Source organism: Hemiscyllium ocellatum, chromosome 1 (genome assembly GCF_020745735.1).
Source record: "Hemiscyllium ocellatum isolate sHemOce1 chromosome 1, sHemOce1.pat.X.cur, whole genome shotgun sequence".
Taxonomy (NCBI): Eukaryota; Metazoa; Chordata; class Chondrichthyes; order Orectolobiformes; family Hemiscylliidae; genus Hemiscyllium; species Hemiscyllium ocellatum.
In genome coordinates, this window is record NC_083401.1 from 150,877,093 (window position 1) to 152,030,525 (window position 1,153,433).

General features: G+C 41.2%; 1 protein-coding gene across 2 annotated transcripts; it reads right to left on the reverse strand.

Moving 5' to 3' along the window:
• Positions 1–374,713: 374,713 nt before the first annotated feature.
• LOC132820599 (testican-3-like) lies at positions 374,714–899,714 on the reverse strand. 2 transcript variants are annotated; one of them, XM_060832813.1, is made up of 12 exons: positions 899,665–899,714; positions 899,346–899,504; positions 728,180–728,225; positions 646,718–646,832; positions 570,083–570,197; positions 533,923–534,037; positions 435,449–435,574; positions 416,899–417,060; positions 401,350–401,571; positions 385,030–385,092; positions 381,939–382,076; positions 374,714–375,501 (listed from the first exon to the last, which is right to left on the reverse strand). In XM_060832813.1, the coding sequence occupies exons 2-12, from the start codon at positions 899,502–899,504 to the stop codon at positions 375,332–375,334; spliced, it is 1,431 nt and encodes a 476-aa protein (XP_060688796.1). In that variant the 5' UTR covers positions 899,665–899,714; the 3' UTR covers positions 374,714–375,331. The 2 variants fall into 2 exon arrangements, with proteins under 2 accessions (XP_060688796.1, XP_060688790.1); XM_060832807.1 differs by having other exon boundaries at positions 435,449–435,577.
• Positions 899,715–1,153,433: the final 253,719 nt, after the last annotated feature.

The following is a 1,153,433-nucleotide window of genomic DNA, read 5'->3' on the forward strand; positions in this document are numbered from 1 at the left end:
GAATTGGTACCAGAAACATATAGACAGCTGTTCAGAAATATAAAGAAAGAACCAAGTCAGACTTATGTTGAGTTCGAAAGAATTAAATGTAGTCGATTTTGCCAGAAGGGTGCATGCTTTGTAAATAGATTAAGAGATTTGAGGCTCCAAGAGAGATTATTCTGCAGGAGGAGTTTAAAAACTCACTTCTAGAGATGGTAAGAATTCATGTGAAGGAATAGAACGTTCAGGAAGTGAGAAGAGCAGCAGAATTAGCCAATGAGTACATGTTGATGCATAAGACAACCTTCCGGCAGAATTTTGTCCTGTGAGGGGTAGAAGTTGGGAGAAGGGGAGATCCTACATTATGAAACCAAGAGTAGAGAACACTGGCAAGAATTTACCACAGGATAAAAAAGAAATCCAAGAGGGTGGAAAGGAGGTGAAAGGCCTCAGGTGTTTCCACTGTGGGAAAGTGGGACACAGAAAACTACAGTGCCGGTGGTTTCAGAAGGGCACTGGGATAAAGTGTTTTCACTGCCAGAAGGTGGGATGTTTAAAGTCACAGTGCTGGTCATTGAAGAAAGGAACTGTGGGAAAAGATGTGGGAAAAGAAGCTAAGCCAGTGGCATTAGTGAAGGTAGTATAGGAGACCCCAAGAAGAGCTGAGGAGCTGCAGGAGAGTGCACAGCCTCGGCAGAGGCTGGGTATGGAGTTAGTACCTGATCTCTACAAAGCATTCGTCTCTGTGGGTAAAGTTAACTCAGAAAGAACAGGGGGAGAAGGACAAGAAGTTATAACTTTGAGAGATACAGGATCTAACCAGTCACTGATAGTAAGAGATGAGTGAATATGCATTCTTTCTGATCTGTTACTCGAGAGTGTGGTAACATGTGGGATAGATGGACAGAAATTTAGCATTCCCCCATGTAAGATCAGGTTGAAGTGCCAACTTAAGACTGGGGAAGTTACAGTGGCAGTGATTGACAGAGTGTCAGTTCCAGGAATTCAGTTTGTTCATGGGAATGATTTGGCAGGATCCAAGGTGGGAGTGACACCCCTTGTTGTGGAGAAACCCAAGGATGACCAAGCAACTGAGGAATTAAAACAGAAATATCCTGGTATTTGTCTAGATTGTGTGGTAACCAGACCCCACTATCATAAGCCACAGCATAAAGCAAAAAGTAAAGAAAAAGATGATGCCATTGAGGTTCAGTTAGTGGATGCCCTATTTGACGCAATGATGCAGGAAATATCTGAACAAGCAGAGGATCAGACAGAAGTGTGTAGCCCCGAAAGGCTAAGAGACTTGCAAAAACAAGACAAGACAATAAAAGATATATATGTAGACGCAGAATATTCCGGAAACGGAAATGGAGATCACGGTTGGTTAGAGCGGAGGAGAAATAGGCCGAAATGCACCAGATTGTGTTGCCGGAAGTGTATATAGCCAGGAAGTGTAACGAGTAACACATGAACTACCTGTTGATGGTCCCCTGGGGGTACGAAAGACTCAGGCTAAGGTACAAAAACATTGTTATTGGCCTGGAATGCACCCCTATCGCCACAGGCGATAAGAAAGCCAGTACCTTTGATCCCAATTCCTGCATTTGAAGAACCTTTAATGTGGGCTATTATTGATTGTGTAGGTCCCTTCTCAAGAACTAAAAGTGGGAACCAGTACTTGTTCACCATAATGGATGTGTCTACCAGATTTCCAGAGGCAATTCCATTGCAGAGTATCAAGGCAAAAAGTGTAGTAGAGGAGTTAGTAGCTTTCTTCACACGGTACGGATTACCCAGAGAGATTCAGTTGGACCAAGGGTCAAATTTTACTGCTTGGCTGTTTAAGGAGGTTAAGGATAGCTTAGTATAAAGCACTTAAATCCAGTGTGTATCATCATGAATCCAGGGAGCTTTAGAAAAGTGGCATCAGACCCTGAAGACCATGTGGAGAGTATACTGTCAGGACAACCCCAACGATTGGGATAAAGGTATCCCATTCGTATTGTTTGGCATTAGAGATACCCAAACCAATCTACTCAGTTTCACTCCCTTCGAGTTAATATTCGGGCATGTAGTGAGAGGCCCTTTGAAATTAATTAAAGAAAAATTGACAGGGCTAAAGTCGGAGATCTCACACTTAGATTATGTATCAGAGGTGAGGGAGAGATTAACTCGAGTAGGTGAATTAGCTGAACAGCACCTGAAGAGGGCACAGTGTAGAATGAAGCAGGTGGCAGATAAAAACTCTGAGACTCGAATGTTTTCCCGAGGGAATGATGTGTTAGTACTGTTACCAATAATGGGACTTCCCTTCAAAGCCAGGTTTAGTGGTCCCTATCAAATTGAGAAAAAGTTGAGTCAGGTGAACTATCTAGTAAAGATGCCACGTAGGAAAAAAAGGTATGTCATGTGAATATGTTGAAACTGTATTACACTTGAGAGAAAGAACTGGAGAAACAGGAGTTAGTTACTGCCCCGCAGAGGGAGGAATCAAATCCAGAGGATGTGGATTTTGACGTGAGTCAAAATAGCTTAAAAAATGAAGAAGTCCTTGAGGGATGGGATACATTAGTAAGCTATCTGTCTCAGGAGCATAGAACACAGTTGGAAGATTTGTTATAGCAATATAAGGACATATGTAAGAATCAGATGGGGAGGACTAATGCTGTTGTCCATGAAATAGATGTAGGGAATACTGCTCTGATAAAATAACATCCCTATCGGCTTAATCCTCTCAAAGCCAAACAGGACCAGATGGAGGTGGAGACCATGTTCGACGAGAACATCATCGAACCAAGCCAGAGTGAGTGAAGTTCGCCGATCATCTTAGTTCCCAAACCAGACGGGTCTGAACAATTCTGCTTGGATTATTGGAAGGTCAACGCCGTTACAAAATCAGACTCGTATCCAATTCCTAGATTGGAAGACTGTATCGAGAAAGTCAGACAAGCCAGTTACATCACCAAGTTGGACTTAATACGTGGTTACTGGCAGGTCCTTTTATCAGAGACGGTGAAAGAAATTTCTGCGTTTGTAACCCTGAATGGGCTATATCAGTTTAAAGTGATGCCCTTTGGAATGAATATCATGCCCACCACATTCCAAAGACCCATGAACAGAGTTGTGGCAGGGTTAGCAAACTGTGCAGTCTATTTGGACGATGTGGTGATCTTTAGTAAGTCCTGGAAAGATCATATGGTACAGTTGGCAGAACTCTTTGAATAACTACGAGAAGCAAAACTGGTGATAAACTTAAAATGGGATTCGCGAAAGCAGAGGTGACGTTCTTGGGACTTAACATTGGTCATGGAAGGTTGATCCCATGGAACGCAAAGACGATGGCCATTGAGGAATTTCCACGACCAATCTCAAAGCAAGAGGTGCTTTGATTCTTCAGACTCAGTGGATTCTATCGGACATTTGTTCCGAAAGTCAGCAGAACAGTGGCACCATTAACCGCTTTGCTGAAGAAGAGCACAAAGTTTCAGTGGACAGGACAATGCCAGGAGGCATTCAACCATTTGAAATCGATATTAACCACCAAACCAGTTTTAGCTACACCAAACCTTTCAAAACCTTTTAAAGTCACCATTGATGCTCGTGACATTGGGGTTGGAACTGTACTCTGTCAGGAAGACGAGGATGGGATTGACCTGCCAGTTGGTTACTTTTCAAAGAAGATAAACATCCACCAGAGGAAATACAACCACAATCGAAAAAAATCTATTGAGTTTGGTTCTGGCCTTACGCATTTTAATGTGTATGTCACAACAATGTGTCGGAGATGGTTGTGTATGCTGACCACAATCCACTTACATTTTTAGATCGCTTTAGAGACAAAAATGTGAGACTATTTCGTTGGACTGTCATGTTACAGATTTTAATTTTAAAAAATGTAGGTTGCGGTTGTAAAAATGTGATTGCAAATGTGCTAACGTGGATTTAAATTGTGAGAGTTTAGATGAGATTTGAATTTTATAGAGTCATAGAGATGTACAACATGGAAACAGACCATTCGGTCCAACCCATCCATGCTGACCAGATATCCCAACCCAATCTAGTCCCTCCTGCCAGCACCCGGCCCATATCCCTCTAAACCCTTCCTATTCGTGTACCCATCCAAATGCCTCTTAAATGTTGCAATTGTACCAGCCTCCACCACATCCTCTGGCAGCTCATTCCATACATGTACCATCCTCTGTGTGAAAAAGTTGTCCCTTTGATCTCTTTAATATCTTTCCCCTCTCACCCTAAACCTATGCCCTCTAGTTCTGGACACCCCCACCCCAGGGAAAAGACTTTGTTTATTTATCCTATCCATGCCCCTCATAATTTTGTAAACCTCTATAAGGTCACCCCTCAGCCTCCGACGCTCCAGGGAAAACAGCCCCAGCCTGTTCAGCCTCTCCCAATAGCTCATATCCTCCAAACCTGGCAACATCCTTGTTAGTCTTTTCTGAACCCTTTCAAGTTTCACAACAAATCTTTCCAATAGGAAGGAGACCAGAATTGCACGCAATATTCCAACAGTGGCCTAACCAATGTCCTGTACAGCCACAACATGACCTGTACTCAATATTCTGACCAATAAAGGAAAGCATACCAAACGCCTTCTTCACTATCCTATCTACCTGCGACTCCACTTTCAAGGAGATATGAACCTACAGTCCAAGGTCTCTTTGGTCAGCAACACTCCCTAGCATCTTACTATTAAGTGTATAAGTCCTGCTAAGGTTTGCTTTCCCAAAATGCAGCATCTCGCATTTATCTGAACTAAACTCCGTCTGCCACTTCTCAAATGGTTCATTTTTTTCTTAGGGGGGAGGTGTTATGGAGATGAGGGTATACTGTACCTTTAAGAGAGTTAAAAGCTAGCAAAAACTACCTGACAGTACTTAATGTTCTGAAAAAGCAATGTAACATGTGCTCCAACTACTGGGGTAGCTAGGGTAGTTGGTTGCTTAGAAATGACAGAACTGATTCGAATTAGGCCAATCGGTTTAAATTACAGAAGAACTTCGTTTATCTGAACGAGATGCATGGGCACTATTTCATTCGGACAGTTGATTATTTGGTTAATTGATTTCCTCTGGGGCTCAGAGTTTTCTGTTACATCCACTCCCCATTCAGGAGATTGGCAGCAGCACATCATGTGCAAGCACCCGCACCCCCCCCCCCCCCCCGCCACAATCACTTCCAATACCACCCCTCGACCCCAACCCTGTTCAATACCGCTCCACCGCAAGTCCCTCATCTGCCTGCAACCTCGTCCAACACCACCCCCCGCCTGTCCTCTGCCCCTCTGCCCCTCCAGCCCCATCCAACACTGACCCCCGCCCTTTCCCCACCTGCGCACAATCTCGTCCAATGCCAACACCCCACCTGTCCCCCAACCCCTGACATCAAACCCATCCAACACCACTCCCCACCCATCTCGGGCCAGCCCCTCAACCTGTCCAACACCGCCCGCCATTCATCCCCTGCCCACCTACAACCTCATCCAAACCCGCATCCCCACACATCCCCCACCCGCCCCTCAACACTGACAAACCCCGTCCCCCATCCATCCCCCACTCGCCCGCAACCCTGTCCAACACCGTCACCCCCACTCGTCCCCTACCCACCTACAACCTCATCCAACATCACCCCGCCTCTAGTCCCCCATCTGCCCCTCAACCCCATCAAACACTGCCCCCCCATCCGTCCCCAACTGCACCACAACCTCGTCCACACCTCCCCCCCAACCATCTCACTCCCACCCACAACCTCATCCAACACCGTCCCCCCAACCATCCCCCAGCCACCCGCAACCTCGTCCAACACCGTCCCCCCAACCATCCCCCAGCCACCCGCAACCTCGTCCAACACCGTCCCCCGACCATCCCCCAGCCACCCGCAACCTCGTCCAACACCGTCCCCCCGACCATCCCCCAGCCACCCGCAACCTCGTCCAACACTGTCCCCCAACCATCCCCCACCCACCCATAACCTCATCCAACACTGCCCCCAACCATCCCCGATCCACCACAACCTCATCCAACACCACCCCCAACCATCCCCCATCCACCTGCAACCTCATCCAACACCGCCTCCCCAACCATCCCCCACCCACCCATAACCTCATCCAACACCGCCCCCAACCATCCCCCATCCACCCACAACTTCATCCAACACCGCCCCCCAACCATCCCCCACCCACCCACAACCTTGTCCAACATTGTCCCACAACTATCCCCCACCCACCCACAACCTCATCCAAACCACCCCCAACCATCCCCCAACCATCTACAACTTCGTCCAACACTGCTCCCCAACCATCCCCCACCCACCCACAACCTCGTCAAACACTGCCCCCAACCATCCCCCACCCACCCACAATCTCATCCAACACCATCCCCCCAACCATCCCCCACCCACCCACAACCTTGTCCAACACCGCCCCCCCAACCATCTCCCACCCACCCACAACCTCGTTCAACACCGCCCCCTAACCATCCACAACCTTGTCCAACACCGCCCCCCACCTGTCCCCATTCTCCACTCAGCCCCGTCAAAGACCATCCCCCCACCTGTTCCCTGCCAGCCTGCCGACAAACCCGTTTAATACCAGCCCCCTGTCCATCCCCCACTCCTAACCCCAAACCTGTCCAACACCACCCCCCCGTCCCTGTCCCCCACCCCCAACCAAGTCCAACACTGTGACCCTGCCCTGTGGTTTAGGGTACACCCCTATGTAGAATTCAAGGGAAATTGTGAGGGAGAGAGAAGGCAGGATGTCAGTCATTTGGAGACGATGCCTGGGCTCCCAACAATGTCCAGGACTGTTATTGGCTGCAATTCAGTAAGCCGAGTTCATATTTAATCATTGTAAACAAAAGATTCGACCAATGTTGAAAACACGTCTTTGATGTAAGCTTCCATCGGGATGTTGAGATCCTTTAGATAATCTGATATTCAGATAATTGATATTTGGATAATCACAGTTCAACTGTATACCCCAAAAAATATGGAACTCCAATCAAGTTCGAATTGAGTATATTGACAAAGCCAATGACACAATCTGATGCTTTGGGGGTATAAGTTCGGGGACAATTGAACAGTTGGGAGGAGAACTGCCAAGCAACGATATCCAAACACTGCCCAGAAAAATAGCTCTCTTAAATGTACCTTTATCAATCTATAACCTGTGAAGCAGAACCCCAAAAAGAAGACAGGAATATAGAGAAAATTGAAAGCTGCCTGTTTTGAGATAAAAAGTTTTGCTTTGTAAATTTTAATTGGAGTTTTATCGGACTAGTGTTGTAGAAAGGGAAGGTATAAGATAGGTTAGAGGAAGGAGTTGTAAATAGTTATTAGTTAATTATTCTCTGTTATACTTTAAGAAATAAAGTTGTTAATTTTTACTTTAAATAGTGCTTGGCCTCTCGAATGTTCACAGATTACTGCATGGGGTAAATCTTTTCTGTGTTCCGTGTTTAAATTAGCATAAGGGTTTAACCCATGTTGTAACAGTTGCCATGACAGGGTTGTATGGTGTTGTGGTTAATGTTGTCCTGAGGGCTGGGCAGTTTGCTGCGAACAATGATCTGTTTGAGGTTTGTTTAAAGATGAGAAGTGGAGGCCTAGGGAAGATCTTGGCGAGGTGCTCATCCTCATTGATAATATGTTGCAGGCTGTGAAGAACATGGCATAATTTCTCCACTCCCAGGAAGTGCTGAACAATGAAGGGTACCCTATCGGTTGCATCCTGGGTCTGTATCCTGAGGAGGTCATTATGGTTTCTCACTGTGGCACATCGGAACTGGCAATTGATGAGTTGTATCATATCCAGTTCTTATGAGGGTGTCCTTCAGCACCTTCAGGTGTTCGTTGCGTTTCTCCTCATCTGTGTATGCATAGGGCTTGTCCATAGGAGATGGCTGTTTTAATATGTTTAGGATGGAAGCTAGAGAAGTGCAGCATCGTGAGGTTATCCATGGGTTTGCGGTAGAGTGAGGTACTGAGGTGCCTGTCCTTGATGGAGATGCATCCAAAAATGAGACTGATTCTAATGAGTAGCCTGTGGTTATTCTAATAGTGCTGGAACATCGGATGAAACCTGTTGATATCGCTGTGTGGTTATTTCAGTAACTCCTCACCATGGGTCCAGAGGAAGAATATGTCACAAATATTTCTGGACTATAGTGTTGGTTGGAGGTCCTTTAAAACAAAGATGTTCTGCATGAACTTGTGCATGAAAATGTTGACATATTGGGATCCCCATGGCTGTTCCATGTGTCTGGATGAAGAACTGGTTGTCAAAAGTGAAGGTGTTGTCGTCAAGGATGAAGCGGATGAGTTGTAGGATGGTGCCTTGAAGTTGGTAGTTGTTGGTATGGACTACTGAGACTGTTGCAGCAATGCCATCGTTGTGGGGATGTTGGTATAGAGTGCTGAAACATCTATTGTTACATCAACTGAGCTGTGGGTGCTTAGTTTCTGTAAGAAATCTATAGTGTTGTGACAGAAGCTGGGGGTCTCCTGTACAATGGGTTTCAAGGTGCCATCGACATAGCCAGAGAGGTTCTCACACAGAATCCCAATTGCCCGATACAATGGGACGTCCAGGTGTTGGCTTTGTTGGCTACCAATAAAAGCTACAGTATCCTGACCGTAAGATAGATAGAGAGTAAGACTTCCAAGTGGGGCTGGGAATCTGACACCTGGATGAATACTGCGTCTCAACCGCCATTTCAACTGCGTCACTGTTGTAGCATCTGCCTTCAATACAAATGGTCCAATTGGACAGAAGCTGAGCTCAACACATAACAGGTGGTATTAGTTTCCTCCAGGTGTTGGGAAATATCTGTCTGATACCCATGGCAAAGGTGGGCAACAGCCAAGCTGGGGCCTTGCTGAAAAGAATAACTAACTTCCTAAAAGTGAAAGTACATGAGAATGAGGGCTACTGGGCCAAACCAAGGATACACCAATGTTCCAGCACAAATTACTCCAGGGCCCTCACTTTAGCCATTAGAAGACAAACCTTTCCATGGTTAATGACCAATCTGATAGTTGTGCTTTAACATTTACCAGAATGTTTGGGTTCTTTTTTTTCTGAGGAGACTCTAAACCTCCTGTTTTTAAAAAATTTATTATCCCCAGCAGCCATGTTGTGTGTGTGCAGGTGTGAGACACAGTGAAAGACAACAGGTGTACAAATCCCACCACCAGGAAGAAAGGATACACCTGAGTGGCCAATGACAAGAAGTGCACTTTTCAGAGGGCAGTGCTGCATAATCAGACAGTGAAGGGGATGGAAGGGATTAAATCAAAATAAGAGTTGGGGGGGGAAAGAAATCACTCCACTCCCTGCAGTGCCCACCTCTCCCTGAACAGCTTAAGGGTGTTGGTAGACACCACATGCTTACTGTTTGGATTCATTGGAATAAATTTTTAAAATTGCATCTCTGACCATACCAGCCCTTTAATGAACCCTTAACGAGGTTAAATGGGGAATTAATTGCTGTGACCATGTCTACAGTTCACACCCCAACAGCCCATTCTCTCCCTGACAGTACTTTGAATATTTTAGATGGTCCCACAGGGATCCTAAGATGACTTCCAAGGCGTGAATTTCAAACCACATCTTCACCGGCAGTTAAAAATTCAGCCCACCATCTAAGATGAAGCAGATGAAGTGTATCATAAGCTTTTACTTTCTCTTGTATACAAAATAATCCAATTGAATTTGACAACACTACCACTGGCATTTGCAGTTAATGATATCTGTAGCTGTTCATATTTCTGATACAGAGACGACATATCCGCTTTTGCATCTCAAAGACTAAAGAATGCGAGTTTCTTTGTGCTGCCTAGCCCAGCTGCTTTACAATTGCCCTAGCCTTTATCAAAGTCATGGTGATGGTTGGAATATCAGATGTTGATAAAAGCAACTGCCGCACACTGGAAACAGAAGTTTCGGTTGTGTCCATTTCGAGGCAGAAATGGCAAATATAAAGCTGAGGTCAGGCCTTCATTCTGGGTCTCACCTGTTTACAGATACATAGCCAATTCCCCCACCCCACTCCCCCATAGGCATGAGCCTATGTTGGCAGGGGAGGCTGCTCCAAGAGGTGATGACAGTATTGGAGAGTTGTCAACCTTTAATTGGCTAGCAACTCTGGGACAGAGGAGGGTGGAGAGTAATGTTTTTACCCGAGTGGCAGTTTGATTGAGTGGGTAGGCCTACGCTTGATTACACCTTAACTACTCCAGGCCTGAGAAACAACACAGGGTTCAAACCGACTCTTCAACTGATGAATGAGACTGCATTGTCCATATTGAATTCCACAGATAATTCTACCTGATGCTCCAGGACAGTATGAATTGAGGTCCTGTGTGCCCTCTCAGATGGACATAAAAGATCCAATGACAGGGAGCTCTCCAGGAGATCTTGCCAGCATTTATCCTCCAATAAGGACTGCAAAAATAGATTCGTTCATGATTTATTTAATCAGCTTTATAGTCAACAACTATTTCATTATAATGGAAGGACCGATGCAAAACTGCCACCGGAAGAATGATATCTAGGTTTTTTTTTTAAATTGACTTGTTCAGGAATGTTATGACACATTTCTGAAGTAGGTGAGACTTGAACCCAGACCTCCTGGCTCAGAGGGAGGGACAATACCATTGGAGTATAAGACTTCCAAGCATTATGGCTGAGCTCGAAGCACAAATATCCATCATCCCAAAGTGAGCATCAACAATTAAGAGAATCACCCTTAATACCTGCTGATTAAACTGACTTGTATCCTCTGACTGCCACTAACAAGGTAATAGTGAATTGATAAGTGAGCACAACATGATTTTGGAGGTTGTTGCGCTTTAGTGAATGAAAGTTCCCCAAAATTAAATTCTTGAAGACACTTATTAAACAATACTGACTTGTCAAAGGGCTTTTTGCAATTGAATTGTGTGATATTTCAGTGTGTAGTAACTTTCAATGGGATAAGTAACCCCTAAGAGCTTTCTGTACATGTTATCACGTCGCAGGCCTGTTTTTAATGAGATGAAAAATAATTACTGGAATCAATTTCTGAATTCAGACTGAATTTGCTTTTGACAGATGTTTCTAATCATTATTGAGTAATGACACAGGACAGCACTTACTAATTTGAGTGGCAATGATTCACACTTTTGTGCACAAGAGAAATTATTGCATGACACAAAAAAGACAGACAATTCCCTTGATGAAAAATAATAATTAGAAGATTCTGTGAAGTAATCTAATATCCCTTCTCAAATTACCCTACAGATTCCTTGTCCTACACTGTCAAACTCAAGAGATCACATTATGTAAATGTAAAAAATAATGCAATCTTTGACTTTTTAAAATATGGATTTGATATGGGAAGTTTGATTATCTATAATTTTGAGGCATCTTATCTCTGCCATAGTAAAGAAACAAAGGGAGAAATTATGATTTGGATTTATTTATTGTTTTCTTGGATACTAACTAATTAGATTTATATCCAATAAGATCTCACGGTGTTTTGAAGGTGAAAGATTAAAATAAAGTGTACCTTCACAGGTCAATAACTCATTGGGTGGGATTGGATCTTGAAATGGAACTATTTGGGATTTAAGCCAGAAATTTCTCACAGAGTTTTATCAAATTGATAGGAAAAGGGAGGGAAGTCAAAATAATATGACACAGTTAGGGTAGGATCAAGCCATGACGTTGAAACCTTACAGATTGAAGTTCGAACATGGGGCTATGGTTTACCACAAATTGAAACAGATATCTTGAGGGCAGCTGGATGGATTAGGATTCATGTTTCATTTGGAGGCTCTTCGTGCCTCTTTCTCCTAAACCAAAAGCTCTTCCAGAATAAACACGACCATGATCAAGTCATAATGCACACTATACTTACAAATACACTATCATTGTAGTTACAAATTAATATGGTTCCACACTATGCATGGTCAACAAAGAACATTACCATTTATGAGCAAAACTGTGTGTTAATTCTAGTCTGTTTCATTTCCAGCAGCCACCCCACATGCATTACGTACGTAATGGTTAAATAGTGTAGGTTTCCTAATGGGACTCATGTGTGTTGTTGATCAATGTTGGTATTGTATCAGCTCATTCCTGAGGTGAATTCCTTCTTCAAGGATTTGAACTCTTGATGCCATAACGACTGGTCTTGTTGATCCTGGACGGGGAATGATAGATGTCTAGGACTAATGTTCATGCTGAACTCAGTGTAGCCGGTGACATCACAGCCTCCTCATCAACTGTCCACAGTGAAGGAGCAGCTTCTTATTATATGCATCTGTTTGTGATGAAGTCGCTGGTCATTCATGTTTGTTGCATAAAAACTAATTGGTTTGTTCTGGACATTGGACTTAAAAATAGGAATAGATATCATTTTAAACGATGAAAGAAGATGGTGTAGTTTTAAAAATAAAGCGGGTTACAGGAAATCTCATGCTCTCTCCCTTCGGGAGAAATAAAATAAATACACCTAGTAATGTTGTCACTCAGTTTATTTTGGCTGAGAGGAAAATGTGATAACACCATCTTCAGAGGCACTAAAAATTTACTATTTTTTAATGGGAAGGGCTTCAGAAATCTGAAGCAGAAAGGAAATTAGGATTCAGGATTCTTAAGTTAAACATGCAAGTTTGGTTGGCTGTTAGGATGGCAAATGCAATGTTAACTTTCATTTCAAGAGGGCTAGAATACAAGAGCAGGGGTGTACTGCTGAGGCTGCTTAAGGCTCTGGTCAGATCACAGTTGGAATATTGCGAGCAGTTTTGGGCCCTGAATCTATGAAATGCAATGCTGGCATTGAACGGGATCCAGAGAAGGTTTACAGAATGATTTCTGGTGATAAAGGGCTTGTCATTTGAGGACGGGTTGAGGATTCTGGGTACGTACTCGACAGAGTTTAGAAAGACGAAGGAGGATCTCATTGAAACTTACACAATATTGAGAGGCCTGGATAGAATGGATATGGAGAAGATGTTTCCACTGGTAGGAGAGATTCAGACCAAGGGCATAGCCTCAGAGTGAAGGGATGACCCTTTAGAACTGAGATGAGGAGGAATGTCTTCAGCCAGAAGGTGGTGAATCTGTGGAACTCATTGCTGCAGAAGGCTGTGGAGGTCAAGTCATTGAGTGTACTTAAGACCGAGATAGATAGGCTTGATTGGTAAGGGATTCCAGGGTTACAGGGAGAAGGCAGAAGAATGGGGTTGAGAAACATATCAGCCATGATCAAATGGTGGAGCAGACTCAGTGGGCTGAATGGCCAAATTATGCTCCGATATCTTATGGTCTTATGAACTAATGGGGTATTCTTGTCAGCGTGTTAACAATGTCCGTAACTTCCTTTGCTTGGATCTCACGTCGAAATGGCATCTCTGCAAACGAGGAAATATTCTTTGTGTTTGAGAAAGCAGTTGAGGTCAAAGCATTGAACGTTTTCAACAAAAAGATAGATATAGCTTTTTGGGGCTAAAAGCATCAAAGGGTATGGGTTGAAAGTGGGAATAGGATGAATAAGATGAGCATCCATGATCAGATCGAGTATGGGAGCAGGTTCAAAGGTTTGAACAGCCTCCTCCTGCTTCTATTTTGTATGTTTCTGTGTTTCTTTGCAAATAATTTGGAGTTTGAGAAAGAGGTTTTGAAATGGCTTGAGTTCAGGTTCTCCTGTCACCTTGCCTCACACAAAGAGGTGTGGACCCAAACACTCAAAAGAAAAGACAATGGTCAGGTACTGTTTCTCTATATAATTTTCGCATCATTACAAGTTTACTTTGACATTCTGAACGAAATGTAACTGTTTGTCCTTGCTGGCTAGGGTTGTTCCATTCCTGATGAAGGGCTTTTACCGGAAAAATCGATTTTTCTGCTCCTCAGATGCTGCCTGACCTGCTGAGCTTTTCCAACACCACTCTAATCTTGATTCAAATCTCCAGCATCTATTTTCGCTTGGGATTGTTCCAAGTCCTGTTCTACTCACATTAAAAGTTACTCCGTGTTCAATTGAACAGTGAAATTATGCAAAAGTTCTCATTCTGATGAGATATTAGGCAAGAAATTTGCTGGGTAGTTCATTAATCCAACAAATTGCTTTCACATCTGTTGGTCACTGTATCTCTGTTACAACCCTTATTTTGTCAGGGTCTAGGCAAAGTGTTTTCACTATCTGTACAAGGCCTGCAAGGCCTACAAGGCTTCAAACATTTCCTTGCTTAGCTTCATCTTCATCTGCCAAGCTCTCTTTAGCAGTCAGATGAGATTCTGATTGTGATTTGTGATAGTTTTCTCCATCAAATATTCACATCTATAGCTGAGCAGATCATCCAGGATAGCTTCCACTCTGGGAAGATCACTGAATAACTCATGCTGTCTATATTGAATCTCTTCCAGAGCAGCGGAAGTGCCAAATGGCATGCACAATGACTTTGAACCTTGATCCAGAAGGTAGTTAATAGCACTATTGCTTTTACTCAGCTTCACTTGACAGTAACTAGTCTTCCCATCTTGGTTTTAAATAAATTTCCTTCAGTGGTTGGCATGGATAGTGAGAACTCTTCATTTTGTATTGAGATCCTTTGGATAATGCAGATTTTCAGCTCTCTGAGTTATTTAACTGCTGCTACTCTCTAATCCAGTGTGAGTTCACACCTTCTTCATTTCTCCCTTCTTTCAAGCCTGTATTTATGGCTGGATTTGAAGGCATCTGTTGCTGTCTTTAGCAGTTACAGATCTGGTCTCACACAGTCATCTGCTTTGAGATGATATTCACCAGGAAGGCATGCAAAACTTTGTAAAATCAACCTTGAGATCTTTGAGGATGAGTGCAGCAATCAGTGCCTTATTGCGAGTGTCATGTTCCAAATCTCTTCGGGTATGTTTGGGGTTGCCATGTTTGTTTCAGCTGAATGAAAATGTTCCCATCTGAAACTTGTAGATCTTCATTCCTCTCATTGTACTGGGCACTTGCCTTGATTTGTCTTCTTGGGATGACTGTTGTTGCATCATGTGGTCTGAACTTTCCCTTTGAATGCTTCATTTCCTCATGAAGAGCTGATGCTTGAAACGTCAATTCTCCTGCCCCTCGGATGCTGCCTGACCGGCTGTGCTTTTCCAGCATCACACTCTTTGACTCTGAGCTCCAGCATCTGCTGTCCACTTTCTCCATGTTGTAGCTTGCACCAGTGCCTACCTGATACTTCACATTTGCTTGGTGTTGTCCTTTTGCAGTCGTCATTCTAATAGTCAGAAACCATTCATCAACTTTCGATTTGACAATGCCAATCTTTTGCATGAAGCAGAGTGATTCATCAGAATCTTCATCCTACATTATATTAGCATATATTTATATGGGCCTTTGTCACCTCTTTCTAGTTAAACGGTCGTGTACAAAGTGATTCAGCTTCTTACAGTTAGAGCACTGCTCTCTCCCTCACTAGGCAGGTTTCCTTTTTTGTGTATAGTATCCTACGTAATGATCACATCCAGCAGTCCAGCCTTGTTTCTTACTTTATGACTGTTCTGAAAATGTTTCTTCGTTATTTTCCATTATGTTGTCTTTCTTAAGCCTGTACTTTCTCTTTGAAAAATGCAAAGCCTCATCCATCCATTCTTTCATTAATACCCTCCAGCTGATGATTGATAACCTTGGAGTTTCTGCACATGTTGATAGCTTTTTTCAGATTAGCTTTTTCCTCTCTTCTGTATTCATAGTCTCCATGAGCTCCCCCATGCCTAAGACAATCCCATCTCTAATGAGATCATCTTTCAGTTTCCAAACACTCAAGAATGAACGAGATGTGTCAACATTGTGGCATGCTACTCAATAGTCTCCGTCTCCTCCTGAGCTCTGATATTGAACATATATCATTCATATGTAACAGTATTGGAGGGTTCAAGATGTATGTTCAAGACATTCCGAATTTCTCCAGTCTGGCTTTTCTCATCCTCTGTGATGTCTAGATTGTGATACATCTTGCAGCTCTCTTTCCCCATGCTGATTACAGAGTCACAACTATTTGCTCATCATTTTCACTCAATTTCATATAATTCATAGTTTTACCATTGTAACCAAAAAAAGTTCTAATTCTGCCTCATATCACCTTTCACTTTCACTACCAGGTACTCGAAAAATTCATAGCCCTTCCGTCCCACCCAGTAGTTCAAAGTTGCAGACTGCTGTTATAGCTCTACCTTGCTGTTTTTAACAATAGCTAGCTCTCCTCCCGCTCTGAAAATCACCACAATTTCATTTCTGATGCGTGTTTCATGTGCTGATTTTTCACAGTCTTCCTCATAAACTGAAAGCAACTTATAGCAGATTACGGCATGCCCCTGTATTTACAAATGCATTTCTCTAAGCAGTTGGTAAATCTCACAAAAAAGTAAGCTAGCCCAAGGCAGTTTCTTAAGAATCACATTCATAGATTCCAAATGCTAATCCATTTGTTGAACATAATGCTACTGCAAAAATGGCAGCTACATATACAGAAAAGCCAGGTTAGACATTACTACATTTGTTAACCACAACACCATTACAGTTAAAGGGGAATCCTTATTCATGGAAATAAATAGTTGCCAAACAACATCTATAGATAGATAAGATTCCCTACTGTGTGGAAACAGGCCATTTGGCCCAACATGTACGCACCAACCCAACAAAGAGTAAGCCACCCAGACCCATTTCCCTCTGAGTAAAAAGTGAGGTCTGCAGATGCTGGAGATCAGAGCTGAAAATGTGTTGCTGGTTAAAGCGCAGCAGGTCAGGCAGCATCCAAGGAACAGGAAATTCGACTTATGCCCGAAACGTCGAATTTCCTGTTCCTTGGATGCTGCCTGACCTGCTGCGCTTTAACCAGCAACACATTTTCAGCCCATTTCCCTCTGACTAATGCACCTAACACAATTTAGAATGGTCCATTCACCTAACCTCCACATCTTTGGATTGTGGGAGGAAACCCACGCAGACACAGGGAGAATGTGCAAACTCCACACAGACAGTCACCTGAGGCTGGAATCAAAACTGGGTCCCTGGCGCTCTGAGGGAGCTAACCACTGAGCCACCATGCCACCTATAGGATGGTAAGTAGTTTGCATGGAGCTAAAGTAGAAAAACATACAGAAAGGATATAGGGTAAAGTTGCCATGATCTTACCAGAGCACAGAGCTGCTCTCTCATTACAGAGGAAAGATTGGTAAGGGTCACTGCACCTCAGACAAGGAGAATCCTTCATTGTAGCCTCAGCCAGTGTGGGAAATTGAATCTGTGCTGTTGACGTTACTGTGTAATTGGAAACCAGCCACCCAGATGAATGAGCTAACCATTCCCCTAGTCATATGCTATTGATGCAATAGGAAGAGATCAAGAGATGACAGTCCTTCACACAGGAATGGTGACATAGGGAAAATAACATAAGTGTCTGAAAAGTTATCTTTGGAATGATTGCTATCAAATTCTAAATTGCATTTAATTTGTAGCATTCTGATATTTTATTTTGTCTTACAAGCCACTTTTTGATCTGCAAAGTGTTGGTTGTTTATTTGATTTTGTGACTATTCCTACTGATTCTCATCATATGGTTGACATTGTTATAGAATTCATGGATTTAGACATCAAGTGAAATCTCTGTTCAAATCATGTGAACGCTGATGAACAACCAGCTCAGGTACTAAGGGCAATAAAAATTGTTCTGTATTACTATTCAAATTCCATCTTTCTGGAGTAGTATAAACCAACCATTTATTTAAATATTTAAATTTACTACTGGTGGAAATAAGACCAGGAATGTTGAATGTACTCATTGAGGCAAGACATCAAAATCGCAGTTAGTTTAAAATCTTATCCCTGGGAGCAGTGAAAACACAAGCTGAGATTTTACTTTTCTAAGGAGAAGAACACATGAAAAATTAATGTCTGGGAAGCAGAATTCAAATATGCATAAATGTGCTTTATCAATCAGATGTGAGTTAATGCAGAAAATTGGGAGAAGGTAGCAATTACCACCATCACTCCTCCCAAATTATAAAACCCACAGGAGTGTTAAAAGCAATGGGGTTTCTACCAAAAAATCTTGCTGGCAAAGCTTTTAAAACACTGCAGCTCTCGTTTGGCATCAAATGTTCTCATTTTGAATGAATGAATTGCACAACGACGTCAAAGTGCTAGAAAGCAACATCTCCAATGAAGGCATAAAAATAAAGCTCTCCAAGGGATTGAAGGTCTTCTTATCGACAGCAAAATGAACCCTTTGAAGGCATCAAAAGGAAACTCTCAAATACATTAAAACAGAGCTCTCAAAGATATAAAAATAAAGCTCTGAAAGGCAGCGAAAGGAAGTTCTCAAATGTATCAATCTGACATCAAATGCAATCAGCAACACATGGATTTAAAAGAAATCACAAGAAAACTGGTAGGTTGAGAAACATCTGAATTTATTAAGCTGTTCACTTAGTTTTTCCACTCTATGTGCCATTAAACCCATAACGCCATAACAACTGTAAAAACAATAAACTATAAAAATGATTATAACCATTAAAAACAATGAGGACAATAAAAGCTCTGATCAGCCTAAAGATAATGATCATAAAGATGATGAGAACTGTAAAAACCATCTGAACCCAGATCCCCATCAGTTTTAATTAGCTGCTGCCTCCCACTACTGTGCTGAATCCTAGGCAGCCATCTTGCATTTGAGCAGCTGCTAATACTGGTGCACTTAAGCTCTAACTCACTCATTACTGGTACTCTGTCCTTTTTGTGGTGTTACCTCATGAACCTTTGCAAACATTTCTTCATTTGGACAACTCACCTTCCTGACCTCCAGGATCAGGAGGAACAGTAACTGGAAGGAGAATTGGAGAGAGAGTTGGGGACATTATTGGGGAGATCCGGGGAGAACCAGTGCAGAATTGGTGGAGCTTTGTTAAGACCATAAGACCATTTAGCTCATTGAGTCTGCTCACCGTTTAACAAAATCATGGCCAATCAGATAATCCTCAACTCAATTTTCCTGCCCCACAACTCATGATTTCTTTACTGATTAAGAATCTGCTGATCTCAGCTTTAAATATATTTAATCACCCAATGTTGACTGCCCTCTGTGGTGAAGAATTCTACAAATTCATTACCGACTGAGAGAAGAAGTTCGTCCTCATCACTATCTTAAATGGGCAGGCCCTAAACCTCTGATTATAACATTTGGTCCCAGACTCTCCCAAAAGGGGAAACTATCTTTCTGCATCTACTCTGTCAAATTCGGAAGGTATCTTGTATGTTTCAATAATGTTTTCTCTCATTCTTCTAAATTCCAAAAAGGACAGGCCCAATCTATTCAACCTTTCCTCATAAGATAGGCCCTCTGTACCCCGTTTCAGACTAGTGAACCTTCACTGGTCTGCCTCTGAAACTGTGTAGCGTATTCCAGGTGTGCTTATTAGGGAGAATTCAGAAAGAATTTGAAGAGAATGTAAGGGAGATTCAGGGAGAATCCAATGAATTTCAGTGGCTCAATATAGATAGAAATGGGGGAAGAATTCTATGAGAACTGTAGAGAAACTCAGTGGGAAAAAAAACTCATGGCAGGGAAAGAAAAAAAGAGAGAGAGAACAAAAGAACATGAAAGAGAGATTGGGAGTAAGGAACAATAAGTGAGGGGGAGGGCACTGTTGGAGTTGGGAGATATCCCTATCTGGGGGATTGCAATCCTGTGGTGGGAAATCAGTGCTGGAGAACAGACAGAAGCTCAGTTGGGGTTGGAGATTGATGGGTGAAACCTAGCCAAATTTTATCCTGATGTTTTAAACTGAGGTTTTCACAAGACTATTTTTGGGTTAGCTTCTGAGAGTGAGAGTGTTTACATGATGATAATTATGAATGTTGAGTAATTTGATGCCAACTGATGACAGTGATGCCACTTGATAACCACTTGTGATGCCAAATTACAGCTAAACGATTCTTCTTAAATGTAATTGATATCAAATCTTAGCTGAGTGGGTACATTTCAGAGCAAATGAGACCAAGTGGTACCTAAATGATTGTTTTTGAGTACAAATGACAGCTATTGAAATCATATGATGTCAAAGCTTTCTGGTAGGTGTGGGAAGTTGGCTTAGGCAGAAACCCAATTATCTTACAATTGGTAGTCAACAGGAACTGAACTGGGCCTTGTTCCACCCAGGGCCTGGTACAAATGGGACATGAAAATCTGAAAGCAATGGCAACTTTACTACAAACATGATTTGCAGATGCTGGTGTTGGACTGAAGTGTATAAAGTTAAAAATCACACAACACCAGGTTATAGTCCAACAGGTTTAATTGGAAGCACACTAGCTTTCGGAGCGATGCTCCTTCACCAGGTGATAGTGGAGGGCTCGATCGTAACACAGAATTTATAGCAAAAATTTACAGAGTGATGTAATGAAATTATACATTGAAAAAGTGATTGTCTGTTAAGCCTTTCATCTGTTAGAAAACAGTGATAGTTTCACTTCTTTCATGTGTAAATCACAAAACCATTTTTTAAAAGTTGCATTCTCGGGTTAGCTGTTAACAATGGTAATAGCTAGACAATATGTTGAAGGTGTTGGCCCCCTGTGTTCTCTGTCTATGTCATAAACATCATGGCAAAGACAGAGAACACAGGGGACCAACACCTTCAACATATTGTCTAGCTATCACCATTGTTAACAGTTAACCCGAGAATGCAACTTTTTTAAAAAAAGGTTTTGTGATTTACACCTGAAAGAAGTGAAACTATCACTGTATTCTAACAGATGAAAGGCTTAACAGACAATCAATTTTTTCAATGTATAATTTCAGTTACATCCCACTGTAAATTTTTGCTATAAATTCTGTGTTAGGATTGAGCCCTCCACTATCACCTGATGAAGGAGCGTCACTCCGAAAGCTAGTGTGCTTCCAATTAAACCTGTTGGACTATAACTTGGTGTTGTGTGATTTTTAACTTGCTACAAACAGCTTTTTTTTCTATGGGAAGAGGATTAAGTCAATTACTCTTTGGATCCAGTCTGATATCCAGTACAGTTATTGAGTTGAAACCAGAGTCTACCACCTTTAAATTATTTAGCAGTAATGCAGTTAATTTTGAGCTAACTTTGAAGCAGGTTGGAAAGGTTTAATTCCAGGCTGTTGCAGTTCAATAATTGATGAGCTGGGTGTGTGCAGGAATTCAGCAGCTTGTTACGAACTTCGTAACAGCTGTTTTTATTTGTCCTTTGGTACCAGAGGGAGGTGTCAGTTTTATTCTATAAATTGATGTAGAAATAATGAAGAGAACACAAACCTTTCAACATGATTGGCAACGACAGAAACGTGAACAACACAGAAATATTCAACTTGTTAAAATAGAAACAGACATCAAAATTCATACAATAATGGCAATGTTTGTGTTCCTGTCCATTTCCAGAGGAACTTTCACAAGCCAGAGGTTCAAAGGATTTGTTAAGAAATGCTGGCCATCTCTAATCAAGTCAGTCTTCTTTCCCAATTGAGTTGCTGAATAGCAATCAGCGGAAGAGCTCCAGAAAACGTAATTACCATCCTAGGGGTTCCCAATCACCACAAACTGAAACGACTCACTATATTCTGTACATAAATACCATAATTACAATGGCAGGTCAGAGTTAGGAATGCATCAGTGAGTAACTCCCCTCCAGACTCTCCAAAAGCTGTCCACTATCTACAAGTTACAAGTCAGGAGTATGATGGAACATTTACCACTTGCCAAATTGGATCAAGATTCCTTTATGTCCCTTGATGTGACTGCAAACAAGCCTTTTCAGTCCAAATTCAGCAATACCCAGGTTTGAGCTAAAATGTGCTAAGTAACATCCATGCCACACAAATACTAGGCAATGGCTATCTCCAATAAGAAACATCTGAACATCACTCTTTACATTTAATGGCATTGCCATCACTGAATGCCCCTATCAACATCCCAATGATTACTATTGACCAGAAACTGAACTGGACCAGCCTTATAAATACAGTAGGTACAAGAGCAGATCAGAGGTCAGGAATTCTGCAACAGATAATTCATCTCCTGATGCCCCAAGCCTGTCCCTCACCTACAAGGCACAAGTCAGAAGTGCCATGGAATACTCCCTACTTGCTTGGCTGAGTCTAGCTCTAACAGTACGCAAAACAATCAGCATTATCCAGAACAAAGCAGCCTGCTTTACTGTCACTACATTCACTCCCTTTGTCACTGATGGTCAGTGGCAGCAGCAGGTATCATATACAAGAGACATTGCAGCAATTCACCAAGGCTCCTTAAACAGCATCTTCCACACGCATGACCATCACCATTCAGGAGGATGAGAACACAACCTTCTGCATAATCCTTTCCGACTTGGAAAATATTCCTACTTGGAAATATTGACTTGGAAATATATTCCTACTTCTTCACTGTCACTGGGTCAAAATCTTACATCTTTCTTACAGTAATTGTGGGTGTGTTTACATGAAATGGCCAGTCGTTGCTCAAAAAGGCAGCTCACCACTAGGGCAAGTAAGAATGGGCAATTAATCCTGATGGTTAAAGGAAAGCCACAAAATGTTGGTACATGGACAGCGATGGGAGAGAGGGAGTTCCAGAATTTTCACACAGAGACTGTGAAGGAATGCAGTTTGAAGTCAGAATGGTGTGTGACTTAGAGGGGATCCCACAGGTGATGGTGCTCTCATTGGTTTACTGGTCTGGTACTTCTAAATGACAGAGTTCATGAATTTGGAATTTATGGTCAAAGGAGCCTTGCCAAGTGACTGCAATGGATTTTATCGATGGTCCACACTGCTGCCAATATGTGTCAGCAGCAGATGGAATGGATGATTGGGGTTTTGGATAGGATGCCAAATAAGTTGACTGTGTTATGTTGAATGGTGTTGAGCTTTTTGAGTTTTGGTGGAGGTCAACTTATCCAGGCAAGTGAAATAATGCTCACTCTTGAATCAGCTGTAGATGGTGGATAAGCTTGGCAATGGATGGTAGGGGCTGACTTTCCCGGTGAAATCCGTATCCCAAAGAATGGAGATGAAAAAGAAAAGCTACTTGAAGAAATTGAGGGAGGAGGGCACAATATCCTTACCTCAAAAGTATCAGAGTTACCTAACTTTAGCGCCATGTTACTACACTGACTTCATTTTTAAAATTTTTCTGTACTTTGATTTGATACTGAAATGGTAAAAGGACTGGGTTATAACCACGTATTTTGGAAGGATTGCTGCATTTTTATAAGCAACCAACATGACACTTGTTATAGGCATTGTTTACACTGCTATTTGTCTAAACAGGAGTAGGCAGCCCCCTGCCTACCCCACCCCCGTGGCGCTGGGTATGAATGAATATTCAATGGGGAAACAAATGATTGCTTGTTCTGTGTATGAGTGACCAGGTATCAAGGGCAAAGGAGGTCTGCTTGCTTACAACTGTATGATTGGCTCCCAGGCAGCTGAACAGCTTGGGAGTGTGAATGTCTGAGAGAGGCATCAAATCACCAAAAAACAGGAGTGGTCGCTTTTCCCTGCAGGAAAAAAAACCCATCTTAATCTTGAAGAAAGCCAATTTATCTCCCCCACCTCCAGCAGCTATAAACTGTAGCCCTTACCCAGTAAGTCAGAGATATTCGAAGTGTGAATTAGCCACACTGTATTGAAGAGGTAACAAAGAGGATTAATGAGGGCAGAGCGGTAGATGTGATCTATATGGACTTCAGTAAGGCGTTCGACAAGGTTCCCCATGGGAGACTCGTTAGCAAGGGTGAATCTCACGGAATATAGGGAGAACTAGCCATTTGGAAATAGAACTAGCTCAAAGTTGGAAGACAGAGGGTGGTGGTGGAGGGTTGTTTTTCAGACTGGAGGCCTGTGACCAGTGGAGTGCCATAAGGATTGGTGCTGGGTCCTCTACTTTTTGTCATTTATATATAAATGATTTGAATGTGAGCATAAGAGGTATGGTTAGTAAGTTTGCAGGTGACACCAAAATTGGAGATGTTGTGGACAGCGAAGAAGGTTACCTCAGATGACAACAAGATCTTGATCAGACAGGCCAATGGCCAGAGACGTAGCAGATGGAGTTTAATTCAGATAAATCATTCTTCCCGTGTCTGCATGGGTTTCCTCCGGTTACTCTGGTTTCCTCCCACAGTCCAAAGATGTGCAGATCAGGTGAATTGGCCATACTCAATTGCCCATAGTGTTAGGTGCACTAGTCAGAGGGAAATAGGTCTGGGTGGGTTACTCTTCGGAGGGTTGGTGCGGACTGGTTGGACTGAAGGGCCTGTTTCCACACTGTAGGTAATCTAATCTAAATGTGAGGTGCTGTATTTTGGGAAAGCAAATCTTAGCTGGACTTATACACTTAATGGTAAAGTCCTAGGGAGTGTTGCTGAGCCAAGGGATCTTGGAGTGCAGGTTCATAGATCCTTGAAAGTAGAGTTGCAGGTAGATAGGATAGTAAAGGCAGCATTTGGTATGCTTTCCTTTATTGGTCAGAGTATTGAGTACAGGAGTTGGGAGGTCATCTTGGGGCTTTACAGGTCATTAGTTAGGCCACTGTTGGAATATTGCATGCAATTCTGGTCTTCTTCCTTTTAGAAAGATGTTGTGAAACTTGAAAGGATTCAGAAAAGATTTACAAGGATGTTACCAGGGTTGGAGGATATGAGCTATAAGGAGAGGTTGAACAGGCTGGGGCTGTTTTCCCTGGAGCGTCGGTGGCTGAGGGGTGACCTTATAGAGGTTTGCAAAATAATGCAGGGCATGGATAGGGCAAATAGACAAAAGTCTTTTCCTTGGGGTTGGGGAGTCCAGAACGAGAGGGCTTAGGTTTAGGGTGAGAGGAGAAAGATATAAAAGAGAATTAAGGGGCAACCTTTTCACACAGAAGGTGGTACGTGTATGGAATGAGCTGCCAGAGGAAATGGTGGAGGCTGGTACAATTGTAACATTTAAGAGGCATTTGGATGGGTATTTGAATAGGAAGGGTTTGGAGAAATATGGGCCGGGTGCTGGCATGTGGGATTAGATTGGGTTGGAATATCTGGTCGGCAAGGACGGGTTGGACTGAACTGTGTGCTGTACATCTCTATGACTCTGAGTGAAAGTATCTGGAGAAGGAGGATCAAGTGGCATCACATCCTGATAAACTCCGTGAGCAGGGTCCCTCAAATTGCATTCCCAGCTTTTCTCTTGTTTTAGGTCTGTCTGTGACTGTCCATATGTGTGTGTAGAGGTGGTGTTTTATAATTGGTTTAGAGTTTTATGTGCAGTTATATGTTGACAGTTCATAATTGCTTATCTGTACTTGGACTATTTATTTGCAATCGATAATAATTCCTATTAAGTACAGAAAACTGGTCTGAACCTTCTGTCAATTTGGGTAAATTGGGAAATTGTGCATACTTTTAAATATCATTAACTTCTGTGGTGACTCGGAAATGTGTCCAGTTCTGGTTCCTCATTCTCGGAAGAACGTAGATGCTTTAGAAAGGGTGTAGAGGAGACTTATCAGGATCCTGCCTGGATTGGAGGGCTTGTCTTTTGAAAAGAGGTTGAATAAGCTCAAACTTTCCACACGAGGGAGTAGAAAGAAGAGAGATGACTTGATAGAGGTGTACATGGTAATGAGAGGCAGAAGGTAAGTAGATAGCCAGAGACCTTTCCCCAGGGCAGAAATGGCTATCATGAGGGGTCATAATTTTAAGGTGATTAGAGGAACGTATAGGGGAGATGTCAGAGGTAAGTTATTTACGCAGAGAGTAGAGGGTGCATGGAATGCACTGCCAGCGGTGGTAGTAAAGCCAGAGACATGAGGGACATTTAAGCCACTGTTGGACAACACATGGAGGGCAGCAAAGTGAGAGGTGTGTAGGTTAGGTTGATTTCTGATTAAGATAAATGCTCAGCACAACAGTGTGGCCCGATGGACCTGTACTGTCTGTACTTTCTGTACTGTTCTATGTTCTATGTTTTATAAATAGCAGGCTTGATTTCCAGTGCACTACTCCCAGTGAGGATTTACAAAGATTCTGATGTTACTATGCTGTGTGATTTCCCCTTTTGTGACAGAGCTGTGATTAACAACACTAACATTGCCATCCATAAAGCTCTTTGCAGCTCATGGTTGGAGTCTGGTCATTATGTTTGGACTTCTCATACTCCCACCTCCTTTATTACAGAGGGGCTAGTGGAACTCTTATCCTGGTGGCCACTTGGAGATAGACCCTTTGAAAAAGAAGAGCAGATTGGCCTGTAGATCCTCTGCTCATTAAAAGGACCACAGCTGGAGTACTTGGCTTTTCGATCAGATGGGAGACTGTGCCAGCTCTTTGGGATATTCCCAACTCATTTTCTAATGGTCCACATAGTCTGACTGTCATTTTGCAACTACGGCCCTAATACTGAACCCATTAACTAGTGAAAATGCTTTCTAGTTATCCTGTTCCTTAATCCTTCCTTCAAATCTGTAACCTAAATGCCAACCCAAGATGGACTAACCCTGTAACATCATCTGATAAATTTAAACTGCCCTCTCATGAAGGCTAATATCTCTTTCCTAAAGTATGATGCCCAGGGCTCCTCATAAAGCTCCAGGTTTCCATCCAACCAGGCCTTTGCACAATTGAAACTTGACTTCTTACTCCTTTGTATTCTAGTTCTTTGTATATAAAGGTCAGCATTCTTTGAGCTTATTTGATTTCTGCAGGGTTCATCGCCTCCTGATGACCTGTATGTACTGCCTGGTTCCTCCAAGTTTCGTTTGTACCATTTACAGACCATGTACCAAATACTCTGTTCTGCTCTTTTTGGGATGTCACATTGGCATATAATACACTCCACTTTCCATTCCTAGTCACAATCCGATCAGTATTTGTGTAAATTTGCTCTTTCATCTTTACTGCTTAAACTGCCACCAGTATTTGGGTGATCAGTAAACCTGCATACATAGCTTTCCATCCCATTATCACATTGTGTAGAAACATTGTAAATAGTGAAAAAAAAGATTTCTCTCTACTACAGCAGTCATCAAGGTTCCAAAGATATCAAGATGGATAAGTGGACATTTATTCAGCAATAGAAAAGGTCAAGGAATGCAAATAGAATAATTTCCACATGACCTTTGCATTAAGCAGGAATTGTTCAACAGATTATCAAAAACATCTTACACAACCAAATACAGCCATAATATAAGCAGGTAGAGAGAATATTGGAAAAAATCTCAACAGGCCTGGCAGCATCTGTGGAAAAAGAAACAAAATTCATGTTTTCAATCCGGTTTGATGTTTCTTCTCTGTGTCTTTTCTCAGTTTCCAGTCTGCAGTATTTTGCTATGATTTTAGCCAAACTAGAAACAGATTGAGCATTGGATTGAATAAAAGATGATAACTTTCATACAGCACTTTCCAAATGCAGTGCAAAGACATCTTTGTATTCGGGATCAATGATTTCCTCGGTACAATCTGCATAGAAATGCATTATAACTCTTCTGACATTTTCAAAAGAACCTCTAGTGGCATGGGTCATACATAGAGTCAAAAGTATTTCTCGTGAACCTGAGTATCGCTGCTTTGGGGTTCAAATATCAATAATGCTCTTCTGCCCTGCTTCACACAGATAACTAAGGCAGGGAATTACAGACCACAGAGCTGCTCAAAGTTCTATTTTTACACAGTTCTATAGGCACACCAAGGGATTACCCAGTGGTTGGATGATGTCGACAATAGAAATGGAATGATCAATCCTCTGACGGCAGTGACCTCTCCAGTCCATCATGCAACTCTATGCAAGTAACAGTGGATGAGTTGCAAAGTGAGCAGGATCAACAGATCACAACAGCATTGCAGATAGATCACTGAAATGTACAACAATCACAAAAAAAAGTAGAGATTGATTTCGGGCTACTGGAATTCAAGCAGATTATTAATCAAACTGCTGCATGCACATTTAACTCATAGAAGAAGTAATAAATTAGATATATCCCATTGAAAATAAAGCAGAAGTGTCAAAGGAAGCATTGTGAGAAATGCTGATAGCATTCATACCACACAAATCAATAGATAAGTTAAGTAGTAAGAGTGCATTGATTATTTAATATCAAAATGTAAGATTGCAAATGGGAATACAGGAACAAAAAATAATATAACTTAGTCTCTTGTGTTTGCTCCAATATTCAATTTGGCCTTAGCTGATTGGAGCCTGAACTCCAATTCCTTGTTATTGATCCATATTGCTTGATTGCCTGTCCAAATACAAATCCTAAACTTTCAGTTCTGAATAGTTCAATTTATTCAACATGCACAGCTTTTTTTGAAAATATATTACAGCTTAAAGAGCCAGTGCAGACGTAATGGGTTAAATGGACTCTTTCCGTGCTGCACTGTTCTATGATTCTAAACGTCTACCTTAATAATTCACATGGAACAGATGTATGAGTTTATGATTGAATGGCCTAGTTATAATTTTGAAATGGTGCTCCCTTCTTCTGGATTGTAGCAGCTTCTCTGTTTTCACTGCAACAATCTTTTTAATCATCTAAAACTCCTCAGTTTGGCTATCTTTCAACCTCCTATGTGCAAATGAATTCAAACCAATTCATGCAAGTAGGTTCTGAATTGTATTTAAATCCTGATTTTATTCTGCCAACTCTGTTAGATCTCATCCACAACCAAAGCATCCTTTCTGAAGTCTGGTACCAAAAGCTAAACACAGTACACCAGATGAGGTCTGACAAAGGCCTTATACAAGTAAAATGTCACTTTCCTCCTTTTTCTATTTCACAACACTGAGATAGACCAACTTTCCACTAACCCTTGAGAGACATTTCAAACACTAGGTTTTACTGTCGTTTGTGCATGAATATCTAAGTCTATTTCCCCTTCCTAGTTTTTAAATGTTTTGATTCCATAGAACCCCTAAAGTGTGGAAGCAGGCCATTCGGCCCATGACAACCCTCCAATGAATATCCCTCCCAGACCCACTCTCATATCCTATCCCTGTCCTTCCCATGGCCAATCCACCTAACCTGCAGATCTTTGGAATGTGGGAGCAAACCCACACAGACATGGGGCGAATGCGTAAACTCTGTACAGACAGCCACCTGAGGCTGGAATCAAACCCAGGCCCCTGGCACTGGGAGGCAGTAGTGCTAACCACTGGGCCACTGTGCCAATGCTTTGTTCTTTTCAGTTCCAAAGTTACTGATTGAAGTCCAACTGTCATAACTTTGCTCACATTTTAACTCTGTCTATGTTCTTTATAAATTTTGCTCCACCAATTCAATGTATATATGTGTACAAATTTATTGTCATCCAAAACCTTAGATAAATAAATGTCTATTCCTTCATCCATGTCAGTTTTCTATAATGTGTTAGTGGCAACTTATATAAAAGTGATAGAAACTTATAGCAGTGCTCATATGTTGCAAGCTACCAGTCTACAGCATGCTTGAAAAATGCAGTTTTCCAACCAATGTGTTTTTCTTAAAAAATGCAAAAACAAAAAAAAGTGCATGCACGATCATTTGGTGCTATGAGATAGAAATGGTTCCTTGTCAATACTTGAAATTATCATGCATGAACAAAAAATGTGGGCTGAATTTTCTCAGTTTTTTTGATGAAATGCTTTTTTCCTGCCAGGACTGAGTCCGCTGCCACTATATTTCAACCACAGCTATACACCACATCAGACGCTGATAGCCAGGAAGCGCCATTAACACTGTTGTCCTGCATCCATGTAAATGAGCAAATAGCTCAGAAAGGGAAGTTACCAGCCCATTTTACAGACAGGGACCTGGGAGTGCTGGTGGATAGGACAGTGGAAAGAACTACCGAAGGAAACGATGCCACCAGACACAGTCAGCCTATATGGAAATAATGGCCCAAATCAGTGTGCTCTTCAGGGTCAAAGGCAGTGCCAAAAGAACATCAATAACCCTCACCATTCGGCAATGTTAGGTGTCACTGTTTACTTTGTGTGATGTCATACTCATATGGCCACCAGTACTCATGCTGAATCAGCTACTGCATGTACCTCTCCTCACCGACTCTCGCGTACCTCAGAAACAATGAACCCTTCCTGTCCTCTCTGCTACCTACTCATTCACTGCAGATAGCTCACCACCTGTCCTGCTCTTGCATTACCACTAATACCTCTCCAATTCACTTCCATCATATGCCCTCCCTTCCTTTGTCTCATTGAAACAAGAGAAGGCCATAAATGGAGAAGACAATGAAGTTTCTCACTCTGTATGAGGAAAAAGTGCAGGATCTAAGTTGGTGAAGAGTGCAACCCCTCAGTAGGGCTGTGGAAACCTCCAAGGGCAAACTGCTGTGTAAGATTCATTGTGCTTCATTGCTCTTGCTGTCTCCATGGTGACATTACTGACTCATTCCTAACTTGTGCATTGTGTTATTATGGAAACCGATTCCCTTTGTTTTATGCAGCCGCTAGTGGCACCCAGCAATCTGCCGTAGAAAGAGGACTGGAACTCCATCTTTATCTCTGAGGAGGAAGATATTCGTCCTCAAAGGATGACTTGCAAGATCTGCCTTGTCCACCAGTTCAGCAATTTTCATCTCATTGGATTCTCTTCTCAGGAGCAGAATCTAGTGAGCACATCGTTGTCACTTCCCTGTAAGGACTTGAGTCAGAAATATCCAAGGTTCCTGATGGTCAGGGTGCTGCACATTCTCCAGAAAGAAGATAATCCCATATTGGTGGCCATTAGTGACTTCAACAAAATGCAGAGATGGGCATTTCGGGCACATTCGTCAGAGATAGTTGGAGCAATTGGATTGAAAGATGAAGATGTTGACCAATGCTGTTGGAGCTATGCTGGTCTTGGCAATCCAGCCAGGCCCAGTACTCTCAGTGCTTGCTGGACAGCTGCATAGACCTGCACTCCATTGCTGTTGCCAAAGATGCTCATCACCAATGGCAAGACAAGAGAGGCATGTGGGACTCGGATCTCATGTCGGATACCCCTTCCTCACAAAGAGACAGTGCAGTGCAGTAGGTGGTCAAAGGAAGGAGTCACATACACTCCAGAGATGTCTGGCACCTCCAGCTGCCCCTTAATGGTAATCCCAAATCCCGAGTAATTTCAGGTTGAGGAGACTGAATGTGGAAAGGATACTCTCAGTAAGCTCAGGCCCTTTCAGTTCACGTGCTCCAATGATGAGCAGCCAGATCTACAATGCCAATGGGACCAGGCTCCCTGCACCTCAGCTATGGAAGTCAGCACCATACCCAAGTGAATTGGGACAGAAAGGAAGAACTAAAACTACACAAGTGGCATACGTGATCCTTTATTGCAAACTATGCTGTACTTTTGTATACATTATATATTCACTTGCACTATTAAAACGTTGACTCTTGTCTTTTTGTAACTGTTGGACCTGATGAACTTGTACTCATTTGAGAAATGAACAGACTCTTCTGACATCTCATGAATGAATGATGTTTTAATGGCCAAGCAACGCACATCTCTCATGAAAACTGATTCCTTGACTGCAAATAACCTCAGACGTCAGGGATCCTTGAACTGTTATTTTGATGACTGCATGACCTTCCCCCCAGCCCCAACCCCAACCCCCTCCCATTCAGCTCTCCACCCCGGAAGCTTCCCGGCTCATTCCTGATGGAAAGCTTTTGCCCGAAACGTCAATTTTCCTGATCTTTGGATGCTGCCAGACCTGCTATGCTTTTCCAACACCACTCTAATCTAGACTCTGATCTCCAGCAGCTGCAGTCCTCACTTTCCCCTAGTTGATTTTAACTTTACTGCGAATCCTCTTGCAGTGATGCCTACCTTGAAGAAGTTCTCCTCCTCTCTCCAAATGATCTCAGTGAGTCTCTCTCTCTCACTGCAACCCCCAGGTCATCTCCTCCACCCTCCTTTCTGACCTATTACCTTCATCCCCACATCCATCCACCTACTGCACTCCCAGTTACCTTCTCCCAGCCCCACCCCCAGAGGGTCCCTGCCTTATTCCTGATGAAGGGCTTTTGCCAGAAATATCGATTTTCCTTGTCTTCAGATGCTGCCTGATCTGCTGTGCTTTTTCAGCACCACTCTAATCTTGATTTTGATGACCGCAGTCAAGTCATTGCAATTTAATGTGGACCACACTGAGGTCAAAAGCAATGTGCAATGAGAGTGATGAGGCCTGGCCTGTATGCATCATCCACACTCACACCCATCTCGTGAGTGATGGAGTGAAATTTGTAATGATAACACACATTTCTGTGAGCAACATTTCATTCTATCTTTATGGGTATTATGGTGGCTCAGTGGTTAGCACTGTCACCTCACAGTGCCAGGAACCTGGGTTCGATGCCACCTTTGGGTGACTTTATGGAGTTTACACATTCTGCCCGTGTCTAAGTGGGTTCCCCTCTGGGTGCTCTGGTTTCCTTCTTCAGTCCAAAGATGTGTAGGGTAGGGATATTGGCTGAAAATGTGTTGCTGGTTAAAGCACAGCAGGTTAGGCAGCATCCAAGGAACAGGAAATTCGACGCTTCGGGCCAGAGCCCTTCATCAGGAATGAGGAGAGGGTGCCAGGCAGGCTAAGATAAAAGGTAGGGAGGAGGGACTTGGGGGAGGGGCGATGGAGATGTGATAGGTGGAAGGAGGTCAAGGTGAGGGTGACAGGCCAGAGTGGGGTGGGGGCGGAGAGGTCAGGAAGAAGATTGCAGGTTAGGAAGGCGGTGCTGAGTTTGAGGGATTCGACTGAGATAAGGTGGGAGGAGGGGAAATGAGGAAACTGGAGAAATCTGAGTTCATCCCTTGTGGTTGGAGGGTTCCCAGTCAGAAGAAGAGCGCCTCATCTTCCGCCTGGGAACCCTCCAACCACAAGGGATGAACTCAGATTTCTCCAGTTTCCTCATTTCCCCGCCCACCACCTGGTCTCAGTCGATTCCCTTGAACTCAGCACCGCCCTCCTAACCTGCAATCCTCTTCCTGACCTCTCCTCCCCCACCCCACTCCGGCCTATCACCCTCACCTTGACCTCCTTCCACCTATCACATCTCCATCGCCCCTCCCCCAAGTCCCTCCTCCCTACCTTTTATCTTAGCCTGCCTGGCACCCTCTCCTCATTCCTGATGAAGGGCTCTGGCCCGAAACGTCGAATTTCCTGTTCCTTGGATGCTGCCTAACCTACTGTGCTTTAACCAGCAACACATTTTTAGCTCTGATCTCCAGCATCTGCAGACCTCACTTTTTACTAGGGTAGGGATATTGGCCAGACTAAATTACCCAAGTGTCATGGGGATTGCAGGCTGGGTGGATAAGCCATAGGAAATACAGGGATAGGGTAGGGTGGTCGGTTTGCGTGGGATGCTTTTCAGAGAATTGGTATGGACTTGATAGGCTGAATGGTCTGAACCCAAACTATAAGGTTTCTATGATTCTATGATCTTCCAGCTTTAGGAAGGAATGCACCACCATTCAAGGCTGGATGATGTCCAATAGAAAGTCTGCATCTCCATCAGAACACAGTGGCCTGCTGGGAGAAGCAGAATAATGTGCAGCTTCTCTCAGATTGTACTTTACTACCATAACACCCAAGTATTGCAACATCAGATAATGGAAAGTTCAACAGGAGATTAGACCTTAGGAAATAGGAACAGGAGTAGGGCTTGGAGCCCACCAAATCTCCTGTATTATTCAATAGTTCTCAAGTTCACTTTCCTCGTAATCTTTGATTCCTTTTTTATCAAGAATCTTCCTCTCTCTCTCTCTTTGTCTCTCTCTCTCTCTCTCTCTCACACACCACACACACCACACACACCACACACACCACACACACCACACACACACAAACCTTCCTTATGGCAAGGAATTCCAATGATGCAGACCCTTCTAAGAGACAAAAGTCCTCCTCATCTCAGTCTTAAGTTGATGTTCCTTTATTCTGAGACTGTGCCCTCTGGTCCTAGACTTTCCAATGAAGAGAAAGATCCTTTCAGCATTACCTGGTCAAGCACCTTAAGATTCATATATGTTTCAGTGAGATCGCCCCCTCATTCTTCTCAACCCAAATGAGTAGAGTCCCAACCTGTTTAGCCTTATAAGGCTTATACCTGCTTATAAGACAACCTCACCGTACCCAGGAATCATCCCAGTGAACCTTCTCTGAACTACCTCCATTGAAGTGATATTTTTCCTTCAATAAGGGTATCAAAACTGTTCACAGTACTCCGGATGTGGTCGCACCTGCACCCTATCCATCCTTATCCCCCGAAACTAATCCCAAAGCCCATATGGCACCCTATTACTCACTACATGGGCTGATTTTGAAGAACAATCCTGAGTTGGGATGGCTCTGACTTTGTCTCTGGACTTGTGCCGCAAAGGCACTCTGCCTCAGGTACCTGTAATCCCAAACTGGTTGCATTGTCAAGCAGCACTAACCTTGGCCCTGTCACCAAGACTGACAGGGGAGAGCCATTTGACTGGCTGTGGCTAACCCCAGCAACCTGCTCCGCCAATCACCCCCCCAATACTTCCCCCCACCCCACCCCCCCAACCACCACCACCACCACCAAACCCCAGACTGACTGCAGTCCTGTTGATCCCACAAAGGGCTGGTTCCCATTAACTTTCAGACTTGGCTGTTGGGTTGATGCGTATGCAGTATGATTGCCACAGAAGCTACAGCACATGTTGCCAAAGTAACATTGTGGTGGTATACTGTCAGTACATGGCCCGTGTTCCTATTTAGCTCCTTCTTCTTCTGGTGAGCTCTCTCTAGCAGTTACACTAGATTCTGACCATGGTCTGGAATGGTTTTGTCTGCTGTATCTCCAGATCCATGGTCTAGCAGCTCACCAACACTCTGATCACTCACCATCTCATTCTGTCTATGTTAATACATGTTGAGCACATATTCCTCAAATGGCACCCAGAATGTAATTATAAAGCTATCACTTCACTTGCCATTGAATATTGGTTACACCAAGGCCAGTAAAAAAACCTTTGCCGTGGCGACAGGAAAAATACCTTCAGTGGTTGGCACGGAGTCATGATCTGTTCAAAACTTCATTGTGATCCTTTGGATCTGTGCAAACTTTCAGCTTTCCTGGTCTTTCACTGCTACTATGCTCCAAGTCCAGGGTGTAAGAGTTACCACCAGCCTGATTCCTATCTCCTCCTCCATCTCCTCTGCCTTGCCTTTCAGACTGAATATGAGAACCCCTTGAATTCTCCTCAGCTGTGTTGGTCTCACAGTCTCATCCACTTTCACCAGCCAGCTGTCCAAAACCTGCAAAAACACCCTTTTGGATATGTTCAGTGTTAATGGCTCAGTGGCCTGAGAAAATACTGCAAATCTCTCCCAGCCTGTGTGTGGTTACTGGTTTGAGCTTTAGACTTGATTTAATGAGATGAGAGGGTTTTGCTTTACCTTTACCTTTGAGGACTGGATTTTTGAGTTATCTGGTTGAGTTACTTCTTATACAACTTAGCTGTAACATAGCTCTGAAAACCTACCCAATTCTTATACAACTTAGCTGTAACACAGCTCTGAGACCTTACACAATTCTTATACAAATTAACAGTAACACAGCTCTGAAAACCCACCCAATTCTTATACAAGTTAGCTGTAACACAGCTCTGAAAACCTACCCAATTCAGCTGTGCATTCTGACACTATGTTGTATGTAGTGTGTTTATTGGCTACACATTAAAAGTTGAAGGCAATTTACAGGAGAGCTTGCATGACTGTGTCAAGCCATTAATATACAGAGTCTTTTCAAATGCATTTTGCCAAATAACTGTTGGTCTACATGAAGAAAGGCAGATGTCTCTGTCCAGTTCATTGTAGACCATCACTGACTACATGTCACACTTAATCCCATTAGCTCTAGAGTGTGTTACCTAAGTTCCTTATCCCTCCACAGCCTCATCCCTCTCTATGTTTGAATTGAATGATTGATTGATTGTCTCATATATTTTACAGTGAGATAAACAGTAAAAATACAGTGAAAAGCTTTTCCAATGTTGCCACAATCTAGTGCTATTTTGATTAATTTAAGAGTAAGCTGAAAATGTGTTGCTGGTTATAGCACAGCAGGTCAGGCAGCATCCAAGGAACAGGAAATTTGACGTTTCGGGCCAGAGCCCTTCATCAGGAATGAGGAGAGTGTGCCAGGCAGGCTAAGATAAAAGGTAGAGAGGAGGGACTAGGGGGAGGGGCGATAGAGATGTGATAGGTGGAAGGAGGTCAAGGTGAGGGTGATAGGCCGCAGTGGGGTGGGGGCGGAGAGGTCAGGAAGAAGACTGCAGGTTAGGAGGGCGGTGCTGAGTTGAGGGAACCGACTGAGACAAGGTGGGGGGAGGGGGAATGAGGAAACTGGAGAAATCTGAGTTCATTCCTTGTGGTTGGAGGGTTCCCAGGCGGAAGATGAGGTTCTCCTCCTCCAGCCGTCATGTTGTTATGTTCTGCTGGTGGAGGAGTCCAAGGACCTGCATGTCCTCGGTGGAGTGGGAGGGAGAGTTAAAGTGTTGAGCCACGGGGTGGTTGGGTTCGTTGGTCCGGACGTGCCAGAGGTGTTCTCTGAAGGGTTCCGCAAGTAAGCGGCCCGTCTCCCCAATATAGAGGAGGCCACATTGGGTGGAGCAGATGCAATAGATGATGTGTGTGGAGGTACAGGTGAACTTGTGGCGGATATGGAAGGATCCCTTGGGGCCTTGGAGGGAAGTGAGGGAGGAGGTGTGGGCGCAAGTTTTACATTTCCTGCGGTTGCAGGGGAAGGTGCCAGGAGTGGAGGTTGGGTTGGTGGGGGGTGTGGACCTGATGAGGGAGTCACGAAGGGAGTGGTCTTTGCGGAAAGCTGATAGGGGAGGGGAGGGAAATATATCCCTGGTGGTGGGGTCCGTTTGGAGGTGGCGGAAATGACGGCGGATGATACGTTGTATACGGAGGTTGGTGGGGTGGTAGGTGAGAACCAGTGGGGTTCTGTCTTGGTGGCGGTTGGAGGAGCGGGGCTCAAGGGTGGAGGAGCGGGAAGTGGAGGAGATGCGGTGGAGGGCATCGTCGATCACGTCTGGGGGGAATCTGCGGTCCTTGAAGAAGGAGGCCATCTGGGCTGTGCGGTGTTGGAACTGGTCCTCCTGGGAGCAGATGCGGCGGAGACGAAGGAATTGGGAATATGGGATGGAGTTTTTACAGGGGGCAGGGTGGGAGGAGGTGTAGTCCAGATAGCTGTGGGAGTCAGTCGGTTTATAGTAGATGTCTGTGTTGAGTCGGTCGCCCGAGATAGAAATGGAAAGGTCTAGGAAGGCGAGGGAGGAGTCTGAGACAGTCCAGGTGAATTTGAGGTCGGGATGGAAGGTGTTAGTAAAGTTGATGAACTGTTCAACCTCCTCGTGGGAGCACGAGGCAGCGCCGATACAGTCATCGATGTAACGGAGGAAAAGGTGGGGGGTGGTGCAACACTGTTCTGTCCCCTTTAGTCCAAGAACTCCCCACCTACGTTCGGGACACCACCCACGCCCTCCACCTCCTCCAGGATTTTCGCTTCCCCTTCCCCAACGCCTTATTTTCACGATGGACATCCAGTCCCTGTACACCTCCATCCCCCATCACGAAGGACTCAAAGCCCTCCGCTTCTTCCTTTCCCGCCGCACCAACCAGTACCCTTCCACTGACACCCTCCTTCGACTGACTGAACTGGTCCTCACCCTGAATAACTTGTCTTTTCAATCCTCCCACTTCCTCCAAACTAAAGGAGTTGCCATGGGCACCTGCATGGGCCCCAGTTATGCCTGTCTCTTCGTAGGATATGTGGAACAGTCCATCTTCCGCAACTACACTGGCACCACCCTCCACCTTTTCCTCCGCTACATCGATGACTGTATCGGCGCTGCCTCGTGCTCCCACGAGGAGGTTGAACAGTTTATCAACTTTACTAACACCTTCCATCCCGACCTCAAATTCACCTGGACTGTCTCAGACTCCTCCCTCGCCTTCCTAGACCTTTCCATTTCTATCTCGGGCGACCGACTCAACACAAACATCTACTATAAACCGACTGACTCCCACAGCTACACGGACTACATCTCCTCCCACCCTGCCCCCTGTAAAAACTCCATCCCATATTCCCAATTCCTTCGTCTCCGCCGCATCTGCTCCCAGGAGGACCAGTTCCAACACTGCACAGCCCAGATGGCCTCCTTCTTCAAGGACCGCAGATTCCCCCCAGACGTGATCGACGATGCCCTCCACCGCATCTCCTCCACTTCCCGCTCCTCCGCCCTTGAGCCCCGCTCCTCCAACCGCCACCAAGACAGAACCCCACTGGTTCTCACCTACCACCCCACCAACCTCCGTATACAACGTATCATCCGCCGTCATTTCCGCCACCTCCAAACGGACCCCACCACCAGGGATATATTTCCCTCCCCTCCCCTATCAGCTTTCCGCAAAGACCACTCCCTTCGTGACTCCCTCGTCAGGTCCACACCCCCCACCAACCCAACCTCCACTCCTGGCACCTTCCCCTGCAACCGCAGGAAATGTAAAACTTGCGCCCACACCACCTCCCTCACTTCCCTCCAAGGCCCCAAGGGATCCTTCCATATCCGCCACAAGTTCACCTGTACCTCCACACACATCATCTATTGCATCCGCTGCACCCGATGTGGCCTCCTCTATATTGGGGAGACGGGCCGCTTACTTGCGGAACGCTTCAGAGAACACCTCTGGGACGCCTGGACCAACGAACCCAACCACCCCGTGGCTCAACACTTTGACTCTCCCTCCCACTCCACCGAGGACATGCAGGTCCTTGGACTCCTCCACCGGCAGAACATAACAACACGACGGCTGGAGGAGGAGCGCCTCATCTTCCGCCTGGGAACCCTCCAACCACAAGGAATGAACTCAGATTTCTCTAGTTTCCTCATTCCCCCTCCCCCCACCTTGTTTCAGTCGGCTCCCTCAACTCAGCACCGCCCTCCTAACCTGCAATCTTCTTCCTGACCTCTCCGCCCCCACCCCACTGCGGCCTATCACCCTCACCTTGACCTCCTTCCACCTATCACATCTCTATCGCCCCTCCCCCTAGTCCCTCCTCCCTACCTTTTATCTTAGCCTGCTTGGCACACTCTCCTCATTCCTGATGAAGGGCTTATGCCTGAAACGTCGAATTTCCTGTTCCTTGGATGCTGCCTGACCTGCTGTGCTTTAACCGGCAACACATTTTCAGCTGTGATCTCCAGCATCTGCAGACCTCATTTTTTACCCTAATTTAAGAGTAAGGAAAATAAAAGAAAGATCAAGCTTAAAGAGAGTCTGCCATAGAATCCCTACAGTGTGAAAGGAGGCCATTGAGTCCACACTAACCCTCTCAGGGACTCACCTCCCTACAACCGTACATTTCCCATGGCCAATCCACCTAATCTGCACACATGGGAGGAAACTCATACAGACACAGGGAGAATAAGCAAACACCACATAGACAGTCACCTGAGGTGGGAATTGAACTCAGGTCCCTGGCACTATAAGGTAGTAGCGTTAACCACCATGCCACCTCACCAATCCTGAGCCAGCTCATCACCATTAATGATACCTATGTTACCATCTCTCCTCCACCATCTTGCTGCCGGCTACACCATCCCAGACCCACATCCTCTGAGATATCTGTGCTACTCCAATACTGGCTGTCATGAGCACCCCCACAGTTAAGCACACCACCATTACTGGGTGTATCTTCAGCTGACTCAGCCCCAGCTCAGGATTTCTCTCTCTAAACCCTTCCAACTCTTTGCTTCTCTTTCCTCTTTTACAACATGCTGTAAAAATTCAACAAAGCACTTCTTTTTTTGATCTGGCGTAATATTTTCTTGTATTCCACAGTGTCAAATTCTATTATTTGACAATCCTGTGAACAGCCTTATGGTATGTATTTATGCTAAAGGCAGTATATAAGTACAAATCATTGGCCAATGAAGGAACCTCAGTTGAGTTGAGGTCCAGTGAGCCATCTTGGATCTCGCCCATGCCATGTTAAAATGTGGACAATTTGGAGTCAAAGGTTAGCAAGAAGGTCACTCAGTGACTTCTACAAATTAACCCCTTTCTTAGCTGCAAAGCTACCAATGGGGGTGGGGTCTGTAAAATTCTGCCCTATCTTTCTAACGCATTATCCTAACAATTTACTCGATATAGCTGTACAGACAAATTGAATTGTTTTTTTCAAATATATTTTACTCTTATTTCAACTAACTTTATTCATGCTCCCTGAGCATTCATAATCTGTGCTATGCTTTGCATGAGTTTGGCATTGATTGTAATTGAGTAGAGAAAAAAAACTGAGCAGAAGGTTTTCTTGAGTGGTTTATTTTTATTTAAGTTTTTTTTACTGTTGCATGACTTAACAAGTATACAATTCAGCTGGGCTTTATTTGCCTTTGATCGTAAATGTTTGATGTGGTTATATAAAATGCATTGGTATGTCTTTTTCAGTATTAGTGGAAACTGCGCCTTTAAGCCAGGCATCAAAAGCCAAAAGCTACGTATTAACTCAGTTTCTGCTAATGCAGCTGTAGCAGAAATGCTGGCTGTGGTCACAGGGACGTGAGTATAGAACCAAGGCTGACACTGAGTGTAACATTGAAAGAATGCTGTGATGTCAGAGGTGCTATCTTTCATTCAACTGAGGCTCTGCCTGCGTTGACCAATGAAAATTAAAGATCCCATGGCAATATTCCAGAAAGAATTCAGACGTCCTCCCTGATGTCCTGGGCACTATTTATCCTTCAATCCATATCAGTCCAACAGGTTGTTATCTGATTAGTTCTCTCTGTATTTGTCAGAGTATGCTCAATAAAATTTCCTGTGTCAGAATAGTGAGTTTTTATTGAACCCACAAAAGCAAGAACCATGGTTAAAAATCACACAACACCCCGTTATAATCCAACAGGTTTAATTGGAAGCATGCTAGCTTTCGGAGCGACGCTCCTTCATCAGATGATTGTGAACCACCTGATGAAGGAGCGGCTCTCCAAAAGCTAGTGCTTCCAATTAAACCTGTTGGATTATAACCTGGTGTTGTGTGATTTTTAACTTTGTACGCCCCAGTCCAACACCGGCAACTCCAAATTACAAACCATGGTGTTCAGGATGCCTTAGTTAAATAGGACGCAAAATATCAATATTCCAATGTTGACTTGAGGAGAAATGATAAAGTCAGTGGCCTGTTTGTAGTATACTTACATGCTTTGAATACTCATTTACATGAAACAGTTTTTAATAAAGTTGATAAAATGTGGAGCTGGAAAAATGCAGCAGGTCAGATAGCATCGGAGGAGCAGGACAATTGACTTTTCAGGTCCCGTCACTTCATCAGAACTGGTTGATGAAGGGTCCAGACTCAAAATGTCAACGTTTCTGCTCCTCTGATGTTGTCTGACCTGCTCTGTTTTTTCAGCTCCACTTTCGACTCTGACTTCCAGTATCTGCAGTGCTCTCTATCTCCAAGATTTTAATAAAGCCCTTCTCTTCATATTAAGCCAGTAGGGCATTTGCACCGTGTGGCACAATAGTTGAAACGCAGCATACAAGGGTTGGCTTTTGTTAGGTTGTATTGGAAACAAGCAGATTTCTTTGTTTATCTCTACGGAGCAAAGGAAGGAGAATGGACTCTTGCAAAGAGGTTTGGGACTGGGCAGAGTGAGCCAGTGGGCTTGGGGTGCAGAGATGGAGAATTGTAAGAGGGATTCAGAGAAGAACACAGACAGTGTTACAGCATTAATGAGTGAAGTGGAAGAAAACAAGACAAAATAGGTGTAGTGGAGAGAACATGGTTTGGATAGTCAGTCAAGAAAAAAAATGAGGCATTTGAAGGGCAGCGTCAGTAGTATTATGTTTTGTCTCACAGTCAGTACATCTATGTACTTTTAAGAAACATGCTCATGATAACATCATTGAATCCTTGACCATGAGAGTGTAAAGATCACATACACCATCCTAGTTGGGGATCACTTGAAACATAATATAATATGAGAAGCATTATCTTTCAATGTGATCTGCTAGTATAATATTGGCCCAGACACTAATGCAACATTTCTTTATTGGGTAATTAATGTCTAAATAAAAATCTTAAGAACTGTGGATGCCGTAATCAGAAACAAAAACAGAAGCTTGTGTTTTTGTTTGTAATTAATGTCTTTTGGATTCTTCAATATCACAACATCCGTGCCCAGTTTTAATGTTATGAGGCATAGAATATAAAGTAACTTGCTGAAACACATCAGTTGGTACTGTCCAATTATGTGCTCATCACAGTCCTTATAAGACTTTGAGTGCATTTACAACATTTCAATAATCCTCATTGAGATTGCTCTGAGACAATGTCCTTTTTTATGCTTTTAGACCCTGCAAGTTCAGCCATGCCCCACAGTGTGCAGCATCCACAGCTCTTTCAGTTTTTATAGCTGATGTGACACCAATCAGTGGATTTCAAGGCCATTCACAACATATGAAGTTGCTTGAGTTAGACACTAGACTAGACACTAAAGATTCAATAAAGAGTGAATGCAGAAACATTACTCTACCTCCTATAAGCATCAACACATACCAGCCATGAGGGCTTTGAGTACTGCTAGCTCTCTGACTAAACTAATGTCAAGAAACAACAATTTTGCACACATGAATACAATGAAACCTCGGCAATGTGAAGTGCTCTCAAGTCATACATTAATGAAAATAGAGTTGAACAAGAAAGTGGTGACCATCACATAGAGCTTCCCTGTTTGACCAGGAGATACCTCAGTAGTCTGTTGTTGATACAGCCTGGTCAATAGCTTCCAGGTTTCCCAACTGCTAAATTGATTGCGTTTTGGATGTGCACTGTGTTGGAAAAGGCAAATAAGGAATTAAAGTAGAAGTGGTGCACAGTTCTGATTACAATGTTGGGAACGAAATGTTATTGGCAAAATCCAGCCAAGCAACTACATTTCAGATGTACACCATTGGCTGCACATTGATGTAAGATAGCCTGAAGTCATGAAATGTGCGATATAAAGAAAAGCAGCTCATCGTTCTGAGGAAGGGTTATTCGTTAACTCTGATTGCTCTCTATAGATGTGCCAGACCTGCTGAGCTTTTCCAGCAATTTCTGTTTTTGTCTCAAGTGTGCAGCATCCACAGCTCTTTCAGTTTTTATAGCTGATGTGACACCAATCAGTGGATTTCAAGGCCATTCACAACATATGAAGTTGCTTGAGTCTTTTCTACATGGTGGGAGATGCCATGTACATGTAAATTATGTTTGATCTCTGATACAAATATTTAATCCGTTCATATGTAGAAACATAAAAATATCTGAAGTAAGAGTAAGAGTAGACCATTTGGCCATGCAAGACTACTTCACCATTCAATGGGAATGCAGCTGGTTTGTTTGCATTTCAAATCCCATCCATCCCAATAACCTTCGACCCTGTTGTCTAGCCAGAGTCTATTTGACTCCACTGTAAAATATTCAATGGTCCCGCCTCCACCCTAATCTGATAGTTTCAAACTCTCACAATGACCCAAGAGAATATAAGACCCCCTCATCTTTGTTCTAAAAGGGTGACCCTAATTTTAAAATGGTTCTGGGATCAGCCATGAGAGGAAACATGCTTTCTATGTCAACCTTGTCAGGATATTGGAAGACCTTATACATTTCAGCCAAGCCACCCCTAAACTCCAGGGAAGACTCCTTTTCTCAACCCCAGTGAAAAACAAGCCTAATTTGACCAACCCTTCCTCATAAGTCAACACCTTTTTTTCCAGGTAGCAATCTAGTAAAGATCCACTAAACCACCTGCAACACATTCACATCCTTCCATTTATAAGAGGTAAAAATAGCATAAAATAGCATAAAGGCAATCGAGATGTGGTCTCACCAATGTCCTAACTGAAGCATAACATCCTTAACTTTATTAGAATGGTGCTGGAAAAGCACAGCAGGGCAGGCAGTGTCCGAGGATCAGGAAAATTGATACTTTGGGCAAAAGCCTTTCATCCGGAATTGGATGCTACCTGACCTGCTGTGCTTTTCCAGCACCACTCTAACATTGACTCTAAGCTTCAGCATCTGCAGTGCCCACTTCCGCTTATCCTCAACTTTATGCTCAATTCCTCTTGTAACAAAATACAACATTCCATTAACTTGCTGAATTATTTGCGTACTTTGTTGTTAGCTTCTTGTGACTTATGCACTGGAACAACTTTCCACCTCAGAATTCTGTCACCATTCTCTGTCAAAATAATACTCTTTTTTTATTGTTCTTGGCAAAGTGAAAAATTTCACATTTTCCACATTATACTCCTTCTGTTTGATTTTTGCCCACTCATTCAATCTATCTACTGTCTGCCACCTTGGCACAACATACTTTTTGTTATGTCCTTCAGGCAACATACTTTTCAGTGTATCTTTGTGACATCTGAAAACGTATTCGTTTCTTTCATCGAGATCACTGATGTGAATTGTATAATGTTGAGCCAGGATGTCCTCAAAGAAAACACTGCAGAGGGATTTGGAGCAGGTAGAAACATAGAACACAAGTGCAAGAGTAGGCCATTTGGTTCTTTGAGATGAAAGTGAGTACTGCAGATGCTGGAGATCAGAGGGGTCTGATGAAGGGTCAATGCCCGAAACATCGATTTTCCTGCACCTTGGATACTGCCTGACCTGCTGTGCTTTTTCAGCACCACTCTTATCTTGACATTTGGTTCCTTGAATTTGTTCTGCCATTCATTGTGAACACAGCTGTCATCCATTTTAGCACCCTGTTCCCATTTTGTCCCCATACCCTTTGATCTCTTTAATCCTAAGAACTATATCTAATTTTTTCTTGAAAACATTCAGTGTTTTGGCCTCAAATATTTTCAAAGGCAGAGAATTACACAGACTCACCACTTTGGACTTTATTCCAATTAATTACATTACAATTTTTTTCCAAAAATAAGTTGAGTTCTTTCTCTGGGCTTAATGGATTTTGTTTCAAATAAATTCCTCAATGTTTTACAAGAAGCATTTCCTTCATCACAGCTATTTTTTTTCACTTACTCACGGTGCTAGTTACTTACAAGGTGGTCAGAGAAGGTGATACAAGGTGTGCCAGGCCTAAAAACCTGAGGACATGAAGGTTCAAAACATCAGCGAATGAATCTCTACCATTAGATCACTTGCTTTACTCCATTCAATGCACCACACCACCTTCACTCACCCACCAACAATCCCAACCATCAGGACTCATGATTTGCATTCACAACACTGTTCCTAACACTCATATAGTCATATAAATCTATAGCACTGAGAAAGGCCATTAGGCTCACTATTTCTGTGCCAGTTAAAAAAAACTCCCCTGGCTATTAAATCCCATTTTCCAGCACTTGGCCCGTAGCTTTGTACACTTTGGCATCACAAGTGTACATTTAAATATTTCTTAAATATTTTTATAGCTCTACCACCCTTACAGGCATTAAGTTACAGGTTTCCAACAAGCATCTGTGTACAAGTAAAACTCACATTCCTTCAAAACCTCCTTCTCCTTAACTTAAATCAACGACCCCAATGATTGATCCTTCCATCAAGGGGAAAATTTCCTTCCTGCCTACTGTATCTATGCCACTCATAATTTTATATATCTCAAAACGTACCTGCTCAGTCCCCTCTGCTCTAAGGAAAACAAACCCCGTCTACCCAATCACTCTTCATAGCTAGAACTTTCCAGCATTGGCACAATTCTGGTAAATCTCCTTTACACCCTCTCCAGTGCAATCACATCCCTCCTACAACATGGATTCCAGAGCAGCACACAATGCTTTACTTATGGCCTAATCAACATTTTATAAAGTTCCAGCACCATCTCCCAGCTCTTAAACACTATGGCATGGCTAATAAGGCAAATTTCTCATGTGCCTTCTTAACCACTTTATCTACCTGTCCCAAAACCTTAAGGAACAAATGTACATGCAAACCTAGGTCCCTCAGATCTCTAGTGCTTCCAGTGCCACACCTTTCAGCATGTATTCCCTTGCCTTTTTTATCCTGACCAAGTGCATCACCTAACACTTATCTGGATTGAATTCATTCACCTTTACCAGTGGTACAAGTCTCACAGTCACATATTGCATTGTTTATGGGTCACATAGAATTTCCATAAAACAGGCACATCACTGGAAGAAACTAAGTCAAATTTGGAACAGGGCTTTCTGTAACCAATTCTGTGGCAATTAAATTTAAATATAAGGGGATTAATGCACAATGGAAATATAGGGGCTAAGAATTTCAAATGATGCACAAAATTCTATGCACGAGAATCCTGTCGGGTAATTTATTTGTGTATAAAGTTTTAATTTATTGCATGCTCTTCTACCACTAGAGGGCAGCATGTAATGACATTGGGATAATTAGCTGACAGGCAGGAGTCAGAGATTGTAGTTTGGTAGCTGCTGGGGTTCAGGAACTGGGACATTTAGCCACATGTGTTAGGTACCGAAGCATTGCTGATACGCACTGGAATATGTTTTTATCTTTAACAGCAGTGGGTGAAGCATGTCTGGCTGAAGGACATTGAGGGGAATCTGGTTGGGAAGATTGCACAGTCCCCTTACAGATCCTTCTCTTAAATGGAGGGAAACTCAAGCAAGTTCTGCAGTGATCAGCCATTCACCCTGAAACGTTTTCCTCTTTGCACTCTGAGCAGATGCCCAGTTGGTGAAGGTAAAAATTAACCTGATGATGGATGATGGATAAATTTACTCTGAGTCCTGAGTGTAAATAATAAATATTTGTCAGCATTTCACCATCTGAAGGACTCAGGATACACCCCAGTTGATAAATGTTCAAAGTGCTGAAACTGCTCCGAGGCTGGGGAAGATTACATTCATTATTAATGCACTGACATTAGCAGAGTTTTGTTTGTTAACTGCTTGTTAAGGAGCATTTGAATAGTTCAATACAGAATCATTAATTTCTCATTCTGAAAACTTTTATCACTAAACGTTAAAGAATAAACTAAAATGATCCAGAAAGGCAGGGTAAAGCCATAAAGTGAAATCTTCTCTAGTGACCTTATTGAGATTTATAAAAACCATGAGGGGCATAGATAAGGTGAGTGGCAAGAGTCTTTTCCCGAGGGTGGGGGAGATCAAAACTAGGGGGCATATTTTGAAGATGAGAGGAAAAAGATTTAAAAAGGACACGAGTGGCAACCTTTTTTAGGCAGGGAATGGTCAGTGGATGGAATGAACTGCCAGAGAAAGGTATAGTTACATTTAAACGGCATTTGGATAAGTACATAATAGAGGAAAGGTTTGGAGGGATATGGACCCAAATACAGATATGACTAGATTAGCTTCCCTACTTTGTGGAAACAGGCCCTTCAGCCCAACCAGTCCACACTGACCCTCTGAAGAGTAAACCACCTAGACCCATTCCCCTTCTGACTAATCCACCTAACACTATGGGCAATTTAGCATGGCCAATTCACCTGACTTGCACATCTTTGGACTGTGGGAGGAAACCAGAGTACACAGACATGGGGAGAATGTGCAAACTCCACATAGTTAGTTGCCTGGAGTGGGAATTGAACCTGGGACCCTGGAGCTATGAGGCAGCAGTGCTAACTGCTGAGCCACCGTGCTGCCTTGTTTAGATTGGGACATATTAGTGTGGAATGATTGGATGAAGAGTATGCTGTGTGGACAGTGACTTGTTTGAAGGCAGGGAGAGGATTTAAAACAGTAGAAGAGTAGCAGGTGAGCACCCCATCACCTCCCCACCTCTTAGCCTAATTATTTCCGAGGTTAAGCCTGCCATCTTGCTGCCAACTGAGGTCCTGAAATGGACAGTGAATGGTCACTTAAGGGTATCATTCTCCCACAGCTGGTGTTAAACAAGGAAATCTCCAAAAACTGCTTATTGTCTCTGTACTTGGGGAGGAGGGGACATCTACATATCCCACACCCTATAGCTTGTGCTACCACATCCCTGAAACACTCCTGCCATTGTTACCTAAAGCCTGGGTGCTTCTGCCATCCTGTCAATGTATTTCCTGCAACTAGCGTTAACCAATAGATAAAGTAGATGCTGGTCTATCATTGGATGGCAGCTGCAGTGAGTTGGGGGAGAGGGATAAGTGGGGGTTGGGATTCTGCAGCAAGATCTGTTGCTGGCTTCTCCCCCTGTGGTTTGGCTTGTGGTCCGGCAGGCTTTCAACCCAGAGACAATGCGGCTCTCTCCAACTCTCCAGCTCGCCTACTGCATCCATAAGGTTCTTCCCATAGAGTCATAGGGTATCTTAGCACAGAGAAAGTCTATTTTGCCCATCACGACCATCCCAGAATTCCTCTTCTATTCCTCCAATATAGGAGAGGTAGAAGCAGTACTGCTATTGTGGTAATGTCATAGGATTAGTAATCCAAAACTCAGAGGCTAATGTTCCAGGAGCACGTTCTGGAAATGGGAGATGGTGAAACTTAAGTTCATTAAAAATCTAGAGTTTGAAAATGAAGGCTGGTCTAATGACAATCATGTAAAGTCAGAACTCTCTCTGGTTTTTCCTTATTTTTATCAATTTTGTATTATGAGCTGGAAATGACAGGTCGACTTTGGGACAGCATGTGGTGAAAGAAGAAGCATAGGCAGACCTAAACAAGCTTTGTTTGTTTATGAGGCCAAACTTGAAGGCTAATTGCAGGCTGAGCCTTGATTACAAGGTTCACACCATACACAGCAACCCCACAAACAGCATTGCCTTAAACAGATGGCTGAATTTGACTACTATTAAGGTCCGTACCTGATAATTAGTTCCAGCAAGTCCGGAAGAGGTCTTATATTCAAGCAGATGGCAGTTATTGAATGGTAATTAAGGCAACAGGGAGTGTTGGTCAGGACAGACTCAGAATTAAAGTTGTTTTTATTTAATTAATATTTTCTAAGAGATGGTTCTGGAAGATGCTGCTGAGGGAGTATGAAGATTTGAAAGTTTCCTTCCTAATCCAATGCACCAGCTTCTCCAAAAGCTCAAGAGTAAGAAAGTAGACTTAGAAGTATCTCTGCCTTTGGCTGGGTGAAAGGAGAAGACAACACTGATCAATGTTTCAGAAACTCAGCCAAGGAGTCCACATTTCTACCTATGAAGCAGTACTTTGTGAAAGCTGTTTAGCTAATCTGGCCAGTTTTGTTACTTTCTTTGATTTGCCTCTTAACTGTATTTGATTATTTGTCTGAGTTTCATGTGAATGGGGGTTGAAAACAAGTAGTTCAGATTTACAGCACAGATATGAATCAGCTTACCGCGCTGTTTAGTTTTGTCTCTGCCAAAGTTTTTGTGTATTTAGTAAATAGCTAAGTCTTTCATTTGAAATACAAACTCAATGTCTGGAAATTAATTATTTGCAATATCTAGGATCGATTATTCAGAAGTTTTGTTCTCGACCATTAGTGACTCTTTGGGGCTGTTCAACAGTTTAATTTTACTGTACTGTAAAATACAGAGGTTGAAAACCTAGGAGAAAGTGGGTACTGCAGATGCTGGAGATCAGAGTCAAGAGTGTGGTGCTGGAAAAGTACAGCAGGTCAGACGGCATCCAAGGAGCAGGAGAATCAACGTTTCGGGCATAAGCCCTTCATTAGGTTGAAAACCTAATTTGGTTCAGCTGTCCTTCTCTGTGTCATAACAGTACTTGCTATCGATTGTTGTAAAAATAACCCACATGTTTATTTGTGCCCTTTAGAGAAGAAAAGTAGGCATCCTTACCGAGTCTGGCCCTTGTTAGACTCTCGATGTACAGCAATAAGAAATGGGGTATAACTGCTGGCCCAGCCAGTGACACCTGCATTCTATCAACAAATAGAAAATAATCTAGTCAGTCTCAATCCCCACTCTAACACTGTGACATCGTGAGTTTATTTCCTTCAAGCGTCCATCCAGTTGCCTCTAACATTATTCACTATCTCCAGTTCCATCCTTCTCCTCAGCAGTCAGTTCCACTTGTTACCGTTCACTGCAAAGAGAAAAGTTCTTCCTCAACCCCCACCCCAGTATTTCTTGCCCAAACTCTTAACTCTGTGCAACATCGTCTAATTGGAAGAACCTTTCTTCGTCAATTTTATCCAAACCTGTCATAATCTTGGGCCCTTCTAATTGCCCTGCCTACTCCTTTGCTCCAAGGGAAACAATCCTATCCTCTCTGATGTCATAGTTTTCCTGGAATTCCTCATCTCTGACACCACCTAGATTAATCTTCCCTGCTTCTCCTCAATGATGTACACATCCATCCTAAAGTGTGGTGACCAGAACTGTTTGTAATACTGTCGTTGTGATTCAACTAGAGCTTTATAACAGACTCACCAGACCATCACTGCTTTTGAACTCAACACCTCCGTTTTTGGGATCAAGATCCATCCATTTTACTCTGTTAACTGCAGAAAGAAGACAGCCCCTGGAAATTTGGAAGAAGTAGAGCAGAAATTACAGGAAAGAATGAATCATAAGCAGTTGGTTCCATCCAGTGGAGTCTAGGAATGATCAGTTCCTTACAGCTCACATAGGATTGCAGTTTGAGGAGACTGAGCTTGACAGGAAACCCATCTTCAAACGGTGCCATCTGCTAAGAAGTGTGCAGCCCAGGAACTGTGCCAGCATCTATTAGGGCTTGAAATTCATATGGCAGCAGCTCACTACAGTCAGTCTCAGGAGATCTGCCAGGAATCAATTACTTCTTTGCAATCTGATATAGTTCATCAGCCACAAATGCTATATGTCGGTACACTGAAGCTCATTCTATTCAATGCAAGTGATCCTTCAAGAGCAAGGTGGGAAGAGAGGGGTTTCTTTTAAACAGGTGTGTCATCCCTGGAGGACCTCATTGGAAGTTTGCATTGTAATTCACATGCCTGTGGGACATATGCTGCCTTTCTACAGTAGGCCTGGATTTGTCAAAGCAAAATACTGAGAATGATGGAAACTTGAAATAGAAACAGAAAATGCTGGAAATGCTCAGGCAGTGTCAATGGAAAGAGAAAAGGGGTGATGTTTCAGCTGGGGACCTTACACTGATGATCTGTTAATCCTGTTTTCCCCATCAAAGTTGTCACCTTTTCACAACGGGAATCCACCTCAGAATAGCACCTCAGAATTATTGGCCAATTCTTTTTCTGAGTCTTATACATAGGATTACAAAAATTGCCCATGGCCATTCATTCTTTTTGCGTATTTTAATTTTTAGGATTTTCTCGAGCTTATTGCTGGACCTATTTAAGCAATGACAAGGGAAAAGTATTCAGGCATACTGGTTTGGAGTAAATATTGCCATGTAAAGGTAATACCAGCGCAGGACTTCTTACTGTTCTCCAGCAGTACAAAATTGCAAGGTCTACATTCCTATGAAAATTTAATAAGAAGTTTTCAGTTTTTACAGAGTAATTTTGCTTGTGTTCTATCATCCAGATAATGAATTTATTGACCTTGATCTGCCTCTGTCTCCTTCGCTTTCATGAATTATTATAATACACTGTGACGGGCACACTTCTGTTCAGCTGTGGTTTAGTAGGTCAGAGGGCTTCCTGTTCAGTTCCCTGGAGCCTGTTTCTGGTCTGGCTGCTTGTTATCTACATGTACCAATTATTTCAGTTTTGCAAAAATGCATTATTGCGTGGGATACGGGCATTTCGATCGAGGCCAGAATTTTTAACCATCTCTAAACGGCCTTGAGAAAGTAATGGTGAGCCACCTTCTTGAACCATTGAGGTTCCACGATTTTTACCAAGTGACAGTGAAAGATCAGTGACATAGCTTCAAGTCAGTGTGGATGTGTAACTTAGAAGGGGTCGTGCAGGTGATGGTGGTCCCATGTAACTATTTACCTTCACCTTTGTAGTGGGTTTGGAAGGTGCAGTCAAAGGAATACTGAAAGTGTGTAGCAACAGTGCATCTCACCCACCACCAACAACTCGTCCTCCCCTCCCGCTCTTGCCAAGGGAGATTTTCCAATGTTGTTATTGGTCTGCAGCATTAATAGGCTGCTTGTTGCCACATTTGGTCAAATACTGCTTTTATGTCAATGTTTCACATGAAGTTCAGCTCCTTTGTCCATTATGGAAGTAGGATTGTACTGAGATCAAGAGCCAAATTTCCCTGGTGGACTCCAAACTGAATATCAGTGAGCAGGTTAATGCTCTGTAAGTCCCAGTTGGTAGCACTGCTGATAGTATCTTCCACCTTTTTGCTGACGATTGAGAGCAGAGTCTATGTTCTGAAGAAGAGTCACCTGACCTGAAATGGTAATAATAGAATCATAGACTGCAGACAGTATGGAAACAGGCCCTTTGGCCCAACAAGTCCACACCGACCCTCCGAAGAGTAACCCTACCCTGACTAATGCACCTAACCTAAAAACTATGTGCAATTTAACATAGCTAATTCACCTAACTTACACATCTTTGGACTGTGGGAGGAAACCGACACAGACACAGGGAGAATGTGCAAACTCCACACAGACAGTCACCGAAGGATCAAAATGAACCTGAGTCCCTGGTGCTGTGAGGCAGCAGTGCTAACGACTGAGCCACTGTCCTGCCCAAAACTCTGGCTTCTCTTCACAGATGCTGCCAGAGCTGCTGTGCTCTTCCAGCACCTTCTGTTTTTGTTTCTCAAGGGTCAGTAATTGGTTGGATTGGACTTGCCTCGCTTTTTCTGGATGGGATATCCCTCAGCACTTTGTGCAGCAGAAAGTCCTACAGGTATTGTGTGTTCTTTTGCTGACATTTGTATTTTTAGTGCCTTATTTTATGGCTTGGACACAAACAATAGATGACAAGACAGTAGATCGAAACTCTGGTGATGTGCAACTGGGAATTAATTTGTTAACTTGGTGATTTGTGTGAACATGGACCAAAGCATTTATACACAGTGACTGCGCAATTTATTAACTGTTGTCTCAATAATGTTGTCAATTGAATTGAAACTATCATTGATCTCACTTTGTATCTAAGTCTTGGGAAAAAAAGTGAACGATATCACAGGTGTATACCTGACACTGGGCAAAAACTGTGGAACTTCAATGATTCAATAAGGTGGCTTTGCCGTGCCAAAGAGATCCAGTGCAATGTTGATGAGTTTACATATCGTACAGTATGGCAGTAGAATAGTCTTCAACAATCATCAAACTAGGCTTGCCCACAACCTACAGCTCAGCCTACATTGTCCAAATCATTAAGGTCATCTGAAGTGGGTGTCATTAATCTAACAGCTAGTCATGTCTTTTATCAGAGCAGATGGCTGTGATATACAATAAAGCTAAACTCACCCCATAAATCTCAGCAGAAAGAACAGCTCATGAAAAATAATATTCTGATTTCACATTCTACCATAGTTTTGACTACATTATACAGCATTTTCTAGCCATTTCCATTTATGATTGTAAAACCATGTGCAATCTGCAAAAGATTTCCAATATTTTCACAGAAAATCAGGCTACTGACCAGAAGCTAAATGCTAAAATCTATTGGTACGATCAATAATTGAACATTGCATGGCATATTGATGGTGCAGTTAGGTGGTGCAATTCTGATCCATCAGTATTTCAGTGTTGCAGACTGTTGAAATGTTTAACCTTGTTGAATGTGTGATCATTAAATCTGCACGAAGTTTAAACATTGACTCCTTGCACCATCAGTGCAATATGGTATTAGTATGATCCATACACTTATCAAAGTGCAGCAATTTATCAAAGCTTTTTTTTAGACTTACAGTGTGGAAACAGGCCCTTCGGCCCAACAAGTCCACACCGACCCACCAAAGCGCAACCCACCCATACCCCTACATTTACCCCTTACCTAACACTACGGGCAATTTAGCATGGCCAATTCACCTGACCCGCACATCTTTGGACTGTGGGAGGAAACCGGAGCACCCGGCGGAAACCCACGCAGACACGGGGAGAACATGCAAACTCCACACAGTCAGTCGCCTGAGTCGGGAATTGAACCTGGGTCTCAGGCGCTGTGAGGCAGCAGTGCTAACCACTGTGCCACCGTGCCGCCCACTTCTTCAATAGTGCCTTGCAAAATGACAACCTCCATCATCTACAAAGTCAAGAGCAGTGGGTCCATAATGATTGTAATACTGCAAACTGAACCCATTCACCACAATCTGCCAGTGTACTTCCAACAGGAAGAATAAAACATTTATTAAATGAGAAAGCATTAACTATATTACACTAGACAAATAGAGAGGAAAGATTTCATCACAAATTCCAAAAAGGATTCAAATTCATACAATTCCTTTTATTCTAGCAATATCCTCAACAACCCCCAAACGCTGGTGAAAGATCACCACGTTCTTCACTTAAAGCTTCTTTTTCAGGCCGGCACAGCTGCAACCTGCTTCCTGCTGGTGAATTGCTGCACAGTCACTAGCCTTTTTTTTCTCTTCAGCTGATATTTCTCCCTGAGTCTCCTAAAAAGGAATTCAATCTGAACTGGCAATTCTGTTAGGTTTGGAAAATGTACGCACGCACCTGCAAATGCTAGCAGTCAGAAAAAAACAACAACAAGCAATTCCTGGGAAAAAAACTCAACATGTTTATCAGTATTTGTGAAGAGAAAGCAGAAGTAACATTTCAGGTCCAGTGACCCTTCTTCAGAACTGTTTCCAGAAATGTTTACTCTGTTTTCTTTCCGCAGTTACTACCAGATCTGTTGAGTTGTTCTGGGGATTTTTGTTTTTGTTTCACACAGATTACCTTCTCGATTTTTCTCGTTCTTGGTATATCTCTGGACTCCTGTCACTAAGAAACAGGACAATTTATTTTTCTTCATCTGTTTTTAATGTACTTAACTAGTAACCCCAATCTCTACTCAGTTCTGAGCTTGCTCCAGCATACATATAGGTAAAAACAATGACCGCAGATGCTGGAAACCAGATTTTGGATTAGTGGTGCTGGAAGAGCACAGCAGTTCAGGCAGCATCCGAGGAGCAGCAAAATCAATGTTTCGGGCAAAAGCCCTTCAGCAGGAACTGCAAAACCTGCGCCCACACCTCCTCCCTCACCTCCATCCAAGGCCCTAAAGGAGCCTTCCACATCCATCAAAATTTTACCTGCACATCCACTAATATCATTTATTGTATCCGTTGCTCCCGATGCGATCTCCTCTACATTGGGGAGACTGGACGCCTCCTAGCAGAGCGCTTTAGGGAACATCCCCAGGACACCCGCACCAATCAACCACACCGCCCCGTGGCCCAACATTTCAACTCCCCCTCCCACTCTGCCGAGGACATGGAGGTCCTGGGCCTCCTTCACCGCTGCTCCCTTACCACCAGATGCCTGGAGGAAGAACGCCTCATCTTCTGCCTCGGAACACTTCAACCCCAGGGCATCAATGTGGACTTCAGCAGTTTCCTCATTTCCCCTTCCCCCATCTTACCCTAGTTCCAAACTTCCAGCTCAGCACTGTCCCCATGACTTGTCCTACCTGCCTATCTTCTTTTCCACCTATCCACTCCACCCTCTCCTCCCTGATCTATCACCTTCATCCCCTCCCCCACTCACCTATTGTACTCTATGCTACTTTCTCCCCACCCCCACTCTCCTCTAGCTTATCGCTCCATGCTTCAGGCTCTCTGCCTTTATTCTTGATGCCCGAAACATCGATTTTGCTGCTCCTCGGATGCTGCCTGAACTGCTGTGCTCTTCCAGCCCCACTAATCCAAAATCCAGCATACATATGCTTGGCTGTGTCCCTAGAGAGATCGGTGGCTGCTGTGGAGACCTAGATCCAGCAGAATATTCAATATTTGTTAGATATGCAAACAACTCTGCACTCCATTGCTTTAGCCTGTATACTCAGCATCAATGGCACTGCAAGAGAGGGGCAAGGGAACACAACCTCTCTCCATACACCCCTTCCTCTCAGAGACACAAGGCGATACCAGCCTTTGTCCACACAGAGTAGTGATACACAGAACCCTTGCGAAGCTTCTTTCCAGGACACTCCAGATGTACACAGCCTTTCCATCTTCCCCCTGTCTATGCTCCGAAAGCTTGCAGCAGTACAAGCTGAGTGGAGGCAGGAGACCCTCAACAGACCTGGTCACCTTGGCCCAAAGGCAGACATTTTGCATGTCAATAGGGTCAACCACAAAGTGACGTCCCTCCACCCCACCTGAGGAAGTGGGGACTGCCCTTTGAATTATTCGGAGGGAAAGCAAGATGGATCCATACTAAGGGCACATGGGTAGTATTGTAAATGGCCATCACTTCTATTTGTATATTTTCACTTGCACTGTTACAATGTTGGCTGTAGTATAATTTTCACCTTTGGGCCTGATTAAGTTACATCCATATGAAAGACGAGCAGACTCTTCAGATATTCCAAGGATGAAAGAAGTTTTGATGGCTAAGCATTGCTCATCTCTGATCAACAATCCAGCCCTTGACACAGATAGCACAGGGATCCTTGAACAGTGATGTTGATGACTGCAGCTAAGGTGGTGTATGTTAGGGTGGAGAACACTGAGGCCATAAGCAACGTTCAGGAAATGTGATAAGGCCTGGCTTGCTCATAGAATTCCACATTTACATCCACATTGTGAATACAGATACAGAATCTGTGACAATTCCACACATCTCTGCAGGAAATGTCCTTTTATTATTCAACTTTCCAGTTATGTGCAGTACCATTCGGGCTGGGAGATGTTCAATGAGCATCTCACTTATCCTCTCTCTCTTGGAGCATAGTGGTCTGCTGAGAAGAATTGTATCAAGCATTGCTGCTTGCAGATCTGATAATGTTCTAGAGGATGTTCAGTCATATGAGTGCAACGTAGCAGTCTACTGTCATTCTGAAACAGTGAAGGGTTACTGGGGATTTGGAGAGCTAAATGAAGATTCTCTAGGCCTCTTGTCAACCGAGTGGCTGCATATTACAGGGTTATCATTTTCTGATTGATGCCTTAAGACACACCTAATGTAAGTACAATGTGATATTATTGCATCATCTCATTGTGGTTTTTCTCTAAGGGTCACCTGAAGAGTATATATCATTGCATCGATAATGAGGCATTTATCCAGTGACACAAAAGGTCAAACATTGTGAATATAACAAGTCCACATGTGGCATGCAATGGGCAGGAGCTATGTACCAGGTTAACAACAGAATCACCAGGATAGAAACAATGTTCGATCCCAAATTATTCACACTGGAACTAATGGGTTGACACTGGTCTGTTGGTTTCTGTAAAGCGTTGCTTTATCGTTCTTTCCTGGACACCCCTTTTGGCTTGATCCTCAATCTTGTCATCATCCTCAGATGATTGCTGTCAACCTCCCATGACTTCTGTATCTAGGACATCCTTTCTTTGTCAGCTGCAGTTGCACAGGAGCAGCATGTCACAGAGATGGGGAGCCCTCTTTATGATTGTACTTCAAGACTCTGCTGGCATCAAAACCTCACCTTCAGGAAACCTATGGTCTATTCCACCATAACTCTGGAGGAAGCGTGAGTATCATACCAACTTCATTCTGCGCCAGTCTGAGGGTGCCTTGAAGGTGCCTTGAGCCATGTGGTAACCCTTTTTGTCCTGAAGACCATGAACAAGGGCAGAGAAGAGTGAGTTCTCTTGTATTGTATAAACCAGCTCCAAGAATATTTAATTCAGATTTGCGAGATTTGGCATTGATGATCACATATTGTTTGAACATTCTTATTCAACAGGTTTATGTGTCATCTAGTTTCTCGCAAGTTATGTTAATAATAATTCACAAACACATGGAACTAAGCTAACTGTCACTCAGGACTAAGATTCTAAATTCATCATTTGAGAGGAAAATCATTCCAACTTTTCTCAACATTGAGAATCTAATCTTCATTCTTGTCTGATTCTGTTACTGTTCCCACCATTATTCTTGCTGCAACAGCAAAGGGAGCTTTCCCATGAATGTCTCTACCTCCTGAATGCAAACTATAAATTAAACTTGAAGGTACATTTTGAAACTAAAGTGAGAGCCTCCAGTTTCAGGTCACACCCCATGCTGACTTGGATATGGCTGGGCCAAAATTCTGAATTCTCTAACTCTTGTGGGAGTTCCTTCCCCAAGAACTGCAGAGGTAAAGAAGAAATTTCACCTCCACCATCTACAAGGCAACTAAAAATGGGCAGTAAATGTTGGTTTTACCAACAAAGCTTGCAATCTATAAATAAAAGAAAGAACAGGATCATATCAGTAATTACTGCTGTGAAAGTTTGGCCTTCCCTTCCTATAATCTAGACAGTTGTGTTCTTAACACAGGGTTATGTGTGCCAGTTGTAAAAGTGCCACATTGGGACTTTGATTCTCCTGCCTGTTGAATGGAGACTTAATTTACAAAGAAAAGCGCGGCATTTATTGTATAAAGGCTCCTGTGAGAAATGAAAAGGCAAATCTGAAGACTATTTAACTTTACCATATAAAATATTTGAATAATCTTCATCTTTAACCAGACTATACAAATTTACGTTCTCAGTGAAATAATAGTAACAAAATCCCATGGACTATCAAAATCATTTGCTTGATCCAAATGGCCTGTCTCCCTGTCATAATTTCTTGGCAATTGCATATAAAGTTGGGAAGAGTGCAATTATAGTCATGACACTTAAATAGCAGCTCCAGTGATTTAGTGTTCACATCTCACAATGGAAAAGTTGTGGAATACAGTTGAGTAAATCATTTGTAGGCCAGCATCAGAAATAAAGCAACATTTAATCTACAAATCTATCCAACACATGGAAATCACAGTTGGAGAAATTCCTGGTAAACAATATTACGGAAAATAAGTAAATACTATCTATCACCATCCATAGCTCCAAGCTATAATGTGTATATAAAAGTACATATTGTCACTGAAACTCTGTCACCCTGTTAATACCCAGCCAATTTTTTTAATGGTATGCTGAACACTGAGGTTTGCCCATGCCAGTGACTTCCAAAGCCGGACGTCAATGTATTGACATGACAATCAAGCCAATCGGTGTGTGCAGGACCTCAGTGGAACCTTGGAGTAGCTCTGTGTCTATGCACTTTAGAGGGATCATGCTCCCTATGTGAAACCTAATTCCCCAATAACTAAGGTGTATTGTAATAAAAGCAAACAATTAGTTCACTGAAGGGACACTACCACTGAGGCTTATATGAGGTTAGTTTGCCCCATGTACATTACTCAGTTGCAAAAGGTTGTGGCCTCCACGTACTGAAAACTATTAATAGAAAAAAATCAAGTTTCCAACTGCATATCCATTATGGGTAACAACTATGATAATTTATGACACATCTCAAAAATTTGATTTGGTTGTTGCAATTTCAGCAATGTAGTTTGAGAGGATCATTCATTGGATATTCATTCAGACAGAGCCAGCACATTTAATTACCTTGCTACCCCAATTAGCCTGATTGTTATCAGCCCTTCAGAATTTTGTTTACTTATCTCTCCAAGCAGATTTTTACAAACTGATAGAGGCCAATCCTGCATGTCCTTTCCTCATAATACAATCATGAATCACAAAGCATTAGCATGCAGTGGTTAGGAAGGCAAATTGAATACAGTGTATTAGGTCTTGTTGCAAGAGATATAGAATATAAAAATGGGAATGTTTCACGATAATGATCATGCCATTGAACTGATAGCATCTAAGATACTAGATTCCCTACAGTGTGGAAACAGGCCGTTCGGCCCAACAAGTCCACATCGACCCTCCAAAGAGTAACCCACCCAGACCCATTTCCCTCTGACTAAAGTACCTAACACAGTTTTTGGCTTCCTTATTTAAAGAACATACCTGCCTTGGAGGCAGTTCAGAAAAGGATCATTATGTTGATTCTTTGGACAAAGGTATTATTTTTTGAAGAAAGACTGTATAGAATTATTGGAAAATGAGAGGTGATATTGCTGAAATATAAGATTCTGAGGGAGTTTGACAAAGTAGATACAAACAGTGTGTTTCTCTAAATAGAGTAATCTAGGAGTGGGGGCACAGTTTCATAATCAGCAGTTTCCCATTAAGATGGAAATGAGACAGAATCTCGGCTTTCAGACAGAGTTATAGTCTTACAGCACATAACCAGACATAGAACATAGAACATTACAGCACAGTACAAGCCCTTCGGCCCTCGATGTTGCGCCGACCTGTCATACCAATCTGAAGCCCAGTTAACCTACACTATTCCATGTACGTCCATATGCTTGTCCAATGACGACTTAAATGTACTTAGAGTTGGCGAATGTAATACTGTTGCAGGCAAAGCATTCCATACCCTTACCACTCTCTGAGTAAAGAAACTACCTCTAACATCTGTCCTATATCTATCCTGAAGAAGGGCTCATGCCCAAAATGTTGACTCTCCTGCTCCTTGAATACTGCCTGACCTGCTACGCTTTTCCAGCAACACATTTTCAGCTCTGATCTCCAACATCTGCAGTCCTCACTTTCTCCTATATCTATCACCCCTCAATTTAAAGCTATGTCCCCTCGTGCTCACCGTCACTATTCTTGGAAAAAGGCTCTCCCTGTCCACCCTATCTAATCCTCTGATTATCTTATATGTCTCTATTAAGTCACCTCTCAACCTTCTTCTCTTTAACAAAAACAGCCTCAAGACCCTCAGCCTTTCCTTGTAAGACCTTCCCTCCATACCAGGCAACATCCTAGTAAATCTCCTCTTCACCTTTTCCAAAGCTTCCACATCCTTATAATGTGGTAACCAGAACTGTACACAATACTCCAAGTGCAGCCGCACAAGAGTTTTGTACAGCTGTAGCATAACGTCATGGTTCCAGAATTCGATCTCTCTATTAATAAAAGCTAAAACACTGTATGCCTTCTTAACAACCCTGTCAACCTGGATGGCAACTTTCAAGGATCTGTGTACCTGGACACCGAGATCTCTATGCTCATCTACACTATCAAGAATCTTACCATTAGCCCAGTACTTTGCATTCAGGTTACTCCGACCAAAGTGAATCGCCTCACACTTGTCTGCATTAAACTCCATTTGCCACCTCTCAGCCCAGCTCTGCATCTTATCTATGTCTCTCTGTAACCTACAACATCCTTCATCACTATCCACAATTCCAACGACCTTAGTGTCGTCAGCAAGTTTACTATCCCACCCTTCTACGCCCTTGTCCAGGTCGTTTATAAAAATGACGAACAGCAGTGGACCCAACACCGAACCTTGCGGTACACTACTGGTAACTGGACTCCAGGATGAACATTTCTCATCAACCACCACCCTCTGTCTTCTTTCAGCAAGCCAATTACTGATCCAAACAGCTATATCTCCCACAATCCCATTTTTCCGCATTTTGTACAATAGCCTACTGTGGGGAACCTATGGAACGCCTTGCTGAAATCCATATACACCACATCAACCGGTTTACTCTCACCTACCTGTTTGGTCACCTTCTCAAAGAACTCAGTAAGGTTTGTGAGGCACAACCTACCCCTCACAAAACTGTGCTGACTATCCCTAATCAAATTATTATTTTCTAGATGATTATAAATCTTATCTCTTATAACCTTTTCCAACACTTTACCAACAACTGAAGTGAGGCTTCGGTAGGACCAACGTATCCATGCCAACCAGGTTTCCTAAACTGAACTAGCCCCATTTGCCTGCATGTGGCCCGTTTTCCTCTAAAACATTTCCTATTCATGTACCTAGCTCCTAAGAGCTTGTCAGAACTAAAGAGACATTGAGCAGTAAAGAACTTGAGTTGGGAGTAGGGAATGATCCTTTTAAATGTAGCGAATTGATTACATTGAATTATGTGTGGTGGTGGTGTGTGTGATCTGATAAAATAATATTTGAATTGACAACCTCATCATTGGAGGTATAAATAATCTCAAAATTCAAAATTTCTCGCTTCCTTTAAATTTAAATAATTCCAAAATGAAGGAAAATGTATCTGGGTTTGCTATGGATGTCATTAAATAGAGTCATTAAAGATGCACATTTTCATTCATGTCTCAAATGATTATGTGGCTGCAGGCAGAAATTATCATAACATAGCATTGATGGCTTTCTAAACAGGGCTTAATCAACCATGGATCTTCCCTCTAATGCAGAATAATCTCTCCTGTTTACTTAGTCTATATTTATTTATTAACTGCATGTTCAGTCATAGAACATTAAAAACAGCTTACAACTTAAGCAGTGACTTATTATTTCAGCATTAGTATATTCAAGACTAAAATATAAAGTGTTGTTTGCCAGACCATTAACATAAAATGAAGCAAGGACTAAGATATATGATAGCTTTACATGATCTTCAATGCTACTACTAGGACTTCTAGGGCTAATTAAAAATAAATTATAATAGGTCCCATTGGATTACTCAGATAGTAATTTCCTGACTTTTGTTCCCATCGTGTCTGAAGACACTGTTTCCTTCCTGGACTCATATTTTAAAAGTACCAGCTTTCTCCTGGTGCATCAACCCCCAGGGCTGAATTTTGCATCCCACAGCATGAAAATCCTGACATTGGCTGAGATTTCAATAGCTGGACGTCATTCCCATCACTGCCCATTTCTTTAGGGAAATGTGTTCAGATACTAGCAAAGCCCATGAGAAAACTGGCAATTATGTACAATAAAAGATTTACTTCACATATGTTTCTGAGACTGACTGCATTTCCAGCTTTCCCTGTTTTCTTTTATTTAAATTTTTAGGAAGTGGACACTTTCTTGATGAGGTATCCTTTTAGTTAATTACCATGTCCTGTAGCCTATAATTGCCCCTTCAGTTTCAAAAGCATGCCACCTTTAATTAGACAGGAAAACAGTGTCGATGCCAATTAAGGGCTTACTCATACATAAATCTTCGCCTTAATCTATATCCTCCCCATCAGCTGGACTTCTGACCTGAAAACAAAACTAGTTTCTGTTCCTCAGCTGATCGGTGAAAATGCATTCCAAATTGCTATCCTCCAGATATGAATTTAAGTAATATGTTTTGGTTTATAAGTCAAACGTGGATGACATCACAGCCAGGCACAATACTATTACACTTAATTTCTGCACATGCATACTTTAATAGTATCAGAATAAATCCAACAAGGATAGAAAGGAAGTTCCAAGATTTGACCCAATATCAGCAAAGGAATGGGGTCATAGCTCTAAGCCAGGAAATGTGCAGGTAGAACCATAGAATCCCTACAGTGCAGAAAGAGCCCATTAGGCCCATACCACTCCTCCAAAGAGCATCGCACACTATCCCGACATTTACGTTGGCTAACCCACCTAGCATGCACATCCCTGGATACTATAGTCTACTTACCATGGTCAATCCCACCTAACCTGTACATCTTTGGATTGTGGGAGGAAACACACACAGGCACAGGGTGCAAACCCCATGCTTCCACTCAAGGCTGGAATTGAACCCAGGTCCCTGCCACCCTGAGGCAGCAGAGCAAACCACTGAGCCCTCACACCATCCAGGTGGTGCATTGCATGCAATTACAGCCCTTTCTTCCAAATAACATCCCATCTTAAATACTGTGGGTAGTTTAGGTCTCAGTCTAGAAAGGATGTACAGAGGAAGCTCGATTATCCGGCATTTGATTATCTAAATTTCGGATTATCTGGCAACATCGCAAGGTCCCGATGCTCGGCTAAACTATGTTATCCGGCATTTGATTACCTGGCATTTGATTAACTGAACAAAATATTCCCTGCCCGTGACCTTCAGATAATCGAAGTTCCTCTGTAACTGTGTTGGAGGAGGTTGACGAGACCTTTACTAGATTGATACCTGGAATGACCAGATTGTTTTATGAGGAAAGATTGGACATGCTGGGCTCGTTTCCACTGGAAGAAGTGGAAGATTCCTGATGAAGAGCTTATGCTCAAAACATTGACTCTCCTGCTCTTCGGATGACTAGCTGCTTTTCCAGCGCCACACTTTTTCATTTATTTCCACTGGAGTTCAGAAGAGTTAGGAGTGATTTAACTGAAGTACATAAGATCCTGAATGGTCTTGACAAAGTGAATATGGAAATTATATTTCCTTTTGTGGGCCAGTCTGGAACCAGGGACACTTGAGGCATTGTCTCTTTAGTATGGAGAAGAGAGCAAGTTCTTTTCTCTCTCAGAGGATCATGTGACTTTGGAGTTTGTTTCCTCACACTGGAATGGATGAATATTCTTAAGGTTGAGGCCAATAGATTCTTATTAGGCAATGGAATCAAATTTCATTGAAAATAGCGGGAGGAGGGGAATTCAAATCACAAACAGATCAGCCATGATCTTGTTGAGTGATGGAGCAGGTTCGAAGGACCGAATGGTCCATTTCTGTTTCTAAGTCATATCTTTATGCAAATGTTCATGTGGTGTATTTCTTGGATTCGGCAGGTGCTGTTGAAGGATGTTGAGCAAATTGCTGCAATGCACCATGCTACTATTACTACAGATTAACGGTGTTGAATGGATTGTTATGTCCTGCATGGTGTTGAGCTTCTTGAATATTATTGGAGCTGCATCCACCCAGGCAAGTGGAAGGTATTTCACCACACTCCTAACTTGTAGGTAGTGGGCAGGCTTGGGTAGTCAGGGGGTGAGTTACTTGCCACAGAGATCCTAGGGTCTGTCTGCTCTTCCAGTCATGGTATTTGTTTGGCTGGATGGTAGTAACTCTGAGAATGTTGATGGTGAGGGTTGCTGCAATGGTAATATAATTGAATATCTTGGAGATGGTTATTTCTTGGCACTTGTGCCGTGCAAATTTCCTTGTCACTTATGAATGTCAGCCTGAATGTTATTCGTGAAGAGGCATATTGTGTCCTGGGAGGTTTGAAGACACCAAGAGTAAATTCTTAGATTTATTACCATTGAATGCAATATAAATGGCACTTGCTTTCTATCCAAGCAAGGAATCAAGTTTAATATGATCACATTTCAACAGGAACGCAGCATATAATCAGCCTGGAGCAGTGGCGGGGAGGGGTGGGGGAGGAGGAAGGGATGATGGATGTCAAGCCCTTCTGAGAAGTGTGAGCCCAGCATAGCTAGGCACTTATAGACTGTAGCGTTGAACTCTTAATTGTGTTTCTTTCTTTTTCTACTTTTTAGTAAAAAGGACTGCAATGTTTAACTTTTTTTTCTTCATTTTTCTGCTTTGTACCAAAATTCTGTACCTAGGTACCTTTGTATCTAAGATGGCGTCTTATGTATCGACTTCTAAACTTTTCACCGCACTCATGAGAATACATATGACAATAAGCCTAATTCAATCCAATGTGTCAGCTCCTGAAATTAGAATTGCAAGCATTCAATTGGCACTGTCAATAGAGGTAAATGTGCCCATCACTCTAAATGTTCTCACTGTTGTTTGTTGGTCACTGAATGTGCCCCAGTGTTAGTGGAAGATTGACTCTATCTGCAGATCTGACTGTCTAAGCCAAGCACCTGACTATTCAGATAAAAGTTACTGATCTTGCAAAGCTGTCTTATGCAGTTTGCATCTGAAATGGCTAAGTTTGACACCGTCAATAAGAAAGTTTTCAAAACTTGAAAAATTAAGTTGTTCTATCCCTCCTGGCTATGTAGTTTGAAATCATTTTAAAAGTTAAAAAAAATCAATGAATCAGCTTTTTGAGGAATATGCCACAATGTCATAATATCACTGTTAAGTGACCCTCCAGAGCTCAGGTTGGATTTTAGAGTTAATTCAGACCTCCAAACCAAACTGAACGTGAACATACCAAATTCCTGAGTACCACGATGGGGTGTGAATGAATTTTAGGGAAACTGACACAATTTTTCTGTTTATACGACAATCCCTAAGTTCACTAATTGCACTGTCATTGCTTTACTTCCTTTTATCAACAGATATGATTATTGTTCCTGAACGCTCACATAATCGCAAGTGAACCAACTATACAAACCACTGCTGCAAATGTGTTGCTGGTCAAAGCACAGCAGGCCAGGCAGCATCTCAGGAATAGAGAATTCAACACGTTTCGAGCATAAGCCCTTCATCAGGAATAAGAGAGAGAGCCAAGCAGGCTAAGATAAAAGGTAGGGAGGAGGGACTAGGGGGAGGGGCGATGGAGGTGGGATAGGTGGAAGGAGGTCAAGGTGAGGGTGATAGGCCGGAGTGGGGTGGGGGCGGAGAGGTCAGGAAGAGGATTGCAGGTTAGGAGGGCGGTGCTGAGTTGAGGGAACCGACTGAGACAAGGTGAGGGGAGGGGAAATGAGGAAACTGGAGAAATCTGAATTCATACCTTGTGGTTGGAGGGTTCCCAGGCGGAAGATGAGGCGCTCCTCCTCCAGCCGTCGTGTTGTTGTGTTCTGCCGGTGGAGGAGTCCAAGGACCTGCATGTCCTCGGTGGAGTGGGAGGGAGAGTTAAAGTGTTGAGCCACGGGGTGATTGGGTTGGTTGGTTCGGGCGGCCCGGAGGTGTTCTCTGAAGCGTTCCGCAAGTAAGCGGCCTGTCTCACCAATACAGAGGAGGCCACATCGGGTGCAGCGGATACAAACCACTAACCCTTTTCCAGGGAGCTTGCATAAGTTTGCATCTTCAGGTAATCAAGGGTTCACAAGGTGGTTCAAAAATGCAGGATAAGTTGCTAGAGGGCAGAAGTTGCCCTTTCAAGTGGGAGTATCAAAATCCCAGTTGGCACAAAAGAAGTCTGTACTTCATCACAAGATTTACAAATCAAAAACACACTAAAGGAAAGCTTTGACTATTAAATGCTGCCAATATTTTGCTTCTGAAATAAACAATGCCATTCTTCAGACTGAGTTAGAGTTATTTAGTTGAGCCAGAAGTTATTCAACTATGAGGACACCATAGTTTGGCTCAATCCTGTCCTCAGTTGATGTTCACATTCACATTAAAACCTCTCAACTGAGATTACTGGATAGCAATGATGAGCTAGATCATTCTTTCAATGATTTTTCATCTGCACGTATGCTGCTGGTAGAGGTCAAATCCAGACTGGAACTACTCATTCTGTATGCAGAGACTGTAACATTGCTGTAAGGTGTCTGAATCCTTCACTGATTGTTGCCTTGATTATATTTCTGGGCATGAAGAGACTGTCTTTCATTGTGGGAGGAAGAACAATGTAGATCCCAAGAGATCAAACTCATAAAACAGCATCACAGGAGATGTAGAGAGTCTCATGGATACCTCACTGCTGAGGTGTGTAGATCATATTTAAATATATCCCTGGAGTTACAGTTCAAGAAGTCGTGATGTTGGAAGAGCTGACTTCATCTGATAGGGAGATCTGCATATTTCATGAAGAGTCTTACAGAAACTCATCCTTGTCTTTCCTAAGCCTAGACTTGACTATGAGAATATATTCCCAGTGAGTCTCCTGCACTCTACCCCAAAAGTTGATATCATCTAATACTCTGCTCCTGCTGTTCTAACTTACACCAAGTAACGTTCACCCATCATCTTTATGTTCTCTGACTGACCACGGCTCCTGGTTAATCATCAGCTCAATTTTAAAATTCTCATTGTTGTTTTCAAACCTTTGTATTGCCCTGGCCGTCCTATAACTCTGTAATCACATCCAATCCCACAATCCTCTGAGAAGGCAGCTTATCTTCTATTCTGGCCTCTTGAGCATTCCGGATTTTAATAGCTCCATCACCGGTGGGCAAGCTTGCGGTAACATTTCACTCCATCACGTTTTGTGATATTTTATTCTATTGAAGGCACCACATCAATACAAGTCATTGTTTTGTAAATAGGTTTTTGTTGATGAACCTTATGAATTGGAAAATAATTGCAACAGTAGATGCCTACAGTTATCATTGCATGAGCTAGGAGCATTGTTCCTCTGCAAGTGCTGACATTCATAGTCTATGACATCCATAGTGGTCTGTTCATAACAGGTAAGACATTTAACTTGTTGCACGCCAGTAACATTCCTTGCATGGATTGGCCTGTCAAAGGTGACATTCTTCTACAAAATAAGGAACATTAGACTTTGTTACTGATGGGATCAAAAGCTCCCATACAATATAGAGTTGATTTAATGAACTTCAGTCTCCAGAAACAAGAATTCTTAAAGTTTAATCAATAATATTGTGAAGACTGAATCTTATGTTGCTTCGTTTATGTGTCAATTTCACCAAGTTTCATGGAGGATTTCTCACCATGATGCAGTGTAAGATCTCTCACTGTATCTTACCAAACTCACCTTGTTAATTATATACTCCTTTGGCACCTCTCTTATTTAATTCTAGTCCCATTCTACAATTCATGGTGGTCAGTCACCACTCACTAGATTTTAGATTAGATTAGATTAGACTTACAGTGTGGAAACAGGCCCTTCGGCCCAACAAGTCCACACCAACCCGCCGAAGCGAAACCCACCCATACCCCTACACCTAACACTACGGGCAATTTAGCATGGCCAATTCACCTGACCCACACATCTTTGGACTGTGGGAGGAAACCGGAGCACCCGGAGGAAACCCACGCAGACACGGGGAGAACGTGCAAACTCCACACAGTCAGTTGCCTGAGTCGGGAAATGAACCCGGGTCTCAGGCGCTGTGAGGCAGCAGTGCTAACCACTGCCACCGTGCCGCCCACTGAAAGACCAGAATCCCAGTGCTTCCGCCATCTCTATGCACCCGGGCAGCATCGCATGTTCCCAGTAAAGAAATGCCATGCTGCTCACAGCACATGGCTGGCACTCCCTTGCACATACAAAACCTATTCTCTCACTCTCACCATTGTTTAACCACCAGTTTAACTGTCCTTAGCTATATCTGTCTAAATACCATCTCTAGGTCACTGCTATTCTATCCCCAATGCCCACTGAACACCCTCATTTTCTAATTGTCCAGTAGGGTGACATCACATTCAGGGAAGAAATTGGACAATTGCAAAGTTGAGTTTTCATTTATAGTCAGTAAAGTTAAACACAAACAAATGAATAGAGGCTGCAGTTTGCCCTCACAATGGAAACCAAATACTGGCATGATGACCTCTGACTATTTTACTGCACCCAGCTCTCATCAACTGGAACTCAGAATTAATCAGGTCCTGGCTGGTTGTAGTGCCTGATCCAGTTGAGTGCTGCCACACCCAAAGAGACCTTCATCCATCCCAATGTTCTCATTCTATTCCTTCTTGGAAGATTGCTCCCATTCCCCCAGTTCCTCAGCATCTATATTGCCTCATGATAGAGTTCATTTGTGTAGAGTGCAGCAAGCAAAGATGGTGCAACACATTCTGTCTACTGTCTAGGCTATACTACAGCCACACACCACCTCCCACTCACCCCCATCCCTTTAACAGTTCAAGCAGCAGAATTTTATTTTCAGCAGGGCTATTATTTGTTCCATCAAGGCCCTGGTTAAATCACAGATAGCATTGTATCTGTGCTCTACATTGTCAGGGGACTGCACAATGGAATGATGAGCCATGAAAGCAGTGAGTCGTCCTTGTCTCCTAGTAACCAGCTTTGTAAAGCATCTGAATCCTCAAACACACCAGGTACACAAGAGTGTTCCAGGATGTGGAGAGTGTAAGAGTTTAAGAAATGGAAGACATTAAGCTAAATAGCTGTAAATTGTAAGCTATGTTTCTTTTGACTGTGGTTAGAACTGAGATTGTTTTGTAATGAATAGTAGTTTCTTGTTAAGTATTGATACCTTCTCAGCATATTCCATTAACCTGCACTTTCCAGGTAAGTAAATTGGGAATTTTGTATAATTTGATTAAACCTTTAAATCGTTTAAATGTATTGGAACCACAGCAGGAACAATAGGGCTGGAGCGTCAATGTTCTTTCGCAAGTAGGCTTTGGTGTTATAAATAATTACTTCCAGTATATAATTCTTCGGAGCACATTTCCTCCCCAACCCATCACCATAACCAATACCCACATCCCAAAGCCACTAAGTCAGGCAGTTTGCTTTACACAAGATCTCACCTGGTTTGCAGAGGACACCAGGCAGAAATGCTGCAAAGAAAGCTTGGCTTCCACTATCCCACCTTATAAATTCCCAGTGCAAAATGTTCATTACCTGGTTTCATCAAATAGACAATTATCTATTCAGGCTGCATCCGAGCAGCAGGAGAGTAGACGTTTCAGGCAAAAGCCCTTCATCAGGAATGCTTTGGATAACTGCCAGGTGTGCACCCAGCGTCTTCAAGATTTTCCATGATCTACAAGGCACAAATTGGGAGTGTGATAGAATACTTTTCACTTGCCTGGATGAGTTCAGCTCCAACAACACTCAAATGCTCAACAACATCTGGGACAAATCAGTCACATTCGCTCCCTCATTGTCAGTGCACCATATTTAGCAACATGTATGATATACAAGATGATACGGTGCAACCATTCCTTTTCCTACACCTCCTAAACCTACCAACTCTACCACTTTGAATGCCAAGGATCCCAAGCAAGTGGAAACAGCATAAACTGCATTTTCTGCTCAAAGTCACATGCTATCATCATCTCTGGTGAAAATTGGAGTGCTTCCTTTCAACAGCACTGTGAATGTATCTTCACCACTACAGTGGTTCAAGAAGGTAGCTAGCCATTAATTTCTCAAGGGCTGTTGGGTATGGGCTATAAATGCTTACCAATGACATCCACATCCTGAGAAAACTATTAAAATTGTCAACTTAATACTCATTGAATCTAACTTAATCTACCCCAAAGCTTCCAGCATTTAATTTCCATGCCCCACATGCCCTTTCCCTTCACATCATAACCCATATCATTGCTGTTACCTCAGCGTAGAATTTCTGCTGTAAAATCTCACTATAAATGGATTTTGCTCCGCAATATTATGAAAAATTAGAAAATCTGGAAAACACAACTAGTCAATGAGGTTGAGAAACATATAAAAGGAAACTATCCACTTATCGCTTATGGAGATTTTGAAGATAGAGAAGTCACTCAATGATAAAATAATGACATTAGTGCAACAGATAAAATTACAAACCTCTTACCAAACTCCATGGAGGAGATGAGAATAAAGGTCAGAAGTATACTGAAAATTTTGACTATAATTCCACCCCATGGTTATACTTGAACATTTTTAATGTAATAAATTACAACTTTATTAGATCAAAAGCAGATGATCATTACATTTATACTAACGCAATTTTCAAACATATAGCAACATAATAGGTCAGTATTTCTACACTTCAAGTAAAAGAATGATATTAAAAAATCAATTGATCAGCAGTGTTCTTTTCACTCAATGACAATGATCTTGTCAGTGCCATAATTTTATATCTTTAGTACCAAAAATGTCAGGTAGCAAGTTAAATGTGATGCCAGAAATGATGAATCAGAAATTGAGATGTACACTTACAGCATAAAATGACAGGTCTAATATAACTTGTTTGAAACTTCAAGGTAATGAATCAGGAAGTAGGCCAGATTCCCGGTAATATTTTTAGAAACTCCATAAATGCAAGGATTATAACTCAAGAGGAAGGTGTTTCATTTGGCTTAATAAGGAGATAAATTAAGGAACTTAGCTCAATTTATCCCAAAGTAACTAAATGGCGAAATTGCTCTGAGACACAGGTGGATATTCTCCCTCCTGGTAAGGTGTAAGTAATGGTGAGAAAACTGAGAAAATATGAGAATGAAAGTAAAATCAAATTCTCAATGTGGAGACTAATGTTCTAGATCTCCCCCTCAAGATTAAAAGCACCCACATGCTTTGAAAAAGCCCTATCACTAACTAGAGGACACTGTCTATTGAAAAGTCACCATGAGTGTCCAAATTATATCCATCATCAGTGATAAACTCTGTGGGTCTGCGGCATATATCCTGGTGTGTCCATAATAGAGACCATACAGGTTGCTGCTTCCTTCTAAGGTTCTTGGGACATAACAGATGGCTGCTGGGAGATAAGGATTGCTATCTTTGAATATGCCTCAACACATCTTTATGAAACATTCAGACTGATGCAGAGTGGGGCTAGAATACTGCTCATGTTTCCACCAGGGCCATAATGGAACAGATATAGGCTTCCTTAAAATGTAGTTGATGCTTGCATGACTCTGTTAGGACCTTGCAGTACAGATCAGAAAGGTTATGCTACATGATTGTAGCATTCCCCTTCTTTCACAACTGGATTCCACAGAAGTGGCATGTGATGGAACCAAATGAAGTGCGGGAATATTTTTGAGGTTGCTGATGAGGCTGAGGATCAGGAGCTTGAACCAGATGGTCATCCACAAGAGCATAACAGAGTTAGCCATTGGCAAGCACAAGAGACCTGAGTAAACCCAATTGAAACCCACTTCCACAATGAGTGAGCTGAGTTTAACTTTCTGACATGAATTTAGATTTTGTTGGTAATCTGGCTCCTACTTCACACAAAGGTCATAGTTATTTTTGCAGTCTTTAGTATTGCCCCACAAATGTCTCATTATCCATCTATTGGGTGATTTCCTTTCATGTAACTTAAGAAAGCAGTTCCTGCTGGCCACTGGTGCAGAAGTTGCATTCACTACAGCAGTTCACTAACATTGTAAAATCGAGTAGCTCTTAATGTGTCGATAAATATATCTTATACCAAGGATTGTGTGGCAAAGTCATTTGAGATAGCTAGAAGGTTATGAGAAATTCTGAGTAATCTGTTTTTGACCCTTCCATCCTTGGTAACTTCTCAATGATTCAGAGTGTGTGTGAACTGTTAAATTGTACTGGAGTACTTAAGCTTCCTTTAGGACAGCATTGAACCTGTGACAGGTATCACTTTCTGCAGTGTTGTTTTGCCAAACCTATGTACAATGAGATAGAATGAATATTTAAAATTCCTATTGTACATCTCTCAGACTTGAATTGCAGTGCATTCCTTTGAAAACTGCTGGAAGGAATGAACCTTTCCCTGCAGAGATGTGTGGAAGCATCGCTGAATCCATACTCTCACTCACAAGGTGGGTGTCAGAGTGGAGTGATGTTTATACTCTAATCTTTAGTGCATCCCCTGCACCCATAACATATAGGCGCAATGCTGTCAACATTAACATACACCACCATGGTTGCATACCTCAACATCGCAATTCAAGGATCCCAGTTATCTGAGGCTCTCTGTATTCAGGAAGTTATTTACATGTCCTGGAAACACTGGTGTTCTCCACCTCATGAGTGTTTCTGATAAGTCTGTCAGATGCTCTGGTGTATATCATTGTCCGTAATTTGAGCAAATTCCTAATGACTAACAACAATGTTTTGTTTTAGTTTGGGATTGAGCAGCCTCGACCGCTTGCTAAGGTATGTTAGTGAAACACTCCCCCCGATTCTGAGTCCTATCTGGAAAGCACACGCAGTGAGCTGAAAGTCTCTTAGCTGGTGGAGGGTGCAATGTCAATATTGCTGATGCTTCCTTCCTGGGGATTCATCAGCTTCTTCCTTGTAGGTGAAGGCAGAGTTGATGGTCTCCAGCTCGTTTTTCTGTAGGTTCACTGGTGCTGCTAGTGCTTGCATTAGAGAACAGCAGGAATTAGCTGAAGCAGATTCATAACAGCCTGTGCAGATGAAGAATTAGTTCACAATGGCACCACAATGATGCTTACTTGGTTGGGTGCCTGATGAAATCTTTCAGAATTTTCTCTTCATGCAGAATGAGAAGCTTGATGTCCACCACCCCTCTGCCAATCCTGACTCCATCAGCACGGTTATGGATCAAATTTGAAATCAAGGCTGAGATTGAGTATGAAGCATGAGGCTTCAGAAATGATGCAGGAGCAGGTCAGTTGATGAGGTGTCCCCAGTGAGCAAGTAGGAAATGCCGAGGGCAGGAATATTTGTAATGGGGGAGGAGAAATGCAGTATGTCTGTGAAGACTCTGACCAATTTTTATGGATGCAACATACAAAACATTCTATATGGATTCAAAGTTTGTGCGAAGATTTGTAGCTCGGGTGCTTGTTGTAGTGGTTCTGTTCGCCGAGCTGGAAGTTTTTGTTGCAAACGTTTCGTCCCCTGGCTTGGAGACATCCTCAGTGCTCTGGAGCCTCCTGCGAAGCGCTTCTTTGATGTTTCTTCCGGTATTTATAGTGGTCTGTCCTTGCCGCTTCCGGGTGTCAGTTTCAGCTGTCCGCTGTAGTGGTTGGTATATTGGGTCCAGGTCGATGTGTTTGTTGATGGAGTTTGTGGATGAATGCCATGCCTCTAGGAATTCCCTGGCTGTTCTCTGTCTGGCTTGCCCTATGATAGTAGTGTTTTCCCAGTCGAATTCATGTTGCTTGTTGTCTGAGTGTGTGGCTACTAGGGATAGCTGGTCGTGTCGTTTCGTGGCTAGTTGGTGTTCATGTATGCGGATTGTGCGAAAGCACTAAGAAATGATAAGAACATAATCATACTACCAGCAGATAAAGGCAGAATGACTGTCATCCTAGATAAATCAGATTACATCAAAAAAGCACAACTACTAGCAGACACCAACACCTACCAAATGAAGGATTCTGACCCCACACTACAACTCACCAGTAGAATAAATAACACACTAAGGAATCTACAAAAAAATGGACAGATAACCAAAGCTGACCTACGAAGAATGACAGTGACACGAATGTCTGCCTGATAGGTAGCATGGTTTCCTAATGCATTCTCTGGGGCATAGATAAGGGGAATAGCAAAGGTCTTTTTGCTAGGGTGGGGGGGGGGTTCAAAACTAGAGGGCATTATTTTAATGCGAGAGGAGAAAGATTCAGAAAGGACCTGAGGGGCAATCTTTTCAAGCAGAGGGTGTTGTGTGTGGAAGGAACTGCCAGAAAATGTGGCAGATGTAGGTACAGTTATGACATTTAAAAGACATTTGAATAGGTACATGAATAGAAAAGGTTTACAGGGATATGGGCCAAATACAGGCAGATGGGACTAGTTTAGCTTGGGAAACCTGATGGTCATGTATGAGTTGCACCCAAGGGTTGTTTCCATGCTGTTTGCCTCTATGACTCTATAATAGCTTGAATTAGATTAGATTAGATTTACAGTGTGGAAACAGGCCCTTCGGCCCAACAAGTCCACACCGACCCGCCGAAGCGAAACCCCCCCATACCCCTACATTTACCCCTACCTAACACTACGGGCAATTTAGCATGGCCAATTCACCTGACCCGCACATCTTTGGACTGTGGGAGGAAACCGGAGCACCCGGAGGAAACCCACGCAGACACGGGGAGAACGTGCAAACTCCACACAGTCAGTCGCCTGAGTCGGGAATTGAACCCGGGTCTCAGGCGCTGTGAGGCAGCAGTGCTAACCACTGTGCCACCGTGCCACCCACAATTAATAAGAGGGAGAAGGGAAGACTTTATGAGAAAAAGAATCCACCCAAATAATTGTGGGACACTATGAAATTCATTCAAAAAAACATTAATAACTCATGGGAAATCTCTACTTATTCCTACCAGTGGCATTTAATGGTTGCAGTTGAGTATAGGGGATGTTTGGTTTTCATCGTGTTACATAAAATATGGAGCTATGGAATTTTTCTAGAATATAATCGAGTTAAATAGTGCACTACTAATGGAAAATCAAACTTGATAGAGTAAAATCTAAAATAATTCACATTAGCATGCGATCCATAATTAATTATTTGAAAACAAAATGGCTGAATCCACAAATCAATGAAGTATCATTTAGACCATTTGGAAATTAAAGGAGTAGATAAGTTAAATGGCTAGAAAAAGTCATTTGACCCATAAAAACTTCCCTCAAATATTCTACCTGTTCCGACCTAATATAGAAATGTATTTTAAATGCCTATTAAATGCTAAGTCTTCAATCCTTGATGATGAATAAGCAGATATCTAATTGTGTCATTATCATCTATCCTGGTAAATTTAACATCTATCATTCAACAAAATATGGACAAAATTGTTCTGGCCCTTGAACAATAGCAAATCATTTAGGGAAATATAGTGAGATGAGCAGAAATTAGTTTTGCAAAGTCAAGGAAAAGATGTCCAATTCAACAACCATGTTTTGAATAGCAAGATGAGAACCTTGCTAGTGAACTGCAAAAGGCTTTTATATGTCATGAGTACCTAATCTCTCTTCATTGGTATGCAGTTTCTTATTCTCCCACACATTATAGAGAAACTAGAATGTGACAATTCCTGACGTAAAGGTCACCATGGGGATCAGGTGATTTCAGCTCACTGGTTACTCATCCAGGCCTCCATCTTGGATAATGGTCCCACACATCTCAATATAGACTACATGGACAGTGACCATCTGCAAGTTACTTTCCAGGGATGTTAGCATTGAACACGCACCAAACTCTGACCCCAGTTACCATTCAATGCTGCACTTCAGTGCTGTAGTTCAGTCTCCAGCTCATAGAGTGCCAGCCAAGGCTACTTGAACTTACGGCAGACATGTTTTCTTCTGGATCAGAATGCTGTGCAGAAGCTCCCTCATGGTGCAGCCTTGACAGATCACCCACCATTCTTAATCAGTTTTAATTAATTATTTCATTATATTATTCACTTACATGTATTGCTTCTTGTTTATTTTACTCATTTTACCATCAATTTAACAATAGAAATGACCTTAAAACCATATGATCACAAAACCTTGGAACAGATGTAGGCCATTCAACCCATTCAGTTTGCTCCACCATTCAATGAGTTTGTATCTGATCTGATTATCCTCAACACCACTTCCTTGTCTTTTCCACATAAGTCTCAATTCTTTTATGAAGATCTGCTTATTTCAGCCTTGAATTGATTAGTAATGCAATCTTTAGGCCCCTCTGCAGTGTAGAATTCAACAATTCCACTACTGTTTGAGAGAAGAAATTCCTCCTCACCTCTGTCTTAACTCAACAACTCTCATTCTGAGATTGTGCTTTTTGGTACTAGATTTCCTCACAAGGGGAAATAACCTTTCTGTCAAGTCCCCTAAGAATCGTGCATGTTTTAATAATGTCACACATTCATTCTTCTGCACTCCATGAGTACTGGCTTAATCTATTCAAACAATCCTCAAAAGAGAGTCCTTCCATACATGGTATCAGCCCAGTCAACCCTCTCTGCACTGCCTCTGATGCAATAGATGTCTTTCTTTAGATAATGGGAAGAAAACTGTTCATATTATTCCATGTGTGGCCTGACTAGTGTCGGGAGTGTGGCGCTGGAATAGCACAGCAGCTCAGGCAGCATCCAAGATGCAGGAGAATCGACATTTTGGGCATTAGCTCTTCATCAGGAATGAGGCCAAAGTATCGATTCTCCTGCTCATCGGATGTTGCCTGACCTGCTGTGCTTTTCCAGCACCATACTCTCGACTCTGATCTCCAGTATCTCCAGCCTTCACTTTCTCCTAGTGGCCTGACTAGGGCCTTCTGGATTTAGCAAGACCTCCCTATATTTATACTCCATTGCCTTTGAAATAAAGGCCAACATTCCATTTGCTCTCCCTATTTCATGCAGAACTTTGATAGTAATCTTTTGTGATTTATACATGAGGACACCTGAATCTCTCTGTGCTGCAGCTTTCCTCAGTCTTTTCAATTTAAATAGTATCATAGAATCAGTGGGCGGCACGGCGGCACAGTGGTTAGCACTGCTACTTCACAGCGCCAGAGATCTGGGTTCAATTCCCGACTCAGGCGGCAGACTGTGTGGACTTTGCACATTCTCCCCGTGTCTGCGTGGGTTTCCTTTGGGTACTCCGGTTTCCTCTCACAGTCCAAAGATGTGCAGGTCAGGTGAATTGGCCATGCAGAGGAATCCCATGCAAACACAGGGAGAATGTGCAAACTCCAAACAGTCACCTGAAGCTGGAATTGAACCTGGGTCTCTGGCACTCTGAGACTACAGTGCTTGATGTTCTAAAATGAATTCAGGCAATTAGGGATTTGAACATGGGATCTCTTGTGTGTCTGCCATATGCAACCTCCAAAGCAAGAATAGAACCCTTCCATCAATGAGCCAGTTCCCAAACAATAATGAGCTCTTCTTTTCTTTCTTTCAAAGTGCATTTAATTTGCCAAGTTTTTGTCTAGTCCCCTAACCTGTCTATATCCCTCTGCAGACTCTTTCTGTCATACTCACCATTTGTCTTTGGTCCTATTTTTGTGTCGTAGAGTCGTAGAGATGTACAGCTCAGAAACAGACCCTTCGGTCCAACTCATCAATGCTGACCAGATAGCCAAAATTAAACTAGTCCCATTTACCAGCACCTGGCCCATTTCCCTCCAAGCCCTTCCTATTCATATGCCCATCCAGATGCCTTTTAAATGTTGCAATTGTACTAGCCTCCACCATTTCCTCTGGCAGTTCATTCCATTTAAGCATCATTCTCTGCATGAAAAAGTTGCCCCTTAGGTCCCTTTTAAATCTTTCCCCTCTACGTTTACTTACTTACAGTAGTGGAAACAGGCCCTTTGGCCCAACAAGTTCACACCAAAGCACAACCCACCCAGACCCATTCCCCTATACCTAACATTACGAGCAATTTAACATGGCCAATTCACCTAACCTGCGCATTTTTGGACTGTGGGAGGAAACCCACGCAGGCACGGGGAGAATGTGCAAACTCCACATAGACAGTTGCCTGAGGGGGGAATTGAACCCAGGTCTCTGGCACTGTGAGGCAGCAGTGCTAACCACTGTGCTACCATGCCACCCACAAGTTCCACTAGTTCCAGACTCCACTACCCTGGGGGAAAAACCATGTCTATTTACCCAATCCATGTCCCTCATGATTTTATAAACCTCTATCAGGTCAGCCCTCAGCCTCTGATGCTCCAGGGAAAACAGCCCCAGCCTGTTCAGCCTCTCCCTGAAGCTCAAACCCTCCAACCCTGGCAGTGTCTTTGTAAATCTTTTCTGAACGCTTTCAAGTTTCACAACATCCTTCCGATAGAATGGAGATGACAAACTTGGCTAAATTACATTCACTTTCCTCAGTAAACTCAATTGTATGTATTATAAATAATTGTACCCCCTCAGACTGATTTCCTGTGTCACTCCATTAGTTACAGGCTGCTATTGGGAAAATGTCACTTAACAAACTTGCTGTCTTTTTCTATTAGCTATTTATTATTAACCATTTAAAGGGTCTCTTTTCTCTGTGGTAGAGCATAAACCAATTTCAATCAACTCCAATGACTCTAATTTTGTCTCAGAGTCCTTCTCATTTCTATTCTGCAGGTGATGTTGACAGTTTATCTCAGGGTCTTTCCCTGGTCCATCTTTCCACATAACACTGACTGCATTTCTCAGGGTCCTCACTTCACCTGCTGCTCTCAAAGATAATACAATCTGTAGGGATTGTAACAAGGTCAGCTCAGTAGACCTCATAGAGTGTGAGTTCCCTGACTGGGGCTGTTAACCTGGTCTAATCAGGGAACCCTGGCTGGCAGATACAAACAAGAGTGTCAAACGTTCTGTTAACATTGAGAGCTGGCTCTGAGGGAGCTGAATCAGTGTCAAGAACTCTCCAAAGGTACATGAAGGTTGACTTGATGATGGGATACTGGTCTCTGTAGAGTTACTGCAGCCATGAGATGTTAGAATGGTGAATGGTTAAAGTAGTGGATACAGACGGATGCTGTTGATATGGGGACTGGTCACCGTAAGGAATATTTCCTGGTATATTTATTTGCTCACTCGGATTTCCCAAATTCAAAAAAAGCCTGGCAATTTGAAACATGTGCCTATAATCAAACCTGCTGAATTTGCTGCCAATTGATTTTTTTTTGATGTAATGTATAGAAATGGAAAAAAAATGCCTGTTTTGAGCACTGTTCATCAAAAAGCAACATTGGAAGGAGCAAATGTTATATAAATGAAAAATACTTACAGTTGTATTTGGAAACTATGATTTAAAAGGAGTTGACATTAATTACTCATGTATCCTGAATAATCAGTCTTTGCGATAAAGTTATTCAGCTCTTTCTATGTTACGTAGGGGATTGAAGGTGTGCTCAGCATTGGTGCTGAATATTTGTATCATGAGAAGATGAAGTGTTCATTGTATCAAACAGAGAAAGCATCTATTGACATCATAACAGGCTTTACCCTAATTACAGAATTCATCTTTGAAATTGCTATTGAGTTTAGTCTCCTGCCAAGGTGGCTAATAAATGGTTAGCATTAATTAACCCATTTTCACTAATAGTTAACTTGTTTAAATGTTCAGAAATGGCAAACTAGCTCCACTGCTGCTGTAACATTTGCCTGGATGGCCTCCTAGCTGTCTGTCAATCCAAGCTTTGAACATGTTTGCTGTCTTGTTGCACCATACTTACCTCTCTTTAGAGTTACATATTTTTACACCACCTCCTTTAACAGCTGTTGAAACCAGGATGCCACGGGCTGACTTTAGATAATGCTGGTTATGTGGTGTTAAGACTTGGCGTGCCAAATTGCATTTAGTTTGGTATGGAATACAGGTAATTCTCCTATAACTCCATAGTTGCATTCCAGTGAAACTTTGCTTAATAGAAAGTCGCTTAATAGAAATAATGGGGCCTATGGCAAATGTGAGGTTAGAGGCAGACAGTAACAAATAACACTCACAATCGCTCAAAAATCACCCAAAAACCTAACACAAAGTATAGCACAACCTTAAGGAAGGTATAAACCATATTTATTAATGAAACAAAAGTAAATTTAACACATTACATTGAAAAAAACATTGTTAAGCAGGGACAGAGGGTCATCATTATCACCACCTTCAGGTGCAGTTGTGGTGCAGGAATGGATGGCTATGGGGTTGATTGTCTTTTGTTTCTTGGGGGGGTTGTTTTAGATTGTATGATAGGCAGGTACAAGAACTAATTAGAAAGGCAAATGACATATATAAGAGTAATGTAGGCCTGCAGGAATTATAAAGGGCTTATACAGGAATTATACAAGAATATTCTTGTCTTAGAGGGAGAGCAATGCACATTCATTGATTAAATTTTGCTCAATGTCCCTCTCACACACTCTCACATGGGGTGGCATGGTGGCACAGTGGTTAGCATTGTGGCCTCACAGCACTAGGGACCTGGATTCGATTCCAACCTCAGTCAATTCTCTGTGTGGAGTTTGCACATTCTTTATGTGTGTTTCCTCCCACAATCCAAAGCTGTAAGGTCAGGTGAATTGGCCATGCTAAATTGCCCAATATTTTCAGGGATATATAGGTTAGGTGCATGAGTCAGGGGTAGATGTCTGGGTGGGATGCTCTTTGAAGGGTTGTTGTGGACTTGCTGGGCCAAATGGCCTTTTCCACACTGTAGGGATTCTAATTTGCTGACATCAGCGCATGCACAGATCGAAGCGTGCAAAGTGATCGCTGCTGGAATTGAGCGATTGGAAACAGAGGTAAACATTTTCAAAAATATCATTCCCTAATTCTTCAGTGATGTTATAGCCAAATCGCACTGCCGAAATACACTTTATATGAGAACTACCAGTATTATGATGATTCAAATGGACAAGAAGAACAGTTTACACACTTGCTGCATTGGAAGGAACATTGTGGTGATTATCATCAATCCTTCATGTCAGGGATAATTCTTCTTTGTGGATGTTAGGGTAGACACAAGAGCTGTGGCACGGGAATCTACACAGGGGATGCAGTTTCTGGACAAGGTGAAAAACTGCACACTGCATTAATGGAAGAATCTATTTGAACTGAGTTAGAACAGTGCAGATTCACGAATTTTGACCTGGGAATGAGAGGATTAAGCTCTAATGAGAACTGAATACGTCTGTTGATCAGATTACAATTATTACAAGGTTTTTCCCATGGCAGAATGCATTATTGTTCCCAGTATCAGTGGTATGGAGGTTTTCATTAGATGGTGAGTGTTTTACAATTTTATTTTCAAAGGATGTAAAATATTTTCCATTGTTGCTGAATGAAATCTGAGGACCAAACATAGTGTATAGTAGATAAAGGGCTGTCAGGATGGTGTGCCCCGTGTAATCTGAGAGGGCATGGAAGATATCTGAGCAAATTGTTCCATGGACTGTCATGGGCGGTCTGAGGGGGCGTGGAATATAGAGCCGTGAGGGATGAGGGAATTGGAGGTTGAGATCTAAGGGGCTTTTAAACACTTTTGGGAGCTGCAATATTGTGATGAAGAACTGAGAGGGTCTTCTAACTGGCATTCTAACTGCACCTACATTTGTCATACAAACTGCCCTGTGAACCCAACCCTGGAGTACAAAATGGCATTTGAAGTCATGCATACATGAAATGTGCAGTGTGCGAGCTGTAAAAGTGCACAGGTCAGACTTTCTCAGGTCCACAGGAAGATTTGACCTCAAGTATTAGCTATCAGGAATTAAAGTTTGTTAAATTTTAATGGTTTGAAATGTTTTATACTAATAGCATCATATTTGCAAAACACAAGTTCATATAAAGCTGTGATGATTTATTTTAGGAATATATAAGTTACGATTGGATGATTGAGGTTGCAACAAAATGTTTCTGGACACATACAGGTGATTCTAAAAGATAGATTAGATCAAAGCATTCGCCGTATAGATAGAAAGTTGGAATGTGCTTGTGGAATAAAAATAATGAGTACAGCTAGATCATTAAGTTGATCCAAAGCTAACAAGTCAAAGCCCTTTGGATGCAAATATAATGAAATATTATGATCAACTAAAAGGAACAATGAGCTGATAGTATGATTTTAATTATCCATCAATTAAACAGGAAAATTGAGAGGGAGGAAAAGTAATTGTTTGGAGATGCTGTTGATGATTGTTTTCTTAGTGAACACATTAGTGCAAGTCACCAACAAGAAAATGTATTTCAGTCACTTCTCAGAAACCATCCTGAGAGGATAAAAACTTCTCTGCAGGCAATCTTTTGGCAATACAAATATTTCAATATTAGATTGAAATATAACTGGATAGGATGCAACTTATGACTGTTAGTTGCATTTCCTCGTGCTCACTCACTTTGTGTTTACTTTGAAGCTGCCAGCCTCCATTACTTTTCAATGAAGAGGGAAAGGCAGCAGATTGTGATGACTGGAGCACTGAATAGTCAAGGGAGTGGATAGGTTATTGCATTGTACTGTGCTTTGTCAATGCCACACCTACAAGCAACTGCCAGCACCTTACATGGCCAACCCACTGCAGCTACTTCAACCAAACAGCCTTGTGTTAAAGTTAAAGGCACCAGTTCTCAGCAGGGTCAAGGGGAATAAAGTCAGTCAGGGGTTACCACTGCAGTCAGTCAAGGAACTCACTCCTTTCTGGGAATCAGACTTGGCCTGGTTAGTCTGACACATCAGGGATGAGAGGTGTTACAGGTAAGTTACTGTGGAGACACCAATCTGGGTTTGAGGGCGGGAAGGGAGAATGCAATTTTTCCTACAATGAGACAAAGGGATTGAGCATGATTGAGCACAGTGGCCCAGTAGTTAGCACTGCTACCTCGCAGCGCCAGGGACCCAGGTTCGATTCCAGCCTTGGACAACTGTTTGTGTGGAGTTTGCATGTTCTCCCCATGTCTGTGTGGGTTTCCTCCAGGTGCTCTGGTTTCCTCCCACAATCCAAAACTGTGCAGGTTAGGTGAATTGCCCATAGTGTTCAGGAGTCTGTAGCCTCGGTGCATTAGTCAGGGGAATGAGGTTGGGTGGGTTACTCTTCGAAGGGTCAGTGTGGATTTGTTGGGCCAAATGGCCTATTCCACGCTGCAGGGATTCTATGATGATGACATAGGGGCAGGAGAGGTGGTGAGGTCTCCCTAGTAAAGAGTGGCAAAGCTCAGTAATTTGGGAAGTGGAGGGTGGTCAGAGCTGTTGAATGGACATGATATATACAATGATAAGAGTTGTAGTCCACGAGCTTCGTGAGAGGCACATGTAGTGGCTGCATTTGGGTGAGTGGTGGCCCTGTGAGTGTGTGGTTGGAGACAGAAGATGGTGGCACCTAACCCGGTAGAATGCAGAAGATCATCAACTTTCTGACTGCACTGCATTTCACCCAGGGCACTACACAGATGCAATCCAGCCTGGCTGAGCCTGGTGATGTAGCCTCCTTGGCTGGTCAGCAGGATACAGCCCTTCACTCCTCTTCACCAACTCCTCCAGCTTCCTATTGGCGAACCGAGCAGCTCAAGTTATTGCTTTAAAGGTAACCGAATATCTCCTGATCCCAATGTCACTACCCAGAGTACCTGGTCACTCTTGTATCTCCTCTAAAATCAAGGACCAATTCTAGATCCTCAATTCTTATTGCCTTCCCAGCCCTGTGACACAATGCTCTGACTATCTGCCACTTCAGTCAGTCTGAACTTTTAAAGCTCAGTTAAGACTTTTTGCCATTTACAATGTCACTTCACTGGGGAATGGTTATAACTGGAGGTTAAATTAAGACTGCAGAAATAATGTACACCTTTGAGCACTTGTAAAGCTTGTTCAGTCCAAAGTAAATGGCAAGCATCTTTATGAGAATTTGCATTAAGCATCTGGTAATTATCACAGATATTCAATTTTCTGTTTTTTTTTCACAAGGACTATGAAGGTCACAAATAAGCTGGATGACCCTTGGATGGCACCTTACTCCAAAAACTTGTGCAAGTACACCTGGCCTCCTCCCAGTCACTGGGGGTGAGGGAAGAGGTGTTGGGCTGGGGAATGTGAAATCTGTCAATAAGGGATCTTCACTGAACAGTCATCTTCACTGAAAGTTGCCCCAGGCTTAGAGGTACCTCCTTCAGTCAGTCCATTGTCCAGGAGAGTGGCAGGTTTAAGGACACATATGCACATTCTTGGTGAAGGCAAACATCTTTGTTGCTGAAGTCAGTGATCTGCATGTAGACCCAACCCTTATGTCTCACAGTGATGAGCGGGAGCTCTGCTACACGTGACACATGATGTTCCAGCAAGGCCTGATGTCAACCAGTCAGTGTGAACCTTCAAGAACAGTCATGGGTGGAGACCTGGAGAAGGGACAAGACACCAATCAACCCAGACCCCTTCAGCAAGGGTGCTCATGGGAAAACTGGGAACAGTTGACCCCTCCACTCCTATGTAAATAAGGGATGATGCTTCGACCTTTCCAAATTTCAGGTTCACTGTAAATGCAAGTTGTAATAGCTCCACCTAAGGATTGAGCCTCTTCCTGATAGAGGTTCACCTCCAGATGGCTCTCAATGGGATGCCCAACTCCTATAATGTCCAGTGTGAAAGGAAGGAATTTACACTGGATGGGGTCTCTGTGCCCGACAGCATTCTGGATCTGCACTTACTGAGTGGCAACCTGCTCACCTGCCTCTTCAGCCTGAGATCCACTTTCCCATCTCGGCTGACAGTCAGCTCCCTGATGGCAGCCTTTTTCTCTGGTTTTAGCACTGCCTTCCCATCATCCAGCCAATTCCATCCCACGCTTCAAAGGAAGACAATTGAGATTTGACACTATTAGGCCTCCTCAACTTCATCGGCAGTTTGCACCCCTCACCTTTGCACTCGGTGGTCCTTCAGCTGCTTGTCCAGGGTCCACTCGCAGGAGGACAATGTGGTAAGCCAACCTGACCAGCTCCAGGGCTATGGAGATCAGGTCCGCCCCTTCAGCCTGCGTATACAGTCATAGAGTCACAGAGATAAACATCACAGAAACAGATCCTTCAGTCTAACTTGTCCATGCTGACCAGATATCCTACATAAAACATTCTCAGTTGTTAGAATTGGTCTATATCCCTCTAAACTTCTATTCATATACCCATCCAGATGCTTTTGAAATGTTGTAATTGTCCCAGCTTCCACCACTTTCGCTAGCAGCTCATTCCATATACACAACACCCTCTGCATGAAAATATTGACGTTTAGCCCCCTTATAAATCTTTCCTCACTCACCTTGAACCTATGCCCTCTAGTTTTGCACTCATAAATCCTCCGCCGTAACTGGGTCAGGCTACCAATGTCCCTAAAACCCTTGTCAGTACCTCAAAGATCTGCTGCAGACTTATTTTAACATCTTTGCCTCTTCCCAGTATTTCTTAATGGGCATTCAGCACAGATATTCCATCATAAAGATTAGCCGCTCAGGAATAGCATTACTAGATGTTCATCCTCAATTTGATCTTTAATCATTCGATCATTGGATATTTCCACTCTTCATCTGAATTCGTCCAGCTTCCTGCTCATTGGCCAGTAGACTGTCCAACCAGGAGCACCACTTCCTGCTGCAGTAGGGTCAAGGTTCTACACATGGGGAGTGTCTGCCTGAAGTGGCCTGAAGATCTCATTTCCTCCTCCAAAGCTTTTAGAGCAGCTTCAGCCTCCAATGCTTTTTCAACTCTTCTACCACTCATTCTGTCCCGCAGACATTTTTCAACCTTGTCCACCATGGCTTGATGCCTGTGTTGTGCATTCCTGACAGTCACACCAGAAATGTAACTTGAATTATGAAGATGATGAAGTTTGGATTCCATAAATCGTTGACATCAGATCATTACAAACAAGAAGGGAAATTACATGAGGAAGTCATGGTATTTATTAAGCCTATGGCTTACATCTGCTTAAGGGAATCCTTCATCTGTCTGATCCTTCTCCCGCTCAGGCCTCATTTCCCCCAAAGATACACTTTTCTGCAGAGAGGACCATTGCACTGCTCCAGCGGCCCTGTTTGGAGTCAGCTACTGCTGTCTCACTGGCGCCACCTGCTGCTGGAGGATCCAGCACAATTTGTCAAGTAGCCCTACCTGGCACCCTCCTTCACACTTGGCACCTGTTGCTCAGGTTCCTGGCACAACAGCTCAATGCTAAGCACTCCCCCTCACCATCGCCATCTGCAGGTGAAAGTTGCATAATAGAATGGCAGTACTTTCCGCTTGGCTGCAGATAACTGTGCAAGTCGATACTCAATACGGTAAAATGGTTTTAAGCTGGACAAAGGGGACTGCACAATTGATTTCTCAGGTCAGTGGGAAGGCTATTAAACTTAATAATGTATTCTGCAAGTATCACATATCCAGCTGACCAAGAATAAATTATTAAAAGGTTTGCAGAAAGCCATACTGCCTGCATTCATTTGTTTAACCAGTTGGGTGAACTTCACATGAGCTTATCACTTGTTTTGGATTGTGATACCACGCTCCATCATTGCCCTGTAAATTCCTGTCAGGGTCAGCAATAGTTTTCCTGGACAGAGAAAAAAAATGAACATGTACATTTTGATCACTTCTGCCCTGGAATTCCCCGGGCATGTGCCTCCAGTAATGAAACAGCAGAGGCATCTCCAGGAAACTGAATTAACTCCATGAAGGTCAATATCCTGTCACCAAGTCACCCTTTATTTACTTGTGGAGAGTCCTTGACACTGATCTGGCTCCCTCAGAGCCAGCTCTCAGAGTGAACAGAACCTCTGGCACCCATGTTTATAACTGACTTGGAGTTGCCGATGTTGGACTGGGGTGTACAAAGTTAAAAATCACACAACACCAGGTAGCTCCGAAAGCTAGTGTGCTTCCAATTAAACCTGTTGGACTATAACCTGGTGTTGTGTGATTTTTAACTATGTTTATAACTGTCAGCCAGGGGTCCCTGATTGGACCAGATTAACAGCCCCAATCAGGGAGCTCACACTCAGGATGTTCACCTGGTTGACCTCATTCCATTCACTACATCCCTCCCCCTCTACATTCTGGACATAAGCCCATTCTTTCTCCTGTAGCTTCTCCTGGGACATTTATGCACCAGATCTTGTTTCTCCTCAGGTGACCTATCCTGCACCGTCGCTCACCTCATGCAACTGAAGCATCTTGGCCAAGACTCAACTTCTTCTTCATCAGAAGGTAACAGCGTGAGGCCACAGCATCTGCCGTGCCCATCCCATCCTCATCACCACTGACATAACTCCATGCAGTCTGGTATCTCATCACCAAGTCACCCTGTATTTACATGGGCATTGTCCATGATTTATTGCCCTTTCAAGGATTAGCCGTGCGTTACACTGACCCAGTTAGCACAGAGCCAGCTCTCAGAGTGAACAAAATCTCTGACACTCCTGTTTATATGCTAGCCACGGCTCCCTGATTGGACCAGATTAACAGCCCCAATCAAGGAACTCATATTCTATGAGATCTATCCGGGTGCCTTTGTTACAATCACTACAGAGACATGATTAGCAGCAGCAGAGAGAATCTGGGTGGAGACCACATCCAATTTTACAGCAACAGCCTGACCTGTTCTGTAATTTAAATGGTGAGCAGCCACTTTCTTTGGATCAGTGTGTGTGCGTGTATATGTGTATATACATTGTTTGTGTTTGTGTATATTCATGTGTGTGTGTATATACATGTGTGTATGTGTGTGAGCGTATATGTGTGTTTGTGTGTGTGCATGTATATTTGAGTGAGCATATGTGTGTATGTACATATGTGTGTGTGCGTATCTATACATGTGGGAGCATATGTGTATACATGTGTAAGCATGTGTATATACATTGTGAGGGTGTACGTATGTGTGTACGTGTGTGTGTTTCTACATGTGTGAGCGTGTGTATATACATGTGTGAGCATGTTTATGTGTATGTGTGTATATGTGTGTGAGCATGTGTGTGTTTATATACGTGGAGAATATGAGGACTGCAGATGCTGGAGATCAGAGTCAAGAGTATGGTGCTGGAAAAAACACAGCAGGCCAAGAATGATGAAGGGCTTGTGTCCGAAACATCATTTCTCCTGCTTTTGGATGCTGCCTGACCTGCTGTGCTTTTCCAGCACCACACTCTTGCCTGACTATATACATGTGTGAACATGTATGTATACATGTGTGTGTACATATGCATATGTGTGGAAACGTGTGTATGTGAGTAAATACATGTGTGAGCATGTATGTGTGTGTTGAGCATGTGAATGGGAGAGAATGGCTCAAATTCAATGTGGGCAAGAGGGATAGATCCAGGCTCGTAATGGTTTATGGTGCCATGAGGGTGAAGGAGTAGAGTAGGGTGTCAGGTAAGAGGATGAGTGCTGAGAGTATGTTGGCAATTGGTGGGGTTGGTGCCGAGATGGGTGGGATTGTGTCCTGTCAGTGGGTGGGGCTATTCACCTCTGTCAGGGTCGGTGGGAGGTGGTGGTGGCGGTGGTGGGGTGGGGGGGAGGTGGCAGTTATTTGCTCCAAAGGATTTTGGATCCCATAGAGTAGGTGGGATGGTGATTGGGATCAGAAAGAGATGAGGCTCCAGTGATTGATTGGTGTTGGTTTGAGGGGGTGGGTCACATGCCAAGTCAGGGTGGAGGCCTGGTGCAGGCAATGGGGTTGGCTACTGTTCGATTGGGAAGGGGGAGTAGTGGCTTTGCTGGGGAGATCATATAGAATCATAGAGATGAAGAGCATGGAAACAGACCCTTCGGTCCAACCTGTCTATGCCGACCAGATATCCCAATCCAATCTAATCCCACCTGCCAGCATCGGGCCCATATCCCTCCAAACCCTTCCTATTCAAATACCCATCCAATGCCTCTTAAATGTTGCAATTGTACCAGCCTCCACCACATCCTCTGGCAGCTCATTCCATACATGTACCACCCTCTGTGTGAAAATGTTGCCCCTTAGGTCTCGTTTAGATCTTTCCCCTCTCACCCTAAACCTATGCCCTCTAGTTCTGGACTCCCAGCCCCAGGGAAAAGATTTTGTCTATTTATCCTATCTATGCCCCCCATAATTTTGTAAACCTCTATAAGGTCATCCCTCAGCCTCCGACGCTCCAGCCTGTTCAGCCTCTTCCTGTAGCTCAGATTCTCCAACCCTGGCAACATCCTGGTAAATCTTTTCTGAACCCTTTCAAGTTTTGCAACATCTTTCTGATAGGAAAGAGACCAGAATTGCACGCAATATCCCAACAGTGGCCTAACAAATGTCCTGTACAGCCACAACCATCCTCTGTCTTCTACCTTTAAGCCAGTTCTGTATCCAAATGGCTAGTTCTCCCTGTATTCCATCAGATCTAACCTTGCTAATCAGTCTCCCATGGGGAACCTTGTTGAACACCTTAATGAAGCCCATATAGATCACATCTACTGCTCTGCCCTCATCAATCTTCTTTGTTACTTCTTCAAAAAACTCAATCAAGTTTGTGAGATATGATTTCCCACGCACAAAGCCATGTTGACTATCCCGAATCAGTCCTTGCCTTTCCAAATACATGTACATCTTGTCTCTCAGGATTCCCTCCAACAACTTGCCCATCACCGAGGTCAGGCTCACTGGTCTATAGTTCCCTGGTTTGTCTTTACCGCCCTTCTTAAACATTGGCACCGCATTTGCCAACCTCCAGTCTTCCGGCACCTCACCTGTGACTATCGATGATACAAATATCTCAGCATGAGACCCAGCAATCACTTCTCTAGCTTCCCACAGAGTTCTCTGGTACACCTCATCAGGTCCTGGGGATTTATCTACCTTTAACCGTCTTGCAGATGAGGTTCACTGATAAGTTAAGGATGCAGTTTAATACAGCCGGTTTGGCTACAATGCACATTTCTTCAATGCGAATCGACTATAATGCGATTGAAGAATTTCGACCATTATATTTAGAACGTGAACTTTCCTTACCTGAATTGGCTATAACTCGATTCCAGCTGCAAATGTGTTGCTGGTCAAAGCACAGCAGGTTAGGCAGCATCTCAGGAATAGAGAATTCGACGTTTCGAGCATAAGCCCTTCATCAGGAATCAAATGTTCTATGCAGATCATTTTTTACTTATAACTCGATTCCAGGCTCATTTTTTAAATGGCGCCTCTACTACATGATTTTCTTATGATGAGAGATCGCATGGGAACAGAACTACCATGTTATATCAGAACAGACTGTAGTTACCCAGGAGTTAAGGCAGGTTTAAGTTTCTCTAACATTTTTCAGTCAACATTGAACTGAAATAAATCCAATCCCTCTGCTATTCTAATACTGAGGGATTTTTTTTCTTGAGGATTGCAGGTGCAGGGTGATTGTCCATTGGACATGTCAGCTTCCCGAGCAGTTCGGGTGGAATGGGCAGTTTCAGGATTTCCATATGATCCCAAAACCTTGCTGTGTTGACGAAATGACTGGCCATCGGAGTTCCTTGGAGAGACCACAAGAAAACTTGTCATGACAGGAAGGGAAGAATTCTCCTCAAATGTAGTCGAAGATGACTGCATTGCTGTTTGTATATTTGCTGTATTTCTACCATTTCCTTCATTACTGTCATTAAAAATACATGAAACTTTGATATAACTGGTGTAAAAGCTTGTTGAATATGCCAGACACTGAGCCAATAAAAATTCAAGCGATGTAGGCCCATGAAAGGGGTATTGTTCCTTTTGAGCACTGTTAAAAAGCTGGTCTCATCTTATTCTGACAGCTTTTAAAATACCAGGAGTCTGACATACAGAAAATAGGTCTTATTCTTTCATGAATATTTCATTTAACATGTCACTACTGAATTACTGGCAGTGATAATAATAAACATTCATAGTACAGGTCAACAAATGTATCATCTGGGTTTTAAATCATTCATTAGTTATATTTCAGTGGGCTTCCTGGCCAACTCTTTTTTTAGTTTTAAATGAATATGGATTAGATACACTAGGTTAATGTTGTCTTATGATAAGCAGCAAAATTAGTGACACAGCTTCTTTTAGCTTGAGTCAACTTTACCATTGATATTCCTTCTTTGTTTGTTTGAAATGCCTCTGATTGTCTCCTGAAGACAACAAAAGCAATTCTGCCATATTCGCAGTGCTGGCCTTTCTGGGCTGTGTCCTCTTGATTTATTGTCCATCCAAGGATTAGCTGTGTGTTTACAAGATATCTGTTAGGAAACAGTTTAAAGCATGGACAAACGTAGCAAGGGTTCGTGATTTAAATATAACTGTTGTCCAGCAAATACGAAATGGACTGAACCACTTATTAATGCAGCGAAGAGGAAGTCTTACTCTCTTAACCTTTAGGAGGCTTTGAATGGGTGGAAGTGGAGATAGGGTTATAAATTCCATGATCTCATCTCATTGCTGTGTTTCCCTTTCAGAGAACAACAAATCCAAGCATACATTTTTGGATGTATATTTTGGCAGCATGCCGCAGACCTCTTCAGAAACATAGAATGTAGGAGCAGGAGTAGGCAATTCAGCCCATTTGTGTTGGGATGGTCTCTTAAATGGAAGTTGCAATGACTATTGTCACTTATTTCTACATACTGCAAGATAAGATACTGCAACACCTCAGATTTTCTTATGTCTCCCTGTTTGAGGAGGTGAGGGGAAGGATAGCAATTCTCTTTCCCATCATTAGGAGGAATAAACCAAAATGGAAATATAACTGTGGTGGCTAGGTCATCAGCTCCAGAAATGCAACAATCAAGCAAATGTTTTCATAACATAAGAATAGCAGCAAAGTTCAGCTCTTCATTTCTCTATCTCTCTCAATGATAAGGTGCAATTGTCCTTCAGTATTCATACACCACAAACAATTCCCTTCCTTATGTCATAACGTTTGTTAGCCTGCGAATGATGTTTTACACTAATGAATTCCATTTGCTGAACACTTCCACCTGTAATTCTAATTTCTGCTATGTTGGGAGGCTTTTATTTATTGACATGTATTTAATCAGTTCTGAGGACAGGTCAAAGACCTGAAACATTGATTTTGCATTATTTTCTGCACAGATGCTGGCAGATCTGCATAGAACTTCAACCAAATGGATTTTGTCAACTGACTACAAAACTGTTTTCAACTAAAATAAAACTTATGGCTGTTGCATTATCAACTTTTCTGGGTTTTTATGAAACTTAAACTCGCTTACAATATACACTATGAAATATGTTATCACCAATTTCAGGTTTGTTGTTTTAAGTTTGTGCTAAAATAGCTGATGGAGGAAAGTCATATATAAATGAATTAAGATTTTAATTACAATTGTCTGTAACAGCATTTTCCAGTATTTCATAATCTATTGACAACACATTGAGGCATCTTTTGGAACTTAGATATGAGCCAGAGCTTTTTAAATGGGTTCAGGATATCCACCAGCAACTGTAACCTGGACAGTATGTGCTTACTGTACATACTCGTGTTAAGGTCATCTCATGTACAAGTCAATCCCCTACTTGTGGCCCAAAAAATAATGAATTTTTCATTTACCTCATGTAAAAGTTTTTCAGGGCTCTCTTCCTGACCAAATATGCAGCTTTAAAGGGCATGGTACTTGGATACTACCAGAACATACCATATAGTTACCTCAAAATTTCATTACCGGTACAGGGAAACTTGAAGTGCTGGTATTTACCGACAAACTACAGATGGTGTATACAGTGAGACAGTTAATAAGATGAAACAAGCTGTGGTAAATGTAGCTGTATGGTAGGCTTTTGGTGATCATGCTTCTGAACACCGGCAGGCTACTAGTAAATTACGGCACTAATTTATGTGGCGTCCTGACCACCTACTGGTATGCCTATGAACTTTTGTACGTATGTGTAGACCTACATGCACTTTATGGAACTGGCAACTTTAATATGGCATGACAGTACCATTCCACGGTAGCAGGCAGAATAGAGACAGTGACTTTGAAGATAAATATTCAATATTGGCCAGAATTCTTTTTTTTTTGTTTTTTATTATTTTATACAGAGCTGTGGCTTTTGTTTGTCCATTCTTTGACTCATATTGAGCATGAATTTTATCCCCTCAGAAACAATACTCAGATAATAGTCATCCCTCTAATTTCAGCTTAAAAACACCATCTAAAAAATTAGACTTTTACACAAATATATATGGCCTTTACCACAGTGGGCAAGAGTAGTTGTAATACTACTGTTATGACTTTTCTGTAATAGCACAACAGGAGAATTCTGTTATAAGTTTAGGACTTTAATATGGCATTCTTGCTCTCAATAACTTTTTCTATTTTGCAGCATTTCTAATTTGTAGATGCAGCAGTGAGCATCACTAAGAACCTGAGGGGAAGAGAAAGCACGCTATTTTTACACCAATTTGATAAATCTATCCAATGTTGAACTCGATGGGATTGGGGGCAGGAATGGGCAGCTTGACTGAGTGACAAGAATCTAAAGTCTGGTTGAAGATTTGTAGCTCGGGTGTCCGTTGTTGTGGTTCTGTTCGCCGAGCTGGAAGTTTTTGCTGACAAGAATCTCTCAGAGCGGAGATAAAAGTGTTGAGTTAATGGAACGTCGAAGTTCCATTAGTGCCATTTCCTTACTAATTTTGAGCAAAGTTTTAGAAATTTCATGAAATTAGCAGTTTCAGCAAACTATAATTTCGTATAAATACAGAGACTTGTAAGCTAAGTATGAAGAGAAAGCTCAAGCTAATGCCATCAAAATGTCTTTCACCTTTGTGTTTTGAAGGACCCATATTCTTTGTAACAGTTTTTGTTGCATCATCCTGCATTGAGCTACTTAGCCAAGTACTTGTGCCACTGTTATATCAATTAGATTAGATTCCCTACAGTGTGGAAACAGGCCTTCTGGCCCAATAAGTCCACACTGATAATCCGAAAAGCAGCCCACCCAGGCCTTTTGCCCTACCTTTACCCCTGACTAATCCACCTAACACTACAGACAATTTAGCATGGCCAATTCATCTACCCTGCACATCTTTGGACTGTGGGAGGAAACTGGAGCACCTGGAGAATGTGCAAACTCCACACAGACATTTGCCCAAGGTGAGAATTGAACCGAGGTCCCTGGCACTGTACTGCTAACCACTGAGCCATCATGCCACCCTTTATATAGAACATAGAACGTTACAGCACAGTACAGGCCCTTCGGCCCTCAATGTTATACCGACCTGTCATACCAATCTGAAGCTACCTACACTATTCCATGTGCGTCCATATTCTTGTCCAATGACTACTTAAATGTACTTAAAGTTGGCGAATGTACTACCGTTGCAGGCAAAGCATTCCATACCCTTACTACTCTCTGAGTAAAGAAACTACCTCTGACATCTGTCCTATATCTATCACCCCTCAATTTAAAGCTATGCCCCCTCGTGCCCACCGTCACCATACTTCGAAAAAGGCTCTCCCTGTCCACCCTATCTAACCCTCTGATTATCTTGTATGTCTCTATTAAGTCATCTCTCAACCTTCTTCTCTCCAACGAAAACAGATTCAAGTCCCTCAGCCTTTCTTTATAAGACCTTCCCTCCATACCAGGCAACATCCTAGTAAATCTCCTCTGCATCCTTTCCAAAGATTCCACATCCTTCTTATAATGCGGTGACCAGAACTGTACACAATACTCCAAGTGCGGCCGCACAAGAGTTTTGTACAGCTGTAGCATAACGTCATGGTTCCGGAACTCGATCTCTCTATTAATAAAAGCTAAAACACTGTATGCCTTCTTAACAACTCTGTCAACCTGGGTGGCAACTTTCAAGGATCTGTGTACCTGGACACCGAGATCTCTATGCTCATCTACACTACCAAGAATCTTACCATTAGCCCAGTACTTTGCATTCCGGTTACTCCGACCAAAGTGAACACCTCACACTTGTCAGCATTGAACTCCATTTGCCATCACTCAGCCCAGCTCTGCAGCTTATCTATGCCTCTCTGTAACCTACAACATCCTTCATCACTATCCACAACTCCAACAACCTTGGTATCGTCTGCAAATTTACTATCCCACTCTTCTACACCCTCATCCAGGTCGTTTATAAAAATGACAAACAGCAATGGACCCAACGCCGACCCTTGTGGTATGCCACTGGTAACTGGACTTCAGGATGTACAATTCCCATCAACCACCACCCTCTGTTTTCTTTCAGCAAGCCAATTACTGATTCAAACTGCTACATCTCCCACAATCCCATTTTTCCGCATTTTGTACGATAGCCTACTGTGGGGAACCTTATCGAACGTCTTGCTGAAATCCATATACACCACATCAACCGGTTTACTCTCATCTACCTGTTTGGTCACTTTCTCGAAGAACTCAATGAAGTTTGTGAGGCACAACCTACCCTTCACAAAACCGTGCTGACTATCCTTAATCAAATTATTCTTTTGTAGATGATTATAAATCCTGTCTCTTATAACCTTTTCCAACACTTTACCAACAACTGAAGTAAGGCTCACTGGTCTATAATTACCAGGGTTATCTCTACTCACCTTCTTGAACAGGGAACCACATATGCTATCCTCCAGTCTTCTGGCACTATTCCTGTAGACAATGACAATTTAAAGATCAATGCCAAAGGCTCAGCAATTAGATTAGATTAGATTACTTACAGTGTGGAAACAGGCCCTTCGGCCCAACAAGTCCACACCGACCCGCCGAAGCGCAACCCACCCATACCCCTTACCTAACACTACGGGCAATTTAGCATGGCCAATTCACCTAACCCGCACATCTTTGGACTTGTGGGAGGAAACCGGAGCACCCGGAGGAAACCCACGCAGACACGGGGAGAACATGCAAACTCCACACAGTCAGTCGCCTGAGGCGGGAATTGAACCCAGGTCTCCGGCGCTGTGAGGCAGCAGTGCTAACCACTGTGCCACCGTGCCGCCCTATGCCACCGTGCCACCCTAAATCTCCTCCCTGGTTTCCCAGAAGATCCTAGGATAAATCCCATCCGGCCCAGGGGACCTATCTATTTTCACACTCTGTAGGATTTCTAATTCCTCTTCCTTGTGAACCTTGTGTATCTTGCACTGTATAATGGAAGGTGTATTATATATTATCATTTTGGGAGTTGACTTTTTAAATAGAATTAGAGTGTAAGATTTAGCAAAAATCTCCAATATTAAAACACATGGACAAAACCCTGGATTTTGAACAGGGCCCTGGACTTCCAAAACTTGTAAAACCAAAAATGAAAGCTGAAATGAGTCTGCAGGAAATACACAGCCAGCCAGTGTGAGCATGGAGATTGCTGCCTGGGACTATTGTGCAGCCTGAAATCCTAATTAATGCTCTTGTCTAAAAGAACAATTAACTGAAACCAACAGACCCTAGCCCGAGACAGCTTTTACACATCGTCTACACAACGCAGACAGTACAGGGCCGACAGAGATACTGGACATACAACTTTGATCAGTACATATTCACACAAACTCTAACCATCGGAAAGCCAATTAACTTCAGAAGAGACATCAAGAGCTCAGTGAAAACTGCAGATTTGAGCCGAGGTAACAGGACCCATAGTCAGTCCAACTTCCATCCCTGATCTCACCCAAGGGAGTCTTTTCCAACAATAAGCTTCTGCAGGAACAGCTGCTCCCACAGGCCTCCAACCCCAACCAGATGCTTCAGAACTAAGAGCCACCGAGGCCAAACCGAGAACTGACAACAGGGAAGCCAAACCTTGGGCCTCATCAGAACAAAAGACATCCGGAAAGGGGGAGGTCAACCAGAACTTCCCAAACAAGAGCTATGAGGTACGTGAGGTAGGGTTAATTAATGGCCTTGTAGTGAAGGTGCCTATTGGTAGCAGAAAACAAAATACAAATGAATTTTACGTTCACATTGAGGGAGAGAAGAGTATGTCTGAGATTAATATTTTAAACCTGAATAAGGGTAATTCTGAAGGCATGGAAGTAGAGCTAGCTAAAGTGAACTGGCAAGTTAGTTTAAGGGGTAAGGTAATAGAGATGGGGTGGGGGCAATAAAAGGGATATTTCAGAATACAAGGAACCAACGGCAAGAAACTCAGCAACCGGGCAAGCTTCAAAACCAAGTTTCTCAGTGACATAACGTTCCATCCTCGCTAGCCAGGAGGGGAAGGTGAGCAGCGGCAGTGTATTGGGATCCCCAAGGGGAGGAATTAAAGAGTCTGAAATTAAACAGTTGTTTTTCAGTGCGTGTCAGTAGGATAGGTTCTCATGGTGTTAAACTAGTAAATATTGTGATTTAAAATACTACAGTTTTCTTTGTAATTAATTGTGTCCAATTCCTTCTCTCTTGCATCTACCTATTTTTCTTGTATTACATTTGCCTTTGCATTTTAAATAAACACAAAGATTATTTTGTCCTGAAATGCCTGTCCACTCCCTCTTCATTTCTTAAAAAAGTCCAGGGTCCAGAACCAGAGAGTGATTGAACTTCTTAAGAATTACAAAATAACTGATTACAAGAGGGATCTTGTTCAGTTTTGTGAATGTGATTCTGGAGTAGTGATCTAAAGACATTATTGCTATGTAGGTAAATACTTTACCCAACCAGCTAGTAAATCCCAGTGGTGTAAATAGAAAAGATATATTTACAGTGAGGTGTTTATGACAAGTCGAGTAAAATTAAAACAATATCATTTTGTTTTGACGTTAGAGCAAATGTTTTCAATTCAGTTCAGAAGAAACCAGAGAACAGCCCAGATCTGGGGAACCGATCACCTTGGCAATAGGTTTTCTAGTCTATGGAGTTTCCAAACTGGGTGAGTTCATGCGAAAGTCTTCAAGCTGTCAGAATGGAGAATTCTGAAAAAAAAACATGTCTCTTTAGTCTGCAGAAAAGGAAGTGGAAAGAGTCATTTGAGTAGAAACTTAAAGACTTAAGATGGGAGTGTAATTTGTATCTCACTACTGGCTAGTGTTTGGAATCATCTGGAAACATTGTTTTAATGTTTGTGTTAAGGTGTTTCCAAGCAATCTTATACATCTATATCACTTGGTTTGTTTTTGTCTTTCTTCCTTTAATAGCGAACATACGTTCGCTTGTTTAAGAACATCTGCAGCCTTATGTAAATATTTTTCAGTGAATAAACCACACATTAACCAACTACAAAAATGAAATATATTATCAATCAAGTCAGGTTTGGATAAATGACACTGTTCTTTAGGGTAGGATGCACATGTGCATGTTTTCTTGGATCCCAGATAGCTGACTATTCCTTCACTGTCAGGTATAAACCTCTTCCCTCCACTTTACAGACACTCTCTCATCTCACCCTTTCAATCTCCCTTTTCTCCCACATCCCTTTTGCAGCCTGCCTCCTCCTCCATACAGCTCTTGCAGTCTCCGACCCTCCCACTCATCTTATAGCCTTATTTACCACATGCCCATTGCCTCAGTCCTCTTTACGCTTTCTTCTATATCTTCAAACATTCCTGGAAACACCTCCTCTTCCCACATCTCCCTTGCCCTGGCTGATACCCCACCCTGGACTCAGCAGGCAGAACTCCTGGAAGTGTCCCACATCCCAGCCAATGGCAGCTCCCACTTCATAGAATCATAGGATCCGGACAGTGTGGAACCAGGCCCTTCGGCCCAACAATTCCACACCGACCGTCTAAAAAGTAACCCATTAAGACCCATTCTCCTACTCCATTATCCTATACTTACTCCTGACTAATGCACCTAATCTACACATCCCTGAAGATTAAGGACAATTTAATACGGTCAATTCACCTGACCTGCCCATCTTTGGACTGTGGGAGGAAACCGGAGCAGCCGGAGGAAACCCACGCAGACACGGGGAAAATGTGCAAACCCCATACAGACAGTCACCTGAGTTTGGAATCAAACCCGAGTCCCTGGTGCTGTGAGGCAGCAGTGCTAACCACAGTGCACGCCCCTCTCACTGACTCTCAGTTTCTCTGTTGCTATACTTAACATTCAGTTTCACAGTTTCTCCCTGTTTGGACCCTGCCTCCAGGCACCCAGCAAAAGGCTCAGTCCTGGCAACTCACTCAAATTAGCACTGACATTCCCAACCCCTGGGTGCAGCTCCAATCACAGGTTTTTAACGAGTGAGCCAGTCTCATCAAGCCTTGCAGAGAATTAGGCTGTGATTGGAGGAGTCACTCCTTGCCCATTGGTCCATGCCATTTACAAGTATGTGGTATGGGAAAGGGCCCTATGAGATAGTTCACTGTCACCAATTTCCCCCTTCATCCTTTCTTTGCCTTGGTCCCACTTGGTGATTAAGAGTAGGGGATATTTTGCCTTTGAGTGTTTACAGATGAGGTGTTATTCTTAGCTAACAAGAAAATTTATTGCAATAAGTTCAACTACGTTAGTGAGAGATAATTGCTCGGACTTTGAGGAGTTGATGTAGGGACTTTTGCTTCATCCGAAAGCTGGAGTAGAACTTCCTGCTTCCACCAATAAGCTGTGTGGTTAAAATCAATTCAACAAAGATTACGTGAATATTAACAACTTCGGAACCATTAACTTATACAGCAGGGAATATGCAATGGTGGATTTTTGCTAAAGAAAGATAGGAGGATGCTCATAAACACTAGTATGGCTGGTTGTTCTGAACTGCCTGTTTTGTATCATGTACCCTATATAACCCTATATAATCCTTAGTATTTTAATGTATTTCTCTGTGTATTTTGCGCATCATAAATTTGAACTCATTCAAAACTCCACTGGTTACATCCTAAATTGCACCAGGTAGTGTTCATCCATAACCCCCTTGCTCTCTGTCATACATTAGATCCTGATCTTGCAGAGCCTTGATTTTGAAATTTTTACCTGTGATTTTTGAAGACCTGATCTTTTCTCATCTCTCTAATGTCCTACACCCGCACTCAACAGACCCCTTATGCCTGTTGAATTTTAATCACCTCGTCAATGGTACCATCTTCAATGCTGCCCAACTCCCAAGCCCTGAAATTCCCTCCCTATATCTATTTGCTCCTCTCTCTGTGGGTGGCATGTTGGCTCAGTGGTTAACATTGCTGCTTCACAGCGCCAGGGACGAGGATTCGATTCCTGCCTCAAGTGACTGTCTGTGTGGAGTTTGCACATTTTCCCTGTGTCTGCGTGGGTTTCCTCCCGCATTTTAAAGATGTGCAGGTCAGATGAGCTGGCCATGTTAAATTGCCCATAGTGTTAGGTGCATTAGTCAGGGCTTAATATAGGATAGGGGAATGGGTCTGGATGGGTTACTCTTCGGAAGGTTGGTGTGGACTTGTTGGGCTGAAGGGCCTGTTTCCATACTGTAGGGAATCTAATTTAATCCATTTAAAACATTCAGTAAAACCTATGTCTTTGACCACGTTTTTGGTCACCTTCCCTAATATGTCTTTATTGGTGCCAAATTGAGTTATTTTCTTAGAGTTAGAAGTGCTATGTAAATGTAAGCTGTTGTTATTTGAGAACCTGTCTTTCAATAAATCCAGACTAGCAAACCCATTATTACCTCATTTATATGCAATCAGGGAGTATATTTAAAGTCAATAAATCATGCTGTTGCTAGGCCACCATCTCAATTTTTTTAAATCAATGTAGCATGAAAACTGGCAATTAACTTAAAAATTGTGATTGCTGGTAATTTGAGAGGGGAGCAGACCCATGCTAATTATCTTTAAAGTATTTTAGTGAAGGTGATAGTGAGCAGTGCGAAAGTCCAAGAAAAATATAGCAGGGTGCAAGTCATATCACAAGTACTTTGCTCCATTGTTCTTTTCTATCATTTGTGTCATTCAATCGTCTCTCCATACTTGATGTAATTCTAAGACATCCTAGGCCTATTCATAAACTTATGTTGTCCTTTAGTTAAGCATACAGTTAAAAATCACACAACACCAGGTTATAGTCCAATAGGTTTAATTGGAAGCACACTAGCTTTCGGAGCGACGCACCTTCATCAGGTGATAGTGGAGGACTCAATCCTAAAACACAGTATTTATAGCAAAAGTTTACAGTGTGATGTAACTGAAATTATACATTGAAAAATACCTTGATTGCTTGTGGAGTCTTTCATCTGTTAGAATACAGTGATAGTTTCACTTCTTTCATGTGTAAATCACAAAACCTTTTTTTAAAAAAGTTGCATTCTCAGATTAGCTGTAACAATTGGTGTTAGCTAGACAATACATTGAAGGTGTTAGCCCACTGTGTTCTCTGTCTATGCTATGATATTTAGATTGGTTCTAATCTAAAACGTGAGTTAACAGAGTTGTACAAGAATTCATGCAGTTTTTGAGCTCAGAACTTTACATGAATTCATGCAGTTTTTGAGCAAAGTACAATGTAACTACAAGTACAAATTCACCCCACAAAATATGTGTGTGCATGTAGGTCTTTGTCTGTCTGTGTGTGTGTGTATCTGTCTGGGTTGGGGGTTATGAGTGTCTGTGAAAGAGAGTGTATATGTGTGTGCATGTAATGAGTGTAGAGTATCTTAGGTCTGTGAGGAGATGCATGTGTGAGTGTGGGAGTGTGCATGTGTGTAAGGGTTTGTGTGGGTGTCTGTGTGCGTGTCTGTGTATATGTGTGCCCGTGTATGTGTGTATAGGAGTGTGTGTGTGTGTGTGTGTGTGTGTGTGTGTGGTGCAATAGTGGTCACCTGTAATGTCACATGAACCCAAGATCCCGGTTGAGGCCCTCCCCTGGGTACCGAACTTAGCTATCAGCCTCTGCTCGGCCACTTTTCTCTGCTGCCTGTCCCGAAGTCCACCTTGGAGGGTGATCACCTGAAGGTCTGAGGCTGAATGTCCTGGACCACTGAAGTGTTCCCCAACTGGGAGGGAACATTCCTGATATTTCAAAAATAGCCTTCCCTTTAAATATTTTCAGTGATCTACCCTCCATATCTACTTGGGTTAGAAAATCTCAGGCCTTCAATACCACCTGAGAAACAAAAGTCAATAAAACAGTAGTGATGGCCTCCTTTAGGCTCTGGCCAAAGTGCCAAGGCACGACCATGTCTGGCATGGCAAGGCATGGCATGAACACTGCAAGCATGCAAGTAGGTATTACATCGTGATCCGGTTGTGAGCTAGGTGTTTACATTGCAGAGTCCCTGTCACAGTTTTTAAATACTAATTGCCATTGTGTCCTGCGATGAAGTTGACGCTTCCTGAGGTGCTTGCAAGTGGATTGGCGAGGTAGTCATGACGATTGTGAGAGTTGGCAAACGTCAGATGCCGAAGTCTGTGATTGAAGGGTGCGTGTGGCTGGTGCTCATAGATTGTATCCTGAGACACTGTGTGGCACTGAGCAACATGAAGGCCATTCACAACCAGTGATCAGCTGAAGTTGTCAGGTACCCACTCTGACTTGCATGTTGAGATCCTTCATATCTACCTTATTTGGTGCATTTAGTAAGATAGGAAGCTGAAGATTGATGAAGTGAATTGTGCCATTAATAAGGCGTTTAACAAATTATAATCCTCCTTAATTGGCAACTCACTGCTCCTTAGCAAGAAACTTGCCTCACTACTTGGTTGAAGCATTAGGGATGCAATGAATTGATCCTGACATTGAGATAGACCAGGCCAGGCTCCTGGCAAGATTTTGCCACAAGTCCTTCCAAAAGTAACGTTGGCCAGGCCCCTGTAAAATTCTGCCCTAAATTTCTAGTGAATGTGATTTCATACTGTAATTTTCCTCTCTTTAATTATTTTTCATTCAACATTTGCTGTGTTTTATCTTCTGTTCAATCTTTAAACTTGCTGCTTATCTTTGCACAAATGTGTACTTTTTCTTCAAAAGTTACTTTCACTTTTTTTGTTAATTGGGTGAATATTCCCCTTGGAATGTTTACATTCTCATTGAAACAGTTCTATCCTGTGTATTCTGAAATATCCCTTTTATTGCCTGCCACCCCATCTCTATTACCTTATCCCTTAAATGAACTTGCCAGTTCACTTTAGCCAGCTCTACTTCCATGCCCTCGTAATTGCCCTTATTAGAGTTTAAAATATTAATCTTAGACATACGCTTCTCTCCCTCAATGTGAATGTAAAATTCATTTGTAATTTGTTTTCTGCTATCAATAGGCACCTTCACTACAAGGCCATTAATTAATCCTACCTCACTGCACAGGTCTGGGAAAGTTTGCACTGTGGTTAGCTCCAGAAACTGCTGTTCTAAACTCCTATCTGAATACCATCTTCTGAACTCCTTATCCCGCCTATCCTTGTCCAACTGAATTTTCCAGTCTATGCAATTAATAAAATACCCCATGTTTATTGCCAGATCTTTCTGACAATCTCCCCTCATTACTTACTTTATTCTCCATGCCATCATGTGGTCATGTCTGTATACCACACCCACAAATGACTTTGTTTTCATTTCCCATTTCTTTCCAAACCACTTCTATGTCCTTAAGCTATTCCTCTATTATGAATCAATATCATCATTAATTAACAGACCCACCTTCCTTATACCCTGTCCTTCCTTGATGTTCTGGACCCTTCAACATTCAGGTCCCAAACGATGTCATCCCGAAACCATATCTCTATATAAAAACACAGCAGGGTGCAGTTTGAGACAAAAAATCTCAACATGGTTATTGTGGGAGAATTGAATAGCAAAGGAGAGGAATTCTGTACTTGATTATAAAAACCTCCCAAAGAAAAATACTCAATATTGTTCTTAAGTGAATATATTTTGTAGCCCACTGTACACAAAAAATGTATTATTGATTAAATACAGAATATTATAACGTTAAAAATCACACAACACCAGGTTATAGTCCAAGAGGTTTAATTGGAAGTTTGCTTCCAATTAAACCTGTTGGACTATAACCTAGTGTTGTGTGATTTTTAACTGTGTACACCCCTGTCCAACACTGGCATCTCCAAATCGTGACTATTGTAATGTTAGTTGGCTGAAATATAATGTTTAAGTCAGCGAAAATAAGTAGACTGGCAGCTCAGTGAGGAGAAAACAAACAGCTGATTTAAAAGAAGGAACTTGCAAGCTGTGGTCAACAAAGTGCCTACAAGAGGCATGAAAAGAGAAGCATATCCATACAAACTCCTGTTTGAGCAGACAGGAAATGAATGCATTGTTATCACACCGATGCCACATTCAAGATGATGATGGAGTTTGATGCCATTGATCTTATTGTGCCACATGTTTTGAAATAAATGAAATATGTTTTAAAATAGCAGGAAATTGCAGAACTATGAAAGAAGATGGAGAAGACTTTGAACAGTACTTTCAGTTAATTTCAATTCCTTTTCGCATATACTGACGTTTCTGGGGGGCATTATAAATTTGTGAATGTGAACTGCTGATAGAATTTTGCTTTGAACCAACATAAGCTACCCAATACAACCTGAATGACTAGCTCTAATTCTCAGTCCATTCTGTGCTGTGATACACATAGAACAAATTAACATTATTAACTAGGTTAAAATTCCAACTACCTGCGTCATAAGTAATAATGATGGCAATTATTCCATTATAGAGGTGCTAAGTATCGAATAAAGTGCACAAAAAAGTACTCACCTTTAGCTGTGCAGGAGACTTGTTAGATTTGAAGCAGTCATTTTGTCACTTATTAAAAGCCTAGAAACCATTTTGAATCTCATCTTAATGTCTATTTGCTAAGCTTGTATTTTCCCAGGCTCAGCGAGATGGTTGGCCTTGCAGCTGTACTGTTACCTGATAAACGAGTTCTTTCCTTGCATGGGAATATTTTTCTCTATTGCAAGAACCTATTGTTTTCTAACACTTGCTTATCAGCTACTAACCAACACTGTGCAGATACTACGTGACTGAGTCTAGTGACAGGACAAAGTGCCTAACTTGCTCATTATCCTGCAATTAACAGTTGCTAATTGATAACCTATATAATCACGCAACTCTGTGTATCTCTTCAGAGTGACTTGTGACCATTAGGTTGACTTGTCTCTCCCCATGAGCTCACGAATAAACAGTCAATAACTCAAGGTTTGTGTGGTGCGATTACTGATCTAAATTAGACTGCTACAAGCAAGTCACTCACTGCGTAGTGTATTTCATCCCCAACAAGCTGGTCCCCAATCCAAGCTTTAATTAGTTAGCAATGGTATGCTCTTATTGATTGGAATGTCCCTCATGCTTGTCTGAAGCTATTCACTAAAAGGGTCCTTGCCATTTGATTTAGAGATCATAGTCATAGAGATTACAGCACAGAAACAGACCCTTCGTCCAACCCATTCATGCCGACCAGATATCCCAACCCAATCTAGTCCCATCTGCCAGCATCCGGCCTATATCCTTCCAAACCCTTCCTATTCATATACCCATCCAAAGGTCTCTTAAATGTTGCAATTATACCAGCCTCCACCACTTCCTCTGGCAGCTCATTCCATACATGTACCACCCCCTGTGTGAAAATGTTGCCCCTTCAGACATTTTTCTATCTTTCCCCTCTCACCCTAAACCTATGCCCTCTAGTTCTGGACCCCCCCGCCCCAGGGGACATACTTTTGTCTATTTATCCTACCTGGCTGACCCCATTATAATCACTACAAAAGCTCTTGTACCTAGGATAGTGGTGTTCAAAACAAGGGAACATATTTGTAAGATGAGATGAGAGAGATTTAAATGGGACCTGAGGGGCAACCTTTTCACACAGACGGAGTAGTAGATGCAGGTACAGTTACAACATTTAAAAGATGTTTATGGGGTGACACGGTGTCTCAGTGGTCAGCACTTCTGCCTCACAGTGCCAGGCACCCAGGTTCGATTCCAACCTTGGGCGACTGTCTGTGTGGTGTTTGCACATTCTCCCCATGTCTGCATGTGTTTCCTCCAGGTGCTCTGGTTTCCTCCCACAATCCAAAGATGTGCAGGTTAGGTGCGTTGGTCATGCCAAATTGCCTGTAGTGTTCAGGGATCTGTATTTTAGGTGCATTAGTCAGAGGTAATTTAGAGTAACGGAGAATGGGTTTAGGTGCGATACTCTTTGGATGTTGGTGTGGACTCATTGTGCCGAAGGGTCTGTTTCCACTCTGTAGGGATTCTATTCTACTCCAGATGCATAAATTGGAAAGTTTTAGAGAGACATGGGCCAAATGCAGATGAATGGGACTAGTTTAGTTTAGGAAACTTGGTCAACATGGATGAGTTGGACGTAAAGGTCTGTTTCTGTGCTGTATGGCTCTCTGACTCTATAACATGCCAGACCAACATCATAGGTATGCTGACGGCAACACAGGTGATACATCAACAAGTGAATCACAGTCTTCATATGACTGACCCTGTAAAGCTTCCGTTTCCTTTCTGTCTTGCCCTTCCTGTAATCCCATCAACACTGATCTTTCCACACTTTTAATTGCGTATCTCTGCGCTTTACTCCCTCGTTCTAGACAAACAGTTTTGCCATACCAAACATGTAGCGACCATTTCCCCCATCAAAGCCAGGTTGGTTATGACCATCCAGCAGGGACGTCCCCACCCCCATACTCTGTCATTTCTAAACTGTTATATGTCAAATGCCCCTCTTCACGATTACTGTCCCATCTGTATCATAACCATGCTGCTTCCAATCCCCAGGATTCAATCCCATAAATTGCCCACAACAACACTCATCTCTGATAATGCCCTTTGATCTTCATTGAACGGATCTGACCATGGCTCAACCTCCATACTGACTTGGAAAGATAGTCCCAGCTAATGAGTGACCAGACTCCTGATTAACCTCTGTGCAGCTTCTCGAGTGACATCTTATTGATTCTTGGAGTAGTACTACTGCACTTGCAGAACTAGCTGTGGCCCAGTCCCTAGAGTACAGACTGTGGGTGGCACGGTGGCACAGTGGCTAGCACTGCTGCCTCACAGCGCCTGAGACCCAGGTTCAATTCCCGACTCAGGCGACTGACTGTGTGGAGTTTGCACGTTCTCCCCGTGTCTGCGTGAGTTTCCTCCGGGTGCTCCGGTTTCCTCCTACAGTCCAAAGATGTGCGGGCCAGGTGAAGTGGCCATGCTAAATTGCCCGTAGTGTTAGGTAAGGGATAAATGTATGGGTATAGGTGGGTTGCGCTTCGGCGGGTCGGTGTGGACTTGTTGGGCCGAAGGGCCTGTTTCCACACTGTAAGTAATCTAATCTAATCTAAAGTACAGTGATATGGACTCCCTGACCCTGAATGCCTCAAATGGTTGACTTAACAGATCAAAACCTCTGGCCTGAGATCAGACAATATCCTTATCTTACTGTATCAGTACCCACAACTGCCCCCATGTATTTGTTTGATGATTACGTCTCCCAGGATTTGAGACAAGGCTATTTTGTTGAATAACATGCTATGTATTTACTATGTAAACTGGTGAAACGCAGTCTACATATGGCATTGATATCACATAGTGCCATGCAGAAACATGTCTGGTCCCTTGACTGATCACTATCCATCTCCTTGACTAATCACTACTGTCAAATATAACAAACTGCTTGGCTTTGCATCTGCACTTAAAGGCAAGCTAACAGAGAAGGCCTGTGGCCTGTATATTATGAATGAGGTGACATGACAGAGACGCAAAGAGTGAAACAGCAGGTGACTAGGGGTGGCAGGGTGGTTTGTTGGGGGCAGCACATGGCTCAGTGGTTAACATTGTTACCTCACAAACTGCGGGACCTGGGTTCAAATCCACCTCGTGCGGCTGTCTGTGTGGGGTCTCGTCCACATCCCACACCTCTGTCCTCAGACCCCACCCCTCCAGCCGTAACAAGGACAGAACGCCCCTGGTGCTCACCTTCCATCCTACCAACCTTCGTATAAACCAAATCATCCGCCGACATTTCTGCCACTTCCAAACAGACCCCACCACCAGGGATATATGTCCCTCCCCACCCCTTTCCGCCTTCCGCAAAAACTGTTCCCTTCGTGACTACCTGGTCAGGTTCATGCCCCCATACAACCATCCTGGCACCTTGCCTGCCACAGCAGGAATTGCAAAACCTGCGCCCACACCTCCTCCCTCACCTCCATCCAAGGCCCTAAAGGAGCCTTCCACATCCATCAAAGTTTTAACTGCACATCCACTAATATCATTTATTGTATCCGTTGCTCCCGATGCGGTCTCCTCTACATTGGGGAGACTGGACGCCTCCTAGCAGAGCGCTTTAGGGAACATCTCTGGGATACCCGCACCAATCAACCACACCACCCTGTGGCCCAACATTTCAACTCCCCCTCCCACTCTGCCAAGGACATGGAGGTCCTGGGCCTCCTTCACTGTCGCTCCCTCACCACCAGACGCCTGGAGGAAGAACGCCTCATCTTCCGCCTCAGAATACTTCAACCCCAGGGAATCAATGTGGACTTCAACAGTTTCCTCATTTCCCCTTCCCCCACCTCACCCCAGTTCCAACCTTCCAGCTCAGCGCTGTCCCCATGACTTGTCCTACCTGCCTATCTTCCTTTCCACCTATCCATTCCACCCTCCTCCCCTGACCTATCACCTTCATCCCCTCCCCCACTCACCTAGTGTACTCTATGCTACTTTCTCCCCATCTCCACCCTCCTCTCACTTATCTCTCCACCCTTCAGGCTCTCTGCTTGTGTTCCTGATGAAGGGCCTTTGCCCGAAATGTCGATTTTACTACCCCAGATGCTGCCTGAACTGCTGTGGTCTTCCAGCACCACTAATCCAGAATCTGGTTTCTGGCATCTGCAGTCATTGCTTTTACCTGTGTGGAGTTTGGACATTCTCCCCATGGCTGTGTGGGTTTCTTTCCAGAGACCAAAGATGTGCAGGTTAGGTGGATTGGTCACGCTAAATTGCCCATAGTGTCAAGGGAAGTGTAGGTTAGATGGTTTAGCCATGGGAAATACAGGTTTACCGGGATGGTGTGGGGTGGTGAGTCTGGTAGTGTTGCTCTTTATAGGATTGGTGTTGACTAGATGGGCCGAATGGGACTGTTTCCGCACTGTATGGATTCCATGATTCTAAATGCAATGAACAAGCCAAGAGTCCTGAGTTGCAATCTGGTCTAATCCATGAGATGGGTGACTGCCCATGTGCACAAAGTGGTCTGGCTGCAGCATTACATGGTAAGCTGTCAGTGCATTCCAAAGTGCAGCATTGAGGTGGAGAGTTGGGCTTTAAGTGAGCCAGAGATATATCATGATGGTTTGATGTGGCTGGTGTGTGTCTAATATCAACCAATGACTGAGGGTTCAGACAGTTATCGGGAGCCCCAGAGGAGTAAGTGACAACTGCACCATCCAGGTACTAACTCTGACATTCAGACCTTTATCATCACCATCAAAAATCACTTCACCATTTGGAGAATCACAAATGGTATACAAATGAGGTGCCAAAAGTTAATAAAGAGATGTAAATATATGCAAATTAGCCTCTTGCTGCTTACTAGTGACAGTCTCATTTAACTAATCTAACTTTGGGTGGGAAAATAAGACACATAATTTTATTTGACCTTGCCATAGTTTCCCATGGCATTTAGGGGCTAGGAAAACTCAGCCCAAAGTAATTTGCTTAGAATTTATACATTAGATAAATATCTCCAACAACAACCAACTTCCAAAAGAAGGAGACTGCATATTTCTGAAAATTATTTTTTATTGCCAGAGTCACTCCAAACTTTTAAATTCTTGTTTTTTTTCAGGGGCATGGGCTTCCCACTGGGTCAGCAGTTATTAGATTAGATTAGATTACTTACAGTGTGGAAACAGGCCCTTCGGCCCAACAAGTCCACACCGACCCGCCGAAGTGCAACCCACCCATACCCCGACATTTACCCCTTACCTAACACTACGGGCCATTTAGCGTGGTCAATTCACCTGACCCGCACATCTTTGGACTGTGGGAGGAAACCGGAGCACCCGGAGGAAACTCACGCAGACACGGGGAGAACGATGGAGGAGTCCAAGGACCTGCATGTCCTTGGTGGAGTGGGAGGGAGAGTTAAAGTGTTGAGCCACGGGGTGGTTGGGTTGGTTGGTCCGGGCGTCCCAGAGGTGTTCCCTGAAGTGTTCTGCAAGTAGGCGGCCCGTCTCCCCAATATAGAGGAGGCAGAATGCTTCAGGGAACACCTCTGGGATGCCTGGACCAACCAACCCAACCACCCCGTGGCTCAACACTTTAACTCTCCCTCCAACTCCACCAAGGACATGCAGGTCCTTGGACTCCTCCATTGCCAGAACATAACAACACGACGGTTGGAGGAAGAGTGCCTCATCTTCCCCCTGGGAACCCTCCAACCACAAGGGATGAACTCAGATTTCTCCAGTTTCCTCATTTCCCCTCCCCCCACCTTGTCTCAGTCAATTCCCTCGAACTCAGCACCGCCCTCCTAACCTGCAATTTTCTTCCTGACCTCTCCGCCCCCACCTCACTCCAGCCTATCACCCTCACCTTGACCTCCTTCCAACTATCACATCTCCATCGCCCCTCCCCCAAGTCCCTCCTCCCTACCTTTTATCCTAGCCTGCTGGACACACTTTCCTCATTCCTGATGAACGGCTTTTGCCCGAAATGTCGAATTTCCTGTTCCTTGGATGCTGCCTGACCTGCTGCGCTTTAACCAGCAACACATTTTCATCTCATATAAGAACTACGACCATCTTCCTGTGTGCCAGGTATGACTCCAACCAGAGGAGAGTTTTCCTTTTGATTCCCACTGTAACTAATTTCGATAGGGCTTTTGATGCCACATCAGTGAAATAAAACCTTAATGTCAAGGATAGTCACTGATTCCCTCAATATTTCTCTAACCTCCTTCAGTCCAAAATCTTTCGAGATCTCTGCAGTTCTCCAATTCCAACCTCCTGCATGCTTCCCAATTTTAATCTGTTTGCTATTGGCAGCATGGACCCTAGGCTCAGGAAGTTTTTCCCTCAGGCTCTCCAACTCTCTTGCTTTCCCTCTTGTCCCTCTCCTTTGTTCTTAAAGATGATTCTCCTAATGAATCTTATGTACCTCAGTGATTGATGATGTGAAGTGCTATGAGAGGCTGCACTATGTTAAAAGCACTGTATAAGTTGAAATAGTTGCTCAAATTAAATCACAAGGGATATGCTTTACTTTCTGTGGCAAGTGTCATGAAACAGTTCAACATATTTTAATGGAGAGCCAGGTGGTGAGATGCTGGAAGGTACACTTCACAAGGAAGTAACACAGCCCAGACAACAACTTCTACATTAGCTGCCCATTTATACTCCCCTAGACTGTTACCCAATTTATGCACAAGTAACGACAATTATTATCAGCCTCACTGTTCGTTTAAGTAAACTGCAGCCAATTTGTGTTTAATGAACATTTTTTTCTGATTAACTGGTCTATTATTGGTAGCTCCATTACTACTGACACGCCAAACCAACAGAGTCTCTGAGACAACTGCTGTATCAATGGTAGCCATGAGCTACAAACCCAAGTCAATGGTTGGGATTGACCTGGGATATCACCCAATGCTCTATTGGTGACTTCTACGTGCAAGACATGAACAGAATTTAAAAATTCAAAGACTGTGTTGGGAAGGGGGATGAATATTGCCTATTGCCTTAAATGAAAAGTAGCAAGTGGCTTTCATATTTATAAAGGATGAATCAAATAAAATGGCTCAGAGTTAATATTCACTTCTCTGTAAGAAACTAAGAAATTGCAGCAAATTGGGTTATTTCTCACTTTCCCCATTACACTCCATCTATCACCTTCTTATCTAATCACTTAACTCCCTTTGTACCTTTTCTCTGTCCTTTATTACATCAGCAGATATGCTTGCATAACATTCGGATCCTTTATCAAAGTCATCACTGTAGAATGTAAATAGCCATGTCCAAACACTCATCCCGAGTGACTCCACTCTTTACCAGCCTGCCAACATGCAAATAACCTTTTAATTCCTACTCTCCACTTTCTGTCTGTTGACTAACCCTCAAACCATGTAGTGTATCCCACTTTATTTTGTAACAACTCCTGGAAAGGCACCTTACTGTGCCTGCTTTATGACAATCCAAATATGCTAGATGTACTGGATCCCCCTTAACAATCAAATCTCTAATGGATTTCCTTTCAGGAAACAAGATTGGATCTATTTAATAATTTGTGATTTGCCAACTGTCCTTTTACTATGCCATTAATAATAGATTTCCTAATACAGATGTAATGACACCTGGCCTGATATTCCTCTCCTTTTCTGAGATACTGGGACACAATTTGAAATAAATATGTAGGCATGAAACCTCAGAGCTGCAAATGTGTTGCTGGTCAAAGCACAGCAGGTTAGGCAGCATCTCAGGAATAGAGAATTCGACGTTTCGAGCATAAGCCCTTCATCAGGAATAAGAGAGAGAGAGCCAAGCCGGCTGAGCCCTCGACCTCTTTATAGCCAACTGCCGCCGTGACATCAACCGACTCAACCTGTCCACCCCTCTCACCCACTCCAACCTCTCACCCTCAGAACGTGCAGCCCTCCACTCCCTCCGCTCCAATCCCAACCTCACCATCAAACCCGCAGACAAGGGAGGCGCGGTGGTAGTTTGGCGCACTGACCTGTACACCGCTGAAGCCAAACGCCAGCTCGCGGACGCCTCCTCTTATCGCCCCCTTGACCACGACCCCACCTCCCACCACCAAACCATCATCTCACAGACCATCCAGGACCTCATCACCTCAGGGGATCTCCCATCCACCGCCTCCAACCTCATAGTCCCACAACCCCGCACCGCCCGTTTCTACCTCCTGCCCAAAATCCACAAACCTGCCTGCCCCGGCCGACCCATTGTCTCAGCCTGCTCCTGCCCCACCGAACTCATCTCCCAATACCTCGACACGGTCCTGTCCCCTTTAGTCCAAGAACTCCCCACCTACGTTCGGGACACCACCCACGCCCTCCACCTCCTCCAGGATTTTCGCTTCCCCGGTCCCCAACGCCTTATTTTCACTATGGACATCCAGTCCCTGTACACCTCCATCCCCCATCACGAAGGACTCAAAGCCCTCCGCTTCTTCCTTTCCCGCCGCACTAACCAGTACCCTTCCACTGACACCCTCCTTCGACTGACTGAACTGGTCCTCACCCTGAATAACTTCTCTTTTCAATCCTCCCACTTCCTCCAAACTAAAGGAGTTGCCATGGGCACCCGCATGGGCCCCAGCTATGCCTGCCTCTTTGTAGGATATGTGGAACAGTCCATCTTCCGCAACTACACTGGCACCACCCCCCACCTTTTCCTCCGCTACATCGATGACTGTATCGGCGCTGCCTCGTGCTCCCACGAGGAGGTTGAACAGTTCATCAACTTTACTAACACCTTCCATCCCGACCTGAAATTCACCTGGACTGTCTCAGACTCCTCCCTCCCCTTCCTAGACCTTTCCATTTCTATCTCGGGCGACCGACTCAACACAGACATCTATTATAAACCGACTGACTCCCACAGCTACCTGGACTACACCTCCTCCCACCCTGCCCCCTGTAAAAACGCCATCCCATATTCCCAATTCCTTCGTCTCCGCCGCATCTGCTCCCAGGAGGACCAATTCCAACACCGCACAACCCAGATGGCCTCCTTCTTCAAGGACCGCAGATTCCCCCCAGACGTGATCGACGATGCCCTCCACCGCATCTCCTCCACTTCCCGCTCCTCCGCCCTTGAGCCCCGCTCCTCCAACCGCCACCAAGACAGAACCCCACTGGTTCTCACCTACCACCCCACCAACCTGCGCATACAACGTATTATCCGCCGCCATTTCCGCCACCTCCAAACGGACCCCACCACCAAGGATATATTTCCCTCCCCTCCCCTATCAGCGTTCCGCAAGGACCACTCCCTTCGTGACTCCCTTGTCAGATCCACACCCCCCACCAACCCAACCTCCACCCCCGGCACCTTCCCCTGCAACCGCAGGAAATGTAAAACTTGCGCCCACACCTCCACACTCACTTCCCTCCAAGGCCCCAAGGGATCCTTCCATATCCGCCACAAGTTCACCTGTACCTCCACACACATCATCTATTGCATCCGCTGCACCCGATGTGGCCTCCTCTATATTGGTGAGACAGGCCGCTTACTTGCGGAACGCTTCAGAGAACACCTCTGGGCCGCCCGAACCAACCAACCCAATCACCCCGTGGCTCAACACTTTAACTCCCCCTCCCACTCCACCGAGGACATGCAGGTCCTTGGACTCCTCCACCGGCAGAACACAACTACACGACGGCTGGAGGAGGAGCGCCTCATCTTCCGCCTGGGAACCCTCCAACCACAAGGTATGAATTCAGATTTCTCCAGCTTCCTCATTTCCCCTCCCCCCACCTTGTCTCAGTCGGTTCCCTCAACTCAGCACCGCCCTCCTAACCTGCAATCCTCTTCCTGACCTCTCCGCCCCCACCCCACTCCGGCCTATCACCCTCACCTTGACCTCCTTCCACCTATCCCACCTCCATCGCCCCTCCCCCTAGTCCCTCCTCCCTACCTTTTATCTCAGCCGGCTTGGCTCTCTCTCTCTTATTCCTGATGAAGGCCTATGCTCGAAACGTCGAATTCTCTATTCCTGAGATGCTGCCTAACCTGCTGTGCTTTGACCAGCAACACATTTGCAGCTGTGATCTCCAGCATCTGCAGACCTCATTTTTTACTCGATGAAACCTCAGAGAACAGTACTGTCTTGAGCCCAAGTTAGGTTCTGATGTAAATGGGTCCAGAAACGATGGGTGAATCTGCATTACCTTTCACCATTCACAGGATACTAATCCTGCTTTTATCTTCCTCTATCACTAATTAGCTAAAATTCTTTTTTACGTAAGGCACTGACAATGATCAAGCATCTGCAGTCCTCACTTTCTCCTACTAACAATGATCAATCCCATTTGCCAGCAATTTCGCGGTGTAGCAGTCACTTAATGACAAGAAGTTTCGTCTATACTTCCGGCTGCATTTGGGAAAGCAATCAACATAATCAAACACCCTTCCCATTTGCTTATACTCTCTTCCAGCCTCTTCCATGAGGCAGAAGATCTAAACATTTGTATACAGGTATGAACAGATTGAAGAATATCTTCTTTCTTGTTGTAATCAGAATTTTGAATGAACCTCTTTAATGTTAATATTGATCGCTCTCTCTGCACCCTCTTGCCAGCTGTAACAATGTACCCAGCACTCTGTTCTGTTACCCTGATGCACTTGTGTAGCATAATCTGCCTGTAAAGCAGATACGACAACACGTTTCACTGTACCTCAGTATACATGACAGTAATAAATCAAATCAAATCAGGCTTAAGGACAAACTGTTTTATCAACTGGATTCAAAATATCCCTGCTGAGCTTTCTGTCAAATTGATATTACCAGCTGGAGGACTCAACTGGGTAGAAAGAAGAACGTAATACCATAGCATTTTCATGGTTTTCTCAAAAGTCAGTTTAAATCACTGAAATCAATTTAAATTAACAGTCAATGAATATGCTTCTAGGGAATAGGACAACGTGCCAGCAACATAATCATAAAATAAACCAGTTATATGGATTTCATCACTGGTTTTGTGGCTTAAAATATACGTTTCATAGCTAAGCCCATATCATTTGTAGCAGAGGGACCATCTGTCACGTTGTCAACCATCCCTTTTTATGATGCCAACTGCTTACATTACACAACTCAGAACTGACCTCTTCATGAAGAAGGTGGAGAAGGCCAGTGTTTGTACAAACCAAGGACATGCCAAACAATTTACAATTGAACAGTCAATTGCTGCGCTGTCATCCCTGCAAAACCATGTCATTATAGAGCCCTGAAAAACAGAGAGTATTGTTCATGGAGAGATTTAAAGTCCCAGATCAGACCTATTCAAATGACACAAAGCTGTAACCAACCAACAGAGATCTCCCCATATCCTAACTTTTCCTCTCGCCTTAGTACCATGGAGTTTTTGAATGAAATTTAGAAACAAAAACCTTGATTCTTAACAGGGTCTTGTGCAGTCTTGGCCTAGGTGCAATTATACCAGGAATCTGTGCACAGGACTATAAGTCATTAGGCAAGAGGTCCCTCCTGGTCTGGATAAAGGGTAAAGGATGCTTCAAAAGGCAAAGAAGACTATTATTAATTAATTTAGGGGTGGGCAAACTTACAGTTGCAGGTAGATGGCTGGTTGGAAAACAACACGTCCAGTCCACATTCCAACTTGACTTGGACATAAATGCCCATTCCTTTTGCAATCTACAATTTGCCTAAAGATAAGATCATTGGTACTTTCAATTAAAATTCACATAACCACAGGAATTTGGGCTTCAAATATAATTATTACCCTGTTCCAGTTGCTGTTGTCTTTAAGTGCATCCTAATACCCCGATGCTGTAAACTTAAAATTCTGAATATGAGTTTTATGTTTCTTTATTTCCTCACTCTTCTCCATTTCTGTAGCCTCTCACAGGCCAATAAACTACAGAATCCTAAAATCGCCAGATGTACTCGTTCCAACTCAATCTGCATATCCCCCATCTTGTCCTGACAGGGTAGATGCTGAAAGGATGTCTCCCTTTGTTAAGGAATTCAGAACTAAGGATCACTGTTTTAGTTTAATGGGTCTCTCTATTTAGATGGTAGTGAGGAGGAATATTTTTACCCAGAGTGTTATGAATATTTGACATTTTCAACCCCAGAAAGCAGTGGAGATTGAATCATAAAATATATTCAAGCCAGATTTAGACAAATGTTTGATTTACAACCGAGTACAGGGTAATGGAGGCAGACAGGGAAGAGAAGTGGACTGAACATGCAGATCAGCCGTAAATTAATTACTAAACTTTCTGTCCATACTTCTTACATCAGGTTTAAAATGAGGAATGTTTGTGACTTGGAAGGGAACTTAGAGCTGATGGTCTTGCCAACTGCTGCTCTTGGTTTTCTACAGGTTGCAGGTTTGACAGGTACTTTCAAAAGGTCCTTTGGTGAGTTGCTCCAGTGTAGATGGTACATATTGCTGTCACTATGCTATGGTGTTGCTGAGTTGAAGGTGATGGGATACCAATCAAGCCGCTTTATTCTCGTTAGTGTCAAGCTTATTTTGTACTTTTGGAGGTACATTCTTCCAGAGAAGTAGAGCCAGTATTCTTAGATCTGATGGCCATATGACAAAGCTACATAAAAATTATTGAAAACTCTTGTGCAAATGACAGATGCCATGACTCTGGAATAGTGCAGCTCCAACACAAGAATCTCAACACCTTTCAATATCATGAAGCCCCGTTGATTGGCACCCCATCCTTTATCTTCAACATTCATTCTCTTCACAACTGACACACCGTGGCCGTGTGTAACATCTACAAGATAGACTGAAGTAAGACACCAAATCTCCTTTGACAACACTTTCCAAATCTGCAATCATTCCACTTGGAGGTAGAAAAGCATTAGATGCTTTGGAACACCACCATCTGCAAACTCCCTTCCAAGACAGATATATTCCGACTTGAAACTATATCTTCATTCCCTCGCTATCACTGGGTCAAACTCTTGTAACTGCCTTCCTTGTACCTAGTAGTTGTACTGACGTGGAGAAAGTGAGGACTGCAGATGCTGGAGTACCAGAGTTGAAAAGTGTGGTGCTGGAAAAACACAGCAGGCCAGGCAGCATCCGAGGAGCAGGAGAATCGATGTTTCGGGCATAAGCCTGAAGGTTCCTGCTCCTCGGATGCTGCCTGGCCTGCTGTGTTTTTCCAGCACCACATTTTTCAACAGTTGTACTGACATCACAAGGACCATGGTGTTTCAAGTAGGCAGCTCATCACCATATGCACTGGGGCAGTTAAGAATGGGAAAACAATACTAGCTGAGCCAACAATGCCCAAGTTGCATAATAACAAAAAAAATTTAAAAAGTGGCAGTTAAAATAGTAGCAAACAGGGCTGACATGGACACAGGGTTATCGGGTAAACACCATATGAACATTCTGTGCCACCAATTACAAGAAGCTGTCAATGCAACTAACATGTAATCCAAAGTATGATCAATAAAGAACACTACTAGTTTGGTTGCAGTACAGTGAAACACTGTGCCAAACTATATTGAAAAACCTCATAAACTTATGAACACAAAGGAATTGAGTTGAAATTGGTGCTATGCAATAAAGTGTAATGATTCAGAATAATTCAAAATCAAGCTTGAAATTAATAACTATTTAAACTTACACAGGAAAGTGTAGCAGAGACATTTTAAGGAAGATAGCTCTGCACATATAGATTGCAGATCTCAGACGTTGGACAGTTTCAGTCATTATCGTGGGATGCATTGGATTAATTCTTGACACACTGACGCTCCATTCTGCATTGCCCCCTTGGCAATTACTTCTTTTTCTCACGCCTGCCTTCTTGCTCTGCTACGGTTTGGAATTCTGCACGTTTTCCATGATGAAGTTTCTTTGTAGAATTAAGTTATTTAGTATGCATTTTGCATCAACTGTTTTGAGACTCTTGGGCTGTGTTGTGAGCTTCATCCTGATCTGTCCGGACATTTGACAAAGGTAATTCAAAATATCACTGTACAATATATAATCAGCAGACCAGACAGCTTCTGTGAAGAGAGAAACAGAGTTAATGACCTGGCATTTACTGGAGACGTGGTACGCTGACTGTGAGGTGAAAAGTAGATTCCAAATATGCCTCAGCACTTTCATCCCAGCTAGCCTCCTAATTGGCTCCCCTGCCAGCCCACCATCCAATCAAAGATGGCAGGGCAGAAGCCTAACGCTGCTAGGCCAATCACATGCTCTGAAGGCTCAGCAGTGCGAAAGGCATTGGTGCCAAGGCAGGCAAGAGACCTGGGGACCTGCGCTTCTTCAATCCACTGAGGTCAATGCTGTGATGACATGAGATTGTTTCTCTTGTGAGCATCAGGCCATATATTTATTCAGTTGTGCAATGAGGCTTCGGGGTGAAGGTGCGATCAGCTTCAGGACTGCATGGCACCTGAGAACAATACATGCGACATTTTAGCCTGAGTTACCGATTGCATACAAACTAACATGGGCCAGTTTATGTAATAGGCATGCCGTAGATAAAGGGGGTCAGTGGTTTTTGTCAAATCACTTAATTTCTTTACTTACTCCTGCAGGAAAAACATACCTATAATTAGACCATTAGCCAGAAGCAAATGGTGAAGGTGATGTGGGTTTTACCTCTTGCTCGGTATTTATACTTAGAATCACAGAATCCCTACAGTGTGGAAACAGGCCATTTGGCCCAACAAGTGCACACTGACCGTTTGAAGAGAATCCCACCCAGACCCATTCCACTATATTTCCCACGACTAATGAACCTAACCATATCCCTGAACACTCTGGGCAATTTAACATGGCTAATACACCCAACCTGCAGATCTTTGGAGGAAATCAGAGTACCTGGAGGAAACCTATACAGACACAGGGAGAATGTACAAACTCCACACAGTCAGTCACCCAAGGCTGGGATCAAATCCTGGTCAGTGACACTGTGAGCTGCCATGCCACCCATCATATCTGATGTGGAAAAGCTTCAATAGTCTCCTGTAACATAAGAACCAAAAGTGGATAATGTGATATTGAAAGAGCCAACAGATACTTCTTATAACTCACTGATATATATATAAATGTCACAAGCACTTCAGTGGCTGAACTACTCAGCCACTCAGTTACAAAGGTTAGCATGCTTTCATGAGTACCTGACGCTTCAAGTGGTCTGAGTGAAGACAGAGCCTGAGACTTGTATACCCTCAAGTCACATACAATAATAATAGTAGGACTATGTCTCTTAAAAATACGCTGACATGATACTGTGAAACAAAACACAACAGACAGGGTCAGGGTACTCTATTCTCAGGGTGTCCATCATGCCGAGGAAGAAACCTTTCTGATTGCAGGAGAACAGGCTGCCAATCTATATCTGACAGCAAGGTTAAAGCAGAGAAGCAAGAGTGGATCCAAACTGGTGTTGCCATAATGGCACTCGGACTCATATAAGGAAATGTGCTGTGTTCATAGGCCTGATGGAGACTCAATGTGTTTCATTCTGTTCTGCATTGCGGGTACCGACAGTCCAGACCCATCTAGGTCATGGAGAGTTCTCATTTATATTTTGAGCTACATTTGATGCAGCAACACAGACTCATCATAGTAGCTAGGAGAGTTTGTGACAGCCAAAGTTACAGACGCCTAGTGGACAGTTCCTGCCCAAGGCTTCCACTGATAATTCCCCAGCCTTTCTGTCAAAATGTAGTGCATCAAGAATATGATCATAATTTTGTCTTACTTAGCTTAATAATTCAATAATTAACCTTCAATTCAAAATTTTGACTTTTCTTAAACGGGACTGCTAAAAAGTGATTCGTGATTACCACCAAATCGATCAATTTTAAATCTTTGCACTCAGTATCAATTATTGTATTTTATATTATATTTTGAGACTTCTTGAAATTTTTGGGTCAAATGAATTATATTTAGTTTATTTCTCTAGTGGCCAGTTTCATTTTAATATTGTTTCACTCATTGACATTAAACCTTAAAAAAAGAAATAATTGACATTCAAAACTTAAAAAGAATCTGAAAATTCAAGATTTCTATCAGGCCTTGGAGATCATACTACATTATGAATAAATCATTGCTGCATCATTTGTTTCAAAGCTACAGCTTCGTACACCCGCGCTGTTTGTTGCTATAATTAAAATTGATATTTTTAAATAATTCATTGGCCTGGCGTGGCAGTCTCTTGCCCAGTATCTCTCAGTCTGGCGTGATGGTCTTTCACAGGCCCAGCTTGGCCTCAGCATTGACTTCCAGCCTTGAGGTGATTCCTTGAAGTATGGTCCCAGCATGACTAAACACTTCAGAAAGACTGTAATGTTTGAGCTTTCAGTGTTATTTCTTTACTTTCTACTTAAAACTAAGAAGGTCTCACTGCGAGATAACACTGCAATGCTTAACTTTTAATTTTGTTCTTTCTTTCTACCTTGTTCTTAAGATTCTGTACCTAGGTACTTGTACCTAAGATGGCAGCTGTTCACTGTACTCCTGTACTTTTGTACTTGAGAACATGTGACAATAAAATAAAAAACAAATCAGTTGGGTTTCATCAGTTCTTGTCTATACCAGTAAATTGATGTAAATTGAGATACTTCATCTTGGAAACTGAAAGCAAACCTATTATTATCCAGCAAATGTTGGTTGTGTAAAGATGATCTTGCATGGAATCATTAAGACCCTACCCCTGCTTCCTGACCCAATTCAATGCCTTTAATATTTTCTATAGGTCATTGGTTCTCCTGCCTTCCCAACTAAAATATCTGAACTCTCCTCACCTCCGCCGTTGTGGGCGGCACGGTGACACAGTGGTTAGCACTGCTGCCTCACAGCGCCTGAGACCCGGGTTCAATTCCCGACTCAGGCGACTGACTGTGTGGAGTTTGCACGTTCTCCCCGTGTCAGCGTGGGTTTCCTCCGGGTGCTCTGGTTTCCTTCCACAGTCCAAAGATGTGCAGGTCAGGTGAATTGGCCATGCTAAATTGCCCGTAGTGTTAGGTAAGGGGTAAATGTAGGGGTATGGGTGGGTTGTGCATCGGCTGGTCGGTGTGGACTTGTTGGGCCGAAGGGCCTGTTTCCACACTGTAAGTCTAATCTAATCTAAAATGGTCCAGGGGCATTCCATACTCTCTAGTTGGAGGGAACATAAACAAAATGACCTCAAACTTAGCTTTTAAACTATGTTGAAGTTAGATTTGATTTGAATCCAGTACTTAAATTGTATGAATATGAAGAACTAAAAGCCATTTATGCATTTTTGAACTATGCTCCAGTCCTTAATCTCCCTATTTAGCCATGATTGCCTCTTTAAATGGACTGATCTGTTTGCTTTATAGTATAATGTTAAATATTGATAAAATATCATGCGTGTCCACCAAGAAAAGGCACATGGAACTGTAATAGTTCAAGAAATCAGCTTGCCACCTCCTTCTTAAGAGCATCTAGGAATGGGCAATAAATATTGCCCAGCCAGCAAGGCCCATATCACATGAATGAATTATTTTAAAATATCAATTTTATTTAAAAACTTAGAATTACTAGCCTTGGCATCATTTATGTGTATAAATGGCGAGAGACCTGATCTCTGAATAAAAAGGTTTTTAAAATATGAATGGGTATCTGCATTTTGCCTGTGTTCAGATGGTACATGTACAGGTGCTTATTCCTTATCTGACATCAGCAATTTATTTTGGTTGAATTAGAAATATTCAAATCTGAACACTTAAGTTTAGTAACCTGTTTGGAGTTCCTAAAATTTCAATACAGCTAAACCTGACTAAACGTATCTAAGTTAAACAAGTTTAGCTTAAATATATGGTGTTAGCAAGGATGATGAAAGAAAGTTAAGATTTTTAAAAATAAACCGCATTTTAATGAACTTGACTCAGTTTAATTTGGGCTAAATTGGAATATTGTAATAATCTGTTTTTCCCACTGCTTAACTAATCTCAAGAAATGTCTTATGAAAGCTCCAGTATTATATCATACTCTGCAGCTAAAAACTAAATCTATGAAAATTTAAGAACATAATCTTCTGACATTTTCTGCATCTGCTTCTTTAAGGAGGTTTCACACTATTTGTTTTGCAACATTTTGAACTACTGTACTTGTTCCATTTCTAACTCGCATGATCTTGAATACCTTAAACTGATTTGAAATTGAAAGATAACAAATTTGACAAGAGTGAGTTCAACATCCATTTGTGCCTTCTGAAAAATCAAAATATTACCAATGTTAAAGTGTTCAAACAAGGACTCTGCCATTGCTACGTTAATTCAAATTGACTGGCACAGAACATTTAACATTGAGCCTTACAGAAGAGTAAATATTTGTGCACAGCCTTCCATTGGATTCATGCACCAGACTTGAAGAATGACAAGTGATTGTTTGAAATAAGCCCCATGCATGGGAGGAAGCATAAATGAACTATCTGGAGTGACACTTGAAGTCATCGATCAAGGAACATCACATTACTGGCCCGTCTATTATTATACTTCCCACATTCCATCTTTAACACATGAAAGGGCACTAGCATGTCCTTGCTTTTTTTTAAAGGAAAGTCAAGTGCTTTAGGCACAACTGCTATCACTGGGAAGAGAATGCTCCATCATACTAACAGCTCTTAGCTATGGTAGTCTGCGTGTACACATACAAATCCATCCATCAACACTTCATTGTATTAAATGTAGGAATGGCAATTAATCACATTAAACGTACTGGACAGAATTTAGAAGAAAATCACTAAAACAAATGTAGAAATAAGACGATAAACTTAAACTGACACAAAAGAATGGGAAACCAAGTTATTTCAAAATAAGTTAAGGTCATTATTTTGTTATATTCTTCGATGTTCTATGGATTTATTTTTATCCAGAAAGTCATACCAAAGTTTAACAGTTTGAAACTCCACAGACCCCAAACCAAATCATTGCAAGTAGAGTGAATCAGAAATTTCATCCAGCATGTAGTAGCTGTTGAAAAACACCCCAAATTGAAAGATATAAGTCATTTTTAGGGACAGAGTAAGATACGAGCTCATGCAAGTGTTTCTGCTGTGTCATATCCATATAAAGTGCTCCAGAGAGATCGGGGCAGGCTTGTGTCTGGTCCACTGTCCCTGAAAGCAACAGCAAATAGCCACAGGAATGGCTGAGGGCCAAGGCAGACTGATTAAGAGCCCTCATGGAATAAAAAGAACAGTAGCAACATGGATAGGAAATTGACTGAGTGACAAGAGTAGTGATTAGTGGAGGTTTTTCGGATTCGATAAACATTTGTAATGGAGTCCTCCAGAGTCGATGTTAGGACTCTGGCCCTGACTGATAATGATATGGAACCTGATATAGGGGGCAAAATTTCAAAATTTGCAGATGTTACAAAACTTGGAAGTACTGTGAGCAGTGAAGAGGATGCAAGAATGGGCAGACAAGTGGCCGGTGCAGTTCAATTCAGAGAAGCGTGAGGCAATTTATTTTGCCAGGGTGAATAATGAAAGACAAAATAAAGTAAGAGATGCAATTCTAAAGGGGGTATGGGAGCAGATGAGCCTGTGTAGATATGTTTGCAAACCACTGAAGTGCAAATAGCCGGAAAATACAGTTAATAAACATGCAGCATCCTACATTTAGTGACATAGATATAGTGTATGTAAACAAGGAAGTCACACCAAACTTGTAGTAGACACTGCTTCAGCTTCAACTGGAGCATCGTGCCCAGTTTTGGGTGCCACATTTTAGAAAAAATTTGAAGGCGTTAGGGAGAGTGCAGAAAATGATTATAAAAAATGGTTCATAAATGAGGAGCTTTAATGATGTGGATAAATTGTGGAGGATGGGATTGTTTTACTTGGAGAAGAGAAGCTTGCGAAGAAATTTTATCAAGGCATTCAAAATCATGCAAGGTCTGGGCAAAGTGGATAGGGAGAAATTATTCCTGTTGGTGAAAGGATTGAAAACCAAAGGGTATGGACTAAAGGCAATTGACAATTGATGCAACACTAATAAGAAGAAACATATTTGCTCACAGTAATTGCTTGGGATTGAGGATGCTGTAGGCAAGTTCAGTTGAAGCATTAGATTATTAGCTGAACAGGAAGAATGAATAGGACCATGTGGAGAAAGCCAAGAGACAGTGCTAAGTAACACAAATGGTGGACCAAATTCCAACTTCCATGTGGTAACTTCTGTGCAGAATTCAAAGGACTGATTAACGTCCTTCAGAAAATAATGTGTTCCAGTCAGAATGCCCTTTATAAATACACAATCTTTTTAAAAGACAGGTTGTAGCACAAGAACACAAGAACTCTAATCTTCTACCTCCACATATCTTTTCTCCCACTCATAGTCCTTGACTTCCTTGTTGACTAAAAATGCATCCAACTTACCTTTGAATATATTCAAGGACCTATCCTCTGTTTCTGCTCCCTTAAAAAAGAACTCCCTAGAAAAAAAATCATTCTTTGAGAGAATAAAAACAACTGCCTACATCTCTGTCTTCATTGGGGGAACCTTAATTGTTAAACTTTATGCCTGAGTTCAAAATTTACCTATAAGGGGAAACACCCTCACAACATCTGACTTGTCAAGTCACCTCAAAATCCTAAAAGTAAGATCAACTCTCTAATGGATTTAGCTCCAAATAGCTCAAGCTTTTCTCGCAAACTAACATCATTCCAGGAATCATCGAATGAGCCCCCTCTGAACAACTTCTATTGAAACGACGTCTTGTCAAAATAAAGAGACCAAAACTATGCCCAATGCTGAAAAGGCAGCTTCACCAGGCCATGAAAAGCTATTGCAAGCGCTATGCCCACAGGCAATGAAGAGAGATCCTAAATAATGATTTTTTTCCCAGTAATTTTGAAGCAATTCTACATTACAAGAATTGTTTTCTCCAAGATGTCTAATTGCGTGTGGCCCATCTCAGACACAAATTTTATTTCACCATCCATTTTTAAAATGTGATTATTTATTCTCATTCCTTTAAAGATATTCTAAATCTGCAAATCTCAAAGTTTTTGTTGCTTTTATCTACTATATTTGATCTTTTTTTAAACTCTGTTTTCTTAACATTTCCATCAAACCATAACTGTATTCAAATGTTTAATTCCTGTTCACTGCAATACTGTGTGCCAATAGAAAGGTACAAAGTAGGAGCAGGAGTAAGTAATTTGGTCCATCAAAGTAGCCTACGTGTGTCTTGAGGCCATGGTCCATTGTTCTGGAGCCTGTGGTAAGGGAAACCACCATCGCTGCATTTGTTTTACCCAGCACTGTCAGAATTTTACATGTTGGAATTAGGTCCCTTCTCACTCTTCTAGACTCCAGTGAATAGTGCTAAGTGATGCAGAATGGAAACATTGCAAGTTTGGTAAGAAGCGATTTCGTTGAGAAGATTATCCACTTTGGTAGGGAAGACAGAATGGCAAAGTACTTTGAACTAGTGATAGATTGGGAAAGATTGATGTACAACAATGCATGAGTGTCTTTGAAAGCAATCGTGCAGGTGCAGCATGCAATTAGGAAGGGAAATGGCATGTTGGCTTTCATTGCCAAGAAGGTTTGTATATTGGAGAAAAGGCTATAGCAATACAGGGCATTAGTGAGGCCACATGTGGAGTATTCTCCACAGCTTGGGTCTCCAAGTCCCAGTCAAACCAATCTCCCTTCTCATCCCAAAATTCCAACTCCAGAATCAGTCTGGTGGACCTTTGCCTCAATTCCTCTGTGGTAAGTATATCCTTTCTTAGATAAGGAGACCCAAGCTGTGGAGAATACTCCACATGTGGTCTCACTAATGCCCTGTATTGCTATAGCCTTTTCTCCAATATACAAACCTTCTTGGCAATGAAAGCCAACATGCCATTTCCCTTCCTAATTGCATGCTGCACCTGCACGATTGCTTTCAAAGACACTCATGCATTGTTGTACATCAATCTTTCCCAATCTATCACTAGTTCAAAGTACTTTGCCATTCTGTCTTCCCCACCAAAGTGGATAACCTTCTCAACGAAATCGCTTCTTACCAAACTTGCAATGTTTCCATTCTGCATCACTTAGCACTATTCATCCAGGAAAGATTTAAATTTAAATAACGAGCAAAATAGTTTAATATTACTTCAACTTGTCTTTAATTGCAATACCATTTCTCTGTACTGCGTACTAGGGTTTTCTACCAACTTCATGATCACAATGCTGGTTTCCTAGCCCCTTGAAAATTTTCAAGTTTTCTGCAGTGAAAATGAGGTTTTCTGCTTCTTCATAATCAGAATGAATTTTGCTTCCTAAAACATAATGCACACCCCCTCACACAATTTGTGAAGGAAAGTTCTTTGCTGTGCTCCTAATAGTTCTTTCAATCAAAAGCATGGTTCAGGTAGTGAATAACTCTGTCTTCTGAAATGCTTAAAGTTCTTACGACTTTCTTCTTCTATTACATTTTCATCAAATCTTGTAAATTTGCCCTTTTGTCTCTTAAAATATATTTAGTGAGTTCTCTGATACTAAGAGCAAGTATAAGTTCATTTTCCCTGTTGACTTTAGATTTGCTTCCTGGAGAAATTTGCAATGGTAGCAATTCTCTTTTTGAATGATAAATACTCCTTTCCGCTTCTTTTCTTCCCAAACTGGCTTTTGTGCTTTTATTGCAATTTCTCTCCTTCCTTGTACTATACTGTCAGAGTTCCTAATCACTCCCATAGCACCTTCTTCTCTGTCTCTTTCCAGAGTGACTCACTCTTGCTCATTTTATAGATGGCACTTTTTTGTGCAGCATCTTGAAAGCTCTGGGTGAAGGTTTCAGCTGGAATGCTGCTTTTGCCCTTTTGTTATTCCCATGAATGTTGCTGACTGCTTGTTAGTTACAGATTTCAGCTGCTATTTGACAGTGACATCCTAAAGCTTTGTCTCCAATGTTTTCCTTATTAATCAAATTGATTCTCTGTACCCTTTGTTACTATAAGTACCCTTTGTTACTTTTCAGCAAAGTTAAGATATTTTGCCATCCAGTCAGAGTGAGGAACCTACCACTGACCGCCACCGGCTCTGATACCTACCCTTGGCCAGGCCTTCTGGAGGTAGGAATACCACCACTGTAACGAAAGTACAATTTATTGATTAATGCAAACTTATAGAATGAAAAGAGAAGCTTATCAAAGGTAAGTTGGGGGTGTGCGGCATGGTGGTTCAGTGATAACACTGCTGCCTCATAGCGTGAGAGATTTGGGTTTAATTCCAGCCTTGGGCAACTGTCTGTGCGGAGTTTGCACATTTTCCCTGTTTCTGCGTGGGTTCCTCCTGGGTGCTCAGGTTTCTTCCCACAGTCCAAAGATGTGCAGGTTAGGTGAATTGGCCATGATAAATTGCCCATAGTGTTTGGGGTTGTGTGTGTTAGGTGCATTAGTCAGGGGAAATATAGAGTAATGTCAGGGAATGGGTTGGGTGGGTTACTCTGTGGAGGGTTGCTGTGAACTTGTTGGGCCAAATGGCCTGTTTCCACACTGTAGAGATTCTATGAAAGTCTGCCCTTCCAGCACTATTGGTCTGTCAAGGCTTTAATTGTGCTGGAAGACATGACGTGCTCCCTCTCCATAGGCACCTTAGTGGAGACATAACCGTAGAAGAGAGGCAGAGTGTCAAGGATAATGACCTGCTTTGCTGGACCTATGAATGGCATAGTTTAACCAGGCCCAAGAGCAGACCCTCTGAGCTACTCCTCCACCCCTCCAGTCAGCACAGAATATGATCTTGGGGCTGCAATGCAATAAAAATTTAAGCAACTGCCCTTCAAGAGCTAATAAAGGCTGCAAACAAAAACATTCACCATTAATGTGAAAAGCCATTTTCTTAAGACCACAAAAAGGACCTGTCGCCCAGTGAACTTAATATTGGGTAGAATCACTCCATGTTATAATCTCCATCCTAGATCACCAGTGGAGAGGGGAAGGACCCTGTTATTAGAAGAGTCTCACAGAAGTCTCTGCCAATGGATGACAGAATGGTACACTAGTGTGTGTGTGAATGGTAGAGAAAGATGAAGAGTGAGTGCAGCAGCAGCACATATAGGAAACACCTTGGTCATGGAAGGATGTTCCCCAAGATGTTCAGATTATGGGTGCCACATCCCAAGGGACTATCTGGCATTTGGAGCCAATATCAAGTTTTGGGTGGATTAGTGTCCATCTGGATTCTGGATTACAGGTGCTGGAAGAGCACAGCAGTTCAGGCAGCATCCGAGGTGCAGTAAAATCGGCCTTTTAGGGCAAAAGCCCTTCATCAGGAATAAAGGCAGAGACCCTGAAGAGTGGAGAGATAAGCTAGAAGAGGGTGGGGGTGGGGAGAAAGTAGCATAGAGTACAATCGGTGAGTGGGGGAGGGGATGAAGGCGATAGGTGAAGGAGGAGGGTGGAGTGGATAGGTGAAAAAGAAGATAGGCAGGTAGGACAAGTTATGGGGACAGTGCTAAGCTGGAGGTTTGGAACTGGGGTGAGGTGGGGGAAGGGGAAATGAGGAAACTGTTGAAGTCCACATTGATGCCCTGAAATGTTCCGAGGCGGAAGATGAGGCGTTCTTCCTCCAGGCGTCTGGGAGTGAGGGAGCGACAGTGAAGGAGGCCCAGGACCTCCATGTCCTCAGTAGAGTGGGAGGGGGAGTTGAAATGTTGGACCACAGGGCGGTGTGGTTCATTGGTGTGGGTATCCCAGAGATGTTCCCTCAAGGGCTCTGCTAGGAGGCGTCCAGTCTCCACAATGTAGAGGAGGCCGCATCGGGGAGTAACGGATACAATAAATGATATTGGTGGATGTGCAGGTAAAACTTTGATGGATGTGGAAGGCTCCTTTAGGGCCTTGGATGGAGGTGAGGGAGGAGGTGTGGGCACAGGTTTTACAGTTTCTGCCGTGGCAGGGGAAGGTGCCGGGATGGGAGGGTGGGTTGTAGGGGGGGGTGTGGACCTGACCAGGTAGTCATGAAGGGAACGGTCTTTGCGGAAGGTGGAAAGGGGTGGGGAGGGAAATATATCCCTGGTGGTGGGGTCTTTTTGGAGGTGGCGGAAATGTCAGTGGATGATTTGGTTTATGCGAAGGTTTGTAGGGTGGAGGGTGAGCACCAGGGGCATTCTGTCCTTGTTACGGTTGGAGGGTGGGGTGTGAGGGCGGAGGTGCGGGATGTGGACGAGATGCATTGGAGGGCATCTTTAACCACGTGGGAAGGGAAATTGCAGTCTCTAAAGAAGGAGGCCATCTGGTGTGTTCTATGGTGAAACTGGTCCATGGGATGGCATTTTTGCAAGAGGTGGGGTGGGAAGAGGTGTAATTCGGGTAGCTGTGGGAGTCAGTGGGTTTGTAAAAAATGTCAGTGTCAAGTCAGTCATTTTTAATGGAGGTGGAGAGGTCAGGGAAGGTGAGGGAGGTGTCAGAGATGGTCCAGATAAATTTAAGGTCAGAGTGGAATGTGTTGGTGAAGTTGATGAATTGCTCAACCTCCTCACGGGAGCACAAGATGGCGCCAATGCAGTCATCAATGTGCCGGTGTAATTACGGAAGATCAACTGTTCTACGTAGCCAACAAAAAGACAGGCATAGCTGGGGGCCATACGTGTGCCCATGGCTACACTTTGGTCTGGAGGAAGTGGGAGGATTCGAAGGAGAAATTGTTAAGGGTGAGGACCAGTTCGGTCAAACGAATGAGAGTGTCGGTGGAAGGGTACTGTTGGGGATGTCAGGAGAGGAAACAAATGGAGGACTTGGAGGCCCTGATCATGGCGGATGGAGGTATAGAGGGATTGGATATCCATGGTGAAGATGAGGCGTTGGGGGCCGGGGAAACGGAAGTCTTGGAGGAGGTGGAGGGCATGGGTGGTGTCTCGAATGTATGTGGGGTGTTCCTGGACTAGCGGGGATAGGACAGTGTCAAGGTAGGTAGAAATGAGTTCAGTGGGGCAGGAACATGCTGAGACAATGGGTCGGCCAGGGTGGTCAGGCTTGTGGATCTTGGGAAGGAGTTGAACTGGGCAGTGCGGGGTTCCTGGACTATGAGTTTGGAAGCTGTAGGTGGGAGATCTCCTGAGGTGATGAGGTTCTGTATGGTCTGGGAGATGATGGTTTGATGATGTGGGGGGGGGGGGGGGGGGGGTTCATGGTAGAAGGGGCGGTAGGAAGAGGTGTCCTCGAGTTGGCGTTTGGCTTCAGCGATGTAGAGGTCAGTGCACCAGACTATCACTGTGCCCCCTTGATGGTGAGGTCGGGATTGGAGCCGAGGGATTGAAGGGCTGCGCGTTTTGAGGGTGAGAGATTGGAGTAGGGGAGGGAGGTAGACAGGTTGAGGCGGTTAATGTCCCGGCGGCAGTTGGAAATGAAGAGGTTGAGGGCAGGTAATAGGTCAGAGTGGGGTGTCCAGGTGGATACAGTGTGTTGGAGGTAGGCGAAGGGGTCCTCAGATGGTAGGCGGGAGTCCTGATTGTGAAAGTAAGCTCGAAGGCGGAGGCGGTGGAAGAAGTGTTCGACGTCATGGTGTGTATTAAATTCATTGATGCGTGGACGGAGGGGGATGAAGGTGAGTCCTTTGCTGAGGACTGATCATTTGTCCTCAGTGAGGGGGAGGTCTGGAGGGATGGTGAAAACTCGGCAGGGCTGGGAGCTGGAATCTGGTGTGGGTGTGGAGCTGGGAGTGCGGCCAAGCCAGTAACTGGAGTGGGTGTGATGGTGGAGGGAATGGGGATGGAGTCATGAGTAGGGGTGGTGTTCCCCTCAGGGTTCTGGGGGCCGGGAATGGTGACAGTAGGATCTGTGGGGGAGCGTGTCAGCAGAATGCAGGTGAGTGGCGTTGGTGGGGGCGGAAGTGGTGGCAGACACAGCAGTATGGGTGGCAGAAGTCACTGAGTGTGTGACATCAGCGATGATGTGAGGGGCGGAAGTAATGTCACGTGTGATGCATGAGGAATTGTGAGGGGCGGAAGTGGTTGTGGAAGTGGCCGTGATAGGGATGGAATTGACATCATCTATCAGAGTGGAGGTGACAGCTGCATCAGCCGCATGACTAATGGCATCCAGCAGTTCCAGAGGCCGGGGGAGTCTTCTGGAATGTTTGAGGAGCACTGGTTATGGAAGTGGGTAGATAAAAGTTTGTTGTACTTACAGTTTTTGATGTTAAAAATCACACAACACCAGGTTATAGTCCAACAGGTTTAATTGGAAGCTCACTAGCTTTCGGAGCGATGCTCCTTCATCAGGTGATAGTGGAGGGCTCGATCGTAACACAGAATTTATAGCAAAAATTTACAGTGTGATGTAACTAAAATTATATATTGAAAATTGATTGTCTGTTTTTGATGTTTGAGATGGAGTTGAAATACTGTTTGTTGAGAGTATGAATTCTCCTGAGGATGTAGAACAGAGTGGGTCCTTTGCAATTTTGAGAGAGTGTGGCCCTCAGCTGAGGCAGGGCTAACTGTAGAGAGGTTAGGAGCCGGCGCATTGCTGCAAGTGTGGAGCGGAGGATCTTGAAGGAGAACCATTGCTGGTGTTTTTGAATCTGTAGTCTGTAAATTATGTCCTGTGCTACGTAGAACAGTTGATCTTCCGTAATTACACCAGCACCACTCCCCACCTCTTCCTCCGCTACATTGGCATCACTCGTGCTCCCACGAGGAGGTTGAGCAATTCATCAACTTCACCAACACATTCCACCCTGACCTTAAATTTACCTGGACCATCTCTGACACCTCCCTCCCCTTCCTGGACCTCTCCATCTCCATTAATAACGACTGACTTGACACTGGCATTTTTTACAAACCCACCGACTCCCACAGCTACCTGGATTACACCTCTTCCCACTCTACCTCTTGCAAAAATGCCATTCCGTATTCCCAATTCCTCCGCCTCCACCGTATCTGCTCCCAGGAGGACCACTTCCACCACAGAACACACCAGATGGCCTCCTTCTTCAGAGACCGCAATTTCCCTTCCCACGTGGTTAAAGATGTCCTCCAATGCATCTCGTCCACATCCCGCACCTCCGCCGTCAGACCCCACCTCTCCAACCGTAACAAGGACAGAACGCCCCTGGTGACTCACCTTCCACCCTACCAACCTTTGCATAAACCAAATCATCTGCCAACATATCCGCCACCTCCAAAAAGACCCCACCACCAGGGATATATTTTCCTCCCCACCCCTTTCCACCTTCCGCAAAGACCGTTCCCTCCATGACTACCTGGTCAGGTCCACACCCTCCTACAACCCCCTCTCCCATCCTGGCACCTTCCCCTGCCACCGCAGGAATTGCAAAACCTGCGCCCACACCTCCTCCCTCACCTCCATCCAAGGCCCTAAAGGAGCCTTCCACATCCATCAAAATTTTATCTGCATATCCACCAATATCATTTATTGCATCCGTTGCTCCCGATGCGGTCTCCTCTACATTGGGGAGTCTGGACAGCGCTTTAGGGAACAAAGGTGGGCGGCACGGTGGCACAGTGGTTAGCACTGCTGCCTCACAGCGCCTGTAGACCCGGGTTCATTTCCCGACTCAGGCGACTGACTGTGTGGAGTTTGCACGTTCTCCCCGTGTCTGCGTGGGTTTCCTCCGGGTGCTCCGGTTTCCTCCCACAGTCCAAAGATGTGCGGGTCAGGTGAATTGGCCATGCTAAATTGCCCGTAGTGTTAGGTAAGGGGTAGATGTAGGGGTATGGGTGGGTTGCGCTTCGGCGGGTCGGTGTGGACTTGTTGGGCCAAAGGGCCTGTTTCCACACTGTAAGTCTAATCTAATCTAATCTAATCTCTGGGACACCTGCACCAATCAACCACACCACCTTGTGGCCCAACATTTCAACTCCCCCTCCCACTCTGCCGAGGACATGGAGGTCCTGGGCCTCCGTCACCGCTGCTCCCTTACCACCAGACTCCTGGAGGAAGAACGCCTCATCTTCTGCCTCGGTACATTTCAGGGCATCAATGTGGACTTCAACAGTTTCCTCATTTCCCCTTCCTCTGTCTCACCCCAGTTCGAAACCTGCAGCTCAGCACTGTCTCCATGACTTGTCCTACTTGTCTATCTTCTTTTCCACCTATCCACTCCACCCTCCTCCTTGACCTATCGCCTTCATCCCCTCCCCCACTCACCGATTGTACTCTATGCTACTTTCTCCCCACCCCCATCCTCCTCTCACTTATCTCTCCACCCTTCAGGCTCTCTGCCTTTATTCCTGATGAAGGGCTTTTGCCCAAAACGTTGATTTTCCTGCTCCTCGGATGCTGCCTGAACCGCTGTGATCTTCCAGCGTCACTGATCCAGAATCTGGTTTCCAGCATCTGCAGTCATTGGTTTTACCTATTGTCCATCTGGAGACTTACCCCATGGCTGAGCCACCCTGATTCTCTGTGCAGTCCCATGGTCTAGTTGCACAGTCAGGAGGCTCTAAATTACTGATGTTACATTTTGGAGATTGATCAATATCCTCATAGAATCAGAAGTAAGCCACTAATTCAGTTCTACCATTCTTTATTATCAGATAGCCTGTTCCCAATTTGCCCAATATTTTTAGATCCCTTTAGCCTCACATTCTCTAACCAACTCCTTCTTGAATGATACAAGGTTTGGCCTTGATTACTTTCTGCAGTAGCAGACTCTACCACTCTACTCAGGAAACCTCTCCTCATCTTAGTCCTAAATGGACCTGACTGTGGCACCTGATTATGGGTGCAACGACTTTCAGGGACATCCTTTCTGCATCCATCCTGTCCTGTCCTATTGGAATTTTAATTGTTTCTATGAGATATCCTGTCATTCTTCTGAACTCCAGAGAATATAAGCCTAACTGATTCAACGTCTCCTCATGTGTCAGTCCCGTTATCTCAAGATTCAGTTTGATAAGCCTTTGTTGCACTCCTTCCAAAGCCAGAACATCTTTCGTTATATAAGAAGACTAAAACTGCACACAATGCTCCAGGTGTGCTCTCGCCAAGGCCCTGTACAATTACTGCAAGCTCCCCCGCTCCTGTACTCAAATCTCATACTCTCAGTATACATACAACTGATGCAAATGCATTGGTCAAACCTAGATGGCTGTTGAGTCTTTAATCAGTTAGAATGGAGACATTTTCTCATCATGATCCCATGCTGAACAGCCTAATTCTTGATACAAAGACTGTATTGGATCCCCAGATTTGTTGGTACTAACGCAACTTCCATATTCAGTTTTTCATAGCCGTTAGTTTCTACAACACTGGAGCAAAGGTCAATCATTGGTTCTGCTACAGGAATCTCAGCTGCGGAACTGGTTAAGGTAGACATTGGAAAACATTGATGAGTGTGTACAGGTTGCTGAACGCATTGTCAAGCCTATCTAGCAGCCTCCAGTCATGGGCAAGGCAAAAGGAGGAGTCAATCATTGAATAGGGACATTGAAGAGCTTAGAGCCTGTACTTTCCACATGGAAGTGGGAGCCCCTTTCATGGCTTTACTGTGATGATAGGACAGTTGCTGGCCTCTGCCTCAGCTTCACTGCAGTACAGGTGGATTGCTATGAATGTATTAGAGTTGCAGAGGAATCTCAGCTGTCAGGAGAGCCCTGGCTGCTGGCACAGAGTCTTGGCTGGCTGTCAGCCAGACACAAATCACTACAACAAGGATGTGACCTCAAGGTTCAATTGGGCCTATGGGCTCTTATAGCAGTGCAGCAAATTACACAGATTGCTGAGACACGAAGGGACTAGAAATGAAATTGTGCTTTCTCTCAGGATGACAACATTTGTGACTCATTAAATCCTAGAGCATCCCTCACTCTCCCACCCACCCACCTATGTTGTCTTCTGGCCAGCCAGCCATTTCTGCTGCTGTGGTGAGAGCAACAGAGTTAAAATTGTGAGTCTGATCTGACTTTTCTTCAGAACAGTTCTCAAAGATTGAATCCTGCTTGTCTCTCCAGGTTTGCTGTCAGACACACTGAGCGTCTCCAGCATTTTCTGTATTTGTTTCAGATTTCCGGCATCTGCAGAATTTTGCTTTCATTTAAGCTGTGGCTGTTGTCACCCATGCCAAAGTAGTTGATGTGGTGCAGACAACAGCAGGCCCCCAAACTGCTTTCAAGAAGTTCCTTCAAGGCCACCGACTGAGAACACGTTAAACTCTTCCCACAGCTCCCCCTGTAAGGGTTAGTCTGCAACTGACCATATTGGGGTAACACTGCACAGGAAATGTAGATCAAGAAAGGCACTAAAACAAGGGATGAGTACTAATCCAGATTTAAATGCCTTCCCTCAGTGCATGTCAAATTTATTTGGTAATTACTGGCAAATACAGTTTAATGCCTGGCAATTCCATAATCTTGTGAGGACAATTAGTGTTTTCAAATTTTCAATATAAATTGATGTTGACATAAGCCTCAAAGCCTTTTACAGTTACAAAATTTACTAAATGTTTTTGCAACATTAGAACAGTGTTTGAGCTCTGTGAGACCTAAAAATCATGTGCGCGTTGCAATATCTGAGAGGTGTGTCACATAAAACTGAAATTATTGTTAATATTATAATGAATGCCTGAGCTATTTGCGGATGTCTAATGTTAGCAATGCATAGTAATGGAAATGTAGCACCTCGTTATCACTTATTAAGAAATTACTTTGAAGAGGAAGTAGCTTGTCAGTGCTGTAATATTGAAACAGTGTGTCAGGCCTGCTGATCTCATTAACCCAGCTATAAATGCTTCTCAAATTAATTGTGCTGCACCTTCTAAACCTCGTACTTGACATGTGTACTGCATTTCCTAACCTTTATAAAGATAGATTTGGAGAGGACAATACAGGCTGCTTAGTTGTAATGACAAGCAGTCTGCTAACTCGCAAAGCTAAACCCTAAGAGTGACAATAGTTATTGGAATCAATGCTCTACCAACCACTCATTGGCCATGCTAAATTGTCCATAGTGCTAGGTGCATTTGTCAGAGGGAAATGGATCTGGGTGAGTTGCTCTTCGGAGGGTCAGTGTGGACTGGTTATGCCGAAGGGCCTGTTTCCACACTGTAGGGAATAGACAATAGACAATAGGTGCAGGAGTGGGCCATTCTGCCCTTCGAGCCAGCACCACCATTCATTATGATCATGGCTGATCATCCTCAATCAGTATCGCGTTCCTTCCTTATCCCCTTAACCCTTGATTCCACTATCCTTCAGAGCTCTATCCAACTCTTTCTTGAAAGTATCCAGAGACTTGGCCTCCACAGCCTTCTGGGGCAGAGCATTCCATACACCCACCACTCTCTGGGTGAAGAAGTTTCTCCTCAACTCTGTTCTAAGTGGCCTACCTCTTATTTTTAAACTGTGTCCTCTGGTTCGGGACTCGCCCATCAGTGGAAGCATGCTTCCTGCCTCCAGAGTGTCCAACTTAATAATCTTATACGTCTCAATCAGATCCCCTCTCACCTTCAAAACTCAAGCATATACAAGCCCAGACGCTCCAATCTTTCAACGTAAGATAGTCCCGCCATTCTGGGAATTGACCTCGTGAACCTACGCAGCACTCCCTCAATAGCCAGAATGTCTTTCCTCAAATTTGAAGACCAAAACTGCGCACAATATTCCAGGTGTGGTCTCACCAGGGCCGCCCCCTTTATGGACCTCCATTGGCACAAAAAGTGGTGGACCATATGATGTCTTCTCTGTCACTTGTAACATTGCGGTGAGGCTGGGGTAAGATGCTGAATGCTGGGAAATCTGCTCAAGGCATTTAATGGCATCCTATCCCAACTACATGTCTGCAAATCCAGCCACAGAGGTGTCTGAGTTTCTATATAATGAAGTAAAACATTTACCATAAAGAATGCCAATGTTGATGCATTAGATACAATAGCATTGTACTGTGGATTCAATAAGCAGTTTTACCTGATCTCATCCTTTAAAACAAAAGGCGAATCTTGTTTTCAGAACTGATTATTGAATTGTGCACCTTTTAACAAGCCTACCCTGCCAAGGTTTTATCAACTATGGAGTATAATGGTATTTTATCATGTTCATGAAATTGACAGCTAATTTCCCAATGCCAATCCTGGCAATCCATTTAGTCAAGGAGAGAAGTGCCCTCCCATCTGTCACTGCAGAGTATATTTTCTGGAAAATGAGGTCAGCTTGCAGTTGGACAGGGTCAATCAGCTGCACTTCCATCAGTTGAATAAAATAATGCTTGCTTGATAGCAAGAATGTTTCTTCAATGTTATTTCATTTTTCTTCTAACATATATATACTAAAAGTTAATTTGACAGACTGTTCAATGTAGAATCACAATATTAGTTATTACACCATTAATAAATCCTGGCCAGAAGGTATTGCTTCTTTGATTTGGAGACACATATGACAAGCTGTAATAACATAAAATTGTTCTCTGTTAGCTTCTGGTTGAGACTCAAATAGTTCAAGCTATTTAATCAATTTTACTTGGCACCTACTAAATTCTATGGAATGAATTTAAGACTTGATTCATTTGTTGATAATATAGTCGAATGAATGAAAAGCTTGATGTTTAATCCCTGACCAACAATGGTTCTCTTTCGCAATTTCACACACACACACACACACACACACACACACACACACACACACACACACACACACACACACACACACTAAATGCCTTGGTTTCCGTTTTAATGCACTCATTGTCTGATTTATAGATTTACTTGCTTCAGAAATTTTGGAATAATCTAGCAGATTCTTATCAATAGAAATTTAGAGAAATTCAAGAAATCAGCATTATTGATGCGTCATTGACTGGGAGCAAAAGTTTGCGAACATGTCCAAAGAATTCCCTTGCTTCAGGTCCATTTGACAATTAAATGACTTGATGTCTAAGTTTGGAAGGTTTACAAACCAGAGGGATCCCATACCTCTAGCAGGGGAGCAGCATTCATGGAGACCGTGACCTCAGAGTAACAATATAACACTGCAGTTCTGATACAGTCGCCATCCCTTCCTTCTGTTACACCTCAATAACTTTACCTTGTAATAAATTACAGACCTTATTTTTCAACTTATCTCTCTAATAGAGAAAGACATAAATTAATCTTTAAATGATGCTTACTAATAGAAATGCTCAGTACAAAGTGAGTGTAAATAGTCTCAGTCACAAGATGGACTGAGGAAATTGGAATACCGATGTAATCTTGACTGAGCTTTCCTGCAATGTATCAAAATATCAATTAGTATTTTTTAACAAATTACTAGTGACAAAGAAGTTAGAAAGTAATTCATCATGTTACTGGTTGGCTCATGCATTTGTTAAGAGAACAGCCTAAGAGGAACATGCTGGCTAGGGTTACTCATCCACCTACTGGACAGGATGTCACTTTAACTTCCATAATCCATTCCCAAACATGCTGTCTGTGAAAAGAAAATAGATTTCACAGCATCTCACTCAACAAATCCATCCATCTGAGCAAAATCTAATTTGCTAATTATTTCAGTTTTGCATCCTGCAAGCCCGTACGTTTTCCACTGAAACTAGTACCAACACCGGAAGCCTACTTTGGGAACGTAAAGCTCTAAAGACGGGGTATTATTTGATTACTCTCTTATGCCCTTCTCCAGGGCTGCAATGTGGCAATCACCTTCCATGCTTGGACACAAGGCCTAGCCACAATGCACCAAATGCTGCATTGTGTGGATCTGAAATACTAATGAGGCATTCCAGTTAAAAACTGCTAGATCTATTCATCTAGTGATGTTTTTATGTGTATCTCCATTAACACTCCATCCATGTGTCTGTCTTTTAGTTAATATTAGGGAATTTATCTTCTGTGAATGCTATTTTGATACTTCACTTAAATTTCATTCAGAAGCTACTTAGTTTTCAATTGAGTGACATAAGTCCCCCATAAATCTCTTTTTATGTAAACATTCCTGAGTAAGCCATTTGTATTGTGATGCAGTCCACAATATTGTTAGACATACAGTGAAAAGACAGGTAAAAAATACAGAAGAGTATTTAGAAGATCGTAGAATAAATAGAAATTATAAATGAACCATAACTGAATGGGCAAAATACAACATGCAATCATTGGAATGTTTAGCACTTGGCTGCCTGAATTCATTACCCTTGATGGATCAGTTAGAAGGGCACGATTACATGGAAACAGACAAACACAGATTAAATGTTAATTTTGTTGATAGAATCATGTTTCCCCCCTCGTCGTCTGGTGATAGAGCAGACAGGCTATTTTTTCCCATCCAATAATCAATGTCAATTAGTGAATGCTTTTGTAGTACTGCCAGATTAAAACCCAGGAACCGGTTAGTGAAAGATAACTAAAAGGGAAATGAAAATCACAGCAAATCATGTTTTTGGTTCTTATCTATCGCTCATTTAACCTGGCGCATTTCAAAACTCTCAAGGTTTTTTTCTCAAATAAATAATCCTTCTATTGAGTGGAACGGATTGATTTTTAGCCTTCAGCCAATAAACCTTTTCAGCCCCTGATGTGTCAGCTCCTGCAAAAGGTTTTATTTACAGAAGACTTTAGCTAGAGATAAAGATAGGAAATAGAAAAGCATTTGTGTCATTTATTCATTAATCATGGGAATAGAAAAGGTGCAGACATGCATGAAATAATGTGGACCACAGTGTTAGTTTTTAGGGAATAAAATTATTTTAAAAATTAATGGCCTTCTGCAGAGAACTCAGTTTGTTGGCTCTAACTGAAAAGATGCATTTTCAGGGATAGACATTTCTATCTCTGCTGCTAACCTCTATCTGAACTTCAGGGAAAAAGAATGAGATGGACATCGGGGTCTGGAAATTAGTCAACGCTGTAGACTCAGAGCTGCCTAAGTGGACGAAATCTTATGATTTCAGGCTGCAATTGAAGCAAGAAACCCTGAAGATCGATGAATAATGCTCCTTGCACCTCATCATTGTCAGGCCAAGCTAGTCATACCTCCATTAATGGCAGATCTCAGACAAAAGGACAATGTCGGTCCAGCAGCCCAGTCCAATCAACCCTCAGATTAAAATTTGCAAACAAAGGTGGATGATGGTGAGGGATGCAAGTACATTTGCTGGATTTCGTTATTTAACCATCTAGTTTCCTTCTTGCATTCAGGAACTGCTGAAGAATGCTGAAAAGGTTGTGATACCAGCATGGAAAATGGCCCTTCATGTTTAGCCATGGGATCAATGCAAATGAGGATTAGACACATGCCATCCTGCTAATAAATTGTAATGTTTCGTCTCTGTTTTCTGCAACATATACCAATTGTCACATGTTGATATTATGTTAATTTGTTAGCAATGAACCAGAAAGGTCACAAAGTTCTTCATATTGGGATCAAGAAATGTACAGTATAGAAGGAACCGTCTGAATGAGTAATTCACTCACTGCCACCCCTACACCCCACTTTCCCTCATAGCCCTATACTTTCATTCCTTTCAGAGAATAAGCAAGTTTCCTCTTGAATGTCTTGAGCAAATCTAACTCTTGTGCACTTGTAAGGATATGAATTCCAGATCTTACCATCTGCTGTGCAAACATTTCTCTTTGTGTTGTTAATACTCCTTAATGAGCTTAAATATGTATCCCCAGTACTCAATCTTTTCATCAATGAGGACAAATTTTCCCTATCGACTTTGTCCAGATTTTCAAGATTTTGATTACCTTTATCAAATCTTTTATCAAACTTGAAAACAACAAATACCAGAGATCACAACAGGTCAGACAGTATCCATGGACAGAGAACAAGCTAACATTTCGAGGTGACTCTTCATCAGAGCTGAGCTGGGGTCTCAATAATTGGAGGCTCAGATAGAAGGTTTGCTGGGAACGAACGAGACTCACAGTTGGTGTGTTGCCTACCTGGTGCCAGGGTCCATTATATCTCGGATCGTATCTTTGGGGTCCTGAAGGGAGAGTGTGACTAGCCTCAAGTCGTGGTCCATGTAGGTACTAACAACATAGGTAGAAAGAGGGATAGGTATGTATGCAGGATTTCAGGGAGCTAGGGTGGAAGCTGAGAGCTAGAACAAATAGAGTTGTTATCTCTGGTTTGTTACCCAAGCTGTGTGATAGCGAGGCAAGGAATAGGGAGAGATATCATCTGAACACGTGGCTGCAAGAATGGTGCAGGAGGGAGAGTTTCAGGTTCTTGGATAATTGGGGATCATTCTGGGAAAGGTGGGACCTGTACAAACAGGACGGTCTTCAAGTGAAACAGAGGGGTACTAATATCCTGGTGCTGTTTGGGTGTGTTTAAATAAGCTCAGCAGGGGGATGGGAACCTGAGGTGTAGTTGAGAGTAGGGAGGACAAGGACAGGATTTCAGGGTCAAAGGAATGCGCTGGCAGACTGCAAACTGGTTTGAAGTGTGTCTACTTCAACACCAGAAGTATCCGAATTAAGGTAGGTGAGCTTGCGGCATGGATAGGTACCTGGGATTTCGATGTTGTGGCCATTTCGGAGACATGGATAGAGCAGGGTGAGGAATGGATGTTGCAGGTTCCAAGGTTTAGATCTTTCATTAAGAACAGGCAAAGTGGTAAAAGAGGGGGAGATGTAGCCTTGTTAGTCAAGGATAGTATAATGGTGGCTGAGAGAACTTTTGACAAGGACTCAACTACTGAGATAGTGTGGGCTAAGGTTAGAAACAGGAGAAGAGAGGTCACACTGCTTGGTGTTTTTTATAGGCCTCCGCAGAGTTCCAGGAAAATGGAAGAGAGGTTTGGCAAAATTATTCTGGGTAGGAGTGAAAGGAACAGGGTGGTCATTATGGGGGACTTTAACTTCCCCAACATTGACAGGAAATGCTATAACTCTAGTACGTTGGATGGATCAGTTTTTGTCCAATGTATACAGGAGGGTTTCCTGACACAGTATGTCGAACGGCCGACAAGAGGGGAGGCCACACTGGATCTGGTGCTTGGTAATGAACCAGGCCAGGTGTTTGATTTAGTTGTAGATGAGCACTTTGGAGAGAGTGACCATAGATCAGTTATGTTTAGTTAGCGACGGAAAGGATAGGTACATGCCGCAGGTCAAGAGTTATCGATGGGGCAAGGGCAAAAATAATGCAATTAGTCAAGAATTAGGATGCATAGAATGGGATAGCAAAATGCAGGGGATGCAGACAATGGAAATGTGGAGCTGGTTTAAGGAACAGATATTGCATGTCCTTAATGTCCCTGTCAGGCAGGGAGGAAGTGATAAAGGAACCGTGATTTACTACAGAACTTGCATCTCTTATTAAACAGAAGAAGGAGGCTTATGTATTGATGAGGCAAGGTGGTTCAGATGTGACAATGGAGTGTTACAGATCAGCTAGGAAGGATTTAAAGAGAGAGTTAAGAAGAGAAAAGAGAGGACACAAGCAGTCTTTAGTAAATAGAATAAAGGAGAACCCTAAAACTTTCTATAAGTATGTGAAGAATAAAAGGATGATTAGGGTAGGAGTAGGGCCAGTCAAAGACAGAAGTGGAAAGTTGAGTGTGGACCTGGTGGAGATTAGCGAGGTGCTAAATGAACATTTCTCATCGGTTTTCACAGAGGAAAGGGAGAATATTGTAGAGGAGAAGAATGAGATATGAGATGTTAGACTAGAAAGGATTGAGGTTAGTTATGAACAGGTGTTATCAATTCCAGAAAGAGTGAAAGTAGACAAGTCCCCATGGCCGGATAGGATTTATTTGAGGATTCTCTGGGAAGCTAAGGAGGAGCTAGCAGAGCCTTTGGCTTTGATATTTGAGTCTTCATTGTCTCCAGGTTTAGTACCAGAGGACTGGAGGATTGCAAATGTTGTGCTCTTGTTCAAGAAGGTCAGTAGAGTTGACCCAGGTAATTATAAACCAGTCAGCCTTACTTCTGTTGTAAAAACGGTTTTGGAAAGGATTATAAGAGATAAGATTTATCATCATCTGGCAAGCAACAATTTGATTTCAGATAGTCAACATGGTTTCGTCGAGGGCAGGTCATGTCTCACAAACCTCATTGAGTTTTTTGAGAAGGTGACCAAGCATGTAGATGAGAGTCGGGCAGTTGACGTGGTATACATGGACTTCAGTAAAACCTTTGATAAGGTTCCAGGTGGTAGGATGATGGAGAAAAGGCAGAGGCATGAAATTGAGAGTGATTTAGCAGTTTGGATTAGAAACTGGCTTTCTGAAAGAAGGCAGCAAGTGATGGTTGATGGAAAATATTCAGCTTGGAGTTTGATACTAGTGGTGCACTACAAGGATCTGTTTTGGGACCACTGCTGTTTGTCATTTTTATAACTGAATTAGACACAGGCACAGGTGGATGGATTAGTAAATTTGCAGATGACACTAAAGTCGGTGGAGTGGTGGACAGTTTGGAAGAATGTTAAAGGTTGCACGGGGACTTGGATAAACTGCAGAATTGGGCTGAGAGGTGGCACAAAGAGTTCAATGCAACTAAAAGTGAGGTGATGCACTTTGGGAAGAATAACAGGAAGGCAGAATACTGGGTCAATGGAAAGATTCTTGGTAGTATGGATATACAGAAAGATCTTGGAGTCCATGTACATTGATCTCTGAAAGTTGCTACCCAGGTTGATAGTGATGTTAAGAAGGCAAACAGTGTGTTAGGTTTCATTGGTAGAGGGATTGAGTTCCGGAGCCGCAATATCATGCTGCAACTATACAAAACGCTCGTGTGGCCACCCTTGGAATATCGTTCATAGATCTGGTTGCCATATTTCGGGAAGGATGTGGAAGCATTGGAAAAGGTGCAGAGGTGATTTACCAGGATGTTGCCTGGTCTGGAGGGAAGGTCTTATGAGGAAAAGCTGAGAGACTTGGGTTTGTTCTCATTGGAAAGAAGACGGCTAAGAGGGGATTTGATAGAGACATACAAGATGATCAGAGGATTAGACAGAGTAGACAGTGATAGTCTTTTTCCTAGGATGATGACGTCAGCTTGTACGAGGTGGATAGTTGCAAACTGAGGAGAGATAGATTTAAGACAGATGTTAGAGGTAGGTACTTTACTCAGAGAGTGGTAAGGGTGTGGAATGCCCTACCTGCCAATATAGTTAACTCAGCCACATTAGGGAGATTTAAACAATCCTTAGATAAGCACATGGATGATGATGGGATAATGTAGGGAGATGAGCTTAGAATAGTTCACAGGTCGACGCAACATCGAGAGTCGAAGGGCCTGTTCTGCGCTGTATTGTTCTCTGTTCTATGTTCAATGTCACTGCTAAACGGCACAGAGGGAACTTTGAGATGACTTTCAATATCCAACTGATAGTTTCAGAGTCAGTATGATATATCAAGTACATGAACGCTTTCTGTTCAATATGATTTATCACAAAAGATGTGAACACTTTTTGTTATAAAAATTTGATATAAAGATAAAACATCAGAAAAGATCAGAATGCTCTTATATCTTTGTGAAGATTGTGACATTGCTTGATTAATCTAATCTTCTGGATAAGAGTTGATTGCCTGAATGGGGATGAAGTGTTAAAGAACATTTTCCAGTTTTGCACTAGTTTATTTGTCTATACTCTCGATTACATGATGGTAGGGATGGGTGTAGTCAAGTTGTGCTGTGTCCTCCAGGCATCATGGGCTACATTTAATGGCAGGGACTGGCAGAAATGGCAGGGAGCAACTTACCGGCTGTCAGGCAATGGTCATCTCCCAGCCACAGGAAGCCCTGCACTGCAGAGTCGCCAATCCTGAGAAACTCTGCCCAGTAATGATGGAGTCAGGCTGTGACATGGAAGGAGGATCTTCCTTTATTGGGGCAGCACAATGGTTCAGTTACTCCCATGGGCACAACCTGGCATAAGCTAGCAAACGTTTAAATTGTTTGGTCACATTGAGTCATGAGTGGAGCAGGTGACTGATAACTCAATGCCAAAAATGCTTTATCAGCTGCCCTCTCTGGCAGGCTGACAGGACCAAATCCACCACAACATTCCCCTCACAAGAACACCTGCAGCCAGTCTCATACAGAAAGCAGCAAGGGACCAGAAAGGATTCCAGAACTCCAGAATGAACAAACCAGGGTACAGGAGGTCAGCATGTTGCCTTCAATGCTATAAATGGCTATGTAGCTATTTCTGTTCGGCAAGAGTGGGTGATTAATATTACCTCCACTGCAGGAAGACCTATTTGAAAGGTTATAGGGATGATGATCATGAAGGTTGAGAAAGAGTTCAATAAATGTTCACTGATCACACTGCATCACTGCACCATATGATGAAATTGGATAACTGGGACAGGGGGGATTGTACAGAAAGAAGGAGCCAGAACATGGCATCATGTCAGGTGCTGGATTAAGTCATCACATAATGTGGTGTCCATCATGAGTCCATGGTCTTTTCTAAAAGATTAATAAAGTCATATATTCATACAGCATGGAAACAGACCCTCAGTCCAACACATCCATGCTGTGTAAGTTTCTCAAACTAAACTAATCCCATTTTTCTGCATTTGGCCTGGGACACCTTTCCTATTCATGTACACAACCAAATGTCTTCTAAGTTTTGTGACTGTAACTCCATCTACCATTTCCTCTGGCAGTTCATTCCAAATGTGAACCACCCTCTGTGCGGAAAAAGTTGTCCCTCAGATCCCTTTAAAATATTTCTCCTCCCACTTTAAAATTATGCCACCTAGTTTTGAACTCTAGTGAAAAGATTCTCATTTCTGTTCAGAAAAGGAGGGCCAATATGGGTGATGAAATGAACACAGATGTCAAAAGCACTGCCTTTTGGATAGCCAGAAGTAGTTGAGCCTCCAAGCATAAACTTTGTCCAATAGGGCAATGCCCGCTGCTCTTGGAGGGCACACTTAACTTCCTCATCCACCTGATTGGACAGGTACAGCTGGCACTGGGTAGCTGACCTCAGCTCTCTCCTTGTCCTGAGTTACTGCACATAGGAAGACCACACTACAGTGCTTCAAAGTTGATACTAAGACCCCGCATCTTCCCTTACTCAGCTGTGTCTGGCAGAATCCTAGCTGCTAATGGCAACCCTTGTGATTTCAGAAAGTGTAGCAATGTCCACAATTCAGGACATTTGCTATCAGATTAACCGCTGCTGCCAATCTCTCCCACATAAAGATGTATTTGGAAGATTTTTAGACTTCACCCTTGTTCAACTTGTTAAACGAGATTTCCACCTGTTCATTCTGCTAACCAGATAAATTTTGAAAATTTTGGACCTTTAGTTACTATAACAAGTCAATCAACTTTATTTTTTTCAACATGCAGACAGGCTCCAGATTTTAAGTCCTCTTCACTCTGAGTAAAATTAGTTACTGGCATTCCACAGTGGGATTTTGATACAGTAACAGAACACTAAATCTGTCCAAGTGGGGGAAGAAGACACCCAATAGATTGTCCATCATATGTCGCACGCCAACATGTGACAGCAAGTATGATGGACGGTTGTCCTTTCTCTAGGTTATTTTAAGTGGGTTGTAATAATTAATATGACTCAGTCAGGTTTAATTCTCTCTCTAATATACATTTAGGGCGTAGCAATGATCTAATCCTCGTTTATGTCAAAAATACACACATGTCGCAAAGGTTATTTTAAATGTGATTTGCCAAGAGTGCTGGTATTATTTTCTGCTCCAATAGTTTATTTGATTGGCTGGACAGAGAGAATCACTTTGGTTGCTGCTGCAGGCTCAAGAAAAATGATGTATTTGTAATGTTCTTGCTTAACTACAGCGTTTCTGCACTAGAATACACAGCCCTCAATTTGTAACCACCCCTGAGGTACCCTCTCTACCACCAGACATCTCATCATCACCATTTCTTAAATGAATTTGATTTAGTAGCCATTATGGAGACATAGTTACAGGATCGTCAAGACTAGAAGTTAAATATACAGGAGTATCAGACTCTTCGGAGGGGCAGACAGAAGGTAAGGGAGGCGGTGTAACTAGAAGATTGGGAACTCTTTAAAGTTCAACAGAAAGCCACAAAAAGTGCTATCAGGAAAAGTAACGTAGAACATGAGAAAAAACAAGCACAGAGTACAAAGACAGATAGCAGAAGTTTCTATAAATATATAAACCAAAAAGAGTGGCTAAAGTAAACTTTGGTCCTTTCGAGGATGAGAAGGGGCACTTAGTTATGGAATACGCTGAAATGATTGAGGCATTGAACAGGTATTTTGTGTCGGTTTTCACAGTGAGGGACCTGAATAACGTGCAAGTAATTGACAAAGGGACGAAGGTAGGTGAAGACCTGGAAACAACCATTATCCTGGAAGAGGTGGTGTTGGACAAGTTAATGGAGCTAACGATAGACAAGTCTCCTGGCTCTGATGGAATGCATCCCAGGGTGCCAAAAGAGATGGCAGGAGAAATAGCATTTGAGGTAATTTTTCAAAATTCGCTGGACTCTGGGGCAGTTCCAACAAATTGGAAAACTGCTAATGTGATGCCACTGTGTAAAAGATGGGGAATTATAGACCAGTTAACCTAACCTCTGAAGTGGAGAAGATGCTTGAGTCTATTGTCAAGGAAGAAATAACAAGGCATTTGGACAAAAATTGTCCTATTGGGCAGATGCAGCATGGATTCATCAAGGGCAGGTCATGCTTAACTAAGCTTTTGGAATTCTATGAAGACATTACAAACACAGTGGACTACAGGGATTCAGTAGATATGGTGTACCTAGATTTCCAAAAGGCCTTTGACGAGGTGTCACATAAGAGGCTGCTGCATAAGATAAAGATGCATGGCACTATGGTAAAGCATTAGCATGGATGGAGGATTGGTTGACTAACAGGAAGCAAAGATTAGGGTAAATGAGTACTTTTCTGGTTGGAAGTCAATAACGAGTGGTGTGCCTCAGGGATCAGTGATGGGACCACAGATATTCATAATTTACATAGATGATTTGGAGTTGGGGATCACGTGTAGTGTGTCAAAGTTTGCAGATGACACTAAGATGATTAGCAGAGCAAAGTTGGCAGAGGACTGTGAAACTTTGCAGAGGAACATAGATAGTTTAAGTGAGTGGGCAAAGGTCTGGCAGATGGAACACGTGAATAAATGTAAAGTTATCCACTTTGGTATGAGAAGTGAAATGGACTATTACTTGAATGATAAAAAGTTGCAGCATACTGCTGTGCAGAGGGACCTGGGTGTCCTTGTGCATGAATCACAGAAGGTTGGTCTGCAGATAGAAGGGGTATTTAGAAAGGCAAATGAAATGTTTTCCTTCATTGTTAAAAGGATTGAGTTTAAAAGCTGAGAGATTATGTTGCAGCTGTATAGGTTGCTGGTGAGGCCACACCTGGAGTACTGTGTGCAGTTTTGGTCTCCATGCTTGAGAAAGGATATACTGGCACTGGAGTGGGTGCAAAGGAAGTTCACCAGGTTGATTCTGGAGTTGAAGAAGTTGTTTTATAAGGAAAGACTGAGTAGACTGGGATTATATTCATTGGAATTTAGATGAATAAGGCGGGATCTTATAGAAACATATAAAACTGTGAAGGGAATAGATAAAATATAACTGGAGAGGATGTTTCCACTGGCGGGTGAGACTGGAACAAGAGGGCAGAGCCTCAAGATTAGAGCAAGCAGATTTAAGACTGAATTGAGATGGCGTTTCTTCACTCAGAGGGTTGTGAACCTATGGAATCCCTGCCCAGTGAAGTAGTTGACACTACTTCAGTTAAGTGTTTTTAAAGCTAAGATAGATATTTTTTAAACGATAAAGGAATTAAGGGTCAAGGTGAGAGGGTGGGTAAGTAGAGCTGAGGTCATGATCGTACTGAATGGCGGAGCAGGCTCGAAAGGCCAGACTTCCTGCTCCTGCTTCTACTTCTTATGTTCTTATGTTATCAGTGCTAGAAACCAGAAAGTCACCAATAGAGGCAGCATGGTGGCTCAGTGGTTAGCACTGCTGCTTCACAGCACCAGGGACCTGGGTTAATTCCTGCCTCAGGCAACTGTCTGTGTGGAGTTTGTACATTCTCCCCTTGTCTGTGTGGGTTTCTTCCCACAGACCAAAGATGTGCAGGTTAGGTGAATTGGCCATGCTAAATTGCCCATAGTATTCAGTGCATTAGTTAGAGGGGGGGTCTGCGTGAGTTGCTCTTCAGAGGGTTGGTGTGGACTTGTTGGGATGAAGGGCCTGTTTCCACACTGTAGGGAATCTAATCTAATCTTATCTTATTAAGGCAGTAATGACAGAAGTTACATACCGTCATCATTTACCGCTTCATTTTATTTGATTTGATTTATTATTGTCACACATGTACCTAGTTACAGTGAAACGTTTGTTTTGCGTGCAGCACAGGCAAATCATATCAAACAGTATGAGCAAAGGTAATAGAACAGAGTGAGGAATACAATGTTACAGCTGCAGAGAAGGTGCGCAAGAGTGAGGTCAACATTAAATGTGAACTTTGATAGGTCCATTCAAAAGTCTAATAACAGCAAGTGGGAAGCCATTCTTAGATCTGCTGTTTAAGCCTTTGTATCATCTGCCCAATGGAAGAGGTTGGAAGAGATTGTAACAGGGTGGGAGGGGCTTTTGATTATGTTAGCTACCTTCCTAAGGCAGTGCAAAATATAGATGGGGTCAATGGATGAGAGGTTGGCTTGCATGATGGACTGAGCTGTGTTCACACAGTTTCATTGTTTCTTAAGGTCCTGGGTGTAGCAGTTGCCGTACTAAGCTATGCTGTATCCTGATAGAATGCTTTTGCTGTCAATTCCAGCATAAAATTCCAGCAGTGACAAAGGCTCTCTGACACATTTTCTCCTCCCACAAACTCTACAACAATGCCAACAAAAATAGTTGTTGAAAACAGAAGCAAATTATTGCGTCTGCTAAAAATCTGAAATAAAAACAGAAAATGCTGGAGAAGTGTAGCAGGTCTGGCATCATCTGTGGAGAGAGACACAGAGGCAATATTTCGAGTTCAAAATGACTCTTCAGAACTGGTAACGTTAACTCTGCTTTTATCTTCAGAGATACTGCCAGACCTGCTACACTTCTCCAGCATTTTCTGTTTTGATATGAAAAATAGACATTCATTGAAAAATATAATCTTTTATTCTTTTCATTTTTTTTATTGCTTTTCTGTTTTCTGTACATAAAATTATACATTGTATCTGTGAACTAGAAGTACATCATCATTCCAAATCCCTAAATTAAGGTTTCACTACCAGCTAATTGCCACATAGCATGATTTTGTGAATAAATATTCCAGAATACAAGTTGGAATGTAACTGGAATTCGTTGTCAGTAGAGGACATCATGGAGTTGCCTTTGCAGTATTCAGAGCATTTGAAAAACAAACCCAGCTGGTCATGGTTATTACTCCCACTCAAAACTGGCCAGGTGTATTGGCAACCCTTCAGACAACCTTGCTCAATGGAGCCGGCAACTTTTGGTACGTCAAACAAAAAGTGACAGCATGAGGCCACCTACGCCCAATTACAGGTACATTAAGCACACTGCGTTCTGTGCCAATGCTGTTACCTGTACAATGGAAATTGGCAATAGCTCCAGCTGGTATCATTGAGTTAGGTCAGGAATAGTCGTGGGCGGCACGGTGGGCGGCACGGTGGCACAGTGGTTAGCACTGCTGCCTCACAGCACCTGAGACCCGGGTTCAATTCCCGACTCAGGTGACTGACTGTGTGGAGTTTGCACGTTCTCCCCGTGTCTGCGTGGGTTTCCTCCGGGTGCTCCGGTTTCCTCCCACAGTCCAAAGATGTGCGGGTCAGGTGAATTGGCCATGCTAAATTGCCCGTAGTGTTAGGTAAGGGGTAAGTGTAGGGGTATGGGTGGGTTTCGCTTCGGCGGGTCGGTGTGGACTTGTTGGGCCGAAGGGCCTGTTTCCACACTGTAAATCTAATCTAAAATCTAGTCGGAGATTGGCTGGCATTCAATAAATCCATAATGGCCTGAGGGCTATTATAGGGACAGCAAAGTCAGAACTGAATCAGAAAGGGACGGGGACAAATGGAAGCTATAGTTAGCCATGTTAAAATGCTATTTTAATGTGCTGTGCATGAATGCTGCTTATAATAGCAGTGCCACTGACTCCCCTATTACATGTATGTAACATGTAGCAAACATGTATTAACGTGTACTAAACTCAAAATGTCACAGTTAGCAAGTAAGGATGATGATTGGACCCAGAAATTGGGCTGTGTACACATGATCTAAGGCATCATCCCGTCACCCAAGTGAGTATCCAAGACACATACACACTTTGGAGAAAGTGAGGACTGCAGATGCCGGAGATCAGAGCTGAAAATGTGTTGCTGGAAAAGCGCAGCAGGTCAGGCAGCATCCCAGGAGCAGGAGAATCTGCTGTTCCTTGGATGCTGCCTGACCTGCTGCGCTTTTCCAGTAACACATTTTCAGCACACACACACTATGAACTGGAAGAGATCAACATGCCACCTTGGTGTAGATGAGTGGAGTTACATGAGGATTGCAGGCCAGGAAGATGCAAATAGGGTAATAAGCCCTGGTGGATGAGTGCATCAAGCTGAATGCTGTATATGCTTAGCACTTTTCATATAGAGTTGTTTCTGATGTAAATGCGATAGTTCTGTTCTTGTGCAATCTTGCATTATAAGACAATCACGCAATAGCCACGTCACTTAAACTAATGGAGCCGGAATCAATACAGGTAAGGAATGTTTGTGTTCTACAAATAACAGCCTAAATTCATCTAATACATGAAAGCCAATTCGCATTGTAGAAACATGCATTATAGCAGAACCGACTGCAGTATTGTCATCCCATGAGGCATGTACCAAATTGACATATTTATTTCAGATCCATGGGGCTCATTCCTATTGATCTGCAGGGATGGGGACCTTTTTATTTTATAGTAGAGAGTAGAATCAGGAACCACATGCCATTAGTTTTTTCTGTGAAAGATAAATACAGCCCTGGCATGTTAATATATCTCTTAGTATACTTACAAAGAAATTTTGTTTTCTGCCAATTTCTAAGGTTAGAGTACTAAAGTAATAATTTGATGAATCAGCATTACATTTTTAATTATCACTGTGATAATGGCCATTGCTTTGAAATTCCACTGCTGGATGTACATACGTTTACCCAACCTTTGCAGAGATGTTAGGACACACCTCGAGAGAAGATTGCAGCTGAAGCTAGGCCTCCTTGAATTCAGCAGATAGGAACAATACCACTGCAGTACAAGAACCCCAACATAGCAGTGCACATATTCATTCCAACTGGTGCATTAATAAAAGAAACCGCATTTTTACTAGGAACTTTAATGATAACTACATTTCCCAAAAACTTTCCAATAAACACATGCATTGATTCTAATCAATATAAATGAGTTGACTGCGTAAAACCCTCTTCTGCTGCAGCTTTCCTCATTTTTCAATTTTGACATCTTCGATACATGACGGTGAAAGGCTTGATAATTGCTGCCACATATAAATGCTTCGTTGCTCAGCTCTCCACCTTGATGAAAGCAGATATTCAAGCTGTAACCAAAAAAAAAACTTGCCTGGGGAAAATCTTGTCAGAATATGTAAGAAAATCTTAAACACATTTTTTTTGAATGTTGACATATTGAGAATTTAGACTCCACTAAGCAGCATCATCTTCCCACGTTGTCTCTAGTGCAACAGGGGTTAAAGCTCCCTTGTAGGACTGTAGCAAGGATATTCACAGCAACCTGAGAGCTGTATGACAGAAAACATGTAAATTCAGTCCAATTATCACGAACAAAATGATGGTTGACGTTTTTTTAAACAAAACAAAAATTTCCAATTTCCTAATGCAAAAGCTGTCCAATTTGGAAAGTTAAATCATTCAAACGATGAAACATGACTGGTAAGAATAAAGAGCTCAGTTGTCATCAGCTTTGACGTTTAATGTTGTTTCTGAATTTTACATAGAGCTGGACTTTAAGATCAGGTAACACCCACTGAAATATCTTCACATGAGCCTACAAAACCGCAGTTTGCTCTAACCTGGAGATTACAGCATCTCTAGGGTGTATCCAAATCTAAATAAATGTGAGGCTTTCTGTCTTTACCACTCTTTCAGACAATGGGTTCCAGGTCACCAGTACACACTGGATGAAAAACAAATCCTCCTCAATACCCCTGCAACTCTTTTACCAATTACTTTAAATGTATGCCTTTAGTTATTGACTTCTCTGCTAAATGAATTTGGTCCTTCCAAACCAAGCTATCTCCCGTAAGTATGTATGTTTTAAGCTTTCCATCTTTAAACATGGTGGAGCGCAATGAGGAAGAAATATTATTAAAAACAGGGACTTACCAGGATAGCTGTATAATTTTACAGCGAGGAACTTAATACCTATTGTGAATTCTTGGCTTTTGTGTCTGTTTGTTCCTGCAATGGGCAGATGATCAAAAGCCAAGGAGTTGTTTACAAATGAAGCTGATTATTTCTCAGTTAAATGAGCAGGTTGGTGCTGGAAACAAGTTACAGAGACACAGACAACTAACGAGAGAAAGACACAGAGGTGTGTGCATTTATCTCCCTCGCAGAAGTTATCTGTTTGCTGCAGTAAAGAAGTATTCTGCTTTAACCTGAAAACTTTTCCTTCAGCAGTTACTGTAAGATGTGACTTTTAGTTTGATAAATCAGATACATTTCTAAGTAAATCAGATACTTAACACTTCCTAAAAGCCAGCAGAAGCATCCAGATAAAGACATCTGAACAACAAGGGTCTGACCAGCTGAAGAAGAATCATCTTAATATTGGAAATAAGAAGCAAACATCCCTTAACCAACTTCCCAGAATTTTCCTGTGGACATTATGGGTGGCACAGTGGTTAGCACTGCTGCCTCATAGCGCCAGAGACCTGGGTTCAATTCCTGACTCAGGCGACTGACTGTGTGGAGTTTGCATATTCTCCCTGTGTCTGTGTGGGTTTCTTCCCACAGTCCAAAGTTTTGCAGGTTAGGTGAATTGGCCATGCTAAATTGCCTGAAGCATTAGCGGATTGGGTGGGCCGCACTTCAGCGGGTTGGTGTGGACTTGTTGGGCTGAAAGGCCTGTTTCCACATTGTAAGTAATTAAATCTAATCTACTCCATTTTCCCGATTTGTCTGTCAATGATTTATATTTGTTACTTGTTGCTACAGTCTAATTACTTGTAACAAACAATAATTCTTGTTCAGGAATTCTGGTTCATGCTTTCTGTCAAACTTGGTCTGAAAATCATTGTTTTAAAATACATTTTCATTGAAAAAAATACATTTTTAAAATATTACAACCTGTACAAAACAATATAATTCAAAACAGTTCAAAAAACCCAACTGAAATTAAAAAAAATCCCAACCCACCCTCATGTACAAATATATAAACATATAAAGAAAAATATAAAATTTTAAAAAACCCAAACTGGCTATTTAACTAACTAAGTAAATACACCTAGTGTTAGGTGAAGGGGTGGGTGTAGGGGTCTGGGTGGGTTGCTCTTCAGAGGGTCGGCGTGGACTTGTTAGGCCGAAGGGCCTGTTTCCACACTGTAAGAAATCTAACCTTAAAAAAAACAAGCTAATAAATAGTAATAACTCAGCCCAGCCAAACAAAACACTCATACATTCACAGTTCCTCCTCCCATGATATTGGACTCATAAAACCCAATCATTATGGCTATATAAAAGTCCTTGTTAGTGTGACAGATAAATCTGTGTCAAGGTATTCCGAAAAGGGCTGTCATGTCTTGTAAAAATTCTCAGTTTTTTGGTGTACCATATTTGTGAGAAAATCCAGGAGAATATGCTCCATAGCAATCTTCCGCCAACCCGACAGGCCTGGGGGGGATTTTCAGATATCCAACCTAGCAAGATATTCTTTCTTGCACAGAACATGAGGATATTGAAGAGGTCTGCAGGAAATAAGGTAGGCCGACCCAAAAGGAGGGAGATAAGGTCCTTCTCCACCCTTACACCCAAAATCCTCCACATTGCACCTGCCACAGCACTCCAATATGTTTGAAGCCTATCGCAAGACCAAAGACAATGGGTAAGAGTGCCTGTGCAGAGTTGTACTTGGAACATGTTGAAGATACCCCTGGTTTAAATTTTGACAAACGGTCTGGAGCCAAGTGGACCCTGTGGAAAATCTTCAACTGTAAAACATGGGTCCTATTGCAAATTGATATCTTCCTTGCATTCTCCCAAATATCCTCCCAAGCCTCTGAGGAGACTTCAATACCCAGCTCTCTTTCCCATATCCTGCAGAGTCGATCAAACTTGAGGGGGCATCCCAGTTGATGATATAAAATACTGACAGATAGTGCACTCTTAGCACTTAGCACCCACCCCTCTCTCTGTCAGATTTGCAGTGATCAGTCAAAAGTGTGGTCTTTATTTGAATAAAATTCCTAACTTGAAAAAAATGAAAGAGGTTTCTATTCGATAACTCGTATCTCCATACTGACTGATCGAAGGACATCATTTTGCCTCCCTCAAATAAATTGCCCCTGCAAGACACAACCCTAGCTGCTCAACGTTTAAAGCCTGAATCTATCATACCCAGTTAAAAACCCGGCATACCCACTAAAGATATAAACAAAATTGTTTTGCCAATATTGCCTTCCCACTGCCGAATTGCCCTCCCTGCTTTAACAGTATTGATAACTGTTGGGTTAGGGCAATATTCCCTAACTGTCCTCATTTTGTCCAAAAACAGCAAACTGGTAAGGGGGCATCTTGCCCAGGAGGCTTCCATATCTAGCCATATTGAAAGAGGGTCCCCACAAACCTAATCGCTCATGTAGGCTAAAAGCGAACTTAATTGGTAATTTTTAATGTCTGGAAGGTCCACTCCCCCCCAATCTGTGAGGCAATTGCAGTTTGGTTAATTTAATGAGGAGCCATTTACGGTGCCATTCAGCCTCCTAAGTGTTTGCTTATTGAAAATCAGGGGGAGCATCCGCATAGAGTATGGCAAATGAGGGAGAATATTCATCTTAATAAGCACTATCTGACCCAACCACGAGACTGGAAGTGCCTCCCATCTTTGAAGACTCTATGGTACCTGGGCTGAGGGAGTGCTGGTGACACTTACCTTGGCAGCAGAGTTATTGATCTTCTTCCGACATTGCCATGAGAGTGCACTAACCCAGGAGGCCAGATGGGAGCAAGCCTCATGTCCGGGGATGCAGCCTCCTCTGCTGGTCCTGATATGAAAGGGGCTGAATGGGTACACTTCAGGCACTCCTTGACACTTGCCTCCATCTATCACATGAGATGCTTCAGAATGAATATGACAAACTTGATTAAACATAACTATTTACAAGGATTAGTAAGAGAGTTATCACCTGGAACCTGACTGACTTAGAATTCACTATCATGTGATTTGATGTTGCTAAGAAACAGCTTCTTATGCACATGCTCAGTAGCATTTTCAAGAGTAAAGATACAATTATCCCTTTACTCCACAGGTTGGCTGAATACTTTTAGTGGATAGAGAGCAATGGGAAAAGCGACACTTTGATTTTTCGACACGAGGAAAGAAAGAGATGTTAAAATATGTCACTTATTGCGTTGTGTTTCACACGAAGGAGTAAATGGAATGAGGAATTCCTAACCCCTAAGAGAAAACAGGAGAGAGAGCTGGAGTGGGAGAGGGTGGAAGGGAAGTGGGATGGATTGCAAGGAATGACTGGGAGAAAAGGAGGTGGGAGATGAGCTACTGGCAGCAGCCAAGCAAGCCTGGGGGGAGCCTTGAGTCTGAGGCAAAATATGGCACGTCAGTGGGGCTGGAACAGGAAGGTCAGCACTCTGTCCACTTTCCCCAATGTCAGCAGAAGCTCCTTCCCTTTAGGGTCATCCAGGAACCTAATTAATAAATACAGGAGTGAGGAAGGGTGGGATCGGAGGTGAGGGGGAACAGTTTCCTAAGCATTAAACTGGACAGAAGGAACCTATGAGAATAACAGTAACAACAGTGACTGTTGCAGATTTCCAATAACAGTGTATTCTCATGTTACAGTTTGTCATCATCATTTTGCATTCAAGGCATTCTTTTTGTATTATTATTTAATATGTCAGTCATTCCATTTCCTCTGATCTATTTTAATTCTTGTTTCCAAATCAGCAGATATTATTGCAATGGAATATGAAAAGGCAAATTGTTCGACCATTTCTCAAAAGCTAACATGAACACCAGTTGTATATCCTTTCTTTAGCAAAAGGTACTATCAACCTTTACACAAATTTGACTGTTACTCGAGTTTCGAGTTTCTGAATGATAATCATGACCATTAATATATTCTCCCACGAATCTTCTTTGCTAGATTCTCAAAAACCAATTCCAGAACTAAACCTTCTCTTGTGAGATTCGTCACACACTGGCTAACAAATTTGCTCATGAATTCTCTACCCCCTACATTTTACATTTATCCCAGTTAATAGAAGATATAGTAGAAACCATCAAATATTACTGCACGATTGTCTCTGTAGACCTTCTTTGCCTTCAGCCAGGCAGTTTGAACATTAAATTGCTGATTGAATCATACCTTCCTCTGTCAGAGAAGATAATTGAAGAGTTCATGGAGAGATAATGTGCAGTAATTTGTTAACATTTCTGATCTTCAATCACCCTCTGACTCTTGGGGTGTATAGTGCAATTCCAGCCATTTGACTGGCCCTGTAAAATTCATTAATTCAACCTATATTGTTTTATTTGATGCTCCTTCCACTGTCTGATCCCCATCAAAGCTGTTTCTTTGTTCACCATCCCTTTAGATGATAGAATTATACCCCATTCATTTTTTTTTTGTGGCTTAATCAAGAGTCTTTAAGCGTGTCTCTTGTGATTGCCAGGGAAACTGTAACAGAGGCTAGATTAGAGTGGTTCTGGAGAAGCACAGCAGGTCAGACAGCATCCGAGGAGCAGGAAAATCAGTCAGTCTTAAACTCATGTGGGGTGAGGCATTGTATCCAAATGCAACAAGGCCTTGACAGCATTCAGGCCTGGGTTGATAAGCGGCAGGTTACATTGGTGCCACTCAATGACCAGATAAAGACCATCTCCAACAATGTGTGACTCCTTGATATTTGATGACATGACCATTTCTGAATCCCCCATTGTCCACATCCTGGTGGTTATTGCTGTAAACAAGACCAGTAACTGAAGTAGACTAAATACTGTAGCTACAAGAGCAAACCAGAAGCTAAGGTTATAAGAAGACAGTGGGAATGTTACTAATAATCCACAATCCCATAATAAAGTCCTGGTGGTTGAATCCCACCATGGCCAATGGTGCAAATTTTAATTCAATAAAACCTGAAATAAACAGTTGGCCTAACAGCAACCATTGCTGATTGTCATAAAAACACATCTGATTCACTTTGGGAAGGAAATCTGCCACCCTTAGCTGACCTGGCTTATATCAGACTCCAGACTCACGGAAACATGTTTGACTCTTATCTGCACCTCTTGGTAATTAAAGAAGAATAACAGTCGGTTCCATCCTAGCCAGCAGTGCCCAATTTCCATGAATACAATTTAAAAACATTCTGCGGCAAGTAATTCACCTCTTGATTCCTTGAAGGAATTAGGCACAAGTCAGGATTGTGATGGAATACCGTCCACTTGCCTTGATGAGTGCAGCTCCAACAACACTCAAGACATTTGACATAGTCCAGGACAATGTAGTCCTTCTGAGAGGCATCCCATCCATTATTTATTTCCTCCACCAGTAACATACAGCAGCAGTAATATGAACCATATATACAAGATGCACAACAGCAACTCACCAAGACACCTTTCAAATATGTGGGCTTTTCCACCGAGCAGCGCAAAGGCAGCAGATACATGGGGACACCCTCACCTGAAATTTCCCACCAAGCCACATACTATGCTGACTTGGAACTAAATCACCATTTCTTCACTGTTACTGAGTCAGTATTTTGGAACTCATTGCTATCAGCACTGAGGGTGGGCTGACACCACATGGATCCCAATGGTTCAATAAGGGAGCTCATCACCAGCTTCTCAAGGGTATTTAGGGATGGGTAATAAATGCTGGATCCGCCAGAAATTCCCACAATTCGTGAATTAATAAACAAAACATCAAAATTTAGAAAATTGGATCAAATAAGTAATTAGAAAAGCTAATTAAATATTTATCTTTATTTCAAGAAGAATGGAAGCAGGGATGTCTTTCCAGAACTGCACATTGGTGAGAACACACTTAGAATACTGTAAACTACTCGGATCTCCCTCCATTGGCTACAGTGCAGGGCAAGATTCACTAGATGGGTGGCACAGTGTCTCAGTGGTTAGCACTGCTGTCTTACAGCGCTAGGGACTCAGGTTCAATCCCAGCTTCAAACGACTGTGTGTGGAGTTTACACATTCTCCCTGTGTTTGTGTGTGTTTCCTCTGGGTACTCAGGTTCCCTCCCACACTCCAAAGATGTGCAGATTAGGTGAATTGGTCATGCTAAATTGCCCATAGCATTCAGGCTACGGGCACTAGTCAGGGGTAAATGTAGAGCAATAGAGTAGGGGAATGGGTCTGGGTGGGTTACTGTTCAGAGGGTCAGTGTGGACTTGTTGGGCTAAATGGCCTGTTTCGACACTGTAGGGATTCTATGATTCTAGATTGATCTCTTGGGTGAAGGTTTTATCTTGTGAGTGCAGTTTGGGCAAACATTCATTATAGATTAGAGTAATGAGAGAGGATCTTATTTAATCCTAGACAGAAGTGGGTACTGCAGAGGATATCAGAGACAAGATTAGAGTGGTGCTGAAAAAGCACAGCAGGTCAGGCAGCATCCGAGGAGCTGGAAAATCGACGTTTCAGGCAAAAGCGCTTCATCGGGAATGGAGTCTTATTTAATTCTGATGCATCTTGACAGGGTAAATGCAGTGGGAATGTGCCACTCATGGGGGAACCAGGAACTCAGGGGTACAATTTCAAAATAGGAGTCCCCCATTTAAGTTGGAGATGAAAAGGAAATTGTTTTCTCGGAAGGTTGTTAGTCACTGGCCCTTTTTTTCCACAAAGAACAATGGGCTGAATAATTGAATACGTTCAAAACTGAGTTAGATTTACAAGGGAGTCGAGGTTTGTGAGAAACAAGCAGTGAAGCGAAGATAAGGCCACACTCCAGTCCGCCATGATCATGATGAATGGCAGAGCAGACTGAAGGGGACTAACGCTCTGATCATCCTTTATCTTATAGTTTACCAACCTGTTCAGCTAAGCGACAACACATCTCTGGAGGAGGTAACTTGAAACAAGGGACTTTACTACTGTACCACCACAACAACTCTTCTGTTTCTTATATTCTTTCAATATTATGATTTTACTCTTGTCTTTTACGGTGACTGAGGGCTACTATTGCCTTGTATTCATGTCGATCCCACAGGCAGAATCTTCCCACCTACCAAATAACATGGGTCATGGTGAGAAAATCAGACAAAATGTCCAGCAAGGACCACGATTCTTGCTAATATTAAAAGGCCCATTTGGGAGGTTCACCCTCACTATGAACTAACCTCTCCTCACTAATTTATTTTTCCCTATTCTCCTACCTGTTGGAATAGAAACTAGGCAACAAGAATTTCTGCCCCAAAAGACAGAGAGTCAGAAAGGCTGCAGCTCACCACCTGCTCCTCCAGACATCTGTCTTGGGCACCAGTCACTAACATCTCAGAGCACACGCCATGGGCAGGGGGCTACAGATACCTCGCATCCATGGACATTAATATCTGGTTTATACCAGAGTAATCACATCATCATGATATACCTCTGATCCTATTACAACACTGTGGTCTAGAGTGTACTGGCACCTTTCATTGTAATGTTACTGCAAGGACACTTTGCTTGTAGGGACTGGCATCCATTTCAGACTAGATTGGGATGCATCACAGTGCTGCTCACTCACAATCTTGGCACTCACTCACTCACTCAGTCACTTGGTGTTGAGTTTGATGCTTGCAGCATCCCTGCTTTGTGTTTCTGGCAGTTTGCCTCCTCAAGCAGAGCTTAGAGAGTTGCCTTGCCTTTTTGTGTAGACCCAAAACCAGGCAGCTTGCCATACTTGTCAGCAGTCATCAGTGGCGGGAGCAGACATGTTGCTGTATGGCACTGTGTTTCTCACACTGCACCATGTTTCAGCTGCCGACAAAACTGCATGTGCTAAAGGAAACGACTATGCCTCAAAACCTAAGGGGAATGGTTCACAGTTAAGTTCAAGGAGAAATAATTCAGTTGGGGGACACAGCACAGTAAGCCTAGGGCAGGCCCTGAAATCTGGCTAGGGGCTTGATTATGGTCAGTCAGTTGCTTGGAGCAGTCAGAGTTGGGACTGCATACCACTGCAGTCCGGGGAGTGGCCCATGGTCAGCCCTGTGGGTCCAGATTAATCAGTCTAGACAGACAACAGTTGGAGAACTGTACAGGTATCAGGCAGATGACTGGTCACTCATTGTTCAGCTTGTCCAGCTCAGTCATTCAAGGGGTCATGGTCAGTCCTAGGGGTACGGCCATGAAAAGCCAAGGGGGAGATGATCAATGGTCACTGCTATAGAATGAAAGCTGGAGACCTTAACTTTGGGGATTGAAGGCAGAATACTAGGTGCTTATTGGTGCTGCCTTGTCACCTTGTGACAAAGGGGTAACTGCAGTGAGATCAAGGATCCATCCTACCTCCTTTGGTCCTTATTTGGGTTCCTACAATAAGATAAAAGAAAGGATTGAGTGAGATAGAAGTGGCTGATTCAGCTTTTACTGCTGGCGCAGGTGGGCGACAAGTGATGAGGTGTCCAGTTCAGTGAGTAGATAGCACAGAGGTCACATTGGGAAAGTGGTGGAAGTTGCCATTGATGATGCTATTAAATGGCACTTGCTCAACAGTAACTTGCTCAGTTTGAATTCCACCAAGGCCAATCATTAACACCTTCGCACAATCATGAGCAAGAAGACCAGCATTCAAATAAAGTGAGAGCGTCTACCTTTGATATCAAGTCAGCATTTGACTGAGTGTGACATCAAGGAGCCCCAGCAAAAATGTAGTCAATAGGAATCCGGGGAAAATTGGTTGAAAGAATAAATTACTGCAAATGTTGGAATTTGTACTGAAAACAACAAATATTGCGAGCCAGGCAGCATCCATGGAGAAAGAGTAGGTTAACATTTACACACTAGATGACTCTTCATCTGAGCTGCAGCGTGGAGGGACAGCAGTTATGTTTTAGTTTGGGGGGGGGAGGAGGGGGAGGGGGAGGGGGAGGTGGTGGTGGTGATGATGGGCATTATGGGTATAGGGTACTGGTGGAGAAAAGATGTTAGTGGTTTACATTAGGTGATCAAAATGTGAAAATGGCAGAACAATGGTGTGTTTTCTTCTAGACTTGAAAGGACTGCATGGTGGGTGGCATCAGAGGAATTGTGGATGTAGGTGGGCAGGGTCTGGACAGGTAGAGAGAGGTTGGAATCACGGTAGAAGGAAATGAGTCAGTGGTACAGGAACAGGCCCGTATTGACAATTCCCACTTCCTTGGTCTTAACTGCCTCCTGTTCACCATGAATGTCCAATCCCTCTAGACCTCCATTCCCCACCAGGATGGTCTGAGAGCTGTCAGTTTCTTCCTCAACCAGAAACCTGAACAATCCCCATCCATCACCACTCTCCACTTGGCTGAACTTGTTCTCTCACAGAACAATTTCTCATTTAATGCGTTTCACTTCTGCCAAGTTCAAAGGAGTGGCCATGGGCACCTGCATGGGTCCTAGTTATGCCTGACTCATTATGGCATAAGTGGAACAAACCTTGTTCCAGTCTTCCACTTTTCTTCCTTGCCTTGACCTCCCAGTTTGTATTTCAGGGAACAAACTGCTAACTGCCATCCAATATAAAGCCACAGATACCTTCAAGCTGTCTGTCTAGCCCCTCTGTCCTGTAGAATGGCTGCAGAGGAGAGAGCTACAGTTGCAGATTGTGCTGTTCCCGGTACTCATGGTGTGACTCCTGGTCCTGCTACTGTTAGCGGGGCTACTCCTGATCGTCCTCATTGGGCATCCTGGCTATTAATGTGAATGTTGTTTCCAACTACTGTGAAGGCTGAAATAGGGAAAGGTGAGTGAACCTAAATATATACCAAGGCATTTGAAAGTACGTCCAAAATTTTAAATTGATGTTCAAAGCAGTGAGTTCAGACTCTCAGAGGTAATCCCGCAAGAAAAACCCTATCACAGAGATTGACCATAAACTCTGTGACTCCACTCCTTATGAATTCCCAGCATATTAATTTTATTGAGCGATCTTTTCCTTCTGTGCTTTCACCATGCTGACCCTGGTGAGTTGACAACAACTTTTGAAACCAAGGCTGGTAAAATGCTAGTCCAAACCCAGATATAGTGAAGAACTATTCCATCAACTGCATGGAGCTTCCTTATGTGCCAGTAATCTCACCTGGTCAAATACAATAATGGGCACCTCGTTGTTGGGTTTCTGGCATGATGCCACTATTCAGGGGTATTAAATCCTTGCACATTTCCAAGTCTGTCCTTGGCAGTTACATTTCTGCCCTTGACACTGTTGCAGCTCATCATACCCCACATGTTAAATTGTCCGTAGTGTTAGGTAAGGGGTAAATGTAGGGGTATGGGTGGGTTGCGCTTCGGCGGGTCGGTGTGGACTTGTTGGCCCGAAGGGCCTGTTTCCACACTGTAAGTCTAATCTAATCTAATCTAATCCTACAAAGACTCTATCCCATTCTCCCAGTTCCTTCACCTACGTCACATCTGCCTAGCTGATGCACCTTCCAAAACACAACTGCTGACATGGCTTGCTTCTTCACTGACTGTGGTTTCTCACTATGGTTGACAGGGTCCTCAACTGCATCCGATCTTATCACCTCTGTTTCCGCTCTTGCCCCTTCCCATCACTCTCGTCAGCGTGATCGGGTTCCCTTTGTCCTCACTTTTCATCCCACCAGCCTTTGCATTCAAAGGAACATTCTCCGCCATTTCAGACAACTCCAGCAGAATGCCACCACCAAACACATCTTCCCTTCACTCCCCCTGTCTGCATTCCACAGGGATCTTTCCCACTGGGACACCGTAATTCATTCCACAACCACCAACCCTCTCCAGGGCACCTTCCCATGTAACCGTAGAAGGTTCAGCACCTGCCTCTTCACCTCCTCCCTGCTCATCATCCAAGGGCCCAAACAGTTTTTCCAGGTGAAGCAGCATTTCATGTGTACCTCCTGCAATCTAGTGGCCTACTGTATATTGGAGAAACCAAATGCAGACTGGGTGACCGCTTTGTGGAACACCTCTGGTCTGTGCGCAAGCAGGACCCTGACCTTGCTGTAGCCGATCATTTTAACACCATGTCCTGCTCTCACGCCCACATGTCTGTCCTCGACATGCTGCAGTGTTCCAGTGAATCACAATGCAAACTGGAAGAACATCTTATCTTCAGACTAGGCACTTTACAGCCTTCTGAATTAAATTCAACACCTTTAAATTGCAAACCATTTCTTCCCTTTCATTTAGCTTGTTAGCATGTCCTTCCCTCCCCCCATTCCCCTTGTCTGGTAGGAGACACACTATTGTTCTGCCATTCTCACATTCCAATCACTTAATGTAATTTACTAACATCTTGTTTTTCTACCAGCACCCTCAACCCACTATCTCACTACCACCTCCCATCCCCAACCCACCACTTCCCTACCCCCAGAAATATAATATAACTGTCCCCTCCACACTTCAGTTCAGTTCAGATGAAGACTCATCCAGACTCACAACATTAGTTTGTTCTCTCTCTGTGGATGTTGCCTGACCTGCTGTGATCCCCAGCATTTGTTGTTTTCAGGAGAATTGGTTGGAGTCCGTTCTGAGGAAAAGGATATATTTTAGGAAGCTGTGAGTTCATGATAGGTGTTATATAAATGCAAATCACTCCATTACACATACAGCCAAATACTGCTTATGCTTCAAATATTTACCATAATTATAAAACACTGATGTGAAACAGACATTTCCATATCATTAATATTTAAATGTAGTTCACTCGTCTGTTTTGGAGTTGATTAAAACATCCCAAGTAGCTCTCATTTTTGTTAATGATGACTGCCTACAGTACCTCAGGCATTGCCTTAGGCTCTGTATGAATGAAACAATATTTCCTGAACAACAGTTATCTTCATCTCTACAAAGTCATGAATACTTTTTAAAGTTTCCACTTTGACAAACTGTTTGAGATGCCCACATTTTTAGGAACAAACATTTTTAGGTTTTTTTTATTATTTTAAAATAATTTCTCAGATTACTTTGCCATCCATGAGCTCACACTGACTGATTGCAACAGTGTCAAGGGCAGAAATGTAACTGCCAAGGACAGACTTGGAAATGTGCAAGGATTTAATACCCCTGAATAGTGGCATCATGCCAGAAACCCAACAACGAGGTGCCCATTATTGTATTTGACCAGGTGAGATTACTGGCACATAAGGAAGCTCCATGCAGTTGATGGAATAGTTCTTCACTATATCTGGGTTTGGACTAGCATTTTACCAGCCTTGGTTTCAAAAGTTGTTGTCAACTCACCAGGGTCAGCATGGTGAAAGCACAGAAGGAAAAGATCGCTCAATAAAATTAATATGCTGGGAATTCATAAAGAGTGGAGTCACAGAGTTTATGGTCAATCTCTGAGATAGGGTTTTTCTTGCGGGATTACCTCTGAGAGTCTGAACTCACTGCTTTGAACATCAATTTAAAATTTTGGACGTACTTTCAAATGCCTTGGTATATATTTAGGTTCACTCACCTTTCCCTATTTCAGCGTTCACAGTAGTTGGAAACAACATTCACATTAATAGCCAGGATGCCCAATGAGGAAGATCAGGAGTAGCCCCGCTAACAGTAGCAGGACCAGGAGTCACACCATGAGTACCGGGAACAGCACAATCTGCAACTGTAAATCTCTCCTCTGCAGCCATTCTACAGGACAGAGGGGCTAGACAGACGGTTTGAAGGACTGTCAGCACTTACAGACAAAGGATGAACTTCCTTAATATAACAGAGTATTCATGCCTCAGTAGGCTCAAGCAAAGCCTGCGCCCACACCTCCTCCCTCACCTCCATCCAAGGCCCTAAAGGAGCCTATCACATCCATCAAAGTTTCACCTGCACATCCACCAATGTCATTTATTGTATCCTTTGCTCTCGATGCGGTCTCCTCTACATTGGGGAGACTGGACACTTTCTCACAGAACGCTTTAGGGAACATCTCTGGGACACCCGCACCAATCAACCGCACCGACACCCTCTCCCTCTCCCCCTCCCACTCTGCCGAGGACACACAGGTCCTGGGCCTCCTCCACCGCCACCCTCTCACCAGCTGCCAACTGGAGAAAGAACACCTCATCTTCTGCCTCGGAACACTTCAACCCCATGGCATCAATGTGGACTTCACTTGTTTCCTCATTTCCCCTCCCCCCACCTTACCCCAGTTCCAACCTTCCAGCTCAGCACCATCCTCATGACTTGTCCTACCTGCCAATCTTCCTTCCCACCTATATGCTCCACCGTCCTCTCTGATCTATCACCTTCATTCCCACCTCCGTCCACCTATTGCACTCTTTGCTACCATCTCCCTAGCCTCATCCGCCTCTCATTTATCTCTCCATTCTAGAGGCTCCCTGCCTTCAGTCCTGATGAAGGGCTTTTGCCCAAAATGTCGATTTTCCTGCTCCTTGGATGCTGCCTGACCTGCTGTTGTTTCCAGCACCACTCTAATCTAGACTCAGGCTTTTATCATTGGTTGTTGCTGACATATGTCATCTCCTTTCAAGAGAGGGTGAAGTTGGCATAGGTTAGCAATGGCCATTAAGATCATGATTCTGAACGTCCAGCCTCTGGTTCCTTCTATTCATCTGCTCGTGACAGATCTAGAGTCTCTTGATCTAATTTCTTTAATTGCATCACCCAGTCCACAAATGTTTCATTTGCCAAGGCAGCTATTTACCCATTTTGTCACAGATGAAATCATTCAGAACCAGACACTGGCAACACTGCAGTGAGTGCCTTCCTCCAGCGATGGAGAGTCATTGAGTACACATATACAGCAATCAGTCACTCTCAGATCAGCCTGGAGTCTTCAGCATTCCTCAGATATTCCACTCCATCAATGTCCAGCTAGTGACTACTGGAAGGTGATCATGCATGTCTACACAAGGAAGCTGCCATGATTCATTCATTTGATGGTGATCCCATCTCCCGCAGACTTTCTGTTACTCATACAGCCTTAGCAGCAGAATCCTGATAAACAAAAGCTATGTGTTGAAGACTTGGCTAATGATTCCTGTGTAGAAACTAACCTGTGAACCAGAGGGGAGAAGCAACAGGATTATAAAGACAATAAATTAAGTAAGTTATTGGGTTTTTCAGGTGCATTGAACATTCTGTATCTTCTGTTCTGCTCCAATGTCCTTAATTCATATTGTCTGACTCCTGTCTCTTAAATATTCCTGCATTATTGGTTCCGACTTCGACCAGTTAAGTGCTATTGTCTACATTTCCTCTCTAAAACACTTATCATAGAATCCCTACAATGTGGAAGTAGGCCATTCAGCCCACCAAGTCTACACTGATCCTCTGAAGAGCATCCAACCAAAACCTACCTCTGTAACCCTGCATTTTCCACAGCTAATCCACCTAACCTGCACACCATGGGCAATTTAGCATGGCCAATCCACCTAACTAACACATCTTTGGATTACAAGAGGAAACCAGAGCATCCAGAGGAAACCCATGCAGAAACAGGGAGGATATGCAAAGTCCACACATAAGTGTGGAGGAGGCTGGAATTGAAACAGGGTCCCTGGTGCTGTGAGGCAGCAATGCTAATCACTGAGCTATTGTGCCACTCCAGGTTAGGAATTCACCATTGTCAGGAGAGCAAAGCCCATAATACTTCTATGTTTGCCTGCCATATGCTTCACATGTGTGTGGTTCTACTGCAACTGGTTATTAGGAAGGCTGGTTTCAAGTGGCCAATGCATTATTGTCCACTTGGCACTTACCACCCAGAACTGACATTTCCCTTTTCCTAATTGTGAGACTCTCCTCTGACTGACTATTTTGACCAAGTTAGTGATCTTCCACTTAATATTTCCTCCTTTAGGTTCAGATTCATTTTTAATTACAAAAAAACCTGTATTTATTTAGCACCTTTTATAATCTTGGGATGACCAAAGCCAATGTGGTGCTTTTGAAATGTAATTATTGTTATAACTTAGGAAATGTGGCAGGCAGTCAGCACAGTCAGTCCTCACAAGCATTAATGAGATAAAGACTAGATAAATCGTTTTAATGATATTGTTTTAGGAATTAATACTGGTGAGAGCACTGAAGCAAAGTACCGCGTTCTTCAAAATTCTACCATGAGAATTTTTTGGTCCTCTTGAGATGTCAGGTAAGGTCTTGGATAAATGTTTCACTGTTGATACTGCTCTGGATCGTCAGCCTAGATTTCGCCCACCAATCCCCAGAGTGGGACTTGCATCCATAACTTTCTAACGATAAGGCAAGTGTGTAACTCACTCATTTGCTGACGCCATCGTTCACATCCAAATGCCTCTGTGAAGTACTTTGCATTATTTTTATAGTGATATATAGGACTTGGCAAGATGGTGGTGATTCTATAGAACTGCTGTGGACAGCTGTGCCTAACAGCCAAGGCATACCGGTGTTTTTTGCCACCCCTGGTCAACTTATGTGGTAGAATTATTAGTTTAAAACCTTACAGAACACGTATTTGTTGATATTTGGGAGTGGGAAGGATGCCAAAGGGAAAAGGAGCAAGCAAACAGCAGCAGGGAGGACAGTCCCCAGCAGCACCTACCACTCCAGAGACTGCAGCAGCAGCACTCTCTCCTGAAGCCCTCGGGTCTTGACAGACTCACAGGAATTGGCTGTGGCGATGGAGGGACTTAAGTTGAAAGTTGCAGCTGCGATTGAGGAAATCCATGGGGAGATTCATGCCTAGGTCCAACCTATCGCATCCATGCTGCAGAAGCATGAGCAGGTGATCCAGGGCCTTAGGGAGAGGCTGGAGGAGGAGGAGGGTCGAACTAAGACCTTGGAAGCTGCAATAGAGTCCTCATCCAGTCAGATCCAGGTGCTGGAGCAAGAGGTGCAGCCTTGCAAAACCATATCAATGACCTCGAAAATCGAGGTCCGAGGATAAATCTCCAAATTGTCAGGCTCCCTGAAGGTGAGGAAGGTGAGCAGCCAATCAGCTTCTTTGAAAGCAGGCTGCCAAAGTTTTTGGGCCTTCACATCAAGTCCACCAAGCTTCAGATTGAAAGGGCGTATCGGGTTACAGTGCACAGGTCAGGGCCGGTGCAGTGTCCCCGCCCAGTCCTAGTGCACTTCCATTCATATAAGGACAAGCAAAAAGTCACAGAAGCTTCCAGATCCCTGGGAAAAGATCCACAGGCACTGCTGTACAAGGGGTCAAAAATCATGTTTTTCCAGGATTTCTCTGCAGCTGTAATTTGAAAGAGGAAGTCCTTCAGTGAAGTTAAAAAGTGTCTGAGAAACCTGGACATCCAGTACTCCATGAGGCACCCTGCAGTGCTTCGTTTCAGCCACGAGGACTCAGTTTATACATTTGACTCAGCGGATAAAGCTAAAAACATTGTGGACACTTTAAAATAGGCGGATTGGCCTGAAGAGTACGGTTAATGTTTGTGCTCTTTTCTATCTTTCCCCATGTTTTCCCTTCCTTTTTTAAAATTCCTTTCTTTCTCCCTAATAATTTCCTTTTTGGAAAGGGGGGAAAAGACTTTGGAATAAGTTGTTCCTTTCTTTTAATAACTGAATTTTCTGATGGGAAATTTTGTGGATGTTCTTTGTTGTCTCTCTCTCTCTCTCTCTCTCCCTTTTTTTTGTTTGTTCTGCTTCTCTTTTAGCCAAAAGTCGGGGTGACATGAAGCCAGGGATGGGTGGAGTGCTCATCCTGACTTTGTCTTTTTTTCTGTTGATTTAAGGATCATCTCCTTGTGTTTTTCTGGCCTAAGGCTGGGGCATAGTCTGGGTTTGAAGGAGCTGGGAAGGAGGGGATGGGTAGGGTGAGTGCCCCCTGTGGGCAGGGGAAAGAGTCTTCCATTTAAGGTTCTATAGTTGGTTTTCTTTGTAGTTTTTTGGTAGTAATAGTTGTTTATAGTTATGATTGAGTAGTTTTTGTATATATAGTTTCTCAATTCTGAGTCTTTATTTACTTATGCTTGGAGCTTTGTAAGCAGAGTTCTCCCTCCGAGGGGTTCAAGGGTGTCTGAAAGGAGAGATGGCTAAGTGTCTTATTAAATGGTGCACCTGGAACATTAAGGGAAGTCATTCACCTGTTAAAAGGAAAGAAGTGCTTTCTAGCCTTAAGAGGGAAAGAGTTGATATTGCTTTGTTGCAGGAAACTCATCCTGATGATGGGGAACACCTGAAATTACAACAGGGGGGTTTATGACCGGGTATTCTTTTCATCCTTTACTACTAAAAGTAGGGAGTGGCAGTACTTATCCAGAAAAATCTTCCGTTCACATTATTAGAGCAGGTGAAAGATGAGCAGGGACGGTTTGTGATCTTAAATCACTGATACATGGGGAGGAATATGGCATTTTAAACGTCTACTGTCTTCTGGCGCATCCCCTCAAATTCTTGATTAGCGCTTTCTCTAATTTAAGTGCTTTTGGAACACGGCACATTATTATAGGGGGGGGGGGATTTTAATTGTCTTTTGGATCCGACAGTGGACAGGATGCCTTGTGGGCCCCCAACTATTTCTTTGCAGGCCAAGCAGGTGGTTGACTAATGCGAGGAGTTAGGGCTGGTGGCTATTTGGAGATGGCTTCACACTAACAGCAGGGACTTCACCTTTTTTTTCAAACCCACATAAATGTCACACGAGGATTGACCTCTTTTTGGCTCCCTCGGCCCTTCTGGATTCAATTATGGGTTGTAAAATTGGGAATATAGCTATCTCTGATCACATGGCAGTATATTTGGAGGTTTAGGCCAAGAGTGAAGGGCTAGGTTTGCGGCACTGGCATTTGGACCCTTTTCTCCTTAAGGATTCCAAATTTGTGGAATACTTTTTGAAGGAGTTTCAGGAATTCTTGACTATCATCTCAGGCACAGCTAGTAGTCCATCCATGCTATGGGAGACTGCTAAGGCCTTTGCTAGGGGATTATCTATTTCCTATTTGGCTAGCTGGAAGTGACAGAAGGAGGAACGGCAGCGTCTACTTGAGACGCGGATGAAAGTCGCGGAGGCAGCACATTTTGCAGGGCCTTCAGTGACTAAGCTACAGCGGATCACTGCCCTCCGGGCTGCCTTGAATTCAATACTGACACAAAACGCAAAGAAAGAACTTTCTTTTGTTAGACAGAAGCTGTTCGAATTTGAGGATAGGCCAGAGAAGTATTTAGTGTACCTGACTTGGAAAAGGCATGCTCCCCAATCCATTACTGCAATCAGAGACAGCGCCAGGGTCCTTACATACGATGCTAAAAGGATTAATGAGGCTTTTCGGAGTTTTTACTCTGAATTGTATTGGTCTGAAGGTTGCGAAGATGGGAGGGCTATAATGGAGACCTTTTTTAAGAACCTCGACTTCCCAGGGTAACCTTGGAACAGGCCTCTCTCCTTAATGCCCCCTTGACAGTTCAGGAAATACAGGAGGCAGCTAGGCAACTTCAAAGTGGGAAAGCACCTGGCCCTGATGGTCTTCCGGGTAAGTTTTATAAGGAGTTTATAGGAATTCTGTCAGAGCCTACTACCATCTTTGAGAGAAGCTAATATTTCCTTAATTCTTAAGAAGGGGAAGGTTCCTGGGGATTGTGCCTCATACAGGCCCATCTCTCTATTAAATTCAGATTTCAGGATTCGGTCCAAGATCCTGGCGCTAAGATTGAAAAGGGTGTTGCCCCATATTATTAAAGAGGACTAGGCAGGCTTTATAAGGAGCCGTAGGTCCTCTAATAATATTAGAAGGTTGCTGAATGTGGTCCAAGTTTGTCAGCAACGATCGATTCAGGGGCTGGCGATTTCCTTAGATGCAGAGAAAACATTTGACCGGGTGGAATTTATAGGGAAAAAACAATGACTGCAGATGCTGGAAACCAGATTCTGGATTAGTGGTGTTGGAAAAGCACAGCAGTTCAGGCAGCATCTGAGGAGCAGTAAAATTGACTTTTCGGGATTCCTGATGAAGGGCTTTTGCCCGAAACGTTGATTTTATTGCTCCTCGGATACTGCCTGAACTGCTGTGCTTTTCCAGCACCACTAATCCAGAATCCCGTATCTTTTTTATGTCTTAGAACAGTTTGGGGTTGGGTGGGGTCTTTGCTCGGTAGGTGGAGGTTTTATATCGCCACCATCTGGCCACAGCCAACGGGGTGAAGTTTAGGAATTTTAGGATTGGTAGGGGTAGTCGGCAAGACTGCTCCCTCTTACCATTGTTGTTTATGTTGGTGATAGAGCCGTTGGCAGAGGCCATTCGTCAGAACATCCACATAACCGCTCCGGAAGTGGGATCAAGGGTACAAAAGATTACACTATATGCGGTGATGTCCTTCTGTTTTTATCGAACCCCATGACCTCTGTACCGCATTTGATACAATGTATCATTTCATTTTCGGCTAATTCAGGATATAAGGTTAACTTTGCAAAATCAGAGGCTATGCCTTTGGGGAACCTTAATCATATGCCAGAAGTTGAAGATGGCTTTAAGTTCCCTTTTAAGTGGTCACAGGCAGGGTTCCGGTACCTAGGCATTTTTATTACCCCCAAGCTTGATCTGTTATTTCAGACTAACTTTGCTCACTTGCTCGACAATATTAGGGGAGATCTCCAGAGATGGGAGGCTCTTTCAATTTCATGGCTAGGCCGAATATCTCTCATTAAGGTGAATGTTCTTCCTCATTTGCTTTATCCCATGCGTATGCTCCCTATAATGTTGTCCAGGTCAATGCTGCGGAAGCTTATGAGGTGGTTTGGTTCCTTTCTGATGAAGGGCTCTGGCCCGAAACGTCGAATTTCCTGTTCCTTGGATGCTGCCTAGCCTGCTGTGCTTTAACCAGCAACACATTTTCAGCTCTGATCTCCAGCATCTGCAGACCTCACTTTTTACTCGAAGATTTTAACCTGGTTTGGTTCCTTTGTCTGGCATTGTGGGCGGCCCCTCATCAAACTTACTAAATTGCAGTTGCCTCAAGGAGGGGGAGGAGTTGATTTCCCAGACATCAGAAGGTATCAATTGAGTTCCCTGCAGTCCTTTGTCTGCGATTGGGTAAGTAATGATCCAAACTCAATATGACTAGATATTAAGGCCTCCCAAGCAAAGTGCCCTCTTATTAACCTGTTGTTCATGGATAAGATGAGGACAGTTATGAACCACTGCCGGAACCCCATTGTCGTTAGTACAGTCAGGGCTTGATGGGTGATGCGTCAGAGTGAGGGTTGTTTATCCAAGACTTTGCCACTTACGCCTGTAGTTGGCATGCCAGAGTTCCCACCAGGGATGATGGACTCAGGGTTCAAACTATGGGCAGCGAGAGGAGTTTCTAGTTTGGGAGACTTGTTTGAGGGGGAGGTTATGATGTCTTTTGAGCAACTGAGCTGCAAATACGGGTGGCCCAGCAGAGACCTTTTCCGTTTTTTTTTCAGGTTAGGGATTTCATCCAGAATAAGAATACGCTTCTCACTAAGCCCTATAAGCCCGAGATGGAGAGGTTATTACTACATTCCACAAGCACCCTTTCGGTTAGTGCCCTCTATCGCCTGCTGGATGGCAGGGCCTGGCAGGAATTTAACTGGTTATATGAGGTCTGGGAGCAAGAGCTAGGAGTGGAGATCTCTTCTGAAACATGGGAGAACATATGGGAGAATACTCGAAAGATCTCAATCTGTAATAGGACATGCGCTAGGCAGTTAAAATTTCTGCACAGGGCTCATCTGGCACCAGACTGCCTGGCGAAGTTTAAAAAAGGGATATCTTCAGTGTGCCCCAAATGTAAAATAAGTGTAGGTACTCTTACCCATTGCTTCTGGACATGCCACAGACTCTGTGTTTACTGGAACGCTGTGGTGGGAGAGATAGGGAGGTATTGAGGACTGAAGTCAAAGTAGACCCGATATTTCTCCTCCTAGATCTACCGAATTTACCATCTTTAGACGTGCATGGGAAAAAAACTATTTTATATTCTTGCATATTGTGCACGGAAGAATATCCTGATGAATTGGGTGCCTGAGAACCCGCTGGGCTTGCTGGGACGGCAGAAATTAATTATGGGGCACATTCCCTTGGACTTTTTCTACAAACATGGTGCACCACACAACAGGCCATTTTTATAAGACATGGCAGCCCTACTTGAGTTATATGGAAACAGATTTGTCAGTTGTCCTAACTAGGGCGTTTGTTTAACCAAGATGGTTAGATTTGTCAAGCCCGGGGCCCTGCAAGGGGTCTCCTGAATTGATACGGGTATACATACAATGCCTCCATTCATCTGTTTGGGAGCTTTGTGCCAAGCATAACTGTTCTGTATTCTGTGTTTTTTTTGTTTTTTTTTTGCTTTTCTTTCTTTTTGTTGGTGTTGCTTTGCACAGTGTTAGGGTTTGTTTTGTATCAAAGGGTAGGTTAATTGTTAGGAGACTGTGGTTGTATTATTATTTGTGTTTTTTCTTATTATACTGATATTTGTAATTGACTGTATTTTTCAATAATTTTATATGTTTGTAAAGTTAAAAAAATTGCAAATAAATATATTTACAAAAAAAAGTAATATATAAATACTAATTTTAATAGTCATAGTTTTGTTTTTTTTCAAGAGCACAAGGGAACATATAAAGTTTTTTTGTGGAAATGTAACAAAAATATACCATTTTGTATTGTTAAAATACAGTCTGCACATTACCTATATTTCCCATTATAGCCTGTATTACGAACATTAAATGTATTTCACCAGCCAATTGTGACAATCATCTAAATTTGTTAAATTGTCTGTAGGATTTTGGTAAGTTGAAGGTGGCATTTACAGATTTTTATATTGGAAAGTAACAAGTCCAAATAAATGACAATATTACAATAATATTACTGTATTCTAAGAAACAAAAACAAGAAAATGAAAATGAATTTTTTTTCAGATTAGATTACTTACAATGTGGAAACAGGCCCTTTGGCCCACACCAACCCACCGAAATGCATCCCACCCAGACCCAGCCCCTCCTTCACCTAACACTATGGGCAATTTAGCATGGCCAATTCACCTAACCTGCACATTTTTGGACTGAGAGAGGAAACCGGAGCAAACCCACGCAGACACAGGGAGAATATGCAAACTCCACACAGTCAGTCGCCTGAGGCGGGAATTGAACCAGGGTCTCTGGCACTGTGAGACAGCAGTGCTAACCACTGTGCCGCCCAGATTACTTACAGTGTGGAAACAGGTCCTTTGGCCCAACAAGTCCACACTGACCTGCTGAAGCGCAACCCACCAGAACCATTCCCCTACATTTACCCCTTCACCAAACATTATGGGGAATTTGGCATGGTCAATTCACCTAACCTGCACATTTTGGATTGTGGGAGGAATTTATATGCCTTTACCTGATGGCAAGAATTACATCAAACATAAACCTGTAATTTGGACAAGTCAAAATTGAAACACGTTGCACGAGCTAGTTTTACTTCACATCTCTGGGAAAAACATTACATCAAATCCACTTAATTTGTTTGCCAAGAGGCTGAAACTTTTGCCTGAAAGGTTTCGCAATTAACATTCTTCTGGCAGTAGGAATGGTTCTGTCCTAAATATGTGTACCTGAAATTACTCTATTAAAAAAAAGAAATCCGCCCCTCCATAAAATGGTACATTGAGCAACATTAAGAACCAAAATAAGAAATAAAGTAACCCTCACATGTACAACAGTTTTGATTTCCTCTGTATCCTAAGCTTTTGGAACAAATTAATTACTTCTGAAATGTAGTTGTGTGATGAAGGCTCATAATCATTTTTTTTATTATTTGGGAATTTAAGTCCTAAAGTAAAGGAACCAGTATAGTTTTCCGTTCTGTGAAGGTCTGGCTTGTTTTCTGAAGGTTAAAAATTACATAACACCAGTTTATAGTTCAACAGGTTTATTTGAAATTTGACTATAAGCTGCTGTTGTATGATTTTTAACTTTGTCCACCCCAGTCCAACAGTGGCATCCCATCACCTTATTTTCTTCAAGAAAGGTCAGAAAGCAATTTTGAATAGTAGGATAAAATCAGCATATCCAAGAAATCGTGTAAATTGTTGTTAAGCAACTAGCAAGTCCCAGGGCTTATGCATTTCCTGCTTTGAGTTTTACAACATAAAAGGGAGATGGGAAGTAGGATTGGGTGGAACAGAAGCCAGTTCATTCGGAGAGAAGAAATCCATTTGTGATTAGCAGTCTTCCAACAATCAAGAACTAGGAAGAAGCCCTGAATTGCTGAGAAGAAAACCCCAGAAGCAGAATGTTGTTGAGGTGTCACAATGGAATACATGCTACAACGTCATTTAACACATGATTTAAGGTATCTATGCTCACTAATAAAATTTAGCTGTGCTAGGACATTGTTTAAAGGTCTGGGAGGACGACATTAGTTTTGAAGAATATTGCATCAAGTTAATACATGGAACTTTGCCAAAAAGAATAACCAATTACAGCTGTCTGAGCTGAACAAGGAGCTTTAGTGTACAAATCGAGATATTCTTCACTGAGGTTTGAGTGCCTTCAGCATCTTGTTGGGATAAAAGTATTAATTTTTTTATATCTGATATTTATAATGAGTTTGTTGTAAATAGCTCTTCTATTGTATAATAGAGTTCACGGTTTTCTTTTGTGTCGTAAACTTTTATGTTCTTTTGTTAAAAGTACATTTGCAGACTCTTGCGAATAAGTGCAGTGACTGACCTTCATGGTAATTAAAAGCAAAAACAAAATAAAGCCAGCTCTCACTCTGGGTTGTCACTGTCCAATTTTATTATCAGCTGGGTAAACTGTTGCTGCAGTTATTTCTACTGAAATTATAGATTTTTTTCCCAGCTTCGGTGGGACATTATCATCATGGCAAAGTCAGCATTTGTTGCCTAGTCCTAATCATCCTTGAACTGAATGGCTTGCTAGGCTATCTTAGAGGGCAGTTAAGTATGAATCACATTGCCATAAATTTAGAATTCTATGGTATTGGGTAAAGCTGAGATAATCAATGACAGTTTCAAGCTGCTATTGCAAAGTTGAGCTTTTCATTTGAGATTTTATAAAATCAAACTTAAAGTTGAGTAATTGCTTTAGTGAGATTTGAACCAACATCCCTACAGCATTACGCTCAGTTACTGGTGCAGTGACATTATTACTACATTGCCTTCTCGCATGTGTATGGTTGCATTTTGGAATTTGGTTTGAAGGAGTTCCTTTGAGCATGAAGATTGGGCCAGAGTTTAAAGTCTCTGTTGGAAGACACTGGTTTTCCAATGATGCATTATCCAGTTATGTACTGCAGTGGTGCCTAAATTGTAGGAGTAAATTCCTGGAGATTCTTCCGCTTGTTCTCTCTTACCTCAGTTGAGGATACCCTAAACTTTGGCAGCACTGCCTTTCTGGTTTGCATTGCTTTTCTATTCACATTGCACAGAAAGTGGGAGGACACCAGGAAAAAAAATTCCTTCAGTTCAAGTTGTACATTGGGTCTTCACGAAACCTTTTTATCTTGAGCACAGTAATATCATTGAATATAAAAACAATTGTATTGGATTTTGTCTCAATTTGAAATCTACCTTTCAGCTTAGAGTAAAGAACGAGTCCATAAAATGCGGAGCTGGAAAAAACAAAGCAGGCCAAGCAATATCAGAAGAGCAGGAGAGTCAACATTTCAGGCAGAGTCCTCCATCAGGACTGGAAGGTGAAGGGGCTTGAGAAATAAACAGGGGGAGAAGGGTGGGGCTGGGGAAAGGTTGGTGTGATGGCAATGGGTGGATGCAGGTGGGAGGTGATGGTGATAGGTGGATGCATGTGGGAGGCAAATGGAAAGGGTGGAACAGATAGATGGGAAGAATGATGGACAGATTAGGTCAGGGCAAGGGGGCGGGACATAGAGAGATGACTGGGTTAAGGTGGAGGATGGTGTGATTTGGAAGCTGATGAATTCTATGTTGAAGCCAATGTCATGCCATTATCAGCTTTTCTTAGTCTCTTGTCAATGCAAATTTATGTCTCCTGAATTTCTGCGCATCGAAAATAAAACAGAGCAATTTATTTTACCTACTGATGGAATAAATGTTTTTGGAGTGCATACATTTTAAAGTGAGAAACAGTAACTGGAGTAAGAATACATTCAGTGATAGCCATCTGCTTTCAGAGATAGATATAATTAATATTTAAGAAATTATATATTAACAATGAATGCTTCAGAGGAAATCTGAAGAATGCGAAGGTCTACATATATATTGTAACTTACTGCGAACATTGGAGGAATATGGACAGGGCATCAGCATGGACTATTACTGTCTTTAGGTATATTTAATATTTGCAATGACAAGTGATTTATACTTCACTTACAAGCTACTAATCTGAACAGTTTTACTGAGTGACATACAGTGATTACAGTAATTTGAAACAAAATCTAGAGAGTAAAACAAATAACCAGCAGAATCCAAAATAATTAAAACTAGCTCATTGACCCTGTTTAAACAGTACTCTGTAAATAACTGTTCATTGAGGAATGTACTGAAAGCAAAACGAGAACCGGTGTTTCATCTAGCAGTTATCTCATTTTGCTATAACATCCATCGCTAAATTTTCCACACCATTTTTCATTCTGTGTCTTTGAAGCTATTCATTTTATAATTAAAATCACCCATTCCCTCGATAAATTATAAACACATATTGTTTTATGTGCTTGTCTTCAAAGTGAAGAATTATTTCTTTTCTGTTTGTAACCAGGTTTCAAGACCAATTGGAGTCTCAGTACGATCAGCCCATAGATCATATCGTTTCACCATCTGTTTCTTTGCACCCAATTCAGAATCTATTTCTGCAGCAAACTGAAAGAGAGAAAGGTTTATTGCGATAAAGCTGCATCAATGTGCAATGCAAAATGTAGAGCAGAATCTTACAGGGTTCTGAGCAATGTGGACAGATTTGCAGCAGAGTCAGAAAAAGAGATCCGGGGATGATGAAGTCAACATCGGGAGCATCTCATTCCATCTTTAATGCTTTTGACAAGCAGTGAGAAAAGTTTCTTGCTACGTGACAATGAGTTGCTGATTGAAGAGAATTATTGCGTGTTGGTGGCCCAGCTCATCTCATTAATTTTCTACCTTACCGAACTTACCGAACAGGTGAGATGTTAAGAAAACATGCTCCATGTTGTATCTTGGGTTCTAACATCTCAGGTATGCTGTGTGGGCACTGGTCACATGCACGCCCATCCAGGGACATGACAAGAACTTTATTTTGCCTGTTAACATTTTGTGTGGCTGCAAATGTGTTGCTGGTCAAAGCACAGCAGGCCAGGCAGCATCTCAGGAATAGAGAATTCGACGTTTCGAGCATAAGTCCTTCATCAGGAATAAGAGAGAGAGCTTATGGTCGAAATGTCGAATTCTCTATTCCTGAGATGCTGCCTGGCCTGCTGTGCTTTGACCAGCAACACATTTGCAGCTGTGATCTCCAGCATCTGCAGACCTCATTTTTTACTCGAACATTTTGTGTGGCACCTAGTAAAATGTGATTTAGACAGCCAGATATGCAACATTTCTTGGCTCCCCATTTTCAACCTCCTGATTATATCCCCAACACAACGCAATAAATTTGCCAGACAAGGTTTCCCTAATATAAAAGCATGTTGTGTTCTAATCATACTATGCTTTTCTAAATGCGTTTTGAGATTTCTTTAAAAACAGATACTGTTCATTTTCCCAATGACTAATGTTAGACCATTGAACTTATAGATTCTAATTTCTCTCTTCATTTCTTGAAAAGTGATTTAACATTTTTCAATTTCCAGTACGAATCCACTACCTTTACAGTTATCTTGTTTCAAACTCTAAGAATTTGTTGGATTATAGATCTCTTAAATTTTTCCAACACTACTTCCTAGCTGATATTAATTTTCTTAATTTCCTTATTCTTTTTAGCCCCTAGGATGCCATCTACTTTTTGTGTATTGAACTTATGTCTTCCAAAGTAAAGACAAGTACTAAATATTTGTTCAATGCCTCTACAATCCCTCAATATAGATTATGACTTCTCCGGTCTCTGTTTCGAAGGGATCAATGTTCATTTTAGCTACTTTCTTCATGTTTATGTACATATAAATGCTCATACTGTCTGTTTTTATGTTTGTTGTTTATTTTACTATCGCATCCTTTCTTTTCTTAACGAAAACAGAAATTGCTAGAAAAACTCAGCAAGTCTGGCAGTGTCGATGGAGAGAAAGCAGAATTAACATTTTTAGTCCAGTGACCCTTTTGCAGAATTTCAGTTTAGTACTCAAGGGTCACTGGATCCAAAATGTTAACTCTGCTTTCTCTCCACAGATGCTGCCAGTCCCATTGAGTTTTTCTCGCAATTTCTGTTTTTGTTTCTCATGCGTAGCATCTGCAGTCCTTTTGGTTTGTTTTCCTTTCTTTCCCTTTCCTTTCAATGTTTTGGTCATCCTACTCCCAGTCATCAGACTCAGACATTCAATGTCAAGGGAAAATGATCAGGTTTTTTTTTCTAGTTGGAAATGGTAATTGTCTGAGACTTGCGTAGCCTGACCGTAACTTGAAATTTGTCAGCTCAAGCTTGAATTTATGTAATACTTACTGCATATAAACATGAATTGCTTCACTTCCTGAACAACTGTGAATTGTATTGCACAATCATTGATCAACATCCTCACTTCTGGTTTACAATAGAGGGAAGAGAATCTATTGAGGATCATGGGGCTTAGGTCACTATCCTAAGGAACTCCTGCCATGATAACATGTGACTGAGAAGAATGGCCTCCAAAAATTACAAACACCATCCTTATACCCAACAATTGGACAGCTTCCCTCCGAGTCACCCACTGACTTCAGTTTTGCCAGGAGTTCTTAATGCTTCCTGTACTCAATTGCTGCCTTGATATCAAGGGAGCTATTTCTACCTAACTTTGAATTCAGTTCATTTTTCCATCCCAAGACTGTGATGAGATCATGAGATTGGCTGTGATTGAATTAATTTTAATGTTGGTGAGCAGGTTATTGGTGGGAGAGTACCATTTGAAAACATTGGCAATAACACTTCCTATACTTTACTGATGATCAAGTAGACTGGTGAGGTTGGATTTATATGGCTGTCTGTTTGGAAGTTATACCTGAACAAATGAACACATTGCCAGCTGGATGCCAGTGCTGTAGCTGTGCTGGAAAAGATTGTGTAGGAAGGCAGTTAGTTCTGCAGCACAATTCTTCAGTACTACAACTGAAATGCTGTCAGGGCCCTTTAGAGTATCCAGTGCCCTCAACAAATTTATTAAATCATGAATTGGCTGAAGTCAGGCATCTGTGATGTTGGGAACCTCTACAGAAGGATAGGATGGATCATCCACTCAACTTCAGTTTGTCATTTATATACATGATTTAGATAAGAATATAGGAGGCATGGTTAGTAAGTTTGCAGATGACACCAAAATTGGTGGCATAGTGGACAGTGAATAAGGTTATCCAAGATGTAAGAGATCTTAATCAATTGGGTCAATGGGCTGAGGAGTGGAAGATGGAGTTTAATTTGGATAAACAAGAGGCATTGCATTTTGGTAACACAAACAAGGCAGGAACCTGAGTCATGTTGTAGAACAGAGAGACCTTGATGTTCAGGTACATAATTCTTCAAAATTTGCGTCACAGGTAGATGGCGTGGTTAAGAAGGATTTATCAGGATGTTGCTGGGAATAGAGAGTTTGAGATATAAAAACAGGCTGGAAAGACTGGAATGTTTTTCCTTGGAGTGTAGGAGTTTGAAGGGTGCCAGGTTTATAAAATCATGAGGGGCATATATAAGGTGAATGATAAGGGTCTTTTCCCTTGGGTGGGGGAGTTCAAAACTCAGTGGCATATTTTTAAGGTGGGAAGAGAAAGATTTAAAAAGGACGTGAGGGGTAACTATTTTACAGAGATAGTGGTTCGTGTGTGGAATGAACTGCCAAAGAAAGTGGTGAATGCAGGTACAATTACAGTGTTTAAAAGACATTTGGATAAGTTTATGAAAAAGAAAGATTTGGAGGGATATGGGAAAGTGCAAAAGGTAGGACTAGTTTAGTTTGGGAACATGTTTGGCATGGACTAGTTGGACCAAAGGGTCTGTTTCTGTGCTGGCTGACTCTATGACTCTATGACACTTTTGGCATGAGATGGATACAAATGTTTCAGAGAATAATAATAATCTTCCTTATTGAGGATGGAGGTATTTGAGGAAATTTCTCTTTCCATTAGATGTTTCATGATCATTTCTGACCGGATGTAGCAGGACCGCTGATGATGAGGAAGACCCAGGCTGTTCGTCTTCTTTCTTCGGATCCTAAACTGTTCTGCCCACAAGTTCATATGATATTATCATAGTGCTGATGCTTAAGCACTTCTTGCTATTAACCCTTCCAGACTCTTATGCCCTTCTACATCATCTCTCGTCACAAATGTTTCCCATTTTGAATATTTAAACAGTTACATATATAAACATTTATGCATATACCATGACCCTATCTCTTACCATATCTCTGACCTCACAAATTCAGGTGGTCTGGAGGATTCACTATTCTTCCAAAGGGAATTCTCTCTGGACTTGGTAGATTGAAAGTGTCTGTGTTGAAGATTGTTGACTTTGATCATACTTCTGACAGAACAAGGTCCATGAGTCATGTTAAACTGCAGGTCCTTTAGTCTCTTAGCTTTCCTACAGCTTTGCTGCTGAAATAAACATTTGCTCCATTGTAGTATACGGAGAATTTTTACCCTCATGAACTTCTTTCCCAGAGAAAGCAGTTGCTTGTTGAAACAGGCATTTTATTTTTTATAATATCTTGAACATGGAAATCTCTTCTTTGCCATGTGCTCAATCTTGTGATATTGGCTGTCCTTTCACTGTGATGTGTTCTATGGATTTTTAGTTGTGCTAATATTCTTGTGTTATCTACATGTGCCACAAATGCAGTGATGTGGATTCTGTTTACTTGATGATGAATTTATTTACAGCTGGTCTAATCTCCACACACAGCCAGACACAGCACAGATAACCTGCGGTCATGCGATAATATCTGAGTACTTGGCTCATTCGCATGTTGAGTTTTTAAAGGGTGTCACTTCAAAAGTGACAACACAAATCTATGCACAATATTTTCCATCCATATCAGCAGATTTGTAGTGCATGAATCTTTTGTTTCGATTTTAAGATGGAAATTTTTATTCTCTCTCAATAATTAATTTCCAGTAAAAACATGCTGACTTCTTAAAGTTGTACTATTTGAGGATTGTCTCTTGCTGGGTGTGATTTCTCTTACTGGTGCTGAGGAGTTTGCTGTGAAGATAAGGAAATAGACTCTCTGATTGAACTCATGTCTTCTGAATCACGTCAGAAACTGACATCAAATTTAAATTTGCAGAAAGTGAGGACTGCAGATGTGGAAATCAGAGTCGGAAGTGTGGTGCTGAAAAAGCACAGCATGTCAGGCAGCATCCAAGGAGCAGGAGAATCGGCATTTCAGGCATAAGCCCTTCATCTGTAACTTGCTTCATTCTTGATGAAGGGCTTATGTCCAAAACGTTGACTCTCCTGCTCCTTCAATGCTGCCTGACCTGCTGTGCTTTTTCAGCACCATACTCTTGAATTAAATTTAAATTTGTCACAATTATTGTTCACCAAGCTGCTTTGCACCCAGTTTTACCCCAAATGAAGTTACATCAATGAGCTCATATGGGGTATACTGTTCATTGGTTATCATTTGTTTCCTCATGATTCTTACAATCTATGCCCCTTGACACTAAATGGTGTTACCATCATTGAATCCTCCATTGTCAACATCCTCAGGGTTACCACTGACCACAAACACAGTTGGACTTGCAATATAAACACTGTGGCTACGAAAGACTAATAATTTGCATGTAACTTAAGGGGCGAGTAACTTGCCTCACAATTCCCAAAGCCTATCCATCATCTACAAGGCACAAGTCAGGAGTGTGATGGAATACACCCTGCTGGTCTGGGTGGGTGCAGCTCCAACAACACTCAAGAAGCTGGACATCATCAGGACAAAGCAGCCCGCTGAAATGGCCCCATATTCACAAGCGTCCACACCGTCTACCACTAACACTCAGCAGCAGGAGAATGTACTATCTGCAAAATGCAATGTAGAAATTCACCAAAGATCCCTAGACAGCACTTTCCAAAACCCACAACTACTTTCATCTAGAAAGACAAGGGCAGTGGATATATGGGATCATGACCTACAAGTTCATCTCCAAGCCACACACCATCCTGACTTGCAAATAAATCATTGCTTCTTCACTGTCACAGGATTAAAATCCCTGATGGCATTATGGGTCAACTTACAGCAGAAGGGCTGCAGCAGTTCAAAAAGACAGTTCACCACCATCTTCTCAGGGGAAATTAGGAACAGGCAATAAATGCTGGCCAGCCAGAAATGCCCATGTCCCATGAGTGAATAAAAAAAGTTCTAAAAAACTATTTTCAGTGTTGATGGCAATGGAAGACATTACTGCCAAACCTATATGTCACAGATTTCCATCAGCATGTAACAAAACTCTGTATTTCAACAAATCTAATCTTAATGGATTCTGTCTTCTGTTGGCATTCAGCTGTGACTCTAGAGAAGCATTTGAACCCTTCTGCTACTGATTTCACCAGTTGTTCCACAACCAACTATGCTTAATGGAATGTTATTTAAGCAAGACACCCATTCATGCTTGAAATTTGAAATCCTTGTTTGTGAAGTACATGCAAGTTCTACAATTTCTGATACCTCTTGTGTTCGAGAGTTGCTTGCAGTGTACCTTTAGTCTGAAGGGCTATAGTTTCAGGACTATATAATTGCACTGCTGTCAACTGTAGGCAGTGCTCCTTCAACCATGGCTCAGTATCTGTTAAAAAAAGTATTTCTTATCCCAATGTCTGAACTGAAATTTGTGCAGTGCCCATTGCTAGAAATACCAAAAGAAAACACTGAAAGCCTCACAGTTTATTTATCCTCATCAGTTGCTATATCATAGATTTCTTAAAAGTAAATGGGAAAGACATTGTGTGTGTGAGAGAGAGAGAGAGAGAGAGAGAGCGAGCACTGACCAACAAAAGATGATATCAGTGAACCCTGTGGACAACACCATGGAACTGCCTTCCCAGTATTTCCCACTGGCAGCATCACTGGAGAGAAATCAGAACTGGTTCTGAAGAAGGGTCCCTGGATCCGAAACGTTAATCCTGATTTCTCTTTGTGGATGCTGCCAACCCTGATAATGCTTTCTGGCAATTTCTGTTTTTTGTTTCTGATTGTCTGTCTGTGTCTATCAATATGTTCTTGCAGGGGAGCTTCTTCATGGGTTAGAGCAATACTATTCATTGTTGTCTTCTTTAAAGGAAGAAAAAATAATCACTGTAGTGTCATAGAGATCTACAGCACAGAAAATGTTGTTCGGCCTATCATGTCTGTACCAGTGGGAAATAACCCCCTAAACATTCTGATGCCATTTTCCACCACATAGATTTGTATACCTTGGCATTACAGTGCCTATCTAAATACTTCTTAAATGTTATGAGAGTTTCTGCCTGCACCACCTTACAGGCAGTGGGTTCTGGGAAGATATTATATCAGAAATAATATAGTTGACAAAGTCTTATTTCAGGAATTGGCCACATAGGACACAGACATTTTAGAGAAAACAGTTCAGAGTACCTTCCAAATCAGATACTATATCAGAAACTAAACAAGTGTATACACTTCTATATACAATTCGGGATATAACTGATGGCATTACGTCCAATTGAGGTATAAAGGAAGGAATAATTCTGAAAGCTTTCATGCCTGACTGGGGTAACATGCTGGAAATAATCTCCACTATTCCCAAGGACATACCATGGGATTCTCTGAGAAGTGAGAGAAGAGATTGCAGAGCCTTTGGCTTTGATCTTTATGTCATCATTGTCTACAGGAATAGTGCCACAAGACTGGAGGATAAAAAGTGTTGTTCCTTTGTTCAAGAAGGGAAGTAAATTCTGTGAGCCTTACTTTGGTTGTGGGTGAAGTGTTGCAAAGAGTTATAAGACATAGGATTTATAATCATCTAGAAAGGAATAATTTGATTAGGGATAGTAAACACGGTTTTGTGAAGGGTTGGTCATGCTTCACAAATCTTACTGAGTTCTTTGATAAGGTGACCAAACATGTGGTTGAAGGTAAAGTGGTTGATGTGGTGTATATGGATTTCAGTAAGGAGTTTGATAAGGATCCCCACGGTAGGCTATTGCACAAAAGACGGAGGCATGGGATTGAGGATGATGTAGCAGTTTGGATCAGAAATTAGCTAGCTGAAAGAAAAGAGAGGGTGGTGGTTGATGGGAAATATTCATCCTGAAGTTCAGTTACTAGTGGAGTATCCCAAGGGTCTGGTTTGGGTCCATTGTTGTTTATCATTTTTATAAATGACCTGGATGAGGGCTGAGAATGATGGGTTAGTAAACCCTTGCAGGTAACAGTAAGGCTGGTAGAGTTGTGGATAGTGACGAAGGATGTTATAGGTTACAGAGAGAGATAGGTAAGCTGCAGAGCTGGACTGAGAGGTGGCAATTGGAATTTAATGTGGAGAAGTGTGAGGTGATTCACTTTGGAAGGAGAAACAGGAATGCAGAATACTGGGCTAATGGTAAGATTCTTGGTTGTACAGATGAGCAGAGAGATCTTGATGTCCATGTTCATAGATCCCTGAAAGTGCCACCCAGGTTGATATGTTTGTGAAGAAGCCATACAGTGTGTTTGCTTTTATTGGTAGGAGGATTGAGTTTTGGAGCCACGAGATCATGCTACAGCTGTACAAAACTCTGGTGCAGCTACATTTGGAGTGTTGCTTACAGTTCTGGTCACAAGATTATAGGAAGGATGTGGAAACTTTGGAAAAGGTTCAGAGGAGATTTCCTAGGATGTTGCTTGGTATGGAGTGAAGGTCTTATGAGGAAAGGCTGAGGGACTTGAGGAAGTTTTCATTAGAGAAAAGAAGGTTGGGACATAACTTAATTAAGGCTTATAAGATAATCAGAAGGTTAGATGGGTTAGACAGTGAGAACTTTTTTTTCGGATGGCGATGGCTAGCACGAGGGGGCATAACTTTAAATCGAAGGGTGATAGATATAGGACAGATGTCAGAGGTAGTTGCTTTACTCAGACAGTAGTAAGGGCATGGAATGCCCTGCCTGCACCAGTAGTAGACTCGCCAACTTTACAGGCATTTAAATAGTTATTGGATAAACATATGGATGACAATGGAATAGTGTAGGATAGATGGGCTTCAGATTGGTTCCACAGGTCAGTGCAACATCAAGGGCCGAAGGGTCTGTACTGCGATGTAATGGTCTATGTTCTATCCCCAAAGTTAAAGACTTTATAAAGTATATAAAGTTCTCCAATCTACCAGTCCATTTCGACTCGGGTTAACAGAAAGCATTGATCAGGTTTTAATAGTTAACAAGAATGACTATTTATTAAAAATAAGTGGGTACTAGCTTTTTGTACCCTTTCAAACATTATAATTTAGCCTCACACTCCCTCACCCATTATACCCCATTCCCAGCATTTGTGGCATATCATTTGAAGTGAAAATATTATTATGAGGAAAGAAAATACTTTTTTTTGCTTGCTTTTGGCAGTGCGTGTCATGGTAAGCTTTAGACCTTGAAATGAAATATTGTTATGCGTGCTCCCTGAGGGTTTTGGTTTGATGCATAATCTGAAAGATGCTTCTTTAATTGATATTGTAATTAATGAATTTCCAGGTGATGACAGCATAAAAGAATCTCACTGCAGTACATCTGCTGCAGTTTCAAAAAGATGAGTTAGCTTAATTCAAGCTGAATCTCAATCTTCATTATCATGTCACCAAGTTTTGTCCATGGCTTTGAAAGAACAACTTTTGCCATTACTTGCAATGTTGCTAGTCCTCCCGGGGAAAAAGAAGATTAACAAAGATCACAGGCTATTGTACAGGTTCAGGCAATTAACCATCAGATTTTTCTTCAAAGCTGGATTAAAAATAAAGAGAATATTAAATTTTAGCATCTTACAGTCATATTCATTGATGATTATCTCAACGTATTTATTCTACAGTGCCAAACACAAATCAGAAGGTATGGATTGCAAAGATCTTTGCAATGAGGTGCTCAGTATACTTGATCTGCATCCTGCATTATTATAATCCAGATGCCACTTCACCATTGGAACTCAGTATCTTATACTTTGATTCCTCTTGAACACCATTGCCAACCTCTCTCGTGTATACCTATCAGTACCATTGACTGTTTCAAGATCAATTAAGGGAAAAAGCAATGATGATTTTATACAAGCTATTCGAATATTTTGAGAAGTTCTTGGCATACTGTTATAAGAAGGATAATGATGTCATAAAAAGAATACAACAAAAATTCACTATAGGTATCCCAGGAATTAAATTTCAAGATCGAAAAAGATGGTTCAAAATGTTGAAGCCATTTTTGTTGGAACAGAAAAGACTACAGTGAAGCTGTTAGAAATTGAGATGGGTTGAAAGTGGATCTTTTCAGAGGCAGCAGTGGCACTCATGTGAAGGATGAATCTGTTTTCTGATCTCATGGTGTCTTTAGGGGTTGGGTGGTAGCTCTAGTTACATTAATGAATGGTGCTCCTCAGAAAAAGCTTGAGGTTTGTTTGGAATATGAGAAGAACCAAGGTATATCAAGTAAGAAAACATAAATCCCTCAGACTGTTTCATTGTTATCACATGCTTTATTGTACATTTGTGGTCATTCAATGTCTATGAATTAAATTTGAACAGTCAATAGGTCAGGTAGCCCAGGCTCTGAATGGCTGGGCCTGAAACCAGAATAAACAATCTGTGAGCAGCTAGGCCTGATGGGACTTTCAGGACAGGGCAAGAACAAAGCATCCACAAAAGATAAAAGGTTGGCAAAAACAAGCCTAGACTTAGAGTAACAGAGATGCACAGCACAGAAACAGATCCTTCAGTCCAACTTGTCCATGCCAACCTAATATTCTAAATTAATCTAGTTACATATGCCAGCATTTGGCCCATATCCCTCCAAACTCTTTCAATTCATGTACCTAGCCAGACACCTTTTAAAATTTATAATCATAACAGCCTCCTCCACTTCCTTTGGCAACTCATTCCTTAAACCCACTACCCTCTGCATGAAAAGGTTGTCCCTTATTTCCCTTTTCAATCTTTCCCCTCTTACCTTAAACCTATGCTCTTTAGATTAGATTCCCAACAGTATGGAAACAGGCCCTACAGCCTACAAGTCCACATGGATCCTCCAAGAGTAATCCACCCAGACCCACTCCCTTCCCTATACTTACCCCTGACTAATACACCTAATACTACGGGCAATTTAGCATGGCCAACTTAACTGACCTGCATATTTTTGGATTGTGGGAGGAAACCAGATCAAACCCGGGGAGTTTGTGTAATGGAGTATGACCAGAAGACTCATTGGTGCCTCAGGCTCCCACCTCCATCACCATGTATAGAGAAGGGAACATGGCCTTGACTCATTGGAGAATGAGTCACTAAGGGCAGCCCCAGTGTCTTCCATATATGACATTGGAGATCTCAATGGACGGTGAGAACTTGACCTGAAGGATCAATTGGCAGAGGGCCAAAGAACATTCTGGAAGGATGCAGCAAGGAAGAAAACTCCATGTACAATGAAACATGACATATGCATTCTGAGTCCATGTCCTAGGCTTATCCAAAAGTTAAAAATCACACAACATCAGGTTATAGTCTAACAGGTTTATTTGGAAATACAAGCTGTCGGAGCACTGCTCTTTTGGAGGTAGTTACCTGATGAAGGAGCAGCGCTCTGAAAGCTTGTACTTCCAAATAAACCTGTTGAACTATAACCTTGAGTTGCATGATTTTTAATTTTGTCCGCTCCAGTCCAACACTGGCTCCTCCATCTCATGGTTATCTGAAGATGCCAGTTAATGAGAAACCGCAGCTTTCTTCCCTGTCCAGAACTCTTAAAACTTCACCTTGCAACTGAGATCCCTCAGTTAAAAATCACACAACACCAGGTTATCATCCAACAGCTTTAATTGGATGTACTAGCTTTTGGAGCGCTGTTCCTACCACCTGATGAAGGAGCAGCGCTCCGAAAGTTAGCTTCCAACTAAACCTGTTGGACTGTTACCTGGTGTTGCATGATTTTTAACTTTGTATACCCCAGTCCAACACCAGCATCTCCAAATCATGAAATCCCTCAGGGCAGTCTTTGTGAAGACCTCACAGTCTTGGTATGTGGTCACTGCTGCAGGGAGGGATAAGTTCAGAGCCGACTACACAGTCTGGTGAAGTTCACCAGCATGGGTCCTAGGCTGGTACCCAGTCTGATAAGGACTGTAACAAAGGCTTAACATTACAATTGATAGAATAAGTAAAGAAGGAGTTGCATTGTCAAATTTTAGGAACACCTTGGCCATTCAGTCCCTTTTTCTGAATAAAATTGCATTGAATTGACCCTATTGTCCGTCTCACAAGTATAATACTTGAGTAAAACGAGTTTGCATAGAAACTGGTCAAAATGTTCAAAGTATGGAAACCAGGCTTTCTACCTTTGGAGTTAAAGAAGATTATTGTCTGTGTGTTTAACTGCCTTCCATCCTAGGATCCTAATGATGCGAAAGCTTTGTCTTTAAATGGAAGAGTAAAGTAAATGATGACAAGCAATTTAGCTTGTTGAAATTGCTCTCTGTAGTATTTTTGCTTTGCTACTGCAGCATGTGTCATATTATTTGCATAATCCTGCTGGTTGCAATTTTGATACCCTTCATAGGTACTTTCATATTAGCATTTCTGTGTTGGTACAATATTTTTTGCATATATCTTTAAAAACACAACTTAATATGGCATGTTTTACTTTATACTCCTTTTAAACTTCTTCCAGTTTTTTTTTCATGTGTTTCAGTGTTTGACAGAGACTTTACCTTTTCTTTCAGATTCCACCTGTCTCTCATTTTCTTTTCATATTTGGCCTTCTTCTCCAAGAATGATTCTTGATGGAATTCCACTGAAAGAATTTGATAAGTGGAGGTTGACTTTTTGGGAGGCTGCTGAGTTCTTTCCTATAGTTCACACCAACCATGAATAATGAACGCTGTGGGTGGCATGGTGGCCCAGCAGTTAGCACTGCTGCCTCACAGCGCCAGAGACCTGGGTTCAATTCCCACCTCAGGCGACTGACTGTGTAGAGTTTCTACATTCTGTGTGGGTTTGCTCTAGTTTCCTCCCAAAATGTGCAGGTTAGGTGAATTGGCCATGCTAAATTGCCCATTGTGTTAGGTACAGGGGTAAATGTAGGGAATGGGTCTGGGTGGGTTGTGCTTCGGCAGGTCGGTGTGGACTTGTTGGGCCTGTTTCCACACTGTAAGTAATCTAATCTAATCATCATTTCCATACTGACCAATGACTCATTGCTTAAAATGGATAAGATAATTATTGAAAATGTTTAGTTGCCTAAATGTTGATTACCAGTAATATAATTGCAATTTCAGGAATAAAACAATCAAAGATGTGTATTTCTGTGATTTAGTTTGCAGATTTGGATTGGCCTTGGAAAGTTATTCCATGTTAAGAGCCATGACTAGTCTCAAGTTTCCAACGTGCTACTGCATTGTAGGTGGTGCTATGAAAGGCATGTGATATGATTGGTTAAGTATTAGCAGCTGTTATGTGATTTGCTTACGAAAGATTGATAGTCCACAAACAGGCCATTCAGCCCGACTGATTGTCAGGTGTTCCAAATTCTATCCACAGAGCTATTTGATCATTACTGATATGTTTCTCAACCCCATCTTCCTGCCTTTTCCCTATACACTTTGATCCCTTTACTAATTAGGAATCCATCTATCCTTATTTAAATACATTCAATGATTTGGCCTCCTCAGTTCTTTGTGTCAATGCATTCTACAGATTTCTCCTCATCCCAATTCTAAATGGTCATGCCTTCATTCTGAGGCTGTGCCCTTGGGCCTAGTCTTTTTTACTTGTGGAAATATCTCGCACCGTGTCCAATTTATCCAGGCCTCTCAGTATTCCATAAGTTTCAAAACGTTGCCTCCTCATCCTCCTCAATTCCAATGGTTGCAGACCCAATGATTTCAACCACTCATAACATGACAAACCCTTTATCCCTGTGAACATTCTGGTAAACCTTCTCTGGACCACCTCTGAGACCAGTAAAGCCTTCATTAGATATGGGGCCCAAAACTGCTTGCTATATTCTTAATGCGGTCTGCCCAGAATGTTATGCAGTCTCAGCAGTACAGCTCTGTTCTTGTATTCTAGCCCTCTTGAAATGAATACAGGCATTACATTCAGCTTCCTAATGGCCAACTGAGCATGCATGTTAACCTTATGAAAATCTTAAACTAGAACTCCAAGGTCCCTTTAGGTTACAAATTTCTGAACCCATTTCGTATCTAGAAAATAGTCCATGCTTCTATTCTTCCTACCAAACTGTATAATCTCACATTTAACACATTATATGCTATCTGTCATTTCTTTACCCACTCTTCTTGTCTATCCAAGTCCTTCTGCAGTCTCCCTGCCTTCTCAACCTTAACTGTCCCTCCAACTATCTTTGTGTCATCTGCAAACTTAGTGATAATGCCCTCAGGTCCTTCATCCAGAACATTAATGTAAAAGATGAATAGTTGTGATCCCATCACTGATGCATGCAGAATCCCACTGGTCACTGGCTGCCATGCTGAAAAAGATCTCTTCACCCTTCTCTCTGTCTTCTGCTAGTAGCCGATCAACTGTCCATGCCTGTACTTTGCCCCTAATACCATGGGCTGTTACTTAGCAATCTCCTGTGTAGATTCTTTTCAATGGCTTTGTGGAAATTCAAATAGATCACATCAACTGGCTCCCCTTTCTCTAGCTTTCTTGTTACCTCCTCAACAAATTCTAATAGATTCATCAGGCATGACCTGTCCTTGACAAAGCTATGTTGACTCAACATATTTTGCCATGCATTTCCATTTAATCCTCAATCTCATCCTTAATAATAGACTCTAACATCTTACTAATGACTGAGGCCAGGATAACCATACTAAAGTTTATTGACTTATGTTTCCCTCCATTCTTGAACAGGGATCTTATATTAGTCATTTTCCTGTCCTCTGCGACCATTCCTGACTCCATTGATTCAGTTCTATGTCTTCTGAATCTATATCTCTTCTTGTAATTGATTTAATTTCATTTCTTACCAACCAAGCAATCCTGCCCCCTCCGCCCATCTGCCTGCCCTTTCAATTGAACATGTATCCTTGGATATTTAGACCCCAGGGCCTCCTGATCTCCTTGAAGCCATGTCTGTAAGACCCATAACATCATTTGCCAATTTCAATCTGCTCTACAAGCTCATTTACCTTATTTTGTGCATTTTGCATTCAAGTACAACACCCCCAGTCCTGCTTTGACTGACACCTTCTCATAGTTGTCCCCTTACCTGGTGTGCCTGAAATTAGACTCCTGACCTTTTTCATACTCTCTGCCCTATTACTTGTTCTGGAAACTTTAATAACCTCTCCTGAGCCCTCCTCTCCCTTTAACCTTTTCCATAATGTTCCACGTAACTGAACCCACCAACCAGTTCTTTAGTTTAAAGCTCTATCTACTGCTCCAGTTATGTGATTCACCAGGCCTCCGGGTCCAATACAATGCAGATGGAGCCTGTCCCATTGGAACAGCTCCCTGATTCCCTAATGCCAATGATCCCTGAATGCCATGAATCCCACACTAATCTTTAAGCCAGACATTTACCTCTTTAATCTTGTTGATTCTGTGTCAATTAGCTCATAGCTAAGGTAGTAATCCAGAGATTATTATCTTTTAAGTTCTTTTTGTTAAAATTTAGCCCGTAGCTGCTTATATTCTCTCAGCAGAACCTCTTTTCCCCTTCTACCTGTATCGTTAGTACTTATGAGGACTGCTGTAATTGCCACTCTAAGTTCCTCTGCAACCCAGATGAGATATCCTGAACCTGGGAACTATGCAGGCAACACAGTCTTTAAGACGTTTGATCCTGGCCACAGTCTAGTGACTACGTCTTCCCCAATTGCATCTCCATTTCTCTTTTCTCTACCCCCCCCACCCCCCCCCCACCCCTGCTGAATGGCGCTCTGTACCACAAAGCTATGGTCAGTTTGCTCATCCTCTCTACAGGATCCCCTCCACTCTCATCCACTCAGGGAACAAGAATCTGAAATCATTGTGTGAATAAAGAAATTTCTTCTGAATTCCCGAGTGGATTTGGTGGTGAATATCTTACCCTTGTAACCTCCAGTTTTGGTCCCTTTGCAAATGGAAATATTCCACTGTAGGTATAACCTATCAATCCTCTTCATATCAGGTAAAACTTCAGCTTTTGCTTTTCTTCAAAAAAAGTGGCAACCTGAGAGTTATAATCTCTCAGTTCTGATGCCACCCATTAAATTTCTAGCTGTCCCATTTCGATTGCCTTTATATGTTGTTTATAACATGGAGATTATTCCCAGTGGTAACCATGTGGGACAACAAGCAAGGCTACATACAAGGTTAATGTAACTCCCCTGCTATTCAATTCTATTCTTCTACATGAACAAATTCTCATGTTTTGTTGGATTTTTTTTCATGGTGATATTAATATGCACTGCTATTTGTAGTGATTTGTGTTCTGATACGTTTCCATTATCCAATTCTCAGAAGTATTGATGTTATCACATTTCAGCAACATTCCAGACATCCAAGATTCTTACAGTTGAAAGAGCAAAGATGTAAAAAAAAATTGCAAAGTTATTTGAAAGGACCTGTCATTGCATATTGATGCAATGTTTAAACAAGTGAAAGTGAGTACTCCACTGACCAAAAGAAAATAACTACTTAGATAAGAGTCTCTGAGAACTAGAGAAGAAAGAATTGTTGGAAGCAAATTTTGTCTTCATTTATTATACTTATCACAGTCGAACCAACTAATCAAAAAGAAGGGCAAAGATAAATAATGCACTGAGGCTGAAGAAGGGAAGATGCTAACTATTGTCATCTGTCTAAATTATCTTTTAATATATTTTCTTATACATTTATTCTTAGGATATAGGTATTTCTGGCAAAACTAATGTTCATTATCCATTGCAGCTGATCTAAGAAGGTGATGGCATCCTCCTCAAACTGTTACAGCCTATATATGAAGTTACTTCCACAATTGTTTTTATTTTTTGTAATATTTAATATGGGAAAAAATGGATAGTAACAGCTAATGATCATTATGCTTGGAAACAAACAGAATAAATACTAAAATAACATCAAAAGGATCTATAAGTGAACATTTAACTTTGTTTTTACCCAGACAACAGATGGAAAAAAGCAGTAGCCACTGTTGATAAGAAGGCCTGCAATCTCTGTCTTTCTGCCCAACTCCAGGACAAAGATTCCAAATTCTGACCACAATGAAAATTGAATAAAGACCAAAAAAAAGATGCTGGGCCACAGAGAAGAAAACTGTGGCTCATTTATCAAATCTGTCCCTCTTGGCATTGAGAAAAATCCTATCTAGAAGGGAGACCATTGCCAAGAATTTAACACCCACATCCACACTTATCACAGAGTCATTTTGGAAATTCCCCATCCTTTACATGAAAATTGCATGCTCAAAGATGGATTAAAGTAATCAGTTTTTGGAAATAAAGGAAGAGAATTACGTATAGCATAACAGACAATATCTGGTCCTCTCTGATTCTTCAAGGCAACGAACAAGATGACCTTCGTCAGGAAAACAAAACTGAAAATGCACCTAGCTGTATCCAGATGACTCAAAAAGATCAATTTTTTTCATGGATCCTTGTATTAGAGCTGCAAACATATTTACATTTTGCCGCCAACACAAAAATCATAATTTAAAATGGCATCATTTTATTGAAATAGTACAGTACTGCTTTCTAGTGTAACACTAATTTACCAAACCCTTGAATTCAATTTTGAAGATAAATTAATTTGTAGAAATAATGTTGAAGTTTCACTAATGTAAAAGAGAACAATACAGTAATCCCTTTAACAAATACATTTAAATGGATTTCACAGCAATGTTACATAATACAATTTACACATCAAATCTAGCAACACTCTATTTGAATCAATTTAATTTTCATCACTTGCTGTAAAATCAGCTTTGTGGATGATCTACCTGTTATATATTTTGTCTGATCTTCTCTTCTGTTGATTCAATCCAAAGGAATATTGGATAGATGTCCACATTGGCTGATTAAAAAATGAGAATCTACTACTATTTTAAGATCATAGAATGATACAACACAGGGGGACTCCATTTTTGTCCATCACCCCTGTAGTGTAGAGCAAATATATTGTCTTTCAAATGAAAGTTTTTCCAATGAATATATTAATAAAGCAGGAATGTGATGGATAAAGCAAGCCACATGTATCGGAAAATATGTTGCATCAAGGCAATAAATGAAAAGTGAGCATGGCAGTGAAAGGAAGACTGTCTAGCAAAAAGCATTATATATTTATATTGGTCACAAATAATAGCGGCTACTATATTACAAAGCAGAATTTTTGGTAACAAAATAAAGAATGGTCTTTGCCCATTTGCTTCTACTGCGAACTATTATAAATGAGCCAAACCTATGCAATAACTAGGCTTATTCAAATTTATTCTTTGAGTGTGATTTGAAACCAATTGCTTCTATCTTGCAGCTAAAGCACTTCAGATCTGATAACATATTAGGTGGAGTATCCCCACAATTGAACGCAGGTGAAGGTCTGATTTATCTGTTTCCACTCATCATAATTCAGAACACAGTTCTTAATGGCCTTTAAGGCAGTCAGCAAATGTGATTATTTAGATTTATGTGCAACAGCTGCTTTCTTTTCTCTCTGGAGCTTTGTTTTTATTAAGACAGGTTCAGACCTGTAGTAAGTACTGGGTATATTTACTTCATAGCAATATGAATAGTTAAAGACAAGTGCGAGGTACAAAAGAATTCTAATTCATGTATTGAACTTCAAAAAGTGTGATTATAACTGCTTTTAGTAAGTTCATTTGGCAATACCACCACATAAATGTTAGGTTCAAAATATTACATAAAAAATAGCACAGAATATATGGAGCCATAAATCTGCAAATGTCCCAAGGTTTTCTGGTAAAATGGGTCTTTGCTAGAATGGCTACCAGATCAACTTGGATTAACTTCCATCACAGTCTTGCATCAAATTCTTAATGGAATGTAAATCCAAAGCCTCCTTCTACACCTTTAAGTTTATTACCACAAAAACAGGAACATAAAAACAGGAGTAGACAATTTAGCCCTTTAAGAATGCTCACAGCTCTTTGTATGGTATGTTTCCACTTGAGTGTTTTTTTTATATTTTGTATTTTGATTCCTAGTCCTGGCCTCAGCAGCCAACAGAAATAGTTTCTCTCTTTCTTTCTGTCTCTGTCCAACCTGTTACTCTTTATATCTTTGAGGAGAAAGTGAGGACTGCAGATGCTGGAGATCAGAGCTGAAAATGTGTTGCTGGAAAAGCGCAGCAGGTCAGGCAGCATCCAAGGAACAGGAGATTCGACATTTCGGGCAGGAGCCCTTCTTCAGGAATGAGGAAAGTTCCGAAATATATTTTCCTCCCCTCCCCTATCAGCGTTCCGAAAAAAACACTCCCTCCGTGACTTCCTCATCAGGTCCACACCCCCACTAACCCAACCTTCACTCCCGGCACCCTTCCCCTGCAACCGCAAAAAACCCAGGTCCCTGGTGCTAACCACTGAGCCACCATGCCATCTATACTATTCTATCTATACAGTTATGCCTCCTGAGTCAGAAGGTCTCATTTCTGACATCAGTAACAATGAGCCACTTCAGATAACTTCTCTAAATTTCAGATGACAAAATAATCTGATGCCCTGTTCTCTCAGTCCACCCTCACGCTGCTTAATTCCAGGCTCTGGATGTGTGAATGATTTAAATCTGCCTTCAAACTCACAGAGGCCTGGTTGTAATGCTCCCTCTCCAAAACGTCTCACTTCCATCAATTTCCAGCATAAAAAAACTTTAAAATGGAATCACGTTGGCCTGCTCAATTCCAATTTCCCCCACCCCATCAAAGTCACTTTCATCCAAAAGCTGCTTTGGATCTTTATTCCCTCATTCACCATTATGGAAGAACCAAGCTAATTATGGTTTATAAAATCTTATATTCCATGTTACATTTTTGTCGCAATTCTTTATTGGCCTTTTCTGTTTATAAATTCCAATGTCTGCGTTTCTAATGGGAATGACCCCAATAAATTCTTAGTTGCAATTCCATAAACTAGACAAAAGGTGGTGCTATGGAGTTAAAGGAAATTTCCCTAAGGTAAGTATTAAGGATCTATTGAACTTCCAATTTTATAGTTTATCTTGACATTTCAGAATTGTTTCTTTGTGCTTATGTTTTTAGTTAGCTATTCTGCTGTATTTCCATTGCTTTCTGTGTCCTCTCCTTTTTTCTTAACTTCTTAACAGGACATTGTTGCTGGTGTGAATATTGAGTCACAACTAATTAGAATGGATGGCTTTGAGGTATGTAGGGAAGAGATCCGGGGAATACTGGAAAGGGTGAAAATAGATAAGTCCCCTGGGCCTGATGGCATTTATCCTAGGATCCTCTGGGAAGCAAGGGAGGAGATAGCGGAGCCATTGGCCTTGATTTTTATGTTGTCGTTGTCTACAGGAATAGTGCCAGAAGACTGGAGGATAGCGAATGTGGTCCCCTTGTTCAAGAAGGGGAGTAGGGATAACCCTAGTAACTATAGGCCAGTGAGTCTCACTTCTGTTGTGGGCAAAGTCTTGGAGAGAATTGTAAGGGATAGGATTTATGAACATCTGGATAGGAATAATGTGATCAAGGATAGTCAGCATGGTTTTGTGAAGGGCAGGTCGTGCCTCACAAACCTTATTGAGTTCTTTGAGAAGGTGACCAAAGAAGTGAACGAGGGTAAAGCAGTAGATGTGGTGTATATGGATTTTAGCAAGGCGTTCGATAAGGTACCCCATGGTAGGCTACTGCAAAAATTACGGAGGTATGGCATTGAAGGTGCATTAGAGGTTTGGATTAGGAATTGGCTGCTGGAAGGAGACAGAAGGTAGTAGTTGATGGTAAAGGTTCATCTTGGAGTGCAGTTACTAGTGGGGTTCCACAAGGATCTGTTTTGGGACCATTGCTGTTTGTCATCTTTATAAATGATCTAGAGGAGGGGCTTGAAGGCTGGGTGAGCAAGTTTGCGGATAATACGAAAGTCGGTGGAGTGGTGGACAGCGAAGAAGAATGTGGCAGGTTACAGCGGGATATAGATAAGTTGCAGAGCCGGGCAGAAAGGTGGCAAATGGAGTTCAATGTAGCTAAGTGTGAAGTCATTCACTTTGGTAGGAGTAACAAGAAGATGGATTACTGGGCTAATGGTAGGCTACTTGGTAGTGTGGATGAGCAGAGGGATCTTGGTGTCCATGTACACAGATCTCTGAAAGTTGCCACCCAGGTAAATAGTGCTGTGAAGAAGGCATATGGCGTATTGGGCTTTATTGGTGGAGGAATTGAGTTCCAGAGTCCTGGGGTCATGTTGCAGTTGTATAAGACTCTGGTGCGGCTTCATCTGGAGTATTGTGTGCAGTTTTGGTCGCCATACTATAGGAAGGATGTGGAGGCACTGGAATGGGTGCAGAGGAGGTTTACCAGGATGTTGCCTGGCATGGTAGGAAGATCGTATGAGGAAAGGCTGAGGCACTTGGGGCTGTTCTCATTGGAGAAAAGAAGATTTAGGGGAGATTTGATAGAGGTGTACAAGATGATTAGGGGTTTAGATAGGGTTGACAGTGAGAACCTTTTTCCGCGTATGGAGTCAGCTGTTACTAGGCGACACAGCTTTAAATTAAGGGGGGGGTTGGTATAGGACAGATGTTAGGGGTAGATTCTTTACTCAGCGGGTTGTGAGTTCATGGAATGCCCTGCCAGTAGCAGTGGTGGACTCTCCCTCTTTATGGTCATTTAAGTGGGCGTTGGATAAGCATATGGAGGTTATTGGGCTAGTGTAGGTTAGGTAGCTTCAGTCAGCGCAACATCGAGGGCCGAAGGGCCTGTACTGCGCTGTATTTTTCTATGTTCTATGTTCTATGCTTTTGTTCATTTTTTGAACAACTCATTTGCATACTTTAGATTATTTATCCAACAATATCAAGGAAAGAATTATGCTGTATCCATTGGTTTTGCTATTTTTCCGCTACATATTATCCTTGTGGATTTCCTGGCTATCATATTGCACCTCCTGTCTTTCCTGTTCAGGCAAATTCAGCCCCCTCTGTTGTTTAGCCCTCCTGTCTTGCTGCTTCTGATAAGCAAACAGTCTCTATCTTTGGCCATGTAAGTGGCCCAGAGCTGCTGATTTGTCTTCCTGTAGCTTGTTGCCACCCTCAATTGATTTTTGTCTCAGCCCCTCTCTGCATTGCTCCCAAAGGCTGGCTGCTCCATTTACTCCAGTCTGTTTATCTACCCGTGTTGCACTTCACTCATTGCCATTCTCCACACTCTTGGACTAGTTTAATTCTCTAGGGCTCCTTTGAAGTGTGAAGCCATTGATTAGCTGGCAATTTGATTAATTTTCTATATTGCACAAAGTGGCTGTACTACGTAGAAGGAAGTAAGTGAAGACTGCAGATGCTGGAGTTCAGAGTTGAGAGAGATATGCTGGAAAAGCACAGCAGTCAGACAGCAACTGAGGAGCAGGAGAATTGACGTTTCAGGCTTAAGCTCTTCATCAATTCTCCTGTTGCTCGGATGCTGCCTGACTGGCTGTGCTTTTCCAACACCACGCTCTACTATATAGAGATGACATTTAATGCTGTTATTGTAAAAATTTGTTGTTCACTTGTGCCCAGAATTATGTCTGATCTTGGTAACAAAATGGGGGTTAAGGCTATCCTGGATGTGAAATGCTGTGAAGGTAGAGCCGCGTGGTTCACTGTTGAACTGTTTCAATTCAATTATTGTTCTCTATTATTGTATTAAGCAAACTTCATTTGGATTAATGAAGAAATTTGCTATTTTTGCAAATTCAATTTAACGTCTGTACAACACCATTTTGAATTTATACAACAGCTTTAATGTAGTGAAAATCCTGAAGTGCTTTGAAGAAGCTTAATTAGAAAATATTTGACATCTAACTGCATTCGGAGATGTTTGCCTTGGTCAAAGAGGCAAGACCTAAGGGCCATAGTAAAGGATGAGATGCAGACAGAACAGTCTGCAAAAGGAATTCAATACTTAAATACGTAAGGTATAGCGACCAACTGACCAGAGTAATTTCCTGCAATTTTGAAGTGTTCATATAAAAATAATAGAAGTGGTGAACATATTTTGATCACTCAGGTAAAATGTCGCCATATTCTGCTACAAAAGCAAAACAAAAAGCAATTGAGTGGTACATATTTCCCAAAAGAGATGCAATAAGATGAAACAGCATGATGGAGAATGTAATGCCGAGCCAGTAGTCGCAGTACATTAGAGGTTGGCAGGTAGTTGTGGGCGTAGCAGAGTCTGCATCTCTGCAGGGAGGCCTTCTGTGTTTTGAAGGACTTGCAGTTATTTATTTGCATCACACCTTCTACCTTGAATCATTAACAGCCAGCAACTGTGATCAATCTGGTAGTTTCAAAGCATGCCCAAGGCTCACCAATCACAGATTTTAATCGGAACCATTCTTCCAATTATTGATGAATGGAATCAAAGGACTACCATACATTTTACAAACAGTCTGTGCTCGCTATGTTGTTTACCTGCGACAAAGCACCTTGGACTAAGATTCAGGATTATTGTTATCCAGAAGGTGTCTCTGTGTGATCTTGCTATGTGTGAATGAACTGCTGTTTCCAACATTAGAACAGTAATTATGTTTCAAAGATACTACGTTAGCTGGAAAGCCCCTTGGAATGTCCTGACATCGTGAATGTCCTGACATCTGTTCTCCCTCACTCCATTATGTTACAAATAATAACAACATGCAATTCTTAGAAGGTAACATAGGAATCCATTCCATTCAAATTTATCTTTAGACTTACTGTGACCAATTGCCAAGAGCTGATGGTAGTGGATAGAGGGAGTGGGAGATTGATTTTCAACTATTGATCCCAGTTCTTCTCTGTGTAGAGAACCATCAGTGGCTGAAAATCAGTATTGCCCCTCAGCTACCCTTTTGGGCTTAAATTCAAGCTGTTGAATTTTTCAGTTGAAAGTTGATTGAACTGGATGCTCAGTTACATGAGGTTGTGAGACTGCTTTTAGATGAAAATCTACATCCTACAACATTGACCTCCTTTTGCAAATTTTAGTTGCAATTGGGATGAAATATGTGTTCTTCCATGGTGAGTGGGTTAGCCAATGGTTCTTAACATAGAAACATAATAGACCATTCAGTGCTTCAGTACAATTCAATATGACCATGATTGATCTTCCGACTATTCCTGTTCCTGCTTTTCTCCTGTACTGTTTGATCTCTTTAGGATTAAGAACTTTACCTAGCTCCTTCTCGAAAGCATTCAACGTTTTGACCTCAGCGGCAGAGAATTCCACAGGCTCATCCCTGTCTGGGGGAAGAAATTTCTCCTCATCTCAGTAATAAATGGCCTAACCTGTATGCTTAGACTGTGACCTGTCACTGTGAAGATAGCAAAAGAGTTACCAGAGGCTCAACAAGTGGTGAATGTGAGAGAAAATAATGTTAAGTTATCCATACCCTGGCAACATGTCAGAGGATACAGTGTTCATACGTCGTACTAAGCTGCATGAGATGTTTGAATGTGACAGTTCTGGGAGCAAATATATTTATACATGCCTTCAGATCAGGATTTAGAGATGCCGGTGTTGGACTGGAGTGTACAAAGTTAAAAATCATACAACACCAGGTTATGGGTCCAACAGGTTTAATTGGAAGCACACTAGCTAGTGCTGTCAATTAAACCTGTTGGACTACAACCTGATGTTGTGTGATTTTTAACTTCAGATCAGGAGGAAGCTAAGAAATAAGTCCACAAACATAAATTTGAAGTTGGTTTATGTTCCATATTTTGGTTGATGTTTCCATGTTTTAAGATGGCGCCAGAGAGCAGTAACACACTTTTCACTGTATTTTGTAACAAGACACACATGACCTTAAACAAATCGATTGAAACTGATGCCAGAGGACAGGTTAACAACATCCCACTCAGACTAAACCAGCCAGATCAAAGGACTCCAAAACAAATCACCATCGTGCTAACAGTATCTGGTGGAATAGAGGAATGATCCGAGTCTAAGGGACACAGAAAGGAGAGGATGGCAATTGCATGTTCCGTGTCAGTGGCAGTGATGGTCGTGCTCTCCTCAGGCTGAGCATTCACACAGAGCTGCAGCTGATGCCAGGAAACCATGGCATGAGGGAGTTGTCACAGAGAGTTGATGGTCATCCACCCATTCGAAATCATCATCCAATTAGCAGCAAGGAACAACTGGTTCAAATGACTCCAGATTGCTTTGATGAGATTGTTGACTGCTTTTTCACGATTTTGAATTTCAGATCGCCAATGATCCAGGTAACATCGAACATAGAGTAACAAGTGAGGTCTGCAGATGCTGGAGATCAGAGCTGAAAATGTGTTGCTGGTTATAGCACAGCAGGTCAGGCAGCATCCAAGGAACAGGAAATTCGACGTTTCGGGCCAGAGCCCTTCATCAGGAATGAGGAGAGGGTGCCAGGCAGGCTAAGATAAAAGGTAGGGAGGAGGGACTTGGGGGAGGGGCGATGGAGATGTGATAGGTGGAAGGAGGTCAAGGTGAGGGTGATAGGCCGGAGTGGGGTGGCGGCGGAGAGGTCAGGAAGAGGATTGCAGGTTAAGATGGCGGTGCTGAGTTCAAGGGAATCGACTGAGACAAGGTGGGGGAGGGGAAATGAGGAAACTGGAGAAATCTGAGTTCATCCCTTGTGGTTGGAGGGTTCCCAGGCGGAAGATGAGGCACTCTTCCTCCAACCGTCGTGTTGTTAACAACACGACGGTTGGAGGAAGAGTGCCTCATCTTCCGCCTGGGAACCCTCCAACCACAAGGGATGAACTCAGATTTCTCCAGTTTCCTCATTTCCCCTCCCCCACCTTGTCTCAGTCGATTCCCTTGAACTCAGCACCGCCCTCCTAACCTGCAATCCTCTTCCTGACCTCTCCGCGCCCACCCCACTCCGGCCTATCACCCTCAGCTTGACCTCCTTCCACCTATCACATCTTCATCGCCCCTCCCCCAAGTCCTTCCTCCCTACTTTATATCTTAGCCTGCCTGGCACCCTCTCCTCATTCCTGATGAAGGGCTCTGGCCCGAAACGTCGAATTCCCTGTTCCTTGGATGCTGCCTGACCTGCTGTGCTTTAACCAGCAACACATTTTCAACATCGAACATAGAACAGTCCAGCGCAGAACAGGCCCTTCGGCCCACGATGTTGTGCTGAGGATTATTGCTAATCTAAAATAAGATAACCTAGCCTATGCACCCCACAATTCCCTGTTGTCCATGTGCATGTCCAGCAGTTGCTTAAATGTCCCTAATGACTCTGCTTCCACCACCAACACTGGCAATTCATTCCATGCATTCACAACTCTCTGTGTAAAGAACCTACCTCTGACTTCTCCTCTATACATTTCTCCCAATATCTGAAAACTATGACCCCTCGCACCAGTCAGTCCTGCCCTGAGAAAAAGTCTCTGGCTATTGACTCTATCCATACCTCTCATTACCTTGTATACCTTGATCAGGTCAACTCTCGTCCTCCTTCTCTCCAGAGAGAAAAGTCCGAGCTTAGTCAACCTTTCTTCATAAGGCAAGCCCCCAAGCCCTCCAGTCCAGGCAGTATCCTGGTAAACCTTCTTTGCACCCTATCCAAAGCCTCTGTATCTTTCCTATAATAGGCTGATCACAACTGGACACAATATTCCAAGTGTAGTCTCACTACGGACTTGTAGAGCTGCATCAAAACCTTGCGGCTCTTAAACTCAGTCCCCCTGTTAATGAAAGCCAATACAACATATGCTTTCTTAACACCCCTATCCACCTGGAGGGCAACTTTGAGGGATCTATGCACTTGAACACCAAGATCCCTCAATTCCTCCTAACTGCCAATTCCTCCTGTCTTTAATCCTATATTCAGCATTCAAGTTCGACCTTCCAAAATGCATCACTTTGCATTTATCCAGGTTGAACTCCATCTGCCATTTCGCAGCCCAGCTCTGCATCCTGTCTATGTCGCGCTGCAGCCTGCAGTAGCCCTCTATACTATCGACGACACCTCCAACCTTTGTGTCATCAGCAAATTTACTAACCCACCCTTCAACCTCCTCATCCAAGTCATTTATAAAAATTACAAAAAGCAGAGGTCCAAGAACAGAGTCCTGTAGGACTCCACTCACCACTGACCTCCAGGCAGAATACTTTCCATCTACCACCACTCTCTGTCTTCTGTCAGCCAACCAATTCTGAATCCAGATAGCCAAATCTCCCTGTATCCCATACCTCCTGACTTTATGAATGAACCTACCATGCAGAACTTTATCAAATGCCTTGCTGAAGTCCATATACACCACATCAACTGCTCAACCTTTGTCAACCTGTCTCATCACCTCCTCAAAGAACTCAGTAAGATTTGTGAGGCATGACCTGCCCCTCACAAAGCCATGCTAACTGTTTTTAACCATGCTATGCTTTTCCAAATAGTCATTAATCCTATCCTTCAGAATTATTTCCAAAACCTTGCTGACCACAGACGTAAGACTGACTGGTCTGTAATTGCCAGGGATTTCCCTATTCCTCTTCTTGAAAAGAGAAACAACATTTGCCTATCTCCAATCCTCTAGTACTACTCCCATGGAGAGTGAGGAAGCAAAGATCTTCGCCAGCAGCTTAGCAACCTCCTTTCTCCCTTCCCAGAGCAACCTGGGATAAATCTGGTCTGGCCCTGGGGACTTATCAATCTTAATGTTTTCCAAAATTTCCAGCACATCAACTTCATCAATCTTGACCTGTTCAAGCCTGTTCCCTGCTCCTCAAAATTTTCATTTACAACAAGGTCCCTTTCCTTTGCGAAAACTGAAGCAAAAAACTCATTTAGGTTTCCCCTATCTGCTCAGACTCCACGCACAATTTCCCTATGCTATCCCTGACCAGCCTTACCTTCTCCCTGATCATTTTCTTATTCCTCACATATGAGTAAAATGCCCTTGGGTTCTCCCTAATCCTTCCTGCCAAGACATTTTCATGCCACATCCTGGCTCTCCTCAGTCCATTTCTGAGCTTCTTTCTAGTAAGCTTATAATCCTCTAAAGTGGTGCTAGATCCTTGCTTCCTCCACCTTATGTAAGCTGCCTCCTTCCTTTTGATGAGATGCTTGTCTGTTCTCGTCATCCAACACTCCCTAACTTTACCCCTTCTTACCTGTCTCAGAGGAACAAATGTGCACACTCGCAACAACTGCTCCTTAAACACTCTCCACATGTCTGTCATGTCCTTTCTGTGGTACAATTGCTCCCAATCTGTACTCCCCAACCCCTGTCTGTTAGTGTCATAATTTCTTTTTCCCCTTTAAATATCCTCCCTTCATAACTGCTCCTTTCCCTCTCCAAATCTATGGTAGATATGAGGCAGTTGTAGTCACTGACACCAAAGTGTTCTCCCACCGCGAGATCTGAGACTTGTCCTGGCTCATTGCCGAGCACCAAATCCAAAATGGCCTCTCCCCTCATCGGTCTGTCTACATTCTGAGTAAGGAAACCATCTCGAACACACCTGACAAAAACAGCTCAATCCAAACCATCTGCACGAAAGGGGTTCCGATCAACATTGGGAAAGTTGAAGTCACCCATAACAACAACCTTACTACAACTGCATTTTTCCAAAATCTGCAGGCCTATGAGTTCTTTTGATCTCCCTACTGCTATTAGGGTGTCTGTAGAAAGCCCCCCAATGAGGTGGCTACTCACTTGCTGTTCCTAACATCCACCATACTGACTCAGTAGACAAACCTTCCTCAATAACCTTTGTTTCTGTAGCTGTGATGCACTCTCTGATTTGCAATACAATACCCCCTCATCTACCCCCCACCATCTGTTCTTTTTAAATATTCTGAACCATGGAACATCTAGCAACCATTCCTGCCCCTGTGAAACCCACATCCCCGTTATGGCCACAGCATCATAGTCCCTAGTACTGGTCCATGCTCTAAGAAGGTAATCAAAGAAGGAGATTGCCACAGAAGCAAGCTTCTGCGCTGGGATACATGCAAAGTAGATGGCCACAAATTTGCCTGGATCCCAAAAGATCCTAATCAAGCAGTAAAGAGGACTCACTATCCTACTCCAACACTGACAGAGATTAAATAGTAGCACTGTCGGTGACAAATGTTTGATCAAACTTGATGCCAGAAATGTCCACTGAGTATAAAGTTTGACAAGGAATCTTCTCTGGTAACAGCTAACATACTCATTGATTTGTACAAATTCCTGTATATGTTAAGGTGTGCCAGAACAGGGCAGAATATAGATGAGGACATAAAGAGGATATGGAGGAGCAGTCACAATGGCTGATGCTGATCTTTGGTGTCGGTGAAAAGGAACAGAACTATCATCGAAATATATATACTGCATAGGGATAACCAGAAAGCTAAAATCAAGCTAAGCACAGAGAAAATGCACTATGAAGCTGACAGAATGTCAGTTTTTGTTTTGGAATGGTGCAAACACTGGATGGGAGTCAAATTGTGTCCTAAAAGAAGTCACAGTATCACTGAGATGGAGTTTCCATGATACAAGAAAGATCCGAGAGGTTTCCTTGCCTTGATCTAGTTGCAGGAATATGTTCTGAATTCCTGTGCCAGACATACAGCAAACATGAAAGAGCTAATGACAAAAGATATTGAGTACTAGCCATCACATGAGAGTAATTTCAAATCAAAGAAATATTATGCAAGAAGTCAAGTCTGTCATACTACAGCAGGAAAGAAACCTGTCATTCTGTGAGTAGATGCTTCTGCAAAAGAACTGGGATCATCCCTATTTCAAAATAGGAAGTCAATATTGTTCATTAGCAAAGTCTTAACATCAGTTAAGACCAGATAAAGCAACATGAAAAGCTTTTGGCTATTAAAAATTCTATACATATCTTGACGGGGGAAGAGTTCCCAGATGATGTACAGTAATTGGATTAACACAAGAAGTCTCGTCATTAAATTGAGAGAACTGAAAGGGAGTAGAAGGTCTCATCTAGTTGTGTGAAGTATATGTATAGATCAAACTATAAACAAAGTAATTTTACACAAAACTCCAGGGCCTTAAGTAACACTACTTTGGGAGACTAAATACTGTTACACATTAAACACACAGCAAAACGCTAGACAATGATCATGGTCAAGTCTAGTCACTCCTTAAGCTTCATGTCCCCATTTCATTCTAAAGAGGAGAAATGATACCAACGGATATTCTTTATTCATTCTCGGGGCAGTGTTGGACGGGGGCGAGGGGTGGTGTTGGACAGGGTTGGGGGATGGGCGGAGGGCAGTGTTGGATGGGGTGGTGGATGGTGTTGGACAGGGCATGGCGTGGTGTTGGAAGGGGTTGGGGGGGTGGGGGGGCAGTGTTGGACAGGGCAGGGGATAGTGTTGGAAAGGGTTGGAGGGGTAGGGGGGGTGGTGTTGGATGGGGAGGTGCTGGGGCTTGCGCATGGTGCGCTGCTGCCTTGTCACCTGGACGGGGAGCAGACCTAAAAAACTCCGAGCCCCAGAGGAAAGGCATTTAATTGACTAATCAAATAATCGATTATCTGAACGAAATAGTGCCCGGCCATCTCGTTCGGATAATTGAGATTCCTCTGTTTCTATACATGGACTCTGCTCGACAGCTCTCTATCACACGAGTTCCAAAGAGTCACAATCCCTCTGAGTAAAGAAATTCTTCCTCATCGCAGTCTTAAAAATAGCACCTTTTCATTCTGAGATGATGTCCTCTGGTCCTAGTCTTTCCCATGAAGGGAAATGTTTTTTACCCTGTCAAAACCTGAAGAATCTGATGTGTTTCAATGAGATCACCTCTCAGTCTTCTAAACCCTGCTCAATAGAGTCCCAACTTGTTCATAAGACAATAATTTCATACCAAGAATGATCCTAGTGAACCTTCTCTGACTGGCCTCCAATGAAATAATCTCTTTCCTCTTTCATATCTTTAGCAGAGTCATGAGGGACATTTAAGCACCTGCTGGACATGCACAAGGACAGTAATGAATTCAGGGGAGCACAAGTTAGGTTATTTTATTTTAGGTGAAAATGAGGACTGCAGATGCTGGAGATTAGAGTGGTGCTAGAAATGCACAGCAGATCTGACAGCATCCGAGGAGCAGGAAAATCGATATTTTAGGCAGGAGCCCTTCATCAGGGCCTTTGGGGTGGAGAGATAACTGGGAGAGTGTGGGGCTGGGGAGAAGGTAGCTGAGTGTGCAATAGGTGGATGGAGGAAGGGGTAAAGGTGATGGATTGGAGAGAAGGGTGGGGTGGCTAGGTGGGAAAGAAGGTTGACAAGTAGAACAGGTCATGAGGATGGTGCTGAGATAGCAGGTTGGAACTGGGGTAAGGTGGAGGGAGGGGAAATGAGGAAACTGGTGAAGTCCACATTGATGCCCTGGGGTTGGAGGGTTCTGAGGCGGAAGATAAGGTGTTCTTCCTCCAGGCGACAGGTGGTGAGGGAGTGGCGGTGCAGGAGGCCCAGGACTTGCAAGTCCTCTGCAGAGTGGGAGGGGGTGTTGAAATGTTCGGCCATGAGGCGGTGGGATTTATTGGTGCGGATGTCACCGAGATGTTCCCTGAAGTGCTTTGCGAGAGTTCACAGTTCTCCAGATGTGGTCTCATCTGCACCTTGTACAGTTGCAACAAGACATCCCTAATATAACAAGTCCATTCACAATTCAACAGAATTGTTCTATTTGAGATGTCATTTCATTTGAAGATTAGTTCTAACCAGATCAGAATTGTTATACTAAAGCGATGCAAAGAGGAACTGTCCAGTCAATTCATGATGATCATATGGGAATGAAGAAGTGGAAGCTTGCAGCCAGTTCAGGAATGTTCTGAATATTCATTTCCAAATATAACAAAAGAATTGAGTCCACATTTCAAAAGAACAAAGATAATCAACAGAAAGTAAGACGACTACAATCACTGGACTATCGTTCAAATCATCACATACTATGAGAACCAATTATTCCGCACACAATTAAGAATGGTATGTCATAAGAGTAGACTATGATTCAAAGCTCCCTTTTATTAGAAAGGTCAAAAATTTGAGAAGTGCAAATAATCATCCCAGAGGTATGTGCTATGTTTGCTGAACAAGGGACTTTTGAAAGGATAATGCATGATTATATAAGCCAATTTAAGGAGTTAACTGAACAGAATGAATTCAACATTACCACAATATCAGAAATAAAACACAAAATTAGACATCCTGCAAAAAAAATCTTCAGGTATAGAACAGTATCTAAACTGGACACTAAGTCACAAGCTGAACAAATAAATACATTTCTGTACAGAATTCAGAATTCAGCTGATGATGTTATTGCTCATCAAGCGATAGAAAAAAGCAACAGATACATTGGAGTGATACTGAACACTTTGGACAATTATATTTACCTCAAAGCAACTACATTTTTTGAAAGAACAAGCTTTTAAAGAACAAATCAAAATCAAAAAAATCCATTGATTACTTTATTAATAATCTCTTCAAACTAGTGGAGTAATGTGATTATCATAACTTAAAGTCAGCCTTCATAAAAGAGCAAATTATTATTGATATTATTGACTTTTTCTTAGATTTTCTGTAGATATAATAAATCTAACTCTTATGAGCAGCACGGTGGCACAGCAATTAGCACTGCTGCCTCACAGCACCAGAGACCCGGGTTCAATTCCCGCCTCAGGACACTCTCTGTGTGAAGTTTGCACATTCTCCCCATGTCTGTGTGGGTTTCCTCCGGGTGCTCTGGTTTCCTCCCACAATCCAAAAATGTGCAGGTTAGGTGAATTGGCCATGCTAAATTGCCTGTAGTGTTAGGTGTAGGATAATGGGTCTGGATGGGTTGCGCTTCGGCGGGTGGGTGTGGACTTGTTGGGCCGAAGGGCCTGTTTCCACAATGTAAGTAATCTAATCTAACTCAACTCTTCAGACGATGAGTGAAACAAATCTTCCATTTGAGGTTTTCAGAAGACATTCAGTTCTTAAGATTCAATATCATGAATGGGACATTATTGCAGTGGTATGATACATGCCAGCTACTAAAGGTCCTTGTCTACACTGCAGAGTCAGGATACCTCATAATGGACACCAGCTATTAAAAAGGAATGTTTTATCTATCACACAATAGTTAATTTTCTGAAGTGAGATGCAGTTCACAGGAAAACAAGAAGTCAAATTGTTACCCTCACAAAGAGATTAATGTAGTAGAATAGATTATAATAAAAGAAAAATCTAAAGTGTTCATAATGGAAGTAGGTTATCCAGACCTAGCCCTTTAACAAGGGGTGACAAACTTAATGTGATTGCATGTGTTATGTTATCAGTGAATGGACGATGTTTGAAAACACATTGTCCATAGTCAGTAACAGTACAACTACATGGTCCAGGAGGTATGCCACTTAAAATTAAAGGAATAATAAGCAGCCTTGCAACACAAGGGATGTCAAATAGTAGAGACTTTAAACATACTTCACAATCAAGAGTTCTCACTCTTGAGTATGAATGTGCATCATGACCTCAGTTTTCTTTAAGTGGCAGAAAGGATCGAACTAGTTAAGGTAAAGAAACAATTGGTCGTGGAGCAGTCAGTCGTAGAACAACAAATCAACTACATTCCCTTAGGAACAGCTGAGCCATGAATCAACTGGTCAAAGATCAAACTTATTGAAGATTTCATGCTATTTGTTTAACTCATGGTGGAAGCCAAACTTAACACAGAATTTGTCGAGATTAGCAATGATGACATAAAGAAATTTGTTTCATGCTGTAAGCAAATTGGAAACCTGTGACTATCCATAATTGACATAAATGTTTTCCATTACTATCAAAACTAAAAGAGAACTGAGATAGCAAGGATCAGCAGGTTTGTGAGCAAACATTAGCTACCATACAGCCTATGAACGACTTAATGTCAATTGATGGTTCTTGAACTGACGTAACTCAACATGCAATTAAAATTGGTAAATACATCGTGATGATAAATTTAAGTCTGATATCAGACATTGTGATGATCCAGAATACACACATTCAGAGAATTTCATTTCTTTACCTTCTCGGGGAGAATCCTCTGTAATGGTGACAGACATCAATGCAAATAATAAGATTTACATACATAATTGGATGATATTAACAATGAGAGAAAAAAGATAAGCTTGGGGAGATGCTATATTAAGGTGTAAGGGACTGAAAGGGTTACTACTGAGGCCAATATTTAAGCACTATGCTCACTTACGCATATACAGCGATGAAGTCATGTGCACTTGGGAAAACAGCTTAGAAACTTGAAGGATACGACTTGCCATTCAGATCCTCTTCATTCTCTCTGTAACAATGTCTCTCATATCAGTCTAACGTGCTAAGTTGCTAACATGCAATAAACTACATTTCATTTGAATAAAGAGCCTATTTTTATCAGACCAGCAAGTGGTTTTCTACACCACACTGCACTGAGCAGGCCCTGTAGATCCCTGTACTGGAAGAGGATAGTGGCAGCAAGTCTACGTTACAGTGAGCAGAAAAGCTGATTATCCCATAAAATAAAATGGCGAGTGGTGAGGATTGTTCATACCGTATGGCCTGACTGCCACATGTCACAGTCTTTACAACACAATGTTGAAAGACTGGGCGTTATTTCCGTCCACATTTCTGCGGTTTAAATGCCCGCTTTCCGTTTTTTTATTTTATGTGGCTAAAGACTTGTAAAGCCAATGTTAACATTGTTGAGTTATTGGTAGTTGAGTCTTACAAAGCAGAGACAGAAGTTCCATTAGTTCACTAACTTGAAAAATGTGCAAGTTAATGGGAACATTCGTAGAAAATTCATATGTAGCTGCCAGGCTTCATGCTTCACACCAAATGTGGGTATTGTGGATTTGCAAAATCTCGTAGGTATGGCTGACAAGTCTGATGAATAATGGGAAATTTCTTGCTCCCCTCTGCTTTATCCTTATCATTTTTGTCCTTATTGACCATACAAAGAGAAAGTCTGAAAGCATAGAATCAAGGGTCATTGCCTGTTAAGTGCCTTTGAATGTTTTACCACGTTAAAGGTGAGAAGGAAGTACAAATTGTTGTTAAAATTGACAAAGTATTTGCTGAGGGCACCAGAATTACTGAGGAAATGTAACAGATTCTCTCAGCTGGGTGCACATTTCCATGGGCCTGGTTCAGCAACTGATGGTTAATGTTAGCTTAGAAAAACAAAGAGCAATGATCCAGATGGTGACCTTAATTGGGAGGGAGTATTGGAGGCAAAAATATTTAGTGAAGTTTTCTGTCAGGCATTCATCTGGAGTATTTGATGAAGTGGATGTTGTGGAATATTTATAGGAGCTTATTTTTCTTTGCGACAAATGCAGAGATCAGGCTTTATCATTGACAGTTCTCGTTTTGCAGCTAAACCAAAAGGTTGCCTCAGACTGGGAACCTGCTCAGATCTTTTCAGTGGAGTAGAGATTGGATTCTGTGATAGAATAGGCCATCTGATTAAGTCCAGTTATCTACCTGACTTTTAGAGGAGGCTGAGTCTAGCACATAATAGAACATTTCTCTGTTTCCTGCTATCGACAACTAAAAAATGTCAACATTGGACAGATCTATTTAAATAGTGAAACATTGAATGGGAAAAATTCACACAGTTTTCTCAGCTCTGAAGGATTGACACTTGCTTTCCATTATTTTGTTAATAACATATTGTAGAATTTAGGGAAATAGATGACACAGAATCATGCAACTACATTATAACTAATTCGAAAAAGGTAATTGCTTTAATTGGTTGTTATTCGACATTTTGCTTTTAAAGGAACTTAGGATCAGGAGTGGGCTATTCAGCTCCTCAAGCCTGTTCCAACATTCAGTAAGCTTATGGCTGATCTGTGGTCCAAACCCAAATATCTGCCTTTGGCCCACATACCTTAATAGCTTTACTTAACAAAATATTGTCTATCTCAGATATTTTGTGAAAGAGAGTTCCAAACACCCTTTATGTGCAGAAGTGTTTCCTAACATCTCTCCTATATGGTCTGGCCCTAATTAGATTAGATTACTTACAGTGTGGAAACAGGCCCAACAAGTCCACACCAACCTGTCGAAGTGCAACCTACCCAGACCCATTCCCCTACACCTAACGCTCTGGGCAATTTAGCATGGCCAATTCACCTAACCTCCACATTATTGGACTGTGGGAGGAAACTGGAGCACCCGGAGGAAACCCACACAGACACGGGGAGAATGTGCAAACTCCAAGCAGATAGTTGCCTGAGGTGGGAATTGAACCCAGGTCCCTGGTGCTGTGAGGCAGCAGTGCTAACTGCTGTGCCACCATGCCACCCAACTCAGACTACGTCTTCTAGTTCTAGAATCGCCAACCAGTAGAAATGGGTTATCTATTTCTGCCTGTCTTTTACTGTTAATATCTGAAGGCATTGATCAGATCACCCCTTTAGCTTCAGAATTCTAAAGGATGGCAGCACCCTGGCCTGTGGCCACTATTCTGACACAAGTATCCACTCAAGTATACCAGCAAGTTGGAATATGAGTGAAATGGTGAATCACATGGGACTGGAGGACAGAAAATTCTCACTCTCCCCAGCACCTTCTGGGACAGAGTGTGTAGTGCAGTATTTAAAAACTCTTTCGCTCCCTGCAAGCCAGAAGCATTATGGCTGTCACTCCTCTCTGAATGCATGTGGATCAGACAGAGGTTAGCCCCAAGGCTTAGTGATGCCTCACAATAGGTTATGATCTAGGCTTATGCTTCATGAGGGAGATCCACATCTACACTAATGAATGAAAGATGTCCTCCCAGCAAGCACGGCCAGTCTGGACTGAGGTTACACAGGAGATGAGGACCAAGGGACAATTTAAACTGACTTGGGCCCAATTAGGATGAAGCTGCACGATCTCCTGCATTCAGCAAGGGCAAGGACAAACAATTTTTCACTGCGACCTCATGTTAATCAGGGCCATCACTCAGTCTGACTCTGCCACTGTACAGCCATGTCAGTTAGGTTTGATGACCTCACCATCACGTGCATGATGGGCCCTGGAACATTCATACCTGCCTTTATGCTGCCAATCTTCTCATGTGATACCGGGCACTATGCTTCATATTAACCCTCTCATGTGGCTTTGCTAGCTCCAGAAGCATTTGTACATACACTCCCTTTATACGCAATCCTCCTCTATTTCCCATTACAGGAGAGGCTTGTCCTCAACAAGGGCATCAGAGCCAAGAGAGGGCTGGATCTCTTTATCCTCACCCCTTTTGAGGACCATGCCATCCTGGTCACGGGACAACTAGACCAAGCTTGGCCTGAGCATCAGAACTCTTGGACTAAGTCTTTGTAAACCGAGATTTACTGTAGTCCAAGCTCCCAGACTGAGTGGAACCCAGCTCCCAGATGGAGTGGAACACCCCTTCCAGACTGATTGGAACAGTTTAAAGAATGATTAGAGCACTGCCCTGGATTATCTTGAGTATAGCCTCCAAACTGTCTGGATTGCAATGTCCTGGTCTGACTGCAGGATAATTTGACCTCTCCCCTCGTGACCCAACTGATTGACTGTAGCATGCCCTTGTCCAATGTGTCCTTTTTCCCTTTCAGCAAGTACTCACCCCAAAGGCAAGAAAGAGGTGCAAATTCCCAGGTATGTGTCTTTTATTTGCTATTGCGTACGTATTAATTGGCAGGGCAAACTTAATTCCAGTAGTAGGTTGCGTCTTTAATGAGATGCTTTTATATATGAATAGCTTCCCGACACAGCTGATGGGAATATCGACCTGCCATCAAAGGAGGGCAAATTCATCACAGAAGTTCCTGTTGACGGTGAGAACCAGCCTCTCGCCAAATTAAATTCACCGTGGCCTTTCTTTTTGTTGGTTTCAGGATGGAAAATCCCACCCAGTTTTACACTTTACTATATACAGAATCTCTTAAAAGCAACATTTTCTTCCTGGACTGTTTGCCACCAGGTTTGTTTTATGTCAGACCTAGAAGTAATTTTTTTAAAATCACTTATGGGATGCCCTCTCTTATGAAAATATTAATCAATTTTTAAAGGTTCTGTGACATTCGTGCTTCCTTACTTTATATCTACAGATCCTCTTTAGCCATGGGAACCACTATCAATTAGACACAGGTATTATGCTATTGGAGTGGAATTCTAGAAAAAAAATATCAATTTAAATAAAAGGAAGAACTGTTGCTTTAAATTGGCTGTCAAAAATTCTCACCAAAACTTTGATTAATTAGTCTCTCAAACGACTTGAAATTGTTAAAATTCAGATTGTTTTCAATCATTTTTCATGAGTCCTACAAGTGTAATGTGGTTTTGACATTTAATTTCCTCGAAAGAAATAATTAAAAAGCAAAACATGCCTCTGTGCGAAATAAACTATTTTTTTGCTATACTGACTAAAGTTTATATTCGCGGTTTCAAAAAAGTATTAAGTCATAAATTAACAAACTTGTAATTCTATGTTAAACAATTTCTCAATTTTGGCAGGTTTGAAAAGGGCTGATGGCAGGAGAGGAATTGAACAAAATGATAAATTCAATCAAGGTTAAAGATGTAGTTTTAATGTAGCATTGTTCACAAAGGGCAGGTTTTTTTCCTCTTTGAGAACAATGGTTACAAATAAATCAATGCTAACAATTTCAATATAGTGGTGAGGGTGATCCCATGGTGGTTAAGACTCACATCATGTTAGATTTTTTAAAAAAGTTATCAGACACTATTTTTAAAAGAAGAAAAATCCTCTTGTCTACCTTTCAGCTTGAACAACATAAACTTATCTTGGAAGATTCAATTTGTGTTATCTGGTGGTTTAACAATGCTGAGCCAGCAACACAGAGATTGATTCCAATTTCACTTAACAAAGAAGGATGTGATGGATTCAATTTCAAATGGCTGCTTGAGGTGGGTCAAATTCTGCTTGCTTGGACAAAAGAGCCAGTAAGTTACCAGTCAGACAGATTGGCATTAGACAGTTTACTACACAGAAGACTTCACCTTTCAAAGAACGAAATTTATCTGTACTGTGTATCAGCCTCACACATGCTGAATAGGAAATCTCAGGCTTCAGTTTGACAGTGCTTTGATAGATTTGATTTTATTGCATGCAGAGCTTTCCCACAATGCCAAAACAGTACTTGTGAAGTGTACTATTTGAGTGAATAGTACAAATGATGAACAATGCAATGAGTGGTGGTGTTGTTTCAGCAAGGAGTAAGGCTCTCCATCATGGTCACACTGTTAGTTTGGCCATGTAACACTGCAATATATCAGTGCCTATGACTTAAAGGTGCAGAAAGAATCATGATTAAGCCAGAATTATGACAGCGGGGAAAGTTCAATGATCAGTTTAATTTAGGGTGAACTTAATTTTTTGTTAGTCATGATATTGAACATCAAAGGATGCAAATGTGTTATTCAGATATGGGAAATGACCTCTATTAGCTTACATTTTAATATAGTTGTAGTTAAAATGACATATTACAGGTCTACATTGCCAGTCAGTTTAATCATTTTTGTTTAGAATATAAGGAGTTTGAGCATCATAGGTCAATCAGTCCCTGAGCTAGCTTTGTCATTCCATATGATTAGGCTTCATCTTCTCCTTCAACTATATTTTCCCAATCCTATATCCCAATATTGCCCAACTTATATAATATTCAAAAAATTAAGGAAAAAAAAACACAAGAAGCGTTAAAGAAAATTCAAAGGTGTTCTATAAGTTTATTAGGGACAAGACAGCAACCAAGGAAAGAGGAGGGTCTTTTGGAATTAAAGTGGAAATCTGTGTATGAAGCTGGAAGTCATAGCTGAGATTTTAATTTAATGTTTTGCATCTGTATTCACTATAGTGAGGGATGATGTAGGTATAGAAATCAGGGAGAGGGACTGTGATATACTTGAAATAATCAGCATTAACTGAGAAGAGCATTAACAGTTTTAATAGACTTGAAAGTGGATAAATCTCCAGGCCCATGAGAAATATCCTGGGCTGCTGCAGGAGACATGGGAGGAGGTTACAAGAATTCTGACATTAATTTTCAAATCCTTTCTGGCCACAGGACTGGATGACAGCTAATGTGATATATTGTTCAAGAAAGGTAGTAAGGATAAGCCAGGAAACGACAGTGAATCTAACAAGCATGGTCAGAAAACTACTGGAAAAATTCTGAGGGACAGAATTAATCTCCACTTGGAGAGGCAAGGGTTAAGCAATAATAGTCTGCATAACTTTGAAAGGGGAGATCATGTTTTACAAAAAGTTCAGGAAGTGATCAGGGTGTTTTTTTTTAAATTAGATATCATAGCACTTATTGACCAGGGAAGAATTACTGTGGCTTTGGAATCAGATGTAGGCCAGACCAGGTAAGGATATTAATGAGCCAGATGGTTGCATGGTCATCATTAGGCTTTTAATTTCAGATTTTTGTTGGATTCAGATTTCACCATTTGAACCTGGATGCCAGAATATTACCTGGATCAATACCACAAGGCCATTATCTATCAGTACAGTAATTTAGATTTTGATACAATCTAAATAGACTTTAGTAATTCTTTTGAAACGATCTCATGTGGCAGGCTGGTTAAGAAGCTAAGAGCCCATGGGACCCAGGACAAATTGGCAAGTGGGTACAAACTTGGATTAGTGGAAAGAAGCAAAAGGTACTGATTTTAGGGTGGTTTTGAGATTGGAACAGTGCCCAGTGGCACATCATGGATTTTGATGCTAGCTCCCCTGTTGTTTGTTGGATATATTAATGATCTAGACAGAAACATAGAGACAAATATGGAAAATGTGTCCTTATTGTGAGCCCACCACCTACCAAACATCCATAAATTCTAATCCCATTTTCTAGCACTTGATCTGTAGCCTTGTCTGTTATGGTGATTAATACGTTCGCAGATCATATGAAAATTGGTGGAGTGATAAATAGTGAGAAGGAAAGCATTAGACAAGAGACAATATAAACAAGCTGGTCAGATGGGCTGAACAGCGGCAAATAGAATTTAATCTTGAAAAATGGAAGTGTAGAGGATCAGAGGGACCTTGGTGTGCATGTCCATAAATCCTTGAAAGCAGCTAGACAGATTGATAAAGTGGTTAAGAAGGCTTAAGGAATACTCACTTTTATTAGTCAAGGCATTGAATGGAGCTGTATATAAAGTTAGATGGGTCATAGCTGGAGTACTGTGAGCAGTTCCAGTCGGGAACTATAGAAAGGATGTGATTACACTAGAGAGACTGCAGAAGAGATTCACCAGAATGCTGCTTGGGTTGGACTGAATCAGACAGGAAGACAGATGAGATGGGCTCAGGTAGTTTTCCTTAGAGCAGAGAAGGCTGAGGCAGGATCTGATTGAGGTATACTAATTCTTAGGAACATAGCCAGTCTAGCTGGGAAGATACCCTTGTCCTTTGTAGAACAGTCAATAACCAATTTTAAGATGTGGAGCAAGATGGTTAGATGGATTTGAGAGAAGATTTTTTTCACCCAGATATCCGCAACTCACTACCTGAGGTGGGAATTCCCCAAGAAATCTAAAAAGCATTTAGATGAACAAATTAATCATCATAACAGACAAGGTTACAGGTCAAGTGCTGGAAAATGGGATTAGAATTTGGTAGGTGGTGGGCACACAAAAAGGACACATTTTCCATGTTTGACTCTATGACTCGAAATTGTCAACTTTTGTCTTAGTATGCTTAATGCTTAAGTGTGGTAGAAAATTTCAAAAGATTCAAAACTTTTTGAGTGAAGTAATTCATCGTCATTCAATGCCAAGTGACTTAGTATTTTTAAAGTTGTGCCCCTCACAGTCGTCCAGCCCACACACTAGAACAGGGCAAAAGTGAGGACTGCAGATGCTTGAGATCAGAGTCAAGATTAGAGTGGTGCTGGAAAAGCACAGCAGGTCAGGCAGCATCGATGGAGCAGGAAAATCGATGTTTCGGGCAAAAGCCCTTCCTCAGGAACACTAGAACATCCAAGCAATAAAACACAGAGACATAGACTAGTGTTGCAATTGGACTTTAATCCTTATTTTAAAATTCTCCAGGGTGTTTGTGTGTGTGGGGTGGTTGGTGTGGAGGGGGGGAGGGGGAAGAGCTGGGTGGCAGGAGGTGGGGAGAACAGTCATGTCTGCAAAAGGGGGATTTCTGCTGAAAAGGGTAATAGTCAGTATCCTTGTTACCTCATTCTGTCAAGACAATGTGGAGGTTTCCTGGTATTCTGAAGGCACAACATTCCATTCACACAGGACTTTGGAAAGTACTCACTGAATTCATAACCAAAGTTCTTCTTCCTGTAGCAATATTGGGGTGTGCTTGATCGAGAGACCCAGATTTGAAAAGGAGAGACCTGCTGAGAGCCACTTCCCTTGATGCAAACTCATTTCCACCCTTCTCCCTCATGACCCTTGGCATCACTCACCTGTGATCTAAGTCCATTGGAGACCCTGAGCCTTGGCTGGGTGCATTACCAGTAGCTGCCATTACCTCCCCTGTGGTCCTGCTGACCAAAGGAGAGCTTCCAGCCTCTGTTTGACCAGCAGCCCTTGCATTGGCCAAGGCTGTCTCAGGGATCTCTGATAGCAGGGAAGGTCAGCTCCTGCCCAATTGTGCCTTGGAACTTAATTTGGTGTCTTTCTAGCCAGAGGATTAGAACCTTAGAACCTGAATTAAATTCTGCTTTAGGATCTCATAAAGGCTTTTGCAATTGCAGTAACTAAATTGAACACCCGCTATAATTGGCCATGGGTATCATAATGTCTAATCATCCCTTACCTGAATGAAGTGATGCAGGCAGTGTGCAAACTTTGTTGATAGTGTGTTGCTGGAAAAGCACAGCAAGTCAGGCAACATCCATGGAGCAAGAGAATCGACATTTCGGGCATAAGCCTTTCATCTGTTGAATGAAGAAAGATGTAATCACATCCGACAGAGATTTGTGGGCGGCACGGTGGTACAGTGGTTAGCACTGCTGCCTCACAGCACCTGACACCCGGGTTCAATTCCCGACTCAGGAGACTGACTGTGTGGAGTTTGCATGTTCTCCCCGTGTCTGCGTGGGTTTCCTTCGGGTGCTCCGGTTTCCTCTCACAGTCCAAAGATGTGCGGGTCAGGTGAATTGGCCATGCTAAATTGCCCGTAGTGTTAGGTAAGGGGTAAATGTAGGGGTATGGGTGGGTTGCGCTTCAGTGGGTCGGTGTGGACTTGTTGGGCCGAAGGGCCTGTTTCCACATTGTAAGTAATCTAATCTAATTTACCTGTATCTCCATGAATGTCATCTACTATATCCGTTGCACCCGATGTGGTCTCCTCTACACTGGGTAGACAGGATGCCAACTTGCGGATCATTTCAGAGAACATCTCAGAGCAGCACCCGCCCCCCCCCAACCCGTGGTTGACCATTTCAACTCCCCCTCCCACTCCACCAAGGATCCACCTGGGCCTCCTCATTGCCAATCCCTAACCCTGGAGGAAGCATGCCTCATCTTCTGCCTTTAAGTCTGCAACCATTCAGAATTAATGAGGATTTCATCAGCTTCCTCATTTCCCCTCAGCCCACCTTATCCCAGTCCCAAGCCTCCACCTCGGCACTGTCCTCTTGACCAGTCCATTGCCTTTACCATCTATCCACTCCACCCTCCTCTCTGACCTATCACCTTCTCCCCCATCTTCATCCACCTATTGCATTCCCAGCTTCCTTCCACCCTAGTCCCACTCCCCTCCCATTTATCTCTCAGCCTCCCAGCCCACAAGCCTCACTCCTGATGAAGGGCTTATGGCCGAAACGTCAATTCTCCTGCTCTTTGGATGTTGCCTGACTTGCTATGCTTTTCCAGCACCACACTCTGGACTCTGATCTCTAGCATCTGCAGCCCTCGCTTTCGCCTAGTATGTAAACTTTGTGCTAGCTACGCAGTCTCATTATTATGGCAGACAGTCTGATGTTTGGTTGCATTGCTGAGTAACTGGGTGCTCAGCAGGGTACCCATGTTCAGGCAAAACCATGAAAACTTACCCACGCAACTTTGAGCCGTCCAGGTTTTCAGAAGCTGTTAAAAGTCACTGGTGCAGGAGGGGGACATGTGGAAAGATGTTACTTTCCTGCAGGGGTGGGAGGTGGGGTGGGGTGAGAGTGGCGAAGACAGATATAGGAGACACTTTTGCCAAGTGTTCGGGAGGCAGTGAGAGTAGATGGCTGTCAATATCACGAGTCTGGAACTGAGGACCTCCGTTCAGCACTACCAGAAGTTTCATTTCTTCACCTGGGGAAACAAAGTCAGTAAACGTATCCTTACATGCACCAGGAATCACACATACCCAGAACAAATGGTTCTTTCTTCATTTGCCTACTTACTCAACGTTCGTGTTCAATTGCTTCATCTCACTCACGCACTAACTAAAGTTACACTCTCACTCATACAAGTGAAATATCAAGCCACATAATCAATTGTTGAAAATGTATCATCCAGACAAATGCCCACACATTCATTGACATGATTATCTTACTCTTTAATAACTACATTATGACACAATCAACAGTTATATCATCAAACCATGAGGCAGGCATGATTTTGGGTGTTCACCCTCCCTCCCCCCCAACCCGGAGGAGGTGGTCTGGCGATGTTTGGAGCAGCCACCATTGAGACAATAGCCAATTCAAGCCATTGAGGATGATGGTCTGTTCCTGCTAATGTACCTTCTTGAACCCCACTCCACTCTTATCCCTTGCTCTGTGCAAACTACAGATCATGCAATCCTACATTTGTTCCTCCCCCACACTCTTTCCCTTATTCCAAATTACCTGCGGTTTGTTTTTGAGAACTGCCACTGGTCGGCCAGTGGTGCCTGAGACTGAAGGCCGGGAGGAAGATCAGACTGAGAAGGGAGGAACACCAGCACTTGATGTGGTAGCTGGAAAGAGTTGTCATTCAATGTGAAATAGCTTGAGTTGACTACTTCGTCAGTATTGATGTAGTCTCTAGTGAGATACATTTGCTGTTGAGCAAGCCTTTGTTGCAAAAGTCATAAATTAAACATGACATGCAACATGATGAGGCAATTATTTTGGAAGGTCAGTACATCTGCAGTTTGCCCAGTCAGGACATTATTATACCACTTTAACAAAATCCGATGTTTTATTTTGTCATTGTGTTCAGTGTTGCTGTCTCCAGTGGTTTCAGGAAAGGTTGCCAAGGCTGTTCAAGCTGAAGGTTTACAGGGAATGTTGAGTGATTTGGAGAAACCAATTACTTTGTGTAAACCTTTGTGTAAATTGATGTTCTGACTAAAGATGTATTGAAAGAGTTTCACAGACTCAGCCTGCTACATTGAAAGGACATCTGAGTATTAGACTAAGGAGAAAAGAAAATGACAAGTACGAGAATTTAGAAAGAATCTACATGCGTCATATGTAGAAAGCCAATAAGGACGGTATTCACAACTAACAATGAGACAAAGGAAGGACATGTTCAGAAGAAAAATGAAAACTCTTGAGTCTCATATTATCACTATAGAGCTATGGGAATGAGTACATACTATTGAACATAAGCTGAAGGTCAGGAAGACCTTGAACAAAGTGGTATTGAACAAAGCTTGAGTTCCAAAAGATACAGAGACACAAGAGGAAATTAGAAGAATTTATAAAGTGAATAAAAATAATTATCACATCCCCTGAGGTGAGTAGTAAAATAACTTCAATGAAATTACTAAAATAGCTAAAGTGGATTTCAGTCAGCAGAATAAGAATCCTGCATTTCAACAGAATCAGGAGAATTCAATTGTCCTTCACAATGAATGGTGGCTGAAACATTTTCTGCGACTTTTTCAAAAGATATCTACAGGCAGGGGAAAAAAAAATACAGATCAGCAGTTGAAAATGGAGAAAAATGGTTCAGAATTTATTTTAAAATGACAAAACCTCTAGAACCAAAGCAAACTGCGAAGGTAGTCTGATATCCAGGTTTGAAGAAAATCAGGGCTAATGTCTGAGTTCAGAACAGTATAACAGGGAATTTCTTCATAAGTTCCAATTCATAACAGCCAGTGCCTAGAAACCTGATGGATAGCTGGCAGTGCTGTTTATAGTCAAACCAAACAAACTGTGAAATCTTTGCATCCATTGTGGATATTATCCTAGAGTCCAGACAGTGTACAATTATATACAGATTTTAAGAATCAATATAAATGTGTTATCTTTTAACCAAGAAATGGAAAAATAATTGGAGAGAATACACAAAATCAGCAGAAGGATCTCCACATAACATTAAAAGAAAGTGAATCATTCAGCAATAAAACAAGATCTTGTTTGCAACTGCATTTGGATTCTAAAAAACTCTCAAGGCAGAAGTTTGAGAAAATGCTGCTACCTTCAACTGATTTTTTAACAGGTTAAACTAAAATGTGCCTCTGATGATATAGGCCTTGCCATCAGCAAATCCACTGCTGCAAGGAGGTGTCTGGAAATGATCTAAACGTCAGTTCCATGGCCACAGACACAAATTATATCTTCAATGTGAAAGCCAAAGAATCTATCCACCACATAATTTTATGACTTGTTGTTCTATGATGCAACAGTCCCATCATCTATTCTCAATATCCTCATTTTCATAAACTATTTACAAATGTGAAATACTCATGTGTGCACGAGAATTCTAGATCCTACCAACATTGTTCTTTATCTAATGAAATAATCATTAAAATGAAAACATAATTGATGAACTACTTAACTACAGATTCTATTTTTATTATTCATTAATTTAATGTGATCATCACTGGCTATTGTAGCATTTATCGCCTGTCCCTAATTGCCAGAGGGCGTTTAAGAGTCAACCACATGATTGTGGGTCTGGAGTCACATAAAGATGAGATGAGGTCAGGATGGCAGATTTCCTTTCCTAAAGGAATCAGATATGTTTTTACAAGAATGGATACATTGGAATTAATTTCCAATTCCAGCTCTGTTTTTTTATAATTGCAATCAAATTTCACCATCTGCTTTGGCATATTCAATTTCATGTCCCCAGAACATTAGCCTAGGATTCTGGATGACAAGCCCAGTCACATTACTGAGATATCATTGCCTCTCCTCAAAATAGTAAATTGCAAGTTGTGTTTCAAGGGACTCAAGGACTACATCAGAAAAATAAAGTGATTTGTTGAAATTCCTTTGTGTACTATTTGTCATGTTAACAACAAATTACTCTGTGTGCTGTTTATATGAAGACATTAACTATAATTCATTATTATCATTATTGAACAGATTTGCACTGAATTATTCAAATGTTTTGGTTCTGGCTTAGAAATCGAAGAAAAAAAGATAGTTTAAGGGTAAACTTTTGATTACAGTATTTTATTTTTTATAGGTTTTCAGTACTTGAAATATAAAAATATTTTCTTTCAGATTCTGACAAACCTGCAGCCATCCAGCATTGCAGATTTTCTTTTTGTTTCTCAGTTAAATACAATTTAATGATTAGATGGTGACTATTAATTTCATATTTTCTTTAAATAACCAAGCTATATGTAACAGAGTTTGCCTGTTCCTATTTGTCAAACTAGTCTATCTGCGCACATATTGAGTCAAGCAATTGTATCACAAGCCTATTATTTCAAGATTTGTTGCTGATTGCAGAATCTGCCTGACTGTGCTTATTGAGAAACAGAAATGCCACCACCTCAATTTACTTGTAATAATGTAATTATTAACCGCTTATGACTCTTCCCAGTTCTTAGCCCATGCGGAGCAGTGAAATGTATCCAACAGGTCAATGAAAATTGCTGCCTTCATTCATAAAGTACTTAATGTTTGCCTGAGCATTCACTGATTGACCTAATTCAGTAAATGCAATGGATAAATTACTTTTACATTTGTTACTTAAGAATATTACAAGCATGAAAAGTGTTTTCATATTCCTAAATATGAGCTAACCCAATATATTTTAATACTAATAGAAACAGTAAACCACCAAGTTACAAATATTTGAGAAAACTTTGATCTTTGTGTTTTTTTTTAATAAGATCTAGCTACAACCAGCAACTGAATTTCTTCACTATTAAGGGGACAATATTAATGCAACCCATATATTGTGAAGCTGATAGATTAGATGTGGCACTACTTTTACATGTTGATTAAAATATAACACCTCCTATTCATTAAAAGAAGTAGACACAAATCAGAAAATGATAAACCCAGTTAACTTAACATCTTTTAGTGACAAAGTGCCATTAATGAATCATTATTAATGAACATTGAGAAAATGTTAGTAAAACCACACAAATTTGATGTGGTTTTATGAAAGGAAATCATGTTTGACAAATTTATTCAAATTTTTTGTGGACATAGCAAACAGGATGAATAAATGGGAGTGAATAGATGTAATATATCTGCCTTTCCTAAAGACATTCATTAAAGTGACACATGAAGTTTATTGCAGAGCACATGGTGGTGGGTGAAATATATTTGTATGGATAAATGATTAACTAATGGGAAGCAGAAGAATTTGGATAAATGGGTTATTTTCATATGGGTAAATACTAATGTATGGAATGCTAAAGGGATCTGATTAACAGCCTTGACTACTTGGAATCCATATTGTATTGTGTCACCTTAGTCTTATCAGATCAAAGGGCTGCTCTCTCATTAAAGAGAGATGATTAGTGGTGATTTAACCATCATACCTCAGGTGAGGGGAGATGTTGAGAAGGAGAGTCCTTCTTGGTAACCTTAGCCAGTGTGGAAATTGAACTCATCACATTGTTTGCAAATCAACTATCCAGCCAACTGAGCAAAACAGACCCTCAGAATCTGTATTATTATCTTCATGAATGTATTGTGTGTATTGTGACCATTTTTTCTGGGTCTGGATTCATATGCAGCCCAGAACAGATTGGGTTTTTCAGCTTTCCTTTCACTAATGAACGTGTGCAGAGCTGATGCTCGATTTATTATCATTCATTCTACGTGATAGCACAAATTCAAAGTGACTCCACCTGCATGGATTGGGAACTTAGTCAATGGCTTGTTGGATAAATGTATTGACTTACGTGGTATAGAAACAGAGGGTAAAGAAATGCAGCAGCTTGGAAACTGAATTAGGGAGGCATAATATGTCAGAAGATTCATAAACCAGGTTGCTAAATCAGACACAAGATCCTATGTGTAGGTGATGACATGTTCAGCTTGGCTTTAAGGTACCTAATTGCATAGCTGATGGCAATGGGCAGCCAGATTTCCATCATCACCCTTGGCGATGTTAAATGCAGCAAAATGAATCAGCAGGCGTCTTTTAAAAAATAATGATGGAACATTGCAGCAAATATGAGCTTCAAGGTCCTCCCCTTCTACATTAGGTGCATTCTACCTTTTCTTGTCTATTTTACCCCACTTTATTTGTTTTCCTTTAAATTCTGTTGCCACTTTACTTCTCACCTGATCTGTTCATTGATATATTTCTGCAGTCTTCAGCTTTCTTTCTCACTATCAAGTGCAAGGTCAATTTTTATGTTGTGTGCAAACTCCTTATTGATGCCCCCTTACATTGAGTAACTCATTGGTACATATCATTAACAGTAAAAGATACAATATTTAGACGTACTGATACCTAATGGAAGCAGCCTTCCAGTCACAAAAACACTTGGTGCCTCATACCTTTTGCTTCCTGTCTATTGTTAGATTCATTGACTGACATAAGTTTCTAGATATGTTTGTAACACATTTAGTAAAGTTACACTAACTAGGCATAAGTGAGGACTGCAGATGCTGCAGATCAGAGTCTAGATTAGAGTGGTGCTGGAAAAGTACAGCAGGTTTGGCAGCATCTGAGGAGCAGGAAAATCGGGCAAAAGCCATTTACACTAACTGCTAATTGACTGAGGATGATAGCTTAATAAATCTATTGTAATTATCTGAGATTTGTTCGTCCATCAGGAAACGTCATCATGCATCAACAGCAGGGAGCAGACTGTCTGTTAGAATAATCCTTGCGTGCAAAAAATACAATTAAGCTCATTACATGTTATAATGATGTCCATATATCAGAAAAACAAGTTTATGCATCATCCAAAACTGTCGATGGGACCAATGTCTTGTAATCACTCTTGTGTGTCTATGCTTTGTTAGCTGAAGAAATTAAGTATATATTAACCGCTAATGGTGCTCTGAGAATTGTATCTGCTGACTGCTTCTTTTGTATCAATATAATTAGTCAAGAGATCTTCATCAAGAAAGACCCTGGTACAATTATGTTTTGTCTTTGCCAGCGATATTTAGGAGTTGGCAAGAACCAGTAATGCTCAAACATTAAATTGATCTATTCCAGTGAGTCTGGTCAGACAACTCTGACCCAACACCAAGCATGGGAAGGTCATCACCTTCAGAAAAAAAAACTACTGCAAAATAGATCTGTTTTATCAAGAAGTACAGTAACATACACAAATATTCAAAATGCTAATGATGCGCTGTTTGAATGGCTTCTGTTCCTTTTCCATTAATATAAATGCAGACTTTCTACATTACAGATGCAGTTATTGCAATACATTTCTGGAATGACTTCTCCAAAAGCAGTTATTGCAATACATTTCTGGAATGACTTCTGAAAGCAGTATTTATTTTTAAAGTTGTTGTAAGTATCTTGAAACTGACTTGGTCACATTTTGCTCACAAGGGAAGAGCTGTCGATGGAGAGGAACTGAATATTTCTTACTCCTTACATTCACATTGGGTGAAATTTGATACACCCCCATTCTTGGGACAAATTCAGAGTTGGAGGATCTGTTTGACAAATTGGTCCCTTGCTGACTTCCCATTTTGTCCCATTCCAGCCCATGGCAAGAAGCAGAGAGAGAGCAGTCTTCTCATTCAGAGGCTCAATGAGGCCCTGAAGTATTCAACCAGTGATAGGCGGTCAACTTGCCACCTGGGAAGACTGCCCTTCCATGGTCTATTGGTTGAGGAGTGGTCTCTCATTGACAGACACTCTGTGCTCAAGCAAAGTGACAAGTATCAGAAACAGAGGCCTACTGAAAGCTACACCCTTTACCTTTGCTTTTGAATCTCTCCTGTCCTTCACTGGTAACCACCTCTTGCGAGCCCCGTCCTACCCACACTCACCTCTATCTAAGGATTCATCAGTTCCTCCCAGAGGCCTCCTTGTAGGACAGTCAATACTAGAGAAATGCTCTTGAAAACTATCCAATTAGATTAGATTAGATTATCTACAGTGTGGAAACAGGCCATTTGGCCCAACAAGTCCACAACGACCCTCCAAAGAGTAACCTACCCAGACCCATTTCCCTCTCACTAATGCACTTAACACTATGGGCAATTTGGCATGGCCAATTCATTTAACCTGCACATAGAGATATAGAGGCATAGAGATGTGCTGCATGGAAACAGACCTTTTGGTCCAACCCGTCCATACCGACCAGGTGTCCCAACCCAATCTAGTCTCACCTGCCAGCACCGGCCCATATCCCTCCATACCCTTCCGATTCATATACCCATCCAAATGCCTCTTAAATGTTGCAATTATACCAGCCTCCACCACCTCCTCTGACAGCTCATTCCATACACATACCACCCTCTGTTTGAAAAAGTTGCCCCCTTAGGTCTCTATTATATCTCTCCCCTCTCACCCTTACTCCCCGACCCCAGGGAAAAGACTTTGCTTATTTACCCTATCCATGCCCCTCATAATTTTGGATTGTGGGAAGAAATCAGAGCACCCAGAGGAAACTCACACAGACATGGGGAGAACATGCAGACTCCACACAGACAGTCACATGAGGCAGGAATTGAACCCTGTCCCTGGCACTGTGAGGCAGCAGCATTAACTACTGAGCCACTCTACTGCCCAGATTTACCCATCAGCAATTTTTCTACTAGAATTTCGAGTCTGGCTGTTCCCAAATATATCCATTGAAGGAAACAGGAAGAAATCCACGCAACAGCAGTATGTCACACGCTAAGGTGCATTTTTTATTATGGTACTCTCTGCTGTGTTCCTAAGAAATTACAAGCACTATAAGCATGAAATCATTTTTAATCTACATGTAGATTAGATTACTTACAGTGTGGAAACAGGCCCTTTGGCCCAACAAGTCCACACCAACCCACAACCCACCCAGACCCATTCCTCTACATTTACCCCTGCACCTAACACTATGGGCAATTTAACATGGCCAATTCACCTAACCTGCACATTTTTGGACTGTTGGAGGAAACCGGAGCACCCGGAGGAAACCCTCGCAGACACGGGGAGAATGTGCAAACTCCACACAGTCAGTCACCTGAGACAGGAATTGAATCTGGGTCTCTGGTGCTGTGAGGCAGCAGTGCTAACCACTGTGCCACCATGCCGCCCACTTAACCTTGTGCAAGTTAACATGTATCACAGTTTTGCGCACCTAATTGTTCATATGGTTGGGCAACTGATCTGCAGAAATGATAGATAATCTGATTCTTCTGTAGATTCATCTGGTTTTGATGAGTCTTTAGCCAACTGTAAAGGATATTTCAGTCAATCGATATATGTTGTGTTGTATGGATTAGACTAGGCTATTGATTCAGAATAAACAGAAAGATAGCAATAAAGATCTGAAAATTGTTATGATGTGTCCTTTAAGCCCATAAACAGCATTGAACCGATAGTGAACACCTCCAATCAGAAAGCTCAAGGCCAGATTAAACTTGCTCTTCATCAATATTTTGATACACGCAGCCAGTACACACAGGCAGCACACACATTTATTCAGAAAGGGCATTTGATCATTTGCTTTACCCGCTGATACCTGTAGGTTAAAGTCCTAGGAGGCAGGTTTTACAAATCAATAAACAAAGAAAAAGAGTAGGCCACTTGGGTCTTCAAGTCTGCCTACCATTCAATAAAATCATGCCTGATCTGATTTTAATCTCAACTCGATATTCCAGTATATCCTCAACAATCCTTCATCACCTTGGTAACGAAGAACATATCGATATCTGCCTTAAAAATATTTAATGATTCTGCATCTACTACCATTTGAGGATGAGAATTCCAAATAATCACAACCCATTGAGAGAGAAAAAATGTTTCCTCATCTCTGATTTAAGTAGGTCCCCCTTGTTTTTAAATCATGACTTGGGGCAGCAAATGGGACTGTGAAAGGGAGGGCCTGCATTGTATTGGATTTGGACTTTTGGAAATACTCCTCCTCCTCCTTCTGGTTCCGCAGAATTTATTTCTGAACTTAAATAAAACCAAACCATTTACTTTTAGCTACAGAGGGCACTGACACATCCTAAGCAGAGCAGTATTATCTACCACCCAGTGATTGTCAATGGATTCTGGCATAAAGACCAGTTAACTGATTTCCCATGGTTGTGATCACAACAAAGGGTCGTTATCCAGATGACAACAACCTCTGCATGATTCAAGCTGCCAGGAAGCCTGATAAATTAAACGGTAGCCTGAACACAATTACAGATTGGTTTTGGAACACCTTACTGCTAAACCTTCTCATTTTACAGCTGTAAAGTAGATGCAGCCAAAACCAATTTATATTGACCTGGGCTTTCAGTTGCATCTTCTGAGATTCTACAGGGACTAAACAATCACATTCTATTACACAAATAGAGATTTAAATAGAAACTCTTTATGCTTAGACTTAGGGTTGATTGTAGTATTTGCATAAATATGCGACTAAACTCTCTGAGCTGAAATATTATGGATGAATTAATATTATCAGTCCCAATATTACATAAAAATTAAAAAAAACTGTGAATGCTGTAAATCAGAAGCACAGACAGAAATTGCTGGAAAAGCTCAGCAGGTCTGGCAGCCTCTGTGCAGAGAAATCAGAGTTAACGTTTTGGGGTCCAGTGATCCTTCCTCAGAATGAAATTCTGAGGAAGGGTCATTACACCCAAAACATTAACTCTAATTTCTCTTCACAGAGGCTGCCAGACCTGCTGAGCTTTTCCAGCAATTTCTATTTTTGCTTGTGAAAATAATATTAGTTGGCCAAGGTGGACTGGGATCTAGAGTTCAAACTGCATGGGGATGACAGGAAATTTCACTCCCGAAACATCCCCCCCCCCAAAAAAAAAATTTGATCACTGGGGCAACCAATCAGAGAATAGTTGCCTCCATAGGTAGAATTTAGAGAGCTGTTCACAAGTTGCACCTCCAATCAAAGCTAGTTCTCTTCCACTAGTTCACCAGCCTATCAGCATCAAAGATGTGTAGATCAGGGTGAATTGCCCATGCTAAATTGCCCATAGTGTTCGGTGCATTAGTCAGAAGAAGATGGGTCTGACTGGGTTACTCTTCGGAGGGTCGGTGTTGCCTGGTTGGGCTGAAAGGCCTGTTTCCACACTGTAGGGAATCTAATCTAATCTAAACATGGGTGAGAACAGCCTGCGATTTGAGTAGTAGTGACGAGTGGTGACAGTGAGGAAGCTTTTTATTTCAATGAGGACCCATCCTTATAGCTGGTGGACAGAACTTTTGCTGAGGGCTATGTCTTTTACTGATGCATAAGGGCCATGAGCCAAGACTTTTGTTGTGAGCTGTGGATGATGGTCATCAAATATATCGCCATTCCTTCACAGTCGCTAAGTCATAATCCTGAAATTCCCTCCTTAACAGCGTTGTGGGTCAACTCACAGCATGTGGACTAAAGCGGCAACCTATGACTACCATCTCAAAAACAACTAGGATGGGTAATAAATGCAGGCCAACCAACAATGCCCGTTTCACAAGTGAACAAAAAAGATGGGTAGTGTAGGGTAGAATGTAGGAGCATCTACTGATGGGAAAGGCAGCTACAAGAGGGGTCTGGAGGAAGAAATATACTGCCCACAGGACAGAGGCTCGCAGAAGAGGGTGGGGAGAACACGTGTCGGACAAAGGGGAGGCGGGTGGGTGGGATGCTGAATGGGTGAATGTGGAATGGTGTTGAAGGCTATATAAGTGCAGGAGGTAGTAAAGAAAAATGGTAATGATGCTGTTGTAATGAATATTATTTGGAAGCTAAATATGAGACTGAGGTGAGAAATGTTATAAAAAGGCTGGTAAATGCCTGGTTAAAATATTCCAATGTTGTACATTTGACATAGAAATGCATTCGCCATGACCTCATTAGCCATGTGGAAGATGTGATAAGGGTGAAGGCTTTTTGTGTCAAATTCTATGTTGGCTATTTTGAAATTAAGTATCATGAATTTATTGTTGTTTTATGCACCAGACTTGGCTAAATCCCTGCACACCAGTCAGAGCATCTCTTTGTTTTGCACCATTGTCCTCCTTCTCCTCTTCCACATCGTTCTCTTCCTCTTCCTGCAAGCTGCATCATTCCAGCACATTACCATCTAAAGAACCACATGTCTCGGTGTTATAGTGGGTGTAATAGACATCACATTGGTCAACGTTCTTTCAGGAGTAAGGCCATCCAACTGATTCTGGTGTGGGAAGAATGAAAATCTTCAGCACATTGAGTCCCAGAGGATGACGCAGTTATGATAATAGCCAGGAAACTGAGCACACACATGAGAGAAGCACTTTGGTGTAGTTATCAAGCTGTTGGACTTTGAGGGATTGGAAGCACTTGCTGTCAGTGAACCTCACTATCCAATACCTTGATGGCACATTGGATGATAATCTGTTCAGGAGGGCCATTCAGCTGTGGAGGTTACTGCCTTTCTTGCCTGCAAGGCCCTTTTCATCTGGAATTGAAAGCAACTACCTGAGAAGAGGGAGAAAAAAGCAATAAAAGAGTAATTCTGCTTGGAAGTTAATGCACTGGGTGTAAAGGACCACCATCTTGAGGTATAAAAGATGAGTCAAACCTGCACACCTCATTCATCAGCTTCATTTTTTCTTCTGCTGGGACCCCACTCCCACAAAAGCAGAATCAGTGCCTTGCAAGATGCAGTGTTGTATTGTCATTTGAGAGACATCAAAGTCTGCAGCTAATTTTCTGAAGAAACTAAAAATCAAAGATGTTCAAGGCCACAGTGATCGACTGAGCATTGTGCATAGTACTGCGCGATGTGAGGTCTTCCACCATGAGCGAGGTGCCCATTCAAACCTGGTAACAAAGTCAGCTGGAAGCTCTGTAAAGACGGTCTCTTTTCATTTTTGTGGGATTTCCAAAATTGTGGTCTGGCCTGCACTGAAAGCAGAATGTACTGATGAACCTATGAGGGAATCCTGAGAAAGAAAGTCATTGAAATTAGACTTTGAGGTCAGAATGGGCACTTTGATCAGGGAGGAATCAGTGCTGAAAGAGTTGGGGATGAACACAGGCACTGGGGGTGGGGGTAGGGAGGGAGGTGGGGTGCAGCTACAAGAGTCTGGAAGGTTTGTCGTGATGGTAGTCACCCAGATAGACACATGGGATCATCCAAAATGAATAGCCTAACTTCCCATGCCACATTACTCTTCATCTTTTGTCTTAAGTATAAAATGTTTCGGGTTAGCCATTTCTTTGCCATCTCTCTCTGTCTGCCAGAATAGTGGCAGAGGCCCTGAATTGGCAACTTAAGGTATAAGAGTGAGTGTGCTGGCAGATGCCTTACTTTCCCATTATAACAAGGGGAACCTGTTCAGAGTTGTGAGAAGTCAGTGAGCTCACCATCTTATGTATTTCCCCCCATTCCCCCCAGCCCTGCCTGATTTAACATCAGCAGGGAGCGAACATTAAAATCTCCCAGAATACTTTGTTCAGAGATAAACATATGACATGAAAAAGCCCTCAATAAATTGAACCTTTTTAAAAAAATTGTGCTCTGTACACAAATACTTGTAAGTTATAATTTTGTTAATGTGATTATTATTTTTGACATATACTGACAGGACTCCACCAGAAGTTGAGATCTTTGAAAATTTATTAGTTTCTCCAGTTCTGTGTCAATTGTTAGTAGCACAATATTGAAAATCTCACAGTTAAGTGTTTGCCAGAGGAATTATAACAAAAAAAACAAATGCCAATGCTAGATTCATTATGGTAAATGATGTAAATAACAAATGTTCATGTTTACTGACTTAAGAACCAGGAATTAGTCATTGAAAATTTATGCACTTGACACTTTTCTGCTGCATGATATCAGTGGTTTGGCTAAGCAATGTCAACTATATTGAGGTTAAAAAAAATGAGGTAAGTGGTTTTAGGTAGCTACTTGTAGTCCCTCATTGTCCTGTCTGGACTGGCAGTCAGGTTTAGCAAACAGATTAAAGCTGAGAAATATTAAATTATATTAGATTCCCTACAGTGTGGAAACAGGTCATTCAGCCCAGCAAGTCCATATCGACCCTGCAAAGACTAATCCACCCAGACCCATTTCCTTCTGACGAATGCAGCTAACGCTATGGGCAATTTAGCATGGACAATTCACCTGACCTGCACATCTTTGGATTGTGGGAAGAAACTGGAGGAAACCCACGCAGACACAGGGAGAATGTGCAAACTCCACACAGACGGCCCCCAAAGGTGGGAATCAAACCCAGGTCTAGATTAGAGTGCTGCTGGAAAAGCACAGCAGGTCAGACAGCATCCGAGAAGCAGGTCTCTGGTGCTGTGAGGCAAAAGTGCTAACCACTGAGCCACCGTGCATAATCAACCTGGTGAACCGTCTTTGCATCCCATCTTGTGCCAGTACATCCTTTCTCGAGTAAGGAGACCAAAACTGTTCAAACTGAATATATAATATCCAATTTTCTAAATATGTGGAAGCATTAAGTTATACTTAAAGGTATTGCATGTACCTTTCAATAGTGCTTCATGTAAATTGTATCAAAGAGAATGCCAGTTACTGTTTGTGATCTCAGAGCCCAAGCATGTTAGGACCTCACAAGACATTCTTCTGCCAACTTAATTTCTTGCTTGGGGTGGGGGGGTTGGGGGGGAGCGGGGTGGTGTCAAGCATTTTTAGATAAATTAATTAATATCCCTCTTGAACAAGGAGGCTGATAAATTTCACATGGTTTTATATTAATAAGTTAAAGAAACTTCTTGATATACATCATAATGAGCCCTTTTATTAATTTCTATGGCACAGTATTTTCATTAGCTAGCTTTTCATTTTTCAAACTTGTCCAAAGATTACGAGGGTGAATTTAACTTACTGTGATACACTAATGGTAGCGAATAGGTTTCCTATGATACACTCCACTTCCTTAATGTTAACTTCAGCCAAAAGAATGCTGAGTGGGGTCTCTAACATGCAGACGATATAATATCACAGGCTTTGCACCCAACTGGGGACATTTAAAATAAAACCATAACACTCTACAATTCTCAGATAAACCTGTTGAAAAAGACTTTGGGCTTACTTTTTTGGAAAAATCCATTGAGTTTATTGGAGGGAATCTTATCACGAGATCCAATGAGATAACTTGCCATATTTTACCAAGCTCAACTCATTAAGTGCTTATCTCATCCCTTATCATCTCTCATGTCCAATCCTAGCCTTAACCTGCCACATTGTTAATGCCAGAGCAACTCACCACTCACTGAATATCTGACGAAAGACCAGCAACAACAGTGCCCTGGACAACAACTAGCTTTCTGAAGCTGCCCTGCTCACTCAAGTATGGAGTCTGATGACATTGGAGAAGGGAAAGATGGTGCCTTGATTCTCTAAAGGGGACCTGGAAGTATTGGTTGAAGGGTGGTGCAAAGCATAGGAGTACTTTTTGTGGAGGACTGGAAGAGGAGATAATGGAGGCGAAACGGCCTGAGGTAGCTACCCTAGTCATTGCCATCTCAACTGAGCAAGTAGATCAATGATTGGCTATGCTGCACCAGGGATTCTGCCATGGTCTTCTTTCTGCTTGCTCACATTCACTCTATCTCTGCTGTTTCACCCATCTTCTTCATGCTCTACCCTTCTCTAATCACCGCAAACTCTCACACAACTAACCCTTCATGACTCATCCACTGCCCCATTACTCCTTTAGAGCACCTTATCACTTTCTCACTCCGGCCCACTATCATCTCACTCAATCTTCCTTGCTCCTGAGTCAGCCCACAATATAGCAGAAAGGGACCAGATGGGTGGGAGGGTGCCGAACATCCACAGACCCTGCAAAGAGAGAATCCTGGTGTTCACAGGAAAAGACCGAGACTATTCCTGCAGGAATGCTGAAACATCTATAGTCCACTAACCTAGAGAGTACCACTCCTCATACTACTGCAACTCTCAGAGTAACCACGCTGTCACTGTCATTCATTGCACAACACATGTAACTGCTGTCTGTGATGTCTTCCCTCTCTTTGGTCTTGCAGGTGTGGTAACGGAGGAATGGGTGACTCCCGTAGAAGCCACCTCCTCGAATATTGAGGATAAGAGTAGCAAGGCTCTCAAAGATCAACTCAAGGTCAAAATTAACTTAAGGATTTACAGATTCCCATCATGCCACACAAACAGCAACTCTAAAAATCTATTGGCCACTTTGTTATGTAATGCCACATGTATATGACTTTTCTGAAGACAACCTGTCAAAGAGGTTTCTCAAGTTAATCACCATCTCTCCACAAATCAAAGTCCTTAGTGGGGATCTATTGGGAAAGGAAAAGGGCTAGGACTCAGTACTTGATGATGGACAAATGAAGCAATTAAATGCCTTAGGTGTAGTCAGCAACGTGTCCCAAACCAACAAATTCTGCTACCAGCATAGTTGTTTTTTGCACCTTCCAAAAGCTGTCCATCTTCTCTTGATGTGGATGAGCTGAGATTGCACTGGGGTGTACAAAGTTAAAAATCACACAACACTAGGTTATAGACCAACAGATTTATTTGGAAGCACTAGCTTTCGGAGTGCTGCACCTTCATCAGCAGTGCTCTGAAAGCTAGTGCTTCCAAATAAATCTGTTGGACTATAACCTGGTGGTGTGTGTTAGATTAGATTAGACTTAGATTAGATTAGACTTACAGTGTGGAAACAGGCCCTTCGGCCCAACAAGTCCACACCGACCCGCCGAAGCGAAACCCACCCATACCCCTACATTACCCCTTACCTAACACTACGGGCAATTTAGCATGGCCAATTCACCTCACCCGCACATCTTTGGACTGTGGGAGGAAACCGGAGCACCCGGAGGAAACCCACGCAGACACGGGGAGAACGTGCAAACTCCACACAGTCAGTCGCCTGAGTCGGGAATGAACCCGGGTCTTCAGGCGCTGTGAGGCAGCAGTGCTAACCACTGTGCCACCGTGCCACCCACTAACTTTAACTTTATCTTTTTTTGAGATCTGTAAAGGATGTGGCATCAAAGGACTTGGGTCCTCTACTTTTTGTCATTTACATAAATGATTTGAATGCGAGCATAAGAGGTACAGTTAGTAAGTTTGCAGATGACACCAAAATTGGAGGTGTAGTGGACAACGAAGAGGGTTACCTCGGATTACAAAAGGATCTGGACCAAATGGGCCAATGGGCTGTGAAGTGGCAGATGGAGTTTAATTCAGATAAATGTGAGGTGCTGCATTTTGGGAAAGCAAATCTTAGAAGGACTTATACACTTAATGGTAAGGTCCTAGTGAGTGTTGCTGAATAAAGAGACCTTGGAGTGCAGGTTCATAGTTCCTTGAAAGTGGAGACACAGGTAGATAGGATAGTGAAGAAGGCGTTTGGGATGCTTTCCTTTCTTGGTCAGAGTATTGAGTACAGGGGTTGGGAGGTCATGTTGCGGCTGTACAAGACATTGGTTAGGCCACTGTTGGAATATTGCATGCAATTCTGGTCTCCTTCCTATCGGAAAGATATTGTGAAACTTGAAAGGGTTCAGAAAAGATTTACAAGGATGTTGCCAGGGTTGTAGGATTTGAGCTATAGGAAGAGGCTGAACAGGCCGGGGCTGTTTTCCCTGGAGCATCGGAGGCTGAGAGGTGACCTTATAAAGATTTACAAAATTTTGGGGGCATAGATAGGGAAAATAGGCAAAGTCTTTTCCATGGGGTTGGGGAGTCCAGAACTAGAGGGCATAGGTTTAGGGTGAGAGGGGAAAGATATAAAAGAGACCTAAGGGGCAATGTTTTCATGCAGAGGTTGGTACGTGTATGGAATGAGCTGCCAGAGGAAGTGGTGGAGGCTGCAACATTTAAAAGGCATTTGGGTGGGTATATGAATATGAAGGGTTTGGAGGGATATGGGCCAGGTGCTGGCAGGTGGGGCTAGATTGCATTGGGATATCTGGTTGGCATGGGCGGGTTGGACCGACGGGTCTGTTTCCATGCTATACATCTCTCTGACTCTATGAATTTATGACTTTGAGAATACACGTGTGGGGAAATCTGGCCCTAAAAGCCATGCCCGACCCCTGAACAAAATACAGATAACCGACAAGGTGATAGAACACACACTTGCAGCAAGGAAAGTGTCATGAAGGTACTCAAATGCAATCTCACCAACAAGGTTCAGAAGTAATCAAGCCAATAGAAAAAGTCAGAAGCTGGCCAAGCATTCCGTACTGTAGCATTTGTATAAGAGGATCAGAAACTTTTACAACCATTAACATTATACGCCCTAAAAAGGCAAGATGACATACTCAGTAACACTAAAATTGGTAAAGGAGCTAGAGTGAGCACAGTACCAGGGTACATCCTGAAAAATAAAACATTCAACAAGTAGTGTTCCATCTTACAACCTACGGGAGAAGATCTCACAGAATATAATGGTTCACTAATTCCCTACATTGGCAGAATTACACTGCAGTGTCAATATGAAAGCCTATCCCAAAATCTTCTCATTGGCAAATATCAACAATGGCAGTGGGACGACTACCAGCAAGTACATCACCGTCCTTAAAATCTCACAATTCATGAGATTCACACCACATCTGCTATGGAGGAACAAACTACAATGTAATGCAATTGAGTCAATCAAAAATCTCCAAGGACATGACAATGAAGTGAGACATGAGCCAAGTACCAGGAAAATGATATCTGATGCAGTCAGCAGACTACCCAATATGGGCAAAGCCTGAGAGATTCCTTTTGATCTACATGTTGATGTTCTAGACTATGAACTTGTTCTCATGATTGAACTAATTTCTGAAGATGAATAACTGTAAGATTTGCAAAACATCATTAGCCATAGATATCTTGACTGTATTAAAGAAGTACCTGAGAAGGCGATTGATTTGTTTTCAAACGGGCCAACTCGGTATATCACAGCAAGTCATTTTCAGGTGCAAACAGGTTCTAATTCAAAAAGTATCATGCCCAGATATCATTTCCATTTTACATCAGGGACACATGGGCATTGAACACAGAAGGACGTTTATAAAATCATGTGGGGTATGGATAGAGTAAATAGACAAGGTCTTTTCCCTGAGGTGGGCAAGCCCAGAACTAGAGGGCGTAGATTTAGGGTGAGAGGAGAAAGATTTAAAAGGGGCCTAAGGGGCAACATTTTCATGCAATGGGTGGTGTGTGTGTGGAATGAACTGCCAGAGGAAGTGTGGAGGCTGGTACAATTATAGTATTTAAAAAGCATCTGAATGGGTTTATGAATAGGAAGGGTTTAGAGGGATATGGGCCAAATGCTAGCAAATGGGACTAGATTAATTTCGGATATCTACTTGGCATGGCCATCTCCATGATTCTAAGACAGCTAGTGCACTATACAGGGATGATTCAGTATATCCAATGATTGATGAATGTTTGTGAGGCATGCAAAATGTATAGGACCTGTCATTTCAGGGAAACTTTACATCCACCTGCTTCTATTACCATTTAGAAAAAAGAACCAATAGACATACTTACAGCGTAATGTGGAAGATAATGTCCTTGTGATAGATTACTTCCATTAATTCTTCATTGACTTAGCAACACAATGAGGGTGGCTGTCATTGACAGAACAACTTATACGTTCAGTTTATTCCATAACCCAGAATTGATATTATTTAATTCAAACCACATCTACTATGAAGGAACAAATAGTTTCAAGGTGAGTACTGAGTGAGGAGTGACCCATATCAAATCATCATTTCATTCTCCATGTTCACATAGTCTATTTGTATGATATATTGTATCAGCTTAATGACCATTAAGTGTTGAACAACAAAGCATGATTTTCACATTGCATTGCTGCATTTTCATGTATTAACAATGGAGAAGGTCTTACCATCCACAGCACTTACTTGTGCTGAAAAGGCAAGTGACTTTCAACGGCTTTACCCAGCAAGCAATTGTCTTACCATTCCAAGTCATGGGACATTCTTCTTCAAAGACAAGGGGAAATTAACAAGCTACGTGATGGGTGAACAGGTAGAGAACTATCAAAGTTACGCACTAGACAGAATGTGAGTCAGGAACACAAATACAAACACTTGGATACCAGCAAAGATTTCTAAAATTTGCAAGTTGCCTCAATTACTAAAAGTGATTACTGATCATGTTGTGCAAACATGAAGGAACAGAAGTTAGCTCAGATTAATGTATGGCACACCAATTACACATGAAACAAGTGAAGAAGATGATTGTGGGGTGATGTTGAGTGGCAGAAATCAATAGCAAGACAATCAAGTTGTCAAACAAGTGCAACACAGAACAATACATATCTCTCCAAATAGGTAAACCATCTTTAATTAGGTCAAATTGTTGAATCCAAAGCATTGCATTGAAATATAAATTTAAGTCTATTAAATTCTGTTTTAGCTGGTTGCACAATTCCCGAAACATGCCTGTGTAGAATCATGTATGTTTGAGATGTGTATGTAAGTATTTAGATCAGGAGAAAGGGTGATGGTGCATTCTGTCACATGGTTGGTGTGTCAATGTACATTTAGATTAGATTCCCTACAGTGTGGAAACAGGTCCTTCAGCTCAACCAGTCCCCACCGACCATCCAAACAGCAACCCACCCAGACCCAGCTCCCTCTGCCTAATGCACCTATGGGCAATTTAGCATGGCTAATCCACCCTACCCTGCACATCTTTGGACTGTGGGAGGAACTGGAGCACCCGGAGGAAATCCACACGGACATGGGGAGAACGTGCAAACTCACGCAGACAGTCACCCGAGGCTGGAATTGAACTTGGGACACTGGTGCTGTGAGGCAGCAGTGCTAACCACTGAGCCACCGGGATTTAAGAGACATGCTTGTTATATCATAATTTTGCACCAGAGCATGTGATGTGACAGTATAAAGTTTCATACTTTATCTTACCTCGATCACTTGAAGCATTAATAGTGAAAGCATGCTCCTTTGTTGTAAACTAATAGCTTAGGTTAGATCAGATATTAATGTGCCTGAGGAATGTAATGTTTGTACATGATAGCTGGTTGTAACAATATATGTTGGATTCTCCAACATCACAAAATCCATGCCTTTTTTTTTGTTACGGGAGATAACACAAGCATTGCCACACTAACTAAACACCCCGTTGGAGGTAAACTCACATAACTGCAACAAAAAAAAGTATGTGATAAAAGTTAGCAGCTTTTTAAAAATCTTTTTGTGAAATTATTTTATTCAACAATGGAACTTTATAAACAAGATTTAAATTAAATTCTACAACAACTGTTGAAGGTAAGAGAGCTCCCATCGAGAGCTGCTGAGCAAGGTGAGGGCCCATGGTGTTCGAGGTGAGCTGCTGGGATGGATTGAGGATTGGCTGTCTAACAGAAGGCAGAGAGTTAGGATAAAAGGTTCTTTTTCAGAATGGCAGCCGGTGACGAGTGGTGTCGCGCAGGGTTCAGTGTTGGGGCCACAGCTATTCGCATTATATGTTAATGATTTGGATGAGGGGACTGGGGGCATTCTAGCGAAGTTTGCTGATGATACGAAGTTAGGTGGACAGGCAGGTAGTACTGAGGAAGTAGGGAGGCTACAGAAGGATCTAGACAGGTTGGGAGAGTGGTCCAGGAAATGGCTGATGGAATTTAATGTAAGCAAGTGCGAGGTCTTGCACTTTGGCAAAAAGAATAAAAGCATAGACTACTTTCTAAATGGTGAGAAAATTAGTAAAGCCAAAGTACAAAGGGATCTGGGAGTGCTAGTCGAGGATTCTCTAAAGGTAAACATGCAGGTTGAGTCCGTGATTAAGAAAGCGAATGCAATGTTGTCATTTATCTCAAGAGGGTTGGAATATAAAAGCAGAGATGTGCTACTGAGACTTTATAAAACTCTGGTTAGGCCCCATTTGGAGTACTGTGTCCAGTTTTGGTCCCCACACCTCAGGAAGGACATACTGGCACTGGAACGTGTCCAGCGGAAATTCACATGGATGATCCTTGGAATGGCAGGTCAAACATATGAGGAACGGCTGAGGATCCTGGGATTGTATTCATTGGAGTTTAGAAGATTAAGGGGAGACTTAATAGAGACGTACAAGATAATACATGGCTTGGAAAGGGTGGAAGGTAGGAAATTGTTTCCGTTAGGCGAGGAGACTAGGACCCGTGGACACAGCCTTAGAATTAGAGGGGTCAATTCAGAACAGAAATGCAGAGACATTTCTTCAGCCAGAGAGTGGTGGGCCTGTGGAATTCATTGCCACGGAGTGCAGTGGAGGCCGGGACGCTAAATGTCTTCAAGGCAGAGATTGATAGATTCTTGTTGTCTCGAGGAATTAAGGGCTACGGGGAGAACGCTGGTAAGTGGAGTTGAAATGCCCATCAGCCATGATTGAATGGCGGAGTGGACTCGATGGGCCAAATGGCCTTACTTCCACTCCTATGTCTTATGGTCTTATGGACTAATCAGTGGTAGACGGTGCTGCAAATATCTTGAGCATGTTATGAAAAGCTTACCTAGATATCAAGTCTTTTTTAATCGTTTGTGGGATGTGGGTGATGAGAAGCAATAATCTGAAAGACAAAAGGAGTTGCCTTTAAAAGTATGAGAATAAACCAAAATATACAAGTTGAGACAAAGTCCAGAGTAAAAGATGCACAAAATACTCGAAAACCTTAAATTGTGATTTTAAATTTGTTCTGATTGAAAACAATTAGCTATTGAAATAATATAAAATTGTTACACTGGAGAATATTCCTAAGTAGTTGACAGCTAAATAAATAAATAGTATTGAAAAAGGCTGGAAATTATGAGTAGCTCAGGCAGCACTTGGTCATAGAGTTAATAGGCAGAATTTTAACTGCGAAGGGGAGGCAGGTTCAGGTATGCGCGGTGAATGAAAGCCTTGAAAGGTGGCATTGAGAAATTGGCATAATTGTGACTATTTCCAGGTTTAAGCCACGTGGTGTTGCAATTAAATAGGCAATCCACAGGGAGCCATATATTAAATTATTAAATTATTCAAGAAAGCAATTATCTTACTGTTTAACCCGACATTTCTTTCTAATAGTCAGTCTACAGGTCTCCTGGGCTGTGTGGAACTTATGCGGGTCAACAATGACAATTTAGGCATCAAATTGAAGTTGATTCTTGTCATGATCTCCCTGTGCTGGTTCCACCAGTAGCTGTTAGGTACGTGCATACAAACCCTTTTGCCAAAATGGCATCCTGCAGACTTCTCACCAGGCTGTGACAATGCATTCTGAAATTTCCGTTCTGCTACATTGCCCAACTGGGTTCCACTAACGCTGCATTCTGACCTACAATTCAAGGTACATTGTTTATCTCAACAGGACCCTCTCTATTTAACATTATGACAACCTGTTGCCTGAGCGACTTTCAACTAGTTGTGCCCTTACTTTTCAAGAACTTACTTCATTGTGTCAAAACAAACTGACCTTTTTAATTTGTGAGTTGAAAAACGTGGTGCTGGAAAAACACAGCAGGCCAGGCAGCATCCGAGGAGAAGGAGATTCAACGTTTTGGGCATAAGCCCTTCTTCAGGAATGAAGCTGGTGTGCCAAGCGGGCTGAGATAAAAGGTGGGGGGGGGAGGGAATTTGGGGAAGGGACGCTGGGAATACGATAGGTGGAAGGAGGTGAGGGTGAGGGTGATAGGCCGGAGAGGGGGTGGGGGCGGAGAGGTCGGGAAGGAGATTGCAGGTCAAGAGGGTGGTGCTGAATCCAGAGGTTGGGACTGAGATAAGGTGGGGGGGAGGGGAAATGAGAAAGTTGGAGAAATCTACATTCATCCCATGTGGTTGGAGGGTTCTTAGGCGGAAGATGAGGCGCTCTTCCTCCGTCGTGTGATGGAGGTAGCCAAGGACCTGCATGTCATTGATGGAGTTGGAGGGGGAGTTAAAGTGTTCAGCCATGGTTGGGTTGGTTGGTGTGGGTGTCCCAGAGGTGTTTCCTGAAACGTTCCTCAAATAGGCGGCCTGTCTCCCCAATGTAGAGGAGAATACATCAGGTGCAGCAAATACACTAAATGATGTGTGTGGAGGTGCAGGTGAATTTGCAACCTTCCACCTATCATAATCCCAGCACCCCTCCGCCAAATTCCCTCCCCCCTACCTTTTATCTCAGCCCACTTGGCACACCAGCCTCATTCCTGAGGAAGGGCTTATGCCCAAAACATCGATTCTCTTGCTCCTCGGATGCTGCCTGGCCTGCTGTGTTTTTGCAGCACCACATTTTTCAACTCTGGTCTCCAGCATCTGCGGTCCTCACTTTCTCCTTTTTATTTTGTGACTCTCTCTTCAATGAGGAGTAAAAACATATGGGCACGGATATCTTTCCAAACATCCACCCAGATTGACAAATCATTTATTATTTATTTTGGAGGCATAACAAATTCCAAATCTGTCATTATCCATCCTTTGACAAGGAATTTTTTTAATACAGTTTGTGAGTATTTATATTGTATCAGCTATAGCAGATATCTACGCAGAAGTAGTAAAAGAGAGATACTAAATGAGTATTTTGCATCAGTATTTACTGTGGAAAAGGATATGGAAGATGTGGAATGTAGGGAAATAGATGGTGAAATCTTGCAGAATGTCCATATTACAGAGGAGGAAGTGCTGGATGTCTTGAAATGAGTAAAGGTGGATAAATCCCCAGGACCTGATCAGGTGTACCCGAGAACTCTGTGGGAAGCTAGAGAAGTGATTGCTGGGCCTCTCGATGAGACATGTGTATCATTGATAATCACAAGTGAGGTGCCGGAAGACTGGAAGTTGACTAATGTGCTGCCACTGTTTAAGAAGGGTGTAAGGACAAGCCAGGGAAGTATAGACTGGTGAGCTTTACATCGGTGGTGGGCAAGTTGTTGGAGGGAATTCTGAGGGACAGGATGTACATGTATTTGCAAAGGCAAGTACTGATTCGGGATAGTCAACATGGCTTTGTGCGTGGGGAATCATGTCATACAACCTTGATTGAGTTTTTGAAGAAGTAACAAAGAGGATTGATGAGGGCACAGTGGTAGATGTGATCTATATGGACTTCAGTAAGGCGTTCGATAAGGTTCCCCATGGGAGACTGATTAGCAAGGTTAGATCTCATGGAATAAAGGGAGAACAAGCCATTTAGATACAGAACTGGCTCAAAAGTAAAAGACAGAGGGTGGTGGTGGAGGGTTGTTTTTCAGACTGGAGGCCTGTGACCAGTGGAGTGCCACAAGGATCGCTGCTGGATCCTCTATTTTTTGTAATTTACATAAATGATTTGGATGCGAACACAAGAGGTACAGTTAGTAAGTTTGCAGATGACACCAAAATTGGAGGTGTAGTGGACAACGAAGAGGGTTACCTCAGATTACAACAGGATCTTGACCAGTTTGGCCAATGGGCTGAGAAGTGGCAGATGGAGTTTAATTCAGATAAATGCGAGATGCTACATTTTGGGAACGCAAATCTTAGCAGGACTTATACACTTAATGGTATGGTCCTAGTGAGTGTTGCTGAACAAAGAAACCTTGGAGTGCAGATGCATAGCTCCTTGAAAGTGGAGTAGCAGGTAGATAGGATAGTGAAGAAGGCTTTTAGTATGCTTTCCTTTCTTGGTCAGGGTATTGAGTACAGGAGTTGGGAGGTCATGTTGCAGCTGTACAGGACATTGGTTAGGCCACTGTTGGAATATTGCATGCAATTCTGGTCTCCTTCCTATTGGAAAGATGTTGTGAAACTTGAATGTATTCAGAAAAGATTTACAAGGATGTTGCCAGGGTTAGAAGATTTGTGCTATAGGGAGAAGCTGAACAGGCTGGGGCTGTTTTCCTTGGAGCGTCGGAGGCTGAAAGTGATCTGATAGAGGTTTACAAAATTATGATGGGCAAGGATAGGGAAAATAGGCAAAGTCTTTTCCCTGGGGTCGAGGAGTCCAGAAGTAGAGGGCATAGGTTTAGGGTGAGGGGGAAAGATATAAAAGAGGCCTAAGGGGCAATATTTTCATGCAGAGGGTGGTACGTGTATGGAATGAACTGCCAGTGGATATGGTGGAGACTGGTACAATTGCAACATTTAAGAGGCATTTGGATGGGTATATGAATAGGAAGGGTTTGGAGGGATATGGGCCGGGTGCTGGCAGGTGGGACTAGATTGGGTTGGGATATCTGTTCGGCATGGACGGGTTGGACTGAATGGTCTGTTTCCATGCTGTACATCTCTATGACTCTATTTAGTATTGCGAGGAATGCAGAACCTTGCAATATTACATCCCAAGTTTCCTTTATCATTTTATCTGCACATTTGAGGTTATTTGAGGAGAATATTTTGGTACTATTTATTTGTCAGGAGACATGATATGATCTGTATGTAATGTATTGCAAAACTTTATCAACAAACATCTTTTGAATTCTATGAATTAATTGAACTAATTAGGCTCATGGATAATACCTGACTGTAAATGTAAATGTTTCTTCATTTTAGTGATGCTGTTTAATTAGGAGTGTGAAAGTAAGTGAAAATTTAATTAACTCTAATCATTCACACTAATGAAAATAGATTCTATATTGTAAATAATGGGCAACAACATCAGGTGCATGCATATCCCATTAAATTCATAGCAAATTAAGTATTGTGTTTAACATTTAGCAATTAATTGTTTGTTAACTCATGCAGCTCATATTTTATTCAGTTGCTTTTCTCACAAAGGTGTTCAGAATGTCATATATTGAAATTTCTACACAGTATGTCTATTATCCTGTTGGATCCATGGTGTTTCACTTTGATGCACTTCTGTAGTTTTTCTTTGTTTTCTGTGATCTTTCAGGTCCCATTATCTCTTCAGCATATTTTCAGTTTGCTCCATTGCAGACCTCTGCAAATGGCAAAGTAAGGGCAGTGCATTGCTGGACAGAAGAGTGATTGTGACAGAGGGATTTGTAACATTCCAAATTTCAAAACAAGAGAACTTTTAACTGTTTCGGCGGTAGATCTCAGCCCTCATTTTACCGTCAGCTTCCATGGCAATATATAGTAATTGATTCCATACAGGTATTTTTACCATCTTGGAAAGGTTCCCACTACTCCAGAACTGTTCACCCAAATAAAAGGCATAAAGTGAACAGTTATTTGGTTTCTTAAAAACATGTTGCACTTTTGACCTTTGCTTGTAAGCTATATCTTAGTCTGAAATTTGATTAATGTATTACTTATCATGTTGATTCAATCATAACTTTTATTTCTAGTGAACTACATTAGGATGCAGAAAGTTAATTGTTTTCAAAGTGCCAACTTTGTCTGGTGATATTCTAACCTCAATGTTAGAACCCACTCCAGTGGTGTGAGCACTGTAGGTTAAAACTCCAGAACAGTACTGAGGAAATACTACAGTTGCCATCTTCACAGTCAGTGCTTACTCAATGTTCTTTCTGCTTTTTCAGGTGGTTGTGAAAAAAGCAACAATCTGAAGAACACAGAATCACAGAATCCCTACAGTGTGGAAACAGGCCATTTGGCACAACAAGTCCACACTGACCTTCCAAAGAGTAACCCACCCAGACCCATTCACCTACCCTTTTACTCTATATTTACGCCTAACTCGTGCACCTAACCTACAATTTCCTGAACACTATGAGCAATTTAGCATGGCCAATTCACCTGACCTGCACACCTTTGGAGTGTAGGAGGAAACCAGAATACCCAGAGGAAACGCACGCAGACGCAGGGAGAACGTGCAAACTCCACACAGACAGTCACTGGAGGTTGGAATCGAACCTGGGTCTCTGGTGCTGTGAGGCAGCAGTGGAGTTCAACTTTGCTGACTAGCTGTTATTGCTCAAATTGTTATTTATTTCATTGTTGTTTGCAGGAGGTCTAAGTTTTAGATTAGATTACTTTAGATTAGATTAATTACAGTGTGGAAACAGGCCCTTCGGCCCAACAAGTCCACACCGACCCGCCGAAGCGCAACCCACCCATACCCCTATATTTACCCATTACCTAACACTACAGGCAATTTAGCATGGCCAATTTACCTGACCCGCACATCTTTGCGATTGTGGGAGGAAACCGGAGCACCCGGAGGAAACCCACGCAGACACGGGGAGAACGTGCAAACTCCACACAGTCAGTCGCCTGAGTCGGGAATTGAACCCAGGTCTCTGGCGCTGTGAGGCAGCAGTGCTAACCACTGTGCCACCGTGCCGCCCACAAATTATAGTGCAAATTATAGACCAAGTTATCCTAGTTACAATCATTGACTATGCTTTGAATGATTTACAAGGAAGTTTGCAGCCCTTTCAATGCATTTATTCTACAACCCTAAACAGAGTGAACAAAAGAACCAGAAATTTGGCTGCAATTCCATGTCCTGACTTTATACAGAATGTCTACATAGCTAGCTTTGAAAGTGGAGCTCCCAGTTATGCCAAACCAAACTCATAGAAATGGAAAGGTCAGACAAGGTCATTCATACGACCGCTTACTTAGGCCACATTTTCGACTACGTAGTACCTGATCTTCTCCATGTTCCAATATCTGAAAAAAAAGTTGTACCTGTTTAAGCTTCTAATACAATGTGCAGTATAGATACATACACCGCACACTCGAGTACAAACACCCAGAGCCCATATGTGAAATATGCATAAATTTGGTTACATTTCAATTTGCCTGTCCAATGTCTGTTCTAGTGTTTTAGCTGTAAATAGGAATGCCCTCAATGCTGTTGGGGCAGACTAACCAAGACCTTATGTGACCTACCCAGCTGTCATCCATGGGATTACCTAAAGGCACAGCTGAAGGGTAGGGCTGAACAGCACCTCTCAGCTTAATGGTAAACTGGAAGATGAATTGATCTCTTTCCGATTGTCTCCTTCCACGGACTGAGCAGTGTGCAGTGCTTGCAAGTTGCCGATGGATGCACAGCAGATGTCTGCATTTCACTGGCCAATTTAAATAAGGCCTGAGACTTTAATAAAGAGAGTAGCTTGGGCCAAGCTATTGCAGTGCAGAGGATTGTTCACTTCCATTTCCCTCCCAAGATACCAATATATTGTTTTGTTTGCTATGATAATAACCGTCTATGAAGAGACTTAACGTTTTAATATAAATATTCATGAAGAGTATGATCATAGAAACATTCTGTCCTTCCAACTTGTTTTGCCAATCAATATGATCATGACAGGTCGTCTATCTTCATGTCATAATCTGCTTTCTCCCCAACCATCTTGACACCTTTAACAGCTAAAAAGTGCCTTCCCTTGAACATTTTTAACGCAGTTGAATCAAAATTTCATGCATAAAGTCTGGAAAATGAACTAATTGCAAGATCATTTCCTTTCAGAGTGCAGTGAAATGATCACAAAAAAAGAAACCCAAGCAGTTATAATGGAGAGAAGGATTTATAATTGGAAAGATCATCTGTTTGTTCCATTTACTGATATTGGTGCCATAGGCTGCTTTCTATCATGTCCAAGTATATCATAAATATCTTCAACACTGAGTACTTATTAAATCCACAGGAATGCTATTGTATTTTCAATTGCCATTTGTACAGCTGAACATAATACATAAATGATCTAGAACATTTTACTTTGCAATAATGCACTTGTCTTATAAAAGATAATACTGCAATGATAGTGAAATAGGAAAATAAATGCAACCAGTTGCCAACTGTCTGGTGCTGCAGTATTGGAATTTTATTCTGCCCATTTCAGAAACTTGTTGAAACTCACATCCTAGAAATTTGACTACTCAAGCAGAATTTTCAGATAATAAATAGACCTCTAATCCTTCTGAATGATTCGATCAATTCACTAGATGGTTATCATGTGGATCAGATTAGTGACAATAGTATAGGGGTCGATCTTCATTCTGGCTGAGGTAAATTCAGGACTTGTCTTTCTACCCTACCCATGGTAAAGGTCTGAGCACTTCACTCTGCAAATAACCACCAAAGATGTGCCTTCAGACAGAGAACTGAAGAAGAGAAGAAAAAACAAGTTTGGGAATTTGGTACACATTTCCAACTGGAAATGTGCTACTTCCATATTTGATACATAAGTGCTCTGATGATAAGAGCCAATGTTGGGAGTATTTTATGTGCAAATACATTAATTTAAATTAGGGTCTAGCTTCTCGCAGACATGTTCCTGATTTTTGGTTGCCTCAGAACCTCTCTCGCCATGTGCCAGTCAGTCCTCTTGTTTATTGGAATGTGGATCTAAGAATGCTCCCCTTGATCCCACATTGGCTGCTTCCTACTTCCTTACCCTTACTCATCCCCATATCTTGCTGAGCTATTTTTTCCCTCATCGTGCTCCAGCTTAATCTCAACCATTGACAAGGCTTACTGAGAGAGTTGTACCCTCAGCTGCCTCAGTCCAAAGGCACTGTAGTTTCATTTCTAAAACTCTTTGCTTCTCTACACCTTTTTCTGCCTGTAAGACCCTCCATAAAACCCAAATGTTTATGTGGCCACTGCTTTAATGTTTCTTTTTGTGGCTTGGTGCCAATCTTTGTCTCAGTAAAGCCTTTTGAAGTCTGGGTGATGCATTATGACATTAGAGGTGCTACATAAATTCAAACATCATTGTTGCTGATGATACACACAACATTCTATTCTCCCAAAGATGGACTGTAAGGAATCAGCAAGTACAAGAGGAGCAGCCAAAGGAAACAAGTTAAATACATATATGCAATGTATGTGCAGATACTGATGAAAGTGGAACTGACTAAAATTAACACTGTTACTGAATTATCATTTTATTTGTAACTGTGTGTTTTGGATAACTTTTGTAACTTGCAGCTGTAAATGATACCGAATGTAACTTATTTTTAATGCAAAGGAGGGTGTGCAGAGATATGTATTTGTAGTCTTAATGTATTGGTTGGCATGCCATAACCATGTGAACTCTATTTCTGCTGTCATTACGTGTAGTCTATGGAAGCCATTGAATGCACATCATTTGCAGCATTAATATCACGAACACTGGACCTAGAAATTCAATGGTGCTGCATCTTTTTCATAAGTATACAACAGGTTACTCAGCTTGCAAGTATTTGGATGAGAAGGCACTTGCCACTATAATGGAACAGGTCATTGATGCTTGCATTCTATCCATCCCATCCCTCCACTGCCCTTTCACCACCATACCTACTCTTTACTGTAGACAGTGCACAGATGTAAAACCTGCATCAGTACTTTCCACTTAGATATGCAAATGGAGGTGGGGCTAAAACTTGCTTATAAATCTCCCGAAGTTTTTTTAATGCAGCTGGCACATCAAGTGCTGCACACCAGCTGTTCAGCATCCTATCCTTTCCCTTACAGCAACTTGAATTGACACCACTTGACAAGTGAGTTGCACAGAGGACCCTGCCGCTCCCCATTCTAATATATATCTGTTCCAATGTCCAATTTTGATTGAATCTTGAGGCCTACCCATTCTGACACGAACGCACTTTGCACCATTTTGCTCTGCTATTCAGTTTCTCCTGGTGTTACATTATTGACTCCCACTACAGAACATGGAAAAAAAACAAAATACTTCCCTGAAACTGTTGTTACTATATGTACTCACATAAGTACAGTTAAAAATTTCACAAATTGCCACTTGCCTCAACAGGCAGGCTTCATCCCTAATACCAGGGTGGAACCTTACTAGGGTCTGAGCAACTTGGGCTTTGGCGAGGTGTGTGACAGAATTGGGCGAGAAGTCAGTGAGGCTGGTCTCAAGGTTGGGAGCATCTTATTGAGTGTCTTAGCCATAAAAGTGAAATTCCTAGGACAAAAATGAGAAAAATAAAGACATTTTTTTATCCAGACAGAATACAGTGCAGGTGTTTAGCTCAGTTAGCTAGATGCCTAGTTAATGCTGTTAACAGCATGGATTCAACTCTCACAGCAGTTGAGATTGTCATTGAAGGACTCTAATTCTTGCCCAAAGTAAGGTGACCCTAAAGTTAAATTTTAACGCCACTAGTCATCTCTCCCCAATGTTAGGGCAGTCTGATGGTCTCATAGGATAATGGTGGCTTTCCCTTTGCTTTTAGTGGTGTCATTGCCTAAAGCTAGTATTCATATACCACCATAATTATCCATAACAAGTAAGTAGCTCTCTCCACAATTACTACCAGACCTACTGACGTTCTCCAGTAATTTCTGTCGTTATCCCCAGTTTATCATTATTTTGTTGAAAGCCAGATTGATAGAGAGCACTGACCAAAAACTGCTACTTATTACAAACAAACAGACTCAACGTCAGAATCTCTGCGTCAGGAATCAGCATCGTCTGAATACTGAAGCTCTATGGAGAAGGTTGGGCTGCTCTTGGTTCTGGACTGGAGATGATGCAGATTGAAAAGTTTCATGAACTCTGACTCCAGCAGCAAGCTTCTTGAATATAGTGTGGAATACTTTGGTGAGAAAAAACAGCCTAGTTTACACATATATTGAGTCTGTGCTGGAGCTGTTGGGTACAGATTATGTGCACCTGGTGGAGAATGGTGATGTATTTCTCTGAGGGGCCAGATTTGAGAAAATGCTCTCCAATCCAGTTTACTTAGATTACTTACAGTGTAGAAACAGGCCCTTCGGCCCAACAAGTCCACACCGACCCTCCGAAGCGCAACCCACCCATATCCCTACATATACCCCTTACCTAACACTACGGGCAATTTAGCATGGCCAATTCACCTGACCCGCACGTCTTTGGACTGTGGGAGGAAACCGGAGCACCCGGAGGAAACCCACGCAGACACGGGGAGAACGTGCAAACTCCACACAGTCAGTCGCCTGAGTCGGGAATTGAACCCAGGTCCCTGGCGCTGTGAGGCAGCAGTGCTAACCACTGTGCCACCGTGCCGCCCTGGAATGTTGAATGCATTTGTGAGGTTAAATAAGCCCATGGATACTAATTGCTGCTGTTCTCTGCACTTTACTTGGACATATCTTGTTGTGAAGATCATATCCATTATTCCTTGGGACGGACAGAATCCACATTATGACTCCAGTAAGAGCTTTTCACAGCCACTGGGAGGAGGCAACTGAGGCACATTTTTTGTAATTACTTTCTCTATGATGGCCCATTATATTAATCATGATCAGTCTTATCACTGCTCTGAAGATGACAGTCATTGTTGAGTCACGGCAATGGACTGGCATGCTGCCTTCCTTCCAGACGAGGAAGAGGAGATTGTGTATGTGTGCCAAGAGCTCTTCTCTGCTGTATCCACACATTTACATCTGCAACTGCCTAGACTTATTTTTAATGATAGATGTACACAGACGCTCATCATTTCAAAAGCTTGCGGGGACTGTGCTTGATTGGCCTGTTAAAAAACAAGTGTATCTGATTAATCATCAAGTCAATTATTTTCTTGAAAGCCATCCAATCAGTTTCTGCAGTGTGTTCAATGAAATAGAATACAATAGAATAATTCTCAGCAGATTCCTGCCTGGCCAGACCCACAACGAGACAATATTTAACAAACTTGCAATACCAGACAACTAATTATTGGGATCCATCTGTATTGGGAGACCAGATTGGCTATCTGCTGTCAAAACATCTATCAATAACCTTTTGCACCAACAATGACAGTCAGCTAGAGACTGGGACATGTCTCCAGGTCTTTATCAGAGGTTCTACAATACTAATTCATGAATCTGATACCATGGAATAGTATAATAGGCTATCCCATTTCACAACTATACAATGCAGTACAAGCCTCTGTAACACTCAGAAACCAAGAGCTTGGTGGTGGTCAGTTCCATCATATACCTACAGTCTCATTGCAACAAGTATACCAACAACTTGTAGTTATAGAGAAATAGAAACAAAAAGAGCTGGGCAAACTCAGCAGGTCTGACAACATTTATACAGAGAGAAGCAGAGTTAATGTTTCAAGTCCAGCATGACTTACCTCATCCAAGGTGGCTGAGTCCCTAAGGACAACTGCTAGACCTGGCTTGTGGCCAGTAGTGAGGGAACCAACAAAAGGGAAAAGCCTAATTGACTTCATTCTTACTAATCCACCTGCCATAGATGCATCTGCTCATAACAATACTGATAGGAATGACAGCTATGCAGAACTTGCAGAGACACAGTCTCACCTTCATTTTGAGGATTCTCTCCACCATACTGTGTCTGAAAGGGATAAATTTCAAACATATCCAGCAACTCATAACTGAGCATCTGTGGGGCAGTGCGGACTACTAACAGCAACAGCAGAATTACAATTAACCTCAATTTGCAAACTCATGGCCTGATATATATTCCCCCCAATTCTACTGTTACCACCAAGAGAGGGAAGCAATCTTAGTTCAATGAAGAATGTGGGAAGGCATTTCAGGAGGAATACTAGACATATCTAAAAATGAGGTGTCAATCTTGGAAAACCACAACTCAGGATTATTTGCATGTCGAACTGTGGAAGCAGTATGGAGTAGACAGAACTAAGCAATTTCAAAGCCAACAGATCAGATCTAAGCTCTGTGAAATGATGAAATAAACAATTGGTAAGAGGAGGAAGCTCCATGTATATCCTTTAGTTTTGAAGAAGGGTCACTGGACTCAAAATGTTAACTCTGATTTCTCTCCATAGATATGCCAGATTTGCTGAGTTTCTCCAGCAATTTCTGTTTTAGTTTAAGTTCCATTCAGATCCTGACCCTCAATGTTGGGGGGGGGGCGGGGGGGGGGGGGGGGGGGGGGGTGGGGAAGAGGTCATAGTACATCAAAAGCCAACACTGAAGCGTTGGTAATCAGCTCACCAAGATGTGAATCATCCATCTCAGCCTCCCCACCCTCCCCCGCAACACAGATTTCTGCCTTTGGCCAATATGACTTATTCCATGTGCTACGAAGAAATGCCTAAAGTTACTAGATATGCAAAGACTTTGAGCCCTGACAACATTCAGACAGGAATATGGAAGATTTTGCTCCAGAGCCAGCCACACATTTAGCAAGCTGCTTCAGTACAGTTATCACACTGGCATTTACCTGACAATGTGGAAGATTATGCCAACAATAGTGTTCACAAAAAGGACGACAAATGTAACCCAGGCAATTACCATCCCTTCAGCCTCCTCTCAATCTTCAGCAAAATGGTGGCAGGGGGCATTTCCTATTCACCTCCCAAGATGTTTTCACCATCTCCTAAACACCATCTTCGAGACACATCGACTGGAGGCTACAAACCAGGAACAGAAACTGGGACAGAACCTGGATCCAGTAACTCAGTTTAGAGGGAAACCTGGCACTTAGTAACTGAAGCAGGGAGAAAACTAGGCCCAGTAACTGAGTCAAGTGGGAGAACCAGAGGCTAGTAAACAAGGCCGGTAAAGAGCTGCAACCTGGTAACTGAGACCGAAGAGTCAGCATAGTACCAGTTACAGGGTCAGGTTAGGAGCTGGAGCCCAGTAACAAGGCTAGGATAGGAGCTGGGGCCCAGTAACAGGGCTAGGGTAGGAGCTGGGGAACCAATAGCAGGGCGAGGGTAGGAGCTGGAGCCCAGTAACAGGGCTAGGATAGAAGCTGGGGACCAGTAACAAGGCTAGGGTAGGAGCTGGGGAACCAATAACAGGGTGAGGGTAGGAGCTGGGGCCCAGTAACAGGGCTAGGGTAGGAGCTGGGGCTCAATAACTGGAATTAGGAGAGAATTGGGCCTCAGCAACCAATAGCAAGGAGAGAATTGGAACTCGATATCTGAGGCTGAGGAGTGGGCTGGAGCCCAGTAACTAATGCTGGGAACCCGGGGCCAGTAACCAAGGCCAGAATGCCACCAAAGCTGAAAATCAATAACTGAGACCAGAGGGAGAGATGGGAGATCTTTGAGAGCTGGACCCTAGTAACTGACTCAAGACAATGGTCAGGCCCCAATAACTGAGGTCAATAAGAGAGCAGGGATCCAGTAATTTAAGCTAGCAAGACAGGGAGAGCCCAGTAACTCATGCTGTAGCCCAGTAGCCAGGGCCAATGAGAGAGACAAATCAAGTGACCAATGCCTTGTTAGAGCTGAGCTTGAGTAACCAATGACAGTGGGAGAGCTGGGGCCCATATACATGAGTGGAGGCCCAGTAACAAGCAGTTCCATTTATCCTACATCAAAACTTGTTTTTAGCAATCCGGTGAAACTGTAGCCATTATCAGAAAGTCTAAGGTCTTAATGCACTTACATTTTGCAATGCATCATAATAATTACTCTACAGAAAGTGTTTGTGTTATCATTAAGTATGCAAAGTGATTGCAAAGAAGAAAATTTACTACCATGTACGATATTATTTTCTCATCCACACAAGTGGTGTCCCTTTCATTCTCCAAGTCATTCTGTGCCTCTTATGTCTTTATAAAGAAGCCCAAGTTAAAAAAAGAAATAAATTCCAACTCGAGTTCATCAACCAAATTGGAATTAATCTGTAAGAAATGAAAGCAGATCAGGAAGCAATGATTCAGTGATAAGAAATTTGTGGAACAGATTTGAGGGGATGAATAGCCTATTTTTGTTCCTATGAAACATTTCTGTAAAATGTAAATAAAATAAAAACTGAGGGAGGTATTGAATTCCAACTATGAACAAAAGTTTTTCTTTCTTAGTTTGGATGATAGACAAATGGGCTTACATCATCAAAGGATATGGCAGCATTGCACAGCATCTATTTGATAATAATACCAACAGTGGTACGTGAAGTGGCAGAATGTACAACCATTAAATAAAAAGCAACAATTGACTACAACAAGTAAAGTTAAAGAAAGGAAATTGGCAAAAGTAATGGATCTTTACTTAAATACACTTAGTATTTGGAATAAAATAGATAAACTAATGGCACAAATAAACATTAAAGGGTCTGATATTATCACCATTATGGAGACATAGTCATTGGGAGATCAAAGCTGCATATTAAATATTCAAGTGATATGACTTTTCTAAAGGTCAGACAACAGTGAACGGTAGTAGGGGAGTTTTGTTTTAATGAAATAGAATAAGTATGAAAACAAGAAATGGTCTTGATAGAGGAGATAAAATAAATAACAAGGAGAAAAAGACACTGGTAGGTGTACTCTATATGCCCCATTAAAGTAGGTAGTCCATAGCACAGAGACCTAATCGGGAGATAATGAGGGTACAAACAAAGGGCAGTATATTAATGGTGGATGACATCAATCCTCATGTGGCTTGGGAAAATCAAATCGACAAAAGTAACCAAAGGAAGAATTCATTGAATGTATATGGGATAATTTTCTGGACGTTGTGGATCCAACCAGGTATCAGGGGCAAATGGATCTGGTAATGTATAATGAGGCAGGTTTAATAAATGATCTCAGTGTACACAATTCCACAGGAAACAATGATGTAGCATGATGGAGTTTGGTTTTCAGTCTAAGAGTAAGAAACTTAGATCAGGAACAACTATATTAAACTCAAATAAAGGTAAGTAGATAGCAACAAGGGCAAAGCTGGCTGGTGTGGATTGGGAAAGGGATTTAGCAGGAAAGATAGTTGAGGAACAATGACAAATGCATCAGAAAAAAAATAATTTTATGAGTCACAGCACATATATGTTCCAAAGAGGAAGACATTTCTATGCACTGAATAAACCAAATATGGTTAAGCACGGAAGTTAAAGACAATATCCAAATTAAAAAAAAGACAATATGGGAAATTGTTACAGTCTATTATTAAGAATGTAATAGTAAAGGATATTAGAAATAGATAATATAATCAAGCAAGTCAGCATGGCCTCATGAAAGGGAAACCATGCCTGATAAATCTATTAAAATATTTTGGAGCAGTAACAAACAGGACAGATAGATGGAGTTAGAAGATGTAATATATTTGATGATTTGATAAGGTAATGTACATAAATTTATTTATTAAGTTAAGAGTCCATGGATATGGTGTATCAACACAGACAGAGGATTGGCTAGCTAGTAGAAATCAGAGTATTATGATGAAGGGAGGATTTTCAGGATGGCAATGTATAAATAGTGAAGTGTCATAGTAATTAGTTTCGGGACCACAATTAGTTACGATGTATATTCATGACTTGGATGATGGAAGTAAATGTACTCCTGCCATATTTATGGATGGCAAAATAAATGTTAAGAAGGCAAGTGGTGAGGATGACTTTTCAGATGGAATATAATCAGAGATTACACATTTTTGCAGGAAGAATAGAAGAGTTGGAAGTTATTTAAATAGACAAAGACTGCAGAAAGCTCTAACACAGGGAGATTTGTGACATGTCTGTAGCAAGTCAAAAAATGTGGTGCTGGAAAAGCACAGCTGATCAGGCAGCATCCCAGGAGTAGGAGAGTCAACAGTTTGAGCATAAGCTCTTCATCAGGAATGTAGGTGGGGGGCACGGTGAAAGGGGGCTGAGAGATAAATGGGAGTGGGGTAGGGCTGGGGGGAAGATAGCTGGAAGGTAGATGAAGATGTGGGTAATGGTAATAAGTCAGAGTGGAGGGTGGAGCGAATAGGTGGGAAGGAAGATGGACAGATAGGACAGTTCAGGAGGGCAGTGTCAGTTGGAGGGTTGGATCTGGGATGAGGTGGGGGAGGGGAGATGAGGAAACTGGTGAAATCGACATCGATCCCACATGGTTGGAGGGTTCCCATGATGGAAGATGAGGTGTTTGTCTGCCAGGCATCAGGTCTCTCCATGTCTGTTGTTGCAAGCCTTGGAGAAAGTGAGGGCTGCAGATGTTGGAGATCAGAGTCAAAGAGTGTGGTGTGAGAAAAGTACAGCCAGTGAGGCAGGAGCTGAGGAGCAGGAGAGTCAACGTTTCAAACATAAGCTCTTCAACAGGAATGAAGCTTGAATCAGCTTACACTTGAAACCTCGATTCTCCTGTTCTTTGAATGCTGTCTGACTGACTGTGCTTTTCCAGCACCACACTTTTTTGACTCTGTTGAGAGCCTTGCCTATAGTTTGCTAACTCTCTGGGCAATCAGACGCTGGTTCCAAAGTTTGTCAGATGAGGCTTCCTCTTTAGGAGATCCAGCAGTGAGAAGATTGGTCTTTCTCTTTTACTTTTTGTGAATGAACAGAAGGGAGTCTGTGTTGGGGAGGGGGAAAGAATCAAAAGCAAGGCAGGGTAACTTCCAGAGGTAGTATTCTTGCCCCATTATTGTAAAAATGAAGGCCCACCATTCTCATACCCCAATACCCGAGGGCAGTATGTAATACTGTTTATTCGAGAAATAGCCACTATTGTGATCTGCTTAGAAGACAGATAATCAAGACAGTGGCCAATTGAAACCCTTAGCTGACCTGTGAATTGACCACTTAAGAACCTTAGTTGCTGATAGGTCAACAAAGTGATTTTAATGAAGTCACTTACTTTAACACCCACCAACTTGGTTAAAATAACACTAATTAATTTGATACAAACCTAGTGTTCTAAAAATAACAATGGAGAGTGCAAGAGAACATGTCCCCAGCCTCACATTCGCTCAATCAGTTTATCCTGTCACAGGCACTTGTTGACCTTGTAGAAAACTCACTGTCAAATATCAGCTGAATCTTGAGTTTAATTAGAAGACTCTTAACTGACATTTCAAGATTTACAGTTTAGTAACCAGCCAATTGTTTATTTTCCTATTGTCCTCATTTGGATGAGATTCTGTATGAATTTAAAGAAAGCAAACATACAGAATCTTCCCAGCCCCTGATTGACATGGGCTATGGAAATAAATATGGGAAAATCAGATGAGATAAGGCCTTTCCCAAAGTTGAGACAATATTTTGCAACAAAATCCTGGACATCAAGATGAAGTTTTCATTCTTGAGCAGCAAGAGGATGATTAGCATGAATTATTACTTAAGCCCACCTCAATAATATGCAGGCTCCCATTCTCTCATTGGTTAAAGACTAAACATTAAGAATTTCCAACGTGTAAGTCTGAGCAGGTACCTAGCAACTCCTGCTCAGCACCTGCTCCTTTAGACCTCCATCCTGGACACTCATCATCCACACTTTAGGGCGGGGGAGGGGCTGATGGTCTGCTCTATGAGTCCAGAGAAACCAGTCAGAGTATCATGGGAACAGAATCAGAGAGCTGTCCAGTTATCAGCTGCAGTGTGAACACTCATTTGTTTGGGCTGGAATATCATGTTGTACTAAGAATGTTGTAGTTGTGACTAGGCAGAGACCCTTTTGCATAGATGATTGTGGAAAGTGAACATATATTGGTAGACATGAACCTATTTAGAGACATGACTCTCTTGAAATCTTTGTGTCCTCAGAGATTTTCTTCTTTATTTCCTTCCCCTTGTGTGCCAGTGCCGCCCCTATAGAATTAGAATTAGATTTTATTGTTACATGTACTCAAGTAATGAAGTACACGAGTACAGTGAAAAGTATGCAATGTCGCCATTCCTGGTGACATCTTAGGTACAAAGGTAAAAAATCTTAGTGCCGCCTCATAGCCTTGGAGGTTTGGTTGTGTATCTCCAGATGCATTTGTATGGAAGACCCAAACATGCTGAGTGTACCCTGATCAGTGGATGCACCTTCCTTGATTTGACCTCCCAAGGACCTCTGGGTGGGAGGAAGGATAGATGCTCAGGCCTGGCCACCTCTGGAGTGACCTGAGAGAAATCTTTTGGCTGAAGGCCTGCATCTGGCTCATCCTCTGGCTGGGTGCCTACAGATGTGAGGGAGGGGCACCCAGAGTGAGCTCAAGTTCCCTTGTCTCTCTGTCACCTTGCAATGAGCACCAATGGTTATGGCGATGAAGTGCAGGTCTGTGCCCCATTTTCCAGCAGATTCTGGGGGTGCTGGACCTGGCTGCACATGGCAGCTGCCAACCTAACAATGGAGGCAATCAGATGCTCACATGCCAAAAGCAACCTGGCACTGACCTCATCGCTACAGTCTCGTAAACTTTGTGTTGGTTTATCCAGTGCCCCTGATAAGCCTGCTTGCTGCTCCTGGGTCTGTTTATGCATGTGTGTGTGCAGTCACAAATCTCCTGCCATGGGGGATGAGCATCTGGCAGGTGTGTGTGTGTGTGTGTCTGCAAGGCCTGGGACATTTCTTTCTCTTCAGGGATATGGCAGCAAGTGCTCACCAGGAAGTTGACCTGAGGTAAGATATTTACTGAGGCGTCATTAGCTGAGCTGGTGGAGAGTGTAGGAGACAGCCTTGCAAACATTTCTTCTGGGGCGTTGTGCTCTTTCCCTCAGTATGCGATGGTTCGTGGGGCTGAGATCATGGACGTCTTATTCATAGCTGCAGGAGACATAAGGCAGAAAGTATCACAACCAGGGCTTAGAAGTTGTGGTATGGTAACAAGACATTCACAGGGGAGGAGCACAACAATCAACAATGATTCTTAATTGGTTGCCAGGTTGCCGTCTTAGCATCACTGCAGGAACAGTCCTGGTTGTCACTCTCCAAGACCCTCTCCTTGTAGAGGCTGAGGAGACAAATATGCAGCAGTTCACCATTCACTCTGGCTCTTTTGGCCTTATTATGGTCCGTTTTCACTTGTGATGAGACAAAGGCAGAGGCTGAATAAGGTGAAAGTGGATGGCACAGCATTTAGTGCTGGTGTAGACAGGGGAAAGATGATGAGGTGTCTCTGATTGGGTGAACAGGCAGCACAGTGGGCATGCAGGATTACTAAGGTTTTGGAGTGACAGCAAAGAAAGATGTTGCTTACAGAATAGAAGCTAAATATTAGGAGCAGGAGTAGACCATTCGGCCTTCCATATAATCATGGCTGAGCCTCTTTCTCAATGTCATATTCCTGCTTTCTCCTCATAACCCTTGATGCTTTTAGTATCTAAAAGATTCTTGCTTTCTTAAATATATTCATTCACTTGTTCTACGCAGGCTTGTCTGAAGAAATGTTTCCTTATCTCAATCCTAAATGGCCTACCCCATATCCTAAGACTGAGTTCCCAGTTCTGAAACATCTTCCCTGCACTGTGTCTGTCCAACCCTGTTTGAATCATGTTTCAATCAGATACGCCCACCCTTCTAAACTCTAGTGAAAACAAGCCTAGTCAAATCAATCTGATCATCCTGGGAATTAGCCTAGTAAACCGCCACTGCACTCCCTCAATGGCAAACATTTTCTTTCTTAGGTAGAGAAACCAAACTGCTTGAAATATTCCAGGTGTGGTCCTACCAAGGCGCTGTATAACTGCAGTAAGGTATCACTTCTGAACTCAAATCCTCTTGCAATGAAGACTAGTATATTGTTTACCTTTCTAATTGCTTGCTGTACCCTGCTTGTCTACTTTCATTGATTGGTTTACAAGGACACCCTTGTCTATTTATCCTATCCATGCCCCTTATGATTTTATAAACCTCTATAAGGTCATCCCTTAGTCCATCCACATTTCCCAACATATCATCACTTAAATGACACTCTGCCATTTTGTTTTTCAAACTGAAGTGTATAGTTTCATATTTAGTCATGTTGGACTGCCTCTACCACGTGTTTGCTTCCTCACTCGACTTCTCTAAGTCATCTTGAAGCTGACTTGTACCTTCCTCACAATTCATAATCCCGCTCAGTTTTGTGTGATCAGCAAGCTTAGAAATATTGGTTCTTTCACTTCTGTCATTTAAATATATCATGGATAGCTGAGACCCAAACATTGATCCATGAAATACACCATTTGTCACTGCCTGACACTCAGAAAAAGACCTATTTATTCTCACTGTCTGTTTTCGGTCTGTCAGCCAGTCCTCAATCCATTTCAATGTATTGCCCCAATCCAATATGCTTTAGTTTTGTGCTCTAACCTCTTACATGTGACCTTAACAAAGCCTTTTGAAAATCCAAATACATCACATCCACTGGTTATCCCTTATTTATTTTAATTGTCACATCCTCAAAAATCCCCAATAGATTTGTTAAGTATGATTTGCCTTTCAGAAATCCATGCTGGCTTTGTCCAGTCGCATCAAACACATCCTTTATAACATACTTGAGCATTTTCCTCACTGCTAATGCTAGCCTAACTGGTCTGTAATTCTCCAATTATTCTTTTCCTTCTTCTTAAATAGTGAGGTTACATTTGTCAAACTTCAATCTGTAGGAACTGGTCCAGAGTCTAGAAACAAATATAAGAGAGATATAGTCTTGGTGGGATGCATATATAGCAGGAGAGATAGACTGCGGTGTGAGGTAGCAGAGGGAAGGTGATGGCATTTAGAATCAGAGAGTAATAGAGATGTACAGTATGGAAACAGACCATTCGCTCCAACTCATCCATGCTGACCTGATATCCCAACCCAATCTATTCCCACCTGCCAACACTCAGCCCATATCCCTCCAAACTCTTCCTATTCATATACTCATCCAGATGCCTTTTAAATGTTGCAATTGTACCAGCCTCCACCGCTTCCTCTGGCAGCTCATTCTATACACATACCAACCTCTGCATGAAAATGTTGCCCCTGAGGTCCCTTTTATATTTTTGCCCTCTCACCCCAAAGCTATGCCCTCTCATTCTGGACTCCCCCACCCGAGGGAAAAGGCTTTGTCTATTTATCCTATCCATGCCCCTTATGATTTTATAAACCTCTATAAGGTCATCCCTCAGCCTTCGACGCTCCAGGGAAAACAGCCCCAGCCTGTTCAACCTCTCCCTGCTCAAATCCTACAACCCTGGCAACATCCTTGTAAATCTTTTCTGAATACTTTCAAGTTTCACAACATCTTTCCGATAGGCTGGAGACCAGAATTGCACACAATATTCCAACAGTGGCCTAACCAATGTCCTGTACAGCTGCAACATGACCTCCCAACTCCTGTACTCAATACTCTGACCAATAAAGGAAAGCATACCAAACGCCTTTTTCACTATCCTATCTACCTGCGGCTCCACTTTCAAGGAGCTATGAATCTACACTTACCCTAATGGAGTAGAGAAGTGAATCAACAATTGCCAGATTGTGCATATTGCCAGATTGACAACACTGCACTGACTTGGGTATTAACTGGTGTCCTGGCCTTTCTTGCACCAGGCTGTCCAGCAATGTGGGAAGTCAATTTTTCCTTGTCTGCCACGTGCAGGGTAGATCTCCCCACTTGTGCAGGGTGGTTCTGGGTTGCTAGCACTAGGTTGGCATCAGCCCATATTGTGTCAGCTCCAGGCCTGCTGGGATATTCTGCCAGTGATGAGCACTTTCCCCTCTGACTAGTGCGAAAATCCGACTAGCAATGGAGAAGCAGGATGCCAGAGAAGTGCAGTAAGTAGTTCTCAATTTGAGTTTTAGGGGAACATGCAAGAAATCTGGTTCGGTCTTGCAGATAAAAACTTTCCTAAAAAGCAACAAAAATGACACTTAACCAATTTCTGGTAAGATTCACCCTATGTTTTTGTGAGTGCGATGAATAACATAGCCTCTTTTGAATTACAGCAGGTTCTGTCATAACACGTGTTTCTTCAACGAAAATTGGCTTTAGTGCAATTGAAGAATTTAGACCATTATTTGTAGAACATGAACTTTCATTAGCTGTATTGGCTATAATGTAATTCTGGCCCCATTAGTTTAACGCAAGATCACATGAGAACGGAACGATCACGTTATATCAGAACTAACTGTACTTTAAGATTTATCAGCAGACTGAGATATAGCATTGTCATAATTGTCCACTCAGTTATTCTGGCTATCAATTTACAGGCAGTAAAATCACTGTATAACATTATTATCTACTCAGAGCTTCACCATTATGTATCAACAATGTACAAATAAATCAGCCCATACTCATGTCCCAGTTTAAGTCTGGATAGGTTTTTAGTGACTGAGATGAGTTCAAAACCCACCCTCTGCTGTAGAAAGGTGGCCTGGGCAACTCAATGTATTAGCCATTTCCTGCCTGAAATGAACAGAACATTACTGCGTGGCTGTGGAAAATGCAGCAGCCACTCAAGCAGCAGTAGGGAAAGGATTAACTTTTGAAAGGTTATGCAGAAAGAAAGCAGGGTAAGTCCAGAGAGGTTAGTCTACTCACCCCTCTCATCTGGGTCCTAAGGAGCACTTAGGTTCTTCCTTGTCCCAGAATATGAAAAAGCATTCCCTTAAATGGAGTCTTTGAAATTGCCCTCAGGGTCCAATGATGTATTAGTCTTCTATCTCTCGACTCTGCAGGCACCCTGCCTCTATTTCTGATGAAGGGCTTTTACCCGAAATGTCGATTTTGCTGCCCCTTGGATGCTGCCTGACCTGCTGTGCTTTTCCAGCACCACTCTAATCTAGACTTCTATCTGTCTACATCAATTTGGTCTCTGCCCATCCAGCAACATGGGTCAAAATCAAGGATGGCGACATCCTGCCTGTTGGAGAAGGGGCAGTTAATATGAGCTATTTTACCCATACTCCCACCTAGTTTCTGCCAGATAAGAAGGGTTACAGTCAGATCTCCCTCCTAACTTTGAGTAGAAGGAGGTACTTATATAGATGACGTAGTACTGTGAGGAAAGAAATAACTATTTGGGCAACATTTTTCAATGAATAGCAAGAAATTGGTTCTCAATTGTAAAGATCTAAATAAATACAAAATAAAATTACTGTTGCAAAGAAGCAAAGAAATGAAACACAATAATATTACCCACACTGTTCATATTGAAGTATATATAATTGAGAACTAACATCACTCCAGTCCAAAACACGTGATCTAATAATTGAATAATACAAACATATATACATACACACTGCTTTTGCATTGACAGGCAGAAATGCTGGGAGTTTTTAATATTATTTTTCCAGAATACTGCTCTGAGGAGATTTTTCAACCCCTGGAGAACAATGACAAACTCTAATCAAGGCCAACAACAAGATACAAGGGTCTGAACAGATGGCAGCATGGTTGCTCATTCTCAAGCACAAGGTTACTAATCAGTGTCTAAGGGACCTAACATGCTTCCTGTCAGGTTATTTAATAAAGCAGCTTCTGAGCACTTTATCCTTCAAAATTTTGACTCCCTGAAACTGGATGAGCAAAGCAAACTGTTTCAGCCTGCCTTGTGCTTTGATATTTACATGGTATGCAGGAAAGAAACAAGACATCAGTTTTCAGCCTTCCCTTGGAACCACGGACTGGGACATTTCAGGCAGCGGCTCCTGTTCTCTCACCATTACCTGACTGTTGATGTGCAGCAGAAACTACGTTCATGGTCTTTCTGCCACACTCACTGTAAAATATGAATGCATCAGTGAAGTGCAGGTATAGGTTATTTGTCCCCTTGAGCCTGTTCTGCTGTTCTCTCAGATCATGGCTGATCTATTTGTGTTTCACTTTTCACATTCCTATTTATTCCCAGTCACCTTTGCTTCACTTGCCTAACAAAAATCTACCTACTTTCACCTTAAAAATACTCAATGATTTTGCCTCCATCACCTTTGAAGCAGTGAGGTACAAGGTTACATACCCCTCTGAGACTTTTCTTTGCCCTCACCTCTGTTCCGGAAAAGTTACCTTTAAATTATTTAACAGTGCATCACCAATAAGAACCATCCTTTCCATACCTTGTCAAATGTATAGGTTTTAACATATTTTTAACAAGTCACCCCTTCACTTCCAAACACCACTTAAAACAAGCCCAGCCTTTCCACCACTTCCTCAGTGCACAAGCCCCTCAATCCAGTTATCAGTCTGAGAAAGCTCCTCTGAACTGCCTTCAACAAATTTGTTTCCTTCAAATGCAAAGAGATCAAAACTGCATCAGTATTCAAGATATGGTAACACTGAATCCTTTTGTAACATCAACAGAGCAGAATAGCTCCCAAGATATTGTATCCAACGCTGTACCATACACATGAGAATGTTCATGAGACTATTATTGGATGGTGAAGGTGTAAATATCGTCAGTACTAGATCATGAACCTGTAATACCCGATTTTCAAAGGTAAGGTGGGATGTTCATGAGTGGGATGCATAATGAGTAGGTGAGATCTATAATTATTGGGGTAAAAGGGTGGGGCATTTAATCTACAGTTGTTGGGTAATTGACACGACCACAGAAATCTTTTCATCTGGTATCTCCATGGAGATGTAAAGCTATCATGAATCCAGAAAGGTTTAAGCTGACAAATCTATCTCAAAGTCACTTTTTGACAATTGCGAGTGAACAAATTACCTTGGCCTTGCTGGTTTCCTGCTGGTCATAAGCCATCAGAATTTGTTTTCTGAAATATCTACTTCGAAATCGTAAGTACAGAGTCTAAACTTGCTGTGATCTTCAAACAGTCCTGGAACATCAGTCTAAGTAATTTAGTGAATGAAATCCACATGAATTTTAGAATCTCAGCAATACCTTGGTTTTAATTGAAATTTTAATTGCCTAACCAATACAATTACACCTTCTGAGTTTTGAGAATGCACAATCTTTTAGAAATGTCTGGTTTAGATTAACCCTATAGCAAAAGTTAAACTCATGATTGCCTCAAGTTTGATCAGAAGATTCCAAGCATTTTAATGGTTACCACTGTAATATAGCATTACTTCATCTTGTAGTTTCATAGGCAATTTGTAAACCAGCAAAGGCTTGACGCTGTTAAGTTGTGAATAATCAGGAAATTGCCAGTGGAACCAGAACTGCCAGGGGTCTGTAAAAAGTGAATTTGCTTAAAACACATATCATTTACTGTATTCGTTGCTCCTGATGCGGTCTCCTCTACATTGGGGAGATCGGGTGCCTTCTCGCAGAGTGCTTCAGAGGACCTCTCTGGGACACCGGTCCCAATCAACCCCACCGCTCCATGGCCCAACATTTCAACTTCCCCTCTCACTTTATCAAGGACATGCAGTCCTGGACCTCCTCCATCGCCACTCCCTCACCACCCGGTGCTTAGAGGAAGAGCGCCTCATCTTCTGCCTCGGGACCCTCCAGCCTCATGGCATCAATGTGGACTTCACCAGTTTCCTCATTTCCCCTTCCCCCACCTTACCCCAGTTCCAACCTTCTAGCTCAGTACCATCCTCATGACCTGTCCCACCTATCTATCTTCCTTCCCATCTATCTCCACGCCCCTCTCCGACCAATCGCCTTTACCCCCACCTCCAACCACCTATTGCACTCTCAGCTACCTTCTCCCCAGGCCCAGGCCCCTCCCATTTATCTCTCTATCCCCAAGGCTCCCAGCCTCATTCCTGAAGAAGGGCTTATGCCCGAAATGCCGAATCTCCTGCTCCTTGGATGCTGCCTGACCTGCTGCGCTTTTCCAGCACACATTTTCAGCTCTGATCTCCAGCATCTGCAGACCTCACTTTCTCCTCTAATCTCCAGTATCTGCAGTACCCACTTCTGCTTACTTTTTTCACTGTAGATTTTGTTGAGCATTGAAAGTATATGTAGAAAAACACGCCTGGGGTAGTGGATTGTCAAAAATATGCTTCTACAATTGCAGCCCACAATGATACACACACATTGTTTCTCAGCATCCAGAATGTGCAATTGTTCAAACTGACCTTTGGCTAGCCTGGCCTTAATCCTATCACCAGAGAGTTCTATCTTTTGCTGCGTCCATGTGAAGGTGTCCTTTCTTATCACAACAGAAGCAGATAACCTTCTGGGCAATGCTTCAACTCTCAGCATCTTCGTTTTTAGCTGAAGGAGGGGAGCCCCTTGCACTCACAGCTTTCTCTTCTCTCACCCTAATGGTTTGCCTTTATTTCAGCCTCTCACCTTTTGGTTTGTGGGTGAATTGAAAAAGTGTTTCCTTTGGGGTGAGGTTTTGAGGAGCAGCTCATAATCAGCAGACACTCTGGCTGCTTTTGAAAACACTAGATTTTCCATCTTTGTTCTTACAGAGCTAACAAGTGAGTTTTTAAATTCTTCAAGGAGAATGATCACTCTGAGGCTTTCATTGATGGTCTCAAATTTAAGACCCTATGTGATGTCAGCTGTGTGATTTGTATATATTGTAAAAACACTAATTTTGTGGTTTGGATTTTGAATCAGTAGAATGTAGCTTTAACCTGTGACTATGAAGGGGTTTAGTGATCATCCTGTATTTCTATAGTCATTTCTAACCCAAACCATAGCCTTATCATTGTCTTAGCAATTTCCCAGTTCCATTTTGCATTGAGATAATGGCAAGTGATGGCAAGGGATGACAGATTATGGTGGACACTGTTAGCAGTGGGCCTCACCTGGTCACTAAGTACCCCTCCAGAGTCTCCATGTCCTAAACCTACCCAGTCCTCTGATGCTCTTCTCTACACCCCCAGCACATCACTGTCCTTGTCCCTGACTCTATAACTGCCATGGTTGCCCTGCCTTAGTCATGACTCCATCCCTTTTGGCAGTGATTCACCTCCATTATCACTATGGACCTCATTTAACCCTCCTCAACAATCAGTGGATGGACCCTTAGGTCAATATTTGCCCAATCTCTGACTGACTTCGCCCAGCATCACCCAGACATGTCTGACCAGATCCCTGATGGCAAACTGTGCAGCTCCCTGACTGATGATACCCTATTCCCCTGAATGCTGGTGGTGGCTCTCCAGGGCTGACTGACCCCACTCCCTGCACTGGAGTCAAACATATCCCCTGACCATGAATGGTCGAAGGGGATGACTGAACATCAGCAAGCTCTTGTGCTGGGGCAGCTTGTGTCTATGATTAATGGTGCCAGGACCCCCTGACTGGTAATGCCCTCCATTGAGTCCATGGAGTACTAGATGATTTCCAACATGGAGATAGGTGCAAAGTGAGAGCATGCTAAGAGAGCAAGCAAACAGCCCTGAAATGCAATCTGGCCCAAACTATGAGCTGACTTCCTGCCTTTGAGGTCAAAGTGTCCTTGCAGCAGCCTGTCAATGCCAGTTGACAATGAACTCTGCAATGCAAGTTCGGCTTCTGAAGCAGTCTGCAAATGGATTAGAGGTGCCATACTGCTTGTTAATGGTTCACAGGTCTTGGATATCAACGTCCATGATGAGGGTCACATGTGGCCGTGGGTCATGTTCTGGGAGGCTGTTTGCTGCTGAGAAACATGGAGGCTCCTCGTATCTAAGCAGCAAGCTGAAGTCACCAAGTGTCCACTCTGACTTCCACGTCAAGAAAGCTCAACATCTGAAGCTGAATATTAATGAGACAAATTGCAGTGTTAATAAGGTGTTGGCAAGCTAGGATCTTTCTTAGTTAGCAATACACTCTCGCCGAGTGACAATCTGAACTTGACATTTGGAAAAAGCATGAAAGGTGGAGTGATATTGTCATGATGTGGACATGGATCTTTCCAGACTTCTCTGAACCTGTGCCAAGTCTGGCCCTAGCCCGCAACACCCAGACCTTAGTAAGATTTCACCCTGTACCTCCATCTGACAACTTGTTTCTTAACAAATGTAACATTTGTGCTGCTTTCACCTGTGATCTCAGCTTTGAAAACTGATGTTCAGAATGTTCAAATCACACTTATGTGCAATTGATAAATTATTAGAAGTTAATTTAACACATGATCCTAGCAGATGAGAAACTGGCTGAGATTTTTCTTTGGCCAGACTGAAATTATTCCAGGTGTGCACGCAAGGACCCTGCAGAATCCCCACCTGAGCAGACACGGAAGGATTTGCCCTGGAAATCAAACATTCCTTTGGGAAATTGCTCTATGCCTGGAACCCACCAAATGTCTCCCTTTCAATCAAGGCTTTCAGAGAGTCCTGACAAAGTTCAGTAAAATAGTTACTCAGGACAAGTTATACTATTAAGTACATAGTTTAAAAAACTGGCCCCATCCTTACTTCACTCATCCCTAACTGTACTATCTCAGACTCATTCCACACCTTAGGACCCGACCCAACACACTCCCAAGGCTCAATACCACTGCCTAGGGATTCAACATCCTGTGGGACCCAGGACCCAAATCACTCACCAGTCCCAGATGTGAATTGGCACTTTATCCCACCCCACCCTCACCCCCACTGCCAGATCTGATGTAAACCCCATATCCCTTAAGGAGTTCAAGACTTGAAATCCATTCCCCTCTTTCAGTGCACCGCACCTGACCTGACCTGACCTGATGTCCCCGCCTTTGGACTCAACCTGACAACCCCACCCTACTCAGTACCTGCTGAACTCAAACCAATCCGACTACCCCCACTCCGCCTGCCCCTGTTGGACAAAACCACCAAAACCCTACACCCACTCTCCCTCCCAGTCTGTCCTACCCATCTCAACTCACCCTGAACATTGAATCACTAGCTTTCCTACCTTGGCCATGGTATCCTACCCATTCCCAATTGACATTGGACTTACCTGGCACCCCATAACCAATTGCCACCTTTTTCCCTACCCATGTGGCTTCTTACCTTTGGCATCCTACACCTCCTCAACTTGAACCCAACCCAACTAGCACACTGGTATTCCTTCCCAGTTGCGCTCTAGTTACTAGGCACTTTATCTCCCTATGCATCTGACCCATTACTCCCTGGCACCCTACACCCTACCCAGCTGATGCCTACTCACCTGTCACTTACCTGGCACCATACACCTCCCACTGACCCCCACCTAATCCTTCAGCTCCCCAACAGCACACTTACATTGTGTACTTACCATTTGACAGCAATTGTTAAAGTGGCTTCTTGGAGCTTTACATTTCAGAATACAGCAGTCAGCTGTGAAAAGGGGGCCATGGATTGCCTTCCTCTGGCAGATCTGCATGAAGAAAGAATTGTCAGAATGGAAGCACAGCTGTACATTTCTGAGGTAGCCCTGAGCAGAATTGCCTCTCAGAAAAAAATAAAGATGCCTTCTTCCACTAAAGGCCAAACTGTCAATCGGCTTGAAATTGTCACTCTTCTGAACATCCAGCTTATGCTATCCTCGTTCATGTTTGAATGTTAAATCATCAACAATGGAAGGAATTCAGGTAGACTGTTTAACAAACATATCATCCTCTCCATTTGATTTGTCTTCTGTGTATCAATGCTGAAACATAAAAGAAGAAATTTCTCCCCCATATATCCAAAACATGATACAGTCAAGAAAAAACTTTCTTAGAAAGGGGATAAGGTCTACAAAGTTTCATCCTCAGGGAATTGAAGAAATATATTTGGTGTCGCTGCAATAAGTTAACACACTTTGATTATCAATCAAGCTGTATTGCTCTCTTTCATCAACTTTGAAAAGTTAATATATATTATTCAATAATAATTAAATTTGAATTTCCAGATTTCAATCAACTGAAAGTGATTGTTGTTTTTGTTTCTTAGCACATAATTCAAAATCAATGTTTACTTCTCACAAGAATGCAAACATTAATTTATAAAAATTCTCAAAGGCATTCTTCCTTTACGAATGCAACAAAGGTCAACAGGATCAGAAACAGTATTTGTTTTAGTAAATTAAGTATAAAATTGCCCTGTTAGATTACAATAGGCTATACTTTCCTGAGTAACTACCTTAATAACTTTCATTGGAACCATCCCAAGTCTGTGATTTAAATAATACCTTCCTGAGGGTTCCAGGCGTAGGTGAAATGGAAGTTCCCAGGAGACATAATAGTCTGGCCACCTGGGAAAAAAAGACTGGGCTTGTGTTTTGACTGGGTGACCAGTACATGTTTATCTAATTCTCATTCTCTGAGATGTATGTACAAAACAATTAAAACAAAGATGGTAAGCTGAGGGTGTTTCATTTATCAGCCAACAGTAGCACTGTACAGATATCAAAATGAAACAGATTACAACCTTCAAAAGGAATAATAAATTATAGCCAGAATCTTTTGGTTTGGGTCAGAATCCCAGAGCAGGCAAAGGTTACATACTTACATATATCCAATTTTTCATGTGTAGCATATCAAAATAGAATTTCTTCTGTCTGATTTAATTATAGGCAAAAACTGCAGTTGCCGATGGAAAAGCTTGCAGGATTTGGTCAGTGTAGAAATATCCATGGAGAGAACAGCAGAGAGAACCTACATAGCAGTAGAGGGGATATGGCGGCAGGTAGGTGAGGGGGTGATGTGTTAGGTGAGTGAAGAGAAAGGGAGGCTAGTACGTAGGTGATTAGGTTGGGTGGAAGGTGGGCGATGGAGTAGGTAGACAGGTATTTGAGTGAAGGGAAAGGGTGACTGGTGGGTGAAGAATGCTAGGTGAATAGCTGAAAGAGTAGGGCAGAAAGTAAATAGTTGAGGGACAAGGTTGCTCATGCAGTGTGAGTCATGGTTTTTAGGTTGAGTGTTCTGGTAGTCAGTTGATAAGAGGATAGTCAGGACTGATCAGGGGGCTAATGGGAGGTGAGGGTATACTGGGATCTGTAGGAACATTGAATGGTATATTATCTTTTCCTCTTCAAGATCTTAGTTTTGTGAAATTGTAAACTACATTTTATCTTATCCCTGTAGACTTATTCATAACCCCACATTCATTGCATATTGTACATGTTTTCTGTTTATGTAGATATACCTGAGACATGCTTTTATCTTTGGAAAACATAATAAGAAGCAATGGGTACAAAGTGAAAAGATTGACAGTCTCTTGTCAGACACTCTGTAAGAGCTGTAAAAGGGTGGGTGAAGTGGGGTGTTGATAATAGAGAATGGTAATGTCACTTTAATATTAATAACACAGAGATCTAGTGAAATTAGCTACAAACCCCATCACAGCAACTGCTGGAATTTAACTGTACCAATAAATCTGGACTTTGTAATAAGCGCTAGTCTCAGCAATAAAATATAGAACAGGATCTGTCCCTTTAGCCACCATGTCTGTACTGACCATAATTCTAAGATAATTAGAGATAATTGGATGAGCAGAGGGATCTTGGTGTCCATGTACACAGATCTCTGAAAGTTGCCACCCAGGTAAATAGTGCTGTGAGGAAGGCATATGGTGTACTGGGCTTTATTGGCAGAGGAATTGAGTTCCGGGGTCCTGAGGTCATGTTGCAGTTGTATAGGACTCTGGTGAGGCCTCATCTGGAGTATTGTGTGCAGTTTTGGTCGCCATACTATAGGAAGGATGTGGAGGCATTGGAACGAGTGCAGAGGAGGTTTACCAGGATGTTGCCTGGAATGGTAGGAAAATCTTATGAGGAAAGGCTGAGGCACTTGGGGCTGTTCTCATTGGAGAAGAGAAGGTTTAGGGGAGATCTGATAGAAGTGTATAAGATGATTAGGGGTTTAGATAGGGTAGATACTAAGAACCTTTTACCGCTAATGGAGTCAGGTGTTACTAGGGGACACAGCTTTAAATTAAGGGGTGGTAGGTATAGGACAGATGTTAGGGGTAGATTCTTCACACAGCGGGTTGTGAGTTCATGGAATGCCCTGCCCGTATCAGTGGTGAACTCTTCTTCTTTATGGTCATTTAAGCGGGCATTGGATAGGCATTTGGAAGTTATTGGGCTAGTATAGGTTAGGTAGGATTCGGTCGGCGCAACATCGAGGGCCGAAGGGCCTGTACTGCGCTGTATCCTTCTATGTTCTATGTTCTATGTTCTATAATCCCATTTGCCTGCACATGGTCTGGATCCCTCTCTTCCTGGCCTGTCTAAATGCCATTTTGTGTCTGTCTAAATGCCATTTAAATGTTGTTAATGTATCTGCTTCTACCACTCCCCTGGCAGCACATTCCACGCACCTACCACCTTCTGTGTAAAAAAACTTGCTTCGCCCATCTCCTTTAAACTTTCCCTATCACACTAAAACTTATGCCCCCTAGCATTTGACACTTCCAACCCGGAAAAGAGACTCCAACTATCCACCCTATACATGCCTCTCATAATTTTCTACACTTCCACCAGGTTGCCCCTCAGCCACTGACACGCTAGTGAAAACAATTCACGTTAGTCCAAAGTTTCCCTATAACTGCTAAACTTCAAACCAGGCAACATCCCGGTAAACCACTTCTATTCTCTCCAAAGCGTCCACATCCTTCCTATAGTGTGGTACCAAAAATATGCATAGTACACCAAATGTTGCCTGACCAAAGTCTGATTGAGTTGAGACATGACTTGCCAATGTTTGAGGTCAAGGCACTGACCGATGAAGGCAAGCATGCCGTATGCCTTTTTTTTAACCACCTTATCTATTGTGCTGCCACTTTCAGGAAGCTATGGGCTTGGATGCCAAGATCCACCCATGTGTAAATCTCCAAAGGGTCCAGCCAGTATACTTTCTTATTGCATTTGACATCCCAAAACTCGCACTCATCTGGATTAAGTCCTATCTGCCATTTCTTCACCCACCCTTCTAGCTGATCTACATCCTGCTGCATCCTTTCATATCCTTCCTCACTATCCACAGCACTACCCCCCTCCCCCAATTTTCATGTCATCTACAAACTTACTAAACAGACCACTGACATTTTCATCCAAATCATTTGTATATATTGCCAACAACAGAGATTCCACCCTTGAATCTTGCAGAATACAAACCTGCAGCCAGAAACGCTCCCTCCACAACTACCCTCAATCTTCTAGGGACAATGAACCTTTGTCAATTGCCAGAAAAACACATCTGGTTCACAAATATTGTTTAGAGAAGGAAACCTGCCATTCTTACATGGTTTGGCCTTCATGTGATTCCAAATATACAAAAGAATGTGATTAATTTTGATGTGCCCTCTAAAACTTTGTACTAAGCAACTTTGTTGAATCGTGTTATACCTTAACTAGAATACATATCTGCATATGCATTTATTATATTATTTATATTTATTTTATGTCCATGCAATATATAGATTTATGTATGCAGCATAAGTACAGAAGTACATTTATGCACTTCTTACTCAGTGAAACTCCAACCATACCTCCCAGATCATGTGAAATATGATGTTACTACTTTTTAGCCCCTCTTATGGACCCAGCCTCACAAGTGCTGTTCTTCAGCCAATTCAATTCATTCCACCTGATGTTAAGAAATGGCTACAGAAAAGACTGTGGACCCTGACAACTTAGCAGCAACACTAAATACCGCTACCTGCAAGATCTCCATCAAGCCCACAAACAATCCTAACCTGAAATAATATCGCCGCTACTTCTTCACTGTCACTGGTCCAACATCCCGGAACTCTCTTTCCAACAGCTCTGTGGGTGTACCTGCACCACATGAATTGCAGCAATTCAACAGATGGCTCATCATCACTTTCTCAAGGGTATTTATGGATGGACAGTACATGTCCAGCAATGTCCATATCCCATAAACAGCTAAGAAAAATGTGGAGAGTCACCAAAAGTAATAACATCATGTTTCACATGATCTGGGAGCTATAGCTGGAGGTTGATGGAGTAAGAAATGCATAAACATGCATCTGTACTTGTGCTGCATATATAAATCTATATATTGCTTGGTTAAGATATAGCATCATAGAGCCATGAGATGTACAGCGTGGAAACAGACACTTCAGTCCAACTCGTCCGTGCTAACCAGATATCCTAACTTAATCTAGTCCCATTTGCCAGCACATGGCCTATATCCCTCTAAACCCTTCCTATTCATATACTCATCCAAATGTCTTTTAAATACTGTAATCGCACCAGCCTCGATCACTTCCTCTGGCAGCTCATTCCATACACACTCCACCCTCTGCCTGAAAAAGTTGTCCCTTAGGCACCTATTAAATCTTTTCCCTTTCACCTTAACTCTATGCCCTTTACTTCTGGACTCCCCCACCCCAAAGAAAAGATCTTATCTATTTACCCTATCCATGTGTATTGGTCATATAGTTTTTGCATTAGTGTAATAAAACAAAGTTGCATGTTTGAGATTTTTTAGGCGATGCTATGTACGAGTGTATGACAGTGCTCATGAAGTTCTAAACGCCAAGCACAGTAAAGAACCAGCTGATTGCTTACCTGGACTGGCTGAAGATATTTTTGAAGTTCGGCTGTACAGAAAACCTCACCCCGCACAGGACCCCAGGGAACTATAAAACTGAGTACCATCACCATACAGTAGCCCGATTGCAAACCAAAGGGACAAACTGAATGGACATGGGCTCAGAGTGTTAAATGGTCTGACAGCAGGTCAGAAATTGGGGGAAAGCAGTAGCTTTGCCATTGCTGTCAACGGATTCAGCAAGAACTCATCTTGTGAAAGGGGCTTCAGAATGGCCAAAGCCACCATCTCTGGAGTCGTGGCTGCAGAACTTTAAAGCAGAATTGAACTTTTAAAAAAATGGAGTTTTAAAAATGAATCCATTTTATTTAGTTATTTATACCAGAGTCTGAAAGAAAGAACAACAGCCTGGGCAGAATCAAAATTAACAAAATAAAAAGCAATTACAAAGACATTGTAATTGTAGAATGAAACCAGTACAGAAGACAATATTTTAAAATATGTTGACATCTTAAGAAAATGGCACTTTTATATCCATGATGTGGAAGGCATCAGATATTGTGCTTGACTTCAAATTATTTCACAAATGGATGAAATTGTGCCTCCTGAAATAAAGAATGAATGAGCTCGAGCAGCAGGCTGTTAAAATGGAGCTCACATTCTGCAACATGGAAGTGCATTGGATCGGAATGTCAGAATTAAGGACTGAAGGTCAGAGGGACTCGGGCAAGAAAAGACACAACCAGAACATCAACTCAAATTAAAGTTTAATCCCAGGATCCCTATGCTAGAGCTGATAACGTCCCAACAGCAACATTGTCAGCCCATCGACCAGTTTGTTGGAAGGTGCTGGAACAAAGAGCAGGAGAATGGCCTTTTATTGTCCGAGTAGATTTTGGAAAACTCATTGCATTTATTCAACACTACAAAAAAAAACTAGAGAAGAACAAGCACAGAATCAGTACATTCTCCTCATAAGTTTTGCTGCCTTTAAAATCCAAAAGTGGATCTCTCTCGGAAATATTCAGTGACTTGGCTTCCACAGCCTTCTATGGTAGAGAATTCCACAGTTTCACTCGGATTTGAGTAAAGAAATCTTTCCTTGTCTCTGTCCTAAATGGTCTACCCCTTATATTGAGATTGTGCCCTCTGGTTGTAGATTCCCCAGCCAGTGGAAACATGTGACCTGTTAATTGTCCCATGAGTAAAAATTCAGTTGAAGCTGTTTAAAAATGTAGCTAAGGCAAAATATGTCTTTAAACCAACATAGTACCTTTTAAACTTGCAATATTATCTTGCAAAGCGTTAATATGTTGTCTCTCTGTACACTGAAGTCACCATGACTGTTTAAAATGCCTCACCAATCAAGTGCATTAGAATGATAACCTGATAGTACAGCTATGGAAATTGGATTGGATGCACCAATAGTTTTATACTGTGGACACATCTGGGCCAGCTGAATCAGGAGTCCCAGTCTGTCAAACTTTATGGATCAGCAAAGGTACAGAAGGTTGCAACATGAAATACATTGAGCCAGTTTGAGAGCTGAAATTGGTCTTTCTGGGCAGGTTTGCCTCAATTGAAGATAGTGTGGAGACAATTAAGATTACAGACAAAAAGATTCAGTGGCAGCTTAGAAGACTAATGGTGTCAACAGAAATCTTCATTTGCAAATTAGAAAACCAAATGTCAATTATAGCCAAATAAAGGGGCATCATCACTGTGCGGTCCGTGGGAACAAAAGCTTTAAAAATCGTTGCATTGATCCACATTTGAATTTGAGTATCATTAAATCTGAAAATGCTCCTTTAATGGTCAATCTGAACAAAATAGACAGAGAAAGGCCTTATGCTATTAGCTGAGATTAAAATGAAAGAAAAGGAATTGAAATGGCCGGTCTGTAACATATGAAATTAACAGGCAAATCAGAATGACTTTGCCCAATCATCAGACCTCCACATTTTCAACAGTAGGAATGTATCTCCTTTTTAAAAAGGGAAAAGGAAGGTGCATTACAAGAAGCAGTCAGGCCCAGAATGAGCTCGGTCAGGCGTATAATGAGTTCAGTTACAAGTAGAACAGAAGGTCAGAGGTCACAATCATTCCTTGGGAATTTGGCATCTTTCTGAAGTTACTAAGGTGTGAGATCAACCTAGATAGTATGAAACCAAGACACTCAAGAATACTAAATTCTCAGACAGAACCAATGTCGACTCGAAGAGTTACACAATGCTATCGACCAGATACACCTGCCCTGTCATGGATGAGGATAAAGGGCGAAGACCTGAATGTCAAGTGTATGATGAGGAATACTTGACCAACGAAACTTCTGAAGGTAGAGTTGGTGATCGTGTGGTGGCCTTGTTCTAGACTAATAAGCCAGAGACACACAACAGGTGGCGGAATTCAAATTCTAGGAAGTAATCTGGAAGTGAAAAGCTAATCAGAAGGTAGTGATGACAACATTGCTGATTGTTATAAAAATCCAACAAGAATAGTTTGCTAATATTCTTTAGAGAAGCAATTTTTGCCATAATTATTTGGTCTGATCTAGATACGACTCCAGACCTACAGCTGTGTGATTGGCTCCTCAGTGCCCCCTGCAATGGTCTAACAAACTACTCACCTGTATTGAACTGCCTCAAAGTCTGATAAAATGAATGAAACCAGACAGACCACATAGCATTGGCCAAGGCACCAGAGCTGTGGACATTTCAAACTCCTCTTTACTAACATCTGGGAGGATAGTCCCCCAGATTACTCAAACCAACAGCCTGACACAATCATAATCACAGTATCATATTTTAAGAATAACTTTCTCACACCACCATCACTGTCATCAGCAGTAGTGGTATGGTGGTAGTCAGCATGGAGGTCGTCAGCATAGACTTTGCAGCCCATGATATTTCATGACATCAGGTCAAGCCTGGGGAAGAAAAGCTCCTGTCGACTAGCCCCTATGCTCTCCTCAAATGATGAAACAGTCCTTTTGCCAAGTGGAGGATGCACAAGGGCACAGAGTGTCCTCTAACAGTGGGATTTAAATGTTCATCAACAAGAGTGATTTGGTAACATCAGTAGTGACCAAGCTAGCTGAATCTGAAAGACTACATATGCAGCAAATGGTGAGGGACCAACAAGAGGGACAAATGAACTTCATCTCACCCTCACCAATCTACCTGTAACAGATGCATCTGTCCATAACAAAGTGACCACCACGTTGTCCTTGTGGTGACTAAATCTTCTTTCACATTGAGGGTATCGTCCATTGTGTTCTGTTGCATTACCACAGTGCTAAAAGGATTAGATTTTGCACAGATCTAAGAACTCAGGACTGATCATGCATGAGGCACTACGGGCCATCAGCACCAGCAAAATTCTGTTCAACCACAATGGGTAATCTCATAGCTCTGAATATCCCCCTCCACCCTGACCATCCAGCCAGGGGAATGGTGAGTACAGCAGGGCACACCAGGAGCAGCACCAGGCAAACCTGAACACGAGGTGTCCACCTGGTGAAGCTACACCACAAGACGACTTGCATGCCAAAAGATGGAAACAGCATGCGATAACAATGCTCAGCAATCCCACAACCAATGGATCAGATCTAAGCTTCGCAATTCCTGCCTCATTGTGATGGACAATTAAACAACTCACTGGAAGAAGTGGTTCCACAAATATCCCTATTTTGAATGATGGGAAAGACCAGTTCCTTAGTGCAAAAAAAAACAAGGCTGAAGCATTTGCCAACATCTTTGACCAGATGTATGAAATGGATGACCCATTCCATCCTCTTCCTGATGTCCGCAGACCCATCTGAAGGCACTGGGTGTTACATAGATTACGGACCCTGAAAGTATTCCAGCAATAACAATAAAAACTTGTACTCCAAAACTGGTTGCCTACCCCTGCCAGTCAGGCTGTACCAGCACACCTACAACACTGGGTATCTATCTTGCAACGTGAAAAATTGCCAAGTTATGTTCTGTCCATATAAAGCAAGATGAATCCCACTTGTCCAATGACCACCCCATCAGTCTAGTCTGTCATTCACAAAATGTGGAAGGTGTATCAAACAGCACTGTCTCAACAGTAGATGCTCTGTTTAGGTTCCATGAGGTCCACACAGCTCCTGACCTCATCACAGTCTATGTCAAAGCATTGACAAAGCTGAACACAAGAGGGGACATGTAAGTGACCGCTCTTGACATCAACATAACATTTGACAAAGTAAGGCATCAGGTGGCCATAGCAAAACTCAAGCAATTGTACTCAGGGAGAACATATTTGCTTGTAGGGGTTTTACTGAGAATAAAGGAAGGTGTGGTTGTTGTTGTTGTTGTTGTTGTTAAACAACAGCCATCTCAGTCCTGCCTCATCACTGCAGGAGTTTCTCAGGATAATGAACTCATCTCAACCATCTTCTGATGTTTCATCAATTAGCTTCCATCACTTAGAGAGTTAGAGATGGGGATGCTCCCTGATGATTGCACAGGGTCACGATTTCTCAGCAGACTAAAGCAGTCCATGGCCAAATGCAGGGCAACATTCAAACCTAGACTGATAAATCTCAAGTAGTATTTGCACAACAGAAGTGCCAGACAATGACCATCTCCAGTTAAACAGAATCCAAGAACCACCTCTTGATATTGATTTGTCATGCTATTGCTGAATCCTCCATTATCGATATCCTTCGGGGTGGGGGGGGCAGGGGAAGGGGACTGATAACACTGACACAAAGCTGAAGTGGACTAGCCATATAAATACCATGGCTACAAGAGCAGGTGAGAGGCTGTGGCAAATAGCTCACCATTATATCTCCTGGACTGATCTCAAAACTCTGAGACCTAGGTCTCGACTCTGCCCTCTGCAACTGGATCCTCAGCTCCCTGACCCACAGACTACAATCAGTGAAGATAGACAACTGCATCTCCTCCACAATAAGCCCCTTCAAGGATGCGTCCTCAGCCACCTACTGTATGCCCTGTACACCCAAGACTGCAGCCAAATTCCAAATGAATACCATCTACAAGTTTGTTGATGATACCAGCATGATAGGACAGATATCCAACAACAATGAGTCAGAATATGAGTGTAGACTGACTAAGATGCTTTTAAATGTGCTAATATACTGGTGGTCTGTATTTATGTTACAGTTTAATTTACAGTAAGGAATTGAGGTGTTCGTCACATACGATAATCATTTCTATGATTCTTATATCAATCACACTGTAAGAAAAGTAAACAATGACTGAGATCTTCCAAACAAGGGTTGGTCATTGCAGCAGCATAGACTGGAGATACACATCATGATTATCCTGAGAGAACTAACAATGTGGGAATTGTTACTCTTCTGATGGACAATTGTCCAGCATCTGGAACCTTCCGAGAGAATCTCCTACTCCACGTTAGGGTTAGAGACTTCAGAGGGGCCTGATTAGCTTTCCTAAATAGTTACCCAGGAAACTTTAGAGGGATTAAATCCAAGAGTAACTGCAAACAGAACCCCACGAACGCTGCCCCCCCCCCCACCCCCCCACAACTTGCCTACTAACCGATGATGGACCTGATCAACTCTCCCCTTCCCCACAACCAGCCCTGATCCAACCTGACCTGAGTTATGCCTTGACAAACTCCACTGACTGCACCCCAACCCCTCCCCCCATCCCCCTCCACATGTCAAGGGTGACCTAAGCCAACCCCAGCTCAAGATTCAACTGCTTAAAAGAAGTGATCAAAAAAAATCAATGCAGTATGTGAAAAACGTTACAGACATTTCACTGAGGTGTCAAGAAGTGTGCATCTCTTATTTTGCTCTCACCTGCATGACAAATGCACATATTGAGAGATGAATGGTTGCCTATAATTGTCCAGGTTGGAGCAAAAAATAATGCAGGCACTAGAATCTGCAAAGGAATGGTCTACCAATGGTAGCCTTTGAATAACAACAATTAGAGAAAGCAAAGCACAGATAATGTAAGGATACATGATGGAAAACTTTCTGAGGCACAGTGTGAATCATCATTTCAAAGGCAAGGATTCAGGATATTCAGCTTGGATTTCTTAAGGCAAGGTGGCGCCTGACTGTGTTGATTCTTTTGAGGAAAAAACATAAAGTGTTGATGAATCCTCCATGTTATATTTCCACAAGGTCTCACTTTGAAGTCTGACTGAAAAGTGAAATCATAGAATCCCTACAGAGTGGAATTAGGCTATTTGACCCATGAATTCACACTAACCCTCCAAAGAACATCCCACCCAGACCTGTAACCCTGCATTTCCCATGGCTAATCCAACTAACCTGCACAACCAGATCAAATCCACACAGATGCAGGGAGAATGTGCAAACTCTATGCACACGGTCGCCTGAAGCAAGAATCAAACCTGTGTCCTGGCAATGTGAAGCAGCAGTGTTAACCATTGAGCCACTGTGCCTCCCCTAAGGCCAATAGTGTTTGGGCCCCAGCTGTTCATAATATCTAAAAGTAATTTAAATGGAGTATCTTCACATTTATGGATGACAGAAAGCTGACTGGGACGGTGAGCTGTGAGAAAGATACAGACGTGATTCAATGTGATTTTGACGAGTTGAGTGAATGGATAAATGTTGGCAAATAAAGTATAACGTGGATAAATCTGAGGTGATTCATTCTGATTTTTACGAAAATAGCAATAGATTGTGCAATGCGATATGGGTGCCTTGTACACTAGACACTGAAAGTGAGCATGCAAGTGCAGGAGGTGGTAAAGAAGACAAGTCATGTAAAAAAGATAAGATAGTGAGAGAATTTGGTGCAACAGCAAGAACGTCTTGCTGCAATATATAGCACTATGATGAGACCACTGTTATGATGAGACCACTGTTATGACCAGACCAAACCCCCTCAAAATATATTAAGAAGATAACCTAGGCCCCAAATGTTCCTTAGTTTAAAAGTAAGTATAATGCATTGCATTCCAGATGCAATTTGATTGGTCAAACTACTCAACTTAAACACACTTTATTATCACACAGCAAAATAAAAGAATTGGTCTAACTGTAACTCTATCGAAATGATTAACTATTCCCATCCAGATGTCTAATATTACTAATTAATTGTTCCAATATAGTAACATCCCACAACCACACCATTGGCAAAGATAAATTCAGTAAAATAGATCGTTTCACATGCAATCCCAACAGCAGTCCTTAGCTTTTAGCTGTAATATGGAGTTGATTAAGAGATTCCACAGCCAGCTTCAAGACTTCAGCAACTACAGAAAGTTAAAACTAAAAATCCTGATTCTTTGGGAGCTTGACCCCACCCCTTGAGACTGCTTCTATTGTTCCAACTTTAAAATAAAACCAAGGCCTCACAAGCTGTTTATTTTATTGGTTTTGAGCAGACCACTTGGAGCCTCTGTCTCAACCTTTCTTCTTAAAAAAAACACCAGGACAAAATGCACCTCTTAAAATCATGCTGTCATCCCACCACACCAGGAGTGTGTGTGCAGCTTTTGTTTCCTTTTCTGAGGAAGCATTCTTTGGTTTTGGAGGGAATGACTCCTGGGATGGAAGGACTGACATATGAAGAGAGACTGAATCAGGTACATCCATATGCACTGGAGTTTAGAAGAATGGGGGGGAACCTCATAGAAACCTATAAAATTCTAACGGGACTAGGCATTTGACAGTATTTGGCAAGAACTTTCAAAAGCTGACTGGGGGGAGATGTTTGCAGGTGAAGGGATGGTTGGAAATGGGAAGCCTTCAGAAATTAGATAACGAGAGTCCAGAGACAGTATATTCCTGTTAGGGTGAAAGGAAAAGCTAGTAGGTATAGGGGATTCTAGATGACTAAAGGAATTGAGGGTTTGGTTAAGGAAAAGAAGGAAACGTGTCAGGTATAGACAAGTTAGATTGAATGAATCCTTAGAAGAGTATAAAGACAATAGGAATATACTCAAGAGAGAAATCAGGAGTGCAAAAAGGGGACATGAGATAGCTTTGGCAAATAGAGGTAAGGAGAATCCAAAGAGTTTTTACAAATACATTAAGGAGATAAGGGTAACTAGGGAGAGAATAGGGCCCCTCAAAGGTCAGCAAGGCGGCCTTTGTGTGGAGCCACAGAAAATGGGGGAGGTACTAAATGAGTATTTTGCATCAATGTTTACTATGGAAAAGGACATGGAAGATATAGAATGTAAGGAAATAGATGGTGACATCTTGAAGAATGAGTATAGATTAGAGTGGTGCTGAAAAAGCACAACAGATCAGGCAGCATCCAAGGAGCAGGAAAATCAACATTTTGGGCCAAAGTCCTTCATCAGGAATGAAGGCAGGGAGCCTCCAGGGTGGAGAGATAAATGGGCATCTTGAAAAATGTCCATATTACAAAGGAGGAAGGGCTTCATGTCTTGAAACACATAAAAGTGCATAAATTGCAGGACTTGATCAGCTGCACCCTAGAACTCTGTAGGAATCTAGAGAAGTGATTGCTGGACCTCTTGTTGAGATATTTGCATTATTGGTAGTCACAGGTGAGGTGCCGGAAGACTGGAGGTTGGCTAACATGGTGCCATTTTTTTAGAAGGGTGGTAAGGACAAGCCAGTGAACTATAGATCAGTGAGCCTGACATCAGTGGTGGGCAAGTTGTTGGAGGGAATCCTGAGGGACAGGACATACGTGCGTTTGGAAAGCTAAGGACTGATTAGGGATAGGAGAAAGTGGGGACTGCAGATGCTGGAGATCAGAGCTGAAAATGTGTTGCTGGAAAAGCGCAGCAGGTCAGGCAGCAGGTCAGAATGCTGCCTGACCTGCTGCACTTTTCCAGCAACTGATTAGGGATAGTCAGCATAGCTTTGTGCATGGGAAATCATGTCTCACAATGTTGATTGAGTTTTTTGAAGAAGTAACAATGAGGTTTGATGAGGGCAGAATGGTAGATGTGATCTATATGGACTTCATTAAGGCTTTTGACAAGATTCCCCTTGGGAGACTGGTTAGCAAGGTTAGATCTCACAGAATACAGGGAGAACTAGACATTTTGGATACAGAACTGACTCAAAGGTAGAAGACAGAGGGTGGTGGTGGAAAGTTGTTTTTCAGATTGGAGGCCTGTGACCAATGGAGTGCCACAAGGATCAGTGTTGGGTCCACTAGTTTTCATCATTTATATAAATGATTTGCATGTGAGCATAAGAGGTATAGTTAGTAAGTTTGCAGATGACACCAAAACTGGGGGTGTAATTGACAGCGAAGAGGGTTACCTCAGATTATAATGGGATCTTGATCAGATGGGCCAATGGGCTGAGAAGTGGCAGATGGAGTTTAATTTTGATAAAGTGAGGTGCTGCATTTTGGGATAGCAAATCTTAGAAGGACTTATACACTTAATGGTAAGGTTCTCAGGAAGTTTGCTGAACAAAGAGACCTTGAAGTGCAGGTTCATTGCTCCTTGAAAGTGGAGTCACAGGTAGATAGGATAGTGAAAAAGTGTTTAGTATGCTTTCCTTTATTGGTCAGAGTATTGAGTACAGGAGTTGGGAGGTCATGTTATAGCTGTACAGGACTTTTGTTAGGCCACTTTTGGAATATTGCATGCAATTCTGGTCTTCCTATCGGAAAAATGTTGTGAAACTTTAAAAGTTTCAGAAAAATTGACAAGGATGTTGTCAGGGTTGAAGGATTTGAGCTATAGGGAGATGCTGAACAGACTGGGGCTGAGGGGTGATCTTATAGAGGTTTATAAAATCATGCGGGGTATGGATAGGATAAATAGACAAAGTCTCTTCCCTGGCGTCGGGGAGTCCAGAACTAGAGGGCATAGCTTGAGGGAAAGAGGGGAAAGATATAAAAGAAACCTGAGGGGCAACGTTTTCACGCAGAGGGTGGTACATGTATAGAATGAGCTGCCAGAGGAAGTGGTGGAGGCTAGTACAAGTGCAATATTTAAAAGGCATCTGGATGGGAATAGGAAGGGTTTGGAGGGATATGAGCTGGGTGCTGGCAGATTGGACTAGATTAGGTTGGGATATCTGGTCGGCATGGACGAGTTGGACCGAAGGGTTTGTATCCTTGCTGTACATCTCTATGACTCTATGACTAGACAGGGCTAATACAGGAAGGATGATCCAAATGACTGGGGAGTCCAGAATCAGGGGTCAGAGTCTGAAGATAAGGGTAGGCCATTCAGGACTCAGATGAGGAGAAATGTCTTCACACAGACAGTGGTGTGCCTGAGGAATTCTCTTCCACAGAAAACAGTTTTTTTTTAGATTAGATTACTTACAGTGTGGAAACAGGCCCTTCGGCCCAACAAGTCCACACCGACCCGCCGAAGCGCAACCCACCCACACCCCTACATATACCCCTTACCGAACACTACTGGCAATTTAGCATGGCCAATTCACCTGACCCACACATCTTTGGACTGTGGGAGGAAACCGGAGCACCCGGAGGAAACCCACGCAGACACGGGGAGAACGTGCAAACTCCACACAGTCAGTCACCTGAGGCGGGAATTGAACCCAGGTCCCTGGCGCTGTGAGACAGCAGTGCTAACCACTGTGCCACCGTTGAAGCCAAAGCATTGAATGCTTTCCAAAAAGAGTTAGAGATAATTTTTGGGGCTAAAGGGATCAAAAGATATGGGGAAAATGTGGGAACAGATACTGATTTGGATGAAAAACAATTATCATTTTGAATGGTAGAGCAGGCTTGGAAAGCTAAATGATCTACTCTTGCTCTTATTTTCTATGTTTTGCAAGTTTCAAAGTGGTCAATAGAATCCAACATTGTTTCAGTGGCAGGTCACAAAGAATAAAAATAAAAGAGTGTTTTTCCTAAATTTCCAATGAAGTTCTGCAGGGCTCAGTACTGGTATTTTGATTTCATTGATGTATATCAATATTCTAGACTTAAATACAGGGGCATCCTGATAAGATTTACAAATGGTACAAAAATTGTTTGTGTAGTTAATAGTGAAGAAAAAAATATTGTAGTTTGCAAGAAAATATTCATAGATTGGTCAATTAGACAGAAATGTGTCAATGGAATTAAATCTACAGAATTGTGAAATAATGTGTCTGGTGAAGACAAAAGACAGGTAAGCACATAAGTGGCAGGATTCTGAGAAATGTGGAGGGTCTTTGAAATGCAGGTCAACATATCCCTAAAGGTGGAGGAGAAAGAGGTCTGCAGATGCTGGAGATCAGAGCTGAAAATGTGTTGTTGGAAAAGCGCAGCAAGTCAGGCAGCATCCAAGGAACAGGAAATTCGACGTTTCGGGCACAAGCCCTTCATCAGGAATGAGGAAAGTGTGTCCAGCAGGCTAAGATAAAAGGTAGGGAGGAGGGACTTGAGGGAGGGGCGATGGAGATGTGATAGGTGGAAGGAGGTCAAGGTGAGGGTGATAGGCCGGAGTGGGGTGGGGGCGGAGAGGTCAGGAAGAGGATTGCAGGTTAGGAGGGCGGTGCTGAGTTTGAGGGAATCGACTGAGACAAGGTGGGGGGAGGGGAAATGAGGAAACTGGAGAAATCTGAGTTCATCCCTTGTGGTTGGAGGGTTCCCAGGCGGAAGATGAGGCGCTCTTCCTCCAACTGTCATGTTGTTATGTTCTGGCGATGGAGGAGTCCAAGGACCTGCATGTCCTTGGTGGAGTGGGAGGGGGAGTTAAAGTGTTGAGCCACGGGGTGGTTGGGTTGGTTGGTCCGGGTGTCCCAGAAGTGTTCTCTGAAACGTTCCACAAGTAGGCGGCCTGTCTCCCCAATATAGAAGAGGCCACATCGGGTGCAGCGGATGCAATAGATGATGTGTGTGGAGGTACAGGTGAACTTGTGGCGGATATGGAAGGATCCCTTGGGGCCTTGGAGAGAAGTCAGGGAGGAGGTGTGGGTGCAAGTTTTGCATTTCTTGTGGTTGCAGAGGAAGGTGCCGGGAATGGAGGTTGGGTTGGTGGGGGGTGTGGACCTGACGAGGGAGTCACGGAGGGAGTGGCCTGACGAGGGAGTCACGGAGGGAGTGGCCTGTCGAGGGAGTCCCTCCGTGACTTCCTCGTCAGGTCCACACCCCCCACCAACCCAACCTCCACTCCCAGCACCTTCCCCTGCAACCGCAAGAAATGCAAAACTTGCGTCCACACCTCCTCCCTGACTTCTCTCCAAGGCCCCAAGGGATCCTTCCATATCCGCCACAAATTCACCTGCACCTCCACACACATCATCTATTGCATCCGCTGCACCCGCTGTTGCCTCCTCTATATTGGGGAGACAGGCCGCCTACTTGCGGAACGTTTCAGAGAACACCTCTGGGACACCTGGACCAACCAACCCAACCACCCTGTGGCTCAACACTTTAACTCCCCCTCCCACTCCACCAAGGACATGCAGGTCCCTGGACTCTTCCATCGCCAGACCATGACACCACGACGGTTGGAGGAAGAGTGCCTCATCTTCCGCCTGGGAACCCTCCAACCACAAGGGATGAACTCAGATTTCTCCAGTTTCCTCATTGCCCCTCCCCCTACCTTGTCTCAGTCGAATCCCTCAAACTCAGCACCGCCTTCCTAACCTGCAATCTTCTTCCTGACCTCTCCGCCCCCACCCCACTCCGGCCTATCACCCTCACCTTGACCTCCTTCCACCTATCACATCTCCATCGCCCCTCCCCCAAGTCCCTCCTCCCTACCTTTTATCTTAGCCTGCTGGACACACTTTCCTCATTCCTGATGAAGGGCTTGTGCCTGAAACTTCGAATTTCCTGTTCCTTGGATGCTGCCTGACCTGCTGCGCTTTTCCAGCAACACATATCCCTAAAGGTGGCAGGCAGGAAGGATGGTCATCACCCTGGGTTTCAGCTTTGTAATTTGCATGCTCTGCATTTGTTAGTGAATTTTGGATCTTAGTTTTCTCTTTGTACAGTATACCCTGTAGTGACAGTGTCATGAAGGTCCGTAACTCAGTAGAATAAGAATGAGGTCTCTATTTTTCATTAATAAGCTTTAATAATTTGCGCCATTCACTCAGATGTTCATTTGATTAAAATAGTGAGGGCATCTGTTAACAAGAGGGAAGATAAATTCATACATCTCAAGACTTAGGAAGAAGAGAGTGTTCCAAGTGGAGCAATGACCAGACTGCAATGATTTTAATATAAGAGGCATTGCCCCGATCCAACTCCATTGTAAATCCAAACAGTCACACTGTTTAGCCACTGGTAAAAATGCTTTCAGATCATTAGAAAAGAAAGAATGATGAGACTTATGGAATTGCAAAAGGTATTAGCTAAGAGTTGCTGCCCTACTGGACTGCAGCATCAGGTTTTTCCGTTGTTTGTGAGAGTGGTTCCAGGGATGAGGAACATCCGTTGTGTAGACAGTTCAGAGAAGTTCAGACCACTTTTCCTTGGATAAAAGAAGGCTGAGAGCAATTTTCAAAATCATCAAGGATCTGAACAGAATAGATAGTAAGAAACTGTTCACTCTAGTAATAGAATAGTGGAAGTGGTGCAGTCTGGTACAATTACAACATTTAAAAGGCATCTGGATGGGTATACGAATAGAAAGGGTTTAGAGGGATATGGGCCAAGTGCTGGTAAATGGGGCTAGATTAATTGAGGATATCTGGTCGGCATGTACGAGTTGGACCTTAATGTCTATTTCCATACTGTACATCCCTATGACTCTATGACTCTGAAAATTTGAAATTGTGGTTCATAGTCTGACACTACTATGTTCAGGATCACAGATAACCCAACGGACTGGGTCTGTTTCTTTGGATGGGAGTACAGGCAGAGTTAGTGATATTTTACAAATTACGAGGATTCTGGATGGAGTAGCTAAGCAGAACCTGTTTCCCCTGACAAAAAGCTCAGTAATCAGGAGCATAGAGGTAATGTAATTGACCAGTGATGGAGTGGAACTGCAAATCCTTTTCATCTACAGGTATTCTAAAATCCATTGTATGAAAGAGTGGCAGAATCAACCTCACTGCAGTTGATAAATAGTTGGATATAATTTGAAATGCTGCAGGACTACAGGATAATGACTAAATTTGCAAATCACACTACACCAGGTTATAGTCCCACAGGTTTATTTGGAAACACTAGCTTTCAGAGCACTGCACCTTCATCAGGTGGTTGTCAACCTGATGAAGAAGCAGCGCTCCAAAGGCTAGCATTTCCAAATAAACCTGTTCGACTACAACCTGGTGTTGCATGAATTTTAACTTTGTCCACCCCAGTCCAACACTGGCTCCTCCACATCATGACTAAATTTGAAGGAGCTCTTTTTAGGCTAACACAGGCATGATGGACCAGATAACCTTATCCTGTTTTTTTACATTTGTTATCTATCTTTTCATGTACTTTCTTTCTGCTCTGACTCTTTTTATTTATGATGCGGAGGAACCAGTTTTGGACTGTGGTGGACAAAGTTAAAAATCACACAAAACCAAGTTATAGTCCAACAGGTTTATTTGGAAGTGCTAGCTTTTGGAGCGCTGCTCCTTCATCAGATAGTTTTGGAGCAGAACCATAAGCCATAGAATTAATAGCAAAAGATTACAGTGTCATGCAACTGAAATGATATATTGAACAAACCTAGATTGCTGTTAAATCTTTCATCTTTTGGAATGGGTTGCAAGTTTTGGTTCATTAATATGTAAATCCCAGAACTTATTTTAAGTCAACTTCTTGAGATAATTTAAGGCTTTATATATATATAAAAAAAGTGACATTTCAGCTTAGACAATGCATTAAGGTGTGAGGTTAGAAACTGTCTGTATCCTAATCTTGAGTCAGACTGGTTCTATTTCCAAAGTGGAACTTACAAAATATTATGTGGATTGATTGCCTGCATTGATTGCTTGCAGATTATGCATTTTTTGAGTGAAATAGAATGTAGCTGCAAATATAATTCTGCAAATATAAATTCACCCCATAGATTGATATATGTGTGCACATGCATGTGTGTGAGAAAGAGAGAGTGAGTGTGTGCGTGTGATTGTGAGTGCAGGTGAGACAGCGTGTGTTTGTGTATGTGCAAGCTTTGTCAAGTGTGTATGTGAGTGTGATAGAGTATAAGGTGAGAGGGTGTGTGCATGAGTGTGAGTCTGAGTGTATGTGTGTATGAGAGAGAGAGAGAGAGCGTGTGTATGACAGAGGTCCGCGTGAGTGTGTGGGTTTGTAAGAGTGTGAGTGCTTGTGTGTGAGAGAGAGTATGTAGTGTATTGGGGTCACCTGTAGTGTGACATGAACCCAAAATCCCAGTCGAGGCCTTCCTCATGGGTACCGAGCTTGGCTATCAGTATGAAATCAGCTCTGGTTTAAAGGGTGCATGGGAAATGCAGAGCACTACAATGGATTTTGTGTTCACATCTTTGGAGAACAACCTTGAAAACAAATGGCAACTCAAAAATGAGAGCATTGCCACGTAACCAAGGCCAACACCTTCAGATTTTATTCCCAACATATCATTTTATTAAATATAAATGTTTACAGATAGCATCTCTTGCCATGAGCCGAGTCCTTCATCTTGACTATCAATGAAAAAGATTGGCATGGAGAAAGCATTTCAGCAAAGCAATCTAATATGGAGGCACTTCAACTTCAAAGGTGTTGAAGTGAATCAAGCACATGATGCCAGCATAAATCTGATGAATGATCAACATTCACATTCACTCATGACCACCAACAAAATGAAGGGAAGCAAATCTGCTCTGTATCAAGATATAATACAATGGGAGTTGCGCAATAATGTTTAATACATGCACTAGAAAGCTGCAAACAGGAAATTTTGGGTAGTATGCTGATAACATGTCAGGAAGAGGAAAACAGAACATATTATAAATCAGATCCTTCTAAGCAATAAAAGGTCTTGGTATTCATGTATTTCAGGACAGTCATTTATTTCCCATCCATAACCACCTGAAAAGATGGTGATTGCAGTTAAGTAGCAAATTCAGAGGCTACTTAAAATCAGCCCCATTAGCATTGCTCTGACGCCACATAAAGATAGGACCATATAGTATATCATACTTTTCTTTTAGGACATTAGTGAACCAGATGCTGTGTTGAACTTACATAGCTGCCATTTCTGATACTAGATATTTTCCGAGTTAATTAGTTTTCCTTAAACCCCCTCAGCTTATAGAGCTGGAGTTTGAACACATGATAATTAAACTATTAAGACAGGCCTCAGGTTTAATAATATGCCTATTATTTTACCATACCTTTGTTGGTGATTTTAATTATTAAACACTTTTAAAATGTGACAGAATAAACACATCAACTTTTCCATTATTAAAGTTACTGAAAAATATTTCCATACTAAAATCAGGAACGTTCCTGATGAAAGGCTTATGCCCGAAACATCAATTCTCCTGCTCCTCGAAGGCTGCCTGACCTGCTGTGTTTTCCCAGCAACCCACTCTCTACTCTGATCTCCAGCATCTGCAGACCTCACTTTCTCCTTGGATTTTTGCATGCCTACGAATTTACACTGAACTTTATGATTTGGTGGCTTGGGTCGATTATTTCTAAAGTTTGTTCTGAAATTCTGTTTATTTAACCAAGGAACTGGTCTGATAAAATAGGAATGCTCACTCTGGTATCAAGATTAAAATTAGGAGGACATAGACAATTCTGTTCTTATGTTAGCAAATTCCTTTCGGAATGGAAATATTTCTTCTAGTGCATGCGTCATTTCTAATGGCGATTCTACAATGTACAAACCTGTTGTGTGACCATCAGTATTTCCACTATTACGAATGACGCATTTCACTTCATTACTTTGAAGTTTGTTCTCTTACCAAACGCATCAAAAAAACTGGATGCTGGCAACTTCAGTTCACTGATGCTCCAAGTGACCTCCATATGGGACACCATGCATTAATGTCTCATGACATGCTTCATGGGCACTGACAATATGCCAGCCTTGTTCACTGACCTTGGTATTTCACATGCGCCATTCTCTATTAACTCTCACGGCACATCTTCAATCCATTTACACAAGGTTTTTGCACTTCTACACTGCATCTCAAGGTGGAGAGTAATGCCGTGGCAAGAACACTGTGAACTCAGAGGCATGCACCCAGCTCATGGAGTCAACCATGGATTCTCCCATTTATTCACTTGCTATCATTGCACTGATATGCTGCCTACATGGATGTTCACTGCATCCTGCATTTAATTGCCTTGCCTTTTTGTGTTCTACTACCCAGCTTCATTCTTTCAGCCTTACTGGGGACAGTTCTCCTTCTGGAATGAGAGAGAGGCAGGTATTAAGGGTGATGAAAGTGGATGGCACTTCTGTTACCTTTAGTGCAGGTAGGGAGGTGCCCTGAGTGATGAGTAGGCAGTGCGGAGGGCATGTGGGGTTTGTGGTATTGTGAGGACGGGGTGATGGGGGTAAGGAAGAGGCGTGTATGTGTGTGTGTGGGGGGGATGTGGTTGGACTTATGGGGCTGTTGTGTATCACAACATATTAGGGCAAATGTTGCAGGCAAGAATGCGAGCGTTTAGGCAAGAACCTTGATAGGAGGTAGGTGCAGGAGTAAAGACAGAGTGAATAATAGTGTCAGAGAGAAGTTAGCAGCACTCACACAGGCAGAGTGGAGAAATTCATTGACCTTCCTGCAATAGTGCTGAACATTCCCCCAGACGGCAGATACTGCATTGACCTGGGTGATAATCTCGGACTAGGTTACTATGGTTTGCTGTTATGGCTTCCTCGACTCGTCATGGAGAAGTCAAAGTCATTTCTCTGCCCTGCTGCATCCAGCAGATCTTCCTGGTCCCTGCCTGCAAAGTGAGGTGCCAAACATCCTTTGCCTGTCCTGTCTGGGGCAAATATCATAAACAATGCAGGACAGATTCGGTAGTTACTTTATCATGAGATATGACAAGAGATCTTATCAGACAAGAAACCTTCCAACAAAACTGTCACTTAGCCATAGAAACAAATGATTCAGTTTAGCGCCTTACTTCTACACATCTTCCGGAAATGGCCTGAAGGCTATCACATGTAACAAACTTTGTCATGGCTAAGCATTGTCTTTGTCTATGAGGACATGTTGTTCTACAGTACTGGTTCTTAGCAGCTTTAGTTTGGTTTGCTGTCTGTGTTGGCTTATTGTAAACAACTGTCGAGGGTCCATATCTTATAAAGTCAATTGACCCTGATATCCTCTTAAAGAACAGATTATTTTCCTTCTCTCAGGATTTGAGTGCAAGTCTAACTTTTCTGCTTTCAATATAATTTGGATAGTTACTCCTGAATTCAATCTCCTCTGGACCATAGAAATCTAAATAAGTTTAATTAAGAATTCCAATAGCAATTCTGTTTCTGATGAATTCTCATTTCAAACATCCATATTCACAGCAGTTTTCCGCTAACCTGTAAATGTTATTAACGAAATTGTCCACATATTCTCCTGGAAACTCAACTCTTCGCTTACAACTTGCTCATTCAAAAATTTTAGCTTTTCTCAAATTGACATAAATATGGATAAATATCAGTTTCAAAACACCATTAAAAGTATCTGACCTCCCTTAAATATTCTGGAAATTAATAACAACATCAGCAATCAGGCCCATTGAATACAATACAATACTTCCTAGCTCAGCTTCAGTCTTACTTTATAATCTGAATAAATACTGTATGATTAGATTAGATTTCCTACAGTGTGGAAACAGGCCCTTCGGCCCATCCAGCCCACACCGACCCTCTGTAGAGTAATCCACCCAAACCCATTTAGAGTCATAGAGTCACAGAGATGTACAGCATGGAAACATACCCTTCGTCCATCCTGTCCATGCCGACCAGATATCCCAACCCAATCGAGTCCCACCTGCCAGCACCCGGCCCATATCCCTCCAAACCCTTCCTATTCATTTATCCATCCAAATGCCTCTTAAATGTTGCAAATGTTGTACCAGTCTCCACCACATCCTCTGGCAGCTCATTCCATACACGTACCACCCTCTGTGTGAAAAAGTTGCCCCTTAGGTCTCTTTCATATCTTTCCCCTCTTGCCCTAAACTTATGCCCTCTAGTTTTGGACTCCCAATCCCAGGGAAAAGACTTTGTCTGTTTATCCTATCCATGCCCCTCATAATTTTGTAAACATCTATAAGGTCACCCCTCAGCCTCCGATGCTCTAGGGAAAACAGTACCAGCCTGTTCAGCCTCTTCCTATAGCTCAAACCCTCTAACCCTGGCAACATCCTTGTAAATCTTTTCTGAACCCTTTAAAGTTTCACAACATCTTTCTGATAGGAAGGAGACCAGTATTGCGCACAATATTCCAACAGTGGCTTAACCAGTGTGCTGTACAGTTGCAACATGACCTCCAAATTCCTGTACTGAATACTCTGACCAATAAAGGAAAGCATACCAAATGCCTTCTTCACGATCCTACCTACCTGTGACTCCACTTTCAAGGAGCTATGAACCTGCACTCCAAGGTCTCTTTGTTCAGCAACATTCCTTAGGACCTTACTATTAAATGTACAAGTCCTGCTAAGATTTGCTTTCCCAAAATGCAGCACCTCGCATTTATCTGAATTAAACTCCATCTGCCACTTCTCAGCCCATTGGCCCATCTGGTCCAGATCCTGTTGTAATCTGAGGAAACCCGCACAGACACAGGGAGAATGTGCAAACTCCACACAGACGGTTACCTGAGGCCAGAATTGAACGTGGGACCGTGGCGCTAAGGTAGCAGTGCTAACCACTGTGCTACTGTGCCACCCTAAAAACCTTAAGAATCGTCACTGTCATGATGCTCAATCGTTGATCTTTTTTATGCCAGTATTAAATCTTTTTGATTTCTTCACAATCTGGTTATTACATCTTATGGTGTTATATTATTTCAAATCTGTATTATTTAAATACTGCTTGTAATCTGTTGTCCTTTAAACTTCAATTCTTGTATTTATCAATACTGTTTTAAATTCAGTTGCTGAAGAACTTGTAGACTTTCTTTGTCAATCATTTTGAATTTAATGCTTCAATCATGTATTAGATTATACTGTAGGCTGCTTTGTAGTATTTTCCAGTTTTAAAGCTCATTTAGATCTGCTTCTTTGTAATACTTCATCTATTTTTCTGCTTTTTGAGGCTTTTCATGTATTTTAACAATCAGAATGGGGTCGTCCCAATTTTCCCCAGATCTCTCTGCTTTCTGCAATTTTCTAGCTTCCCCCTGGACAAAATAGACATTTTCATTGCACATTGCATTTTCTTCTGCATGATATTGTTTTAAAAATAATTTGTTGCTGTAGCCGTTATAAACCTTTCCATCAAAATTGGCATTTAATTATTGAGTCCCAGTCCATTTAAATCATTGATTTCTCCTACTTTTTCTCTTCCGCTAGACTCTTTCAGTACGATTGTCTACATTTGCTGTATTCCAGCTGCAATAAATTCAGAGACAAAATTAGCAATTGCTGGAAACACTCAGCAGGTCTGGCAGCATCTTATGGAGAGATATCAGAGATAACGTTTGGGTTGAGTGACACTTCCTCAGAAATAAATTCAAATGCCTTCCTAATTCTACAGTGCAAAAGAGTTCTAGAAGACTTCTCCAACATATCACTGTCCTTTTGACTTGTGCCTCTTTGAGCCTATTCTCGATGGAGGTAATGTTCATTGTCGATGGTGAGAATATTCTCTTACATTCCCCTGCCTTCTATATCCTGGTATTTGTGCCTCGTTTCATTAAGCTATTCCATTTGCCCTCAAAGATCACTAACTTTACCTTCTGCAGGTTTTAGTTGCTGCTTATAGGGACTCTTGCACTAAGATCGCTGTATTTTTGCACTTTTTCCTAGCCTATTATTTTATCCCTGTGCTTCTTACCAGCTTCAAAATGATATTTTGCCTTTGGGGTGCTGAGCTTACCTTTTTGCTGCTCCATGGCAGTTGTTCTCTCTTTCAGAAATTGTGTTTCAGTAATTGTGTATCTGTATCTCCTTCAAGCACAAATCCTTTTAAAGTATTAAACTATTGGTTTTTTTCTGGATTTGTAACTTTCTTCTCGGCATGGTGGGGGGTCAGATCTACATGCATGTGATATTGTCCCAGTTGACCCTGTCTAGTATGCTTGTGGTGTTTGCAACCTAGAAGATAATGGATAGGACTTGTTTGAGATAGTTAATTACTGCCAATGTTGCTGTGTCTTTGACTTGCTTTGGGCCTATCTAGTGATTAGTGGTGGTGGATGTACCACTGTAGACTATCTATACAAAAAAACCCACTATTCTTAGATAATAATAAGATTAACTACAAGATAGCAATAACTAAAACAACATTTGATCAGTCTTAATTACTGGTAACTTAGGAAGCTGGTATAGATGCACCTGCTGCTTCCAGTAAGCTAGAATAATATCCCTTGTCTTTACCCACAGACTGTGTGACATTATTAGAATGGGTGGAGCTAATGGAATATCAACATTAACCATTTCAGAAACATTACCTTATACAACATGATTGATCATAACTAAGGATTAGTGACCAGGACTAACCAGTGTGGTTTGGGTGTGAGATTGAGTGAAATTGTCCTGCTCCTCATTCACACCAGTAAATGGCTTCATGTATGTTTCAGATGGTGGGCACTGCATGATGATGATTTTTTTTTTCCCTTATCGATATGGAAGACAGCACATGTTCAGTTTACAATGAGAATCCTTTTCTTTTAACCTTTCACATTGGTGGCTGTTTAGCACTTGAAGTTTGAGCCTTTGAGGCTCAGGATTCTGAAGCCAATACAATGGGCTGAGCTGTAGGTACAATAACAAGAGGTAAAAGTAGACAGTCTTTTTACCCTGGTGTCTGTTCATGAGGAAACGAAAATGATCCTCACCTCCCTAACATATCACCATTGTTCTGATATTTGGTTACCTCTCTCAATTGTCTAAACACCCCACCGGCTTATTGTTTACATTTTCATCTCATTTCAACAACTAAGGCTTTGAAAGCCAGGATTGTTGCATCCCTCAACTATGATTTAATTTACAATAGAGTGCAATGTGATAGACCTGGATTCCATTCCCATATTATTGCTCCTGCCTATCTGGTGCAGTCAGACAGCAAGCAAGACATAATTTAATAACATTTAATCTGATACTTCGGGTTTGCTGTGAACACAAATTAATGATGACTAACCTTTTTCTCATTATACTTGTCCAAGTGTAAAACTGTAATGTTGATGTGTCATTTTATCATTGGCTGATGAGGTGTGGAATTTCACAACAAAACATTTTGACAGCATTTATCACCTGAAGTAAAGATTGTACAATGATGTGGTTGCATCCCTATCTCTCTGATGTGCAGAATGAATAAGTATGCCATTTTAATGTTGTGCTTCCCAAACACTTTCCCATTGAGACTCCATTTTTATAACTGGCATTAGCCATGAGAGTTGCAATGGGGGGGCATGTACCTGTCACAGTAAGATGAATGGGATGGGTTTGGAAGATGGTGCATAGATGGGGTGAATGATTCGTTCCTGGCACATTTAGATTAACAAAGTACTTCCATCTCCACAGGGTTTTTCAAGATGTGGTTCACTAATGCTAGACTGGGATGGACAAGGTCAGAAGTCACACGACACTAGGCTATAGTGCATTAGATATATTAGAAATCACAAACTTTCAGAGCACTGCTCCTTCGTCAGGTGAAGTCACCTGCTGAAGGGGCAGCGTCTGAAAACTTGTGATTTCAAATAAACCTATTGCACTATAACCTGGTGTTGTGTGACTTCTGACCAGGACTTTTAACACAGTATTCAGGTGTCATATTCAGGAGGTTGAACAATTCCCAATTCAGCAAAAGTAGGGATTTAAAGGAGCCTGGTAGGCTACAACACATGGCTGGGGCTGTGCAGCAACCATTGCAACCTTGGATCTCATAAGCATCAAAAGTTTGAGTCACAACCCCATTAGTCACATGATTTAGGAAGCTCAGCGTTAATAAGTTTAAGCACTTATTTCGGTTACTAATGAACACGGGAGATATTCACAGTCCTTAAAGCATTTCTAAACAAATTGGAATCTATAAATGACATTGCTCCTTTCTGGAACTACTGGTTTAGAATAACAGGAATGTAATTCTATGCCTATAATACAAACACATCTAAGTTTTGTTAATGCATAGAAACTGGAGCCCAATTAGTACTGATCAATGCAGGTGATAAAAGAGCACTTAACTTGAGATTGAGTTCTCATTAAATAGTGTTACAGAGAATATCACCAAAGACTGACAATTTGACTGTTCCCTTCAGGGAAAACTCAATTGTGGTTGTGAATGCTTTGGCTTTGAAGGATATTTGTCATCACTGAACTTCAGATGGCTTTCCCTTTAAGCATTTACATGGTGACTGCACTTCTGTCACAAAGATGCACAGTGGCAGTAATGTGTACCTTACAAGGTGCAGAAGCATTGCAGTAATTCATGAAGGTTCCTCCGACAGTACCTTCCAAACCCACAAGCTCTACACCTTGAAAGTCAAGGGCAGTTGATGACTGGAAACCCCCATCTCTGCTCCAAGATGCACACCATCCTGACTTTGAACCATAGCACCAACCCTTCACTGTGGCTGAGTCAACATTTTAGAACTCTCTTCCTAGCAAACATGTGAGTGTCCCCACAAGTCCGCAACTGAAATGATTCAAGAGGGCAGCTCACCACCACCTTCTCCAGTGTAATTGAAAATGGGAAATGAATGCTGGTCTAGCCAACAAACGCACAGGGAAGAAATAAATAAAATGCAATCACCTGATAGGAATATTATAGCATCCTTGAAGTCATTGATTGTTCTATCCATTGTACCTGTTTTACTGTCTATTGCCTCAGGTAACAATAACAAGCCTGTAAGATTTTATGTGTTCTCCAAACTAGATTTTTCAGTTAGTATTATCAAATAAACAAATCAGGGAAAGCAGTTACCTAATTCTAAATTTGAATTGTAATTGTTTATAGATGTACCTATAAATATACAGTCAAAATGACCATATTTCCTTTTCATTTCCTCAGACTGTGCTAGGGTGCAAACGAGCTCAACATGCCGAGCAAAATGTGCATCCACGCACGTTGATGACTGGCCATTTGCAGAAGTATCGTTAACAAGCAATAAGATTGGGATGAACATTAGAAAGCTATTTTGGCACTAATTATCATTTATTTTCATTTGTCAGACTCTACAGAAGGAGTACTTATATATCCATTTGTCTAAGAAAAAGTGTCTATGGAGATTTCAATCTAACAGCGATGCCATGATTGAATTATGGCAAACTAATTGTGATGAATCTGTAATCTGATCTGCTGCCAAATCTTCCACAGGTACAGCTCTGCTCATGACTGTCAAATATAAAATAAACTTGTATCTTTTACTTTTCAGAATAATGCAAGACAGTTTTGGAATCATTAGCAACATAACACAGAAACTGTAAATAGTCACATAAAAAAGTTACTGATACTTTGCTGAGTTCTGATCAACCTGAATGTTAACTCAGTATCATACTCAGCCAATACCATCAGACATGTTATCGTATAGTCAAAGATTCATAGAGATGTACAGCACCACCACAGATCCTTCAATCCAACTTGTTCATGCCGAGCAGATATCCTAAATAAATTGAATGCCATTTGTCAGCATTTGGCCCATTTCCCTCTAAACTCTTTCTATTCATGTTCTTGTCCAGATGTCTTTAAAATGTTGCAATTGTACCACCTCCACCATTTCCTCTGGCAGCTCATTCCATACTCATGCCACCTTTTGTGTGAAAACGTTACCTGTTAGGTCCCTTTTAAATCTTTCTCCTCTCACCTTAAATCCATGCCTTCTAGCTTTGGACTCCCCAACCCAGGGGAAAAGACCTTGTCTATTTACCCTATCCATGTCCCTCATGATTTTGTAAGCCTCCATAAGGTCATCCCTCAGCATCCAATACTCCAGGGAAAATAGCCCCAGCCAATTTCGCTTCTCACTATAGCTCAAACCCTCCTACCCTGGCAACATTCTTGTAGATCTTTTCTGAATCCTTTCAAGTTTCACAACATCCTTCCTGTAAGAGGGAGACCAGAATTGCTCACAATATTCCAATAGTGGCGTAACCAATGTTTTGTATAGCCATAACATGACCTCAGAACTCCTATACTCAATGCACTGATGAGTCACAGTGATTGTTTTGCAATTAGAGCTTCCATTAGAGGCCATGATACATGACATCATTATGTTTTCACAGGCTGATCAAAGGATGACCATGCTCCATCCAGCGTAAGAATCATTCAGCAGAACATTACAGCTACTCCCAAACTTTTGCCAAAACATTGTTTGCAAACATATCTTCGTCATATTCACAAAATAAAAGTAAAGTGTAGTATGTGACATACTTGGTGGATCTGGGGACATCTGAGGAAATAAATTCAGGCTTAGCCTTAAAGTATTGTGCAATTGTTCATATAGAACAAATTCACACTGCAAAAAAGCATCATTATGGAAGTCCCAGAGACAGAAACCGATTCAATTCAATGAGGGAGCTATGTCATTGTAGCAGACTAATCAGGTAGCCCCCCGGTTTTTTTTTTGTTCTGAAAAATGGTGATCAGATCTTCTTCTGGCCCTGTTCCAAACAACGGCATCATTCATAAGGTCATTCCTTTAACCCTGAGCTGATCTCTGAAGCTCAGCCCTGCATCTCCACTAATCCCCACATTGGACACCCTGAATTTACCTTCAGCTCAGCTACTATATGGATGTGGGTATCCTTGGCTGGGCCAGCATCTATTGCTTATCCCAAAATGCCATTTGAACTGACTGGCTTGCAAGGGCCATCCCAGAGGAAGTTAAGAATTGACTACATTGTTGTGGATCTGGTGTCAGATCAGGTTGGGAAGTTGACTTCTTTCCTTAAAGGGCATTGATGAACCAGAGAGATTTTTAAAATGATTGACAATGGACATCATTACAGTAGCTTTTAATTCCAGATAGTTATTGTTTCACATTTCACCTAGTGCCACGGTAGGATTTAAATCCATACTTCCAATAAATTAACCTGAGTCTTCAGATTACTCATCCTTTGACAATAACATTACTCCACATCTGCCCTTCATTCAGGCTGTGCCTGTAGTTACAGCAGTGGCCACTGCTTGAGCATGGCACTCTTGGGACAATTTGATTGGCCACCAGCTCTCTAAGATAGGACTTCTTCCTTAGATGGAGTTAGAAGTTTTGCCCTGAATCAATTAATATTCTGCTGAATGTAAAGTGGCTGCTGTGCAACCTGCTTTCTCGTGCAGTCTCCTGATTGACTGGGGTTGGGGCGCAGTGCAGAAACATGGTGTTCAGGCACAGGCCTATGTTATGATCATGAGGCAGGCATTTCAAATACTTGTGGGACCAGTCCAAACAAAATTGAATGAGCTCTATTCTGTCTTTGCCCCCCCCACTTTGAGCCAATATCTGTCTGGAAAACCTAGGCTATTAGTGATGTAAATCATCAGAAGGCTGCAGTTGCTCTATGCTGTCATATGCAATTGCAAGTTTTTGCTTGGGACTGTGTCACATGGATTGAGAATAGTCTGTTCTGTATGATCAGACATTATGTCAATTGGGTTAATTGACTTGCCTATTGGCAACGGAAACTTCACAACCCAGGATAGAATATAGAACGTAGAACAATACAGCACAGAAAAGGCCCTTCGGCCCACGGATGTTGTTTAAGCACCTATCCATGTACCTATCCAACTGCCGCTTAAAGGTCACCAATGATTCTGACTCTGCCACTCCCACAGGCAGGGCATTCTATGCCCCTGCCACTCTCTGGGTAAAAAGCCTACTCCTGACATCCCCCCTACACCTTCCACCCTTCACCTTAAATTTATGTCCCCTTGTAACATTCTGTTGTACCCGGGGAAAAAGTCTCTGACTGTCTACTCTATCTATTCCCCTGATCATCTTATAAACCTCTATCAAGTCACCCCTCATCCTTCGCCGTTCCAATGAGAAAAGGCCTAGTACTCTCAACCTATCCTCGTATGACCTATTCTCCATTCCAGGCAACAGCCTGCTAAATCTCTTCTGCACCCTCTCCAAAGCTTCCACATCTTTCCTAAAGTGAGGCGACCAGTACTGTACACCGTACTCCAAATGTGGCCTTACCAAGGTCCTGTAAAGCTGCAACATCACCTCACGACTCTTGAATTCAATCCCTCTGCTAATGAACGCTAATACACCATAGGCCTTCTTACATGCTCTATCCACCTGAGTGCAACTTTCAAAGAGCTATGAACATAGACCCCAAGATCCCTCTTCTCCTCCACCTTACTAAGAACCCTACCGTTAACCCTGTATTCCGCATTCTTCTTTGTCCTTCCAAAATGGACAGCCTCACACATGACAGGGTTGAATTCCATCTGCCACTCCTCAGCCCAGCTCTGCATCATATCTAAGTCCCTTTGCAGCTGACAACAGCCCTCCTCACTATCCACAACTCCACCTATCTTCGTATTGTCTGCAAATTTACTGACCCACCCTTCGACTCCCTGAAACATTTTTGAAACATTTTAGCAAAATAAAGCAATTAATTGCTGCAGTTTGACTCTTTTTGCTGTGGTAATCTAGATTACATAACATGAACTGGGATCTATACAAAAAAAAATTCATTTTCCTATTTTGTTAAGATAGGACCTGCGCTTCCTTAGACATTTCTGATTGGCAACTTTATATAGTGCAAAATGACTTGGGTTCTGGAAACAAAAAGCCATCCAATTAAACTGACCGAAAGAGCGCATGATTCCCATTTAATATACAGTTCTGTGGTGATAAAAATACTTCAAAGTCTGCACCTGAAATATAGCACCACATACTGGGTACAAGCCAAATACAAATCATTACATGTACGTGGATTTTAATAACCTGGCCCATCATTCCACAAAGCTGAGGCGAAAAACAGAGCAACATCCTGCTGATAAAATTAGTAATTTCATTTCAATCAAATCCCTGAGGCAGTAGGAAACTGGGAGCAGCTGTGTCAAACTTGGTTATAATTTGTCCTCTGTGGATACTCATTTTGACTTATTAACAACAAAGATGCACTGGTTGTAGCCAATGGTAGCAGATCGTTCATTAGCTTAGGTGCACCTCATTAGCATAGTATTAACCTTTACTTGTAAAAAATAACTTACTCCTTGAAGTCACTGTCTGCCAAAAGCCATGCGAATGTGAGCGGTGAATTGCAGTGAATAAATCATATCTAAATTATAATAAGAGAGTCAGTTTGAACTTTCCATACAAACAACTTGGGCAGATGTTTTGATAATAGTAAAGAGAATTTGTGAACTGAACTGCTTGTGATAAATTAAAATTATAAAACGGTTATATATTCAGAAATAACTGAGGTGGGAGAGTGTTTGTGAAAATAGCAAATGTGGCAACAAGATTTCTCTCCACCCATAATCAGATGAGATACAGAGTGGCCATAACCAGCCAAGATTTTGACAGAAACAATCAATCAAATGAATCCTGTTCGTATGTGGAGTTTAGTTTTATTCTGTTACAAATGACTCACAGGAGACCAAGCAAGCAATTCAGTACTTCAGGTATGAATAGTTTATACTTCACTTTAATGTATTTTTTCAGAATGTTATTTTATGATTCCTTAGAGTGTCAGTATATCTATAGGTAACTGCAGTTGGTTGATTTATTTTTTTATAAGAAAAAGAAACACTTTGGTCCCTGTGGATTTTAACATTGAACATCATTGAATTTATTATTCTTATTAGATTATAGCAAGCAGAGACCACAAAACATTTGTGGTGAAATTAGTACTAGTCTTTATCGCTATTATATTTTTGTCATTCCCTATTCCTTTCCATCCCATCATTCCCACCTTTCTTTCATTTCTTTCATTCTATACAGACTTGATTCATTCCATCCATGTCATATCATCTTCATTATACTATCTTATTCCTTCTTCCTATGCACCCTCACCAAGTGCCACTTTATACTTCTACACTTATGCTGTACTCCCTAGCCATTCTTCCCCTTCCATGCCATCCTCCTTTCCCATGCCGATTCCACCGACTGACATGTCTACCACCATGCTGAAATCCCCACTGTCATTCCAATGCTCCCCATGTCCCCATACCAGGTCTCTCAGGTCTTTCCTGACTGCTTGGGTTTTCGTATTGACTAGGGAGCCAGGTTTAAGGGCGGGGTGGTTGCTGAGTGTCTGACCAATCAGAAAAAGAGATAACAAGACATTCAAAGTGAATTTTAAAAAGCAGATTATGGGGACTATGTTCACAAAGTGTAAACTTCATTGTTTTCTGTGATCCCGAATTAATGCAATGTTCAGCTCGCAAATTGCAGCTCATGTCTCCTGTTCGTCTGCAAGCTCCAGGTTCCACCATCAAATCAATTCACCAACCAAAAAGAAAAGGTGGGTCGAGACAAAAAAATGTGCATTATTGTTATGCATTCTGATTATTAACATAAAAATGCTAGCCCAATTTAACAGCAGAGCAAGAGAACAATGGAAAGTATTATGGAGGTTGTGAGGAATGCAGATTTTACATATGTCACACATTTTAAAGTGGTAACCTGGCCCTTTGGAATTAGTCTTTTCCGCTTCCCTGCAATCCAATATTGTCTTGGCATCAACACAATTCTCTTGCTTTGACTGTATAGTTTTCTTTACGATAATAGCAATGTCTTAAAAATAAAAAGACCATGAGGATTAAAAAAAATAGTGGCACAAAGGCAGCACATAACAAAGAAAAATCTTCTCATGTTTTGCCACACTGCCTTTCAGTTCCCTTCTTCTTCTTTGTTCTTACATTCTTCTTCTTACATTTGTTTTGTCGAACAAATTATTAGCAGAGCCAATGAGACGTTTTTGAAGCCCTGCAGTAGCTATTGGCACCAAAGGACAGGTCTTTTAGAATTCCATTGCATGCTACTTGAAATCAGTAATAAAACTAAAGCTATGAAATCAGCCAAACTCAATATCCTCAGTCAGATGATAAAGACGTGAATAACATCATTTATACATATTAGTTGTTCTATTCAGCAAGGCTATATAATTGCCATGTGAAGGCTTCCAACAGCATATTTAGTACTGATACAGATTTCGCCTTCATTGCAAAACCCAGAAGTTCCTTCCATAATTTAATCTGTCTTTATGTGAAGAGGTTATAGACACCAGCCTTAAATTTGCCTTTTATTAGTTTGAAACTGTGCCACTTTGTCCTACTCTAATATTTAACTCAGGCATGGCTTCTCCAATGATTTACTAAATGAGAAGTTAATTTAAAATTAACCCCATAAAGTAATAAAATCATAATATCTGTTAATCAAATGCTAATTGTCCATTTAATTACATATCTTTATTTTTTTTCTCTTATCTGAGTTTACTATGCTGAATTCCATAAAATCATTGCTGGAAAAAAATGAGGAAATTGTTTATGGATCTATTTTCTGTAATATTTACTATCTTATGTACCTCTCCAAGATCATGCAATAATAGGAAAAATTCTTATAATCGCACTCAGAACTGCATCCAAAGTTTGATATATCTATACTGATAATCAACTCTCAATGACCAGAAATTGGCACAACGCCTCAGATCTGGTCTGGCCAGTACTTAACAGTCCACCAATGATACTTTATTTTTCTGGAAAAACAAAAATCAATTTGAATTATTTCATGTAAACAGCACAACAAAATATAGTAGTAATATAGCAAATGAATTATGAGACAATTTAAATTAAGCAGTGTTCGAAGAGTAGACTGTATAGAATTTTTAACTCCCTTTGACTTCTATTTGATGGGAAATCAAATATTCATCACTAGTAACATATACATAAGGATGTAATCTGAGAAGAGGTGAGGTCTACAAGCACCAGCTCAGAGCGGGAGGACTTAAATATTGATTGTATCTTGAATCTTACACCACTTACTTTGGAGTCAGAGAGGTATGGGACTTGCAAGGGAGCAGCTTGGAATGGGCAGCTAGCAATCATGGGCAAGTTTTGGGGCATACATCACTTACCTGTGAATTAGATTAGATTCCCTACAGTATGGAAACAGGCCCTTTGGCCCAACAGGTTCACACCGATCCTCCAAACAGTAACCCACCCAGACACATGGCCCTCTGACTAATGTACCAAACACTATGGGCAACCTAACATGGCCAATTCACCTAACTTGCACACCCTTGGAAGGTGGGAGAAAACTCATGCAGACACGAGGAGAATGTGCAAACTCCACACAGACAGTTGCTCAAGGCTGGAATCGAACCTGGGACCCTGGTGCTGTGAGGCAGATGTGCTAACCACTGTGCCATCCTGGAATTGAAAAGGCATCAGTCCTAAGTAATGGGTGGGTATCAAGGTGTACTTCACCAACCTGCTAGTCAGAGGGGCACACTATTATGTGGTAAGTCACACCAGTGTCCAAGATGATCACATGTGAAGAAATGCTATCGCTTGCAGAAACCTATGCTCTGAGTTCCAGATGTCCAGCAGCAGCTGGGATCATGCAGCACATTCACAGGACCAAGCGTTACATGGATAACATGACTGGAGTTATGGTCATTCTGTGGCATAAGACCCTTGAGGTAGCCTGTTCTGGTTACTGCCAGATGGTGCAAGAGAAACAGGCAGGTACTGGAGGAGGCTCCTACTCCTTTTCTTTTGTTTTTAATGCTAGTAAGGGCATGGAACTAAAATAACTACAGCATAAGAGCCAGTTTTGTGGCATCATGAACAGCCCAACTGTACAGGAAGGGAGGAAGAAGAAAACAAGAACAGTAGTGATAAGGAATTAGTTAGAGGAATATTTTTTTTTCTGTGACTGTAGATATGACTCTAAGATGGTATGTTGTCTCCCTGGTACTAGAGTCAAGGACATTAAGAGTAGCTGGAGGATATTCTTCTGGACGAGGGTGAACAGGCAGATGTCATGGTCTACATTGGTATCAATAGGTTAGGATAAGGCAAACAATTACAAAGCAGTCACTTTAATTTTTCTTTTAATAAATACAATCCCTTGGCCATTTTGCCCTACAAGTCCACTCTGACTCTCTGAAGTGCATCCCACCCAGACTCACCCCCCTATCCATTAACTCTGCATTTTCTCACGGCTAATCCACCTGACCTGCACAGCTTTGGACCGTGGATGGAAACCAGAACACCCAGAAGAAACCCACATGGACAAAGGGAGACTGTGCAAATTCCACACGGACTATTACCCAAGGCTGGAATTGAACATGGGTCCATGGGGCTGTGAAGCAGCAGAGCTAATTACTGAGCAACTCTGTCACCCATTCAGCTTAACTTGAGTGGGAAAGTTTTTGTCAATCTATAAGTTTGTGAGAAAAGTTATTATTCATGGAATAAAAGGGACACTAGCGACCTGAATACAAAATTTTCTGAATAATAGGACAGAGCAGAGGTTACTAGGTATTTAGGATGGGATAGAATAGGTTACTAGGATGGGAAATGGTTTGCACTGGAGCTCACAAAGAACAGTTTTGAAGTCCTGCTTTACCTGATATGTATATCTAGATTAGATTACATACAGTGTGGAAACAGGCCCTTTGGCCCAACAAGTCCACTCTGACCTATTAAAGCACAACCCACCCTACATTTATCCCTTCACCTAACACTACAGGAAATTTTGCATGGCCAATTCACCTAACCTGTACATTTTTGGACTGTGGGAGGAAACCCAAACAGACACGGGGAGAATGCACAAACTTCATACAGTCAGTCGCCTGAGGCAGGAATTGAACCTGGATCTCTGGCGCTGTGAGGCAGCAGTGCTAACCACTGTGCCACCGTGCCGGTGAAAGGAGCACTTTCAAGCATTGTAAACTGTTAGGAGGACAGTGTGGGACTCCGAAAGGACACAGACACGTTTGTGGAGTTGACAAATAGTTGGCAAACAAAGTACAAAGCAAAAAAGCATAATCAAGAATACGAACAGACAATATAGAGAGGATACAATACTTAAGGGAGTGCAGGAGTAGGAAGACCTGAATATATCTGTGCATAGATCACTCAATGAGGGAGAAGAAATAGAGCATAGAACATAGAGCATTACAGCCGAGTACAGGCCCTTCGACCCTCAATGTTGAGCTGACCTGTGGAACCAGTTTGAACCCCATCTATCCTACTCTATTCCATTTTCATCCATATGCTTATCCAATGATCATTTAAATGCCCGTAAAGTTGGCGAGACTAATGTTGCAGGCAGTGCATTCCATGCCCCTACTACTGAATAAAGAAACTACCTCTGACATCTGTCCTATATCTAACTCCTCAATGTAAAGCTATGTCCCCTCATGCTAGCCATGGCCATCTGAGGAAAAAGGCTCTCACTGTGTACCCTAACTCACCCTCGGATTATCTTATATGTCTCAATTAAGTTACCTCTCAACCTCTTCTCTCTAACGAAAACAGCCTCAAGTCTCTCAGCCTTTCCTCATTAGACCTCCCCCCCGCCAACACCAGGCAACATTCTCATAAATCTCCTCTGAACCCTTTCCAAAGCTTCCACATCCTTCCTATAATGCGGTGACCAGAATTGTACACAATGCTCTAAATGTCGCCACACCAGAATTTTGTACAGCTGCAACATGACCTCATGCTCTGAAACTCAATCCCTCTACCAATAAAAGCTAACATACCATATGCCTTCTTAACAACTATTCAACCTGGATAGTAACTTTCAGGGATTTATCTACATGGACACCGCAATCTCTCTGCTCACCTACACTACCATAAATCTTACCATTAACCCAGTACTCTTTATTTCTTAAAGTGAATCGCCTCACATGTTTCAGCATTAAACTCCATTTACGACCACTCAGCCCAGCTCTGCAGCTTATCCATGTCCCTCTGTAATCTGCAACATCCTTCAGCATTATCCACAACTCTACCAACTTTAGTGTCATCCGCAAATTTAATAACCCATCCTTCTACACCCTCACCCAGGTCATTTATAAAAATGAAAAGCAGGAGTGGCCCCAAAACAGATCCTTGTGGTTCACCACATGTAACTGAACTCCAGAATGAACATATTCCATCAGCCACCACCCTTTGTCTTCTTTCAGCTAGCCAATTTCTGATCCAAACCACTAAATCACCCTCAATCCCATGCCTCAATATTTTGTGCAATACCTACCATGGGAAAAATTATCAAACACTTTACTGAAGTCCATATACACCATATCAACAACTTTACCCTCATCCACCGGATTGGTCACCTTCTCAAAGAACTCAATAAGGTTTGTGAGGCACAACTTACCCTTCACAAAACCGTGTTAACTATCCCTAATCAAATTATTCCTTGTTAGATGACTACAAATCCTATCTCTTTTAACCTTTTCCAGCACTTGCCCCACAACCAAACTAAGGCTCACTGGTCTACAATTACCAGGGTTGTCTCTACTCCCCTTCTTGAACAAGGGGATAATATTTGCCATCCTGCAGTCTTCTGGCACTATTCCTGAAGACAATGACAACATAAAGATCAAAGCCAAGGCTCTGCAATCTCCTCCCTAGCTTCCCAGAGAATCCTAAGATAAATCCCATCTGGCCCGGGGACTTATCTATTTTCACACTTTCCAGAATTGCTAACACCTCCTCCTTGTGAACCTCAGTCCCATCCAGTCTAGTAGAGCCTGTATCTTAGTATTATCATTGACAACCTTGTCTTTTTCCAGTGTGAATACTGACGAAAATATTCATTTAGTAGTTCTCCTATCTCCTCAGACTCCACGGACAACTTCTCAATACTATCCTTAATTGAGACTTTGGTTAGTAAAACATACTGTAACCTGGGCTTTATGAATAGGGGCATAGAGAACAAAAATAAGTTTTATGGTGAAATTGTATAAAACACTAGCTAGATTTCAGTTGGAGTATTGTGTACAGTTCTGGCACTACACCATAGGAAAGTCCTGAACAGATTGGAGAGGACAGCAGTTTAGAAAATTGGTTCCAGAGATAAGAAACGGAGGGAAGGTTAAGTAGAGACCTGATAGGAGTTTCCAAGATCATGAGAGATTGGGATGGAATAGATAGGGATAAATCATTCCTCACTTTTCAAAGGATCAAGAGCAAAAGGGGCATAGGTGTCAAGTGGGACAAAGTGAGGACTGCAGATGGTGGAGCTCAGAGTTGAGAGTGTAGTGCTGGAAAAGCACAGCAGGTCAGGCAGCATCCGAGGAGCATGAGAATCAACATTTCGGGCATAAGCCCTTCATCAGGAATAGATTTAAAGTGGTCTTCAGACACAGCAAATTTGATTCAAGAGAAAAGCATTTTCACACAAGTTGTTTGGGTTTGGAATGCACTACTTGGGACTATGGTAAAAGCAGAACTAATTAAGGCATTGGATGATAATTTGAATGGAAACTCAGGTATGGGGAGAATTCAGATAAATGGTACTAAGTTATAATGCTCACTGCAGAACCAGTGAGACAGAGTGGGCTGAATGACATCCTTCAATGTTGTTACAATCCTATGGTAACAACACAGTGTTATAGTGCAGATGGAGATCCTAAAGCTCAAGAGCATGGTATGATCCTGAAATAAATATCAAAGAAAGGCTTATAAACAGGGAGGGAATACTGGGATTCAGAAGAGATGGGATGGGAATTTGGGAGGATTGGAAATTTCTGGGAAATCAGCACTTGGGAAGATAGGGTCCAGAAGCCTATTGAAGAGGATACTGGTATGGAATGATCGACAAACTTTCAGACCACATCATGGTAGGTGCAAGAATCAGGACTTCAGTGGATGCTCAGTGACTAAAAGCAGATTTAGCTGCACTAGAGGATTAGTTCTTTGTTTGGAAATGAATGCTCAAATTAGTAAGATATACTGTCATGCACTTGTGCCAGTCAAAAGCTGAGTACACATTAGTATCTTGATGTTATTTGCATAACTTCATTCAAATTGATTTTTTTCCCATGAAGAACTACTTCAAATTCTCATTAGCGGCCTGTGAGGCTCTGGTCAGACCAAATCTTAGGCACCGTGCTCAGTTCTTGTGGACAAGCTTTGCAAGCAATTCAAAATAAATCTATAACAATGATCCATAAGGTGCAAACTGAAACTGAAAAGAAAGGAAGTTTACAGAGTTGAAATCTGTCAATATCATGAGTGCCACCAGTTAGTAAACATTCCCCACCTATTCCCAACTGGAAATTAGACAAAAAGTGTAATGGAAAGCTGAAATAATGGGAAGAATTTTGTGGAGGTGATAGGCATCTTGGTTGTTGGTTGGATAGTCGGCCAGGGCTCTGCGATCTCTTCTAGAGAAGGCCCAAATCCATTTGGTGTCACGTAGGTACTAGATAAGCCAGTAACAGGTCTTTCCCCAGACTCAAGAATCCAGGGAATGGAGGCCCTGCACAGAAACGCTGCCAGTTAGTGAAAGGCTAGCAGCCCTTCTGTATTCAGCATCACCAACAAGGAGGCAGTGATTGCTTGCCAGTATTACCACCAACCAAGGTCTGAGATTGGGATGGCACCTGAGTACAGGTGAGTGAGAGCAGGAAAGCAGTAACAAAGTCCAAAAGGGAGTGTGGCTCTTATCTGGCCCATACTTCCCCATGTTGAATCCATCAATCAGGCACTGAGTGCCTTTGAAGTAGAGACTCCCAACCCACACTCTACAGCCATCAAGCAACACAGAGTTTGCTTCATAGGCTCCTCATGTAGTGAACACCCTGCCTACTGTTGGGTTAGTACCAACATTGGTGAGATGAGGCCATTCAGTGGACATTTAAGGCCCTCACCTTCAGTCATTCCAACACAACCTAAATTGGAAGGTATGTATTCCTCCCCATCACCTTCCCACCCCCAGCTCCAACTCACCATGATTCCACTCAATATCACCCCCTTAACACCATCACCTAGAGTCAAAATTACCCTAGATACATGGATGAATTTTCTTAATTCTTGCAAGTATTGAATAAAAGTGTCACTGATGTCCAACAGAAGTTAATTTTCTCTCCTGATATCTCAACTTTGTTCAATTGGGATCTTTCACTGAATAAGTGGTTTCTAACGTAACGTGGGCTAGGAGCAAAACAGCAAACCTTTTTCATTTTAGCAGACCAAACTTCTTGGAAATCCTCAAGGATAAAAAAACCATGATAATGGAATCCTACCTGCAACTATTTCTGGTAATTTCTCTCCATAATTGTATTTCCTTTAATAGGCCAATAAAAATTGACTGCTTCCTAAGAGTTCTGATAGAATGAATCTCCAGCTGTTGATAAAGGTATGAGCTTGGCCAGGATTTTACCATTTAATGTTAAAGAATAGCAGCAAGTGAGATTCGTACTATCATTTCCTCCATGGTCCGGATGAGTTGGCATGTGTTTTGTTCATCATTATTTATTCAAGTGAGATTGTGGAGGTGTTACTCAGTGAATCACATGGCTGGTGAGGTAGAGGTGATCACCACTGCTAGGACCTTCTGGTTTCCAAACCTCTGGCACCATGTTCAAAGGCCAAGTGGACACTACTTCAGACATTGCAACCCAGGAACCATTCCTCACACTATGGAACTCACCTCTAGACACTGATCAATCACAACGAAGAAAACTATGCCTTGCCAGATCTCATGGAGAAAGTTCTCTGCTGGACAAGGTGATGGAGAGAAGACCAGTCCACTTCCTAGCTGACTGTAACAAGAGGTCATACCATCAAATGTAGGCAACCTAGACAGAGATAACAGGACAGATCAGTGCTACCTCCATTGAGAAAAGGGAGACCCATCAGTGCAGAAAGGAAAACAATGATCACTGATGCTTTGCAATGGTTAGTGACACCGTGCTCTTTCTGTGGCTACACATGCACAGGACTGGTGCTCTGACTCTGCCACTGTACAATACATCTCAACAACAATTACAGACTACAATGTTCAGCATCACATATATCATATTTATTCAAGGGCTCACACCCACACCTGATACTCTTCAACTATTATTCCTTCCTGCCCTCTGCACTTCCTACTTACTCACTATTGTCTTCTTAACCCTATCCCAATCCCTATCCCTATCCCTAACCCTAACCCTAACATTAACTGTACCCCGGCAGTAACCCTTTGAGTAATCATATGATAACTAACTGGCCATGCAATCACTTCTTCCATATTTAATCCTTCTCTTCCTCTGATTATTTTGTATTCACTCATGGGATGTGGGCATCACTCGTTGGCCAGCATTATTGCTCGTCCCATTTTTGCAAGAAAAGTTGACCCACAACCAAGAGCTCCAAGATGAACAGGAGTTGATGGGCATCAGGCTCCTTCGTCCCTGTGGGAAAACCAAGTGGAAGTGTTTGAGAAAGACCAAGCACCAGTTGTGGTGAAGGGGGGATAACAATGGGTAAACCAACCCAACAAACTCCATTTTGCTATGCTCCTTTCTAATTACCACTGATGCCAACTCATCCTTGTTCTACATAGGTTTTTATTATTTTTCTCCAATTAAGGTCAGGTGAATTGGCCATGCTAAATTGCCCATAGTGTTAGGTACATCAGTCAGAGGGAAATGGGTCTGTGTGGGTTACTCTTTGGAGGGTCGGTGTGGACTTGTTGGGTCGAAGGGCCTGTTTCCACACTGTAGGGAATCTAATCTAGGGAATTTAATCTAATCTAATTCTCTCTTTTTGCAGAAACTGCCAGCACCCAGGGAACACTCATCAGGAAGAGATTATAGTTTGAACTGCTCAGTGATAGCTCCACCTTGGCAGAGGAAGCCTGTGGACACTCTAAGGATGCTCTGACATGGTCCACTCTGACTTCCATGTCGGAAATCTTGTTATCCAGTTTGTTTGTGGCAGTAGTATACTAGGAAGCTGCATATTAAGGAGACAAGATGAGCAATTAATAAGCTCATTAACAAGCTACAATCCCCCTTACTAAGCAACTTACCACCGCCGACTGAAAGTCCTATCTCAACACCTGCAACTCAGTTAAAAGATGCAGTAAGTTGTCGAGATAGGCCTCAGTGGACCTCTGTCATGATTCTGCTACATTTCTCACCATAGACCAAGTCATTCAGGTTCCTATAAAATTCCAACCCTGGCTACAATCTCTGAACAGACTGAAACATTGAAACAATACAGGTGGAGCACAGGTCAAAAGGAGCTTTTCCCAGGATTCTTGTCAACTCGTGAGGGAGTAGACTATAGGTGACTCATATGTCTCATCATGGCAAATAGATTCAGAGTGACATATCTTGACTGCTGTTTATTGGAAGTGCACTGTCTCACTGCTGCCTCTTCCCTATAGGAGATTAAGGCAGGATCTGCGAAGATTCTTTAACATTTGTTCATCCTAAGGTATCATTCACACATTAGCATTAATTTAATTGGCAAGACAGGAAATGATGAATAACAAACCAACTAATTAGACATGTCCTTTGTACTAAGTAGGTGCTGTCTGCCAAATGAGGAACCTAGGCACATTAGCAATCACAGTTCATGACCAGCACAGTTATCCTGGATGTGGGTGGCAATAAGATTGCCTCTGGCCTCTTATGTTCTCCAAAACATTACTCTGTCCTCCTGCCATGAATGCCCTTCCTGGTTAGTGTGCTGATCCTCTGCATGAACTTCATCCTGAGAGACTTGTGCTCACTCCTTCATTACATCTGTATCCAGGACATCCTGTTTTGGTTGACTCAAATTGTGAAAAGCACACAGTCCCGCAACAATGTGGGACACCATTAGTGGGACAGATTGCAGAGACCTGCTGAAACAGTCCAGGAATCAAACTTAAAGCACAATCAAAATGATTTTGTCTGCTCCATGATGGCTGTTTGTATTGGGCTTGCTGGAGCCCTCATCTCTGCTGTCTTCATCTCCACGTCCTTCTCAGTAGGAGAAAAGGCACAAATTGCAGCAGACATTTCCATTCCATCATAAGGTAATCTGTGGGGAAAGCCAGAGAGATCATAACAAGTTATTGAAGAGGTCCCTCAGCCCCCACATCCTTAAAACTCAAGCTAAATGCTATGGCTTTCACAGAGTACCAGGAAGGTTTCCTAAGACAGTCACGGTCAGACCTCACTAGGAAGCTGTAAGGTATATGATCCTATTCGAATGCACAACTAATAACAAAATGCCAGAGTTTCATTGGGAGCAGTTCCTGCTGTAGTCCCTATGAAAAATACACAGCTCCACCCTACAAATCTCCCTTCCATAGCACAGATTTTGCAGATGTACCTTTCTTAAGTGAGGGTGTGCCAGCTGTAATGTGTTGTCGCTCAGTACTTGCTATAATATCATGGTCAACTGGGACGATCAGTTACACCGTTGAAGTTCTTGTTGATCTTACAACGTAAGGTGACAATCGGTGGGCACAATGTAATGCTGAAGGCTATAGTCTATTACCTGCCATTTCTAACAATCACTGGCTTCCAGATGAAATGAAAATTGAAGGTAGATGGATATGTTTGTCTTATCACAGAAGGGCTGATCACTTCAATTGTCCCATTGAAAATATCACCTGCATTAAAAAGAAAGTGTAACTTAATTCTCCTAATTTTTGAATGCATTCACGGCCATTTTCTGAATTCATTAAGTACTTGACGTTCAGTCTGAAATGCAGAATTTCCATCTTTATGTTCCGTGATTGGCTTGCTGGTTACCTATTAATTCATCCCCCTCCCAATTCTTCACATTCCCTTTGGTGTTGCTGCTCTTACAGACCCTTTGTCCCTTCCGTCTCCACCCATTTCCATTGAGCCTCTTCACATCTGTACATATCTGCCTGCTAGAGTTACACAAGTCTGTCCGTTGACTGTAACAGTACTCTTTACTGTTTGAAGTCCAGCCTCACTCTTTAAACAATGGTCCACTTTGATTATTCACACATTTCCATTTTCTTCAACGCTGGGGGTTTGGGGGGAGGAATGAATCACAAGGTGTAACTAATGAGAGAAACATCATATCCATGAACAGAACTGATAAATTTTGAAAAGAGCTGTTTTTTCATTTAGCCTCACAGTGCCAGGGACAGAGGTTCGATTCCATCCTTGGGCAACTGTCTGTGTGGGGTTTGCATATTCTCCCTGTGTCTGCGTGGGTTTCCTCCTATGATTCAAAGATGTGCTAGTTAGGTGAATTGGCCATACTAAATTGCCCATAGTGTTCAGGGAAGTATAGATTAGGTGTATTAGTCAGGGGTAAATGTTGAGTAATAGGGTAGGGAAATGGGTTTATGTGGGATACTCTTCGGAGGGTCAATGTGGACTTGTTGAGCCGAAGAGCCTGTTTCCACACTATAGGGATTCTATGATCTATGATCTATGCATGTGTTTGCAGTGTAAACTGCTGGAATAGCCACAGCACTGTGCCCTGTCCATAGTGACAAACCCACCCTTGTCTGACTGTTACCTTTCCTCCTCAGTACTCACCACCACTATAAGTTGTCTGCTTCTTTTTCTAAATTAAAAAGCAAGAAAAACTATAGAATCTGCCTACCTCTAACTCAGTACGTTAGACCTAAAAAGCAGACTAAGCCACAAAGACTGTTGTCTCTAATTAGTGCTAAAAATCTTGTGTGCTATAAAACAGGTCCCGACACAGGATGGCTGGCTCAATGTCAGTGCTCAAAATCATATATCAATCTACAACATGCTTGGTTGTCCCTCAGCAAAACTGCATGAATCCATGTAAGATTCTGTCAATCCCTTTTTTAGAAATTGAGTCAGTCTGAACATTGGAGCACAGACAGCCTCACACAGGGCTCCTCACACCTTCAATGCATTATCTGGGCCAACATGGCACCTATTGTTAAAGTTCACTTGAGAATGTAACTTTAACAAAGTTCTGGGATATACATATGAAAGAACTGAAACCAATATGGCCGTTCTAAAAGATGAGCAACTTAACAAACAATCCAGGTCTTTTTCAATATATCATTTCAGTTGCATCACACTGTAAACATTTGCTCTAGATTCTGTGTCTTACAATCTTACACTCCACAACCTGATGAAGGAGCAGTGTTCCAAAAGCTAGTGCTTCCAATTAAACCTGTTGTGATTTTTAACTTTGTACACCCCAGTCCAACACTGACGTCTCCAAAACAAGTTAGAGTACAGCAATTTAAAGTAGATTTCCTTCTCATATAGCTCCAAGCATTTTATGTGTTCTGATTATTCATACAAATCTTTTCATGTTAATAGTTTTAATTTAAAGATTACTGAAAACTCACAGCACACGATCTATAAGTTAACTGGTGCTTAAAATTCAGCATAGATTCTCTGTCAAATATTCTAATAAATATTCCTACATTTCTCTGTAGTACGGTATTGCTGAACTGTACTTAATTATTTGGTCAGCTTATTTTAATGAGATATCACAATTCTGCCTTTCAACAATTAATTTATCATCCTCATTAAATTATCCTGGAGCAGGAATCAATAGTATAACAGTTCCCCTCAATGAATTACTCCTAAACCGTGCTTCATAAATTAACCCAAGATATACTTTATGACTGTGGGCTGTTGTGACACACAGTGTGACCTCTTGTGGTATGTTATAGTATCCCTACCTCTGAGTTAGGAGGGCTGGGCTTGAATTCAATCTGCTCCCAAGGTTTATAATTACATCTCTGAAAAGGTCTATTAGGAAAATATGCTTATATTATTAATCTCCTCAATATTTCCTTCCAGAGTGGTGCCCATTCAGTTACCCTCAAATTAAACTTAACATTTTAAATGATTTTTTATTCTCATCCATCTCCATTCCCAATATAATTGATATTACTCCTTCCTATCCCTCTAAACTTAGATTCACTGCACTGCTTCATTTCTCTTTCAAGTTGGCAATCATTTGCGGTGTTCTAAATACCTTCATAATTTAGAGGTGGTTAGTGTAGTATCTGGTTAGGCAAAAGTGAGGACTGCAGATGCTGGAGGTTAGAATCGAGAGTGTGGTGCTGGGAAAGCACAGCAGATCAGGCAGCATCCGAGGAGCAGGAGGGTCAATGTTTCGGGCAAAAGCTGAAGAAGAGCTTATGCCCGAAATGTTGATTCTCCTGCTCCTCGAATGCTGCCTAACCTGCTGTGCTTTTCCAGCACCACACTCTCAACTTGTATCTTGGTCAGTCTCACTTTGGAATGGCTACTAAGTCGATATGTTCAACTACAAATAGCTTATTTTGTACACTGAAATATATACTGTTCTCTGTGACTAATGCCTCCAACTTGCATATTGCATCTCCTTCCAAGTCTTAAATTTTTCATTCATATTTGCATGCTACTGCATCTCTCCCCAAGTCTCTCCATCCCTGATTCAATCTGTCAGGCGATTTACAATTCTCTCTCATTATGCTCTTGTCAGACACGGAAGACCAATCTTGCTCCAACCATCTTTTTCTTGACTGGGATGGCTTTCATTGAGTTTATTAACTCCTGACTCAATCTCTGGTTCACTCAAACCTTTGACTAATTCTCATCTTTGATGATTAGAAATAACATACCACTGGCTTCTTCCACATGGTACCTGCTGAGGTATGCAGCAAATAAGATCCTCATTGAATTGCACACTGAATTATTATTCTAGCTCTGCTTTGGTTCCTTGCACTTGTTCATTCCATTGCCCTGGGGTAGATTTCTCTGGTTATAATTATAAACCAGATAGGACTGCTCACATTCTTGAATATGTTGATAATCCTGAAGTTCTGGGGGTGTAGGTAAATTTTTGTGTCAAATTCCTACCTCAGGCGACTGACTGTGTGGAGTTTGCACATTCTCCCCGTGTCTGCGTGGGTTTCTTCCGGGTGCTGCGGTTTCCTCCCACAGTCCAAAAATGTGCAGGTTAGGTGAATTGGCCATGCTAAATTGCCCGCAGTGTTAGGTGCAGGGGTAAATGTCGGGGAATGGGTCTGGGTGGGTGCACTATGGTGGGTCGGTGTGGGTTGTTGGGCCGAAATCTAATCTAATCTAAATGAGAAGCTGAGTTCTGAGCTTCCTGATTACCAACAATCCTGTTGATGCTGATACACATTGTAGTGGAGGAGCCCTGTGATTTAGGTATGCCGTTGGAAGGAATTGGTGTAGATTTCAGATAGAAGTACACAATTGAGAATTTACTAATGGCTCCTGTCATCAGTGCTGAGAATGTGCCTTAGGAAATGAATAGATATTTTCACGTCAATAGGTACAACTCCTCTTGCCAAGAGACATGACATTTTCCATCCTGGCGACCTGACCACCTTCCCCACCCCAGCCTGGACTTAATTTCTCCAAATGACCATGACCTAACCTTCTACACTAACCCCCCTTGCAACCTGTCACGATACCCAACAGGAATCCTAGCCCTCCCAGCTGGCACCCTTCTTATCTGTTACCCTACCACCTGGAACACTTAACATACCTGGCATCCTACCACCTATTCCCAACTGGCACCCAACCTAACCTTTGATAGGAGCTGTCAAGCTGTAAATGTCAGAAGATGGCAGCTGACTGCTGTGAAAAAAGGGGCAGGGTTTATCTTCCTCTGACTGTTCTCCTCAATGAAAGAACAATCAGAACGGAAACATAGTTTCTGCATTTCTGACAGAACCTGACTGGAATCTCATCTCAGATATTCTTCTTTCTTGAAAAATAAGGGGAGGAGAATCAATCTGTGTGTGATTGCCACTCCTTGGAAAATGGGACCTCTTATTCCTTTCGCTCCTTCTCATTATCTAATTCTTTCAGTTTAAATTCTGCAATCTCCCCATTTTTCTTTCTCAATGTCCTCACGTTTTCTCAGTTCATGAAATGGAAAGAAAGCACGATGAGGACTAAGATAGAAGGAAAGGGTCATAACCAGATGCTGGTTTCTTCACAGTCACTATTAGGTTCTCCATCGCATCTTCCACCCTAATATAGAGGAATAGAGCTGAGATGGAAGTGAATGTCAGCACATGACATTCAAAGCTATGGGACAAGTGGTAGAAAATAGTGTAAATTTAGAGTAGTTTTTATCAGTGCAGGCTCAATGGATCGAAGGGCCTCTTCTATACTGTATGATTGTATGATTCCTTGATTCTAGAAGTAAGACAGGAGTTAATCTGATATCATTCACTTTACCTTGACACCAAAAAATTACTCCGGCGAATGCTCGCTGTTTGTATAATATGCCATTCCATAGATCCAGTGGCAGGCAAACCATATGGGATTGACATCAGCTGCATGTCACAAAACAAGGAAATCTTATGGGTTTTCAGTGCTTCAATTCATGTGAGGGAAATGAGAGAGAGTTTAATGAGATTCCCATACTGGCTATAAATTGATTGCGAGGTAATCAACCACTTAAAATTCAATTTGGAATGTGATGTTTGACTGTAAATTATCATATCACAGTTCAGGAAATGCCACAGCATGATCTTGTTTGGGCTGTCCAGTTGAGACATTCTCATTAGTGAAACGTGCTGGAGGTGATATTAATTGTCACAGTCACCCCTTTCCACTATGCCTGATTACCTCGTTTTGATGATAGCTTGTATTCAGTACCAACATTGTCGTCTCTCGTGTATTACTTGGGCTGGCAGTTGCTTCACAGATGTATTCAAGAAACTTAGAGGTTAGGATACTAAAATTATTCTTCATGTATGCTTTTGAGAAATTTTCAGGTCTATCTCTATTTTTGAAATTTGTACATTACCTTCTTAGCCAGCAGCCCCTTTCAGCAAACTTCCAATTGCCAGTAACATTATTACCACAAAAAACATAGTCATGACAGACTCTGCTGTCTTTCTCGTGGCAATCCTATTCCCTTCAAAATGTCAAGGCCATTGAGTCATTAGATAAACTTAGAATTTCATTACATTAAAATATCCGCATAATTGTCACTTGCATAATTGATTGCATTTATCACTCAGGCTGTTTTTCAGACTCCTTTCCCAGATAGAAATTCTATATTTAACCATTAATTTGCTTGAACCACAGAAGAATTCACATTCAACACTAACTTTGCGGGCCATTAATTCACATGATTTAGAGTCTCTATTAAGTCATTGGGGAGGCAATGGCCTAGTGGTGTTATTGCTGGACTGTTAATCCAGAGACCCCAGGTCATGATCTGGGAACACGAGCTCAAATATTGCAGATGTTGGATTCAACTTAAAAAAAAATTAACTCTGGAATTGAAAGTCTAATGATGTCGATTGTTGATTGTTGGAAAAACTCCTCAGGTTCACTGAAACTGCTATCCTCACTTGGTCTGCCTTCCATGTGACCCCTGACCCTCAGCAATGAGGTTAACTCTTAACTGTCCATGGGCGATTATGGGTGGGCAACAAATGCTGGCCTAGCCAGTGATGTGAATAAATAAAAAAAACACAGGATGCTTGTGAGGCCACCTTTTGAGTACTGTGTATAGTTCAGATTGCCCTGCTAGAGGAATGAGATTATTAATTTGGAGAAGGTTCAGAAAAGATTTACAAGAATGTGACTGGGAATGGAGGTTTTGAGTTAGGAGAAGCTGGATAGGCTGGGACTTTTTTCACTGGAGAGCAGGATATTGAGGGTTGACCTTGTAGACATTTATAAAATCATTAGTGACACAGATAAGGTGAATAAAAAAGGTGTTTTCCATAGGATAGGGGAGTTCAAAACTAGAGAGCATAATTTTAACGTGCGTGGAGAAAGATCTAAAAGGAAACTGAGGGATAACATTTTCACACAGAGAATGGAATGAGAACTGCCAGTGGAAGTGATAGATGCCAGTAGAGTTTCAACATTGGATGGGTATGTGAATAGGAAAGGTTTCGAGGGATATGGGCCAAATGCAAACAAATGGGGCTAGTTTTGTTTGGGAAATTGGTTGGCATGGATGAGTTGGACAGAAATGTCTGTTTTCAGCCCCCCTGTTTCTCTCCCTCTATGATTCCATGTGTTTTTTTAGGTGTCGGTAAACTAGGAGTTGACTTATCTAAGAGCAACTGATAATAGAATAATTCAGCATTTTTCCAGTACAATACCAAATAAGGAAAAATAAAGTAACGATGCTATATTTTGTGAAGCATATTTCACAACATCAGACCATCCTTGCATGCAATACAGCTGCTGAAGTGCTTTTGAAATGTTGTTGCTGTTGTAATGACAGGCAAAACACAGAAAGTTCCATCATTGGATGCCCAAGATGATATTAAACACCGTAAGGAAGTCATATGGTTGAGTTACTCTTGGGATATGGTCTTCTTGTCGAATATGGGAGTTTAGGGAGACGTTACGCGTTACTAAGGATTATATCTGCAATAAATGCCGATGGTTGCAAATCCAATTAGATCGAATGGATTGGTTGGAGAGACAATTAGAGGCAATGAGGAATTTACAAGAGCAAAGGGGTATGATGGATGGCAGTTATAGGAAGGGGGAAAAATTGCAGATAAAGTAACAAAGATGGGGTAACTCCAGGAAAGGTAAAAGAGGTAGGCAGTTCACGCAGAAGTCTTCTGTGGATATCCCCATTTCAAACAAGTATGCCGTTTTGGAAATTGGAGGAGGTGATGGATTCTCAGGGGAATGTAGCACGAACATCCAAAATTCTGATATTGAGACTGACTCTAATGCAATGAGAGGTCCATCTGGTTCCAAGAGATTAATTGTGTTAGGGGACTTTCTAGTCTGAGGTACAGACAGACGTTTCTGTGGCCAGCAGCGAAAAATCAGAATGGTGTGTTGCTTCCCTGGTGCCAGGATTAAGGATGTCTCCGAGAGGGTGCAGAATGTTCTCAAGGGGGAGAGGGGCCAGCAGGAGGTCATTGTCCACATTGGAACCAACGATATAGGAAGGGAAACAGTTGAGATTCTGAAGGGAGATTACAGAGAGTTAGGCAGACATTTAAAAAGTAGGTCCTCGAGAGTAGTAATATCTGGATTACTCCCGGTGCCACAAGCTAGTGAGGGCAGGAATAGGAGGATAGAGCAGATGAATGCATGGCCGAGGAGCTTGTGTATGCGAGAAGGATTCACATTTTTGGATCATTGGAAGTTCTTTTGGGGTAGAAGTGACCTGTACAAGAAGGCTGGATTGCACCTGAATTGGAAGGGGACAAATATACTGACAGGGAGATTTGTGAGAGTTGCTCGGGAGGATTTAAACTAGTAAGGTCGGGTGGGAAGGAGAGGTGGGACCCAGAGAGATAGTGAGGAACGCGATCAATCTGAAACTGGTGCAGTTGAGAACGGAAGCGAATCAAACAGTCAGAGCAGACAGGGACAAAGCAGAGGACAAGGTCAGACTGATAAATTAAATTTCATTTATTTCAATGCAAGGGGCCTGACAGGGAAGGCAGATGAATTCAGGGCGTGGTTAGGAGCATGGGACTGCGGTATCATAGCAATTACAGAAACGTGGCTCAGGGATGGGCAGGACTGGCAGCTTAATGTTCCAGGATACAAGTGCTACAGGATGGATAGAAAGGGAAGCAAGAGAGGAAGGGAATGGCATTTTTGATAAGGAATAGCATTACAGCTGTACTGAGGGAGGATATTCCCGGAAATATGTCGAGGGAAGTTATTTGGGTGAAACTGAAGAATAAGAAAGGGATGATCCACTTATTGGGATTGTATTATAGACCCCCTAATAGTCAGAGGTAAATTGAGAAACAAATTTGTAAGGAGATCTCAGTTATCTGTGGGAATAATAGGGTACTTATGGTAGGGGATTTTAACTTTCCAAACATTGACTGGGACTGCCACAGTGTTAAGGGATTGGAGGCCTGTGATCAGTGGAGTGCCACAAGGATCTGTGCTGGATCCACTACTTTTCATCATTCATATAAACGATTTGGATGTGAGCATGAGAGGTAATGTTAGTACGTTTGCAGATGAAACCAAAATTAGAGGTGTAGTGGACAGAGATGAAGGTTACCTCAGATTATAATGGGATCCTGATCAGCTGGGCCAATGGGCTAAGGAGTGGCAGATGGAGTTTTATTTAGATAAATGCAAAATGCTGCATTTTGGGAAATAAAATCTTAGCAGGACTTATACACTTAATGGTAAGGTCCGAGGGAGTGTTGCTGAACAAAGAGATCTTGGAGTGCAGGTTCATAGCTCCTTGAAAGTGGAGTCGCAGGTCGATAGGATAGTGAAGAAGGCATTTGGTATGCTTTCCTTTATTTGTCAGAGTATTGACTACAGGAGTTGGGAGGTCATGTTGGACATTGTTGGAATATTGCATGCAAGTCTGGTCTCCTTGTTATTGGAAAGATGTTGTGAAATGTGAAAGGGTTCAGGGAAGATTTACAGGGTTGGAGGATTTGAGCTATGAGGAGAGGTTGAATAGGCTGGGGCTGTTTTCTCTGGAGTGTCAGAGGCTGAGGGGTGACCTCATGGATGTTTATAAAATCATGAGGGGCATGGATAGGATAAATAGACAAAGTTTTTTCCCTGGGGTGGGGGAGGTCAGAACTAGAGGATGTAGGTTTAGGGTGAGAGGGGAAAGATATGAAAGAGACCTAGCGGGCAACTTTTTCACGCAGAGGGTGGTATGTGTATAGAATGGGCTGTCAGAGGAAGTGATGGAGGCTGGTACAATTGCAACATTTAAAAGGCATCTGGAAGGGTATATGAATAGGAAGAGTTTGGAGGGATATGGGCTGAGTGTTGGCAGGTGGGACTAGATTGGGTTGGGATATCTGGTCGGCATGGATGGGTTGGACCAAAGGGTCCGTTTCTCTGCTGTACATCTCTATGACTATGACTCTATGAGAGATCTCTGGCTGAATTTAAATACTGTTGAAGAGTCGCAAATGGTGGGCTTCAGAATGCAATTCATTGGTGGCTAAAGGAGTCATTAAAGTTATCATTTCTTTCATCAAGCAAAACGTTTCTTTGAAACTGACAGCAACAGGATCACTGCTCTGACTTCATAGAATTTGCTGTATTCCCTGCTGTTTTTTGTTTTAGCTTGCCCCGATCCTTCCTCCTGAGACTTACTGTGAGATGTTACTGGTGAGGCTGACAGCCTGGCATTAATCATGTTCACTCAGGCATCCCGCTTACGTGGGCATGACCAGTGCTGGCAGGTCTGGGTGAACTGCAGAAGAACACCAAGGATGAGGTCCCATTGTCCTCATTCCTTGAATCAGGCTGAAGTCAGGCTCAGGCCACCTCAGGAAATGCAGCTTTAAATGTTATCTGATATTTTTCCCATGCCATCACTTTACATTGTGGACAAAGTAAACATGAGCATACTTCCAACTATACAACATTTTATGTTTAGTTCCCAGAGCAGATAAAACTAAACTCTATTTTAACACAACCTCAGTTAAAAACCTTAGGCACTAGATGAACCAATAAATGGTTCTTATTCTTATTCTTATATTGACTCTATTCATTGTTGCCTGAAAGCCAAAGCTTTGCTGAAAAATATGATCGAGCAGAATATTATACAGTTATCGATTGCATTTAATTGATTGTACATCCTGATAGACTGTTGGCAAATGAATGATGCTTATTTTATGGAACAGTGATAGGATTTTTAAAACATTATAATGCATTTTTTTTTCTTTCATCTTTATGCATCTTTAGGAAGAGAAAAGTCTGTTCTTACAGATCACTCTGAGCAGCACATTACTGCATTGCAGATCATTTTAGAATATATTTTAAAACAGTGAATTTACTGCTTTAGAAAGAACAATGTTATGGGTGTGCTCAAATCGATTGTGCTGGTTTGAGTTAGGAAACAGTAAATGGTTGATTATCATATTGATAAAGAGAAGATAGAAAAGTTTGGAGTCATAAGAGATTTATAATGAAGATGGATTTGAATGAATTTAAGACAGATTGCGAGGAAAGAAAAACTCATACTTAACTTGTGGAGAAATTTCTTGGAAGATATTGATTGTAATACTTGATTAGCAAGAAATATAAGTGATTTATATAAAGTATGAGGCGTAAATAACCTGAAGATGAGCATGTTCTTTAAAATAATTGCCATACTTTATCATATTTGGAGTGAAAGTAAAGAAAAAGAGTCAACAACCCTGGATTTTAAATTAGAGAATTTCAGTGAGTTCAAAAGGGGATAATTAGAAATGAGAAAAATAACAGATCAAACAAGTACATCAGGCACAGAAAATATTTAACCATGACAAGGATCATGGACAGGTTAAATACATTCCCATTGTGTGGAATAAGACTGAATCAAAGGATGGACATAAATAAATGGAAAAGAACACCAAAAAAGAAATAATAGAGATCAGAAATCTGGCAGTCAATATAAAGATAAATAGTAAGAGGTTTTAAATGCACAGAAAAGATAATCCAGAAAAAGAAGTGGAATGACTGAAAGGCAAAATGGAAGTGGAGTGGGGTGCATCAAGGATTTAAAATTCAAAAATTACTTAAATCTTATCATATTTTAATTTTTATAGACAGTCATGACAATGGGATTGTGGAAAAATCTGAGTAGCATCTGATATAACTATTCCTGCAATTAAATAATCAAAAAAGGTCAGGGCCGATCTTCCTCAAATTGGTGATAAGTAATTAATCTTGTGATATTGAATAGCTACGTGGGTGGGGGCACAGGGATCAATTTGACAGAGATGAACATGTTACATCCATGAAGCATACAACTGGGCAGGATGCCAATAACTCAGGCTGCAAAGGGTCCAATCACTTCAACGTCCTTTGGATTTCAGTTGAGGCCACTTGAACCAGTTTTTTTTCATGGAATGTGGCTGTCATGGACAAGCCCCATATTTATTGGCCACCTTTAATTGGCCCTGAATTGTTTGGCTTGTTTATCAAGATTAGAGGGCAGTTGGAGTCAGCCAGATTTAAAGTTATATATAGGCCAGGTTGGCAGATTTCCTTCCCTAAAGGATATAAATGAACCACATGGGCTTTATAACAATCAATGACAGAGTAAGTAGCTGTACAGCTTGCATTAGCGATGCAGTGAGAAATCCTGAATTTCTGGAGAGAAGATGGTGTCCCTGTGTGTGTGTCTCTCTCTCTATTTCTCTCTCAAGTTCAAATACTGAAGCTAAAGAAAGCCAGTTGTTTTCTCCCATCAGATGTTGTAAATTATTGCTTTTAACCAATAAGGCAGACCTTATAGGTTGTGAACCAGGTGCTCTATGAAGAAGTAAAACAAACTGAAGGAAAAGCTCTGAAGGACTTGGGAACTAAAAGGAGTACTCCATTGAATCTGAGGACTGATAATAGTGTACTGTTTCCCCAGGGTTGCTCTTTCCCTTTACCCATAATGCTTTTCTCTGCAGTTGTATGTATGTGTGTGCGGAGAGTGTTTTAGAAAGGGATTAGAGTTGTAGCTACTAAGATGTTGACAATTCACAATCGTTTACCGGTGGTTAAAATCTGTTAGTAGTTCCTGTTAAGTACAGAAACCCGGTTTTTGTTTTCTGCTTATCCGAGGTAAATAGGGTCTTTGTGTACTTTGTTAATATTTTTAATTTTTGTCATGACTCTGGGAAAAGTTGGAGTCAAACCTTTGTTTTCTAGTGTGTGACCCCAGGAAGGCATAACAACTGTAGTATACAATTTGGGAGCCCTAAACATTGACTCCAGGGCATGTGAAGTTTTAAGACATCAAGTCACACATGGACAAGAGAACCTCCTGCTAGTACTACCAACAACAGTCCCTCCACTCCACAGTCCCAAGCTACTGTAGGCTCAGGTGATAACTCAGCACTCCTTCATATTGAAGACTGTTTCAAAGAAGCTCTGAGGCAAGAGCAGAGATGTACTCTGGGTTTAGGACTTCAACGTCCAACACAAGAACAGCTCTGTTGACCAACCTGAGTCAGAGAGTACATGCCTGCTAGACTTGACAGCAGGTCATAAGGGAACCAAAAAAGGAAAACACTAACTTGACCTTATTTGCACCAATCTATGTGTCAAAGATGTATTTACTCACTGAGTGAGCTCTCCATTATGTTATGGGGAACTCTCCATTATGTTATGGGGCCCTATGAACAATGGATTTGTTAGAAAATCTAACAACACAGAGATTTGTTTTCAATCACAATCTGTAACCTCATTGCACAATACACCCTTCGCTCTACCATTACCATTAACCAAGGAAGGAAACTTGTATCAATGGAGAGCACAGAGGGCATGCCAGGAGCAGCACCATATGTGGCAAATCGTAAGATATCAACCTGGTGAAGCTACAATACACTATTTGCATCCAAAACAGCAGAAGCTGCAAGTGACACATAGAGGTAAGTAAACACACAACCAGTTGATCAAATCTAATCTGCAGTTCTACCTCATCAAGTTGCAATTGGTAATGGATAATTAAACAACTGCAGGAGTCAGGTTGACAAATATCCCTATTCTCAGAGATGAGGAAGCCCAGTACATCAGAGCAAATGAGAAGTGTTAGGACGGGGCTACCGTCCCGTGTTCGTTTGAAGGAGAGAGACACTGGATCTGATTCAAAATATAAGCTGGTTTAATGAGAGAGACGTACACAAAATTACAGTGAGATATTTACTCTTCACTGGAGAAGGCGCGTTCTGAGCTATTGTTCTCTTTGTCTAGCTTTTAGCCCCTCACATCCCAGTGCTACATCCTTATTTGGTAAGAAGCGGTATTCTCTAATAGTATTGGTTCCAGAAGAGATAAGATTCAGTTACCTCAGTATGAGCTACGTGCAATCTAACACGGTTTCAATGTCCTGTTATCTGTTCACCCTCCCTGTGGCCCCATTATGCCATCAGTGTTTCAGTCTGTTCTTAGTGTAACATAATGGCTTACTGTTGTCCAGTGAAGCTAACAGTTTCCAGACTTGCTAGTACTACCTTACGTGAGCACTACCTAACAATAAAGTTTCTGAACACAACCTACCCTTAATAATGCTTCCTAACAGAAGACAAATCATTTGTTACTGCTGTTAACCTGAAGTGGGGAGTAAATGATCCATCTGTGGTCCCAGCATCAAATATGCCAGTCTTCAGCCAATTCAATTCACTCCACATGAAATCATCAACTGGCTATAGACAGTAGATACACTAAAGGTTATTAACCTTAACAAGATTCCGGCAGTAATACTGAAGAAATTAACAGAGAGAATGCTGGAGAAACTCAGCACGTCTGGCATCATCCATGGAATGAGAAATAGAAGTAATGTTTTGAGTCTGATTTGACTCATCATCAGAACCGTCCTGATCATACCAGACCTGAAACGTTAACAATATTCCTCTTTCCTCAGAAGCTGTCACACCTGTTGAGTTTCTCCAGCATTCTCTGTGTTTGTTTCAGATTTCTAGCATCTGCACGGTTTTGCTTTTAGAACAGTCCTAAAGATGTATGCTGCAGAATTAGCTGCACTCCTATTCAAGCTGTTCCAATACAACAGCAGCAATATCGATAAATACCCAGGTATGTGTTATCCACAAAAAACTAGGACAAACGCAACCTGAGCAAATACTGTCACATTAGTTCACCCTGGATCATCAACAAATTGATGGAAGGTATTGACAGCAGTTCCATCAAGTGGACCTTAGTCAGTATTAATCTGCTGATTAACGCCCGGTTTGGATTCTGCCAGGGTCATTCACCTCCTACCCTTACTACAATTTTGAACAAAAGAACTAAACTCTAGAGATGAAGTGAAAGTGACTGCCCTTAACACCAAGGCCACATTTGACTGAGTAAACTGGAAAAAGCAAAATTGGAGGATTGCTTTCCAGTGGATGATGTCATACTGTGCAGAAAGGAATATTATTGTTATTGTTGGAGGTCAATCATCTCAGTTGGACGATTGACTTAGAATAGGATCCCAAACCCAACTATCTTCAGCGGCTTTGTCAATGACATTTTCTCCATCAAGATGTCAGAAACAACTCCTCAGATACTGAGACAGCTGTGACCAAATGTAGCAAGACCTGCCCAACATTTAGATGTAGGCTGATATATGGAACATGACATTTGGACCACACAAGTGCCAGGCATTAACCATCACCAACCAGTGAGAGTCCAACCATCACCCTTTGACATTCAGTAACATTGCCATCACTGAATCCCCTAGAAGAAAGTGAGGACTGCAGATGCTGGAGATCAGAGCTGAAAATGTGTTGCTGGAAAAGCGCAGCAGGTCAGGCAGCATCCAAGGAGCAGGAGAATCAATGTTTCGGGCATGATTATTCCTGAAGAAGGGCTCATGCCCGAAACATCGATTCTCCTGTTCCTTGGATGCTGCCTGACCTGCTTCGCTTTTCCAGCAACACACTTTCATCAATGAATCCCTATAATCAACATGCCAGCACCGTACAAAGACCTTCAAGGGCAGGTCAGAGGCTAGCAATCCCGCAGTGAGTAACTTACTTTTTATCTCCTGAAAGCCTATTCACCATCAATAAGGTACAAATCAGGAGTTTGATGGAATTCTCCCCATTTGCCCAGAAGAGTGCCGCTCTAGCGATAGTCAAGAAGCTTGAGAAACCAATGGTTTCTAGCACCTAAAAAGGACAAGGACAGCAACTACATGCAAACACCATCAACTGCAAGTTCCCCTCCAAACCAAATGGCATCCTGAGTTTGAACTTTCTTGCCAATGTTTCTCTGTCATTGGAGCAGAATCCTGGAACTCCCTTGCTAACAGTGCTGTGGGTGTAACTACACCCAACAGACTGCAGTAGTTCAAGCATCTCACATATCTTTGGTAGGGTAAGTAAGGTTGACAATATGTGCTAACCCAATGAGAGATACTCACATCCTGTGACATAATAAATCAATAGATTGGGTTGGGATATCTGGTCGGCATAGATGGGTTGGACCGAAGGGTCTGTTTCCATGCTTACCTCTCTATGACTCTAATAAAATCTGGATGAGAGACATGGCTTGAGATTATTGAGAACACTAGTCTCCATGTTATTGATGAATTACATCACAAACAATAAAGGTGAATGATTATGCTATAACATACAGAAGCATATTGTAAAATGACTCAACTAATGATAAGAATAAAACCTTGTGGATGTGATGAATATTTCTTCAAATTAATGTCATGGAATGCTGACCAATATTTCCTCGGAGTTGTGCTGTTTCGAGGTTCTGTGCACAATAATCACATACACGCATTGATTTCCAGAAACTGCTAGGGTTTACAAAACTTAGAGATTCAGTCATCAGGAGTCTGAACCAGTTATAAAAAATATCATTATATATCATTTTAATTGAGAAATTAACACTGAGAAATATTTCATTATTTCGATAATTCAACAACCTACTTAGAACTGAACATTGCTTTGCTTGCAGACTGAATTGCAGCTCAAAACCATTGTTGAAAAATTGAAATATCATATAATTTGTGATTCTTAGTTACAGATATTAATCCCTACTGACTTTTCACCAGCAATTTACTTCAATCTATGTAGCTAATTTATTTATGCAACAATTCAAATCTAATTTGTTGAAATCAATTCTCTTGTTTTATTGCAGCAGTAAAATCCCATCCGTTACCCTAATTACATTTAAATTAAGTCTGAATTGCTCACTTTTGATTATAGTGTTTATTCTTCAAATGCAACCATAATCACTTGTTGCTGGTATTCTAAGGAATAACCATGGATATTACTGCTTGTTGAGATCATTTTCTCCAAACAATATGATGTCCTTTTGAGGAGAAATCTGTATCTTAAGTGGCATTATGGTTCCTTTGAGAATTGGTCGACTTTAAAAAGAATTTATAGTATAAACCTGGTTTCCAGGAAATAATCATGTGACCAGATTACCTGGGAAATAAACAACAGAGTGAAAAGGGACAACTTAAGTCAATTTTAAGGTAAATAAATTATGATTCTGTGTTGAAGCAAGGTATAAAACTTGTGTTTTAGAAAAGCAAAGCTACAGAAGTGAAAATATCTCACTTAAAATTTGAAATCTTGTGTATTGCCTTAAATAGAACAAAACCATGATTAATTGGCAAACTCACTATGGTGAGTTGTACTTCTGATACAGCGAAGCTGAAAGATAAAAAGGAGAAAGACAGACAGAAACAGAAAACAAAACTTAAACGATTCTGCCAAGAATATTCCCATGGGTGTATTGTTTTAGCCTAAACAATACAGCTATGGCAATATTTTTGGCAGAATCATGCAAGTGGTCTGGCAAGACCTATCTCAATGTCAGGAGCAACTCAGGGGTTGCATCTTTTATGCATCCACTGGGCAGTGAGTTAAGTTTCTCACTAGGCAGTGGTGAGTTATCAATTATGGGGGAGTATTGGTCTTATCACTGCTGTAACTCACCCAACAATATCTGTCTTTCTGTCATTGCTAAATCATTAATCAAGTTAGATGTAGAAAATTCTCGACAGTTAACTCAGAGCTGGTGTCTTCAGCTCGCTATTTGCTACAAAGGACTTCCATGGGGCACCTTCCGTGGGCATTGACCAAATGCACTTCTTGTCCATTAACATTGGCATCCAACAAGTATGCGGATCTAAGAGCCCTCATGGCTCACCTTCAATTCACTTACAGTAACACTTCTGCATTTCAATGCTGCACCTCAGGCTGCACTGGCAGCTAAGTTGTAATGCTGCCACAACGACACCATGCAAATACATCCAACTCATGGATTGGTCCAGGTTCATCTCCAGCCTGTTTGCTTTGCTATAATAGTGCTCACTCACTCTGATTCTATCTGGATGCCCACAGCATCCCTTCTTTACATTGCTTTACTTTGCCAGTTTGCATTTTGCACCCTTAGATAGAGGTTCCCGAATCCCAATACTGCTGCAGCAGAAATAAACCCAGGAAGCTTGTCATGGTTGTCAGCGGGCCTCAGTCTACCCAACAGGGTTAGTTTGTTCATGGGGTGCCTGCTCAGTCGGTCAAGGGCAGCCTCTGATACTGATCAAGTCTTGGACACAATCAGTCAGCTATTCAGGCCAGGCGGAGTTAGAATGCTCTCCCCATGGAGGTTGAGGAGCTAAATGTCAGGCAGTCCACCATCCACCTTAGCCCCATTCTTTCCTATTGTGTTTTCCTCCCTGAATGAGAGACGGGGTTTCTGCTACTATCTAACATAAAACTGCCTTCACTAATCAGTATATCCATTGGGGTACCCACAGTTCAATTCACCATAACATTGGCTTTATTGACAACCTTGTAAATAGGACCAGAGCCATTAGATCACCATGTAAATGTGTGCTAAAATCAGACAGATTGCAGCCATCTTTAGGGATATTTATAAGCCTGATCAGATCAATTCTTGCTGTATGTCAGACAAACTCATGAGTGATCTTAGGGCCATCATCCTGCAAAATGCTCTGTTTAACACAGATGATGTGAGAGGGAAGATGTCTCCAAATCGGAGCAATAGGTGAGCCTTGATGTTTCATGCTGCTACTATACAATAGCATTACAAGTGTTTATCCACTAACAGGATGCTGTCAGCAAGCCAAAAGGACATTTGACCTATTGCATAAGTGAGTGCCGTGGTTTGTGCATTTCACTGTCAATGTGAAGCCGAGTTTGTAAGCTGTACATTCCAAAGACTGACAATCTGTATCTAACAGCATCTCCCTTCAGCTATTTGTAACAACAAGGTGCTGACCACACCCACCTAGGCTTGAATAACTGACAACAGAGTCCAACATTAAATATGACCTGGGATTGGACAGCAATTCATACAAGGTCCTAACTGCAATAAGAATTACACTGACAACCAGTTTAGGATTGTCAGTTGGGTTCATGGTGTTGTGTATACTAGAAACTATCTATATTCATGAACATAGCCATGTTCTTAGCAAACAGAAAACACGTGTACACAATGTACCTGTTTCAACTCAACAAAATAGGTGACAGCTATCCACTGTTTACTGTCAGGACATTGCCATGCCAGGTCAACAACTAATCAGGGTCAACCTGCTTATTTATGATTGAAATAAAACTTGGCAGCTTTGGGCACTGGTAGCTAGTTCATTCTACATGAAAATACTTTTACTGTTCGGTCTACTTGCTAACCAATCAGAACTCTCACACAGTATAAATGCTGTTTCCCCTTTGGTATTTCTCGCAAATTTCCCTGATGAGTTCAAGCTGAAAAGCTTCAACAAAATGTGCCTTTTTTTCAGTCATGCTCAAATTCTTTGGCTTTAAACTATGAACATTGCAGCTTTGTTATTTTAGTTAATACTCTGGTCTCATATTCTGAAAAAAGGATGACAGTCTCCACCCATTTCATACTGTCATTTTCATTTCATACTGTTTAAATTCGCTATCCTGGAGTTAAGTGGAATGCAGGAACTGATTACTTATTGATTCCATGGAATTTCATAGAAACTCAGACAGCGGCCATTTAAACACACTGTCTATTTTCCCTCGATACACAGCAGAACTTCTGCCTAATATTATCACTTTCTCATCTTATTCTTGTACATTTACTGAAGTAATTAGCCAACTCCATCTTAAGTAATCATATCAAATGAATTGATTGTTTATAATAGGGAGAATATTCCCTATACTAATTATTCATTTTCTTCAGGCTTTCCCTTTATCCTAATACCTGTAAATTATGTCTCTTTTGCTGCTAATTAACCAGCTAGTAAAACTAGTCAATCATTATTTCCTGCTCAAATCATTTGGTAACTAAATAACTGCTCAGATGAATAGATGCCTACTTTTGGATTACACTCACAGTAACTGCACCCTGTCATTCCTGTTATCATCCAAATAAACCTAATTTCTCTTGGATCAACATTTTTTCAGTTCTATTATTGGGAACAAGGGCTGGAATTTTATCAGAGTGACAGGGATGATGATGATGGGCCTGAAAGCCATGCAATCCCACCTCGGTTAAGTGGAAAATGGGCTGCATTTTACCAACCCTCCTGGAAAGTAGGTCAGAGGCAATGGAGGCAAGGTAATTTGGTGATAGAAGGCAAGGGTGCAATGCCCACCGCTTTTATATCATCATAGAACCCCTACAATGTGGAAGCAGGCCATTTGATCCATCGAATGCACAGCATCTTTGCAAAGAGCATCCCATCCAGACCTCTGGCGCCACCCCATCCCAGTAACTCCATATTTCCCATAGTTAATCCACCTAGCTTGCACATCCCTGGATACTATGGGCAATTTAGCATGTGAGAGGAAACCAGAGCACTCAGAGGAAATCCTTTGCAGACACAGGGAGAACGTGCCACACAGTCACCCAAGGCTGAAATTCAACCCAAATCCCTGGAGCTGTAAGGCAGCACTGCTAACCACCATAACGCCACACATCACAAATGGCATTCACTCACAGAGGGGAAGGTGACCGTGTCCAGAGGCCAATTGAACCACCAGCAATGAGTGGGCCCCTTACTACTTGGGAAAACCTTGATGACCTTCTTCTAACCTTGTGGATCCTTGCCATGAGGCATTCGGTGGCCTATGGAGGAGCTGCACCCTCACGCCAACCACCTTTTACCATAACCAATCTTTCCCATTGCCCTCTTGCTCGTGTCTGACTGACCATCACTACAATCCCTAGTCTATATTTCTGTATGAAGGGCAGTGTCTTTCCTTTATGGCCTCTCTGTTGGTGTTGCTTCAGTTGTGGTCCATGCCAGCTCTGAGACTAAAGAGCTGCCTACGCCAGAGTAGCAACTCTCGGGTGTGGAGTCCAAATGGTTATTAGCATTTTGTCTCCGAATCAGCAGGAATCAATGTCCCACAGTTATTTCCGTGTTGTATCACGGTGGGACTGTACTGCTTGAAACACTGTCTAGTGTCAGCCCCTCAGCTGAACATAAGAGATTTTGAAGTGCAAAGGAATTCTTTGGATGCTTTGGCTGAAATTTATCCCATAAATAGATAGAACTGAAGTAACTTTTCTGGTTCTTTATCTTGTTGATATATGTGGGAGCTGTGTGTATTAAATAGGTAACTGGTTGCCAGCATTGTAATAGTGATGACACTTCAAACATACTTCAAAAACAATAAAGTGCTTTGGACAATCTGAGATTGTTTGTGCTGTGATGAAAAGCAGTTTTGATGTGTAGTCAGCGATGTAATTTTGGATATTACAGTAGCCTATTCAATACAGTTCCCTATAGTTAATGGAAATACAGATGTTCCTTGCTGATATGATTTGCTGGAAGTTCAATGTTCACAAATTTCTATTTGTTATTCTTTTCCTCACAACATACAAATTGACATTTACCTCTGCTGAACTTCGTTTTAGACTTAGCCATCTACCATCTTAACTTGCTGACGTCATCCCATCTCCTGTATTCTTGGGCATGGTCTGCTACACCCACAATCTATGATAATAAATTTTGTACCGTCCCCCTCTTCACCAACGTCTAGGCCTTTGAGTACATAGGGTAGGTTTTGAAAATAAATGATTCATGCAACGAGCTCTCTGCAGCAAGTGTATGTATTCAGGAGTTCAGTCACAGAAGGCAGGATGCATTGTATGACATTCACGCTTTGAATCTTAATCCTGTACAGCTCACTGATCACCGCAGCTGAACTCCAATCGTGCAAAGCTGTACACTGGGATCAATCATTTATATAAAACTACACACAGAGAAGGCAATTCCTCTGGTGGGAAGTCCAAAACAAGCAGACATAACCTTAAGATTAAAGCTGGGTCATTCAGGGGTCATGTCAGGATAGACCTCACAGGAAAGTTAGTGTAAATTTGATATCTCTCTCCCGCGATCCATTAAAAATTTCAAACTGTGATAACAGATTTTGTTAGGTAAGGGTATAATGTATTAAACAAGCAAGGCAGGTAGATGGAGTTAAGATATAGATCAATCGGGATTTAATTGAATGGTTGAATTTGCATGAGAGGCTGTATGCCTGACTCCTGTTCCTATATGTCTTGGTGAATGAGTAATCCCATCACAGATCCCTGAAGGCACATGCTTCCAATTAAAGAATAATTTACCAGCTCTGGAGAAGGGAAGAGGCTTTAGTTTTAATCTGGGTGGGCAGCATTTTACCACCTGCGGGTTTCGGAACAGTTTCTACCCGACTGCTGTCAGAACACTGAATGGACTCACAAACTCTTAGCATTCGCCACTCTTAGCAGTGGTTTTTGCCACTGTTTACTTATTATTTACTTATCTATGCTACTTAACTCTGTGACCTGCCTGTACTGCTCGCAAGACAAAGCTTTTCACTGTGCCTCGCTACCCATGACAATAAATTCAATTCAATTCAAACTCTCAGTTTATTGGGAGGTAAGTAGCAACCTACCCTCAATCTCTGCTGATAGGCGGGTCTGACATTTGAAATGTTAAATAATAATTAATGTACTTTAGTCAAACATTCAGACTTTAACTCTGAGTGCACATTTCTTAGCCTTGCCAGCACCTACCAGGTAAAACCATGGTCAAAGGACAGTGGGGAGAGGCTGAGCAATTAACAGGCAAGCAAGGTTTTCAGTACATGAATATGGCAGCTAGGCCCTTGCCTAAGGTAAAGGTTTTTTTCTTCTCACAGACCTTGCTCTGACTCTGGGCTTTTACTTCTTCGGAGTCTATTTGTAGCATCTTGGACATTTCTTGTCAATCTGCCCTTCCCAGGAATTAGCTTTCCCAACAGCGTGAGAGCCATATCTGTATTTATTCTACCCTGGACTCAGGTCAGGAACAAAAGAGTAGAATTGTCACCAGGAGCAGAAGCAACACCAATGGAAGTGGAGGTAATTTGCTCCACAAGATCTTACCAATTTCACGGAGTTTATGGACACAGTGCTGTGGACAGGATTGAGATATCCTCGAGAGGTGATTGCAAAAACAGGAATGGGGCCAACTCTGGGAACTTGAAGACCTAAACTATCAAATAATGATGACTCAGACAAGACTTTCAAGAGACTGCTGAAGGAGAAATGTTCCGATGTGGATATCCATATTGATCGACGTTACAAGATCACTGAAGAAAGCATTTTGGCATCAGCACAGTCTCCCCAAGGCTGAAAGTGTAACAATGTGCAATGTAGCTCCCAGCTAGGTCAAGAATGAGGTCACTTCATGGATCATTATTTTTGTATCTTTGAAATAACTCTTTTTAACTCATGCAGAAACATAGAAAGTAGGAACTGAAGTAGGCTGCATTCCTGTTCGAAGTAGGTATAAAGTAAGTTACAACGAAGAAATAAGAACTTCAAATTGCATGTGGAAAGGTTAGGTAAATATTTGGCGAATGAAGTTTGGTGTGGATAAGTGGGGGGTTATCCATTTTGGTCAGGGAATTTAAAAAGGTATGACTCATTATCCAAACAGAGATAATAAATTCAGAGTGCTTCAGTACAGAGGGATCTCGGTGTCTTTGCATGAGAATCATAGAAAACAAATATGCAGGTAATAAGAAAGGCAAATGGAATTGTTGGATTTATTGCACAAGGAATAAATATAAAAGTAAGGAAATGTTGGTGCAACTGTACAAGACATCAGTGAGAGTTCACCTGGAATGTTGGGTACAATTTTGGTCCACTTACTTGATGAGGGATTTAGTTGCATTGGAGGCAGTTCAGAGGAGGTTCAGTAGGTTGATCGCATGAAGAGAGGTTGAGCAATTTAGGATCTTACTGTCTGAAGTTTAGTAGAATGAGAGGAGATCTATTGAATTTATGTAAAATGGGTGGCACAGCGGCTCAGTGGTTAACACTGCTACTTCACAGTACCAGGGACCCGAGTTTGATTCCAACCTCGGGTGACTTTCTGTGTGGTATTTGCATTTGTTCCTGAGTTTGTGTGGATTTCCTTTAGGTGCTCCGGCTTCCTCTCACAGCCCAAAGATATGCAGGAGGATTGGCCATGCTAAATTCCCATCGTATCCAAGGATGTGTAGGTTGGGTTGGGTGGGTAAGCCATGGGAAATGCAGGGTTATGGCTGGGTTGTTCTTTGGAGAGTCTGTGGGGACTCAATAGGCCGAATGGTCTGCTTCCACACTGTAGGGATTCTATTCAATGGTAAAGGAGATTGGTAATGTAGATATAGAGAGGATATCTCCTCATGTGGGGCAATCGAGAAGGAGAAGTTATAGTTTTAGGATCAGCAGAAGCAGTTTTTAAACAGAATTACTTCTCTCAAAGGATTGTGAATCTAGTAATCACTATCCCTGACTGAGGTTGATGCTGGGACATTGAGTAAATTTAAGGAGAAGTTTCACAGATTTTTCATTAGTATTGGGTTGAAAGGTCATGGAGAATGGGCAGAAAAGGGGAGTTCAGGCTAAGGTGAGATCAGCCACGATCGTACTGAATGTGGAGCAGACTTAAAGGACTGAGTTGTCTTCTCCTGCTCCTCATTCTTACCTATGAACCTGTTCTATTATTCAATATGTTCATGGGTGATCATCCAACTGTGTATCCCTGTTCCTGTTTTCTCCCCACACCTTTTGATCCTTTAGCCCTAAGAACCTTCTAGAAAACATTCAATGTTTTGGCCTCAATGACATTGCGTGGCACAGAATCCCACATATTTGGTGCCGCTGGAATAAGGCGTCAAAGAACTGGAACATCCTTTTCTCCCCCAACATTAGATTAGACTTACAGTGTGGAAACAGGCCCTTCGGCCCAACAAGTCCACACCGACCCGCCGAAGCGAAACCCACCCATACCCCTACATTTACCCCTTACCTAACACTACGGGCAATTTAGCATGGCCAATTCACCTGACCCGCACATCTTTGGACTGTGGGAGGAAACCGGAGCACCCGGAGGAAACCCACGCAGACACGGGGAGAACGATTACTGTCAGTGAAAACAGATATCCTACAGCATACACCTTTCAAACATTAGCTGACTGGTGATATTGCCACTGATCACAGAACCTTCATTAAACAAACTGTTCTGAACTTTACCTGACCTTAGGATACATCAGCCAAGTAACCACCATCAAAAATGTCCCCTTTCCATCCTGTGCAGCTCCTGCCTGGAATTTGATTAAATTAGATTACTTACACTGTGGAAACAGGCCCTTCGGCCCAACAAGTCCACACCGACCCTCCGAAGAGTAACCCACCCAGACTCATTCCCCTATATTTACCTAACACTACAGGTTTAAGGTGAGAGGAGAAAGATTTTAAAATGACCTAAGAGGCAACTTTTTCATGTAGAGGGTGGTGCGTGTATGGAATGAGCTGACAGAGGAAGTGGTGGAGGCTGGTACAATTATCTGGTTGGATATGTAAATAGGAAGGGCTTAGGAGGATGTGGGTCAAACACTGGCAAATGGGACTGGGTCTGATTAGGATGTCTGGTAATTTAGCAAGGCCAATTCACCTAACCTGCATAACTTTGGACTGTGGGAGGAAACCGGAGCACCTGGAGGAAACCCATGCAGACACGGGGAGAATGTGCAAACTCCACACAGACAGTTGCCCGGAATTGAACTCGGGTGTCTGGCGCTGTGAGGCAGCAGTGCTAACCACTGTGCCACCGTGCCGCCGCAGGAATACCCAGGAATTTACCCAGGAATATAAGCCTACTATAACATTTCATCTCTCTGCTGAAGCTTGTAATGGTGAAGCTTTTCCAGTGATATTACCATGTGACTTGCCCAAACAGACTGTCATACTGGAGGCCCGTGACCAGTCGTGGGCCTTAAGGATCAGTGCTGGGTCCACTGCTTTGTGCCATTTATATAAATGTTTTGGATGTGAACTTAAGAGATATGGTTACTAAGTTTGCAGATGACACCAAAATAGGTAGTGTAGTGGACGGCAAAGAAGATTATCGCAGGATACAACAGGACCTTGATCAAAGGGGCCAATGGGCTGAGGGGTGGCAGATGGAGTTTAAATTAGACAAATGTGAGGTGCTGCATTTTGGAAAGGCAAACCAGGGCTGGACCTATACGGTTAATAGTAGACCCCCTTTATTCAAGAGTGTTGCCGAATAAAGAGACCTAGGGGTTCAGATGCATAGTTCCTTGAAATTGGAATCGCAGGTAGACAGGATGATGAACAAGGCATTTGGTACATTTGTCTTCATTGATCAGAACATTGAGTATAGGGGTCAGGACACCATGTGGAAGCTGTTTGGACATTGGTAAGGCCACTTTTGAAATATTGTGTGCAATCCTGGTCACCCTTCTATAGGAAGAATGTGGTTAAACATGAAAGTGCGCAGAAAAGATTTACAAGGCTGTTGCCAGGTCTGGAGGGCTTGAGCTATAGGGTGAGGCTGGGGCTTTTTTCTCTTGAGCATTAGAGGCAGAGGGGTGACCTTCTTGAAGTTTATAAAATCATAAGAGGCATGGATACAGTGAATAGCCTTGAGTGGGGGAGTCCTAAACTAAAAGGCATAGGTTTAAGGTGAAAGGGGAAAGATTTAAAAACGACCTAAGGGGCAACTTTTTCATGTAGAGGGTGGTGCGTGTATGGAATGAGCTGACAGAGGAAGTGGTGGAGACTGGTACAATTATCTGGTTGGATATATAAATAGGAAGGGCTTAGGAGGATGTGGGTCAAACACTGGCAAATGGGACTGGGTCTGATTAGGATGTCTGGTCAGCGCAGGTGAGTTGGACCAAAGAGTCTGTTTCTGTGCTGTATGACCCAATGACTCAATGATAAAGAGATCTCACATTAATGGAGACATTTACTAAATGCAGTGCTTCATTTAAATTACAATCACTTAGTGAACCAGAAGGCAATAGTAGGTTATATTTGTAACCTGGAGAACGTTTTTCAATTATTTTTACCCATTCCAATTTGCCAGTAATTTGTAGACCATTTAATAAATTTTTTTGGACAAAACATAACCAATTAAGGCAAAACAGGACCAATGGATAGCAAATTTAAAATATCTTTTAAAGAAAATGCATACTTAATAATCTTAGCACAATATTGTTGTATTGGAACACAAAGTGTACCTAAATGATTCTTCAGATTCATATGGATATGGATAAGAGAAGACTCGATAACACAAATTTACTTAATATGAACATTTATTCAGTAAATAAAAAAACATGAGAAAAGAAGGGAAGAAAAAAGGATAAGTCTCACACCCTTCTGCCCGTTGGAGAATCCTCCACCAACAGCTGGTCTGGAGTCTTAGGTTCATTTCAGGCACCATCCGTGATCCCGGTCCGAGCTAGTCCAACGGTTCAGAACAAAACTCTCTCGTATGTAGTGTAACGAATTGCAAGTACAGAAAAACAAGTTGATTGTGCTATTTTTGACAGGTACAGGAATGTGAGCTGCCCATCACAAGACTTGCAGCTGTTCAATACCATCAACTATTCTTGATCCATTCTTTGCAATCCACCCCAGATGATATTTAACAGCACGCTTTACAACTGCAGATGCAAACCCAAATTAATGATAACCACATAAGAATGTATAACAAGAATATGTAACTTACAGCAGAAAATCAAAACAACAGTGAAAATAACCATCATCAATACAAATAATACAACAATAGGATGCATCATCAAATGTCCTGGTCGACAAGTTAAGTTGTCCAGCACCTTTTCAGTCTCTTGTGCTGTCCACACCATATCTGCACTCCAGCTATGTAAATCAGTTACCCAACTCAACTGATGGATCATCCACAGCAGCATCATCTAGAATAAATTTGCATGGTTCTGTGAAGAAATCATATGTTATCCGTTTACAAATCTTTGACAACTTACTCGCTTTTCATTAATTTAGCTGTTTCTATACATTCTGGTAGTTCCTGCCCCGTTATCAACATCCAATAGATATCACATTGTCCATAGCCATGTATCTCAGGCTTAGGTGGGTGCTGTGAGTGGTGTGCCCACACTTTTCCCCCTGTACAAGGGTCGTTGGATGTTGTAGATCTACTAGGAAGATCGAACAGGCCACCTCTTTTAAACATTCTAGTCATGGGTGTACCTCCTTTCAGTGGCCAATTATTCAGGTTATGCAATGTCTGTGGCAGCACTTTGAGCCACCCAAGTAACATATGATTAAGGATCAATAATTGAGTTTGTTGTTTTAAAACCCTTTCATTTGTTCTGTATTGCCAGCTGCTTGAGGATAGCAAGGAATGTGGAACATCCATTTTCCATAGCCCATTGCGAGTAAAATGTGAGCCATTATCTGGTCATATTTCTGATGGTTCACCATGGTAGGATAGCTACTGTTCCTGGCCCTTAACAGTGTTACTCTGATTTGCTTTGGTTGTTGGGAAAGCCAACACTAGCCTAGAATAAGTGTCCACTTAGGTTGACAGATAACGATAGTGAGTCAACATAAGTCAAACTGCTAGATTTGAGCAGGCTGATCTGCTCATTTGATTTGTGCCATTGACTTTTTTGGCAGTGATACGTGTTTTACCTTTTGACTTGCACCAGATCAGTGGGTAAGTATAAACCTTGATCTCTTGTCCATTGCACAGTGCTGTAATACCCTAAATGTCCTGATTTTTCATGAGCCTATTTTCCAATGTGATATTCTTCGGATGCACCTTCAACTGTTCTGGCTTTTACTATTCCATCTATAATATTGTTGTGACCAGCAGATTCTGAACCATCCTTCACATGGGCATCAACATGGTACACAGTAATCTTTATGTGCTGTGCCTTTGCCAATATTTGTTTCCATAGTTCTGTTTGCCACAGGGGCTTTCCAGCATTCTTTCCGTCATGTGACTGCCAGATCGACATCCATACAGCCATCTCATTGGCCACTGCTCATGAGTAACTACAAATGTGCAGACACTGACTCTCCTGGTCCATTGCTAGGAGCACATCTGCTGACTCAGCATACTGACTCAGTCCCCCATCTCCTTCACTAGGGATGGATTAAATGCAACCACTCACCACCATCTTTGGTCCTTCTTCCAGGGGGCTGATCCATCAGTGAAACAAGCACAGTACCTTAAGGTATTTGCTTAACCAAACACCCCATTGAATGGGAGATGAAGGTACGGCCAGGTCAGAGCTCAGAGTTTGCTCACCTGGTGGGTATTCAGCTATTTGCTCATGGAGTTTGACCTCTTCCTTTCCCTTCTTGGCTCGATCAGCTATGTACCATTTCCATTTTACTATGGAGCTTTATTGAGCTCTATCGACCTTGTGGGTCAGTTCACACCCACGTCAGAATTAGTCATTCAGGTCTGAGGAGCACTTTGTCCTTGCTCGTCTGTCCTTTGGTCTCTACTAAGGCCCAGTAGCAGGCCAGACGTGGCTTTTCAAATGGTATGAGCCATGTAGCTGCCTCAGTCAGTTTTCTGGACCAGAAACTCAAAGATGTTGCTTTCCCCTTGTGTATCTCACAAGCTCTGTGTGACTACATCTTGTACTACTGATACTTGTAATTCAAAGGGTATCTGGGGAGCCAAGGGAACTGCTAGCGCTATGGCTTCTCTGGCAGCCATAATTGCTTTCTGATGTTCATCGCCCCATTCAATCTAAGATTTCTTTCGAGTAATGACATATAGAGGTACCAGTAACATGGTCAAATGAGGTATATGTCTGTGCCAATATTCAAGCAGACCTATAAATTTCTGTGCCTCAGTCTTGCTAGTTGGAACAGCCATTTTTTGGATTTTATTTTTTATTTCTTCAGCATGGATCAATCCCTTTTGTCCACTAACTGCCTAAAAACTCCACTGATTGTGCTGGTATCAGGTTCATATCCCAGTCTCTGTCTCGCATATGTTGTATCAGTGTGGCAAAAACTGCGTCACTGCTGTTTCCTTGGTCCATGGATCAACATGTCATCAATATAATGTGCTCCGTGAATGTCAGCAGGCAGTGGACATATATCTAAGGCCCTTTCCACTAGCCCATGGCATAAGGTTGGGCTGTGTATGTAACCTCGTGGTAGTTGACAGCAAGCATACTGGAGGCCTTCCCACATAAAAGCAAACTGAGCTTGTGATTCCGGGGCTATCAAGAGAAAGGCATTTGCTGGATCAATACTGGCATACCAGGCATCTGGCCCCTGTGACAAGCTTTCTCTAACAGTGACCACATCAGGCACAGCCACTGACAGTGGAGATGCATATCTGTTGAGTTGGCAATAATCAATTGTCATTCGTTAACTTCCATCAGGTTTATATACAGGCCACCCAGGGCTCTTGTACACAGATAATTGCATGTGTCACACTTCCTGCAGCTAACAGGCCTTGTATAGTATCTCCAATTACTTTGTGTTTTCTTAGAATACAATACTATTACATCGAAACCACACGTCTGGGTGGAGGGATAATGAGGGGTTCCTATTTTGTCTTGTCACAGCTTATATACTAAAAGAGAAGTTGCCCAGTGGGGTTTGTAAGGTCCATATCACTCATATTTTCTGATACATTGGCTAGCAATACTGAGACTACTAGTGGGGGTCCATTTCCCAAGGCTATTCTAATACTATTCAAGGGATGGTCACAATTGATATGTGGAGGTTGTTCAAGGAGCAACTATTGAGTGTCCTTGATAAGTATGAACCTGTCAGGCAGGGAGGAAAGGGTCATGTGAGGGAGCCGTGGTTTAATAAGGAATTGGAATTCCTTGTTAAAGGGAAGAGGGCGGCCTACGTAAAGATGAGGCGTGAAGGTTCAATTGGGGCGATTGAGAGTTATAAGGTAGCCAGGAAGGATCTAAAGAGAGAGCTAAGAGCAGCAAGGAGGGGACATGAAAAGTCCTTGGTTGGTAGGATTAGGGAAAACCCAAAGGCTTTCTATAGGTATGTCAGGAATAAAAGAATGACTAGGGTAGGAGTAGGTCCAGTCAAGGATAGTAGTGGGAAGTTGTGTGTGGAGGCTGAAGAGATTGGGGAGACACTGAATGAATACTTTTCGTCAGTATTCACTCAGGAACAGGACATTGTTGCCAATGTGAATATTGAGTCACAAGTAATTAGAATGGATGGCTTTGAGGTATGTAGGGAAGAGGTGTTGGAAATTCTAGAAAGGGTGAAAATAGATAAGTCCCCTGGGCCTGATGACATTTATCCTAGGATTCTATGGGAAGCAAGGGAGGAGATTGCAGAGCCATTGGCCTTGATTTTTATGTCCTCGTTGTCTACAGGATAGTGCCAGAAGACTGGAGGATAGCAAATGTGGTTCCCTTGTTTAAGAAGGGGAGTAGGGATAACCCTAGTAACTATAGGCCGGTGAGTCTCACTTCTGTTGTGGGCAAAGTCTTAGAGAGAATTGTAAGGAATAAGATTTATGAACATCTGGATAGGAATAATGTGATCAAGGATAGTCAGCATGGTTTTGTGAAGAGCAGGTTGTGCCTCACAAACTTTATTGAATTCTTTGAGAAGGGGACTAAGGAGGTGGACGAGGGTAAAGTGGTAGATGTGGTGTATATGGATTTTAGTAAGGCATTTGATAAGGTTCCTCATGGTAGGCTACTGCAAAAAATACGGAGGTATGGCATTGAGGGTGAGTTGGAGGTTTGGATTAGGAATTGGCTGGCTGGAAGAAGACAGAGGGTAGTAGTTGATGGTAAAGGTTCATCTTGGAGTGCAGTTACTAGCGGTGTTCTGCAAGGATCTGTTTTGGGACCATTGCTGTTTGTCATTTTTATAAATGACCTGGAGGAGGGGCCAGAAGGTTGGGTGAGCAAATTTGCGGATGATACGAAAGCCGGTGGCGTTGTTGACAGTGAGGAAGGATGTGGCATGTTACAGCGGGATATAGATAAGCTGCAGAGCTGGGCAGAAAGGTGGCAAATGGAGTTCAATGTAGGTAAATGTGAAATGATTCACTTTGGTAAGAGTAACAAGAAGATGGGGTACTGGGCTAATGGTCGGATACTTGGTAGTGTGGATGAGCAGAGGGATCTTGGTGTCCATGTACACAGATCTCTGAAAGTTGCCACCCAGGTAAATAGTGCTGTGAAGAAGGCATATGGCGTACTGGCTTTTATTGGTAGAGGAATTGAGTTCTGGAGTCCTGAGGTCATGTTGCAGTTGTATAAGACTCTGGTGCGGCCGCACCTGGAGTATTGTGTGCAGTTTTGGTTGCCATACAATAGGAAGGATGTGGAGGCACTGGAACGGGTGCAGAGGAGGTTTACCAGGATGTTGCCTGGTATGGTAGGAAGATCGTATGAGGAAAGGCTGAGGCACTTGGGGTTGTTTTCATTAGAGAAAAGAAGGCTTAGGGGTGACTTGATAGAGGTGTACAAGATGATTAGGGGTTTAGATAGGGTTGACCATGATGAACTTTTTCCACGTATGGAGTCAGCTATTACAAGAGGCATAGCTTTAAATTAAGGGGTGGTAGGTATAGGACAGATGTTAGGGGTAGATTCTTTACTCAGCGAGTCGTGATTTCATGGAATGCCCTGACAGTAACAGTGGTGGACTCTCCCTCTTTATGCGCATTTAAACAAGCATTGGATAGACATATGGAGGATAGTGGGTTAGTGTAGGTTAGGTGGGCTTGGATCGGCGCAACATCGAGGGCCAAAGGGCCTATACTGCGCTGTATTTTTCTATGTTCTATGTTCTATGTATTTGTTATAAGTGCCAGAGTTATCGCCCCACCAAATCCATCAATAGTCCTTCTGGCCCCTACATATTTGCATGGATCACCATGTGTAATAGTAACTTCTGCCCCAATGTGCAATAATGTAACGTATCATTGTACTTTTCTCCAATAAGTAGTGATAGGGACATGAGGCCATGGGTCTATGGTCATCCCACCAGATGCGCTGAAACAGACCTGGAGTCCCAGTTCCATCCCTAATCCATTGGCTGGCTGGCTGGCTTGCCATAGCTGCCTGCCCTCCCCCAGCTGGGGTATGGTGTATGTTGTGGGGAACACAGTCAGTGTGGCTGCTTTCTCTCCTTCTTCATCTGATTTAATCTCTTTTACTTCCTTATTCTTTGGAGAACAGGTACCATGTCCAGTATCTGGGCGTCCTCCAGATACTGGACATGGTACATGTAGGTATTCCGTCTATCTTACTCTTCTCATAAACATTTCTCTTCTGGCTATCTTCTGTTTGACCTTTGGATCCATCCTTGTCCACCTTGCTGTTCCTGTTTGTTGCTTGCTCGGGTGGGTCTCACTCTTCACTTACCATCCTCCACATCCTCTAACTGTCTTAACAATGAATGTTTTACTGCTCGTCCCTGGGATGGTCCTAACAGGGCACCTCTCATTCAACCCAGACCACTTCGCATTAGCTGGTTCCTCATTCCACCTGTGAAAGCTTCCTGATCTGGACCCCGTAACTGTGAAGAATACAATGCTGCTGGTGCAGCCAAATCCCTCAAACATTTTACACCTTCTGGTATGCTTTCCAATTTTGCAACAGAACCTTCCCAATCTATTGGGGAAGGCTACTTGTTACCTACTGCTAGTATCAGTGCATTCCACAAAGATCCAGTTGGCCCTGTGTTTCTACAAATGCTATTCACATGTGGATCAACACTTAGTGCGCCTGCATTCCGTCGCTCTGCGGCACACAGCATGCTATAGGCAGGGCTCTGGTCTCATGACTGCTTTAGCCTAGAGGCCAAGTGTCCACCCAATTCCTGCTTTAAGCAAGACCCCATGTCCTGCAATTTGGCCACAGAGTAATCTCTCACTATCCATGCCCCTCGTGATTTTGTAAACCTCTATAAGGTCACCCCTTAGCCTCCGATGCTCCAGGGAAAACAGCCCTAACCTATTCAACCTCTCCCTATAGCTCAGATCCTCCAACCCTGGCAAATTCCTTGTAAATCTTTTCTGAACTCTTTCAAGTTTCACAACACCTTTCCGATAGGAAGGAGACCAGAATTGCATGCAATATTCCAACAGTGGCCTAACCAATGTCCTGTACAGCCGCAACATGTCCTCCCAACTCCTGTACTCAATACTCTGACCAATAAAGGAAAGCATGCCAAACACTGTCTTCACTATCCTATCTACCTGCATCTCCACTTTCAAGGAGCAATGAACCCTCCTTCATCTTCTTGGTTCTCTCCTGGACTGTTTGAACTGCTTCTGTGAGGGTGATGTTACACTGTTCTACAGCCGTCAATGTAGCCTCAAGCTGCCTGGCTTTGGCCTGACACTCCTTTAATTCTCTGCACGTGGAACGCAAAGCTGTTAACAATATCCATCCCATTTGCGGTCCACTGCTCTTGCCTCCAGGGAAGCCTGCTTCCCTCTATTACTTATGTATGAATAATCCCCATTTCTCTCTTTATCTGGTTAAAACCATCCCCCCTTCTTTCAGGGATTCTAATTGTGCCAACATATTATGCGCTTACCCAAATCCAGAGTCTGCTGCATTCCATCCTGAAATTTTGAAAGGTTCCGGAGCATCAGGTTGTTGTTCCTTTCTCTTAAACATTATCCCAAATCCTATCCTTGTTGTCAAAAATGTTTTGGATCACAAAGTGTATCCAAATGATTCTTCAGGTTCGGTTATATGTGGTTAAGAGAAGACTCGTTAACACAAATTTACTTAAATTAGATTCCCTACAGCATGAAAACAGGCCCTTCAGCCTAACGAGTCCACACCGACCCTCCGAAGAGTAACCCACTCAGACCCAGTCCCCTATCCTATGTTTACCCTTGACTAATGCACCTAACACTGTGGGTAATTTAGCATAGCCAATTCTTTGGATTGGGGGAGGAAACCCACACAGACACAGGGAGAATGTGCAAACTCCACACAGACAGTCGCCCGAGGCTGGAATCAAACTCGGGTCTCTATGAGGCAGAGTGAGTCACTGTGCCACCATGTTAAAGATGAATATTTATTCAGTAAACAAAAAGGTGGTTTAAAAAAGAGAAAAACCAACAAGTCTCAAAGCCTGCCTGTCGGGGAATGCTCAATCGGCTGCTGATCTGGAGGCTGAGGTTCGCTCCTGGCACCGTTCATGATCCCAGTCCGAGGGCAAGTCCAATGATTTATACAGTGTAACAAACTGCAAGTACAGGAAGACAACTTGATTGTGCTGCCTTCAGCACGTACAGGACTGTGAATCACCCATCACAGGACTTATTCAAGGTCATGCAGCTGTCGAGTATCTATACAATCACATACAGCTTTAGTCAGTTGTAACTTATTGAACTGCAGATCTCTAATCTTGATCTCAAACTCACTTGTGGAGATTGAAATATAGTTCTGATCTGGAAACCTCCCAATTTTGGATAGCAGCAAAACCCAGTGGATTTCTCGCTTCAACTTTTAGATGACCAACACACCATGTCAATGATTCATTCCAGCTGTTGTTAAATGTTTATAATTGTTTTTTAATCACATCTCCCAGTTAATAAAATGTGGGTCAAAATGACAGTGATATATCATGTCTAAAGAACAATGCCTGTTTAACCAGGTTTAATTTGATTTTGAACATTTAAGCCAAGCTATTACATGGCAATAGCTTTCTAGTTTCTCAGGGTTCTGAAAGATTCTTTTGCTTAGACATGGTCTTGCTAACACTGCACTTTCCAGGGATGTCCATATTATTTTTGCATGAAAATAAGTGAAGCGAAAACCAAGTCTTTCTAATATAATTTTTGGTTATTTTATGAACAAAGGAACATTTTGCCCGATGAATCTGTTCTGCTATTCTACCTCCACACCATTTTCCCACACTGACACCATACCCCTCGATGTAGAAGTCTATCAGCTTCTGTCTTCATCAATCTTAATATCCGAGCCTCCACAGCCCTCTGTGATAGAAAATTCAAAACATTCACTACTCGCTGTTGAAGGAATTCTCCACTCTTCAGACCAGAATAACGTTCCACATTCTGAGATGGTATCCCCTGGTTCTGTATCTTCCAGCCAGGGAAAACATCCTTTCTGCATCCACTCTGTCCACGGTATCAATGAGATCACTTTGGATACTTCAAAACTACACAGAGTGTATGCCCAGTCACCTCAATCAGCTACTAACTTAGTAAACAGTCATCATTTTTGAAACTAGCTAATATTTAGTACAGTACATTACATACATTACATTATAGTAACCAATACATTAACACAAAATACAAAATAAAGACGCCTGAGGCAGAGTGGTAGTGTATCAGCTACTGAGCCAGCCCAGGGTTCAAGTCATACCTGCCAAAAGGTGTGTCATTATGTATCCGAAGTGGCTGATTAAAATTTTTAAGAATAAAAAGTGATCTCTTCAGTCAAATGCTAGGACTAACATGGTTTCCTTAATATTTTTATTTGTTACAATAAATTTGGAAGGCATAGGTTTAGGGTGAGAGGGGAAAGATATACAAGAGACCTAACGGGCAACCTTTTCACACAGAGGGTGGTACGTGTATGGAATGAGCTGCCAGAGGGAGTGGTGGAGGCTGGTACAATTGCAACATTAAAGAGGCATTTGGGTGGGTATATGAATAGGAAGGGTTTGGAGGGATATGGGCTGGGCGCTGGCAGGTGGGACTATATTGGGTTGGGATATCTGATCGGCATGGAAGGGTTGGACTGAAGAGTCTGTTTCCATGCTGTACATCTCTATGACTCTATGACTATAGAACAAAACTGGTCAAATTAAAATCTAAGTACCTTGCATGGGTGGATGATGATAGTGAAGGGACCATTTTCCTTTTCCTTGGTTGTTTATTTTGATGGAGAATGATTGCAATGTTTCAATGTCCTTCTAAAATAACATTTATGTTACTTAGGTTTAGAGCATCATAGAGCTGGGTTCTCCTGGTCACTCTTTGAGCTGGATGACAGACTAAGACCAACTGCTCAGCTGGTGATAGTGAGGCAGAGAGCCAACTCTTGTGGTATAGGCCGAAGGAGGAGCTGAATTCAGTTGTTTCTGGGTTCACTATTTTGTAGGAGCTTATCAACAAGAACTTGCCTAACAGAAAGGCAATTGGGATGAATTAGTTCTGTTAATCTCCATAGTGCCTGGGACTTTAGGATGGAGGCAGTCAACGGTTTTAAATGTGGCAGGACAGGTAGAGAAATCATACACACTTCATTAATGGGGACATAGAATGCAAGAGCTATAAAGGTCTCCTTCAATTATACAGGTCACTAGTTAGACTTCAGTTGGAATATTGTGTAAGGTTCTAGGTATCAAACATTAGCAAGGATATAAATGTGATGGAGACAGTGCAGAATCAGTTGAATTGAATTGAACCCTGGCCTAACATATGATGATTGGCTGAGGATCCTGGGATTGTATTCATTAGAGTTTGGAAGGTTGAGAGGAAATCTCATAGAAACTTACAAGATATTGCATGGCTTAGAAGGGGTGGCCATTGGGAAGTTGTTTCCGTTAGACATGGAGACTCGGACCCGTGGGCAGAGTCTTAAAATTAGAGGGGGTCAATTTAGAATTGAAATGAGGAGACATTTCTTCAGCCAGAGAGTGGTGGGCCTGTGGAATTCACTGCCACGAAGTGCAGTGGAGGCAGGGACGTTGGGGGTCTTCAAGGCAGAGATTGATAAATTCTTGATCTCTCAAGGAATTAAGGGATACAGGGAGAGTGCGGGTAAGTGGAGTTGAAACACCCAGCAGCCATGATTAAATGGCGGAATGGACTCGGTGGGCCGAATGGCCTTGCTTCCACTCCTATGTCTTATGGTCTTATGGAATTGAATTTATTGTCACGTGTACCGAGGCACACTGAAAAACTTTGTCTTGTGAGTAATACAGGCAGATCACAGAGTTAAACAGCATAGATAAATAAATAATAGCTAAACAGCAGCAAAGACAAAAACACAGGTACAGGTGAATGCTAAGAGCTTGTGAGTCCATTCAGTATTCTAACAACAGTAGGATTTATGTCTATGGTTCCATCAATGAGAAACGTGAGTTTTGAGATTAGATTGGAGAGGTTGGAACCATTTTCCTTGGTTGGAGAAAGCTAAGATGAGACTTGATCGACGTTTTCAAAACCATAAAGGGTCTGGATAGAGTAGATAGGAAGCAACTGTTTCTGCTCATAAATAAGATTGAGAACCGGAGATAAAAATATATTTAAAATGTTTTGAAATGAAGCAAATTTGAGGTGAGAAAAAGCTTTTGCTTACATTGAATAGTTAGGGTCCAGAATGTATTGTCTAGAAGTGTGATCGAGGAAGAATCAATTGAAGAGGGCATTTGATGATTATTTAAATATAAGCATGTGAAGGATAAAGAGGAAGAGGCAGGAATTTGTCACTAAGTCAAAATGCTGCAAGAACCAGTGCAAACAACTACTTCTTCACGGTAACAAATTTGTGATTCATAACACTTGTTCTCCCTCCAAATTCTTCACTGCAATGCTGCTAAGATCTGTCAATAATTTTTACAGGGTCTGGCAGGATGTGGATAGGGACTAAAGTGAGATTGGGGCTGATATCTTGATATGAATTCTGCAAGGGTTGAGTAAGCACACTTCAAGCTTGAATAAATGAGAGCTCTATCAAGTTTAATTCTTGCAGGCTGCTTGCACTGACAAGATCCTCAGTTCAGACTGAACCTATTAGTTTCATATACTTTGCATGCTTGTCAGATGTAGCTGTGAAGTGTTCTCCATACTGAAACATTTATACATAACTGAACAATATATATAAGAATGTATAATAGGGTAAGTAACCATTCAGTTACTTAGTTTCAGGTGTATGTAACACCTTGGATGATCTGCTAATGACATTGAATTCTACTATTCCACCTTCACTGCAACAATATGACACGGTCTATTAAACTTGTGCATTATGTATTGTGATTTTCACAAATAATAAATTGAGACAAATATGTTTTGACATACATTCAACATTTGCAGCATTCTGTACAATCTGGTTAAATGCCTTTGTTCCATTGATAACAAAACAATGCAAAGCCAAACTTTAGAACCTCTGCTTGACATTATTCTCTGTTGGATAGATGAATCAGTTTGACAAAGCTGCTCCTTTAACAAGGTTATGCTGTCCTTGGCTTTCTTTTAGAGAGGTCGTAAATGACAAAGACTTTGAGTTGAAGTTGAAGAATTAAGTTCAACTTGATTTAAGTTAAATGGTTTTAGGGCCAATTTGTTTATAGCTAAGATATACTGCCTCTAGTTGAAGGCTTTCAAGTTAAAAATAAACACTTGCACAAAGAAAGAGGAGGGGCCAGTTCTCCCAGCTCAGCTTTTTCTCTGGTTTGGTTTGGTTTTTAACAGTAGTGTGAAAAAAGCTGCTGGACCCAAAGAAGCAGGTCCAGGCTGGTACTCTCTCCCTGACTTTTACTCAGTACGAACCTGTGTTTGATTTTATCTTTTGTGCCATGGGGTGTTTATGGGGATTGTTGGAAGTATTTGGAACGGCATCATTAAGTTCAGATGATCTGTTGGGTTTTCGGAGAGGTTAAGTTATTCAGTATTTTGTTTTCTGTTGCTTATGTTTCATTCAGTAATCTTGTAAATAAATTATGTTTTGTTTAAAACTATGTGGTAGGGCCAGCTGCAACTCTTCTGGAATATCCACTTTACACCTACTTAAAACAACTAGAAAAGTTAGGGTCTGGGCTATCTTCTTGAAATGTTTTGAGGGGGTCTGGCCTGGTCCATAACAGTCAGTTATTCACAGCCAATGCTGCTCAATTTCTTTCATTGAAACTTCACTTCTCCTCAATTACAACAGTGGTTAGACTTCAAAAATACCTTAGTGGACGGAACACACTTTGATCATCACGTGGCTATGAAAGCAACAATATCAATTGAAGGAGAAAGGAGCCTTTCTTCTTCTCTTTAATCCGGTTGCACAGGCTCCTGACTGCAAAATGGTCCACTTTACAAACTGATTGTGATGAGCAGAATGAGGGTGAATCTTGTCCTGTTATGATAGGAACAGCTCTACTTAAAGAGACCTCGCCTTGATGAAACAGCACTTGCCAAACCCTGAGAGATTAATATTAACAAACAATGACAATATTTTTAAATGAGTGCAATGTTACTGAGACTGGTCTGAGATTCTTGTGAATCTATATTTTTTCTAATTGCTGATTCCCATAAATGTTTCTGATGGTGCCAAAGCAGTAACCAGGAAGTGCTAATTAAACACAATCTCTATGGAGCAATATACACTGGCTCTTTAACCTTTGTGGGCGGCACGGTGGCACAGTGGTCACAGCGCCAGAGACCTGGGTTCAATTCCCGTCTCAGGTGACTGACTGTGTGGAGTTTGCACATTCTCCCCGTGTTTGCGTGGGTTTCCTCCGGGTGCTCCGGTTTCCTCTCACAGTCCAAAGATGTGCGGCTCAGATGAACTGGCCATGCTAAATTGCCTGTAGTGTTAGGTAAGGGGTAAATGTAGGGGTATGGTTGGGTTGTGCTTCGTCGGGTCAGTGTGGACTTGTTGGGCTGAAGGGCCTGTGTCCACACTGTAAGTAATCTAATCTATCTCCACTGACTGTGTGGAGTGAGCAGTTTGACCAGCAATGGCACATTGTAGACTGGTGCAGAAACCAAATGAGACAATGGGCAGATTGTCTGACAGTCTGACACAGCAATTAAACTCTCAGTGGAGGTGATTAAAAAAGGGGGAAATGTATTCTACCTGTCAGGGGAACCAGGCACCCTCATCCTCCAGCTTCCTCTCTCCTGAAGCCTCTGAAATTCTGCCTGTAAGCTTCAGGGTTCTTGAATGTTAAAACCTGTAGATGTAAAATAGCTGATTTACAAATTCTCCATTTATAACAACAGGGTCCTCAGTTGTCAGAAGAAACAACTGACTGGAATTCAAGAATCAATAAGAATTAATTAAGAAAGAATTTATCCATATTTAATAAGACTGAGTTGTGTTGCTTTATTGCATGATTTGTGGCCATCAGGTCAAATCAATTCTCTTGTTGTATCTTAGCAAACCCGCCTCCTTCACTATCTATACCATCCCAAAACAAAGCCGATGAACTTGTTGTGCAAATCAGTATAAAAAGGGTATGATTTTGTTACCATTACAGAAGCATGATTGCAAAGTGGTGATGACTGGGAATTAAATATCCAAGGGTAACAGGAAATTAGGAAGGAAAGGTAGGAAGGTAAAGAAAGTAGGGTTGCGCTCTTAATAAAGGATGAGATTAGGGCTAAAGACGATATAGCATCCAGGTGGCACAGTGGCTCAATGCTTATCACTGCTGTCTCACATCATAAGGGACCCGGATTCAATCCCAGCCTCGGGCAACTGTCTGTGCGTAGTTTGTACATTCTCCCCATGTCTACGTGGGGATTCCTCCGGGTGGTCTGGTTACCTCCCATAATCCAAAGAAGGTGGTTAGGTGAATTGGCCATGCTAAATTGTCCATAGTATTCAGGGATATGTAGATAGGTGCATTAGCCAGGGTAAATGTAGAGTCCCAGGAGAGGGGAATGGTTCTGGGTGGGTTACTCTTTGGAGGGTCGGTATGGACTTGTTGGGCACAGACGGCCTGTTTCCCCACTGTAGGGATTCAATGTTCTAAATGTTGAATCCATTTGGGTGTAGATCAGATATAACAAAGGTAAAAACTCATTGGTGGGAGTAGTCTATAGGCCATCCAATAATAATGCTATAGTGGCACAGTCAATCAATCAATCTGACAAATGAAAGTATGGAATGGCAGTAGTCATGGGGGACTTTAACATGCACATTGATTGGCTGAATCAATTCAGTAGAAGTGGTCTTGAAGAGGAGTTCATGTAACTTGTCCATGATAACTTTGTTGAACAGCATGTTACCAAACCTACAAGGGAACGTGCAATCTTAGATCTGGTCCTGAATAAAATTAATGATCTTGTAGTTAGGGATCCTCTCAGAAAGAGTGATCACAGTATGATTGAATTTCAGATACAAATGAAAGGTGAAATAATATCATCTAAAACCAGGGTGTTGAACAAGGGAGACTATAATGGAATAAGGAAGGAGTTGGCTAAATTAGACTGGCAACACAAGTTATATAGTGGAAGAGATGAGGAAGAGTGGAGGACTTTCAAAGAGATTTTTCACAGTGCTCAAGGCAAGGATATTCTGGTCAAAAACAAAAGTAGCAATGATAGGAAGAGCCAGCCTTGGATAACCAAGGAAATAAAGGAAAGTATCCAATTAAAAGCTTAGGCTTACAAAATAGCCAAGGGTAGTGGGAAGCAGGAAGATTGGGAAAACTTTAAAAAACAACAAAGAACCATGGAGCATGCAATAAAAAAGGGAAAGATACATCATGAATGCAAACTAGCACAGAATAAAGAAACAGGTTGGAAAAGTTTTTATAAATACTTAAATCAGAAAAGGGTGACTAAAATGAATGTAGGTGCCTTGCAGGATGAGAAAGGGGAATTAATGTTAGGTAATGCTGAAATGTCTGAGGCTTCGAATAACTTTTTTTTCAGTCTTCACAGTGGAAGATGTGTCTAACATTCCAAACAATGATATTAAGAATATGATAGGAGGTGAGGACCTCAATTTAATTGTTATCTCTAAAAGGGTAGTGTTGAGCGAATTTGAGGGTCTAAAGGTAGACAAGTCCCCTGGTCCTGATGGAATGCATCCCAGGCTGCTAAAAGAAATGGTGCAAGTTATAATAGATGTGTTAGTGGTAACTTACCAAAATTCACTTGACTCCGGGGAGGTCCTGGCAGACTAGAAGACAGTGAAGGTCACACCACTGTTTAAAAAATGGTCTAGGCAAAAGGCAAGTAACCAAAGGCCAGTTAGTTAAGGTCTGTAGTCAAGGAAATGCTAGAGGCTATCATTAAAGAAGAAATACTGAGAGATCTGGATGGAAAGGGTTCCGTCAAACAGAAGCAGCATGGATTCAGGAAGGAAAGGTCATGTTTAACAAACCAACTGGAGTTCTTTGAAGATGTAACAAGCACGGTGAATGGAGCGGAACAGCTGGTTGTTGTATACTTGGATTTCCAGAAGACATTCGATAAGGTGCCGCATAAAAGACTCACCCATAAGATAAGAATGCATGGAGTTGTAGGGAATGTACTAGCATGGATAGAGGAACAGTTAACCTATAGAAAGCAGAGAGTTGGGATAAATGGGTGATTCTCTGGTTAGGGAGCAGTGGTGAGTGGGGTACCGCAGGGGTCAGTGTTGGGCCCGCCACTGTTCATGATATATGTAAATGATATGGAAAAGGAGACCGAGTGTAATGTATCCAAGTTTGCTGATGACACTAAATTGAGTGGAAGGCAAACTGTGCAGAGGATGTGGAGGGTCTGCACAGAGATTTAGATAGATTAAATGGGTGGGCAAGGGTCTGGCAGATGGAGTACAATGGTGGTAAATGTGAGGTTATCTACTTTGGAAGTAAAAATAATTTTAAGTCAGAGTATTAGTTAAATGGTGAAAGATTGCAGCATGTTGTTGTGCAGAGGGACTCAGAAGTGCTAGTACATGAATCACTAAAAGTTGATTTGCAGGTGCAAAAGGTAATCAGGAAAGCAATTGGAATATTGACTGTCATTGCTGGAGGGATTGAATGTAAGAGCAGGAAGGCTCTGCTGCAATTGTACAACATGTCGGTGAGGCCGTACCTGGAGTATTGTGCACAGTTCTGGTCTCCTTACTTGAAGATGGATATACTGGCTTTGGAGGCAGTGCAGATGAGGTTCACCAGGTTGATTCCGGAGATGAGGGAGTTACCCTATGAGGAGAGGTTGAGCCGCCTGGGACTGTACTCACTAGAATTTAGAAGATTGAGAGGGGATCTTATTGAAACATAGAATAATATGAAAGGAATAGATAAGATAGAGGCAGGCAAGTTGTTTCCACTGGTGGGTGAGACTAGTGATGGGAGACATGGCCTCAAGATTAGAGGGAGTAGATTTTGGACTGAGATGAGGAGAAACTGCTTTTCCTAGAGTAGTGAATCTAAGGAATTCTCTGCCTAAGGAAACAATTGAAGCAGCTTCATTAAATATATTCAAGACACAGTTGGATGGGTTTTTGCTTGGTAGGGGAATTAAGGGTTATGTGGATAATGCAGGTAGGAGGAGCTGAGACGATGGGTAAGTCAGCAATGATCTTAATGGATGGTGGAGCAGACTTGACAGGCCAATGGCTTGTTCCTGCTTCTATTACTTTGCAACTGTGACTATCCACCAAAAGGTGGATCTGCATCACTTGTGACTGTGCCATCTTTGAAACTCTGCAGTCCACCTGGATAGGTGCTGGCATGTTGATGGATATTGTAGGATATGTCGACAAAATGCCAGAGAAGGAGAAGATGACACTTCCATGAATCAACTGGACCTGGAGCTCCTGGTGGATGGGGTTGGTGCAGAGGAGGCCACACGATCAGACATTGCCAGCCTGCTCTGAGGTTGCTACCCGGCGAAGTGCTGTACCAAGTATGTGGAGCAACAGCCAGCAGTACCAAAAGAAAGGTCAATTACTTTCTCTGCTCAGCCTGAGTAAGTGTCACGTTCTTTTCTCTGCCTCCTCAGAAGTACTCTATCACGGTCCCTCCCACAAGACACATGCTTTACCACTCTCACTGTTGCCTGCAACATGCTCTCTCCCTCATTGATCTACCCTTGGCTTCTGACATCACTAATCCTGCATGCCTCAGGTACATCTTCCCACCTGTCTTCCACTTGCATTCCCCCTCCTTTTTACTCATTACAGGAGAACATAGAACATTTCAGCGCAGTACAGGCCCTTCGGCCCTCGGTCTTACACCGACCAGTCATACCAATCTGAAGACAGGCCATGACAGGGCAACAAGAGGCTGACAGGTGGAGAGTGGGCACTATGCCAGGTTCCATACCCCCTGAAGGAACAGAGCTTTGGTCATTGAGGAGAAACCAGGTACCGCTCTTGCAGGAACTACCACTCTGCATGCCACTGCGTCTCTCCCATTAACCCCGGTATAACCCCCAATTAATGGACACCTCTTCTAATCATTGGCCCCATCTCTCTTTTGTCTTGCAGGATCTGGCAAGCCTACCCTTAGCCTTTGTGTTGAAATGCCCATCTCTATCAGAAGCACCACCCTTGAACTCTGAGGATAGATATACAGCAGCATTAGAGGAGGCTTTAACAAGACAGTCTCCTACACACCCCAGAACCTCAGATGCCAACACCTCACTGGGAACCATCGTGATAGAGGATGAGTGTACATAATCTGGCGAGCACCTCACTGCAGCTGCTCTATGGGCAACGGTCTTGGAAAAATGGCCCAGACTCTTAATGAATGCGAGAGACCAGGCAGCGACCTGGGCCCAGGGAGAAGAGGTGTTGACAATCAGGCACTTTTTCCAAATGCACAACGAGAAAGTGTGTGCATCTTACCAAACTTGCCAAATAATTTTGACATCATGGAAACCCGAGCAGCTACCTCCTGGCAAACCCAGCTCATTGCTTGGTCCAAACGGGCATATGGACAAGGATCACCAGTGTATTACAGCAGAACGAAGGCATTTGGCATATAATGCCTGTACCAGCTCATTCAATGAGCATCAATACCTAGTGCCAGTTGTCTGCTTTCTCTTCATACTCTTGCACATATTTTTGTCCAAATAACCATCCAACCTAGTGAATACCTCAACCGAACCTGCTGTCACTATATTTACAGGAAGTACATTCCATACCCAAACTACTCAGAGTGAAAATGGATCCCCTCACGTGATTCTTGCTTCTTTGGCAGATCACTTTAAATCTATGCTCCATTGTTCTTGTTCATTTTAAAAGCAGGATCACATTCTCCCTACCGTCTCTACATAGCCTGCACAGAATGATGAAAATATCCAACAGATCTCATCTTAGCCTTCTCTCCAAGGAGAATTGTCTCACCTTCGTCAATCAATCAATCAATCAACCCTCATGCCCAAAGTTTTGTATCCCTGGGACCATTCTTGGAAATGGCTTCTGCACCCTCTCCAATTCCTACAGCATTCCCCCAAGCTCCAAGACAAAAGTGCTGAGGCTCAGTGTGGCAGTCACAGCCTCACACAGATACCGATGCTGTGTTTCTTGCTCTGTGCTGAAGTTTAGTCGCAGGCAACATGGGGATGGTTTGGACCAAGCAATGAGCTGGGTTTGCCAGGAGGTAGCTGCTTGGGTTTCCATGATGTCAAAATTATTTGGCAAGTTTGGTAAGATGCGAAAGTGAATATTAATGAGCTGGGTTGTAGTATTGAAAAAAAGATGTTTAGTAAGTTATAATGAGTGTAAATGGCCATGTCACACTGCTTGAGAATAGCATAAGAAATAGAGTGCAATGATCTCAATGTTGAGACTTCCCGTCCAATTCTGCCAGACAGCCCACGTCACTCAGCCCCCTAAAACGTCTGCCCTCTGAGTTTCTGTCTTTCATTCTGACAATATCTTATTCCCTATTAAGAAACAGTTTGAATTAACTATTTCTATAGGCTTAAGTGAGCTTTCTCACTCCATGTCTATGATTGTGAAGACTAAGGCAAATGCGTACTTCTATATACTCAGCCCCAGGACTTAATTATTTATTATGTGAATAAATTACATGTTCTTTTTGATGCAAAGCAGTTGGCAATCAATGTTACATCCTCTTATCATTATACTGCTGCAACTCCATTTACCTAAATATTCCAGGCTACTAAAGCAATTAAAAACAAATATTTCTAGCAGAATATTGGGCATTTTATTCTTCATACATAGTTGCAATTGTAGCAATTAATAAACAGAAGCCTAATAAAAATATATGCTTCTTGTTTATAACGTCTGAGAACTTTTAGGAAGGCAACCAATGTGGGCATTGGTGACATTTGTAGCAGAATCATGCAAGATGCCTGGGGAGGTCCATCTTCATGTTCAGAGTGACTCTCTGCATCTTTTCTGCTGGGTGGTGTCGTCAGTTTCTCACTAGACAGAAGGGAATTGCCAAAGAAAGGCAATTATAGCTTGTCAAAGGCTTGTCAATGACACAACTTGCATCATTAATATGCAGCTTTTTATTTGACCAAACATGCTGAAAAAGCGAGACATTTAGAATTCTCAACATACAAATCAGAGCGGGGACCGGGAGACTTCAACTCAGTTGCAAACAGCCTCCATGTTGTTCAGCACCAAACAGTACCTTGGGGTGTGATCCATGGGCAGCCATCCTTTACCCACGGCCATTGGCATCTGATAGTTGCTGATGCCTCATGACTCTCATAGCATCTCTCCACTTCACTTGCAGGATGTTGAGGCAGCACTGAATTGCATCACAGGATGCACCAGCAGTTGTATTGAAAGGTTGATGCAAGGTCACTTTGCATACAGAGGCTGCATCTCAGGCTGATTGATTGCTCTCTTGCCATTTGCTTTTAGAGCATGGTTGTAGTAACATGGCCATACCTTGCCTGTTAGCTTCAGCCAGAGCCAACAGTTATCAGTGCTGTGTATTAATGTGGGTTTTTTTTGTGCAGACACACAGATAAGCTACTGTTAGTGGGGAATTCTCTGGGGTACAGGTAATTGTTTTCAGTATGACACACTGAAACATCAATCTCACACCGACAGTTAGCCTGGCTGCCTGCTCAGCAAACACACTGCATTTTTATTCCATCAAGTGGCCAGGTCAGAAAGTGAGTGTGTGTTACTTCTCCATCCAGTCAAGCTGGGGGCTGCTGTCTGTGCATACACTGATACTAACGGACACAGTCCATGGGATTGACCACAATCAGATATCTGTTCAGGCTGCAAATGGACAGGGGTATGTCTGACTACAGTCTGGGGCTGGTCACCAGTCTGTCCTGTAGTGTCAGCACCAGCAATCAGGGGAATCATGTATCATCAGCCAGAGAAGTGAAGTGGTCAGGGATCTGGTCAGTCATGTCTAGGTGCTTCTTGTTGAAGCTGTTTAGAGTTCTGAATGATACAGTTGTGAGGGTCTGTCCATTGTAGGTGTGCGAGGCGGGGTATGTGGCGGTAGAGGCAATGAGATGATAATTGCCAGAAGGGATGGGGGATGGACTTAAAGCAGGGGAGAGTAAAGCATTGGCACATGTAGAAGTGTGGACAAAGATGGTATTGGGGTTGGGGAAATAATCATGGTAAGTGAGGGTGTGAGACTGCATTGAAGGGAGGTAAGGTTATTGGCAGTGACCACCTCCATAACCTCCACAGGGGGAGAGCAGGAGACTGGGAGTGGGGGGGGGGATTGCATTTCTAAGGTGCGGGTTCAGGCTGTAAATGGTGGATCTGAAGGGGGTGGGGATACCTGGTGACCAGGCAGGGCCCAGTGCTAACAATGCTATCACTTGCTGTTCTATAGATGCTAAATACAACTAGAAAATTGCTGGATCAGCACCTGAAGTCAGTGCCAATTTGATGGGTGGAAGCATGAGATCGCATGTCAGCTGGACACGAGGACACTTAGTGGCAAATAAATGATGCATGAAAATGAAAACTTATGCTACATTTTATTTCCAATTTTTTTCTGGCCACTTGTGATACATGCATACCAACATGCTTACAGCTCAAATGGTGGTCAAAGGTGATTTACACCATGTCACTGTTACTTCAGTGATACAAATGTTCGTGGCAATGACTTAAGAAGTCACTTGTGGGAGGAGGGGGTCATTGTTGCATCATACGGATGACAATGGATTTTAATGAGTTTGATGAAAAGTGGAGTGGTTGATATGGGAAGAGGGTCAGAATGTAGCAGGCACTCCCTTCTTGAGGTAACGCGTTGGTTACTCAGCTGTCATGTCATTGACACTCAGTTGGGAGCTATGCTTCGATTTGGGCAGTTGTACAGCAGATGATGTGGCTGCTGAAGACGCAGTTCTGCTGCTTGGATTGGTCTGGGGACATGGGTTTGTTCCATTGTAACTTAGAGAGAATGTGCTGCACTCTGCACAGTTGGAGCAGGCCATGAAGAAGTGGGCGATGGAACCTGTAATCCAAGGAGAAGGATGATGAGATCGGAGAGAAGAAACATCTCCTTGTTCAGAAAGAGCTCAGGAGCTACAAGCTGCAGAGGACTGGATTGACCTGCAGTTCCAGTTGATGGCTGTAGCAGGCCATCATGGATCGTAAAATAGTTGTTGATCAAGTTGTTGGTATTTGGTTTGCATTGTGGAGGCAAACTGCAGTCTCTACTCATTTGTTTGTATTCACTTTTGTTGGATGTAAATAAAAGCTCATTTTTGAATTATTCAGTTGCTTGACTGTATGTGATATTTCTCTACTGGATCACGACAAGCTGTGGGTCTCCAGTCGGCATTGAGGACACTGTAATGGTGTACTGCAGAGGCTGTTTAGCTAGGATATAGCTAAGGATGGCTAAACTGTGTGGCCTGGTGGTGAAACAGCAAGTAGGGTGACAGAATCGGTTGGATGTGTGAGGGAGTGTCAGCCATGCAAGCTACAAACTTTGAGCAGCATAGCTTTGTGACTTTTGTGCCATTATGTCACCAGTGAGCAGTTGTGGCAGCTTGCCAACTCTTGTCCAGGTGTCTTTTCAAAGATGGCATGGGCCCAAGGAACACTGGTTTTGCAACCGATATTTGCTGAGTGGTGAGTTGTTCTGGGAATGCAATGTGGTAAGATGGAGATAGAATTAGGTGACAGGAACACTATAAGCATTGGGTAAGTAATAAATAAGTTGAGTTTAATAAGATATGGTGAGAAATCTTGCTGGGCTTCATGAAGAAAATGCCAAGTAACTCAACATAACTGGCACTTAGTCAAAAAAAATTCAGCCCAAGGTTAGATGTTAAATTTCACTGCTGTTTAGAAAATTCTACTTATTACTTTGAAACTGAGAAACACACCTAAATGCATACCCAATGTAAGTAAAATGGGCACAATTGCTAAAATCCAATTATTTTTATACCTTTAGGTTATCAAGGCTAGTCACTCACAAGTAACTACACTAACTGTAATTATTTCACAAATAAAAACTTAATCTCAACTGTAGCTGAGGCAAAAATATTACTTCAAGCCAAGAATAGCAATATCAACACCATATGTGGCTGACCTCTCATTCTCTTGGCATACTTTGACAAGACTAAGGGAAATATTTAGCAAGATGCCCATTACCAAGTACCTCCGAGAAAGTAGAATTGTACAATACATGCACTTCATAATTACAGTTACTGTGTTTAGGTGATGCCCTCAGAGTGTTTCTGAATTTTATCTAATGTTATTGTGGGCGAACTCTTGGCAAAGTGTCTCAGCAAATTTCCAGTTTATTTTCAGTGATTTTCTCCAAAGACAAAATAGAAATTGACATGTGTTTTGTCTCCAGCAATGTATCTTAACTGGTTGTGGCAATGGTCTAAATTATCTGCTAGATCTTAAGCATTCAGATATGAGTTCTGTGATAATGAAAACTCTGACAAATACTCATTATAGCTCACTGATAAAAAACATTAAATTCAATTACATGCTAACCGTATGCTTCCATTAGCATGTTAAGCTTCAAGTGGTTTGTGTTAAAACGGAATCAGAGACCTTTCCAACCTCCAATGATATGATACCTGGGATCTGAGAGCCTTTTCTTCACATGATTAACCCTGATACACTCTGATCTGCCTCATGATCTACCACAGATGCCATGTTGGATTTTTATTTTACAATCGAGGTGGCATGGTGGGTCAGTGGTTAGCACTGCTGCCTCACAGCGCCAGGGCCTCAGGTTCAATTCCAGCCTCGGATGACTGTCAGTGTGGAATTTGCACATTCTCCAAGTGTCTGCGTGGGTTTCCTCCAGGTATTTCAGTTTCCTCCCACTATCCAAAGATATGCAAGTTAGGTGAATTAGCCGTGCTAAATTGCCCATAGTGTTCAGGGATGTGTTGGTTAGGTGCATTAATCAGGGGTAAAATTTAGGGTAGGGGAATGGGTCGGGGTGGGTTACTCATCCGAGGGTCATTATAGACTTGTTGGGCTGAAGGGCCCGTTTCCACATTGTAGAGATTCTATGATTCCACAGCGTGTTTGTACTTTGTAATGTAATACTTATATTAGTTCCCCTAACATAAGAACTAGACGTAGTTAAGGTAGTACTAAAAATTTAAATCAAAATTTATTAACGACCCATTTCCTTTTCTTTGATCTATGCACCCCTTTGCAACAGACATTATCAAACAGAGTGATACAGATATGACCTAGAGTTTGGGATAGACACTCACTCAAAAGAAAATGATCTGACACCATCTAAAGTGCATGGGTACTGATATGATCAGATACAGGGGTGTAGACATTGTGTAAGATTCAAAGTTTGTGAGAAGATTTGTAGCTCGGGTGCTCATTGTTGTGGTTCTGTTCGCCGAGCTGGGAGTTTTTGTTGCAAACGTTTCGTCCCCTTTCTAGGTGACATCTTCAGTGCTTGGGAGCCTCCCGTGAAGCACTTCTGTGCTGATTCCTCTGGCATTTATACTGGTTTGAATCTGCCGCTTCCGGTTGTCAGTTGCCATCCCCTGCAGTGGCCGGTATATAGGGTCTAGTTCGATGTGTCTGTTGATAGAATTTGTGGATGAGTGCCATGCCTCTAAACCAACGTAGTGTACAAAATCCCATGCAAGGACTGCACAAAACACTACATAGGACAAACAGGAAGACAGCTAACAACCCGCATCCACGAACACCAACTAGCCATGAAACGACACGACCAGCTATCCCTAGTAGCCATACACTCAGATGACGAACAACACGAATTCGATTGGGACAACACCACCATTATAGGGCAGGCCAAACAGAGAACAGCCAGGGAATTCCTAGAGGCATGGCACTCATCCACAAATTCTATCAACAGACACATCGACCTAGACCCTATATACCGGCCACTGCAGCGGACGGCAACTGACAACCGGAAGCGGCAGATTCAAACCAGTATAAATGCCGGAGGAATCAGCACAGAAGCGCTTCACAGGAGGCTCCCAAGCACTGAAGATGTCACCTAGAAAGGGGACGAAATGTTTACAACAAAAACTCCCAGCTCGGCGAACAGAACCACAACATTGTGTAAGATTACATCTGTAACAATAGAAGTATCAGAAATGCATTGAAACAGATACAATTTGGCAATAGATTGTCAGTATAACACCATGTCAAATCTACTTTCGCTTCACGATTCAGTTCCACTGCTGCTGTCTACCCGCACCAAACTGATTCTACCTGTCAACTGCTGACCAACACCAACACCAAGCTTTCTACCATCCCCCGATCAATGCTGCTATATGGACCATCTTCAGGGTCTGCTCCAGCCTTTACTGCTCTTAGCCTTCCTAACAATCAGTTAAACAGACTAGAAATGAATAGGGGAGCATACTTCAGCATACAACAAAACTGTCATAAAGGTCGTTTCTCAATAGAGTTGAATTTTAAAAGCTGATTGATAAAAGATGGCTTTGGTCTATCCAAATTTAAAGTTTTATTTCATTTATATTTACAATGGTTTGAATTGGTCAAAAATAATCATGAGGATAACAGTACTAAAAGTCACTTAAACATGAATAGGATGACTTCAGACAAGGGTAAATGTGCAATTAAATGCCATCAGCAAAGATAGTTATCTTGTTATTTCCTGCAATTCTATCATCCTCCCCAACATAGCTGCTCTTCCAATTCTGGCCTCCAGAATTGCCGACTGTAGTGACTCTATTATTAATGGCCCTGGCTTCAGCTACTTGGGCTTTAAGCTGCAGACTTCCTTTCCTAAAGTTTTTACTTTGCTTTCCTCGTTTAAGAGGATAGTCTTTGACCAGGCTTTTAGTCATCTGCCCTAATATCGCCTTGGGTGATCCGACAGCATATTTCATTTTATAATGCTCCTATTAAACATCTTACAGCTTTTTATTACATTGGAGATACTGTGGTCGCAAACTGTTGCTCCTGCTGAAATATGGATCTTTACATTTGGCTCACTAGGAAAAATGCACTGAACAATGTAAAGATGTATTTGGAATGGTAGGTTTTAACTAAATCCATTTCACTCTAAATATCCTAGCAACAATGATAGAAACTTGATTTTCAGTTTACCATTATCCTCGGAGCATTATAAACTCCATATTCATTGTAGTATGTTCTGAACTGTACGATATTATCTCTGTCACTAAACCCTCAATCCTCTTCAGCTTTTTCATGTGCTTGAAACAAAGATCAAGTTCATCACTAGGACATTCATCGTTCATCATGTACATCTGAGTCTCCAAGTATCACACTCAGCTATATGTTAAATGCCTCTAGTATTCTTGGGATTAATTTCTGTTTGTTTCCCTGTGTCCTTGCGTGGCTTCAATGATTAAAGGAATGCCCAAGCGGAGGTAAGTTGCCATTATTAGTTATTTATCCCATTTCTCTGACCTTCTGTTGAAGTCATGGTGAAAGATCAAGAAAGCCCTTGTGAACATTTCAGACTTTTACCCCGACATCTTTTCGCTTGTGAAGTGGTAAATATTTGAAATAATCAAAATACACTGAAGCAGTATAAGACAATAGCTCATTACCACCTTTTCAAGGATAATTGGGATTGGGCATCAGCGATATTTACATCCTATGAAAGAGCTTAAAAAGAAAGCAAAACAGTTCTTTCCAATATTGGTTGTCAAATCAAGGCTCAGACATATTCCTTTGTTGGCAAAGAATGGAAGCTTGCTTCTGAATGCATGTTACTTCTAGTAAGCAGATCTGAACCACTTTATGAGCTTGGGTGAATATATAAAATTGATTGTTAATATAGTTATCGACATCATTCTATGCTGCACAATTCTACAATTAAAGGGAGATGTTAGGTTCCATTGGGTGAAAAGTTTCACACTACTCACTGCCGCCTCACAGCACCAGGGTCCCAGGTTCGATTCCAGCCTCGGGCAACTGTTGGTGTGGAGTTTGCATATTCTCCTTATGTCTGCATGGGTTTCCTCCAGTTTTCTCCCACAGCCCAAAGATGTGCAGGTTAAGTGAATTGGCTATGCTAAATTGCCCATAGTGTTCGGTGCATAATCAGAGGGAAATGGGTCTGGTTGGGTTACTCTTTGGAGGGTCAGTGAGGACTTGTTGGGCCGAAGGGCCTGTTTCTACACCGTAGGGAATCTAATCTAATCTACTCAGATCACTGAGATAAGGGGTCAGTCAGATGTCTGCAAAACAGGAAGGAAGTATATAATTCAGGTCTGTTGGCTCTGCCTGGTTCGGATCTGCTTGACTTTGATCGCACAAATAAAAAGTAAAGCAACAAGAAACAGAAATTGTAGGAAAAGCTCAGCAGGTCTGGCAGCATCTCTGGAGAGAAATCAGAGTTACCCTTCCTCCAGTTCTAAGGAAGGGTTACCAGACCTCAGAGTTAACTATGATTTCTTTGCACAGAAGCTGCCCAGACCTGCTGAGCTTTTCCAGCAATTTCTGTTTTTGTTTCTGATTTCCAGCATCCACAGTTCTTTTGATTTTTAGAAAGTAAAGCAATTTGTCTTCGCTACCAATTGTTTAATCAGATTACTAGAAAGTGCATTTATTACGTAACAGCAATAATACACATCAGTATAACTGGTTACAGGAGTCCTTTATTATTGCAAACTATACATACAGTAAAAAAAATGCAGCATAGCCTTTTCATTTTGTAATGCAAATTCAGTTTATAAGGAAAAAAAATGAAAACGTGTTATATTATTTGATTTTTTCAATCCAGATTTCAGAAGAAACATTTAAGAGCTGACAATCATATGTTATAAATAAACAGCACACAATGCAATGTTATGTTAGTAACTACAAACAACTTTGATTTTTGTTGACAGAGGACTTAAAAGACTCAACTCTAATATGCATCAAGGCGATGGAATTCCAACATGTCTATACAACCAATTAACATGCTAACATAAGTACAGGGCAATTTAATCTATAGCAAAATTGTTAAGTGCTACTGCTACACGTTACTGGCATACATTTATAGTCTATGGGATGACTGATATAACTATTGAAAAATCAATTACTTAAAATTATATTTCTCTTATCCGACATTTGCAGCTGCAGTACTTAGCTGTGATCAGGCATGGTTAAATATTACCTGAACTCCTATTTTTCATACACAAACAAAATGTCTATTTTTAAATTGAAAGGCACATCGCAATGTGACTTCTATTCACTTCAAACTACTAATTAAAAGTATATATACCTTTAAAAAGACGATTAAATTTTATTTGAAGAAAAAGAGAAAAAACATCACTCAGGTAGCCAAGGCATCCACATTCTTTAGTAATATTTTATTTAAGATATGGCAAGAATGGTTTGTTGCCATAACCACTGCTGACTAAAAATTCCAACTGCTGCAAATTTCACCACAATAATGTTCATATGCAAAAGTTAACTAATTGCTGACAAATTATTCGTTTGGCTATACATGTTCTCGTCTTTGCCATCCGAATAACCAAGACATTCTGAAAACAAAGCAAATCAAAGCTGTGACTAGTGGCTTCAGGGATCAATGCCAGGAACAGTGTACACAGGCCATTTGTGGAGGAGGAGCCTAGGTTTACTGCATCACAATGTGACCATGTACAATGACAGAACACAATTCAAAGGAAGTTGAGTTTCAAAAATAGTTGAGGTTTTCACATGTGTTTTAGCACTGTTTCTTTTAACTAGTTTGGATTATAATTTTTTACTTATGCTTTCAAAAATTACTGAGTTAACATGTACTGCAATAGTTTTTAAAGGATGTGAATCTATTTCTGGAGGATTCATATTTGAGGGTATAATTGTACAAAATATACATGTTGACTGAAATATCCTTTGTTCATTTTAATGTGTCTAATAACGGATGAGATTTCACTATAGAAACGTGCAAATTTTAAAGTTCATGACATTTCCAGACTACCATATGTAGCCTCCTACATCATATTCATCATCGTCATCTTCATCGTCTTCATTGTCAACTTCATCATCCTCTTCCTCATCATTGGTTACTTCCCCATCATCCTCATCATCTGACCATTCATGGAGGTCACCACTGCCAAAGTCACCTGAAATCTCTATATCACCAACTAGAAAATAGACCACCAACACAACATTTACTTGTGAGAACATTTTAGTTCTAGTCAGGCAACAAGTATTTGCTGATTTGTGCTGATAACTTACATGATAAATGACATGAAATGGAAGTCTATTCACCTTAAACACTAGTCATAAACAAAGTAGTTGTTTAAATGTAACAATCTCTTGTACAAATATTAAAGAGAAATGTGGGAGTGGATTTCTCTGCGATGCTCAGAAAGGAAATGTACCACTTGTAGTCAGCCTTGAATATCATTTTATTTCAGGTCCATGGTAAATTAGCTTTTGATAGTAATGTGTTACAATGCTTCCACAACCCAGGCATTGGAGAGGAAATCAAAAATATCAGAAATACCATTTTATTCCCCACTTCTGAAAAGACAATAAGATTTAAACAATCCTTAGATAAGCACAAGGATAGTGGAGGGGGAGGAGCTGAGAATAGTCCACAGGTTGGCACAACATCGAGGGCCGAAGGATCTGTTCTGCGTTGTATTGTTCTATGTTCTAACGTTTCTTGTGTATCTACATTACTGCAGGAAATTGTAAGCAAAGTGAAAGCAAGGAGTACAGAACATGGATTAAGAGGCAATCTGAGGAAGACCAAGACAAAGATGATGAGCAAAGACCAAACTTGCAAGTGAAAATTGAGGTAAACACACATGCGAAAAGGTTCACAAAGCTTGGCCAGATGGTTACAGATAATAGCAAATGTGTGCTGAGACCCACAGAGAATTCAGATAACAAAGGCAAATTTTGTTAGAAAGAAGGATATGTTATCATCAAAGAAACTTAATTTGAATCTTAGGAAAAGAATGCTTATATGCGATATTTTGTTATTTATGTATATAGTATGCCTCAGAAACATGGGCTATAAGCAAACATTGCAGATGTGGACTTTTTTAGATTAGATTAGACTAGATTAGACTTACAGTGTGGAAACAGGCCCTTCGGCCCAACAAGTCCACACCGACCCGCCGAAGCGCAACCCACCCATACCCCTACATTTACCCCTTACCTAACACTACGGGCAATTTAGCTTGGCCAATTCACCTGACCCGCACATCTTTGGACTGTGGGAGGAAACCGGAGCACCCGGAGGAAACCCACGCAGACACGGGGAGAACGTGCAAACTCCACACAGTCAGTCGCCTGAGTCGGGAATTGAACCCGGGTCTACAGGCGCTGTGAGGCAGCAGTGCTAACCACTGTGCCACCGTGCCGCCCACTTAGAGGAGGATAGTCCACATTTCCTACACAGACAGAAAGACTAAGTAATACAAAAGGCTAAGAAATGCTGAGATAAAAGTGGCACTTAGTGTGTAATATCAAAGTGAAAAGAATTACAAGAGGTGTGGCTAGACAGACAGACAACTATTGGAAGGAAAAATGCAACATCAAGTGAGCACTGGTGAACAGTAATGGCCTGAAACTGAGGAAATCTTCCTATTGATCAGTTCTAGTAGGATACAATAAATATCTTCATGCCGAAGATAAAGAACAAGTAGTTAAGGCCCATATAATAATTTATTTTCTGCAGTATAAGTATATATTAATTAAAGTCATTGGTTACCTGTTTCACAATAATGCATTTTGTTCATCTGGAACATAAATGTACTTTGTCACTGTTGTATGTCATTTTAGCTGTAGGCTCTCTGGTATTTTGGTGAATCTGCCTTTCCACACCAACCTAAAGGCTTTTCAAATGCTGATTGCCCCGGAACTATCCATGGTTAACTCTCTGGAAACAGTCAATTACTTTTTCTTTTACAGGCCTTAAGGTACAGTATAATTAGAACCAATTACTTTGCAGATCACTTTAGTTTAGAATTTGGATTTTGTTATATTTGTTAGCCCATCATTTAATGTTCTTTAAAGTAACTATGGGACTAAGATACAACAAAAGAAATTCTGACAAAATCTATTGGTAAATAAAAACAGAGGGCCAACTCTCATAGTAGTCCAGTGGTGTCAGCTATGGTGAAATGTGTTGCAGAATTGGGTGACAAGTTCAGTGAAGACCATTTCAACATCGAAGTCACCTCGCTCCACCTTTATTCTTTTCACAAGTGGCGTGAAGAGATTCTCATTAGAGAGTGGCAACACGCTAATTGATGGTCATTATTGCTTATTAAAGGCTTTGTAAATGCCATAATTCATATCCTTAATATTCAGACTCCCATCTTACCAAACTCACTAAATAAGCTTGACATTGCGAAAAGTTGAAAATGTGTTGCTGGAAAAGCACAGCAGGTCAGGCAGCATCCAAAGAACAGGAGAATCGACGTTTCAGGCATGAGCCCTTCTTCAGGAATGAGGAGAATGTGCTAAGCAGGCTAAGATAAAAGGTAGGGAGGAGGGACTTGGGGGAGGGACGTTGGAAATGCAATAGGTAGAAGGAGGTCAAGGTAAGGGTGATAGGCCGGAGTGGGGGTGGGGACAGAGAGGTCAAGAAGAAGATTGCAAGTTAGGAAGGTGGTGCTGAGTTTGATTGGTTTGACTGAGACAAGGTGGGGGGAGGGGAAATGAGGAAACTGGAGAAATCTGAGTTCATCCCTTGTGGTTGGAGGGTTCCTCGGCGGAAGATGAGGCGCTCTTCCTCCAGCCGTCATGTTGCTATTGTCTGGCGATGGAGGAGTCCAAGGACCTGCATGTCCTTAGTGGAGTGGGAGGGGGAGTTGAAGTGTTGAGCCACGGGGTGGTTCGGTTGGTTGGTCCAGGTGTCCCAGAGGTGTTCTCTGAAACGTTCTGCAAGTAGGCGGCCTGTCTCCCCAATATAGAGGAGGCCACATCGGGTGCAGCGGATGCAGTAAATGATGTGTGGAGGTGCAGGTGAATTTGTGGCGGATATGGAAGGATCCCTTGGGGCCTTGGAGGGAAGTAAGGGAGGAGGTGTGGGCGCAAGTTTTGCATTTCTTGTGGTTGCAGTGGAAGGTGCTGGGAGTGGAGGTTGGGTTGGAGGGGGTTGCGGACCTGACGAGGGAGTCACGGAGGGAGTGGTCTTTTCGGAAAAAGTTGACAAGGAAACCAAAGCATGTACTTGCTGGGTTCAGTTCACTGCTTCCCCAAATGACCTTCATGTTAGACACAGGACATGTTGAGATATGATCCCCAGGAATCAGTTGAACTCACTTCTGATCCTTGAACATTTGCATTCAGAATCAGCCAATCCATCACAACCATCCTTGTACTTCTATTGTGCAATGGCACTGTGCTCTGGAAATACAAAGTTGCAATGCAGGGCACTTAAGCAACTAACACTGAACAGCTGCAGCGAGGGTACTGCACACAAGGGCAGATGCCCAGTGCTATGCCTGGGCCTGGATGCAACTCAGGAATGCACACTTGTTCTCAGTGCTCCCTTACTTAGAACCGCTCTGCATGCTCACAGCATCCCTGCCTTGCCCTGTTGTGCAAATGAGTGTTGTCGTACAGTCGGGCAACTTGCCTTGCTGCTAAGTAGCGTTCAACCTAGGGAGTACACATCATGTAGATTGGCAGGGTGCTAAATCAATTTCACACCTGCAGCTTACACACAACAAACACACGGGCAGCAAAAAGGCAGCAGTGTATCCAACTCCTACGTGAGTAGACCTCAATGAAGCCATGACGGCACCAATCTGTCAGGGAGTCCTGACACAGTAAGTCAATGGCAGTGTACATACGCTATGCATGATCTGGCAGCTGGTCGGCAAGGAGGGAAAGGCTAACTGTTTAGGATGCCAAGCTTCTACGTTCCAGGGAGTGGGCCACAGTTAGTCCATTGGCTCAGTAGTGAAAAGTTATGAGGGTGTAACAAAGGGTGATGGAGTTGGGGAGATTCACAGGCACTAGTCAGACTTCTGAACACATCTTGCACAGGGCAGTCCAGTTAGGTTGGTAAAGTGTAGTGGGCCATAGTCAGTCCATTGAGTCTATCCACACAAGCTAACAGGGCCTGAGGGGTGGACAAGTGGCATTGAGCCTTGGTAGTTTAGTCAAGGGGCTTGGGGTTGCAAGTGCTAGACAAGGACACCTTCCAATTGGAAAGGGAATTAGCAGCATTTGCAAAGAGTTGGAGATGATGTGAAGCATTGCTAGGAATGGTATGCACTGGAAGAGTGAGAAGGGGAAGTAATCCATGGTCAGGGGCACACTGGCAATATATGAAGGCACCATGCATGGTCCCCTCACTTGCCAGGGTCTGGGTGGGGAAGGGTAAGCAGATGTGAGTGAACTTAGATAGCTTGGGGGCCGGGGACTTTGGGAAGTATAAATCCTGTGAGATTGATGGGACATGCTAATGGAAAGAGGATGTGGAGATTTGGGGGCTCACCGATGCAGTCAAGCTAACTCTGGAAGAGGAGCACTCAGTACTGCCTTCCACGATGCTGGAAATTGAAAGTGTGCAATTGGAAGAAAAGGGATGTGAGCATACTTGCAGTGGGTGGGTTAAGTGACTTGATGTATGAAAGAGCAAGTTGCTACAGACACCATTCACAAGGCATTTATAGGGGAACAACATCGGTTATCATACTGGGACTTGCAACATTGGTTACTCATGAAGAGAAAGCACAAGCAAGCAGGCTGCATACTCCCTTGCCATCTGATAGCATTGACCTTCTCGGTATATTACACTGCCCTGGCACAGCCACTGCCAAACAATTCTGCAACAGTTAGATCAGAGACAGAGCAGCCAGAGGCAAGGTGACTCTCCTCAAGCTTCCAAGAGTTTGAGGAAGACAAGCAGGATGCAGTTGGAGTGCTGGGCCGATTCCACAATGCCCTGTGTGGAAACTGCTGAGGGGTCATTGTGTGGTTCCACCTCCTCCTGGGTACCTCCTGGCACTGTCCAAGCTCCTTGAGGGATGGAGGCACCTGGACTGGGGTCAAGGTTCTTGGCCAGGGCTGAGCACGTGCCTAGTACCCACCAATCCATTGAGAGCCATGGCCTGGTCCATGTCGTCCTCAGTCAGCTGTGGAACTGCCTCTTTAAGGTGCTCACCAGATTGTGCTCTTGCATTTTCTCTGCCTATGGCTCCCCCCCAACTCTGACCCCCGAAGGTGTTAGCTGGTTGTGGGGCAAGGGCTGGGGGTCTGCAGGAAGCAGCCTTGCTGATGCTTCCTCCTATGCTTTGGTACTCTCGTCCTCAGATTCCATGACGGTGGCTCTTCTGCAGCCAGCAGAATCTCCATGGACATCATGGGTAGGCATACGGAACCTAGATGAGAAAGATGATATCACAACCAATGGTTAGAAATGGTGTGCGATGATGGAATGATAGTGGGGTTAATGGGAGAGTATGTACTTACTTGATGGGCAGGACATGGATGTTTCAGCACCCCACAGGAACGACCCTGGTTTTCTCTTGAGAGAGCCAAGATTCTCTCCCTGAATGGGGTGAGGACACTGAGGATACTGATGATGGTCACACCCCCAACTCCCTCTCATATGAGCTCACTCTGCTCTCAAATGGGCTGTGAGAGAAGAGGGAAATAAGTCAGATCACAGTAGGAGGCACAGCTGTTAGTGTTGGTGTATTTGGGAAAACATGGTGAGGTGTACCAAAGGACTAAGGAGGCAACACTGAAGATGTACAGCTTTAGAGAAATGGCACGCTGAGGGGAAGAGCAGATAAGGAAAGTAGTTGCAGGCAACAGTGATAGTGATAAAACATGAGCCTGGGTGGGAGCTGAGTGCAGTGTTACAGATAGATTGAGTGTGAGGTGTGCCTTGCCATAGTGAAGAGGATCACTGACCTTTCTGCATTGCTGGTCATTCCTCTGCACCCTGGGTGGTGACCTCAAACGAGGCTGGTAGGATCTGGTGTTGCGACCTCCTTTGGCAGTGCTCTGAGAAGAGAACACCTCTTCATTGCACCTTCCTGTCAATCAGAACCTCCAGGTTCCTAACAGAGAATCGCGATATCATTTTCTCCTTCGCCAACATCCTTGATTGAGCAGTGTAGCTTCAGAGTGCCAGTACTTTGCAGAGCATTTTAAAGATGGCATGAGCCCAAGAGCTGCTGGTCTTCTGGCGGACATCTGCTGAGTGACCAGCTTTCACAGGTACATCAAATAGGAAGATGGTGTGGAATCAGATATGAGAGAGATTTTAGGGGTGTGGCATTAATTAATGAGGCAAGGTTGGTAAGACAGGCCAGGAAAACTGAAGGCATTGTGGTAAGAATTCTTCAAAAACACTTGATGGGGTTGGACTTTGTCAAAAGCAATAAGAATCGGTCCAGAAAATTATTAGTAATTAGTAGTATTCAAACTAATTTTAGAATAACTAGGACATCTATACTGCAAACCTTGTCACTACCAAAATGCAAAATATTGTTAATCTTTTGCTCAATTTAAGCAAGAACAAGACTTACATATTCTTGTATATGTTTTAAATATTAGCATATGAGACTAAAGGTCTTGCTATGACTTAAGTGCATACCACAATCTGGTGATCCACTTGACCTAGAACCTCTCATTTCATTGCCATATCGGTCAACGCACCAGCACTGTCCCACACTGCCGTGACACTGGGTTGCTTTATAATAACCATCTTCGTCACAAGTCGGAATAAAGATTCCTGAGGAAACCAAATGCACGACATGAAGTACGCACATGAACAATGGAAATAACAACCGTATGTGGAAGCATTCAGCCTGCTCCTTGCACAAAAACAAAAAAGTCTAGTCAGCCTCATAAATCTGGAATTGCTTTAGATGTTCTATGATGTCAAATTAAATTCTATTTTTAGCCAAAAAGAATTTGGATCATTTGGAATGAGAATTTGCTGCAACCATTTCCTCACTATTTACCATTAGAAGTAATCAATAAAATCCGCAGGCACTTTTCTTACCAAAATAATATTCAAGTGGTATTTACTTGTGTAAAAGATAACCATCAAATTCAAAAACCCTGGCATTAACTCTGATGTTGGCAGTGGTATATTGCTATGGAAGAAATGAGGTAATTCAGTACATAGCTACAGACTCTTCGGGTGCCAATGCCCCACTCCCGCCAATTGCCCTATCTTCTAAAATCATCTGTCATGAAGTTAATGAGATTCCTCAGTCCAAGTTAAACATCTGTTTTGAGATGTACTGTCAGCAGAATATCTGAATGGGTTTTCACTCATGTGCGCCGCTTTGGAGCACTGTTATCCCCATCAATGATCATTTCCTGAGAAGAAAACTCAAAATTGCTGTGACATTCGCACATTCATTTCCAGTATTTCTGCTGCTTTAACATATGCGTTAACTTATTTGAAGTAAACAGGTTAATTCTTCATGTAAAGTTCAGGAAATAATATTGTGCCCATAATACCTTGGCTAATACCCTCGGTCATTATTTCTGAAATCTGACATATTCCTTCTGAGTCAAAGATTGACTCAAGTCACTTGGCTATTTGTTGTACATCTTAAAACAACTGGCTTTAGGTCATTTCAATAACTTGCACATAATTAATTCTGACATTAACAAGGAAAGCCTAGGTATCACAATTACTTGGGAGATGTAGTAATTCAACAGAGGTTCTATGTTTCTGGCTATGCAAAAAACATTGTTTTTCCTCAATACATGTAAATTAAATGAACCAGTGTGCTTAAAAATGTGAAAATATGAACACTGAACCTCAAAAGTAATGTAAAATGTGAAGACATATAAGGATGAGTGAAAGAAACCTCATTAAGAATAATGACTTTTACAGAGAACTCCCATAACAAGAACATTACTGATCCGCCCGACAACAATAATGCATGAAACAAGAGGGATGTTAAGGTCAAGAGGTGAAGAGTGTGGAAGATTCCTTACAAGATGGAGGGTGATCATGAATGAAATAAAAAATCAGAATAAGGGTCATACATCTGTCTCATTGTGCCATATAAAGTTTATGGACCTTGGCCATTTTGAGAGTGATGTCCATGGGCTATATATTTCACAGAAAGATGTATTGAAGGTTATAAAGGTTATGAGCTGGTAGCACTATGGAAGATACCACTTGGGAAGTCAATCACAAATATTGATGAGGTTCAGACTCGCAAATGTCGAAGTGGGAGATTTGGGAAATAGCAAAAAAAAATGTTTGAGACCAATTCAATGGAATGAATGCACAACTATATACTGCATATTAAGATGACAGTACATCCTTATATGCTTCACAACTCAATTATGTTTTTGAAGTGGCGTTGTAACATTGGGAAATCAACACAGTTTGCATAAACAATACCCAACATAGTAATGAAATAAACAATAAAATAATCTGTATTAATGAATTTATTTGAGAAATAAGTTTTAGCTAGAAATTAGGATAAAAGAAAACAAGCAAAGCTGGAGGATTTATGGAAAAATAAATAGCACTATGGATTTTAAAAGCTGAAAGTACTGCTATCAGTGGTGGAATGACAGAAGGGAAGAGTTGTAGATGAATTGGTATAGGCAGAAAACAATATAAGGTGAAGTTGGCAATATAGGTCAAGTGTTTTGAATTTGATGTATGGGGAAAATGAGTATTGGGGATGAAAAATCTGAATTAAATGGAATTTAAATTATAAGGAAACCACCAACATAAATAGAAAACATTTATACACTTCTGTTGAATCATTCTATCATAAATATTTTCCTTTTTTGGCTTCCTTGCCATTATCAGCATCAACGGGTTTTCCAATGGCAATTACTCCTACTGACATAAATGGAAAAAATGGGTAGCATACATGTAAGACGAGTTGCACGAAACATTTCCTATGTCTAATCTGTATGACCAGACTCTGTCAGGCCTTCCTATGTATTCATTTGTCATCAAAACAGGGGTTGGTCACTTCCTTTGGCAGACATGGGTGTGTAGGCATGGCTGTATCAGCGTGAATAGTTAGGAACAAAACATTGTTCATATTGCTGGTCCTGCCTGGTATCCCTCCACAATCAATAGCTTTCTTTCATGCATGTCCCTTCCACTGTTCCCACCCTCTGGAAATGGTAAGGTGCAAAATGAACTCTCACCAGTCACCTGATTTCTGTTGTAACAATTAATGCTCAAAGTTATATCACTTTGTATAAATTGTTGAACAAAGAAACATTGATTCAATACAAGCAATGGTGTATTATTGTGAGAGCAAAATGTTCAAATAAATAGAACCCAGCAAATCTGTATTGTAAATATTAGGTTAAGAAAACTATTAAACTAAAAACACCGATATGCATATGGTTTAACCTGAGGGTCACCATACCTCAGGTGAGGTGAGGGGTTGAAAAGGACTGTCCTTCCTGATAACTTCAGCTGGTGTGGGTATTGACAAAAGCATGCACTTAATATCTTTAAAAATACATAATGCAATCACTGAATGACTAATACTCTGCATTTCTTCTGAATAACATAAATTCATTGCCTGATCAATATCTTGGAAAAGGCTAAAATAATTATAACAATATGAAATATATCCCAAAACATTTGGTAATGTTAAGAAGTTTTGTTGGTTCATGTCTTTTCACATTATTTTCATTGTTTAAAATACAGGTAGTTCTAAATAAAACCCAGAACTCACCAAGCAATTTCTTTCCTCGTTGTTGTCTTTGAATATTGTTTAGTTCCATCTGGCAGGGTGGCTCTAGAATGTATTTAACATGTTATGTGAAAAGGTTGCCAGATGATCAAAGATAAAAGTGCAAAGATGCAGCCATTAAATAAACATGATACAAAACTCACAAAATACATATACAAATGCTTAGTATTCTGTACTGCGGTAAAATGAGCACATTTGTTTATAAAATTAAAATCTGAGACAATGGGAAGATTTTGTACAGAACAATCTTTTTCTTTAATTTGATTACTAATAGAGTATTGGGGCATGGTGCTACTAATTCACTAGGAACAATGGGGGCATGTTCGTTCATGTGAAGCTGCACAAAATAGACTATGTCAATTACCTGAGTGCAATGACTCATTATCAAAAGTGTTCCCCATTAATACCACTGAGGAAACCATTACATTGCATATTCATTCCCTACTAAAATAATTGAGAAACATACACAGTTTGCCCTGCTCAGTGAACAACCGTATCAACAACAACTTCTACTTTGATAATACCTTTAATGAAACAGCCCAAGGTACTTCAGAGGAAGTTATAAAAAGAGTGACACCAAGAAAAAGGAGAGTTAAGGTGACCAAAACTTTAAATAACGTGGCGGCTTTGAAGTAAGGTATTCCCTTGTAATTTAAATTGCTGTTGGTTGTACGACTGAGAAAATCCACCATCATTACTGTTGTGGAATTAAGTGTTTTTTTGCAGCTAGAGTTGAGCGAGTTATTTAGCTCATTGAAGTTTGCACCATCAGGAACGATTCCCATAAGATTGGATATTTCATGCTATGTCCGTACAAAGACCCTAAAAGCCTCAATGATTATAATCCAATGCTTCTCCCTCATCCACCTTCACCAACAAGGAGTTTTAATGCTACCACATTTCCTTACAAAGGATGATAAACTATTCACATTCTCTATATTAAAATTTGACTGCTTTCTAGTAATTGGGAATCTTGGTTCCAACCACACTATGGAATCCCAACTTAAGAGTGGATAGATATGTACAATAAGATCAAGTGTTCATGCACTGAAGGTAAACCTAAACTTGGGACTAGGGAATCATTGCAATCCGACTATGCTTGGATGAGGGTCTTCCATCCCCTGGAATAGTCCCCTTACAATGATAGAATAGCAAGGATAGGTAGCGGACCCATGTCACAAACCCCATAAAAAAAGATTTGCAAGGTCAGGACCTGGTATATGCACACTTCCACTATCAGGAGATTGATGGAACACCAATGCAGCTCGATGACCTTTCTCTTTCATCAAGCAAAGTTGTTAAACATATTCTTTAAAGGCTTTCTTTTGAAGACTTTTCCTTGCTTTTATTAGCTTGTTGACTCGGTTTCTAAATTATGACAATAGAAGGATAATCAAAAGAATTAAATTTGATCAAATTGACAGTACTAAATAGAGAGAAAAACCATCTAAAATGTACATGTGGCTTTAGGGGTAAAAACCCTCCCGATACATGTTAGGCTTAACATTGACATTTTAAATATTAAGTTTTCATTTCTTCACAAAGGTACCTGTGACACCTGACCGAATTAAAGTAATAGAACATTAAATAGAACAACGATGCTTACAAAGCTCCTGTTGGCCAATATCAATCTAAAAGCAAATAATGATCACAGTAAAGAACATGTAACTTGAAACAAGCAAGCAACAGATGGTATTGCAAGTTTCCCCTTTAACAAATGCTCTCAAACTATGGATGACTGTTTCATACATGCTATGTACTGATCCTATCTCTTAGAGTCAAAGAGATGTACAGCACGGACACAGACCCTTTAGTTCAACCCATCCATGCCGACCAGATATCCCAACCCAATCTAGTCCCACCTAACAGCACCCGGTCCATATCCCTCCAAACACTTCCTATTGATATACCCATCCAAATGCCTTTTAAATATTGCAATTGTACCAGCCTCCACCACTTCCTCTGGAGCTCATTCCATACACGTACCATCCTCTGCATGAAAAAGTTGCCCCTTAGGTCTCTTTTAGATCTTTCCCCTCTCACCTAAACCTATGCCCTCTACTTCTGGACTTCCCACCCCAGGGAAAAGACTTTGTCTATTCACCCTATCCATGCCCCTCAATTTTGCAAACCTCTATAAGGTCACCCCTCAGCCTCCGACGCTCCAGAGAAAACAGCCCCAGCCTGTTCAGCCTCTCCCTATAGCTCAAATCCTCCAACCCTGGCAACATCCTTGCAAGGCTTTCCTGAACCCTTTCAAGTTTCACTACGTCTTTCCGATAGGAAGGAGACTAGAATTGCACACAATATTCCAACAGTGGTCTAACAGGACCAAGGATACCTTATTGGCTGGTATTGACGTGGCTGATTTGTCCAACGTATGACCTGCAGATTCTGCCCTATCTAGGACAGATGACTATGGAAGTAATGGTGGGTTATTTGGAAGTTTACACTTGCTCTGGTGCCTTGACTTTGCCTCTGCATGCTGGTGGCAAAATCTCTCACTTTGGTAGGTGCCTTTTCAAATGAACATCTTCCATTTTGTTGGAAACAAGCCAAGGTATTTCATGTATCAACAGGTTTGTTGAAGTATCCAGCAATGTTCTGATGCCCCACCAAGAGGTATGCTTGGAGGGGATTTATTTAGGTCAGGGAGGCAGTTAATGCTAACTGCAGAGAATATTTTGAAGAACTCTGTCATTGTTTTGAATGTCACCAATCTCATTATTCAATGGCTCATCTGTCGCTGTCTCACTGGTCTGAAATAAAGATGAAAAAACCATCCAACAGCTGAAAATCAACAAATTCCCTCGAGAAGATGAAATCCCTGAGGTCCTGAAACATGACAGTGATTCACTCCTGGCACAGTTCCGGAACCTTACCTCCCTCATTTGGGAAGAAACATACATGCTCAGTGATCTCAGGGATCCGGTGATGATAACTTCCTTCAAAAAGAGACAAGTCTGATTGAGATAATTATACAGAAAATCCTGTTTGCCACATGGAAGGTGAATGCAGGGTTCTTCCTCAATGCCTTCTTCCAGTTTTTGAAAACGAAAAAGCCAGCAGACATTATTTTCTCTATGCAACAGATTCAAGAAATATAACAAAGTTAACATCACAAACTGTCAAGTGCTAAGGATGATGGGTGTCATGACTTGGAGATGCTGGTGTTGGACCGGAGCGTCAAAGTTAAAAATCACATAACACCAGGTTACAGTCCAACAGATTTATTTGAAAAAACTAGCTTTCAGAGTGCTGCTCCTTCATCAGATGGTTGTCACGGGTGATGGGAATATCTTTCTCAAATTTGTCTGCCTTAAACGTTTCGTCATCATCTTCCACCTACTCCATGATGAAAGGTGAGAGATGATCCTCACCACAAACACTATCTCAGTGAAAACTGGAGTCAAACTAGGCTGTGTCACTGCAATAACACCCTTCTCTATTTTCTTTGCTGCAATATCGTACCTCACCCAGTAAGTTATCACTAGGATGGAGACAATCTGCTGAATTGGCTGGAAATTGTTCAACCACATATTTCAATACAGAATCAAAATTTTTCCAAACTCAATCAGCATGCAGAAATGCAATGACTAGATATGAGAAAAATACTGAAATAAACTCTTTAAATCATATAGATCGCTTCTGCTTTCAAATCAAATCTCGTAGGAAAAAAATCAGTCCTAAAAGTGATCTTATGTGAATAACATTGGAAGAAAGCTTTGCTCTTTTCTGAGATAAAATATGAATTTATTTTTCTTTCTTATCAATGGTTTTGTGTGGCATTAAGTTTCAGAAAATGTGGGTACACCTCTGCAGTATAGAGTGTTAGTGGACTTGTGTATGGAGTTGGAGTCAGTGGATGTGTGGAGGTGTCTCCACCATAATGGGAGGGATTTTACCTTTTACTGCAACCTGCACAAGTGCCACACAAGAATGGATATGTTTTTTGTTCCATTGGTTTGTTTGGACTTGATATTAGCCTTCAGGATTGGGAACATAACTAATTCGAACCATGCAGCAGTGCACTTGGATGTTAAAGCCAAGGATGGTGGAATAGACACACAGCACTGGCGCACGGATCCATTTCTGTTGAAGGATGGCAACTTTGTGCAGTACACTACAAGGGAGTTCAGGGCTTTTTGGGTCAATTCGGACACCAGTAATCCATTGGTACTTTGGGAGGTCACCAAGGCTATTTTAAGGAGTCTGATTATTTCATACTCAACAATGAGAAAGAGGCAGACAGAAGAGCAGCAGAGGATGCTTGAGGCCCAGCTGAAGCCAGCCGAGCAGCATATTGTAACAGACCACCTGTGGTTAAGTTACAATGGGTCCCGGCTCTCCGGTCTGCTCTGGACTCAGTGCACACACAAACGGTGAGGAGACGGGTCTCATTTGCACAGCAAAGGCTGTTTGAAGGAAGAAAATTACTTCGCAGTCCACTGTGTCCTTTTTGGGAAAAACTGGCAAGATCACTCACGAGCTGAGAAAAGTTAATGCCAGATTTTGAGAATTCTATGCAGAGTTATACCGGTCGGAGGGCTGTGAGGATGGTGTGGCAAGAATGGAATCCTTTTTTGAAAACCTGGACCTCCCCGGTATAAACGCCGATCAGGCCTCCCTTTTAAATGCACCTCTGACGGTACGGGGCAAGAGGCGGTAAGGCAGCTCTAAGGTGGCAAGGCACCCAGTCCAGACGGGTTCCCGAGTGAATTTTACACAGAGCTTACACACATGTTAACTGAACCACTTCTGGAGATGTACTGTATAGTCATTCTTATAGCCAGGACTGCCTTCCACCCCCTCTTAGGGAGGGCAATATCTCCCTTATTTTAAAGAAGGAGGAAAGATCCCGAGGAGAGTGTGCCATACAGATCGTATTGAACGTAGACTTCAAAATTTTATCAAAGGTGCTGACTGCGAGGTTGGAAAAGATGTTACCCGTTATTATGAAAGAGGACCAGATGGGTTTTATCAAAGGCCCCAGCTCCTCCAATATCAGGAGGGCTTGGTGGTCGCCCTGGATACTGAAAAGGCTTTTGATCTGGTTGAATGGTCATATCTCTTTGATGTTCTGGATTGCCTGGGGAGGTGGAGTCCTTCGCCAGTAGGTGGCAGTGTTATATAGCGACGCCAAGGCAGCGGTTATCACGAATGGGTTTAAATCGAGCAGTTTTAGTGTGGGGAGAGGCAGCTGACAGGGGAGCCCTCTCTTGCCACTGCCATTTACCTTGGTAATTGAACCTTTGGTGGAGGCCATCCGAAAGGACCCTGAAATAGCGGTACCAAAGGTGGGAATTGGGGGACACAAAATTACTCTTTATGCGGATAATGTCCTTCTGTTTCTGGCTAATCTGGAAAAGTCTGTACCCTGTCTAATATAAAACATCAAATTATTCAGCAGGTTTTCAGGATTCAGGGATAAATCAGTCGCAAGTCAAGCTGGGGAGGATTGGTGGAAATACTGAAGCTGGAGTACAGAATACACTTTCCTTTTAGATGATGACAGAAAGGTTTTCTCTGTCTGGGAATTTTCATTACCCCTACCTGCAGTCAGCGGTACAGAACTAACTTTGTACAATTGTTTGCGAGAATAAAGCAAGACTTGCAGCTGTGGGAGGGCTACCCATATCACGGTTAGGCCATATAGAAGACTTGACTAAAATGAATGTCCTTCTTCAGTTATTTTATCCAATGAGGATGCTCCACGTGTTGTTATCCAGACAGGTGCCGCGGAGGTTTGCTGGGTGGCTTGGATCCTCTATTTGGTGCCATAGGTGCCCCCTAATTAAATTTACCAAGCTGGAACATCGGCAGGATTTGGGGGTGGATCTCCCAGATCTGAAGAGATACCAAATAGGCGTCTTTTGCCCGAAACGTCGATTTCACTGCTCGTTGGATGCTGCCTGAACTGCTGTGCTCTTCCAGTACCATTGATCCAGAATCTGGTTTCCAGCATCTGCAGTCATTGTTTTTACCTAGTTGATTTTAACCTTACTGCGAATCCTCTTGCAAGGATGCCTGCCTTGAAGAAGTTTTCCTCCTCTCTCTACAAGAATCTCAGGGATTCCCTCTCCCACTGCAACTCCCAAGTCATTTCCTCTGCCCTGATGCTACTCTCTCCCCACCCCACCCTCCTCTAGCTTATCTCTCCATGCTTCCAGCTCACTGCCTTTATTCCTGATGAAGGGCATTTGCCCGAAATGTCGATTTCACTGCTCGTTGGATGCTGCCTGAACTGCTGTGCTCTTCCAGCACCACTGATCCAGAATCCTGCTATCATATATGGGTGACTGGGTGCATAAGGACTCGAGGTTGATACGGCTTGATGTTGAGGCCTCGCAGGCAAGATGTCCCCTCATCAACTTACTGTTTATGGATAAGATGAGATCTGTGGCTGGGCGCTGTGAGACCCCAATTATCTTAGTTATGGTGAAAACATGGAGGATAATGTGGCAGGGTGAGGACAATTTGCTTAAGACTTCGTCATTCATCCCTTTAGTGGGAGCCCCAGGATTTAGACCCGGGTCAATGGACTCCGGCTTTAGAGCATGGGAGGGCAAGGGAATCTCCTGTTTGAGAGGTTTATTCAAGGGAGAGGTCTTGATGTCTTTCAACCAATTAAGTCAGAAATGCAGGATTCCTAATAGGAACCTTTTCAGATACTTTCAGGTTAGGGATTATATACAGAAGAATACCATGTTCTTGGCTCAGCCCTACAAGTCAGATATAGGGAGAGGAGTGCTCCGATGTGGGGCGCTCTCTCGGTTAGTACCATATACCATCTGCAGAGAGGGAGCGCCTTGGGAGATATGGAGAGACTCCATGAGACCTGGAATCAGGAGTTGGGGGAAGAAATATCACTGGAAACATGGAAGGATATATGGGGGAATGTAAAGAAAATTTTAATATGCAATAAAGCACAAGCGATGCAATTGAAGGGCCCATATGGCACCATAGAGATTAGTAAAATTTAAGCAAGGATCTTCTCCAAAGTGTTCCAAATGTAAAACCAGCAAAGGCATCCTCGCATATTGCTTTAGGTCTTGCTACAAGATTCGTGGATATTGAGGTGCGATAGTGTATGAGCTGGAGGAAATCCTGGGAATTGAAGTTGAGGAGGATGCGGTATCCCTTCTTTTGGAATTACTGAATCTGCCCTCTCTGGGTGGGCATAGGAAGAGGTTATTTAACATTCTTACACACTGTGTGAGGAACTACATTCTAATGAATTGGATATTAGAAAAACTCCCAGGTCTTGTTGGATGGCATAGACTTGTGAAGGAGCATGTCCCCCAAGATTATCTGACAAGTATGGTGCGCCATGGAACAAAGCAATTTTATAGGGTGTTGTGGCCCTTTCAAAATTACATAGACATGGACATATTGGCAGTACTGATTAGGGCCTTTATTTAGCCATGAGGGCCGTATAGTTCAATCCCATTCCGCTTACATCCACGATTCTTCTGACACTTTATCTAGGTTTCAGAATTTCCTGCTTGCAGGCTCCAGCCACCTCCTTTTCTTCATGGATATGCAATCCCTTTAACGGTCCATCCCCCATTAGGATGGTCTCAGGGAATTCCTCTTATTTCTGGAAGAAAGGCTTGAACTATCTGACCCAACACCCCCTCCTCCACCCGGCCGAGGTGGTCCTCACTTCGACCAACTTCTCCTTTGGAATTGGAAACAGTTTAAAACATAACCCTATCCCTCTATGTGTACAATCTGAATATGATGGCAAAAAATTCAGATGCTGCTAATGCCAATTAATTCAGATGGAATATTTATTACTTCTATTTTTTCCACTTTTTGGCCTTCTATTTTAATACCAAGTATGCTTTGCATTTTTAGCATCTACGAAAATCATTTCACATTGACCCCGAACTGCAGCAATAGGTTTATTCAGAATCAGCTTTATTTAAACTGCTAATTCTATTCGTTCCTTTGCATATTCTCTTCAAGAATTCAAGGTCTGGATCTAATTTTTCAGTCGCGGAGAATTCGGGGGGATAAAATTTGTGGCTGTAAAGAGATGCTCTTTTTTTCAGATATTTGCAGCAATGGAGCTGATTGTCTCAAATTCTATGGGCAGCAATTACTGTTTCATAAACTGTTGCACTGTTTTGGAACAAAAAGATCAAAACAATGGCACTTTAAAGAAGGAGGAAGACAGATGAAGAGCAGTGACCCCATGCACAGTGATTCAAAGAAAGTAAGCAACCTACACAGCTGTCTGACCCAGCAGTAAGCTGCATAGCTGCTGCCTTTTTTGTCTGGTTTCAAGTGTCTCTGGCAACTATAGAGACACTCGAGTAAAAAGTGAGGTCTGCAGATGCTGGAGATCAGAGCTGAAAATGTGTTGCTGGTTAAAGCACAGCAGGTTAGGCAGCATCCAAGGAACAGGAAATTCGATGTTTCTGATGAAGGGCTCCTGATGAAGGGCTCTGGCCTGAAACGTCGAATTTCCTGTTCCTTGGATGCTGCCTAACCTGCTGTGCTTTAACCAGCAACACATTTTCAACTATAGGGACACACTGAATAAATTAGAGCTGTTTTCCCAGGAGCGTTGGAGGCTGACGGGTCACCTTATAGAGGTTATAAAATCACAAGGGGTATGGATAGGGTAATTAGACATGGTCTTTTCCTTGGGGTGGGGGAATCCAAAACTAGAGGGCATAGGTTTAAGGTGAAAGGAGAAAGATTTAAAAGGGACCGAAGGGGAAACATTTTCACGCAGAGGGTGGTGCGTGTATGAAATGAGTTGCTGGAAGAAGTGTTGGAGGCTAGTACAATTACAACATTTAAAAGGCATCTGATTGGATATATGAATAAGAAGGGTTTAGATGGATATGGGCCACTTGCTGGCAAATGGGACTAGATTTACCTAGGATATCTGGTCAGCATGTACAAGTTGGAGCGAAGGGTCTGTTTCCATACTGTACATTTCTATGACTCTGTGACTAAAAGATCAATCAGGAGAAAAAAAAAATTAGAATGAGAGGAAGGTAGCAATAAACCTGAAAATGTATAGCAACAGTTTCTGTTAGAAAAGGAAGTTAGTAAGTAAAGTAAGTAATAACCCTGTGGAGTGGGAATCGGGCATGAACCATCGATAATAGGAAATTGTGAATAAAATGAAGGAATAATTTGCTTCTGTCATCACTGTGGATTCAAAAAACATGCAAGTAGCACTGTAAATAAGAAGGTAGATGGAAAGGAGGAACTTGGTGAAATTACAATCACTAGGGAGGTGGTATTGAGCAGGCAGCACCTGAGGAGCAAGAGAGTTAACATTTTGCGCTTAACCTCTTATCAGGACTGGGGGGACGGGGGGAAGGAAACTGAGAAATAAATGGGTGGGAGAGAGGTAGGGCTGGGGGGGGGTGATAGGTGAGTGAAGGTATGAGGTGATTGTGGTAGGAAATGTGGAGCAGATAGGTGGGAAGGAAGATGGAAATGTAGGTCAGATCAAAACAGCAGAGGCAAGTTGGAGAGTTGGATCTGGGAAGGGGAGATCTGACCGACCTGTACAATTCCTTCCCCACCTATCCACTCTACATTTCCCACCAACCTATCACAATCACAACACTTAAAAGGGGAAACAATAGGTGAGCTTGGAGCCCAGAGAAAAAGAGAAAAACAATCGTCACTCACTAACTGTCCCATAAGCAACTATTCATTCTCTCGGGCTGACCTTTGTTCAGCAACACACCCTAGGATCTTAGGCACGATGGCACAGACAGTGGTTAGCACTGCTGCCTCACAGCACCAGGGTCCCAGGTTCGATTCCAGCCTCAGGTGATTGTCTGTGTGGAGTTTGCACATTCTGACTGCGTGGGTTTCCTCCGGGTGCTCTGGTTTCCTCCCACAATCTAAAGATGTGCAGGTCAGGTGAATTGGCCATGTTAAATTGCCCATTGTGTTAGGTGCATTAGTCAGAGGGAAATGGCTCTGGGTGGGTTACTCTTCAGAGGATTAGTGTGGACTTGTTGGGCTGAAGGGCCTGTTTCCACACTGTAGGAAATCTAATCTAATCTAATTAAGTGTACAAGTCCTGCTAAGATGTGCTTTCCCAAAATGCAGCACCTCACATTTATCTAAACTAAACTCCATCTGCCACTTCTCAGCCCATTGGCCCATCCGATCAAGATCCCATTATAATTTGAGGTAACCCTCTTCGCTGTCCACTACACCTCCAATTTTGGTTTCATCAGCAAACTTACTAACTATACCTCTTATGCTCACATCCAAATCATTTATATAAATGATGAAAAGTAGTGGACCCAGCACCAATCATTGTGGCACTCCACTGGTCACAGGCCTCCAGTCTGAAAAACAACCCTCTACCACCACCCTCTGTCTTCCACCTTTGAGCCAGTTCTGTATCCAAATGGAGAGTTCTCTCTGTATTCAATGAGATCTAACTTTGCTCACCAGTCTCCCATGGGGAACCATGTCAAATACCTTACTGAAGTCCATATATATCACATCTACCACTCTGCCCTCATAAATCCTCTTTGTTACTTCAAAAAATTCAATCAAGTTTGTGAGACATGATTTCCCATGCACAAAGCCATGTTGACTATCCATAATCAATCCTTGCCTTTCCAAATACACATACATCCTGTCCCTCAGGATTCCCTCCAACAACTTGTTTAAAATCAATTAACTTCAAAGGTTATTGTCCTTTCTAACCCTCTTAAAAGACTGTAAACATCCATTTTAACACTGTCTAAAACCCAAACTGATGAAAATGCCATAGATCATTTCTTCAGTTGAATCATTCAAAGCAGTTACGTGTTGTGCATTATTACTATTCATTATTACCATGGCATTGTCTTGGGAAATTCAATTTTAACAACGTCATAAATCAATTAGGCAATTGATTGCACTGCTGTTGCATCGAATGTTCTAATTTGTAATTTAAAAGCAAAAGACATATCTGCAGCAGTCCAAAACCCATCCTGCGGCTCTATTCTCTTCATATAACCGTATTTTTCTCTTTAAATTTTAACTCATTTGGCTTTAAAACATTTCATTGTATCAGCCTCAGCTACTAGTTGTGGCAGTGCATTCCCTGCCTTGACATTCTTTACGTCAACAGATTACAGCTAATCTCTATTGAGAATATTAAAGTGAGAACATCCAGAGTAAACAGATTCTTCTTATAATCCCTCATAAGTTGCCATTAGGCCACAACAAGCAAAGTAAATGATTGGAAATTCATTATTTCAAAATAGACAAGCTGCCTGTGGAGGTAGTGCTTCCAGTGCTGACAACTTAGCTGGGAAATATTCGAACTTATATTTTGTAGGACGTATGAATTTCAGACCCAACTATCCACTGTAAGTAATTTCATCTTACAGTACTCAAATCTTTTTTCTCAGTTGTATCTTTCCATTCTTGAGAACAGCCCAATGAATCCAAGTCTCTGAGTTCTTAAAGGCTTTGGTGTCTTTCTGGGTGGTCTAAAGTTGCACACTGTGTTCTGTAATCTTAACCACTGCTGTGTACAAATATATCAAAGTTTGTTGTTCAAGATATAATAGCTAATTGCTAGAGGTTGCAGAGAAACCAAAGCAGCATTGCATTAAGAAGTATGAGCAAAAATACCAATAAGTCTTGCAGGAAACCTTCTAGAGGCTGGCATTATACCTGACAGACTTGTGGCTGAGGCAGGAGAATTATTGCAGCAGAGTGTTTCATTGCTTAAGGTGTCCTAACCACCTGCAGCTGTTTCATCAATGACTTTCCCTCTATGTCAAAGTCACGAAGTGTGGGTACTGTCGGATTCCACAATCTTGAATTCCATTCATAAGTCTTCTGATAATAAAGCAGCTCCTGCCAACCATTCCAAATGTGGCCTGAAGGTAGTGACCATTGCAACTGTGTCTTCTATTTAATTTATAACCTTATTGCTGATTCTTCCAGCATCAACACCTTGGAGTTACCATTATCTAGATTTTACTTAATTACTTACAACATGGAAACAGGCCCTTTGGCCCAACAAGTCCACACCGACCCACCAAAGCGCAACCCATTCTCCGACACCTAACACTACGGGCAATTTAGCATGGCCTATTCATCTAACCTGCACATTTTTGGACTATGGGAGGAAACCGGAGCACCCGGAGGAAACCCACATAGACACAGGGAGAATGTGCAAACTCTACACAGTCAGTCGCCTAAGGCAGGAATTGAACACAGGTCTTTGGCGCTGTGAAGCAGCAGTGCTAACCACTGTGCCACCATGCCACCCATTTTGAATGCTATAGTTTCAAGAGCAGGGTAGTGACTGTACATCCTTTGATAAGGACTCAATTCCTAACAAGTCATTCACAAGGTTCAGTCAGGAATGTAGTGAAATACTCACAACGTGGCATCAAAATAAACAGAGAGAGTATCAGTGCACTGAATCACAGTCGGTTAACAACAACAGACAAGTTGATAGGTTTCAATAGGATGCTTTAAACTGATGACAACAGAAAGACTGACAATGTGTATGTGGTCCACCAGAAAAATACAGTTCCGATAGCACCGGAGATAAAATTAAGCAGAGTTTGAACTTTAAAAAGACAGAGAAGGCAGGGTTCAGAGAATGTGTTCTGTATGTTTGGCTTCAATTTGTAGCTTCAATTTATAGAGCAAGTCGAAAACTATCCACATTGAAACAATGGTTCTCCTGCAGTCACGGACAGAAGGGGAGAGGCAGGAGGGCTTTTGTCGCACTTTTGTAATGTTGCTATCTCTGAACTAGGGAGCCTGGTTGATGTCTTATGTGTTCCAGAGGCACATAGTAACATCCCCTGCATAGGTGATTAGAAAATATCTCAAAGACTACAGGAAAAGAATAAAGGTTGGCATTGGGATAGAATTGAGAAGAAGCACAGTCAGGAACTGTCAGCATGGAACCCATCTTCTTTCATCATTTGCTATAACCCGCTCTTCATCTAAGTCTTTGCCAGCATATGAAAGGCATTCATCATTGTTCACATGCTGTAAATGATGTATATTCATACTTCAATATGAAACTATACACTAATATCTACCTTCTTGTCACATCTTTATGCATATCTATATTCATTCACTACAGGCACAGGACCATAGCTAAGGCTCTTACATAAGACTATAATGCAGTTGTGCAGAAATACTCAATATAGTTCTAAGGATTAACTCAAAGAACCCAACTGCCTTCTCAATCAAAGTGAAGGTCACAATAATCCTAACATTTGATGCATTCAGATTCTTAAAAGCTGCCATACACCTTGGACACATGGTCAGTATGTCCTGATATGTAGCACCAATATGTACATTGAACATTACAGAACCATTATTCAAAAGAACATCAAAATATCCAGTTGCCAAAGAATTTGCAAAACAAGAGAAATATTTGCTGTGATAGGCTGGCTAACGCTTTCAGAATACAATGTACGGTTGATGCCAAATGGTAAGTTCATTGACATGGCATTACAAATGAATCGAAAAAGTTCTGCTTCATCAACATTTTCCTTGTTTGTTACCACTAACACTACACTGTGTACATAAATGACATTTGCCAGTGCAGGCATGCTGGACCAAGTGGCCTCATTTTGTACCATAACAATTCGATGATGCTGTGACATTGGTCTGCTAGCTTACATGATCCCCTTGCTATAATGTCAGGGCCTTGCTCAAATAGTTGGCTACTTGTTAGACAGCTTCGAGTGGCACTGACTACAACACTGAGCCTGTGATACTTTTATCTAAAAGATTCGACATAAGGACTGCTGTTGAGCAGTTGAAAAGTGAGTATTTTGAAAAATATTGTATCATTTACTAATGCAGTCAAACCAGTGTGCTCTCTTAAATAAGGACAATTATAGAGTTCTAAAGAGTGGTCTAAAGTGGGGTAGGAAAAAAGATATTTCACAACACTCAGGAAAAAAATATTCTGGTCAAAATGAATAAATTGTTGACAAGGGTGAACCACCCATGCTTAACAAATGAACTAAAAGGGAGTATCCAATCAAAAATTAAGGCAGATAAAATGGCAAAATCAGTCACAGGATTGGTAATCATTTAGGAACTAGCAGCAGATGACTAAAAATCTATTAAAAAGGGAGAAAATTGATTATGGATATATTGGCATTGGAGGCAGTTCAAAAGAGTTCCCTAGACTGATTCTTGGGATGAGAAAGTTGATTTGTCCAAAACAGACAAACAGATTAGGCACTTATTCACTGCAGTTCAGAAGAATGAGAGTGAGCTGAATGAATCATACAAAATTCTGAGTGGGCTTAACATGGTATATGTTGACAAGATGTTTCCATTAGTGGGCGTATCTCAAATTAGTGGGTTTTGTTACACATTAAGGGGACACTCATACAAAACTAAGATCAAAGGAATTTCTTCTCTTAGAGAAAGTCTGGAATTCTCTCCTCAAGAGGGTTGTGGCAGTTAGATTACTGAAAGTATATAAAGAGATGATTGATAGACTTCTGAAATATTGAAGAGTTGAGGGTTATGAGAAACTGGCATAAAATATGAGTTGAGGCTGGGACAGATTAGCTATGATCTTGTAGAATGGCAGGACAAACTTGAGGGGCTGAAATGGCAGACTCCTGTTCCTATTACTTATACAGAGAATCTAGATCTAGGAGTCACTACCTACAATCCATTTAAGAATTGAGAATATTTTTTGTCTCTCAGATGATCGGTTGTTTTCAGAAGTTCTTTTCTCTAAAGGCTGTGAAAGTAGAGGCTTGAGTAATTTTAAGGCAAACATAAAAAAGTTCTTGGTAAGCAAGTGTGTAAAAGGTTATCAATGATATTTGGGAATTTACAGTTGAAGTTACAATTAAATCAGCCGTGGCATAATGGCACAGGATCAAGGGACTACAGATTCATCTGATCCTAACTCATGTTTGTATTACAAGGCTCTCACTGACCTTTCTTTCTCATGAGGACTGGATTCTGACCATTAGTCGACATTTATTACAAGACCCTGTGGAAGGTTTCCTTCCTTATGAAAGTTCTGTAGAGATGTGAATGAGAGGATATCCTATCAGGCAGTGGTAATACTTGGTGGGCTCAATATCCGGCCTCTAACCCCACTGCTAAATTCATGATAGGTACACACAATATTGCAACAGATGTTAGACAAATCACAATTAATCTCATATCTCATTGATCAAAACAACTGAGTGCACATTCCACCTAGCTGCCCATGGTACCAGTGTCAAGGCACTGAGTTCTCACAGCAGCCCCACCATTGTCCTTATGTGGGACATACCCTATGGTTTGCACACAGCTTACTCAGCAAGTCAGGACGTTTGGAATGGCTAGAAATACTTTGAAACTTCCTCTAATATCAGCAAAAGCATCACTGGTATTTTACTTCACATGTCCTAATGACTTTAATAAATTATCCACTATAGGAGGCTGGTATAAATGTTCTACATGCATTTTATTAACATCTTCCTTCTAAAGGCAGAGTACAACCAGGGTTCAATAACTCTTCAGTCATAGCTGAGGCTTGAAGATTTTCTGATTGTCAGCTAAAGTTATCTCCTCGTCCAGGATGTTGTCATCCTCTCAATCAGGATATCACTTGGCAGCCTCTGTGCCAGCCCTCTTAGCCCATTACTAGAATCATGATAGGTACTCACAATGTTTCAACAGATCTTGGATAAATCCCGATCTAGTATGGTGTTTCTGATCAAAATAAATAATTGCACATTATACCTAGTTGTCCAAGATTATTCATGTAGATGCACAGACTGCCTGCATGGCTCTGTGATTTACCCAGTGAAAATATGATTCCCCAGACAATGTGAAAAGCACTGTAAAATAATTGACTTTGTTTTCAGTCATGCATTGTTTGCTATTTTCAATTAATTTTAATTTTGTTTTATTGTGCAAAACATGCACTGGGATTTTAATTTTATGGATGTTTATCATTCGCAATAGCATCCAATGTAAATAGTATTTGTAACAGCAATATATATTAAAATAGAAGAAGGAAAATAAGATTTTAAGTGCTGAAGAGTATCACTGACGTCAAGTGTATTTTATAAAAGTCAGATAGGAATCATAAACATAAAAGTTCCATCAATGCTGGGCAATTACATTGCAATAAATTCAGAAATAAAGCAATAGAGGTAATCTTGTGAGGAGATGCTGTCAAGTGAAGCCTCATTAGACAAGAATATTGTTAGTCCATCTCTGACCTTTAACCCAATCCTGGCATTTAAGTCTTTTAAAGTTGCCACTAACATTATGAGCCTTATGATTTCTGACCTTGATTTTTCTCACCTTGATTTCTCTGAAAGCAGTAGCACCACTCATTGTTGGAAATGCGACCATCTCTGTATGTATCACATGAATTGAAAAATGGCTTCATGCACTGATCATGGTTGTCAAAATAAATGCTTCCCAGTTCTGACTGATCAAGCAGCAGGTCATAGTTTGTGTCCAGTCTGTTAAACATCCATCCAAGTGAGTCCTTACAAATGGGTAGAATACTGGTGTCAAATCCTAAGGAACAGAGGGGAAAGAAGTAACTACTTTTATTGAATAAAGCTCCTTATTAGTCAATTACTGACACAAGAACTGAAGATTTAATGTGAATCATTCATATTAGCGACAAATGCATTCAACAAATGCAAAGTAATAATATATAACAATAATGCAACAATCAGATTCAACAAAACTTGAAAATCATGATTGGCCAACTAAATATATTATTACTTTCAACCATTTTTGTTGGTTATGATATCTCTAGAAAATCAATACCTTCATAGGAAGGAGAAATTTAGAAGCATAATAACTAACCAAACTGGGCCATAATAACCTTAAGTATGCCATGGCAGATGTATTGAAGTTTTATTTTCTATTATTCAAACGAGTGCAACGGGAGTCCATAATTGGCTTTCAAAATAAGGATGAGATCAATAGTACTCACTACTATTTATGTACAAGTCCTACAATATTCTCAGACTTCAGACTTGTGGTTTATTGTGGAAACCCAAAAGTTTCACCCAGAGTGTCTGTTGCTAACATTTTGAAAATGACATCTCAATGCTGTTACGCTGCCCTTGGTTTTCATAAAAGCAGTGATTCTGAAAGGTCTGGGCCTGGATAGGCTTTAAGGCCAATTCAATTATAGCTAACAGATCCTGCCTCAGGCAAAAGGCTTTCAAGTTTAAAAAAAATTGTATAATGAAAGGGGAGTGGCCAGTTCTCCCAGCACAGCTTTTCTCTGGTTTGGTTTGGTTTTAGCAAGCAGCCGTTGTGAAGCAGCTGCACCCAAAGCAGCAGGTCCATGCTGACCCTCCCTCTTTCTGACATCTTTCCTGTAAGACACTCTGTTTGACTTTACCTTTTTTGCCAAGGGATGTTTATGGAGATTATTGCAAGTATTTGGAACAGCACCATTAAGTTGGGGTTTTCTGTTGGGTTTTCAGAGGGGTTAAGTTATTCTGTGTTCTGTCCTCTTTTGTTTGTGTTCCATTCGGTAATCTTGTGAATAAATTTGGTTTTGTTTAAAACCAAGTGGTTTGACCAGCTACATCGTTCCTGGAATATCTGTGTTACACCTGCTTAAAACAACAAGCAAAGTTAGGGTTCGGGCTACTTTCTTGAAATGTTTTGAGGAGGTTTGGCCTGGTCCATAACACTGCCTAATTCACCAATCAATTACACTGAATGGCATTAATTTACTTTATTTGTATGGTAGATATAAACATTTTTACACTCTCCAAATCCAATCAATCTTTCCCACTTTTCATTTCCTCTCCTACTACCTGCTTTGAGTTTGAAATCAAACACTTTAATTTGTTTCTCCCTCTTAGCTCTTTTGCTGTTTATTTCATAATTATTTATCCTGTTTCCTTCAAGATATAAACAGTTGTTTAACCTGATCATTTAGCTCCTAGATACTCAGTTTCCTTTGCTGGATTATCAGCTTGCACTTTCAGTAAACAGACAGTCTTAATGTGCAAGGGCAATTTTAATTAACAGCAGATGCCATCAGATGTTCTGTCGCGTAAATTATGTCCCATGATACTTTCAGGATCCTTGCTGACGGTAACAGAGAAAAAGTCAGATCCCAGGGTGAGTCCTGGTTTGATAGACCCTAAAAGTTTATTTTTACTTTTTTATTACTGCGGTCGTCATATTCAAAGAAGGCTGCAATGGTACTTTTAACAAAGAACATAAAAGTTTATGACACACAATAGGAAAATAAAACAATCCATTACATTATATAACAACTATTTGAAGCAATCTCATTATAAATATCAAAACTAGAGATTGAACACTTTTACCTTCAATTACAACCTTACAAGTGCTCAAACCTCAGTGAAGGTTACCCAACTCCACTTTCCAGTTCCCTTGTTCGGTTGGCACAAATGCAATTAGCTTCTTCATGGAAAACCCCTGCAGCCAGTTGATACTATCTTCTTCAGTTAATACCTCATCCTGAGACCTAAATCAAGCTGCAATCAAGCATCTGAGTTATAGGGAGCGGTTAGACAAGCTAGGAAATTTTTCTTTAGAGGGTAAGAGACTGAGGGCGGATGTTATAGAAGTCTGTAAGATCATGAGAGGCATGGGTAGGGTGAATGCACTCTTTTTTTTTCCCCAGGGTTGGGGAATTGAGGACTTGAGGGCATCAGTTTAAGGTAACAAGGGAAAAAGATTAAAGGAACATGACGGACAATATTTTTATACAGAGTGGTATGCATGTGGAATGAGCTGTCAGAGGAAGTAATTGAGACAAGTACATTAACAACATTTAGCAGGCATTTGGACAAATACTTAGATAGGAAACTTTTAGAAGGATATGGGTTAAGTGCAGGGAAATGGGGCTAGCATGAATGGACATTTTGATTGGCATAGACCAGTTTGGGCCAACAGACTCCATACTGTAGGACTCAATGACTAGATGACTCAATTCACTTTCTAATATATTCCAACTACAGCAACAAGCTTAACCAACAAGACAGCCACACTACTTGATATCAGCAAATCTAACCAGGGGAGCTAAGTGGGACTTAACTAAAATGTAAACACATTTGAAAAGATTCAGATAAAGATGGTTTAAGTAGAAATCGATGGTTGGGAACAGAACTTAAAAGGGCATAGTTGTAATGGGTACTGGGAAGATCATGGTGAATGGAGGGAGGAAACTGGGATGCAGAGGGGAGAATCACAGTGATGGGAGCAAAGGGGAAAAGAAAGGATCAGAACTATAACTTAAAGGGAGAAATAACAGGTACATTATATAAGGGATGGTACAATGCAAGGCTGCCATCATTTTGCTCCCATCACTCTGATTCTCCACTCCACATCACAGTTTCCTCCCTCCATTCACCATGATCTTTCCAGTACCCATTACAACTATGCCCTTTTATGTTCTGCTCCTAACCATCAATTTCTACCTAAACCACCTTTTTCTGAATCTTTTCAAATGTTTACATGTGTTTACTGTGTTAAAGTGCACTGGAAAGGGAGAAATAACAGGTTAATTATATGAGGGATGGTGCAATGCAAGGCTGGGCACAGGGGCCTGCTTGGGAGTGGAATACAAACATAAATATGAAATAGGAGCATAAGTAGACCATTTGGTTCCTCAAGCCTGTTTCACCATTGAATAAGATCATGACTAATTTGTTTGTATCCTGATTTCCACCTTTCTCTCTATCTCTGCTGTCCTTAGATTCCCTCACCTAATAAAAATCTATCCACCTTAAAAACATGCGATGACACAGCCTCCACCATATTCTGAAGAGGAGTTCCAAGGTCTGAGGAGAAAATAAAAGCTCACCTCTCTCCCAAAAGGGAGATCTCTAATTGCTCTGGATCATCATTATGAGCGAACACCTTTCCACATCTTCATTGTCAAGACCATTCAGGATGTTATCCACTTCAGTCAAGTCAACCCTCTTCCAAAACCCCAGTAGAAATAAATCAAGCCTATCCAACTCATCCTCATAAGACAACTAACTCATTTCGGAAAGCAATCTTGGGGAAACTGCAAGAACATGATGAGATAGAGTGAAAGGGCCCATACTTTCAGGAAGAGATTAAAGGAGGACAGAAGGGATGTCAGAGGAAATGAGACGGCTAGCCCAGGATGGCAGAAAAAGTGCATGGTAGGTGAAGGGAAGGATAAAGGGTGGACAAAGCAAATAAAAAGCTAACCACCATCTCTCTCCTAAACCAGCTGACAAAAGAATATGCAACACAAATGGGAGAGCTTCCAAGATCTGTTTGCATATGTTCCTGCACAGTGCAAACACACATCTAATTAAGAAAATCAAAATAGAAATGCAAAATACTGCTGTGTGAGCACTCAGCCGTGGCTATAGGGTAAATATTATTGCAGCATAAAGGTGAATTTGCCCAATCAACACCAAATATGAACTTCTTAATCATGTCTCATGATTGATATAATTTTGAGAAGAGCTCCTATAATCAATCAACAGTGGGGATGGTATTGGGTGTGTAATTCCACATACCACCATGCAGGAGTGCTCCCAGGTTCATATCCCTGAAAGTTAAGGACATGATGATGAAACCATTGTGCAGGCTGTAGGTTCCAAGGATGTAAGGTTATACCATAAGGATTATGAAAGCCACCAAAATTAGATTAAGCTAACAGCCACATGCATGGAAAGAAAATAAACATACAGATCAAGAGTCTTACACAAGGCAGAACAAGGAAAGGGAAAACCAGTCAATAGTTATGGAGGATACATCTCACAAGGCTGTGGCTGATCAACTTAACTCAGCAGCTGTATGAACTGTGGTTAATGAGGAGGAGGAAGGAGAAGAATGAATGAACGAATGCCCACTAACAGCATTCAGCATGGCCATTATCGAACATTATCTGAAGATGCTGTTCCAATACCTGGACCACTGAGGAGGAACACTTCAGTACTTGTCTGACTGTGTCTCCAGAATAGTGACTACCTGCTGTATACTACATAACCTCGATCTACAATGGGGTGAAAACTTGTAATAGGGTTTAGACCAAGAAGTGGAGATCCACCAGTCACCATTTTCTTCAGATGAGGAAGGGAGGTTGATACAGAAGCTACAACGATGATGTAAATACAGAAGAAGCCAGGGCAGCAATTAGACAAGGCTGATATTTAAACACGCTCTGGTTGCCAAGGTGTCACCAAGTCAACTTCAAGAAAAAGGTTTGACACATTAACGTCATGTTGAGTGCATAAGTGCCAACTTTCATTACAACCTGATTCCTGCAGAGTAGCTTGAGTGACGCTGATTATCATACAAGCTCAGACATACATCATGAGGAGCATTACAAAGAATGCTTAGGCTATGGGAAGAGTATAACCACTGGAAAATAGAAACTGATGCTAGTTGTTTAAGTTTGGGAGAGAATCAGTGTAATTTGTTTCTCTATATCTAAACTTTTGGAAACTGAGATTTGAGACATAGAAACACAGCCCCCATGTAACTCTGCATAACTCCATCCTAAAACTCTGATCAGGAGACTGAACAGGAGGTTATTGAAGCAAAGGGAACTTAACTTCCATTTAATGCAAATAAATTGTCTCAACATTTTAAAGTAGACAATAAGCATTCCTTTGAGGTTAAAGGGATAGGGGTTAGCTCAGTTGACTTGAAAACTAGTTTGAGATGAAGAGTGCAGCCAAGAGTGAGGATTCAATTTCTGCTCCAGCTGAGGTTGCCACGAAGGACTGCCCTTCTTAACCTCTCCTCTTGACTGAGGCATAGTGATCCTCAGGTTGGACCACCACCATTTCTCTCTTATGAGAGCGCAACCCTGTGGTCCAGTAGGAATACTGTACTTTTACTTTTCAATTGGCTTATAATTTATGTGATTGTGCACATATGCCAACACAAAGTCATTCACCCTCAAATCTAGCCTCTAACAGGCTTATCGGCCTCGTCTAAATACTGCCCTGGAAGCTTTCTAGTCTTCCAAGAGTCAGAGACCTTGGTCATTTCTTCTACATGTGGCTGTAGCTTTTGTCAATGCTGCACTCGCCAGAATGTGACCCTAAACTTCATCTACATAGATTACACATGGAGTTGAATTATTCTGCATGCGTGAAGGGTGGAGAAGAAGGCATTGACACAGTATCATTGGAGGCTCACAACGATTCCTCCTCAATCGTGTGGTTTGATGGACTGGTAGAGATGACCATATGGCTGTTCTATTTTCTGGCTTTTGCTTGGAGATGGGATCCTGAGTCTACATCAAAAATTATAGAGATTTGCGTGTGTTGTTTGTTTTTAGTGTTGCCACCCTTACTCAAAGCTTTTTTAAGATATTCTGCTTAATATTCAGCAAGTTTGAGGCTGTCTCATTAGACGGCTGTAGATTCCCAATCTTCCCTTTAGCGCAGACATATTCCCCTTGCTTTCCAGCTAGTTCAGTGGACTGCTCCTTGAAAGCAATCAGCAGCTAAATTTCAAGCATCCCTCATCTCCAAATCTGGGCAGATACAAGCTTATTTTGTATGCTCCTCTCCTATAGAAGGAGAGCAGTATTAAGAAATGTTAGCATTTGTACGTAAGCATTATGTCTGCATTGACAGACTCAGGCAGAAATATCAATCCCAGAGCTGCGATTATATAACACAGAACTGTGTTAGAAGAAAGATGAGTGTGGTACAGGGGGAAATTCTGTGTGAAAAGCTTCTGAATGAAATGTGGTTCAGTGTTATCAAATAGCTACAGTTTATGAAAACAAATGATGCATTTTTGATGTGAGTGCCTTAATTACCCATGAGATGTTTATCTCAAGGCCATCTTTTGTGGTTGTGTCCTTGTCTCATGCAAGACTTTGGTTAAAGAGTGATTTAAAAAGATAATGATTATTAAAATCTCACAGGTATTCAATGGTTGCTTCACCTGGGAGCATGCAGACTTCCTTGTAGATATTGACTATTGTGCATCTTTAGTTTTATCTGTCTGCTATCATCTCATGTAAGTATCTGCGGTATGGGATAGCCCCATTCTTCTTGAGCCCAAAATCATGTTTTTTTGCCACGAAGCACTATTCTCCTTCCCTCAAAAGATTGTTTATTTACGGGTACCTTATTGCTGTATAAGTGATCAAGCAGTACTATTTAGAAAGTGCACCCTCTGCACGGAAGGAAATGACATTTAAAAATTGTGACTATTCCACACTCAGGCTAGCATTTCAGCTTGCATTCAATGTATCCTTTGTAGTGAAGTCTACTACAGAATCAAGGTGATTCTGTGATTGAACTTTCCCTACAGTGTGTGGCATTTGCAGGTAGCAATTTGGGAAATTATAAACCAGCAGTCTTTTAACTTTAATAGGTGGGAAGCTTGGGCTACATGGTTATGCTTTCCTTAGCTAAGCTTGTTGAATGGCAATATCATTGAAGTGCTGGATCACAGAATTATCATGTTCCTGACATTTCAGCTCACTCTCTGTTCATTCTCTGTCCAATAAGAGATGAACTGACTTCACTGCAGAATTGCTACTAAGGTTTAGCATACTGGAAAAGTGAACAAATAACTTCAAGTAAGTTGACAAGATGCCAAAAAATAATGTCATACACAAAGCAATATATTCCTGCTACTGGGCTAATTTTAAGCTACAGACAGTGAAAATATAAAAACTGTAAGGTATCAGGAGGCATCATTCTGAAGTGTTTCTGCCTCAGCAGACACCCATTTTTGAGGAATCCACTTAACACAGGCAGGTAGTCACACATTGGAAGTGTGAAAGTCAAGAATTTTACCTTAAAATTTGACTGTGGTCTGCATATAACCAAATTCCCCCGAAGGACCTGACAGGAGGCAGGACAGGCCAAGATGAAATGATACTTTTAAAATTCATGAGAATTGTTTCAGAATGAGAAGGACTGGGAATTGAAGTATTGGACACCCCAACACAGGCCTGCTAACTACATAGAACATAGAAAAATACAGCGCAGTACAGGCCCTTCGGCCCTTGATGTTGCGCCGACCCAAGCCCACTTAACCTCCACTAGCCTACTATTCTCCATATGCCTATCCAATGCCTGTTTAAATGACCATAAAGAGGGAAAGTCCACCACTGCTACTGGCAGGGCATTCCATGAACTCACGACTCGCTGAGTAAAGAATCTACCCCTAACATCTGTCCTATACCTACCTCCCCTTAACTTAAAGCTATGCCCCCTTGTAATAGCTGACTCCATATGTGGAAAAAGGTTCTCATTGTCAACCCGATCTAAACCCCTAATCGTCTTGTACACCTCTATCAAGTCACCCCAAACCTTCTTTTCTCCAATGAAAACAGCCCCAAGTGCCTCAGCCTTTCCTCATATGATCTTCCTACCATACCAGGCAATATCCTGGTAAACCTCCTCTGCACCCGTTCTAGTGCCTCCACATCCTTCCTATAGTATGGCGACCAAAACTGCACACAATACTTCAGATGCGGCCACACCAGAGTCTTCTACAACTGCAACATGACCTCAGGACTCCGGAACTCAATTCCTCTACCAATAAAAGCCAGTACGCCATATGCCTTCTTCACAGCACTATTTACCTGGGTGGCAACTTTCAGAGATCTGTGTACAGGGACACCGAGATCCCCCTGCTCATCCACACTACCAAGTATCTGACCATTAGCCCAGTACTTCATCTTCTTGTTACTCTTACCAAAGTGAATCACTTCACACTTACCTACATTAAACTCCATTTGCCACCTTTCTGCCCAGCTCTGCAGCTTATCTATATTCCGATGTAACCTGCCACATCCTTCCTCACTGTCAACTACTCCACCGACTTTCGTATCATCCGCAAACTTGCTCACCCAACCTTCTAGCCCCTCCTCCAGGTCATTTATAAAAATGACAAACAGCAATGGTCCCAAAACAGATCCTTGTGGAACACTGCTAGTAACTGCACTCCAAGATGAACCTTTACCATCAACTACTACCCTCTGTCTTCTTCCAGCCAGCCAATTCCTAATCCAAACCTCCAACTCACCCTCAATGCCATGCCTCCATATTTTTTGCAGGAGCCTACCATGGGGAACCTTGCCAAATGCCTTACTAAAATCCATATACACCACATCTACCACTTTACCCTCGTCCACCTCCTTAGTCCCCTTCTCAAAGAATTCAATAAGGTTTGTGAGGCACGACCTGCCCTTCATAAAACCATGCTGACTATCTTTGATCACATTATTCCTATCCAGATGTTCATAAATCCTATCCCTTACAATTCTCTCTAAGACTTTGCCCACAACAGAAGTGAGACTCACCGGCCTATAGTTACTAGGGTTATCCCTACTCCCCTTCTTGAATAAGGGAACCACATTTGCTATCCTCCAGTCTTCTGGCACTATTCCTGTAGACAACGAGGACATAAAAATCAAGGCCAATGGCTCTGCAATCTCCTCCCTTGCTTCCCAGAGAATCCTAGGATAAATGTCATCAGGCCCAGGGGACTTATCTATTTTCACCCTTTCCAGAATTTCAAACACCTCTTCCCTACATACCTCAAAGCCATCCATTCTAATTACTTGTGACTCACTATTCACATCGGCAACAATGTCCTGTTCCTGAGTGAATACTGATGAAAAGTATTCATTCAGTCTCTCTCCAATCTCTTCAGCCTCCACGCACAACTTCCCACTACTATCCTTGACGGGACCTATTCCTACCCTAGTCATTCTTTTATTCCTTACATACCTATAGAAAGCCTTTGGGTTTTTCCTATTCCTACCAACCAAGGACTTTTCATGTCTCCTCCTTGCTGCTCTTAGCTCTCTCTTTAGATCCTTCCTGGCTACCTTATAACTCTCAATTGCCCCAATTGAACCTTCACGCCTCATCTTTACATAGGCTGCCCTCTTCCCTTTAACAAGCGATTCCAATTCCTTATTAAATCACGGCTCCCTCACATGACCCTTTACTCCCTGCCTGACAGGTACATACTTATCAAGGACACCCATTAGTTGTTCCTTGAACAAGCTCCACATATCAATTGTGCTCTTTCCTTGAAGCCTACTTTTCCAAGCCACGCATCCTAAGTCATGCCTCACTGCATCATAATTTCCCTGCCCCTAGCTATAACCCTTGCCCTGCAGTGCACACTTATCCCTCTCCATCACTAGAGTAAAAGTCACCGAATTGTGGATACTGTCCCCAAATGCTCACCTACCTCCAATTCTAACACCTGGCCTGGTTCGTTACCCAGAACCAAATCCAGTATGGCCTCACTTCTTGTTGGCCTGTCTACATATTGTGTCAGGAAGCCCTCCTGCACACATTGGACAAAACCAACCCATCTAATGTACTCGAGCTATAGCTTTCCCAGTCAATATCTGGAAAATTAAAGTCCCCCATAATAACCACCATATTACTTTCACTCTTCTCCTGAATCATCCTTGCAACCCTTTCTTCTACATTTCTAGGACTATTAGGAGGCCTGTAGAAAGCTCCTAACAGGGTGACCTCACCTTTCCTATTTCTAGCCTCAGCCCAAACTACCTCAGATGGCGAGTCTTCATCCATCGTCCTTTCCACCGCTGTAATACTATCCTTGACAAGCAATGCCACAGCTCCCCCTCTTTTACCCCCACTTCTTACCCTACTAAAACATTTAAACCCTGGAACCTGCAACAGCCATTCCATTCCATTCCAACTATAATCCACTGCTGGTAGTTCTTTAAATAATCCTGCCCTCAACCCTACCAATCTCCAACCTTGTGCTCCTTCAGCCTCCTAACCTCACTGCTACCCTCTGCTACTGAGTTAATTTCTGCTGGCTTCAGATTTAAAACAGTGAAACTGAATTGAATCAGGGCCAGAGTCAAAATGATTTCCACCCTGCACCTGAATCAATCCAATGCAACTCAAAGTTAATACCAAGGCTTAAAAGTTCTCTCTATTACATTCTTTTCTTCATTAATGTTTTGGAACAGTATTCTCCAATTCAATCCAAAATATCCAGTTTTTGATTTATTTGTCCTAGTCTGAGCTGTTTCACACTTCACATGGTCAGCTGAATTCTCCCTCTGGATTTGAATGAATAATGACTTAAATTTGACAGAAGCATCTGCTAAAGGAAGAAATATGAAGAAATGCAGATAAGTAGGGAGAGAAAAGTAAAAAGAAATAAAAGATAAAAAGATTTGCTTTTAGAAAGTGCTTTTCATGACCTTCAAACCTTTCATAGCACTTTACAGCCAATGAGTTCATGTTTGAAGTATAATCATTATTGTAATCTAGAAAACATGGCCATCACTATTGTTCTCATCAAGCTCCCACAAACAGCAACACAACTATTTTTGTGTGATGTTGATTTTGAGATAAATATTAGTCAGGAAAACAGGGATACCTCCTTGACCTTCCTAAATATGGTACCATTGGTTGTTTGTACATTCACCTGGGTGGGTAGATGCAGCCTTGATTTAAAGTCTCATCTAAAAGACAACATCAATAAACACTGCAGTGCTTCTCAGCACTGGAGGTTCTTGTATATGGGTTCAAATGGGTTAATAGTAAGGAAAAGCATAAGCATCATCTAATCATATGGATTTGTGTGGAACAGTGTAGGATCTTAAAGAAGTGATACTTAACATCTGGTTCTCTTCAAAGTCTCTGAAACTATGTCTACCATATCAATGTAACCCATAAGCAGATATGAACATACAATAAACCATACCTTGTTAATTACAAAAGGCTTTTCTAGTTACAGCACTAAGTGGTTCTCCTCTACTAAAATAGACCAATCTGGTCCTATTATTTACTAGAGTATAAGAGAATTCCTGATGAAGGGCTTTTGCCCGAAACGTCGATTTTGCTGCACTTTGGATGCTGCCTGAACTGCTGTGCTCTTCCAGCACCACTGATCCAGAATATAAGAGAATGCTGGCGAACCTCCATTACCATCAAGCACAGGTGCAGGGATTTCTTGTTGCAATTGCATGGGGACTTGGTCAGACCACATTTATGAGATGTTAATGTTACTGGCTGGGCCAGCAGTTAACCATATTGCTATGGGTTTGGAGTCACATATTTGCCAGACCAAGTAAGGCCAGAAGTTTTTGCTTTCATAAAGGAGATCAGTATACCAGATGGTTTTTCCACAACTGACAATGGTTATAATGAGACTACTCATAATTCCAGAATTTTATTAAATTCAAAATCCATTCCCTGCCATGGTAGGATTAAAACTTGGGTCTCCATAACACTATCTGGATCTCTGGATTATTAGTCTAGCAACAGAACATGAGACCATTGCCATCTCCTGTTCCTGAAGTATTGTGTGAAGTTCTGGAATCCTTAACTGAGGGTAGATGCTCCGGCTACAAAGGATTACTAGACTGATTCCCGAGATGACAAGAATGATACATGAAGAGAGACTGGATTAGTTAGGACTATATTCGCTCAAATTTAGAAGATTGACAGGGGAATCTCATGCAAACATATAGAAGCTGTTTGTACGGGATGATGTGCTGCAGTGCACATTTAACGTGGCCTTTGTGCTCCAGCTCTGCAATGGGTGTTGAACCTGCAGCCATATAATTCAGAGGCAAGTGTGCCATCAATCAGCTGCTGCTGGTATAAAATGTTTGTAATATTCTCAACTGCTTTAAAGATTCCAAACCAGACAGTCCATAAGAGACAGAAAATAATCAACAAGCAAGCAAAGTCATTGTACAAAGTCAGATTCATGCGTAATTCTTCTTGTGTAATTGTTGGCACTAATACCATAAAATTAAAATCAGGATTGTAAAAATGATAATTATGAGGTGATCAGAAACCAAAATTAGAGCAAGAAATCTATAAATACCTTACACAATTAATTTCTTGGTCTAAAGAGATACATGGCAACAGGCAGCTACTGCAATTAGGAGTTGAGTACTTATCAAATTGATAGAAGACCAGACCAGAGAGGAGATAAAAGAAAATCTCAATGATGTGCAGTATGTTTGCAACCAAACAAATGTGTGAAAATAATGTGATCACATTGGTTCCTACTCAAAGGTGTAATTTTAGTTTAAAAATCAGCAAATCATTCTACCTGTCAGACAAGCCTAAATTTGGATGGTGCCATGCTTAGGCTAACGTAAAAAGACTTCAGACTGTTCAGGGAAAAGGACCAACAGGATTACACATTGGGCAGAATCAGGACAACACCACATGAACTTTGAAAACTATTTTATAAAATTAATCTATGCAGACTTCAAAGTGGTAGAGATTTGCAATTATAAACAAATACCTCATGGAACAATTTTAAACTTGCTATAATTAATAAAATTGTATTTTCTGATGCAGGTAGTTAAAGTTGCCCTCAGAGGGATGCAGTGTTTTATTTTTTGATGGATAGTTGGTTCCAGTTCTTGGTATCATATAACTTAATAGGTTGTAGTTAAATAGAAGAATGAGAGGAATATCTAGTTAGTTAGAATACTGAGGCTCTGCTCTCTTGTAATTAGTTTTATTTGTTATTTTTGTACAGCATAATTTATAAGCACACTGCATCCTAACTTTCAGAATTGTTCTGGTAACAGTTGGATGAATTTGCTTAACAAAGCAAGACTGACTAGAGTGTTTGCCTGAGCTGAAACAATAAAAAGAAGTGACATTAGCTGCAGTATTTGTCATGTAAGGTGTGTGATTTATATATCTATTTAACATCATTTATTTTAGTATTTGGATTTTCAATAAATGATATATTGATTTGGTTGGTGTCTCTGAAGGGGCTTCATGATTAACTTGCGAATATTTCTGTACGCATGGTGATTTAATTTAAAAACAAAGTATTAAAGAGAATCTTCCTGGAGAGTAAGGCTAGGCTCAGTTATATATACAAATAAAAGAGATTTAGTCAAATTCTCATGACCAGGAAATGAAGCCATGGGAAAGACAAAACCTAATATTAACAAAATCCTGAAAATACTGAAATCTGAAACAAACACAGATCGCTGGAGGAACTCAGTAGATCTGGCAATTCTGAAGAACAGTCATGTTGGATTTGAAACATGAACACTGTTTCCCTCTCCATAAATGCAACCAGGCCTGTGGAGCTCTTCCAGCATTCTGTGTGTTTGTTTAATATGTGGAATAGAGAAAGGTATTCTCTTTGGTTTGTGTGCGCTGTCGTGGGATGGTATTGAGATTAATGGGATTGTATTTTTACCATGTGTTTTGAAATCTTCAAATGTGTGTTATATGAAAATAGTTTGATTTAATCTACTTCAATTTTGTGCAATAAATGTCAATACTATTTATTTGTGCTTCAGAGCAAGTCCATCTTGTGAATATTAAAAATACAAGTTATGATGCATTAAGCATCATTTCTGGGATCAGACATGTCCAGTAACATCACCTGGGTTCATGGCATATTCCATTGTCTGTTAAGTTATACCAAAATAAGGAAATAATCAGACCAGCAGCAGAAGAGTCAGAAAATGTCAGTCAAGTACATCAATTGTGTGCAATTGGCAATTCCTCCACTAATGAACATTATCACTGTGACAGGAGATGGCTTTGCACATTGTATCTGTACACTGCTGAGTCCCAATTTAAGACATTTTGTTATAATGGAGCCTTGAGTTGAGTTTAAATAAAATCAATGGATGGAAAAATCAGTCAGGCAGGTAGATATCTTTAATCAATCTGTTCAGTCATGTTATATCACATTTCTGGGCAGGTGGGACTTGAATCTCTGACTGCTTGCTCAGAGGTAGGGACACTACCACTGTTCTACAAGATCTTACACATATGTGCACTAATCCAACTAATTTTCATGTATTGGGTTAATTAGGCCAGGCTCGGGGCCAGGTAATTCTCCCTATACTTCTTAAGGAGAATAACATCAACACAGTATTCATTCTCCATCTCTACCATTACCTGGTTCCCTTCCCTATATAGTATTCACCTTTCCTTTTATCCCACCAGTCAAAGGAATCGGCAGATTCATGGAGTATTTGCCCTTCCTGAGGATTCCTTTCATCCACACAATATTGATTCAGCTACTCTCTAAAGAAATAAATCAATTCAGCTTCAATTCTTTATTGAGGAATTCATTGCATTTTGCATAATGTTTCTTTTTATAATCTTATCATTAAAGTGTCAACATTTTATGAGATTATTCTCCAATTCCAGGTGTGCAACCTACATTCAGTAGCTGATTTAAATGTGAGCCAAGTGGTAGTAATGGAGGAGCGATATAATTCCAAAATCTGGATGCTGTGTGAATTGTGGGGTGTGTGTGTGTGTGTGTGTGTGTGTGTGTGTGTGTGTGTGTGTGTGTGTGTGTGTGTGTGTGTGTGTGTGTGTGTATGGAAAGGAGGTTACAATTGAAGATTTTCCTGCACATTTGCTATTCTTGTTCTTTTACGTAATGCAGATTATAGGTTGAAAAGATAATGTTGAAGGAGCCTTGCTGAGTTATTGCAGTGTATGATTTCAATATACTTGAAGCAGAACGACTGCATTTTATGCAGTGCAACATGATTGTGAAAAGCTAATTGAGGCACAAGTGGCACCTACACTTAATATGCCTCTTGCCACACTCTAATACTGAAGTGCATGTGCTTACAATGTCCATTAACATCTCTAGGTAACGGGTAACCATAACACTGACTCCCTCTGTAATCACAGTCCATAAAATGTTTATTTAGCAAGATGAAGCAGTCTTTGATTGCTTATTTCTATCACTTTCTACTGCCACTGCATGGCATATATTGAAGCTATTATGGACTACTCAGCATGGTCCATATGCTCTAATGACTCCTGCAAATCTTTACTCCCAGAAGCATTTAGCAACCTAGCAGGGAATTGCAGCACATGGTTCACCCTTGCACTTATTAAACCCTACCTCCAACATTAGCACTCTGTCCTTCAATGTGCGCTTCCTTATCCACATCACTGTACAATTGTTGCAGTGTGTATGTATCTGTCCTGATGCTTGTTTCTTGTTGGCGCCCTGTTGACTGACGTCCTTCAAATGCATGCTGCTGACCAGCTGGTTCTGCTTGCTCTGTGAAGAGGACAAACAAGATATTTTAAGTATATGATCACAGATGAGAATTTTGGTATTGCATTAGTGCAGTACATACCAGCACGCTACCAAATTGATCAGGGACAAGGTCTCCTCTTCTTATTTCCTCAATTTTATATTCCGACAAAATTTGCTTTTCCCCACTAAGAGCCTTGAGGGACTTGAACAAAGAGAAAGTCTTGACACTGATCAAAATTCATTGAAAGAAAGACACAGATACGGGAATATAAACATTTCAAAGCCTTCACAGGATTATTCATTTTTAAGCTAGAGCAACTTTTAGGATTAAGGCACCTCATGAGGGACATAAAGTCTGGAAATTTCCAGAGCTCCACAATTCTAAAAGGGGCTTCACACACACTTGACTGATTTATTGAAAAAGTACAGGTGTTTTGTCCACAAGTGCTTCGTCGACAATTTTGTTTCTCCAATGCCCATGCAAGGAGGAAGCCCTTGAGCAATGAAGCCATGGTTTCCTGAGGTGCTGTATGGGAGGCCTAAGCAACACTGGGAAGTTTTTTAAAGCTCCATACATAGATATTTATGAATGAAAACAAGTGACTGAAGATGATGAACATGAAACAGCACATTTTCCGTGTATATATATATATATATATACACAAACAATATATATATAGAGAATGTGTTTTGTTTATGGTGAAGAAAACAACTGAGAGGGTGATCAATACAAGATGGTTAACAAGAGATGTAACGACGAATTCAGAGGAAAGTCTTTATCCAGAGGCTTGAGAACATGGAATTTGCTGCAACAGTGAAGTGTTGAAGCAAAAAGTATAGATTCATTTAAGGGTAAACTGAATAAACATGCAAAAAAAAAGGGAACAGATGGCAATGATGGTGGAGTTAGATGAGAAAATATGGAAGAAAGTTGGAGGTGAAAAAAAACACTTGTGCAGATTGGATGAGTCAAATAACATGTTTCTGTTCCATTAATCCTACTAAAAGCACAATAAAAATATTTTATTTTAAATGTACCTCATGTCCTTCATTTATTTGTACACCTATTCATAACTGTTTCATTTATTTTTCTAAACTTGACTGCACCCTCCAAATTGGAGTAAGATACTTGTTCTGCTTGCTGTAACCTCCAGATTAAAGTGTGGTCATTACATACCAGCATCAATCTGATTACTCACCTGAAACTTCATTTGATTTGTAAGTGCTATCCTTTTCAAGTAAAAATAGGGATAATTTTATGAAAGGTGTTATGATGAGACTCGGGAAGTGCCTCCATTATCTTTATTTAGGCAATCTCCGTAATGACAACCATGAAGCCATTGTCATAAAATCTCACCTCGTTCACCAATATCCTTTAGGGAAAAATATCTGGCTATTCCTACTTGGTCTGGGTTAGATTAGATTCCATATGGTGTGGAAACAGGCCTTTCAGCCCACATGTCCACACCAACCCTCCAAAGAGCAACCCACTCACGTCCATTCCCCTACACCTAACACTATGGCCAATTTAACATGGTCATTTCACCTAACCTGCACATCTTTAGATTGTGGGAGGAAACCGGAGCACTCAGAGGAAACCCATGCAGACACTGGGAGAATGTACAAACTCCACATAGACAGTTGTATTTCTGACCCATGTCTAGTGTGGTCTAATCTTGTGAAACTGGTTGCAGTTGAAAAATTAGCAGCAGTGCGGGTGCCTTAAAGCACACGGTTGCAGTAATGTACTTTTACTTTGTGCAATGATGTTTATGATTCACGCATTTTAACTTTATGATGTTCACTCAGAATTTGAATCCTGACACATTCAACAAGAATCAGCATACCCTGCAAGACATTAATCCATGTGAGAGATGTGAAAGACAAGCATCTTGTTCAGATCATGCAACCTATACAAGGAGATACTCTTTAATTCTCAGTTCTGGCAACAAATTAGCAGCATAGATGACACTAAATGGACATCCCAGCATCAATCCATGCAGAGAAAATGGCAAAGGCACACCATGCATTATTGACTCTGCTATGTTGCCCTCGTCATCATTTAGAGGACTGTGTTAAAATTGGGAAGTAGTCCCACAGACTAGTCAAGCAACAGCCTGCCAGAATCAAAGACAAACCCATAGCTAATGGAAATTACACACATCATGCATGGTGTGCCAGTAGTTAGCACTGCTGCCTCACAGTACCAGGGACCCATGTTCAATATCTGCCTTGTGTGTCTATGCCTGTGTGGAGTTTGCATTTTCTCCATGTCTGTGTCTGCGTGGGTTTCTGCCAGGTGCTCTGGAGCGGGGTGGGGGGGGGTTAAAGTGGCTCTGGGATGCTTTTTAGAGGGGCAGTGCAGACTTGATGGGCTGAATGGCCTCTTTCCACACTGTAGGGATTTAATGATTCTCTGAAGGTGTTCCAGCCACCACTGTAACAATCTTTAGGTGTATTCTATTATACTTTAGGTAGGGAATAGTAATGTCCATTGCCAACGATGGTTCATTATCACCACCGTGACTGAGTTGCACGACTGCTAAAGAATAATGATTGCTGGGGTGTGGCAGATTTTTTTCCATCAATGGGATATACATATCACTGCTAAGCCAGCATTTTCTAGTCATCTCGAATTGCCCTTAAGGAGGTGGTAGTGGATGGCAGTCCATGTGGGGTTGGCATACCAACAGTGATGTTACAGGGGAAGATTATACCAATCAATAGTGAGAAAAAGATGATGTAGTTCAAATTCAAGATGGTATTTGACTTAGGGTGAAAGGGGATGTGGTTGTAGGGGATGGCAGTTGGTTGTTTTCATTGTAGGTAATAGAGCCCGCAGGTTTGGATGTGCTGTCAAGGAAGTGTTTTTAAGTTACGATAATGCAGGTGTTGAGAGTGCATATTCCTGCAATTGTGCAATGATAAAAAGAATGGGGAAGGTGCTAAATGCTAATCAAATGTTATTTTGTCCTGGATTTCAAGAAGTTTGAGTGTTTGTAGAGCTGCACACACCCAGACAAGTGGACATTTTTCCATAACAGTGGCTTTGGTTCAGAGCTTATGAACTGGACATTTTGTACCAGAAGGTGATCCCTGAAAAGAGATCTCTGACTTTGTCAGTGGTCAGTTAAACCAGGATCAGACAGTGAATGATGCAGCTAAGGGGATTCAGACAGCAGAAATGCAGGATCCTCAGTTTTAGCAATTGTCCAAAAAGGTTTTTGAGGTTCTTACTCCTTGCACAAAAATGGGTGGTAGTAGATGAGTTGCTGTCAATTTCCTAAAATTTGAGAGATTAAGGTTCCATTAAACTAGAAAGCAGCAAATATAAATCTGCTATTTAAAAAGTGAAGGGGGCCAGTCATGGGGGGGGGGGGGGGGGGGTCATAACAGGGCACTTAGATAAATGCAATGTGATCAGGAGGAAGCAGCAGGATTGTAAAAAGAGAATCAAATTTAACCAATTTCTTGGAATTCTTTGAAGTAGTAACATGCACAGTGAAGAAAGGACTGCCTGTGGAAGTATCGTACTGGGATTTTCAGAAGGCATTTGACAAGATGCCAAATAAAAGGTTATAGCATAAAACAGAAGCTCATGGTGTAGAGGTAACATCAGAACCAGGAGCAAGAGTGGACAATTCAGCCTCCCGATCTTGCGCTATTATTTGACAGACATAGGTTAGATTTAAATTTACTGTCACACATATATAAAAATACAGTGAGAAGTGTTTTTTGCCATCTTGAATTGGAATCAGATGATCGTGCTGATCTCATGTCGGCTTCAACTCCACTTTCCTGCCCACTGTCCATAACCCTTCATCCCATTGACAGATTTTGAATTAGTAACCTCCTCTGCAAATTTACTCAGTGCCCCAGAATCCACTGCACTCTGGGATGGTGAATTCCACAGATTTCTGACCCTTTGAAAGAAGCAATCTCTCCACATCTCTCATGTTTGCATGGATAGAAGATTGGATGGCTGGCAGAAAATAGAGTTTACATAAATGTTCTTTTTTTTGTGATTGGCAGGATTTGGCAAGTGAAGTCCACTGAGGTCTGTGCTGTGCTTCGCTTTTTAAAGTGTGCCATGAACATCAAAATGGCTGGCAAAGATGGCCACCAATGCGCATGTTTAGACGGCAACATTAACTCTTGCAGCTTTGGACTAGGGTGTGAATTAGCAGAAAGCTTGTGAGGAGTTGCAGTGATCACAAGGGGATGTCCCTAGCTGTGATGGAAGTATTGGCTGGCAGCAGGATTGATATAAAGAAGATCTGATTCCAGAAGGAAGTTGGATAAAAGCCTGCTGGTGTAGACAAAGCGACAGACCATCTATTATGGCTTCTTCTAAAGCACCAAGAAGTAACCCCAAGGGAAAGTGAGAAGAGACGTGAAGAAAATAATGGGCAAGAAATAGTTAGCGGAAAACATGCAACCAAGAAATAAACATTGGAAAATTTAAAAATTTGAAGCTAAACATCTTCTCAACGACATAGTGTCTCTCTGAACAAAGCTGAATCTGAAATGTAATGATCAGTGTCCCACAGCCAGGCTCATTTTCAACAGAGACCATTTCAAATTAATACAACTGCAGATGCTGACTTTCATTTGTATTTAACTTTTGCTAAATCCATACTTTCCGTGTTATAATAGAATGTTTGTTCGGTGTTTCACTTGACCTCTTTAAACATGTGTGCTCTTTACGCTACCTACAGCTTATATGATGAACAGCTTTTTACAACTTATATTAATATCTTAGGTGATGCTCTGACCTCTGAGCCAGGAGGCCATGATTCAAGTCCAACTTGGTTCAGAGGTGTGTAATAGGATGATGACGTCAGCTTGTATGCGGGACATAACTACAAATTGAGGGGTGATAGATTTAAGACAGATGTCAAAGGCAGGTTCTTTACTCAGAGAGTGGTAAGGGTGTGGAATGCCCTACTTGCCAATGTAGTTAACTCAGCCACATTAGGGGCACTTAAGCAGTCCTTGAATAAGCACATGGATAATGATGGGATAGTGTAGAGGGGCTAGCTGAGAATAGTTCACAGGTCGGCGCAACACTGAGGGCTGAAGAGCCTGTTCTGCACTGTATTGTTCTATGTTCTATCTCTAAACAGGCTCTTCAGAAAATATCTGTGTCACTACTTCTGAAGCAGGTGGGACTTGAACCCAGACGTTCTGGTCCACAACTGTGTTATAACTGGACAGTTTGATTTAAAATACCCCAGGTGATGGAGGTGAAGGCATGGTCACTAAATTTGTGGATGATACAAAGACAAGTAGAAATGTATGTTGTGAAGAGGACATAAGGAGGTTTCAAATTAACTTGGACATGTTAAGTGAGCAAAATGCTGGCAGACATTGGAAAACTTGAAGCTTTCAAAACTTGGCAGGAAGAATTAAAAAACGAGAATTACTTAAACAGACATTGACTGCAGAATGCAGATGTGCGAAGCAATCTACAAGTTCTGCAGAATGAGTCACAAACAGCACTTCCTTGAATTTTTTCTTCCCGGTTATGCGGCACGAAGCCTGAGCACAGCTGCAACTCCCAGAATTGGAAGTCAGTGCTGCTATTGTGTCAAAATGTAACTAGCTGTGAACTGGACCAAGTCCAGAGCTTAAAACCAAATAGTAGAAACACATGGGGAAACAGGGGTTATGGGAATGGGATTTGGGCATGGATTGGCAAGGATGGGATGGAAGTGTGGGTGGTGTGAAGGTGGGTAGCCGTTTTGGACTTGATCATGTTTTCCTTAAAAAAAAACTTGATCCAGTGCTGGTGCCTTTGGCCCAGTCCCCACCTGTTACCTTGCAGCCTCTGCACTGATTTTGGGGACCCCACCGCTCTGCAATAAAAGTAAGAAATTGGGTGGGACTATCTCCTCGGTTTAGTTTGCAGAACCAAAGAATGGTGCAGGAACAAAACCACAGGCTACAAAGTGTTGGAGCTCAGCACGGCACCCTACCACCAACCTCCAACTCAATCTCCACTATTGCATAAATGCAGCCCCCTCCACACTTGTGATGAAGAATCATCTGGACTTAACCTGTTTTCTCTCCATACAAGCTGTCTGACCCATTGTGATCACCAGTACTTTTTTTGGTTTTAGGTCACTCAGTCAGTTTGACGGTCTTTTTAATCACAACTTATGGGCCACACAGATAAATAGGGTGGTGAAGGAGGCAATTGGCATGTTTTCCTTCATTGGTCAGAGCACTGAGCAAAGGAGTTGGGACATCATGTTGCGGCTATACAGAATGTTGGTAAGGCCACTTTTGAAGTATTGTGTACAATTCTGGTCACCCTGCTCCATGAAGGATACTATTCAATTGGAGAGGGTGCAGAAAAAAATATTTACAACTATGTTATCAGGACTGAAGGGTTTGAGTTATAAGGAGAGTGTATAATTTTAAGGTGAGAGCAGAAAGATTTAAAAGGGACCTGAAGGGACAACTTTTTCACACGGAGGGTAGCTGCAAATGTGTTGCTGGTCAAAGCACAGCAGGTTAGGCAGCATCTCAGGAATAGAGAATTCGACGTTTCGAGCATAAGCCCTTCATCAGGAATAAGAGAGAGAGAGCCAAGCCGGCTGAGATAAAAGGTAGGGAGGAGGGACTAGGGGGAGGGGCGATGGAGGTGGGATAGGTGGAAGGAGGTCAAGGTGAGGGTGATAGGCCGGAGTGGGGTGGGGGCGGAGAGGTCAGGAAGAGGATTGCAGGTTAGGAGGGCGGTGCTGAGTTGAGGGAACCGACTGAGACAAGGTGGGGGGAGGGGAAATGAGGAAGCTGGAGAAATCTGAATTCATACCTTGTGGTTGGAGGGTTCCCAGGCGGAAGATGAGGCGCTCCTCCTCCAGCCGTCGTGTAGTTGTGTTCTGCCGGTGGAGGAGTCCAAGGACCTGCATGTCCTCGGTGGAGTGGGAGGGGGAGTTAAAGTGTTGAGCCACGGGGTGATTGGGTTGGTTGGTTCGGGCGGCCCAGAGGTGTTCTCTGAAGCGTTCCGCAAGTAAGCGGCCTGTCTCACCAATATAGAGGAGGCCACATCGGGTGCAGCGGATGCAATAGATGATGTGTGTGGAGGTACAGGTGAACTTGTGGCGGATATGGAAGGATCCCTTGGGGCCTTGGAGGGAAGTGAGTGTGGAGGTGTGGGCGCAAGTTTTACATTTCCTGCGGTTGCAGGGGAAGGTGCCGGGGGTGGAGGTTGGGTTGGTGGGGGGTGTGGATCTGACAAGGGAGTCACGAAGGGAGTGGTCCTTGCGGAACGCTGATAGGGGAGGGGAGGGAAATATATCCTTGGTGGTGGGGTCCGTTTGGAGGTGGCGGAAATGGCGGCGGATAATACGTTGTATGCGCAGGTTGGTGGGGTGGTAGGTGAGAACCAGTGGGGTTCTGTCTTGGTGGCGGTTGGAGGAGCGGGGCTCAAGGGCGGAGGAGCGGGAAGTGGAGGAGATGCGGTGGAGGGCATCGTCGATCACGTCTGGGGGGAATCTGCGGTCCTTGAAGAAGGAGGCCATCTGGGTTGTGCGGTGTTGGAATTGGTCCTCCTGGGAGCAGATGCGGCGGAGACGAAGGAATTGGGAATATGGGATGGCGTTTTTACAGGGGGCAGGGTGGGAGGAGGTGTAGTCCAGGTAGCTGTGGGAGTCAGTCGGTTTATAATAGATGTCTGTGTTGAGTCGGTCGCCCGAGATAGAAATGGAAAGGTCTAGGAAGGGGAGGGAGGAGTCTGAGACAATCCAGGTGAATTTCAGGTCGGGATGGAAGGTGTTAGTAAAGTTGATGAACTGTTCAACCTCCTCGTGGGAGCACGAGGCAGCGCCGATACAGTCATCGATGTAGCGGAGGAAAAGGTGGGGGGTGGTGCCAGTGTAGTTGCGGAAGATGGACTGTTCCACATATCCTACGAAGAGGCAGGCATAGCTGGGGCCCATGCGGGTGCCCATGGCAACTCCTTTAGTTTGGAGGAAGTGGGAGGATTGAAAAGAGAAGTTATTCAGGGTGAGGACCAGTTCAGTCAGTCGAAGGAGGGTGTCAGTGGAAGGGTACTGGTTAGTGCGGCGGGAAAGGAAGAAGCGGAGGGCTTTGAGTCCTTCGTGATGGGGGATGGAGGTGTACAGGGACTGGATGTCCATAGTGAAAATAAGGCGTTGGGGACCGGGGAAGCGAAAATCCTGGAGGAGGTGGAGGGCGTGGGTGGTGTCCCGAACGTAGGTGGGGAGTTCTTGGACTAAAGGGGACAGGACCGTGTCGAGGTATTGGGAGATGAGTTCGGTGGGGCAGGAGCAGGCTGAGACAATGGGTCGGCCGGGGCAGGCAGGTTTGTGGATTTTGGGCAGGAGGTAGAAACGGGCGGTGCGGGGTTGTGGGACTATGAGGTTGGAGGCGGTGGATGGGAGATCCCCTGAGGTGATGAGGTCCTGGATGGTCTGGGAGATGATGGTTTGGTGGTGGGAGGTGGGGTCGTGGTCAAGGGGGCGATAAGAGGAGGCGTCCGCGAGCTGGCGTTTGGCTTCAGCGGTGTACAGGTCAGTGCGCCAAACTACCACCGCGCCTCCCTTGTCTGCGGGTTTGATGGTGAGGTTGGGATTGGAGCGGAGGGAGTGGAGGGCTGCACGTTCTGAGGGTGAGAGGTTGGAGTGGGTGAGAGGGGTGGACAGGTTGAGTCGGTTGATGTCACGGCGGCAGTTGGCTATAAAGAGGTCGAGGGCGGGTAGGAGGCCTGCACGGGGTGTCCAGGTGGATGGGTGTGTTGGAGGCGGGAGAAGGGGTCGTCAGAGGGTGGGCGGGAGTCTTGGTTGTGAAAGTAGGCACGGAGGCGAAGGCGGCGGAAGAATTGTTCAATATCTCGCCGCGTGTTGAACTCTTCCGCAACTACACTGGCACCACCCCCCACCTTTTCCTCCGCTACATCGATGACTGTATCGGCGCTGCCTCGTGCTCCCACGAGGAGGTTGAACAGTTCATCAACTTTACTAACACCTTCCATCCCGACCTGAAATTCACCTGGACTGTCTCAGACTCCTCCCTCCCCTTCCTAGACCTTTCCATTTCTATCTCGGGCGACCGACTCAACACAGACATCTATTATAAACCGACTGACTCCCACAGCTACCTGGACTACACCTCCTCCCACCCTGCCCCCTGTAAAAACGCCATCCCATATTCCCAATTCCTTCGTCTCCGCCGCATCTGCTCCCAGGAGGACCAATTCCAACACCGCACAACCCAGATGGCCTCCTTCTTCAAGGACCGCAGATTCCCCCCAGACGTGATCGACGATGCCCTCCACCGCATCTCCTCCACTTCCCGCTCCTCCGCCCTTGAGCCCCGCTCCTCCAACCGCCACCAAGACAGAACCCCACTGGTTCTCACCTACCACCCCACCAACCTGCGCATACAACGTATTATCCGCCGCCATTTCCGCCACCTCCAAACGGACCCCACCACCAAGGATATATTTCCCTCCCCTCCCCTATCAGCGTTCCGCAAGGACCACTCCCTTCGTGACTCCCTTGTCAGATCCACACCCCCCACCAACCCAACCTCCACCCCCGGCACCTTCCCCTGCAACCGCAGGAAATGTAAAACTTGCGCCCACACCTCCACACTCACTTCCCTCCAAGGCCCCAAGGGATCCTTCCATATCCGCCACAAGTTCACCTGTACCTCCACACACATCATCTATTGCATCCGCTGCACCCGATGTGGCCTCCTCTATATTGGTGAGACAGGCCGCTTACTTGCGGAACGCTTCAGAGAACACCTCTGGGCCGCCCGAACCAACCAACCCAATCACCCCGTGGCTCAACACTTTAACTCCCCCTCCCACTCCACCGAGGACATGCAGGTCCTTGGACTCCTCCACCGGCAGAACACAACTACACGACGGCTGGAGGAGGAGCGCCTCATCTTCCGCCTGGGAACCCTCCAACCACAAGGTATGAATTCAGATTTCTCCAGCTTCCTCATTTCCCCTCCCCCCACCTTGTCTCAGTCGGTTCCCTCAACTCAGCACCGCCCTCCTAACCTGCAATCCTCTTCCTGACCTCTCCGCCCCCACCCCACTCCGGCCTATCACCCTCACCTTGACCTCCTTCCACCTATCCCACCTCCATCGCCCCTCCCCCTAGTCCCTCCTCCCTACCTTTTATCTCAGCCGGCTTGGCTCTCTCTCTCTTATTCCTGATGAAGGGCTTATGCTCGAAACGTCGAATTCTCTATTCCTGAGATGCTGCCTAACCTGCTGTGCTTTGACCAGCAACACATTTGCAGCTGTGATCTCCAGCATCTGCAGACCTCATTTTTCACACGGAGGGTAGTTTGGATGTGGAATGAATGGCCAGAGGAAGTGGTAGATGCAGTACAGTTATAACATTTAAAAGACATTTGAACAGGTATATGAACAGGTAAGATTTAGAGGGATATGGACCCAATGCAGGCAAATGGGACAAGTTTAGTTTGGGAAACCTGATTGGCAAGACTGAGTTGGATCGGAGGATCTGTTTCCATGCTGTATGACTCTATGACTCCAAATCAAAGTGGTAGAGGGACAAAAATATAGTCTTGTTCAAAAACATTTAATTTTATTATTTTGTTAAAAAGAGTGGGACTTTACATCACTTTTTAAGAAAATACTAAGTTACAAAATTTATCTTTCAAACAAAGTAGCAGAAGTATCAGGGATTAATTTGCAAACTATTCTGTACACATACTTTTTCTACTTACAGGCAGATATTTGGATAAAATACCTTTGCACAATTTGGCTTGCTACACATGTATAACGAGAAGCTGATAGATGTTTGATTTGTGACGTTAATGTAGGCATATAAATGCTCTTGTTATTAATGCACCACTTGGTACACAATCCATGCGAAAGAACACTTTTTATAGACAGGAGGAAACCTCTGTAGATTATACACTACCATTTTGTTAGACACAAAATCTTGCACAGTCAGCACTCTTTTCCCAGCTTACAGAGGTAAGAGGGGAGTGCAATTTTTGAATAAATGCCTTCAAAATGTGGATACAGCACTTTAAAATTCTAATGACACCCTATACAGCTCTCAGAGTGTGGGGTTTGGAGAGGACCTTAGGTGAGATTTTGTTAAAATTGAAACACAGGCTGACAATTCCAAGGTAGCAGACAGGGATACTTCTTTTATTGAAGAAGTTTTGCAGTTCGTAGCAACATGAGCAGAGAGAAATAGGATGTATTATGAGAGGCATAGTCCTCAACAATACATAGTCAAGATTCACTGGGAAGAGGCTATGCAACTGTTCAAATTCTCATATTCCAAGTTAAGGAAAAAAAACCCTTCTGTATTGCATATTAAAGGTATCAGTATTCTATTTCCCTGTTGCAATGACAAACACACACAGTTTTACTTTCATCAGCTTTAATATAAATGGGATTAAAAAGAATTAAAATTTAAAAAATTGAACCCTCTTACTGTTTGGTGGACTTCACATTTTGTTGGTGGAAATCACATTAAAAATGGTTCTCTAATCAGTTGTTTGTAGATACGCAGCTTTGCTCAACTATGGAAGGGGTACTGTCAAATCATGCAATGCTCCGAACCATGACTTATCTCTGGCTCGACCTGCCTCATCATTTACTTTAGAGAGAAAGGAAAGCACATCATGTGTAAGTGTAAAATAACTCTTTTAAAAAACTGATGCTTGCTGCAGTTTTTGACACTCATTTTAAATGTTATTTAAACTGATGTTTGTTCAAGCAGTAGTTGAAGTGTAGTTTGCAGACAATCTGTAGCCAAGGGGTATGGTTAAGTGGAGATTTAGCCGCATAAAGTAGCTGGCTGGTCTGTGGACCAGTGACCAGTGATTGATAACAAAAGCCTTGCGCCTGACATCAGATATGCGATTGGTTCTCAGGTGACTAAACAACTTGGAGGTGTTAACGAGATAGTGAGAAGCATTCCGACCTATACCAACTCAGCAGCTCTTTCTGCTCTCTGCAGTAAAAACCTAAGCTAAACCAGTTAATTTTTATCTGCAGCAGATCCTTTATGCTTTGACTTTTAATTAATAAGAGTGAACTAGCCACCATGTGCTTCTTTCAAACCAGTGAAAATGTCCAGATAAGGAAAACCGAGAAATCAAGAAGCAGCGTTCTGATCAGCACAAAATCATTTCAGCAGATCTTGTGAGCAGGAGATACTGAACTGCTCTCTTCATCTTAAACTTTACCAATAAGAATGTCTTTTGCTAAGTGAGACAGAGTGACCTTATGTAGTGTTAGAGTTTTAACTAGCAATGTTATATTAATCATATACATTTAGCTAGAGACTATTTACTTGTAATAAATATTTATTTTTGTTAAGTACAGAAATCTGGTCCAAGTTTTCTGTCAACCTGGGTCTGTAAGATAGGTAATTTGGGAAACTTTGTGTATTAAAAAATAATCTTTTCTGACAACTCCAGCAATTGGAAGATTTAATTCCCAACGCACTGCCCCAGTGAGGCACAAGAGCTTGGCCTAGGCCTGAACTTGTTGGACCTGACCAAGGGGTGCTTTTCCAAGTTTGGCCATTTTTGGCAGGATTTTACGATGCGTCAATGGGGATGTAGCATTATTTCAGGCAGGTTTTGAGGATATCCTTGAAACATTTACTCTGCCTTCCTGGTAACCATTACAGAGCTAAAGTGAAGAGTAGAGAGCTTGCTTTGGGAATTGTGTATCTGAAATGCAGATGATGTGGCCTGGCCAAAACAGCTAACTGGCTATAACCAATGCCTGGCTCTGGTGCCACTGGCTTGAGAGAAGACAGTGCTAATTGAACATCTGTTCTGCCAATGGATTTGCAGTATTTTTCAGAGCATCTTCAGTTATAGCTTTCTAACCTATGTGTTTGATATGCAGAAAGGCTGGTAGCACTTCAGTTATGTAGACAAGGAGCTTGGTGCTGAGTTTAAAGTTTTTCAGCTTTGATGTCTGCTGTCATTGAGAGGAGGATCCCGAGGTATGAGGATTGAATCATGTTGCCCAGTGACTTGACTTGGAGCTTGATAATCAACGAGACTAATGAGAGCAGACTGGTAGGAGACCTGTGCCTTCTGGATGTGTAGCTGTAAGGCTTATTTTATTATACATTTCCATGAAAACATTAACAATGGTTTGGAACTCAGCCTCTGAATGTGTACTTATAAAAGTACCATCTACATTCTGCAACTTGGTGGTAAAAGTGGGGATGGTTTTGTTCCTGAACTGAAATTGTTGTAGAATGAGCAGTTTTCTGCTCATTCTGTAGATTCATGAAAAAATGGTGAGGAAAATGGAGAACAGCATTGGTGTGATGTCACAGCTTTGCTTGAGTTCAATTTACACTTGTATTAGGTTTGTGGTGGATCCATTGGAGATGAACATCACACAGCAGGCAGAGGAACGGTGACAAATACATGCAGTCAATATTGAGGAGGATACTCCATAATCCCTCATAGGTGACAGAGTGAAAGATCATGGTCAAAGAAAACCTTGTACAGAGACTGCAGTCTTTTTCAAACTTGCTTTGTTGAGAGAAACAGTTCCACTGTGCCTCTTGATGAATGCAATCTGTGCTGTGGATACAGGAGGACTTTTCTCCCATTGGGAGTAGGTGATTGAATATTGATCTTGCATTGACCTTATCTGTGATTGCAATAAATATGGAAGGGTATTGTTCTGTCTCACAATGGCCTTGTCTCACATCTTGAATGAGGTCACTTTTAAAACATATCAGCAATTCCCAGCTTGCTCTCCTTCCAAATGAGGAAGATGAGAGAGTACTTCTCTTCCATATTTAGTATATTGATGGGATTCCATCTGGACAGTGTCCTCATTTCATCCCAGCTGCTGGATGGTCTTCTCAACCTCATGTCAAGCAGGAGTTGTGCTGAGATGATGGCAGAATGCTGAGGAATGAAGTGAAGCTCACTCACGTTGAGGAGTGAGTCTTGATTGAGGATATTCTCAAAGTGCTCATCCAAATTATATTTGTGCCCTTAATGAATTAGACACAATTGTTAAGAGCTATTTGATGTGCCGTTAGTTTTCTCTATGTTTGCTTATGTAATTCTGGGTTCTTGTTGAGCCAGATATCTGAAAATTTATTAACATACTACCTCCACTAATATGACACCTCTGACTTAAATAAAAGTTTGAGTTACATTCTTATTGAGCTTATTATTGTCTTGCACACAATCTGATTAGCTGACTCATTGATTAACAGACTGGCTTCTAACAGAAAACAGACTGAATGAACAGAGTAAGATAGAAAATTGTTTACTGGAGCATCACATCAAGATGCAATCTAGCTGCCTTAAAGATACCATTCCATAATTACAAAATGTTTCATTTTCCTTTGAAGAATATGAAACTTGTTCTGATAAATATATACAAGATGTATAACAATACATTCACTTTAACTACTTTGGTGGATGTACAAAATATGACTAGATACAGACCTTCTACAATTATCATAACATGGCTGTGTAGCTTCACTCTGAGATGTTTATGTCAGTGTGGATGATGAATGTCATGTGTCATGATGTCTGGTGCTTGTCTAGCGTGATACTCAAAGTATTAGATTCATTGTCTTATATGATGGATGGTTGGTCTTATACAAACGGATATGTAATTTGTTTTGCCATTGGATTTGACTGTTGTTTGTGACAATGCCAATGGCTGCACAAAACATAGAATATAGATCATCTTAGTGTCTTTCCATGGATCCATCTTTTTGAATAAAAATCTTGATCGCTTTCTCCTAGTTTAGATTGGTGGTAACTATCTGAATACTGACTGATCATTTTCTAACCCTTCCGTTCAAAATATATTATCTGCATTTGGCTGTTTGACAACAGTGTGGATCTGTCTTTCAAACACATAAATTACCAGTGATGGCAACCCACTGCCTTGAGGAGTATCACAGAAATGTAACATCTTTGCCAGTCACCTTGCATAGAACGATCATTAGCTTCACTATTAAGAACTGTGTAAGATCATTAGATGGAAGATAACGAAGAGACAAGGTGATAGAGTGAATATCCCACTCCCTGCATGTGTCTTGGAAAGTACACCTCTGAAATATGTAGAGGAACAGTAAACATATTTAATATAGCAGTTAATGTGTCAAAGTTAGTGGTATCTTTATTTTGACTTGAGATATGTTGAAAGTGCTAGTCACCAGTACAGCACTAACTTTGGACATGAAAAATATCAACTGCAATCACGTTCCACAAGTAATGCGAGTGGAAAATGAAATTCTTTCAATTGTTGAGGTTTCACATGACTTCTTGAGTTAATTGATACCTTTGTGAATACTGGTTGAATGGATAGACTTATATGCTAATCTCTTGGTTTTTTTTTCTCCCCTGTGCCAATTTGACCCGTCTATATATAGTCAAGCATATCTCAGTATAGAGATTTTGGAATAACCACTTGTTTGCCTTTGAAAATTATATTCCTAGAGATTGCTAGCTCGCTGTGGCCATGTGCTGATGATGATCTTCCTGGGTTACTGCAGCTGGACATCATCGAAAGGAGCTTGGTGAATCATCTCTGCCTGACCATGACCAAACTGACGGTGATCAATGTTGTGACTATCTTTGAACTTAGTTTCAATGACACCCACTGTAAATCTAGAGAAATCTAGAGGACCTTTGTTCCAAGTGGTACCTGGCAGTCAGCTAAGTGCACCAGGACTAGTCATCTGTGAGACTGGTTTGCATTGTACTGTGAAATTGTAGCCTTGGATCTACACAATTAGATGTTGCAGTCATGAAGGTGCATATGTGAGATGTTTCCAACAGATCATTTCCAACAGTTTGTGATCAGTGTAAACAACAGCTTGCTTATTAGGTATGCATGTATTCTAAAATTTAGAGTAAGATTTTCCCATTATATGTTGGAGAAGTCCACCTGAGCTGTTATAAGGACTTTAGAACCAAATGCAATAGGTGTACCAATCTGTAAAAGACATGATCTGAGGCCTTGCTGTTATGTATGTATTTACAAAATGGTAAGTTTAGAAGGATCGTAATATTGAAAAAAGTCAATGTTGCTGTTGGTAAAGTTTGTTTATGACTTGGATTTAATGTAGTTTGCATATGTCACAAAATGCTGACCGCTGTTTTGGTGAATGAGACAATCCATATCTCATGCAAGATTTAGATACACTACTAGCCTTGTTGAAAATTAGATTGTTGTTGCACAGTCAAGCACTTGTATTAGATTAGCAGCATCTACAATCTTTTTGAAGTTGAGTTCTCCTTATTGCAGTATCATTTTTAGGTCAGTCCAGAAGTACATTTCTGAAGCATTTGATTGGTGTTAAATGTAATGACTAATTCTACCAGTTCTGTAGTTAAGTTAGCATCACTGAAATCACATCCTGTACCTTTGCATTAATATCTGCCTACACTTTGGCCAATATCTACACCTGGACTGGTGGCACGATATGGACTCAAGGTCAGGAATTATGATGTTGACTCAGGCTTTAATTTGACTATCTAAACTCTGAAAAATGTTGTCATATTGCTTATGGACAACACTCAAAATAATAGAGGACTGTCTTTCTTTCCATCCTCCATTTCCCAAGCAATAAGAATTTTGATATAACTGAAAACAAAAAAATGCTGGAAATCACAGTGGGTCAGGCAGCATCAGTGGAGAGAGAGCAAGCTAACGTCTTCATCAGAGCAGAATTTTGATAGCCCTTTTTCTTTATCAGTTATCTGTTGACTATGAATTAAAAATTAATTCTATTCTTGAGGAACTGAAGTTTAGACAGGATGTCAATGGAATGCCTGTGCGTTCAAATGTTTTCTTTCTATTCTTTAAAAATTACAAGTGTACAGACGTTTTGTGTTGCAGAATAATGCTTCTTTTATTTTGTGTTGGCATCTTTCTTCTTTTGCCATTATGACTCCCCCCAAAGAAATTTAAATCTCTAAAGTAGGACATGAACCCATGATGTTCTGACTTGTAGATGAGAGTATTCACACTGAACCATGGCTGATATTAAAGGCCACAATAGAATGTTTTCCTACTGAGAGCCAGCATGATGTCCACTAAGGACTTTAGAATGATTCCTAAAAAAAAAATCCTCGACATAAGAGGAGGATCTTGAAAATCATTAACTTTTTAAAATATAATTATAATTCACTCAGCAGTTGAAGATTTAAGATATGCATTGTCTCACATCACTGGGCTTGTATGTTGGATATCAAGCCACATATTCCTGAAGTTGTCAAAAAAATTAAAGATTCTATAAAAGTATGCAAGATTCCCTAACTTAACTGCCTTGAAGACTTAGGTTGACAGAAAGCATGGATCAAATTTTGTACTTAGTAAGAATTACAGCTCATTACAAATGAATAGATTCTAGCCACAGGTAAACAATTATGAATTGTTGATTTATAGCTTCAATCCCCTTATAAAATACCCCTACTCTCACAAATTAAAATGAGTGCTGTGTGCAGAGGGAAAGACTGGGAAGATAGTTCGATTGTCCCCATCCACAGGTTTTGCTGAGATGATTCTTTTGACTTGTCAGGATTTGTTGATCCTCAACCTTCCTTCTCTGGGTACTTTTACTTGCTGGTAGGAAGCAGAAAATGACTGACTCACACTTAGTGTGGCTCTAACCTGTAAGTTAAAAGCAGCCAGGAGAGGAGATTATTCAGCATTCTTGAGGTGTCTTTTTACTGCTGAGAAAAGGGCAGCTCCCTCCTTCCCAGAGGTCGAAGGTCTCTGCCCAATATTCACACTCACAAGCTGTTCAGCTACCGGTAAGCCAATCACATTTGTTTATAGAAAGAAGGCTATTGTCATTGACAGCTAGTCACAACTCCACAGCACCATCCACTATTTGTTGCCAGTCGTACCTCCCTGATTTCAGATCATGTACAGCTAAAGCTCCTCCATTGCTTGAATGTATCACTTACATTAAGTGCAGTAATCTGCTTTTAAAGTTCAGTAATACTTTCTACAATTCTTGGTGTTTGAAACTATTTTTTCCTCATTTCATGTGACAAACAAAAAGACAGAAAAATAAAGGATTACAGTCTTTACAGCACATATGGGAAAGATGGAGATTGGTGACTGGGGAAAGATGACAACAACTAGGGAATAGGAGCCTGAGCTTGATATACATGCCCAAAAATTAACTATCAAATAGCCCAATGAATGTGCTTGTATGAGTTTGTCTGTGTCAGTTTCACAAATGTAAATTATTGTATTAACAAGTTGGAGGAGGTGGACATTGTTACAAGTTAATTTATTCAAAAATAAAATGCTCATCTGACATTGTGGGAAGTGCCATACTTCTAATTATCACAGTTTTGTTTCCCAGTTTTGAGAAAAGTGAACGTTCAATGAGTAACACAAAACACTCACTAATTCGGTCCTTGTCCTGTCTCTGAAGTCCATGAGCTTTTTTGTTGCGATTACCATTTTCGTGGAGTACTTTGAACCAGTCCTTAAGTCTTGACACAACTTCCCTGAACTCCCTGTCACCGCATTCTGCTGATAAAACATGAGATTGGTTATTAAAATGTGAGCAAACAACTTAAACATGTCAAATGATCATGATTTGCTTTGTTCTTTCACGTTGCTCCAAGTTCAAACCATCCAGCACTGTTCATCCTCCCAGGAGAAGGGTGCAACTATGTTTACAATATGCTTCACGACATCATAATCAGATGAACTGAAGATAAAAATGGGTTAGTTTAAGTTTTCTTCTTGTACTTCTGACATTGATGAGGTCACTGAGATTTTGTTTGAGAACTGACAGAGTTAACAAGACTTGAGCTTCAAGCAGCTCTGAGACTTACAGCTGCGAGTTGCTGGGTAGGGGCAAATTAAATATAAAACCATTTAATTTTCTTGTACGCGTGTGCTCTCCAAACAAGACATGTGGCCCATTTCAAAAGCAGAGGGGAGGTCATTAGAAGTACCAACCATTACAGGTGTGCAAATGTATTTCTAGTTTAGCAATTACGAATACTACTCAAACTCTTGTAATAGCAAAGATATTCATACTAAACTGAAACACTGCTGAGACAACATAATACTGCACTAACATAACTGAAGATTTTGAGTGACATTGTTCATGGGAGAAAGAGAGGACTGAAGATGCTGGAGATGAGTGTGGTGCAGGATCTCCAGCACCACACTTTTTGACACTGACATTGTTCATGGTAAGCTGAAGTTGTACTGTGAACAAAGGTATAATATAAAGGCAGGATTTGCATTGGTTAATCATCAAGGCTGTCCCAAACACTCCACAGGTGAATTATTTTGATGGCAAATAATTGCTGAATGCAGACAAACTGGCCAGTAAAGTCCCATAAAGAGTCCTCTGGAATATTTCATGCTCACACTGCATAACAAATACTTAATGAAAACCTTAATTTGAAAACTCACCTGGAGGAGTATACCTTCAATAACGTAACACTCCTTCACTAATGCACAGAGATGCTAGTTAAGATTATAAGATCATTAGTTAGGATCAGGGGTTGAGGGTACAGAACCCCTGATTAAAGATTTTCAGAAAAAAAATAGATATGTTGTTCATCTTTTACTGCAGATTTTCTTCATTTCTCTTAGATGTGGATGTTCTTTTCATCCAAGTAATATTCTCTTATGCATTCCTCATCTCTGTTCATGTGTAACCCAGCCTTGCTTAACAGAAATTTCATCACCCAAGTTCATTAACAACGCCCAACTGAAGGTGGAGTGTTTTTTCTTTCTGAAATAACCAGTTTCTTTGGTAATGCTTATTTGAAAACAATACAGAAGATGATTTGGTGATTTTAGTATATGACTGCTCGAGAAAAAGATGATCCGGAATCTGGGTTTTCCACTACAGCTGGTATTCCATTACAGACCTGTAGTAGTCTACCTCTAATACCCTGCTATCTGGAAGAAGCCATGAGTCTATTTGTCATTCCCTTTGAATGAATATAACTCAGCACCCTTCGTACGTAGCAGTGGAAGACACTAATAGGGTTTATACAAAGAGTTGTAATCAGATTTAAAGATGTGAGCCAGGATCATCCTGCGTGAGGAAACACTGTCACCTTGTTACTGTTTTAGCAGTATAATTCTTTTAGTAGTAATCCTACTTGGGGCACAATGAATTAGGACACAGTAACAAAATCACTAATCAAACCAATTATTGGAGATTTAACTAAGCAAACCAGCCTTTTCCCACAGTAAGTATCTACATTAAATAAGTCATGTGTTATCCAAAGAAAATAAGTCATGGATAATTTTGCCAACATCTCCAACTGAACCCAAGAGGGGTTGGAACCAACTTTCTCTGCAATGGATAAAGCCCACTACACTGCATCTATCGAAAGCTGCGAATCCCAGAAAAGCACTGGAGAACTGAAGCAACCACACTAACAATGGAAACTGAATAAAGATAATAGTTATATTTATGCCACACCAGTGCCAGATAATGACTAATCTTCAACAAGAGCAAACCTAACCTCGTGAAATTCAAAGGAATTAACATTACTGAATCCTCCACTACCAACATTCGTGGATCACCACTAACAAGAAACAGAATTAAAATCATTCTTCAATGTCCTCAAAAATCAAAATCCAAACAAAAAACAAAGAACTGCAGATGCTGGACATCTGAAACAAAGACAGAAATTGCTGGAGAGACTCAGCAGGTCTGGAAGCATCTATGGTGAGAAAGCAGAGTCAACATGGGACTAAACAGCAGATCAGATGCTAGGAGTCTTGCAGTCAGTAACTCATCTCTGACTCTCCAAAACTTGTCCACCAACTAGAAAGCACAAATCAGGATTGTAATGAAAACTTTTCACTTAGTCTTGATGGCTGCAGCTTTGACAATAATCTCATGAGTTTGAAGTGGCAGTAAGGGGTGTCTTTGGCCAGGGCAAAGGTGTTGGCCAGGGCAGGGAGGGAGGAGAAGGGATTTCAGGACAGTTGGATGAATAGGTGGCTTTGTGGGGATGGTGGTGTGAGATTCTGAGAGATGGTTGTGGGTTTAGGAAAGAGGCTGAGAGAGGCTTTAGGGGTAGCAGGCTGAAAGATAAGCATGGGCGGGGGGAGGAGGAGGAGGCAAGTGCAAAAGGTGAGAGTGAAAGAAGGGGGCTACTAGAAGTATGAAAGTGAGGAGGTATGGTGAAGGGAGAAAGGTCTGCAAAGGGGAGTAAGGGTGTGAGCAGGAAGCTGCCTGTGGGATGTGGGGAAGAGGAAGATGCATGAATCAGGATGGGAAGGAAGGCTACAACATAAGAAAGAATGGTTTTAAACCAGTTAAAGGCTAACTTTCAAATCACCAGGGTGATGGATTCTTGGAAATGAACGTGGAATGTCAAGTTTAAGATTGTCCAAGTTCATGAGCTAGCTGCTTAGAAAGTTTGTAGTGGATCGGATTGAAAACTGTCAGTTATTAAATTTAATTCTACAACTGAGATCCAAGATGCCATAAATAGGATTGTATCTGCCTTGTTAAAATGCTCCAGCTTTGTATAAGTGCGATGGAGATGCATTTGTGGTAACCTGTGCAAGTCTGTGTGTTTATGGTAATGTTTTTTTTGTGCATAGAAGTGGGTCAGTTATTTTTAAAAGAGATTTTTGTTAACATATGTCTGTTAGCATATAAATTTGAGTGCTGCGATATTTGAGAAATAATGTTTACTTTGTGTGCTGTGACTTTAAGTTTAATACAACAGTGATGATTATTAACAAAAACAGAAATTGCTAGAGAAACTCAGCAGGTCTGGCAGCATCTTCAGAGAGAAAGTACAGCCAACATTTTAGGTTCAATGAACCTTCTTCTGGCCCTGAAATGTTGACTCTGCTTTCTCTTCACAGATGCTGCCAGACCTGCCGAGTTTCTCCAGCAATTTCTGTCTTTGTTTCAGATGTCTAGCATCTGCAGTTCTTTGCTTTTTCTTTGGCGTTTGAGGACATTGAAGAATGATTCTAATTCTGATTTGTACGAGTATCTAAATACCCCAAAGGTCAACACAAATACAGAAAGTATTGTTCTAAGTGACAGCAACACCTCATAAATGGGTTAGTTAGAATGAAAAAGTGGTGCCTAAAAACCAAAAGTAGCATCTGAAAATTGAAAAGAGCCCTCTACAAAATCTCAAAAGGAATCTGCAACAAGGTAAAATTATTTTGATCTGGCTATATTTGGACCGAGGCTGGTGCTGCCCATGCCAAGATGGTACAGTCGGTAATCGGACATTCTTGGACCACAGCTGTTCAAGGCTGACCTCCATGGCCATCTGCAGACAACCACCTTGCAGCAATACCAGCCAAAGTCACACACAAGATCGATACTAAAGGAATGCATGTGAATGATTAGTTAAGATCTGGACACAAACTGGCATGCCTTAACTTTTAAATGTGGATTGGTGTGTTTATTTTGTGGTGGCTTTTATTTTGCATGATAGTGAAGTGGATGCAGTAGTAGTCAGTGAAAGAAAGAAAAGTAAACTGTCCAACTGTAAAATGGGGAAACCTGCAATTCGCATGAAGCAACCTACTCACTCTGCTCTCTTTTGACAAGGCAGCATGGTGTAGCACAATGGAGTACGGAAATGATAATAATGTAACTGATGATGTGACTCTGACATCAGTGAGAGAGATTGGGAGGAGACATAAGATTAATAACATGTAAAGAGAGATATCTTTGATACTACACTGGAGAGTGGGGAGGCCAATAGTTTCATAGAGTTTATAAGTAGATGCCTAAAACTTTGGGATATGAAGGAGCAGCACTGAATTATGCCAGTATAAATATTAGATTAAAGCATAGAATAAAACACAGCCAGCTCTCTTTGAATACAGGGAATACAGTAACCTCAAATATGTATTGGAGTTAAATGGTAAATTGCCAGATATTGTATGCATCTCTAGCTCTAATCAGGAAAGGTACCCAGTGGCTAAAATATATCAGGTGAGTGAAAGTGAGGACTGCAGATACTGGAGATCAGAGTCTAGATTAGAGTGGTGCTGGAAAAGCACAGCAGGTCAGGCAGCATCTGAGGAGTAGGAAAATCGACGTTTTGGACAAAAGCCCTTCATCAGGGTGAAGAGATAAATGGGAGGGGGTGTAGGGCTGGGGAGAAGGTAGCAAAGAGTACAATAGGTGGATAGAGGTGTGGATGAAGGTGATAGGTCAGAGAGGAGGGTGGAGCAGATAGGTGGGAAGGAGGATTGGCAGTTAGGACAGGTCATGAGGATGGTGCTGAGCTGGAAGGTTGGAACTGGGGTAAGGTGGGGGAAGGGGAAATGAGGAAACTGGTTAAGTCCACATTGATGCCCTGGGGTTGACGTGTTCTGAGGTGGAAGATGAGGCGTTCTTCCTCCGGTGGTAAGGGAGTGGCGGTGGAGGAGGCCCAGGACTTGCACATCCTCGGCAGAGTGAGAGGGGGAGTTGAAATGTTGGGCCATGGGTTGCTGGGGTTGATTGGTGCGGGTGTCCTGGAGATATTCCCTAAAGCGCTCTGCGAGGAGGCATCTAGCCTCCTTAATGTAGAAGAGACCGCATTGGGAGCAACAGATACAATAAATGACATTGGTGGATGTGCAGGTGAAACCTTGATGGACGTGGAAGGCTCCTTTGGGCCCTTGGATGGAAGTGAGGGAGGAGGTGTGGGTGCAGGGTTTGCAATTCATGCAGTGGCAGGGAAGGGTGCCAGGAGGGGAGGGTGGGTTGTTGGGGGACGTAGACCTGATCAGTTAGTCATGGAGGAAACAGTCTTTGCAGAAAGCAGAAAGGGATGGGGAGGGAAGTATATCCCTGGTGGTTAGGTCTGTTTGGAGATGGTGGAAATGTCGGTGGATGATGTGCTTCATGCTGAGGTTGGCAGGGTGGGGTTGGTAGGGTGAGGACTGGGGGAGCTCTGTCCTTATTGCAGTTGAAGGGTTGGATCTGAGGGCGGATGTGCGGGATGTGGATGAGATGAATTGGAGGGCATCTCAGCCATGTAGGAAGGGAAATTGCAGTCTTTAAAGGAGGAGGCCATCTGGTGTGTTCTGTAGTGGAACTGCTCCTTCTGGGAGCAGATACAGTGGAGGTGGATCACCATAGTCATCTTTACAGCCACAAAGAATGAATCCATGCCTGGTTCTTGGGTTACAGTGAGGCTGCGGAAGATGATGTACTTCACGCAGAATGTCCTTACTGAAGCACAGACAACTTAAGGTTTGGACAGAATCTTCCTGAATCCGTTGAGATGGAGTTATCTGTGTGAGGGTGGGGAAAAGGCTATAGGAAAAATAATAAACTGCTCCACTGGGTCGGTTACTCAAAGTATTGGTACCTCTTGACGATTCTCCTGGGGCAGGCTAGGAAACAAACCAGCTGCTGCATTCACTAAAGTAAGATGCCTCTTAGTCCAACAAAGGTCCAACTTAGGAGTAGTTTGAGCCAACAATCCTGTTTTCATGACAGAGAAGTGCACCCTACCCCAATATCTTAATGCTACCAAATCAGTTGTGGTGGATTCGCAGTGGTGGGGAAGTAACCATTATAGACAGGTGGTTTTGCGCCTCAATAGTAAAGTTATGTGAATAAAAGGCCATAACTACATTTATGAATAGGCCTGTGAAAGAGATTTCCCTCTAAACTGTTAGCTGTATGAGCCTTTGGCCTTTTCATTGAAAGCTTCAAAGTAGAAAGCTGACTGAACCTCTTTTTTGAGGCCCTCTCTGTTCTCCTAGCTGCTTCAGCAGCTTGTATGGATTTTGAGGAAGCTGCAGGTCCAAAATTACTCAGGATCATTTGATTGGGCCTCTGGGTTCCCTCGGCTCTTTGCCATTATAGATTGGATGGCGCTTCCTGAGATCGCTCCTTAATTGGCTGCCACTGGGAAACATTGAGCCATGGCAAACTCTGTGCTTTCGAATTGAGCTCAACCTTGTAGTCCCAGTGATCCCAGCATAATCCTCCCTTATTGGTTTTCATCAATAATGCTGAAACCCTCATATACAACCTCTGGCTTAGAAACCTGTCCTTTTCCACATTCCTATTTTTCCTTACTCTGACTTCACTTGGTCAGCATGGTGGGTCCATGGTTAGCACTGCTGCCTCACAGTGCCAGGGTTTGATTCTACCCTCAAGCGATTGAATGTGTGGAGTTTGCACATTCTCTCCGTGTCTGCATGGGTTTCTTCTGGGTACACCAGTTACCTCCTGCAGTCAAAGATGTGCAGGCTAAATGGATTGGCCACGGTAAATGCGGGGCTCCTGGGATGGTGGTGGTGGTGGGGATGGTGTCTGAGTTGGACACTCTTTGGAAGATCGGTGAGGATTAAATGGGCTGAATGGCCTGCTTTAACGCTGTAAGGAGTCTATGATTCTATGACCTCAGCTCATTCTCCACGTCTTACCGTATTCCAAGGTAAATATCTGCTGGTGACTTCAAGTCTAAAGGGAGCAAGTTGCTGAGAAAGTCAGTGAAAAATTATTTGACACCGGCTATGCCATTACAACTTTAAAACAGTATAGTAAGCAGCAAACACTTGTACATTCATAGCAAAATTCAGTTGAAATTGATCAATCTGAAATTAAACTATTTGATGATCTTCAAATAGTGATGGTTAGGTCCTCCCTTGCTACTAAATTTAAGGTTAATTGAAGCACTGAGCTCCAAATTAGCAATGCTTGAATCAAAATAGCATTACATGCACAACAATCCCTGCCTACTCTATATATTCTTAGTGCATGCTCAAAGTTCCTTTCTGGAACCAAAACTGCATCCAGCAAAACTCACACCATTGTGTTCAAATGCCATTTAGATTTCGAACAACATTCTTGCTGCTCATAATAAATGGTGCTGCGCATCTGCATTTTGTCACATACATCCTGATTATTGCGAAATTATCCATCAAAATTCTATTCAATTTTGCTTTCATAAACAAAGTGAGTAATACCAGTAATTTTCCTTTGATTTTCAATGTAATCAGCTCAGCAGTGTTTATAGTTGAATAGTGAAGATGAAACAATCATGTAGTCCATGGAAAATCAAATTTCACTTTGCTCCAATACACTGCCACATGCACAAGGATGATGCACAATATTGAAATAATGCTTCACACTGAGCAAACCATGTTTTATGGTTCAGTTCAAAGTATGAGGAACTGCTATCAAGATGTAACTAAAAGCCTAACTAGGATCAAGGTGCATTCAAAACTACCATAAATTGAAAACTGAGACAAAACTGCCGATATTTAAAAACTGGATTAAAAAAATTATAGAACGGTGAATAAACAAAGACATATCATAACCAATATCATAGTGTGGAGCAGTACCAAGGATTCTAACCAAATGAAAAATGTACACAACCTAAAGATTCAATTCTCTGCACTTCTGTGAAATTAAGTTGGACGCTTCTGTTAATGAATACAATAAATTAGCTGGACTGAATGGCATGTACAGTCAGAGGACTTCCAATTTAGAAAAACTGCTCTTACTCTCACGATACATGGAAACCCAGTGCAATAACAGAAAAGTGTATTGTCTTAGACTTCTGGACTTTCTGACAACAGAACTGGAGAATAGAAAAATACAACACTTTAAAAACCTAATGCTGTTTCTACTTCGCATTGTCATTAGATGCCCGTTTGTATCTGTATCTGTATGCAATGTTTAGTAAAACCTGTAAAAAAAATCCAAAAGACTCATTTCTTGAAAATGTTATCTGATTTAAAAGGTATTGGGTAGGCAGAGGATTTATCAAGTTTTGAAATCCAGTAGTTGAAATTCCACTGCATTTTATTAATGAACTGGTTAATAGTCAAGATGCAGGTTTTTTTTACTGGCTATTCACTCATTTGTTAACTTATTTAGAACACATTGACTGATTATTTTGTTAAAATAGGAAACAGGATGTGGGAAACAAGGACAAGAAAAGCTACTTGTATTTACTGGTAGCATAGGCACACATTCAATGAACATAGCTCAAAACTGGAATGTTTACCTGTAATTTTGATTTGTGGGAGCTATGGGCTTTCTGATGAGGTACGCTGAAGATGCAGAAAACTTGCAGTGCTGCATGGCACAAGCCTTCTTATATTACTCATTTAAGGCATTTCCTTGGCTCTATCAGAATTAAGTTAAATCCTTGGCACTAGACCAGCTCTCAAGTACTTTTCAAGGCTGGGGCTAGGAACACTTCTGCAGATGCACAGCAACTAGAAAGAGCATTAAACAATTTAATTGACCTTCTGATGGTATTATCCCTCAATTGTGTTTTTTTTGGCCACTTTTGTTCTTTGCCATTACATCATTGCCTGTCGCACTGGTCTGAATGTTTAATTGTTGCTTTCTTCTTAATTCAACTATGATGCTGGACTCCCAGAATTCAAAAGGACTTGACCTGGCACAGACCTGGTTGCTTTCTGCTTGTGCATAAGTTTTCCCTGTTACATTGCTGCACAAAGAACAGAAAAAAAATTAGGCATTTTCAAATATCATGCTAGCAGGAAAAGAAGTGTAGCTGTCACTTTCGGAAACTGCATCAGTATCTTTCTGCTGTTGCCCAGGAAATCCAACATAGTCATCATTTAAGCACAGCTGGTGTGCAAGCCACATAATGGATAAGAGATTGAAATGTGAAATGATAGTTCTGTTTATCTCACCATACAGGCAGTCTGACCTATTCAGAATTTTCAGCACTTTAAAAGTACACTCATTCGATGTGGGTGGCATTGGCTAGGCTAGCATTTATTTCCAATCTCAAAGTGCCCTGGAGAAGGTGCCCTGGAGATCACATTTGCCAGCAGCTACCTAGCTCTTATATTACTTTCAGATTTAGCATCAAACGTATGGTTTCAGGTCTGGTGTAGAACACATAACACAATCTTAACTGGAGCCTTAAAAAGGCCAATCCAAAGATTGAGCTTGTATGAGCATGAACAAAGGGGAGTTTCACCATGGATAAAAGGTAGTCCAGGGCTACACCAAGTTATAACAGCATTTCCCCATGTTACGGAAGTCAAAAACTAGAGGACATAGGTTTAAGGTGAGAGGTGAGAGATACCAGAGAGGCAGTTTTGTAAACACAGAGAGCGGTGAGAGTGTCTGAAACAGGTTGCCAGAGGTAGTGGTGGAAGCGAATACTATTTTGTCATTTCAGAAACATTTAGACAAGTGCATAGGTATGGGAATATATGGACCAAACACAGGCAAATGGGACTAGTTTAATTGTGAAAACTGGGCTGGCAGATAGAAGAGGAATTGTGGTCCGCTGAACTATTTGGTGAAACAATTAAGTATCAGTGACATGCCACACAATACCTCGAAGTGAAGGAGCCATTGGGAAGTAGTGACCATAATACAATAAGCTTCAATCTGCAATTTGAAAGGGAGAGGGTACAATCGGAAGTGACAATATTTCGGTTGAATAAAGGGAACTATGGAGCTATGAGGGAGGAGCTGGCCAAAATTCAATGGTGCAATACCTTAGCAGGGATGACAGTGCAGGAACAATAGCAGATATTTCTGTGTATAATGCAGAAGATGCAGGGTTAGTTCATTCCAAAAAGGAAGAAAGATCCGAGGAGGAGGCAGGGGTGGCCATGGCTGACAAGGGAAGTTAAGAAACATATAAAGTTAAAAGAGAAAAGGTATAACATAGCAAAGATAAGTGGGAAAACGGAGGACTGGGAAGTTTTAAAGAACAACAGAGGATTACTATGAAGGAAATATGCAGAGAAAAAAATGAGGTACGAGGGTAAACTGATCAAAAATATAAAGGAGGACAGTAAAAGCTTTTTGAGGTATGTGAAAGGCAAAAAAAATGGTTAAGACTAAAATTGGGCCCTTGAAGACAGAAACAGGGAAATATATTATGGGGAACAAAGAAATGGCAGAAGAATTGAATTGGTACTTCAGATCTGTGTTCACTGGGGAAGACACAAGCAATCTCCCTGAGGTAACAGTGGCTGAAGGACCTGAACTTAAGGGAATTTATATTTGCCAGGAATCGGTGTTGGAGAGACTGTTAGGTCTGAAGGTTGATAAGTCCCTGGGGCCTGATGGTCTACATCCCACGGTACTGAAGGAGGTGGCTCGAGAAATTGTGGATGCGTTGGTGATTATTTTCCAGAGTTAGATAGATTCAGGATCAGTTCCTGTGGATTGGAGGGTGGCTAGTGTTGTACTACTTTTTAAGAAAGGTGGGAAAAAGAAAGCAGGAAATTATAGACCAGTTAGTCTGACTTCAGTGGTGGGAAAGATGCTGGAGTCTATTATAAAGGATGAAATTACGACACATCTGGATAGGAGTAACAGGATAGGTCAGAGTCAGCATGGATTTATGAAGGGGAAATCATACTTGACTAATCTTCTGGAATTATTTGAGGATATAACTCTGAAGATGGACGAGGGAGATCCAGTAGTGTACCTGGACTTTCAGAAAGCTTTTGATAAAGTCCCACATAGGAGGTTAGTGAGCAAAATTAGGGCGCATGGTATTGGGGGCAAAGTACTAACTTGGATTGAAAGTTGGTTGGCTGATAGGAAACAAAGAGTAGTGATAAACGGCTCCATTTCGGAATGGCAGGCAGTGACCAGTGGGGTACCACAGGGATCAGTGCTGGGACCGCAGCTTTTTACAATATATGTTAATGATATAGAAGATGGTATTAGTAATAGCATTAGCAAATTTTCTGATGATACTAACCTGGGTGGCAGGGTGAAATGTGAGGAGGATGTTAGGAGATTACAGGGTGACCTGAACAGGTTAGTGAGTGGTCAGATGCATGGCAGATGCAGTTTAATGGGGATAAATGTATGGTTATCCACTTTGGTGGCAAGAACAGGAAGGCAGATTACTACCTAAATGGAATCAATTTAGGTAAAGGGGCAGTACAAAGAGATCTGGGTGTTCTTGTACACCAGTCAATGAAGGTAAGCATGCAGGTACAGCAGATAGTGAAGAAGGCTAATAGCATGCTGGCATTCATAACAAGAAGAATTGAGTATAGAAGCAAAGAGGTTCTTCTGCAGCTGTACAGGGCCCTGGTGAGACCACACCTGGAGTACTGTGTGCAGTTCTGGTCTCCAAATTTGAGGAAAGACATTCTAACTATTGAGGGAGTGCAGCATAGGTTCACGAGGTCAATTCCTGGAATGGTGGGACTACCTTACGCTGAAAGACTGGAGCGACTGGGCTTGTATACCCTTAAGTTTAGAAGATTGAGACATATAAGATTATTAAAGGATTGGATACTCTGGAGGCAGGAAACATGTTTCCGCTGATGGGTGAGTGCCGAACCAGAGGACACAGCTTAAAAATACGGGGTAGACCATTTAGGACAGAGATGAGGAGAAACTTCTTCACCCAGAGAGTGGTGGCTGTGGTGGAATGCTCTTCTGCCCCAGAGGGCAGTGGAGGCCCAGTCTCTGGATTCATTTAAGAAAGAGTTGGATAGAGGTCTCAAGGATAGTGGAATCAAGGGTTATGGAGATAAGGCAGGAACAGGATACTGATTAAAGATGATCAGCCATGATCATGTTGAATGGTGGTGCAGGCTCGAAGGGCAGAATGGCCCACTCCTGCACCTATTGTCTATTGTCTATAATACCCTGCTTTACTGATTGATATTAGCAGTTAAATATGATCATGTAATGTTCATTTCCAGCATTCTTGTTTTACTAGTTCTTCACATATTTTTTCTTTGCCAGGATTTCTTACGTAAAACAGTTAATTCATGGAAATAGGCCATCAGGCCCATCAAGTCTGCACTGACCTTATGAAGAGCATCACACCCAGACCCAACCCACCACCCAATCCCCATAAACCCACATTTACAATGGCTAACCCATCTAGCCTATACATCCACAAACACGACAAGACAACTTAGCATAGCCAGACCACCCAACCTGTATCTGTGGGTAGAAACCAGAGCTCCCAGTGGAAACTAATGCAGATAAAGGGGAAACGTGCAAACTCCCTTTGGACAGTGACTCAGTGCTGGAATGGGGTCTGTAGTATTGTGAGGCAACAGTGCTAACCACTGAACTACTGTGCTGTCCATATTTGTGAATCTTCTAAACAACGAAACCTCAGAGGATCTGATCTCTCATGAGGGTGTACCATTGCTTGAATGCCATTGCTGGAATGCTTTTGGAACAGCCTGTGGTACAGTCTACTAGAGAACAGGCTATACTGAATTTCATAATGTGTAATTAGGTACATTTGATTAGTGAGCTGGGGTGAAGGAACTCCTAGGGGACAGTGGCTGCACTATGATAGAATTCACTCTGGGAGGGAGGAGCTGAAATCAGATGTAACAGTACTACAACTGAATAAAGTTAACCCCAAAGACATGGGGGAGAAGCTTGCCAGAGTTAATTGGAACGGGAACCTAGCAGGGAAGATAGTGAAATAACAATGACTGGTGATTCTCGGGGTAATTCAGGAGGCATTGCAGAAATTCATCCCCAGGAAGAAGGAATGTGCTAAGGGGAGGACAAGGCAACTATGGCTGTCAGGGGAAGTCAGAGACACCATAAATGCAAAAGAAAAAGCATACAACCATGGTGAAGATTAGTGGGAAGCTAGATGATTGAGAAGCCTTTAAAAACCAGTAGTGGATAACTAAATAAAGCAATGAGTGGAAAGGATGAAATATGAGGGTAAGCTAGCAGGTAATATCAAAAAATTGCAAGAGTTATTTTTAGATAGCTGAAAGATAACTCGGTTGGAAAAACGAGGCTGGATAAGTAAGAATAGGAAACAAAGAAATTGTGGAGGAACTGAATAGGTACTTTGCAACAGTCTTCATGGTCGAAGACACCAGCAGCACACCAGAACATCAAGACAGCAGGGCAGAGGTGAATGTAGTAACTATCACTTAGCAAAAGGTGGTGGGGAAGCTGAAAGATCTGGAAGTGATAAACACCCTGGACCAGATGGACTACACCCCAGAGTTAATGAGATAATTGAGGAGATTGTGGAGGCATTGGTGGTAAACTTTCAGGAATCACTGGAGGCAGGGAGCGTCCCAGAGGACTAGAAAATGGCTAACATCACACTATTGTTTAAGGAGGGAATGAAAGAGGCAAAAGAAGATTATAAGTTGGTTAGCATGATCACAGTCATTGGTAAGATTTTGAAGTTCATTATTAAGGATAAGATTGTGGAATACTTGGAAATGCATTGTAAATGGGGCTGAGTCAAATGGCTTGTCAAGAGGAGGCCATACCTGACAAATCTGTTAGAATTCATTGAGGAGGTAATGAGCAAGTTAGACAGAAAAGAGCAAGTGGACATGATTTGTTTAGAATTCCAGAAGGCCTTTGACAGAGTGTGCACAAAAGGCTGCTAAATAAGGTTGGTACTCTTGGTGTTTGGGATAAGGCACTGACATGGATAGAGGACTGTCTGACTGGCAGAAGGCAGAGTGTGTGGATAAAGGGTGTCAGGATAGCAGCTGGTGACTAATGGAGTTCTGCAAGGGTCAGTATTGGGGTCATAATTATTCACATTATTCATTACCAATCTGCACGAAAGAACAGAGGACATTGTTGCTAAGTTCGCAGGTAACCAAGTTTACTACTTTGCATCATTTTCCTTTATTCAATGAATGAGAACTGATTGGGGAAGGAAGGGAGGGCATGAGATCATACCTTATATACTGTGTACAATTTGCTCTCTTGATTTAAAAAGGGACATAACTGCACTACAGTGTGCAGAGAAGATCCAGTCAGTTAATTGTTGGAATGAAGTAGTTTTATTCTGAGGAAATGTTGGGCAGTATGGGACTGCATCCATTGGAATTTAACACAAGATGCTGAGGTTTCTTGACAGTGTGGATGCTGAATTAATAGGTTCCTTGTGCAGGCGACTCGTACTGGACACAGATGGGGACATAGAGTAAAGATTAGAGTGGTGCTAGAAAAACAGGACAATTGATGGTTTGGGCAAAAGCCCTTCATCAGTTTGCCCGAAATGTTGATTTTCCTGTTCCTGGGATGCTGCCTGACCTGCTGTGCTTTTCCAGCACCACTCTAATCTTGATTTTAATCTCCAGCATCTGCTGTACCCACTTTCGCAGATGGGGATATATACTGGGGTGGTGGTGATAGAGTCACCCTGATTACTTTCCACTCAAATGATCATTTTTGATACCTAAATATCAGTTTGCACATTTGGATTGAATTTGATGTCAAAATATGGCAATCACAAGCAATGTGCATTGATGAATAATGAAAAAGTAATTTAAATTACACTTTATAATGCAAAGTGATTACTGATAGTTTTTGAGTGCATTTGATGCACTCAAATGATGTCAATATTTTCTCATAGGAGGTGCTGTCTGAGAGGCAAATAATTGCCAGAACATCAGTTAGCATATTTTGCTAAGTGATCTTTCACACTCATCTGAGAGGTTAGACTTGATCTCAGTTTAACACTTCTATAAAAAATCAGCACCTCTGATAATCAAGCAGTCTCTCACTACTGCACTACTGAGTCAATATATATTTTGTGCTGGCATTTCTGAAGTAGAACCCAAACCAACAATCTTAGGATTCAAACTGAAAATGTTAAAACTGAGCCACCTCAATTAAGTTTGTAATTTTGTATGAAGAAAATTTAAAGGTAAATGGAAGAAGAATGGGGATCCTGATATTTCTGATAAAGGATCTAAAGCTTTGTCTTAGGAGTTGGTTTGGTGCTGTGACAGGGCAACTTTATTGGGTTGGGAAATCAAAAGAAGTCTCTTCAATGTCCTGTAGAATGTAAGTCAGGTTTCTTTCCAAAGATAAATTGACCGACAGGCACGGACCTTTGGTTTTGTGAAGTCTCCATCAAAGAACTAAAGGAACAGGAGATTCGATGTTTCGGGCATAAGCCCTTCTTCAGGGCATAAGCCCTTCTTCCTGAAGAAGGGCTTATGCCCAAAACGTCGAATCTCCTGCTCCTTGGATGCTGTCTGACCTGCTGCGCTTTTCCAGCAACACATTTTCAGCTCTGATCTCCAGCATCTGCAGAGCTCACTTCCTCATCAAAGAACTAAAGTCTAGGATGGCAGGTAGATTGTGGATAATTAGCAAGTTACATACCTAATGAATGAATTTTTAAAAACATACTGTTTAAACTTTAGTCAACACTTGAATCACAAGGTTTTATGATTTTCATAAAGAATGTCTCCATTTGAGTTAAGAGGTGGAATATTTTGATTCAAACTTATTAGAAATATCATTTATTCTCTCTGCTTTTTAAATACTGATAAGGGAGCCAAGCGTCGTGGTCAAGTATTACTTTATTGTGGAAGTAAGATGATTGTGAAGGAAGGGTGGAGGTTGCTGGGGGAATGAGTAGTCTATAAATCCTTCTTGCAGGAAAAGTGCATACTTTATAGTGGTCTTGGAGGTGTGAAAGCCACCGAGGTGGGAAGCCAATAGGTTATGGGCTATTTGGGATGAGAAGTGAAACATGTGCAAGATTAATGGGAGTATCTTAGGCAGGAGGGAAACATTTCTGCTGGTCTGATTCACATGTCAGTTAGCTCATAGAATCAGTCTCTCAATTCCTTTCAGCAGCCAGTTTTCCTTAGCTTTGGGAAATCCAGTTGCCTGATTTTGACTAGGGAATGACTGCAAAAGTAAAGTTACCATCATTATAATAGTAAAACAGTCACCATTTCTTCTGCCAGTGGTTTGTGTTCCCACACCTCCTATTGCCCATGTTAGAATTGGAAGTTGCATTCAATTCCTCATAAAAAGTTTTGGCAAACTCTGCTCTGAAATGACCCTATCTATATTTGGAAGTGAAAATTCATCCTTTTTAATTCAAGTACTACACCTTACCTTTTCAGAATACAACAATACAAGAATAAGACTTAGAAATGGCCATTTAAGTCCATCACGTCTACTCTGCCATTCAGAATTATCATGACTGATCTTCCACCTAACCATACTATTCCCATACCCCTTAACTCCCTGGAAATCTAAACATCTATCAATACATGTCTTGAATATGTTCAATCACTGATCATCTACAACTCTCTATGTACAAAATCTCAAAGATTATTTCTTTCGTTGAAGAAATTTGCCCTCATCTCAATCCTAAATACTTGGCTTTTTACCTTAAGACTGTTATCACTTATTCTAAATGCCTCAGCCAGAGGAAACATCCTTCCAGAAGCTACCTTATTAACATCCTTTAAGAACGTAGTATGTTTCAGAAAAGTTACCTTCCATTTGTCTAAATTTCAGGGAATATACTGTCAGACTATTCATCTCTCCAGTTTAATTCCTTTATGCCAGACTTCAATCCTAGGAACATTTGTTTCACTTCCTTCAAATCTTGTATATTCTTCCTAGGTCAAGGCACTAAAATTGTACACATTATTTCAAGAATGATCACATCAGGGCACCATATATTTGCAGTAAGACCTGTTCACTCATACTCAAATCATTTTTAATAATGGCTACCATGCCTGTCATTTTCTTTATCTAAACGTTAACTTCCTATAGTTCAGGTACAAAACACCCAGGTCCTTCTGAGTATCAATTTTAGCCAAAATCCAAAAAAAATGCTTTGCTTCTATTTTTCTTTTCAAATGAATTGTTTATAAATGAACAATTCCTTATTCAATATTCCATCTTCTAAATCCTTGTCCACTCAATCTCATTGCTGTCTCTTTGTCTTCTACTCACACCACACTTTCCCACCTAACTTCACTCAGAGCATTTATTGGTCAGGACAATGAGTACAGGAGTTGGGAGATGATGTTGTGGTTGTACATGACCTTGGTTAGGCCATTTTTGGAATATTGTCTCCCTCCTATATGGTGGATATTGTGAAACTTGATAGGATTCAGAAAAGATTTAAAAGGACGTTGCCAGGGTTGGAGGATTTGAGCTATAAGGAGAGGCTGAATAGGCTGGGGCTGTTTTCCCTGGAGCGTCGGAGGCTGAGGGGTGACCTTATAGAGGTTAATAAAATAATGAGGGGCAAGGATAGGAGAAATAGACAAGGTCGTAGAGGGCATAGGTTAGGGTGTGCAGGGAAAGATTTAGAAAAGACCTAAAGGGCATTTTGTTTTCGTACATATCATGTATGGAATGAGCTGCCAGAAGAAGTGGTGGAGGCTGGTACAATTACGATATTTAAAAGACATCTGGGTCTTGAATAGGAAGAGGTTAGAGGGATATGGACGAAGTGTTCGCAAATGGGACTAGATTCATTTAGGATATCTGGTCGGCATGGATGAGTTTGACTGAAGGGTCTGTTTCCATGCTGTACATCTCTATGACTCTATCAGCAACACTCGACAAAAATAGACTCAACCCTCTCATTGAAATCATTGATATAAATTGTGAATTGATGATGCCCAAGTACTGATGTCAGGCTTGCATTCTCTGTCCTTGCTCCTTACTTTCTCATACAGTGGGGTTACATTTGCTAATTTCAATCCATATTGACTGTTGTAGAATCCTTGGAATTCTGCACTGTTTTCTACATTACAACAGTACCTAATTTTTAAAGGTATTGACTGTAAAGCACTTTAAGGTACTTGAAGGTCATGAAAAGCATTATATAAATCTAAGTCTTTCATCCTGGAAGATCAAAACCAAAAGGTGAACTATCTCTAACAGTGAAAGCATTAGGATGCACACCATCTGTACCGGGGGTTGGACAGCTTCTAAGTCATCCTATTAATTTCTCCAGGAATACTTTTTTTTAAAACTGATATTACCTTCAAGTTTCCCATTTTCATTAGAAATTTGATTTCCTACTATTTCCAGATTTTTTTTCTGCCATTTCCTTATTCCCTATTATAATTTCTCCTACTCTGAATGGTAAGGGACTTTTGTTTACTTTGCAGATGCTGACCTTTTATTGTGACTTTTTTACTTTTTTTTGTCTTGCTTACAATGCTTTATTATGTAGTCTGCTTCTCCTCAATGTCCTTTTTAAAGTTTACACGAGTATACCAAACAAGAGCTTAGTAACTAACAATTCTAAAAATAAATCATAAAAACAAACCACTGATTAGAATGGTTACTGCTCGCATTAATTCACTTCACTAATATACAGGATCATATTGAATTCTATTTCCTTATCACAGAATTAAGTTGAAGGATCGAAAGCTATCAGTGACCAAATCAACTGCATTATCCTGACAACAGGAAAATGGTTATCAGAAAAATGGTCTCCAAAGACTGTTGATATTGATGTTTGATATTCGCATCTTTCTGTTTAAAATGTGTTATTCAGGCTGCTCAAGGAAATAAGGCGGCCAATAAGATAGCGAAGGATCATGCAGACCTGGTCCGAGTGACCCATGCATTAGATATTTCAGAGACATCCCAGGCCAATCGACCCAGCAAAGTCTTCTTCATTGATATCTGGAACATGAGTTGTAAGTGGGACAGCTGTCCCATCGTTTACTTAAAAAAACAGCCTAACGTAAGTCATACACTCGGAATTACAACTTACAGCCAATGCTCTTGTTTCCTTCATCATCCACCCTTTCTCCTCAGCAACACACCCAGAGGTGGAAGTACAGTTTGTACAGTTGGAAAGAAATGAGTCTGCAAGTCCTCAACACTGACGCCAAACCCTATGTAAGTCTCACTTCATCGAAGCATGTAAATCTCAACTGGTTATCACTTACCATCTTCCATCGGGTAATGAAAACATAGTCTTCCAAGTTGTAAATCATTTGGGGCCAACAATGGTAAAATGCCAACCAGGAGGATTCCTCAATGCCCATTGCCCAGAGTGACTTGGAGGCAACACTAGTAAACTGCATTGGCCAAATCCTGAAGGACGCAACTGCTAGAGTGGGCATGTAACTTTTATCTCATCCTTACTAATCAACCTGTCACCACTCCATCTGTCCATGAGATTATGTGAAGGAGTGACCATTACACTTTACACTGACAACACATTGCACTGAACTGCCACTGAATTAAATGGGATGGAGCAACTAAAAACCATGCATCCATGAAACTCCATTGATCAACAGCAGATTGTAATTATCCACAAACCTAACCTCACTGCTAAGTAGATCCCTCAATTCAACTACTACAACCAGGTCAGGTCATGAAGCTTGTTCAATGAGGATGGCAGAGGAACTGCATTAGAGGTGCAAACTTATTGAAGTTATAAAACAAAATAATCTGGTTGTTAAACAGTGGATGCAGTATTCTGGTAGGTACAGTGAAGTGATCCTAAAACCAATAAATTAGAATGAACTCCATCATTTCTACCACATAATGTGGAAATAATCAACTAATGGGAGGAATATTCCCATCCTGATGATGACAGAACCCAATATGTGTACCCAAGGGACAATGCTGAAGCATTCACAAGTACCTTGAATCAGAGGTATTGACTGGATGCTTCATCTTGCCCCTGCCATCCTACAACCAATCACTTCAACTCTTTCTTCAGTCACACCTTTCCATGATGTCACAAGTGGAGATATTCTCAGATAATTGTACACAGTTCATTTCAAAGCACTTCACTTCAGATAATGGAACAATTGGCAATTGCAAGAACACTTGGAAAACATTTAGGTCCTGGGTTGATCAGTAACGACAAACAGTCAAAACTGTGCCAGGCATCTCCAACAAGAAAGAATCCCCAAAAACTTCTCCCTCTTGATATTCTGGAGCATTATCTAGAATAGTGATGTACAATTAATCAACAAAAAGAAGGAAGAGGCTCTATGAATATCCCCAGCCTAAATGATAATATGAATAGAAGAATCATATCAGAGTTGAAAGGTTAACTGTTTCTCTCTTTACAGGTGTGGCCAGACCTCAGGTATTTGCAGAGCTTTGTTTTTATTTCAAATCACTTGCACCCACAATGCTTTGATTTTATTCCAGTATTATCTTCCCTGAATTCCCCCACTATTAACATTGACCTGAAAGCTGACTGGACCAGTTCTGTAGCTACAAGAATAGGTCTGAAACTGCACACTTTTTGACAAATAACTCACTTTCTGACTCCTCAAAGTCTTCATGATCTACAATGTAGAAACAGAGTGTGATGGAGCACTCTTCAATTTCCTGAATGAATATAGCCATGGCACGATTCAAAGCAACTCCATCAACTGGTTCACTATGTGCCACTTTAAATTTAACTCCCTCTATTTCCAAAAAAAACTATGGCTGTTATGTCTACCATTTGTAAGGTACACTGTAGCAACTCACCAATGCTATTTTGAGAGCACCACTCAAATAAACAACCACCATCACTTAGACAGACAAGAGAAGCTGCACTGGGGTCACCACTGTTTATAAGCTCCCCTCCAATATCCTCACTTGGAATTCTGTCACGATTCTTTCATCATAGCTAGGTTAAAATCTGAGAATTTACTGCTTAACTCCACTGTGGGGGCATCATCACTATAAGGACTAAAGTGTTTTGAAGATGGATAATGATCCCCTTCTTATGGTCAGTTAGGGACTGATAATACATTTTGTCCTTGCCAGTGAGACCCATGGTCCATTAACTAATTTTAAAAATCCTTCATTATGAGGGAGCTTTTAAAACTCTCCCAACAGAACCTCATAGAACTTTACTTTCATGACCTTCTTGATGTGGAACCATCCCAACTCTATTTAAATAAAGTTAAAAATCACACAACACCAGGTTATAGTCCAACAGGTTTAATTGGAAGCACACTAGCTTTCGGAGCGACGCTCCTTCATCAGGTGATAGTGGAGGGCTCGATCATAACACAGAATTTATAGCAAAAATTTACAGTGTGATGTAACTGAAATTATACATTGAAAAATTGATTGTCTGTTAAGCCTTTCATCTGTTAGAATACAGTGATAGTTTCACTTCTTTCATGTGTAAATCACAAAACCCTTCTTTTTAAAGTTGCATTCTCGGGTTAGCTGTTAACAATGGTGATAGCTAGACAATATGTTGAAGGTGTTAGCCCCCTGTGTTCTCTGTCTATGACCTGATGTTTAGATTGATTCTAATCTAATAAGTGAGATAACAGTGTTTTACATAAATTCATGCAGTTTTTGAGCTCAGAGTTCTACATGAATGTATGCAGTTTGTGAGCAAAGTGCAATGTAACTCTGCAAAACAAATTCACCCCACAAAAATATGATTGGGTTGGGATATCTGGTCGGCATGGACTGGTTGGACCGAAGGGTCTGTTTCCATGCTGTACATCTCTATGACTCTACAAATGCTGAAGCAAGCCAATGACTTAGCTGCTTGCTCCAGGATGTTTCTTACTTCCCCTCATTTGTCACATGAACATGTGAAACTGGAGAAGTAGACATTTGGCTCTCTAAGCCTGGGGTCTGTCATTTACTAAGATCATGGTTGTTGTGTTTGTGCTTTAAATTTTACAATCATATTTAACCTCAATTACCATTGATTACTTTGCCTGAGAATGATCTATCTACCTATCTATTAAAAATATTTAATGACCATGATTCCATCACTGTCTGAGATAGTGTGTTTCAAAATTGCACAACCCGCCAAAACAAAAATTCTCCTCATCAATGTCTTAAAGGGTGGTCCTTACTTTTAATACTGTGCAGTCAAGACTGGACTGATGCACAATAGGAAACATGCTTTCCATGTCTACCTTGTCGAGATCATTTAGGATCTCATGCTTATCCATGAAGTCACTCCTAACTCTTCTAGACTTCAGTATAATCAAGCTCAGCTTGGCCAAATTAAGACAACTTACCTTTATAAGACAATCTACTTATTCCAGGAGAAAGTGAGGACTGCAGATGCTGGAGATCAGAGCTTAAAAATATGTTGCTGGAAAAGCGCAGCAGGTCAGGCACCATCAAAGGAACAGGAAAATTGATGTTTTGGGCAACACATTTTTAATCTACTTATTCCTGGTAACAAGCTAGTGAATCTTCGCTGAGCCATCTCCAATACATTGCTTTCCTCATTTAAGAAAGAAAGAATGTCAAAATCACACATGACATTCAAGATATGGTCTCACAAATGCCCAGTTTAACTGAAGCATAACATCCTAATTTTCATGTTCAATTCTTCTCAGAATAATGGATCGCATCCATTAACCCTTTATTGTGCGCTAACTTATACTAACATTTTGTGACTCATGCACTAACTCATCTAAATCACTCAGAATTCCACTGTTGTTCCTCATTTAAGTCATTCTCCACTTTTCCATTCTTCCTGCTAAACTTAATGTCACATTTTCCCACATCATATTCAATCTGCCAATTATTCAATCTTTCTATATTTTTGTGACCTCCTTTGTCTTCTGTACAACATATTTTCCTGCTAACCTTGGGTGTCATCTGCAGCTTTAACTACCATGCCTTCACTCTCTTCATCCAAGACACTGATGTAAATTTAATAAGCTGAGTCTCCAAAACCTGCAGGATTCCACTCATCATATCCTGCCAATGACATAAAGACCCATTTATGCATACTCTGTTTTCTGTTAATCAAAGTTCCAACCAAACTAACATGCCACACCCTAGATCATGAATTCTTATTTTCTGCAATAAGATTTTGCTCTTATCAAATGCCTTCTGGAAATCCAAGTACGTACAACTTTGGGGTCTGATTATCCACAGTCCATGTTGTTTCAAACATAGAACAATACAGCACAGTATAGGGCCTTTGGTCCTCAATATTGTGCTTACCTTTTATCCTACTCTAAGATCAAACTAACCTACATGCCTTTCAATTTACTATCATCCATGTGCCTATCCAAGGGTAGATTGGACTCTACTACCACTGCCTACAGTGCATTCCAAAAACTCACCACTCTCTGTGTAAAGAACCAACCTCTGACATCTCACCTGAATCTTCCTCCAGTCACATTAAAATTATACCCCCTTGAGATAGCCATTTTTGCCCTGGGAAAAAGTATCTGACTATTCACTCCATCCATGCTCCTGATCTTCTTGTACACCTTTAACAATTTTTTGCTGCAATGAGAAAAGCCCTAGCTCCCTCAACCTTTCTTCATAAGACATGCCCTCCAGTCCAGGCAGCATCCTGGAAAATCTCGTCTGCACTCTCTCTAAAGCTTCCACGTCCTTGCTATAATGAGGAGACCAGAACTGAACACAATATTCCAAGTGTGGTCTAACCAGAGTTCACGGTTCTTAAACTCAATGCCCCTGCTAATGAAAGCCATCACACTATACGCTGACTTAACAACCTCATCAACTTGGGTGGCAGCCCAAGGACATTCAAAGGACTTCAATAAATACATTTTCTCTGTGATTAAATCATGCTGACTCCTCCTGATTGACGTTTTAAAAATAAAAGGGTACCACTGGAACCTCTTAATTTATTCCAACACTCTCTGCATGACACACATCTTGCTTCCTGACCTGTAGTTTCTTGTTTTCTGCCTCATATTTTGCTTGAATATTTGCTATGTTCCAGTCTGATGGAACCTTTCCTCCATACAGAGAATTTCAGAAAATTAACAACATTGCAAAACTAGCTCATTAGTTCCCTCTTTTAAGAACCTAGAATAAGGCTATCCAAAACGAAAGCTTTGCCGGTCCGCAGATCCATTGGTTTGATTAGTCCTGCTCCTCATGTGATTGTAATTTCACTCTTTTTTTTCTCTTCCTCCTACCTCGTGGCTTACAGCTACTACTGGAATTTTTTTTCATCCTTCATTGTGAATGCAATACATTTTTAGGTTTCATCCACACTTTCCTTTTTATCTACTATTGACTTCCCATTCTCACTCGGCAGAGGAACCAACACTCATTTTAGTTACTGTACTCTTTTCCTTATCAAATACTTGTAGAAATCCTTTCTCACCATTCCTAGCTTGTTTCCACCCCATACTCGAATTTGGTCCTCCTGATTAACTGTTGGATCATCTTCTGTCAATCACCATTTTGCAGTTGTAAGATTTCCTCAACCTCTTTAGTTAACCAAAATTGGTGGGTTCTCCTTTTTGAAATGTGTTCTAATGTGGCGGCTCTCTTCAGCTAGCTCAGCTTTCATGTCCACATAATAGTGAGCCCTTGTTTATGTTTAAAATAATAGTCTTAGTCGCAATCTTCTCCCTTTCAAACTGTAAAGTGTAACCATATTGTGGTCACTGCTAACTAGGCATACTTTTTCATTGAAATAATCAATTTATCCTGTCACATTACACAATACAACAACTAAAATGACCTGCTCTTTGGTCTGTTACAGAACATGTTGCTCTAAGAAAGCACTTTGAAAATATTCTATTAACTCATCTGGGCTATTAATAATAATCTGATTTTTCTAGTTTGCAGATTAAAGTCGATAAAATGTGGAGCTGGAAAAAGCACAGCACATCAACCAGCATCAGAAGAGCAGGACAGTTGACATTTCAGGCAGGAACTTTCATCAGGTCCTTTCTTTATCAACTCTCCTGCTCTTCTGATGCTACTTGACCTGCTACGCTTTTTCTAGCTCCACATTTTATCAATTCTGTCTTTCTAACATCTGCATTCCTCACTATTTCCAAAATGCAGATTAAAGTCACCATGATTACAATAGTCCCTTATTCAAATGCCCACAATATTTCTTGTGTACTTTTTATCAAAAAATGTTGTTCCTGTTGGGGTCCTGTACATTGCTTCCAGCAATGTTTCCTTACCTACTACTTTGAACTCCTTAAAATCTGGAATCAAACACTTGACCAATCATGACCATGTAACTTGTAAATTGTTAGAAAAGGTCATCTGGTTCACGAACATCTTTTCCATCCTTTAAGGAAGGAAGTCTGCCATTCTTTCCTGCTCTTAGCCACAAATGGCTACAACACCGTTGACTCTTAATTGTTCTGTGATCCAATCAAGCCATTCAGATGTGGGGCAATTATGAATGGCGGAAAATGCTGACCTAGCCAGCGATGCCAAAATCTGATGCAGGATTACTAACAAAAATTAATTTATCTTCCAGACGATGTCATGGGATCCTCACCTCGCCCACCCCCCTCTTGAACAGCATGAACCATTTGCACGTCTCAAAGCTTTTTCAACAATAACCTTTATTTTGAGGAAATGAGCAACGGTACTGGGTCCCGTGAGAAGGTACCAAAGTCTACTAAAAAAAGCACAGTTTTAGTAAAATATTGGCTTGTCGGAGATAGGAATTGTCTCATTGATGGAAAAAAAGTGATGAAAGTGGTCAAGGGCACTACAGCTGGTGGAAAGGTGGCACTAATGATGAGTATGGAGTCAGACAAGCTCAATGTGTTCTTTTCTGAACTCCCTGGAGAAACAAAATTGTTTAGAGATAAGAGCAGTAAGAGAGTTTAGCGAAGAAAAAAGTGATTGTTAATTATACATGACAATAATCTGGGGTTTTAAAACAGAATATTGTTGGGGGTATTAAAACAAGTGATTTTAATTATAACAAAATAATAGCCTGTCTTTAATGAGGATTTTACAAGCCAAAACATGCACATAGAGAGTGATTTTTGCACAGGCGGTGGCAATAAATGTTTTTACTTGTGACAGAATATGTCATCAAGAAGGTATTGGCTAAAATGAATTTTATTAACAAATAAAACTAATGCTAAGAAATTTTGACTGCTTGTTCTGTGAGATGTTGCTTTGGTTAATCAGTTTGATTAGCACAAAAGTATTCAACTTCCACCCTTGTTTATATGTGCTAATGAATACAAGTATTTTTTCATTGATTACAATTATACGGTGATACTAATGTACATAGTATATAAAATATAAATCAATGTGTTGCACCAGCACCAGCTTGACAGACATCTTTTTGAAACTAAAATTATGAGACACGTTGTTTGCCATTTTAAATCAGTGCTTTCTGCAATCTTGCTGACCATATATTAGGTACCCAATTTCTAAACAACATGGTGGGCTATGACAAGTGGCAAGTGGCAAGGAAGCCAAATGGCTAACTGGCACAGATTCATTTCTTAATGACAGCACTGATAGGATGGACCACAATACGGTTTTGATAGAGACCAAATGAGAACGGCTTTTATTATATTGTGTGACACAACTAACAGCTAAATGGGACAGATATCTAACAGATGTTGCATCTCAAACCCGGGCATCCGTAATGTGTTATAGCCATCAGCAGCATCAGAATTGTAACCAACTACATAGCCCAATATATCCCATGTTGTCATAACAAAGGATCAATTTTGGTTCAATGAAGAGTGCAGGAATGAGCATGCTAGGAGAAACATAAGCATATCTAAAATGATGTATCAAGTTGGTAAAACAACACAACAGAACTACTTGCATGCCAAAACTAAAATTAGTAATGCAATAGTCAGAGCAAAGTGATCCCACAACCAAAAGATCACATTCGAGCCTGATAGTTCTGCTGTAAATGGTGGTGACAATTAAACCAATGATAGGGAGTGCCGGCTCCACAAATATCCCCATCCTTGATCATGTTGAAAATCACACACCTGTAAAAACTGGTATTGTGAGATTTTTAACTTTGTCCACTCCAGTCCAACACTGCCCACCTCCAAACCTTTGATGTTGGGAGAGCCCAGTATCTCCAGGTGATATCTTCAGCCAGAACTGCTGTTAGGATGATCCATTTCAGTCCCTACCTGAGGTTCACAATATTATAGATTCCAGTGTTCAACCAATTTGATTCATTCCACATGATATCAAGAAACAGCTGAAAACACTGACAAAGGCAATGGAGCCCTGACAACATTCCAGAAACAGTACTGAAAACTTGCATTCCCGAATGAGCCACACTCTTACCAAATTTCTTTCAGTACTGCTACAAGACTGGCATCAAATGATAGTGTGGAAAGTGGTGTCCTGGCCAGAAATAGCAGGACAATTCCAACAATTTTATGAATAAAATGATTGATCATCAATAGTGCCATCAAGCAACATTTATATAATAATAACCTGCTCAGTGGCTCTCAGCTTTGATTCTACCTGGGCCACTCAGTTTCGAACCTCACTGCAGCCTTGGTCCAAGCCATAAACAAAAAAGCTGAACTTCAGATGTGACAGGACAGTGACTGCCCTTGACATCAAACAGCATTTGACCAAGTATGGCATCATGGAGCTCTAGCAAAATTGGAGTCAATGAAAGAAACTTTCCAGGCGCTGGAATCATATCTAACACAAGGGAAACTGATTGTAGTTGCTGGAGGCAATTCTGAAGTTTGATGGCATTGTGATTGCTGAAACTCCCACCAACAACAACCTCAGGGTTATCATTGACCCGAAACTTAATTGGACCAGCTATATAAGTACCATGGTTATGACTGCAAGTCACAATCTGAAATTCCCCAAAGCCTGCCTGGGCATTCAATTTCGAACCTCACTGCAGCCTTGGTCCAAACCATTGACAAAAAAGCTGAACTTCAGATGTGACAGGACAGTGACAATAGGAGAAAGTGAGGACTGCAGATGCTGGAGATCAGAGTCAAGAGTGTGGTGCTGGAAAAACACAGCATGTCAGGCAGCATCAGAGGTGCAGGAGAATCAACGTTTTGGGCAAGAACCCTTCATCATGGATGAGTTAAACTCCAACAACACTCAAAAAACTTGTTGACAGGAGAATGAGCCCAGCCCAGAGTGAAAATGGAAAAAAGTTAGGTGGACAACGATATTGATGATTGAAAGCCAGGGAAGAAGAAAATGGAGACCATGAGTGGGATGAAAATCAATTAGCAATGCTAGAAGCAACCCATGTCACTTCAGGAGCTGGGGTGTGGGGGTGAAAGACATGGAAGATGGTGTTAAGCTGTAAAATTATTGAACTAGATATTGATTCCCCAAAACTGAAAGATTGCCAAGTGGACAATGAGATCCTGTTCTTCCAGCTGGTACTAAGCTTTGCTGGAGCACTGCAGCAAACCAGAGGCAGAAATATTGGCATGGGAATATGGTGATGTGTTGAAGTGACAGAAAACTGGAAGTTCAGGTTAATTTTGCAGATGGAACATAGATGTTTTGCAAAGCAGTTGACCTGTCGGTGTTTTGACTCCCTAGTGTAGAGGACACTACATTGTGAACAGTGAATCTGGTAGACAAGTTTTAGTGACGTGCAAGTAAACCATTGCTTCATCTGGAAGTTTTGTCAGGGACCTTGGATAGTGAGGAGGGAGATAGTAAACAACAAAGGGTTATACTCTTAGTGATTTCATGGGAAGATGCCATGGGGAGTGTAAGGAGATAGTGGGAGCTTCAATGCAGCAAATCAGTAAGTTGGGCAGTGAAACGCTATAATGATATTCTCAATGCCTCTCTGAAAAAAATGCAATAACGTCACCAACTTCTGAGGTCTCTTGTCCAACAGCACTCTGCAAAAGTACGTACCATTTTGAGCATCTCCAATAAAACTAGCTGTTAGTCAAGTGCACAGAGTGTAAGGAGCATGCAAAACACAAACACCCTGTGCATCCACCTCTACAAACACCTACGTCCCCCATCTGCAGCAGGGTCTGCAGATCTAACTTTAGACTGTTTAGTCACCTCAGGAGCCAGAACTCTGGAGTGGAAGAAAGTTATCCTCGACAGACTACCTAAATAAGAGATAAAAGCAAATTACTGCGGGTGCTGGAATCTGAAACCAAAAGAGAGAATGCTGGAAAATCTCAGCAAGTCTGGCAGCATCTGTAAGGAGAGAAAAGAGCTGATGTTTCGAGTCTAACTGACCCTTTGTCAAAGCTAAGTAAGAGAATGTATTTCGAGGAACAAAGAATACATTCGTCTTTTTGTCACCATTCTACAAATTTGCTTTGAACACACTCTCAGGGTCTGGACATCTTTCCTAAAATATGGTCCCAGGAATTGGCTGCATTACCCCACTAACTAGAGTTTCACAAATGCATTGTCCTCGCTTTTGTACTCAATGATTTTATTACTAATACTCAGAAATCCTGCAAGCCATTTAAAAAAGCAGTCTTAATTTGCTCAGTCATCTTCAGAGACTTGTTTATGTAAACTTGTAGGACTTTTCGTGCCATTCCCCTTTTGTAATGGTTTAATTTAAAACATATTCTCTCTCATTACTCTTGCTACTTGTATCCACACCTGATCCTTTCCTTTATCATAATACCTGTCTTTCTTCAGGTGAAACAGACACTTGTGAAAATAGGGTTCAGAATGAAGGCTCTGGGATATTCACTTTGAGAATCAAAAACGAGGGGCACATGTAGAATGAAAGGTGGGGTTACCTTCAAGGTGGGTCCCCATAAATTGCATTTGTGTATTAAAATGATTGATAATGCCCTGCCAATAATTGTGCTGCCCTTAAATCCTACGGCATTACTTAGAAAACTAGAAAAGTCCAGGAAACAAATTGTGTCAGAACCGATTTTAAATCATTGTAACCTTCTGTTTAAATAACTTTATATATAGTTTCTGAAAAGCAATATTTCTGAATATTTAGCACAAATTGTTTTTATTATTCTAACTGAACATTAATAACAATTTTCCAAGTGTCTGATTTGCATCGACTGAGAACAATGATGATTCATTCATTGCTAGCTCTTTGACACTAAAATAACATACAATTTACAAAAAAAATCTAAGCATCTGTAAAAAAACCTATTTTAGTGAAATCTATTTTAAAACACAAGATCTTCCCACTGCTCTTGTCATTGTTCATTTATGGTTGTAGGAAAAGGTACAGCGGTACTGTGATAAAGGTTTATAGTATTTATTGTCATTTGAGAATTTAGATTTTCAAGTAGACATAATATAGATTTGTGAAGTGCTGTGAAGGTAACTTTTTTTTAAAGAGATGAGAAACACATTTCCAAAACACGTGATCAAGTCAAATATGTGATCAGACAAATAGGGAGTTAACTGATGAAAAATTTACAAGGTGAACGCTTTTAACATACAATAAAAAAGATCACTGTTAGTTTGAGTTTGATTCAAACAAATCAGATTTTTCAGTTCAGGCCAGTTTCAACCTAGCAGAAGGACAATATGTTAGTTGTTTTGAAATCTCTAGATGAGAAGAGTTTAGTCTGTGAAGTCTTCAAACGGGTTAAACTATCTCCACAGCTCTTCCCATCTTGCCTTTGTTATGTCCTCCATCCTTCAGAGCCTCAAGTTCTCTTTGCCACTGCTCTTTAGCCCAATCCCAATTTTACTTGCTCCATAATTGGTGGCTGTACCTTTACTTGCCTAGGCCCCAAACTCTAGAAACCCCTCCTTAAGTTTCTCCATCTTTTCATTTCTCTCTCCTAAGATGCTCCTGAAAATCTGTGTCTTTGGACTCTTTCAGCCAATGATCCAAATCTCACAATTGCCATCCCTGGACATACCATGCTTCCCCTGCATGACAGACAGGTTAAATGTGGGGAACACTGTGACAAATTACACAATCAGGAGTGAGTGGCTTAGTAAATCACTCGGTTCTATAAAAATCCTTGAAATCGGCTATTAAATAGAATGAGACAGACCACCCAGTGGCAATTTAGGAACTGTATATGAACAGAGTGGTTGACCTTACAAAGATCTCATTGTTAATAACTTGGACTTGGACTAAAAGTTAGGAGTTGTTGTTGCACAGATGAGTCAAGCACTAGTATTTTGTATCATACTCATACAATCATAGATTACAGATGGTGCTCCTCATCCCACAATCGCAATGTACACTCTGTGCCATTTGCAAGACCAACAGATATCAGTGGTGCACAGTTAGGAGGAAGTGTATCATGGAATCCTCAACATTGACAATGGACCTCAAACTCTAATGTCATTAAGTCAAAGAAAATCAACTGCAGATTACCACCTAGGATCCTCCTTCACCTAGGGAACCAGTGTTCCTCCATGTTGAGCATCACTTGGAAGAATCTTTGAGGGTATCATAGAAACAGAATGCACTCTCGGTAGAGGTGCTTAATGCCATTAAAAGTGGAAAAATAGCACCACCGATGTCTGAGCTTATGCTTGAAGGACATTTCTATCAGTATGTGATAAGCAAATCAAAAAGATAAAACTCATTTGAACTTGTCCTCTCCAATTGCTGTATTGCTGATGCATCTGTCCCAGACCTCATTAATAAAAAATGTTACTGCAAAGTCCTTGTGAAAACTAAGTCCTGTCTTTACATTATGGACTCTTCTCCTTGTGTCTCTCATTACTATCATACTAAATGGCACGGATTCAAAGCATATCCAACAGACAAAATCTTGATATCTGTGAAGTGCTGTCAATTGGGAGATGATAGTGTAGCAGTATTGTCATTGGAGCTATGATCCTGCAACTCCAGTAGATGACAGAATTTGAATTTTTAAAAATATTTGGAATTAAAAGTCTATAAAACCAAAGTCAATTGTCATGAAAGCTCATCTGTTTCACTAATGTCCTTCAGGGAAGGAAATCTGCCATCTCCACCTGGTCTGGACTACTATATCTTTAGCTACACAACAATTAGTTGTGTAGCTAAAGATATAGTACCAGGGAATAGTACCAGAGGACTGGAGGATAGCGAATGTGGTCCCATTGTTTAAGAAAGGGAGTAGGGATAGCCCTAGTAACTATAGGCCAGTGAGTCTGACTTCAGTGGTGGGCAAAGTCTTAGAGAGAATGGTAAGGGATAAGATTTATGAACATCTGGGTAGGAATAACGTGATCAGGGATAGCCAGCATGGTTTTGTGAAGGGCAGGTCGTGCCTCACAAACCTTATTGAGTTCTTTGAGAAGGTGACTAAGGAAGTGGATGAGGGTAAAGCAGTAGATGTTGTGTATATGGATTTTAGTAAGGCGTTCGATAAGGTTCCCCATGGTAGGCTAATGCTAAAACTACGGAGGTATGGCATTGAGGATACATTAGAGGTTTGGATTAGGAATTGGCTGGCTGGAAGGAGACAGAGGGTAGTAGTTGATGGATTATGTTCATCTTGGAGCGCAGTTACTAGCGGTGTACCACAAGGATCTGTTTTGGGACCATTGCTTTTTGTTATCTTTATAAATGATCTAGAGGAAGGACTTGAAAGCTGGGTAAGCAAGTTTGCGGATGACACAAAAGTCGGTGGAGTTGTGGATAGTGAGGAAGGAAGTGGTAGGTTACAGCGGGATATAGATAAGTTGCAGAGCTGGGCGGAAATGTGGCAAATGGAATTCAATGTAGCTAAGTGTGAAGTCGTTCACTTTGGTAGGAATAACAAGATGATGGATTACTGGGCTAATGGTAGGCTACTTGGTAGTGTGGATGAGCAGAGGGATCTTGGTGTCCATGTACACAGATCTCTGAAAGTTGCCACCCAGGTAAATAGTGCTGTGAGGAAGGCATATGGTGTACTGGGCTTTATTGGCAGAGGAATTGAGTTCCGGAGTCCTGAGGTCATGTTGCAGTTGTATAAGACTCTGGTGAGGCCTCATCTGGAGTATTGTGTGCAGTTTTGGTCGCCATACTATAGGAAGGATGTGGAAGCTTTAGAACGAGTGCAGAGGAGGTTTACCAGGATGTTGCCTGGAATGGTAGGAAAATCTTATGAGGAAAGGCTGAGGCACTTGGGGCTGTTCTCATTGGAGAAGAGAAGGTTTAGGGGAGATCTGATAGAAGTGTATAAGATGATTAGGGGTTTAGATAGGGTAGATACTAAGAACCTTTTACCGCTAATGGAGTCAGGTGTTACTAGGGGACATAGCTTTAAATTAAGGGGTGGTAGGTATAGGACAGATGTTAGGGGTAGATTCTTCACACAGCGGGTTGTGAGTTCATGGAATGCCCTGCCCGTATCAGTGGTGAACTGTCCTTCTTTATGGTCATTTAAGCGGGCATTGGATAGGCATTTGGAAGTTATTGGGCTAGTATAGGTTAGGTAGGATTCGGTCGGCGCAACATCGAGGGCCGAAGGGCCTGTACTGCGCTGTATCCTTCTATGTTCTATGTTCTAATTACTCTTAAATACACTCTGAAAAAGCTTAACTAAAAAATCTTAAAAAATGTAATGAAATATATTCAAATAGGATTTCCCTTTTTTGACTGAGCAGCTGGCATGACCTATACACCTGAAACAACAATGGCAAACTCAGCTCTGTAGATATGTCAAATTGCTCCTTATCAACAATTGGGGCTAGCATTGGGAGAACTGGCTCACAAACTAGTCAAGGAACAGCCTGACATAGTCATATTTATAGTACTGTACCTTACAGACCACATTCCAGGCACCATCATCACCAACTGTGGAAATGTGCTGCCTGACTGGCAGGAAAATCCTAACAGAGATGGCTGCACAGTTGTATATGGTTGGGAGGGGGTTGGCTTGGGAGTCCTCAAAATTGACTCCAGACTCTGCGATATCACATGGCACTGGGACAAACATGGACAAGGAAACCAACTCTGATCACCAAGTGCTGCTGCCCCCTTCAAATAATCTCATGAATTACTACCTTTTCCATGTTGAACACCATTTGAAAGCAGCACAGAGGATGACAATACTCTGGGTGGGGGATTTCAATGTAATGTGGCGCAGAAGCACTACTACTGAATAAGCTGGTCAAGTCTTATAGAACATAATATATTATAACTGCTAGATTGGTCTGTGGCAGGTGGTGAAGGAAACAACATGAGGGAAAAACATAGACTTTCATCCTCACCAATCGGCTTGCTGCAAATGCATTCACCCATGACTGTAGTGGTAGGAGTGACCACTGCAATGTCCAAGAGGGGATGAAGTCTTGACTTCAAACTGGGGATCCCCTCCATTGTGTTGTGTGACATTATTATTGTGACAATTCTAATAGAATTCAAACAGAACTAAAAACTCTGGACTGGCATCCTTGAGGTACAGTGGGCCATTAGAAGCAGCAGAATTGTATTCAAGTACAATCTGCAACCTCATGACCTCCTACACTCTAAGCCGGGGTTTAATGATGAATGAAGGAGGGGTTGCCAACCTGTGAAGCTATCCTCCAGTACTTTATCAGTAAATGATAAACAAGGTTGAACAATTCCAGAACCAATGGATCCGATCAAAGTTCTGTAATACTGTCTTGTCCAGTCATGAATTGTCATGGACATCTGACCAACTCACTGGAGGAGGAAGTAAATTAATGCAGACAATTGAGACATATAACAATGGGAACAAGTTTATGGAAAAGGGGCGGACTATAATTTTGTGGGGGTCTTCTACAGGGGTATCAACAACAACCTCCCCAACTTTGTTCCTCCCAGCTAGCTTCCAAAATCTAGCCTCCTTGCCCCATCTTCCCCCTTCCAAGATCCCTGACGTACATGGATCTAGATGTCATGACTTTCATTTTGGGGTGTCACAAAGGTAATCTCTAATGAGTTCTTATTCTGCTCGGATGAAACCTACTGGTCACTTAGTTTGACTAAGCTCTTGAAGGTGAATTTCCTTCCACTCAGGGCAGACATTCCACTCATTTCGTGATGTGGTACATATCCTAGCTGGGGGTAGTCAGGTGGCATTCAGCTTTTGCGACAAGGGAGGGAGTGGAGGGGAAATTTGATCCCCTGTAAAATTCATCCCAATGTTAAGTTTTGGTTAGCTAACTACAAATATGGGTTTCTTACAGAAATTCAGCACTCATGGACCAGTTGAACCGGGAACATTCCTCGTCACAATGGACGTTTCCGCACTCTATACCAGCATTCCCCACAATGATGGCATCGCGGCAACAGCCTCAGTCCTCAACACCAACAACTGTCAGTCTCCAAACACCATCCAACAACTCATCCGCTTTATCCTCGATCATAACATCTTTACCTTTGACAACCAATTCTTCATCCAGACACACGGAACAGCCATGGGGACCAAATTTGCACCCAATATGCCAACATTTTTATGCACAGGTTCGAACAAGACTTCTTCTCTATGCAGGATCTCCAACCAACATTGTACACCAGGTACGTTGACGACATTTTCTTCTTCTGGACCCATGGCGAGGAGTCACTGATAAAACTACACAGCGACATCAATAAGTTTCATCCCACCATCAAACTCACCATGGATTACTCTCGACTGTCTGGCTCATTCTTGGACACATGCGTCTACATCAAGGATGGACACGTCAGCACCACACTCTACTGCAAACCCACAGACAACCTCACAATGCTACACTTCTCCAGCTTCCACCCAAAACATATTAAAACAGCCATTCCTTATGGACAGGCCCTACGCATACACAGGATCTGCTCAGATGAGGAGGAACGTGACGGACACCTGGAAGTACTCAAGGATGCCCTCATAAGAACGGGGTACGATGCTCAACTCATCAACCGCCAGTTCAGACGTGCCACAGCGAGGAACCATAATGACCTCCTCAGGAGACAGACATGTGCTGCAACTGACAGGGTACCCTTCATTCTTCAGTAATTCCCAGGAGCTGAAAAGTTACACCACGTTCTTCGTGACCTGCAACACATCATCAATGAGGATGAGCACCTCACCAAGACCTTTCCACACCTCCACTACTTGCCTTTAAACAACCGCCAAACCTCAAACAGATCATTGTTCGTAGCAAACTGCCCAGCTCTCAGGACAACTCCATACAACCCTGTCACGGTGGATGCTGCAAGACATATCAGATTGTGGACATAGATACCACTATTATGCGTGGGAACACCTCCCACCTTGTACACGGCAGGTACTCATGTGACTCAGCCAACGTTGTCTATCTTACACGTTGCAGGCAAGGATGCCCGGAGGCATGGTACATTGGGGAAACCGAGCAAAGGCTACGACAACGGATGAATGGGCACCGCACAACAATCAACAGACATGAGTGTTCCCTCTCAGTTGGGGAACACTTCATGGTCCAGGACATTCAGCCTCGGACCTTCAGGTGACCATCCTCCAAGGTGGACTTCGGGACAGGCAGCAGAGGAAAGTGGCCGAGCAGAGGCTGATAGCTAAGTTGGTATCCATAGGGAGGGCCTCAACTGGGACCTTGGGTTCATGTCACATTACAGGTGATCACCATTGCACTACACACACACACACACACACACAGATATTCCTACACACACACACTCACATACACATGGACACAGGTACACACACACACACCCTTATAGACACACACACACACTCCCACACTCTCACATGCACCCCTCACAGACTTAAGACACTCTGCACTCACCCCACCCCAGACAGACAGACAGACAGACAGACACAGACACACACACACACACACACACACACACACACACACACACAGAAAGACACACATGCACACATATATTTTTGTGGGGTGAATTTGTACTTGCAGAGTTACATTGCACTTTGCTCAAAAACTGCATACATTCATGTAGAATTCCGAGCTCAAAAACTGCATGAATTTATCTAAAACTCTATTCTCTCACTTTTTAAATTAGAATCAATCTAAACATCAGGTCATAGACAGAGAACACAGAGGGCTAATACCTTCAACATATTGTCCTGCTATCACCATTGTTAACAGCTAACCCGAGAATGCAACTTTTATTAAAAAAAAGGTTTTGTGATTTACACATGAAAGAAGTGAAACTATCACTGTATTCTAACAGATGAAAGGCTTAACAGACAATCAGTTTTTCAATGTATAATTTCAGTTACATCACACTGCAAATTTTTGCTATAAATTCTGTGTTACGATCGAGCCCTCCACTACCACCTGATGAAGGAGCATCGCTCCGAAAGCTAGTGTGCTTCCAATCAAACCTGTTGGACTATAACCTGGTGTTGTGTGATTTTTAACCTCGTACAAATACGGGATTCAACTGCACATAGACAGTAATTCTACTCGCTGAAGGCTGAAAATAAATGCAGTTCTTAAAATCAGAAAAATAATTACTTTTGCTATAACTAATGCGAAAGAATAAATAGGACTTATTTCAGAAGTTTTTATGCTTTAAAATAACACTAAATGACTGCAGCTTGATTCCCTTAGTACTTAGCTACACGTAATGAATTTTCTACTCCAGTTAACCTGTGGTATGGCATAATTAATATAAAAGCCCTAGATATCATATCAGGAAACTGCAGCTGCTTTTTCATTCTGCCACAAAATTAATGTTCCATACACCAGACTTCTCCTGATTAATGTCTCAGAAAATATGGTATGATTTCACTTAAACTGCCTTTTTAATAAAAAAAACTAATCTGATTTTTTTCCTCCACAGAAATTTGACACCAAATGTGTTACCAATGGATGTTGATTAATGAAATGTGCATATTAATAAAAAAACTATCTTTGTATGTTTACGAATAATGCTAAAAGGCTGAACTTCAATGTTAATATATATATATATATTTTGCACTTATTGAATATACTGGGAACTGCATCTTGTGTGTAAATTTGATGAAATGTGTTTGATTAGAGTTAACTGTTCATTTAATGTTATGGCAGCAATTCCCTCCCCCCAAAAAGTTGAAAACATTTATGTATTTGCATAAATTGCTTATGTAATGATTTGTTATTTTTCTGCTTCGATACTTTTATTTGAATACTGAAGAACATTGTGCTCAAAATCTATTCAGACCACATCCAAAATACCCATGCGTCTCGTACACACATTTTGAATCCATGGAAACACAATATGGAGAGAACTGAATGTTTCTAAATGTAGCTGACAACAATGAAAACCTGAACAAAGAAATGGCAATTTTTTTGTGTTAGTCTTCTGAGGACTTCAGCAGGAGTCCTGCAAAAAAAAATGCTCATTTTAGTGTGAATAAATTTTCATTTTTCTAAAGGATCATGGCATAGTTTTAATGCCAAACCATTGCTTAAAGCAGAAGTTATGTGTCAACCTCTCCAAAGATTTCTATGAAATGTACTCAGGCAATTCTTTCAGTATAGCTGGTGACTGTCTTCACTTCAACTTCAAAAGCCTTGTTCATTTCCTTTGTCATTCAGCTTTGTTCTGTACAAAGTTGTCCCTCAGAGCTTTCTACTTGCACAAACAACACCACGAGGTAACCCAACCCCTAGGCTCATAGAAATTGGCAGAAATCGCTAATCACTTTATGTTTCAAAAGCAATTGATAACTGCAGTAGTGCTACAAGATTTTTTTTTGGTAATATTGCAATATAAAAATTTTAAAAATGCCCTTTGGGCTTTGGTTACGACACAAACTAAATTAAAAATGTGATGCAAACAGATGCACTTTCTCCATCTAATTTCGGGAGGGGGGGGGATATTCAACAGGTCAGAATAAAGTGGAATGTCAACATTTTGAAATATCCTCATGTTGAGAATGAAAGATTATACTACCAGATTTGCTTAAAGTGTTTTAATGTATATGTAATAGTTTAAATATTCAAAATAGGATTGGGTCTGCTGTTTTAATGGATGGTCTAGGATATAACAGAGATAAAGATCTACCAACTTGCAGCTCTCTGACGGAAGCCTGATGAACACATTAATAACTAAATACTGTATATAGATAACTTTCCATTTAGTGGCAGTCTCATGGGAGAATGGTTTTTTAAGGTAATGTGTAAATGGGTCATCAATCATATGGTTTATCTTTTACAGTCTCTGGCAAATTTTTCATTTTAACCAGTGAGAGTGGAAAATCAATTTGAGTGGCCACTTTACAATTTTCTCTTTTGAAGAATGACAACTCACTGAGTTTTCTGATAAATATTATCTTGTGTAGATTTAAAACAGTGCAGTGGAAATGCCATTTTATATCTGAGCTGAAAGAAAACAAAATTATGCTGGGACTCAGAAACATCAAGGTGGAGAATTTTGAATGAGGCTGTACTCAATCTTCATTCTTGAATTTTCTTTTGTAGAATCCCTAGTGTGGAAACAGGCCATTCAGCCCAACAAGTCTACACCAACTGGGGCGGAATAGATGCTCAGTGGTTAGCACTGCTGCCTCAAAGCCTCAGGGACTCTGGTTCAATCCCTACCTTGGTCTGTGTGGAGTTTGCACATTCTCCCCATGTCTGCGTAGGTTTCCTCTCACAATGCAAAGATGTGCAGACCAGGTGAATTGGCCATGCTGAAATTGTCCATAGTGTTAGGTGCATTAGTCAGAAGTAAAAAAAATATAGGGGAGGGGAATGTGTTTGGGTGGGTTACTCTTTGGAGGGTCAGTACGGACTTCTTGGGCCAAATGGCTTGTTTCTATACTGTAGGGATTCTAATCCAACTCTTGGATGAGCATCCCCCTACCCTTTCCCTGTAACCCTGCATTTCCCATGGCTAATGCACCTATCCTACATAGCCCTGAACACTATGGCGAATCCATTTAACTTGCAACATTCTTGGACTATGGGAGGAAACCCATGCAGACACGGAGAGAGTGTGCAAACCTTGCACAGACAATTGACCAATGATGGAATTGAACCCTTTTCCCTAGTGCTGTGAGGCAGCAGTACTAACCACTGAGTTACCATGCCACCCCATCTGCCTGCTTGTTGGTAAGTTGCGAAATATTCAGATACTAAGGCCAACTGAGGAAACTTCTACATGCTTTTGTACTCCTATGTTTGGGAAAGGTGTGTTGGAATGCCTAGGAAGTGAATATATGGAAATTCCCCATCATAGATGGCAAAAGGCTTGCTTTTAAAGTCTAAGAAAGCAACTTAAGTATTCTGATTATAAAGAAAGGAAGCAAGGGAGGAATTGAGTTTCAAAGTTAGTAAACAACTAAATCAGACAGGATATAGAATGAGGTTGAAACTAAAAAACTGATTGAATGTTCAAATTTCTCTCCAATCAAGTTCTGAGCTGCAGAGACAATTATTTGGACTTTGAACATTCAACGTCTCTCCTGGTATAAATATTAAGATGTACTTATTTGGAACTTCTGTTTCTTACCCTAGTGAACATTCTTGGTTCAGAGGGATGTTTCTGCAGCATCCTAATCATAATTAGCAATACAAAGCACTTGCCAATAAAAGAAGGCATGCAAGTGTCAAATCCCTGAACACATGGGTAGCATGCTGGTGCAGTGGTTAGCACCACTGCCTCATAGCACCCGGATCTAAGGTTCAATTCCAGCCTCAGGCAATTGTCTGTGGAATCTGCACGTTCTCCCTATTAGTCAGAGAGGGGTGGGTTGGTGTGGACTTGTTGGCCTGTTCCCACCCTGTAGGGAATCTAATCTTTTAGTGGGCGGCACGGTGGCACAGTGGTTAGCACTGCTGCCTCACAGCGCCTGTAGACCCGGGTTCAATTCCCGACTCAGGCGACTGACTGTGTGGAGTTTGCACGTTCTCCCCGTGTCTGCGTGGGTTTCCTCCGGGTGCTCCGGTTTCCTCCCACAGTCCAAAGATGTGCGGGTCAGGTGAATTGGCCAAGTTAAATTGCCCGTAGTGTTAGGTAAGGGGTAAATGTGGGGGTATGGGTGGGTTGCGCTTCGGCGGGTCGGTGTGGACTTGTTGGGCCGAAGGGCCTGTTTCCACACTGTAAGTCTAATCTAATCTAAAAAAAAACAGCATTATGCTGAACAAATTGGGCCTCCCCAATGAAAAAGTATGTACTTCTTGAACTCATTTTTTTTGGGCTGTGGTGGGAGAGGGTGGGTGTAGCATGTTACAAACTCAATTTTGTTCAGCAGGTAGGTATGCAAAATTCTACCAGCACAATTCCACCTGTCGGAGGACGAGGGACATTGTAACTCACGATTAAGTTGCCCTTGCACTTACTGCTCTTAAAAGCATGGCCATGCTTGGGATGTGCAACAACTCCACCTCCAACATGTCAACCCAGAATTCTCAATTTAAAGTCAGTAACCAAAATATTCTTTGAATATCACTTAAGCCTTAATTGAATACCTTTAGAACATATTTTAAAGAAGCAAAATGCTTGTCATCAGTAAAAAATAACTTGCAAATTACTTTAATATTTCCATGAAGATTTCAGGGAAATCTAAATTTGTCAACCAATTTTCCGTAATTAAAGCAGGCAGATCCTTAGGTTTGAATTTGCTCTGTTGTAACTTTGCTGTGGGAAAACCTGATGTTATGCATTTTGATAGGAAGAATAGAAGACCTGAATATTTTTTGAAATGGAGAAAGATTGCAGAATGCAGCAGCACAGTGGGGAGGTGGGGGTGGGTCCCCATACATGATCAGGAAAAGTTAGCATTCAAATTAGTGGGTAATATGGAAGGCAAGTGGACTTTGACATTATTTCAAAGAGAATGGAGTATACAAGCAGGAAGGTCTTGCCAAAAATATACAAGGCCCCAGGCAGACAGGCCATACCCAGAATACTATGAACGATTTTAGTCCCATTATCTCAGAAATGACATGCTTGCATTGGAGCGGTACAGAGATTGGCTATGAGATTGATTTTGGGATTGGAGAGATCACCTTTTGAGCAAAAGTTGAGCATGTTGGCCTTGTACTCACTGGAGTTGAGGAGAATGAGAGGAAACCTTATTGATGATAAATTGATAAACCTTTTTATTAATATCTGGTTGTATTTTGTCTACCATATGTTTGACAATTTCACCTCTCCATCTATGTTCCTGAACTTATACTTACTTTCTCGCTGTTTACAACATTTGAATTTTGTGTCATCTGCAAGTTTTGAAATTGGGTCCTACATATAAAAGTCCTGGTCATTGGGTATCAAAAGGATAAGTGACCCCCCAAGACCAAATCTTAAATGATAGAATTGAAAATATCCCTGAATCTGAACAGAGCCTCTGAGCTCTGATATCATCCATTGTAAATCTTTTCTGGGTCTTCTCTGCCTTTATTGTTTTTACAGCATGAAGGCATGGATTCTGTACTGCATTCCGTGAGATCAAATCAGGCTAGTTTTAATGCAGCTTCTGTTAGAGGACAATTAAAAATCAATCCATCTCACTACTGTGCTTCCTTTATACATGGCCTAATTAACTTATTGTTACTTCCTTAAGTAATTTGTGCAACCGTACCTGTGGATCCTTTTGTTTCACATTACAATTCTGTTCAAGGAGTACGTGACCTCCTTATCCCTGTTCCTAAAATACACCCTCCATGTTCACTTATATAGAAACTTGCTTGTCATTTAGATGCGCATTCTTTAAATTATTAGTGCCTTCTCACAAAAGTGAAAGTTTCCACAGTTCCTGAGGACCTTGGCTACTTTCTCATTAGAGAGAGATGACTGGTACTGAAATTAAGTCGACATGGGAAACATTGAGAAGGTGTGTCTTCATACTAGCTGATAGACGAATTAAGCCATGATTTGGAGATGCCGGTGCAGGACTGGGGTGTACAATGTTAAAAATCACACAACACCAGGTTATAGTCCAACAGGTTTAATTGGAATCACACTAGCTTTCAGAGCGACACTCCTTCATCAGGTGATAGTGGAGGGCTCGATCGTAACACAGAATTTATAGCAAAAATTTGCAGAGTGAAGTTATACATTGAAAAATTGATTGTCTGTTAAGCCTTTCAACTGTTAGAATGCAGTGATCATTTCACTTCTTTCATGTGTAAATCACAAAACCTTTTTATAAAAAAGTTGCATTCTCGGGTTAGCTGTTAACAATGGTGATAGCTAGACAATATGTTGAAGGTGTTAGCCCCCTGTGTTCTCTGTCTATGATCTGATGTTTAGATTGATTCTAATCTAAAAAGTGAGATAACAGAGTTTTAGATAAATTCATGCAGTTTTTGAGCTCAGAGTTCTACATGAATGTATGCAGTTTTTCAGCAAAGTGCAATGTAACTTGGCAAGTACAAATTCACCCCACAAAATATATGTGTGCATGTGAGTCTTTGTCTGTGTGTGTGTGTCTGTCTGTCTGTCTGGGGTGGGGGTTGTGTGTGTGAGAAAGTGTGTGTGTGTAGTGGGTGCAGAGTGTCTTAAGTGTGTGAGGGGGTGGATGTGAGAGTGTGGGAGTGTGTGTGTCTGTAAGGGTGTGTGTGGGTGTCTGTGTGTACCTGTATCCACGTGTATGTGAGTGTGTAGGAATATAGGGGTGTGTGTGTGTGTGTGTGTGTGTGTGTGTGTGTGTGTGTGTGTGTGTGTGTGTGTGTGTGTGTGTGTGTGTGTGTGTGTGTAGTGCAATGGTGATCACCTGTAATGCGACATGAACCCAAGGTCCCGGTTGAGGCCCTCCCTATGGGCTCCGAACTTAGCTATCAGCCTCTGCTGCCTGTCCCGAAGTCCACCTTAGAGAATGGTCACCAGAAGGTCTGAGGCTGAATGTCCTGGACCACTGAAGTGTTCCCCAACTTGGAGGGAACCCTCCTGTCTGTTGATTGTTGTGCAGTGCCCATTCATCCGGTGTCGTAGCCTTTGCTCGTTTTCCCCAATGTACCATGCCTCCGGGCATCCTTGCCTACAACGTATAAGATAGACATAGTTGGCTGAGTCACACGAGTACCTGCCATGTACAAGGTGGGAGGTGTTCCCATACATAATAGTGATATCTATGTCCACACTCTGACACGTCTTGCAGCGTCCACCGTGACAGGGTTGTATGGAGTTGTCCTGAGAGCGGGGCAGTTTGCTACGAACAATGATCTGTTTGAGGTTGGCGGTTGTTAAAAGGCAAGTAGCGGAGGTGTGGGGAAGGTCTTGGCAAAGTGCTCATCCTCATTGATAATGTGTTGCAGGTCACGAAGAACATGGCATAATTTTTCAGCTCTGGGGAAGTACCCAAAATATATTAAAACAGCCATTCCCTATGGACAAGCCCTACGCATACACCGGATCTGCTCAGATGAGGAGGAACGTGACGGACACCTGGAAGTACTCAAGGATGCCCTCACAAGAACGGGGTTGATGGTCAACTCATCGGCCGCCAGTTCCGACATGCCACAGCAAGGAACCGTAATGACCTCCTCAGGAGACAGACTTGTGCTGCAACTGACAGGCTACCCTTCATTGTTCAGTACTTCCCAGGGGCTGAAAAATTATGCTACATTCTTCGTGACCTGCAACACATTATCGATGAGGATGAGCATCTCACCAAGATCTTCCCCACACCTGCACTACTTGCCTTTAAACAACCGCCAAACCTCAAACAAATCATTGCTTGTAGCAAGCTGCCCAGCTCTCTGGACAACTCCATACAACCCTGTCGCGGTGGACACAGCAAGACGTGTCAGATTGTGGACATAGATACCACTATTACGCGTGTGAACACCTCCCACCTTGTACATGGCAGGTACTCATGTGACTCAACCAACATTGTCTATCTTATACGTTGCAGGCAAGGATGCCCGGAGGCGTGGTACATTGGGGAAACCGAGCAAAGGCTACGACAACGGATAAATAGGCACCGCACAACAATCAGCAGACAGGAGTGTTCCCTCCCTGTTGGGGAACACTTCAGTGGTCCAGGACATTCAGCCTCGGACCTTCGGGTGACCATCCTCCAAGGTGGACTTTGGGACAGGCAGCAGAGGAAAGTGGCTGAGCAGAGGCTGATAGCTAAGTTTGGTATCCATAGGGAGGGCCTCAACCGGGACCTTGGGTTCATGTCACATTACAGGTGATCACCATTGCACTACACACACACACACACATATTCCTAAATACACACACACACACACACTCACATACACATCGACACAGGTACACACACTCCCTTATAGACACACACAACTCCACACTTTCACATGCACCCCCTCACAGCCTTAAGACACTCTGCACTCACTACACACACACACACATTCTCACACTCACAACCCCCACCCCAGACTGACACACACACACACACACACACACACACACACACACACACACACACACACACACACACACAGACACACATGCACACATATATTTTGTGGGGTGAATTTGTACTTGCAGAGTTACATTGCACTTTGCTCAAAAACGGCATACATTCAAGTAGAATTCCGAGCTCAAAAACTGCATGAATTTATCTAAAACTCTGTTATCTCACTTTTTAGATTAGAATCAATCTGAACATCAGGTCATAGACAGAGAACACAGGAGGCTAACATATTGTCTAGCTATCACCATTGTTAACAGCTAACCTGAGAATGCAACTTTTTATAAAAAGGTTTTGTGATTTACACATGAAAGAAGTGAAACTATCACTGTATTCTAACAGATGAAAGGCTTAACAGACAATCAATTTTTCAATGTATAATTTCAGTTACATCACACTGTAAATTTTTGCTATAAATTCTGTGCTACGATCGAGCCCTCCACTATCACCTGATGAAGGAGCATCGCTCCGAAAGCTAGTGTGCTTCCAATTAAACCTGTTGGACTATAACCTGGTGTTGTGTGATTTTTAAGAATTAAGCCCACTGCATCACTCCTCAAATTTACTATCCAGGTAACTGAGCTAATCAACAGGGGATCTAAGGTGTAAGCACATCACAAAACAACGTAGAAAAAAGGGGTTGGTATTGTGAGAGATTTTAAATTCCCTGACATTGAATGGAAATACATAACATTACTCAAGAACAGGGTGGATATTTGGAGTATATTCCCCAGATTGGAGATGTCAAACAGTAAGGAGCATTGGTTTCAGGTGAGAGGAAAGTAGTTTACAGGAGATCTGACAGTAATGATTTTTAATTAGACAGTACCCTTTGCAGTACTGTTCTGTGTTTAAACATACAAGATTCTTAGGGGGCTAAATACAGTAGATGCAGAGGGCATAATCTCAAAGTAAGGGGTCATATATTTAAGACAGAGATGAGAAGGAATTGCTTCTCTCACAGGGTAGTCCATATTTGGAATTCTTTACTGCAATATGCTGTAAGAAGCTGGTTCATTAAGCCGACTCAAGGCTGAGACAAAAAGTGTTAGTCAGTGAGGGATAAATTTGGAAAGTGGAGTTTAGGTTTCTCAGATCAGCCATGACCTTACTGAAGTGAGGGGCAGACTCGATGGGTTGAAAGATCTACTTTTTTCTTTCACATCTTATGGTCTTACAGCAAGTGTGGTGGAGACCACATCGATACCACACAAAGGTAAGTCCTCGTGGCAAGGTCTTAGCAGTTATGGAAATTCCAAGCCCAATTTTGTTTTAAAACCAAGAGAATTGATGAGCAATATTATAAGATTCTTTTTTAAAAATCAAACCTTTTGAGCTTGTGCTCCCATTTACAAAAGCAACAGGAAGACTCAAAGTAGGCAAACATTTTTGAAAAAGCAGAACTCTTATTAGCTGAAAGGGTCTGTAATAGCCATTTTATAATGAACCGAAATCCCACGGGTGAAAGACTGACACAGTCCCATATATCAATCTTTGATTTAGTATTATAAATCAAGCCAAGCTGATGCTGTTACACAACTATACTTATCATTTACGTATGGGTCAGAGGTGACTTAAGTTTATTTCATATGTTCTTTCATGAGGTGATAGAGTCACGAGCAAAACCAGCATTTGCTGCATGACCTTAATTGCCCTTGAGCTGAGTGAATTGCTACATTGACTCCTAACTGCCCTAAGAGATAATCACATTGCTGTGGATCTTCTGTGACAAGTAGGCAAGAAAACAAAGACATGAGAGAATCAGTTGGGTCATGACAACAATCAATGGTAAGTCATGGTAATCATTAGTGAAAGTAGTTCTCAATTCATGATTCATTTATTAATTTAATTCAAATTCCACAATCTGCCAAATTTTAACTTATGACCCTGGAGTATTAGCCTGGGCCCCTGGATTCCTAGTCTAGCAACATTATCACTGCATACTATCTCCCCCAAATAAGTATGTGGGTCATGAGAAATAACAATTGATTTCCTTCAGTTTGTTAAGTAATCAGGGATATAATAGTAATCCATTGGCTGGATGATAGCAAGAACATATTAAACTAGTTGTGTATTATTAACTCTATAATCTCACTAGTTTACAGCAACTGAACTGCACAACTTACTGAAATGCCATTCAGTGAAAATCACAATGTTAAGATGGTTTCATATTTAATAGTTTCTGAGGAATTGCATTTTAAGGATTGATGAATATGGATTTATTTCAAGTTCTACAGATCAGTTTTTTTTTGGAAAGAAACCAATGAAATGACATTGCAACATTATTTTTCATGTGCTTGTTTAATCCAAGCCCTTGCCCCAGGTTTATGACTTAAAGGATGCAGGTTTTGCTTTAGATATTGCTTGGATTTTCAGTAAGTGGCCTATCTGGGAAAGGGAAACAGGTTCTCAGTCCAGCACTCTGTTTTCTGAAAAATGTCTTGTTCAGAGCCTCGTGGGATACCTGGAGCTCTATTCCAAGCTGAACACTGATTATCCTCCTGAGGAACATTTTGAAGAATCCCCAATGCTGTCTCCTGAAAAAGCTGCACTGGTAGTGACATTTATCAGAACATCTCAAACCTTATCTTCGCAGTTTGCCCTCAAGAACTAAAACTTTATTGGCCAAATGTGTTTTGTCTCCCAAAGCAAATTTCTGCTAAGAGAAATGTGTTTTTTTCTCCACCAACTTGTGCATGCACGGTGTATGGGGTGTTTGGGAATTTTGGATTATTTAGACCGCTAAACATTTATATTTTTATATCACAAACTAAGTGTGTTACCCAGTTTTTTCACTCTCATTTCGTACATTTTGTTCCTTAATAAATTGATAATTTGCATTTATTAAAGAAACATGACAGATTGATCTTTGTATTTTATATTTTAAGTATAACATTGGAAAATAAACTAGAGAATGGCAGTGAACACCTCCCAACTGGTTTAATACAACAAGCAGAACTTATTGTGTAGGACAGAATTGCCAATCTTGAAGTAGAAAGAAGAACGAGAGGTAATTCCATTTGACTTAACATTAAAACCATAGAACCTTACAGCACACCATTTACCCCAGGATACATCAGCTGACAGTCCATACGATCCCTTAACTCCAGAATGCATATGCTTATGGAATTGTACGCAAAAGTGAGGACTGCAGATGCTGGAAACCAGAGTTTAGATCAGAGTGGTGCTGGAAAAACACAGCAGGGTCAGGCAGCATCCAAGGAGCAGGAAAAACGATGTTTCGGGCAAAAGCTCTTCATCAGGAATTGTAACCAAGTCCTGGCTTCACAATATCTGCCTAAGTCCCAATCCCAACCTTTTTCCTATTACAACTCATATTCAAGCACTTGCCAGAAGCCTTTTGAAAGTTCCCATGAAAATGGATTTCATCATACTTTCATTATGTTCTATATCTTAACAATTACCCATGTTAAGAAATTTTTCCTCACTCCCCCTTGACTTCTTTTGTTAATTATTTTCAATCCATGGAATTTGGTCACTGAGAGATCAGTTTCTTCTTTCTTGCTTTATTAACATCCCATACCATAATTCAGTAGTAATAAATGGAGCAAATAGGATGCTGGATTATGTTATCAAAATGATTGAGATAAAAATCCATAGAATGTGTTATAGGTGCTGATATGGCTACATGTTGGAATGTTGCACTCTGTCATTGCTTTTCAGGGTCCAAAAGTAGAGCATTGCAACAAGGCTGATCCTTCTCAAAAGATATTATGGAGTTATTAACCACTAAGTATGGCTCTCGACCTCTGAAAAGATACATTGCAAGAGACTCTATGCTGACTTAAAGGACAGCAAAAATAAATCCAAAGCATTACTTTCAGGTCAACCAGGAAAGCAGAATCATGAAGGTTAAAATTATTTATACAAGTAATGCTCCAAAGCTGGAAGTGGTTGCCAGGAAGGATTCCCTAAGCCAGGACGCAGTTAAGATTACATGAGGGTCTGAATTCTAGTGTTATGGAATCATGTGGACTGAAATACATTATGCAACCAAACTTAATTTTCGATCTTGCAGTTTAATGAATAAATCAGTTTCCATTGATTAATACATAATGGAGAATTAGCCTATAATGATTTCAGAGAATGTGTGTGTGTCGATGGCTTGATTTCACAAACAAACATAACTGCATAAAATACAAAGTTCTCTTTTATTTTATAAACTACTACTCTCTTAATTTTCTAAAATAGCATCGAAAATAAGTGAAAGAAAACAGTGCTGGACCTCAAAGATTTACACTTAATTTGGGAAATGGATCGTGTTGCTTCTTGGTGCATGGAAGATGAAAATTTAGGGTTAAATTAAACCTGATATCAGTAAAACTAAAAATAATCTTGCTGGTGTGTACTAAAAGAAGATTACTCACATGCTATTTCCTTTTGCCAAAGGTTCATGATTTAATGCTAATACCCTCCTACTTAATTAAGATAGTGGAAAGAGTATTGCCGGTAATTGCTCTGTGATTATTCTGCACAACCTTAAAAAAAATTCTCAGAAGAATAAAGACAAATTAAGGGCCAGATATTTGCCATGGCAGAGTCCCTCAGCCGTGGAATAATAAGTGGAAGTTTCCAGGAATCCTAAGTCTTACCTGACATTTCTCATTTCTTAAGATGTGATCTGTCATTCAAGCACTTCAGGGAGGCAGCTATCAATTTACTTACCAGTTTACACAGGATAAGAGAGGGTCTATTCTCAGCCATTTCTTTTGATTAACCAAGATATCCATTTGGAGAGCTGAGGTACCCCCTGAATATGGTCCCAGGATACCTTGCAAGGAAACCAACGATGTTGTCTGAGAGTGAGGGGGTCAGGTATCCTTCAAAAGTGCAAGACAGAGATTCTTTAGTGGGTGCAGATCGAGTGTCCTTTGAGATTGTTAACTGTAGAGAAGATTGTGAATAAAAGGTGCATAAACCCCGTGGTACAGTCCAACACGTGCCAAACTTCCAAGACGTTTGAATACGATCCAAAAACATTTTCTTATAAACGTTTATGCTTTTTTCAACAGAATGTTAAAAAATAAAATTTCGTTTTTCTCCTGTGCGCATGGGTACTTGTGAATATAAGTTGTACTGGCATTATTGGTGAAGGGGAAAGGGTGGTGGGAAAAAGTACACTCTAAGATCGCATCAGGGTCACAAAGACTTGGTAAAAGGGAGTTAAGTTGGCCCAGTTTAGCATGCATGGTGACAGGGAGTCTGTTGAGGTGAGTGGTAATGAAAGAAGTGACATAGCTGGAGTAATATTTTATATTTTACTGTTTTATTTTGATTTTTGGCCACTGCAGCAGAAACTCAAAGGCATGTTATCCACCCAGCCTACCACAGGAACTGCCTGTCTCACTCATCAGCTCCTCCCAGCCTACCACAGGAACTGCCAGTCTCACTCATCAGCTCCTCCCAGCCTATCCACCCAGCCTACCACAGGAACTGCCAGTCTCACTCATCAGCTCCTCCCAGCCTATCCACCCAGCCTACCACAGGAACTGCCAGTCTCACTCATCAGCTCCTCCCAGCCTACCACAGGAACTGCCAGTCTCACTCATCAGCTCCTCCTACATCAACTTGCACAACTCCCAACAAATTAGCTTTCTTTTGAGAACATCAGATGTGAATAACCAAGGTGATTTGCAGTTCAGAACATTAATTCTCCCTTCCTTTCCTCAAATCAATCTGCTGCTTCCAGGCTGAAAATGGGAAGGCTGGGTGGTCATTTTTAAAGTTTGGGTTATGGAAACTAGATTAGATTAGATTAGATTAGATTTACAGTGTGGAAACAGGCCCTTCGGCCCAACAAGTCCACACCGACCCGCCGAAGCGCAACCCACCCATACCCCTTACCTAACACTACGGGCAATTTAGCGTGGCCAATTCACCTGACCCGCACATCTTTGGACTGTGGGAGGAAACCGGAGCACCCGGAGGAAACCCACGCAGACACGGGGAGAACGTGCAAACTCCACACAGTCTGTCGCCTGAGTCGGGACTCGTAAACTAGTATTTACTCTGCCTCTGCATGCCTGACCTAGCAGTAAAAATACCAGCCAAAACTTTAATTGATGGGATAAACAGCTTGATAGTATGTTTGACGGAGTTTGATAGAAGTAAATGAATAGTAAATATTTCATATTTTCTTATTTACTTTGAAGTACTTTTTTCTGACAGCATTTCAAAAGCTATGCAAAACACATCTCTTTTATAAAATGATCTTTATAATAACTTGCTTAACAAGTATAGGAAAAAAAAATTCAAATTTGTACACAAACTCAAAAGACACAATATCTATTCACTAAAGAGAAAAAAAACAATTTCATTGGGTTAGCTTGCTACTCCAATTAAACAGAATAACTGGCTGTAGGCACGAAGCAGTTCAACTGTGCAATGAACTGAGCGGCTGCAATTTTTCAGGGTCAGTTCATTTACATAATAAATAATAGCATCCTATGCAGTTTTTGTTATGCATGAAGAGTTAGCCTAATGAGGAGAAGGCAAAATCAGACTGCAGGTCAAATTTAAGGGTGTGTGTTTACTAGAAGGTACATGGCCATAACAAAATGGAGAGACAAATTCGTAAAGAGTGTTTAGGAGATCAAAACCTGTAACAAATCTAAAGTAGTTTCTGTTTCTAGGGCCATGCTCAATGTAGAAAACAAACCTAAATTTTTCTAGTGACTCCAAATTTCTCATGTCAATTTTAGAATGGATGGGACAGTACACCTTGAGAGGGGTGATAATTTGCAATTCAATAAGTTTAATTATACAATAAGTTAAGAGATCATAGGAGAAATTTCAATTTGAATTCTCTCAGTAGATGCTGAGAGTTCTGCCCATTAAAATCAATGATCCAAATATCATGGGCTAGGTATGTGCAATTTCCTGCTGAAATATTCCATCAGCGCTTAGATCATATCACAATCAAAGTTCGAGTCTCTTAAAACAAAAGTGTTTTTTTACTGCAAATTGGTCTTTGTCAGTTAATGAAACAGTCAAAACAAATTTCAGTGGAAACAAGAGTGAGGTGAATTGAAAGATAGTTCGCTAAATATTAGTCTGTTGTATATTAGTGGCAAAAACCAATTCCACCCATTACATGATAAGTGGAAGGGGTACATTCAATTGATCACCAAAGATATCAAGTGATTGTAGTGAATAAATGAATACTTAGATGTAATAAAAATGCAAATAAAGTACTTAGGTGTATTTACAGATTGTTTAAGTATACATCAGTACAGGTGTTGCTATCGCAGATAACTTTGTTTACACACCCTGTAGAATATTTCATACAATTTTGGTCACTCATGACAAAGATATTTTCCTTTGAGAACATCAGATGCAAACAACCAAGATGATTTCCAGCTCAGAACATTAATTCTCCCTCCCTTTCCTCAAATCAATCTTGTTTGACTCTTGTATGGTCAAAATTATTTTGTAAAATGGCAAAGCTAATTAGATCAAAGTGATCATAGCAGGTCAGTGTTGAAGTATGAGGGGCAGACAAGTCAAAAACATAGATCATTATTGGAGAAAAACTACGTAGAAACTAAAACTAAAAACAGTGGCTGAACTTAGTATGAAAGATCAGTTTGAAGCAGACAACACAAATGAATGATGGTTAGTTAAAATGCCAACATTAAGTGACAAATATATATTAAATTGAGGAGTGGTAGAGCTGAGGGATCAAGAGGGTGATCTACAACTTATAATTAATTAATCATCAGCTCAGGCCTCGGCAGTTGTCAAAAGTGAGATAAATAAGGGCTAACAGAATAGATATTGTAAGAAAGCATTTCAATAAACTTATTCTGTGAAATGGTCACAATACTGATTGGACTGAATCGTAACCCCCTCTGAAAACTGGAGCTTCTAAACAAGATTATGCTTTCAATAGACAACAGTAATGCCAGCACTTAGATGGGCCACGTAAAACTTGAACACTTAGTTTACTAGGTACTTATTATATGTACTGTAGTTACATTGTTTAAGCAAAGATGCCATCCCACTGATGAAGGTAATTAAGATCAAGGAATCGAGCTAAATTTATCTTTAGAAAATGTTCATGGGATATGGGTGTCTGTTGTATGGTCAGCACTTATTTCACATCCTTACTTTCAAGAGGCAGCCAAGAGTCAATCTGGACTCCTACGTAGATCAGACCAGGTGGGACTGGCAGATTTCCTTCCCTATGGGCAGCACGGTGGCTCAGTGGTTAGCACTGCTGCCTCACCAAGGTTTAATTCCCACCTTGGGCGACTGTCCGTGGGTTTCCTCCAGGTGCTCCAGTTTCCTCCCACAGTCCAAAGATGCGCAGGTTAGGCGAATTGGCCATGCTAAATTGCCCATACTGTTAGGTGCATTAGTCAGGGGTAAACATAGGGTAGGTAAATAGGTTTGGGTGAGTTAGTCTTTGGAGGGTCGATGTGTACTTCTTGGGCCAAATGGCCTGTTCCCATACTTATGGAATCAAATCTAATCAAATTACATCAGTGAAGCAGATGGGTTTTTACAACAACCACGCATTGTCGGCATTAGGTTAATTTCTAATTTGAAATTTTATTGAATCAAAATTTCTCCATTTCAAAGGCAGGTATTGAAATATCTTTGACCCAGATCGCTAACCTGGGGGGGGGGGTATGGATTATTAGTCCAGTAACAACTACTATGTCATCATCTCTCCCATGTTAGACACATTTTTGAATGGAAAACAATATATTAACTTTATCAAGTTCGTGCTTTGATACACTACTCTTCTTAGTTATGTACTCTGTCATACATCAACCCCCCTTCTACTGTTTTCCTATTGAAGAATATCTTTTCCTATAAACCTCAACTCTTCAACCAAATTTCTAAATGAAATATTCAATTCTATTGGCATGCAGTTTTTACACAGCGTAATCAAATAAAAAAATAAATTGCATGCCAATGACATTATAATTTTTCATTTAGTTATGCAGAATGTTTATAACCATATTTGTCCCTTTTTAACTGTAGATCCACTTAATTATGTAACATCCACTTAATTATGTAACATTTTACTTACTATTATCATGTTGAGAGTTTCATGAAAGGGGCAAACAGTTTTTTAAAAATATATATATGTTCTTGGGTTATGGATGATGCTGATAAAAGTACATTTATTATCTCATTCTAGTTGCCTCGATAAAATAGTGTTGCACCTTTGCTTCGGACCACAGAAGATCTTGCAGTTATTAAACCCTCACATTTCATTAGTAGTTTTGAAAATTGTTGACTTTATTTCAGCAACTTCACAATTTTCACAAATTACTTTGAGATGGGTACAATAATCTAACAATGTTAACACTATGCAGTTTAGAGCAGGAAATTTCTATTACAATCACAATATATACTTTCCCTACACAAACCAGCATGCTCAGGTTTCTACAAAATCCTTTTGTCTCAAAAAAATGATATAAATCTCTTAACTTAACAACACAATGGTAATATAGAAGCCTAAAGCTTGTTTATAAGTAACAAAATGGCAACAAAACATGTTTTATTACTTTAACCACCTGCATTTTGTAAAACAATAATGAATTACTCAACACAATTTCAATCATATGTTAATCCAGATATTCCTTTAAAGTCATGAAACAGTTTTCTGATATAAAGTCATGGATGATTCAAAGTCATCCTTCCAAAAAATAATCAATCTGCTTTAGTAATTTGTATTAGCAATTCAAATTACGTGGCATTTGTGAGGGAAAACAAGTTGAATTAATGTACTATGCAAAGTAAGCATCTTTAAATCGAGTAGCATGTTATATTAGGCAAATTTCAACATTCACAGCGAAACACTGGCCATAATTCTAAATTGATAATGCAGATGCCTAACATAATACCCCTGAGAATGGAGTTCAAATACCATCATGCCATTATGAGAATTTTAAATGCAGCTTTAAAAACATCTAGAAACTAAAAAAAGGCATAAAGCAGAAGTAGAAGCTATCAGATTGATCTAGATTTTGTGGTCAAGAATGAAAACAGAGTGCTCACCACTGACCCAGAGACAGTTTCATTGACAGGTTGGTAATGAAATCTTGAACACACTCGATGCCCAACTCATTGCAGTGTGGAGTCGTAGGGGTCTACAGTATTGGCAAAGATCCTTTGATATTTATCTGCACCAAGAAGAACCTAAAGTCTTCCAATCCCATTTTCCAGCATTTGGCATGGCCTTGTATGCTTTGGCAGTGCAAGTGCACATCTATTTACTTTTTATATAAGGGTTTCTGCATCTGCACCCTTTCAGGCAGTTAGTTCTGGATTTCTACCACCCTCTGGTGAAAATAAGTTCTGATATCCCCTCTAAGGCTCTTAATGCTTTCATCAATGCTTCTGGTCATTAGTCCCTCTATCAAGGTGAAAGACCAGAAGACATAAAAGCAGAAATGAGGCCATTCATCCCATCGAGTCTGCTCTGCCACTCAATCATGGGTAATAAGTTTCTCAACCCCATTCTCCTGCTATAAGATCATAAGGTCTTTTCTCATCTTCTCATTTATGGCCCCATAACATTATAACATCTCAATCATATCTACCCTTCCAATCCATCCCCCAAACCAGTCTCCTCTGTTCTACTGACATATATACATAGGTCCCTATGATCTTCAGTGCTCTTCAGGATTCATCACGTGGCCTTGATTTTCCTGACCACAAATGTCACTTCACAATTATCTGGATTAAATCCCATTTGTCATTGATCAGTTGATATGACTAGTAAAAAGTGAGGTCTGCAAAGGTGTTGCTGGTTAAAGCACAGCAGGGTAGGCAGCATCCAAGGAACAGGCATAAGCCCTTCATCAGGAATGAGGAGAGTGTGCCAGGCAGGCTAAGATAAAAGGTAGGGAGGAGGGACTTGGGGTAGGGGCGATGGAGATGTGATAGGTGGAAGGAGGTCAAGGTGAGGGTGATAGGCTGGAGTGGGGTGGGGACAGAGAGGTCAGGAAGAAGATTGCAGGTTAGGAGGGCGGTGCTGAGTTGAGGGAACCGACTGAGACAAGGTGGGGGGAGGGGAAATGAGGAAACTGGAGAAATCTGAGTTCATTCCTTGTGGTTGGAGGGTTCCCAGGTGGAAGATGAGGCGCTCTTCCTCCAACCGTCGTGTTGTTATGTTCTGCCGATGGAGGAGTCCAAGGACCTGCATGTCCTCGGTGGAGTGGGAGGGAGAGTTAAAGTGTTGAGCCACGGGGTGGTTGGGTTGGTTGGTCCGGGCGTCCCAGAGGTGTTTCCTGAAGCGTTCCGCAAGTAGGCGGCCCGTCTCCCCAGTATAGAGGAGGCCACATCGGGTGCAGCGGATGCAATAGATGATGTGTGTGGAGGTGCAGGTGAATTTGTGGCAGATATGGAAGGATCCCTTGGGGCCTTGGAGAGAAGTAAGGGAGGAGGTGTGGGCACAAGTTTTACCTTTGCTATCAGTCTCCCATGACCTTATCAAAAGCTTTGCTGAAATCCAAGTAGGATACGTGAAATACATTGATTCATCAATCTGTTGGTTACTATCTCATTATCACTTTGAAAAATTCATTCAAGTTGGTTGGACATGATCTCTGCTTAACAAAACCATGCTAACAGTTCTTGATTAATCCCTGCCTCTTCAAGTGCAGATTAGATCTGTGTCCCTGAATTTCTATTAATAGTTTTCCCAGCACTGAAGTAAGACTGAGGATTTCCAACACCAACTGTACTAATATCTACGCAGATAATGACTAAAAATTCTCAAGTTAAAAAATTAGATAAATGTTCAGAAGTTCACCAAGTGCAAAATAAAGATTTTTATAGTTCAGACAGAAGCCAAAATACAATGAACAAACTTAAAAATAAAACCTGCAAAATAGTTTTTAAAATTAAATTTAACAATCTAGTAATTAATCCAGGAATTTAACATTGCACAAATATAAAAACTATTGTCCAGAGCCAGATCAACTTTTCAACCGTAGTTATTAATCCAATCACAGTTAAGACTCAGCAACTAGACCTGGGTCAAGCATTTTCCAACAGCAATATGAGATCAGAAAAGAAATCGACAAAATCAATTGTGGACAGATACAGTTCAGCTGCAGCTGATGGCCCACAGTGTCTTATGGATGCCCACTTTTCAGCATATTTGAATCTAGCCTATTTAGCAAAGCATTAGTGCAACATGATAGAGGGAATGCTTAACATGAGGTCAGGTCTTCACAAGGATGGTGCAGTGATCAGTCCAACCCGTACTGTCATTTGGCACAACTCATCTACAAATTTTGTACAAATACCATTCGCCTCACAAATGGCAACTACAGACCAAACAAATCAAGCACTGCCATTGCCAATTTTATGCTGTGTGCATCTGTTTATGGAACTCAGAATCTCAAATGCCTTTTCTATTAATTGAAGCAAAGTACTGTGAATGCTGGAGATCTGAATTTAAAAAAAACAGATGATGCTAGAGAAACACAGCCACTCTAGCAACATCTGCAGAGAGAGAAAAACAAAGAAAATGCTCCCAGTCCAATTTGACATCACTGGAAATAAAGAGGCTGGAAAGTGATCGTTTTTATGCTGTTGTCAAGGGGGAAGAGGAGTGAGTGGATGAGATGGTAGGGGTAGATGGAGTGAAGAGCAAAGGGATTGTTTATAATAGTGGAATAGAGATACAGATGCAATATAGTTGCAATGGATAGGCTGAGAAAGAGAAACAAGACAGTTTTGCTGAGAGTGAACCGTACAAACTTTATATATTAGCCTTCACAACTTGTCCTGCCACCTTCAAAGATGGATGGCCATGCATCACAAGTTGCTGTGCCTGGACACCATTTTAATGTTGTACTTTATATTTCATGTTCCCTTTACTCACTGCATCAAATGCACCTCTTCAGTTTGATGTACATCTGAATGATTTACTGAATTAGTGGCTCTATTAAGCTCACATGCAAATTGTGGTGGACGATTAAACAACTCACTGGAAGAACAGGCTGCACAAATATCCCCATTCTCAATGATGGAAGAGCTCAGCATTTCAGTTCAAAAGATAAGGTTGTCTTCAGCCAGAAGTGCTGAGTGGACCATGTATCTTGGCCTGCTCCTGTGCTCGGCGGCACCACAGATACCAGTCTTTAGCCAATTTGATTCACTCCATGTGATATCAAGAAATGGTTGGAGACACTAGATACTGTAAAGGCTACAGTCCCTGACAACATTCTGACAATAGCACTGAAGACTTGTGCTCCAGAATTTGCCATTAATCTAGCCAAGCTGTTCCAGTACAGTTACAACACTGGGATCTATCTTAATATGGAAAATTGCCCAAGTATGCCCTGCACATAAAAAGCAGCTCAAAATCTAACCAGGCCACTTACTGCCCCATCAGTCTACTCTCGATCACCAGTAAAGTGATGGAAGGTGTTATCAACAGTGCTATCAAGCAGTACCAGCTCAGCAATAACCTGCTCCATGATGCCCAGTTTAGGTTCCAATGACAGCCACTCAGCTCCAGACTTCAGTACAGCCTTGGTTCAAACATGGACTAGAGAACCAGATTCCAGAGAGGAGTTGAGAGTGACAGCCCTTGATATCAAGGCTGCATTTGATCAAGTGTGGCTTCAAGAAGCCCTAGCAAAACTGAGATCAATCGGCTTCGGGGTTCAAAACTTCCAGTGGTTAGAGTTATATCTGACACATTGGAAGATTATTGTGGTTGTTAGAGGTCAGTCATCTCAGCTCCAGGACATCTCTGCATGAGTTCCTCAGGGTAGTGTCCTCCACCCAACCATATTTAGCTGCTTCATCAATGACTTTCCCTCCATCATAAGGTCAGAAGGGGGAAATGTTCACCGATGATTGCACAATGTTCAGCATCGTTCATGACTCCTCAGATACTGAAGCAAGCCCCTGGTCAAATGCAACAAGATCTGGACAACATCCCGACTTGGACTGACAAGTGGCAAATAACATTTGCACCACACAAATCCTATCTCTATGATCATCACCAATAAGAAACAATCTAACCATCACTCCTTGGCATTCAACAGTGTTACCATTACAGAGTTCCCCCACAATCAACATCCTTGATTTATCATTGAACAGAAACTCAACTAGACTCATCACATAAATGCAATGGTTACAAGAGCAGGTCATAGGCTAGGAATACTATGGCAAGTAACTCTTCTACTTTTTTCCTATTGAAGAATATCATTTTGTATAAATCTGGATTCTTCAACTAAATTTCTAAATGAAATATTCAATTTGATTGGTATGCAGTTTTGACATAGCATTATCAAATGAAAAAATATAAATTGCATGCCAATGACATTATAATTTTTCATTTCATTATGCAGAAGGTTTATAACCATATTTGTCCTTTTTTAACTGTAGATCCACTTAATTATGTAACATTACATAATTAAGTGGATCTCCTGACCTCATTATAATCTTGACTTAAACAAGTAACTCACCTCCTGACTCCTCAAAACCTGTCCACCATCTACAAGACGCAGGTCAGTGTGATCGAATATTCCTCACTTGCTTAGATGAGTACAGCCCCAACAATAGTCAAGAAGCTTGATACCTCCCAGATTGAGTTGATAATCCATTTAGGCCTCCTCTGGAGATTCCCACCATCAAAAATGGCAATCCTGTCCCAATTTGATCCATTCCAGGTGGTTTCAAACGAACAGTTGCTGCCACTGAATACTGAAAAGCCAATGCACTCTGACTACACCTTGGCAGTGGTTATGAAGACTTGTGCTCCAGATCTGTATTTCTAACCAAACTGTTCCAGTAAAGCTACAACCTTCACAACCACCCAAGAATATGGAAAAATGTCTGGGTATGTCCTCTTCACAAAAAACTGGCTAAATCTAATTTGGCCAAATACTGCCTCTTTGGTTGACTCGATTTACAGTGAGACTAATTTGACAGTATTACGAAGCAACACCTGTAAAGGGATAATGTATTTACTGATCCATAGTTTAAATTCTGCTATCATATGACTCCTGACCTCATGATAATCTTGACCTAAACATAGACAAATGAACTGAACTCAAGAGTCAAAGTGAGAGTGAACCTCCTTGATATCAAGGCAGTATTTCACTTTGTATAACATCTAAATACCTCTAGCAAAAGTGGAGTTATTGAAAATTGGGGAGGAAAACACTTTGCTCATTGGAATTATACTTATCGCAAAGCAAAATGGCAGTTATTATTTGTGTGTGTCAATCATCTAAGCCCCAGCACATCAGTGTGAGAGTTCTTCATGACAATCTACACCCAACTGTCTTCAACAACTTCATCAATTATCCTCCCTCCATCATCAGGTCAGAAGTGGGGATGTTTCTTTCGTCATGTTTGACCTGATACCATGAGACTTCATAGCGTGTGGAGTCAATGTTGAGGGCAACTCCTTCCTATCCATGTATAACATGAACTATCATCTGTATCAGGTTTATCCTGTCTGGGATCAGGACATATCCAGGGATGGCAATGGTAGTCTTCTCTGGGAAATTGGCTTAAGATTATGATTCCCAATACCACTAAACTAATAGCAGTACTTCTGCTGTACAGGGATACCTTCTTTGGCTGCTCCTCTCTCTCCAACATATGGCCAATGGTCTTCTGCAATTTCCTCAGATCTATACTACAAAGTAACTGGTCTTGGCAAACATTTAAAATTAAACAAAGGAACTTTTTAAGCCCCACTCGTTTTTTTTTCTGTTCCTGTAGAAACCTGAATGTGACTGATTTTTCCACTATCATGGCACCTTGGAAGGTAATGGTGATATTCAAATAGTCAACGCCGACAGTGACATCAGATTTCTGACTCTAATATAAACTTGGCTGTTGTGGCTTGGATCCTACTGAAATCAAATAGCTCAGGAAAATGTAATATGTAAAAATCTCTTCCTGCTATTTCAGTCACCATGGCTTTGTCACAGGCTTCCTTCCATTTCATCTTCTTTATTTTGCTCTTTGGCCACCTCAAAATGGGTTTTAAAGTTTGTGCACATGCTCAGTGATGAGAGTTTCTGTGCCTAAATGGGGCAATCAACAAGTTTCACGCAGCAAGTGTTTCTTTTTGACAGAATGCAACTTTTTGCAGTGCAATTCCTTAGTAGTGATATTGTGACTAAAACCTTATTAATTTCAGCATGGCAGTAATGCTGGTTAGACATTTGGTCAAAAGCATCTGGTCCGACCATAGTGAGAAAAACGCATACTTTATCCTTAACTGCTATTTAATTAACTTTCTGCCAAATGTGAATTTGTAATTCTACCAGTCCTCTTCGTCTGGAATGAATTTCACCACTGTCCCCAGAAGTGGCTTTTGTGGCATCTTTTTCTATTTACTATGCTGACCCAGTAAGCTGTACCTAAAGCACAATGTGCATGTTTTCAAATTGCTCATGTTTCCACAAAATAAACTTTAGCAATTCCAAAAATGCTATCACTAGTTTCATCAGTCCCATCATCATTGCCACCATTCGTCAATCTTTTATTATCCCCATTGTGCAGATATCGTTCTCTAATCTTACCTTATCATCTTTCTGTTGTGTACTGTGTTGAGGAAAGATTCACTGTATTGATTCATAACCAGCAGCCACTAATGAACTAATTTTATATACATCTTTCATTAGAAAGGGTAGCAGAAGGTACCATATAATAAAATGCTGACCTCTTACAATAGGCTGCACAGGAAACAAAAACAGAAGTTGCTGGCAAAACTTAGCAGATCTATCGGAAGAATGCAATTAACATTTCAAGTCCAGGGACTCTCTATCAGTTCTCCAGCACCTGTAGTTCTTTGCTTTGCGCACAGTGATCTTATTTGACAGGGCCTCAGTATAATGTTTGATACAAATATGCATTATTTCTGTACTACAGAATGGAAATAAATAAATGTCAAATCTGGGAGTGGGATTTGAAGCACAGTAAAATATTGATCAAATCCAGGTGCAAGTGTCAAGAGAAAGTGCAAGTCATTATGTTCTCTGAACAAATTTCACTGGGGTGACATGAAGTAGCAGACTAGAGCTGAAACACAGTACTTCACCTGCCACCAACTCAGAAAAAAGCAAACTGATCTTTGGCATGTATTTTAATGATTTGAAATCACTCCATAACAAACCTATCTACTGATAATGATTAAAGGGACTGCATGTGATTGCTCAATTTATTCATTTTTCCAGTGTTTATAAATCATATGCTTTAATAGCACTTCAAAGGAATTATTTCACTTCCCCTTAACAAGGAGAAAAAAGGATAGTAAGAACCATTTCTCAGTCTACTGATCCATCTCCAATTCATGTTTACGCAACCAATTCAACTAAATTTTGCCCAATGTTCTAACTTTGGACACTTTTTCTAAAATAAAGAGTAATTTCCCCTCAGGCACTATGATTTGCGAAAGGTTGAAAGACATGGAAAGCATTGCTGCTTGATACATTTCAATGCATTATAGACACTCCAACATTTTATTGGTTCTTTGCTGATAGAATAGTAGACTCATTTCTGAATCGATTAAAACAATTGTTCTTAACCTGGCTTAATTTCTGAAACTCTCAACTGATTGATTTCATCATAACAAGACAGAGAGCGACTAATGTTGCAATATAAAAAATTAACACTCCTACTATGCAAGCTAACAACTCTGGCTATTAATCTTCATTTAAGTGTAACCAGACATAAAACTAATGCATTGCTGAGGTATTTTGTCATAGTAAATTCTTGAGTGGAGATAATGCAAAGCCAGACAATAAACTTTCAATAACACAAAAGTAAAATACTGTAGATGTTGGAAATCTCGGATAAAGGCAGAAAATGCTGAAAATATTCAGCAGGTCGGGAGGACCCTGCAGACAGAAACAATTCATGTTCCAGCTGATGATCATGCTGGATACTGACTTAATGCAACGTCATCAACCTGAAATTAGATTAGAATCCCTACACAGTGTTGAAACAGACCCTTCGGTCCAACCAGTCCATACCGACCCTCCAAAAGTAACCCACCCAGATCCATTTCCCTCTGACAGATGCACCTAACACTACGGGCAATTTAGCATGGCCAATTCACCTGACCTGCACATCTTTGGGCTGTGGGAGGAAACCCACGCAAACATGGTGAGAATGTGCAAGGCTGGAATCGAACCTGGGACCCTGGTGCTGTGAGGCAGTAGTGCTAACCACTGAGCCACCATGCCACCCGAAATGTAATACCAATTGAAGGGGGCTAACTGGGGACTTTTTTAGTTGGCCTCCAGATTTCTGGAGGTGACTGGGAATAGTTAGGCTGTCAGTGCAACCTTCCAGGAAGCAATAGAAGACCGGGAATGGTTGGAAGTTCTCCCCCTCTGCCTAAATGCAGCATAAGCAGTTTCAGGATACCTTTAATTAGAATCACATTCTCTCCTATTTGCAGTGAACAGCATCCTGCTGCTGCTTTATAAGTTTCTTATTGATTGTCCAGCTCGATTGCCATCCCTAACTTGATAGATAAAAGTGAGGACTGCGATGCTGGAGATCAGAGTCAAGATTAGAGTGGTGCTGGAAAACCACAGCAGGTCAGGCGGCATCCTATGAGCAGGAAAATCGATGTTTCGGGCAGGAGCCCTTCATCCAGCACCGCTCTAATCTTTTTCCCTAACTTGATGACAACCTTGAACTCTATCATTAATTGGCTGCTCCAGGGAAAATTATTTTACTTTTGAGTGACTGTTTCCCATACAGTGTGGCAATTTGACCCACATTTAAGCTTCACATTGGTGTTCAGAAGGGAGGTGGACAGAATCATCCTGGAATTATGCAACTATGGAGAGATTTAGTCATAATGATGAGAGTTTTAGTGTTGGCAAACCAGGAGCCAACAGAGATCAGTGAGTAGAGGCTTGGTAGTTGAGGCAAGACCTGGTGCTCAGGCAGTCTGCATGCAGTCAGAAGGATTTTAGATGAGTTGAATTTTATGAAGGGTGAAGAACTCAAGACTGGCCAGGTGAGAACCACAAATGCTGGAGATCACAGTGCATCAGGCAGCATCCATGAAGAGAGAGCAAGCTAACATCGAGTCCAGGTCTTCATCAGAGTCAGTCATCGAGTCTTGAACAATTAGCTTGTTCTCTCTCCATTGGTGCTGCCTGACCTGCTATGATCTCCAGCATTTGTTGTTTTCAGTGCAGATTCTAGCATCTGCTGCAATTTGCTCCCACTGGCTAAGTGAGCCTTGGTATAGCTGAAATGAGAGGTGACAAAGCAGCAGTGAAATTGCTGGCTGAAACGGTCAAAGTAATAGTTTTAGTACTCACTAAGTTTCTCTAATGAAAAGTATATTGAATCTGAAGTTCAGATTGAGGGTATAATCAGATAACAAATGTTGCAAATAGTCTTTGCTGGCATGAAACAGTATGAAACATAAAATGCTGAAAAAGTCCAGCATATGAAAGGAAGGACTTGCGGACAGAAACAGAGTTAACGTCTCAAGTACAAGATGACTGTTTGGAGTAGGCAATGGAATGGGATTGGTGATGAGGATACAGTGTTTTTGGAAGTGTCTGGAACATTTGGCTTTGTTCTTCCCAGTGATTAACTGAAGTAAACTGCAACTTAGTCGGCTCTGAATGCTGTACAAAAAAGAATTTTCTGCACAATGGCTTATGCAAAACTCATTAAAAACACAGTGAGCTGACTGCCTAAAATTTTCCATAGTCAGCTCATTTGAATAATTATTCATAGCTGCATAGGCAGCTTCGGTTTTCTGCAGAAAGCTGGCCTAATGATGGGTACATAAAATTTAAAGTGAACTTGTCATTAAAGGTAAATTGCTAAATGTGGAGGCAAACTTAAACCCCATATATTAGTGAAGAATGGTTTGTTAAAAATTCTTTCAAAGGATATGGGCATTGCAATAGCTCTTTGAGTGGCATGCATGGCCATTTCAGAGAGCAGTTAAGAGTCAACCTCTCTGCTGTAAATCATATAGAATCATAGAATCCCTATAGAGTGGAAACAGGCCATTTGGCATTACAAGTCCACGTTGACCCTCCCACCCAAGCCCATTCCCCTACTCTATTGCTCAACATGAGGGGAAATGTAGAATAATAAGTGGGATACTCTTCGGAGAGTCAGTGTGGACTTGGGGGGCCAAATGGCCTGTTTTCACACTGTAGGGATTCTAATTTCTTCATCTTCCTCTGCTTAATACACCTAGTCTACACATCCCTGGACACTATGGATAATGTGGCATGGTCAATTCACCCGACCTGCATATTTTTGGATGGTGGGACGAAACCGGAGCACCCAGAGGAAACCCACGTAGACGGGAGAATATGCAAACTCCAGAGGCTGGAATTGAACCAAGGTCCCTGGCACTGTGAGGCAGCTGTGCAAACCACTGAGCTGCTGCACTGCCCTGTGTATCTTAAGTCACATGTAGGCCAGACCAGCTAAGGTTGGAAGATTCCCTAAAGGACATGAGTGAGTAAATGTCAGTTAGGGGTCAGCAATAGATGTCAGTGATGTCCACATCTCAGGAATGAATTAGGAAAAAAAGTTCAGAATTACTAACTGCATTCTAGCTCAACTAGATGTCATGGTGGAATCTGAATTGATGTCCCCAGCGCATTAGCTTTGATCTCTGGGTTTCTAGTCAGTGACATTTCGACTGCACCCATCTTCCCCTACTTGCCTGTGTTGTTTCCAGTGTCTAATTCATTCCAGTTTGTCCATAGATTTAACCCTTTTCTTATGCTTCACAGTAGTTTTATAAAATTCAGTGACTTGCTAGGGCATTTTACAGTCAAACACATTAAGTTACAAGGTAAGGATGGCAGATTTCCTCCTTGAAAAGGCATCAATGAACCAAATGCATTTTTAGCAACATTTGACAATGGTTTTATGATTACTATTAGATTGTTTTAATTCCAAATTTATAAACTGAATTCAATTTTTTCCATCTGCTGTGGTAGATTCAAACCCAAATCTCCAAAGTATTAGTTTGAACCTCTGGATTCCTAATCCATTGACATTAGCACAATACCCAGGCCTTCCCAATTTTAATCTCTGTAGAATTTAAAAATGTACAGGCTTTGTACACAATGACTGAAATCATTAACAGCAAGGCAGTAGTGTCATACTAATTTCAGTAACTTACAGCTCCAGATGAATTTTCTGGAACATGGATCGACTCTCACCATGGAAAATGGTGACATTTGAATTTCATTTAAAAACCTAGAATTTAAAATCTAGCACAATGGAAACCATAAAGCCATTGTTGACTCTTGTAAATACCTATGTATTTCACTAAAGTACTTTAGGGCAGAAAATTTGCCATCTTTACCTGGTCTGACTACAGATCCACAGCAACATGGATGATCTGTGATTGCCCTATGCGTAAGTAGTGATGGACAACAAATATTGAACTTGCCAGTGATGCCCACATCCTAAAGATTTTATTTTAAAAATCCAAAATCATTTTTGAATCCTGGACTAGGGCCATTTTCAACAGAGATAGATGTGATATTATGTTAAATGATTGGCTTGTTTGGATAATGACTAATGTCTAAGCTAGTTGTGACTCAGATCAGCTTGAGACTGCACCCTTTGCATTTGAGTGAGTGATGATGCAGGATAGGTGGTGGTCTTGGAATGTGAAAGAGTAAAGTATTTGCTGTCGATAGAAAAAGAGAAATAAGTGATGAAAAATTGTTGATCAACTGTCAGCTACAAAGAAATGTCAAAATTAATGTAAGACCAAATGTGAGCTATATTGAAAATGCACTTTAAGTGACCTGAAGAAATGGTAAACTGTAGAGGATTGTAAAATGTACTTCAGAATACTCTGTGAAATATTATTTGTAGACCATTTCTTGAAACAGATGCTGGCCAGAAAATGTGCTGTAGACATCACATGTAAAACTGAGGAACAGACAACATTTTAAAAAAATTGCCTTACAGAATCTGGCAAGGTAAGCATGTCTGTTACTACAGGATAGATTATCTTGTCTAACAGGATAAAAAAAAGCATATGCAATGAACATTCTAAAGTAGAATCTGTTAAGTGCCTTTGAAATCCAGCCTTTGCAGAGAGTAACATGAAACCTAATTTGCAGCAAACACAGTATTCATTGTTCTCCTTGACGAGGTAGCACACTGAACTGGTGATGTTTTATAAGTCATTCCTGCTAATATTAAGTTGCGTTGATGTTGCCGACATTATATTGCTTTTTGGCAATGCTGTTGATGGTTGTACTGCTTGTAGGTCATGTTGCTAATGTTACCTTGGGATATTGGTATTACTTGTGCAGTGATGTTACCGGTGCTTTCAATGATCTGTTCTGTTTTACAAGCTCTGATGTAGATTGGGTATGTACTTGACCCGTCTTGCTTGCTTACCAGTTTTAGTCTTGACATTCTTAATGACTTATGATCTTGTCAACGGGTGTTTACTTTGCAAATCCTGTACATGTTGTTTGTCCTTTCAATAACTCAGGCAAGAATTTAACACGCTTGTTGAAGGTTGATGTTCTCTGTCTTTGTATCAACAAATTGTTATCTTACTTCTCTAAGTCATTTGAAAGGTTTCCCTCCACGGGAAAGTTGTCTTGTTTTCTCTACCATTTAGCGGTGCAGGCCAATAAGGCAAGTATTAGGGCTTCTTAGTTACTCTGCACTATGAAAGGGCCCTTTTGAATACTTGTGTATGTCTTTCTGTGAAATCATGTCCCCTTCAGCAATGAGGTCAGGTTTGTTGATTGAACGCATACATTTCAGCAAATATCTTTCAGGAATCCCTTGCTCAGAAAACAGAACTTGCGCTGATGTGGTGATTGTTGTAGCTCTTAAATCTTTTTATTTCTGACAGTATAACTTTTTGAGCAGTAGCTTGCGACAATAAGTTAACATTCTTGGTGATGTGTGACCAAACCAGCTGGCACAATCTGCAATACACTTACACGGTACTTGAATGGACATCATCTCTTTCTGCTGAAATCCAATACTTAGAGTCACAGAGTCATAGAGATGTACAGCCTTTGGTCCAACATGTCCACGCCGACCAGATGTCTGAAACAAATCTCGTCCCATTTTCCAGTACTTGGCCCATATCCCGCTAAACCCTTCCTACTCTTGTACCCATCCAGATGCCTTTTAAATGCTGTAATTGTACCAGCCTCCACCACTTCCTCTGGCAGCGTATTCCATACACGTACCACCCTCTGAGTGAAAAAGTTGATTGTTAAATCTCTCTTAAATCTTTCCCTTCTCACCCTAAACCTATGCCCTGTAGTTATGGACTCCCCAACCCCAGGGAGTAGACCTTTCCTATTTTCTCTATCCATGCCCCTCATAATTTTGTAAACCTCTACAAGATCATCCCTCAGTCTCCGACGCTCCAGGGAAAACAGCCCCAGCCTATTCAGCCTCTCCCTGTAGCTCAAAATCTCCAACCCTGCCAACATCCTTGTAAATCTTTTCTGAATTCTTTCAAGTTTCACAACATCTCTCTTTTAGAAAGGAGACCAGAATTGCAAGCAGTATTCTAGAACTGGCCTGACAAATGTCCTGTACAGCCGCAACATGACTTCCCAACTCTTACACTTAATTCACTGACCAACAAAGACACTGGTTGGTAACATCGGTAGAGAACTAATGAGTCATAGAGATTTACAGCATGGAAACAGATCCTTCAATCCAACTCATCCATGCCAACCAGATATCCTAAATTAATCCCATTTGTCAGCACTTTGCTCATATCTCTCTGAACCCTTCCTATTCATATACCATCCAGATGCCTTTTAAATGTTGCAGTTGTACCAGCCTCCACCACTTCCTCTGGCAGCTCATTTCATATAGTCACCACCCTCTGTGTGAAAAAGTTGCATCTTAGGTCCCTTTTAAATTTTCCTCCTCTTACCTTAAACCTGTGCCGTCCAGTTTTGCGCTCCCCCATTCAGGGGAAAATACCTTATCTATTTATCCTATCCATGCCCCTCATGATTTAATAATCCTCTATAAGGTCACCCCTCAGCCTCCGACGTTTCAGGGAAATCAGAGTCAAAATGTGTGGCACTGGAAAAGCACAGCAGGTCAGGCAGCATCCGAGGAGCAGGAAAATCAACGTTTTGAGCATGAATGTGGGGGAGCCCAAGGGGTCTGAGAGATAAGTGGGAGGGGACTGGGATGAGTGGGGAAGGTAGCTGGGAATGCGATAAGTAGATGAAGGTGGGGGTGATGGGTGATAGGTTGGAGTGGAGGGTGGAGCGGATAGGTGGGAAGGAAGATGGACAGGTAAGACAGTTCGAGAGGGTGGTGCCGAGTTGAAGGGTTGGATCTGCAATAAGGTTGGGGGAGGGGAGATGAGGAAACTGGTGAAATCGATATTGATCCCATGTGGTTGGAGAGTCCCGAGGTGGAAGATGAGGTGTTCTTCCTCCAGAAGGGTGGTTGGAATTTGGCGGTGGTGGACGCCTAGGATATGGAATGTCACTCCCCCCTCTGCGGATGCCACCTAAGGCACACCTTCCACCCGCACTGACACCTAAATGGTGAGCATTGTGCCTGTTGGTGACCCATGATACCATGACCACACCAAGTCCAGAGATAGTCTTCACCCCCACTCCCAACTCCAGCTCTGCAGTAGGTCCTAGCTCCCAGCCCTGCCTTGTTTGTTTACACCATCCCCCTGACCTTCCCCTCACTGACAGTGAACAATCTGTCCTCAGTAAAAGCCTCACCTTCATCCCACTACGCTATCGGATCAAGGAAGTTAACACATGCTGCAACATCGAACTTTTCTTTCGCTGCCTTGGTGCTTACATTTTCCATCAGGACTCCCACCCACCCTCTGAGGACACCTTCTCCTGCCTCCAACATATTCCACCCACTTAGATATCCCATGCTAGTCTGTAACCCACCCTCGATCTCTTCATCTCCAACTGTCGGTGCAACACTGACCGCCTCCACCTGTCCACCCCCCTCACCCACTACAACTTCTCACCCTCACAATGTGCAGCCCTCCACTCCAACCCCAACGTTACCATCAAACCAGCAGATGGTGGGAGGGGGCCAGTGGCAGTTTGGCGCACTGACCTCTACACCACAGAGGCCAGGTGTCAACTCATGGACACCTCCTTTTACTGCCCCCTCCACCACGACCTCATTTCCCAACACCAAGCCATCCTCTCCAGACCATCCTCAGGTCTCCCACCTACTGCCTCCTACCTCATAGTCTGGAAATCCCGCACCACCTGCTTCTACCTTTTACCCAAGTTTCACAAAACTGACTGCTCCGGTCGACCATTGTCTCAGCCTGCTTCTGCCCCACTGAACCTATCTCCGCATATCTTGACACTGTCTTGTTCCCCCTTGGTCCAGGATCTCCCCACATACATTCCAGATATCACACACGCCCTCCACCTCCATGACGTTCGTTTCCTGGCCTCCCAATGCCTCATCTTCAAATTGGGCAGCCAGCCCCTGTACACATCCATCTGCCATGACGAAGACTTCCAAGCCCTCTGTTTCTTCCTCTCCCGCCGATCCAAACAGTACCCTTCCACCAACACACTCATTCAGTTGGTTGAACTGGTCCCCACCCTCACCAATTTCTCCTTTGAATTCTCCCACTTCTTCCAGTCTAAAAGGGTAGCCATGGGCACCCACATGGACCCCTCTTTATCAGATACGTGGAACAGTCTATCTTCCATACCTACATCGGCATCATTCCCCATCTTTTCCTCCACTACATCAATAACTGTATTGGCGCCACGTGCTCCCATGAGGTTGAACAGTTCATCAACTTCACGAACACCTTCCACCCTGACTTCAAGTTCACCTGGACCATCTTGGATATTTCCCTCCCCTTCCTGGACCTCTCCATCTCCATTTCTGGTGACTGACTCAACACGGAAATCTACTTCAAACCCACTGACTCCCACAGCAACCTGGACTACACCTCATCCCACCTCCACTCCTGTAAAAACACTATCCTCCACCTCCTCCGCATCAGCTCCCAGAAGGGCCAATTCCACGCCAGAACATTACAGATGGCTTCCTTCTACAAGGACCACATTTCCTCTTCCATGTCATCAACAATGCCCTCCAGCACATCTCCACCATTCCCACACCTCCCCCTTGAACCCCACCTCTCCAACTGCAACAAGGACAGAACCCCCCCCACCCCCCCCGGTCCTCACCTTCCACCCCGCCAACCTCTGGATTCAACGCATCATCCTCCGCCATTTCTGCCACCTATAAACAGACCTCACCAGAAATATATTTCCCTCCCCACCCCTACCTGCTTTCCACAGAAACTATTCCCTCTGTGACTCCCTTGTTAGGTCTACGCACCATCAACCAACCCTCCACTCCCAACACCTTCCCTTGCTGCTGCAAGAGGTGTAAAACCTGCGCCCTCACCTCCCCCCTCACCGCAATCCACAGCCCCAAAGGATCCTTCCATATCTGACAGAGGTTTTCCTGCATCTCTACACATACCATTTACCCTGTCCATTGCTCTCGATGTAATCTCCTTTACAATGGGAGACAGGATGCCAAATTGCAGAACATTTTAGAGAACATCTCTGGGACACACACACTAAACAACTTCAAATCCCCCTCCCACTCCGCCAAGGACATGCAAGTCCTGGGGCTCCTCTAATGCCAAATTCTAGCTACCTATTGCCTGGAGGAAGAATTTTTTGCTTTGGGACCCTCCAGCCACACTGGATTAATGTTGATTTCACCAGTTTCCTCATCTCCCCTTCACCCACCGTACCCCAGATCCAACCCTCCAACTTGGCACCACCCTCTTGAACTGTCCCACTTGGCCATCTTCCTTTCCACCTATCTGCTCCACCCTCCACACCGATCTACACCATCACCCCCACCTTCATCTACTTATTGCATTCCCAGCTAGTGTCTCCTCAGCCCCACCTCCGCCTCCCATTTATCTCTCAGAACCCTTGGGCTCCCCCCACATTCCTGATAAAAAGCTTATGCTCGAACCATCAACTCTGCTGGTCCTCGGATGCTGCCTGACCAGATGATCAGAGGATCAGATAGGGTGGACAGTGAGAGTCATTTCCTCAGATAGTGTTGGGCAGCACAAGGGGACATGGCTTTAAATTGAGGGGTGATAGATAAAGGATCAGAGGTAGGTTCTTTACTCAGAGTAATAAGCGTGTGGAACGCCCCGCCTGCAAAAGTAGCTGACTCACCAACTTTCAGGGTATTTAAATCGTTATGGGATAAACATAATGGATGAAAATGGAATAGCGTAGGATAGATTGGTGTCAGATTGGTTCCACAGGTCAGTGCAACAAGCCCATCAGCCCTCTGAACTGCGCTGTCACATTCTATGTTTTCTTCCATTTCTTCAGAGCTTCAAATACTCACCTAATTTTCTCCAAATGTTGTAATGGTCTTTGCTTTTTTTTTGCATTAAAGCATCCCATCCTTCAATTTCAGTGTGCAGAAATTTCTCCTCACTCCTTAATTATCATTTTAACTACATTGTTCAATATTCATGACATGCTGAAGGAAACATTTATTCTATTGAAACTTAAATCTCTCAAAAGTCCACTGGAAAACATTCTCTATTCAATTTCCCTTCCACATGATTAGGATCATTCCATTTGGTTCATGTGATTTTCTGTCTCTAATCTGCCTCTGATAAATATTCAGGCAACAGAAGATAAAAAATCACCTCAATACATTCCCAAGATTAAGCATCATATTAAAAAAAACCTTCTAATTGTACAGAACTGTTCATGTGACAAATTGGCCTGTGAGGGAACTCATCGTCCTGTAATATTTTGCAAGGTATTGTTGCTGTCAGCAAGTGTCCCTTTCGTGTTTTTAAAACATTAAATTTTACTAGAGTAGACAGTGTGTACTAACTAAAACCAGCCAAACAGAAATTAGTTTGGATTATGGAATGAGTTTTATATCAAACTGCAATCACAGCGTTATGACAAGCATGTCAGAATTCTTTAATCATTTTTAACACAACATCTCACTCATCAGAAGCCTATATTTTTATACTCATGTTTTAGGTATGATTTCTATAATTAGTTCAGCATTTATTCTTTAGTAAAACCTTGGACCATTTGTCTTCCTTAACTCATCAGGGATCATGATTAAATTTGATCTGATTAGAGTTGTTCCTTTATGACCAGTTGGTGATTAACAAGTTTTACTCGAATAATGTCTTTTATTCTGATCTAAAAGACACTATCTAGAGTCAGGGACTCAGGGATTTACAGCATGTTAACAGGCCCTTCGGCCAAACCTGTCCAAGTCGCACAGTTCTTAGTTAATCTAGTCCCATTTGTCTGCATTTAGACCCTATCGCTCAATACCTATCGCATCCATGAGCCTATCCAAATGTTTCTTAAATGACAAAATTGTAGTCACTTAGACCATTACCTCTGGCAGCCTGCTCCAGACAGGCTGAAAATCTATGTCAAGCTCTGATTTCAATCAAAAATGCACAAACTTGACTGCCTCGTGTAAACTGTTGTACTTATAGTGAGATGTATTATTATTACTTGGAATCATCAGCAATTTGCTGAAATGTCAGCATCATCCCAAAGTGTTTAAAACAGCTAAAATCTTATAGTTATGCTTTTGAAAATTACAACAGAGTGTCTTGGAGTCATAGAGATATACAGCATGGAACAGACTCTTCAGTCCAGTTCGTCTATGCCGACCAGATATCCTAACCTAATATCCTAACCTAATCTAGCCCCATTTGCGAGCACTTGGCCCACATCCCTCTAAACCCTTGGTATTTATATAACCATCCAGATGCCTTTTAAAAAGTGTAATTGTACCAGCCTCCACCACTTTTTCTGGCAGCTCATTCCATACATGCACACCCTCTGCGTGAAAAAAGTTGCCCCTTAGGTCCCTTTTATATCTTTCCCCTATCACCCTAAACCTGTCCTCTAGTTCCGGACTCCCTCACCTTGTCTATTTATCCTACCCATACTCTTCATGATTTTATAAACCTCTATAAGGTCATCCCTCAGCCTCCGACGCCTCAGGGAAAACAGTCCCAGCCTATTCAGCCTCTCCCTAGAGCTCAAGGTGGCGGCACGGTGGCACCGTGGTTAGTACTGCTGCCTCACAACGCTAGAGACCCGGGTTCAATTCCCGCCTCAGGCGACTGACTGTGTGGAGTTTGCACATTCTCCCCGTGTCTGTGTGGGTTTCCTCCGGGTGCTCCGGTTTCCTCCCAAAGATGTGCAGGTTAGGAGAATTGGCCATGCTAAATTGCCCGTAGTATTAGGTAAGGGGTAAATGCAGGGGTATGGGTGGGTTGCACTTTGGCGGGTCGGTGTGGACTTGTTGGGCTAAAGGGCCTGTTTCCACACTAAGTAATCTAATCTAATCAAATCCTCCAACCCTGGCAACATCCTTGTAAATCTCTTTCAAGTTTCACAACATCCTTCCGATAGGAAGGAGACCAGAACTGCACACAATATTCCAAAAGTGGACTAACCAATGTCCTGTACAGCCTCAATATGATCTCCCAACTCCTGTACTCAATACGCTGACCAATAAAAGGAAAGCATACCAACTGCCTTCTTCACTATCCTATCTACCTGCAACTCTACTTTCAAGGAACTATGAACCTATACTACATGATCTCTTTGTTCAGCAACAGTCCCCGGGACCTTATCGTAAGTGTATAAGTCTCCTTTGTTTTGCTTTTCCAAAATGTCGCACCTCATGTTTATCTAAATTAAACTCCATCTGCCACTCCTCAGCCCATTGGCTTATCTGATCAAGATCCCTTTGTATTCTGAGGTAACCTTCTTCGCTGTCCACTACACTTCCAATTTTGGTGTCACCTGCAAACTTATTAATTATACCTCCTATGTTCACATCCAAACCATTAATAAAAATGACAAAAAGTAACGGACATGATGAGAACTTTATGGGAATTCAAATGTAAACTCTCTATTCACATTGGTCCTGTGACAAATGTTACGGAAAAGAATTCCACTTCCCATCATCCCTGTTGTAATTATTTGCAAGTATATCTGTCTTTACTATATTAACTGCATTATTTCTATTAAGCCATAACTCCAAACAAAGTGTGGTCAGTGCCAACCCCAACACTAATAAATCTACCATCTTTTCGAATGGTGCAACCAAGGTGAATTGGTTCCTTTCCATTTCTGATGAATGGGTCACTTATATCACTGTTTTCTCACAGAATTCACTGTACAGTTATTCCAATACTTTAATGCAGATCCTAATTTTAATGGAAAATGCCTTGCTCCTAGGTAACTGTGCTTCACCTTTACATTTACACAGACATCTATCATTAAGTGCGAAAAAGTGTGGAACTCAAAGAAATATAGGTTCCCTTTTTTTTGTCCTTGTCAAGCAGTATTCAGACTTTAGTGGATATTGAGAATGTTGACTTATATAACAGAAAATGCCCTAAATTTGCACCTGGTCTCCATCCTGAATCTGACTGAATGATCCTCGCACTGCATCACATTGCAGGTGATTCGAGTCATATTATTATGTCTTACTGAAATGAAATTTGACTTTATTTTTGAATTCCATCATCTGAGTTACTATTTGGGACACTCATGGACTGAAATTATTTTAAAAAGGGGATAAAACACAGATTTTAAAATTGACACTAGAATCACTTGACCATGCAGGTACATCAAGCTTCATGATATTTATGTGGAATAAATGAAATCGTCTGAACTGATAATTAACGTTTCACCAAAAGGAAACACAAACTCATCCACTCAGTCAGATGTGGACAGGCAGTTATTTCCTATTCTGATTTACATCTCAAGGACAGGTTTCACATATTGGAGATGAAAGGCATCACCTTCAATTATCAACCTTGGAAATACATAAATGTGTATGTATTTACAGGAACAGTTGATGGCAGAGCAAGGAGATGGACATTTAACTGTTGAACTGGAACCAACTGGAGAAAGTGCTCTGATTATGTCCCAAGAAGAAAAAGCAGCCATGACAAAACTCATTAAAGATGAATAACGTGATGAGATACTTTTAAATGGTTACTCCAGTGCATCATGATCTTGATTTCCTCCAACCTGGCAGATGTAATAGAAATCTACTATCAATGCTGTGTGGAGATGAAAAAGACCAAAAAAAAATCACTGAAGTGGACAGAGTGGGTTTACAAATTGCAGCAAGGTTCTTCAACCAAATGGGTACCATTCATTTTACACAATGAAAAATACTGATATGGAGGACAGAAATTAGAGACTGGGACATTCGAGGGGAGTTTGGCAGAGGAAAGTATAAATTTGAGAAAAGTATAAATTGAAGACCAGGCCTTCTGGGATTCTGTCATAACATTACAGGACTTTTACAGAGCAGAAGGCTACCATTAGGCCTATCATGTCAATGCCAGCTCTCCAACTGACCAATTCATTTAGTACCATTTGCCTGTTTCTCTCCATAATCTTGCACATTCTTCCTCTTCAAATGTCTGTGTGATTCCCTGTTGATTGCTTTGGTTGAACTTGCCTCAATCATATTCTCTGGTTGTGCATCCTATGCCCTCAATATCTGTTGTGAAAGAGGTTTTTTTTAAACATCCTCTCACCTCTGCTTCTTTTACTATTACTTTAAATCAGCGTGCCCTGATTCTCAACAACATTCATGAGTGGCAAACTTTTTCCCTGTTAAATCTGCTCAGATTGTCAGTATTTTGAACACTTCAGTCAGGTCTCCCTTCACTTACCCTTCTCAAAGGAAAAAAAAAGTTACAGCTTTGCCATTCTTCATAACTGAAATTCCTCATCCTTGTCAAATTAGTAAACCTCTTCTACAATCTCTCCAACACCTTTACATCCTTCTTAATGTGTGCTGCCCAGAACTGTACACAATACCACATCTGAGGTTGAATTCATGTCTTATACACGTTCATTATTACTTCCTTGGCCCTGCATTCTGTGCTACTAATTTTAAAGCCTTTGATACTGTATGCTTTATTAACTGCTTTAATAACTTATGCACATATATACCCATGTCCTTCTGTGCCAGTGTCATTTTGGAGTTGTACATTGACTTTCATGTTATTCTAGCAAACTTGACTGCATTGGACTCTGTCTGCCACCTATCCGCCCACTTCACCAATTAACTGCCTTGCTGAAGTTTTGCAGTATCCTCTTCACAGTTCATATGCTTTCATGTTTTACATCATCTGCAAAATGTGAAATTGTGCCTAGTACTCCCAGGTCAAGATCATTAAAATACATCAGGAGAAGTGAGGGTCCCAAAACTGACCTCTGGGGACTCCAGCACAGACCTCTCTCCAGACTGAAAAATATTCAAAAGTCATTACTCTGCCTTGTGACTCAGCCAAACTTGAATCCATGTTGCTACTGCCCCTTTATCCCATAAGCACTTACACTAGATTTCACAATTCCAATTACACAGGAAGATTGGGATGGATTGCTTCTTTCCTATCCATCAAATGGTCAAGTCTAAATGAGTTCCAATGCTTCCCAGGAAAATTCCTTCTTTTTACCCGAATGATGCCTCAGTGGAATGCAACTGACTCTTTTCATTGAAGAGTTAAATAAAATTCTCTCAAATGTCTGGAGAATTACTATCCATTTTGGAAGAGGGTTCAGGTCAAGTTGGAGTTGCCTCCTTGCAGGAAGTGAAAGGTCAGATCACTTATTTAAATGATCCCACCCTGGAATTTTGAGATAACACTTTCCACTTTAAGGTATGGGTAGTGTAGTGAGGCCATCATGAATTTCCAGATCAAAGTATTCTTCGCTTATGCTTACAGTTGCATTCGGAGGCAATAACGACAAATTTGTACTATTGGGACAGTTTTATCGAAAGACAGTATAGTCGAAAGACAGTAATAGCAGGTACACAATTTCTAGATATTCCATCCTCTCTCTTTAAATTTGCATCACTGATTTAAATTTAAATGAGTGCCTTTCACTCTGCTCTGTTTGCAATTTTTTCAACTAAAAAAGAAGACGACATCTTTAAAAAAACCTGCATGCAACAAACTGCTGAGCTTTTCCTGCCTGGTGGAGATAATATTCAAAATGAATTTCATTGGAACCACTTTGAAGGTGGGCAGGACAATAAGGGAAGTTACAACTTGCTGTTGAAATTTGCATTGACACGTTTCCATACATAACTTAGGAAAATCGATTCTGCATGTTATATGTATGAATTACTAGTTGAGTACAATATTTCAGTACACCAGGCCATCATATGTATGATTTTACTGCATAAAATATTTTTCTTTTAGCATTTGACATTTCCACTGCATTAAGGGTTAAGCTGTAGCCACGTATTGAAAAGCACATACATATGTAGTTGCATGTGCAGGTTAAGAACTGCAAGTCGATTGTCTCCATAGATATATTCACAATGCAGTGTTTGTCCTACAAGAATTAGTGATTAACACAGCACAATTTTATTGATCTTATTGTCTATAATTTATGTAATAAAAATTAGAAAATGTGATAGTAGTTCAACTCATTTGGCATCTATATAGTTTCAAATTCTATTAATACTATATTATAAGTATGCTTTATGATAAAAATGCTGTTTGTAAATCTTACTTTTCAGAGGATGAATGCATTTTAAAAACGTGAAGTTGAGTCAAGCAGTCTAAGTACCATGGTACACTTTAGATTCATTAGTAATCATTTTGCAATTTGAGGTAGGATTCAAAATAATACCTAATAACCACTCAAAAACATTTATATTTGTCACTTAAGTATACTGAGGTAAAAGTATGTTCAATTTATACTGCAGAACCACAGCCAGTACAAAGCAATATAACTTATTTAAAATTCTAATGAGTATGGCAATTTCACAAGTATATTTTAAAATTGCATAATAAAGCCATACTTATCAATTTTGATGAATGTGAAGTGAATTTATTGCTAGATCAAGTCACTTTCTAAATGCCACAAATGCTCCGTGCTTAGACTCAAAATATAGTTAGATGTGTTTTTCAAATACTTCAGCCAGGAAAGCAAATTGAGGTTCTACTTCAGCCTCCTTTTGAGGTACCCATTGACACAAGTTGCCAATCTTCATTCACTTTAATTTTATCCATATAATATTAATAAAAATCTGAGTGCACTGGATATAGCAAAGGGTTCTGACAACATCCTGGCTATAGTGTTGAAACCTTGAATTCCAAATCAAGTAACAACTCAAAGCAGCAGTTCTAGACAGACACTGCTGTCTACCCAATTACTTAGAAAATTGCCCAGGTACAGTCTGTCCACAAAAAGGGTGATAATCCAATCTGCCTTGATGCTACCCCTTAAGTCTATCTTCAGACTGAAGGACAGTGTCCTCAAAGTGAGGGACCGTGACATCAAAGTGAAGGTCCGTGTTGTCAAAGAGTGCTCACTTCCACAGAAGTAAACTGCTCAACAATGCTAAGATAATGCTAGGACTAATTTATACAAACTATTCAATTCCATGCACAATTTCTCAGACATGGAAGCATTTCAAGCTTGCAGGCAGCAAGACTCAGGCAGCATTCAGATTTCGGCTGAAAAGTGGCAAGTCACATTTGCTATACATGGCCATCTCCAACAAGACAGAATCCAATTATCCGCTTCTGACATTCTATGGTATTATCATCACCAGACTCCTAGGAGAAAGTGAGGACTGCAGATGCTGGAGATCAGAGTTGAAAATGTGCTGCTGGAAAAGCGCAGTCGACTCTCCTGCTCCTTGGATGCTGCCTGACCTGCTGCGCTTTTCCAGCAACACATTTTCAACTCATCACCAGACTTTCCCATGTTATCAGCATGTCAGATCTCAGCACAAATGTAAACGGACCAGGCAATATACTGAAGGAAGTGACTCTGGAAATATCAGACAGATTGATCATCATCTTCCCAAATTCTCGACTCTGGAGTAGTTCTTACAGATTGGAACCGTACAATTCATAAAAAGGAGGGAGACAAAAAAAAAGAGATTTACAGACCAGTTAGTCTAACAGCAATAGTTAGGGAAAATGCTAGGGTTTACTTTCGAAGTCGTGATAACACAACACTTGGAAAGCATTATGGGATTAATCAGCATGGGGTGATGAAAAGTAAATCATGTTTAACAAAACTACTAGAGTATTTTGCAGAATAAGTAAAGGAAAAAAATAGTTGTGGTGTATTTGGATTTCAAGATGACTTTTGGTAAGTTCCCACATAAAAAGCTAGTGGGCAAAATTAGGGCACACAGGATTGTGGGTAATACACTGGCATGATCGAGAAACAAAATGAGAATAAATGGCTTTTTTCCCTGAGCGGCAGGCGATGACTGGTATACAGCATGGCCCCAAATTGTTCATGATCTACATCAATGAGGGAGCCAAATGCAATCCAAAGAAGTTGCATGTGAGCAAACAAATGCAGCATAACATGGATAAATGTGAAGTTCATGCACTTCTGTGTGAAAAACAGAAAGGAAGCATATTATTCAAATGATATTAGAAAATGGGGACGTACGAAAGTGTACTTGAACATTAGCTATTGAAAATAAACAGGCAGGTCCGGCTAGCAATTAGTAAGGAAATTGTCCTGTCAGCTTTCACTGCAAGAAGATTTGAGTTCAGAAGTGGGGATGTCTTGCTGCAGTTATACAAGGCTTAGGTAAGGCCACATCTGGTATATTGTTTGCAGATTTAGTTTTCCTACTGAAGAAGTGATATACTTGCCAAAGAGGGGATGCAGTAATGGTTCGCCAGGTTGATACTGAGAATGTCAGGATTGCCACATGAGGAAAGATTGGTTCAACTGGGCCTGTATTCTAGAGACCAGAAAATGAAAGGGGATCTTATTGAAACATGCAAAATTCTAACAGGGCTAGACAAACTACACACCGATGTTTCTCTTTGATGGGAAATCCAGAACCTGGGGTCACAATCTCAGGATACGGGTTAGTCCATTTGGGACTAAAATGAAGAAATGTTTCATCACTTAGAGGGTGGTCAAGCTGTGGAATTTGCTACCACAGAGACCTGTGGAAGGCAGATCACTGAGTATATTTAAGAAAGAGAGATTTTGTTTTAATATTAAAAGCATCAAGGGTATAGACAAAAAGTAGTGATATGGCATTGATACAGTAGATCAGCAATGATCATAATGAATGGCAGAATAGGCTTGGGGTGTCAAACAGCCTACTTCTCTCTCATTTCTATGTTCTATAAATACGGTTACTGCAAGAACAGTAAGAGACTGGGAATTCTGTTGCAAGTTATCCACTGTTTAGTTTGTACCATCTATAAGTTGTACTTTACTCACAAGTGGTTGCTCAATAGTATCTTCAAAAACTGTAAACCTCGACTGTGTTATGACCCAACACAGCAGATGCACAGAAACTCTATTGCTTGTGAATTCTCATCCAAATCATATACCATTCTGAATTGAGAATGTATCACCATTTATTTTTGCATGGTCAAATCTCTAGAACTCCTTCTCTATACTCTACGTGTACCTCCAACACGATATTCATTGATATTAACTCATATTCCATTTCACAATAAATAAGACCGACAAAATTTCAAGTTTTTTATGGTACTGGGGGGATGACACTTGGCATATCATGTCTCTACTGACTCTTTGACTGAGCAATGCACCAAGTGTCACTCCCCTGACTTATCTCCTCATGTTACACATTGTCCATTTTCAGATTTTGTTTAACATGGCTTGGAAATCTCAATTGAACCTCGTTTCACCACACTCTCAAGAAGTATATTCCAGACCGAAATCACTTGCTGCAATTAAAAAAGCTTTTAATGCCACTTTTACAGATTACTTGAAATCTGTGCATTCTCATTCTCAATGCTTTCATGAGTGGGAACAATTTCTCTCTATCTTCTTTCCCAGACCTTGCATGATAGTGAATACCTCTATCAGTCTCAAGGAGGCAGCTCACCACCATCTGCTCAGGAGCCATACATGCCAACAATGCCCGTATGCAGTGAACAAAAGCAGAAATGTTTTATTATTATTTTGTATCACTTCCAACCAATTTATCGTTGTTCTTACATCATCAGCTACCCAGCTATCAGTCAGAAACATGCAAATAACTGAATTAAAGTGAATAAAGAACCTTGGAAATGCTGACAGCCTCAAAACAGACCCAATAATGCAGCTTATGGCATATAAAAGAAAGAGATTATATTGAAGCTGCAATGTGATTTTGTTCTCTTATGCTCATGATAGCTGAAGTTATTGGCAATCCTAATATTTAACATTATTACCACAAAAGAAAACAATGAAAAAATTCACTGTAGTTGTGAGGAAGCTATATATCGCTGAATGTCATGGGAGAGTGTAGTGTTGGTTGTATAAAAGCTGAAGGCTTGATATATATTATTTAGCAGAAGGGAAAGCAAAAAAACCCACAATTTTCCTGCACAAATGTTTGACTTTTCTACACTTTTTAAACATTTTGGAAAGTGTGTGTCATACAGGCTTGGTTAGTGCTACTATCACTCAAGTTCTGAAGGCCTTGAGTAGTAAGCGGTTAGCACTTCTGCAACGTTGTAAACATCACAGTTGGAAGTCCTTTCCTTCTGATGAGACACTGACTAAGGCCCATTGAAGAAAATTTTCACAAGAAATTCAAAACATTATTGTGCTATGGCCAAAATTCCTCCATTAACCAACATGGTCAAAAGAAGATTCATTGGTCACCCATCTCTGCTGGTTTTTGCATCTTGCTGTTAATTGTGTTCAATTGTATACAGGTACTGAGAACAAACAGGCCCACTGCCTGATCTCCTTTAAAAAAGAATTAGACTGGTATGATGGTTATTAAATTCAAAGATGCATGTTTGTGATGATATTCTATATAAAAAAGTTCCAGTTCTGCCCTTCAGCATCGAGAGTTCTAGAAAGAAAATACACAAGAAAAAGGATGGTTGCTTATAATTGACAACCAAAAACTAAAATCAACAATCCTGTCCAGAAAAATAAACTTCGAGAGGCTAAAATTAGAGAGAATAAATGAGAGAAACTGAGTGTGAATCGTTGGCTATGATGATTTTATGAGGATAGAAGTCTGAAGCAGTCAAAGAATGAAGTGGTTGAATGGATTTGGGTTACATCCCTATCCAAGGGACAACAAAATATGACCTTGCCATTGTCATCTCAAACATACAGCAAAATCAGAATATATATATTTTGAGCTAAATGCCTAATAGTTGAATAGTGTTGAAGGTCTGGACTCCCTGAAGATGTTCTGAATTGAATTATAACAAAAAGTATGTTGAATGCCTATGAGGCATAGTCAGATTTTGCTAGAATTAAGAAAACAGATAGCCATTCAGTTGAAGACTATATCATGGATTTTAACAGATAGTGTAAAACAATGCAAAATCCAATTTGTGAATCCCAGCATCAGTACTTTTTTCTAAGTTACTGGACAGTGCTAAGGTATTTCATGATAACAAGCAAATGCTTCTTATTGAAGTTATAGTAACAGAGGCGAGATTCAATTGAAACAAAATTCTGCTGAAAAAGGTTCCTGGGGAATCACTGCCTCTTTTTCAGCAGTGTAGGAACAACGCAAATGTTCCACTGCAACAGAAATAAGACTTAATGGTTGCAGATTTTGAAACAGTCCAGATTCTGGATGCTACTATCAACAGGACAGGAGGATTACATTTCTGCAGAATGGGGTTGAAATAAGCTTTGATGGCAGCAAGCAAAATTGGAAGTTAAAAAAAAACTAATGGGGAAAATCAATCAAGATTTTATTCAATCAAATGGCCGTTTCAGAATTGGTGAAATTGCTCCTCACCCATTCAAAAGTGGGAAGGGGCAAGTCACTGTCGTAGACATAATCTGCATACAGTTCACGGGCTTATCAATGACCAATTGGCTGCATGAGCCAGTTATGATCAGGATGAGTGTCAGACCACAATCTGGGGATGGACAAGAGTCAGTCACCTAGGGTAGTTAATTGTTCAGGAAGATGTAGGAGCAAAGAGGAGCTCACTGCCAAAAGTCAAGGTTGGGAGGAGATGCAGAGGCATGTGTTGACATGGGGACAAAAACATTGACAGGGTTACTCTAAGTAACAGAGATTAATCATGGCTGTTGTGGTTAATGGCAGTCACCACCACTGTGGCTTCTATACTCAGTGCCACACACAGCCAGAAGCATAATCTTGACCTCTCTCTATCAGTACCACCTCACACTATCTCAAAGCTGTCCCAGTCCCATATCATTTTTCAAATTTGTTTGACACTTCAACAAGAAACTTTTTTCTCTTCCCTTCACATATTACGAAATGCAACCTCCATAAATACACAGGCACCAATGTTCCTCCCTTCTGTTTTCTCTGACTCTATCACTTCTTCTAATCCCAGTTCTTGCCCTGTATTTATAATATTCTTTGACCTTTCCCTCTCTGATGCTGAACGATCTATGTTTAGCACAGGACTTTGTTTTATCCCTTCATACACCTATCTCAATGAAGTTTGGGCATGACGTGATGTTGAATTCTTCTTCCGCTGCCTTAGTCGATGTACTTTGGATAGGACAGGAGTTTTATTTACAGTTCTCTCCTTGCAACACCAACTTTGTGTCTCACCAACAATACATCTACTCCAACTAACTACCCCCTCCACCAGGGCTCCTCCCCTGCCTTTTTCTTGCACTTGATCTCTGTTGATGTGACAGCAGCCACTATAATTGTTGTGCTCCCTTCATTCACTCACTCTAACTTATCTCCCTCTGAACTTGCTGCATGTTGTTCTCTCAGCTTTAACTCTAAATTTGTTCTCAAACCTCCCTTCACCGCCAGACTATGACCTCACCGCTGTACATCAAACTGTTGTTTTCAACACTGTCACTGACCTCATTTCCATTTGAGATTTCCTCTTCTCGGCTTCCCTCCTTTTGGCCTCCCAACCCCCTCAAGCCCATTTCTAACCTCTTCCAAAAATGAAGACTCTCTGCTTCTTCCTTGGAGACCTCAACAATTTTCATATACCACCCACCCTCCATTGCCTGGTCGAACCTATTGTCACTTTGTACAACTTCACTTTTAAGTTATCTCGCTTTCTCCAAGTCAACTGTGGCAATAGGTACTTGCACAACTCCTATTTGTATCTGTCTCTTTCTGGGGTAAGTGGTATATTCCTTGTTCCAGCGCTACTTGGGTCCCTCCTGACAACTTTTTCTCTGATATACCGATGTTGTCATCAGTGCTCTCATTCAGAATTGGAAACATTCATCAGTTTTGTTTGTAATTTCCAGCCTTCTCTCATCTTTACCTGGTACATCTGATTCTTCCCTTCCTGGACTTCACTGTTTCTATTTCTTGGGACAGACTGTCCACCAATATCCACTACAAACTCATCACCTCTCATAGTTACCCTGACTATTCTTCCTCATGCACTGCTTCCTGTAAGGCCTTCATGTCATTCTTGTCTATCTCCATTGCATTGTTTTGAGGATGTCACTTTTCACTAATACGTCTTCCTTTTTTCTCAGTTGATGAATCCCACTCACCATGGCTTTCTTTAGGGCGCTCAGTCATGCCTAGCACATTTGTCATACTTTTGCCCTCATCCCTTTTCCGCCCTAAAACATGGTTCTCCTTTTCCTCATTTTCCACCTGGCCAGTTTCTGCATTCAAAGAACCATCTTCCATCACCTGCAGCAGGATACCACCAAACTCATCTTGCCTCTTTCTTACGTTGCCAGCATTCTGTAGGGACCATTCCCTCTAAGACACCCCAGTACATTCATGTCTCAAAACTTTCTCACTCCCCGTGGCAATTTCCTATGAAATCACAGAAGGTGCAGCACTTACCTTTTCATTGTCCAAACTCCAAAGACACCCTTCAAATGAAGCAGTGTTTTACCTGTACTTTAACCTAGCCTGATGTTTTTGTTGCTCACATCAGTTTTGTATCTAATTTTCATCCTTCCATTACAGCATGGTCTCCTTTATATTCACCCATCAAATACAAACTGACCCTCCGAAGAGCAACCCACCCACCTTCCTATTCCTGTTCTCCTGCATTTCCCATGGCAAATCCACCCAGCCTACACATCCCTGGATACCACCTTGGATTGTGGGGGGAAATTGGAGAACCCAGAGGAAACTCATGCAGGCACAGAGAAAATGGGCAGACTCCACACAGACAGTTGCCTGAGGCTAGAATCGAACCCAGGTCCCTCACCCTGTGAGGCAACAGTGCTAACCACTGAGCCACTGTGCAGATTGGATGATTGTTTTGTGGGATACCTTCATTCTGCCTGTATGAATGACCTCGACTTTTCAGAAGGTTGCTATTTCAATAAACAACTTTACTCATATGCCAATATTTCCATTGCAGGTCTGCTAATGTTCCAAAGAAGCTCATTGCAAGTTGGAACAATATCATCTTATTTTCTGTTTAGTCACTAAATAGGCTGTATTACTCAACTTTAAGCTCATCAACTTCAAAGCATGACCTCTGTCTTTGTTTTTGGTTATGGACCATATCCCCTCCCAGTCATGTCTTGTTGGCTTTGCTCTCAGTAGACCATGGAGAAAGTGAGGACTGCAGATGCAGATGAAGAAGGGCTTATGCCCAAAACGTCGATTCTCCTGCTCCTTTGATGCTGCCTGACCTGCTACGCTTTTCCAGCAACACATTTCTCAGTTGACCATTCCCATATTCCCCTTTTCGCACCTGTAATTTACTCCTGCTCTGCATTTCTATCTTTTCACACCTTATTAGTTGCAAATAATTACAGGTGTGAAAAGGTGGAAATGCAAAACAGGAGTAAATTACAAACAACTTTGACTTTCTCATAAGAGTTAATTATCATCAGAAATAAAAAAGAAAATCTGCAATCAGTTAAAAAATGGGCTGGTTTGGAGGAACACAGACAGAAAATCGAATCATGTCGTTAGGTAGATGCACCTTTTATTTTTTAGGATTTGCAACTAATTATTTTGCTATTAATCATTAATATCAGTCTTCAACAATGTTTCCTGTGATTTAACAGGCTAATACGGTCAATATTGACTCTCTTATGGTTACTACATAGATATGAAATGGTAGACATGCAATCAAATATAAGACAGTTTTCAAAGTAATACAACATAACTAAACATTGTACTTGCATAAAATAGTACATCAGTTTGCAACTCTCTCAACTGTGAATTTTACGAACATTTTAAATTTGAAATTTCAGCAGTATTAAGCGATACATATCATTACAACAATTCTATTTTATTTTCAACCTCTGGTGAGTGCAATGTCAGCAAAAAAGACCGAGTAATGGATTTACCTCAGGGAACGGTTTGTTTGTCCAAAAAAATGATTTTAATTAGACTTCAGGAAAACAAACTTTTATAATGCAAAAATGAAAATTTAATTTACCAAAAGTAAGTTTTTATGCGTTACAACATTTCTTGTTATTTATTGATAAGTTAGTGATGAAAAATGAATATTGCTTTAAAATATCACTCAAAAATTCACTAGCTTGTACTAAATCATTTGTGGTCAAATTCAGATACAACCATAATAGGAAGCAAATATTTTCTCCTATTATTCTGACAGCCCACACTCCAACTGAACCAATTAGTGATAATGATAACCCTCATTTAATTTTTTTATCCTCAAACACCAACAAGACATCTAGGTGGTTAAAAACAGCAAACTGGTGGGAAGGAGGTCAAGACTGGGAATCCTTGTGGACAGTCCCAGGCGATCGGCCAGCCAGAAGCAGGCAGAGAGTAGGAGAGAGAGACAGAGGTCAGAATAAGTCAGACATTTGGGGCTAGAGGAAGAGTTTTCCAATTGCAGCAGAGTAGAGAGAGCCTGTGGGTTTGACACAGCAGAAATTCAAGGTTCCCACAAGGGGGATTGGGACCATTCTGCAAGTGCGCAGAAAGGCACTTACCTCGTGGATTGGCAGTTTACCACATCCATTTTCCACCCTCTGGTAAACTTGTGCAAACTTAAAACCTGAACCGGACTTCCAATTGCACAGCGGGGTTGTGATTCACATGTTAATATTGTCCGATGTCTCGAAAATGAGACCACTGCCGTAACAAAGCCAGTGGGCACATGTGTTGCAAGTTGGGGATCCTTTCTCATATGAATATTTAGATCACCATACCCCAACTCTCTTGCTTCCTGATCATACTCTTATCCCATTTTTAAAATTAATTGCGCTACAGCATGCAGAAAATCAGATTCCTTTAATTCGGAGATTATTGGCTGTATTGAAATCCCTAGCTTGTTTGCTGCATACTGGGATGTTAAAACTAAATAACTCAGCTTTCTGCCAAATAATAAATTGTAAATTCTCTTTCATTTTCTTCCATACAATAAAGTTCCATTGTTTCGTTCACAAACTGAGTTTGTAGCACGTAAAGGTAAGGAGAACTATTAGATTAGACTCCTTACAGTGTGGAAACAGGCCCTTTGGATCAACCAATCCACACTGACCCTCCGAAGAGTAACCCACCCAGACCCATTTCCCTCTAACCAATGCACCTAAACACTATGGGCAATTTAGCATGGCTAATTCACCTAACCTGCACACTTTTGGACTGTGGGAGGAAACCGGAGCACCCAGAGGAAACACACACAGACATGGGGAGAATGTGCAAACTCCACACAGACAGTCACCCGAGGCCAGAATCGAAGCTGGAACCCTGGTGATGTGAGGCAGCAGTGCTAACCACTGAGCTACCGTGCGCTATTAGAGGATAATTCCAACATTATTGATCTTACGCATCTAGTAACAATTCAAGAGTGAACTGTTTTTCTTTTTGCATTATCTATGCACGGTCATAAACATTTAACAGCATACACTTTAGATACACAATGGCTGAGGGTACAATGCTTATGTATAGTTCTTAAGGCCATAACAGCTTAGTATTAGCTACTTGGCCTCTTCCATCAAGCCAGTGTAGTGAGGAATCATTGAAGATCGGTTAACTGGAGATATATGGGAAAACAAAATCAGTGTAACAAGATTAGAAACTAGTGTGGCAAATTAAGAACAATAATCATGGGTGGCACGGTGGTTAGCACTGCTGCCTCACAGCGCCATAGACCCAGGTTCAATTCCCGTCTCAGGTGACTGACTGTGTGGAGTTTGCACATTCGCCCCATGTCTGTGTGGGTTTCCTCTGGGTGCTCCAGTTTCCTCCCACAGTCCAAAAATGTGCAGATTAGGTGAATTGGCCATGCTAAATTACCCTTAGTGCTAGGGGTAAATGTAGGGGAATGGGTCTGGGTGGGTTGCGCTTCGGCGGGTCGGCGTGGACTTGCTGGGCCGAAGGGCCTGTTTCCACACTGTAATCTAAATCTAAAGAACAAAATCTAAAATCAGGAGAGGGAGAGAGTGTGACGGCTCACATACATTAAATGCTGGTTTGGGAATGTCATGCATGTAAATCCATAGTGACCACATGAAAGTTCCAACTTATTTACTCATTACTACACTGGCACCAAACATATTAAGTGAGGAAAGGTTACCTTGAGAAGGCAGAAAAAGTCAAATATGCTGAAAGCCCAGTCACATAATTTGAGCAATTGAGAAATTGCTTTGCACCCCAACACTGGCTGTACCCCACTGAGAGCTCATGGAAATTACTCCTATTCCCCAAGATAACCCCAGATACAGAAAGGTCTACTCAACCTGCACCCTCTGCCACTACCACTAGTCAGTGGAGCTGCACCATAAATGTAGGGCCCATGCAGAAGTCAGTAAGACAGGACAATTCTCCTGCTAGAGAAGGTCGGTTTCTATTTCTTTTGATGCAACATTCAGCTAAGTATACTTAACATATTTTGCCAGGAATGGGTGTTTCCAAGGCATGGAAGTGCCGCTGGTGGCTGCCTCAGGGCAAGTCAATCATGAAGCATGGGCCTCAAAAGTGTGTTGGGCACCTTCTTTGCCAATTTTCCAAATTCAAACCACTTAGTGCCTGTTTCAGGAGTGGGCAATATGCAGTTTGAAATATGCATCTACTTCCTACCCATTGTATTGCAGCATTGGTAGGTCCATGAGTGCGAGCACTGTGCAGCCAAATTTATAGTTCGTAAATAGTTTGTGGTGGCACAGTGTCTCAGTGGATAGCACTGCTGCCTTGCAGCGCTAGGGACCCGGGATCGATTCTAGCCTCGGGCGACTGTCTGTGTGGAGTTTGCACATTCTCCCTGTGTCTGTGTGGGTTTCCTCCCATAGTCCAAAGATGTGTGGGTTAGGTGAACTGGTCATGATAAATTGCCCATAGTGATAGGTGCATTAGTAGGGAGTAGGTGAATGGGTCTGGGTGGGTTACTCTTCGGAGGGTCAGTGTGGATTGTTGGGCCAAGGGGCCTGTTTCCGTCCTGTAGGGAATCCAATCTAAACTGGAGACATTTTTGAATTCACACCTCACAATAATGTAAATTTTACCACAAATATTTGGTGACAGTTCTAGGATTCCCAATTTGAATGTCTAATAAATTCTCAAACTCCATTACAGAATTTTATTTTCAAGAAAGTGAGCTTCTTATTAGGTTGAGACTCTGGAGACAATACTTCTAATACTCCTGTGAAGTAAAAGCTGTCTGCAATGACACCGAGCTTACCTCTATATCTCCACTGACTCATGACTTTTGGTCTCCTAACAGGACACTTTTATTCTCAAAAGGTCACTGGTTTTGTTTGTCCTGATAATCTGTTAGAGAGAAATTGGTTTACATTCTCAGCATACCCAGGTCCCACAACTGAATCTTCATGTTTACTCTCCTTAATTCAAAGATTCAATTTTTCCTGAACGTTTTACAATATCACAAATAAAGAATCTTTTGCTTTATAATTGAATTTATAACATTCCTGCCAGCATATTTTTAGTAAAAGAATTTAAGATCTCTCCACCAACAGGAGACACAAGCAATTATTTTGCCCAAAGCATTCTCTTTCCCCTGGAGCATTGGAGGTTGAGGGGTGTCTTAAAAGTGGTTTATAAAATCATGAAGGGCATGGATAGGATGAAGAGTCAATGTATTCCCCTCCTCCCCCAGGGTATGGGAATCCAAAACTAGAGGGCATAAATTTAAAGTGAGAGGGAAGAGATTTAAAACTGACCTAAAGCGGCAACTTATTCACATAGAGGGTGGTGTGTACATGGAATGAGCTGTCAAAGGAAGTGGTGGAGGCTGGTACAATTACAATATTTAAAATGCATCAGGATGGGTATACGATTAGATTAGATACTCTACACTGTGGAAACAGACCCTTCAGCCCAACTAGTCCACACTGACCCTCCAAAGAGTAACCCACCCAGACTCATTTCCCTCTGCCTAATGCACCTAATGCTATGGGCAATTTGAAGTGGCCAATTCACCTAACCTGCACATCTTTGGGCTGTGGGAGGAAACCGGAGGAAACTCACGTAGACACGGGGAGAATGTGCAAACTCCACACAGACAGTCACCCGAGGCTGGAATTGAACCTGGGACCCTGGTGCTGTGAGGCAGTAGTGCTAACCACTGAGCACATAAACAGGAAGAGTTTAGAGGGAAATGGGCTAAATGCTTGAAAATGAGATTACACCAGTTTGGAATGTCTGGTTGGCACGGATGAGTTGGACAAAAACATTACTTCCGTGCTGTATAACTATATCAGTTTATTGACAATGGAATATAAGCTGAAAATCCTCATGAATGAAGGGACAAACAGAGGAGTTTTAAAATTAAGAGCAAGAGATCTGAAAATCGTATCTATCTGTCATCATCAAAATGATAAAAGCACTCTAAAATTAGAAGGAATAAAAATTACTAAAATATGTTACAACAAATATCGGAGTTCAGATTATTTTCATTCTTACACTCCAATTAAAATACAAAGAAAGAAGAAAATGTTTGCTTGAAGTTTTGCTTCATGGCCTTTTAACATAAGAAAACATTGGGATCTAGGCTATCTTCTGAATATATTTTGAGGGGGTTTGGTCTGGTCCAGAATCTTTCCCATTCCTGAACTCTCCCATTAGCTGGACCACCCAGTTCCATTTCTAAATTCACTTCTCACTTCCCAAACTTCTTCTCCAGTTTGGCTTAATTTAATCGCCATCAGCAAAACTATTTATAACTACTCAATGATCGGCCTAGTTGTTTTTGTTCCTTTAATCCTCAAAATAGTTACTTTCCTTGTCACATTAAAGATGTCACATGTTAACAGACATGAAAAAGTAGGCCAAAGAAAAACCGCACACATACAGATAAACCGAAAACTATAACAGAAATCAGTTCTTAAAGGACCCATTGGGTGATATCCATTTTTGGGCAGACTTTAGGCTTGTTGATTGTCCAAAGTGCAAAGCATTGCATACATAACACAATAGACTAGTGCCAGAGGAAAATCTTCATTAGAAGTTGCAATTTAAATTATTATTTTCTTCATCACCTGCTAACAATGACAGGTAAGCAGTGGTAGCAATAAACGGCTACCCAAGTTAAATAATTTGATATGCTAATCTTGAAGTAAGTGTTAAATTTTGCTGAGGCATGTTGACTTAGATACCAGAGGCACATACTTTGTAGTTGACAGTGTGGTGCTGGAAAAGCACAGCAGGTAAGACAGCATCCGAGGAGCAGGAGAATCAACATTTCGGGCAAGAGCTCTTCATTAGGAATGAGGCTTGTGAGCCAAGGGGTTAGAGAGAGAAATGTAGAGGGGGTGGTGTGGGGCTGGGGGAAAGGTACCTGAGAGTGTGAAAGGTGGATGGGGATGGGTTAATGGTGATAGGTCAGAGAGACGGGTGGAATGGATAAGTGGGAAGGAAGATGGTTAGGTAGGGCAGGTCATGAGGGCAGTGCCGAGTTGGAAGGTTGGAACTGAGGTAAGGGGGGTGGGGGGAAATGAGGAAACTAGTGAAGTCCACAATGTGAAACTAGTAAAATCCAGATTTTAGATCCTCACACGTGGTCAGTTGGCGCACATGCTTTCTGCTGAAGACCTTTGTGAAAGGTGTACTATCAGCGAAGGAGTTGTTTACAAGCTGATTGGTTTTCAGTTAACAGAGCAGGTTGGAACTGGAAACAAGCTAGAGTCAGAGTCACAGACAGAGAGACAGAAATATAGAGAAGATTGACAAGGTCTTTTCCAGAGATGATAAGATTGTCTTATTATGAAAGGTTGATACTCACTGGGATTTAGAAGAATAATAGATGTTGTTAACAAAATATACAAGGTTCTGAGGTTGCATGTCAGGTTGGATGCTGAAAGGATGTCTCCCTTATGAGGGCATTTAAAAACAGGACTATGTAATAGTAGAACGATTTAGAATTGTTCCATTAAAGATAGAAGCAAGGATGAATTTCCTCCATCTAAGGTAAATTAATACTTGAAATTTCCTTCCTCCTCACCCTATAATGAGCAGTGGAGACTGGATCATTGAATATATTCAAAGCTGATTCCAGCAAATGTTTGGTTGACAAGGGAATCAGTGGTTATAGGGTCCAACAGGTCAGCGGAGTCAAGGCCACAGTTAGATCAAGACAATCAAGTTGAATCATACAGCTCACTGAATGAGCAAATGATGTTCTCCTGCTACTACTTCTTATTGTAGTATGTCTCACACCAGGTTAGGATGTGTGCCCGCTTTATCTCCTTAAATCAGGAATCTCCATCCATATTTATGAGCTATTATTTATGCTGCCATTCTTTCATAACTTAGTTATGGTCCATAATCCATCTGATGGTAGAAAGGGCTGTTGTATTTTTTATTACCAGCCCAGACAACTACTGAATTTAAATAAACATATTCCACAATACAGTTTTTATAAACTCTTCAACAGAGCTTCTCCATTGTTTCTTTGTTCTGTTGCAAGTGGGGAGTAGCAGGCTTGCATCTAGAAGTTTTAGCAATAATGGAAAAGATTATATTTTTCTAGTTCTGGTTTCTAGGGCATTACCATTGGTCAAAAACTTAACTGGGCCAACCATCTAACTGTGGCATCTCAAAAGAAGCTGCGAATTCTGCGCAAGGTTACTTACCTCTCAACTCCCCAAAGCCTGTCCACACAAGCCAGGAGTGAGTGAGTTCTCTATAATTGCTTTGATGAGAACAGTTATTTCAAGTCTCAAGAAGTTCCACGTTATCCAGGACAAAGTAGCACATTGACAACCCAAACATTCATTCACTTTACCACGGGTGTACAGTGGTAACAGAGTGTTTAAGTTAAAGGGCAGCAATTTGCCAAGCTTAGTTTTACTGCCGTTTCAAAAGTTGCATCACGTACAACCTAGAAGACAAGGACTGCAGACACATGGGAACAGCTCTTTTTGCAAGTTTTCTTCTAAATCACAAAGCATCTCAACTTGGAACTATATCACCATTCCTTGACTGCCGCTGAGTCTGTCAACTGGGAATCCTTTCTTAACAGCATTGCGCAAGTATCAAAACCTGAGCAGTTCAAGGTGACTACTCACCATCATCTTCAGACAGGGATGGGCAAGAAATGCTGGTCTATCCAGATATGCTCACATTCTTAAAAGAATTTTAAAGAACTCATTTTATTCAGCTGTGTTGTTTATTACTTTATCACACACTGAATTAATAAATATACTTGTTACCATTATCACAAGTTTAGGGAATCATTTTCCATAGGATTTTACATCAACCAAGAAATTTAAATATTTTTAACCATTATAATATGAAAAGATGAAATGAAAATTTCATCTGAATGCATTGAAAATGCAATCCAATTTGGTAGGGAATAGCATATGGCTATTATTAAATCAAACATTGCCTATTTTAGCAATGATTATAATGACTTCCATTTTAAGTGGACAAACTATATATATGTTTTATAATGCTGTGTAGAATGAATTCCTGAATTACATGAATGGGTTTCTGGAACAGTATGTTGAGGACAATCAAATTTTGTACAATATTTGAATGTGACACCATTCATGCTGAAATGGGAGTCTGAAATCTGAGCAAGGAACCTATCTGGATATGACAGGCAAATTTTTAAAGCAGTTTAGAAAAATAAACTGAAAGATTTGATAACAGACAAGCAATTGTTAGTATTTAAACAAAAGAAAACTACAACATCTACAACGAATATACATTGCTCTAAAGCACTAGTACCAAAATGAAAAAAAAAGAGTCAACCATGGTTGATGAAACAAGTTAAAGATTGCATTAAATCAAAGGAAGAAGCTTATAAAAACACCAGAAATATTAATTAGTCTGAAGAATGGGAGCAATGTGTGACCTGGAAAACAAGTATCAACAAATTCCAAAGGAAACGAGGAAGAGAATATGAATGCAGGCTGGTAAGAAACATAAAAATGAACTATAAAAGCTCGATGGATTTATGAAAAGAAAAGGATTTGCAAGGATAAACATGGTCAGTTACATATGGGGACAGGGATATTTGTAGTTGATAAAATATAGAAAATCTCCTAGAAATGCTACATGACCAAGAGACTTGCGTAAATGAAGAGTAAAAAGAAATTTGTATCACTAAATCTGTAGCCCTTAAAAATTTAGCTGGATAGAGGGATGACAAATCTCATGTAACAGATGCACTTCATCCCAGAGTTTTTACAGAAGGAGATAATGGATACCTTGGTGGTTATCTTCCATAATTCTACAGGCTCTGGAAAGATTCCTGCTGATGAGAATGTACCAAATGTAACCCCATCATTTAAGAAGTGAGGAAGGAGGACACTGAGGACTACAGGTACTGGTTTCATATCTATACTAAGAAAGATGTCAGAATCTACTATGAAGAAAGTGATAGCTGAACATTTAGAAAATAATGGCAAAATGGGGCAGAGTCGACATGGGCTTATGAAAGGAAAATCCTGGTTTGACAAACTTGAGTGTTTTTTTTGTGGATGCTATTTTCAGCGTTGACAAAGCAGAACTTTAGATGCATGGCATTTAAATTTTCACAAGGCTTTTAATGAGATTCTGAACAGAAGATTAGAAATAAAATTAGAATGCATGGGATGGGGAAATATAAAAGTAAGGATGGGGAATTGGAGACTGAAAGCAAATAATAAACATCACTCTCAGGTTGGCAAGCTGTCACTCAGTACTGCAACAGTCAGTCCGGTTCCATAATCTACATAAGTTATATTAACGTGGACCAAATGTAATGTTTTTAATTTTTGTTGATGATACCAAACTCGGTGGGGGCCCAACATGTGAAGAGGGTGAAAGAAGACTTCAAAAAGACTTGGAGATGCTCCAGGAATGGACTAGAACATGATAGATGTAAGATACTGTAAGAGAGTTTTAAGTTATTCACTTTGCTAGTAACAGCAGGAAGGGAAAAAAATAATTCTTAAACTGTGAGTAGGTGGGAAGTGTGGGTATCCAAAAGGATCTGCTGTCCTTGTCAATGAGTCATTAAAAGCTACCTTGCAGTTCAACAAAGATCTAGAAGGTCAAAGAGCATGACTGACTGGATAAGGATAGGATGTGCTTTTCCCCTGGCTGCCTAAACCCAAGGGACACACTCAGAAGAAGGGACACATTATTTAAGACTGAGATAAGCAGGAATTGTTTCACTCAGAGAATGGTGACTCTTTGGAATTCTCAACTGCTGAGAGCTTTGGAACCCTAGCAGAGCATATCGAAAACAATAATGGATAGACTTATGGAGACATATGTCATTGAGGGGGAAGGAGGTGGTGTGGGAAAATGGAATTGAGGAGATGTTTAGTCAGTATCTAAAATGAAAGCACAGGGCATGATGGATTAAATGGCCTATTCCTTGCCTCTATGTAGCTATCAGGCATGGATCCGGATTTGAATACATTCCTGACAGTTTGATCTAACCTCCCAAATGGCTATAGCTATCCATTGTATTTCCCCTCATCAAAATTAGTGACAGTTTGGAGTTAGTGCATGAAAATAGATGGATATCAAGTTCATCCCAACTCTATTGATGAATGAGGCCTCCAAACCTTATTTCCCATGATGTTTATACTCTTATGCCTCTCATATACCATGTTCATTCAACGCCTCTCATTCCCCTTCAACCCACTCACTACATTAAGTACCCACTTATATATACAAAATTCCCTTCCCTTATGTCCATTACTCCAGTATACACTGTAGAGAACTCAAGCCTTATAACTGATGATGATCATAAATGCTTGATTGTTCATCTTGACAAAAAAACTTCAAAAAGTCATCCAAATTGACTGTAAAATACAAGATAAATAAATCAACATTCCCTTTGACAGCTGTGTCAACAACCCCTCATGAGTTGGATCCAGTATTGAGGTTTGAAGTTCAAGCAAGCGTGCATAATAAGAATCACCAAATTAACCAGTTATAAGGGATTTCATTGCACTACAGTATAAGCAAAGGCTCCAGTTCTGACTATGGAAATCTGTAAATGATAGATTGAGCTTACTAATTTGTCCAAGCTTAAAGGTGAAGAACAGATGGCAGTTGTTTCCCAATTAAAAGATTGAAGCGCCAACTAACAAAGTTATATCTAAATATAAATACTGTTCAAATCAGGATAACAATTTATTTCTTGGATAATACACTGCAATGCACTGTAGCACATTTCTACTTAATCCATGGTGCTCAATTTAGTGATGATCTCTTTTAAGAGAAAAATTCCTATCATTAATCAATGTATTATGAACAGATTTAACTGATTGCACAGCATTACATTATAACCTGAGAAGTTGTCAAAAGTTTTGAACTTACTTGTTAACAGGTTCCTGAACCCGGATGAAGTTTTGAGCCTTGGTTACGACACTTTGAGTCATCATGAAACACATTACTTTTAGACCCCAGCCCAACTCCGTGATGATTTTGAGGCTTTTAACGTGCTAACCCTGCAAAGGAGCTAGCATGGACAGGAATAACGTGTAGATTTGGGCACTGTTCCTGTTCCCATGCTGATCAAAAAAGCTGGTTCTGCAAACTGGGATAGAACCTCTATGCCTGTATTCCCAGTCAGGCTGAAAACTCCAGCCTAAAAAATACTTTATCAGTTTCTACATAAGGAAATACATTTTGAAATACCATTATTTCTGAAAACAGCCTGGAATAAGTGAACTGAAATAGTATGATTTTAGCAAAGAGCAACACTTAAATGTGTTAGTAAAAAATGCATATATATTATACTTCCAATGCACAGCAAATAAGACAAGTCTGGGAATATAACTTTTACACTCATTCTCCAAAATCTTTATTAAAACGGAGACTACGACATTGGTGTTCATTTTGCACAACATCAAGTTGTAAAAAGTGGGCAAAATATTAATACTTACCTTTCCTTTCATCTTTTCCTTCATTGTATGGTTTATCTGAGGAGCAAGGACACCTCCCATCACATTTGAGTGAGATCTGCTTGCCTGAAACACATGCTTGATATTCCAGTTTGCACTATAAAAAAGGAAAAAAATGAAACTGAATGATCACTTAAAACACAAATAAATTATTCAAGGAACTGTATTTTACATGCTTTACAATACATATATAAACCAATACAAAGCCATAGGTACTTTCAGCAGTACTGGGGAACTGTGTGCACCTGCAAACAAGTCATTTCTCAGTGAAAAATGCAAGGTCATTTAGTTAGTGTTTTCTGGAATGAGCTGTCAGAGGAAGTGGTGGAGGCTAATACAATTGCAACATTTAAAATGGATCAGGATGGGTATATGAATAGGAAGGGTTTAGAGGAATATGGGCCGGGTAGTGGCAGGTGGGACTAGATTGGGTTGAGATATCTGGTCAGCATGGACAAGTTGGACCGAAGGGTCTGTTTCCAAGCTGTACATCTCTATGACTCTAAGTGTTGTAACTGTACAGTGTTTTCTGTCACTTAGGAATGTCAATCAGATGTCTTACAGACACTGTCTGGAAGTTGTTTTGGTCTACTAGTCACTGGAGTAAATCTTAATGTTGTGCGATAGCGTAAAATGAGAATCATGAATCCACAGTTCACTTTACAGCTCTCCAAGTTTAATAAAGAAATTGGGAGTTTTGTGAAAAAGCTGAAACATCTTACAGAATTTCATAAATTCAAGTTTACACCATGATGTGAAAAAATGTTTTTTTGCAAAGAGACCTTGGAGTGCAGGTTAATAGCTCCTTGAAAGTGGAGTCGCAGGTAGGTAGGATTGTGAAGAAGGCGTTTGGTATGCTTTCCTTTATTGGTCAGAGTATTGAGTACAGGAGTTGGGAGGTCATGTTGCGGCTGTACAGGACATTGGTTCGGCCACTGTTGGAATATTGCATGCAATTCTGCTCTCCTTCCTATTGGAAATATGTTGCGAAACTTGAAAGGGTTCAGAAAAGATTTACAAGGATGTTGCCAGGGTTGGAGGATTTGAGCTATAGGGAGAGGCTGAACAGGCTGAGGCTTTTTTCCCTGGACTGTTGGAGGCTGAGGGGTAACCTTATAGAGGGTTACAAAATTATGAGGGGCATGGATAGGACAAATAGACAAAGTCTTTTCCCTGGGATCGAGGAGTCCAGAACTAGTGGGCATAGGTTTAGGGTGAGAGGGGAAAGATATAAAAGAGACCTAAGGGGCAACGTTTTCATGCAGAGTGTGGTACGTGTATGGAATGAGCTGCCAGAGGAAGTGGAGGACGCTGGTACAATTGCAACATTTAAGAGGCATTTGGATGGGTATATGAATAGGAAGGGTTTGGAGGGATATGGGCCGGGTACTGGCAGGTGGGACTAGATTTGGTTGGGATATCTCTATGACTCTATGACATCCCTGAAATTACTTTTTACCACTTTTATTCTTTTGGTCAATTTGTCCTGCACACATGGATTGAATTATCACTTTCTATTTTACTTAGTTTTTAAAAAAAATATTATAAAGTCATCTTACATTTGTCTTCAGTCAAAACCAAGAGTGCAACTTTAGACCAATCAGACAGCACACAAGACCTATTTGAACCATGAGCATGCTCATGCTCTTAAAGGATGCAGTAATTAGTTAAAAGCTCCTGCAAAAGTTTCCTTTTCAGGCATATATACAACTCGCTTTTGAATTTCAGGCAGAGACTCTCCATGTATGGTGGAACCAATTCTCTGACTTAGTGGTGATTAATTTAATCGAGCTGAGTTGTCAAAATCAGATACAATGTACAAACCTCCAAAATGGTGCCAATATACAGGGTTTTTCAAAGTAATGCTTCTGAAATATTGCGATAACGTTTGCACAGTGGGCTGGACATGTCTGCAAAAAGAGATCTTGTGGGCCAAATGGGATGTAGGGAAATGGTGATGATAAGATCTGCTTGGTCATCGGTTCATTGTTTCTTTATTCATTCGTGGGATGCAGGCATTGTTGACATTTACTGCCTATACCTAATTGCTCAGTTGGCCGTGAGGAGCTAGCCACATTGCTTTGTGTCTGGAGTCACATATAAGCCAGATCAGGTAAGGATGGCAGATTTCCTTTCCTAAAGGACATTAGCGAATCAGATGATTTTTTGTGACAAAGGTTTTTTTCATGGTTATCATTAGACTCTTAATTCTAGATTTTTACTGAATTTAAATTCTACCATCAGCTGTTTGAAACTGAGTCCCTAAACCATCACCTGGGTGCCTGGAATAATAGTCTAGCAATAATGGGGTCATCACCTCATGGAGTGGCTGAAGACCATAGCAGCACAATGGTCAGTATCAATGACTGTAAGACAACTGCGGGGTCACAGCTTGCCATTTCTCAGGTTTGGTGATTTTTATTTGTTTTCTTCAATTCACCTTTCAGCCCTACACCTAATTCGTATTGGTATCATCCTCAGGTGACATGAAACTGTTTTTTGTCCTTATTCTTATAATCAGTCATCATGCTATATATAAACTCTAAAACTTTAACTGGAACTGCAACTACAACCTGTCCAATTATAAATGACAGCTTCTGCCAGAGTGAAAAATTGCAGCTATGATAGTTTTAGCATAGGCTTCAAAGTCAAGAAACTCACATGAACTCAGATCCCTTGAGTAAAAATAAGGATCATATATTGCTGCGAATCTACTGCTATTGCTGCACTCAACGTAGTTTTCTGCAGAAAATTACCCTAAGGATTTTAAATCAACCAGTATGCTTTACTGCAAGCATTGCTACTAAACTAGTTGTTCAGTTGACCAACAGTGTGACAATAAGCTTAAAAATATAACACTCTTCCAATGTCAGACAGAAAAGCACAAGGTCGTGTCAATTTGAACAATCAAATCACTCGTGTGCTAGATAGAGAACTGAAACTATATTGTACAGTGAACTATGTTTTTCACAAGCATTAATAACAGGTTGTATGACTGGCTATTCTACTCAGGAAGCTCAGTTATTACCTGACCGGTGCTAATGTCATTTTTCAAACTGATGGAATCATAAGTTTCTAAATTAATATGATGTTCCACTATATACTAAACACCAAACATAAGATAGAATCTTATGCTCTTAGAATATGAACATGAGTAGGATCCATTTCTGTGTCCTGATCCCACTGTTGGTGTCTCCCTGGAAGAGTTTTCTTCAGACAGAAAACTGAGACCAGTCTTTAAGGGACAGTGGGCTAGTCCCTGTGACTTATAGGCTCAATTAGAGATCTTCCATCGTGCCAGCCTCACTGGCAGAAATAGGCACTGCCAGTGTGATGACGCATGTATTTTGAAATCCTCTCTGAAGCAGTATTAAGTTGAAACTAAACAGTGATCACCCTTATGGAAGGAAAACCCCTTCATAGGAAGCCTGGCAACTGCTCCTGCAGCTATGTGCTTGACTCACATTGGTGGGCTCCTCTATAGTTAGGAAACTGTAGTACTATCTGTAATCAGTCTACTCATCAACATTCAATTAGCTAGATCAACTATCTCCCACTACCCAGTAGGAAACCTCTGCTGGTGATGACCTTTGAGAATGTATCAGACCACTAACCTAACACTGATATCTATGTAATTTCTTCCAATCTCATCTTCAAGCCCATCTTCAAACGACTAGAAAAATTCTCCCGTTGTGCACAATAAATTTCATCCTCTGCAATCCATAATGATGTTTAAAAGAAGTTTTTGTAAATGCATTATGTCCATCAGTTGTTGGAGGAAGTACGTCCAATAAATCAGTCATTGCATTAGGTTTGTTACTTACCTTCCTCGGGTTCTTGATAATTCTATAATACTACAATTTGCAATATAATCCAAGCTAATTCAATAGAAACAGGATTATTTTATTCTGAGATTGTGTCTCATTTTTCTAGACTCCACAGCCAGGGGAAACAGCCCTTCTGCATCTAGTCTGTCTGTCCCTTCAGTGCACAAAACTGATTCAATTGCCCTGCCAGCAATGTACAGGTAGTTCTTCGCAAATGCATTGGCTGTGTACTTGTGCAACTCTGCATTATAGAAAACTCATGCTTCAGAAAGTGTTGGCGATGTAATCGCGTTACAGCCAAAACATTTTACAAGTTTGAACTTTAAAAATAGTGTCCCCAATTCGTCAATCATGCTACAGCATGAATGAAACAGTATTTAAATATCAGCACTTCCAATTTAGAGGGTACATTTCTCTGTGCCTCAACTCACTGACCTTGTAATGTTTTGAACTGTCTTGAGACCCTGACTAAAACCTTGTAATAAGCCCTACCCTGTGCAAGGCAAAATTTAATATTTCCACCTAGCAACTTGTGAAAGTGCCTGCTCCATGAATGTTGACAGACACTGATGCTGGCTTGACTAGCGTACACAAAAAGATATAACTAAAGAATTTAATCACAAATAGTAAATTCAAGCTTCCCTGAAATTCAAAAAGTACTCAAAACTTTGTTGTCCAAATTGAATTTAAATTAAAACTTAAACTAACTCCCTGCTTTCTTGCCATTCTTTGATGGTATTTGAGTGCTGCTGGGAAGATTATTGCTGATTGCCTTTGATCGGAGTATCCTGCTGAACCTAGTCAGGGGCCAATTAAGGGTCAACTACATCACTGTGAATCTGGAACAGGCCTGATTGGGTAAGCAAGGCAGAGATTGTTTCCCTGCATATATATGTATGAACCAGGTGGGTTTTTTATGGCAATCGCTTCCTGTCTTAGACTAAATTTTAATTGCAGAATTGTTTATTAATTAAATTTAAATTCCACACACAGCCACATTGGGATTCAAAACTGTACCCCCAGACAATGAAGGAGGATCCCACTACTGTTGCCTATCGGATTGTATTGGTACATAACTTCATAGGTGTCAGCTTGGTAAAGCAGCACTACATCTACTGACTCCAAAGCAATGTAAAGATCTGACTCCAGAGATGGGAGCACATCATCAGGTCTACATTTCAGGACAGTACTGAGGGAATGTGTTTTGTTAGGGTTACCAAGTAAAAGACATTAGCTACCCATCTTTGCTTTTTCCAGTCAAGATAGAAGATCATTGGAAAATTTGAGGGAGACCTGGCTTTCTCTATAGTCTCTTCCTGAAGTACATCCTAAACTCTCCATTCCTTTGACTGAGACCTCATTGGTGTCACTATTTCCCCATGGCTTTCTGTTCTGCCTGAACCAACAAGACCACATGCTCTGTAACTTTCTTACTCTGCCAAATATTGTTGTATGCGGTAAATGAGGATCTGTAAATACCTTACTTCTGATCAAAACAAAGTAATTGAAGTAGTATCAGCCTGAGGAAATCCTGGGTTCAGCTGATAAATCTCCAACATTCATGTCGGTTTCCTCCGGTTGCTCGGATTTCCTCCCATAGTCCAAAAATGTGCAGGTTAGATGAATTGGTCATGTTAAATTGCCCATATCATTCAGGGATGTGTGGTTTAGGTGCATCAGTAAATGTAGAGTGGTAAAGTAATGGATCTGGTGGATTATTCTTCAGAGAGTCAGTGTGGACTTGTTGGGCCAAATGGCCTGTTTCCACACTGTAGGGAATTCTATTCTATGAATTCATAGTCATCTCACTTTTAAGACTTTAGCCACTCCACCTTACTAGTGCTCCTTGATGCCACACTTAGCCAAATGCTATCTTGATATCAAGGGCAGCCACTCTTTTCACTTGTGAAATTCAGCTCTTCTGCCCATATTTGGACCAAGGCTGTAATGAGCTGAGTAGTTCTTGCAGAATCAAAACTGAGAATAAGTGATGAGGTTATAAACAGAAGTGTCACTTGATAACACTGCCAATGGCACCTTTGATCATTTTACTGCTGATTGAGAATAGACTGATAGAACATAAGTTCAGGATCAGGTTTGCCCTATGTTTTGTATACAGGACACAGATTTTTTTCCCAGATTGGCATTTCGATGCCAGTCCTGTAACTATACTGGAACAGTTTGATCATGGTCACAACTAATTTTGGAGCAATTGCCTTCAGCACTACAGCTGGAATGCTTTAAGGGGCTTTAGCCTTTGCTATACCCTGAAACCCCCTCAAATGGAGAGACAGTCTAATGGTTTCTAAAGTGAGTTCCAGATGGTACATTATTCATGGCATTTCTGATGGAATCAGATATAAAAAAAATACTTTTGAGACTTTTCTTTTTGCTGGTCCCCACAAGACTCTTCAAAATTTAAGATTTCAGTATCATGGATGTAAGATACTTATAGTCAGGCAGCAGGGAAGAATTTTCATCGATGATACCAAAGAACAGCTAACAATACAGCAAATGGAGTGAAGGACTCAATAAAAGAGCCTCCAACAGCCACATCTTTGCTGCTAACATCAGTGCCTGTCTTACATCATACCTTCCCTGGATGACTGTATCCCGAACAACCTCCCCTCTGGTGCTGCCTGCTGTCGCCATTGCAGCCCCAGCTATTGATTGTCATGCGCCCTCTTCTGTCACTTCCTTTCATTCCTCTCCAGAGTTTACAGAAATATTGGGTGTATGAGATAGATGAGTATCTCAGCAGACAGCAGTATCAGAATGCGTGCCTTGGATCTGACAAACAGTCTGTGTTTCAATTCATTCTATTGTCCATAACTAAAATTCCACCAACATTCACTGAATTCTTCCCACTCCAATCTCTAATCCTGATGTGCCATGTGATTTGGAGGGACTTTGAAACGTTTGCAAATAAAACCTGTAAAAATCCAACCTCTTCATGCCAACTTCACACTTGCCCCAACAGCCTTGATCCTCAAGCTCAATTTGTTCCTTCCCTTGATAACTGTTCAACTTGCCCTCATTACCCTGGAACCTATCATTCTCCATTTTGCCATTTCTGCCATTGAATCGGGTGGCACGATGGCTCAGTGGTTAGCAGTGCTGCCTCACAGCACCAGAGACCTGGGTTCGATTCCAGCCTTGGGTGATTCTGTGTGTGGAGTTTGCGCATTCTCCCCATGTCGGCATGGGTCTCCTCTGGGTGCTCCGGTTTCCTCCCACAATGCAAAGATATGTCAGGTGAATTGGTCATGTTAAATTGCCTATAGTGTTCAGGATTTTTGGTTAGGTGCATTAGCCAGAGGCAAATGTAGAGTAAAAGGGTAGGAGAATGGGTCCAGGTGGGTTACTCTTTGGAGGGTTGTTGTGGACTTGTTAGGCCAAATGGCCTGTTTCCATACTGTAGGCATTCTATGAATCTACAGCCATCTCCAGCAACATAACATTCTGATCTTGTGTGAAAACATTTTTCCTCAAATCCCCTCTAAGGCATCTGCCTTTAACTTATTATTAACTCTTCAACTAAGGGGAACAGCTGCTTCCTATTCACCCTCATAATCTTATGTACTTCTATCAGGTAACCCAATCAACTTTCTCTGTATCAAAGAAAACAACCCAAATTTATCTGATCTCTCTTCATAGCTAAAATGCTCCAACCAAGCAACATTCTGGTGAATCTCCTTTGCATTCCCTCCAATGTAATCACATCATTTCTATAGTGTGGTGACCAGAACTGAACAAAGTACTCCAGCTGTGGCTTAACCAAAGGTCTCTACAGCTCCAACATGACCTCCCGCTCTTATAATCTACACCATGATTGATAAAGGCAACCTATGCATTCCTAACTATTGTATTAAGCTGCCCTGCCATGTTCAGAGGTGTGTGCACCAGTACCCCAAGGTTGCTGTACAGTGTCTTTCAGTCAGTATGTTAGGAGTCTTCTAGAGACATGCTCATGGTATCCTCAGTGTATCATAGCATATGACCTAAGGGTGTAAAGATCCTATATCCATCTTCCCTTAGATCATTTAAAACATAATATTCTATTGAAAGAATGTGTCATTTTTGCAACATTATATTTAATGCTAGCTCAGGCACACACATGCCTTAGGAATGTAAGCTTTGTACGTAAATAGATCACTGAAATCAATATAAGCACTCACAAACCTGTTTGAGTATATTAAAGAAGTAACAAAGAGGATTGATGAGGGCAGAGTGGTAGATGTGATCTACATGGACTTCAGTAAGACGTTCGACAAGGTTCCCCATGGGAGACTGGTTAGCAAAGTTAAATCACATGGAATACAGGGAAAACTAGCCTGTATACAGCCTGGATACAGAACTGGCTCAAAGGTAGAAGACAGAGGGTGGTGGTGGAGGGTTGTTTTTCAGACTGGAGGCCTGTGACCAGTGGAGTGCCACAAGGATCAGTGCTGGGTCCTCTACTTTTCGTCATTTATATAAATGATTTGGATGTGAGCATAAGAGTAGAGTTAGTAAGTTTGCAGATGACACCAAAATTGGACGTGTAGTGGACAACGAAGAGGATTACCTCAGATTACAATGGGATCTTGATCAGATGGGCCAATGAGCTGAAAAGTGGCCAATGAGCTGAAAAGTGACAGATGGAGTTTAATTTAGATAAATGTGAGGTGCTGCATTTTGGGAAAGCAAATCTTAGCAGGACTTATACACTTAATGGTAAGGTCAGAGGGACTGTTGCTGAACAAAGAGACCTTGGAGTGCAGGTACAAAGCTCCTTGAAAGTGGAGTAGCAGGTAGATAGGAATGTGAAGGCGGCATTTGGTATGCTTTCCTTTATTGGTCAGAGTATTGAGTACAGGAGTTGGGAGGTCATGTTGAGATGTACAGGACATTGGTTAGGCCACTGTTGGAATATTGCTTGCAATTCTGCTCTCCTTCCTATCAGAAAGAGGTTGTGAAACTTGAAAGGGTTCAGAAAAGATTTACAAGGATGTTGCCAGGGTTGGCGGATTTGAGCTATAGGGAGAGGCTGAACAGGCTGGGGCTCTTTTTCCTGGACTGTTGGAGGCCTTATAGAGGTTTACAAAATTATGAGGGGAATGGATAGGGTAAGTAGGCAAAGCCTTTTCCCTGGGGTTGGGGAGTCCAGAACTAGAGGGTATAGGTTTAGGGTGAGAGAGGAAAGATATAAAAGAAACCTAAGGGGCAACTTTTTCACGCAGAGGGTGGTACGTGTATGGAATGAGCTGCCAGAAGAAGTGGTGGAGGCTGGTACAATTGCAACATTTAAAAGGCATTGAATGGGTATATGAATAGGAAGAGTTTGGAGAGATTTGGGCCAGATGCTGGCAGTGGGACTAGATTGGGTTGGGATATCTGGTCGGCATGGACGTGTTGGTCTGTTTCCATGTTGTACATCTCTATGACTCTATAACATCCAATCACTATTTCCTATGTTGTGGAAGATAACAAAAGCATTGCCACATCAGGTAAAAGACAGTTTTGGAGGTAAACTCTGACCAGCCTAATGCCATAGAATATAAGTGTCACACGTAGCATTTGAGGCTGACCATCACCAAGCTGAATCCAGAACTCCCGAAATACACTGATTTTCTAATGGGAAACATAGGGAACCCAGACGAAAGGTAAGTTGTCATTTGCCATAGTACTATTAGTGGATCTGTTCAAATTTCAGAGATGACCTGAAGTGAAATACCTGTCTAAACAATGCTTTTACATAGCTATTGACATTGTTAATTTAGTTTTGTCTGAATTGTTGTCTGTTCATGTTTCCAGAGTCAGAAGTACAGAAGATATCATTTATTTGGCATTTATTTGATTAAAATGCATTTTGCTCTTCAGAGAAAACAAATTATAAATTGTAAATTTATTAAGATTTAGTAGATTGGATTCACTATTTTCTATAAGCATTGATACAAATATTTTATAAAGCAAGTACACAGTTTTAAGAGATTAAGGATGATCAATCTGTTTCTCAGTTTTGTTTCTCTTAGATACGAAAATTCTTCAAGCACTCATATAATTACTGAGGGCATCCAACAGTTTACAGGAGAAGAGCATAATATAGGGCAACATGGTGGATCAGTGGCTAGTGCTGCTGCCTTACAGCACCAGGGACCTGGGTTCAATTCCAGCCTCGGGTGACAGTCTGTGTGGGGTTTGCACGTTCCCAGTGTTTGTGTGGGTTTCCTCCCACAATTTAAAGATGTACAGGTGAGCTAAATTGACCATGTCAAGTTGATCATTGTAGGTTATTAGTCAGGGGTAAATATAGGGTAGGGGAATGGGTGTGGGTGGGTTACTCTTCAGATGGTCGGTGTAGATTTATTGGGCTGAAGAGCCTGTTTCCACACTGTAGGGATTCTAATTCTAACTAGTAAGTCAGTTTAATCTAGTGGTTTCTTGTCCAGATGCTCAATTGCTATGGAGCATAGCACAGAAACCATCGTGAACTGGCATAAAATATTACTAACTGATCATTCCGTTTATAACATGCAAAAAGTGCAAATTGCATAACATTTATGAACTAAAGTTAAATTAATTGAAATAGATATTAAAAATAAGAATCTCTTTTGATATTGCAGAATCTAAGTTTTCATTCTTTAGATATTCCATTTTATTTGTATATTATAATTTGTATGTTCTTTAGAATTCATTAATGAATTCCATTACGATTGCAGATTTTTGGACTTTAATGAAATAGTTAAGTCCATTATATCAAAATAATTTTATGACATCGATGTAAACTGAAATGTGAAGCAGAAACAGAAATAGCTGGCTAAACTTAGCAGGTCTGGCAGAGTTAAATGTTTCTGGTCTAGTAATCCTTGCTCAGACCGATAGTAGGTAGGAAAATCTATGGGAGGAGTGAGGTATACATGATAAGAGGAAATGAAGCACAGAGAGAGAGAGAGAGAGAGAGAGAGAGAGAGAGAGAGAGAGAGTGACAGATAGACAGGCAGACAAACAGAGATAGACACGGGGACAGAGATAGAGAGAGAGACAGAGAGATGATAATATGGACCATTAGTAGATGAAAATGGGTTGGCGGTGATGAAAGCAGCCCATTTCATAATGGACCACTTTTGTAGCGATAGACAAAGGAAATGAAAATTGATGTTAAGGCCATAAAATCATTTAATTTGATATTGAGTCCTGAAGGTTGCAGGGCCCCTATATGGAAATGAGATTCTGTTCTTCCAGCTTGTGTTGAGCCTTCCTGGAGCACTGCAGCAAACCCATGACAGAAACGTTTGCCAGGGAACACAATAGTGAGTTGAAATAACAAGCAACTGACAGCAATGTTGCGGACAGAACATAGGTGCTCTATAAACAGGTCTCCTAATCTGTGATTTGTGTCACCAATGCAGGGGAGATCGCAGTGTGAGCAGTGAATACAGTAGACTAGATTGAGTGAAATGTAGGTAAATCGCTGCTTCAACTTGGAAGGGGGTCTGAAGTCTTAGAGAGGAGGGAGAAGTAAATGGAAAAGTATTGCATCTTCTATGACTGCATGTGTAGGTGCTGTGGAGGTGTGAGGAGGAAGAGTGGACCAGACCATTTGGAGGGAGTGGACTCCGTGGAATCCTGACAAAGGGAAGGGAAGGTAATATAAAGTGAGGACTAGAGGGACCCTGTCAGTTTGTGGGAGGGAAGAGAAGGAATGAATGAAGGCAAAGTTTAGGAAATGGGTTGGATATGGCTGAGGGCCTGAGAAATCCTCAGTTGAGGAAAGAAGTATTGTTTCTGAGTACCCCCCCTGTGAAAGGTAGCATCATCAGAACAAATGCACCAAAGACAGAAAAGCTGGGAGAATGGAATGGAATCTTTACAGGCAGCAAGATGTGAGGATGTATAGTGCAGGTAACTAAGGGAGACAGTGGGTTTCTTACTCACTATTGGATACCTTACTGATAAAGTACAGGGGAAGCATAATACTAATTCAAATTAACGATCATCATCAGAAAATAAAGTCAAGTGAAAGATCAAAAAATCATAAATATGCGTTATGTTAAGTACAAATCAGGTTTCAAATAGCATATTTCAAGTCTGCAACATCCATTAAACTGACCTTGTTGCTAGATCAAAATAATCACCGGGAATTAGCTGGTAAATCTGGCTGATGGTCATTACAGTGTGAAATGGAGCAGCTTCTGGCACATGCTCATTATGCAGTCAAAGGTAGAAATCTAGAAGTTGCTATTAATAATATGCTGTATCTTTGCAAGAAGAACATTTGCAGACTCTTGCAAATATAAACAGAACAGAATTTGATGTGAATTTCAATCTTTTATGCACTATTCTCAATGCAAAAAAATTCAAGTTGTTAAACATAATTGATTGCAGGAACTGGGTTTTATTCACATTCTAAATTATAACTACTATGGGAAAGAAAATGAACAATAACAAATTCCTTGATCTCTATTTGAGGACTCATTCTGACATCCTTCTAGTTGGCTTCATTGTTTCTAGGGACCAGACATCACATCCCCAACACCACCTATAAAATGGTGCTGTAATGAAATTAGGGAGGGATCCTCTCTCAACTGTTATAGCTGTTTGAGTCAATGGCAAGTTGACCGCAAAATCTGAGATAATGGGAATATAGATGTTTCACCATTTGGGTTATCTCAGGCAGTTTCTTCAAACTGGCCAATTTTATTTATTACACAGGCCCCTTCTTCTTTGACAGTCCCTCAGGCTCAACAGTGACTTATAGGTACCAGTAGGTAAATTTTAAATGTTTTTACACATTAAACATATGTAATTTACTATGAACCTGATTGATGTATACTCTTGTGTAGTGCCTCATGGTTAGGAATATCAGGAGATCTTTAATGGGCATGCTCATGGGATCATTACTGTATCAGTTTGTGACTTAAGGATATGAAGGTCACATACTTCATCTTAACTCAGATCATTTGAAGCACGGACAAAAAATAAAAAGGCAGACAGCACAACAAACACATTGCTGCAAATGCATTTAGAATGTTACCATAATGGTACAACTTCTGAAAATTCCTGCAACTCTAAAGCATTTACAATTGGTCCAACAACAGCAGAAGCATGGATTACAAATTCCCTGGCAAGAATTGGAGGCTCTCGTATTTCTTATCCAACTACAAACTTTTTAAACAAAGGTGGCAACAAATGCTTCATAGTCCAAACAGCTGCAGAAATAGAGAAAGTAAGCTGATAAAATACCCAGTGCAATTGGGAAGGAGGGATTAATTGGAATTAATATTGTAGATTATGTGGACAGCACCGAATTGATCCCACAAAGATATAGAAAGTGCTAGAGGAGTGACTTTGTGTAGGAGCAAATTTTAGAATTCATCACCAAGAGTTGATGGTCTATAGGCAACAGCTGTAGGAATCAATGGATACATTTGTCAATAACGCTGTAACAAGGGGAACAAAATGTGATTTTTCAGACGACAAACTGATGTAAAAGATAATGGAGCTATTGATTGTTTCAGCAACTATCCAAGGATTCCAAAATGACCTTTCCCCTTTTGACCAAAATAGAAATGCTACCACACTTACTCTTTGCTAAATGATGACAGAATAGAAGACTGAAGAACTGTAATGTTCTACATTCTATGTAACTGGACAACATTATGACTGGACAACAACACCTGCAAGCACTGGATGCAATCAACGTATGGGCACAGTAGCCATGACATTTCAAGACCGATGCAAGATATGGAAAACAAAGGACACTGGACTAACCTGTACAAGAAACCTGACTCCAGAGTCAGAGTCAGAGTCAGAGGCTCAACAAGTCACAACCAAGCAGAAGACAGACAAAGCACCATTAGCAGCAAGGAGTGTACCACAGACCTAGAATTATAGAATCCTTACAGTGCAGCTAGAGGCCATTCAGCCCATTGAGTCTGCACTGATAGACTGAAAAGCATCCTCCACTATAAACTACAATCCCGCACATACCAGGGTCAATCCACCTAACCTGCACATCTTTGGACTGTGGGAGGAAACCAGAGGCCCAGAGGAAACCCGTGCAGACAGGGGGAGAATGTGCAAACCCTACATAGAATCGAACCTGGCGCAGTGAGGCAACAGTGCTAACCAATGAGCCACTGTGCCACTAAGCTGACCTGAGTAATTGTAAGCCCATACAAGATATTCAAGCAAGAGAAACTCTAGACAAGAACCAGAGTACAACAACTACAAACAGAGAAGGATCAGGCTTTCCGTACTGTGAACCTAAAACATCATATGGATCAAGTCTGGGTGCTAGAAACCTTGGTCAAAGACAAACACTCAAAATTAAAACTGGCATGTGTTAGTGCAAAAATTCCTTTCAATCTGATTCAAAACTATAAGTAGTTTGAAAGGCGATTCCATATTGAATCATAAAGGCACTACAACTCCATTAATTAATGTTCCTGGAGTGTTTAGATACAAGAAAAACTCAAGTATGAGCTGGATAAGATGGAATGCAAAGACATGCCATACGTATGGCTAGAAGAGTATCAACAGATGCTTGAATCTCTCAAACAAGAGGTGTCAGCAGAAAGCAGCACACTGAGTACGATGACCCAAGGAAGAAAGCAATTGGAAGTTGAAGTGTCAATTCACAGGAAGGGATGGGAGCCTGGATCTCTCAAAGTGGCAAAACCATTGTATTCTAATCCAAAAGCCTAGTTCAAGCACAATCCAGTTACTCCAATATAGTAAAAAACTTGTCTTGGTATTTGGTGTACAAGATTCCATACCTACTTATTCAGTAAACAGTTCACTGATCACACGCCATTGGAGCTAATCCACTGCAAACTACTGACAAGTACACCACATACCAGCTCCGTGTAGGACTTTAAAGTCTGCTATGAACTGGTTGGAGAAACGATTAGCTTTACTACACTGTGCAGGTTGATAGATTCAGGGCTTTTGCCCGAAATGTCGACATTCCTGCTCCTCGGATGCTGCCTGACCTGCTGTGCTTTTCCAGCACCACTCTAATCTAGACTCTAGATTCCAGCATCTGCAGTCCTTGTTTTTACCAGGGTTACAGATTCAGTCAAGGATGCTGAGTTCCACTGGGCCTACAAGTAGTCAGCACAGATATTAGAGTTATAAGGATGTACAGCATGGAAAAAAAGACCCATCGGTCCAACTCGTCCATGCTGACCCGATATTCTAACCTAATCTAGTCCCATTTGTTAGCACCTGACCCATATTCCTCTAAACCCTTCCTATTCATATACCCATGAAGATGCATTTTAAATGTTGTAATTGTACCAGCCTCCATCACTTCTTTTGGCAGCTCATTCCATACACGCTCCAGCCTCTCGCATGAAAAAGTTGCCCCTTAGGTTCATTTTATATCTTTCCCCTCTCACCCTGAACTTATGCCCTCTAGTTCTGGACTCTCCCACCCCAGGAAAAACACCTTGTCTGTTTGTCCTATCGATTCCCCTCAAATCCTAGAGCTCAAATCCTCCAACCATTGCAACACCCTTGTAAATCTTTTCTGAACCCTTTCAAGTTTCACAACATCCTTCTGAGGGAGACCAGAATTGCACACAATATTCCAAAAGTGGCCTAACTAATGTCCTGTTCAACCACAACATGACCTCCCAATTCCTTTAATCAATGCTCTGACCAATAAAGGAAAGCATACCAAATGCCTTCTTCACTATCCTATCTACTGGTGACTATTGATGTGGAAGACATGCTCAAAATTAATCTGCTGCACTTTCGTCAACACAAAATAGCTACTGCCCTATAACTGAAGAAACTGTCGAAAGTTATCATTGATTGGTCATCTGTCATGACAAAGGTGCCAAGTACTGTCAGATGCTTTTAGCTTTACAGAGATCAGTTCAGTATCTTGAAGGGCGTAATTCTCAAAGGAAAGTACTTGCAGCCAAACCCCCCTGCCAGGAGATACTGTCACAACTTACAACAAGGACATATAGCATGCGGGACAACTGGTATATGAGCCAGTGATCAATGTGGACATCAAAAAGTTAATGAGGATGTGCAAGGCATGCCAGAGTCACCATAGAGGACACAGCAACATAGAATCTCACAAGGACATACAGGATCTCTATGAACCCCTTAGTCCAAAACTGCCACTAACCTATTTACTGTAATGGAGCAGAATTTATCCTGTGTACTGCTAATTTCTCCAAATTTCCATTTGTCAGAATGATACAGAACACTTCAAGTGAGTGTCACATTAAGTCCGTTAAATGCATATGAAGAAATTATTTCAATCAGTAGTCTTTAGTATATGTGCAGATCTTTTGGAGTTATGATATACTCACCATATTACTTCAGATCACAAATTCACCGTGCAAATTTATCTGGATTGAGCAATGCTCGGGTTCTGCCAGGGTCACTAAGCTACTGACCTCATTACTGCCTTGCTTCAATCATGGACAAAAGAGTTGAACTCCAGAGGTTAAGGGAGAGTGGCAGCCCTTCACATCAAGGCCACGTCCAACCAAATGAGGCATCAAGGAGCCCTAGCAAAACTGAAATCAACAGGTACTAGGGGACAAAATTCTCCACTGTTTGGAGCCATATCAGGCACATTGGAAGATTATTGTGGTTATTGGAGCTCAGTCATCTCAGCTCCAGGAGTTCCTCAGTGTAGTGTCCTCTGCCCAACCATCTTCAGCTGATTCACCAACGGCCTTCCCTCCATCATAAGATCAGAAGAGGGTATGTTCACTGATGATTGCACAATGTCCAGCACCAGTTGCGACTCCTCAGATACTGAAGCAGTCTATATTCAAAAGCAACAGAATCTGGACAATATCCAGGTTTGGGCTGATAAATGACAAGTAACATTCACATGACACAAATCCTCAGCAATGACCATCTCCAACGAGAGACAATATAATCAATCATCACCCCTTGCCATCCAATAGTGTTACCATCACTGTACCTCCTACTACCAAATTGCTCATGGCTACCATTGACCAGAAATTCAACTGAACTCACCACATAAACATTGTGGCTTCAAGGGCAGGTCAGAGGTGAGGAATACTGCAGCAAGTAACTCACCTTCTGACTCCCCAAAGCCGGTCCACATCAACAAGGCACAACTCAGGTGTGTGATGGAATAGTCCCCACTTGCCAGGATGGTGTAGTTCCAACAATATACAAGAAGCCTGTCACCATTCAAAACAAAACAGCACCCATGACTGACAGCACATCCACAAGTAACCACTCCCTCCACCACCGATGTTCAGTAGTACACACTTCCATTTACAAAATGCAGTGCAGAAAGACATCAAAGATCCTTGGACAGCATCTTGCAAAGCTCAACTACTTCCATCTCGAAGGACAAGGGCAGCATATACATGAAAACACAGCAACGTGCAAGTTCCCTCCCTCACCATGCTGATTTGGAAATATATCACCACTCCACCATTGTTGCTGGGTTAAAAACTTCCCTAAAGGCATTGTGGATCAAGTTACAGTATGTGAAATGCAGCAGTTCAAGAAAGCATATAGCTCACCACTACCTTCTGAAGGTCAAAGAGGGACAGACAATAAATGCTGGCCAGCCAGTAATGCTCGCATCCTATGCCATGTTATATCTCAGAAATTACCATCTCCACCACAGATCATGTTCAAAAGGCAAGGTAGAACAGTCTTGGCAAACCATTATCAACCTAAATTCACTGGGGTACAGCACACACATTTCAACAAACAAAAATGTTGAAGATTATGTATGACTAACATGCAGATATGGAACAATTATAAATGCACAGCAGAAAAGGTCAGAAGCACTACCCTGTAATGGAAGTATGGCTGCTTGCAGCGATTTACAAGTTGCAGTGAGCCTAGGTCTTAGAAAGTCACAATACCCAACAGAGCCACATCGCAGAGGAACACAAATCAGCTAAAGCAAGTGTATTATGAGCCACTTGTGCACTATAGACACAAAACAACACAGCCAGAGGATGGAACACCAGGAGAACAATCTGATTAATTATTTGTGAAACAAGAACAACCAAGGGCAAAACTGATTTCTCTGGAAGGTTACACCATAAGAAGATCTAGAAGATTTGATGACCACCAAAATGATATATAGAATCTTAGACTGACCTTCCGATATCTGTATAAATAATTTTGCCAGTCCCCAACTTTTATATGCTTTCACTTTTGGCATGCAAGATTAATGTTTGGATAGTCATGTTAACAGATTGCTTTAAGTGTTCAATATGCAAATAGTCAAATGACCAGCAGGTCCTCATTTGACTAGAGGTCTTAGTCACACTACAATGCAGCAGCCTCAGCCAAGGACAATTCTAGAGATTACTCTGTACATTGTACTTTTTTTTAATTGTAAGAAAACTCACAAGACATCTTTAAATGAATAAAATCCATGTACTTATTTGTACTAAATATCGATAGCACAAGGAAAGAACAAAATGAAAATGGCATGTATGAGGGTTGAGGGAGCAGTCAGGTTACATTTTAAATACCCAATTTTCCTTGTGAAACTGATAATAGGCTAAGTGCCAAATTTTACAAATGGTATCTTTAAAAAACATCTTCAATATTGTGGCTAGGTATGACAGCAACATAGCAACATTGAAGCTTTTCCTGGCACATTGTGAAAGCACGGAGATATACTTAACTCCATGATGCGTACCACTGGAGCAACCACAGAGTTATTTCTTGTTGATTGCAATCAGACAGTTAAGAGTTTACAGCCTGACATTTCAATAGGAGCTGTGACTGGAATGGTGATCTATCAAATGTCAAGGCTTTATGGTAGATTCTGAGGCCTTCCACTCAGTAAGTGTGGCACTAGTAACCAAAAGAACTCACAAGGGGAATTTACTGCCTTGATTTCACTGTTGCTTTCAAAGGTATAAAAGTTTGATAATATTTTTGAAATTGGCGCCCTCCAAGACATTTAAATGTCACAAATGCTTGGTAGCATCACAGGTGTTGCTGGATAGTGCCGGAGTGGAGCCATCCTCTCAACATTCAACCTACCTTGTTCTTGGCCTGGAGAGAACATCCACCATTCTGTGCTTCGGAGTGATAAGGTAACTAGTTATTTTTTGATTTTTTATTTTTCTACAGTCTCTTTGGGAATTTGAACAATGGGAATGGTGGTTAAGGAAGTTGAATGATCATCCTGCAGAATGTGGGAGGTAAGGGTCACCATTAGTGTCCCTGCTGACTCCATATGCAGGAAGTGCATCCAACTCCAGCTCCTTGGAAACCACGTTAGGGAACTGGAGCAGGAGCTGTTTGAACTTCGGATCTTATGGGAGGCAGAGGAGTTCTTGACAGGAGCTACAGGGAGGTAGTCACACCTTAGATGCAGAAAAAGGCAGATGGACAACATTCAGGTGATGGAAAGGGAACTGGTAGGCAGTGCAAGGGTTACTGTGGCCGTTCCCCTCAGTAACAAGTATACCCTTTTGGATAATGTTGGGGCATGGGCTTATCAGGGGTAAGCCATGAGATACAGGCCTCTGTCACAGAGTCTGTCCCTGTTGCTCATAAGGGAAGGGGGCAGATGACTGGAGCATTAGTCATTGGGGCCTCCATAGTTAGAGGGACAGATAGAAGGTTCTGTGGGAACAGCAGAGACCCACGGTTGGTATGTTGCTTCCTGGGTGCCAGGGTTCCTGATGTCTCGGATTGTGCTTTCGGGATCCTTGAGGGGGAGGGCAAGCAGCCCCATGTCATGGTCGACATAGGCATGAACAACATAGGTAGGAAAAGGGATGGGGATTTAAAGCAGAAATTCAGGACGCTAGGGTGGAAGCTTAGTGCTAGAACAAACAGAGTTATTACATCTGGTTTGTTGCCCGTGCCACGTGTTAACGAGACAAGAAATGGGATGGGAGTTGAGTTGAACGTAGCTACAGGGATGGGGCAAGAGGGAGGGTTTTGCATACCTGGATAATTGGGGCTCATTCTGGGGCAGGTGGGACGTCTACAAACAGGATGGTCTTCACCTGACTCAGAAGGGTACCAATATTCTTTGGGGAGGGGGGCAGAATTTGCTAATGCTCCTTGGGAGGGTTTAAACCAATTCAGCAGGGGGATGGGAACCTAAATTGTAATTCCAGTGTCCAGGAGGTTGAGAACAGTAAAGTCAGAAATGAGATTTCAAGGTCGCAAGAGTTCACTGGCAAGCAGGAAGGTGGTTTGAAGTGTGTATACTTCAAAAGCCAGGAGCATTTGGAATAAGGTGGGTGAACTTGCAGCATGGGTTGGCACTTGGGACTTCATTTCCGAGCCATGGGTAGAACAGGGACAGGAATGGTTGTTACAGGTTCCAGGATTCTGATGTTTCAGTAAAAATAGAGAAGATGGTACAAGGGAGAGAGGTGTGGCATTGCTAATCAAGTGGCAGAAAGGACATTTGAGGACTTGGCTGATGAGGTTGTATGGGCTGAGGTTAGAAACAGGAAAGGAGACGTCACTCTGTTGGTAGTTTTCTATAGTCCTCTGAATAGTTCCAGAGATGCAGAGGAAAGGATAGCGAAGATAATTCTGGATAGGAGTGAGGGTAACAGGATAGTTGTTATGGGGGACTTCAACTTTCCAAATATTGACCAGAAATACTACAGTTCGAGTACTTTAGATGGGTCAATTTTTGTCCAATGCGTGCAGGAGGGTTTCCTGACACAGTATGTAGACAAGTCAACAAGGGGCGTGGCCACATTGGATTTGTTACGGGGTAATGAAACTGGGTCAGGTGTTAAATATTGAGGTAGGTGAGCACTTTGGTGATATTGACCAATTTGGTATGTTTACTTTAGCCATGGAAAGGTATATACCTATCCCTTACCGCAGGGCAGGGGTTATTGTTGGGGGAAAGATAATTATGATGTGATGAGGCAAGATTTAGGATACATAGGATGGGGACAGATACTGCAGTGGATGAGAACAATTGAAATGTGGAGCTTATTCAAGGAACAGCTCCTGCGTGTCCTTGACAAGTAAGTACCTGTCAGACAGGGAGGAAGTGATCGAGCCAGGGAGCCGTGTTTTACTAAAGAAGTTGAATCTCCTATCAAGAGGAAGAAGAAGGCTGATGCTAGGATGAGACGTGAAGGCTCAGTTAGGGCAGTTGAGAGTTACAAGGTGGCCAGAAAGACCTAAAGAGAGAACTAAGAGGAGCAAGGAGGGGACATGAGAAGTTGTTGGCAGATAGAAATCTTTGGGGTTTTCTTTGATCCTATCGGTATTTCATGAATAACAGAATGACTAGAGAAAGATTAGGGCCAATCAAGGACAGTAGTGGGAGGTTGTGCATGGAGTCCAAGGAGACAGAGGAAGTGATAAATGCATATTTTTCATCAGTATTCACACTGGAAAAAGACAATTTTGTTGAGGAGAATACTGAGATACAGGCTACTAGACTAGACGGGATTGAGATTCACAAGGAAGTGGTGCTGGCAAGTCTGGAAACTGTGAAAGTAGATAAGTCCCCAAGGCCAGATGGGATTTATCCTAGGAGTCTCTAGGATTCCAGGGAGGAGATTGCATAGCCTTTGGCTTTGATCTATATCTTATCATTCTGGATTAATAGTGCTGGAAGAGCACAGCAGTTCAGGCAGCATCCAAGGAGCAGCGAAATCGACATTTCGGGCAAAAGCCCTTTATAACTTCCCACATACATTCGAGACACCACCCACGCCCTCCACCTCCTCCAAGACTTCCATTTCACCGGCCCCCAATGCCTCATCTTCACCATGGATAGCCAATCCCTTTACACCTCCATCCACCATGACCAGGGTCTCCAAGCCCTCCATTTTTTCCTCTCCAGATGTCCCCACCAGTACCCTTCCACCGACACACTCATTTGTTTGGCCGAACTGGTCCTCACCCTTAACAATTTCTCCTTCGAATCCTCCCACTTCCTTCAGGTATTTCATGAATAACAGAATGACTAGAGAAAGATTAGGGCCAATCAGACCAAAGGGGTAGCCATGGGCACACTTATGGGCCCCAGCTATGCCTGTCTCTTTGTTGGTTACGTAGAACAGTTGATCTTCCGTAATTACACTGGCACCACTCCCCACCTCTTCCTCCGCTACATTGATGACTGCATTGGTGCCACCTTGTGCTCCCGCGAGGAGGTTGAGCAATTCATGAACATCACCAAAACATTCCACTCTGATCTTAAATTTACCTGGACCATCTCTGACACCTCCCTCCCCTTCCTGGACCTCTCCATTTCCATTAATGATGACCGACTTGACACTGATATTTTTTACAAACCCACCGACTCCCACAGCTACCTGGATTACACCTCTTCCCACCTTACCTCTTGCAAAAATGCCATCCTGTATTCCCAATTCCTCTGCCTCCGCCGTACCTGCTCCCAGGAGGACCAGTTTCACCTCAGAACACACCTTCTTTAGAGACCGCAATTTCCCTTCCCACGTGGTTAAAGATGCCGTCCAACGCATCTCGTCCACATCCCGCACCTCTGCCCTCAGACCCCACCCCTCCAACCGTAACAAGGACATAATGCCCCTGGTGCTCACCTTCCACCCTACCAACCTTCGCATAAACCAAATCATCCACTGACATTTCAGCCACCTTCAAAAAGACCCCACCACCAGGGATATATTTCCCTCCCTACCCCTTTCCGCGTTCTGCAAAGACCATTCCCTCCGTGACTACCTGGCCAGGTCCACGTCCCCCTATAACCCACCCTCCCATCCTGGCACCTTCCCCTGCACCGCAGGAACTGTAAAACCTGTGCCCACACCTCCTTCCTCACCTCCATCCAAGGCCCTAAAGGAGCCTTCCACATCCATCAAAGTATTACCTGCACATCCACTAATATCATTTATTGTATCCGTTGCTCCCGATGCAGTCTCCTCTACATTGGGGAGACTGGGCACCTCCTAACAGAGCGCTTTAGGGAACATTTCCGGACACCCGCACCAATCAACTACACCGCCCCGTGGCCCAACATTTCAACTCCCCTCCCACTCTGCCAAGGACATGGAGGTCCTGGGCCTCCTTCAACACCGCTCCCTCACCACCAGACGCCTGGAGGAAGAACGCCTCATCTTCCGCCTCGGAACACTTCAACCGCAGGGCATCAATGTGGACTTCAACAGTTTCCTCATTGCCCCTTCCCCCACCTCACCCTAGTTCCAAACTTCCAGCTCAGCACTGTCCCCATGACTTGTCCTACCTGGCTATCTTCTTTTCCATCTATCCACTCCACCCTCCTCTCTGACCTATCACCTTCATCACCTCCCCCATTCACCTATTGTACTCTATGCTACTTTCTCCTCAACCCCACCCTCCTCTACCTTATCTCTCCATGCTTCAGGTTCTCTGCCTTTATTCCTGAAGGGCTTTTGCCTGAAACATCAATTTCGCTGCTGCTTGGATGCTGCCTGAACTGCTGTGCTCTTCCAGCACCACTGATCGAGAATCTGGTTTCCAGCATCTGCAGTCATTGTTTTTACCTCTTTATCTTATCATTGTCTAAGGGATTAGTGCCAGAAGACTGGAGGATAGCAAATACCGTTCCCTTGTTCAAGAAGGTGAGTAGAGACAACCCTGGTAATTATTGGCCAATGAGCCTTATTATGGTTGTGGGTAAAGTGTTGGAAAAGGTTATAAGAGAGAAGATTTATAATAATCTACGACTGACTTGACACGACACTGAAATTTTTTTACAAACCCACCGACTCCCACAGCTACCTGAATTGCACCTGTTCCCACCCCACCTCTTGCAAAAACGTCATCACGTGGACCAATTTCACCACAGAACACACTAGATGGCGTCCTTCTTTAGAGACCGCAATTTCCCTTCCCACGTGGTTAAAGATGCCCTCCAATGCATCTCGTCCACATCCTGCACCTCCGCCCTCAGACCCCACCCCTCCAACCGTAACAAGGACACAACGCCACTGGTGCTCATCTTCCACCCTACCAACCTTCGCATAAACCAGAATCTGGTCTCCAGCATCTGCAGTCATTGTTTTTACCTCTTTATCTTATCATTGTCTAAGGGATTAGTGTCAGAAGACTGGAGGATAGCAAATACCGTCCAAGAAGGCGAGTAGAGACAACCCTGGTAATTATTGGCCAATGAGCCTTACTACGGTTGTGGGTAAAGTGTTGGAAAAGGTTATAAGAGACAGGATTTGTAATCATCTACAGAGGAATAATTTGATTAGGGATAATCATCATGGTTTTGCAAAGGGTAGGTCCTGCTTTACAAACGTTGAGTTCTTTGCTAAGGTGACCAAACAGGTGGGTGAGGGGAAAACGCTTGATGTGGCATACATGGATTTCAGTAAGGAGTTTGATAACGTTCCCCACAGTTGGCTATTGCACAAAATAGGGAGGCATGGGATTGAGGGTGATTTAGCAGTTTGGATCAGAAGTTGGCTAGCTGAGAAAAGACAGAGGTTGGTGGTTGATGTGAAACATTAATTCTGGAGTTCAGTTACTAGTGGTATACCACAAGGATCTGTTTTGAGCCAACTGCTGTTTGTCATTTTTATAACCGACCTGGATGAGGGCCTAGAAGGATGGGTTATTAATTTTGTGGATGACACTAAGATTGGAGGAGTTGTGGATAGTGCCGAAGGGTGTTGCAGGTTACAGAGGGACATTGATAAACTGCAGAGCTGGGCTGAGAGGTGGTAAATGGAGTTTAATGTGGAAATGTGTGAGGTGATTCACTTTGGAAGGAGCAACAGGAATAAAGAGAATTGGACTAATGGTAAGGTTCTTGTTGGTGTGGATGAGCAGAGAGATCTCAGTGTCCATGTACATAGATCTCTGAAAGTTGCCACCCAGGTTGATCGAATTATTAAGGCGGCAAATGGTGTGTTAACTTTTATTGGTAGAGGAATTGAGTGTCAGAGGCATGTTGCAACTGTACAAAACTCTGATGTGGCCAAACTTGGAGTACTGCATATTGTTCTGCTCACCGCATTTTCGGAAAGATGTGGAAGCTTTGCAATGGGTGCAGAGGAGATTTGCCTGGTATGGAGGGAAGGTCTTATGAGGAAAGGCTGAGGCACTTGAGGTTGTTTTTGTTAGACAGAAGTTGAAAAGTGACTTAATTGAGACATGTAACATAATCAGAGGGCTAGATAGGGTGGACAGTGAGGGCTTTTTTCCTCAGATGGTGATGGCTAGTACGTGAGAATACAGCTTTAAATTGAGGGGTGTTAGATACAGGACAGATGTAAGAGGTGGTTTCTTTACTCAGAGTAATAGAGGCATGAAATGCACCACCTGCAACAGTAGTAGACTTGCGAACTTTAAGGGCATTTAAATGGTCATTGGATAAACATATGGATGAAAACGGAATAGTGTAGGATAGATTGGCTTCAGATTGACTCCACAGGTCAGTGCAATATTGGGGCCGAAGGTCTGTACTGCACTGTAATGTTCAATGTTCTATTACATTGTCATTCATCTGCACGCCTTAGTGCTATCACTCTGCTGCCTCAGCTTCTTTTGGGAATAAGAGCTTTTTTTTGCACTAACCATCTCTGGGTGCAGATGCAGGAATCCTATTACATGAGTTTTTGTGCAGCCTGGTTAGCATACCACCATAATTTTTCATCTTTTTGCAAACAATCCAAATTGGGAGTCTACCATTTGTAAACCCATTAATTCCCCACTGCTGAGGGGAAAATGAGTGAACAATTCACACAATGGTTTAGCACAGTTTAATTACCAGGGAATGATATAAGTATTCACATTATCTAGTTAGGGCCTTTAAATCAGCTATTGGCACATTTGTCTCCAGCAATTGTGAATGCTCATTTCATCTGAGCAACAGGAGGCTAGAATATGGGACAGATTTAGCCTTAAAAACATATATTAATAAAGGAGCTATCCATTTGAAAAAGCATTTCCAACATTCAAAACCAGAGACAGAATGCAGACTCACTTTCGCAGCAAGCAAGTTAACTCTGTTACCATGGTAGCACAACACCAGGATTAAAAGTTTTGCATGTCATACCGGCAAGTACCAATTTGTGTTTGTTGACTTCAGACTATTTGCTACATCCAGTCACTCTGAAATATGATCAACAATGACACATGCTCACTCTAGTCTAAGACGTTGCAAAGTTGTGATGTAGTTTGAAGGCACAATCAAAATAATTCATGCCTGAAGAAAAAAATCAAAACTCAGCTCTGGTGTCAGTTCTCCTTTTGCAGACATATTTGCATTTGGAATAACATTAATGAGGTATTTGCTGTAAGATGGGATCAATCAACAGTGTCATAAATTATTTTAATTTGTACTTCTCGTTCACTAACCTCGGTGGAAGTTTAGGATAGAAACTTTGTGATTAAAAAAAGTTTGAATTCAAATTAATAGGAGTCAGATGGGAAGTTCCTGAGAATACACAGCTTTTAAGTAGTGGCACCACATTCATGTGAATGATTTCTTCAAGATTCCAAGGTTTCCCAGCTAATTAGCTGAGTGTTAATTTATTTCAAAATTGTCAACATTCTCTGTATTTGGGGTCTCCTCTCATTCCCACTGTCTTGCATCCTATTTTTCTCTTCCATCTTCCTTGCTACCTTTCCTTCACTCCCAACCCACCTAACTTTTTACCTTTTCCTTCAATAGAATATGGGAATTGCTGATAAGAAATTTATTTTGATGCCTATCTCCAAGTGTCTTTGAACACTGGCTTGCCATGATTCAGAATTAAACAATATTCCCTTAATCATAAACACACAATCACATGCCAGACAAAGACAAGACAATTCTGCAGAGACAATTTTTTTTTTAATAAGGCAAATGTTAAGACACCTTGGTAAACAAAGGGTCCAAAATGGGAGGACTTCTCAGCCCAATCCACAGTCAATGGGAGATCATTATATCTTACTTCAGTTTAGCTAAGAGTCATACTAGACTTTGACTTTGAACAGAAGTAACAGTTAAGTTTTCAAAAGAGTTAAGAGAAAGCAAAAGATACTGATTTCCAGAACTTCCTCAGATTCTCAAAAGACATTTTTTTTAAATAAGCATGATCTGTGCAGCTTGTCCTGTTGCAAGACTCCCCCCACTGCTGCACTCCAGAGAGAGAGAGAGAGAGAGAGGTCTTGTTGTTTTGGTGTCAACATCTTGGAGATTCCTTCCCTAATTGCCACATTTAGGTGTGTGCTGAAAACAATAACTTCAGTATAGTGGTTGTTGCTAGGCAATTGTCAGCATAGGACCACTTCCAAATCAGGCAAAAGTGTGTACTGCAGATTAGAGTGGTGCTGGAAAAGCACAGCAGATGAGGCAGCATCCGAGCAGGAAAATCAACGTTCCAGGCAAAAGCCCTTTATCAGGAATGTGGCTGGGACCCTTGGGGATGGAGAGATAAATGGGAGGGAGTGGGGCTGGGAGCCAAGTAGCTGAGAAAGCAATAGGTGGATGGAGGTGGGGGTAAATGTGATAGGTCAGAGAGGAGGGTGGAACAGATAGGTGGGAAGGAAGATGGACAGGTGGGAGGTCATGAGGATGGTGCTGAGCTGGAAGGTTGGAACTGGGATAAGGTGGGGGGAGGGGAAGTGAGGAAATTGGTGAAGTCCACATTAATGCCCTGGGGTTGAAGTGTTCTGAGGCAGATGATGAGATGTCAGGTGGTAAGGGCATGGTGACGGAGGAGGCCCAGGACCTGCATGTCCTCGGAAGAGTGGGAGGGCGAGTTGAAATATTCCGCCACAGGGCAGTGGGGTTGATTGTGGCAGGTATCCCAGAGATGTTCTCTGAAGTGCTCTGCAAGTCGGCGTCCTGTCTCCCCAGTATGGAGGAGGTCGCATCGGAAGCAACAGATGTAATTAATGACGTGTACAAGTACAGGTGAAGCTTTGAAGGATGTGGAAGGCTCCTTTGCGGCCTTAAAACGGAGATGAGGGGTGAAGTGCAGGTGTAGGTTTTGCAATTCCTGCGGTGGCAGGGGAAGGTGCTAGGAGGGGAGGGTAGGCTGTTGGGGGACATGGACCTGACCAGGTAGTCACAGAGGGAACAGTCTTTACAGAAAGCAGATAGGGGTGGGAAGGGAAATACATCCCTAGTGGTGGGGTCCATTTGTAGGTGGCAGAAATGTTGGCAGATGATACGATGTATATGGAAGTTAGTGACATGGAAGGTGAGGATGGGGGAGGGGGGGTGGTGTATGCTCTGTCCTTGGATAGGTGGAGTTCAAGGACTGAGGTGTGGAGCGTGGATGAGATATATTGGAGGGCATCTTCAATCACACGGGAGGGGAAATTTCGGACTTTGAAGGAGGAGGCCACCTGGTGTGTTCTACGGTGGAACTGGTCCTCCTGGGAGTAAATACGGTGGAGGCGGAGGAATTGAGAATAGGGGATAGCATTTTTGCAGGAAGTAGGGTGGGAGGAAGTGTAATTCAGGTAGCTGTGCAAGTCAGTGGGTTTGTAGAAAATGTCAGTTTTGAGTCAGTTACCGTTGATGAAGATGGAGAGGTCCAGGAAGGGGAGAGGGGTGTCAGAGATGGTCCAGGTGAATTTAAGGTCAGGGTGGAATGTGTTGGTGAAGTTGATGAACTATTCAACCTCCTCTTGGGACCAAGAGGTGGCACCAATGCAGTCATCAATGTAGCGGAGGTAAAGGTGGGGAGTGATGCCGGTGTGACTACGGAAGATGGACTGTTCTACGTCGCCAACAAAGAGACAGACATAGCTGGGGCCTACGTGGGTTCCCACGGCTACCCCTTTCGTCTGGACGAAGTGGGAGGAATCGAAGGAGAAATTGTAGAGGGTGTGGACCATTTCAACCAAACGAATAAGTGTGTCAGTGGAAGGGTAATGGTGGGGACATCAGGAGAGGAAGAAATGGAGAGTTTGGTGGCCTTGGTCATGGTAGATGGAAGTCTAGAGGGATTGGATGACCATGGTGAAGATGAGGTGTTGGGGACCAGGGAAACTGAAGTCTTAGAGGCGGGGTTCCTGGGTTATGAGGTTGGAAGCTGTAGATGGGAGATCTCCTGAGGTGATGAGGTTCTGTATGGTCTGGGAGATGACGGTTTGTTGATGGGGGGTGAGGTCATGGTCAAGGAGGCGGTAGGAAGCGGTGTCCTTGAGTTAGCACCTGGCTTCAGCAGTGTAGAGGTTGGTGTGCCAAACTACTACTGCACCCACTTTATCTGCTGGTTTGATGGTGAGGTTGGAGTTGGAGCAGAGGGAGTGGAGGGCTGCGTGTTGTGAGGGTGAGAGGTTAGAGTGTGGGAGGGGTACAGACAGGTTGAGGCAGTTAACGTCCCGGCAGCAGTTGGAAATAAAGAGGTCGAGGGCGGGTAATGGACAGGCATGGGGTGTCCAGTTGTTGGAGAGTGTTGGAGATGGGTGAAGGGGTCCGCGGAAGGTGGGCAGGAGTCTTGATTGAAAAAGTAAGCTCGGAGGCGGAGGTGGCAGAAGAAGTGTTCAACGTCACAACCTGTATTAAATTCATTGATGTGTGGATGAAGGGGATGAAGGTAAGCCCTTTACTGAGGACTGTCCTACAGGGGAACATCTGTTCAATGTCAATCTTCTCAATCCTTTTCAGCATTTTATGTACCTGAACCAGATTTCGCCTATCACCTCATTTTTCTGAACTCCAGACTGTAAAATCCCAAGCTATTCAACCAATGCTCATATGCCTTTTGATCCCTTGACTCAATGTGGTGAACCTCTTCTGATCTGCCTCAATGTCATCACATTCTTCCTCAAGTCAGGAGGCCAAAATTGGACACAATATTCCAGGTGTGATCTCATCAATGCCTTATATAATTGCAACTATACTTTTATAATTCAATCCTATTGTAATTAATGTCAGGGTTCCATTTGCCTTTCTTATTATATTTTGCACCTGTGTACCAACTTTCTGCAAATCATATACAAAAACGCCCAGATCCCTCTGCATTGACACATTTCGATTTTGCTTATTGTTGAAATAATAATTTGCCTTTTTATTTTTCCTGCCAAAATGGACACTGCCAGATTCTGGCCTATTCTCCTGGTCTATCAATATAACCTATGAACTTTTTATCTCCTCATCAGAGTCTTGTTGTCCACCTATTTTAGTAACATTGGCAAGTTTTTCTATGCTACCCTCTGTCCCAGCTTTCAGATCATTTATACAGATTTTGAACAGTTGAAGTCTGAGAACTAAACGCAGTGGAACCCCTCTAATTACTATTCACCAAGCAGAGAAGGACCCATTTATCCAGGCACTCTGTTTTCTGTCAGTCAGCCAATTTTCTATCCAAGCTAATGCTCTACCCTTAACCCCTTGGGATCTAACCTTCTTGATCTGCTTTTATGTGGCACCTTGTCAAACGTCTTGCCTAGATATACATTATTCACTGGTTCCCCATTATCCACTTTGCTGGTTACATTCTCAAAGAACTCCAGTAAATTTGGGAAGCATGAATCTGTGCTGACACTGGTGAAATGAGCTTTATTTTTCCCAAGTAATCAGTTATCTCCTCCTTCATAGACTGACTCCAGCAACTTCCCCACCACAAAGGTCAAACTAACTCATCTAGAGTCAAATTATCAAGTCTAAAGGTCAAACTAACTGGTGGTTTTGTGAACATGATGACTTGAAGTTTTCCCTACAATCCGTATAACATTCCAATTTTGTGGTGTATCAGCATTCCTTCACTGTCACTCGGTCCAATTCCTTGAACTTTGTTCTTTTCACACCACAAAATACTCACTTGTTCAATCTATAAAATCGTGCAGGGCATGGATAGGATAAATAGTCAAGATCTTATTACCAGATAAGGGAGTCCAAAACTAGAGGGCATAGAATTAGGTGAGGGGGAAAGATTTAAAAGGAACCTGAGAGGCAACTTTTTCATGCAGAGTGTGGTGCATGTGCGGAATGAGCCATTAGAGGAAGTGACGGAGGCTGGTACAATTACACCATTTAAACAGCATTTGGATGAGTACATAAGTAGGAAGGCTTTATGAGGGATTTGGGCCAAAAATCTGGCAAATGGGACTGAACGAGTTGGAACAAAATGTCTGTTCTATGCTGTGCAATTCTATGACTAATGCAGCCGCCTACCACAACAATTGCATTGCAAATTGGGATGGGCAATAAATGCTGGCCCACTTAGTAATGCTCACAGTCTTACATATTAAAATAAGTAATTTTTTTTCTTCTGGCTGGGTGCACAGTAGTGTAATGTAAGAATGAGACACCCGCAATCTTCACAAATGGCCTAAGTCTCAGACATTATGTACACAGGTCAAGCATGGCATCAGCTTGACAGAATGCTTGTATGTGCAACATAAGTTATCCAAATGCTATGAGCATACAACATTTTTCCTCCAAATAAGAGAATGCTTTTTTGAATTGTCAGATGGTAGCACATGAAGTTGCATGTTTCATTACCTTAGAATCCATTAAAGAAATAGGCTGTGACCAAGCATCATTTTATGTAATACTGCTGAACAGTTCCATGAAAACAATGCTGTTATTTGTCAAAATATATTAAGCTTGTTGGTTAAAAGTATTTGGGCTGGAATGCCAGAGGTTATTGTTGTAATATTGAGAATCATTTCTTGCAACCATTCAATGGGAATCCAGTAGCACTGGCATTGTCTGGATGCACTCGAGTGAAAAGTTTAAAAACTACAGGAGTAGAGTTAACTGGTCCCGACTTGAGAATTCAGGAGATTTTCTTCATAATCAAGTTATAATTGGTAGATGACCTTTTAAATGAAGGTGAAACAGACAAGGAGACTTTTTAAAGAATCATTTATACAGCGCAACTACCTGCGTACTGAAAAGGAATACAAATAATAAGCAATTTGCAATTTCTTAATTTCTACTTCAAATCATTAAATATTGTGTTCTCTTTGGCAACAATTTTGAGACAATTTGTAATCGGGTGTGAAACTGAAGACTTAATTCACAAGTCTACAGTTTTAAAGGTGCACAGGAAGGAAGAAAACATTTGAAGTCAAGTTGGGCTGTTTATCTTTTGGATCTGTTTATAAAATGTCATGAACTCATGTTTGCAGTTGATCTCTTACTTTGTACTAATAGCTATTTTAAATTCACCAGATAACAATAGTTTATATTGCTTAATTTCAGTCTATTGTTCTTTTTAAGTATTCATTTTCTGAATTTGAATGGACGTTCTCCCATAGCAATAGAAGAAAATCATGCATTGATAAATAATTCCCCTTAGTGCTTAATCCATCTTAATGAGCAACCTGCTTTGGTAGACACGAGATCTGCCCCTGTGAATTTTCTCCTGTGGGGGTGATGTTGTCCATACTAATTCCCAACCTCCAGACCCCTTTCCCCATCCCATATTTACCCCCACTCCTGTCTCAAGAGAACTGCGAAAACTCAGCCCCAAAAGTGATGACGATGATTTTAAGTTTTAAAGGTTCAGCCTTAGTCTGTTCAGGACTAATATGTATAAACATGAAGATATTTGGGAAATAACTACAAAAGAAGTTGCAAACACATTTATCACTCGAACATTAGTTTTTGAACTTGGAAACATCTTCCTTTTACAGGCAAAGAAGAGGGTACAAACAAGGATGTCTAAGGGGTTGATCAAGTTATCAAAAAAAGAGCTTAGTCGAGTCTAGGTGGCTCCCTCCCAATAGTTTTAATGAAGAAGGAAAAGTCTCAAGGTAATAAAAATAAAATGAACAAGTCTTGGTAGTTTGACAATACTGCTGTTTGGATTCGGGGTAATTTAGTATAATAAACTGGATTCACATGTAATATAAAATGTTATTTTGTGAAATAAAATGTTCCAAGAAGAAGTTTGATTAAATAAAATAAACAAGATGTGTTCATAACTGGAATGGAGTGGAAACATTTGAATCATGATTTAAAGGTGCAAATATGTTCTTGGTCAATAACAATTCTTTCGGGTCGATGCATGACCCTGATCAGGTGCAAAATTGAACTGATTGGTAAAAGCAGGAAAAATAGATGACAAAATGGAAATATTTCTGGTCTCAAAATAAATCACGGGATTGCAATTCACCAAAAGGCATCAATCTAATAGAGAGTAATATTCTCTTGGAGGTTTTTTTTGCTCTTGTTTTTATGGACGATAGGCAAATTTCATTTGATACCCTGAATACTAAGCAAGATGTCAGAACTACAAAACAGGAGATGAGCAAACACTGCCCAATGCCCCAATCTGTTGAAAGGATAATGGGATGACCCAAGAAAGACTTCTCTTGATTATCATACTGGGATATGTGCATGTGTGGGATCGAGAACCAAGTATCAGGTATGTTGTTGTGGTTCTGTTCGCCGAGCTGGAAGTTTTTGTTGCAAACGTTTCGTCCCCTGGCTAGGCGACATCATCAGTGCTTTGGAGCCTTCTGCGAAGCGCTTCTTTGATGTTTCTTCCGGTATTTATAGTGGTCTGTCCTTGCCGCTTCCGGTTGTCAGTTTCAGCTGTCCGCTGTAGTGGTTGGTATATTGGGTCCAGGTCGATGTGTTTGTTAATGGAGTTTGTGGATGAATGCCATGCCTCTAGGAATTCCCTGGCTGTTCTCTGTCTGGCTTGCCCTATGATAGTGGTGTTGTCCCAGTCGAATTCATGTTGCTTGTTGTCTGCGTGTGTGGCTACTAGGGATAGCTGGTCGTGTCGTTTCGTGGCTAGTTGTTGTTCATGTATGCGGATTGTTAGCTGTCTTCCTGTTTGTCCTATATAGTGTTTTGTGCAGTCCTTGCATGGTATTTTGTAAACTACATTAGTTTTGCTCATGTTGGGTCCTTTGTTCTAGTGAGTTGTTGTCTGAGCGTGGCTGTTGGTTTGTGTGCCGTTATGAGTCCTAAGGGGCGCAGTAGTTTGGCTGTCAGTTCTGAAATGCTCCTGATGTATGGTAGTGTGGCTAGTCCTTTTGGTTGTGGCATGTCCTCGTTCCGTGGTCTGTCTCTTAGGCATCTGTTGAGAAAGTTGCGCGGGTATCCGTTTTTGGCGAATACTTTGTATAGGTGTTCCTCTTCCTCTTTTTGCAGTTATACCAACCACTACAGCGGACAGCTGAAACTGAAAACCGGAAGCGGCAAGGACAGACCACTATAAGTACCGGAAGAAACATCAAAGAAGCGCTTCGCGGGAGGCTCCAAAGCACTGATGATGTCGCCTAGCCAGGGGACGAAACGTTTGCAACAAAAACTTCCAGCTCGGCGAACAGAACCACAACAATGAGCACCCGAGCTACAAATCTTCGCACAAACCTTGATCAGGTATGTTGATTATTTAAAAGAGGAGATTAAATTGTTAAAGTGATTAAGGGGAGTAAAAAAAGCCTATTTCAAAAAAAAAATCCAACATGCTCCATCAGGGAATTGACTAATCCAACGCATCAGACAAGACATTGACAACCTGGGCTGCTAAGTAGCAAATGACATGTCAGTCACAAGGGTCAGGCAGTAACCATTCTCAACAAAAGAGAATGGAAACATTGCCCCTTGATATCCAATGGCACTCTCATTGCTGAAGCCCCAATAACAACATTTTGGGAAGGTAGGAGGTGATGACCTAGTCATATTCTTGTTGGACGAGTAATCCACGCCTCATGAGACCTTTGCTAGAATCCCAACATAGTAGATGTTGGAGCTTGAATTCTAAACATTGCAGAATTAAAACATCTAATAATGACCATGAATCTACTGTTGATTGTCAAAAAGACCTCAATCTGGTTCATTGATGCCCTTTGGGAAGTAAATTTGCCATGGTTATCTAGTCTGGCCTACATGTGGTTCCAGACTCTCAGCAATGTGTTTGACTTTAACTGTCCTCTAAAACTGTTCTCTGAATTTGGGGAAGTAAATTTGCACCCTTACCTAGCCTGGCCAATTTGTGATTTGAGACTCTTAGCAATGTGTTTGACTTTAACTGTCCTCTGAAATGGTCTGGCAAGACAATCAATTTTATCTAACTGCTAAAAGGAAACCAGGAGAAATACCTGCCATTAATTTAAGCACCAGAACAACAATGGCAAACTCAGCCATGCCAACCCTCCAAAGTTCTTGCTATCATCTGGGGACTAGTGCCAAAATTTGGAGATATATCTCACAAGCCTGTCCAGCAACAGTCTAACATAGTAATATTTAATGGATCATCACTTACAGACAGATAATGTCCCATTCATCATCACCACCCTGGGAGTGTCTTGTCCAACAGAGCAGAGGTGAAACCAAGAAGAGGTGCAGCACAATTAGGAAGGCATTGCTTGTGAGTACTCAACACTGACCCTGGGTCCCATGAAATATTATTGTAGCAGATTAAACATGAGCAAGGAAACCATGCATAGAAATTTCCCACACCCCTCACATTAGCTGATGAATCAGTACTTCTTCATATTGGGCACCACTTGGAGGAAGCAACGTGGGTGACAAAGACACAAAGTGTCCTCTGGGTAGGGGATGTTCAATATTCACTAGCAAGGATGTCTCGGCAGCACCATTACTAACCAAACGAGTTGAGCCCTAAACTACACAGCTACTAGACTGGATCTGCAGTAAGTGATGAGGAAACCAATAAGGTAGAAGAATATACTTGACTTCATCCTCACCAATCTGCCAGTCGCAAAAGTATCTGCCCGTCCTTTGGTCTTCATATCGAGAATACCTTTGGTCATGTATAGCACTACTACTGTGGTAAATGGAATAGATTTTGAACAGATCTACCAACTCAAGATTGGGCATCAATGAGGTACTGTAGGTTTTCAGCACAGCATAAATGTACTTAGGCATAATCTGCAACTTTGTGGCTCTGCATAAGACTAATTCCACCATTACCAAACCAGGGACCAAATCTGGTTCAATGAAGAGTGCAGTGTGAATACTTGGAAAGCTCCAAGTGTGCCTAACGATAAGGTGTCAACCTGATGAAGCTACAAAACAGAATTACTTGAGTGCCAAAAGGCAATGAGCAGCAATTGTAAGACAGAGCTAGGCAATTGCAAGTTCTTTAAGTTTGCCACATTCAGTAAGCAGACAACAAAACAACTCAGTCAATGTGGCCATACCATAAATATTTCCATCCTCTGATAACAGGGGAACCTACCAACTGTAACCGTGGAAAATCTGGTAACCAACATTTCAGATATGCTCCAGGTAAAAATTTAACAATAACAAATGTCGGTTCCCTATTAAATATAACCAATATCTACAATGAGTAGAATCATTTTACTTCTTTTTACTAATGCATTCTGAGTTGATGTTAATGTGCACACTCACATAATTGAAGGTTTTTTTAATATAAAGATGAAGAAATCAATCCTAAATACATAAGAGGTTTCTATTTCCCATGGTAACATATCCTTACCAGAGAGGAGTAGACATGGCCATCTGTTCCACATACAGGGTGAGGATGAACCACTGGACACTGCTTGCAATTTGTTCCTTTCCGTGATTTGTGGGTCAAGTCAGTTTCTTTCACGCTACAGTGAAAATAAACAAAGATTGTTATTTTCTTCTCACGACCTGCCGTCAGATCATTCTAGATGAATAATATAGTGACGAAGCATGCCATACTTTTAGTGTCCAACAAAAATTAAGAACAAAATTATTGAAGTGCATAACTGTTTTTGAATAAAAAGAAATCAACTGCATTCTGAATATTGACCAGATTTTCTAAAGGCCAGAGATTCTACTTGGCAGTGTGCATGGGGGTTGTGCATCAAAATTCTGCAGAATCTGCCGAGTAGCAGAATCTGAAGTAATTGAAAAGTTCAAAGGGAACTTTCCACTGTATCTGGTACCCTCCAAACATAGCATTTCAAAATGGAGAATTGGCAGAGTTCCTCTATAATTGAGCAAGTAGTTTCTTGGGAAATGAAAACCTAGTCTAACTCCTGTACAACTATCAAGCTGACCCTTTAACTGGCCACAATTTTCATGTGTGCTGTCAACGTGGTTGTACTCAGCGATGCTAGACATTTAAAATCACAGAATATGGCAACCACTATGGTTTAAAAGGGGGTGTGATTTGCCTCCTTCCCTTAATATCCTACACAATCCAGGAACAGTCAGACTTGTAGTAAGATGCTGCATTGCTTGGGGAGCACTGACTGTTATCTTCTGTTAGAAGCTCTTTAACCAGAACATTTTAGGATGATGGCCACTCCATGGATGTACTTCTTGACTCTTTTTCTTTAAAAAAAAGTATACATTCTCTAGAGTGATTGGTCACTCTGCAACTGATCCCAGTCTTTACAGCAGTCCTTCAGTATTCATGCTGTCAATTCTCAGGTTCGGGGTCACTGATGATTGTTATGGCTGCAAAAGTTTATTAAAAAAGCAAAAGCTTAGATATGGTACATAACCTAAATAAGCAGTCCAGGATAGATAACTCACTTCAGGTGAGAACAGTCTACTGGACCCAGATTGGAGAAACAGTTGCAGGAAACTGATCTCAGTGGCTGGGAGTGGAAGTTTTTTCTGTTTACTTCAATCTTCTTGAGCAAGCCAGAGTACAGGCTGATCACTCTGAAAAGCTCTCTTTGAGTTAACCAACGTATTAGGCCAGAGTCAGCATGGGGCACTTTTCAGACTGAAGAAAGCTTCTCAATGATATTCTTCCTCTCAAAACTCTGTTCATCTCTCTTATGCCTGGGAGGATTATAACCAATGCGAAGGAGGTGATAATGCCAGCACTGGGTGTACACCCAAAAGGTCAGCAGAGCCTGGTATCCAGTCACCAAGTCACCCTGAATTCACTCGTGTAAAGTCTTTGACTCTGCTCAGCCTTGTCAGAGTAGCCTGCTGGGGCACTTGAAGAGCTGGTACCCTACTCTCCATGGTTATGAGAACCTTGTTAGTTTAACTTGTAGGTATCAGTGTTATGTTGTAACAGTGATGCTATAAGTGGATAAAGGGGATGACTAAAATTAAACTAAACTGTCTGTAAGAGGTTTTTACTACCAAAGAGTACGATCTCCGGGACGAACCTAGAGAGAGGTTTTATAGGTCTGAGTCCACAAGCAATTCCCTGGGCCTCTCAAATCTCTACTTTAACACAGCCAGCACATGGACATGTTGCTGCACAATTACAGCAAACTCACTCTTGCACCATGTGCCAGCTGCATATGACCCAACACACACTGCCTGAGTTTCAGGCACGTGGCCGTGTCATAAAGTAGAAGGGGTGTCAGCCTCAGTAAAGTCAAGAGTGACACCTAAATAACTCTACAGAGGCCAGTATCCCATCACCAAGTCATCCTTTATTTACACATGGAGAGTCCATGACACTGATTCAGCTCCCTCAGAGCAAGCTCTCAGAGTAAACAGAACCTCTGACACTCCTATTCCTTTTTTTTTCTTTTAACTCTGATACTCCTTTTTCTTAGGTAGTACTTATATTTTCCCCAGCACCCATACTGTGTATGTGCAGGTGTGAGACACAGTCAAAGACACAAAGTGCACGAATCTTTATTCAATTACCTGTTGGGCAAGTGGCAAATTTGTGGGCGGCATGGTGGTTAGCACTGCTGCCTCACAGCACCAGAGACCCGGGCTCAATTCCCACCTTAAGCGACTGACTGTGTGGAGTTTGCACATTCTCCCCGTGTCTGCATGGATTTCCTCCAGGTGCTTTGGTTTCCTCCCACAGTCCAAAAACGTGCAGGTTAGGTGAATTGGCCATGCTAAATTGCCTGTAGTGTTAGGAGCAGGGATAAATGTAGGGGAATGGATCTGGGTGGGTTGCGCTTCGGCGGGTCAGCATGGACTTGTTGGGCCGAAGAACCTGTTTCCACACTGTAAGTAATCTAATCTAATCTAATCTAAGCAGTGCCCTTCACATCAAAAGGCAATGCTGCATGATCACTCCTCTTTTAACCTGTCAGCCAGGGCTCCCTGATTGGGGCTGTTAGTCAGGTCCAATCAGGAAACTCGTATTCAATAAGATCCAACAGGCTGACCTTGTTACAATCATTACATTCCTCCCCAAGTCCAAGGACACAGGCCGGTCCTTTTTCTTGAAGAGCCTCCTCGGACATTTCAGCACTGGATCAGGTTCCTTTGACTCGGCATCCAATATGGGCAGCATATAACACAAGGGAGCTCACCTCTTGCACCAGGAATGCCTCGGTAGAAATTCACCTCTTCTGCCGGCAAAGGCATTGATGCAGCTACATCCATTATATCCATCTCAGATTCAGAGGTCACGAAATACTTGATGGAGAGTGTGAACCTCCGAGTTCTGGCAGCCTCTCTGACTGTTCTGAGGAGCTGGCCTCATTTTTCTCCTGCACCGTATGCGAGATCACAGCCTTCACATAGCTCATGTGCTTGTTCAGGACCTTCACATTGACGTGAACTTTATCGTCACTGCTCCTGACCTTGTGTCGACCATGCCTCTTACCCAAACAGGTCCATTTCCACGATTCTTATGCCAAACTTTGTTTCCTGTACTAAACTCTCTGTCTCACTTGATGGAGTCTTGGGTCCGGCACTGGCTTTTCCAGGTACCGTTTCACCCTCCCCCAACTCCCCAGCTCTGAGAAGATCAGATTTAACTTGTGTGGAGTTTTCTTCTCCATTAGCAACTCTGCCAATGTTATCCATTCCATAGGCTATCACAAAAATTACTCTTTGCTTTTATTTTAGAATTAGAATTAGAATCCCTACAGTGTGAAAACAGGCCCTTCAGCCCAACAAGCCCACAGTGACTCTCCAAAGTACAACGCATGCAGACCCATTCCCCAACATTGTATTTATCCCTGATTAATAATGTACTCTATGGGCAATTTAGCATGGCTAATTCACCTAACCTGCACATCTTTGGATTGTGGGAGGAAATCCACACAGACACTGGGAGAATGTGCAAACTCCATGCAAACTCCACACAGACAGTTGTCCGAGGCTGGAATCATACCCGGGTTCCTGGCACTATGAGGCAGCAGTGCTAACCACTGAGCCACCATGCCGCCTCAAATGGTTCATCTGCCTTTTCATCTGCCTCTATGCCATTTGTCCAGAGAAAAAGTAATGCATTCGTTCCACATATTCAATGCCAGGTTCAAACAAGTCAAACTTCCTAAATAATTGCGTGATGCAAGAAATGCTTACCCCAACTCAAAGACGAATGTTGCGTGTAGGTTTCTTCATGAATACTCTTGTCACCAGGGAAATAACTCAACAGAGACTAGTGTCCTGTCACCAACTCACTCTAAAATTATTCGTGGGAATCCTTGACTCTGGCAAAGCCTGGTCAGAGTCAGCATGCACAGTGTCAGAATCTCTGACACTTCTCTTTTTCGCTGTCAGCCAGGTCTCCCTGATTCAACCAGATTAAATGCCCCAATCAGGCAGTTCATATTGCATGCGATCCAGATGGGTGACCTTGTTATAATCACTGCAATCAGCTTCCTTGATATGATGAAGCAACAGTGCCCCAGGAACAGGTCAGTGTTGATATCTGCAGCCTTCTGAAACAAGACATTCTTCTAAGATGATCAGGTGGCCATGCATTATTAATGGCCATAAATTTCTGTGTTTCCAGCTCCTTCCAGAGATCCACCGGAGACATAAGAACTGTTTTCACATGCCACAGGCAATCGATACATCAGTGTAGCCACTTACATTGACATCACAACTGTAAAGTCAAGACTCTGGAAATTTTTGTCATTTGTTGTAGTTGTGAATTCCAGAATTTACAGGGAATCATAGGCCAATACATGTAGCAATCAAGGCACCACCAGCTCATCCAGGAATAACTTATTAATTGCAAGCCATTTCCCTTTATCAATATTCAGCTGATAGGTGACCACTAGTCAGCTATTTTTTTAGATTAGATTAGATTTACAGTGTGGAAACAGGCCCTTCGGCCCAACAAGTCCACACCGACCCGCCGAAGCGCAACCCACCCATACCCCTACATATACCCCTTACCTAACACTACGGGCAATTTAGCATGGCCAATTCACCTGACCCGCACATCTTTGGACGGTGGGAGGAAACCGGAGCACCCGGAGGAAACCCACACAGACACGGGGAGAACGTGCAAACTCCACACAGTCAGTCGCCTGAGGCAGGAATTGAACCCAGGTCCCTGGCGCTGTGAGGCAACAGTGCTAACCACTGTGCCACCGTGCCGCCCACCTCTGCAAGATTTCCTGGAAGTTGTCATTAATTATTTGTGCATAAGTCATTTCTCTTGCAGATTTCCTCACCTCCAATAATTAGTTCCTTGGAAACAAGGGTTACTATCTAAGGATATGATAGACAACACTTGAGATGCGCTTTGTCACTGATACAAAAGAATGGGACAACCAGAGTGACATGAACACCAGAACGCCCATTGAACAAGCCACTGACTTTCTGAAAATGCCGTTCAGATGTCCAGACAGACACCCTTCTGCTGCATCACCAAGGATTTCCATAATGGTTGTGGTTTGCTGTGCCTTATACAACATCATGCTGCAGAAGAAAGTTAAAAGTGCTCAACATCATCAGTAAGAGGAGAAAGAAGAATAGTAGCAGAAGGCCACAGTGCCTTCAGCTGGCCACCTAGGTGTGAAAAGGTATGTGTTGTACTTATCTAAGCATGCTCAGCTAATCAATGTGTGTAAAGCAACATGACAAAAAGGCATTAGATAAGCAGCGGAATAACAGAATTTTCCAGGTTCTTGAGAACGAATGAGTGTATCTCTTTTGCAGAGATCCAGCATGAATAAAGTGGGCCAAGTGACCTCCTTCTGGGATGTAATCATTCTAACTCCTCTCTCTCACTTTCTTATTGTTTCAACACCTAACAAAACTTCTGATCATCCAGTACTGCCTCCTGTACGAACCCATGCTTTGCAAAGCAGGCAGGTGTATTCATTCATTATTTCTGTGACATGTGTGTGGACCGAGCTGCAATACAATGGGCCAGTGAGCCCAACTTACATTCAAGTATGAAATTACAATTTTCAGGCCAATTCTTCAGGGATGACATATTAATATGCATTAGCCATGCAAAAGTGACGTGCATGTTAAAGCTTTTTGAGCAGTCAAGTGTTAGGAGCATAAATAGGATGTGTAGATGCGGAAATGTCTATTCATATACTTCACAGATTCTTCAATGAGCAGTAGAACAGAACCTTTTCAATTATTCTTTGCATGATTGTTCAGGTGATGAGCTCGCAATAAACAGTATTAACATTTTCCTTAAAGATCCACTAATCTCAAAGTTTGCTCAAGCATATGCATTAATTCAAGCAGCGAGGAGAATTAGCTGAACCAAAAGTAAACACAAAATAACCATTTTAAACTGCCCCAGCAGCAAGCATAAACTGCAGTTTTGTAAAAGGTACCGGTTCCTCCAACATACTCTTATTAAAGCGCAGATTGAGGGCTTTGCATACATGCTTTTTGAATCAAAATGGTGTTAACAAAGTTCATTTTCTCAGAACAAAAATACCTCTTAATCACTGCAGCATTATAAAACATTCCATCAGGCTATGTATTTCGCAGATTGTTAATCAGGAATAGATACAAAGTGTTCAAGAATGAATTATATGGAACGTCTCAAGGGCAACTAAAGTTGTCCAACAAATGCTGGCATAATTCGTATGCATGAATGAAGAAAATAAAACTGGCCCATGTACTCCAGGGTGCTGACAAAGGGCTGAGATCTGCTTGTTACAGCTACAATCTTTGCTGTGACTCTATACCTTCACATCCTATCTCTGAGTTCCTTGAGCAATCATAAAGTGCAGGTGTGATAATATCCGTCACTATCATTGGAATGATTTCTGGTTAAGGGAAGTGTGGATAAAAATGGCTGAATGCTTTGTTTTTTTTTAAATCTTCAACAACCACAAGGTAGACTTCTTGTTTGTACAAGTGGATACAAATGTGAGATTATGAAGTTATCTGTATATTAAATTATTATAATTTTAAATGGTTTATGCACTTTCAAGTTTTCATTGTCCACCCCCTTCACTCTTTACTGCCATCAGGAAAATAGGCATTACCCTTCAGAAAAATGCTGAATCTGCCTCCATCATACTCAATCAGGGCATTGCAGAAATCAACCCATTGCTGGGTTAAAAAAAAACTTTCCTCTTTTTATTAATTTGTTATCATTCATTTTATATTGGGGTTCTCTGCTTTCTTCCACCAACATTAAGCTACTGTCTCTTTATTCTATCGAGACGCTCACAATTTTGAATACCTTTATCAGATCTCCTCTCAACTTTCTCTTCACAAAGGAAAACAAACCCAGCTTCTTCCCATTAAGAAGAGTTACACCCAAAATTTTGACTTCTCTACCTCCTGGCTTGCTGTGTTCTTCCAGCCTTCTGCTTGTCTAACTTGAATTCTAGCATTTGGCATTTGTTTCGTCTTCAGTTTCTCTCATCAGTCTAATTAACTGAAATGATTATTTCATATTGCTTTGTAACATTTCATATTGTACATATGCACATGCATATATTACAGATGTACCCTTCATCCTAGGATCAGAAGTGGGGATGTTTGCTGATTGAACAATATTCAGCACGATTCACTACTCCTCAGAAACAAGGAGCAGCCCATGTCCAAATATAGGAAAACCTGGATAACATCCAGGTTTGAGCTGACATATATAGCAAGTACTGTTTGCACACCTCAGTGGAAGACATGAGTAATATCCCAATTAAAGGGAGTCAGGGGGCTGAGTTGAGTATGGTTACCATTACAAATCAGAAATTGCTAGAAAAGCAAAAAGGTCTTAAAATTGATAAATCTCCTGGCCCTGATGGGATACATCCTAGAGTTCTGAGGGAGGTGGCTGAGGAAATAGCATAGACGTTGGTTGAGATCTTTCAAAAGTCACTGGAGTCAGGGAAAGTCCCGGATGATTGGAAGATAGCTGTTGTGGCCCCCTTGTTCAAGAAAGGATCAAGACAAAAGATGGGAAATTATAGGCCAATTAGCCTAACCTCGATTGTTGGTAAAATTCTAGAATCCATCATTAAGGATGAGGTTTCTAAATTCTTGGAAGAGCAGAGTCGGATTAGAACAAGTCAACATCGATTTAGTAAGGGGAGGTCGTACCTGACAAACCTGCTGGAATTCTTTGAAGAGGTGACAAGTAGGTTAAACCAGGGAAACCCAGTGGATGGGGTCTATCTAGACTTCCAAGAAGCCTTTGATAAGGTGTCACACGGGAGGCTGCTGAGCAAGGTGAGGGCCCATGGTGTTCGAGGTGAGCTACTGGTATGGATTGAGGATTGGCTGTCTGACAGAAGCCAGAGAGTTGGGATAAAAGGTTCTTTTTTTGGAATGGCAGCCAGTGACAAGCGGTGTCCCGCAGGGTGCAGTGTTGGGGCCACAGCTGTTCACGTTATATATTAATGATCTGGATGAAGGGACTGGGGGCATTCTAGCGAAGCTTGCTGATGATACAAAGTTAGGTGGACAGACAGGTAGTACTGAGGTTGTGGGGAGACTGTACAAGGATCTAGACAGTTTGGGAGAGTGGTCCAGGAAATGGCTGATGGAATTCAATGTGAGCTAATGTGAGGTCTTGCACTTTGGAAAAAGAATACAAGCATGGACTACTTTCTAAATGGTGAGAAAATTCATAAAGCCAAAGTACAAAGGGATCTGAGAGTGCTAGTTGAGGATTCTCTAAAGGGAAACATGCAGGTTGAGTCTGTGATTAAGAAAGCGAATGCAATGTTGTCATTTATCTCAAGAGGGTTGGAATATAAAAGCACCGTTGTGCTACTGAGACTTTATAAAGCTCTGGCTAGGCCCCATTTGGAGTACTGTGTCCAGTTTTGGTCCCCACACCTCAGGAAGGACATACTGGCACTGGAGCGTGTCCAGCGGAGATTCACATGGATGATCCCTGGAATGGTAGGTCTAACATATGAGGAACGGCTGAGGATCCTGGGATTTTATTCATTGGAGTTTAGAAGATTAAGGGGAAAACTAATAGAAACTTACAAGATAATACATGGCTTAGAAAGGGTGGACGCTAGGAAATTTTTTCTGTTAGGCGAGGAGACTAGGACCCATGGACACAGCCTGAGAATTAGAGGGGGTAAATTCAGAACAGAAATGCAGAGACATTTCTTCAGCCAGAGAGTGGTGGGCCTGTGGAATTCATTGCCGCAGAGTGCAGTGGAGGCTGGGACGATAAATGTCTTCAAGGCAGAGATTGATAAATTCCTGATGTCACAAGGAATTAAGGGCAACGGGGAAAATGCGGGTAAGTGGAGTTGAAATGCCCATCAGCCATGATTGAATGGCGGAGTGAACTCGATGGGCTGAATGGCTTTACCTCCTCTCCTAAGTCTTATGGTCTTAACACAAAGGCCAAGCAATGACCATCTCCACCAAGAGAAAATTTAACCATCACCTTTTGACATTCAAAGGCATTCCTATCTTTGAATGCCCTTTTATCAACATTCTGGGATTACACTGAGCAAAACCTCACTGAACTAGCCATGCAAATACAGTGGCTACAAGAGCAGTTCAGAGCCATCTTCCTCATGACATCGTAATTTTATTGACAGGACATGTTCTGCAGTGACTCATGAAGGCAACTCATCACCACCTTCTCACTGGCCAATAGTAACAGACAATAAATGCTTGGCCAAGCCAGCACTAGCTGTGTGCCACGGGTGAACAAAAAAAAACCCCAAAAATATTTTTTTCTGAATTTATATCTGCAGCTCAACTGATCAGCTCACATTTCAAGATTCTCACTTTTGAATTGCTTAACTGACCTAACTTCACTAACTTTTTAAGCGAGAGTGTTTGATATTTCTAACAGCGCATGTGTACAACCACGTGTGTCCTCTCGACAACTTTGAATAGGCAAACCCAATATTAAAGGTTCTCCCTCCTATTCTGGACACCTCCACCAGAGGAGATTGTTTCTCCCCATCTATCTTATCAAATCCTTTGATCATCTCAAACACCTCACTTGAACCACCTTTGAATCTTGTGCATTCAAGTGAATAAAAGCCTAATCTCAGCAATCTGACTTCAAAGTTTAACTCTTGTGGTCCCCAGTATTAATTTCCAGAAGCTGTGCTGCATTTATACTAATACTCTTTTGTGAGGTGCAGTGTCTCAAATAGACCAGAGAGTGTTAAAAAATTGTAGTACAATTTCTCAGCCTTTACACTATAATTCCCCTTGAAAGGAAAGCTAACATTCCACCTGAATTCTACATTTTGTTTTTGTGTACCCGTCAACAAGCCGGTTGTGACTTTTGTATGTGGCCCTCTGAAATTTCTTCACTCTTTTCAACGTTTGGAAAATCCTGATCTATCAAACCTGAATCCAAAAATGACCACCTGCATATTTGCCCATATCAAATTTCTTCTGCTCCAGTTTTGTCCACTCATTGTCCTTTTGCAACTTTTTGCTCCCATCTATACATGTTGTGTAGCTTACGCTAATGTAATCTGCATACTGGATTTATATCTCTTTATTTCTTCATCTAAGTCATTAATAAATGTAAGGTAAAGCTGAAGTCTGTGTACTCATCACTGATGGTCAATACCTATCACACCTGTTAGCCCGATAATATTTCTATTATCCTTGACTTTTCCCTCCCAATCTCCTTTCCCTTAACCAATTCCTTTCACTAGCTTGTCTCCAGTTCAATGTAGTGAATGGGTGGTAACAATCAACTGCACAGCAGCTTAACAAATGTATTTTGGAATTCAATTAAATAACATTGATTAACACTACCTTATAAATTAACCTTCAAAACTATTAAACGATGCATTAGATATGACTACTTTTTAGAAAGCCGATTCTCTCCGAACAGAATATTTTTATCCAAATAGTCAGATACAGGGCAGAATCTTACGGGGATCTGAATGATGTGCAGCAAAATTGGCTGACAACTGAAACAAGACCCATCTTGAAGTCCCAGCAAATCACATCACCTTTTATGCCTTTCACAAGCAGCACAAGACAATTCTCGTTAGGCAGTGGCAAGTTGCTAATTGATGATGATGAATGCCTGTTAAACACTATATCAATAAAACAACACATACCATTCTTTCAGTCTCCAATCCTAACTACTTCGCCAAGCAAGATAGATGGCAGGAAAGCTCAACAAGGAAACCAGAACAAATAAAGGGTAGATTTAGATCACCCATTGTTCCAAATGAATTCATATTGAAAACCGGGCACCACATCTCAGGGCACATGGCACAGTCACCAGCAAAAAGCACTCCATATCCACTGTCATCTGACTTGTACCCATCTCCAAGATCCCTCTCAAATCTCTGATCCACTTGCTGCACTTCAATGCTGCACTGACAGCTATCATTGCAATGCTGCAGCAAGGGTCAAGCACCTAGCCAATGGATTGGATGATGCTACATCTCCAACCTCTTTGTTTTCTCTCAAAGTGCTCAATTAACTCCAAGCTTACCTGGACTTTTACAGAATCTATGACTTGCATCACTTGACCATGCCTTTTTGGGCTTCCCCACCCCCCTCAGCCAGAGATACCAAATTCATGTTGCTACTGGCCACTTACCACAGACAAAGCCCGGAAGCTTGCCACAGTTGTGAATATCAGCAACTCAATCAACATAGAACACAGAACATAGAACAATACAGCACAGAACAGGACCTTCAGCCCTCAATGTTGCGCCGACCTGTGAACTAATCTAAGCCTATCCCTATACACTACCCCTTCATCATCCACGTGCTTATCCAAGGATTGTTTAAATCTCCCTCATGTGGCTGAGTTACCCTGATGTCCCAGCACAGTAAGTCAAGGGCAGCCTCTGGTACCAGTCCGAGTGCTGACCGGAACTAAGACCCAATCCTCAAAAAGGGTGAGGAGCTGAGTGATGAGTAGCACACCAACTAGCTTGACCCTTCGTGCCTTATTATGAACTGTTGCCCTCATGGAATTAGAGAGAGGCAGGCATTATGAGAGTTAAGCATGGATGACAGAGTTATTACTTTTGGTGTAGGTGGGGAGGTGTCCCAGATGGGTTAATGGGCAATGTAGACAGCATGCAGGATTATTGGTGTAGGATATTAGGAAATTGTTTAACAATACCATTCTGAGATTTCCTGTGAATATCAAGATTTGAGAAAAACTGTTTGACCTGTCTCAAGAGTTAAAAGAGAAAGATGAATCAAGCTATACCCCACTGTTTCAGGTTTAAGAGTAAAAGAATCATAGAAATTCTTATACAGTAACTCTTCATATAGTTTTAAATTAAGACCATTTAGCAGCTAAATGTACCAAAATGATTTCAGACAACATACCCAAGTGACAGGAGCCAAAGTGCAGCAAATCAACTGACCCAGGGACCACATGGGGTTAAAAGCTCAAGTATAAACAGAAACAGAGTCATACAGCACAGAAACAGATCCTTTGGTCCAACCAACCCATGCTGACCATAATACCAAACTACACTAGTCCCACCTGCCTGAATTTGGCCCATTAATAAGGTGTTTGGTATGCTTTCCTTTATTGGTCAGAGCATTGAATATAGGAATTGGGAGGTCATGTTATGGCTGTACAGTATATTGGTTAGGCCACTTTTGGAACACTGCGTGCAATTTTGGTCTCCTTCCTTTAGGAAGGATTTTGTGAAACTTGAAAGGGTTCAGAAAAGATTTACAAGGGTGTTACCAGGGTTGAAGGGAAAGGCTAACTAGACTGGGGTTGTTTTACCTGGAATGACGGAGGCTGAGGGGTGATCTTATAGAAGTTTATAAAATCATGAGGGGTATGTATAGGGTAAATAGACAAGGTGTTTTCCCTGGAGTGGGAGAGTCTAGAGGGCATAGGTATAGGGTGAGGGGTAAATATTTAAAAGAGACCTAAGGGGCAACGTTTTCATGCAGAGACTGGTGTGCCTGGAATGAGCTGCCAGAGGAAGTGGTGGCGGTGGGGTACAATTCCAACATGTAACAGATATCTGGATGGGTATATGAATAGGAAGGGTTTAGAGGAATATGGGCCAAATGCTGGCAAATGGGATTAGATTAATTTAAGATATCCGGTTGGCATGGATGAGTTGGACCAAAGGGTCTGGTTTCATGCTGTACATCTCTATGACTATAATATTTCTTATTCATGAATGTTTCCAAATGTCTTTTAAAATTGTAACTATACCCACATCCACCACTTCCTCTAAGTTCATTCCACATACAAACCACTAAAAAAAATGCCCCTCCTGTCTTTTTAAATAGTTTCCCCCTCACCTGGAATATATGCTTGCTAGCCTTGAAATTCCCCACCCTAGGAAACAGACACCTGCCATTCACCTTACCTATGTGCCTCATTATTTTATAAATTCCTATGAAGGTCAACACCTCAACCTCCTACGTTCCGGTGAAAAACATCCCAGCCTATCCAGCCTATATTTAATAACTCAAACCCTTCATTTCTGGCAACATCCTGGTAAAGCTCTTCTGAATCATCTCCAGCTTAATAATATCCTTCCTATAACAGGCTGACGGTAAAACAGAAAACTTGAGACTGAGAAACTGAAAGACCAGAAGCAGATTAGGAAAGGCAGAGCCCAGGTCCTCAAGTTAGAATTTCTAGTAAAATACAAACAAAGCACTAATGAGCACAGTGCAACATCCAAAACACAAATAAGTGTCAAGGGGCTTGTGATATTACATTATCCGTTTACCATAATAATTAAATTGTCAGAGGCTTATCTACTTCAAACATACAAGACAAAATTTCTTTGAATTATGAAGTAAATAAAAATATTCTTTAAGAAACAGCAAAGAATAAAGTCTAGAAATTATTTGAGATTACTAAGATAACAAGAGAGTTAGTGTTAGGAACTTACTTCTATTATGAGAAAGAGATTTTTAATAACGGATTAAAAACACACACTTTAAATACACTACTAAAATGAACACCCGCTGTTGTCAAGCAATATTTATACCAGTCAATAGTTCAACTCAGTCTAGTGGTCAATTTATGGTCTTACTCCTTCATGGCCAATGTTTCACAAATTAAAACGTTGGTTTGTACCTCATCCTTCTATCTCTCAAACCCATCAAATTCTGTCATGTTACAGTCACAGTTAGTTTAGTTAGATTGTCCATGAATTCTTGCACAGTTCCCAAATTAAATCTAGTCTGTACTGTTCTCTTGTTCCCAGCCTGATTTTTTGTTTTCATCAACATGAAGGATAAGTTCACTTCACTGGTGATTGTTGACAGTTTTGCACATCTGTCCTTAGTGGAGACTTGCTGATATTGGGTACAACATTCTCTGCAGAAAATGAGGCACCTGTAAACAGGACAAGTAGCAGTTTGATGAATTATACCGACGCATATACTGTATAAATGAGTAATGATAAATTAGATTTAAAATGTACACTGGAAAATGAAATAAAACATTGGATTGAGATAGAATGTAGACAGATAAAACAGAAAAAAATATAAAAGTGGTTTAATTTTCACATTTAAATCTCAAACATTGCTTAAATTCTGAAAATTGCATTGGAGCATAACCATAGTATGGACTCATTCAGCCGGACAACTTGTTTCTGTGCAATACCTTCTAAAATATAAGACTCCATATTTGTAATTATACATCAGATCATTAAAAATCACTTATAACTGAATGTATCAGCCGAAACCTTTCATCCCATGGTTTCTAATTAATTACGGAACTGCAGAGTTTACATCTATGTGGAGTCTATCAGTAAGATTCTACTATATTGTAGCTTGTGGAAAGGCAGCACACCAGCAAGAGTAATGTGTACCTCTGCACTAAACCACAGAAGTGCCTGCTTCAGAGATTGTTATCGAATTTAGTGCATAATATTGGTGAACGTTGGACAACTCCTCATGGCTGGACAGGAATGATCTAGTTGACAAAGTTCAAGGCAAAAATAATTTCCATTAAAAAATAAACGCTCACGGAAAAAAAATCATCCATGTCAGATTTAAGTTAGAAATAGTACTGGCTTAGAATGTTGCAAAGAACAGTGGAAAAAACATGAGGATTTGAATGTTTTGGATACCAGTCACCAGAAAGTCGATAAAAAGAGAAAAAAAGAATAAATGAGGAGATCCAAGTTGCTAAACAAAAATGTGAGAGAGCTTTTATAAGCATATGAAGAGAGTAGATAAAATAAATGTTGGTCCTTAGAAGTAGAGACGGGTCAAATTAACAAGTAAATGAGGAACTGATGTGAACATTGAATAAATGTGTGTCTGTCTCCCAGTAGATGACACAAGTTGCAGTTCATAAATAATGTGTAGGTTACGTGAATTAGCCATGGGAAATGTCAGGTTATAGGGATAGGGTTTTGGGGGTTGAGGGGCAGTGGGAGATGTGTGATGAGTTTGGTGGGAAATTCTGCAGACAGTCAATGTGGACTTGTTGGGCCAAATAGCCTGCTTCCACACTGTAGGAGTTCTAAAAAAAAAGAATAACCTAGAGCAAAAAGGAGTGAGGAAATTAATGGTATTTAATCTGTTGAAAAACAATAGAGAAAATTAGGGGACTAATATCTCAGAAATCCATTGGACCAGATGAACTACACAATCGGGTTCTAAGAAAGATAACTAGAGAGGTAGTGGATGTGCTAGCTATGATTTTCAAAAACAATTTGGAAGACAATTTCTAATAGCAAAACTAAACTTTTAACCAAAGCCACTGAAATGCCAATTCTTAAAATTATTTCAACACAACAAAGAAATTTGAGGCTGACCTATTTTTAGTTCATTATTCCAATTCTGATCCCGCTCACACGTCACACAATTGGGATTTTAAAACAGATAACAAAATTAACATGCCTCAAACTTATTACATTTGTATACAATGTCATTTTAACACCAGGAAACATCAAGACTGCTCACCACAGTTACAACTATAGTCCTCATTAATAATGAATTGTTGACATCTGCCATTAGTCAGACTCTGCAATATTTTCTCTGAGCGGACACAGGATATTCTGAAAGGGGAGAGTGAGCAGCCATATTGTTGTAGTCCGTATTGGTACTAATGACCTAAATAGAAAGAGTGACGATGTCCTGCAAAGAAGTTCGGTAAAGTTGAACAGCAGAACCTGTAGTGTTGCAATTTCAGGATTATGTCCTGTGCCAAGTGACAGTGTGGCTAGGAAGAAGAAGAAAGTACTAATGCAGGAATGAGGGCTTCAGGTATGTGGATCATTGAGATGTCTTTTGGGGTAGTGGTTGCACCTAAAATGGAGGGGCACCAATATCCTGGCAGGGAAATTTGCTAGTACCACTTGGGAGGATATGAACTAGTGTTGCAAGAGGTAGGTCAACAAGTAAAATGATACTCACTGGGATGTGTCAAAGGCCAGTTAGACTAAGGGGAAGAACAGATAGGGAAGAGGTTACTGAACATGGCAGAACTGGCAATCTGAAGCGTATTTGTTTTCATATGAGGTAAGGCAAATATAGAACTCAGATCAAAATATATAGCAATGATAATGTAACTATTGGTGGACAGAGGGATAACACCAGCAGCTTTAATGTTCTGTGATTAGATGCGGGGGAGTTGCATTGCCGATAAAGGGCAATATTACATTTGCACTAAGGGAGGTCGCCTTGGTAGAACTCAGGAATAGGAAGGGTGCAATCACTTTTATGGGATTATACAACAGGCCTCCCAACAGGCAGTAAGTGATAGTGGAACAGACAGGTGGACAGACTACAGAGAAATATAAAAACAATAGGGCTATGTTTGGTAATTTGAACTTCTCTTCTATTGACTGTGTAATGTTAGGGGCTTGGGGCCATTCTAGATCTGGTATGAGGGAACAAGCCCAGCTTAAAGTTTCAGTGGACGACCATTTCAGAAAAAGTGAGCATAATTCTGTAATATTTAAACTACTTATGGATATGGATAAGAGTAGTCCTCGGGTGAAAATACATTGGGGGAAGGCTAACTACCACAATATTAGGCAGGACCGTGGAATGTAGATTGGGGTTGGCAGTTTCCGGGTAAAGCCACACCGCCATGTGAGAATCTTTTAAAGGCCAGTTGATCCCAGAATGCTGAGGGAAGCAGATGATGAAATTACTGGGGAATTATAAAAATCATTGAACCCACTTTAGTCACAAGGGAGGTCCAAGAGGACTGGAAACTAAGTCAATGTTGTTCCTTTATTTAAACAGCACAACATGAATAATTCAGGATACTGCAGGTTGGTGAGTTTTACATAGGTAATAGGGGAACAGCTGGAGAAGATTCTTAGGAATATGATTTGTTCACATTTGGAAAAATATGGACTTATTTGTGAGATGCAGAACACCTTTGCATGGGGAAGGTTGTGTGTCACAAACTTGATTGAGCTTTGTTTTGAGGAAGTACCAAAGATGATTGATGAGGGAAGGGCAGCATATGTTGTCTGTATGCACTTCAGCAAGGTCTTTGACAAGGTCTCTCGTGGCAGGCTGATATAAAAAGTGAAGTCACATGGGATCCATGGTGAGCTGGTAAGGTGGAAAAATAGTAATAGAAGACATTAGCGGTGAGTGTTTTTCTACTGGAGATCTGTGACCAGTCATGTTCTACAGGGATCATTTGTGATGTATGTATATTGTCTAGATACATACACATATACATACATATACACACGCATATATTGAAGGAGAATGTAGGTGATCTAATTAGTAAGTTTGCATATGGCATAAAGATTTGGACAGTGGATGACAGTGAGGAGGATTGCCAGAGTAGGATAGAGATAGATTGGGTGGAGAAATTGCCGACAAAGCTTAATCCAGACAAATTCGATGTGATGCATATTAGAAGATATAATGCAGGAGGGAAGTACACATTAAATCGCAGAACCATTAATGGCATCAACATACCAAGGGATCTCAGTGTTCAGGTCTATAGTTCCCTAATAATGGCAATATAAGTGATAAGGTGGTCAAGAAGGCTTGCTTGTCTTCATCAGTTAGAATACAGAGTATAAAAATGGTTAAATCACGTTGCAGCTTTAGTCAGGCCACATTTAGAATTTGGTGTATAGTTTTGGTAGTCATATTACAAGGGTATGGAGGCTTCAGAGAGGACACAAAAGTGTTTTATCAGGATGTTCCATGGACTTTGAGGGCAGATTGGACAAACTTGGTTTGTTTTCACTTGAATGGCAAAGAATGAGTGGCGATCTGGTGTAAGTTTACAAAATTACAAGAGGTGTGGACAGAATAGCTCGCTAAGAATCTTTTTCATAGGGTAGAAATGTTAATTACTAAGGCACATAGATTCAAGTTACAAGGGGTTAAGTTTAAAGGAGATGTGAGAAGCGAGTTTTCTTTTCTCCGTACACTGTGTTGTGTGTTTGGAATGCACTGTGTGATGATTCGATGGAGGGGATACAACAGCAACAATTGAAACACGTTGACAAATATATGAATAGGCATGGGGAGAGGGTTAAGGGTAGGTAAAGATTTGAGTTTTGAAAGTCATCAGGTGTTGGTGCAGTCTTGGTGAGCCAAATGGCCTATTTGTGTGCTGCACTGTACTTTGTTCTTTAACTGGAATTATGACTACTGTGCAGTATCAAGGCCTCTAAGGAATGTTGACAATGGATAGGGTCAGATCCGTGGATAAATGATGCATTTCATTTTTATTTAAAACAATCAAGAGTGCTTTTCCTAGTTGCACGAAATATTGGACCTATCTTTCTCAGGCCTGCCATCCCTGTTACAGCCTGGTAGTTAAAGCTCCTTATGCTAGTATTCTCTTGGGCACTTTCCTCCTCTCCTGGTCAACATAAGTCATTCAAAGTATTGGTAATTTGGTGAAAGAACAGCTTGTAGACAGCACCCCATATTAAATCCTCTACTTCAAATATCATTGGGGATTAAAAAAGGATATTCAGATTTTTGGCAGTCATCTTTTTAAAACTAAAGAATGTTTCCGTGTCTTCATTTATTTATTACAATGTCATAGCTAGGATAAGTAGATAACCAGATTTCTCACTAAAATTATAGATTTACTTGTCAAGGGACAATCTTTCATCTACTTAATCAAATGAGGAACTTCCCCAGTATTAGCATAAATCTGAACTAATGCAGACATGCACGCAGCTATTCTGAGACTTTAGAGGATTTAAGTGTCTTTCTTAATTCCTGCTAAAGCTTCATTTTTGACCAGATCAAAGCAGATGGAACAAATGGAGTTAAGTAGATTAGGCCAATGGGATCTTCTAAAGATATGGTTTGTGGGGAGAAAGAGACAGAGAATTAAAATAGTAAATCTTTCTAACTGCAATAGTACATAAAGAGTTTGCTGTGTCTGTATGAGTTATTGATAGGCTTTGAGGGATATTATTGACCTTCGCTAAGATCCATTATTTCCAATAAGCTTCCTGTTATAGGAAGCAAATGTTTTTAAGCATATATAAAGTTCAAGTAAAATATGAATCAATTTTTTTTTACAAAGGTGAAGATTAGTAGGAAGCGAAAGGTTTGGGAAGTCATTAAAAACCAGCAAAGGATAATGAAGAAAACAATAAGGGAAGAAGATAAAATTTGGGAGTAAGCTACCAAAAATAGATATCTAAAAAGAAAAGAGGTTCAAGAGTGGACGTTGGACCACTGGAAAATCAGGCTGGAGAAGTAATGGGAAACAAAAAAAACAGGGAAGGAACTGAATATGTACTATGTATCATTTTCAGAGTGGAAGAAACCAAGAGCATACAGAATTTAAAGAGCATTGGGGACAGAGGTGGGTATAATGGCCATCCCTAACGTGGTGTTTGGGAAGCTGAAAAGTCTAAAAGGTGGATAAATCTCTGACCAAATGAACTACACTCCAGCGTTCTGAAAGAGATAGGTGAGGTGATTGTAAAGGCATTGATGGTGATCTTCCAGGAATAACTAGAGTCAGGGAGGTTCCCAGAGGATTAGAAAACAGCTAATGCAACACCCACTAAAGGAGCGAGGGAGGCAGAAGACAGGAAACTAGAAGCCAGTTAGCCTGACCTCAGATGTTGGTAAGATTTGAAAATCCATTATGAAGGCTGAGAGTGTTGAGTGCTTGGAAGTGCGTGGCAAATAGGGGTGAGTCAGCACGGCTTCATCAAGGGGACAGAGTTATAGAATCATATAGTCTAGAAGCAGACCCTTCAGTCTAACTAGTACACGCAGATCATGTTCCCAAATTAAACTATTAGTACTTGCCTGTGTTTGGCCCATATCACTCCAAAATTTCCAATTCAAGTTTTAGAGGAGAAAGTGAGGTCTGCAGATGCTGGAGATCAGAGCTGAAAATGTGTTGCTGGAAAAGCACAGCAGGTCAGGCAGCATTCAAGGAACAGGAAATTCGACGTTTCGGGCATAAGCCCTTCATCTGACCTGGGGGGTGCAGTGAGAGAGGGACTCACTGAAATCCTTGTAGAGGGAGGAAGAGAGCTTCTTCAAGGAAGGCATCCTGACCTGTTGAAGGGCTTATGCCCGAAACGTCGAATTTCTTGTGCCTTGGATGCTGCCTGACCTGCTGCGCTTTTCCAGCAACACATTTTCAGCAGCAATTCAAGTTTTATTCAAACATCTTGTAAATGAAACTGTACCTGCATCCACAACTTCCTCTGTCACTTCATTCTACACACTAATCACTGTAAAAAAGTTGCCTCTCATGTTCTTTTTAAATCCTTTGCCCCTCACCATTAAAATATGCCCCATAGTTCTGCATTCTGCCACCTTAAGGGGAAGACCTTTGCTATTCACCTTATTTATGCCCCTCATGATTTTATAAACTTTTGTAAGGTCACCCTTCAACCTCCTATGCTCCAGTGAAAAATGTTACAGCCTATCCAGCTTTTTTTATAATTTAAACCCTTCATTCCGGCAAACATCCTGGTAAATCTTTTCTGAACCCTCTCCAGTTTAATTATATCCTTCCAGAACAGGGTGACCAGAACTGCACACAGTACTCCAGAAGAGGCCTCACCACCCCATATTTGCTCAAGTGGTTTAATTCATGCAATAAAGGGAAAGTGACAAAATTGATAAGCAACAAGGAGGCTGCAGCCTAATGGTATTATCGCTGGACTGTTAATCCAGAGACTCAGATTCTGGGGACTAAGGTTTGAATCCTGCCACGGCAGATGGTGGAATTTAAATTTAACAAATATCTAGAATTAAGAATCTAATAATGACCATGAATCCATTGTTGATTGTCAGGAAAAAAAAAATCCATCTGGTTCACTAATGTCCTTTAGAAAAGGAAACTGCCATCCTTAACTGGTCTGGCCTACATGTGACTCTAGACCCACAGCAATGTGATTGACTCTTAACTGCCCTCTGGGCAATTAGGGATGGGCAATAAATGCTGCCTAGCCAGTGACACCCTCATCCTGTGAATGAATAAATAAAACTGGCTAATTGACCTAAAACAGAGAATCATGATGAATAAGTATTTTTCAGACCAGAGGAAAATGTTATTCTAGTTTACCAACATTGAACCTCTTGCTCTTCCTAATATACACAGGGAATAGCTTTAAAATTTGTGGATGATATGTAAGTTGTGAAAGGTGAGAATTTCAAAAGGACAGAGACAGATTGACAAAATGCAGCACAAGTTGCAAATTAAATCTAATGAGAGAAGTATGAAATGTTTTGGTTTGATAGGAAGAACCTAGATCTGTTATGAAATTACGGGTGAAATTCTAATCGGTGATGCAAGAGCATAGAGACCTCGTTGTATGTGTATAATTAAATAATTGAAGGTGGTAGGACAGGTCAAGACATATGGCTAAAAGATATGGTATCCAATGCTTTATTAACACAGACATTGAGTATAAAAGCAATTAAGTTATATGTGTGCTTGGATAGAAGTCTGGTTCAAACTCACCTGGATTATTGTGTGCAGTTGTGGACACCGTACCTGATGAAATACATTATATAGAGTGAAAAAGACAATTTTGGAGAATGAATTAAGGAATGAGGAACTTGTTAATTAAATAGACTGGAGTAATTTGGACTGTCTTCCTTGGAGAAGAGAAGGTTGAGTGAAGATTTGATAGAGATATTCATGATGTTGAGGATCTGCACAGAATAGATAGGGAGAAAATATTCCCAATGGTGGCAGGATTGAGTACAAGATTTAAGACAATTAGAAAAGCAATAGAGAAACAAGGAAAACCTTTTTATGCAGTTACTGCACAGGATTTAGAATGCTTTGCCTGAACGTTTGATGGTAGCAGGTTCGATTGAGGTAGTCAAAAGGGAATTGGATGATTATCTAGGAAAGGCTATAGGGTTGAAGGCACATTGCTCCCATTCCTTTACAAAGAGCTAGTAAAAACATGACAGACTGAAAGACCTGCATCGATGCTACAAAAATTCTGTGACTGTAATTTTGTCTCGGGATGATATATTCATAGGGTTTGATCATTTGTGAAATTCATCAGGTTCATAGAATAAGATTTTAGAATTATAAGACTTGGAGAAATTTATAAAATTCCTTTCACTAAATTCTCTGATTTATACTTTAAATCATTGCTGGATGCAAGTACTGAAATGGTCTGATTGTACATTGGAATGTGCCTGCTACTGAGCCAGAAACTCTGGGTTTAAGTCTCAGTTGATGGCCAAAGATAGTGTATTCATTATGCTGCCGAACAGGTTGAGTTTTAACTTGAAATCCTTCTAACATATGCCGATGGCAGATGGGAAAAGCGGGAGATGTTCTTGGTCAGCAATGTGACGGAAATAAGTTATAGCCTCTACAATATCTATCCACAGCCTCATGCTAAAACATGCATGTTAAAGTATATCTTGGCAAAGCAAATCTGATTTCTTGGAGAGCTGCGTAGCCAATGTCGATCAGATTAGTAGTGACAACAGTGAGTTTAATTCTTCTTCTGGCTGGGGTCCATTTGGAACCTGCTTCATTACCCTACCTCTGACTGGAATCCATGATGCAGTGGGGCAGACTTGCCTTTAGGTACAGGACTCAAGATGACTACAATAACAACAGGTATTGAAGAACACTGCATAAAACTTACTTTGCCTTTTCAAATGACATGGGCTGAAACTTACATTCTTTTTAGTTAAGTCCAAGTTGCATGAGTGTTTGGTTGGGATTTCTCATCACGAGGCGGAGCACCAAACACTCTTCATGAATTACCTATCCCAGCTCCATGGCATCTTTGAAATCTAATTCCTGCCCCATCTTACTAAGTGCTGTTTCCAGAACCCCTCACTACTCAGAGGATATCCATTAAATGGCAGGCATCCCTTGCTCCTGCACGATCTTTGGTGGCAATGTGATCCTAAGAGAGAAATATGGAGGGTCTGGTCAATTGGCTGGTGCTGAGTAGAGGTGTCTTCTTCCTGGTAGAGAAGGCCATGCCACCAGATGGTCTCAGCATTGTGCCAGGTTACTCTGCGGATTAAAGCTATTCCCAATGTCTGCAGGAATACCCAGCAGTGTCATATCAAGGTCATTGTGCCAAAATAAGTATCACATTCTTCTTACCACTACCTCACACTCTCTTTCTCTGTGTTAATTAACACAACTCCCATCAAGGTGCATGCACTGTCACTATTGCCTACAACTACCTCCCTTGCTCTGGTGGCATGGTGGCACAGTGGCACATCGATTAGCAATGCTAACTCACAAAGCCAGAAACCCAGGCTTGATTCCAGTGTTGAATGACTGACTGTGTTGAGATTGCATGTGCTCCCATGTCTGCATGGGTTGTGTTATGAACCAGACCAAACCCCCCTCAAAACTATTGAGAAGGTAGTCTAGACCTTAACATTTTCTTATCTTAAAGGTGAATGCAAGGTACTGTGCTCCGGATGCAATTCCATTAGCCAAACTACCATATTTAAAGCAAACACACACTTTATTCATCCACTATAGTTAAATACAACAAAAGAAATGAGTTGGAATAACAACACTATTGGAAAATCTAACAGAACAACAGATAGAGTAACTATTATTAATTAACTGTTTCCAATATAGGAACACAGCCCATAAACATACCGTTGGTAAAAGACAAATTCAAAAAACAGATTACCTCATATGTAGTTCTCTAATTCAAGAGTAAAGAACATCAAAATATAATTCAGAGAAGAGAGAGAACTTCAGCTTTCAGCTGTAGCAAAGAGAAATGTGGCAGCCTTTTCACAACCCCAGCAGTTTCTGCTGAAAGCCAACTAAAAATTCTGGTTTTGAGAGACTTTGACCACACCCACGCAGGGTGCTTCTATTGTTCCAATTTTTAAAAAAGGTCTCACAAAGCTGTTTACTTTACCAGCTTCATAACAAGGCAGCTCTTCACCTCTGTCTTAAAACCTCTCTTAAAAAAAAACTCCAGGGCAAAATAGTCTCTTAACGCCACAACATTATCAGTTTCCTCTGGGTGCTCTGGTTTCCTCACATAGTCCAAAGGTATACAGGTTAGGTCAATTGGCCATGCTAAAAGATTGCCAGGGATGTGCAGGCTAGGTAGATTAGCCATGGTAAATGTGGGGCTACAGGGATTGGGTGGAATGCCATTTGGATGGTCAACAGAGACTCAACGGCCTCTTTTTGTACGTAGGGATTCTATGATTCTATCCACTCTGACCTATCCCTATAGCTACAATCTCTTACCCGTCATGGCCTTCTCACTCCCACAGCACGTAACAGGCCAGAGAGAGCACATAGAGATTTTAGAAGGGGAGGGCAGGGGAGATAGGGTATACATTTGGCTCCTCATCCCCTGAGGAAAGAATCTTAGTCCTTACAGAGGAAGATTAAGATCTGTTCTAGAAATGCCTAGACACCGATTTGCTACCAATTCAGTAAGGAGCACTCTTCATTCCACTACAACCCTCACTGTAATCCCACTGTCAGTCTCATTCATTGCATTCCATTTCTAAACACTTGACTGTAATCCATCTTTCTCTCACTGTGGTAAAAACCCCAGTTCCTCCAAAATACACCTTCTTGGCCTGTGTGGACAATAGTGCAACGGCTTCACACAAAGCATTGGGTAGGTTTCCTTCTGCAATAGCCCAGACACTGACATCTTGGTGTGAACGTTAGGCTCAGACATTGTGGGAGGAGGTGGTGAAGACCTTACTTGACAGTGCCACGGTTGGCCATGGAACAACATCCCAGGTGGCTGGTACTCAGAGGACTGCCAGAGTCCAGGCACCTGTTGAGCCCCAGACAGGAGAGGACCCTGTGGTGTCAGCAATCAGGGACCTTGTCCACATGAATCTGTCCACATGAACCAGGAAGAACGGGAATAGCAGACAGGTATTTGGGACACAATGGCCCTCATTGCCCAGAAGCTGCAGCAGTACACTAAGTTATGGAACCAGCATGTGCATGTTGATGGCTGCCAGGTCTCGGGGTCTGCTGTGGAGGTACAGACAACTTCACAGTCACCTCAGGACCCCACCACCAAAAAGATATTTCCTTCCCCACCTTTATCTACTTTCTGTAGGGACTGCTCCCTCTGCAACTCCCTCATTAGCTCCCCACCAACCTCTCCTCCATGCCTGGCATCTTTCCCTGCAACAGCTGCCACCACACCTCCCCTCTTATCTCCATCCAAGGTCCTAAAAAAATCATTCCAAGTCTGGCAGAGATGTACCTGCATTTCCTCCAACCTTATTTACTGTATCTATTGCTCCCGATGTGAACTCCTCCACATTGGACAGACAACGCAAACTTGGGGACCGGCTCAGGGAATATCTGTGGTCCGCACACTCCAGTCAATGTCATCTCCCGGATGCCAGCAACTTCAACTCCCCCTCCCTCTTCCCCAACAACATGTCCATTTTGGGCCTCTTCCACCTTCAAACTAAAGCCCCATGTAAACTAGAGGGTAATCATCTCATCTTCTGCCTCGGGAGCTTACCACCTTATGGCCTCAATGTAGAATTCACAGCTTTCAAATTCCCCCAGCCCCACTTCATCCCAGGGCCAGCCCTCCATCTCTAATCCAACCCCTTTACCTTACCTAACGTGTCCATCTTGCTTCCCACCTATCTGCTCCACCCTTAGCCATTCACCTCCCACCCGCATCCACCTATTGCCATCCCACCTACCTTTCCCCGGCCCCATCCCCTTCCCTTATTTATTTCTCAGCCCCCTTCCCACCCTTTCCTCATGAAGGGATCTGCCTGAAATATCGACTCGCCTGCTGTTCTGATGCTGCTTGACCTGCTTTGCTTTTTCCAAGTTCCACATTTCATTGACTTGAACTTTCCAGCATCCACAGTTCTTACTATCTCCATGCTTCTGAACAGACTCTCTCTATTCCTAGCTACAGAGTCAAGGCATATGTTAAAATGTTCTGGATGTAGCTTTGCTCACTGAACTGGAAGGTTAGTTTTCAGATGTTTCTTCACCATACTATGTAACATCATCAGTGTGCCTCCAGATGAAGCACTGGTGATGTGGTCCACTTTCTATTTATGTGTCAGGGTTTCCTTGTGTTGGTGATGTCATTTCCTGTGGTGACGTCATTTCCTGTTCTTTTTCTCAGGGGTGATAAATGGGATCTAGGTCAGTGTGTTTGTTGACAGAGTTCCGGTTGGAATGCCAAGCTTCTAGGAATTCTTGTGCATGTCTCTGTTTGGCTTGTCCTAGGATGGATGTGTTGTCCCAGTCGAAGTGATGTCCTTCCTTATCTGTATGTAAGGATACCAGTGAGAGAGGGTCATGTCTTTTTGTGGCTAGTTGATGTTCATGTATCCTCTGGACAAACAGGCAGAAAACTAGTCAAATGAAGTGTTTGTTACAGTCCTTGCATGGTATTTTGTAAGTGACATTAGTTTTGCTTGTTGTCTGTGCAGGGTCTTCCAAGTTCATTAGCTGCTGTTTTAGTGTGTTAGTGAGTTTGTGGGCTACTATGATATCAAGAGATGTCAGACCACTCAGACCTCTTGACAACAAAGAGTTTCTCATAGATGTTCCTTTATCCAAGGCTTGAGGAGTACACTGCATATCTCTGCAGTCCCACAATTCTACTGACCACTATATAAACATTAACATTTTTCTGAGATACCAATATGACCTATTAAAATATTTTAGCTACATTTAGATATGAATTTAAAAATCAATCAACCAGAATAAGCTAAGTTATGAAATTATCATAGAAGTTACTTATTTGATAAGCTAAATTAACATACAGTTGGAAATATGGAAGCATAAATATCTATCTCTTATAAATACCTGAAAATGCACATCCATTCACAAAGGAAAAAGGAAATAACACAGATTTTTCTCTGTCTTTGTGGTTTAATTTGGGGGGGGGGGTAAAAACATGTGGTCCAGGAGCATTAACGGTGGTCAAGATAAGGTGTGGAATGTCTATACAGCAAACAGTCTATATGGCATGCATACACTATCATGAGCAAACATAGACAGTTTTTCTGGGGTCATTACAAACCCAGCAGGAAACACAATTTTGAAGATTTTAAGAGCACAATTGGATTTCACAAATGATTCACAACTACATTTTTCAAAAACAGGGAAGAAAATTTGGGAAGTTCTTTCCCTTAGAAGAGTATGGGGTAGGGGAATGAGTCTGGGTGGGTTACTCTTCAGAGGGTTGGTCTGGAGTTGTTGGGCCGAATGTCTGGTTTTCACACTGTAGATATTCTACAATTAACAGCTGGACATAAAGAACCCCAACCAATATCCAAAGAAATCTGTTATTTCTGTGATCCCTTGACTAACAATAAAAAACTGTCAATTGTGTACAGAAGTGTATTTACTTGCTCAGTTTCCAATTTAGTATCTAATCTGGAAACTTTTCTGTACCTCAATTTGTTTCTTCCAAATGTCCAATTCTGTGTTCTGTTTAGCCCTTCTCTGAAATTAATCCACCTCATAATATTATTTCTGATGTTATTTCTTCCTAATGTGATGATATATTTTGATTGTTTAAAATAATTTTGTTTTGTAGAGAAAGCAGTTCCCTTTGCTGCTGTTCTGGCAGGTGTTTTCAGTAGCTAAAATATAGGATTCCTTCCTTCCTGCAATCAAAGTGGACAATTTCAGTCTTTCTATAAACTTCCCATGAATCCCACTATTCACATCTTTTTAAATGATTATTATATTAATGCTACTCTTACTGAAGGAATCCTGATCTTTGCAACTGATTCCTGTTCTTATCATGGCTTCTATGAATGAACACCCATTGTTTGCTTGGCTTGATTCCAATCTCCCAACTTTCTTTCCTAACAGGTCTACTTAAGATTTTTAATTTGTCCAATGCTATCACTTTAATTAGTGATTTTGCAATGTCCCTGGGTCTGCAACCTTGGATTTATATTTCTTGCATGTCTCTCTATCTCTGTTTCTGTTAACTGTCTCTTGTCGGGCTCGTTCACTACAGCAGCAGTGCCCAATCTGAGCTGTAAGTTTTATCTTCACATTTTATAAGCGCAGACTACTGCACCTTCTGAATGTTTCCTCTGGCCCACCTGGCATGTTAAGCTTTATTCAGAGTCTCTGCTGTCAGGTTATTCACTGCTGAACTCAAACTTGGAACTGCTCCCACAACACCACACTGCTTTGTGATTCAGCCTGAATCCATACTGGAGTTATTAATTCTCCTTCTCCGGGAACTTGAGAACTTTCATATTAGAGTGTGTCACTTACGAGGTCACAAATGTTTTACCACTCACTGGGTATTCTTCCTTGTTGAGGACTCCCTAGAGGGTTTCTTAAATCTTGAGATCTTTTCACTATGCTTAACAAGCAGGCAGCCTAAAAGCTAACCTGAAAATCCCACACTGCTGCTCATCATGTGGTCTGGACAGTTAAGACAAATCTACACTGCTGTTGATCATGCTGTATGGGCCTGCCAGTTCATTATGCTACATGTGAGTTAGACCTAGTGATGAAAGTTGCTACCACCATCCTCTTTAGCTGCAGGTCTAATCTGGTACAGGTAAATAATTTCCTGCTCTAAACAGAAGTGTCTTGTAGCGAACAAATTTGGTTTTGCAACTTAGCTACTAGGTCTTAGCTCTTTTTTTTATTCACTTGAGAGATATGGGCACTGCTGCTTGGCCAATGTTTATTGCCCGTCCCTATTGCCCATGAGAAGGGGGTGACGAGCTGCTGCGTTGTGCAATCATTAGTGAACACTGCTTCCACAAGATATTAACAAATTTAAACTAGCACAATAAATAATAAATAGTTGTAGAATTGCAGCAGCATTCAACAAAAACGAATCAGAAACTAACGATCCTTTTAAGTAACATCTATACTATGTATATGTTTTGCAACACGTGCGCTTGCTGACATAATTGAGGGGGTGTTCATTTGACTGTTAAGCTCCAAAGTAAAAACCCTCACATTAAATCACTGCTACATTGCTGACTGATGTCAGGGTCTGTTATATGCACATATTTTGAACATTTACTGCTTGCATAATTGTTCTCAATGTTGCATCTGGCACAACCTTCATGAAAAAGTGTACATCTACTATAGATGCCATTTTGGACATCCAAATGCTATTTATCAGCAGCCAAAGGACAAGCAGCGGGTATCTGAATTTTGTGCCAGTTAGATCCCATTCTAATTTACTATACCCAATAGTTATGGCCTGACAATCAGTGTAATGCACGTACGGATATTATCCTCTCTGCTGATACTTTGCTGTTGGTTTTTATGACAGTGAGCAACACTCAAACTGAAGAAGGTTGGAGTCTTATTAAATTAATTAAATTGTACAACGACAGCAAGACCCAACACTATTTCCTCAGAATAAAAAAAACGAAGCAGTGTTGTGCAGTGAGCTATTCCTTGGCTGTTTAGCCCATCCTTGCTCATGTGTGTCTGTTATCCACCAGCTGTAGAATGTAAGAAAGAGGAGGAACAATAGACCATTCAGTCATTCCAGCTTGCTCCATCATTCTGTAGGATCACGTCTGATCTGCCGAATGGCTCAGTTTCTCTTTCATACCAGCTCCTCATAGACATCAATGCCATGATATTTTAAAAATCAATTTCCCTCGTCTTTAAATAGTTTCAATGATCTGGCCTGAACAACTCTCTTGGGTAGAGAAGTCAAGACATACACTACTCTCAAAGAAGAAGTTACTTTTCATCTTAGTTTTAAACGAATGCCCCTTATACTGTGACAATGTGCACTAGCTTGAGAATTCTCTACCAGTGGAAACATTTTTTTTTAACATTTATATCGCCAAGCCCCCTCAGAATCTTCGAGGAGAAAGTGAGGTCTGCAGATGCTGGAGATCAGAGCTAAAAATGTGTTGTTGGAAAAGCGCAGGTCAGGCAGCATCCAAGGAACAGGAAATTCGACGTTTCGGGCATAAGCCCTTCTTCAGGAATCATTCCTGAAGAAGGGCTTATGCCCGAAACATCGAATTTCCTGTTCCTTGGATGCTGCCTGACCTGCTGCCCTTTTCCAGCAACACATTTTCAGCCCCTCAGAATCTTGTATGTTTTAATAGAATCATCCCTCATTCTTCAAAACTCTAATGAATAATGGCTGAGCATATTTAACCATTCTCAATAATCTTTTCCACTCAGGAATCAGCCTAGTGAATCTTTTTTTGAATAGCCCTCAATGTCAATAAATCCTCTCTTAAATATAGAGATTACACAGTAATCTAGGTAAGGCCTCATTTACAACCTGGATGAAAATGAGGACTGCAGATGCTGGAGATTAGAGTGAGGTGCCAGAAAAGCACAGGCGGTCAGGCAGCATTCGAAGAGCAGGAGAATCATCAACACCTGGTACATTTGTAACAAAGACTTCCTTATTTTTAAAATTCCAATTCCTCAGTCATGAAGGTCAAAATTTCACTTGCCTTCTTCATTATTTGCTGCAACTGCATGTTAATTTTTTTAAAATTCTAAGCACAAGAACACCAGATTTCCTTCGGCTACACTGATTTCTGGAAGTCTCTCCCTATTAAAATAGTAGTCTGCCTTTTGTTTCTTCCGATCAAAGTTCATGATCTCACACTCTCGTAAATTAAACTGAATTTGCCAAGTTTTACCAATTCAACTTGTCCACATCTCCTTGCAAATTCCTCATGTCCTCATCACAACATGGCTTCACACCTATTTTTCCTCATCAGAAAATCTGAATAGATTAAACTCTGTTCCATTCTCAAATCATTAAGATAGATGAAAAACAATTGAGGGCCTCGGACTGATCTTTGTGGTACTCCACTCATTGCATCTTTTCAAACCGACGAAGATATATTATCACCAACACTGTCACGTGTGCCAATTCTCAATTCATGAAAATACATTACCCCCTATACCATGACTCCTATCTTGTGCATAACTTTTTAGGAGGTATGTATCTGGAAATACAAATACACCGTATCTACTGTTCTCCTTTAAATCAATACTGATTGTTAAACCCTAAAGGAATTCAAACAAATTTATCAAATGCAATTTATCTTTAACAAAATCACGATCTGTTACTTCTTATTTCAGAATAGACTCTAGTCTAGTGTTTTTTTTAAATGGAAGATGTCAATTAGTCTTTAGTTTCCCTCTTTATTTCACTCCCTTATTGAATAGAGTGTCATATTAGCAGTTTTCCAATTTGCTAGAACCCTCCTATAATCGAGTGAGTTCTGGAATATTTCAACTGATACAATAGATGCAGGAGTAGGCCATTCAGCCCTTCAAGCCTGCACCGCCATTCAATATGATCATGGCTGATCATTCCTAATTAGTATCCTCTTCCTGCCTTATCTCCATAACACTTGATTCCACTATCTTTGAGAGCTCTATCCAACTCTTTCTTAAATTAATCCAGAGACTGGGCCTCCACTGCCCTCTGGGGCAGAGCATTCCACACAGCCACCACTCTGTGGGTGAAGAATTTTCTCCTCATCTCTGTCCTAAATGGTGTACCACGTATTTTTAAGCTGTGTCCTCTAGTTCAGCACTCACCCATCAGCTGAAACATGTTTCCTGCCTCCAGAGTGTCCAATCCTTTCATAAACTTATATGTCTCAATCAGATCCACTCTCAGTCTTCTAAAGTCAAGGGTATACAAGCCCAGTCGCTTCAGTCTTTCAGTGTAAGGTAATCCCACCATTCCAGGAATTGACCTTGTGAACCTACGCTGCACTCCCTCAATAGCCAGAATGTCTTTCCTCAAATTTGGAGACCAGGACTGCACACAGTACTCCAGGTGTGGTCTGACCAGGGCCCTGTACAGCTGCAGAAGAACCTCTTTGCTTCTATATTCAATTCCTCTTGTTATGAAGGCTTCTTGTTATTAGCCTTCTTCACTACCTGCTGTACCTGCATGCTTGCCTTCATTGACTGGTGTACAAGAACACCCAGATCTCTCTGTACTGCCCCTTTACCTAAATTGATTCCATTTAGGTAGTAATCTGCCTTCCTGTTCTTGCCACCAAAGTGGATAACCATACATTTATCCACATTAAACTGCATCTGCCATGTATCTGCCCACTCACCTAACTTGTCCAGGTCACCCTGTAATCTCCTAACATCCTCATCACATTTCACCCTGCCACCCAGCTTTGTATCATCAGCAAATTTGCTAATGTTATTGCTGATACCATTTTCTATATCATTAACATATATTGTAAAAAGCTGCGGTCCCAGCACGGATCCTTGCGGTACCCCACTGGTCACTGCCTGCCATTCCGAAATGGAGCCGTTTATCACTACCCTTTGTTTCCTATCAGCCAACCAATTTTCAATCCAATCTAGTACTTTGCCCTCAACACCATGCGCCCTAATTTTACTCACTAACCTCCTGTGTGGGACTTTATCAAAAGCTTGTTGAAAGTCCAGGTACACTACATTTATTGGATCTCCCTCGTCCATCTTCAGAGTTACATCCTCAAAAAATTCAAGAAGATTAGTCAAGCATGATTTCCCCTTCATAAATCCATGCTGACTCTGTCCTATCCTGTTTCTACTATCCAGATGTGTCGTAATTTCATCCTTTATAATAGAATCCAGCATCTTTCCCACCACTGAGGTCAGACTAACTGGTCTATAATTTCCTGCTTTCTCTCTCCCACCTTTCTTAAAAAGTGGTATAACATTAGCCACCCTCCAATTCTCATGAACCGACCCCGAATGTATCGAACTCTGGAAAATAATCACTAATGCGTCCACAATTTCCCGAGCTAGCTCCTTCAGTACCCTGGGATGTAGACCATCAGGCCCCCGAGACTTATCAACCTTCAGACCTAACAGTGTCTCCAACACCAAATTCTGGCAAATATAGATTCCCTTAAGTTCAGGTCCTTCAGCCACTGTTACCTCAGGGAGATTGCTCGTGTCTTCCCCAGTGAACACAGATCTGAAGTACCCATTTAATTCTTCTGCTATTTCTTTGTTCCCTGTAATATATTCCCCTGTTTCTGTATTCATTATTCTGTATTCTGTATTTAATAACCATTTTTTTGCCTTGTACATACTTAAAAAAGCTTTTACTATCCTCCTTTATATTATTGGCCAGTTTACCTTCGTACCTTATTTTTCCTCTGCATACTTCCTTCTTAGTAATCCTCTGTTGCTCTTTAAAATCTTCCCAGTCTTCAGTTTTCCCACTTATCTTTGCTATGTTATACTTTTTCTTTTTTTAGATTAGGTTTAGGTTACTCACAGTGTGGAAACAGGCCCTTCGGCCCAACAAGTCCACACCGACCCGCCGAAGCGCAACCCATCCATACCCCTACATTTACCCCTTACCTAACACTACGGGCAATTTAGCATGGCCAATTCACCTGACCCGCACATCTTTGGACTGTGGGAGGAAACCGGAGCACCCGGAGGAAACCCACGCAGACACGGGGAGAACGTGCAAACTCCACACAGTCAGTCGCCTGAGTCGGGAATTGAACCTGGGTCTCAGGCGCTGTGAGACAGCAGTGCTAACCACTGTGCCACCGTGCCGCCCACTTTTAACTTTATATGTTTCTTAACTTCCCTCGCCAGTCATGGCCGCCCATGCCTCCTCCTGGGATCTTTCTTCCTTTTAGGAATGAACTGATCCTGCATCTTCTGCATTATACACAGAAATATCCACCATTGTTCCTCACTATCTCTGTAGCCACTTCCTTTAGGACCCTTGAATGTTGACCAACAGTCTCTGGCAATTTTTCTGCCTTCATTTCTAACAGTTTCACAAACATTTTATCCCTCATGAAAGCTACTAGAGGTCAGGCTCTCTCACTCATTATTTATACCTCCCAAGGTGCTAATTTCTGTGCTGGTGTTGGTGCTAATTTCTGTGCTGGTATTTAGGAACTGCTTCTTCTGGAAAGTTGTCCCCTCCAGGTTTTGAATTGGAAATAGGGAAGGAGGAAAGGGTTATGACATGAATGTGAAGTTGAGACAGCAGTAGACATTTGGCTATATTATGCAACAGACAATTGCCACATTGCCTGAAGCTGTGAGTATTTGAAGAAAAATGGTGCAAATACTGGATGGACAGACCCACAATCCCCGCACTCCCACTTAATGAAGGTGACCACCTGCCTTGTCATTAGCACATTTTGGTTTGCCTGTTGTAATCATGTCCATTCCTTCTTCTTCCAATGGGGTGAGGGCATGGATGGAGGTTGGTGCACCCCACATTCTAGTACTCTCCCAGTTGGTGAGAGAAGGCCGCACCTGCAGGAAGAGATTCAGTGGTTTACTGTGTGCTTGTCGCAATGTGTCATACAACTGTATGAAATAGCTTCAAATGGGGTGTTTTCTAAGAAATGGAAGTAGTTGGATTTCCAAGGAATTAGAAAGCAGTCAGTTGAGAAGGAAAATGTTTAGCAGTTGCAGTGCCCTGTTCTTGCTTATTGTGAGAGCAGTAGTAGTAAGTGAAGTGGAACAAGATAAATTGTTAATTTGTTGGATGGTGGTGAAGAACCACCATGGAACAGGAAAGGGTGTTGTGGGTGTGAGGGGAGTGGCGTAGCTTAATGAAATTCAAAGACACAACATTCTTTTTTCCCTAGATGATATCATTGGAGGAATTGTGGCAGCAAACTCATTCTGTGGTGATACTGTGCATGTTGATATTGCACCTTCCAGTAAACAGCTGCAGTACTGACAAATTACTGTCAGTCACAGGAATAAGTCCAATCTGCAAGTCATCAGCTCCACTGCTGTTTCTGACAGTTCAGATGTTCTTTTCCAAGAAGTTTTAGTCTCCAAGAATCTTGGAGTAGCACCAAATGCAAGCTATATATTCACTCTTAGCTAGACTGGGCATTATAGGCAAAAACGCACAAATTACAGTCAACAAAATCCAAACGAAGCACAGCCATTAAATGATGCCATTGGTCGGATAGTCCAATCGTTCCAAAAACTGCCTACAGTAAAAACTGACCTTGTTACCTTTCAGATGAAATATCAAATCATTGTGTAAAACTTTTGAAAAATTATGTAGAATTTAGAAAACTTGCAGAGGTCATTTATCCCAAGTTATCTATGGTAGTATGTATATTCAACATAGTCCTCCTTCCACCTTACTTCATTTAACTCGAATCGAATATCTTCCTATTTCTTAGTCCCTCGTACTTTCTCAGAGCTTCCCCTATATTGCATCTATTCTATGCAACTTAACTATTCCATCTTCCAAATTCTAATCATTCTCTGGTTGAAGAAGATTTTGCTAAATTTTTCATTTGGATTTTTTAAATTACCAGCTTACATTTTTGATCCTTAGTTCTGAATTCACCTACTCGTGGAAACTTCTCATCTATCCACCCCTCAGTCTTCACATCTGTGCATAATATTCTCTGCAGTCTAAACAAGATTCTAAACAAAGGCACCCTAAATGGTTTTCAAATCTAATCCTCTGCAAATGAACTCCGGTGCTCTATTAGCATTTTATGGCCTTATTAACCTGCGTTGCTACTTGAAAGGATTTGTGAATCTCTAGGTCCAATTGTCTAAATGGGCAGGAGATACAGTCATTACATCACCTTTTTACTCCCACCTAAATGGTCACATCAAAGACAACTTTTCTAAGTTATTTCTTCTATTTCCCTACCCAATTTTCAAATGTGTTAAATCCCATTAAAGATCAACTATTACTTGTGTGTGCATCAGCTTACATTCTTTCCTCAACCAACACCATCAGTTGAATGTCTGTCTTCACAGCCGGCTTGAAGTCTAGCAGAGCAGGTTGAATATCCATTCTAAAGTCTGTTTGATCTCTTTTCTTATTTTTTCTACCGTACATGTCAAATCCACTTTTACCCTCACCAAAAACAAATGAGCTAGTTACTGCTCTGCATGTTTGCCAAGTGACTCTCGCCTATTAGGTGGCAAGATAGCCTGAAGTGATGAAAGTTGCTATAATATTTTTAACTGAAAAAATCTACATTTTAGAGATAAATGCATTAATTAGTTGCAAATGTCTTAATAACATGGCTAGCAGCTTTTTCTGTGTATTAATTTTAAAATGTGTACATAATTACAGTGCTAATACAGATTTAGTTGTACTTAATTTATTAATGAATTCTATGCCCACAACATTTCAATTTGCAAAATCCCAAATATGTACCACATAATGATTAGTTCTTTAGTTCTGCAGCATTTGATTCATTCGAATTATTAGTACAAGGTCTTGCTCAACATGATCTATACAAAATTTCAGATGCAAAAATATCAGGCAAATGAAACCAGCAAAAAGTTGATTTGAAAGAATAATTGTTCACCATGCTCATTGATCATCATCATACTTTCAAAGTTTCAAGCAAGGTCCCATAATCAGTGAGTGTAAATTATGCAATTTCAGATAATTTGAATACCGTTGGACCAGATTTAACAGGATTCAAATAAGAAAATTATTATTGGAATAAAGCTGAAGGCACAATTCTTAACCATGAACTCAATGAATATAGTAGTAAATTTAATTTTATCTATTAAGCTTTCTCTGCTGAGTTGATAAATGTGCATTTAGTGGTAGTATCCACTAAGATATGGCACAGAGTAAGGATTTAAAAAAAGCTTGTACTTGTGTAGCACTTTTCACAATACATTTAAACAATTCAGTCAATGAAGGAAACACCAATTGCAGCAATGCAGGTAAAATAGCAGGCTATTTGCAAACAGCAAAAAGATAAATGATCCAATCACCTTTTTACTGGTGTTAGCAAAGACTGGAAAAACTTCCCCTCCCCTTCAAGTAACAACATTGGATACTTTACATCCATCTAAGAGAGCAGATATAAATACAATTTGGTTTAATGTTTCATTAAAAACTTGCATTTGCAACGGTATAATACCACCTAATTTTGCCCGGAAATGCCAGCCTGTTAATTATTGGAGTGGATTGACAACTATCTGCCACTGAGCTCAACTTAACTCCTTAACTCCTGGTACTGGGCTTGGATTTCAATCCAACCTGAAAAAAGGGATCTAATTGCTTTTTGTCAGCTATAAGAACTTATGGTCAAATAGGACTTGAAAACTTAATCCAGTGCGCTTCTACACAATCCTGGTTAGACACCACTTGGAATAATGTGAGCAGATCTTGGAACAATACCTTAGAGAAGATATAGTCGTCTTAGAGGCTGTATAACGTAGGTATAAAAGAATGTTACCTGGACTTTAGGGGTTAAGTTATGAGCAGAGATTATATACATTAGGCCTGTTTCCTCTAGAATTTAGAAGGCTAAGAAGTGAGCTGTTTGAAGTCTTCAAGATATTAGCAGGAAAAGACATGATAGATAAGTATAAACTGTTTCCACTGTTTGGAGATTCTAGAACCAAAACTTAGGGCCAGAGCATTCAGGAGAGATATTAGGAAAGACCTTCATACAAGGAGTGGTAGAGGTTTAGATTTTTTCCAAAAATGTAAATGATGCTGGATCAGTTGTTAGCTTTAAATCTGAGATAGATAATGTTTTGTTCAACAATGCTATTAAGTGATATAGACCAAAGGCAGGAACAGGCTAGAGGAGTTAAATGGCCTACTCCTATTCTAACTTCCTTATGCGATATTTTGTAGTCTTCTAAAGTCGGGACTGAAGCAATGTTCTGTCAAGGAGTATTTTGCCTTTCAGCTTTGCAGTACCTGACTGATATTTTTTCACTTTCAACAAAAGAAGTCTCAGCCAAAACTCAGCAGCATGTGTCCATGGAGGTGCACCAAAAAACGGAGTGCTAGTTATTATTTCAGAGCCTGATGCAAAATATAACAAACACTATTTTTTTTTTCTTTAAAAGGCAATTTCAGTAATTTCACTACATACTTTGGACAAATTCTAGAGATAGGACGTGACTTTTGTTTGACTCTAGTCAATTACCGAATCATTACTTAGATTATGTTAGATGTTCACATGAAATAACAGAACACTCAAAGAATACTTTCAGAGAGGGTAAAAGTAAAAATTGTCTATTTAGATGATTTGATTTTTATTTTGCAATTTGAAAGGTAGAAGTCGTTCTGTGAGCTTTAAGAATGTGCTCTATGGACTGATTTTGCTGGACTTATTTTTGACCAGCCATTGGCATAGAGTCATACAGCACAGAAACAGACCTTTTAGTCAAACCAGTCCACACTAAGCATAATTCCAAACTAAACTAATCCCCACTTGCCTGCCCTTGGTCTTTATCCCTCCAAACCGTTCCTATTCATGTACTTACCTATGTGTCTTCTAAATGTTGCAACTGTGCCCACATCCACCACTTCCTCAGGAAATTCATTCCACATGTGAGCTACCCACTGTGTAAAGAATTTCACCTTCATCTTTTTTAAAATCTCTCTCCTTTCACCTTAAAAATATCACCCCTTGTCTTGAAATCGCCGATCTTACAGACAAGAGACCTACCACTAACCATATCAATATCCATCATGATTTTATAAACTCTATAACTTCCCACGCTCCAGTGGAAGAAGTCACAGCCTATCCAGGCTTTCTTTATAACTCAAATCTTCCATACTAGCAACATCTTCTGAATCCTCTCTAGTTTAATAATATTCTTCGTATAAGACAGTGACCAGAACTGGATGCAGAACTCCAAAAGAGGCCTCACCAATGTCCTGCGAAACCTCAACATAACTTCCATCCTTCTCCATTAGGTGATAAAAGAAGTTAGCTGCAAATGTGTTGCTGGTCAAAGCACAGCAGGCCAGGCAGCATCTCAGGAATAGAAGATAAAAGAAGTTAGTTCCTTTTCAGAGGTACTAATTCCAAACTCAAAAGTTGAAATTACAATTGGATCTTCTTCATGCAACATATTTCTCTATCATGATGTAAAAGAGGTTTTGTATACCATTGTTCAGATCATGGGATTATTTAATTTTATTAAAACTTAGTCAAAATGTTAACAGCTAAGTTTCATTTCAGAATCAGTGTGCATAATTTAGGTATTAAGGAAGCATCGCACTGATGGAAATGCAGTCTTTGAGTCAAGACATTAAACTAATGTCTCTCTTCTGGTTCAGACACTTGTAATAAATCCTGAGGAACTACTCAATAGAAAGCAGAGGTATCTTACTGTACTGGAAATGTATCCTCAATCAATATCATTGACACAGATCATATCATCCTTATCTCAATGCAGTTCAGCAATTTGCTCCATTTTAATTGTGTGCCAAGTTTCTTAACAGTGATTACATTTCAAAGGTTCTTTAATGTGAAATGACCTGGATGTCTTGAGTTGATGATTTTCAGGATATAATTGATTAGATTTTTATTTAATTTTCATTGCAGATCACAAACTATTTCATTTTGCAGATTGCACATGCAAAGCATTCTTCTGAAGATTGAGTAACAAGACTTTGGCCCTTCTGAATAAGTTAAGCAATAAAGGTTTATTTCATTTTCAGCTTTTGAAAAATCTTGAAATGCAACCTGATGTTTCCCAATAAGGAGAACAAAAGAACAAATGAAGGGTGAGACAAAGTTGGTTTTGAATAACTTTTCTGAACTTATTTATTTGATACTGCTCATACTTTAGATTAGATTAAATTAGATTTCCGACAGTGTGGAACCAGGCCCTTCAGCCCAACCAGTCCACACCGATCCTTCGAAGAGTAACCCACCCAGACCCATTCTCCTACCCTAGATTTACTCCTGACTAATGCTCATGCCTGAAATGTCGATTCCCCTGCTCTTTGGATGCTGCCTGACCTGCTGCGCTTTTCCAGCAACACACTTTCAGCTAATGTACCTAACATTATGGGCAAATTAGATTAGATTAGACTAGACAATGTTATTCTGCTTTAAGAAAATCTAAAATTCTCAGTTTGTCTATTATGTACTGTGAGGATCACTGCTAATGTTATTACCAAACAAGTCAGATGACAGTCAGGAATCTAGTTTGAAAAATCATATTTTGATTGTTAAAACCAAAACAAAAGTGGTCTCTTGCTGAAACACAAGTACAGAATGCTACAAAATTTGTTTTAACAATAAAATAGAAATGTATTATGCAAAAGAAACTATGAGATACTAGAATAAACAAGACCATAGATGAGATTAGATTACTTAAAATGTGGGAACAGGCCCTTCAGCCCAACAAGTCCACACTGACCCGCCGAAGAGCAACCCATCAAGACCTATTCCCCTATATTTACCCCTTCACCTAATACTACGGGCAATTTAGCAAGGGCAATTCACCTAACCTGCACATTTTTGGACTGTGGGAGGAAACCGGAGCACGCGAGGAAACCCACGCAGACACGGGGAGAATGTGCAAACTCCACCCCATCTACTTATAATGCAAAATTAAAGATTTTAAACACACAGTAACAGGATAATCCCACTAATCCTGAAACATTCCTTTATAAATTGAAAAGTAATGAACTAGTTTTTGTGTAGTACCAAAATGCACCTCTGGTAAAGTACTTAAAACAACAGAGCTCCTTTATCTTAAACCTTGGTTTGCTTAAATCACTTTTGATTTCAGATTTAGATTGGAGCTTTAGCAATTTTTTGCCTTGTGCTATGAAATACCTGTTATTTGTAGTCAACTTTAAGTAACCTCTTCAGGATTCTATCCAAACACATTTGGTCTGGGACTGACATTACCTTCACTCTAAGATAATCCTTTTCACTGTATAGCCTTCCCTTCTCAGGAGAACAGCCATCCTATTCCAAGGACTACACAGGACTGGTCCAAACTCAAAGTAGACACTTGGAAAAAAAAGTCCTATTCTAAGCTACGGAAACAGCGTTTTTAAAATTCAAATTGTACAAGGAGGTTTGCAGCTAACATTAGTTTTTACACATCACTAATGACATTACTGAGAGTGCTACCTCTCTATATTGAACTCTAGACCATATGTGCTATGCAAATATTTGTATTACATGCATGTACATAACTTGCAATTACATAATAAGATGACCAAAATTCAAATTTTCTGCCCCATCACAAGCTTTCTTGCAAAGCCATCAACTGCATCCTACTCCTGGCCAATGTTTGAGCTAAATTGGAGTGTTCATTATCTATCCTAATTGCCCCTACACTAAATTCCCATAACATATTCTCTCTATCACAATGTCTACCTATTTCTAATGACATAGTTTGTCGCATCTCTGCACTAGCCTAAATTTTGTTACCTGTTCTTTGATTTAGATTACTTACAGTGTGGAAACAGGCCCTTCGGCCCAACAAGTCCACACCGACCCGCCGAAGCGCAACCCACCCATACCCCTACATTTACCCCTTACCTAACACTATGGGCAATTTAGCATGGCCAATTCACCTGACCCGCACATCTTTGGACTGTGGGAGGAAACCGGAGCACCCGGAGGAAACCCACGCAGACACGGGGAGAACGTGCAAACTCCACACAGTCAGTCGCCTGAGGCGGGAATTGAACCCAGGTCCCTGGCGCTGTGAGGCAGCAGTGCTAACCACTGTGCCACCGTGCCGCCCCAAACTTAATTATTCAATTTTTTTTTCTAGTTAGCCTTCCATCTTGCATCTTTCAAACACGAGTTCATCTGAAGCTGGCAGTCCACATTTTAAATCATACCAAATACCCAATTCACATATCACCCCTGTGCCCCCAAACTTTCATTAGCACCCAGTCACCAAATCCTTAATTTTAAAACTCTCATCTTGTACTGCAGTCTCTCTACATTCTTACCATCTTAGTGACTTCCTTTTTCGGAACACCTTCCAAATCACCACCTTGAAAGATGTACAGAGAACTGTTTGGTAAATATTCTACTGATTGGAGAGCGTCCAAAATGGCCAAATTAAATCTTAAGTTGTGTGGTCAATTTAACCAGCATTTAGCAAAATACATCATCTTAGTAAAGTGCTTGAAACCAGTAGGAATGGATGCTTGGAGGCTAGTTATAATCATTGCCAATTAAAATGCCTGCTAATATTCATTAATGAGACTGCACTATATTTTAATGATTATCATTTCAACACGTCCTCTCTTCACGTCAGGCAGCTTTCTGCAGATCATGATGTTCAAGCACAACTTAAAGAGTGATGCTGACTGTTCACTGCTGCTGAACTTGTGAAAAAGACCTCTGAAACAAATTAAAAGTCTTCCTGGCGACACTTTTCAATGTTTCACCAGCATTTTAACAAGATCAATGTTACGTAGCCAGACTGGGTAAGATTGGCAGATTTCCTTTCCTGAAGGATTTAAGTGAACCAGACATATTTAAAGAACAATTTGTATTTCATTAACTTGACTGAGTATTTTTGAAGACGTGACAAAGAAGGTTACAAGGCAGAGCAAGTGACAAGGCAGAGCAGCAAATGTTGTCTGAATGGACTTCAGCAAGGTGTTTGACAAGGTTCTAGATCACATGGAATACAGTGAGAGCGAGCCACTTAAATACTAAATTGGCTTGATGTTAGTTCTAGACAAAGTGGAAGTGGAGGGTTGCTTCTGAGACTGGAGGCCATTGACCAGCATTGCGCTGCAAGGATTGGTGCTGGGTCCATTACATTTTGTCACTTATATAAATAACTTACATGTGAATATAGGAGGTATGGTTCATAAGTTTGCAGATAACCCAAAATTGGTGGTGTAGTGGACAGCGAAGTAAGTTACCTCAGAGTACCATGGAATTTTGATCAGATGGGCAAATGGATGGAGGTTAATTTAGATAAATGTGAGGTGCTGCATTTTGGTAAGGCAGATCAGAGCAGGAGTTATACATTTAATGATAAAAGGTCCTAAGGAGTGCTGCTGAACAAAGAGACCTTGGGGTGCAGATTCATAGTTTACTGAAAGTGGAGTCGCAGGTAGACAGGGTACTGAAGGTAGTGTTTGGTAGGCTTATCTTTATTGTTCAATCCATTGAGTAGAGGAGTTGGGAGATCATGTTGCAGCTGTACAGGACATTATTTAGGCCACTGTTAGAATTCTGCATGCAATTCTGGACACCCTGCTATGGGAAGTATGTTGTGAAACTTGAAAGGGTTCAGAAAAATATTACAAAGGCTGTTGCCAGGGTTGAAGGATTTGAGCTATAGGGAAAGACTGAATAGGCTGGGGCTGTTTTCCCTAGAAGCTGAGGGGTGACTTATAGAGGCTTATAAAATCATGACAGCCATGGATAAGGTGAATAGCCAAGCTCTTTTACCCAGATTAGGGCAGTCCAAATCAACAGGCATAAGTTTAAGGTGGGAGTGGAAAGGTTTAAAATGGACCTAAGGGACAACTTTTTCATGCAGAGGGTGGTGCGTGTATGGAATGAGCTGCCAAAGGAAGTGGTGGAGGCTGGTACAATTACAACATTTACAAGGTATCTAGATAGGTACATGAATAGGAAAGGTTTAGAGGGATATGGGCCACATGCTGGAAAATGGGACTAGATTAATTTAGGATCTCTGATCAGCATAAATGAGTTGGACCAAAGGATCTGTTTCCACGCTGTACATTTCCATGACTCTAATCGACAGTGATTTCATGGTCACCATTCGACTAGTTTTCAATTGATATAAAATTTCTTCATCTGGGTTGGTGGGATTTGATACCACACCACCTGAACACTAGCCTTGATACCAGATTACTAATGCAATCACACTTCCAGAATGATGTCCCCTTAAACAACAAGAATAATTCTGGTCTACTCAATATCAAGCCTTCCATTTTCCATATTCTGTTGTCATCCAACAGGCAAGTGCTGGCTATGAGCAGCTGTGTGATCTCCTTTGATCCTGATAAAGACAATGAAGGTTTGTGGTTATGATTTGGGTGTACAATGATAAGTGAATCTCCTACTTCCATTCATTGTCCCCTTGTGCATGCTTTCTTTGCCTTTTTCTTCATATTTTCACACTTACCTTGTCAAATGATAATTTATTCTGCTTTTGTTGTGACATTCGCTACGGTGGATCAATATATGCAAAACAGGAAATGACTGGATTCCTTCCTCTCTCCAACGTAACAAATCATTTAATGCCACCACTTGATTGTAGGTACTATGATAGTGGCAGATAAAAATGAATTCTGTACTTTAACAGGAGATCCACAACTGCAAATGAATTCTAGTCCATTGCCTGTTGTGATAATTTACAATAAACCCTATATTGTAAACAACTTGTCTGATGTCAATGACCAAAGTGGTGGTTACAGAATTTTTAGTATTAGATTACTTACATTGCGGTATTAGGCCTTTCGGCCCAACAGGTCCACGCAGACCCACCACCCACCCAGACGCATTCCCCTACATTTACCCCTCGACCTAACACTACATGCAATTTAGCATGGCCAATTCACCTGACCTGCACATTTTTGGACTGTGGGAGGAAACCAGAGCACCCGCAGGAAACCCATGCAGACACGGGGAGAATGTGCAAACTCCACAGTCAGTCGCCTGAGGTGGGAATTGAACCTGGGTCTCTGGCGCTGAGGCAGCAGTGCTAACCACTGAGACACCATGCCTCCCACAAACCTTCTGAAACCATTTCTACCCATTTGCTATATGAATCCTAAAAAGTAGACACGATCATTGATTCTTCAGGGTGGAGTACAATTTCCTAAAAATTGTACCTTGGGAGTTGTTACCATGATTTGGTTGACCGTAATGAGAGTTTTAAAGGTCCAGCACAGAGTCAAAAACCTGTTAAACTCTAGTAGTTTATTGCTGACCGGTAGACTGCAACAGAAGATCATCCTTTCACGTTAGTGACAACCAGATGTCCAGTCTGGGTAAGTTGCTATAAACTTTGGGGACAACTGTTGGAGTTCCATTTACAATATGGTTGCTGTTGAACAACATTAGTTCATTGCATACTCTGTCGTCCTTTCTTTGATTTCACAAGGCCATTAAACTTTTTGATGCCAGCACATTTTCTACATTATGCTATCCCTTGCTGATTTTGCTTTCAAAGCCTTTTGCATAACAGGACTGATAATAATTTGTGAAATCACTGCAACTACACAGCCTTCAATGTGACATACTGCTTCACCGTATTCTGTAGTGGTAGTGTGACTAAACATGCCAGCAACTCAATTGTGAAAGCCTGCAATATACTTTATTTTGCAGTAATACTTATGAAGATGACTTACTACTGGACCCCACTCCATCACTGGAAGAACATCTGGAATTACCTACACAAGGTGTTATTTGAGAAGCACCATGTCAGTACATCTCCCTTGTATTCCTCATGAAAAAGATGGAAAACCAGAGCACTATGTTGATTATTGGATATACAAAACAAAGATTTCTCTCCCTAGGAGATGCATTACAAGTTCTCAAAGGTATTTCTGCCATCTTGATTTGGCCAAAGCGTGTAAATGACTATCCATTGTTGAGCAAGATATTGCAAGAATGGCATTCTGAACAGGTACTAAGGGATTTCACAAATATAAAAGTGGAGTTTTGAAATTTTTAATCTCCTTGTCACCTTTATCCATATGGCTAATAAAATTTAATAACCCTAATATCAAGTCTAAGCAGACGCTGAACTTGACTCAACATTTGAGGTGATCTTTCAGTGGATGGACAACATGTTGATCCATTTTCCAAAGTTATGGGTGGCATGGTGACACAGTGGTTAGCACTGCTGCCTCACAGCGCCAGAGACGCAGGTTTAATTCCCGCCTCAGGCAACTGTCTGTGTGGAGTTTGCACATTCTCCCCATTTCTGCGTGGGTTTCCTCCGGTTTCCTTCCCCAGTCCAAAAATGTGCAGGTTAGGTGAATTGGCCATGCTAAATTGCCCGTAGTAAAAGGGCTTTGGGTATAGGTGGGTTACTCTTCGGAGGGTCGGTGTGGACTTGTTGGGCTGAAGGGCCTGTTTCTACACATAATCTAATCTAATATGAAAATCAAACCAGAAAAGTGAAAGGTTTTCCAGATAGAAGTATGCTACCTTGGCTACTTTGTTACCAAGGAGGAGGTCATTATACTTGACAGTGAGAAAGTATGATTGATATCGGAGTGACCCTAGCCCAAGACAGAGAGGGAACTGCCTGGGTGCTTGTTTTTTTTTTAACGTGTATGTGTATTTACAGTTTCCCACCCCACTCTAGGAAATCAGAGAATGCTGAAGGAGCCAAAGAGAAAGGATATAGAAAGCATGAATTTTCATTGTACATTGCAGAGAGTTCAAACCATAAAGGGACTGAGCATGTTGTCATACTTAAGAATATTTTTAACACGTTCATGTAGGCCACATCCAACCCCAAATGAGACCATAAACCATTAATTATAGCATATTAGGATAGGATTGCTATTGATGTCCCATGTTAGACTTAGTGATCAGCACATCCTCCTTCTTAATATCACCCTGTTTGAGGACATCTGCCTGTTTCATGCTGTCCTCACAAACAACAAGGGCCCTCTCACTAGTGAATACTGAAGCAAAGTATTCATTAAGAACCTCCCCTACTTCCTTTGACTCCAGGCACAAGTTCCCTCCACTAACCCTGATCAGCCTTACACTCAATCTGGCCATCCTCTTGTTCCTTACATAAGTGAAGAATGCCTTACAGTTTTCCTTAATCCTACCCACTAATGCCTTTTCATGTCCCCTTCTAACTCTCCTAAATCCATTCTTCAGTTCCTTGCAGGCTACCTTGTAACACTCTAGAGCCCGGTCTGATCCTTACCTCCTCAACCTTAATTCATTGTTGGTCATTTTGCCAAGCTGGTACATTTGTTGGCAGATGTTTCGTCCTCTTTCTAGGTGACATCAACAGTGCTGTGTTGCCTCCAGGGCATCGGCACTGTACTGTTCCATTTTGAATTAATGTGGTTCTGTTTGAGCTGCTTCCAGATGGCACCAGTTCTAATTTTCCATTGCAGCGGTTTATATATTGGGTCCAGATCAATGTGTTTGGTGATGGAGTCTCAGGGCAAGTAGTATACTTCTAGGAATTCCCTTGCTGTTCTTTGTTTGGTCTATCCTAGTATCATTATGTTGTCCCAATAAAACGCATAGTTCTTCTTGTCGGTATGGATACTAGGGAGTTAGTTGTGTCGCTTGGTAGCTTGTTGGTGTTCATGGGTGCATGTCGCTAGTTGCTGCCTGTTTGTCTTACATAGTGTTTAGTCCAGTTGTTGCATGGAATTTGGAAAATAACATTCATCCTGCACATTGGGTCCTTTATTCTGGTGAGCCATTGTCTGAGAGTGAACACCAACTTTCTACCAAGTGACACGACTAACTGTCCCTTGTATCCACAACCATGAGTTCGTCTGGTACAACACAACGATAATAGGACAGGGCAAATGAGGAACAGCAAGGGAAGCATGGTACTTGTCCTCGGACTCCATCTACAAACATATTGACTGGACCCGATATACAAACCGCTGCAATGAAAATCTGGAACTGTCACCAACTAGAAACAACTCAAGTAAAACCACATTGATTCAAAGCAGAACAGTACAGCAGTGCTTCACAGAGGCAACACGGCACTGATGATGTCACCTAGAAAGGAAATGAAATGTCTGCCAACAAACTGACCAGCTCAGCAAACATACCAACAACAAATGCAACCAGCTCGCGAGCTAAAAATCTTCACAAAAACTGACTCCTGTGTTGTAATATTTTATGCAAAACCTTCTAATTTTTATACTCGATTTCCTTTGCCTTCCACTGAACTTGGTAGCGAGTATTCAGTTATTCATGCATAGGAAAGCCCAATCCCTCTCTGCTGCAGATTTCTACAGTCTTTCTCGATTTAAATAATATTCTCCTCTTCTATTCTTCCTACCAAAGTAGCTAACCAACATTTTCCCATGTTATATTCCATGTGTCAAGTTTTTTGCCCACTTAGCCTGTCTTTTTCCCTCAATAGAGCCAACTTCGCTACTTGCTTTTCTACCAATTTCTGTCATCTGCAAATTGGCTTGAATTCATTTATTTCCCTAAGCCAAACATTAATATATATTGTGATAACTGTGATCCAGCATTGATTGCTGTAGCACTTTACTAATTACATGTTGTCCCCTTGAACCCAACTCTGTCCTTTATTAGCTAGCCAACTCTGTATCCTTGCTAATATATTACCCAACACCAAGCGCTACTATTCAAAATAGACTAATTTGTAGTACTTTACCAAATGCTTGTGAAAATGCAAATGTATTACCTCTTCTGGTTCTCTTTTATCTATTTTGTTTCTACCTCATCAAAGAACTGGAATAAATTTGTCATGCATGATTTCCACTTTTTCTCTACTTGATTTTATTATGGATTTCTAAACAGTCTGCTACTACATCCTTTATCACAGATGCTAAAATGCATCAGAGGCATCCTGTGTTACCATATGGAGGTAGTTGTGATTGTTAACTCTGGATGTTTTGACATTAGGAAGACGCAGATTTTACTTTAGGACTGAACTTGGAGGATACTGAAGAGTAACAAATACACTTCATTTCGGAACTTTTATATACAAGAATGCTGTCCCAGGCTTTGCAAAACTATCATAGACTATCTCTACTCTAGAACCAGGGTTCTCACTCACAAAATTACCTGCTTTGAGCCTCATAACTAATGGAACCACCTGATATGGTGAGGGCTGAAGCTGTTAGACAGATCCAGTGGCACAGAACTTCTGTTTGCTGCCTGTCAGCCCAGTGCTAGTGCAGTTGGATAATCGGAACTTATTGGCCTTCAACTAGGGCAATATTGTTGTTCAAAGCTCACTTTAAGAGAAAACCAATCCCAATATGTCCTTATGACGGTAATTTAAACACTTTTAAAATACTTTTTGACAGTTTTACATGAACGTTTTAAAAAAAATATTTATTCCTGCTCTGTTAGCATGACAACTTAACATGATTATTACAGGCAGCATGGTGACTCAGTAATTAGCACTGCTGCCTCACAATGCCAGGGACCCGGGTTTGATTCCATCTTCGGGTGACTGTCAATATCGAGTTTGCATGTCCCCCCTGTCTCTGTGTGGGATTCCTCTCGGTGCTCTGGTTACTTCCATGATCCAAAAATATGCAGGCTGGGTGGATTGGCCATACTAAACTGCCCCACAATGTCTGGAGATGTGCAGGCTAGATGGGTTAGCCATGATGAATACAGGGAGGGGGCAGTGGGCTAGGTCATGCTGAATGCTGTTTGGAGGGTCGTGCAAGCTGGATAGACAGCTAATGATCCGTATCCATGAACACCAACTAGCCACGAAACGACACGACCAGCTATCCTTAGTAGCCACACACTCAGATGTAAGGATTTATATTTTATTTGACTTGTGATTAATGTTATCAACAGCTGCACTATGAATTGGGACATGAAAGAATGATTCCCATTTCATTTCCATTCAATAATAACCTGAAAGAAATGAAAAGAATGCATAAGTGTAACAAAGTTTGTGAGAAGATTTGTAGTTCAGGTGCTCGTTGTTGTGGTTCTGTTCGCCGAGCTGGGAATTTGTGTTGCAGACATTTCGTCCCCTGTCTAGGTGACATCCTCAGTGCTTGGGAGCCTCCTGTGAGGCGCTTCTGTGATGTTTCCTCCAGCATTTATAGTGGTTTGTACTTGCTGCTTCCGGTTGTCAGTTCCAGCTGTCCGCTGCGGTGGTCCGTATATTGGGTCCAGGTCGATGTGCTTATTGATTGAATGTATGGATGAGTGCCATGCCTCCAGGAATTCCCTGGCTGTTCCCTGTTTGGCTTGTCCTATAATAGTAGTGTTGTCCCAGTCAAACTCATGTTGTGCGTCATCTGAGTGTGTGGCTACTAAGGATAGCTGGTCGTGTGGTATCGTGGCTAGTTGGTGTTCGTGAATGCGGATCATTAGCTGTCTTCCAGTTTGTCCAATGTACTGTTTTGTGCAGTCCCTGCATGGGATTTTGTAGACTACAACGGTTTTGCTAATGATGCGTATCGGGTCCTTCATCCTGGTGAGTTGTTGTCTGAGAGTGGCTGTTGGTTTGTGTGCCGTTATGAGTCCTAATGGTCACAGTAGTCTGGCCGTCAGTTCAGAAATGTTCTTGATGTATGGTAGTGTGCTAGTCCTTTGGGTTGCAGCATGTCCTCGTTCCGTTGTCTTTCGCTTAGGCATCTGTTGATGAAATTGCGCGGTTATCCGTTTTTGGCGAATACATTGTATAGGTGTTCTTCTTCCTCTTTTTGCAGTTCTGGTGTACTGCAGTGTGTTGTGGCCCATTTGAATAGTGTCTTGATGCAACTTCTTTTGAGAGTGTGGGGGTGGTTGCTTTCATAGTTCAGGACTTGGTCTGTGTGTGTGGCTTTCCTGTATACCTTTGTGGTGAATTCTCCGTTAGGTGTTCTCTGTACCATCACGTCTAGGAATGGGAGTTGGTTGTCCTTTTCTTCTTCTCTAGTGAATCGGATTCCTGTGAGTGTGGCATTGATGATCCAGTGTGTGTTCTCTATTTCTGTGTTTTTAATGATTACAAAGGTGTCATCCACATATCTGACCCAGAGTTTGGATTGAATTTGCGGTAAGACTGTTTGTTCTAATCTTTGCATTATCGTTTCTGCTATGAGTCCGGAGATGGGTGAGCCGTTGATTTGTTCATATATTTGGTTGTTGAATGTGAAGTATGTTGTGAGGCACAGGTCCAGTCGTTTGAGTATGCCGTCTTTGTTGATAGGTTCAATGTCCTGTTGTCTGTTCTGTATGCCCAGCAGGTTGGCTATTGTTTCTCTGGCAAGGGTTTTGTCGATAGAGGTATACAGTGCTGTTACATCAAATGAGACCATAGTTTCTTCCTTGTCTATGTGTATATTTCTGATGATGTCCAAGAATTCCTGTGTTGACTGTATAGGGCTTCTGGATCCGCTGATCAGGTGTTTCAGTTTCTGCTGTAGTTCTTTAGCCAGTTTGTGTGATGGTGTCCCTGATAGGAATACTATGGGTCTGAGTGGGATGTCTGGTTTGTGCACTTTAGGTAGTCCATAGAATCTGGGGGTGTTGTTGCTTTCAGGTTTCATTCTTTGCAGGTCAAACCTGGTTATCTGTCCATTTTTTTGTAGGTTCCTCAGTGTGTTGTTTATCCTATTGGTGAGCTGTGGGGTGGGGTCAAACCCCCTCTTTTGGTAGGAGTTGGTATCTGCAAGTAGTTGTTGCGCTTTTTGGATGTAGTCTGCTTTGTCCAGGCTGACCTTCATTCTGCCTTTGTCTGCTGGTAGTATGGTTATGTTCTTATCGTTTCTTAGTGATTTTAGTGCTTCCCTCTCCTTAGTGTTGAGGTTATGCGTTCGTCTTTTCCTTGTTATCAGGGGTACGATACTTTGTCTCACTGTTTGTTGTGCCTCTTCTGTCAACCTATTGTTCCTGAGTGTGCATTCTAGTGCTGCTGGGAAGTCTGCTGTCTTGGTGTCCCTGTGGTTGTAGTTGAGTCCCTTGGCCAGTATTGTTCTTCCCGTGTCTGTGAGCTGTCTGTTGGAGAGGTTTCTAACCCAGGAGTGTGTTGTGGTGTCCTCTCTGTTGTGTGTTAGTTTGGCCATTTTTTTTCTTTTAGTGCTTTTTTTTGCGGGGTGTGGTCCTGTTCTGTCCTATGGTGATGGCCTGTTCTATGGTCCAGGTCCATTCCTAATTGGTGGTTTTTGAAATTAACGATTTTTGGCACACAAGTTCTTGTCCGTATTTGTGAAGTCTGTTGTGAGTGTCTGTAATCATTACCTGGATCATCCTGAATTCATTCTGTCTGGCTGTGTCCCTGGCTCACGAGTTGTTGACTGGTGGTCTGTATCTGACACATGGTGGAAGGATTCGATTCTTTCGGCATTCATTCAGGAACAGGAGTTGTTCACATGTACCGCTGAGGCGGTTGGCACAGGATTCCCATTTCTTGGCTTGTCTTAACGTCTCTTGCCCGTAGGTGTTCAAACTAATTCCACCAATGTATTCACCAAAAACGGATACCCACGCAATTTCATCAACAGATGCCTAAGGGAAAGATAACGGAACGAGGACATGCCGCAATCCAAAGGACTCGCGACACTACCATACATCAAGAGCATTTCCGAACTGACAGCCAGACTACTGCGACCACTAGGACTCATAACAGCACACAAACCAACAGCTACTCTCAGACAACTCACCAGAACACGGTGGCACAGTGGTTAGCACTGCTGCCTCACAGCGCCTGAGACCCGGGTTCAATTCCCGACTCAGGCGACTGACTGTGTAGAGTTTGCACGTTCTCCCCGTGTCTGCGTGGGTTTCCTCCAGGTGCTCCGGTTTCCTCCCACAGTCCAAAGATGTGCGGGTCAGGTGAATTGGCCATGCTAAATTGCCCGTAGTGTTAGGTAAGGGATAAATGCAGGGGTATGGGTGGGTTGCGCTTCGGCGGGTCGGTGTGGACTTGTTGGGGCCGAAGGGCCTGTTTCCACACTATAAGTAATCTAAACAAAGGACCCAATACCCAGCATGAACAAAACCAATGTAGTGTACAAAATCCCATGCAAGGACTGCACAAAACAGTACATAGGACAAACAGGAAGACAGCTAATGATCCGCATCCACGAACACCAACTAGCCACATAACGACACGACCAGCTAGTCTTAGTAGCCACACACTCAGATGACAAGCAACATGAGTTCGACTGGGACAACACTACTATTATAGGACAAGCCAAACAGAGAACAGCCAGGGAATTCCTGGAGGCCTGACATTCATCCACAGATTCAATCAATAAGCACATCGACCTAGACCCAATATATCGGTCACTGCAGTGGACAGCTGGAACGGACAACTGGAAGCGGCAGATACAAATCACTATAAATGCCGGAGGAAACATCACAAAACGCTTCACAGGAGGCTCCCAAGCACTGAGGATGTCACCTAGACAGGGGACAAAATGTCTGCAACACAAATTCCCAGCTCGGCGAACAGAACCACAACAATAAGTGTAACAATAGAAATATGTCACAAAAGCATTGGTTCATATCTTCCAGAAAATATCTGGTTTGTAATTTGGAGTGTGAAGTAGGCGGTGGATAGATAGGATAGTTGTTTTGGTCAAGGGGAAGAAGTGATTAGCTCATGTTTGTGGTGGACGGGGGCAATGTTGAAGGTGAAGTAATTGGATCATGTGCAGGACTGCGTCAGTTGTTGGGGGGGTGGGGTCAGCGGATTGGTTCAAGGAAAGGTGATTGGTGGTTCAGTTGTGGTTGCTTAACATCAATTACGCTGGTGAATACCATCTTAGAATAGACAGTAGGCAACGTAATATTTCAAGGATAAGAATCAGTGTGAATTCCACATACTTGACCATTGTCTATTATATTGAGCTCAGTTTCAGTGACTTTAGTGAATTGCTATGGCCGGTGCAAATTAGCCCATTGACTTTAAAACTTTGCAGGTGAATAACATGCATGCCAGCATGCACCAGGATATCCAGAAGACCTAAACATACATCATACATTTCATCCATTCTTCGCTGTTCTGGACATTGGAAGAACTGAGCTATTCAAACTATAACTTTAATAATATTGTAATTCTAGTTTTTCAAGGACAGGGTTTAGAAGCTTCCTGAGAAGCAAAAACAGATTGAGAAAGCTTCTACGAGTATGTAAAAAGGAAGATTAGTGTAAGTGGAGACTGAGAAAGGAGAAATTACGGGGAATATCAAATGGTAGTGATGCTAAATATGCATTCGACTTCAAAACAAAAGACAGAAGCATCATGTCTGAAATAATGGGCAGCCCAACATCTAGCAAGATTGAGGAACTTACAATCATTAATGAAAGGGACAGAACCATATTAAGACAATTCATGAAACCGAGCAGATAAATCCTGGACCTGATCCACTGTATTTTGGAATTCTAAGAGTTGACTACAGATCCAGTAGATGCATGGGTAGAGAGTTTTCAGAATTCCTTGGATTCTGGAAAAGTTCTCAAAGATTAGAAAGTAATAAATATGACATTGCAATTCAAGATTGAAGGTTGAGAGAAAATATGGAACTACAGGTCTGTTTGCCTGGAATGAGTGGATAGGTAAAAAATGGAATGCAACTACTAGTCACAGGGCACATGGGAAGCCATAATATGATTAGGCAGAATCAACTTGGTTTTGTGAACCATACATCTGATATACTTAAAAAAGAATTTTGAGAGTTTTATTACCAGCCGGGTAGACAAATTGGCCCTATTCTTGCCTTCAAGGTGGAAATCAAAAATGTTTTCCAACTCTGTAATCCAGCTGTGGTGCCTATTGCGTCAAAAGTTCTTTTCACTTTGTTTGATTGGCAGATTTATGAGTTCTCTTTCTGACCAGATATCCCAAAAGTAATCTTAGACCAAAACTGGGGTCACATGAGATCTCCTCTCAGCAGTTACTACTGTTTCATTCAACCTATCACTACCTTCTTGGAGTCAGCGTCATTAATGCTGCCCAAGGGCAACAGCTGGATTGTGGGTAAGCACAAATCACATTCAAAGGTTCACTTTCTTTTCTAGATCCTTCCCATTTACATGAATTATGAAGGTAGAGGTTCGCAATGATTCTTCAGGTTGCAAGAAGGCCTGTCAAGTAGTGAGATGGAATTAGGTCTCACTGCTAAACAGCTCCTTATTTTCCACCTGATATTAATGTAATTGTGAAGGCCAGTTCAAACGTAGATGTATGACTGCTGTGGTATACTCAGAGTTGGAAAGTCTCTGCATACCTGAGCCACACTCTTAATGCCTGTTAATCCAAAGTAGGGCCAAGATTTGCTCACCCTCACCATCACAATTCAAAATTGGATGGCAACAGAGCAGGAGAATGTACTATTAATAAAACATATTTACTAGTTTTGCTGGTTTTGTTGGATAACCTCAAGGGAATAGTTTTGGCCATGTGAGGATACAGTCTTATTTATGAAAGAAGAACATTGTCAACACTGATTTATTGTTCACTGTTAAATTTAAAACGACAGTAAATATTTTGCAGCTCTGAAAAGGGCAGTTAATTTAATTTGTTATATCTCTTCATGTGAGCAAGTCATATCTGACTAGCTTCAGACTGTTGTGTCAATTTGGAATATGGTGTTAAGTGGAAGAACAAGACTTTAGTTGCCAAGACCCTTTGAAATCAGCTCCAATGAAATAAAACAATGATTTATCTTCAATCCAAATCTTAAAAAAAAACAACACAACACAAAATATCATAAAAACAAGTTTTTTTTCAAAAAGGAATGATGGTATAAGATAGTTATTGGCTCAATTTATGCCTAGCTGATTAACACAGCTCATTCCATGCATTGATATTTTCATCTGCATTGCTGATGTGAGTAATAAAACAAAAGTAAAGGCAAAGTCACCATAATCCCAGAGGATCACAGGGTTATTCTTTCATTTAAACTGGATACAACTGGTAATTATTTAACCTGAGGGTCAACATTGAGACAGTGGGCTCTTCATGGGAACCTGAGCTAGTGCAGGTAAAAAACCAGCACTTCTGGCAACATCCTGCATTGCAAACCAGCATCCAGTCAAGTGAGCTACCTGACCTCCTGTAATGTAAGATTGCTAACAGAGAGGAAGTTAGTTCTAATGAATCAGGTAGCAGATCAGTAATAATTTTAAAAAATGCAGTTATTCTAGTTCTGGTATACATTACAAACAAGGAGAAGTAGGCCACCCAGTCCTTAAGCCTATGCTATTATTTAATATGATTATATCTAACTGGATTGTGAATAGTCACAACCTTCAGAGAAAAATATAATCTTAAGATCTCATCCATTTAATAGAAAGATTATGTTCCAACAATATCTAGATTTTCCCACAGGTTGGAGTAGGTAATTTGGCCCATTGAGGTTGCTCCTATATTCAATGAGATTATGGCTACTCTGATAATCCTCAACTCAAAACAACCCACTTTGCCATCTGTGGTACAAGATTTCCATAGATGGCTCAAATTCAGAGGAGAAATCCCTTCTCAACTTTGTCCTAATTGGGCAATCACACACTTTGAGATTATACCCTGTGGTCCTGGACTCTTTCACAGGGGAAACAATCTCTCCATATCGATCCTGTTAAGCCCCCAAAGAATAGTGTATGCTTCAATAAGTTTGCCTCTCATTTCTCTAAACTCTAACAAGTATAGGCCCAAACGACTCAACCTTTTATCAAAGACAATTTCTCCATACCCAGGATTATTCTAATGAACTTTCTCTGGACTACCACTAATGCTACATAACTTTCTTGAGATAAGGTGACCAAAACTGTTCTCAGTATTGTTACAACATGGGGTAAGCCCCCCACCCCCGCTAATTTAAATCTGCAACACAGAAATGATTTAGCCTGTGCTGTAATCTGTTAAAACTCGAGAGGCAAAGAACTATCCCAAAAGTCACTAAAGTAAAAATTAACAACTTGAATTTTTAAAGTCTAACAGAATAATTAACTAACAACTATATCCAACTTATTTATCTAAACTTTTTTTTTTACCTAATCTTCTATAATATTAGTCCAAAAGAACCCCTGATTAAGATTTACAGAAAAATTCAAATTTCAAAACCAGCCAGCTGTCAAATCTTCTCTTGGTATCTACCTAGAGTCATAGAGGCACGGAAACAGACCCTTCGGTCCAAATCATCCATGCCGACCAGATATCCTATCTTCCAGCATCCGCCTCTGTAGATGTGCTCTCCAGTTCGGTGTCGATCTTTTTTCTTGTGCAAACAAACTCCTTCTCCAGACGGGTACCTTTCAGAGAGTTCTTACTAACAGCCTACACCCGTTGATCGTTTGGCAGTTCATCTCCAACTGTTGAAGTTTTTTTTCAGTTTTACACCGCAAAGCATTGGATTGTTTCATTGGTGTTAATATTGTCACAAAACTAAATTCAAACTTGATTGGAGTTTGGTATTTTGGGGCATAATTTAAACTGATTGACCGAATTTGAATGTTCTTTTGTTTCCACACAACCCAGCTAATCTAACTGTTCGACCAAATGTTACATTGTTACCTTGTTCAGAACACTTAGAACATAGAACATAGAAGGATACAGCGCAGTACAGGCCCTTCGACCCTCGATGTTGCGCCGACCGAATCCTACCTAACCTATACTAGCCCAATAACTTCCAAATGCCTATCCAATGCCCGCTTAAATGACCATAAAGAAGGAGAGTTCACCACTGATACGGGCAGGGCATTCCATGAACTCACAACCCGCTGTGTGAAGAATCTACCCCTAACATCTGTCCTATACCTACCACCCCTTAATTTAAAGCTATGTCCCCTAGTAACACCTGACTCCATTAGCGGTAAAAGGTTCTTAGTATCTACCCTATCTAAACCCCTAATCATCTTATACACTTCTATCAGATCTCCCCTAAACCTTCTCTTCTCCAATGAGAACAGCCCCAAGTGCCTCAGCCTTTCCTCATAAGATTTTCCTACCATTCCAGGCAACATCCTGGTAAACCTCCTCTGCACTCGTTCTAAAGCTTCCACATCCTTCCTATAGTATGGCGACCAAAACTGCACACAATACTCCAGATGAGGCCTCACCAGAGTCTTATACAACTGCAACATGACCTCAGGACTCCGGAACTCAATTCCTCTGCCAATAAAGCCCAGTACACCATATGCCTTCCTCACAGCACTATTTACCTGGGTGGCAACTTTCAGAGATCTGTGTACATAGACACCAAGATCCCTCTGCTCATCCACACTACCAAGTAGCCTACCATTAGCCCAGTAATCCATCATCTTGTTATTCCTACCAAAGTGAACGACTTCGCACTTAGCTACATTGAATTCCATTTGCCACATTTCCGCCCAGCTCTGCAACTTATCTATATCCCGCTGTAACCTACCACTTCCTTCCTCACTATCCACAACTCCACCGACTTTCGTGTCATCCGCAAACTTGCTTACCCAGCTTTCAAGTCCTTCCTCTAGATCATTTATAAAGATAACAAAAAGCAATGGTCCCAAAACAGATCCTTGTGGTACACCGCTAGTAACTGCGCTCCAAGATGAACATAATCCATCAACTACTACCCTCTGTCTCCTTCCAGCCAGCCAATTCCTAATCCAAACCTCTAATGTATCCTCAATGCCATACCTCCGAAGTTTTAGCATTAGCCTACCATGGGGAACCTTATCGAACGCCTTACTAAAATCCATATACACAACATCTACTGCTTTACCCTCGTCCACTTCCTTAGTCACCTTCTCAAAGAACTCAATAAGGTTTGTGAGGCACGACCTGCCCTTCACAAAACCATGCTGGCTATCCCTGATCACGTTATTCCTACCCAGATGTTCATAAATCTTATCCCTTACCATTCTCTCTAAGACTTTGCCCACCACTGAAGTCAGACTCACTGGCCTATAGTTACTAGGGCTATCCCTACTCCCTTTCTTGAACAATGGGACCACATTCGCTATCCTCCAGTCCTCTGGTACTATTCCCGTAGACAATGACGACATAAAAATCCAGGCCAATGGCTCTGCTATCTCCTCCCTAGCTTCCCATAGGATCCTGGGGTAAATGCCATCAGGCCCAGGAGACTTATCTATATTCATCCTTTCCAATATTCCCAAAACCTCTTCCCTGCATATTTCCAGGGCATCCATTCTAATTATTTGTGATTCCATATTCACATCAGCAACAGTGTCCTGTTCCTGAGTGAATACTGATGAAAAGTACTGATTTAATGTCTCTCCAATCTCCTCCGCCTCCACACACAACTTCCCACTACTATCCTTGACTGGACCGATACCTACCCTAGTCATCCTTTTATTCTTGACATACCTATAGAAAGCCTTTGGGTTCTCCCTAATCCTACCAGCTAAAGACTTTTCATGTCCCCTTCTCGCTTCTCTTAGCTCCCTCTTTAGCTCCTTCCTGGCTACCTTATAACTCTCAATCGCCCCTACTGAACCTTCACGCCTCATCTTTACATATGCCGCCTTCTTCCCTTTCACAAGGGACTCCAATTCCTTACTAAACCACGGCTGCCTCACAAGGCCCTTTACACCATGCCTGACTGGTACATACCTATCGAGGACACGCAGTAGCTGCTCCTTGAACAATCCCCACATCTCATTAGTGTTCTTAACACTAACTTGGTGCTGTGTCAGGTAGCTTTGCTATCTTTCAACTCTCTGAAAGGTACAGTACCCCTTACACCTTCATAAGAGTATTCCAGATGTGGTCTAAATTGTGCCTTGTGTAGTTTTAGCAAGAAGTCATTATTTCTGCACTTCATTCCCTATGAAGTAAATGCCAATATTCCATTAGTCTTTCCTATTACTCACTGAACATATATGCTAGCATTTTGTGATAAATGGACAAAGGCTCCCAAATCCCTCTGTGCTTCAGCTTTCCTCAGTCTTTCTCCATTTTAATAATATTTAGGTCTTCTGTTCTTCCTGTCAAAATAATAACCTCACATTTCCCACACCTTTTGTCAAGTATTTACAACTTGCTTAACTTGTATCTATTCCTTTCCAGACTCTATCATCCTTACCACTTGCCTTCCCATCTAGATTTGTGTCATTCACAAACTTGGCTATAGTACACTCACTTCCTTCATTCTTTTCATGTTAAGTCAACCCATTAAGTCAACCCATGTTCAACTCATGTTAACATGTTCATGTTAAACTCCAGAAGCCTAGTCTGCCAAAGCATTCCTCCTAGTCTGTCAAAGCATTCATTCCATTATTAGTCTGGTAAACCTTCTTGGAATTTGCTTCCATTGGTTCTTAAATAGGATGACCAATGCTGTACATCGTGATGCAGATGTTGTCTCACCAGTGCCCTATATAACAGAAGTGTAATTACACTAATTTTGCTCTTATAATATTCTAATAGCATTCCTAATTACTGTACCTACATACTAGACTTTCACAATTTATGCGCTAGAACACCCAGAGCTCTCTATATCCTACCACTATTTGGGTAATACTGTTGAGACCAAATGCAGACTGAGTGTTTGCCTTACAGAGCACTTTCATTCCGTCTGTAAGAATGGCTGATCTTCCACTCATTTGCCATTTCACAAAACACATTTTACTCCCATATTAACATTTCCATCTTGGGCCTACTACGGTAGTCGAATGAAGCCCAATGCAAACTGGAGGTACAACACCTCATTTTCTGGTTAGACACTTCAGAATCTCTAGGATGCAACGTTAAGTTCAATAATTTCAGAGCATGAGCTCTGTCCTCCATTTTGTTTATGAAACACTCCCACCATGTCTTTATGTCTTGTTGGCTTAGCTCTTAGCAGAGCAGATTGACTCTCTTTTTTATTCATTTTTACCTATTTTACATTTCTGTATCTCACTTACCACTACTAGCATACCTTAGTTTTTATGCTCTGGGCACACACAACATCTGTTCTACTCACTCCTCCTCCTTTTTCAACAGCACAAAACCCACCATTTTCCATCCCCTTCCAGTTCTGAAGAGTCAAATCGGAATCGAAATGTTAACTCTTTCTCTCCCGATAGATGCTGCCAGAGTTTCTCTAACACACTGATTTTAATAAATGATGACTACCAAAATGGTCAATTTTACATTTCACACTATACTCCAATCAACATGCTGATAGATTGACTCCAGGTTCCAGAGGTTGCTGCTACATACGGACCTCAGAGGCAGCAGGAACAAAAGTAAAGGGAATATAGCTGCAGAGTGGAAAATTTGATAACTGGGCAGGAACATGTCAAATGGTTTAATGAAGTGTAAAATTAACCCACAATGTTAGCAAGATTTTATTTTAAGCAGAGCATGTTTTGAATGATGAGAGGCTGTGAAGTTTTTACACTCAAAAGTAGTCATTGTACAAGAAGAAGAGCAATTCATAGAAGTCAAACTTCACCAACACAAGGCATTGGTGATGCTACACCTGGAGTTGGTCTTACCACATTCTTGCCTGAGAAGAAACATAACGAGGATCATCAGACTGATTCCTGGGAATGAGAAGATCATCCTAAGAGGAATGACAGATGACTAGATCTATATCCCACGAAGAAAGAAAGCTGATCTATTCGAAATGCATAAAAATCTTAAGGGGCTTGACATCATAGACGCTTGAAAAATGTTTCCCCTAGCAGGAGAATTTTGAACTTCAGGTCATACTTTCATAGAAAGGGGTTAGCTATAGAAGACTGACATCAGCAGAAATTCCTTCATTGCAAGTTTTGGGAATAGCTGGCATTCTCTGCACCAAATTGTTGTGACAGATATTGTTATAATAACTATAAGGAGGATGATAGGAATTGCTCCTTCAAGGTTCTAAATTGGCCTTCCGCTGAGCCCATACAATATCATGTTGAAAGCACTACTCAGTTCTAATCAATTCAGATCTTTACACAATAGAGGTGAGGTTGATTAGTCATGAATCTGTTGAATGGCTTAGCCGATATAGAGAGCAGGTTTGCTCCTGAAGTTCAGATTAAGAAACTGGCTGTCTGTCAGATGGATCAGCCTCTGGTAAGAGCCCAGAGGTGAGGAGAAGAATGGAGGAGGGCTTGCATGCTCAATATCAGGAGACCAGAGCTGAAGACAAGGCTGGAAATCAGATTTAATGTGAGCTGGGACATTAGTAAGATCAGAGAGGGCTGCTTGGTGAGAGTTTGAAGGCCTGCAGGACCCGAGATTAGGCAGAAGAGTTGAAGACAAAAGGGTGAGAGTTTAGAGGGCTTGGGGAAAACAGCTAATTTGATCTCTGAGCTTTAGCACCCGAATACATTGGAAATCAAATCTGAGAAACTGGGCTAAAGGTACCTTTAGATTAGATTAAATTACTTACAGTGTGGAAACAGGCCCTTCGGCCCAACAAGTCCACACCGACCCGCCGAAGCGCAACCCACCCATACCTCTACATTTACCCCTTACCTAACACTACGGGCAATTTAGCATGGCCAATTCACCTGACCCCGCACATATTTGGACTGTGGGAGGAAACCGGAGCACCCGGAGGAAACCCACGCAGACACGGGGAGAACGTGCAAACTCCACACAGTCAGTCGCCTGAGTCGGGAATTGAACCCGGGTCTCAGGCGCTGTGAGGCAGCAGTGCTAACCACTGTGCCACCATGCCGCCGTAATGCAAGATCAGTGGCTAGGGTTTGGCATTCAAAGATTTACATGAGAGAATGATGATGGGGAGGTAGGAGGTGATGCTATCGTCTCCTTCTCATGATATAGCTATGTTCCTTCATTTCCTTCCCCCAAAAAATGTGAAGTGCACATTCCTCTACTCACTTGAGCCTGGTTTCTATCAATGCCAATATATCATAACTCACACCATGACTTGTTACTATTGTTCACTCATGATATAGATCACAAACATGTTTTTAACCATGTGCACTCATGACATCCTGCTCAAACTAAAGCTGCCATGATTCCCTCATCTTATTCTCATTTCTAAAGTACTTCTCCTAAGTGTCTATCTTTTCCAGCCCTCTACTCAGCTTGTATCTCCTTTCCAATATACTCACCTTGTGACGTCTATATTACATATAGTTTGTTGTGGATAAATCATTACAGATTATCTTTAATTCAGCTACTTATTTAGAAATCTCTCAAACAATCAAATACTCGAACAATGTTTTAACCTTTATTGCATGTAGCAACCAAAATAAGACCCCTCAAGAAAGCAAGTATAAGCCTCACTACACAACTTGGCTATCACCAATTAATGGTGGAATTTACTATGATTCCAACTAACAGCTTTTGTCTCTGAAAGTGTCCAAGATTTTATCTTTATGCAGTGGTGTTCTTCAAAGTTCTGTTGCTTGTTCTAGTGTTAGATTCTTATACAATTTTCTCTCTTTCAAGATTGTGGTGTGACATTATAGAAGATTGTTTAAATTCTTTCATTCTCAACACTAAATATTTTGAGAGACCTCAAATCTGCAGCTTGCCTTCTTATCAGAACTACATCCCCCATTCCTTGTTACATTTGGTGTTAACTATCTTAAGCAGCCTGCCCTGCAATTAACCCCTTTACTTCAGGACATTTCCTCTGCAAGCAGTTTTAATTACCCATTTGTCACAGAGCAACAGGTTATCAAGCAGATTTACCTCCTCTCACCCGGAAACAGCTTATGTTGCTTTGACTCTGTCTTCCCAGGGATAGTTAATTAGCATGTTGCTTTTAATTCTTTTATAACATTTTCTGCTTGCCCCTTTCATCTCAGGAAACAACTTCTTTCAGAAAAAGTTGTTGCTGATTCTTTCAATCCGTGAAGTTATTAAAGTTTCCAAGTTTACTTTGTCACATGACATTTATGAAACTGGAAGTGTTACTTGATTGAATGGAGTACGCACCAAGGGAGGAACTTGTAGGAGACATACCTGAGGCTAATGTGCTCCTAACAGTCAGTTGGAATTTAGCTCATACTCATGTAGACTGTAAATAGTAATGAAGTAAATTCATATTGTTTGCTGAACAAGACTTTTCTAGATAGTCCAGAAACATGGATTTCCCAATCCATAGTAGGATTTTCCATAATACTTATCTATACCCACTTAATGTTCACTGAGATCTTGAAGAAACCCACCTAGAACATGGTGACAATATGGGCCCTTGCCACGGCATAGTGAGCAGTGGTGACCAGCATTATTCCTAAATGATACTAAGAAAAGTTAGAACCTACAGCTAAGTAAAAAAGGGAATAAACACAATGAACCACCAGAAGCGTTCAAGAGAAATAGGTACTGATGACTGCTGAAGACAGCGAACCCCACAGGTCTTGTGACAATAATTAATATAGATGAATATTTCAGACCTGACAGAAGAATTGCAGTAACAAAGATAGTTGTAGCTTCAAGGAAGAGGCAAAACCGAAAGCATGAGGTGGTTGTCAATGGGAGCAGTCCAGAGTTTGCTTTGAGCTGGTAAACCAAACATGCATGAAGTATTGCACGATGAATCAAACACAAAACATTTTGACAACAAAAACCGGAAATCTTAAATGTTTCTTAAATTAGGCTGAAACTATTTCTATTTATAATGACCAAACTCAACTCAGCAATGCAGTATCAAGAAGAAATCATCATTTGTCCATGGTTAATGACAAACCAGGCAAACTAGCCAAGAACAAGGTTTTCACAAAATTTGATGCAAAAAGCAGTTCTGGCAAGTGCCATTGAATGAGCAAGCAAGATTTCTTAGTCCATTCCAATTCCATTTGAAAGCTTTGTTTTTATAATGATTTGGAGATGCTGGTGTTGACTGGGGTGTACAAAGTTAAAAATCACACAACACCAGGTTATAGTCCAACAGGTTCAATTGGAAGCACACTAGCTTTCGGAGCGTCGCTCCTTCATCCAATTAAACCTGTTGAACTATAACCTGGTGTTGTGTGATTTTTAACTTTGTTTTTATAAATAGACTACACTTGGAATTGTATTGGTATCAGAGATGTTGCAAAAAATATCAAAAATCTTTCATGGATTTTGTGGAGTCATATGTCACATGGATGATATACTGATCCAATAGGAAACAGTGGAGAGCATAATCAGAGTGTGCATTGTCACACACAAGTGTGAATTCTCCAAAAACTCCATTTGTTTCTTGGGACATATTTTCAACAATAAAAGCATAATGACAGGACCTCAGAAGACTAATTGCCCCCCAAAGTCAGTCCAGGATCTTTAAAGATTCTTGGGTATAGTGAATCAGTGGCAGAGCTTTTGCTAATCTAACAACCATTTCCGAGAATACGCAAGGATGTTATTGCAATCTTCGTCAATAGGATACATTTCAAAAAGTTAAATAATTATTGATGTTTGCATGTACTGTAATGCTACAATCTTTTACTTCCTGTAATAATAGCAGTTGATGGTTCAGCTACAGGCATGGAAGCAGCACTCTTCCAGAAGTAGCCAGACGGGTGTCATGCATCAGAAGCATTATCTGATGGAAAACCACAAGTATATTAATTGAGAAGGAAGTTCTCTCAGTGGGCTTGCAAAGGATTTTCAGACATCATTGGACTGAAAGTAGTCATTGAAATGGGTCACAAATCATTAATGACTCTATTGGATGAGAAGAAACTTTCAAGAATACAATGATTTTGACTGCCTTGCAATATTTTCCTATGATACAGTCTCTGGGCAGAGAAAACTGCAAACAATAGCAGATCCAGTGTGATGGTTGACAACTTTTCCAGTTACAACATAGATTAAATCCAAGATATTGGACCATATATTTGGTCTATCAGGTGATCCAATAGCCAGGAAGTCATAATTGATTGAGGCAGAATCAACAAGAACAAATGAGAAACTGGAAATGTCTCAATATATGCCTCTATTTCACTGTATGTTGGCTGTATGATCGGCCCAGCAGCGAGGCCATGAAAGCGTATTTCGATAACATGAACAAATTCTCCCAGACTTACTCCAGGAGGACATCTTGGCCAAGCTGTAGCAAGGAACATTTAGAATTACTGGGTCCAAACCCATTCATGTGATGGCCTTGGAACTCTGGGTATAATGAGGAACCTATCTGCAATGTACATCCACAGAACACAAGGAGAACTCTTAATATTGTCCAAATTCCCAACCAGACCATGGGAATATGTGGGGATGGATTTGTTTCTTTTTAATAGGAAGTCTTAGTGCTTCATCAGTGCTAATTTTTCCTATTAGATTGAGATTAAGAGGCTGCGTGTGGCAAGCACATAAAAATTCACAACTCTTGTGTGAGATTTTCACAACACAAGGCATTCTTAATGTAGTTGTTTCAGACAATGGGATGCAGTTCACAAATGGATGCTTCAGCCTCTTTGTAGCTAGCTCTGGAGTTGAGCATGTCATAAGATAACTTGGAATCCAACTGAGAAACCAAATGTGGAGTCAGAACTGTGAAGCCACTTTTGAAGAAGAATTTCAACTTCTACACAGCACTGTAGAATAATAATCCCGCTCTACTCTGAAGTGGTCTAGTACAGTCAGAACTACTAATGGTCTGAAAGCTGCAGACTCTGAGCCCCATACTGCCTAAGAATTGGTTCCAGAATTTATACTGAGAAAGGTGTTGCTGAAAAAGCATAGCAGGTCAGGCAGCATCCAAGGAGCAGGAGAATCAATGTTTTGGGTATAAGCCCTTCTTCAGCCCTGATTCCTGAAGAAGGGCTTGTGCCCAAAATGTCGATTCTCCTGCTCCTTGGATGCTGCCTGACCTGCTGTGTGCTTTTCCAGCAACACATTTTTCAGTTCTGATCTCCAGCATCTGCAGTCCTCACTTTCTCCAGAATTTGTACGTTTATGATTATTAAGTGGTACATGACAAAGATCAATCCTATCACACACAGCAAGATGCACATTATAATAAATATGAGGTAGGAAAAGTGCAACAGGTAATGGTCACAGATTTAAAGATAAAGGGTATGACTGTCCATGAAGATGCAAACTATTGGAAATTTAAAAAGCATCTGGATGGGTACATGAACAGTGCGTAAAGCTGGCAAATGGGTCAAGATCAGATTGGGATGTCTGGTCAGTGGAGACAAGTTGGACTAAAGTGTCGATTTCCATGCTGTATGACTCTTTGATTCTATCATACATTGTCCATACTGCTGAATGGTCCACATGAAAAAAATCATAGGAACTTCATACCATTTCAATAAGTCATCAACAGACTACTTATCGGGATGAACTGAATGGCCAACTATTTTACCCACAAGGTCTACAGGGAGAATACTAACTTCCAAACCATTTGAATTTGTGATACCAAAGACTTAAGGTCCATGGAGCAGTGGTAAATGTAAGCATATAAACTAATGTTTAACCATGCAATAATTCAGATTTAAACAATTTGAGAGAGATTGTGTGGGTCTGAAATGGTTAATTCTTGACTGAGTGCAATCAGACTATACACTGTGAATGATGTCAAAAAGATTTAGGAAGAATAAAGGTGGAGTTTGTAGGAGAATGATATTGGGAACATGTGCTCCCTACAGTCTCTGTAGCAATGTAGGCCATAGTCATGTCACCTGTAAGCAGTTACAGTAATGCAATAAACTTCATTTTTCAATGAAGTTTACTCAACAAGACTTTTTTCAGACCAAAAAGCTGGATATCCTAGTCCACATTAGATTATTTCAGGCTTGACGGAGCCCATAACGCAACACAAGCCATAATCACTCCAAACCGTCTCCACAAGTTAAATTCACTTTATTTCCTATACTGAGACACATATACATTCCATGCAGGAATCCATTACAGCCAATAATAATCTCAGCTTAACTAGGACATCCTTGCAAAAATATTCATTGGAACTACAATGAATGATTTTTCTGAATAACTATAACATTAAATTGATTTTTGCATAAAAGCATAACAAATTGCTTAACACATTACACGGGAAAATAATTGCTTGCAATTCACACTTCATAAATTATTGTCCAAGAAAGGCATTACACCATTCTTCACTGTGAACACTTAGTAAAGATGAAGAACAATTCCTGTCAGGTAAAAAAAGTATTTGTCCCAAATCTTTTCTATGAATTCACAAGGATTGTTATAAAAAGCAACACTATATTTCTACTCTCTCCAATTTTTTTTGAAGTCTAATATTGAAAATGTTTGAGACATTAAATACTTCCTCAGTAAAGAAAATATATTATGTCGCTCTGAATTCAAAGGAGACAAAGCTGTATTAAATGGCATCATTGAATTCAGTTAACTATTAAATAATGAAACTTGCGCGAACAATATTTCCTAAGCAGTTTTAAAAGTGAATTTTCATGTTTAAAAAGGACAGTAAAACCATTAATGAGAAACCTGGCTGACCACTCAGAAGAACTAATCTTTCAGTTTTCTTGAGTGAATTATGATGCAACTATAACTTGAGCAGATGGCCACAACATTTATCCACACATATATTTTGCTTATCATTCTAATTTGTTAAACTACTACCGTCACCCTACGAAGAAGTGGTCATTCATAAAAATGCAAAACGGCACAATGAAAATAACATTTGATTACATTGCCATTCTGAGGTGGGTGGGGTGGGGCTATGGTGGAGGCGGGCAAGCAGTTCCTGCAGGCAGATCCTGCTCAGTGAACCTGTAGAGGAAGGTGTGAGTGCAGGGGTTTCCCCTTGTTCCAATATTCTGTGGCTCAGAAGGAACCCTCCTCAGTAGCAACAATCACCTTAGTGGCAATGGCACTAGGTATTTGTCGTGAAACTGCACCCCCTTGTCAGATTGCTGGAGCTGGATGGACTTTACATGAATTGGCCACCATCCAGATTATGCCTCCTGCCACCAGCCATGTAAGAGTCACCTCCCTGCTTTTAGCCTAGCAGTAGGACCACACTCTCTACAATTTTCAGCCCATTCAGAGCAATCAGGGTAAGGAAAGCAGATTTGAAACAAAACCAGAAGTTTCTGGCATTATTCAAAAGATCTGTGGGAAGAAACCAGATTTAACATTTCGAGTTCGGTGACTCTTCATCAGAGCTAATTTATTCTGATCTGTCTGCTCCATCCTCCAAGCCTTCTGTGAATGGAAGAGTCAAGATAATGTCTTTTCTGTTGACAGAATTGCATAATTGATTGCAAAGATGAAACATAAAATGATCATTGAATAGATTTGAGTCATTAATCTAAAACAATTTTTTTGCCTATCCTCCTCTTGCTCTCCAGTTATCCTACCTTCCTGCTTTCTTCCTCCATCATTATTCTCCTCTGCCCATCTTTTCATCCCCTTCCTTTATTTCCTTCCCTCATCAGCTTTGCTGAGCAATGCCAGGGGAATTTGAGGCACAAAAGAGATGAGTGGGGTTATTGGTCAAAATACATCAATGAGAGGTAGCATGTGAAGGACAAGGATGAAAGAGAAAAGAATTATTTCAGAAACTTGCTGATCTGTTGGTCACGCTGGGTTCTTGCACTCTGGAATGGCTGTGGGGGATCAAAAATAGGGTGAATGGAGGAGTGTAGACAGCATCTTCCCTGTTGACAGAATTTAGCAGTTTCAATTCCAAGTGAGCAACTGAATGTTGAACAGATTGGAAGGATGACATTAAATTTTTTTCATTATCCTGCCAAACCTCAATTGCAACACTGACTCAGAAGTAGCTGAAAAATAAAGTAAATTTAAATTTTAAATAAAAAAGTGAGATTTGAACACATTGGACGAGAACAGGTCCCTTCAATGTACTGGTTCTCAGTAACCCAAAGTTTGTTTGAACTTCAGCCTTTAACCTCATTTGAAATAAATGGGTCTGCTGGCCATTTTTTGCATTTTGGGGTTGCTTTACAGCCACTGGTTAAGACAGCTACTTAAGACACAGTAAACTAGGATGAGCACAAGTAGCATAAGTTTCACTATTTTTTAGAAAAATTTTAACTCAGATCCTTCATTTAATACTAAGTATTTTGCTCATGCAGATCAGGATTCCAACATATATAGGAACAGGAGTGTGCTTTCAAACCTTTGAACCTGTTCCACATTCAATTAGACCGGCACTGATCCATATCTGAACTTCATATACCTACTTTGGTTCTATAGATTTTTACTGATGAAGTATATTAAAAGTTATCAAACTCTCTTTGAAATTTTGAATTGAAACAGACAAAACAAGATTTTTAGCAAGGGGAGGAGACTTCCTTTAATGTGATGGTAAGAAATGATGTCTAATATCAAACCTGAACAGCTGAGAAGCAGTTTTAGGGCTGTGTTTCTTTGTTCCAGAACTCCCAAAGGAAAACAGTTGATCTCTACCTATGCTACTAAGTTCTCCAATCTTTACAATCCTGGGGATAGAAGGTTAGGGTGGGCTCTAATATTGCTTCCAGAATTAGAAAACAAGGCAGGTGGGCATGTGGGGCTTTAACTGTGCAGGAGGCCAAAATTCAAAACCACAATGGCACAATGAACATTTGCAATTTTCTTGGAATTTTATAGGTGTGTTGAAATGCATATCAGCAAGTATCAGAAGAATCTATTACGTGCATACACAATTAAAGCTCAGCTTGACAAAGTTAAGTTCCTCTTTCTAATTAAGTTCTGCAAAAAGTGAATAATACATATCTTCAGATTCATGACTGGATATAATAGAGGTCTGCACTAGGTGAAGTAGGCACATTCCAGGCCGTTGGACAGAGTAGCTGTTGCTTTGTCCTCTTTAGGGAGCATTCCATGCCATGATTGATGTCAGGTGGTGGCAAATTGAGTTGCACAAGACATGGAGAGAGTGTTTGAGGTGGAGAAAGTGAATTGTAATGGACATAAGTCAAGGAGACTCACCAAGAGTCAAAGGTTCACCAAAGAAAGGTAACAGTTGTATATGATTATGAGTGGTGTAGCAACAAGTACTTGGGGTTTCAAATTCATAAGATTCACAGGCTACTCACACATGCGTATGAAATAATCTGACAACCATATAACTGCATGTCTCACTTCTGTGCCTGAAGCAGAACTTAAATTCCATAATAGAGGGCACTGACATGACTTTGTCATGCATCCTTATAATTCACCTCTTAATATTCAGCTGATAACATTCTGGAAAATCTGTGCTTTGCTGTATTTAGAACTCTAAACAGGTTTTAGCCAGCAAAATACAGCATTGTATTTTTAAAAAAGCCAAATTCCGTGAGTCTTTTTAACTCATTTGAAACAGGCACCTTAAAAGTCAGTGGTTTTGACAAGAGACCAGCTGAGCAAGATTGTACGAGAAATCAGTTTCCTCAACATTTACATTTTATTTTATACTTGGAGAAAACGATGGAATTATGTTGAATGAATCACTACAGACTAAATTCATTAACAAGAGTATATTTTATGAACAAGATAACATCGATTAGATAGACAAATACATCTGAAAATGTAATAAAATTGAAGGAAGGGATGTTGAATTTTTGAGAAGCATTTTGAAAATATCCACTTTAGCAGTCAGATTGCGCATTTTTATATAGAATTTATATTAGATGATATATAAAAAGAAATGACTGAGTATAATAACACCAAATTCAGCAAACAGGAGAGCATTATAGTTGGATTGATACTAATACATGAAAGACATACAAAGATGACACAATCACAAGAAGCTTTAAAACATTGTTGTTGTAGGTATATTTGATGGGATGCTAAATTTATTTTGTTACTCATGAAATCACATTTGAAGAAACTGTGCTGATCAAAAGAGGTGATTTCATTCACAATGTTTTCCAGCTATAGACCATTCTCACACAAGATGATAATCAGGTGAAATGCTTTTGAGTGTATAGCTGGGAGTCAAAACAAAAGGGAAACATGTTTTTACAGGCCTCAGCTTGCTCTAAAATAATTGCAGTGAATTCATTTCTTATGAAGCTTTGTCGCTGTTAGTGTGTGGGCTGTCACAGCAGCCAATTTGCACACAGAAGAATTCCACACATGGCAGAATTTGGAAAGAGATATCCAGTGTGCAGTGTTCTTCTCAATTAGACCCTGTATCCACTCACCTGACTGCTGAATATTAACATACTGATTTAAAAATCTAAGCAGAAGTCAATCCAGTTACCAAACAAGAAAATACATAATGAATGTTAAACACTGATATACACAAGTTAAAGTATCTATCAAAACTTTACAAGATCACTTCACTCAAAATTGACTAGAAAATAATGTTTGGGATCATGATTTTCTTTTCAATGATCAGTGTTGCCAAAACTTGTGTATTACTTCTTATGCTCAGAGAGCAGAAAAGGGAGAAATTGTTTTTTTTAAAAATATGTCACTACATCAAACATAGAATAATACAGCGCAGTACAGGCCCTTCGGCCCTCAATGTTGCGCCGACCTGAAGCCCATCAAATGCTGTTAAAGTTGATGAGTCTACTACTGTTGCAGGCAGGGCATTCCACGCCTTATTACTCTTGGGAGTAAAGAAATAACCTCTGACATCTATTCTGTATCTATCACCCCTTAGTTTAAAGCTCTGTCCCCTCACGCTAGCCATCACCACCCGAGGAAAAAGGCTCTCATTATCCACCCTACCTAATTCTCTGATTTTCTTGTATGCCTCTATTGAGTCACCTCTTAACCTTCTTCTCTCTAACAAAAACAGCCTAAAGTCCCGCAGCCTTTTCCCTCCATACCAGGCAACATCCTGGTAAATCTATTCTGCAGTTGTTGAAAAGTGTGGTGTTGGAAAAGCGCAGCAGGCCAGGCAACATCCGAGGAGCAGGAGAATCGACGTTTCGGGCATTAGTCCTTCTATTCTGCAACCTTTCCAGTATATCCACACCCTTCCAGTAATGTGGCAACCAGAACTGTACGCAATACTCCATGTGCAGCCACACCACAGTTTTATAGAGCTGCAACATGAACTCGTGGCTCCAAAACTCCACCCCTCTACCAATAAAATCTAACACACCGTACACCTTCGTAACAACTCTCTCAGCCTGGATGGCAACCTTCAGGGATCTACGTATATGGCCACCAAGATCCCTCTGCTTATCCACACTACCATTAACTCAGTACTCAGCATTCCTGTTACTCCTTCCAAAGTGAAATACCTCACTTCTCCATATTAAACTCTATTTGTCACCTGTCAACCCAGCTCTGCAGCTTATCTACGTCTCTCTGCAACCTGCAGCATCCTTCGGCAATGTCCACAACTCCACCATTTTTCGTGTCATCTGCAAATTTAATAACCTATCCTTCTATGCCCTCATCCAGGTCATTTGAACAATAGTGGATCCAAAACAGATCCTTGCCAAACACCACTAGTAACTGAACTCCAGAATGAACATTTCATATCAACCACCACCCTCTATCTCCTTTCAGCTAGCCAAGTTCTGATCCAAACTGCTAAATCGCCCTCAGTCCCATGCCGCCACATTTTCTGCAATAGCCTACCATGGGGAACCTTATCAAACACTTTACTGAAGTCCATATACACCACATCAACCATTTTACCCTCATCCACCTGTTTGGCCACATTCTCAAAGAACTCAATAAGGTTTGTGAGCATGATCTACCCTTCACAAAACTGTGTTGACTATCCTTAATCAAATTATTCCTTTTTCAATGATTATAAATCCCTTATCTTATAATCCTTTCCAATATTTTACCCACAACCAAAGTAAAGCTCACTAGTCTATAATTACTAGGGTTGTCTCTACTCCCCTTATTGAACAAGGGAACATTTGCTATCATCCAGTCTTCTGGCATTATTCCTATAGACAACGATGACATAAAGATCAAAGCCAAAGGCTCTGCAATTTCCTTCCTAGCTTCCCAGAGAATCCTAGAATAAATCTATTTTTATACTTTCCAGAATTGCTAATGTCTTCTCCTTATGCACCTCAATCCCGTCTAGTTTAATAGCCTGCATTATCTTGTTAAAATTTTTTTTTAAAAAAAAGTGTACCTGTGCTGGAATTTAAATTGAAGTTTGCCGAATACAGATTGAGTAAGTTGATTGCTTCTAGAAATGTCCAGTAATTTCTAGAACAAAAGTAAACTCATTACTTCCTGGAATGTGACACTTTGTTTGATTTAGACAAATCCAACAAAGCCAGCATAAAGGGCTGCTGGGTGAAATGGCTACCTCAGCCAGTTCTGAACACAATAGATTATTAAAACTTACTATCGTCTGGCTTCATGTAAATGAGTCCAAGATTATCAGAGAAAAGCACAATGGTTTCTGATGAGAGACCATCAAAACCACCTTGCTAGAGGTGTCTCGACCCAAAAACTCAACCACATGACTAGAACTGTTTTTTAAAAATTATGTTTAATTACTTTTGTTCATCAGTCTGCGAGTAAGTGTGAAGAATAACCAGTTCCAGATTTAGCTAATTGCCTGTCTCTAATGTCAATATCACTTAAAGATCTGATTCCTTAAAGGGAAACCTGTTAGTGCTCAAGAAATGAGTTACCATTTTCTTGCAACTTGCAACTACCACATCTTGATCAACAACTTGTCTACAACTGAGCTCTTACAGAATTAATGTCTGTGCATGGGAAACTGAAAAACAAAAGTCAACTGGACACCCTAATTCATGTGAACCAATCCTTATGTCATTGATTTTAAGTAATTCACTATTTCTCCTCTTTCTGTTTTCTTTCTTTTTTAAGATACATGTTTGTGAACATGTGTTGCAAACCATTTCATCAGGTTGTAAATGCAGTACTAAAACCTGCTTTGTTTTAATCGTTTGAACCATTTAAACGGTTTAAAAAGAGAGTAAGGCAAAAGACAGAAAATTACAGATCGATTAGCCCAACCTAGGTCATGGGTAAGATGTTGGAATCCATTGTGAATGTTGAGATTTCTGAATGCATCTATGGTAAAACAGGGCAAAGTTAGCATGGTTTCATCAAGGGAGGTTATGCCTGACAAATCTGCAAGAGTTCTTTGAGTAAGTAACGAGCAGGTTAGATCAAGGAGAGCTAATGGATTTCATCTATCTAGACTTCAGGTAGGCCTTTGACAAGGTGTTACACAGGATGCTGCTGGGTAAGATAAGGGCCCATGGAGTCAGAGGCAAAGCATTAGCATGGATAGAAGCTTGGCTGTCTGTCAGAAAGCAGAGTGGGAATAATCTCAGGATGGTAGCCAGTGACAAGTGGTGTTCCGCAAGGCTCAGTGTTGGGACCACAACTTTTCACTTTAAACATTAACGATCTCAATGAAGGAACTGAAGACATTCTGGTTAAGTTTTCAGACAACACAAAAATAGGTAGAGGGACAGGTATCATTGAGGAGGCAGGGAGGCTGCAGAAGGATTTGGACAGGTTGGGAAAGTGGGCAAAGAACTGGCAGATGGAGTACAACATGGGAAAGAGTGAGGTTATGCACTTTGGTAGGAAGAATACAGATGTGGACTATTTTCTAAATGGGGAGAAAATTCAGAAGTCTGAAGAACAAAGAGAAATGGGAGTTCTAATCCAGGATTCTCTCAAGGTAAACTTGCAGATTGAGTCAGTAGTTAGGAAGGCAAATGCAATTATGGCATTTATGTTAGAGGACTCTAACGTAAAAACAGGTAAGTACCTCTGAGACTCTAGAAGGCTCCGATCAGACCACATTTGGAGTATTGTTCGCAGTTTTGGGGCCCATATCTTAGGAAGGATGTACTGGCCCTGGAGTGCGTTCAGAGGATGTTCATGAGAATGATCCCATAAATGTAAAGCTTAACGTATGAGGAACATTTGAGGACACTGGGTTTATCCTCGATGGAGTTTAGAAGGATGAGGGGGAGCTAATTGACATATATGGAATACTGAATGGCTTGGACACAGAAGATGTTAAGAAGATGTTTCTATTAGTAGGTGAGTCTGGGACCTAAGGGCATAGCCTTAGAGGAAAAGGAAGACCATTTAAAATGAAGGTAAGGAGAAATCTCTTCAATCAGAGTGTGGTAAATCTGTGGAATTTATTGCCACAGAAGGCTGTGGAGGCCAGGTCATTTAATGTATTGAGATTAGATTAGATTAAGTACTTACAGTGTGGAAACAGGCCCTTCGGCCCAACAAGTCCACACCGACCCGCCGAAGCACAACCCATCTATGCCCCTACCCCTACATTTACCTAACACTACGGGCAATTTAGCATGGCCAATTCACCTGACCCACACATCTTTGGACTGTGGGAGGAAACCGGACCACACGGAGGAAACCCACGCAGACACGGGGAGAACGTGCAAACTCCACACAGTCAGTCGCCTGAGGCGGGAATTGAACCCGGGTCTCTGGCGCTGTGAGGCAGCAGTGCTAACCACTGTGCCACCGTGCCGCCCCATTTAAGACTGAGATAGGCAGGTTCTTGAGCATCAAAGGGATCAAGGGTTATGGGCATGAAGTGGACGAATAGGATTGAGAAACTTATCAGCCATGATTGAATAGCAGAGTAGACACGATGGGCTGAATGGCCTAAATTTTGCTCCTACGTCTTATGGTCTGAAAATTTTTCAATCAGTAAATTTTAAGTGAGACCTCAATAACAGGGTTGAGAAATACATATCACCACCGAGCTTTTTAAAAAAAAACAGCACAAGAATAAGGAAAATGAAAAGCACCTGTTTTATGGACAGGAGAGGATGACAGTAAAAATAATATGCCCCCCTTCCTCCTTTCAGAGACACTGTAAATCATTTACTCAGGTCAGAAACACTATCAGCTGTGCTTACTATCAGACAAAACTGTTACACAGACATTATAATTATTCTGCAACTATTACCAACTATCCACACAAAAAGTGGATTATATAACACAATATGAATCATGTTCTTTTTTATTTTGTCACATCATTTCTATCAATCCGATGTCAGTTCAATAGATCATATAGGAAGTATGGTTCTGCGTAATGCTACATTTACTCCTCAAAGTTTGTGTAAATAATTATGTTTCTGAAATACTGTAGCAGAGGATTTCCAAAGATCTCCCATGAATTTTTTGCAAGAAAGTGTTGAAGCCCATTAAAATAGTAAAAATAAATAATGTACCTTTATGGAACATTTATGACTTTGTATATATTTAGTCATTTATTTGAATCTTTGAAAATTAAACAAAACATCATTGACTTGCACAAAAAAATTACATTTTTGATACTTCATTAACATTGAGGGAATGTTACTCAATCTGCCTTTAATGAGCATAAGACACATGAACAATACTTCATTTAAACTTTACTTGTGAAAAATTTCCAGGACAGTCAAGCCTCAACTATGTGAAAACCACTAACATCAAATAATTCAGGTAAAAAACATTGAAAATGTGTCAGGTGAAGTATTTTAAAATTAGAACAAAGCATTTTACCTGTGTGTTAGCCGTCTATGGCTAATGCAGACCACTCTATGGTTATCTTGTGCGATGCATACTTTGTGTCTACTGCATTTCACGTTTAGGCATGGATCTTTCGTAGAATCGAGCCCTACAGAATAGTTGGAAAAATAAACCAGTGTTATCCAAAAATAGGTTTCATTTTACTCCCACATAACAACCACAATAAATAATACAAACCAAATAAGAGCTCAAGAAACCAGTCGTTCTATCGAGACCAAAAAGTAAAATAATGGTAACACTTATTTCAAATATTTTAAACAGTGGAGTTCTGTGCCAGAATTATTGTTGGAGGCAGTTCAATGTTCAGGTTTTAAAATTAATCAAATAATTGCTGTCCAAAAAAGACTATTCTCAAATAGGAAGAGGGTATCCTTGAGTAGGTGGTTCATGCATAGAAAAACACTGGTATTCAATGTGCCAATGTTTCCTGTACTGTAATATTCATGACTTCAGATATATAAATAAAACAATGTGTGCCAATGCTCCTGTACTTAAAAATATCAGCAAATAACTAAAATGTCAGAAATCATTTTTTCTATTAAAGCTCAATTTTCCTGTTTGGCACAGTTTCTCCTCATATTAATATTTTGCACGATACTCAAGGCTAAAAAAAAGTGGGGGAATCGCTTGCTCAAAATGGGCTATTTTCATCCTGAATCAAAAGATATTTAAAAGTGATCCAGCCACAATTATGATTTGGAGGTGCCGGTGTTGGACTGGGGAGTACAAAGTTAAAATCACACAACACCAGGTTATAGTCCGACAGGTTTAATTGGAAGCATATTAGCTTTCGGAGCGTCGCTCCTTTATCAGGTGATAGTGGAGGGCTCAATTCTAACATGCAGAATTTATAGCAAATATTTACAGTGTGATGTAACTGAAATTATACATTGAAAAATTGATTGTCTGTTAAGTCTTTCATCTGCTTGAATACCATGATAGTTTCACTTCTTTCATGTGCCACAATTAGTCCTTCTAATTTTACCATCCTCTCCTCCTGCTATTTAAAATTATATGATCTCTCTTTGATATTGTTCTGTTTGGTGGAACTCAAAACAGGATGTGGGAGTAGTAAAAGGTTTGGTTTGGGGGTATTATGGGAATTAAGTCGGTGGTTTGCCCACTAGCATCCTGGCAACTCTTATCTGGTCCTACATTCTGAAAAGTGGGTAAGGCTACATCCTGCCCTCTCAACTTCAGTTTATTCAGACACCAAATTGACCAATCAATTACCACTTCTGGACCTCACGTAGACCTCATCACCAGTTCCACTGCAAGGGTAATGGTTGGAAATAAACGGGAAAGTAGTGCGGGTGGTTACCTCCTTCAGGAAGGTTCCTCTGAGCCCACAGGGTCATTCTTCATATGTCTCCACAAGAGGGTTTCATCTGGAATATTTCTCCACCTGGTTTCCTGCATTTCCCTCTCCCTGGATCCTACGATCCCTCTACAACCACAATGCAGAGATATAATTTGAGGTCTAATATCAATGTTCTTCCCTCCTGAAGAATGTGTTTAGTTACAGCAGCCACTATTTGCTGTTGTTTGTGCTGCCATCCATGTTTTCAAATTAAGTGGATTCTATATGGGTTACATGATCTGGTATATTCAAGTAGGGCATCCTTCTGGTCTAACAAGAATAGTCTTGAGAGTAAGGAAGAACTAGTTTATTGCATCTCTGAAAGTACTTACAGGTTATAGTATCAGTCTCTACATAACTACAAAGACTGCAGGAAGAACGTGGACTTGGTTCTCTCCCTTAAGAGAAACTACTTTATTCTTCTACCAGGTTCTCATGGCAGTGGGTCACACTTCTCCAGGTATTAACCCCTTCAAATCCTTCCAGATTCATATTCAGCACTTGTAGTTAATTTGGCAGTAGATCTGGAGGTGGGAACTAGTGTGTTTTAGGAGAAGTCCCAATTTTATTTTATTAAGGCAACACACATCATATGAAACCTAGCTGCACCATACTGATAAAGTTGACTTAGCATCAAAAGATGTTTCAACTGGGTTCTGTGGAGGGGATGTGGGTAGGGAGCATGGAATATGTCCCTCTGTAACATTTACCCTAGTGCATCTGCAAAGCCAGGTATTTTTGCCCAAGACAACAAATTAAAGTATTCAAATTTTAGCAATCGTCCCAAATGATGTCCATTAGATTTGAACCCGAGTGTCATATACATGAGTACTACTGGTGAAGTACTAGAGTACCATGAGTACCAAAATTCAAGCACAAGTCACTGCAATACTGCTCTTAACTGTATGAAGGAATAAGAATTCCAAGTAGGAGTATTATTTACACCTTTACTAGTTGATACAAAAAATCCAAAACTTCAAATTTAAAGCTGATTTATTGTAACTACAGTGGTGCATCTAGTTTGACAAAGAACTTGTAATTGAGCAACAGCTCAAAATGCATGTTCTGAGCAAGGTTATGTTTCTATAGTATTTATGGTATATATTCATATTTATGCCTATATGCACACTAAAATCTGATTGAATAGACTGACAGTAACAAAAAAGAAACCAGAGAATATTGGCATCTTTCCTTTATTGTGACATTTACCTTCCAATACAATAAAGCCCAGATGAAAATGTTAAGACGGTAAGAAAGATGAGCATTTAGCATCTCAAGCGTCTACCAGTAGCTGATCCAATTGTGGCCTCAACTCCACCCATGCCCTCATAACCCTCAACTCCCTTATTATAGATCCAACATTTGTCTTAACTCAGCCCTTAGTATATGCTCAAATATCCACTGCTCTCTAGGACACAGGATTTGAAGAAATATTGATTAACTGAAAGAAGAACTTCCTCCTCTTCAAAACCTTAAATGGGAAACCCTTTATTCGTAAACTGTGCCCTAAGTTCTAGGATCCCCCAGAAGGGGAAATATTCTCTCAGTTTCCAACTCAGTCAAACCCCATCCGATTTTTTATGTTTCAGTAAGAGTGCAAAGAACTAAAATAGGAAGTAGATAAGAAAAATAATGCAATGATTGGCAGGAGAACACTGAAGTCCTGTACAGTTACAATGGGAACAAGAAATTAGAGCAAATACAAGAACAAAACAAAATTGAGCCAAAAGCAGAATACGCCATTGGAAGTCAGGAGATAGAAGATTCAAATGGTTCCTTGAGGGGATTAGTCCAGCAACAAACTACCATCTGCCCTGAAAGCAAATGCAACCAATGTTTAATCAAACTCTGACAGCTTCAGTCACAAATTGGCTGTCGGTGATGACTGCCATCTCGGTTTCAAGAACAGGTGGCCTCCAACCTTGGTTGGAGGTGTAACGGAGAGCACTCTTCCATGCAACAAGGAAATCCCATTATGATGCCTTAAACCAGAGCAACAAGATGGACGAAGGTCAAGACTGAAGGAGAAAGGGGAAAGAATAACAAAGAGTCATCACCTTTCCCTATCAAACATCAACAAAGAAGTCAAAACCAAGACCATAGAAGTCCTTTACACCCATTAAGGTACGGGCTCTGAAAGTGAAGCAAGAGGTATCATTACTATGACATCTGTGGTACAGTGATTGCACACCAGTATGTGCAGACCAAATTTGTTGGATGTGAAGGAACACGTAGAAATGTGGGCTGAACCTGCAATGAAGAATGGTTTTCAGACATGCATAATGAGGCTTTGGCTGACCGCCTGGACCTTTACATATAAGATTGTGAGTAACTTTGTTTACAACGGTGCAGACAAATGTTGACATTTTTGAACGACAACTTCAAGAGGTGCAAGTAAATGATCTCTTCACCAATATCTCCACTGTTTACTTGCACAAGATTAAGAGGCATCAAGTGGTTAAAAAGCAAGAGTGTGTGGGCGTCATGTTCCCACGTCTAGACTCCTCTAAGCTGTCATGAATCACTAGTCTTGGAGAAACAGCCTGGATTCCATGAAAATTACAGGGTGACCTCAAAATCCTTACCCCCACTAAGGAGCCATTCTAGTTGGAAGTGCAAACTGTATGGTGCACCAACAAGAACATTTAGTGTGCCAGATGTGGAAGCAGGAATCCCAGAATCAGACTCCTCTCTCAAACTTTACATGTCTCAGGAATCCTTCTAGGTGTCTACGTAGATCTACAAAAATGATTACAGCATAGAAGAATGCCATTTAGCCTTTTAAGTTCTCTTAAAGAGTAGCCCCACTGCGCTGTATCTATTTCCAATACATCCTCACATCCATCTACTTTGAATGTGTGATCGAACATGCACTGATTTTCGCAAGTTGCCTATTTGAGATCATGACTACACTGCTCAAGAGTATTTCTCATGATGCCTTTAGTTCTTTTGCTAGTCACCATGTTTCTTTCCTCTGGTTCTCAGTCCTTCTGTCAATGGAAATAATGTTCTTTCTTTTTCTGCATAGATTACCTATGATGTCGAGCACCTCTATCAAAACCTTTCTTAACTTTGTGTTCAGCACAACAACCTTCACCTCTCCAACCTACCAACACTAGAGAAATCCCTCATTCCTGGAACTATACCAGAAAATATTTTATACTGCTATTAGACCTTCACATCTTTCCTTAGGTGCACTATCCAGAATTGGACAAAGTATCACAAGTATCATTCTGCAGAAATTCAATGTAACTTTCTTGCTTTCATCCCAGGCCCTTGTTTATAAATCCAAGGATTGTATGCCTTTCTAAATATTTTCTACCTGGTCCCTTCAATGACCTGTGTACATATACCAGGACTATTCCAGTCTTTATTCTTGCACTCCCTTAAAACTGTACCTATCTATCTTATACTGTCTCCTCTCCTTTATCCTATCAAAATACATCTTCCCATTTGTGTGTTTACCCTCTTTTGCCACATGCTCATCCATTCTACCAACTGTCCAAGCCCTTGAAACATATCACTATCCTCCATTTGCACTACAATCCCAATGGGGTGTGATGTGCAAATATGTAATGGTATCCTGTACACCTCAGCTCAAGTTATTAATTACTATCATGAAAAGCAGTGGCCCTAAAACTGCCCTATGGGAAACACCATTATTAATCATAAAGCTAAACATTATTAACAAAACTCAAAGTTGCCAGTTAAGCTTATGCTTCACTGAACATTTTTTTTGTATGGACTTACTCTGTTGCTGGGCTACATTAAGCTCTGTGACCAAGAAAAGCAACAAGGTGGCCAAAAGTAGATTTATTATTGAGCAATGAAACTGGGGGTGTACTGGGTGTTTATTGCTTATTATTTGGTTGAGTTTTAATGGAATAATCAAAAATAGTGTAAAGTTTAGATCTAATTACTGTCGGACTTAGGCTCAATCTACCAACTTACTTTCTTCTATGTGTGAGCCCAGTCCTGTGTGTTCTTTAAATGAAGCAATAGGAGAAGATATTCGGTCTCACACTCTTAGTTTATTTTAGCAGTAAGTGGATAAGGTATGCAGATCTCTGGGTCTAAACCTTTCTATCCCTGACAAACTACAAAATGTGTCAGTTCAAAAAGTAAGATGTATTCCTGCCCCTGACCTAGTCTTTTATAAAATTAAAAACATCATGCAATCACTGAGGTGGGATTGTCTTCTGATTGGCTGTTGATCTGACTCCATTCTCCGCCTCCTCGCGTCCCCGGATGTCCGACCCCACGTGACCTTCTTTTGCCCGCGAAATGGAGCACCACGTGACCGCCTTTGGCCCGCGAAACGGAACACCACGTGATCTCCTAGTACTCTTCCTGGGCATGAAAGAGAGCATCACGTGACCTCCTCACCCGCGAAACGGAGCATCATGTGATCTCCTTCTGCGCGCGCGCGCAACACAGCACCACCACAGGCCTCCGAACGCCGAGCACATCCACACTCGCAGCCAGCAATCTATTCTACAGGTAAGCCATATATTTACATTACCCCTAAGGAATTTGACTCTAGAATCAATCAAGACACCCTCCAAAGCTTCAGAAATGTTCAATGTCCTATATGTCACACCAGATTGTCAGACATTGCTGCCTGTATAAAATTTAGCTTTGCTTTGTTTAGCGTTGCTATGATCCCAGCTGACAGTAATACTGGATACGTTGGAATACTGAAGGTAACTCGATAAGCCATATATGTTTAGTTTTTGCAGTTGGTGACTGTAATGTTTAGTTACCAAAACCTTTGAAAATGACGCTCCAAATGTTCTTAAACAAAAGGAAGTATGTATTTTTTTTACACAAGAATTAAAAAAAATTAATATACATGGCAAAAAGATCTTAATAAAACAAATTTCAATTGTTTCCCAAACCTTTACAATCCTTTCACAGATACCAAATTCCAAGAGTCATTCCTATTTCTAAAACTAAAAGTTAGGTGTTTACATAACTGGCTCTTCCAACTTTCTATTCATTGGGCTGCAGAAACATTTTGATGATTCCTTTCTGAATCCAACAGCATGAACCTTTCATAATCCTGATGGCGTAAACTTTTTAGTTTGAACAACTTGAAGATTTCTATCCAAGCTCTTGGTGTTGGGTTTTATCTCACATGAGATATACCTCAAAGGGTCATGCCTACAACGTTATTATTGTATAACGGCATGGGATCCCAGGGTATGAAGCTCTGAGCCTCCATGTTACGGTATTGCTGCAGCATGGCATGCTGACAGAAGAATGCTACAGTAGATCCAAATTGCTTAGATTGAGCAGAGACACACAGGCGCCTCTGATTGTAATGCTAGATATAGTAGGAACAGTGATAAATGTTCCTTAAACTTTTCAGTATTTCATGGACCATGTCTACTCTTTATGTTATGGAAACTAACATAAGTATCACAGCATGAAAATGGCAAATCATCAGGACACCATGCCACATCACAGCACTCCTGGCTTAGAAGCTCCTCAAACTAAACACATGCGATGGTGACTGCTTCTCCTGAATTAACAGTTTTAATATTCTTCGAGGCGAAATGGTTTTTCCTTCTGCATTGAACTTCTGCTTCTACTGAACTAAGACCTTGAACCTTCTAGTCTGAAGTAAAAAGCTAAATTAATGACTTTCTGATCTGTTGTAAAGTTAGCAATTAAATGCAGTACGGCCACTAACCCTACAGAGGTTCTGACAGGTATTTGACTGCAGTCATCTGCACTCTTAGGATTGGTGCACTTTGACCATCATTAGTTGACTTGCTGACTGGTTTAGAAATATAGACTTTCACACAACTGGCCTGCAATTGCCAGCCTTTACTTTGAAATCAGCTGCCAGCGGTACCTGTATGAATGAGATGAGAATGTTACCATGTGCAAAATTGAACTTTATATGCAGAAGCTTAAGTAATTTAACTGAATGCCTAGGCAACAAATTAATTTCCCAAAAGCTTTTGATGGAATTTCACTTAACATCTTTGTGACCAGAAGTAAAATTTGGTTTGAAAGATTGTTCCTGCATGGAGAGAGAGGTGATTGTAGAATAAAAAGTGTTTTCATATTGACCGGTAAATAGATAATCGTAGAATCCCTACAGTATGGAAAGCAGCTATTCAGCCCATCGAGTCTGCACTAACCCTCCAAAGAGCATCCCACCCAGAGCCAGCTCCCATCCCAATCCTACCCCTATGAGTGGATTCATTTGCCTACTAATGCTGGGCTTTCTGGTCCTTTCTGACTAAGACACCTGTCTACTCACTTACAAAAATCTTTCAAATACCCCCAGTAGTTACTTTGGTGAGCAATCCTATTTCAAGATGCTTTATAGTAAACAAGTACCTTATTCTATCTCCGTGGTCCAGGTAGGGATCTTAGCAATATTTATCCCACCAAAACACAAGTAGTACTCTTCTATTTAGGTTGATCACATGAATAATATGCACCACATATTCACATTAATTGATTTCACAGCCTAAACATAACATCTATCTTGCACATGGATATTTGCAGTTAGACTGATGGCCTATAATCAGGAAACACCACTTTATGAAATGTGATAGCTTTATACTTTGTTTGATTGTAAAGAAAAGTAACTGCAAATAAATGCAAGTAATATTCTGGCAATTCCTTCATCCTTAGTGATGGAAGAGCCCAACAGGTCAGTGCAAAAGATAAGGCTGAAGCATTCATAAGCATCTTCAGTGAGAAGTGACAAGTGGGTGATGCATTTTAGCTTTTCCAATGGTTCCCACCATTACAGATACCAGTCTTCAGCCAATTTGATTCACTCTGTGTGACATGAAGAAATGGCTGGAGGCACTGGATATTGTAAAGGCTATGCATCCTGACAACATTACAGCAATTGGACTGAAGACCAGAACTTGCCACTCCCTTAGCTAAGTTCTCTTAGCACAGCTACAACACTGACACTTATTCCACAATGTGGAAAATTGCCCAGGTATGTCTTGCAAATAAAAAAGTTCAAATCCAACCCAGCCAGTTACCACCCCATCAGTCTACTCTTGATCATTAGTAAAGTGCTGAAAAATGTCATTAATAGTGCTATCAAGCAGCACCTATTTAACAACAACTTGCTCAGTGATGGCCAGTTTGGATTCTGCCAGGCCTACGGCACAGTGGTTAGCACTGCTGCCTCACAGCGCCAGAGACCCGGGTTCATTTCCCGCCTCAGGCGACTGACTGTGTGGAGTTTGCACGTTCTCCCCGTGTCTGTGTGGATTTCCTCCGGGTGCTCCGGTTTCCTTCCACAGTTCAAAGATGTGCGGGTCAGGTGAATTGGCCATGCTAAATTGCCCGTAGTGTAGGTAAGGAGCAAATGTAGGGGTATGGGTGGGTTGCGCTTCGGCGGGTCGGTGTGGACTTGCTGGGCTGAAGGGCCTGTTTTCACACCGTAAGTACTCTAATCTAATCATTACAGCCTTGGCTCAAACATGGACAAACGAGCTGAATTCCAGAGGGTGATGTGAGAGCGATTGCCCTTGAAATCAAACCCCATTCAACCAAGTGTGGCATTAAAGAGCCTCAGCAAAAGTTAATCAATGAGAATTGGGGGGCCGGGGGGATCTCTCTACTGATTGGGGTCATACCTGGCATAAAGGAAGATGGTTTTGGTTATTGGAAATTACTCATCTCAGCTCCATGATACCCCTGATAATCTCTTATAACCTTTTCCAACTTCTTCCATTGGGCAAAATGTACAAAAGATTAAACACGCATACTAGAGTCAAAAACAGTTTCTTCCCACTGTTAACAGATGACTGAATGGACCTCTCAAATTTTAAACTTAATGTTGATCTTGCTCTTTGTATACCTTGTCTGCAGCCATAATATTGTATCGTTAACTCTGTTCAATTACCTTAATGGACTTGGTATGGTATGATCTGTCTGTACTGCAAATAAAGACTTTTCACTCTACCTAGGAACATGTGACAATAAATCAAATTAAATCAAAATCCATCCATAAGGTCAGAAATGGGTATTTTCGCCGACGATTGAACAATGCTCAATTCCATTTACAACTCCTCAGATTCTGAAACAGTCCATGTTTAAATGCAACAAGATCTAGACAATATCCAGGCTTGAGCTGACAAGTGACAAGGAACATCTGCAACACACAAATGCCAGACAATGAATGACACCAATAAGAGACTATCTAACTACTATCCCTTGACATTTAATGGCCTTAGTATCAGTTAATCCCTCACCATCAACATGACAGTGGTTACCATTGACTAGAAACTCGACTGGACTCACCACATAAATATAGTGGCAACTAAAAGTAGGTGAGGGGCTAGGAATGCTGTGGCAAGTAACTCACCTTCTGACTCCCTAAAGCCTGTCCACCATCGACAAGGCATAAGTCAGGGGTGTGATGAAATACTCTCCACTCACCTGGATGAGTGCAGCTCCAATAACATTCATGAAGCTTGACACCATCTAGAACAAAGGGACTAGATACTTGAGAATACCACCACCTACAAGTTCCTCTCCAAGCCATTCATCATCCTGAGAAATATATTGCCTTTCCTTTACTGTCGCTGGGTCAAAATCCTGGAATTCCTTTCCTCAGAGCATTGTCTGTCTACTGACAGCACATAAACTGCAGCAGTTCAAGGCGGCAGCTCACCAGCAACTTCTCAAGGACAACTAAGGATGGCCAATAAATGGTGGCACCAACGTCTTATGAGAGATTGAAAAATAAATCTGTACTTTACCTGCTATCTCATTCAGGATATGCTTATGTTAAGTAAGGTACCAATAATGATCACATTAATGGACAAGTAATCCAAAACCTTTGATCGGTAATGCAGTTAATGTATGTGCAAATCCCACAAAAAACCTTAAGTATCTTTACAAATCAGCAACATAAAAAGTTTTTGGTAGTACGAGTAATTAGAAGGTTGTTGATCTCCCAACCAGTTTACTACGTTTTTCATCATCTTGTCCAGCAATGTCATTACATATCAATGGAACAGGTGGGATTTGAGCCCCCTTCTTCCTAACTCAGAGATAGGGAAATTACAATTGCATTACATGAGGCCGCAATGAATCCTGATTTCCTGGTATCCTTTGTGGAATTAAAGATACTTGCAATCATTTACCCAGTTTAGTTTATTAATAACTTTAATGATAATGTCCTTACCTCTGAGCCAGATTAACCTGACTTCATATCCCACCTGCTCCAGAGATGTGTCATAATATCTATAATGGGAAAATATCTATAAAATACAACAGGGAGTGCCCTTGCAGTGCAGTGGATGTGTTCCTGCTTCTGAGTCAGGAGACCCAGGTTCAAGTCCCATCTGTTCCAGAGTTTGTAATAATGTCTCTGAACATGTCAATTTGAAAGTACCAATAAATAACATCTGCCCCAAACCAGAATGGCTGACTCTTACTCACCGTCTGAAGTAGCTTGAAATCAATCAGACATTTGTAACAAAACTGCAACCTATGGTTAAAGAAGGCCCACTAATGTTACATCTGAACGAGGGACAGATAATAAATGGTAGACTTGTCTGTAATACTTAAATGAAAATAAATTTGTAAAAAGATTAAATGTTGTTATATTTGCACTAAGCTTTCTGTATCTCATACAACTTTAAACCTGGCCATTAAATGTTGGCACATTGAAAAAATACGGAGCCCTATATGCACTCATTGAATGCAGAAAAATGCTTTATCTGCAACTTCACTGAATATGAATCAAGATCTGTTAAACCTGAACATTTGCCTCCTGTTTAATGCAGGAACACATTGTTCAATTGTCAACTTGTTACATATCAACGAATTTTGCACGGACCAGGAATCAAATACCAGTTGTATACTGGACGATATTTTAAATCACTTCACCTCCATATTATGGCTTCACGGAACAAATCATTCTCCATTATTAGACAGAATAACAATGTCATCCAAGAGTAAAAATACAGGGTCAGGATGAAATGGTTCTTCATCAACAGTGCAAACTGAGCTCAGAGCTCCTACTAAGTCAAGGTAAGACCATACCATGTCTTATTTTTGACTGCATGAAAAATATTGCAACAATGTTTAATTTGAAACTAAATAAATTAACAACCTGGGAAACAAGGTTCCAATTGAAACTTAAACTACCATGTTGTGAATTTCAGCAGAAAGGTTAGTCTTGGTGCTGATTCACCAAGAACTCAGTCAAGATTAGAGTCGTGCTGGAAAAGTACAGCAGATCAGGCAGCATCTGGGGAGCAGGAAAATCGACGTTTCGGGCAAAAGCCCTTGATGAAAGGCTTTGGCCCGAAACGTCGATTTTCCTGCTCCCCAGATGCTGCCTGACCTGCTGTGCTTTTCCAGCACGACTCTAATCTTGACTAATTTCCAGCATCCGAAGTAGCCACTTTCACATCACCAAGAATTTAGTTTGCACAGCATGAACAAATTTCACCCCCAGTATATCTTACAGCATTCATGCTAGAATTTACAAAAATAAAAGCACTTCCGACACAAAATAACCTTTTCTACAATTCAACCTTCCTTTGATCGTCAGTCTTTACTCACCTTTCTAATCTAGCAGAGTAGATAAACTAACCATTTTGAAACCTATCCTTGTATCCCCTCAATAAATGAAATGAAAAAAGTTATTGATTTTGTTAATAAAAACTAAATGCATTGGGATATGGCTGTATTAATATAAGAATGAGGTCTACATGATCCTGGATAGTTTATCAACGAATGACTATGAACTGGAGTCTGAAACATTTATTAGTAATATTAGCCAATTAAGAACTAAAATTTATTAATATTTTCCAAATAAACTTTAGTTTTAAAATTAATAAGCAAATGAGAAACCAAGCATTTATTTTACCTAAAAAAGCTTCCAAAATCAATTTTTAAAAAGACTTTGTTAAATAAAAAAATAGCATTAGATGGGCTGCATGCCATAATTTGGGGCTGATATCAATAAAATTATACAACAATTTTTCCACACAGAAATGCTGCCTTGTGCTACACTGTGCATGTAGAAATTTTCCACAGTACATCTCATCTGTAAAACTACAATGATATGCAATTGCTATTATATGAGCAAACAAACAAAATAATGTAACAACAACAGAAATGCAAAGTGTCGTTTAACTTCTTGCAACATATTCTGGGACATATCCCAGCATAAGGAAGATGGGAAAAAGACCATTTGTCCAGGAAAGCTCATAGTATAAAATCAGTCTGATTCTAAAACTTGAATTGAAACCTGTCCAGAATGAGAGAGGGAAGTTATTTTTGGTAGCTGCAAGAATCTGCTCATTTCATTTTATTTCCCAGTGGATTCACACCAGTACTTCAAAATGATCAACAAAATCAGCATCAATTGGCAGACGCACCCAGAAGAGCAATACAGGAGTAAGAATTTATTTGGCACTAAGCAAAATCAGATTTTAAATGCATTTATGAAGATTTCCTCTGTTCAATATTTCTAGAATGCAGTTAAGATTTCACTGGAAAAAGCAAATAGAAAATCTTCACTAATAAACTTACAAGGTCATTACATGGAGTAACCAGGGAAATGTCTACCTGAGGTGATTTGAAAGAGCACACCTTAATCCAGAAGAGCAATTTGGTCTATTTTCTCATTCTCAGGTAATTAAAGCATATTGCCGAGGCAGAAGGAGCCTCATTATGCACATAATGCAAGTAAATGATACTTCAAGCTGGAAAAAAGTGCATCTGTAACATAAAATGTGAACACATGCCCTACCTAAAGATCATGAAGCTGTGTCGTAAAGTCATAGAGATGTACAGCACAGAAACAGACCCTTCAGTCCAACATGCCCATGTCGAACAGATATCCTAACCCAATTTACTCCCATGTGCCAGCTCCTGGCCCATATCCTTCCAAACCCTTCCTATTCATATACCCATCCAAATGCCTTTAAATGTTGCAATTGCACCAAGCACCACTTCCTCTGGCAGCTCATTCCATACACGTACCACCCTCTGTGTGAAAAAGCTGCCCCTTAGGTCCCTTTTATATCTTTCCCCTCTCACCCTAAACCTATGCTCTCTAGTTCTGAACTCCCCCACTCCAGGGAAAAGACTTTGTATATTTATCCTATCCATGCCCCTCATGATTTTATAAATCGCTACAAGGTCAGCCCTCAGCCCCCGATGCTCCAGGGAAAAGAAAATCAATGGTTCTTTATTCCATTACAATTAGGTCATTACAAACATTTAAAGGTGAAACAAGAACAACAGTTTGTGTACAAAGAATGGCATTCTGACATAGTAAATAGTCATCATATGTATTTGTCAAAGCAATTGTCTGACAACCATATTCAATTGCACCATAATGGTTGGGAATGTGGAGATCCACATTAGAGGCAGCATTCTGTTCTTGCAGCACTGATTTGGGCAAATGGTAAGGTTTGGAGTCATTTCCAGTATTTGTTCAAAGAGACCTTGACAGTTTCTTCCAAGGGATCGAGGTCGAGTGACAGATCACCCATACTAGAGCTTGGTCAGTCGGTCTCCAGAAATTGGATGATCAACAGCACTTGTTGCTTCAGTTTCTATATCCTGGCAATTCACACACTGGATTCACGACACCCAGGTCACTCAAGGATTCCTAATTGCTAGTGAGCTATATTTGCACTCATACCATGCAACACCACTTCAAGTTCTTCAATACAATTTTGAGAGCCATTTGTCTGCATATCATCTACCAGACTTCTGTCCTCAAGCAAATCCTGTTCCTCTGAAAACTTTGTTCTGAAGTTGCACTCCAGCTATTGGTCCAATAACATAGGTCTGGCTTGATGCTTCTGGTCTTCAGGGTTTCAAACAGTTTCTTCTATCTTGCTCAGATCCCTGAAAATCTGATTTTGCCAATTTTAAGGTCAGGCAAAAAGGGATTGATCAATGCTTTTCAACTTAGCTACTCTCTCTCAGCCCTCCTGGACATCAACTTGAATGCCTGCTATAGCTTTGTGATGCCTAGCTATCCACTCATTGACCTGGTCACATCCACCAGATGGTGTGGTCAGCCCAAGGAGATGGTCCACAGGGAGGATGAGATCTCATTCAAATAAGAATAACCTGCAAATTAATGTGGAGTGTTATTATAAGCATAAGATACTTGGGTGCTTCCATTCATTCTCAGGATAGAAGGTGAGCAAATGGCCATGCAGAGTTCAGTTGAATTATTCTTACAATCCAATATCCAATGGATGACAGGGGGCAAGGCAATGGACTTTGTAAAGCTCCTGTAGGATCTTACTCTTGAACATACATCCGTGATTACTATGAATCTGACATGTAAGATGTTATCAGCGAAACCCATCACATACTAACACTCTGGCTATGGTTGAGGCCTTTTGGTCACAATGAAAATTGCCTGCAGAATCTCAGTGAACACTCAGTTCACTGTGTGAACTAGAATGCGCTCAGTCTCATTATTGCTGCGATAAAATCCATTGCAGGGACCTTTACAGGGATGCTGGTGACCAGGGACCTCCTGTTGAGGTGAAATTGTTTCCCTGCCTTGGCTAAAATATGTTGTTCAATTTTGACAGTGGTCATCAATATCAATGGCCACCTGGGACAGTAGCACAACAGTATGGTCAGGGCAACTGTTATTTCCATTGTTTAGAGCTCTGCTTCATTATGAACTGCTGCCAATGTTGAGAAGTTGGGCTGTCAGGAAGGATGCCCGGTGACACCTTGTCAATAACCAGCTAATAGAGGTCTCCATCCTCTTTGTTGATCATCTTCCAGCACTCCAACAGTTTCCATGCATGTTTGGATACCTTCACCAGTAGGGGATTGGTCAGTGGATATTGGGCCTTCAGAAATGGTGCAATCTATAGATACCTGCTTCAGATAGCTGAAGCTGTCTGACCTCCTGAGGATAGATGGCAAAGATGAAAATACAATTGGCTGTACCTGCCAGGACCTGGTTTGGATCTTACTCCCAGTCCAACTATCACAAGGAATTGGAGTTGCCTTGGGTCATGGGAATGGAGTCAGCCACAACTCTGCCAAATGAGTTCCCTCATTTCTTGAAGGCTTATGGCAGTCAAAATGTAGGTCAGATAAAAGTAGAGTGATGTTGCAGGCTGGCAAAAGAAAAACTCAATTCCCTACTATTTGCACTGTTCAAGGATCATGTTCAGTCTGATGCACCTTGAGTCCATGGAGCAAGGTCAAAGATGCCTGATTGCCACCTGCCAATCTCAATCTACTGCTTGCTTTCCAAGGATACTCCTGTCTCCCTACTTCTATTGGAGCATCAATTGGGTCACAAACTAACAGAATCCCCAAGACCATGAAAAGTATGATTGAGGGCCGATAGAGCTCAATTCAGTTATGACAGTGGATGTCTGACCTCTGCAGAGCAAAGACAATCAGTTCACACACCAGGGCAAGATGTTCTTAGAAATACTGGTGAGTAATGGCTGACATCTCCATTTCAGTGTCAATTAGGCATAGTGCTTCCAATTTGCCAAATGTCATGCTCATTGTTGGAACGTCCTTGCTGCACTTATGGGGGTCTCTGTACCCGATGACAGTGGTGGTCACGGTTGTTCAGGACAATCTCAGTCTGAAGTGTCCAGCCCTGTCACAATTCCAACAGCTCTTTGGAACATCTCTTCTGTGGGATCAGCTCAAGATTTACTATGGACAAAGGACAGCAGGGATTGGATCTGTGCTTACTGTGCAACAATCTGTTCCACCTAGCTCTTCAGCCGGGTGTCCATATTCCTGTCTGTGCTGACAATTACCTCCCTTGATGGTAGCCTCTTTCCTGGTCTTTGGATTCCATTACTTTCCCATGATCTGGATGGTGAGGAGACAAATGAAGTTTGTAATATTAAGAATCCTCAGTTCCAATGGAACGTTCCCATTGCTCATACTTCTTCCATTATGGTCCATTTGAAGGAGGGAATCCAGGAGGGTGATGCAGTCAAACAACTTCAACTCCAGGAACAGAGAGATCAAGTCCTCTGGTTCTGCTTGTTTGTATTCATAAAACCATTGCTTTGGGTCAGGCTTTTGCATTCTCCAAAAACACTTGTCAGCACCTCAAAGATCCACTGCAGATTTGAACACATGCTTGACATGCCTTCCACATAGATATTCCAACATGAATACTGCCTGCTCACTTGGATGCAGGTCCCTAGATGCCATAACAGGTGTGCATCCTCGTTGATCTTCAACTGCCAAATAATTAGGTGATGTGTCTTTCTCCTGAATCTGTCCAGCTTTTCAATCATTAGCATGCAGAACATCTTCGAGGAAAAAGTGAGGTCTGCAGATGCTGGAGATCAGAGCTGAAAATGTGTTGCTGGAAAAGCGCAGCAGGTCAGGCAGCATCTAAGGAACAGGAAATTCGATGTTTCGGGCATAAGCCCTTCATCAGGAATGAGGAAAGTGTGTCCAGCAGGCTAAGATAAAAGGTAGGGAGGAGGAACTTGGGGATAAAGTCCCTCCTCCCTACCTTTTAACCCCAAGTCCCTCCTCCCTACCTTTTATCCCCAAGTCCCTCCTCCCTACCTTTTATCTTAGCCTGCTGGAACCCCAAGTCCCTCCTCCCTACCTTTTATCTTAGCCTGCTGGATCCAACCACAAGGGATGAACTCAGATTTCTCCAGTTTCATTTCTCCTCCCCCCACCTTGTCTCAGTCGATTCCCTCGAACTCAGCACCACCCTCCTAACCTGCAATCTTCTTCTTGACCTCTCCGCCCCCACCCCACTCCAGCCTATCACCCTCACCTTGACCTCCTTCCACCTATCACATCTCCATCGCCCCTCCCCCAAGTCCCTCCTCCCTACCTTTTATCTTAGCCTGCTGGACACACTTTCCTCATTCCTGATGAAGGGCTTATGCCCGAAACGTCGAATTTCCTGTTCCTTAGATGCTGCCTGACCTGCTGCGTTTTTCCAGCAACACATTTTCAGCTTATGCAGAACATCTGCTCAGAAGTACTGTATACAAAAACAGAAAATACTAGAGAAGCTCAGTAAGTTTGCTAGCATCTGTGGAGAGAGAAAGAAACAGGGTCAACACTTTGAGTCCAATGTGATTTTTGTGTTTATTTGGTTCTGAAGAAGAGCTACATTAGATTTGAAGCTTTAACTGTTTCTTCTCTCCACAGATACTGTCAGACCTAATGAGTTTCTTCAGGAGATTGTTTTTATTTCAGGTTTCCAGCATCCAAAGTAGTTTGCATTGATAAGAGCACTGCTGCCTTCTTCTGGAGTGAATGCACACGGGCAAACCCCTAGTGGTGTTTGGCTTAAAGGTTCTATTTCCTTTGCTGGCTGCTTTACCTCTAATAACATCGAAGCAGCTATGGCGCCCATCTTGGGCATTGCCAGGTTCAACACATCCACCATCCACTCATTCTCAGCACTTTTCAACCTCAATCACCATGACTGGGTGCTTGTGCAGTAGAATCCTGTTGACTATGCCAGAAATGTAACATGGAATTTGCACACACTGACAACCCTAAAGATCAGAAAGCAAGGATTCTTTATTGCACCGGCAACAAATTACTACAAACATGAAGGGAACGGAAGGTTACATCAGAAATACATAACAGGTACATGTAATAAAGCCTGTGGTTTGCATCTGGTTGAGGAAATCCTTTGCCATCTGGTCCCTCACCTCTGAGGCCTGCTTTCCACACACCTGCCGAAAGATAACCTTTAATCGATGGAGGATCTGTTCAACTGCCCCTGCTGCCGAGTTCTGCCTCCCTTTCCCACAACATCACCATTAGCTGCTGAAGGTTCCAGTACAGCTGCTCCAATTGCCCTGCTCAACTGCCTTCTTTCACCATTGCTAATTGCTCCTGGAGATTCTGTTACACATTCACAAATTGATTCTATTAATGTAAAGTGGTCAGCAAAGTCACAATATCAAGAGAAAAAATGGCATGAACTGAGATCCTCTGGAACAAGCTGGTCAATATATACTGCTACAAATGTGCCTTGCATGAGCAATACATCACCCCTACCCCTCTCCCATTACTTTTACTAACTAGTTCAAACTGCTGGACAATTCATTTGCAAATTAAGCTTGGCTATCAATGTGAAATGTTGTGATCATTTTCAAAGCATTTCCAATCAATATCCCTTGTCTAGAATTCAACAATTTAGTGTTGCTATTGCATATTTCACAGATTATGAAAACAAAATTTATCTCATTACTTTACCTTGACCTCTCTCTCACACACACAGGCAAATTTTTCTTTTTTGTTATGGTTTCTCCTGTACCAGATTTGACTCTAATCCATACCTCTTCCCAATCTTGGCTTTTCTTGCTTTTTTCCAATCCCTAAATCATTTTTTAAATTCACTGGTTAATGAGGCAAATTACTAGTCTCACCACGCAACAGTGTCCCTAAAATATGTTGGTGTCACTGGCTAAGTCAGTGTTTATTGCTCATTGTTAAATGGGACTAGATTAGATTAGGATATCTGGTCAGCATGGATGAGTTGGACTGAAGGGTCTGTTTCCATGCTATATATCTCTATGACTCTATATGTAAAATAACACTGTCCCTTTTCAACATAATTTTCTTCTCAATGGCCACGTAACTTCATTCAGAAAAATAAGTTTTGAAATTGATATACTGATGGTATTTCTGGACTGGGATATATCAGACTGGGCACCTAGGAGCTGTCAGCAAATAAAATGTTAAACTAGCTCAAATGTGCTTAATCCTCACCCAAGTTCTCAATCAAATTGAAGTGCAAACAAGTTACTTCAGGCTCCAACTGTGTTGAACACATTTAAATGTCCCCAAATGCTTGCTCCAAAAGTGCCCTGCAGATGTAGTATCTGTCTTAAAATGGCAATTACTTTATAACTGGATTACAAAGACTTTACTTTGTGTACTCATACATACCAACTAATGCAATTAATCTAGTTTTAGATGTTCTAAGCAGATATAAGAAGTCAGTTCAGCATAGGACATGGCTCACAATGTATTTTCGTAACATGTTACTATGATTTGTATAATGAAATTCAGATTGGAATATCACAAACAGTAAATGCAAATTTCTGGAAAATAGTCCTTAAACAAAGCTTTAGTTGATCTATGAGAAAATTCATTTTACAGCAGAGCCATTTAAGATAATTTCATTCTGTAAATAAAGTAAGCAAATGTAAATATCGTACACTGGCCTAAACACCATCTCCAGAAAAAGGGATTAATTATTTTTCCTGTGTAATACAAGTATCATGAACAGTTTCTTAACCGACTGTATGGCAAGGTTCTTTTCCATTCCAGTGACTTGCAAAGGGTCCTGGGTGTTATTCTCCACATGGGGAATTGTCCATTGGAATTTGCAATTTACTGGGTATTTCCTTTGGAGACATCTGCATCAAAATTTCCACATGGTTCTAGTGTGTAACACCAGTCAATGCTACAGAAACGACAATCTAGCCATCAGGCTTTCTGGATTGCTGTTAGTATAGTGTGAGGGCAAATGCATCATGGCACTGACGTCTAAATGTGCTGCCACACACCTGTGAATGTATAAGGCTAAACATTAACTTCACATATGGAAGTGTATCACTTCATCTGCAAGCAATAGAAAGATTTTGCATTTTCAATTAGAATGCATTTGATTGCTGTGGGAGAACAACAGCCACAAATGTATGCCTCATCACAATGTTGGCAGAGGGCAGGTGGGGGTCTGATAAGTTTTGCTTGCAGGTGAAAGCAGATGATCCAACGGGTTGGGATTTCAGATCAAATCGGATGCATCTCTGTCATTTCATTGCGTGACACATCAAGCTGCTCCAGTTCCCCTCCACCCTCACCAATGCTCTCCCTACTTGAGACTAAACCTCACAGCACTTTAATTTCCAAAATCAACTGGAAAGTAAGCAGAAACATTGTTATCTGATTGGAGCATCCTTCATTGTCTTTCAAATCACCTTGCTTCCATCGCAATCTTTTAATGCCTAATAATCTCTCTCCTGGATTGCTCACAAAAGGAGCTTGAGCGATTAATCTCGAGGAAATTAATTTCGAAACTCTAGAGACTCAAAGACAATCCAGGAACACAGCAATGTTCAGAGTATCTTCAAAACAGCAATTCTTAAGAAGCTGTTACCTACACTTCAATTGAACAGAGCTTTCTTTTCAGTCCTATCTTCATGCATTAAGAATCCTTTGTGTATAATAACTTTTCTGTTATTAAGTCAGAGAAATCCTAACTTCTGATGCAGTATGATCAAATATTTATTTGTCTGAAGTAGTGAGAATCAAGCAGCATTATAAAAAGAAATAGGGAGCCAAGGGATTATCCTTTTCACATTTCACAACATAATGCTTCATGTTTTCTTAATGTTTGGCTTCAAAGGTGCTCAATAGTCCTATAAAGTAGTATCTAATATCTCTGCAGTCATCCAATAAAATTTGAAGTAGCAAGCCACAAAAACTTGAAGGGCAGCAGCATGACAACTGTATTAACCATTCTGCAGAAATGGTATATATTCTTGCAGAGTGCTTCATTATAAAGGTGATCATGCAAATTGAAGGAAAATGACATCCAGTCCCCACTTTTACAGAGAGATTCAAATTTCCAAACCTGGAGAGACCTCCTGGAGTTGAAACTCCAGCAGCCAATTCACCAGACTGTCAACTTTAACAGCAACAAATCATGCTGTCAGAGGGGAAAAATAACACTACTAGTTATTCAGTCTTAATTAGGATCAGGGAAAAATGCAAAACAAAATGCCTTGTGAAGAACTCATATTTTTACTGAATGATTGAAAGCAAAATAGCTAGGAAGTATTTCTCGGAGATAACATACAAACTATCCAATTTATTGAGTGTTTCCAAATGCTAACCGTTTATTAAATAACACATGTCCTATAGTATTGCACATATATGGCATGCAACAATTACACACTGTATTGGTCAAAAGTTCACAATCTTCTGATCAAAACCAAGAAAATCAATTTTAAATTGATATGTACATATTAAAACCACTAATTTTCAATGTAAATTACCTTAATAAGATACAAATAAATAGACTAAAATTATTGGAGAGCCATTTGTTGGTTCATTTGTCATGGTAAGAATTAATCTGCCTCCTTTCAATTTTAAACTAGCTTGGCTGTTAGCTGTCAATTAAAAGTAATGAATGTAGTCTCCATTACAGAATCTCTACCAGAATCCAATTGCCACCAATAACACTCCTCTCATGCAGCATAAATATTGATTTTCCCCTTCAATTAACATCCTTGTGAAATGTCCTGATGAGTGCAAGATATAAAGTCATGTTAAGGAGTTTTGAGAAGCTTTCATCGCAACACACACAAACAAAGCTGAGTTAGAACATTAATTCAATGAGCCACCACACACTGCAGCAAAGAGGAACTATGAGGAGCAGAGGAAAATCACCTATACAGTGTATTCAAAAAGAATGGGTACTCAATGAACACATCCCCCAATTTCTCAGCAACAGACCCAAACCAGCAGATGAAACACACTCAGAAACTCGAGCCATTCTCTCCTTCATCAAATACAATGCGGAAATGACTGCCAGACTACTTAGACCTCTTGGCATCACGGTAGCCCACAAACTCACCAACATACTAAATGAACTTAAAAGTTAATTAATGAACTAATGAACTTAAAATACCCTATACAGGCAACAAGCAAAACTAATGTCATTTACAAAATATCTTGCAAGAACTGTAACAAACACTACATTGGACAAACAGGCAGAAAACTAGCCACCAGGAAACATGACCATCAACTATCCACAGAAAGATCTGATCCTCCCTCACTAGTGTCCTGACATATGGATGCAGAAGTGCAACACTTTGACTGGGACAACACATCCATCCTAGAACAAGCCAAACAGAGACACGCGTAAGAATTCCTTGAAGCATGGCATTCCAAATGGAACTATATCAACAAACGCATCAATTTAGTTGCAATCTACCACCCTCTGAGAAAGGAAATGACATCACCACCTCAAGGAAATCTGAATACATAAATAGCAAGCAGAATGTGACACCAATGCTTCACTGGAGGCTCACTGATGATGTTATCTAGTATGGTGACAAAACGTTTGAAAATGAACTTTCCAGCTCAGTGAGCAAACTTGCATCCAGTTTTGTTAAGTGTCTTTTTACAGCAATACAAAAGTATAACAGCAGGATTTGTAGTTAAAGTAACATGTCATAGGATCAAAGTGTGATACTGCACACAAAGCGCCCAGTCAGCCTTTCAAGTCTGTATCTGCTATATAATAGAACTGTCCAAGAAAATCCTTTGCCTTCATTTTTTTAACTACCTTATTTTTTTAAAACTCAATATCTCTTATGAATATTAGTATTGAATGTGCTTGCATTACATTTTATAGGCATGTGTGGGCATAAGAAATAGGAGCTGGAGTAGGTCATTCAGCCCTTCTCTGCAATAAACAAAATCATGGCTGATCTTTGACATCATCTTCATCTTCATCTTCCACATTATCCAGAGATACCTTACGAATCCAAAACAATCTATCAACCATTGGCTTGAATACACTCAAAAACTGAGCACTCCCAATTCACAGAAGAAAGGAATTCCAAAGACTTGCAATGCTTTCAGTGAAGCAATTTATTTTCATCTCAGTTCTAAGTGGCTTATTCCTTATCCTGAAACTGTGCTCCCATGTCTTGGATTTCCCAATCAGGACTATCATTTTCATAAAATTTATACTGTCAAGCTCAGTTGGAAATGTACATATTTCAATTCTATTATCTCTCATTCTTCTCAACTCCAGGGAATATAGAGTCATAGAGATGCACAGCACAGAAACAGAGCCTTTGGTCCAACTCATCCATGCTGACCAGAAATCCTAAACTAATCTAGTCCCATTTGCCAGCACTTGACTCATATCCCTCTAAATCCCATCTATTCATATACTCATTTACTTGCCTTTAAAAAATGTTGTATTGTACCAGCTTCCATCACTTCCTCTGGTAATTCATTCCATACACGCACCAACCAATGCATGAAAAAGCTATCCGTTTAGCTCCCTTTTTAAATTGTTCCCCTCTCAGCCTAAACCAATATCCTCTAGTTCTGGACTCCCCCACCCCAGGGAAAATACTTTGTCTATTTATCCTATCCATGCCCCTCATAATTTTGTAAATCTCTATGAGGTCACCCCTTAGCCTCCAACGCACCAGGGAAAACAGTACCAACCTGTTCAGCTTCTCCCTATAGCTCAAAACCTTCAACCTTGCCAGCATAATGTAAATCTTTTCGGAACTCTTTCAAGTTTCACAGTATCCTTTCTACTGCAGGGAGGCCAGAGTTGCACACAGTATTCCAAAAGTGGCCTAATCAATGTTCTGTACAGCTGCAACATGACCTCCCAACTTCTGTACTCAATACTCTGACCAATAAAGGAAAGCATACCAAACGGCTTCTTCACTATCCTATTTACCTGTGATTCTACGTTCAAGGAGTTATGAACCTGGTCTCTTTGTTCAGCAACATTCCCCAGGACCTTACCATTAAGTGTACAAGTCCTGCATGATTAGCCTTTCTGAATTGCAGCACCTCACATTTCTTGAAATTGAACTCCATCCCCCACTTCCCAGCCCATTAGCCCATTTGATCAAGACCCCGCTATACTTTGAGGAGAAAGTGAGGACTGCAGATGCTGGAGATCAGAGCTGAAAATATGTTGCTGGAAAAGCGCAGCAGGTCAGGCAGCATCCAAAGAGCTGGAGAATCGACATTTTGGGCATAAGCCCTTCTTCAGGATTCCTGAAGAAGGGCTTATGCAACACATTTTCAGCACTTGCTGTACTCTGAGGTAACCTTCTCCATTGTCCACGACATCTCCAATTTTGGTGTCGCCTGCAAACTTCATAACTATACCTCCTATGTTTACAAACATATCATTTATATAAATGACGAAAAGCAGTGGACACAGCACTAATCCATGTGGCACACCACTGGTCACAGGCATCCTGTCTGAAAGGCAACCCTTCACCACCATCTGTCTTCTACATTTGAGCCAGTTTTGTATACCTAATCTTTCCTCATCAAAGGAACTAGCTCAGTGAAACTTTGTTGCACTTTGTCTAATGGAAGTTTTCTCTTTATACAGTGAAAGGACCACGCTGAGTGAAGATATTGAAGTGCACTTCAGATCACAACAAGTCATGTAAAGATGTTTTACTCATGTCATCTGATATTCTCTTGTACCAAGCTGGATTCTTTAGTTACTAACCCAACTGCTACCAGAAATAATTTGCCATATTTATTTTTATTTACCAAAACTGTCCCTGATTCATAAATCCTCTATCAAAAATCACTTCCAGCTTCTCCAAACTCTCTACATGATTGATGTCCTTTAAGCTCTGGTATTATTCTATTAAATGTCTTCCACATACTTGTTTTAGGACTTGACAGCCTTGTTAAAGATCTGTCTAGAACTGAAAATAATCCAGCTGAGACTTGGGTGGCATTTTATCAAGTTTTACCAAAGTTTCCACTCTTTTGTGCTGTATTATCAAAACCCATTATCTCATTTGCTTTTATAGCATCCTTCTCAAATTGTCCTGTCACCTTTAAATTTATTTGTGAGAATCTCTCCCTGGGTCAGAGCTCCTATGCTACTTTTGAAGTGATATTATTTAGTTCATAATGTCTTTCTAAAATCTGCTCAGCAAAATGCAACATAAGCAGAAGATCACAATTGGCTTCCCTGCAGTCTGAAAACAACCATATATCACAGCACTCTACCTGTTGTCTCTCAGCCAGGACTTCAGCGCTAAAATCAAGGCTGACAGCTCATTGCAGTGTTAAACGAATGCAGCATCATTGGAGATGTTGTCTTTCAGACTAAAGTTAAAACTTAGGCTCCACTTGTTCTCTCAGTTGAATATAAAATATGCAATGACAGAATTTGAAGAATAGAATGGTTCGCCCAGCGTCCTGCCCAATACTCAACTCTCAAGCGGAATCAATAGAAACTGGTAATCTAGTCATGAACATATTGTGTTTTGTAGGTGCTTGCTGTACACAATCTGTCTACGTTTCTGTCATCATAATAGCAACTATACTTAAAAACAAACTTCACTAGCTGTAATGCTGAGACATCTAGTGCTCCTAAAAAGTTACAATGTAAACATAAATCTCTCTTTAAGTCAATCAATTTTAAATACACAATACCACTGCCCCTTTTTTCCCAGTGACTTCAATTTTGCAAGCAAGTCATGATTTGTCAGTCATCTTTATTTTAAGCTCATGTACACATCACTTGCAATATCAAACTGGAATCATCTTTTACAAATCTGTGTTGGTTTTCATTTAATAATCCATATTTCAAACGTCAAACAATTTTGTTCAGGATCATCTCTAAAGTTTCTTTACCAACATTAGGCTGACCAGTCTTTAATTGGCAGCTTTATATGTTCTCACTTTTTTTAAAAATAGGGTGTAATATTTTCAATCTTCCTGTCTTCTTGCATCACATCTATTTTTAAGGATTAATCTTATTTTCCTCAATGGACTAGAATGCATGCCATAGAGACCAAGTACTTTGAGAACTTAAGAATAGCTTCATTACCTATTTTGATTCTGTTTAGGAAATATGATTTTAAAAACTACCCCTCTCACAGAGCTATACATGTTATGGAAACCAAGAGTTATTGAGATAGTCTTCACTTTCCTGCCTTATAGATCAGCCAGGGTATCTCTGAATGGTGAGCAGATTCAATGAGTCATATGACCTATTTCTGCTGTTTTATCTTATAGTTATGTCCTTTGGAACCATTTGAGATGCATTGGATGGATTCACGGTTGACAATTCATCTTATCAGTATTAGTCTAGATTACTGATACCAAGTGGGACAAATGTTCACAAAATGCCATCTAGAAGTAGGCTCAATCTTGATAAACATAATAGTATTTAACAGCTTGCAAGAAAAAGGTAAGGTTGCAACAATTCCAGAGGATCACAGAGCCGCTCTCTAATGAGAGAAACACAACTGATGGTAGTTTAACCTCAGAGTCAACCTATCATAGTGAACAGCAAGATTGGGACCTTTGTGTAATCTTAGCTGATGCAGGAATTGAACATGCACGACTGGCATTACTCTGCACGACAAACTAGCCAACTGAGCTAACTGACCCCCATATATTGCATTTGAGTTACAGTATTGTCTTTTGTGAGACATCAAACCAGATAGAAGAGAAAGGTACACATTAACATTAGCCACATGGGCTTAGTACTATAATTGATCTTATATATTAGAATAACTTAACCACATACACTTATTAGCTCAATCCAGGAACAGAAGGAAGTGAAGAAGGGAAAAGCAAGAGGACGTGGAAGAGAATAGAAGGAGCAGCAAGAGGTAGCAATGAAATGGATAAAAATGGTTGAAGACTATTTGGCATCTCAGAGAAGTCTGAAAGTATGAATTGCATAAACACAGGGGTGAGGAATAAAGAAGGCAGGGCAGGTAAGTGGCAAGAGAGATAGGAGTTGAATTAAAGTAAGCTGGTGAGGGTAGGGTAAAGGGAGAGAAAGAGGAGCTACAAGATAAAGGGGAATGAGAAGACAGGGTTGGAAGATGATCAAAATGATTTTCATAGTGTGATAAAAGGTATGTGATTCATATAAATTTTATTTTCAAATTTTCACTTTAAAATTTGAACAAATGGTATGGGATTTGTGCACGCCTGAACATTGGGAGGATTTCGAGTGAAAAGTAAACATCTACTGAGTTCATTTGAGTACGGAGGATCTATGGTACACCTGACTTAAAAGAATGAAAGCATCGTGGCAGCTTCTTAAATATCTTGCAAGAACACAGCGAGCCAAGCAGCATCAGGAGATGGAGAAGTTGATGTTTCGGGTATAACCAGCCTCCTGCTTGTCCACTTCGCATTCCAGCATCTACAGTTTTTTTGTCTCTTAAATATCTTGTACAGACAAGCACAAATGTACTCAGATCGTTACATACAGCTGAATATTAATGAACCAGAATCCCTTCTGATTCAAGAATACTCCCATTTTATCTGAATGCCCCACCGATGATTTCACAAAGCTGTAGGAATTCAACCATTGCAGCAAATTCAAGAGACCCCTCCATCTGACTTGCTTCAGTAATATAGCTGGTCCTGAAAAACCTGCTATCCCCACCACCTTAAAGGTATGATTGTGTGCAGATTATGAGATCCTGCACTTTTCTCCAGTAGATCCTTCTAGAAGCAGCAGCTATAAAGAAACTCAGGACTGGGATCATTTTTACCTCCAATAGAAATGCTTGCAAGACTGGACCACTGCTAACAAGGTCTTGGTTCAGGAGAAAAGTGGCAGAAGTGATCTGCCAAACTTATCACAGTGTTGTTCAGTCGTGTCCAGAAATCTGATCCTACATGCGCACATACAGTCCCTGTTGACAAAGCTTGCAATTATCTCGTGAATCGGGCCCTCCACTTGTTCAGCAGCAGGTGGCCCGGAAGAATGCTGCTGCTCCTTTTGTTTCTCATTAGAAATCCAAGGTTCAACTGCTTGCATGATACTGTGAAGGTGGGAAGCTGTGAAATGCAGATCAAAGTGAAAAAAGTCCAAAATAGTAGAAATAAGTTCCAAAGTATTGAACAGACTGTTCCAAACAATACAGGTATGAATGTCAAAACATTCCTGACCTAGTAGTCTTTTTTTGTTCACCTTTCATACACCTTTCTCCACCCCACCCCCAACATTAGCTTAAACAGCTAATGATGGTCAAAAGTAGCAACAATAATGTATCTTTTTGGAAGCACTAGCTTTCAGAGCGCTTCTCCTTCACCAGGTAGCCATCTGATAAAGGAGCAGCACTCCAAAAGCTAGTACTTCCAAATAAACCTGGTGCTATGTAATTTTTAACTTATAAAACTAATTTGTTGAACTTTTGGTTTTGAATTAGATTCAAACATAGGAAACCAAATTACGGTCAATGATTACGGCTCTAGCATTTTTGGGATAAAATTAAAAAATTGACTGAAATGGATAAAGCAATGATAGCAAATATTGATTACAAAATGCTATCAATAATCGGCATTGAATGATTACTCAACTTGTTTCAGATAGCAGAAAAACTTACATGATCTCTGGAAAAGAGGTGTAGAGTGCCAAGATGATGCTTACAAGACATTCACTGGCATAAAATCTTGCTTTAAGGCCTACATTATTCAATATAATAGTCCATGGATGTAGGTTTGCTCACTGAGCTGGAAGGTTCAGTTTCATTTTTATTTTTATTAGTCTATTTTTTATTAAATGCAATATAACTTTTCAATTTGGCTAGTGTCTCTGCACAGGAGCAGTGGAAAATAAGATTTGTAATTGCTCTGGATTATCACTGGGATTTATGCCTCTCTGACTCAAGCTTTATTAATGCACCTTCTGTGTATTTATCAAAGCAGTCCCAGATATCCTGGCAGTTCTGAGGAATCACATAATTGATACATTATGCATATCTGTAAACCTGGAATGCAGAACACTCCTAAAGGCAAATAGATCAAAAACTAATAGAGACCATATTGTCATTCTCAAAAATGTTCCCTTTTTCAGGGAATTTATCTGTTTATTAACTAGGACAAAGATTCACCATATAGAAGGTAATTAGCTTTGCAGATAAGTACAGCATATATCATGCTTGAACCAGTTTTGATCATCTGAACGTTAAGGACAGGAATTTTTGAGTCAATTTATTTTAATCATACACCATTCTTTTATTTGTTTAATAGCTGGGAGGGGATAGGGAATGTGTTGGAGTGATAAAGGAGAAGGAGACATCTTGTTATGATACTCCATTATGATGTTATGATAACTGTGACTATGGGTCACGCTTGATGGCCTGCAGCTGGTCTTTTCATGTCCCATCATTGGGAGTTTCAACAGAAAGCAATTCAACTCGGGAGTTATTGTTAAAATTTGTCTGTGATGATTGTCATTATATCACTCATCCAGTCGACAGTATGTCTATGTTTCATGAGTAATCCTACATAGATAAATGGATTTGGTACATGATAGAATCACACACATCCTGGCTGATGAAATCAGAGTGTAACTACAGAAAAATGAGTGGATAGAATATATAAGGTACCAATTTATATCAGAAGCTAATTAGAACACATTATTGAACTGAATGCCTCAATATTAGTGACCACATTATTGGCTTGATATAATTTGGATTTAAGATGTTCACTCTCTTTCGATTGTTTGCCACTGGCACCTCAAAGTTGGTGAACAGCTTGAGACTGAAGCTTTCCTTTCACTGTATTAAGTTCATTTCTCATGCTCCTTTTCTCATTGTCGTCAGCTTACTTTCATACCGTTGACTGCTTTTTTCAGACGAAGCGAAAGTGAGGACTGCAGATGCTGGACATGAGAGTCTAGATTAGAGTGGTTCTGGAAAAGCACAGCAAGTCAGGCAGCATCCGAGGAGCAGGAAAATCGATGTTTCAGGCAAAAGCCCTTCATCAGGAATGAAGGTAGAGAGCCTCAGAGGTGGAGAGATAAATAGGATGGAGGGGGTAGGGCTGGGGAGAAGGTAGCAAAGAGTACAATAGGTGTTGTGGTTTTGTTCGCCGAGCTGGGAGTTTTTGTTGCAAACGCTTCGTCCCCTTTCTAGGTGACATCTTCAGTGCTTGGGAGCCTCCTGTGAAGCGCTTCGGTGCTGATTCCTCCGGCATTTATATTGGTTTGAATCTGCCGCTTCCGGTTGTCAGTTGCTGTCCCCTGCAGTGGCCGGCATAGAAGGTCTATGTCGATGTGTCTGTTGATAGAATTTGTGGATGAGTGCCATGCCTCTAGGAATTCCCTGGCTGTTCTCTGTTTGGCCTGCCCTATAATAGTGGTGTTGGCTCAGTCGAATTCATGTTATTTGTCATCTGAGTGTATGGCTACTAGGGATAGCTGGTCGTGTCATTTCGTGGCTAGTTGGTGTTCATGGATGCGGGTTGTTAGCTGTCTTCCTGTTTGTCCTATGTAGTGTTTTGTGCAGTCCTTGCATGGGATCTTGTACACTACGTTGGTTTTGCTCATGCTGGGAACCGAGTCCTTTGTCCTGGTGAGATGTTGTCTGAGAGTGGCTGTTAGTTTATGTGCTGTTATGAGTCCTAGTGGTCGCAGCAGTCTGGCTGTCAGTTCAGAAATGCTCCTGATGTATGGGAGTGTGGCCAGTCCTTTGGGTTGTGGCATGTCCTCATTTAGTTGTCTTTCCCTTTGGCATCTGTTGATGAAATTGCGTGGGTATCCGTTTTTGGTGAATACCTTGTATAGGTGTTCTTCTTCCTCTTTTTGTAGTTCTGGTGTGCTGCAGTGTGTTGTGGCCCTTTTGAATAATGTCCTGATGCAACTTCGTTTGTGTGTGTTGGGGTGGTTGCTTTCATAGTTCAGGACTTGGTCTGTGTGTGTGGCTTTTCTGTATACCTTCGTGGTGAATTCTCCGTTCGGTGTTCTCTGTACCATCACGTCTAGGAATGGGAGCTGGTTGTCCTTTTCTTCCTCTCTCGTGAATCGGATTCCTGTGAGTGTGGCGTTGATGATCCGGTGTGTGTTCTCTATTTCTGTGTTTTTCATGATTACAAAGGTGCCGTCTACGTATCTGACCCAGAGTTTGGGTTGTAATTGCGTTAAAACTGTTTTTTCTAACCTTTGCATTACTGCTTCTGCTATGAGTCCGGAGATAGGTGAGCCCATGGGTGTTCCGTTGATTTGTTCATATATCTGGTTGTTGAATGTGAAGTGTGTTGTGAGGCACAGGTCCAGTAGTTTAAGTATGCCGTCTTTGTTAATAGGTTCAGCGTCCTGTTGTCTGTTGTGTGTGTCCAGCAGGTTGGATATTGTTTCTCTGGCTAGGGTTTTGTCAATAGAAGTGAACAGTGCCGTTACATCGAATGAGACGATGGTTTCTTCCTTGTCTATGTGTATATTTCTAATGATGACCAAGAATTCTTGTGTTGACTGTATAAAGTGTCTGGATCAGCTGATCAGGTGTTTCGGTTTCTGTTGTAGCTCTTTAGCCAGTTTGTGTGATGGTGTTCCTGGTAGTGATACTATGGGTCCGAGTGGGATGTCTGGTTTGTGTACTTTAGGTAGTCCATAGAATCTGGGGGTGTTGTTGCTTTCCAGTTTCATTCTATGTAGGTCAGTCCTGGTTATCTGTCCGTTTTTTTGTCGATTCCTCAGTGTGTTGTTTATCCTATTGGTGAGCTGTGGGGTGGGGTCAGACTCCCACTTTTGGTATGTGTTGGTGTCTGCAAGTAGTTGTTCTGCCTTTTGATTTGTCCAGTATCATCGTCATTCTGCCTTTCCTAGACATGATGGTACAAAGAACACCGAACGGAGAATTCACCACGAAGGTATACAGAAAAGCCACACACACAGACCAAGTCCTGAACTATGAAAGCAACCACCCCAACACACACAAACGAAGTTGCATCAGGACATTATTCAAAAGGGCCACAACACACTGCAGCACACCAGAACTACAAAAAGAGGAAGAAGAATACCTATACAAGGTATTCACCAAAAACGGATACCCGCGCAATTTCATCAACAGATGCCAAAAGGAAAGACAACTAAATGAGGACATGCCACAACCCAAAGGACTGGCCACACTCCCATACATCAGGAGCATTTCTGAACTGACAGCCTGAATGCTGCGACCACTAGGACTCATAACAGCACACAAACCAACAGCCACTCTCAGACAACATCTCACTAGGACAAAGGACCCGATACCCAGCATGAGCAAAACCAATGTAGTGTATAAAATCCCATGCAAGGACTACACAAAACACTACATAGAAAAAACAGGAAGACAGCTAACAACCCGCATCCATGAACACCAACTAGCCACGAAACGACATGACCAACTATCCCTAGTAGCCATACACTCAGATGACAAACAACACGAATTCGATTGGGACAACACCACTATTATAGGGCAGGCCAAACAGAGAACAGCCAGGGAATTCCTAGAGGCATGGCACTCATCCACAAATTCTATCAACAGACACATCGACCTAGACCCTATATACCGGCCACTGCAACGGACGGCAACTGACAACCGGAAGTGGCAGATTCAAACCACTATAAATGCCGGAGTAATCAGCACAGAAGCACTTCACAGGAGGCTCCCAATCACTGAAGATGCCACCTAGAAAGGGGACGAAACGTTTGCAACAAAAACTCCCAGCTCGGCGAACAGAACCACAACAACGAGCACCCGAGCTACAAATCTTCTCACAAACTTTGAGTACAATAGGTGGATGGAGGTGGGGATGAAGGTGCTAGGTCAGAGAGGAGAGTGGAGCGGATAGCTGGGGAAGAAGATTGGCAGGTAGGACAGGTCATGAGGATGGTGCTGAGCTGAAAGGTTGGAACCGGGGTCCAGCGCCACTATAATCTAGACTCTGCTTTCTTTAGACATGAAGCACCCATGCACGCTATCTGAAATAGTACTCAGGTCTTCGAAATCTGAATAAATTTCTGTAGCAAATTGTGAAGCCTGCAGCATGGTATTCAGGAGATCATTGGAATGAACAGGCAAATTCACATCTTTAAGCAACTTATTTAGCAAAATACTGATTCTCATCAAGAGACAAAACTGTGATGAAGGCTCTCATGTAGGCTATCCTGAAAGAATGTAGTACAATTCAGAATGTGTACCACCAACTAATCAATTAACAGCATCTTCATTCCCTTCAACCCTTTCCTGAAAGGGAAGAATCAGATCAAGGATGTTATCTTGCTGCTGATATCTTTCATGTTTGTTGTATTATTTCCTGCTTCTTCCGGTCTCTCCAAGGAAATTCTCTGTTTTGTGGGCAGTTGCAGATCACAGTGTTACGTTATTACATTCTTATCCCCGCGTAAGTACTTTTTATTTTTGATTATGGACACAAATTAGAAAAGGATTGTTTTAAAAACCAAGGATGGTGGAAGGAATCACAGCACTTTTAAAAGCAAGCGACCAATAATCATTTAAAAAAAAACATTTTCCTAAAAAAAAAGGACATTTTTCCTTTGAATATTACAACAAATACAAATCAAACAATTCAAACCAATGTTAAAAAAAATCCACTAATTACATAGATAAATAAATAATAACTAAGCTAAAAAGGAAAATCTTATTTATAGTAATAACCATAACACAGCTCAGTGAAGCAAAGCAATTGCCCTCATTCATCGAGTGCATAGGTTTATACATTTTCATATGCTTGTAGTTCCTCCTCTCTGGATTCCAGACTTATTACATAGAATTGCCATAGCTACATAAAGGCTCTTATTAGCATGGTGGACAAACCCAGGTAAGTCCAAAAAGGGCCACCATGTCTTAGAGAAATTCTCAGTTTTATTGTGCACCATACTCATAAGAAAGTCCAAGAGGATATGCTCCATGACTAGCTTACGCCGGCCCAGGGGGGTTTTCCAACACCCACCCTAATAGAATGTTCTTTCTGGCACAAAAAGTGAGGATACTGAAAAAGCTTTTTGTGTGTGCATCTAATGAAAGTGAATTAACAAAGCCAAGAGGAGGAGATGCCAGGTCCATCTTCACTTCTGTCCCCAGGGCCTACTATATTTCACCTGCCACAGTGCTCCAGTATGCCCGCAGTCTGTGGCAGGACCACAGACAATAAGTAAGCAGGCCCGTGCTGACTCTGCATTTAGGACACATTGGAGTTGCTCCCGCTTTAAATTTAGTGAAGCAGTCTGGGGCCAAATGGACCCTGTGGAGAATCTTTAATTGTAAGGCTTGGGTCCTGTTGCAAATCAAGATCCTTATTGCATTTTCCCTGATATCCTCCATATTTCAGAAGGAATCTCAACGTCCAGCTCTCTCTCCCAGACCTTACAGAGCCACTTGGTCTCATCCAAGGGACCCTACCCCCGTAGATAAAATGCGTTGCTAACAGATAATGTACCTTCAGTACTCAACACCCTCTTCTCCCTGTCGGACCAATAAGAAGTAGTTAGAAGTGTGGTCTTTTTTGTATGAAATTTCCAGTTTGAAAGATACAAAAGATGTCCCTACTTGGCAATTCATATTTCCAAACCAACTGATCAAAGGATATCAATATGTCCCCTTCAAATAAATCACCCAGGCAAAATACACCCACAGCCACCCATAGTTTAAACCCAGAGTCCATCTTAACTGTTCTTACTTTGTCTAACAACAGCAGGCGAACAAGGGGGCATCTTGCTTGAGATGGTTCGATGTCCAACCAAAGTGACTGAGGGTACCCCGGGTCTATTCATTCATGTACAATAGCAACGAGCTTAATTGATAGTTTTTGATATCTGGGAGGTCCACTCCACCCAGTCTGTTAGGTAACTGTAATTTAGTCAATTTAATTAGGGACTGCTTGCGATACCAGATGAAAGAACTGAACCAGCCGTTCAAGCTTGTAAAACATTTGCTTAGTAAAAAGCATTCACATAGGATGCAACGGGGGAGAGGGTGGGGCAGAATGTTCATTTTAATAAGGGCTATCTAACCTAACCAAGAGATTGGGAGTGCCTCCCATCTACCAAGGTCCTGCTTGAGTCTATCAAATAAGTGGGAAAAATGGCTTTAAATAGCTGATCAAAGATGGAAGTAATGAATACACTTAAGTAGAGAAAGCCCTCCTGCCACATTCTAAAAGGGGAACCCCGAGATCCGCCCTCAGGATCAGGCACTTTCAGGAGACCACAGTGAAGCGCATGGGACGGGTTCCAGTTCTGTTGGGTTGGTGTTGTAGCATGGAGCCCAACAAACACGATCCTAACAGGACGCTGCCATCTTGGATTCCCATCAACAATCATTTTAAATGCTGCTTACATTGTTGCTTCTTCAAACAATGGGATCAAGTTACTGCAAATGGACTGTCACCAAGGGATGCGTACAAAGTGAGATTTGGATGGCAACAAGTACCTAATTGACAACTGGTCATCATACCATAGAACAACAGCAAAAGCTTTCTGTCTGCCAACAGTTATGTGGTTGGCATCTCAGTAGCTAAACAGCTTGTCGGTCTGACTGATAAATTAAAAGGTCTTTAGACCTACAGTAGTAGAGGTGCTGTCCTTTTACTCTACGGTCAAAAATACGAAAACCTGAAGAAAGTCATTTATTTTCCCCCATCAGTTGCTGTAAACTATGGCTTTTGATTAATAAGTCAGAGACTTAAGTATATACCAGTCATCTTGTATGTTCTGTGGGCAAGTGAAAGTGCCAGAAGGGAGATAAATGAGCAGCAAATTCTCGCAAGTCAAAAGGGTATCCTCAGTGAACCTAGTGGTCAAGGGCCATTGACCTTCCTAATTTCCTGTTTCACTGACAACACATACTTTGTTTTGTGTATGTGTCTGACTGTGTGTGTCTGAGTGTGTGTGTGTGTGTGTGTGTGTGTGTGTGTGTGTGTGTGTGTGTGTGTGTGTGTGTGTGGAGAAATTTACATAAGCATTACAGTTTTAACCAGTTAATTTATACATCAACATTTTGTAAATTGTTTAGCTCTAGCTAGAATCTATTTTATTTGTCATAAAGTCATTCTTGAAAAATACAAAAACTTGGTCTCTGCTTTGTTAACCTCAGTCTTAAGAAGATAGAAAAATATCCCCAATTTACCTAATTTGATAAAATCTAAGTTTTGTAATGTCTCTGGGAATAGTGGGACTGGATTTCCAGTGAAACTTTAAAAACCAGCAAAGGTAACTTAACAAAAAATGGGAAAGAAGATGAAATATATGGCTAAGCTAGCTAGTAATATATAAAGATTGCAAGCTCCTTTTTTTTGGTATCTAAAAGTTGAGAGAGAGAGAGACAAAAGTGGACATTGGACTGCTGGAAAATGAGGCTGGAGATGTAGCAATGTGAAACAAAGAACTGGCGGAAAAACTGAATAGGTACTTTGCTTCAGTGTTAACAGTGGAAGACACCAGCAACATGCCAGAACTTTTCAAAAGTCTGGAGGCAGATGTGAGTGTGTTGGTCATCATGAAGGAGAAGTTGTTAGGGAAACTGAAAAGTCTGAAGGTGAATAAATCACTCAACCCGGAATGCTTACATCCAGAGTTCTGAAGGAGATAGTTAAAGAGATTGTAGAGGCATTGGTGGTTATCTTTCAGGAACTAAAAAAATGGCTAATGCAACACCCATTTAAAGGAGGAAGGGAGACAGAAGAAAGGAAACTATAGGCCGATTAGCTTGACCTTGGTGGTTGGTAAGATTTTAGAGTCCATTATTAATGATAAAGTTGCTCCATATTGGAAATGCGTGGTAAAATAGGGTGGAGTTGGCATGTCTTTGTCAAGGGGAGGTCTTGGTCTGATAAGTTGACTGAATCTTTTAAGAAAGTAACTAGCAAGTTAGACAAGAGAGAGCCAGTGGGCAAAATCTATTTGGATTTCCAGAAGGCCTTTGACAAGGTGCTGCACAAGAGGCTATGAAATAAGAAGTAGTCCATGTTGTTAGGGGCAAGGTACTAGCATGAAGAGAGGATGAGCTCACTGGCAGAAGACAGATAAGGATAAGTGGCTCTTTTTCAGGATGGTTGCATGACTGGTAGAGTTCCACAGTGTTGAGATCACAACTATTCAACATTAATTATCTGGAGAAAGAAACTAAGGGCATTGTTGCTAGGTTTGCAGATGACACAAAGACAGGTAGAGGTATAGGTTGCATTAAGGAAATGGGGAGTGGAAAGAACTTTGACATGCCAAATGAGTTGTCAAAGAAGTGGCAGATGGAATACAATGTGAGAAGGTGTGAGGTTATGCACTTCAGCAGGAAAAATTGATGTATACACTATTTTCTAAATGAGGAAAAGCTTCAGAAACCTGAATCACAAATGGACTTGGGAGTCCTAGTTCATCATTCTCTGAAGACTAACATGCAGATTCTGTTAGCAGTTAAGTCATCAAATGCAATGTTAGCATTCATTTCAAGAGGACTAGAATACAACAACTGAGATGTACTGCTGAGACTGTATAAGGCTCCAGTCAAATGGCACTCGGAATATTTTGAGCAGTTTTGGGCTCCATGCAATGTTAAAACACAAAATGAGAATGTCTCTCTGCACATTAATGTAATACTAAAGGGTGAAACTGCACTGTCTTGGTGGGGACGATAATCATGAAAGAATTCTTCCCACTCCCCATTTCCTTAATGCAACCTATTCCTCCACCTATCTTTGTGTCATCTGCAAACCTAGCAACAATGCCCTTAGTTTCTTTCTCCAGATAATTAATGTTGAATAGTTGTGATCTCAACACTGTGGAACTCCACCAGTCATGCACCCATCCCGAAAAAGAGCCACTTATCCTTATCTGTCTTCTGCCAGTGAGCTGATCCTCTCTTCATGCTAGTACCTTGCCCCTAACAACATGGACTTCTTATTTCATAGCCTCTTGTGCAGCACCTTGTCAAAGGCCTTCTGGAAATCCAAATAGATTTTGTCCACTGGCTCTCTCTTGTCTAACTTGCTCGTTACTTTCTTGAAAGATTCAGTCAATTTATTAGGCCAAGACCTCCCCTTGACAAAGACATGCCAACTCCACCCTATTTTACCACGCATTTCCAATATGGGGCAACTTTATCGTTAAAAATGGACTCTAAAATCTTACCAACCACCAATGTACAAATCACCCACATCCCAATTAGATAGTCATTTGCTACTACTTCCCTACTATTACCAAATGAAACTATTATTCAATCTCTTCCATTCAGAAGTGCTTTTGAACCATCCCCCAAAGCTAGGACACCTCACGCCTACATAGTCTTGGAGCATCACTGAGTCAGGAAATTGTCTGCACAACAATTCCACAGGATTAGGGCATTAGCACTTGCATTATCTCAGAGGGTGATCTCATCCTGCCATTGTACCTGGGGTAACATGTGAATGAGAGTAACTGGGAGGAGTTGTCTTGAGTGGCATGTGACTGTGGGGAGTGGCAGAGTATTTGTGAGCATGACCAAATGACCTGTATAAAGGGGATATGTTTTCTTTGTTCAGGGTCCACTTTGACTCAACCTCGTTCACCTGCATAGGGGGTCAAAGGGGATGACCTAGCTAATACAAACTTTAATAAACTTTAACTGTTTATAGAGGTTGCTGTGTGCGAAACCTCGGGAAAAATAACCTAATGTCCATACCTAAGGAAGGGTGTGCTGGCCTTGGAGGTGGTCAAGAGGAGGTTTACAAGAATGACCCCAGGGATGAAAGACTTGACATGTGGGGAGCAGTTGAGGACGCTGGGTGTATTCAAGGAGATTAGGGGGATTCTCATTGAAAGTTGCAGATTATGGGAGGGGCCTGACTCCAGCAGATATAGAGAAGATATTTCCACAAGTAGGAGAGATTCAGATCTGAGGCCTCAGATAGACAGGACAACCCTTTGGACAGAGATGAGGAGGAATTAATTCAGCCAGAAGGCAGTCAATCTGTGCAACCCATTACCACTGAGGACTGTGGAAGCCAGGTCATTGAGTGTATTTAAGGGGGAGATAGATAGATTCTTGATTGATAAGGGTTAGAGAGAGAAGGCTGGAGAATAGGGCTGAGAAACATATCAGCCAAGATCAAATGAGGGAGCAGACTTGATGGAATGAATGGCCTGTTTCTGCTTCTACATCATATGTTCTTACGAAGGCACTTCCCCAGTGAGGCATGACACTGCACATGGAAGTCTCCTGCTGTTTTTTCAAAAAACATTTTAAAAATGGTCTGACCGTACGTACAGCACTCACCATTGGTAATACCAGCAAGTTCTGTTTCTTACTACTATGTAAGACACAGAGCACTTGTGAGAATAGTGTTCTCTGCCTTCTAATTGTGATTTGCTGAATGTGCTTTAGGGGCATCTCTATGCTTATCTAAAGAGTTCCATATATCAAGAAGTACAAAGAAAAGCAAAGAACATTACAGTACAGGAGCACACCCTTGGCCCATCAAGCCTGCGCTTTCTAATCTAAAGGCTCCAACCATCATCGCAGATTCCCAGCCTCAAGGTGAAGCCCAGTGCAGACTGGGGGGTTAGACCCAGTATGGACTCAAAGCCAGTGTAGACTCCTCTTTTTCGTCTTCTCTGCTTGGAAGGATGGTAACTCTGACCTTTTTATTTCTTTATTCTCCTAATTCATTCCAAAGATTGTACCTACATACCTTTTGTATCTAAGGCGGTGTGAAAGTCTGTGACTCCGGACTTTTTATTTCTTTATTTTTCTAATTCATCCCTAAGAATCTGTACCAAGCCTAAGATGGCATAAGATGCCATAAGAGGCAACTTGGTAAACTTTTCACTGTACTCATGGAAGTGCATGATAATAAACCTAATTCTAATTCTAAAAGCCTTTTGCCTCTATGTGGTCCGTATCCCTCTATTCCTTACCTATTCATTTATCTGTCAAAGTGCCTGTTAAATGTTGTAATTGTATCCACCTCCACCACCTCCTCTGACAGCACATTCCAGACACTTACCACCCACTTTGTAAAATACTTGCCTTTCATATCATCTTTAAATTTTCCCTCTATTACCCTAAACCTATGTTCCCTAGTAATTGAAATTTCTACACTGGGAAAAAAACTGACTATTCCTTCTATTCATGCCACTCTCAATTTTGTAAACCTCTATCAGATCACCCGACAGCTTCCAATATTCGAATCAAAATTAGCTGATTATTATTATTAACAACCTATTTGTTGCAAAACGCAAGGTGACAATGCCTCAGGTTCCCCAGTCTACACAAGTCTCCTTTGAACCATGAAGCATGAATTGAAGTCTTTAATGACCTCTTCATATTTAGTGGGTTATTAATCCAATGTCTTTGTAAAATATTGATAACCCAGCTGCTTATTGTAAACAGGAGCACGTTAACTTTACTTTGATCTGGCTTTTGAGTGAGTCTGAAGGCACTCCTATGTAGTTCCATTCAGAGATACCAGTCTATTTAGTTCCTAGGTTGATCATGGAATTCTGCAAGGTCCAGTTCTTTGGTCAAGCGTGCAACTTCCCCAATGGCTTTGTACAACGATGGACATCTGTTGGTGCGCTCTGGTAACAGTCAGTTGTCATAATTACTGCTGAGAGTACTTTTTCTTCCCAGAGTGCATTCTGACAGTTTCCCTCTTTCTCAACCCATATCTATATAGGCTAGAATTTCACTTAGACCACACACCACTGTTGTCACCATGTTTAATGTCATGGGCTGGCTCTGGGAACTGGAGACAGATGAAGAATGGAGACCACACTAATCATAGCAAACCAGTGAATATTTATGAACTATTTATACTAGGTACAGATGTTTGTTTGAGGAGGATCTTATTAGAAAATTCTTCAATCATGTCACGTTCTATGTGATCTGATAGAATTTAACTGCATATGCAGTCGAACTACAAGTATATTACAGAAAGGGGCTTTATAAAAGCAAGTCTTTCTATCTAAACTTTCACCAAACTTTAAAAGAATTGTAAGGCAATTTATTCAACATCTGGGACGTTTTACAAAATACATAAGAGGTATATGCATTCAGCCTACCCCCCTCTAGCTGCTTCAAGATAATCAAGATTATAGACTCAACTCCACTTCCCTGACCTCACATCTCTCTCACGTTTTGCCAGCAAGAAAATATTTACTTTATAATTGCATGCAGCTCAAACAAAATTATTTAAGTGACTAAACATTTTTAGTGGCATCCATTAAGTCAATATCAAATTGAAATAAAGTGCTAAGCATTGTTGAGGATTCAAAGCAAATTGATCTAAGGTTTGAATCAAAGTGCCAGTTTCCCATTATAGTTAATTTTCCATTTATATATAGAACCTCAAATATGGGAGAAAGATTGCAGGACACATTAAATCAATGTGCAGATGACATGACTTACTCTTTTGCAATGGAGTGCACATGTAAACGTGATAACAGAAACAGGCTCTGTTATTGGTGTTGAGCTGTGCAACAACGCCCAGATATGTCAAGAGCAAAGAGGTTAAGATGAAAAATCCTTTGCGGATTAAATAAAAAATCAAAATCACAAGGGCAAGAGGAATGAGAAGTGGAAGAACATTAGCACACAAATTATTAACCTTTCCAAGAACGTTACAAACTTGCACAGGAAATGCTGCAGATTGTCATGCAAAGAATGCAAATCCAGGATTTAAAGATATATCTTATTACAGGCATGGCGCTCTGCAGAGTAGTAATTTTGTCAGAAGGAAAAATCACAGGGGCTGAATTTCCACAAAGGTTTCTGTCATAATCTCACGCTTTATGATAAATACACCTGTCAAAGTGCTAGATTAAAACTTGGGAAAGGCCTCATGTTACAACATGAAGACAGGCAGCCTAAATTAAATCAGCTTCCCTATCCCTGTGTTCACAACACAGTATAATTAAAATACTCAATGACACTCAAATTTGATCCCAATGGTTACTAAGTATACTTTCTGAATAACCAGCATGATACCCAAAATCAGACAGCAGGTTTATTGTTTAAACAAAAGACTAACAACTTATGAATGGGATGGCGGGGGGAGGTGGGGGGTGGGGGCGGGGGTACATGACACGATGGCTCTCAGTGGTTAGTACTGCTGCCTCAGCACCAGGAACCCACTGAGCAATCCCGCCTCAGGCGACTATCTATCCATGTGAACTCTGCACATTCTCCCTGTGTCTGCATGGGTTTCTTCCCACAATCCAAAGATGTGCAGGCAAGGTGAATTGGCCATGCTAAATTGCCCATACTGTTAGGTGCATTAGTCAGTGGTAAATATAGGGTCAGGGAATGGGTCTGGGTGGTTTACTCTTCAGAGGGTCAGTGTGGACTTGTTGGGTCAAAGGGCCTGTTTCCATACTGTAATCTAATCTAATACTAAATAGCTTTAGCAGAGTAAAGTTAAACAATGATATCTACTTAATACTATGACTGAAATCCAAATGTCTTTGATTCCAGACCCTACTCTCAAAGACAGACAGACAGGCAGTTAAGAGATAAATCAAAGGAAGACAAATAAATGAAATTTAACTGACAACTTCATTTAATAGACTCCATGAACCACACCATTATAGACATATGAGATTGTTGACTTGCTTGGTTTCTGAAGACATCAATACATGCAATGAGCAGGCTCTAAGGAATATTCACTTTAAACTTTTAACTGAGATTCTATTCTACAAACTTTCAAAGAGTTGATGATGGGAGGACAACCAGACAGCAATCAAAACTCCACCCAAGAGCTTTCACAGGCACAATCCTTCTGACTTTAACGCAATCAAAATCCACTCAAACCTTAGTTTCTCTTCCTTAGACTGGCTGCCTCTCTATGAAAGCCAAGTTAACATTCAACATCAAAGCATCTACAGAGCACTTTTAAGAATAAACATGCAATTAATTCCTGGCATGGCCTCAAACAAATACCAGTCAGTTTCATTTTTTTCCAAAACAAGCTGCTGCTCACTGTATAAAGGTTACCTTCAACTCTCAGCTCACAGGTCCAAATCAAAAATAATTTTAAAAAAATGAAAAATCAGTCAGGATTCTAAGACTAATTATATGTCAATATCTAATTCAAAGTTTCACATTTATTTTTCATAGAGTCATACATAGGTTGAGCAAGGAAAAAACTTTGGTCCAACTTGTCCGTGCCGACCAGATACCCTAAATTAATCTTGGTTAAAAATCCCACACCAGGTTATAGCCCAACAGATTTATTTGGAAGCATTAGCTTTCAGAGCGCTGCTCCTTCATCAGGTGGTAATGGAGTGTAAGATTGTAAGACACAGAATTTATGGCAAAAGTTTACAGTGTGATGCAACTGAAATTATGTATTGAAAAAGATCTGGATTGCTTGTTAAGTCTCTCATCTTTTAGAATGACCATGTTGGTTTCAGTTCTTTCATATGCAAATCCCAGAACTTTTTTTTTAAAAAAGTTACATTCTTAACTGAACTTTAACAATAGGTGCCATGTCAGTTCAGGTAATGCACTGCATCTGTCGCAAACACCTCAATCATCTCGTGCACCAACTCTACAACAAGCACCACAACCTTGAAATTAAGATAGAGTCCACACTCTCAGCCTATACTCAGGATACAGCGGTACAGTAATGGGACATTGTCAAATAGGCAAGACAATAAAACTACACCACATATATGCGGACGAAGAAGAAACTGGAGAAACTTGGGATCACCACCAGCAATAACCAAACCCACCCTGGCACCATATTGGAAAACGTTATCACCTTGAGGGGGTCAATCATCAACTGATCGGACAACACCCTTCAACCAGAAGAGATTGAAGTTCTTAGCAGGGGTCGTAATTTCTGCCCCACTACTAAAATGGACCCCATGGGTCTTGCAGTAGACACTGAGGAATTCATCCGGGATTTCTTTCAAGATGCCAGCAGTGATCCTAATGAGCCCACTGAGGAACTGGAACACAGTCATGACAGGGATCTGTAGAGGGGTGACCAAAGGAGGAGTCAACTTGGACCCCACCAGAAGGCCGCTGCCCTGGGCTTGGCATGTATGTTCAAACTGTCAGGATATGTATAAATGCCAGATTTATCAGCCGCACCCACAAGGTAGAGCAAATCATCACCCAGTACAATGCAACGCCATCCACGCTCTCAAAACTAATCACAACATTGTCATCAAACCAGCACATAAAGAAGGAGCCATAGTCGCTCATAATACAACAGACTACTGAAAGGAAGTGTACAGACAACTGAACAACCAGGAACACTACAGACAACCACCGGCCGATCCAACCAAAGAACACACCCATGAATTAAACACATTGATCAGGACTTTGGATCCAGTCCCTCAGAGTTCCATACGCATCCTCATCCCACGTACTTGTCGTGTAGGCGACTTCTACTGCCTTCTGAAGACACCCAAAGCCAATACACCAGGATGTCCCATCATATCAGGCAATGGGACCCTGTGAGAGAAACTCTCTGGCTATGTCAAAGGCATCTTGAAACCCATTGTACGGGGGACCCCTAGCTTCTCTCATAACACTACAGATTTCTTACAGGAACTCAGCATTTACAGACCAGTCGAACCAGGAACATTCCTTGTCACAATGGACGTTTCAGTACTCTACACCAACATCCCCCAGCATGGCAGCAACAGCCTCAGTACTCAACACCAATTACCAATCTCTGAGCACCGTCCTAAAACTCATCTGCTTTATCCTCAACCACAATGTTTTCATCTTTGACAACCAGTTCTTCATCCAGACACATGGAACAGCTATGGGGACGAAATTTGCACCCCAATATGCCAACATTTTCATGTACAGGTTCGAACAAAATTTCTTCTCTACACTAAACACCAGGTATACTGACAACATTTTCTTCCTCTGGACCTATGACGAGGAGTCACTGAAACAACTACACAGTGATATCAACGAGTTTAATCCCACCATCAATCTCACCATGGACTACACTTTAGGATCTGTCTCATTCTTGGACACATGCATCTCCATGAAGGATGAGCACCTCACTCTACTGCAAACCTACGGATAACCTCACGATGCTACACTTCTCCAGCTTTCACCTGAAACATATTAAAACAACCATCTCCTATGGACAAGCCCTATGCATACACAGGATCAGTTCAGAGGAGAAGAAATGTGACAGGCACTTAGAAGTACTCAAGGATGCCCTCATAAGAGCAGGGTACAATGCTCAACTCATCGACTGCCAATTCAGACATGACACAGCGAGAAAATATAATGACCTCCTCAGAGACAGACATGAGCTGCAACTGACAGGATACCCTTTGTTGTCCAGTACTTCCCAGGAGTCAAGAATCTATACCATGTTCTTCGCGGCCTGCAACACATTATGAGCGAGGGTGAGCACCTTGCCAAGATCTTCTCCACACCTCCATGTCTCACCTTTAAACAACCAAAAAACCTTAAACAGATCATTGTTCACAGCTAACTGCCTGGCTTTCAGGACACTACCACACAACCTTGTCACAGCAGATGCTGCAAGATGTATCAGAGTACCAACCATTACATACCACCATCACATGTGAGACACACCCACCATGTACGTGGCAGGTACTCATGTGACTAGGCCATCATTGTCTCTCTCATACGCTGCAGGAAAGTATGCCCTGACGCATGGTACATTGGCAAGACCGAGCAGAGGCTGCAGCAATGGATGAATGGATACTGCACAACAATCACCAGGCAGGAGTGTTCTCTCCAAGCCGGGGAGCACTTTAGCAGTCTGGGACTTCGACCTCAGACCTTTGAATGACCATCCTCCAAGGCAGACTTTGGGACAGGCAACAAATGCAAAGTGACCGAGCAGAAGCTGATAGCCAAGTTTGGTACCCATGGGGATGGCCTCAACCGGGACCTTGGATTCATATCACACTATAGGTGATCCCACTGCGTGCACACAGACACAGACTCATAACACTCACACAGAATCTCTCATACACTCACACATGCACACACCTCTCTCACAGACTTATACCCCTTTACACTCACACACAGACATATACACACACATACTCTCAGACTCTCACAGACACTTACACCTCCACACACATACAGACAAACACATACACAATTTAGTGGGGTGAATTTGTACTTGCAGAATTACATTTTATTTTGCTCAAAGACTGTATGAATCCATGTAAGATTCTGTAAATCCCCTTTTTTAGAAACAGAATCTGTCTGAATATTGGAGCACAGACAGCCTCACACAGGGTTCCTCACACTTTCAATGCATTATCTGGGCCGACATGGTCCCCAAAGTTAAAGTTCACTTGAGTTCTGGGATTTATATATGAAAGAACTGAAACCAACATGGTCATTCTAAAAGATGAAAGACTTAAACAATCCAGTTCTTTTTCAGTATATCACTTCAGTTGCATCATACTGTAAACATCTGCTATAAATTCTGTGTCTTACGATCTTATACTCCACAATTACCTGATGAAGGAGCAGCGCTCTGAAAGCTCGTGCTTCCAAATGAACCTGTTAGATTATAACCTGGTGTTGTGCAATTTTCAACTTTGTCCAACCCAGTCCAACACTGGCACCTACAATTCATTAATTAATCTAGTCCCATTTGCCAGCATTTGGCCCATATCCCTCTAAATCCTTCTTATTCATGAACCCATCCAGATGCCTTTTAAAATGTTGTAATTGTACCAGTCTCCACCATTTCCTCTGGCAGCTCATTCTATACATGCACCACCCTTTGTGTGAAAAGGTTTCCCCATAAGTTCCTTTTAACCTTTCCCCTCTCACCTCAAACCAATGCCCTCTCATCCTGTACTCCACCAACCAAAGGAAAAGACATTGTCTATTTACCCAATCCGTGCTCATGATTTTAAAAACCTCTATTAGCCCCTGACATTCCAAGGCAAAATAGCCCTTGCCTATTCAGCCTCTCCCTATAGCTCAAACACTTCAACTCTGGCAACATCCTTGTAAATCTTTTCTCAACCCTTTTAAGTTTCACAACATTCTTCCTATAGCAGAGAGACAAGAATGGCTGCAGTATTCCAGAAGTAGCCTGACCACTGTCCTATATGGCAACATGACTTCCCAATCCTATACTCAATGCACTGAGCAACGAAGGCAAGCATACCAAATTCCTTCATCACTGTGCTATCTGCCTGCAACTCCACTTTCAAGGAACTATGAACCTGCACTCCAAGGTCTCTTTGTTCAGCAGAGCTCCCCAGGACCTTACCATTAAGTGTATAAATCCTGCGCTAATTTGCTTTTCCAAAGTGTAGCACCTTGCATTTATCTAAATTACACTCCATCTGCCACTTCTATGCCCATTTGCGCATCTGATCAAGATCCTGTTGTACTTTAAGGTAGCCTTGTTCACTGCCACTACACTTCTAATTTTGGTGTCATCTGCAAACTTACTGACCATATGTCCTACGTTCACATCCAAATTATTTATATAAATGACAAAAAGTAGGAGACCCAGCACTGATCCTTGTGGAACACCACTCTTCACAGGTCTCCAGTCTGAAAAGCAACCCTCCACCTCCACCACCACTCTCCTGATTGGGATCAGTTTAGCCCTGTTGGCTAGATGGCTGGTCTCTGATGCAGTGTAACACCAACAGCCTGGGTTCAATTCCTATATCGGCTGAGGTGTGTTCTCATTCTCAACCTCTCCCTCATCTGAGCTGTGGTGACCTTAGGTTACACAATTAACCTCTCTGGAATTAGAAAGCAGCTCCCATGATCTAGTAAGACCATGGTGACTCTATCTTTAATCATGTAAGTACGTTACAAAGAAATCTTCTAATACAAGAAATTATGGAAAATGTAAACTACATTTGGATTTTAAAAATCAACAACAGGCCCTTGAGTTAAGTTTAAAGATTTACAGTCTTCATTTAGTAATTATTTTTGAAACATATTTGAAATATTTTACTGTACATTACAATATTTAAGTTAGCAAATTTGTAGCAGCCTTTGGGAACTAAACTGTGATAATATTTTTATTTTACCTTTGAACAACATCTGTAAACATTATTCATTTTTAAGTTGACCATGCCATCTGGTACCAGAAAATTTTGATATCCTCGTGTTCAAAAGCTTTAGTTTGCAGTCATTCACAATGTGGTTGGTTCTTAAATTGCCCTTTGGGCCATTAGGAATGGGCAATACATGCTGGCCTAGGTAGCTACACTCATCCCATGAATGAATAAAACACGAGCTCATTTTATTCCAAAGCCTTCAATCTGCATTTCAAAGCTTTAATTCAGTCATCCCTTGATATCTAATTATGCTCTATTGAAATCATACGGAACACAACTTGCAAGCTGAACTGGGAATAGGAAGGATACAGAATGTACCCTGTATCGGGGACTAGAATGTCAATCAAGAATGACTCATTAGCTCCATTGCTGACCAAGTTAGCCAAGTCCTGGAGAACAAAAGACACAGAAATGTGAAAGGTGGTGAGGGCACAATTAAGGACAAACGATGACACTTGTCTTCATTGCAAAGCTAAAAGTTTCATGGTAGCATATTTATAGATGTGATCATCCAGAGGCTCAAAGTGTCCAAGGACAACAAGAATGAATGGATGGCCATCAGGCAGTCAAGCAGCATAGGTAGGTAATGCAGGAGGCAATGGAATGCATGAACTGACAGATCATAAGGTGCAGCAGCTATGGTGGTCCATTTGGCCTACTGAGTCAAGTCTGTGTTCAATGAAATCATGGATGGTCTGGTAATCCTCAACACTTTCTTTTCCATATGACTCTTGATTTTTTTTTACTGATTAGAAAACCGTCTGGCTAGGTCTTGAATATTTTAACAACATACTTTCAATAGCCCTCTGTGGTAAAGAATGTCACATACATTTCCCTGAGAGAAGAAATTTCTGCCCTCATCTGTGTCTTAAATGGTAGACTTTTTACTCTGAGATTATTCCCTTTGGCCATAGATTCTCCCACAAGGGGAAACAATCACTCCATGTCTACCCTGTCAAACTCTTGTATGCTTCAATAAGGTCTCTTCACCTACTTATAAACTCCAATAAGTACAAGCCTAACATATTCGACATATCCACAAGAAAATTCCTCTATACCCATTTGCAACCTGGAGAACCTTCGTTGGACTGTCTCCAATGCCAGCATATCTTTCTTTAGATATGGGGACCAAATCTTAACAATATTCCAGGTATGGTCTGATTAGTGTCTTGTATAGTTTTAGCAAGATCTCCTTATTATTCATACATTATTCCCACTTAAATAAAGGACAACAGCCCATTTGCTTTCCCTACAACCCTTTAAACAAACTGATGGTCTATCTGGAGAATCCAGCCACAACCAAATACAGGCACCAAAGGAGATCATAAAGTCTCTAACAGCAATGCAGACAGGAGATATTACAGTATTTTCATAGTCACTGAAGTGCATCCAGAATGATATGATGCTTTTCTGGGTCAAGATCAAAGATTTCACTGATTAGCTGTTGAGCGCTCAAGAATGTAAATAGATAGTCATCATAGGTCACATTGTTACCAAGAGAACACTCAGATTTTCAGGAGATAAATGAAAATGATGTCATAGTGGAGAACAGGGAAACAATAGTGAAACTATATGGTTAGTACATATTTGTATTTGTAGAGACTATGAAAATCCCTCAGAAATACTAGGCAACAAAGGGACTTGTGAAATGGAAGAACTGAAAGAAATACATACCCTAGACCAGATGAGTTACGTCTCAAGAGGGTTGAGGGAGTTGGCTCTAGTCATAATGGATGCAATAGTAGTTATTTTTCAAAATACTATAGGTCATAGAAATGTTCCCATGAATTGGAAAGTAGCAAACATAACTGCACTCTTTAAAAAGGGAGGGGAATGGAGAACTACAGATCAGCTAGATGGATGTCAGGAGGTGGTAAACTGTTAGAATTTGTCAGAAATTATGCAATAATTCAAAACTTAGAAAATAATGATAAACTTGAGCTGGTCGACATGGATTTATAAAAGATAAAACCTATTTGATGAGCTTGGAGCTTTTGAGCAAATCACTTGCAGCATAGATAAAGAAGAAAGAGTGGCTGTGTTATACATGGATTTTAACAAGGTTTTTGAGAGGGACTGCAAATAAAGGTTCAACAGAGTATAGCCCGGGAAGGCAGGAATGGCGTGTGAGGAGAGAGTGAGGAAACTGACCATGTTGCCTGGAGTGACAAAGAGCAGGGGTACATTTCATTGAACACAAAATTCTAACAGGATGTGAAGATATGTCTGGTAAATCTAGGTCATTGTTTCATAGTACAGGGTAGAGGAGTTAACGGAGATAACAAGAAATTTTACACTCAGGGATTGGCAAATCTTTGGAATTCTTTACCCTTAAGAGATCTGTAGAAGCTGAAATCAGATTTTAAGAGAAAAATGACATCAAGAGATAAAGAGGTATCATAGGAAAGTGACATTGAGGTAGATGATTGGCCATGATCCAGTTGAACGGTAGAGCAGGCTTGACGAGTCTACTTTTGTTCCTTTGTTCCTAAAAATAGGTCAGGGTTGTTGTTAGAGGGCAGTCAGCACATGTCTGTAGTCAATTACCTTTATTAAGTATAGCTACATGCAAGAGACAGAGAGAGCACATTTCTAGAATCCTACAGACTCAGGTCTCAGTTCCATGTCATCTATGATATAGATGCTGAGCATATACATAAAGATCTATCATTAAAAGGTAAAGTTAACTCTTCATTAGACTTTATCCTCATTTTCTATATACACACCTTCCTACATTTCTGTCCCTCTCCTCCACCTTTATCATTCCCCAAGATTATGTTCTTTACAAGAAAAATCTGTGGCGTGTTTCTCATGCATGAGTTCAAAAGTTGTGGCATGTCTTCACAATCCACTGTCATCATCTCTTCTCTTTCGTGTTAGTGGCTATATTGTCAGAGTTCGCTCCTGCAGTCCATTCAGCAATCAGCTACTTTGTCAACAAAGTGAAGGCACTCCTGTTTCTTCAGGTCTTACCATTTAGCAGGTGGACAAGGGAGGATCCCACTTGTTGGAACGTTGCACTTGCTCTTTCACTGCTGTGTCCAAGCCAAACTTGGGCTTACTTTTCCAATATGGACAGGTTGTGAGCTCAGTGGGTTCAGACTTAGTCTGTCTTCTAATGTTCTTCTTTCTGTCATACTTATGTTGCAGCTGTACTGGATATTGGATAGGCCACTTTTGGAAAGATGTTGTGAAACTTCAAAGGGTTCAGTAAAGATTTACAAGGATGTTGCCAGGGATCGAGGGTTTGAGCTATAGGGAGAGGCTAAATAGGCTGCCATTGTTTTCCCTGGAGTGTTGGAGGCTGAGGGATGGCCTTATAGAGTTTAGAAAATCTTGAGGGACATGGATAGGGTAAATAGATAAGGTCTTTTCCCTGGGGTGTGATATCCAGAACTAGGGGGGGCATAAGTCTAGGGTGAGAGGTGTTATGGACTGGGCCAGACGACTCAGAGTCATAGAGATGTACAGCATGGAAACAGACTCTTCGGTCCAACCCGTCCATGCCAACCAGATATCCCAACTCAATCTAGTCCCACCTGCCAGCACCCGGCCCATATCCCTCCAAACCCTTCCTATCCATATACCCATCCAAATATCTCTTAAATGTTGCAATTATACCAGCCTCCACCACATCCTCCGGCAGCTCATTCCATACACGTACCACCCTCTGCCCCTTAGGTCTTGCCCCAGACCATAACTTTGCAATTTATTGGGGTATGTATACAGTGAAAATTACTCTGAGTAAGATAGCTAGGTTGACTACTAGATTTTAAAACAGAAAAATGTATTCACAAAATTATAAAATGAAACACAAAGAACAGAATAAAGAACCCCGACAGGACTCAGCCTATCCAAATAAACTTAATAATATTGTTCCGAATATACACAATAGTTACAATAAGCAAACTCCCTTTAAAAACCAGTATACATGGAACACATGCTTACAGGTTGAAGTTGAAATGCAGAAAAAGAGAACGTTTCCACACAGCACCCTGTCAAACTTCCCAGGTCAGGACTAAACGAAAACTGCTCAGCTCAGCTAGAGAGCTGACCATTCCCTTTTCGTTATATAGATCACGTCTAAAACATGACCACTTTGGCCTGTTGTCCCATCTGTTTACATATAAACAAAAGACCTCAAAACCCTTTTCATCTCTGTACCAAATCAGACTGATCAGAGCCCAGCCTGGTTTGTTACCCTCTGAAAAAAAATCAAGAACAGAGCCTTGTTGAGCCTAGGAACAGCTTTTAGAAAGAAAAGGGACTAGCTTTGTGACACTGCCTTAAAAAAAAGAACCATCAATAAAGGTGGCTTCATTTTTAACCCCTCAAAACCTAGATAGTAATCTAAAACACACACATATATGCTATATTAACTATAAATATGGAACAGCTTTTGGAAAAAGCTTTGTGATAGAGGGGTAAAGTTTAAAAGGGATATAAGGGGCAAATATTTCAAACATCGAATGGTGCATTTATAGAATGAGCTGCCAGAGGAAGTGATGGAGGCTGATACAACTTCAACATTTAAAAGACATCTGGATGGGTACATGAATAGGAAGGGTTTATTGGGATATGGCCAAATGTTGGCAAATGGGGATAGATTAATTTAGGATATCTGGTCAGTATGGATGAGTTGGACCAAAGATCTGTTTCTGTGCTGTGCATCTCCATGACTCTATGACTTAGCCATAGTCCAGCACCGTGTCACTTGGCATTAGAAGTTTGCCTGGGAAGTTTGGTTTGCTGCCTCTGGCTGAAAAGGGCGAATATGGAGCTATGTTGTTGTAATGGTGAACAGCAGTGGTTGAATCAGATGCAATGAAAATCATTATTTGTTTATCCCTCAGCATTTTTTTTTAAAATCGTAGAAACCACTCTCTCATCTTCACCATTAGCTGGAGAGCTGCTTGGTGAATTTCAAACTTAGTCAGGTCCATCCATAGCTGTAAAGTATTCAACTTATTGGCCAATTGTGAGCCTTTTCCAGATACGAATACACCTGGGATTCCATGTGTGGATAGTTTCTTCAAAGATGTCATAATGGCTTCCAATGAACCTCAATCCATCAGGAATAATAAATGAGAAAAGCCATCATCTAATATTCAAAAAGATTAATGACAAGGTGTTCTTATGGCCTGGTTGGAGAGCAGGATAACAAAAGAAGTCCTTTCTGCTTCCCTGTCTACAAATGGGACAATGTCTTTTATGGTACAACAGGTACCTAGTGACCACAGACTGTTGCACCATGGCACTAAGCTTGGAGGTACACAGATGTCCCTAATGGCTAATCCAAGAGTGTCGAGATAGAGAGCTTGTGGGACCACACACCTATCATCATCAGATCAAATGATCATTGCCATTAATGTTGTGATGGTATTGCTCAAACTACCACCACAGGGCAAGGTTACTGGGAATACACTCTGGCCAGCCATCAAGGCAGAATATATAAAGCTGTGTACATTCTTCATCATGCAATTGAGACTCACAATTCCTACATTTTCACTAAGGCTAGCAGATGGTAAATGGATAAGGTTGCACAGCACCTTGAACATTTTTTGACTTGAATCAACATAATCAGTGACTGCATAATCAGTGTTTGTGTCCGTGAAAGCTCTTGAGATGTGTTAAACTATCCCATCATGCAGAATGATAACATGCAAAGGCGTTGGATGAAATTAACATATCTTTGATTGCTGTTGATGTACAGTTCAACAATATGCTTGATCTCAACTCCAAAGGTAGGCCTAGAGGATTTGCCCATCTGGTTCACCATTCCCATATATGGTTGCAACTTCCTTGGGTGGTGGAAGTTTCCTGATGGCTTCCATTTTCTGCAGGTCTGCTGTGATCCTTGTTATCTGACAACTTAGTCTAAAAATCTTACCATTATCCTGGTGAGTTCAAACTTATCATCAAGTGCCAAAATGGTATCTTTTAAATCTTTTAAAGATATTCTGTACCCTATTGTCATATCTGGTATATGATATCTGCCACAGTTCCTAGAATGTTGAACATTATTCGCTGGAAAATCCATGGTGCAAACATATTGTCAAAGAGTAGACGGTGTTATGACTGTGACTGAAGAACTTCACTGGAAATTAAGCTCCACTATTCCATCATTTACATCATTAATTTAAATGTGTTGATTCAATTTAAAAAAGTCCATTATTTTCCTTTTGTACTACTATCCAGAATTAGACTTTTTACTACGTTTCTTTACTGAAATTAATCCATTTCACTTTAAAAATAAATGGAAAAGTACAAGATTTTTTAGGAAACCTTAGAATGTTAATAGCTTCCAAAAACAAAACAAGGAATTAATTTGCATTTTTTGTTTCATTTTCTTCTGATCATCTCTGGGGAAAAAAAACAGCATTCCAGGCAACCATCAACTCAAAAGACCCTTTAGTTCTTTTCTAAAATTGGGTTTCCCAATAAAACCTCATCTCTCATTTCCCTATGTGCTCCCCTCTGTTGTCAGCATGGTGGCTCAAGGTTAGCACTGCTACCTCACAGCACTAGGGTCCCAGGTTCAATTCCAGCCTTAGGTGACTGTATGGGTTTCCTCCAGGTGCTTATGGTTTCCTCCCACAATCCAAAGATGTGCAGGTCAGGTAGATTGGCCATACTAAATTGCCCATAGTGATAGGTGCATTCATCAGAGGGGGGTGGGTTACTCTTTGGAGGGTCGGTGTGGACTGGTTGAGCCAAAGGGCCTGTTTCCCCACTGTAGGGAATCTAATCTAAGGTGATCTGAATTTCTGATCACAGCACAATTAAACTGTTAACCTCACTTCATAAGCAACCACATGGCCAAAAAATATTTTTCAATCCAGAAAATGTCCCAACAGTTCTACATTTTTCAATTTTTCTCACTGTATTTAAAGGTTGGAAGGATTGCAAACAGGAAATGTAGGCTTTCAAAGCAAAAGGTCATTGCAGCATTATAGGGTATCTATTTAGATAATACTGAGAGTGGGAAAGGAAAGAACACAATGTACAAATATAGAAAAACAGCAGTTCTGCCAGTATACTCAGAACACTGGCAGCCATCAGACAATATGGAAAATTGCCCAGATGTGTGCTGTACATAAATAGAACAATAAATCCATCTCGGCCAATTATCAGCCCATCATCATTGTCTTGATCATCGGTAAAGTGATGCAAGTCTCATTAACAGTACTAACAAGCAGCATCTGCTCAGCGACACCCAGTCTGGGTTCTGCCATGGCCTCAGCTTCTGACCTCCTGAACCAGCCTTGGATCAAACATGGACAAAAGAGCTGAAATCCAGAGACGATGTGAGAGTGAATAGTCCTTGACATCAAGGCTGAATTAAAGGGACTGTGGCAGTTCAAGAAGGCAGCTCACCGTCACCTTCTCAAGGGACAGTCAAAATACTCACCAGCCAGAAACATCCATGCCTCATGGGTGAATAAAAAAAAGTTCAAACATTTGGGCATTAGTAGTAAAAGGGCATAATTAATAGCTCTTTACTTGAATACATGTCACATTCAGCAAAGAAAATAAAAGAACTTAGAGAAGCAACTGGGTATAATCTTATAGCTATCATGGAGATATGGTTACAAGGACACCAAAGCTGGTTATGAAATACTCAGTGGTATATGACCCTTCAAAAGATCAAGCTGGAAGGAAGCATGCAGCTTTGTCAGTATGGAATGAACTGAGTATGACAGCAAAAATGACTTTGGTTAGGAAGATGTAGAATCAAAAAGGGTGGAGGTAAGAAATAACAAGGGTTAAAACAACACTGATTAGGGAGTAGTCCATAAGCCCCAAATAGCAAATAGGACAAGGGACAAATCAGTATGTGTGCGCATAAAAAAGCAACATATTAATCAGGGATCACCTCAGTATTTATATAGGTTTTGAAAGTCAAATTGTTAGAGGGTAGCTACACAAATGAATTCATAGCTATATTATGAACAGCTTCCAAGACATAGATTTAGATCTATGAAACCAAACAATGTGTAATGAGGAAGCTTTATTTGATGATCTGAGGGGAAAAGACCACCGACAAAACACTGATTACAATATGGCAGAATTTAGCATTCAATTTGAGGGGGAGAAACTTGGGTCAAAAACATTTGTTAAACTTAAATGGGATATTACAAAAGGAGAGCTGGGCTGCTGGCTGAACTATGAAAGGAGTTCATAATCAAAAGGTAACTCAGGAATAATGGCAGATGTTTACAAGAATAGTTCCTGGCCCACAATAAAGATAAATTCCATTGGGAAAAGATAATTCTGAAAAGGGATAAGCTAAGCATAGTACACTAGGGAACTTAAGGATCGTATCAAATTGAAATTAAAAATACAACATAGCAAAGATTAGTGGTAAACAAGAGGAGTGAGAAAATTTAAAATACAAAACATGCCCAAAAATAAAGTGGAAGAAAATAAACTTTCAGGGTAAAATTTGCAAGTAATGTCAAGAGGAAACAAAACTGTATTTAAATACACAAAAGTATATATAAAAAAGAAATATTAATGGCAACCCAGAAATGTCATAGATGTTAAATAAACTCTTTGCATCAGTCTTCCCAAGAGAAGCATTCCAAAAATATTTAATAAATACAGAGCAAAAGAGGAACAGGAAATAAAGACAACGGCTATCACTGTAGAGAAAAAAGTGCGAGGGAAATTAAACATTGCTAAAAGCTAATAATACCCATTGACCTCATGGGATACATACTGGGATATGAAAGGAAGTAGCTACAGAGATAGTAGATACATTGTCTTCGAGGGATCCACAGATTCTGGAAAGTATTCAAGAATTGGAATCCTGGCAATGTATCATGATTATTTAATTAGACAATTAAACAAAAACCAGGTAACTATCAACTGTCTCTTAGCTGAGCATATGTTGTTAGAAATATGTCAGTCTATTATAAAGTATATAATCACACTGTATTTAGAAGTACATAATACAATCAAACAGTGTCAGTTTGGCTTCATGAAGGAGAAATCATGCCTGACAAATTTATTGGAATTCTTTGAGGTGGTAACAAGCTGGTTAGAAAAAGGGAACAAAATCAGAAATTGCTGAAAAAAAACCTCAGCAGGTCTGGCAGCATCTGTGGAGAGAAAGTAGCATCAATGCTTTGGGTCCTGTAGCCCTTCTTGATGACCATTTGAATAATGGCCACAGGACCCAAAACATTAACTCTGATTTCTCTCCTTAAATACCAGCAGACTGCTGTGGTACAAACTTAAAGACAAAAAAAAATTGCAGGTGCTGGAACCCAAAGAAGACAAGCAGGAGGCGGGAAGAACACAGCAAGTCCGGCAGCATCAGGAACTGGAGAAGTCTGACATTTTGGGTATAAGCCTTCTTCAGGGCTGAGGGTGGGGGTAGGAGGAGTTGCAGATGGTGGGGTGTGGTGGGGGGGGGGGTTTGAAAGATGGTTCTGGGGTGGAGTGGTGAGGTGGTGAAAGGCAAGTTGAGGTGGTAGGTACAATCTGGTAGGTCGATAGGATGAATGAATCTGGATGGTAACTGGAAGGATGAGTAGGTTAGAGGGATGGAAGGGAGGAGGCAGGACTGGAAAGGGAGTTGGGGGATAGGTGGGCAGGTTATTTGAAATTGGAGAACTCAATGTTGAGTCCTCTGAGCTGGAGGCTACCCAGGCAGGAAATGAGGTATTGTTCCTCCAATTTGCAGTCTGCATTTCCAGCAATTTCTGATTTTGTTTCTGATTTCCAGCATTCACAGTTCTTTGGTTTTTCGTTATGCATGTAACATATTTTGATTTCCTGAAGGCATTCAATAATATACTTTACCTTAGACTACTGAATGAGAGCCCAGGGTATTGGGGTAGTATTTTAACATGGATAGAGGATTAGCTAAGTAATAGAAGATAGAGTGTTAGGAAAAGTGGGGCATTTTCAGGATGGCAACTTGTAGCTAATAGAATCTCACCAAGATCAGTGCTGGGGCTTCAACATTTTACAATATACAGCAATGACTTGGAGGAGAGAAGAAAATGTATCATTGCCAACAATGTGGTTGACATGAAGACAGGTGGGAAGCGAAGTCCAGTGGAACTTAGGGGGCGGGGGAGGTTTTGAGCCTGGGAGCGGGGGGGGAGGTGTCGGACAGTTAGGGGAGCGGGGGGAGTTGCTAGTCTCCTGAACAGGGAGCAGACTTTAAAAGCTCCGAGCCCCAGAGGAAAGGCGGTTAAGCGATTAACCGAAAAATCGATTATCCAAATGAAATAGTGCCCACCCACCTCGTTCGGAAAATCGAGGTTCATAGGAATGAAATGTTTTATTTTATTTTCCAAATAAAAGCTAACACAAATTAGGAAATCTTTCTGAAACCAGACAAAGGACTCGTCAGATCACACGTTTAATATTGTGAATGGTTTTAGATCCCCAATCTAAGGAAAGATATACTGTCGTTGCAAGCAGTCCAGATAGGATTCATTGGTTTCATCTCAAATACGGAGGGATTGTCTTGAGAAGACATTAAGTAGGTTGGGCTTTAACTTCTTGGAATTTAGAAAAAACAGAGCAGTCTTAATGAAATGTACAAGCTTAAGAGGGCTTGACATGATAAATGAAGAGGTTGTTTCTCCGAGTGCAAGAGTCTAGGATCAGAAGGCATTATCTCAGAGTAAACGATCACCTTCAGGACAGAGGTGAAGAGGAATTTCTCCTAAAGTTGGTCAGTCTGTGGAATCCTTTACTGCAGACTGCTGTTGAGGGGGGTCATTAGGTATATTCTCGGCAAAGGTAGACAAATTTTTCATCAGCAAGGGAATCCAGTGTTATGGGGAAAAGACAGAAAATTAGGGTTGAGCATCATCAGATCAACCATGATGTCATTAAATGGCAGAGCAGATGCAATGGGATAAGGACAAGAGATCAAACATTTAAGGTAACTTGCAAAAGAAGCAATGGTGACATCAGAAAATAACTTTTGTCATTCAGAATGTAGATGGGATCTGGAATGCAATCATTCGTAGTATGGTTTATTCAAATATTTGACAGAAAATAGGTGATTAATTAATGTGAGGAATGTACAGCATTTCAAGGAGGTGGCCAGGAAATGGTACAGGGCAAATTCTTCCTTCAGTGAGCAGCTGCAGAAAAGACAGGCTGAATGTCCTTCTATGCTGCAACCATTCTTTGATTCTGTGTACCTTCATTTAATGAGGAGTATCACAGGTAATGCTAGGAGCAGCATCAGCAAATTAAACTGAGATGAAGCTATGACATAGGACTACTTGCATGCCAAACAGCAGATGCCACATTGGATAGACTGAATGAAGTGATTTCATAAATAATGGATCAGATCAAAGCGCCGTAGTCCTGTCACATGGAGTCAAGGATGGTCGTAGACAATTTAACACCTAATAGGAGGAAGAGGTTCAAATAACAGGAGTACATGAAGTTAGTTTAATAATGCTCGCCTGTAGTTGAACATGTCTTAATCTTACTGCAATACACAGAATTAACCAAGAATACCAGTCTTTGCACATTACTAATTCAGCAGTCGGTAGGATAATCTATTTAATCGAGACAAAAAAAAAGATATTTCATCAAGCTATGCTTGTATATTCAAATACACACAGGAACGTTACAAAACAAAAATTTGCCAGAGCTGCAGATTACCTTCCTCCATTGCAAAATGACCTAAATGTTAAACCTATCCTTCATGTACCTAAAGCAAAATAGTGCTTTTATTTCTGTTTTTGATCTTGTATTTGAAACCTCAGTTGACAAAAACATACTTTGTCAACTGGAAAAATAATAGCCTCAGTGGGACATTATATGACCTACATCAGAAACTTTCATGTATAAATTGTTGAGTGTCACTCACTGTCAGTCAAATGAATGTATTTAAAAAAAAATCTGTGCCTTATAGCCTTGGTGGATGCAGGAAGAATATTAATATTGACTTTTCAGCATACAATTTACAGATGTGAATATCTAAACAATATTGATAACAACATTCTTTTACAATTTATTATGCTGACTGAGGCTTTATTGAAATATTAATTATAACAATATATTGAGTGAGGGTTACCACATCAACACAAACTATTATTTCAACACATTTAAAAGAAAGTGGGCCTGAGATTCCTTGAAGACTTCCCTTTTGTTTCAACCCTGACTGCTCTTGACGGAGTAGTACAATGATTTCCACTGGGAAGTGGCCAGTAGAGGATATAGATACATCTATAGTGGTGGTCACACCTTCCTGGCCCTGCAAATTAAGAGAGTTGACACGTATTGATCAAGTTCTACATAGTTCCACCAGTGTCTGCTAGTGCAGACAAAAAAGTATCGATAGTCCTAGTTTGTGCCTTAACCTTTCAATCATTCTAAACCACCACTGCATTTGACCCTAGCAAAGATGCCAGAATCAGAGACCAAATAAATTTAGAATTTATGAGTGTATTTAAATGAAGTAATGAGTATGACTGCAGATATTATGATTGATGATAATGAGTCAATGAATAAAACTAGATCAATTTTTTAAGAATGAATTACTGTTGTCACAATTCAGAACACGGCAATGCCCTATGGCATTAGGAATATATGTATTCTTGTCACTCCCTCAGTATTACGTGATTGGTGTTTATCCATTCACCATTTCTAAAGGAATATTAACAAACTGATCAGAAAAGCCATATAGTATTTTGCCACGACAATACAATTGTTCTATGTGTGAAAAAAAAATGTTTCTACTCCAGTTTGTGCGACTGGTTCCATAATGTTTAATAAATGGCAACAGATAACCATTTCTACTGGGGAAAGCACGAACCAAAATAACTAAGTTTAGGAAATGACCTCCAAAACAGTTTCAGGAGGAATCCACCTTTTTTTTTCCAAAATGAATCAGAATCACCAAAACACAATAGGAGAATAATACATTAAATAAAAACAGGAATTTGACCTTTAAATGATCAATACAACAAAGTCACATCTCAGGCAACTGCATCATTTCCCCACAGGGACGTGACACTGTTACACAGTTGTACAATAATTATTCACAAAGGACAGGTCAGGAATTTGTAGGACAACATCTTGTACTTTTATATTTCAAGGACATGATCATCATCAGCAAGACAATTCTGTCCCTTGTATCATAACAGTCCAAAAATACAGTTTCACAGAGTTTCATCAGCACAGGTAACAGCCAAGTAACACCAAGTACACAGGTAACAGCAAAGTAACACCAAGTAACACAGGTAACAGCCAAGTAACACCAAAAGCACGTCTGAGTTAATCACACATTGTTCCAGATTACAGATGTTTCGAGGCAACACTCAGATGCTTCCAATAGCTCCGGTCTCCTTTTCTGCCAAGCAGAAAAAAATGTTTTCCTGAGAGTTAATTGCTTCTTTCCTCAAATTAATTTCTCATCTCTACTTACTTTCCCTTTGTCTGCATCAATACCTTCACTCTCCAGCTTCTCTTCTTGTAGCTCTGTACTGGGTTCCATTGTCATCAATTCACATGGATGAGTACTAATACCCATCCGATAAAAGTACAACTACTGCCCTTACAATTGATGCAAACTTTTAAATGACCATTTCAAATATTGTTTAAAAATATTTATGAATTCTACAGATATTTTAAATCAAAAAAGTTTTTTTTTAAGAAACTGTGCTGCTTCCAGGTCAAAATTTGTTCCATTAAGAGTACAATATTTTTGTCTTGCGTAACACAAAACTTTTCTATATAGCTGTATCATTAAATATAATGACTTAATGAATTGATGTTGTAACATCTTAATGATATCAATACCCAAATTTAATTAGAATTTATTAATTTTGTTTTAAATTTAAATGAATTGAAAATATATCGTCTGACAGCAGTCATATTTTTATTTAGTATAGTTATTTAAGGAGCTGTCAGATCATACAACTCTATATTGCTTCACATCAGTGACATAAATTTAGTTGCTCGTTAATAAAATAACTGCCATCTAAAGCATAACAACTCCTACTTTTCAGGAGCATTTTAAACTTATAAAACAATACAGACGTATTGGACATCAGGCATTATTGAAAGAAAAATAAGGATAAAGTTAGCAGATTCTGTCTGATCAATCAACATGCTCAACAGACAAGGATGTCATTTTCACTTGCACAACTTTGGGGCCAAACTAGTGAAGTAGATCTATTTTAGAGCCTGTATGGTATTTCTCTGAATTCAAAATAAGATGAAAATGACATTCAATGAGACAGATTTTGTCAACTGTATGTAAACTGATCATGTGCAAACATGTGAACACATTTACTTCTAAACAGGCACAGATAACCAACTACAATGTTCCTAAGATTTTAAGGAAGTGCAAGTAATTAAGGAAGTACAGTATTGACAAGTAATCCATTTTCTGCTGCTCCAAAAAAATAGATAAAATGCTATGTGCTTGCATTTCTCAACCCGTGGCACCTAACAGAATGTATAAATTTGCCCTATAGAGAAAATTCAAACTATAACATATTGACCATTTCAAACTATAGATAAAACTTTATGTACAAAACTCGTTTACTAATCAAGTTTCCAAAATTGAACTCATGACTTCTTTAATCAGACTGTTCATAAACAATGCAAATCAAATTACACTGAATCAGTGATCAGTAATCACTGATTGTACAAACCAAATAAATATGCTTATTGCTTAAAGTTAGTTGAAACTACATTAGTTTTTTCAGATAAATTTAAGGGGGAAGGGGGTGGAAAGGATGTTGAGGTGATATAGAATAGGTACTTACATTTTTTGTGCAGTTAAACCAGTTTTGCTGGATTGTGTACTGGATTTCAGCTTTTGTTACTTTCCTTCTTCAACAGTATTTCCATTCTACCTTACTCCACCTCAGTTAAGCACAGAGTTAGTTGAATTTGAAGACTGATGTTTATCCACGACTGACGTCTGCTTATTTGACTAATCCAAAGTAGTAAAAAGGTTCTTCCAGTGAAATTCATGGGTATAACAAATAGCGTGCTTAAATTACAATTGAATACAATTCAATATATACAATAGAGTACAGGAACAAGCCTACATTGATTCCTGATCCTTATTTAAGCCTGCTACTTATTGTGATTTCTATCCCTCTGTTTGCCTTCCATTCATGTGTCTGTCAAGTTACACCCTAAACGTTGCTAATGTGCCTGCTTCCACCACCTCCACGGGCAATGCATTCCAAGCGTCAGGCATCCTCTGTGAGAAAAGCTTTCCCCATACTTCTCCCCCAAACTATCCCCCTCTCACCTTAAACCTGTGCACTCTTGTAGTTAATCTTTCCTTACTGGAAAAAGGTCTAACTATCCACCCTCTCCATGCCTCTCAATTTTGGAGACTTCTAGAAGGTCCGTCCCTCAGCCACAACCTTAACTCCAAACCGGGTTTACCTAACCTCTCTTCATAACTAAAACCCTCCAGACCAGGCAATATCCTGGTAAGCATTCTCTACACCCTCTCCAAAACATCAACGTCCTTCAGGTGACCAGAATTCCATGCAATATTCTAAATGTGGCCTGTGTAAAGTTGTATACAGCTGTAACATAACTTGCCAACTTTTTTATATTTAGTGCTGTATACCTTCTTGAACAATGTTGCCACTTGCAGGGATCGGTGGACCTGTATGCACGGATCCCTCAATGCTCCTAGCAGTTCTGTCATTGTTGTATAATTCACACTTGAATTTAGTTTTCCAAAATGTACCACCTTGCATTAGTCCTGATTAAACTCCATCTGCTATTTCTCTGCCCAAATCTTCAATCTATATGCTACTGTATCCTTTGAATCCTCTTCACTATCCACAACTCCACAAATTTTGATGTCATCTGCAAACTTACTACTCAGACAATTTATATATAAATGATCTGGAGAAAAATGTATTACAAACAACAAAGTTCCTAGCACTGATCCGTACAGAACAACTCCCATTACTGATCTCCTTTCTGAAGAGCACCCAGTTCTGTATTCATCTAGCCAGCACACCTCAGATCCCATGAGACTGTCTTCTGTCCAACCTGCCATGAGATACCTTACCAAATGCCTTATTAAAGGTCATGTAGACAACATCCACTGGCCTTCCCTCATCAGTCTCGTCACCTCAAAATAACTCAATAAAGTCGGTGAGATATGACCTTTCCTACACAAACCCATACTGCCTATCACTGACAAGTCCATTCACTTCCAAGTGTGAAGAAATCCTGTCCCTCAGGAGCAGCATGGTGGCTCAGTGGTTAGCATTGCTGCTTCACAGCACCAGGGACCTGGATTCAGGTGACAGTCTGTGTGGAGTTTGCACATTCACACCTTGTGTGTTTGGGTTTCATCCAAATGCTCTGGTTTCCTCCCACAGTCCAAAGATGTGCAGGATAGCTGAATTGGCCATGCTAAATTGCCCTTAGTGTTAGATGCGTTAGTCAGGGGTAAATGTAGGGGAATGGGTCTGGGTGGGTTGCTCTTCGGAGGGTCGGTGTGGATTGGTTGGGCTGAAGGGCCCGTTTCCACACTGTAGGGAATCTAATCTAGTCAATTCACAATGGCTGTCTTCACACAATATGAAAGAAGCATAATTGCAGTGTGAATGAAGCTTTCTATTTCCCAGCTTTTACAGCTACCCACATATCTATTGTCTATTCTCATAACCAATTTACCTTTAATTCTTTTAAATTCCTGGCAGTACTTGCTTTAAATTACTTCCATACTGTTTCCCATCCTTCAGATCACTGCCACTATTCACTTCACTCAATTGCCACTATACAGATGATTTTAACTTGGTGTGCTGGTGATAAATCAGAAGCTATCAAGTGAAAAGGGACATCTGATACTGTAAAAGGTAAGATATAGTTGCCATTGTCTCACCAGACTTCAGGGCAGTTCGTTCATCAGAGTGGATGACTGGTTGTGGTTTAACCAGAGAGTCACCGCCAGGTGAGGGAGAGGTTGAGAAGGAGTGGTCCTTTATGATAACTTCAGACTCTGCGAGAACTGAACCCTTGCTGTTGGCATCACTACATCCCAACCTGGCCACCTAGCCAACTAAGCTTCCACAGTGTATACAACAGGCTCTTACCTTTCTTGACTTGAATTCATACATAGCCTTTATAAATCAATTGAACAGTTCTTTTTGGTCAGGCATTCAGAGTCGTTGCAAGATGAGTCCTCACCATTTCTCATCATGTTGGAAGAGCTGTCTGGTAGATTACTTAAATCATTCTCTTTCCTGTTGTTATGGATATACATAACCTGCTTGGTTTAGTGTGGGCAAGGAAAACCACTTGGTGTCTAATGAGACAAGGTTCTAGTCGTAAACTGAATGCTTTACATTTCATGACCATACCTAAATCACTGTTGGCGAGATGGTTAGCGTGTGGTGAAGAATAATACTAACACTGCAGGTTCGATTCCCATTCCAGCTATAGCTAGACTAGGGTGCCTGTTCGCATGTCCTGCTCCCTAATAGAATACAATGGCAAGCTACACTGACAAAACTACCATAGAAAGCAGGTCAGGATGAAATATTGGCAGAAATGAGCCCTGGACTGCATTAAGACAGCTGACACACAGAAAAGTATTAATACATGACTACTAGTACTCTGGAAGCAAGCCAATATAATGTCAATTTACATTCTGCAAAGTAATAAAGTAATAAGTAACAAGTTTGTTGTCTGTTTTTGACTTCACCATCTGGTTTTGGAATAAATTAACAAAGATGACTGAAACAGAAAGAAGGAAAATTTAATCTCCCTCTGACATCCAGAACAAACACAAGACTAGCAAGCACAAGTGGTAAAAATAAAGTGCCCACAGCTGTTGATGCACAATCAGGAACCAGACTAAAGCAGACCATGGAAATATGCGATATACCAAAGGATAAATGAGCACTGCAATTTTAAAAGTTCAACGCTGCACCACCTACAACTCACAAATTAAGACAACCTCCACATCTTAAGGTCCTGGATAAGGTCAATTATCATGAATGGTTCTGGGTGGGGTTCAGTCAGTAGGAGTTTGGAAAATACAACTCCTCCATCACCAACAAACCACCTCAGCATTCAACAGCATTCTGTACCACCCCCACCAATGATCCTCTCTGCACCCTTAAACTCTCAGTACAGTTTATTACATTACCACAGAGACATTTCAGGCTAGTGGCTGATCAGACTTCTAACATTATTTATCTGACACATTTCAATCACAGGTCTGAACAGTGTAGAAAACAAAAACAAAAAACTGTTCACTTGTAAAAGAAGCATGCAAGGTAAGAAAGAATGTTTCACGCAGTGAATACTTAGGATATTAAATGCATTGTCTGGAAGTGTGGTGGAGGCAGGTTCAATTGAAGCATATGTGTAGGGTTACTGGGAACAAGCAGGAAATTGCCACCAAGTCAAAATGCTGAGAGCTGCTCACAATCAACCAATTGGTCTCTTTCTGCAGTGTGACAATTGTGTGTTTGAATCATTGTTGGATATATTACAGGAGATGTGCTTCTGGCTCACAAAACCTGTGTCAGCTCTCTGCAAGAACAATTTTCTGTATCTTCTTTCAACAAAAGATTTACAAGAAGATCAATTTATTCCGGAGATTTCTTTCAAAAACATTAGCACTGAATCAATCCAGTCACAAAAATTGATTTTTTTTTTCTCCAAATAGCTTCTTTCAGAATTTATTTATAGGAACTTTACCAGTAAGAAAACTTGAATAGAAGTACAATAAGTTTCACTAACACTTTCATTCAGCAACATTTATGACTATACCCTAGAAAAACTTTATTTAGCTGAATTATTGACCAAATTTGCTGATATTCGAAGTACTTAACATAAATCAAGTTCATACTGTCTATCCAGAAGCAAAATTTTCTTTCTACTGACAAGAAACCAAGTGAAATGAAATGAAGTGAAAAGGAAGACATACCCAAAAGGCAATAACACCATACAAATGATGTTTCTAAGAGAGTAAATTGCTGTAATATGTCATCATTCACCTTGATTGTTTGCAAACAGCTGCTGGCACATTAGGTAATAAACACAAGTTATAAAAAGAGAAATATGACTGTGCTCCATATATGTAGCTTATATCATTTGTTTGATTGCATGGAATGTCAGATGCGGTGGTAAAAATTGGTGCATCTCATTTCTTGACGTCAGGATCACGATTCAAGGTTTGACCTCAGATGGCATGAAAATTTGATACTGCCTCCCCTGTTGCTTGATTGGGACAAGTCGGGTCACACTGCTGGCTGCCTCAGTGCTTAGCTAATAGCACACAGTACAACTAGACTTCTGTTCCCAAAGGTGTCTGTCCTTCTTGAACAGAATCCTCTGAATTAGAGTCATCGAGATATACAGCATGGAATCAGACCTTTCAGTCCAACTTGTCCAGATATCCTAACCTAATCTAGCCCCATGTGACAGCAGTTGGCCCATATGCCCCTAAACCCTTCCTATTCATATACCCATCCAGATGCCTTTTAAATGCTGTAATTTTACCAGCCTTCACCACTTCCTCTGGCAGCTCATTCCATACATGCATTACCATCTGCATGAAAAGATTGCCCCTTAGGTCCCCTTTAAAGTTTAAGGTGAGAGGAGAAAAATTATGTCCTCTAATTTTGGACACTCTCATCCCAGGGAAAACACCTTATCTATTTACCATATTCATGCCCCCCATGATTTTATAAACCTCTACGAGGTCACTCCTCAACCTCTGACGCTCCAGGGAAAACAGCTCCAACCTATTCAGCCTCTCCCTGTAGCTCAAATCCTCCAACCCTGGCAACATCCTTGTGAATCTTTTCTGAACCCTTTCAAGTTTCACAACATCATTCTGGTAGGTGGGAGACCAGAATTGCACACAATATTCCAAAAAGTGACCAAACCAATGTTCTGTACAGCCGGAAATTACAAAAGACTTCTGCTGAATATTAATGTTACAACTGCAAAGGAGAACATTTCAACATCAGAACAGAGTGTGGAGCGCAGGGCCACATATAGGTTGATGTGGCAGATACAAGAGATGAACATGCACAGGTTCTGATCCAAGGGTTGTGCACCTGGGGTTTCAACAAGTCCTCAGGGATGACCCTCAAATACATTTAGAACAGGTGGTCACAGAGATTACTTCCCGGTGTCTGGGCTGGAGAATCTGGCAGAAGAGCCGCAAGTAGTAGAACAACTTCATGCAAGTAGTCAATGTCACTGAATTTGCCATCACATGATCTCTTCCCTTCCACTTGACCAGTTACTTTCAACACTAAACTCACATCACTCACCTGTCAGAGACAGTGGTACTCAGAATTCTCATCCAACATCAAGATACTCAAGCTCACCTCCCACACTAAAAAGACCTCACACTCAGCTCCCACTGCTCAGACACATTGCTAGCTTTCAGCAGTAACAAGCACATCAAACACAGTGCAACAGAGCCACCAACATTTTTCCTTCATTTTTGCAGAACAGATGGGCGCCCAATCAAAGAGAAAAAAGCAGAGCTGTCAAGAATACACGAGTTTCTCGAGTCCTCTGAAGAAGATAGTCTCCATGTAGCAAAACACAAGGGGGCTACAGCCATACCAGGGAAAAGATATGGATGACTCTGAACAGGACTTCAATGGGATGATATATAGGTAAGCAGCAATTTTCACACTCAGATGTTGGGTGAATTGATTGGTCTGCTAGAAAGCCTCCTGCAACTGTCAAGGAGCATGGAAAAGGCTGAGCCTAACTTGCTATAGTGGATCAAATCGAGCTTACCCTCCTCACATCCTCTGTTCCATCTCCTTGTCGTGCTGACCCTGAGAATTTGCTCCTGTGGCCCATACATGGATAGGTCACTGAAAGCCTCACCCTCCCACAAAGATACAGAAAACCCACTAACATTTCACAGAGTGCCACCCGACACCCTTTAAAGTGATGCTGGAGTTGGGCAGCTCATAGAGTCATAGAGATGTACAGCATGGAAACAGATCCTTCGGTCCAACCCATCCATGCCGACCAGATATCCTATCCCAATCTGGTCCCACCTGCCAGCACCCGGCCCATATCCCTCCAAACCCTTCCTATTCATATACCCATCCAAATGCCTCTTAAATGTTGCAATCGTACCAGCCTCCTCCACTTCCTCTGGTAGCTCATTCCATACACACACCACCCTATGCATGAAAAAGTTGCCCCGTAGGTCTCTTTTAGATCTTTCCCCTCTCACCCTAAAACCTATGCCCTCTAGTTCTGGACTCCCTGACCCCAGGGAAAAAGACTTTGCCTATTTATCCTATCCATACCCCTCAATTTTGTAAACCTCCATGAGGTCACCCCCCCCCCCCCCCCCCAGCCCGGCTTCTGACATTCCAGGGAAAACAGCCCCAGCCTGTTCAGCCTTTCTCCATTACTCAAATCCTCAACCCTGGCAACATCCTTTTAAAATTATTTAATGACAGACAAGCAAATTAATTACATGTGTCTGTATGGACTAAATGTGGAAGCTGATAGCCACATGTTGCTTTTGGGGGGATGAGTGACATGGAAATACAGGTAGTTCTCCTATAGCATGTGTTTAGTAAACGGAATTTGTCTGTAACGTCATTTGTGAATTAACTCCTGTTCCCTGTTACACGATTTCCATCCCTGGCACTAGATGTTGCTGTGTGTGTGGAGGACTGGACTCCATGTCAGCATCATGGATCCGTCAGCTCATGAGTTTTCTCATTAAGAGCTTTGTGAAGGGTATTGTGAAGTGTTTGTGTAGTGAACTTGGAAAAGCATTATGAAAATGTCTGTACAGACTGAGAACAAGAAGCTGGGAGCAATTTGTTAATTTAAAAACTCAGAGTTGAGATAAGGGTGAAATTTCACTGGAATTGACTAACAGTAAAAAGACAATGTTGAGAAGCAGTTTGAAACTTGGCTTTGTTCTTTCTACTAAGAGCTTTTTTCTCTCTTTTTGTTTAAAATACATGCTTAACTGTGAAAGAATATTTGCAAACTAATATGAATCCGTTTGTGACTAAGCATTGTGGTAAACCAACTGCAAAAAAAAACAATACAGGGGCTTGGACATGGTCAGTCAGCTGCTCAGGATGGTCAGAGTCAAGAAACTTGAGGGAGAGAAAGGTGGATGGCACACATACTTTTGGTGGGTGTGCGCGGATGTCCTGAGGGGGTGAATAGGCCATGAGGAGGAGATTCAGGGTTAGTCAGGGCCAGATGTTAGCAAGAATGACTGAGAGTGAGGAAGATGTTGCAGGAAATGGTGAGTACAGTAGCAGAGACAGGGTGAGTGTGAGGTATCAACGAAAAGATGGTGGTACTTCCATTAGCAGAGTGGAGAAGGTCATTGATCTTCTTCCTATATTCTGTGCATTCCTTCAGATGGCCTGGGAGAAAAGGACGTGCTGCCTCTGTCTCACCCCATCCCCATCAGGAGCATCTCCATGTCCCTGCCCACAAAGAGAGGCAAGAATTTTCCATTGTCTGCCATGTCCAAGGCTAATGTCAGGAACCATGCAGGCAGCTCCAGACTGACAGCTCTGTCCGGGTGCACAATACCTTTCCAAAGACGGTCAATTCTGGAATATCCAGAAGTGGACAGTTGTTTTGGAAATGACACATGGTATGACGGTGCTAGAGGGGCACCAAAGAGTGGGGTCGGTAATAAATCAGGTGGATTTTGTAAATAAGGTGATGTACATCCCCAAGCATCATAACGTGAAACCCTTCAAAAAGAAAAACTTGACAAAACAGCGAAAGACATTAAAATTTAACCCTTGATCTGTCAGTGCAGATTCCATTCTGGGATCTGACTTGCGCAGTGTTATCATTGGATGGGATCAGGAGCTTGGCTAGAATGTAATGCAGCCAGCAGGTATAGATGCCAATCGAGAGTAATCAGTTGAAAAATCTGATGAATTGCACCATACAGTACTATACGACAGGTCAAAATCTACTAAGAATGAGCTACCGTATGTGTTAGGCTAACTACAATTTTTGTTTTGATTTTTACTGGTACTGTCAGCGCCTCACCCTAACCCTGTTTTTCCCACATGCCCCATTATTTCTAATGCACAATTTTCTATAACACGGCGTTGCACGAGACTGCGACTACGATGTTATCGGAGAACTACCTGCAACACCAAGTCATAGGATTCTCGTGTACAAAAATGATCATGCATGAGTACCTTTCAAACATGCAGACCAATGGAAACACAACAAACATCAGTAGAAGGATATTAAAGCTTCCATCATACTACCTCAATACCTCATTTCTAAATTTCACTCTAGATGTCTTGATTCAGGTTGCTTACGGAAACTAAAGAATTATGCTCTCAAACTAGATTTTGTTGGATAAATGATGCGTCCCACTGTCAAATTATATAACAAATAGTGAGGTTATAAGCAAGTGTACCAACTGCTGCTTTCTAGTAGACCTCGATAATAAATGTTGACATATAGCTTAGGTGGTCTGCAGATGGTTAAAAGAACAAAGGGTATTTTCAAGGTGGTGTTTTGTAATGTGATTTTTTTCTAGGGAAAAGTAATTGAAATTGTCTATGGATGTAAGAGTTACACTGTAATGAATTTAATTAGGATTGGTCCATTCCCTGTGTAAATTTACTCTAACATGTACACAAATATCTGCACAAATGATACAGGGCACAAATTCTAGCTTTAGGGTAGTAGATTATTGATCTGAACCATAACGGTGTAACTGTAAATCAATTTTCACAACAGGCATTTTTCACTTGATGCTCTATATCAATTCTAGCAGCATCCAGTTTACACATTAATATCAAATGTATCTGCAACCTGTGGTAACAAAGACAAAATACTTGAGTGTTTCATTAAAATTCACCTTTTGTTTGTTTTTAAAACATATGCCATTTGTAGCTGCAACAACTTGTATTGAAGGAGCATTCAATGTATTAAAACATGCCAAGGCACTTCACTAAGTGTCACCATACATAATATTTACACTGAACCCTGGAAGGAGATATTAAGTCATATTATCAAAATAGGAGAAAGTGAGGGCGGCACGGTGGCACAGTGGTTAGCACTGCTGCTTCACAGCGCCAGAGACCCGGGTTCAATTTCCGACTCAGGCGACTGACTGTCTGGAGTTTGCACATTCTCCCCGTGTCTGCGTGGGTTTCCTCCGGGTACTCCGGTTTCCTCCCACAGTCCAAAGATGTGCAGGTCAGGTGAATTGGCCATGCTAAATTGCCCGTAGTGTTAAAGTAAGGGGTAAATGTATGGGTATGGGTGGGTTGCGCTTCAGCGGGTCGGTGTGGACTTGTTGGGTCGAAGGGCCTGTTTCCACACTAAGTAATCTAATCTAGGACTGCAGATGCTGGAGATCAGAGCTGAAAATGTGTTGCTGGAAAAGCGCAGCAGGTCAGGCCGCATCCAACGAGCAGGAGAATTCTCGTTTCAGGCATGAGCCTTTCCTCATGAGGAATGAATTCCTCATTCCTGAAGAAGGGCACATGTCCGAAGCGTCAATTCTCCTGCTCCTTGGATGCTGCCTGACCTGCTGCGCTTTTCCAGCAACACATTTTCAGATATTATCAAAATAGGTTTAAGTAAGAATTTGAAACAAAAGTAGTGTGTGTGTGAGAGAGAGAGAGAGACAAAGATTTGAGAGAGGTATTTCCAGAACTCAGGGCTTTAGCCACTGCAAGTAAAGTTACCAATGGTATCATGGTTGTGAGCAGAGAGATCAAAAGGAGAGATAAGGATAGAGAGGGATAAGATAATGGAGAGACATTCTCAATATAGAGGTAAGGACACATATTTTAAAATTGATTTGAAGATGCCTGTTTTGGACTGAGGTGTACAGAGTTAAAAATCACAATATCAGGTTATACTCCAACAGGTTTAATTGGAAGCACTAGCTTTCAGAAAGCTGCTCCTTCATCAGGTGGTTGGCTGATGGCCACCTGAAGGAGCAACGCTCCAAAAGCTAGTGCTTCCAATCAAACCTGTTGGACTACAACCTGGGGTTGTGTGATTTTTAATTTAATATTTTAAAATTGACATGTTGCTCAGCTAGGATCCAGAAAATTTGACCAAAGACAAATGAATGGGCATAAGAAAGGACTCCAAGCTAGACGGTCAGCATAAAGGAGAGCCTGGATCATAGTGGTGCATCAGTCATCTCAGGGTGGCATAGGTAACACGTTAAAGCGATCACAATGCACATTAACAATGGGCAGTCCAGAGGGAACAAGCAGGTAATGCACAAGTCGTGATTCCATCCCATTCACTAACCAGTTTTCCATTTTGGATACGAGGATTTTTTGTTTTTGACACATTCCCCTGCCCTAAATGCCATTATGGTGGTGCTAAGCTATCTTCTTGAACCACAACAATCTATGTATAGATACATGAAGAAAGCTATTAGGAAGGCAGTTCATGATTTTTACTGAGTGACACTGACGAAACAGTGATCTACTCCCAAGTCAGGATGGCTAGTGGCTTGGAGGTGAACTTGAAAGTGTTCCCAAGCATCTGTTGCCCTAGTCCTTCTGAATGGTTGTAGGGGTGAGTTTGCAAGGTGCTGTCTAAGGAGCCTTGGTGAATTTCTGCAGTGCTTAGTTTATTGTTACACATTCCAGCTACTGTACATGAGTAATAGAGAGGAGGGGTGACAAGTAGGCTACTTAGTTCTGGCTGGTTTTAAGCTTCTTGAATAGGAACTGCACCCATCACACCCCTAACTCGTGACTTGTAGATGAAAGGCATGCGTTGGGGTGTCAGGAGGTGCAGTTACTCTGCATCTGGGGCTTGCTCTTTTAGCAACAGCATTTATATGGCTTATTCCAGTTCAGGTTAATGGTAAACCCAGGCCCAGGATGTTGATAGCAGGGGATTCAGAAATAGTATTGCCAATGAATGTCAAAGGGTAAAGGTAAGATTCTCTTTTGAAGATGATCATTGCTTAGCATTTGTATGGTTTCACGTATCTTGTATTACTTAATGTAACTTGCTACTTGTCAACCCAAACCCAAATACAATATTGTCAAGGCCTCATTGCATTTGGACACAGACTGTTTCTGAGGAGTTACAGATGGTGCTGGACATTGTAAACTCATCAGCAAACATCCACTTCTGACCTTATATTGAGGGGAAGATCATTGATGGAATAGATCAAGATGGCTAGGTTTAGAACATTCCCCTGAGGAGCTCCTGTAGAGCGCTCCTGAAACAGAGATGATTGACTTACGACAACTACAACTGCCATCCTTTGTGTGAGGAGAACTCCTATTAATGGAGTGTTTTCCCTTTGATTCCCATTGCCTCCGGTTTTGCTCCTTTATGCCAAGGGAGCCTTGATGTCAAGGGAAGTCACTCTCCACTCTCCTGTGGAATTCAAATCTTTTGTCATGGTTGAATGAAGATCGTAAAGAGGTCAGAAGTCAACAGGCACTAGCAGAACCCAACCTGAGTGTCAGTGAGTAGGTTATTATTGAGCAAGTGCTGCTTGATTGCACTGTTAATGACCCCCTCCATCGTTTTACTGATGAACAAAGTGACAGACAATTCTATGGCATCTACATTCTTGACATGGTGAACATGGAAAAGATGCGGTCCTCCTGTGATCAATCTTGAACTAGGGGCAATGACTTGAAAGTAGGTGTCACCATTTTAGCACAAAAGGTGGAGATGTTTCTTTTCCATCAGAGGATTGTACAAAGTGGGAACTTTGCCTCAGAAGATTGTGGAGGTGAAGTCATTGGTAGATTGGATTCCCTTGCCTAATAAGAATCAGAGGTAGATGGAAATGCTGAATTTATAACACAAATAGATCAGCCATGATCTCACTGAATGGTACAGCAAGGTCGAGGTGCCAAATAGCCTACTTCTACTCCTACTCTGTACATTTCACTGCTCACAATACTATGAGCCGGTGAGTATAAAAATAGAAGATCGAAATAACGAATACATGATTGATAAAATGGTTCAGGAGACAAGATTTTAGATTTTGAGGACACTGGGTCTGTTGCTGGAGCAGGTGGAACATGTACACCAAGGATGGCATTACAAGGACTAATGTTCACACAGTAAGGCTTGTTACTGCTCATGAGGGCAACAGGAATGCAAGAGGGAACGCAGATTGAATAAAACAGAAAGATGCTCGTAAGTACTACAACATTAAAACGAATGTGAAAAGCAGCAGGAAAAAATTCTCAGGACCAACAAAGCTCAAGTTGTGGAATTGTGTTACAAAGGCAGAATTAAGAACTTGCAGCATTCAAAAGAATAATGGATTTGTGGTACCAGTGGAAGTAAAGGGATATGATTTAATTGCCAATACAGATATATGGTTTTAGAGTGAACAAGACTGGTGAGTTAGGACCTTCAATCAGAAGAATGGGTTGTGGAATTGGTTTTTCTTTTAAATTTGATTTATTGTCATGTGTACCTGGTTATAAAATACACCAAAAGGTGTTATACAATTTCGTGACTCTCTGGTACTAGCCTAAAACACAGAAAATTAAACCAAAACAGAGAATATAAAGGCAGAAAAAAGAAGAAATAAAGTAAGTGTCCAACTGTGCAATTCTCCTTGTTAAGTGCCCTGTCATTGGCCAGTGGCCTGATGGCTAGGCATAAGTCCTCATTGCTGCGTCAATGCCACTGGAATGAAAGTTGCCACTCTTCAGCGCCATCTCTCCTCCACCAATGCTCTCACCACTTTGATTCCTTGGTGGACCTCGCTAATACAGATGCCAATGATGCTGCCAAGTACTGTGCCAGTCCAAACTCAACTCTACTGCTACCGCAAGGCTGCTTTGAGCCTACCTCATCAACGCAGCCACTGCTGATCTCGTACTGAGCCCAAACTCACCTTTACTGTAACCTCCACGGACTGGCTGGAAGTGGATGCTGCTGGGAACCTAAACCCAACTCCACAGCAGCAGCCACGATTGGGCGCTAGGACTTCTGATGATGCAGAAGCTGCCAGGCATCCCAGCTCACCTCCGATGCTGCTATGAGTTCATGCTATTGGGCCCACTTGAGTGAGTAGGTTCTATACAGGAGCAGCAGGAGAGTCAATCTTTCAGGTCGGGACCTTTCATCAGCAGTCCTGATAAAAGGTCCCGACCAGAATCGTTAACTCTCCTGCTCCTCTGATGCTGCCTGACCTGCTGCGCTTTTTCCATCTCCACACTTTACCAACTCCGACTTGATTCCTGATGAAAGGCTCCGGCCCAAAACGTCGAATTTCCTGTTCCTTGGATGCTGCCTGACCTGCTGTGCTTTAACCAGCAACACATTTTCAGCTCTGATCTCCAGCATCTGCAGACCTCACTTTTTACTCAACTCCAACTTTACAACACATGCAGTCCTCACTAAGAGGTGCAGCAAATTGTTAGGCCGAAGGGAACCAAAGAGGGAATTCCAAAAGAATAAAAAAGAAAGATACTGTTTTTTGCGCATCTAAGAGAAGCAACAAACACTGGTAACCTTTAAGCCCTTCTGCCACACAGTAATACTGGTGCACAATCCTTTATCCGAAATGCTCAGGACCAGCTGGATTTTAGAATTTGGAATTTTTCGAATTTTAGAATAAGTAACAGTTTGATGGTGAAATTGTTTTTAAAAATCTTACCAGAGGAACATGCTCACTAAATAAAACAGGCCTTGAGACAGAACTGAGGCCTGCCAGTGCTGGTCTAAGCCTCCACACACTGCATCGGAGTGACACACATTGTGTGGATGTTGACTTGGGTCAACTGTTTGCACTGAAAATGTGTTGCTGGAAAAGCCCAGCAGGTCAGGCAGCATCCAAGGAGCAGGAGAATCGACGTTTCGGGCATAAGCCCTTCTTACGTCGATTCTCCTGCTCCTTTGATGCTGCCTGACCTGCTGTGCTTTTCCAGCAACACATTTTCAGCTCTGATCTCCAGCATCTTTAGACCTCACTTTCTCCTCAACTGTTTGCACGTCAAGCAACATTGTTAATGAGAAAAAAACTTCACAAAAAAAAAACCTTCGGACTTTGGAGCTTTTTGGATTTCGGAATTTTGGATAAAGGATTGTCTACCTGTAATAACGTAGGTCATTGCATTAGTCAGGAAGTTAGAAGTGTGAGTAGCAAAGGGAATGCATTAATCATGGGTGACATCAATTGCATATAGACTAGGTACAACTGATCACCACCAATGCTATGGAGGAAAAGATCCTGGAATATATTTGAGTTAATCTTTTGCTACCAAACTGTTGAGGAACCAACCATTACACAGGCTATTTTAGATTTAGCATTATACAATGGGAAAGGGCTAATTGATAATCTTGCTGAAAAAGAATTTTCAGTTAATAGTGACGAGAGTATGATAGAATTTTCCTCATGTCTGAAAACAGTGTCGTTCAATCTGAAATTGGGTCTCAAATCTAAACAAGGGCAATAATGAAGTTATGAAAAGGAAACTGGCTTTTGTGGACTAGAAGAACACATTGAAAGATTTGACAGTGGACAGGTAATGGATAGTAAAGAATAAAGCTTTAATAAATGAATAAATAAATAAACAAAAGAATGGATTATGAATGCTTCTGTTGGTAGGTAGTAAGGAACAGATTAGCAAATACAGATATTACAGACAGAAACAGAAGAATTCATAATGAAAAATACAAAAATGGCAGAGAAGCTAAATAAGTAACTTGCTTCCATCTTTACAAAGGAAAAGATCCAGGTTTCCCTGTAATAATAAAAGGTCAAAGGGTGTGGTTAGTGCATGGAACGGAATAAATTAGTATCCAAAAAGTAATATTGGATAAATTAATGGGACTGAAAATGATAAATCCCTGATACTCAACAACCTTCATGGCATGGGTTTATAGAGATGGCTACAGGGGTACTAGATGCATCAATGATCATTTCTGGAAATTCTATTAATTCTGCAACAATGCCTGCATGTTGAAAGGTTGCAAGTGTAAACATACACTTTACGAAATGAGCAAGAGAGAAAACAAGGAATTACGGACCTGTAGGTCTGAAGTCAGTAGTATGGAAAAAGCAGACATGTAAAATAAAAGATGGGAGTACTGTACTAGGTATTTAGAAATTAGTTGTCTGATTAGACAGAGTGAACATCGATTTATAAAGAGAAATTATGTTTGACAAAGAGTTGATAGTGGGGAACTAGAAGATGTGGTGTACTTAGGCTTGTTTGAAACACAGAGGTTAGTAAACAAAATTTAAATCATATGAGACTGTGGCTAATATACTAAGTTGAATTGAGGAAAGATCAACAGGCAGAAAGTAGGGATAAATGCATCAGAGTGGCAGGCTATGACCACTGGAGGTTCAGCAAAGACTCAGCTGTTCACAATCTATATAGAGAAAGTAAGGATTGCAGATGCTGGAGATCAGGGTCAAAAAGTGTAGCACTGGAAAAATACAGCCCATCAAGCAGCATCCAATAAGGAAAAGAGTCGACTTTCAGAATAAGCTCTTGATCAGAAACGATGAAGAGCTTAAGTTCAAAACGTTGACTCTCCTCCTCGAATGCTGCCTAACTGGCTGTGCTTTTTCAGTGCCACACTTTTTGACACTGTTCACAATCTGTGTCAATGATTGTGTAAAATTTGGTGGGGATACGAATTGTTAAAAGGATGCAAAGACACTGCAAAGGGGTTTAAACAGATTGAGTGATTGGGCAAGAGCATGACACATAGGATATCATATAGTCAAGTGTGAGGTTATCCACTTTGTTAAGAAGAATAAGTGCAAAGTATTTCTTATTGTCAAGAAATTGGAAAGTGTTTATTTCCAGAGGGACTAAAGTCTTCTCGTTCCGAAGGCATTTGGAAGCTAGCATGGAGATGCAGTGAGTAATTCAGAAGGCAATGGTATGTTAGCCTTGATTACAAGGACGTTTCAGTATAAAAGTAAAGAAGGCTTGCTTCAACTCTATGGAACATTGGAGAGCCTGCACTTGGAGTATTGTAGGCAGTTCTGATCCCCTTGGCAAACAAATAATATACATGCTACAGAGGGAGGAGAATGGAGGTAGACCCAACTGATTCTTCGGATGGTCAGACTGTCCTATGCGGAATGATTATGGAGTCTAGGCCTGTATTCTCTGAGGTTTACAAGAATGAGAGACAACTACAAAATTATTTAAGGAGTAGACAAGTTAGACACAAAGTACATGTGCCATGGATGTGTGGTCTAGAAAAAGGGGACATAAACTAAGAATGAAAGATAAGCCACTGAAGGCTGAGATGAGGAGCACTTCTTCACAGAGAGGGTGGTGAATCTTCAAAATTCTCTATCTGAGAGGGTGAGGAAGTTCTGTCATTTCACAAGTTCAAGGGACACACTGATAGATTCCTAGATATTATTGGCATCAAGCAACCTGGGGAGAGCGAAGGAATAATGCAGAGGTATTGGATCAGCCATAATCTAGTATGGTGTAGCAAAATAGAGCAGCTAAATGGGCTACTCCTGCTCTTATGTTCTAATGTCTTGGTAAGAAAAAGAACTAGAATATTAGAAGACCTTAAGTTCAAGGAAGGTAGAACACCGATGGCCAGCCAGTGGTTAGCACTGCTGCCTCACAGCGCCAGGGACCTGGGTTCAATTCCCGCCTCAGGCGACTGACTGTGTGGAGTTTGCACGTTCTCCCCATGTCTGCGTGAGTTTCCTCCGGGTGCTCCGGTTTCCTCCCACAGTCACAAAGATGTGCGGGTCAGGGAATTGGCCATGCTAAATTGCCCGTAGTGTTAGGTAAGGGGTATATGTAGGGGTATGGGTGGGTTGCGCTTCGGCGGGTCGGTGTGGACTTGTTGGGCCGAAGGGCCTGTTTCCACACTGCAAGTAATCTAATCTAATTAGAGTAGTTGAGGGTATTGTAAAAGTATGAATGAGTGTTTTACGAACATATGAGCTGAGGCAAGGGCATGGTAGAGGTCTAAATAACAATACAGATGCATGATTAAAAACTCATTTCAGTAATGACGTAAAGGCAGTGTGAACAGTGTGCTTGGAAACTGGCCTTTTGAGTATTGAAGTCAGTGGCTAGGCAACTGAAATTGTGGCAGGGAATAAAATCAATGTCTTTGATCAAAATTTTTGTTCATCCAGACAATATGGTGAACAAGAAGTTTGAAATTTAAAAGACCCTTGAATTGGTTGATTAGTGATAATGCATAAAAGTGTGTTATCACATAGCATATGAAAACGAACATTTTGTTTCCAGATATCATCACGGGGCAGCCCAGGAATGAGAATTAAAAGGGGGTCAAAGATAGAGACCAGAGATAAAATGCCAAGAGTAGTATGAGAAGTTGCTGGAAGTGATATTCTGGTTCTTGAAGAATAGTTAAGAAATGCATCTAGAAGAATATAGTTTCATCCACCTGAAGGAAAAAATAGATTGTAGAGATCTTGAGTGGAAGTTATCATCAATTATGCAAAAAAAAAATGCTTCAGGAAAATGAGAAAGGATAAATTTGAAGTTTGCATTTGCCATAATCACAATGGATATCATCCATGATTTCATTAAGAGTTGTTTTGTTACTGTGACAGGATGACACAGGGATTGAGACATATGTCCTGGTGAAAATGCGTTTAAGGATTTGGAAAGCAATGGAGGTTGGGGATCAGACCACAGTTTACAAAAGGTAAAGAAGTCAAAAGATCCTCTGAGCCACCTCATCTCACCGAAGAGTTTTAATGATGCAGATTTACAGGAGATGGAACAGTTATAATTATCAACTAAAACTGGAGATATGAATGGAGGTTGGGTGGTCAGCTGTTTAGTTGAAAAGCATTTTGAGGGAGATTATGGAGAGTCTCATGGACAAGGCGAACTCACCACACACATGGACAGACAATAAAGTAAACTGAAAAAGGTCCACATTCAGTGCTAAAGCAGGAACAACCTTAGATTAAGATTGACTGAAAGAGAGGCAGCTGATTGGATGGTCTCCTGGTGGCAATTAAGTCTCTGATTATTTTGCATTTCTTTTCAGAAGGGCATGTGGAAAAGTCAGGGAGAAGAGTTTAAGACAACAGGTTACAAACAAGAGGAGGTAGCCAGTGGATATCTTTGCATACCAAAAATTTGATCCTACAGCACCTCATGTCATCCAGCCAGTTCTGACAGCTGGCTGATTTAATTGTCTTTTGTGGCCATTCAGGTCTGCAATTGTGGATTAAGTGGAGTTTAGAATGATGACCATAAAGGGAAGTGGCCAGTTGAGATTCAGTAAAGATCACCCTGGCTCCACATCACTGTAGGTAAGTCAGTGGATAAGCACTTCAGTAACTGTAACAATATTGTGTTAACAGGAAGGCCAAAAGCAGACGGTTGAGATTCTAAAAGAACAGTTATAATTTAGATATAAACCATGCTTGCATATTTCAGTCACTGACTATTTTTCTTCTATTACCAACCTATTGTTTTCAAAAGAATATTGAAAAGTTGCATGTCTTTTCAAAGACTGAAAACTTAAAATTGATATCTGACATTAATTATGATCTTGAAGAGAATTTGCAATATGGTACCTGGATCCGAATGTCTGTCAGTGTTCCAGCTCCTGAAATAATCATCCTGGAAAACAAAACAAGTAGTTAGAAATATAATTAATCTGTATGTGAAATCATAATTTTTGAATATTGTGAATCAAGTTACAAATGCACAACTGAAAGATAAATACAAACCTCAACCTCCTGTGAGGGCAAGCATTAGAAATAAAAAGAATAAACATGTTACATAACAAATTAGAAACAATTTTGTCAAAAATATAAAAGGAACCTTCAAATTACATCTAAAATGCAGAATTAAAATGACATTCCACATATTTTATCAACATCAAATGCTGAATTATTCAACTGTTCAAGCAGTATCTATGGAGATAGAAAACATAGTTAATCATTTCAAGTTGATGAAATTTTAAACCTATGAAGGTCATCATCTGAAAAGTTAACTTTGTTTATCACTTCACAGTTGTGGACATTTCCAAATATATCCAATGTTTTTGATTCTTACTTCAAATTATAAATACCTGTAAAACTTAGCTTTTGTATTGAAATATGTTTGTTTCCAATTTAAATTTGAAATGCTTTTGATGCTAAGTATAAACATTTTAATATTCTAAGTTGTGCAACTGGAAGACAAATGAAAAGGTTAGAGAGGTTTATTCTCCAACTCCATAGCCAATCTCTACTGAAATATTCTCGCATATCACAATAGGGAAATGCTTCCATATTTTTCCTGGTATGTGGACCTTGGATTTTTTTTTTCTCTTTTCTGAAGTCACAACCATCATGTATAAAATCACATGTAGAATAATATCTGACAAAGTTTAACTTATAAACCTGTATTTTTATATAGTATTTCTTTGCCCTGCTGTGTGTCAAGCATTCCCAAGACTAGGTGTAAATATCATTACATCCGTTTTGGTTACAGGAGGAGTTAATGTTTATAATCTTCCAAAATTTGACAGAAAAGTTCTAGACAATTGGAAAATTCTGTCAAAAAAAACGACAATGAAGAAAATTACAGGAGAGTTAGTCTATTGTTTTGGAAGATACTGGAATCATTATTACAGGACTGAATATATGTGCACCAGAATTAGCTGTGCCCTTAGCCAAGCTGTTTCAAGAATAGAAACACAAGTGTCTACTCGGGGAAATGTGGAACATTGCCTACACCCTTTCCACAAAAGGCAGGATAAATTCAACCTAACCTATTATCACCCAGTGTGGTCTCCCTCATCAGTAAAGTGATGGAAGGAGTCACCAATAGTGCTATCAAACAGCACTTACTCAGAAATAATCTGCTCATTGATGCCCAGTTTGAGTTCTAACTGGACCACTCACCTCCTAATCTCATTACAAACTTAGTTCAACGTAGACAAGTGAGCTGAATACCAGACTTGCGGTGGGAGTGACTGCCCTTGACATCAAGGCAGGATTTATCAGAGTATAGCATCAAGGGTCCTTAGCAAAACTGGGTCAATGGCAATCAAGGAGGGTTGGGGCTTTGGGAGGGGAGTGGTGAGAGAACCAGCTGTTCCCCACTGGAGTCATTCCTTGCTTCAAAAGAGGTGTATATGGATTTCGGGAGGACAGTCATTTCAGCTCCAGAAGATCTTTGTCAGAGTTCCTCAGGGTGGTGTCCTAGGCCCAAAACACTTCAGCTGCTTCATCAATGGTCTTTCTTCCATCATAAAGGTCAGAAGTAGGGATGCTGACTAAGATTGCACAATGTTCAGCACCATTCACAACTCCTCAGGTAGTGAAGCAACTCCTATCTGAATGAAGCACACCTGGGCAATATCCAGACTTGATCTGAAAAGTGACATGACAGGCCCTCTTGGGGTGCAGCAGTAGTGTCCCTACCCTGTACTTGAACACTTAAGTTCAAGTCCCACCAGAGGTGTACAATAAAATCTCTGAACAGGAGTTGATTAGAAAAATACGTTAAATTTTTAAAAAGTGGCAAGTAACATTGGCGTTACACAAATGACAAGCAATGGCCATCTCCAACAAGATAGAATCTAGCATCATCCATTTCTGCCACCTCCAAACAGACCCCACCACTAACGATATATTTCCCTCCCCACCCCTATCAACTTTCCGGAAAGACCACTCCCTCCGCGACTCCCTTGTCAGATCCACAACCACCAACAACCCAACCTCCACTCCTGGCACCTTCCCCTGCAACCGCAAGAAATGCAATACGTGCGCCCACATCTCCCCCTCACTTCCCTCCAAGGCACTAAGGGATCCTTCCATATCCGTTAGAAATTCAGCTGCACCTCCACACACATCATTTACTGCATCCGCTGCAGCCGATGTGGCCTCCTATACATTGGGGAGACAGACCGCCTACCTGTGGAACGTTTCAGAGGACACTTCTGGGACACCCACACCAACGAACCCAACCATCCCGTGGCTGAACACTTTAACTCCCCCTCCCACTCCGCCAATGACATGCAGGTCCTTGGCCTCCTCCATCGTCAGACCATAGCAACATGACACCTGGAGGAAGAGCGCCTCATCTGCCGCCTAGGAACCCTCCAACCACAAGGGATGAATGCAGATTTCTCCAGCTTTCTCATTTCCCCTCCCCCGACCTTTTCTCAGTCCCAAATCTCAGACTCAGCACCGCCTTCTTGACCTGCAATCTTCTTCCCGACCTCTTCGCCCCCACCCCCTCTCCGGCCTATCACCCTCACCTTAACCTCCTTCCACCTATCGCATTCCCAATGCCCCTCCCCCAAGTCCCTCCTCCATACCTTTTATCTTAGCCTGCTTGGTACACCCTCCTCATTCCTGAAGAAGGGCTTATGCCCGAAACGTCGATTCTCCTGTTTCTTTGATGCTGCCTGACCTGCTGTGCTTTTCCAGCAACACATTTTTAAGCACCATTAAACATTTTCCTATTTTGTAAAACCATCCATTTTTCTTATAGCTCGAAGTGAAACTTGGTCTCGAACTTGGGAAATTCTTAGCTTTAGAACTTCAAAGTGAACCACCAGATGTACTACTATAACTCCTGAAATATAACCCAAAGCCTTAGCAGATGGGTGACTTTGCATTTTCTCTTGAATTGAGTCTCAGGGATCTATACTAAGTTTCAAAGAGAATGGAAGTTTACAATAAACTCAAAAGAACTCCTCAGTTATTTTATGTCTCATTTTCCACTTTTATGATTTACTTTTCAGCATTTCTGAGAATCAATGTCAATGACCCTCGATTTGACTACTAACGCTGCCAAATGCAAAGGTGGGGATGGGGCAGAGGCTTGCCTTGGTGCCCTGGCAGAGTGGGAAAGTTAAACAATAACACACAAAATAACCCTCACCTCTCCATCCATGCAAACTCAAGCCTCCAACCAGCCCTCATAAACCCTCATACACTTCAACTTATTTCAATTTATGCTCATTTCCTATTGCCCTTCACAGCCACTATGTTCTCCACCCACGGTCCTATGAACACCCTGCTAATCTATGCCATAAACAAATCCATGAACTCTACTCACCCTTTGCCACTTTACTTGTGCCAACTCACCATGTTACACAATGCCTTATCAGGACAAATTTAATTTGAGTGCTCAATCCCTTATAGAAAAGCATTGAAACTCATGGTCCCACTTCAAAGATTCCATAGCCCCTGAGTAGGTAATCAGTCTGTGAAATTACAGATGCCTACTCAGATAATGGGAAGTTTGCAAACTCTGTCATGCAGCACTAATCAAATGCTTCTCAGAGAAATATGTAGAGAGTAAAAGAATAATGTTTCAATAAAATCATCCAGGTAAGTGTTTCAAATACTTAAAGGACGGAACTTTTAAATGCCTTGACAGGTTTTTAGTAGCTCTGAGAACTTCCTCTTATACTTCTCACTGACAGTTCCTTTGGATCATTCAAATGAGTTTATTTGCGATTTATGCCTTATTTTAACAATTCCAAATTGCACCTTACTTCTCCTGACAGTATCCCTGTGACCATATCTAAAATAGGACCCTACCTCTCCAGAAGAGTACACGATCCCTTCAAAAGGGTCCTACAAAGTTTAGGCCTACTCTTACCTGGTCGAATGTACATGATGTGTTTCACACACAGAGGTCATCTCAATCAGACAGGAAGTATCTGCTGATTTTTGCAGGCAGCTGCTTCTGCAAATCACTCATGCACAAAGTATCATCCGTTCCATTCTTACCCCGACAAAATGGTAGGGACCATATTCAGGGGCAGGATTCCTCCACCATTTTCACAACAGAAATTCGTGCCACAGACATCTAAAATAAAACTATACTTTCAGGAAAGACTTTACTCATATCATTGCATAAACATTTTTTTGGAAAGGGAAAACACAAAGATGCAATATGCTCTGATACTTTGCCAAGTGTTACCTTTCCCCCCCCTCATCCTCCATTTTCTTCCCCATGACACCTCAAAGACATTTACTACCTGATAAATGCATTTCCAAGTATACTGATCACTGAATTTGGAATGCCCTTTAAAACTGTTCTTTTAGTATCCCATAATTAGTATCACCTATGTAGCATGGGGACCTCATTTAACTAGTCTTGTATAAAAGTAAACAAAATATTTATCAGATGCCACACTATCCTATTAGGAATATGATGTTTTCAAAAATAAGATTTGTCTCAGAAGGACTAAAAACCAACCTTCACAATGGAGGTGAGCAGGGAGTCAACGGTGATGAATAGCTACTCATGGTCATTGAATCTTTTGACCCATCAACTGATTAACACAATGTAAGCAATTGGCCCCTAGAAGTATCAGCAAGTACACAGAGGCAGATAGCAGTCCTCATCTCTTAGATACTGGTCATCGTCAGGAAACTGCCTTCTCCAGATGGTAGATAGAATGGAGGGGGGAGGATAAAAACCTAGTGAACAGTTCCCAAACATTGGCGAAAGCACAGAATACAGATCAACACATTCACAGCAACAGCCCGTTTGTCCTTTATTAGTGAGCCGTCACGAAATGTTAAGTTGTTTACTTTTTGCCAAATTAACTAATGTATCATATACAAGCTGCTGCTTGATAACCAACTCAAACTGACTAAACCATTTTGTACAAATGGTCAACTATCTATATTAGATACAGGCTGAAAATGTGTTGCTAGAAAAGCGCAGCAGGTCAGGCAGCATCGACGTTTCGGACATGAGCCCTTCTTCGTATTAGATAATTGATCACTAATTCCAAAATCAACATGCAGTATTAATCTTCTTTACATAAGGATGAATGTAAAAAAAATGATCTAGTTTTGATCAAAACCAGGAATTGGGGGATTGGAAAAGTTTGTATCGATTCAAGTTTATATGAACACGACCCAACTTCAATGAATTATACAAGACACTGTGGTCGATAGACCAGCTGGATGTGAACTGAAAATATGTTGCTGGAAAAGCGCAGATCAGGCAGCATCAAAGATAATCAATAAGGTTAGATATAAAACATATTTCGAATTTAAGTATTTCAGACATTTTGTGAAATACAAATACCGCATCATGTTTTGCTCATCATTAAATGACATGCTGTGTAGAAAACTTTCAAACCATTATGATGTGTTTCAATCATAATGCATTACAAGAGTTTGGTTACAAGCTTAAACTGCTTATTCAGTATAGTACCCATTAATAAAAAGGTTTTTTAAAAGATTTGCAAATACCACCTTTCATGATCACAGTGTCCCAAATTATTTTACAGAAGTGAAGTATGTTTGATGCGTAGTCAATGTTGCAATGCAGGAAATATCAATGTTTACAAATAGTAATGTCAATAAAGCATTAATAACTCATTAGTGATCTTTATGATGAAATTACTTCAAGCTAATAGACAAATTCACTCTCTTTCTCTAAATCTTTGAAAACTATTGTATTCCTACAATATGAACTTTGCAAAACAATACATTCAAATGACTACGGTCCTGAAGATTGGTCACAAATACAGAATTTTGTAAGTAACTCAAGTTTTTTGTACAGCTATAAAACACAAGTACTGTACACTCCAGAGCTGGATGTGAAACGTTTCATTTGTCATATTGCTTAAGTGGCAATTTAGTTTGTTATAAACTGTGAATGATCATTCTTAAAACAAGTTAAAAATCAACCAAACTGTTTCACAAAATCATAGGTACATTCTTTTTGGATAATATTTTGATGATTAGTTATTACATTTGACATAAATGCAGTTTAACTTTACAAGTGAGAAATAATCTTTTCATAATTAATTTTAATACACTAATGGCCATTTAGATGATTATACTGTCTCCAATAGTTAAATGATGAGTTTTGTTGTAAAGTACACCGCAATGTCTATGATAATTGATATGAATTGCAGAATGTAAATTAAGTACAACAGAATCAAAGTACCATTTGTCCAGAAAGTCAGAATGCCTTAAGAGATGATTTATTGTATTATATTAATGCATTAAAGCTGGAAAATACATTATGAGCGATGGGCAGATGCCTTCCTTTGTGAGGGAAGAAATTGGACGCAAGGTGATTGTGTCCATTGCCTGTCATTTCAAATAATGAAATGCCAGCAACTGTAACTGCAGAAATGAAAAAGAAAACTATTTTAATAAAAATACGAGAGTAAAGCAAAAGATTTAAAACATTAATGGATCTAACAAATAAGATTAAGGACTGTGTGGATAGTCTAAAATACCAAGGTTCCCCCAATTTAGATTTAATTGATTTGCATTAGAAAGCTAAATTTGCTATTTCTATATGGATAAAATGACTGCCCCTTTCCATTATTTCTTGAGAAAACAAGAGATGCATTTGAAGCATTTCACTGGAGCAGAGGTTTTGCTAAGGTTATAGAGCCTGGGTTACTGTGACAAATCCTAACCAGTGGCTTGCTAGTCTCTCATATTTGTAATCTATCTGGAGGAACATGGAACAGAACTGAACAATCAATTAACAACTTGTTAATAAACAGAACAAATCAACAGAAAAGAAAAGGCATGGGACGATGACCCAAAATTAAGCTCTTGGATATTTCAAACAATCATATAGTCTTTCCAGAATTTCTGTGGATCAAATAACACTTAGGAAGGAGGCTGCTCGCTGCACTGCTAGATACAAACCAGCTGAAGACATGTCACTTTTGTAGAACTAATGTAGAAAAGTAAAATGAAAGATATATCCCTAAGCAACAAATACATTGGGTACTTTACAAAAACAAAACTCTTAGGTTGATGTGCGTGTGGAAATTCTTGAGGAACAGATTTGAGAAAGTGTCCTTATATGAATTAAATGTTGTAAATGAAGAAATACAATTACTTTTCTAAACTGAAGAACTTTTCATGGGATTGTTTGTATTTACTGGAGATTATACTGGACTGCATTACCAAAGCACTATGAGTGTGATTTTAATTTAAAACAATCCTTAATTCATAGCCTAATTATCATGTTTACCTTATGTAATCCAGATACAAATGTGAAAAAGAGGTGTAATATACTATAATAGCATAGTATGTCATGAATCAAACCTTGCAGGCTGATCATCATTTAAAATTAATGGTCATGCCAAAATAGTGTGTTTTTCCTTTTATACATAGGTCCAAAATATTTTCTAAACGCAAAATTATATTACAGAACAGCCAGGCAGTAAAGAGGAAAAACTATTCTATTGATTTTGTATAAAATATGCAGTTTAAAGGAAATATAATTTAAGTTACAATAAATGAACTGATACAGAAACAGGAACGTGATAATTGCAGATCTGTACCAGAAAGCATTGCAACTGCAATTTCTGCATTTCATCACTATACTACCTTTGAAGGACTACTATATTGGTTTAATAAATAATTTTACCTGAGCTTTGCTGTTGTGTGAACTGTGAAATTGGATGCATGCTGTAATCATAGGGATATACAGCATGGAAACAGACCCTTCCGTAAAACCCCATGCCAACCAGATATCCCAACCCAATCTAGTCCCACCTGCCAGCACTCAGTCCATATCCCTCCAAACCCTTCCTATTCATTTACCCATCCAAATGCCTCTTAAATGTTGCAATTGTACCAGCCTCCACCACTTCCTCTGCCATTTCATTCCATACACGTACCACCCTCTGCGTGAAAAAGTGGCCCCGGAGGTCTCTTTCATATCTTTCCCCTCTCACCCTAAACCTATGTCCTCTAGTTCTGGACTCCCCAACCCCCGGGAAAAGACTTTGTCTATTTATCCTATCCATGCCTCTCATAATTTTTTAAACCTCTATAAGGTCACCCCTCAGCCTCCGACGCTCCAGGGAAAACAGCCCCAGCCTGTTCAGCCTTTCCCTATAGCTCAAATCCTCCAACCCTGGCAACATCCTTGTAAGTCTTTTCTGAACCCTTTCAAGTTTCACAACATCTTTCTGCTAGGAAGGAGACCAGAATTGCACACAATATTCCAACAGTGGCCTAACCCAATGTCCTGTACAGCCGCAACATGACCTCCCAACTCCTGTACTCAATACTCCGACCAATAAAGGAAAGCATTCCAAATACGTTTTTCACTACCCTATCTACCTGCGACTCCACTTTCAAGGAACTATGAAACTGCATTTCAAGGTCTCTTTGTTCAGCAACGCTCCCTAGGACCTTACCATTAAGTGTATTAGTCCTGCTCTGATTTGCTTTCCCAAAATACAACACTTGCATTTATCTAAATTAAACTCCATCTGCCACTCCTCAGCCCATTGGCCCATCTGATCAAGATCCCGTTGTAATCTGAGGTAACCTTCTTTGTTGTCCACTAAACCTCCAATTTTGGTGTCATCTGCAAACTTACTAACTATACCTCCTATGTTCACATCCAAATCATTTATATTATAGAGAAGAAAGTGCTGGATGTCTTGAAATGCACAAAAGGTGGATAGATCCCAAGAATCTGATTCGATATACCCTAGAACTCTGTGGGAAGCTAGGGAAGTGATTGCTGGGCCCCTTGCTGAGATAGTTGTATCATCGATAGTCACAGGTGAGGTGCCAGAAGACTGGAGGTTGGTTAACGTGGTACCACTATTTAAGAAAGGTAATAAGGATAAGCCAGGGAACTATAAACCAGTGAGCTTGACATTGGTTATGGGCAAGTTGTTGGAGGGAATCCTGAGGGACAGGATTTACACGTATTTGGAAAGGCAAGGACTGATTAGGGATAGTCATCATGACTTTGTGCGTGGGAAATCATATCTCACTAACTTGATTGTTACTTTTTCAAAAAACCTCAGTGGATTGATGAGGACAGTGCGGTGAACGTGGTCAATATGGACGTCAGTAAGGCATTAGACAAGGTTCCCCTTGTTGGATTCTCAAAAAGTCAATGTTTTCCAACTAACTCATAGGTAAATCACATGACAACAGCCATGGGACAGCAAAGCACCTGTCCTCCATTCTCTCTGACTTGTAGCAAATTTCTCTGTATTGTTTACCTGTGAATGTACAATGGATTTATTGAGAAAACATAAGCAACGAGTGAGTGAAGGATTACTGGATTTTGACTGATTGACTCATTTTATCAGCTAATTAACCTGGTTTAGGGATCAATCTTCTTATTTAAAATAAGTCTAGCGCCTATATCACATATAAAATCTTGACAGAAGGTACCATCGAAGTATCCTTGGAGCCAGAAGGCCCAAGTACAAGTCCCACCTGCTCCACAGGTGTGTCACAACACGTCTGAACACAGGTATGTCAGTTGGCATAGCAGTTAAACAAATTGAATAAAATACCTAAAAGTCCTGATGATGGAATCCAGACGTGAAATACTAACACTTGCTACTCACTCCACAGGTGTTTTCACACATGTTGAATATTTCCAGCATTTTCTGTTTTTATACCATATTATAGCACCAGTAACCAGATTCTTTAAAAAAAAATGAGTAGCTGCTTATTGTTAGAGAAGTTAACATCATGGTAAGAGACCTTTTAAGCACATTTTTTCAGTGGCTGTTTACAGGAAGAATTCACGGTTCATTTCATCACTACGTCTTCTCCATAGTCCTGATTTTGTTTTTAAGTGGTGAATATTTACTGGCTGCCAAAGGAACTTACAGCAGAGGTACAGATCATATGGAAAGCCAACTTGTACAACTGCATTTCTCCAAACAATACGCATTTCATAAAAAAATGCATATATAATTTGTTATAAATTACTTGTTACTCAATAGACATAGTATGTGTAATAATTAAACAGAAAGAACATACGTGCATTCATTAACAGACCAGTTAACTTTTCCACTTCGGTCAGTTTATCCAATGCATGTGCACAAAGTCCTCAATTTTTGCAGGTCTCCTAATAGCGCATGTGTGTGTTGTATTTGATCAAACTCCAGTATCTGCTCATTCCTAGGGTGGTTTTCTTTCTCTAGTAGTGTTGTTCCCATGTTAAGTGCTGTTGCTGTGGTAACCGGTGTCACTGATCAATTTCTCTTAGCAGAAAAAAAAGACCGAGGACTGATCATCACCCTGCCCTCTATACCAGTGGCAAAATCACTTCTTCCCGACCTGTTGGCTGCAGTGAAGGCACATATCCTCCAATTGTTTGCACGTCTGCAGTCAGAGTGACATTATCTGGTTGCTCATGTTCACAATGTATGGTGGAGGTAAAAGATGGTTGATACATTTTCCAATTATTACACGGAATGAATTTTATCAAGAGCAGTGAACATTTTGCTTCTGACTGCTCTCAAATGGTCTATTCTAAAAATGCCTCAGCAGTTTGTTTCAAAATGGAATTTGGCTGTCATTTTGATTGATCTTGATTTTGGCACTCATTCCTGTTCTTACTTCAGTATTCTTCTCACCATTCAACAGTAACTTGGGTGTAGCATGACAATAGTTTTTGAATTAGACTACTTTCCATATCTTCAGTAGGAGTGCTTCTTCACTCGAGGATTGCCTTGTACAAGTCTGTGCTGGATTTTCTCGGTTTTTTTCCACTAATCTCTTTGGTGATTTTTCCATTGCCAACTCAGCCTTTCCATTTGACTGAGAATATTGTGGAGGTGATATTTGGGTGTTGAATTTTCCAATCCTTTACTAAGCAGCTGAATGTTTAAGTCATGAATTGTGGGCCATTGTCAATCAACAGTATCTGGAATAACAAATGGCCCAAGAGTGTTTTCAAGAATTTTACAATTTCATTGGTAGATCTTGAGGTCGGCTGATCTGTTTCTCAGTAAATCAGAATAGTTATCGGAGGTGAAAAGATGATCAGTTCCGGAGGGTATGAAAAGGTCTACTCCAAACTTCGTCCTTGGTCTGTGTGGGATGCCATCATGGCTTGTGTGGCTTGATATTTGTAACACTGCAGTGGTTGATGTACTTCCAAATTTCATTGTTCAAGTTTGGGCATGAGAACATTTATCTCACCTTTCAAAAAAAACCACTCAATTTCTTGATGGTTTCCATAGTTAGAATTGAACATCACTTTTCTTATCTTCTTGGGCAATCACTTTTGTACACTCTGTATACTCAAACAATAAACATGTTGCTGATACTTTCAGGACAGACTGTCAGAGTCAATAAAGTGTGGTGCTGGAAAAAGTACCGCAAGTCAGGCAACATCTGACGAGCAGGAGAGTCGACAGCACAGGCAAGACCCTTTGTCAGGATTGATGAAGAGTCCTGCCCAAAACGTTGACTCTCCTGCTCATCAGATGCTGCCTGACTTGCGGTACTTTTTCCAATGCCACACTTTATCAACTCAGACTCTCCAGTATCTGCAGTCCTCACTATCTCCAGCACTTAAAGAATTCCATCTTGTGTAACTATACTGAATTGAGCAAGCTGCTGTCCTTCTGTTTCAACATGTCTGCAAGAATGATGAACTCCAGACAATGTTAAGTTGTTGCATTTTTTTGTTTCAGCTGGAAAGCTTTACACTCAGTTTAGGGCATCCTTTGTTGGGTGATCTCGATTGGCTAGGGAGTGCTGATAGTAGATCTAAAGGTGCAGTCTTTGCAAATGCTGCAGAGAAGATGAGTATCTTAAGGAAGATGCTTTGGACTGGCTCTTGAGTAGAGTCCATTGACACACAAACTCTCACACACAAACACTCAAAAAAGTATTGATTAAAATACTCAAGTGAAGACAATAGTCAGGAATTTTTTGTCTACTGGAGCGTAGTATTAACTAGTAAAAAATGAGGTCTGCAGATGCTGGAGATCACAGCTGCAAATGTGTTGCTGGTCAAAGCACAGCAGGTCAGGCAGCATCTCAGATCTATTCCTGAGATGCTGCCTGACCTGCTGTGCTTTGACCAGCAACACATTTGCAGCGTAGTATTAACTAGTCTGGATTCATATGCAGCAGGCTGCCCTTCCTACACAAGGCATGCTCCCAGTCGTTGTTTCATTGTCATCACACTGCAAGATGATTTCATTACTCACATCACAGTAGATCCAAACTGGCATTGTCAGCAGTTGTCAATCGATTTCAGTGAAAGATACTTAACATTCTGTGCCCAACATCATAGCATATTCTTAGCAGTCAGCATGCATGGAGCTCCATACTTTGATGATAAATTAGGCAGAGCATCATTAAATAGTTTACAAATTCAACAGACATCTCCACCATAGTACAATGCTGATATCCTTCTAGACTATTACTGTAGGTGAAATGGCATAGATAACCATCTCCCAAACAGCAGACATAATATAGTTTTAAATTTGCTGCTTTCACTCAGCTTCACTTTTTGTAATTGTTCTATATACTGATGGCGATAAAGTTCTTTGCTGTGGTAGGTTCATGCAAAATTTCTTCAATGGTTTGTCATGGGGTAGAGAGAGATCTTAAAGTTTTACAAGATCCTTTAGATCTATTCATGCTTTCAGTTTTCCAGGTTTTTGTTTCACTGATACAATGATGAATCAAGCGTATACAGTTGTCTTTTTAATTACTCTCATTCTTTTTCCAAGGGACTATCGTTGGCAGATGGTGCATTCATCTCATACTCTCAGCTACTTGAATATGATATTCACCAGAAAAACATTAGAGACCTGTGAAGATAAATTTTCAAGAACTCTTTGGAAGTCAGTGGTTTCACGGTCTGTGCAATACTATAAATCTCTTCTGGAACATGTACAGTTATTAGTCTAAGCTTTAGACTTGCTACAGTGCAGTGAGTGAATTGTGCTTAGCTTCGACTATCTGAATTTTCGAATATTCCCATAGTCTCGCATCTGTCAGGTACTGTCAGGTCTCCTCCACCTCAATTAAATGGACATCATGGCTTACTTCATAGTTGACAGCAGGTAAGAATTGCACTACTCCCACTGCAGTTAGACAGCAAAATGCAAAGATTAATAGAATAGCACTGGAATTCAAACCATTTCTATGCACCTAATATAATGTATGCTGATAAGGTAGGAGTATTGAATACAATCTCAGAACCATAATGAGCAGGAGGCCATTCCACCCTGCATCATTGCCCTGCAAAGGTCTCCTTTTCAAGCATCTAATTCCTCCAAAGGTAGAAGTGGTGGCCAAAACAGCATTTAAGACCAATGTTAGGAAATGTTCTGCAACCAATCCGTTGATCTGAGGGAAATTATTTTGCTTACAAAATCTTTGCAGTTTTTCTTTTAGTTTCATTGACAGTAGGACTTGACATATTTTCTTGTCACTTTTCATCTAGCCAAATATATGTTGGCATTGAGATGGGTGCTTGCCATCACTATGCAAATTTCCTAACCCAGAGGTTCAATGGCATCATGCTTGTACGCTGTTGAAAGATTATACCTCTCCAAATTCAAGTTATGGCACTGAGGACTCGGGAGTTCTTAAAACCCATTTTGCTTTATTGGGGATTAAAAGAGATAGAGCACATTTGGAGATCAAGAAAAATAAATTTGATAAACCTTTGGAACTGGCGCAATTTCAAAATCTTATTGTAGTTTACTAACGCTCATGATCATCGTATGATTATTCTCACAAGATATGTAATCTGTCTGTACAACAATGATGTGGATTTATTGAATAACCAAATACTTCCATCGCTGTTCAGTGGAAAGGTTTGCTGACTTTTCTTAGTAATCATTCAGAAACATTTTCTAACATTTCCAAATTACATATGATTCAAATTCATTTGTTGAAATTATCATTGCTCTATATGTGCACAAAATTATTCAAGACAAAAGGCAAGATGTGAGAAATAACAACTACTGAAAGGTAAGGCACAGGAAACAGCAGCATGGTCCTTTATTGGTTCTTCAGTAAAGCTATCCACTTCGCTTTTAATATTACTTGAGCATTTGTTAGAAATCATCACGTTTCCAGGAAAACTGTTGTAACCTGAAAGGAAATCTTTTCTTTCATCAATGCAGCAAAATATTCAACTCAACATAGGTCAGATTACAAGTTCTCACATAGCGTTCAGGAGGAGCTTGAAGCTCAATGATTCATTGAATTGCATCTTCTATAAAAGAAGTGCAATAGTGAACTTCAGCTGGTTCATAATTACATCTTGTGTCAAGGAAAAGCTTGGGTCACGATTGAACTTCACAACAATTGACCATTCAGCTGAGAAAGATCTACCTTCAGTTTAATCTTTTGAAAAGTATTCAGTGCAGTATTTAATAAAACTTATGAAATATTTACCATAAAAATTTGACAGAATAATAAAATATTTAAATAAATTGTGCAAGATTTATATTGCACGGTATTAATTCCCAAATACTTCTAATTTTGGTTAGGAAGATGGACAGTGTCTCTCAGGCATGAGTTGGTTGAAAACATTCTGATATAAATTAGCTTCACTTCAAATTATTATAAAGCATAGACTTTACAGACTGAGACAGAATGCCTTTTTACCATAACAGTGCATCACTTCACTTATGTTTTTTCCTTACTTCCATGTACCAAGGCACAAATGGTACATCACTGCAATGCATTTGTGCCACTCAAGTAAAATAGCAAAATTATTTTACCTTTAGCTCATAATAGAGTAAGTCACATGATATCAGGTTATAGTCCAACAGGTTTATTTAAAATCACAAGCTTTCAGATCACTGCTCCTTCGTCAGGTGAAGTCACCTGACAGTCACATCATCTGCTGCAAGATCTACACCCTGAAAGCTTGCAAATTCAAATAAACCTGCTGACTGTAACCTGGTGTTGTGTAGCTTCTGTTTTTGTCCACCTCAGCCCAACAGCAAGACCTCTACATCATGGCACAACAGAGTAGTTTACTTCCAGATATCTCACATTTCTCTTCTGAATCCCACTTAAACTACATATCTTTGTCAGACGTGTTAAAGAAACCTTGCTCAGTCACATAAAAATGGCTTCTTCCACATATCTGGTGTAGTAAGAGGCTTTGCCAGAATTAATTAGCAGCCCTTTTCTCTGGAAGGCAGATTGAATATGCATTCAGACCAAAGAGTCACCTATCAAACAGAAGGCTTTTTTGTAGCATTAAACAAGTAAATATTTTGTAAGCAATACAAATCTACAGTAGTTCACAAACTTCATATTTTTCCTCAAAATAAGGTTTGGCGTAACACTAACCTGTAAAAAAAAAACACTAATTTCCTATCTGGTGAAACTCTGAGGTGGAATTATGGACTAGACACAGTGTCTCATTGGTCTTAGACTGAATGACATGCTAGATGCTAGGATACCTTACACATAACGTACCTCTCAAACACTTATGTCAGACAGCTGGCCATCAGAGGAAATCATCAACACTGCCTTCTCAAACACTCAATCCATGTCTGTACTGAAAACACAGCTGTCAACAAATAATTGTTACTCAGGATAGTTCCTTCACTAATATTTGCCAGATCCTAACAACACATCAAAAGACAAGACAACAAAGTGCAACATATATTAGCCAGAATAGTTTGAATATCCCACTAATAATAATGAGGGTGTGGGTTCAATTCCAATCAGATTTTTAATTGAAATAAACAAATCAATATTAGACCATTAATGATATATATTTCAAAAACATAGAACAATACAGCACAGAACAGGTCCTTCGGCCCACTATGTTGTGCCGAACATTTGTCCTAGATTAAGCACTTATCCATGTACCTATCCAGTTGCCGCTTAAAGGTCACCAATGATTCTGACTCTGCCACTCCCACAGGCAGCGCATTCCATGCCCCCACCACTCTCTGGATAAAGAACCTACCCCTGACATCCCCCCTATACCTTCCACCCTTCACCTCAAATTTATGCCCCCTTGTAACACTCTGTTGTACCTGGGAAAAAAGTCTCTGACTGTCTACTCTATCAATTCCCCTGATCATCTTATAAACCTCTATCAAGTCACCCCTCATCCTTCACCATTCCAAAGAGAAAAGGCCTAGCACTCTCAATCTATCCTCGTACGACCTATTCTCCATTCCAGGCAACAGCCTGGTAAATCTCCTCTGCATCCTCTCCAAAGCTTCCACATCTTTCCTAAAGTGAGGCGACCAGAACTGTACACAGTACTCTAAATGTGGCCTTACCAAGGTCCTGTAGAGCTGCAACATCACCTCACGACTCTTGAATTCAATCCCTCTGTTAAGGAACGCTAAAACTTTCTCACACATCTGCCTGATCCAAGATGTTATCAAGTTGAAATTAAACATAAGATTGCAATTCCCAAAATGAACTGATCATTACTACACCCAACTGTTATGATAACAGCCTTTTGTACACAACATTATGAAGACATTAGAAATGCCAGCAATTGGATTCCTAATTGCAGTAGCATGATCAATTGAAGTCCATGAACATGAACTGCCATGATATTTAATTGGCTGTTCATTGCTTGCAGGTGAATGCAGGTCTCTACTTACATATGCCCTGTGATTGATATCAGTCTCTGTGGTGAAGAGGAGGTTTGGCATGCTTACCTTCATTGGGTCAGTGCATTGAGTATAGGAGTTGGGATGTCATATTACAGCTATACAGGCTATTGGTGAGGTCACTTTTGGAGTACTACGCATATTCTGGTTGCCCTGCTTTGAAAGGATACTATGAAATTGGGAAGAGCTTACAAATATGTTACTGGGACTGGAGGGTTTGAGTTATAAGGATAGGCTGGGATGGTTTTCCCTGGAGCATAGGTGGTTGAGGGGTGACCTAATAGAGGTTTATAAAATAGTGAGGGTCATAGATAAGGTGAATTGCAAAATATTTTGGTAAGTGAATTTAAAACTGGTGGGCATAAAAATCAAAGGGACCTGGGTAACTGCCAAAGAAAGGATGGAGATGCAGGTGCAGTTACACCATTTTGAAAGATAAGTACATGAATAAGAAAGATTTAGAAGTATATGGGCTAAATGCTGGCAAATGGGACTAGTTTATGATGGGAAGCTTTGGCTCAACTCATCCATACTGACTAAGAGTCTGTTTCTGTGCTATATAACTCGAGGACTCTACCACATGGTTCTTGAATCCCCTTATGGTTTTTCAGAATTTCTGTTTTTGTGCACTTCTAATATGGTTATCTGTTTGCACCATTTGTGACCTGGACCCCGGATCTCCTCATGTTAGGTTATACTACATTATAGGAGAAAGTGAGGACTGCAGATGCTGGAGATCAGAGCTGAAAATATGTTGCTGGAAAAGCGCAGCAGATCAGGCAGCATCCAAGGAGCAGGAGAATCAATGTTTCGGGCATGAGCCCTTCTTCAGGAATGGGCTCATGCCCGAAACATCGATTCTCCTGCTCCTTGGATTCTGCCTGACCTGCTGCGCTTTTCCAGCAACACATTTTCAGCTCTATACTACATAAGAAACAATATTTGTTTAATGGTTTCTGTACTTGGAAATTGCCATCTTCTCTTTTTCTGCTGTTACTTGGATAAATTGTCAAGACTGTACTAATTATTTTCATATGTGGATATATCTTCCTTGTAGATCTACACTCTACTGCTTGCTCAAACTTATTTTCCACACTTTGCTTTGTTTGATAATATTAAGTTTCTTTACTTGATATTTATCCCCTCTTTCTTCAAACCGTACAATTATCTTATTCCAATCTGTCCTTCATCAATCATTTTTATTCATTTCAGAGGAAGAGGGTATCATTGGCTAGGCCAGCACTATTGCCCAACCCAGAGGGCATTTAAGAGTCAACCACATTGCTGACATTCTGGAATCACGTGGTCCAGACCAGATAATGATGGCAGTTTCCTTCCCTAAAGGACATTAGTGAGCCAGATGGATTTTTTTTCCTAACAATCGACAATGTTTTCATGGTCATCATTAGACTTTTAACTCCAGATTGTTTTTATTGAATTCAAACTCCACCATCTGCCATAATTTGAAGTTGGGTCCCTGAACTAACAGTTCAATGATAATACTTTTGCGTTTAAGAGCCGCAATGTTATGCTGCAGCTCTATAGAGCCCTGGTTAGAACACACTGGAATATTGTGTTCAGTTCTGGTTGACCCATTATAGCAAGGTTTTGAAAGCTTTAGGGATGGTGCAGTGGAGACTCACCAGGATGCTGCCTGGACTGGAGGGTGTATCTTATGAAGAAAGGTTCAGGGAGTTAGGGTTTCTTCGTTTGGGCGGAGAAGGATCAGAGGTGATTTGCAAGATTGCTTTCCTGCAATCAAAGTACTGCAGTCAGAATACTGGTGTATAAAGATAGTGACAAACAGATAAAGTGGATGGTCTCAGACTTTTTCCCAGTGTGGAAATGACTATCAGAAGGGGGCATCATTTTTTTAAAGGTGATTGGAGGAAGGTTTTGAGGAGATGTCAGAGGTAGGTTTTTACACAGAGTGGTGGGTGCATGGGACCCACAGGTACATTAGGGACATTTAAGCGACTCTTGGATAGGCACCTGGAAGAATGAAGGGTATGCAGGTTGGTTTGATCTGAGAGTAGGATAAATGATCGGCACAACATCGAGGGCCAAAGGGCCTGTACTCTGCTGTACTTTTTTATGTTCTAATGCTGCTCAGCCATCACCTCTTGTAGTGCCACATATCACCCAAAATATGTTGGAATTGCACAGGTCAAGTGAAAATGGCACTAAGGAATTTCTCATCATTTTCCTCTTGGGACAGTATAATCTCTCTCATGTTGCCTCCACAGATGACACAAAGATACATGGAGGTACAGGGAGTGTAGAGGAAGTGGGGAGGCTGGAGAAGGACTTGGACATGCTAAGTGATAGGGCAAAGATAGAATACAATGTGGCAAAATGATAGCTTATGCAGATTAGTAGAAAGAAGAGATACAAATTCCAATGCATTGATGGGTCAGCACACCCATCCACAAGGAGGATCATCAGCTAATCATAGCTTAAACCAAGTAGTAACCAGTATAGCACTTTTAGGGTAAGTTTTTTTTTTGATAAGTCCCTCTCATCTTGCACAAGTCTCTGATACTGGGCTCCATGCTAGAGATGTTGCTGGGATCGATGGGAAGCAATAAACAACTCAACAGAAGTTTTAAAAACTTGGCAATTTTAATATGCGAGCACTTCAGGATTCTAATATTGCCCTGACCTGCAACTTGCACTCATCCCCATGTTGATTTGCCGTAAAATGTACCGAAGTTGCAATGCAACAATAAATTGTTTAGTGTCTCAATGTAGGTACCTATAGTTCACTACATATGTCATTCCAAATTTCTAGCTTTCTGCTATAATTGTTTTAGGATAAAATATTCCTACACCTTGGTCATAATTATTTTAAATAACATCCTCCAAACAAAGCAAAAGGAAGTTTGTTAGCATGCTACATATGTCTGGATAAATTTCTATTTACAAGGTTGCTTTCCTGCAATCTGAATCTGAAACTCCTCACCTTCATGTTCTAAACTATGGTGATGAAAAAAGATAATTGATGTTCAACTTGCATCATTTGACTTTAATACACAAAAATTTCATGGAGTGAAAATTGCTTTTAAAATAGAATCAACTTTAAATGGCTTCTGGTATCACCCAAGACGACCAAGGAACCCTCGCATAACCTTGATTTCTCACTGAATGTAGTTTTTTCCAAATTGTTTTATCACTGGGCTTCTTCAGTGGCACTGGTTAGAGAGAGAGAGAGAGAGAGAGAGAGAGAGAGGGAGATCAGAACTTTTGAGTATCCTTACTAATTCTTGTTGCTTTCTCTCTCTTTGCTCAAAGACTCCTGCTGACATTCTGATATGTTGCATCAACACATGCGGTGTTAAATTTTCCCATGCAGAAAGGAAAAAGATGCTCAGGACTTCCATCTGAAGCAAGTGAATAGTGCATTTTATGTCCAATGTTGGAGAGCTCTGATCAAAAAGCTTCTTGAGAGTAGCATGTTATTGCTGCAGTGGCATTCACACACACAAACCATGGCAGAAATGCCAACTGTTTGATGGTCAAAACATAGGAAATAGCACAACTACATGTTAAACAAAAGAGAAACAAGTATTTTTTTTCCAGCAGCTATAAACAGGGATTCACTTCCAGATTGTGACTTCAGAGCAATTCAGTAAAGTGTAGTTTGAGGTGAATGGTATTTACATAACTAGCAGTCACTCAAATTATGTAAAGACCTTCATGGACATCTATAACTTTTTCATAAATATTTGAACTCCAATAACTTACTAAAAAGGATCACACAATAAGATTTTAAAAGTGCAGGTCTTTTTACTATGATAAATAAATTAAAAGCAACTTTACCTGGACACAGTTTTTGTCAGCAGCTTACATTCTAAAGGAATTTGCCCGACTACTTAATTCAAATGTCCAAAACAGCTCTCCCTGCTTTGGTTGGGCTGTATATGGTCTTTTAATTGGACACCTCATTACCCCAAAACAATTGAAAATAATTATCAGCTCCCTGGATTAACGATAACCTACATTTAAAACTGACAACTATTAAATGCAAGTTGAAAGGAAAATGTCTTAACTAATGCCTACAGCAAGAGCTTGTCTAGACACCTTATGGCACCACCCACAAAATGAACACGGATCGTTAGCTGTCTTCCTGTTTGTCCTATGTAGCGTTTTGTGCAGTCCTTGCATGGGATTTTGTACACTACGTTGATTTTGCTCATGCTGGGTATCGGGTCCTTCATTCTGGTGAGTTGTTGTCTGAGAGTGGCTATTGGTTTGTGTGCTGTTATGAGTCCTAGTGGTCGTTGTAGTCTGGCTGTCAGTTCGGAAATGCTCTTGATGTATGGTGGTGTGGCTAGTCCTTTGGGTTGTGGCATGTCCTCATTCCATTGTCTTTCCCTTAGGCAGCTGTTGATGAAATTGCGGGGTATCCGTTTTTGGCGAATACATTGTATAGGTGTTCTTCTTCCTCTTTTTGCAGTTCCGGTGTACTGCAGGGTGTCGTGGCCCTTTTGAATAGTGCCTTGATGCAACTTCTTTTGTGTTATTGGGGTGGTTGCTTTCGTAGTTCAGGACTGGGTCTGTGTGTGTGGCTTTCCTGTATACCTTCATGCTGAATTCTCCGTTCGGTGTTCTCTGTACCATCATGTCTAGGAATGGGAGTTGGTTGTCCTTTTGTTCCTCTCTAGTGAACACCAATTAGCCATGAAATGACACGGCCAACTATCCTTATAGCCACACACATAGATGATAAACAACATGAGTTGGACTGGGACAACACTACTATTATAGGACAAGCCAAACAGAGAACAGCCAGCGAATTCCTAGAGGCCTGGCACTCATCCACAGATTCAATCAATAAGCACATCGACCTGGACCCAACATACCGGCCACTGCAGCGGACAGCTGGAACTGACAACCAGAAGGGGCAGATACAAACCACTACAAATGCCGGAGGAAAGATCACAGAAGTGCTTCACAGGAGGCTCCCAAGCACTGAGGATGCCACCTAGACAGGGGACGAAACGTCTGCAACACAAATTCCCAGCTCGGCGAACAGAACCACAACAATTCATAAATGTGTTGGTGCAGCCACTTTTGGGGATGTGTAGCTATTCCTATACACAGGATTATCTTCTGCCCTCTCTTAGGGAGTCTAATATCTCCCTCATTTTAAAGAAGGGGAAAGACCCCAAAGAAGGTGCTTCACACAGACGTTGTTGAATGCAGACTTTAAAATTCGGTCAAAGGTGCTGGCCCTGAGGTTGGCAAAGGTATTATGAAAGAAGATCAAACGGATTTTATCGAGGGCCATAACTCCTCCAACAATATAAGGAGGGTACTGAACATAGTGCAGGTAGGTAAAAACAAAGACTGCAGATGCTGGAAACCAGAGTCTAGGTTAGAATGGTGCTGGAAAAGCACAGTAGGTCAGGCAGCATATGAGGAGCAGGGAAATCAACATTTCGGGCAAAAGCCCTTCATCAGGAATAGTGCAGGTATGCCAGCAAAGATTGCTCCCAGGTTTGGTGGCCTCCCGAGACGCGGAAAAGGTGTTTTGACCGGACAGAGTGGCTGTACCTGTTTGGGGTCCTAGAGCGCTTTGGTCTGGGGAAAGTCTTTGGTAGGTAGGTGGGTGGTGGTGTTGTATAATGATCCTAAGGTGGCAGTCATCAGAAATGGCATTAAGTCGGATAACTTTAGTATTGGGAGAGGTAGTCGACAGGGGTGACCTTTTTTGCGCTGTTATTTACCTTGGCAATTGAGCTGAGGTTTTCAGGGGCCCGAGGGTGAGAATGGGGGAGCATAAGATCACCCTATACGCTGATGACTTCCTTTTGTTCTTGGCCGATTCGGAGAAGTCCGTTCCTCGATTGATTCAAAAAAGGTCTTTTGCGGTTTTTCGGGATACAGGATCAACCTCACAAAATTGGGAAGCCATACCGGTGGGGGAGATTAGTGGAGGTGCCTGATCTGAAGGATGGAATGCAGTTCCTGTTTAGATGGTCATCAAAAGGTTTTTTAATATTTGGGAATTTTTATTTACCCCTGCCTTCCATCAGCTGTATAAAGCTAACTGTGTACAACTACTGGAGAGGATAAAACAGGATTTGCAGCATTGGGATGGATTCCTGTTGTCATGGTTAGGCTGAGTAGCCCTGATTAAAACGAATGTTCTTCTTCGCCTGTTGCATCCCATGTGAATGCTTCCGTTGTTGCTACCCAGACAAGTGTTACAGAGGCTCAATGGTTAGTTTGGGTCCTTTATTTGGTGTTGCAGGCGCTCTTTAATTAAATATTTCTAAATTGCAACTACAGGGTGAGGGAGGGGTGGACCTTCCAGACTTGAAGAGATATCAAATAAGCGCCCTGTTAGCATATGTAGGTGATTTGGGGGGGGGGGGGGGGGGGGGGGGGGGGGGGGGGGGGGGGGGGGGGGGGGGGGGGGGGGGGGGGGGAGTGGAATTGGAGTCAATTTGGTTTGACGTTGAAGCTTCGCAGCCACGATTCCCCTACAATCTTCTAACGATAAACTTCACTTAGTCCATCTCAGACAGCTCCCTCCCCTTTCTTGTCTTCTCTATTTCCATCTCCATGAGAGTCTCCAGATGGACATCGACAAATGAACACACTCCAATAGCTACCTGGACTACACCTCCTCACACCCAGTATCCAGAGGTCTGAGACCCCTTGGCATCATGGTAGCCCACAAACTCACCAACACACGAAAACAGCAGCTAATGAACTTCAAAGACCCTATACAGACAACAGGCAAAACTAATGTCATTTACAAAATGCCATGCAAGGACTGTAACAAACACTACATTGGGCAAACAGGCAAAAATAAACTAGCCACCAGGATACATGAACACCAACTAGCCACAAAACGACATGACCCTCTCTCACTAGTATCCTTACATACAGATGAGGAAGGGCACCACATCCATCCAGGAGAAGCCAAACAGAGACATGCACGAGAATTCCTAGAAGCATGGCATTCCAACAGGAACTCTATCAACAAACACATCGAATTAGACCCCGTATACCGCTGCCTGAGAAAAAGAACAGGAAATGATGTCACCATCACAAAGAAATCCAAACATATAAATTAAAAGCAGGAATTATCAATAGTGCTTCGCCCAGAGGCCCACTGAAGATGTTACCTAGTAGGGTGACGAAACCTCTGGAAATGAATCTTCCAGCTCAGCAAGCAAACCTACATCCAGAACCTCAACCTGAGCTACAAATATTCTCAAAACTCGCAAGCAACACCTCCATTTCCCGTTCCACTGCTCTAAACACCTACCCCCTCCAAACGCAATAAAGATAGAGTCCCCCTCGTCCTCGCCTACCACCCACCAGTCTCCGCATCCAACACATCATCCTTAAACACTTCCACCAATTCCAACTAGACCCCACCACCAAGAACACCCTCCCCTCTCCAACCCTCTCTGCCTTCCACAAGGACTGTTCCCTTTTCCAGTCCTTGGTTTGCACCTCTCTCCCCACCAACCCGCCCAAACCCACCCCCCCCCCCCCCCCCCCCCCCCCCCCCCCCCCCCCCCCCCCCCCCCCGTACCTTCCCCTTCAACAAGAAGATTTGCAAAACCTGTTGGAACACCACCCTCTCACCTCCACCCAGGGCCCCAAACACTCCTTCCAGGTGAGATAGAGGTTCACCTGCCTCTTCCAACCTAGTTTACTGCATCAGGTGCTCCCGATGTGGTCTTCTCTACATTGGGGAGACCGAACGTAAGCTTAGGGAATGGTTCACCGAGCATCCCAGCAGGGACTGTAGGGGCCGCCTGGACCTCCCAGTCACCACCCATTTTAATTCCCCTTCCCACTCCCTCACCAACATGACCATCCTTGGCCTCCTTCACTGCTACAATGAGCCAAACCACAAATTGGAGGAACTAATCTTCTGCCTGGGCAGCCTACAGCCCAGAGGACTCAACATACTTTTAAATTTCAAATAACCTCTCTTCCCTGCCCCAGACCCTCCCAGCCACCTACCGGATTCATTCCTGCTATTGACCAACCAGGTTGTACCCTCTACCTGTCTGCACTTATCCCCACTTCACCACACTATTCCCACCACCCCCTTTATCTGCAGCTCCCCTTATACCCACCTCCAGTTCTGAAGAAGGGTTACACCTGAAACATTGACTTCTCCACCACCTGATGCTGCCTGGCTTGCTGTGTTCTTCCAGCCTCCTGCCTGTCTACTTTGGATTCCAGCATTTTCTAAAGTCTACAAAACCAACAAGCCTCATCAAGAATGTTGTGGGAGACTCAATTTCTCTCAAAATGATTATAATACTGAATATTACAATTCAAAAAAAAGTTTGCCACGTGGCAACTCAAAAGCAGGGAGTGAATTTGCAGTATTCACCATCACAATTGTCAACAAGAATTTATAGTTTTCTAGTTTATAGTCAGAACTTAAAGAGCTAGTTCTAAAAGGAGCTCAGGAACTCATTTTGATTGGCTAGAAAGAGCTTGACAAGGAACTGAAAAGTGTTTTATAATTGCTAAGTGTCATATGGACAGGAGTCGTAGAATGATAGTACCTAGTTCTCTAAGAGGCAAGGTTGTGGCAAAACTTCACATTAGACATATTGGTCTACTTGCTGTGAAATCCATACCCAGAAATTTCAAACACCAGCTTAGTTTAGAACAGTGATTCAAACTCAATGGTTTGCAAATTTACTATTTGTCAAAATTACAGAAATAAGCCAACAATAACATTTTTACAGTCATGGGCAAATCACCCATGTAGTAATGTACTTTGTGAAAATAAGAAACACCACATTACCTGGATATGTACCAAGCAATGGAGGAAGAAAAGCAACACTGAAGTAATTCATGAATCAGGAACATAAACTGTTAATAAACCTCCTGCGACTGAAAAAGTAAATACTTCAGGTATCCAAACCAAAAACAATTCAAGAACTTCTATATAATTGGAACTGAAACAACATACACCAAAACAAACATCAGTTCTGATTTTGATGGTAAGAGTCTGTAACCAAAGTTAGACTTGAGTCTTGGTTATAATTTAAAGGTGGTCAGCGGTGAAGTTGCTATTTTGCCAAGCATTCAAATTTTCAAAAGGTTTATTTGTTTTTGAAGTTGTATAGTTAGTGCAGATGTAAAATACTTGTAGGTAAGGAAACACTGTCATACATTTATCAAAAACAGAAGTTGCTGGAAAAGCTCAGCAGGTCTGGCAGCATCTATGAAGCTAAATCATAGTTAACATCTCTGGTCCAGTGACCCTTCCTCAGAACTGATGGTGGCTAGGAAAATGTTATTTATAAGCAGAAGATAGCGGGCGGGCGGGCGGGGGGGGGGGAGCGGGAGGAGGGAGGTGTTGAAGTAAGGGGTAGAGCCCAAAGCGTGAGAAGAACACTTGGACAAACGAAAAGAGTCAATCACGATCTGGTTCGGAGGATGAATAACTGTTAATGGAGCTGTTAATCACAGCCAGATCAGTATCGACTCCTTTGTCTGTCCATCTATTCTTCTCTCTCATTGGGCTCTATCCCTAGCTATTTTTACCTCCTCCCCACACCCTATCTTCTGCATTTAAGCCGACATTTTCCGAGTTACCATCAGTTCTGAGGAAAGGTCACTGGACCCAAAACATTAACCTTGAATTCTCTGCATGGATGATGCCAGATCTGCTGAGCTTTTTCAGCAACTTCTGTTTTTGTTTCTGATTTACAGCATCCGTAGTTCTTTCAGTTTTTATTCACTATATGTACACTGTATATGCTATACTCAGTGAGGGATGGTATATTTAAATATATTGTGAATATCTAATTCCGTAATTCACATATTTTAGAACACAGGTTTCACTTTCCAGAATACAACCAGAAGTTAGAGTTAAAGTATCATCTGAAGATAAATGGGTAGCATTTGATTCAGAAATTGATAAGCAACCCTGAAGTTGAAGCAACTTTTCAATAATTATAGTTAAAAATAAACAGTGATTTTTCCCAGCTCATGGTAGTACTGGACAAATCAAATTCCAAATTGAAGCTTGGCTTGATAGGCCATATATTTAAATTTTGCAGTTGAATATTTTGTTGGTTAATCACAAACATATTCACACAACACTGCAGATGGTTGTTAAAATAGAATATCAATTTATTACACAAAAGAAACAAACAAACAAAGCCACACAAGACAGTTAGAAAGACCTTAGTAAAACCATCAAAACAAAGCCTACAATTTCCCTGTACCTAAATAAAGTGGGCAGGGACAATACAAGGAGAAGGAAAAAAAACATTTCCAAGGTTGAGAATAAAAAGGTCTAATTTTTCTCCTTAGATGAGAATCTTCTTAACAAACAGTGATGGTCTTACTTGCATGCATGAACATTTCATTATCGCCTAACCTTGCCTTATTTATATGTATATTACTATTTTCCTAGGTACCAGTGAGAAATTAGACAGTACCAATTCCCAACTTGAAAGACAGCATAATTACAGCTGGACATTCTCTAGGCCAGCAGCCAACATCACAGCAAGCACCACGAGCAGTAACAGTTTGCACTCTCCACCCATAGATTTTAGCATTGGCAAAACAATCCTTTATTGTTCTAACACTGGACAGAATTGTCTTCTCTACCATATGTATAGGGGATGAGCAATGTTTCAATTCTTAGTTGTGAGACTCTAATAACCCGAGTCCATAAAAAAATTGCCCTTAAACTTTCTCAGCTTCAAATAACCCATTCAGGGGTCTGAAACTGCAAAACTAAACTCTTTACATGAAGATAACCCTTTACTTTAGGAGCAACTGTCTTACACATTCTGGTTCAGCCAAGACTTTTGTAAATCTGAAACTCCGGGGTTTTCCAAGCTCAGGCAGTTTCCCAAAGGCAAAGGATAACAACATTTGGATCCTTCCATCTGAAACCCAATGCACAAGTATTTATTTTGCTTGTTTTTAAACTCACCAATAAAAACAAAACTCCATTATTCAACAACTAAATTCTGAAGGGACTTGACAGGGTAGATGTTGCAAAGATGTTTCCACTAGTAGGGGAAGTGTTGAACAAAGAGACATTGTTACAATGAAATGGAAAATTGACTCACAAAGGCATTCCCCTTCTCTTAGAGTAATGAGCACCTGGAATTCTCAACCTCCAAGTACTTAAAAGGCACACAGATAGATTTTTGAAATATCAAATAATCGAGGGCTATGTGGAGCTGATTTGAAGTTGGAATGTGATTTGGGCTGATTAATCATGATCTCATGAAATGGTGGGCAAATCTGAGGAGGTTGAATGGCTTCATCTTTATCCCATTTCTTGTTTTCTTACGTTGACCCCAATGAATTTTATTGAGAGTGTGGTGCTGGAAAAGTACAGCACGTCAGGCAGCATCTGAGAGCAGGTGAATCAACATTTCAGGCATAAGCCCTTCATCAGACGCCTGGAACCTGATGAAGGGCTTATTTCTGAAATGTCAATTCTCCTGCTCCTTGGATGCTGCCTGATCTGCTGTGCTTTCCCAGCACCACACTCACAACTCTGATTCCCAGCATCTGCAGTCCTCACTTTCTCCCAATGAATTCTAACCTCAACACAACAATGACTTCTTCTGTAACTTTTTACAAAAGTGCCTACTTCCTTAACCAGAAGCGGGCACGGTGGCACAGTGGTTAGCACTGCTGCCTCACAGCGCCAGGGACCTGGGTTCAGTTCCCGCCTCGGGCGACTGACTGTGTGGAGTTTGCACGTTCTCCCCGTGTCTGCGTGGGTTTCCTCCGGGTGCTCCGGTTTCCTCCCACAGTCCAAAGATGTGCGGATCAGGTGAATTGGCCATGCTAAATTGCCCGTAGCGTTAGGTGGGGGGTGAATGTAGGGGTATGGGTGGGTTGCGCTTCGGCGGGTCGGTGTGGACTTGTTGGGCCGAAGGGCCAGTTTCCACACTGTAAGTAATCTAAAAAAAGCCTTTACCCACACCAGCCCCTTTCCCAATTTTAAGAAATCTCATTCTAAGCAAACCCCTCCTCTGGTCTTTTAAACCTTTCTAGATCATTTCATTGAGAATCACAGAACCGTACAGTACGGAAGAGGCAATTCAGCCCACCAAATGTACACTGCCAAAAAATATACTACCATCTACACTAGACCCATTTTCAACATTAGATCCATAAATTTGAAGCTTTAAGTGTTCATGCTAGTACTTTTGAAAATGTTTTGTGAGGTTTCCCGAATCAACCACCTTTCCAGATAGTGAATTTCAGATAACTACTACCATCAAATTCTCTCTGAACATCTTGCCTTTAATTTTAACATTATGGCTACTTGTTATTGAAGAAGGGGAACAGCTGTTTTTAACTTATCCTGTATATGTCCCTTAATCTTGTGCACTTCCTTGAGGTCCCCCTCAACTTTCTTAGCTCTAAAGAAAGCAACATGAGCTTATCCAGCCTCTCCCCATAGCTGAAGTGCTCCATCCCAGGTAAGATCCTGGTGAATCTCCTTTTCATCCCCACCAGTGCAATCACATCCTTCCTATCGTGTGGTCACCAGAAATGCATACAGTATTCCAGCAGTGGCCTAAGTTCAGTACAGTTCCAACATAACTCCCTTCCCTTATAATTTATGCCATTGCTGATAAAGGCAAACATCTCACATGCCTTATTAACTTCCTAATTAACCTGTCCTGCACCTCTAGGATCTGTGGACAAACACCCCAAAATCCCTCCATTCCTCAAACTTCCTAGTGTCTTGACATTCTTTGAGTGCTTCCTTGACTTGTTCCGTCTTCCAAAGTGCATTTCATCACATTGGTTGAGATTAAATTCCATGAATTATCTACCCATCCGACCAATCTGATTACATCTTCCTGTAACCTAATACCTTGTCTCACCAACAAACAACTGGCCAGTCTTTATGTTACCAACAAATAACCAGCCAGTCCTTGTACTACCACGCATACAAGACTCACAGGTGTGCCAATTGATCAGCATGGGACTACCAGCCAATCTTGTCTGACGAGACTCGGAGTCTCTTTGGCTGTAGCCAGGAAATGAATTTTAAAATTGGTTTTATACACAGGACTCCCGGAAAAGTAAAGTAAAGTAAAGTAATCTCCAATGCTTCCAGCACATGTACAACCTAATATCCACTACATTATCATTAACTTTCTCTTATCTGCCACAACTTTCCTTTATTTTAGAAGGGGATCAAACATAGAAAATATGTAGTATATAATCTAAAGTTAGAATTTTATTTGGGAAAAGGACTACAGTAATGTATAGATGAATAACAAGTGTTTTTAATTCTATGTAGCAGAAACTGAGTATGTCATCAATCAATGTAACCGTAGTTACTTACCAACGTTACCTTAAACAGTGAAAAGCTGACTGGTTCTAACATTAACTGAGTAAGGCAGCAAGAATATCCAAAGAAAGAGGAGCCCTTCTGTATGTGTGCACATTGGGTCTCAATACCATTAATAATGAATTAGCAAAAAAGTAGGACGATGGCTCATTTGGAGCAAACCACCAATCTAACGTGTAGGCAGATTTTGACATTCTAAACACCTTACATTGTTATGACAGCAATGCTATGTAGTGCAAGGGGCAACTGAAGCTAAAATGCAGGGCAGTGCAGGAACAACCAATACTGCTGAGCTCTCAGGACTGCCTCATTATTCTCAATGGTATCATGTCACTCTCACAACAACCTGAGGCAGTCTTTAATTATCTCTTCCATGCTGTATAACTCTGACTCTGAAGTTTCAGCACCTAACACATTACAGAGAGATTTTTGGTATCTCATGGAACAAGAGATATGGAGAAGAGACAGGAAAGTTGAGTTGAAATCCAAACTAAGTTATTATTATACTGAATAGTGAAGTAGACTCAACATGCTATCTTTTCATGCTCCTGTGTCTTCCTTGCAAATAGATGTTTCCACAATACTGGAGTTTTAACTTGACAATAGTTCTGAATTCCTTATTACCTTGCCACTCTTAATATTCACTCTGTCACTCTTGGTTAAAGCTTCCAATAGTCTAAAGTATCTTGCATGCTTTGCTAAGAATAATGCATATCTCATTACCCCATTTTCAGTGCAACTTCTCATCACTTGAGGAGAACCATCATCAGAAGAGGAATATCTACCGCTATACCTTCTTTTTTCTCCCAAAGCAAATCACATTTCATTAAAACATGAGCAAAAATGTGGCATGTACTGCAGAACTTTGGCAAGCATCCTTCAAAAGTGAGTTTTCACAAATACTACCATCAAGAAGGAAAAGGACAAAAGATGTATGGGAAAACAATCACCGACAACCTCCCCTCGCAGCCATTCACCGCCCTAACTGGAAAAATACTGCTGTTCTTGCAGTGTTGCTGAATCAAAAGTCTGAAATCCTCCCCACTAACAGCACTATGGCTTTATCCATACCAAATGGACTGCAGTGGTTTAAGAAGGCATGTTCAAGCATGATAGGGATGGGTAACAAATGCTCATCCAGCTAGCAAAACCCATATTCCATGAATGAATTTAAAAAAAGACAGCTGTGTGGAGAGTCGTGGTACATGCAGTTAAAGATTGTTTTTCAAACCAAATTGTTCGGAATAATATAATAAACCATAATTTTCACGTATCAAATTGAGTCATGATTACTTCAAAATGATAGCAGATCTCACACATTACACAAATCAATATGTGTTCTAAAACTTAAGCAAGATTTGAAACAATTCAGTCAAAATAGTCTAACAGGGAAACACCACATGAAATTCTTCCATGTCAAATAGATCAACACAAAATATTTTACTGAAACATTTCTGAATTCTTAAAAATAATTTTAAATGATCTAATTCATAAACAGATAGATTATTCAAAGTTTAAATGATTCTCAAAAGGTTTGCTTGTATATTGCAGGAACTTGGACATGCAGTTGAAATAATTTCTCTTGCACTTATAAAGACAAAGTTGTAAATTGCAAATGAAGCACCAACATTCCTGTATGAGGGGGGCTAATTTGTTGACAGGTCAATCCCGAATAGTTGACGCAATGCCATGAAGAGGGGCTAATGTTCCCATTCAACCACCATGTGCTTACACAGCAAATGTTAAACATTGCGATCAACTGGAGCATACCAAGAATAATACAAATGTCAATTTACAATAACCGTTTCTGAACGTATGATGAAAAGTTTCTATTCTTTTACCAGCAATACTCAAGATTTGCTTGTGTTCCTTCCCTCCACTGCCTTCATCTGTTTATAGTTCTAGCTTGCCTCATCTCCAATATAGATTCTAAATATAAATCCACATTTAATAGTTGACAGTTTTAATTTTTATTTCAAATAAGCCCTCAAACTGAAAACTTATTTTTCTAGTATTTTTAAGCCCAAACTGTCCTTAAAAATTCTGCTCAGTAAATGTATATTTACTTGATTTCCTAGTTTTCATTTGGGTTTGTACAATGACAGAATATTAAATGATATTCATTAATTTGGCCAAATGTAACTGCTTCTTTTCTGTTACTCATTCAGTTCAACTTAAAAATCAGAACAGCAACAGATCGACCTTCTTTTCCTTTGTCAGATCATTTACTTCTCTATGTCAATTGCTTTGTCTAGTCGTGTTTATTGATCCTACACACACCTCACGAAGAAAGAAAAATATCCAAAGGGCTGTGCAGTCATGAAAAATGAGTTGGTCAATGTGATTACTGTAATAGAACCTAGGCACAGACTAAAACCAAGTCAAAATGCCTAAAGATTCAAGTGAATTGATCGGGAAATGTCAGATGGTATTCTATAAAAAGAATCAAACCTGTCCAACTCAAAGATATAGCATAAAAGGAAGCCTTAGTATTAATCAAATGCTTGTGTATCCACAGCAAAGAAAACTTACTAGCTACAATTCCAAAAATATAGCTATTAACAACTCTCGGTACTTCAAAGGTTACCCTGTACTGAAGCAAATTTCCTCGATGCTCAAGGTTCACCTAGAGTTTTTACTACATTCTTAAAAAAAACTCTAATTTTGAAACCAAACTTCAAAGTATTAAACTCTTTAGCATTAAATTGCTAATTTACATGTAAATGGTTCAATTTTTCCTAGTTTAAGTAGTGGCACTTAGCTGAGAGCATAATTTGATACTGTCAATTTACACTGCTCTACAAGTGGATGCTATCCTCAAACAGCGTAAAGACTATAATGGCACCACACAATCATCTAGATTCTTTTGATTTGTATCTCAATAGTGTCTAATTTTCTTCTTCGTCACAGCATCCTGTGACAATGGAAATATTAAGAACCTTCATAATAAACAGTGTGCATTCAAATTCTATAGAGAATTAGCTCTGCAAAAAAATAAAATGCATTTCAATTAAACTTTGCCTCATCACATCATGCATTTCAGATTATTCATGTTTTACTTTTTTTTTCTCATCAGACAAATGGCCATTTCTGAAATTGTACTTTCTTCCTTATGTTTAAGCAACTCAGTTTAGTACAACAGGAAGCATGCACTTCCTTATTTTTGTCAACTTATATCTGCTCTTGCAACTTCACTTGATTATGGCTCTCTCGATTCCCTTCTAATCAAGTCAGCTGAGTTTACTCACAATTGTGCTTATAATTTTGGAATCAAACAGCATAGGAAAGGGTATTTGGGTAATTATGGCTGTGCTAATTGTTGAAGGTTGTTAATTAGGCCTATTTCCCAGAACTGTCAGGCAATTTTCTCCCCTGAGAGGAATTCCTACTTGGAAGGTACAATTAAATCTGTACCCACCACCTCTTTCAGCAGTGCACTGCAAATTTTTTTTCATGTCACCTTTGCTTTTTTTTAAAACTACTTATCTTGAATCTGTGTGTTAAACTACTTAATCCCTCTTTCACTGGAAATAGTTTCTCCAGGAAGCATCAAAAATGTGAAAGTTTGTCATAATTTGAATATTTGTATTAAACCTTTTTCTTTAAGTTTGTCTGCTTTCTAGAAATAAATCCCAGGTTCTCAATTAACAAAACTTCCTCACCAGTGCCATTTTTGTAAATTTCCTCTGTATTCTGTAGAAGACCTTGGCACTTTACCTAAAATGTGGTGCACAAGATTGTACAGCTGAAGCCTAATCATTGTTTTATAAAGGGTCTGCAATGCTTCAACCAATTTATATTATTATGTGCATTGATTTTTTCCTTTGAAAAGGTGGGCTTGGGTTGGATTTAGGTGATGGTGGTGTGTTGGGGCAAGATACTGAAGTTTGAGAAATCTGTTATCCAACCTACCAATTTACAGCTTTAACTGAAAATATGAGGCCACCAACTCGATCCAAAGAGTGAGAGGTTATGTCTTTAACTATCATGAGAATGTGAACAACATTACCATTCTGTTTTTGAAAGAATAGGGCTATTGATCATGATTGCCAAGCGGTGGCACTTTTCTTAAGGCATGGTTGATTTGGAATGCAAGTGAATTCACACCTACCTCCTAAAGTGCCTGCCCACGATGATTCTGCAATTGTTTTCCTCCTTCATACGGTCCCCTTTGAAACTTACCTTCCATCCACCAGGCTTCAGCCATTCCCCATCCACAGTCCTTGAAGCCTTCATACAAAAACTGTTCTACTAAAAAGCCTCTTACCACTCCCATACCACAAGGCATTCCTCCACTCCTGTGACAGGTATCCCCTGCACAGGGTTACTTTCTTTTTGACCATGCTAGGCTAATACTTATTACCCATCACTAATTGCCCAGAGTTACAAGTTAGGCAGACCAGGTTACGACAGCAGATTTCCCTCCCTAAAGAATGTTCAAATTATGACAAACTTTCACATTTTTGATGCTTCCTGGAGAAACTATTTCCAGTGAAAGAGGGAATAAGTAGTTTAACACAGAGATTCCTTACTCAATAAAGAAGGTGAGTGAATCAGGTGGATTTTTACAACAACCAACATGATCACCATTAAGCTGGCATCTTTTTATTCCAATTTCTTTTTACAAAATTGAATTCAAATGTTACTATTCAAACCCATATCCCCAGATCATTCACCTGGGGTTCTGGATTTCTAATCCACTAAAATTACCATTATACCACCTTCTTTCCTATGATCAACAGTGGTCAGCACTCCACACAAATGGTGGGTTTTTAAAATCGGGTAATCTCCAGTTAAAACACTATCCGGCCTAGTCAGTGACAAAACCTCACAAAACTGTGTGGTGGAATCCCATCTACAAGTTTCAGAGTGACTCAGTGCATCTTGGTAAGGCCTGATTTATGATTCTAATTATAAAGCCAAAAATTATAAAATGCAATTTTTTTTTTAGGACCTTTAACTTGTCCTGCAACTTCCGAAGACTTACATACCCAAAAAATGGTGTCTCTCTGGCACCCCTTTAAGAACCATATTAATAGGTTCCTATTTACTCACCTTATTCTTCGTTACAAAGTGCAACATTTCATAATTCTGTCTGAAACATCATCAGCCACATATTTGCCCATTTTACTAATGTGTCTGATTGAAGTCATACTCTACTTATTGTTTAATAATTCTCCAATTTTCATTTCACCTGAAAATTTTAAGCTCATATATTGTATACCCAACTCCACTAATCAACTTAACTGATCAAAAAACAAATAGTGGTCCTAATATAGATCTTTAGAAAACATCACTTATGTTCCCACAATTCTGAAAAAAAAATCCAATACTACTTTCTTCCCCATAACCAAATTTGTAGATATTTTCAAATCTACCTTTTCAGAAACATTGTGACACACCTATGGAGTAGGGGGGACTTGAGCAGAGTTAATGTTTCAGGTGTTCTACTGGAACATCACTGAACTCGAAGCATTAACTCTGCTTTCTCACCAGAGATGCTGCCAGGCCTGCTGAGTTTTCCCAGCAATTTCTTTTGAAGGCTTCGGGATCTGGGGACATGGGGGCTGGCACAGAGACAAGGACACTACCATTGCACTACAAGAGCCCCTCAGTCAAATTTGTGCACAGACTATTGTTGGCTCCATCGGGTTTGTTTGCAAGGATCTTTCTAAAGTGCACGTACGCAACATCAACAGAATTACTCTCCTCACCCCTCTCTGCCTCTTCATCATAGAACATAATCAACTTGATAAAATGTTATTCATCTCTAAAATGCCTGTGCAAGTTGTCATTAAGAATAGGTAAAATGGGTTTTTCAAAGAGTGGATTATTCTGGGCTTTTGGTTTCATGTCTTGCAGTCATGATTTTTTTCTCTCTTTTTCAGCATAAAAATCTGGAATACTTGCAAAGAAAATCAAGCTAAGAAATGTCCTGTTATTGCAATGTATCAGCGAACACTCTATAGTCATACACCTATTCTCAGTGGACTACTGCCAGCCTTCACACCTTATGGTTGTTGTTGACTTTCAAAAACAAGTAAACAAGTTAGTCAAGGACTACTTACTGTCAGCCTGGTGTCTTGAGGGTATACTGTAATTGAATAAATAAATAAACAAACTGATAAATAAATAAAATGAATAAATAAAAAAGATAGCTAGATTCCAGAATTTTCTAAGTCGATTTTTCAACTATGTTAGTGAGTGACTTGCCCATTCTTCTTGTGATTAAGGTTGATATGGTATTCATGCTCCCCCTAGAACTTGTACCCAGTGAAATGCAATTAAAGTAGACTGTTCCTCCAAATAACCAGTTTCAAAACCAATCTCACAAATCAGTTCCAGTTGCTTTAAGAAGTAGAGTACAGTACACTAGCTTTTCTGACAATAACTTTCAATCATACTTACAAAATATACACTCCCTTGGAAATAAAATACTCTAAAAACAACAACTAAAAGATCAACTTCTAGATTAACATTAGTGAAAGTACAGTGCTTAGTGCTATTGTATATCAGCCACCACCTGCTGTTTTAACTTTGGGTTTACACTTTTTTTTTAAATAACTAATGTCTCATTTAAATAAAGAAAAACAAAAATGTTAGAAAAATGGATTGATGTATCAGTATTTAATACCATGGATAATTCTTGTAAGTGATGAATTTTGTGGACTAATAAAATTCACATCTTTCTGTCAACTCTTGAACCCCATTCTTCAATCTCCGAAAGAGGTTCCTTTACATCATCTACGTTCTCCACCAATACCTTTACAAATACGTAGTCACTCCTTCTGTGGAACATATTGATTGTTCTTGAATTAGAAGTCCAGCCTACTAGATCCCTTTTAAAGCAGGTAAACGCCATCTCCTTGATTCCTTACTCAATATAACTACGGCAAATTGACTGGAGATCCCAAGAATGTGCAGACTCCACCCCCCTCACAATGATTCCAGTATTGTTCAACATTTTATTTTAATCTAAAATTGGATTAGCTCATCCTCACAGTGCTGCTTCACTCCTTTGCTATCTGACTTTAGATAGGATCTTTAAGTGAATGATTCAGTGAATGATTGCATGAGGCCTAGCAAAATAAAATAATTAATTGCAATAGATGGAAATGGTACCATTGCATTTGATATTTTCTTGTATGATCAAGAAGGTAATGAAAACATGTCTTAGCACTTCACTCCCTTTTTTTAAAACAATATATTTTTCATCAGTGTCTGCAACAATGTATCCTTCCACTTGGTGTACCCTTTTTGTTAGCATATTCAGAGATTGTATACTGAATTTCCAACATGAATCTTGGGAGACCAAACATTATCTTTGATTGTAGGCTGACCTTATGATTTCACAAAAGGAATGTAGTCTGGTCGTCATTGTATGGGAGAACACTCAGGTATCAGAAAGCATGTTTGAACCATCTGCAAATGCCTTCAGTCAAAAGTGTTAAGTGAACAGCTTTCTCCCGCAGTTAACATGTTACAAATGCCAATCTTCAGTCAATTCAATTCATTACACATAATATCAAGTGACAGCTGCTCTCACCAAATGCAATAAAAAAGGGAAGCAGAGGTGGAGGATGAAGCACTTTGAGCCTGCTCTGCCATTAAAAAATTTGATCATGGATGATCATTCTATTCAGTACCCTATTTCCACTTTGTTCCCATGCCCTATGATTCCTTTGTCCCCAAGGTTAGCTAATCTAAGATTACGGGACCAACCATCTGAAGCTGTAGTTCTGAATACTTGTGCTCCAGAACTAGTCACACTACCAGTCAAGCTGTTCTCGTACAACTGCTACACTGAATTCTGCCAGAGGAAATGTAAAATTGACCAAGTATATCATGTTTAAAAAAAAAGTAGGACAAATTCAAATAAAGACAATTACCACCTTGTTGGTCTATTTTCAGGTAAAGTGATGTACAATGTACCTGACAGGGCCACATAGTAATATGTGATTCACCATTTCTCCATTTGTTTTCTCTAAATCCACTCAGCTCTGGACCCCTCATAATCTTGCAAACATGGAAACCCAAATTCCACACTTGCATACTTGCCCTAGAGAGCAAGGTAACACTGGCCATATGCGAAGTCAAAGGAAATTGGTTGGATTTAAAGTTGTAAATGTAGCAAGTCAATCAGAAGTTTTGCAGTACAATGCCCTGGGCCAAACATCTTTAACTGCCTCATTAATAACTTTCCCTGTAAGTTATGATCAGAATGAGGATATTCACAGATGCTTACACAATGTTGACACCCATTCTTAACTCTTTAGAAACTGAAGCCATGCTGAAAATGCAGCAAGACATGCACAATATCCAAACTTGGGTCGATACGTAACAAGTAATGTTTCTGCAACACAAATACCAGGCAAGCCCATCTCCAACAAGACACAACCTAAACATTTCCCACTGACATTAAATGACAATGTCTTTCATGAATCATTTATCATCAGGTAGCGACTTGGGTAATTGCCACATAAATAGTACGGCTACAGGAACAGGTTGAGAATTCGGTGCTGAGTACCTCATCTCCTGTCTCCCCAGTGCCTGTCCATTATCAAAAAAGGCATAAAATGAGTGTGTTGGGATTCTCCCCAGTTGTCTGGATGAACACAGCTCCAACAACTCTTGATATGAGGCAATCTGCTTGACTGGCACCCCAACCAATAACTTAAAACACTGCTACCAAAGTGCACTAGTGCTGCAAGAAGACAGTGTTTGCAGTCTACAAACCGCACCTGCAGCAGGTCAATTACCCTCTTTCAACAGAACTTTCCAAATTCATGATTTGGAGGTGCTGGTGTTGGACTGGGGTGTACAATGTTAAAAATCACAACGCCAGATTATAGTTCAATAGGTTTATTTGGAAGCACTAGCTTTCGGAGCACTGCTCCTTCATCAGGTGGTTGTGGAGTATAGGATCGTAAGACTCAGAATTTATAGCAAAAGCTTACAGTGTGATGTAACTGAAATTATATATTGAAAAAGACCTGGATTGTCAGTCTTGCCTCACCTCTGGAATTCAGCTCTTTTGACCACGTTTGAACCAAAGCTGTAATGTGGTCAGGAAAAGAGTGGCCCTGGCAGAACCCAAACTGGGCGTCACTGGGCAGGTTATTGCTGAGCAGGTGTGCTTCTTAACACTGTTGATGACACCTTCCATCACTTAACTGATGGGAATAGACTGATGGGGAGATAATTGGCCGGGTTGGATTTATCTTGTTTATGTTTGGACATAGTTGAGCAATTTTCCATATTCAGGCAGATGCCAGCGTTGTAACCATACAAGAATAGTTTGGCTCAGGGAGTGGCAAGCTCTGAAGCACAAATTTCCAGTATTACTGTCAGAATGTTGTCAGGGCCCATAGTCTTTGCAGTATCCAGTACCTCCAACCATTTCTTGATAAAATGTAGAGAGAATCGAATTGGTTGTAGACTTTTATCTGGAGGATTGCTGTGAAATATGTCTGTCTTACCATTTGCACTGACATACTGGACTCTTCCAGCATGGAGGACAGGGATATTTGTGGAGCCTCTTCCTCCAGTGAGTCATTTAATCACCTACCACCATTCACAACTGGTCGTGGCAGGAATGCAGAGCTTAAATCTGATCTGTTGGTTGTGGGATTGCTTATTTCTGTCTATAACTTGCTGCTTATGCTGTTTGACATGCAAGTAATCCTGTTTGGTGGCTTCACCAGGTTGACATCTCATCTTCAGGTATGATTGGTGCTGCTTCTGGCATGCCCTCCTGCCCTCTCCATTGAACCAGAGTTGATCCCCTGGCTTGATGGGAATGGTTGAGTGGGGGATATGCTGGGCCATGAGGTCACAGATGGCACTGGAGTATAATTCTGCTGCTGTTCATGGTCCACAGCCCTTCACTGGTGCAGAGTGTTCAGTTGCTGGATCTGTTTGAAGTCTGTCCCACTTAGCATGGGAATAATGCCACACAGCACAATGGAGATTATTCTCAATGTGAAGGCTGGACTTTGTCTCCACAAGGACTGTGCGGTGCTGGAAAGATGCATCTGCAGCTTGCAGATTGGTCACGATAAATTCAAGAATGCTTTCCCAACTTGTTGGTTCCCCCACCACCTGCTGCAGCTATATTTTTTAGGGCCTAACCAGCTCAATCAGTCGTACTGCTGCCGAATCACCTCTTCATGAACATTGAAATCCCCTAGACAGAGTATGTTTTGTGCCCTTGCCAGTTTGTTCCACAACACTACCTTGGAGACATAGTAACCATGGGCACAATTGAATGGTTTGCTCGGCCATTTCAGAGGGCAATTGAGAGTCAAACATATTGCTATGGGTGTGGAGTCATGTGTAGACCAGATAAGGATGGCAGATTTCTTTCCCTGAAGGACATTAGTGGGCCAAATGAGCTTTTCTGACAATCGACAATGACTTCATGGTCATCAGTAGATTTCAAATTTCAAATTTGTTTTATTTTAAAACTCAAATTCCACCATCTGCGTGGCAGGATTAAACCTGAGCCCCTAGAACATTAGCTGTGTCTCTGGATTAAGAGCCTAGCAATAATATCACTGGCCATTGCTTTCCCTCTTCACTTGACATTCCTAGTAATAATTTTCTCAAAAAATACAGAGCGGAGGAATAAAATGGGCAATAGATGGGAATGGGAATAGTGATTAGAAAAGCAATTACTGCAGTGAGATAGGGTATGATATGATAATATCATCATCAAATGAAGCAATGCGTTCACTAAGTGGGTATATTCATGATTGAGTTAACCAGAATTTTCAGTTAAAGGGCTGTTTCTTGAATAAAAATCAACTAGTACTGATTGTCATAAAATCCTTCCCGAGTTTACTAATTTCTGTTAGGGAAGGAAATCTGCTGTTTGTTTTGAATGTGTCTGAATGTGTTTTTCTCTGACCCAATCTTTGGACTGGCTTAGCAAGCCATGCACTTTACCAGAAAGTCCAAGGAAACTAGGTTGACCATCTACCATCAACCTGGGCAACAAAAATGACAACAGCAGAGTTGAGACTGCAAAGCCCTCCAAACTAACTTCAGGGGGATTGTGTCAAAATTAGGAGTGCCATCCCCAGACCAGTCATGCAAGAGTTTGACAGTCACGCAAAAATACCTTGCTGAAGATATCACAAACTCAACCATCAGCATTTATGTCCCATCATCAGGACAGACCCAGCATTCATAATTGGGAAAGAGCTGCCAGGGACCTCGCAACATTGACTCTGGACCATAAGAAATTTCATGGTACCAGATTAAAATGGACAAGGAGCCTGCCTTCAAATTACCAATGAAGGCATCCCCCCCTCAGCAGAATCCAAAATCTACGTTGAGCATCAAACTCAGAGGAAATATAGATGGCGATAATGCCACAGAGAGCACTATTTGGGACATTTCAACGCACATCACCAAAACTACCTCATTGACACCACTACTGGCCGAGCTGGCCTGGTTGAGTCCTAAAGAACATTACTGTTAGATAGAGTCTCTGGCTTGACCTTGTGCTCATCAATCTACCTATCAAAGATTTGCATATCTACGACAGTATCTGTAGGAGTGACCACTGCACAGTCACTGTGGAAACCATGTTTCATCTTCACATTAAGGATAGCATTCATCTTATTGTTTGGCACGACGTCTTTGTTAAATGGGTGAGACTTTGAATAGTTCTAACAACTTAAAACAGAGCAACCGCGAGGCATTTTAGGATATTAGCAGCAGAACTACATTCGACCACAATCTGTAAACTTCTAGCCTGGCCTTTATCCCACTCTAACATCAGATTGGAGAGCATGACAGGCCCGACCTAGCATGGAATAGAGTCAGCAAAGTGGTACCACAATCAATGAAGCAGCTGTAAGCTCCATAGTCCTGCCACATCCAGTCAGGAAACATGGTGAACAATTATAAACTGAAGGAAGGTGAAAACTCCACAAACATCTCCAGCCTCAGTGCTGGGAATCCCAGCACATAAGTGCAAAAGACAAAGCTAAAGAATTTGATTCTATCTTTAGCCAAGTCAAATTCAATTTGCTTCAAGTGATATCAAGAGGTGGGTGAAAACATTGGTTACTGCAAAGGCTATAGTCCTTAACAACAATCATATCAAAGACTGCTATTTCAGAGCTAGCCAGATCCCAAGACAGGCTGCTCCATTACAGCTACCACACATGTAAAATTGTCCTGCTATGTACTGCTCACAAAAAAAAACAGGTCAAGTGCCACCTGGCCAATTACCAGCTTACCTGTCTGGTTTTGATCATCAAAATGGTGCAATAGATCAACAACAGTGTTATGGAGTAGGACTTGCAGAGGAATAAGTTGCTCACTGACTCTCAGGGCCATTTGGCTCCTGATTTCACTGATGCAAACTTGGACAGAAGAACTTAATTCTCGTGTGAATTGAGCATAAACTTCCTTAAAGTTAAGGCAAATTTGAACAAGTATAGCAAATGTAGAGTTAATGCAAACCACAAGAAAAATCTAGAGTTATACGCAGCACAAAGGAACTGATAATTGGAAGTAAGTCATCTCAGCCCTGTCCAGGACATCCTCAGAGTATTGTTCTGGACATAACCATCTTCAGCTGCTTCAATAATCTTCCCTCCATAATCTCAGAACTGAGAGCCTGCTGATGATCACACAATATTCGGCATCATTCACGATTCCTCAGAAATTGAAGCTGTTGCCGTCCACAATGGGACATGGACATCTGAGTTTGGGCTGTTACAGGAAGTAACAATTATGTCAGACAAGCTCCAGGCAATGACCATCTCCAACGAGAGAGAATCGAACCCCAAGCCCATCCATGGCTTTGTATTTTCTGTTAATATCACTTGTCTGTGCCTTGGGACATTTCATTTTGTTAAATGGACTATGGAAATGCAAGTTATCATTCCTCGGTCTCCTATTTCAACATAGACATGAAACTGCATTTTTGAATGAGCGAATGCCTTTCCTGAGATGGCAAGCAAATGAATATAAAGGAAAGTGCTTTAGGTGCACATCTGCTGCTCATAATAAATGTAATTTCTCGGCTGTTTGTCAAAAAATGCACCATAAATTAAATGTTGTTACCAGTTGTTTGGTTTTCATTATGCTTCGAAACAAATTTAATCAGACACAAATGTTCAATTTCTTGCTACTTCAGATTACCAGTGTATTACAATTTCTATGTATTCATCCGGCAGATTTTTAAAAATAATTTCCTGCTTTCACACACTGGCAAGGCACAGCTTCAGCTGAAACGATGTATTTGAAATTGGATACATGATACATATAATTTTAAAAACAACTTTTCATGATCAAAAAATTGCGCATAGCAGCACCCTAAGTACATGGGAGCATCAGGAGAAAAATCACTCCCAAAATGCCTGGGAAAATTTAAACTAAGGACAAGCAGGGAAAGGCCGTCTCCATACATGAGACACAGACTGAATCTGCAGACTCTTCTTGGAGTCTCGGATTCCTCCAATCACAGGTTCAGTCCCTCCAGTGCAGGCTGCTCCATCTCCTCCAAGCACAAGTTTCCTTCTTCCTACTCCAGTTGCTCAACAGAGTCAATGATTGGAGGATTAACAAAAATGGGGTACTTTTATTGGAGGAGCTATTCTAGCTAGTCCCACAACATATAGGAAATCTTAAGGTTGGAATTATCCCTCACCCTGTTTCAGTGTCCATGAGGACTGGATTCGAATTTCATCCAATCAGGCGAGGGTACCGTGCCTTCATTTCAGCAAGTCAAGGGCACCAGGTCCTGAGTTTTAGCCAGTTCCGGTGTGGGTGCTGGCATTTCAGGTCCAATAATTTGACTGTCAAAGTACATACAAGTTTTTAACCATTTATGCATGAAGGGTTCTCACCATGCTGTTTTAGGAATTATTTGCCGATCGTATATTGAAAACTGTGGGCATTTTGTTTCATTGGGATTGTGGTGAGAGGAGGAGGAGCGGGAAAAGAGATGAGGGTAATGGGCATTGCCAGGAGTGGGAGGTGATGACGGCTGGTCAGCGCTGATCCCAAGTTTTAGCCACCATAGTGAGAGGCTCATTGAAGTGCAGACAAAACCGGCATCAGTTCATCTAAGGCTATATTGACAGCCAACATGGAGCTCTTGAAATTTGAGGGAGTGAATTGTTTGTCTTGCATTTAACAAGTAAACTTTCATTATAATCATACAACACTTATCTTCTCCATCTATAACCTATTTTATGTCAGCAACAAACCATCTCAATCCTTTTGGGCTGTAACTTGACATCGGATGTTCATCCTGAGTTTTCTTTTCATTCTCAATAAGTTAAGTTGTGCAAAATATTTGGGATTTTCATTTTGGAAATAAAGTATGGGTGATTTATTTCTAATAAAAGAAACATTTTAGAAATTGATTCGAAGTCAAAAGATTTAATAATATTAATATATGTATGCAACTTTGTGAATTATGCCATCTTATCTAAAGGAATAAAAGCCTCAAAACAAGCGAATGCATTAGCCAATAAAACTGTTGGTGAGGATGAAAAAGAAGCCACTGAACACCAAAAAATAGTAACTAAAAATCAAATAGCACTCCTCAAATAAAATCTGCTAAGAAACCCTCAACGGTAACATTTTGAAATTGACATGCAATTTGTGCCTAAATATCTGATATGTACTCCACATAAAAACATAAATTGCTGGAAAAATTCAGAAAACATAGTTAACACTTCGAAGCCATTGATCCTACTCGGGAACCAGTTGCAACTAGGACAAAGTGGTGCATTTCCTGAAGATGGATGCAATATGTACTGCTGGTGATTAATTACCCTCTCTGATCAAGCTTAGCTTTTGCTCCTTTGGTGAATAAAATTCCTTGCGCTTTAGTTTAAGGGCATCTGAACAAGATATAGACTGTCCTCTATGCAATAACTGTACATTCTAAAACTAGAAGCACTTATGATTTTAAATTTAACATTACCCTTGCATTCCTTCCTGTCCTCCTCTCCTCCACCATCATCATTCAAGAATCTGTGTTAAATATTTTGAAAACGGTATAGCAACAATATCATCTTTGTAACAGTAGTTTTAGTAATACAAATTCATTTTATTTTAATCAGGGAACCTGATGTAGCTAAGATTTAGTACAAAGCTATAAGGGAATACATCAGACACTGAGGCACCTTGTTTTTCCATTAAGCACATGCATTGATGAATATTTAATTGCTTATGGTCACAACAGCAAGTAAGTCAAAGTAGATCAGGAGATGTTGCATCAGTAATCTATATATCCATTATGAAGCCTTAAAATGAAAATAAAGTAGACAATTTACAATGGCTGTGACTTTTATAGTTATGATGATGGTGACACTGTGAAACTGATGGCAACTTCTGGTGTCCACAGATGTACAATTAAGTGTGGTTTCTCATTCTGATTGCCTCCTCCACAGAGAGCATGATTGAAGCTCTGCAGACAGTAATCTTCAGAAATCATTGAAGTGACAATAACCTCTACTTTTATTATGCAATACAACTGTTCAAACAAAAGAAACTATGAATGAATTGCTCCTTGTTAATGAGGTTTTACTGGATTTTTAAATAGCATGCTAAGTCAAAATTGCAACTGAACTAACTAGTTGCACTTCTGAAAAACTTATTGTATGTTTGTATTGTTATTTTCCTATGGTAACAATTTCAATTTTTAACAAATAAATTTAAAGATCATATTTGAGCTTCAAATGTTCAAATGTCATTATTTCACTTTATGTAACATAACTTTGCTAACGTTGATAAATTGTCTCTCTGTTTTCTGTCTGAGGATTCTTCAACATAATTGCATGCTTACCCAGCTTAACAATAGCAAGAATCCCTTGGTTTGTTGCCAAATTAAAACTAACATCATGGAGTCATGGAGCTGAGCAGCACAGAAACAGACCGGTCGATCCAACTCGTTCATGCTGACCAGATATCCTAAAGTAATCTAGTCCCAATTGGTAATATTTGCCCCATATCTTTCTAAGCCCTTCCTAATCATATACCTACCCAGATGCCTTAGGGTCATAGAGTCATAGAGATGTACAGCATGGAAACAAACTCTTCAGTCCAACCCGCCCATGCCAACCAGATATCCCAACCAAATCTAGTCCCACCTGCCAGCACCCGGCCCATATCCCTCCAAACACTTCCTATTCATATACCCATCATCCAAATGCCTTTTAAATGTTGCAATTGTACCATCCTCCACCACTTCCTCTTGCAGCTCATTCCATACACGTACTGCGTGAAAAAGTTGCCTCTTGGTGTCTTTTATATCTTTCCTCCTCACCCTAAACCTATGCCCTCCAGTTCTGGATTCCCCCACCCCAGGGAAAATATTTTGTCTATTTATCCTATCCACGCCCCGCATCATTTTGTAAACTTCTCTAACATCAACCCTCAGCCTCCGACACTCCAGGGAAAACAGCCCCAGCCTGTTCAGCCTCTACCGCACCCCCCCCCCTCCCCACACCCCCATCCCCCAGCTCAAATCCTCCAACCCTGGCAACATCCTTGTAAATCTTTTCTGAACCCTTTCAAGTTTCACAACGTCCTTCCTATAGCAGGGAGACCAGAATTGCATGCAGTATTCCAGAAGTGGCCTCAATGTCCTGAACAGCTGCAATATGACCTCCCAACTCCTTTACTCAATGCACTGACCAATTAAAGCCAAGCATACCAAACACATCCTTCACTATCCTGTCTACCAGTGACTTCACTTTCAAAGACTTCACTTTCAAAGAACTTTGAAACTGCAAGGTCTCTTTATTCAGCAACACCCCCCAGGACCTTATACTTGAAAGGGTACAGAAAAGATACACTTGGGAGCTACCAGAAGAAGTTCCTGGTAAGTCATCATCAGGATAGACTAAAAAGGTGCCACTATGATATTTGTGCGCAGCTTTCTTCAAGAAAAGGAACAAGCACCATCATTTTGTTGCTGACTCCAAAATTTGGAGCAATGTTACAATGGAAAAACTAAATGATTACAGTTGTGTTAAATAATAGTAGATGCATGTAGTATGGCCAAATTTCCCAGGAGCTGATTGGCTAGGCCTGAAACCAGAATGGGCAACCTTTCAGCAGCCAGACTTGATGGGGCTTTCAGTACAGGTCATCCACACAAGGCAAAGGTTGGCAAGGACAAGCCTGGGCTTTCCCTGGAAAACCCAACTGGTTTGTACATTGCATCGCAGTGATCTGACTCAATGGCTAAAGTTCCCACCATGGGCACATACAGAGATGGGATCAGCCATTGCCACACTGAAGAATGGACACAGAGGGCAGATACAGAGTCTTCCGTTTATGGCATTGCAGATTGGATCAGATGGTGTCATCTTATTGTGGAAGATTGACTGACTGAGAGCCAAAGAAGGTTGAGGCGGGAAGGATAAGGCAGGGATCTTGCATAGCAGCGGAGCTCAGGAAAAGAAGAGTGGAGGAAAGGAAGAGAGGGGAGGGGGAGAGGGGAGAAGGCAACCACACAAGACAGACCAGTTTTACACAGTGTGGCCAAGTTCACCTACACAGATAATGCCTGGTAGCCACTGCTCATTTACATACAGTATTTCAAAGCAAGAATTGGGAGCTGTCGAGTGAAAGAGCAAACAAACACATTCACTGAACCAATAAATCAATGATATTTAAGGTCTAGATATTGAAAATCCCAGAAAATTGGACATCCCACCGATGCCATTTTAAAAATTCAGACATGGGTTTGTGGTTACCCTGGGCTTCATGCATATACATTTACCAGAGGCAACTGGTCATTTCAACTGTAACTTGGTATCCTTGCTGTCTGTAATCCAAAGTGAGTGGAGCAGACCACATCAGAGTAGGTGTACCCCATAGAAAGTTGAATTATCACCGTGGAGTTAAGTTTACCTACACTAATGAGGGAGTGCTAGGAACCTTCATTGCTCTGCATGTTTGTGATTAAAAGATAGATGGGTGAGGCGAACAAACTTAGGGCAATTATTTGTTGCCCTCACCAATAGTTGCATCAGGGTGTAAAGATGATCTTCGGACTTTTAGCAATGCATTGTGCTTTGTATAAGTATAGGACAGGAAATGGCTCTTCTCGCACAGAGACCACTGAAGCTATTGACTACGGGCAGCCAAATCCCAGAGTTCAGGGGGAAGAGGCAGAGGCAGTGTCAGCAGCAATACAATGGAGTAGGAAAGGGAGGGATTCAGACGTTATCCCATGGGAGGATTCACAGACATGGTACATCCTGCTCTAATCTGACAGTACACCAGTGTCAAGGAGACTTAGGTTGAACTTGTTGACGATCACAGATGTGTCACATGTGCTGCATTAATTAGAATCTCAATCCACCAACCCTCATATCCTGCCAGTGTAACACTCACATTTGGGCACAGTGGTTAGCACTGCTGCCTCACAGCGCCAGAGACCCGGGTTCAATTCCCGACTCGGGCGACTGACTGGGTGGAGTTTGCACATTCTCCCCGTGTCTGCGTGGGTTTGCTCCAGTTTCCTCCCACAGTCCAAAGATGTGCAGGTCAGGTGAATTGGCCATGCTAAATTGCCCATGGTGTTAGGTAAAGGAGTAAATGTAGGGGAATGGGTGGGTTGCGCTTCAGCAGGTCGGTGTGGACTTGTTGGGCTGAAGGGCCTGTTTCTACACTGTAAGTAATCTAAACTAATCAAGTAAATGTTTACCCCTCAGGCATACGAACAGGGCATATTAGGTGATCTGGTTGATATACCCAGCTGACAGTATAAATGTACAATAAACGTGACGAATGCTCTGTTTACTCACATGGCATGTTAGTTTCCCTTTGAACTTTGCCATTCAATGCACCGAGTCACAGAGGTCATCCAAATTGTAATCTTCTCTTAGGTGCAGGGCATCATTGTTTGCATTCACATTGCTATAATGTCTAAACTCAGAATGCAGACGGCTTGATCAAGACGAGATAATTTCACTCAGCATGCAAGTGATCTTCGACCACAACATGATATTTCAACATGTATGCCTAAGATTCTGTGGCATCTGTCGCAACGCCTTTCGAGTTCAAGTTCCCCATCTGGTCTCCTTCCTATCGGAAGGATGTTGTGAAACCTGAAAGGGTTCAGAAAAGATTTACAAGGATGTTGCCAGGGTTGGAGGATTTGAGCTACAGAGAGAGGCTGAATAGGCTGCGGCTGTTTTCCCTGGTGCATTGGAGGCTGAGGGATGACCTTATAGAGGTTTATAAAATCATGTCAGGAATGGATAAGATAAATAGACAAAGTTTTTTTTCCCTGGGATGGAGGAGTCCAGAAATAGAGGGCAGCGGTTTAGGGTGAGACGGAAAAATTTAAAAGGAATCTAATAGGTAACTTTTTCACATAGAGTGGTGCGTGTAGGAAATGAGCTGCCAGAGGAAGTGGTGGAGGCTGGTACAATTACAACATTTAAAAGACATCTGGATGGGTATTTGAATAGGAAGGGCTTAGAGGGATATGGGCCAAGTGCTGGCAAATGAGACTAGGTTAAGATATCTGTTCGGCATGGACAAATTGGACCGAAGGGTCTGTTTCTGTATACATCTCTATGACTATCTATGCCAGCTGCCATTACAGATCTGGGATTGGCTTTGGGGGAAGAAAGGGCTACTAGTTAAGATCTTGACTGATGGCACTCTTTAGGATCCCACAGAGGCAAAGCACAACTAAAACACTAGCCACATCTTCGCCAGCAGCATGATTAGCACTTCACTGGCATTTTAAAGATGACATCCAGACACCTGTAATGCTCTGGTAGAGCAGAGAAGATGCCAAGATACTTAGGCAGATACTTTACAAATAAATGTTAGATGCTGCAAAACATGGTGCAGCAGTGGATGAGGGTATTGCAATGGCCAGTACTGTTATCTTAGAGGATGGAACTGAGGACAAGGAGGAAGCCTCTGGACATTCATCAAATACTAAAATGGATGATGAGAAACTAACTCCAAATGGGTAAAGCAAAGCACAGGCAAGATCACGCATCCAATGCTGAAAATGCAGGAGGAGATCTCCTGGCATGTCCTTATTCAAAACTGATTTCCACAAAGACCCCAGTGTAACAACTGCCCGTCAGTTTGTGATCACATATACCTTCCAACCTGATAGTCCAATTATTCTCGATACACAAGGAAGCCAATGAACATCAGTAAGTCTAACTCAGTCACATCCATGTGGCTGGCAACAAGTCCATCACAGGCAATCAACCCTTCAAATTTCAATCACACATGGTAACATCTCCATCACAGGTCAACAGAGATGAAGTGGTGGTCATTGAAGAGAATATTTCAAAATGCACAGAATGAAAAAAACAAAGGACCTAGTATCAATTGTTAAACGGTAATTTAAAGATAGAATGGCAGGGTGGCTCAGTGGTTAGCACTTGTGCCTTACAGCACCAGGGAATTGGGATCAATTCCATCCTTAGGTGACTGTGTTGAGTTTGCTCATTTTCCCAGTGTATACATGAGTTTCCTCTTCGAGCTCTGGTTTTCTTCATTTCCACAGTTCAAAGATGTGCTGGTTAGTTGGATTGGCCATAAATTCTCTATGTCTTGAGAGTTTTCACCCTAGGGTCTTAAAAAGTAATGGTTAGTAAAAAGTAATGGATAGTAATTTTTTTTTTCAAAAATCCACTAGATTTATGGATAATTCTATCAATTAGAAAGCAACTATTGTAACTTTTTGAATTAAAGTCGTCCAACTAGCTTGAGTCTATCATAGGAGAATGTTAGAGGCCACTGTTAAATGTGTTAGGTCAGGGCACTTTGATAAATTTATGATGAGGGGCAGTCGACATGGTTTTCTGTAAGGGAAACAATGCTTAAACAACGTATTGGCATTCTTTGAAGTAGTAATGTACTGTGGAGTGTAGTCATCAAATTACTCAAAAACAAGTACGATTGTCCACCTTGGAAATTCCATGTCACTAGTCATGTGGATAAAAGGGAATCCGTGGGTGCTGTGCTTAGATTTCTAGAAGGTATGTGTAAGATGTCAATTATAGTTTATTGCAGAAAGTAAAAGCTCAGTGTCGTGAGTAACATTGGCATGGATCATCCTGTTAGCTAGCTAAAGATGGCATGAATTTCCTGGTTGGCAAGACATGATGATTGGTGTGACATTAGAATCAGTACTGGGCATGAATTCTTCACAATTCATAATAATTATCTGGCAGCTCCCCATTAGCTTGGGGAAGCATAGTTCTAATTTTATACCTGCTACTCAATAGCATCGAGCACAAAGCAGCAGAATTATGTGACACCCCATTTCACTGTGATTTCAATATTCACTCTCTACAGCACTGATTTATAATTCCAGCCATATGTACATTGAAAAAGACAAAACAGCATTTGACCAAGGCTCCTTTGTTATCACCTTCCAACCCAATACCCTGTATTGCATCAAACAAGGGAAGTAAGTAGTAGCCTCAACTCCAAATCTCTCACCATTCTGAATTACAACTATACCATTCCTTTACAGTGGCTGGATCAAAACCTGGAATGTCCTCTCAAAACTGTAGTGTGGATGTGTGTAGACCTTACAAACTACAATACCTCAGGTAGGTGGATGGCCACCATTTTCTCAAGAACTACAGTCAATAAATGTGAACCTTACCAATGATGTCCATATTCCATGACATGAATTTAAAAAATGCGGTTCCTCACAATGAGATCTCATTTGAGTTCTACCACAGAGAACTTTCATGGAAGATGTATTGAGAAAAGTGAATAGGCATGTACAGTATACTAAAGTGCATTGTGCAACCTGCCAGAAAGTCTATAACCACTGTCAAAGGAACATGGTACAGAGCTTGAAGCAGAGATTAGTACTTATGCTTGACAGCATGGAGGGTTTTGTGTTCTATGGGACATGGGAATCACTGGTAAGGCCAGCACCTCTGGCCATGATGGTGTTTAATTTGGTGGGAACTTGAAGTTAGTGGTATTCCCATGCACTTGCTTCCTTTGCCCTTCTAGATGATACAGGTAGCAGTTTTGAAAGGTCATTTTGAAGGGGCCTTAATGAGTTGGTGGAATGAATCTAGTAGATGGTACACATTGCAAGCACTATGTTGGTTGTGGAGGGATACTAAATCTGGCAACCTATTTTATCGCGGAAAATGAAGTCTTCTGAGTATTGTTAGAGCTGTATTCATCCATGCAAGTGGAGAGTATTCCATTATTCTCCCAATTGGTGCCTTGTAAGATGGTAGTCAAGTTTTGTGAAGTCAAGTGGTAAGTTAAATTGCCAATATTTATATGGTTGGTCCAATTAACCTTCTGGTCAATGATAATTCCCCAAATGGTGTTACTGGGGGACTCAGTTTTGGTAATGTCAATCCCTGATAAAAGAGAGTTGGTTAGGTGGTATCACTTATGAATTGTCAGCCCAAGTGATGTAAAACTCTGGAAGGACTTGCATATCCAATCTTCCTGTAACTTTTGATAGACTTTTGAGACATGAACTTAATTTGGAGTGTTGCAGTATTACATCAGACTGAAGTTATGATATTTCATTATTGCCTTGGAGGTTCAGAATATGGTCATCAGAGCTGTGAATGCCAGTGTTTTTAAGAAATTTTAGACCTTGTGGCAGACTAGCAATAAATACAACAGCAGATTGTTTAGACATTGTCTTTAGGAGTGACAATGACCCTTTGAGGCTCAAACTTGCTGTATATTTTCTGAATACATCATTCATGCTCCCAACACTACCATTCAGCAGTACACTCACTGTTTCCCCTCAGGAGCCAACCAATCTGGCTACTGATGTGGCTCTCCCAAAAACCAATACTTCTACATCCAGCACTGCATGGAGAAATACCTAAACAAAAAACCATCTCCAGTTTTATTCCCAGTGAAATCAACAGTCTCCCACCAGTCATCATGCAAAATTCCCCCCTAGACAAGTATGAAGGAAGTGACAGGGAAATAAGATGAATTTTCGTGCATATTACATACTTTGTTCTAAAGTTGTCCTTTTGCTGCTGAGTGTCAAAAGGATACAGATTATAATAAAACAGGACAACCAGGCCAGCAAATACCGAAAGGCTTGCAGACTGATGCGATGGGCTGAATGGCCTAATTTTGGCTTGTCTGTCTGTCTTATGGTCCAGCCAACAGAACCATTGTTGCAGTCTACCAATAATTAGTTCAATACATTTTCTCATGGCAGCATGACCCTTGTTACACATATGCTGGCTACATGCGGCTGAGCTGCAGAAGAAAGTTGTGAATACAGGTGCACAGTTGATAGCCCTTGACACTGAATTTGACATGATGGTTAAATGACTGCTAGATAATGGACTGGTACAGAATGAATAAATCATAAGGCTGCCAGGATAGTGAATACTCACCAGCATACTACAATGAATGTGGTTGCAATCCACCCTCAAATAGAGCAAGCAGTAAACTTTGTGGTTGCTGTACATCTGCGACATCAGTTGCATCATCTGCAAAGCCACACAAGTGTAGCGGATACCATTCCACATTAAGGGAAGCTTGTTTTCCGAACAAAACCATGCATATACTTCATGGTTCCCTATCCTGGCATTAAGAGCCCATCACTTTACTAGTGCATGGATAGGTGGTGTTTTTAGATATAAATAATATATATATGACCTGATCCAGCCTTGAAGAATCCTGACATGAAGAAAAAAAATCAGTTCTACAAACATATCTGTAGTGACTGGCACCACCAACTAAGTTCGCACAATTCTTTAACCAACTCCTTTGTGAATGCAAACACTAAACACACTGCTCCTGGCTCAGGCAAAAAAAAAAGGTAAAAGCAGTTCTTGCATGAGACACTAAATGGATAAGCTTTCTGTTAAAAGATCTCCCTCTGATGCTGCAGTTCAAACAAGGTAATGCAATTACAACCCCCATAACTGGAAGATGATGATGAGCTCAGGGTTCTTGCAGGAACAACCAATGACTTCCTCATGTTCAGCATCACCCCATGTAGCCAACTCAACACATCCACCACTGTCATAATCTCAAATTGAACCAGTAGGAAGTAATTAGTAACTAAGCTGCAAGCTGTTGCTTTTTCCCTAATCAATCGGTCCACAGATTATGACACACTTCTGGGGCAGATATGGACTCTACAACAGTGCTAAAATATCCTACAAGTTATTGACAGCCCCTTTTAATAAAGGCATTTTTTGTTAAAATATGAAGAGTGAGTTCTTTATGTTGCTGAATGGATGTTCAACTGGGCTTCTTTAAGAAGGGGCAATAGGGTAATGAGATCCAAAATGGCAGCACTGGTGTCAAGCCAATGATACACACTCACCGACTTCACAATCTGGTGCCTATTCAAAACAGATGGACTAGTCCTCTCACCAAAACAGTGATCAGCGCATCCTATGCTGGAAGTGACTGCAAGGGGCTTGAATTGATTTTGCTGTCGAAGCAACACTTATGGTGCCAACATTACAAATGCTAATGGGCCAGGTTCAGCAATTCATACCTTCAAATTAAATTTAAAGATGTCAATCAGAAAAAAAAATGCATCAGTCAAACAGGACAAATCCATAATTTATTGATCCAATTAATGAATGGCACTTACAAGGAACATGGCAGCACTTGGAGCATTTCCAACAAATGAAATAGACTTACTTCTCCCAGAGAGTAGTGAATGTCTGGAATTCTCAAGCCCAGTTTTGTGAAGGCTTGATCACAAAGTATTTAAAGAGGAGGTAGATTGATTTTTGAAATATCAGGGGTTAAAGGTCATGAAGAGCTGACTCAATAGAGTAACTGAGGCCTGGGGCACACAAACTATTATCTTAAACACTGGACCAGACTTGGTGTCAAATGACCTACTCGGGCTGCTTTTTTTTATATTCTTGTACCTTGAATAGTAGTTGCATAACAGTATAGAAATGTAATTTGATACGAAGTAAATTCTAACCTGTACTCTACCATAATTAAACTTCATTAATATATCTTATCGTAAATGCATAATTTTATGTTAAAGTTGAATTTAATCTTCAGTTCTAATGTTACAAACATACCTGAAGGTTGGAATCAATTGCAAATAACCTGATACTATTAACAATCCAGTTTTCCAAATAAAAGCACCACAGTGATGGTTTCATTATGATTTTCATTGACACAGAATTAGTGATTTTTGTTCATCCATATGGAGTTGATTAATGAAGGTAATCATAAGCCACTAATTAGATAGCTTTATTATGAAATATCAACTCAAATTTCAAACAAAGATGGAGTTTGGCTAGGTTCTTTGAGAGTTAACATACTTTCCACCTCATTTGATCTCTAGACTTTTAAGGTGACTTATAAAGATGGAAACATTAGAAAGACTAAAAGTGAAAATGTTGGAAAATGGAATGTTCTTGATTTTCCTACATCTCAATTAACGTTGAATCATCACATTGTTGGAACAATTGGAAACACAGATTTTAAAATACTGAACATGACACAGAAGGTCTTTTACTTTGAACAATCTTAAGGTTTAATAGGAATTGATATCATATATCCTTTGAAAACAACTTACGCTCTTTTATTTGTTCACTGAACATGCACACCATCCAGTGTGGTAATTTAGCTACACAAGCCAGTCCCAGGTGCAAATATTAAGCTGTACGAAGCTAAGGAATTTAACTGGAGGGTTCTCGTGGTGAAGTGGTAGTGTCACCACTCCTGAACCAGGAGGCCTGGATTCAAGTCCCAACTACTCCAGGAGGTGTGTAACATGTCTGAACAGGTTGATTAGAAAATAGATTTGTTTTATTTAACCTAATTGGGGACATAGGCGGAGTTAACTTTGATAAATCTGGGCTTTGGTGTGTAGCGGTCAGACTACATTTGGAATATTGTAAACAGCTTTGAACTTTGTATCAGAGGAAGGATATGCTGGCCTTGGAAGGGGTCCAAAGAAGGTTCATAAAAATGATAATTGGAATGAGGGTTCATCGTGTGAGGACCTGTTGAGGATACTGGGTCTGTACTTGCAGTTTTGAAGGATGACAGAGGATCTCATTGAAACATACAGAATACAGAGAGGCCTGGATAGAATGGATGTGGAGAAGATGTTTCCACTGGTAGGAGAAACTAGGCTTTGACAGCACAGTCTCAAAGTGAAGAGACAGCACTTTCGAACTGAGATGAGGAGGAATTTCTTCAGTCAGAGGGTGGTTAATCTGTGGGACTCATTGCCGCAGAGAGCAGAAAAAGCCACATCATTGAGTGTGTGTTTAAAGACAGTGACAGACAGGTTCTTGATTAGTGAGGGGATCAAGGTGTCCCGCAGGGTTCAGTGTTGGGGCCGCAGCTGTTCACGTTATATATTAATGATCTGGATAAAGAGATTGGAGCATTCTAGCGAAGTTTGCCAATGATACGAAGTTAGGTGAACAGGCAGGTAGTACTGAGGAAGTGGGGAGGCTGCAGAAGGATCTAGACAGTTTGGAAGAGTGGTCCAGGAAATGGCTGATGGAATTCAATGCGAGCAAATGCACTTTGGGTAAAAAAGAATACAAGCATGGACTACTTTCTAAACGGTGAGAAAATTCGTAAAGCCAAAGTACAAAGGGATCTGGGAGTGCTAGTCGAGGATTCTCTAAAGGTAAACATGCAGTTTGAGTCCATGATTAAGAAAGCGAATGCAATGCTGTCATTTATCTCCTTGAGAAACTTGGAATATAAAAGCACCATTGTGCTACTGAGACTTTATAAAGCTCTGGTTAGGCCCCATTTGGAGTACTATGTCCAGTTTTGGTCCCCACACCTCAGGAAGGACAGACTGGCACTGGAGCGTGTCCAACGGAGATTCACACGGATGATCCCTGGAATGGTAGGTCTAACATACGAGGAACGGCTAAGGATCCTGGGATTGTATTCATTGGAGTTTAGAAGATTAAAGGGAGATCTAGGAGAAACTTACAAGATAATACATGACTTGGAAAGGGTGGATGCTAGGAAATTGTTTCCATTAGGCGAGGTCCCTAGGACCCGTGGACACAGCCTTAGAATTAGAGGGAGTCAATTCAGAACAGAAATGCAGAGACATTTATTCAGCCAGAGAGTGGTGGGCCTGTGGAATTCATTGCCGCAGAGTGCAATGGAGGCCGGGACGCTAAATGTCTTCAAAGCAGAGATTGATAGATTCTTGATGTCACAAGGAATTAAGGGCTACGGGGAGAATGTGGGTAAGTGGAGTTGAAATTCATTCCTGATGAAGGGCTCTGGCCCGAAACGTCGAATTTCCTGTTCCTTGGATGCTGCCTAACCTGCTGTGCTTTAACCAGCAACACATTTTCAGCTTTGAAATGCCCATCGGCCATGATTGAATGGCGGAGTGGACTCGATGGGCCGAATGGCCTTACTTCCATTCCTATGCCTTATGGTCTTATGGTCTAAGGATTATGGGGAGAAGGCAGGAGAATAGGATTGAGAATTATCAGCCATGATCAAATGGCAGAGCACATGAGTGGGGCTGAATGCGCTATGGTCCTATGGTCTACATCCAAGTTTCTCAAGGGCAACTATGAGATACTTTTAATCCTGGCAAAAAAATGTAGACACCACACTTTCAGGGTTTTATGTTCTTGACTGCAGGAATATTATATAGATATGTAATTGTAGAGTTCCATATTAATACATTCATATCGGCTGTCCCTCCACACTTCCCCATCCTCTCCTACTGTGCCATTATACTTTGCTCAATATTCTGGCTACCCTCCTTGCAGTCTTGCTATTTGTCTTTACAGTACTAAGTACCTCTACCCTGTCATTGAGGAGGACCAGAGATGACCACCTTAATCTCTGAGATCATAAAGCTGACACCATTTCAGATACACTCTTTCTTGAATGTTTGTTCTGGGATGTGACTCTATTCTGAATAAAATCACCCACAGTCTGTCAGTCAGCCAGCCAGCCAGCCAGCCAGCCAGCCATTCTCCTTTCCTTACACATCAGAGTGTCTTTAACTTGGATTCCAGCTCAATAATACTGAGATGTGGAGATTCAAGCCAAGACCTGGATATGTAGCAAGCTCTTGCTATCCATTACCTCCCACAATCTACTGTGCAGAAACACAACAAATCTGCTCAGCCATATATTAGACTAGTTTATTTAATTACAATCTTCATTCAATAATTAAAATGTTTCTTCAATAATTAAACTCTTGATATACAGACATGTGATGGAAGCAGTTTAGTTAAGTTATAAATTTATTATGGGGCTTGTGCTTTTCGTCGGTTATAATTTAAGCTCCTATTCCAGACGGAAAACAAAAATTCTTAAAACTTTAACCAATCACCCACATATTTACCTGATCAATAATTCAGCAGAGCCTTATGCATCAGCAGTAACCCTCTCAAAAATGAATGCTAACATTGCATTTGCCTTCCTAACTACCAATTGAACCTGTATGTTGACTATAAGAGAATTTAAAGGATTTAAAAGACTCCCAAGTCCCTTTTTGTTATAGATTTCTGAAGCCTTTTACCATTTAAAATAGTCAACATCGCCATTCTTTCTACCAAACTGCATAACTTCACACTTTTCCCCCATTGTACTCACTGAAATTGAAAAAAAAATCAGTAATTGGAACTAACATTGCAGGGCATAACAAATTTGCACTACACTAAAACAAACCAAAGAATTGCAGATGCTGAGGATCTGAAACAAAAACAGTTACTGCAGGCTAAACTCAGCAGGTCTGGTATCATCTGTAGAAAGGAAGCAGAGTTAATGCTTAGAGTACAATGATTTAATTTTGATGCAGTGTCACCAGATTCAAAATGTTAACTCTGCTTTCTTCCTATAGATACTGCAGAGCTGCTGAGTTTCACCAACAGATTTTGTTTTTGTTACAATACACTAATATTAATTAGACAGAATTAGGGGTCAGGATCAGGGAATGGAGTTGCTCCGACATGGACATAATACCTATCTAACTCACCATTTAAAAAGCCAAACATGCCAAAGATTAATTACTGGATATATGAATAAGCAATGAACCAGAGCAAATGATAAGTAAAATCAGGAGAACATCAGGACATAATGACCACTATGAAGAAGCATTTGAGATAAATTAAAAACACAACCATGTCAAAAAAATCCAAGTTGATAGATTAAAGAAAAGAAAACGTGATTTTGAAGGACTAGAAGTCTATGCTGGAGAAACAAGTTGAGCAAATATATTGGCAATCAACAATACAGAACAACACAGGAAAACATTTAAAACAGCACAATGCAGGAAAAATATATACGTAGTTCTCCTATAACACTGAGGTTGTGTTTCAATGAAATCTCGCTTAATTGAAATAGTGGGACCAGGGGTGGGGTGGGGAGGTAGGGTTAGGAGCAGACCAGCAAAATATATCACTCACAAATCACCATAAAGTCTAAATGCAAAGTATAGTACAGGCTGAATGAAGGTTGAAATCATATTTATTAAAAGTAAATTTAACACCATACATTTAAGTAATGTAAGAAAGTTGCTCTCTATACAGTACCACAGAAAGCTGCTTTGTCAGCAGCCAACATCGGCGCATGTGCAGTATAGCATGAAGACTGGCGCCAATGCAGCATATGCGCAGGACAGAGCAGACACTGGTGTATGTGCAGAACAGCGCTGACATCAGCGCATGCGAAGAACCAAGTGTGTGAAAGGATCCCTGCCGGATTCGCACTATTGCAAATAGTGGTAAGCGGCCTCAAAAATACCATTCCTCAGCAACATTACAGCCAAATTGCACTGCTGAAATACACACTATCCCAGAACTACCTGTATTCCACTAAAAGTAAGAAACAAGCTAAATACTGATGAAAATCCATCAATTAATAAGGATATAATGGAACACGAACCTAAAGAATTCCACAATACCAGGTTATAGTCCAACAGGTAGTGCTTCCAATTAAACCTATTGGACTATAACCTGGTGTTGTGTGAATTTTAACTTTGTACACCCCAGTCCAACACTGGCATCTCCAAATTATGACTAAAGAATTCCTACAGTCATGGTTTGGAGTGGAGATGATTGACCCCCTAATAAACACTTCCCTTCCAGCAGAGAGCTTCCCTTTTGGTTCCCATTGACTCTAGAGATCATGAATACAATACAGTCAAATGTGGTCTTAATATCAAGGGCAGTCACTCTCACCTTTGAAGTCTAGCTCTTTTGTCCATGTTTGGGCCAAGGTTATAAGAGGACAGGTGTTTAGTAGAAACTGACAGAAACTAAACAGTGTCAGTGAGCACGTTCTTGCTGAGCAACCATAACGCGATTTTTAAGAAGTTGAAACTGTGTGGTCTGTCAACTGAATATTACAATAAAATGAAGAAATCTGATATTCAGTCACAGCTTTTTCTTGCGATAAAACTTCAGGTAAAGTTTAATCTTTAGAGAGTCACTGCATAACTGGTAAACTGATTCCCCTTTTAAGTATCACAGAGTTTTACTCCATTATTTCTGACAATACCTTCAAGCTGTTGAGGTCATAAGCCACACAATTGTCTCTCTAATTTTCTCTTTGCTTACAACAGTCCCTAATAATCCCTTTTCTGGCTTTACATCAACCTTTGTTTGATAAAGCTTCTTGTGAATGCATGCTTTGGTTATTAAGAAAAAAAATGAATTCTAAAAAGGTTTGAAAAGCATTCCTCAGTTAGTCAAATAAGTGTTTATGAGCAATTCCAGGAAAATAAATAGGGACAAAAATGACAACTGCATGACTATGTTTAGTCAGGAGGGCATTAGGGAAATGAGGTTGGAAGGATGGGAGGAAACTTTGAATGAAACAAAATTGTGATTACAAAATAAATAATGAAAATAATATACTTTTGTGAAATGGACAATATTTACTGCAGATCAACTGACAAAAAAAAATTGGTCTTACGCTATTCATTGGTTACTTATTTCCTGGATGCGGCCAAATAACTACCCATGAGATTGCAATTGTTTTTTCTGCAGTGGTATTCTCTTTTGGCAGCAGCGGGCCATCGACTGCGGCAGTGTTGGTGCCTAGAACAGGGAACCCTGGCTGTTGTAGGCCTGGAGCCAGGACCTCGCAGAAGTCCTGGAGCTGCGTTTGGGATCTCAACCAACGAAGATGAACTCTACTTAAGTATTTTCTTCTTTTTCTTTTGTAGTGCAAAATGACACTTAGATTGTGGCGACTGAACACTTTTCACTGTATTTCCCTAGATATATGGATAAAATCATTTATTCATTCAAATTACCTTGGCGGTTCATCAAGGTGAGAGTGATCAAGCATTTTGGACAATGATGCAGAATTTTCCTTTGCACCAAGTGCTCCATGATTCAACAGTTTGTGAGGAACAATTTCTATCAATGCTATCTTGGGTATGAGATACACCCACTATCTGGGTTAAACTATGACCCAGATCTGAGAGTTAATAAAACAGTGTTTTACATACTACTGTTCTTGATCCTGAACCAACAGAAGAAAAATCCTTCATGAAATGTGCACTTTTAAAGATTAAGAAAAACATTTCATTTGGTTGAAAATCTGTTCATCACTGCCAAGTGAAGATGTAGTTTTGAATCATTTTGGAATTAAGTAGATTTCCGTACAAGATTTCATAGTCAAATTTTGCAATAAATTGTTTTTCTCATTCTCTTCTCTTATCCTTTCCTCGATACACCTGTTTATCAGTTTAGTGTGCTATTAAATATTCCTCTCAAGACATTTGTTACCGAATCTTCATGGATGGTTTCAGTACAGAAAGAGGCCATTCAGTCCATCATATCCACGGCAACCTATTCCAAAGAGTAAAAAAAAGCTTATCCCATTGTAAACACACATGCGCTGTAGGTCTGCAAATTTTCTTTTGCTATTCAGTTGCATGTCCCATTCTTCTTTGAAAGCTCCAGTTGGAGGACAGCACACTACCCCCACCCCCACCCCCACCCATGTATAAATCAATAGAATAGAGGTTAAAAGGGTTGACAGCATCAAGTTCCTAGGAGTGACGATAACTGGCAACCCACGTAGATGCAATGGTCAAAGCAGTGCAACAACGCCTCTTCTTCCTCAGGCAACTTAAGAAATTTGGCATGTTCATAAGGACCCTCACCAACTTTTACAGATGCACCATAGAAAGCAAACTATCTGGGTGCATAACGGTCTGGTATGCACTACTCTGCCCAGCAATGGAAGAAACTAGAGAAGGTTGCATGCTCAGACCAGACCGTTACAGATGTCAACCTCCCATTCATGGATTTCCACTTACACTTTCTGTTGTTGCAGAAGCCTCCTAACAAAGAGCCCGCCCACCCCAGTAGTGCTCTCGTACAACCCCATCTGTCAGACAGAAAACACAGAAGCTTGAAAACATGCATCAACAGAATAGCTTCTTCCCTGCCATCTTCAGACTAGTCAATGGACTCCCTAGCTTCAAATAATGCCGATCTTGTTAATGTTGATTTTGCTTCGCGTACCTCCTGTGCACTGTATGTCTCATTCCGTCGAAGCATCCTATAATCAATATGTCTTTGCTTACTCTGCTCGCAAACAATGCTTTCCACTGAACTCAGGTACACATGACTACAAAAAAATCAAATCAGTTGTATCGTCCTCTACCACTGCTTCTTGACCTTCCACTAATAAGTTTGATTTCTCTCTCCAGACTCACGATATTTCACCCAACAAATCCACTCTCAAATTTTCATTGCTCCAAGAACAATGTTAGCTTCTTCAATCTGTGCATGTAACTAAAGTCTCATCCCCTGAACAATTCTTGTATACCATTTTTGTCTCCAATCTAAAGCTTTCAGTTAACGTACAAAATTGGACACAACACTATAATCAAAGCAGAAGCTGAGTTTTACATAGGCGCATCATAACCTTACATCAAATATCTTTCACCTATTACGTAAAGAATTTTTAAAACACCCATATATTTAAACTCCAAGTTCTTTCGCCATTTTGGAATACAAGATTTGAGTTGGTGCAAATTAACAAGGAGTAAGCTATCAGTACTTTTTCCCCCCATTCAGTAGTACCCATTCTGAACTGTATGTACCAGAACTAATTCTCACCTGTTTTATCACATTAGTACTTGAGCACTGAGGTTTCAATCAACAGGGAGTTGCAGCTTTTGAACTTCACATTCTGCTGAACAGCCCAATGTTTAAAAATAACTTTCTTCCGATCTTTGTTCATATTTATTTCAAATTCATCTCCAAATCATAATGCAAGTATCCTCTAAGAGATCCACCCATCCACTCTTTGAAAATTATTTTGCAGACGTGAAGATTAACTATAATCAGGGGTGAGTGCCTGCAATTACCCACAATGCACTCTGTGATTACTGCCAGGGTGCACAAAACCTTCATGTTCTTCAATCTATCCAACTGAGAGAGACCGGCATTTTCCTTGAAGGCTGCAAGACTGGTTGATTATTTTACGTTCGTAATACCCTCTGCTTTCTGTTTTCCACGTAACACTTGAAATCAGCATATTTGCCTGCCACAAAAATGTAATGGAGGCCTACAGTCAGAATTTAAGTGTTTTTAAATGCCTTTAGTTGACAACCCCAGAAAAGGTAAAGGAGAAAATGCATGGAATTCCAAAACAAAAAAATGATCATATACAGATCGTATACATGGGAAGAATTACAATGAAAGAATAACTGAAGCTACAGCAGAGCACAGGAATTCGATGTTAGTGATGCTAACCACATCACCCATTTGCCAGGATAGAACAGAAATGAACTGCTTCCTAACTGTAACTCACCTGCAAGAATCAAAAAGGTTATGCGAGGTCCAATAGCCAAGTTATAACAGTTTGTAAAGAGTACAAAAATACATGTTTTTAAAATTTACAACAAATACAACACCACACAACTAAAATGAGATTATTTAAAGCCTCCAAATGCATCAGATTCAAGAAGTATGCTCTCAATTAAAGCCGAACTGTAGTGATTTTCACTAGTAGAAGCTTCCGCCAGAACAAAGACACTTTTAATTTTTAGCTCATGGCAAACAAGGCTATGACAATTTTAATCCTTATGAAATAAGCATACATCAACACCACATCTGAACCGGGTGACAAATATGATGAGAAGTGGCCATGAGCAAGACCCCTTGATTTCCTAATGGTACTCAGTTACAATTTAACAAATCTTGCAGTAAGATGCAGGATGGGGTATATCCTGACAGAGAAGTCAATTTTTTTCTCACGGGGAGATGGAGGTGCACTCCTGCTTCTCATTAAATTCTTCACAGCATTTTGTTTTGAGTGAGTTATCACAGGTTTTGCTTCACAAGCAGTCACCATACAGATTCACATTCAGTAGTCATTCACATCTTAAGGGGTTGTTGAACAATCACAAAGCAAATTATCTAAGCTTATCATTTGTACTGCTCAGCGTGCTCATGCTTTTGCACTCATTCCACTGAGAATGAGAACCTCTAAGCTCAATTTCTAGTGTTTGAAGAACTAACAATACAGACAATTCCATGAGTAAATGCTTCCAATTTCAATGGTGTGGGAGTCTTAGACAGTAGTGCTATCCATTGGTCAAAAATGTAGTCAAATAACATTCCTAAGTGGCCATATGTAAAGCCAAACAAACTGAGTGTAAACAGCAGAGAAGTCTGATCTTCTGCATACCTAGTACTTTCAGACATTGTTTAGCAAGCACCTCTACAAAGATAGAGAGCTTGGACTATTTGTTTAGGCATGGCCTTGGAAGGAGGTAGATGCACAGCAGGTAGAAGGATTCTGGATCAGTGGTGCTGGAAGAGCACAGCAGTTCAGGCAACATCCAACGAGCAGCGAAATCGACGTTTCGGGCAAAAGCCCTGTATCAGGAATTCAAAATGTTCCTTCCCCACAATGAATAAAAGGTGAGTCATTCTTAAAATTAGGAAACAGACTTCAAAAGCGCTAGACACCATACGAGATAGAAAATGTTTTGAAACTTTGTCTACATATAGTAGAGAGTGATGAATCAGTATCTGAACCAGCAACCTAATGATTATTGTACCAAATAGGCAATTGAAGGAAATGGACTTCACGTTCCTTCTATAAACAGCTAAAATTGCAAAAAGTAAAAAAACAAGTTAGAAATGAAACAAGACTTCAGGGAGCGAGGGTGGAAGCTGAGAGCTAGAACAAACAGAGTTGTTATCGCTGGTTTGTTACCAATGCCATGTGATAGCAAAGCAAGGAATAGGAGGAGATATCAGCTGAACATGTGGCTGCAAGGATGATGCAGGAGGCAGGGTTTCAGGTTTTTGGATAATTGGGGCTCATTCTGGGGAAGGTGGGACTTGTACAAACAGGACAGTCTTCACTTAGTACTTCAGAGGAGTACTAATATCCTGGGTGGGAAATTTGCTGATGCTATTCGGGTGGGTTTAAACTAGCTCAGCCAGGGGATGGGAACTGGTGGTGGAGTTACAATGCACAGGAGGATGAGAGTAGGAAGGACGAGATTAGGAAGGACAGGGGCAGGATTTCAGAGTCACAGCAACGCGCTGCCAGACTGCAAACTGGTTTGAAGTGTGTTTACTTCAAAGCCAGGAGTAACCGGAATAAGGTAGGGGAGCTTGCAGCATGGATAGGTACCCGGGACTTCAATGTTGTGGCCATTTCGGAGACATGGATAGAACAGGGTGAGGAATGGATGTTGAAGGTTCCAGGATTTAGATGTTTCATTAAGTATACAGGCAAGGTGGTAAAAGAGGGGGAGGTATGGCCTTGTTAGTCAAGGATAGTATAACAGTGGCTGAGAGAACTTTTGTTGAGAACTCGTCTACTGAAATAGTGTGGGCTAAGGTTAGAAACAGGAGAGGAGAGGTCACACTGCTTGGAGTTTTTTTTATAGGCCTCCACAAAGTTCCAGGGAGTTGGAAGAGGGGATTGGCAAAATTCTTCTGGGTAGGAGTGAAAGGAACAGGGAGGTCTTTATGGGGGACTTGAACTTCCCCAACATTGACCGGAAATGCTATAACTCTTGTATGTATCATGGATCAGTTTTTGTCCAACATGTACAGAGGAGGGTTTCCTGACACAGTATGTCAAAGGGCCGACAAGGGGGGAGGCCACACTGGATCTGGTGCTTGGTAATGAACCAGGCCAGGTGTTTGATTTAGTTGTAGGTGAGCACTTTGGAGAGAGTGACCATAATTCAATTAAGTTCAGTTTAGCAATGGAAACGGATAGGTACATGCCACAGGTCAAGAGTTATCGATGGGGCAAGGGCAATTATAATGCGATTAGGCAAGAATTAGGATGCATAGAATGCGGTAGCAAAATACAGGAGATGCAGACAATGGAAATGTGGAGCTGGTTTAAGAGACAGATATTGCGTGTCCTTGATAGGTATATCCCTGTGAGGCAGGGAGGAAGTGTTAAGGTAAAGGAACTGTGGTTTACTATGGAAATTGCATCTCTTGTTAAGCAGAAGAGGGAGGCTTATGTGTTGGTGAGGCAAGATGGTTCAGATGTGACAATGGAGTGTTACAGATCAGCAAGGAGGGATTTAAAGAGAGAGTTAAGAAGAGCAAAGAGAGGACACAAGCAGTCTTTAGTAAATAGAATAAAGGAGAACCCTAAAACTTTCTACAGGTATGTGAGGAATAAAAGGATGATTAGAGTAGGAGGAGGGTCAGTCAAAGACAGAAGTGGGAAGTTGTGTGTGAACCTGGTGGAGATCAGTGAGGTGTTAAGTAAACATTTCTCATTGGTTTTCACTCAGGAAAAGAAGAATATTGGAGAGGAGAAGAATGAGATATGACATATTAGACTACAAATGATTGAGATTAGTTACGAACAGGTGTTATCAATTCTAGAAGCAGTGAAAGTAGACAAGTTCCCTGGGCCGGATGGGATTTATCCAAGGATTCTCTGGGAAGCTAGGAGGAGATAGCAGAGCCTTTGGCTTTGATATTTCAGTCATCATTGCCTACAGGTTTGGTACACAGGACTGGAGGATTGCAAATGTTGCACCCTTGTTCAAGAAGGGCAGTAGAGATGACCCAGGTAATTATAGACCAGTGAGTCTTACTTCTGTTGTTGGAAAGGTATTGGAAAGGATTATAAGAGATGAGATTTATAATCATCTTGCAAGCAACAATTTGATTTCAAATAGTCAACATGGTTTTGTCAATGGCAGGTCATGTCTCACAAACCTCATTCAATTTTTTGAGAAGGTGGTCAAGCATGTAGATGAGGGTAGGGCAGTTGACATAGTATGCATGGACTTCGGCAAAGCCTTTGATAAGGTTCCACATGGTAGGCTGTTGGAGAAAATGCAGAGACATGGAATTGAGGGTGATTTAGCAGTTTGGATTAGAAACTGGCTTTCTGAAAGAAGGCAGCGAATGGTGGTTGATGAAAAATATTCAGCCTGGAGTCTGGAGTCTGGTTACTAGTGGTGTGCCACAAGGATCTGTTTTGGGACCACTGTTGTTTGTCATTCTTATAAATGACTTAGACGCAGGCATTGGTGGATGGATTAGTAAATTTGCAGACGACACTAAAGTCAGTGGAGTAGTGGACAATGTGGAAGAATGTTGCGGGTGACTTGGATAAACTGCAGAATTGGGCTGAGAGGTGGCAAATGGAGTTCAATGCAGCTAAATGTGAGGTGATGCACTTGGGTAGAATAACAGGATGGCAGAGTACTGGGTCAATGAAAAGATTCTTGGTAGTGTGGATGTGCAGAGGGATCTTGGAGTCCATGTACATAGATCCCTGAAAGTTGCCACCCAGGTGGATAGTGCTGTTAAGAAGGCATATGATGTGTTAGGTTTCATTAGTAGAGAGATTGAGTTCCCGAGCCACAATATCATGCTGCAACTATACAAAATGCTGGTGCGGCCACACTTGGAATATTGTGTATAGTTCTGGTTCCCATATTTCGGGAAGGATGTGAAGGCATTGGAAAAGGTGCAGAGGAGATTTGCCATGATGTTGCTTGGTCTGGAAGGAAGGTCTTATGAGGAAAGGCTGAGAGACTTGGGTTTGTTCTCACTGGCAAGGAGGAGGCTAAGCGGGGATTTGATAGAGACATACAAGATGATCAGAGGATTAGATAGGGTAGACAGTGAAAGTTTTTTTTCTAGGATGATGACGTCAGAGCATAACCACAAGTTGAGGGGTGATAGATTTCAGACAGGTGTCAGAGGCAGATTCTTTACAGAGAGAGTGGTAAGGGCGTGGAATGCCCTACCTGCTAATGTAGTCATCTCAGCCACATTACTGAGATTTAAACAATCCTTAGATAAGCACATGGATGATTTTGGAATAGTGTAGGGGGACTAGCTGAGAATAGTTCACAGGTCGGCGCAACATCGAGGGCCTGTTCTGCGCTGTATTGTTCTATGTTCTAAGATAACCACTTGCAGACAAGATTACAAATTAAACAACAGAAAAGTTATTTCAAAAGGGTGTCAAGCTGGACAAATATGCTTTGAGTGATCAACAATAATAGAACTTGAATAATACTGAAAAAATAAATTTGAGAAAACTTTTCCAATGACACTCAGTAGGAAGAAAATGGAACTAGAATGCAGTGCTAACTGATTGGCAAGTGAATGCTGATTGGTGGAGGCATTGCCATGGAAACATGTCAGGTAGATGAACACAGTTCACTACCAACCTTTATTTAAATTTGACTTTGACTAGTTAAGGCATTTCTCTGTGATGAAACAGAATAGCTATTGCCAGCTCTGACAAGTTGAACCATGTACAATGCAATGTATATTTCTGTCAGTAAAGAAAACAGAACATCATTTTTTCCTTGGTGTGCTGAGAAATCAGCTGGGGTTTGATTATTTGCTATTGCAAACCTTTCACTAGACATAAAATAATACATATGTTGTTCTCCTTTACATAGGACATTCACAAGAATGACAGGTGTGTCCAAAATATAAAGCTTAACTTTTTTTAAAACAATACTGTTCAGAATCATAATAAAACTACTTAACATGTAGAAAACAATTGAACTCAAACATCAAGACCTGGGGTCTTAAAAAAAACACACACATGTCCCTCCCAGGCAACTAGTTGAATCCAATACCTCAGATGTTCAAATTTGTTGCAGTTAATTTTAAAATCTAAGAAATGCCTGGGACAAAAGCTCCAAAATGATAATTCCACAGCTTACAGAACAAGTCCAGGTTAAGATCCCATCAGTTTACACATTATAAACAAGTAACAACAGCATACAACAATAGTATTTTACCAAAGGATCACAGAAAAAGCAAGCGTTATTTGAAGAAATGCCCTACCTCCCACTTATTTTGTTTTGGCAATTTTGACACCACTCTCAACACTTCAGACAATAAGATGGGAAAATATTTTTTTTCTCCTTCCATCTCAAGTGGCACTAAGCAGGCTTGTGCTGATTCGCTGCTGGAAGGCAAGACTGCAGGCTGCTACCTATGCAACTCTTAAAGATTTCTTCAAAGATAACCCTACCCTCCTCCCAATATCCCACACAGTCAACAGAAGTCTGCTTAGCATTCTTATATTTCATTCAAAAAAATGTTTCAACCTACAGAATTGCCAACCTCTACCCACCCCCTACTCTTACGTAGGTCTCTATGTAATAACACATGCTTTTGTCACACTCCTTGCAAGCTTGCATAAAACCGTAGTGCATACAAATCTCTCCGGCATGATGTCTGAAAATGATTGTTGGTCAGGCCAGTTTTTATTACTTCCCCCCTCCCCCTTACGTGAGGGTTGACTTAAGATCAGAAATGAAGGGATGTTTCCTCTTGTACATAATTTTAAAATTAGGGGTCCCTTGTAGGACAGAAATGATAGAATACTTTTCTGACAGTTGAAACAGTTTGGGAAAATTCCACCTCAGGTGGCAGTGGACTTCAATGCTTTTAAAAGTAGAGGTAGATTGATTATTTTGTCTACCAAGAATCTAAGGTTGTCAGGGTAGAATGTGAATGTGGAGTTATTAGCAAACTGATCAGACATGATCTTATTGAATGATGGAGCAGAGGCTCCAGGGCTCAATGTTACTACTTTTGTTTTTGATATGTTCATACATAGCATGTTATCAAGACCCTCAATGAGCTACATTAGCTTCCCATTCTTGAACTGTAAAAGCAAAATAAACCTAAATGGAAATGTGCTGTAATTTTACCAAAGGGGTGACATTGGGTCTGATCATGTACTGACCAAACCTATGTAAGAACATCCCCAAAAACACAAGAAAATTGCTGTAGAAATTTGTGATGTGTATGAAAAGACAGAGACAAATACATGTAAAGTTCACAATTAGAAGCGTTTGTCTTTTTTGATGGTATATTGCTGAGTGAGTGCATGTTAGATGAGGGTTAATTAACCGTTTTTGATAAGCTGAAGTAAGATTAAAAAAAGTTTATTTTAGAAGAGCTGAAGAGAAAGATGAAACGAAGACCTGCTGTCCTCCTGACTTACAACCAGTCAGGAATGTTAGACAGAGACAAAAAAACTGCAGATGCTGGAATCCAGCTAGACAAGGAGGAGTCTAGAAATACACAGCAAGCCAGGCAGCACTGAGAGGAGCAGAAGTCAACGTTTCAGGTATAACTCTTCTTCAGGAATGGAGGGGGAGCTGCCAATCATGGCCGGGGTGGGGGCAGTGGGGGGGTGGGAGGGGAGGAAAGAGGAACAGAATGGTGAGGTAGTGGGGGTGATTGGGAATGTGGCATGAACCAGGAAGTGATTAAGGGAGCAGTCCTTGTGGAAGGCAGACAGGGGTGGGGTGGGGAAGATGTTCTTGGTGGTGGGGTCTAATTGGAGTTGAAGGATGTGTTTAAGGATGTTATGTTGGATGCGGAGACTGTTGAGTGTAGGTGAGGACAAGGAAGACTCTGTCTTCATTGTTTTTGGGGGGGGGCATTTAGAACAATTGCATGGAAAAAAAGAGGAAGTGTGGTGGATGGTGTCTGGATGACAGACGGGGGAAAAGAACATTTTTTAAATAGGTGGACAACTGGGATGCTTGGGAGTGGAACATCTCCACGTCAGAGCAGATGCCACAGAGACAGAAGAGTTGGGAAAACAGGATGGGTTTTTCCAGGATATGATGTGGGAGATGGTGTAGTCCAAGTAGTTATGGAAGTCTTTGGGTCTATAGTAAATGTCAACCCATAAAGTGTTGCTGTAGATGGAAATGGCAAGGTCAAGAAGGGGGAGGGAGGTGTTCTTGATAGACCAAGTGAATTTGAGGACAGGATGGAAATTGTTAGAAAAGTTGATGAACTGTTCCATCCAAGCAGAATGTACTGCAATTATGTGGAAGTAAAGATTTGCACACATCAGCATTTATTTACCACATTCCTGGCCTCTCAAATCTATGCATTAGTTGAATACAGATTGTTTCTACATTGATAGATAGACAGCCAGTATCAGACCACAGTTACTCATGAATATGCAATAATGACTGAATTGACCATTACACCAACAATTACTGTTATCAAATGCTTATGTTGCTCTTTACAAATGTATCAGGAACTATTCCAACAAATACATCACTGATAGAAAACATACACATTTTCCACTTACTCAGTGTTCAATAAACAGAAGTTGCTGAGTTTCTATTTCACAGAAGTGAAATTTCTTTGCTAGGAAATAATTAAAAAACACTGAGTTAATGAGAAAATGAAGAGTTTATTACAGGTCAGGAAATGTTTGACTGGTTGAATGGTCCACGCCTCCTCTTATATTCGTCAGCATTTAATTGAGACACTTCTGCCCAAATGCATGAAAAATATATTCAAGGACCCGATATCACTGAGCATTAAATCCTAGAAGAGGCAGTGAAAGTTGGAGATTTGGTTAAAATTCCTCACTGATGTGTTTCCCACAATTGCTTGTCAAGAAACTTCCCATAAAATGTTTGCAAAAAACCTAGAAAACCCAAGTCATTACCTCAAAGATATTACGTTAATAGGTAACCATAACTAAAACAGATTACTTTAACATGCCGGAAAAACAGATGGCAAGTTCCAATTTCTAGATATGACAACTCAATGCAAATCACAATAAATCAGTTTAAACGTTGTACAACATACACCTACATTTTAAAAGTACTTGGGACTTGTAAAGTACATTACACAAATCTCAGGATGTCCAAAGTATTTCAGAACCAACAGTCACTACTGGATTATTGGAAATGCAGCAATCAAGTTGCACAAAGAAAATCTCTGCAAATATCAAACTCCTGACAAGATATCCAGGAGATACTCAATGGATGAAGATTAGTCAGGACACAAGTAAGAACTCTCTCATTCTTAAAAAGAGTGATAATGGCACACGAGGTGGTGATTCAACTCAAGTCCATGCCTACTGTCTGTAGAGTAGTCTCATCAATAATATTCCTCCACAGTCCTGCTTGGGCACATTTAATTGCAATTGGAAATCACTTATTATTGTTACTTACATTGCCTTCACAGCCAAGTTCCAAATCATTACCACTTACTGTGTAAAAATGGTGGCATGGTGGCATAACAATTAGCACTGCTAATTCACAGCTCCAGACACATGGGTTCAATTTCAGCCTTGGGTGACTGCCCACGTGGAATGTGCATGTTCTCCTCATGTCCACATGAGTTTCCTCTGAGTGTTTTGGTTTCCTTCCACAGTCCAAAGATGTATAGCTTAGGTCAATTGGCCATGCTAAATTACTCTTTAGTGTTCAAGGATATGTTGGCTGTGTGTGTTAAGTGTGGTAAGTGTGGGGTTACAGGGATAAGACTGGATGCTCTTCAGAGAGTCGGTGCAGACTTGATGGGCCGAATGGCCTCTTTCTGCATTGTAGAAGTTTTAGGATTCTAACTTCCTCATCACATTAACCCCTGCACTTGCCCAAAATCTTACATGTACATCCTCCAGTCCTTATACCATCAACAGATGGTAACAGCTTCTCAGCTACCTTGTCCACAGCCTTCAAAATCTTGTACATTATCACACTTTAGCCGCAATTTCCTTTGCTGCACATAAAACATCACCAGCTTCTACAACCTAACTTTATCTAAAGTCATCCAGGCCTGAAACCAGTTCAGTAAGTCTCCTGTGTTTCCTTTTTACACATTCTTCTTAAAGTGTGATGTTAAGACCTGGATGCAGTACTCTGGTTGTAGCCAAACCATTGCTTCATACATGTTCGGTATAATCTCCTGCTTCTGTATTCAATGCCTCTATTTATAAAGCCCACGTCCCCACATTCTTTGCTCTTCAAAGATCTATATACACGAACTGTGGTCTCTCAGTCCCTGTACTTCCTTGTCTTTATTGCCTCTTATCATGTCTGTCAAAATGCATCACATCACTTCTCATTAATAAATTTCATCTGCCACTTGTCTAACCACTCTGTTTGACTATATCTTGTTGGAATTGATTGCCAGGATATCAATTATCCGATTTAATATGATTGGCAAATTGAAATTTACTCAATTTAAACATCCAGGCCATTTATATATCATCAAAAAAAGCAGTGGTCTAGTACCAGACCTGGAAGAACCTTGTATACCATATGCTAAAGTAATAACAACACTTCCAAGTTATTTTCTGTCTTCAAGCTCTTTTTTTAAAAAAAAATAAAGCTGACACTCATCCTCCTCCTTCATGACACTCAACTTTATTAAATTGCCCTTCAATCCACTATTTTGTCAAATGCTTGCATAAACTTCACAAACATCATCTGTTCCATTCGCTTCATCAATCTTTGCTGTTACTTCAAAAATTTCCACTCGGTTAGTCAGGTTCAATCTGTCCTTAACACCTTCTAACCCTTTTTTTCCATCAAAGTATAGCCATAAGTGTTCCTCACATCAAAAGCAGGAGACGGAGCAGTGGTTTAACATCACACCTGACACTTAATATTTCCCAAGGTACAGCACTCCACTGGGACGCATCACCTTACATTAAATGCACAGTCCCTGGAATGTGACTTGAACTGGCAGCTTTTGACTCAGGGGCAAGTTTGCTGTCACCGACACAAATAACAAGCCTTAATCTCATTGAGAGAAGTGAGTCATGGAATGATACAAGACAGAAACAGGTCATTGGACCAACTAACTCTGATCAGTGTTCAATGCTATTCTCCAGCTCATTTCTCTACCCGTAATATTCTTATTCAGGAAAATATCTAATTCCCTTAAAAAAAAAGGACCGCACTTGAAAAATGGTTTGTGACAGAGCTCCATATTAAAGACACCGGTTTTACCAAAATGCTTCCAACATTTACTATAATCCTCTTTGTGATCATTATGTTCTCTAATTATCATAAATAGCAGAAACACCTAATCACTATTTAATTGATCACTGCACTTAAGTAACTATCAATATTCTCATGAGAACTTTAACTTGAAGCTTGTGCTAATAAAACAAATGCTTATCCATGATTACATTCATCAGAGTTTTCAGAGTTCTATATCAAGGTACCCAAAACAAGACTGAATAACTAAGAGTTCATTATTACTTCTTTGTTCAGAGTACAAAACTAAATTGTTTGTATATTAAAGCCCAAAATATCTGCAGCAACCTTCAATACAAAAGGTTCTATTCTGCACCTAAATGTTTGCCTGTTGCCCTTCTCTATTTTAAAATAATAGATATCATTTGTGATCCCATTCTCAATTCTGACTTACAAGACCTGAAGAAAGAAAATGAGCAGAAATACTTTTCAACTATATACAGTACAAGTGATGGACTAAAGGCAACCAGGGTTTAATCACCATTTCCCACCTCACCCAAGAGTGTCTGTGGACTGTTCTAAGTATAGGCTGGACTTTACATCAAGTGATCACATCGACCAAGTGGAGAAAACGAGAACTGGTGGAGATCACAGTCAAAAAGTGTGGTGCTGGAAAAGCACAGCAGATCAGACAGCATCCGGAGAGCAGGAGAGTCGACCTATCGGGCATAAGCTCTTCATCGATGCCCAAAACGTTGACTCTCTTGTTCCTCAGATGCTGCCTGACCGACTTACTTTTCCAGCGCCACCCTTTATGACATCAACTAAGTGGCACTTTGTATCTCATCTGGCTGAAAATGAAGGAACCCCGACCAAACCTTGGAACACATAATAACATCTCTACACACAGGTTTGAATGCCATATTCTGGAGATCTGTTCTTCTGGACAGCAAACATATGACCAATTAGGAAGCTTGACATTAAAAATGTGTTGTAATGTCAGCTTCTGATCCAAAAGTCATCACACATCTAAAGTGCACAACCTGACTCCACTTTCAAGTAAGCATTTACTCCATTACTAAAAGGTACCAATAAAAAATCCACTAAAATACTACTGGCAAGTTCCTTTGCACACCACCTTGTCCTACTACTACTCATATTTAGTGCACAATTTTATAATTGGGCTGATAAATGGACTCTTATTTGAATTAATTATTGAATGTTTCTGGTGGACTTTGTGGAATTCTTCTCTATTTCTACCTATTCCAAATATCAATCTCCAAAATATTAGACATTCTGAAGCAATGGAAGGATGCAATAAATTTCTGGGTTAAACTCCAAGTCTGCTTTTACAACTTCAAAATGGGGCTGCCTGTAATGAAGCAACTTCTGGTTTCTACATGGACAAGCTGCAAAACACCTCTACCTAAAGAGAATCTCATGCTAATGCAGTAGTTATTTTTTAATAATTCTTTTACAGGATGTCAACGCTTTTAGGCAAAGCCAGCACTGTTCTTCATCTTCAATTGCCCTTCCGTTGAGTGGTCTACTGGACAGTTTCCAGTGGGTCAACCACATTGCTGTGGAACTTGGTTCATATTTGAGGCCAGACCAGGAAGGAATGACAGAATTTCTTCCTGAAGGATATTAGGGAAGAAATGGAAGAGTCTCATTGCAACTGGTGCTTTCAAATTCCAGATTTAGTACTTGAATTCAAATTCCCCGGCTGCTGTGGTGGGATTTAAACAGAAATCCACAGAGAATTATCTTGGGCCTCTGATTTAACTAGACTCTTTGCTATCCTTCATCTCAAGAGAAAACATACATATTTTATAGCTCTAATTCAAATTGTGCAGGCAGGGTGAATTTCCTTAATTTAAATCGTTGTTACTTGTGGTGACCACGTACCAGGATAGTTCTATAGCTACATGTGAATTATATACTGATAGTGGTGATATTGCAATTGACAACTGTAAAAGCTGCAGTACTCGCCAGGCATTTATGAATTTAGTGAAAACAACAACAAACCCAGAGTAAATGTAATGGAAAAGAACTAACAAAGCTGCAGTCAACACTTTAGAAACAACTTGATGGCTCTGAAGAATTTTGGAACGTACAGAGGTGAAAGAAGTTGTGCAAAGTTTCTTCTATGCTGTTAATCAATGACTTTGCTTTAAAACATTGATCCCTTGAAACTGTTCTGCCTTTTAATTAGATCATGACTAATCAGCACGCTTAATTCTATTATTGTAACTCTCAATACCTTTGCCTTATAAAACTCCAAGTTCAATGCCAAGGAGGTCATTACGTCACAGAAGATGAACATTAGGCCCTTCAACTTCATGGTACTTTGCTATGGAGTAATCCAACCAACTTCTATTCCTTCCTCCATCCTAGTCACGCTGAAATTTATTTTGTTCAAGTACCCATCCACTTTCTTTTTAATGTCATTATTTGTCTTCATCTCTAACACCCTCCAAAATATTGCTCCCCAGGTGATTATCATTCACTACATTAAAAGATTCTCTCTCATATCCCTCCCTCTACTTTTGCCCCAAATGTTGATGAGTTTTACAATCTTGTAACATTATCTAGATGGTTAGCTTTGCCTCATCTACCATATCCAACTGGTCATAATTACATAAGCCACTATCAAACACCCTCAAACTCCTCTGCTCGAAGGAGCACAAGCCAATCAAACCTAAAATCCCTCATCCCAAGAATCACTTTAATAAAACTCCTCTGCACACAGTTAAGAACCAATATATCCTTCCTAAATCATAGTGATAAGATCAGAAGGCTGACCTAACCAATCTTCAGTTTAACAGCTCAACTGTTGTACATAATGTTTCTATTTCTGAAGCCCAAGATCAGATATGCTTGGCTAACCTTCCCCTCAACATAAACTGCTATGTTCAAAGAGAGACACGAAGGAGGGAGTGAGCAAGACACAGATGAATGGTGGTGGTTTAACCCAAGGACACCTGAAGTGAGACCTCCTTGGTAATTTCAGTTGGTACAGGAATGGAATCAATGCTATTGAATCACAAACCAGCCGCTGACCTAGCCAATCTCCAACAAAGTCAAGTATGCTCATCAAAACATGTTTTTTACCAGATTAAATTACACTTCTTAATGCTTAAGGTGAGGTAGTCCTCCTTGTGGATTTGGAGGTTACAAGAGCTCATTTTATTGTATGGGAAACTCAGAGAACTCATAGAATGATAGAAAGAACTGTAGCACAAAAGCAATAATCCAGATAAAAACTTGCGTCCCAAGTGAGAGGCGTCAGAATCATAGAACTGTTATGAAGGAGGCCAGTCAGCGCATCAAGTCTATACCAGTTCTCTGACTATTTTGGCTTCATACCAATCTTTTATGTTTTCTCCTGTAACCCTGCAATGATGCATCCAATTCAATAATTGTGTATTACTTTATTGAATGCCTTATTTGAACCTATTTCCACCACATTCCCAGGTAGTGCATTATTAGAACTTGAATTCACCCATTTTTCCATGTCACTATCATTTGGAATAGGATTAAGTGCTTCTTGAAACTTCCTCAACTAAGTTAGACTGACAGGTCTGTAATACCTGGGCCAAATCCTTACAAACCTTTTATTGAACTACAGTGTTCTCTTTAACCAAAGATGGCACAGCTCCAATTTTCCCTTCCCGACCCTCTCTGAACACCTCCCAACCAGGCACATTGAACATCCAGTCCAGTGCTCCTTGAGTTGGTTTTAAGACTCCATCACTTTCTTTCTCACTCTGACTCCATCTATTAACTTATTATTCTCTATTCTGGTATTATCTGCTTTTCCCAATATTTTATGCACCCTAGCATTACTCCCCAACATTCCCCCAGCTCTCAAACCTCTGCTGAGTTAGTTTAAATGTTCCCTATTTGCATAAGCAAAATGCTACGCAAGGATCTGAATTCTGACTCCGTTCAGATACCTGTTTGACTTATACAGTACCCAGAGCCAGCCCCAGTTCTCCATAAATTTAAATTTCACCACCCTGCACCACATTTCCAAACACTCATTCAGATGCATCATCTTATTTTGGTATTCATTTGTATGGGCACTGGGAGTAATTTGGAGAGAACTACTTTTGAAGCTTTATTTGCTAATTTTTGACCTCGCTCTCAAAACATGTGATTACACAACCAAATGTTCTTCCAACCTACGCTGTTGGATCCAATGAGGACAATGTCCTCTGGCTGCTCCACTTTCACTGAAACAATATACCGCAGCGATTCTGTCACATCAGTGACATCAGGGGCAGCATGGTGGCTCAGTGGTTAGCACTACTGCCTCATAGCACCAGGGTCCAAGATTCGATTGCAGTGTTGTCCAGGGAAAAAAGAAGGCTGACCTGTTGCAATGAGCTTGGGTGATAGGTGTCCATGGGTAATACGGCTTAACAGTCCAAAAGAGGGAGGGCTTGTCTCCTAATCATCCCTAATGAAGCACAGGAGGTCAGTGACCCTATTACATCATTGAAACCAATTTTGTTTGTGAACACATGGCTGCTCAATATATTGCTGTGATTACTATCAGTGTTATCTCAGTCAGGTGGCATATACCATGATTATTGGGAAACAGGTCTTTGGACCATTCCTGGACAGACAGGAGAATCAGCATGGAAGCATCACCAAATTATGAGGGCTCTCATTTTCTGCACTGTGCTGTGTTTCCACTAAACTGCTACAGGATTCTGGTCTTATCAAGCAGGCTTGTTTAAAGTCTGGTTGAAGATTTGTAGCTCGGGTATCCGTTGTTGTCGTTCTGCTCGCCGAGCTGGAAGTTTTTGCTGCAAACGTTTCGTTCCCTGGCTAGGGAACATCATCAGTGCTGTTGGAGCCTCGTGTGAAGCGCTGCTTTGATGTTTCTTCTGGTATTTATATTGGTTTGTTCTTGCCGCTTCCGGGTGTCAGTTTCAGCTGCAGTGATTTGCAGGCTTGTCTGACCACAAGACATCTAACCTGTCAACCAAACCATGAACAGGAAGCAATAGAAAGAAAAGTAAAGTAAAATTGCAGTGAAAGACCACAGGGCATTCAAAAAAAAATCTAAGTTTCTTAACATCAAAACTGAACTCACTGCCACCAGACACAAAATTTGAACTTTTCTCTGGAATAAGACACAGGCCTGATGTTTCCCCTTGCAGTGAAATGCAAAACAAAACCACTTCATTCATGAGAAGGCAAGTGTCAATGAATAATTAGTATATTAGATTTAACTAGCTGAAACTGATTTATTGAATATTTTAACCATTTCACTCAAGGATATGCAAGATATTAAAATTTTAAATATCTTTAAACTAGAATAGATCATAAAGAACGACTGAAGATAGCAGGAGGATGCCTTACAATTTTCAATACTTCATGCTTTTTATTAAATATCTGATCAATTAATTAAATCAAATTTAATTCTTAATTTCTCTAGCATCTAACTGCAGTAGTGACTAGGAAATAATTGGCACATGACTGAATAATATGGGGGGAGAAAGAAATAGAAAGCTACAAATGTTATCATAATTAAAGCACTGGCTGTCTTTTAGCTGAGTGTTTTTGCCTCATTTGGTCTAAAAATAAAATTATCCCAGCAAAAGGGTTAACAGTTTCATCCCCAGATTTGTGCCATGAAACTCATCTTTAAGCAGTCATCCTCAAAATAAAAAATAAAGTGCTGATTATATTTTTGGTACAATGGGTAGCTGGAATTACACATTAGTCTTTAAAAGACAATTAAATTTATTATTTGATTCAGAAGATAAAATAAAAACTGCAATCAAACTTACTGTTGCCATCAGACAACTTGTTAGTGCAGAAAGCGTACATAAATTTGTAAAGTGTGCACCTGCTTCTCATTAATAATGGGAAGAAAACACACCACAATAGCAAATAAAACAGCACGTCAGATTACATTGGATTCTTTGATTGCCTAACAGAGCTAATATTTAGCAAAATGAAGAATATGCTATTAACTTTTCTACGAGATCTATAAACTTCACCAATGATATACAGTTAAATCCTATAAGTAATGACAAGGAGCTGAATTTAGCTATCAAATTTATCTTTAATAATGTTACTGCATAAATTATTTTGAAAGTCTTTAAAGTCATTTAATTTTGAGACAGCAGGTGTCGGTAATGCTTCTGGCATCCATGAGGTTAGTCCTGACTTGCATCTTGTCACAAACCTTTCTCTGATTCATGCCAGTTTCTCTGCACCTCTGGTAACTTCAAAGATGACCTCTGCTGGTATCTTGTGGTATTTGCCACCCCTACCAATATGTGGCATTGGGTAAGGATTCTTTGGGTTAGTTTGCTGACACTAATCTTCCTTTGTTTTGGACCTATCTAATGAATAGTGATAGAGGATGCATCTTTGTAGAATATCTAAACAGAAACTGGTTTCCTTCACAGATGCTGCCAGACCTGTTGAGCTTTTCCAACAATTCCTGTTTTTATATCTAAAAGGTGACACTGTTCTTCGATAACAGGGTTACTTTTTACAGGATAGCAATAGGAAAAATAAATTTAGTCTATTAATAATTGCTAGGACCTTACAGTGCTAATTCAAATACATCTGCTACCTCTAGAAGCAAGAGTAGAACTCATCTCCATCCCAGACTGCACAGGCATTGGTCGAATGGATGGAGGAAATGTAACATGACAGTTATCCATTCAGAACTTCATATAACGTTTCTCCCCAAGCATTTAGTCCCAGGGTCCACCCATTATTCAATCATGTATGTATAAAACTGTTCCACATTAACTATGACGTCCATCCGACCAACCCACAAAATTTCCATTTCCACAAATGGAGATGGTCCGTTTACATTCATACTTTTCACAGCATGTACACTCATCAAACCTGGAACAACAAGTCTCCTACTTAAGGATTATTGATCCAGATTCTGATCTGTGGATCATCCCTGTTGGAATCCCTTTTTGTTAACGGGACATCTTTTGTAAAGAACATCATTCTTTATAGCGCTATGAAGGTGTCAGTGAGTAATGTATCTTTAAGGGAAAGAGGAAGCTAGCAAGGACTGAAAGCTGTGTGCTGTACAATTTAAATTGTAACATTGGGTTGACACAAATAGCTGTTATTATGTTGCCATGACAAACAAATTCAAATTCAGTTTAAATTAGTGCCCCCAGAGACCAAACTCCAGTCGAATTTGTATTTAATGTTTCGATGACATCAAACCAATGAAATTATCTTATGTTTTGGGGTATAAAACCAGACATTTTAAACAGTTAGCAGCAGAATTGCCAAGAACACCAACAAATATAGACTGCCAGTTGAATAGCTCCCTGAAAGGTACCTGCCCATAAAAGATTGTGCAGCAGAAGACCAAAATAAAAGGTGACCTAGAAAAGTCTCCAGAGGTCTACAAAGGCAAATTGACAAGTTGACTGATTTTGAAACGTGATTCTTTTTGCATAAATCTTAAATCGGGCTTTTTAAAAATAAAATCAAACCAGTATTATAGAGTGGGAGGTAAAGGATAGGAGTTATACATAGCTAGTGTTTTAATGTTCTCTGTTGGACTTAAAAAATAAAATTGTTAATTTTTACTTTAAATAGTGACATCGGGGATGGTTCTTTGCCTCTCAATTTAATCGATTATGGTGCAAGATGAGTTTCTCGGTGTGTTGGGTTTAAATTCGCAGAGGGGTTTACCCAGTATTATAACAATAAACTTTGTTGTTGCACTATTATTTATTTAGAGAACCCTGAGTTTCCTGGATTTTCTTAGCACAGGAACTCTTCTGTGACAAATCATGCAGTTATCTGCATCATAAGGGAACATTTAATCTTATAGATGTTCATCATGTAAGATAACTGTTCTGTTGACTCAGTACTTTCTCTTTTGTTGTGTTCTGGGATTCTGGAACAGGAACTCTAATTCATGATGCTTGACACTTAAAACAGGCAATTACATCTTCTTGATCATTTCATGAAACTGTGAAAATTGATTTAGCTCCCATGGAGTTGCAAGCAGCTTATCCCCCTTGATATATTGATCAGACCTGATGTCTCCAGTTATCTGATTTTGTTTAACTGTTAAAAGAATAAGTTTACCATTCAATCAATCCTGTACTTTGAAAGTATTGCTCACTCAGTATTTTGTCACTTGCACCGACTATTCTGCTTTATCATTTTGTTCAACAGATTGTTGGCAGTCATTCCACCTTTGCCAAGATGTCTCATTCTTGTAGAACATACATTCTACTTCTTCAACTATGGTAAGTAGCCTGATAATACATGTGCTGACGTCACTACCTGAATCTTAAATTTAAACAGGATACCTGTTAACATGGGTTTGGTGAAACAACAGATCATTGGAATTAATGAATGTCCCCTATAATGTGTTGATCATTTATTGTAAGAGAGGTTGCTGTACAATGTGCCTGAACACTCTCCTTTTCTGCAGCTTCGTAACAATAATCTACTTCTGCAGCTGGCATTTGGTTTTGAGGCAATGCTGCATCTAAAGAATTGTCACCTCCATGAAATCCAATTCTGTGTTCTGTACAGTCCATCTGACTACGAATCTGCTTGTATTTTCTCCCAGAATGCCATGTTTCTTCTCCCGGCCTGCAGGCAAAAGCTCAAGCAGGAGATCTCCTCACGAATGCAGATCAAGTGTTGGTCGGAGGCGACAGAGTGCTGTCTGGAACAGGCTGATTGGGCCTGTTCAAACAGTCTGCAGGTACCTTGGACGAGTACACCACCACCGTCACAGACTTTATCAGCAAGTGTGTGGAGGACTGCATACCAAGTAATTCCATCCTGGCGTTCCCCAAGAGGAAACCCTGGATGAATCAGGACATACAGAACCTGGTAAAAACCAGGCGCGAGGCCTTCAGATCAAGAGACCCACTCAAATATAAAGGATCCAAGTATGGCCTTTGCAGCGCCATTAAGACAGCCAAGGATCAATACCGATTCAAACTAGAGAGACAGCCAGACACCCAACGATTGTGGCAAGGACTGAATTACATCACAGGTTCTAAAAAGAGTCAACGCAAGATCGCAGAGGATGACACATCGCTCCTAGATCATCTCAATGCCCTCTATGCTTGCTTTGAGCAGAATTTCAGTGGAGAGGTAACACCTATTCCAACAAGTCCTGACGAACCTATCCCAACAGTCATTGCATCAGAGGTCAGATCAGTTTTCCTTCATGTGAATCTACAGTAAGTGATGGGACCAGATGGAGTAGCAGGTCGTGCACTCGGAGCATGCGCAGATCAACTGGCAGATGTCATCTCAGACATCTTCAACCACTCCCTGCAGCAGGCCACTGTCCGTTTCAAAAGGGCCAACATGATCCCTGTGCCTAAGAAGGCTCATTCAGCATGTCTCAATGACTACTGCCCGGTGCTGCTAACTTCGCTGGTCATGGCATTAATCAACTCCAGCCTCCCCACTACTCTTAACCCACTCCAATTTGCCTATCGGACCAACATCCATGTCAGATGCCATATCACTTGCCTTTCATTCCTCCCTAGAACATCTTGACACCAAGAATAGCTAAGTATGAATTCTACTCATTGACTACAGTTCAGCCTTCAACACGGTTATCTCCTCGAGACTGATTACTAAACTTAGTGACCTTGGACTAAGCCCCACGCTTTGCAACTAGATCCTAAGTTTCCTGACCTTAGGCCACAATCAGTGAAGACTGGGGACAATATTTCATTGTCACTAACACTCAACATTGGAGCCCCCTAGAGGTGGGTACTCAGCCTCCTAACTGTACTCACTGTATACCCATGACTGCATCACCAAATACCAGACTAATGCCATTTACAAGTTCGCTGATGATGCCAACACAGTCTGTCGAATTTCAGATGGGAGGTGGAAGACCTGGAAAAATGGTGCATGGAGAACAACCTAGTTCTCAATGCCAGCAAACCCAAGGGACTCCTCATTTGACTTTCGGCTGGATGTTACTCATGCCCACCTATACATTAACAGCACAGAGGTGGAACGAGTAGAGTTTGTAAGCTCCTGGGAGTGGTCATCCATTGCAAGCATTCTTGGACTCTTCATATGGACACATTGGTTATTTAGGCCCAACAATGTCTCTTCATCCTCAGTCAACTGAGGAAATTTGGCATAATGGTAAATACCCTTGCTAACCTTTATAGGTGTGCCATCGAGAGCATTCTATCTGAATGTATCACTACCTGGTATGGCAACTGTACCATTTAAGATCTGAGATGGTTACAAAATTGGTGAACTCTGCCCGGACAATCACAGAGGCCAACCTCCCATCTACAGAATCCATCTACTAGGCCTGCTGTCAAGGAAAGACCGCCAGCATTCTCAAAGATCCATCCCACCCTGGCAATGTTTTTCTACAACCTCTACCACTGGGGAGACGGTACAGAAGCCTGAACACATGCACCAGTCAGTTTCAAAACAGTTTCTACTCTTTTGTTGCTAGAATACTGAAGGGATTCACAAACTCTTAACATTCGCCTGGACCTGTGTTTTTGCCTTTGCTGCTGTTTACCTATTATTTATTTATCTATGCTGTTTAACTCTGATCTGCCAGTATTGCTTGCAAGACAAAGCTGTTCACTATGCCTCGGTACAGGTGACAATACATCTCAGGGATCCAACGTAATTGGCAGTGATACAAAACAAAATACTGCAGATGCTGGAAATCTGAAATAAAATCATTGAGTGCTGGAGAAGCTAAGCAGGTCAGGTAGCATCAGAAACAGAATCCAATATGACTTCTTCAGAACTAAAGGGGGTTAGAAAATTGTGTTTCTTTGGAGGGCGAGGAGGAGAAGGAGCAGTACATGGAACAAATAAGATTGCTCAAAGCCAAAGAGATTGTTAATGGTGGTGAAGGGGTGTATTGGAAAACAAGACATGGGGTGCAAGAAAGCACAATGATGGCGAGGGGGCATGATTGGTTGCAGATGGAAGCAAAAAAAAAGAGGGGGTACAGTGGTCATGTTCTGAAATTGGGGAATACAATATTGAGTCTTAAAATGGCTCTAACTCGAACTCCCTTCTTCTAGTGTGCTTTGCACTTCACTGGCAGATGACCCAAGACAGAAAAGTTAGCAATGGGAGCACTTTGGTTTATTGAATTAATGAAAGCACCTGGAAGGCTGGGTCCTTCCTACTGGCAGACAGCATGGAAGTGTTCTGCATAGCAGTCACCTAGTCTGGGTTTGGTCTTGTGAATGCAAAATATTTTTTTTAAATTGCAGAACTTGATATTTATAACATATTATATTTTCAACATAAGCTTCATTTTTGTTTGCATAAAGAAATGCACCATATTTTCCCATGTGACCTTATTCTGTGCAACCACTTGTAGTTTGCCATCATCATCATCATGCTTAATACACTATTCACAAAAAGGTAAATCACAAATCAGCTGGAAAGAAATCAAGAACATAAACAAAAAGCCATGTATATCATATAAAGCAGATATTGATGCATTTCATGGTTTTCTACATGTCAACCTGCTTAATATATTCCACAACGAGGTGAGTTATTGTGAGACAGATGTCATTAAGTTTATTTGCAACACTATTTACAAGGCTACAAATATTACACAATTCAACAGTCGATGCTTCCTGATGTTGCAGTACACACACACACACACGTCTGCCAACATTGACTACATTATTGAGAGTAAATGACTGAAGGTGAAGTGGATATCTTTACACCACTACATGGGTTTTGTACACAGGATGCTCCAAGTGCAAACCAAGTTGTTGATGGATCAAAACCATCCTCTGCTATCCTCATTCACATTGAGAATTAGTATCCGTACTTTCTCCCACCTTGTCACGGCTATTGTGCTACAGTGATATTGTTCCCACCTTTGTGATAGAATGTCCAGATCTCTATCTGACCTGTTCTAGAGGTGTGTCATGACACATCAGAACAAGTTCTTTCAAAATATCGAAATCAGAACGTCAGATATCGCACTGCAATGTAACTGTCTTAAAGATACAGCCCTGGCTAGTTTGCAACTAATGCCATAATATAACAAGTATGGTATCATTGCATGGCTTACTATACATAATTCGAAATATTTCCATTTAGAAATGTTAGTTGAATTTTTAGAAACAAATTAGTTTTGGGATTGTATGTGTAGTTATAAGTGGACATTTCCATTTCTAAATCGAAATATACACAGAACTACATATAAAAGCCCAAAACTAATTTAGTACAAAGGCATACATTTGCAAAGTATCTTTGGCCATTCATTATTCGCAGTGAAGACATAAGAATGCCATAAAGAAATGGCAACATTAGTTTAATAAAAATGACAGAACAGGAACAAGAATACAGACCATTTCTTTTTGCCCTCAGTCTACAGTAGCCTGAAGCAAAGTGAACATGACAATCTCATTACTAAGCCTTATCTGGAGTCAAAGAAGATTTTCAGTGATTTATAACCACAATAAATATAATTTGCTACTGTTGATAGAAAGCTCTTTGGATTTTATTTTGCTGAACTTTCCTTACCTTAAACTGAAGAATAGTCACATGATATTTTGATGGTCAAGACATGGAAACGGAAAGTGAATAATGCATATGATGTAGTAATAATTACAATGGGTGATGTATAACTAAAATTATGCATTTATTTGATCAAAAAAAATTACACGTTTGTCATCTTGCTACACTTTGTTATAGTTTGACAGCTTTTGACTGGTCAAAATTATTCTGGAACTGCGCTTGGGACAATCAGATCCTAACTAAAACTGAAAGACAGCAGAACAGCATAGTAGAATCACTGTTGGGTGGGGATATTTGGAAAAGAAAATGGAAATAAATGGTGCCATTCCCTAAATGGTCGGCATTAGGACACAACACTTCACACATTAATGGTTTGATCTTGAGTGTCTTGATGCAAAATTCAAAAATATAATACACTAATGAAAAGAATTGTAATGGACTCAATATTCCTAGGCAGACTAACAAAATGTACAAATTTATGATGGATGATGTTAAATAGAGAGAAGTCTGAAGTGATATATTTTAGACTGAACAATGACAAAACATAATATAAACCATTGGTTAAATGTCAAAAAGACTGTAAATAATGACATGCAAGGGACTTAGAGTAAACATATCTTTAAAAAGAGAGGGGATATGTTGGCAAAGCTGTTGCCTTGATACACTTTAAAATTATAAATAGAGGAATTGGAGTACATGTAGAAAAGTGGTAATCCTAATCCATGTTAAAACCTTTGGTTAAGCCTTAGCTAACACAGAGTGTTCATTTCCGGGTATGATGTGGAGGTGCTGGTGTTGGACTGAGGTGGACAAAATTAAAAATTACACAACATCAGGTTATCATCCAACAGGTTTATTTGGAAGTACAAGTGGTGCAGTGAGAGTTTTAACTTCATTTCCGGGAACGCAAAAGCTTCAGTTAGAAAAGAAACAAGCCTTGACAGGGTTTTCCAGTAAAGGTACCAGAAATGAAGAATTTTAATAATGTGAAGAGACTAGAGTAGCATAGATTGTTCTCCTTATAACTGAGAAAATGTAATAGTGATAATCAAAATTAAGGGATTTTAATTAGAGTAATTAAGGAGAAATTGTTTTGATCTTGAGCCTTGAGTTGCTAACTAGAGGACATGGAATTAATATGTTTAAAAAAAAGCAGAGTAAGGTGAGAATGTATTTTTTAAAAATTTAGCAAATGGTTTTAATCTCAAATGCACTGCTGGAAAGTGTGATGCAACCAGGTTCAATTGCAACTTTCGAACTGAGTGTACAGTCAAAATAAGACCATTGCACAGTACAATGAGAAATAGCATTAGAGAAGGACCAGCCCAGATGGTTATTTCAGACAACTGATAACCTGGAAGAGATCCTTCAGTGCTTTTGATGAATAATTTCCAAATCTTCTCTGGATGCAATTGAAAACAAAGAATTTTTTTCTTTATTCTTAAATGGGATGTAAGCATTGCTGGGAAAGCTTGATTTTGTTGTGTTATTTCTAATTGCCATAAATTGAATAGGTCTGTAGTCACATGTGGATGAGACCAGGATATGGAAGGCAGATTTCCTCCCCTCAACAATATTAATGAAGCAGCCTTGATTTCGTGGTTACCATTGTTGAGACTAGACTTTTCAATACCAGATTTATAACGACTTTAAATTTGACCAATCACACTGGGCATTCAACACATGTTCCCAGAGCACTAGCCTGGGCCTTTGGATTATGAGCTCAGTAACATTATGACTATGCCCCTACCAACTACACAATTCTGAAAAACAGGACTTATACCAATCTTAAACCACACCTGAAACAATAAATTATCCTAATCCGCAAAATATTGATCTGACTGAAATGGAAACAGAATTCACTATCATTACTCAGAGTCAGAGTTATACAGCATGAAAACAGACTCTCCAGTCCAAAATAGACTTCGCTGACTAGATATTCTAAACAGATCTAGTCCCATTTGCCCAGACTTGGTCCTTATCGCTCTAAACCCTTCCTACTCATATACCCATCCAGATGCCTTTTAAATGTTGTAATTGTACAGCCTCCACCACTTCCACTGACAGCTCATTCCATACATGTACCACCCTGTGTGTGGAAAAAGTTGCATCCCAGGTCTCTTTTAAATCTTTTCCCTGTCACCTCAAAACTATGCCCTCTAGTTCTGGACTCCCCTACTCTTCTGAAATGGACAGCATATTCTGCAGGTCATTTGCAAGCAGTTAAATGTAGAAATCCAGAAGGTTCTGGATGTGATTCCATGCTTACACAAAGGTTTTCTACTGAAGCTTCTGTATTGCGCAAACAACCTGAAGGTGCCAACCTAAATCTCCTCTGGAGATTCTCACCATCACAGATGACAATCCTTGGCCATTTCAATTCATTCCATGTGACATCAAACTGGATACTGCAAAAGCTTTGGGCCCTGACAATATTCCAGCAATAATACTGAAGATTTGTGCTCCAGAACTTACCGCACCTCTAGCCAAGGTCTTCGAGTATAGCTACAACATTTATATATCTACCTGATAATGTGGTAAATTGTACAGATATGTTCTACACACAAATACCAGGATAATTCCACCCTGACCAATAACCGTTCCATCAGTCTAATCAAGTAAAGAGATCGAAGGTGACATCAATAGCGCTATCGAGCAGCAGCATCCGCTGAGCAATAACCTGCCCAGTGACACTCCATTGAGTTCTGCCAGGAACATTCAGCTCCTGATCTCATTACAGATTTGTCTCAAACATGTTCAAAAGAGCCTAATTCCAGAGAATTAACTGCCCTTGACACATAGATTGCATTTGCCTGGTTGTGGCATCAAGAGCCCTCAGAAAACTGGAGTCCGGGGGGGAGGGGGTACCAGATACACCCTCCGCTAGTTGGTGTCATACCTGGTACAAAAGAAGTTTATTCTTACTGTTGAAGGTCAGTCATCTCAGCTGCAAGATTCCATTATTTAAAAAGGTCAAGAAGTGTGCATGTTAGCTGATGACTGCACAATATTTAGCACCATTCACAACTTGTCAGATGCAGAAGCATTTGATGCCCGGTGGCAGCAATCCCTTGGCAATATCCAAGCTTCAATAACAAATGACAAATAAAATTTACAACAGACAAGAGTCAGGCAACAACCAGCTCTAACAATAGAATCTCACCAATGTACCACTACATTTAATGGAATTAGCATCACTGAATTCAGCACTATCAACCCTTTAGGGGTAACGCTGACCAGAAGGTGAACAGGTTAAGCAATGCTTTTGCCACAACAGTAGGTCAGAGAGTAGGAATGCTGAAGTGAGTAACATACTACATGACATCTTAAAGTCTGTCCACCATCATTATCCTCACGTCAGGTGTGTGATGGATTACTCCCCACTTACCTGGATGAGTACAACTCCAATAGAACATGATTCTATCTCAGACAAAGCAGCAGCTTGATTGGCACCACATTTGTAAATATTCATCCCTTAACTATGTATGCACAGGAGCAGCAGTGTGCATTGGTAAATTTCTATAGTGCACTTTTTATACAAAGTTCCTTAGACAGCACTTTCCAAACTCTCCACCTCTCCTACATAAATAGTTAAAAATCACACAACACCAGGTTAAAGTCCAACAGGTTTAACTGGAAGCACTAGCTTTCAGAGCGCTGCTCCTTCATCAGGTGGTTGTGACGTACCTAAAAAGAAGGACAATAGGTACATGGGACTACCACCAAATGCAAATTCCCCTCTAAACCATTCAAAATCCCAATTTAACCACTTGGCCATTCTTTCAAATCTTCCTATACCTGAGTATGTGACCATAAAATCTAAATTTAATTAAAAGGACAAGGAGAGTTTGTCATTTTTCATCATCAGTTTCACTATAAAAGCACTTTGAGGAAGTTATACCTTGCTGACTAAGGCCCCCTCCCCCCTACTCCCCCAACAGAGGGCACACTAACTTCATAGTTTCTAATGAACAATCTCTGACTCTGAAAATTAAACTTGTAGAATATCAAATTTCCCAATTCTAAGGAAGTCATCTATTTTAACATAATCTTTTAAGTTTATCACATCTGCCACAAATTGACATTTAAGTTCCAATCTTAACCCACTCTATAAAATGTGAGGGATAATCAATGTGCTTTGTTTCTTGCTTTGCTGACTGAGTGTACTAAAACATCGATTGGCTGTTTATCCTGTCTGATGATATCACTGCTGCTGAATACAATCTTAAATTACCACTAACCATCTTACAATAGTAAAGGGAAATTTCACACTATGAGAACACTAGATCATGGATGGGAGCTTACTTTGTAGCTAAGTGTCAAGTTATCAGCAAGTCCAAAATCCAGGCCATGTGTCAAAATTTAATCTTTTAGCACAAGTAAGCAGTTGACACCAGTCCATTCTTTGTTTTTATTAATTTTTTTTGCAACATTAAAACTAATGCTGGTGAATTGAGCTCTGCATAGTTATTTTACAGCATTGGCAGAATGTTAATTTTGTCAGCCAACAATATTGATATAAGATCTTTACTCTTTTATATTACACTATTAATCTTCTCTCAAACACCACCAAATCATTTTATAATCATTCTGTACAAATCAAGTCATCAACACACAAAGCAAACAAATACAGTCGTGAAGATTGGTAATAAGTCTAATTGTAGCAAATTCACCTCCAACTTAAAATGTGTCAAGGTTAAACCCCATCTCAAGAAATGCTTAAACTCAATGACTTTCTCTGAACAAGATTGGTGAACAAGGCATCACCTCCCGTCACCTAATCGTGTAACAAAGTGATAGTAAGTAGGAAGAAATTAGTGACCCAGAGAGATGATGACATATGCATACCGCGAGCTGAAGCGGTGAAAACTGAACAGTTTGTAAAGGGAAGCAAATAATGAGAGAATTAAATGCTGTTCTTACTTTAGATTTTCCTGTTCTGATCCATGTACAGCTAATTCAATGGATCCACAGCAGCATAAAAATAGTAAACAGTTAATTCTAATTACATACGATTTATTTCAACCAACATTGAAGAGATATATGGTGATGCAAATTCTACGACATAAATCAACTTCATAAATGACAAAGAAAAAAAAAATACCCTAAAAGTGCAGTGCAACTAAACATTTATATTTCACTAGAGTGATCTACATCAACTTTCCTCAAACTCAATACAAATAAATTAATGTAACATTTTTCTCAAAATCTGATGATACAATTTACAGTTGTTAAATATGCATTCTAATGAGTCTTACCCAAAAATAAACTGTGCATATCACATATTTAGCAATTTCCTCTCCACAAAATGTGGTAGTTTGATTTAAAAGAAACTCTGATATTTGCAACAAGCATGAAAATACAGTGTTTAATCACTCAGGCAAATGTCCACTAAGTATTTAAAGCCTCAGGCTGCTATAATGGTACAGCAAAACTGAGAAGTAAAAGTTAAAAATGCAGTAGATGGATTTTACTAATTTCTTAAAAGGTTTTTAAATAGACACATCTATTCATGCATTTCCAATTTAGGAAAGTAGCGTGCTAATTGGGAAGTTATTTTTGCAACAGCTAATTTCTATTAAACGTGTGATTTTCTCCCAACTTTGTAGAAACACTGCAATTCACAAACAATCACAAGGTCAAACTATCAAATCAAACTGGCAATCGCTTCAAACGTGAGTATGGACAGGTGAAAGCATCAAACTAGAATAACATATCCTTCATTATTATACAATCAAAATAATCTATACAAGAATGCTGCAACCTCCTGAATTCATCATTTTAAGATCCTAAAAATGCACAGGCTTTTATTTTCTCATTTTCTGTTGAGAAATTTAATACCTTCCCATAATATTTGGATAAGAGCAAGGAAATAAGACTAAGATTAAAACTTCTAAACCCAAAAGTTTAAGAAATGTAACAGTAAAATGCTGTTTTTAATCAGTATAAAGATTAAGCTACTACCACTTCATTCAAGCATTGTATTCCATATTGTAAAAGAGAATTGGAATGAAAGGTTCTAATTACAAAGATGAAACCATCGGTTGTCAGAAAAACAAATCCAGTTCACTAATATCCTTTAGGGAAGGCAACTGCATCCTTACCCACTCTGACCAACATGTGATTACAGATCTACTCAATGTCATTGACTTTTACCTGTCCCCTGGGCAACTAGGGTTGGCCAATAAATGCTGGTGTGGCCAACAAAGCCCCCAGCCTGTGATTGAATGAAAAAAGAAACCCATTCCATAAGAAAAAAGTGTCTGCAGCTGAACCTCAAAGTTGCCTTAATTCTGTGTTGCCTGGTTATCACACTGCAGCCAATGAAGCAGTGACATGGGCAGCTGGGCAGCTGGCAAGAGACCTATGCTGCCTCTACCAGAAAAGGCCCATCAGCCACATTCCAATCAGGCAGTGCCAAGGCCACGGTCAGGTTTCTCCAGGAATCATGTGGAGATGATGTCCCATCTGACAAGAACTATTGGCCAGTCTGAGGTCAACAGAGGTTATTGTGGCTGCTGCTGGAAGAATCCCAGACATTCCTGCGGAGAGAGAGGTGTGATGCTTGGGTTGAGTATTGTGCAGAAAGGACGAGAAGTTCAAATCAAGAGGGCAGAAGATGGCTCCAATCAGGCATGTCCAGTCCCTTGATCAGATATAGATTGTTTTTGATTGAGGGAATACATATTCCCCCTTCAAACTGAGATGTCAAGCTGTATGCAGTGTAGCAGCTATCATGAGTGCCACCTGCCTACAACTGAATTAAGTCCAGTGGTGATGGTTGAGAAGATCTTGTTTACTCATTAATAAATAATTATCATAGCTAATAATTAAATCCAACAGCTGTGGGAAGGGTTTGGATATACAACCACGAACCATCCTAACTTAAATGCTTTTCCCACTGCCAAGCTCACCACTTCTGGGAGCAGCCAAATCCATCCCTAATATCTTTTTTAACCAATTCAATCACATTCATATTTGTCTTTCTCTTCTTAACAGAAACTGAATTTTCTCATCTCTGGAACCATTCTAGTAAACATCCCCAGTACCTTAGCACCTTGACATTCTTTCTGAAGTACAATCTCCAGAAATGGGCACAATACTCCAGATGTCGTCCAAAATGGCACCTTTAGCACACATTTTTTTGCTATTATAAATACATCTCTTTCCTCCCTTAGCACTTATGAAGAGGAAGAAGGGGAGCAACAGAGGGTAGTGAAGGAGGTGGCAGCCTTTTTAACTGCATGGTCAGGTATCAGTGCATCCAACTACAGCACCATCAAATGCAATTTGAAATTCCATCACATACTTTTGCTAAATCTTCCTTTTTTTAAAGTCACTATTAGTGTTTGCTGGCCTCAAACCTAAACTAAGAGCCACATGGAGGAAATAATGCAAAACAACTTTATCAATAAAACCCTTGACTATTTTGTACGAAGGTCAATTGATCAGTCTCATACTTTTCTTAACTGTCCACTTTGCAGGAGTCTTTGCTTGCCCTCGTGCTCTAACAACTCCTATTTATATAGCATTGCTGGCGAAAGGCAGCTGAAATTCAAGGAGGAAATAGAGCATTGGCCTCGTGTTTAGACAGAGGACAAAGCCATGCTTCAGATCACAACATGGCAGAGACAGTAATGGTCTGTACCCGCTTGTCAACATGCAACAAGGGTATTGGCACAGTGAAAGTGGTGGGAGATCAAATGCTATCATAGTGAGATAACAGAAAGTTCATGATCCATGCAGTTACTGTAAATCCAGCATAAATACTTTAACCCCTAAAGTAAAAACACACTTGTCTTTCATGCCTTCTCTGATCCTCCTTCTCCACAACTGCTGAATTAAAATGAATACCCAGAGAAATATCTTTAGCTCCTTTAGTAATATCTCCCTGGAGAAACAGGTACAGCACAGCTGAGGGAACATATTTTCCACAGCCATAAGCAAGTCAAGTTTTGAAGGAACAACAAAGCAATAAACACAAGTGCAACAGAATAGCTATTTACGGTAAGTTAAAGGATGAGTCAAGTTTAAATTCAAGAACTCGGCATGGTAGCTGCACTTCCCCTTACTAATTTGTATGCTGAGCATCTGGAGAGCTGACACAATAATCAAGACTGCATTATAAGACTATGCCCTCACCTATTTGTTTATACCTTAATGAGTCCAGTGCACACATGCTCTCAGAATATTGCCTACAAATTGCATTGTATAACACAACACAAAAGATGTAAGCAGACCTTAACATTCACATGGGGCCCTAGTGGCTAATGTGTAACAATTCTATGAGCACTGGAAAATCACCTTACTAGTCTCAGATTCATTTGTGTGTTCAGATCTAATAGAAACTCTTTTTATATTCAAATAACTGGATTATATTTAATACCTCATTTTATACGTGTATATTTTGTCATATGGTATTAGTGGCCCATATTTGTGAACAATTCATAATGATATTTGTAACATTAAGGAGCTTATGCCCCAAGTACCTTTAAAAAAATAAAATACATGTACTTACCTAAACCATCTTACTTAGATACTAAATGCACAAAGTACTGTAGCTGCAACAAATTTAAGTTTAAAAAAAATGCTCATACCATTCAAAAGATAAGGGAGCATCTGTGGAGAGAGAAGCATAGCTTCATGTTGATGACCTTTCATCAGAACTGAAAGTAGTTACAGATTCAGATGTATAAAAGCAGATAATAAACCAGAACAGGAGTGATTAAACAATCAAGAAATGAGACGGTGGAAGTTCAAAAAGTTGAATGAGGCAAGTAAAGAATAGCAATCTCTTTTTTGAGGAGGTCTGAATTCCAAAGAAACTATATTACCAATGGTTGTGTTCGAAGAATGGTAAATTTATGTTTGAGGCTTGAAGACCGCAAAGAGCCTAAACAACAAAAGGGATACTATTCCTTAAGATTTCACTGCACTTCACTAGGTCAACTCAGGCACTCCAGAATAGAGTGGTAACTTGACAGAAAATAACTGTCAAGCAAACCGAAGCCCCGAATCACACTTTCAGGCTAAATGGATGCATTTTAGCAAACCTGATCTGATATATTCTGAATGTAGAAGGAACCATATTCCAGGCAATTAACATTGTACACTTAATATTAATATTGGAACAGCCAAGATACAGAACAAATCTAAAAAAGATTTTTACAGGTATAAAAGGTAGTTGATAAAAAAGCAAAGGTGTTGTGAGGAAAAGGTAATGCAACTATTGGTAACAGTCTAGAATGCACTGCCTGAAAAGGGTGTTGCCAGATTCAGTCAAGCTTTCAAAATAGAATCAAAACAGTACCCACAAGAGAGACTGTTGTAGGCTATAAAGATTAGATTAGATTAGATTCCCTATAATATGGAAACAGGCCTTTGGCCCAACAAGTCCACACCCACCCTCTGAAGTGTAATCCACCCAGACCCATATTTACTAATGCACCTAACACTATGGCAATTTAGCAAGGCCAATTCACCTGACCCGCACATCTTTGGATTGTGGGAAGAAACCGGAGAAAACCCACACAGACGCAGGGAGAATGTGCAAACTTCATACAGACCACTCGCCTGTGGTGGAAACCGGACCCGGGTCTCTGGTGCTTTGAGGCAGCAGTGCTAACCACTGAGCCACTATGCTGCCCCACTGTAAAGTACAAAATTGCCTTCAAGAAGGCTGGCACAGTGGGGCAAATGATCTCATTAAATGGAGCATCAACTTGGAAGTGCATTCAGCTGGTAAACTGCTGCTTAAATTGGAAGAAATGTTGCTTGGGGCACTTGATGATGGGCAGGACATATGTGAAACGGATGGTGTTGTATCTCTTACATTTGAACAGGTCTGCAGAAAAGGACTGATTGAGAAAACGTGCACCAGGGTGTTGCAGAAGGAATGGATGTTGAATGGGTAGCAGATGATATATTTGGTGCACTAGTTGCAACGGAAAATGATCTATTGATTGCCAATGCAGGTGGGACATAAGCCAAGGAAAGCCCTATTTTTGTTTCATGAAGTGAAGTCAAGGGTCAAGGCAGAAGTGCAGTAATTTGGTCAGAAATGGTCAAAGCTCCCAACAGCAGTGGAGGAGATCTCCAGAGGAAAAAGAAAATTATATCTGAAGCACCAATAGGAAAAATACTGCTGTCAGAACACAGCAAAGGTGGAGAAAAGAGGAAAATGGAATATAGTTCCTACAGGAAGCTAGATGTGATATAGTGTAGAGTAGAATAGCAGTTTGATTCAGGTCAGTGACCTTAGGACAGATAATGGTCAATATCACAAATATTTAATTTAAAAATGCAACAGTCACATACTGCTCTCAAACTGAGCCATGTGACCCATCTCAGCATTTTCTTGACCATGTGGCTTCATCTGAGCTTCTTGCAGGTGCAATATAGCTACTGTTGTTCTTGGTGTATTTTCCTTAGTAAAGCACCTTTCAAGATATACATAGAAAATACATCTGGACAAAACCACAAATTGAAAACAAATATTTGGATCATCTTTTCTAAGTGCTACTTACATATTTTTGATGCAATCCCAGTAGCAACAGTGGCAGGGGCATGCATACTTTTCTAGCCAAAAAAAAGTACAATTGAAGAATTTTATAAGAAATGCATTAATAGGGAATTAACAGAGTTAGACTTTTAAATAGAATGGTATGTGCTTCACATCTGATTATTTCCAGACTGAACCACAGTCATTTGCATTATCTCAGTTGCATCATGGGAACTGGAGGTAAGTCGCTGAACATTTCCTCCCTCAGGCACCAACATTCCATTCTCTTTTGCCAAACAAAAATCAATGGCTTTATAAGAATTATATACCTTTTAAAATCAGTCTGTTCAGGTGTGTTATTATATACCTCTGGTACAGATGGGAGTTTGGTGGTAATGCATCATGAGAGGTAGACATCACTGACTAGGTTAGTACTTATTGCCTAGGCCTACTAGCCCAGAGGGCCGTTAAGAATCAACCAAGTCGCTGTGGGTCTTTGGTCACATGGAAACCAAACCAGGTAAGGATGGCAAAGTTCCTTCACAAAAAAGGACATTATTGGGCCAGATGAGTTTTGCAGATGAGAATCAGCAATGGTCCCATGGTCATAATTTGACTCATTTCCAGATCATTATTGAATTCAAATTCCACAATCTGCCAGAGCAGGATTCAAACCCAGGTCCCCCTTAATTGGATCTCTGGATTAATAGTATATCAATAATAAATTAGGCCTTTATCTACCCTGACCTTCAGGCTCTGAGGCAGGGGAAATACCACAATGCCACAAGATCCTTACATCAATCCTGATATGGACTATAGTTGGCAGGATTCAAAACCTATGCAGGGATACCAGCTTCCCACAGTGCAGGGTTCTAATGTCTGCATGGACATTGCTATGCGTGAGTCACATTTCTGCCCAAAACTACAAACAAAAGGGATTCCATTTTCCCAATAGTTTGGTGCACAATCACACACAGAATTATTCAGGTTCATATCCAGTCTCCAGGCAATAAGGATGATGCCTCCATTCTACAAAGTCTGCTACGCAAACTACATTTAAACCACAACAACAAACTAAAGCTGCTCAATTACATTAATAAGTAACTCTCAATATGAACTCAGAGCAAACAGCCATTATTCAATTAAATTTACACCTCCCCAAAACAAACAAGTGATGGCAGAGTGGGAGAAGTACAACATACAACCTCCCTCCCAATTACTAACACAGAACACAGTCAAATGGAAGCAGCATAATTTGTCAGAATGAGGCACTTTTCAAAACATATCCAAGTTGGCTAGCATACTTTATTTTTAAATCTGTATTCTCAATATAACCAAAACTACCAAGGAAGTTTAAGATATAAAAGGTTCATTGTCAATGTAATAATTTAGAAAGAAATCCTTCTTCCTTCATTCCCACATACTTTGAATTGGCTGATCTGGCACTTTCCTCTCTATCTGGGAACTTCTTCCATTTTCATTAGCTTTACTTTGCTCACCAACTTTTGAGTATCAGCTCTGAACTTTGATTTTAGTAACCAAGCCCACAATGTTTAGGACTATGGCATTGATTTCTCTGTCTTAATCAAAGATCTTGGCTTACTTTTTTTCTGTCAATTAAGTTCTGGGATTCAGCCAAACTTTCACTTTCTTTCAGAATTCTCTTTTGGCCTGTAGAATGAATTTGGACCATAGGAGGTTAATCATGTTCTCTCCTTCATCAGATTTCCTTTAAAATCAAATGATCTACTTAACATCAGTGTCATCTCTCTCCAATTGTCATCAGATAGGTGAAGGCACAGTCTCTACATAACTCTAAACATCACCTTTGTTGCTTTCCACTATGAACTTCTGTGCAAAACTAATACACCAGGTATGCGATTTAGAAGTACCATGGCTCATCATTACTTTGTTTTCCTTTTCTGAATTGGTTTTTGGCATCAGTCTTAAGCAAACTAAACCTTTTCCTAAGAGTGGTTTTAAACACCAACTCATGAAGGTGATCAACTTTTTATGGACTGCAAGATTGAACACACCATTCTATAAATTTCCTGTTTCCTCTCTAACTTTTTTAAAATAATAGGGTTACATTTGCTACCCCCTACAATCCATACAAACTGTCCAGAGTCCACAGAATCTTGAAAGATGAACACCAAAGAATTTAAATTGGGCCACTTCCTTACTACGCTGGGCTATAGATTAATCAGGCTCTGGAGATTTATTGGCCTTTAACACCATCAATATCACCAATACCACTGACCTATTGATATGGACTTTCTTCATTTACTTCTCCCTAAACTATATTTTTGGGATATTATTTGTGTTCTCCTTTGTAAAGGGAGCTATAAATATGTAGTTAATTGGTCTGTCACGTCTTTGTTCCCCACTATAACTGCCCTGGTTTCTGATTGTAAGGGACTTACATTTGTCTTCACTAATCTTCCTCTCATCATATGCCTGTAGAAATTTTGACAGTTTTTATATTTCCCACAAGCTTACTCTTTTTCCCCCTTTTGTCCTCCTTTGCTGAAATCTAAACTGCTTCAATCCTCAGCTGTTGTTCTTTTTGGCCAATTTGTATGCCCCATCCTTGGATCTAATGCTATCCTTAACTTCCTTTGTTATGACTGGGCTACCTTTCCAATGCTCGAAACGTCGAATTCTCTATTCCTGAGATGCTGCCTAACCTGCTGTGCTTTGACCAGCAACACATTTGCAGCTGTGATCTCCAGCATCTGCAGACCTCATTTTTTACTCGAAAATTTTTATTTTGTGCCAGACAGGATTGAACAATTGTTGCAGTTCCTCCTAACACTCTTTAGATGTTTGCCACTGTCGATCCACTATAATCCCTTTAAATAATATTACACAACTTGTAACTAGGTTGCAAAAAATACCATCATAGTTTGATTTACTTAGATGCAGGACCATATTCTCAGAACTATCTATACCCCTTTCCCCATAAAATGAAGAGTTCCATGGTCCCTCTTAGCCAAGGAACTTGCACAGCAAGATCGCTAATTATTTATAGAGTCATAGAGATGTACAGCACGGAAACAGACCCTTCAGTCCAACCAGTCGAGGCCAACCAGATAACCCAACCCAATCTAGTCCCACCTGCCAGCACTAGGCCCATATCCCTCCAACCCTTCCTATTCATATACCCATTCAAATGCCTTTTAAATGTTACAATTGTACCAGCCTCCACCACTTCCTCTGGCAGCTCATTCTATACCCCTACCACCCTCTGCGTGAAAAAGTTGCCCCTTAGATCTCTTTTATATCTTTCCTGCCTGTCCTCTAGTTGGCTTCTTAACATAGTGATCCAGAAAACCACCCCATATGCACTTTTAAAAATCCTTTTCTTTGGGATTGTTTCTGATTTGATTTCCCCAGCCCTGATCTATATACAGATTAAAATCACCCATTATTACAGCTGTACTTTATTGCTTGTGTCTCTATATTCTTGCTTAATGCTTTCCCCAATCTTACCACGATAGGTTGGATCTATATATAAATCCCACCATTTTCTGCCGCTTGGTGTTTCTAAGTTCTACCCATACAGATGCTACTTCAGTGGAGCGAATATCCATCCTCACTATTGCACTAATGTCCTCATTAATCAGCAACGCTACCCCACCTTTTCCATTTGTCTATCCTTCCTAAAAACCGATCACTCCCAGGTCACCTTGCAACAATGTCTCTGTAATCCCAATTATATTGTATCCACTTATATCTGTTTGAGTGACTCATTCATCCATTTTATTGCGAATGCTCTGCATACTAAGGTACAAAGCCTTCAGTCTTGACTTTTTGACATTTTTCAATCCTGTTCATATTATTTGCACAATGGCTTGAATTCTCTGCCTATTGCTTTTCTTATTTCTAATTCCATTCTTTATTTTGTCCTCTCTCCCTCTATCACTTCCCAAAGCCTTGCCATTTAAATTTAAATGTCCCCTAACTGCACTAGCAAATACTCCTCCTAGCACATCAGTTCCAGCCCTGTCCAGATAAAACTTACACTTGTCTCACCTCCTCTAGAACGAGTTCCAATGCCCCAGAAATCTGACACCCTCTCCCTTGTATTATCTCTCAAATCATATGTTTCATCTGATGTATCTTGCTATTTCTACTCGGACTAGCATAGAGCAATCCTGAAATTATTGCTTTTGAAGTTCTACTTTTTAAACTTGCTTCCAACTGCTTATATTTCGCTTTCAGGACCTCATGGCTCTTCTTCCCAAGATTGCTGGTACTAATACGTAACAACCACTAGCTGTTCACCTGCCCACTCCAGAATGTCCTGTAACTGCTCGGAGACATCCTTGAACGTACCACCCAAGGTACCTCAAAGGTAAAGGCACAGGCCCAAACATCTTCAGCAATTTCATCATTAGCCTTCCTACCATCGTGAAATTAGAAGTGGGAATTGTTTTCTGGTTGTGATTACACTACATTCAGCATTTGTAACTGTACCACCAAAAAGGCCAAAATACCAGGCCCATGGGTACATGGACAAGTGCACATTTCCCTCAAGTTGCACACCATCTTGAGGTACTATTATACCCCTGTTCCTTCATTGTCCTTTTACGTCAAAATTCTAGAACTGCCTTTCTAACAGCTCAGTAAGCGGCCTTACATCCCAAGGAATGCAGTGATACAAGGCAGCAACTTATCATCACCTCATCCAAGGCAGTTTGTAATGTGCAATATTTGGTGCCCAGCCAATGTTGCACACATCCCACAAATGAAGAAAGAAAAGTTGTCTTTTCAAACATGCCTTGATTGAAAATATAACACATAACTAAACCTAATTTGAATGAAACCTCACCACTGTTAGCCAGATTACATCCGTAATTTTACATCTTAACTGTTCAAAAACTGCAGTTTACACAAACATATTGATGCCTGTTCATGTGAATAATTGCATCAAACAGCCTTGAGCTCAACACAACTGAATGGGCTGTGCACTTCAACGAGGGATTAGGTATAACTGGCCACACTGGAGGCTAAAGCAACTCCACAAATAATTTGAAGATCTAGCGAAATGATCAGATCAGGAATCTCAAACAACCAGACAGCATGTTCTCAGGTTTCAAAGTAGAAAAGATTATCTTCTTTCAGAAATCAGGCTTTCCTCCAATCAAGTAGAAAGATGGCACTGAGAAATAAAAATCAATGGAACTAGTCCAGGCTGAGTATTTGGTTGCTGTATCACAGAAATTTATTGACCTGACATCAGTGGTCACATTCAGTATTTACATGCCAAATGCTACTATACATCCAACCAGCCCTCAGACTCCATTCATAATAGGCTTTAACTCAACTACCTGAAATTTATATCAATCATGATCCAAATTTCAGTGATATACTAATGTAACCCTCACATATGACACTGCTAGAAGGGGTGCACACTCTTCTCATGTCTATATTAAAAAAATCTGACAGCTATTCAATTGTGGAATGCACATTATTTTAGCACATGAAACATTTCCTTTGTACAGCACAGTGACAATGCACCAGTGAGGGTGGAAAGAGGGTACTCCAGGAAGAAATTCCACTGGAAGTAACTGGTGCTGCCAGCATGGAAGCCAAAATTAGGCTGGGGCTGTTTTCCCTGGAGCGTCAGAGGCCGAGGGGTGACCTTATAGAGGTTTACAAAATTATGAGGGGCATGGATAGGGTAAATAGGCAAAGTGTTTTCCCTGGGGTTGGGGAGTCCAGAACTAGAGGGCATAGGTTTAGGGTGAGAGGGGAAAGATATAAAAGAGACCTAAGGTACAACTTTTTCACACAGAGGGTGGTACGGGTATGGAATGAGCTGCCAGAGGAAGTGGTGGAGGCTGGCACTATTGCAACATTTAAGAGGCATTTGGATGGGTATATGAATAGGAAGGGTTTGGAGATATATGGGCCGGGTGCCGGCAGGTTGGGATATCTGGTGGGCATGGACGGGTTAGACCGAAGGGTCTGTTTCCATGCTGTACATCTCTATGACTCTATGTCTGATGTTGAATGTTTATAAGTTTAGAGAACAGGCAGAGGAAGAAACATAACTTCATGATCAGACACTTGCAACCACCAATTCAAACAATGGCTCTGTATGGACTTTCATGGGTTGTTTAGATGTGAGGTCTAAGAGAGAAGATGACAAACTAGGCATGAGGTACAGATGAAAGGATAGCACAGACATGAGACACTTTTGGCAGGAAAGTTCAACCAAGTTTCTCCACACAGGAGTCAGATGGTGACATTGCTAAGACAGGGTATTAAATGAAAAACAGATGGCATCACACAGAAATACTGTTTGACCTGCCAGAAGCCAGTACTTCAGTTCTGCAATGAAAACTCCTTTACAGGCCAAGAAATCTCTGCTCATGGTCATACAAGACAAGCTTGATGCCATGCCAGCTCAGAATGCTGCCATCATGGCTGCAGATACAAGTGGGCAAAGGAACTTGCAGAATCTCAACATTTTACGGTCATTGCTGTGGCGCTGCTTTGGTTGAGTCACAGTTCCACTGAAGCATAATACTATTGCCCTCTCAGTTTGATGTCATTCTTGCATTCAAGCTTGTGGGACTCTGCCAGTGCATCAACTAATCAACCAAGACTATTGATACCTACGCTGAAGCAAGGCATTCTAAAGCCAGGCCTTCAAGGCTAGAAGCTGCCATAAGGTATTACACAAGGCCAACTGGAGTCTCCCCCTGTGAATTTCAACAGCCTTTCACCATTTAATCACTGAGGTAGCACTGCGTAGAAAATGAAGCAGATTTTATATTCCAGATCCCACAACCAAGTAGACATCCTAACTAACATCAGCAAACAGCCTTGCTGAAAAAGATTTAAGACCACAGTCAGCTTGAAAAACAGTGGCAACATCACTAAAGTTCCGCTCTGAGCTGCAGTTCCCATAAATGTCCCAGTTCTGTGACTACAGTTATATTGAATCATTGCTGAATGCACTGCTGGTGGATCAGACACAGTCATAGAGATGTACAGCATGGAAATAGACCCTTTGGTCCAAATTGTTAACGCTGACCAGATACCCCAACCCAAATCTAGTCCCACCTGCCAGCACCCAGCCCATATCCTTCCAAACTCTCTTCATATAGAAGGGCTTCCTGAGGAAGGGCTTTTGCCCGAAATGTCGATTTCCTGAAGAAGGGCTTATGCCCGAAACATCGATTCTCCTGCTCTTTGGATGCTGCCTGACCTGCTGCGCTTTTCCAGCAACACATTTTCAAACTCTCTTCATATACCTATCTAGAGGCCTTTTAAAACGTTGTAATTGTACCAGCCTCCACCGCCACTTCTGGCAGCTCATTCCGTATACATATCACCCTCTGCGTGAAAAAGTTGCCCCTTAGGTCTCTTTTATATCTTTCCCCTCTCACCCTAAACCTATGCCCTCTAGTTCTGGACCCCTCCACCCCAGGGAAAAGATCTTGCCTCTTTACCCTACTCATGATTTAATAAACCTCTATCAGATCACCCCTCAGCCTCCGATACGGCAGGGAAAACAGCCCCAGCCTATTCAACCTCTCCCTATAGCTCAAATCCTCCAACCCTGGCAACATCCTTGTAAATCTCTTCTGAATCTTATCAAGTTTCACCAACATCCTTCCAATAAGAAAGAGACCAGAATTGCACGCAATCTTCCAAAAGTAGCCTAAGCAAGATCCTGTACAGCCACAACATGTCCTCCCAACTCCTGTACTCAATACTCTGACCAATAAAGGAAAGCATACCAAATGCCTTTTTCACCATCAAATCTACCTGCGACTCTACTTTCAAGGAGCTATGAACCTGCACTCCAAGGTCTCTTTGTTCAGCAATACTCCCTAGAACCTTACCATTAAGTGTACAAGTACTGTTAAGATTTGCTTTCCCAAAAACCTCGCACTTATCTAAATTAAACTCCATCTGCCACTCCGCAGTCCATTGGCCCATCTGATCAAGATCCCGTTGTAATCTGAGGTAATCTTCTTCACTCTTCACTACACCTCCAATTTTGATGTCATCTGCAAACTTACTAACTATACCTCTTATGCACAGCCAAATCATTTATATAAATAACAAAAATTAGTGGACCCAGCACTGATCCTTGTGGTACACCACTGGTCACAGGCCTCCAGTCTGAAAAACAACCCTCTACCAACACCAGTTGTACACCACCAATACAGAACTTGAGCCAGTTCTGTATCCAAATGGCTAGTTCTCCCTGCTTTCCATGAGATCTAACCTTGCTAGCCAGTCTCCCATGGGGAACCTTGTCGAATGCCTTACTGAAGTCTATGGATCACATCTACCGCTCTACCCTCATCAATCCCCTTTGTTACTTCTTCAAAAAACTCAATCAAGTTTGTGAGACATGATTTCCCACACACAAAACTATGTTGACCATCCCTAATCAGTCCTTGCCTTTCCAAATACATGTACATCCTGTCCCTCAGAATTCCCTCCAACAACTTGCCCACCACCGACATCAGGGTCACTGGTCTATAGTTTCCTGGCTTGTCCTTACCACCTTTCTTAAATAGTGGCAGCACGTTAGCCAACCTTCAGTCTTGCAGCACCTCACCTGTGACTATCGATGATACAAATATCTCAGCAAGGGGTCCAGCAATCACTTCCCTAGCTTCCCACAGAGTCCACAGCACGCCTGATCAGTTCCTGGGGATTTATCCACCTTTATTATTTCAAGACATCCAGCATTTCCTCCTCTGTAAGATGTCACCATCTATTTCTCTATGTGCTATATCTTCCATATCCTTTTCCACAGTACACACTGATGAAAAATACAGCGTTTGCTTTCTCCCCCATTTCCTGTAGCTCCACACAAAGGCTGCCTTGATGATCTTTAAGGGGCCCTATTCTCTCCCTAGTTACCCTTTTGTCCTTAATGTACTTCTAAAAACCCTTTGGATTCTCCTTAACTCAATTTGCCAAAACTATCTCATGTCCCCTTTTTGCCCTCCTGATTTCCCTCTTAAGTATACTCCTACTGCTTTTATACTCTTAAGGATTCACTCAATCTATCCTCTCTATACCGGACATTTGCTTCCTTCTTTTGCTTAACCAAACGCTCAATTTCTTTACTCATCTAGCATTCCTTACACCTACCAACCGTCGCTTTCACCCTGACAGGAATGTACTTTCTCTGGATTCTTGTTATCTCATTTCTGAAGGCTTCCCATTTTCCAGTTGTCCCTTTACCTGCGAACGTCTGCACCCAATCAGCTTTTGAAAGTTCTTGCCTAATACTGTCAAAATTGGCCTTTCTCTAATTCAGAACTTCAACTTTTCGATCTGGTCTATCCTTTTCCATCACTATTTTAAATCTAATAGAATTATGGTTGCTGGCCGCAAAGTGCTCCCCCACTGATACCACTGTCACCTGCCCTGCCTTATTTCCCAAGTTTTGCACCTTCTCTAGTAGGTACTTCCACATACTGAATTAGAAAATTTTCTTGTGCACACTTAAATTCCTCTCCATCTAAACCCTCAACATGATGGCAGTCCCAGTCAATGTTTGGAAAGTTAAAATCCCCTGCCGTAACCACCCTATTATTCTTACAGATAACAGAGATCTCCTTACAAATTTGTTTCTCAATTTCGCACTGACTATTAGGGGGTCTATAATACAATCCCAATAAGGTGATCATCCCTTTCTTATTTCTTAATTCCACCCAAATAACTTCCCTGGATGTACTTCCGGGAATATCCTCCCTCAGTACAGCTGTATTACTATCCCTTATCAAAAATGTCACTTCCCCTCCTCTCTTGTCTCCCTTTCTGCCTTTCCTGTAGCATTTGTATCCTGGAATATTAAGCTTCCATCCCTGAGCCATATTTCTGTAATTGCTATGTTCCATAGCAATTCCCAGTCCCAGGTTCCAAATCATGCCCTGAGTTCACCTGCCTCACCTGCCTTCCCTATTAGGCCCCTTGCATCGAAATAAATGTGGTTTAATTTATCAGTCCTACCTTGATCTCCGTTTTGTCCCTGCCTGTCCGGACTGTTTGACTTGCTTTTTTTCTCATCTGTACCAGTCTCTGACTGATTTCTTTCCTCACTATCCCCTTGGGTCCCACCTCCCCCCACCCCACCTTACTAGTTTAAATCCTCCTGAGCAGCTCTCACAAATCTCCCTGTCAGTATATTAATTAGCCCCTTTCCAATTCAGGTGCAATCCATCCTTCTTGTACAGTTCAGTACCACAGAAGAGATTCCAATGATCCAAAACTGTGAATCCTTCTCCCATACACCGGCATTCATCTGCTCTATCCTCCTATTCCTACCCTCACTAGCATGTAGTACCAGGAGTAATCCAGATATTACTATTCTCAAGGACCTCCTTTTTAAATTCCTGCCTAACTCTCTACACTCTCCCTTCAGAATCTCATTCTTTTCCCTTTCTATGTCGTTGGTTCCAATGTATAAAATGACCTCCTGCTGGGCTCCCTGAGAACATTCTGCACCCTTTCCGAGATATCCTTGATCCTGGCACCAGGGAAACAACACGACATTCTCATTTCTTGCTGCTGGCCACAGAAACGTCTGTCCGTGCCTTGGACTAGACAGTCTCCAAATACAATTGATCTCTTGGAACCCGATGTACCTCTCATTGCATTAGACCCAGTCTCAATACCAGAAACTTGGCTGCTCGTGCTACATTCCCTGAGAATCCATCACCTGCTACATTTTCCAAAACAGCATACTTGCTTGAAATGGGGATAGCCACAGTAGACACTATGTGCCTACCCCTCCTACCTTTCCTGGAGTTAACCCATCTATGGGACTATATCTGCGGCTTTTCTCCCTTCCTATAACTGCCATCCATCACACCCTCTGGCCCATGTAAATTCCTCATTGCCCTGAACTGTTGCTCCAACCAATTCATTCGATGTGATAGGATTCGCAACCTAAAGCATTTATTGCAGATATAATCCTCAGTAACCCGTAAACTCTCCCTAAACTCCCACATCTGACAAGAAAAGCATATCTACTAAAGGCCATTTTTGCTTCTTCCATACTACAGAAAATAGCACTGTCTTATTCCTCTACAAAACACTGCTGCAGGCTAACGTAATACTTATGACTTATATTGTTAAGTTTAAATCAAGAGACATATCTCAATAAAATATATAATCAAGAAAGAACCCATGCTACTCACCATTGTAAATTTACAGCAATATACTTAAAACTATTCACTTATCTGTTTTGGTGCTGTAATCTCTCGCAAACACGTTCCTCCAAGATCAGTTCTGAATTTCACAGTAGACAAGCTCTCATCATGCTATAACCCAACAATATGAACTGAATGGTAACAGTCAGGATGAGGAGAAAGAAGTGCACTCAGGAGGTCACAACTTCTAGTATCACCACCAAATATTTCTAAACTCTCACAACAATCTTTTTACGAACTTCCCAACAGCAAACCAGCAGATTGTTTGGAAAGTACAATCACCCTACATGTTGGATCATGATACTATTAAGCAGCACTGATGGAATTGTCCCTCTTGCTGCTGAACATACTTTCAGCAGTGCATATTTAACACAAGACTTGAGAGAAGTAATAGGGTTCCTGGGGTGCAATGGTAGTGTCCTATCCCTGGACTGGAAGGCCTGAGTTCAACTCTCACCTGCTCCAGAAACGTGTACCAAAACCTCGAGATTAAGGAGAAAATCAATGCCTTCAGTTGTGCATAATCGTGATCACAAAGCTTCTTCACTGACAGCAAAGGAAGATAACTATGGATGACAAATGTTTACAATTTCATTTGAATACAAGTAAAAGAATAGGCCATTCGATCTGTCAACTCTGCTCCCCTACTTAATTAAGCCTCAGTTCATCTGTTTCTTAACTGTAACTACCTATCTTGATTCTGTAAATCTTAGTGCCTTTAGCTCAAAAGTCTTTAATTCTCCAGCATTCCTCATTTCTCAAGCCTGGTCATTTTTATTTGCCTCATGTAATGAGTCATCTGCTAACATAAAAGGTCAGAACTACTTCTGTCTGAGGATTGCAATATTCTTCTTCATTTGCAATTCTTCACGTAATGTAGCTGTCAATGTCTGCATGTGGCAAGGCTAACCTGGTAGGAGTTGATAAGAGGCAATTCATAAGCACCTCAAAGTACCAAACAATGATTATGACTGACTATTTCCCATAAGAGAGCACATCTTCCCATGACATTCAATGATATTACCACTGCTCAATCCCGCCCAAAAATTCCAAAGTCATTAACCAGATGTTCAACTGACCAGTCACCAAATACCTTGGCAATTTAAAGAGATTTGGTTTTCTCCAGGTGAGTGACCAATGCTTCCTAACTTTGCAACTTCTCTCCATCACTTTCAGTGAATGTCAGGAGTGTAATGTACTGCTCTTCTGCATAAATGAGTCCTGCTGCAACTACACTCAAAAAAACTTGATAAGACCATAAGAGATAGGAGCAGAATTAGATCATTCAGCCCAGCAAATCTGCTCTACCATTCATTCATAGCTGATCGTTTTCTCAACCCCATTCGAGTCTTCTCCCCGTAACCCTTGATCCCTTTACCATTATCTCTCTCTATCTTAAATACATGCAATGATTTGGACTCCACAGCCCTTTGGTGATGAAGGGTTCCACAGATTACCCACCCTCTGGCTGAACAAGTTCCTCACCTCAGTTCCAAAGGGTCATCCCTTCACTCTTAGGCTGTGCCCTTGGGTCTAAGTCTCTCCTACTAGTGCAGGCAACATCTCTGTGTCCACTCTAAGCAGGCCTCTTCAGTACTGTAAAGTTGAATGAGAGGTTTCCCCACCCCCCCCATATCTCCAAACTACACAGTCCAGAGTCCTTAATCTCTCCTCATATGACAAGCCCTTCATCCCCAGCGTTATTTTTGTAAACCTCTCTGGACCCTCTTCAATGTCAGGACACCCTTGATTGACAGACCATTCATTAATTTAAGTATTCATGCTATTCCACACTACTGCATCTTGAATCCATATTATCTATAGGATATACCACATCAAATCAAAGTTCCACTCAGACCAAGGCTCAAACTCAAGACCTTCATCATCTAGAAAAGCAAGGCCACTACATGCATGAGAAAAGCACCTCCAAGTCACACAACATGAGCATATGTAGCCATGTTTTCACTAAAGTTGAATAAAAATCCTGCAACTCCCTACCTAATATGAGTGTGTCTTTACCATATAGACTGGAGCTCTTTGGGAAGCCCCTCACCATCCTCCCAAGACTGAGTAATTTGGGAAATGAATGCCAATCTTACTAACAGACATATCTTAAGCTGTTTTTCACTTAAACTTCAATGACGTAACATGGTCAATCCAAATCAGTAGATACAACAAGTTTAATTACGCTTTATCTGTCCATGCTTCCAAGATTAATATTTCACCAGTGGACCCAACTAGGGCCTTGGTTTACACCTTATGAATTATAACATCTTCAGCAATGCAACACTCCCATTAGTACTGTACTGAAGTGTAAACCCTGAATATACAATTACATCAATGATACTGGCTTGGCTTCCATAACCAATGGGTGAATGCATTCCAACTGAAGCACGATAAACATAGCCTTCTGAACTATGAAAATGAAACCAAATGGGGAAATCATTGTACAATTTGCAAAAATATCATATCTAGAAAAAAATATCAAGTTACGGATTTAAAACTTCCTGAAGGATGTTGACAACAGAAAATATTTAAATTTATTCAGGAAAAGTTTAAGCTTGCATATTTTATTTGGTGCATTCTCCAGAACTGGGGAGCCACCTTTATTGCCTCTCGTGCTACAAATAATTGGGGTATTCAGTAGACCTTTACAACATAGAGAATTTAACTTCAGATATATCATGTTAATCTGTGAACACACAGCTCCAATCCCGAACCCAAGCAGAAGTAAGTGGTTTTTAAGATAACTAGTTTCTGGTGAATGGAGGATCGATCATTATTGTCGAAACTAAATAAAAATGTATATTTTAATGAAGGTGACTTCAAAATGTTCCCTCACCCTTGCCTGCTTCTAATGTTGATTTATCTGTTCTGCATTTGAAACATTTTCTCGCAAGAGACAAGAAATGGATGTTGGCAATAAATTCAATTCAATAACAAGCAGCGCAACTGGTTATTTCCTGTTTCCAACATGGATGTAAGATTGCAGCATGGGATCCCCTCTTCAGACAGTCCTTCTCCCTGACCTGCCTTCTCTGGCATTACAGGCTACATTTAGTCAAAATACTGACCAGTTCAATTGCAACAGAAGATTTTGCTACTGCCTCTTCTGGGCAATTTCCCAACATTTCCAGATTGGAAATTTGGCACAATTTCCACCAGGCCTTTTTGGCCCAACTCACTGCTGACTCCGTAACATTAAAGTCAGCTTTAACAATTAAATTTACTGAATTGGTCGAATGGATTCTTGTCATGTGAAAAACCATACAAGCTACTTACTACCACAAAAGTGGAGTAATTTTACCAAAGGCAACAAAAGGCTAAAAGGAGCAAAATAAACCAACTAATGTGGTTTGCCTACACATTAATAACCACAAAACTAAATCCTCTCAAGACTCAGTATACATGAAACAACTATAATCGTAAGTTTGCAGCAACCCCTCATTTAAATCCAGTTTAAGAAACATTTGCTCTGGCACCAACTGTTGTGGCATTGTTAGAACAATGGGACTGTTACCTCCATTGTTTGTTGGTTAGTTTTCAGGTTAAAAAAAATCAAATACAAAAATATCCTGTTGTGCAGCATAATGTGCTAATCGATCAGTTGTTCAATATTTCAGATATTTCATGCTACCTCTCCACTGGTAAATTTTAGCTTTGTTGCAATTATGCAAAGGCTCAGCAAAACAAACATGTGCAAAGAATAACATAAAGAATACCCTTAACCGAGAGTTGACACAATAGCATAATTATCATATTTGCAAGTCGTGGAATTTTTATAATATTTTGAAGAATACTGTCCTTGGCATCAAAGCTCACTTGATGAGGGAACAGATGGAATGATTGGGAAATGTACCACATTGATCCCCTATTCTTGTACATTGAGATTCCACGTCAATAGTGGAATTCCTGAAACCTTATGATCACATTTGAGAGAGGAATTTATCAAGTAATCTGTAGTGGCAAAAAAGAAGCACACAAATTATGCCTGTCTAAATTAGTTTAAGTTTTAACTTGGATCAATGTTCATGATTTATCCAAATATTAACTCAAAACTGGATGTTCAGTCAAGAAGAATGGGGCTCATGTATAGAAATGTAAATGGTTGCAGCAAACTAAAGACATTTATTACATAATTATGGGATTATGGTTTATAACTTTAGCAAATCAAGCTGGTTATGAATTTTGTAATCAATGACAGCTTCTTCAGATCCTTTGAAAAAAAGAACTTATAGAATTCTTATCATTATTTGCTGCCAAATCTTACTTCATTTCTTGTGCTCAAATTTGCGAAAATAAAATGTCTAACGGAGGTCAGCTTTCAAGAACACTAAACAAAGCCGAAAAAAGTAACTTGAAGAAATTAAATCATTTTAAAAATATTTTCACAAAGCCACAGTATACAGCCTTGTCCATAGCTTACTGCTTCTTTTGGAGTTTTTTCCCACTAAGATCAGGTATTTTAGGATAATTGCAGCCGTCTCTCTGCCTATCACAGAAAACTTACAATGGATAGACTGGCTCCAGGGAATCCACTGCTTCCAACAGGAATTCAGTCATTCAGAAAAGTCAAAAGCTTATATTTTTGCTTCCAATACAAAATGCTTCATAATAGAGAAACATAGAAGGGCAGAAGAATCCTCAGAGTGCATCAACACAAGAACATGCCACTCGGATATTCTCAGCAAAAGTTAAGAAGCAAAGATGCAACTTGAAGTCTAAAGTTTTCACCTAGCCAAGCAAGTTTGGTCAAGCACATTGAGCAACAGCATTCTAAAATGTGTCCACTTTCTGCTTCTAGATGTCTATTGGAACTAGCTGAAGCTCCTAGCCAAATTCTAGATGCTATAGTCATGCTCCACAGTCATAAGCATGTAAATCTACAGCATTTTTTGGGAAATGTAAGGCACCAGCTCAAGTGAGTGGTACCAAGTAAATTACAGAGAAAGAGGAAAGAATAGTTGGGGCAACGTATTGAAAATTCTTGTTTTAGCATGTTTACCCTCTGAAGTTGTTTTGTAGAAAGCCCACCAAGCCTGGTAACATGGAAGATTGAGTACACTAGGCATACTAATGAAATTACAGGGCTGCAGTCCATCATGAAGCATATGAAAGCGTGGGTGATTTCTGAAGATGATTAATAAAAAGGTTATAATAGGTTGCAGAACATGGAGAGCAGAAAGAAAAGGTGGCCTTGCAAGATTTATTGAAAAATCAATCATTAATCTGCTCGCTCGAAAGTTACGTCATTAAGTATTTTGGTTAGAAAGCTTAAATGTGAAATTGAACAGCTGAAAAATGGCTAAGCAACAACTACTAAAGGAAATCTTATGGTGAAGTGAGTAGTATTCCTGTCTGAACCAGAGGCTCAACATGCAAATCCCACTTCAGGGGTTGATGGCCATGAAAGGTATAGCCATAACGGTTTATACGACCATTAGTATATGAAAGATTTAACTGATATCATGAGACAAGCTCTGCAGGATGTAAAAGGATTGTACCTAGGAGACGTTGCCCAGTTCAGTTCAAAAGAGTCTGTTATGTGACTTAGATGTAAGTACGACAGAAACTTATTCTGTTCAGTAAGAGCTAGCCAGTCTTCTGTCAAAAACTGTGTCAGCATCTTTCCTCACTTGGGGGGTGGAGGTAGCTGGGGATGTGATAGGTAGACGAAGTTGGGGGTGAGGGTGATGGGTCAGAGAGGAGAGTGCAGCGGATAGGTGGGAAGGAAAATGGGCAGGTAGGACAGGTGGTGCCAAGTTGGAAGGTTGGATCTGGGATAAAGGTGGGTGAGAGGGGGAGAAATGAGGAAACTCGTGAAATCCACGGTGATCCCACGTGGTTGCAGGGTCCCAAGGCAGACGATGAGGCGTTCTTCCTCCAGGCGTCAGGTGGTAAGGGTTTGGCGGTACATTCTTGATAGAGTGGGAGGGGAAGTTAAAATTTTCGGCCATGTGGTGGTGAGGTTGTTTCGTGCATGTGTCCTGAATGAAACAACTCCACCACCACATGGCCGAACACTAAGTCCCCCTTTGCCAAGGACATTAAGTTCCTGGGCCGCCTTCACCGCTAAACCGTTACTACCCAACACCTGGAGGAAGAGCACCCCATCTTCCGTCTTGGGACCCTCCAACCACATGGGATCAATGTGGATTTCACCAGTTTCCTCATTTCCCCTCTCCCTCCACCTTATCCCAGATCCAACATTTCAACTCTGCACCATCCTTTTGACCTGCCCATCTTCCTTCCCACCTATCACCCAAGCAACACCCCCCTCCCACTTCTCTCTCAGCCCCCTTAGGCCAACCCCTCATTCCTGATGAAGAGCTAATGCCCAAAACATAGATTCTCCTGCCAGTCAGATGCTGCCTGACTGGCTGTGCTTTTCCAGCGCCGCACCCTTTGACTCTGATCTCCAGCCTCTGCAGAGCTCACTTTCTCCCAGTTGATTTTAACACCAAAAGTGTGAATGGCAGACAATCAACCCCATAGATCTAATAGCTCTGGTGGATGTGGCCATAACATTCAACAACAACATGGGGCTAACATGATCGATTATCAACCTGTAAATACTTTCAACATAAGCCATTTTGGTGCACAGCAATAAACAAACAGAGACTGCTGGCCAATGAAATGTTGGAACCAAGTTTAATCCTCTACCACAGCTGCATCTACACCAGGTAATTGTACATATTGCCCTTGCAACTTCATCTCCAGATGAACTGCAATAGATCCATCATCACAGGACACTAAATTAACTTGAAAATCAGTTTGCAAAGGAGATGGAATACAAGCCTGAGAGAGAGGAAAAGTTGTCTTCTTTCTAAATAAAGAGCTTTAATTACCCAAATATGTATTAGAAAGATTAGGTGGCACAAGTAGTCTGAAGATAAATGCTTAACTGCTTCACGATAAATGTACATAAAGGGAGCAGGCATCATTCACAAAAATGTAGCTTTAGCGTCCTCAGGGTATAGCAATCACAGAATGATCAAGCTCTAACCCAAGATTCAGGTGAAGAGCCACAGATAAGAAAAAAGTCACAGAAATTAAGGAACTGATTAAGCAGACCACTAGAATAATAAAAAAGGTGAGGGAGGACTGTAAATGTCAGAAAATTAACATCCAAGAGAAAACATCAGAAACAGGATGCTAGAATTTGCAGAATAAATATACTGGGTAATTGTGCCCCTACATAAAATTCAAAACAAAAATCAGAAGCTATAAAAAGAAACTGTCCAAGTATAGATGGGAAAGAGATTCAGTGGAATTAATTCACCACCACACATCTAAAAAGGGTAACCTTCACCATATATCAATTGCAGTTCAAGGCATACATCCATCAAAATTATTCACAAACCCCAAAATTTTAAAAAAAACTCTCCTTTCGTACAATTGTTCTTCCAATTAAAAACAACTAAAGGCATCACTCCTTTAGTTACATAACAATATTGCAGAATGTCTGTCTGTGATAAATGCAGATATGGAAGCACAGTCAGTGTATTTATTTCCTTTAGAGAATGCTGTTGCTGTGATGGAGATTTGTTTTGCAGATAAATGATAGGTGCAACTCCATCACTTGCTTCCTATTGAACTTCAGCTTGGGATAACAGTTGTCTTCAGATATTCCCAAGTAGGGATATATGTAACTGTATATATGGGTTAAATGTGCAATGACCAATGGTAGCTTTTGCCTTGAATGTAGCCACACTGTTCCATCCAGTCTCTCATCTTCTGCTTTCAACTTTAAAAACTGCACCACTTAACTGCAAACCCGTTTTAATGCCCAAACCATTAGCAAGTCAAAAAATATATTTCAATACGCCTAATTGTCGACAATTGAAATTAGATAGAACAGACAAAACATATGGTATCGCCCCTTGGTGGTTTAGCTTCAGCAATAAATCAAGAAGCTCAAGACCAAAGACACAGGTACCCATCTATTATCAACAAGCAGTATGGCAGCAGAATGTACCATTTGCAAAATGCACTTCGGCAACTGACCAGGATTTCTTTAATTTAACCTTCTAAACCTACAAACCATTTAAAAAAGTGAAAGACTGCAGATGCATAGGAATGCTACAACCTATAATTTTCCCTCCAAGTCATATAAAATCCTGGCTTGGTACATTATCAATTCTTTCACTGTCACTAGGTCAAAACTCTAGAGCTCAATTCTTAATTCCACTGAGTACAAGTATAATCGCATGCAGTAGTTCAATAAAACAGCTCCCACCACTTTCTCAAGAGCAGTTAGAGATGAGCAATAAATACTGGCTGAGTTAGTGATGACCACGTTCAATGAGCACATAAAAAAACTCTAAGATAGTTGCTAGATCATGGACAAATCTTTTATATGGGCTACTGAACACAAGGCATTGGAATTCTTCAGCAGGGAAGCAATGAGATCTGCAAAGTTAACTTCTCAGATTACTTCCTTCTGGAACATAACAGAATTTCACACAATGAACTGGCCAGGATGTTTCTCATATAACAAAGGTTCTGAGATAACATCCAACCTCAGTATTGATTAAGTGATAAAAATATTTACTAGCTAAGTAGGTTATGAGATTACGATCACAGAATCAAAACACAAGGAAATGATGATTTAGCCTATCATATCCATGATGACTCTTTCAAACAGCTATCTATTCACTACCACTTCCTGAATCCTTCCTCATTACTCAACAATTTATTTTCTTTTCAAGTACTTATCAAACTTTCTTCAAAATTTAATTTGCTTCCAACATCCTTACATTCAGCACATTCTACACCACAACACAATGCATAATTAAAAGATTTTTTGCCATTTTTATTAAATCTCTTCTTACTCAGGAGAAACAACCCTCTTTATTCACTATCAAATCAGAAAATCTCCACATTATATAATCGCCTCCTGAAGAGAACAATAGCAGCTTCTTCATATAAATAAGAGCCTTATCCCTAGCACCATTCAAATAAATCTCTTCTACATGCTTTCCAAGGACAGGAAATATTTGCTAAATTGAACATTTTACTCTAGCTGAGGCTGAACAGATCGATACAGAAGCCAGGTCGTGCTATCTTTTTCCAAAGTTCACTGAAGAGTTGCGGTCATTCAAACGAAACAGGATTTTAAGGCTTGGAAGTATGGAGAGTAGCTAGATGTGTTCCAAGCAGTAAAGCATTTAATTCAGCCATGTCACACGAGCAGCATTTTGAAAAAAAAATGCTTCATATTTAAGAGGCCACTAACATTGAACTGAAACCATCTGCTATTCATCTGCATCACATTAAAAGAGCCAGCTTCGCATATAAGTTAATGCGAAAAGTCCTGATGCCCTTAATGAAAGGTGCACTTATTCTTGATCCTTTATGGTGTGGCTCAGTTGATAGCATTCTTGTCTGACTCATTCAAGTACCACTCAATGAACTGAGCGCAAAATTAGGATTGAAAACTTAGGTTGAAAATTTCATGTAGTACGAAACAACCACTGCACTGTTGGAGGTACTCTCTTTCAGATGAAGGCCCAAACTTCTAAAGAATATGATTTATAATCAAAGTTATTTTATTGATTGACCGGCTGAAAACAAGCTTTAAAAGACTGAAATCATATTGTCAAAAAAAATCACACAACACCAGTTATAGTCCAACAGGTTTATATGAAAGCACTAGCTTTCAGAGCGCTGCTCTTTCATCAGGTGGTTGTCAAGGAGGAACAGCACTCTGAAAGCTAGTGCTTCCAAATAAACCTATTGGACTATAACCTGGCGTTGTGAGATTTTCAAACTTTGTACATCCCAGTCCAACGCCAGCACCTCCAAATCATGGAAATCATAGTGCGGTGACTTAAAGTAGCAGCTTTTAACACGGCTAAGTATAACGAAATTGAGTCAATCTCAACAGAAAACCTCAGGGACAAGACAATTTGAAGCATGTGAATGGGATCATGTAAATTATTCACAAAATAACTAGATAATCAGAGTTGGCTTTATGCAGCAAATGTGGAGGATTCCAGTTGAGAAAGCTGTTCACCCAGATATAACCTAACCAAATTAAAACAAAAAAAATGCACTTGAAATCCAGGAGTCATAAGTATATTTAGGTAACTGTTTAGGTGGGGAGAAGGACACATGGCAAGTCAACTAATTCTCTGGAGTTTAACCAATCTGTTCAATTCTAGTAACACCTAAGAAACAATGCCCAAGTAGGCTAACCTCAGTTCAACTATGCATATTTGAGTCCTGAGTAACATTAAACTATCAATATGTCAGAGATAGGAGTGCTAAAAAAATCAATCCAGAAGCTGGAAACTCCGCAAGTGAAATTCTCAGTCAATGTATTCAGTCATCACAACAAAATAAAAGACATCCACAGGTATCCTCAAACTCAGCATGACACCACCCAAGTCATGAACTGATAAGACAAATTCTCATGATTATAGGAAATAAAACATACAATTGATCTCTATCAGCTGATTTTATGGGACCTGGGACTTTCATGAACAGAATTTCCATTTTTTAAAAAAAAGCAGACAAAGTACTGACAATGACCACAAGGACCATCTGACCCATATAATTTGTTTTTGTTTCATTAAACCAGTGTGGATTAGACCAAAGACAGCTTAAATTTAAATTAACATCTCTTCTTCAGATGAGGAAATTAGCCAGATGCTTGAGGCATGAAAGAGGTTCTTAACTCATATTTGATTTACACCATCATGAGAATTTTCAGACATTGGAGATCAAATGTCAACTGCAATTAGGTACAATTTCCAAAATAGTATCTGCAAACAACAAATTCCACAGACATGGAATATTAAAACAGCCATTCTGGCAGCCCAAGATAGATGGAATTATGTACACAGATCTAAACATGGGCCAAGAAGAAAAGTGCCCAACTGCCAACAAGAAAGCAGCAGAGAGTCGAGTACATGAAAAATACTGCATACATACATATTCCTTTCTACTGAATACTATCCACTTTTTGTAGAATCCCTACAGTGTGGAAACAGACCATTTGGTCCAACAAGTCCACACCAACCCTCCGAAGAGTAACCATCCAGACCCATTCCCCTACGCTATTACTCTACATTTACCCCTCACTAATGCACTTAACCTGACACACCCCTAAACACTATGAACAGTTCAGCATGGCCAATTTACCTAACCTGCATAACCTGCATTTCTTTGGATTGTGGGAGGAAACCAGAGCACCTTGAGGAAATCCATGCAGACACAGGGAGAATGTGCAAACTCCACACAGTCACCCAAGGCTGGAATTGAACTTAGGCCCCTAGCGCTGAGGCCAAACTCATTCATACTTGAAAAAAATACTGTCTGATCTAATCTCCTGCTCTGTCATTTAATTGTGAATGAGTACCTGAGCACATCCAAGAGAAAGTTGGAGAGTTCCATTATTTTATTAGACCAGGTAAAATACAAATATTATTCTCTAAATACACTAAATTCATTAAATTGATCAAATTAATCAAAAACAAAATTCTACATTTGCGCTGAATTTTCTGTCCTCAGTAGAGCAGAGTTTGAATATCTATTAATGTCAATAAATTTCACCTTCACCTTCAGATCCAAATAATTTATCTAGTTTCTTTAACACCATCATCACCAGCGTCCAAATAAATAGTCATCTTCTATATCATTCCACAAATCACTGTGATGATAATCATATCCCAAGGTTACCAAATGACAAACTCCATTTTGATTTCATCTTAGACCTCAACAATCCAATCAAAAATAATTTGAGAGAGTAAATGCTGTTTTGCACTGAGAGCTTACAAGCATCTGTCATATGACTAGCTAGCAGTCCTAGAGTGTATTGGAAGATTGAAAATATGTAACATTTGGCAGTGAAATAGATACTGAGTTGGTTGCTGTTTTGTCAATAATTTGAATTTAACATTGAACCAATGAGATGATCCAATATTGGGGGATAAAAAAGGCAGGCAGTTTGAAAATCAGACAGAGCAACTGCCATTTAAAATACTCTCTATCAAAGGTACCATTGCATACCAAACATATTTGCAGTAAAAGAAAGATGAGGACCCAGGGAGATCTTCAGCCAAAGGAAGAAAGACACCAAAGATGACAGCTGCTGTATGGTTTTGAAATAGTTGATACAATTTTAAGAAGTGTTTTATTGGAACAGTATATTGTTACAGAATTGGAGGCAGATAATAAGCAGTTAAGAGAAAGGGGGGCTTTGAGTTGTGAATAGATGTTGTTTAATGTTCACTTTTAGAGTTAAATAATAAATTCATATTATTTTCTTTAAATAGTGGAATTTGGGAGTTCTCTGGCATTCATATTTTAACAGATTATGAGATAGGGTGAGCTTTTCTGGATGTTAGGTTTAATTAACAAAGGGGTTCACTGCTGTGTCACAACACTACCCTCACCCATCCATCCTTTGTCATGAACATGGATGACCATTTCCTTTGGAATGTTGTGACTGGCTTCATCTTTGTCCATGTATCTACTCTTTTCATGATCGGTTGTCTTCAGTAACCCGTTTCTCCAATTTTGCTGGCTGGCACATTGAAATTCATGGACATGCTACCCATGTTACAAATACAGGTCAATTTGTTTTCTGGTTTGTTTCAGGGCAAAGAATCAGATAGACCCTTGATGCTTGTTTAGGTATGTTGCAAAATTGACACATGCTAGGCTTTCTTTAGTTTCTCCTTTTATTTGTGGATTATATGCAGACTTTACAAATCTCTGATGTAAGACCATAAACCCATAAGACACAGGCGTGGAAGTAAGGCCATTCAGCCCATCGAGTCCATCCACCATTTAATCATGGCTGATGGGCACTTCAATTCCACCTGTCCACACTCTCCCCATAGCTTTTAATTCCTTGCGAGATCAAGAGCTTATCAATCTCTGCCTTGAAGACACCCATCATCCCAGCCTCCACAGCACTCCATGGCAATGAATTCCACAGGCCCACCATTCTCTGGTTGAAGAAATGTCTCCTCATTGCCATTCTAAATCAACCCCCCTCTAACTTTAAGGTTGTGCCCACGGGTCCTAGTCTCCCTGCCTTCCCAACATCCACCTTTTCTAAGCCATGCATTATCTTGTAAGTTTCTATTAGATCTCTTAGATGTCTTTCTCTAACACAGTGTACATTAAATGAAAAGTTATTCTGCAATTTCAACCACCATAAGTGCTGACCTTGCCATCAATGCCCATGAATAAATAACATTTAAGTTGGGCTGGGCAACTTGTGCAGTTTCTGAACTGGAAAACACAAATTTTAAATATTTCAATCACTATGTGGATAATTTTCAACTTCAACTTGGATAAAAATCAAAACAATTTCATCATGGATGGGTGATCTATTCTAAATAATTACTGCTCACGTAGTTACAACACAAGTTATTCACGTAAAATAATCATTCCTTTCAGTATCCTCAGTAACAGCTTGTTACAGATACATGCCACAGAGCTGACCTAACACATTCCTAGAATATCATAAAGGAAGAACAATGTTGGACAATGGGAATGATACTGTCGGTAAATAATAGCATGTGGTGGAATTTGAATTCAATAGAAACGGGGTGTTAAGTCAATAGGTCACAAGTCCAGCACTCATTGAAACCTTGGCACCAATATGGACAAAGAGCTGAATGCTAGAAATGAGGTATTAAGAGCCCAGTGACGACCATGAAACCATAGCTGATTGTCAGGAAAACCCATCTGGTTCACTGTTGTCCTTTAGGGATGAAAACTGCAGTCTTCACCTGGTCTCTCCAAGACACTCCAGTTTTGTAGCAAATGGTTGACTCTTAAAATGTCCTCTGGTCAGTTAAGGATGGGCAATAATTGCTGGCCTGGCCCACATCCTGTGAAATTAAAAAAATCCTCAAAAAAACCTCCAGTACTGATGTGCTGTGGCCAAGATGATTGGTATCCACACCAAGTAGCATCTTCCTCAGTGCTAGGTATGACTCCAATCTGAGAGTTTTCTCAATTCTCATGAACTTAAATTTTGCTAGAGCTACTGGATGCTACAAATTCCTGGTCAAAAACTACCTTAATATCAAAAGCAGTTACTCTCACCTTATTTCTAGAATTCCAACTATTTTGTTCATGTAGGTGCCAAATTTGTAATGGGTTCTATAACATTGCCCTACTGACTGAACCAAATTGACCATCATTGACCAGGACGTCGCTTTGCAAGTGCTACTTGTTAACACTATCAGCAACACTTTCAATCAATTTTCTAATGGTCCAATAGCGGACTGAAGGATTGCAATTGGCTGGATCGATTTGTCTTGCTTCTTATGGTTAGGATATATACTGATAATTTTCCAGATCAGAAAGATACCAGTAGTTAGACCATTGGTTTTCCATCTACATATACCTGTAAAGGAAAAGGGAAAGGCACTACAAATTTAAAATCAAATTTATAAATAAAATGATATCATATAGGAAAAATGCAACTCGTACCCCTCTGTTAAACATTGGTTTAAAATTAAAATCTACAAATTACACACCAAGATGCACTGCTCCACCAAAAGCTGACATAAATGGCTATTCATTGTCTGACTCTCCATTCAACTATACTGGAAAACATCATCCTACAATTTGACAGGAGACATAAATTCACCACAAAGCTCAAGTTTGCCCATTTCCATCTAGGTACACTTCAGTGATACCCTCAAGGCCTCACTGGCAAAGTTCTGCATTCCCACAGACACCTTACTGGCCCAAAACCTTCCAAAATGGAGAAGGAACATCCAGGAAGGTGCTGAGCCCCAAAGTGGGAAAAATTGGAAGTTAGGCAACAGTGAAAGGAGTGAGTCTGCTGCCACACCACAGCCACACGACCCCTTCTTGCGAGCACTTTCTGCCCCCAAGTATAATAGAGGCTGCAGTTACCACATCAGTCTCTACAGCCACTTACAGACGCACCGTGAGAGTCAAAGAGCGTCATCCACATCTGAGAGGGACTGCCAATGAATGAATGAATTTTTCAACAGCATGTCAAGTCTGAATTATTGTTACAGTTCAACACTAAACATTAGCTTTTTCAGGAGTCTCGTGAAACTGAAGGGCAAATCCAAGCCTGACAAATGGCAGACAACATTTATTCAGAGTACAATAAATTCTACTCTGGCTGATGCATGGACATAAAATTACTCATGAGGCATTCCACAAAATACACAACCAATGAAGAATTAAATTTTATTTTCTATTGTTTAGGGCATGTCAACCAGGCCAATTCATGATCACCTTTTGGCAATACAAGAAAAAAAACATTATATTGTCATTTTTGGGTTATGTAGCAAGAAGATTAAAAGGGAAATGCTACCATTGAGGGACATGAAAAATATTAATCAAATTAGACATTCGTCAAAACAGTCCACCCCTGAACTGGTGTCATCCAGAGATAGTTCATATACACATGAAAATGAATTAGGAGGAGTATGCTACTCACTCCCTCCTGTCTGCTCTTCTTTTCAACAAGTTGAAAGATTCAGTTGCTCCACATTCTGCACATCTCTGAGAATAAGTAGCACAATGTGGAGAAACTTTTCTGAAACTAGGTGAAAACAGACTATACTTCATTAAAGTAAAAGCTTGACAGCACACATGGATATGAAAACATGATCAAGACAGATTAGACCTTACCTAAAGGACCTATCGGCTCGCAGCCTGGTATATCTGTGATTACCATGTACAGCAGTATTTAGTAAAAAAGTATAACAAATAGGTTTAAACCTGAAGATAGTTCTTGAATTTGTCTTCTCAAGTCTCATGTCCACCTGTTGAAAACCCAGACAATAAAAGACCCCCTTATCTTTCATATCAAGAATCTAATTATATCTGCCTCAAAATCCTGCTTCTACTGATCCTTTAGAAATTAATTCATGGGGCATAGGAGTGGTTGACTGGGCCAGCATTTAATGTATCTAACTTAGTTGCCCTCACAAAGATGGTGGTAAGCCACCTTTTTGAATTGTTCAGTCCATTTGTTGTAAGTAAATTCACAATGACGAAGGAAGAGCATATTTTCAGGAAGACTGTTTCAAAGACTTCCAAGCTCCAAGCAAAAAAGCAAAGATCCCTTATTTTGAAACATTAACCTTTACAGTCTCCCATACACCCTGTGGAAACCCATCAAGATCATGTGTTTCCATCATGTCAGCTCTTACTATTCCACCCAGCACCACAGAACAAAAGGCTGAATATTATTTAAATGGAGAAAAACTGCAGAAGGATTCAACACAAAGGGAGTTGGGGATACTCATGCACAAAATACAAAAGTAGCACACAGGTGCAGCATAATTAGGAAGGCTCATGGAATGCAGGCCCTTATTTAAAGGGTTTGGAGTATTGAATAGGGAGGTCTTACTGCACCTGTATAAATGGGAGTTCTCGGAGCAGTTCTGGCCCGCATATTTAAGGAAATTTATCATTTAATTAAAGACAGTTCAGAGAAGGTTCACTGGATGATCCCTGGTATGGAGGGACCTGTCTTGTCAGCAAACAGATTGGTTCTGTACTCACCGGAGTTTACACAAATGAGGGGCTCTCATTGAAGCATGTAGGATTCCTAACGGACTTCACAGGTTAAATGCTCACAGGATGTGTTCTAGGACCAGAGGACACAGTCTCAAAATTAATGGGCAGCAATTTAAGACAAAGTGAAGGGGAATTTCCTCTCTCAGAAGATTGAGTGTCTTTGTAATTCCTTGCCACAAAGAGCAAGAAGCACAGAGTCCTTGTGTGCATTCAGGGCTGAGACAGATAAATTCTTCATCATGATGGGAAACCAAGGGTGACAGGGAAAGGGAAGGAATGTGGATACATTAGCCATGTCTCGATTAGCCATGACTCAACTGAAATAATGAAGCAGGCTCAAGAGACTGAATTGCCAACTGCTGTTCCTATTTCTTATGGTCTTAAATAAAAGCAACAATTGGAATCTAAAGAAAGTGTTGATGACTTCTTAAATGTCCATTCATTCTTATATTTTCTAATTTTTAAAGTCACTCCGAATACAAAATATTACCTTACAACCAAATGGGAGATAGAACACATTAACCCTGAAACCGAAGCATGTAGCTAAGCACTGTACCCTTTAGTTTTATTTTAAAAGATTGCTACTCATTATTCCAAAGACAATAATAATAAAGTCACATGTATTTGATAGTCAGTATCTAATAGAAGTTTTACAAAGTATCTCGCAAAGGTGTTTTTTTTTAAATTGGAAATGCGTTTCTTACACTTCTAAAAACTGAATGGGACTTATCCTGTCAATTTATGCTCTGAAGTTAATATAACAATTTCAAGGTTTTTTTAGATTAGATTACCTTCAGTGTGGAAACAGGCCCTTTGGCCCAACCAGTCCACACCGACCCTCTGAAGAGTAACCCACCTCGACTAATGCAGCTTACAACTACAGATAATTTAGCATGGCAAATTCATTTAGTCTGCACATCCTTGGAATGTGGGAGGAAACCCGCACAGACACAGCGAGAATGTGCAAACTCCATACGCCCAGGGCTGGAACTGAAGCTGGGACCCTGGTGCCGTGAGGTAGCAGTGCTAACCACTGAGCTACCAGGCCACCTATGTATGCTGTGTCATATATTAGAAAATGCTAAACAATTATTCAGAATTATTCCATTTTAGAAACCTAGATGCATGACTATAATTTACAAGGCACAAGAAAATAAACCGCAGCTGCAATGTTGAAGAACAAAAAGCAACAATTGTTTACTAGTAATTCCATGAGAAATTCTTGGTGAAGTCTAGCAAGGAATGAGGTCAGTTTTAATATAGCTGTGTTAAACCTAATTATTTTAAATGACCAGTAAACCACATTAAATTCACAAATTTAGGACACTAATTGAATATAACCAGGTTGACTAAGCGTTCAGCATCAATATTACAATTCCATTTTTAAAAAGCGTGTAATTGTCTTTAATCTGTCTACTGAATATACGTTAAACCAAATGTTCCTTGTTCCAATGGCTGCTCAAACCACTTGTTGAAGCCAATCATATACGGAGAGCAACTGGCAGATAAAAAGAGAAAAACTATTTTTTCACATGACAGTTTTTCAATCAAATACATGCCATTACTTTCTTTTTTTTCTTTCCTTTTCTTCTCATATAGTGCATTTCCAGACAGAAAATGGGTGAGTAATTTCCCTTCAGACCTCAGCATCCATGTTACATTTGAAGTACCCGACATGAATGGCATTTGCTAACTCATTCCCCATTTATTTCCTTTGGTGAAGAAAATTACTGCTAAAGCTACATTGTAAGAAACAAACTAATATTGATTACCTGCACTTGGAGAGGGACACATTTAGCAATCAGTATAATCAATTTGGAATCTAAAATGTTTATAGTTGCTTTCCCTTTTCCTGAACCACAGCAGGAGTTTCTTTTTGCCCAATATAAAAGGGAGCTCATCGGCACCTTTGCAATACTGAGCTCTGACAGCCCAAAGTACATTTAAAAAGGCACTAATATCAATTGCATAGCTTCATGAGACATTGATTATATACTTAAATTAAACCTACAGTAAATGAACATGATGTACAGGTCCTGATTTACTACAGTATTAGACAATGCCCAGACAGTAAAAAAATGATAAACGGTTAGAATATGTTATTGTGTTTAATTTCCATTTGTTCTATGGGCAATTCCAATAGAGCACAAGTGTGTGGAATCATCCTCCACTGAAAACATGCAAGGTCTGTATTACCATATTTAAATGAAATTGACATAGCTATGGTTACTTAAGGAGCAGTTAGCGTAACTAAATATTCATAACTTTTAAATGACAACATATTAAATTAAAGGACCAAACTGAAATCTCTCCCTTTGAGGCTATTTCCGAAGCCATTTTCACTTACATTTTCCAGTCCCAACAGTACTGTATTCATTGCATTCAACAGGTTTGATGCTGGATTTATGGCTACTGTTTCAGATGAGATGTTAAACATAAGCTTAATTTGCTATCTCAGGTGGTTGAAAAGATTCCACAGAATTTTCTTAAAAAGAGCATTGCCCCAACCAACATTTATCCTCAATCAGCATTGGTACAAAATAATTACCTACCATTTATCCTGTTGAGAGTTTACCATACGTACGTCTTCCTTTGTTGCACTGGGAACTATACTTCAAGAAAGTATTTAGTCAGCCTCAAAATGCTTTCGGATGTTGAGATTTGAAAGCCACTATCTAAATAGAAGGGTTTTTTTAATCCTTCAAGGTGGAGATCACCTGGTTGAAGAATCAGCAACAAAATGAATGCAGTTGCACTAACAGAATTAACACCAGCTCTCAATATTTTGTAAACATACTTAACCAGAACGAAAACAATTGCCTCACTTTATTGGTTTGGAAACTGTTAGCTTTCTTGTAATATCTATTTAACAAATAGAACCCGTCAGTCAATGATGGATTACAGAAATAAATCATATCTGTTTGCCACTGGCATAATTCTTTACTTCAGTAATAAATTTTAATAGCTTCACAAGAGTGCTTAAGGCAAGTATAGATTCTGGTGCCAAAAGGCAAAACCTGCCAGTCATGCAATTTCACTCATTTCTTTACCCATCATACACTACATCTCTTCACATCAGGGTGTCAGGAAAATTACTTCTGCTGAAGGCAACCTCTCCAGTCAAGCACATTATTTATTCCAAGTCTTTCCACTCACTTGCCTGAAACAAGGATTCTACTTGTTTTCAAGGCATTTTTGTTTCCAAAAAAAAAGCAGGCATCTTCACTAATGATCAGCATGATTTCAAGAGCAAAACCGGTTGTATTATTAAGGCTATGAATGAACTTGCAATTACTTTAATGGGGTGTAAGCAGCTCTAACTAGCCCTAACTGCCCTAGAAGACAGTTGTGCTGAGTCAACTCCCTGAATCACTGCAAGACACTTGGTGCACATACATTCGAAGTGTTGTTAGGAAGAGAGATCCAGGATTTTGATCCAGGTGATATTTAAGTGACAATGACATTGTTCTATGTCAATATGGTGAGTAGCTTGGAAAGGAATTAGCAGCTGGTGGTATTTCCATTTATGTGCTTCTCTTGTCCTTCCAGTGGAGATTACATGTTTGGAAGGTGATGCCAAAGAAGCTTTGGAGAGTTGAAATGCATCAGACATATCATACATGATACTGCCATTATGTGATGAAATAGAAGAGATAAATGTTTAAAATGATAGATAGGGGACCAATCAAGCAGCTGCTTTGTCCTTCCTGGATGGTGTTGAACTCCCAAATGTTGCTGGAGCTCCATTCATCCAGGTTAACTGAGATAATTCCAACAACTTCCATTTCTTGGGGATGGGTTGGGATTGAGTCAAAAAGAGAGAGTTACGCACTGCCAAATTCCTAGACTCTAACTTATACACAGTTTTTATACGGCTAGTCCAGTTCAGCTTCTCGTCAATGATAAGCCACAGGATCCTTATAGAGCAGGACAAACAATATTGTTGAATCTTAAGGACAAATGGTTTCATCGTCACTTCTTGGAGAAGGTTATTTTCTGGAACATGTATGACACAATGTTACTTACCACTTACAAGGTCAAAGTCTGGATTTTGTCAAGGTCATAAAGTCATACAGCAAAGAAACAGACCCTTTGGTCTAAGCAGACATCCCAATCTGACCTAGCCCCATTTGCCAACATTTGGTTCAAACCTCTCTAAATCCTTCCTTTTCATGTACCCATCCACATGCCTTTTTGATGTTTAATTGGACCCACCTACACCACTTCATCTGGCAGATCATTTCATACACACAACACCCTCTGTGTGAACAAGTTGCCCCTCAGGTTCTTTTTAAATCTTTCCTTTCTCATCTTAAAAGGTATGCCCTATAGTTTTGGAATCTCCTACAGTGGGAAGACGACCTTAGCTGTTCACCCTATTCACACCCCTCCTGATTTTATAAACCTCTGTCAAGTCACCCCTCAGCTCCGACACTCTAGTGAAAAAAGCCCCAGGCTTTTCAGCCTCTCCCTATAGCTCAAACCCTCCAATCCTGGCAACATCCTTGTAATTTTTTCTGAACCCTTTCCAGTTCAACAACATTTTTCCTGTAGTAGGAAAACCAGAACTGAATACAGTATTGCAAAAGTGGCGCCACTAATCTCCTGTGCAGCTGCAGCATGATGTCCCAACACCAATGCTCAATAAAGGCAACGGTGCTAAAAGTCTTGCTGTATCTGGACATGGTCTGTTTCAGGATTTGAGAATTTGCAAATGGTGTTAACATTGCTGATTTCACAAACTATCCCACTTTTGCACAAGATCAGAAGACAAGAGAGAAGTAGGCCATTCAGCCCATTGAGTCTATTCCATCATTCAGTAAGCTCATGGCTGGTCTGATAGTCTTCAACTTCATTTTTTTTGCATTTGCACCATAAGCTTTGATTCCTTCGAATGAAAGCAAAATCCTTGACAGATTAAAAACTTGTCTATTTCAGCCCAGTTAACAAGAGAGTTTGGGTAAGGATCAACCAAACCTTGTCTCGGTGGAAAGAAAATCCACAGATTCACTACCCTCAAAAGAAGAAACTCCTCCCCACCTGGCTTCAGTGGGTGAGCCCTTGCTCTTACACTATACCCAACTATCCTGGGCCCTCCACAAGGAGGAACAATCTTTCCACATTTATCCTGTCAATAACCCACAGAAAATGTACATTTCAGTGAAGCCGACTCTCATTCTTTTAAACTCTAATGAATACAGGCACAACCTACTCAAGCTCTCCTCACAAAAGCGAGGATCCTTTCATACCTAGGATTCATCTCAGTGTTTGAGTTCACAATCCCACATCGAACTTTTGGCCTGGGGTTATTTGAATGTGATTATCTTTCTTCTCTGTCAAAAGTTGTGTGCGCTTTTGATCCCATGCTCTTAAATCTGTGCAGATGGTGTTTTATGGATTTGGACATCTCAATCAAAGCTAACAATGGCAAAGTAACCCCATCAAAAGAAGTGTGTGGGCATCCGGGACAACTTCTCCATTGGTTTGGGGTCCTATTTAGCATGAAGAAAGATAGCAATGATTGTTGTTGATCCCCCAGGGATCAATCCAGTAAACACAGTCTTTGGACTGCTTCCAAAGCCAGTGGATAAATATTTTTCCTTAGATATGGGGACCAAAGCTGTTCACAGTATCCCAGCTGTGATTTGACCAGAGCCTTTTGTAATTTTAATAAGACCTCCCTACTTTGATACCAATTTCTCTTTGAAATAAATTATAATATGCCTTTTGCCTTCCCTACTACCTGCTGAACTATACGCTAACTTTGAGATTTATGTACAGGGATTCCCAAATTCCTGGGTGCTGTAGTTTTCTGCAGTAGTTCTCTGTATAAATAATATTAAGTTCTATATCCTTCCTGCCAAAATGCATAACCTCACAATTCCCCACATTAATTTTTGTTGGTTTCCTCAAGTTTTTGCACACCCATCATATACTCATCTGTAGACTCTTTGGGTCATCCTCAGAACTTGGTTTCCTGCCATTTTTGTATGATCCACAATCTTAGGTACAGTACATATGTAGTCCTTGTCTAAGTCATTAATATATATTGTAAATAATCACGGCCCAATGATCCCTATGGCCATCCATTGGTTATAGGTTGTCATCTGAGAATGTCCCCTTTATTCCCACCTGTCTATTAGCCAATCCTCTATCCAGGCTAATATACTACCTCCAACATCATTGGCATTTATGTTAAGTAGCATAAATGTGCATTTATCACTTTGTGAAAATCAAAAGATATTATCGTTCTTAGTTGTTACCGCCTCAACGATTTCTAATAAAATAATCAGGTATTATTTCACCTTTGTAAAGCCAAGCTAACTTTGCTTTATTATGAACTTCCATTCCATCTTTTATAACAGATTATAATATTTTTCCAATGACAGATGTTAAGCTAACTAGGCTATAGTTATCGGATTGAAAATAGGAGACAAAAACAAATAAAGGTACACTGCAGTTTTCCAATTCTCTGGGAATTTTCCAGAATGTAAGGATTCCTCAAAGTACACCATCAGGGCATCCATTACCTCAAAGCCAACTTGTTTAATATCCTAGGATGCATTCCCTTTGATCAATATGACTTCTGATCATATGAAGGAACCAACGGAACAAGGTTGGATACATTGACCACCAGCACAAGGAACTTCTGCAAAAAGGCTTTTGGACCGAGATGAATTGTTGGGTCTAGATTAGGTCATTTCTGATGAAGGCCTTTTGCCCGAAACGTAGATTTTCCTGTACCTCGGATGCTGCCTGACCTGCTGTACTTTTCTAGCACCAGTCTAATCTAGACTCTAATTTCCAGCATCTGCAGTCCTCACTTTTGCCTGAGATGAGTTGTTTCCAACAATCATTACCACCTTTCTTCATGCGAAATAGGACCCCAACCCAGCGGAGAGGTTGTCCCAGATGCCCACACACTTCTTTTGATGGGATTACTTTGCCTTTGTTAGGTTTGATTGAGATGTCCAAATCCATAAAACACCATTGCACAGGTTCAACAACATGACCAAAAGAGCATGCAACTTTTGGCAGAGAAGAAATATAATCACATTCAAATAACCCCAGGCCAAAAGTTCAATGTGGGATTGTGAACTCAACATCAAAAGGAATTCTAAGTCCAAATCTTTTGTTTCACTGTATCACAGATATGACATTGGAACTCATAATGCACTTTGAAATTTGAGTTTATAGAGAATTGATAGGTCTACCAAACACTATTACCACTGCAGACAGAGCAGAAGGAAAACTCAGCAAAATCTGCTAAGATAAACCAACACTGTGAACATGAATGGGCAGTTAAAACCATTTGAACTCATTCCGGGCAAACTTTTAACTGATATTGCTCAGAGACCATATCATTTATGAAATAACTTGATGCAACAGCCCAATTTCAGAGACGAAAGGCAGTGTTGAGCAAGCAAATATTTTTCAGCAACACAATGGAGTTAAGGGGTTTAGGGTGTAGGTTTGCTCACTAAGCTATAGGTTTGATATCCAGACGTTTCATTACCTGGCTAGGTATCATCAGTGGCGACCTCCAAGTGAAGCGAAGCTGTTGTCTCCTGCTTTCTATTTATAGGTTTGTCCTGGGATGGGGTTCCTGGGGTGTGTAACGATGTCATTTCCTGTTCATTTTCCAAGGGGTTGATAGATGGTATCTAGATCTATGTGCTTGTATATGGCATTGTGGTTGGAGTGCCAGGCCTCTATGAATTCTCTGGCATGTCTTTGCTTCGCTTTTCCCAGGATAGATGTGTTGTCCCAGTCAAAATAGTGGGTTTTTTTCATCCATGTGTAGGACTACGAGAGAGAGAGGGTCATGTCTTCTTGTGGCTTACTGGTGTTCGTGTATCCTGGTGGCTAATTTTCTTCCTGTTTGTCCTATGTAGTGTTTGTGGCAGTCCTTGCATGGAATTTTGTAGGTGACATTGGTTTTGTCCATGGGTTGTACTGGTTCTTTTAAGTTTGTTAGTTAAATGAGAAAATTTACTTCACCAGACAACCAAGCAGAAGATTGAAGATGTCCAGTCTGCTCAACAAATCACAACACATGAACTGCACATAGTATAGAAGCCACACCATTCGGGACTATGATTTAGATTCAGGATATGGTCAAAAAGAAGGAAATGTCTGTTTGCCTGCTGTATCATCAAGGATTCAGCAAAAGACAGCACCTTTCCCAATCAGAAGAATATGGTCCAGTCCAGATCCCAGGATGTGTTACGGAAGAGAATACTTGTTTCAACAGAGCAGCAGATGATCATTCAATAGATATAAGATCTATCCAGATAATGTTAATAGAAACAGCATACAGGAGTAGGATTAAGGCATTCAGCCCTTTGGACCTGCTCTCCCATTCAATATGATCATGATGGTCATCAACTCTTAATACTCTGTTCCCACTTTCTCCCCATATCCTTTGATCCCTTTTGTCCTGAGAAATATATCTACACCTTTCTTGAAAATCTTCATTGCTTTGCCCTCATCAGCTTCTGAGAAACCTTAGTCCAAGCTGCTTCTATTTGAATGGTCAGACTTTGGGGTAAATGAGATGGTGGTAAATGTAAATTTAACTAGATACAAGATTGTGTTATGGGTCATTTATGAGGGGGGAGGGGCATCTCTTTGGTGATGGGTAGGGCAATGTTGTAAAAAGGGGTTAATATGTTTGTGTTACATTATCTCCAGCCATTTTACTCAAGTCCCTTAGTCTGCAGGTCGAGAAAAATAATTCCAATCTAGCTTTTGGAGGGAGCAGATACAAATGTACCAGCTCTCAAAAGACAGTAATTATATCCAACCAAATGCAGTTATTTTGCCCTATGGCCCAGGAACCCGACAGCAACTTCACCTTTAATATTGCAGTCATACATTAAACCTTCATGATACCCAAGAACAGTGCTGCTTCTGCAGTTCTCTATGGTGGTGCAATCTCTACCATGAATCACAAGATCAACCCAAGAGAAACAGACAACTGTTACCCAATTATTGGTAGATGTGGTTAATACCATAAAGTACCAGTGGTCTTCATTTGGGAAATTACTGCTACATATCCCAAACCGTAAACCTATGCACCCACAATTACTGTTGTCAGGCACAAACTACCTTGACTTTTCCTCAAGCCAACCACCAATAACTGCTGCCAGCTATACATTCTCTCCCATGTTGTCCAGCCACCTCTACAATCCTTTCAGCCAAGGTAACTTTGTTATTGGGTTTCACTTTGTTTTTGTTTTTAATTCTCTACCAACAGCCATTCACTCAGCCACTGACACTACGATCTCATGCTGTTCTGTGCATCTCCCCCACCACATGCTCCCCCTTCTCCCTAACTCCACTCCCAAAACACTCCAAAACCACCAGCCAGTGTAACTGGGCTCCCTCTGTTATTTTCTTTGCCAGTGGAACCATCCCTGTTGCTGCAACCAGCAGGTGCATGAGCAACACAGACTGCAGTCCTGCCTAATACGCTGACCTATCAGAAGAGTGTGAGCATGTAACAACAGCATATTATTGTAGATTGGGTGGATTTGGAGAGAGTTCAAAGTTGATAGGGCATTGCATTTTGTCAAGGAGGCTTCGAATTGTCTTTGGTTGAGCCCTGACAGCTGCTTTCATTCATCTTTGCCATGTTTTTGACAAAGGCCAAGCTCAAACAGTGAAAGGATTTGTCGAATCCCAAGCATTCCACCCTCCTGGTTAAGCAAACTACCTGTGACAGGGTCTGCAAATCCAGCATTGGACTATTTAACTAATGTTGAACTCAATAACATTGAAGCAATAAGAAAGTTCGTCTCACTTTGAGGATTTCTAAGAAGCAATGACTACAGACTAATTTTGAAGGCTCACTATTTTCCTTTGTTTTTTTTTCTGTAATTCCTGGTTTGGCAGCACTAAATGCTTTGTCTTTTTTTTAATTCCTTCATGGGATATGAAGACCAGCATTTATTGGCCATTCTTTATTGTCCAGAGGGTAGTTAAGAATCAACATGTACTGTGGTCTGGAGTCACATGAAAGTTCAAGTAAGGCAAAGTCACCATAGTCCTACTGGACCACAGGCTTTCTCTCTCATTAGAGGTCACCTCTTGGCAGATTTCCTTCCCTAAAAAGGACATTAGTGAACCAGATGGGTTTGTCTCACAACAACAATGGACATGGTTGCTGTTAGGCTAACTCTGTATTCCAGAGCTTAATTTTTTTTTGTTCACTGATAAACATTGCACCATTACAGATAAGCCATTCTCCAGTGTGAACTATGACCCAGGAATTTTCACAGGACAATTTAGATTTTTTTTTACAAGAAACTTTCAAATCAGTTTAAAGTGATGCAATGATCCTGTTCATCTTATGTTAACAAACAAGCAGGAAAATTTTGATTTTATCAATATTAGAGATGATGATTAGCAAAGCAGTATGAAATTTATTCAAGCATTTGAGTTCAGCAAATCTGACAGATTTCTGTTTTGTTAAAATACTTATTATCTTCTTTCTTAATTGCAGAACATTCCAAGTATTTTGCTTTTCACAGTCATGATCTCAGACCAGACTGCCAAATTCATATTACAACTGGTATTGGGATCAATAGATAATAGACAATAGACCATATGTGCAGGAGTAGGCTATTCTGCCCTTCGAGCCTGCACCACCATTCAATATGATTGTGGCTGATCATCCTTAATCAGTATCCTGTTCCTGCCTTATCTCCATAACCCTTGATTCCACTATCCTTGAGCTCTGTCCAACTCTTTCTTAAATGAATCCAGAGACTGGGCCTCCACTGCCCTCTGGGGCAGAGCATTCCACACAGCCACCACTCTCTGGGTGAAGAAGTTTCTCCTAAATGGTCTACCCTGTATTTTTAAACTGTGTCCCTGGTTTGGCACTCACCCATCAGCGGAAATATGTGTCCTGCCTCCAGAGTGTCCAATCCTTTAATAATCTTATATGTCTCAATCAGATCTCCTCTCAGTCTTTAAACTCATGGGTATACAAGTCCAGTCGCTCCAGTCTTTCAGCGTAAGGTAGTCCCGCCATTCCAGGAATTGACATCGTGAACCTACGCTGCACTCCCTCAATAGCCAGAATGTCTTTCCTCAAATTTGGAGACCAGAACTGCACACAGTACTCCAGGTGTAGTCTCACCAGGACCCTGTACAGCTGCAGAAGAACCTCTTTGCTTCTATACTCAATCCCTCTTGTTATGAAGGCCAGCATGCTATTAGCCTTCTTCACTACCTGCTGTACCTGCATGCTTACCTTCATTGACTGGTGTACAAGAACACGCAGATCTCTTTGTACTGCCCCTTTACCTAAATTGATTCCATTTAGGCTGTAATCTGCCTTCCTGTTCTTGCCACCAAAGTGGATAATCATACATTTATCCCCATTAAACTGCATCTGCCATGCATCTGACCACTCACCTAACCTGTCCAGGTCACCCTGTAATCTCCTAACATCATCCTCACATTTCAACCTGCCACCCAGCTTAGTATCATCAGCAAATTTGCTAATGTTATTACTAATACCATCTTCTATATCATTAATATATATTGTAAAAAGCTGAGGTCCCAGCATTGATCCCTGCGGTACCCCACTGGTCACTGCCTGCCATTCTGAAATGGAGCCGTTTATCACTACTCTTTGTTTCCTGTCAGCCAACCAACTTTCAATCCAAGTTAGTATTTTGCCCCCAATACCATGCACCCTAATTTTGCTCACTAACCTCCTATGTGGGACTTTATCAAAAGCTTTCTGAAAGTCCAGGTACACTACATCTACTGGATCTCCATCGTCCATCTTCAGAGTTATATCCTCAAAAAATTCAAGATTAGTCAAGCATGATTTCCCCTTCATAAATCCATGCTGACTCTGACCTATCCTGTTACTGCTATCCAGATGTGTCGTAATTTCATCCTTTATAATAGACTCCAGCATCTTTCCCACCAGAGGTCAGACTAACTTGTCTATAATTTCCTGCTTTCTCTCTCCCACCTTTCTTAAAAAGTGGTATAACATTAGCTACCCTCCAATCCGCAGGAACTGATCACGAATCTATCAAACTCTGGAAAATAATCACCAACGCACCCACTATTTCTCGAGCCAGCTCCTTCAGTACCCTGGGATGTAGACCATCAGGCCCCGGAGACTTATCAACCTTCAGAGCTTACAGTCTCTCCAACACCAATTCCTGGCAAATATAAATTCCCTTAAGTTCAGGTCCTTCAGCCACTGTTACCTGAGGGAGATTGCTTGTGTCTTCCCCAGTGAATACAGATCTGAAGTACCAATTCAATTCTGCTGCCATTTCTTTGTTCCCCGGAATATATTCCCCAGTTTCTGTCTTCAAGGGCCCAATTTTAGTCTTAACCATTTTTTTGCCTTTCACATACCTAAAAAGGCTTTTACTATCCTTCTTTATATTTTTGGCCAGTTTACCTTCGTACCTCATTTTTTCTCTGCGTATTTTCTTCTTAGTAATCCCCTGCTTTTCTTTAAAAGCTTCCCAGTCCTCTGTTTTCCCACTTATTTTTGCTATGTTATACTTTTTCTCTTTTAACTTTATATATTTCTTAACTTCCCTCGTCAGCCATGGCCACCCATGCCTCCTCCTAGGATCTTTCTTTCTTTTTGGAATGAACTGATCCTGCATCTTCTGCATTATACACAGAAATATCTGCCATTGTTCCTCCACTTTCATCCCTGCTAAGCACTGTCATAGCTCCATAGTTCCCTTTATTCAATGGAAATATTGTCACTTTCGATTGTACCCTCTCCCTCTCAAATTGCAGATTGAAGCTTATTGTATTATGGTCACTATTTCCCAATGGCTTCTTCATTTTGAGGTCCCTGATCAATTCTGGTTCGTTGCACAATATCAGATCCAGAATTGCCTTCTCCCTGCTAGGCTCCAGCACCAGCTGTTCTAAGAATCCTTCTCAGAGGCTCTCCACAAAGCCTCTTTCTGGAGGTCCAATACCATCCTGATTCTCCCAGTCTACCTGGGAATCCCCCATAACAATGTAGTAACATCTTTGCGACAGACCAATTTCAGCTCCTGATTCAACTTACATCTGACATCCAGACTACTGTTTGGGGGCCTATAGATAACTCCCAAGAGGGTCTTTTTACCCTTAGAATTTCTCAGTTCTATCCATAGTGACTCTACATCCCCCGATTCTCAGTCCCCCTCGCGCAAGGGACTGCATATCATTGCTTACCAACAGGGCCACCCCGCCCCCACTGCCCATCAGTCTGTCCTTACGATAGCACGTGTAGCCTTGAATATTCATTAGCCAGGCCCTGTCCACTTGAAGCCACGTCTCAGTTATCCCCACAATATCATATCTGCCAATTTCCAAAAGAGCCTCAAGCTCATCCATCTTATTTCTAATACTTCGTGCATTCATATATAGTATTTTTAATTTGTTAGTGCCCTCACCCTTCCCATCAACTCCTATTTCACTCAACCTTACAATATGATCCCTTTTTGAGTTTTCTGCTTCATTGATACTAACATGCTTTTTAAATTGCAGGCAAAAAATGTGAATCCAAGTTACTTGCTGAGAGAATAAAGCCAATAAACAAATAATAAAATCTTTACTACAGAAAGTAAGTAAAGCAAAATAGTATGAGTACAGCTTGCTTTCTGATATACAGATTGTATGACATTAAACCTGAGTAACAGACACACTGTGGTCAAACACTGCATATGGCATATCAAATCCAGTTTAAAAAAATTGCACAGATTTCTCACCAACTCACTCAGGCTCATGGCATTATGAGTCACCAGATATCATTCAAACTTTACAAGGGATTTTAATTCTTCACTATTGAAGGCAGAGCTTTTGAACTCCTCAAAAACCTATTACATTACAGACTGACTCAATGTCAGTTTCTAACAGACTTTAAACACCTTTTTTAAGGCTGAGTTGTAGATGCATTGGTGTTAATTTTATTGAGGTTATTAGATTCTGGAAAGATTATCTCGGACCGGAAAGTAGCAAAGGTGACCTTTCCATTCAAGGGAGGGAGGCAGAAAACCGGAAACTAAAGGCCAGTTAGCTTGACATCTGTCATGAGGAAGGCATTAGAATCTGCCATTAAAGAAACTATATTTGTCACTTTGAAAATTTATGGTAAAGAGTTGTAAAATCAGAAATTGCTGGAAAAGTTCTGCAGGTCTGACAGCATCTGTGGAGAGAAATCAGAGTTAACATTTCAGGTTCTGAGGAAGGGTCAATGGATCCAAAACATGAACTTTGATTTCTCTCCACACATGCAGCCAGACCTGCTGAGCTTGACCAGTAATTTGTCTTTTTGTCTCTGATTTACAGCATCCATAGTTCTTCCAGTTTTTATTCAAAGAATTATGGTTTTATAAAAAGGGAAATAGTGTTTATCCAATTTATTGCAGTTCAGAGGAGGTTCACTTGATGGATACCTGAAGAGAGGAGATTTTCTTAATATAAAATGGTTGGACAGACGGGGCTTGTTTTCAACGGTGTCTACAGGAGCAAAGGGTGACTTGACTGAAATCTAAGTTTCCTCTTGTGGGTCGGTCGAGGGCACTATTTGAAAAATAAGATTTTATTTTCTCTGAGGATCGTGAAATTTGGAAATCAGAAGGTCACTGAATATTTTTTAAGACTTATCAATTCCCTTACCTAAGAAAAATCTAATGTTAATCAGGAATGTGGAATTCAAAACACAAACAGATTAATCATGATCCTACTGAATGATGGAGGGGCCAAATGGCCTATTGCAACTCCTTTTTTCTGGGTGTTTGCTCATGTCCTGGAACATTTTCATGAGTTTCCAATGAACAGGGCTATCCAATTGCTCGGGTTCTGAGCCCCAATATATGGAATCAGGAGAGGTCAGTTAAATTTCTTTTCAGTCCAAATAACTATTTGCTGCATGGAATCTGTTTTTGTAATCTAACACCAACCAACTGTGACCTTTGAACTGTTCCTCAGGGAGCCTTGAACTGTTCTGAGTGACCCTACTGAACACATTGCAACAAAATCTACTCCCAAACCTGGGCAGAATTAAATATAAAATCAACATATTTTGGAACATCAAGTACCCTACATGTTAGATGCTTACTACTGGTTGGCATAGCATAAAATGAATTTTAAAAATTGATTTAATAACACATCATTTTATCATGAACCATCAGGAATACCCTGAGTAAAAAGATATTACCGTTAGCCTTGCATTTATTTTCTTCAGTCACCGCATTACTTTTAAATACTTTTTTTTCCCTAGTCTAACATTCCAGGGTCAGCTTTGATCAACACCCCATGGTGAATTTTCAAACCATCTCTGACACAGGAAGTTTTAAATATTAGTGTGAGCGGTGTGTCAGAAAATATGGGTAAAGGTTGCGTGACATCTGAATTTAAAGATCCATTCCAGGTGCAATAATTCAAAACATGGGTGTCACAAAATCATTGCATTTAGTTTAGAGGCTGTACAGTATTCATATATTAGCGAATAGCACCTTTGAAAGACTTGAAAACAATGCTGGATAACTACCTGGATAACAGCATGTCAAAATACTGTGCCTGTGAAACAAAGTAAATAAACTTCAAAGGTGGGATTGTGTTACAAGTTCATACATATGTTCAATGAGTAGGAATGGTGTCAGAATGTGACAGTGAAACTTGAGTTCTTTTTGAATATCCTAGTGACATTACAGCAGTCTTATAACTCCGAATCAGAGGTTTCTTTAAAGAAAACGATAATTTTGCTTTACACACTGAAAACATTTTTATGGTGCACTGTAATAAAACACCATATACCAAAGAATTATTGAGTAATACAACATATAAAAGCTGCAATTAGGCACATTTGACATGTGCCAGCTTTTGAATATAATTAATCATGTTCCTGTAGTTGCCTCATCCTAGTTTTATTTTCTTTGAGTTTGTATTCAGGTCCATTTGGAATGTTATTCTGCTCAAATCATCCTTTTAAGCTGTACGTTCCAGATCAACTCATGTAAGAAAAGTCCGAATGCTGCCTCTCATTCTTTTGTCAATCATCTTAATTAAAACTGTATTCTCTGGTTAATGGCTATTCGGCCACTAGAGAGTTTCTTCTTAGTTAGGGAATTTTATCAAAACTCTTCATTTTAAGCAGATCTATTGAATATCTTCACTTTTACTGTACAAAGAGTACCTAATCTTCCCTGATCAACATTCAACAAAGTCCTTCACTCAGAGTACCTTGTAGTAAATTTCTTCTGCATTGAAGTCTGAACTTGGTCCAAGTGCTTAGAATTGAAGACTACTGCTTCTATGCTCCAGGCCTTTATTTACAAAGCTAAGAAATTCACTGGTCTAATGTGCAAGTCTATTCTGTTCCAGTAACCTCTCTAAAATTGTACTATTTAGTTTATATTGCCCATCCTCATTCTATTAAAACAAAACATATCTGGTTTCTCTAAATGAATTTTATCTGCCATATGCCTCCCCATTCACCAATCTATGTTTGGTACTATTCTCCTCCCAGTTTAAATTTCATAACATTGTCAAACTTTGAAATCACTGCCTCTCAAACAAATCTGTGTCATTACTATACAGGAAAAGCAGCAGTATTCCCAGTGACAATGCCTGAAGAGCATTATCATATCTTCCAGTCTGAAAATGAGCCTCTCACCACTGCTCTCTGCTTTCTAGTAGCCAATTCCTTTTCCACTCTGTCCACTTTTGTAATTTTATAGATGTCAATTTTGCTAATATTTCCATCTGCAGTACTTTCTCAAGCATCCATTCAAAACTCGATAGTTTTACAAAGGAGCCAACACAGGTCTGATGGCTGGAAAAGGTATCTTTTTACATTGTATATTCCATGAACCTGAGTCAACAGACAGCTCTTGGTTACTTCTATGGGCATAATCAAATTAGCCAAAACTAGTTCATGCTGATTTCATCTTCAAACCTATTCTCCCCCTCCCCCCTACTAAGTACTAATTACATCTAGCCAATTCATATTTTCAACTGTTTTCCCATTTCAACATAAGACTGGCTGTCCAGTTATTAGGTTAATCATTTTCCCTTTTTACTGAACATTGCCACCCCTCCAGTTTGCAGCCATCATGCCCCTATCCAAAGAATAGCCGAAGCTTGTGATCAGAACCAACAAAATCTGCACCCTAATGTTTCCCAGCAATTTGGATGCAATTTATCCAGGCTAGATGATTTTTCTACTTTATGGACTTGCAACCTAAATGCTTCCTCTATCTTCATCTCTCCCATCCAATTATTTTATCTCCTCCCATTCTATAGCACTGGCAGCATCCACTCCTTTAGCAAAGACAGATGGAACAGTAGCTAATACTCAGTACTTCAGCCATGCCTTTCGCCTCAACAATATAATTCTGATTTTAGTTCTTCAGACTAAAACTTCCCACTGTCTGTAAACGTATAAAAGACTCCTGAATTTCTTTTTGTTAATATTTAAAATTTCTTCTCATATCTACTAATTTCCTTTGCCAGTTGTCTTCTATAGTTTTTGTATTCAACTTGCTTTTCTACTAAATTATCAGAATTTTAAAGTTTAATTTTATTTTCTCTACATTTAATTTTTCAGGGAGTTTCAGCTTTGGATTCACCTTCACCTCTGGAAATACGTTCAGTCTGTACCCAAAATTACCTCCTCTCTGAACATCTCCCATCCTTCATGTAGTGTGTGTCCTGCCAATCTTTGGATGGTATTTAATTGAGACGCAGAGGTGGCAGAAGGTGGTTCATCCACCAGCCAAAGAGACACCAAGAACTCCACATCACCTCCTTTGAGGAAGACACACAGAATTAAATGTCAAAAAGCTACTTAAAAGTCCAGTGGCGGGGCGCTCCCAGGAATGAGGAGTCCAACTACAAGCCTGAGAAATGGCAGTGCCAGGGTGGTATCAGCCACCATCAAAGCATCTGCCATAAGACTAGGACTAGAAAGAGAACCCCAGCAGGAAGTGAATAAGACAAGTCTGGCATTGTGGGAAGGGGGCAATACGGTCTAAAAGAACCGGCTCTCAACAGGCCTCCCTCTTCTCAAGGATAGGTCTCTTGAGAAGAAAGTGAGGACTGCAGATGCTGGCAGCATCAAAGGAACAGGCGATTCGATGTTTCGGGCATAAGCCCTTCTTCAGGAATCTGAAGAAGAGCGCTGCCTGACCTGCTGCGCTTTTCCAGCAACACATTTTCAGCCCTCAATCAAGAGTCCTGGGAATCTAGAAGCAACCCTAACAGTTTATTTGTTTGGGCTTCCTGGGTTGCAACGGATCTGCCGATCATGGACTGAAATCAAGCTGTGGCAGAATGAGACTCTTAAGCAGGCTTGATTGCCTCCATGAAAGTGCCTCCAAGTGCAACTTGGAATAGGAAGATTTTTCACAAGTTTTTTCACACTGCAGACTTAATAGGTCGGAGGTGAGGAGACAGCAGCGTTCCCATCTGGCACTTTGGCAAGATGCCAGCTGCCCCAAAAAGTGGCTTTTATTAGTGTTTTTAATTAAGCAAATAAACTGCTGAGTTCTTGGAATGCCTGTCAATGGCAATGTAGCTCCTCACCATCCTACAGGACCCTTGTCAGTGGTCCGATATCTGGGACCAGTAGAATTCAGTGATGCACCTTACAGGAATGTTATGAATCTCTTCACTCCTATTTGTGTACCAGGATCGTATTACATGGACCATGGATCCCTTTAAATTGGTATCATCTTAGTTCGTTTTAACTTTATCCTCTTCATTTTGTGGATTGTTGCTTATTGACTGTTATTCCTTGGTTTAAATTACATAGCACCTCTTTCCCCTGCTGTGTTGAATTCTTCTCTCGTCAACATATTTTTTCCACTTAACAAACCACTCCATTTGACAGATTCACCAACTCTTACCAAGCATTATACTACAAGACCTTGAGCATAAGATCTAGGCTGATATTCCAATGCAGCATTGATTTTTTTACACACTTCCACAAGGGGTGTCACTCAGACGAGATGTTAATCTCATGATCAAATATCCTGTCCACTCTTGCAAGTGGTCCTATTTGAAAAGGAGTAGAGATTTCCAAGCTTCATCAACCAACATGAGAACAAGACGACAAACTAATCATTTGGTTCTGCTCTTGCGGGAAATTTGCGGTGCACATATTGGCTTGCCTATGTTTATGCAACAGAAAAGACTACAGTTCAAAATAATTTATCACTGAAGCATTTTAGGAAGTTCTAAGGTCATGGAAAGCTTTATATTTAGACAATTTCTTTCTTTCTCATTGAGTTTGAAACAAGGTGACTTTGCAGCGCTACCTTTCTTTTTCAATCTATTTAACTGCAATTTAAATTTATGACAAAACCATGCCATTAAACAATACATGTTGACATTTAAAATGTATTGAATAACATTACGGTACCCTTGTACAGAAAGGCATCTGGCTGGGGAATATAGAGAAGTTTCAGGGGTAAAAAATGATCTAGCAAGATGCATTGTAGGATCTCAGTACATTGACTTAATGATAAGTTAAGGTGAAAAGCCAAAACTGAAATCTAAAATAAAAACATTATGCACCCTCTGAGTATACTGTTCTGCAACAGCAAAATAAACTGAATGTTCACAACAAAATATTGAATTGTAAAACAAGTACTGAAATCCACATTTGGTAAAGCAGTGACCAAGTAAAACAATAAATCAGGATGCTTTGAAACACTGAAGCCATGTAGTAGTTGTACAGCATCTTAATTTTGATTTGTACACTTGATGTAAAAAGATAACTGTTTAATGGTACCCAAATGAGGATTCTTACTGTTAGTATCCTATAACAAAACAAAACCTGAAATCTGGTGCTTGTATGGTTGTTCAATCAAACTGCTCCTGAAAATATTTTTGCATAATAATTTACTTTAATCATAACTTGTACTGATTGGCAAATTAATATTGTTGGAATTATCTTAAAATGTATCACTGAAATAACACCGTACATTCTCACACAAAACTGTGAAATACAGATTCACTCTCTATATTGTATTTTATGCATTTCCGGTGCGTTATTTGGTCCTTTACTATCATTAGACACCATACTTCCCCGACAGAGAAGATAAACTGGGCGATCTTGAGCACTTCCTAACAGAGTTTCAGAGTATGTCATGGAAATCGTTTGTGGGAAAATAAACCAGAGAAAGGGAACCACCACCAGCAGCATCACCCCCATTCCACCCCTGCCTCCTCCCAACACAAACATTTCCTCAAACCCAGATCATCACATCCACATCAAACTTCGTTTATTCAAATGAAAACCTCTGGCTCCAGTTACCTTCCCAGATCCAAAACATCCAGAGTACAGCTTTACTCCAAAAAGATCTTTTACCTGCAAATATGGCAAAAATCCAACTGAGAATAAAGCTACTGGAGACCACTGTCTAAAAGCAGTATCTATAAAGTACAAAGCACCACCACATCCTACATGAAGATTAGTGATGCATTTAAAAAAGTACCATTTCTCTTCTCATCTCTTCCTTCTCCAGTGCTGGTGGGGAAGCGGCAGGCAAGAGCTAAAGGGCCAGCTTCAATACTCAAAACCCAAAAACAGCTTCTCTGGAGCACTTAGCGTGATGGCTTTCCTTCCAAGTGCCAAGGATCACTGTGATTTAAGGATGGATGCAAACACATTGGAGGGAGTTCAGAAGGAGTTCACTAGATTGGCAACTGGAACAATCAGAATGTCTTACGAGGATAGGTCAGACAGGTTAGGCTTGTTTCCACAGGAGTTTAAAAGAGTAGGAGGTGTCTTGATTGAAGTAGTCAGAATGGTCTTGACAAGGTGAATGTGGAGAGGATGTTTCCACTTGTGGGTCAGTCCAGAACTAGGGCTTTCCAGTTTAGGACAGATATGAGGAGGAAGTTTTTTTGTTCTCTCAGAGGATTGTCCAATTTTGGAATTCTCTGCCTCAGAAGGCAGTGGAGGTGGGCTCATTATATAATTTAAGGCAGAGGTGGATAGAATCTTGTTAGGCAAGGGAATCAAAGGTTAATCATGAACATGGAATCCAAAACAGAAACAGATCAGCCAGGATCCTATTGAATGGTGGAGCAGGCTTGACAGGCTGAATTGATTACTTCTGCTCCTAATTCCTTTGGTTATATGTCCTCAATAAAACATTTTTACATAATAGAACTGCAGAATCAAAAAGTGTGATGCTGGGAAAGGACAGCCGGTCAGCCAGCATCCGAGAAGCAGAAGAAACGATGTTGAGAATAAGCTCGACCTCAGGAATCATAATGAAGAGCTTATGCTCGAAGCGTCAACTCTCCTGCTCCTTGGATGCTGCCTGATCAGCTGTGCTTTTCTAGCACCACACTTTTTGACTCTGATCTCCAGCATTTGCAGCCCTCACTTTCTCCCCATAATAGAACTGCAAGTTGCATTCATCTTCATTCACTTTCCTTTTGCCTAGTGTCTATGGTCCATTTTCAAGGTTATCTGCAGTGCAAGACTTTGCCTCAATGATAATAGAGTACATCATGGAAATCATTTGTGAGAAAATAAACCCAGATCTCACTTCAGGATATTTGGTCATCACCACATCACCAAAGCCAATTGCCTTTTTAATCATACAATTTTGTAATAGTCAGTTCAGGGGTCATTGCTTTTCCATTAAACATTCACTATTGTTGCCCCAATCTCCAGCCCCACCTGCCTTTTCTTCCTCCCTGAAGTCTTTGAAACAAAGTAAATATTGAATTTAGACAGTTGTACATTGCAGGAATACATTATCTCTTTGTCATTAACTATTCACAAACATTTGTGCAAATACATTTTCAGTTTGCTGTTTGAAACAACGTGAAAGTTAGAAGATGGAAAGATTATTAATTAATAATTGGCTTCTTTTTATTGAGGATAAAATTGAAAGTACCATTGTTTATCCTCTGATTTAAAACCAAATGATTACCATCTGGTATACTGTGGGGCAGCATGATGGCTCAGTGGTTAGCACTGCTGCCTCACAGCGACAAGATCCCAGGTCCAATTCTAGCCTTGGGTAACTGTGTGTGGAGGTTGTATATTCTGTGTGGGTTTCCTCCCACAGTCCAAAGATGTGCAGGTCAGGTGAACTGCCTATAGTGTTAGGTGCATTAGTCAGAGTGAAGTGGGTTAGCCTGTTGTGTGGGCTGATGGGCCTGTTTCCATCCTGTAAGGAACTTAACCTTTAATCAAACCATAATCTGCAGAATAACGTGGATAGTAGCTATTCATTTGTGTTTTGTCCCTAGATGCAGTTAGCAAAATATGTTTAACAAGATATAAAACACATTTTTGAACCTGAAAGATACTTTTCCACAATTGTTTGAACAATGTACTTTTGAGCAATTTACGTGCTTTTTTTTGGTTTTCACAGAAATATGTTACTTAAAAGATTATAAATATCACAAACTCTCTTTTATTTCAATGCATGAATTTTAATATGGGAACCAACCAAAAACAGGGAAACCAAACAACAGTTGCTTGATGACCTAAATGGGACAAGGGTTCATTTGAACACTCCCATCATGTTCCCCAGGACAGCATCCTCAACTTTCTGTCTGTAGACAAGGTGACAATTCTAATTCTAATGTTGCAATCCTACTCAAATCCTCCTAGTGTTCCTAGAACATAAGTCCAACTCTCACCCATCACAGACATACAGAGATCTAACTAACTCTAGAGTAAAGTCAAGATTTGAAGGACTAAAATTCCGACACAACCTGCAGACATCACACCCATTCCCAAAAAGTATTTTCCCTCGTGTAATTCTTTACCTACCAAAAAAACACAAAATCATAAGTTCAGCTCCATTGTGCAACTGTGATGTGCAACTATCTTCATTATCATTATCAAGTCAGTTCAGAACTAATAAACGGTTGAATATAATGCATGCTTTACTGGGTAAGTCTTACATCTAGAAAGGGAGGTGGGTAGTGAATGGAAAGGAAACGGATTAGACATCAGTCACTTCACAGATGTTTTCCCCTTCATTCGCAATGGATGGTTCCAACTGACGATAGAATATTTATTGCAACAATTAAGAAGTTCATAATAGGATCGATTTTCCAATCAGGCACCAGAAATGGGCATTCACATGAAACTCTACTCTGGAACTGACTGAGCTGCAGCTCATTTTTAATTCAATGAATTAAATGTACATCATGGTATGCTGGTCTGCAATTTTCCAATTACCGCTGTCTCTGCAAGTGCTATTTCTCAGAAATATTTCAGAAATCACTTCTAATGTCTACTCATAGGAAAGTTACAATTTTATGTTTGTACGGTAATAATATAATATCATATACATAAATGTAAAGAGTTTCCAATTAGAAAGCATGAAGCTCCTACTGATGAAGGTCATATTCAAATTTTGTTAGTGTGCTCTCAACAACATGAACACAGGCTGCAGTTGTTAATTTCAATGGGAAACTATTGCCTCAAGGGCTAGAGAAGTGATAGAGTGTTTGCAACAAACAGAGGTTAATGACATGGGCAACAGCTAAAGTGTTGAATTCATTTCTACAATTTGAAGCATGATTTATCCCACACTCCTAGCTGCCATTTGTAACTGCTTCATTGTTTTCTTAGACTACATCAACTTTAAAAAAAACACGTTTCCAATTAGATCATGCAATATACCTTTTCTTTTAGGAAGTATTAATATTCACCACTGAACTCCATTAATCCACATATTCTTATTAAAATATTGAACCAAAGCAATGAATATTTTTTCAATAACATTGTACAGTGAAAAATTGCCATTTTAGAAAAGGCACCTTTGCTGTCTAACAGCTCAAATTTTATATCTGCCAGTTACTACCGCAGTGATTACAAAACTTACTGTAGCTTTTCCAAATTTCCATTTTTTAAAAATGGATTTATGTTGTTGGAATAATTAACTTGTTTCAAAGGCCAGAAATGACAAAGTCAACAACAATTCCAAGTTGTTTCACAAATTGCTATTAGGAACACTGGAACTGGAAATGGCCTTTCGGCTTCTTCAGAACATCAAGTAGAGCACAGCTAATCTGTAATCTCAATTTACCCATTATGGTTTCTTAATATCCTTGCTAGGGAAAAAACACTATCTATCTCAGTTTTGAAATTTTCAATTACCTAGCACTAATTTTAATGTCATGCCTCATTGCTCTGCACTCCCTATCAAAGGCTATAAAGAGATACTATCTGCCCTATCAATTCCTTTAATCATTTTAAACACAAGATCACCCTTCAATTAAACAATCCTACACAGAAACAGCATAGTACTGCACAAGCAGGGCCCTTGTGGCACAATGGTCATGTCCCCTGCATCTGAGCCAGAAGGCTAAGGTTCAAATCCCACCTGTTCCAAAAGTGAGTCCTAATATCCCAGAACACACTGATTTTTAATACACGCAATAATGTGCAAGGAGGGCTCTTGTAAGCAATGGCAATGCACCTGCCTCTGGGCCAGAAACCTGGATTCAGGTACCATCTGGCCCAGAGGTGAGTAATAACATGTCTAAAAAAGTTGATTAGAGAATATCTGTAAGAATATGCAATTACAGAGTCCATGCTTATATTTAGCAGTCTCCCGGTACAGAGTATTCAAGAGAAGTCCTGAGTTTAGTAAACACTAAGACCCTGTTTTTTTTCCTGCTCAGGTGTGAGAATCTGATCTTTAAAATGACCAACTGCATTTTCCAACTGGAGGTATGGGAGTGGTGTCAGGTTTCCGCTCTTGCTAGTTAACAAGAAGAATGGAGGAGGCTACCGACTCCCAAGGTAGGATGGACAGAAAGATTTCCTCAGGGCTTCTGCACCGCAGCCAAATGTTAAAGTGAAGGAAATTTAAAACACTGCTCTGGGCTTCACCCTTACCTTATGGACCCCATTTGCCCCCACCCACCTCCCAGGCGCCAATGCCAATGTATGCCTTTACCTAACTTCAATGTTCTCTTGAACTCAAATGTCACCATAAGCCTCTCAAATAATCCCTATGGCTCCTCAAACTACCATGCCATCCTCACCACCCACCATAGTCTCTCATACCCAATATGCCATCCTAGTCCTTTGACCTACCCTCTGTAGCCCATCATACTCCTTTACCACCTTACCTATTCTCAATGATCCTCTTATCTACTTTACCATCTACATATCTCCCATGGCCCCTCATAATACTCCTTATGCCAACTTCCACCCACTACCCCCTTCCCTAATCAAGCCTAAGCACCTTGTATCCACAAGATACATGCACAAAGGAGAATAAGTAAATTTCTGTTACTTAAAGCTCTATTTTGCATATTACACTGCATTGAGGAAAGCACCTCAATTCATAAAGACATTTCTTGACATTTTGGACAGAGGATTTGTGCACTTTATTCACAATCATCCCCATAACTAACAATCCCAAAGGGTTCCTGATCTGCAGACCCACCCCACCACACTCTAAAGGAACTCTGAAATCCATCATAATGTTGTCCTGGGGCCATATTAATGGATACATCAGTTCTTCGAAGACACACCCTGGCTATCCAAAAGAAATGTATAAAGAGCAAATCTGCTACCTGGTCTAATCTCCATACTTTGAATTTCAGACACCAAGCACCACGAAAAACATTATAAGCAGACAGTTGATTATTTAACTGGTAAAACCTGAACTATAGCCCATAACAAAATAAAAATTGGGATTTGCCAGATTTGGGTTAGACCTTAGGACTTTGGACATTTTTCAGCATTTTCTTTCAAAATCCTTTTGTACCTGAAGGGATGGCTTGAACCTTTAACAAGTATGGGACTTAAGAACTGCAAATACTGGGGTTGGGGCACTATGTTCTGCAACAATACAGTAAGACCAGCCGAAGATGCAACTGAGCAACACTGCTGTGGTGTCCTATGGTTTTGTAGAGTAAATTAGCTTGGAGCTCGGTGGAAGAAATCAAAAAGCAGACACTGAAGTAGTTTATCAAATCAGGGAAAATTGTATCATTTTCGGGAGCTGATAGTAAATAAATGCATGGCTACCACAGTACACAGCAAATATAAACTGTTCACACTCACACCTAAAAAAAATTCCTGATAAAATATTAAATATCCATTTTATGTTGTTTCTACTTAAGCGGGACTACATGGGAGAAAAAAGTCACTCAACATAGAATTTTGAAAATCAATTAGTGTTTCTCTTAATCACTGCAGGAGCACCTAGCGGGATTTAAGTAAACAGTGACTCTTTATATTTAACAGTTTTAAAATAAAACAGAACCATGTTCTAATCACATTTCTCTTTTCAGATTTTTTTTTAAATTTCTGAAACCTAATCTAAGTTAATAGCTTCTGTGTAAAAGAAAGTTTCTTCAATTTACTTGAATTTCTCAAATTTTTGAAAGAAATTAAATTCCTTTAATGGACAGCAAACAATCAGTTTGACAGAGTGCTGAAAAAAAGTAGGCATCAGTGGAAAATTAAACACTTACAATTAGTTGACCAGCAAAATCCAGAAGGTGGTATTACAGAAACTGGGAAAATGCAACCCCACTGGAGTCCAGCAGGAGTCTCTTTTGGGATTAGCTATGCTCGATTCCTCTATAATATAATTTGAAGCTAGAGAGTTTCAGAGAAAACAAAACTAATGAAATGGTTGACTTCCAAGTCTGAAAAAGATAAAGAATACATTTGACAAGAAGATGGGAGCTCCAGGATTTTGATTCAGCAACCTTATAGAACACTGGGTGTACCTACAGCAGCCTCCACCACACAAACCTGCCAATTGACTGCAATGCTTGAAGATTACAACTCTCTGCCACCTTTTCCAAGGGTAATTAGGTATAGGCAATAAATGCTGGCCCAACCAGCAAAACTCTCATCCTGTGAATGAGTGATGAAACAAAGTGGGGTCCTAAAATTCAGCGATAGTAATGGAAGCAAATCAGATATTTGTTTGTATTAAGAAGGTTAATATTGAACTGAGATAGCAAGATAATCCTGACAGTTTATAAATCATTTGAATATCACACATAAAACAATGTGTACTAATTTGGTTGCCAATACACTGAAAGGATACTGCAGAATTTTAAACAAAGCAGAAGAGAACAAACAAACTGATTAAGGAAATTGAGGGTTACAATTATTGAGGCATATTCTCACTAGAAAAACAGATAGTTGAAATACGATTGCTGTTTACAGGATTCTAAAGGAGCCATCTCACTTAGACAGTGACAAGTTATTCCAACTACGTTTAGAAGAGTAGAACCAAAGGACATGTCCTGCAATTTTAGGGGTAACTATGAGCATGGTATTCATGTACAGAACAAAGGGAGATCAATGGGGACATAGTGAAAGCAGCTAACATTGATTTAGACAGTTGTAGCATTATGGATTTCTTTCAGGAAAAATAACATATTTGGGATGCAGTGAGTAATTTAACATACGTTATTTGATAAATGTAGCATGACCTCCGTATACAGCGTATCATCCGCCGTCATTTCCGCCACCTCCAAACTGACCCCACCACCCAGGGGTATATTTCCCTCCCCTCCCCTATCATCGTGCTGGAAAGACCACTCCCTTCGAGACTCCCTCATCAGGTCCACACCCCCCACCAACCCAACCTCCACTCCCGGCACCTTCCCCTGCAACCGCAGGAAATGTAAAACTTGCGCCCACACCTCCTCCCTCACTTCCCTCCAAGGCCCCAAGGGATCCTTCCATATCCGCCACAAGTTCACCTGTACCTCCACACACATCATCTATTGCATCTGCTGCACCCGATGTGGCCTCCTCTACATTGGGGAGACGGGCCGCTTACTTGCGGAACGCTTCAGAGAACATCTCTGGGACGCCCGGACCAACCAACCCAACCACCCCATGGCTCAACACTTTAACTCTCCCTCCCACTCCACCGAGGACATGCAGGTCCTTGGACTCCTCCACCGACAAAACACAACAACACGACAGTTGGAGGAAGAACGCCTCATCTTCTGCCTGGGAACCCTCCAACCACAAGGGATGAACTCGGATTTCTCCAGTTTCCTCATTTCCCCTCCCCCCACCTTGTCTCAGTCGGTTCCCTCAACTCAGCACCGCCCTCCCAACCTGCAATCTTCTTCCTAACCTCTCCGCCCCCACCCCACTCCGGCCTATCACCCTCACCTTGACCTCCCTTCCACCTATCACATCTCCATCGCCCCTCCCCCAAGTCCCTCCTCCCTACCTTTTATCTTAGCCTGCCTTGCACCCTCTCCTCATTCCTGATGAAGGGCTTATGCCCGAAACGTCGAATTTCCTATTCCTTGGATGCTGCCTAACCTGCTGTGCTTTAACCAGCAACACATTGCTGTGCTTTAACCAGCAACACATTTTCAACTGCTCAAAGGAACAATTGAGTTTGAACTCCACCACTGGGTTTTTCCCTACTTTTGGGTTTCCTATAGACCAATAGATTAATTGCTATGATTTGTCAAAAACTTAATGAGCCTGTCAGGCAATTACCAGGATAGGAGGCTAAACCAAATAATTTTTTATCTTTTCTCATTTAGCAATTCCTTTATTCCAACATTATCATACACCAAAAAATCAAGCATTAATTTTCTAAAGCCAAATGTTTATATCAATTGTTGACATTTTCTCTCAGCTTTGCAGGGAGATAGCCTGAAAAGGCACATGACGCCAACACACATTCTGTTTCTGAAATAGAAATGTAGCACTTAATACCAACTTTAAGATGAAGTATATTATGACACAGATCATAGAAATCTATACATTGTGTCAAGTCCTTGAGCAATCATCAAGCTCTTCTTTTTTTAACAATTGATTTCAAGAACAAAGCCACAAAATGTTCCAACAAAATTAAAGTGACTCAAAATCTGTTAGAAGATAACGGAAACAAATCTGCATTGTATAGTGAGAACGTTAGCCTGATGAAAGGGTCAAAACGTCTGTACTTAACTCATACCCATACTGCTGCATCCAGGGAATTTTAGGCACAAAGAAAGCTGTGATTAAGTGCAAACCTAGGCTTTTGAGACCTTCGTCAATCTCAAAAGGCTGAGACCTTAAAGGAAAAACCTGGACAAAAGATATGCAAAAACAAATTGGGTGTAAATTAAATAATGATACTGTAAAAGTTTCCATATTACAAAACCTTATTCACTGGTTCACCTGACTGATGAGCCAGATTAAAGATTCTGTGTATTTGGTAGCCTCTTAGTCACTTTCCTTAATTTGGATTTGCATATACCTAACCTGTTCAATTCTTCTTTAGCCTTGTTTACCTTCGAGGTGATGTATGACTGAAAAGTGTGGTAGAAAAACTATGGCAGAAACAGTAACAGGAAAATATCCTACAAAGTGAGAACTACATGCAATAATTTAAATATAGTACATAGAAGTAGTATGTCATACTGACAAGAACCCAGTAAATTAAACAGGAGCTCAGAAATTAATTTTTTTTAAATGCAAATCAGGAGCCATTTTCTCTTATAAAGAAAATTACATTCCAGCCAAGGACCAATTTCTCTCTCTTCTTCCTAACATGCGAAAAAGTACATCAGGGCCTGACAAGGCTGATGTAGAGTAAAGAGTCATAGAGATGTACAGCATGGAAACAGACCCTTCGGTCCAACCCATCCATGCCGACCAGATACCCCAACCCGATCTAGTCCCACCTGCCAGCACCCGGCCCATATCCCTCCAAACCCTTCCTGTTAATATACCCATCTAAATGCCTTTTAAAATGTTGCAATTGTACCAGCCTCCACCACTTCCTCAGGCAGCTCATTCCATATACGTACCACCCTCTGCGTGAAAAGGTTGCCCCTTAGGTCTCTTTTATATCTTTCCCCCCTCACCCTAAACCTAAGTCCTCTAGTTCCAGACTCCCCCACGCCAGGGAAAAGACTTTGTCTATTTATTCTATCCATGCCTCTCATAACTTTGTTAACCTCTAAAAGGTCACCCCTCAGCCTCCGATGCTCCAGGGAAAACAGCCCCAGCCCATTCAGACTCTCCATATAGTTCAAATCCACCAACCATGGTAACAACCTTGTAAATCTTTTCTGAACCCTTTCAAGTTTCAAGCATCTTTCCGATAGGAAGGAGACCAGAATTGCATGCAATATTTCATAAATGGTCTAATCAATGTCCTGTACAGCCACAACATGACCTCCCAACTCCTGTACTCAATACTCTGACCAATAAAATAAAGCATACCAAATGCCTTCTTCACTATCCTATCTACCTGCAACTCCACTTTCAAGGAGCTGTGAACTTGCACTCCAAGGTCTCTTTGTTCAGCAACACTCCCTAGGACCTTACCATTAAGTGTATCAGTCCTGCTAAGATTTGCTTTCCCAAAATGAAGCACCTCGCCTTTAGCTGAATTAAACTCCATCTGCCACTTCTCAGCCCATTGGCCCATCTGGTCAAGATCCTGTTGTAATCGGAGGTAACCTTCTTCGCTGTCCACTACACCTCCAATTTTGGTGTTATCTGCAAACTTACTAACTGTACCTTTTATGCTCACATCCAAATTATTTATGTAAATGACAAAAAGTAGAGGACCCAGCACCAATCCTTGTGGCACTCCACTGATCACAGGCCTCCAGTCTGAAAAACAATCCTCCACCACCACCCTCTGTCTTCTATATTTGAGCCAGTTCTATATCCAAATGGCTAGCTCTCTCTTCATTCCGTGCGATCTAACCTTGCTTATCAGTCTCCCATGGAAAACCTTGTCGAACACCTTACTGAAGTCCATATAGATCACATCTACTGCTCTGCCCTCATCAATCCTCTTTGTTACTTCTTCAAAAAACTCAATCAAGTTTGAGAGACATGATTCCCCACGCACAAAGCCATGTTGACTATCCCTAATCAGTCCTTGCCTTTCCAAATACATGTACATCCTGTCCCTCAGGATTCCCTCCAACAACTTGCCCAGCACCGACTGGTCCATAGTTCCCTGGACTGTCCTTACCACCCTTCTTAAATAATGCCACCACATTAGCCAATCTCCAGTCTTCCGGCACCTCACCTGTGACTATTGATGATACAAATATCTCAGCAAGAGGCCCAGCAATCACTTCTCTAGCTTCCCAGAATTCTAGGATACACCTGATCAGGTCCTGGGGATGTATCCACCATTACGCATTTCAAGACATCCAGCAATTTACCCTCTGTAATGTGGACATTTTGCAAGGTGTCACCATTTATTTCGCTACTTTCTATATCTTCCATATCCTTTTCCACAGTAAATACTAATGCAAAATACTTGTTTAGTATCTCCCCCATTTTCTGTGGCTCCACACAAAAGCCCTATTCTCTCCCTAGTTACCCTTTTGTCCTTAATGTATTTGTAAAACCCTTTGGATTCTCCTTATCTGAATTTGCCAAAGCTACCTCATGTCCCCTTTTTGCCCTACTGATTTCCCTCTTAAGTGTATTCCTACTTCCTTTATACTCTAAGGATTCACTCGATCTATCTTGTCAGTACCTGACATATGCTTCCTTCTTTTTCTTAACCAAACCCTCAATTTCTTTAGTCATCCCAGCATTCTCTACAGTTACCAGCCTTTCCTTTCACCCTGACAGGAATATACTTTCTCTGAATTCTCATTATTTCATTTCTGAAGACTTTCCATTTTCCAGCCGCCCCTTTATCTGCGAACAGCTTTTGAAACTTCTTGCCTAATACTGTCAAAATTGGCCTTTCTCCAATTTAGAACTTCAACTTTTAGATCCTGTCTATTCTTTTCCATCACTATTTTAAATCTAATAGAATTATGATCTCTGTCCCCAAAGTGCTCCCCCACTGACACCTCAATCACCTGCCCTGCCTTATTTCCCAAGATTAGGTCAAGTTTTGCACCTTCTCTAGTAGATACATCCACATACTTTATCAGAAAATTTTCTTGTACACACAAATTCCTCTCCATCTAAACCCTCAACACTATAGCAGTCCCAGTCTATGTTTGGAAAGTTGAAATCCCCTACCATAACCCCCACCCTATTATTCATACAAAGCTGAGATCTCCTTACAAGTTTGTTTCTCAATTTTCCATTGACTTTTAGGGGGTCTATAATACAATCCAAATAAGGTGACCATCTCTTTCTTATTTCTCAGTTCCACCCAAATAACTTCCCTGGATGTATTTCCAGGAATATCCTCCCTTAGCACAGCTGTTATGCTATCCCTGATCAAAAACACCACTCCCCCTCTTCCCTTGCCTCCCATTTTATCCTTCCTATAGTATTTGTATCCTGGAACATTAAGCTGCCAGTCCTGCCCATCCTTGAGCCATGTTTCTGTAATTGCGATGATATCCTAGTCCCATGTTCCTAACCATGCCCCGAGTTCATCTGCCTTCCGTGTTAGGCCCCTTGCATTGAAATAAATGCAGTTTAATTTATTATTCCTACCTTGTCCCTGCCTACCCTGACTGTATGACTCGCTTCTGTTCTCAGCTTGGTCTCTTTCCTCACTATCTCCCTAGTTCCCATCCCCCCACCTGACGAGTTTAAATCATCCCGAGCATGTCTAGCCAGTATATTAGTCCCCTTCCAATTTAGGTGCAATCTGTCCTTCTTGTACAGGTCACTTCTACCCCAAAAGAGATTCCAATGATCCAAAAATGTGAATCCTTCTCCCATACACCAGCTCCTCAGCCATGCATTCATCTGCTCTATCCTCCTATTCCTGCCTTCACTAGCTTGTAGCACTGGGAGTAATGTAGATATCACTACTCGAGGAACTCCTTTCTAAATCCCTGCCTCTCTGTAATCTCCCTTCTGAATCTCAACTGTTTCCCTTCCTATGTCATTGGTTCCAATGTGGACAATGACCTCTTGCTGGTCCCTCTCCCCCGTGAGAACATTCTGCGCTCTCTCTGAGACATCCTTGATCCTGGCACCAGGGAAGCAACATGCCACTCTGATTTTTCGCTGCTAGCCACAGTAACATCTGTCTATACCTCAATCTAGAGTGTCCCCTAACACAATTGATTTCTTGGAACCTGACGTACCCCACATTGCGTTAGAGCCAGTCTCAATAGCAGAAACTTGGCTGTTCATGCTCCATTCTCCTGAGAATCCATCACCCCCTATATTTTCCGAAACTGCATACTTGTTTGAAATGGGTATAGCCACAGACTGCTCCTGCACTAGCTGCCTACCTCTATTACCTTTCCTGGAGTTAACCCATCTGAGACTTCCCCTCGCCCCCTTCCTATAACTGCCATCCATCACAAATTCCTCATTGCTTCTAACTGTCTCTCCAAACGATCCATTCGATCTGATAAGATTCGCAACCAACAGCATTTATTGCAGATAGAATCCGCAGTAACCCTTAAACTCCTACAGCTGACAAGAATCTCATATCACTCTACTAAAGGCCATTTTTGCTCCTTCACAATCTACAGACCCAGAAAATAACACCGTCTTATTCCTCTACAAAACACGGCACCAGGTTAAATTAATGGTTATGGTTTATATTTTAAGTTTAATCAAGAGACAAATCTCAAAAAATATATAATCAAGAAAGAACCCACTCTATTCACTACTGTAGACTTTCTGTGAGTCCCAGTGAAAAACAATACACTTATCTGCTTCTGTGCTGTGAACTTTGCCGAAACAGTTCCTCCAAGATCGATTGTGAATTTCACTGTTTGTTAATTTTCCCAGACACACTCCGATGTCCAGCAATACATGAATTCAAACAGCAAAGGCAGTAACTGTGCAGGTTCACTGTGGTGTCAGTTTCTTTCTCTCTCTCTTTCCTGCACTGACCTCACCAGGTGCAGCCTTTATCTGTTCTCCTCTCTTTTAAAACTGCTGTTGTTTTGACTTTTTTTTTCCCAAAGTTCAAAAACAATGCAACAGCATATAAAACAGTAATTGCTGCTCCTGGAATTCAGGGAAATCACCTCCAACACCTAAATTACCTCAATAAAGAAGCAGCCATTACAGCCAGAAATTTTTCCCATCCTCCATCTTGGATTACCCAGTATTTCATTTTATCAGAACTGCTCGTTATTAGGCCCAGGGTGCATAATGTACAATCACACCAAAATATTAAGGCCTCATGTTCAAAAAGCTATCATCATCAATCAGGTCCATCTTTAGATCAGTGTCTGCTACCTCCATGAAACAAACTTTCCCAACCTTAAAGCTAGAAGCTTTAAATAATTATTTAAATGAGTATACACCCTGGGATTTCAAACCAAATCATAATAGAAGCCTACAGATTCTCTGCCTACTGCCCAGTCCCCAGCACAGGGCCAGCAACACAACTGGCACACAATTATTTTGGCACAGGATATGAAATAAATATTTAAAACGCTCTTGTTTATAACAACTGAACAAGTCAAATTTAATTTCAATTTGGTAGGATAGTTACACAAATGCAAACTCAAATTCATGTCATGGGAAGGTCTGTCTTTTTTTTTGTGTGGAAGCAAAATCAGCAAATTTCATTACTGTTCAATAGTTATTTGTACCATGGTAATTAATTTTAACTTGTGACTCAGTTGATCATACTCACCCGAGGCAGAAACTTGTAGATTCAAATTCCATACCAAGAATTAAACAAAAAAGAAATTGCCACTAATACTATCAGATGTGATACTTTCTGAATGAAACATTAAATGACATCCCATTTATTATTTTAAATGGCCATAAAAGAATCCACGGCATTATTTCAACCAAGAGAAGAAACCCTGAACGCCTGGCCAATATTTCTCCCATATCAACAAAGAGAACTCATTAATTCCTGTTTGTTGGAGCTGGGTTTTCATAAATTGGTTATGTTTGTTAAATCAAATTACACTTAAATACATCCTTGGCTCCAAATAACTTCTGAAAAAACCAGTAGTTGTGAAAAATGATATATAAATGCAAGTCTATTTTATACAAAACCCAAGACACATGGAAAGATGTGGAGGAAATGGCATATTGGTATTATCACCAGACTAATAATCCAGAGACTACGATCGTGTTCTAAGGACCTAGATTCTAACAACACCACATAGATGATGGAAATTCATATCAATATTTAAATAATTGAATTAAAATTCTAATGATATCCATTAACTATTGTCAATTGGTTGTTAGAAAAATCCATCTGGTTTAATTCATTAATGGGAAGAAATTTGTCATCCTTGCCTTATCTGGCACTGGACACTAAGGACAGCCCTGTCAACCCTGCAAAGACCTCCTTACTAATATCCGAGTCTACTGCTACAACTGGCAGAACTGCCAAATAGATGAGTCATAATCCGAATTCATATCTTACAGAGAATGCTCCAGATAAGGCAACAGGGTATGTCAAGCAGAGTTGGCAGAACGGTGATATACAGTCAGGAGGAGCCGCAATGGGTGTCCTCGAGTTTGACTCTGGACCCCATGAAGTCTCATAGCATCAGGTTAAACATGGGCAAGTAAACCTCCTGACAATTACCACATACTACCCTCCTTCAGCTAATGAATCAGTGCTCTGTGTTGAACACCAGATGGAAGGATCAGTGAAGGCAAATCGGGAACAGGATGTACTCTGGCTGGGGAAATTCAACATTTACCACGAGGAGTAGCTCAGCTGCACGAGGTTGGCAAGCAGGAGGCTGGAAGAACACAGCAAGCCAGGCAGCATCAGGAAGTGGAGAAGTTGACGTTTCAGGTATAACCCTTGGTCCTGAAGAAGGATTACGTCCAAAATGTTGATTTCTCCACCTCCTGATGCTGCCTAGCTTGCTGTGTTCTTCTAGCCTCCTGCTTGTCTACCTTGAGTTCCAGCATCTGCAGTTTTTATGTCTCCAGCAGCAAACACTGGGCAAGCTGATCCAATCCTAAAGGATGCTGGACTGAATCTGCACCAGGCATTGAGGCAAACAAAGAGGGGAAAACATATTTGATCTCATCCTCACCAATCTACCTGCAAAAGATGCATCTGTCCATAACAATATCAACAGAAGTTACCACTGCACATTCTTCTGGAGACACCATCCACATTCCCATTGAGAATACCTTCAAGGTGCTATCGCCATGCTAAATGGGATAGACTTTGAACAGATCTAGCAACTCAAGGCAGGCATTCCTGATGTGCTATGGGCCATTAGCCTCAGCAGAATCATACTCAAAAACAATCTGCAACCTCCAAGTCTGGCAAAACCGCAAGCTGCATTACCATTAAACCAGGGAATCAATCCTGGTTGAAAGAGGAGTTCAGGAGGGATGCCAAGGGCAGTGCCAAGCACACAAAAATAAGATGAAAACTTGAAGAAGCTAAACAGGATAATTTGCCTGCTAAACGGTATAAGCAGCAAATGGTAGACAGAGCTAAGCAATACCACATCTAATAGATCATATCAAAACTCAGGAATCCTGCCACATCAAGCTCTGAATGCTAGTGGACAATTACACAACTCACTGGATTAGTTGCCTCCATAAATATCCCTATCTTTGATGTGCTGGTCTCCCCTATCATTAATGCAAAGGATGAAACTTAGGCATTCATAATAATCTACAGCCAAAACTGTAGAGTGGACGATCAATCTCAGCTTCCTCCAAAGATCTCTGACACAGATGCCAGTCTTAAACCAACTGGATTCACTCCAAGTGATATCAGAAATGGTTGGAAGCACTGAGTATTCTAAGGTCTATGGTCCTTGACAACATTCTTGCAATAGCACTTTATATTTGACCTGCAGAACCTACTGTACCCTTAGGCATGCTGTTCCAGTAGAGTTACATACTGGCATCTATCTGACAGCATGGAAAATTGTCCAAATGTATCTTGTAAATGAAAAGGAAAAATCTGACCTGGCCAATTATGACTCCATAAGTCTACTCTTGACCATCAGTAAAAAGTGATGTAATGTATCATCAACAATCCAGTCTAAATGCAGCACTTCTTGGACAATACCCATGTTTGGGGTGAAAAGTGACAAGCAACATGCATGTCACGCAGATACTAAGCAATGATCATCTCTTCCAACAGAGAACTTAACCATTGCATTAACATTCAATGGTGTTACAATCACTAAATGCCCCCCATCACCATCCTGGGATTTACTTTTCACCAGAAACTGAACTGAACAAGCCATAAAAATATTCTGGCCACAAGAGCTGGTCAAAGAATAGGCATCTTACAGCAAATAATTCACTACTGACTCTCAAAGTCTATCCACCATTTCCAAAACAAGTCAGAAATGTGATGGAATGCTACCTACTCACTAGAGTAAGTACAGCACCAATAGCACTCAAGGAGATGACACAATTCAGGACAAAGAAGTCCACTTGATTGGCATCACATCTACAAGCATCCATTCCCTCCACCACTGACACTTCGTAACATCTAGAAGATGCAATGCGTCTGAAATTCATCAGAGTTCCTTACAAAAAATCTACAAAACCAACAACTAACTCCACCTAAAGGTGAATGGAAGGACATTCATGGGAATGCCATCACCTGAAAATTCCCTTACAGACCACTCACCATCCCAACTTGGAAATATCACCTTTCCTTCAATGCCATTCAGTCAAGATCTGGAATTTCCTCCCTAACAGCAGTGTTGGTCTACCTACAGCTCTAGGAGTGCAACAGCTCCAGAAGGCAGATAAGCGTGACCTTCTCAAGGCCTACTAGGAAAAGGCAATAAACTTTGATCTAACTAGTAATGGCCACAACCCACGAGTGAATAAACTACAGTGAGTAATAGTACTAGACAGTTAGGGTAGATATAGGGCTGGTGATGTTCAGAGTATGATTACAATATCCAGAAGTTATACAACAAGAGTGCGCAGGGAAGAAAAAGAATTTGTATTCAAGAGCAGAAAGAATGCTAGCATGCGCGACCTTTGGTGATTAAAAAGTAAAAAGACTGGACATTTGCATCATCCGAATAAATCTCTTCCTGGTAGGTAACCCACATAGCAGCTCTATGTTAATGCATCATTGAATTTTCCAATTAGAACAATTTAAACGTTGCTTCTTTTTCATTAATGAAATATCTGGGATGCAAGCTGAATTGAATTTATTTTAGGTGGCAGGTAAAATCAATATTCTAATTTTCAGATTAACACTGACTTAAAATCATTGTAGTAAATTTTTTCGAAGAAGGTCAAATAATACAGTTCACGACCATTTTTCCAGGTGTGCAATTTAAAGAAATGATAAGTTGGACTGGCCATAGATAAATTAACATTTCCTTTTGACAATTTAATTTATCAAACATGGTACAGTCAGGTAAGATGAGGTAAATAATCACATTTTCATAAATATGTATGAAAATAACCAATTCAACAAGAAGATCTACAGAAATTGATGAATAGAAGTCCATCCAAACTCATTTTAAATTAATATTCTCTTTGAAAATTCTAAGTTCATAACAGCTATGAGTGTTTGTCTTGTTGAACAGTGCCCACGTTTCCTGTAACTCCTATAGATGGCACTCTCGTAACTTTGGCACTTATTGTCGCAAAAAAATCTGACTGTTGTGGAAGCCATTTCCTGCAGCTTTCTTTCAGGTAAGTGCTGTGTGAACCTGCATTCTGAAGAAGGTTGCAAGTGGCTGCCTAGATGTAAGTTCCTTTTTAATTACTAAAGGTTTGAGACATGGGTGTTAACTTTTATTTGCAAGCAATTTGAGAATGAAGTATTCAAATACATATTGCTGTTTATGATCCTGCATAACTGCTCACAATTTTGTGAGACAAAATAAATTAATTTCCTACAGAAACATAGCTGCATTGTTGCAATTTAAAAGAAAGATCATTTTCTTGCTCTTATCAATGAACTGTACTCTCGTTTTAGCACCTGTAGAAATAATTATTCCATCTTCCTCCTCCCAGCATTGTGTTACAATGCTATTAACTTGAAAAGACAATATTTTAATCCAAACATAAATCATATGCTGTAACAACATTCTCCCAAATCCAGTTTCTGCTCCATGCAGAGAAAAAAACCGTTAACCTTCCACTAACTGTGAATGAGGAAGATTTAATTATTTAACATAGTAGCAAGCCAGCATTTCAAAATGAAGGATCAAAAATAAAATATATCTTAGAAATATATCTTGGAAAATCTTAGAAATGGCTTTCAGATACCCAAAACGTCTCATTAAAACATCAAACCATCTAAATAAAAATCTGGAAGATTGATAAGAGAAGTCACAGAAGACCAAGGCCCATGAATGAAAAAGGGATATGTGGTTTCAATGTTATGGAGGCATATGTGAACAAAGACTCAATCAGTAGTAAAGGAATGGGGTCATCTGTGCCTTAGGTCCGTGGAAGGAAGGTTCAAGAGTAGTAAATAGTACCAGGAAATAGACAATCAGAATTACAGGAACTTGTAAGCAAGAAAGAACATTAAGATAGCAAAATCTACTTGGATGAGTCAAGTTGTTTCCCCAAGTATCCTGAAGTAGAAAACAGATATTGGATGTTTCAAACAATAAGTAGGCAGTGGCACCACCTAGAATGGAGATCAAATAACGCAGGATTTGGGATTCACTCATTCATATCAAATGCCCAACGGAAGAAAACATATTTTTCTGCATTTTCAAAAGACACAAGAAAGCTGATAAATCATAATAGATTATGTTACTGGAAGTGCTAAACAGAAAGGGTGCACATTCATTATTACGTGCATGTTAGATTAGATAAACTCAAGTAAACTTGTTAGACATGGTCATCCTCTGAAAACAACATGCTGACCGGCCCTAATTAATTCTTGACTCTCCAAGTGGTGATAAAATTTGTTCCGCAGAACTCTTTCCAGAAGTTTCCTTACTACTGATGTTAAACTCAATGACCTTATCCTCACTATTCTTCTTGAATAATTGTACCATATTATTGTCTTCCAATCATCTCTCCAGTGCACAAAGAAGATTTGAAAATCAAGATCTTCACAACCTCTTTCCTTTCCTCCCAACCTAGGAGATATCTTATCTGGAACTGGGGTTTTACTAAATTTAAGCTCACTGTTTAACACTTCCTCCCATTCAACATTACTTTATTCATGTTTATCACAAATGCCCTCCTTGGTTACTATACGGACACAATTCTTCTTGATGGTGATTACATTAATACAATAAACATTTAAAACCTCACCATCTTCTTGTTCCACGCAAATTATATCTTCCACGTTTTTCTCCCTGTATTTTGTCTTTTCCATTATCATTATTTCAATCCTGTATATTTCTAAATGTATGTTCCTGTCTCTAACATGTACTCTTTTCCAATTTACAATATTTCTTTCACCTTTTATATAGCTCAAGAAACAAAAGGAGTCATAAAACACCTTCCTTGGCTATAGATGAAGATCAGATTTTAAAAAATGATCTGAAACTTATAAGGGGAATAAATGCAACAGTATTCAAAGTTGAATTGAGCACAAGTTAGAAAAAAGCCAAGGACAAGTGCAAGTGAGTGGAAAACAACAATAATGGCAATAGCTGGAAGGGAGACTGGAAAGACTTTGCATTTCTTTTATGTCTGTAGGATAGGAAAATGTTGCTTGCAACTGAACTCAGGACAAAACAAGATATTACAGCAGAATAATTTGACTGTCTGAGCATTGAACCATTTGATTCATTTTCAATTTTCAGTAGTACTTGTAAAATTAGCTGTAATAATAAGGTTGGGAAACCTGATGGTCCAGCTTAAATTCTGTGTTTACAATCTACAGAACTATACTAACATGTCACATAAACAGAATTTGCAGGAGATATTCAGCAGGTATGGTTGCTTCTAAAAGGAGAGTCACCGGACTAAAACATGGATTACTTTCCACGGATATTGCCAGAATTGGTTAGTTTTCCCAGAAATTTCTGGGTTTGTTTCAGATTTCACATCCATATTCTTTGATTTTTTTTGTTTATCCTAATGTATTGCTATTTTGGACACTGAAACCAGAATGCAATGAAACACTCAACATAGGATAGGATTGGGTGCAGTTACTGCCAAACTTACAAAACCAGAGCAGGGCAGAATATTGCCTTCTGAGGGAAATGGATCAAAGCAAGGGCAATGATATTAGATTTCTGTGACAAGAAGGAAGCAGGATTAGGGTCAGCGTTCAAGAGACGTCGGCAGAATGGAATGGTGCGAGTCCCGATCTTGGTGCAAAGAACCCTGATGTGGTTCTGTTCGCCGAGCTGGGAGTTTTTGTTGCAAATGTTTCGTCCCCTTTCTAGGTGACATCCTCAGTGCTTGAGACCCCCCTGTGAAGTGCTTCTGTCATGTTTCCTTCGGCATTTATAGTGGCTTGTCTCTGCTGCTTCCGGTTGTCAGTTGCTGTCCGCTGCAGTGGCCAGTATATTGGGTCCAGGTCGATGTGTTTGTTGATGGAATCAGTGAATGAGTGCCATGCCTCTAGGAATTCCCTGGCTGTTCTCTGTTTGGCTTGCACTATAATAGTAGTGTTGTCCCAGTCAAATTCATGTTGTTTGTCGTCTGTTTGTGTGGCTACTAAGGATAGCTGGTCGTGTCGTTTCGTTTCGTGGCTAGTTGGTGTTCATGGATGCGGATCATTAGCTGTCTTCCTGTTTGTCCTATGTAGTGTTTTGTGCAGTCCTTGCATGGGATTTTGTACACTACGCTGGTTTTGCTACATGCTCATCCATGAACACCAATTAGCCACAAAACGACACGACCAGCTATCCTTAGTAGCCACACACACACAGACGACAAACAACATGAATTCGACTGGGACAACACTACTATTATAGTGCAAGCCAAACATAGAACAGCCAGGGAATTCCTAGAGGCATGGCACTCATCCACAAATTCTATCAACAAACACATCGACCTGGACCCAATATACTGGCCACTGCAGGGGACAGCAACTGACAACCAGAAGTGGCAGAGACAAGCCACTATAAATGCCGAAGGAAACATGACAGAAGCGTTTCACAGGAGGCTCCCAAGCACTGAGGATGTCACCTAGAAAGGGGACAAAACGTTTGCAACAAAAAACTCCCAGCTCGGCAAACAGAACCACAACAATGAGCACCCGAGCTACAAATCTTCTCCCAAACTTTGAAAGAACCCTGAAACTGAATACACCAATGGATAAATAGACTGACAATATACTCTGGGTTGTACATTAAGTTAAATCTCCAGAGTTGTAGTTATTACCAAGTTATATGGAAAATCATCAAGTATATTACAAACAGATTCAGGGAAGAAAAACTGACCTATTGGACCTGCACGTGCAAATACAGTTCAATAAGGGATTTGCATTTTTACAGCTCCTTCATAAACCCAGGAAATCCCAAAGCACTTTACAAACAATTAAGTACTTTGTTCAAGTGTAGTCATTGCTGTAACTTAGAAACCACAACAGCCAATTTGTTTACAGCAAAATCCCATAACAGTAATGTGAAAATGATCATATAACCTGTAAGTTACATTATTTGATGGATATACATTAGCCAGCACACCATGCAGAAATCCCAAGCTCTCCTTCGAATAATTCTATGGGATCTTTTACATCATTTGAATTAGCACATCATCCTTAGTTTCAATTCCAGTCTAATATCTAGTACCCAATACCTCCTGATGCTGCATTAAACTGTCAACTATTAGATTGTATGCTCATGTCAGGAGTGGAGTTGAACATACAACCTACTAAGTTAGACGTGAGAATGCCACCACAGATATGGCTTTTGATATTTGAGATTGTAAGGTAATTCCTATGCAGTAAGGTGCAAAACGTGAAATTGCATTAGATCCCCTCAGCATTTCTGTTGATTTTACACAAGTTCAACTCGAATCTCTTGGAACCTTTTTACAAAAGAAAAATATTAGGTTTTAGCTTTCTTTGGAAAATGTCTATGCAGTGGTAAGGAGCCCTTATGAGTAGTCATTATCAGGATGGATGATGAAAGATCGTGTTTGACTTTTTTATTTGAACATTCTACCCTCCCATTCCTTAGTCTTACTCTTCAGTTACATGCCAAGGGAGTTCAAGTATATTGGCCTCCAGTAGGGCAGGGGCTGGTTCCTCCAGAAGGAGTGCTTTCAGGCCATAGAAACAAACAAACAAACAAACAAACAAACTCCTTGCAGATCAGGTAATTTAAAATATCAATTGTCTATTTTATGTGGAATCAAATTCAGTCTTGATGGGTGAAACAGGGACCAAAATCCACGCAAAGTGATACAAATAATTGTCAGTGTAAAGCACTTTCATTATGCCATAATATCCAATAGGACCAAGCATTGGATGGACTGCTAGAATCACAGCTCTTAGATTTACAGGTCAGAAATATAATGAATGGAACACAAAGGCACCATGTGACAATCAAGAAAAATCTAGAATATATAGTAGATAAATCTGACACTTGATGTGCTTTGCTGCTGATAAAGACAGGATATTGAGTTTTCACAGGCTAATTTGCAAATCTTGGTAATTTGTACTGCTGTGGTGTAAGACAGCATTCAGATTGGAATTTCACTCAATACATCACAGACAATCACTACCTTATACAAAGATTATTATTGATCTTGAGAGAGATGGAGAGACCGCTAAGAAGTTAGAGGTGCTTGGTGAAAAGGTCTGACAAAGCTGGACATGTGTAATGTAATCAGTATGTTGCAATAATAAGGGCCTTCATGCATATGTAAAGCACTGTACTTTGTTCACAGAGACTATTGTTACGAGAAGAAAACAAGGTTTAATAGGATGAGGGGAACCAGTAAACACATGCTAGAAGATGAATCCAATTCTCCCTTTGGTGAAGTCAACTAATCTCCCTGAATTTGTTCTTCTTTATTGTGTACATCATAAACTCACATTCCTCTCTTTAAATCTCGCAGCTCAAATGTTCCTTACCCATTCTACCAACACATCGCTTGCTAGTGCTTTCTTTAATAATGGAGTGTCACTAACACTATGCAGTGGAAAATTCCCACTTCTCAGCTCCATAATACTTGTTCAGGACTTGAGCTTGGTCAGCAGCAACATTGGCTACCTGGTCAAATGAACACACAAAATTCAAGACGTGACAGCATCTCTTATTTGACAAGGATGCTGTTGCAATAAAGATGGGTTAAATTGGCCAGGTATAAATTTCTGGTAAGGTACTTTTTTTTCTAAATTATGTATTTCAATGGATGTTTTTCTTTTAGATCACAAGGAATTATTTTTAGTTTAGAATTGAAATGCTAGAAGTTAGAATTCACTGTGTACGAAGGAAAGACAATCAAAATGGGCTCAGCCAGAAAAGGACAGCTGTGCAATAACATTACCAGAAAAGGCTACTGAAAACTATCAGTTTGAAACAAATATGTTTTTAGGCTTGGGTTTCAGGGATATTGTGAGAAAGCCAAAAGATGGCTTTAATCTGTGATTAGAGGTGGAAGCGACTATCAATTTTCCCCCATGGGTGTCAGTGGCAATACAGCTTACCTGCCAACTGCAGAGCTGGCCAATTCTCATTTCCAATGGTAATTCCACTAGATTTCTGTACCTGTTATGGAGAAGAAAGCTTCCCAACATGTTCAGGGTTTGGACTTAATTATACTTTGCTGCTTCTAAAGGGAATGTCATGTTATGATGTATTTATATAAAATATACATTTCCTTAAATTTTACAATCTTGGAGGAAAACAGTATAATATTGAAAAATAACAGAAATGTTATCTTATACATTTCCTTTTGTTTAAGAACTTACATTACTCATTTTAGTTAATTTATTCTTAACCAGTAAAGTGATTACAAATAAATTATATGGAAAGTATCTCTTTGCATGTGCTGCCTGAGTCAAGTATTCCAACATTCCCTTGTTTTTTTAAGTCAAATTTCCACAGAATGTTGCTTTCATGTTATTTTCATCTTAGACGTTTCATTGTCTTTTAATCTTGGTCTAATTTGATATTTGGCACAAAACTGATCAACAAACAAAAAAAAAAGAAATTTCACCTGTAAATAGTTTTAAGTTTCAGGATAATTATTCCCTATTCCGTTGGCTTGAAAAAAAACTTTTTTGATTAAAAAAACGCCTGTCACGTTATTCCCTACCTTTTTAGTCAAACACATACAGAAGCAAGTCACCGACCTTAAAGAAATAAAATATAAGGTGAACAAAATTTTGACTATCATGTGAGCAGTCTGGTATAGTGTTATTTGTCTCTAGTTTTCTTTTGCTTCCCCCGTAGGTGGGTCATTAAGTTCACCAATGCAAATAACAGGTACATTATACCTGCAGCTGAGCGGTCATGATTGTGATATCGATGAAAGTATTGCAGTTTAATTTTATGCACCAACATTTTTCAAAACCAAACCAGTTAGGCTGTTGGTCATCATCACCTCTCACACCCCGTTTGGGGGTTCCACCGATTAGTCTGCGGGGAAAGACTTCATATGTCTGTGGAGTCAGATTGTCAACACCGTCGCAGACTCTCTCTGAACGCCCTCTTGCCAACGCACACGAGCGAAAAATATCAGGCCACTAATTCAGTGACTTCTCTTCAGATATACTTAGCTCAGTTTTTTTGGTGCGATTGACCATCTGAATCGGAATGTCGGGAGAAAACTGCCGTCCAAACAAATGAAAAAAAAAGGCAAATCGATTGGAGATCAACAAAGAGTCAAGTAGTCCAGCGGCAGTGGGGATATTGAAAATGATATTGATATTGAAACTGATCAGCTGAAGGAGGGCACCTGCGAGGTCCCCAGATTTCCATGTTTTTTGAATATTTCGCGTACCTGTTCAATTCAAACCGGACTGTGCTAACACGGTACATTCAGAAAGGCTAACCTGTCAATTCGGGGTGTTTCAATGGACAGAGATAAACAATTGCTCGCACTGCAAGTGTACAAAATATCAGTTATCAAACCGATATCTGACACAATTAGTTACCAACAAGCTTTGTTGCTGGAATGGACGGAGTTGAACCATAGAGCGTCGTGAGCGCAGCTTAAATCAGCTGGAGACTTTGAAATGTTTGGAGTTTGAAGAGAGAAACGCCAGGTGATGGGAGCAGTTAGCGCAGTGCACACATTGCTCGGAGTTCAGGAGCAGACTCCGAGAGAGCGTCTCTCGCCCAAACCTTCCCCCTTCCCTGCTACAACCCACAGGCACAAACACGGAAACAGGTACATACGTCTCGGAATTTATTCCAGTGTCCCGGCTCCTTGTCATACTGCGAGATAGTAGTCAGCCATTGTTTATCATCCAGAAAATTGCCGCTGTCCGACGTCGCCCGTTGCCTGCCTTCTGTTTGCAGGAAGGCTACAACAACACATATCAGGACCTTTATCATCTGTGAAAGAGAGACAGAAAGGAAGGGGGGGGGGTGCAGGGAGGAAGACAGTGTAAGTAAAAGGGAGTAAAGCAACGCGCGAGAACAAGTTGAAAGACTGCTGTTTAAATTCCCAGCTTGTGTGTGTGTGTGAGAGAGAGAGAGAGATAGAGCTGGATACCCTTGCTCTTTGCTTTTCCACTGCAGCTCCCTTCTCCCTCCGCACGCGACTGGCTCGAGCGCCGGGACTCCAGGCGGCGAGGGCGCGCGCCGGGCACCAGCGCAGAGTGCGCGCGAGCTCGCTCGCTCGCTCCAACCCTGGCCGGGAGCGAGCGCGAGGCCCCCGGGAGCGCTCCCCCACCACCTCACCCCAAAGCTGGTGGGTGGTTCAGGCGAAGGTGGAGGGTGTGTGCAGCCACCGCGTGAAAGGGCCAACGCTGTCGTGACTAATCAATGTGGACACACCAAGTGATGGACTTCCCGCTGGTCACATTGATCCCTCCTCCCCACGGACATTTGTATCTTCTTTCTGTTGTTGCTGTTTCAATTCTTGAAAAGTTAACGCAGATACTGCCTGAGCCCGAGTATCCCACTATTTCTAACAGATTTCTACAACCCGAGGTGTGTTTTTTTTAATTTTGTTTGTTTTCTGAATTTAATTTGCCAGTGAGTAGTTTGATTTCACTTAAAGCCCGATTTACGTGAGCAGCGACATGAGCAAAAAGGATGAGGTTGGTGAACTTCTCGCAGGTTTTTTTTAATTTTTAAAATGATTTGATTCTTGTCCTCGCCAATTCATTTAGCTCCGGGGTGTCACGTTTGTTGCCTTCGAGTGTGTGGATGCACAAAGCGACTTCAAGACTTTGTTGAGGCAAAGATAAAAGGTTTTGTTGGCTTCTTCCCCCCCGCCCTCTAATAGTTCAAAACTCATGGTATTTAAAGAAAAACAAAGCAAAAAGTTGTGAAAATGCGTGGCCACCGCTCCCCGTCGGAAGTAAGCTTGTCCGAGCTTTCCCTTTAGGAGATGTCTGGTCAATTCTGTGTAATCAGATTCAAAAGCCTTTTCATTTGATCTTCCTCGCGGATGACCAAGCTGTTAGTAATTCGCAGCGCCCTCATACTCCTCTCAAATAATAACCATTAACGTTTTACTGTAGGATTTAATGCTCACGGTTGGTGCTGCAGTTGCTATTATCATGATTGCGTTATGAATGATTTGCTAAATAAAAAAACATGCAGGTCAATCTAATTGCAGCAGTGACAACTGCTCTGGTGAAACTGTTTCGCAGACTCACAGGTCACCGACCACCGGCCGCGCCTGACCCTCTTTGCCTCGGCTAACACATGACAGTCTCCCGAAGCAAAAAAGCCCCTGGAGCTATCCGAGAACCCGAGCTGGGCAAAACCAGCAGAAATGGAAGGGATTTTTCGTCATTCCCAAGTTATCCAAATGTAAAAGTTGAAGTATTATAAAACTTATTTCTGTTCATTGATGTGAGGACATTTAAACAGTTCATCAATGTAAAGACTATTATCCTATTTGATCTGAAGGATGTAAGTATTGTGACAGTGACATGGTCGTTGGTAGCTATTAAAACAACTATGTATTCAGCAATATTTCTTGCTTGTGCCTTATCTGATCCCCGGAGTGTGGGTTTCCGCTTTCTGGTAATACTCATGCGTACCTGTTAGATAAACGGAGGATGCATATTACACATGAAAACCATAGGGCCAGCGAGGTGGCTAAAATCTTTGCTGGCTTCTCGAACACAATCAATAGCTCTAGTTACAGCCCTTTGTCAACACCACGAATCCATTACAGGCGCCTGAGTGCAGGGAGTTCAGTGGAAATAATTAATAATTCAAGCGGCTTGTCCCAGAAAGGGATTTAATGTGATCTTAAGCAGTGTGATATACGAAGGCAATAGCGTTAATTACCATATCACAAACTAATTAGACTTGAGTTTCAGAGTTGGCAATGTTCAAAACTGTACACGGGCTATTTAAAATATAGGGTTGCGCCAACTTAGAAGGGGTGTTGTCTCAGTGAAAATATTTCGTATGTCAGTGACAAGAAGCATGATTCAAATTGTAAGCACTGAAGAAGCCGAGCCATGGATTATGCAACGTTGCCGTCAAAGACAACTCTGCACTGCCTCCCGCGATTCGTCGGTGAAACACTGAGCGCACACCAATCACCTGAAATCAACTCCTGCAACGTTTTCCAGCTGCAAAAGCTAAACAAACACTTTTCAACTTACCTTTCACAAGATTAATACAACAAATCAACGACTGCAACGAGCACATTGTTCAAAATGAACATTAATACTTAATTGGCTTTTTTTTTGATATTGACGGCTGTATTACCTTTTGGACACTTTCAGAGTCTGAGGTAACTGAACTCGGGCCGGCCAGGACTCCGTTGTTGCCTGATTTCTGAGAAATGTGAACCTCGCACGACACTGAAGTCAAGGTCATGAGCGCCTCCTTGCGGTCTATCAGCACTGCGGCTGCGTTTCCAACCTCATCGGAATTTAACTCTCTCGAACTTAGTCGATGGAATGGTTTAATTAATCGTTTTCAAAACGTGCGCAACTAACATGACATCCAGAACGCTGTAACGGACTGAATGTTTCGCTGTACAATTACAGGCTGTGTGTGGCGTATGAGTCTACCAGGTTTAGCGTAGACGCACATGTATTCTAATAGTGAGAACGTCAAGGAAAGGCTTTTAGAAAATATTCTTGATCCTTTCGTAAACATAAATTAATAATTAGAAACCATTTATTAGACATCCTACATCCATTAATCCTTATATAAAGAAATGGTTTTCTGTTGATTAAGGTCTCGGTCTTCAGGAGGATTTGAAAGCATCAGGAAGAGGACAGAATAGAATCGCAGAGATTTGGAACTTCTTATCTGGACATTTAATACAGACATTTGAAACCATGAGGGGTCTGGCAGGTAGTGTAAAAGATATTGTTCTTGATAGTGGCAGAATTCAAAATCTGAGGCTCACATTTAACACAACGGGCAAAGGAACCAATGGTAACTTGGGGAAAACTTTCATCACATAAGGAGTAGTTAGGCTCTGATGATGTCGTGGAGGCAAGCCAACTTAAAATTTCAAATAGAAATCGTATCACTACCTGAAAATGAATGCAGAATAGACAGGGCAGTAAGTAGTATGAGGTGAATTGCTGCTTCAGAGTACCATCACAGTCATGATAGGCTGAATGGTCTTCTGTAACCCCATTAGATTCACTACAGTGTGGAAAACAGGCCCTTCAGCCCAACAAGTCTACACCGACCCTCCGAAGAGCAACTCACCTAGACTCATTCCTCTACATTCACCCCTGACTAATGCATCTAACAATATGGGCAATTTAGCATGGCATTCACCTAACCTGCCATCTTTGGATTGTGGGAGGAAACCCACACAGACAACGTGCAAACTCCTGAGGCAGGAGTTGAACCCAGGTCCCTAGCACTGTCAGGTAGCAGTCCTAACCACTGAGCCACCATGCTGTTCCAAATCCCTTGGCTGTGGGGAAATTGAGAAACAAGCTGATCTGTTGACTGTGACAAATGCTTCTAAATGATTTTCAGATGTCATTATCTATTGACAACATTGGTGAGCTATATGCAAATATAGTGATTATAGGCATGTGATCTGGTGACAACAGATATTTGTCTTAAAAAGAGCAAAACTGGGTATTCAATATTTTTAGATATATGGTGCTCTGGGAAGAGAAAGGAAGAGGGGTAGCAGTATTGATTACAGAGAATGTTGAAGTTCTAGAGAGAGACAAGGGTTCAAGGATAGAATCTAGTTGATTCAGGTGAAGAAGCAAGCAAGATGCCTTTTTACTACTGGATGTCTTCTATAAGTCATGAACATAGAGTCAGAGAGTTGTACAGCACAGAAACAGATCTTTCAGTCCAACTCATCCATGCTGACCAGATATCCTCACCTAATCTAGTCTCAGGACCAGGGAAAATAGCCCCAGCCTTTTCAGCATCCCCCTTAAATCCTCCAACCCTGGCAACATCCTTGTAAATCTTTTCTGAGCCCTTTCAAGTTTCCCAACATCTTTACGATAGGAGGGAGACCAGAACGTGGGGAAAAATTTTGAAAAAGGAACAAATTTGCAGATAAACACAGAATAGTGCAAGAACTGTAGAGTGGAAATAAGGGGAATTCAATTATCCCAACATACACTGAGATAATAGTGTGAAGGGAAGAGAGTGATAAGCATTTTTTAAGTGTGTTCAGGAGAATTTTCTTGAACAGTACATTTCCCTTATATTGAGAGAGGAGACTTTGTTGGTATGGTTTTAAGCAATAAATTAGGTCATTTTCTCAATTAAGGAACTGTGATTATTGTATTATAAGCTTTAGGTTAGCTATGGAAAGGAGAAGAAGCAATCAGGAGAAACAGTATCAAATTGGAAGTGATCCAATTTCAATGGCCTAAGACCAGATCCCTGTAGTTTTAAAAACAGAACAGATCTGGTTTGGGTAAATTGGAATCAAATGATTGGCAGGCAGAACTATAATTAGCTGTCTTTAAAGAATAGATGTTTCAACTTCAAATATTTAGAAAAGTACATTCCCGTGAGAGGGAAAGTTAAGGCATCCAAAGTCAGAACTCACTGGATAATGAATGAGATGGAGAGTTGAAATAGAAAAGGGTGTGTTTGACAGATGTCAAATTGCTAGAACAAAAAAAATCCAAGCAAAAAAAGAACTGATTTTTGGAAGGGTCAGCTGGAAAATCTTAAAAAAAGAATATTCTGCAACCATACTATCATAAAACAAGGTAATAAAATCGATTAGGTTCCAAAAAGGAGCACTACGCATGGAAGCAGAGAGCATTACTGAGGTACTAAATGAGTAATTCATACTTACATTTCATCAAGGAAAAAAATGTCATCAGACCCATGAGGAAAGAGGAAATAGTTGAGGTACCAGATGGTCCAAAGGAAATGTTGGAACAGAGGGACTATAAAGGCCAGCTATACTTAAAGTTGATAAGAGACCAGGACCACATAACACTCATCTTCAGATGCGTGGAGATTGCGGTGGAATTCACCATAGTGGGCGGCACGGTTGCACAGTGGTTAGCACTGCTGCCTCACAGCGCCTGAGACCCAGGTTCAATTCCCGACTCAGGCGACTGACTGTGTGGAGTTTGCATGTTCTCCCTGTGTCTGCGTGGATTTCCTTCGGGTGCTCCGGTTTCCTCCCACAGTCCAAAGATGTGCGGGTCAGGTGAATTGGTCATGCTAAATTGCCCGTAGTGTTAGGTAAGGGATAAATGTAGGGGTATGGGTGGGTTGCGCTTCGGTGGGTCGGTGTGGACTTGTTGGGCTGAAGGGCCTGTTTCCACACTGTAAGTAATCTAATAACTTTCTACTTTTTAGGTACTGGGATGGTATCAGTGGACTGGGGAATTGCAAACTGTTTATCTTTTTTTCAAACAGTAGAAGAATAAGCCCAGTAACTACAGGCCAGTCAGTTGAATTTGTTCTGGGATAGTTTTTAGAAATGTTAATTTGGGACAAAAGTAATAGGTTCTTGGACAAGTATAATTTACTTAATGGAAACCGTGTGGAATTACAAAAGACAGATTGTGGTCTCTGGGTGTTCAAGTACTGAGGCTTTGATCAAGATAATACATTTGATATTGTATATATGTGGAATGAAAATGTCATAAAATTGGATAATAAGAAGCGATACAATACTGCATAATAGGCTTGTTAACATTGGTGTTCAAACATGCTAGGGAATTGATCCTTTGCCTGCAGCCGTTATGGTGGGGCTATCACCTCCTTCCAGCTAGATGTTGGAGTCTATCCCCTCTTCCATGTTGTGGGGCATATGGCTGAGTAAAAGACAATTGCTGGACCTGACGGTGCTCATAGTGTTTCTACTCTTGCCCATCATCAAAGGTGCAAAGTGGAGATGCACAAGTTGCTTCCTCATCATGGTGAAGGTTGACAACAGGAAATTGCAGCTGAAGACAAGTGAAATCCTAGGTAGGTAAAGTATCAATTAGATTAGATTAGATTACTTACAGTGTGGAAACAGGCCATTCGGCCCAACAAGTCCACACCGACCTGCCAAAGCGCAACCCACCCATACCCCTAACCTTACACTACGGGCAATTTAGCATGGCCAATTCACCTGACCCGCACATCTTTGGACTGTGGGAGGAAACCGGAGTACCCGGAGGAAACCCACGCAGACACGGGGAGAATGTGCAAACTCCACACAGTCAGTCGCCTGAGGCGGGAATTGAACCCAGGTCCCTGGCGCTGTGAGGCAGCAGTGCTAACCACTGTGCCACCGTGCCACCCTCCACGGGGTATTTTCTAAGAAGTTGGCAATCACCTTCTGGAATGGTGACAGCACTTCCTGAGAGACAAAATGATGTGAACAGCAGCCTCTCAATTTCATGGCTGAAGAAATTCAGATTCACTAATGAAAGCTTCCCAACCTGTCAGTTTCACTGAAGAAATCCTCACAGTACACGGTCCTCAATGAGCTCAAAGAGCTGCTGATGCATTAGAAAACAGAGCTTGAACTTTCACTCCATTGCAATGAGGAAAATTCCTGACTCCCCAAATCAAATTCAGATGAAACTTTACTATGTGGCCAGACTTGCACATTGGGGTGCAGGGGTTTGTTGGAGTTTAACCTAACACCACCAGATGAGTTGAGACAAATCCAGTTTGTCAAGCTGACTCAAGCATGAGTGCTGTCTTGAAGGTCGTTGTCAATGTAATTGTTAAACAGTCACTTAAGCGGATTTTGTATATAACAAGATGAAACACAAACTCCGGGAAAGTATGCTTAGATAGTGACATCTTGAAAAATATCCATATTACAGAGGAGGAAGTGCTGGATGTCTTGAAACGCATAAAGATGAAGAAATCCCCAGGACCTGATCAGGTGTACCTGAGATCACTGTGGGAAGCTAGGGAAGTGATTGCTGGGCCTCTTGCTGAGATATTTGGATCATCGATAGTCACAGGTGAGGTGCTGGAAGACTAGAGGTTGGCTGGCATGGTGCCACTGTTTAAGAAGGGTGGTAAGAACAAGCTAGAGAACTATAGACCGGTGAGCTTGACGTCTCTGATGGGCAAGTTGGTTGGAGGGAATCCTGAGGGACAGGATGCACTTGTATTTGGAAAGGCAGGGACTAATTAAGGATAGTCAATATAGCTGTGTGCATGGGAAATCATGTCTCACAAACTTGATTGAGTTTTTGGAAGAAGTAACAAAGAGGTTTGATGAGGGCACAGCAATAGATGTGATCTATATGGACTTCAGTAAGGCGTTCGACAAGGTTTCCCACGGAAGACAGGTAGCAAGGTTAGATCACATGGAATACAGGGAGAACTAGCCATTTGGATACCGAACTGGCTCAAAGGTAGAAGACAGAGGGTGGTGGTGGAGAGTTGTTTTTCAGACTGGAGGCCTGTGACCAGTGGAGTGCCACAAGGATCGGTGTTGGGTCCTCTACTGGGTCATTTACATAAATGATTTAGATGCGAGCATAAAAGGTGCAGTTAGTAAATTTGCAGATGACACCAAAATTGGAGGTGTAGTGGACAGCGATGAAGGTTACCTCAGATTACAACAGGATTTTGACCAGATGGGCCAATGTGCTGAGAGTAGCAGATGGAATTTAATTCAGATAAATGCGAGTTGCTGCATTTTGGGAAAGCAAATCTTAGCAGGACTTATACACTTAATGGTAAGGTCCTAGGGAGTGTTGCTGAACAAAGGGACCTTGGAGTGCAAGTTCACAGCTCCTTGAAAGTGGAGTTGCAGGTAGATAGGATAGTGAAGAAGACATTTGGTATGCTTTCCTTTATTGGTCAGAGTATTGAGTACAGGAGTTGGGAGGTCATGTGTGGCTTTACAGGACATTGGTTAGGCCACTGTTGGAATATTGCATGCAATTCAGGTCTCCTTCCTATCACAAAAATGTTGTAAAATTCAAAAGGGTTCAGAAAAGATTTACAAGGATGTTGCCAGGGTTAGAGGATTTGAGCTATAGGGAGAGGCTGAAAAGGCTGGGGCTGTTTTTCCTGGAGCGTTGGAGGCTGAGGGGTGATCTTATAGAGGTTTACAAAATTATGAGGAGCATGGATAGGGTAAATAGACAAAGTCTTTTCCCTGGAGTGGGGGAGTCTAGAACTAGAGGGCATAGGTTTAGGGTGAGAGGGGAAAGATATAAAAGAGACCTAAGGGGCAACCTTTTCATGCAGAGGGTGGTACGTGTATGGAATGAGCTGCCAGAGGATATGGTGGAGGCTGGTACAACTGCAACATTTAAAAGGCATTTGGATGGGAATATGAATAGGAAGTATTTGGTGGGATATGGGACAGGTGCTGGCAGGTTGGGACTAGATTGGGCTGAGATATCTGGTCAACATGGACGGGTTGGACGAAGGGTCCGTTTCCATGCTGTACATCTCTATGACTCTATGTGAACCTTTTGTCTTCTGGGCAATAGTGGTTGCGGTTTCAAAGGGAGCTGTGCAGTTTGACAGCATTACATGTTGTAGATGTCATACAGTCCTGAAACTGGATGCGGTGGTGGATGAATGATGTGGAAGGTATTTAAAGGAGTTGCATTGACACATGTGTGGCATCATCAAGCACAATATGCACCAACTCCTGTACTGTTAGCACGCACACACTGGTACATAGTTGTGATTTCCACTGGCACACCTGGCATAATAAACAAAGGTTAATATTTCCACCATCTTGGAGTTGGATGGCAACAGTTAGATTTGGGCAGTCATGACCAGATGTAGATGCAAAGGTCATCAGGTGGACAAAAATATTTTAATTAAGATTACAAAGTGATCCTGATCAATTGGTCAATGGGCTGAGAATTGGCAGGCGGAGTTTAATTTTGATAAACATGAGGTACTGCATTTTGTTAATGTAAGCAAGGACAATAAATGTCAGGATTCTAGTACTGTTGTAGAGCAGAGGGACTAAGGGTTCACAGGTAGTCAAAGTGGTTAAGAAGCCATTTAGCACACTTGCCTTCATCGCTTAGACTTGTGAGTACAGGAGTTGGGGCATCATGTTGAGGTTATACAGGATATTGGTGAGGCCTGTCTGCAGTACTGTGTGCCGTTCTGGTCACTGTTTTATAGGAAGGATATTGCTAAACTGGAGAGGGTTCAGAAAAGATTTACCAGGATGTTATTGGGAATGGAGGGTTTGAGGTTAAAACAATAGACTGGAAAGGCTCGGACATTTTTTACTGGAGCGTAGGTGGTTGAGGGTGACCTTATTAATGTTTATAAAACCATGAGAGGCATAGGTAAGGAAAAGATGACAAGGGTCTTTTCCCTGGAGTTGGCAGATTTCAAAACAAGGAATCATATTTTTAAGGTGAGAAGAGTAAGGTTTAAAAAGGATATGAGGAGCAAAGTGTTTTTACACAGAGAGTGGTTCGTGTGTGAAATGAACTGCCCAAGAAAGTGATGGATGCAGATGCAGTTCCAACGTTTATAAGACTTTTGGATAAGTTCACGAATAGGAAAGATTTGGAAGGTGAATGGGCCAAGCGCAGGCAGGTATGACTAACTTAGTTTGGGAATGCAGACTGATTGAACTGAAGGGTTTGTTTCCATGTTGTGTGACTTTATGACTCTATGATTCCTGGGCAGCTGAAAAACTTGTGAATGTGAATAATTCATTGAGAAAACTATGGACTCTCAGAAGGGCTGGTGTGATACATTTGTGTCGCTCGTTCTGTCTGCATTAAAAACCTGAACCTTGAAAAAACCCAGTTATTTTCTCCTACAAGTTGCTGTAAATTGTTACCATTAAGCATCGTTGTAGTCAGTGTATGAATTTCCTTGTGTATCTTGTGAACAACCTTGAGAAAGGAAGTCAAAGAACAAGACATCTTGGCAAGCAAAAAGAAGATCTCAATGAACTCTGTCGACTGATGCCATTGAACTGTGTTTCACGTGTTTTGTTTTCCCTCCACCCATAAAGTCATTGTTTTTTTTTGTTTGTATGTATGTGCAAGGGTTTTAAAAGGAGTTATAGTTTTAACAAGCAAACTATGTTGATAGCTCATTTTGTTTATTTGTGGTTAGAATTTACTTATTTGTATGAATAGTTCTTGTTAAATATAAGACCAAGTCAGTTTTTCCATTAACTTGATTTCAACCAACAGGTAAATCGAGCTATGCGTATTTTTATTAAGTTATTAACTTTCGAGGCAGACTCAGGAGCAATGGGGCAAGGGAACCAACACATTTTCCCAAGTGGGTTGTAACAAAATCGAGTACCACAAACAAGCCATGAACAATGGCAGTCTGTGGCGCCAGATCTTGCTGCGCCATGACACATATATTGGTGACCAATTACTGGATTAACCTGAATCACCTTTTGCATATCCAGATATAAATTTTGCAAAGGTTTAGATTTTCTTTGTAAATTTGGAAATCCTACAAGTCATATTTCACAACCCTCGGTGACAAAAAAAACTCATCTGAACGATGGCAGCTACACTTTTAAATGTACTGTTTCCTCCATGCACCATGCATCTGCAAAGTACAATCCAACCTGGTTACCCTGCACTGAAAAAATAATGGGTGCTGTATACAGGGTGGCAATTCTGGATTTGGTACTCTGCTGCAATTTTGAAAAAGGCTCAGAGCACTTTCATCGCTGAGAAAATTCAGACCCAGGTGGCTTTACTGGGAAATCCAGGAAAGTGGTTAACAGCAAGTCTTAAATGGCTTTCTAATTATTTTACCAAACTCACTTGACAGATTCAAGGGGTTTCTCCTCTCACCTTCACCCTTACCCCTGATATCTATGTGTGTAATATTATATGGTTACAACAGTGCATCATTTTGCTACTGTTGGGGGCCTCTAATGTCCCTGAACTTCCTCTTCTATCAGCATATCACTGCAAGCCAACAAACCATGAGATGGGAACCTCTTTCCAAGTGCCATCTCCTCCCACCCCCACTCCCCCAAAAACCTTTATTAACGTTTTGAAAATCTTTCATCCAGCTCCCTACTTTACGCTGTGAGATCAAATATTTACATATCTGGTTGTTTCATTGATCCACAAAGCTGAATCTTCCACAATCCCCAAATTTGCCCCTGAAGTTCTTTTTAACGTACAGAAATATTGGTATATTGCCCTCTAGCTCATTGCTGGACTCAAGCAAACTACTAAGAAGGTTGTTGCTTCCTTCTTCCATTTGATCAAATGCCCAGGTGAAAAGATGTAACGTCTAATGTCTTGGCCTTTGTCTGACTGCTTAGTGGCAAATAAAAAAAAGATGTGTACCTGTGTTCAGAACCAGCAGTGATCAGAGTTTGGCTACTCCTGCATGGTCAACTCTGCAAGTGAGAAACAATATCATTCCTTATGGACAAAATGAGCTGTTTCAAAGTTCCAATTTTGACTGTTTCAAGACCCAGGAAGCTCTACATGCTGATAAGCATCAAACAGGTGGACCCTTCACATTGTTTCAAGATGTCTTGTTCCCCTGACATGAGCGAGCAGAAGAAATTTCAAGGTTTTCTTAACAATGTCCCTCCTCTTATTGCTTTGGGTAATCACATGTACAGTTGCCATTAGAATGTCTGTAATAAACATGGGACTTATACCAGACCTCTTATAATCATCTGCTTTTTTGGTCATAGTGTTGCTTTTCTTTGCCTTAAGAATGCATACGTGCTTGCACAGGTGAGTTGACCAGTACTATTTTCACTCACTTAACCTTTCTATTCCCACAACATTTAAAGTAAGAAATGCAAGTCACCAATCCAACTTAGTTCTGATTGTGTCTTATATACATTTTCACAGCATTACAGGAGCAAATGTATTCATAATGTGCAACCAAAAGTAAATTAATTACAATATTAATTCAACCATACTACAACCATAATTGTGAGTTCAGGAAACATGTGTGGGAACCACTTTAACAGATTTAAGCTCTGCAGTCCTGCAACATCCAGTTGTGACCAATGGTGGACAATTAAACAATTCACTTGAGGAGGAGGCTCCATAAGTATCCTCAATGACGGCCAACACATCAGTCCAAAAGGTAAGGCTGAGGCATTTGCAGCAATCTTCAGCTGTAAATGCCAAATGGATGATGCATCTAGGCCTCCTCCAATGGTCCCCAGATACCTGTCTTCAGCCAATTCGACTCACTCCAGAAGGTATCAAAAAATGATTAGAGACATTGGATTATGCAAAGTTAATGATCCTAACAACATTTTGGCAGTGGTATTGAAGACTTGTGCTCTAGAACTTGCCACATCCTAGCCAAGCTTTTCCAGTAAAGTTACGATATTAGCATCTATCTGACAATGTGGAAAATTACCCAGGTATGTCATGTACACAAAAAGCTGGGCAAATCAAACCCAGCCAACTAACCCCCATCAGTCTGCCTCAACCATCAGAAAAGTGATAGAAGGTGTCATCAATAATGCTATCAAACAGCATCTGCTCAGTGACACCTAATTTGGTTTCTACCAGGTCCACTCAGCTCCTGACCACATTTCAGCCTTAATTCAAACATGGACTCAAGAGCTGAGTGGTTATGTCACTTCACAATTCCAGAGGTGAGTTGAGAGTGCCATCCCTTAACATTAAGGAGAAGAAAGTGAGCATTGCAGATGCTGGAGATCAGAGCTGAAAATGTGTTGCTGGAAAAGCGCAGCAGGTCAGGCAGCATCCAAGGAGCAGGAGAATCGACGTTTCGGGCATGAGCCCTCCTTCAGGAATCAGAATTCCTGAAGAAGGGCTCATGCCCGAAAAGTCGATTCTCCTGCTCCTTGGATGCTGCCTGACCTGCTGCGCTTTTCCAGCAACACATTTTCATCCCTGAACATTAAGGCCACATTCAACTGATTATGGTATCAAGGAGCCCTCGCAAAACTGGAATCAAAACTCTTCAATGGTTGGAGGCACATTTGCGAGACATGAAGGTGATTGTGGTTGGTGGGGGGGTCACTCATCTTAGCTCCATGACATCTGCAGAAGTTCCTTAGGATAGTGTCCCAGGTCCAACCATTGTCAGCTGCTTCACCAATGACTTCCATCCACTCCATCATAAGGTCAGAAGTGGGAATGTTCACTGATGATTGTATGATGTTTAGTACATTCCCACATTCTCAGATACTGAAGCAGTCCTTGCCCAAATGCAGCAAGATCTGGACAATATCCAGGCTTGGACTGACAAGCGGGAAGGGACATTTGTGCCACACAAATGCCAGGCAATGACCATCTCCAATATGAGATGATCTAACTACTCCTTGACACTCAATAGTGTTACTGTCTCTGAATTCCCCAAAATCAACATCCTTGGGAATGGCATTGATCATTAATTCAACTAGACTCACCATAGAACACAATGGCTACATCAGCAGGTCAGAGGCAAGGCCTACTGCAGCAAGTAACTCACCTCCTGACTCCAAAAGACTGTCCATCATCAACAAGGCACAATTTGGAAATGACATGGAATACTCCCTACTCCCTAGAATGAGTGCAGTTCCAACAATACGCAAGAAGCCTGCAACCGTCCAGGATAAATGTTAAGGTCCAGACTGGACCCCTGAAAACATTTTTAACAGGTAGCCCAGACCGTTGGTAGACCAGCTTTGCTATTTGTTTTAGGTAAGTGTACAGTGCATATTGCCAGAGCGAATTAGGTAGTCCGACTGCCAAGTTTTAAATAAACAGAATTTATTTACAAAATTATGGAATAAAACACAACAAACTTAAAGTAGAATACTCAAATAACTTATCCTATCCGAACCCAACAGGCTATCCCCTCTTAATGATGCTGTTCTAAAAAATTTGCAACAGTCCCAATAAACACATCCCTTAGCACAAAGGTAAAAATGACACAAAAAGCTTACAGGGTATGAAGTCAGAAAGGCAGAAGGAGGGAGAGAGCTTCCAGTTTCAACTGTGACCCTGACTCAACTCACCCCTGAACTGAACTGACCTGCGCAGCTTGAGAGCTGGCTATGCTCCTTAACTATACCAGTTTTTTAAAACTCAGTCTATGTGGAGCCTGGCCAAATGCCCCCTCTCTGAAAAAAAATCTCAAAGCCATTGTAACTCTGTAAAAGGACCAGTATTGTGACACAAAGCAGCTATTTGATTAGCATCACATCCACAAACATCCATTCTGTCCACCACCAACGCTCAGTAGCAGCAGTGTATATTAAGATGCGCTGCAGAAATTCACCAAAGATGCTTGGGCGGGATCTTCCAAACCCGTGATCACTTGCATCCAGAAGGACAAGGACAGCAGATACGTGGGAACACCATCACCTGCAAGTTCCCCTCAAAGCCACTCACCATCCTGATTTGGAAATATATCACCGTTCCCTCACTGTTGCTGGGACAAATCCTGGAATTCCCTCTCTAATGCCATTGTGGGTTAACCTACAGTATATGGACTGCAGCTGTTCAAGAAGGCAGCTTACCATCACCTTCTAAAGGGCAATTAGGCGTGGACAATAAATGCTGATGAGTCAGAGATGCCCACATCCCACAAGTGAATAAAAACAAAGCAGCCTGTGATGGTCCTATTCTCAGGCACTGTGGAACCTCTGAACCAACTGAAATGCTGGACCAACAATCCGCCTATGCAAGTCTGCTTCCAAGTAACTAAACTGACCTCAACAACCCAGGGGCCAACTAGAAAATCTTACTCAGCCTTGTTTAAACTGGAGGAAAGCTATTCTTAATCTGCAAATTGGTCCTCTACAATCTGCCCAGGCAGCGATCCGGCCCATACAAAAATGGATGGGAGATGACGGTGGAGCCAGGAGCCACTATCTCAGCGAACCAACTTTTGGCAGCTCAATTTGAGTCCTGGTTGCAGCAGGGCCCGAAAACTCAACCCCAGATTTCTAGTAATATGATTTTGTTTTTAAATGGTAATTTATTTATTATAAATGAAAAGAGGAAATGTACATCAATCATTGAATGTGTTTAAATCACAAATGAAGCTGCAATCATACAATTGTTTACATGTGACCTTTTATTTATAAGAACTGACCTAATGTTAACTTGTCAAATAAGAGTTAACTTCACCATGATGGTCTGGTTGTATTTATTCAATGAGCATATTCAATGGGCTAAATCTTTCAGTATTGGGTTGCAGCTTTGTCTAACATCACAGTTCGAACTGAAAGGTCCTCGAGGGATTAGTACTTGATTGAGTATTGGAAATAATCCCCTCTGTATGGTGTCATAGTGACTTGGTCAAGGTGCAGAAGGCTATTTGTAGGACTAAGGCCTGGGTCAGTTGTGCTCTCAACAGTCCCTTTCGGTCACATGCATGCAACCAGTAAATGATTGCTACAATACATAAATTGTCATGCTTACTCAATAAGTCCCTTCTAGTTAAACAGGAAAGTGAATATTCTGATCCATACTCAACCATTTCAGGATTGAAGGAACCCATGCACAACATGGTGGCAATGATGAGCTCTTACCACAATGTAGTGAGCCGCAGTGACTGGTACTATTTCTAATTGGCACCAACCAATATACAATTTAAAACTTCAGGAGATGCTAGTGAATGAACATGCCGGTAATCTGAAAGGCTTACAAGAGTCATAAACCCATACAGATGTACAGCACGGAAACAGACCTTTGGTCCAATTCGTCCATGCTGACCAGACATCCTAAAGTAATTTAGTCCCATTTGTCAGCTTTTGGCCCATATCCCTCTAAAACCTTCTTATTTATATGCCTATCCAGATGTCTTTTAAATATTGTAATTATACCAACTTCCATCACTTCCTATGGCACTTCATTCCATATACACACCACCTTATGCGTGAAAAAGTTGGCCCTCAAGTCCATTGTAAATCTTTCCCCTCTCACTGTAAACCTATGCCCTCTGATTTTGGACTCCCCTGTGCTGGAGAAAAGATCTTGACTATTCATTCTATCCGTGCCCCTCATGATTTTATAAATTTCTATCAGGTCACCCCCTCAGCCTCCAACACTCCAAGGAAAATAGCCCTATGCTATTCAGCCTCTCCCTTTAGTTCAAACCCTCCAAACCCAGCTACACTGGTGTAATTGTTGTGGTTCTGTTCGCCGAGCTGGGAGTTTTTGTTGCAAACGTTTCATCCCCTTTCTAGGTGACATCTTCAGTGCTTGGGAGCCTCCTGTGAAGCGCTTCTGTGCTGGTTCCTCCGGCATTTATATTGGTTTGAAGCTGCCACTTCCGGTTGTCAGTTGCTGTCCGCTGCAGTGGCCGGTATATAGGGTTTAGGTCGATGTGTCTGTTGATAGAATTTGTGGATGAGTGCCATGCCTCTAGGAATTCCCTGGCTGTTCTCTGTTTGGCCTGCCCTATAATAGTGGTGTTGTCCCAATCAAATTCGTGTTGTTTGTCATCTGAGTGAATGGCTACTAGGGATAGCTGGTCGTGTCGTTTCGTGGCTAGTTGGTGTTCATGGATGCAGGTTGTTAACTGTCTTCCTGTTTGTCCTATGTAATGTTTTGTGCAGTCCTTGCATGGGATTTTGTACACTACGTTGGAGAATTCACAACAAAGGTATACAGGAAAGCCACACACACAGACTAAGTCCTGAACTATGAAAGCAACCACCCCAATACATACAAACGAAGTTGCATCAGGACATTATTCAAAAGGGCCACAAAAAACACTGCAGCACACCTGAACTACAAAAAGAGGAAGAAGAGCACCTATACAAGGTATTCACTAAGAACAGATACCTGCGCAATTTCATTAACAGATGCCTTAGGGAAAGACAACGAAATGAGGACATGCCACAACCCAAAGGACTGGCCACACTCCCATACATCAGGAGCATTTCTGAACTGACAGCCAGACTGCTGCGACCACTAGGACTCATAACAGCACATAAACCAACAGCCACCCTCAGACAACAACTCACCAGGACAAAGGACCCGATACCCAGCATGAGCAAAACCAACGTAGTGTACAAAATCCCATGCAAGGATTGCACAAAACATTACATAGGACAAACAGGAAGACAGCTAACAACCCGCATCCATGAACACCAACTAGCCACAAAACGACATGACCAGCTATCCCTAGTAGCCATACACTCAGATGACAAACAACACAAATTCGATTGGGACAACACCACTATTATAGGGCAGGCCAAACAGAGAACAGCCAGGGAATTCCTAGAGGCATGGCACTCATCCACAAATTCTATCAACAGACACATCGACCTAGACCCTATATACCGGCCGGACAGCAACTGACAACCGGAAGCGGCAGATTCAAACCAGTATAAATGCCGGAGGAATCAGCACAGAAGGGCTTCACAGGGGGCTCCAAGCACTGAAGATGTCACCTAGAAAGGGGACGAAACGTTTGCAACAAAAACTCCCAGTTTGGCGAACAGAACCACAACGACGAGCACCCGAGCTACAAATCTTCTCACAAACTTTGAACTGGTGTAATTCTTTTCTGAACCTTTCAAGTTTAACAACATCTTTCCTACAGCAGGGAGGCCAAAATTGCATGCATTATTCCAACAGTGACCTAACCAATGTCCTGTAAAACCAAAAGATGACCACCCAACTGCTATACTCAATGCCCTGACAAATAAAGGAAAGCATATCAGACACCTTCTTCACTACCCTGTCTACCTGCAGCTCCACTTTTAAGGAACAATGAACCTGTAACCCAGGGTCACTTGGCTTGGCAACACCCCCCAGGACTTTACCATTAATTCTATAAGTACTGCCCTGATTTGCCCGACCAAAATGTAGCACCTCACATTTATCTAGAGTAAACTCTATCTACCACACCTTGGCCCATTGGTCCATCTGATCAAGATCCCATTATGTCTGAGGTAATCTTCTTCATTGTCCACTACTCTACAAATTTTGGTGTCATCTGCAAATGTACTAACCATGCCTCCTATATTCACATCCAAATCATTTATATAAATGATGAAAAGTAGTGGACCCAGCACTGATCCCTGCAGCACACTATTGGTTGCAGGCCTTCAGTCTGTAAGGCAACCCTCTGTCTCTATCTTCGAGCCAATTTTGTATCAAAATGACTAGTTCTTTCTGTATTCCATGTGCTCTAACCTTGTTAACCAGCCTCCCATGAGGAACCTTGTTGAACGCCTTACTAAAGTTCATATAGACAGTATCCACCTTTCTACTGTCATCAATCCTCTTCATCGCTTCTTCTAAAAAATCAATCAAGTTAGTGAGACACAATTTCCCATGCATGAAACCCCAAGGTGGCTATCCCAAATCAGTACTTGCCTTTCCAAATACATGTAAACCCTGTCCTTCAGGATTCCCTGCAACAACCTGCCCACCAGTGATGTCAGACTCAATGGTCTATAGGTCCCCAGCTTTTCCTTATCACCTTTCTTAAATAATGGCACCACATTAGGTCTCTGAGAGGGGTTCTGATTCTCAGTTAAGCTGGTGAGTCAACAAGGTTTGCAAAAGGAAACCTGGTACAAAAGGGAAAACTTTAAATGGCAGAGTAAATTTAAAAAAGACATTGCAGCTTGAATCAGACATCAATGATGCCAATGCAACAAGGCAGGTGAAAAATCAAGACTGGAGTGCTATGAGAAAAAAATTGTATATTCCAGGAGTAGGGAGCATAATGCACTAATAAAGCCACTTGAATTCGATAAGCATTTGAGCAATTTGAAGAAGTGTGAGATTTTGATGCAGTAAAGAAATTTCTTTGTGATAAAAGGAGAAATCAGCAGATAACAAGGCTTCAAAGCATGTGATACCTCAATTGAGCTGTGAAGGGTATGAAAATCGAGTTACTGCTGGAAAGTGCAGGAAAAACATCCAGCAGGGAGAACTGCCATTACTGCAGAATAATATTCTTGTCTAAACTAAATACCTCATCACATTAGAAAGTGATGACAACAGAAACATTATTGTCACAAAAATTTAATTCAAGGATAGGCCAAATAGAACAGATATTGGATATTCTATAGCAGAAAATTCCTTCATTTAATAGTAAGACAGAAGATGAACATATAAATGTACCTCTGACACAATTAAGGGAGAAGAGCAGATAATGATTGTACTCACCAGAAGGCAAGTGATATGTCAGACATATCTGAAGCAGTACTGAAAGCTTTGGACAATTGTTTCAAATACAGAACTAATCAAATTCTTGAAAGGGCAAGATTTGACAATCCAGATGAATACATTTGTAACTTAATTAGTTAATTAATTATCTCTATAGGCTAGAGACAATAGTGACCATAAAATCAGAATTCCTAAGAAACTAGATGTTGTTTGATAACTGATCAGCCTGTGTCAGATTTATGACAAGCCAAAGAAGACCTAGCTCAAGAGAAAATCATTCAGATGGTCAGTGAAACAAAGATTCATCCAGGTGGTTTGTAAGGCAAGGATCCAAGATACTTCAAAGGACAAAAAAATCACCTACCATAGCTGGGAACACACTGACAAACACATAGAATAGGTACGCATTGCCAAAGTTTCCATGAATAATGACAGTAATGACCCTCTACTTTAAGAGAGAACGACAACCCTCAACCATCAGGGGGGCAGTCCAAGTCAACTACTTTCTACCCAACAAACTATCATGCTGCTAAATCTAAAATGAACACATTCAGTGAGAACACATTCAGTTAGAAACCTTCTAAATGTGTAAAGGCAAAGAGTTGGGAAAGGATGGGGTAACCTGTAAACATATAACAATATAATAATTATGAAGGAATAGACATGTTTATTCATTTAAGGGCCATAAGCATCAGGTACTAGGCCAATATTGATTTAAGATTCCTAGTTTGCCTCTGAGAAGATGGTGTAGAGCCATCTTCTTGAACTGCTATAGTCCATTTGCTATAGGTAGACCCACAATGGCATTAAGGAGAGAGTTCCATGATTTTCACCCAGCAACATTGAGGAAGTCAGGATGGTGAGTGGCTTAGGGGATCTTGCAGGTGATAGTATTTTAATGTATCCGCTGTCATTGACTTTCTAGATCAAAGTCATCATTGACTTGGAAGATGCTGTCTAAGACACCTTAGTGCATTTCTGCAGTGAATCTTGTCGATGCTACACGCTGTTGTCCAGAGCATCAGGGGTACAAGAAATGAATGTTTGTGGTTGTAGTGTCTATTTTCTCAGAAATGGATTCAAGCTTCTTGAGTGGTGTTGGAGCTAAACTCATCCGGCAGGTGGATATATTCCATCATATTCCTGACTCATGCCGTGATAGTCGACAGGTTTTGGTGAGTCATGAGGTGAGTTACTTGCTGCAGGATTTCTGGCCTCTGACTTACTCTTGTAGCTATAGTGTTTATATGGCTAGTCCAGTTCAGTTTCTGGTCAATGATAATCCAAAGATGCTGATAATAGAGGATTCACTCATGGTCAATGTAAGTCAAGGGAGCTCAAATTTTCTCTTGGTTTGGAAATGATCATTGCCTGGCATTTGTGTAAGTAAATATTACTTACCAGTTATCAGGCCAAATGTGGACATTGTCCTCGTCTTGCTGCATTTAGACATGGACTGCTTTAGTGAGCTGAAAGGGTTAATACTTCAGCGAGTGCAGTAAATGCACCAACTCTGATGTCAAAGGTGAGAATAAACAAGCAGCTTGTAGGAGAGAGACCTGGGTTATTGATCTCTTAATAATTTTGTGGTAATGCAGGTCATATTCATAGAACTTGTAAATATTGATGTAATGCAACAAACCTCATAATGTTTACTCATCAAGTCTGTTCTCGTTACTCAAGAAGCTTGATATCCTCACCCACAGCATGTTTTGGATTGAAGGAAACCACCTAATAGTTGCATATCCTAATATTTCCTCGTATATCTTTCACAATGCTATCTGAATGCAACTGTTGCTTACCTCACATTGTATTGATTATAGAATACTTCACAGTAGGTTAGGAAGACAAAAATGCCTTATTGATAAAGCACCAATGAGGTAAAATATAAGAGGTGGTAAGAGTTGTGTTCTGAAATCAGTTTTATCTAGATTAAAAAAATCTATAAGTAAAAAGTGAGGTCTGCAGATGCTGGAGATCAGAGCTGAAAATGTGTTGCTCTTTAAAGCGCAGCAGGTCAGGCAGCATCCAAGGAACAGGAAATTCGATGTTTCAGGCTAAAGCCCTTCATCAGGTTCCTGATGAAGGGCTTTAGCCCGAAACATCGAATTTCCTGTTCCTTGGATGCTGCCTGGCCTGCTGCGCTTTAACCAGCAACGCATTTTCAGCTAAAAAAATCTATAACAAATCTGCATAAATCTGTCAAGATGAATAGGTTCAGGAACATGTCCAAGTGTTAGGATAATCTCAAATATGAAAAGACATCTGTGGAAAAGTGAGATGTGGCAGCTGGGTTCTAAATTTCTAATGTGAAGGAACCTACTGCAAAAACATATGGTGCTAACATGTGAGTAAAATTGTTCTTTCTGATGGACACCTGAGGAAACTTTGGCAACAGATAATTCATCAATTTTGAAGCCAATAGTAGAGAAGCTGTAAAGATAATCCTGAAAAAAAATCCTATTCTTATGTTCCACTGACATTGTTAATCAAGAAGAGGAAAATGGAAGATACCAAAAGGGAAACATGCAGATGCTCCATCCTAGCCAAATAAAAATGCTTTAAAATGTAAGCTGTAATTGCTTATGATCCACTGAGACAATTTCAGATCACAACTTGATACAGTTTACAAAATAACTCGAGTAGGCATTAAAACAAATAGCTCTGTAAGGAATTGAAATCAAACTGGATTTAATTACCATCAAGAGGCCTGCTTAAGTACCTGGAAGAGATCAGTCGAGCAGATTCATTCAGATCAAGGCTGAAACATAGCAAGTAGTAAAATATAAAAATTATCTTGTCAAAAGAACTAATGCTAAGATAAATCAATATAGTGCTATAGAGGGACTTCAGGCTACATCTAACCTTAAAATAATAAAATTCATAAAAGAAAGTAATTACCGGATGTGTGAATCAAAGTTATGCAACTCAGAAGTCCATTTGTTTCATCATGCCTGTGCTGCCACGTGGAAAGAGTTATCCAATTAATCCTACTCGCCTGTTCTTTCAAGTCACAAGTAAATCTGTTTCGTTTCAGGTACAGTCTGGATTACAAGAACTCACTATTTTTTTAAAACTGTTCGTTCTGGGTTTTTTTTTGGTCAAATAACCTAAATCTGTGTCTTCGGGATACTGATGTTTCCTCTCTTCACTTACTCTATTAAAATAGTTATTGATCTCAGACATTTCTATTAAATATCCTCTTAAATATATTTTTACTCTAAGGAAAACAATCCAGCTTCTCCTATCTCTCTAAATAAATGAAGTCCGTCATCGCTGGTACTGTTCTAGTAAATCTTCAGTACACTGTCTTGAGGCCTGATACCTTTTCTATAAAATGTGGTTGCCAGAACTGAATACAATATACCAGCTGAGGCCAAACAGCATTTTGTAAAGGTTGGTAGCTTCCTTCTAGGATCTCACTATTCTCAAGTTTCTGCTCCTCTCCAGAGGTCTATATAATGCAGAATACAGCCGACCACGGCAAAGTTCAAGCCTCTTGCAAGAGTGTATGACAAGGTGCCAACTGATCATTGTTAACATGGGAAACACGTCTTGAAAGACCTGATAATTTATTAAATATTTGCCCTCATGAGCAAATGGTTTTAGCTATCTTGCCATGGGGCTGTTGTCGAGAAGTCAATAATATTTCTTCAAGGGTCATTCCTTAAACCTGAGTCTACGTCCACAGACCTTGGGGGTTGGAGTGAAATACTACAGCAGCCCGAATTGGTGCTGGAGGAAGGAGATAGTGTTAGCTCCAAGCAAGTGGGTGTGCTCATGGAGGAAGCTCTGGTTTGCAGGAATCTGAATGTTGAGGAAGTGGAAGTCTTTTTTTAAATGGATTTGAGTGGTCTTTGTGCCAAAGTCATTGCCTACATGACCTGCCAATCTGCATTTGTTGTGAACTAGGGCATGATCTAGATGTAGTGAGATGAGGTCAACACTGCTGTTTCCAAGATTACACCAAAGAAACTGGAAGAAAGAAGGTCAAGGCAATAGGAACATTGACATCCACTGGCAGGGCAGGGCAACCAGTGCTACATAATGTGCATTATTTGTGATGGGCACAGATATCTGGTCCCAACTGCAGGAGAGTTGTTGACCCCTGCAGAACCTGCTCTTGGTAATTTTCAGGTAGCACTGCCTTCTGTTAGATCCTGTATTGAGCATAAGGCTTCCTACCCCTATTCCTTCCCCTTTGCTGTCTGATATCTGAGATTCTATCTGTTCTGATGATGGCATTTCATACATTACAACATTATGCCCCTATTTCCAGTTACAGCTTTTCATAGTGCCATCCATTTGGCCTCAACAGCTTTTCCCTTGCTCTTCTGTGATGCCAGGAGGTGATGACCTCTTGCACTGCCCTCATGTTTACTGCCCACTCTCCATGCCATCTACACTGCATCAAAGTCATCTGTTTCATACTGGATGAATCCTCTCTATACTGCTTACCCTTTTATGGCATTATGGTGATTTCATGGAGCTACCATAACAAGTTCTCCATTGTGTACTTACCTTCACTTAGTCTGGCTCAGACAGCTCATGCACCCCTTCGATAAACACAACACCCCTCGTTAGTGAGCTCTTAATTTGGCAAATGGAAAATCTGATCAACATTTTGATAATAAATCTGATCAAGCACAATAAACTTTAGATATTAGCCATACTACAGTAATAGAAAATGTCTTTTTCAGTCAGAAGGTCATGGGTTCGAGCTAAACTTTAGACACCTGAACATATTTAAATGGTATTACAGATTGTGAAGTACTGTGTGAAGTCTGCATTTTAAAAGATTCTACCTTTTAAATGTGACATTAAATTGAGACTTCATCTGCATTCTTAATTGAAAGCAACAGATCCTATGGATTCAGTTGAAGAAATGTCTAGGTTAACATTTATTCCTCAGTTAACATCATTAAAATGTTATTCAATCATTTATTTCATAATTATTTGAGGAAGCTTGCTTTGTGCAAATTGACTGTTCATGTATAAATAGTATCTGAACCTATTTGTAAATAAAAAGGTTGTCATTTCACTGTCATCCATGGATTTATGTTTCTAAACCAAATTTCTACATTATGTTATACATCTTGTTGCATTATCCTTTACCAAGGCATTAAGCATTAGTATGAAATCCCCACTTCATGATAGTAAAGCATTAGTTAAACATGGCCCCCCATTTGCCTGAATTCATGCTGATTATCATTTTACAAGTTGTGTTTTTCCAAGTGCTCACTCTCTAGGAACTAAATCCTTCCATCTCAAGTACAATTTAAGTCTCATCATTAATAAGCCACCAGTGAATTTCACGACACGTAGCTTTGGAACATATAATTTAAACAAAAAAGAACCTAGCTGAAGTCTTTGTTAAGATAATGTAAACAAGATTTTGACGTGGAAGTGTAAACCAAAGAGACACACAGAAGAAATTATAATCATTTGTGTCATTGCAAAGAAAATAAATGTTCATAAAGTGACTTCAGCCTGGTTAGGATATGAAAGGCATCATAAAAATGCATGACATTTTCAAACAAAATACAATGTATTGTAAAATTAAATATTATAAAAAGATCCTTTCAATGTGAAATTAAAATAACATGTCAGTGAGTTACGTTCTTCCCTCCTTAAAACAACACAATGCACAATCCGAAACAGGTCCTCAACAGCAAGATTTGTTTGAAATCAAAGACTGCAATGACAGATGAAGACTGCAGGAGTAGGGAGATCCCTAGTCATTGAGGTTTCCTTGTCACTGGAACTAGATCTATCTTCAATCAGAGATCACACATCTGCTGAGGTGCAACACCATTCCCACATCGACAGAAGCCGTCTACCTTAATCCTTTACCAATGTGTCCCACGGCAAGTTCTGGTCTAACCCTCCTTTAAGATCAACAGGGAAATTCTCCCAAGTGTGGGTCTGTTACCCTAACTGGGAAGCCACCTCTCATCTAATGCCGACATCAATGTGGAGATCCAGAACCACATCCAATCTGCAATCAACACCCTTCAGGTGTCTAAGGATGAAAGTCTTCAATAACTGAGACATCTGCACTGATACCAAGATCCTTGGTAGTTGTCCTTCAAAATGTATATTGCTCAAAATCTTGGACTATGTAGGGATGACAACTCAAGGACCTGGTGAAGTTACATCAATGTTGTTTGAGACAGATTCTCCGCATCAGATAGAAGGACAGGAGTATTAACATCAGCATCCTTGAAAGAGCCAATAGCGCCAGCATTGAGGCCATGATCATCCAAAATCAACTCTGCTGGGCCAGCCACATGCTTAGGATCCCTGAATTCCAACTGCCAAAGTAAATCTCAAGGAAAGCACTCAAACAAGTGGAGGACCAAGAACTCACTGAAGGTGTCTTTCTAAGAAATGCAACATAGATGTCAATGCCTAAGAGATCCTCACTCAGATAAGAAACTGACTTGGAGGAAGTGCCTACAAGAAAGAATACAAAATTCTTTAAGAATACCCCTGGCAACAAGTGGAAGATTGGAAAAGTTCCTGGAGTAAGGAATATCAGCAATTTCAAAGCTAAGAGTCATAGAGTCATAGAGATGTACAGCACGGAAACAGATCTTTGGTCCAACCCACCCATGCCGACCAGATATCCCAACCCAATCTAGTCCCACCTTCCAGCCCCGGGCCCATATCCCTCCAAACCCTTCCTATTCATATGCCCATCCAAATGTCTTTTAAATGTTGCAATTGTACCAGCCTCCACCACTTCCTGTGGCAGCTCATTCCATACACCTACCACCCTCTGCATGAAAAAGTTGCCCCTTAGGTCTCTTTTATATCTTTCCCCTCTCACCCTAAATCTATGTTCTCTAGTTCTGGACTCCCCCACCCCAGGGAAAAGACTTTATCTATTTTTCCTATCCATGCTCCTCATGATTTTGTAAACCGTTGGAAGGTCGGATCAAATCCATCTCCCAAGATCATTTGCCAAATGTGTAGTCAAAGATGCAGCTCTAGGATTGGGCTCTTCAGCTACACAAGGATCCACAGAACCCATGACCAGTGACACAGAAATTCCTCAGAGGATGTTAATATTCTTTAGTGAATAGTAGTCAACAACATTGACTTTCCCATTTGACTTAAAATGCTGCTTTGTCCAGTCCTGCATATAATCACATTTCCACACTGATTTATATGGTTTTGTGAAAGGGAAATTGAGCTTGACAATTATTGTAGAGTTCTTTGAGGATATAATAAGCAGGCTTGATAAAGGAAAACTGGTAGATATAGTTTATTTGGATTTCCAAAGGTGTCATATAAAATGTCACTCCACAAAAAAAAAAGTATTCATGGTGTTCAGGACAATATATTTGCATTGATTGGCTTCCAGAAAATGAGAGGATAAATAAAGTCATCTTCAGGTTGATCAACTGTGAACTTGCAGTGTTTAAGGACTCAACCATTTACAATGTACATTAATATGTTGGGAAAGTGTATTGTAGCCAAGTTTTCAGATGATGCAAAGATAACTGGGAAAGCAAGGAGGACACAAAGAGTCTTCAAATGGATATAGATAAATTAAATGAGTGGGAAAAAAAATTCAGAAGATGAAATGCATTGTAAAAAATGTAAGTTTGACCACGTTGGCAGGAAGAATAAAAATGTAGACTTCGACTTTGATTTTGTCCTGTGCAGGACTGAAGGATCGATGGGCAGCACAGTGGCGCCACTGGCCCTTGTCCATCACAAACTGCTTTGCTCCAGCCCAGATGACATCCCTCTCATGAAAGTGCTCTTTAAATGTTCTTCACCGGGTCTCCTTTAGCTGGGCTTATCTGCCCTTCCTGTCTAATGAAGTCTATTCTTCAGCCATTTAAGTAAAACATATGGCCAGGATCAGAAATGCATTTCTTGCCAGCATCAGCCATCTCTCTTACATAATGTCCCAAAGGTTTCTCTGACCAGTCCTCTGAAGCACTTCTTCATTGGTGATGCTGACTCCCTAAGTGATGACCAGGACCTTACAAAGGCAATGCTGGCACAACATTTGTGATATCCTTTCTTCTTTTCTCTACCTTCCTTGCTGTCAATTTTACAATGGACATATAGCATCATAACTGCATTGGCTTGTTGATGGTACTGAATGCCCACAGTATCTGGAGCCTCTGAAAGACTGTATTCTTCTGTTGATGTTGATCTCTACATTGTATACTCTGGAAGTGTTGCTTCCGAGACAGAGAATATGGGTGATGTCCTTGACATTCTGTTGCCTGACAGCAATGAGAAGGCCATGTTGCCATCCTACGATTGTTATCTTAGTCTTCTGACAGCTGATATGTCGACCAGACTTAACAAAGATACTCTCCAGACTAGTGGCTGTGTCTTGGAGGACACATGATTTTTCAGCCAGCAGTGTGGTGAATTTGGGTCTTTCAACAGGGGATATTGCCATTGGATGCACCATCATCTTCCTCAGGATGAAAGCAATAATTAATTAGAAAAAGAATGGGGAGAATTTGCAACCTTCCTAAATGCTGTGATGTTGAATGAGATAAAGTGCCTGACAGCAGCTAGAGTTTTGTTGTAAGACTTTGAAAAATTAAAATAATTCTCTGGGATTCTATACTGTTGGTTAACAAGAAATGGAGAGCATGTGTAAATGGATCACTGTTGTGCTGGCAAGATGTGATGAGTGGAATATCATAGGGATCAGCGCTGAGACCTTAATTATTTACATTTTATCCCAATGGCTTCTATGAAGGGACCAAATATACAGATGCTAAATGTGCTGAAAGTGCAAGGTAAGTAGGAAGGTAGGTAGTAAAGAGGACATGATGATGTTACAAATGGATGTGGACAGGTCAGGTGAGTGAGCAGATGGAGTATAATTTGGCAATTAGAGTATAATGTTAGAAAATGCGAACTTGTCTACTTTGGCAATGAGGTTAGAGTCATAGTCATACAGATAGCCCACCAAGTCATAGGGTCATAGAGATGTACAGCATGGAAACAGACCCTTTGGTCCAACTTGTTCATGCCAACCAGATATCCCAACCCAATCTAGTCCCACCTGCCAGCACCCCCAGTCCATATTCCTCCAAACCGTTCCCTATTCATATACCCATCCAGATGCCTTTAAATGCTACAATTGTAGTCTTCGGCCTACCACTTCCTCTGGCAACCCATTCCACACATGCACTACTCTTTCAATCTCTTTTATCTCTTTCCCGACTCACCCTAAAGCTATACCCTTGAGTTCTGGACTCCCCCCATCCTAGGGAAAAGACCTTATCTATTTATTCACTGTACATTAAATTATGCTGATACATTTTACCTGAATTTGGTCCATAGCCTACTACGCCCTGGCATTTTAAGTGCTGATCCAGATGTTCCATAAATGTTGCGAGAGTACCTGCCTCCACCCCCCTTCCATACAGCATGCTCCATATTTCTATCGCTGTCTCGGTGAAAAAAGGCTTCCTCCAATCCTTTCAAAACCACTTACTCCTCATCTTTAACTAATGTCTTCTAGTCTTGAACATATCTAAAATGAGAAAGGCAGCAAGTTATTTAAATGGCAATATTTTGTAGGAGTTTGAGGTACAGAGGGGTATGGGTATCCTCGTACTTGAATCACAAAAAAGTTAGTTGGCAGGCACAGAAAGTAATTAGGAAGGCAATCTGAATGTTGTTGTTTATTGTAAGTATAATAAAATATGGAAGTGAGGATGTTTTTCTGGATGCTACACAGTGCTGGTGAAACCACATCTGAAGTACTGCATACAGTTTTGATCTCCTTATCTAAGAAAGAATATATATGTGTTTGAACCAGTTTGGATAAGGTTCACTCAAATGATTCCTGGGAAGGGTGTTATCTTATGAAGAATAATCGACAGATTGGGCCAATATTCATTGGAGTTTCGAAGACTAAAGGGTAATCTTATTCAAATAAAGATCCCCTGAAGGTATTGGATGCTAAAAGGACATTTCCTCTTGTGGGAGGAGCTACAACCAGGGGTCACCATTTATAAAGTGGTGGTTGCCCATTTAAGGAGTTGATGAGAAGTATTTTCTCTCAGAGCATTCTGAGTATTTGAAACTCTTTGTCCTAGGAGGCAGTACAGACAGAGTCACTGAATGTTTTTACAGCAGAGGTGGAATGAATTTTGACCAGCAAAGGAGTCAAAGCTTATCCGTAGTAGGGTGGAAGATAGGCATGAGGGCATCATAAGATCAGCTATCATCTTATCAAATTGGTAGAACAGCCTCGATGGGCTAAATGGCCTCATCCTGCACTTAATTTGTACATTTGTATGTTTTAATCTAATTCTGGTTTTATTCTGTGCTGAAAATTTTGCCCAGTAATAACAGCAGCATTACTTCCTTTTAGTTGATGCATTCACAAAGGCTCCCTTTCTTTGGAGTTTTGCCAATTACTCCTCACCTTCAGTCACCTGGATTGTTTCCAGGTCTTGTTGAAAAGGTTGTGAGCTCTTTTGTTTTGGTGATATTGTCATGTTTCAATGACTTAGCTGATGTCTCATTGATCCACGTAGCCTTGTTGTTCTCCATTAACTCTCTGGATTTCCAATCTGGCAATTTCTCTCAGTTTTACTTTCAGCTACTGAGGCGCAGTCATCAAACTTGACTGTGGAGCTGGGGTTGGGCTGGTTGAGGATTTCTTGACAGTGTTCCACCACCACACCACTTGTTCTTTATCCATCTGTCCTATTCTGCTTACTGTTTTTAAAAATTTGTTCATCAGATATGGGCATCATAATCAAGGCCAGCATTTAGTATCCAACCTTAATTGCTCTGAAGATGAGTTGCCTTCATGAACTGCTGCAGGCCTTGAGATTTAGGGACATCAATAATGCTGTTAGCAAGAGAGTTCCAGGATTTTGGCCAATGACAGTGAAGGAATGATGATCTAGTTTCACCTATCGCATGGTTAAAATTTGGCTTGAATGATAACTTACTGATAATGGTGTCCCCATGCATCTATTGCCATGTCCTTCTACATGGTTGAGGTTGAGTGTTTGGAGGTGCTGTACACAAGAGCTTCTGCGAGTTCCTGGAGTGCATCTTGTTGATGCTGCTAATGTACAAGACAATGATGGGAGTGCTCTTGAAGGATGTGGATGTGGCGCCAATTAAGTGGACTGCTTTTGCCCTGTGTGTTATACACAATCCAATTTATATCTATTTTCAATATCATTCATTTTAAGTTTGAGTCTGTAACAGAGGGGTCTTCAGTGCATTTGAAGTCAATAACTAACTTATAAGTATTACTGCAGCTGTAGTTGATTTCTTTAAACAGTTTGTGAGGGCAATTTTGACAGACTAATGAGATGATGTTTTCTCTATGATTTTACAATTTAGCGGGATACTTTAATGTCTTCTAGAAATTTCTAGTTTTATTTTAAAATGTATTTTTATTGAAAAAATTTTTTTTTAAATTATACCAAATACAAACCAATACAATTCAAAATAGTATGAAAAAAACAAGAAAATAAAGTAAAAACCCAAACCCACCCTCATGTACAAATGTATAAATTTATATTAAAGAAGCAGAATAAAAACCTAACTCACTATTAAACTAAATAAATTATAACCAACAACAAACTAATAAATGATAATAACTCAACTCAGCCAAGCAAGACACTCATACATTCACAGTTCCTCCCCCCGGATTCTGGACTCGTAATACACAATTGTTACAACTTTATAAAAGCCCTTGTTGGTGTGGCACATAAATCTGTGTCCAGATATTCCAAAAGTTCTCAGCTTTGTGGTGTACCATACTTGTGAGAAAATCCAAAGGAATATGCTCCATAACAATCTTCCACCAACCCAACCTAACAAGATATTCTTTCTTGTGCAAAAAATTAGGATATTGAAAAGTTTTTTCTTATGCGCAGCGACAGGGAACACACTGGGCAGGCCTAGAAGAAGAGAGATTGGGTCCTTCTCCACCCTTACACACAAAATCCCTTCTAGTACACCCGCCACAGCACTCTAGTATGTTTGAAGCCTACCACAGGACCTGAGACAATGGGTAAGAATGCTCGTACAGACGTGGCACTTGGGACATGTTGAAGATACCCCTGGTTTAAATTTTGACAAACGGTCTGGAGCCAAGTGGACCCTGTGGAAAATCTTCAACTGTAAAGCATGGGTCTTATTGCAAATTGATACCTTTCTTGCATTTTCCCAAATATCTACCCATGCCTTTGAGGAGACTTCAATACCTAGCTCTCTCTCCCACACCCTGAAGAGTCAATCGAACTCATCTGAGTGGGCACCCCCCAACTGATGATATAAAATGCTGACAGAACGTGTACTCTTAGCACCGAGCACCCTCCTCTCTAAGTCAGATTTGTAGGGATCAGTCAAAAGTGTAGTATTTTTTTGAATAAAATCCCTAACTTGAAAATAATTAGAGTTCCCTGTTAGATAACTCATATTTCCATACTAACTGATCGAAGGACATCATTGTGTCTCCCTCAAATAGATCGCTTATGGAAAACACACTCCTAGCTGCCCAATGTTTGAATCCTGAATCTCATCCCCAGTTGAAAACCCAGCATGACCACCAATGGTGTAAAAGAAGATGGTTTGCCAATATTGCCTTCCCTCTGCCGATTTTTCCTCCACGCTTTAACAGTATTGATAACTATTGGGTTATGGCAATATTCCCTAACTGTCCTCATTTTGTCCAAAAACAGCAAACTAATAAGGGGGCACCCTGCTTGGGAGGCTTCAATATCTAGCCATATTGAAATAGAGTCCCCACAAGCCGAATCACACACGTAAGCTAAAAGTGAACTTAGTTGGTAGGTTTTAATGTCCGGGAGTCCACTACCCCCTAATCTGTGAGGTAGTTGCAGTTTAGCTAATTTAGTGAGGGACCGCTTATGAATCCAAATAAAGGAGCTCTACTAGCCATTCAGTCTCCTGAATATTTGCTTATTGAAAATCAGGGTATAGGGTATACCCTTTGGGTATAGCAAAGGGGGGATAATATTCATCTTAATAAGTGCTATCTGACCCAACCACGAAACTGGAAGCGCTTCCCATCTTTGAAGGTCTTGTTTAATTTTGTCAAATGGTTGAACAAAATTGGCTTTGAACACCCGATCCAGTCCTGAAGTAATGAATATGTCCAAATACACAATCCCCCCCCCCGCAGTGATCATTTAAATCAATATTCACCTCAAGACCTTTTGTAATATCACCCGTAGGCATAGCCTCTGATTTAGCAAAATTAATCTTGTACCCCGACAAGGCGCCAAACGTGCAGATGCATTGTATCAGACGAGATACTGAAAATGCTGGATTTGATAAAAAAATGTTAGGACATCGTCTGCATACAACAAAATCCTATGTAATTTTGGAGCTGATATATTAGGATTCCTACGAATGGCCTCTGCCAACGGTTCAATCACCAACGTAAAAAGCAATGGCAAAAGGGGACAGCCCTGCTGGCTGCCTCTAAAAAGATTAAAATTACTTGATCATACCCCATTGGTGATGACCACAATGAGAGGGCCACATAGAGAATCTTTACCCATCTTATAAAGACTTCACCCAAAACAAACTGCTCCAGAATATAGAAAAGGTACAGCCACTCAACTCGCTCAAATGCCTTCTCTGCATCCAGAGAAATCACCAATCCCTGTATTGACTGTTGCTGATATGTTTGAATTACATTTAGTAGTCTCCTAACATTAATGGAGGATCTGCGACCCTTTATGAAGTCTGCCTGATCCTCTTTAACAATAGTGGGTAACACAGTCTCCAGCCTTAATGCGAGAGTCTTAGAGAGGATTTTAAAGTCCACCTTTAGGAGTGAAATGGGCCCATATGAAGCACAATCCTCTAGGACCTTCCCTTTTTTAAGATTAAATGAATTATTGGCCTCTCTCAGAGATGGTGCGAGTCAATCATGGCTGTATGACTTATTAAACATATTGTGCATCGAGCCTAACAGTATGCTTAGAAATTCCTTATAGAATTCACTGTGAAGTCTGTCAGGACCGGATACTTTTCCACTCTGAAGCTGCCTCACAGATTCCTGCATCTCTTGCTCTGATAAAGGGACATTGAGAAAGAACTCATCTTCGGTGGTCACGTTCAGGAGTACCAGATCCTTAAAAGAAAATTTTGGGCCTGCCCCTCCTCAAAACCCTCAGATTAATATAATTCAGAGCAAAATCTCTGGAATGCCACATTAATCTTTTTGGAGTCACAGGTTCTGAGACCCGTCCCTATTCGCTATAATGGCTTGTGGAGCATTCCTTTTCCTGGCGAGATATCCCAAGTATTTGCCTGGCCTGTCACCATGCTCATATAAACTTTGCTTTGCAAAGGTAATCTCCTTCTTTGCCATCTGCGTGAGCACGGAATTCAGTGCAGACCGCATTGCCATTATCCTCTGTAGTTTGACCAACAAGGGCCTGTCAAAGTAAACCTTCTCTGCTGCCTTCAACTATGCTTCAAGGAGATGTTGCTGCTCACCCTTCTGCCACTTCCTACAGGCAGAGTAGGAAATAATTAACCCTCTGGCATAGGCTTTGGCAGTTTCCCAAAGGACAGATGGACTACTAACTGAGCCTGAGTTATTATCTAGGAACACCCGAAATTCCCTAGAGAAATATTCCACAAATTTATTATCCTCGAACCCTCTGTAAAGTCCTTAATCTTAACCAACACGTACACTGGAGCGTGATTGGAGATGGTAATATTACCAATTGTACAGATGCCACCAAGTCCAGGGTTGCCACAGGGGTCAGAAAAAAAACAATCCTGGTGTGACATCTATGCGGATTGGAAAAAGACATAAAATCCTGCCTGTAGGGTGGAGATACATCCACACGTTCACCAACCTTAACTCCACACACAGATCCACTAGTTGTTTAGTTTGTGCAGAGGGTATTGAAGGGCTTTTGGGCAACCTGTCCACTGTAGAATCCATGAAACAGTTGAAATCTCCCCCTATAGTAATATGCCATGACTCGAGACTGAGCAGTTTAGAAAATGCATCTACCAAAAATTTGCGGGAATGAGCTGGAAGGCAATAATCATTTAAAACACTATATTCTTCCCCATTTATCAAGGCTTTAAAAATTACAAACCTCCCATGTGTGTCTTTAACACACTCTAGTAACTTAAATGGGAGATTTCTCCTAACCAATATAGCCACTCCTGTTTTTCTGGTATTAAATGATAAAAATTAAACTTGATCATAGCCATTCTGCAGTAGTTTTCAATGGTCCCTATCATCCAAGTGTGTCTCCTGTAACAAAGCAATATCCACCTTCTCCTTTCTAAGACTTGAAAGTACCTTCTTCCTCTTAACTAGTTAATGACTTCCCTTGATATTCCAGGTGCGCCATTTCATTCAGTGCCATTCAAATTCCAGAGAGGAGGAACTTGAACCACAAATTGCTGTGCCTTAATGTCACATGATCCATCAAATATAAAGACTACACAAACTAAAACCATCACATTTAACAAACCTACAAAACTGTCAAAGTTTAAAAACAACAAAAACCAAAAAACAAACCAACATATAAAGTGCCAACATTGCTGAGTAGGGGAACTCACCCCTGCCCAAAAGGGGCAACTACCCATCACAAACTGCCCATCGATAGGCATCTAGCCATCCCAACCATTTTCCTTCCTCTTCGCTAGAGCCACACCGCAAACACAAGCAAAAAAGGAAGTAAATGCATCATAAAATGGCAATATGAATAAAGAAAAGAAAATTATTTTTAAAGAAAAAAGAGGGTAAATATCCCAACCATCCTTTGGTATAACTTAACTTAGAAATTGAAAGTGTACCACCTCAACTGCTGCCAGTCCTCAACAAATTCTGCAGGCCACTCACCTTCCTTACCTTCAGGCAGACTGATGATCCAAGTATTTTTTTTCTGTCCCTGTTCTCAAGTACATTCACTTGGTCATGCAAAGTACGGATCTGCATCTCCAGGGCTTGGATGCTATCCTTGGAGGAATTGTCATCAGCTTCCACCACTGTGACTCTATGCTCAACCTCATCCCCGTTCACTTTTCCAGGTCTCCCAGCTGCTGCTCATGCTTCTGCAGCATGATCGAGATTAGGGCCAGCTGCTCCTCTATCAGTTTCCCCAACATCTCATGAGATTTCGCGAGCTTGTTCACCAGGGCCTGAAAAAGTATTTGAATTGAGGATCCTGCAGGCTGTGCCGCAGGCCCGGCCTCGGAAGCTCCCTCTGGACGGCAAGAAATGCAGGTAAGTTACTTTTTCATATTTTCCTGGGAACTCTACAAACTTTCTAGAGTCCCAGGATATCGCGATGGTCTGGGATGGGCGGGTTAAAAATTTATTCTGCTTGTGCTGCGGTGCAGAACTCTTGCAATGCGATCCTCTCAGATCACCGCCAACTTGGATCCCCCAGAAATTTCTAGTTTTAAGGAGGTTTTTTTTGTAAGCTTAAGATAAATATCCGTAGCCCATAGTGAGAACTTTTTATTTCAGTTTTATGTTGTTTTGGACAATTCTGTGCAGTCCTTGCATGGAGATTCATGTACAGAAAAGTTCTCATGAGAAGGGTACTGAACATAAACTAGATTATCTGAGAATAAGGAGTCAATGGTAGTTCCAAACCTGAAGTGATGGGATAAAACATTGAAGGGGGAACCTTTTGATTCATGGAGCAAGGGAACTCTCTCTTGTAAGTATGATTAATGATCTGTGATGGGATTATGAATGATGGGCAGTAGTTGGGGCAGGAAAGAAACAACATTAAAATGAATCTCATGGTATTCAGTAAGATTATAAGATACATTAATTACATTTTGCTAAAGGAAAAAAAAAGAGGAAATGCTAAATGAGGACACGTATTGCAAGTGGTGTGATCACTGGGCACTTCAGAAAAAGAGATAATATTTGGTAGAACCAACATGGGCTTAAGCGAGAGAAGTTATGTTTCACAAACTAGTTGGAATTTTCTGAGGTATTACAATTGCCTGAGTGGGAACCAACAGTTTTTGATCCCCCCTCAGTCAGTTGCAACTATTCTATTTTACATGCAGCTAAGACACATTAATTAAATTGCATTTAAGTTGATCAAATATAGGAGTGAAATTAAAAGCTTTCTTGAGAGAAAGAAAGATGCTTTTTTCCTGAAAAAATAATTAAATGTGACATCAAAATTCAACAGCAGATACTAATTTTGAAATGAAAAGTCAGAGGAGAGTGTCTAGTATGCAGGAAGACTATGATAATTGCTCTTTAAAAGTCTTGGAGTCCTTGAGTTGTGATAATGATCTGAGTTGTGGTTTAAAGTCATAGAGTCATAGAGACGTACAGCACGGAAACAGACCTTTCAGTCCAACTTGTCCATGCCAACTAGATGCCCTAAGTTCTACTTGCCAGCACTTGTGCTGTATCCTTCTAAACCCCTTCTCTTCATGTACCCATCCAGATATCTTTTAAATGTTGTAATTGTACCAGTCTCCACCACTTCCTCTGGCAGCTTATTGCATGCATGCACCACCCTTTGCGTGATAAAAGGTGTCCCTTAGGTCCCTTTTAATTTTTTTCCCCACTCACCTTAAACCTACGCTCTCTAGTTCTGGACTCCCACACTCCAGGCAAAAGACCTTTTCTATCTATCCCATCCATGCCCCTTATGATGTTATAAACCTTTATAAGATCACCCCTCAGCCCCCGATGCTCCAGGAAAAACAGCCCCAGCCTGTTCAGCCTCTCCCTGTAGCTCAGATCCTCCAACCCTGGCAATATCCTTGTAAATCTTTTCTGAACCCTTTCCAGTTTCACAACATCCTTCCTGTAGGAGAGAGACCAGAATTGCACACAATATTTCAAAGTGGCCTAAACGATGTCCTGCACAGCCACAACATGACCTCCCAACTCCTATATTCAGTGCTCTGACCAATAAAGGAAAGCATACTAAATGCTTTCTTCACTATCCTGATTACCTGAGACTCCACTTTCAAGGAACAATGAATCTGCATTCCAAGGTCTCTTTATTCAACAATATTCCCAGCACTTTACCATTAAGTGTATAAGACCTACCCTGATTTGCCTCTCCAAAAATGCAGCATCTCACATTTATCTAAATTAAACTCCATCTGCCACTCCTCAGCCTATTGGTCCATCTGAGTCAAAAAGTGTGGCACTGAAAAAGCACAGTAGGTCAGGCAGCATCCAAGGAGCAGGAGAGTTAACGTTTCGGGCATAAGTCTTTCATCAGGAATCTACAGTCCTCACTTTCTCCCATTGGCCCATCTGGCCAAGATCCCATTGTAATCTGAGGTAACCTTCTCCACTATCCACTGCACCTCCAATTTTGGTGTCCTCTGCAAACTTACTAACTAAATCTCCTATGTTCACATCCAAGTCATCTATATAACTTATGAAAAGTAGTGGACCCAGCACTGACCCTTATGGCACACCACTGGTCACGGGCCTCCAGTGTGAAAAGCAACTTTCCCCCACCACCCTCTGTTTCTACCTTCGAGCCAGTTCTGTATCCAAATGGCTAGTTTTCCCTGTATTCCATGTGATCTAATTTGCTAACCAATCTCCCATGAGGAACCTTATGGAAAGCCTTATATAGTCCACATAATTGTTATTTTGTTTCCTTCACAGTGGTGAAGCTAGCAGATACCTTGGAATTCTTGGTAAATTGTTGTTTTTTTTCAATTTGGTTTTCTATTGGGCACTGCTTTTTGAGGTTGTGAGAGAGTCTTCCAGCTACTTGTTATTAATTAATATTTCTTTTTCTCTTTACTTAGCTGTTCAAAAGCTTTTTTTCCCTTGAAATTCAGTTCCTTTATGGATTCTGGTATCTGTCATCACTATTGCTTTCAAACAAATTATGGCTTTCATCCCGATGTACAGCTTCAGGAAACATGTGAATCAACCAAAAGATATCAATTTGAGTTTCAGTGCCTTTTATAACAGAATTTATTTTGGCTCGGACTGACCTTTGTTTACCAATCATGGGTGGTAGGGTGGCTCAGTGGTTGGCACTGCTGCTTCATAGCATCTGGGTCCCAGGTTCAATTCTAGCCTTGGGCATCTGTCGGTGTGGAGTTTGCACATTCTCCCGCATCTGCGTGGGTTTGCTCCGATTTCCTCCCACAATCCAAAGATGTGCAGGTCAGGTGAATTGGCTAAGCTAAATTGCCCACAGTGTTAGGTGCATTAGTCATAGGGAAATAGGTCTGGGTGAGTTACTCTTCGGAAGGTCAGTGTGGACTGGTTGGGCCAAAGGGCCTATTTCCACACTGTAGGGAATCTAATCTAATCTAATTTCATTCAGTTGGTTCAATCTGCTTAGGAGATCAGAACAGCCATCTTAAAACAGTACTTGTCCTCTCTTTAGAATTCAATTTAGTTCTTGAAGTTCTCAGTATTAAAATCAGAAGATGAAAATTCAAAATCAATAGTTCATGTTTACCACTATCATAACAGAAGATGTTGCTGGCTGCATAGATAAAGGAGATTGTGTGGATATGGTGTATTTGTAGTTTAGAAGGATTTTGATTAGATCCCACAAAGGAAATTAGTGAACAAAATTAGAGCACATGGGATTAAGGGAAGACACTAGCCCAGAATCTGGAATGGGATTATTTGGCGCCACCCTTTTGGTGCCGATCACTTGGCCCCATTGTTTTGGCTCTAAATTGTTTTGGTGCTCATTACTTTGGCACTGAGCTGTTTTGGCGCCAATTCAGAATTTTTAAAAAGTCTTGTGGAGCCCATAAGAAATTCATTTTTATTGCATTGTAAGAAATAAATCTAATTCTTTTTTATTCAGTATTTTTAACCTATTCATTATAAAAACAAATTTCTACATTTTGCTACATTTATCAAACACCTATAGATAACCATCGTGTGAAAGTTCTGGTTTGTCTCTCTTGCTTAGAATGTTTTCAGCCATTTCTGGTATGGGGTCTACAAGAAAATAGAAATAAAATTGTATTACGGCTTTCCAGTGTGAAGACAGTAGATGAATATTAACAATTGTTAAATGAGAAAATGATTACAAAACAAGATTTGAATCTACAGTGGGTCATTACAGCTCTGACTGTCAACTCTTGCTACTTGAGAGAATTACATCGGGTCATTAGTCATCCTCTCTTCTTTAACCAAACAAGACTTTTTTTTAAATTCAGAATTGGTGCCAAAACACCTCCATCCCCCATCACGAAGGACGCAAAGCCCTCCGCTTCTTCCTTTCCCGCCGCACCAACCAGTACCCTTCCACTGACATCCTCCTTCGACTGACTGAACTGGTCCTCAACCTGAATAACTTCTCTTTCCAATCCTCCCACTTCCTCCAAACTAAAGGAGTTGCCATGGGCACCCGCATGGGCCCCAGCTATGCCTGTCTCTTTGTAGGATATGTGGAACAGTCCATCTTCCGAACTACATTGGCACCACCCCCCACCTTTTCCTCCGCTACATCAATGACTGTATCGGCGCTGCCTCGTGCTCCCACGAGGAGGTTGAACAGTTCATCAACTTTACCAACACCTTCCATCCCGACCTCAAATTCACTTGGACTGTCTCAGACTCCTCCCACCCCTTCCTAGACCTTTCCATTTCTATCTCGGGCGACCGACTCAACACAGACATCTACTATAAACCGACTGACTCCCACAGCTACCTGGACTACACCTCCTCCCACCCTGCCCCCTGTAAAAACTCCATCCCATATTCCCAATTCCTTCGTCTCCGCCGCATCTGCTCCCAGGAGGACCAGTTCCAATACCGTACAGCCCAGATGGCCTCCTTCTTCAAGGACCGCAGATTCCCCCCAGACATGATCGACTATGCCCTCCACCGCATCTCCTCCACTTCCCGCTCCAACCACCACCAAGACAGAACCCCACTGGTTCTCACCTACCACCCCACCAACCTCCATATACAGCGTATCATCCACCGTCATTTCCGCAAACTCCAAACGGACCCTACCACCAGGGATATATTTCCCTCCCCTCCCCTATCAGCATTCCACAAAGACCACTCCCTTCGTGACTCCCTCGTCAGGTCCACACCCCCTACCAACCCAACCTCCACTCCCGGCACCTTCCCCTGCAACCGCAGGAAATGCAAAACTTGCGCCCACACCTCCTCTCTTACTTCTCTCCAAGGCCCCAAGGGATCCTTCCATATCTGCCACAAATTCACCTGCACCTCCACACATCATCTATTGCATCCACTGCACCCGATGTGGCCTCATCTATATTGGGGAGATGGGCCGCCTACTTGCAGAACACTTCAGGGAACACCTCTGGGACGCCCGGACCAACCAACCCAACCACCCCGTGGCTCAACACTTTAACTCTCCCTCCCACTCCACCGAAGACATGCAGGTCCTTGGACTCCTCTATCGGCAGAACATAACAACACGATGGTTGGAGGAAGAGCGCCTCATCTTCCGCCTGGGAACCCTCCAACCACAAGGGATGAACTCAGATTTCTCCAGTTTCCTCATTTCCCCTCCCCCCACCTGGTCTCAGTCGATTCCCTTGAACTCAGCACCGCCCTCCTAACCTGCAATCCTCTTCCTGACCTCTCCGTCCCCACCCCACTCCGGCCTATCACCGTCACCTTGACCTCCTTCCACCTATCACATCTCCATCGCCCCTCCCCAAGTCCCTCCTCCCTACCTTTTATCTTAGCCTGCCTGGCACCCTCTCCTCATTCCTGATGAAGAGCTCCAGCCCGAAACATCGAATTTCCTGTTCCTTGGATGCTGCCTGACCTGCTGTGCTTTAACCAGCAACACATTTTCAGCTCTGATCTCCAGCATCTGCAGACCTCACTTTTAACATGAAAGAGTCCCAATTATTCTGACTTGACCGTTCATTATGCAACTCTCCTTGCTAATATTATACATCCAATGTGGTCTTTCCTCATGTAGCAACCTTTTGTCAAATGCCCCTTAGTAACTTAGGTAATCTAAATCTAACAGTTGCTCTTTATTTATCCTGATTGTTGCATTCTTAAGGGACATTTGTCAGGCATCATTTGCATGATAATTAAACCAAGACACAGGAGATATGATTTTCTAAATGTTCGGGATTCCAACATTTTTCTGAGAAATGTTAGATGAACTGGTCCATAGCTTCATCTCCTTTTTTTTTGAGTAAAAGTATTACATTTACAGTATTCCACACTATTTTGATCATTCCAATATCCTTCTGTCTTTTACCATGAAGACGGATACAAATTTTTGTTAAAAACCTCCATTATTTCTTGGTTTTTCATTAATTTCTCAGCTTCATCCCAATTGTGTTACCTCATTTAAATTATTCTCCTTTTGTGTACTTGTAAAAGCTTTATCTGTCTTCTTTTGTGATGGCCTGATTTTCTGACAGACAACCAGTTAGCTGTTTCTGCAATGTTAGTGGGACATTAGCTCTCTATGGAATCCTTTTAGTGACAGACATCAAGGTACATTGAAGATTCTGATGGCATTTCCCTACATCTAGGAGTAGAATTCAAAGGGTTTTGCTGTAGGTATGTTGAGTAGATAGTTTCTCAAGCCTCGTACATGGCTTGATCCTTGCTTGTTGTGGGATGAATACCAGCAATGAAGGGTTGAGTAGGCATTAATTGCCTATTTCAGGGTCTGTTTTGGCAGCAGGGTAGGAAGGTTCTCCACACGTCTTCTTTCAGTGTGCTCAATTAGGACAAAGGCAGAAAGCTGGCAGGATCATGTCATGCTACCCAGCTACATGATTAAATATCCTGCCACTAATCTTGACATGAGAAGTGCATTAAATTGTGTTCTCTGGCTTCCATTACATAGATGATAATGGAACCAAGAAAATGCAATCCCACTCAGCAGAATATTAGGGAAAAAGTATCTGAGCAAGATGACGTGGTTATAAATAAATTAATTCTAGTGCAAGTTAGGATCATTTAGCTTTGGCACAACTAAACAGAATGCCAATTGCCATTTTGTAAATGATTCTCCCTTGCAGTGTGTCAGGGCCAGAAAATTGATTAGAGGATTTATGTAGTTCTGGGAAAGATAACAGAATTGAGATACAACAATGCATTCAAGGACTTGAGAGAAGAAAGAGAGTTTGCAAGGATGATGGAGTCAAAGTTTTATTTTGAGTAGATGGGTAACAGTGACAGATTTAAGGAGAGAGGTTCCATAAACATCAGCTAACATGAGGACCAGGAGAGAGGTCGGGTGTTCTGCAGTTTAATGAGAATATAATGGACAAGATGACCTTGGTGAAAGCATGAGGGAAGCAGCAGAAAACCTAGATGCAGGGGAAATCTTTAGAGGAAGTTTGGCATGGGGAGCTAGTGGAAGGAAAGAAAGTAACAGAATCAGATTCAATAATCTCAAAATGTCCATGAGCTCCTCACACTTCTTGCTGTTAGTCAGCAAGGAGAAGCCAGTGGGCAAATACCAAAAAAAGCTGAATTATTTTTGCATTTGAAGACGACCCTGGAATGATGAGCAGTTTTGCTCAGTTACTTTTTAGTGACACATTAGTGATTTATATGATCCAACTACATCTGGCAGTAAATGTCTAAGCCAGTTGTCTATCATACTCTAAATGTGTGTACCTGAGACACAGCCAGAATGAAAGCGTGATTGAACAAATCATTAGTTATATTATTTAGTGAAAATGTATTCTCTCTGCAGTTAAAAGCACTTGGATCCATGTGGAGCCATTTTTGCATTGAACATTCTGTTATATAATCAAAGAAGTACTGAATTGAAACATGGTCACTGTTATAATCACAGGCAAGAGGTAGTACCAGCAAATGATCTGGTCACTCATATTCAGTTTGGGTTGTAACATTATAGAACTTCAATGACAGTGAACTTCGCTCAAGCCCTATAGCGTTTTCATAACTATTACTTCATGCAACAATGAACCCATATTTGGTCAGTCACTTAAGAAGTTTTGGCATAAGATTGTACTTCAAATGTTGACATTCTTTCTACAATAGGTTTCTATTCCCTAATAAATTATCGACAAAATGCTGTAACTGTCAGTTCAAGGTGCACGATACTATTTCTATGGTGAGTTCTCAATAATTCCAGGAGCATTGCTTATTGTCAGGTACCTGATACTTCTTTAATGACCAAGACACAGGGGAGGTTCCCCTGTTGTGCTTCCAGATGGGATACATCAAACGTGGGATGAGTAGGGGTGAACTGGATTCCCTTGGATGTTCACACAAACTCTCATTCAGTTGCAATGAGGTTTACTTTTGAAGGATGTCTTCCTTATGGGATACATTTCTCCCACGTGAGCCTACATTTTAAAAGATCCAGTTACTCAAGGTTTCTTGAATTAAAAGAGCAAATTCATTAATTACTTAATTAATAACCACACCTGGAGTATTGTATGCAGTGTTTGTGTCCTTATGGATGCTTCGGTTACACAGGAGAGGAAGTGCATCAAAGTTTTACCAGACTGATTCCTGGGATAGCAGGACTGAAGTATGAAAAGAGAATGGATTGGCTAGGACTTTAAAGCAATAAAGTCAAAGAGGTCTACAACACAAAAAAAAATGCCTTTCGCTCATCAATATCTTTACCTGATTTTAGAAGAGTAAGTGGGAATCTCATAGAACCTGCATAATTCTAATAGGATGAGGCAATTAATACAGGAAGGATGTTCCCAATCACTGGAGAGTCCAGAGACAGAGTCATAATTTAAGGATACAAAGTAGGCCATAACATGAGGAAAAATTTCCTCACCCAGTGAGTGGTGAGCCTGTGGAATTCCTTGCTACCAAAAGCAGTTGGGGCTAAAACATTGAATGTTTTCAAGAAGGAGTTAGACATAGTTCTGAGGGCTAAAGCGATCAAAGAGTTTGGGTAGAAAACAAGAGCAAGGTACTGAGTTGTTTAATCAGCCGTGATCATCTTAAATGACAGAACAGGCACAAAAGGCTGAAAAGTCCACTTTAGCTCCTATTTTCTATGTTTCTATGTAAATGCAAGAAGAACTAATAATGCAACATGCATTCATGCAGATTGAAGAGTAAGAAGTGAGTCCAGAAAGATCAGAGTAAAAAAAAGCAGATTGTTTTGGCAGAAATAGTTCTTACTGAAACATCCCCTGGGAATCAGGAAGTTTTGTTTTGGACAGGACTGTCATGCCTGAACACATGCAACAGTAAGTTCAGAGACAAAGTTTGCCTAACCATTACTGAGTGGACTGTCTAGCTTCAGATAATACTGATTTTGCTAACATTGATCTCTCTTGTATGCCCTGTACAATATTACCTACATACCTCCATTTAAATCTTTAGGTCTGTGCTTACAATAATCTGCCTGTATCGCTCATAAACAGTAGCCACCGAACATGCCACTTCCGTCCCCAGCTGACATCACTTACTGAAGCTCCACCAACCATATCGCCTCCACAGCTGCCGCCTAGAACACTGCAGCTGAAAACATTGCTTCTGCAAACACCACCCAGAACGTCACTACCACCTCCATAGGTGCCGCCAAATGCACCATTTCTGCCCCCCTGATTGCCGTCATTTACATTACTTCCTCTGGTGATGTCACCAGCAATCACATGACCATCCCCATTCCAGAGACAGTGTCCACCCCCACTCCCAACTCTAGCTCTACAGCAGGCCCTAGCCCCAGCCTTCCCGAGTTTTTACCATCCCTCTAGATCTCCCCCTCACTGAGGATGAACGATCAGTCCTCAGTAAAGGTCTCACCTTCATCCCACTACACTTCTGGATCAACAAATTCCATACGCATTGCAATATCGAACTGTTTTTCTGCTGCCTCCGCCTCCGCCTCCGTGCTTACTTTTCATTCATGATCCCCACTCACCCTCTGAGGACTCCTTCTCCCACCTCAAACATACTTCATCCTCCTGGACATCCTGTCCTGGTCTCTTACCCACTCTTGACCTCTTCATCTCTACCTGCTGCCATGACATTGACCGCCTCCACCTGTCCACCCCCATTACCCACTCCAAGCTCTCACCCTCGCAATTCGTAGCCTTCCATTCCCTACGCACCAACCCCAACCTCACCATTAAACCAACGGGCAAGGGTAGCGCAGTGATAGTTTGGTGCACCAACCTCTACATTGCTGAAGCCAGGCGCCAACTTGCGGACACCTCCTCCTACCATCCCCGGGACTACAACCTCACCTCCCTGCACCAAACCATCATCCTCCAGACCATCCAATCCTCATCACCTCAGGGGATCTACCATCCACAGCCTACAACCTCACAGTTCCACAACCCCGCACCAGCTGGTTCTACCTCTTAACCAAAATTCACAAACCTGACTACCCTGGTTAACCTATCGTTTTCCACCTGCTCCTGCCCAACCGAACCTATCTCAGCATATCTCAAAGTCATCCTGTCTCTCTTGTTCCAAGAACGTACCACATAGTTTTGGGACACTACACACACTCTTCACCTCCTCCATGACATTTGTTTCCCTGGTCCCCAATGCCTCATCTTCACCATGGACATCCAGTCCCAATACTCATCCACCCGCCATGGTGAAGGCCTCCAAGCCCTCTATTTCTTCCTCTCCCACTGACCCAACCAGCATCCCTCCACTGATCCATTCATTCGATTGGTGGATCTGGTCCTCACCCTCAACAAGTTCTCCTTCAAATTCACCCCCTTCCTTCAGACCAAAGGGATAGTCATGGGCACCTGCATGGGCCCCAGCTATGCCTGCCTCTTCGTAGGATATGTGGAACAGTCCATCTTCTACAGTTACACTGGCACCATCCCTCACCTCTTCCTCCACTACATCGATGACTGTATCGGCACCACCCCGTGCTCCCATGTGGAAGTTGAAGTTCACTAACACCTTTCACCCTGACCTTAATGCTCTCCTGGACCACCTTGGATCCTCCCTCCACTTCCTGGACCTTTTCAGTGACCGACTCAACACAGACATCTGTTTCAAATCCACAGACTCCCGCAGCTGCCTGGACTACACCTCCTCCCACAACCCCTCCTGTAAAAACATGATCCCTTACTCCCAATTCCTCTGCCTTCCTTGTACCTGCTCCCAGGAGGAGCAATTCCACTCCAGGACATCCCAGATGGCCTCCTATTTCCAGGACCTTAATTTCCCCTCCCATGTGATCAACAATGTCCTCCAGTGCATTCCCTCTACTTCTCACACTTCCACCCTTGAACTCCACCACTCCAACTGCAACAAGGATAGAACATCTGCCACACCCCCCACACCGGTCTTGATCTTTCACCTCACTAATATCCAGATACAGTGCATTATCCTCTGGTATTTCCGCCACCTACAATCAGACCCCACCCCAGACACATATTTCCCTCTCCACCTCTAACAACATTCCATAGAGACCATTCCCTCTGTGACTCCCTCATTAGGTCCATGGCCCCTACCAATCCACCGTCCAAAACGGAGCACCTACCCTTGCCACTGTAAGAGGTGTAAATCATGCGCCCACATTTCCCCTTCACCTCTATTCAAGGCTCGAAAGGTCTTTTCACATCCAGCAGAGATTTTTCTACATATCTGATCTACTGTGTCCATTGCTGTCGATGTGGTCTCCTCTAAATCAGGGAGACATAACGCCAACTCATGGAGCTTTTCAGGGAACATCTCTGGGACACACGCGCTCAACATCCCCACCATCCTGTGGCCGACCACTTCAACTCCACCTCCCACTCCATCTAGGACTTGCAAGATCTGGCCCTTCTCCACCACTAAATCGAAACCCCTGATGACTGGAGGAAGAGTGCCTCATCTTCCACCTTGGGACCCTTTAATCATAAGTCAGCACGGTGGCACAGTGGTTAGCACTGCTGCCTCACAGCGCCTGAGACCCGGGTTCAGTTCCCGACTCAGGCGACTGACTGTGTGGAGTTTGCACGTTCTCCCCGTGTCTGCGTGGGTTTCCTCCGGGTGCTCCGGTTTCCTCCCACAGTCCAAAGATGTGCGGGTCAGGTGAATTGGCTATGCTAAATTGCCCGTAGTGTTAGGTAAGGGGTAAATGTAGGGGTATGGGTGGGTTGCGCTTCGGCGGGTCGGTGTGGACTTGTTGGGCCGAAGGGCCTGTTTCCACACTGTAAGTAATCTAATCAATGTCAACTTCCCTCATCTCCCCTGCCCCCACCTCATCCCAGATCTAACCCTCCAACTCAGAACCTCCCTCTTGACCTGTCCTATCTATCTGTGGTCCTTCCCATCCATCCACTCCACCTTCCCCACAGACCTATCACCATCAACTCCCACCTTCATCCACTTATCACCTTCCCAGCTACTTTCACCCCAGCCCCACCCCCACCCTCCTATTTATCTCTCAGCCCCTCTTCTCCCACATGCCTGATGAAGAGCCTCTGCCTGAAATGTCGACTCTCCTGCTCACCGGATGCTGCCTGACCTGCTGTGCTTTTCCAGCATCACACTTTTCGACTTTTGCTCGTAAACAAAGCTTTTCACTGTACTTTGGTACAATTGACAATAAATCAATCAATCAATGCAGTCTAATACCTTGCTGATTTGCTCCCCAAAAGCTGGCCTAGAAATTTTAGATGCAGGTGTTTCTGAGATTGGAGCTTTCCACAAACTGTGGAATCAAACTTCATCTTTGTGAAGCTGTGACCAGTAAAAGTACTGGCTGATTCTAACTTGGGATTTGGCGATATCAAAACGCTTAGCCATTGGAACCTGGTCAGTCAGCTGCAATTTGTCCCTACAGTACTTTGGTGATATCATTACCTGTTGGACCATGTCAACTGCTCATTTGCAGGTCTGCGAGGGTGGTCTCTATTTCTTTTTTAAGGTGTTGATCTGTTTCTCTCTTAGTCTCAGTGTGAGCAATCTGAGCTAATGTTTTTAACAGTGGGATAGCTTCTGGAGCAAGTGATAAAGGAGTTCCATATATTAAATCTTCTTTCAAAAATGATGAACAGACTGAAAGATCTTCTATTTGCAGTGCCACCTTACCCTCCACTTGCCTGGGGGCTTTAAACCACACAATTACAGTGTCAGGGAAAATGCCAGGCATGTTCTCCTGTAGCTGTCGGTCTTCCTGACCTCAGTTGGAAACTTGGAGATTACTAGGAGTGCTTTGGACCAACTAGATTATAATCAAGGAGCAGGTTGATAATTAACAGACAAGCTGGGACTGATTTCCATGGTGACTAGGCCCCACGACATGATAACACTCGGATGCCTGAAGTGAAGAGGAATGCACGTTTACACTTCTCTATCCCTTTTACAAGAAGCTTGACCCATCATGAACTCTGGTGGGTAGATCATGCAGTTTCCCTTCCCACGTGGTTAAAGATGCCCTCTAATGCATCTCGTCCACATCTCGCACCTCCGCCCTCAGACCCCACCCCTCCAACCATAAAAAGGACAGAACCTCCCTGGTGCTCACCTTCGACCCTACCAACCTTCGCATAAACCAAATCATCCGACGATAGTTCTGCCACCTCCAAATGGACCCCACCACCAGGGATATATTTCCCTCCCCACCCTTTCCACCTTCTGCAAAGACCATTCCCTCTGTGACTACCTGGTCAGGTCCACGCCCCCAACAACCCACCCTCCCATCCTAGCACCTTTCCCTGCCACTGCAGGAATTGCAAAACTTGCGCCCACACCTCCTCCCTCACCTCCATCCAAAGCCCCAAAGGAGCCTTCCACATCCATCAAAGTTTCACCTGCACATCCATCAATATCATTTACCAATGGATTCTTGCCACATCCATAATTAAACAATTCACTGAAAGTGGATGCATCATAAATGTCTCCATCTTCAATGATGATGGAGCACAACACATTAGTGTGAATTTTAAGGCTGAGCATTTGTAGCAATCTTCAGTCAGACGTATTAAGTTTTGGACCCATATGGCCTCCTCCAGATCGTCATAGTATCCATTCCACACCATATGAACAAACTGTTAGAACCACTAGATACTGAAAAACTATAGTTCCCTATAATGCTCTGGCAATAGTACCGAAGATGTGTGCTTCAGAACTTGCCGTGTCCTTAGGCAAGCTGTTGCAATGCTGCTACAACACTGGCATCCATCAACAATTTGAAAAATTGACCAGTTATGTCCTGTACCCATAATGCAAGACAAATCCAACCCAGCCAATGACCACCTTACCACTCTAAACAGGTATGACATTCCATGGGTCACACACAGAGGTTTGCCAGACAATGATTAAATTTCCATCTGCAGTCATTTTTAGGCTGTAGCAGACTTCTTTTTTAAGTGCATTTTGGTGTTAAAAGTTATCAATGTCCATGTCACTCTTGGGTTCTGATCCATCATCACGGCATCTTTGTGGCTTGAAATTTCCTTCCTCCACTTATTTGACATAATACTGTTTTTTTTATTGTGTCTAGTTCTACATCTAGGATGGTGTTTGTAGCCGTGATGTGGTATTGTTCAAGTAAGCACATGGAATTACATTTCATCCAATATTATTGGAATGGTGAGTAAATATTCAGTTAGAACCAAATCGATAAAAATTACGAAGTATTATTTTAGAACCACATTACACCACTTGCATGACCAAAGATGTTTCTGATCCCAAGAAGAACAAATTTGAATATTCTCTCAACAGTGAGAATTGAGAAGCTGTAGAGAATCAGCTGCAAGCAGATGCAAAAAGTAATCAAAAAGTCTAATGAAATGCTGGCTTTTACCTCAAGCAGGTTAGAGCATACAGAGATGGAAGTTGTATTTCAGTTGTACAGAGCCTTAGTTTAGACCTCATTGTAGAGTACTGTGTTCTGTTTTGGATACTTCACCTCAAGAAGGAATGTACCAAAGAATGTTAATACACAGAATAACATTTGCGTACATTGCATCTATTTGGTTGGTTAGTTCAGTTGGTTGGCTGACTAATTTGAGATATAGAAGGACACCAATAACATAGGTTCAATTCCTGCAAAAACTGTGGTCATCACAAAGGACTTTCCTTCTCAACCTCATCCGTCACCTGATATATGATGATTCTCAGGTTAAACCACCAGTCATCACCGCTCTCTAATGAAAGTTTGGGATGCTGGTGATTTTACTTTTACTTTTTCATGGAATCTCAGAAGTGTTATGGTGTTGAAGGAGATCATTCAGTTCATTGTGTCCACCTTGGTGTCTAAATGATCATTGTGTCTTAGTACCATTCTCCTGCCTTTTACCATAACCCTGAATACTCTTTATATTTAAACAATAATCTAATGCTCTCGTGAACTGCTGAATTGAACCTGCTTTCTTCACACTTCAAAGCAATGCATTTCACACCCTTAAAGCTTTTGTTTCAATATATTTCCTTCTTTTGCTACTTACCTTGCATCTGTGCACTCTTGTACTCTATCCTTTTATGAGAGGGAACAGTTTCTCCCTATCTAATCTGTCTAGCTTCCTTATGAAAATGTTTTATGAAAACCTTTGATTATTTTTATCAAATCTCCTCGAAGCTATCTCCATTCCAAGGAAGACAATCACACCTTCTCCAATCGATCTTTATTATTGAAGTTCCTAATGCCTGGAACCATTATTGTAAACCTCTTTGCATCCTTTCCAAAACATTCACATGCTTCAAATGTATGGCACTCAAAACCAATCCTCCAGATGAGGTCTAGTTAGTGTCTTATACAAGTTCAGCACTACCTTCTTGCTCCTGCAATCTATGCCTATAGTAACATCTAGAACGGTAAATGATTTATTAAATGTGACCTCTATCTGTTTGACCACTTTTAATGAATTATGCACTGTAAACCAAGTCTCTCTGCTCTCCACACCCTTTAGAGTTATGAATTTTATTGTATTCTACAGCTTCATGTTCTTTCTACCAAAGTGCATCACATAGGACTTCTCCATATTGAACTTTATGAATTTGCCCACTCCATCAACTTACCGATGTCATTCCATTGATTTACAATATCCTCCTTTTAATTTTTACAGTGCTTTCAAGTTTTGTGTTGTCTACAAACCTTGAAATTGTCCTCTATACACCAAGATCTAGATTATTAATATATAATCATGATAAGCAAGATCCCAAAACCAAACCCTGGGGAACTCCATTATAAATATTCATCCAGCTCCCAGATCCATGAGCCATTATTCTTAGTTTCCTAATCTTCAGCCAATTTTGCATCCATGTTGCTGTTATCCTATTTATTCCATGAATCAGAACTTCTCTCATTAATCAGTTGTACTGCATTGTATCAAAGGCCCTATGATTAGAAACCCACGTTGGCTGTTCCTAATTGGCCTATATTTTTCCACCTGATGATTCAGTCTATCAAAATAATTTTTCCCTCCACTGAAGTTAAACTGACAGGTCTGTAATTGCTGGGCTTATCCTTACAACCTTGAAAGAGCATGGGTGTGACATTTACAATTCTTCAGTTCTTTGTCTTCACCTCTGAGTCGAGCAAAGATTGAAAACTTATTGTCAGAGCCTCTACAATTTCCACTCTCACTTCTTTCAATACACCCAGATGCATCTCATCTGGTCATACTGCCTTAACAACTTAAATTACTGGCACAAAAATGGAAATTGCTGGAAAAGCTCAGCAGGTCTGTGTTGGGTAAATATTTTGGGTTGAGTTCTGATGAAGGGTCACTGGATCTGAAAGTCTGATTTCCCTCCACAGATGCTACCAGACCTGCTGAACTTTTCCAGCAATTTCCTCAACCTTTGTTTGGATTTAAAGCATCTGCAGTACTTTCAATTCTTATAAATTACTGACTGTCTATATAATACCAGCTCTTACCAGTTTTAAACTCTTCCAGTGACTGAGTTTCTTCCTGTCACCTGGGCAGCATCTCTTTCCCTAGTAAAGACAAATGCAACATATTCTTTTCATACCATAGCTATGCCTCCTGCCCACACATTCAACTTAATAAAATGAACAACAGCTCTGCTCTGTCCACCTATCTGGTTAAACTTAAACAAAGCTTGGCAGTCAACCATCTATCAACCATCCTACTAGTGCATTTTCTACGATAATACCTCTACCAACAAGAGACAGTTTGCATTCCATTAGCACTCTTTTCTCATACTTCATAAAATGTTGTTTCTCTTTGCATAGCTATTCTTGTGAATGTCCTGAAGAGAGCAAGACTAAAGGCTTCGACTTAATTTTTGTGCTGCCAAATGTGCTTGAGTAATTCTTAAAATGATAAAAGGATTTGGGCAATTTAAAATAACAATGCACAATATTTAAAAATAGATTTAGGCCTTTTGAGACTGATATTTTTTTCAAATAAAGGTTTTCAGAAATCTACAATTTCCATCCCCAAATGAAAACTGGATCAATTGAGATTTTCCAGACCAAGCTCAATAGATTTTTTTGACAAGGGCATCACATTGTATTAATCAAAGCTGAATAAATGAAATTACAATATAGACGAGCCATAATTGAATGCTGAAATAGTGTATTCTCCTTCCTATTTTCTGCCTAATAAGCTCTTCATAAAACAAAAAGGCATCTTTAAGTTTATTGAAATGAAGTGACCACATCAAGTAATGAATGAAATATGTCTCCCTGATATTAATTGTTATGTTAGGAGTTTGCAGTATAAACTTAACATCTGCTTTGTAACTTGTCAACATTTTTTGAGTAATCATTTATGTTTGCAGTTGCTCCCATTTCAATTCCTCCAACCACCACGGTTTCTAAAATGGACAGTTAGGCTGTTCACTAAAGAATTAATTTCAATTCCCTTTCTCTCTGCTATTTTCAACAACTTACTTGAAGGTAAACACATTGAATTTCATCTCCACCTATTTTGCCTCCATAGATAGCTCATTAATTTAAATATCAAGGCAACTTCCCAAGACATCTGTCAAATCAATTTTACCAGATGTGATTAGATTAGATTACTTATAGTGTGGAAACAGGCCCTTCGGCCCAACAAGTCCACACTGATCCGCCGAAGCGCACCCACCCAGACCCATTCCCCTACATTTACCCCTGCGCCTAACACTATGGGCAATTTAGCATGGCCAATTCACCTAACCTGCACATTTTTGGACTGTGGGAGGAAACCAGAGCACCGGAGGAAACCCACACAGACACGAGGAGAATGTGCAAATTCCACACAGTCAGTCGCCTGAGGCAGGAATTGAACCCGGGTCTCTGGCGCTGTGAGGCAGCAGGGCTATTATTTCCAGTGATATCTGTAATAAATGCATGAAGTTGTGCCCCAAAACATCTACATAGAAAACAGACATGAAAAAGATGAACTCTTATTCCAATATCTGCCTTGGCATTTAATTGAAATTATCAAATCATTTCCAGTTATTTTTAGTTCCTTGAATTAGAATGAAGTCAGATATCTTGCTAAGCTCTGTACATGTACAATGAACTGGTGAATCAATGACATTTCAGAGGTAGAGGGCATTGTCTCTTTTTACTACAACATCCCTTGCGTTATTAATTTTACAGGTACATTTGAGCAGCTGCACTGTTAGCCTCTTTTTTAGTCATGACTCCATATGAGCAATGGGAAACTGATATTGCGTGAACAAGAATTACATTACAGAAATACGGCTTGCTTCTGATTGGTGACAGCCAAATAAAAACACCTTTGGATTGTGTACTTAAATGTTCAACTGTTCCTAAATATGCCTTCAAAAGAAAGCATGAAGTTTTCAGAATAAAATTGTTATCTGCTGCTCCAAGTGAGTAATTGTGAAGAAAATTCATCAAGGTTTGTTCTGGACATTATGTTTCAGAATCTGTTCCTACCCATTTGTATTGAGACAAGCAACAGAAAAGCTGTCTGCTGCCTCCTCACCTCTGTGATTTCTGCTGGTTGGCTACATAGAAAACAATGGGTCTAACAGTATGAGAGGCTGGTATATATTCCAGGCTGGCCTACAGCTATTAAAGACAATTTGTCACTCTTAAAGGAGGTTGCTGATGGTGTCAATGTTGCAAGTGAGAATGAAACACAAGGCCAGTAAAAGAGTGGGGATTTCATGATTAACAGATGGGGTGCTGATTGCCTCTGGAAATGGTGACAAAAACATACTGTGCCTTATTGCTACTCCCAGGCTCCCTATTTTGTGGCTGATTCCCTCGAGACAAAACTTCCATAACCAGCTGAACAGACTTGCTGGTCCTCCATCTTGCAACAAAGACTCTCCACTGTTGCCCATGTCTCCAGTGTCTCTCTTAATTTTCCAGTGTTCTCCTACAATGTTCTGGCTGACCTGCCTTGACCCTTGACCTGCCTAAAGTTGCATGAGGGGATTCACTTGTACATGTATAGCAAAATTAATGGTATTATGCTGTTGTTCCTTCAAATGAATGGCACATTTTGTACAAATAATTCTTTTCATACCCCCTACTTTGTTTCATTGTCCATCCATTCCAACTCACAGCAGCCTTGGGCAAATCGTATTAGAAGCTTTAATGAGGAAGAAAGTATTTGAATATGATCGTTGGCTGGTTGACTGTTGGAATGAATTATACCATGAGAGGGTTGGCAGAGGGTTTGTGGCATTTTGAGATATCAGGTGGCCTTACAAAGACAGATTAAGGCACAAAGTTTTTTGCAAACTTCTCTGGAAGCTAGCTACAGGCACGAGGGGTACATTTATTTCCTCGTCCTCCTTCTCCTCAGAGAAATCTAGTTGTTTTGCACCTTGCTCTTCTTACAGCTTAACTCCTCTCTGCAGTGTGACCACAAGTGTTATAAAAATGTTTCATGGAGCATAGCGAAGGGAACCTCCAGATCTCAAGGCACCTACAGTGCATCTTGAGCAAGATAATAACTTGTTCTATTTTTAAATAAGTGTATTTGTGTGAAAATATTATCATTTTATCACATCTGTACATATGTAAATGCTATATGTATAGCCCTGTGTTTGCTATGGGTGTAGTATCAGTCTTGCTGCTCATGAGTATAGCAATTAACTTTATAGCTATTTTCTAATAAACCCATTCAGAGGTACCATCACACGCCTCTGAAGTATGTGGGATTTGAATTTAGGGTAGAGACATTACCACTGCATGATCAGAGTCCTAGCAATTGACTTCATCAGAAAATCATTTCAGCTATACACAGCTGAAACTGGTTTCTGTGATGTGCAACTTGTCACGAGAATGATGAGTTAGGCATATCAATTATCACCACTAAAGATAGACAGTCGGGCAAGACTTGATACCTCATTGGAATAAGAAATTTAAAGTCAGATAAACAGACCAGGAATAGTGCATAAATATATTTATAGTGCATTAACAATTTGAAAATGTTCATTTTATATCTAACAATTACTGATAATCTCCTATAGCTTTATTGATAAATTTGATGAATTAATTGCCTTGAATGTTTTCAAGATATTCAGCACATTAAAATAGTTAGGGCAATGTCAGATTGCAGGAGTGTAAGTCATACAGGACTTAATTACGCTTTGCCTCTGCTCTTATGTAGGCCAAGCAATTGATATAGTGTAGTTGTAGGTATGTTCGCCAAGCTGTGAGTTTGGTTTGCAGTCATTTTGTCCCTGAAACTTCTGCAAACCAACTTCCCAGCTTGGTGAACATACCCACAACAAATGCAACTGGCACCCGAGCTACAAATCTTTACACAACCTTAACTATAGTATAGTCTCTATTTGCAATGGTGATGGATTCTAACCTGATGAGTCCTTACTACAAGTTGTGAATGTTGGTTGGTTGGGTTAGTGCATCAGTCAGTTGGAACTATAAAGTTATCCTGCAATTCCTGGCTACCTATGTAGAGGAAGCTACTACCAACAGTACTGTAAGGATGACTCCTCACTTTTTGAGTGACTCCTCAACCAGTCTGAGTGACCTATTGAAACTCTTGCCACAAGTCCATCCCTATTGCTAGGTAGAACCAAAATGGCAACCCTTTTCCGTTCCTTGAAAGTTATAACTAACAGATTGTTGACACTGACATAAATCAAATAAGCACAATGGAAAAAAAAGAAATTTATCACACTAGCAGACAAATGAGGCACCTTGAACATTAGATTAGACTTACAGTGTGGAAACAGGCCCTTCGGCCCAACAAGTCCACACCGACCCGCCGAAGCGCAACCCACCCATACCCCCTACATTTACCCCTTACCTAACACTACGGGCAATTTAGCTTGGCCAATTCACCTGACCCGCACATCTTTGGACTGTGGGAGGAAACCGGAGCACCCGGAGGAAACCCACGCAGACACGGGGAGAACGTGCAAACTCCAACTACAGCACAATTTAAGATGTCAGTCAAAGCAAATTCACACTCATTTTCCACTGATTTTTACACAAGTCATGTGCTGATTGGCTGAGGGATAAACAGATTAGGGGTGGACACACTGCTGAAGGAGTGATGCAGGAAAAAAGGCTTATATTTCACGGAACAGTGGCATCAGCATTGGGTCACCAAGCAACAGTACCCTTAAGATGTGCTGCACCTAAATTTAGCTGAGACTAGAGTCCTAGCAGAAAGAATAAATTATGCATTCAAAAGACTATAAGCTACTAAATGATAGGAAAAGGCTCAGGTGGAAATGGTAGTATAACTAATATTTCTAAACAATTGAAAAGGAAGAAAGAAGATGAATATAAATAATGCCAATCATATATTGGTAAAGGGAAATCTAAAAGATATCAGGTGGTTTTGGAAAAAATAACATTAAAGCAGGAAGAGAAGAAGAATCATATCAGACTCAAAACATTAACTGTGTTACTCTCTCCACCTATGCTTTCAGATGTGCAGAGTTTCTTCAGTTCTTTCTATATTTGATTTAACCATAAGGACTGCTTTTGCATAGCCAAAATAAGCAAGAAGTTATGAGAATCTTTGGATAGAATGACTGCAAACTAATGAGGGAGACCTGCAATGGATTTGTAAAAGGTAGACTTTGCCTGATTATCATGATTGAGTGTTTTTAAAAGTTTTGATTGAATTAGTTGACAAGGGAATGTTTATGGATATTCGTTATATGGACCGCTAGAAGGTACATTTTACACAAAATCATTTTAAGACTGCATTTTGAAGCTGATGGATCTGAGGGCCAATTAGTAACCTTGTTAGAAGCAAGCTGAGTTTCAGAAGGTGGACAGTCAGGATATTTGACAGATAATAACAGCAGCAGGATGCAATTGATAATGTCCCAACTTTTCCACAAAAGCGATTTTGGCATAAGATTTTCAGTTGTGTTAACAAGTTAATTGGGAATACATTTTCTCTGATTTAGTGCATTCATTGGCATTGTTTTTTCAATATTGATTTTACTTTGTTTGTCACAGTAGAATCTTGTTATATGATCCTTTGAGTTGGTCACTTGGGGCAATTCCTATCTGTTTTTAAAGTTACCAATATTACAAAGATCGTAACAAATTAGGGCTCTTGCAGAAAAGAAATCCAGAGCTGTGAATGTATGGAAACTTGTCAGAGTTCCATTGAACAGCATTTCATATTTTTGCTGCATTTAATTTTGCATCTCCCTGGCGTAGTGCACAAGAAAACAAGTTCAAACGTTCCCACTGTCAGAAAAGTTAAAAATTTTATAGAAGTACCCAAAACTCCCAGATTTACCTGTACTATCAATGAAGGTTGATAGGAAATAAAGACCATGTTTCTGTACTTAGCAAGAATTAATTGCTTATTACAGGCAAATTGAATGTAGCTACAGTTAAACAATTATGAATCATTGACATTTAACTCGACGAATTAAGACTTTACCAACAACAAACAGAGAAGTTGCTGGAAAAGGTTTGACAGCATCCATGAAGAGAAATCAAAGTTAATATTTTGGGTCCAGTGACCCTTCTTCAGAAGATTAGTTAAAGCTTTAATCCACTTATAAACTCATCTGTTTGTAGACAAACATAGGCACTGACAAAGAGAAAATGTTGATTTTATAAATGGAAGGAAAAACTGGGAAAGGAATTCAATCGTCTCTGTTCACGGGATGTTTTGAGATAGTTGTTGTGCTAATCAGAACACTGCATTCAATTGTTCTTGTCCAGATCTAGTCACTGGTTTATAGGTAACATGGAGTGGCTAGTTCACACTTATAAAATGTCCATGTTTTATTAATTAAAAGTCATAGCTCATAGCAACTGCCGAAGGTATGATAAACTGGTTTTACTGCAGAGAACAGAGGGAGATCCTGAGCTGGTGAAGATCTCCTAGCTTCACTGCATTGTGTTTACAACCCCAAGGTGTTCATTAATAGGTTAGGGAAGAAAGTGGCAATATGGCATTAAGATCGAGAAACAGCCTTAATCAAATTCATTTGCACAGCATGTTCAAAGGGCCCATTAGCCTACCCTACTCTTACGTTTCTGAACCTATGCAATCCCCCAGTAATCCTTAGTTTTAATACAGTTCTTCTTCCCTTTTCAGTCCATACAGAAAATACAGCATTTCTTTTTAAAGAGATAGAATCTTTAATGAAATCTTGACATTATTATGTTCAAAATGTAAATATTTCTCGAAAGAAGCAACCAGACAACAGTTAACAAGGTTAATGTCTAGGTTAATGTCTAGGCTAATGTCGAGATAAAGTAGGAGGTAACTTAAAAGCAAGGACTTGAAAAGGAAAAAAAAATTGTTGAAGTATTCATGTCGCACTTAAACCTTGAGGAATTAAAGGGTAACCCCCCCCCCCCATTGCACTCAGATTGTGTTATCAATAATTCAGTTGCAAATGAAGCAACTAGAATGGGAAGAGATAGAGCAAGGCAGACATTTGAAATAAAAAGAGAAATGGAAGAAAACCTTGAACTCAACAGATAAGAAAAAAAGAAAACGAAAGGAAAATGTGAAAATTTTGAACCTGGATTGGAAAGAGCAAAGTAATGGAAAATTCTTGGATCGCAGATGGGGAGAAAATGAGAAACTGATATTGACAATTCAGAAAGAAATTTGAACAACAAAAAGGCTTCAATTATGTGAAAGGAGGTGGCAGGAAAATTTGATAATGCCTCAGATTTAACTCCTGGTTCTGATTTGGTTTGGAATTTTTGTTTGGTGTCTAAGTTGAATGAGGAGGCAGTTCTGATTTATTTTGTGTTGTGTGGGTACAATGACGTAGGTAGGACTAAGAAAAGGGTTTTTCTGAAGAGGGACGAGTGGTGAGGGCCTAAATTAAAGAACAGAATCATGAGGGTAAAACTCTCTGGAAAACTACTAACGTTACAAGCAAACTGGCATTGGGTAAATAAAATTTGAAAATTCAATGTGTGGCTGAAAGATTGCTGAGGGGTAAATGGGTTTTGATTCATGGAACGTTGACATCAGTATTGGAGAATTAAGTATTAACAACAAGAAAGAATTTCCAGTTGGGAGCAATTTGTCAGTCCCTTAACAGCAGCTACATTGTATTACAGAATATAAATCAAGAAGTAATTGGGTTTTGTAGAAACATAACGATAACTATGGGTGTTTTAAAATCTTTGTATAGATTGTATTAATCAAATGGCTCAAAGAAGGAGCAAACATGAGTGCATTTCAGATAATTTCTCACAGTAAGATGTCCTGAAATCAAAACACAAGCAGACTATTTTGACTTGGTAATGCATAATGAGACAAGATCAGTTGACAGTTTTGTGGTAAAGGATTCTCTTAGTAAGCATGAGAGTGAGCATTGTGGGTCTGAAACTAGATCCTTAAATGTGAATAAAAGTACATTGGTATAAAGAGAGAGTTACCAAATGGAAATGGAAAATGGGATAAAAGATAAGCTGGTACAGGGATGGTCATAGATACTTAAGAAGTCGCTTAAACTTCCAAACATATTCCTTAGAAAAAGTCTGACTCCACCAGAGGGTTTTGTGGCTAACATTTGTTGCTAACTCAGGAAACTAAGGATGTTATCAAATTAAAATAAAAGGTATGTATTGCTATAAAGATTAATAGTAAGACAGAGATTGGTAAAAATTAGAATGTAGCAAATGATAACTGAAAAAATTAGAAATTGGAAATGAGAGAAAACTGACAAAAATGTCAAAGTGGATAGTAAAAGGAGCTTCTACAAGTATATAAAAATGCAAAGAAAATCTAAAGTGCAGGTTTATCCCTCAGAGATATGATTGGAGAGTTAGTGAGATGGCCAAGAAATTGACAGAGACTCTGAATAAGTGTTTTTTCTCTGTCTTTATAGGAGAAAGTTAAATATCACACAACACTAGGTTATAGATCAACAGGTTTATTTGGAAGTACAAGTTTTGGAGCACTGCTCCTTTGTCAGGTAGCCTGTGGAATTGGATCATAGGACACCGAATTTATAACAAAAAGGTCATGGTGTCATTCAACTGATGTAATAGATTAAACAAACCTAGATTGTTGTTAAGTCATTCGTCGTTTACAATGGGTTCCAGAGTTCAATTCATTAATATGTAAATCCCAGAATCTCTTTCAAGTCACATTCCAGGAGAAGGCACAATTGCCAAACAAGTAATTGTAGAAAAGCAGACAACCAAAAGGAGGTAAAAGCCTAAACAATAATGTTCAGTAGACAAAAAGTATGAGGAAAATAAGTGGGACTCAAAACTGATGAGTGCCCTGAATCTACTAATTTGAATCTTTGTGCGTTAAACAAAGTGATTGATCCTAGACCAACCACAAAATTTATATTAGATCTGCAGGACAGTGATATTTGATTTTAAAGCAGGCAAAGGTACATAGGAAAGCACCACAGCTACCAGTTTTCAGCCAATTCGATTTACTCACTCTCTCTCTCTCTCTCTCTCTCTCTCTATATATATATATATATATAACAGTTGGGGACACTGACACTGCAAAGGTTGTGGGTCCTGACAATATACTGTGCTCCAGAACTTAACACACCCCTAGCCAAGCTGTTTCAGTACAGATACATCATTGGCAACTGATAGACAATGTGGACAATTTTGCCATGTACACAAAAAGCAGGGCAAATCTAATCTGACCAAATACAGCCCTATTAGTCTACTTTCAATCATCAGTAACGTGATAGAAGGTGGCATCAATAGAGCTGTAAAGCAGCACTTGCTCAGCAATAACCCGCTCAGTGATGTCCAGTTTGGGTTCTGCTAGACCACTCAGCTCCTGACCTCACTACAGCCTTGGTTCAAACATAGACAAAAGAGCTGAATTCCAGAGTGAGCTGAGACAGACTGACCTTGACATCAAGGTCACATTTGACTGAATCCATCATCAAGGAACCCGAGCAAAACTGGAATCAATGAAAATTGGGGGAGCACTGGTTGGAGGTCAGTCATCTTCACTCCAGAATATCTTCACATGAGTTGTTCAGGGTTATGTCTGAGGCCTATACATGTTCAGCTACTTCATCAATAACTTTACTATCAGAAATGGGGCTGTTTAATGGTGACTGCACAATGTTCAGCAATCTTTATGACTCCTCAGACACTGAACCAATCCATATCCAAAGACAACAAGGCTGGACTAGCAAGCCAAAAGTAACATAAATGCCACACAAATACTGGCAATGACATTCAATGGTGATACCGTCACTGAATCCACCGCTATCACCATCATGGGGGTTACCATTGACCAAGCACCAAAATGTACGAGTAAAAAGTGAGGTCTGCAGATGCTGGAGATCAGAGCTGAAAATGTGCCGCTGGTTAAAGCACAACAGGTCAGGCAGCATCCAAGGAACAGGAAATTCGACGTTTCCTGATGAAGGGCTCTGGCCGGAAACGTCGAATTTCCTGTTCCTTGGATGCTGCCTGACCTGCTGTGCTTTAGCCAGCGGCACATTTTCAGCTCCAAGCACCGAAATGGACTTGTCACATAAATACAATGGCTAGAGTAGGTCAGAGTCTTGAAATCCTCCAGCAAGTAACTGATCAGCTGTCCATCATCTGCAAGGCACACATCAAGAGTGTGATGGAATGCCCTCCATTTGGCTGAATGATGCAATCCAACATTGATGCCATCCAGAACGAAACAGCCCGTTTGGTTGGTACCAGATCTGTTAGCATTGTTCCCTCTGTCACTGATGCTCAGTAACAGCTGCATGTCTGTCTACAAGATGCAGAAATTCACTCCTTACATTACACCACCAAATTCACAACCACCTTCTATCTATAATGACAAGGACAGCAGGTTCATGGGAACACCACTGTCTGCAAGTTACCCTTCACACCACTCACCATCCATACTCCGAAATATATCCTTTTCCTTAAGTTCCCTAGAACCTCCCCCCTAATAGCTTTGTGAGTATACCTAAAACACATTAACTGCAGCAATTCAGGTGACAAAGACATTTAACAGGGTGTTAGCAGCAAACGTGCTGGGAAAGGAGCAATTCGAGCAATGTTACAAATGTGGAAATAGGCAGTCTTAGACTTAGGAAAAATCAGGTCATTAGTTTTTCGTAGGATCAAATGTAGCACCAAAGTTAGGGAAAGGCTGATGCCAGGGAGAGGGAAGGAGTTGGTACTTAGGGAAAGACATTTGGAGGGGAGACTGAAAATAATGGTTTTAGCCTTCCCAATATTTCATTGTGGGAAACATTGCTTAAATAGTACTGGATGCTGGATAAGCGGTCTGATAATTTACAAATAGTGGAGGACTTGAGAGAGGTAGTGGGATCCGATGTTGGTTATTATCAGTGTATTGGTGAAAATGAATTCTATACTTTTGGATGATATCTCTAAGGGGCAACATGTAGATGAGAACTAGGATGGGTCCAAAGGAGCACCAAAGGTAAAAGTGTGGGAGGAGGAAGGGAATGATTCTGGTCATGATTGGACTGGTAAGAACTGAACCACGTGAGAGCAATCACATCCAACAGGATGAGAGTGGAGAGGTGTTCCGGGCAGATATGTGGTTAAATGTATCAAGCACTATAGGCAGTCCAAGGAGAGTGAGAAGGGAAAGTCTACCTTTGTTTCATTTACATTTGTGACTTTGTTTTGGCATTGCAGCAGAGGCAGAAACCTGATTGGAAAGATTTAAATGTGGAGTACTGAGAAGGATGGGCATGGATTGGGGAAGTAACAACATATTCAAGGATCTTGGAAAGGAAAGGGAGTTTGGAGATGGCATAGTATATTGCAAGGACAAAAAGGTCAAGTTTTCATTTTTCTTGAGGAGAAGGGTGAAGATAACAATTTTAAAGGAGAGAGAGAGAGAGACAATACTTGACGATGGAAAAACCATTTACTTTATCTTCTAAAGTGGGATCAGGAGAAAAAAAAGATGATGATGAACAATTTAGTGGGAATCTGACAGGAAACAACACTTTAAGCTCTATTTTGAAAGCATGATATTTTTATAATAAGAATGCAACCATTGCATTATGGGTGGCAAGGTGGCACAGTGGTTAGCACTGCTGCCTCACAGCACCAGAGATCCGGGTTCAATTCCCATCTCAGGCGACTGACTGTGTGGAGCTTGCACATTGTCCCTGTGTCCACGTGGGTTTCCTCCGGTTTCCTCCCACAGTACAAAACTGTGCAGGTTAGGTGAATTGGCCATGCTAAGTTGCCCGGAGTGTTAGGGGCAGGGGTAAATGTAGGGGAGTGGGTTGCGCTTCGGCGGGTCGGTGTGGACTTGTTGGGCCGAAGGGCCTGTTTCCAAACTGTAAGTAATCTAATTAAAAAAAATACCTGCATGCCACAAAAATAACCTGCACCACAAACTGAAAATAATCAGTGACCGTGATAATGTTCTGGGAAATGAACTGGTACTACCCTTGGTGACAACAATCATATCATGATTACAATAGTGGAGGACTCTCTCAAGTCCTCCACCAGAGCACAATAACACAAAGAATTACTGAACAATACAATGTTTAAAAAGCCAAGTTCATAGTAATAATGTAGGATTTAGGACTTCAGCAGGTAGATGAACAGTTGCCTAATCTAGTTCTTAATAGATAGAGTGATTTTTCTGTGGCGGCCAAATAAATTTTAACCCTTTGCAAATAAGAATGTATCCATGTTTTGGAATCCCTTCCTAAAATGCATGACTGATTAATTGGACAAGCGTTAGGGGAGGGCAAAAGGTTAAAAAAAAGTTGAATCTACAACAAATGTGAAAAAAAGGCAAGCAGTCAGGGGAGAAAGAAGGGAGAGAATGAGAAACCGCTACCTCTGTAGAAATCAAATATGGTGGCACAGTGGCTCAGTGATTAGCACTGCTGCTTCACAGCACCAGGGTCCAGGTTCGATTCCGGCCTCAGGTGACTGGCTGTGTAGAGTTTGCACATTCTCCCCATGTCTGCGTGGGTTTCCTCTGGGTGCACCGGTTTCCTCCTACAGTCCAAAGATGTGCAGGTCAGGTGAATTGGTCAAGCTAAATTGCCCGTAATGTTAGGTGCATTAGTCAGAGGGAAATGGATCTGGGTGGGTTACCCTTCGGAGTTGGGCCGAAGCGCCTATTTCCACACTGTAGGGAATCTAAACTATGATAGTATTTTCACACCAGTTGAGTGCTGAAGGATTTAGCCCCTTTAAAGATACAAATAAAAGTGAGAAAGCATTAAAATAATTAAAATAGTGACTAATTACCTGCTGTCAGTAAAGAAAATTCTCATAGTATTACCCTGTCAAAAGAAGAATAATTTCATGTCACTTGAATGCAAATTGCATTAAATGAACAGACAAATTTCTTTCCTTAAAATTTCCCTCTGTTTGCAGCTGATGAATAAGGAATTGAGATGGAGGATCGCACAAAGAGGAGTTTGTCACTCACTGCCGGAGAAAGAGGCTTGTTAGGCTGTAGCCTGCCTTTGTCTTCCTCTGCTTCTGTTTCCTCTTCTTGTTGATCCTTCTTGCCTCATCCTCCTCTTCCTGCCGCTTCTGTTCAGCAACCCACTGAACAGGTGGTCGCACTGGTTGTTCCCTCCAGTCCATAGAATTATAACAATAATCCAACAAATCACAAGATCTACTCAGCTATGTAATACCAAGCTCATCAGTGGGATTAAACAGTGAAATTATTGCTTCAGGTTACCAATGATAACTTCCTTTGTTTTATTATTACATGGACTCTGTGTATCACTGGCTGAACTAGTATATGGTTCCCATCATTAACTGGCCATGAGCTGAGTTTCTTTCTATTTCAGCAGGCATTTAAGTGCTGCACACATTATTGTGGATCTCAGGTCTCTGATAGGTCAGACCAAACAGGATGGCAAATTTTCCTTACCTTAAAGACATAAGTAAACCAAATGGGCTTAACAGCAATCACTGAAAGCTTTCAATTCCAGATTTTGTGAATTGAATTCAAAACCCATAATCTGCCATGTGGATGGACACAGACTTCTAGTCACAAAAATACCCCTTAACCATTACTCTATGCTTCCTGCCACTCAGCCAACTCTAGATCCATTTGGCTAAGCTTCATTGATGCCATGGGCTCTTACCTTTCTATCAGCCTACTGTGCAAGACCTTATCAAATGTATTGCTGAAAGCCAAGTATATTGCGTCAAATGCATTGCCTTCGTTTACGTGATCCGCCAGCTCTACATACTTCAAGCAGATGTTAGGCACCTCTTTACCAATATGGCATTAATAATCTTTGCATTTGTACCTCGTGAAGCATTTTAGAATTTTATGGAGCATCCAAAAATAGTTGCAATTGCATCCAATTTCACCTCATAACATGCAGCTATGTTTCGATCTCCTCAAATGCAGTTACATCATGACTTGAAAGTAAAACACCTCCTTCAAAAAAGAAACAGCCAACATTTTTCCATTGATTCTTCCATATTAGATTTTCCCCTTTACTCAAACAGTAAGAGTAAAAAATCTACTCCAAATTATCATTCATGGTAAGTTTATCCAAAACACAGTAAGATAAACCATTTATGTTCCAAGGGATAATTTAAACAATTTGCTTGTGATTACACATTACTTTTGAAATACTATGCTATGACTCATACAATTTACTATTTAATGATTGTTTATTTCATATTTTAGTCAGAAAACACTGCACCTTGTATATTATTCAGGTTTAATCAAATCAGCTTATGTTTTGTCCCTCATGCATCTGATAATACATTAAAGTTAAGTAGAATAAAAATGAATCAAAAAACTAAGAAAAAGCAATTTAATATTCTAGTCTTATCTCTATAGACTGCTAGGTCTTCTTGGAACTAAATTACAGCATAAAAGTAACACGGTTGGTATTGATGCACCTTTCAAATAGGTCCCTTTATAGTTTGGAAATTGCTCGTGACTTAATTTCCTGCACCATTGACAACCATGCGAGTGGGGACAATTATATTTTAAGTTCCTGACCTCACACTTCCAGCCTGCTGAGTACAGTGATGAAAATTCCTGTGCACATATTTTACTCAGGCTGTACACTCCCAGCACCTCCACCCAACTCACCACCATTATCAGTTCAAATAGGTTCATGAATATTTGTCAATGGAAGTGTGGAATTTTCCTGTTTTCATCACCACTCTTGCAGAGCACTAACCTGGCTTTTCAAATGAGTCCTATAAGTAAGCCTAATTCCCGCATGCGGGGAACTCAAGTCAAAGTGTAACAATATAAAACTATTTAAATTATAAGAAATTAAGATTGTTGTCATCACTTTCCATTTCAACAGTGATATCAGACTCAAAGTCGTGGAACCTAGCAATGTGCCACCATGTAGCATGGGAATGTTTAATTTTGTGTGAATGTGATGTAGGTGATAGCCAGTGAGCAGCAGGTTTTAATAACATTTGCTTCCACCTCTATCTATCACTATTAGATAAAGTCAACATCACCCAAGTGAATGAAAAACATTGCATTCAACAATTGAAGAGTCCCAGTGCTGTGTCATGTTCTTCAAGAAAACATTCTGCTGACCTTTGTGTAAAAATAATATTATCACTGATCCTCGATGTGACCATGATCTTTGATCTCTTGTTCTTTCTAAATTAACACAGCAAGATCTTTAGTAGCAGTCAATTTGCAAGTATACGAAATATGTCCTACCTTATTTAGTAGAACAGTGCCTTCTCCTGCTATCCTATTAATTAATCCGATAGAATTCAAGACACCCAATTCACTGAATTGTCACATTCACCAAAGTCCAGACAGTACTTTACAATACCTTAGCAGTTGACATGGCCCCTTGATTTCATGGCCCACACATGGGTCTTTGGTTTGAGAGCTGTTGACCTTGATTCTGATCTTCTTCAGTGATTTCTCCGCTTATGTCTCGTGGATATCCTTTCAATAGGTTATTATTTCTTCTAAACTGTATAGTTGAACTATTATCCCACTGGGGGGGAGAGTTAACCTACTGCATTGCCTTTGCTTTGGAACTCTTCGCTGCTAAATCAGGGAGTTGACCCATAACAGAGTGTGAGGGACTTTTAATTCCCTGAGTGTCTATTGTAGAAGATGCTGCTCTGTTGAATCAACAACTTTCTTCTTTGTGGTATCATGGAATTTTACCCTATCTATGCCCTTCTTGATTTTATAAACTTCTGTAAGGTCACATATCAACCTCTTACGTTCCAGTGACAAAGTCCCAGCCTATCTAGCCTTTCTTTATAACTCAACTCTTCCATACCGAGCATTATCCTGATATGGAGCAGAAAGTGGCATAAATTCAATTAATTTATGGTCCTCTTTTCTAATTCATTAATTTGTTTCCTATTTATTGTATCACTTTTAAAATTGCCAGTGGTAAATTTTCCAAACCCTATTTGTGAGGTCCAATTTCAAAATATTGCTCACTAAAGATTGTTCAGGCTTAGATCAAAGTATAGTTTATTAATGTATTCAGAGATTCACACAAAACAGACAAAAAGGAAAAAAAAAGTTACAATTAAAAATAACTTGAAAATCAATGATATTGGCATTTATTTACATGAATTAGAATCCAGTGAGTCAATGACCAGAAACAAAGAAACAGAAATTGCTGGGAAAAAAAACCAGCTAGTCTGGCAGCATCTGTGGAGATGTTTGGTGCATATACTAAAGGTGGGGTGGGGTTGGTGGAAGGAGTAAATGATAGGAGAAGATGGAACCCAAAGAGAGAAAAATACTACAGGGCAGTCAGAGGAATGGGTTAAAGTCAGCCTGTGAGAATGAGTAGCTGCTATTGGGGACTATTACTGGCTGACAAGGGGTTGTTTGTTGTAGCAGCCCATGTGATGACAAGGCCGAGGAGTGGGGTAGGGACATGGGAGAAGACGCTTAAGCCTTAAAATTATTGAATTCAATATTGAGTCCAGAAGGCTGCAGTGTTCCCAAGCAGAGTTGGGATGATGTTCTTCCAGCAAGTGCTAAGCTTCACTGGACCACTGCAACAAGCCCAAGACAGAGATGTTGACCAGAAATCACGGTGGTGTGTTGAAGTCTGCTTCACAATGTGGTCTCCTCTACATTGAGGAGATGAAGCACAGACTGGGTGACCACATACATGTTCTGTCCTCAAAAATGACCTAAGCTTCCCATTGTCTACCATTACATCACAGCACCACATCAAAGTTGTTGAAATCATTACGTGTGCACTGGCTTAAGAGTGAGGAATGTTGAATGACATTTTCAGTTCTCTTAGGTGCTCATGTTGCAATGTTAATTGTAGCATGCCTTCGTTCTTGATAGTTGTTCCACCTGGATCATGCAGTTTCATTGCTGTAGACTGCAAATTGTGTTTCTTCAGTCATGGCATTTGACCTAATAAGACAGTGACACTCCCTCTAGTATCAAGCGTAAATATAATGAAATGTCTATGGATTAGATTAGATTACTTACAGTGTGGAAACAGGCCCTTCGGCCCAACAAGTCCACACCGACCCGCCGAAGCGCAACCCACCCATACCCCTTACCTTACACTACAGGCAATTTAGCATGGCCAATTCACCTGACCCGCACATCTTTGGACTGTGGGAGGAAACCGGAGCAAACCCACGCAGACACGGGGAGAACGTGCAAACTCCACGCAGTCAGTCGCCTGAGGCGGGAATTGAACCCAGGTCCCTGGCGCTGTGAGGCAGCAGTGCTAACCACTGTGCCACCGTGCCGGATGTAAACAAGTTCATAGAACTCAAGTTGAGTGGACATCTAATTTCCCCTAATAAGTCAGGAAATATTTCTAGGGATAATTGCTCTACTCTGTTGAGCTCCTTTTTGTGTAACATCACCAGTTTTGCTGTTTATAAGTACGTCCTATTTCTGCGTTTCATCTGGAAGTGGTTTACAGTTGCACTCTTTTGTCAAAGCTGGACATGCTTCTGTCAAGGAAAAGAAATGGAATAGTCAGCTCATTAAAAATGTGAAGAGTTAAATCAGGAGCAAAATTTCTTCGGAAATGAGTGTCTGTGTAATTTTGGAAAACAGGTTGAAATTTTGTTTTGCTGTTTGTATTAAGATCTTTCTAACTGTATACGTGTATACAAGCACATGGTTTGTGTTGTAACATTGCATGTATCTATGATTGGGCAAGCATGTGTCCTTAACAGAGTTAAGTTGTGATATCAGTATGTCACAGCGATGCGTGATATTTTTGTGTAAAGATATCAGCTCCATCTTGAATAGCTATTGTTGAATAGCTACTTTGTAATCCATTCAGAAAATCAGTTTGTCAACCAGCCTTTTAAGTGATAGAACCCAGACTCTATAGCTGGCTGTGATAGAGGTGGAATATATTTTTTATTCTGTGAATAAATATTTTAATACTTGTTCCAGTAAGAGCTTCATTTCATTGTTCATAATCCCAGAGTTTACAAACTCAACCGGCATTATCTTACCAATGGCACACCCTAACTCAATTGCAATAGCAGTTCCCATTCAGAGCATAAATGGCAATGCCAGACATGTTTCTCAATGCTTTTTAAGGCTCTCCTCTGTTTCCACCATTTTGAGTTTCAGTAAATCATGCAAAATGCCAGGAAGATGTTTGAGGCTCTATTTTGTTGCCTATTTTAGACTTGTATGGAGACCATCTTAAGTCCCATTGAAATCAACAAGATTACAATCCACAGTCAACACCAACCTCTGGATTGATATACTGTACCAAGTTGTAATTGTTTTTGTCCCAGAACAATGAGAAAAAAAGAAACAATAGCCACATTCATAAAGTAAATCAGCATAGTTCATCTCAGCTAGTGTCAGTTCAGCAATCATTCTACAAAGATCTTTGTAAATATTGTAAAGATACAGAAAGCTATTAAGGAAAATAAACATTTCTATATGGAATGCCTCATTACTCACCTTGCAGCATGGTTCTAAATATTCAGACAAGTGTTGACCAAGAAACAGAAGTGTTCAAACCCTCCATTGATTTATGAAATGCAAGTTTGAGATGTGTTAATTCTTCATGTTTCTCCACCAATGACCAGCAAGACCTTTAGAAGATCGTTAAACTCACAGATGAGCAACCTAAAATTAGAATAAAATTCAGAACACACAGAATCAAATTTATGTCCCAGAGGCAGAAGCTGAGCAAAATAATTGACCAGGTTAATAAAACGTGTTAGTACAATGGCACTGAGTGCAAAATCAGTAAAGTTGGAATGGTTGAAAGACTCATGGAATTTAGTATTAGCATTGACACTAATCCAATGAATCCAAAAAAAACACAATGAGACTTTGTTGAAGGGCATACTATTGATGCACTATTGGATGATAGATGGAAGTTTGGAGCCTTTGTTGCAGGTTAGCAACTTCTCTAAACATTTGATCCTGCAGCAACAATAACAATGGTAGATAAAATCAATAAACCATCCAAATCAAGAATAGGGTGCGATTTATTCCATTTGCCAAAGCATTGTCCAGCATTCCACAATATAAGACCATAAGACCATAAGACCATAAGACATAGGAGTGGAAGTAAGGCCATTCGGCCCATCGAGTCCGCTCCGCCATTCAAGCATGGCTGATGCGCATTTCAACTCCACTTACCAGCGTTCTCCCCGTAGCCCTTAATTCCTCGAGACAACAAGAATCTATCAATCTCGGCCTTGAAGACACTTAGCATCCCGGCCTCCACTGCACTCCATGGCAATGAATTCCACACCCCCACCACTCTCTGGCTGAAGAAATGTCTCCGCATTTCTGTTCTGAATTGACCCCCTCTAATTCTAAGGCTGTGTCCACGGGTCCTAGTCTCCTCGCCTAACGGAAACAATTTCCTAGCGTCCACCTTTTCCAAGCCATGTATTATCTTGTATGTCTCTATTAAGTCTCCCCTCAATCTTCTAAACTCCAACGAATACAATCCCAGTATCCTCAGCCGTTCCTCATATGTTAGACCTGCCATTCCAGAGATCATCCGTGTGAATCTCCGCTGGACACGTTCCTGTGCCAGTATGTCCTTCCTGAGGTGTGGGGACCAAAACTGGACACATTACTCCAAATGGGGCCTAACCAGAGCTTTATAAAGTCTCAGTAGCACATCTCTGCTTTTATATTCCAACCCTCTTGAGATAAGAGACAACATTGCATTCGCTTTCTTAATCATGGACTCAACCTGCATGTTTACGTTTAGAGAATCCTCGACTAGCACTCCCAGATCCCTTTGTGCTTTGGCTTTACTAATTTTGTCACCATTTAGAAAGTAGTCTATGCTTTTATTCTTTTTGCCAAAGTGCAAGACCTCGCACTTGCTCACGTTAAATTCCATCAGCCATTTCCTGGACCACTTTCCCACCCTGTCTAGGTCCTTCTGTAGCCTCCCCACTTCCTCAGTACTACCTGCCTGTCCATCTAACTTCGTATCATCGGCAAACTTCGCTAGAATGCCCCCAGTCCCCTCATCCAAATCATTATTATATAATGTGAATAGCTGTGGCCCCAGCACCGAACCCTGCGGGACACCGCTCGTCACCGGCTGCCATTCTGAAAAAGAACCTTTTATCCCAACTCTCTGCATTCTGTCAGACAGCCAATCCTCAATCCATCCCTGCAGCTCACCTCGAACACCATGGGCCCTCACCTTGCTCAGCAGGCTCCCGTGTGGCACCTTATCAAAGGCCTTTTGAAAGTCTAGATAGACCACATCCACTGGGTTTCCCTGGTCTAACCTACTTGTCACCTCTTCAAAAAATTTCAACAGGTTTGTCAGGCATGACCTCCCCTTACTAAATCCATGTATGCAAGCTGTGTGCACCAAAGAGATACTGGGCAACGCTGTGCAGAAAGTCCAATCTTAAGGAAATACCCAAGGTATAGAATAAATCTCAATAACACATGAAAAGGATTCAGCCAAACTCCATCACAAAGGATGCTATTATGTTAATATACTTGAAGTGCAAACATACACATAAGGTTCAGGTAGTAGCTGTAACAAAGCAGCTTCTAGATCCGAATTAAATCATCGAAGAGATGAAGTACTCATTATGATCTAAATTATGTGTCCAAAACAAAATCAACATGAGTTAGGAGCAAAGGATGACACAAGTGTATGTGCGCTAATGTTCTCCTGCTATACATTCGAAGAGAGATGTATGTGGGTAAATGGCAAAGCAGCTGCAACCCACTTAAGGCAAACTTACTGTGTATAATTGAGATTCCATGTATTGGCACTGTTGGGTCACAAATGTCAAAAAGATAAATCTGGACAGAAACCTGAAACTATTGTTGGTTTGCCCATGGGCATGGATCTTTGGAGCATAATGATCTATGAGGTAGAACAAATGTGTACAGTGACACCAAGGTTCACAGATTTAAAAACAAACTTGATCTCTCAAGTCTATACCCCAGCTGGTTTGGCATTGTTTGACAATTTCCAGACAATGCAATCCAACATTTAAAGGATACTGCACAGCGCAGTATCAACCCTCCTCACAAATGTGGAGTCCATACACAGGTCAACTTCAAAATGGAACCAAATGGATCAATAGAACACAACAATAAGACTCACAAGGTTGAGTGTGATATTATCTTCCGTGTGCAAAATTAAAATTGCTCCTTACTGCAGGTGGCAACAATGGTTTCAACTGTTCATATATGATCCAATAATGAATCAACTGCATGCCCTTTAGCAAAGTCTAACAGTGTTTTTTGGGATTTATTGGATCGGCATCAATGCTGGCAAGCCATTACAGGACACATGCGAGAAACAGGGAGTTCAGCATATCATCTCCTCTCTGCCTTGTCTGCAAGTCAGTTGGCAGAGCATAGTGTATGTACAATTGAAGCAAAAATCACAAAGTGTTAGGCAACTTATCAAGTCATTCAGTTTGCCATAGTGAACTTGCAACCTATTCCTTAAGGCAACGACTTCCTTTACCTCCAACTCGCATATTTGGAAGGTAAGTCCATAATGAAATAACTCCACAGAGGCCAGTATCCTGTAACTGAATCACCTTTATCTACAGGTCACAAGTCCTTGACTCTGCCACAGTCTCATCTGAGTCAGCATCTTGTGTCAGAATCTCTGACACCCATCTTTTTATTTGTCAGTCAGGACTCTCAGATTGGACCAGATTGACAGCTCAATCAGGAAACTTATATTCTCTGAGGTCCAGCTGCCTGACATTCATACAATCACTACATATACTGTTCTTCTTTTCATATACTTCCTAGGAACAGGATGCACATGACAACTTGTTGGAATTGAGAGTGTGAATGGTGCAGGAACACAATCGAAAAGGATGTAAGTAAGTACAGCTTCACCTAGGTCAAATGTAAGAGTATGAGACAATAGCACCAACACATGGATAAATGGGAGGTACTCTGAAAATATTTCAAATATGTTGAGGAGAATATGGAAATAAGGCTACTAGACTAAATGGGATTGAGGTTCATGAGGAGGAGGTGTTAGCAATTCTGGAAAGTGTAAAAATAGATAAGTCCCCTGGGCCAAAAGGAATTTATCCTAGGATTCTCTGGGAAGCTAGGGAGGACATTACAGAACCTTTGATCTTTATGTCGTCACGCTCTACAGGAATAATGCCAGAAGACTGGAGGATAGCAAATGTTGTCCCTTGTTCAATAAGGGGAGTAGAGGCAATCTTGATAATTATAGACCAGTGAGCCTTACTTCAGTTGTGGGTAAAATGTTGGAAAAGATTATAAGAAATAGGATTTATAATCATCTAAAAAGGAATAAGTTGATTAGGGATAGTCAACATGGTTTTGTGAAGGGTAGATTGTGCCTCACAAACCTTATTGAGTTCTTTGAGAAGGTGACCAAACTGGTGGATGAGGGTAAAGCGGTTGATATAGTGTATGTGGATTTCAGTAAAGCGTTTGATAATGTTACCCATAGTAGCTATTGCACAAAATATGGAGGCATGGGATTGAGGGTGATTTAGCGGTTTGGATCAGAACTTGGCTAGCTGAAAGAAGACAGAGGGTGGTGGCTGATGGGAAATAACATGCTGGAGTTCAGTTACTATTGGTGAACTGCAATGACTGGTTCTGGGGCCACTGCTGTTTTTCATTTTTATAAATGACCTGGATGAGGGTGTTGAAGGATGTGTTAGTAAATTTGGGGACGACACTAAAGTCAGTGGATTTGTGGACAATGCCGAAGAATGTTGCTAGTTACAGAGGGTCATGGATAAGCTGCAGAGCTGGCTGAGAGGTGGTAAATGGAGTTTAATGTGGAAAAGTGTGAGGTGATTCATTCTGGAAGGAGTAACAGGAATACAGAATACTGGGCTAATGGTAGGAATCTTGGTAGTATGGATGAGCCGAGAGATCTTGGTGTCCATATACATGTATCCCTGAAAGTTACCATCCAGGTTGAAAGGGGGTTAAGAAAGCCTACAGTGTGTTAGCTTTTATTGATAGAAAGATTGAGTTTTGGAGCCATGAGGTCATGCTGCAGCTGTACAAAACTCTGGTGTGACCACACTTGGAGTATTGCGTACAGTTCAGGTCACTGCATTATAGGAAAGATGTAGAAGCATTGGAAAGGGTACAGAGGAGATTTTCCAGGATGTTGCTTGGTATGGAGGGAAGGTCTTATGAGGAAAGGTTGAGGGAATTGAGGCTGTTTTTGTTAGAGAGAAGAAGGTTGAGAGGTGACTTAATAGAGACATACAAGATGATCAGAAGGTTAGATAGGGTGGACAGTGAGAGCCGCTTTCCTCTGATGGTGATGGCTAGCATGAGGGAACATAGCTTTAAATTGAGGGGATTGATATAGGACAGATGTCAGAGGTAGGTTCTTTACTCAGAGAGTGTTAAGGGAGTGGATCGCCCTGTCTGCAACAGGAGTAAACTCACCAACTTGAAAGGCATTTGGATGGTAATGGAATAGTGTAGAATAGATGGGCTTTAGATGGGTATCACAGGTCAGTGCAACATCGAGGGCTGAAGGGCCTGAACTGTGTTGTAATGTTCTATGTTATATGTTCTAGTTAATATGAGTTGCTTTAAGCAACTGTCATGTTGTAATATGGAACATAAGCCGCATTTACATTGCATATTCATAGGTAAACCTTTCTGATGCATCACACACTGAAACTATAGTGTTAACACCAGATTACAACATGCCCACAGTAAACAATCAACACCTATGTATAGTAGGAGACAACCATATCCTGAGAACTGTACAAGAACTTGATCCAGTCTCATTGAATGACCACCAAAACTTCAGCTCAATGTAAAGATAACATGTGTACATGCATCTGTTGTTTTGATCTGCATCACTTTACACATTTCCCATGGGAGAACTGCTATTCCTTGAAGGAAAGTGATGTGGTAAAGTAAGACTAGCTCGGTTGGTTTTCCAGATTTCTGGCATGACCATGACATACCCAATGATTTCCTTCTCTCCTGTGGCCATTCTATGATGAAGAATTACTTGGTTGTGCAGAAGTCATTATTATTTAAATAAGTACAGTAACCCCTCTGTATCTCAAATCACAATGTGGTGAATGAACAACTAATTACTTTTGACCACATTGCTTGAGAGATGACTGTTACAATGGAAGAGCTCCCAATTTTTATTTTATTTGTGGTATTGAATCTTTTATATTCACCTGAGCAAATGGATGGGATTCAGTTTAATATCTCATCAAAATAATAGCAATTGACCATACAATACCCCTTCAACACTCTGCTGGAATGTCAGTTAGATTATACACTCAGTCGTGATATGGATGACAAGTCCCTAACCTTCTGACTCTAAACGCAAGTCTTACCAAGTGAACAGAACTGACAGGCTGCATTAATCGAACCTCGGTTCAGAAATGTACTAAAGCTTCAAAATTGTGAATTCACAACTGAATTCTAGTGCCTACAAAATCTTTAAAGCTTGAAATGTTGCTGATAATTCTTTTTTAAAAAAAGGTTAAAATTAGCAAATTGTCAGATTCACTTGTAGGCAAATCATGAATGATGTGATTGAGCAGTTTGAGAAAGGTTAATTAAATTATGAACAGCAGGGATTAATATTTTGAAATGCAGCTGCATTTTTTGGTCATAATTCATGACTCAATTAATTAAGGAAAATCAGTTGTGCTGCAATCTAAAGTCAAATAGCCACTTTTATCATGTATGCATGGACACCCAATCCTAGCTATTAAACAGATCAGCAGTCGTTATCATCTGTATTTCGTAATTTCCTAATTGGGTTTTGTGTCACTTGCAGCAGCCGGAATGCAAACCTTCCTTCATTCCATACAGGTGGGTTCCAATTTAATGTAATTAGGTCTTCTTGCTCCTGTGTACGTGGAGAAAATATCAAAACACTATAGAATGCTCCCCAACTCTTATCTGAGTCAACATTGTTTGGTGAAAATTTTACTTCATAGGTTACCAAGTATGTTTAAACCAAATACACACTACTTAATTAAACAGTTAAGTAACTTGAATTGGAGTTGTCTGTAACTACTGACTCATTCTTGCTGCAAGTAATAAATTAGGATAGGAGAGGTGTGCTTCACTATACCTGAAATAATTACTTAACCCATGGGACTATCGTACATGATGTATGTTATGTTCTTATCTCTCAACCACAGGATTTTGATTTTAAACTCCATGTGAGCAATTTGACATTACACCCTAAGACTGAGATTACAAGGCTTGTATTGTTAAAGTGGTCTGCTGTAATGGATGCTGAAGTCACCAGTGTGGCAGACAAGAAGTATATGATCATGAAAAGCTGCTGATACACCACTGACTGTGTTGGGGTTGGTTACAAAAAGAGGTATCAGACTGATATTAGGGTAAAGGAGTAGTTGAGATGAGGACCCCTAGTGACCACACCATGATTGAATTTTCAATTCAGTTGGAAAGGGAGAGGACCTGGGCCAAGACTATTACTTTAAACATAAACAAGGGCAACAATGTGTGCACGAAAGCTGAGCTAGCGGAGTTGAATTGCCATGCAGGTTGTTTTCCATTCCCGTGGAACATCGTGTTATAGAAAATCGCACAATAGAAATAATGGGACCCATGGGAAAAACAGGGTTGGGGCAAACTACCAAAAATATGGAAACAAAAATAGTAGTTAGCCTAACATAAAGGATAGCACAATCTAAGTACATTTTTAAGTTATGTATTTCAATGAAATAATAGAGTAAATTTAATATTTTAAGGGGTTTCTGAATTAAATAACGTCATGTCTGAGATTTGCTGGCATTGGCCCAGTTGCTGAACTTAATGATATCTAAGTGCTATCGCAGCTTTTAACTTTCATTTCCAGCTAAGAAGTCACTTTATAATGAGGATGAAGACATTCAAACAATGAGATTTCTCACCAACAAACTTATTCGCAAAAACATTTCCAAAGAGGGAAGAAAAGCATGAAGTTTTCTTTTGGTGCAAGAAAATTCTTTGTTTTTGAGCGGCTGGCTAAAAGGATGGAATGATCTATCAGCTGAAGGTTTTGATGGGTCTCAAGGTGCTGAGAGTCTCAGATCCTCCCACAAGCATAACTCCCCACCACACCTCCTCTTTCAAATAGAGTTTAGGTGATTGGGCATAACTTGGGAATGGATGGGGTGGGGAGAGATGAGGATCTGTTCTTAGTTTCACACTTCTCCCCACCACACATGCACACCCTCTCTCATAAAGTATCCATGTGTTAAAGTTTTGGATAGCCAGCAGCTGCGACCCTGCTTAACAAAAGGCCCTGATTACTCTCCAACATTTACGGGACATCGCTGCATTTGCACCTTCTTTCGCTCCCTATCCCTCATTCTTCATTTCTCCCCACCTCCCAACTCCGAGTATGATCCCAGTAAACATTCCAGCAAAATATTCCAATGTTCACTTCCTCTGAGAGCTGTGGGAGTTGATTTGGGAATGGGGTTCTTTGTCATGTTGCTGGAGAAGGTGTGGTATTAGCCCCAAAATGATTAAATTGTTAACCCTGAGAGCAGGTTCGAGGCTCTCACTTTGTTTTTCTCACAGATAGAAATCAACAAAACTATCTTAGTTGCAGATAGAAGCAAAAAAAAACACACAGAGATGACAACCTGTTGCAATAGATGCATGAGCAGAATAAATCACAACAATCTGATAATACAGGGGATGGAACTGTACAATAACAATGAGAGTCATTTTATTTTTAAAAATTCTGCAATGCACAAATCGCATTACAGCCAATTCACATTTACAAACGTGTGTTATAGGAGAACTACCTGTACCAAGATAGAGCATAGACACACAGTGGCAGATATTTAATGGAATATTTCAAATTACCCACAGTAAGTGGACTGAATGGCCTCCTTCCACACTGTAGGGATTCTATGAAATATATTCTTGCTATTGAGAAAAATTCTCAAGAGAAGACCAACCATCATGGTTAACTAAAGAAGTTAGAAAAAGCACATAAATTAAGGAAAAAGCACATAACTGTATAAAGATGATTGGTTACTCAGAGAACAGCAGGGAATGACTAACAGGTTAATCAGGAGGGAGAAATAGAGCGTGAAAGGAATTTAGCTCAGAATATAAATAAGAATAGAAAGAACTTATACAGGTGTTTGAAAAGAAAAAGAATATATAAAGTTAGTGCTGGTGCTCTGGAGAGTAAGAATGGTGAACTCTTAGTCAATAGTAAGTAAATAGTAGATAAAGTAAACAATATTTTGCTTCTATCTTCATAATAATCTTCAGGATAAAAAAGTATCTTAGCAACTGATGTATACCAATAGTTGCAAAGGAGAGAAGAAATTTGTGAACTTACAGTGCTAAGAGGAGCGGTACTAAGTAAATTAATGAAGCTGCAGGCTGACAAGTGTCCAAGTCCAGACTAATTTCATCCTAGACTCCTAGAATAGGCTGAGGGGTGGCCTTATACAAATTCATAAAATCATGAGGGGCACGCATATTGTGAACAGCCAAGGTCTTTTTCCCAGGGTGGGGAAGTCCAAAAATAGATGGCATCAGTTTAAGATGAGAGGGGAAAGATATAAAAGGAAGCTGAGGGGCAGCTTTTTCACACAGAGGATGGTACATGTATGGAATGAGCTGCCAAAGGAAATTTTGGAGACTGGTACAATTACAGCATTTAAAAGATGGGTACATAAATAGGAAGGGTTTAGAGGGATATGGGCCAAGTGCTGGCAAATGGGACTAGATTAATTCAGGGTGTCTGGTCCGCATGTACGAATTGGACCGAAGATTCTGTTTCCATGCTTCACATCTCTCTGACTCTATGAGTGATGAGCTAGTACAAGCATTTCTGCAAATTTTCCACAATTCCTGCAATTCAGGCAAGATTCCATCAGACTGGAAGCATCAAGTATAATCCTTCTATTCAAATAGTGAGGAAGTAGAAAACAAGAACCTTTAGGCCAGTTAGCTTGAAGTCTTCAAGGCAAGGCCCAACATTATGTTTGCTTTGGGCCTAACCTTCAGGTGTGAGGATTACTTTTGAGTTCACTTGAACTTGTAGACCATCATTTTTCAGGTGAGATATTAATCTTAGATCCATGTATTTATGAGTACCGAAAAGATCCTGAAATAAGAAATTGGAAAGAGCTGCAGGATAGTTACTCACCTCCCCCTCCTCCACCATTTTTTCTATATTTTTGTTAAAAAAAGTCTTTCCAATACTTTATTCCACCCAAAGTCTTAATATAAGTGATATTATTTGAGGTATATTGGACAAGTATCTGCAAATATATACTATTAGGAATAAAGACAGAAGCTATTTATAACAACTGTTAACATTGCTTCACTGTGTTCCTGTGATAACATGACAGTGCCAATTTCTAAATGTGGCTTTGACACTTCTTTCTGTCTATTTTAACTTGAAACAAATTTTATCTAAATAAACTAAGTACTAGAACCATAGGTGTCCTGAATTTACAAACACAGTAATATTTGTTTCCTTTTTTTTGGAATAACTAAATAGTTTTTTTCTATCCCTTAATCACAAATTGACAAAAATGATTTTGTCACCAACATTAGAATTGATGACTGCAGCATTGCCCACTCAATGCTGATGGTTAAATATCTACAGGTCATTGTGAACCAGTTGAGTGTTGTTTAGTTAAGTCTCCCTGCTGTCTCTGAGCTTATTTATCCATTGCTGGCTTTCATGTGGTAAAAGCATTATCTGGAGTAGTTTCTTTCCCCTGAAAAATGTGCCTCATTTGACCTCTACGTATCTGTGTTAACCTCCCCTTTTGCTGCAGTAATCAACAATAGCCATTGCACTCATATTGTGTATTGAAATTCCTCTGATGATTCACTTATTTCAGTGTGGTGACATTTTAAAGCTTTGCCTTTTGTTAATGCCAGTTCTGAGTTCAGAAATCATTTTTAGTTTCAACCATTCCTTGTGAAGTTGCACAAATTTCTGATGGCTTGCTTTTAGCCCGAACTTAATAGTCTTTAACATTTTAATTTCAGTTTTGCTGATCATTATTAACTGGTTTTAAGAGACAACGGGAGTCAGAGGAAAATTACAAGGGGAGCAAATTCTACTGTCACTTTCCATCAGTTTTTCTTCCCTGCTTATGCACCTGCACTTTTTGCCTATGTTAATATTCTGAGGAAAACAAAAACATTCCCACCAGTCTTAGTGTTTACTGCATTACAGCTATTTTCCAAATAACTCCATGTGCTCCATTTTCAATTTGTTTGTCCAAAAGGAATAAATACAGAAAAACACACTGACATCACCAGGGAACATCACCAGGTCTAAGTGCATGTCCTCAGTTGCTAATTAGTTGAGCAGTCAGTTGCAATATGAAATGCTTGGCAGATACTTTGCATTTGCTGGGATTTCCTGAGGACCAATGTGCAGAAGGTGTACTTTAAAATGAATTCTCGGAGCAATTTTTGAATAAGGTTTCTTTAAATGTTATTATCGACTTGTGATAAAAAGAAAATGCAACATGACAATTCTTGACGAGAAAAAAATCTAAATATAATGAAATCATTAATTCTTTTATACTGAATGGACGTGGCATGGAGGAAATTTCCCCCCAGCTTACTCGTAGTAGTCATAGAGCACCATTTTTCTAATAACTAACAAATTAAAAATTATTAACCACATTTCGCTAATAATTTACACACTTATTAAAATTGCATGCTCATAATGTAAAATATGTATAAATAAAATTTGAATTTTAGATTCTGTGATGTTAATTGTAATCAGCTTACTCACTGTAGTTATGCTTGCATATTATTGGCTTGCTACCACCATGCAGTGGAAGACTGAGATAAACTTATGTACAGGACAATTTAGACTAAAATGGTTGGCTAATAACTTAGAAGTCAAGACTGCCATTTAAAATGTACATCTTCAACAATATGAAGTGTCAGCTTATGCAGCTGTACAATACCTGAAGAACATAACATTTTACAAGAATACTCTTGCTGCTATAATGGAAATGAAAATTTGCACAGCAGGTAAACCAAGTGCAGTCCAGGGTAAAGTTTGGCAGGACTTCCTGACGGATCAATGTTTCATTGTTGCATGAAAACAATGGTTCAACATTGTGCCTTCTTTTTCCATTATGTGTTTTTAATAATAGCAATTCATTTTATAATGTCTCGTTAGCTAATTATAAATGCACACACATAACTATTTTCAAAATAAGGCAGTAGCCTTGATATTTTCCTGTTTGCTTTCTCCTGCGTCCATTATCCAGGTGTCTCTAATGATGGTCCATTGAAGCTCTTTTATTATTCAGAGGTGGGTTTAGCAAAATGGAACTTTTGCTTAGTTGACTATTCTTAGGCATATGTAATTCCCAATCCAAAATGATTTATTTCAATTTCCACAGCATTTAGGAATAAATAAATTCTAATTGCAAAATATCATTGGATTCCACTGTACCATGTGTACAAAAACAAAGAAAGAATTTGCATTTACACAACATCTTTCCCATTCTAAGTGTACTAAACAATTTTGAACCAATTTTCTTTTGAGTAAAATCATTTGTTTCATTTAATCAAATACCACAGCCAATTTGACCACACAATTGTCACAAAAGAAGCAAAAACAGCCAAATGCTCTATTTTGTTGCTTTTGGTTGGAAGGGGCAGGAATATTACATCTTCAAATAAGGCAAGCAATATTTTATACCCATTGGATGAACCTAAAATAACACAATGTAAGCTTCCTAATAAATGAAACCTCCAGCAATACAGATCTAGCAACTCAAAAGTAGGCATCCATGAGATTCTGTGACACATAATCAGCAACAGAATTGTACTCCATAAGCAATAAGCTCATAGCCTGACATATCCACTAATTTACCATTACCATCAAGGCAGGAGATCAACCCTGGTTCAATGTAGAATGCAGAAAGTTATTCCAGGAGCAGCATCAGGCATACCTTGCATTGGCTCACTAATGCTCAGTTTGATTTCCACCAGGGATATGTGGATCCTCATCTCCTTGCAGCCTTGTTTTAAACTTGGATAAAAGGGCTGAACTCTAAAGGTGAGGTGAGAGTGTCCGCCATGGACATTAAGGAGCTTTGGAAAAACTGGAGTATGGTGCTGCAAAAGCACAGCAGATCAGGCAGCATCCAAGGAGCAGGAGAGTCGGAATTTCAAGAAAAAGCCTTTCATCAGAAATGTGTCTGGGAGCAGGACCACTTACGCGCCAAACAATGGAAAAAGTATGCAATGGATGGGCCGAAGCAGTCTCACACTCAATCGATCATGCAGTACTTTCACACCAAGTCCTGAATGGTGGTGGTTAAGTAAACAACAAATAGGATGCTAAGGCTTTATAAATATTTCTGTTATTCAGTGAAAACAAAAGGCTGAAAGGATTGCATTGAACGTCAGCCAGAAATGACTCATGGATGAACCATTATGGTCCCTTCCGGAGATCTCTGAGTTCATGATGCCAGTTTTCAACTAATTCATTAAATTCCATGTGATATCAAAAAACAGCTGTATATATTGGTATCACAAAAGCAATGGGCTTTGACAATATTCCAGCAACTGAAGATATGCAGCCCAGAACTAGCTCTCATCCTAGCTAACCTGTTCCAGTACAGTTACCACATTTGCAATCACCTGAAAATTGTCCAGGTATGTCATGTGTGCAAAAAGCAGGACAAATCCTTCCTGGGAAAATATCCTATTTTGACTTGATTTCAATCATCAGCAATGTAATCAAGAGATTGTCAATTGTGCTATCAAGCAGCACTTGCTGAACACTAACTGGCTCACTTATGCTCAGTTTGATTTCCACCAGGGATATGTGACTCCTGATCTCATTGCAGCCTAGTTCTAAACGTGGGTAAAGGGCTCAACTCTAAAGGTGAGCTGAGAGTGACAGCCATGGACATGAAGGAGCCCTGGAAAAACTGAAGTGTGGTGCTGGAAAAACACAGCAGGTCAGGCAGCAACCGAGGAGCAGGAGAGTCGACGTTTCAGGCAAAAAGCCGTTCATCAGGGAATGAGGTTGTGAGCTGAGGGGGTGGAGAGATAAATGGGAGGTGTGTGAGGTTGGGGGGGAAGGTCGCTGAGAGTGCGATAGGTGGATAGAGATGGGGGTAAAGGTGATAGGTCAAAGGGGAAGGTGGAGCGGATAAGTGGGTAAGAAGATAGAGAGGTAGGACAGGTCATGAGGGCAGTGTCAAGTTGGAAGGTTGGATCTGGGATAAGGTGGGGGGAGGTAAAATAAGGAAACTGGTGAAATCCACATTGATGCCGTGTGGTTGGAGGGTCCCAAGACAGAAGATGAGGTGTTCTTCCTCCAGGCCTCAGGTGGTTTAGGAGTGGTGATGGAGGAGGCCCAGGACCTGCATGTCCTTGGTGGAGTTGGAGGGGGAGTTGAAATGTCTGGCCACGGGATGGTGGGGTTGGTTGCTGTGGGTGTCTCAGAGATGTTCTCTGAAGCTCTCTGCCAGTAGGAGTCCTGTATATCTACTCTCTATGTGGGATGCTGCCTAACCTGCTGTGCTTTCCCAGCACCACACTCCCGACTCTAATCTCCAGCATCGGCAGTCCTCACTTTCGCCTGAAAAACTGGACTTAGTGCAAATCAGGGGCAAAATTCTCTGCTGGTTAGAATCATGACTGGCACAAAGGAAGATAATTATGGTCATCTCTGCTCCAGGACATCTCAGCAGCAGTTCCTCAGGGTAATGTCCTAGGTCGAGCTGCTTCACCAATGACCTTCCCTCCATCATAAAGTCAATATTGGGGTTGTTAACTGATGACTGCATAATTCAAATCTCGTCAGATACTGAAGCAGCCTGTATCCATGTGCAGCAGGACAATGCTAATCATTGGCAAATAACATGTTCACCATGCAAATACCGGCAATGTCCATCTCCAGTCAGAGAGAATCTAAGAATTACGAAGATAGCATTAATAAAGGGGAAAAGAGGCAGAGAGCAGATGAGTGCAAAAGAACTGGTGGCCTGAAATGCATATACTTTAATGCAAGGAATATAGTGTGTAAGGTAGATGAATGTAGGGCTTGGATTGATGGCTGGGAGTATGACATTATTGCCAGCACAGAGACTTGGTTGAATGAAGGGCATGGTGATTGGCAATTAAATGTTCCAGGATATAGATGCTTCAGACAGGACAGGGAGGGAAGTAAAAGAGGGGGTGGAGTTGCATTGCTGGTCAGGGATGAAATCACGGCTGTGCTAAAGGATGACACTATGGTGGAGGCATTATGAGTGGAGCTGAGAAATAAGAAGGCTGCAGTTACTTTGTTGGGGCTATATTACAGACCTGCCAAAAGTGAGCGTGAGGTAGAAGAACAAATAGGTAAACAGATTATGAATAGACGTAGAGGCAATAGGGTAGTGGTGATGGGAGATTTTAATTTTCCCAACATTGACTAGGATACATTTAGCGCCAAGGTCTGGATGGAGTAGAATTTGTACGAAGCGTACAGGAGAGTTTTCTAGAGCAGTATGTCAATAGTCCAACGAGGGAAGGGGCCATATTGGACCTGGTACTGGGAATGAGTCAGCACAAGTGGTAGAAGTTGTAGTGGGGGATTTCTTTGGGAATAGTGACCACAATTCTGTAAGTTTTAGAATACTTGTAGATAAAGAAGTGAATGGCCCTAAGGGAAGAGTACTAAACTGGACCAAGGCCAATTATATCAAAATTAGACAGGAGCTGGGAAATGTGGATTGGTCACATTATTTGAAGGAAAGTCCACATTGAGATGTGGGAGGCTTTCAAAGATAGGTTAACGGTAGTGCAGGATAGGCATGTCCCGTTGAAGGCAAAGGGTAGGAAGGGCAAGATTCATGAACCGTGGATGATAGAAGAAATTGTATGACTAGCCAAGAGGAAAAGGGAAGCATACATAAGGCCTAGGCAGCTAAGAACAGAACGGGCCCTGGAGGAATATCAGAAGAGTAGGACAAGTCTTAAACAAGGAATCAAGCGGGCTAAAAGAGGTTATGAAATAACATTAGCAAACAAAATTAAAGAAAATCCCAAAGCATTTTATTCTTATATATAAAGCAAGTGGGTAACTAAAGAAAGGATTGGTTCACTAAAAGATAACGAAGGAAGGCTATGTGTCGAACCTGAGAGAATGGGTGAGATTCTGAATGATTACTTTGCATCAGTGTACACTGAGGAGAGGACCATGATGAATCTTGAGATTAGAGATAGAAGTTTGATTAGTCTGGATCACGTTGGCATAAGTATTAAGGTTATTAAGGTGGACAAATCCCCAGGACTGGATGGGATCGATCCCAGGTTGCTAAGGGAGGTGTGAGAGTAAATAGCTATGACCCTTACAGATATCTTTGTGGCATCCTTCAATACAGAGGACTGAAAGGTTGCTCATGTTGTCCCCCTGTACAAGAAGGTTAGTAGGGATATTCCGGGTAACTACAGAGCAGTGAGTCTGACGTCGGTGGTAAGAAAGTTGCTGGAGAGGGTACTGAGAGATAGGACCTATTTATATTTAGGAAAGAATGAGCTTATCAGTGATAGACAACGTAGTTTTGTGTGGGGGAGATCATGCCTTACCAACTTAATAGAGTGCTTTGAGGAGGTGACCAAGTTATTAGCTGAAGGAAGGGCAGTTGATGTCATATACATGGACTTTAGTAAGGCGTTTGATAAGATTCCCCATTGGAGGCTAATGGAGAATGCGAAGTCACATGGTGTGCAGTGTGTTCTAGCTAGGTAGATAAAGAACTGGTTGAGCAACAGGAGACAGAGAGTAGTAGTTGAAGGGAGTTTCTCGAAATGGAGAAAGGTGACCAGTGTTGTTCCACAGGGGTCAGTGTTGGGGGCCACTGTTGTTTGTAATATACATAAATGATCTGGAAGAGGGCACTGTTGATATGATCAGCAAGTTTGCAGATGACACAAAGATTGGTGGAGTAGCAGAAAGCATAAGGGACTATCAGAGGATACAGGAGGATACAGATAGACTGGAGAGGTGGGCAGAAAAGTGGCAGATGGCTTTCGGTCCAGACAAATGTGAGGTGATGCATTTAGGCAAGTCTAATTCTAGAGCGAATTATACAATGAATGGAAAAGCCTTGGGAAAAGTTGATGGGCAGAGAGATCTGGGGTGCAGGTCCATTGTACCCTGAAGGTTGCTGCCCAGGTGGATAGAGTGATCAAGAAGGCATATGATATGCTTGCCTTCACTGGACAGGGTATTGAGTATAAGAACTAATAAGTCATGTTAAAATTGTACAAGACATTGGTTTGGCCACATTTAGAATACTGTGTACAGTTCTGGTCGCCACGTTACCAAAAGGATGTGGATGCTTTGTAGATGGTGCGGAGAAGGTTACGAGAATGTTGTCCGGTATGGAAGGTGCAAGCTATGAAGAGAGGTTGAGTAGGTTTGGTTTGTTTTCACTAGAAAAAAGGAGATTGAGGGGGGACCTCATTGAGGTTTACAAAATCATGAAGGGTATAGACAAGGTGGATAGAGCCTTTTCTCAGGGTGAAGGATTCAATAATGAGAGGTCATGCTTTCAAGGTGAGAGGTGGAAAGTTTAATAGGAATACACGCGGCATGTACTTTACACAGAGGGTGGTGGGCATTTGGAACGTGTTGCCAGCAGAGGTGATAGAGGCAGGCACTGTACATTCATTTAAGATGCGTCTGGACAGATGCATGAGTAAGTGGAGAGCAAAGGGATACAAATGCTTAGGAATAGACCGACAGGTTTAGACAGTACATTTGGATCAGCTCAGGCTTGGAGGGCCGAAGGGCCTGTTCCTGGGCTGTAAAATTTCTTTATTCTCCTTTGCTCTAACCATTGTCCCTTGTTGTTCAATCACACTACCATTACAGAACTCCCCCCAGTCAACATCCTGTGGGTTAAATTTCTTCTATGTTCTCTTGCTTCTGCACAGATGTCTGAAGTTCATACATGGCAGTGATTTCGAACAGAGGGAACATTGCTTGGGGTTACCATTGACTAGAAATTGAACTTGAAAAACCATGTACATGTACTGTGGATTCAAAAGCAGGTCAGAGGGTAGGGATCCTACAATGCAAGCTTACTTCATTTCCTGACTCCCCATTAACTGGTCACCATCTACAAGGCACAAAGGGAATGTGATGGAATGCTCCCCACTTTCTTGGATGGGTCCAGCTCAAAAGGTGTTCAAGGAGCTTTACATCTTCCAGAACTTGGCCACCTTCACCATTCATTCCTTTCTTTCACCACTGATGCTCAGTTTTAACAGTGTGTACCATCTATAGAACACAGTGCAGTAGCTCACCAAGGCTCCTCTGATAGCACCTTCCAGATCCACAACCTCTGCACATGGAGGACTGGCCTGGTTACCCCCACAAGGACCTCCTCACTACCATTTGGGGGCTTGAACAAGTACTGGGTATGCTGTCAATAGTAGCACAATAGAGTTATTTGCAGCAAATCGACTTTCAGTCAAACATCCAGGCTGAACCAACACCACCGGCAGAACAAAGCCTCCAGAGGTGGTGGCAATGATACATAGTCAGGAGTGGATGACTCTTCCTGAAAGCTCTAAGAAGCCTAATGGAGTCAGGTAAATCATGGGCTAGAAAACCTCTTGCTAATTATTAGCCATGACTCTCCCTCAGCTGATGAATCAATGCACACAATGCAGTCTGCTTAGGGGACTTCAATACCTATCACCAGGATGCCTTGGTTGCTCCACCTATGAACAAAATGATCTAAATGATGTATCTGCCAGACTGACCCTGTGACAGATGTTGGGTAAACCAACAGGAGTGAAAAATTCAATTAACCTGGTCCTCACCAATCTACTATGATGTAAGGTGTGATGTATAAACATTGTAATATCATTTTATATTTGAGATTTTAAACTGGTGGCACTTGGGTTTTAGTCTCTGCGTATGAAGGCATTTAATGATTAACTTGTCAGTGATCTTGGAGTCATGGCTTTTTAAAAAAACACAATTAGCAATGCTAATGAAAATTTATTTGCACTAGGAGAATGTACAGTGGCTCAGTGGTTAGCACTGCAGCCTCACAGTGCAAAGGACCTGGCTTCAATCTCAGCCTTGGGGGCACAGTCTGGGTGGAATTTGTACATTCTCCCTGTGTCTCTGTGGGTTTCCTTGATGTGCTCTGCTTTCCTCCCACAGTCGAAATATTAGATGGATTGGCCATTCTAAATTGTCCCAGTGTAAGCATGGATGTGCAGGTTAGGTGGATTAGTCAGGGGAAATATAGGGTAGGGATGTGAGTTTGGGTGGGATGCTCTTTGGAGAGTTGGCGTGGATTTATTGGGCCAAATGGCCTGTTTCCACACTGTAGGGATTCTATGATTCTAAATGTACAGAGTAAACATAGAAGAGCATTAGCCTGTTTTCAGTTAGAAGGATCAGGATTTGATTTTTTTGTTTTTACTTCATTAGGGAAACATCATTTGGAAAGCTTTTGGTTTCAGTTTGCAGAAATCCTGGTTGAAGTTAGTTGTAGAACCACCATTCAACTGGAGCAAGGTTAGGTCAGGAAAGTTATGAAATAAGTTACCATAGTGTAAGGGTTTTAGTTATTAAGTTCCAGACCGAAGTGTTTGGTTATAAAGTTGAAGGGGTCATTGAAAGCTGAGAAAGACATAGTTGTGTGAACACTCAAGGAAGAGGCTACCAGACTCTCAACACTGGGAAATGAAAGCAACGATTTGGCCAAACCTAAAGATGTGATAGGGAAGGGACTTCGCTCTGGTGTTTGAGTCTGTAAAGGATGCTGACAGGATAGATGAAATATTACAAGATGTTTTGAAATATTTCAAATTGTGTTAAATGTGAATCAGTCATAACATCAACTGGAATCATTATCTGTTGACTTATCAGAGATGCTAGCATCCCAAGATCCCATTAAAAAGTGTATTTATCCATAATAGTATAGGTATGAATGATCATCACACAGTCCCTGCAATAAATAATAATCCGCATTTGTGATTTACAACTAGCTCAAAACTAGTCCGTTGACACTAGCAGTACATAAGGTAAGGCTATCTCCTTACTTCATTGGTTATACAATTCAATTGAATAAGATATGTACTGTTGGCTGACTCAACACTCAACAGAGGTCCTAACAACATACGTAGCCTCTCCGTTCTAAAGGCTATCCACTCCTCTGAAGGGAAGCTGCAATCATTATACTGAAGCAATTAAGGTGTAGTTTTGCTCGCTGAGCTGTAGGTTTGATATCCAGATGTTTCATTACCTGGCTAGGTAACATCATCAGTAGCGACCTCCAACTGAAGCAAAGCTGTTGTCTCCTGCTTTCTATTTATATGTTTGTCCTGAATGGGGTTCCAGGAGTTTGTGGAGATGTCATTTCTTGTTCATTTTCTGAGGGGTTGATAGATGGTATCTAGATCTTTGTGTTTGTTTATGGTGTTGTGGTTGGAGTGCCAGGCCTCTAGGAACTCTCTGGCATGTCTTTGCTTAGCCTGTCCCAGGATAGATGTGTTGTCCCACTCGAAATGTTGTTCTTTTTTCCCTCCATGTGTAGGACTACGAGGGAGAGAGGGTCGTGTCTTTTTGTGGCTAGCTGGTGTTTGTGTATCCTGGTGGCTAATTTTCTTCCTGTTTGTCCTACGTAGTGTTTCTGGCAGACCTTGCATGGAATTTTGGAGACAATGTTGGTTTTGTCCATGGGATATACTGGGTCTTTTAAGTTTGTTAGTTTTTGTTTGAGAGTGTTGGTGGGTTTGTGTGCTACTAGGATTCCGAGGGGTCTTAGTAGTCTGGCTGTCATTTCTGAAACTTCTTTGATGTATGGTAAGGTGTTTAGGGTTTCTGGCTGTGTTTGGTCTGCTTGTCGTGGTTTGTTCTTGAGGAATCTGCGGACTGTGTTTTTTGAGTATCCGTTCTTCTTGAATACGTTGTATAGGTGGTTCTCCTCTGTTTTATGAAGTTCGTCTGTGCTGCAGTGTGTGGTGGCTCGTTGGAATAGTGTTCTGATACAGCCTCGTTTGTGTGTATTGGGATGGTTGCTGGTGTAGTTAAGTATTTGGTCAGTGTTTGTCGGTTTTCTATATATGCAGGTCTGTAGTTCTCAGTTGTCCGTTCTTTCGACTGTGACGTCCAGGAACGTGAGTTTGTTGTCGGTTTCTTCCTCCTTGGTGAACTTTATGCCTATGAGGGTGTTGTTGATGATGTTAAATGTCTCTTCTATCTTGTTTCATTTTGTGATGACAAAGGTGTCATCTATGTAGCGGACCCAGATTTTTGGTTTGATGGTTGGTAGGGCTGTTTGTTCTAGCCTTTGCATTACCGCTTCTGCTATGAATCGTGTTAGCGGAGATCCCATGGGTGTGCAATTGGTTTGTTTGTAGATTATGTTGTTGAAGGTGAAGTTGGTGGTGAGGCACAGGTCCACTAGCTTCATGATGTTTCATTGGTAATGTGATTGATGGGGGTTGGGGTGTGTGTGGTAAGTGTGGTAAGTGTTTCCTTTGCCAGGTTGATGTTGATGGAGGTGAACAGTGCTGTTACATTGAATGAGATCATTGTTTCGTCTTCCTCTATTTTGGGTTTTTGATGATTTTTAGGAATTCCTGGGTGGAGTGGATGGAGTGCTGTGACTCTTTTACTAGGTATTTCAGTCTTGTGATTAGTTCTTTGGCCAGTCTGTAAGTTGGTGTTCTGGATAGTGAGACTATGGGTCTGAGGGGAGCTCCTGGTTTATGGATTTTTGGTTGTCCGTAGAATCGTGGAGTGTTGGTTCCGTCTTGTTTAATTGTCCGGAATTGTGTAATTGTGTAATTGTGGCACTCCAACCACAACGCCTTAAACAAACACATAGATCTAGGTACCATCTATCAACACCTCAGAAAACAAACAGGAAATGACATCACCACAAATCCCTGGAACCCCATCCAGGATAAACATGTAAATAGAAAGGAGGAGACAACAGTTTCGCTTCACTTGGAGGTCGCCAGTGATGATGTTACCTAGCCAGGTAATGAAACGTCTGGATATCAAACCTACAGCTCAGCGAGCAAACCTACACCCTAAACCTCAACCTGAGCTACAAACCTTGCAAAAATGCTGAAGCAATGTTGACGACTTGTGTTGCAAATGGCTGGAAGGAGAAGGACACCAAAGTCAAGAGAGATAGCTCTCAGTTCTTTAGATATAGTGCTGGAGATCTTAGTAAAAGAAGTGAAATGGAAGACAGAGATCTTGTCTCCGTAGAGGACCAGGACACCCTCGTGGGCCACCCCTGGAAGAGAATAGGAACATAATGGCAGGGAGATCCTAGAATTGGTCCTGGAGGACTTACACCAGTGTCACAATCAGTGGTTACATCTTACTTGAAATCTGTAACCCAGTGCACCACCAACCTCTCACAATGCTACCATCCCCATCACTCAATCACTCAGGACACAGGCATAATGTTAAAAGATCTATTTTGCCCACACACACCCACCAATGATGCAATTACACCCACATCTATTAGCCTTCACATAACACCAGCTATTCAGCTATCTCGGGCACATGATCACACACTCAATGACATTGTCTCCACTCTGTTGCAGGGCAAGCAGCCAATAACTGCATGGGGTAAATGAGAAGTGGTAGGCTTGAGTTACCTAAGTGTAGTGGGGGTGACCATGCTTAACATCACATGAATACGTTGGATGGTATTATTTTCCTGTGATATGACCCTTCTCGCTCTCATCGCTTTGTTGAAAATAAAGTGCCAGTTGCAATTCATGTAACCATGGATACCTTACTTTCCAAGCACTCCATTTCTTTCACTCAGCCTTCCCCTTCTGATTTTCTGTTTTTGGAGACTGGCGAATAGTGATCTGGTCAGCCACAGGCAGCTATATGCATTACTGACAAGGAGATATTTTCTTTTAATCTGGCAGTTGCAACCATAAGCTCAACATGTAAATTTGCGGCTATCTGGGAGTTGGCAACTGAGTGGAGAGCACAGTGTATTCAGGACCAGCGATTTTTGTGAAGCAAATCCCAAAGTGGGAATTTGTGAATTGAGCGCAGTGTGGTGAGGAGGTGCTACTGTTAATTTTTTTTTTGTTTTGCTCCCAGAAGCTGATGTGTGTTCCTTTAACAAAGACAGACAATGCTGAAAATGTTCAGCTTGTTAGGCATCATCTGCAGAGTGAAAACCGGAGTGAACATTTCACAGCAGCGTTCAGCCAATTTGATTCACTCTCTTTTCTATTAAGAAATGGCCAAGGCACTGCCTATGTAAAGGCGGTTGGCCCCGATAACATTTGCCAAAGTCTCAAGTTCAAAAATTAGCTACAGCCCTAGTCAAGCTATTCTAGCACAGCCACAACACTGACATTTACTTGGCAATGTAGAAAATTACCCTGGCACGTTCTGTACACACCAAACAAGAAAATTCTAACCTGATCAATTACTGGCTCATCATTGTCCTCTTGATCATTGTAAAATGGATTGAAGGGATCATTAACAGTGCTATCTTGATCATTCGGGTTAATGAGCTGAAGAGTGGCAGATGGCATTTAATTTGATTAAATGCAAGGTATCGCATTTTGGTAAAACAAACAAGGGTGGGACTTTGCAAGTAAAAGTAGGGCCTTGGGTGGTGTTGTAGAACTGAAAAACCTAGGGATTCAGGTACATAATTCTTTGAAATTTGCATCACGTATAGATAGGGTGGCACATGTAGATGGTTAAGAAGGCATTTAGCACACTTGCCTTCTTTGCTCAGACCTTTCAGTACAGGTGTTTGTATGTTATGTAGAGATTGTTCAGGTCATTGGTGAGGCTTCTTCTGGGGTATTGTGTCCAGTTCAGGCTGCCCTGTTATAGGAAGGATATTATTAAGCTGGAAAGGGTTCAGAAGAGATTTACCAGGATGTTGCTGGGAGTGGAGGATTTGAGTTATAAGAAAAGGCTGAATAGGGTGGGTCTTATTTCACAGGATGTAGGAAGTTGAGGGGTGACCTTGTAGAGGTTTATGAGATCATGAGGGGTACAGAAAAGGTAAATGGTAGGTGTCTTTTCCCTAGGTTGGTTGATTTCAAGGCGAGGAGGCAATTTTTTAAGGTGAGAGGAGAAAGGTTTAAAAAAAGACATGAGTGGCATTTTTTTTTACACAGAGAGCAGTTTCTGTGCAGAATAAATTTCCAGAGGAAATGATGAATGAGAGTACAGTAACAACATTTGAAAGGCATGTAGGTATGTACATGAATAAGAAATATTTGGAGGGAAGTCAACCAAATGCAGGCAGGTGGGACTAGTTTTGTTTGGAATTATGTTTTGCATGGACTGGTTGGGCCAAAGGCTCTGTTTCTGTGCTGCATGACTATGACTCTATGACTCAGAGTGTCACTTGTTCAATAAAAATTTGCTCACTGATGCTCCGTTTGGATTTCAGTATGCCCACTCTTCTCCTGACTTATTGTAGCCTTTATCCAAATGTCGACAGAAGAGATAAAGTCCAGAGGAGAGATGAGAATCACTGCTCAGGGGAAGCTTGTACTCTGCAGCAACTTGCGAAGGCCTCTTCAATATTACCTACAAGTCCATGGCAACTCTCCCATCTAGATGTACATGGGTACCAGGTACATTGAATACCACCCCTCATAAGCTTGTTTCCAAGTCATACACTATCCTGACTTGGAATCATATCACTGTTTCTTCATTGTTGCTGGATCAGTATCTTGAAACGTCCTACTGAGCAGCAGTTTGGATGTACCTGCACCAGATAGACTACAGGAGTTCAAAATAGCAGCTCACTAACTCCTTCTCATAGTTAAAAATCACACAGCACCAGGTTATTGTCCAACAGGTTTATTTGAAAACACTAGCTTTTGGAGTGCAGCTCCCATCAGATAGTTCAACAACCTGATGAAGGAGCAGCGCTCCAAAAGCTAGTGCTTCCAAATAAACCTGTTGGACTATAACCTGGCGTTGTGTGATTTTTAACTTTGTACACCCCTGTACAACACCAGCATCTCCAAATCCTTCTTATAGAATGGGAATATATACTGTCCTTGCTGTAATATTGACATTCTTTGAATGAATTAAAAAGTACACAGCATTCTCTTCTTCCACATACATCAGATTCATTACTGAAATAAGCAAACAATTAAATATGTAATAATGGTGGTGGTTTTTCATGCCTGAAGTGTGGATTTGTTCCATCATCCTTAAAACAACATGCTCTAAGTTTAGATCAGCGTGGTGCTGGAAAAGCACAGCAGGTCAGGCAACATCTGAGGAGCAGGAAAACCGATGTTTCAGGCAAAAGCCCTTCATCAAGTTTTATATTTTATATAAATGTTTTATATTTTATGGATGTATCATTCCACTTGTTACCCAAATCATTTAATATTTTTGGCAATGCTTCTTATTGACAATGCAGGCAGGTGAAACGGTTACTGCTTCCACTCCTGCGGCAGAGTATTGAAAATCTATGTTGTGGTTCTGTTCGCCGAGTTGGGAATTTGTGTTGTAGATGTTTCGTCCCCTGTCTAGGTGACATCCTCAGTGCTTGGGAGCCTCCTGTGAAGCACTTCTGTGATATTTCCTCCGGCATTTATAGTGATTTGTATCTGCCACTTCCGGTTGTCAGTTCCAGCTGTCCGCTGCATGGAAGGGTATATGCAACTAGAGAACAGCCAGGGAATTTCTAGAGGTATGGCACTCATCCACAGATTCAATCGATAAGCACATCGACCTGGATCCAATATACTGACCACTGCAGCGGACAGCTGGAACTGACAACCGGAAGCGACAGATTGAAATCAATATAAATGCCAGAGGAAACATCACAGAAATGCTTCACAGGAGGCTCCCAAGCACTGAGGATGTCACCTAGACAGGGGACGAAATGTCTACAACACAAATTCCCAGCTCGGCGAACAGAACCACAACAACGAGCACCCGAGCTACAAATCTTCTCCCAAACTATTGAAAATCTAATTTCCTGATGAAGGGCCAAAATGTCGATTTTCCTGTCCTCGGATGCTGACTGACCTGCTGTGCTTTTCCAGCACCACTCTGATCTAAACTCTGGTTTCCAGCATCTGCAGTCCTCACTTTTGCCTACAACATGCCTTAATCTGAGGTAAAAGTGGAAGCTTGTTTCAGATTACTTTCAATACTTGGAGAGGAAATGAAATAAAATATATGTGAATAAGTTGCGACCATTCATTTCATAGATTTTCATGTTAACCAATATTCTGGCAACATTTAAATTGTTTTTGATAGACTTCTGTCTTGCAATTTATTTATTAGTACAGCACCATTGACTTGCTACATTCTATCAGTACATTGTTAGAGGAAAATCATATTGGTATCAATGTTTTATATTTTATGGATGTATCATTCCACTTATTACCCAAATCATTTAACGAGGATGGTTCTAATATTTTTGGCAATGCTTCTTATTGACAATGAAGGCAGATTAAACAGTTACTGCTTCCACTCCTGTGGCAGAGTATTGAAAACTAATTTCCAGATACTGTCAGCATCAAATTCCATACGTCATTATTGTAGAAACTGAATGATGATAAAATTAATGGCTGTATGCATTTCTGGAGCCGCAAGGGAAAAAGCCCTTTTGCCTTTACTTTAATTTTCTATACATCTTTCAAAGTTAAAGCAGCCTTCAAAGTGAACACACAGGCTGGGGCTTGCCAGGCTCTGAGCAACATAGGCTGTGGCAAGAGATCAGTGATAGAATCAGGCGCAATGTTTGATGAGTTCCATCTCAACATTGAAATCAGCTCGCTGTAACTTGTTCACTTTTCTCAAGCAGTGTGGTGAGATTTACGTGAGGCAAGTGGCGATTTCCCAATTAACACTCATCGTTGCTTGTTAACTTGCCATGGGTTGTGTTCTTACAAGCTTGCCATACAAACTCATCAACAGGAAATCTCAACATGGAAACTAGGGCGAGTTCTAGATAGATTTGACTCACCACTTGCTGTAAAAGAACTCTCCCTTGTCCACAGGCCAGCTGCAGAGCTGAGCATGAACCACCAGTACTAGTTGCATGTACCCTTCCACCATAGTTATTGGCACTTCATTTTCAGGAAGACATTGCCACCAGCTTGGCATCCTACCAACTACTGGCAATGTGCTCTAACACATTGGTCAACCAACAGTGTATGACTACAAGGGATATGTGTACCACACAGGGAAAGGACCTCATTACAGAGTATGGACTAGGCTGTCTGCTGGGGTTTCTGCCTTGCTCGGTCAGTGTGTATTCACCTGGTGCCTCCCAGCATGTTCACAGCATTCCATGCCATGCCTTGCTATGCCCCACTATGCCTTGCATTGGCAATTGACGCAGTTGCACCTCCAGGCAGGCGTTGAGCTGTGCAGCTATTCTTAGTCAAGGGTATGTGCATCTTGTTTTAAGTCAATCTTGCACCTTGTACCACATGGCCTTAGCATTTGCGCCAGACACACAGCATCTGCAGCATGTTGTCTGAAAGCTTCAGGGAAGTGATCCACAGTGAGGTAGATCAGGGTGCCTGTTATTTTCGGGTGAGTAGGGGTCCAGCATAGGGTAGCCTTCCAAACAAGTCTTGGACTTTGGTGCAATGATATGCTTACTTAGGTGACTCTGTAGAAGGGGGTCCATTCATCATTCGCCAGGGAGGAGGTTCAAGGTCATTCATCTCCATAAAGTCACAGTTGAGAACATGTCCGTCCATCAGCCCAGGAGTCTGGCAGCTCAGCTGGCTAGAAGAAATGGACCTTGTTATCTCAGGAACTAGAGAAATTGAGGTGAGCAGTTGGGAAAGCTGGTTGTTGGAAAGGGGCCTGGAGGAGGAACAGGAAGGCTGGTGTAGGTGCATATCAAGGCTTGGAGAAAGACCTGGGCAAGTGTGAAGTCTGCAGAATTGACAGGATGGGAACTTAGAACAGAGAAGGTGATGTTGAGGGTCTTAGTGGCACGTTAATGCTGAGAGCTGAAAGCCATGGCAGAGGACCACACATTGTCATTCCAATCATTAAACACATGGTTAGCTCACAATGTCGAGGAGAATGGCTGTGAAAGGACTCACAATGTGTGGGGTAAGTAAGCCACTTGTTAGAAGGCAAGGGCTGCATCTGCAAACAGCCACAGAGCATTCTCAGTGGAACAACATAGCCCTCTTACACACTGTCCTTGGAAACAGAGTAAAAAATCACACAACACCAGGTTATAGTCCAACAGGTTTAATTGGAAGCACACTAGTTCTCGGAGCGACTCTCCTTCATCAGGAGATAGTGGGAGGGCTCAATCCTAACACAGATTTTATAGCAAACATTTGCAGTGTGATGTAACTGAAATTATACATTGAAAAATTGATTGTCTGTTAAGCCTTTCATCTGTTAGAATACAGTGAGATTTTCACTTCTTCCATGTGCAAATCACAGAACCTTTTTTTTAAAAAGTTGCATTCTCGGGTTAGCTGTTAACAATGGTGATAACTAGACAATATGTTAAAGGTGTTGGCCCCCTGTGTACTCTGTCTATGCCATGAGGTTTAGATTGATTCTAATCTAAAAAGTGAGATAACGGAGTTTTACATAAATTCATGCAGTTTTTGAGCTCAGAATTCTACATGAATGCATGCAGTGTTTGAGCAAAGTACAACATAACTTTGCAAGTACAAATTCACCCCACAAAGTATATGTGTGCATGTGGGTCTTTGTTCATCTGTGTGTGTGTGTCTGTCTGAGTTGGGGATTGTGAGTGTGAGAAAGTGTATATGTGTGTGTGTAGTGAGTGCATAGTGTCTTAAGTCTGTGAGGAGGTGTATGTGTGAGTGGGGGAGTGTGTGTGGCTGTGAGGAGGTGCATGTGTGAGTGTGGGTGTGTGTGTGTGTCGGTAAGGGTGTGTGTGGGTGTTTGTGTGCGTGTCTGTGTGTCTGCATGTCCTTATGTATGTGTGTATAGGAGTGCCTGTGTGTGTGTGAGAGTGTGTGTGTGTGGGAGTATCTGTGTGTGTGTGTATAGTGCAATGGTGATCACCTGTAATGTGACATGAACCTAAGGTCCCGGTTGAGGCCCTCCCTATAGGTACCGAACTTAGCTATCAGCCTCTGCTCGGCCACTTTTCTCTGCTGCCTGTCCCCAAGACCACCTTGGAGGATGATCACCTGAAGGTCCGAGGCTGAATGTCCTGGACCACTGAAGTGTTCCCCAACTGGGAGGGAACCCTCCTGTCTGTTGATTGTTATGCAATGCCCATTCATCTGTTGTCGTAGCCTTTGCTTGGTTTTCCCAATGTACCATGCCTCTGGGCATCCTTGCCTGCAACTTATAGGTACTCATGTGACTTAGCCAACGTTGTCTATCTTATACATTGCAGGCAAGGATGCCCAGAGGCATGGTACACTGGGGAAACCAAGCAAAGGTGTTGTGTGATTTTTAACTTTGTACACCCCAGTCCATCACCAGCATCTCCAAATCTTGGAAACAGAGGCTTATAACATACTTACTCTGGCTATTGTCAACATTGGCTGTCCCTTTGTGTCATATCCTTGCGTCCCGGTCACTGTTAGAACTCTCTTCATATGCTCACTCCTATGCCCACAGCTAACCAAACTGGAGGCAATAAGGAAGGGGCAGGGGGTGCAATCCTAAGGTGTTGGAGTGAACCAATGTCATGCACACAAATTACTACCCCTGTTCCCACATGATGTCTTTGATGCTTGTTATATCATTGCACCTTACTAATGCCCAAGGAGAGATGCACAATGAAGTCAGAGATAGGGACAACTACATGAATTGTGAAAAACAAAGGTTTAACAAATGAAGAAAATAACTACTTCTATCCAGAAAGACCTTGATTGCCCGAATGAAACGGGCGGGGAGTATTTTGTTTGGATAACTGATTGTTCCGATAACAGATCTGATCGTAAACAAAAGGAAGCATTCTCAAGTGTAAATGGAGCCCTGTGACACAAACCCTCAGCCAGAAGTAACAACCCGTGTGTTACACCAGTCAACTTGATCAAATCAAAATCGAAAAACACTCTGGGATTGAGCAGGGCCATCTTTGCTGTAGTTTTACGTGGGTTCTCAAATCTCTGCCTGGGTTTCTGTCAGTGCCTCTGCTCAGAGCTGTGCTGTTCACTCATTTGGGTCATTGAACGAGGTACCCGAGTCTAAAACCGATTCTCTAAAATAGTCAAACCCAAACTTCGGATTATAATTAAAGTACAAAGAAAAAAAACTGCATATAAGTCTGTAAATACACCTCCCGAAAGAACAGGGCGGCACGGTGGCACAGTGGTTAGCACTGCTGCCTCACAGCACCAGAGACCTGGGTTCAATTCCCGACTCAGGCGACTGACTGTGTGGAGTTTGCACGTTCTCCCCGTGTCTGCGTGGGTTTCCTCCGGGTGCTCCGGTTTCCTCCCACAGTCCAAAGATGTGCGGGTCAGGTGAATTGGCCATGCTAAATTGCCCGTAGTGTTAGGTAAGGGGTAAATGTAGGGGTATGGGTGGGTTGCGCTTCGGCGGGTCGGTGTGGACTTGTTGGGCCGAAGGGCCTGTTTCCACACTGTAAGTAATCTAAGTAATCTAATCTAAACAGCTGTCAGAAACTTTCTGCTGTATATGACAGAGAGAGAGAGAAAATTAGAGAGAAAGAAGGAGATGGAGAGAAAAGGGGCAGAGACAATGTGGGAGAGATACAACGATGCAGAAAGGCAGTGAAGAAAGACTGGTTTCCGATCTCAAACTTTGGGACCTTGAGATCTTGTTCAGACAATCGGAAATTCGGATAACCGAGGTTGTTCTATACATTGTGTGCAAAACAAATTATTACATGACACTTTTAGCTATTGCACCCAATTATGACACAAATGCTGGTCTTGGGGAAGATCAGTACTGAGTGGCAACTCACTCCAGGAGCAGTGTGTGATAAGGTGGGGTGGTAACTGGACATCTTGTTGCGAGGGCTGAAATGCCAACTAATGTAGCGAGCTTTGTAAATACAGTGAAAAACTCCATCAGCTTCCTAGCAAGATTAAGAAAACTGGATCCAACTGGCATTTTGCCAAAAAATGCAAGATTCTGTCCAAAGACCATAAAAAAAGAAATTATAAGACTTTTAAGATCAAAATAAATTTTAATACAGAAACCGTGGCTAAGTTCACCATCTTAAACATTCAATATTTTCAAAATTACTATTTTTAGATCCAGGATGTCATGTATATAAATAATATTAGAAACTTTTTGTTTCTTTGTATTGTTGCAGCTGTTTGTTCTCAATAGCAAACATTTTAATTGCTATTTTTTCAAGACTGATCATGTTTTCAACAGTGAGTTGGGTTAAAAAAATGTTTTCAACTGTAACACAAGTTTAGGACAATTGGCATATGCAACTGACCAGAAAAGCCATTATTCACTGTTCTAGGTCCCTGTGCAACATGCAGATTGTTATTGAAATTGTGTCAAAACACAGACTTAAAAGGCAGCTCTAGATTATTATAGTATCAATAATATAATACTGTAAGTTCAATGAACAAACTGGGAAACAAAATTGTCATCATGGGTTTTTATTTTCTGAAAAAACACAAGCTATGACATTTTACCTTAAAGGATATAACAATAATTATACAATCCAACTTATCTAGTCCTTGCACTTAAAACTTGACATTCTCCTACCTCTACAACCTGATAGACATAAACTGGAAAAGAATGGAAGGAAACAATAATGACAGTGTGTGGGTAGACATTTCAGTAAAAGGAAATCCTAATATATTTAAGTAGGGTGATGAAAAGAATGAGCTAATCAATTATCTTACTGTCAAGCTGTTCATTGAGAAACAATCTTGTATTTAGCAGCAGAGTGGAATGTAGTGATGTGCCATTATATTGGGTGATGAAAATGTGGGATGCAAATTGCCACGATTCCTCATATACTGAATTGTTAATATTTTTAATGTATCATCTTGATGGAGTATCAAACAGAGGCCAAGGTCCTAATAATAAACTGAAGGTGGCTTCCAAGTGCAGCCGTGAAATTGCATAGGCAGAACCAGAAGTCAATTGTGCAAGTTGAAGTCTGTGAACTCAAATCAGTTCGCAGCAATTAACTTTGATTTTTGGGTTTTGCATGATGTGCGCTTGCATGGAATAATTTCAGCGGTATTTCAAGGCACAGTGCACAAAAGAAAATGCAAAGTGCTCAGGAAAGCTGATAGACTTAAGTCAATGGCAGCACACAAATTAAATGTCACGTCACTGAAATTACTACTGGCTGCAGGCAGGTGAGAATGAACATGCTTTTCTGCAGCATAGTAGGAGTATACTTACTGCACTCATCACCAAAGATATCACTGGATGTAGCTAAGAGGGTGAAGATGGTATGCCCAAGTCAGGGATTCAATGCAAGAAACATTAAGTCCTTTCACTTTCAATGCCTTGTTAAGCATTCTCCATCATGTCACACCTTGCATTATCTTAACTTACATGGTGAGGGAAATCAATAGCATAGTGGTATTATGGCTGAAAATGTGTTGCTGGAAAAGCGCAGCAGGTCAGGCAGCATCCAAAGAACAGGAAATTCGACATTTCGGGCATGAGCCCTTCTTCAGGAATGAGCTTCCTCATTCCTGAAGAAGGGCTCATGCCCGAAATGTCGATTCTCCTGTTCCTTGGATGCTGCCTGACCTGCTGCGCTTTTCCAGTAACACATTTTCAGCTCTGATCTCCAGCATCTGCAGACCTCACTTTCTCCTCCATAATGGTATTATCATTCATCTAGTAACCCAGTGAACAAAGTAATGTTCTGGGGTTCTGCATTCAAACTCCCATGGCAGATGATGGTATTTCAAATTTTTTAAAAAATCTGGAATTAAAAGTCTAATAATGATGATGAAATCATTGTCAATTGTCAGGAAAAGTTAATCTGGTTCACTAATGCACTTTCAGGAAGGAAATCTACTGTCCTCAGTTGGTCTGACCTACATGTGACTCCAGTTCCACATGTGGTTGACTCTGATCTCTGAAATGACCTAGCAAGCCACACAATTGTATCAACTACTGGAAAGCCTCAAAAAAAAGGAATGAAATTGGATGGGCAATCTGGCATCAACTAACACTCTGGAACTGACAACAGTAAACACAGGCCTGTCAACCCAGCTAAGTCCTCCTTCCAGCTAAAACACTGGTATCTACCAGACAGTGTGAAAAGTTGCCCAAGCATATCCTATATACAAAAGGCAGGACAAATCCAAACCAGCCAATTATTGCCCCATCAGCCTACTCTCAATCATTGGCAAAGTGAATAGAAATTAAATGATCCATGTAAATAGAGTGGCTACAAGGACAGGGTCCAGATTAGAGTGGTGCTGGAAAAGCAGAGCAGGTCAGGCAACATCCGAGGAGCAGGAAAATTGACATTTTGGGCAAAAGCCCTCCCAAAATGTCAATTTTCCTGCTCCTGAGATGCTGCCTGACCTGCTCTGCTTTTCCAGCACCACTCTAATTTTGACTTTGATCTCCAGCATCTGCAGTACTCACTTTCGCCTGGATACAAAGACAGGTCAGGGGTTAAAAAGCCTATAACAAATAACTTGCCTCCTGTTCACTTTCTGCAAGTCACAAGTCAGGAGTGTGATTGAATACTGCCAACTGGCCTGGATGAGTGCAGCTTCAATAACGCTCATGAAGTTTAACATTAAAAGAGACAAAGCAGCCCGTGTGCTTGACACTACATCCACTCCCTTCACCACCAATGCTCAATAGCAGTGGTGTGGACTATCTGGAAGATGAACTGCAGAAAATCACCAATGCTTCTGAGGTAGTACCTTTCAAAACTACATCCACTTCCATCTAAAAGGACAAGGGCAGCTGATTGGAACACGGATACATGCAACTTTCTATCTAAGCCATTCACCATTCTGACATGGAAATGTATCTCTGTTCCTTCAGTGTCTTTGGGTCAAATTCCTAGAATTTCCAGCTAACGGCATTATGGGTCTACTGACAGCACATGGACTGCAGCGGTTGAAGAGGCAGACAACTGCCATCTTCAAGGGTTTGGCAATAACTGCTCGCCTAGCCAGAGAAACCCATATCCCATTCAATTACTATCCAGTTCATACTTGTCCATATCTCCATTGATCATAACCACTCAACCTAATTGTCATGTTATATAATACATTTCTTTGTGTCATTGTGACCCTCACTGAATGTATTGCATACACTGGGTGAAAGCTGATCTTTATATTTTTAAAGTAAGTCATTTGTAGGAGGAAACAGACAAAATGCAAGAGAGTTAGAAATTGACCATCACAAATAGTCCAGCTTGCTGATGCTGATGAGGATGCCCTGGAGATAACAGGCACATTTGAATCACTCTTGGCCACAGCTGGAGAATACAGAGACACCCAGATAACTGGTGACAGAATTACAACCTGATATACATGTGTGGATTCCATTTTATCAATGATGGACAGAATTCAATAATTGCCAAAATTGTAATTTAATCATGACCCAATATATCCAATTATTTTGTGTTAATGGATATTAACCATTAACATCCTCCAAATTCCCAGAATGGGTGCCTCATCGAGAAGATAGACAAACTGAAGTACCATCATTCATGTAATTCCAAGACTTCTCCACATCTTGTTTGTTGTGCAATGTTACAAGAGATGGCTCTACTATGGAATATAATAGAAGCAACAAATAACAAAAAAAATGACAATAGTAAAGCTGTGTGAACGCCAACTCATGTCTATGTGAATTGAATGGATAGTAATTAGTGTAAAAACAAATATTTACAACAAAAAGCTGGAAAATTGTTGCAAAGAAAGGAAAATGCTGATTAAAAGGCCTCCACAAAAGGCCTTTTTAGAAGCCTCCGCAAAGTTCTAGGATGTGCAGGAGAGGATTGGCAAATTGATGCTGGGCAGGAGTGAAAGGAACAGGGTGGTCATTATGGGGGACATTAACTTCCCCAACATTGAATGGAAATGCTATAACTCTAGTACGTCGGATGAATCAGTTTTTTCTCCAATGTGTGCAGGAGGGTTTGCTGACGCAGTATGTTGAAGGGCCAACAAGAGGGGAGGCCATTCTGGGTCTGATACTTGGTAATGAACCAGGCCAGGTGTTTGATGTATTGGGAGGTGAGCACTTTGGAGAGAGTGACCATAATTCAGTTACGTTTAGTTTAGTGATAGAAAGGAATAAATACATGCAACAGGGCAAGAGTTATAGATGGGGGAAGTGCAATTATAATGCAATTAGGCAAGACTTAGGAGGCATAGAATGGGGCAGCAAAATGCAGGGGATAGGGACAATCAAAACATGGAGCTGGTTTAAGGAACAGACATTGTATGCCCTTGATACGTATGTCCCTGTCAGGCAAGGAGGAAGTGATAAGGTTAGGGAATTGTGGTTTAGTAAAGAAATTGTATTTCTTGTTAGGCGAAGCGGGAGGCTTATGTGACGTTGAGACGAGATGGTTTGGATGAGACAATGGAGAGTTACAGAGTAATGAGGAAGGATTTAAAGAGAGAGTTAAGAGAAGCAAGGAGGGGACATGAGTGGTCTTTGGCAGGTAGAATAAAGGACAACCCCAAAGCTTTCTATAGATATGTGAGGAATAAAAGAATGACTAGGATAAGAATAGGACCAGTCAAAGACAGAAGTGGGAAGTTGTGTGTGGACTCTGTGGAGATCAGAGAGATCTAAACAAATATTTCTCATCTGTTTTCACACTGGAAAAGGAGAATGTTGTAGAGGTGAAGACTAAGATACGGCCTATTAGACTTGAAAGGATTGAGGTTAGTAAGGAGGAGATGTAATCAATTCTAGAAGGTATGAAAGTAGGTAAGTCCCCTGGGCCAGATGAGATTTTTCATAGAATTCTCTGCGAAGCTAGGAAGGAGATGGCCAAGCCTTTGACCTTGATCTTTGAGTCGTCATTGTCTACAGGTTTAGTTCCAGAGGACTGGAGGATTGTTGTGCCCATGTTCAAGAAGGGCAGTAGAAATGACCCAGGTAATTATAGACCAGTGAGTCTTACGTCCGTTGTAGGAAAAACTTTGGAAAGGATTATAAGAGATAGAATTTATAATCATTTAGAAAGCAACAATTCGGATGAAAATAGTCAGCATGGATTTGTCAAGGGTAGTACATGTCTCACAAACTTCACTGAGTTTTTTGAAGAGGTGACAAAGCATGTGGATGAGGGTAGGGCAGTTGATGTAGTGTACATGATCTTCAACAGAGCCTTTGATAAGGTTCCACATGATAGGCTACTGAAAAAAAATGAGGAGGCATGGGATTGAGGGTGATTTAGCAGATTGGATTAGAAACTGGCTTTCTGAAAGAAGGCAGCGAGTGATGGTTGATGGAACATATTCAGCCTGGAGTCCAGTTACAAGTGGTGTGTCACTAGGATCTGTTTTAGGACCAATGCTGTTTGTCATTTTTATTGATGATTTGGAGGCAGGCATAGGTGGATGGGTTAGTAAGTTTGCAGATGATACATTGGTTGAATGTGGAAGAATGTTACAGTTTGCAGGGAGACTTGGATAAACTGCAGAACTGGGTTGAAAGGTGGCAAATGGAGTTCAACGCAGATAAATGTGAGGTGATTCACTTTTGGAAGAATAACAGGAGGCAGAATATTGGGTCAATGGAAAGATTCTTGGTAGTGTGGACATGCAGAGGGATCTTGGTGTCCATGTACATAGATCCCTGAAAGTTGCCACCCAGGTTGATAGTGCTGTTAAGAAGGCATATGGTGTGTTAGGTTTTATTGGTAGAGGGATTGAGTTCTGGAGCCGTGATATCATACTGCAACTGTACAAAACTCTAGTGTGGCCTCACTTGGAATATTGTGTGCAGTTCTGATCGCCCCATTACAGGGAATATGTGGAGGCATTGGGAAAAGGTGCAGAGGAGAGTTATCAGGACGTTTCCTGGTCTGAAGCGAAGGTCTTAAGAGGAATAGCTGAGGGACTTGGGTCTGTTCTCATTGGAGAGAAGAAGGCTAAGAGATGATTTAATAGCGACATACAAGATGATCAGAGGATTTGATAGAGTTGACAGAGAGAGTTTCTTTCCTAGGATGATGAAGTTGGTTTGTATGAGGGGGCATAGCTGCAAATTGAAGGGTTATAGATTTAAGACAGATTTGTTAGAGGCAGGTTCTCCACTCAGAGAGTGGTAAGGGCGTGGAATGTCCTGCTTACCAATGTAGTTAACTCAGCCACATGAGGGGCATTTAAACATTCCTTGGATAAGTATATGGATGATGACAGGATAGTGTAGGGTGATGGACTTAAATTAGTTCACAGGTTAGCGCAACTGTTCTGCATTTTGTTGTTCTATGTTCCATGTTCTAAAAGTACTTTAAGCATTGGAGTTTTTTTTACACTTAAGATATCTTCAAGCACCTCAGTTACTAGTTTACGAAACTTTTTTCTTCAGGCATATTTGAGCACAGCAGTCAAGCAGTACATTGATGATAATTAATTAAACATGCTGGTCCTGACATTCCCTGCAGACTGCATAAAACATAACTCCGTGTGATCAAAACACAGCGAGGAATTATGCAGATATCAAGCAGATGTGTGCACTTGTTTTCTGTTCATTGAATGTTTAAACATGGAAAAGGATCACGGGAACAGTCTTCCTGCTTTCCTTGGCTTTCGATTAATCGAAGAAGATTCTCAGGTACTTCTTGAAATACTTTCACAAATTAACCAAAACGGTTTGGCAGGTGTTTGCCTTCATCTCAAGGGACTTGCAATGAGGTTTAGGGTTAAAATAAGGAAACAATGCTCGTACTGTGCAGAGCCTTGGTCAGATCTAATTTGGTCCATCACATTCAGTTCTGGCCAGTGAACATCAGGAAATCATTGGAAAGCATACAGCACAGGCTCAACAAATGGTCATGGGCTTTAAAGGGTTAAACTCCGAGGACAGAGTGCATCAACGTGGAGCTGATCTTTGGATGGTTTTTTTACTGAGAGGTGTAGTGAATTCTCTTGTTGTACCTTACTGAAGATGATTTGTTAACACTCTATTCCACACCTAAATGTGCTTCAAGCTCCACTTTAATATGTGCTTTTTGCACAACAACTCCCCATTCAGACCGTATCCCCCAATACAACGGGATACCTTGCACTCCCACCATCTTTAAAAGTCCATTGTGTACCCAGACAAGTGTTATCAGAGTTAACCTACCCTGCACATTTGCCCTGGACATGGCAGACAAGGGGAAATGTGGTGACCCGCTTTTTGGCATAAACTAGGGCATCCTGCTGGAAGAGATGGTGCATGGGCAGACTTTCCTGAGAATTAGCAGAGGAGTAAATGGCACCAGACCATGCCAACCTAGTCCAATATTGGCTCAGTGCAGTCTTAGCCACCTGAAGGAATATATAACACTGTAGGAAGCAGGTCAATGTGCCTCTCCACTCCTCCATCACAAGGGCCACCAAATTCTCTGTGATGCCTCACACACCTCTATCTCTGCCTATGCACTCATCTCCTACCAAGACTCATTTTCTACAACTCCCATTGCAGCCAACAGTACTTGCCCTCACTTACAATCACTCATCAAAATCCCTGACACCACTAACCCTGAATGCCTTATGCACTGCAGACTCACTCACTCGGGACACCTTCACCAAAAATGACAGCTGTGCCACTCAACTTCATTTCCCTTCATACTTGCCACCTTCTCATTCCAGGAGGAAAACAGCCACAAAACAAGCAAGGCTGTCTGACATTCAGCTCCTCACCTCTTATATGCAAATCATCCAGACTCTGTTCAGTGTGAGTTGCTGACCATTTCCAAGCCCCTGGAAAGTATCAGAGTCTGCCCTTGACAAGCAGTGTCAAAGCCCTTACTGAAGGCTATTGACTTGACTCATTGATCGATTCATTCATTGTTGTCACATGTACCAAGATACAGTGAAAAGCGTTGTTTTGCATATCATACAAGGTGATATGCCAAGTGTTACAGTCTCCGAGAAGGTGCAGAGAGAGAGAAATAACTTTGAGAAGTCTATTCAAAAGTCTGATAACAGCGGGGAAGAAGCTGTTCTTGAATCTATTTGTCCATGTGTACAGACTTGTATATCTTCTGCTTGCCAGCAGAGGGTGAAAGAGAGTATAACTGGAGTAGGAGGGGCCTTTGATTATGTTTGTTGATTTCCTGAGGCAGCAGGAAATGGACTCAATGGATGAAAGGCTCATTTACATGTTGGGCTGGACTGTGTTCACAACTGTCTATAGTTTCTTATGGTTTTGGGAAGAGTAGTTGCCATACCAAGTTTTGAAGCATTCAGATAGGATGCTTTCTGTGGTGTATCCATACAAATTGGCAAGGGTCTTTGAAGACTTGTTGAATTTCCTTAGCCTCCTGAGGAAGTAGAGAAATTATTGTGTTTTCTTGATTGTTGTATCAACATGGGTAGACCAGGACAGATTGTTGGTGATCGCCACTTCCAGGAACTTGACGCTGTTAACCATCGGCACTTCAGCTCCATTGATGCAGACCAGGGCATGCCCTCTTCTCTGCTTCTTGAAGTCAATGATCAGCTTCTTCGTGTTGCTGATGTCGGTAGAGAGAGACTGTTGACTTTACACTATGCTGCTAAGCACTCAATCTATTTCCTGTATTCTGTCTGATCATTGTTTGAGATCTATTTTACAACAATGGTACCATCAAAAAACTTGTAAATGGAGTTGGGACAAATTTAGCCACATAGTTGTGAATGTATGAAGAATACAGTAAGGGGCTGATTATGTAACCCGTGGGACACTGATGGTGGAAATTATGATGGAGGAGGCCTTGTCATTTATTCTTACTGATTGCAGCCCAGGGGTCAGGAAGTTGAAGATTCAGTTACAGAGAGGCAGGAGATGAGAACTAGGTCTCTGAGTTTAGAGATGAGTTTGTTTGGAATTATGATGTTGAGGGTGGAACTGTAGTCAATAAGCAGTAGCCTGACATAAGTCTGACGAAGGACCCTGACAGAGACTGATTGACAACCAATGACAAGCTTCCATGGGTTTGTGTCTGTTCCAAATGACAATGCAATGCAGCTGTACCGTGAGCTGGTATCCCTGGCTGATGGGACAAGGTGCAAAAATGCAAGGCAAGGCAATGTTAGGCAAGGATGCTGTGACTATCTAGGTAGGCTCAGAGTGAGTGAGCACTATGACAGGAAATGAGCAGCCTTGCGTCATCCATGAGCTGGGTGCATGTCCTTGCAGCAGTATTACAATGGTAGTGGTGACTGAAGTGCAGAAACATCCTATAGGGAATTGGAGGTGTGTCCTGGGGGTTCTTAGAAGCTAACACATGTCTGATACCAATGGCTATGGACATTGAATGCATGTGGTCGGTGCTCATGAGGTGGTGATTCCTGATGTCCAACGTGGAGATCCTTTGGAGCAAGCAGTGAGTTGAAGTCAGATACCCACTCTGACTTCCATTTCAAGAACTTTTGCTATCAAGTTTGTTTGGCGCATATCATAAGATAGAAAGCTGAGCATGAATAAGGCAGGTTATGTAAAGAGTATATTTGCAGGATGTGAGCATTTCCACAAAGGCCAGCTCACCTGGTCTCTATTAAGATCATACTTTAAGTCATAGTGAGTCTGAAGCAAACTCTAAAGGGAAAGCAGTTGCCATGTATTTGGACTATAAATGATTACATACAAGAATTGGCCAATCAGCTCCTGAGCCTGCTTCAACATTAATTAGGTCATAGCTGGTATACACTCATCCTATTCCACCAACATTTGTCCAATTGTCTTTACACTATTACCTACCAACAGTCAATTGATCTTAGTCTTGAACATTTCAATTGAACAATTCATAATATTTTGTGAAGACAGTTCCAGATTCCCAATATCCTGATTTCCTTCTTGAATGGCCTAACTATAATTATAGTTCATTTTCTAATCAACCTGTCTAGAGATTTGATTAAACATACCTGAAGCCAGTGGAACTTGAACCTAGTCTAAAGGCAGGGACACTATCACAGTGCCATAGGAGCCCCCTAACAATAGTTATCATGTTGTGCATCCTTGTTCTAGATTCCAGGAGAAGTGGTTTTCCTGTATTACTCTAATAAACTCTTGTTATTATTTTAAAACAATTGATGTTATTTTAGCTCAATGTTCTAAAATCATGGGAATAGAGAGCACAGGTGGAATCCCTGAATAGTGTGAACTGTGGCAAAATATGTGGTAGATGCAGATCAGAAGTTTTTTTATTCAGTCATGGGATGTGGGCCTCACTGGCTGGACCAGTATTTATTGCTTACCCTTGAAAAGGCAGTGGTGAACTGCCTTCTTGAACTTCTCAATGCTGCTTGAGAGGGAGTTCCAGGATTTTGACCCAATGATACTGAAGGAATGGTGATCTATTTCCAAGTCCGGAAGGTTAGTTGCAGAAGCTGGTGTTCCCATTTATCTGCTGCCCTTGTAATTCCAGATGGAAATGGTCATGGAGTTTAGAAGCTGTTGTCAAAGGAGCTTTGTTGAAATCTTGTTAGGCCTATTTTGATTTGGGCAGGAATTCACTGCAAATTTTATGCTTCTGACAAGCAGGAAGGTGAGTTTTCTGCTAAGCGTCAGGAGATTGTAGAGTGTTAGATGTCTTACTAATATCACACCCCTTCATTAATATTGGGTTTCCTACCTTACCAAATTAGATTAGATTAGATTAGATTAGATTAGATTACTTACAGTGTGGAAACAGGCCCTTCGGCCCAACAAGTCCACACCGACCCGCCGAAGCGCAACCCACCCATACCCCTACATTTACCCCTTACCTAACACTACGGACAATTTAGCATGGCCAATTCACCTGACCCCGCACATCTTTGGACTGTGGGAGGAAACCGGAGCACCCGGAGGAAACCCATGCAGACACGGGGAGAACGTGCAAACTCCACACAAATGTGGCAAACAAGCTAGATGCTGACAAATCTCGACATGGAGGTCAGAGCAGGTATCTAGCATCTCCTCGTTGTGTCTGGCTCTGAGGACGCTCCATGTTACTCAGCACCATGCAGCACAACGTGGGGCCAACAGCCACACACACCCCTCATCATAGAATTGGCAGTTGACATTTGCTAACTCCACCAGAGCATTCCTCTAATACATTTGCAAGGACCATTTGTGTGCAGATACAGGCACCTAGCTTACAGACCAGGCCTCAGGCTACATCTCAGGGCTGCTCACTTGCTTTCTTAGCACTCACTAACTGAGTGCCTATCTGCATTCTCACACCATCCATTCATTGTCTTGCCTTGCCTTGCCTTGCCATGCCAGTGAACATAGACACGGTGGCACAGTGGTTAGCACTGCTGCCTCACAGCGCCAGAGACCCGGGTTCAATTCCCGCCTCAGGCGAATGACTGTGTGGAGTTTGCATTCTCCCCGTGTCTGTGTGGGTTTCCTCTGGGTGCTCCGGTTTCCTCCCACAGTCCAAAAATGTGCAGGTGAATTGGTCATGCTAAATTGCCTGTAGTGTTAGGTGCAAGGGTAAATGTAGGGGAATGAGTTTGGGTGGGTACGCTTCGGTGTGTCAGTGTGGACTTGTTGGGCCGAAGGGCCTGTTTCCACACTGTAAGTAATCTAATCTAATCTAATCATAACCCGGCAGTTTGCTATGCTGGTTAGCAATCCTTAGTCAAGGAGGCGGCCATCTTGCTGTGCTGTAATGTGTTAAGTCAATCTTACACCTGTACCTTGTGCCAGCAGTTTTCACAGCGGGCATACTGCATGTGCAGGAAGTGGGCAACCATCTCACAAGGCCTTAGGAATGTATTTCCTACTAAGTTCATGCAGGTACTCATGAAGAAAGGGGGAGATCAAGGGTGTTGCTGCCATGGGAAGGAGACTCAGCAACCTATTCTTCAGGGTCAGGTCTGCAGGCTAAGGTGAAGATAGGATTGTAAATGCAGACAACCATCTCTACAAAAGCATGATGGGAAGGGGGTCATTTGGGTTGGGTGGTTCATCATTGATCAGGATTACCTTGGCTTCAGGAGGCAACAGTGTAGGATGACACATGGCATGGTCACCTCATATGCAAGGGGCTGCGGTATAAAGTGGGCATATGCAGCCTCATGTTGTTGGGTTATTGGGTTGTGGATGTGCAAAGCCAATAGAATTCACAGGAAGGGCTACCAGCAAGTGGAATCTGGTTCTCCGGGGTCTCAATGACAATTAGAGGCTAAGACCGCAAACCACTGGACAAGCAGCACTCACTGTCACCTTCCATTGTACTGAAAATCAAAAGTGCACAATGGGGAAGGAAATCACTGTCATCACAGTCAGAATGGGCAGAGCAATTGACTTGATCTGAGGGGTGGGGGGGACGTGGTGGTGGCTACAATTTTATGGCTTTTAGATGGCAGCAACATTGTGCACACATTCGTCTATTGTACAAGAGGCCGCTAGTCCCTGGTCATCCGAATGCATTGTGCCTTGTTTGGTTAACACCTCCCTGCCACCAACATCACTGACCACCTCATTCATGCCAACATTTTTGGACAGAATTCAGGGATAAAATAGGGACCGTGTAGGCTGAGAAGCAGCAGGTTCCATTACCTTGTATATCTCTTGTTCAGCTTACTTCCACTGCAACAGGCTCTGAACACAGACATCAGGCTGTGGTACATTCTCTGAGGGTACAATGTTACATATCATGCAGACACAGGGCTGCACAGATTGATAAACAATCAGGGGCCTTTTTCAACCGGATGCCATGATTCCCACTCAAAAAAAGCACTGCCATAAAATGAAAGATCATACCCATGTTTATCTCTTCAGGCTGATCTTAGAAAATCAAAGGCAATATTTGAAAAAGGGAAAGGAGTCCACTTGCTATCCTGTAAGCTTTTGTCAACCACTACCACAAATCCAGATTATGCAGTTATTAACTTCACAGTGATACCTGAGATCCTGCTATGTAACAATTAACTGCTATAATTAGCTACTTAGAAGACATTGCCTTTTAAGTTATTTTGAGTATGACTGTGAGCTGTTTTGAACGATTTCTGATAACTGCAGTAAGGCCTTTTATGAATGTAAATCTTTCTTTTGGATCATTCGACTGAATCTTAAAAGATAGTACAAAAATAAAACTGTAATAATTTGCAAGATCACTCTGTTTCCTTTACAGTACGTGTTTGTTTTGAGAGAATTGCTCAGTAAAAGTTGACCCAGATTCCCTGTCACAGCAGGAATGCTGCCATTTCAGTGATAAACTGGCATTTTCCATACCATTGCCACTCTGACCCTCCTGGGATTCAGCCTTGTTTTAGTAATTGTCGTGGGCTCTCCTCAATGCTACTTCAAGTGATGCTGCTTCAGCCTGTTTAAGGAGATACATCCATAAAAAATTCCTGTTGGAGAAGCAAAGGCCAGTGAGTTGGCCCAATCTCTCTCTATTGTGTTGCCATCACATTAACCCAATTAAAATGCTTCCAAAATTGAGGTAAGAAATTTGCAAAGTATAAACCTTGACTAACCAAAGTATTATATTAATTAGTAGCATATTAGATAGCCTTCATTATCAGAGAATTTGTCAGCTACTCAGATAAGCAACAAAACAAGATCAGGTGCAAACAGTAAAAATAACTGCTGACTGCTTTCAGAATTTGCATGATTTGTCTCGTTGGCATCTGACACAAAAAAAACAAAATATGAATTTGTTTCCAAGTGCTAATAAATGTTATGGAAGTGACAGAATCTATACTACTATCTGCCCTTTCAAATATAATTGTCTGCAAATATGCAAATAAAGCTCTGCAGTGCATTAGCTTTGACTGGACTCTTACAAAGATGATATGGAATCTCAAAAAATATAAGGGTTGATTATAAGGTCTCAGTGCAATGTCAATGGCATTGCTCTGCATTGTATATATAGCATTACAGAACTGTCTTTACATCATTACTATATGTAGAATATGTTTTCTGTGCACCTTGGTCTAATTACAGAGAGCACACATGACATGGACAACCTGTGCGGTGTTGTTGTTGTTAGATGAGGTCCAAACTCATATGGATGAATATTAACAAGCTTTACTCATCTGAACTATGTAGACGGTGTAGAAAAATTAGGAATTTTACAGCCCTGGGCTACTGTTCCATGTGATTTGATATAATTCTGACCTTTTGCACATGCTCAGTGGATGACCTTAAAGTTACAATTCTTTAATTCTGCAGCAAAAGGTTTAGTAAAATTTAAAGGATTGTAGCCATAAGAAGACACATTTGATATTTCATCTGCATCAGTTCCTGTCAAAGCTGCAGCTGTAGATACATAAAATTATTGAAGTAACAATGAAAGGACTTTGCTCATATTCTCATGTACAGTACTTCTCAAGCACTGACTAAGCCTCAGAAACCCATAACACCAACTCACAGGGATGTAGTTATGTTTCTGTTGTCATAATTACATTATTTTGAGAGCAGACTCCTTGCCTTTGTTGTTAAGTGAATCAGAGTAGCTATTGCACAAACCAAATTTTTAAGTGTAATTTAAATGAAAGATTTTGTCTTTTTTTTATTCACACATGGGACGTCGGTGTCACTAAAACTGTAATAATTTGCAAGATCACTCTGTTTCCTTTACAGTTTGTGTTTGTTTTGAGAGAATTGCTCAGTAAAAGTTGACCCAGATTCTCTATCACTGCAGGAATGCTGCCATTTCAGTGATAAGCTGGCATTTTCCTTACCATTGCCAGTGTTTATTTCCCATTCTTAGTTGTCCTTGAGAGGGAGGTGGTGAGCTACCTTCTTGAACAACTGCAGAACATGGGCTGTAGGTAGACCCACTATGCTGAGAGGGAAGGAATTTCAGGATTTTGACCAGTGATACTGAAGGAACAGGGATACATTCTAAGTCAGTACTGTGAATGACTCACTTGTAGGTGATGATGTTTCCAAATATTAGCTGCCCCTGTCCTTCTAGGTGGGCGTGGTCATAGGTTTCGAAGGTGCTGTCTTAGGATCCTTGGTGAATTCTGTAGCATTGTCTGTAGATCGTCCACACTGCTACTCCTAAATCTTGGTGGTAGGGAGAATGGATGTTTATAGATATAGTGCCCATCAAGTGTGCTGCTTTGTCCTGGAAGATGTCAAGCTTTTGACTGTTGTTGGAGCTATGGTATCCAGGAATTTAGAGAATATTCCATCATACTCCTGACTAGTGCCCTATGGACAGGCAGTCAGGTGAGTTACTCGCTCCAAGATTCCTAGCCTCTGAATTGCTCTTGTAGGCATTGTATTTAGATGGATGACCCTGTTCAGTTTCTAGTCAAGCATGACTCCCAGGATATTGATATTGGGAGATTCAGTGATTTTAACATCATTGAATGTCAAAGGATGGTGTTTAGATCACTTTGTCGGAGATGGTCATTGCCTGGTACTTGTATGATATGAATGTTTCTTGGCATTTTTTTGGCTCAGGCCTGGATATTGTCCAGGTCTTTCTGCATTTCAACGTGGCCTGCTTCAGTAACTGAGGAGTCATGAATGATGTTGAACACTGTGTCATCATCAGTGAACATACCCAGTTCTGACCTTATAATGGATGGAAGGCCATTGATGAAGCAGCTGAAGATGTTTGGGCCAGGGACACTATCCTAAGGAACTCCTGCAGAGATGTTCTGGAGCTGAGATGATTAACTTCTGGCAACTACAACCATTTCCCTTTGTGCCAGATGTGACTCCAACCAGCAGAGAGTTCTTCCCTTGATTTCCATTGACACCAATTTTGCTGGGACTCATTGATGCCACAGTCAGTCAAATGCAGCCTTATTATTAAGAGCTGTTACTTTCACCTCATCGTTGGAATTCAACGCTTTTGTCCATGTTTGAACCAAGTTTGTAATGAGGTGAGCAACTGAGTGGCCCTGATGGAACTCAAGCTGAGCATCAGTGAGCAGGTTATTACTAAGCAAGTTCAGTTGCTAGCACTTTTGATGACACCTTACAGCAGTTTGCTGAAAATAAGGCTATGATTTAAATACCAAAAATAGTTGTACAGATGATCAATTAAAATTTAGTCGAATATTCACCCACTTTCTGAATGCCAGGTCCTATAATTTGTGGTTTTTACTTCCAGTGAGATGGTCAAGCCATTGTTCTATATTGATGGTCCTCATTAGCAGATGCAGATTTAAAGTAATATAAGACTCCAATGGTTATTTCAGTGGTGGCCTGAGGGGGAGATCATGGTTGTGAAAATTGAGTTGGTAAGCATGTCACTAAAGAAAGTTTGCCTTCTTGTGTTATGAGCATTTTTAAGAGTACTCGGATAGAGCAAAGGATGAGTAAATATCAACAGAATTAGACTGTACACTGATCAGTCCATTGTGATTTCTGCTTTGATGTCCAATAAATCATATGATTCACTAAAAGCTGGATGCTCATCCATAGCAGCTTTCTGTAAATGATTTAATTGTGGGATTGATCATCACTGCTAAAAGCTTTCTAATTCTATATAATTTTGTGAGTTTAGTTGTGATAAAAATAGAAGGACCTGAATAACAATCCACTTGGGTTAAAAGATATATTTAGTACCATATCTACATTGTTAGAGACAGATAGCACAGTGTTCACATTTTTCAACAGTGTTAGGTGGTATTTTAGTAACGTATTTACGTCATCCCAGTAGTCCTGAATCTCTAAGAAATGTTACCCAAGGTATCTTTTCTCCTGATGAGCTTGAGAAATTGGTTTGTAACAATTAACATCTCTAACTATGTTATCATTCCATCACTCTCATTCGCTCAACCTACACATACTACCATTATTCTTGCTGCAACTTCCTGCAGTTAAAAAAAAGCCTAAAAGGATTTTAAGTGTTTTCTGACAACCAGCTTGTCAGATTGCGCAGTCAAATGATGACACATTTACATATAAAACTCGTTAAAGTATGGTCAATTTTCCAAGGTTTCTGCCAATCAAATTTTAAAATCACGATCGAAGAACATCCACAGAAAGTCATCTCAAATGCACTCTTATCTCTAGATTTTAATTCCTTTGAATGTTTTGCCATGTGTACACCAATGACCAATGAACTGTTCACATCCTGGCTCACCAGCCTGGGTATTGAAGCAGTGTGTTTATAATTAGCTCCTGATTTCAGAGCACAGAGTTGGGAATAGTCCTGGATCCGCAAACCTGACTTGGGAGAAAGTTTTCAGTTGGATGTTTCATTGTGGAGCTGTGAGTGATCATTAAAACTGGGCTTTGTTTCCTGGAAGGATTTTGGAGGCACCCACTAGGTCTGCTGTTACAGAGCTGAGCTGTTTAAAAAAGCCAGTTGAAAAGCTAATTTTGAGGATGTTGCCAGGACTAGTAGGCCTGGGTTATAGGGAGAGGCTGGCCAGGATATGACTTTATTCCTCAGAATGTAGGAGGTTGAGGGGATGACCTTATTGAAGGTGTATAAAATCATGAGGGGCATAGATAGAATGAATGCATACTGTCTTTTTTCCCAGGTTTAGGGAATTGAAAAGTAGAGGGCACAGGGTTAAGGTGAGAGGGGGAAGGATTTAAAAAGACCCGAGGGGGCAAATTCTTCATGCAGAGTGTGGTGCGCAGATGGAATGGGCTGCCAGAGAAAGTGGTTGAGGTGGTTACAATAGCAACATGTGAAAAACAATTAAATTGGTACATGGATTGGAAGGTTTTAGAGGGATATGGACCAAATGTGGGCAATTGGAACTAGTGGAGTTGGCACCATGGTCAGCATTGACCAGTTTGGGCCAAAAGGTCTGTTTTGTGCTGTATTACTCTCTGACTCTATGTCAAAGTGCAGTCCTGAATTCTGCAGCTGCGATGGTGAGACCCAGATCTTAGTTAGCCCTGCTAACATGGAACATGTGACTGGTTGTTCCAAGGGGCCTGTGGGCCGAGCGAGCCCAGGCCTTTTAATAGCGCACAGCCCAAATGCACAGGTATCACAGGTAGAGGTAGAGTGTTCCGGAATGTATTGACAGGAAGCTTACGGTGAGACTGGGTACTATATGTGGCTATTTCTCCCTCTGGTGCCTGCTAGCATCACCCTGTCACCCTGAGAGGAAGGGGCACCTGGAATGTGGTCAAGAAGCCTTGTGCACCCTATCAACCAACAATTAATGTTGAGCACCTATTAGTACAGCAGTAGAGCACAGGCCTATGTTCCTATCTGGCAGACCCAGACCATGTTGGGGTGGCTTTTCGTGGCTGCTACCAACCTCTCCATGGAGTCAACATGCTACTGACAATGTTGGTGCACTCTTCTGCCCTTCCTTCCAGCTTACTGAGTATCTCTGACAAAGCTGCCCGTTGCACCTGTGCCTTTCTGTATAATTCTCGCAATGCCATTAATAGCCAAGATATCAGCATCTTCTGCCTGGTGCTGAGCAGATGCCTGGTCTCCAACAGTCCTTGAATAGAGATTCAGAAACATGGGGCTTTTCCTTGTCAAGCAGCTGTAAAGTCTTATCAGTTAGTCCAGATTATGCTCCAAAGTCTAACATAAGTAGTGCACACAGTGTGCTGAATCTCTCTAAGTGGCTGAAAACTCTGCCAGGGCATCCTTTAAGGATGGAGTCACATCCTCCTCAGAAGCAGTGATGGAGCTCTGGTACCGCTCTCTACTTCACAGAATTTTGTTGTGAACCAATAGTGCCTGCATTAGAGAAGAGTCACAGAGATATACAACACGGAAATAGAACATTCAGTCCAACTCATCCATACTACCATATATCCTGAATTAATCAAGTCCAATTTGTTAGCATTTGGCCCATATCATTCTAAACTCCTATAAGATCATAAGACCAGTAGACATAAGAGCAGAAGTTAGGTCATTCAGCCCATCAAATCTGCTCCACCATTCAATCATGGCTGATAAGATTCTCGACCCTATTCTCCCGCCTTCTCACCATAACCCTCAATTCTCTTGATACTTAAGAACTTATCTATCTCAGTCTTAAATATACTTAATGACCTGGCCTCCACAGCCTTCTGTGGCAGTGAATTCCATAGATTCACCACTCTCTGGCTGAAGAGGTTTCTCCTTATCTCCGTTCTCAAAGGTCTTCCTTTTAATCTAAGGCTGTGCCCTTGGGTCCTAGTCTCTCCTAGCAATGGAAACATCTTCCCAACATCTACTCTGTCCATGCCATTCAGTATTCTGTAAGTTTCAATTAGCTATCTCCTCATCCTTCTAAACTCAATCGAGTATAGATCCAGAGTCCTCAAACATTCCTATGTACCACTGCCAGCAGTGATAGTGGAGTCAGATACATTAGGGACATTTAAGCAACTCTTGGATAGGCACATGGATGATAGTAAAACAAATGGTATGTCAGGTTTTGGACTCCACTACCCTGTGAAACAGACCTTCACTATTCACCTTATTTCTGCCCCTCATAATTTTATAAACCTCTAGAAGGTCACCCCTCAGCCTCTAAAGTTCCAGCTAATTCAACCTCCCCCTATAGCTCAGCCCTTGGAAACATCTTTTTAAATCCTTTCTGAATTCTTTCAAGTTTAACAACATCTTTCCCTCTAGCAGGGAAACCAGAATGGTACACAAAATTCCAACAGTAGCATAACCTATGTCTTGTGCAGCTACAGCATGACCTCCAAACTCCTATACTCAATGCATTGATCAATAAAGGTGGGGAATTAGTTACCTAAGAGGGAGAAAAGCTTGTGACAATTAAGAATAAGATTAAATTGTTGGGATAGCATCACAGCACAATGAAAGTCACCCATTGAGGTCTCCCTCATGACTGGTCATGACTGGTCCCTCTGACTAATTCCAGCATCCTTCCTCATATGGTGTGAGGAGTCTCATGTTTATCATTCTTCCTGCAGTATATTTTTTTCATTTATTCACAGGACGTGGGTGTTAGTGTCTAGGGCAGCATTTATTGTCCATCCCTTACTGCTCTTGAACTGAGTGGATTGCCAGGGCCATTTCAGAGTCAATCACATTGCAGTAATTCCTGAGTCACATGTAGGCCAGACTGAGTAAGGACAGTAGATACTCTTCCCTAAAAGACATCAGTGAACCAAATGTTTTTTTTAACAAGATTGATAGTGGCTACATAGTTCCATTAGGCTAGATTTTTTTAATATAGATTTTATTTTAATATTGAATTCAAGTTTCACCATCTGCTATGGCAGGATTTGAACCCATTTCCCCAGAGTATTAACTTGGCATTCTGGATTATTAGTCATTACCACTAAGGCACCTTGTACCCTCTTGGTGTCTTGGTCTTGGCCCTCTCAACTCTGTCGGGAGACAATTGTTTCTGCACTGAGAGAAAGGGAAGAATTGAATATGATGGATGTGGATGGGAGAGGTGTCAGAGGTTTTACATATGGGCAGCAGAGGTGTTGAGATGTCTCTAGTGAGTTAGTAAGGAAAGGCAGGAGTGGTTGTAGTTTGGGAGGAGGAAGTGGATCAGGGCATTGAATGGCCATGATGCATGCAGTGTTGAAAGATATACTCCTCCATACTTGGTGAGAGGAGTGTTCAGTTGGCAGGGCTGAGTGATGATCCTGTGAGTCTGAGCTAATGGAGAGAAGATAGTTGCACTTACTATTGAAAAGTGCAGATAATCATTAAACTTCTTTCTGCAATTCTGAGTGAATTGCGTTTTCCAAAAACATAGCATGTTCCTGGATTGCTATGTCTGTCCAGGCTGGTTTGACTTTCTTTGCCAGTCAGCATAATTCTCCACCACCCTTTCTACCTACACCTCCAGGACGCTGAGGATGAAGCAAAGAGCTAATTTCCCTTTTTGAACTATATCCTAAATGTGCAGGTGTGAATATCGCTGTATGAAGGGCAATTTCTGGCTTCCAGTGTCTGAGGTGGTATGCAGCTGTGTTTTAAATATGGTGCCAGTGGTATGATCGGTGATAGGTCTCAGCAATGGCTAGCACTGCCAAGTTTCTTAGCCCACAATAGTATGGGATGAGCACTTCAGAGCCTCAATTGATGAGATGAAAATTGGACGATTGCAGAAGAAAATTGTTGTCAGGGATGGCAGACCAGGAGCCATAAATCTCATTTGACAACACACTTTGAATAGGAAAATTCAGCCAAAGATCAATGTTTGTGATGGTCTATCATGAGGTTCCTGATATTTTTGTAATTAGAAAGTTGACAAAATCTAATGAGTTTCTTGAACAAGGCTGGTTTTCCATTCCCATCATTCTTTTGTGCTGTTTATAACTTTTATGTTTTACATGAGTAGCTCTTTCCAATCTGAAATTTTCTTTTTATTGCGAAGTATTTGAGACAGATGAATCTGGAATTCCAACATGAACTCTATCTTGAATGAGTTCTGGTTGTAAATCAGCATAATTTTAATGTTCTGACCATGGTGTGCATTTCTCAACAAGTTTGCCTTTCTAGTCATTCCTGCTCATTTCATTATATTATTGGTAATTAACGTAATGTAATTGTCAATTGCACGTATGATAATATTAAAGCTATCCTCCTGTTCTTTTAACTTGCATCATTGTAAAACATAATTTGCTACTGAACCTACAAAGTAAGATATGTGCTCACTTCATCTTCTCTAAGCTTATTCTGTAATCTTGAAGCAATTTTATATTACATGAATTGTCTTTTCATATCTGCCAGAATCATAGAATCATACAGGACAGAAGGAAAGACCACCAGCATTCTCAAAGATCCACCCCACCCTGGAATGTTTTTCTACAACCTCGACTATTGGGCAGAAGGTACAGAAGCCTGAACAAACGCACCAGTCGGTTTTGAAACAGGTTCTACCCTACTGTTGTTAGAATACTGATGACTCACAAACTCGCAGCATTCGCCTGTACCTGAGTTTTTGTTTTTACCGTTGTTTACCTATTATTTACTTATCTATGCTAGTTAACTATGTGCTCTGCCTATATTGCTTGCAAGACAAAGATTTTCACTGCCTCAGTACATGTGACAATAAATTCAATTCAATTCAATTCAATTCAACAGGCCCTTGAAACCACCATGTCCATGATGATCAACAAATACCAAATTAAATGCTTCTTAAATATTGTGAGAGTACCCTGTCTCCCTCTCAAGCAACATATGCGGTGATTGTAACAAAATCAGCCAGGTGGACCTCATAGAACATGAGTTCCCTGATTGGGGCTATTAATCTGGTCCAATCAGGGAGCCTGGCTGACAGATAAGAACAGGAGTGTCTGACATCTCATTCACTCTGAGAGCTGGATCAGTATCAAGGACCTTCCACATGTAAATAAAAGGTGGCTTGGTGATGGGATACAGGTCTCTGGAGTTAAGTGGTAATGAGAGTAAAGCACATCCTGAAGAAATTCACTCGCAACAGTCATCTTTGAGTCAGGGTACGTATTTCTGATACCATGCAGTTATTTGGGAAGTTTGACTCATTTGTTGCTGTCAAAGACTGGGCCCAGTATATGGAAAGTATGTGTTACATTTTCTGGCAATTGACATTGGGGCAGATAAAAAGCAAAGAGTAATCCTCCTGACCGCTTGTGGACCCATAACTTTTTCAGTTATTAGAAGCCTAATTTTCCCTGAAGCATCAGATACTAGACAATTTCAGGAGTTGACAGATGGGCGGCACGGTGGTTAGCACTGCTGCCTCACAGCGCCAGAGATACGGGTTCAATTCCCGCCTCAGGCGACTGACTGTGTGGAGTTTGCACATTCTCCCCGTGTCTGCGTGGGTTTCCTCCGGGTCCTCCGGTTTCCTCCCACAGTCCAAAAATGTGCAGCTTAGGTGAATTGGCCATGCTAAATTGCCCGTAGTGTTAGGTGAAGGGGTAAATGTAGGGGAATGGGTCTGGATGGGTGCGCTTTGGCCGGTCGGTGTGGACTTGTTGGGCCGAAGGGCCTGTTTTCACACTGTAAGTAATCTAATCTAAATTTAGTTCAGGAATACTAAGACCCTAAGCCTCTTCTAATTCTGAGACACTATCAATTTTACTAATCAGTTTTAGAACCAGGGGAATCTGTATCAACATTTTTGAGGAGGTTAAAATGACTGGCAGAGGCATGTGACTTTGGTTCAACCTTTAATGAGATGTTAAGAGACTGTTTGATATGTGGGATTAATGATGTAACCATGCAAAAGCTCCTATGTGCTGAAGACTAACTAGGCATCAAACACGTACTACAACTGGTTTTGTCTTTGGAAAATGGAGCATATGACTTGCATGGTATTCCAATGGAAGTGGACACTCCCATCAGGTTGACTGAGCTTAAGGAACTTCACTTGGTTGAAGCCAATTGCCTAGCCTCACACAGGACATAACCTGAACAGAGGGACTCTAGATCAGTCCACAGCAAAACCCCAAATCAAAGCCAAGCCTTGGCCTAAAGGTTAAAAATTTCTTCAGGATACAGACCAGCAAGCCACTGTAGTTTCTTGTCAGTATGTGGAGTCAAGACAGCAAAACAACCCCACTCGACCAAAATTGAGTAAGAGAACTCAGATCAGTTTCAAGGAGAGTGCACAACTTGAAATGTTCACTTACATCTGGCTTAGAACAGTTAAATTACTTAGCAACATCCAACTCAGAACCAATCAAAATAAATGTCTAGTTAAATGGTCATTGGGCTCTAATGGAGGTCAAAACTGGCACGGTCACTTCAGTAATTGCAGAAACAGTCTTTAATGAAATTTGCTCTGGACTTGAACCCTTAAGGTTCTGCATGACCTTGGCCAGATTGAGGATCTGCACCAGGGAACTTTACAGATGAATGTACAACTTTGGTTCCGATCTCTTATGTGAAGCAGCTGATTCAGTTACCACCGATTGTAGTAAAAGGCTCTGGGCCCAAGCCTGATGAGGCAAAATTGGTTGAGAAAGATTCAACTTGACCAAATGCCTGAAAGTTTTTCTGGAAGATCTCAGGACTATCATGGCCACTTTGCATGTTGATCAGGCTTTTATTTCTTTCTTATCTTTCTTTTTCATATATTTAAGTGCATTGTTTGGTTTTAGTTAGTTCATATAAAGCTAAGCTTACAATAGCAGGGGAGCTCAGACCCATGGCATGTGCCTTTTGCTTGATGTGGGAGCTTAGGAACGTGCCTAACGTTCCTGACTCTTACACTTGCAAGAAGTGTGTCTAGCTGCAGCTCTTGTTTTACCACATGATGGCTCTGGGGCTGTGGATGGACTCACTGTGGAGCATCCACATTGCTGAGCACGTGAATAGCACATTTAGTGAACTAGTCACACTGCAGGTTAGGATTGCTGAGGGAGACAGTGAATGGATGACAAAAAGACAGAAAAAGAGTAGGGAGGTAGTGCAGGTGTCCCCAGCAGTCATCTCCTTCCAAAACAGGAGAGGGCAGCAGTTGTCATGATCATGGCACTGTGACAGAAGGGCGGGAAAAAGACTCGTAGGGCCATTGTCATATGGGATTCTATTGTGAGGGGTGTAGATAGGTGGTTCTGTGGCCGAAAAGGGACTCCCAGATGGTATATTGCCTCCCAGATGCTTGGGTCAGGGATATCACCGATCGGCTGAAGAGCATTCTAAAAGGGGAGGGTGAATAGCCAGTTGTCTTGGTGTATATAGGCACCAATGATATAAGTAGAAAATAAGATGAGATCCTGAAAGAAGAATTCAGGGAGCTAGGAAAGAAGTTAAAGAGGAGGACCTCAAAGGTAGTGATCTCGAGATTACTACCAGTGCCACGTGCTAGCCAGCGTAGAAATGAAAAAGAATAGGCAGGATGAACACGTGGCTTGAGAGATGGTGTAGGAGGGAGGGGTTCAGATTTGTTGGATATAGGGACTGGTTCTGGGGAAGGTGGGACTGTTAAGAAATGGACAGTCTACATCTGAACCAGACTGGAACCAATGTCCTTGGGGAGTTTTTGCTACTGCTGTTGGGAGGTTTTAAAGTAATGTGGCAGGGGACTGGGAACCAGAAGAGAAAACAAGTAGGCAGCGAGGTGGAGACTGGAGACTGTCAGAGTTATGAAGATAGCATTAGTAAAGGGAAAGAGAGCAGATGAGTGCAAAAAAAACTGGTGGCCTGAAATGCATCTACTTTAATGCAAGGAGTATAGTGTGTAAGGCGGATGAACTTAGGGCTTGGATTGGTGCCTGGGAGTATGACATTATTGCGATCATAGAGACTTGGTTGAAGGAAGGGCATGATGTTTGGCAACTAAATGTTCCAGGATATAGACGCTTCAGACAGGACAGGGAGGGAAGTAAAAGAGGGGGTGGTGTTGCATTGCTGGTCAGGGATGAAATCACGGCTGTGCTAAAGGAGGACGCTATGGTGTTCTTGGGGAGTGAGGCATTATGGGTGGAGCTGAAAAATAAGAAGGGTGCAGTTACATTGTTGGGGCTGTATTACAGACCATCCAACAGTGAGCGTGAGGTAGAAGAACAAATAGGTAAACAGATTATGAATAGATGTAGAGCCAATAGGGTAGTGGTGATGGGAGATTTTAATTTTCCCAACATTGACTGTAATACACATAGTGTCCGAGATCTGGATGGAGTAGAATTTGTATGAAGCATCCAGGAGAGTTTTCTAGAGCAGTATGTCAATAGTCCGATGAGGGAAGGGGCCATATTGGACCTTGTACTGGGAACAAGCCAGGAGAAGTGGTAGAAGTTGTAGTGGGGGATTTCTTTGGGAACAGTCACCACAATTCTGTAAGTTTTAGAATACTCGTAGATAAAGAAGAGAGTGGTCCTAAGGGAAGAGTACTAAACTGGGCCAAGGCCAATTACATCAAAATTAGGCAGGAGCTGGGAAATGTGGATTGGACACTGCTATTTAAAGGGAAGCCCACATTTGATATGTGGGAGGCTTTCAAAGATAACAGTAGTGCAGGATAGGCATGTCCTGTTGAAGGCAAAGGGTAGGAAGGGCAAGATTAGTGAACCATGGATGACAGGAGAAATTGTATGACTAGCCAAGAGGAAAAGGGAAGTGTACATAAGGTCTAGGCAGCTAAGAACAGAACGGGCCCTGGAGGAATATCGGTAAAGTAGGACAAGTCTTAAACAAGGAATCAAGTAAGCTAAAAGGGGTCATGAAATATCTTTAGCAGCAGAATTAAGGAGAATCCCAAATCATTTTATTCTTATATAAGAAGCAAGCGGGTAACTAGAGAAAGGATTGGTCCACTAAAGGATAATGAAGGAAGGCTGTGTGTTGAACCTGAGAGAATGGGTGAGATTCTGAATGATTACTTTGCATCAGTGTTCACTGAGGAGAGGAACATGATGAATCTTGAGATTAGACATAGAAGTTTGATTAGTCTGGATCATGTTGGCATAAGTAGGGAGGATGTATTGGGTAGGCTAAAGGTTATTAAGGTGGACAAATCCCCAGGACTGGATAGGATCTATCCCAGGTTACTGAGGGAGGCAAGAGAGGAAATAGCTGGGGCCCTGACAGGTGTCTTTGTGGCGTCATTAAATACAGATGATGTGCCGGAGGACTGGAAGTTTGCTCATGTTGTTCCCCTGTACAAGAAGGGTAGTAGGGATATTCCGGGTAACTACACACCAGTGAGCCTGATGTCAGTGGTGGGGAAGTTGTTGGAGAGGGTACTGAGGGATAGGATCCATTTATATTTAGAAAAACATGGGCTTATCAGTGATGGGCAACATGGTTTTGTGCGGGGGAGATCGTGCCTTATCAACTTAATAGAGTTCTTCGAGGAAGTGACCAAGTTGATAGATGAAGGAAGGGCTGTTGATGTCATATACATGGACTTTAGTAAGGCTTTTGATAAGGTTCCCCATGGTAGACTAATGGAGAAAGTGAAGTCACATGGTGTGCAGTGTGTTCTAGCTAGGTAGATTATGAACTGGTTGAGTAACAGGAACCAGAGAGTTGTAGGTGAAGGGAGTTTCTCCAAATGGAGAAAGGTGACCAGTGATGTTCCACTGGGGTCAGTATTGGGGGCCACTGTTGTTTATAATATACAAAAATGATCTGGAAGAGGGCACTGTTGGTATGATCAGCAAGTTTGCAGATGACACGAACATTGGTGGAGTAGCAGAAAGCATAAGGAACTATCAGAGAATACAGAAGGATATAGATAGACTGGAGAGTTGGGCGGAAAAGTGGCAGATGGGCTTTCAATCAAGAAAATTGTGAGGTGATGCATTTAGGCAAGTCTAATTCTAGAGCAAATTATACAATGAATGGAAGAGCCGTGAGAAAAGTTGATGATGGGCAGAGAGATCTGGGAGTGCAGGTCCATTGTATCCTGAAGGTTACTGCACAGGTGGATAGAGTGGTCAAGAAGGCATATAGTATGCTTACCTTCTTTGGATGGGGTATTGAGTATAAGAGCTGGCAGGTCATGTTAAAATTGTACAAGACTTTGGTTCAGCTGCATTTAGAATACTGTGTACAGTTCTGGTCGCCACATTACCAAAAGGATGTGGACGCTCTGGAAAGGGTGCAGAGAAGGTTTACGAGGATGTTACCTGGTATGGAAGGTGCTATCTATGAAGAGAGGTTGAGTAGGTTAGGTTTATTTTCATTAGAAAAAAGGAGATTGGAGGGGGAACTGATTGAGGTTTACAAAATCATGAAGGGCATAGAGATAAGCTTTTTCCCAGGTGAAGGATTCAATAACAAGAGGTCATACTTTCAAGGTGAGAAGTGGAAAGTTTAAGGGGGATACAAATGGCAAGGACCTCACACAGAGGATGTTGGGTGTTTGGAATGCGTTGCTAGCAGAGGTGGTAGAGGCAGGTACGGTAGATTCATTCAAGCTGTGTAATGACAGATGCATGATAGGTGGGGATCAGAGGGATACAAGTGCTTAGGAATTGACCGACAGGTTTAGACAGTACGTTTGGATCGACTCAGGCTTGGTGGGCTGAAGGGCCTGTTCCTGTGCTGTAAACTTTCTTTGTTCTTTGTTCAATACCATGATGCTGCAAGTGCCATTTGTCTTATGGGCAAAAGTGGAGGCAGGAATCAGGAGGCTGGAGAGTGAAAGAACCATCAAAGTAATGCAGTTTACAGAACAGGTAGCACTGGCTAGAACAAAGTGAAGTTCAATGGAGCATTTCACCTTTATGGAGATTTTAAGCAAACAGTAAACAGTTGTTTGCAGCTGGGTAAGTATCCAACCTCTTGCATAAAGGACTTGCACCCAAAGCTGGCAGGGGGGCATTCTTCACAATACTAGACATGAGCCATGCATACTTGCGATTGCAGTTAGATTAGGAATCCCAGAAGTATGCTACAATCAATATCCATAACAGTGTGTACCAATATATGAGCCTGCCATTTCGGGTATCATCAGATTGTGCACTTTTCCAGTGGACGATGGAGAACATTTCACAAGGTCTACCCCAGGTCGCCATTTATTGAGATGATGTGTTAACAACAGAAAAAGCCAATTAGGAGCACTTGGAGAACATGGACACAGGCCTTAGATATTTTCCCAGGCGGGTGTTTGCCTTAGAAGGGAAACATGTGTGTTCCAGGCATCTCAAGAGATCTACTTGGGCAGTAGAGTTGACAACACCAGGTTACTCCCGTTGGAAGGTAAAGTGAGGGCAATCAACAGTGCTCTGGCTCCCAAGTCGATACCAGAGTTTAGATCTTTATTTGGACATCTATGTCTCTCATAATTTTGTATATCACTATCAGATACTCCTTTAGTCTCCTCGGCTCCAGGGAAAACAAATACAGCCTAACCAGTCTCTCCTCAAAACTGAGACTTTTCATTTCAGGCAACATCCTGGTGAACCTCCTCTGCATCCTTTCCAGTGCAATAACATCCTTCTGACAGTTTGGCGACCAGAACTGTATAAAATTTCCATGTGTTGCATAACCAATGATCAGTAAAGTTGCAACAAGACATTACTGCTCGTATATTTTATACTTGGATCCAGTTTGTCAACTTGCCTTCGATCCCATGGGCTCATATCCTATTTCAATCCCTGTTTAAACTAACTAAAATCTTTCTCCATTGTCATTTACAAAACTTGTTCTTTCCCTCATTCACAATGATGTTTTGAAAGGTGTTGGAAATTTTTGAAATTTTTAAATTATTTTGTGGTTAATTTTACTGTTCAGTGTTATAAATTATGTAACCACTTCAGTTGTATTAAATGTTAAATCTTCTATGAAAAGATGTTTTAACAGTATTTTTTCCATTACTGATTAATAAATTTCCTGTTTTATTGAGGAATTTTTTTTAACTTTGACTGTCTTAACTTGGTTTTCAGTAAATATTCATGAATTTGTACTAATAAAAGTTGAAAAGCTACTGTTACAGAATTATCCTCATTGTTTCACTTAAAGGTTATTGAAATGTTCTAAGATAAAGAAATATTGCATTTTTTGTTTCATTCAAGATGGAGGAAAGACTATAATTTTGCTCAATTTTCCTGGTCTTCAAAACTTCATGATGATTTAAACATTTTGGATAATTTGTTCACTTTTTGCTTCTTCAATGAACTTACTATGCAGTTTTACATTGAAAAAACTCTCTTTGTGCTCATATCAGCTCTTAAATAATTCCAACTGAAAAATAAAAGCTCATTAAAAATATTTTTTCCCTTCAAGACATTGTTTTATAATACTCTTTTTCAGCACTCAATTACTCACTCTCAGTTGAATGATGCTGATAATTTAATAATTTGTTTGACAGGTTTTTTTTCTACAAGACTTTATTGTTTTTTCTGCATAATTTTAAATGTTTTTAACAATGTTTGTTTGTTAAGTTTAGTGATCTGAGCCTTCATTATTTTCTTTTCAAACTAATATTTTTCCTTAGAGAAAATAAACTCTTCCTCTAAGGGAGTAAATTTATTTTGGGTGTCTGGTTATCTGCCCCTATATACTGATTTTTTTGAAATGCAACTTAACTTTTGTAGTTCTAGTAAGATTCTCCATGTCTACAGATTTTTTTTTCATTTATTTTTCAGAATATTTAGCTAATTTAAGCTTTTACAAGGTTCTTATCAGATGACTGGGGCTGTGATTATGACTATGGTTATGACCTACGTAAAATGTAAGATTTCTTCAGGTTGTTCTGATAGACATAATATTATAGTGGAAAAATGCTCATGCTGTCCCTATCTATAAAAAGTTGTGGCTTAACTATCGGGGATGCCTTGAATATATTTGATGCTATCAATCATTCTTGTTTGTATTAGGCTAAGCTACGAACTGCCTGAAATAACATGTCGTTGTGTCTGCATCTGTACCAACATTGAGCCAGCTCATTCCAAACTATGCTCCAACACACCAGCTTTTGTCTTTACAAGCCCCTTGTCCCCATTCAAAATCACCCAGTATTTACCATGGGCCGACCTGAATACTCAAGCTGAAATAAAAGAATGTTCTATGTGCCTATTGATAACTGCACTATATTTTTAGATTGAAATTAAAGAAAACATGCAAATTCCTTTAACTACTTAATCCCTTATGAAAACAAGCATTTGTATTCACAGTCCCACTTCAAAGCCTCCAGAAGAACTTAGAACTGTCAGTCAAACTGTTGATAGAGGCAGGTTTGAAACCAGTCATGCATCACCAGTCATTTAATGACAGCCTTCAGGCATTTGTCACCAGAGTGAAACAGTAAGCACTATTTGTTTTTATACTGCAGATAGATTTTGCAAAAAATTAAAGACCAGAATATTTAAATAACTTTAGAGCTTGACATTTCCAATGGGCTGGACAGTTCCCTTGGCAGTTTAACAGTTCATATTACAGCTGGATGGTTTCTTTAATGGCCACTTTGACAATCAGTTGACATTTCCTTTGAGAGTTTGATGGTTCCTTTGACAGTTTAGTAGGCTCCTTAACAGTTCCAATGAGCTTGACAATTCACTTGATAGTTCATTTTACAATTTGACAGTTTCTTTGACAACTTGACAGTTCAAATGAGCGTAACAGATCACATGAGTTTACCCACTTTTTATGCACATTCATGTCTATTTATAACATTACCAAAGTGCACATGAGCAATCCAAAAGTATACTCTAACACTTCCATGGAGTACCAGACCTCACTAGAGGGCAAATCACCACCCAAAATAAGTCCTTGGACCTACTGAAAGGGGCACCCTAATTCCCCATAGGTTAACTTACCTTTCCAAATAGCCCAGCAGCTTTAGATCAGCTCTTTCCTGAAAGGTCAAAGCCCACAATTATAATCTTCTGAAAATCCATCAAAAAAGGATTGGATCTGACTGAAGGCAGCTGCAGATTACCATGTATAGTCACCACTCCCCTCAAACTGCATTTACCACCAATTCCACCCCTCTGACTGACAGCAGTGCAGTGTACACTGGACCCATTTTCCCTTCCCACTGGAGAAAATCTTGGTGGTGGTTTCAGGGGCACAAGTGGCCAATGTCGAGTTACAGCCAATTGTATCTATACGGAATACAAGTGTTGTTCATCATTTAGTTTTAGGATGCTATGTGGGCTCTTATTTTGGCACCTTCTGGAATGCTGGAGTTTGGTAGAATGACATTAGATTGTTGACTCAACATCATTATGACCATTTTTTCAGGTTGGTGACCTCCCTGTTTATGACTCTAGAATCCAGTCCTTGTCAGATATCACCAATCTCAGAATATATACATCTTTTCATGCTCTCTATATTATGGGTAATGTAAGTTTTTTTCTAAACATCTATGTATTTCTACAGGTGTAAAAGCATAGAGCACAAAATAAATCTGAACCTTGCATGGAGTGATAAAGACAGCTAATTTTTGTATTGCCAATCCTTCATTGTGTTTTATAAAAGTATTTCAGTCACTGATGCTTCTGAAGCCTTCTACCATTCAGCAGAACCTTAGCACATTCAGTACAACCTTGGACCAGAGAATTAGAGCACTTTTGTAAATGACTTCATCTGAATATATAAAATGACTGCACACGATAATGCTAATCAGATAAATACACAGAAACCCTTGAACTGTAAGCACTCTAGTGATACATTAAAATGATGGACAGAAGTGGCAGGGTGCTAATTAGTCCAGTGATGTATTCATTTTCTAAATGGCGAGATCATCAATATTTCATCAGATGTGACGGCTGAAAAGAATTAGCATTTGACAGTTTGAGTTTAGCAAATTAGCAGATAATCACGAATGTCTGCTGGTTGGCATCAGTATCCTTCAATTTATAACAGCAAATGTAATAATGTTATTCACCTTTCTATGTTTGTCAAAATTGCATGCCCCTGTGAGAACTTACCTTTATTGTTATGTTTGTTATGTTTGTAGGTGGTTTATTGCACAACTTCTACAATGCAAATGCTGATCCGTAAATTCTTATTATTTTTGGACAGTTTTGAATACAGTATGTGAACTATGTCTTGTTTTTGAATAGTCTATGTTTTGAAAGGATACTGTGGATAGTAAGTAGTTTCCACATTGCTAAAGTAATAGAAAAGCAGTGGAGAAAGATTTCTTAAAACAATGCCAGAACTAAGCGAACACCAAAATTAGGAAACATTAAACATTCCGGGGCTTCTGTCTTAAAAACATGAATTAAAAGTGACACAACATCAGGTTATAGTCAAAGCACCTGTTGGACTATAACCTGGATTTGTGTGATTTTTAACTTTGTACACCCCAGTCCAACACCGGCATCTCAGAATCATAAAAAAAGAGAGTATTCCCGATAATTAGTATTCCCTGGGAGTTTTTCCTCTCCCAATTCTATGTCAGTTTGGCCAACTAACTTGAAATGTTGCACTGAGCTTTGCTGGTTGATTCTTTTTGTAAGTGTGTTGATTTCTTTTTATTCTCTGCAATCTATGTCAAGCCAATCTCCTTTTTATCTACACTTGGGTGCAGTTATACTTATTCAGGAAGACTGAACAGGCTAGCGCTCTTTATTTTCAAATAAGAGTAGTCTGAGAGATGACTTTGGAGAGCTCAGTAACATTAGAAAGCAAATTGATAGTGTAGATAAGAAGATGCAGTGCAGTCCGCAACTTGTGGACATAAATAGAAGAGTGTCATTAATGAATCAAATGAGGAATTTAGGAGAAACCTCTTTAGTCAGAGAGTAGTGAGTGTATGAAACTTGCAACCACGTGTAGTGGTTGAGGTAAATAGAAAGAGATAAATTTTATGTGCCTCAGCAGTGGACAGGAATTTGATCTGGAAGGATATGAATCACTAACTCCCTCCTTTACCTCTAAAAGAATTATGTTTTTTTTAATTTGTTCACAATAAGTGAGCATCGCTGGCTAGGTCAGCATTTAATCCCCATCCCTAATTACCCACTGGGCAGTTGACAGTCAACCACAATGCTGTGGGTGTGGAGTCACATGTAGGCCAGATCAGATAAAGGCAGGAAATTGTCTTTCCTAAAGGATATTTGTGAATCTGGTGAACCAAAGAATTATGGATACTGGAAATAAGAAATGCAAACAGAGTTTTCTGGGAAAGAAGGGACTTTTTAAAATTTCCCTCTAGCTATATAAGTGAGTGTTTTCTAAACCTGAGACCGTACCTTTACAGGGCTTCCCACCCAACCACCTCATGTAACCTTAAACACCAGGGACACATCAGATAAGCTTCTCTCCTTTTTTACTTTGTGATAAGGGGACCAGCATGGATGGCAGTGCAGGGAGAGCAATATTCCTCCTGCATGATATTTGAGGTGAGGAATGCCACTTATGTCCCATCCAAGTACATCTGCAGGAAGTGAACCTAACTCTCGCTCCTCCAAGACCGTGTTAGAAAACTGGAGTGGGAGCTGGATGAACTTCGGATCATTCGGGAGGCAGAGGCTGTGATAGATAGTAGTTACTAACTACTTTCTACTAACTACAAGGAAGTAGTTGCTCCCAGGCATGAAGAAAGCTGGGTGACTGTTCAAAGGGGCATAAAACAGTCTGTGGAGGGATCCCCCCTATAGTGGGTTCCCCTGAAAAACATGTATACTGTTTTGGATACTGTTGGGGAGGACAACTTACCAAGGGTATGCAGTGGGGTCCCGGTCTCTGGCACAAAGCCTGTCCCAGTAGCACAGGAGTGAAGGAGGGAAAGGAAAAAAGTGTTAGTCATTGGGAATTCAATAGTTAGAGGGTCAGATCGAAGGTTTGTTGGGAACGAATGAGATTCATGGTTGGTGTATTGCCTCCCAGGTGCCAGGGTCTGTGATGTCTCAGATCATATCTTTGGGGTTCTGAAGGGAGAGGGTGACCAGCCTCAAGTCATTGTCCATGTAGATTCCAATGACATAGATAGAAAGAGGGATAGGGATGTAAGGCAGGATTTCAGGGAGCTAGGGTGGAAGCTGAAAGCTAGAACAAACAGCATTGTTATCTCTGATTTGTTACCCGTGCCACTTAATAGTGAGGCAAGGAATAGGGAGGGATATCAGCTGAACATGTGGCTGCAAGGATGGTGCAGGAGGGCGAGTTTATGGTACTTTGATAATTGGGGCTCACTCTGGGGAAGGTGGGACCTCAACTAACAGGACAGTCTTCACTTGAACCTGAGGGGTACTAATATCCTGGGTGGGAAATTTGCTGGTGCTATTCGGGTGGGTTTGTACTAGCTCAGCAAGGACATGGGACCCTGAGGTGTAGTTGCAGTGCACAGGAGGATGAGAGTAGGGAGGACAGGGACAGGATTTCACTGCCACTGGAATGTGCTGGCAGACAGCAAGCTGGTTTGAAGTGTGTCTATTTCAATGCCAGAAGTATCTGAATTAAGGTAGGTGAGCTTGCAGCATGGTTAGGTACCTGGGACTTCGATGCTGTGGCCATTTTGGAGACATGGATAGAGCAGGGTAAGGAATGGATGTTGAAGGTTCCAGGTTTTAGATCTTTCATTAAGAGCAGGCAAGGTGGTAAAAGAGGGCGACGTGTGGCTTTGTTAGTCAAGGATAGCATAACAGTGTATAAAAGAACTTTTGACAAGAACTTGTCTACTGAGGTAGGATGGGCTGGGGTTAGAAACAGTAGAGGAGAGGTCACTGTTTGGAGTTTTTTATAGGCCTCCGCAGAGTTCCGGGGAGGAGGAGGAGAGGATTGGCAAAAAATATTTTGGGCAGGAGTGAAAGGAACAGGGTGGTCATTATGGGGGACTTTAATTTCCCCAACATTGACTGGAAATGCTATAACTCTAGTACGTCGGATGGATCAGTTTTTGTCCAATGTGTACAGGTGGGTTTCCTGACACAGTATGTTGAAAGGCGGACAAGAGGGGAGGCCACACTGGATCTGGTGCTTGGTAATGAACCAGGCCAGGTGCTTGATTTAGTTGTAGGTGAGCACTTTGGAGAGAGTGACCAAAATTCAGTTACGTTTAGTTTAGCAATAGAGTTATCAGTGGGACAAGGGCAATTATAATGCAATTAGGCAAGAATTAGGATGCATAGAATGGGGTAGCAAAATGCAGGGGATGGGGACAATGGAAATGTGGAGCTGGTTTAAGGAACAGATATTGCGTGTCCTTGATAGGTATGTCCCTATCAGGCAGGGAGGAAGTGATAAGGTAAGAGAACCAGGGTTTACTACAGAAATTTTATCTCTTGTTAAGTGGAAGAGGGAAGCTTATGTGTTAATGAGACAAGATGGTTCAGATGATGCAATACAGAGTTAGAGTAGCTAGGAAGGATTTAAAGAGAGAATTAAGAAGAGCAAGAAGTGGACATGAGCAGTCTTCAGCAGGCAGTATAAAGGACACCCTTTCTATAGATACGTGAGGAGTAAAAGGATCACTGGGATAAGAATAGGGCCAGTCAAAGACAGAAGTGGGAATCTGTATGTGGGCCTGGTGGAGTTCAGCGAGGTGCTAAATGAACATTTCTCATCGGTTTTCACTCAGGAAAAGGAGAATATTGTAGAGGAGAAGAATGAGATGCATGATATTAGACTAGGAAGGATTGAGGTTAGTTACAAAGAGGCGTTATCAATTCTAGGAAGAATGAAAGTAGACAAGTCCCCTGGGCTGGATGGGATTTATCCGAGGAATCTCTGGGAAGCTAGAGAAGAGATAGTGAAGGCTTTGGCTTTGATCTTTGAGTAGTCATTGACTACAGGTTTAGTAGTAGAGGATTGGAGGGTTACGAATGTTGTGCCCTTGTTCAAGAAGGGCAGTAGAGATGACCCAGGTAATTATAGACTAGTGAGCCTTACTTCTGTTGTTGGAAAGGTTTTGGAAAGGATTATAATCAACTAGCAAGCAACAATTTAATTTCAGATAGTCAACATGTTTTCATCAAGGGCAGGTCATGTCTCAAAAACCTCACTAAATTTTTTTGAGAAGGTGACCAAGCATGTAGATGCGGGTAGGGCAATTGACATGATGTATATGGCCTTCAATAAAAACCTTTGATAAGGTTCCACATGATAAGCTGTTAGAGAAAATGCAGAGGCATGGGATTGAGGATGGATTAGCAGTTTGGATTAGAAACTGGTTTTCTGAAAGAAGGCAGCGAGTGATGGTTGATGGAAAATATTCAGCCTGGAGTCCAATTACTAGTGGTGTGCCACAAGGATCTGCTTGAGGACCAGTGCTGTTTATCATTTTTATAAATGACTTAAATGCAGGCATAGGTGGATGGATTAGTAAATTTGCAGATGACACTAAAGTCGGTGAAGTAGTGGACAGTGTGGAAGAATGTTACAGGTTGCAGGGGGACTTGGATAAATTGCAGTATTGGGCTAAGAGGTGGCAAATGGAGTTCAATGCAAGTAAATGTGAGGTGATTCACTTTTGGAAGAATAACAGGAAGGCAGAATACTGGGTCAATGGAAAGATTCTTGATAGTGTAGACGTGCAGAGGGATCTTGGAGTCCATGTACGTAGATCCCTAAAAGTTGCCACCCAGGTTGATAGTGCTGTTAAGAAGGCATACAGTGTGTTAGGATTCATTGGTAGAGGGATTGAGTTCTGCAATGTCATGCTGCAACTGTACAAAATGCTAGTGCGGCCACACTTGAAATATAGTGTACAGTTCTGGTCGCCCCATTACAGGAAGGATGTGGAAGCCTTGGAAAAGATGCAGAGGAGATTACCAGGATGTTGCCTGGTCTGGAGGGAAGCTCTTATGAGGAAAGACTGAGAGACTTGGGTTTGTTCTCATTGGAAAGAAGAAGGCTAAGAGGGGATTTGATAGAGACATACAAGACGATCAGAGAATTAGATAGGGTAGACAGTGAAAGTTTTTTTTCTAGGATGATGATGTCAGCTTGTATAAGGGGGCATAACTACAAATTGAGGGGTGATAGTTTTAAGACAGATGTCAGAAGCAGGTTCTTTACTCAGAGAGTGGAATGACCTTCCTGCCAACGTAGTTAACTCAGCCACATTAGGGAGATTTAAACAATCCTTGGATAAGCACATGGATGATGATGGGATAGTGTAGGGATATGAGCTTAGAATAGTTTACAGGTTGGCACAACATCGAGGGCTGAAGGGCCTGTTCTGCGCTGTATTGTTCTATGTTCTATGTTCTAAACAGAAATTACTGGAAAACCTCAACAGTTCTGGCAGCATCTATGAAGAAAAAAACAGAGTTAACATTTTGGATCTAGTGATCCTTCTTCAGATCGTCTTCAGAATAGCAACAGAATGATGTTCTGGGAGATATTGAATATTAGCTCTTTAAGACTCTGTCTCTCCACTACTGGACACAAGAATGAAGCCAATAGCGGGAGGATACAAGACCAAGGGTAGCTCAAGGTTTGACAATGACTTTCTGCTAGTCCTTCTCCAGGTTACATGTTACAGGTGGAAGGTTTTCATGCCCACTAATGGGCAGAAGAGATTGCTGTATGAAAGCAGTTTGGATAGAATTTGCAACAGAGATCAGTAGCCTCGGAATAATCTGAGAAATCTGGCTGCAGTACTGGAAAAGGCTCAACAGTCTTTTGAGATTTGCATGGATGAATGTGTCAGCATCCTGATGACAAATGGAAGGGTGAGATATAGGTTAACTATAGGGTTGTCTTGTGTGTTACTGAAGTGTGTAAGGTTATATGATGTAAACATTCCACTCTGCAATGCAACAAGAACCATGCAGAGAAATTGGCAGAGACATTGAAAAAATATGTCACTGTGAAAGTTCATAATAGTCACACATATGCAGGTGTGATTAAAGCACACCATAATCCTAACAAATTCCCTATTTAATTTCTGGAGAAGAGGTCGTGCAATGATTGAGAGAAAAAAAACAGGAGAAATGGAGGTTTATCAAAATTGACAATTTGGGTGTTGATTGAATGGGAAGTGCTCAAGTTGATGGTTAATGAATGGAGGTCAGCAAAAGATGCCCGAGGTAAGATCACAATATTGGACAGTTGCATGAAAAACTCTCTAGCAGTCAGAAGATTATTGGAAGCAACCAAGATGCTGAGTTAAAGGCTGATGATAAACCTATAGAGCCGTCTGTAAGGAAACAGGTGCTGGGCACACATATCAAGGTGTGTGGACATGTAGCAGAGATTCCGGAGGGGTTACTGTCATTGAGATCTACAGTGCAGAAAAAGTCTGTTCCAGTCTAAGACAGGTTCCTAACTATTCTAATCCCATATTCCAGCACCTCACTAATAGCCTTGAGTGCCTTGGTATTAAGGTTCAAATCAAAATGGTTTTTTAAATGGCATGAGGATGTTCACTTCTACCTCAATCATAAGCAGTGAGTTCCAGATTTACACACCCTCTGAGTTGAAACAATTTTTCTCACATCCTCTTTAAACTTCTTGCTTTTATCTTAAATCCATGCCCCTGCTCATTGATCTTTCTATCAAGGGGAAACGTCGTTCCCTATTCATGCCTTTCTTAATTTTAAAAAGGTTTACTCATGTCCGCCCTCAGTGTCCTCTGCTCCAAGGAAAACTACTTCAGTCTATCCAAACTCTTTTTGTTACTAAAATGCTGGTTATAAGTTATAAGCACTGGTATAGACCATGGAAGAGTCCACCCAGGCCATGAACTCTGTGATCATTTATTCTTTAGAGCACATAACTTTTTCCTTTGAGAACCAGTGACTATTAGGAACACAAATCATTGATGGGATATTGGGTGTGCATTCTACCCTATACTCCATAGGTATAGAACATAGAAAAGTACAACACAGTACAGGCCCTTCCGCCTTTGATGTTGTGCTGAAATTTTATCCTACTCTAGGATCAAACCCTACATACCCTTCATTTTACTATCATCCGTGTGCCTATCCAAGAGTCACTAAATGTCCTTAATGTATCTGATTCTACTACCACTGCAGTGCATTCCATGCACCCACCACTCTCTGTGTAAAGAACAGACCTCAGACATCTCCCCTAAACCTTCCTCGAATGACCTTGAAATTATGCCCCCTTATGATAGACATTTCTACCCTGGGAGAAGGTCTCTGACTATTCAGCCTATCTATGCTTCTCATCATCTTGTACACATCTATCAAGTCATCTCTCTTCCTTCTTCACTGCAATGAGAAAAGCCCTAACTCCCTCAATCTTTTTAAATAAAACATGCCCTCCAGTCCAAGCAGCATCCCGGTCAATCTCCTTTGCAGCCTCTCTAATGCTTCCACATCCTTCCAAAATGAGGTGAACAGAACTAAATGCAATATTTCAAGTGTGGTCTAACCAGGGCTCTATAGAGCTGCAGCATAACCACGTGGCTCTTAAACTCAACCCCCCTGCTAATGAAAGCCAACACACCATACACCTTAATAACCCTATCAACTTGGGTGGTATCTTTAAGGGATTAATGGACATGGACCCCAAGATCCCTCTTTTCCCCCACACTGCCAAGAATCCTGCCTTTAACTCTGTATTCTGTACTCAAATTCAACCTTCCAAAATGGATCACTTTACACTTTTCCAGGTTGAACTCCATCTGCCACTTATCAGCTCTGCATCCTGTCAATGTCCTGTTGCAACCTACAACAGCACTCCACACTATCTACCACTCTACCAACTTTCGTGTCATTGGCAAACTTACTAACCCACCCTACCACTTCCTCATCCAAGTCATTTATAAAAATCACCAAAAGCAGAGGTCCTCGACAAATCCCTGCAGAACACCACTAGTCATCGAGCTCCAGGCTGAATTCTTTGCATCTACTAGCACCTCTGCTTCCTATGGGCCAGCCAATTCTACATCCAGACAGTCAAATTTCCCTGTAACCTATGCTTCCTTACTTTCTCAATAAGCCCACTATGGTGAACATTATCAAACGCCTTGCTAAAATCCATGTATACCACATCCACTGCTCTACCTTCATCAATGTGTTTTGTCGCATCTTCAAAGTATTCAATAAGGCCTATGAGGCATGAACTGCCCCTCACAAAGCCATGCTGATAATTTCTAATCTAACTATGGTTTTCCGAGTAATCATAAACCCTGTCTCTCAGAAATAATTTGTCCACCACAGACGTAAGACTGACTGGTGTGTAATTCCCAGGATTATCCCTATTCCCTTTCTTGAAGAAAGGAATAACATTTGCCACCCTCCAATCATCTGGCACTACTCCAGTGACAGTGAGGATGCAAAAGTCATCATCAAAGGTGCAGCAATCTCTTCACTCACTTCCTGTAGTAACTTTAGGTAACCTTTTGGGCAGCACAGTGGCACAGTGGTTTGCATTGCTGCCTCACAGTGTCAGAGACCCAGGTTCAATTCCCACCTCAGTCGACTGACTGTGTGGAGTTTGCACATTCTCCCCGTGTCCGCAAGGGTTTCCTCCGGGTGCTCCGGTTTCCTCCCACAGTTCCAAAAATGTGCAGGTTAGGTGAATTGGCCATGCTAAATTGCCCATAGTGTTAGGTGAAGGGGTAAATGTAGGGGAATGGGACTGGGTGGGTTGCGCTTCGGCGGGTTGGTGTGGACTTGTTGGGCTGAAGGGCCTGTTTCCACACTGTAAGTAATCTAATCATATCCCTTCCGGAGTACGGGACTTATGTTTTCCAAAATTTCAACACATCCTCGTTCTTAACATCAATCTCAGCATATCAGCCTGTCCTCACAAATATCAAGTTCCTTTCAGTAGTGAATACTGAAGCAAAGTATTCATTAAGGGCCTCCCCCACCTCCTCCAACTCCAGGCACAAGTTCCCTTCACTAACCCTGATCAGCCCTACCCTCAATCTGGCCATCCTCTTGTTCCTTACATAAGTGTAGAATGCCTTGAGGTTTTCCTTAATCCTACCCGCTAAAGCTTTTCCATTCCTCCCTCTAGCTCTCCTAAGTCCACTCTTCAGTTCCTTCCTGGCTACCTTGGAATCCTTTAGAACCCTGTCTGATCCTTGCCTCCTCAACCTTAAGTGAGCTTCCTTCTTCTTCTTGATGAGACATTCCACATCCCTTGTCACCCAAGGTTTCTTCACCCTACCATCCCTTTCTTGCCTCAGTGAGATAAATCTCTCCAGCACTATCAGCAAGTGCTCCCTAAACAACCTCCACATTTCTATTGTGCATTTCACTGAGAACATCTGTTCCCAATATAGGCACCCCAGTTCCTGCCTACTAGCATTATAATTCATCCTTGCCCAATTAAATACTTTCCTTTACTGTCTGCTCCTGTCCTCTCCATGACTATAGTAAAGGTCATGGAGTTCTGACCACTATCACCAAAATGCTCTCCCACTAAGACATCTGACTCCTAGCCTGGTTCATTGCTAAGCACCAATTCAGGAATCCTTCCTGGACACATCTGACAAAAACTGCTCCATTCAAACTAACTGCACGAAGGAGGTTCCAATCGATATTAAGGAAGTTAATGACAAGAACCCTGTTGCTCCTGCGTCTTTCTGAAATCTGCCTCCCAATCTGCTCCTCTGTGTCTCTGTTGCTATTCTTTATTTTTTTTGGGGGGGGAGGGTTGTCTGTAGAAAACTCCCAATAAAGTGACTGCTCCTTTCCTGTTTCTGACGCCCGCCCATACTGACTCTGTCGAAAAACCCTCCTGAAAGACTTCCCTTTCTGCAGACGTGATGTTATCCCTGATTAGCAATGCCATTCCCCCACCTCTTTTGAAACATCTAAACCCTGGGATATCCAAGCCTCCATAATGACTTGTATTTTTAAGTTCCAGGGCCCAGAACCAGGGTGAGAAGGGGACAAGGAGCCTGGATTAATATCCAGGTTCTCCTCATGTGGTCATAACTGTAAGTTGCTCTGGCACTGTGCACTCAGTTGCCACCTACCTGTCTCTTCTTCAGCTCCTCACTCCTCAGCTGGTCTCCTACATTGCAGTACCTCATAGTATACACTTGTCTGGCCAGTTCACATCCTCGTTCCTTCTTCTCATCCCACCACTTACCTTGAGGAGGTGCCTCCAACTGAATGTACAATCCCTGTTTAATGTCACGGTGCTGAACAAAGAAGAGAACAGATCCTTTGCGCCCTCTTCCCTGAATAATTTCCTTGATGCAGTCAAAATTATGAAAACCAAAATGTATAACAATACCTGGCTCATCTGCTAAAATCTGACATAGTCCAACTTGCAACCTTTATGTTAATCTTTTCAACAGTCAATGAAAGAAAGAGGTATGACATTTTCCACATGCCATTACTTTATGGCATTGATAACGTTATACTCCAGTCACTCAAAAAAGACCTTAACCACTCGCTTTACAAATGTAGATGGGCTCCCAGTTTCAATGCATGCCCACCTATTGTATTATGGTGGATAAACACGGTAATGTTGGACTCATAACACATCATGACAACAGATTGGCAGAATACAGCAGTCTCACCTTGCAAACATAAAATTCAGCCAATGGATGTATTAAACTAAAAAATTATATGAAGGGGAAAGGAATATCTGTTGATGAGTTGAAATGAAACCAGTTGAGCTAATACGTGTACGAATCACAAAGTCAATGCAGACCAGATTGATAAAATTACATGTTTCTATGCTGCAAATTTTATGTGATGGAGAAAGTCATTTGCATGTCATGTATGTACTTCTTTTTAACCCCAGTCCTGTAACAGTTTTCTTCAAGTTTCTGTCTAATTTTCCTTTAGATGCAGATTGATGGTTTCAAATGATTGTGGTAATTCATTCCAGATTCTAATATTGTCTACATGAAAAGTAAATCTATTCTTCCATTAATGCTTTCTTTGTATTCACCAACTACTTGAAATTATGGCCTCAACATTAACATGAGGTTCCAAACAGTGGTGTGGAATAGTGTGGGCGAAAATCAATTGAATAGGTCAGAACTATGACTGCGTCTTATTTAAGGCAAAACGCATTTTGTTGCTCCAGGCTTTTGCGTGGGTGTGATGTTCCGTCATACAACTCAATTGTAGCTGCACTTAAAAGAATAGGGCACCATTGGAGATTGCCGGATCCAGGAGGTCTTCACAATGAATGCTACAGAGTGAGCAGAAACAGCTTCTAGATTCAAACATAAATCCCTGGCAGTACTGCTTGTTGCAGTCAGGTTCATGACTGCATTTCTTTCCTGCAAAAAGTAGAGGGAGGGAGCTGCTGCCCCGACAAGGAGTATTTTGGAGGTAGCTGAGGAGGTGAGCAACAGAATTGTTGTGCCTAGATATTGGATGCAGTCCAGAGATTATTTTAATGACCAGGTTAGATCGAGAAAAATGAGTACATTTGCTGATTCACCTGAATCCTGTGATTTAACACCCACATCCATTTCCAACTTTCACACTATATTATCCATCACATCACTTCTCACTCCCACTCAACATCGAGCAGCACCCATCCCTCATTTCCTGTGCATTTTGTTTCCTAATTATCTATGAGACACTGATATGACATTTATGCATCAGGATGACATCAAAGGGGGCAGTTATAACCCTTAAAAATGGGTTGGGGCTGTGTGAAATGTAAAAATTGAAAAATCTCAAACTGGGACTCACACTCACTTCGGGTCCATTCTGGGTGTAACGAAGGTCAGGCAGGGGGTGAAGTGATTAACTCACTTGCACGAGGTGGGTTTGGCTTTTAAATAGTAAAATGTGCTGGGGGCCCCCACACTAACAGATATATCGGTATCTGGGAGGAAACCCCAGGAAAACTGGCAGGTCATGGGAAGCGTCTTCAATGGAAAGCATCACATCCTTGCAGCACTGTTGTTAGGCCGTGTAAGTCTCTAAAGTATTACAGCCCAGATGAAAGCCATTTGGTCAATCACATCTGTGCCAGTTCTCCAAATAGCATCATGATTTAATGCCATTCTCCAGCCTTTTCCCCATAACCTTGCAGATTGTTTCTCTTTTAATAATCATTCAATGCTTCCAAAAATGCCTCAACCACACTTCCAGACAGTGCATTCAAATTCTGAACTATTTGTTTGGAAACAAGTCTCACATCACATTTGCGTTTTTTTGCAAATCACTTAAATACGTGGACTCTTATTTTTGATCACTTACAAGAAGGAGCAGTTTCTCCCTATCTACCCTATCCATCATGGTTATAATTCCAAAAACTTCCAGCAGATCTCCTCTGAGCCTTCTTTGCTCCAAGGAGAATAATCTCAATCTCTCCAATCTATTCTCATTTGCAAAGTTCCACACCCCTAGTTCTACACCTTGCTGGCGTGAGATGCTGAAAATCCCAGTATTACTGGAGTCATCACAAAAGTTAACTGTTTCTAAAAATATGCAGAATTCCATTACTTACCTGCCTTCCAGACTCAGCTTGACAAAACGCATGGACTTAATCAATATTACTAAAAATATTAACTATTCGATACAAGTAATTAGACACTAGCTACAGGGAAACAGTTATAAACTGTCTGCATATAACTGTCAATTTAAACTCTAATCCTTCACTCTCTGTTACACACATACACACACACGTTTTGATGAGATGCTCTCACTGATTTGCAAGAGCTACAGGGTACAATATCCAACTGAAGTCTAATAAGTGTCTTCCATAAGTTGAGCAGTACCTCCATGCTCTTGCACTTTATATCCTCATTAATTATATGTAAGATACTATATGCTTTATTAACTTCTCTCTCCATCGGATCCTTCTGCTGCTGCACATCAATTCTATCAATTATTTTACACTGTCTTTCCATTTCCTTCCTAACAAATGCATCACTTCACACTTTTCTGCATTGAACTGCCCTTTACTCATCCACTTCACCAAATTCCTTTCAAATTCTACATTGTCCACCATATATTTATAATACTTCCAAATTTTGTATTCTCTGAAACCTTCAAATTGTTCCTGGCACACCAACATTTAGATTATTAGTATATATTTGGCAAAGCAAAGTTTCCAGTAATGATTTCTGGGAACTTCACTACATATTTCCTAAAGCTGGTGAAATGTTCATTCACCATTTCTCTGTTTCCTATGACTCAACCAAATTTGTATCCATGTAGCTGTCACTTTTGTTTCACGGGCTATAACCTTTCTCACATGTCTGTTGTGTGGCACTGTATTGGATGTCTTCTGGAGATCCATCTCTGTCACATTAACAGTGCTCCCCTTATTGATTTTTTCTAATATATCTTCAAACACTCCAGAAAATCAGTTAAATGTGGTTTCCCCTTTTGAAATCCTTGTTGTTTCTTTTTAATCAGCACACTCCTTTCCATGTGACTACTAATTCTATCTTCAATAAATGTTTCCAGAAGCTTCCTCAGCACTGAAGTTAAACTAATTGGATGGTAATAACTGGGTTTTTCCTTACGGTGTTTTCAGAACAAGGTCAGAATGTTTGCAACTCTCCAGTCTTTTGGTAGTACCCTAAGTCTCAGCAGCACACAAAGTTATGGTCAGTGCCACAGTTGCTGCTCTCAACTCCCACAAAAATTCTTGGATGCATCTCAACTGGCCCCAATACCTTGTTAGCTTTAAGTACCATCACGCTATCCAAAACTTATTCCTAGCAATTTTAAATTCTTCAATTGTCTGAGTTCCCTCCTCTATCACCATGGCCAGGATAACATCTTCCTCTTTGAAAAAGACAAATGCGATTTATCAATTTAATATCTGAGCTATGTCCCCTGCCTCCATGTGAAAATCACATTTGTTGGCACAAATTAGCCCTACTCCTACATTTAGCACTAATTTACAGTTTAAACACCAAGAGGAGACATTTGGATTCTCTTTATGTTGGTTGCTACTTTTTGTCATCATTCTTCTTTTATTCCTTAATATACTTTCTCACTTTCACTTTGAACCTTCTGCAATTGTCTAGGTTCTCAGTTGTATATTTTATCTTACCCTTGTCATAAGCACACTTTATCTGTTTTATCTTAATTTCTAACTCTTTTGTCAACCAAGTAGTTCTGGATTTGTTTGTCTCAACTTTCACTTTTCTGGGAGTATTCCTTAGCTGTGCCTGAACCCTTTCCAATTTAAAAATAGCCCATTGTTCAGTTCCAGTTAATCCCACCTACATTTTACTCCAATCTATCCAACACAGCTCTATTCTTGACCTATTAAAATCATTGCTAATTCATTCTTTCTAACCCTAAAATGACCATTCCTCATCATCATCCAAAACTTTAAAATATAATGATCACAGTTTTTGAAATGTTCCTCAATTGACATCTCATTTACTTGCTCCACCTCATTTCCAGGAACCAAGAAAAGCAATGTTTCCTTTCTTATAGGACTGGACACAGACAACTGTCAAAATTTATCTTGAACACAATCTAGGAACACTTTCCTCCACTGTCCTTTACATGACCAATATCTTACTCTATATTTCTGGAATTAAAGTCTCCCAATATAACTACTCTGTGATGTTTACACATCTCTGTAATTTCCCTGCAAATTTGATCCTCTAAGTGCTTCCAGCTGATGGGTGGTCCATAGGCAACACTGAGAAATGTAACTGCTGCCCATTTGTTTCTCAGATCCAGCCAAAATGATTCTGCACTTGAGCCCTCTGAGGCATCCTCTTTCACAGTACTGCCATGCTCTCTTTAGCCAATGACGGGATTTAAATATCCTTAGGGATGTTCTCTTCCTTGATGTTTTTCACAGGTGAAGATGAATAATGAACCATATTTTCCTCCGTCATTGCAATTGTGCAGAATCGAGAACAGAGCATTTTGTTATCAATCTGGACAGCCTCACAAGATCACTTCCAGCCCAAGCTGAACATCTGAATGGCATCTTCAACAGACTACAACTGAGAGGGCATTCATGGAAGAGTCTAAGCTCTGAGAGTATCGTCTCAGAATTAGGGTACCAATTTAAGACCGAGATGGGGAGTAATTTCTTCTCTCAGAGGATTGTGAGTTTGGAATTCCTTGCCACAGAGCAATGAGGGGCAGAGTCCTTGTGCCAATTTGAGACTGAAATTGATAGATTCTTGATCTGTAGAATTATCAAGGGTTATGAGGAAAGCAAGAAACTGGACCTAAGGAATATCAGATCAGCCATAATCCTATTGAATAGTGGAGTAGATTTGAGGGGCCAAACAGCCTACCCCTGTTCCTGTTTCTTATCGTCTCATAGGTTTATGGTCAACTGGTGATTATGTGACTTTAGTTGGCAGTCTCATGTCCTGGGGCAGCACGACGGCTCAATAGTTAGCATTGTTGACTCACAGGACCAGGGACCCAGGTTCGATTCCAGCCTCAGTCTGTGTAGAGTTTGCACATTCTCCCCAGGTCTGCGTGGGTTTCCTCCGGGTGCTCCAGTTTCCTCCCACAATTCAAAGATATCCAGGTTAGGTGAATTGGCCATGCTAAATTGTCCGTAGTGTTCAGGGATATAAAAGCTAGGCACATTAGTCATGGGAAATGTAGAGTAATAGCGTGAGGGAATGGGTCTTGGTGGGATACTCTTTGGAGGACTTGTTGGGCCAAATGGCCTGTTTCCACAATGTAGGGATTCCATGATAAGGATCTATTGGTTCCCAAAGATACCATGAACTTAATTTTGGAAGATCCTCTCTTTTGTCTCCAAAGAGGCAGCCATTAAGTAATTAAAACTGATATCTTGAAATTTTTTTTCCAGATATCCATATCTGAGTCCCAAAGAGACTCACTTTGAGTCCAAAAAACTCACTGAGTCCAAGGGATCCCATTGCAAATTCACTCCAATTATACAAGCACGATTACTTTCTGCCCCTCCTGTCACCTCAGTAATTATATACTAGGCTAACACCATCTCTTTAATAAAATTTGCTTCTATATTCTGAATGAACTGGTCATGTGGTGCTTTTTGAAATGCATTTTTGAATTCCACATGTACAACAACCATTGGGCTGTCTTTTTCAACCCTTTGTGCTACTTTACCAAATAAAACTCAGAAGTTAAAATAGCCAGGCCTTATGGTCACACAGCCAAATGGCATGGTATTCATGTTATGAAACTGCAGGGTTTTTTTTAGGGAGAGATAGATGAACTAAATTCTGTCAAATCCTAGTGAGATATTCTTACCTTCAGGAAATCTTTAATATCAAATATCATTTTGCATTCCATTAAAATAAATCACCCACTTATTGAAAATGCATGCAGAAATAATCTTTCTTTATGTATGCTTTTGTTTGAGGAGCAGTCACTTAGTGGAATGCTCACAAGCAATTCCTGACAATTTAACCTTCAGCAATAATCAAAACTGCATTCTGAAATAAATGCTGCAGTAATGCTTTAACAGGTCATACATATGTGAAAAATATAAATGAACTGAAATGCTGAAATATTATTTTGCAATTGGAGAACTAAAAATCTCCAGATAATGGATTATGAATATATTAAATTAAAATTAGGATCTTATTTGCAAAACTATGAACTGAATGTAAGTTTTCGATGTGGGGGATGGTTAGAAATTCTAACAAATAAATCTGTAACTGTTAATTTTTTTGCCATGAAGTAATTCAAATTTCATAACAAACAAGCTAGGAACTTTGTCTTGTGCATGTTAATAAAACTGACAGTGAACTGTAACTGATTACATCCTCTTGCCACAGATTTGATAAACCAAAGATACTCATATCAAAAGTAATGTGGAAAATAATTATTCAGCTCAGGGCATAGCATAGATATAGCTTGACATGTAGTACATTTGTGGCAAACAATATTAAGATTGCGGTGAATTATTTTCATGTCATACGTCATTTTCCAACTGATTCAAACCGTGGTCTGTTTTGGGAAATAAATAAGCTATTTTGTTGAAATATTGAACCATCAACTCAACAATAAAATGAGAGAAATGGCTAGCATAATTCATGGGCATTTCTGATATTCTTGAGAGTTGGATAAAGATTGGTTTGGTCATTTGCGGAATGTCTGTGTAATAGACATGGGGAGAGGACAAGATCAAATGTGGTGCTTGAAATCTTCCATTGGTCAGAAAAGTTGTTCATTTGTACATGTGCTGACAAAGTGGTGGCGTCTTGCAGCAAGGTTTCAGATCCTCTTTCAATTCTTCTACCTAACTCTGTTAAACTAGAGTTTTCTCAAGCATTGTTCCTGGACTAAGAATCTGGAAGTTTCAACCAGTACTGAGAACCTGCTCATTTAGATACAAGCAAGTCAGCATCAACCCCTCTCAATTGCTAGCCATCTTTGTAAATGGTCATTTTCCCTCCTTATTCATTTCAGCCTGCTCATTCATATAGAACTTGTAGAGAGAACACAGAATTAGAAACAGATTTTATTGCCATGTGTACTCACGTGTGGGAATACAGTGAAAACTTTACATAGGCACCATTCTCCGAGCCATTACAAAACCCAAAATGAAAAAAAACATAAATTAAAGAAACAGAGCCAAAGGAAAGAAAAACATCCAAATCTAAAAGAAAGCAAAATATCCAAATCTTAAAGTCCCATCTCAATACAGGTGTACGAATCATTCAGCCTCTGATTCAGGTCTCTGGGCCTAGCCACAGACCGTAGTCTTTTGCTGCTGCTGCCGTATCTGATTGCTGGGAGGAGTAACGAACACGTTGCTAATACATATACCGCAGCTACTTCCAAACGTCAGGATCAGCTTTGCCACCGACACCCCCGATTGAAAGAAGGAGTCATGAACTTGCTGCTGCAGCTGGTGGAGGACCTGGGACCACAGTACGCTCAAGGTGCAAACTGGCAGTGGTGTTCTCCTAGCAACAATAAATAATAGGTCAAGCTAGCACAAGTGAATGGCTCTTAGAGCAACAAAGCAAAGCTTTTATACCAGGTTACTGTTCCATTGTAGCCAATTTGCTGAGCCGGGTCTCATTGTGCTCAAACAGCTCTTTAACTTTTAACAATACACTTTGTTGATGAAGGCAACATCACCATTACTTGCAGCTTTTGCTGCCCTCACAAGTTGTTCCAGAAAGTAGGTTGTACCTGATATGTTCACTCCCAACCCTAAAGCACACTTTTTCAGAAAAATCTTTAATGAAAGGGAAGGTTGTGCGGGATGCACAAAGAGCAGCTAATTACTATTGCCTGTTCAAAGGTGAGTTTTCATCTCCATTCCACTAGAATGAAAAGTAGCCAGATTCTACAGCAAGTCGGTGACCCACTCTATTATACTGTCACTCAAGCAGTGAAGACAAATATTTACTTAAGATCTTTCAGTCACTGTACACCTGGAATACAGTGAGCAAACAGAGGGAAAAGAAAGAGAATGCAAAGGCTGCTGCTGGCTTCTGACTTCATCCTTACTCATAGCCGTTAAGTTCCCACTGGCAAACATTTCCAGGTAAATATCCTGGAACAGATTCAATAGCTTAAGGTTGTGTCATATATCAAGAAGAAAAGATTAATCTTTCTATCATGCTTTCACAATTTCAGGACTTCCCAAAATGCCTTATGCTTAATTGATTTTTTAAAATATTATTCATTCATGGGATGCTAGGCCAGCATTTATTACCCATCCCTATTTGCCCAGAAGGCAGTTGAGTCAACCTTATGTTGCTGTGGGTCTGGAGTCACATGTAGGCCAGACCAGGTAAGGATGATAGTTTCCTTCCCTAAAGGACATTAGTGATCCAGATGGGTTTTTCCTGACAACAGATTCATGGTCATCAATAGAGTCTCAATTCCAGGTTTTTATTGGGTTCAAATTCCACCATCCGCCATGGTGGGATTCGAGCCTGGGTCTACAGAAAATTACCTGGTGTCTTTGGATGAACAGCTTAGTGATAATACCATTAGGGCATCACCTCTCCTATTGATTGTGTAACATAGAAACATAGAGAATCGGAACAGGAGTGGCTATTCGGCCCTTTGAGTCTGCTCCACCATTCAGTGTGATCATGGTTGATCATCGAACTCAGTACCCTGTTCCTGCTGTCTCGCCAGACCCCTTGATGCCTTTAGTTTTAAGAACAATAGTTAACTCCTTTTGGAAAATATTCAATGTTTTGTCCTTAACCACTTTCTACTGTAAAGAATTCCAGAGGCTGACTATGCACTAGATGAAGGAATGTCTCCTCATCTCAGTCTTAAACGACCTATCTCACTTCCTTAAACATTGACTCCTGGTTCTGGACTCTCCATCAGTTATATTATCCTGCATTTACCCTGTCTATCCTGTTAGAATGTTAAAGATTTCTATGAGATCTTCCTTCATCCTTTTAAATTCCAGAGGATACAGTTCTAATTGATACAGTCTCTCTTCATATATCAGATTTTCCATCTTAGGAAATAGGCAATGGGTAGATGTTCACTACCACCTGTTTGGCCCAGTAAATTTTACTGTTGTAATATAGGAAAATGCAGAAGTAATTGCACATAACAAGGTCCAACAACAACTAAGTAAACGTCCACACATTTTTTCTCCCTTTGTTAGTTGAGGGCTATGAGTTTGCCAAGACACTGGGAGAGCCACTTCCCAAAAATGATTATAGATTCATTTACATTCACCTGAAAATGCAGATGGAGATTAGTTTTTGCTCATCTCAAAAATGACACCTCCCTCAATATTGCATCGCTTCTACTTCCTTGAGAAGCTAAGGAAATTCGGCATGTCCATAAAGACTCTTACAATTTTTTACAAATGCTACATAGAAGGATCCATCACAATGTGGCATTACTGCTCTTCGTAAGTGAAGTCAGTAGCATTGAAACTGATTTAACTATACATGGTACTGTATCATCAGCATGTGAGTGGCCATGTGGAATAGAGGACTCTTACCCATTGAGGATTATTGGAGATACAGACCTGTGCCAATAAACATAAAGACTATATATGCGGTCTCACTTCATTCACGTAGTTTTACCATCAGCATCCCTGATGTGGGGTTAATGATCCAACTAATTATGCAGTCATACATAGGGCAGAAATATCAAGCTTCCAAACATATGGCTTTATTGATCTTTTATTAGACTATATTTAGTCAATGAATAATGTTTTGAAGGCTAAATTATTTGATTGACTAGCCAAAACCTGATAAATTTGTTGCCTGAGGCAACATTACATAATAATGGGCAAATAAATTAACATCTCATGATGGAAATGTGCTGTTAAAACCAAGTGACTGGTTGACCCAAAGAGATGAATTGGGCACAGGACAGGTAACTCTAAGACCTGAAAAAAACTACAGAGAGTTGTGAACACAGCTCAGTTCATTAAGCAAACCAACTTTGACTCCATCTATACTTTCCACTGCAGTGGGAAAGCAACCAACATAATCAAAACAAAATGCTGGAAAATCTCAGCAGGTCTGGCAGCATCTGTAAGGAGAGAAAAAAGTTGACGTTTCGAGTCTAACTGACCCAACCAATTGTGCATTAGAATGGGATCTGAATCTCTATGATTCAGAAGTTTGAGTGCCACTAGATTTTTGCTGTTTGTAAAGTTCTCCAATAAACAGAAAAGCAGCACTGAGGTGTTGAAAATGTCAGGAACACATAAAAGATACCGCTGGTAATGCAACATCATTGTGGGAGTGTAATTGAACTTCCCTGATTTCCTATCAGTGAAAAGGGACACAGGGGCCCAATTTAGAAATAAATTTAGGTTCCCCAAAAATAGCATTGAAAATGCACCTGATATCATTAAGTTTGGTTACTGAACAATATTGCTGGCAACCATCCAAAATAAGCATTCAATCCTTGGGTACACCATAAGGGATTTAATATTTTTTTCATTATCTAATTCCAAAATTTCTTTGCTCTAAGGGAAGTAGAAATCAGGCCTGCTTTGCTTAGCTGAAGCAGTGGTCCTCAACAGGATGGCAGTAAGTACCAAAACCATGAGAAAAGCAGGCTAATTTAATTAATTAAAACTCTTTCCTTAGTATGTCTGTCGACTACTTCCAACCAATGCCTGGCCTTAGAGTTGCCTGTTCTGTGCCCAATTCATCTCTTTGGGTCAACCATTCATTGGGTTTTAACAGCACATTTCAATCAAGAGATGTTAATCAAGTTGCCCATTATTATGCAATGTTGCTTCAGGCAACAAATTCATCAGGTTTTGGCTAGCCAATCAACATTATTTAGCCCTAGACACATTAATCATTGGCTAAGTATAGTCTACTTCAAAGATCAATAAAGCCATATGTTTGGAAGCTGTATGAATGCACAATTGGTTGGATCATTAACTACACATCACAGATGCTGATGGTAAAAACACGTGAAGGAAGTGAGACTGCATATATAGTCTTTATGCATGTGTTTACTGTGACACAGCTCTGTATCTCCAATGATCCTCAATGGGTAAGAGTTTTCTATTCCACATGGCCACTCACATGCTGATGATACAGTACCTTGTTTGTGCTGGTTGCAATAAAGTCTACCGTACCAAATGATTTTGGATTTCAGATGGTCCATATTTATCCAGGACAATAAGAAAACTATATCTGAATTGTGTATCTCATGACACATTAGACGTAATACCAAGGTATTTTGTGACACAGTATATAGTATTGATAAGAAGTTTTAGGAAAATAAGTTTTAGGTTATAACTGTTTTCTGAAAACAATTGTCGCAGTAATGTTAACTGAACACTGCGAGAATTTTTCAAAATGTAAGTGAACTATATAAATTAAGTTACAAGCATAGACAATAATGGAGCTCAGTGGTTAGCACTGCTCCCTCACAGTTCCAGGAACCCGGGCTCGATTCCAGCCTCGGGCACTGTCTGTATGGAGTTTGCACATTCTCCCTGCATCTGTGTGGGTTTCCTCCAGGTGCTCTGGTTTCTTCCCACAATCCAAAGATGTTCAGGTTAGATGAATTGGCCGTGCTAAATTTCCCATAGCGTTCAGGGGTGTGTAGGTTAAGTGCTTTAGTCAGGGGTAAATGTAGACTATTAGGGGAGGGGAGTTGGCCTGGGTGGGTTGCTCTTCGGAGGGCCAGTGTGGACTTAGATTAGATTAGACTTACAGTGTGGAAACAGGCCCTTCGGCCCAACAAGTCCACACCGACCCGCCGAAGCGAAACCCACCCATACCCCTACATTTACCCCTACCTAACACTACGGGCAATTTAGCATGGCCAATTCACCTGACCCGCACATCTTTGGACTGTGGGAGGAAACTGGAGCACCCGGAGGAAACCCACGCAGACACGGGGAGAATGTGCAAACTCCACACAGTCAGTCGCCTGAGTCGGGAATTGAACCCGGGTCTCAGGCGCTGTGAGGCAGCAGTGCTAACCACTGTGCCACCGTGCCACCCACGACTTGTTGGACCAAATGGCCTGTTTCCAAACTGTAGGGATTATATGATTCTCGACATTGAAAATACCAAGGTATATGGAGCTAATGCAGGAAAATGTCATCAAGGTGGAAGATCAACTATGCTTTATCAAAATAGCTTGAGGGAATGAATGGTCTTCCTCAACTCCTGTTATCCCAGAGAAATAAAAGGAGAATACTACAGATGCTGGAAATCTGAAATCCTAGAAATAGAGAATGCAGGGTTCCAGAATTAATTGAAAATAAAATAAAAGTAAAATGCTAATAGACTTAAGTTGTTTAGGGAATAGGATGGAATTACATTCTTTTAACATTGCTGTAATGTTTTGAATGATGACGAATATTCTAGAGTGAGCAAATTAACTTCACATGTAACTTAGTGCTCATGTCTTCCTGTGATGATTAATTGTTCAAAATGGTTTGATTGGCTCTTTTCCCAAGATTTATTCTACTTTGCTCCATCTTACTGACAATCAATAAAATTATTATGTAATAACTTGACCATTGTGTACGTTTTAGAGATCTCATTCTCTAAATCAGTGACCACAAATAAAGTGCATTGATTCATTAATTTCATGCTGGCTTTATTCCAGTCTTACATTTAAATTAATTCTCTGGGGTTTCAATGTTTATTTTGAGAATAGATTTGCAAAAAGAAAGTCCTTAAGATACAATTTCTTTCTTCTTCAAACTTAGCAAAAAGGCAGCCTGAATGGAATTTACTGTAGCCTTTCGGGATAGGTCTAGAGGTGGGAAGATTGGAAACATTGTGTCTGGGTACCTGCCTAACATTTTTCTGCTACCAAGGCTATTTTGCCAGCATGGGAAAGATGGCTGACACTCCTCATGCCCAGAGTCAAATAGCCACAGAAGACTGGTAGCCTTTAATTGGGCATAAACTCTTGATAGACAGGATTTCTGTCCCCAGAGCTCTTGATTCTGATGAAGACTGGTTAGTTGCCACACAAATGTCTGAGTGGCACCTAATACTATTGATCTTTCCAGATGAGGTGATACATGTCGCTTGTGGGATCTCTTGTTAGCAAGAAGACCCTCTACTTCTCCACTAAACCCAGGCCATTGAAAGTCTTAGTCATCTATGCACCATATTTTGACTATATCTAAGATAAAACCTTAAGACGCATCTGTTCCCAAACCGTTTTGCAGTAACCTGTTTATTTAGAAATAGTGGTTGTTTAAATCAAAGGGACTTCTCTCAAACAAACTGTCCTGACTTAAATGTTCTTAAACTCTTTGAAGAAGGGTAACCAGTGGTATGCCACAAGGACCACTGCTGAGTCCACTGCTTTTTGTCATTTATATAAATGATTTGGATGTGAGCATAAGAGGAATAGTTAGTTAGTTTGTAGATGACACCAACATTGGAGGTGTAGTGGACAGCAAAGAAGGTTACCTCAGTGTACAACAGGATCTTGATCAGATGGGCCAATGGGCTGAGAGGTTGCAGATGGAGTTTAATTTAGATAAATGTGAGGTGCTGCATTTTGGAAAAGCAAATCAGAGTAAGACTTATACACTTAATGGTAAGGTCCTAGGGAGTGTTGCTGAACAAAGCAACCTTGGAGTGCAGGTTCATAGTTCATTGAAAGTGAAGTTGCAGGTAGATAGGATAGTGAAGAAGGCGTTTGGTCACTGCATTGAGTATAGGAATTGGGAGGTCATGTTGTTGCTTTACAGGACAATGGTTAGGGTTTTTTTGAATATTGTGTTCAATTCTGGTCTCCCTCCTACAACAAGGATGTTGTGAGACGTAAAAGAGTTCAGAAAAGATTTACAAGAATGTTGTAGGGTTGGACGATTTGAGCTATGGGAAGGGCTGAGTAGGCAGGGATCGTTTTCCTCAGAGCATCAGAGACTGAGGGGTGATCTTTGCAGAGGTTTATAAAATCATGAGGTGCATAAATTGTGTAAATAGACAAGGTCTTTTCCCTGGGGTGGGGAAGTCCATAACTTGAGGGCATAGGTTTAGAGTGAGAGGAGAAAAATTTTAAAAAGACCTGAGGGGCAACTTTTTCACGCAGAGGGTGGTGCATGCATGGAATGAGCTGCCAGAGGAAGTGGTGGAGGCTCATGCAATTATAAAATTTAAAAGGCATCTGGGTAGGTATATGGATAGGGAGGGTTTAGAGAGATATGGGCCAAATGCTGGCAAATGGCACCAGATTATGTTAGGATAACTGATTGGCATGGATGAGTTGGGCTGATAGGTCTGTTTCCATGCTGTGCATTCCTAAGACTCTATGACTGTAAGTGGGTCTATTAATGACTATCTTTCTAAACTATAGTTGCTAGGTTGATCTATATTTCCTAACCACTGGAGTTATTTGTTAATCACAATGCTTGATGTCATTACTGTCACTCTCGTTGTTTAGTATATCCAAGCAGGATGTGATTTCAAAGATCACGCATTTATGGCTAAACCTACACTGTGGAATCTTATTACAGAGAGAAAGCGAGTGTGCTGCAGACTCCACTCTCTCTGTGTTTTCAAACAGGACAAGGGAGATGGCTGGATAACTTGGCAGCTGCAGTAAATGATTAGTACAGGATGCTTCCTGTTATCAGCCCTTTGCTGAAATTTACAAAGGATTATGAATCAAATGCCATGATATCACCCTGGACCAAGTTGAGGAGGTAAGCTTCAACAGCTACCTCAGCTAGTAAAGGGATTTACTGGCACAGTTGGTACCTAACGTTTTAACCACACCATCAGCCAACTGAACTAATTAGCATCATTCATCAATTCTTCATGGGTACAAGTATTTATTGCATCTAACATGCAAGCACTAAAGCAGACCACAAGCTCCATTGCCCTCCTGATACTTCACAGTCATCCTGTTTATTTTGAAAAACCCATTGGTCCAAAATCGGGGACCTTCATTATAAACCTTTAACTCCCCATTGTCTCACAAATGTCCCTCCCAGGACATCCAACAAATATTGGACAAGAAAAGATGAATTTAACATTTCCAGTCCCTTACCTTGGAAGAACACCTAGCCCTATCGGGAGTGTCATGTGGTATAATTGTTTGGGAAAGGGAAAGGGCATTACAGTCAATGACCTGCACAGTTTAACAGCAGGACCTGATTACCATTCAATCTAGTTGCAGCCAACCAGATTGTGACACCAGCTGGCTGTTGGCTGGGTAAGTTTGCAGCTCCAGGCCACAGATATGGATCTGGGAGGAGGGCCAGGAAAAATGGAAGAAATCAGAGAAGGTCATAGTGCCAGAGAGACTGAGAGAGCAGATTTGTCTCCAGTAGGGTATATGTATTTGATGTGGCACTGCTTGTGTTAGCTCAGGTAACAAAGTAACGAGATGTGAGTAACGTGGCACTGAAGGATTCAACAGGCACTTATTACAATTCCTGATATATACATATATTACACTTATAGACCCTTCAATGTCTGGGCTAATATTAAGCTATTACATCTGTGGTGCACTTTCATCAGCATGTCATTCTTCAAGTGGCACCAGTTAAGACGGAATCTGAGACTTAAGATGACGCAGTGATGATATCATGAGAATATCTCTTAAAGGTATACTGCATGCTAATAGTGGTACATAACAGGAGGAGGGTAAAGGATCATGGAAGGCCAAAGCTAGTGGAGAGGATGACAGAAGATTATGAAAGGAGACAGAAGGACTTATGAAACAATGTAAAAGATTGAGGAAACAAGAGATAGTCATGGAAGGGCCATGGAGAACATGGTCAGGAATGGGGCTGGGAGGCTGAAGAGGATAGTGAGAGGATATTGAATTATCGAACAGATTATGGGTTCCAAATGTTAGATGGGCAGATGGGAGACAGTGGGTGGCATGGTGGCACAGTGGTTAGCACTCCTGCCTCACAGTGCCAGAGACCCGGGTTCAATTCCTGCCTCAGGCAACTGTCTGTGTGGAGTTTGCACATTCTCCCTGTGTCTGCGTGGGTTTCTTCTGGATGCTCCGGTTTCCTCCCACAGCCCAAAAATGTGCAGGTTAGGTGAATTGGCCATGCTAAATTGCCCGTAGTTTTAGGTGAAGGGTAAATGTAGGAGAATGGGTCTGGGTGGGTTGCTCTTCGGAGGGTCGGTGTGGACTTATTGGGCCGAAGAGCCTGTTTCCACACTGTAAGTAATCTAATTCCTCCTCTTTGTGGATGACAAGAAGGGCAGGAAATTCATTTAAACCTGTTCCAAGTTGCACTCTTGTTTCTCTTTGGCTTCCAGGTTTCTCAAGACACAGGACAGTTTTAAGAGTGAAGCAGCTGACTCGTTCTGAGATATGGGGCTGTATTCAAATAATGAAATGAGTTTGCAGCCACCTAGAAGCGCATGGTCAGTTAGGTATGCAGGTTGGAAACAAACAGGCTTGGGTTTAGAACCACTTAGATTTTGACTTCCCCTCCTAGCCAAATCCACTCATTTTAAAGGTTAACTGTTACCCCCCTCTTTTAGGAAACAATGGGGGAACTGGGTATTGCACCCAATTACTTTTCTGGTATTTTATTTAGATTATTTTCCGTGTTCTATTGTCCAGTTCTGGTCACCTTACTATAAGAAAGATACAGAGGCTTTGGTGAGGGTGCAAAGAAGGTTTACCAGGATGCTGCCTGGACTGGAGGGCTTGCCTGATGAAGAAAGGTTCAATAAGCTCAGACCTTTCTCTCTGGAGAGAAGGAGGAAGAGAGGAGACCTGATCGAGGTGTACAAATTAATGCGAGGAATAGGTAGAGTCAATAGGCAAAGACTTTTCCCCAGGGCAGGATTGACTCATAGTTTGAAGATATTAGGAGGAAGGTATAAAGGAGACGTCAGAGGCAGGTTCTTTACGCAGAGAGTTGTGAATGCATGAAATGCCTTGCCAGTTGTGGTGGAAGCAGAGTCATTGGGGACATTTGAGCAACTGCTTGACATGCACATGGATAGCAGTGAGTTGAGGGGTGCTATATTTTAAGTTACTATATTTTACATTAGAATTAAATCTTGGCACAACATCGTGGGCCAAAGGGCCAGTTCTATGCTGTACTTTTCTATAAATGACTAAGATGAAACTCGAATAAAGAAATCATCTGTGGTGCTTTGTTTGGAAGCACAGTTTCTAAATTCATCAGAAATCTGTCCTATAATATTCCTCTGTGTGCTTTTGTGGCTACAGAGAAGCAATTAAAAGGTATCAAAACAATGCCACAGTTATTGCACCAACAACTGTTTACTGATAACATGAGTGGGCAGCCCCATGATTAATAGCCGACTAACAATACTGGCAAGTTGAGAAAGGCAGATCTCTGCTTATATATACTCAAGTAGATGTATATTTACCAGGCTCCGTCCCTGTCTTTGAACCGGGAGGCCTACATTCAAGTCCCATTTGCATCAGCAGTTTATAATAACATCTCTGAACAAGTTGATTAAAAATATTTCTAACTCAGGTCACTGTCTTTCACTTGAGAAGATCTCAGATCTTCTTAAAATAGAAGAGCCTGAAGGTCATACTCTTGCATTATTACACCGAGAAATTTGAGCTATACATTTTTGAAAGAAGGATGAAAAGTAATCATACATCATCTTACATCCAAATAAAGTACTTAAATTCTGATCATTATTGTGGTGTGGAGAATGCAGCAAACAATTTGGACACATAAGGGAGCCTGATGAATTTCTCACCCATACAAAATTCCAGCTTCAGGCAGTAACATCAGGTATGCATGCTCATTCCTCATGCCCAAAGTTCACTCATCTGCAAATCAACCAAATCTCCTATGCAAGCAACTTTACTTGAGGCACTATCAGAAAATATGAATATGTAACTTTCTTAGGTGCAATCTTCAAACACTTGGGGATGAATCTTACATTTATTTGGACTAAGGCTCAGGGTGATTTCTCACCCTTTCTTGCCAGCATGACACATTAATTACCCATTAATCAGCTTGTCCTGAGATGTGGGTAGCCCTGGTGTTCAAGTCTTCAGTAATATTGCGGGACTATTGCTGAACTCCACAGATTTTTCCAGTATCCAATCTCTTCAGCTGTTTCTTGATAGCACGTGGAATAATCAAACTAGTTGAAGATTGGCATTCGTGATGCTAGCAGAAGGCTGAGATGGATCATGCAATCAACAATTTTGACTGAAGGGTTTTGCAAATATTTGCAGTGATATTCTGAATGGTCCTCAAATATGTGGGGCTTTCCCATAATGAGGATGGGGATATTTAAGAAGCCCGCTCCTCTTTTGAGTGGTTTCTGACTGATGATGTGAAAGGAATGTGGAATGTGGATGCAGGATCACTAAGACCCATCCATTGCCATGCTACTTCTCTTGTTTGACATGTGAGTAGACCTGTGTTGTGACTTCACCAAGTTGATGCCTCACATTTGGGTACATTTGGTGCTGCTCCTTATATATCCTCCTGCACTCTTCATTAAACCAGAGTTAATCCCCCTGGTTGATGGTATTGTTAGAGTGGCAAATGTGCCCAGTCAGCAAGTTACAGATTGTGGTTCATAGAGTCATAGAGATGTACAGCATGGAAACAGACCCTTCAATCCAACCCATCCATGCCGACCAGATATCCCAACCCAATCTAGTCCCACCTGCCAGCACCTGGCCCATATCCCTCCAAACCCTTCCTATTCATATATCCATTCAAATACCTCTTAAATTTTGCAATTGTACCAGCCTCTACCACTTCCTCTGGCAGCTCATTCCATACACATACAGTATGGAAACAGGCCCTTCAGCCCAACAAGTCCACACCGACTCTCCAAAGACACTGACTCTCCAAAGAGTAACCCACTCAGACCCATTCCCCTGCCCTATATTAAACCCTGACATTACGGGCAATTTAGCATAGCCAATTCACCTGGTCTGCACATCTTTGGAACGTGGGAGGAAACTGGAGCAAACCCACACAGAAATGGGAAGAACATGCAAACTCCATACAGTCAGTCGCTCAAGGTGGGAATTGAACCCAGGTCCCTGTTGCTGTGAGGCAGCAGTGCTAACTGCTGAGCCACCATGCCATTTGTTTCTGTTGCTATGGATGGCCCATGGTGCCTAATGGGTGACAATTTTGTGTTGCGATATCTGTTTGATTTCTGATCCATTTAGCAGTGTTAATACCACACAACATAATCCGCAGTACGAACAGGAACACAGGAACAGGAGTAGGCCACGCAGCTTATTCAGCTTGCCATTCAATATGGTTAGAGACAACTGAACACTTCATGGCCTTTTACTTATACCATCCCCATAACTCTGCATGCCACTGGGAAACAGAAGTCTACCAATCCTACATGCTCAAAGGCTGAGTTTCCACACACTCTGTGGTAGAGAATTCCAAAAGTTCACAACCCCCTGAGTAAATTGATTGTTCCTTACACTGGACTTAAGTGGCACCCCGTTATTTCTAAATATTACCCCCTGGTTTTAGAAGGAGAAAGCACCAGGAGAAGCATTTACTATGTCCATCTCTTTAGGCATTATGTATGTTTTAATGAAATAACCTCTCATTCTTCAAATCTCGAGAGGAGAGTTTGCCCAATCTCTCTTCATAGGACTGTCCCACCATCAAAGGAACAAATCTGGTGAAACTTTACTGCATTCCCTCCATGAGAATAACACATTTCCTGGAAAACAGTTGCACACAATACACCAGTCTGACCAAGTTCTTACATAATTGAAGAGTTCACTATTCCTGTACTGAAGTCGTCTTGCAATTAAGGCTAACATTCTATTTGCCTTCCAAATATCTTGCTGAAACTGAACATCTTTCAATAAATTATTGACAAGGACACCAAGGTGTTTTTGTACAACTATACTTTCCAACCTCTAACCATTTAAGAAATACTCTGCACGTTTGTTTATCCTATCAAAAAGGGTAATCTTACATTTTTCCATGTTATAATCCATCTAGCATTTTCTTGATCATTCACTCCTTGTCCAAATCCTTCCAAAGCCACTGTACATTAACGTGAACACAAATTTTGTTTCCACAGGTCTGTGTGGTGGTTACTCCTATTGATATTTTCATGGTCAGATGAATGTGCAGGTAGATAGATTGGTGACAAAGAGGTCAAATAGATGTTTCCCTCTTATTGGTTCCGTCATTCCCTGCCACAAATCCAGACCTGCAGATATGTACTTTAAGACGTGGTTAGCATTGTCAGTAGTGATTGTACTGAGCCACTCTTCAAGATGGACAGTGATGTCCCCCACGCTGAGTATATTCTGTGCCCTTGCCCCTCCTCAGTGTTTATTCCAAGTGTTATTCAAAATGGATCAGTCATTCATCAACTGAGAGGTGGGTGGCACCTGGTCACAAGCAGGAGGCTTCCCTGTTCAGCTTTGACTGATGCATTAAGGACTCGTGAATCTTCGACATCTAAGAGTCGAGAAAACACTACTGAGCAGCAGAGACTTATTTTAAGCCTTATAGGAAGTGTCCATTCTGTTAAAGTTGATTTTTCAGGGGTTTCACTTCAAAACTTATGAAGCAAGCTTCAAGAACAACACCAGCACCGTACTCCCACTCATTATGGAGGATGCCATGAAGGCATTGCTGATGGAATTCCTCTAGTGCTCTCCTGTGTTGCTAACCCACATCCTGGCCTCACTGCTGTCCAGGATGGCAACTGCTCATACACAGGGTCATTGTTGATTTGATGAACTCTTGCCATCAAACATCTATTGCTGCAGTTTGGAGAGCACTGAGCAGAAGTTGACCCGCTGATGGATTTCCTATTCAGATATGGGGAAAGCGGTTACTTCTGACACTGCTAAATTAGACATTCTGCAGCACGAGGGTGCACCAAAGGATGAACTACTGCCTAAAACTCAGTATAGGATATTAAAAGAAGGTCTGATGCAGATTGGAAAGAATTCGTACTGTGATAAAGCTCATGCTGTATTCTGTTCTGTGTTAAGAGCTGACCTTACTCCAGATGACAGCTTTGTGGGGTTTCAGGCCTATCTTCTGTTGGGTGACTAGCTGATGCTCTGGGTAAAGAGTAGAAATAGAAATGGCTGTTTTTAGCTAGTTAGCTCGGGTCTTTTTGGAGTTGGTGACTCAGGGTGAATGGCACAGATTCTGCAAATCTGGAAGGAAGTCATGGCAAATAATTAAGGCATTCCTCATGCAAACTGTAGGCTGATTTCTGTAGATTATCCTTCAGCAAAAAAACAACCTGGCATTATTTTAAATCAATTCCATGTTGTAGTGGGGAGGTGTGGTGGATGAATGAACTACAATAGGCTGAGTTGCTCTCCTTATCTGTGATTAGCTTGTCAGAATGTCCAATTCTATGTCAACCTTTTTATCAAGATATGCCTGAGCCTGACATATCCAGATTAGAATACTATATTCAAAAAGTTATCACATCTTGGTTCCTTGGCCTATGAAATTTATCTTCCTTATCTGAACTATCCAGCAGTATCAGAACAGCCAAAATAATTCTCATATTCAGTACCTTAAATGTTAGAATTTGAAAACAGCAGAATATTGGCAGGAGGAAAAGTGAAACCTTTTAAAATGGTTTGCTACCCTGAATTACCAGTCAGATATGCAGTAAACATTTAACAATAACTTAAAATATCTCTATGCAACAATTCTATAACAGTTTTATGTCTTTGGTCAGCCATACTTGATCATAACTGATCTCAGATTCCCTGGTACACACATTCTTTTTATTGCAAAAGTATACTTAATTCATAAAAAAAATCTTTATGTACATACACAGTTCTGTGCAGCCTTTGGAGAGGAAGAAAACAAATACATTGGAATTTGACATTCCTCAGGGTTTCCCTGCATTTGGAAACAAAGGCATTTTCCACTCATGCAGGATATTATTTACATTTAAGAGTGAGCTATTGTGAAGATACTATGGCTTTAAGAGGTGCACTTATACTTTTTTTTATGAAGAAAAGTTGGGACAGAGCCATTGAGCAGTCAGCTCAAAGCCAATAGAGTAAACAGCTTGAGACATTTGGGGATTTTATTTTAAAGTTGGGACAATAGAAGCAGCCTCAATGGTTGGAGCTAGCACCCACACAACCAGGGTTTTTCGTTTTAGCTTTCTGCAGTTGCTGGGGCCTTGAAGCTGGATGTGGAAGCTGTTATTCCTCTCTCTTTACAGTTAAAAGCTGAGGTTTCCCTTCCTGCTGTTAGATTTGTGAAGGATGTGTTTATGGGATGGTTACTATACTGGAAGAGTTAATTAGTTGTAGTTAATATATCTATTATTTTGATAAAGTTAGAGTTAAGCGAATTCTTTCATTTTATTTTTATTTTGTCTCCATTTTAACTGTAGTGTAAAAATAAAGTGTGTTTTGCTTAATGTCGAATAGTTTGACCCATAAAATTGCATTTAGAACCCAACGTCCTCGACTTACCTTTATTACAAGAAAACGTTAGGGCCTAGATTATCTTATTAATATACTTGGAGTGGGTTTGGTCTGGTCCATAAGACTATGCAGAATGGGGAAAAAATTGCAAGCACCAGGAAACTTGTGGCTGGGACTAACTGCAATTGGAAGTTACTTTTCCATCATGCTTCCATGAACTTCTGGTACAACCTAATTTTTTCTGAGAAAATTGGCGAAGGAATGACAAAGCTGACTCCACTTATTCAAACCCCAAATGCAGCTCAATCCTCAGTCATTAAATGCACTTTTCAGCTTCCCTACTTGCCTAAGAACGTGTGGCTTTTGCATCAATTCCAGCATTGAAAACACTGCAGCACCCAAGTTATTTGTTTCATCAGCAGCAGTAATCTGATAACCAATGATTTTATCACTCTATTTTAGCTCACATAATTAATGTGGTTGTCCTAATGAAACTTGAGCAGGTCATTGACAGTCTGTCCCACTGCAAAACTACCTGAATATTGCTCTGTATTTTCCAACTTCTCATTGAATTATACAATCGCTACCCATTAATCCTCAGTGCTCAGAGCCTAATGCTGTTTCAATACATTGTGCAACTACTACAGTTTAAGGTAATGCATTTTATGTAAAGCACTTAAAGACAATTTTGATTGATAATGCATACTTCATTCCTCCTTCCTCTCAGCATTTCCTCTTGGATACATTGATAAATCAATAATATCTAAATTTGCAGGTCCCACCAAATTATGGTAGAGTGAATACTGAGGAAGACTGCAATATTTCTTATTGCAATGTCCTCATGAATGCACGAATTATTAAAATTAGGAAAACAGGTTATAAGACCATTAAAACAAAGTGAACTAACAATTGAAGCTCATTTCTACAAGAAAAGAATGAAAAAATAAAGAATTAAAAAATAAAGAATTTATCTTAATTTTGTCTAGAACTTTAGTTACTTTACACATGCAGTGCTTCATAATATAATTATGAATTGCGGATTATATAAAAAAAACCTAAGATTTTGCAAAAATATTCATAAAAATGATGCTAGATTGAAAACCTGTACTAATCAGGAAAGACTGAATAGAATAAATTGCTTTGCTCTAACAAAAATATTCACAAAGATAATGCTGGATTGAAAACTCATTCTGATCAGGAAAGAATGAATAGAATAGATTGCCTTGCTGTCATAAAAAGGGAAATGAAAAGATAGTGCACTGATCGAGGTCTTTATGTTGGGAAAGAGTTTGATAAGATTAACATAAATAAGATGTTTCCAGTTTCATTTTTTTAGGGAAGTAGGTGTTGGATTCAAAACTAGGTTCACAAATAAAAGTTAATTATTAATAAATCAAATAAGGACACTCTACTTAATTCAGAGTGTGGTTTATAATGTGGAATTTGCTATGATAGGAAATTGTTGAAGGCAACAGCATAGGTGCACTTATGGGGAAATTACATAGCCACATAACAGAGAGAAGGAAGAAGGATATGTTTATTGAGGCAGAGAATGGAAAGGATGCTTAAATGGAGAATAAATAGCCTGTTTAAGTGGATATCATCGGATAACCCTTACAGGCCGGTTGTGTCATTTCTCTTGGCCCCTCTTGGTCTTCCAGTCTGTTTCAAGTGATGTGCACCTTGGCCTTAAGCAGTTCAGTCTGGTTTTAAGTCATGTGAGTCATGTGGCTCTAAGCCTGCATAAATTGGAACCTCTTGCTGAGGTGTGCAGTCACTCATCAGTGCACTTAACAGTTGGCTCAACATCACATCCATCGTAAGGAGTAGACAGGTGCAAGTTTGCCCACATTTGGGGCTAGGATATTAAGACCTGCGATTGATAATGGTTGTTTGTGGGTATTTTAGAGTTAAAAGTTACTGAGGCTAATGTTGCAGTTGGTGGGATACCCTATTTAAAGATGAATCATTGATCTTGACCATTCAAATGAGGTAATTGAACTTTTTGCAGTACTGCATCTAGATTCTCACAGCCTGACTGCTGGCATTGACTATGGTGGCTCCCTGCTCTTACCGGCTTCTGGGTTTTTGTCTTTATGACCTGTGGATCCTTGTGGGAAGTATAGGAGATGAAACAAAGGAGAGGATTCAACATGTTCGGCTGTGAAGAAACAATGAGAGCGATGAATTCCAAAATGACAGTAGGTGATAACTGAAGTTGTGATCTGTTACTCTGCATACTTCAGTGCCATAGGCCATAAGATCATTAGATACAGCCTGTTGAGTCTGCTCTGCAAATCATTCATGGCTAATATATTTCTCACTCTACTGCAAACCCACAGATAACCTTATGATGCTAGACTTCTCCAGCTTCCACCCAAACATATTAAAACAGCCATCCCCTACGGAAAATCTCTATGCATTCACATGGTCTTTTCAGATGAGGAGGAACATGACTAGCAGTTGGAAGTACTCAAGAATACCCTCATAAGAACAGGGTGTGATGCTCAACTCATTGACCACTAGTTCCAACGTGCCACAGTGAGAAACCGTAATGACCTCCTCAGGAGACAGACACGGGCTATAACGGATAGGGTACTCTTCGTTGTCCAGTACTTCCCGGGAGCTGAAAAACTATGTTCTTCACGGCCTGCAACACATTATCAATGAGGATGAGCACCTCGCCAAGACCTTCCGCACACCTTCACTTCTCGCTTTTAATCAACCACCAAACTGAAAGAGATCACTGTTCATAGCAAACTGCCCAACCTTCAGGACAACACCATACAACTCTGTCATGGCAGACGCTGCAAGACGTGTCAGAGTGAGGACATGGATGCCACCATTACACGTAGGAACATCACTTACTAAGTATGAGTGAGGTACTCATATGACTCTGCCAACATTGTCTCTCTCATACACAGCAGGCAAGGATGCCCTGAGGCATGGTACATTGGTGAGACCGAGCAGAGGCTACAGTAATGGATGAATGGGCACCGCACAACAATCACCAGGCAAGAATGTTCCCTTCCATTCGGCAAGCACTTCAGCGGTCCAGGACATTCGGCCTCAGTCCTTTGAGTGAGCATCCTCCAAGGCGGACTTCGGGACAGGCAACAATGCAAAGCAGCCGATCATAGGCTGATAGCCAAGTTTAGTATCTTTGGGAATGACCCCACTGCACTATACACTCTCTCACACATACATGTACACAAATGTGTGTGTGTGTGTGTGTGTGTACACACACACACACTCTCATATGCTCACACATACATTCCCACACTCTCACTCACACATGCACCCTCTCACAAACTTTTATCCCATTGCATTCACACACATACACATACACACACTGTCTCAGACACTCACACCTCTTTACATTAGGCCACATGCACACACTCACTTGGTCTGCCCTGTACTCACATGCATATAAGTTTGTGAGGTGAATTTGTACTTGCAGAATTACATTTTATATTGCTCAAACACTGCATAAATCCTCTATAAATCCCACTTTAGATATAAAATCAGTCTGACCTAACACTGGGACACAGCCTTCAACTTCACACCTTCAATGCATTATCTGAGCTGAGATGGCACCCATTATTAAAGCTATCTTGAGAATGTAACTTTCAAAAAGTTCTGAGATTTTTTTTATGAAGGAACTGAAAATAATGTGATCATTCTAAAAGAGGTAAGACTTAAGCTAAATTTGTTTGATATTGCATTCCATGACACTGTAATCCTGTTGCTATAAGTTCTGTGTCTTATGATTCTGCTTCACAACCACTTGATGAAGAAGCAGTGCTTCGAAAGCCAGTGCCTCCAAATAAACCTGATGTTGTGTGATTTTTAACTTTATCCACCCAAGTGCAACACCAGCACCTCCAAATCATAATATGTTTCTCAACCCCAATCTCCTGCCTGCTTCCTGCAACATTTAATCATTCACTAAACAAGAACCCATTTATCTCTTACTTAAAGGTACTCAATGACTTGGCTTCTGCAGCAATGAGTTTCAAAGACTCACCAACCTCTGGTTGAATAAATTCCTCCTCATTTCAGTTTATTCATTATTTTGAGTTAGTAAGATGCGAGTTTATATGTATAACTGAAGTTAATAATGAGCGTGTAAATATTTCTGCAGCTCTGGTAATTTATTTTAAAACTGTTCTTGAGGCCCAGCTTTAAACTTAGTAAGCTTTCCCAGCTGGATTTGTGTTTATCTTAGTGATAATTACAAGGTAAATAATGGGCCTTGAGACTTTAGGAGATTTCTTGAACTTGTTTATTTATATACTTATGGGAAATACCCATATCTTGGAGAATGGGAGAAGTTTTTCTCATTTTGTTTGACTTTGGGTTTTGGGCCAGTTCTGTGAAGTTCTTGGGCAAAGATGGTTGTATAAACCAGTGCCTCTGAGAAGGAAAGGATGTACTGAAGCTGGATTATTTTGGAATAAGGAGTTAATGTCCCAGACCAGAAATGTTGAGGTGAAACCTTGAAGAGGTTACTTAAAGCGGAGTATGTTTAAAGCACAAGTGTCTTATTTTTATAGCCAGAAGTGCTGATGCATGCAACTGAATATTTATTTTCCCCATCACCAAAATTCAGGTGGCTAATAACTCCAGGATGGAATTACTGGCAGCCTCCTCTACATGTAAATTCAGATTTTAAGATATTATGGATTTAGAGGCAGACTTTGATATCAGTATTATACAAGTGGTTTTTTTTGATACAATAGAAAATTTATTGCTTTTGTTTTTAATTTATAATAGAGTGTTTTGGGATTAATGAGATTATGCATTATTTGTGCATTTAAAATATGATTTGGAGATGCGGTAGTGTGGGGTGTACAAAGTTAAAAATCACACAACACCAGGTTATAGTTCAATAGGTTTATTTGGAAGCACTAGGTTTTGGAGCACTACTCCTTCAAGAGGAAGGATGTATCGAAGCTAGATTATCTTGGAATAAGGAGCTAATGACCCAGACCAGAAATGTTGGGGTAAAACCTTGATGAGGTGACTTAAACCTAAGTATGTTTAAAGCAGAATTGTCTTATTTTTATAGCCAAAAGTGTGATGAAGGAGTAGCGCTCTGAAACTAGTGCTTCCAATTAAACCTGCTAGATTATAACCTGGTGATGTGTGATTTTTAACTTTGTTTAAAATACTTTGTGTTATAAATGGGTAGTTTTATTTGTTCCATTTATCTTGATTTCTTTTATTCATACACTTGTGCTTTGTTGTTAAAACAAAACCTGCAGCACTGTGCGCTTATGTTTCAGTGAGAGACCCCTTTATTAAAACCAAACCAAAACATGACCTATCAAGCCAGGTTTCAGTTTGGGATCTGACCTGTCCTGGATTAGCATCAACTGCGATCATAAGAGTAGCTCCAAATTCTATGCCTTGGCCACACCTCAAATTGAATGTGCTTGGTACATCATAAATCATAGAATCCCTCCGCATCTAGAACCTGAGCAAATACATTTATCACTGCCCAGAGATTCCTTATAACAGGTGGTAAAGTAACTGAAGCATCATTTTTCTGAATAGCCCCATCTCTGCCATTTATAAATGAGTTCAGAACAAATCCAATATTTGCTGCTTTTATTTCAGACTAGGTGGATGGGTTGATGAAATAAATTGTACCAATTGCAGAACACAAGCAGATCCTGTGTTGCTGTGCTGTCTGGCAATTGGGAACTGCTTAGTCTTACTGTGAATTCCATTGAATCTCTCTCATATTTTGTGTCTTTCTTGCCAAATTGCAACTCAACTTACATGAGCTGTGTTGCAGTAGAGTGTGTAACATGCTCAGTGTTGATATATTAGAATGCTAACTTGGCAGCTGATACTTTAAGACTCCTGCTCTAAATAGGCAAATTCAGGTAATTGCAAATTGCTACCTACAGCCATTAACATAGCAAGTGTAATTGTGTGTAAATTTGAATTCCAGTTAATGACTAGATCTTTCCTTTTTTTTGAAGTGCATTTTGCACCTGTCACATCAACAGCTCGAAGGTGAATCAGAGTTTGATAGTTTGGGGAGAGAAATGAACAGTCTGTAAAATGGGTGAGCTTCCAGGTTAGGAACACCAGGCACTTAATAATTTTTCATCAGTTGCCCCTACCTCTCTAACAAAGGGCTTAATATTTCAGTGTGTCTGTAGTTTGTATGGGCCTGGGGTTTGAGGATGACCTGAGTGTGGGGTTTGTGTGACGGCTAGCTAATTAATAACTGGCAGCGAGAGAAAAGGCAGTAGCCTCTGCCACAGCAGTGGAGGTGAGAAGGAAGGCTGCCTCCCCCTGGATGTGGGATATCTACAGCCAGGGGGCATAGCCTCAGGATAAGGGACTGGCCATTAGAAATGGAAATAAACAAGGAATTTTTCAACCAAGTTGAATCCTTGGAATTATCTAGCCCAGAGGGTTGTGGAAGCCCAGATATCGACACACAGAAAATAAATATAGGTCTCCAGACATCACAGGCATCAAAGGATATAGGGAAAGTGCAGGTGAGGTGGAAGGTCAGGCATGTTTCAGTTGAATGGCAAAACAGTCCAGAAGGGCTGAATTTGAACTCCAATTTCTGCAGTGATCCACCTCGGGTAGACCAATGAACCAGAGATCCTTCCTTTGAGATCATTCTCTTCAGATAAAGCAACATGTTATCTTCCCCAGAGACAGGTTGTCGAGATGGTCTGCCAGACTAATCAAAGCTGGATGGAGGTTGTAAAGGAAATCAGCAATGTTAGGCCTCCCCTGATCACCGTGTCAAATGAAACTGAATGACCTTCTGAAATCCACCACAGTGTGCATCACAATGTCCTCACCTTAAGGGATTGCACATGGTGAAACAGGACACTCATCTCCATAAAGAAAGCGTGCCAACCTAGTTCCCGAAAATGTGGCTAGGCAACAGTTTCAGTTGTCACAGGCAGGGCAGCATATCTTTGCAAGTTCATATTCCCACTCTGTCACTTCTGAATGAATGTGTACAGAATGTGTTCCTGTTGGAGATTTATGACATTCAGTAAGCAGAGAGCACTGACAATACACAGATCTTTGTTGAGTTGCTAGCTTTCTTCCATGTGCTTGCAGACAAAGCTAGACAAAATTAATCCAGGGATAGAGTAATGCTCTAGGGACAAGGGTTTGAATCCCATCATGACAGATGGGAGAATTTTAATTCAAAAATCTAATGATAATTATGAAAATATTGTTAATTGCGAGAAAACCACATCTGGATCACTGATGTTCCTGGGAGAAGGATATGTGCCCTCCCAACTTGATCAGGCCTACATGTAACTCTAAATTTGCAGCAACATGATTGGTGCTAAATTACTCTCTAAAATGATCTAGAAATTCACTGGGAGAAGGGGTTCCACAAATATTATAATCTCTGTGCTGGGGCAGCCCAGCACATCAGTGCAAAAGATAAACCTAACGCATTTGCGACAATCTCCAATTAGAAATGCAGAGAAGATTATCCACTTTCGCCTCATCTGGAGGCCCACAGCATTACATGCTAGTCTTCAGCCAACTCAATTCACGCAACGTGACATCAAGAAACAATTGAACAACTGGGATAAAATTCTGGAAATAATACTGATGACTTGAGACTGAATCTTACCATAAATTGGTTAAACATCATTTTTGCTGCAAATGTGTTGCTGGTCAAAGCACAGCAGGTTAGGCAGCATCTCAGGAATAGAGAATTCGACGTTTCGAGCATAAGCCCTTCATCAGGAAACATCATTTTTGTTAGGATTTTGTGGAAAACTTCTCTCTGTGAGGCCTAGCAGGTTTTCTTATAACAACTCAAGCTCACCTCATTAACCATGTACCACATTCATAGAGCACCCTGCTAGCCCACTACTAGCCCAATTTTCCCACTCACAACAGGTGGAAGTTTTCACCACAACCACGACATACATGGAACTTTGCCGTCTGTGCCAAGTTTGATCTCTAGCCATGCACTCAGACAAGCATTGGCAGTGTGGAATTGCCCTTCACTTTGCACATGGGTGCAACAACCATAAACCAATGCTTCTCAAGGTGCAGAGGTACCGTGATTGACATTTCCTTACACATACAACTGCACATTCTTGTACCTATCACTGTTTAAGTACAAATCCACTGTTTATTTGTCCTTAACCACATCTTACAATTTTAAGTCATTGATACTCTTGCCCTAATGCCCACTGTAACCCTCTCTAACCCTATTGCAGGAAGGCCTTCAAATGTTTCATTCACTTTTTCTCATCAGTAGTAAAGGCTAACAGAAAACAAACAGAGGCTGTGCTTGCCTCAGGAAGCAGACAGGGGCTGCTTACTTTTCAAGCAACAGGAACTTGACCATTAATGAATGCATACTGCAGCCAGCTGTCGTCTACTGGAACTAGGTCTAAATTCAATCCTCTCAGGTTTGTAATGCCTGATATACCTCTGTATCTACCCACACAGTTCTCAGGCCCTCTCAATGTGATGCAAGTTCAGTCTGTCACATCCCGCCTCAAGAGGAAGCCTGCCCAATTGTAACACTGAACACGTCACAGGGAAATGAGATAAAGCAGTGTGGTTTAGCACAGAAGGCATCACATTTGTGAGTAGGTAATTGTGAGATCCCAAACAGGTCTTTAGTGGATGTCTGAATGGAGGCAGCACATTAAAAGGCTCAGAGGTATATGGGCCAAATGAGGGCAAGTGGGACAAGTTAATTTTAGGAAACCTGGCCAGCATGGACAGGTTGGGCAGAAGGGTCAGTTTCTGTGCTATATGACTCTATAGGAAAGTTACTTTACTGGTCAAGTTCTTGAAAATCATTTTAATGGCAGTCTATATGATTTGTTCTTCTAAGTCCTGATAATTTGTTAATTAAAAACTTACATATAACATTTGACTGTATTTAAATGTTAAGTTTTTTACTCTCAAAATAGTTAAAAAAAGCTTTTTTTTAATCCTTCATCATAATCTCAATGCTTACCAATCAAAGCTTTCAAAATTCTGTCTTGTCATTTAGATAATCAAGTTTCAGCTTGTCAATTTTAGACAACTGAATGAGCACAACCATTAGAGAATATAACATTTATAGTTTATGTCCATTGTCTAAAAATCTCATTGATTTTAGAGAGCAGTCAACCATTGACCATACAGGTGTCACTGCTGAGATAACTTCCTGTGTAGCTGACTAAGTAAATTATTTAAGATGCTTAACTTCTGCATAAGCAATGCAGAAATTCACACTATTAACTTACACAAATTGCCATGGGCTACATTAATTGGGCAGCACTGTAGCTCAGTGGTTAGCACTGCTGCATCACAGCACCAGTGACCGGGGTTTAATTCCATCTTGGGTGATTGTCAGTGTGGAGTTTGCACATTCTCCTCGTGTCTGCTTAGGTTTCCTCCCACAATCCAAAGATGTGCAGGTCAGGTGAATTGGCCATGCCAAATTGCCCATAGTGTTAAGTGCATTAGTCAGGGGTAACTGTAGGGAAACAGGTCTGGGTGGGTTACTCTTCACAGGGTCGATGTGGACTTGTTGGGCCAAAGGGCCTATTTCCATACTGTAGGGAATCTAATCTAAACTGTATTGGGTTGAAGCCCCAGTTTATGGAAGTTTTTCTGCATTTGTCCAGAGTTTTGAACAAGTGCTATAGTCAAGTTTTCTCAAAGGTGGAGGATGGCAATGAGGTTCAACAGTTTGCCTCCTGCAATTAGAGAGTTGCTATAGGAGGATGGATTGTGGATCTGGGCATGTACCTTTAAAAATGATTGTTCATCTAATTGAGACTTAAAAGATTTGGGGTTCAGAACACGATGGATGCCCGAAGGTTGATTCCAATAATGGGAGAGTAGAGTAAAGTCTCTGGATAAAGATGAATAATGGATAAGTCAGGACTGAGGTGAAGATAAAGTTCTTCTTTCCTGATGTGAATCATTGGTATTCCGTACCCCAGCAAACAATGGATACTCTATTATGGAGTCTATTTAGGGTTGAAATTGATAGGTTGTTTGGATGATTAGGGATAGGGTAGGAAATGAAGGTAGTGTTGAAAGTCAGCATGGTGATATTGAATGGCAGTGGGGCCAATGGTGTATTCATGTTGCTATTTCATATATTTTCTTCTATCCAAAATCCTTGAATTGGCTTTCTAGATTGGTCTCATTAAAAAAAATACAACAGCAAATACGTATCCTCTTGAAAAGTTTCAATTTAGATATGAAAAGGGTCTGAATTGTATAGCATCCCAACTACACATATCACCATTGTATCACCACTCTCCACCTCTCTCTCACATTTACTCAGCAATTACTGAGAGCAATTGCCAATGCAGGGACCAATCTGAAAGGGAGCATTTTAGGAAGTGTTCCAACTGTAATAAAGAGAATTGCTTCCAAAATTCATATTCACGTTAAGGTGCTGTGCAAATGAAAATTGTTATAAGGATGACCAATCTCAAGCTTCTAAATTGCTTAAATCTTTGTGATGGCAATTTCCTTCAGGCACTGACACAGGATATGATGACTCAATTTCGCTAACTTCCATAGAGGATGATAGGTCATTGGTGCCATTTACATATTTTGCCAAACAGAGGCCACTCCTCCTTTAGCAAAGTCACTTATTCCTCCTCATCTGAACATTGAGAGTTATCTGGTGCAAAGCTTCAAACTGTGTTTTGACAGTGTTTGTGTTCATGGTTGTGGTTAAATGTGCTGAGTCTGGCAGGTGTTAGTGAGTTGGAAACCCAGTGCTATGCAGGACTGACTTATTGTGACCCTTTAGCAAGCTACATTTCCAGATCAGCAATAACAGAGGAGGAATATCATCAATCGCTGTTGTAACCCACTTGTTCAAGAAAGGATCAAGACAAAAGATGGAAAATTATAGACCAATTAACCTAACCTCGGTTGTTGGTAAAAGTCTAGAATCCATCATTAAGGATGAGGTTTCTAAATTCTTGGAAGAGCAGAGTCAGATGAGAACAAGTCAACATGGATTTAATAAGGGGAGGTCATGTCTGACAAACCTGTTGGAATTCTTTGAAGAGGTGAAAAGTAGGTTAGACCAGGGAAAGGCAGTGAATGTGATCTATCTAGACTTCCAAAAGGCCTTTGATAAGGTGCCACACAGGAGGCTACTGAGCAAGGTGAGGGCCCATGGTGTTCGAGGTGAGCTACTGGCATGGATTGAAGATTGGCTGTCTGACAGAAGGCAGAGAGTTGGGATAAAAGGTTCTTTTTCGAAATGGCAGCCGGTGACAAGCGGTGTCCTGCAGGGTTCAGTGTTGGGGCCGCAGCTGTTAACGTTATATATTAATGATCTGGATGAAGGGACTGGGGGCATTCTAGCGAAGTTTGCCAATGATACAAAGTTAGGTGGACAGGCAGGTAGTACTGAGGAAGGGGGGAGGCTGCAGGAGAATCTAGACAGTTTGGGAGAGTGGTCCAGGAAATGGTTGATGGAATTCAATGTGAGCAAATGTGAGGTCTTGCACTTTGGAAAAAAAGAATACAAGCATGGACTACTTTCTAAATGGTGAGAAAGTTCGTAAAGCCAAAGTACAAAGGGATCTGGGAGTGCTAGTCGAGGATTCTCTAAAGGTAAACATGCAGGTTGAGTCCGTGATTAAGAAAGCGAATGCAATGTTGTCATTTATCTCAAGACGGTTGGAATATAAAAGCACTATTGTGCTACTGAGACTTTATAAAGCTCTGGTTAGGCCCCATTTGGAGAACTGTGTCCAGTTTTGGTCCCCACACCTCAGGAAGGACATACTGGCACTGGAGCGTGTCCAGCAGAGATTCACACGGATGATCCCTGGAATGGTAGGTCTAACATATGAGGAACGGCTGAGGATCCTGAGATTGTATTCATTGGAGTTTAGAAGATTATGGGGAGATCTAATATAAACTTACAAGATAATACATGGCTTGGAAAGAGTGGACGCTAGGAAATTGTTCCCGTTAGGCGAGGAGACTAGGACCCGTGGACACAGCCTGAGAATTAGAGGGGGTAAATTCAGAACAGAAATGCGGAGACATATCTTCAGCCAGAGAGTGGTGGGCCTGTGGAATTCATTGCCGCAGAATGCAGTGGATGTCGGGACGCTAAATGTCTTCAAGGCAGAAATTGATAAATTCTTGATGTCACAAGGAATTAAGGGCTACGGGGAGAATGCAGGTAAGTGGAGTTGAAATGCCCATCAGCCATGACTGAATGATGGAGTGGACTCGATTGGCTGAATGGCCTTACTTCCACTCCTATATCTTATGGTCTATGGTCTTATCAGTTGGAATGCTGACTTCAGCAGGTGCCTTCAAAGAGTGCTTGCACTATGTTGCAGGGAGAATTTTGATTTGTGGTTACTTCAATGTTCATGTGTGATTTGAGCAGCTAGAATGGGGTGGCAATGTGCTCTCCAAATCCCCATTCACTTACTGGAATGTATTGATTTTGTGGTGTCATGTTCAAAAAAAAAAGGTCTAAACTAATAAAGTGTTGATGACAGAACCATATATCATGTTTTTGATTACTGGCATGATGGGAATGCTGAAAAGAAAGGACGCTTTATAGAACACATTTCCAATTTTGCTATGGAGCTTGGAGAAGCCTTTTAAAACCTTAAAGGTCACCAGGGAGCATTATGGATCATCAGGCAATTGATTCCGCCTATTTTGATAGGAAATATCAGAGGTCAGACATTTTCTATGGCTTGGAAGAGAATAGCACCTAAAATTGTTGAAATTAGATTCAGTCCAAATAAAATGAAAAGATCAGCAGTGCACTAGTCAGGTCTGTAAAGGTCCAGCCTTATCATCATTGTAAAAAAAGTCCTATGCTTGTATTTCAAGGTTTATTGTTCTCCGTTTAGCTGAATGTAAGTGACTGAGGAGAGGCAGGCAAATGACAGGAAAAAGGAAAGAATTGAATCAACCTGAACTTGAGTTAGGAAAAGAGCATAAACGAGGCTATTGGCTTTTCAATCAATTTTCCAGTATTACTCACGATCAATATCAATCATCATACTTTTAATTTCTGAACTGAATCAGTGTATGTACATGGTGAACAAAAGTAGTCCTAGCAAGGATCCCTGTTGAATAGTGTTTTCCACTTTTTACCAATCTGAGAAAGATTCCTTGGTTTCTATCTGCTGTTTCTGTGTTGTAGCCAATTTTCAATCCATTCTGATACCTTTTGCATGATTCCACAACCTATGTTCTTTGTTAAATATCCCTATACATGGCATCCAGTTTTTTAAAAATGCTATCAGCATTTTTCTAATTTAAAAATAAGTTTTGTTTTTCTTTGGAGACAGGCCATCTATGCCACAATGTACTTTCTTGATAAGCAAAAACACAATACACAGCGAGTTTCTATCCATGCTACTCTTGAGCCAGCCAGTGGGAGTTAGGTGGGAACAGTCAGGATCAATTCTAACTAATGTTCAGCTTCAATCAATTGTAGAAATACTTCAGCTTCTCCCTGGAAACTTGATCAAACTACTCAGTGATCTACCCCAAATCTTCAGGAAGGGGATATACTTTTCGAAATTCATTTTTGCAGCTTTAAAACATATCTGCCAGCCACACGTTTTTTCTTGGGTGATTGAATGGTTAAATTATCACTGGATTCTAAACTCTTCAAAGTTGATCTCTGATGATGTATTTTGCTGAGCCAGAAATGCTGATTCCTAAATAATTCCTGCAAATTAGAAACTCCGGAAGGAGATCCATGTGTTGTCTTTTCATTGCACCCGGGAATGCTCCTTATACCTTTATCTTGAAATTTCAACATTCCAGTTGAAATGCAGGAGTATCTCATCCTACTTTATTTATTCTAATGAAATGGGTCAAGTTCTATTGTCTTACTTTAAACCTAGCAATGCTGTGTAAAAGCATAATACATTTATAATAGCAGCAGCATCCAATTTCCATAAATCGTTAATGAATAGTACATTCAACCATTAGTGAAACTGTAAAAACTGCATTCCTCTGTTCACTATTTATGGTGTTTAATATTCCAAGAATGTCTCTAGAGCTATCCTGTAATGATGAATCTGCTTGGCTAATTTCAACCAATTAAGCATGACAATGATCTATAACAAAAATAAAATCATTTGATGCTGAATTCAATTATGGTCTCATGAGTCTAGATTAAGCATAATTAAAATCATCAATGTGCGAAAAAAGACTTATCATTGCAAATTAAAGAAGAGTTTAAGTAACATTAAATCATTGTAATTTGAATACTTATACATTAATTGAAATATCATTTTGTGAAATTTACTTTCTGTGATGGAGAAAGTTTGGAATTAAGATTTTGTGCAGAACTACATCATGGTTAATATATTAAAATTGCAAACAACATGTTTTAGAAAACATTTATATTGGTATCGACAGGTTGAACTCTGCTAATGGTCTAGAATGTCCTTGGGATACAGAATGAACTGGCAGAATCAATTAGGCAAGTTAAAGGATAGGGAAATTGAGCAGAACCAGGAAAGGTTCAAGTTTATGATCGAAACAAAGCTCACATCTATATTTGAGGAACAACCATTTCATTGGCCTCATACAACATCCTTAATGTAATAAAGATGTTGACTCGATAGCTTCGTCTTGCAAAATTGCAAAGATTACCACCTACGTTTTGATTCAGGATCTGCACCCAGGGACAAACTTGCCTTTAGGCCATAGTTGAAATAGCAATAATGTTTATTGGTCATTCCAACGTGGCTTCTCTTTCTGAAAGATCCTGGAAATCATTTTCATTGATCGTCTTTAAATGAAAGGTTGACTATGAATTACAACTTTAACTTACTATGTAGAAAATGATGTGGGTTGGTGCTAGAAGTTGTCTCATCTGATATAACACCTTCTGCCCATTCTACCTATTCCATCTCAGGGGATGCTCATTTTATATCTTTAAAGACCTTCCCAGGCTGTAAGATCAAGGATAAAATTCTTCCACACAGATTCAAAGCGTTTTGGCATGGCTGATAAATTCAATGTGTGACTTGCAAACGTTGTCACAAGTGAGGCAAGTGGTACTTGGACGATTGCGTAGATGAGTTGCTTCTCTCACCTTATTTTGTATTTGAGTTATCAACTTTTACTTCAACAGGATATTTGTACATGATGATTGTTTGACCAATATTAAAAACACTTCAACTCAATCTTATTAATAAAATATTCCTTATGAATAGTATGATATGAGTATTTCCCAAATGTACATTATATTTACTGTCTTTCTAGCTCCATCCATCTGAAAAAGGAAGTTACCCACAATGATCCATGTATTTGAGTTGGGCGGTTAAAATCTCCTTTCTCTCTGATGTAGGGCTGGTTCTCATCCACAAATGTTAGTTGCAGGTTAGAGTGGACCTTCTCCTGGATCTTCCTGGGTTGCCACATACTCTTCCACCGCCAGTCTTGCTGCGAGTCTTCCTTGCAGGTTTTCACTGAGGATCTTCGCTTACAGGTGCGTGCCTTTTATCCTCTTTGCCCTGAACCAGCTAGAATGTTCTATGGCCTTTAGCTAGCAGTCATGAGCTAGGTTCAAGTCATCCAATGAGGTTGTGCCACAACCCTTCACTGTTGCCTTGCCAGGAGGTATAAAGTGCACATATTCAGGCACTCAAGATGCCAGAAAGTCTGAGTGACACTTCTCCAATATGCAAGTCAGTCTCATTGAACCTTTGTAACCCCTTTGATATTGGTTTCTACTGTTCTCTGTTAACAATGGCTACAGGCTGCTATTTAGTTTGGCCTGGCCAATTTTCTGACAGGCTCAAATTTATCCAGCTGTGGGTGAATTTACAATGTCCAATTTTGGGCACGTGGTGACCTGACCACATGATGCAATATTTATGTTATTTGTTGTCATATTACGCTTTGATATGAGTAATCTAGTACTGAAAGCTTCAATTGTTGTTTAGTCCAGTTCCTGGTATATGCACAGGGACATCAGTTTCTGATTTAACATTGTTATTTAGTTACAAACAGAAGGCACATCTGTCAGTGTGTCATGCTTCAAGTGACCTAGTTAAGATAGAGACTAAGAGCTTTATACTCCCAGGCCACATGCTGTGATACAGTGATGAAATCGGGTGCAAGTCTCTTCAAGGTATATTATTAACTAACTGTGAGAGAGAATAGAAAAGAGTAGATGGTGTGTTTGGAGGTTTGCATCCTCCCTCCAGTGTTTTGATTTGCCTCTGAACATTCTCAATTATGTTTTTTACTGTGTTTCTGTGCTTTCTTGAAGTAAACTCCTCTAACTTGTTGTTTTCAGACTAGAGTCTCCCATGCACCAGTTGGGGTATTTAACCTCTTCAGATTTGTTTTGAGGAAAGCCCCAAAGTATCTCTGTTGTCCTTGTGGTATTTTATGTCTGTGTTCGAGTTCAAAGATGACTTGGTAGCTTTGACAATCTGGTGTTGATCATACAAATGACATGCCCTGTCCAGCATAGCTGGTTTTGCTGATTAGCACCACAGTTGGTGGGAATCTTGGTTTGGGAGAGGATGTCTTGTGACCCTTCTTGCCACTGGATTGAGAGGATTTGCAAATGCACTTTTGATGTTACTTCTACAGTGTTCTGAAGTGCCTGCTGTTGGTGGTCCAAATCACTGAAACACAGCACGGTGGCTCAGTGGTTAGCACTGCTGCCTCATAGTGCCAGGGACTCGTGTTCAATTCCAACCTCGGGAAACTGTCTGTGTGGAGTTTGCACATTCTCCCTGTGTCTGTGTATGTTTCCTCTAGGTGCTCCGGTTTCCTCCCACAGTCCAAAAATGTGCAGGTTAGGTGAATTGGCCAAATTGCCCGTAGTGTTAGGTGCATTAGTCAGGGGTAAATGTAGGGGAATGGGTCTGGATGGGTCTTCGGAGGGTCGGTGAGGACTTGTTGGGCCGAAGGGCCTGTTTCCACGCTGTAGGGAATCTAAACATAAAAAAAATCTAAACATAGGAGTGTGAGAAAACATTGTGCAATTCATAATGTATTCTGTGGCTGAGATGCTGGTCCTCAGATACTCTGTTCTTCAGTTGGCTAAAGGCCATGATGGCACATTGCCATGCCAGAAGTGAGTCCGGTAACTAGGAGACTGAGCCCGTTATCTGAGGGTTTGAGAACAATGCTCACACACCAGCCGCCCTTGGCTCACAATGGGTTTGGCCCTTAAGTGCTGGAGTTCTTCTTTTGATTTGCCATTTTCAACTCTGGCTTTGAAGTGTCAGATGAATCAGTTTGTTGCCTGCTCAGACTCAAAGGTGCTTCAAAAGGCCAGTGTGAAATTCCACCCTGGCCTCACCACCTTCAACTACATGTGCCGACAAGCTGTCAGCTGGAGCAGCTCAAGCTCACGGCATTAGAAGCTGAACAGCAGCTGACATCATAGCAATGCCTCCACATCACTGAGCGATACATAGATAGCACATTCTACAATGCCGTGCTGCAGTTTTACGGCATGCAAGAGCTCTGTTCAGCAGACAGATTGACTGCTGAACACAGAATGAGGAGCCAGCAGTTCGTGTTGGATTCCCTCAATGCATTTTTCTCTCAGTTTGAAGTTTGAGCTTTAAACATGAATGAGAGAAGCTGTTCCTCAATGAAGTAGAGCCAGAGTCAATTAAGTTCACACGGTTGACATAAATGGTAAAAAGAAGGCCAGGAAGACAGTGGTGATCAGGTAATAAATAGTTAGATGAACTGGCACTTCTGTGCCCACTGATGTGGTTCCAGAATAGTCTAGTATCTCTCTAATGCCAAAGTCACTGCAAGGCTGCAGACCATTCTGAGAGAAGGGAAAAGGTGAACAGCCACAAGTCATAGCTCATATCGGTGACAGAACATTGAGTATAGGAGTTGGGAGGTCATGTTACAGTGTTACAGGACATTGGTTGGCCATTTTTGGAATATTGTGCGCAATTCTGGTTTCCTACCTGTTGGAAAGATGTTGTGAAACTTGAAAGAGTTCAGAAAAGATTTACAAGGATGTTGCCAGGTTTGGAAGATTTGAGCTATAGGAAGAGGCTGAATAGGCTGGGCCTATTTTCCCTGGAGCATTGGAGGCTGAGGGGTGACTTTATAGAAGTGTATAAAATTATGAGGGACATGGATAGGATAAGTAGACAAAGTCTTTTCCCTGGGGTGTGGGAATCTAGAACTAGAGGGCATAGATTTAGGATGAAAAAGGAAAATTGTAAAAGGGACCTATGGGGCAACTTTTTCATGTAGAGGGTGGTGCATGTATGGAATGATCTGCCAGAGAAAGTGGTAAAGGCTGGTACAATTGCAACATTTAAAAGGCATCTGGATGGGTATATTATTAGGAGGGGTTTAGAGGGAAATGGGTCAAGTGCTGGCAAATGGGACGAAATTAGGTTAGGATATCTATTGGCATGGATGAGTTGGACCAACTGACTCTATGGTTAAAGGGGGGGATAAGGTCCTGGAGGCAGATTTTTGGGAATTAATAAACAAGAACTTAAAGTTCTTTAGTTGTGAGTAATACCATGTGCGTGTGAGTACAGAAATAAGATCATGATGTAGATGAAATTGTGGCTGGAGAGATAATGTAATTGAAGGCTTTAGATCTTTAGGCAGTCAAACTGGTTCTCAGGAAGTTGGAGCATGTATAATTAAACTAAATTAGTACCACATTAACAAGGAAACAAAAATCCCAGCTGTGAGAAGGCATTATATTCCTTCAGGATCAGACAGGGTGGTTTGAATTGATGAACAAAAAAGGGACAATCGCAGAGCTGGAGTTGTACTGCTAACCCAACACAGACAGATAAACAGATGAAGGAGCAAAATGAGTAGTTCAAAAATGACATGTGAGATATTTCATCTATTATAACATAGTTGAGATTGAAATAGTCTAAAAAGTATTGAACGTGCAGAATTTATTTAATTCATTTTTGGAAACTTTTTTTAGCCTGTACCTAGAAAGCCCAATATAATGTTTCAGGGAATAAGGTAGGTGGAAGGACTATAGTGAGTGTGACAGTGGGATGATCATAGCTCAGTTAGATTTAGTAACTATGGGAAAAAACAGAGATAGCCTCAAGTTAAAAGTTCTCATCTGGGGAAAGGACAATTTTTAGTAAGCTGAATTGTGATTTAACAATAACGGACTGGAAACAATTACTTAAAAGTATGTTAAAGCAATGTGAAGCATTTGAGAAGGAGATAGAGAGGTTCAGAATAAATATATTTTCACAAACAAAGACACTGTAAGTTTAAAATCTAGAACTTATCCACCTTTTACCTCTTAATTTCATTCAATTGTATCTTAACTTGGTTAACTTGTATTATTTCTACGCCACCTTCAATTCTTTTTTCCTTCCCAGTGCAAACTCCTGACATTCAGCCCAGAGTGAGTACCTGGTGGTTGCAGTTCACCAATTGCTTGTCCCAACTATCATCCAACTGTTTCTTTGCCACAATGTCCCTAGCTGCTCCATGGACACCATCCTCCTCAACCCTTTGTCCACATGAGTTGGCAATGGCAAAGTGCCTCATTACATTATTATGCCTGCTCCAGAACCAACTCTCATGTCACTTCAGCCTTTCAACACTCTACTTGGAAATTCAGCGACACTTACATTTGAAAGCTTCTGCTAGGTTACTTTGTATCCACATAGAACACATCTTGTGACTCTTAACTTCATTCTTCAGTGGTCACCCACTTTATGTTTACCTGGAAGCTGTGACTTCACTTGGTGACTTGCATTACTTTGAGCAGAGAGTGAGAGGTAGGCAGCTTGGCATGGTGGGTAGCAATGAACAACCAAGAAGGTGAAGATATCTCAGTAAGATAGCAGGCCATATTAATATCATACCTGCAGCAACATACAAAGGAAACACACTGCATCTGCTTCAAGCAAATAGTCATGCCTGAAAGTCAAAGTGTAGCAGACCTTTGTGTGTTCAGACAGAACTATGGTCAGCCATGGGGTACCATCACAGTTACCCAACTGGTTCATCCAATTGGTCAACCAGGGGATGGCGACAGTCAATCAAGCATTTGCGCCCAATAGAGTCTCAGATCTGTTTCCTTGTGGGCAGAGGTTATGATCAGTCCTACAGTTCGAGTGCAGTTAGTCCGGGGATTACAGGTTAGTCAGCCCAGGAGCTGTGGTGACAGTGGTCAGGCTGTCTTGCCAAGTCAGTTCAGGTGGGCATAGTCAGTCCTGGAAGATTGATTAATAATGGCTTAACAGAAGCAGTCCATAGAGTTCTGGGGAAAGGGGATGGTGCCCATTTGGGTACTGGCTTCATTGCATTGAATCACTAGGGGCATTAATGCAGTAAATGTGGGACATTGCAGGTAGCGGGTTGGGATTTCAAAGACAACGGGTGATGTCTGAGAACTCATCTGTGTGTGGGTAGTGTGGGGTAATAGAACATAGAACATAGAAAAATACAGCGCAGTACAGGTCCTTCGACCCTCGATGTTGCGCCGACCAAAGTCTACCTAACCTACACTAGCCCAATAACCTCCATATGCTTATCCAATGCCCGCTTAAATGACCATAAAGAGGGAGAGTCCACCACTGCTACTGGCAGGGCATTCCATGAACTCACAACCCGCTGAGTAAAGAATCTACCCCTAACATCTGTCCTATACCTACCACCCCTTAATTTAAAGCTGTGTCGCCTAGTAACAGCTGACTCCATTAACAGAAAAAGGTTCTCAGTGTCTACCCTATCTAAACCCCTAATCATCTTGTACACCTCTATCAAATCTCCCCTAAACCTTCTTTTCTCCAATGAGAACAGCCCCAAGTGCCTCAGCCTTTCCTCATACGATATTCTCACATATCACAGTCATCCTGGCCTCTACTTTGGGAAAGTGTGTGGACAACAAGGTTATGGAAATTCACAAATCCTGAGGGTAAAGTAGGACATTAATAGTTATATAAGAGGCTCATCAGAAATAAGGGTGGCTGAAATGTCATAGGTGCCACAAGAGCAATAACTCAAATTGGAACATAAACGATAAGGGAATCATCATGTGTCTCAGGTGGAGTTTGCAACTCACTCACAAGAGCCCAAAGTTGGAACCTTGTTCTCTTGGTTTTAAATTCAGTGGCTTAATCATTGCACAAAATGGCTGACAGGGCATTCAAAGCTAGAGGTGGTTGAGGGTTTTTTTTTCAGCAATGCAACAAAGAGAGAGATTGAGTATGATAAATAGGTGGGGAAGGGCAGTTTGTAATGGGGCAGGAGCAGGAGAGGAGGTGAGTGAATGAGTAGGAAGCACAGGTGGTAGGAAAGGTCAGTAATTTGGAAGGATGATGGTTGTGAGAGGTGTTGAGTAGATATGATGCATGCAAAAGGGTAAGTTGGAATCTGTGAGCCTTGGTCTGATGTGTGCGTGGTGGCAGTGTTAGGGTGAGTGGTAGTTCTCTGCATTTGAGTAATGCAAGTGCAGATGATCATTACTTTACTTGCTGTGCTCCTGTATGTGCCATTTAACTTTGGCCACAGCTACCTTTGTGCAGAATTCCTCAGTCTGGTGGCATGGTTCCCTTCAGGTGGAAAAAAGATAACTCCATCCACCATCATCTCCAGGCCCCTGACCACGAGATGAAAGCAAACGTACATTTCTGGGCCATTTCCTCAATGTAATGACAGGGCATGGCCATGGTGTTCTTCACTTGCAGGGTCTGAAGTGATATGCAGCCTGGCTTTAAATACCGTGCCAGTCAGAAGGTCAGAACGTGAGCACTTCTACCTCTCTGGCAGTACAATTTCCCAAACAATGTACTGAAGAGCCCAGTTACATGAGGTGAATAGCAGGAGATTGCTTGAGAAAAGTCACTCTGAGCCATATTAGACCAGGTCTCATGAATGTCGCATGACAAAACACTTTAACTGAAAATAAAAATATTCTGTGCTGTGATTCTATGCAGTGATTTTAATTTCCACAGCTCAGTTGCACTTTTCCAACAGCAAAAAAACTTTCTATTCTATTTCTATTATTAAATTCCCTACAGTGTGGAAACAGGCCCTTCGGCCCAACCAGTCTACACCGACCCGCCGAAGACTCACCCAGACCCATTTCCCTCTGACTAATGCACTATGGGCAATTTAGCATGGCCAATTTGCCTGACCTGCACATCTTTGGACTGTGGGAGGAAACTGGAGCACCCGAAGGAAACTCACTCAGCCACAGGGAGAGTGTGCAAACTCCACATAGACAGTTGCCCAAGGCTGGAATCAAACCTGGGACATTGGTGCTGTGCTAACCACTGAGCCACTGCACCACCCACTTGCTGTATTAAGCATTTGTTAAAAAATTATGATGACAAATTCAGATAAAGAAGTCAACAGGGTGGGATGGTGGTTCAGTGGTTAGCACTGCTGTCTCACAGCATCAGGGACTCAGGTTTGATTCCAGCCTCGGGTGACTGTCTATGCAGAGTTTGCATATTCTCCCCGTGCCTGCCTGGGTTTCCTCTGGCTGCTCTGGTTTCCTCCCACAGTCCAAAGATGTGCAAGTTAGGTGGATTGGCCAAGCTAAATTGCCCATAGTGTTCAGGGATGTGTAGATTGAGTGCATTAGTCAGGGATAAATGTAGAGTAATGGGGTATGGGTCAGGGTGAGCTACTTTTCAGAGGGTCATTGTGAACTTGTTGGGCCAAAGGGCCTGTTTCCACACTCTAGGGATTCTATGATTCAACTGCAATGCCATTTGATTACTCTTTTTGATTATTGGTTGAACCTGTGGGTTTGGACCTCTCCCTGTTGTCACTCGCGTGTACAGTCAGACTGAGTTATTGGGTGGCTCTTGGAAGGGTTTTGCAGATGAGTGAGGCTGCTCCAGATCTATTGCCCACTGAGAGGAGAAGAGCAATGAGTTGTTAGCAACAGAGTTAGATTACTTTGTGTAAGATGGTGCCTCTATTGTGAAGCAGTTAGCCCAACAATGAAATGTCTGAACCTTGTAGCAAGTTAAAAAATGAATGCTGTTTGTTCTTGTCCAAAACACTTGCAGGTGTTGAGTAATTCTAAGTACAAAGCAAAATGGTGAAGTTGTGTTTGAAGATGAAGCATGTTTTGCAATATGGGAGAGATGAATTGGTAGCATCAGGGCTAATGCATGCTCATGCAAGTCTTCAACCAACATGTAGGACCGATAAAACAACCCATTCTCATCTTTATTGATCAAAATGGTGAAACACACAATCTGATGGCACTGTGAGTGGCCCTACCTCAAAGGCTGCACCAGTTCAAGAAAGCATTTGATCACCACCTTCTGTAAGGCAATTTAAGAATGGGAAATAAATACTGCCTGGCCAGTGACACCAGATCATATAAATGTATGAAATAAAAACCCCAGATAGTGACAACTCCACTGCAATGCATTGGTCCAAGCCATTGTAGATAATTCGCCTAGCCTCCATGTGTTGCTCCATAGATTCCCTTTTCTCTACATACATAGCCTTTAACACACACAGAAAGAAAACATTAGCATTCACTCTGATATGAATTTTAAAGTTAAGCTAATGCCCACCACTCCTCTGCAGACGCATATCCTTAATCTATTGAATGCCTCTAATCTCATGAAAGTATCAACATGATGCCCAGATTGAGAACTGACTTGTTCAACTGGCAGCAAAAATATGGCTGTTGTTGTGACCCTGTTCACATTCCACTTCTTCTTCAAACTGATGAATCTTCTTAAACTTCTGCTGTGTTAGCATAAATTTGACTGTAATTCCAGTTGGGGTCCTGCATGCTGTTTCTCTGCAAATGGCTTATCATCATTTTTAGATCTGAGCTTATCTTCCTACTTTCTCTTTTCAAATGTCCACTCACACCGCCCACTTTGGATCAGTCATGGAAAGCCAGACAATTGTACATTGTATGAGTCAGGCATCATTTACCACAGGGGTTAGCAGTATTTTTGAGATTGATTAACATAGCAAATGTTGTAGCCACTCCAAAACCTTGAAACGGTTCATGCATCGCCACAATGGCTTCAAATTTCCTTATGCTGTTTAGTAATTTGTCAATGCTCTACCCTTTGTTTTTCTTCAATGGGTCTTTTTGAAATGCATGTATTGGGGTAGATGTGATAACTAGTTCCCAAAATCCATTCTCTTAGTTCAATATCTGAAACTCATATGTCTGGGCATTATTTTGGCACTTCTAACAAACTGATCAATGACTCAGCTTGTTGTCGTTGTTTATGACATCTGATTCTAAACTATGGATCTGGACATGAGTTATTAGGTGAAGCCAGATGTATAATACAGCTACTCCTGAGAAATGGAGAAGATAGTTTACAATTGTTAGAAGTACATTAGCTCAATGTAAAGACCGGAGTTAAAAGTTCCGGATTAGAAACGTTTGGTGGAAACTGTGAAGCTGAGCAAGTTAAAGCCCCTTAATGAGATGAATCAAAGAAAAGACTATTAAATCAAAGCCTATGTGAGATAATGAAGAGAATTCCCTCTGGTATGAGTACTGTCAAGAATGCTGTTATGATTAATGAGACTGTGATTTCACTGTGTGTCTTGAAATCTCTATACTTTGAGTCATGTATAATTACTTCAGTTTATTCTATTTTATCACCATATCTTCTACTTGATAAACATCTGTTTTATTGTTAAAACCAAATCTTCAATACTGCACGCTTAAATGCAGGTGAGATGCCACCTCATTAAAACAAAATATAATCTATTAAGCTAGTTTTCAGTTTGAGATGTGACTTGTACAGTACTGATGCCAGGCGGGATCATAACATAACCCATTGGTGTATGAGAATGCAGAAAATAATTTAAACTCATATAAATTATTTTCCAGTTTATATATGACAATTTACATGCTATATTTTCAATGTTCCAGCTTTTTGAACAATACTATCATTGTCACTGGTTTTCATTTTACAAGCACTGTGTTCCAATACCTTTTGATTATAGGCCCTCCTCTTCACAGGCTCATTGCTTACTGTTCAGCAGTGCTTTTTTTAAGAGTGCTGAACAGCCACAGAATCACATCTTACCTTTACTCAGGCTAAAAACTCTTCCAATGTCATATGAAGCCATTTCCATGCTTTTGGATTTGACCCTGCCCTCCAAATGAGTCACCATGGGAATTAACAGACAGCAATAGTGATGTGGTATTCTTCCCAATTTCTGGGAAAGTGCCAAAACAGTCAGAAATAAAAAAAAACACATGATATTCACTTTCCTCCCTAACCATTGATCTGATGTACACATAGCTGAACAGTTTTGTAACCTCCTGGGGTTCTAACTATGGTGTGGCCTTCTGTATTGTGACTTGAGGTTTCTTGAGCTAGTCTAGGTAGACATTAACTGCCACCTTTTCATACTTGGTAAACAGAATTCAGTCACAGCAATGCAATCAATGTACAATGGATGCATGGATTTTTTATTACAACTTGTTTTCAAAAGGACTATATGGAGATTGTTCTTCTGGGAACACTGTCTTGGACAGATGCATTTGCAACAAGTAGATTGGTGTGAGATCAATTATGCTTTTCCTTCTTATTAATTCCATTGCAACACAAGGATAGGAAGTCAGACCAAATCAGTGTCTCACTGGATTCACAACAGGTGGAATTAAAACATTTGATGGCCCTCAACATTGCTTAGGTGTTCCTAATCAGACTTTACCAATAAGTTACCTTGGCCACCAAGTTTATCATTTAAACAAAAATTAACAATTTATTATTAGTAATGTAACTTTAGCAGAACACAGATGAACTGCAAGTTGATCAAATTATTACCTACAATCAAACTTCAATGCACTTTGATCACTGACCCCAACTCACACACTGACACACAGACAGACAGTTAAAGGCAAACTTTTAAAGATTAAAAGAATCATAACTACTAATTCAAAGCTTCAATGCTGCAGCTTCCAAAACAACAGTCTCGTACCCCAAAATGCCAGACATAAACCAGTTCACCCTTTCCCTTTCTTTTTCAACATTCTTTGTAGTTGGCTGATCAGAACCAGTCCTCTTGCGATTGACTAATTCAATATTCAACCAGCTGCCAGTTTCTGCATGGCAATATCCCAGTGCCAAATTATCTGCAGTATATTTAGCACAGTAATTAACCTGCTTATCTTTCCAGGCCAGTTCCAAACTGTAAAAATCAATCTTCTGTTCTTTCCATTTTATAAAAAAAAAGCTGCTGTTCAAAGTCCAAAGTTCAATTCTTAACTCCAACTCACTGTTCCAAACTAAAAATGAGAAAAATAGAAGAAAAATAATGATGTCTCAACACCTCTAACCAGTTCTCTCACCAGTTACCACAGACACAGTCCAGCTGCTATATGCATTTGGACTGGGCCAGATTGGTGAGTAGTGGTACAATTAAGCCACTCTTGGTGGACTTTGACATCGACCACACAAAATAACTTTTGTGTCCTAGCCACTTTCACTGTTTCTTTCTGTTGGCGCTGAAAATTAAGATATTCTGATTCAACAATTGGAGATGCATAGCCTATTGCCAACTTCATGAGGTTCAGAGACAGTTTAGAGGACTCCCATAATAATTCATTTTCCATTGTATACCATTGTCCCATCACTCTAGTGAATCACTTGAGGGTTGGGGAATACCTAGTGATGATAATGGAGTAGTCAGGATATTGTATGTAGAGTAGGATTTGGAGAACATGGTGATAACAGCCTAATGATAGGCTGAGGAAGTGTCATCGGACCCGAAATGTTAACTTTGATTTCTCTACACGGATGCTGCCAGACCTGCTGACCTTTTCCAGCAAATTCTGTTTTGGTTTCTGATTTATAGCATCTGCAGTTCTTTCAGTTTTTATTTAATGTTTGGCTTGACTGTCCTGTGGGACAACTCTTCATGGTTGAACACCTGGATATTAATAAGGAGTATTTTGCTGGATTGACAGTGCTGTAACAAACATAAACTGTGCTGGACAAACTCATCAAGTCTAGCAAAATCTGCGGAGAGAAAATAAGAATTAACATTTTGCATTCAATATGATTCTTCTTAGACTGGGTTTTCAATAGAGACTTCTGATGGCCAAATTGATACTAGGCTATCCTTCAGACTTATTCATCTTTTATTTTGTGCCAATTTAGTACAACTGATATAAAACTTTACAGGCCCTTTCAGAAAGTATTTCAAGGTTGGACTCTAGACTCTGGAGTCACACCTAAGCAAGATCGAATAAAAATAGCAGCTCTCTTTTCAAGTATGACAAGTGGTCAATCACCTCCCTTTGTTCATCCCTTTGGTTTGTTGCAAACAAGGATTTTCAACTTCTTTTTGGCACAGCCTTTATCACATTTCAATTGAAATGTAGTGCCAGTCCAGAATAAAAGACACAATTACAACATTTCCTTCAGTGAAAGAAGAATTTAATTACATGTACTTACTAACCACAATAAAAATAATAAAACAGGACATCAGGCACTCACACAAAGACAGGCATAAATTTTAAAAATAACAGAGAGTGCTTAGTACAAGAGATGGCAATATAGTTCTATGTCTGGATGACATGGAGGGAAAGCTGCACGTGGTGGTGTTTCTGTGAAACCAGTGATGTTGAGCTTTTTGGTGGTAGAAATTGAAGGTTTGAAGAGTGTTATTGAAGAACCTTGGCAAGTTCCTGCATTGCATCTTGTTGCTGCCTTTCATTGTTAAAGAGAATAAAAGTTGAAAGTGATGGATGGGGATCCAGTCAAATAGGCTTTCTAATAGGGTTGGTGTCAAGCTATGTATTTGCTGTTGGAGCTACATCGATCCAGAGAAGTGGACAGTATTCTGACATACTGCTCACGTGTGCCTTGTAGTTGGTAGATAAGCTTTGGAAGAATACTAGATGAGTTATTCATCGCAGAACTCCGAGTCTCTGCCCTGTTTTGTAGCTACAGTATTTCTATGGCTGGTGAAGTCCAATTTCTGGATGTCAATACTATGGAAATCAATAATGGCAACCTAAATAAGTATCAAGGAGAGATGCTTACAATCATTCTTATCGAAGGTGATGATTACTGGCACAGTATGGTACAAATGTTACTTGTCACTTTTAAGCCAAAATCTGGGTGTTATCCAGGTCTTCCTGCATGTGGATATGGACTGCTTCGGTACTTGAGGAGTAGCGAATGGTACTGAATGTTATGCAATTATTGATGATCATCCCCACTTATGATGGTGGGGACAACATGGATGAAGCAGCTGAAGATGGTTGGACATTAGACACCACCCTGTGAAACTCCTGCTGAGCTGTCCTGAGATTGTGATGACTTAGATACAACAGCCACAAACACCTTCCTTTGTGTGAGGCATGACTCCAAACAGTGGAGTGTTTTCCCCTGGTTTCCATTGACTCGACCTTGGCTAGGACTCCTTGGTGCCATGCTCTATCAAATGCTAATTCAATGTTGAGGGCTACCATGCTTATCTAACTTCTAGAGCCGAGAACCTTTGTTCGTGCATGGAGCACGGTTCTAATGAGTTAAGGAGCAGAGTGGTCCTGATAGAAGTCAAAATGAATGCCATTCAGCAGGTTTATTAGGAGAAGGTGTAAATGAGTTTTTTGCTTTGGCTTTCACCAAAGAAAGGGAACTTGTAAATGAAAACTTAGAGGAGCTGGGATACAGCCTTGACCAGATCAAGATTGATGAAGTTGATGTGCTAGAAATTTTGGAAAACATTAAGATTGATAAGTCCCCAGGGCCAGACCAGATTTATCCTAGGCTGCTAAGGGAAGCGAGAAAGGAAGTTGCTAAGCCGCTGGCGAGGATGTTTGCCTCCTCACTCTCAGTGGGAGTCTTATCGGAGGATTGGAAGGAGGTGAATGTTGTTCCACTTTTCAAGAAGGGTAATAGGGAAATCCCTGGCAATTACAGACCAGTCAATCTCATGTCTGTGGTCAGCAAAGTTGTGGAAAGAATTCTGAGGGATAGTATTTATGACTATTTGGCAAACATAATGTGATTATAGGCAGTCAGCATGGCTTTGTGGGGGGCAGGTCATGACTCACGAATCTTATTGAGTTCTTTGAGGTGGTGTCATGACAGGTCAACGATAGTTGAGCAGTGAATGAGGTGTATATGGATTTCAGCAAGGCATTTGATAGTGTTCCCCATGGTAGGCTCATTCATAAAGTCAGGAAGTATGAGAGATTTGGCTATCTGGATTCAGAATTGGCGGGCTGACAGAAGGCAGAGAGTGGTTATAGATGGAAAATATTCTGCCTGGAAGATCGTGTTGAGTGGGGTCCCGCAAGCCTCTGTTCTTGGGCCTCTGCTCTTTGTAGTTTTTATAAATGACCTGGATGAGGAGGTTGAGGTGTGGGTTAGTAAATTTGCAGATGACACAAAGGTTGGAGGTGTCATTGATACTATAGAGGGCTATTGCAGGCTGCAGTGCAACATAGACAGGATGCAGAGCTGGGCTGAGAAATGGCAGATGGAGTTCAACCTGGATAAATATGAGTGATGCATTTTGGAAGGTTGAACTCGAATGCTGAATATAGGATTAAAGACAGAATTCTAGGCAGAGTGGAGGAACAGAGGGACCTGGGTGTTCAAGTACATAGATCCCTCAAAGTTGCCACCCAAGTGGATAGGGTTGTTAAGAAAGCATATGGTGTTTTGGCTTTCATTAACGGGGGTATTGAGTTTAAGAGCCACAGAGATTTTGCTGCAGCTCTACAAGTCCCTGGTGAGACCATACTTGGAATATTGTGTCCAGTTCTGGTCACCCTACTATAGGAAAGATACAGAGGCTTTGGTGAGGGTGCAAAGAAGGTTTACCAGGATGCTGCCAGGACAGGAGGGCTTGTTGTGTGAAGAAAGGTTGAATAAGCTCAGACTTTTCTCTCTGGAGAGAAGGAGGAAGAGAGGAGACCTGATTGAGATGCACAAAATAATGAGAGGAATAGATAGAGAGTCAATAGCCAGAGACATTTCCCCAGGGCAGGATTGACTGGTACGAGAAGTCATAGCTTGAAGATATTAGGAGGAAGGTATAAAGGAGACATCAGAGGCAGGTTCTTTACACAGAGTTGTGAATGCATGGAATGTGTTGCTAGTTGAGATGGTAGAAGCGAAGTCATTGGGGACATTTAAGTGACTGCTGGACATGCACATAGATAGCAGTGAGTTGAGGGGTGCTTGGTTAAGTTAGTATATTTTACATTAGTGTTAAATCTTGACACATCGTGGGCCTAAGGGCCTGTTCTGTGCTGTACTTTCCTATGTTCTATGCTCTTCTGAGCAAGTGCTCCTTGATAGCACCAATGATGATTGCTTCCAAGCTTTTTCTGCAACAATGGATTAGTTGGGTTGGATTGCATTCCTGTTTGTGGACAGGATACATCAGGTCAATTTCCAACTTTCCTGATAGATATGAGTGTGGTAGCTGTGTTGGAACATCTTAGCTGGAGTTCCACCTAGCCCTGAACCTCATGTTTTCAGTCCTATGCTGGAAAGTTGCTAATACCCAGAGCCATTGGAGTATGCAGAGCTATCAGTTATTTCTTGATGTCACATGGAGTGAATCCTATTGGCTGGAGTCTGGCATTTGGGATTCTGGGGACCTCAGGAGGAAGCTGAGATGAATTATCCACTTATATCTTCCACTTGCAGATTGTTGTAAATGCTACAATCTTGATTTTTGTACTGATGAGCTGGGATTCTCAATTACTACCATTCATGTCTGGATATGAAAGGACTGCAGAGGTTACATCTGATCTGTTGGCGCTGGGATTGCTTAGTTCTGTCTATTACATGCCACTTTCATTGTTTGGCATGCAGGTAGTCTTATGTTGTTGCTTCACCACGAGGACATTTCATTTTTTTGTGTTCCTGATGCTTTTCCTGGCATGTCCTCCTGCATTCTCCATTGAATCAGGGTTTGATCTCCTAGCTTGATTTTAGGGATAGAGCGTAGGATAGTGCCAGGCCTTGAGGTTACAAATTGCGATTGAACATAATTCTGCTGCTGCTGATGACCCACAGTGCCTCTTGAAAGCCAAGTTTTGAGTTGTGGGCGGCACAGTGGTTCAGTGGTTAGCACTGCAGCCTCATAGCACCAGGGTCCCAGATTCGATACCAGCCTTGGGCGACTGTCTGTGTGGAGTTTGCACATTCTACCCGTGTCTGTGTGGGTTTCCTCCGGGTGCTCCAGTTTCTTCCCACCATCCAAAGATGTGCCGGTCAGGTGAATTGGCCATGCTAAATTGCCCGTAGTGTTAGGTGCATTAGTCAGAGGGGAATGGGTCTGGGTGGGTTACTCTTCAGAAGGTCGATGTGGACTTGTTGGGCCGAAGGGCCTGTTTCCACACTGTAGGGAAATCTATTCAAAATTGATCCCATTCATCATGATGGTTTGCCAGTCAACATGATGAAGAATATATTTAATGTGAAAATAAGGATTTATTTTACAAGAACTTTGAACTGGTCACTCCTACCAACACTACTATGGACAGATATAGAATTGTAAAAGGAAGTCCAATTAAGTATTTATTTTTTGTGGTTTCCTTGCACCCGACACAGAGCCAGCCTAGCAGTCAAATCATTTGGGACTCTGGCAGCTTGGTCAGAAAGAGTGCTACTGAGCCACTCTGCTACTCCTGGAAATGGACATCAAAGTCTCCATCCTCAGTGCATCCTCCAACTGTTGTTCATCATGGACAATGCACCGATTTATCTAGTAAAATGGACCAGTAGATTAATTAACAAGGGGTCATGTTCAACCTAATATTATGAGACTTCATGGGGTCTGACCACACCGAGTAAGGGCAGTAATTTCCTTCCCTAAATGACATTAGTGAACCAGATGGGTTTCACTGACACTTGACAATCGTTTCATATTCATTGTTAGACTACCGGATTAATTTATTTAATTCAAATTTCATCATCTGCCATGGTGGAACCGAACCCATGTCTCTAACGTATTAACCTGGGTGTCTGGATTATTAGTCCATTGATATTACCATGATGCATTGCCTCTCCTATTGTATGCATTTCTGGTGAGTCTGCTTCCAAGGAAATCTATCAGGATTGAAATGGAAACAAAAGAATATGTTGAACATTCCATTCTATATTTGAACAATGTAATCTTAAAATGACGGTAGTCAATATTATAGTGTGATTTCTTAATGTATTTGGAGAAAATTCCATGCCAATTTCTAACTGAGCAGGTTAGTATCCAAAAGACACAAATTTAAGGACCCTTCTGAACACATGTAGAGATCTCTTCTACACAATGATTTGTTACTATCTTGAAAGTATTGTTTGAAAGAATGACAGAAGTAGATTCATTAACAACTTTCAACAAGAAATTAGATAAGAATTTGAAGGAAGTTTTTGGTATATAGAGAAAAGGCAGAAAAGAAAATAGGAATAATTGCTTGGAACTTTTAAAGTGACATCACAAGTGTCATTGGATCAAATGGTGCCTCATTTTGTGGTGAAGCATTCTAGAATTTTAAACATTTAACTTGCATTATCTTTTAATTAATACATTTATTTCTATCAATGATCCAGACTCTTGCCAAATGTCACAGTGCCTAGGAATTACTTTTTGTTCCTTCAGAGGCTGTGAAACTAGAGGAAAATGTATTAAAGATAAATAATGTCAGGTTATTTCCTGAAGATCTTGGTCGGCGGCTTTCATTCTGCAAGTTTAGGTGTGAACAATGAAAAGTAACGATCATTTGGGGTTCCAGTAAGAGCAAGTGGATGGACATAAAATAAAATTCTGAATAGCTGCATCAGAGTGAAGGAAGATATTCAATACATGTTCTGGCAGTGGAACTGCGTTGCTTCAGGGGTTATCTTTCTTTTCTATGTTTTGCTCATCCAAAATAATTCAGACAGGAGACTTCTCTTAAATTCCTGTTTTATCTATTCACACTCAATTGAATGTGGATGTCTGTGATGATTAAAGGCTATACTGATATTTTCATGGAAGAGATCCAATGTTCCTGTGTGAATTAATTTTATATTCCCTGCTAGAGGCCAGTTCAATTCAAAAAGGCTGACCTTTCCCTCTTTCCTGAGAGGTTGTTATCTCTATCCACAAATCAGCTCCAGAGCTTCATCCGTGAGGCCTAGAGAAGGTAATCCATTGTGATGTCAGGGTCAGAGTGAAGGAAGATAATTTACAAGAGCAAACAAGCTCTTGAAACAAATGTACACAAACACATATATAGGTAAAATAAAACACAGGAGAGGATTGTGCCTTATCTTGTTTCCTGCTGGCAGTTTTTAAAATACTTTCTAGAAAAGGCACATGCAACAGGGACATGACGATTGTTAAATTGTGAGATTTGGGGCTATATTTTCCACTTCCATTATATTTAACAAAAAGTAGATGAGATGTTCCCATTCAGAATGTGTTTCTGCAACTTAGTCCATCAAGAAGGGAAAAAAACCAAAACATACTTGCTAAAGACTAAATCCCTTATTGTAACATAATTGGGGGAAGAAAGAACATGTTATTGACTCTTGAAAGAGGAAAGGTTTTTTAAAAAATTGCTTACAAATTAGACCTAATACATTAATTGCAAAAAGAAAGAGCAAATTTTTAGGATTGGTGCTGGTTGAAGTTGGTAGCCATGATAACTATTTCAGCTAAATTTTCTTTTAATGGTTTGGTCTATAACAGTACACAAATCTGACTGACATTGTTCTTTTCTGCATCAACTCAGTTCAGTGGTTTTGCTCAATATTGAATAAAATGACAAAAATCTGTCAGATTTCTGGTCGTCTGTTTCATTTATTGTTTTTTTGGACAAAGGGGATAAACCAACAGTGGTTAACCAAGGAAGTTAAGCATAGTAATAGTATTTACTAGAACTCCAAACCCCATTTACTAACTCTCACCAGAACCTCAAGCCATGCTGTAAAGGAGGTAAATCTTCTACAATTAATCAGGGAAATTAAAGGATAGTATCAAACTGAAAGAAATAACGTACAATGTGGCAAAGATTAATGGTAAGCCAGAGGATTGGAAGGCTTTTAAAAAGCAACAAAAGATTCTCGAAATAAATTTAAAATAAGAGAAAATGAATTTTGAGGCAAACTAGCATGTAGCATATAAACAGACAATAAGGGCTTTTTAAAATATACAAAAAGGAAGAGAGGGGTTGAAGTGAATATTGACCCCATCAGAGAATGAGGCTGGGTAAATAATAGTTGGGAAACAGGAGATGGTAAGAACAAAGCAAATTTACAGCCCTGGAACAGGCCCTTCAGCCCTCCAAGCCTGAGCCGATCCAAATCCACTTTCTAAACCTATTGCCCAATTCCTAAGGATCCATACCCCTCTGTGCCCCACCTACTCATGCATCTGTCCAGCCACCTTAAATGAATCTACTGTACCTGCCTCTACTATCTCTGCTGGCAACATGTTTCAGGCATGTATCACCCTGTGTAAAATACGTTCCGTGTGTATCCCCCTTAAACTTTTCTCCTCTCACCTTGAACAGGTGACCTCTCATTATTGAATCCCTCACCCTGGGGAAAAAAAACTTGTCTCTATCCAAATCTGATTGAAGATTTGTAGCTCGGGTATCCGTTGTTGTGGTTCTGCTCGCCGAGCTGGAACTTTTTGCTGCAAACGTTTCGTTCCCTGGCTAGGGAACATCATCAGTGCTGTTGGAGCCTCGTGAAAAGCGCTGCTTTGATGTTTCTTCCGGTATTTATATTGGTTTGTTCTAAGTTCTATCCACTCTATCCACCCTGTCTATACCCTTCATGATTTTGTAGACCTCAATCAGGTTCCCCTTCAATCTCTATTTTTCTAATGAAAACAATCCTAATCTACTCAACCTCTCTTCATAGCTTGCACCTTCAATACCAGGCAACATCCCCGCAAACCTTTTCTGCACCCTCTCCAAAGCATCCACACCCTTTTGGTAATGTGGTGACCAGAACTGTACACAGTATTCTAAATGCAGCTGAACCAAAGTCTTGTACAATTTTAACATGACCTGCCAGCTCTTATACTCAATACCCTGTCCGATGAAGGCAAGCGTACCATATGCCTTCTTGACCACTCGAGCCACTGTGCAGAAACTTTCAGGGTGCAACGGACCTGAACTCCCAGATCTCTCTGGTCAACAACTTTTCCAGAGGCTCTTCCATTTACAGTATAGTTCGCTCTAGAATTCGACCTCCCAAAATGCATCACCCCACATTTGCCTGGATTGAACTCCATCTCCCATTTTTCTGCCTAACTCTCCAGTCTATCTATATTCTCCTGTATTCTTTGACAGTCCCCTATGCTTTCTGCTACTCCACCAATCTTCGTGTCATCTGCAAACTTACTGATCATACCACCAATGCTCTCTTCCAGATCGTTTATGTATATTAATCAATACTTTTCACTAAATCAATACTTTTCATCAGTATTCACTCAGGAACAGGACACTGTTGCTGATGTGAATATGGAGTCACAAATGATTAGAATGGATGGCCTGGAAATATGCAGGGAAGAGGTTCTGGGAATATTGGAAAGGATGAAAATAGATAAGTCTCCTGGGCCTGATGGCATTTACCCTAGGATCCTATGGGAAGCTAGGGAGGAGATAGCAGAGCCATTGGCCTGGATTTTTATGTCATCATTGTCAACGGGAATAGTACCAGAGGACTGGAGGATAGCGAATGTGGTCCCCTTGTTCAAGAAAGGGAGTAGGGATAGCCCTAGTAACTATAGGCCAGTGAGTCTGACTTCAGTGGTGGGCAAAGTCTTAGAGAGAATGGTAAGGGATAAGATTTATGAACATCTGGATAGGAATAACGTGATCAAGGATAGCCAGCATGGTTTTGTGAAGGGCAGGTCATGCCTCACAAACCTTATTGAGTTCTTTGAGAAGGTGACTAAGGAAGTGGACGAGGGTAAAGCAGTAGATGTTGTGTATATGGATTTTAGTAAGGCGTTCGATAAGGTTCCCCATGGTAGGCTAATGCTAAAACTACAGAGGTATGGCATTGAGGATACATTAGAGGTTTGGATTAGGAATTGGCTGGCTGGAAGGAGACAGAGGGTAGTAGTTGATGGACTATGTTCATCTTGGAGTGCAGTTACTAGCGGTGTACCACAAGGATCTGTTTTGGGACCATTGCTTTTTGTTATCTTTATAAATGATCTAGAGGAAGGGCTTGAAAGCTGGGTAAGCAAGTTTGCGGATGACACAAAAGTCGGTGGAGTTGTGGATAGTGAGGAAGGAAGTGGTAGGTTACAGCGGGATATAGATAAGTTGCAGAGCTGGGCAGAAATGTGGCAAATGGAATTCAATGTAGCTAAGTGTGAAGTCATTCACTTTGGTAGGAGTAACAAGAAGATGGATTTCTGGGCTAATGGTAGGCTACTTGGTAGTGTGGATGAGCAGAGGGATCTTGGTGTCCATGTACACAGATCTCTGAAAGTTGCCACCCAGGTAAATAGTGCTGTGAGGAAGGCATATGGTGTACTGGGCTTTATTGGTAGAGGAATTGAGTTCCGGAGTCCTGAGGTCATGTTGCAACTGTATAAGACTCTGGTGCGGCCTCATCTGGAGTATTGTGTGCAGTTTTGGTCGCCATACTATAGGAAGGATGTGGAGGCATTGGAACGAGTGCAGAGGAGGTTTACCAGGATGTTGCCTGGAATGGTAGGAAAATCTTATGAGGAAAGGCTGAGGCACTTGGGGCTGTTCTCATTGGAGAAGAGAAGGTTTAGGGGAGATTTGATAGAGGTGTATAAGATGATTAGGGGTTTAGATAGGGTCGACACTGAGAACCTTTTACCGCTAATGGAGTCAGGTGTTACTAGGGGACACAGCTTTAAATTAAGGGGTGGTAGGTATAGGACAGATGTTAGGGGTAGATTCTTTACACAGCGGGTTGTGAGTTCATGGAATGCCCTGCCAGTAGCAGTGGTGAACTCTCCTTCTTTATGGTCATTTAAGCGGGCATTGGATAGGCATTTGGAAGTTATTGGGCTAGTGTAGGTTAGGTAGGATTCGGTCGGCGCAACATCGAGGGCCGAAGGGCCTGTACTGCGCTGTATCTTTCTATGTTCTATGTTCTATATTAAATGATATACATAAGAACAGTGTCCCTAACACTGACCCCTGTGGAACACCACTGGTCACCTTTCTCCATTTCAAGAACTCTATTCAACTACTACTCTCTGTCTCATGTTGCTCAACCAGTTCTTTATCCACCTAGCTAGAATGCCCTGCACACCATGTGACTTCACTTTCTCCATTAGTTTACCATGGGGAATCACTTCCTCAAAGAACTCAATTAAGTTGGTAAGGCACGATCTCCCCCACACAAAACCATGTTGTCTATCACTGATAAGCCCATTCTTTTCCAAATATAAATAGATTCTATCCCTCAGTACCTTCTCAAGCAACTTTCCCACCACTGACATCAGACTCACTGGTCTGTAGTTACCGGGAATATCCTTACTACCCTTCTTGTACAGGGGGTAACATTAGCAACCCTCTAGTCCTCCAACATTTAACCTGTGTTTAGAGATGCTACAAAGATACCTGTCAGCGACCCAGCTATTTCCTGTCTCCCCTACTTCAACAATCTGGGATAGATCCCATCTGGTGCTGGGGATTTTTTCCACCTTAATATTCTTTAGCCTACCCAAACAAACTTTTATCTCTAATCTCAACATTCATGTCCCTCTCCTCAATGAACACTGATGCAAAGTAATCATTGAGAATCTCACCCATTTTATCAGGTTCAAAACACAACCTTCCTTCCTTATCCTTTTGTGCACCAACCCTTTCTCTAGTTACGCTCTTGTTTCTTATATATGAATAAAAGCCCTTGGGATTCTCCTTAATTCTCCTCGCTAAAGATATTTCATGACCCTTTCTAGCCCGATTGGTCCTACTCTCCCGATATTCCTCAAAGGCCCATCTGTTCTTAGCTGCCTGGATCTTACGTATGCCTCCCTTTTCCTCTTGGCTAGTCGCACGATTTCTCCTGTCATCCATGGTTCACAAATCTTGCCTTTCCTATTCCTTGTTTTCAAAGAGACATGCCTATCTTCAACTCATCTTTGAAAGCCTCTCACATGACAAATGTAGATTTCCCTTCAAACAGCTCCCCCCATTCCACACTTCCCATCTCCTGCCAAATTTTGATATAATTTCCTTCAGCTGCAAATGTGTTGCTGGTCAAAGCACAGCAGGCCAGGCAGCATCTCAGGAATAGAGAATTCGACGTTTCGAGCATAAGCCCTTCATCAGGAATAAGAGAGAGAGAGCCAAGCAGGCTAAGATAAAAGGTAGGGAGGAGGGACTAGGGGGAGGGGCGATGGAGGTGGGATAGGTGGAAGGAGGTCAAGGTGAGGGTGATAGGCCAGAGTGGGGTGGGGGTGGAGAGGTCAGGAAGAGGATTGCAGGTTAGGAGGGCGGTGCTGAGTTGAGGGAACCGACTGGGACAAGGTGGGGGGAGGGGAAATGAGGAAGGTGGAGAAATCTGAATTCATACCTTGTGGTTGGAGGGTTCCCAGGCGGAAGATGAGGCGCTCCTCCTCCAGCCGTCGTGTAGTTGTGTTCTGCCGGTGGAGGAGTCCAAGGACCTGCATGTCCTCGGTGGAGTGGGAGGGAGAGTTAAAGTGTTGAGCCACGGGGTGATTGGGTTGGTTGGTTCGGGCGGCCCGGAGGTGTTCTCTGAAGCATCTCCTCCACTTCCCGCTCCTCCGCCCTTGAGCCCCGCTCCTCCAACCGCCACCAAGACAGAACCCCACTGGTTCTCACCTACCACCCCACCAACCTCCGCATACAACGTATCATCCGCCGCCATTTCCGCCACCTCCAAACGGACCCCACCACCAAGGATATATTTCCCTCCCCTCCCCTATCAGCGTTCCGCAAGGACCACTCCCTTCGTGACTCCCTCGTCAGATCCACACCCCCCACCAACCCAACCTCCACCCCCGGCACCTTCCCCTGCAACCGCAGGAAATGTAAAACTTGCGCCCACACCTCCACACTCACTTCCCTCCAAGGCCCCAAGGGATCCTTCCATATCCGCCACAAGTTCACCTGTACCTCCACACACATCATCTATTGCATCCGCTGCACCCGATGTGGCCTCCTCTATATTGGGGAGACAGGCCGCTTACTTGCGGAACGCTTCAGAGAACACCTCCGGGCCGCCCGAACCAACCAACCCAATCACCCCGTGGCTCAACACTTTAACTCTCCCTCCCACTCCACCGAGGACATGCAGGTCCTTGGACTCCTCCACCGGCAGAACACAACTACACGACGGCTGGAGGAGGAGCGCCTCATCTTCCGCCTGGGAACCCTCCAACCACAAGGTATGAATTCAGATTTCTCCAACTTCCTCATTTCCCCTCCCCCCACCTTGTCCCAGTCGGTTCCCTCAACTCAGCACCGCCCTCCTAACCTGCAATCCTCTTCCTGACCTCTCCGCCCCCACCCCACTCTGGCCTATCACCCTCACCTTGACCTCCTTCCACCTATCCCACCTCCATCGCCCCTCCCCCTAGTCCCTCCTCCCTACCTTTTATCTTAGCCTGCTTGGCTCTCTCTCTCTTATTCCTGATGAAGGGCTTATGCTCGAAACGTCGAATTCTCTATTCCTGAGATGCTGCCTGGCCTGCTGTGCTTTGACCAGCAACACATTTGCAGCTGTGATCTCCAGCATCTGCAGACCTCATTTTTTACTCGATAATTTCCTTCAGCCCAGTTTAGTATCTTCCCTTCGGACCACTCTCATCTTTTTTAGAATACTCATAGACACACTTACAGAATTGTGGTCACTATTTCCAAAGAAATCCCCCACTGCAACTCCTACCACCTGGCCTGGCTCATTCCCCAACACCAGGTCCAATATTGGCCCTTCCTCATTTGGACTATTGACATACTGCTCCAGAAAACTTTCCTGGATGCTCCTGACAAATTCTGCCCCATCCAGACCTCTGACTGGGATTTACTTAATCCACTCAATGTTGGGAAAATTACAATCTCCCGTCACCACCACCCTGTTGCCTCTACATCTTTCCATAATCTGTTTACCTATTTGTTCTTCTACCTCACACTCACTGTTGGGAGGCCTGTAATACAGCCCCAACATTGTAACTGCACCCTTCTTATTTCTCAGCTCTACACATAATGCCTCACTGGTCAAGCCCTCGATATCTGTTCTCCTTCAGAACAGCCATGATATCTTCCCTGACCAGCAATGCAATACTTGCCCCCCACCCCTCTTTTTACTTCCCTCCCTGTCCTATCTGAAGCATTTATATCCTGGAACATTTAGTTGCTAATCATGCTCTTCCTTCAACCAAATCTCTGTGACAGTAATAATGTCATGCTCCCAGGCACCAATCCAAGCCTTACCCACTATACTCCTTGCATTAAAGTATGTGCACTTCAGACCATCAGTTCCTTTGCGTTCATCTGCTCCCTGCCTACTCTTCCCCTTGGTAATGCTAACATCATGATTCTTACAGTCTCGAGTTTCCATCTCACTGTCTACTGGTCTTCTCTTCTGGTTTCCAGCCCTCTGTCACATTAGTTTAAAACCTTCCCCAACAGCAGAAGGAAAATGCTCCCACGGACATTAGTTCCAGTCTGGTTCAAACCAGACAATTTGTAATAGTCCCACCTTCCTCTGAACTGGTCCCAGTGTTCCACAAATCTGGCCCCTTCCCTCCTACATCATCCCTCAAGCTACATGTTGATCCTGCCTTGTTTTTCATTTCTATTCTGGTCAGCACATGGCACTGGTAGTAATTCTGAGATCACTACCTTTGAGGTCCTCCTCTTTAACTTCTCTCTTAGCTCCCTGAATTCTGCTTTCAGGACCTCATCTCATTTTTTGCTTGTATCATTGGTGTTTATATGCACCAAGACAACTGGCTGTTCACCCTCCCCTTTCAGAATGCTCTGCAGCCAATCAGTAACATCCCTGACCCGAGCACCTGGGAGGCAACATACCACCCGGGAGGCCACAGAACTGCCTATCTACTCCCCTCACAATAGAATCCCCTATGACTATGGCCCTTCTGAACAGCAGAGCCCGCCACGGTGCCATGATCATGACAACTGCTGCCCTCTCCTGGTGAGCCATCTCCCCCAACAGTACCCAAAACGATATACCTGTTTTGAAGGGAGATGACCGCAGGAGACACCTGCACTGCCTTCCTACTTTTTCTCTGTCTTTTGGTTACCCATTCACTAATTGTGCTATCCACGACCTCCTCAGCATCACAGATGCTCCATAATGAGTCCATCCGCAGCTCCAGAACCGTCACACAGTAAAACAAGAGCTGCAACTGGACACACTTCTCACAAGTGTAAGAGTCAGGAATGTCAGCCATGTCCCTGAGCTCCCACATCAAGCAAGAGGCACATGCCACGGGTCTAAGGTCCCCTGGCATTGTAAGCCTTCCCTTTAACTCAACTAACTAATACCAAACAATGCTCTTAAACATATAAAGGAAAAGGAAAAACACATACCTTGCAGAGTCATTTTCTTCTGGTAAAGGAGTTGAATAAATATTCTGCATCAGTCTTCACTGCAGAAGACATTAATAACACAAAAATATTAAATAATCTAGGAGTACAATAAAGGGAGGAAATAAGCATCATAGTTATCATTAGGAAAATGTTTGAGGAAAAATAATAGGAGGAGAGGCCAGTAAGTGTCCTTGAATTTATGGGTTATATCCTAGGGTATTAATGGAAGTAACTACATAAATAGGATTCTGAAAAGGTGGTTTCAAAGTCATTGTAACACTCTTATTCAAAAGGGAAGGTAAATACAAAAGCATACCTCCTGAAGAAGGGCTTATGCCCGAAATGTCGATTCTCCTGTTCCTTGGATGTTGCCTGACCTGCTGCGCTTTTCCAACAACACATTGTCAGCTTTGATCTCCAGCATCTGCAGTGCTCACTTTCATATTCCAATGTCATATGGGCTTATGGGATTTTGCTGTGTGTTGCACCATACAGCATTAGTGCCACCCTTGACTAACGATTGGGATTATATTTGGAGTTGCTGCTACCTGTGCTTGATTAAATAGGAAATTTGTTTCAAATGTGCATACACCATAATCTGCTTATTTAAACTATCTATTCAATGATCTGCAAAACAAACTGAGCTAAGGCAATAACATGTTGTGGTTTTCTCCCAATTACCTGCCATAACCTTGGAGGCTGCTCCATGGAAACATTGCATAATTAGTTTAATTGTGCTTGCAATGCTTCACTTTCTTTCATAGAAGGGAATGGTAAACTACAGCATATGTTGAAGTTAACATAATATTAATTCATGAAGACGTGCGTTTGGAGTTTAAATGCATCTGATTTGAGTTTACAAGCTGTTCTTCAAAGTGCTTAATGTAGTTCTGTACATTACTTGAAGAAATATGCTACTCCTAACTGTTCTCTTAGCTGAGATTCTAGCAGTAGCCATTGACTTGGGAACCAGTTGGCAATCGGCATATGATATCGGAAGTCTGCAGGCTATATCTGTGATTCTGATGTGAAGTGTCAAGAGTTCCCTTTGCCATAACCATATGGTCTGGTGGCAATATCCATGGCTAATGTTGTGGAGCTACCTTGTACAAATGACCCAAAATTGTTACTGACATTTCTGGACACAAATTACTGAACTTGAATTTGATAGAAGTGTCAAGTACATTAATCTACAAGAAACAGCTGCATTAATGACTTGTGAGAAGATAAATTTGAAGATCCAAAAACAATTCCTCCTCACTTTATTCCTGAATGATCTATCACTGGTTCTAAGATTCTGAGCACTCATTCTAGTTTCTGCTGTCAGAGGTTTCTTCATGCCAATCCTATGGGATCTCATAATCACTTTAACTGCTTCGACTTCAGCCTTTTCAGCTCAAGGGAATAGAAGACAAGCTTTTGCAATCTGCCTTCATAACCATTTATGTCTAGGTATCATTCCATTGAATCCATGGTTCAATATTCCAATACTGAACGCAATATCCCAGATATGAACTGACCAAGGATCTACCCAACTGAAGCAGCGCTTTCTCACTTTTAATCACACCAGCCTTGAAAAGAAGGATAATATTCTATTAGTTAATTTGTATCTGTGCATTCAGGTTCATAACTTGTTTACATAGATTCTTAAATCCTTACATTCTTCCATATTTGTTGGTATCTCATTAAGTAAGTTGCAAATCTCAACAAGTCTTTAAACAGCAAATAAAATTTACTTTACATTTTGTCCTTTTCTCATGTTGTCTGCTTGGGAATATATATTTTGGATAAATATTTACACAGAGTGATTCTACAGTGCTTATCTAGGTTTTCTGCTGCTATTTTTTTCTCCTTTGGTTTCAGTACTCAGATGGTCACTGAGACAGATGTTTCCATTTAAATTAGAATTCAAACAGCTTTTGCTCACATCATCAGCACCTGCTTCTAGCATTCCTCTGTTTCCCCACTGGGAGAAGCACATGTGTGTGTGTCAGGTGGAGACTGCTCTTATAAACAGTTGTGGCAAAACTGAAAGTGACATTGTGTTCCTGAGGTCATATTTTATGTTGAGTTTGACTGTCATGTTGCCGAGTTCAAATGCCGTCGTTATAAATTTCAGGTTTTATAAACATTTGCTTTGCATCTGTAAATATTGATGTGTTCAGTTTATAGGACTTGAATGATGTGCATATCTAGTCAATGAAAATAATTGCTATCTTAACAATAAGACACACAAACACACTAAAAAAAGAGGATGGTATTTTATTCTTATTCATTCACATTTCTGGCAATGTCAGCATGTATTTCCTATCCCTGGCAGGTCTTGAGAAGTGGTGGTATGCTGCCTTAATGAACCATGGCAGTCCATGTGGTGTAGCTACATCAGAGGCTGTCAGGGAGAGGTTCCAGTAACAGGTGGAGAAACAATAATATATTTCCAAGTCAGAATGGCGAGTGGCTTGGAGGGGAACTTGCAGGTGGTGGTGTTCCCATGTATCTGCTCCCCTTGTCCTGCTAGGTGTTGGTGGTCATGGGTTTGGAAGGTACTATCTAGGTAGACTTGATAAGTTGCTGCATCATGTAGGTGGTAAACTTGACTGTCACTGTGCATCTGTGATGAAGGGGTGAATGTTGACAGAGTTAGATAAGCCATTTGTGTTGTCCTGGATGGAGCTTCAAGTCTTGTTGGGGCTTGACCCATCCAGGCAAGTGGGTGGCTATTCCATTACACACCTTACAGTGCCTTCATGGCAGGCAGGTGAATTATTCATCACAAAATCCATAGCCTCTGACCTGATCTTGTGGCCAAAGAATGATTCAATGTTCCAAATGTTGATTTGTACCTGTGGTAAAGGACAGTGTAGCATTGCTTGCCAAGATGATAACGATGATAAGCCACTGAACTGAATTCTTCTGATTTGGAAATTGAGAAGTGTGGTAGAATTCAAGCCAGTTATTTTTCTATTCTAATCTCAGTCCCATGTTTCTAAGCCCTTGCAATTAATTACATTTCCCAAATATAGATATTAATTCCATAAGGGATTTAAGGAGAGAATGACGTAAACAGACGTCAGAGAAGAGCTACAATAAAAGTAAAAAGCTCATGGTACAGCTCCATTGGAGAATGATGGACAGAAGGAAAGGGAAAGAAAGAAAGGATGGGCAAGAAGACCAAGATGACTTAAGTAACAGCTAATGTACAGTCAGTCCTTATATAACGTGACGGTTGTGTTCTTGAGCAACCCTGCGTTACAGAAAAATCATGCTTTAGAAACAGTGCTTAAAAGAAATGGCATTGTAACTGCATTACAGCCAACACACTTTTTAAAAGCTTGCACTGTAGAAAGTTCATGCTGACAAAATATGCGCCATTACAGAACGACCTGCATGAAAAGAAAATTTGTTGCCCACTTCCTTTTCTCCTACTGAGCTAGTGGAATTTCTTCCAACACTGACTGTGGGTCCTCTTAAATTATGCTTGAAGCATTTATACTGTCAGCCAGTGCACATCATTTAATAGTTGTGTCTGAGGCCAAGCTAAGAGAAGACGTGTGCTCCAAAACAGTATACCAAACCGCCCATACTATTTCTCCATCCAATCAGGATTCCTTACTCTCTCCTGCCAGTCACTGATGAACTTGGTCAACTCTCGTATGTGACATCACAACGCCAGAGCAGTTTTTGAGAAAGATTGAGCAGCTTAGAAAGACTGGATTATTCCATGTGATTGTTAGAGGATTTTCTTTTTTGAAAGAATGCTCCTCCCCTCCTCTGTTCATTTTAGGCTTCCAACATTCCCTTTTGGGATTACAAAATTCCACTCTGAATTCTATTTGTTAAGCATTGAACATTAAGCATCAAGTGCATCAAGCTTTCCCTGGTATTCAAGATAGAATCACCAGCAATGAATGGGAGTCTCTCAAAGCCTTACCCCACTGTACCTCCTCAGATTTAAAGGTTGGTGGACTTTCCTGCCTGAAGACAAATCATCTCTGCAAGTTTCCTGTTGTGACTGCAGTTAAGGAAAATAAATTTGTCTGATGACACATTCCCTCGTATTCATGGCGAAAGCAGCTACTCAGAAAGGAATAGGAGTAACCTAGCCAGGCAAGCCCATTATACATGAGATGTTACATTTTCACCACCATCAGAATGTTGCATGTGAGGAACGTTTGAGACTGAAAAAGACTTGAAAAACTTGAAAAAGTTAAATGCCCATTGCGAACAGTTCAGCCCATCACACCAAATATTGCAGAGACCAAGCAGGTTTCCTGGCCTTAAGAATAATGATGAATTAAACTGCTGCAGATGGTGGTGTTTTGCTACAATACGGATAGTCTTTTCATCATCTGCAGGGTTCCCAAGGAAGGTGAAAACTCTGCCAAAAATATGTCATTAAACTTTTCCCTGAACATGCATTGGAGTCACTGCCACATCTGTTGTATTGACATAAGACCAATCCTACCACATTTAAGGGAGCACAATCCTCACAGGGAAACATCTAAACTGCAATGTTCAGCTTTATAAATGTTGCTCAGAAATTAAAAAAAGAATTTTAGGTGCATTTTGAAGATGCCTTTTTAAAATGTAATATTGTAAAAACAATATTTCTTTTCACTATTTTCTGTATTTTTAATTGTGGACTGAAATGAGAAAAGAACTGTTTTACATTCTCAATGATTATAGGAGCATTATTGCATGTTTTGAAAGAAAGTAATCTGAAAATCTGAGAAACAGGATTTATGATTACTTGGAAAAGCATAGTTTGATTAAAGATAGTCAGCATGGTTTTGTAAGAGGCAGGTCATGACTCACAAGCCTCAGTAAATTCTTTGAAGATATGGCAAAACATATTGATGAAGGTAGAGCAGTGAAGGTACAGCAATGTGATGTACAGAGAAACCTCGATTATCTGAATGAGATGGGCAGGCAGTATTTCATTCGGATAATTGATTATTCGGATAACTGATTCAATGTCTCTCCTCTGAGACTCAGAGTTTTCTGAAGTTGCCTTACTCCTCACTCTGCCTGCCTTGCTCCCTCTCTGTATCTTGGGGTTTGTTCCTGAGCAGATGCACACTTGTGTGTAAGGGACTTGCAGCATTGCTGAAACCTGCTTCACTTCAATGGGATTGACAGGGTCAATACTTGCGACATCTGCTCTCCGTTCATGAGACTAGGCAGCAGCACAACGTGCAAACCCTTCCTCCCCCACCTCCAGCCACCAAACCCCTGAAATGGAGACTGCAGCTAGACTGGACACCAACAGTAAGACTGCTGCTGTCTTTGGGAGTGAGTCTCAGTCTCAAAATAACACATACACACACCCACGCACAGACATGCATATGCCCACACATGCACACGCCCACGCACAGAGACACACATGCAAACACACAGGCATGCACACGCACACACACCCACGCACAGACATGCACGCGCGCACATGCCCACGCACAGACGTGCACGCGCGCACACGCCCACAATGTTTTGACAAGTTTCCACTCTGCCCTGTACAGGACAATGTTGGAGAGATTATCTGGGGAAGGGGGGCTTAGGGTACACCACTGTGTAGAACTCCAGCGAAAGTATGTGGTGAGAGAAAGGGCGGGGAGACAATCATTTGGAGATGGTGCCTGTGCTTCCATCAATGTCCAGGACTGTTCTCAGCAACAATTCAGCAAGCTGAATTCATTTTTAATCATTGCAAATAAATGATGTGATCAGTGTTGGTAACACCTCTTTGATGTAATGTTTCTATCAGGACTATGAGATCTTCTTTGGATAATCTGAAATTCGGGTAATTGATATTTGGATAATCAAGATTCCTCTGTACATGGATTTTAACAAGGTGCTTGTTCAGGTTCCCCATGGTAAGCTCAATCAGAAAGTAAGGAGGCATGGGATTCAAGGAAATTTGGTTGTCTGGATATAGAATTGGCTGACCCATAGAAGACAGAGGGTGATAGTAGATGGAAAGTATTCAGCCTGGAGCTCAGTGACAAGTGGTGTTCTTCAGACATAGGTTCTGAGACCTCTGTTCTTTGTGATTTTTATAAATAACATTGCCGAGGAAGTGGAAGGGTGGGTTAGTAAGTTTGTCGATGACATAAAGGTTGGTGGATTTGGGATAGTGTGGAGAGCTGTTATAGGTTGCAACGGGACATTGACAGGTTGCAGAGCTGGGCTGATAAATGGCAGATTGAGTTCATCCTGGAAAAGTGTGAAGTGATTCATTTTGACAGTCGAATTTGAATGCAGATTACAGGGTTAAAGGCAGGATTACTGGCAGTGTAGTGGAACAGGCGGGACCTTGGGGTTCATGTTCATAGAGCCCTCGAAGTTGCCAACCAAGTTGATAAGGTGGCGAAGGTGGTGTATGATGGGTTGGCTTTCATTAGCAGGGGAATTGAGTTTCAGAGCTGTGAGGTTTTGCTGCAGCTCTGTAGAGCCCTGGTTAGACCACTGTTGGAATATTTTGCTCAGTACGGGATGTGTCATTATAGAAAGGATATGGAAGCTTCAGAGAGGGTGCAGAGGAGATTTACCAGAATGCTGCCTGGACTGGAGGGCATGTCTCATGAAGAAGAGTTGAGGGAGCTAAGGTTTTTCTCATTGAAGCGAAGAAGGATGCAGGATTACTTGATAAATGTGTACAAGATAATGAGAGGCATGGATAGAATGGATAACCATAGACTTTTCCCCAGGGCAGAAATGGCTATCACAGGGGGGCATAATTTTAAGGTCATTGGAGGAAGATTTGGGGAAATGTCAGAGGTCAGTTCTTTACACAGAGAGTGGTCGGTGTGTGGAATGCACCGCCAGCATTGATAGTAGACTCAAATACATTAGAGACATTTAAGTGACTCTTGGATAGGCACATGGATGATAGTAAAATGAAGGATCTGTAGGTTAGTTTGATCTTAGAATAGGATAAAAGATTGGCACAACATCAAGGGCCAAAGGGCCTGTACTGTGCTGTGCTGTACTGTTCTCAGTAATTATTGTGAGCATTGTTTACACAGCTAGCTGCTGTGTTCAAGCAGCAATTGAAGTGTAGTTTGTCAATGAGCTGGACCCAAACGGATATGTAAAAAATGGAGTATTGGTTGGTAGAACTAACTGTTTCACTTGTGAACCAGTGACCAGTTATTAATGAAAAAGACTATCAGATATGTGATTGGTTCTGACATAGTTGAAAAATTTGCAATTATGATTAAGATACAGAAAAGCCTTCAGCCCAGCACCAGCTTAGGATCCAACTCTTTTCTCTGGAGTAAAGCTACTTTAAGCCTGAAAAAAAAAAGTTTCTTTCCTTCAGCAGTTGTTGTAAGCTATGATTCTTAATTGATTAGTCATAGACCTTTTATAAATATACCTTATGATGATTAAGAAGCAACATTCTGACCTGTACAAAAATGATAAGAGTCATCTCAGGAGTCACTGAACTGTCTTCCAGTCTTTCCCTCTATCCGTAATAGTCATGTTTGTTTTTCATGTCTGTGGAAATTTGGGGGTGGGGTGGTGAAGGCTTTTAAAGAGTTTTCCTTAGCAGAGTTATATACCAATGGTTCATAACTGTTTAATATAGAAAGTAGGACATGGAACAGGCCCTCTGTGCCGATCATAATCCTATTCTAAACTCTTCCCATCTGCCTACTCATGGTCCATATCCCTCTACACCCTGCCTGTTCATGTGCCTGTCTAAATGCTTCTTAAACATTGCTATCATACCTGCCTCTACCACCTCCCCGGCAGTCTGTTCCAGGCACCAACCACCCTCCGCATAAAAATTTGCTTTGCATATCTCCTCTAAACTTTCTCCCCCTCACCTTAAACTTATGCCTCTCAAGATGTTGACATTTCCACCTTGGGGAAAAAAAACTATATTCCCCCTATCCATGCCTCTTATAATTTTGATCTGGAGTCGCTGTGTTGGACTGGGTCATACAAAGTTAAAAATCACACAACACTAGGTTAAAGTCCAACAAGGTTAACTGGAAGCACTAGCTTTCGGAGCATCGCTCCTCCATCAGGTGATTGATGAACCACCTGTTGAAGGAGCGTTGCTCTGAAAGCTAGTGCTTCCAATTAAACCTTTTGGACTATAACCTGGTGTTGTGTGATTTTTAATCTTATAATTTTATCTCAACTTCAGAAGCTCTCTCATAAACAAATTACTTAACCATAGCAAAACTCTAATTTCTTAACAAAAGCTAATTATTTATGACAAGTACAGAAATCTGGTTGACGCTTTTTGTCAGCCTGGTTCTGAAAGTCAAGTAAATTGGAGAATCTTTGCACACTTCTTGAAATTTTTAACTTTTGTGATGCCACTGGGAATAAAAGAGTTTGACTTCAAGTGTGGTTTTTCTCATGTGGATGCTATCGAGATGCTGATACTTTTGAGAACTCTTATGTCCTTGCAGCATTTCAAGGACTGGTTGCCTCATAAGAATGGTTACTGAAAGATAAGGGCTACCATCTGCAACAACTCCATTATGCAACCCCCTGACTGAAGCCAAATATAGATACATTGCAGCCCATTCTTCCATCAGGGTCGTAAAAGGGTAGTCAACAGGCCTTCTGAAGATGGGGATCTGAATCTTGGATCATTTTGTTTGGGGAGGAACCTTGCAGTATAGTCCAGAGAGCGTGAACCACATTATATTGTCATACTGCATCATGGAGAGGCAAAAAGAGGATATGATAGACACTAAAGAGCTGGAGAATGGCAGCAGTGTTCTGGGATTGAGATGAGGACATTGTTCCTCCTGCACATCACCTTTAACATACTAAAGTAATGTAGCATTGGGTAAAATAAGCTGCATAAGATTTAATGGTTACCCAATCCCAACAGACGCGCGAGAGAGAGAGAGGGTGGTGGTTTAACTGGGGGTCAGCACACCTCAGGAGAGGTTGAGAAGGTGGGATCTTTATGGTAACCTCAGCCAGTGCCGGAACTGAATCACGCTGTAGACACCACTTTGTTGTCAGCAAACCAACTGTATATAGATTTTGCTTACCCTTAAATTCCATTCTTGCTGGGAATTACCTGATACAGGTGCAATAAAAAATCCCGCTTCATAATCTTTTGGCAGTTCAAATCACGTCACATGGTATTGAATAAACCAATAGATAATTTACACAAACATTAGAATCCAACAGAAAGCATTGAGCAGCATGCTTGCAATGGCATGTCATATTTTGAGTGATCGCAGGGTAAGATGGAGAGTGCAATCTTTATGCTCTCAGGTAACGTGCTATGATACAGTGACAGTATTTTTTTAATGATACTGCCATGCTAACTATGAGACATAGCACAGCATGCTAAGCATTATTTGCTAGTAAACAATCAACCTGGAACTGAAAACTAATCTTTGTAAGTGTGAAGACCCATTTCTTTAGATTTTAATTATTTTTGGAGGTTTCAAATAAAAAACTACAAAAAGTATTAAATATTTTAACTTTTGTTTTGATGGTTCCTGATTCAGTCTTAATACTGCTCAGAAACAGTTTTTAAACTAATTGTTTAAGGAAGGGGATGGTACAGCTTTTTTTGCCCTCTGCAGGCAATCTGCATTTTGTGTTTTGACTTTCTAATTCACAGTACATCCCACTGTGAATCAATGATGAAGTACAAGTTGAACATAAAGTTATTGCTGAGAGCAAAATCTGGCCTATTTCTTTCGCGAAAAATGCAGAGAAATAACCAAGTGAAACGTATTTTCAAAACGTTGCAGAAATATTATTTTCCAACGTTAATGAAATGTGATCAATTCTCTGGCTCACTGAACATAGCTATTTTGTGCTTTTCCAGGTCGTATTCATAGTAGTTGGGTCATTCAGATAAGGGGACCCAGAAATGCTGCTGCAAATTCATTTGTGGCTGGAGGAATTTAAATTCATCTGTTATCTGGTACTTTCTGAGCTACTTTGACAGAAGTCAGATGAAGGTCATCTGCCTGTCCTATTGGTTGGGAAATAACATGTAGCACATTGTCAGTTACTCCATAGTAATGCTGAATTATCTCGCAGCTCTCTTGGTCAAAGTCACAAGCTGCTAAAATCAGCTCTGTCATCATTTGATTCAAAATTAAAGCAGAAAATTCTGGAAACATTCAGCAGGCCTGGCAACATCTGTGAAGTGAGAAAACGAGTCAGTGAGTTAAACTTTCTTGCAGGCATTGAATCCAAATGTCATGACTTAAAGCAAGTTGAATGTCTGCGTCTGTTGTCATGGAGCCCATTAGTTTACAACTTTATGTGAGCTGGGCTCGATATTGGAAGCCGGTGCATTTACAATCCACTGAAGGATGTTAGTGGTTACAATATTCAGGAGATCCATTGAGGGACATTGAAGCACTGGTTGACTGGCAGGTCCACTGGGAATAGGCTCACTATGTTTAGGGGCATTAATGTGGGAGGAAAACCCTCAAGGACTGTGATTCTTCCACCTTGCAGCTCATTCTTTGAGAAGCAGGTGAGACCAGGCATGGATATACTTGTGGCCTGGTGCCTGGGAAACCAGCTCCAAGTTATTGTCACACTCAGCAGGTAAGCGTGGCTGAATGATGGTCAGTTAGATATCAAGAAAATGCCTGCTTGTTCTGAAAATGGGGCCTTAAGTGAACTTATTGGGTTATTGAACTGATTTGGGATTGAAGGTGATTTAGCGGTTTGATCAGAAGTTGGCTAACTGAAAGAAGACAGAGAGGTTGTGGTTGATGGGAAATGTTCATCCTGGAACTCAGTTACCAATGATGTGCTGCAAGGATCTGTTTTAGGGCCTCTGCTGTTTGTCATTTTTATAAATGATCTGGAGGTGGGCATAAAAGGATGGGTTAGTAAATTTGAGGATGACAATAAATAGGCAGAGTTGTGGATAGTGCTGAAGGATGTTGTGGGTTATCAAGGGACATAGATAAGATGCAGAGCTGGGCTGAGAATCGGCAGATGGAGTTTAATGCAGAATAGTGTGAAGTAGTTCATTTTGGAAGCAGTAACAGGAATACTAGGCTAATAATACTTGGCAGTGTGGATGAACAGAGAGATCTTGGTGTCCAGGTGCATAAATCCCTGAAAGTTGCCACCCAGGTTGATAGAGTTGTTAAGAAGGCTGATGGTGTGTTGGCATTTATTGGTAAGGGGAATGGAGCTTCACAGCCACGAGTTCATGCTTCAGCTGTAAAAGACACTGGTACGGCTGCACCTGGAGTATTGCATACAGTTCTGGTCACCGCATTATAGGAAAGATGTGGAAGCTTTGGAAAGGGTTCAGAGGAGATTTACTAGGATGCTGCCTGGTATGGAAGGAAGGTCTTATGAGGAAAGGCTGAGGGACTTGAGGCGGTTTTCGTTGGCGAGAAGAAGGTTGAGAAGTTACTTATTCAAGACATGGAAGATAATCAGAGAGTTAGAGAGAGTGGACAGTGAGAGCCTTTCTCCTCAGACGATGATGGCTAACATGAGGGGACATAGCTTTAAAGCTGAGTGGTGATAGATATAGGACAGATTTCAGGGGTAGTTTCTACACTAGGAGTGTAATAGGGGTGTGGAACAGCCTGCCTGCAACAGTAGGAGACTCGCTGATGTTAAAGGCATTTAAATAGGCATTGGATATGCATATAGATAATAATGAAATGATGTCAGTTAGATAGGCATCAGATTAATTTCACAAGTTGCGCAACAATGAGGGCCGAAGGGCTTGTACTGCAATGTAATGTTCTGCGTTCTATGTACCAACAGATTTTGCCACCTCCTGCTACAACCCAACTCCTAGGACACTTGAGGACACCGCAGCCTGGTGATGGTGTCTCTAACCATGGGCAAGAAGCTGCAGGTTCAAGTCATTATATCTTTGAGTAGACTGATTTTTTAAAAAGGCCTAAGGAAACATAGGTTGGCCTCACAGAGGCTGGAGTGCATTACTTCCTCCTCTGATTCCATTTTGATTTAGCCCCTCCCTCTCTTCCTACCATTCCTTGTATATTATCATTGCGCTAGCCCTGATGGAGAGTGCTTGTAATTTGTTGTTTGGTCTAACTTGTTAACTGGATGGTTTGGTGTTGTAATTTTTTTAAAAAAGTACTTCTTTAGGAAACTTATCCAGAGACTGGTTATTATCTCAGAGCAACTATCTGAATTTGTCTAAGCTACTCTTGGCTGAAAATACCTTCTCTCCAAGGCAAAAGATGTTTCAGATCGCTGACATCTTATCATAAGTTGAAAATGTTAGCTGTAATAATTGTGAAGCAAACATTGGGACCAGGTAAAGTGGAAAGCTGTGTAGGGGAGGAAAGAACAAAAGAGGAGTACTTGACAGGGTATAAAAGCAAAACGGATTAACAAATCAAAAATGGATGAATGGTCAAAATAAAGACTAGGTAAGATAAGATCGGTATAGAGGAGCCACACAGTAATATTTGAGGCTGTGAGGCTGATGACATGCATTCACATTCAGTTTCCATCATAGTGCAGCATAATTGAGGAGAAAGATCCACAAAAGACAGCCCATAGTCATGGAAACTTCATCAGAGAAGATGCTGAGGGATTGGTTGGCTAGAGTGAAGGCTCACAGCACTCCGAATCACCGCAGAAATACTGATGGTTCCACACTCACAAGGAACATTCTCATAATATGGGAGCACCTTGATAATCTTCATCAGGGAACAGATTTCATGACATGATTGGTATAGCATGAGGTATTGGAAGTGCTCACTATATCACCTTCACTCTAGTACCAACATTGGTCTAGGGCAAGCCTTGAGCTGGCAACAAAATCTTTGCAGAAGTGAGGATATCAGTGTCAGATGTGAAAGAAAAATTCAATGTTTTATTGTATGCATCAAACAAATAGAAAAATAAGTCAATCCTTGAGGACTGTACACTGCAGCAGATGGTGCAAAATAAAATATTTACAATTTTAAATTCTCAGTCCAGCTTAATCATTATGGAAGAGGACAGTGGTAAGACTTTTCCTCTCCTCTTGAGGCTTGTTGTCCTCTTTTTGAAGATCCTCCTTGGTCAACTCAGGTTCCTCAGCAATTTCATCTCACTCCTGCATCTCCTCCTCAGAAAACCCATTCCCCATTACTGCTGATTTGGAGATGCTGGTGTTGGACTGGTGTAGACAAAGTTGAAAAGCACACATCACCAGGTTATAGCCCAACAGGTTTATTTGGAAGCATTAACTTTCAGAGTGCTGCTCCTTCATTAGGTGGGTTGTGAAGTGGAAGATCATAAGACATGAGGGGGCATGGTGGCTCAGTGGTTAGCACTGCTGCCTCACAGCGCCAGAGACCCAGGTTTGGTTCCAGCCTTGGGTGACTGTCTGTGTGGAGTTTGTGAATTCTCCCAGTGTCTCTGTGGGTTTCCTCCAGGTGCTCAGGTTTCCTCCCACAGTCCAAAGACGTGCAGGTCAGATGAATTGGCCATTCTAAATTGCCCATAATGTTAGGTGCATTAGTCAGAGGGCTGGGTGGGTTATTCTTTGGAGAGTCGGTGTGGACTTGTTGGGCCAAAGGGCCTGTTTCCACACTGTAGAGAATCTAATCTAATCATGACAGAATTTATAGCAAAAGTTTACAGTGTGATGTAACTGCAATTATATATTGAAAAAGACCTGGATTGTTTGTTAAGTCTCTTATCTTTTAGAACAGACATGTTGGTTTCAGTTCTTTCATATGTAAGTCACAGAACTTTAAGGTTACATTCTCAAGTGAACATTAACAATTGGTGTCATGTCAGCCCAGAAAAATGCATTGAAGGTGTGAGGTGCCCTGTGTGAGACTATCTGTGCCACAATGTTCAGACTGATTCTAATCTAAAAAAGGAATTTACAGAATCTTACATGCAGTTTTTGAGCAAACTAAAACGTAATTCTATGACAGAGTGTGTACATGTGTGAGAGTGCAAATGGAAAGGAGTATCAGTCTGTGAGAGGGTGCTTGTGAGAGCGGGAGTGTATGAGAGAGGGTCTGCATGCATGTCTGGGTCTGTAGGGGTGTGTGCGCACGTGCTTATGTGTGTGTAGTGCAGTGGGGTCACCTGTAAACCCATTAACTCTTCAAGCCTTCCATGGCCAATGGGCACCACAGGAGCTGGAGTGCTTCATTAATTTCCAAAGCAATGTTTAACCTTGAATTGTTAATTCTTGAGTTTTTTTTTGAAAAGAAAAGCCACTTACTCCTTCCAGTATTTGTTACACACAGAACTTGTGATTTTCAGACCAATTTGATGAGGGCCCAACAGTGTGCTCAAGTCTATGACTCTCAAATCACCCAATAGTTTATGTCTCTTAGCAGTTTGTAAGCCCTGTGCTTCAAATGAGCCTTCGCCAACTTTCCCCACTATTTGTTCAAGCCCCTTTATGTAACTATTAATGAGCATTTTTTCATTGTGACTCCTGAAGTCCTTATGCCCTTGCTGCTGTTGCACTCTCCCCATATAAAGGCTAGAGTCACTATGATTTGCTTTCAGCTCCCCTAAAGACCCTGCAGTCTCCTCAGACTTTATCTTGCACTGTCCCTTTCATTGCAGCCATTAACTCAATCACTGAACACGCTGAAAACAATCCTTTGACATAAAAATGCTTGCAGCTTCAGTGACACTGAGCACTGACCCTTACATGCACCATCCCAGGATAATACATCACACCACAACCCCCAGCGGACCATGTCCCACCACCTGGATAGACTTTATAGGACAGCCCAACTGACTCCAGCCCAACCCAACTCAGACTGATTTTGAATAAGACCCTGATGACTAACCAGCAAGACCTAGACTATGCTCCAACTTTGGGATTGCAAAGGTGCAGCTCTTTGAGTTGAGTTTCATAAACTCCTTACTGAATGTTGCGCATGCCTCAAACCAGAAGGAACTCTGACCGACAGTGATGGTACACACCCCCACCCCCGCATGACTACAGTTCCCTTCACCTTACTAAAAAGCATCTACCCTTTCCTGTTGACACATTGTCATGATCTTCACGTACGTGCAGTATTTTGCTCCATATGTTGCTGCATTTGAGCAGTGCACCTGTGACATTGGTGGTACACAGCACATGCTGTGTCACAATAACAGGCACAAGCCCTCCCTACATTTCCTTCGACGTAAAAGGTTCCCTCTCATTCAGAAGCTGCTGGCTGTCCTAGCCTATTGATCTTTAATCAAAGAAAACCGTTGCCTAAGCCTGCCTTTGAACATACAAGCTGACCCTGATGTATTCTGGGATTCTGAATGGTGCAGGGAGACATTGCACCCATGGACAATGGAGACACCCAATACAGTTGTCTGAACATATGAACAAGGAACAAGAAGAGGCCACTCAACCCTTCAAGCCTGCTGCCCCATTCAATAAGATCAAGTCTCGTCAGAGTTTAGCCATTATATTCCAGCATATCCTTCATCGCCTTGGTTATCAAGAACCTATCCGCCTCAGGCTTAAAAATATTAAAGCAATTCCCTCTAAAATGAAGGAAAGGGCATGGGCAGCACAGACGTATATCCACCTGGACTGGAAGCCAAGGACCCAACATCTTCATTGTGTAATCGGCTAATTGGGAAGGAATATTAATACAGTGAAATAAATAAAACAGAACTGCAGAAAATGGAAATCTGAAACAAAAAACAGAAATTGCTGAGAGATGCTCAGCAGGACTGGCAGCATCAGTGGAAAGAGAAGAATTGTTCAGAAGAAGGGTCACCGGATTCGAAATGTTAATTCTGTTTTTCTCACCATTTATACAATTAATTGAATAATTAATGAGATGCAAATGCATGTTTACAGGCTTCTCGTCCAGGAGTGGACAGATTTTGATCTTTGAGTTAATTTCAACTGTGAGAATCTGATTTTGGACTCCTGGTCAATTAAATCATCATCCTTGCCATTGTTCTTGCAACCCCAGAGAGGTGAAAAATAACATCCACAGTGAAATCATCATTCAAGACCTGTATCACCATGACAGCAGAATGCATTGACTTTTTAAAAAGAGATTCATCAGATCAGATCATAGGTGCTGTCTCATTCAGGAGAAATGATTGATGGCATAATAACCGGAGGGTTACCACACCTCAGGGGAGGAGAATGGTTAAGAAGGAGAATCTTTCATAGTTAACCACAGATGGTGCCAGGAATTGAACCCATGCTGTTGGCATCACTGATTGCAAACCAGCCATCCAAGTTAACTGACCCCCTGTAGAACTTTACGATACTGTGACGAGATTATTTCAAATTGGTCACCTAATTATGAATTTTCTCTTAGAACCTGTAGGAGCAGGTTATTTCTTGTAATCCATGCTTCATGTACTGACATCATAAAAGTCATAATATAGATGCAAACCTTTCATTTTTATTCCATTATGCTCTTTTGTTGTGTTATGTCTCATTGCAGATATACAATATAGCTCCTAGAGATATGGTCATAACATTGTTGATGTATCATGGCATGTGATCTGATGGTTTAAAACTCTCAGGTTGCATCTTACTGACTTCTGTCCTCTACAGAATGATACCCTGAGGGAAATGTACTGTAGTACATCTGAATTGCCTAACATAATCCCAAAGTCAGTGCCTATAGTTGTAGTCTACATTTGTAAACACCAGATGTTGCAATAAAAGTTCATTGAATTCTTCAGTGCTGTATGATTCAAACCTTTTTTTTAAATTCATTCACGGAGTGTGGGTATTACCTTTGGGCCAATATTTATTGCCCATCCTTAATTACCTAGAGAGTAGTTAACAATGCTGAAAATGTGTTGCTGGTTAAAGCACAGCAGGTTAGGCAGCATCTCAGGAATAGGGAATTCGACGTTTCGAGCATAAGCCCTTCATCAGGAATGAGAGAGAGTAGCCAAGCAGGCTAAGATAAAAGGTAGGGAGGAGGGACTTGGGGGAGGGGCGATGGAGGTGGGATAGGTGGAAGGAGGTCAAGGTGAGGGTGATAGGCCGGAGTGGGGTGGGGGCGGAGAGGTCAGTAAGGAGATTGCAGGTTAGGAAGGCGGTGCTGAGTTGAGGGAACCGACTGAGACAAGGTGGGGGGAGGGGAAATGAGGAAACTGGAGAAATCTGAATTCATTCCTTGTGGTTGGAGGGTTCCCAGGCGGAAGATGAGGCGCTCCTCCTCCAGCCGTCGTGTTGTTATGTTCTGCCGGTGGAGGAGTCCAAGGACCTGCATGTCCTCGGCGGAGTGGGAGGGAGAGTTAAAGTGTTGAGCCATGGGGTGGTTGGGTTGGTTGGTCCGGGCGGCCCAGAGGTGTTCTCTGAAGCGTTCCGCAAGTAAGCGGCCTGTCTCCCCAATATAGAGGAGGCCACATCGGGTGCAGCGGATGCAATAGATGATGTGTGTGGAGGTACAGGTGAACTTGTGGCGGATATGGAAGGATCCCTTGGGGCCTTGGAGGGAAGGGAGTGTGGAGGTGTGGGTACAAGTTTTACATTTCCTGCGGTTGCAGGGGAAGATGCCGGGGGTGGAGGTTGGGTTGGAGGGGGGTGTGGACCTGACGAGGGAGTCACGAAGGGAGTGGTCCTTGCGGAACGCTGATAGGGGAGGGGAGGGAAATATATCCTTGGTGGTGGGGTCCGTTTGGAGGTGGCGGAAATGGCGGCGGATGATACGTTGTATGCGGAGGTTGGTGGGGTGGTAAGTGAGAACCAGTGGGGTTCTGTCTTGGTGGCGGTTGGAGGAGCGGGGCTCAAGGGCGGAGGAGCGGGAAGTGGAGGAGATGCGGTGGAGGGCATCGTCGATCACGTCTGGGGGGAATCTGCGGTCCTTGAAGAAGGAGGCCATCTGGGCTGTGCTGTGTTGGAACTGGTCCTCCTGGGAGCAGATGTGGCGGAGACGAAGGAATTGGGAATATGGGATGGAGTTTTTGCAGGGGGCAGGGTGGGAGGAGGTGTAGTCCAGGTAGCTGTGGGAGTCAGTCGGTTTATAGTAGATGTCTGTGTTGAGTCGGTCGCCCGAGATAGAGATGGAAAGGTCTAGGAAGGGGAGGAAGGAGTCTGAGACAGTCCAGGTGAATTTCAGGTCGGGATGGAAGGTGTTAGTAAAGTTGATGAACTGTTCAACCTCCTCGTGGGAGCACGAGGCAGCGCCGATAAAGTCATCGATGTAGCGGAGGAAAAGGTGGGGGCTGGTGCCAGTGTAGTTGCGGAAGATGGACTGTTCCACATATCCTACGAAGAGGCAGGCATAGCTGGGGCCCATGCGGGTGCCTATGGCAACTCCTTTAGTTTGGAGGAAGTGGGAGGATTGAAAAGAGAAGTTATTCAGGGTGAGCACCAGTTCAGTCAGTCGAAGGAAGGTGTCAGTGGAAGGGTACTGGTTGGTGCGGCGGGAAAGGAAGAAGCGAAGGGCTTTGAGTCCTTCGTGATGGGGGATGGAGGTGTACAGGGACTGGATGTCCATAGTGAAAATAAGGCGTTGGGGACCGGGGAAGCGAAAATCCTGGAGGAGGTGGAGGGCGTGGGTGGTGTCCCGAACGTAGGTGGGGAGTTCTTGGACTAAAGGGGACAGGACCGTGTCGAGGTATTGGGAGATGAGTTCGGTGGGGCAGGAGCAGGCTGAGACAATGGGTCGGCCGGGGCAGGCAGATTTGTAGATTTTGGGCAGGAGGTAGAAACGGGCGGTGCGGGGTTGTGGGACTATGAGGTTGGAGGCGGTGGATGGGAGATCCCCTGAGGTGATGAGGTCATGGATGGTCTGGGAGATGATGGTTTGGTGGTGGGAGGTGGGGTCGTGGTCAAGGGGGCGATAAGAGGAGGCGTCCGCGAGCTGGCGTTTGGCCTCAGTGGTATAAAGGTCAGTGCGCCAAACTACCACCGCGCCTCCCTTGTCTGCGGGTTTGATGGTGAGGTTGGGATTGGAGCGGAGGGAGTGGAGGGATGCACGTTCTGAGGGTGAGAGGTTGGAGTGGGTGAGAGGGGTGGACAGGTTAAGTCGGTTAATGTCACGGCGGCAGTTGGCTATAAAGAGGTCGAGGGCGGGTAGGAGGCCAGCACGGGGTGTCCAGGTGGATGGGGTGTGTTGGAGGTGGGAGAAGGGGTCGTCAGAGGGTGGGCGGGAGTCTTGGTTGTGAAAGTAGGCACGGACGCGAAGGCGGCGGAAGAATTGTTCAATATCTCGGCGCGTGTTGAACTCATTAATCCGAGGGCATAGGGGAATGAAGGTGAGGCCCCTGCTGAGGACTGATCTTTCATCCTCAGAGAGGGGGAGATCTGGAGGGATGGTGAAAATCCGGCATGGTTGGAAGCTAGGACCTGGTGTGGGACTGGAGCTGGGGCTGGGGGCGGGGTTAGGGGCGGGGACAGAGATCGAAGTAGGGGCGGAGTTAGACGTGGTGACGTTGCTCAATGTGGGGGCGGAGTCAAGCGTGGGGGCAGAGTCATGCGTCGTGACGGAAATAAGCGTGGGGGCGGGGTTACGTGTGGTGGCGAAAGTCGGTGTGGGGGCGGGGTTATGCGTGGTGATGAAGGTTTGCGTGGGGGCGGGGTTACGTGTAGTGACGAAAGACGGCGTGGGGGCGGGGAAACCTGAGGATTTGTGCTCCTGCAGGTTAGTGATGTCAGTGGGGGCGGAAGTGGCTGCGCCGACGGCAACCGGAGGGGCGGAAATGGTCGCGGCGATGGAGGAATGGTGGTCATTCCCGGTAGCCACGTGGGTCGCGGGTCCGTCGGCAATCGTGGAAGCGGTTGTCTTTGCGGTGGTCACCGGGGCAGTTGTTGGGGCGGCGATCGCGGGGGCTCCGAGGTCGGTGGGGGCGGAAGTGACGTCACGGTCGGCATTGGCCTTTGGTGCCGCGGGCGCTGTGGAGGCCACATGTGTAATGGCGTCCGACAGGCCTATAGAAGATTCTGGAATAGTTGAGGAGCCACGAGTGTGGGGGTAAGTACATGAAAGTTTTTGGTACTTACTGTCTTTAATCTCTGATATGGCTAGGAAGAACTGTTTGTTGAGTTTGTGGATTCTTCTGTAGATGAAGAACAGCAGGGGTCCTTTGCAGGTCTGTGAGAGTGTTGTCCTGAGCTGGGGTAGGGCTGATTGCAGAGAGTGTAAGTGTCGACGCATGGCTGCAAGGGTGGAGCGGAGGATCCGGAGGGAGGTCTGTTGCTGGAGGCTTTGGATTTGTTGTAGGTACAGGTTGTCCTGGTTGGGTCCAAATTTTGTTGGTTGGAATGTAGTTCGGAGTCCGTGTGGGATCAGTCGGTTCCTTAGGCAGGTGCTGAGGAAGGAGATGTGGCTGTGGTAACGAGTCTGTTTGAGAACATGGCTGAAGAGTTTCTGTGCAGAGGAGATGACCTGGGGGGTGCAGTGAGAGAGAGACTCACTGAAATCCTTGTAGAGGGAGGAAAAGAGCTTCTTCAAGGAAGGCATCCTTGCAAGAGGATTCGCAGTAGGTTAAAATCTTCGAGTAAAAAATGAGGTCTGCAGATGCTGGAGATCACAGCTGAAAATGTGTTGCTGGTTAAAGCACAGCAGGTTAGGCAGCATCTCAGGAATGGGGAATTCGACGTTTAACAATGACCTTGCTATTGGTATGGAGTCATACGTAGACCAGCTTGGGAAAGGAAAGCACTCTCCTTCCCTCTAACAATCAATTCATTGGCCTCATTAGAAACATAATTCCATTGTTTTATCAAATCTACCATAAAAATCACCCTTGGTCTCTACATTAATAATCTAATGATAATACCACCAAGCTATCAGCTTCTGGTTACATAAGTATTACTGAGAGATAACAAACATATATAACTTGCCATTTCACATCATGCCACTTTTCTTTTGGAATTTGCTGACTGGTTCCATTTTTTTCAGTCATGTTGGACATAAAACATTGATTTTTTATCTCTCTACACCAATATTGCCAGACTTGCTGAGTTTCTTCAGCATTTCCTCTTCCCATTTTCTCCTCTCTAGCTTCCTGGTAGGAAGGCTGAGTGGACATTCAAGGGCACGCAACCTCCTTTTCATCATTGAGCCACCATTATATTTTGAAGTGCTCTTGGTCAATACAAATCGATTGATTTAATAATAAGCCTAATTGACAGCCAACTGAAAACAACTGGCAGGCCTTTCTGTCATCTGACTTAATCAGGGTGGAGGGAGCAACAGCAATTGTGCATGTCAGGGGAGTCAGATGCAGGGCCTCTTTTGTAGTTATATATGCCAGACTATCATATTCATCACCTTAGCTCAGTGTGGCTAGTATTCAGGATTCAAACTTTTGTTTCTACTTTCCTTGACCATGACAAATTATCTCTGAATTTTTACCCATTTGCCTTTCAAACTCAGCTGCATTTGTGATTCTGCTGTGAAGGCTCATACCTTTCCCTGCATCTTCAGAAACTTACCTCACTTGATGGGATTTTTGTTTCCACTATCATTTTCATAATCCCTTTGATCCCAGCTGTGAATCTCCCAATGCATCTTCTATTGCTGCAGAACATCTACACAACTACTGCTGCAAAATGCCTGTTACTGTGTAAATAAAGGCCTTCAGCAACTTAATGAATCAGCCTGGTCACTCCACCTTCACCACTAATCAGCTTTGGAATCTCTAAGTAAGAGAAATCGATCACACCATGGTAGTACAAGCTTTGCACTGTTTCTTTGTATTCATTCATAGGACATGCACTTTGCTGGCTGGCCAGCATTTCTATTGTCTGTCCCTAGTTGCCCTGAGAAGGTGAGTAGTGAGCTGATTTCTTAACCATTGCAGTCCATGTGCTGTGAGTTTGCCCTCAATGCCCTAAGGGAGGGAATTCCAGGATTTTGACCCTGCAGCACTAAAAGAATGGAGATATATTTGCAAGTCAGGATAGTGAGTGGCTTGGAAGGGAACTTGTAGTGGTGGTGTTCCCATGTGAGTGCTGCTGTTGTCCTTCTAGATAGATGTGAGAATGCACTTGACAGGTGTTCTCTGAGAATCTTTGGCGAATTTCCAGAATACCATAGGACCGGATAGACCAGGAACTCCTCAGGACATGCTAAAATGAATTTAAATGGAATGCTTCCAGCTGTCAGCGTGAATTGACAATGAATTCAATTTTCAGTGGTGCAAGAAAAGTATCTAAGATGTCTCTTGCATCAGGCAATGATTTCTGGCTAATGCAGCTGGAAACCAATCCAAGAAAAGCATTTTGATGAATAAGTGGACAAGTAGAGTAATCTTTTGCTGAAAGTTCCTAATTGCCACTCACTCAGCTTTCTGAAGCTAGAAAATGTGCTGCTTCCAGAGCAACAGTGGGTTCTGGTGTTGTCAATGTGTACCATATCATGGCCTCATTATCATAGGATCATAGAAACCCTATCATGACATTGTGACACAGTGCCACTGTTTATTCCATCTACATATGAAATGGCAGGCAATCACTAGGTGAAGACTGGTTGCATTTTCAAAGTCACATGACAGAGTAACAGCTTCCTTGATTCTCAAGAGCAGTACATGATCAGTACATGATCTAGTCAAAAAAGCAACTTGATTGACTGCAACATTCCGTTCTTAATTACTTATCTGGGGAAATACAGTATCCTGTTCCAATTATTGTCTTCCTATATTGGAAAGTCATGCAAAAAGTAAAGCCACATCCAGTTTCACACAGCACATTCACTTTTACTTTAACTTATATTTATCAGTGGGGATAGGCTGAACACAAATGACAGTGATGCAGCCATTAGTGGGTACTATATATAAAACAATCCTTCAAACTGGTGTGACTGGTAACATCAGACACATTTGGAGATTGAAATTTGTATTTGTTCCAGGAGCAAAGCAGAGAATGCTGATCATTCCAAGGTCCATAATCATTCTGGAGGCAATCTGCTCTTTCGTCCAAAGCTAAAACCATTCATTTAACTCTGCTTCTTTGTAAAGGATCTAAACAATACAGGAGCATTTCAACTTACAACTCAAAATGTTAACTCTGCTTTCTCCCCACAGATGCTGCTACACCTGTTGAGTTTTGTCAGCAGTTTCTGTTTTTATTTCTGACCTTAGGTGTCCACAGTTCTTTGTCTTATTTTGATATATAATTCACTGCCCCATCTCTTCCAGGTATGCCCACCTTGAAGGGGTCTGCTCCGCTCTCCAACAGGATTTTCATTCTAATCTTTCTTTTTTCACCATCAGTCCAAAGATGTGCAGGCTAGGTGGATTAAATGTGGGAATTACAGGGTTACAGGGATAGGGTAGGTGAGTTGGGATGGACTCAGTGGGCTGAATGGCCTGCTTTCATACTGTATAGATTCCACAATTCTATGATTATTTTCTTTCCTGGTAATTTAGAAAGCCTTTACCAAAACACTCTTCCCCAGTCACCCCACATTCCTCAGTGATTGCCTCCAGCTCAGCCTCACCCCGTTTGGATTCCACCTGAAGTTTCATCCTTCATGTTTTGAATTCAGGTATCTCCTTATATACATCGCTTCTTAGACAGTTGTTCTGGCTATACCAGCATTTCTGTTGTAGGCCTCCTTCATTGTAGCAGACAGCCTTACAACAAGCTTGAAGATGTCTCTTCTGTCTTTGCTTACTGTCAATAATCCCCTTGCTGCTGTTCTCTGGGCTCCATCTCCACCTATCCCCTCACCTCTCACTCCAGCCCCCATCAACATCTCCACCCACCCCACCCCTCCAACCCTCACAAACTCCCATCCAACCTCAACCTCAATATAACCACTTCTTCCTTGTTGCTAACAGTTCTGATGAACAGTGACCAGACTTAAAATGTTAATGCTGCTTTCTCCCCACAAATGCTGCCTGCCCCGCTGAGTTTCGCTGACAATTTTGGTTTTCGTTTAAACTGATAACTGATTGTGAGCAGCGTTCATGATAGCAATCAAACTTTGTATTTGATCACTGTGTGAGAACAGGTTGCCTGAAGGGCAATTTGGGTGTCACACTGTGAATGCAACTGTGTCAAACACTATTTTGATGTCAAACTGCGAATACAATTGATTTTAAAATGGCTGTACACTTTATTTTGAACCCAAAATTGGAACCTGTTTGGCCTTGTCTACATTACATTTGTGTGTAGCATGCTGATGCATGTAACCTTTATTGGAGAGTTGTTGCTTAAAATCATTATTATATCACAAGTAACTAGTCAAGTTAATTCTGGATAGTTCTAGCTCTGGGTCTAATGGATTTCAATTGAATTCAGATCTTAGAACTAAAAAGAACAGTTTTCAAGCATGTTTCATGTTAAAGGAATATTGTCACCCTTAAAAAGTAATTGGTGAACTTTTTTACTTGTGGAACTTCAAAAGGTTACATGTGGCAGAAGATCGACATAGTGATGAATTTTAGTACCCCATCCCATACACCATGGGGTGGCACGGTGGCTCAGTGGTTAGTACTGCTGCCTCACAGCACCAGGGTCCCAATTCAATTCCAGCCTTGGGCGACTGTGTGGAGTTTACACATTCTCCCTGTATCTGTGTGGGTTTCCTCCAGGTGCTCCAGTTTCCTCCCACAGTCCAAAGATGTGCAGGTCAGGTGAATTGGCCATGTTAAATTGCCCATAGTGTTAGGTGCATTAGTCAGAGGGAAATGGATCTGGGAGGGTCTGTGTGAACTTGTTGGGCCTAAGGGCCTGTAGGGAATCTAATCTAATCCCAATTTCCTGAGCTTAATCTACTTTGGATTTAAGCACTGCAATTCTCTTTCAGAATCTCTCTCCTCACCCCTCCTTTACATGTTCCTTAAAACATAAAAACATAGAAACTGAAAGCAGGAGTAGGCCAATCAGACCTTCTAGCCTGCTCCATCATTTAATGTGATCCTGAATGATCATCAAACACAATATCCTCTTCCTGCTTTCGCTGCATTCCCTTTGATTCCTCCAACCCTAAGAACAATGTCTAACCCCTTCTTGAAAGTTTTACCTGTTTCGGTCTCAACCCCTTTCATTGGCAAAGAGTTTCACAGGATTGCCAATCCTGGGTGAAGAAATATACTTTCATTTTAGTCCTATCTTGTTTCAGTACACTGTGACCCTTGTTTCTGGACTGTCTTGTCATCAGGAACAACTTCCTATATTTGGCCTGTCGAGTCTTGTTTTAATTTTATAGGTTTCTATGAGATTTGCCCCTCTCATTCTTCTAAACTCCAGTAAATATTGTCTGAACCAATTAGAGTCTCTTCATATATCCGATCTACATTCCTAGGAATCAGCCTGGTAAATTTTCAATGTGCTTCCTCCATAGTCATGTAAGAAGATGAAAACTGTATACAAGGTTCCAAGAATGGTCTCGCCAAGGCCCTGTAAGTTACATCAAGACATCCTTGATCCTGTACTCAAATCTTCTTATGATGAAGGTCAACATACCACTTGTCTTTTTCGCTGTCTGCTACAACTGCCCGCTTACTTTCAGCAACTGGTGTCCAAGAACACCCAGGTCTCATTGCACCTCCCCCTTTCCCAATCTATTGCTATTTCGATAATAATCTGCCTTACTGTTTTTGCTATCAAAGCAGATGACCTCACATTTATCTCCATTAAACTTCATCTGCCATACAATTGCCCACTCATTCAACTTATCCAAATCACATTGATTTGGATTCTCTGCATTCTCCTCACAGCCCAAAGTCCCACCCAACTTGATGTCATCTGCAGACCTAGAAACATTCTTGTTGGTTCCCTATCTGAATCATTAATATATATTAATATAGCTGGGGAACAATCATTGATCCCTGCGGTACCCCACTGGTCACAGCCTGCACTTGGAAAAAGATTCGTTTATCCCTAATCTTTGTTTTGTGTCTGCCAACCAATTCTTCATCCGTGTCAAAACACTTTTCTCAAGCCCATCTGCTTATTTTTTAACTTTAATAAACAAGCCTGTTTGACCATACTCTTGCTTATGGGTTCTATCAAACCAGTATCAAATTTTGTCTGATAAAAATCCACACAGATATGTAAGATATACCTTTTTAGTGCATTTAGACATTTTCTCTCTGAGTGATTTATTGAATGCTGGAATCATCTTGAAATCCTGAAGGTTATCTCCTCTGACTCAGTTATAATGAAACTAAAAGGCCTTTGGTAAATGAAATAATTCAGCTGCCATACAATCCAGCACTGTCCTTTGTTTCCCCTGAAAAACTACATTTTTCCCCTAATATTCTTTAGTTCAAATAGCAACTACATGAGGGAAGTAGAACTATGGCTGTACCTTTCAGTAATGGTTGCAAATGAACTGTGCTATATAAGCAGAGGAAGCAGTGTATATACACATATATATAGTTAAATTGAGAGCACCACAAGTTGTGATTGTGATAATGGAGGTGGATTTTCTCTGCCGTTGGACAATAGTGATATAAATTAAATATATTTTCTATTTAAATGGTCTACAGCTTCCACACAATAAATTTTATCAAATTTATCCTTGACATTATTTGTACTGTGCTAGACTATAGGTGGTCTCACTGCATTTAAGATATAAGCCTTGGGTCATAATAACAGTGCCTCACAGCATCAAAACACAACTGGCAGACATACTGTATTCTTTAAGTTCAGACTGTCGTGGATTGCTTACTATTCTAATATTTTCCATGAAGAAGCTGGGTAAAAACTAATGACAGGTTGTCATCGTCTTTGTTCACTTATCATTTGATGATAATCTTGTTTGCCTACTGATAGAACTGCTTCCCTACCCAAGTAATGAAACTTTAGTCTACACTATGGCTTTTAAAACTGCATCAGGCTACATTAGCAGTCACAAAATAATAACTCCAGTAATAATACAAACACATTCAATTTCTGTGCTGCTTAAAGCCACCTACCATGTCACTCATTGCACTGCTTAGGTGGTTAATAAGAATTCTTTGTACATGTCTGTATTAAAAAAAAACAATATTGTTTCATTCCCTTGGCATCATGAATAGGAAGCATAACCATGGCAACATGTTTCCATTCTTGGAACAGTGCTATAGGATTTTGACGGATCCCTCTATAAGGTGGGATGGATCCTGCCCGTACACTTGAAAACAATGTGATGCTGTTGAGCTAGTGGTGGATGTTCATAAGCCTCCCTCACTTTCCTTTCAATGGTCCCATGGGTCACTCAAACAGAGAACACCCCATCAAAGCTGGAAGAAAGGCACTTCTTGCATTCTGATCCACCATGAACCAGAAAGCTGTCTCTGAAACACCACCACCCTAGAGCAAGAACATCCTCAAAGACGTGTCATCTTTATTTTTTCACACAATTTTTAATCATGGGGCATTCTGCTGCAATGCCATCACCAACATCTCAGCTCCACTTTATAAAGTTGTACAGTGCGTTGTCTGAACAATCAGTACCAAAGCTCATCATGTTGCATGAGCTCTCTCGACTATTGTACACTATAAAGTTGATTTGTTGTGACAGTCCTGTATCCTGGCAGAAATCTAAAGACCTGCTTGCCAAGGTGGGAGAGGAAAACCACTAGGTAAGTTTAACAAAAAAAAATCTTGTTTTAAACAAGATGCAGTTTATTGTGCACTAGCAACTAGTTACAAGATACTCTGATGTGTAAATATTAGGCATAATTTTCCTAAACACAGTTAAAATGTTTTGTCAAGTGAGATTCAAGGCATCTGGTCTGCCCAGGCTTGGAGCATCAATCCTCATTTAATATTTTGCTCATCTCACTGACTGTGCAACCGAGCACTTTGTCAACCTTCTTGTGGAACAGTGCAGCAGGACAGTGGAAACCCTCACCACTGCTGGGACCTTCCCATGTTCATGTCACTGGCACATTATATAAAGCCCAGGTACCCAACATTTCAGATGCTGCAAACCAGGATCTGAACCTCATACTGTGGTTCTTCACCGTTATGGCCAAGAGGGGAACAGAACTCTCTTTCCACTTATCAGAGAAGGATCTGGAGTTGCTGCTGGAATGGGTAGTTGACAGGAGGGCCACACTTTGCTCTGCAGACTGCCACAGAAGGTGTTACCACTAAAAAAGACAAGTCTGGATACAGATACCAACCTAGGTCAATGTTGCATCTCGAGTGAGGCAGAATGCCCAGCAGTGCAGGCAAGAGGTCAATTATATTTTGCTATCTGCAAGGTAATAATTGCCATGTTCTCTCTGCTGCCTCACACTCACAGGGCCACCCACTCACTGTAACTCTCCTGGTGAGAGATGTACAATGGGCAAGTCATATGTCCACTCTCCCTTTGTGCACTGGTCTGCCAAACACAAATGCGCTGTCTGTTGTAGGTTCGTTACAATAGCAGAGGATGGTCATGCTTTTCAAGGTAACTTTAGACTCTGTGTCACTGTGAGACATTGAAGGGTTACCGATGATGGAAAGGACATAAGGAGATTCCTTGGTATTAGAGTCATAGTATCATAGAGATGTACAACATGGTAACAGACCCTTCGGTCCAACCCATCCATGCCGACCAGGTATCCCAACCCAATCTAGTCCAACCTGCCAGCACTTGTTCCTCTTAACTTGCTGGCTAACATGAAAACATTACTATACAATATTTAGATAAGATATCCTGACAGAAGACTTTTGCTTCATACAATACTACAGCACTCTCTCACTGACTGTTATTTTTCCCCAGTTGTCGGTCACGTGTAGGAAGTGGGACCACCCAACCATATCCAAGGCTGAGTCAGAAAGATGTTTAATCAGTAAGGAAAGCATGAGTTATGGAGAAAAGACAAGAAATTGGAGTTGAGGGTTATCAGATCAGCTACAATTTCATTGAATTTTGGAACAGACTCTGTGGCTTGAATGTCCTACTTCTTCTCCTACACTTATAACCTTATACAATTTCACGAAAGGGCTCCGGTAACGTCCCTGCCAGTGGTTCAGAGTTCTGGGCTGAAGTCCCACCTATGTGGGAAATGTCCAAAAACATGTTGGAACAGTTTGATTCAAAATGCTTACAATGTAATGGATAACGAGACGTTTACTCAGCAACTCAAAAGCTTAAGCAATGTAGAAATGAGAAGTTTCGCAGACAGTGGATAGGTTTCTCTCACTCTCCTTATGAAGAAACCGGTTCTCGGGATCGTGTAATTACCTTTATATGGAAATAGGGAACTTATATTCACATCCTAAATGCAATCCAAAAGTTAAATTGACAGGGGACTGGGAAAGGGAAAGCACCATTAACTTGCATTGGTTGAATGCAATGTGACAGCATGCCAATGTCAGGCTATCTGCTCGTTTGCATTGTCATGGCAGCCAATAGAATTAGCTGGTCTGTTTGTTGATTGCACGGATCAACATAGGACCAATATTATGAATAAGGAGTGGTGTTTAAAAGTTCTATGTACCACTTAAAACTCATCCACACATCTTAAAGTGGGGACGCATTGTGTTTGGAGAAAATGTTGGGGGCTGTGGTTCAAGCGAATCTCACAAAGTGTTAAGACCTTTGGAGGTCTTGGTCCAGGAGATGGAAAGCAGGCAAGCCGTCCGGAATATACAGGGGATCAGGAAGCACTCTAGGCAAATGGTCAAAATGCAAAACATCATGGAAGTTCAATGCTAGGGATCAAGCACAACAGTTCTAGTTGTATTGCCTTAAAAAGTTCAGTGAACTCAATGTATGTTCAGAGACTGTAAATACATCCCCAACTACCTAACAATTGTACCAGTTACACCCAAGCACTATGCAAATCACCACACATCCATCACTCACCTTTCAACAATCTCCTTCAATCAGCCTTCATATTTAACATTTGTGTACTTCACCTCATCTTCAAATACCTCGCTCTGCTGCACAATTCTCATTGACCTCTCACAGGTCACCAACACTGTCAGCTATTTATCCATGACATGAAAGATAACATTCAAGTTCAGCAGGTAATAGGGGAGGTGAATGGAATATTAGTCATTAGTTCAAAAGGAATGTATTACAAAAATGGAGAAGACTTTCTCATCTATTTAAGGCATTACTGCTGCAAATGTGTTGCTGGTCAAAGCACAGCAGGTTAGGCAGCATCTCAAGGCATTAGCCAGAACATGCCTAACATACAGTGAATAGTTCTGGTCCCGTTATGTTTGGGAAGATATATTGGCAAGTCCAAAGAAGCTTGACAGGATCTTAAAAAATGAGTCTTGGGAGATTGTTATGGGGAACAAGGAAATGGTAATGGAATTAAGCAGGTATTTTCTATCAGTCTTCATAATGGAAGACACTTTGAACAAAGCATGAATGTTAAAGAATATGGGAAGGATTAAGTGCCATCACTGTCACTAGAGAAAAAGTATTGGGCAAACTAATGGGGCAAAAGTAACTTCAGAGATAATGGATGCATTGGCTGTAATTTTACACAAGTCCTTGGATTCTGGAGCAATGCTGGAGGATTGGGAAATTCCCAATGGGACAGCCCTCTTCAAAAACGGAGGTAGAAAATAAAACAGATAATTATAATCCAATTAGCTTAACAGCTCTTGTTGGAAAAATGCTGGAATCAATTATTAAGAAAATAATAGCACCACATTTGGAGAATCATAAGCAAGCAGAGTCAGCATGGCTTCATGAAAGAGAAATCATGTTTGACTAATTTATTAGCATTTTTTTGACAAAGTCTGAATCTGAGTAAATAAAGGAGAACCAGTAGTTGTGTTGTATTTAGTTTCTGAGGTTAAATCATAAGAGCCAATGGTGTTGGAGGTAGTAGGTTGGTATGGATAAGGAATTGAATAATGGGCAGGGAACAATGAGTGGAGATAAGGGCTTCTTTTTCAGTTTTGCAATCTATGGCCAGTGGTTTTCCACAGGGATCAATGCCAGGATCACGACTGTTTATGATATGTATTAATGACTTGAGGAAGGAAGCGAGTACAATGTAGCCAAATTGCAGACAACACAAAAATAGCTGGAAAGGCAGTTTCAGGAGGGATACAAACATTTTACAGAGAGATTTTGATCAGCTATGTTTGTGGTAAATAGAGTGCAGTGTGAAAAATGTGAAGTTTGTCATTTTTGAACAGAGAACAAAAGAGCAGAATGTTATTTAAATAGAGAAAAACTGCAAGTAGCTGCAACATAAGTGGGCTTAAGGATATTTCTAATTGGAACCCAGCAAGCTAGCACACAACTGCATCAGTTTATCAGGAAGGCTAGTGGAATATTGGCTCTTATTTCAAGCAGGCTGGACTGTAAGAATAGGAAAGTCGTACTGTAGCTGTACAAGATGCTGGTGAGACCACATCTAGGCCACACAATATTGGTCCCCTTTTTTAAGGAAAGGTATAATTTCATTGGAGGCAATGCAGAAAAGGTTCACTGACATTATCTCTGGTATGGAAGCATTGTCATTTGAGCAAAGGATAACTACATCAGGGCTATACTCGCTGGAGTTTAGGAAAATGAAAAGTGATCTCATTGAAAAATATTGGATTCTTAAAGGGCTTGACAAGGTAGTGCTGAGAGGATGTTTCTACTCATGGGAGAGTCTCAGTATAAAGGCGAGCCAAGGTAAGACTGTGATGAGAAAGAATTCCTTCGCTCAGAGGATTGAGATCTTTATAACGTCCTGCCACAGAGGACTGTGGCTGCAGAGTTCTTCTGTATATTTAAGGCTAAGATAGATAGATTCTTTATCAACATGGGTAATCAAGACTTATGGGAATGGGTATGAGAGTGGATGTGATGAATGTTGGGTCAACATGATCCTGTTGAATAGCAGAGCAAGCTCGTGGGCCTGAAACAGTCTGTTCTTGTTCCTTTTTCTTATGGTCTTAGGTTTGGGCCATTCATAGAATCATAAAGATGTACAGCACAGACCCTTTGGTCCAACTCGTCCACACTGACCAGAGATCCTAAACTAATCTAGTCCCATTTGCCAGCACTTGGCCCATATCCCTCCAAACCCTTCCTATTCATATATCCATCCAGATGTTTTTCAAATGTTGTAATTGCACCAGCCTCCACTACTTCCTCTGGCAGCTCAATCCATATTTGCTGCACAGTCTGCATGACAAAGTTGCCCCTTAGGTCTCTTTTATATCTTTCCCCTCTCACCCTAAACCTATGCCCTCTAGTTCTGGACTTACCCACCCCAGGGAAAAGACCTTGTCTAGCTACCATATCCATGTCCCTTATGATTTTATGAACCTCAGAAGGTCACCCCTCAGCCTCCGACGCTCCCGGGAAAACAGCCCCAGTCTATTCAGTCTATTCCTGTAGTTCAAATCCTCCAAACCTGGCATTCTCCTTGTGAATCTTTTCCGAACCTTTTCAAGTTTCACAGCATCTTTCCAAAAGGAGGAAGACCAGAATTGCACACAATATTCCAAAAGTGGCCTAACCAATGTCCTGTACACCTGCAGCATGACCTCCCAACTCCTATACTCAATGTTCTGACCAATAAAGGAAATAATACCAAACACTATCTTATTTACCTGCACCTCCATTTTCAAGGAACTATGAACTTGCACTCCAAGGTCTCTTTGTTCAGCAACACTTCCCAGGACCTTCCATTGAGTGTATAAGACCTGTTTTGATTTGCCTTTCAAAAATGCAGCACCACACATTTATCTAAATTAAACACCATCTGCCACTCCTCAGCCCATTGGCCCATCTGATCAAGATCCTGTTGTACTCTGTTCTGCTGGAGAGAAGAAGACTAAGTGGAGATCTGATTGATATTCTGTAATACATGAGCAGTATGGATGGAGTAGAGAGGAAGAAATTGTTCCCACTTGTCAATGGAAGAAGAACAAGAGGGTATAGTTCATAAATGATCTACAAAAGAAGCAAGGGTGAAGTGAGAAAAATTGGTTTCACTCAGTGAGAAGTTAGGGTATAGAATACACTGTTGGATGAACAACATTTCATTTTCCACTTAGGCATCTTGCAGCCCTCAGGACTCAACATTGAGTTTAACAATTTCAGATTATGAACACCTCATTCCTTTCCTATTATCTACAGTCAACTCCTGTCATGCAGCCAGCCCATATGCAACTACATGTAGCTCTTGTTATTATTTATCTAGCTTTCCTTCTGGTCATCTCTCTTTCTGGGCTCTGTCTCCACCTGTCTGCTCATCTCTCCCCCGCTCCCCAGAAAAACCTTGTATTCAGCAAAAATGCCACTTTTTCTGAGCTACTGTCAGTTCTGATGAAGAGTTACTGGTCCCTAAAAATTGACTGCTTTCTATCCATGGATGTGGCCGGACCTGTTGAGTTTCTCAATTAATTTCTGTTTTTGTTTCAACTGTTCTTCTTCCCTGGCTAACTATCAAAAATTCCTTTCTCTACCTACCTTTTTTCTCTCTCTCTCTGGGTTCCATCTCCACCTATGCACCCATTCCTTTTCCTGCACAATCCTCCATCATCAGTATATATGCTATCTTTCCTTAACCGATATCAGTTCTCAGGACGGGTCACTGGATTGAAACATTAGTTCTGTTTACTCTTCACATCTGCTGTTAACTTTCTCCAGCAATTTCTCTTTTGTTAATGGTGTTTGCAGAAGTGAAATGGACTTGTTGAGAAACGAAGCTAAGTTCCAATAAAACAAAACATTCTAAATATATTATTAACAAGTTGGTGTATCAGATACAACCAAGACTCCATCCTCTAACATGTAAGTTGAATACTTAAGCTTAAAACAGTACCACAACTCTTTTTGCTTATGATTTGGAGATTCCGGTGTTGGACTGGGGTGTACAAAGTTAAAAATCACACAACACCAGGTTATAGTCCAACAGGTTTAATTGGAAGCACACTAGCCTTTGGAGCGATGCTCCTTCACCAGGTGGTAGTGGAGGGCTCAATCCTAACACACACTATGTATTAGGATTGAGCCCTCCACTACCACCTGGTGAAGGAGCGTCGCTCCGAAAGCGAGTGTGCTTCCAATTAAACCTGTTGGACTACAACCTGGTATTGCGTGATTTATATCATTCTACTTAATTCTTATTAATCCTACTTCTACATCAGGATTTACATTGTTTGCACTTTGCTTTTCATCTGACAACCTTCATCTTGGAGTTGACACTCTCTCACTGTCCACGAGGGAATGCCATATGGAATTTAAAGCACAAAGACATTTTGTGCTCTCAGGTCTTTACTAATTCTGCTTTAATGTGTCATCCAAAATTTTTCTTTCTTCTTCCGTAGAAAAATTGCTATCTTTATGGGGTATAATCCCCACAGATGGCTCTTTGAAAGATTTGCCATGTGCATGTGATCTCATGATCTGAGGAATTGTGATACACTGCTTGCTGTCCCAGAATGGGTCATAACCTCTTTCTAAATGTACCTGTAAAAATATTATTAATTAGACATAGGATGAGGGATTTTAATTCTGTCAAAACTATGCTTTTTAAACAGAAGAAGCTTAATGGAAGATTCTAAAATAAACACTCCTGAAGCATTGTATGCCAGGAGTGCATAATACAGACATGAGGGTTTAAGAATCTCAAAGACTTTTTAATTTGGATTCTGTTCAGTAAACTTCATAATATCAGTGCAAAACATGGAACTGCCGAAATATAAATCTGTTCTCTATAGAGTTCTATCCTCTATTAGATGATATAATTCACAATATCATTTTCTTTAGTGTTACCAACATTACAAAGATTGGTTTGACAGTGACTTGGGATTTCTCCCTGTCTTGTCATAATCTCACTGGGGAACCGAGAGAAACTGCTTACCCTGCCATCTTGGTGCAATGGTGGAAATGCACCAGCTCCCATGCCGAATCTCCAACCCAAATCATTAGTTTTACGTTAGCATATCCTGCTGAGTACATATAAGCATATAGAAACAAACAAGCAGACTTACATTTATATTGCAAATTTCATGACTTCGGAGGTCCCGCAACACTTTACAACTGAAAAAGTCTTTTTTGAAGTAATGTCACTCTTAGTGCAGGAATTAGTTAATTTTGTAGACAGCAAGCTCACACAAACAACTATCTCAGAAATGGCCAAATCAACTGCTTCAGAGAAGAACGAAATTTGGCAAGGGCACTAGAAAGAACTCTGTGCTTTTCTCTGAATTGTGCCATCGATTTCTCACAACCACCTACAATGGGGTCTTGGGTTGAACACCTTATTGGAAACTCACCACCTCCCACAGTGCAGCACTCCTTCAGTGCTTTGCATGGAGTATCAGTAACTGATTACATGATGGAGTGAGACTTAACCTCACAGCCTTTTTACATCGGGATAAAAGTCATAGCTAACACCAAGAAATAAAACCATCTTTTTGTGTGTGAGAGCTTCAGACCATCCTGGCTATAATAATGTTTGCATGTATATTTCCATTTGTGTAGTAGCAGATGTGAGCTTTTATTAGGGGATCATGTGTTTAGCCTCTAGCTCTATTACAATGTCGATGGCTTACATATCATTTACGACCACACAAATGTGCATATCAGCAAGTGGCAAACTCATTAATGGGTTGAAATGTGACATTCATGGTAAGCAGATTAATGTGTCTGCATGAAATTTCTCTGTTATTTTAATGAATATGTTAAACCATACTCAAGAGAATTTAACATGCTTGCGTGGATTATTTCTGTGATAACATCAAGGAAAGTAATTTCAATCCTAAATTAACTTGAGACAGAGACAAGTTTTCACTATGGACATTTGCCGATGTTGCCTTCAGCTTTAGAATCTTAAGGTTTGGTTATTTGTTTGAGTTGGAGTCAGCTTTACTGAAACTGATTCCAAAATCTGAACCAAGGATTTGTCAGCGATCCCCAGTGGTCACTTTAGAAATTAGGTCTCCAGAATGATGTATCATTTTATCAGGTATTCCAGATGGCACTTCATAGCCCTCTGGCTGTAACAGTACATAATATTGCCAGGACTGTTAGATATCCTATGTGAATGTGCCTGGTTGTTAGTTTGACTTTTAGATGCTGTCTGTACTGAGCTTGCAACAGGAGATTGAATTCTGAGTGCACAAATTACCTATCTCTCCCAGGGGCATAAAACTGTTATTCATTATCTAACTTCAGGTCCCACTCTTATAGCAATATATACAATTTCAGGCCCAGCTCTGATGCAAGGCAGAAAAAAAAACCTTATTCATTATCTAAATTAAGCTACCGCCATCACTTTTATGGACCTGATCTCAGTTTCAAATCTGACAGTAAAATTGCAGTCACTTTTGCTTATGCTGCTTTCAGAGGTAAAGGTTAACATAAGTGCAGATGAAAGCTACTATGGAGACTTAGTGTAAGTTTTGCAGCTGACCTTGAGATGCAATTGCCTAGATACCTCATAAAATTCCTACTGTATTTTAGCTCAATACAGATCTCTTTGCAGTAAGCAGCTTGTATTCATAAATTGAGATAACTACTATGCAAAATAACTAAACATGGAAGTTGTTTGTTAAATGGACATAACTTCTGATAAGCTCTGTGGATGGTCTGCGTGATTTCCCCATCACAAGTGTGCAGTTGTAAAGTGACTCCAATTAATTGCGTGCCTTAATTAAGTGATGTATGGTAACTAGCATTTGATGATATTAAGAGCTTAATCATGGGTCATTGGACCATTTACAAGATACATCACTGGGTTTCATTTATTCATGCATTTCCTAGATGAATTATATGACCCAAAAAAAACTTGGAACATAATAACTGGCCTATGTCATCTTTTGAGCCCAAGCTCCGGTTTGTGCAATTGAGACGTAAATAAGGTAGCACATCGACTTCTCATTGTACTGTTTGTTGCATTTCAAAGAATCCCTACAGTTTTGAAGCAGGCCATTCAGCCTATTGAGTCCACACCACCCTTTGAAGAGTACCGTTTCAATCTCTCATGGCTAATCCACATAGTCTGACAACCCTGGACATTTTGGGGCAATATAACATGGTGACTTCACCTAACCTGCACATCTTTGGACAGTGGGAGGAAAACTGGAACACCCTGATGAAGTCCACACAGACATGGGGAAGACTTGTGCAAACTTCATCCAGACAGTTACAGAGGCTGAGATTTGAACCCAGGTCCCTGACTCTGTCAGAGACAGAAATGCTAACCAGTGAGCCACTGTCCTGTTAGAGGTGAGCTTATGTACTCAGTGAGGAACTAAGCAAATTGTACTAAATTACAGTTTAGCCAATATTTTCTTCTGAAAGTAAGTCTGTGCATCTGAAAGGGAACTGGACTGGACCAGCAAAGATTGCTACTCTGCTACAATTTTAAACAAAGGGAATGGAACACCAGGGCTGAGAGATCTCCAGATTCACTGACACAGTGCGTGATGTATTAGCTGTGGAAGTGGCCAAGAGGAAAGCCAGAGAGGGAAAGGGGGAGTGCCAAGAGGTTCTCAAGGGCAATCCTTAGAAGCAATGGAAAGCCAGCAAGCGCAGTTCTTGATGCCTGGTCCTGTAGACCTTGGAGCCGCACCATAAGCAGTCTAATGATCTCACATAGATGACCAAGATCATAAATGCATCAACACATGATCTCTCCAATGCACTGCTTCACCAATGTCTCACACTGCATAATGCATTAGATCCACAACTCTCAGCAGTTAGTGGTCTCTTGCACTTGCACTCAATAGCCAGAAGCTTCATCTCAACAAGCCACATCTTTTAACATTGCTTCACCCCTAGATCCACTGCTCCAGACTATCTCCAGATATTGTACTGCAGCACGTACACCATGCAAACAGTGCAACACAAACACTAATATTCTGCCATCCCTTTTGAAACACAAGGTGCAACATAATATAATGGAACACAACAGTACCAGTAGGGGACATGCATGTTTGACTTTCCTAACCCTTACAGGGTATTTGGTTATCCACACCCTGGTGCTGCCTCTGACAGAGCTTGTTTAGCCTAACATCACTGTGATAGTTGGGGATGATGATATATATCTGTTTTATGCCCCTTTTCAACATCCAGCTCACTCTTATCCTGTTGGATGTTTTTTAAGCTGTCGATCCTCTGACAATAGACTTCTCATGTTCCAATCCTTTCCTCATCCCAACATTTTCCATTTCGTTTCTTGCTTTCAAATATCCAAGAATATCCACCTGTACAAACTAAGCAGCTCCAGGAAAAAGAGCAACTGCAGTACAGCATTAATGAGATGTTGGCACTGCATGTTACTTAGAATCCACGATATAGTTAGGATCAGCACATAATCTGTACATGTGGGTCTTGCCAAGCTGAAGGAAGAAAAAGGTTTGTATGCCAATTCATTGAAGGGCAGGGTTGCAGGTACATTCTGTTGCAAGGGAATCAATTTGATTCAATGGTAACATAACATACAGCCATCCAATGTTGTTGAATACATTGCCTGTACAGGGACTGTCAGTGAACCACGGAGGAATTGTGCAACAAGCTGGCAAAGTATGTAAGGTGGGCATGCCTTTGCTACACCCTCTATCTCACTTCTTGGCATTGTTCACTGCACCAAAACTGCTGGCCATTGCCAGTTGTATAAATCCATTGACATCCCTAGGAAGATGTACCAAGTTTTCCTGTTAAACCATAGAGCTTACCGCATGCATCAAAATCACACTAGTGTTCTTTCGGCCACTTTATAGTAGAAGGCTTTGGAAACTACCTTATCTGCAAGTTGAGTGTCCACTTTTTAAGTAACACCATGCTGTGCACTTCCCGTAGTTCAAGGTTTTGTTGTTTTTAATGAACACCAAATTAAAATATATAAGCACTGGCAGGTTCAAAGGTTTCGGTCAATAGGATTGACTGACTTCATGACAGTGCTAGTTGGCTTTTAGTTCAAAAGGAACAGGGTACAAAATTAGAGACATTTTGCTAAGACCTTCCAAGGCACTAATCAGATCGCAGCTAGAAAACTGTGACTAGTATCGGAGGAAAGATATACTCACATTCAAGGTAATCCAGGAGATTGAGTAGATTGGACCATTACACATTGGAGTGTAGGAGAATGAGAAATAACCTTATGAAAACATACAAGAATCTTAGGGTTCTTGGCAGGGTAGATGTGGAAAGGTTGCTTCTTATTGTAGGAACATCTAGGATGAGATGGCATAATCTCAGAGTGAGGGGTTTCCCATTTAAGACAGTACTGAGGAGAAAGGTTTTTCTCTTTTACTTCATCAAAGCTACTCAATCAAGTTAACTAATCCTGAAATGTTTTTAATAAATACATGGCACCATTCCTTTTCAAGTGGATATTAATTATCATAGAATTCCTACAGTGTGGTAACAGGCCATTTGGCGCAACAAGTCCACACCAGCCTTTTGAAGGGTAATCCACCCAGACCCATTCCCCTAATTAATGCATCAAACCTACACATCCCTGAACACTATGGGCAATTTAGCACAGCCAATTCACCTAAATTTCACATTTTTAGATTGTGGGAGGAAACCAGAGCACTCACAGAAACTCACACAGATATGGGGAGCATGTGCAAACTCACACAGACAGTTGCCCGAGCCTGGGATCAGCAGTGCTGACCACTGAGCTACCAGGCCACTCCAATTATGGACTGGATTGTTACTTCTTAAAGATTTCTCGGCATTTATGTTAAACTAACTGGCGTGAATTCATTGCATTTACCCTTTAACAAATTTTTGAACACAGATGAAACATTTGTGATTCTCCAGTCCTTTTGATATCATCCTCACAGAAAAGGAAGTTTGGAAGATTATTGTTTGTAACTTCATAATTGAATCTTTACTTCCTTCATCTTTTTTGGATTTAATATAATCCACTCCTGGTGAATTACAAACTTTAAGTTCAGGTACTTTTTCTTAAATATTGGTTTTTAGCCCATTCTGCATCTAAATTACTCCTTCCATCGCCATGTATTTGGCAGCAGAGCTGTACATTACTAAGTTTAATGATATAAAGGTAATTGTCATTAATTGGGCCTTCACTTGTGCACATATGAAGAGACATTAATTAAAACTCAGGGATGGTTGACTTAAGAACTGCATCCTTGATATATTCCGCCCTGTAAATAATTACAAGAATGAGTAAATCTTTCTTGAGTACCATTCTTTATGCATTGTGTTAAGTTCTGGGCATCTTACTGAAGAAAGAATGTTAACCTCCTGGAGAGAGTGCAAATGAAATTTACTAGAATGATACCAGGAATGAGGGATTTTAGATACAAGGAAAGATTGAAGAAATTAGACTTAGTCTTCTTGGAGAACAGAAGATTAAGCAGAGACCTTATAAGGTGTGCTATGGACCAGATCAGACCCCATCAAAATATTTTAAGAAGGTAGACTAGACCCTAACTTTTTCTTATTTTAAAGACAAGTGTTAATTGTCTCAGATGCAATGTAACTGATCAAACTACTCAGCATTAAGCAAAACACGATTTACTTAAATATTGTGGTTAAAATATAACCAAAACAAAAAGAAATGTTGAATAGCTTAACAGATTAGAAACTTAACAGAATAATAGATACAGTACCTATTACTAATTAACTGTTACAATGTAGCAATGTTTCATAAGTACATCCCATGGCAAAAAGGAAAATTCAGACACTGATTCTCACATGCAGTTCTCCAATCTAGGAGGGAAAAAAAATCAAGAGAAGATTCAGAGATGTAGCAGCCAAGAGACATTCACTGAAGCTTTCAATCTTTTGAGACCACAGTATCTTCTGATGTTACTGACAAACTCAAAACCCAGCAATTTGGATCTGTGACAGCCAGCCACACCCATTCAAGCTGTTAAAAAACCAAGTTCTCCCAAGCTGTTTGATCAAGAAGGCATCAGTAGCTAGCTCATCACCACTACCTTACAAATTGGCTTTAAATTAAAGGACAAAATAACCTCTTAATGTGGTAACATCATCACAGGTGTTCACAATTATGATCAATTTTGACAGAGTGAAAAATGATATTCTGTTTCCGCTGATAATTATGTCAGTAACTGGGGGTCACAATTTCAAGATTGTCAGGAATAGAGCTGGGAATGAGATGAAAAAAAACCTCTTTACTCAGTGAGTAGTTAGGGTTTAGAGTGTACCACCTCAGAAGGTGGTGGAGGTAGATTCCATAGAGAGCTGGATATATACTTGAAAGGGATGAATTTAGGAGGCTATGGAAAGAGGGTTGGAGAAAGGGACTATCTTTGTTGGATAGATCAGTTGGAAGCGGGTACAGAAAGAAGGGGTTAGATGGCCTCCTTCTGTACTGTAAAATTCCATGATCCTAATTGACTTTACACTGAGGATAGTGCGTGTGTGGAATGGGCTACCAGACGAAGTAGTGGAGGCTAGTACAATTGCAACATTTAAAAGGCACCTGGATGGGTATATGAATAAGAAGGGTTTGGAGGGATAGGGGTGCTGAAAGGTGGGACTAGATTGGGTTGAGATATCTGCTCAGCATGGACGAGTTGGATCGAAGGGTCTGTTTCCGTGCTGTACATCACCATGGCTCTCTGACTCTAGTAGAACCTTTTCTTTATTGGTGGAGCCAGATAAAAAGTATTTTGTACTTCCAGCATGCCCTCCATCTCCTTGCATAGATGTCAAAATGCTTTACAAATAACTACTTTTGAAGCATAGTCATTGTTGTAAAGAAGCAAGCATGACAGTCAAACAGCAGTTTGCCACAAATACCAATCTGCCAAATACCAGATAATCTGTTCTGTGTGATAAAAGCAAATTACTCTGTATGTTGGAGATCTGGAATAGACAGAAAGTGCAGAGAAATTCAGCAAGTCTGGCAGTATCTGAGATGAGAGAAACAGCATTAACATTTTGAATTCAATATGACTCTCCTTCAGAACTATGAGTCATATTGGATTTGAATCATTAACTCTAATTTGCTCTTCACAAAAGTTGCTAAATTGTAAAATCTTTTCAGCACTTTCTGATAGGATTTGTTTTTGTGATGTTGATTGACGAATCAATATTGGTCCATGCACCAGGTGTTATTCCTTGGTTTGAAATAGTAAATAGAACTGGAGAACAGCAATTGCTACATCTTTGTTAAAAAAAAGCTTTAAGGTTAGATGCAATGATTTCAGGCCAGTCGGTTTAACATTAGTGCTGAGAAACAACAATCCAGGACAAAACTAAATTGGGATCTTTAATATCTATCAGATCAGGCAAATTGGGATTTAGTTTATTAGCTCATCCAAAAGATGTCACCTCTGACAGTGTTATTCCCACACTGCTGCGCAACAGTATTATCTTGATTAAACCATTAGATATAGGGACAGAATTAGGCCATTCAGTTCATCAAATCTGCTCCTTCATTCAATGATGGCTGAGGGTTTCTCAACCCCATTCTCCTGCCTTCTCCCTGTAACCCTTGAACCCCTTACTAATTAAGAACCTACTTATCTCTGTCTTAGATACACTCAATGACTTGCCTCCACAGCCCCCGTGGCAATGAATTCCGTATATTCACCACCCTCTGGCTGAAAAAATACCTCCTCAACTCAGGACTAAAGGGTCATCACTTCTTTCTGAGGTTGTGCCCTCAGGATTGAGTCTCTCCATGTCCACTCTATTTTTGTGCTGAAGCCCACGGATGGGACTTGAACCTGGAGTATTGCGACTCAGTGGCAAGAGTGCTAACAATTACATTACCTTCAACAATACTTCACAACTTCAGGGAAAATGGTGGTGCAGCAGTCATATCACCTGAATTTTAGAATAATGTTCTATGAACAATGGTACAAATATTTCCATTGTAGTTGATGAAATTTGTATCAAATGAAAGCAAATTTTAAAAGCTAGTCTTACGGGAACCATTCGTTTGATTGTTGTAAAACACATCTGGTTCATTATTGTCCTTTAGAGAAGAAAATTTACTCTCCCTCACTGTTCTGGCATCCTGTGACTCTAGACCCACAACAATATGTTGGCACTTAACTTTGTCCTCTGAGCAGTTAGGGATGGGCAATAAATGCTGGTGATGCCCACCTCCTGCTAATGAATTATTTTAAAAAAACTCTAAAAATACTTTAGACATAAATTTGCAATTGTAACAAGCTGCATCCCTTTGATATTCTGCATGTTATTAGTAAAGTTACTACTCCAGTAACATTTTAATGATCATGTCCATTTATTGCTCCACATCACTAGTCTCTTATCTCCATTCTAATTACACTTTTATTTCTCAAAATGACAATTATCACACTTACTGAAATTTGCTTTTAATTGGTTACCCCATTTTACCCATTATTCCATCTTAATATCCCCTTGCAACTTTCTTCAGTCATGGAAAGGTTTATCGTATCTTATTTTAGTATTGCATGCAAAGTTGAATGCTAGCCCCTCTTGCCTTTTAGCTAAGTCAAAGATCTGCACCATAATAAAAAGAAATAAATGCACACATATTGTGTTTTCAGAACCAAAACACTTTATAGTCAATTAACTACTTTTTGAAATACAGCTATTGTTATGACTCAGGAACAGCGGGAGCCAATTTATGCTCTAATCAGCAACAATTTGGTAATGATCAGATAATCTATGTTTCAGTAATGTTAATTGAGGATAAATATTAGCAAGGACACTGGGGATAACTCCCCTGTTGTTCTCCCAAATGACACTGCGGAGACTTTGGTTTAGCATTTCATCCAAAAGATAAAATAATTGACAATGCTGAAGTAGAATATTAATATAATCTTTTGTGCTCAGGTTTCAGGAGTGGGACTGAAATCCAAAGGTTTATGATTAAGATTGTGACCAACGGATTCAAACAGAGGTGAATTTAATGGGATAACATCAACTTCCAACCACCCTGAGAAACTTAACTCCTACTCTATGTCATCACTTTTAACTACATTCCAATCCAATTTGCTATCTTTCTGATAATCCAATATCTTTTTCTTACTTCAAATAGTCTTCTGTGTAGCACTTTGCAAATGGTTTTCTAAACATCTATTACATTTTCCCCAACTATCATATATGACTCCTCAGTGAACTTTCTCAGGTCAAGTTTGATTGTTCTTTATTAAGTCTGTTGGCAATTTCTAATTGCTTGCTCTTTATCTAACTATTTGTTGATTTCATAATTAATTAATAATGCAAGTTTTCTAAACCACAGGTAATAAATTATTATGCCTGTAATTATGCAGATTATCTGAGTCTTCCTTTAGAAAATGAACCACTGTCCAATCCGTCAGTACAAATCTACACTCAAACAAATGCAGAGTATGATTTTTAGAACCCGATTATTTCCTTCCCATTTCCCAGTTGATCCTTTGATTCTATCAGATCCCAGCATTCTGCATGTATTTTTGAAGTTTCTATTAGCTTGAACGATGCACTCTTTCTCAGACAATCCACCATTCAACTACTTATTTGAAATAGAGGAGGGATTAATCTTGGTCAATTAGTGGAAACGCTCAATCTACAATGTGGAGACAGAACAAGTCTTTAAATTATTGCTATTAAAGGTATTGATAACGACGCAAAACTGAAATTATGGTGTTTGAATTATACCGGGGTGTCTTGCAATGTCACCTGTGGAAAGTATCCAGGATTACATCAGAATTTTGTTCACTCCTGAAACTAATTCCTGACTGGGGTATTCAACTGAAGCTGTATAAAATAGAATACCCTAAGCAGAAGATGGAGGATTGAAAAACAAAGCAGATGAGGGTCTGAGGACAATAGCTGGAGAATCTGGATAAGTTTGGCTCTGGAAATCCTCTCCTGAACAAATCGCACCATCCACATTCCACCTCTGCCTCTTAACATCTGTCTATCGTAACATAGCTCAGAGAAGCATCTTTTGAAATCTTTTAGTCTCTCACATCATCCTTCAGTCTACCACAAAAAAAAGCTTAACACTCTTCAATGTAAAAGCCATTTTTCACCAGGTATCATCTTCAGCCGATGCATTTGTTGCACAGTCATTTAATTGTGACTGTCATTGTGGAACCGATTGAATTGTTTACTGTGGAACAGTGACTGCTTATGCTGAAGAAGTTAGTCCGTCATCCCAGCGTCAGCCTTTTACTGAGACAGGCCAAAACAAATCCACAGTCCCACTGTGCCCGTCATCTTGTATCTTCATCTGCATCAAATATTTTTATCGATCCTTCCCTCACAGCTTATGAAGGATGTCAGCTCTTCAAGAGGGTGCTGGAAAGATTTACTAAACTCGTACCAGGAATGAGGGACATAACTGAGTTATCTGGAGAAACTGGAAAAATTAGATTATTCCGGCAGCAAAGAGAGTTAAGAGTAGATTAGATAGAGGTGCTCAAAATGATGAATTATTTCGCCCAGAGCAATGGAGGAACTATTTCTCATGATGGAAAGATCCATAACTGAAAGGTACAGATTTGAGGTGTTTAGCAAAAGAAGCAGAGGCAAAAGTGTGGATTTTTTTGTTCACAACATGTTGTTGTGCAATAGAATGTGTTGCTGGTCATGTGGCAGAACAGATTGGATAAATAAATGAAAAGAAACAAAATGTGCAGACTGTGATGAAAGAGCAGATATGCAATATTAATTAGATAGCCCTTTCAAATAGTCAAGCAGGATTTCCAATTCATCTCATGAAATTGCTTATACTTCTAAAACCCCTTTTAATTCTCCTATCCTTTTCTGCTCTCTAGGAAATATCCCCAATATCTCAAATCTCTTCTTATAATGATAGCTTAGGTATTTCTGATCAAAACGTCAGAACATTGTAGGATTCACCATTGGCAATATTACACGAATTTCCCTTTCATGACATGCTCAGGAGAAATGTTTATTTGCAAAGGTTTTTCAACAAATTGTTTCATTAAATATGTTAACTTACAGAAGTAATCTGCATAGTACTTTAGAATGTAAATAAATTTATGTGCTCTATTAAATTTCCTGCACAAGTGAATATAATGAATAGAGATTGCAACTTTGGGATCATATATGCCTTTATTTACTCCGATTAATTGCATATAATGTGATACTAACCTGATGTACCATACACAGTTTTTAGTTCTACCTTATTCATGATCCATTGTTTCTCTTTCACATGTCAGAACCCTGTTACTAAGGGAAATAAATGATGTCAAAAAGATGCTGCTGCCTTCCTGGAGTATGTGGTGGTATTGAGGTAATGTTAATGGAATCATAATCCATGTGGCCCTGAGGCAAGCATTCTAAGTTCAAACCCTACTGTGGCAAATGCTGAAATTTGAATTTAATAAAAGCGTTTGCTTAATGTTGCTTGTTGCAAAAATCCATTTGGTTTGTTAATGTTCTCTCAGGAAGGAAATCTGTCATCCTTACCTGGTCTGATCTACATGCCACCCAGCACCACAGCAATCTCTCCTAATTTCCCTTTGGATAATCAGGGCTGGACTACAAATGCTGGCCTTGCTCACAGCACCACATCCCATGAATAAATTTAAAAAGGGCTGGTTTTATTTTCTGAAAAAGATGGTACAACGGTAAAAGTCACTGTTCTAGTAATCCAGAATTCCAGACTAATGTTCTGGATGCATGGGTTTAAATCCCACCATGGCAGGTCGTGAAATTTGAATTCAATTATTTTCAAAAAAAAGGGTTAGCTTTCCCCCGGTTCTGGATGTTGATTAGGAAGGGTAGGAGCTAATCAATATTTGTATTGAATTGACATATTAATTCCTACTTAACTCCTGCTTCACTACATGAATAATTAGTAACTTGGTAACCAAAAGCACCTTAAGTATTGTGCATTGCAACAACAATGTAATTTTATTTGAGAGATCATGTGGTTCACCCAAATGTGAAGTTGGAGGAAATAAAATATATGGAAATCCTATGAGATTGATCTGAATTTCCTCACCTATCTGCTAACTTCATTACCCCCAGTCCCAGACATAAAGTGTTGCTTGTAGTGAAAGAAACCAG

What these genes read in the sequence shown, in the direction of transcription:
- LOC132820599 (XM_060832807.1), bottom strand. Translation starts at nt 899,504, where the DNA reads ATGATAAAGGTCCTGATATGTGTTGTTGTAGCCTTCCTGCAAACAGAA. An exon ending in CATAGACGGCTAACACACAG is followed by an intron (nt 570,198 to 646,717) that starts GTAAAATGCTTT and finishes TTTTCACTGTAG; the next exon opens with CGTGAAAGAAACTGACTTGA. An exon ending in CTGCTTTCAGAGAAATCAAG is followed by an intron (nt 385,093 to 401,349) that starts GTGAGAAAAATC and finishes AATACATTCTAG; the next exon opens with AGCCACCCTGCCAGATGGAA.